The sequence below is a fragment of the Saccopteryx leptura genome, chromosome 7, assembly GCF_036850995.1.
Source record: "Saccopteryx leptura isolate mSacLep1 chromosome 7, mSacLep1_pri_phased_curated, whole genome shotgun sequence".
NCBI classification, from domain to species: domain Eukaryota; kingdom Metazoa; phylum Chordata; class Mammalia; order Chiroptera; family Emballonuridae; genus Saccopteryx; species Saccopteryx leptura.
In genome coordinates this window covers 43,298,215-44,239,390 of record NC_089509.1, presented here as the reverse complement: position 1 = coordinate 44,239,390, position 941,176 = coordinate 43,298,215, and the positions used below count along the sequence as shown (strand labels likewise).

At 40.4% G+C, this 941,176-nt stretch overlaps 4 protein-coding genes, 1 long non-coding RNA gene, 1 other non-coding gene and 4 pseudogenes across 24 annotated transcripts; 5 read left to right on the top strand and 5 right to left on the bottom strand.

Moving 5' to 3' along the window:
• Window positions 1-21,670: 21,670 nt before the first annotated feature.
• LOC136378987 (large ribosomal subunit protein uL23-like) lies at window positions 21,671-22,143 on the top strand (annotated as a pseudogene).
• Window positions 22,144-115,160: 93,017 nt separating this feature from the next.
• Window positions 115,161-136,129, bottom strand: DAPL1 (death associated protein like 1). Of its 3 annotated transcripts, XM_066345461.1 has the most exons (6): window positions 136,010-136,129; window positions 126,695-126,782; window positions 123,697-123,751; window positions 119,608-119,637; window positions 119,074-119,141; window positions 115,340-115,447 (listed from the first exon to the last, which is right to left on the bottom strand). In XM_066345461.1, the coding sequence occupies exons 1-5, from the start codon at window positions 136,065-136,067 to the stop codon at window positions 119,115-119,117; spliced, it is 258 nt and encodes an 85-aa protein (XP_066201558.1). In that variant the 5' UTR covers window positions 136,068-136,129; the 3' UTR covers window positions 115,340-115,447; window positions 119,074-119,114. The 3 variants fall into 3 exon arrangements, with proteins under 3 accessions (XP_066201556.1, XP_066201557.1, XP_066201558.1); XM_066345459.1 differs by lacking the exon at window positions 119,074-119,141 and having other exon boundaries at window positions 115,161-115,447; XM_066345460.1 differs by lacking the exons at window positions 119,074-119,141; window positions 119,608-119,637 and having other exon boundaries at window positions 115,161-115,447.
• Window positions 136,130-164,040: 27,911 nt separating this feature from the next.
• Window positions 164,041-164,218, top strand: LOC136379150 (U2 spliceosomal RNA; annotated as a pseudogene).
• Window positions 164,219-252,791: 88,573 nt separating this feature from the next.
• LOC136379181 (U4 spliceosomal RNA) lies at window positions 252,792-252,859 on the bottom strand (annotated as a pseudogene).
• A 37,064-nt stretch (window positions 252,860-289,923) lies between these two features.
• Window positions 289,924-562,275, bottom strand: PKP4 (plakophilin 4). Of its 13 annotated transcripts, none has more exons than XM_066346708.1 (22): window positions 562,153-562,275; window positions 470,303-470,439; window positions 411,124-411,236; window positions 372,873-372,907; window positions 353,091-353,222; window positions 352,790-352,980; window positions 349,166-349,718; window positions 341,800-341,988; window positions 339,494-339,717; window positions 331,258-331,386; window positions 329,969-330,182; window positions 314,596-314,779; window positions 311,630-311,747; window positions 309,982-310,170; window positions 309,600-309,773; window positions 304,444-304,594; window positions 301,075-301,270; window positions 297,399-297,483; window positions 297,166-297,283; window positions 294,600-294,728; window positions 292,691-292,764; window positions 289,924-290,925 (listed from the first exon to the last, which is right to left on the bottom strand). In XM_066346708.1, the coding sequence occupies exons 2-22, from the start codon at window positions 470,432-470,434 to the stop codon at window positions 290,677-290,679; spliced, it is 3,579 nt and encodes a 1,192-aa protein (XP_066202805.1). In that variant the 5' UTR covers window positions 470,435-470,439; window positions 562,153-562,275; the 3' UTR covers window positions 289,924-290,676. The 13 variants fall into 13 exon arrangements, with proteins under 13 accessions (XP_066202805.1, XP_066202807.1, XP_066202808.1 ...); XM_066346710.1 differs by having other exon boundaries at window positions 339,494-339,714; XM_066346711.1 differs by having other exon boundaries at window positions 353,097-353,222.
• Window positions 556,467-556,542, top strand: TRNAF-GAA (transfer RNA phenylalanine (anticodon GAA)). The gene has a single exon. It is a non-coding gene; the product is annotated as a tRNA-Phe (tRNA).
• A 401-nt stretch (window positions 562,276-562,676) lies between the features above and the next one.
• CCDC148 (coiled-coil domain containing 148) lies at window positions 562,677-866,487 on the top strand. 2 transcript variants are annotated; one of them, XM_066345458.1, is made up of 15 exons: window positions 562,677-562,862; window positions 642,015-642,077; window positions 643,475-643,596; window positions 651,934-652,037; window positions 659,715-659,797; window positions 659,993-660,144; window positions 662,152-662,247; window positions 662,330-662,511; window positions 694,248-694,386; window positions 697,369-697,575; window positions 769,001-769,141; window positions 802,790-802,908; window positions 858,256-858,373; window positions 862,310-862,450; window positions 866,052-866,487. In XM_066345458.1, the coding sequence occupies exons 2-15, from the start codon at window positions 642,017-642,019 to the stop codon at window positions 866,196-866,198; spliced, it is 1,812 nt and encodes a 603-aa protein (XP_066201555.1). In that variant the 5' UTR covers window positions 562,677-562,862; window positions 642,015-642,016; the 3' UTR covers window positions 866,199-866,487. The 2 variants fall into 2 exon arrangements, with proteins under 2 accessions (XP_066201555.1, XP_066201554.1); XM_066345457.1 differs by lacking the exons at window positions 642,015-642,077; window positions 643,475-643,596; window positions 651,934-652,037 and having other exon boundaries at window positions 562,848-562,862.
• Window positions 704,762-705,520, bottom strand: LOC136378668 (arginine-fifty homeobox-like; annotated as a pseudogene).
• Window positions 866,488-892,093: 25,606 nt separating the features above from the next.
• On the bottom strand, window positions 892,094-926,295 carry UPP2 (uridine phosphorylase 2). 3 transcript variants are annotated; one of them, XM_066345970.1, is made up of 8 exons: window positions 926,144-926,295; window positions 925,894-925,981; window positions 922,281-922,398; window positions 914,381-914,536; window positions 911,266-911,380; window positions 908,553-908,762; window positions 906,084-906,230; window positions 892,094-893,321 (listed from the first exon to the last, which is right to left on the bottom strand). In XM_066345970.1, the coding sequence occupies exons 2-8, from the start codon at window positions 925,953-925,955 to the stop codon at window positions 893,170-893,172; spliced, it is 960 nt and encodes a 319-aa protein (XP_066202067.1). In that variant the 5' UTR covers window positions 925,956-925,981; window positions 926,144-926,295; the 3' UTR covers window positions 892,094-893,169. The 3 variants fall into 3 exon arrangements, with proteins under 3 accessions (XP_066202067.1, XP_066202066.1, XP_066202068.1); XM_066345969.1 differs by having other exon boundaries at window positions 925,894-926,272; XM_066345971.1 differs by lacking the exon at window positions 914,381-914,536 and having other exon boundaries at window positions 925,894-926,286.
• A 6,918-nt stretch (window positions 926,296-933,213) lies between these two features.
• Window positions 933,214-940,891, top strand: LOC136378589 (uncharacterized). Of its 2 annotated transcripts, XR_010746625.1 has the most exons (4): window positions 933,214-933,322; window positions 933,811-933,898; window positions 939,453-939,545; window positions 940,806-940,891. It is a non-coding gene; the product is annotated as an uncharacterized lncRNA (long non-coding RNA). The 2 variants fall into 2 exon arrangements; XR_010746624.1 differs by lacking the exon at window positions 940,806-940,891 and having other exon boundaries at window positions 939,453-939,574.
• The last annotated feature ends 285 nt before the right edge of the window (window positions 940,892-941,176 follow it).

Here is a 941,176-nt window from a genome sequence, read left to right as displayed (position 1 = left end):
TCTCCTATCACCCACGGTGATGCCCATTGCTTCATTTATTTATTTATTTATTTTTCATTTTTCTGAAGCTGGAAACAGGGAGAGACAGTCAGACAGACTCCCGCATGCGCCCGACCGGGATCCACCCGGCACGCCCACCAGGGGCGACGCTCTGCCCACCAGGGGGCGATGCTCTGCCCATCCTGAGCGTCGCTATGTTGCGACCAGAGCCACTCTAGCGCCTGAGGCAGAGGCCACAGAGCCATCCCCAGCGCCCGGGCCATCTTTGCTCCAATGGAGCCTTGGCTGCGGGAGGGGAAGAGAGAGATAGAGAGGAAAGCGCGGCAGAGGGGTGGAGAAGCAAATGGGCGCTTCTCCTGTGTGCCCTGGCCGGGAATCAAACCCGGGTCCTCCGCATGCTAGGCCGATGCTCTACCGCTGAGCCAACCGGCCAGGGCATGCCCATTGCTTTAAAGAGCTCTCTCTTTGCGATTATATAATTCTCACCTGTAATCCCTAAATAGTGTTTGAAATTTTGAGATGTTCACTAAAAGCACTACGTAGAAAAATTTTTTATTACTGCTCTGCATATGCTAACTCTGAGAGGGATTGACAATTTGAAGTCACGTGCTCACTCAAGCATGCCAGAGAGGCTGATTCTATCTAGAAGTCTCAGGCAGAGTATGGCTGTGCACCGGTGACCTGCTGCCCCGAAGGATGTAATTTTCAACAAGGAAAGAGTGATCCTTTAAGCTTTTAAAATAGTTTTTATGTTGAGTTTTATTTCTACTACACAGTTAACAGGAAGACCTTAAGTATTCAACCAAAGTTGAAAATGTTGATTAATATGTACAGCTACATTTTGATTTTTCTAAGTGCTCTCAGAAAAACATATAATCCTGGAGACATGTAATTCCTTCTCTTATGAAGAGTATGTCTAAAAATGCTTGTGATGAAATGTTACCTGTAAAAGGCAGTCTATGTATTCACAGCCCCATCGGTTAAAGCTGCTGGCAGCAGTACTCAACTAGCTTCAGTGCACCCACTTGGATGTACTTGGAAGGGTCAGTACCCCACCCCTCCTCTGATTAGGTCTATTTTAGCAGTACTTGTGTGTGAGGTATAGATTACAGATGATCCCCCACTCCAGTTTCTCAGATTTTCTTTACTATTACGTTCATGATAAAATATCTTTTAAACTTGAAGAGCGTTTACAGTATGAGTTCAAGTACTTCACATTACACACTCCTATATTTCCATAGGTTTTTGTTTTTAAATGAAAATCACCATGAAGATAAGATTATCAGAGACTCAAATAGTACTCTTAAAATAATCAATCAGTAAGGCATGGAAGTAAAACTCAATTTTAAGAAGAATATCCTAGACTGGAGGGTCAACCCCTCCTTCTAACAGCAAAATTTAAGTCACCTGAATAAATAGAGTGGAGAAGGAAAGGGCACTCTGAACTTCGCAACCCCTCACATTTAAAAGAAGAAACAGAAGAGGTAATGCCAATTGACCCTTTGTGTCTTACGGGTTTTGCATCTCTGGGAAGGTTAAGATGACAGCTCATTCTAAACACATGTTCATTTACATTAACAGCTTTTTCTATGGGTGACTTAAGTGCATATTTGAAACATTCCAACAGAGGGAAAAAAAAAGACATCAAAGGACCAAATAAATCCACACAAGCATGGGAATTTCAGAGCCAGTTTATTTGGACTTTATCTCACTCTTATTTGCCCACCACACTCCAGATGAGACCATAAAGCAATTGGTGCCCTACAGACCTACTTTCCATAGTCAAAACAAAAAAGTATAGGTCTTGATTCTCTTTGGGAAATGTTGTAGTGGATGCTTTGACTATGTTGGCAGAGGGGACTGCGGGAAGAGGTAGGGACAATTTTTTTTACTAATGTAAGTCAGTCAAATAGGTGTCAAATTCCTGTCTGAACACAATTAAGCCTGGAAACTAAAAATGCACAGGAACAGGTTGAAAGCAGATTTTGTGCTACTTGGGTGGTTCGTCAGAACGGTCAGGACTGGAATGCCCTGAACACCCCAACTTCGGTTGATGATGTAACTCAAGTAGAACAATTACTTTAACTTTTCAGACAGTCAGTCTAGGTCTAGATTCTTTTGTCTTAGCCTAACATTCTTTTTTAAATGACTTTTCCTCTTCTTCTCTTACACTCCTTCCTCCCTTGATGGTATCATTTCATATGGAAAATTGTAGATGTTTAGTTTATGTAACAGGCAAGATTAATATTCACTTTTTAAAAAATATGGTACATGGATAAAATCCATATAACAGCACATATAATACTCACACAAAGAACTCCGGAGTGCTTAACTTTAGTAAGAGCTAAAGAATGTTTTTAAGTGGAGAGGAAGAAATGATGGGAATATTTGCTACAGGATGCAGACATCAGTCCCCTGGTGCCATTAGCTCAACAGGAATTAAATGTGACTATGAGCAGGGGAGGTTATGATGTCAGTAGTATTTTTTTAGAAGTCGTTACTCTGCAAACCGGCTAGACTGATTTGTTGGGTTTGCCCAAGGGGTGCAGCGATAACATAACTGGGTAGAAGAGAAGAAATGATATGAGCAAAAGATGAATGCTGAAGTTCTAATGGGTACATATCAGAGGAAGGCTATGAAGGTGATGAGAAACAAGCAGATGTTAAATACTTCTTAACTGTGTCTTAGCTAGTGGCATTACCATTAATCAGTACTGCACGTTTAAGTACTGGTTCTCTAAGGAAAGAAAAAAAAATCAGAAAAGGGTTCTTTGTCCTTTGTGAGCACAAACATAAACATTTATACAACAGAGAGAAACACCCCTCTGTGGTTTTCTCTTTGCAAAGTCAGGAGTGACTGGGTGATATTCAGTTAGAAAGACAATAATGATTGATGACTGGCAATGCCTTGTGTTTTATGTCACTAGGAGCAGATAGTTTATACATTTTTGGCCTGTTTCTCTATACATGCAGTCACAACTACTGGTCATGGAAAGAGTTTCTTTTTTTTTTTTCTTCTTTATTTCTTCTTTTCTTTTTTTAAATTTTATTATTATTATATTATTATTATTATTATTATTATTTTACAGGGACAGAGAGAGTCAGAGAGAGGGATAGACAGGGACAGACAGACAGGAACGGAGAGAGATGAGAAGCATCAATTATTAGTTTTACGTTACGAGACCTTAGTTGTTCATTGATTGCTTTCTCATATGTGCCTTGACCGCAGGCCTTCAGCAGACTGAGTAACCCCTTGCTCGAGCCAGCGACCTTAGGTCCAAGCTGGTGAGCTTTTGCTCAAACCAGGTGAACCCGTGCTCAAGCTGGTGACCTCGGGGTCTCGAACCTGGGTCCTCTGCATCCCAGTCCGACACTCTATCCACTGCGCCACTGCCTGGTCAGGCAGAAAGAGTTTCTTACATGTTTTTTGAAGTATGTATGGTTCTTCTAGGTCCAGCAAATGATGAGTTGGTACTTTCCCTTAAAAGTTGTCCTTTTCATTTTAACTTAAATGTTTTAATTTAAAAATTATAAATGCTAATTATAAAACTATAAATCAGCCCTGGCCGGTTGGCTCAGCGGAGGACCGGGTTCGATTCCCGGCCAGGGCACACAGGAGAAGCGCCCATTTGCTTCTCCACCCCTCCGCCGCACTTTCCTCTCTGTCTCTCTCTTCCCCTCCCGCAGCCAAGGCTCCATTGGAGCAAAGATGGCCCGGGCGCTGGGGATGGCTCTGTGGCCTCTGCCTCAGGCGCTAGAGTGGCTCTGGTCGCAACATAGCGACGCTCAGGATGGGCAGAGCATCGCCCCCTGGTGGGCAGAGCGTCGTCCCTGGTGGGCGTGCCGGGTGGATCCCGGTCGGGCGCATGCGGGAGTCTGTCTGACTGTCTCTCCCTGTTTCCAGCTTCAGAAAAATGAAAAAAAACAAAACAAAAACAACAACAACAAAAAACTATAAATCACAAAGAGGAATATAAAAATACTTAGAAGGACAATGTTCTCCCCTCCCCCTCTCCCATTCCTACTACAGAGGCTGCACTGAGCCCACTCAGCAGCGGGGGGCCGGTTTGCCGTCATGACAGGAACTTCATGCCCTAAAATCTGTGCTTTCAGGACTCCTGCCAGTGCCGTTTATATAACGCACCTTCTATTTCTATCAGATCTATATTTTCTGTTCACAGTTACCATATTCTTAATCATACTCCCTGTTTATTAATGATTCTGACTGCCTTTCTTATCTCTGGTGTCTTTTAGCTTCCTTCTATTTTTTACCCAATATTCCCAAGATAATTTAATCATCTACCCTATTCGTTATCATTTCTGTTTGGGTTGATACGTTTCTCCAAGCCGCCCCATATATATCTCTGCTCCATGACTTAGCTTCCCTCGAGTCAGATAACCAGTTCTGACAAAACTGGTTCTGGACTGGGTGGTGGGTCAGGAGACACCATCAAGCAAGCCTGTCTGAGAAACTACCCAGAGGTCATTTTCTGCCAAAAGGCCGTGGGCATGGCAAGTAGTCAGAACTATGGGGAGCCTTTTACAGTGACTTCAGGTAAGACACTCAAACCTTAGGAGCCTCAGTGGCCTCTATAAAAACTTGAAATAATTAAGTATCTTCTATCTATTTCATAGGATGTTGGGAAAAGAAAATAAATATTGTAAATTTAAAGCATTCTACAATGTAAAACAACTAGCACAATCCCTGGCATATAATAGATGTTCCTTCAACAGTGGTATTACACAATATAGAAGTGCCCACTATCAAAATGCACAATTCAGGCCCGCTGCTGAGAACTACAGCACTGAGCACCCTGCACTCTCAGTCCAGGGCACTGCCAGGAGTGGGGGCTTGCTGCAGTGCCTGTCAGCAGAGCTATCGACTCTACCTTCCACCGTGGGGGGGGGGGCCTTTTGTGGGGGCTGCAGAATTCTTAAGGAGAGGCTTTTCCCTCTCCTCACCAACCTGGGGAGAGGAACAAAAAGTTCTTTCTCCTGAAGCACAGGGAGGGAAGCCCCCCCACGAGTGTGCGTGTGTGCACGAACCTGTAACCACATGCAGTCCTTCTACCTGGGTCAGGGGCACGAGCGTCCCTGGTGCGGAGCTGCAGCGCTGGACCCGGAAACCCCGCTGACACTCCGCACAGGGAGGGGTGGGAGAGGGACGAGGGAGCTGGAAACAACAGATGGTCTTCTTTTCAAAAAACAGTTTCCCTAAAGCTAAAATTTTTAACTAAAAGGACTACTTTTTTCCTTTTTAAAAATCCCCTTTTTAGGTATAACATAGCACACAGGTAGAAAAAAACCATAAAATGTGAAGCTTAATGAGTTATAAAAGTAATATTTGTGTAAATATTTACCACTAAGCTCAATAAATAAAACATTGCCAGCACTCCAACAGTCCTCACTTTGTGTCTCTTCACAGTCAGAAAAGCCTCCCTACCCCCAGAGGTAACCATGCCACATCTTTTAATAATCACATTTTGCTCTTTAAAAAAAAAAAAAAAAAAAAGTTTTTCATCCAAGCATACATCCCAAAGCACTATACTTTAGTATTGCCTGTTTGGGAACCTAATCTATATGGAATCAAACAATGTGAATATACATCAACTTGTCTTCTTTCTATTCCACTGTTAATGAACATTCAGTTTGTTATTCAGTTTGTTTCCAGCTCAGGACTATGATTAACATGCTGCTATGTACGTGATTCCTGAGGTGTGTGTACATATTTCTTTAGGGCATATACTTAGGAATGGAATTGTTGGGTGATATCCTCAAGTTAACTAGAGAATGTTTTCCAAGTGGATTCCCAATATACATTCCCGCCAGTGCTTTAGGGAAGTTCTCATTGCTCCACATCTAAAATAATGCCTTCATTTGGAGATAATGTATTTCTGAATAAAAAAGGTGTTTTGTTTTTTTTAAATAATGACAGTAGAATTAACAGGTTGCTTTTTTTTTTAATGACTTGAATGGCAAAATAAAGATCTAGTAGTTCCAGTTTAGTTCCTATTCCACCCCCTCCCTCAAAATTTTACTGGACCATGACTTCTCGAATGCTGACAATTATTATTGTCTCACAGAAAGGGAAATAGATCGTCTCTACTTGTCTCTTTTTACATCAAAAGCTACTTGATACATACAGTAGCCAGCGTCCAAGACAGCCACAGTGAACCTCTTTTCTTGGTATTCAGATCTTTGTGGAGAGTTCCAACACTGAATAAGAGCGGATTTTGTGACCAATAGAAGTGTCAGTGTATGAATTCACAAGCTAGGTCATAGAAGACATTGCTGCTCCAGCACTGGCCTTTTGGATCAATCACTCTGGGGAAAGTCAAACACCATGTTGTGAAGATGCTCAGGCAACCCTGTGGACAGACCCACATGAAAAAGTAGCAATTTACCAACACCAGCTTGCTAACCAAGGGGCCTTCAAGTTCAGTCAAGCCTTCAGATGATTTCAGTCTTTCAGCATCTGGGGTTTCCTTCTAACCACCAGAAATTATAAAACATAGACAAGCCATTCTCCTGTGTCCTATCTGAATTTCTGGCCCACAGATACCATGAGATAATACGTGATTATTATTGTTTTAAGCCACCAAGGTTTGGGATGATTTGTTACAGAGCCGGAGGTAACTAAAATAATAAAATATGATCACCTAGGAAGTAACGTTGCCAACCTGAATCTGATAATGCCTCTATATTTAACTATAGGTTTAGAAGAAGTAGAGGTGATAGAGGAACATGTTAAACAAGTGTACCACAGAGAAGCAATTAGCAAAATCTGGAATATCTACAATTCTACAGCACAAATGACCCAATTTCTTCAACTAGTAAATTAAGAGGGAAAAAAAAGATGAGGTTAGGAACCTAAAGATTAAAAGGGATTTATAAGGTATGAGAGATAATGTTCCCAATATTTGCTGCCCTCTCCTCTGGGAGAATTATACTTCCTTTTCCCCACTGACATCAGCTTTGGCCATGTGATTTGCTTTGACCAATGAATTGTCAGCAGATGTGATGGTTGTTACTTTTGAGCAGAAGTTTCAAAAGTCATTGTATGTTTCACCCACTCCTCATTTCCATCTGCCAGGAAGTGGGTGTATCCCAAATAGAGACTGTGTCTTCTCTCTATGACCAGGAGCGAAGAGGATGTGGAGCTGACTCACCAGGGAAATTCACATAAGCAGGAAATAAAGCTGAATTGTTGTAAATCACTGTGACTTTCGAGTTGTCTGCTACTACAGCATAAACTAGTGTAATCTGATTTGTGCAAGAAATGTTTCAATCAAACACAACAGGGAAATCTTGTTAAGATATCAATTTTATGAAACCATTGTAGAAATCTGAACACAGACTAGATAATAATTGAATTGTTTTTTATTTTTAGGTGGGTTGATGGTATTGCAGTTAAGTTTAAAACAATAAAAAGAGTTCAAATATTTTAGACGCATAGTCTGGGGTGGGAGAGAGACTAGGTGAGGAATATAGATTGGTCATGAGTTGATAATTGTTGAGTTGGGTGGTGAATACACACCAGCTTATCACATTGTTCTTTCTACTTTTGTTTAGATTTGAAAACTTTCATAATAAAGTTTTTAAAAATAGTTTGCTGACATAAGTGCCAGAGTTGTTACTGACTCCCAAAGGTGTACAGAAAATATGAGAGCTGGGAGAAAGGAGCTGACCAATTAAGTTTAATAAGTATGAGTACGTAAAAGAAGTGTTTGGATCAGGTCTCAAAAAGAATGCATCAAAACTAACCATTTTCCATGAGAAAGACGTTTCTTCAGAAGGATTACGTCAGTTCAGAGCAATATCAGGCAATGACTCAGAGCATGGGAGTAGTGTAAGGAGTTCATGCCAAGTGTGAAAAGGGAGGTGTGTGGCTTAAGTGGGATCATTATCTCTTCTTTCCCTATTGGCTAAAGTCAAACGTGGTATCTTCTTACCAGTGAAAGCATCCATTTGTGTACCGGGCATCAAATTAATGTTTGGATTCAGGAGATGGATTGGGAGCTCGCTGTTCTCCTTGCCTCAGCCTAGAATAGCTTTACTTCCAGGAATGGTGAATTCCTTTTTTAAGTTAACGACAGATTGTTTTCTGTTGTTCCCCTTGTCTCCTATAAAGTGCTCTAATTCACTCTTAATGAGGCTCCAGACTGCATTTCCACCGTTCGCTCGGCAAGGACAGAATTTCCTGTCAGTGGAGTAGACAAAGTAGCTGTGCTACAGCCATCTTGCCGGCACTACCCCAGCAGGCTGTTGGACAAGCAGACCCCTTGAGTAGGGGAAAGCCGGGGCTGAGAGAGAGAGGAGGCTGAGTCTGAGCCAGACTCCATGTCAAGAGACTGTGCCAGGACACATTACCCAAGGACATGGGCAGCTAAGAAAATCTGTTGGTGTTAGAGAGGCAGCAGCAACCTTGGTGGTAGCACCCACGGCCCCTGTCTTCAGGAGTCCAGTAGGAAGATGCTGTTTCTCATTCCATCCTCCAGACCTAGGGTGGTCCTCTCTGGGAAACAGGAAGAAGATGGGCATGTAAGAGGAGAAACATCTATTGCCAAGAGATTAACTCCAAAGTTTAGTGTTGTTTTGTTTTTGAGATTGAAATTTAAAAATAAGACTGAGCATTAGAAATAGTATTGGAAAGTTATGGAACTGGATGGAGACATCATTAAGATACTAAGGGAGACTGCCCACTGCCCAGCGATTCCACCCTTGAAGTTTGAGAGCAATTAAGCAGTTTCATGCTTACACTCCAGTGAACAGCTACACCTCAGTGATCATAGGGTTCCTTCATTTCCCTTAACAGTGCAAGACCAGAAAACAATGGCTTGGGTTTTTAGTGAGATATCATCCACTTCAGACTAGACAAAGCCTGTCTTTGGCAAGTACCCTTCTTAATCTTTCCTTCCTTCTGTCTTCTCTCCCTCATCCTGCAGAAAACCTGTGCCTTCCTGCTGCCCTCTGTGCAATTAACTAGAGCCACACTCCTGTACCATCAAGGACGCTAAAAATAAATATCTATATTTTCTTTTAATATTTTGCCTACTGTGACCTACTTTTAGTTCAGTTTTAAAAACAAGGGGTGAAGAGTGTTCTAAATAAGCATGCCAGTGAACTCTGTCCTGCTGTTTCAACTGCATGGATTTCATACCACAAACCAAAGCTGTTCTCTATAGACAGCAAAAGCTAGAAAGATCTGTGTAAATCTATTGATATTTATGTTCTGAAATTCCACTTGCTTCATCAGAAATCCATTTCTGTGAGGACTGTTTCCCACTGATAACCCTCGCATTCGAGAGCTCCAGTCAGCATCGCCTCTGATGTGCCTGAGTCACATGTGGAATCCCTTCCAACCTACCCGCATGTCTGACGTCACCTTTTACGGCGACTATAAAATCAAGAGCTTCCTTGCAAAGAAAGCATTTTATCAGTTGATGTTATTTTAATTATTCATTTTTTTATATTTAAGTCTGAACGATGTTTTTTTTTTAATTTATTGATTGATTTTATTTTTTAATTTATTAAATTTAATGCAGTGACATTTATAAATCAGGGTACATATGTTGAGAGAAAACATTTCTAGATTATTTTGACATTTGATTGTGCTGTATACCTCTCCCCCAAAGTTAAATTGTCTTCTGTCACCTTCTATCTGGTTTTCTTTGTGCCCCTCCCCTCCCCCAACCCCTCTCTCCTTCTTCGCCCCATCCCCCCTCCCAGGATAAACAAATGGGACTATATCAAACTAAAAGCTTTTGCACAGCTAAAGACAACAAGAACAGAATCAAAAGACAAACTACACAATGGGAGAATATATTTGACAATACGTCTGATAAGGGGTTAATAACCAAAATTTATAAAGAACTTGTAAAACTCAACACCAGGAAGACAAACAACCCAATCCAAAAATGGGCAAAAGAGATGAATAGACACTTCTCCAAAGAGGACATACAGATGGCCAATAGGCATATGAAAAAATGCTCAACATCACTAATCATTAGAGAAATGCAAATTAAAACCACAATGAGATATCACCTCACACCAGACAGAATGGTGCTCGTCAACAAAACAACACAGAATAAGTGCTGGTGAGGATGTGGAGAAAAGGGAATCCTCCTGCACTGCTGGTGGGAATGCAGACTGGTGCAGCCTCTGTGGAAAACAGTATGGAGATTCCTCAAAAAACTGAAAATCGAACTGCCTTTTGACCCAGCTATCCCACTTTTAGGAATATACCCCAAGGACACCATGGAACGGCTCCAAAAGGAGAAATGCACCCCCATGTTTGTGGCAGCATTGTTCACAATAGCGAAGATCTGGAAACAGCCCAAGTGTCCGTCAGAGGACGAGTGGATTAAAAAGCTTTGGTACATATATACTATGGAATACTACTCAGCCATATGATGACATCGGATCCTTTACAATAACATGGATGGACCTTGATAACATTATACGGAGTGAAATAAGTAAATCAGAAAAAAACCTAAGAACTATATGAATCCATACATAGAAGGGACATAATTATTCATTTTTGATGAGGAACCTATCAATATCTTCAAAAATGGGAGTCAATAGGTAGGCTGTCACCCCAAAAAAGAACATCAAAGTACCATCTAAGGTTTCATCAACCTTAGGCGATTATTGTCATAATTTAAATATTTCAGCTTAGATAGCAAAATATATGTGTGTGCTTTAAAAGTTAGTCTTAATATTCACCCTAGGAGTTGTTAGCAAACTTTGAAGTGCTCTAATGGGAAATACACACTCCAGCTGGTAGTTTATGAGGCCTGAAGGGTCCTAATCAGGATCTTGGACTAGGAATCTGTGCCTACATCTTCATCAACTATTGGTTTTCACAGCTACGTGAGAGGATTTATTTATTTATTTACTTACTTATTTATTTTTAGTGAGAGGAGGGTAAGCAGAGAGAGACTCCCATGTGTGTCCCAACTGGGATCCACCCAGCAAGCCCACTAGGGGGCAATGCTCTGCCCATCTGGGGCTCATGCTCCATTACAACTGGAGCCATTTATTTATTTATTTATTTTTATTAATTTTAATGGGGTGACATTGATAAATCAGAATACATATGTTCAGACAAAACATCTCTAGGTTATTTTGACATTTGCTTATGCTGCATTCCCATCATCCAAAGTCCAATTGTCTTCCGTCACCTTCTAACTGGTTTTCTTTGTGCCCCTCCTCTCCCCCAACCCCCTCCCTCTCCCCCCACACTTTGTAACCCCACATTCTTGTCCATGTCTCTGAGTCTCATTTTTATGTCCCACCTATGTATGGAATCATATAGTTCTTAGTTTTTTCTGATTTACTTATTTCGCTCAGTATAATGTTATCAAAGTCCATCCATGTTGTTGTAAATGATCCGATGTCATCATTTCTTATGTCTGAGTAGTATTCCATAGTATATATGTACCAAAGCTTTTTAATTCACTCATCCACTGACGGACACTTGGGCTGTTTCCAGATCTTCGCTATTGTGAACAATGCTGCCATAAACATGGGGGTGCATTTCTTCTTTTCAAACAGTGCTATGGTGTTCTTAGGGTATATTCCTAACAGTGGGATAGCTGGGTCAAAAGGCAGTTCAATTTTTAATTTCTTGAGGAATCTCCATACTGTTTTCCACAGTGGCTGCACCAGTCTGCATTCCCACCTGCAATGCAGGAGGATTCCCTTTTCTCCACATCCTCACCAGCACTTATTCTGTGTTGTTTTGTTGATGACCACCATTCTGACTGGTGTGAGGTGATATCTCATTGTGGTTTTAGTTTGCATTTTTCTAATGATTAGTGATGTTGAGCATTTTTTCATATGCCTATTGGCCATCTGTATGTCCTCTTTGGAGAAGTGTCTATTCATTTCTTTCGCCCAGTTTTTGATTGGATTGTTTGTCTTCCTGGTATTGAGTTTTACAAGTTCTTTATAAATTTTGGTTATTAATCCCTTATCAGATGTATTGTCAAATATATTCTCCCTGGAGCCATTTTTTATTACTTGAGGCGGAGGCCATAGAGCCGTCCTCAGCTCCTGGGGCCAACTCGCTCTAATCAAGCCTTGGCTGCAGGAGGAGAAGAGAGAGAGAGAGAGAAGCGAGAGGGACTGGGTGGAGAAGCAGATGGATGCTTCTCCTGTGTGCCTTGACTGGGAATCCAACCTGGGTCATCCACACGCTGGAGCTGACACTCTATCACTGAGCCAACTGGCCAGGGCAGAGAGGATTTATTTTTTAGCATAATAGATGTTAGAAATAGCTTTATGCTGGTGAAATGTGTTTTCTTTTTCTTTTAAAGATTTTACTGATTTTAGAGAGAGGAGAGAGAGAGAAAGGTTGGGAGGAGAGGAGCAGGAAGCATCAACTCATAGTTGCTTCTCATATGTGCCTTGACCAGGCAAGCCTGGGGTTTTGGTGACCTCAGCATTATTTCAGGTCAACACTTTATCCCCTGTGCCACCACAGGTCAGGCTGAAATGTATGTTTTTTTGAGGAATGTGTACCACACGGACACCTCACCTTTTAACAAATAGGACATTAGTTTTGGGTGACCCAGAACAGTGCTCTAGGCCTGGTTGTTTGTTTAGTCTTGTGCCCTCCACTTAATGCAGGATTTGCGACCTGATTCAATGAGCAGCATGGCTGGAAATCCTGGCATCCAGCTCACGTGAACATTTCACAAAAGGTTCTAGTTGGGAGCCCCAAACTCACGGAGCTTAGAAAGGTGGTTTGCTTGACTCATGCTTTTTGCTCATCAGTGTTTGCACTTGAAAAGGCTCAGGCTCTCAGGACACAAACCGGCCGAGCTCTCACCCAGACAATGACAATCTTTACCATCAAACTGGCCTATTAACAACATTTGGTCTACAAATAGTTATGATGAGATGCATTAAATAAAAATTGAGGGCCAAATAGAAATAGAAGAAAATAATCTATATACAGTTACAATGAGTCAAGGAAGATTCATAAAGAAATGTGTGGGTGTTGTCTATGTAATAATACTATCAAAAATTAAATAGGGCTTATTATGCGTCAGGCACTGCTCTCAGCACTCTTTCTCTCTGTCTCTCTCTTTCTCTCTCTTTTTTTTTTTTTTTTGTATTTTTTTTTTTTTCTGAAGCTGGAAACGGGGAGAGACAGTCAGACAGACTCCCGCATGCGCCCGACTGGGATCCACCCGGCACACCCACCAGGGGCGAAGCTCTGCCCACCAGGGGGGGATGCTCTGCCCCTCCAGGGCGTCGCTCTGCCACAACCAGAGCCACTCTAGCGCCTGGGGCAGAGGCCAAGGAGCCATCCCCAGCACCCGGGCCATCTTTGCTCCAATGGAGCCTTGGCTGCGGGAGGGGAAGAGAGACACAGAGAGGAAGGGGGGGGGGGTGGAGAAGCAAATGGGCGCTTCTCCTATGTGCCCTGGCTGGGAATCAAACCCGGGTCCCCCGCACACCAGGCCGACGCTCTACCGCTGAGCCAACCGGCCAGGGCCTCTCTTTCTCTCTTCATTTAATACTTGCCACAACTGTGTGAAGAGATACTACGATCATATTATTAACCCCATTTACTGAAGAAGAAACCGAGGCACAAAGTATGACTTGTCCTATATCACACAGATCAAGGAAGTGGGGAAACAGTGACTTGAACCCAGGCCATCTGACTCCAGAATCCGGGCTCTTGTTGTTATAGACACCAGCATCTTCTTTCTCTGAAATAGCAGTCGGTATGTGACCAGGAGCCACAGGAGTTTATAGAGTTAAGGAAATCTAAACTCGCTGTGAGAGCCCAGGGGAAAACTAAGGAATTCTGAGGTTTTTCTTGGCTTGAAAAAAGGCCCTTACCAACAAGAGATTTTTCTGTCAGGCATCATTTGGGCAGCAGGGCTTCTGTGATGAATTAAAAATAAAGACCTGTCACTCGGTTGATGATGTGTATAACAGTTTTCCTAGACGCAACAAAGCTGCCAAGCATTAGAAGACTTTAAAGAGAAATGCAGGCAGCAGCCAAGCTGCTGCTCTCTTTTCCATATTCGATTTCCTTCCTCTTATATCTCCCTACATCTTCCGATACTGGAACGACTGCTCACATTTGTGAGGTGACTGATCTAAGCCACAGAAAAAACATTCCTTCATAAAACCGTATTTTTTTACTGTTCCTTTCAATCCCTCAGCTGGGACAAGAGCGGGATAATCTGATTACTAGCACAGTTGCTTGGTGAACTCTTTATCTGCTGCTACAAATCTGATCTTGTGTCTTTCTTTCTCAAGTTACTCTCTGGGCATTGTTCTTAGATGGGACAGAAACCACCAACCCACAGCCAGTATGCGATGGATGTCCTTTACCCATTTCCTCACTTTCATTTCTGCAACATAATGTTACCCACATACTGTATAAGCAAGTGCTGAGAGGTCCACTCAGGGCCCTTGACTATTTCCCTGTCGTGGAGGCAGCATGGTGCACAGCTCCTGCAGTCCTCCTTTCTCACCCTAGCTCCGTGTGCACTCAGGGTTCTGGCAAAGCGTTCACTCAGCAACATCACACAGAGCTGCTGGGAGCCCGCCTTGAGCACAGCAGATTAACAAAATGACTCCAGGGGCTGCCAGATCACCCCACTTCACAAGGTTCTAGGGTTTTGGGGTTTTTTTTGTTGTTGTTCTTATAACCATTACTTATCTGGCAAACTGCCAATTCTTTTCTTTTTTCTATTTCTTTTTTTTTTTTTTTTTTTTTTTTTTACCAAGAGAGGCAGAGACAAAGGCAGACAGAGAGAGGGACAGACAGGCAGGAAGGGAGAGAGATGAGAAACATCAATTCTTCGTTGCAACACCTTAGTTCATTAATTGCTTTCTCATATGTGCCTTGACCCGGGGGGCTACCGCAGAGCAAATGACCCCTTGCTCAAGCCAGCGACCTTGAGGTCATGTTTATGATCCCACACTCAAGCCAGCAACCCTGTGCTCAAACTGGTGAGCCCGTGTTCAAGCCAGATGAGCCCACGCTCAAGCTGGCAACCTTGGGGTTTTGGACCTGGGTCCTCCGCATCCCAGTGTGAAGCTCTATCCACTGCACCACGGCCTGGTCAGGCCCAATTCTTAAAAAAAAAAAAAAAAAACTCCAATATGTGCATATATTGGATTGCTTTTATGTAAAAATATAATAATGAATTAATGTATTCATCCAGCTTGAATTGAGTACTCGGAACAGGAATTGACGCCAATGTTGGAAATTCAAGAAGAATAGACCCTGCTGATTCTTTGGAGCTGTTTTGGTTGCAGGTGTTAGGATTGCAACTTAAACTAGCTTAGACTAAAAAGGAAATGTATTGGCTCATGCAACTGAAAAATCTGATGTAAATTTCAGACATGGCTGGATCATGTGGGCTCAAATTATTTCATCAAGATTTCCTTTTCTCTTTTCATTTTTGCTCGTTTTTTTCTTCTCTTTGAATGCTGGCCTCATTTTCTCTTACTAAAGATAGCTTTCTCCAACATGACCTGAAAAATGGCTGTAAGAAGCGGCAGCTTAGATCATTCTCAGAGCTCAAAATAGCAGAGGAATAGAGACCCTCTCTCTTTCAAAATCCATACATCAAAAATCAAGGAAGACTCTAATTGGGCCTAGTTGATCACATGTCCCTTTGAGCAACCACTCTGGCCATGGGAGTGGGGTATTCAGATTCGTCAGGCCTAGGTTATGCACCTCCTCACACAAAGACAGGAGCAATGGATAGACAAAATACAGATATTCACCATGGTTTCCAGCCTCAAAGATGACCCCAAATGAGTCTTACTTCTGGTGTTTACATCTCTGCAAAGACTTCTCTGACGCGATATCATGGCTGGCCTGCGTTATCCATATAACCCTGCAGAAGTGATGGTGTGAGAGCTGCAGGCTTAGGTCATAAAAGACATCGCAGCCATCATCTTGCTCTCTCTTGAATTATCTGTGCTAAAGGAAGCCAGCCACTGTATTGTGAGGATGCTCAAACAACCTTATGAATAAATGGTCTACCTGAAGGGAACTAAGGTCTTCTGCCAATAGCTGGTACCAACTTGCTTGCCACTTGGGTGTGCCATGTTTAAAGTGAATATTCCAGCCCCAGTCAAGCCGTCAGATGTCTGCAGCCCTGACCTACACCTTGACTGCAACTTTATGAGAGATGCTTAAACTATACAACTAAGCTTCTTTTGGATTCCTGAACTAAAGAAGATGTGAGATAATAACGTTATTGTGTTTTTAAGCCAGTAAAGTTTGGGGTGATTTATTACTCAGGAATAGATAACTAATACATCCATTACACTTGTCTCCAGTAGCTCATTGCCCTGCCTAAAGACAAAAACATTTAACTGACTCTTCTGCTTTGTGAGTAGGAACCTGGAGGAAATAAAAGAGAAGCCTCTGTGAAGTTTAATAGCATAGGCCATCTTTGAGCTGAGCTTAAAAAATGAACTTGGGGAGGAGTCAAAATCCAGGCCAGTGGGACAGCACAAAGGCTCTGAGACTTGAAAGTGAGCCATATGTTCAGGGAAACGTCAGTAGAAAAGTGTGGTCAGAGTTAAGGCAAGTGATTCATCAATATCACCAGGAGGGTTTAAAACATATAAATACAGATAATCAGGGCCCATTCCTGGAGAATCTGATGATTAGTTTTGGTTTCCTAGGTTGTTTTTGGTTTTTAATTGGTTGGTTAGCTGGCTGCAATGGAGGAGTATGTCTGTAAGAGTATTTTTCAGTAGTGAAAAATCTATAGAAATTTTGGATGGCATGCTATAGAAATCAGGAAACAGGCTCTTAAGTGGAAATCAATCCTAATGAAATAGGATCTTTGTGAGGGGGCAGAGTGGAATCCAGTCACCTGATTTTTAATAAGCACTTTAGGGACTTTGATTGGGTGCTTAAGTTGGTTGAAGTATGGTCCTGATATGCCAAGATTGCAGATTTGATCCTGGTCTGGGCACATACAAGAGTCAACCAATGAAGGCATAACTAAGTAGAACAATGGATCGATGTCTCTATCTCGCCCTTCCTCTTTCTCTGACATCAATAAAAAGAAAATAAAAAGTTAAAATGAAGAAAAAAATAACCACTTTAGGAAATTTTTCTTTTACTCTTGAAAAATATATTTAATCTTTGGCTTATCTGCAAATATATATTATCTTTCTTTTTATTTTTTTTTTGCACACAGGGATAGACAGGAAGGGAGAGAGATGAGAAGCATCAACTCATAGTTGTGTCACTTTAGTTGTTCATTGATTGCTTTCTTATACGTGCCTTGACTGGGGTTGGGGGCTCCAGTAGCTTGAGCAAGTGACCCCTTGCTCAAGCCAGCAACCTTCGACTTAAGCCAGTGACCCTGGGCTTCAAGCCAGCAACCCTGGGCTTCAAGCCAGCAGCCATGGGGTCCTGTCTAAGATCCCATGCTCAAGCTGGTGAGCCTGTGTTCAAGCTGAATAAGCTTGCACTCAAGCCAGCGACCTCAGGGTTTTGAACCTGGGACCTCAATGTCCCAGGTTGACACTCTCTCCATTGCACCACCACCAGGTCAGGCACAAATATTATCTCTTTTTAAAGAACACAGGGGACATACTTTTAAAATTGAATTTATTGGGGTGACATGGGTCAATAAAATTACACAGGTTTCAGGTGTACAGCTCTGTATCATCTGTATATTGTTCTGTTGCTCACCACCCAAAGTCAACTCTTTTTCCATTTTATGCATATTAGTGTACAAGTTTGAGAGATGGGTGAATTTGGAACAGCCAGGAAAGAATTGTTTTGTGGAAATAAGGGGAGTTTCATGAGGGAGGTATGAATTCAAAATTGGATATACATTTAAAACCATAATGATGTAAAAATATGCTTAAGTAAAAAAAATAATGGCCTTGGTTTTATTTGAGAGTGGCATTTAGATGATGGTATTTTAATTTTTTTGTAGTGTAGGTACATTACTTCTATAAGTTAAACAGTGCTTTGCAGAAAGTTTAAGGAGATGAGTCAGTGCTGTGGAAAAGTCAAATTGGATGAGGGCTGAAAGAAGTTATTGGCTTGGCAAGTGGGAGGCCATGGGAGACCTTTGGATGAGGGGGTGGAAGCCAGATTACAATGGTTGGATTCAGTGGATAGGGAGAAAGTGGAGGAAGCCAGTATAGACCACTGGTTCAAGGACTTTGGCAGCAAAGGCAAAATTTTAAATAAAACTGTTCTCCCTTTTTTGTTGTTGTTGTTGTTACTGAATATAAAAGTAATGCTTGTTCATTATATAAAAATTGTATAGGCCCTGGCCGGTTGGCTCAGCGGTAGAGCGTCAGCCTGGCGTGCGGGGGACCCGGGTTCGATTCCCAGCCAGGGCACATAGGAGAAGCGCCCATTTGCTTCTCCACCCCCACCCCCTCCTTCCTCTCTGTCTCTCTCTTCCCCTCCCGCAGCCAAGGCTCCATTGGAGCAAAGATAGCCCAGGCGCTGGGGATGGCTCCTTGGCCTCTGCCCCAGGCGCTAGAGTGGCTCTGGTCTCAGCAGAGCGATGCCCCGGAGGGGCAGAGCATCGCCCCCTGGTGGGCAGAGTGTCGCCCCTGGTTGGCGTGCCGGGTGGATCCCGGTTGGGCACATGCGGGAGTCTGTCTGACTGTCTCTCCCCGTTTCCAGCTTCAGAAAAGAAAAAAAAAATTGTATAATAGAAAACAAAATAGTATTCACCAGCCCACCATGCTAACAGTTTGGTATTATTTGTTGAATGCACATTTCTTCTTCAAAGCATAGAGAGAACTGGTCAAAATCATCCGTATTATTTTCAGTTGAGGAAAACAAGGCTCAGAAAATGACTTCTCTGAGGTACTACAACAGTCCATAATAAAGGGTTTGGTTCCAATAGTACTTCGCAGTTTTGGAGGTGCTTTGACTTGTATTTCCTGGCTGCTCTGCCCACAGCAGTCTAGCCTTTTCCTTGTGCTCTATTGTGTCCCGAACAGATTTCATCTGCAGCCACTCTAACACTTCATTCCACCTATGGATTTACATTCATACTTAAATCACCCAGTAGACTCGTACTCTTTGATGGTAGGTATTCCCAATTTTTAGCACAGCATTTTCCACAGAATCGTTGTACAACCCCTATTTCTGGAATGCTGGGCAATGGGTAATGTTTGTCATAGTAACTGATGCAGTATTCATTCCCAGTATTTTCCACTTCTTAGTCCTATCTCCTTCATTCCAGCAGCAGGTAGGGTGTTCTATGCACAGACTGTCTCATGGTAAGAATAACACAGTAGCCTGACCAGGCAGTGGTGCAGTGGATAGAGTGTCGGACTGGGATGCAGAGGACCCAGGTTCCAGACCCCGAGGTCGCCAGCTTGCGCACGGGCTCATCTGGTTTGAGCAAAAAGCCCACCAGCTTGAACCCAAGGTCGCTGGCCCCAGCAAGGGGTTACTCAGTCTACTGAAGGCCCGCGGTCAAGGTACATATGAGGAAGCAATCAATGAACAACTAAGGTGTTGCAATGCACAATGAAAAACTAATAATTGATGCTTCTCATCTCTCTCTGTTCCTGTCTGTCTGTCCCTGTCTATCCCTCTCTCTGACTCTCTCTCTGTCTCTGTAAAAAAATAAATAAATAAATAAAATTTAAATCATGCCAAAAAAAAAAAGAAAAGAATAACACAGTAGAACCAGAGTAAAATTCTTGGCTTTTGATTTTCAAAAGCTCAGGTGGGGTATGAACAACAGATTTAGAAGACTGGTTTAAAAGCTATTTTATCCATAGCTTGACTAAATATAGTCAAATTGGGAGGAAAAGGATAGTTGAAGAAAAGGAAGCCAGTGAGATCCTGGTGGTCTTCCTGAGAGAGGAGCCCAGGTGCTGTCTCCCACCCTGCTGACCACCCTTTCAGAGTAGAGCTTGTGGTTGATACAACCCCCAAATTCCCCTCGCATCGATATGGCATAGAAGAGGAGGGAAGAAATGGCCATGTGGAAAATCTAGACCAGCATACTGTCCAACAGAAATATAATTTGAGCCACATAAGTAATTTTCCATGTTCTAGTAAGCAGTCAAATTAACAATAATAAAAAAGAAACAGGTGAAATAAGTTCTATGAAAATATTTTATTTAACCCAGAATATCTAAATACTATCATTTCAACATGTAATCAAAATAAATATTATTGAGATATTTTGTATTCTTTGTACTAAGTCTTTGAAACCTAGTATGTACAGCACATCTCAATTTGGATTCGCTATATTTTAATTAAGTGTTCAATAGTCACCAGTGGCTGGAGGCCATATTGGACAGCTCAGGTCTAGAAAATTAGACTCATGAAATGCCTAACCCCACTGCTGAAAACTCGAGCCATAGAATGTCTCTTGTGTGCCCAAGAATATCACAGACAAGGCCCAAACATCCAGATGACTGAAGGAGATCTTGTTCCAGGCTCAGGAGAAACAGTATGGGATAAGTGGCAGAGGGCAGCAGGGATATCTCAGTGGATGCCGTAAAGACTCAATCTCCATGACTCTGGCAATCCAGGGACTCAGGACCCACCCTTCTACACAGGTCCACACTCTGTAAATACCCTGGAACTTGGACACCACCCTGGGGAAAGATAAAACTGAACCCCCAACCTGATCATGATGAAGTTTCCACCACTTAGTAGATTAGGGAAGAGCTCCAAGTGTTCTGTATAGAAAAAGAAAGTTACGCTAATTTTATGGATTGAAATTCAAACTCACCACAAAAAGTACGAATGAACATAACGATAATTGAGGTTGTTGTAAACCCTGTCTTTTGTTTTCTCATAGGCTGCAAGTAGGTGTCAGAAGAAAGAGAGAAGTTAAAACCCTTTTTTTACCTAAAAGATACCCATGACATTTAGAAACTAGATGTAGGATATTGAAGCATTGTGTTGACTGCATCCTGATTTTAACAAATAAATTTTGAGAAATTTGTATTTTGATTGAGTTTTCAGATGGATTGCTAATTTGGATGGATTGCTGATTTGTGGTTATGTGGAGAAGTATTCTTATTTCTTAAAGGTGGATATAAAAAATTAGGAGTAAAATATCATGCTATTTGTAGACCAATGTTACAGAAACTTTATTTACAGTAGTAAAAAAGTAGAAACAACCCAAATATCCATCAACTGTTGAAGGGATAAATAAAAATATGGAAATATGGTATATCTATACAACAGGATATAATTCAGATATAAAGTGTTGACTTATGCCACAACATGGATGAATCTTGAAAATATGCTAAATGAAAGAAACCAGTCACAAAAACCACACTGTATGATTCCACTTATATGAAATGTCTAGAATAGGCAAGTGTATAATAGAGACAGAAAATATGTTAGTGATGGCCTAGGCTGGGTGTTCGGTGAAAGTGGAGTCAATAGCTTAGGGGACCAAGGTTCTTTTGAGGGTGACAAAAATGTTTTAAAATTAACTGTGGCCTTGACCACATAGCTTGGTTGGTTAGAACATTGTCCTGATACACAAAGTTTGTGGGTTCAATCCCCAGTCAGGGAATATAGATGTTTCTGTCTCTCTCTTTCTCCCTTCCTCTCCCTCTTAAATCAATAAATAAATTTAAAAGACTTGATTGTGGTGATGGTTGCACTTACCTGTGAATATACCAAAAAAATCCTGACCTTTCCACAAAGATGGCAGCAAAAGTGAAGAAGGAAGCCCCTGCCCCTCCCAGAGTTGAAGCCAAAGCAAAGGCTTTGAAGGTAAAGAAAGCAGTACTGAAAGGCATCCACAGCCAGACACACACACACACACACACACACACACACACACACACACACAATCTGGATGTCACCCACCTTTCAACAGCTAAAGGCACAGTGGCTCCAAAGAGTGCCCCCAGGAGAAACAAGCTTGACCACTGTGCCATCATCAAGTTCCCCGACTACAGAGTCAGCCATGAGAAAGATAGAAGACAACAATACACTTGTGTTCGTTGTGGATGTCAAGGCCATCATGAACCAAACAGGCTGTGAAGAAGCTCTATGACATTGACACGGCCAAGGTCAACACCCTAATCATGCTTGATGGAGAAAAGAAGGCATATGTTCAACTGACTCCTGACTTGGGTGCTTTGGATGTTGCCAACAAAACTGGGATATTCTAAACTGAGTCCAGCTGGCTAATTCTAAATATAAAAATGTTACACTATAAAAAAATGAAATTGACACTTTAAATAGGTAAATTGTATAATGCATGAATGACACCTCAATAAAGATTTTTTAAAAAAAGGAAAAAAAACATGCTCTGTAAATTTGTTTAAAACGATTATTCTCTCTATCTTTCTGAATATTTGAAAAAATTTTAAAGAAAAAGCAGAGTAGCGGTTCTAGTTTAACATCTATGCCCATACACATAAATTTGAGAAGATATTCCCTTGCCCTTATTAACTGCAAACAAAAAAGGAGAAAGAGAGCACCCTCTTCTCTTTTGAGGGTGGCTATAACATAGGGGACTGAGTGGTAATAGATATTATCTCATTTCCTCTGCTACTGGTAAGCTCTCTGGTGAGCCGTCAGGTGATAACTGGAGAATTGGGATATAAGGAGCACTGAAGAAAAGAATCTCTCACCCATCCGGGCCACTACAAAGCTCAAGGGAGCCCTGCACCTGGTGGGCAGACTCACTGGGGGACAATGCAAAGGGGGGAGATGACGGAAGGGGAAAAGGGGCATTCTAGTTGTGCCTATGGGGGTTCACAACAAGCCACCCAATACATGCCTCAGTGATACACAGATTACTATGAGCTAACAGCAACTGTAACTTCAAGTTCAAGTGAAACTTCTGCCCCTCCCTTTAACTACATAGAAGAATCTGAATCAGCAATCTTGCCTATAATAAGAGATTACCTCTTGACTTATAGGGCAGCACAAACTTCTATTTACTAAATTTCTGTTCTTCTTACCATCCTGCAATGACCCTGTGGAACTCCCAAGGCACCTTACCTCATCACTAGCTCAGGCTGGTTTTTTTGTTTGTTTGTTTTAATTAATTAATTAATTAATTATTTTACAGAGACAGAGATTCAGAGAGAGAGATAGATAGGGACAGACAGACAGGAACGGAAAGAGATGAAAAGCATCAATCATTAATTTTTTGTTGCGCCACCTTAGTTGTTCATTGATTGCTTTCTCATATGTGCCTTGACTGCGGGCCTTCAGCAGACCGAGTAACCCCTTGATCGAGCCAGCGACCCTGGGTCCAAGCTGGTGAGCTTTGCTCAAACCAGATGAGCCCACGCTCAAGCTGGCGACTTTGGGGTCTCGAACCTGGGTCCTCGGCGTCCCAGTCTGATGCTTTATCCACTGCGCCACAGCCTGGTCAGGCTCAGGCTGTTTTATATACAGCACCTCAATCCCCCTGTGCATTCTGAACCTGTCCTGCATGGGGGTGGGGGCTGTCTCTGATTCTCTCGTGTATGTAGGATTCCCATACATATGTGTCTATTGAATTTGGTTACTTTTTCTTGCTTATCTATTTCATGCCTATTTGATTAGTTAGACCAGCCAGAAAAACTTTGAAGGTAGAGGGAAGTTTGCTCCTTTGCACATGTCTGCCTCTAAAAATTTTTTATTTATAAAAATAAAATCCCAGAAAACAGAAAGATTATGAGGTAATTATTTGCTTTATAGAAACATTTCTGACTTAATAAAAACATAAAATTAAATTATTTTCAATAAGTCATACATGCAAATACATGTTACAACAAAAGCCAATAGCGCTTGCTATGTTCACTGTTTTATTTCCCTGTAATTAACTCATTTAATCCTCATTATAATCCCCCGTTTAAAGCTGAGACCGTTGAAAACCCACACAACCACCACAGGACAGACCACCGCTTCCAGGGTCATGCTCTTCAGCACTGCACTTGACCACCCCTGAATCAGACACAGAGGGACTGCTCCCCTCCCCACGGCCACCACTCTTACCAGCTTCCTGGGACTCCTTCCAGAAGATAGATAATTAAAAGAAACTTTTCTTTTGTAGGCTCACTTCAAGACCATTTTTCAATCAGCAGTTTGGAGAATGAATTAAGATGCTCCTCCCCACCCACATGACCAGTTCTGACCCATAAACTGTGAAGTCCCTGCAGCGCCTGCAGAGAGGCACAGCCGGTTACATTGCCACCTGTAAGCCCACAGACCCACAAACAAGGGGCCTCTGATTTACTAGGCTTCTCCCCGCTGGTCCACAGAGCAGTTAATCTTCTGCCCTGGGGCAGAATTTGACAGCTCCCAAAGGTCCCGTGAAACACTCTTTTCAAAGTGAAATTGTCAATCAAATAAACTTGAAACAGACTTGGTCTGGATCCAGGTACAGACCCGCCTCCCCCCCACCCCCCATAGCTCCAGGCAGCAGTTGGCTACGCTTCACTTCCTGGGTTTTTTGAGTCCTCTGGTGCAGACTACGCTTTCCCTTCAATAAAACAGTGATTTAAAACCCTCGTTCTTCCTGTTTTTAAACTGTGCCAGGGTATAATCGTTCTGTCTTCACAGCAGAGTACACAAGTCAGCTGGTGCTCTGTGGCGCCCCCTCCATGGTGGATAATCATGTCGACACTTCACTAGACCCATTGATCTGCTCTTGGAAAAATCTCTTATCCAGTTAGAACTAATTTTTCAGTTTTTCTTTGTTTCCTCACTTGAAATTTTCTTTTGATTTTTTTCCCTAAGCATTCAGATTTCTCTGCGACATTCAGGTTATTCCTTTTACATGGACCTTCAAAGGAAGGACAGATGTGAGACAAACACAGGGAAATGACTTGAGAGTTTATATAAGGAGCAATTAGACCCCTTAAACTTCTACCCCGCTCCCTGACGTCCAGTGATTACACGTCCCCCACCCCAGCAGGAAATGGGAGGTTTGATCCACAGGGGAAGTATGCCAACGAGACTCTGGACTCAAGGACTGTGACAAGCTCAACCAAAGGTGGCATTGAGTGAAAGGCCCCAGGCCCTCTCTTATCCTCAGTCCCCAGAATGCTGGCAGGAAGGCTGATTATACCCCTCACTCAGCAGACTGGACAATTCCTTGGAGAAGTTCCAAGAAAAAGCCCTATTGACATGAAGGGTTGTCCAGTAAAAGGACCACGTTCCACTTGATTAACCCACAGTGAAACTCACCAGTCAACAAGCCCTATTCATGTCCTCGGAGCTTCCAGTCAGCCTGTTAGCACCTTACTTTTAATATGAATGGGCAAGCTTTTGAGGAAAGCCTTTGACATAAAAAAAAAAAAAGAAGCAAGAAAATAAACAAAAAAAAGGAACTCCGAAGAATCAAAGACAGAAGAAAACTTTGAACAAACGGTTAGTATCCTCAGAGACAAGTGATGATATTGCATCCATGAAATAAAAACAGTATGCAAAGGCAGTGGAATAACCAAACAAGAAAGAGATTTAGAAATTAAAATATATTAAGTAAAAAAAAAAAATTCAATGGACAAATGGAAAGATAAAGTAGAAGAAGCTCTCAAAAGTAAAACCAAAAAGCTACAAAAAGAGAGAAAAGATAAAATTAGGGCAGTTCAAGAGGTTCAACATCTATCTGATTAATAGGGATTTCAGAGGGTAGACAAGACAGAGGCAGACATTGTCAAATATACTGTATTAGTTTGGGTTCTTGAAACAGAACTTATAGAGATGTATCTTGTGAAAATGAACAAAGAAAACCTAAATAAAAATGGAATTGGGTAGCCATGGAGGAGTGGCTGTCACACATATCACTCAATGTGGCTTGAAGACCCCACCAGAAAAAATGAGGATTTACTTCTGACTCAGCAACGAGCTGTCCACTGATTGCAGCCAATAAAAACTCCGCCACAGCCCTTTGCAATTTCCTCCAAAAACCTCATAAAGCTGACCTTCCCTTTGTCTCCTCAGACTTTTCTATGGTTCGCCATCGTTGCTGGTTCTGAAGGACCATTCTTCTATCATTCTCAAGCAAACAAACAAACAAACAAACAAACAAACAAACTCATTTTGCCTACTAAAGACCATGTCTAAAGTCAATACATAAACAACAGAAATGTAGCCATTTTTAAAATTGAGTCAGAGCTGACCTCCCAGAAGAAGTGCCTTCTACTTCTAATCCCTCAAACCAATAGAATGTTAAAACTGGACAAAATAACCTTTGAACTGGGCCTAAAGCAACATGTATTCCAAGCAACTGTTTGTTATGACTACCAGACTAAAAATTAATTACATTCTTTAGAATTAGCATCACCATGTTAGCTTGTCTGCACCTACAGAAATTCCTTCTTTAGCTTATTAACAAGCATAGAGACCTTTCTTCCATTCGTGTAATTATTCCTTCTCTTTTCATAAATACCCCTTGCCTTAATGTCCTTATCTACATACAATGTAGGTTTTTGCCTGAATCAGTACCTCCATATATATACTTAATTTAATAAATATATAAATTAAATGATTACTTGGCTCACGTGATTGTGTAGGACAACAAGCCCCAAGCTCTACAATAGGCAACTGGCAACCTGGAGCAGCAAGAGAGCCAGTAATGCGAGTTCCAGCTCAAATCCAAGTGTGAGGGCAGGAAAAGACTGATGTCCACCATGGAAGATGGGCAGAGGGTGAATTCTGTCTCACTCAGCCTTTTTGTTCTATTCAGGCCTTCAGTGGAGTGAATGAGGCCCACCCACGTAGGGGATGGCAATTTGCTTTACTCAGCCTACTGATTCAGTACTGGACGTTAATCTCTTCCAGAAACATCCTCACAGACATACCCAGAATAATGTTTGACCAAATATCTGGGCACCCTATGGTCCTGTCAAGCTGACGCATAAAATTAACCATCACAGATACAATGTAGAAACAGATCTCAGAATAAAGAATGAGAAGGATCCCCATGAGAGCAAGAAGTAAAAATGACCCATATCAAGGCACATCACTATAAAATTCTCATTAGGAATAAAAAGAATCTAAAATCTTCCAGAGAGAAAAAGAGAGGTTACAGGAAATAGAATGGCACTGGACTCCAACACGAGGAGGGAAAGGCTAATGGAGCAATTAATGCCTTCAATAATCAGAGTCAATCTTTCTAACATGATTCTTTGCTCAACCAAACTATTAAATATGAGAATAGCAACAAACATGTCGATGTTTTCAAACTGGGAAAAAAATTTAAAAACTTTGCTTCTTTGCAGCTTTATTTCAGGAAGCTTCTGAAACATGTTTGCCACCAAAAATAAATAAATAAGTAAACTGACAAATAAATAAAAATTTTTTAAAAACAAGAAAAGAGAAAGATCTGAGTGAGGAAACAAAAGAAAGAGGAAGTTGAATTACTACAATAGAGTGATGATGAAGAAATGTCTTAGGATGACAAAAAGTAGCAATTCTAGAAATCAACCTGTCCAGATAGGAACAGAAGACTGAAGGATCCAGGAGAGGTCTCCATTTAGAAAAAAATGAACTAGTAGAACACTTGAAAGGTTTGACCACGTTGCTGGAAAGAAAACCGGAAAAGTCTGAGAAAAGTGTATAGTTAAAGTATACAATCTCACACTCAAAATAAAACAAAATGAGTCACTAAGCAATATTCAACTCCAGGAAAACCAAAAAATCTATAGAAAAGAAATGTAAACAAACTGTTGTTTACTTGTGAGCAATATTTGCATTATTATTTTATAAAGGCTAAATATTTATTTAATACAAAATTAAAATACACAGGAAGGAAAAACTGTATATGTGCGTGTAGGGGTGATCAAAGGGTATTAAGATCTTGTCTTTTTAATTTTTATTTATTTATTTAAATTTAAGTTTTTATTTATTGATTTCAAAGTGAGAGAAGGGTGGGGGTGGAGTGGTGAGGGAGGGAAGAATCAACTCACAATTGCTTCTCATGGGTGCCCTGCCCAGGCAAGCCGGGGCCGAACCAGTGAGCTCAGCACTCCAGGTCAGCGCCCAGCAACTGTGCCACCAGAGGTCAGGCAGTCCTTATCTTTAAAATAAAATCTTTTTCCATTGATTTGAGAGAGAGAGGGAGAGAGAGGGGCAGAAGAGAGAGAGAAGCATTAACTTGTTCCACTTAGCTGTTCTGTTTAGTTGTGCACTCGTTAGTTGCTTCTCATGTGTGCCCTGAATGGGAAATCAAAGCCACAACCTCAGTGCACTGGGATGATGCTCTATCCATTGAGTGACCCCACGAGGGCCTTAAGTCTTTATCATGCATAGTAGGAAGTGAGTAAATGATGTCTAATGTTGTCTACTCAGTATAAGGCAGTGTAAAGTTATTACTAAAAATAAGGAGTTAAATATAAAGGAAAATAGCAAACTGGAATTGAAATTGCACCTGCCTATAGAGAATCTGATTCTGGGGCTGAATATTGTTGTTTTGTTGTTGTGTTCAATGCTGTTTGTTTGAAATTATAAATTTTGTAGTATTAGTTGACTTTTCAAACCACGTCTGTGTATGTTTTGATTGCCTAAAATATTTTTATGACCAAAAGATATTGTGCAGAAGGTGATATAAAACACATCTGTGTTCATCAATAGATGACTGGATAAAGAAGATGTGGCACATATACACTATGGAATACTACTCAGCCATAAGAAATGATGACATCGGAACATTTACAGCAAAATGGTGGGATCTTGATAACATGATACGAAGCGAAATAAGTAAATCAGAAAAAAACAGGAACTGTATTATTCCATACGTAGGTGGGACATAATAGTGAAACTAAGAGACATTTATAAGAGTGTGGTGGTTACGGGGGGGGAGGGGGGAATGGGAGAGGGATAGGGGGTGGGGAGGGGCACAAAGAAAACAAGATAGAAGGTGACAGAGGACAATCTGACTTTGGGTGGTGGGTATGCAACATAATTGAACGACAAGATAACCTGGACTTGTTATCTTTGAATATATGTATCCTGATTTATTGATGTCACCCCATTAAAAAAATAAAATTATATTAAAAACAAAACAAAACAAAAAAAAAAAACAACACATCTGTGTTAAAGTTTTTTAATCTTTCTGTAATAATGTTGGGTCTAGACTCTAGACAATCAAAATATCTTTGCAAAAATTTTTTCTATTGATTTGAGAGAGAGAGAGAGAGAGAGAGAGAAAGAGGGAAGCATCAACTCGTTGGTCCATTTAGTTGTGCGCTCATTGATTGCTTCTTGTGCATGCCCTGACCAGGGATTGAACCAATGACCATGGCATGCCAGAACAATGCTCTATCCACTAAGTCCCTGGCCAGGGCCCAAAGAAGAGATCTTGATATTAATTACCTACTAGTTCCGTGATGGCGAATCTTTTTTATTTTTTATTATTATTATTATTTTTTAATTTTTTCTTCTTAAGCTGGAAACGGGGAGAGACAGTCAGACAGACTCCCGCATGCGCCCGACTGGGATCCACCCGGCACGCCCACCAGGGGCGACGCTCTGCTCCTCCGGGGCGTCGCTCTGCGGCGACCAGAGCCACTCTAGCGCCTGGGGCAGAGGCCAAGGAGCCATCCCCAGCACCCGGGCCATCTTTGCTCCAATGGAGCCTTGGCTGCGGGAGGGGAAGAGAGAGACAGAGAGGAAGGAGGGGTGAGGGTGGAGAAGCAAATGGGCGCTTCTCCTATGTGCCCTGGCCGGGAATCGAACCCGGGTCCCCCGCACGCCAGGCCGACGCTCTACCGCTGAGCCAACCGGCCAGGGCCATGGCGAATCTTTTTATAAAAACTGCCCACTTTTGCAGTGCTGGTCAACCTGATCTCTCTCGCCCACTAGTGGGCATTCCAGCTTTCATGGTGGGCCAATCGCGGCACCATTTGGTTGCTCCGCTACCACCCTCCATGAAAGCTGGAACGCCCACTAGTGGGCGGGAGGGACCAGGTTGACCAGCACTGCAAAAGTGGGCGGTTTTTATAAAAAGGTTTGCCATCACGGTACTAGTTACTAATCACTATTTTTCCTTAATTCAAAGTGAATTAAAATGGCTAAATACATCATGGCATATAATTTATTATATTATTTAGAAAGAGAAAATTATTATTATTTGGGGAGAAAAAAATATCTTTTCCTTCTACCCTTCTAGATTCTTGACTGGACCTCTGTAACAAAAGACATATTAGGAAAAGAAAAACATAAATGTATTTAATATAAGTTTTATATGAGCCTTCATGAGAAAGTGAACACCTGAGGAATGGTTAAACTTCAGTGTTTTTATACTAGGTTTGATGAAGAATGGAAAGCAAATGAAAATGTAATCAGACAAAACTGTATAAGCTAATGGTAGTAAATTGGGGGAAATTCAGCAAGACCTGCTTGTACAGATTCCTCTTAGGATCTCTCTACTTTGAAGATAAGAATGCTCCTTTTCTCTGACTATAGGGAGAGCACTTCTCACCTGAAGGTCTTATGACCTGCTCCAGGGGAGAAGGGAAGGTCAGAGTCCTTCCTGCAGCTGCTGTTTCTCTCACATTCCTTCCGTTTAAAATATTCAGTATACTAAAGTGCCATAATTTGAAGTAGCATGTTCTGAACCCTGTTATGATCATAAATGAAATGTACTAACTCTTTTTGAAATATTGCCACTAAGAATCTTTTTTTTTTTTTTTTTTTTTTTACTTTTTTTTTTTTTCATTTTTCTGAAGCTGGAAACAGGGAGAGACAGTCAGACAGACTCCCGCATGCGCCCGACCGGGATCCACCCGGCACGCCCACCACGGGGCGACGCTCTGCCCACCAGGGGGCGATGCTCTGCCCATCCTGGGCGTCGCCATATTGCGACCAGAGCCACTCTAGCGCCTGGGGCAGAGGCCACAGAGCCATCCCCAGCGCCCGGGCCATCTTTGCTCCAATGGAGCCTTGGCTGCGGGAGGGGAAGAGAGAGACAGAGAGGAAAGTGCGGCGGAGGGGTGGAGAAGCAAATGGGCGCTTCTCCTGTGTGCCCTGGCCGGGAATCGAACCCGGGTCCTCCACACGCTAGGCCGACGCTCTACCGCTGAGCCAACCGGCCAGGGCCCGCCACTAAGAATCTTTACATAGAATCAGATATTTCTGTAATTTATTTTACTTTTTTACATGAATTTTATATCATATTCTTTTTTTTAAATTTTCCATTGATTTGAAAGAGAGAGAAAGAAAGAAAGGGGGGAGAGGGAGGGAGAGAGAAGCAACAATTCATTGTTTCACTTAGTTATGTACTCATTTATTGCTTCTTGTATGTGCTCTGACAAGGGTTCATACCCATGACCTCTAGCATGCCAGTTTGATGCTTTATCCGCTGAGCTATCTGGCCAGGGCTTGTCATATTCTTTCTTCTTCTCTTTTTAAGTGAGAGGAGGGAAGATAGAGAGACAGATTCCTGCATGTGGCCCAACTGAGACTGATGCTCGAATCAACCAAGCTATCCTCAGCACCTGAGGCTGAACCTTGAACCAATCAAACCACTGGATGTGAGAGGGGAAGAGACAGAGAAAGAGAGAGAGGGAGAGAAGCATGTGGTTTGCTTCACATATGTGCCCTGACTGAGGATCGAACCTGGGATTTCACACGAGCAAACTCTATCCACTGAGTGAAATCTATTCACTGAGCAAACTGGCCAGGGCTTATGTTCTCTCAATAACCATCAAAGGAAACAACTCTAGCATGACCAAGTGATGGCGCAGTGGATAGAGCATAGGCCTGGGATGCAGAGGACCCAGGTTTAAAACCTAAAGGTCACTGACTTGAGCATGGGCTCACTGGGCTTGAATGTGGGCTCACCAGCTTGAGTGTGGGGTTGCTGGCTTGAGTGTGGGATCATAGACATGATCCCATGGTTGCTGAATTGATTCCATAGTTGCTGGCTTGAGGATCACTGGCTCAGCTGGAGCCCCTGGGTCAAGGCACATATGAGAAAGCAATCAATTAACAACTAAGGTTCTGCCACAAAGAACTGATGCTTCTCATCTCTCTCCCTTTCTGTCTGTTCCTATCTGTGCCTCTCTCTGTCTTTCTCTCTTGCAAATAAATAAATAAATAAATAAATAAATAAAGCCACTCTAATACTTTAAAGTTAATAAATTTGTTTAGATATATTCTTTAGAGAAATTTAGATATATCCTCATATAATTTTGTCTTCCTAATAAGCACAAATGTATTAATATCCAGTGTCTATATGTTGGTTTAAATTCCTTTAAATTATCTTTACATAAGAAATGCTCTTAAACATATATTGTGTAGAAGACAGTCTAAAGCAGGGGTCAGGAAACCTTTTGGCTGAGAGAGCCATGAATGCCACATATTTTAAAATGTAATTCTGTGAGAGCCATACAACGACCTGTGTACGTTACTCATTATCCAATAAAAATTTGGTATTGTCCCGGAGGACAGCTGTGATTGACTTCAGCCATCTGCAACCACAAACATGAGAGTCAGGAAATGAATGAATTGTAATACATGAAAATGTTTTATTTTTTTTTTGTTTTTTTTTTTTTGTTTTTTTTTGTATTTTTCCAAAGTTGGAAACGGGGAGGCAGTCAGACAGACTCCCTCATGCGCCCGACCGGGATCCACCTGGCATGCCCACCAGGGGGCGATGCTCTGCCCATCTGGGGCATCGCTCTGTTGTGACCAGAGCCATTCTAGCGCCTGAGGCAGAGGCCACAGAGCCATCCTCAGTGCCCGGGCCAACTTTGCTCCAATGGAGCCTCGGCTGCGGGAGGGGAAGAGAGAGACAGAGAGGAAGGAGAGGGGAGGGGTGGAGAAGCAGATGGGTGCTTCTCCTGTGTGCCCTGGCCAGGAATCGAACCCGGGACTCCTGCACGCCAGGCCAATGCTCTACCACTGAGCCAACCTGCCAGGGCAGAATTTTTTTATATTTTTAACGTTATTATTATTTTTATTAAATATTTGTCTGCGAGCCAGATGCAGCTATCAAAAGAGCCACATCTGGCTCGTGAGCCATAGGTTCCCGACCCCTGATCTAGAGGAATATATAGCAAAACAGTAACAGTGGATATCTGGGATTTGTACTGGGAGAGTGTTTTAAAAAATGTTTTACAACCTTTATGTGTTATTTTTATAATTAGAATATATTTGTGTACAGGCAGTCCCTGGGTTGCAAATGAGGTAGTTTCTCTAGTTTTAAAATATTTAAGTATTTATATACACAGAAAGGTAAAAATAAATACTATGTTAAGACAAACATCTGTCTCAGTTGCATTTAATAGGTAAATGTACCTGTTCCAACTTACATACAAATTCAACTTAAGAACAAACCTGCCTGACCAGGTAGTGGTGCAGTGGACAAAATGTCGACCTGGGATGCTGAGGACCCAGGTTCAAAACCTCGAGGTTGCCGGCTTGAGCACGGGCTCATCCAGCTTGAGTGTGGGCTCACTAGCTTGAGTGTGGGATTGCTATAATAGCTTGAGTGTAGGATCATAGACATGACCCCATGGTCGCTGGCTTGAGCCCAAAGGTCACTGACTTGAAGCTCAAGGTTGCTGGCTTGAGAAAGGGCTCACTGGCTCACTTGGTGCCCTCAGTCAAGGCACATGAGAAAGCAATCAAAATGAGCAACTAAAAAGTACCACAACAACAAATTGATGCAACTCATCTCTCTCCCTCCTGTCTGCCTGTCCCTGTCTGTCCTTCTCTCTCTCATTAAAAAAAATTTAAAAAAAAATTAAAAAAGAACAAACCTAAAGAACCGATCTTGCTCATAACCCAGTGACTGCTTATGTATGTATGTATTTACAGGTATGTATACACATAAAATAAAATATGAAGTTGTACAAGTAGGTTTGTGATCTATTACTAGAATTTGTTATAGTCTTCACCCTCATCGCAAAGGTGTTTCACTAGCACAAACCTGAAAGGATTTCCTGTTAAACTTTACATGACAGAGGTGCCCCCTTTCACCACTCTTATTCAACATAGTTCTGGAAGTCCTAGCCACAGCAATAAGACAAGAAGAAGAAATAAAAGGCATCCAAATTGGAAAAGAAGAAGTAAAACTATCATTATTTGCAGATGATATGATATTGTATATAGAAAACCCTAAAGTCGCAGTCAAAAAACTACTAGACCTGATAAATGAATTCAGCAAGGTGGCAGGATATAAAATTAATACTCAGAAATCAGAGGCATTTTTATACACTAACAATGAACTGTCAGAAAGAGAAATTAAGGAAGCAATCCCCTTTACCATTGCAACCAAAAAATAAAGTATCTAGGAATAAATTTTTTTTTAATAATTTTATTTTTTTAATGGGGTGACATCAATAAATCAGGATACATATATTCAAAGATAACAAGTCCAGGTTATCTTGTCGTTCAATTATGTTGCATACCCACCACCCAAAGTCAGATTGTCCTCTGTCACCTTCTATCTTGTTTTCTTTGTGCCCCTCCCCACCCCCTCTCCCTCTCCCATTCCCCCCTCCCCCCCGTAACCACCACACTCTTATCAATGTCTCTTAGTTTCACTATTATGTCCCACCTACGTATGGAATAATACAGTTCCTGGTTTTTTCTGATTTACTTATTTCGCTTCGTATCATGTTATCAAGATCCCACCATTTTGCTGTAAATGTTCCGATGTCATCATTTCTTATGGCTGAGTAGTATTCCATAGTGTATATGTGCCACATCTTCTTTATCCAGTCATCTATTGATGGGCTTTTTGGTTGTTTCCATGTCCTGGCCACTGTGAACAATGCTGCAATAAACATGGGGCTGCATGTGTCTTTACGTATCAATGTTTCTGAGTTTTTGGGATATATACCCAGTAGAGGGATTGCTGGGTCATAAGGTAGTTCTATTTTCAGTTTTTTGAGGAACCACCATACTTTCTTCCATAATGGTTGTACTACTTTACATTCCCACCAACAGTGTATGAGGGTTCCTTTTTCTCCACAGCCTCTCCAACATTTGCTATTACCTGACTTGCTAATAACAGCTAATCGAACAGGTGTGAGGTGGTATCTCATTGCCATTTTGATTTGCATTTCTCTAATAGCTAAAGAAGATGAGCATCTTTTCATATATCTGTTGGCCATTTGTATTTCTTCCTGGGAGAAGTGTCTATTCATATCCTCTTCCCATTTTTTTATTGGATTGTTTGTTTGTTTGTTGTTGAGTTTTATGAGTTCTTTGTATATTTTGGATATTAGGCCCTTATCTGAGCTGTTGTTTGAAAATATCATTTCCCATTTAGTTGGCTTTCTGTTTATTTTGTTATCAGTTTCTCTTGCTGAGCAAAAACTTCTTAGTCTGATGTAGTCCCATTCATTAATTTTTGCCTTCACTTCTCTTGCCATTGGAGTCAAATTCATAAAATGCTCTTTAAAACCCAGGTCCCTGAGTTGAGTACCTATGTCTTCTTCTATGTACTTAATTGTTTCAGGTCTTATGTTTAGATCTTTGATCCATTTTGAGTTAATTTTTGTACAGGGGGAGAGACTGTAGTCCAGTTTCATTCTTTTGCATGTGGCTTTCCAGTTTTCCCAGCACCATTTATTGAAGAGGCTTTCTTTTCTCCATTGTGTGTTGTTGACCCCTTTATCAAAAATTATTTGACTATATATATGTGGTTTTATTTCTGGACTTTCTATTCTGTTCCATTGGTCTGAGTGTCTATTTTTCTGCCAATACCATGCTGTTTTGATTGTCGTGGCCCTATAATATAGTTTAAAGTCAGGTATTGAAATGCCCCCAGCTTCATTCTTTTTCTTTAGGATTGCTTTGGCTATTCGGGGTTTTTTATAGTTCCATATAAATCTGATGATTTTTTGCTCTATTTCTTTAAAAAATGTCATTGGAAGTTTGATGGGAATTGCATTAAATTTGTATATTGCTTTGGGTAATATCGCCATCTTGATTATATTTATTCTTCCTAGCCAAGAACAAGGTATATTCTTCCATCTCATTATATCTTTTTCGATTTCCCTTAACAATGGTTTATAGTTTTCATTATATAAGTCCTTTACATTCTTTGTTATGTTTATTCATAAGTATTTTATTTTTTTTGTTGCAATCGTGAAGGGGATTATTCTTTTGAGTTCCTTCTCAGTTGTTTCATTGTTGGCATATAGAAAGGCTATTGACTTCTGTATATTAATTTTGTATCCTGCGACCTTACTGTATTGGCTTATTGTTTCTAGTAGTCTTTTTGTGGATTCTTTGGGGTTTTCAATGTATAGGATCATATCATCTGCAAAAAGTGATACCTTTACTTCTTCTTTTCCGATATGGATGCCTTTTATTTCTTTGTCTTGTCTGATTGCTCTGGCTAGAACCTCTAGTACCACATTAAATAAGAGTGGAGAGAGTGGACAACCCTGTCTTGTTCCTGATTTAAGGGGGAAAGCCTTCAGTTTAGTGCCATTGAATATGATGTTAGCTGATGGTTTATCATATATGGCCTTTATCATGTTGAGATATTTTCCTTCCATACCCATTTTGTTGAGAGTCTTAAACATAAAATTGTGTTGTATTTTATCGAAAGCCTTTTCTGCATCTATTGATAAGATCATGTGGTTTTTGTTCTTTGTTTTGTTGATATGGTGTATTACATTAACCGTTTTACGTATGTTGAACCATCCTTGAGATTCTGGGATGAATTCCACTTGATCATGATGTATTATTTTTTTAATATGTTGTTGTATTCGATTTGCTAGTATTTTGTTTAGTATTTTAGCATCTGTATTCATTAGAGATATTGGTCTGTAGTTTTCTTTTTTTGTGCCATCCTTGCCTGGTTTTGGTATGAGGGTTATGTTGGCCTCATAAAATGTGTTTGGAAGTATTGCTTCTTCTTCAATTTTTTGGAAGACTTTGAGTAGAATAGGAACCAAGTCTTCTTTGAATGTTTGATAAAATTCGCTGGTATAGCCGTCAGGGCCTGGACTTTTATTTTTGGGGAGGTTTTTAATGGTTTTTTCTATTTCTTCTCTACTGATAGGTTTGTTTAGGCTTTCTGCTTCGTCTTGACTCAGTCTAGGAAGGTTGTATTTTTCTAGGAATTTATCCATTTCTTCTAGGTTGTTGAATTTAGTGGCATAAAGTTTTTCATAGTATTCTACAATAATTCTTTGTATATCTACGGTGTCCGTGGTGATTTCTCCTCTTTCATTTTGGATTTTGTTTATATGAGTTCTTTCTCTTTTTTCCTTGGTAAGTCTTGCCAAGGGTTTGTCAATTTTGTTGATCTTTTCAAAGAACCAGCTCCTTGTTCTATTAATTTTTTCTATAGTTTTTCTGTTCTCTAATTCATTTATTTCTGCTCTGATTTTTATTATCTCCTTTCTTCAGCTGGTTTTGGGTTGTCTTTGTTCTGCTTTTTCTAGTTCCTTAAGGTGGGAAGTTAAGTGGTTCACTTGGGCTCTCTCTTGTTTGTTCATATATGCCTGAAGTGATATGAACTTCCCTCTTATCACTGCTTTTGCTGCATCCCATAGATTCTGATATGTCGTATTGTCATTTTCATTAGTCTGTATATATCTTTTGATTTCTGCACTTATTTCTTCTTTGACCCATTCATTTTTTAAAAGTATATTGTTTAGTTTCCACATTTTTGTGGGATTTTTTTCCTCTTTTTTTGCAGTTGAATTCTAGTTTCAAGGCTTTATGATCAGAAAATATGCTTGGTACAACTTCAATTTTTCTGAATTTGCTGATGTTGTTTTTGTGGCCCAACATATGGTCAATTCTTGAGAATGATCCATGTACACTGGAGAAAAATGTATACTCAGTCACTTTGGGATGAAATGTCCTGTATATGTCTATCATATCCAGGTGCTCTAGTGTTTTGTTTAAGGCCACTATGTCTTTGTTGATTCTCTGTTTGGATGACCGATCTAGAGCCGTCAGCGGTGTATTGAGGTCTCCAAGTATGATTGTATTTTTGTCAGTTTTTGTTTTAAGATCAATAAGTAGCTCTCTTATATATTTTGGTGCTCCTTGGTTTGGTGCATATATATTAAGAATTGTTATGTCTTCTTGATTCAGTGTCCCCTTAGCCATTATGAAATGGCCATTTTTGTCTCTGAGTACTTTTCCTGTCTTGTAGTCAGCATTATCCGATATGAGTATTGCTACACCTGCTTTTTTTTGGATGTTATTTGCTTGGAGTATTGTTTTCCAGCCTTTCACTTTGAATTTGTTTTTATCCTTGTTACTTAGATGAGTTTCCTGTAGGCAGCATACAGTTGGATTTTCTTTTTTAATCCATTCTGCTACTCTGTGCCTTTTTATTGGTGAGTTTAATCCGTTTACATTTAGTGTAATTATTGATACTTGTGAGTTCCCTATTGCCATTTTATATCTTGCTTTCTGTTAGTTTTGTGTCATTTTTGATCCTTCTCTTTTGTTTTTCTATCTTTTGTTTTTATTTGGTTGTATTCCATACATCTTTCCTCTGTTGCTATCCTTTTTATCTCATGTGCTTCTGTGGTGGTTTTTTCAATGGTGGTTACCTTTGAGTAATGAAAAGGGTCCCTACCCTGTTCATTGTAGCGAACTATTTTGTGAGTACTTTTGCACTCCATCGTCCTTTGCTACTGTTAATCTCCATCTTCTCCCCCTCTTTCTTTTTGTTGTTGTCACAGTTTAAATTTGGTTTTATTGTGTTCTTCTTGGAGCTTTTACTTGTGGCTCTGTTTTTTTTTGTTCTTTGTATCTGATTGGAGAACCCCCTTTAGTATTTCCTGGAGTGGGGGTTTTCTGATGATAAATTCCCTCATCTTTTCTGTATCTGTGAATGTTTTTATTTCTCCTTCATATTTGAAGGATAGCTTTGATGGGTATAGTATTCGTGGCTGAAAGTTCCTCTCTTTCAGGACTTTAAATATTGGGGTCCACTCTCTTCTAGCTTGTAGAGTTTCTGCTGAGAAATCTGATGATAATCTAATGGGCCTTCCTTTATATGTTGTATTCTTCTTTTCCTTGGCTGCCTTGAGAATTTTTTCTTTGTTGTTGGTTTGTGTCAATTTCATTATGATATGCCTTGGAGTAGGTTTGTTGGGGTTAAGAAAACTTGGAGTTCTGTTTGCTTCTTGAACTTGAGGCTTTAGTTCTTTCCACAGGCTTGGGAAGTTCTCATCTATTATTTGTTTGAGTATGTTCTCCATTCCATTTTCTCTCTCTTCTCCCTCTGATATACCTATTATTCTTATGTTATTCTTTTTGATGGAGTCAGATAATTCTTGTAGGGCTACCTCATTTTTTTAAATTTTTGAGTCTCTTTCTTCTTCTCTCTGTTGTGCCTCAAGTTGCTTGTCTTCTATTTCACTAATCCTCTCTTCTATCTGACCTGTTCTATTAGCTAAGCTTGTTACTTCGTTTTTCAGCTCGTGAATTGAGATTTTCATCTCTGTTTGATTTGTTTTTATAGTTTCAATTTCCTTGGACATATATTCTTTGTGTTCATTGAGTTGTTTTCTGAGCTCCCTAAATTGCCTTTCTGTGTTTTCTTGTATATCTTGGAGGATTTTTAGGATTTCTATCTTGAATTCTCTGTCATTTAGCTCCAAGGTTTCCAATATATTAAATTTTTTCTCCATAGAGTTTTCCTCATCTAGCTGTGTTACCTCTCTTTCTTTTGTATCCATGATATTCGATTTTCTCTTCCTTAATGGCATCTGAGGGTGGTTTTGTTGATAGTATTAATGAGATTTAATAAAGAATAAAAAGTTTAAAAAATAATAAAAAAAATTAAAAATCGAAAAGAGTTGTTTTTTTAAAAAAAAATTAATAATGAAATAAAGAAAAATAAAATAAAATAAAAATTAAAAAAATAAGGAATTATTCCCCCCCTCCTTTTTTCCTCTCCTCTCCTCTCCCCTCTTTCTTGAGAAGATCTTGTGGTGGACTGTGAATTATAACAAATAATGCCTGTAATGTAGGGCCTGAATTGGGGAAAAGTAATAAAGGGGCAAAAAAAAAAAAAAAAAAAAAAAAAAAAAAGAAAAAAGAAAAAAAAAGAGCATATGGACCCACAAAAAGCAAATAAGGAAAAAATTTGGGTCAAGAATAAAATGATTTGCTTTTAGGTGTTGGTTGTCTAAGAGTTATGATGAGAGGATTAAGAGGAAAACGGAAAAATGGGGGGACAAATTAAAAAATTACTATTGTATTTAGTGGAACAAGAACTAGATAATATGGAGAGCCAGGGATGGGAGCACTGCTAGTGAGTTAAAAAGGTGAAGTAAAAAACCCCCAAAATGCCACAAACATAAGTTTGAGTCCCAGATAAGATAATTTGTTTGTTATTGAGGTTTGAATGAGAGGAGATGTAAAGGAGAAAGGAAGAAACTAATATAGAGGGAGAAAAGAAAGAGAGAGAGAGAAAAAAAGAGGGAACCACTAAAAGAAGAAAAAAGAAAGGAGAGAGAGAGAGAGAGAGTTAAGGGTTTTGGAGTGCAACCCTCATAGAGAGAAAGGAAGAGAAGAGAAAAGATAATGGGAGATGTAACACTTATGGGTAGTGTAGTTCAAGGAGAGGAGAGAGTAAGACCGGTAGAGAGTTAATCGGCCAAATTGGAGGAGGAAAAAAAAAGTATCAAGAATGAGGATAAGAGAAACAAACGAACAAATATAATAAAATGGGATAGGTTATAAAGTCTGCAGATTATTCTTGATTTTGAGAGGTTATCTTCTTGCTTTTTCTTTTCTCTCCCTCTTCCTGGTCGGTGACTCTGTACCCCGGGTTTTGCCCCTTTGGCACGCTCAGGTGGAGGTTTGCAGTTGATAAGTCTCTATGGCAATGTCATGTATTGTGCTTTAGTCTCGTTGGCAGTCGAAGGTCATTAGCATTTATAGGCTCCGACAGTGAGAGAGTCCGTGTTCCTGGAGCCTTTCTCCTAGTCTTTTCTAGGAATAAATTTAACCAGAGAGATTAAAGACTTGTACTCAAAAAATTATTAAACATTGATAAAAGAAATCAGGGAAGATACAAACAAGTGGAAGCATATACCGTGCTCATGGCTAGGAAGAATAAACATCATTAAAATGTCTATGTTACACAAAGCAATTTATAAATTCAACGCAATACCAATTAAAATGCCAATGACTTACTTCAAAGATATAGAACACATATTCCAAAAATTTATATGGAACCAAAAGAGAACACAAATAGCCCCAGCAATCTTGAAAAGGAAGAATAAAGTGGGAGGTATCACACTTCCTGATATCAAGTTATATTATAAGGCCATTGTACTCAAAACAGCCTGGTACTGGCATAAGAACAGGCATATAGATCAATAGAACAGAACTGAGAACCCAGAAATAAATCCACACCTTTATGGACAACTAATATTTGATAAACGAGGTAAGAGCATACATTGGAGTAAAGACAGCCTCTTCAACAAATAGTGTTGGGAAAATTGGACAGGTACATGCAAAAAAAATGAAACTAGACCATTAACTTACAACATTCACAAAAATCAACTCAAAATGGATAAAAGACCTAAATGTAAGCCGTGAAACCATAAGCATCTTAGAAGAAAACATAGGCAGTAAGCTATCTGACATCTCTCGCAGCAATATATTTGCCGATTTGTCTCCACAGGCAAGTGAAATAAAAGACAGGATAAACAAATGGAACTATATCAAACTAAAAAGCTTCTGCACAGCTAAAGACAATAAGAACAGAATAAAAAGACAAACTAGGCCTGACCTGTGGTGGCGCAGTGGATAAAGCGTCGACCTGGAAATGCTGAGGTCGCCGGTTCAAAACCCTGGGCTTGCCTGGTCAGGGCACATATGGGAGTTGATGCTTCCAGCTCCCCCCCTTCTCTCTGTCTCTCCTTCTCCTCTCTAAAATGAATAAATAAAAAAAATTAAAAAAAAAAAGACAAACTACACAATGGGAGAATATATTTGACAATGTGTCTGATAAGGGGTTAATAACCAAAATTTATAAAGAACTTGTAAAACTTAATACCAGAAGATAAACAATCCAATCAGAAAATGAGCAAAAGAAATGAATAGACACTTCTCCAAAGAGGATATACAAATGGCCAATAGGCATATGAAAAAATGCTCAACATCACTAATCATTAGAGAAATGCAAATTAAAACCACAATGAGATATCATCTCACACCAGTCAGAATGGTGCTCATCAACAAAACAACACAGAATAAGTGCTGGCGAGGATGTGGAGAAAAGGGAACCCTCCTGCACTGCTGGTGGGAATGCAGACTGGTGTAGCCACTGTGGAAAACAGTATGGAGATTCCTCAAAAAAATTAAAAATAGAACTGCCTTTTGACTCAGCTATCCCACTGTTAGGAATATACCCCCAAGAACTCCATAGCACTGTTTGAAAAGAAGAAATGCACCCCCATGTTTATGGCAGCATTGTTCACAATAGCGAAGATCTGAAAACAGCCCAAGTCTCCATCAGTGGACGAGTGAATTAAAAAGCTTTGATACATATATACTATGGAATACTACTCAGACATAAGAAAGGATGACATCGGATCATTTACAACAACATGGATGGACCTTGATAACATTATACTGAGTGAAATAAGTAAATCAGAAAAAACTAAGAACTATATGATTCTATACATAGGTGGGACATAAAAATGAGACTCAGAGACATGGACAAGAGTGTGGGGGTTACGGGGTGGGGGGGAGGAGAGGGAGGGGGCTGGGGGAGGGGAAAACCAGTTAGAAGGTGATGGAAGACAATTGGACTTTGGGTGATGGGAATGCAGCATAAGCAAATGTCAAAATAACCTAGAGATGTTTTCTCTGAACATATGTACCCTGATTTATCAATGTCAACCCATTAAAATTAATAATAAAAAAAAGAATTTGTCTCAGGGCTAATTCAGGCAGTTAGAAGAATAGTATAAGGATGCTAATTCTGCTTCTCAGGCCACATCCTGCAAAAGGGGCCCCAAGAAAATTGGCGATTTGGCTCCTCTGATTTTGCCAATTGGATTTTAAAAAATAGGTCAGGAACGCCCTGAAATGGAACTAACAATACAAGGGCATAAATTTAAAGGACTTTTAGATACTGGAGCTGATGTATCTGTTATTGCTAAGCTACATTGGCCTCCTTCCTGGCCCACTCATGCAGCAGCCACAGAATTACAAGGTATAGGGCAGAGTAAATCCCCTCAACAAAGTTCTAATTTTTTTCATTGGGAAGATTATGAAGGTCATTCTGGATTTTTTAAGCCTTATTCACTCCCTGAATGGCCAGTTAATTTGCAGGGTAGAGATGTTTTGAAAAATATGGGAGTGTTGCTTGTCAGTCCTAATGGTTTAGTCAGTACTCAAATGCTTCATCGGAGATTTTTGCCCACTAAGGGACTAGGCACTAGGGAAAGAACAGCGAGGAATTCTCACCCCCATAGAAATGGCACCCAATACCAGAAGGTGTGGATTAGGATATCAAAATTTAGCATAGGGGCCTTCGTAGCTCCTGCTACCCCAATAATGAATGCATTGTGCAGACCCAATTACTTGAAAATCAGATAATCCTGTATGGGTAGACCAATGGCCCCTTTCTCAGGAGAAACTTAGGGCAGCTGCTCATTTGGTACAAGAGCAGCTACAGCTTGGGCACATTGAGCCATCTCATAGCCCATGGAATACACTTCCATATTTTGATCTTGTTGCCTCCTTGATTATCAAGGGGCATAGGCGACCCTTGCAGTTTATAGGTTTTGAGCCTCAAAATTATTGTTCCTTTTTTCAAAGGATCAACAACAATGGCTCTGGGAAACTTCCACTAAATGGCAAATCGCTTTTGCAAATCAATGGACAACTTTATACTGAAACAGTCAACTTAAAATCAGCTCAAAGACTAGAATTATATGCCATTATCATGGCTTTTCAGCATTTGCCATATTCTCCCTTTAATCTGTATGCAGACAGCAAATATTTACTTATAGTTGTTTCAAAGACTTGTACGTCAACATAGAGCTCCATGTTTTATAGGACATACTCGAGCTCACTCCATGCTCCCTGGAGCTTTAGCACAAGGGAATGCCCTTGTTGATCAAGCTACCCAAAAGAAAATTATTTGGAGCAACCATGACAGATCGAACAATTCAGTCTCATACTGTTCATCACCAGAACGCTGCAGCCCTGTGTAGACAGTTTCAACTTTCTCGGGAAGCAGCACAGCAGATTGGGAAATCCTGTCCAAGGGGTCCTATACTACAATCTGTCCCTTCATTTGGAGTTAACCCTCAAGGACTCCTACCAGGACAACTTTGGCAAATGGATGTTACTCATATACCTTCATTTGGCAAACAGTCCTATGTCCACGTTACAGTGGATACCTATTCTGGATTTATAGTAACCTCTGCTAGAACAGGAGAGGCTGCTAAGCAGGTTATAGCTCATTGTCTGTATGCATTATTCTATTATTGGATTTCCTAAACTGGTTAAAACTGACAATGCTCCTGCATATGTAGCAAAAGCATTTACTGTATTTTGTCAAACTTTTCGAGTTATGGGTATTTCTTACCATTTTTAAAGTCAAAGTATTATTAAAGCATACCCAGCAAATATTTTAAGGTCAATTTAAAAAAATTTAAAAGGGGGGAGTCATATCCTGGAACTCCTATGGGTCTACCATATCATGCTTTTTACTTAAAAATTTTTAAATTTCTTTTGAATGCTGATGAACAGGAGATGCCAAATCTTCTTCTCCTGCAAACTTCTACCTTCTTTTATTTGATCCAGCTAATAACACTGTTTTGTCTTTTTCCAAATAGCTCCAGATATACAGAAAAGGTTTATATAGGCGGATGGGGATCCTCAAACCCCACAGCGAGATCTTCTGAGCATGGCTTTTAAGATACCAAGAGGCAGAAAAAGCCCAGTAGAGATCAGGTGAACTACCAGCTTTTAGGATACACCCTTAAAGGCTCCAACACCCCAAAGAAGTCTCATATGAATCCATCTGGGTCCTGCTTCAATAGTGAAAAGGAAGGTCATTGAGCTAAAGCCTGCCAGGCTTACACACCTCTGCTGTGAGGAAACAGGGACACTGGAAGGTGGGCTTCCCCCTCGCTCCTCTAAGGGAGGGTTCAGTCTCTTCCAGCCCTGCTCCAGCCACCTATGACCTAACCTTGCCCAGAATGCTGGAGTTTGCCGCTGAAGGCTAAAGGTGCCCAGGACCGTCGGCCCCATCTACGACACTGTGGACCAGTCTAGGGCATTTATTCCAAGAAGCAGGTAAACTGATCTCATTTGCACAAGGGCCACTTAACTATGTCTTGCCTGAATAGTCAGGTTTTTTATTCTTCCCTCAAAGATCTCTGTTGTGGGTGTTGATAGTTCTATTTTCTGCTGCTTTGTTTAATATGTAGAGTTTCCTTTATTCCTCCTACCTCAATGCCCCACTCATATTTCAGGCTGGGACCTACTCCTAATTTAGAGCTCTCTCTCCCCCTTTTGCCAATGTCTATTGTGAATTTACCTTTGCCACCCAGCTTAGTGTATCCCAAGGTTCTCTTTACCAGACCACAGTCACAGAGCTCCAGGGAAAAGCACCCTGGTCTCATTTCTACAGGCAGAGGAGAACAGAGGCTCCATCTCCACACATGCTGCAGATGGCTTTTCCAGTCTACCTGAATCATTACCAGCTAGAAGCAGTGGTCATTGGGACTTGGACGTGAGCTGCAAAGTGTAAAATTGTGACAACAATTCCAGTGCCATGCAGACTTTTCCTGGATGTGGACTTTTTTTGGACTCCTGCTCCTTGTGATAGCTCCTAATGGACTGAACTGGGGTTGGGTTGCATTCACAGGGATTTGGCATGGTGTTGGTGCCAATTTGGACTTGGTGAACATGTTAAGGACACTACTCCTTTATGGATTCTTGTTGTATTGGCCAAGAGTTTGCTTAAAGGCTTTAATCACTGTAAAAAAATATATATAGAAGACTGGATAAAGAAGATGTGGCACATATACACTATAGTATACTACTCAGCCATAAGAAATGATGACATCGGATCATTTACAACAAAAGGGTGGGATCTTGATAACATAATACGGAGTGAAATAAGTAAATCAGAAAAAAACAAGAACTGCATGATTCCATACATTTGGTGGGACATAAAAACAAGACTAAGAGACATGGACAAGAGTGTGGTGGTTATGGGGGGGAGGGAAGGAGGGAGAGGGGAGGGGGGGAGGGGGAGGGGCACAAAGAAAACTAGATAGAAGGTGACAGAGGAAAATCTGACTTTGGGTTATGGGTATGCAACATAATTGAATGACAAGATAACCTGGACATGTTTTCTTTGAATATATATACCCTGATTTATTGATGTCACCCCATTAAAATTAATAAAAATTTATTTATAAAAAAAGAAAAGCTTTACATGACATTCCAAGATCTGGTTGTTGATACTACCCAAAGCAATCTATAGATTTGATGCATTCCCTATCGAAACACCAATAGCATTTTTCACAGAACTAGAATAAATAATTCTAAAATATTTGTGGAACCACAAGAGACCCTAAATAGCCACAGCAGTCTTGAGAAAGAATAACAAAGTTGGGGATATCACACTACCTAATACCAGAGTATACTACAAGGCCACAGTAATCATAATGGCATGGTACTGGCATAAAAACAGACATATTGATTAATGGAAAATAATACAGAACCCAGAATTAAACCCATGCCTACATGGTGAATCAATGTATGACAAAGGAGGCAAAATTATACAATGGGGTAAAAAAACAGTCTATTTAACAAATGGTGTTGGGGAAACTGGATGCCTATACCTTCTTACACTATATACAAGAAAAAATCCCAACATTGATTAAAAACTCAAATGTAAGACTCAAAACCATAAAACTCCTAGAAGGAAACATAGGCATTAAACTCTCTGACATTGCTCTTAGTAATATTTTTTTCTGAGGAAACCATCAACAAAATGAAAAGACAACCCACTGAATGGGAAAACATATTCACCAATGATACATCTGATAAAGGATTAATACCCCAAATTTAAAAAGACTTATACAACTCAACATCAAAAAACAAAACAAAACAAAACAACCCCCAATCCAATTAAAAAATGGGCAAAGAACTCAAATAGACATTTTTTCAAAGAAGCCATACAGATGGCCAATAGACATGTGAAAAGATGTTCAACGTCACTAAGCATCAAAGAAATGCAAATTAAAACCAAATGAAATATAACCTCACACTTGTCAGAATGGCTATCATCAATAAATCAACTAACAGCAAGAGTTGGGGAGGATGTGGAGAAAAGGACACCCTCATATCTTATAGGTGGGATTGCAAATTGGCGCAGTCACTATAGAAAATTGTATGGAGGCCCTGGCCGGTTGGCTCAGTGGTAGAGCATTGGCCTGGCGTGCAGGGGACCTGGGTTCAATTCCCGGCCAGGGCACATAGGAGAAGCGCCCATTTGCTTCTCCACCCCCCGCCTTCCTCTCTGTCTCTCTCTTCCCCTCCCGCAGCCAAGGCTCCATTGGAGCAAAGATGGCCTGGGCACTGGGGATGGCTCCTTGGCCTCTGCCCCAGGCGCTAGAGTGGCTCTGGTCGCGGCAGAGCGACGCCCCGGAGGGGCAGAGCATCGCCCCCTGGTGGGCAGAGCGTTGCCCCTGGTGGGCGTGCCAGGTGGATCCCGGTCGGGCGCATGCGGGAGTCTGTCTGACTGTCTCTCCCTGTTTCCAGCTTCAGAAAAATACAAAAAAAAAAAAAAAAAAAAAAAGTATGGAGGTTTCTAAATTAAAAAAAAAAAATACAGCTACTGTATGACCCAGCAATTCCACTTCTGAGTGTTCATCCGAAGAGACCCAAAACCCTAATTCAAAAAGATATTGCACCTCCATGTTCATTTCAGCTTTATTTACAATAGCCAAGCTATGGAAGCAACCTAAGTGCCCCTCAATAGATGAGTGGATGAAGAAGAAGTGGTGCATATATACAATAGAATATTACTCAGCCATAAAAATTCATGAAATCTTGCCATTTGCAAGTCTATGCGTAGACCTAGGGGATATTATGCTAAGTGAAATAAGTCAGTCAGAGAAAGACAAATACCATATGATTTCACTTATATGTGGAATGTAAAGAACAAAACAAACAAACACAACAGAAACAGACTCACGGATACAGAGAACAAACTGATGGTTGCCAGATGGGAGAGGGTATGGGGACAGTGGGAAAAGGTGAAGGGATTAAGTACCAATCGGTAGTTACCAAATAGTCACGGGGATGCCAAGTACAGCCTAGAGAACACAGTCAATAATGCTGTAATAACTATGTGTGGTGCCAGTGAGCACTTGACTTATCAGCGGGATCACTTAGTAAGTTATATAAATGTCTAGCCACTATACTGTACACCTGAAACCAATATAAAATAATATTGAATGTCAACTGTAATTAATAAATTAAAGAAAAAATTTAGTTTACCCACTTTGTCCAAATGACTCTGAACTGAGGTTTCCAAAGGCAAATGCTCTGCTCTCGACTGTGAGACCCAGCTGGCACCAGCACGTTAATGGTGTGCCATGTGAATGGGCAATCACTCGTCAGTCCAAAGCCGACCAAAGTTTTGCAGCTCTGATGCTGCCCTTTGGGGATATTGCTTTTGAACGATGTATTAAGAAACAAAACTCAGATAGGAACTTTGCCCTTCCTCCCTCTTTTGCCCAAGAAATTCAGACAGAAAAACCCGCTTCGGGAAGGAGATATTAGGATGCTGCTTAACCTAATTTGAATTAAATACTGTAATAAAGAAGTCTTCAGGCAGAGAGGTCTGTCAGCTAGACACACTCTATGTCCCATTGTTTCTGAGTCACCTAGCAAGGATTTTCCTGCCATGTGTGTTCTTTTCCTCAACTACCTGCAAATGCTATTCTTACTTCTGAAATCTAATATTTACATCTCCCCTTTTCTCCTTTGTCCAAAATGTCACATTTCCCAATGTTATCTCAGTGTCTTTTGAATATCACACTTATGTGAATTCCCCATGCGCATGTATTAAAAACTTGATTTTCTCCTGTCAATCTGTCTCTGTTAATCATTAGCTCATGAACTTAGACAGTGGGATGAAAAGTATTAACTTTTTTAAGGTCCCACAATAATCAGCCAAATAAATATACATGCAAACATAGAAAATAAATTTTACAGAGAAAAACATTATCCTGTCCAAATAAATTATAATGATTAGTATTAATTATAAATACTTTGCAGCCATTTGCCCCTCCTCTTTCCCTTGTTAGACCATTTTTTGTTGACCAGAAAATACAAGGAACAGAGAGCTTCATCTTTTTGTTGTTGCCCTTCTGCAGTGGGAAGCACCTTCCTTCAGAGTAACCCTTCTCACAGGAGAAGACCCTGACTGGACTGGTTCTTGAATTCTAGGAGAAACAACAAAATGATTCTTGATCTCATATTCTCCAGTTTGTATATTATTTTTCCAATCCTTACCATACATTTAGAGACTCTGCTGGAGATTCTGTAGGTAATTCATGGTAGAATTAGGAACAAAACTGTTTGATAGTCTATGCTTTATACTTGCTTCAAATGCCACAGTACTACAGACTAAATATTTGTGTCCTCTCCAAAGTCATATGTTGAAACGTTATCCTTAATGTGATGGTGTTAGGGGTGGGGCCTTTGGGAGATGATAAGGTCATGAGGGTAGAGCCCTCAAGATTGGGATTTGTCCCCTCTTTATATTTTAGTACACGCACATGTGTGAAAGAGAGACAGACAGACAGACAGACAGGAAAGGAGAGAGATGAGAAGCATCAGCTTGTAGTTCTGCCACTTTTTAGTTGTTCATTGATTGTTTCTCATACGTGCCTTGACTGTGGGCTCCAGCCAAGCCAGTGACCTCGGGCTCAAGCCAGTGACCATGGGATCATGTCTACATCCCACACTCAAGCCGGTGATCTTGGGGTTTCAAACCTGGGACTTCAGCATCCCAGGCAGAAGCTCCCTCCACTGTGCCACCACCTGGTCAGGTGGGATTGGTCGTCTTTTAAAAGAGACCCCGGCCCTGGCTGGATAACTTGGTTGGTTAGAGTGTTATTCTGATATGCAAAGGTTGCAGGTTCTATCCCCAGTCAGGGCACATACAGAAATCAACCAATGAATGCATTAATCAGTGGCACAACAAACCGATGTGTGTCTCTTTCTCCTTCTCTCTCTCTAAAAAAAAAAAAAAATCAATCAATCAATAAAAAATAAACAAAAGCAACCCCAAAGAACTCCTTGCCCCCTCTGCCATGTGAGGATACAGCCAGAAGGTGGCTGTCCACGAACCAGGAAGTGGGCCCTCATCAGACATTGAGTCTTCCAGTGCCTTGATCTTGGACTTCCTCTCTTCCAGAACCATGAGGAACAAATGTTTGCTGTTAAATACCAGTTGGTTGTTATAGCAGCCTAAATGAACTAAGACACATAGGATGTAAAAATCTTTGAAGGGTCCTTTGATAACTTTAGGTCTCTTCTTTCTCATGTCCAGTCCATTAGCAAGTCTTCCTTATTCTCACTCCAAAATGTCTCTGATAGGCCTGCTTCTTTTCATTCTTCCACCATCACCCTGGTTCTGAATGGCAGGAGAGAGATCTGACCAGGCCCATTGTAACAGCTGCAAACTGGTTTTTACTCTTGCTCAATCTAGTCTTCTTGCCACATAGCAACCAAAGTGACCTTTCCAAAACAGAAGTGTGACCATGTCTCCCTCCTATTTATTATTATAATTTTGTAGAAACTTAAAGGTCATATAAGTCAATGAATTCTAACAAATCCACACAGTGTTAACCCCCACTACAATCTAGATATAGAACAGTCCCATTACTCCCCTAAATCTATGTGGGCCCCTTTGTAGACAACCTTTCTCCACCTAAACCCCTGGCTGCTGCTCTGTTTTCTGTCTCTATAGTATCACCTTTTCTACAAGGTCACATAAATGGACTCATATATTATATAGCCTTTTGAGTCTGGTTTCTCTCATTGAAGAGAAAGCACTTGAAAGTTATTTATGCTCTTGCATGCAGCAGTAGTCCATTCCTTTTTATTGCTAAGTAGTTATTTCACAATATAACTGTTTATATACCAGTTGGTAGACATTTTTGTTGTTTCTAGCTTTTGGAGACTACAATTAAACTATTGTAAATATTTGTCTATGGGTTTGTTGGATTTTATATTTGGGAGCATAAAATATATCCATTTCTCTTGGCTCAGTATATAGGAGTGGGATTGCTGGATGATAAGTAAATGTATGTGAGACATTATAGGGAACTGATGCTGTCTTCTAAAGTGGCTGTACCATTTTGAATTCCAGCTGCTCTCTATCATTCATTGCACTTGATATTATCAGAGTTTTAAATTTGAGTCATTCTGGTCTTAATTTGCATTTCTGTAATGACTAATGATGCGGAGTATATTTTCATGTGTTTACTTACTTTACTATCCATATCTTTTCTTTGGTGATATGTCCAAATTTGTTAACGACTGAAAACAGTTGAGTTGTTTTATTATTGAGTTGTATTATTTTAAAGAAGAAATTATGAGAAAATTATTTTACAAATTAATTCATTGAGACGTACGCATCTCTGTCCCTATTAGTCCTTGGCTGTGCTGCCTTAGGTGGGGGGATGATCTCATTAATTCAGGCTTCCTTCCAGAGTATCTTTATGTAAATACAAATATAAATCTCTACCTTCTTTCCATCCTTCCACCAGAAATAACGTCCTTTATACACTGCTCAGCACCAGTATATCCTGGAGAGTATCCTCACACTTAGTAATTTTTTTTACAGTCACATATGTTATTATTGTAGGGATGAGGTGTATTTAACCAGTCTCCAACTGATGGACATTTGAGTTGTTTCCAATTATTTCCTTACAAACAATAATGCATGAATAACCTTGTACCCAGGTCCTTTGGTATGTGTGTAGTTAGATCTGTAGGATATATTCCAGAAGTGATTCTTCACACTACTATTTCTTAAAGCATGGCCTTTCTTAACTCGTATGCAAATTTCCTCTGTTCAGTTCAGCCTCAGGGCCTTGTGTAAACCCGATTTGTAAAAAGAAAGTTGGTGTGTGTGTGAATGGGGTCAGCATGGGAGGCTGCCAACCAGAAGCCCCTCATAATTCGGGTTCTACTTGCAAAGATAGGTGTAGAGGAGGGCTGGGAGGAGCTGGCCAGCACCTCAGAGTTCTCTGGTGACCAGGACATGCTTCACCCCGCTCCGAACCTCCCTGTTTCAGCTTCTCCCATTTATTTTATAGTGGGTACTTCCTGCTTAGATTTGTATCATTTGCCTCTCATCTCTATCTGGCTAAAGAAATACTTTTTTTTTTTTTTTTTTTTCTGATCGCATTTCAGTCTCACCAGCAATTCGTGGAGTTTGCTCTTCTTAAGTTTTTCTTTTGATCATTGTGCACCCTATTTAATTTGCTCAAATGAAGAGCAAAATCTTGGGAGGAGATTAGCATTTGAGAAGGATCTCACATTTAGCTTTATCAAATACAGGGTTTCTGAATTCGATCATTCACTTCTCACTCAAGGGGGAATTTGGGATGTAGTAATCTAACCTCTTTGATATTTAACAATCTCATTGATTGACTCAGTCATTTATATGTTAAAGAACTACACAGGCTTTAAATACCGATTATTCTTTTAAACCCTATTCATATGCTAAAAACAGAAGTTGAAGGCAAAACACTGCCGCTAACCAGACTGCCTTCAGATTAGTCCCCTCTTACCTTTAGTATTAAAGAGAAATTTTAATTTTGACTTTTCTGCGTGCGCACAGGTATTGTGGTAACCGGTGAGCTGGTTGTTTATTAGGAAGAGGCGCTGTCGAAAGTGAAGTCAGGGAGCTTTGCCCAGGCATGTGCCACTAGTTCACCTTTCCCGCACAAGTTATTTTCAGAACGAAATGGTGCAAACAGAGACCATGATATTTTTCTTTTCACATTGTTTATTTCAAGAGACATGGGAACCATCCCAAAGAACATTCATAGGCTTAAAATGTAAACCCTGCAAGTCTACTTTGTTTGAGTTCATGAATATGTGATTTGGAGTCTCTTCTTCCTTGTTTCACCTCTGCTCTGAGAAAATGGCACAGAGTGAAATTTATGGGAATTCTGACCTCAGGGGCCAAGAACTACAGGAGACTGGAAAAGGTGGGTGGCAAGGAGACTGGTGCCTGCCTAATCGGGGGCCTTTCCCAGAAGAGAAAATAACGTTACCTGCAGTTCTGGTTTCCACAGCACTGTTTTTAAACACTTAGAGATTTGTTACTCCTCTTGAAATAGCCTAAGGCATGTGGAAGACACAAGAATTTGTTTGACTACCTTTCCAAATCTTAAGGTTGATAAGCTATCATTTATCTAGTTAAAAAAACAACAAGGCCTGACCTGTGGTGGCGCAGTGGATAAAGCGTCGACCTGGAAATGCTGAGGTCGCCGGTTCGAAACCCTGGGCTTGCCTGGTCAAGGCACATATGGGAGTTGATGCTTCCAGCTCCTTCTCTCTGTCTCTCTCTCTCCTCTCTCTCCCTCTCTGTCTCTCTCTCTCTCTCCTCTCTAAAAATGAATAAATAAAATTAAAAAAAAAAGAAAAAAAATTAAACAAAAACAACAACAACAAAAAACCCCAAACAAAAAACCTTGAAGCACTTAGAAAACCCCCACTCTTCATATTGCAGACACAAACTATGTATGCGAGGCCCAAACAAAGCCTTAGGAGAAAAGGATCACATTTTGATTGAAATGTGTTGTGAAAAAATGTATTTCAAAAGATCAATTTTTGCCAATTTTATTAAGCTAACAGGACAATGATGAAGGCTAAAAGAAGCCTTACAGTAAGTAAGTCATGAAAGCTCCAGATGAAAAAATATTTTTTAAATGGTCTCATTGATAAATTTTTCAAATGAGAGCCACACTTGAATGAATGAATGCTGTATCAGATTATCCAGAGACAAAGGAGAGAAGCCATTCTACCAGAACAGCCTGTTTTGTTTAGGGGACAAATCATTCTTGCAGCCAGTTTGGAAAATGTCACTTTTAAGTCAATGAGAGTTGTGTTCAAATAAGAGGGGGATGCAAGACTCTATTATATTCACTAGGATGTGATGTTTTGCCTCTGAATGGTTTCTACAGTGCATGAAAATTCCTCTTTCATCGTGTGTGTGTGTTTGTGTGTGTGTTTGTGTGTGTGTGTCTTTTTAATGCCTTAAACTGTTTTCAGGTTTTACAAAGTATTTCAGTTTTTATATTGAAAGGGTAGATATGATCACACCAGAACACCAATTGTCCAGCTACAGACATTCTGACTTTTTCGACGAGTCTTTTGAACTCTAAACTTGGTAAAAAATAGATGCACTGGCTAACATGAGGAAGCTGTCTTCTGGCAGTGGTCCAGGGCTGACAGTAGTCCAGCCCAGCCATTTTCTCTGTCTGTCCGTGACACCACTGAGCTCTGGCCGCAGGGAGTGGAGTTGAGCAGCATTGGTCTCCAGTTCAGAGGGGAGAGTCAGCAAAACTGACAGGGAGGTCGATCCATTGCCAGAATTGACCAGACTGGCTGGCAACTGTGGGGTGTATAGGTCGGCAAAAGCAGTTTGGTCCTCTTGGTTCATTCTGGCAAACTATAAATCCTCCGATATTATTGGTAAACTCATGATGTCAATTGGTTTTTGTTGCCAATATTAAAATAAAAAAATCAGTGGGGGTTACTAACAGAGACTACATGCTAAGAAATAGTCAAGCCCCATCAAACTCTTCTGGCAGATATAATAAAATGCTTACAATGACTGACAATGTTTTTTAATAAATCATTTTGGAGTATGATTTTTTAAAAATTTTATTTATTGATTTTTAGGTAGAGAAGAAAGAGAGAGAGGGATAAAAAGAAAGAAAGAAGGGACAGAAGCAGGAAGCATCAACTTGGAAGTAGTTGCTTCCCATATGTGCCTTGACCAGGCAAGCCCAGGGTTTTAAACCGGCAATCTCAGCATTCCAGGTCAACACTTTATCCACTGCGCCACCACAGGTCAGGCTGATTTTGTTTTTTGTTTTGTTTTGTTTTTTTTTTAAAGACAAGCTTCTCCATGGTGATAGGAGGACGTAAACCAGGCTGCCAATGCCAAGCCATCCTTGCTCAGTGACAAGGCAGACCCAGGCAGACCCAGCGTGGGGAGAAAGCAGACACGTGGTTTGATATATAAAAGTCTATCCAGAAATAAACAAGGCAAACATGTTTGTGCACAATCTCAGAGCAGAAACTCAAAGTTCTGGAATGATGCGGATGAAAAACTCCTTCTGAAAAGAAAGGAAGTTTTATAGGGGCACAAATTGTAGACATTGTTAACAGAAATAAATTTCTCCACTTAATTACATGACTTTCCATTCTGGTTTCTGGTAGAAACAAAGCTTTAGAACAGTGGTCAGGAGCCAATCTTCAGGGAGAATCAGAAAATGTACTCCATGTTGCTGTTTATTAAAGATGCCTCAAGGTAAAAAAATAAAAAAATATCAGTGCCACAGTTTTTGTTAAAAGTCTAATGATAATGTCATTAGTAATTATAAAAAGAATATTAAAAGTAATAATAACAATAAACCTCTATTATATTTTACTGTGTGCCAGGCACTCTAAGAACATTTAATCCTCAAGCAGTTGCCCTAGGGTTGATATTATTAGCCTCATTTTATAGGTGAGGACACTGAGGTAAAGAAAAGTATCAAGCTGACTTGTTTAGTTTGGTAGAGAGTACTTGAATTCAGGCAGTGCAACTCCAGAGCCTAAACGCTTAAACTTTAATAAGAGCTAACACTTAACAAAGCCTGCTCTCTGTGCTAGACTGGTACTGTTCTGTGTTATTAAGATCATTTTACAGATAAAGAAACAGAGATAGAGAAACACTTTCCCAAGGTCACACTGCTATTACAGATGGAGGTGAGATTTAAACCCAGTCATTAGGATCATAGACTCTGAGCACTTAATGTGTAAGGTTGAGAGTATACATATTTCTCATGGGAATTAGTAAGTGTATTTTCAAAAGAAGGGACCTGAATTGTTTTGCCTAAATTAGCCCTTCCAATGAAGTGGTTGGTTATCATAGGTGTTGTCAGGATTGTTGCAGCAAGCTCGAGGGAAGGGCCTTTTGCTGGTTTATACTGCCCTCTAGTGGTTGGTAGGAAATTCTTATGCTATGGCTATTTGATGACACCTTTTGGCAGTATTGGTACGTTTAGTGTCTTTAGACTGAAAAATATATAGAGACAAAGAGTTGCCATGAATTTAGTACTTCTTTTACGCTAATGTATTTTTATCAATCTCAAAAATATATAGGTACATTGGAAACAAGATGATATATAATATGTATATAGATATTATATTTTCCTAATGTATATATGTGTATGATTATATGTATTATCTTGTTTCTAATGTATATGTATATGTACATACACATATATACACATGTGTGTATGTGATGGATTTATTTATAAGTCTTAGCTACAAGCAATGCTTGGGGCACACGGATGGGTTTACAAGCTGTCACAGTAGATTTCCCATCCGGGGTCCTTGGCTAGAATTTCAGTAAATACCCACGCCTAAGGGGAACTGAATTAACACAAGGTCTTAAATTAATCAGTATATTCTCCTGAATCAGGCTCTCTTCCCTGAGAGGCAGAGACCTAAAGAAAACTGGTGTTCTGTTTGCAAGAAGAGGTCCTGCTGCTGGGGTGCACAGCAGTCTCACCGGAGTCTCTCCTGTCCCCAGCCTCCGTCCCTGGCTGGCCTGGGAGGTGGTGCCGCTGGGAGGGCAACGGATACAAGCCCTCCTGTGCAAGCAGCACGGCTGCATTTCTAGAGAGAACTTTAAAGTAACCATAAAGCCGACTAAAAGTGGCCTGCTTTTTATTATTACCATCCGCCCGCAACTCTAAACAATGACAGTAATAAAATAATTCTCCCTCAAAAATTCTTTTCTGATCTAAATTCTAAACAACTACTTTGGTTTCTGCTCAGGCAACTAATACATATGTCTCCAATTAATGTGATTTTATTACTTATCTTTTCGTAAACACTGTGCTCAACGTCATGGAAGTTAATGTGGAGAACTTCCAGCTACACAGTTGGGCCACAACACACACAGACTTGGCTACAAGCATTTCTTTCAGGGATAAGCTCATAATGAACTGGAATCATCAGACCTCCATTTGGGAACAGGAGAATCACATATTCCTGAGTCTAAACTGTAGATCTGAAATAATAACAGTGACTATGACAACAAACAGAATTCCAGTAACTTTAATTCTGTCATCCCCTGTGACCATACACACATACTTGCAAACAGCTAGAATCAGCCTAGAACAATGTGCAGTGAAATGCTAAGCTTTAGAATCGTTCACTGAAGACTGGCACTTAGAAACGATGGAGAATTAACTCCGCAAAATCAAAGCAGGAGGAAATGGACATTTCAAAGGAGACTGCCAGGAGGAACAACAGAAGATGCTGGTCTTACCCTCCCAGGAAAAGTCAGAAGGATAATGTTTGAATGCCTCAATCATTTTCACCAAGAACTGACTCCTTATTATAAGGATCAAATAAAACCAATGTTTACTGGCACTTAGCCACTTTCTTTGATTTTTGCAAAAGAAAAGTTGGGGAAGTTTTTAACTAAATACAGTAGAAATGTATGATGAATTTTTGGTGAAGAAAATTTAGGGGATTTTTTTTTTTAAACTGCAGAGATATTTAAAAATTTCTATAATTCATCCTGAAGAAACAAAGACCTGGGCAGTATTACAGCTCTGGGATTTATTGTGAAATGGGATTATCATGAGTCCCTGATGATCTCATCCTTATGCAAGTTTTTTTCTTAACTATTTGTGTATGTATTGCTTCATTGGGAAGATTTTCAAAGTTAAAATAATTAAAAGTATACTTTTTTTTTTTTTTTTTTTGCATTTTTCTGAAGCTGGAAACAGGGAGAGACAGTCAGACAGACTCCCGCATGCGCCCGACCGGGATCCACCCGGCACGCCCACCATGGGGCGACGCTCTGCCCACCAGGGGGCGATGCTCTGCCCATCCTGGGTGTCGCCATGTTGCGACCAGAGCCACTCTAGCGCCTGAGGCAGAGGCCACAGAGCCATCCCCAGTGCCCAGGCCATCTTTGCTCCAATGGAGCCTTGGCTGCGGGAGGGGAAGAGAGAGACAGAGAGGAAGGCGCGGCAGAGGGGTGGAGAAGCAAAATGGGCGCTTCTCCTGTGTGCCCTGGCCGGGAATCGAACCCGGGTCCTCCGCACGCTAGGCAGACGCTCTACCGCTGAGCCAACCAGCCAGGGCTAGAAGTATACTTTTAAAAATATGAGTGGAGAGGCCCTGGCCGGTCGGCCTGGCGTGCGGGGGACCCGGGTTCGATTCCCGGCCAGGGCACACAGGAGAAGCGCCCATTTTGCTTCTCCACCTCCGCCCCCCCCTCCTTCCTCTCTGTCTCTCTTCCCCTCCCGCAGCCAAGGCTCCATTGGAGCAAAGATGGCCCGGGCGCTGGGGATGGCTCCTTGGCCTCTGCCCCAGGCGCTGGAGTGGCTCTGGTCGCGGCAGAGCGACGCCCCGGAGGGGCAGAGCATCGCCCCCTGGTGGGCAGAGCGTCGCCCCTGGTGGGCGTGCCGGGTGGATCCCGGTCGGGCGCATGCAGGAGTCTGTCTGACTGTCTCTCCCCGTTTCCAGCTTCAGAAAAAAAGAAAAAAAAAACGAGTGGAGAGAGCTGTGCTCTTTCTTAAACATGCAAAGAAGGTTGATTTTGACAGTTATTGACAAATGTGCAGAAGGGAAGCCTTAAAAATAGAAACTGAAATGCCATTCATTACTGCAACACACTAAATGTAGGTGTCGGGTTTTGCCCCTTCCCAAAAAATTAATGTCTTTTAAAGTATCGATCCATTACATGTTTCCTCTTGTGTCCTATAACCATTATTTTATTTTTATATTAAAACTGAATTATTGATAACTGCTGATGCCCTGTGGAGATCACTACCTTTATGAAGTCTTTTTTTTTTTTTGACAAGAGATAGGAAGGGAGAGAGATGAAAAACATCAACTTGAAATTGAGTCACTTTAGTTGTTCATTGATTGCTTTCTCAGATGTGCCTTGATTGGGGAGCTCCAGCCGAGCCAGTGACCTCGTGCTCAAGCCAGTGACCATGGGATCATTTCTTTATTTTTATACAAATTCAGTTTTTAAGGGATTTTCTTTTTAAATTTTTTTTACTAACTTCTGGATTTGACACAGAACGACAGAGTGAGAGAGAGAGAACCGTTGATTTGTTGTCCCACTTATTTATGCATTCTTTGGTTGATTCTTGTATGTGCCCTGACCAGGGATCAAACTCGCAACCTTGTCATATTGGGATGATGGTCTAGCATGGGGTCTATTCGATGATCTCAAGCTCGAGCAAGTGACTCCATGCTCAAGCTGGTAAGCCTGTGCTCAAACTGGTGACCTCAGGGTTTCAAACCTGAGACTTCCGTGTCCCAGGTTGATGCTCTATGTGTCACCACCAGTCGGGCCTTGATGAAGTTTTAGTAGCATCTCAGAAGAGGTATAGGATATTTATCAGAGGTAGGAGATTTATGATGTTTCTGGGGTCTGGTTTTTTTGTTTGTTTGTTTGTTTTTTATTCTTTTTAGAGAGGAGGGGTGGAGAGAGAGAGAGAGAGAGAGAAGGGGGAGGAGCTGGAAGCATCAACTCCCATATGTGCCTTGACCAGGCAAGCCAGGGTTTTGAACCGGCAACCTCAGTGTTTCCAGGTTGACGCTTTATCCACTACGCCACCACAGGTCAGGCCTCTGGGGTCTGGTTTAAGGCAGGTCTTTCTCTCTTTCTTTCTTTCAAGATTTTATTTATTGATTTTAGAGAGAGAAATTAGAAAGCGACATGGGGGGCAGGAATAGAAAGCATCAACTCATAGTAGTTGCTTCTTGAATGTTCCCTAACTAGGCAAGACTGGGGTTTTGAACCTGTAACCTCAGCATTCTAGATTGACGCTGTATCCACTGCACTAACACTGGTCAGGCAAGGTAGGTCTGTCAACGTCAGGTTCTACTGGGATTGGATAAAATTCATGATCTAGTAGGTTAGTATTGGTTAATACAGTGAAGTTAGGATTTCCAAGTGAGTCTTCAAAGAGTAAACAATTATTTGATTTAGTACAGTTGAGCTAATTATTGCTTTAAATAGCTATTTATCCAATGTTATAGAATGAGTGTTTGAGTCCTTCCAAATTTATATGTTAACGTCCTAACCCCCCAATGTGATGGTATTTGGAGGCAGGGCCTTCAGGAGGTAATTAGGTTAAAATGAGGTCCTGAGACCAGGGGTCCTTCATGAGTGGAATTAATGTCCTTATAAGAAGAGGAAGAGACGCCAGAGCTTTCTCTTTCCTGTGCGGGCACTGAGGAGAGGCCAGGTGAGGACATGGTGAGGGGCGACCTTCCGCCAGCCAGGAAGACAGCTCTCCCCAAGAACCTAATCTGTGGGCACGTTTTGTTTTATAATTTTTAAAAAATTTATTGATTTTAGAGAAAAAGAAGAAAGGAAGGAGAGAGAGAAAGAGAGAATACAAAATCAATTTGCTGTTCCACTTATTTTTGCATTCATTGGTTGATTCTTACATGTGCCCTGACTAGAGATTGAACCCACGACCTTGGTGTATTAGGCGGACACTCTAACCCAGTGGTCCCCAACCTTTTTTGGGCCACGGACCGGTTTAAGGTCAGAAAATAGTTTCACGGACCGGCCTTTAGGGTGGGACGGATAAATGTATCACGTGACCGAGACAAGCGTCAAGAGTGAGTCTTAGACGGATGTAACAGAGGGAATCTGGTCATTTAAAAAAAATAAAACATCGTTCAGACTTAAATATAAATAAAACGGAAATAATGTAAGTTATTTATTCTTTCTCCGCAGACCGGTACCAAATGGCCCACGGACGGTGGTCCGTGGCCCGGGGGTTGGGGACCACTGCTCTAACCAACTGAGCTACTGGGCCAGGACTTTCTGTCAGCACTTTTATCTTGGATTTTCCAGATTCCAAAACTGAGAAAATAAATGTCTGTTGTTTAAGCCACCTTGTCTATAGTATTCTGTTATAGCAGCTGGAAGTAAGGGACTTGCCAAGGGCAAATTAACAGTTTATTGTTTGGATAAATATATATTTTGGTAATTCACTTTACCATTCTGATCAAGAATTTTCTGGAAGGGGCCTGACCAGCTAGTGGCATAGTGGATAGAGCATTGGCCTGCGATGCTGAGGACCCAGGTTCAAAACCCCAAGGTTGCTGGCTTGAGCACTGGCTCACCAATTTGAGTACGGGGTCACTGGCTTGAGAGCGGGATCATAAACATGGCCCAGCCCTGGCTTGTGGCTCAATGGATAGAGCATCAGCCCAGTGTATGGACGTTCTGGGTTCAGTTCCCAATCAGGACACACACAGGAGAAGTGACCATATGCTTCTTTCCCCCTCCCTCTCCTCCTTCTCTCTCTCACCCTCTTCCTCTCCCATAACCAGTGGCTCGATTGGTTCAAGCATAGCCCCAGGTACTGAGAATAGCTCAGCTGATTCAAGCACATCAGCCTCAGGCACTACCTCGGTACTTGAGCATCAGCCCCAGACCGGTTTGCTGGGAGGATCCTGGTTGGGGTGCATGCAGGAGTCTGCCTCACTGTCTCCCCTCCTTTCACCAAAAATGAATGAATGAATGAATGAATAAATAAATAAATAAATAAATAAATATGACCCCATCGTCATATTTGGCTTGAGCCCAAAGGTCACTGTGTTGAAGCCTAAGACTGCTGGTTTGAGCAAGGGGTCACTGGCTCAGCTGAAGTCCCCTGGTCAAGGCACATATGAGAAAGCAATTGATGAGCAACTAAAGTGCCACAATTATGAGTTGGTGCTTCTTATTTCTCTCCTTTCCTGTCTGTCTCTCTCTCTCAAAAAATTTTTTTGTTCTGGAAGGGTAAATTCATGTTACTGCACAGTAAATTGTATGGCTGTAGACCAGCGGTTCTCAACCTGTGGGTCACAGGTCCGCTGGTCTCAATATATGCAAAGTTCAACGGAATAAAATTAGTACTATCTGCATTTCCTATTTTTTTTTTTCTGTCAACATTATTCATTTCATTTCTTTTTTTTTAAATTTTTTTTCTTTTTCTTTTTTCTTTTTTTCTGAAGCTGGAAACGGGGAGAGACAGTCAGACAGACTCCCGCATGCGCCCAACCGGGATCCACCCGGCACGCCCACCAGGGGCGACGCTCTGCCCACCAGGGGGCGATGCTCTGCCCCTCCGGGGCGTCGCTCTGTCGCGACCAGAGCCACTTAAGCGCCTGGGGCAGAGGCCAAGGAGGCATCCCCAGCGCCCGGGCCATCTTTGCTCCAATGGAGCCTCGCTGCGGGAGGGGAAGAGAGAGACAGAGAGGAAGGAGAGGGGGAGGGGTGGAGAAGCAGATGGGTGCTTCTCCTGTGTGCCCTGGCTGGGAATCGAACCCGGGACTTCTGCACTCCAGGCCGACGCTCTACCACTGAGCCAACTGGCCAGGGCCATTTCATTTCATTTCATGTTTATTTCTGAAAATAATTTTGGTGTTTGGAGGAGGTGTGTTAGAATTCTTTATTTTGGCTGCCAATTGCAAGGGAGCCCGGCTAGAGGTATCATATAAAAGGAAGCTGCAGTGGTGTGGTGTGGGGGCCGCAGGGTCCTGGCCTCACACCCACAAAAGGAATGAGGTGTTAAACCAGTAATCCCAGAGGAGTTAGCCATCTTGCAACTTGTTTTGGTGTGTTACATATTTGTACACCCCTGTTCACAGTGGCATTGCACACAATAGCCAAAAAGAAGCAGCCCAAATATCCATTGGTCATATGAATGGATAAACAAATGTCGTATAGCCATACAACAGAATATTAGCCTTAAAAAGGAAGAAAATTCTGTCACCGGCTGCAACATGGATGAACCTTGAGGACATGATACTAAGGGAAACAAGTCAGTCACAAAAAAGACAATACTACATGACTCCACTTACATGTGGTACCTAGAGCAGTCAGAGCCATAGAGACAGAAAGCAGAGGGTCGGTGGCAGGAGTTCCATGGGAGAGAGAGGTGGGGATTGTTCCGCGGGGTTAGCATGTCAGTTTTGCAAGCTGGAAAGAGTTCTGGAGATTGGTTGTAGGTCAGCGTGAATGTATCGGACACTACTGAGCTCTACATTTTTTTTTTGTTTTTGTTTTTTTTGTATTTTTCTGAAGCTGGAAACGGGGAGAGACAGTCAGACAGACTCCCGGCACGCCCACCAGGGGCGATGCTCTGCCCACCAGGGGGCAATGCTCTGCCCCTCTGGGGCGTCGCTCTGCCGCGACCAGAGCCACTCTATCGCCTGGGGCAGAGGCCAAGGAGCCATCCCCAGCGCCCGGGCCATCTTTGCTCCAATGGAGCCTTGGCTGCGGGAGGGGAAGAGAGAGACAGAGAGGAAGGAGGGGGGGTGGAGAAGCAAATGGGTGCTTCTCCTATGTGCCCTGGCCGGGAATCGAACCCAGGTCCCCCGCACGCCAGGCCGACCATCTACCGCTGAGCCAACCAGCCAGGGCCCTGACCTCTACATTTAAAAATGGTTAAGATGGTCAATTTTATGTATATTTTACCACAATTAAAAAAATATTAACTTTTACATGGAAAGATTAATCATTCAACACAATTTCCACAACCCTATTTAGGCATAGTTTCTTTTATAAAGGGGGGGCACCACTGCAGCTAGCCTCAAGTGCTTTGTGCGGGTACGAAAGGCACCTTTCCCTCAGACACCTGGCTCCTATCGGCTGAAGAATTATTCTAACACACGCACAACTCTACAATGACCTCAGCATGAGGGTGCACCCTAGGGCTGTGTAACGTGCTACCGCTGGGGCGTTCCCAGTCCCTGGCAGAGAACTGAGGGCCCAGGCCCCTCCACCTCTGAGAGGCTCCGCGCATAGTCCAGGGTGTAAGTGGTTGGCTTTTTAAAACTCCAGGAGGTGAGCAAACACGAGACATTCTTGATGTGGTCGGTTTGAACTATTCCAGTTCCAGTAGTTGAAATGCTTTTGTATCAAAGTGCGTAAGTCAGGATTAAAGTCTCCGCAGTGCTGAGTTGGCAGGGCAGAAGGTAGCCATGGGTGGGCAGTGTGGGCGGGGACGCGCCAGGATGGGAAGGTGCTGTCACCAGGTGGCCCTTATTCACAGATACTCCGATAGCATGACATGGGACACTTGGAAGGTCCTCTGTCTAGAAGTAATTTTCCAATTATTGGGGACTGCTTGGAATTCCAATGACTTTCTTCATGACTTAGAGATTGTTACAAATACAAATAAGCTTAGATATCACTGTGTTCAAATTTCTCACTTCTCAGATGAGCCTAGAGTGTTAAAAGCCTCACCCGTGATCACACACTAACAGTTGGCATTTGGCTTTGCTCTCCCTCAGGGCATCCGGAGGAGGAGAGGGTTCCCAAAGAGGGAGAGGCATCAAGAAAGGGCAGTTGGAATATTCTAGAGACCTGGGAGCCTCACTTCACAGTCATTAAAATTCCCTTTTCCTAGAGTCCTCATGCCCAAGAAGGGTGACTCAAGAGGGAATTCTTTTAATTTTTTAAAAATTTTATTTATTTATTTATTTTTTTAGAGAGAGAGTCAGAAAGAGGGATAGACAGGGACAGATAGACAGGAACGGAGAGATGAGAAGCATCAATCATTAGTTGTTGGTTTTTTTTTGTTTTTTTTTTTTGAAGCTGGAAACGGGGAGAGACAGTCAGACAGACTCCCGCATGCGCCCGACCGGGATCCACCCGGCACACCCACCAGGGGGCGATGCTCTGCCCCTCCAGGGCGTCGCTCTGCTGCGACCAGAGCCACTCTAGCGCCTGGGGCAGAGGCCAAGGAGCCATTCCCAGCGCCCGGGCCATCTTTGCTCCAATGGAGCCTTGGCTGCAGGAGGGGAAGAGAGAGACAGAGAGGAAGGAGGGGGGGGGGGTGGAGAAGCAAATGGGCGCTTCTCCTGTGTGCCCTGGCCGGGAATCGAGCCCAGGTCCCCCGCACGCCAGGCCGACGCTCTACCGCTGAGCCAACCGGCCAGGGCCAATCATTAGTTTTTCATTGCATGTTGCAACACCTTAATTGTTCATTGATTGCTTTCTCATACGTGCCTTTACCGTGGGCCTTCAGCAGACCAAGTAACCCCTTGCTTGAGCCAGTGACCTTGGGTTCAAGCTGGTGAGCTTTTTGCTCAAACCAGATGAGCTCTCGCTCAAGCTGGCGACCTCGGGTTCTCGAACCTGGGTTTTCCGCATCCCAGTCTGATGCTCTATCCACTGCGCCACCGCCCGGTCAGGCTCAAGAGGGAATAGAGGAAGCACAATAATATTACGAACACTGAGAAGTACTGCATATTAAAACTGAAGAAGGAGCCTGACCTGTGGTAGCGCAGTGGATCAAGTGTCAACCTGTAAAACCCCAGGCTTGTCTAGTTAAGGCACCTATGGGAGTTAATGCTTCCTGCTCTCCCTACCCTCTCTCTCTACCTCTCTCTCCTTCCTCTCACTCTCAAAAAAAAAAAAAAAAAAAAAAAAAAAGAATAAATAAAATCTAAAAAATAAAACCAAAGAAGGGACTATATGTGTCTAGACTTCTTACTTACTTATTCACTAAATGTATTGAACATCATCTTACGACAGAAATTATGTACTTAAGGATCTTACCGTTTATTGAGGGAGAGACATAAGTAAATAGATAAATTATAAGGAAACCTGAAACATGTGATATGAGATGTAGGAATCCAGTGTAAGGGGACCCTAAGGAGGAAACAACTATCTTCCTACAAAGGCTTTTGGGAAAGGTTTCCAGAGGAAGGGATTTGGGAGTGGGTTCTGAAGGTTGAATAAGAGTTTGGCAGGTGGGGAGGATGTGAGGGAAGATCCTAGGAATTCTGGGGCCGAGTCTAGAGCAGGGGTCCCCAAACTACGGCCTGCGGGCCGCATGCAGCCCCCTGAGGCCATTTATCCGGCCCCCACCGCACTTCTGGAAGGGGCACCTCTTTCATTGGTGGTTGGTGAGAGGAGCATAGTTCCCATTGAAATACTGGTCAGTTTGTTGATTTAAATTTACTTGTTCTTTATTTTAAATATTGTATTTGTTCTCATTTTGTTTTTTTACTTTAAAATAAGATATGTGTAGTGTGCATAGGGATTAGTTCATAGTTTTTTTTATAGTCTGGCCCTCCAACGGTCTGAGGGACAGTGAACTGGCCTCCTATGTAAAAAGTTTGGGGACTCCTGGTCTAGAGAATGGCTATAGGTGTAATAACCTTAGGAGTGCTGGGAGGGTCACGTGACAGGAGCACTCTGTGATTAGTGGAGCACAGGAGGTGGCTCGGGCCAAGCCGAGGAGCTGGCATTTTATCCTGTAACCTACAGAGTTGAGTAAGGCTGCTGAGCAGCATGGACCAGGACTCCTCATTGAAAAGAGAGGGCTGGCCAGGGGCAGATAAGGGCGGTGGGAGTGAAGGGAGGTGAGGGACTAGGGAGGAGGTTGTGCAACGCCCTGGCTGGGCTATGTTGGTGAACCTGCCAGGACAAGCCAGGCAGGGTGGGCGGAGAGGCCATCTGTTCCTTCACACACAGCCTGTGCCTCCTCCCGCTCCTGGGCAAGCAGAACTGCGCTGCTGACATTTGAAACCATGGAGAAGGTTAAGAAAAAGGGAGGCTTGTGGTGACTGTCCCCCCACCAAGACTCCCACCCTGTGGTTGGATCTAAAAATATCCGATGACGGCTTCCGCGTGTAGGACATGTCTCTAGCAGTCAGTAGATAAACAGGAGTATCTGTGCATGCCTTCCAGGGAGATACACTGCTTCTAATCCTGACAGAAGCAGGAGAAACCGCCACCGGGGGTGAGCGGAGAAGCCTGCTGGTGGAAGAGAAAAGGCTTCTCCGGTGAGCGGAGAAGCCTGCTGGTGGAAGAGAAAAGGCTCTCATTGGAAGTAGGTGGACACCAGGAGAACCATGCTGCAGTGAGCCCTGAAGTTGTTGCCAGCTCTCATAGAAACAGGAAGAGCGCCTGGGAGTTGGCTGACCCTGAGGCTGAGACGACCTCTCGGGCTCTCCTTCAGGTTCAGGCAGCATTAGTCTTACCAGCTGAGGACGCTTTCTAGCTGAGGATTTGAGAGGAGTTCCTTGTTTGAGAGCCCTCAGCTCAACATAATGCTAAATTCAGTAAATAATTTTTTAAAGATTTTATTTTATTGATTTTACAGAGTGGGGGTGGAGAGTGAGAAGTATTGACTCATGGTTGCTTCACTTTGGTTGTTAATTGCTTGCTTGTTGCTTGTCGTATGTATGTGCCCTGACCAGGCAAGCCCAAGGTTTCGAACCGGCGGCCTCACCGTTCCAGATTGATGTTCTATCCACTGCGCCACCACAGGCCAGGCAGTAAACAATTCTTTTTTTTTTTTTTTTTTAATTTTTATTTTTTAGAGAGGAGAGAGAGAAGGGGGGAGGAGCTGGAAGCATCAACTCCCATATGTGCCTTGACCAGGCAAGCCCAGGGTTTTGAACCGGCGACCTCAGCATTTCCAGGTCGATGCTTTATCCACTGCACCACCACAGGTCAGGCCCAGTAAACAATTCTTAATGGAACCAAACTGAAGTGATTAACCTACCGAGATTCTTTACTTATAACTGTGTACACCTGAAGATAGCCCCATGGTTCACAGCAACATTTTAAGAAAAGCTGCACGTTATTCCTGGACAGATTAATTTTGGGAGAGGAGGGAGCAGACGGGTGTCAGCAGGCTGAAACCACGAGCAGAGGGGGGGGCAGAGTGAGGGCTGCTCTGACGGGGCCTTGGAGCCCTTTCTGGAAACCTGGAAAGCTGCTCAGCCTTTGGATGCCCGACAGAGAAAACCAACTGTCCCAGGGGAGGGGTGGTGGCGGTGGGGGACACTTGAACTTGCACACCTGGCTGAAAGTTCCTCAGTATTTTAAATAACTGCTATGGCCAGACTGGGGCACTGGGTTGTGAGGGTGAGAGGTGAGGGGGCAGGTGCCACAGAAGGACTTGCTGAGATATGCTTGTCCACAGCAGAACAGATTGCTCTGGAGCCAGGCTTGGAGAAAAGAGGAAATAATGATACTGTAATAATAATTGTTTCGGAGCTCTTCATGCCTTTGTGTGTGTGTGTGTGTGAGAGAGAGAGAGACAGACAGATAGACAGGAAGGGAGAAAGATGAGAAGCATCAATTCGTAGCTATGTCACCTTAGTTGTTCATTGATTGGTTTCTCATATGCGCCTTGACTAGAGGCTCCAGTTGAACCAGTGACCTCTTGCTCAAGACAGTGACCTTGGGCTGCAAGTAGGTAAGAAAAATTTTCAAATGAGGAAATCAAAGAGTACCCTGGATCATAAACTTAAAATGAAAACAACAGATACAATATAAAAAGCATCCTACTGTCTCATAGGAATTTAAGAAAAAATGGACACCTATCACAACCTGCTCTCATGGTCCAAGCTCTCTCGGTACCTGTGACTCAAATCAAAACCATATTTCGTGGTCAATGGATTTGAAGGCAAAAGATTAAAGTAGAAAATGTGAGAAATTGTTTTTAAAATTTTACAAGTAACAGTGAGAACTGAAAAACAGTTCTCTGTCCCTGTGTTAGTCACCACTGGAATAGTGCAGAAATAAGTCAGTTGCTTGCTTCAAAAAACTCTTACTCCTGAAGGGTGAGTATGAACCAACTAAACAGCTTCGCAATCATTAGTAACAACTTGCTTATCAAGATGCCCTTCAATACCCTCACCTTACTGAGACCACGAACATAAAAACTATTGTATCATAAACTCTGCTTAATTTCAACTAATTTGCCTTATAAGATCTGTTAAAAAATCACTCAGTCCAGGTCCTAAAAACCTGAAAATATCTTGTGCTATAAGACGGTATTTATCAATATATAATAGTTGACATTAGTGTGTATTCAATGATATAGCTCTGGTAACACTCTGACCTTATCATTTAGACTACCCAAGTTACCGCAGTCTTATGGGTGTAAAATACTTTCATTTGGATCCTTCCTGCTGTAGAAATGTATGTTCTATAATTAGAACAGGAGATTAAATAAAAACTGGGGAGGGGCTGGAGCTCTGCTTCCCTGTGATGGGATTTGATCAATACAATGACCGATTCAGGGGCCTCCAATTGCCCACCATCCATAGCCTCTTGAGTTCCTGCCTTCTGCCCAAGTAGCCATGAAGCATGTTGTGACACCATGCCAACTTGGCTATACACACTGGACCTGAAATGGAGTTCTGACAAATGAAAACACTATGTTGAAGAGATACCTGCATACTCATGTGGATAGCTGCATTATTTAAAATAGCCAAATGTGCTCACACACGCGTACACACACACACACACACACACACACACACACACACACACACACACACACCATGGAATATTATTCAGCTATAAAGATGAAGAGAATCCTATCATTTATGATAACATGGCTGAAACTTCAGGGCATTATGTTAAGTGATATAAGTTAAATAAAAAAAAACCCCAAATACTCTATGATCTCACTTAAACATGGAATTAAAAACCAAACCAAACCACAACAAAAAGACCCAACTCATAGAAAAGAGATCAGATTTATAGCTATTAGAGGCAGGCAGGAGGGGTGGAAATGGATGAAGGTGGTCAAAAGTATAAACTAATACGTCTGATAAGGGGTTAATAACCAAAATTTATAAAGAACTTATAAAACTCAATACCAGGAAGACAAACAATCCAATCAAAAACTGGGCGAAAGAAATGAATAGACACTTCTCCAAAGAGGACATACAGATGGCCAATAGGCATATGAAAAAATGCTCAACATTACTAATCATTAGAGAAATGCAAATTAAAACCACAATGAGATATCACCTCACACCAGTCAGAATGGCGCTCATCAACAAAACAACACAGAAAAAACTAAGAACTATATGATTACATACATAGGTGGGACATAAAAATGAGACTCAGAGACATGGACAAGAATGTGGGGGTTATGGGGTGGGGGGGGAGGAGAGGGAGAGGGCTGGGGGAGGGGAGGGGCACAAACAAAACCAGTTAGAAGGTGACGGGAGACAGTTGGACTTTGGGTGATGGGAATGCAGCATAATCAAATGTCAAAATAACCTAGAGATGTTTTCTCTGAACATATGTACCCTGATTTATCAATGTCACCTCATTAAAATTAATTAAAACACACACACACACATACACACACACACAAAGTATAAACTAGTGACAAGATAAGTAAGTCCTGAGGATGTAACGTACAATGAGACAAGTATTGTCGACACTGCTGTGTGGTATATTTGAAAGTTGTTAAGAGAGTAGATCTTAAGAATTCTCATCGCAAGGAGAAAAACATTTTTTCTCTTTTTTTGGTATCTGTATGAGATGATGGGTATTAACTAAATCTATTGTCAATTATATCTTAACAAAACTGGAAAGAAATAGGGTTCTGACAAAGGCAACTTTATATGTCATCAGTAAGGAGAGCAGAGGCTTGTGAGATATGAGAATTCAACCACCACGGATACAACAGAACGCTAACTCTCTAAATCTTACTCCCTCTGGGGGTGAGAGAGGGAAGTAGAAACAATTGCAATGGGCACCAAGAGAAGCAAAGACGGAGGCAGCAGGAGAAATCTCTCAAAGAGAGCACCTGGGTCATAGGGTGCAGGATCACCAGGAAATAGCCAATGCTCAGTTCTGATGGGACCAAAAAGGTTGGAGTTTTGGACATCGGCAAGTCACGTTCCAGTTCTCCACAAGTCCTATGCTGTTGCTGGGGAGATGGTTTGTTGTAACAATGATGAAATAGGTCACATTCCTTTATATTTAGCTGATGTAGAATATAACACAATATCCACTGATCTCAAATGTTCAGTTCAATGAATTTTGAAAATTGTATTTACCTGTGTAACCTCCACCTAAAACTTGATAGAGCATTTTCACGATGCCAGAAAATTCTGCTGTGTTCCCTTCTAGTCAATCCTTCCTGCACCAAAGCACTATAGGTGAATATGCCTGCGCTGGCGCTTCCTATATAATGTGATTTTGTGTCCAGCTTCTTTTGCTCAACATAATAGTTTAGAGAGTCATCCATGTTGTTGCAAGAATCAATAGTTGGTTTTTCTTTATAGCTAAGTAGTATTCTATTGCTGGGATATGCTATAATTTATCTTTTCTCTTGTTGATGGACATATGAATTGTTTCCAGTTTGAGGCTGTTAAGAATATGGCTGCTACAAACATTCATGTTCAAGTCTTTTTGGAGATATATGTTTGAAATTTCTTGGATGAATACCAAGGAGTATAATTTCTGGGTCATCATATTAATATATGCTTAAATTTACCAGAAGCTGCAGACTCAATAGGGAGGTAACATCAGAGAAATGGCAGCATGAGAGATACTCCTGGTCTCTCCCCTTAAAATTTCAACAAATGGAGCAACTATAATGCAGCGAAGGAACTCCAGCTGGTCTCGCAGCTGGGCCTGAAGGATTCCCACACTGAAGGTACTGAAGGCAGGACAGGTTGAAAAGGGAGGGTGGAAGATAAAACACTTCGGTGAGGAACTCTGGAAAGGAGAGAAGCCAGAGGACTATATTTTTCTCTTTCCTTGCAGGACTGATGGATGGAGGCTCAGTTTGGCTTGGCTCATATTTTGGAGCTGGGAGAGGCAGAGAGATTCAGGGGCAGAAGGAAAGGAGCTGGATTAAAGCAGGCACAACTGAGTGCAGGGTCACTGTCTCGGTTCCCTTGGTCTGCCCACATAGCTCAGCTCTTCTTGCAATTGGCCATACACACAGGCTGGATCTGCGGGCTAAGCCCTCCCACGCAGCACTCAAATGCACTTGGTTGGTGAGCACTTGGTTCATGGAATTTAGCCCGTGCAGCACTCAAGCTGCACCCAGCCCGCAGCGCTCAGATGCGCCCGACCCATAACACGCAGCCTGAACTCTACCGGCCACCACACTCTTCATAGTGTTGGAGAGGATCAAAGTGTGGCCTCTCGGCCTCCCAGATCTACCTCCCTCCATTCCTGGTATAAAGAGTGGCCATAGTGGACATTGCAGAGCTGACTCTCTGGGGCCACTCTCTCCTGAGAGGTGGAGGGGCTCTGTGTCTGAGCTCCAGGTCTGTTAAGTTAGGGGGAGGAGTGCCCAGAGACCTGGGACCACCATTGCTCGAGCGGTAAAACTGCGAAGTCATAAAGCCGCAAAGCTGTAAAGCTGAAACTGAAAAGCTCTCACAACATGCCCCACCCATCAATATGACTGTGGCTCTGCCTACATCACTATGACAGCAGTGCCTCAGCGGAGTTCTGCCCAAGAATTTCACAGAGCCAAAAGTTGTAATACAGCAACACCTACTGGAAAAAGAAAAACATAACCTCTCAAAATTGAAAAAGAAAATTTTTCTTTTTCTTGTTTTCTTTCTTTCCTTTTTTTTTTAATTTTATTTTTTTAATGGGGCGACATCAATAAATCAGGATACATATATTCAAAGATAACAAGTCCAGGTTATCTTGTCTTTCAATTATGTTGCATACCCATCACCCAAAGTCAGATTGTCTTCTGTCGTCTTCTATCTAGTTTTCTTTGTGTCCCTCCCCCTCCCCCTTTCCCTCTCCCTTTCCCCCCTCCCCCCTGTAACCACCACACTCTTATCAATGTCTCTTAGTTTCACTTTTATGTCCCACCTACGTATGGAATAATGTAGATCCTGTTTTTTTTCTGATTTACTTATTTCACTTTGTATAATGTTATCAAGATCCCACCATTTTGCTGTAAATGATCCAATGTCATCATTTCTTATGGCTGAGTAGTATTCCATAGTGTATATGTGCCACATCTTCTTTATCCAGTCATCTATTGATGGGCTTTTTGGTTGTTTCCATGTCCTGGCCACTGTGAACAATGCTGCAATGAACATGGGGCTGCATGTGTCTTTACGTATCAATGTTTCTGAGTTTTGGGGGTATATACCCAGTAGAGGGATTGCTGGGTCATAAGGTAGTTCTATTTTCAGTTTATTGAGGAACCACCATACTTTCTTCCATAATGGTTGTACTACTTTACATTCCCACCAACAGTGGATGAGGGTTCCTTTTTCTCCACAGCCTCTCCAACATTTGCTATTACCTGTCTTGTTAATAATAGCTAATCTAACAGGTGTGAGGTGGTATCTCATTGCGGTTTTGATTTGCATTTCTCTAATAACTAAAGAAGATGAGCATCTTTTCATATATCTGTTGGCCATTTGTACTTTCTCCTGGGAGAAGTGTCTGTTCATGTCCTCTTCCCATTTTTTTTTTTTTTTTCTTCCATTTTTCTGAAGCTGGAAACGGGGAGAGACAGTCAGACAGACTCCCGCATGCGCCCGACCGGGATCCACCCGGCACGCCCACCAGGGGCGACGCTCTGCCCACCAGGGGGCGATGCTCTGCCCATCCTGGGCGTCGCCATGTTGCGACCAGAGCCACTCTAGCGCCTGAGGCAGAGGCTACAGAGCCATCCCCAGCGCCCGGGCCATCTTTGCTCCAATGGAGCCTCGGCTGCGGGAGGGGAAGAGAGAGACAGAGAGGAAAGCGCGGCGGAGGGGTGGAGAAGCAAATGGGCGCTTCTCCTGTGTGCCCTGGCCGGGAATCGAACCCGGGTCCTCCGCACGCTAGGCTGACGCTCTACTGCTGAGCCAACCGGCCAGGGCCCCATTTTTTTTATTGGATTGTTTGTTTGTTTGTTGTTGAGTTTTATGAGTTCTTTGTACATTTTGGATATTAGGCCTTTATCTGAGCTGTTGTTTGAAAATATCATTTCCCATTTAGTTAGTTTTCTGTTTATTTTGTTATCAGTTTCTCTTGCTGAGCAAAAACTTCTTAGTCTGATGTAGTCCCATTCATTAATTTTTGCCTTCACTTCTCTTGCCTTTGGAGTCAAATTCATAAAATGCTCTTTAAAACCCAGGTCCATGAGTTGAGTACCTATGTCTTCTTCTATGTACTTAATTGTTTCAGGTCTTATGTTTAGATCTTTGATCCATTTTGAGTTAATTTTAGTACAGGGGGACAAACTGTAGTCCAGTTTCATTCTTTTGCATGTGGCTTTCCAGTTTTCCCAGCACCATTTATTGAAGCGGCTTTCTTTTCTCCATTGTGTGTTCTTGACCCCTTTATCAAAAATTATTTGACTATATATATGTGGTTTTATTTCTGGACTTTCTATTCTGTTCCATTGGTCTGAGTGTCTACTTTTCTGCCAATACCATGCTGTTTTGATTGTCGTGTCTCTATAATATAGTTTGAAGTCAGGTATTGTAATGCCCCCAGCTTCATTCTTTTTCTTTAGGATTCTTTTGGCTATCTGGGGTTTTTTATAGTTCCATAAAATCTGATGATTTTTTGCTCTATTTCTTTAAAAAATGTCATTAAAATTTTGATGGGAATTGCATTAAATTTGTATATTGCTTTGGGTAATATGGCCATCTTGATTATATTTATTCTTCCTAACCAAGAACAAGGAATATTCTTCCATCTCATTATATCTTTTTCGATTTCTCTTAACAATGGTTTATAGTTTTCATTATATAAGTCCTTTACATTCTTTGTTATGTTTATTCCTAAGTATTTTATTTTTTTTTGTTGCAATTGTGAAGGGGATTATTCTTTTGAGTTCATTCTCAGTTGTTTCATTGTTGGCATATAGAAAGGCTATTGACTTCTATATGTTAATTTTGTATCCTGCGACCTTACTGTATTGACTTATTGTTTCTAGTAGTCTTTTTGTGGATTTTTTGGGGTTTTCGATGTATAGGATCATATCATCTGCAAAAAGTGATACCTTTACTTCTTCTTTTCCGATATGGATGCCTTTTATTTCTTTGTCTTGTCTGATTGCTCTGGCTAGAACCTCTAGTAGCACATTAAATAAGAGTGGAGAGAGTGGACAACCCTGTCTTGTTCCTGATTTAAGGGGGAAAGCCTTCAGTTTAGTGCCATTGAATATGATGTTAGCTGATGGTTTATCATATATGGCCTTTATCATGTTGAGATATTTTCCTTCCATACCCATTTTGTTGAGAGTCTTAAACATAAAATTTTGTTGTATTTTATCGAAAGCCTTTTCTGTGTCTATTGATAAGATCATGTGGTTTTTGTCTTTGTTTTGTTGATATGGTGTATTACGTTAACCGTTTTACATATTTTGAACCATCCTTGAGATTCTGGGATGAATCCCACTTGATCATGATGTATTATTTTTTTAATATGTTGTTGTATTCGATTTGCTAGTATTTTGTTTAGTATTTTAGCATCTGTATTCATTAGAGATATTGGTCTGTAGTTTTCTTTTTTTGTGCCATCCTTGCCTGGTTTTGGTATGAGGGTTATGTTGGCCTCATAAAATGTGTTTGGAAGTATTGCTTCTTCTTCAACTTTTTGGAAGACTTTGAGTAGAATAGGAACCAAGTCTTCTTTGAATGTTTGATAAAATTCGCTGGTATAGCTGTCAGGGCCTGGACTTTTATTTTTGGGGAGGTTTTTAATGGTTTTTTCTATTTCTTCTCTACTAATAGGTCTGTTTAGGCTTTCTGTTTCTTCTTGACTCAGTCTAGGAAGGTTGTATTGTTCTAGGAATTTATCCATTTCTTCTAGGTTGTTGAATTTAGTGGCATAAAGTTTTTCATAGTATTCTACAATAATTCTTTGTATATCTATGGTGTCCGTGGTGATTTCTCCTCTTTCATTTTGGATTTTGTTTATATGAGTTCTTTCTCTTTTTTCCTTGGTAAGTCTTGCCAAGGGTTTGTCAATTTTGTTGATCTTTTCAAAGAACCAGCTCTTTGTTCTATTAATTTTTTCTATAGTTTTACTGTTCTCTATTTCATTTATTTCTGCTCTGCTTTTTATTATCTCCTTTCTTCGGCTGGTTTTGGGTTGTCTTTGTTCTTCTTTTTCTAGTTCCTTAAGGTGTGAAGTTAAGTGGTTCACTTGGGCTCTCTCTTGTTTGTTCATATATGCCTGAAGTGATATGAACTTCCCTCTTATCACTGCTTTTGCTGCATCCCATAGATTCTGATATGTCGTATTGTCATTTTCATTAGTCTGTATATATCTTTTGATCTCTGCACTTATTTCTTCTTTGACCCATTCATTTTTTAAAAGTATGTTGTTTAGTTTTCACATTTTTATGGGATTTTTTTCCTCTTTTTTGCAGTTGAATTCTAGTTTCAAGGCTTTATGATCAGAAAATATGCTTGGTACAACTTCAATTTTTCTGAATTTGCTGATGTTGTTTTTGTGGCCCAACATATGGTCAATTCTTGAGAATGATCCATGTACACTGGAGAAAAATGTATACTCAGTCACTTTGGGATGAAATGTCCTGTAGATGTCTATCATATCCAGGTGCTCTAGTGTTTTGTTTAAGGCCACTATATCTTTGTTGATTCTCTGTTTGGATGACCGATCTAGAGCCGTCAGCGGTGTATTGAGGTCTCCAAGTATGATTGTATTTTTGTCAGTTTTTGTTTTAAGGTCAATAAGTAGCTCTCTTATATATTTTGGTGTTCCTTGGTTTGGTGCATATATATTAAGAATTGTTATGTTTTCTTGATTCAGTGTCCCCTTAGCCATTATGAAATGGCCATTTTTGTCTCTGAGTACTTTTGTTGTCTTATAGTCAGCATTATCAGATATGAGTATTGCTACGCCTGCTTTTTTTTGGATGTTATTTGCTTGGAGTATTGTTTTCCAGCCTTTCACTTTGAATTTATTTTTATCCTTGTTACTTAGATGAGTTTCCTGTAGGCAGCATACAGTTGGATTTTCTTTTTTAATCCATTCTGCTACTCTGTGTCTTTTTATTGGTGAGTTTAATCCGTTTACATTTAGTGTAATTATTGACACTTGTGAGTTCCCTATTGCCATTTTATAGATTGCTTTCTGTTAGTTTTGTGTCTTGTTTGATCCTTTTTTGTTTTGCTATCTTTTGTTTTTATTTGGTTGTATTCCATACATCTTTACTCTGTTGCTATCTTTTTTATCTCATGTGCTTCTGTGGTGGTTTTTTCAATGGTGGTTACCTTTAAGTAATGAAAAGGGTTCCTACCCTGTTCATTATAGCACACTATTTCGTGAGTACTTTTGCACTCCATCGTCCTTTGCTACTGTTAATCTCCATCCTCTCCCCCTTTTCTTTTTGTTGTTGTCACAGTTTAAATTTGGTTTTATTGTGTTCTTCTTGGAGCTTTTACTTGTGGCTTTATTTTTTTTTTGTTCTTTGTATCTGATTGGAGAACCCCCTTTAGTAATTCCTGGAGTGGGGGTTTTCTGATGATAAATTCCCTCATCTTTTCTGTATCTGTGAAGGTTTTTATTTCTCCTTCATATTTGAAGGATAGCTTTGATGGGTATAGTATTCGTGGCTGAAAATTCCTCTCTTTCAGGACTTTAAATATTGGGGTCCACTTTCTTCTAGCTTGTAGAGTTTCTGCTGAGAAATCTGATGATAATCTAATGGGCCTTCCTTTATATGTTGTATTCTTCTTTTCCCTGACTGCCTTGAGAATTTTTTCTTTGCCATTGGTTTGTGCCAATTTCATTATGATGTGCCTTGGAGTAGGTTTGTTGGGGTTAAGAAAACTCGGAGTTCTGTTTGCTTCATGAATTTGAGGCTTTAGTTCTTTCCACAGGCTTGGGAAGTTCTCATCTATTATTTGTTTGAGTATGTTCTCCATTCCATTTTCTCTCTCTTCTCCCTCTGATATACCTATTATTCTTATGTTATTCTTTCTGATGGAGTCAGATAATTCTTGTAGGGCTACCTCATTTTTTTAAATTTTTGAGTCTCTTTCTTCTTCTCTCTGTTGTGCCTCAAGTTGCTTGTCTTCTATTTCACTAATCCTCTCTTCTATCTGGCCTGTTCTATTAGCTAAGCTTGTTACCTCGTTTTTCAGCTCATGAATTGAGTTTTTCATCTCTGTTTGATTTGTTTTTATAGTTTCAATTTCCTTGGACATATATTCTTTGTGTTCATTGAGTTGTTTTCTGAGCTCCCTAAATTGCCTTTCTGTGTTTTCTTGTGTATCTCTGAGTATTTTTAGGATTTCTATCTTGAATTCTCTGTCATTTAGCTCCAAGGTTTCCAATATATTAAATTTTTTCTCCATAGATTTTTCCTCATCTATCTGTGTTACCTCTCTTTCTTTTGTATCCATGATATTCGATTTTCTCTTCCTTAATGGCATCTGAGGGTGGTTTTGTTGATGGTATTAATGAGATTTAATAAATAATAAAAAGTTAAAAAAATAAAAAATCGAAAAAAGTTGTGTTTTTTTAAATTAATAATGAAATAAAAAAAAATTAAATTAAAATTAAAAAAATTTTTTTTAAAAAGGAAATTATTCCCCCCCTCCTTTTTTCCTCTCCTCTCCTCTCCCCTCTTTCTTGAGAAAATCTTGTGGTGAACTGTGAATTATATTGTATTTAATAGAACAAACAATGCCTGTAATGGAGGGCCTGAATTGGGGAAAAGTAATAAAGGGGCAAAAAAATAAATAAATAAATAAAAATTAAAAAAAGGGAGGGTATGGACCCACAAAAAGCAAATAATGAAAAAATTTGGATCAAGAATAAAATGATTTGCATTTAGGTGTTGGTTGACTAAGAGTTATGATGAGAGGAATAAGAGGGAAACAGGAAAATGGGGGGACAAATTAAAAAATTACTATTGTATTTAGTGGAACAAGAGCTTGATAAAATGGAGAGCCAGGGATGGGAGCACTGCTAGTGAGTTAAAAAGGTGAAGTAAAAACCCCCCAAAATGCCACAAACATAAGTTTGAGTCCCAGATAAGATAATTTGTTCGTTATTGAGGTTTGAATGAGAGGAGACATAAAGGAGAAAGGAAGAAACTAATATAGAGGGAGAAAAGAAAGAGAGAGAGAGAGAAAAAAAAGAGGGAACCACTAAAAGAAGAAAAAAGAAAAAAGAGGAGAGAGAAAGAGTTAAGGGTTTTGGAGTGTAACCCTCATAGAGAGAAAGGAAGAGGAAAGAAAAGATAATGGGAGATGTAACACTTATGGGTAGTGTAGTTCAAGGAGAGGAGAGAGTAAGACCGGTAGAGAGTTAAACAACCAAATTGGAGGAGGAAAAAAAAAATCAAGAATGAAGATAAGAGAAACAAATGAACAAATATAATAAAATGGGATAGGTTATAAAGTCTGCGGATTATTCTTGATTTTGAGAGGTTATCTTCTTGCTTTTTCTTTTCTCTCCCTCTTCCTGGTTGGTGACTCTATACCCCGGGTTCTGCCCCTTTGGCACGCTCAGGTAGAGGTTTGCAGTTGATAAGTCTCTATGGCGATGTCATGTATTGTGCTTTAGTCACGTTGGCAGTCGAGGCTCATTAGCATTTATAGGCTCCGACAGTGAGAGAGTTCGTGTTCCTGGAGCCTCTCTCCTAGTCTTTCCTTCCTCAATTAGTAGCCTGATAATCCAGCTATGGGGTTGCTGCTGCCTCTGCCTGGATAGTAAGAGGTTCAAAGAGCTGGCCACTCCCCACTCTATTCCCACTCAGCACAGGGCTCTGGGTAAGGCTCAGTCAGTCAGAGCTGCTAGCATAATCAGCCGGGGCTTTCCACCCACTCAAAGACCTCTGGCTCTGCCACTCTGTCCGGTAACACGGGTGGGCACCCACTCCTGGGGCGCTTGGAGGAAACTCTCGCCCACTATCTGCGCACGCAGACCAGGATGTCAGGCCGGAAGTCTCGCCCTCTGAGTGAAACCCCCCACCCGCACTGAAAAGTTTCAGCGTTGGAATTGGCTCTTGCTCCGTCCCCGTGTGTGGCTTTTTCAAGGTGCTGGGGCGGCCTGAGATTCCACTTTCGGCCCATACAAAGGCCCCTGACTCTGCCCCTCTGTGGGATAACATGGGCTCCCACTCCTGAGGTGTTGGGAGGAGTCTCTTGCCCACTCTCCGTGCGCGCTGACCAGGATATCAGGCCAGCCGCCTCACCCTCTGAGTGAAACTCCTCCTGCACGGACAAGTTCCAGTGTTGGAATTAGTTCTCGCTCCCTTCCCGTGCGCGGCTCCCTCAGGGCACTGGGGCGGCCCGAGATTCCGCTTTTTGGCCCACACAAAGGCCCTTGACTCTGCCCCTCTGTGGGATAACATGGGCAGGCACTGCCGAGGCACTCGGAGGAATCTCTCGCTCACTATCTGCACGTGCAGACCAGGATATCAGACCAGCGGCCTCACCCTCTGAGTGAAACCCCCTCCTGCACGGAAAAGTTCCAGTGTTGGAATTAGTTCTCACTCCCTCCCCGTGCGCGGCTCCCCCAGGGTGCTGGGGCGGCCCAGAGATTCCACTTTCAGCCCACACAAATGCCTCTGACTCTGCCTCTCTGTGGGACAACACGGGCGCACACTCCCGGGGCTTTGGAAGGAATCTCTCGCCCACTATCTGCGCGCGCCGACCAGGAGATCGGGTAAAATAGCTGCCCCTCTTGTCTTTCTTTGTCTGGGTTTGGTGTGAGTGTTAGCTGTATTGCCCGGGTTGTCACAGAAACAGTTTTTCCTCGGCCTGGATCTCCGTGCCACAGCCTGGTTTGGCCGTTTGTGCCGCGGCCTGGATCTATTCACCCCCTTTGCTCACCTTAGTTTCTATATTCTCAGTTTCCAGAGAAAGCCGCCCTGTTTAGGTTAGCGAGGAAAGCGGAGTATTTCTTACTTCCTATTTCCTTCGGGGTTTGGTTATATATTTAGCCAATTTTTTGCTCGATCATACCTTCGGGTGTATTGAGAAACATCTGGAGGCTCCAAGGATAGGTTTTTCTGTTTCTGGTTGAAGATCTTGTTGAGTTTTGGGGGAGATTTATCGGTATCGCTTCCTACCCCGCTATTACTCTGATGTCATCTCCTCCTTTCTTTCCTTTTTCTTCTTTCTCTTTTTCCCATTTGAATTTCATTATTCATAGTTTTTATATTTTTTATTCTTAGTTTTTGTGGGCATTTTATGTTTTATTTTTGGTACTTTTCTTTTACTTTTTACTCCTTTCTTCCCTTTTCTTCATTTTCTTTTTTCTCTTTTTCTCATAAGCATTTTATTTTTCTTCAAATTATTATATTTTTTTATTCTTATTTGTTGTGGTGTTTTGTTTCTGATTTTATTTTTCATTTTTTCCTTTTTCTTTTTTTCCTCAGTTCTTGCTTTATTTTCTGTCATTTTTCTTTTCTAATTATCATTATTTTTAGAATTTTTATTTTTTCACTGTATTTATTTAATTTTTTTTTGTTCATTTTTTTGTTGTCACTTGTTAGAGTTCTTAACAATACCACTCTCAAATGCCATCAAGGAAGAAGAAATCAAATATCATGTGTATACAAGACAGAGACATAGTTCAGATAGATAATGAAAAAGCTCCAGAAAAAAATCTTAACTACATGTAAACTGTGAAGCTAAATGACAGAGAATTCAAAATTAAAGTTCTAAAAATACCAATGAGATGCAAGAAAACACTGATAGGAAATTTAATGAGCTCAAAAACCAAATTAATGAACAAAAAGAGTACTTCATCAAGGAGATTGAAACTATAAAAAAGAACCAAACAGAGATGAGGAACTCAATACATGAACTGAAAGATGAGGTATCAAGTTTACTTACTAGAACAGGCCATATTGAGGAGAGAATTAGTGACATTGAAGACAGGCAACTAGAGATATTACAGAGAGACTCACGGATTAAAAAAAATGAGAGAGCTTTTTTCTTTTTTTTTTTACAGGGACAGAGAAAGAGTCAGAGAGAGCGATAAATAGGGACAGACAGGAACGAAGAGAGATGAGAAGCATCAATCATCAGTTTTTCATTGCAACACCTTAGTTGTTCATTGATTGCTTTTTCATATGTGCCTTGACCACGGGCCTTCAGCAGACCAAGTCACCCCTTGCTTGAGCCAGCGACCTTGGGTCCAAGCTGGTGAGCTTTTTGCTCAAGCCAGATGAACCTGCACTCAAGCTGGCAACCTCGGGGTCTCAAACCTGGGTCCTCCGCATCCCAGTCCGATGCTCTATCTACTGTGCCACCACCTGGTCAGGCAAAAAATGAGAGTGCTTTACAAGAACTGTCTGACTACATCAGAAAGAGTAGTATAAGAATAATAGGTATATCAGAAGAAGAAGAAGAAAGAAAAAATGGAATGGAGAGCCTATTCATATAATTGATGAGAACTTCCCAAGCCTGTGGAAAGAATTAAAGCCTCAAATCCAAGAAGCAAACAGAACACCAAGTTACCTCAACCCAAACAGACCTACTCCAAGGCACATTGTAATAAAATTGTCAAAAATCAATAACAAATAATCCTCAAAGAAGCTAGGGAAGAGAAGAACATAATATATATATAAAGAAAAGCCCATTAGGTTATTATCAAACTTATTAGCAGAAACTCTACAAGTCAGAGGAGAGTGGACCCACACATTCAAAATACTGAAAGAGAGAAATTACCAGCCAACAATACTATATCTATCAAAGCTATCCTTCAAATATGAAGGAGAAATAACTTTTCAAGACATAGAGAAGCTGAGGGAATTTATCACCAGAAAATCCCCACTGCAAGAAATACTCAAGGGGGTTATTTGACCAGATACAAAGAACAAAACAAAATAAAACTACAAGTAAATGCTCCAAAAAGATCACAACAAAAACAAGAATAATCTGTGACAACAATAACACAAAAGGGGAGTGGATAAAGATCAGCAGTAGCAAAGGAGGATGGAGTGCAGAAACACTCATGAGATAATGGACTCTTGCAAATATGACATTTTTCTTTTAATAACCTATGGTAACAACCTATGAAAATGTGACTACTGAAACAAATAGCTTAAAAAAAGAAGAAACTGGGTAAATAAGTATGGAATACCACCAAACAAAAACTGACAGAAACAAAAATAGAAAAACAAAACAAGACACAGAGCTACCAGAAAGCAAAACATAAAATGGCTATAGGAAATCCTCAAGTATCAATAATTACCCTAAATGTAAATGGACTGAACTCACCAATAAAGAGATGTAGAGTAGCAGATTGGATCCAAAAGACAAATCCCAACTGTATGCTGCCTTCAAGAGACACATCTAAGCTGCAAGGACAAAAGTAGATTCAAAGTGAAATGTTGGAAAAACAATTCTCCAAGCAATAATACCCAAAGATAAGCAGGAGTAGCCATACTCATATATGACAATGCTGACTTCAAGGTAACCAGAGACAAAGATGGTCATTTTATACAAATAAAGGGGACATTGTATCAAGAAGACATAACATTTCTTAATACATATGCACTGAACCAGGGAGCACCAAATATGTAAGACATCTACTAACTGATCTAAAAATAAAAGTAGACAAAAACACAATTATACTTGGAGATTTCAACATATCATTGACAGTTCTACATAGATCATCCAAACAGAAAATCAATAAAGAAATATCGGCCTTAAATAACATACCAGACTAAATGGGCATAATAGACATCTACAGTACATTTCATCCCAAAACTTTAGATTATACATTTTTCTCCAGTGTACATGGAACATTCTCAAGAACAGACCTTATGTTGGGCCATAAAACTAACATTGACAAATTCAGAAAGACTAAAATTATGCCAAGCTTATCCTTGGACCATAAGGCTTTAAAATTAGAATTCAACTGCAAAAAAGAAGAAACCCACAAAATATATGGAAATTTTTTTTTTTTTTTTACAGACAGAGAGAGAGTCAGAGAGAGGGATAGACAGGGACAGACAGACAGGAATGAAGAGATGAGAAGCATCAATCATTAGTTTTTCGTTGTGCATTGCGACACCTTAGTTGTTCATTGATTGTTCTCTCATATGTGCCTTGACCGTAGGCCTTCAGCAGACCGAGTAACTCCTTGTCGAGCCAGTGACCTTGGGTCCAAGCTGGTGAGCTTTTGCTCAAACCAGATGAGCCCGCGCTCAAGCTGACAACCTTGGAGTCTCGAACCTGGGTCCTCAGCATCCCAGTCCGACATTCTATCCACTGTGCCACCGCCTGGTCAGGCAAAATATGGAAATTAAACCACATTCTTCTAAAAATTGACTGAGTCAAAGAAAAAATAAAAGCAGAGATCAAAAGATATATACAGACAAATAAAAATGACAACACAACATATCAAAATTTGTCGGATGCAGTGAAAGCAGTAATAAGAGAAAAGTTTATATCATTACAGGCTTATATTAAGAAACAAGAGAGAGCCCAAGTAAACAACCTACCATCACATCTTAAGGAACTAGAAAAAGAAGAACAAAGGCAACCCAAAATAAGCAGAAGAAAGAAAATAGTAAAAATTAGAGCAGAAATAAATGAAATAGAGAACAGAAAAACTATAGAAAAAATTAGTACAACAAAGAGCTGGTTCTTTGAAAAAATTAATAAAATTGACAACCCCCTGGCTAGACTCACTAAGGAAAAGAAAGAAAAAGGACTCATAGAAACAAAGTCTGAAATGACAGTGGAGAAATCACCACAGATATCATAGATATACAAAGGATCATTGTAGAATACTTTGAAAAACTATATGCCACCAAATTCAACAAAATTCCTAGAACTATACAATCTTTCTAGACTGAGCCATGAAGAAATGAATAACCTAAGTAAACCTGTAAGCAGGGAGGAAATAGAAACAACTATCAAAAACCTCCCCCAAAATAGAAGTTCAGGACCAGATGGCTAAACTTGTGAATTCTCCCAAACACTTAAAGAAGACTTGGTGCCTATCCTTCTCAAAGTCTTCCAAAAAATAGAAGAAGAAGCAATACTCCCTAACACATTTTATGAGGCTAACATAACCCTGATACCAAAACCTCACAAGGACAACACAAAAAAAGAAAACTATAGATCAATATCTCTAATGAACATAGATGTAAAAATCCTAAACAAAATACTAGCAAATCAAATACAATGACACATTAAAAAAATAATACATCAGGATCAAGTGGGATTCATCTCAGGAGCACAAGGCTGGTTCATCATATGGAAATTGATTAATATAATACACCCATTATCAACAAAACAAAGAACAAAAATCATATGATCGTATCAATAGATGCAGAGAAGGCATTCAATAAGATACAACATCCTTTTATGTTTAAAACACTCAATATAATGGGGTACAGAAGTAAAATACCTCAACATAATAAAGGCCATATATGACAAACCATCAGCTAATATACTCAGTAGTGAAAAACTGAAAGCTTTTCTTCTAAAATCAGGAACAAGACAAGTTTGCCTAATCTTTTCATTCCTTTTCAACATAGTGCTGGAAGTTTTAGCCTGAGCAATCAGACAAGAGAAAGAAATAAAAGGCATTCAGATTGGAAAAAAAAAGTAAAGGTTTCACTTTTTGTAGTTGCCATGATCCTGTATATAGAAAACCTCAAAGACTCCACAGAAAGACTAGTAGAAACAATAAACCAATACAGTAAGGTTGCAGGATACAAAATCAATATATAGAAGTCTATTGCTTTCATATATTCCAACAATGAAACTTTGGAAAATGAACTAAAAAAAAAATGATCCCTTTTACAGTTGCAACAACAACAACAACAAAAATACCTAGGAATAATCTTAATAAAGAATGTAAAGAATTTATATACTGAAAACTACAAAGCATTGTTAAAGGAAATTGAAAAAAGACACAATGAAATAGAAAAATATCCCATGTTTTCATATTGGAAGAATCAACATAGTTAAAATGGTCATATTACCCAAAGCAATATACAAATTTAATGCAACCTCTCAGAATTCCAATGTCATTTTTTAAAGAAATGGAACAAAAAAATTTTTACCAGGTTTGTATGGAACCATAAAAAACCCTGAATAGCCAAGTCAATCCCGAAAGAAAAAGAAAAGAAAAGAAACTGGAGGCATTACAATACCTGACTTCAAATTATACAACAGAGCCACGATAATTAAAACAGCATGGTATTGGCACAAAAATAGACACACAGATCAATGGAACAGAATTGAGAGCCTAGAAATAAAACCACATATATATGGACAAATCAACTTTGACAAAGGAGCCAAAAACACACAATAGAGAAAAGAAAGCCTCTTCAATAAATGGTGCTGGGAGAATTGGAAAACCACATGCAAAAGAATAAAATTTGACTACAATTTTTTCCCCTGCACAAAAAATTAATTCAAAATGGATCAAAGACTTAAATATAAGGTCTGAAACAATAATTTACATAGAAGAAAACATAGGTACTAAACTCTTGGACCTTGGCCTTAGAGAACAATTTATGAATTTGACCCCAAAGGCAAGGAAAGTAAAGGCAAAAATAAATGACTGGGACTATAGCATATTAAAAAGCTTCTGCACAGCAAAAGAAACTGACAGCAAAACAAGCAGACAGCCAACTAAATGGGAGATGATGATATTTTCAAACAACAGCTCTGATAAAGGGTTAATATCCAAAATATATAAAGAACTCACAAAGCTCAGCAACAAACAAGCAAACAATCCAATTAAAAAATGGCCTGCCTGACCAGGCAGTGGTGCAGTGGATAGAGTGTCAAACTCGGATGTGGAGGACTCAGGTTTGAGACCCCGAGGTCGCCAGCTTTAGTGCAGGCTCATCTGGTTTGAGGAAAAAGCTCACCTGCTTGGACCCAAGGTCGCTGGCTTGAGCAAGGGGTTTCTGAGTCTGCTGTAGCCCCACGGTCAAGGCACATATGAGAAAGCAATCAATGAACAACTAAGGTGTTGCAACGAAAAACTAATGATTGATGTTTTTCATCTCTCTCCATTCCTGTCTGTCCCTATCTATCCCTCTCTCTGTCTCTGTAAAAAATAAAAAATAAAAAAAAATAAAAAAAGGCCTGACCAGGTGGTGGTGCAGTAGATAGAGGTCAGACTGGGATGCAGAGGACCCAGGTTCAAAACCCTGAGGTCTCTGGCTTGAGCATGGGTTCATCCGGCTTGAGCATGGGCTCACCAGCTTGAGCATGGGGTTGCTGGCTTGATATGGAATCATAGACATGACTCCATGGTCGATGGCTTGAGCCCAAGGTTGTTGGTTTGAGCCCAAGGTCACTGGCTTGAGCAAGGGGTCATTTGCTCTGCTGTAGCTCCCCTCCACCCCCGTCAAGGCACATATGAGAAAGCAATCAATAAATAATTAAGGAGCTGCAACAAAGAATTGATGCTTTTCATCTCTTTCCCTTCCTGCCTGTCTGTCCCTATCTGTCCCTCTCTCTGTCCCTCTCTCTGTCTCTCTCTCTCTCTGTCTCTCACACACACATACACATGCACAAAATGGGAGAGGATATCAATTTGTGTATCTTTTTTTGTGAAGTATCTTTTCAAGTTTTTTGCACATTTTAAAAACACTGGGTGGTTCATATATTGTTGATAAATAACAGTTCTTTATATATTCTAGATATAGAAAACTTTTCAGCTGTGTATATTGTACACATTTTTTTCTAGTCTGTGGCTTGCTGATTCATTTTCTTATGGTGAATTTTGAGAAAAAACTAACATTGTTTTGAGCATCAGACACTTTTTTAAAGTGTCTTACTAGCATTATTTAATCTCAAAAAATTTATGTTCAATTTTAATCTTCCCATTTCATATAGGAGAAAGTGAAGGCTGAGGGAGGTTAAATAATTTACACACCAACTTAGGGATGGGAAAGCCAGTATTGAATCAGTTAGCCTGACTTCAGAGCCTGAGGTTTTAGCTACATACCAGACTTTGGATTTTTACTTTTCTATGTTAATCATAAACTCCATCAGTGAAGGCCAGACATCTGAGCTTTTTTTCCTGACAATCCCAAAGAATCTCATGCAGGCAGCATTGAACTCTGGCCCTGAGCAGTGCAGACCTGCTGCTATAAACCTCCAATCTGTGTTTTAAACACTTTGATGGGGACCGGCTGCTGGGCACACGCTCTCACCATGACGCGCAGGGTGCTCTACTCCACCATCGATGGTTTCAAAGGCAAGACGTTCACTGTGTGCACATAGAATTATTGGCACCATTACAAGCTTTGAAATGAGGTTAGAATTCAGTGAAGAGAGGTTTCCTTATGGGAAATTGATCAGATTTGAGACTTTCTTGTCCTTTTCTTAACTATCCCCCATTAATTACACATACTAACTGGCATTATCTTCTGAGAACAGTGCTGACCCATCTCTCCCACTTTGGTTGCTATTTTACGGTAGCCACATGACCACCGCTAACTATTTATGTCTTTTGTTCTCTTAAGAATCTCGTGTCTGGTAAAATGTCATCATCTAGGCTTGCCTTACACAGTTCTTTGCCTCAATTCAATTATTTATGAAGGCTTGATTGTGGCAATACTTGAATGCCAACCAGGAATACCATGCATAATGAGGAAGTGTTTCACCGGATAGAAGAGTGGGCAAGAGCTATACAACTTCAGGGGACAAAGGGCTCAGGGAGCCTGAGGGTTCCAGGCAGAGCAGAACTCTGCAGCAAAGGGAGCCACCGGGCTTTTCTGAAATGATAGGTGAAGAAAGAAATCATGGGTAGAAGGCCCTGCCTAGCAGGAGGTCTGCAAAAGAAGGGGCCCTTTGCCTTGAGGAAGCTGTTTAATGTGCAGTTGACAAAGGGTGAAGGAGGTCTTGGAAATGTTTACAGGAGAGCCCCAGGATTTAACCTTCCACCACCAGTCAGTCCCGTGAGCTCTAGGCTCTGAGCTCCTAATGAGCAAGGTGGAGACTGGATTGTGTTTGCCTCACTTGGAATGATTCAGTGTTTATCTTGGCTTGACTGTGGTCTCAAAGTAATTACTTCACAAAGATGTGTGATGCCTTGCACTATTTCCTCAAATTCGTGTTCCTTTTCACTGTCTCTTAAATGTCTAAATTGGGAACCATTCAAGTTTATTCTTTCTGGCCATCTGGCCTTCTGCTGGCATTAAAATCCAATGAAACACTCCTAAATCTTTTTTATTCTGGTATGGGGTGAACATGAAAGCATTTTGTGGGTAACTGATCAAGTTCTAGTTTAAGACAGAAGACTGAACGAATGGTACTGAAAAAGGTATATTTACTGGCTGTGTGACTTTGGGTAAATTATTTAACCATTCTGAGGTTTTCTAGGGGTGATAATCATACCTGCCTTCTAAATTCACTGTGGACATGAAATGAAATCATAAATGTGTAAAAATCCACCCAGCATATAACTGCCCTCACTAAATGTGCCTGTCTTTCCTCTTCTGTGTGGGCCTTACTTACTCCATCTGTGAAATGGGCCTTGTTCACCCACACAAGGACCAAAGGAGGAAACCGTGTGCAGATAGATGCTTTGTGAGCTGTGAAATGCTACATGTGGTAGTTGTTATTGTGAAACAGGTCTTTATATTTTCATCATATTTGGGAAAGTCTCTCCTCTGTGTTTTAGATATTCCTTAAAGTCAAGAAAGAACATGGGTGAGAAGCTGTCTGTGGGTTCCTAAACCTCTACCTAGCAGCGGCTGAAATATAAAGCAGCAGGGTGAGGAGCTTGAAGAATTAGTAGAAAAAGAGTTTCAGTGGGAATGGGAAAAGCCTTCCTAAACACTCTTCCAGACAAAAGCACTATCTTCAAAATTCAGCTTGAAGGTATTGGATCATAAAAATGAATAGTATGTCCTCTACAAGGTTGTAAAAGCTCAGAGACCCAGAGGTTCTCTGCCACTGAGAATTCAGCTCTAAGTTGCTCCCTTAATTCCTCACCACAATCAGATGTTAAAATGGAAGTTTCAACTAGGTCCCCAGAGGCTATAAATGCCACATTCCAAAAGAAGGTCCCAATCACTTTGTGCTGAATGAAGATGCAGTTCCCTGACTCTTCAGCCTTGGCCCCAAGGAGGTGAGGCCTGGATGGGGGTGGAGGGTTGCTAGGGAAACAGGGAGTGAGGGTGCTTGGCCTTGAGAATGGAATGCATTCTGTGCTTTCTAAGAGTCGGAAATCTTTGGAAACCACCACAAAAGCCCCCCAAAAAGAAAACTCAGTTGTAATCAAACCGTCAGCAAGAAACTTGGAAACTGCTCTGACCCCTCTTCTGGGCCCTCCCCCTTCAGCGAGCAAGTGCGCAGGAGTGAGGAGGGGGGCAGACCGCAGTCCCCTCCTGTGGTGCAGAATTCCTGGGCAGCAGCTCTACATCCAACAGACTTCTGGTTTTTCCAGTCGATTCAGGCATCCCAATGACTGACAGGGACTGTGTGTGATCCAAAGGGAGCGTACCACAGCTACTCCCTGAAGGCCTGACGGGGAACAGATAAGTCAGGGGCCTGCCTGAGGTTTCCATCCTTAGGGATCATTAGGAGATGTGTGGCAGTGTCTTGATTCTCGCAATGACTAGTGGGGAAGGTGTTACTGGCATTTAGAGGGCAAGGGCTAAATGTCATAAAAGTCGTCCTGCTTGAAATGCTAGCGGTGCCCCCTCTGGGATGCATGCAGTCACTGTGGCAAGGATGGGATGACCCTTTCCCTGAACAAAGTTACAAAGGACAGTAAAAAAACAAAAATAAAAGTGTGTTTTGATTATATCATAATTCATGCTTATTCATCATGTCTGTTTCATTTGGGTTAAAATGTTTGTGGGTTCCTTGCAGTGACTTGACAGCTCTTTTCCATAGCTGGTTTCCTCTGTCCTGGCTTTTAGGACGGATTAGAGCAGAAGCAGGCAGTGGAGAGGGTCAGTGATCAGGCAGAAGGTGCCCTGAGGGTGCTGCAGGGCCCTGGCCCAGCTGACACCTGCTGGAGTGACTGAAGACCAAGATCTGTTGCAGCTTTGAGGAAACATGGGCAGCCCTGGTGTGGTGGACTGAGCAATGTCCCCGTCTGTGACTGTGCTACTTTACAGCACAGGAGGGATTTTGCTGAGGTGATTAATTTAACATCTTGCAAAGACTAACCAGGGTTATTGGGCTAATATATTCACAGGGTTCCTTATAAAAAGAGGCAACTGGATCAAAGTCAGAAGATGGAGATATGACAACAGAAGCCAAAGATCTGGAGTGATGAGCTTTAAAGATGGAGGGATTGAGCAGCCTCTGGAAGGTGGAGGAAGCTAGACAATGTCTTCTCTGGAGCCTTCAGAGAGGAACACAGCCCTGCGACACCTTGATTTTGGCCCACGAGACCGGTTTTGGACGTCTGATCTCTAGGACTGTAAGGTAGTTGACCTGTATTTTTTTTTTTTTTTTTTTTTTTTGTATTTTTCTGAAGCTGGAAACGGGGAGAGACAGTCAGACAGACTCCCGCATGCGCCCGACCGGGATCCACCGGGCACGCCCACCAGGGGGCGATGCTCTGCCCCTCCGGGGCATCGCTCTGCCGCGACCAGAGCCACTCTAGCGCCTGGGGCAGAGGCCAAGGAGCCATCCCCAGCGCTCGGGCCATCTTTGCTCCAATGGAGCCTTGGCTGCGGGAGGGGAAGAGAGAGACAGAGAGGAAGGAGGGGGGTGGTGGAGAAGCAAATGGGCGCTTCTCCTATGTGCCCTGGCTGGGAATCGAACCCGGGTCCCCCGCACACTAGGCCAACGCTCTACTGCTGAGCCAACCGGCCAGGGCCTGTATTTTTTTAAAGCCATTAAATTTGTGATAATTTGAGATAGCAGCAATAGGAAAATAATATAACTGATTTAAAGCATAATTCAAAAACCTGCCTAGTCAGGAGACCCTAGTAGCTCTCAGAACTTTTCCTGAAGAGCCTCCACACCACAACACACCCTTCCCTGCCAGTGGAAGACGGCATGGAGCCAGGAGAGCACGCCTGACGGTCTCCCCTGCCAGACCCTGTGAGCACTGGCAGTCAGAACACACTGCTGGGTGACACCAGTGTGTGCTCAGCAGCACAGGAGTCCACAGAAAATATACAGGATTTCTATGCTGCCTGTGATTCTCCTCACCAGATCTCCCCTCACCCCAGCTCTGCAGGGAACACTGAGCCCCGTCTCCTTCACCAGGACGTCCCTCACCCTGCAAATTCCTAGACTAGATCCTATCCAGCTTCAGATCTTGTGGAAGTCTTAAAGAGCAAAGTACAATAAAGATTAGAGAAAATGAGTGGACAGTGTTAGGGAAACAAAAAGAACCTCCTTTACTAGGCCGACCTGGGCATTTAAAATCGCAGGAATTACAGCACCGTTTCCAACAGTGTCTGATGTGTGTGCAGAAATGCATTCTACCACAACCAATGTGACTTTTCTCTCTTTCTTCAGACCATAGATAAATATTTAGCTACAAACTTGGAGATAGAGTTAAGCCATACTTTTAGTTTATTTGACAAGGAAGCTTAGTATCAGATACTTAAATCATTGAAGAAAAAAGACAGGCTAATGTGTTGTAAAAACTAAAGATTAACGAGGAATCAACCTGGATTCTCTTATAGCCTGTTTTCTACTCATCTCAGAAGGAAAAATGTTAATTCCCTCAGAATTGAATATTATGGTGCTGAGTCTGGATTCTCTGAGAAGGTCTGTTTTCTCTCAGGAATACTTAGTCTGACGCAGGAAAAATAAAAACGTTTAAAAAAATCATTTCTGGGTAGTAATTTTCTCTGGAGAGTTAAAAAAGAAAAGAGGCATTTATATTGAATAAAGTCTTCTCGGTAACCTCATTTTGAATGTTAAGTAAAAATGCACAGAATGGCCTGACCAGGTAGTGGCGCAGTGTATAGAGCGTCGGACTGGGATGCGGAAGGACCCAGGTTCGAGACCCCAAGGTCGCCAGCTTGAGCGCAGGCTCATCTGGCTTGAGCAAAGAGCTCACCAGCTTGGACCCAAGGTCGCTGGCTCCAGCAGGGGTTTACTTGGTCTGCTGAAGGCCCATGGTCAAGGCACATGTGAGAAAGCAATCAATGAACAACTAAGAAGTCGCAACGCGCAACGAGAAACTGATGATTGATGCTTCTCATCTCTCTCCGTTCCTGTTTGTCTGTCCCTGTCTATCTCTGCCTCTGTAAAAAAAACAAAAACAAACAAACAAAAAAACAAAAAAAATGCACAGAATGGCCTGACCTGTGGTGGCGCAGTGGATAAAGCATCGACCTGGAATGCTGAGGTCACCGGTTCAAAACCCCTGGCTTGCCCAGTCAAGGCACATGTGAGAAGCAACTACAAATTGGTGCTTCCTGTTCCTCTCTCCCTCACCTTTCTCTCTCTCTCTCCTTTTCTACCCTCTCTTGAAAATGAATAAATAAAATATATTTTTAAAATGCACAGAACAGGTTACCCTGGTAACTTGGGTCCATCTTTACCTGCTTAAAAACAAAATTTTTAAAAAAGAAAATATTTCTATTTATCAACTGAAAATTGGGAAGAAGTTTATACGTGTGTATAATAGGAAATAAAGTAAGCAGTGTAGTACAATGTTAATATTATGCATTTATCCTAACTTTGCGAAAATCTGACAAACATGAGAAAATAATCAATATTAATCAATGTGTAATTATGTTAGTATGCCATGTAAATATATCACTCAATATAACAAGCCTATGGGGCTCCATTAGATGAAGGTCCAATTATGGAAAGGTGTGGCTAACAGCTTATATTTGGTAGCCTGAGGTCTACTGCGACCTGCACAGTACACTCGGAAGCCCTACGAGGTTGCTTCATTGCTCAGCACGTTGACCTTGTAGCTGCAGGCCCGCCTGCCCAGCCCACCCTCTCCCCTCCTCTGAGGTTCCCCCAACGTCTGCTGAGATCTGAATGCTCAGATCTGCATGCTCAGATCTCCTGAGATTCAGAGAGTCCTATTAAAGGAGAGCCTAGCTCAGCCCCTCCTGTCTAGATTCTCTACCCTTCCCCCTCTCCTTCCTCTCTATCTTTCTCATCCCCTCCTGCAGCCAAGGCTCCACTGGAGCAAAAGTTGGCCCGGGCACTGAGGATGGCTCCATGGTCTCTGCCTTGGGTGCTAGAATGGCTCCAGCGGCAACGGAGCAACACCTCAGATGGGCAGAGCATCACCCCCTGGTGGGCATGCCAGGTGGATCCTGGTTGGGTGCATGCAGGAGTCTGTCTTCCTCCCTGCTTCTAACTTTGGAAAAATACCAAAAAAAAAAAAAAAAAAAAAAAGAAGAGGCTACCTCTTCCTCTTCCTTGGGAGTCCAGAGGAAAGCATGTCATAACTGCCCTCAACCCCAAGGTGGCCAAACTCTTTTCATCTTGCAGAATTTCTTCTTGATGGGCTCTGATATCTAAGAAAAAAATTTTTAGAATAAAAAAAACCTTTTCTTTTTCAAGAATCTGGCTCTTGGCACTGAAAGCTTGAATTTCAAAACTATTGTTTTAAAAAGGTGTGTTTTGAACATTACAACGAGCAATCATTTTCTTTGGTTGTTATTCTGAAATATATCTCACCTTTCCCTGAAACAAACTTAAGTGAGTTAAAAGGTATTGGGCTGTAAAAACAGGAAAATTAAAAAATACCCAGTGTAGTATTAGGAAAAAAAATAATATATCCCACCCTGCCCACCCTGTCCCCCCTCACCTCCCCAGCTAAGCTATGGACTGTTAGGTTTTGTTTTGGCCTAGAAAGCATTTAAAACATTTCATTAGTTGCCCATATTTTCAATTGGATTATTTCATCTAGAAAGCTGTACTGTGGCCTTCTCTTGGAGTCACGTTGACACTGGGCTGTGGTAGTCACCAGGACCCATGGTGAATGATCCTGCCTGCCCTCGTTTGCCAAAGCCCCTGTGGTCCCCCTCCTACACTTGCCTCATGTCCCAGCTCCTGCGGGCATTTGTAACCTCTACCCTGACAGGGCTCCTCAGTCAGCCTCAATGCCCTTCCTCGTCACACCTCTGAAAAGTTATTCCAGACCTGTGCACCTTCCTCAAACTCCCTGCCCTCCCCAACACCCATTCCCTACACTCGCACCAGAGGATCTAGTGTTTTGAGAAAACTGAAGCCAAAATTACTGACTCTTTTATCTACTGTCTAACCTACAAAGTTTTCTATATCAGTACAAATCTTGTGTCCACTCTCAGAGGATGAACAGTCCTACTTTTGGTCAAAGCAAAATTTAAATTGCAGTTATGCAACTTAAAAAACAATACTTTTTGTAATTATAGCAATAATATGCCCTCATAATCACACAACCAAAGTTAAAATAAAACTAATCCCCTCCACAAACCCTCAGTGATACCACTCCCCAAAAGTAAATGTTGTAAAATTACTGAGAAGTATTTGGCAGGTACCCTTCTTGTTTGCACACACGCACACACACTCAGACACAGAGACACCCACATGTATATCTAAACATAAATGAATACACATAATTTTATTGTACTTTTCCAAACTGTAATTGTATATTATTGCACACTTTGTTTTTTCTACTTAACAGTGATTTTGAATGCCTTTATGTGTTAGTAGATGCAAATCTACTTCTAATGACTATATAGTGTTTCATTGTTTGAGCATGTCCTATACTTATCAAACCAAAAATTATAAAAGTAGTATATGTTTACTAAGAATAATCCAAATTATATAGAAATATATAAAATACTTCTCCCCTCCCTTTCCTACTCCCATTCTCCAATTATTTTTATTAACAGTTTACTGGGACATTTTACGAACTTTTTAAAAAAGTCAGATATAGTGAAGTGAGAGTCATATACAATAAAACTCACCCCTGGTAGTGTACAAATGCATACAGTGTGAAACCAATGACACAACTGAGATACGTAACATTTCTATTGCTACACAACACTTCACCTGTGCTCTTTTATAGTGACCTTTTCCGCGACCTCCTGCCTGGCAATCTGTTTTCTGTTCCTATAGTTTGCTTTTTCCAGAGGGTCATATAAATAGAATCACACAGCGTGCAGCCTATGGAGTGTGGCTTCTCTCGCTTAGATAATGCTCCTGAGAGTCATCCATGTTGATATGTGTATTGTTGAATCCTTATTTTGTCTAGGTCATAGAAATAGTTTTTGTTTCCAAAAATGAGATCATGCTATACCTAGAATTTAGCTGTATATACTTTTTGTTTACTTAAATATTATAAGCTGACTTTATATAATTTATTATATTTAGATCTAATTCTTTCTTTTTTTAATAGCTCCCCAGTATTATATTATATACTTCCTGTGTATGGTATTTAATTGACATTCAGGTCATGTCCAATTTTTTATCATTCCAGGCAAAAATATAAAAATATGATCCAGTAAAATAGACACTTATTCATAATTTATTGTGTATGTGTAGAGGTATTTCTATTAGAAATATTTTTAGAAGATTACTGAGTCAAAAGTCAAGTACCTTTAAAATTTTGATAGCTACTTCCAAATTGATGTCTAAACTGTTATATATATATATATAACATATATATTATTTATTTATATATTATTTATTTATTTACTTTTTATTTAATAATATATTTTTTATTTAATAATATATTATTTTTTATTTAATAATATATTTATTTATTTATTTTTTGTGACAGAGAGAGTCAGAGAGAGAGACAGATAGGGATAGACAGGAAGGGAGAAAGATTAAAAGCATCAATTCTTTATTGCGGCTCCTTAGTTGTTCATTAATTGATTTCTCATATGTACCTTGACCAGGGGGCTACATAGACTGAGTGACCCCTTGCTCAAGCCAGCAACCTTGGGCTCAAGCTGGCAAGCCTTGCTCAAATCAGATGAGCCCATGTTCAAGCTGGCGACCTTGGGGTCTTGAACCTGGATCCTCTGCATCCCAGTCTGATGCTTTATCCACTGTGCCACCTCCTGGTCAGGCTAAAACTGTTATATATATTTAAATTCTATCAACTACGTTTGAAAGTATCTTTTTCTTTATGATCTTACCAAAAGATATCAATCTTTCTAATTTTTGTTGATCTTATAAGTAAATAATGGAATCTTATTACATATCTCTCATCCGTAATGAGATTAATCATTAAAATATTTTTATTAGCCCTTTGATTTTAGTCTCCTATGGAATGCCAGTTTATAGATTTTTGTTCATTTTTCTGCTTGGTTGTCATTTAAAAATAAATCTGAAGTAATTTTTTATATATTAGATAGACTCAAAAAATTTTTTACAGTCTTTACTTGTTTATGGGGGTCTACAGAAGTTAGATATTTTGTTGTCAATTCTGTAACACCTTCTTTTATGATGTTTGAAAATCATATTATATACAGGGAAACATTTGCACTCCAAGATTTAAAAGCTTTTGTTAACTCCAGAGCTTAACTAATCCTTTGCTGATAGCATGTAAGTTGTTTCAAATTTATTCTACTAAAAGCAACACTGTCTGAACACCCTTGTACATATTTCTCTGCCTTTGAAGAATCTTGTACATTTTTTTCTTAGCTGAGCATTTTTAAAGATTTTTTTTTCTTGAAGATAAATTTTACAAGCTGGATCAAAGGATAGGCCCATTTCCAATGCTGTTTATCTTTGCTCTTGGAATTCACATCCATCAGCCTGTCTGAGACCTTGTTCTCTCAGGTATTTCCCCTCCTGCATAAACCTTTAGCCACTCTCCTCTGTGGGCTCTTTCCTGACAGCTTATATCACAGACTCACACCTTCTTGGAAACAAAGCAGGATAAAACAAAATAACTTCTCATGAGTTGTCATTTTATTCCTAGTTGCCATCATACCTTTCTTTCTTTCTCTTCTTAGCCAACTTGTTGAAAGGGTGGGCCACCCCTCCTCGTTGGCCGTGCTGTTAGCCTCTGCTACGATTCTTCCCGCGCACTTCACTGGTGTTACCATGGGAACAAGGCCCAGGACCTCCACATGGTTTACCCAACTTCGTCTGTCGACCACTCTCTCTTCCGTGTCACTTTCTACTCTCCACCTCTGTGACAACAGCTCTTTCCTGGTACTCGCCTCCCTGTAGACTTCCTTCTCCATCTCCTCAGGGCTCCTTCTTCCATTGCTCACTCCCTTAACTTAGGTGTTCCCAGTGCTCTGTTCCTGACCGACACTCTTCTCTCTGTACACGTGCACCCCATTGATTATGTGTACTCTAATTTTATGTGAACAACAAATGTCGTAGGCTGAATAATGCCCCCCCCCCAATAGATTCAGGTCCTAATCTTTGGAACCTCTGTGTGTTATCTTATCTGGCCAAAGGGACTTTGCAGAAAAGATTAAGTCAAGGCTCTTGAGATGGGGAGATTATTCTGGAGTATCCATGTGAACCCAATGGAATCATATGTGTCTTTGTAAAAGGGAGGCAAGATTCTACAATTCTGGCTTTGAAGATGGAGAAAGAGCCATGAGCCGAGGAATGTAGGTGGCCTCTAGAAGCAGGAAAAGCTAAGGAAAGGATTCTTCCCTAGAGCTTCTAGAAGGAGTCAGCCTTGCTGTGCCACCTTGATTTTTAGCTCAGTGAGCTGGATTTTAGACCTCTGTCCTTCAGAACAGTAAGAATAAATTTGTGTGTGTTTAAGCCACTTTTGAGGGTAATTTATTTCAGTAGCTTCAGGAAACTAATACAATGCCCAAATCTGTATCTCTAATACCAGAACTTTCTTTGGCTCAGGAGTTGTAGTTGCATCTGCCTGCTAGCCTCAAATTCAACATGACCCAATCAGAATTCATCATTGCCTCCCTCCTTCTCTGTTTTCCCGTTTCATTTAATGGAACACCATTCCTGAGTCACACAATTTAGAACCCAAGTTTCTTCCTGGTCTTCTCCCACCCACAGTCAAATAATCAAACCATAGGCTCCCATCCATAGTCAAACAGTCAAACCTTGAACTGTTTGCTGTCCACACTTTTAAAAACATTCTTTTTCCTCTCCATCTCTATAGGCTCTCTCTCAAACCAATCCATCACATCAAAGCCAACAAGAGTCTTCTAAAAGACAAAGTGGCCCAAGCTCCTTCCTTTAACAGCTTCCCAGGGGCAGCTCCTTGGTTCCTAGCTCCTTGGCAGGCTCTGCAAGGCTCACCCCTTTGCAGCCACGTCTTCTGTTGTTTACTGTCTTGCACTTGAATGACGCTGAGCTGTTTGCCATTTCCCCACTTACTTTCATGTCTTCGTGAAACTTCATGGACTTCACCTCTGCTGCTCCTCTCCTTCTTTTTCTGATCAGCTTGTATTCAACTTTATAATTTAGATCATTTTTTCTCATGAGGCAGGACGAGGTGTCCTTCTTTTGAGCTCCTGCAGTGCGTACAGTGCCTGTCTATATAGCATAGCGATTTTCACACGAAAGAGACACTGCAGAGTCATGCACTGCATAATAATGTTTCCGTCAGTCATGGCCCACATATATGATGATGGTCCCATAAGGTTATAAGGAAGCTGAAAAATTCCTATCACCTAGTGACATTGTAGCCATCCTATGTTGTATCGCAGGCATTGCTAATGTTTTTGTGGTGATGCTGGTGTGAACAAACCTACTGTGCTGCCAGTTGTATAAAAGTTAGCACATACAATTACATAGAGTACATAATACTCTATACATACAGTATATAATACATGGTGATGATAATAAGCGACTAGGTTACTGTTAATATATAAGGTCTACTGGAAAGTTCTGTCTGTTTTTGGAATAAAACAAAATACAAATTTTTTTTACTGTCAATAAAATATTAAATAATATAATTGCCATTATTATTGATTTCTTGCCAGTGTGAGGGCAATTTGTATATCCCATTTTTGAAAAATGTTTTATCTTTTGATGCAAAAAGTTGAACCAGTGCCTGTTTGATATCTTCATTTTTGAATTTTTTGCCCTTCAAAAAATTTTGTAAGGACAAAAACAAGTGATAGTCGGAGGGTGCTAAGTCCGGGGAATATGGTGGATGCGACAGACATGCTTCTGTAGCATTTCTTCCTTGTGGAAATTCGTAAAAATTACAGTGGCGTAAATAAACTTTATCAGTAGCCATGGGTACACTATCGCTTCACACATAAGACTAACATGAATCAACTTTGTTTTAGTTAATTTGCTACGTCAGTATGTATACATTAAGTGATAAAAATAGAGAGGCACACATGCGCCAAATAAACATGTGCTTACGTGTCCAAACTTGTTGTGATAGAAACAGACAGAACTTTCCGGTGGACATTATACTTACTATTTTATACACTTTATCATTATTTTAGAGTGTTTTCTTTTACTTATTAAAAAATAGCTTGCTATAAAACCTTATGCCATGTTACACTGGCAGCCGCCTCACACAGCTCATGTTTACAGTGCCTCGATTGCATCATTTTCTCTGTGCTTGATGTAATCTCATTGTTTAATACATGTTATGTCGCCTAAGTGTATAGTGTTTATAAAAGCTACAGTAGTGCACAGTAATGTCCTGGGCCTTCACAATCACTCTCATTCACTCGCTGACTCACCCAGAGCAACTTCCAATCCTGCAAGCTCCGTTCATGGTAAGTGCCTTGTGCAGAATTGCCTGATAACACATTTCTTAGAATATGTCCTTGTTGTTAAGTGGCTCATGACTGTATTTGTAAGCATCTTGAGGTCAGGACCAATTTCTTTCCTTTTCTTTTTTAAGATTTTATTTATTCATTTTAGAGAGGAGCAAGAGGATGAGGGGAGGAGCAGGAAGCATTAACTCCCATATGTGCCTTGACCAGGCAAGCCCAGGGTTTTGAACTGGTGACCTCAGTGTTCTAGGTCAACGCTTTATCCACTGCACCACCACAGGTCAGGCCAGGACCAATTTCTGATCCCTCTTTTAAAGCTCAGTGGTTTGTACAAGGCCAAGTAAATGTCTGTTGAGCTGAACTGAACTGCACTGCAGGCAGAAAAGAGAAAGTGTTTCATTTGGTCATAATCTTTCAAAAATTTAGAAACTTTTGTTTTACAGACTTAATCTCCTCTGACAGTTCTGCACTACAGTCATGAGCAGGAATACAAAACAGATATAGTCTGAGAATTCCCAGGGTGAGGCATTTTAAAAAGGAACAGTGAAAAATATAAGTAAACTCTGTGGTCAACCCATCTTCTCAGTGTTCTTTCACGAAAATAAACTGGTCAGAATAGTTAAGAAAGTGTCTAGGTATTTTGAATTTGACTTTTGACATCTGTAGAAGTTGATTTTCTAGTTATTTGTAAAATGCAAATTCAAAGCACATTTAATTTAACCCATAGCTGAGTAGTAGGTTTGATGTTCTTTCTGTAGAACTAAAGGAAACAGATATTCTATTTCTTTATAAACAGAGAAAGCACCCTAAAGTGATATCAGAGTGAGAGATCTAACATGATATACTGCTGTGTGACAAAAGCAAAACACAGAACGGTGTATACAGCATATCCCATTTAGTGTAAGGAAAGGGGAGTAATATATACTCATATTTACATAATCATTGGAAAGGTAAATCAGAAACTAATACATATGGATGTTTACCTGCAGGATGAGAGGTAAACATCCATATGTATTGAATAAATGGGGGTGGAGCAGGAGTGACATTTCTCAGTATCTACCTTTTTATAGTGTTCAGATTTTTTTTTTTTTTAAGTGACAGAGGGCGAGTCAGAGAAACGGATAGATAGGGACAGACAGACAGGAACGGAAAGAGATGAGAAGCATCAATTATCAGTTTTTCATTGTGACACCCTAGTTGTTCATTGATTGCTTTCTCATATGTGCCTTGACCACAGGTCTTCAGCAGACTGAGTAACCCCTTGCTCGAGCCAGTGACCTTGGGTCCAAGCTGGTGAGGTTTTTTTGCTCAAGCCAGATGAGCCCGCACTCAAGCTGGCAACCTCGGGGTCTCAAACCTGGGTCCTCCGCATCCCAGTCCAACGCTCTATCCACTGTGCCACTGCCTAGTCAGGCAATATAGTGTTCAGATTTTTCAATCATATAAATATATTATCTATTTTAAATAATTATGAAAAAATAAAGTAATATCAGATGTGGGCTAGTAATATTCTGTATGTGATGGATCAACATTTGAGAAGCACCACTATATTCTTAGTCCTTGGCCTAAAGTCTTTTTTTATTTTTAACCTCTATTTTATAAGTGATTTCAAATTTTATAAAAATGGTAAAAACAAAAATAGCACAAAAAAAGATATGTGTGCCCTTTAAAAGATTAATCTATTGCTAACATGTAATCCTATATGAGCTCATCCTATCTATTTATCACCCATCCATCTCTATCTATCACTAATTTTGCGTTTAAACTATATGAGGTTCATGACCTTCTCCCTCTAAATATTTTAGTATGTACCATATTACCTAAGGACATAATCATAGTACAGTATCAAGGTCATGAATTTATAGTGATATATGAACTAGAAAGTTTTATTGTGGAAACAAATGTTTCCTAAACAAAAGAACCATTTTAACTTTTATATTCTACAAAATGGTCATTGGGCCATCTCCTGTTAGAGGTGAGGAATGCAGTGTGTCACTGTGGAGCTCATCAGACACTCCAAATAGTGTTCATCAGTCAGTTTCAGAAGATTTCTTTTTCCATTTGTTGCAAATTAAGCCATTCATTTCTAAATGCCTGCAGCTTCCCCAAAGTCCTAAATAAAACAGTTGTATATGCTCCCATTATAGTTCAGTAATGGACTTGGAAGAAGGAAGGTTCTGCAATTATATTTTGTCTGAAATTAATTTAAAAAAATATAAATGGCACCTTGTTTCAAATCTATTTGTTTGCTTCCATCTGCAACAGTGGCAAATGTGGTCATATTACAGACCTTTCTTTTTGGGTCCTGACTTCAAGGTAAGCCTGCTCCCTTTGAAGACAGAGGAGACATATGGATGTGGGGTAGGCCTGAGGGGTCTTGAGGAAGGTAAAGGGGCCGGCCTTGTACCCCACGCCCCTCACCATGGCTATACCAAAGACCTGGAGTCTCATGCAGCTACTTCAAACTACTTAGAGATATCATTTTAAGTCCAAGATTGAGGTAATTAAAAAAATCTATTACAGAACCATTCCACAAACACCTAATGTCCAATGTCATGTTTTGGGTAAATGATATTGAAGAATGTTCCTGTCATTAGTAAATCTGTGTGAAGATGCTGTGAGGGTGACACATGTCAGTTTCGGCTGGGATTTATGACCTTGTTTGGGGCAGGTTCTGCCTTCACACTACCCTCGTTTTTCTCACTACATCTCTCCCCAGTTGCTGTCTACAGAACATGGCCTTCCTGAGCTCGGCCACTGAGTCAGAGGGCTGTGTTGTGCTGTAATTTAACCAACATATATGATCCAGCAACCCCGCTTCTAGAAATTTATTCTACAGACAGCATTGGGCAAGTGGACAAAGATATATAGAATTCTGTAAAATAAAAATTTTTTTGACAGAGACAGAGAGAGAGTCAGAGAGAGGGACAGATAGGGACAAACAGGCAGGAAGGGAGAAAAATGAGAAGCATCAATTTTTCGTTCGTTGCGACTCCTTAGTCTCCTTAGTTTTTAATTGATTGCTTTCTTAGATGTGCCCTGACCGGGGTGGGGGGGAGTCCTACAGCAGAGCGAGAGACCCCTTGATCAAACCAGAGACCTCGGGTTCAAGCCAGCAACCTTTGGGCTCAAGCCAGCGACCATGGGGTCATGTCTATCATCCCACGTTTAAGTCAGCGACCCTGCACTCGAGCTGGTAAGCTTGTGCTCAAGCCGGATGAGCCCGAACTCAAGCCAGTGACCTTGGGTTTTGAACCTGGGTCCTCCGCGTCCCAGTTTGATGCTCTGTCCACTGTGCAACCACCTGGTCAGCTGTAAAGTTAATTTCTTGAAGTGGGGTTGCTGGATGAAAAGGCATGCCTCTATTTATGACTTTTGCTATGTCCTGCCAAATTATCTTCCAGTGGGCACGGATTTCAACCACACAAACAGTGTCTGAGGATGTAGTGTCCTATTCTTAGGACCCATCTGGTTTCTAGAAGCTTGTAGTTAAAAGTCCTGGCTGTCTGGGCTTGCACTCTGGCTGTGCAACATACTTACTTCACTTTTTAGTAGATGATGTACTGGCCTGTGGTGGCACAGTAGATAGAGGGTTGACCTGGAACACTGAGGTCACTGGTTTGAATCCCTGGGCTTGCCTGCTCAAGGCACATATGACAAGTAAATGATGTAATCTGATGAAATAGTTCCTCTTTCTTCCACAGGGAATGATAACAATACCCTCTCACAGGGCTCTCGTGGAAATACATGAGATACTGTGTGTGAAGTGTGTATGTGATGCTTGCCACTTGTTATTGCTTTTAGCTCCAGTCTGGGACCCAACAATAGCGTCTCAGCAGCCCTGTCAGGGAGCAGAGGCAGGGAGCAGAGGCAGGTCCCAGTACTGCCGGCAGCAAGACTGGGGCTGGGGTTCCAGCTTTGGTTGATGAGGGAGCTGAAATGTAAAAACACTGCCAACCCACATGACCTCCTTAATGTACTTCATGACACATGACTGATGGTTCAAAACAAAATTTTCTTACTTCTTTTTTGTAATCAATTTTTGATATAATTTATATATAATACAATTTACCTATTTCAGTATAAAATTCAATAGGTTATTTAGTGTTTTAGAGGTGTGAAATTGATCATAAATATAATCAATTTTAGAATGTCTTCAGTATTCCAGTAAGAAACTCCCATATACTTTAGCTGTCACCCAGTCCTAGGTAACCACTAATTTACGTCCTGCATCTATTTTTTGGTCCACATCTGCCCGTTCTGGACATTTCATATAAATGGAATTATATAATATGTGGTTCTTTGTGAGTGGCTTTCACTTAGCATAATGGTTTTAAGATTCACCTATGTTGTAGCATGTAGCAGTAAAGTAGCCCTCCCTTATTCTTGGGGGTTACATTCCAAGAACGTATATATACTATTTTTTTCTATAAGATATAGCTATGATAAAGTTTGAATGTATAAATTAGGCACAGTAAGAGATTAACAACTCACAATAAAATAGAACAATTATAACAATATACTATAATAAAAGTTATGTGGCCTGACCTGTGGTGGCGCAGTGGATAAAGCGTCAACCTGGAAATGCTGAGGTCACCGGTTCAAAACCCTGAGCTTGCCTGGTCAAGGCACATATGGGAGTTGATGCTTCCAGCTCCTCCCCCCACTTCTCTCTCTCTGTCTCTCCTCTCTCTCTCTCTCTGTCTCTCCCTCTCCTCTCTAAAATGAATAAATTAAAAAAAAAAAGTTATGTGAATGTGGCACTATTGAGTAAAATAAGGGTTACTTGAACATAAGCCCTGGGATATGATGACAGTGGATCTGGTAACTGAGAAGGTGGGGCGTGTCTACAGTGTGGACACGTTGGACAAAGGGATGATTCATATCCTGGGTGGGCGGAGTGAGACAGTGAGACAGTTCATGTTACTCAGAACAGTGTGCAATTTAAAACTTAGGATATATTTCTGGACTTTTCCATTTAATAGTTTTGGACCATGGTTGACTACAGGTAACTGAAACCGTGAAAAGTGGAACTGCAGATTAGGGGGCAACTCTATTTCATTTGCTGAATAATATCTTGGCATTCAAGGTATTCAAGACTAGGGAAACACTTCCAGGTGAAATGGAAAGCATAAATAAAGGCCCAGGAGCATGGGTGCTTCGGGTTTTAACCACTTTGAACAATCCATTCAGCATCTGTAAAATGGGTTGTCATAGGTCAGTGATTTTCAACCAGTGTGCTGCAAGAATATTTCAACATGCAATACCTGATTATTTAGCCAGGGGCATTGACCTTTTCCCCCTTAGACTGTCAAATAAAGAAGTGCCAACAGCCAACACAATAATAGTTGTGTGGTGAGAATGAATCAAAATTATAACTTTTATTATTTTTTTGGGTCAGATCAGCAAAAATATATATATATTTTTGGTGTGCTATAGAATTTTAGTAATTAGTTTATGTGTGTCATGAAGCTAAAAAGGTTGAAAATCACTGTTATAGATATTAGAGATAATATATAATGGAAACCTTGAAGGAAAAAATCCTACTGGCCTACCTACCCTCTTTATTCCTATATACTATCCATATTATTGGACTTTCCTGTTTGTTTTTCTTTTAATGATCTTATATTTTATTTCTTTATTTTTATTTTTGAGAGAGAGAAAGGCAGAGAGGCAGACAGGAAGGGAGACAGAGAGAGAGATGAGAAGCATCAACTCGTACTTGTGTCACCTTAGTTGTTCACTGATCGTTTCTCATATGTGCCTTGACCAGAAGGGCTCCAGTTGAGCCTGTGCCCCCTTGAACAAGCCAGCAACCTTGGGCTCAAGTCAGTGACCTTGGGCTCAAGCCAGAGACTTTGGGATCATCCTGATGATCCCGTGCTCAAGCTGGTGAGCCTATGGTTAAGCTGGCTACCTTGGGGATGTGAACCTGGGACCTTAGCATCCCAGGTCAATGCTCTATCCACTGTGCCACCACTGGTCAGGCGATGATCTCATATTTTATTTCATCAGAAAAATGAGAAAAGGGAGAGTGGGAGAGGAAGCATCTAGCAGGATGGTGTGAGGAATGGGGACTGCCTGGGGCGTGCTTAGCAGAGAACAAAATCCTGGGGTGGGGCAATGGGAAATAGTGGAATAAGGACATACACATAAAATCAGGGATATCTAATATTTTATTGTAAGTTGTCTGGTGACTGTGATGTCTGAAGCCTTCAGTAACTGCCAGAGTGACACCACCTGCAGGAACTAAAGCTGAGCTCTGCCTGCAGTGAGCCATTCCCTTTTCATCGTTGCCTCCCACTTCCAGCTGATTCTCCTTGTCATTAACTTCTTCCCCTGCCCACGCGTCCCCTCCCCCCACTCATTCACATACTGCAGACCTACTCTTACATCCCTCATGTCATCAGGAACTTCAGATCACTGTGCAGACCCAAGGTGAAAACCCACAGCTCGTACAAAATGGTGGTCCGTGGGCAAAATCCAACCCACAGCCTGCAATGGTTTGGTCTGCACAGTGCACGGTAAAAAAATAAAAAATTTGAACCAATAAATAAAAATCAGGAGATTTCACACAAAACTACAATTTAGTTTGCTTTGGAAAAAAATCAGACAATGTGCCAATATTGGGCCTTTGTTTTTGCATGGTAAAACCAGACTGGTATGTCCTACCCAGTGGCTCCCTTCGGTGTGCTTCTGGGCTACAACTCAGGGAGCTGAGGGGCCAGTCCAGGAAGAGTGACAGTAAAGACAGGTTTTTACAATTTTTGTGCCAAGGCATCATCCATCCTCTCCCACCTCCACTCCCATGGTCATTTATCCCTGCAAAGCCCCTGGGATACTCCGTGATTTCATACCATTCTAATGTTTGGGTGTTTTGTTTGTTTGTTTTTGCACTGTTGAGTATTCTGTTATGTTGTCTCCTACTCCATGCTTATATATAGTTCTCGGCCTCTACCCTTTTTCCTTTAAAAAATATTATCACAAGCTTCTTTTTCACTGGACAGGTCGCTTTAGCCTCGTCTCAAGTGTCTGCCATTGAAAACAGCAGTTTGCTTAGTTCTTACAAGCCTGGTAGAACCAAGCAGCATGTCCGTCAGGCCGGAATGCTTCTTAGCTTCCAAGCCCAGCTTACTCTGAACCACTTGACCCAGGATGTCTGCTGTCAGATCACTTGTTTCTTCATCAGCCCACAGCCAAGTTCATTGCTCAGTCTTTCCTGCACTTGATACGTTTGGTTAAACCCTTCCGTTCTCTCTGGGCTCTCTTTTGGTGCCTTATTCTGCCCACTTTAATCTTGCAGCGCTCCTCTCTCTGATCACAGACAGACTTCTGAAGGGAGCGTCTCTGTGCCGTGCGACCCTGCTCTGCTCTCTCATTTGGTCTTGGGTTTTGCTGTTTCCGCCCCAGTGTGTGTTCACTTTGGTTTTCTCTGTCTATGTGCTCTCTTAATTGCTTCTGCGGCAATATCTGTCTTATTATTGAAAGCCTTTGGCCATATTTCTTTGGAAAGCTGTCTTTATGTCATGTTCAAAAATGTTTCATTATGCTAAGATCCTTATGGAGCACAACTTCGGCTCTTCACTTCTTTATCCAGTTCCCTATGTTTTAAGAAGTTAATTTCTTTTTTTTTTTTTTTTTTTTTTTTTTTTTTTAAGTGGAGAAATTATTCATTTATTCCACCAGTAGTTTTTTTTTTTTTTTTTTCATTTTTCTGAAGCTGGAAACAGGGAGAGACAGTCAGACAGATTCCCGCATGCGCCCGACCGGGATCCACCCGGCACGCCCACCATGGGGCTACGCTCTGCCCACCAGGGGGCGATGCTCTGCCCATCCTGGGCGTCGCCATATTGCGACCAGAGCCACTCTAGCGCCTGAGGCAGAGGCCACAGAGCCATCCCCAGCGCCCGGGCCATCTTTGCTCCAATGGAGCCTTGGCTGCGGGAGGGGAAGAGAGAGACAGAGAGGAAAGCGCGGCGGAGGGGTGGAGAAGCAAATGGGCGCTTCTCCTGTGTGCCCTGGCCGGGAATCGAACCCGGGTCCTCCGCACGCTAGGCCGACGCTCTACCGCTGAGCCAACCGGCCAGGGCCTTTAAGAAGTTAATTTCAATCTCTACCATTGCATATAATAGAAATGATAAAACCTTTCATTTTACAGTTGATGACCTCTCGCATTTTTGCTTATGATGCTTTTAGTCCTCATATATTGAAATGGCTATCATCAGAAGCTAAATAAATAGTCCTCTCTCCAATCAAATGCTCCTTAAACTTTAATAATTGATAAACCCTTTAGAAACAAAAACAAAATTCTTCTGAACCTAAACTGTTTACCTAAATTATTTTACTTATAATAAGTTTCTGTTTTAATATAGATATGATTTTGTCTAATTTAGGCAGTTTCTTCACTTTAGCAAGTATAAACTTCACTGTATCACATTATTTTCAAACTAACCTGTAACTTTTGTTCACGAGGAACATTTACGTGTTGAGTCTTTCTGTTTTCTTTTCTCACAGAACTCTGATAATTTTAGTAGCAATATGGTTGACCCCAAGGGGCCCAATGGGGTTGAAACCCCCAGTGCAAACTTGCACCTGAGTTCTCGTGACACGCCCACTCATATGATAGGTATGGGGTCATCTGAAATATACCTTTGCAAACATTTAGGTTGATTTGGAAAGCCCTTGTAGAAAACATTCACATCTCCGTTCCCACATCTCACATCTGATGATAAGTACTTCACTGCAGAGGTCACGTTTCGTTTATCCACTGCTCCTGCTCCTTTTCCCAAGATGCACTTGCCATCTCCCCTAGCCTCGTGCCTTCTGCTGAACACAGGGGAGACATCTTGCACACTGTTTCTTTTTTTTTAGCTTTCATTTTTTTCTCATTTGAGAGTTCATATCTGTAAAATGTACCTTTTCTCCCAACCTGGTTCACTTCCATGATTTTTCAAACTTCCATATTGTGTCTTTTAAACAAAAACCTGAAAGTCTGAACTTGAATGGTCCTTCTCCTGTTGAGGAATTTGATTAGTCCCAAGCCGGCCCTTGCACACACAGACTTCTCTCTTCAAATTCAGGTCTATCTCTTAAGTAAAAATTACATCCAGCTCTTCTCTGTTTGGGGATTTCTGAGCTTCAGCTCCAGCTTGTGTTCTCACGGGGTAACAGAGACAACTCTAGCTTTGGGATTAAAAGATTCCCAGAGACATTTCTTCATTTGACAAGCTATAAAACCTCGGGAACCTCTTAATTTCCCTGAGATTCATTTTTCTCATCTGTAAAATGGGATAATGATAGCTACCATCTCACATGATTCTTGTGAAGATTTCATGAAATGCTGTATGCAAAATCATGTTCACAATTCTGTGTGTATTACACATTTTTAGTTGAAGCTCTGCTTGTCCCAATTTTTTGTGTTTCTCTTTCAGTCCTTCAACATTTCCTTTGAAAGCTGTCCCTTTTTTCCTTTGACTCTTCATTTTTCTTGGTTTAAGTTTCCTGTCACTTCGCTCATTTTAATGAATTAATCAATTGATCACTCATCCATTCTATCGTATTTGTATGAAAATGTTGACATCCTGACAGCTGAAGTCTAATTTGGTGGGGGCAGGGAGATTATTTGGGGGTAAGGTGACTCCCTGGAGATGTGGTTTTCTAGGAATCAAGACAACCCCAAAAATACTAATTGTTGATTTGAAATTGAATAGGTGTTAGGAGGAAGAGGAGAGGAGAAAAATGAGAAAAGGGAGAGTGGGAGGGGAAACATCTAGCAGGGTGATGTGAGGAATGGGGGCTGCCTGGGGTGGGATTAGCAGAGAACAAAATCCTGGGGTGGGGCAATGGGAAAGAGTAGAATAAGGACATACACATAAAATCAGGGATATCTAAAATTCTATTGTAAATTGTCTAGTGATTGAGATGTAAACTCTCTACTAAATCTTTGGTAATGCTTTTTACTCTTTGGGGTAGGCTTTTGGGGAAATCTTGGAAATGGCCTGAGTACTAAGCCCAGATTAGGATGGTGGGACACAGAGACAGCAATTAATGAGCAAATTTGTCGGAAATCAGAGATAACCATGACAGTATAACCCTCCTGTAGATTCACAGACATTGTGGGGAGGTCTTTGAACATCCACTAGGGGAGGATCAGGGTTTAAGTTTATTTTATTCATTCAAAGGGGACTGTGACTCCAGCTGACATGTAGACATTCATATTAAAACATAATATGGCCTGACCAGGCTGTGGCACAGTGGATACAGCATCAGACTGGAATGCAGAAGACCCAGGTTCGAAACCCTGAGGTCACCAGCTTGAGCGTGGGTTCATCTGGTTTGAGCAAAGCTCACCAGCTTGAGCCCAAGGTCACTGGCTTGAGCAAGGAGTCACTCTCTCTGATGTAGCCCCACAGTCAAGGCACATGAGAAAGCAATCAATGAACAACTAAGGTGCCACAATGAAAAATTGATGCTTCTCATCTCTCTCCCTTCCTGTCTGTCCCTATCTATCCCTCTCTCTGACTCTCGGTCTCTGTCAAAAACAAAACCAACATAATATTGGTATGTGGCACTGGCCAGTTGGCTCAGTGGTTGAGTGTAAGCCTAGGCGTGTGGATGTCCCGGGTTCAAATCCCAGCCAGGGCACACAGGAGAAGCACCCATCTACTTCTCCACCCTTCCCCCTCTCCTTTCTATCTTTCTCTTCCCCTCCCACAGCCAAGGCTCCATTGGAGCAAAGTTGACCTAGGGATGAGGATGGCTCCATAGCCTCTGCCTCAGGTGCTAGAATGGCTCTGGTTGCAATGAAGCAATGCCCGAGATGGGCAGAGTATCGCCCCTTAGTGGGCTTCCCGGTGGATCTCAGTTGGGTGCATGCAGGAGTTTATCTCTCTGCCTCCCTGCTTCTCACTTCAGAAAAATACAAAAAAATAAAAAATAAAAAAAATAAAAGAAACATAATATGTGGTCCTGGCTGGTTGGCTCTGTAGATAGAGCATTGGACTGGTGTGCAGATATCTTGGATTCGATTCCTGGTCAGGGCACACAAGAGAAGCAACCACCCACTTCTCTTTCCCTCCCCTCCTGCAACCAGTGTTTGGGTTGGTTTGAGCGTCAGCCCTGGGAGCTGAGGATAGCTCAGTTGATTTGAACATCAGTCCCAGATGGGGGTTGCCGGGTGGATCCTGGTAGGGGTACATGTGGGAGTCTGTCTATTTCCCCTCTTCTCACTGAAAACAAACAAACAAAATATGTGCCAAATTCCAGCGATATCATTCATCACACAGGAGGAACCGGATAAATGTTTGCTGAGCAAATCACTTTTAGTGTTCCTACCATTAATTTATCATCTTTTGTTCATATCTCATATCACTTTTTCTCTGAGTGACTTCAGAACTAGATATTTTTAAGTGTTCTCTATATCCCTTTTTTCAGCAAGAACTGATTTTCCTTAGTGCTTTCTTCCTGTGTCTCTTGTTTACTTCCACCAACTTCATGTTTACCTTTTTCTGTCTTTCAACTTAAAAGCCATCTCCATTTTCTTCCTTGCTTTCTCCAATTTCCCAGCAGTCATTTCTGTGGGTGTTATTGGCCCAGCTGTGTGTGTGTGTGTGTTTTGCTTTTGGTTTCTGGCTCTTGTGGCTAACATAACAATGCCAGTCTCCCTTTTATGGTGAAAAATTCTTGGATGGTTTACATAAATGCTCCTTTTGGCTCGCAACATTTATAAAACTCAGTTCACAGAGAAAGAGACATAAAGAAAGAGATAAAGAGAATGTGCACATGCAAGTGCTTATCTCTTGAAACTAACATACTGAAGTGTGTTCTATGATGTTTGGGATTTGCTCTAAAATAATCCAGACGAAGAAAGGAAAAGAGGAAGTGGGGGCTGAGCACCATACATAGAACAGGATGGACCACATTCTTTTTTTTTTTTGTATTTTTCTGAAGCTGGAAACGGGGAGAGACATGCGCCCGACCGGGATCTACCCGGCACGCCCACCAGGGGCGATGCTCTGCCCCTCCTGGGCATCGCTATGTTGCGACCAGAGTCACTCTAGCGCCTGAGGCAGAGGCCACAGAGCCATCCCCAGCACCTGGGCCATCTTTGCTTCAATGGAGCCTTAGCTGAGGAAGGGGAAGAGAGAGACAGAGAGGAAGGAGAGGGGGAGGGGTGGAGAAGCAGATGGGCGCCTCTCCTGTGTGCCCTGGCCGGGAATTGAACCCAGGACTTCTGCACACCAGGCCGACGCTCTACCACTGAGCCAACCGGCCAGGGCCTGGACCACATTCTTGAAGCTCTGTGATGCGCACTTGAAAGTTCAGTATAATATTCACTCAAGTTTTGTGTATATTTTTAAATTTCCATAAAGTTTTATTAAAATTTATTTATTAAAGGTCTGCTTGTCAGTTATTGATCTCCACAGCCAACACATTTCCTTTCGATTGTCCATGACCACTGGGTGATTACATGAGCCTCTGCTGCAGCGTGTCCCCACCACCACCACCAAATCATTTCTAAATTTTCTCTTCGTATTGATTTGTTAGCATGCCTACTTCACTGCAGCCTAAGAGCGTCTGGTGGGCAGGAGCAGTGTCTTGCTCAGCCTCGTGCCCTGGTGCCTCACAGAGTCTCTTGAACTGAAATGAAATGAGTTAAAGAAGAGGCTTTACTAGTGAGTCCATAGCCAAGCCCCTACTGACACCCCTCTCCCAGGGCGACGGCTTTTCTGGGCCTGTGAACACAATGTAGGGGTTCCAGCTGCGTGGAGACACAGCATATCCTGCAGGGCTTATTCCTCAGGGAAGAGGGAACGGCTGCTTTGGCTTTCTACATATGCGGTCATGTCACTAGCAAGTTCTCTTACTGGCCTCTTCCTTTTTCTTCTGATACATTCTCCAAGATAATTCCAATTTCCTTCCATATATGAAGTTCACACCAAACACCTTACTTTCTATAATTTGGTGATTTAAATGGCTAAACCTGTGGAGCTAATTAAGGCCAGGGTCCTCACGGCCTAGTCTTCCTTTGAGCAGCCTCTCCTCCCCTGCGACACATCTTCTACCGGTAGCAGGCGCTTTCTTCTCTTCTTACTTCCAGTTGGCTGGTCCTTAGCGGGACTGCCATCTTTGCTTCCCATTTCCCGTATCTTCCTCCCCAGTCCCTACCTGCTTCCGTCTAGCCCAGAATTTCCTATTCTAGGCTAAGCTTGTACTATCTCTTATAGTTCTACTAGAATAGTTCTGGCAGCTTTCAAAACAGTCATCCTGGTACCACCTTGCTCTCACTACTCTTTAAATGGCTTATTGCAAATCTCATTGTTTGTCTTCTTCTCAGTATATCACTGGAAAGGTTAAACTGGGGGGTCAGATGTTGTTATTTTTGTTTGACAAAGATCAGAAAAGTTAAACAGGCTGCTTAAGGTTAATAACCTAGTGAGGGTCAGAAGCAGGACCCCAGACTCCTAACCTCAGTTTGGTGGTCCAGCTAGCATTCACCGTCAGGCTTATACTTTGCTACTGTGCCCTGGGGAAGTGGTGGCCGGCTTCGAACTTCTGTGCATTTATTTGCCTTGCAACACTTACCATCTGGAATATTCCTGACAACAGCCCCCAAAGATTGAAAAGTGAGCTAAGCCAAAGTGGGGTGGTTGTTCAGGCTGTCTTATTGATTCAGGCTGGCACTGACTGAGGCTTGATAGTACCTCAAACAATTCTCTTACTCCTGAAAAAGAGCCAAACACCTCAAGGAGGAGGTGGGATGCATCATTATGACCACTGGACCTTAGCCAGGTGCCTTTGGAGTTCCAGGAATCAGAGACAGGCTTGGCACCAGGTCATACTCCAAGGGATGCCAGCCTGTAAAAATGATGCAAGAGTGCTGACCCCATCTTTGGGTAAAGAGAAGTGCTGAATGTTGGACAGTACTATCAATTAGAGGTTCAGAATGGAGGAATAGGGCCAGCTAACCTCTGTGATAAAACTATGGACCCCACCATCCCGAGGATGCCTTTGGTTATTCGCATGTATGTGAAGGGGTGTGTGTGTGTGTGTGTGTGTGTGTGTGTGTCTGTAGTTGATTGGAGTTAGAGCAGTTTTAGATATGGCAACACTTTTCCTCTCACCCCCATCTGCAATTAAAATAAATTTCTATACCCCAACCCCAATACCCTGTAGCATCATAGTCCCTTGAGTCCTAAAGTATGAACCTTCAAGGAGGCCCTGAACAAAACGCTACTGAAACTGTAGTTCAACCTCCCATCCTTGATTGCTTTGCAGGAGAGAATATATTTGTAATAAATCTTTTTTTTTTTTTCATTTTTTCTCGCTTAACCTTAAAACAAACTATATATTTATGTGTGAAACTGGAAAACGCATTTCAACTCAAATGAAAATTTAAGAATGTCAAGACAAATGCACTGAGCAGAATAACTCCTCATGTTTGTATTGGTTTTTGCAAAGCTCAGTGTACTCGTCTCCAAACTTGGCCTTCAAAAACTCACTGTGGGTGGAACAATTCAGGTTCAGCTTCAAGGGTAAGTAAGAGAGCTTGTCCAACGAGGTAGAGCGGAAGAGTCAAGTATTCTGTATTCTTCACTTATTCAACAGAATTACTTATGTAAATATCGGTGAGATCTTGCCCTGTACCAAAACGAGGCCCAAGAAATGCATTGGGTTTACAATTTCAGATGCTTTATTATCTAAAGTCCAAAAATGAGATACAAAAGCTATTTTATTTACCAAGCAAGTACACTAAACCTAAGGAAAGTTTTGGTCCTTTTTGCTAAGCTGTCAGATGTTCAAGGTGGTTTGGCAAGATGGCTGTGTTTTACGTCCCCGCTTAACATTTTCGAGGCTGTTGAATAATGTAGCTCCTTTTCATTGGAGTGACCTTCTCCAGAGCAGGTCTGGGCTTCTGATGTGCCATGTGCACTATTGCTGGAAATTTATGGCTGAGCTAAATGTGAGGAGGAAAGAAAAAAAAATAAGCATTTTGGATCTTTTTGACTATGAAGCATTAAGGTAGTAGAAAGCAGTACAGTTGGCCAGGAACATTTCACAATTTTGTTCACTTCTTTTATAATATCTTTTTTTTCATATCACTTCAAGCTCTGGGCCCATGGTGTGTTAACCTGGGTTTTCCATCATTTGTTTGTCCCTAATTTATAAAATTATAAAATATATTATATTAAAATAATATATATACAAGGTATATATGCATTTATATCTATGTTTTGAAGTGACATTTTTCAAGGTAGAAATGGTTCATTTTCTCTGCATCAGTCTTCTAATATTAGTGGTTATTTTAGCACCAGTATGTGTATATGGATCACTAATTCTATGAAGGCTATGAAAACATTTCAGGAAGTCCTGAGGAAGAAGAACCCCTGAATTGTCAAAAGGTCAGAAACAAAGAACCTCTGAAAGGAATTAGAAAGAGTTAGGGTTATTTATTAGGTTGAAATATATAAAATTGCTATATTAATATGTAAAAGGATGGTGTAATATTGGCCGTTACACATGGTTCAATCCAAACAGCCTGGTGAAGAGAAGGCTGAGGAATGACTCCCTAGCTTCAGGTACCATTAGTCCACTCCACAGAAGACACGAATGAGGAATAGAGTTAAATGGACACAGATTGAGACTATTTGACAATAAGAGAAATTTCATATGGAACCAAAAGACCTTATGGAATTTACATTAAGGATGGCTTAAAATTAAAGGATGCCCAATGCTGCAAGCACTTCAGACATAATATTTCTAGGAGGAGAATTTGGACTCAGTAACCTTTTTGGTCCATTCTAGTTCTTGGTTTTCAAGCCCATCGATACAAGCATAATGGTATCTAAGTACACTTTTTTCTTTTTTTTTAAAGATACCTTCTTTAGCAAGCAAGGATAATCGCTATTGAATTTACATGCCCTTGCCTTGACACTCAAATTAAATAGAAGGGGAGATAAACTGTTCATGACCACAAGCATTACGTTGTTTATGGTTTGTTTGGGTTCTTCTAAGCCAGAGAAAACATATGTGCCTTATAGCTCTTCTCAAATGTCCCTGAGCTCTGGGCACACAGCATCCACTTTCATGTGAAAATGACGCTAGAAAGTCCTTTTTTCGTCGTCTTAAAAAATTAAACACACTGGAAGAAAATAAACTGAAGTGTTAACAATGATTATCTCTGAGGGATAGAATTATGAGCAATTCCTAATCCTTTTCTTTATTTTGCCTATCAGTATTTTTCTTAAATTTTATTTTACAATGAGCAGGTATGAGTTATAAAATAATTAAACCCAAGGATGGTCTATGCTGGCATTCTAGCAAAAAGGAAGAAAAATCTTAAAAACATCTGAAAAGTGTGTGGGTTTTTTTTCGGGGGGGGGATCAGATCAGTTATCATTAGGCCCCATGACACGCATTTTATAGTGTGGTGAGGTCAGAGCGTTCTGCTTTGTTTTTCTTTTAACATTAGAGCCAGAAGGAGACTTAAGAGGTCATGGACTTCCGTAGTTTTCTTCCAGACTGGGTGTCTTTAGTATTCACTAAAACAGATTATTTCAGGTTAGGTCTAAATAATATTCAAGAGATTATAGGTAGGAAGAACAATTTGGTAAGTTACTTTAAGTCATTGTAAGGTAAAGGGGGAGGGTTTGAGAAAGGAAATGAACAAGTAATTATGATATAACAGAAATCTGGGCAATTAGCCAAGGTGAGGTAGAGCGAGATGACAAGTTGAGACTGAAGAGAGAAAGCCACAGCGTTGGTTGTTGTTCTTAAGGCGTGAGAACGGTGATGGGCGGAGTGGGAAAGCAAGGGGAAAGAACAGTGTGTTGGAACACACTTATTGCTTAATGTGACACACTAATTCATCCCCAGGGTTATTTCCACAGTTTAGGGCCTACAGATTTTGATCACTTAAAAAAACTGTGCTAGCCTGACCTGTGGTGGTGCAGTGGATAAAGTGTCTGGATAAAGTGTCGACCTGGAAATGTTGAGGTCGCTGGTTCGAAACCCTGGGCTTGCCTGGTCAAGGCATATATGGGAGTTGATGCTTCCAGCTCCTCCACCCTTCTCTCTCATTGTCTCTCTCTCCTCTCTCTCCCTCTCTGTCTCTCTCTCTCCCTCTCTCTCCTCTCTAAAAATGAATAAATTAAAAAAAAAAGAAACAAACAAAAAAAAAACTGCTAAAAATACACCTAACATAAAATTCACCACCTCAACCATTTTTAAGTGTATCGTTTAGTAGCATTAAATATATTTACATTGACATGCAACTGTCACTACCATCCATCTCCAGAAATTTTTTATTTTTCTTTTCCAAGTGAGAGGAGGGGAGATAGTGAGACAGACTCCCACATGCGCCCTGACTGGGATCCACCCAGCAACCTCATCTGGGGCCAATGCTCAAATCAAGGGAGCTAGCCTTAGCACCTGGGGCCAACAATTGAACCAATTGAGCCACTGGCCAGGGGAGGAGAAGTGGGAGAGAAGAAGGAGAGGGAGAGAAGGGGAGAGAAGCAGATGGTTGCTTTTTTTAAAATTAATAAATTTAATTATTTTTGTGACAGAGACAAAGAGAGAGACAGAGAGAGGGACAGATAGGGACAGAAAGACAGGAAGGGAGAGAGATGAGAAGCATCAATTCTTCATTGTGGCATCTTAGTTGTTCATTGATTGCTTTTTCATATGTGCCTTGACCAGGGGCTATAGCAGAGCGAGTGACCCCTTGCTCAAGCAAGTGACCTTGGGCTTCAAGCCAGTGGTCTTTGGGATCAAGCCAGCAACCATGGGCTCATGTTTATGATCCCATGCTCAAGCCAGCAACCCCATGCTCAAGTCAGGTGAGCCTGTGTTCCAGCCAGCAACCTCGGAGTTTTGAACCTCGGTCTTCTGCATCCCAACCCAATGCTCTATTCGCTGCACCACTGCCTGGTCAGGCTGGTCACTTCTCTTGTGTGCCCTGACTGAGAATAGAACCCAAGACATCCATACCCCAGGCTGACGCTCTATCCACTGACCCACTGGCCAGGGCCCAGACATTTTTATTATACCAAACTGAAAGTGTGCACCCCTTGAACAGTACGTCCCCATTCCTTCTTTCCCCAGCCTCTAACAACCGCCCTTTTCCACAGTGACTGCACCATTTTACATTCTCACCAGTGATACATAAGGGTTGGGCTTACATTTTAACTAAGGCATTTAACTGAGGTTCTAAAAGCTCCGTTCAGCTGCTTCCAGGAGGGGAATGCCACAGATCAGAATGAGTGGGAGACCGCCTCTGGGGCCTACTCACCGTCTGTAACTGGGTTGGAAAAGTTCAGGGGGAAAAAATCAGTGGGATTAAGAAGAAGTGGAAATTAATTCTAGCAAAGATAATAACCTTAGAGAAACTGACTGTAATTATTAAATTACAAATGTACAGTTTGGGGGGGGCAGTAACAGGGTTATGTAGAACCTCTTGTACAGGATGGGGCTTACAGTAAAAGCAGGTTTACAGTTGTGAGTAGGTAAAACAGAGTTTATTCTTCTATTATCATTTATTAATTATTGCATTATTTTCCACACAAATAACTGTGAACTTACTTTTGCCGCACCCTGGTATATATCATACAAGGTTCTCTCTCTCAGATATCCACCCCCTCAAGCAGGAACTGTCTAATGTAGAAGGGGGGTTTTGGGTACAGGGTCAAGAAAGAGTCTTGCATTAGAATTGAAACTATAAATAAACAGTCAACCCCTAAATGTCCTAATTCTGTGTTGTAGATTCTATATCAGTGTAGGTAGGAAGGTTTTATTTCCAAGTCTGAACTAGAAAGAAGTAGAAACAGCTTCGCAGAGTACAACCTACAACCAGCTGTGCTTTTAGTCTAGCATCTTAACTTTGGGGAGGCTTTCAATTTTTATCCTTCATCTTTGTAAAAAAAATAGGCTTGTAGCATAAAAGGTGTTTCTTGTGTGCTTCATTAGGGTAAGAGAATCTAAGGTAACTCCACAAGAGGAAGAATTCAAGGCCAGCTTATGTGTAAGGATTCTGTCCTGCTGGGGCTCCATCACATAAGGGCCAACATATTGAACTTGAAAAGCAGATCAATAGAAATCCCCACAATGAGAATTTACCTTCATCTTGGGTAGCTGTGACCTCAGAGTCTATAAGTTTGGTTTCAGAGAAAAAGCAAAAGAAGTATGTTAAAAGTCTTTACGGTTGGAGCTGTGAAAGAAATTCTAGATGCAGGAAAAGCAGCGGCGGGTTTTGTTTTAGAGCCTGAAGTTAGGTAGTGTTGCATCCTGGCAATGCTTCCATTCATCTTTCCAGGGTGTTAACTTCCAACTCCAATGTTGGCACTTAGATTTCCACACCCCGTTAAGTAAAGTGCTTAAAACAAAACATTCAGCTTGAGTCAATGAAATTCAAGGCTACTCCTACGGTGATGTTAATCTACAGAACAAGAGAAACCTTTTTAGATCTGCAGATGCCTTTGATGGTTGGCTCTCTCCCAGGATCCCATTTCACATCCATTGCACTCACTTTGGCACTGGTGACGCATCTGGCAACTCGAAAAGGGGCCCCAGCTTTAACTAGGCTTCCACCTTCCACTTCCCTCCACACTAAAACCCAATCCTGTTCCTAATGTTTTCACTGGATACTTTTATGTTGGAGGAGCTTCACAACTATTGCCAAATTTAACTTCTACAACCATCCAGAGAATTAATATCCTTGGCAGTATCATTCTTTCTCAATCCCTGTCTTAAAAAAAATGTGTAAGTAAATGAGCAAGCATAAATCTCAGAGGAGCTACGTGACTTCTAAAAGGTTAAACAATCTCTAAGTAGCAGGTGGAATGTGGTCTAAGACCAGGTCTCCCAGATTTTTAGCGTAGAGAGTTTTCAGGGTTACATAAGTCCCTTTCTGTCAGGAATGCCATGTCATGTGATCTGTCACTAGGTAACATGAATTCTCTTATAATTTAGGGATAGGAGAGGTGGGAAGGGCTGGCTGGAGAGGTGGGGAGGGAAGGGCAAAGGTAGTGGGGACGGAGGTCTGTGTGCAGGGAGGGGTGGTAGAAACAGTAAGAGAGGAAATTTTAGGTTGCTTCCTGCTTAGATTTGTACAGTTCCAACATTTGGGGGATTGTTTTTAAATCTCCCAAATCTTAAACCCTAGGTCGGCTTTAAAGTAAAGTATCCCGAGATAATAGCACAGGGATAGAAACTTCCTGCCATGATTGATGGTTGTTGAGATCTATGGATTGGGCTGCACTTTCACCGTCTTGGATTCTAAATTCTTAAGGTGGTATGAGATTCAGACAGAATTCTAGCTGAGGGCATGAATGAATGTTAATAAACTCAGAGGATATGACCCTTCTTTCTGCGACTGTTTTTCTTCTGGTCAATTGTACATTGTGAAGTCTATGTGACAATATATTTTATGGAGGGAATAATTATAATACAGGTGAAAATTTATCAGCAGTATAAATATCTGTATTTCTATATTTTTACATCTTTTAACTTTTTGGTATGAGGCTTAAAGTTTATACATATTTATTTTTTTTAATTAAGATTTAATTTATCTACAGTAAAATATACCCTTTTCAGTGTACAGTTCTATGGGTTTTTACAAGTACTTACAGTCTGTGACCACCACCACACTCAAAATATAGAACTGTTCCATCCCCCCCCCCAATTCCCTCTTGTCTGTTTGTGCTCAACCCGCCCCTCACCTTCAGCTCCTAAAAACCACTGATCTCAGTAGGTCTATTTGTTCAAAGGCACTGGTCTTGTTACCCTAGGCTGACTTTTATTATGAAATCCTATTACACATCAGGTTGGATCAAGGATTCAGGGAGGATTTTTCTTAGCTGTAAGGAAATATGTGGATCCCACTGATTTCCATAGTCAAGATAATCACTATGGTAATCTTGGGACTTAATTTTTTGGCCTTTAATTCTGTGCCCAGGATTCCAAATGATGCCCTGTAGGCTATCTGCCGGGAACAGTACTGAGGGCTAACCGCATCTGACTCCGTGCTGATGTTACACGTGTTACATAACTTCCTCTTACTCTCACCATATCGCTTTGACACACACAGATACTATAAATCACTTTCCCATTGACAGATGAGGAAACAGAGGCACAGAAAAAGGAAAACATCTGCCCAAGGACACACAGCTAATGAGTGACTGAGTCAGTAGAAGACCCAGACATCTGATGTCTGATGCCCACGACCTGTTTTAGCCAGTCATCTATGTAGTCTCGGCCACATTCCCTCTTCAGTAGACACTGAGCTCTAAGTGTCAAAGTTGTTCTTTTTTAAACATATAGCTGCTATGAGAAATACTTCCAACAGTACACTGTCTCAATGTTGTCTTATTTTTTCAAATACAACTTATTGTTTTTGTTATTTGAATCTTCTTTTTATCTTTGAAATAAAGAATTTATATTTTTAACTTGAAAGGAAAGAACCCCTCTGTGTCACAGACATACGCACATAGGTCTATAAAAAAATATAAACTCTTGCACCATATCTAATGTATAGCACTGTAAACCTTTATTGACCACTCTCCTTAAACATTTTATTTTGGGTTAACACATATTCTAAAGGAATGTGCCATCCAGTTTCACTTACAATGATGGCATTCTCTTGCCCTTGAGGAAGAGGCGTTCAGTGGGCAGGAGCAAGAAAGCCTGAGATGCAGGAGCGGGCAGCTGGTGTTGCCAGCAGGGCACCATCCTTCCCCACCCTTCTGGTCAAGCCAGCAAGGCAGAGTCACTTATTATCTCACCTCAAATCTATCTGTTGGGGAGAACCAAGCCCCCCCTCAAGGCTCTGTAGCTACAGTCTATAATCAAGATCTTGTCTTGCGCTATCTGCTCTGTAATCCTCAAGAACTTCAGACATGCCTTTTTATTTCACTGCCACAGAACTGATGCTACTGAGCAGGACGGAGAGCAAGCAAGCAGGCTTCTCTGTGCCTTGCACTATTCTAAGAGCTTACTGTGTATGAACTCAATTATTCCACACAACGAAACTGCAAACCGTGTTCTCCCTCTTACTTCCATTTTACAAACAAGAAACCCGAGACACAGGACGAGTGACTTGCTCAAGGTCACATGGATAGTGAGTGGAAGAGTCAGTGCCAGGTGGGGGTGCAGAGGGCTGGCCACACAGCTTCTGCTCTAAGCTTTTTCAGATCTCTAATTTTGGCAGTAACAGCAAGTCTTTCTTCTATAAAGGAAGCCCACTCCTGTCCTTTCAGTAAATGTGGCAGCAGCTGAAAGAGTGGTTCTTCATGGCCTTAAATGCAACGTGTCTGCCCCCTAGCAATAAAATAAGGACCCTCACTCAGCTCACCTATGTAACTGAAAAACAAACTTTTGAATACAAAACCAAACACTGTCTCTCTCTGCTAAGAATTTTCTTAGTTTCTGGAGCTACTTGGAAGAAATTTAAGATATAGATATAAAAATAGCAACGGTCAACCACTTTTATAAAGAGCCTTTGCTGGATAAAGGCAGTCAGTGGCCAGCTCTCCTCCAGCCCGAAACCGTGCAGCCTCCCCCGCCCACACTGGCCTCCGACCGAATCCTGACTGCCTCAGGAGAATGCAGTGCCGAGAAGAAGGTCAAATTGCTGAATTCCCAACACACTGGCTGCCTTTCTGTAGAGACGTGCCAGTGTTTCTGAGAAACGTTTGAGATGGCAAAATAAAGTTCTGCCAAGTTGGTGTCATGATTCTTGCTTTACTTTCTTTCTATCTTATGTTTGAGATGATTTATTAAATGGCACTAGGAATTTGGAAGAAACAGCTTTTTTTTTCTTTTTTTATTGACTTCATTGGGGTGACCTTGGTTAATAAAATTATATAGGTTCCAGGTGTACAATTCTATACTACATCATTCGTACACGGTATTTGTGTGTTCACCACACCAAGTCAAGTCTCCTTTCATCACCATTTATGGCCCTATATACTCCTCTACCTCCCCCAATCGGTGCCCCCAACCCCCTTCCCTCTGCTAATCACCATACTGAAACAGCTTTTTTAACCAAGACCTCTTTGTGTTCCTCAGACTGAGAGCAGACTATTCACAGGACATCAAACTGCTGAGCTGGAAAAAGCTAGTGGTCATCAGCTCGCTCAGCCTTGCAGCCTGCTGGCTGGGTACATACTGCCGGGGAGCATCCCGCGGTGCGGCCCACCCACAGCTCACCTTCTCCAGCGTGTCGTTCAGGGCGTCCTGAATCTTGGCAGCATTTACAATGGCACTGCAAAGATGAAAAGAAACTTCACATAGGACCTGAAAACTTCCCCACTGCAGAGGTGAAATGATTATGCAGGGGGCAGTCTGCTTTGCTTTTAAGGTTTCACTCTGCCTGGCTACATCTAAAAGACAACAAGTCCTGCTTCCGGGGGCCCACGTGCCTCCACGAGCTTTGTGGGCCAGCTGATTATGACTACTGCTTTTCAACTCTTCACTGAAGTACAGTATGTATGCAGAAACGTGCCCACATTATCAGTGAATATTCACAAACTTAAAACACTAGTGTACCCAGCTGCCCCTGAGGATAACCGCTACTCTAACTTAGAGTCCCATTGATTATTTTTGACAGTTTTTGAACTTCATCACATGAATCATACAGCATGTACTCTATTGCACCTGGCTTCTTTTCTGAGGCCAAATTATTTTGTCAGAGAGTTTCAATCAGGGCTGAGTCTGCAGTTCAATTTCTTAAAGGAAACTCTGCACTTGGCATATTTTCTTTTCCTGGATGGTTTGTGTTGGTTGGTACAAGTTATTAGGAAACGGACATAGATCGATGATGCCCAGAAACTTATTTTTCAGGGTGTATTTTCCAAAAGCTATTCTCCAAGAAAATGTAAGGAGAGTTGTCTGTCTGCGAAGATGAGGCACTCCCATCCGTGCGCATACTCACAGAGCAGATGTAAAGCAGGGAGGGAATTCATAGAGCTAAGGAGGCTTCTGCTCTACCACCTCACACTGCAGGGGCTCCTTCCAAGGCCCTGGGAGGGTCCTCGCCATTTCATAGTGGTAATTTTAAAATTGTTTTCCTTTAAAATGGCACCCAGGCCCTGGCCAGTTGGCTCAGCGGTAGAGCATCGGCCTGGCGTGCGGGGGACCCGGGTTTGATTCCCGGCCAGGGCACATAGGAGAAGCGCCCATTTGCTTCTCCAACCCCCTCCCCCTCCTTCCTCTCTGTCTCTCTCTTCCCCTCCCGCAGCCAAGGCTCCATTGGAGCAAAGATGGCCCGGGCGCTGGGGATGGCTCCTTGGCCTCTGCCCCAGGCGCTAGAGTGGCTCTGGTCGCGGCAGAGCGAGGCCCCGGAGGGGCAGAGCATCACCCCCTGGTGGGCGTGCCGGGTGGATCCCGGTCAGGCGCATGTGAAAGTCTGTCTGACTGTCTCTCCCCGTTTCCAGCTTCAGAAAAATACAAAAAAATAAAATAAAAAATAAAAAAATAAAATGGCACCCAAATCGTATAAGCGTTAGGTCCCGGTTACTTCTATCTCCAGTAAATAGGGAGCAAGATATAGAAAGAGCTATTCCTTCCTGATTAAGTTCTATAGCAGTGTAATTCCCATCTTTTAACCACTATTAAAAAAAAACAACTGAGGATTTGTTTTTTAAGAGCGTTCCAATCACTACTCCATTACTCCTAGGCAATTCCTCTTTTGGCACACTTCAGCTGATGTTGGAACTAATAGTATCCTTTTTCTGAAGTGCAGAGAAATATGACCGGCCCACAGGCTGCCAAACGGGTCATTTCCAAGCTATGACTGTCGATCTTGAGCCCGTGGCCCAGGCATGTTAAGTGTCACAAGGAACAGAGCTTATGCTTAAGTCAGGTTTTAGTAACAGAAGACTCTTTCAAAATTAAGCAGCCCAGAATTCAACAGCAGTCTGCTCTCATTTACTGAGTCTCTGTTCTAGGAGTGGTCCTAGATGCTGAGTCACGTGAGGAATAACGTATGACCCCCTACCCTTGAGGACTCACAGCTTTGTTCTCCTTGTGTGATGATTATTTTCTGGATTCAGGAGTAACAAAAACTTACTGCTAGTGGGGCTAATGAATATTTATTTTAATGTAGAAACGGTCCTCAAACGATTTCCTTCACAGAAACCAGAAAGAAAAAAGTGATCTAAAAATGTTACACGAAAGAAACAGAGAAAGTCCATAATCTATTTCCCTGTGAATTCTTCTGAAACTTCTGCCATTTTAACTCCTAAAGAGGTACGTTGAGCATTCTCTAATCCACTCCTTTTCAAATACTCACCAACTCATCTATGGAAACCCTCCTGAAATAGCCTCTGAAGCAGCCCTCATTACACTACTTGGAGGAGCCAGTTCTGCATGTTTCTTTCTTTTTGAACGCACTCATTTTCCTTAACTAAGGCACAGAATGCTTGGGCCATGTGCATGTCTGATCCAGCTCACAGCTTTCTGCTTAGCTTTGTGAACAGTGCAGGGTGTCAAGGTGAAGGTAGAAAGAGCAGGGAGAAACTAGCCTCGGTGTCTGTAAGCCTTCTGGCTATGCCAAATACAGTAATCATTAGTAGTTTCTAAATAGTTGAGTGATGAATTTAAAACAACAAAAACATTTATTTTTAATTCAGGAGATTTGCTTCAGCAAAAAGCATGCTATGAAAATAGGGTCGCCTCTGGACAGTATTTTAAAGGCTAATGTGAGAGTAGGATAAAGGGACAGGGGTCCGATTTGAATGCATTTAAGATTGTGTCATTTAAGTACAAGACAGCTGGGCTGCGCTCAGAGAGCGGGAGAGCGGGCGGGGTGAGCGATGCAGGCCCAGGAAGCTGCAGTCCTCCAGAAGGCAGCCGCCTTGCACTCCAGTCTACGTCACCCCTCATCTTGACCCCCACCCCACCCCACTTTGGTGGCTGCCTCTAACCCTGCTTAGAGGCTTGCATTTTGTTATTTCAACCAAAGCTTTCAAAAGCCAGATTCTGAGAATGAGTCAAAAGTCAGGGCAGTGGCGGTAACAGGCATTTAATTCAACAGAGATGCTTCTGACCCTCTGGATCCCCACCTTTATTCTCAGCCCCTGAACCTCGAAAAAAAGCCTAGTGGGCCTCCGCTTATCCTAAAATTTGGGGAGCCTATGACTTCTGGAAGAAGAGTCACTCAGAACTCTTCGAGGTGACGCAGGAGAAGAACTTAAGCAGTCCCTACCTTGTTTTCTCTAATCCTGTTTTTTTGGTGTGTCTCTCCAAGATGCTAATTTCTTGTTTTTTGGAAATTCGCATTCCTCCAGCTTTTACTGTAAACAAATAAGCGTGAAGTTATGGTTAGAACATCAAGAGAAGGCATGCTTTGTTATTCAAGGTGTGGATTTAGATTTGAAAAGAATTCTAGAATCTATTTTTTAAAGATCTAAACTTTTATCTAAAACAACACAATGAAAAAGTTACCCTAAAACGACATAAAAGAAAAAAACAATGTTTCCTGCAGATAGGGTGGGGAGGGGAAGAAGCGCTGAGGCCTGCTTGTTTATGTTCGGAGAGGGGGCACTGAGGTCAAAGAGGCAGCAGCCACATCTTCCATGTGGGGAGGTGAATAACAGCTACTCCCTTAGGCACTTCACCGAAAAACATTTTTTCTTGTTATCAAACCAATTACATTCTTCATGATAGCAACAGACAATTACAAAGTGACCCTCCTGTTTTCCCACAAGATTAAAGTTTGTGCAAGGCTTGCATTTTGCTATTTCAACCAAAGCTTTCAAAAGGCAGATTCTGAGAAGGAGCCAAAAGTCAGGGCAGTGGTGATAACAGGCATTTAATTCAACAGAGATGCTTCTGATCCCCACCTTTATTCTCAGCCCCCGAACCTTCGCCAAGCTCAGATTTTGTAATGAGTAATTAAACTGCATTAATAATCCTGCCATTCAGGAGATCAATTAGTGTTAATTAGGCTACAGATGACCTAACAGCAATCCAAGTGTTTAACAATGTCAGACGAAATCAACTTCTTGAAAAGGAACAACCCATTTCAGATCGCAAGTCAAAGCAAATACTTCTTTCTGTTCCCAGGAAATTTGCACATCTACAATCTGACAAGCTCAAATGAGCAAAAGCTAAATGAACATTGATTTGTTTGAATCTGTTAATTCTTTTTATGAGAATGTCAAATGGACAGTTTTCTAAAACTAGCCCTAACAAAGTGGAAAATAAAGAACACCAATTCTGTTTTTCCATGCCTGTGTGAATTGACTTAGTCATTGTTCTTTTAAAATTATTATTTAATATGTTGTTTTGATTTTAATACATGCATAAAGCACACAATTCGAAAAGCATGCAAAGGTCTACAGTCTCCTTCCTACTATTATTTCCCAGCCTCTTGGCTCATCTCCCTCGATACTGCTAATGTCACAAGTTTCTTATGTATTCATCCACAGATATTCTGTATGTCTACCTACATAGTATTTTTTAAATAGGAGCATAAGATACACATTGTTCTGCATCTTGTTTGTTTATATTTTTCATTCAATCATATGTTTTGGAATAAGTTCTGTTTCAATACATGTGTAGAAATGTGTCTTTCTTTTAACGTCTTTAAATTTTCATGATATGAACAGTCTGTGTTTACTTAACCAATTCCCAAATGTTAAGACATTTCAGATGTTTCTAATCCATTGCTATTACAAACAATGCTGCGAAGAATATTCTTTCACATACACACACACATACACACATATATAATTTTGCACAGGTGCAAGTATATCCGTGGGATAAATTCCTACAAGTGATCTTGTTAGTTCTCGAGTATGTGCATTTGGAATGTTGTTAAATCTTGCCAAATCGGCCTTCACAGAGCTTGCACCAGTTTACAGTCTCACCAGCAACTATGGCAGCAATTGTCGCCCCCACGTCCCTTGCAACCATGACTTAGAAAACATTTGGTTTTGTCAATCAATAAGTTTTTTAAAAAAAATGGTATCTCATTGTTTTGTTTGCATTTCTTAACATTTTATTAAAGGTTGAGTTTTTTTCTGTGTTTTAGAAGCCACTTATATTTACTTTTTAAGAGCTGTTCAAATTCTTTTTCCTATTTTTTATTGATTTATAGGAGCTGCATATCTATGAGATATGTCGCAAATACAAAATATTCTACCAGTTATTGTTTTTGTTGTTTTGCCCTCAGAAATTTGCTGTTTATGTCCATCTTTAATGGATTTTGTATCAGAAAGGAATTCCCAACTCTGACGTTTCATAAACATTATTCCATATTTTCTTCTAAACTCTTAGGGTTTCATTTTGCACAACCAATCTTTGATCATATATTTAAATCCTTGACCCTTCTAGAATCTATGTCCCTCATGTGGAGGCATGATAGATTCTTTTTTTATATTATCCTAATAATATTAAAAAATCTATCTTTTATCTATTAATTTGAAATGCCATCTTTATCATATACTAAGTTCTTATATATATGTATATATGTGTATATAGGTGGATTTCATAAGTATACATATGCATATATACATGGCATATACATATAGCTATTTCTGGACTTCTGTTCCATTCATCTCTCTGTCCTTTCATATGCCATTACAATTCTTTAAATCAGGGGTCTCCAAACTTTTTACACAGGGGGCCAGTTCACTGTCCCTCAGACCATTGGAGGGCTGCCAAATACAGTGGTCCTCTCACTGACCACCAATGAAAGAGGTGCCCCTTCCAGAAGTGCAGTGGGGGCTGGATAAATGGCCTCAGGGGGCCGCATTGTGGCCCGCGGGCCATAGTTTGGGGACGCCTGCAAATGCTTGTGGTATTATAATATATTTTAATGTCTAACAGAGTTAGTCCTCCTTTGTTATATTTCCTTCCAGAATTTTACTAGCTATGCTTATTTATTTTACCATATGAACTTTAGAATCAGTTTGTTAATTTTTTATAAAAATCTTGTTAGTATTTTTAAAGATCTTGTTTTAAATTTGTAAATATTTTTTATACGCAACATTGTATCTTTATATTCATGGTAGCTCTCTGTTCAAGAACATGGTATGCTTTTCTAGTGTTTGTATCTTCTTTTGAGTCCCTCAGTAACTTGTTCACATAAATCTCACACATTTATTAGCAGATTTATTCCCTAAGCATTTTATCTTTAAGTTGTTGCTGTTGCTATTATGAGTCTAGTCTTCCATTATAACTTTAACAGATTGTTGTCCTTATATTACTATTATTGATTTTATATCTAAACCTTATTAAACTATTTCATTGCTTATAATAGTTTTAAAATATTCTTAGGTTTTCCAGGTTAACAAAAAGTATTAACATGTAAAGAATTATATTATTTTCTCCAAAAAATGTTCAATGGTGGTGATACTGGACATCTTTGTCACACATTTTTAAAAGATTGCTTTTAGTGTTTTCCTACAAAGCATAATGTGTACTTAGGAAGCTACAGATATAATAAGTATGTCTATTTTCATAAATATATTGTTTTATCATGTTAAAGAAATATCCTCTAGCACTGTTTCATTCACTTAAAAAATAACAAACAGCTTGACCAGGTGGTGGTGCAGTGGAGTGTCAAACTGGGATGCGGAGGAACCAGGTTCGAAATCCTGAGGTCACCATCTTGAGTGCGGTTTCATCTGGTTTGAGCAAGGCTCACCAGCTTGAGCCCAAGGTCACTGGCTTGAGCAAGGAGTTACTCAGTCTGTTGTAGCCCCACGGTCAAGGCACATATGAGAAATCAATCAATGAACAACTAAAGTGCTGCAAGGAAGAATTGATGCTTCTCATCTCTCTCCTTTCCTTTTTGTCTGTCTCTATTCCTCTTTGACTCTCTCTCTGTGTCTCTGTCCAAAAAAAACCCCCCAAAACAAGCACTTATGGAATTTTATCAAATACCTTTTTAGCATAGCATAAACAGATATCATATGATTTTTCTACTTATTGTGATTAATTATATTATGCTTTACTATGAAATCATTCTTGTAGTCGTGAAATAAACTCCACTTGGTCATTTTGAATTACCAACTTGTTTTTCTTTTTTTCATTGATTTTAAAAGCCTCTAACTAGAATTGTAATATTAGATGCAGACTAGGGGGAAAATGCTATTCTCCTACATGATTTCTTTAAATTCATCTATACACACACATACATACATATGAAAAAGGCAACAAAGTTATCAGCAACAGAAATGAAATTATGTGGACATAACTTCTGAACAGCCTTGGAACACAGACGTGAAATAAACCAATGATGGCTTTTTTAGGAAGGCTGTTGGAGAAGTGTGTGCCCTGGTGTGAGGAGTGGTGGGGTTCACGGCACCATTGTCCTGTTGATTGAGAGGAATCAAGTAGGAACTCTAGAGCTTGTGCCTTCAATACCCTCCTGACAGTATTTTTCACTGAACTCAGGACAAGTATTATTTATTTAATTTATTGTGTTTACATACATTCTAGTTTCTCCCTGAATGCACCCCTCCCCATATTCCCCTCAGGACAAGTATTTTTAAAATAGGGTATATTGTAATGATTTTCTTTTTAGTGCAACTTTTGTTTTCCCTGATACTATTGTTTCTGTACATTTTCTCTCATCTGGACTAATTTTATTGCCAACAATGGAAGCAAATTGTTCTTGATAAATAGACAATACCCCTCCTGACCTCTGTGACCTTGAGCAAGATACTTACACCCCTCTGAGGCTCAGTTTCTGCATTCTTTAAAAGGGAATACTACTGATTGTTCAGGTTGTTCTAGAGAATAGAGGTGACATAAGCATCTGGCACATGGTAGGTACTCAATAATTTGTAGTTATTATTACTGCTAGGTATTTTATGTTTTTCCAGAGGAGAGAATGAAGATGAAAGAATGAAGCAGTATATGTTATTCAAGTGAAGTAGATGGCCTAGTACATGAGTACGCTTTTTTGCCCCTAGTGTGTTAAACAAAAGAAGTCTACCTGCCATGAATACTTTAGGAGGATTTTGGTGAATTTGTTAGAATTTTAACTAGATAATCTTTATTATGAAGCCCTTACAATGATTCTAACTTTCCCCATCTACCTACAAAAGAAAACCTATCACTTCTCTCCCTTTGGAAAGAAGAAAGGACACTTAACAGAGAAACAAATACCAAAAGAAATGTTAACAAATGCAAACATGGGAGTCCTCCATTCTTATGAACAATAAAATAGAGATACTGGAGGAAAATTAAAAATCCTCCTAGAAAATTTCTACTTCTATCCAGGAGTCTCTGGGCTGAAAGTGAGTGATTTAGGAATGAGAGATGGGGTCCACTTAGGAAGCATAAGGGAAACAAACTTTGGACCTCCAGAGCACAGTTCTTGTATCAAACCTGTCCTGGTAGGTAATCTCGATTGGCCATCCATGTGCAGTAGAAAGAAGCAGAAGATAATATCCCCATACTATCACGGATACACTGAGATACAGGTAGATGAAAGCTCTCACTACCTTGAGGTGACTGAACCAGATGGAACTGGTTTGTGGGTGGGAGGGTCATCTTCACACTTCTCTGGGAACACTACTTATACTGGTCTCCTGGGATCTAGATAAACCGTTGTAAATAAACACTTATAACACGATACAAGTAGCTTCTTGCCCATTTTGCTTACACCAAATAGATCTGACTCATGGGATCTCTATAGAGTCTCACTGTAACTAAATTAGTTCATTTAAATTTGTGATCATTTACATAATTCCATGTTTGGGACTATATCGCCTTTTGAATCATTGTAGCAGGATGACCTAGATTTGGGTAAAGTGAAATATGAACTGACTTAACATTTTAACAGGACTTTAAATACAAGTACAGTACACAAGGTAGACTTTTGGTCCTTTCAATAAGCAAAATGAACTAGAGATAAAACGTAAAAGAGAGAGAGTCTTTTGGATAGTTTCATTAGAAAATTGAAATTCATGTGGAAAAAATGAAACTTTTGTTTTCCTATCTCTTAGTAGGATCTACTATCCAGGTGTCCCCAAACTATGGCCAGCGGTCACATGTGGTCCCCTGAGGCCATTTATCCGCCCTCCCCCCACCGTACTTCCGGACGGGGCACCTCTTCCATTGGTGGTCAGTGAGAGGAGTACTGTATGTGGCGGCCCTCCAATGGTCTGAAGGACAGTGAACTGGCCCTGTGTAAAAAGTTTGGGGACCCCTGTTACTCTGTGGGTGCTTTTGTAGTTTATAACTTTAAAAATAGACCCTTGCATTTAGATTGCTATATAATAACTTTCCAGTTAAGATTTCCCATACATTTTGCACAGTTTTTCATAGGGGGTAGTGAAGATAAAGAAAGAAAAGCCTCAGAAAAGGTAAGCTTACACCAAGGTTTGTGTAGACTCTGCATTGTGACTTAGGACGTTTATGTGAAGAATTGAAGTAAAAGGTTAGATGTTTGCAAGACACTTTCTTTGCAATTACCTTTGATATTTCAACAAATTTAAGCTGCTAATCAAGACCTAAAAGACCCTCATCAGCAGAAGGCTGGGGGCAAGGAGAAAGAGCTTCAGAGCAGTTGGCACGGAGTCCACTTTATTTCCAAATCTCAGACCCACTGCCCTTCAGTTGTGTAACTTTGGGTAAATCCCTCAACCTTGCTGACTGTTTTCTCCTCTGTGAACCAGGGCTGACGGGACATCGTCAGTCTGCAGGGCTGCTGCCATGTCTGGAAGGCCCTGTGCCGTGCCGGGAGCACAGAGTGCTGGCTGCAGGCAGCTGCTCCTGCGATCGTCAAGCCCCTGTCCCCATGACGCTTGGGGTCGTGGTCTCACAACCTCTCTCTCGAATCTCACAGACCAAGCATGTAAGTGGACTTGAGCAGGCCGAAGTTAAGAGAATTAAGACTTTGCCTTTATTTTATTTTTTAATGATGCTGGCTCTTCTGCCGCTATGGTTTACCCCCAATTTCTACGTTAGTTTCACACTTGGGGATATACTCCCCAAACTTTGTTCTCTCTTTCTTGAGTCAGAAAACTAATTCTCCCTGGAGATTCAGAGGCGGTTCCTCTGATGGTTCCGATTCGTTTGACTTAAACCAAATTAAAAAGTGCAGGGAATATAGAGAAAAACTCATGAACGCCTGCTCTTTCTAGTTCATTATGTATGTCCTTGGCTCCCTCGATCACCGTCTACTCACCATCTTTTGCTGTTCATGTGATGGGGTTCTTATAAAGTGAAGAGTGAGGCAAATCGAAAAAGCAGAAAATCCAAAGCTAAGCTTACTAGAGCCCTGGCCAGCTCGTGTTTAATGTAGTTTTGTTTCACAGCATAAATTTATAACCAGAGCTAACAGAGGTGCAATATATTAATATAGATGAAAGAAAAGCCACTAAGCCCTCGCCATGGAGGTGGGAAAGCTTTCCAGCTGGCTGGCTTTTGAGGGGTTTCATTTTTAACTATGATGGGGCGGGCACGTGTGTGTTTTCCATTGCCATTTCCTTCTGTTCTGCCTACTGCAGTAGTGCCTGATGCGGCAGCCCTCACACATCCAGATGCCTTGAAATTGGGGAGGACCATTTCTTTGGACAGCTCTGTGTTTTATGAGTCCTGCATTTTATGGGGGATTAACATTAATGTGCTCGGTACCTTAGTTAAGTTATTGCCTTTCATCATCATAACAACCTTATACTATCAATGTTAGTTTTCACCCCCTGTTTTAGAGATGAGAAAGTGGATGCTCAGAGGTGTGGAATGAAAGCGGGTTTAAACCCCCATCTGTCTGACCCCAAAGGCCAGGTCAAATCCTTCCCATCACCCCATGTCTGCTTCCCACTTTTGAATCTATATATGGCTTATTAAAATTAAAAAAAATCAGGTGAAGATTTAATGGAATTCTGTTGACGAATTATTGTGGTCCCATAAATAAAATTTTGTGCCATGGCAAACTGGTTCAGACTTAAAATAGGTAGCAAGTCAAGATGAAGGATGAGGCCTCTTTGTTCCCTTGCTCTCAGTGGGTGGGGGTGCAGAAGTCTGCTTTCCTCTCCAGTCTAATTATCCCAGACCTCTTATCTGTAGTGTCACAGTTCATAATAATTAATCGTCATGCCAGAGGCATTGTGACATGCTTGATGAATTCATGGTGTGCTATGAACACAGAGTAATTAGCAATCATTAGGGGTGGGGACAGAAAGTTCTTGGTGGCTTCATTCAAGCATTCATTTGGTTAAGTTTATCTCTGCATTCTTTATGCATAAATGTAATTTAGTAAATCAGGTTTTAGCTTAAATGTTTTATGAAGGATTGGGGTAGAAGTGTAGGAAGAGAATGCTGTTCTTTTTTTCTTTTTTCTTTATCTGTGTCATGGCTCCTCTTCTAATAATTTGCAGGTATAGTTCCTGACCATTAGGTAGCACCATTAACTTTAAATACAGATAATGGTAAATATTGCTAAATCCAATTATAAATATAAAATGCCAGGAATCTGCCACAGGAGAGCAGGGCATGGAGCCCAGAACTGGAAACTCAAAATTAGTAGTAAAAAATCTGACTCTTTCCAGCTAGTCTACTCACTAGAAAACCACTGTACCTGTGTCAGCTTTTCAAGCTTTGTGAAGGTTATATCTGCCATCATTCTCTGCAGCAAAGATGACTGAAATAACCTTGGCTAAGAGGTGCCAAATAATGATACCAATAAATAAATTTTGTAAATGGAAAAAGGCAAGAACAAAGTGGTCAAGCTTTTGAGATCTCTCTTAAAGGAAAAAAGAAAGCAAGCAGTTGTAAGAACAAAAAGTTGGCTAAAAATAGGCCTACATGCCTCACTCAATCTATATGAACATATGGTTAAGTACAATAAAGCTAATTTCCATATTCCAGAGAGTTGATATAAATAGCACCCATTTAAAACAGAGAGAGAGAGAGAGAGAGAGAGAGAGAGAGAACTTGGATGCTTTTCAAAACACCTTGATAGCTCTTGTTTCCAGTTAGCCCTCTCCAGTATTTGGGTCCTGATTAAAAAGTGCTCTGCAGTTTGTTGACAGGAAACTACATCACTGATAAACACCGCCCGCCCCAAAGCCTGCGGAGCAAGAGAGAATGATGGCTGCTGTCCTTGGTGTGGTTGGTTCGCCAGGCTATGAAATCAGGTGATGTGCAGGTGTCTTGGAGAGACTGAGTCTTAGAGCTGGAACCCTTAGGGAGGAAGGATTCTGTGGTAGTAAGTCACCTTGCGGGTGTAGATGCGTCACTCCCAACCTGCACCCAGGGAGGAAAGGACCAACCTTCTTACCTGTCTCGGTCCACAAGCATCCAATCCCTGTACCCCCATATATAATTAGGATTTAGTTCGACTGGGGCCTGACAAATCCCCAGGAGGTTTTAGACACAAGCCTGGAAAGATCAAAGACATAGGAGGAAACCACCCACCAAGTGTGAAAGTAAAGTAACAATGGGAGGGTGCGAATCTCTGCTGGGGGCGGGGGCGCCTCTGTCGAAGGCACAGGGGAAGGAGCAGCAGCAGCAATGAGGCCCTGCTAGCTCCAGGACAGAGGGCAGGTGGGCAGCCTACCTGCGGGAGGGTGCCCCCCTTTCAGCGGGAAGGGCAGGACTTGCACTTCATTTGCCATAGCGCGTGCCAGTGCCAGTGCCAGTGCCGGTGCTCTGGAGGCCGAGTGCCAGCTGTGGCTGCCCCACTGCACCCTGGCTTTATACAGGCTGGGGGCGGGGCCCCTTAAGGGCATTGCTGAGCAGCAACAGGGCTTGTCACGTAGCTCTCTGGAACCTGTATCTCCTTGGCAAGTTTCCTCTTAGAAGAAAACTTCCAAGAAGTTTCTGAGAAGGCAGGGGAGGTCGATGGCTAAGGGAACTCTGATTTCTTTCACAAAAGGAAGGGGAGAGGATAACGTTCAGTGGAAAATTTTTTCTTCCAACTGTCCATCCATTGAGTATAGATGGTGAACCTACAATATGACAGGCTCTTTGTCACATGCAAGCATGAAAGGAGGGAAAGGCTCTTTGCTTCAAGACATCTGTAGTCTTTTTTAAAGAGACAATTATAAAACAAAGTGCTATGCTTTTGTCCCGTATTTTTGCAGTTGTAAGCATTCCTACTGAGAAAATAATTGGAGATGGAAACAAAGATTTCTGCACAAGGATGGTAATTATATATATATATATATTTGTATTCATTGGAATTAACATAAACATCCCCAAATAGATAACTTAAATAAAATATAGCCATGAGAGTCCTAGGTACACATTTACAAATCATGACTTAAAATAACATTTAGTGATGTGAAAAATATAAGAGTGAAAAGCAGGCTAGAAACCAAGAGATGGCAATTTTGTTTAAAAAAAAGTAAGTACAAATTTATGCTTAAACATTATTGGCTGATCAACATTTAACATATTAAAGGTACTTATGAATATCTCTTTGTTCTTCAATACAACTAAAAACTTCTGCTCCTCAAAACACATTGTTACAAAAATGAAGACCAGCTACAAACTGGGAGAAAATATTTATAGAACACGTTTCTAATCAATACTAGCATCTATACCAGGCGTCCCCAAACTATGGCCCGCGGACCGCAATGCGGCCCCCTGAGGCCATTTATCCAGCCCCCACTGCACTTCTGGAAGGGGCACCTCTTTCATTGGTGGTCAGTGAGAGGACCACTGTATTTGGCAGCCCTCCAATGGTCTGAGGGACAGTGAACTGGACCCCTGTGTAAAAAGCTTGGAGACCCCTGATCTATACTGTAAAGAATTCTTACAACTCAATAACATCCCAATTAAAAAATAAGGAAAATATTTTTAAAAACTCTACAAAGTAGAAATATGGACAATAAATAAGCATATAAAAAGATGTTCTGCATTATTAACCAATTGGAAAATGCAAATTAAAAACAAACTGAAATACACTGCATGTGTATTGAATGGCTCAACCAAAAAATAATTAATAATAAATAATAATAAAATAAGGAAACTACAACAGCAGAGCAACTGGAAATCCCATCATGGCTGGTGGGAATGTAAATAGGTAAAGCTACTTTAGAAGTCAGTTTGTCAGTTTCTTATAAAATTAAACACTTACTACAGAACTAATAATCCAATCCCTAGGAATTTTCCCAAGAGAAATGAAAACATATGCAAACAGAAAAACCTGTGTACACGTGGTTATAACAGGTTTATCCATAATTGCCAAGAGTTAGAAACAACCCAAAAGAGCTGTAGAATGAATAAACAGATTGTGGTACATCCATACAATAGGAGTTATCAGCAATAAAAAGAAATGAACAGGTACACGCAACAATATGAGTGAATCTCAAAAGCTATGCTATAAAAAGAGACTGAAAAAGCTATCTTCTGTATAACTCCATTATATGGCATTCTTTGAAAGACAAAACTACAGAAATTTGTGGTACATCCATACAATAGGAGTTATCAGTAATAAAAAGAAATGAACAGGTACACGCAACAATATGAGTGAATCTCAAAAGCTATGCTATAAAAAGAGACTGAAAAAGCTATCTTCTGTATAACTCCATTATATGGCATTCTTTGAAAGACAAAACTACAGAAATAGATATCAGCTCTGTGACAGCCAAAGTAGGGGGTGGGGACAGTGGTTTAACCACAAAGAAGCACGAGGGGACTTTTGGTGGGTGATAGAAATGTTCTATATCTTGATTGTGGTGGTGATTACATTCATCATGCAGCATTAAAAAAAACAGTGAATTTTACTATAGCAAATTATACCTCAGTATACATCTCATGTTATATCTCACTATACAATAAAAATATCTATTTGTTAAATAAGTGGATGAAAATACTCTAAAATATTAAGGGCGGCCATCAATAGATGGGAGTATTACTTGTTGATTTTTATTATATTTTCTCAGGTTTTTTGTATTACTTTTTAAATCAGTAGAACCAATAAGACACTAAAGGCAAAGGCTACAGAAGAAAAACATAAACAAATGGGACATCAAACTAAAAAGCGGCCCTGGCTGGGTGGCTCAGTGGTAGAGCGCACAGCGTGTGGAAGTCCTGGGTTTGATTCCTCATCAGGGCACACAGGAGAAGTGCTCATCTGCTTCTCCACCCTTTCCCTTCTTGCTTCTTTCTCTCTCTTTCTTCTCTTCCCCTCCTGCAGCCATGACTTGATTAGACTCATGCACTAAAAAATGGCTCCAGTTCAATGGAGCAAGGGCCCCAGATGGGCAGAGCATTGCCCCCTAGTGCAGAGATGGATTAAGGTCAGTTGAGGCCCTGGGAACAGAAAAAAATATTGGGCCCCTTACATTAGAAAAAAGTGTAAAGTTGGGGTTTTGCGGGGCCCTTCAGAAGTCAGGGCCCAGGGTGCGCGCCTGGTGTGCCACTGTTAAATGTGCCTCTGCCTAGTGGGCTTGCCAGGTGGATCCTGCTCCGGGCACATGTAGGAGTCTGTCTCTGTATCCCCTTCTTTCACTAAAATAAAAAAAAAAAAACAACACACACAAAAAACAAACCAAAACAAAAAAACTAAAAAGTATCTACACAGTAAAGGAAACTTAACAAAATGAAAAGGCAACCTATTGAATGGGAGAACATATTTGTAAGTCATGTATCTGATAAAGAATATTCAAAATACTATATAGAGAACTCATATAACTCAAGAGCCAAAAACTGGTTTAAAAAATGGGGAGGGGGCCTTGGCTGGGTGGCTTGGGGGATAAAGCATCATTCCAGCACACCAATGTCCAACGGGTTAGATTCCCGGTCAGGGCAAGTATGAGGAGCAATTAATGAGTGCACAACTAACTGGAACAACTAAGTGGAACGGGTTATTCTCTTCCCCTTTCTCTCTCTCTCCCTTTCTCTCTCTCTTTCTCTTTCTCAAAAGTCAATGGAAAAATTTTTTTTAAAATGGGCAGGACTCTGAATAGATATTTTTCCAAACAAGACATACAGATGATTAACAGGTGCATGCATGCATGAAAAGATGCTCAATATCACTAGTAATCAGGAAATGCAAATCAAAACTACAATGAGATAACACCTAACACCTGTTAGAATGGTTACTACCAAAAATACAGGAAATAACAAATGTTGGAGAGGATATAGAGAAAGGTAAACCCTTGTGCATTGTTGGCTGGAATGTAAATTGATACAGCCACTATGATAAAACAATAGAAAGGTACCTCAAAAAATTAACAAAATAGAATTACCATATGATCTAGCAACTCCACTTTTGGGTATTTATCCAAAGGAAATAAAAACACTAATGGGAAAAGATATATATACTCTATGTTCATGGCAGCATTACTTACAATAGCCTTGATATGAAAGCAACCTAAGCGTCCATTAATGGATGAATGGGTAAGGAAAGTGAGGCAGATATATGCAATGGAATATTAGTTATTCGGAAAAGAGAAAGAAATTATGCCATTTATGACATAGATGGACCTAGAGGACATTGTGCTAAGTGAAGTAAGTCACACAGAGAAAGACAAATACCTTAAATCTCATTTACATGTGGAATGCATAAAAAACTCATACAGAGAACAGAAGGTGGGTGCTAGAGGCAGGGAGTGGGAGTGGGCTAAATGGGTGAAGTTGGTTAAAACTGTACAAACTGCTATTTGTAAAATAAATAATGTAATATATACAGCATGGTGACTATCATTAACAATACTGTATTGTATATTTAAAAGTTGCTAAAAGAGTAGATCTTAAAAGTTCTTCATCACAAGGAAAAGTTTAAATTATGTATGGTGATAGATATTACCTAGACTTATTGTGGTGATCATTTCACAAATGTATACAAATATGAAATCATTATATTGTACACCTGAAACTAATACGATGTTATACGTTATTTATATCTCAGTTTTAAAAATGTTTTTTGGAGGAAAGTATGCTAAAATGTTGTGACCAAGATCGGTAGATGCTATGGGAGCAGAGAAGGAAGCATTTGTATCATCTGGGAAATATTTTGTGCGTGGCCTTGTCTTGCAGAGCCCTGGACTAGGAGCTGGGGCTCGGAGGTGACAAAACCTCATTCCTGCTTTCAGCAAATCTCTCATTCTCACAGGGCATGTAGAGGATGACATGAGAAGGCAGAGGGTTCCTCCTATGATCAACAAGGTTCTTAATAATGGTGTGCAACAGAAATTGCACATGGTGTGATGACGAAATGTTCTGTATCTGCTCTGACCAATACAGCAGCCACAAGCCACATGTGATTTGAGCACTTGCAAATGTGGCTGGTGCAAATGAAGAACTAAATTTTTTTTTTCATTTTTCCGAAGCTGGAAATGGGGAGGCAGTCAGACAGATTCCTGCATGCGCCCGACCAGAATCCACCTGGCATGCTGCCCCTCTGGGGCGTCGCTCTGTCGCATCCAGAGCCACTCCAGTGCCTGAGGCAGAGGCCACAGAGCTATCCCCAGCGCCCGGGCCATCTCTGCTCCAATGGAGCCTCAGCTGTGGGAAGGGAAGAGAGAGACAGAGAGGAAGGAGAGGGGGAGGGGTGGAGAAGCATATGGGCGCCTCTCCTGTGTGCCCTGGCTGGGAATCGAACCTGAGACTCCCGCACGCCAGGCCGACGCTCTACCGCTGAGCCAACCAGCCAGGGCCAAGAACTAAATTTTTAATGATAATTAACTTAAATAGAATAGCTACATGTGGGTTGTGGCTACTGTATTGGACAGCACGTGTCTGTAGCATAAAACCTAGATGCATGATTGTTTGTTGCCCAGATCTCGTAGATTCCCCTCTCTATCTGCCTAGTGCAGAAAGCAGGGAGGACATCAAAGGGCAACCAACCCTTGTGTGAAATATGAGGGTCCCAATAATTAGAATCTACAGGGCACCCCCTCTCTACTCGACTCCTACCAACCCTACTTATTTAATTGACATGAGCTTCACAGACTAATACATACTTTCTGCTTTTCTATTTACCCAAAAATGAAAAGTATCTACAGATTAATAACAGTACATAAGAAGAGTAAATAGGGATAAAATAAAAGCGTGGCATAACTTACAAAAAGACAAACAACCTGTTTAACTGCAGAAATGTGAGAAGAGAGAGGAAAAGGGAAAAGAAAGCCAATGTGTTTTTTCTTCTGGTGGACTCTTCCCCGCTCGGCCACCATCTCTGCCTCCACAGGAATAGGAGGTCCTGTCTGGATCCTGACTCCTTTGGTGCGTGTGCACCACCACAAAGCAGCCACTCGGGGTGGCGGGGTCTTCCACTGCCCTATTTTGTGTGAGTCATTAAAAGCCCAGGCCTGCTGTGCACCCTGTGAAGTGAGTAGAGCCTGGATTATTTAGAGGATGTACTATAGACTTCATCAGGATGAAAGTCTCAACCAAGGAAGGCAACATGTTATTACTCTTCAAATAGGCTTATAAACCTCATTTTAAGAGAGTCATTTGTCTAGTTAACTGCAGTGGGAGAGTAGTTCATGCTAAGACCAAAGTATCTGGAATTGTGCTGAGTAATGCTAAAAGCCTAGTAAAATGGCTTCTCACGACATTGGGGTTGCCAGATAGCTTTTTGTCTTTTAAATGAAAGGACAATATAACATGAAAGACGTTAATAATATTTCAAAATTATGCAACACTTTCATCACAGTACTTTCTTCTTTTAGTTTGTGTGTGGGGAGCCATTATTACCTTCTTCATGCACTTACAGTTTTGCAGTGCATATATTATTTTTATATATATTTTTCTTAACATTAGTTACATACTGCATATAATGCCCAGTTCTGAATGTAAGAGAAATCTGGGTTAGATCGACAAGAAAGCTAACCAGGAGGATAATGACTTTCATGTGATGGGGTGGTTTAGAGGGGAGTTCCCTTCAAGGGGCCCTGCGCTGTTTTGTAAGACATCTCGGGCTCCCAGAGCCTGCCTGGCTTCATCAGCTTCCTTTGTCTGTTTATAAGACGTGGCGGGCTTTCCTTCCCCCACTCTACTCACAACACCAGAATTTTCTTTTCCTCCAGGGACATCTGAAATTCCTGGTATTTTTTTTTTTTTTTTTTTTTTTTTATAGAGCCAGTATCCTCCCCATCAACTCCCTTGTGTGCCTTGACCAGGCAAGCCCAGGGTTTCGAACCGGCGACCTCAGCATTTCCAGGTCGACGCTTTATCCACTGCGCCACCACAGGTCAGGCCTCCTGGTATTCTTTAGCAGCAAACTTGTGCTGTCTTCTCTTTCTTTGTTGGACCCAAAACAAAAGACCCAATATTAATTCAGACATGTATGTAGAGATCTTTCCTCTGAGTATCACACAGACAAACACCTTTGCAGATGGGGGATTTCCCCAGAAACAAAACAAGTCTGGATTCTGTGTGCAGAAGGTATACAGGCATAATTTCGAAGCTAGTCAATCTTGAAAAAAAATGTAAGCAGTGAAGAATACATTTTCTCTTGCCTTGGGCCTGGAAGTTTCAGTAGTGGGTGTTAGAGCAAAGAGGCAAATTGTCTTCATTAGAAGATAATAGTAGTCACTTGTTTATAAAGTACACTTGAGAAGATCAGTGAAAATACTAAGTTCTGCAATTCCCTATCTTCCCTACCACCGACAAAGTAAACACTTATTTCCTCTATTTTACAGGTGGGGAAAGGCCATAACAAGAGCTAAAGAGAGGGAAATGAGCTTTAAACATCATAAAATGGCAGAGAAATGATTGGAAGCTGCTATTGATTCATTGTTCAACCAGTCTTTAGCATCTGAGAAGTCATGCTGGAAATCTGTATAATACACCAATAAGAAAATAGCATTCTCTCTAAGCAGCAGACATTAAAAATAAGTTATATGTCACAGGGATGCTTGCCCCTTCCATGTGCTAGAAACTTTCAGGTACCAGAGATTCTGAAAGGAGTTCCCACGGTAGCCAGACTGAGCCATGAGAGATGTCTTGAAGGGTTGCCAGCCACTGGCCTTTTATGGACCCATGTTTGACTCTATTTCCTTGGTTGATGGCTTCCCTCCCTTACTGCCCAAGGTCCATCCGTCCTTTCTTTTCTTTCTTTTCTTTTCTTTTTTCTTTCTTTCTTTCTTTCTTTCTTTCTTTCTTTCTTTCTTTCTTTCTTTCTTTCTTTCTTTCTTTCTTTCTTTCTCTTTCTTTCTTTCTTTCTTTTTTTTCAGAGACAGAGAGAGAATCAGAGAAAGAGATAGGGACAGATAGACAGGAACAGAGAGATGAGAAGTATCATTAGTTTTTCGTTGCACTTTGTGACACCTTAGTTGTTCATTGATTTTCTTCTCATATGTGCCTTGACCCTAGGCCTTCAGCAGACCGAGTAACCTCTTGCTTGAGCCAGCAACCTTGGGTCCAAGCTGGTGAGCTTTTGCTCAAACCAGATGAGCCTGTGCTCAAGCTGGCGACCTTGGGGTCTCGACCCTGGGTCCTCGGCATCCCAGTCTGACGCTCTATCCACTGCGCCACCGCCTGGTCAGGCCTCCTGCCTTTCTTAATAAAGGAAAAACAAGAAGGGACAATTTATAGTGGACAATTTTGCTATAATTTATTTTCTTTATTCTGTATCGGTTTATTTTAGTGCTTGTTTTTTCTTTCAATTGTATTCAGTGTTTTCTCTGTTGTTTCCCATTATATCTACATTCTCTAGGTAGGGCGTGGGACATGGGGGTGAAACTTTATGGAAAAAATGTTCACTTGGTCCTTGGGTTTAAAGGACTGACATATTTGCATATGGGGGCTTCTTCTCTGTCACACAGGGTAGGAGGGTGGATTTCCTGGCCTGGGGATTCCTTTAGATGATCCTGGGCCCCTGTAGTCATGATGTGATAGCCCCTTTTCCATCTGTAAGTTCCATCCCACTGCTGGGAAAATTCTCCCATTTAGGTACCAGGTATCCCTTTATTGACTATGTCATATTTTAAGACTCCTAAAAATTAACAATCTAATTTTAACATCTCTGAAGATTTTTACATTTTTGTTTATTGAACGGATAATACATTCATATAATTCAAAAGACACAAAAGGAGACATTAACAAAAGAAATTAAAGAAGTCATAAGTAAATGGCAAGATATATCATGTTCATGGATTAGAAGAATTAGTAATTTCAAAAAGCACCCAAAGCAATCTACAGATTCAGTGAAATCCCTATCAAAATTCCAATGGCACATTTTTACACACAAATAGAACAAATCATCTTAAAATTTATATGAAATCACAGAAGACTTCAAATAAGCAAAAACAATCTTGATAAAGAAAAACAAAGCTAGTGGCATTATGCTTTGAATTTCAAACTATATTACAAAGCCATAGTAATCAAAAAAGTATGTATGGGCATAAAAACAGATACACTGATCAATGGAACAGAATTGAGAGCCCAGGAATAAACCCCCACATATACAGTTTATTAATTTATGAACAAGGAGCCAAGAACATACAAGGGGGAGAGGACAGTCTGTTCAACAAACGGCATGGGGAAGACTGAACAGCCACATGCAAAGGAACAGAATTGGACCATTATCTTACACCATACCCCAAAATTAACTCAAAATAAATGAAAGATTTGAATGTAAGACCTGAACTTATAAAAATCTTAGAATAAAACATACATGGTAAGCTCCTTGTCATTAGTCTTAGCAAATTTTTTGGATCTAACATCATAAGCAAAGGCAACAAAAGCAAAAAACAAAACAAAACAAAACCCCAAATGGGACTACATCAAATTAAAGGGCTTTTTTTACAGCAAAAGAAACCATCAACAAAATTAAAAAGCAACCTACCAAATGGGACAAAATATTTGCAAATCATATGTCTGATGGGTGGTTAATATCCAAAAATATATAAATAACTCATAGAAATAAAAAACAAAAACAATTTGATTTAAAACTGGGCAGAAGATATGAATAGATATTTTTCCAAAGCAGACAAACAGCTGGTCAATATGTACATGAAAAGATATTCAACATTACTAATCATCAGGGAAATGCAAATCAAAACTACAATGAGATAGTAGATTGGTTATTATCAAAAAGACAAGAAGTAACAAGTGTTAGAGGGATGTAGAGAAAAGGGAACCCTTGTGCACTGCTGGGAGGAATGTAAATTGGTGCAACCACTATGGAAAACAGTACTGTGGTTTCTAAAAAATAGAACTACTAGATGATCCAGCAATTCTACTTCTGGGTATTTATCAGAAGAAAACAAAAACACTAATTGGAATAAATATATGCATCCCCACATTCATTGCAGTGCTATTTACAATAGTCAAGACATGGAAACAACGTAAGTGTTAATTAGTGAATGAAAAGATCAAGAAAATGTCACACACACACACAATGTAAAGTTATTCAATAGCCACAAAAAAAGAATGAAATCTTGCCATTTGTGACAGCAGGGATGGATTTTGAGGGTATTATGCTCAGTGAAATAAGTCAGACAGAGAAAGACAAATACCATATGATCTCATTTATATTTGAAATCTAAAAAAAAACCCAAACCCAATCTCATAGATACAGAGAACAGACAGGTGGTTACCAGAGCTGGGGTTGAGTGAAGGTAGACAAAATGGGTGAAGGGGGTAGGAGGTACAAACTTTGGTAATAAAATAAATGCCGTGAGGATGTAATATACAGTATGGTGACTCTAGTTAATAATACTGTACTGCAAATTTGAAAGTTGGGAAGAGAGTAGATCTTAAACAATCTTATCACAAGAGAAAATTTTTTGTAAGTATGTATGTAATAGATGATAACTAAACTTACTGTAGTGATCATTTTTCAACTTATATAAATATTATGTCATACACCTGAAACTAATATAATGTATGCCAGTTATACCTTCCTTAATTTAAAAAGAACCAAGACAAAATGGTATATAGTGAATCTATATGCCTTTCCCTCCCTGATCACCTTCCCCTCTCACCCCCCCTTCCCAACTTCCAGGTCCCTTCTCTCAGACAGCCAAGAATATTAGTTTCCTAAAGTATTTTATATATTTAGAAGAAATTCACACATATACATTCTTATCCTTTTTATACAACCTATGGTAATATATATTTATATTATTGTGTACCTAATGTTTCTTACAGCATATCTTAAAGATAGTTTCCAGTTAGATATAAAAGTTTTGCTATTATTTAGTCTTCCATTTTATAGATGGGTCAGAATTTATTTTACCAGTGCCTTATGGTGAAGATTTACACTGTTTTTAAGCATTGACTATTTCAAATAATTTTGTAGTGAATAATGATGTAGTGAATAGATGCAACTTTGTCTGTATGTGCCAGTTTCTCTATAAGATAGACTTCTAGAAGTAGATTACTGTGTCATAAGATATGGGCATTGGTAATACTGATATTGCCAAACTGTCCTTCATAAAAGTTGGAGAGCAATTCCCACCAGAAATAAATTGTAGTCTTTCCCCCCTATATGACAACTTCTGATTTTTGTCAAGCTGATAGGTAAAAAATAGCATTTCATTAAAAAAAAATTTTTTAGATTTTATTTACTCATTTTTAGAGAGATAGGAGAAAGAGAGAGAGAGAGAGAGAGAGAGAGAGAGAGAGGAGAGAATGGGGGGAGAAGCAGGAAGCATCAACTCCCATATGTGCTTTGACCAGGCAAGCCCAGGGTTTCAAACCAGCAACTTCAGTGTTCCATGTCGACACTTCATCCACTGTGCCACCACAGATCAAGCTAATTTAATTTAATTTTATTTTATTTTATTTTTCCAGGCTAATTTTATTTTTAATCTGTATTTCTCTTAGTATAAGTGAGGTTGAGCAAAAAGCTTAAGACTCATTTGAATAGTCCTTATAAATTATTTATTCATAAGTTATGTTGGTTTTTCTATTGGTTTATCAGTATTTTGGTCATTTTTGTTATTGCTTTTAAGAAGCTTTTTATATATTGTTATCTGCACAATAAAGAACATGTTGATGATTTTATGTAAATTAGAAAATACATAAAAATTATTTTAAAAAATTTTTATTGATTGATTTTTAGATAGAGGAGAGAGAGAGAGAGAGAGAGAAGAGGGGGAGAAATATGAAACATCAACTCACAGAGGTTGCTCTCCATATGTGTCTTGACTAGGCAAGCCCAGGGTTTTGAACCAACGACTGTAGCATTCCAGGTTGACGCTTTATCTGCTGTGCCACCACAGGTCAGGCTGGAAATTATTGATGTATATGTCAAAAGTCTCCTAGAGAGGAAAATTTTTATTTTTAATGTTATTATTCATTAAACAAAAACTTATTATTGACATTTTTAAACATACAGAAGTAGAGAAAATAGTATGACATGCGGCCATGCACCCATTATCCAACTTCAGAAATTGTCAACATGTGGCCAGTCTTATTTAATCTATAGTTGTCTCCTGCTGCCCCCATGCCTCACACAAATTTACCCCTCCCCCTTGTACTACTTAGATGCAAGAATCTGTGGTATTATATTATCTCACCATAATGATTGCTGTTGTTTTAAAATATTACTATAATGTCTCCTAGGCAAAATTAACCCTCATTCTTTAATATTATTAAATATTTAGTATTCAAATATGCCTAATTGTCTCATAAATTTTTTGTTATAGTTTGCTTACATCAGAATCTAAACCAATGTACACATTGCATTTGGTTACTGTGTCTGCTAAGTTTTTAAAAATATCCAAAGACTTCCTTCCCTTAGTTTTTCTTGCAATTATTTTTTAAATTAATTAATTAATTATTTTATTTTTAGTGAGAGGAGGGAGGTAGAGACAGACTCCCACATGTGCCCCAACCAGAATCCACCTGGCAAGCCCACTAGGGGGCGATGCTCTGCCCATTTGGGGCCTTTGCTCATTGCAACCAGAGCCATTTCTAAGCACCTGACGTGGAAGCCAAGGAGCCATCCTCAGCACCTGGGGCCAACTTACTCTAATCAAGCCGTGGCTGCAGGAGAAGAGGAGAAGAAAGAGAAAGAAAGAGAGAGAAGAGAGAGGGGGAGGGGTGAAAAAGCAGATGGATGTTTCTCTTGTGTGCCCTGACTGGGAATCAAACCTAAGACTTCCACACAATGGGCCGACGCTCTACCACTGAGCCAACTGGCCAGGGCCTTGCAATTATTTATTGAAGAAGCTGGGTCTGTAGTCCTGTAGAACTTGACACATTCTGGATTTCCTTGCATTTGATATACTATTACTTTTTATCTAGTCTTTTGTATTTCCTGCAAACTGATGTTTAAATCTAGAGGCTGGATTTGATTCAGGTTGGATTTATTTATTTTTGGCAAGTATACTTCAGGGGTGTTAATGTGCACTTCCTGTTTAATCATGTCACGAAGCACATAAAGTCTGGCTGTCTCTCTGTGATGTTGAGGTTAATCTGTCAGCTTAGATACAGATCTAGAATGCTATTAGATAAAGAAAACAAAACTTGTTTCTGTGAAAAATGAAATGCCAAAGGAGAAACCCACAACCTCATTTTGGGAGGAGAGAATACACAATGTGAGAAGCTGACTCTCATGTCTAACACAGTGAAAGGCTCAGAGCAAAACTCATCTTTTGGTTCAAGTTTCCTTTAGTCCCCAGGTCAGTATCTGTGGGTCATATATGTTGGTTTACAGTGTTGAAATGTATTTGAAATTTAGTCATTTTTCTTCCTTCTTTTCCTTTCATTTGACTTGGAATAAAAATTTCTTCATCTTGCTTATCTTATCTCACTTTTGAAAATGCTTCTGACAGCTGCCTGAAAAGGCAGTTAAAGTTTCAGGGGCTTTGAAAATGTCTGTACAGGAGGTCTCGTTGGCTGAAGTCTCAGCCGTGATCACACAGACTTTCAGTTTCTAAGTGGCTACTGTCCTTAGTGAGGGCAATACTCCCTCACTTTCCCTTCTCTTTTGCTACACTCTCCTCTCCACACTCCCCAACTCTGGTTGACCACCAGCCTTCTGTGACCCATGCCTACGAAATACTCCTGCAATCACCTGTCTCTCCTTATTATTAATGCTTTGTGGGGTTGATGAATGAATTTTATACTGTCCCAAATTTGAATAAACTCACAGGTCTTCAAAAGTACTTGCTTAAAGAAAATCAAGATTCTTAGTTTGTGCCTTTAAAACTGCATTTCTTCGGTGGGGCAACATGATGGCCACAGAGTAGGGGGACGTCCCAACTCCCACCTCCCAAAACCAAAGTGGATTACAACTTAATTTTAAGGACAATCATCTTGAAAAACCAACTTTGGACTAAACTAAGAGAACTCTATATCCAAGGACTACCGAAAAAACCACACTGAGACTGGTAGGAAAGGAGGAGATGCGGAGAGGGTGGCCCCGCTCCCAGGAACGAGCGGTGGCCTGGAGGGACTCTTGTGGCGGGAAGGGTTTCCTGGAGAGTTGTGAGTCCTCATCCCCAGGACCGGAGCCCCAGCCTAGAATCCCAGAGCCTAGAAGAAGCATACGGACAGTATTTAGCTGAGAAAAGAGCTAAGATACTGTTAGTGAGAAAGAGACAGAACTCTCAAACTCAGGCTCCATCTTAAAGGGACTGCTCAAAACACCTCACTCACAGCCACTTATCTGGGAATATGGGAGCGGGGAGTGCTGAGAGGACTTAAATTGCAGGAGGAGAGTGTAATCTTGGAGGCACAGGGAGAGACACTTTGAGGGACAGCCACCTTAACCCCTGGGTTGAGTCACTCCCCAAATCTAAAGAGTGACCATTTTTCCTGGGAGCACCAGCATCAGCAAAGGGAAGAAATTACCCTGCCCAGCAGAGGCTCTCCTGCTCCAGACAGAGCAAGGAGGAGCTTAGAAGCAGGCAGCACGTTAAGGACAAAGGTAGTGAGTGCTGAGGTCTGAGCCACACTGCCCCCTCCATGCTGCTGAGAACTCGCTGGGGGGCAGGTGGGCCAGTGGCAGTGGGGCGCGGCTGCAGGGGCCAGGGCAGTCCAAGTGTGTGCATGCAAGCCCACCATGGCAGCAGAGGCTGGGGTGACTGCGGAGGTGGTCCCAATGCAGGAAGTCCAAGCATGTGCACAAGCCAGCCTGCAGTGGAGGAGGTCAGGGCAACCGAGGAGGCTGTCTGAGTGGGTGCGCACAAGCCCACCTGCAGAGGCAGAAGCCTTGGAAGCTGTGGCAGAAGCCTGAGTGCATACACGCAAACCAACACACGGCAGCAGGCTGGCGCCAGCAGTGCCCGAGCCCAAAGGCCCAAGGTGGCGGCAGTGGTAGCAGTGGGCCAGCGGACAGACCATACATTGGGAACAAAAAGGCCACACCCCCTGAACTTCTGTGGCCACAATGTTCTGAGGGATGCAAAAGAAGAATAAATAAATAAATTAAAAAGTCTGGATAGAATGACACCTGAGGCTAAGGGTCATACCGTACCTAATCTCTGAATTACAGTACTGAGTCCGAAAAATAGCCAGCAATAAAAGGCAACAGAAAGTGGACCTCAGGGGAACTAGAACTTTTAAACAAACTTCCTCCAGGCCAAGAGTAGATAAAGTTAGCCTAGGAGTGCAGCTGATACTTACAATGGCACCAGGGCCCAGCAGAGGCAGCCACAATACTTGGATCATGTGTAGCTCCAAAAAGGTTGATAAGAGCCAGGCTATGCAGTGACCCCCAGTGATCTGTGCCAGGCTCTGGCCAGGGAGGTCCAGGGCAGGCACATTCAGCAGCCAGATACAGAGAGCATCAGTTCAGAACCTAACAACCCTTGTTAGAGTGGTATCTTAAGGAAGTGCTCCTCATACCTGACCCAGCTAAAACATAGAAAACGCCAACACAAATAGCAAAAAGAACAGTGACAGCAGACAAGTAGCCCACAGCGGAGTACAAACAACAGTTGATACCAAGCCAAGAATAGCTACAAACAACACAACTGAAAATTGGAAGCAGAAAATACCAACCCTACACCTAGCTACACAAAATATACACCCAAAGGAAGAGTGTATATACAGACAAAATGGGAAGACAGAGAAATGCAATCCAAATGAATCAACAAGAAAAATGCAATCCAAATGAATCAATAAGAAAAATTTGAGATGGAAATAACAAAATTACCAGATGCAGAGTTTAAAGTAATGATTGTTAGGATGATCAAAGATCTTAGAGCAACAATGGATGGAAATAATGAGCACCTAAATAAAGATATAGCAAGCATCAGAAAGGACACTGAAATCATAAAAAAGATCCAGTCAGAAATGACAAATGCAATATCAGAATTGAAGACTACACTAGAAGGAATTAAAAGTAGACTGAATGAAGCAGAAGATTAAATCAGCGATCTATAGGACAAGATAAATGAAAGCACAGAAGAAGAGCAGCAAAAAGAGGCTCAAAAAGTCTGAGAAAACTCTAAGAGAGTTCCGTGACAATATGAAGAGAAACAACATCCTCATCATAGGGGTTCCTGAAGGAGAAGAGAAAGAACAAGGGATAGAGAACCTGATTGAAGAAATCATAGCTGAAAACTTCCCTAAATTGATGAAGGAAAAAGTCACACAAATTTAAGAAGCATAGAGAATCTCATTAAAGAGAAAACCAAAGAGGCCTACACCAAGACACATCATAATTAAAATACCAAAATTAAGAGATAAAGAAGAATACTAAAAGCTGCAAGAGAAAAGCAGTCAATTACCTACAGAGAAGCTCCCATAAGGATGACATTCAACTTCTCAACAGAAACACTAGAGGCCAGAAGGAAATGGCAAGAAATATTCAAGTAATGCAAAACAAGAGCCTACAACCAAGACTTTTTATCCAGCAGGCTATCATTTAAAATTGAAAGAGAAATAAAAAGCTTCCCAGACAAAAGAAAGAAACACTCAAGGAATTCATTACAGCCAAACTAGTGCTGCAAGAAAAGTTAAGGGAGTGTAGTAAACAGAACAAAGGGGGAAAATACCTAGAAAAAGAATGTATAATTAAAGAATAAAATGGCAATAAATAACTACATATTAATAATAAACATAAATGTAAATGGATTAAATATTCCAATTATAGGGTAGCTGCATGGATAAGAAAACAGGACCTGTACATGTACTGTCTACAAAAGACCCATCTAAAACAAAAGAGACACACAGACCGGAAGTGAAGGGATGGAAAAAAAATATTTCATGCAAATGGAATGAAAAAAAACCTGTGATACCAATACATATATCTGACAAAATAGACTTTAAAACAAAGGCTATAGTAAGAGATAAAGAAGGTCACTACATAATGATAAAGAGAGCAATCCAACAGGAAGATATAACCATTATAAATATCTATGCACCTAATATAGGGGCATTAAATTTATAAAGCAGATTTTGATGGACATAAAGGGCGAGATCAACAGCAATACTATAATAGTAGGGGATTTTAATACCCCACTAACATCAATGGATAGATGCTCAAGACAAAAAAAATAACAAAGAAAAGCAGCCTTAAAGTACACACTAGATCAACTGGATTTAATAGATATCTTCAGAACATTTTACCCCAAAGCAGCAGAAAATATATTATTTTCAAGCACTCATGGTACATTCTCTAGGATAGACCACATGCTAAGACACAAAACAAGTCTCAACAAATTTAAGAAGATTGAAATCATATCAAGCATCTTCTCTGATCACAATGGCATGAAACTAGAAATCAACTACAATAAAAAACTAAAAAACATTCAAACACTTGGAGACTAAACAGCATGTTATTAAATAACAAATGGGTTAACAATGAGAGCAAAGAAGAAATAAAAAAATTTCTTGAAACAAATGAAAATGAACATACAACAACTCAAAATTTATGGGACACAGCAAAAGCAGTTCTGAGAGGGAAGTTCATAACATTGCAGGCATATCTTAAGAAGCAAGAAAAAGCTCATATAAACAACCTAACCATACCTTTAAAAGAACTAGAAAAAGAACAACAAACAAAGCCCAGAGGAAGTAGAAGGAAGGAAATAATAAAGATCAGAGTGGAAATAAATGACATAGAAGCTAAAAAAACAATACAGAAGATCAATAAAACCAAGAGCTGGTTCTTTGAAAAGGTAAACAAGATTGATGAACCTTTAACCAGACTCACCAAGAAAAAAAGAGAGAGGACTCAAATAAATAAAATTAGAAATGAGAGTGGAGAAGTAACAACTGACACAGCAGAAATACAAAGGATTGTAAGAAAATACTATGAAGAACTGTATGCCAAAAAAATAGACAACCTAGGCAAAATGGACAAATTCTTCGAAACATATAATCTTTCAAAAATCAGTCTGAAAGAATAAAAAAAACCTAAATAGACTGATTTCATCAAATGAGATTGAAATAGTTATCAAAAAACTCCCAACAAACAATAGTCCTGGGCCAGAGGCTTCACAGGTGAATTTTACCAAATATTCAAAGAAGAACTAACTCTTATCTTTCTCAAGCTATTTCAAAAAATTCAAGAGGAGGAAAGACTTCCAAGCTCCTTTTATGAAGTGAGCATAGTCCTCATTCTAAAACCAGGCAAAGACACTTCAAAAAAAGAAAATTATAGGCCAATATCCCTGATGAACCTAGATGCTAAAATTCTCAACAAAATATTAGCAAACCAGATTCAGCAATACATGAAAATAAATCATACATCATGATTAAGGTGGATTTATTCTGGGGAGGCAGGGCTGGTACAATAGTGGCAATCAATGTGATTCATCACATAAACAAAAGAAAGGAGAAAAATCACATGGTAATATCAATAAACGCAAAAGAAGCATTTGATAAAGTCCGGCACCCATTTATGATCAAAATTCTCAGCTAAGTGGGAATACAGGGAACATACCTCAACATGATAAAGGCCATCTATGACAAACCCATGTCCAACATTATACTCAATTGACAAAAATTAAAAGCAATCACCTTAAGATCAGGAACATGGCAGGGGTGCCCCCTTTCACCACTCTTATTCAACATAGTTCTGGAATTCCTAGCCACAGCAATCAGACAAGAAGAAGAAATAAAAGGCATCCAAATTGGAAAAGAAGTAAAACTATCATTACTTGCTGATGACATGATACTGTACATAGAAAACCCTAAAGTCTCAGTCTAAAACTACTGGACTTGATAAATGAATTCAACAAGGTGGCAGGATATAAAATCAATATTCAGAAATCAGTGGCATTTTCATACACCAACAATGATCTGTCTGAAAGAGAAATTAAGGAAACAATGCCCTTCACTATTGCAACAACAACAACAAAAAATAAAGTACTAGGAGTAAATTTAACAAAGGAGGTTAAAGACTTGTTCTCAGAAAATTATAAAACATTGATAAAAGAAATCAAGGAAGATACAAACAAGTGGAAGCATATACCGTGCTCAGGAATAGGAAGAATAAACATTAAAATGTCTATATTACCCAAAGCAATCTATAAATTCAATGCAATTCCTATTAAAATACCAATTGCATACTTCAAAGATATAGAACAAATATTCCAAAAATTTATATGGAACCAAAAAAGAACATGAATAGCCTCAGCAATCTTAAAAAAGAAGAATACAGTGGGTGGTAACACACTTCCTGATATCAAGTTATACTACAAGGCCATCATACTCAAAACAGCCTGATACTGGCATAAGAACAGGCATACAGATCAATGGAACAGAAATAAACCCACAGCTATATGGACAACTGATATTTGACAAAGGAGGTAAGAGCATACAATGGAGTAAAGACAGTTACTTTAACAAATGGTGTTGGGAAAATTGGACAGGTACATGCAAAAAAATGAAGCTAGACCACCAACTTACACCATTCACAAAAATAAACTCAAAATGGATAAAAGACTTAAATGTAAGTCATGAAACCATAATCATCTTGACAGAAAACATAGTCAGTAAGCTCTCTGACATTTCTCGCACCAATATATATGCTGATATATCTCCACAGGCAAGTGAAATAAAGGACAGGATGAACAAATGGAACTATATCAAACTAAAAAGCTTTTGCACAGCTAAAGACAATATGAACAAAATAAAAAGAAAAACCACACAATGGGAGAACATATTTGACAATAAGTCTGATAAGATGTTAATAACCAAAATTTATAAAGAACTTGTAGAACTCAACACCAGGAAGACAAACAATCCAATCAAAAAATGGGCATGAATAGACACTTCTCCAAAGAGGACATAGAGATGGCCAATAGGCATATGAAAAAATGTTCAACATCACTAATAATGAGAGAAATGCAAATTAAAACCACAATGAGATATCTCCTCACACCAGTCAGAATGGTGCTCATTAACAAAACAACACAGAATAAGTGCTGGCGAGGATGTGGAGAAAGGGGAACCCTCCTGCACTGCTGGTGGGAATGAAGACTGGTGCAGCTTCTGTGGAAAACAGTATGGAGATTCCTCAAAAAATTAATAATGGAACTGCCCTTTGACCCAGCCATCCCACTTTTAGGAATATATCCTATGAATACCAAATCACTGATTCAAAAGAAGAAATGCATCCCCATGTTTATTGCAGCATTGTTTACAAAGGCCAAGATCTGGAAACAGCCCAAGTGTTCATCAGTGGATGAGTGGATTAAAATCAGTGGTACATATACACAATGGAATACCATGCAGCTGTGAAAAAGAAGGAAATCTTACCTTTTGCGACAACATGGATGGACCTGGAAACTATTATGCTAAGTGAAATAAACCAGGCAGAGAAAGAAAAATATTATATGATCTCACTCATGAGAAATTTAATGAACAATGTGAACTGAGCAACAGAATAGAGGTAGAGGTGGGATCAAAGGGACCAGAGGCAAAGCGGTCAGAGGGAAAGGGGAGGAGAGGACGGGATCAAAGAAGGGAAAGAGATTAGTGAAATTATATATCTATAATACAGCATTACAGAGAGCAGGACAGCAAATTCTGAAGGGAAGGGGGAGTCAAAGGGGGTATTAAGGGAACATGGTGGGAGGGGGAGGGAGATATATTATGGTGGGACACTTGCACTATATAAGCACAATAAATTAAAATCAATAAAAAGTTTAAAAAGAGAAAAAACAAAACAAAACAAAAACTGCATTTCTTCAAAGAAAATTGGCCCATGTGGTTTTACAACTTTCTCCCAAGACTTTGTACAATAACTGCGATGTTGCTAGTGCTTACATGCATAAGTAAAGTGAATAGCAACTTCATGGTTATCTTGGGTGAGAGATAATTCTGTTATTCAAATAAAGAAATAGAAATACAAGTGTGAATAATCCTATTTTCTGAAAGTTATAAAAATTCTCTCAATCACATTAGTTAATCCTATTTCAAACATAAAAATTAATTTCCTAAACATATGATAATCCTGTTATAAAACATGAAGCAATAGATGAATGAAATTATAAGCAAAGTCTCTTCTTTGGAAGTTTTCTTCAGATGCCCCTGCTCGGGGCCTTCCCTTTCCCATGGGTATGAAAGAAACAGCAATAATCTGTCTTCAAGTCGCAGATGTGAGCTGCGTGGGATGAGGCATGGATGGGTTCATGTGCTCTGTTCTCTCTCAGACATGGTGCTGTGTGGGTGTATGTGGTGATTGATGTGTTTTAGAAATTGAAAAATTAATGAAAATCTAAAGATACCAACAGGCCTTGTAAAATTTGATTTCAACTGTTGCTGAGAAGTTATGAGACAATATCCACTTTCTGAAAATAACCTGCTCTTTAATGTTGATTGGAAGTTAGAAATAAGACACATGTACACATATACAAAAATTTTTGTAGTATATTATTAATAGATTTAGTGGATAACATTACCTAAGAATTTGGTTTCTGAAGAAAAAAAATCTTTTTCATGGTAGATAACATTAAAATAATCCTTCTTTCCTAAATGGAGATTATTTTTTTCTTTTTGCGAGACAGAGGAGTCAGATAGTGACAGACAGGAAGGGAGAGAGATGAGAAGCATTAATTCTTCGTTATAGCTCCTTAGTTGTTCATTGATTGCTTTTTCATATGTGCCTTGATGGGGGGGGGGGGCTATAGCAGAGCGAGTGACTCCTTACTCAAGCCAGCAACCTTGGGCTCAAGCTGGCGACCTAGGGTTTCGAACCTGGGTCCTCTGCATCCCAGACCGACGCTCTATCCACTGCGCCACCACTTTGTGAGGCCTGAATGGAGATTTTTAAACGTAGTTCTTTATTTTTATTTGCTTTGCGTTCTCTGAAATCTTATATCTATGTGTACATGTAGAAAATAGAAAGTCCATGGATTTTAAGGTGCAGAAGAGCTAGGACCAGAAGCTTGGCCCTAGATTCTGAATCTCTTCAGCTCTGAAACACCAGCATTTTAATCTTTGCATGTGCTTGGTGGAGGTGGAATAGGAGAGTGGAATCTGATTGTTATTTGGATCACATGGCATGTGGTTGGCACAAAAGAAAATGCATTTTACTTATGCTGAGAATACCAGGCAGGACAATGGTAGCTCTCTCAATAGTGTGGTACCAATAACAACAGAAAGGTTGGCTGTTCCACTCTCTAGAATCCCATTTCTGAAAGGGAAAGCCACCAATCCAGGTCGCTAAAAAATCTTACTGATGCACTTGGAAGTCAAAATGACAAGTAATTGTGATAAACAGTCCTTTCAAGCTGTACAACCACTGTGTGTTCCATAAAAACAGAAGCAACAAGGAGAGAATCTCCAGCCTGTTAATTATGGAAAAGGTCAGAAAGTAGCTATGATGTAAGGCAAAGAATGGAAATGTCAAAAAAAAAAAATTAAGCAAGATAAAGAAGTAAAAAAAAAAAAAAAAAAAGAAAAAGAAAAGATGCCAAGAATACCTTGTATAACATGAAAGTTGGGTGGTAAAATCTAGGTGTCACGTGGGTAAAGGAGCCGATTTCAAGAGCAAAGCCACATAAGAATTGGACCCTGCTTACATGCCAGCAGAAAACGCTTCAGGAAAGCAGCAACACACCTGCCGAGCCCATTCAGTTTAGAGGTGGAGATGTCACTAAGGCTGTGTGCCGTACTTTCCAAGCCGGGGGCATCATCGTGCTTTGTGTTGGGGAGTAGAAAGCAGAACCTCTAGATCTCAAAAAAGTATTTCTTCTAAAAAATAAGAAAATCTGCCCTAGCCCGGGACTCAGCTGGTTAGTGCGGCATCGGATGCCCCAGGGTTGTGGGTTCAACCCCTAGTCAGGGCATATGCAAGTCAGCCCATGAGTGCATGGATGAGTGGAGCAGCAATTTGATGTTTCTTTCTTTCTCTCCCCATTCCTATCTTTCTAAAATCAATCAATAAATAAAGTTTAAGATATATAAAAATAAGACAATTTTCTTGCAAAGTTAAAATGCATTCTAGTTCTTTTCCTGGCATGCTAGATCTTGGTTCATTTGGATAGAAAAACAATTCCATTCTAAGCACCTCTTTCATAGTTTTCTAGCTAATGGACTCCATGTTCTGGAAGATATTGTCAGCCAAACTGCAGTTGATAAACAAGTCATATTTCTACTTTTTTTCTTCAAATGTATAGACCAAAACTCTGTATGGGTGATCCCTCACTGATGGTAAAATCCCAGCAAACAGTCTGTGCTGAGCTAGCTTGGGAGGCAGAGCTGCAATTTGGCTCTCTGACTGTCCAAGTTAACTCAGAATCCATTTGGTCAGTTTTGTTGAAACTGAATTTGATACTTTTAGAGGGGATGAGTGCTCTCTTGCCTGCCCAAGACTATACCATCCCCTATATTACCTCTGCTTCCCTGCGGGAAGAGTTGTGATTTCCCCTCACTAAAAATAGTTTGGGGTCCTGAGTTCCAATCTTTACGGTCCCCGAGCAGCCTAGAGATCCCAGAATGGGGACAATAATTGTCCCTATAAGGTAATCTGTGTGGTTTCTGGATGGTGTGATCATGTCCTGAGGGCATCATATATCAAAAAGAGTCCATCTTCCTTTGATCTTTGGAGAACAATAGAGGAAAGAGCCAGCTCTGCCCAGAAAGGAAATCTAACTTTTAACAACATGCAGTAATATCCTCCCTTGCTAGCATCTGGTTAAAATAAAAAAAAAATTAAAATTTAAAAAAGGGAAATTTGATCTAAATATTAGAGAAAAAGATAATTTTTAAGCTTTGTCTGTTTATAATGTCACACCTATTTGATACTGTGAATGCCATGATGCAATTAATGAAAATCTGTAAAAAAAAAAAATAAATTTTGTTTGGAAAAAAGTGAGTTCTTATGGTATAATTTTAATTGTTTTTTAAATAATGGAACTTGTTTACTAATTACTTTGGTATAAAAATATATACCAGGTTAGCTGAAATTCTCCCTATAATCAAAATAAGACAGAGTAATATTATTTTTAAGTAAAATATTTATCACAAGAGGAATGAAAATAAATAGCAAGTACTGAAAATATGGAAGGAGAATCAAAGACTCTCAGGTCAGGAAGTGCTCTTAGAAGTCAATTAGGTTAACTGATTTAACTTTATTTTGGCTTACAGTATCATTTCTGCAATACTTCCAAATTTCCGTTTCATAAGTTCATTGAAGGTTGAAAATACCATATTTTTCAAAAATATGACTGTGTTTAAAGATTCAACTAAAAGAAAAGCTGACACTCTTTGGACTTAACATTTTTTTTTAGGTGAGAGGAGGGGAGATAGTGAGGCAGACTCCCACTTATACCCTGACTGAGATCCACCCAGCAACCCTATCTGGGGCCAGTGCTCTAGTTCTAAGCTATTTTTAGCACCTGCGGCTGACCCACTGGGTCCAACTGAGCCATCTTCAGTGCCCGGGGCCACGCTTGAACCAATTGAGCCTGGGGAGGGGAAGAGAGGGAGAAAGGGGAGAGGTAGGGGGGGGATAAGCAGATGGTCACTTCTGTGTGCCCTGACCAGGAATCCAACCCAGGATGTCCACATGTCGGGCCAATGCTGTATCCACTGAGCCACCAGCCAGGGTCTAGACTTAACATTTTAAATCTGAACATAGTAATTTAAGAGGAAATGTATCACATGGGTTTTGACATCTGAAGGATCTGGATTTGAATACTGTCTTCACCACTTAATAGCTGTAGGAATTGGGAAAGTCTCTCACATTTCTGCATTTGTAAAAGCATTTGGTAGCAGATAATCTTTTCTAGGTTGAACAGCGTTTTCTAGGTAAACAGCCTTAGAAGATACAATGTCTCCCTCCAGAGTGCTGGGCAGGTTTGTTTATTTTCCAAGATAATAAAAATAATGTCTTTTTTGGGGACAAAAGTTGGGCAAGTTTGCTAACAGCTTCCTTATAAGGTAAGGAGTTTCCTAAGCTTGAGGTTTTTCAGGTGTGAGTCAGAATTACTGTTTGGGCACCACACCTGGGATTCTCCCCATTGTTTTTGGAGGACTTTGGTGATAAGGGCAGCTAGAATGACCAACTGTCTTGGTTTGTCTGGGACATCTAATGCTAAAACTAAAACCATCCTGGGTAAACCGAGATAGTTGGTCGCACCAACTAGGTTGGTGCTGTGTACACGAAGCTCATGCTGTCTGCGGTGCCAGGAAAATGAAGTCGTTTGTCTCTGACCCAGGAATTCCATGTTTTCTGCCAGCGTGCATGAACAGTGGCAAGCTGACTCATTCACTAGCAAGTATAGTAAGATCTCATACCCTCCATATGAAGTTCTTGACAGTGGAGTGTTTGGCAAGTACTTCCCTAAGCCTCAGTTTTCTTAACTCTAAAATGGAGATAATAACATTTGCCTCAAAGAGTTGTGCACGTAGAGCGTGAGCACCCAGCCCAGGACAAAACAGGTCCTTAACAGATACTGACAGTTGCCACTGTATTAGGGTAATTCTTATTAGATAAACTTGTTCTAATCCAGTCATTTCATTGGCTGGTTTGTGTGTATCGTTTCTGTGTGTGTACTTTCCTCTTAGTGTCTTCACACAATAAAACATAGTAGATTTAAGTATTTTTGATTATTTTTCTTACCAAGATCAGATTGATTTATGGTTGAATCTAGTTACTGGTTAAAATGTCCTACAATTGGATGATTCAGTGACCCTATATAGTTATTGCATTTTTGTAAAGCTCTTTTTAATCTTGTAAGACACTGTAATGGTATTTAACAAATGATCTTTGACCTCCTCCCTAAAGATCTCCAGGAGGACAATAAAATTACAATTCCAGGGTACACTCCTCAGAGATTATTTGCTTGGCATGACATGGAAGCATTTCATCTGTCATATAACAAGGTAAATGCCACATGTGAACCCATTAATCTCAGCTGCTGTGGCAAACAACATTTCCATCATTATTTGTAAATCTAAAGATTTTATAGATTTTGTGTGTGTGTGTGACTATGGGATGTATCTATGGTCCTTTCTTCTATGAGTCAGAGACAGTTTTCTTTAGAAGAAAAAGATCCCTAGGTTTTCTTTGATTCGGAAGATTCAACATGCCAAACATCTGGGCAGTCTTGCTCGTTTAAAGATGTGGATAATGTTCACATTTTGTGTGGCAGAGGAATGTAACATTCCTTTCATGGGTTACAAGGCAAGCGAATTTAAACTGAGTGTGGTTTTGAGCTGATTTGAAACTGTCGAGGAAAATGGATCCATTTGGGACACTGTGATTATACCTCAGTTATCTGGTTCATTTATGTGTGGATAAGACAAGAATGACAAACAGAAATGAAAACCCAGTCTATGCCTCTGCCTCTACTCAGATGTGATCAAGAGCGGACAGAGTTCATGCATTATTCTATTTTTGTTCTGAAACACCGATTTTCATTTTACTTGCAGGCTCAGTTCTTATTGCTTTGCAAATGTAACATGAGACTCAGTAAATTTACTCCTAGGCCATCAGGCATTATCTTTTTTGCATTGGCAACTGCCTTAGTATTTCCCTTGGATCAAATATGAGATTTATGGCTTGGTGTTTATCTGTAGGAAATAGAAAACATACAGAAATGTTGTCTAATGGAGCAAAATTAAGTTCTTGATGTGATGTAACCATATTAGACATGGGGTATTGTTGGGGACCGAATAAATAAATAATATTTTTGCAATCTGGACAGAGGTGCTGGGCCCAAACCACACCTCATTTGCCTAGTTAACAAAGAGCTACACCTGATTCTCATTTGTCTCACCCATGTTCTCCGGAGGAGGCTGGAAGCTAGTTTCTTATTAGTGTAAAATAGATTTGGATGGTATGGTGGGGGGTGTCTTTGAGTTGCCTTGGAAACTTAATTGAATTGCTGATGGACTACATTTTTTTCTATGAATAAAAGTGGATGTGCTTCTGGGAGCATGGGCTTTACGGCTAAGGAACAGTAGAGACTGTTTGCTGTGGCATCCTCCTGAACCCATCTGTATATATATATATCTTTAAGTCCCTGTCTATCCTTTATTTCAATTCCAGACCTTTTCCTGTTCGAGACCCCGGTATATACTTGTTGTGGTTGGACCCCAACAAGGTATCGCTCTCTGGCCAGAGTTGAAAATCCTCCAAAGCCTCAATGTTCTCTTGGAGGTTTCTGTTCATAGTAAGGAAACTAGACCCTCCGATAATGACCACTAATACACATTTTATTTTTTCATCTTATTGATATATTTATTTTTATGGAGGTAAAATTGGCATCCCATAAACACATTTTTATTTTTGAAGAACTATTTGTTCCTGTTTTTCTTCAGCCACTTGCTTTGATTGGAGTCAGGCACTCCTTTCACCATCTCCGAAAGGCTCAAGCCTCTTGGCTCTGAATGTGCCTTTCTTTTTTTTTTTTTTTCATTTTTCTGAAGCTGGAAACAGGGAGAGACAGTCAGACAGACTCCCGCATGCGCCCGACCGGGATCCACCCGGCACGCCCACCATGGGGCGGTGCTCTGCCCCCCAGGGGGCGATGCTCTGCCCATCCTGGGTGTCGCCATATTGCGACCAGAGCCACTCTAGCGCCTGAGGCAGAGGCCACAGAGCCATCCCCAGCGCCCGGGCCATCTTTGCTCCAGTGGAGCCTTGGCTGCGGGAGGGGAAGAGAGAGACTGAGAGGAAAGCGCGGCGGAGGGGTGGAGAAGCAAATGGGCGCTTCTCCTATGTGCCCTGGCCGGGAATCGAACCCGGGTCCTCCGCACGCTAGGCCGACGCTCTACCGCTGAGCCAACCGGCCAGGGCCTTGAATGTGCCTTTCTTAATCCCAAAGCCTTGTCTTTAGACCTTGACCCCCTTATCCTGTGGGGCCCAGGCCCTACACTGCTGCCTTATTCCTGTGCTGTTGGTGAGATGTCTGTGGTAGCTCTCTGCACAGGCCTCCAGCCGGCAGCCCCAGAACTCCGACCCGGCTCCTGGGCACCCCCACCTTCCTCCAGAGTCAGCCTCCCTCTCTCCCGCGTAGGCGCATCACGCGACAACACTTCCTTGGGCTCAGTTACGTGGTTTCCACCCCCTTGGGAAACGACTTTGAGTGTGAGTGTCTGTCCGCTGTTGAATCCTGGCCTCCTGGTCCAGGTCACACTCAGAGGCTTCGCATTTGCTGCAACCCTGCTGTTTGTCTTTGAATTAATTTGCTAGGGCTGCCATAACTAAGGATCACAAACTTCATGGCTTAAATGACATAAATCTATTGTCTCATGATTCTAGTGGCCAGAAGTCCAAAGTCAAGACGTCAGCAGGGCTATGCATGCTCTCTCTAAAAATGTGAGGGTATCGCTTCTCGGCCTTTTGGCTAAGATCAAGTGTAGTATCTGTTCATCAGTTTAAAAATGTGAGGGAGTATCTGCTCCAGGCCATTCTTTTAGCTTCTGGTAGCTTCAGATGTTCTTGGCTTGTAGATGAATGTCTTTTTCCTGTGTCTTCACAACGGCTTCTCTCAGTGTGTGTCTGTCTCTGTGTTCAAATTTTCCCTTAAGGATACATCATATTGAATTAGGTTCCACCCTAATGACCATGTTAACTTGATTTTGGTAAAGACTCTGTTTTCATTCACAGGGACTGAGGGTTAAATCTTCTACATCTTTTGGGGGAACATGGTTCAACCCATTATAGTTCCATTGCCTTTAGATCTCTACACTCCGCTTTTAGTGCAGGACCAAAAAGAAAAAAGAAAAAAAATCAAGAAACTGATCAGAGGCTCAGCCGTGGGATGAGCCCAGGAATCTGGATCAGAGGTGGTGAGTGCTGAAGTCCAATCAGGACCCTCACTAAGCCATGCATTCTGGGGTGTGCCTTCTTTATCTACAATGTACAGTCATGTTCTTACCAAGGTTTCAACCACTCAAAAGAGGTTGTATATTTTAACTTGTGCAAGTTGCTCTACAAGCTAGCTGAAATCTTATGAAGTCAACTTCTGATTTTTTTCCTGGATATTAGTTTTACTTAACATAGATTTTTCCCCCCAAATCCAGTCATTTTGTACTCATATTCATGTATAAACTACATAGTCTATTTTGCTGTTAAAAACGGGGATAGTCTCTCTTTTAGTGGAAATAAAAAAAAATATTTATATAGTCAGTCCAAAATTTATTTTCTGTAAAAGTTCAAGGTTCAAATGAAGGAAGCACAACAAACCTATACCATGTGTCAGATGAATTTTGGTCCAAATAGATGACTTAGCCTGGCTTCCTGCCTTCCCTTCTATTCTGATTTTACAAATACTCCACAAAGTCAGCATATGAAAATCCAGAGAAACAACTGCATGATTGAGTGCTGAACACATCTGAATCATCTTCAAATCTTGTCATTGTTCATTAAATTCATCGGACAACTGTAGCCCAGGCTGAGCTTTATAATTCTGGAGTCTGGCAAGCAAAGGCAGTATTCCAGTTGTTCTTTGGGGACAAAAATGCCTTCAAAGAGATCAGGCTGAATAGCATCTGCCTCTGCATTTATTGCTGACTCTATGCTTGGTCTTCCCATAGATTCACCTGCCTGGGCATCTTTGCCAAACCAGTAGGGTAAATTTGAATGGGACTGGAGACCACTCCAGAGAGCTCAAAGGCACAGGATTCTGAGATAACAATCTGCTGGTTTAGCAAGGTCAGTGGTTAATCTGCAAATCTCTGGTTGTGCACTGTACTGAAGAGCTGGACAATGTCTGTAAAAAATTGCTCAATATGAGCCATAAAAATCCAAGGTATATTGAAGTCTACTGTGGGGATAGATTTAGGAGTAGACTAATGATTTATTATTTTGTCAGTATGTACTGCTTTTCTAAATCAATTTGGAGCACATTCTTCTAATATTTTAGATTAAACAGAGGATTTTTACATTATCTTTCTCTTTTTTTATCTATAATGATAGTTTATAGTTTTACAAAAGAGCCTATTTTATGCTCATTAACTTGTATGTTCATATAAATATTGGAAGAATATTCCCAATGGTAAAATCAGAAGAAAACTAGAAGTTCAAATGTGGTTGGTAAAAAAGACTCCAAGCCCTGGCTGGTTGAGTCAGTGGTAGAGCGTCGGCCTGGTGTGCAGAAGTCCCGGGTTCGATTCCCGGCCAGGGCACACAGGAGAAGCACCCATCTGCTTCTGCACCCCTCCTCCTCTCCTTCCTCTGTCTCTCTCTTCCTCTCCCGCAGCCAAGGCTCCATTGGAGCAAAGTTGGCCAGGGCACTGAGGATGGCTCTGTGGCCTCTGCCTCAGGCACTAGAATGGCTCTGGTTGCAACAGAGCAACGCCCCAGATGGGCAGAGCATCGCCCCGTGGTGGGCATGCCGGGTGGATCCCGGTTGGGCGCATGCAGGAGTCTGTCTGACTGCCTCCCCGTTTCCAATTTCAGGAAAAAAAAAAAAAAGACTACAGGAGGCAGGTCCAAGATGGCTGTGTAGATGAGTGCTGAGCTTGCCCCTCCCAAGAACACATCAAATGTATGCCTGTATGTAGAGCAATTCTTCCTGAGAAACTATTTAGAGCCCACTAAACAGCTTCTGTATAACAAGTGAGAGAGACCACACAAAGTTGGGGAACTGTGAGAGCTCTCTGGGAGCTGAGGGAACAAACCAGGACTGGAGGAACAGGTGAGTGCCATTGTTTACATCTTTCCTGAACTTGGACAGGTCCATCCAGGTTTTCTGGCTGACCTGTAGGGCCACTGTAGCCCATCCCCAGCCACTTCTCCTGGAGCTAAATCCATTAGGAACAGGAGGCTTGTGCATGCATGCAGAGTTGCCCCACTTGGAGAAAGTGCCGTGCTAACAAAATGCTGCGGTTCCTGCCCTGTGCAGAGAAAACGCGGAGAGAGTGAGACAGTGCTGCACATGCGCGTGGGGCTTCCCTGACTGAGGAAATGGTGGAGCCAGCAAAACTTTCTGGTTCCCACGTGCAGGGCTGTGCTGTGAGGAGTGAGTAGGGCACTGCTGTGCGTGTGCACCAAAGCTGCCCCGTCCAGACAAGGTGCAGAACTAGCAAAGTGAGGCTGTGAACACCCATAAGTCTGCTCCACCCAAAGAAAGGGCAGAGCTAGTAAGCGATTGAGACACAGCACTTGGAGCAGCCCTGGCAACAGATACTTAAAGCAGCAGGGTAGGTCAAGTGCATGCACCAAGCAGCTCCTCCCACACCAGGCAGCCCCATCTGGATCAAAAAGGGGAAGGAGCTCAGGCTAGGCTGCCCCACCTGGAACCTTCTCCTTAAGGCCAGGTGATACATCAGGCACTGAAGGCACACACACCGACTACAAGTATCTGACACAGTCTACACAGAGGCCACTTCTTCAAGACTAGGAGAGATAGCTATTCCATCTAACTAGAGGAATAAACACTTAAAGTCAAACAAAATGGGGAGACAGAAGAATATGCCCCAAGTGAAAGAACAAGGAAAACCCCTCACAAAACCCAAATGAAATGGATGTAAGTAACTTGTCTGATATGAATTCAAAGAAACAATCATAGGGATGCTCAACAAAATTGAGAGCAGAATAGAGGAACTTAGCATTTTAACAGATACAGAAAAAGTAATAAAGAAACCCTAACATTCACATCATGGGATCCCAGAAGGAGAAGACAGAGAGAGAAAGAGGCAGAAAGAATATTTGAAGAAATAATGGTTAAAAACTTTCCTAAACTGGAGAATAACATAGACATGCAGGTCCAGGAAGCATAGAGAATTCCAAATAAGATGAACCCAAAGAGACCACACACCAAGACATATTGTAATTAAAATGGCAAAAGTTAAAGAGGGTATCCTGAAGGCAGCATAAATGAAACAAGTCACATCCAAGGAAACACACAAGGCTCCCAGCTAATTTCTCAGAAGGAACTTTGCAGGCCAGAAAGGAGTAGCAGGAAATATTTAAAGTGCTGAAAGAAAAGAACCTGCAACCCAGATTATATCTGACAAAGTAACAATTCATAACTAAAAGAGACTTGACTTGGAGTGGCGAACATAGATGATGAATTATAAAATTGTACAACTGAAAAAAAAATTGAAGGAGAAATAAAATGTTTTGCAAACAAACAGAAACTAAAGGGGTTCACAATCACTAAATCACCCTTACAGGAAATGTTAACGGGTCCTTATGTAGAAAAGAAAGACCATAGTCAGAAATAAGAAAATATAGGAAATTTCCCTGGCCAGTTTGCTCAGTGGTAGAGCATCAGCCTGGCATGTGGATGTCCCGGGTTCAATTCCCAGTCAGGGCACATAGGAGAAGCGACCATCTTCTTCTCTACCTTTCTCCTCCCCCCCCCCCCCCTTCTCCTCCCACAGCTATGGCTTGATTTGTTGGAGCAAAGTTGGCCTTGGGGACTGAGGTTGGCTCCATGGCCTCTGCCTCAGGCACTAAAGAAATGGCTCCATTGTTGAGCAAAGGAGCAATGGCTAGACATAGGCAGAGCATTGCCCCCTAGTGGGCTTGCCAGCTGGATCCCAGTTGCAGCACATGTGAGAGTCTGTCTCTCTGCCAACCTTCCTCTCACTAGAAAATAAAAAAATAAAAAATGGAAAATATAGGAAATTAAAAAATTCTCACTAGTAAAAGTAAATGTACAATAAACACAGTGAATCAACCACTTAAAAAAGTAATATGAAGGTGAAAAAACCAAAGTAGTAATATTAAATATAACTACATAAATAAAAACAAAATGTATAAAGAATTTAATGGCAAAAACATAGAGTGGAGGGGGAAGAAAAAAATGTACTACTTTCAGAATGATACTGAATTTAAATGCCTATTAACTTAAAATAGACTGCAGTAGCTATAGATGAACATATATAAAATCCTCATGATAACCATGAACCAAAAACATAAAAAATACACAAAAAATGAAAAAAATATGTCCAATTAAAACACTAAAGAAAACCAACAAATCAAAATAGCCCAAGAGAAAAATAAAGGAACAAAGTAGAACAACAAAAACAGTGAAAAATAATTATTAAAATGGCAACGAGCAAATGTCTGTCAATAACTACTTTACGTGTAAATTGTCTCAATGATCCGATCAAAAGACTTAGGATGGCAGAATGGATAAAAAAAAAACAAAATAAAACACAAGACCCATCTATATGCTGCCTACAAGAGACTCACTTTAGATCAAAAGACACACAGAGACTGAAATTAAAAGAATGGAAAAGATATTCCATGCAAGTACAAATAAAAATAAAGCAGGGGAAGTAATACTCATACCAAACAAAATAGACTTTAAAACAAGGGTAGTAAAAAGAGACAAAGAAGGACATTACATAACTTTAAAAGGGTCATTCCAAGAAAAGTATATAACAATTTTAAATATCTACACACACTCAAATATATAAAGCAAATATTGATGGACATAAGGGCAGAAATAAACAGTAATACAATAGCTGGGAAATTTAGTACTCCACTCACCTCAATGAATAGATCATCCAGACAGATGAATAAGGAAATAATGGCCTTAAAAGACACATTAAACCAGTTGAGGTTAATAGACATTTATAAAGCATTTCATTCAAAAACTGATGATTACACATTTTCCTCAAAAGCACATGTATCATTCTCTGGAATAGATCATGTACTAAGCCACAAAAAAAAGCCTCAGTAAATTCAAGAAGATTGAGATGATATCAAGTATATGACCACAATGGCATGAAGTTAGAAATCAACCACAGTAAGAAAAGTGGAAAAAGCACTAATATGTGGCTATTAAACAACATGAGTCTAAAAAACCAATGGATCAAAGAGGGAATTAAATAGAAAATAAAAAAACTACCTTGAGGCAAATGAAAAGAAAAACACAACTTTATGAAATATACCCCTGAACTAGACAAAGAAGAACAAATAAAATACAAGGTAAGTAAAAGAAAAAAAAATGAAGTCCAGAGCGGAAATAAAATAGAGAATAGAAATAGAATAGATCAGGGGTAGTCAACCTTCTTATACCTACCGCCCACTTTTGTATCTCTGTTAGCAGTAAAATTATCTAACTGCCCACCGGTTCCACAGTAATGGTGATTTATAAAGTAGGGAAGTAACTTTACTTCATATGATTTATAAAGCAGAGTTACAGCAAGTTAAAGCATATAATAATAATTACTTACCAAGTACTTTATGTCGGATTTTCGCTAAATTTGGCAGAATAAATCTTTATAAAACAACTTACTATAGTTAAATCTGTCTTTTTATTTATACTTTGGTTGCTCCGCTACTGCCTACCATGAAAGCTGGAATGCCCACTAGTGGGCGGTAGGGACCAGGTTGACTGCCACTGGAATAGATCAACAAAACTGAAAGCTGATTCTTTGAAAGGATAAATAAAATCAACATACCTATAAAAAGACTCAAGATAAAAAGAGAACACAAATAGATAAAATCAGAAAGGAAAAATGAAAGATTATAGCTGACACCATAGACATAAAAAGACTCATTAAAGAATACTATAAACAATTGTATGCCAAAAAAATTAGACAATCTAGAAGAAATGGATAAATTTCTAGAACATACAAACTCCCAAGACTAAACCAGGAAGAAACAGAGAATCTAACAGACTGATTACTAGCAATAAAGTTGAAGTAGTAATAAAAAAAAAGTTCCAACAGACAAAAGCTCAGGACCAGATGGCTTCACATTTAAAGAATTAGTACCTATCCTCAAACTATTCAGAAAAATTGAAGAGGAAGGAACACTTTCAATCTCATTTTATAAAGCCAGCATTACCCTGATTTCAAAACCAGACAAACACAATACAAAAAAAAAAAAAAAATTACAGGCCTATATCTCTAATGAACTTAGATTCCAAAATTCTCAGCAAAATATTACAAACCAAATCCAGCAATACATTAAAAATATCATACACCACGATCAAGTAGATTTTATACCAGGAATGCAAAGGTGGTTCAATATCTGTAAAATAATTAACATAATTCAGCACATCAATAAAACCAATCATATGATTATCTCAATAGATGTAGAAAAGCAAAATTCAACATACATTTTTGTTAAAAATTCTCCACAAAAGGAGTAAAGAAGAAACTAACTTTAACTGGATAAACTTTATATATAAGAAGCCCAGAGCTGCCTGACCTGTGGTGGCGCAGTGGATAAAGCGTCGACCTGGAAATGCTGAGGTCGCCGGTTCGAAACCCTGGGCATGCCTGGTCAAGGCACATATGGGAGTTGATGCTTCCAGCTCCTCCCCCCTGTCTCTCTCTCCTCTCCTTCTCTGTCTCTCTCTATCCCTCTCTCTCCCCTCTCTAAAATGAATAAATAAAATTAAATTAAAATAAAAAAAAAAAGAAGCCCAGAGCTAACATCAAACGCAATGGTTTAAAGTTGAAAACTTTCCCTTCTAAGATTATGAATGAGACAAAGATGTCCGTCTGCTCCACCACTATTATTCAGTAAAGTGTTGGAAGTCCTGAACACAACAATCAGAAGAGAGAAAAAAATAAATAAAAGGCATCCAAACTATAAAGGAAGAAGTAAAACTGTCACTTTTGCACAAAACATGACACTATATTTAGAAAACCCTAAGGAATCTACCCAAAATTAATAAAATTAATAAAAGAATCCAGCAAAGTGGCAGAATACAAAATTAATGTACAGAAATCCATTGTGTTCCTACACACTAATAACAAACATTAAGAAATTAAGAAAACAGCCTGACCTGTGGTGGCACAGTGGATAAAGTGTCGACCTGGAAATGCTGAGGTCGCCAGTTCAAAACCCTGGGCTTGCCTGGTCAAGGCACATATGGGAGTTGATGCTTCCAGCTCCTCCCCCTCTTCTCTCTCTCTGTCTCTTCTCTCTCTCTTTCTGTCTCTCCCTCTCCTCTCTAAAAAAATGAATAAATAAATAAATAAAAATTAAAAAAAGAAAAAGAAATTAAGAAAACAATCACATTTACAATTGCATCAAAAAGAATAAAATACCCAGGAATGAATTTAGCCGAGGAGGTGGAAGACCTGTACTTTGAAAACTATAAGATATTTATAAGCCTGACCATGTGGTAGCACAGTGGTAAGAGTATTCACCTGAATGCTGAGGACCCAGCTTTGAAACCCAGAGGTCATGAGCTTGAGCATGTGCTCAACTGGCTTGAGTGTGGGATCATAGAGATGACCCCATTGTCACTGGCCTGAGCCCAAAGGTCACTGGCTTGAGCAAGGGGTAACTGGCTAAGCTGGAGCCCCCTGATCAAGGCACATATGAGAAAGCAATCAAAAAAAAAAGAAAGAAAGAAAGAAAGCAATCAATGAACAATTAAGATGCTGCAACTATGAGTTGATGCTTCTCATCTTCCTCACTTCCTGCCGGTCTGTCCCTGTCTATCTCTCCTTCTCTCTTGCAAAAAAAAAAAAAAGAAAGAAAAGAAAGAAAGAAAAGATATTTAAATATTTTTATGAAATTGAAGAGGACACAAGTGGGAGGATATGCTAATGCTAAGCTTATGGATCGAAAGGATTAATATCATTAAAATGACCATACTGTCTAAAGCAATCTACAGATTCAATACAATCCCTATCAAAATAGCAATGATACTCTTCTCAGAACTAGCAAAAATAATCCTAAAATTTATATAAGCCACAAAACCACAAATAGCCAAAGCAATCTTGAGAAACAAGAACAAAGTTGAAGTTATCACATGCCCTGATTTCAAACTATACTTCAAAGTTATAATAACCAAAATAGTATGGTATTGGCACAAAAACAGACACACAGATCAATGAAACAGAAGAAAGAACTCAGAATAAACCCTCACTTATGTGGTCAATTAATTTACAACAAAGGAGGCAAAAATATACAGTGGAAAAACGACAGTCTCTTCAACAAGTGGTGCTGGGAAAACAGGACAGCTACATGCGAAAAGTGAAACTAGATCACTCTCTATACTATATAAAAAAATAAACTCAAAATGGATTAAAGGTTTAAATGAAACTATGAAATTCATAGAAGAAAACAGGTAGAAAACTATTTGACACAGGTCAGAGTGAGGTCTTTCTGGGTACATCCCCTCAATCAAGGGAAACGGAAACAAAAATAAACAAATGGCACTTCATCAAACTAGAAAACTTCTGCATAGAGAAGGGAGCCATCAACAAAACAAAGACAACCTACTGAATAGAGGAATATATTTACAAATGATATATCTGGTAAGAGATTATTCAAAATGCATAAGGAACTCATTCAACTCAATAACAAAAAAATAAACAATCCAATTTAAAAATGAGCAGAAGAGTCAAGAGACATTTTTCCAAAGAAGACATATTGGCGGCCAATAGACACATGATAAGATGCTCAACATCACCAATCATCAGGGAAATGCAGATCAAAACCCAATGAGATAACACCTTACATCAGTCTGAATGGTTATTCTCCAAAAGTTGAGGATGCAGAGAAAAGGGAAACTTTGTGCAGTGTGGTGGGACTGCAAAATTGGTGCAGCCATTATGGAAAACTGTGTGGAGATTCCTCAAAGAACTAAAAACAGATCCACCATACAACCCAGCAACTACACTTCTGAGTATTCATCTGAAGAAAATGGAAACAGTAATTCAAACAGATATACACACCCCATGTTTACTGCAGTATTATTTACAGTAGCTAAGATTTGGAAGCAACCTAGGTGTCATTGATAGATTAATGGATAATACACACACACACAAAGGAACATCACATGGCAATTAAAAAAAAGAATGAAATCTTGTCATCTGTGACAATATAGATGGAGCCAGAGGGCATTATGCTAAATGAAATAAGTCAGACAGAGAAAGACAAGTACAGTATTGTTTCACTTATATGTGGAATCTAGAAAAACAAAACAAACGAACAACAAAAACAACTCATAGAAACAGAGACCAAAGGGATGGCTGCCAGAGGAGGGTGTGGGGGTTGGGTGAAAAAGGGAAAGCGGAATACAGTCAATAATACTGTGATAAGTTTGCACAGTTACAGATAATTACTAAAATTAGGTCGGTGATCACCTTGTAAGGTATGAAATTTTTTTTAAAAATGAGGTTCCACACCGGCATAGAAAAAGGGAATATTTAAGAGATGTATAAAAATGACCCAGGAAGGGGTAACCCTGGAGCTCCATTTTGTAGGTTTTTTGCAACATAGGGAAGCAGGGGCCATGAAGAGCCCTCTCAGGACAGTGCTGGGTGCAGCAGGGTCAGGTCCTAGGGCCCGCAGTCTTTCCGGCTGGGGGCAGCAAGGCCCCCTCCTGCTCAGGGGCGCGTAGCCTGCTTCTACCACCAGACCATGTCTGCATTGTGATTTTGGGTATCACCCCAAATGCCTAGCCTCCGAGCTTGGTTTTCCCGTTTTCCTGGCTATTGTAGATGAGCAACCCCAATTCTTGTACTAAATTCCCTTTCTGTTTTAATAAGTCAGTCATTTGTCGCTTAGAACCCTAACTGATTTGGGCTCTCTGGTGGGGAATCCAGAACTTGGGCCCAGACCATTGGGCCACAGAGCCCACACTCTAGCACAGGGGTCGGGAACCTTTTGGCTAAGAGAGCCATGAACGCCACATATTTTATGTTTGTTTCTTTGTTTTTGTATTTTTCTGAAGCTGGAAACGGGGAGAGACAGTCAGACAGACTCCTGCATGTGCCCGACTGGGATCCACCCGGCACGCCCACCAGGGGCTACGTTCTGCCCACCAGAGGGCGATGTTCTGCCCCTCTGGGGCATCGCTCTGTTGCGACCAGAGCCACTCTAGCACCTGGGACAGAGGCCAAGGAGCCGTCCCCAGAGCCCGGGCCATCTTTGCTCCAATGGAGCCTCGGCTGCGGGAGGGGAAGAGAGAGACAGAGAGGAAAGAGAGGGGGAGGGGTAGAGAAGCAGATGGGTGCTTCTCCTGTATGCCCTGGCCGGGAATCGAACCCGAGACTTCTGCACGCCAGGCCGACGCTCTACCACTGAGCCAACCGGCCAGGGCCGAATGCCACATATTTTAAAATGTAATTCCGTGAGAGCCATACAACAACCCGTGTACCTTACACATTATCCAATAAAAATTTGGTGTTGTCCCAGAGAACAACTGTGATTGGCTCCAGCCACCCGCAACCATGAACATGAGCAGTAGGAAATAAATGGATTGTAATACACGAGAATGTTTTATATTTTTAACGTTATTATTTTTCTTATTAAAGATTTTTCTGCGAGCCAGATGCAGCCATCTAATTCTAAAGAGCCACATCTGGCTCGCGAGCCACAGGTTCCCGACCCCTGCTCTAGCACTACTCCCTCTATGGTGGGCCAGTCATTGTGCTAAGAACCATTCTCCAAGTGCCCCACTCCAGGTCACCATATAGATTATTATTGAAAACTGGATGTTTTTTAGAATAAAAAGGGCTTCTATTTAAGATTGCGTCAGGATTGTCTTGGGAAAATGAAACGGTCTTTGTACTTACATGTCCCACCAAGGAGTTATGCCTCTTTCCTTCTGCTCTTGAGGCTAATGAGATCTGCTGGAAATTATATGTGTAGTGGAAAGCCTAGAACTAGTGGTCAGAAACACTTGATTCTATTTTCAATTTCCCAAGATCATGTCAGTAATCGAGTTCATTCTGCTAAACATACATTTAGTGTTTTTTTTTTACCAGCAAATATTAAAATCTAAGAGGAAGTATTTTGCTAAAAGAATAATGTCTACCTGCCTCTACCTGCATATGAAAAACTGTTCTAGGTCATGCTTACCATGAATAATAACTTTAATAAAAAGTAAAGCAAAAGGAAAAGCACTGAATTCTTTTCAATGAGCTCATAAAATTAACAAACTATTGTATGAAAATAATTGGCAATTGAGGATGTACCTGGGATAAGGTTAGTGGTTCCACAGAAATCCGTAGGGCAGAAGCATACGGAGACATTTTATTCTTTTAGCTGCTGGTAGATTTTCCCTGGAGAAGGGCATACTTGTTTGGAAGAAACACACATGATAAGCTGCGGGCAGAGTCAGGCAACAGAGATAGAATGGGTCAACTGTATTCCAGAGAGGGCTCCTGTCAATTGACAGGCATTCGGTCTGCAGAGATGGGCTATGCAAAAATGGGCTCAAAGCTCAAGTGTTCTGCACAGAAAAAGAAGTCGGGGCAGGAGGGAGAATAAAGGAGGGAGAACCAGAGGGGCTTGGAGCCACATGGCGAAGCCTTAGAGAGAAAACTGCTCCGATAATAAAGCTCTTTGGTTCAAGGCCAGAAGGGGCCTTTAGGAGAAGAGAACTATCTAAGGTGCTGCTTGATTTGACCTTTCTCTTTGAATCACAAAGCTTCAGTCAAGATCAGAAAAATGAAATCAAAGTGCTTGGTGTAATGGGGTTTCTTTGATACTCAGAGAAGGGTCTGTGTTCCGCTTCCAAGTTGACATGGGATAAAGATGTAATTAATACACTTGGATGAAGTGTTCGCTGACATGTTTTGTTTGTTCGTCTTTTAAATAAAAAAGTGCTTATTTTGCATTTTAGCAGAGAGCTAGGAGAGTCCAGGGAGGAGACCTAACTCTGGGAGAGCTGCAACTGACGAAACGAGGAACCAGGAAGGGGAAGATGAAAGGGTCGGAGTTCTAGAGAGAATTTGAGCAGGGAGCTCTGTCGAGATTCTAGCTCAAGTATAGACAAGGAGTGGAAAGGGTGATGAGGAAAGCAGTAAGTAAGACAGAAATCCCAGCATCACTAAAGACTTGACTAGCTCACACCATAAGTCCTAGAGAAATGGTCCCAGCTAAGCAAACAACTTGAGACACGGGGGACACATGTCAGCCCCATTGTTGATTACTGAACAATAAGGCCACAGGTGATCACCCTCCACCTGCTTTTGTTTTTTTCTCCAATTATGCCAAGTAGATTCACCAGGTGGACATGTGACATGGAAGAAGGCAAGCTTGTGACATCTTCTATTCCTACTGCTTCCTCTAGTCACTTTCAACTTCTGTCCAACTTCCAGAGCCGAGTGTCCCAACATTTTTTAGAGTAAAGATTATTTAACATAAAAAAATCTTCAGAAAACTGCAATAGCAGTTGTTTTTACTAATTAAAAAATACAAATTGTTAGTAACATTGCTAGTGCAATAACATTTTAATGATATATTTCTTATTAATTTTAATGGCATCTAAATGCAGTTGACATAATATTAATATATATTTGTTAGAATTAGAGCTATCTGTAACAGAGATCTGCAAAATAGTGGCTTAAACAATATAGAAATTTATTTTCCTGACACAAAAGTCTGGTGTGGAGGAGCCTCAATCACTAGCACCCTAGGCTACCTACACAGTCTGATTGCAGTCACTAGCGTGTGGCTCTTGACATCATGCTCCCATATAGAATTCCACTTAATGTGTCATACAGCTCATGAAGTGGGGTGAGAGAAGGCAGGAGAGGAAGAGCAAAAGGCAGTCTCAGTTGCCTATTAAAGAAATTTCTGGAAACTTCCATGTATTTGTTGTTATTTTTACATCTCATTGACTAGAAATAAGTCACATGGCCACATCTTGCTGCAAAGGAGGCTGGGAAATAGAGCCTTTGTTCCTGTTTCTCACATGCTCAGATAAACTGTGGACACCCTAGAAGGGCAAATGTATATTGGGGTAATTAGCACTTTCTGCTCCAACAGATGTGTGTGATTTGCCCACAACCACATAGCAAGTTATTATTATTCTTTTTAATTTATTGATTTGAGAGAGAGAGAGAGAGAGAGAGAGTGTGTGTGTGTGTGTGTGTGTGTGTGTGTGTGAGAGAGAGAGAGAGAGAGAGAGAGGAAGGTGTAGGGATGTAAAGGAAGAGAGAAAAAACATTGATTTATTGTTCCACTTATTTATGTGTTCATTGGTTGATTCTTGTATGTGACCTGACTGGGGATTGAACCCACAACCATGGCATATTAGAACAATAGCTCTAGTCAACTGAGCTATTCGGCCAGGGCCCACATGGCAAGTTAGTGTAATAGTGTAGAGTTAGGACTACATAGAACTCAGTTCTCCCAGGTTTCCTGTTACTGTTGTCTGGTATCATTTTCATTCTACCTCCTTATCTTGTCCACTGAACAGCATACATATTCCATCATGGGCAGATGCCTCTCTAGTGATTTAACAGATTTTCTTAAATTGCCATTTTTCTTTGTGTATGACATTCTGGTAACGTATGTGATACTGTGTGTGAGTCCTCTTGCTACACTTAATGCCACATAGAATATTCTCAAGTCACAACAGATGAGGCATTTGGGGCTTAGAATGGTCCCTTGGGCACCTAAGAAAGTGTAGAGAAAGGCAGGAGGCAGACAAAAATTGTTTTCAGCTCATGGAGGAATTCACCAGATAATCAGAAGTTGCATTTGGCATAGACTGAGATGAGACACTTGGGGGTATGTGAGTGGATGAAATATGTGAATAATAAAGGAAGACAGTGCTTGGGAGATCTCTCATGTAATATACGTTCAGAAGGTGGAAAAAATATTATGTGGTTGCTGTACACAGCTCAAGACTGAAGATGGGAATCTTGCCATTTAAACGGGACATAAAAACAATGGCTTCCAAGTTCCTTTCCCTTTGTGCATGACTGTGAACCAGCAGGTAACACTAGGGCCTCATCATTTAAAGAAAACTGATACTCACTCTACTTAACACTATCTTTGAAATCCAAAAAGGACAACTTAGAACTAGTAACTTCTTAGCCATTTTACAAGGCCAGGTCCTCATTTTAAATCACAAGAAAGAGGATTTACATAGAATATTGGCTTACATGGGTTATCTTTATTTCTCTGAGAATTGTCAGTAGATGCCGAGTTTTACTCTGCACACCTTTCTGCAGGCACAACAAGCATGGATCCAGTTCAACTCTGGTGTGAAATCTCATTGGCTGTTTGACTGCTTCCAACATGTTGAGGCAAGGGACTCGGTTTAGTCAGGGAAGCAGAGCTGCTAGAAGTATTTTGGAGAAAGGGAGTCATTATACAATTGTGGGAGAAGCTGGGGGAAGTTCAGGGGGAATAAGAGAAAAGTCATTAATCTTCCCCTACAAAGAGATGGCCTGGTGGGCTATTTGGAACTTGCAGGGGAATCTATCTGGAAATCCAGATATATCCAGAGTAGGACCATGAAGGAGAGCTAGTGAAAGATGTGATTTCTGCGTAGCATTTTTTTCTGAAGGTCTGCAGACAGCACTTTGGTGGAGGACCCTGATGTGCTGAAGGTCAGCAGTGTTGGCATTGAGAAGAGCTGGACAAAAAGCAGGAGAAAGTGAGGGGAAGCTGCAGTGCGTCTGCACCTCTGTGCCTGCCCCTTTGGAGAATAGTGACAACTGCTCTATTCCTACCTTCCACACCTTTTCAGACTCCTGCTTTGGCCACTCTATCTCAGAACCAGAAGGAGATTCTAGCGAGCACAGTTCCAGCTAAACCAGGTAGTGTAAGTATATATCCCCACAGTAAAATACACCAAAAAAAAAAGGAGGGGGGGTAAATCATAGTTTGTGTGTTTCAAGAAAAATTCTTGAAATTATTAAATTAAGTTCTAATATCAATGAGTCCCCAGTCTACCTGGTTCATATACTTACAAGTACAAAAATTACAGTCATAAAAAATTAACCAGTTACAAAATAGTACACTGTAAAGCCAGGAGCCAGGACCACTATCACAGCAGCCCGGCCCGTGCAAGTTCACATTGGATTTGGACAGTCGGTAAAGAAACAACAGAGCCAAAAACTGATGGGCCTTCATCTTTAATCCTAGCTTGCACCCAGTGGGCAAGTAAAAACACACACTGGGCTCCAAAACCCACTCATTCAGTGCTCACAAAGCTACTGACTTATCCGAGTTTCCTAGAATCAAAGGTTTTTAGCTCACCAGATTTATTCACCTCTGTTCCCCATCTCCTTCCTTCTCCCCGCACAAACTCTGCACTAACTGGCTTCTCACTCAACACTCCGCCATCTTGGCTGCCTCTCCTGGCCTCCTCCATGTGGCCTTTCTCTGCTCTCTGCTCTGCTCTCTCCTCTAATGCTAATAATCCCAGGAACCGAGAGAGCAAGCTCCCATTCTGCCCCTATTTTATAGTGTAGAAATCCAAACCTTTAATCCAATATACAAAATAGGGAAGTCTCTAATACAAAGTCACTTATCTGAGGCATGATGGGATTGTACCACCCCACATCAAAAAGGGTGGGAAAGGCTTAATCCCAAAACCAAGCCCCAGGCTACAAGGATTCTGCTGCCCACAGCAACACACATTAATATCACCTGGGCAATGGCCTCCACGTGGGCAGCGCCATTTTTAACAAAGTGAGCATAGTATATTTTATCTGCCCAACAATCCACCCCTATGCTCACTTTACTACTCACAATCTACATCACCAGCATCCCTGTGCAAGGAAATTAGAACATTACAGAAATTACAACAGCACAAATCATACAGTTTCAACAATTACAAAGGTACATTTCACCAATCTCTGAGCACTTAGCCCAAAGCGCAAAATGTCCTCAGCCTTCTTTCTAGCCACGGAAAAAGCTTCCTGGGGCAGGGGAGTGCTTCCAGCAAAGCCACCCCCCACCCCCATCAGGGTATTTCACATTGTCCAAAATCCATAAATCCATCCAACAAAGGAGCCAATGCCCACTCCAGTCGTAGTCCAGGAAATCAGTCCAAGCACATGGGGCGTCAGCCACCCCCCTCATTCCTGCCATCCTGGCAGGTCTTACACTGTCCCAAAGAGGAGCACATGGCGTCCAGCCCTATGTCCCAAAATTGCAGACCTACCAGGGCCATAGTAGGTGCTCCTTCCAGCTGGGCTCTCATCTTATGGAGACTGCGGATTGCAACTCCAGCCCAATTCTCCTCATCCTCCAAAGAGGAACTGAAAACACCAGCTCCCACTGCCGGGCTCAAGTCCTGGGCCGCTGCTGCCCTCTGTTCCGCAGACCTTGCAGCCCCAGCTCCAGCCTCACCTCCTGCCTCAGCCCCGGCCTCCCGCTGCTGCTGGCTCTCCACAAAGTCCAGGGCAATCTGCAACTCACAAACCTGTGAATCCTCCTCCAGCAGCTGCTCCATTTCCAGGTGAATCGCGCAAACCTGGTCAGCCTCCTCCAGCGCTTCCTCCAGCTCCAGGGTCAGCATCTGTTTCTCCCGCGTTTGCTCCAGCTCCTTCCACTGCTCGTTTGCAGGTCCCGGGCAGCCTCTTCCACAGAGCTCTCGGTTTCCTCACACATGGCTGTAAAAGTCAGCCAGCCTATGGCCCCCAAAAGGACAGCCATGGGGAACCATAACAGCAGGCAGTCCTCTACTCCACCACTCAAAAGTGGTGGTGACTCGGCCCTGGCTGGTTGGCTCAGTGGTAGAACGTCGGCCTGGCGTGCGGAAGTCCTGGGTTCGATTCCCGGCCAGGGCACACAGGAGAGGCGCCCATCTGCCTCTCCGCTCCTCCCCCTCTCCTTCCTCTCTGTCTCTCTCTTCCCCTCCTGCAGCAAGGCTCCATTGGAGCAAAGATGGCCCGGGCGCTGGGGATGGCTCCTTGGCCTCTGCCCCAGGCGCTAGAGTGGCTCTGGTCGCAACAGAGCGATGCCCCGGAGGGGCAGAGCATCGCCCCCTGGTGGGCGTGCCGGGTGGATCCCGGTCGGGCGCATGCGGGAGTCTGTCTGACTGTCTCTCCCCGTTTCCACCTTCAGAAAAAAAAAAGAAAAATGTGGGGGTGACTCTATACCGATTTGTATCGAATCCTGCCACAGACTAAGCCAAATGTAAAGCTAGAAGCCACGGCCACTATCACAGCAGCCCGGCCCATGCAGGTTCACATTGGATTCGGACAGTCGGTAAAGAAACAACAGAGCCAAAAACTGATGGGCCTTCATCTTTAATCCTAGCTTGCACCTGGCGGGCAAGTAAAAACACACACTGGGCTCCAAAACCCACTCATTCAGTGCTCACAAAGCTACTGACTTATCCGAGTTTCCTAGAATCAAAGGTTTTTAGCTCACCAGACTTATTCACCTCTGTTCCCCATCTCCTTCCTTCTCCCCGCACAAACTCTGCACTAACTGGCTTCTCATTTAACACTCCGCCATCTTGGCTGCCTCTCCTGGCCTCCTCCATGTGGCCTTTCTCTGCTCTCTCCTCTAATGCTAATAATCCCAGGAACCGAGAGAGCAAGCTCCTGTTCTGCCCCTATTTTATAGTGTAGAAATCCAAACCTTTAATCCAATATACAAAATAGGGAAGTCTCTAATACAAAGTCACTTATCTGAGGCATGATGGGATTGTACCACCCCACATCAAAAAGGGTGGGAAAGGCTTAATCCCAAAACCAAGCCCCAGGCTACAAGGATTCTGCCTGCCCACAGCCCACAGAGACACACATTAATATCACCTGGGCAACAGCTTCCACGTGGGCAGCGCCATTTTTAACAAAGTGAGCATAATATATTTTATCTGCCCAACATACACAATATTTACATTGCATAAGTATGGAACAACTAGAAAATTTTGTCCTTAATATTCCCATTATGAATATGGTTTTATTTTCTAGGAGCAAAAGGGGGAAGGAAATAAATATCCAGGAGAATTAGCTGAAATACTGAGTGCTTTCCTGGGTTTGCTAGGGTATCAGGCACAGAGGGCTGTACTCTGTGGACCACAATGTCTCCCACACCTTTGAGAAAAACAGTTTATCCCAGTTACAATCCCCCTAACAGTTTCACACTTGGTGCTTTTTTTTTTTTTGTATTTTTCTGAAGTTGGAAACAGGGAGGCAGCCAGACAGACTCCCGCATGCGCCTGACCGGGATCCACCTGGCACGCCTTGGGTGTGGGAGGGGAAGAGAGAGACAGAGAGGAAGGAGAGGGGGAGGGGTAGAGAAGCAGATGGGCGCTTCTCCTGTGTGCCCTGGCCGGGAATCGAACCCGGGACTCCTGCATGCCAGGCCGATGCTCTACCACTGAGCCAACCAGCCAGGGCCCACATTTGGTGCTTCTTAATGCTCATCACAGATTATTTCCTTAGCTCCAGCAAGCTCTCATTCAGCTGTTTGCTGGCACATTAACAATGTGGCAGACCACCAGAAGAAAGCTGGTCACAGATTTCATGTTAGGTACAAAATGATTTGGTCAGTGAACTGAGTGGACTGGAGACCTAGGGCAGGGTCCTGCTCCACTGAGGAGATTCCAAGGGGCTGCGGCATCTCAAGTGTGGACAGCCTTGTTCTCTTCACAGAGCGGGGGCTTCAGAGCAGCTCGAGGTTGAGAGCCTCCAAAGCGGCCTCGTTAGTCCTGGGCCCTGACAGAGTACTGGAGAGGACGCGGGAGCAGTCAGCCTTGGCACTCTGTTCTCTCTGAGGTGGAGGCGAGGCTGGGAGGCACCTAGAGGCGCCGCCCTTTTCTTCACAGGCTTCCATTAGCTCTGCTTAGGGCTGGCTCGGGGCCAAGTGCGGAGGAGGCCACTCCCTCTTGGTGCCTCTCCTCCCACCCTCTTTTGCCTTTTAGACACCTCCTCCTCTGCTGCTAGGTGTCCTCATTAAACCTTTGGTAGCCCAAGGTTACTCAGCGTGGCTTTCCTCTTAGGCCAGCTTTGATTGGACATTGCTTTCTGCTTCAGACATTCCATTTTCTCTGTCCCCATAAAAAAGGTACCATTCCAGTGTCTTCTGAGACCTTCCCTTAGCAAGGATCACAACACTGCTAATGTCTCCAGAAACAGTCAGTCAACAAGAGCCTCTTCAGTAGCTGCCGCTGGGTGTGTCTGACTTTCTAGATTTCCCTGCAAATTCCACATGGGGCAATCTGACAGAAAGATAACTCGGGCAAAACTCTGGCCATTTCCACTGGCCACCTCTTCCACCTACATGTAGGGCAAATCACAGACATAAAGGTCTGCTTGGTTAATATTAATGTCATTGATGGCTACTGATTGCTCAAACTCAAGGTTATAAATGTTTTGCATCTATTAAGTACTTAATAAATGCTCGTTGGATGAAGTGATCTTTGAATAGTGTTTGTGCAAGAATTTTCCGCCCTAAAATTACAGACATGGGTGGGGCACTGATATTCCAAGGAAGAGTGAGGGAGAGGAGCAATTATAGAGGGCAAGGCTGGGTGTGGCCAGGAGGGCAGAATCCACAGCAAGGACATCTGAGGCTCTAGGCCGGGTTTGTCAGCACACCTGAATTTGGGGCAAGATTTGGAAAAAAAAAAAGGTGAGCCATTGTTGGGATTTATCATGGAAAAGGTGGGAAGGCCCAAGTGCAGCCATGCTAGACAAAACAACTGACCGAGACCAAGTCAGTCCGTGCCTGGAGGGGTTCAGACCATTCATAGGAACTCGTCCTTCTCCAGAGCTTCTTGGGTTCCCCCAACTCCTTTCACGGGTCCAGCCAGGGTGCCAGTCCGAAGGGCCTGCCCGCTCTTTGCTAGGTAGGAGGTGCAGACCCCGGGGCCTGCAGTATTTACTGTCTGGAGAACGTTGTTTATTGATTAGCTGAATAAATTCTTACTACAGTATTTCTTACTGAATAAACTGTGCCTTTCTCAATGAGCTATTTGTTGAGGATAGGGACTAAGTTTTGGTCCTCTGGGGTCAGCGCCAGATCCTGCACACAGTAGGAAGCCCAAAATGGTGGTTACTGACGATGTCTGGTTAATAGCTTGCTTACACAGTGTGGCAGAAAAAAAACAAAAGTAGACTTGGAGTGAAGATATTTTTGGAGTAAATCTTGGTTGTCTCGATTGGTCACTCCTGACTTTGGGCCGCATACAAGCTCTCTGGGCCTCAGTTTCCTCATTTATAGCATGGAAGCTTGACGATCCTACCTCTCAGGGTTTTTGGCAAGATCAAATCAGATCATGCTTGTAAAAGTATGTGGTCAACTCTAAAATAGTATACAAATGCAGATGTGTACATACTTAGGTATTTACAACTAGATGAAAATTTTTTTATTTTTATTTACCAAAATATTTTTAGTTGAATACTCTTTGAAAAAAATTTTCTTTATTTTATTTTAATTTATTGTGTTTACATAGATTCAAGTGTCCCATCGAAAATATCTCCCTCTCCCCCACCCCCGTGTTCCCCTTGATACCCCCTTGGCCCCCTCGCCACAAGCTTTCCCCACTTCCCTCCAGGATTTGCTGTCCTGCTCTATTTGTCTCTGTGTTATGTATACATAATTTCACTAATCCCTTTCCCCTCTCTGATCCCATCCTCTCTTCCCCTTTCCCTCTGGTCCCTTTGATCATGCCTCTGCCTCTATTCTGTTCCTCAATTCACATTGTTCAGTAGATTCCTAATATGAGTGGGGTCATATGGTATTTTTCTTTCTCTGCCTGGCTTATTTCACTTAGCATAATAGTCTCCAGGTCCATCCATATTGTTGCAAAAGGTAAGATTTCCTTTTTTTCATGGCCACGTAGTATTTCATTGTGCCTATGTACCACAACTTTTTAATCCACTTGTCCACTGACAAACACTTGGGCTGTTTCCAGATCTTGGCTATTGTAAACAATGCTGCAGTAAACATGGGGGTGCATGTCTTCTTCTGAATCAGTGATTTGGTATTCTTAGGATATATTCCTAAAAGTGAGATGGCTGGGTCAAACGGCAGATCCATTTTTAATTTTTTGATGAAACTCCATACTGTTTTCCACAGTGGCTGCACCAGTCTGCATCCCCACCAGCAGTGCAGGAGGGTTCCCTTTTCTCCACATCCTCGCCAGCACTAATTCTGTGTTGTTTTGTTGATAAGCGCCATTCTGACAGGTGTGAGGTGGTATCTCATTGTGGTTTTAATTTGCATTTCTCTCATTATTAGTGATGTTGAGCATTTTTTCATATGCCTATTGGCCATCTGTATGTCCTCTTTGGAGAAGTGTCTATTCAGTTCTTAGGCCCATTTTTTGATTGGATTGTTTACCATCCTGGTATTGAGTTTTACAAGTTCTTTATACATTTTGGTTATTAACTCCTTATCAAACATATTGTTGAATATGTTATCCCATTGTGTGGTTTGTCTTTGTATTTTGCTCATAGTGTCTTTAGCTGTGCAAAAGCTTTTTAGTTTGATATAGTCCCATATGTTCATCCTGTCCTTTATTTCACTTGCCTGTGGAGATAAATCAGCATATATATTGGTGCGAGAGATGTCAGAGAGCTTACTGCCTATGTTTTCTGCCAAGATGATTATGGTTTCATGACTTACATTTAAGTCTTTTATCCATTTTGAGTTTATTTCGTGAATGGTGTAAGTTGGTAGTCTAGTTTCATTTTTTTGCATGTACCTGTCCAATTTTCTCAACACCATTTGTTAAATAGGCTGTCTTTACTCCATTGTATGCTCTTACCTTCTTTGTCAAATATCAATTGATCACAGAGGCGTGGGTTTATTTCTGGGTTCTCTGTCCTATTCCATTGATCTGTATGCCTGTTCTTATGCCAGTACCAAGCTGTTTTGAGTATGATGGCCTTGTAGTATAACTTGATATCAGAAAGTGTGATACCACCCACTGTATTCTTCCTTTTTAAGATTGCTGAGGCTATTCGTGTTCTTTTTTGGTTCCATATAAATTTTTGAAATATTTGTTCTATATCTTTGAAGTATGCCATTGGTATTTTAATAGGAATTGCATTGAATTTATAGATTGCTTTGGGTAATATAGACATTTTAATGATGTTTATTCTTCCTATACCTGAGCACGGTATATGCTTCCACTTGTTTGTATCTTCTTGATTTCTTTTATCATTGTTTTATAATTTTCTGAGAACAAGTCTTTAACCTCCTTTGTTAAATATACTCCTAGGTACTTTATTTTTTGTTGTTGTTGCTGCAATAGTGAAGGGCATTGTTTCCTTAATTTCTCTTTTAGACAGTTCATTGATGGTGTATAAAATTGCCACTGGTTTCTGAATATTGATTTTATATCCTGCCACCTTGCTGAATTCATTTATCAGGTCCAGTAGTTTTTTGATTGAGACTTTAGGGTCTTCTATGTACAGTATCATGTCATCAGCAAATAATGATAGTTTTACTTCTTCTTTTCCAATTTGGATGCCTTTTTATTTCTTCTTCTTGTCTGATTACTGTGTCTAGGACTTCCAGAACTATGTTGAATAAGAGTGGTGAAAGGGGCACCCCTGTCTTGTTCCTGATCTTAAGGGAATTGCTTTTAATTTTTGCACATTGAGTATGATGTTGGCCATGGGTTTGTCATAGATGACCTTTATCATGTTGAGGTATGATCCCTGTATTCACACTTTGCTGAGAGTTTTGATTATAAATTGGTGCTGGATTTTATCAAATGCTTTTTCTGCATCTATTGATATTATCATGAGATTTTTCTCTTCCTTTTTGTTTATGTGATGAATCACGTTGATTGATTTGCAAATATTGAACTAGCCTTGCCTCCCAAAAATACATCCCACTTGTTCATGATGTATGATTTTTTTCATGAATTGCTAGATCTGGTTTCCTAATATTTTGTTGAGAATTTTAGCATCTAAGTTGATCAGGGATATTGGCCTATAGTTTTCTTTCTTTGTAGTGTCTTTGCCTGGTTTTGGACTGAGGATTATGCTAGCCTCATAAAAGGAGCTTGGAAGTCTTTCCTCCTCTTGAATTTTTTGAAATAGCTTGAGAAGAATAGGAGTTAGTTCTTCTTTGAATATTTGGTAAAATTCTCCTGTGAAGCCATCTGGGCTAGGACTTTTGTTTGTTGATAGTTTTTTGATAACTGTTTCAATCTCATTTGTTGCAATCGGGCTGTTTAGGTTTTCTGATTTTTCCAGATTGATTTTTGAAAGATTATATGTTTCAAGGAATTTGTCCTAATTTTTTGGCACATGGTTCTTCATAGCATTTCCTTACAATCCTTTGTATTCCTGCTGTGTCAGTTGTTACTTCTCCACTCTCATTTCTAATTTTATTTATTTTAGTCCTCTCTCTTTTTTTCTTGGTGTGTCTGATTAAAGGTTTATTAATCTTGTTTACCTTTTCAAAGAACCAGCTCTTGGTTTCATTGATCCTCTGTATTTTTTTTTTAGTCTCTATGTCATTTATTTCCGCTCTGATCCTTATTATTTCCTTTCTTCTACTTCCTCTGTGCTTTGTTTGTTGTTCTTTTTCTAGTTCTTTTAGATGCAGGGTTAAGTTGTTTATTTGAGCTTTTTCTTGCTTCTTAAGGTATGCTTGTAATGCTATGAACTTCCCTCTCAGGATGCTTTTGCTTTGTATCATAAATTTTGAGTTGTTGTATGTCCATTTTAATTTGTTTCAAGGAAATTTTTATTTTTTCCTTGATCTCATTGTTAACCCATTCATTATTTAATAACATGCTATTTAGTCTCCAAGTGTTTGCATGTTTTCAGTTTTTTAATTGTAGTTAATTTTATGCTGTTGTGATCAGAGAAGATGCTTGGTATGATTTCAATCTTCTTAAATTTATTGAGACTCCATTTGTGTCCTAACATGTGGTCTATCCTAGAGAATGTATTATGAGCACTTGAAAAGAATGTATATTCTGCTGCTTAGAGTGAAATATTCTGAAAATATCTATTAAATTCAGTTGATCTAATGTGTCGTTTAAGGCTGCTGTTTTTTTGTGTGTGTTATTTTTTGTCTTGAGGATCTGTCTTTTTGTCTTGGCTGTAGGCACTTGTTTTGTATTACTTTGAATATTTCTTGCCATTCCCTTCTGGCTTCTAGTGTTTCTGTTGAAAAGTCAGATGTCATCCTTATGGGAGCTCTTCTGTAGGTAATTGCTTTTCTCTTGCAGCTTTTAGTATTCTTTATCTCTTAATTTTGGCATTTTAAATATGATGTGTCTTGGTGTAGTCCTCTCTAGATTCCTCTTTAATGGGACTCTCTGTGCTTCTTGAACTTGCGTGACTTTTTCCTTCATCAATTTAGGGAAGTTTTCAGCTATGATTTTTTCAATCAAGTTCTCTCTCCCTTGTTCATTCTCTTCTTCAGGAACCCCTATGGTACAAATGTTGTTTTTTTTCATGTTGTCACAGAGCTCTCTTAGAGTTTCCTCAGATTTTTTGAGCCTCTTTTCTTTTTGTTGCTCTGCTTCCATTTATCTTGTCCTCTAAATCACTGATTTGATCCTCTGTTTCATCCAGCCTGCTTTTAATTCCTTCTAGTGTAGTCTTTATTTCTGATATTGTATTTGTCATTTCTGACCGGTACTTTTATATGATTTCAATGTCCTTTTTGATGCTTGCTATCTCTTTATTTAGGTGCTCATTATGTCCATCCATGTTGCTCTAAGATCTTTGAGCATCCTAACAATCATTATTTTAAACTCTGCATCTAGTAATTTGGTTACTTCCATCTCATTCAGTTCTTTTTCTGGGGATTTCTCTTGTTGATTCATTTGGATTGCATTTCTCTGTCTTCCTATTTTTTTCTGTGTATAAACTCCTCCTTTGGGCATGCTGTTTGAATAGCTAGCTGAGTCTAGGGTTTAAGTTTTCTGCTTCCAGCTATCAGTTGTGTTGGTTCTAGATCTTCTTGGGTTGGTATCATTTGTTGTTTGTAATCTGCTGTGGCCTACTTTTCATCATCTGCTGCTCTTTTTGCTGTTTGCATGGGTGGTTTCTGTGCCTGGGTAGTGTGGGAGGGGCCAACCTATCTATAAGCAGCAGCTTCCTCTTGCTTAGAGCTGTCAGCAGCTCCATACAAGCTGCAAGCTCTGAAAGATTTGCCTCCACTTTTCAGCTATTGCAGCTGCATCATATTTCCAGAGTCCTCTGTTGAAAGATTGTATTGTGGGCCTGACTGGCCTCACCTAACCTACTCCTTCACAGATTGCAAAGTTGTTGGGTTAGGGCAGCTGAGGTCGAGACTATGATGTTAGTGGGAACCCTTACTTCAGGGGTCTCTTGGGCTGTAGCTCAGTACAGGGAATGTGGCCCCTACACCAGGGCCTAATCCCTCAGTCTCTGTTGGATACCTGAATTTTATTTCTCCCCAACAAGGTGAGCTGCAGGAAAGTTTGAATTCCATCTGATTTTCTCTTTTTGCTGCCTCTAATTATTAGCTACTCCCTGAGCCCAGCAGGGACCTCCAGGGGTTAGTGTGGCGGCAGTGGGCCTGGCTTGCTCTTTGGTCCCAGTTGTCACTCTATCCAGACTTTTTTTACATATCTCAGTAGGGTGTTGCCACAGGAGTATGGTGGATGTGGCCACTGTGTTCCAGAGTGTGGCCTGCCTGCTGGTTCTCTGGAGGCAGGGCACATTCTCAGCAGTAGAGGTGTAGCTCTGGTCTCACCGGAAACCTGAGTCACTGACCCGCCCCTGCTTCCTCACCTTTCCAAATGAGCCTTTCCCCTGGCTGGATATGGAGAAATTTTCAGGGGTGGGGCAGCTGCCTTTCCCGAGACTGGTGCAGGACAAAGGGATCGCTCCTTGCCTGTATATGTCCACTTTAGCCCTGGAGAATGACTCAGTGCAAGTGTTTCTAGTTACCGTCACCGTGTCTCTCCCTGTGCCTCCAACTTTCCACTTTCCTCATGCAACTCCAGTCCTCTCAGCTCTCTTGCCCCCCAGAGCCCCAGGCAAATGGCCGGGAGCGAGATTTTCTGTGCAGGCCCTTTAAGGCTGAATTTACCACTCAGAAAGCTGTCTCCACCCCCCCCACCCGACCCCCGCAGACAGAAACCCTGCTCTTTTCACCACTCAGTGCTGTCTGGTTGCCTCTTCCAGTCACTGGGGCTCTGGCCCTGGGGCTGAGGCCCCCCACCTCTCAGGGTCTCTCTCCCTGCAGTGAGAGGCCTTCTGGGCACTCTGCTGTCCCTCGCTCCTGGGAGCGGGGCAGCCCACTGTGTCTCTGCACTTCCTACCAGACTCGGTGTGGCTTCTTCTGTGATCCTTGGTTATAGTAGAGTCCTCTTCATTTCATCCAAAGTTGTTTTTTCATGATGGTTGTTGTTTTGTTTTGTTTTTTTGTTGTTGTTGTTTTCAGAGACAGAGAGAGAGTCAGAGAGAGGGATAGACAGGGACAGACAGACAGGAACGAAGAGATGAGAAGCATCAATCATTAGTTTTTTGTTGTGCATTGTGACACCTTAGTTGTTCATTGATTCCTTTCTCATATGTGCCTTGACTGTGGGCCTTCAGCAGACAGAGTAATGCCTTGCTTGTGCCAGCGACCTTGGGTCCAAGCTGGTGAGCTTTTGCTCAAACCAGATGAGCCCACATTCAAGCTGGAGACCTCGGGGTCTTGAACCTGGGTCCTTGGCATCCCAGTCTGACACTCTAGCCACTGCGCCACCGCCTGGTCAGGCTCATGATGGTTGTTCTTAAATTAAGTTGTGATCCAATTTGATTCGGGGAGGTGGCTGTTGTAACGTCTGCCTACACCATGGCCATCTTAGAATCCATTGAAAAAAATTTTCTGAAAAGCTTGCTTGGAGAAGAAGTTAAAATTGCAAAGACTCAACCTGGCCAGGTGGCTCAGTGGATAAAACATTAACCTGGTGCACCAGAGGTCGTGGGTTTGACCCCGCCCCTGGCTGCTGCCCTAGTCAGGGTACCTACAAGAAGCCATCAATGAGTACACAACTAAATAGAACAACTGAGTAAACAAGAAATTGATGCTTCTCTCTCTCTCTGTCTTCCCCTTCCCAGCCCTTCTCTCTCTCTCTCAAATCAATGGAAAAACTAAAAAGAAAAAAAAAAAAGAAAAAGAAAAGATTGCAAGGACTCCAGTGTTTCAGAAAAGGGAGTGAAGAGTCTGTACCTGAGACAGCTGAGTGGTGTTTCATTTGCTTGCTATAGTTTTTTTTTTTATTTGCAGAAGAAGAGAGAGAATAGAGTGGAGAGGAGAAAGATGAGGTAGAAACATGGAAAATTACCATCTTTAGGCTATATTTCTAAATCCAAATGGGCCAGCCTCCTTCCACTAAGAAGTTTTGAAAACACAACTTGGGAAATAAATTCTGCCCTCTCAAGTTTATTGTCATTCTTAGAATGGTATCTACCAGGCCAATGAAATGGGCCTTATTTGTTCAGTATATTTGGCATGCTTAAGGAGTTTTAGATGGCAATAATGGTGAGTGTTGGTACAGTAGAAGTCTGGATGTACCCGTAAGGTTAGAAGGTGAAGGAAGTGGTCAACCAGAGATGGCTGTGCCTGGGCAAGTTAAGCTGAGGTTGCCAGTGGTGCTGGTGTGGCTGAGAAAGACCAGGGGGAGGTGCCAGCAGGCGAGAGAAAGGGAACATATGGTTCAAGATAGAAAATCATAAACCAGATGATATCAGGGAAAACTTAACAGCTTTTGACATAACCAGAAAAATTAACCAACTTCCATAGTAGAAATAGGTCTTCTTGAGCATGGGTCAACATGCATTGGACTTAATGATGCTCTCCATGGCCTAATAACAGTCTTTTGAAAATTATTCTGTAAATAATAATAATTATTATAATTATCAAAATAAAAATTTACCATTTCTGCCTTTTTAAAATTAATTAATTAATTAATTTAGAGAGGAAGGGAGAGAGAGACAAGAACATGGAGCTGCTCCTGTATGTGCCCTGACCAGATACTGAACGGGCCACACTCCAGGATGATGCTCCAACTGCCAGCGCTCAATTTCTTATTTTCAGAGAGACAGAGAGAAGAAAGGAGAGAGCAGGGGGAAGGGAAGCATCCATCTGCTGTTCCACACACTTGTGCACTCATTGGCTGCTTTCCTGTTTGTGCTCTGACCGGGGATCAAACTCGCAGCCTTGTTGTTTCAGGCTACGCTCTTAACCAACTGAGGTAACCAGCCAGGGCCTTTGTTTTTGCCATTTTTAAGTGTAAAGTTCTGTGGCATTTTTATGCAACTGTTACCACCATCCATCTTTCCAGACTAAAACTTTGTATTATTAAACACTAACTCCTCATTCCATCCTCCTCCCAGACCCTGGCAAGAATCTTTCTATTTACTGCTGGTATAAATTTAACTACTTCAGTTTCCTTATATAAGAGGAATCCAGAAATATTTGTCCTTTTGTGACTGGTTTATTTCACTTAGCGTAATGTCTTCATGTTTTATCTACATCATAGCATGTGTCAGAATTTCCTTCCTTTTTAAGCTGAATAATATTCTGTTGTGTATACACCACATTTTGTTTATCCATTTCCTTACAGGGCTTTGGTCCTGTCCAAAACATCCATGGAGACTTCTGGACTACATCAAGAGGTACTTGATCATGAGCTATTACCAGCTAGGCTACTGAGGCAAGAAGGGTTATTATTGACAATACAGTCAGTAATTAGTACAATTATTGGACTAATAAAACATGACAATACTTTTTATACTTGTACATCAAAAGTATAAATAGACATTATAGGCTATTTGAAGCCACGCACGTTTTTGAAGTGTGGACATTTGGATAGGACTAGACGTCTCCATGGAGCAAATGTCTCCACGGATGTTTGGAGAGACCAAATGTTTGCTAATCATCCACTCTATCATCAATGGAAAACTTGAGCTGTTTCTCCCTTTCGGTTATTGCAAATAATGCTGCTATGAACGTGGGTGTGCAAGTATCTGAGTCCCTACTCTCTCTTCTTTTGGGTATACACACCTAGAAGTGGAACTGCTAGACTATATGCTAATTGTATGGTTAATTTTTGAAGAATTACATAATGAGGGAATACATCATTTTATATTTCCATCGGCAATGCACAAGCGTTCCTGTTTCTCCACATCTTTTATTGATGCATCTTAAAAATGTGACGAGTTAATACAGCTGCTGGTTTACCGATGGAAGTGATATCATTTTTGACTGCACATGCATCTTACACAAAGATTTTGTAAGTTTACCTTTGAGCCCCGATATTTGTATTGTGATAAATGTTTGGTAACATGGAGTATCCCATGGACCATGACTGATCTTGTTTTTGGTGGTGTGTGCCCTCTTTTTTTGGTGATATCTGTGAATGGTGGTCAAATATAGCTCAGCTCTGCTCCCAGAAATAGGAGCATCTTAACTTACAGGTCAGAATTTCTAACTTCTCTTTAGAAGGATGTTATTTTCCACTATACTCTAGACCAGGGGTCTCAAACTCAACTCAGCATGTGGGCCACAGAGCAAGATCACAGCCATTCGGCGGGACGCACTAGGTCTACAAAAGGCAACTGTTATGCAACACTTTTCTCACTGCAGTTGAAAACAAAAAAAAATCAGTACAACAAGCACAATCATACACACAGTTTACTCAGTGTCACAAAACGACCAGAAACTGTAGTTCACATCACAACTGCTGTTAACTAAGCTAATATCTAGCTAGGATGCTAGAGAAATGAAAAATACAAGTAGGCCCCTAGGCTTACTTAATTTTATCCAAAATATTTTGAACTTCGTGGATTAGTCTGCGGGCCGCACAAAATTGTTCGGCGGGCCGCCCGCGAGTTTGAGACCCCTGCTCTAGACTATGTTTGTAGCAGACATTGGGTTCAGACAAAGTAAACTACTCATAAAACCCTTTTTGATACCTGATCCTGGCCTAGAAGACTGCTGGGTTTTAAACAAATACATTCACAAAAATGAAATAATAAAAATGTGGAGGATGAGGACACTGCAGAGTGGCAGTGGTGGGGGTCGTAGGCCTTGCCCTTCGGCAGTGGTGAGGTTAGCAGAGGAAGGAGGGGAGGGGAGGCGGGTGGGTGGAGAAGCAGCAGAGAGGCGGCTTCTCAGGCTCCGCCCCTCACTGCCGCCCGCCTCCTGCAGGTGGAGTCCTCCTAGCAGAGCTGTTGGCAGAGTCACAGGATGGAAGGAACTACCTTCCCTGTTTGGGCTGCCTATCGCTGATGTTGACATCTTCAATTTCCTTATATTTAAAGGGCACCAAAAATTAATAGAGGATATTGTTTTCCAAATTAACTTTTATGTTTTTCAAAATTTTGCTTAAATTCCCCCACGGGAATTCTTTATCTCTGCCCTTAGGCAGGGTTCTCTCAGCCAGTTAGTCCTGCCCCAGGCTGGCAGAGAGGGTTCCTCCGCCAGTCAGGAGGGCAGCGCTCCCTCAAGGGAAAAGCCCAGAACAGGCATCACTTGCCTTCACCCCAGGGGCAAGCCAGTTCCAGACCTGACCACTGCCCTGCTTGTGAATTTCACGCTAACCTAGACCGAGTGCGATACACTTGGGTTAGTCTGGGCAGAGTCAGAATGCCCATGAACTTGTAGTAAGCAGTCCACTGCTTGGTCTTGTTGCATAAGTGTCTTTGCAGCCAGTGACTCCCATATTTCCCACTGTGGCGACTCCCTTCTCCCACACACATTCCCCAGGCAAGTTCTTACCTGACCTGGAAGGGATTCCAGGAAGGGGGGAGGGGCGGAGGGGGACCGGGAGGGAGGGACTCTAGAGACAGGAGGCCACCTTCTCGTTTAGCCCGTCATCAGAAACATGTACTGACTTGGTGAGTAGCATCTACTTGAGACCATGATGCTCACTGATGCATGTTCACACACAGGCCCTGGAAATCTATTAAATATTGGGTTGTCCTTTTATGATTGATCAACATGTTCAATGCTTTTTGAAGAAAGTTTTATTTGAAAATTAATGAGTATTTTTTTTAAATAAACCAAACTATATGGAAGGGAAAAAGTAAGTTTGCCAGCCCCTCTTCCTTATCCCTGGTCCCTAGTGTTGGGTGTGTTCCTGTCAGTTACAGTCTAATAAGAGAAAAATTCTGAGATGTCCTAAATTAAATTACAGAAGACGGGAGGGGGAGAGAGACAAGGGAAGTCGATCAGAGAACAGCCATGGCTGAAACCAACAAAACACTGCTCACATTCCTGAATGGATGTTGAAACTTTGAATCAACTTCCAGGCAGCTATCTTAGCTGGTTATCAAGAAAGTAGGGCTACCAGCAGATGCCACCCTGTCCTGCTTCCATATGCACATTCCAGACTGCTGCCTACAACCAATCCAGAAGCATTAAGTATTTCTTCCTGATGGATTCTTCACCTGCCCCAAACTTTCCCTGCTTAACCCTTTCCTGACCCCCTTATCTATAGCTGATGCGAATTTTTTCAAAACAACTTACAGCTTTCTTTTCCAAGCTCATGTATTGAAGAGCCCCATCAACCCCAGGATGGCAGATGCCCCTCCTTTTTTTTTTTTGTATTTTTCCAAAGCTGGAAACGGGGAGGCAGTCAGACAGACTCCTGCATGCGCCTGACAGGGATCCACCCGGCACGCCCACCAGGGGGCGATGCTCTGCCCATCTGAGGCATCGCTCTGTCGCGACCAGAGCCACTCTAGTGCCTGACGCAGAGGCCACAGAGCCCTCCCCAGCGCCCGGGCCAACTTTGCTCCAGTGGAGCCTCGGCTGCGGGAGGGGAAGAGAGAGACAGAGAGGAAGGAGGAGGGGGGTGGAGAAGCAGATGGGCGCTTCTCCTGTGTGCCCTGGCCGGGAATCGAACCCGGGACTTCTGCATGCCAGGCCGACGCTCTACCACTGAGCCAACCGGCCAGGGCTGCCCCTCCTTTTTTAAAAAACGTGTTGAGGTGCCACTGGGTAACAATCATACAGGTTTCAGGGGTCCCATTCTACAGCACATCTCTGTACACTGCACTGTGTGTTCACCCCCAGAGTGCAGACGTCCCTCTCCGTCCAGCCTGCTGCTGGTGGTCTAGGCTGCAAGTCCCAGGCTGCACCTTCTCCTGGCTGGCACGTGGCTCAGGAAACCCTTTCCTTCAGGACAAGTTTCGGCTTCAAAGGTTTTTGTTTTTAAACACCACACATACACATCATACACAAAAACTCACATGTACTTTTTAAAAAAAACCTTCAAATAGGTCATATTATAATATTGCTATGCAGTATGCTTCTGTCATTTATAGCAGACATATCTTTATATGTTGTGTTGTATTTTTTTAAAGGTATAACAAGCCTGACCTGTGGTGGCGCAGTGGATAAAGCGTCGACCTGGAAATGCTGAGGTCGCCGGTTCAAAACCCTGGGCTTGCCTGGTCAAGGCACATATGGGAGTTGATGCTTCCAGCTCCTCCCCCCGTCTCTCTCTTCTTTCTCTCTCTCTCTCTCCTCTCTAAAATGAATAAATAAAAAAAATGTATTTAAAAATAAAAAATAAAAAAATAGAGGTATAACAAGAAAAGAACTCAGCTTTCCCATAAGTTCGTGAACCGTAGCTAAATCCGAGCATTTAGCTGAGAACCAGAGAGCTAGCTGACCCTGGGGTGTTGGCTTCCCGGCCACTGCTACCTGCCCTTCTCCACTCACATGTGTGCCCACCGCAAGAACCGTGGCATCTTGTCAGGTGCCCATGGAGGAGCAGACAGAGGCTCTTGGCTAGGGAGAGTGAGCACGTGGCCTGCTTGGCAGGAAGAGGAAGGACCGGCAGGCCGCCGGCTCCGTGGTTATCCAGGAGGTTGGCAGAAGTTCTTCAGACGTCTGGTCCGGCACATGCTGCCACTCTTCCTCCCCTGCACGGGCCAACATCAGCGGCCAGCCAGAACTTTGGAAGCTTCTAGTTTGTTTGTGGCCAGGGCATGCCAAAGGGTCAAATTGCTGGAGTCCTGGTTGTTTTGTCCCCACCAGTAGTGCAGAGGCGTTTGGCCACTGTTGCTTTGGGGGTACAAGGGTGTGGGGGAAATGGGGGGTGTTGTTCTGTGCGGTGATTAGACAGGAACTGGAGCATGACACATGCCTCTGAAGAATCGGAGTTTGAAAATTTTCTGGCATTTCAAGAGTTAATTCTCTCAACGACCACTCTCTCTGAACTGTCTCTCTGTGACCATGCCTCCCGGGCCCTCTTGCCTGAGGTCTGGTGTCTGCTGGGCCTGCTTCCTGCCCATGCACCCGGGATGCCCAGGCGCTCACAGCTGATGTGCTCAAGGTGAGGCCAATAGCTCTGCCAGAAAACCAGCTCCAATTTCTGATTTCCACCCTTCTGGGCACCTAAGAGAGAAACTGCTAAATCATTCTTATTTCTTCCCTTTCATTCTTCTCTAGTTGTTGGATAAGTCCTATTGATTCTAGCTCACACACATCTTTCAAAATCCCCCTCCTTTTTTCTAGCCCCACTGCTACCATCGAGATCATCATTATCTCTCAATTCAGTAAATGTTTATTAAATTGTACCCTGTCCAAGAGACGTTTCTGCCGTCCAGGGGTTTGTAGTTCGCTGATCCCACTGTTCTCGGAGGGATCTTACCATCTTACCGAATTATAAATCTGCTCCTAACCCTTCTCAGCTCAACACCCCACACGAGCTCCTTGGGGCCTAAGGTTCGACCCGACTCCGTAGCTGGACCAGCTTTTCTCCGTCCTCTCACCCTCAGCTCTCGCCACCCCTCCTCCGGCCCCCCTCCGGCGAGTCCCGGAGCACCCACCAGGCCACAGCCCTGTGTTTCACAGAAGCTTGTTTCTGCACATGCTAGTTCCTCAGCTTGGAATACCATTTCCCATATCAAACTCCTGGGAAATCCCTCATTTTTATGGTTCTGCTCAAATGCTGACTCATTTGTCAGTCCTTCCCAATGAGCTCCTGGCTGTGGGGTAGCACGTGGCACCTCTGTTGTGTGATCCGCTGACATCTCTGACCCCCCACTAGCCCCGGCTCCCACACTGTCCCCTCTGCAGTGTCCCTGGCCCTCAGCTTGATGCCTGTCACATCACACTAAAATATGTGGGTACTAGATTGATCCCACTCTGGGCTGCTTGCTTGATAGCAAACAGGGTTTGTGAGAACCATATTAATACCTGAAAACATTGGTTGAATGCATTCAAAACCCATCTCTAACTAGTGCGGGCACAAATTGGCTTACTGACCTGGCAAGCCCAAGGCTGCAGCTGGATTGCTCTAACCACACTGTCTGTTCTCTCTTTCTCGTTTCTCCTCTCTGGTTTTCTTTGCAGGTTAGTCTTATTCTTTCCTGCTGGAACCTGAAAGCTTTAAACTATGTTCTTACAGTTTATGATTGAAAAGAGAGAAACCTTCTTTCTTAGCCTCCATATGTCAAATCTCAAGGGAGTCTGCTTGGACCGGTTTGGTCATGCGCTTTTACAGATCACAGGGGACCGGCAGATGGGGCAGCATGATTGGCCAGGCCTGGGTCGCAGGGTCACCCAATGGACAGGTGGCTGATGGGAATGACTGGCCTTGCGGGAACTACATGGGATGGACCAATTCTCCAACAGAGAGAGCAGTGCTGGACATCTAATCTGTCTGTTAGCTCTCAGCAGCACTGAGAGGCCCACGTTATTGTATCAAAGCATAAAAGAGTTTTAAGACAGTAGGCATTCCTAAACCATGCTTCTCAAACTACAGGACACACATAGGTGAATCTGTTTGAATGTAGGTTTTCATTGAGTCGGTTTGGGGTGGAACCTGGGATTTTACATTTCTTATAAGCTTATATTATCTGCTTGGACTGCCATGAAATAGCATGGCCTGGGTGACTTAAACAACAGGAATTACTTTTCCCAGAGTTCTGGAGGCTGGACATCCAAGATCAAGGTTGGTGAGAGCTCTCTTCCTGTCTGGCTGGTGGCTACCTTCTCACTGTGTCCTCATGTGGCCTTTCTTCTATGCACATGTGAAGAGAGAGAGAGAGAGCAAGCCCTGGTATCTCTTCCTCTTCTTGTAAATTCACCAGTTTTATTAAGTTAGGGTCCTGCTCCTATGACCTCACTTAACCTTAATTATCTCCTTAAAGACTTTATCTCCAGTCTGACTAGGCAGTGGCACAGTGGATAGAGCGTTGGACTGGGATGCAGAGGACCCAGGTTCGAAACCCTGAGGTTGCTGGCTTGAGCACGGGCTCACCAGCTTGAGTGTGGGGTTGCTAGCTTGAGCGTGGGATTATAGACATGACTTCATTGTCACTGGCTTGAGCCCAAGGTCGTCAGCTTGAGCAAGGGGTCACTCGATCTGCTATAGCCCCCACTTCATCGGGGTCAAGGTACATATGAGAAAGCAATTTACTCTTTTATGGATTCTTGCTGTATTGGCCAAGAGTTTGCTTAAAGGCTTTTAATCACTGTAAAAAAAATAGAAGACTGGATAAAGAAGATGGGGCACATATACACCATGGTATACTATTCAGCTAGAAGAAACGATGACATCGGATCACTTACAGCAGAATGGTGGAATCTTGATAACATTATGCAGAGTGAAATAAGCGAATCAGAAAAAAACAAGAACTGCAGGATTCCATACATTGGTGGGACATAAAAACGAGACTAAGAGACATGGACAGGAGTGTGGTGGTTACGGGGGGGTGGGGGGAGGGAAGGAGGGAGAGGGGGAGGGGGAGGGGTACAAAGAAAACTGGATAGAGGGTGACGGAGGACGATCTCTCTTTGGGTGATGAGTATGCAACAGAACTAAATGACAAGATAACCTGGAAATATTTTCTTTGAATATATGTACCCTGATTTATTGATGTCACCCCATTAAAATAAAAATTTATTTATAAAAAAAAAAAAAAAGAAAGCAATCAGTGAACAACTAAGGTGCCTCAACAAAGAATTGATGCTTTTCATCTCTCTCCCTTCCTGTCTGGCTATCACTATCTGACCCTCTCTCTGTCTCTCTCTCTGTCCTCTGTCAAAAAAAAAAAAAAAAAAAAGACTTTATCTCCAAATACAGTCATATTGGGCGTTAAAGTTTCAACATGTAAATTTTGGCAAGGACACGATTTCATCCATAACAAGACTTGAAGTTGAGTCTTTGTCCCACCACACACCTGCCTCGGTGGTGCTGACAGAGTTAGCCGGGGGAAGCCCAGGAGCTGTGAGCGGAGAACCAGCGGAGAAGCCGCATGCCAGGGAATTCCGAAGGACCCACACTCACTGTGTGCTTGATTCTCTTAAATTCTCCGGGGATGGCTCTAAATTTAGTGATTTGTAGTTGTTCAGTTATTTTCAAGTTGGTCTAGAAGTTTTACAAGAGCCTTTTTTCAATGTTGAGAAGATATGATTGTAGAATGTTCTTGAACTACCCCTGTAGCTCCCGCCCTGCCAGTGAGCAGTCTGCGAAGGAAGCGGCTACCCTGGAGAAAGGGCGTGTGCCAGTGGGTTCTCAGTCCCAGTTTGCTGGGCTTTGTATTTATCATGATACTCCAGTGGCAGCAAAGGGAGTAGGGGTGGAAGAGGGAGCGTGAAGCCATTAGCTGGCTCTGGGCACCATCTTCTCTGCTCAACGGATTGTTCTGGCCCTGATATGGTCTGCACTGTGAAGTCGTATGTCGAAGCCCTAACCCACAGTGCCGCAGAATGTGACTATATTTGGAGATAAGATCTTTAAAGATTAAGCTTAAAGTGATTAGGTTAAAATGAAACTGTTGGAATGAACTCTAATCTGATAGAACTAGTATCTTTATAAAGAAAAGAGACATCAGGGATGTACATGCACAAAGAAAGGCCATGTGAGGACACAGAGAGAAGGTGCCATCTGTCTGCAAACCTAGAGACCGCAGGAGAAACCAAATCTGCTGGCACCTTGATCTTGGACTTCTGGCCTCCAGAACTGTGAGAAACTAAACTCCTGTTTGCTAAAGGCACTGAGTCTGTGGCATTTAATTATGCACCCTAGCAGACTAACAGAGGACCTAAACAGCTAGATTCCACTGTATTTAGAGAGTATTAACTTGTCATTCAAGTTTTAATTCACTCAACAAATCTGCACTAGCAATCTTCTGGAGCGAGGGCTAAGCTCATATAATACGACACAGTCATTGTCTTCACCTGGTATGAACACAGACCCATAAAGGGCCCAAGCAGCAAGAAGGGTCTGGAGGTGAGAGGCTGGCTCACCTGGGAAACTGAGTCTGGTGGCTCAGAACTGCTGGGTGGTCAAGGAAAGGTGGTAGGGATGATTAATGATGAGCCCAGGAGGGAAACTGTCAGAGCCAGATCACAATCTGGCTTTGGTGACCAAGTCAAATAGTGATGGCTTTTAGGCACAGAGTCTAGAAGGACTACAGGGGATAATGGAGTCCTGAGGATACATTTCAGGGGCAGCTGCAGTGATCTGGGGAGGGCCAGGGGGCCTGGCAGTAAGGCACATGTTTAATAGCCACTCCTTCTAGGTGCCCATTATAGCCAATGCAGGGAAGCGGGTGTAAAATAGGTGGCGGGCTTGCACTCTGGTTGGTAAGATGGAGTGAGAGGCACGTTGCACTGGGCTTTCCTTTCTCTACCATGTGCCTGACTAGAACAGGTTCTGGGAGTTCTGAACTTGTGCATCTATGCACACACACGCACACACTGAAAGCTGCTCACAAACCTCACTGGGCAGAACTTGCTTGAGCAGCTCTACAGAGAGAAAACTGAAGACACCACAACATTCCCAGTCATCTATGCAGGTAGGACACCTAAGTGCCACCTAGATGTGTCCCTCCCGCTGACCATGCTCTTTGATACCCTCTCCCCAGAGCCCTCCTCTCTATCCCTCCTGCCACACCTTCCTTCTGCTCATCATATATCCCCTTGCCTGCTGTGTGCAATTTTGTTGACTGCAAACCTAAGCTAATTTGGCAGCGCACATTTTTGCAATTTTTTTTTTTTTTTTTTTTTTGGTTAGACACCAGTGACGATCACTTTGCAGGATGAAAGTTTTAGCTACTGCCCCACAACCATCCTTCTGGGTTGTAATTCACAGGTTCCTAAGATGGGGTCTGTGAGATACACTTTTTTTTTTTAAAGAGACAGAGAGAGAGTTAGAGAAAGAGTCAGAGAGAGGGACAGATAGGGACAGACAGATAGGAAGGAAAAGAGATTAGAAGCATCAGTTCTTCATTATGGCACCTTAATTGTTCACTGATTGCTTTTCTCATATGTGCCTTGACCAGTGGGCTACAGCAGAGAGTAACCCCTTGCTCAAGCCAGCAACCTTGGGCTCAAGTCAGCGACCTTGAGCTTCAAGCCAGTAACCTTTGGGCTCAAGCCAGCGACCACGGGGTCACGTCTATGATCCCACATTCAAGCTAGCGACACTGCATTCAAGCTAGTGAGCCCGTGCTCAAGTTGGATGAGCTTGTGCTCAAGCCACCAACCTCGTGTTTTTGAACCTGGGTCCTCTGCGTCTCAGTCCGATGCTCTACCCACTCTGCCACCATCTGGTCAGGCAGTGAAATACATCTTTATTTTTATTAGCTTCCAATAGAAATTTAGCGTTCCCTTCAACCATGAACAGAGGCAACAAACCACCATTGTGTTGGCAACTCCAGTGACTTTTTCAGCAAAAGTCATGGATATTTTTATATCACATTATACTTGTTGCAGATCTCTCAGAATATTGAGTACACAGAATGTCATTTATCACTACAGTGTGATTATTAGAACCATCACTAGATTACGTTATTTCACAATTTGTTAATGGAGAAGCACATGGAGTCCATGGCACAATAAGATTAAGAACCTCTGCCTTGAAGTGTAACCTGAAGGTCTGAGAAAGCTCCCTGCAAAGACGGCTCCAGCCCTGGCTATGGAGTGGAAATCCAGAACCCTGACCATTCATTTGGTCAGGCGGTGGTTAGAGACAGACCTGGAATGGATAGTTTTTGAGAAAATCTTATCCCTGGCCTCTGCTGAGGCCTGGCCTGCTCTGCTCTGTGCTGGGTTGGAAACGCCCCCTGCCTGGGCCAGCTCTTGCTCTCACTGGGTCAGTCATGTAAACATTTGGAATTGCCTTTAACATGATACACAGATGTGGCCCTGGCCGGTTGGCTCAGTGGTAGAGCGTCGGCCTGGCGTGCAGAAGTCCCGGGTTCGATTCCCAGCCAGGGCACACAGGAGAAGCGCCCATCTGCTTCTCCACCCCTCCCCCTCTCCTTCCTCTCTGTCTCTCTCTTCCCCTCCTGCAGCCAATGCTCCATTGGAGCAAAGATGGCCCGGGCGCTGGGGATGGCTTCTTGGCCTCTGCCCCAGGTGCTAGAGTGGCTCTGGTCGCAGCATAGCGATGCCTGGGAGGGGCAGAGCATCGCCCCCTGGTGGGCAGAGCGTCGCCCCTCGTGGGCGTGCCGGGTGGATCCCGGTCGGGCGCATGCGGGAGTCTGTCTGACTGTCTCTCCCCGTTTCCAGCTTCAGAAAAATACAAAACAAACAAACAAGCAAACAAAAAAACCCATGATACACAGATGTAATAAAAATATATCTGTGACCTATCTTTATCTCATGCTCTACTCCTCGGCGGAGCCCTCCCCAGACCGAACTCCTGCAGACCCAGACCGCCGCCCAGCACCGGAGATGCTCCCAGCAGCCCGGCACTGCCACAGGGGTTTGTGCCTCTCTCCTCTTGTGCACAATGCTCTCTGGCTCCCATGTCCTCCTCCAGGCCATCTGCCAAGGTCCTGCTGCCCTTCTGTTCCCAGGAACCTCTTGGCCCAAGCTTTACTTAAAAAAAAATTTTTATTGAGGTGAAATTCACATAGCATAAAGTTAACTATTCTAAAGTAAACCATTTCATGGTATGTAATACAGTCAAAACATTATGTAACCTTCATCTCTGTCTACTTCCAACTACTTGCATCATTTCAAAACAAAACCTCATACTCCATAAGCACTCAGCCCTCATTCAACACTCTCCCCAGCCCCCGGTAACCACCAATCTTCATTCTGTCTCTATGCGTTTGCATATACTAGATATCTCATATAAATGGAAGTATACAATATGTAACTCTTTGCTTCTAGTTTCTCTCACTAACCAGTGATCTCTAGGTTCATCCAAGTTGTAGTATGTATCAATACTTCAGTCTTTTGTTTTTTCTTCTTCTTCTTCTCCAAATGAGAGGAAGAGAGATAGAGAGACAGACTCTCACGTGTACCTCGATCAGGATCAACCCAGAAACCCCCATCTGGGGTTGATGCTTTGCCCATCTGGGGCCATACTCACAACTGAGCTATTTTTAGTGCCTGAGGCAGAGGCTCCACAGAGCCATCCTCAGTGCCTGGGGCCAATGCTCTTGAACCAAACCAGCCATGGCTACAGGAGAGGAAGAAAGAGAGAACAGAAAAGGGGAAGGGGGAGGGGTGGAGAAGCAGATGGGTGCTTCTCCTGTGTGCCCTGACTGAGAATCAAACCCGGGACTTCCACATGCCAAGCCGATGCTCTACCACTGAGCCAACTGGCTAGGGCAGTACTTGCATCTTTTTTATAGCTGTATAGATATACCACAATTTGAGTATCTATTCATCTGATGATGGACAGGTTTGCTGTCTCTACTGTTTGGCTCTTATAAATTGTCCTGCTACAAACATGTGTGCACAAAGATTTGAGTACTCATTTTCAGTTTTTTCAGATATACACCTAAGAGTGTATTTGCTGGGTTATAAGATAATTCTACGTTCAACTTTCTGAGGAACTCTCAAACTGTTTTCCACAACAGCTGAATCATTTTACATTCAAACCATCAATGTACAAGTGCTCCAACTTCTCCACGTCTTTGCTAACACATTATTCAAAACTTTACTTTTCTTTTTTTGGGGGGGAGGAGTTGTAGTTTTTCTATTTATTTAATGATTATTAAGAAAAATGTAGTTTAGTCCTTTCATCCAAATTTGTAAGTCAAGCATAGAAATCATATAAGGTATAGTGATTTTGGTAAGTGGAAATTCCGATTTAATTAGTTTAGCTAATTAAAAAGGTTTTAATGCTGACTTTTCAGTTATTTCACTTATTACAATTTTTACTGAAGCTTTATTTTTTGAACCCTTCGATGACTCCCTCCCTTTTGTGTCCACCCAGATTCTCCACACCCATACCCAATCCATCCCTGCAGCATTGCTCTCACCCCACTATACTGTAATTCTATATTATAATTCTGCATTCTCTTGTCTCTCTCTCCATTGCTAAACTTGGCAGGTGGGGGTCGCTAGTGGGCAGAGATCCTCTGGGTGCCAGGAGAGCCGTGCTAGTCATTTTTGTGGGCAAATGCATGACGAGCGCTCATGGACTCCCCCTTGTGGTCAGTAGGAATAAGCCCACACACCCTCTCACCTTCCCTAGTCTTAACACCAGCATCACAAACTTTATTGACGTCAGGGAGATGAAATGGAAGACAAATGAGACACCAGATGGGCAAGCATGCTGAGCCCTTTGGAGAAGAGAGGCTATGTAAACCCAAGTCGTTCTTTTATTGGAGAAACAAAGCAAATGACTCCAAATTGTCCTCACTTTATCATGCCTGCACGAGTCAGTTGGGAGTATAGAAATGGCATCTGAATGAATCACCAGGCAAAATGTAAGACTTCCGGGGAGACTGATTCTAGTGTGCAGCTCTCTAGACTAGTGATCAGGTGAGTGAGTGTGCTGCATGACCTAGCCCTTTGCTGTCTCTCACTGTAAAACTGAAGCAGCACAGGGATTCTTCTTCCTGCTGCCCATGCCAGAGGATTCATCTATCTACTTCCTATTAAGCAAAAGGTGCTAAACCCCGGGAAGGCAAAGATAAATAACACCTCGCCCCATTCTCAATGTGTCCATGTGTAAGGTGGTGCACATCAAGAAGCCACATACATGGATTATTTTGGAGGAGAGCAATCTCAATGGAAATAAATAAAAAATTTGTTTCCAGGTACACATGAGAGATATCGGGAAGAGCAGTTATATGCACTTTATTTCCGTTTTATTTGGTCAGTTGGGTCCCATCCTCAGACGAAGAGCTAGATATTTTTCAGATGTGTTGGCAGGTTTAGGGCTGTTATAACACTGATTTTTTTCAGTACCAATAGAAAGGCAGTAGATTAGGTTAGAGAAAAGGATTTGACTGTCAGCTTTTTCCGATTGAAGTTCCTTCACAATAAACAAACAAATGAACAATAAAAATGGGCTTTCTGTATGAGAAAAACAATGCAGGATATGAGAATTGTGGGATTTGCAAGTTACAGACCTGGGTTTGCGTCCTAGATCTGCAATGCATAAAACAGAAAATCTCTGGACTTTGATTTGCTCACCCCAGTAGGTCTTCCCTGTCCTCTCCCACTTCCCCTTGGGATATTTAACTAAATCTGGAGGAATTTCATCAGTTTATTACATGTGTTTAAGATTACAGACTTTGTTCCTGAACCCAAATGTCACATTCTTCATATCTGAGTTGACATGAACCATTATCAAGGTACCTTATTGTTATTACTATGTGAATTTCGGCCTCTGGCTAATTTGGTTGTTGTCTCTGAAAACCCAGGCCAAAGATCTACCGTTACTGAGTTTATGCCTGTGTAACTTTACCAGTTAGGGTTCCCCTCACCCACAGAGATCTGGTTCAACTTGGGTGACTGTGGTCCAGTCCGTTCCCACGATATCTGGGAGTTCCTGGGGCTCACCTCCAGTGCTTCTCTGGGCCAGCCATTCTTGCGCTCTTGGGCTACTGTCCCTTTCGCACCAACTCTGATGCAAAGCTCCGCCCCCTTTTGAGAGCCGCCGAAGAATCCCCTCACACACTGGGGGGCAGTAGAGAGTCGCCTGACGGCTTGCTAAGGGCTCTGGTGGGCAGGCACCGGGAGAATTCACACATTGAAGAAGGAACAGGCTTCCCTCATCTGGCTTTCCGACTTTTTCATTCATCCTTGTCATTTTCCCTTTCTCAGGCTGTAGTAAAAAACAACGTTTTCCCATACCCCCGCCCCTGTTCTAGGCTATTCTGTCCATATAGGTCTCAGCTTCTTACCAACTATTTTTCCATCAGAAACAGCCATCCCTCCCCAGGAGAGATTCTGGCAAGCGGGCTTCCCCTTGCTTCAGGAAGCCTCCCAAGCCCATCTAAGCTGTAGGGGTTTGGCGCTGGGAGGCCAGTGCCAGGCAGCTTCAATAAAACGTGCCAGGATTTGTGGGCAGTTTGGGTGTCCATTTTAATACCCATGACCTGTATTTGGTATTTTACATAAAATTCTAAAGCAAGTGACTTTCCATCGTTAAAGTTTATTATTTAAGTGTTCTGAGGCATCTTGTCTTTCTGTCTCCCACACTCCTGGCTGGTTTCCTCAGAAATGACCATCTGGCTGGGATTGCCTATAGATGACCACTAGAGGGCACATGATTTCCAGCCCGCAAAGCCCTTTTCTCAGCCAGTTCCTGGCACTTTGCTGCAAAAAGGATACTTTTTGTCTGTTTTCCCTTAGGAACAGAAGGAAAGCACTTGAAATTCCCTGGATGCATTGAAGGCATTTCCCACAGCCTTCATCTGTGAAACGCTGGCTGTGAGAAGCATGCGCTCTGGAGGGCTGAGGAAAGACTGTGTTCTCCGTCTCTGTCACTCACGCCCCCTGCCCCCCCCCCCCCAAGGGGAGGAGAGAGGGGCTGCAGAAAGCTGAACAAACGAGTTTTGTTGCTTCTAAGATTACTAGAAGAATACATTTGCAGGCTACACGTGTCTGCGCAGGCCTCATGGTATAGTGCAAGTCCTGTGTTTTGGAATGAGACGTGTGGGAGGCACATCCCACACCCAGGCTTCCGGCCAAGGTGGCAAGCTAGTGTGGGCTGCTGGCGGCCCTGGAGAGACTCTTCCGGGCGACCCGAGGGAGACTGCAATATTAACTTGCTGGGTCGCAGGAGAGGAGTTAGGGAGACAAGTTACATGGCAGTGTCTCTTGGAAAGACCCCTGGGCCTGGTGTGCAGAGGAGGGGTGATGTATCCTTCTCTGGTGGGAAGATACAGATAGTGCCCGGCTGAGAATTTCTTAGGAGTAAATCAACATGAGGCAGGGTCCAAAGTTAGGAGAGACCCGGATAAGATCAAAATTAGAAAGCTTAACTTCTAAACTAGCTGGTGTAAATTCCATGTTAAGTGGAACTGGGGGTGGGGGCGATATAAACAGTCCTGTACTATAAATGAAAAATCTCAACCGAGATGTTGACCTAAGTCCTCATAAAGCAGTAAATGTTTTCCAGCTCTAGCACTTGTTAACTCTGTGACTTTGCGCAGGATACATAATTTCTTGGAGCTTCAGTTTCCTCATCCCTAACATGGGTAAAACTTCTGTGAAGTTCGCTGTGAAGATTAGATAATGTAATACACATAAAAGAGTCTTCTCCCTCCTGGCTCTCGGTAGATAGCCCTCTAGTTCTCTCCTCTTTTCTCTCCTTTTAGTATGTTTAGCTGACAAACACCTATTAATTTAAGAATGTTGACTGAGTGCCTTCATCTGTTGCAAGAGACAGGAAACCTCACCTCCGTGGCAGTAAACAATAAGGAAAAGCTATTATCTCATTACAAGAAGTCCAAAGGCAGGACAGTTCTAGGGCAGGGTCATGCAGAGTGTTAGCAAAATTTCCAAGGGCTCGGGTTCCTCCCACACTTTGGCTCTGTTGTCCTCAGCAGGTTCCCATTGTTCTGGCACCTCTCTCATCTCGCCTGCAGACGGGCGACCTCTACTCACCTCGCGGCAGGCCTGGGCTCTCTCCTCTCACACAACTCTTAGACGTTTCCTGGAACTATTTCCCAGAAGTCATCCTAGCAGACCTTCCCTCATGTCTCATGGACCAGAAGTGGGTCGCACTGCTCGTCCGTAGATCCGTTCCTGGAAAGATGAATAGGTTTCCACATTTAAAACACAGCAAGCCTGACCTGTGGTGGCGCAGTGGATCAAGAGTCAACCTGGAAACGCTGAGGTTGCCGGTTCAAAACCCTGGGCTTGCCTAGTCAAGGCACATATGGGAGTTGATGCTTTCTGCTCCTCCTCCCTTCCCTCTCTCTTTCTCTCTCTCTCTCCCCTCTCTATAATGAATAAATAAAATCTTTAAAAAAATAAAAATAAAACAATAAAACGCAGCAAGCAAGCAAGCAGAACTCGCCCTAAGACACCCCTTAGTCTCTGGGGTGGTGGATATTGGAACAGAAGCAGGTTTACTAAGGTGAAGAAATGCGATTAGTAGGCAATGAACAATGTTTTCCGGGCACTGTAGTTGGTATTAGGCACAGAGTAATCAGTCAGATGCCGTTCCCAGGGAGCTTGTAGGGGTACACACAAACAAACGGTCACTAGCAATGTGGTGTTGAGTGCTGTGCAGGGAGAACTGCAGGGCAGTGACCCATAACTGGTGGTCGGGGAGGATTTCCTGGAGGAAGTGTTCTCTGACGGAGACCTGAGGGGCAAAGTGGGAGTTTCCAATGCTGGGCAGTAGAAGGAGAGCAGGCATGAAGCCCTGGAAACAGGAGTGACTGTGACACAGTCAGGTAACTGAAAAGTGTACCAGGGGTAAGGAGGATGGGACACAGCTGATTGGTGGTCAGCAGGGACCACCATGAAGGCCGTGGAAACCATGTGGGGAGAGCTGAAACTCTATTATGACAGCAATGCTTCAGGTATATTTGAAGCAAGTTCTTCAAAATGGGGATGTGAAATCAATCCAGTGGCTCATAACTAGCAAATAAAAAAAAATAATAATAGTAAATGCTTATATAAAAATTACTATATTCAAAGCTCTGTTCTGAGAGTTTTATGTCTTCTCTGTTAACACACTGATCCTCAGAGGTTGGTACTGCCATTATCCCCGTTTCACAAGTGAAGAAACTGAAACACTGTCCTGGGGCCACTGTTATGGGTTCAACTGTGTCCTCTCAAAACATCATGTTGAAGTGTTAACTCTCTGTACCTCAGAACGTATCTTTATCTGAAAATAGGATTGTTGTAGATATCATTAGTTAGGGCAAGGTCATCCCAGAGAAGGGTGGGCCCCTAACCCAATGTGACCAGTATGCTATAAAAATATGGCCATCTCATGATAGAGACAAAGGGAGAACACCACTGGAGAGGGTGGCAGATCTCAGATCGATGTATCCACAAGCTGAAAAACACCAAGGACAGCTGGCAGATGTCAGATCAATGTATCCACAAGCTGAAGAACACCAAGGACAGCTGGCTGTCACTAGGAGCTGGGCAGGGGGCATGGAACATAGTCTTCCTCACAACCCTGAGGAGAACCAACTTTGCCAACACCTTGATTTTGAACTTCCAGCCTCCAGAATTATAGTAAATAAATTTCTGTTGTTTTCAGCCACTCAGTCTGTGGTACTTTGTTATAGCAGCCGCAGCAAACTAATACAGTCACACAGCAAATAAGTGGGAAATTGATATTGAAACCCAGAATCGGGCCCCAAAGTTATGCTCTCCACCACTGGACTTTCCTCAATAGAAAAGAGAATGGAGTGTAAATAGTCAAGGAAATGGTTTCACTTATATTTATTTAATTTTATTTAAATAAAATTTGAAATTGATTTGAGAGAGAGAGAGAGAGAGAGACGAGAGAGGAAAACTATCAACTTGTAGTTGCTTCACTCTAGTTGTTCTTTGATTGCTTCTTACATGTGCCTTGACCCAGGGGCTCAAGTCGAGCCAGTGACCTCTTACTCAAGCCAGTGACCTTGGGGTTTCAACCCAGGGGCCTTAGCGTTCTGGGTCGACACTCTATCCACTGTGCTACCACTCGTCAGGCAAGCTTTACTTATATTTATGTATGTAGGTGTGTGTATGTATGCTGGGTCATAATATAAGATGTATTTCACTAAAGTTTGGAAGCCACTACTCAAGGGGGTTTGAATAGAGTAATAAGGTCAATCTGCATTTTAGAAGGAACAAAGAATCATGTCAAGATTTCAGGACTAGGCCCTGGCCAATTAGCTCAGTGGTAGAACATCAGCCTGGTGTGTGGATGTCCCGGGTGTGATTCCCAGTCAGGGCACACAGGAGAAGCACCCAAGTCTTCTCCACCTCTCCCTCTCTCACTTCTCTCTCTCTTCTCCTCTGGAAGCCATGGCTCCATTGGAGCAAGTTGGCCCTGGTCACTGAGGATGGCTCCATGGCCTCCACCTCAGGTGCTAAGAAGAGCTCGGTTGCTGAGCAACAGAGCAACACCTCAGATGGGCAAAGCGTTACACCCTAGTCACCTTGCTGGGTGGATCCTGTTTGAGGAACACGTGGGAGTTTGTCTCTGTCTCCTCTCCTCTCACTGAATTAAAAAAAAAAGAAAAGATTTCAGGACTAGAAGTCAAGAAGGATAAACTCTTATTTTTATGAACAAGTTCAAAGGCCTCGTTTATTGGCAGGATGTGATGCTAAATTTTCTGTTAGGTAGATGGTGGTGGGCGGGGTGTCATCTAATGCTGTGCAATCCAGGGGTAATTATATGGTGTACTATGGTCCTGCGTAGTGCACAGCCTGTACGCCTGCTCGTGGTGGTCCGAGGACTGGATTAGAGATGTGCACTGAGAAAGAAGTACAGGTAGGGGGAGCACCTCTACTGGTCACCCTTCTCAAGAATGTGCTTCAAAGATATTTTCCTTTCTACAGATCCTTAAAGACAACGTGCTGACATTCTAGGTATAACATCTATAATGAACAGACAGCAAAGGCGGCAAGACTGCAAGGCGCAGGTATTAAAAGGTAGGCTTCTCCAGGCCCTGGCCGTTTGGCTCAGTGGTAGAGCGTCGGCCTGGCGTGCAGAAGTCCCGGGTTCGATTCCCGGCCAGGGCACACAGGAGAAGCGCCCATCTGCTTCTCCACCCCTCCCCCTCTCCTTCCTCCCTTTCTCCTTCCTCTCTGTCTCTCTCTTTCACTCCCACAGCCAAGGCTCCATTGGAGCAAAGATGGCCCGGGCACTGGGGATGGCTCCTTGGCCTCTGCCCCAGGCACTAGAGTGGCTCTGGTCGCAACAGAGCGACGCCCCAGAGAGGCAGAGCATCACCCCCTGGTGGGCAGAGTGTCGCCCCCTGGTGGGCGTGCCGGGTGGATCCCGGTCGGGCGCATGCGGGAGTCTGTCTGACTGTCTTCCCCCGTTTCCAGCTTCAGAAAAATACAAAAAAAAAAAAAGGTAGGCTTCTCCAGAAGTTTAGCCCCCCCAGGTGTGACTCCATCTATGATACTCACTCCTGACCCCCAGACGTAGTATGAAAATTTATCAGGCAGCCTGACCACGCGGTGGAGCAGTGGATAGAGCATCGGACTGGGACATTCGGAGGACCCAGGTTCAAAACCCTGAGGTGGGCCCTGGCCGGTTGGCTCAGCGGTAGAGCGTTGGCCTAGCATGCGGAGGACCTGGGTTCGATTCCCGGCCAGGGCACACAGGAGAAGTGCCCATTTGCTTCTCCACCCCTCCGCCGCGCCTTCCTCTCTGTCTCTCTCTTCCCCTCCCGCAGCCAAGGCTCCATTGGAGCAAGGATGGCCCGGGCGCTGGGGATGGCTCTGTGGCCTCTGCCCCAGGCGCTAGAGTGGCTCTGGTCGCAACATGGCGACGCCCAGGATGGGCAGAGCATCGCCCCCTGGTGGGCAGAGCGTCGCCCCATGGTGGGTGTGCCGGGTGGATCCCGGTCGGGCGCATGCGGGAGTCTGTCTGACTGTCTCTCCCTATTTCCAGCTACAGAAAGGTGCAAAAAGAAAAAAAACAAAACAAAAAAAAAACAAAACCCTGAGGTGGCTAGCTTGAGCATGGGCTCTTCTGGTTTGAACAAGGCTCACCAGCTTGAGCCCAAGGTCACTGGCTTGAGCAAGGGGTCACTCGCTCTGCTGGAGCCCCTGGTCAAGGCACAGATGAGAAAGCAATCAATGAACAACTAAGGTGCCACAACAAAGAATTGCTTCTCATCTCTCTCCCTTCCTGTCTGTCTGTCCCTATCTGTCCCTCTCTCTGTCTCTGTCTCTGACACACACACACACACACAAATCTGTCAGATGCTTAATAAATATTAGTTGAATGAATATTGAAGGAAACGTAGTGAGGAACATTAGTTAAGGTTAGTCACATGGTGGCCATTTTTAATGTCTTCGCTCCCCACCGTCCCCCACTACCATGGCAGCAGCCACCCCTTCCCTGCTGGCGTCTGATTACACATCTCCTCCCATGTCCCTTTCACCTTTGACACCACAATTCCATGTCTGCCTTTCCTATTCAGTATATGTCCAGAACAAAAGAAGGCTGGTGGCAAGGCATGTGGCCTCTGCTGTATCCTGACCCTTCCAACAATGAACTGAACACCATTAACGACTTCAAGTCAGCTGCAGAGGTGCCTGTGACATTTGTGTATGTCCTGAGCCTTGCTCCATGGCCAGATACAAAGCAGAGTGCACCTATCCTTGTCAGTGGAGACCACAGTGCCATCTCAGAGTGACTAACAGAATTACACCTGGTCTAAACTGATGGGAAATCTCAGAGGGATTTATGACCCAATATAAAGAAATGGAAATTTTGTTCTCATTCAAATCATTCCTATACTACCATCATTTTTTTTCCAGGTGTCAGGATTAATCTAGCATTTTGCATTACTTAATCCCGCAGTCACTTGCCCAGCCAGGCTCTGAGCAATCTCATTGTTTCTTGGTCTCATCTTTGATGAGGGCTTGTGGCTCACAGAGGTATCATAATGAACCAGCTGTCACTTGCGCTTTGTTCTGGGGGAGATTGTTTCTGCCCCTTTAGAGTGACCAACTCTCCCAGTTTGCCTGGAATGTGTGTAGTTTTAGTACTAAAAGTCCTGTGTCTACTGAACTATCCAGCTTCCTGAACTACTATATGGTAAAAACTCTCGTAATCATTATTACACTGTGGGAAGGTAGAATTTTGCCAGGCATCTGAGGAGTCCTCTGCCCTGTCCAAACTCTACCCCCAGCCCGTTCCCTTTGTAAAAGTATCCTAATCTTTTTTTCATTGAGAATGATCCTTTTTCTCTTTTTGTTTTGTTGTTATCCAGGACAGAAGGGCCTGGATTTCCTTTTATTAATTGGGAGGAATAAAAAAGTAAAGAAGTATGGTTTCTAAAAGAAAGGGTTTAAGTAGGAATTTGCAATTTTTACCTTCCTTTTTCTGACTATGCAGCATATCTCCCGGGAGGAGCACCTAGATCTCAGCGTATGTTGCTTAAAGAAAATAGACAACAGTCACAGTCCATTAAAATCCCATCTGCCTCCGAAAAAGTCATTACTGGCCGAGTCAGGGGGTCTCAGGCTCACGTGGAGGAGAGATCACCGGCAGGTCGCCCCTCATAGCCCTGCACGTGGCAGAGGGCAGTCACCCCCTTGTTTCCCTACCAGAGCTTGTTACATTAAACCCTGCTTCTCCCCAACTAGTCGTTAGTGTAACATCCCTAATGCTGTTGTGAATGGTGCTGAAAAGAATAGAGGGCCCAGATATGTGGTTCGGGTGTTAGCTGCTAGATTTAGAAGGGGAGCGGCTAGGTGGGTGTGGGGAGGTCACTGGGACTTAGGACTTGAGTCAGACAGGGAGGGAACATGCTTCCCAGGGGGATGGGGTGTGGAAGGGAAACAGGGCTTAATGGAGGAAATTATTCATTGATGGCACGGGCAGTTAGAAATTAAGACCAGGAAGCACAATTTGAAATATGGCTTGAAAATCTGTTAGTTTTATCTTCATAGAATAAAAAACTCAAATAAAAGTAGTTTAACCCTTTGTGTAGTATGAACGTTCATGTACATTATCAAAAGGTTAACAAAAAACTCACTGCTCAAAGAGCTAAATAGAATAAAGGCTAATTTATTTATATAGCCCATAGTGGGTATGTTGATTCCATGATTGGTTGGGACTTCTATCTTCCAGCTTTGTCATCCTTATTAAGTGATGTCCATCCCCAACGACCTCATGGCCCAAGATAGCTGCTGAAACTCCAGCCATCATCTCTAAGTTTTAGCCAGGAGGAAGTAGAAAAAGGTCAACAAGCTTTGTCTTACAGCAGTATAGACTTTTAAGTACTTTCCCAGAAGCTACACCCATGAGCTTACATCTCACAGAATGTACCAGACTGAAAGGGAGGCTGGGAAATATGGTTTTGGCTTCCTAGAATAAGAGTCTTCTGGAAAGGTAGATAAAGAGAATGAATGGGAAGGTAAGGCAACTAGCAATCTTTTCTAAATGTGATGAGGCAGTAAATCCTTATGATTTAGCATGGGATCTCTTTGTTACTTGGATTAATCTAGATTCTATCACCTTACTAGCTCTATAATCAACCAGACATCCAACATTTCTAAGACACAGTTTCCTCACTTGTAAAATAAAATAATCAAACCGCTCCTATAGCTTTTCTTCTGTGTGTATAAGTCAGATAAAAAACAAACAAACAAACAAACAAAACATAGCTCTAGATTGCTCAGGACAGTGCTCAGCACACAGCACTACAAAGCAGCAGCTAGTGCTATGACTCTGATTTAAGAGGCTAGAAAAGCAAATTTTTGACAACCTTTATGTTTTTATAAGATAAACTCCATTCAAATAAATGTGTCATCCAAAAAGCATGACTGAGGAGTCTATGTTGATAGCTACTATTTTTTTTTTTTTTTTTTTGTATTTTTCCAAAGTTGGAAACGGGAAGGCAGTCAGACAGACTCCTGCATGTGCCCGACCGGGATCCACCCGGCATGCCCACCAGGGGGCTATGCTCTGCCCATCTGGGGTGTTGCTCTGTTGTGACCAGAGCCATTCTAGCACCTGAGGCAGAGGCCACAGAGTCATCCTCAGCACCCAGGCCATCTCCGCTCCAATGGAGCCTTGGCTGCGGGAGGGGAAGAGAGAGACAGAGAGGAAGGAGAGGGGGAGGGGTGGAGAAGCAGATGGGCGCTTTTTCTGTGTGCCCTGGCTGGGAATCGAACCTGGGACTCCTGCACGTCAGGCCAATGCTCTACCACTGAGCCAACCGGCCAGGAACTTGATAGCTACTTTTAAGTGTAATCCCCATAGAGCTAAAAGATGTACAGTGTCTGACTTCCCATATGAAGGAGTTTGGCCTGTTTGAGGGACTCCCCATGAACTCGAGGGTATGTAGGTTCCCCGACCCCATTGCTGCCGACCTGGTAGAGAGGGAAGGGCAGATGCTGCGCTGACCACCCTTAAAGGGCCAGACTGCCATGGGAAGTTCTGTGGTTGGACCATCGGCCTTCGGGCTTGTCTGCCTCACTCCAGGAGTAAACTCCGTCCTGTCCTGCTCTCCTTCTCTGGGATTCAGACCATTCTGCTTAGATCTTCAGCTCCCTTCACCTCCCTGGAAAGCTCTTGTTTCCACCTTTTGGTGGTTCTGATCTCTCCTTGAGCCTTGGGACACTACTTCATTGTCAAATATAAGTGAGAAGCTATACTCTAGCCTTCCTTTGGGAAATCACAATGGACATAACATAATATAACAAACATAACATGAAGGCTCTAAGAAGTCCTGTAAATATAATATATATGTTTGTTCGCTTATAGTTTGTATTGGGTGTGGGGGACAGGCTGTAAGCAGGCAGGGTCCTCATAGCCTCATAGTCTTTAAACTAAGCCTTTCCCACCCTTTTAATACTAAGATCTTTTCAAAACTAAGCTTTCCCCCACACTCTTGACTCTTGCATGATGTGGATGGTGCACTCTCATGAGGAATCCCATTATGCCTCAGATAAGTGACTTTGTATATTGGATTAAAGGTTTTGATTTCTACACTATAAAATGGGGCAGAGGAGCCCATGCAGGAGGATAGCAGAGAAAGGCCATGTAGAAGAGAGGAGTAGCAGCCAAGATGGCAGAGTCCTGAAGGAGAAGCCAGTTTGTGCAGAGTTTGTGCAGAGAGAAGGAAATGGAGAACAGAGGTGAATAGGCTGGTGAGGTAGAAACTTTAGTTCTAGGAAACTCGGATAAGTCAGTGTCTTTGGGAGCCCTGAATGGAAAGGGAAGTGTTTTCTCACTGTGTATATTTCTTGCCCGCCGGGTGCAAGCTAGAATTAAAGCTAATGGCCCACAAGTTCTCGGCTCCATTGTTTCATTACCGTCTGTCTGAATCAAATGCGAACCTGCACGGGCCAGGGGGCTGTGATGGTGGCCGCGGCTACTGACCTTACACTATTCAACTCAACATTTCCCACTTATTTCCTAAAACACCTTGACCTAGAGGTCAGCTACAGGAGCCTGTGTCCTGCATTTGTTACATTTGCTGTAATTCCCAGTCAAATATGCTTTTTTTCTGATGTAAGGCCAGTATCCACAGTCACCAGCACAGCCGCCTGGCCCATGTAGGTTTGCATTGGATTCGGATAGTCGGTAAAGAAACAACAGAGTCAAGAACTGATGGGCCATCACCTTTAATTCTAGCTTGCACGCGGCAGGCAAGTAAAAACACACACTGGGCTCCAAAACCCACTCACATTCAGTGCTCACAAAGCTACTGACTTATCCAAGTTTCCTAGAATCAAAGGTTTCTAGCTCACCAGACTTATTCACCTCTGTTCCCCATCTCCTTCCTTCTCCCTGCACAAACTCTGCACTAACTGGCTTCTCACTCAACACTCCACCATCTTGGCTGCTTCTCCTGGCCTCCTCCACGTGGCCTCTCTCTGCTCTCTGCTCTGCTCTCTCCTCTAATAATAATCTCAGGAACCAAGAGCTCAAGCTCCTGTTCTGCCCCCATTTTATAGTGTAGAAATCAAAACCTTTAATCCAATATACAAAATAGGGAAGTCTCTAATACAAAGTCACTTATCTGGGGCATGATGGGATTGTACCAACCCACATCTAAAAGGGTGGGAAAGGCTTAATCCCAAAACCAAGCCCCAGGTTCCAAGGATCCTGCCTGCCCACAGCCCGCCCCCAACACACATTAATATCACCTGGGCAACAGCCTCCACGTGGGCAGGGCCATCTTTAACAAAGTGAGCATAATACATTTTATCTGCTCAACATCTGATGTCTGGTTTTCTTGTTCCTTGGGGGTCTCCTACTGAATATCTCTTTTTCAGCCAAGGAGATATCTTGAGTTTTAAGCCCATTTACGGATCTGAGATGATCACTATTTTTTTTGAAACCAATAAATGATGCACCGCTTCCTAGTGCCACTTATAAACTCTCCCGATCTCTTCATGTTCTCTGGGATGAGAAGTGAGGTCATGCCTGCGAAAAGCGCTTTATAAACCATTGAACACTGTATAAATGTTAGTCGTTACTATTAGGATGACTCCTCCAGAGCTCTGCTCTCCTTCCCCAGCATGTAGCATTTTCAGAATTACAGTTCATAATATAAAATAACTTAAAACTACACATATCGTAACAGCCTTTTCTACAAGAGGGTACTTCTTGTCAGTGCAGTAAAAAGCTAACTGTAAAATACACAACTGGTTCTCCACAGAGTGGGGAAAGAAAGAAGCGTAGGCATCACCCCTTTGAATCTTCCGGTTACCCCCAGACACACAAGAAACCATCCCAACAACACATCCCGACACTCAGAGCTGCTTCTTGCCTCTCTGGCCCCAAATCGCTGAGGTCAGATTCTCCGGTTACCCATAAACTTCGCAGTGGCAATAAATCTGAAATCAACAGGTTTCACAGTGACAGCCTTGTCAGGGTCCCTTTAAAACCAGGCCAGGAAATTCCAGCCAAGTCCTTGATTCGCCTAAGCCCCCAAACAATGGACCCTTCCTTGTTTGTTTTGAGAGATTTGAGCTGTGGCTCCTCCTTTCCTTAACGCTGAAGCACTTTTCAGGGGCACACCCAGCCGGGGAGCATGACCAGGGTTGGCGGCGGCTCAAGGGCAAGGTTTATGTTCATTTTGCTAACTTCTTCCCCATCTCTACTCCAGAGTAAACAGCAGAGAAGCCCGGGCCTCTCAAACCTAAGTAAATCAGCCACAACTGAAAATATTTGGCTAAGTCAGACACGAAAGGACAAGCGTTGTGTGATTCCACTACCTAAGAATGGAAAATTCGAGACAGAAAGTAGAAGAGAGGTTGTCAGGGCTGGGGGTCGGGGAGGTAGTATTCAATAGTATGGAGGTTTTTGTTGAGAATTACAAAAAACTCTGAAAATGGATAGTAGTGATGGTTGCAGTTGTGTGCATATGCTTAATGCCACTGAACTGTACAGATAAAAATGGATAAAATGGCAAATTTTGTTTTGTACATTTTACCACAATAAAGCAGCAATGACATCAATAAAATATTTGGTTATCAGTTCTCCTAACATGGTCTCCATCCTGGGGCCACCCAACCGTGTTGTGGAGTACAGATGTGATCGCAGGAGGGAGAATAAGATGGACTGAATCTTCAGTCTTTGGCCACTGGGCCCCACAGAAGTGCTCATCCGGAGTGCAGCTCAACGTGGCCCACGGCTCTGGGAGGGCTCCTGTAGGTTTGAGACATAAACAGGAGGTCTCATCTCATTTTTTAAAACATATTTCTTAAGTCTTAACATTGCTTGAAAAATTCTTTTCTTTTGACAGAGAGAGGCTAGAGAGTGTGGAAAAGATTTCGTTTAAAAGGCCTCCCTTAGCCCTGGCCGGTTGGCTCAGTGGTAGAGCGTCGGCCTAGCGTGCGGAGGACCCAGGTTCGATTCCCGGCCAGGGCACACAGGAGAAGCGCCCATTTGCTTCTCCACCCCTCCGCCGCGCTTTCCTCTCTGTCTCTCTCTTCCCCTCCCGCAACGAGGCTCCTTTGGAGCAAAGATGGCCCGGGCGCTGGGGATGGCTCCTTGGCCTCTGCCCCAGGCGCTGGAGTGGCTCTGGTCGCAATATGGCGACGCCCAGGATGGGCAGAGCATCGCCCCCTGGTGGGCAGAGCGCCGCCCCATGTTGGGCGTGCCGGGTGGATCCCGGTCGGGCGCATGCGGGAGTCTGTCTGACTGTCTCTCCCTGTTTCCAGCTTCAGAAAAATGAAAAAAAAATAAAAAAAAAAAAAAATAAATAAAATAAAAGGCCTCCCTTAGTCGGAGGCTCCGTGACAGAAAGGTTCAGGATGACAGGAGCCGATTTTGAGAAAGTAGAAATAGAATGGAGGCCCTGGCCAGTTTGCTCAGTGGATAAAGCACCCACCTGGCCTATGGACATCCTGGGTTTGATTCCTGGTCAGGGCACACAAGAGAAGCAGCCATCTGCTTCTCTCCTCCTCCCTTTCCCCCTCCCCATCTCTTTCCTTCCCCCAACCAGTGGCTCAATTGGTTTAAGCATCAGCCTCAGGTGCTGAGGATAGCTTGGTTGATTTGAGCATCAGCCCCAGACAAGGTTGCTAGGTGGATCCTGGTCAGAGCTCATGCGGGAGTCTGTCTCACTATCTCCCCTCTTCTCATAAAACAAAACAACAACAAACAAACAAATAACCAGAATGGATTCTACTTCAAAGGTTTTTAAAAAGATTTATTCATTTTTAGAAAGAGAGAAGAAAGGACAGAGAGAGAGAGAGAAAAGGGGAAAGGAGCAGAGAGCATCAACCCTCATATGTGCCTTGACTAGGCAAGCACAGGGTTTCATTCAGACCGGTGACCTCAGCGTTCTAGTTTGATGCCCTTATCCACTGTGCCACCACAGGTCAGGCTTAAGACAAATTTTCTGAAGTCTTTTGTTTAATGGGAAAGAAGGAAAGAGAAAGAGTAACAAATGGGTGGCTAGAACTGAGGCTGCAATTAAGGCAGTGACCTCTAGGTGGCACATGCACCATGATAAATACCGGAGAAGAGAGAATCTCATTTGCAAATTGAGCTTCAAGACTCAGTTCTGAAGCAGGGGAACTTTTATAAATAAGCTACTCCTTCCACCTCAGCTGAAATACAACCTCCAAATCCAAACCCTCTGGATCCAATATAAAGATGGCAGAGCTTTGCTCATCTTGATGACAATAGTGGGGAAGACATCTCATCTACCTGAGGATCATGGAGCTGTCAGGAGAGAAAGGTAACATGTGATCATGGAAATGTTCAGCTCTGAGAAGACCATGACTGCTCCTGAGAAAGTGTCATTTGGTTTTCCAAATACAATGATAGAAGGGATGCTGCTCTCAGCTGTCAAGCGAGAATGTATTCAGTCTGCTCAGCTCCTGGAGTGGGATTTTCCCCTCCCCTTTTCAAGCCTGAACCATCTCAGCAAGTGCCCAAGTGAGCAGGAGATGAAGCGGGAGGCCATCAACTTGGAAGGCAGGGCAGGAGCCAGGAAGATGAGGAGGGGCCATTCTTATTTACACAAACAATTAACAGGCACACTTGCAAACCCGGGCAGGAACAGACTTGATAATGATCTAGATAATGAAGCAATTCATTGCGGCAGAGAACGTAGCAAGCAGCATTCACCCTTAGTGCCGGGGTTAATTCAATTTTTCTCCATTATAGCACATAGCTGCGAGGGGTCAGTTATTTCACCTTTGCTGAACAGGGCTATTCATGACTGTGCAAACCACGAGCACTTAGCCTATCAGTCATATGCATTTATGGATCTGACTCGAGGCTATGGCAAGATATGGGGAAAGCAGAAACTACATCAGCCTTTCGGAAGCTATAGTCTGTTCTAGGGCATTATTCATTATGGTAGCCACTGTCACATGTGGCTATTTAAATTAAAATTAAAAGTAACTAATATTAAAAATTCAACTCTTAAGTGGTGCTAGCCACATTTCAAATGCTCAGTTGTCACATGTGACCAGTAAACAGCATATTGAACAGCACAAAAACATTTCCATCATTTCAGAGAGTTCTGGACTGTACTGTGGCACTTTGGACAAAGGTGGGAGTTAACTGGGTGCAAATTAATGGGAGGAAATAAAGGCTCCGCATGCTGAGTCTTTAGCCAATCAAGGTCTTATGATGAACTGCTCCAGGTTCAGAAGCATCGGGGGATGGTCTTCACACTAATACAGTGACTGTGTTTGGGCAGTGGTGGTGGTGGGGGGGACGGGGGATGGTCTTCACACTAATACAGTGACTGTGTTTGGGCAGTGGTGGTGGTGGGGGGACGGGGGATGGTCTTCACACTAATACAGTGACTGTGTTTGGGCAGTGGTGGTGGTGGGGGGACGGGGGATGGTCTTCACACTAATACAGTGACTGTGTTTGGGCAGTGGTGGTGGTGGGGGGCGGGGGATGGTCTTCACACTAATACAGTGACTGTGTTTGGGCAGTGGTGGTGGTGGGGGGACGGGGGATGGTCTTCACACTAATACAGTGACTGTGTTTGGGCAGTGGTGGTGGTGGGGGGACGGGGGATGGTCTTCACACTAATACAGTGACTGTGTTTGGGCAGTGGTGGTGGTGGGGGACGGGGGATGGTCTTCACACTAATACAGTGACTGTGTTTGGGCAGTGGTGGTGGTGGGGGGACGGGGGATGGTCTTCACACTAATACAGTGACTGTGTTTGGGCAGTGGTGGGGGGGGGACGGGGGATGGTCTTCACACTAATACAGTGACTGTGTTTGGGCAGTGGTGGTGGTGGGGGGGGACGGGGGATGGTCTTCACACTAATACAGTGACTGTGTTTGGGCAGTGGTGGTGGGGGGGGCGGGGGATGGTCTTCACACTAATACAGTGACTGTGTTTGGGCAGTGGTGGTGGTGGGGGGACGGGGGATGGTCTTCACACTAATACAGTGACTGTGTTTGGGCAGTGGTGGTGGTGGGGGGACGGGGGATGGTCTTCACACTAATACAGTGACTGTGTTTGGGCAGTGGTGGTGGTGGGGGTACGGGGGATGGTCTTCACACTAATACAGTGACTGTGTTTGGGCAGTGGTGGTGGGGGGACGGGGGATGGTCTTCACACTAATACAGTGACTGTGTTTGGGCAGTGGTGGTGCGGGGGACGAGGGATGGTCTTCACACTAATACAGTGACTGTGTTTGGGCAGTGGTGGTGGTGGGGGGACGGGGGATGGTCTTCACACTAATACAGTGACTGTGTTTGGGCAGTGGTGGTGGTGGGGGGATGGGGGATGGTCTTCACACTAATACAGTGACTGTGTTTGGGCAGTGGTGGTGGGGGGACGGGGGATGGTCTTCACACTAATACAGTGACTGTGTTTGGGCAGTGGTGGTGGTGGGGGGACGGGGGATGGTCTTCACACTAATACAGTGACTGTGTTTGGGCAGTGGTGGTGGGGGGGGATGGGGGATGGTCTTCACACTAATACAGTGACTGTGTTTGGGCAGTGGTGGTGGTGGTGGGACGGGGGATGGTCTTCACACTAATACAGTGACTGTGTTTGGGCAGTGGTGGTGGTGGGGGGGGGACGGGGGATGGTCTTCACACTAATACAGTGACTGTGTTTGGGCAGTGGTGGTGGTGGGGGGGGATGGGGGATGGTCTTCACACTAATACAGTGACTGTGTTTGGGCAGTGGTGGTGGTGGTGGGACGGGGGATGGTCTTCACACTAATACAGTGACTGTGTTTGGGCAGTGGTGGTGGTGGGGGGCGGGGGATGGTCTTCACACTAATACAGTGACTGTGTTTGGGCAGTGGTGGTGGGGGGGGCGGGGGATGGTCTTCACACTAATACAGTGACTGTGTTTGGGCAGTGGTGGTGGGGGGGCGGGGGATGGTCTTCACACTAATACAGTGACTGTGTTTGGGCAGTGGTGGTGGGGGGGGACGGGGGATGGTCTTCACACTAATACAGTGACTGTGTTTGGGCAGTGGTGGTGGTGGGGGGACGGGGGATGGTCTTCACACTAATACAGTGACTGTGTTTGGGCAATGGTGGTGGGGGGGGAGGTTTAGTTATTTAAATAGAATTTCAACTGATTTAGAAGCATACTTTCTAGCCTATAGCCCCGGATATGTGATTCATTTCTGGTTTCATCTGTGGTGTTTTTCTCTACCTGTTTCCTAGAGAGAGACACTGAGATTGTAGTCTGTACCAAGGGCTGGGGTAAGTGCTTTCACACATCTCATTTCATCTTCACAATCTTCTGTGAAATGGGAACTTTTATTGGACTTGCTACTTCCTTAAGCTTCATCATCCAACCCTCTCTCCTTTCTGCCCAGATCCTGGCCTTCCTGGGAGGCAGGTGCCATTCCAGCTCCAGTGCCAGCAGGGGCCCCACTTGCTCCCAGAGGAATCACTTGCCATGGATAGGCTGGGAGCCCAGCTCTCTCCAAATCAGGGTATGTTTGTATGGCGGTCTCATTGCCACCGCAATGAGTTTAGAAATGACACATGACTTCTTTGGGCCTATAGGAAATAAGAGGAAGTTAGCTAAGGGTTTCTGGAAAAATAATAAACTTTCTCTTAAGAGATAGTTACTGGAGAGAGTCGCCCTCTTTCTCCTGGTCTTGCGTGTGCACGTGAGGCCTGCACTGCTGTCTCTCCTCTGCTGAGCCTGTGACAGAGCGGATAGCCCGATAATAGAGCCAGGGAGCAGCCCAGGCTGAGCTGCTGCTGGGCCTCTGGGCCTCGGTGAGGTCAGCCATTCAGCCCCTGGACTGTTTGAGCGTTGAGAGTTAGGTTTTCCATGATTTGCAGTCCATGAACCTCAAATGATAACCCCAACCTGCAGATAATGGAACTTGGGCTAAGAGAACGTTAATAACTTGCCCAGTCACCTCGCTAGTAAGAGGCCGAGCCAGGGCGCCAGTATCGAGAGATGCTCTGGACCCCAAAACACATGCTTCTTTTTTCCATCACACTGTTCCTTCTCTACAGGAACAATGGTCTGTGTTTCAGAGGATCTGGGAAGAAACTGACAAGAACCAAGAAGTGACATCTTAAGGGTCACAGGAATGTTACCTGAGCATGCTCTGACTGCCTGGCTTCTGCAGGGACACACAAACTGCATGAAAACTTCCAAAACGTACGGGCAGTCACTCTTGGTGGTCCTTTCTGTTTATTGTTCTTTCCGAAGGCTCTTAGGAAACTCTTGATATCTGGTCTTTTTTTTAGGATGCGTGGGAAGCTTCTAGACAGACCTGCTGAAGTCTGTCCCTCTAGCAGCTGAATTAAATTGAGTATCTTGGATCTTGGTGAGGGCTCAGCAAAGTGAGCTCCCGGGCAGCAGGCCTTTGTTTTGCCTTGTCTGCGAGTGTATGGGGCGTGTGTGGTGAACCAGCTGGTGACTCAGCTTCCCTCAATGCTGGGAAGCTATGGCCAGTGCCCTGGAGACCTTTTCCAATTTCTCTGGATTCATTCAATACCTGGAGTGAGGCAGGGGTGGGGTGGGGTGGGGTGGGGTGGGGGTGGTGGGGGCTTTGCTGTGATTCCCTCCTTGTTATCTCCTCGTCACTCTTATAGTGTCTCTCAGCTCTCTCCTCCAATGATGCAGTTGACCTTACCATCTATTTATTTATTTAAATTGGATTTCTAGGAGTGACATTGGTTAATAAAATTATATAGGTTCTCCTGACCAGTGGTGGTACAGTGGATAGAGCTTCAACCTGGGACACTGAGGACCCAGATTTGAAACCCCCAGGTTACCAGTTTGAGGGCAGGCTTATCCAGCTTGAGCATGGGGTCACTGGACTGAGCGTGGGATCATAGATATGACCCCATGGTCGCTGGCTTAAGCACAAAGGTTGCTGGCTTAAGCACCCCGGTCAAGGCATTTATGAGAAGCAATGAGTGAACAACTAAAGTGATGCAACTACAAGTTGATGCTTCTCATCTCTTTTCCTTCCTGTCTGTTTGTCTCCCTCTCGCTTAAAAAAGAAATTATATAGGTTTCAGGTATACAATTCTGTGATACATCATCGGTACATTGCCCTGTGTTCACCACCCCAAGGCAAGTCCCCTGCCATCACCAATTGTCCCCCTTCACCCTCTCTTACCTCTCTCACCCCCCTTTCCCTCTAGTAGTCACCATACTGTTGTCTGTAGACCTTACCCTTTAATGAAGGTCATGCTCCCCGTAAATATTGCATTAAACGTATCGGGGCTGGATCAGCAGAGAGATTTCCTAGCAGAAAGGTCACAGCTGAAAGGCGTCATTTTCCCTGCACCGCTCGGCAGTGGCTCCGGAGGAGAAGCCTTGGGGGAGGCAGAGGCGCCTCCTCATAAACACGCATTGAAACATGGGCCCGGCATCCGCACACGCCTGCGGTCGCACTCCACAGGCACACCAACTTACACAATGCTGCCACGGAGAACTTGTCGCTTTGCTCTGGCAGAAAGGGCACTTCACATCCAGAGTCACCAACCTAAAAAACCCACTTCTTTTGATGGTTAAGCTAATGGTGAGGTGTTAGACATCTAAAGCCACAAGGAGTTTTTCTCTCTCATCCGCACTCTGAGTTGACTGTTTTTGAAATGTTTATTATTATTATTATTATTATTATTAAAGTAACCACCAGGTCTGATTTTTCTCCAAATAAAAGACTAGGGGTTACCTGTCATGCTTGGCCACTGGGATGGTCCTGACTAGGACGAACTGTCCCTAATGACGTGAAGTGAGGCGGATCCCTGGTGTCCTCTGCTTCCCCTCGTGGCACCTGCTGGCCTCTCACCCCGTGCACCTGGTCCCCTCCCTGATCTGCAGTCTAATGCTCTACCCTGAGCGATATACACCCTCTGCTGGGCTGGTCCCCTTATCTCAGCCAAGGTCTCTGCTTCCCCTACAAAGCCTGTCTGGCTGCTGGAACCCAGCTTTTTGGCCCAGCTGGGGACAAAGCTCACCCCGAAGACCTGAGGGGCGCAGACTGCGTGACTCCAGATATGCCACTTTGATGTGTGGCTTATTTTGAGCTGAAGACAATCAAGGCCCAAAAGACTCAGGAAGAGCTCTTTATCTCCCCCTTAACTGCCTAAAAATTTTAGATAGAAGGTGCGGGAACAAACTATTACCAAAGATAATGACAAAAACCATGGGTCAGATAGGGTAAGCTGGGGAGAGCTCAGGACGGCCTGTTTGCTCCACGTCCCCTGTGTCTCTCTGTCTCTGTGCTGTGACAAACATACTTGTACCAAACAGTTGCTCTTCCCAGCACCCTGTGAGTTGTTTTCCTTCCCTTTGAAGCTTCAGGTCCCTAACCAACCCCTTCTCCTTAGCTCAGGATGGCACATAAGCCTCTATTGCCTGACTGCCTTTGAACCTCTCATGTCTGTATGAGGCTCTTGTACATATGAAATTAAATTTGCTTTTCTTATGACTCTGTCTTAAGTCAATTTAATTAATAGACCTGCCAGAAGAACCGAGAAAGGGAGAGGAAAAAATTTTTCTCCACTACAATCCCATCAACGTAGAGCTCTGCTGAGTGGTTCCGTGGAAGTCAGGTGTGAGTGAGGGCCCAGACTGCAGACGTGCTCAGCTGAGCTGAGGCACCTGTCAGGAGGACAGCAGAGGTGGGCTGGGTGGAAGGGGCGAGGGAGTGTCTGTGAGCACAGGCTCGGGAGTCAGGCAGACCTGGGTCTAATCTGGCTCAGCCATTTACTACAGTCACTTGGGCAAGTTATTTAACTTCTCAGAGCCTCAATTTCCTCGTCCTCACAAAGGTGTTGCTTAGGATGATCTGAAGAAATGCAGGTATCTGTGGAGACATAGAGGGGATTAGGGGTCGCCAGGGGCTGGGGGAATGGGGAATGGTTGCTGAAGGATATCAGGTTTCTTTTTAGGGTAATAAAAATATTCTGGAGTTAGACTGCGATGATGGTTGAACAACTTTGTGAATATAGTAAAAAACCACTGAATTACATACTTTAAGAGGGTAAATTTTAAGGCATGTGAATTATTTTTTTAAGTAGAGTAAAAGGAATACATATAAAACAGCATAGCATCCAATCTGAAATTCTACTGTCAAAAAATGGTAGTGAAAGTTGTAACTATTATTCCAGTTATGGTAGTAACTGGCAGAATCCACTCTTAATTAAATCCTTTTGTAAGGAATAGAATAAAGAACAGGCATTTTCCTAGGGAGTCCATTTAACTTGAAGACATATGGGCAAAGGCTATTATTTAATTTGTAAATAATTAAAACACTAACCTGACCAGGTGGTGGTGCAGTGGATAGAGCGTTGGACTGGAACACAGAGGATCCAAGTTCGAAACCCTGAGGTCACTGGCTTGAGCGCGGGGTCACTGGCTTGAGCATGGGATCATAGACATCACCCCATGGTCGCTGGCTTGAAGCCCAAGAACTCTGCCTTGAGACCAAGGTCGCTGGCTTGAGCAAGGGGTTACTCTGCTGGAGCCCCCGGTCAAGGCACATACGAGAAAGCAATCAGTAAACAACTAAGGAGACTAAGGAGCCTCAATGAAGAATTGATGCTTCTCATCTCTCTCTTTTCCTGCCTGTCTGTCCCTAACTATTTCTCTCTCTGTCACACACACAACACACAAAAATCAAATCATTATTTTTATATTAAACAAATAAATATGGAGAATGCAAAATTTGTATGAAGTAGGAAGATCTATGGCTTTAAATAACTTCCTAGCTTGAGAAGGACCCTGGAGTACATGGTACACTTGTCTCAAAGTAGGGCTACTTCTTTGAACAATTTTGGGTGGTTTTTTTTTTTTTTTCATTAATTGCTGAGAATCGAGGCTCTGGGTCTGTTTTACCCAGTCCCTGTGCAGATCAGCATAGCGTAAACCTGACCCTGAGCGTTGTGACATTGCTCACCAAGCGTCTCAGCAGGGACTCCTCAGTGGGGCTGGCCTGCAGAGAGCCTGGCCACCCTCCATTGCTACCGCTGCCTTCGTCTTCCTCAGCTCGGACTCTGAAGGACTAAACAGAGAGGACTTGCATGGAGAGAATGACACACCCAAATGTCTCCAAGTTTTGGGCAACAACTCAGAGATCCAGGAATTAGGTGTTTGGGAGAACATGGTCTGCGTCAAGCATTGGATTTCTTTTTCTTTTCTTTTTTGTATTTGTCTGAAGTGAGAAGGGGGAGGCAGAGAAACAGACTCCCACATGTGCCCAACCAGGATACACCTGGCAAGCCCACTAGGGAGCGATTCTCTGCCCATCTGTGCTGTTGCTCTGTTGCAACCAGAGCCATTCTAGCACCTGAGGCGGGAGCCATGGAGCCATCCTCAGCGCCCGGGCCAACTTTGCTCCAATGGAGTCTTGACTGTGGGAGAGGAAGAGAGAGAGATAGAAAGGAGAGGGGGAGGGGTGGAGAAGCAGATGAGCACTTCTCCTGTGTGCCCTGGCTGGGGATCGAACCTGGGACTTCTACATGCTGGGCCGATGCTCTGCCACTGATCCAACTGGCCAGGGCCAAGCATTGGGTTTCTTTATACCCAACCACCACAAGTGAAAGGTTAGCAAAGTTCAAGATGGAGTCTGCTGGCCAGAGACTTCCAGGCTTGCATGTCTTCCTGTGACTGCTGGACTAATATTGGAATGTTGTGGTTTTCATTTGCTCGTCACTAATACCTGCCTTACCCATCCCCGTAGAGATTCAGCCCTGTAAATACACCCCCAGTGGTCTTGCCATCTCTTACTATAAAGCAGCTCTGATGCGTATAAGGGGGAGAAACTGAAAGAGGAATGGTGTTGGATCTAAAATGATGAGATTCCAACAAAAAGTAATCCCTTAAGTAACGATTAGTAAAAGGCAGATTGAGTTTGGTTCAGAACCACGTTATCTATCATGCACTATTTCTACTGAAGAATTTATTGATCTTCTGGGATTGAGATCGAGCCATGTCTCCCTCCCAGAGAGGCGACTAAGAGGCAACTGTGATTACTGGAGGGGATTTGGGTGATGTCCCACCTGTTCCCTCAGGCCCAGAGTGGTCACTCGAGATATCGTCTGGCTTTGTGGTCTGTCAGCTGGAAATTCACTGCAGCAACATTCATTGGAAAACAGAATATAGAACAAGAAGGCCTTGTTGGACTTTACCCTGAGGGGTTTAGTCCCTGCAGTTCTAACGTTCCTATAATAAGACCGTGGCACAGTTCCAGGACCTGGCCGTAGGGACGGGCCGGAGCCTGACACCCTGTGTGTGCGTGTGTGTGTGTGTGTGTGTGTGTGTAAGAAAACAGCCCGCTGGGAGGAAGGTGGACTGTCACTGTAGAAGCTGCACCGAGACTGGGGCCTCTCCCTCAGGCCTCTGTGTGTGTGTGTGTGTGTGTGTGTGTGTGTGTGTAAGAAAACAGCCCGCTGGGAGGAAGGTGGACTGTCACTGTAGAAGCTGCACCGAGACTGGGGCCTCTCCCTCAGGCCTCTGTAATGCCGTGGCCGCCGTCAAGGCCAGGCAGGTCCACACTGGATTTGGGCAGATGGTAGAAAAACTGTGGAGCCAGAAAGTGTTGGGCCATTCCATTTAACAAAGTCTCACAACGGCGAACAAGCACACAGGCAGGAGAGCCTGCCTCTCAGGCAAACAAACAACAAAACGGCCCCTCAGTGGTGGGCAGGCCATCCGTGCGTCCACAATCCCTGAGCGCAAGCACCCTAGCCTTGTATAAGCCACACACACGTGGTGTTGCCACCGCTCATGCACTAATCAGGCAAAGTGCTTACAGCCAGTAAACCAGCGAGCAAGCCTAACACAGCTGCCCCACGGCCTCCATTTGAGACGGGGCTTTAGAAATATTGCTTTCTATTTTTCTCTGACCTCCTCTTCCTCAGTAAAGGCCAGTTCAGGTGTGTCTGCCTCAGAGAGCCAGTCTCCGTGCGGATCAGCATAGGGTAAAATGGACCACGGCTTCCTCCAGCCAGGACACCACTCTGCCTGGGAGTTCTGTCCCCAGTTCTGGATCCTGGCTCAGTCAATCAAGTCCTCCTGTTTCCATCTCAGGTCCGTCTTGCCCTGGTTCCCAAGAAGTTCCTATTCTTCCACCCCCAGTCTGCAGCACACACAGGCCGGCTGCCTTCTTACCAACCCCCACACGGCCCCCCAAGGGAACAGCTGTGTCCCATCTGCTCAGCCTCTGCCCACTCTCTGCAGCACACTTTCAACTCTGTCCCCCCCACGCTCTCTGCTCCCAGCTGTCCTCTCTCCGCCCACATGTGGCCTCTGCTCTTTCGCTCCAGCTGAGCCACTCAGTGTCTCCTGCTCACCCACTCCACGTGGCTGGAGCGCAACTCCTGACAATGCATTTAGCCAGTCTTCCTCGTTAAGGTGTTGTTTCGTTTTTTTCAAATTCATTCAGGTTTATTAATGAAAATAATAAGTTCACACATAGTCTGAATAAAGTGTGATGAACCAACGGTGTGACCATTTGTCAAAACACACATTACAATCATTTAAGAAGTGTTCCTGTTGTTCTGATATAAACACATAGCTGTACTTTCTTTGGTTTTCAAAATGGAGGCTAATTATTTAGCAAACATAGATGGACAATAATTTGATGCACTTAGGGGTGAGTTGTCTATAGTTTCACAGATATACCTGATCGCTTTTTAATTTTAACCACATCAATTAATATTCATAATTTCTACCTATGACTATTATAAAGATACATCAGTATTTTAATGAACTATCACTATATCTTCCTTAAAAAGTAATTGGGAAAAGTAGTTAAAATTCATAATGTTCCTATGTCTTACATTAATGCAATAAAAGATGTTTTTCATGGTGCCATATAACAACATTTGAAGTTAGCCACAAACTGCACCTTCATTTAGATCTTCATGCATTGTGCATTACAATATCCTCAACTTTGTACGGAGAAGTAGATGGGAATGAAACCCACCTAATACACCAGGGCTCACAGATCTTGAGGGAAGCAATATTCAACCACAAGATTACACACACTCATGGGCCATGAGGATAGATGGCTGCCCGATTACACAGAAGCAATGCCAGCTGCAGTCACACAAGGCAGGCTCTGCTTGGTTTTCCTCTGTGGCTCCCAAGCCTGGCACGGAGAAGGGCACCCTGCAGGGGACACCAGGTGGAAGGGACAATAGGGAGGGAGACTCGATCCTTAGGATCATGGCAGCCGCCTTGGATAGAACCGGAACTGGGCCAGGGCATGCTCTCTGGAGCTTGGTTCTGGTTTCTCTTTCCTGATATTGGAACTGTGTCTGGAAAAGCAGCTGCCCTCCGGGTGTGACACTCCCTCTGCGTCACCAGCCTCACCTGTCTGGAACACTGATGTGCTTTTTTTTTTTTGTCACCCAGTTGCCTATTTATTAGTCACAAACACCTTGACCCTGAATGCCCAGACTATGCCAACCTAACCATTCTACTAGGAGATGAGGCCTTTGTTACCTCTTCTGTCTGGATCTGATGGGTCCCTGTCCATTGACCGGACAAAATTGCAGGCCCCCTGGTGCCCCAGCCTCACCTCCCGTCTATGGAGCGCTCTGGAGGCAGATCCGCTGACCGGGCAGAATCGCAGGCCCCCTGGTGCCCCAGCCTCACCTCCCGTCTGTGGAGCGCTCTGGAGGCAGATCCGCTGACCGGGCAGAATCGCAGGCCCCCTGGTGCCCCAGCCTCACCTCCCGTCTATGCAGCGCTCTGGAGGCAGATCCGCTGACCGGGCAGAATCGCAGGCCCCCTGGTGCCCCAGCCTCACCTCCTGTCTATGCAGCGCTCTGGAGGCAGATCCGCTGTGGTCACGGTCCTGCTCCTCCATTCACCCCATGTGCTCTCAGACAAGTTACTCAAACTCTCTGTTCCTCAGTTGTCTATCAAGTGGCATTTTAGTACCTACCTGATAAAGTTGTAATGGGGCTTAATAAATTAATAACATGACGGGTGTAGAACAATACTCAGAAAGTGTCAGCTGTTGCCGTCTGCAGTAGAAGCAGCACATGGCTCCCTGGGTCCCGGTACAGCTACGGAGACAGCCTACCACAAGCCACCTTCCAGAGCAGAGATGGCTGCCGCTGCTTGGAGCGAGCCACGCTAAGGGTGAAACGTGACCCTCACCATGAATAAACTCCTGGCTTGCTTCTTGCTGATCTCAGGACAGATGTTCCCAAAGACACCCACCCTGTCCCCATTCCCATCAGGACTGAGAGTGGCTTCTCTTTAGGGGAGTGAGCTCCTTTGGCTTTGGGGCGGCTGCCGCTCTGCCAGCCTCCCTGTGAGGTCCTGGCTGGGGGCTGGGGACCTGGCCCTCTGGCCATGAGGTGGGGGTGCCTTTGCTCCCCAGGTGGCAACAATGTGACTGTCTTAGAGACCAATTATGAGGATATTCACCTAGTGCCTCCTGATGTCTAATGGTGTCTTTCCAGCGAAGGAGAGAAGGAAGAAGTGGGAGAAGTCGGGTCACTTGCTCCGTTCGCCTCTGCAGCATGCGGCATCTGCTAATCTTTGGCTGAAAACCACTAGCTGATGGTCCACTGGCTGGTGACTGTCTTCCTTGGCAACTGAGCTTCTCTCCCAAGTTTCCTTCTATCCTTTATGTCTATGAAATTCAAAGCTTTGGAGTTGTTCTGGGGGCAGAGACGTCTGTGTCACCATCCTGTCCCAGACGCACTGAACTCTAGTCTCCACAGGTGGAGCCCAGTCCCCCTTCCTAATTCTGAGGCTCTTCTCTGCTGGAAAGCCATGACTTTGTGGGCATCATGTGGCCTTTGGGGTCTGGAGCCAGATGGTCATTTAGTACAGCTGACCCTTGGAGAGCTAGGGGTGCCGACCGCCCATTCAGTCTAAAATCTACATGTAACCTAAGTCAGCCCTCTGCGTATGCAGGTTCCCACCTGCCCGTTAAACCCTTGAATGATGTCGGTATAAATTGAGGGTCAACTGAACTGAGTGGATCAACTGAAAAATGTCCGAGTGTAAGTGGACCTGCACAGTTAGAAGGTTCTATCCAAAGGCAGTCAAACTAGCATTTTCTGTCCCAGTTCTCATTTTCTGAGAACTGTCCAAGGAAGTCAATAATTGGATTCAGATGAAAACTGTCCCCATCTTTACTGGCTGAATCGGGCTCCATGTTGCATAGCTTCCCAGCCCTGCTTCTGCAGGGCCCTATGCTGAGACGGGGGAGTGTCTGGGTTAAGGTGTGCCCTGGTCCGAGTGGCAGAGCAGGGTGGGGCTGGGAAGGAACCCACCGCCCTGGTCCGAGTGGCAGAGCAGGGTGGGGCTGGGAAGGAACCCACCGCCCTGGTCCGAGTGGCAGAGCAGGGTGGGGCTGGGAAGGAACCCACCGCCCTGGTCCGAGTGGCAGAGCAGGGTGGAGCTGGGAAGGAACCCACCGCCCTGGTCCGAGTGGCAGAGCAGGATGGAGCTGGGGAGGAACCCACCGCCCTGGTCCGAGTGGCAGAGCAGGATGGGGCTGGGAAGGAACCCACCGCCCTGGTCCGAGTGGCAGAGCAGGGTGGGGCTGGGAAGGAACCCACTGCCCTGGCTGGGAGGCAGAGCAGGGTGGGGCTGGGAAGGAACCCACCGCCCTGGTCCGAGTGGCAGAGCAGGGTGGGGCTGGGAAGGAGCCCACTGCCCTGGCTGGGAGGCAGAGCAGGGTGGGGCTGGGAAGGAACCCACCGCCCTGGTCCGAGTGGCAGAGCAGGATGGGGCTGGGAAGGAACCCACCGCCCTGGTCCGAGTGGCAGAGCAGGGTGGGGCTGGGAAGGAACCCACTGCCCTGGCTGGGAGGCAGAGCAGGGTGGGGCTGGGAAGGAACCCACCGCCCTGGTCCGAGTGGCAGAGCAGGGTGGGGCTGGGAAGGAGCCCACTGCCCTGGCTGGGAGGCAGAGCAGGGTGGGGCTGGGAAGGAACCCACCGCCCTGGTCCGAGTGGCAGAGCAGGGTGGGGCTGGGAAGGAACCCACCGCCCTGGTCCGAGTGGCAGAGCAGGATGGGGCTGGGAAGGAACCCACCACCCTGGTCCGAGTGGCAGAGCAGGATGGGGCTGGGAAGGAACCCACCGCCCTGGTCCGAGTGGCAGAGCAGGATGGGGCTGGGAAGGAACCCACCGCCCTGGTCCGAGTGGCAGAGCAGGGTGGGGCTGGGAAGGAACCCACCGCCCTGGTCCGAGTGGCAGAGCAGGATGGGGCTGGGAAGGAACCCACCGCCCTGGTCCGAGTGGCAGAGCAGGGTGGGGCTGGAAAGGAACCCACCGCCCTGGTCCGAGTGGCAGAGCAGGGTGGAGCTGGGAAGGAACCCACCGCCCTGGTCCGAGTGGCAGAGCAGGGTGGGGCTGGGAAGGAACCCACCGCCCTGGTCCGAGTGGCAGAGCAGGGTGGGGCTGGGAAGGAACCCACCGCCCTGGTCCGAGTGGCAGAGCAGGGTGGGGCTGGGAAGGAACCCACCGCCCTGGTCCGAGTGGCAGAGCAGGGTGGGGCTGGGAAGGAACCCACCGCCCTGGTCCGAGTGGCAGAGCAGGGTGGGGCTGGGAAGGAACCCACCGCCCTGGTCCGTCCGAGTGGCAGAGCAGGGTGGGGCTGGGAAGGAACCCACCGCCCTGGTCCGAGTGGCAGAGCAGGGTGGGGCTGGGAAGGAACCCACCGCCCTGGTCCGAGTGGCAGAGCAGGATGGGGCTGGGAAGGAACCCACCGCCCTGGTCCGAGTGGCAGAGCAGGGTGGGGCTGGGAAGGAACCCACCACCCTGGTCCGAGTGGCAGAGCAGGGTGGGGCTGGGAAGGAACCCACCGCCCTGGTCCGAGTGGCAGAGCAGGATGGAGCTGGGAAGGAACCCACCGCCCTGGTCCGAGTGGCAGAGCAGGGTGGGGCTGGGAAGGAACTGGCTGGGAGGCAGAGCTGGAGTCGCAGCAGGCAGGTCGTTAACTCGGACTCAGGAGTGGTTCCTGGTGGGTGCTGGGCATGTTGCCGTGGACGAATGGAGATGACACTATGGTCCAGCCTAAAGAGCCTCGGGGCTTGGCTAAAGAGCCCGGCCACCGCCTCCACCACACAGCTCACGGGATGTGTTTAATAGCCTCAGGCACGTGTGAGAACAGGAGGCTGAGCTGGTTCCTTGCAGGCTCCCTCTGCCAACAGCTGCCCTGGCAGTCGCAGGCACTGCTGGAGAGACTTCAGGCCAGGGAGGCAGGTGGGCTCGGGATTCACAGAGTATGAGTGCAGCTCTGAGAATGAAGCTCTTACTGGGGCAGGGCTGGCGGGCAGCTGTGAGAAGAGCCCAACAAAGTCCTCCTCAGGGTTATTTCATGGGACTGGGGGCAGGAGACTGCGAGGGCTAAGGGCCACACACCCATCACTCTTTCACTATAGAATTTCATAATCTCATAACTATTGGTGGGGCAGGTGGACAGTGAGGACTAATTGTGAGGTGCCTTCTTATGTCACCAGACAAATCAGAAGCCTGTGCTGCTACTCTGACCCTGTCAGCCATGTCAGCAGACAAGGGTGGACACTCCCTGGTTTCCGAGGCTGGAGAGCCCCTCCTGCCACTGTTTGACTTGTCTCCTCTAGGCTTGCTGTAGGAAAGGTTTGGAACAGTTATTTGCAAAAGCAGGCAAAGTACATGGGTGAAAAACCTGGTCTGTGCAGGGTGAACACACCAGCCGTGTGCTCGGCTCTGAGGCTGACCTGCCCCACCCACCCAGGCTCCGTCTGGGACCCGCGAGGCTCTGGGGCTGCAGAGAGGAGGGCGCCTGACATGGATGGCACTGTGGTGAGAACACCCAGAGTTGAGCCCTTCTCGGTATGACCCTGGCTAAGTCATCCACATTTTCTCCTCTTAGCCTATGTTGTCATCTGGGAAATGTGAGAAGCAGAGCTACTGTGGTGTTCTGTGAGGATTAACTAGACAATGCAAAAGAACTGTATTAGCTGACACTGGCTAAAATGCCCATAGAAAGTTCTGGCTTCGGCCATGGCTTCATTTAGGGCCCTATAGATGCCAGCAGGATCTGCCCCCTTGGACGGGCTTCCCCTGGGTTGGCCCTGTTCCCAGATCTGTCTGGCAGTTTTGGCCCCAGACTCACACTATTACAACACCACACCATTACAATCTCATACCAGTACATCGCACACCAGTACATTACACTAGTACATCGCACAAATACAAGCTCACACTAGTACACCCCCACCCCAGTACATCACACCAGTACATCACACTAATACGACACCACAGCAGTACAACCTCACACCAGTATATTACACTAGTACATCGCACAAATACAACATCACACCAGCACACCACACTAGTACACCACACTAATACAACACCACACCAGTACAGCACCACTCCAGTACAGCACCACACTACTGTAACATGTAGGGCAACAGAGAAAATTGCACTTACGGCCCAGCATCTCGGTAGAGTCCTGAGATTCACTCTGTCTAGCCCAGGTCAGGTCACCTGCCCAATCCTGAACCAACCAATGTGATGAGGACACTGAATGCATGGATCCACCTCTCTCACTTTCTCACCACCCATTAAGTGTTCACTGAGCACCTACTCTGTGCTAGGCACAACTGTATACCCTGTGGGCATTGCAGGGACAAGACAGCTCAGACCCCCTATTGGGGCTTACTTACTAGTAGATGAGACAGGAAACAAACAAGTACATTGTATAAAATGAAACAAAATCTGGCAATGATAAGAACTATTGAAAAAGAAACAAGAAAGCAGATTAACAGGGTAGAGAGTGGCGTGGGGCAGGGTGAAGTGCTGGTCAGGGAAGGGCTCTCTCAGAAAGTGACATGGGAGTAAAGACCTGAATAAAACGAGAATTGAACTTGTAAGAACAGAGAGCAGAGTGAAGGTTACCAGGGCCTTGGTTTGGAAAAAGCTTACCACAGTGATGAGTAAGTTCTGAACATCAAATACACAACGTTGCGGTTATAGTCAACAATGCTGTAGTAGAAACCTCAAAGTTGCTAAGATACCAGATATGAACTGTTTTCGATATAAAAAATAAATGACAAACATGTGACATGATGTATGGCCCCTGCCAACTATACCAATTGAATGGCCAGGGGCCGCCATCGTGGCCATGCACATGCAGGTTCTCATTGGATTCAGGCAGACAGTAAAGAAATGGCGGAGTTGGAGGATGGTGAGCCATTCTGTTTATTGGTGTCTCACCAAGACAGGCAAGCCACAAGAGAAGCCAAGGGACAAGCAGAAAACCTGCTTTCCCCGTAGAGGGCAAGGGATCAGGGAGGCCTCTGCAATGGTGATAGCAGGAACCAAGAGAGAGAGTGAGCCCCTGGTCTGTCCCAATTTTACAGTGTAGAAATCAAAACCTTTAATCCAATATACAAACAAGGAAGTCTCTGATACAAAGTCACTTATCTGAGGCATAAATGGGATTCCTCATGAGAGTGCATCACCCCCTATCATGCAACAGTCAAGGGTGTGGGGAAAAGCTTAGTCTTAAAACTAAGCCTTAGGCTATAATGACCTGGCCTGCTTACAGCCTGTCTCCCACACCCAAAGCGAGCAAACATATACGTCATATTTACAAACTTATTTGACCAACACATGATAAAGGTCTTATTATCATATATCAAACCAACATGCTGTACACCTTAAACTTACACAGTGGTATATATCAATTATAGCTCAATAAAAAATAAAAGATACAAATATGAAACAGGTAATAACAAAAAATCTTTGCTGCCGTGCAGAGAGGGCTGGGGGAAGCAGGCCAGACAATGTGGCCGAGACAAGGGGTGGTGGCAGTAGCTCAGGATAATTTAGGTGTGAGTTCCAACTCTGGGAGCAGAAGCCTGTGACATCCCCAAATGGATTGTGGGGGCTTTTGGCCGGAGTGGTGGCGCTAGATGAGGGTGGACGAAAAAGCAGGACCGTGGCATCACTTGGACCGCTTGTAGTTTCACACAGCTTCTTATTTTGGATCTTTATTTCCACCATCAGTAGCTTTTTCTGGGTTGGGGACTTGCACCTGCAATCTCGTTTCCTTCCCCTAAGGCCTAGAAGCACTGGCAGAGTTTAGAGACAATGTGGTCCAACTCCACCTCTTTAACCGATGAGATCCTGAGGCTCCAAAAAATTCTGGAATCCTGCAAAGTCCCCGGCTAGTCAGAGCTGGAACAGGGCTGCCGCCTTCCCGTGCCCAGGGCTGCCGCCTTCCCGTGCCCAGGGCTGCCGCCTTCCCATGCCCAGGGCTGGCTTCCTTCACGGAACGAAAGCTCAATTTAGGGCGCTGCCAAGGACTTGTGGGGGTGATGGGAGAGGGTTTAACCTTCCTGCGGTCTCCCTCAATGTCCCCAAAATAACCAGTGCGCTCGATAAACACCCTGCTGCCACTCCGCTGCCACCTCCAAGGCCCCATACAGAAATCCTGGAGTCACCGCTATGCTCGGTCACCAGCTTTTTGTCAGCAACTTTGATGAGAGTCAAACGTCCAGGCTATAAAAGAGAGGCACACAGATGGGAAACACTAGGGTAGTGCCTTATTTTTATTTTAATTTTAGAGGAAGCTGCTTTTGAAGCACAGGCTCTCCATCTCTGGTGGGAGAGCTGCCAGTGGACAGTTCACTGCTCCCGCGCCAGGGGGACACGTTAGCCTTTGAGGCAGAGCTGCAGTTCGGCTGCCTATAGAGCAGGAAGCTCTTGGCAGTTCTGCAGGACGGGCAGCGGGCAGGGGCGGTCCGAAACCCTCCCGCAGACCCCAGCCTCCCCGCTGGACAGGGAGGCTGGGACAACTTGCTTCGGCACTCAGGGTCTAGCACGGTGCCTGACACTCAGGAGGGATGGGTGTAGACTAGGTGAGAGCAGGGCCGAGCAGCTGTGTCCCCAAGATAAGCACCCTTCCTGGGCAATAGCATGTTCTCTGGGCAGGCTCCTGAGTGACTGGGGTGCCGGATGTCTCGAGAGCAGAGATGGGTTAAGCAATCTGTGGCTCCTGCCAACAGCACTGCAGTGGAGGGTCCCTCCACTCTATTTTTTTTGTGTGTGTGGTTTTAATTTTCTTCTAAGAAAAATAATCCAGCTCCTCTTTAATCAGTAACGCTACGGTCAGGAGAAGCCGCCACAGTGCTGATGGGAGTGGTTAGCAGCATGGTGAGAATGCCAGGCTGTCCCCTCTGAGGTGGGCAGAGAAGTGACACCATGGTTGGCTCTCCTTCCCCGCCAGTTGGCTGCTGGCTCTGTGCCCCGTGGTGCTGAGGGAACAGGCCGGATATAAACAACCAGCAATGCGATCCACGCCAGCTCAGGGCACGTTGACGGGAGCTCTTTCCAGAGGACACAGGCAGGGCGGGCAGCGTCTCTGGGTGCGGCAGAGCGCGGAGGGGCCTGAGGAGGAGCGGGCAGAGGCCCCATCACCGCGGAGGCCCCATCACCGCGGAGGCCCCATCACCGCGGAGGCCCCATCACCGCGGAGGCCCCATCCCCGCCGAGACCCCATCCCCGCCGAGGCCCCATCCCCGCCGAGGCCCCATCCCCGCCGAGGCCCCATCCCCGCCGAGGCCCCATCCCCGCCGAGGCCCCATCCCCGCCGAGGCCCTCCTGGACGGATCAAAGGCGTTCTTCCTCGCGGCCGGGGATGCCAGCCAGGGAAACAAAAACAAATGTTGTGCTGGAGCAGGGTGGTCACGGCAGGGGAGGGGAGCCAGCAGAGGCTGTTGTGGTTTAATCTGGGGGAGGCAGTGAGAGAGGGGAACTGGGGCTCCAGTTCTGAGTTTAGCAAGGAAGGGATGGGGTCCCCCCCACATCCCCATTTCCTGCTCTGACCTTAGACCAAGGCATGGGGCTGCCCCTCTGGGTTGGCACAGGCAATGGGCTACAGGGTAATGCTGTTCATGCAACTGGTAACCAGGAGGGTGCTCTTGCCAGAGAGGGGAACACGGCATGGGTAAGGCACGAGAGCGCCCACACCGGGGGCTGTCGCCAGTGCATCCCTCAAAGGTGGCAGCTGGAGGGGGCACAGCCCTCCTCTGACCTTTCTCCCCTGTCTGTCGTTCTGCCACAGTAGCCCAGCACCTGCAAGGCGCTCAGCCACCAGCAGCGGGCTCCCGGCCCTGCTCCCGCCCTGCGTCCTCACCCCAGCACTGTGACAGCCCCACAGTGACCGAGGACAGCCTCCAGCACTGTGATGTGTGTGTGCCAATGTTTTCACTCTAAAATTCACCTCTCTCCTTCTCTAGGTGACAAACACGTCCAAATGGGGGCTGGCTTGCACCTCCTCTTTTTCCCCACCTGGCCGCTGCACCCAGGCAACACTGTTTGAAGCAACACACCTCCTGCTCTCTGAGGCCCGTGTGTTCTAGAAGATGCTGCCCATCCCTCCTTTGTACACACAAACTGCACACACACGCAGGGAACAGACGGGTTTCTCTAACTGTGCTGTATTCAGTATTCCCCTTTACTCAAAATTTCAGCTCCATGTGTATTTGTTGGCCAACTTTTGCCTACCTTAAAAACAAATCACCTCTCGTATCTCTGCTTGCAACACTATGAAACCCAGTTGGCACCATATTAAAGTCTTACTCTAAAAAAAAAGTTAAGTTCTCCAAAGACTTTTTGGAGAGCAGACTGAAATATATAATTAGAGGTAACAGGACTCCAGACCCAGAGCACAGAGGGCATCTCTCTTGAAGGATTTCAGCTGCTTTATTTTGGTTCTACGCATGCAACATAGAAATGCCAATTATCTTTCTGTGGTAACCACTTACATCAGATGCACCTCTGTGGCCATCTCCTCGCAGATCAATTCAATTACAGGCACGAATGCCCACTGAGGCGTGGGGTGCACACTGGGAGCCTTGGGTTTCAATAAAATCCAAACTGTTTTGAAACCCAAATACAGCTAACCCTCAATTATCCACGGCTGAGGAAAGGGAGCGTGGATAATCCTGAACAGCAGATGATTAAAAAAATCATTGCTTTTGGCTTTTGGAAGTACCATATGCTATTTGCAACAGAGCAGCAAAATTTCCTCTCTAGTTGTGTTTTGCTCAGATTAATATTGCAGTGAACTTGCGTTTTCGCTCATGCACCAGCAGATAGCAGAAGGGGTAAGACAGAGCCTGCAGGAGCAAGCCGAGTGTGGGGGGAGGCCACACAGAAGGAAGGAGGGATAGGGCCTGAAGCACTGATGAGAAATCAAGGGCTCTGGTTTCCTCTCTAACTTGAAAAGAGAGCAGAATGGAGGAGGAGGAGAAGGAGAAGAAGAAAAAAAAACACAAAACTCTTAATAGAGAGACTGGATATACGCACTCCTGGAGATTCATTTGCTCCCATCAAGCTTTCCCCGCACATTTTATGATTCTGGGACACGAACCATCTCCAACCAGCTCCTTGGAACAGCTGATTTACTCTCCGTTTATGAAACGTGACCAGTGCTTCCCACCTCTTTGCCTTCACTTACGCTGTGCCACCTGCCTGCAGCAGCCTTCTCCACTCCTGGTCCCTCCCCCAGTTTCACCCACCTTCCAAGACCCAGCAGATTTCCTACCTCTCCATAAAGTCTTTTCCAATCCTAACCACTGAAAGCAACCCCCTTATCTCTCTTCTCCCCTCCCCTTCTGAATGCCCATAGCAGAGTAGTCTCTCTCTTCCTGTTAGGAGTGTAAGCTCTGTGAGGTCAGGGAAAGATGTTGGGTCAGATCACCTGGAGTCTCCTTGAACACCTGGCTCGGGGTGTTTGGTCTGTGGTAGGTGACCCTACCTGGAGATGATGAACCAAACCCCGAGGCCAGGTGCAAAGACACTCAGCCCTGGAGTGCTGTTGGGCTCTCCTGGGAGACTTGGTGAACGAGTTAGCAGAATTGGCCCCCAGAGATGCGGCTCAGTAGGTTGGGTGAATGGTTAAAAAACAGGGACACTGAGAAACACACTGGGGTTATTCTGTTCTCTATTGTACTTCCTGATGCAGACTTCAACATTTGCTTAAGCAGAAAAAAAAAACTGCAGAGTAGAAGCTAAAATTGGACAGAGGTTTGCAACATATTTTTCATATTTTTCTTTTAGCTGAAGCTGTGCCTTTTTGCACTTTTTAGCATTTCTGACATTGGGGTGCAGTTTATAATGGATGGTGTGTTAACAACCGGCTTTAGGGTACAGCAATGACTGTAACCTGCATTTTCACTCAGCCATCACATCAGTGAATTATGAGTATCGCTGGGGCTACATATATTGAGCTTCACTGCCATTGAAGTGGATTCAGAAATACTATACTCTCATTTGGTATTGATATGAAAATCTTTGTGTATGTAGAAGAGCATGAAAACTGCCATAGGGCATAAATTTGATATTAGTGAGACAAGCACTAACTTCCACATTTTCTTGCAAAGATGCAACCAGTCTAAGCAATTGCTTTATAGCTTTGCTGCTCAGACTGTGATACTGTGATCAGAACTGTTGGCCTCACTTGGAGGCATGTGAGAACTGCAGAATCTCGAACTCTCACCCAGACCGATTTCATATCTGCTTTTTAGCAAGATCCCCAGGTAATGTGTATGAATATGAAGGTTTGAGAAGCACAGCTTTATAAAACTTAAGAAGGGGGAGTTATGCACAAGTAGATAAAGGTGAGTTATATTTAGTTACCAAGACATACACAAAAGGATTGTCTATCATGCTAGGTAGGCAAAAGAAAAGCTTCCAAAAAGATGTCAGTGACTTGGAAAAAAATATGGGAAATAACAGTGTATCACCAATTTATGTGAAAGCCCAGAGGACATTACTATGTAGAGTGACATGGGCATCAATGACTGGAAAGTGATTCAGAAGCGTTAGACTGAATGTGAATAAGTTTTATGGATCACCTTGACCAACATATCCTTTTCAGATATGAATGAGTGATACATTGTAACAACAAATGTTTAATTCAATCAAGAAGGGCTCTTTCAATAAGAACAAATTTTATTTTTTAATTTATATTTTAGAGCAGGCGTCCCCAAACTACGGCCCATGGGCCGCATGCAGCCCCCTGAGGCCATTTATCCGGCCCCCCACCGCACTTCCGGAAGGGCCACCTCTTTCATTGGTGGTCAGTGAAAGCAGCACTGTATGTGGCGGTCCTCCAACGGTCTGAGGGACAGTGAACTGGCCCTCTGTGTAAAAAGTTTGGGGACCCCTGTTTTAGAGAAAGGTGTGGGGGAGTAGCAGGAAGCATCAACCCATAGCAGTTGCTTCTCATATGTGCCTTGACCGGGCAAGCCCAGGGTTTCAAACCAGCAACCATTGCATTACAGGTCGATGCTTTACCCACGGCGCCACCACAGGTCAGGTTTATTTATTTATTTATTTATTTTAAGGACAAATTCTATAAGGAAAGAAAGCATTGAGTCATAGTTTAATTATGAACATCCTTTTTTCTTAATTATACATATCTTAAAACCAAACACATCTCAGATTTAATGAAATATAAAAGTCCCACACACTTCACCACAATTGGCTTTTCTATTAGAGTTTAAATTTCAATAATTATTGTTTCACTCTGATGATTTCTAACATCAATATATTTTACATAAAAAAAAGTTTAGAGTTTGTTGATTCTGCTTTTTAAGTTTTACATTTATTTTTTCAGGTCCAACAACTCCATGCCATTAATCTTCTACTAAGAAAAAAAAAAACAGTTTGTCTACTTTATCTACCATATTTTAGAAAGTTAAATAAGAAAGGAGAAAATATCAGGAAAAAGATGGAAATGAGACAGAGTCAGTCATCAAACTGAGTCTAACAGCTATTGTATCCCCCTTCCCTATTTCAAACAATGGCAATCAAAAAACATTTTAAAAACCTATTAGCTGGATGACATCAGAGTAATGGCAGTGTGAGAAATACTTCTGATCTCTCCCCTTGAAATTTCAACAAATTGAACAACTATAACACAGTGAAGGCACCCCTGCTAGGCTTGTAGTCATGCCTGAAAGATCCATGCACTGAACGGAATATGGGTGGGACAAGGTGTAAAGGGGGGGGGGTGAAAGATAAAATGCAATTGTGGTGGCCTTTGGAGAGAAAATGAAACAAACCTGGAGTGACTGGGTGTTTTTTTTTTCTCTGCTGGACTGTGGGGAGGAGGGAAGCTCTGGCTCTCTGGATTTTATGTAAGGGGTACGAGAGGAAAACTTGGAGTTACTGGGTCTCCTTCTGCTGGGAGGAGCAGTGAGACAGAGGGGAAGAGAAGGAGATAAACCAAGGTGGCCAGAGTACAGGGAAAAGGCCAGTGTTCCCAGGTCTGCCTGCAGCCTGCACTCGGCAGAGACAGAGAAAGCTAAAGTGTGGCCCCTCAGCCTCCCAGATCCCACCTCCTTCACCTCACGGTACTGAGAGTGGCAGAGACCAACCCCACAGCTAGCTCTTCAGAGCCACTCTTTTTCCTGAAAAACAGGTACAGTTATCCCTCAGCATATCACGGTTCACTTTTCGCAGTCTCACTGTATCACAGATTTTAAAATTGTATATATCTAATTTTGTATTGTGGATTTTTTGCTATATTGCAGGATTTTGTGGTATATAGCTATTTTTATATATTTATTATTTTAATTATTTTTGCTATAAAATAAGCATTTTCTATCCTAAGAAATTGAAAACAATATACAAATATTAATTAAAACATATTAAAAGAATATTAAATCAAAATAAAATATGTAGCATAGAATTATATATGTTGTTAAAATTACATAGGTATAAGAATGTAGAAAGTGTTTAAGAGCATAGGAAGTGTTTATAAAAGTGTGGGAAAGGTTAATAACAGTGTGGGGAGGGTTTACAAAGCCTTAAAATATATATAATAAAATAAATATAAGGTTTCTACTTTGTGAATTTTCACCTATTGTGGGAGATTCTGGAACCTGAGCCCCATGATAGATGAGAGACCATTGTACTCTGTGTCTGGTCCCCGAAATTTATTTTTCCTTTTTATTCCTTTTTCTCTTTTTCATTTTTGAATTTTACATTTTTTATTTTTATATTTTTATTCTTATCTTTGTGGGTGTTTTGTTTTTGATTTTTTTCTTTGCTTTCAATATTTTCCTGTGGTTTTTCTTCTTTACTTGAAATAATTTTTTAAATTTGTATATTTTTTATTGTATTTAAACATTTTTTTATTTTCTTAGTTGTTTTTTTGTTAGGGTTACTAACAATGCTACTCTCAAATGCCATCAAGGAAGAAATCAAATAGCATAGCTACACAAAGATATATTTCAGAAAGAAAATAAAATATCTCCAGAAAAAAAATCTCAATCACATCGAAGCCTTGGAGTTAAATGATAGGGAATTCAAAATTGAAGTTCTGAAAATACTCAATGAGATGCAGGAAGACACCAATAGGCAACTTAATGAGCTCAGAAAACAAATTAATGAACAAAATGAATACCTCACCAAGGAGATTGAAACTTTAGAAACAGAGATGAAGAAGAACTCAGTACATGAGCTGAAGACTAAAGTAGCAAGTTTAGCTAGTAGAGCAAGCCAGATAGAGGAAAGAATCAGTGAGATTGAAGACAAGCAACTAGAGATGCTACAGACAGAAGAGGAGAGAGACTCACAAATTTAAAAAAACTGAGAGAGCTCTACAAGAATTCTCTGACTTCATCAGAAAGAGCAGTATAAGAATTATGGGTATATCAGAAGAAGAAGAAAAGGAGAAAGGAATGGAGAGCCTATTCAAACAAATAATTGAGGAGAACTTCCCAAGCCTATGAAAAAAATTAGAGCCCTGAATCCAAGAAGCAAACAGAACATGGAGTTACCGCAACCCAAGCAGACCTACTCCAAGGCACATCATAATTAAATTGTCAAAAATCAATGACAAAGAAAGAATCCTCAAAGCAGCTAGGGAAAAGAAGACCATAACATATAAAGGAAAGCCCATTAGGTTATCATCAGACTTCTAAGCAGAAACTCTACAAGCCAGAAGAGAGTGGACCAAAACATTCAAAGTACTAAAAGAGAGGAATTACCAACAAGAATACTACATCCATCAAAGTTATCCTTCAAATATGAAGGAAAAATAAAAACTTTTACAGACATAGAAAAGCTAAGGGAATTTATCACCAGAAAACCTCCATTGCAGGAAACACTAAAGGTGGTTATTTGAGCAGGCACAAAGAACAAAACAAATCAAAACTACAAGTAAAAGTTGTAGGTCACAATAAAAACAAGGGTAATCTGTGACAACAATAATATAGAAGAGGAGAAGATAAATATCTGCAGTAGCAAAGGAGGATGGAGCAGAAGTACTCATATGGCAAAGGACTCTTGTTCATATGAACATTTTTTTCTTTTTTTTTTTTTTTTTTTGTATTTTTCTGAAGCCGGAAACGGGGAGAGACAGTCAGACAGACTCCCGCATGCGCCCGACCGGGATCCACCCGGCACGCCCACTAGGGGTGATGCTCTGCCCACCAGGGGGCGATGCTCTGCCCCTCCGGGGCGTCGCTCTGCCATGACCAGAGCCACTCTAGCACCTGGGGCAGAGGCCAAGGAGCCATCCCCAGCGCCCGGACCATCTTTGCTCCAATGGAGCCTTGGCTGCGGGAGGGGAAGAGAGAGACAGAGAGGAAGGAGGGGGGTGGGGGTGGAGAAGCAAATGGGCACTTCTCCTATGTGCCCTGGCCGGGAATCGAACCCGGGTCCCCCGCACGCCAGGCCGACGCTCTACTGCTGAGCCAACCGGCCAGGGCCATTTTTTTCTTAACCTAATGGTAACCACCACAAAAAAGCCAGTACTGAAACACACAGCTTAAAAAAGAAACAGGGGAAAGAAGTATGGAATACCATCAAACAAAAACAACTGACAGAAACAAAAAATTGAAAAGCCAAACAAGACACAAAGCTACCAGAAAGCGAAACATAAGATGGCTATAGAAATCCTCAAGTATCAATAATTACTCTAAATGTAAATGGACTGAACTCACCAATAAAGAGGCACAGAGCAGTAGATTGGATCAAAAAGCAAAACCCAACCATATGCTTCCTTCAAGAGACACATGTAAGCTGCAAGGACAAAAGTAGACTCAAAGTGAAAGGTGGAAAAACAATTATCCAAGCAAATAATATACGAAGTAAAGCAGGTGTAGCCATACTCATATCTGACAATGCTGAGTTCAACAAAAAAAAGGTAACCAGAGACAAAGATGGACATTTCATAATGATAAAGGGGACATTGTATCAAGAAGACATAACACTTCTTAATATATATGCACTGAACTAAGAAGCACCAAAATATATAAGACATCTACTAACTGATCTAAAAATAGAAGCAGTCAAAAACACAATCATACTTGGAGATTTTAACACACTATTGATGGTTTTAGATAGATCATCCAAACAGAGAATCCATAAAGAGATATCAGCCTTAAACAATACTTTGGACCAAATGGACATAATAGACACTTGTAGGACATTTCATCCCAACACATCAGATTATACATTCTTCTCCAGTGTGCATGGAACATTCTCAAGGACAGACCATATGTTGGGCCACAAAACTAACATCAACAAATTCAGGAAGATTAAAATTATACCAAGCATATTTTCTAATCATAAGGCTTTGAAATTAGAATTCAACTGTAAAAAGGAAATAAAGAAACCCACAAAAATGTGGAAATTAAACAACATACTTCTAAAAAATGACTGGGTTAAAGAAGAAATAAAATCAAATATCAAAAGATATATAGTGACAAATGAAAATGACAACATGACATGAAAATTTCTGGGATGAGCCCTGGCCAGTTTGCTCAGTAGTAGAGTATCGGCCCAGCATGTGAAAGTCCTGGGTTCAATACCCAGCCAGAGCACACAGGAGAAGTGCCCATCTGTTTCTCCAGCCTTTCCCCTCTCCTTTCTCTCTATCTCTCTCTTCCCCTCCTGCAGCCAAGGCTCCACTGGAGCAAAGTTGGCCTAGGTGCTGAGGATGGCTCCCTGGCCTCTGCCTCAGGTGCTAGAATGGCTCTGGTTGCAACGGAGCAATGCCCCAGATGGGCAGAGCATCACCCCCTAGTGGGCTTGCCGGGTGGATCTCGGTGGGGCACATGCAGGAGTCTGTCTCTCTGTTTCCCTGCTTCTCACTTCAGAAAAATAAAAAATAAAATAAAATAAAATTCTAGGATGTAGCAAAAACAGTAATAAGAGGGAAGTTTATATCATTACAGGCTTATATCAAGAAACAAGAGAGAGCCCAAGTAAACAACCCAACATCACACCTTAAGAAACTAGTAAAAGAAGAACAAAGGCAACCCAAAGTCAGCAGAAGAAAAGAAATAGTAAAAATTAGAGCAGAACTAAATGAAATAGAGAACAAAATAACTATAGAAAAAATTAATATAACAAAGAGTTGGTTCTTTGAAAAGATCAATAAAATGGACAAACCACTGCCTAGACTCACTAAGGAAAATAGAGAAAGGACTCATATAAACAAAATCTGAAATGAAAGAGCAGAAATTATCACAGACATCATAGATATTCAAAAGATCATAGTAGAATATTATGAAAGATTATATGCCACCAAATTCATCAACCGAGAAGAAATGGAAAAATTCCTAGAACTATACAATCTTCCTAGACTAAGTCACAAAGAAGTGGAAAACCTAAATAGACCCATAAACAGGGAGGAAATAGAAACAACTATCAAAAACCTCGCTCCCAAAACAAAAGTCCAGGACCATATAATTATGCTAGGGAATTCTACCAAAAATTCAAAGAAGATTTGGTGCTTATCCTTCTCAAAGTATTCCAAAAAATAAAAGAAGCAATACTCCCCAACACATTTTATGAGGTCAACATAACCCTCATACCAACACCTGGTAAGGACAAGAAAACTACAGACCAATATCTCTAATGAATACAGAGCAAAAATCCTAAACAAAATACTAGCAAATCAAATACAACAACACATTAAAAAAATAATACATCATGATCAATTGGGATTCATTCCAGGAGCACAAGGATGGTGGTTCAACATACGGAAATTGATCAATGTAATATACTACATCAACAAAACAAAGAACAAAAACCATATGATCCTATCAATAAATGCAGAAATGGCATTTGATAAGATACAACATCTTTTTACATTTAAAACACTCAATAAAACAAAATCAGAATAGAAGGAAAGTATCTCAGCATAATAAAGGCCACATAATGACAAATCATCATCTAATATTATACTAAATGGTGAAAAAAATGCATGCTTTTCCTCTAAAATCAGGAATGAGACAAGGCTGCCCCCTCTCTCCACTGTTATTCTATAATATAGTTTTAGAAATTTTACCCAAAGCAATCAAGCAAGAGAAAGAAATAAAAGACATTCATATTAGGAAAGAAGGAAAGGTATCATATTTTGCAGATGGCATGATCCTATATGTAGAAAACCCTAAAGACTCCACTGAAAAACCCTTAGAAACAATAAACCAATACAATAAAGTCACAATATCAATATATAAAAGTCTACTGCTTTTCTATATGCCAACAATGAAACTTCAAAAAATGAACTCAAGAAAACAATTCCTTTTACAGTTGAAACAAAAATAATAAAGTACCTAGGAATAAACCTAACAAAGGATGTGAAGGACCTTTATACTAAAAACTATAAAATGTTATTGAAATAAATTGAAAAAGACACAATGAAATGAAAAAATATTCCATGTTCATGGATTGGAAGAATCAACACACTTAAAATGGCCACATTACCTAAAGTAATATACAAATTTAATGCAATTCCTATCAAAATCCCAATGTCATTTTTTAAAGAAATAGAACAAAAAATTATCAGGTTTGTATGGAATCATAAAAAACCCCAAATAGCCAAAGCAATCATGAGTAAAAATAATTAAGCCAGAGGTATCACACTACTTAACTTCAAATTATACTATAGAGCCACAATAATCAAAACAGCATGGTATTGGCAGAAAAACAGACATAGACCAATGGAACAGAATTGAGAGCTCAGAAATAAAACCATATAGGGACTAATCATCTTTGACAAAGGAGCCAAAAAACACACAATGTAGAAAAGAAAGCCATTTCAATAAATGGTGCTGGGAAAATTGAAAAACCACATGCAAAAGAATGAAACTTGACTACAGTTTGTCCTCCTGCACAAAAATTAATTCAGAATGGACCAAAGACCTAAATATAAGATCTGAAACAATAATTTACATAGAAGAAAACACAGGTACTAAACTCATGGACCTTGACAATAGAGAACAATTTATGAATTTGACCCCAAAGGCAAGGGAAGTAAAGGCAAAAATAAATGACTGAGACTATAGCAAACTAAAAAGCTTCTTCACAGCAAAAGAAACTGACAACAAGCCTGACCAGGCAGTAGTGCAGTGGATGTAGCGTCGGACTGGGATGTGGAGAACCCAGGTTCGAAACCCTGACTGGCTTGAGTGCGGGCTCATTTGGCTTGAGCACCAGCTTGAGTGAAGGGTTGCTGGCTTGAGTGTAGGATCATAGACATGACCCCGTGGTCGCTGCCTTGAGCCCAAAAGTCTCTGGCTTGAAGCTCAAGGTTGCTGGCTTGAATCCAAGGTCACTGGCTTGAGCAAGGGGTCATGTGCTCTGCTGTAGGCCCCCCTCCCCCCAGTCAAGTCACATATGAGAAGGACTTGAGAGTATGGAGAGGGGGGAGCAGTTGAGGGAAGGGTTTAAAGAGGGTCAAAAATAAGGTGATAGAATGATTTGACTCCGGGTGATGGGTATACAACACAATCAACAGTTCAAATGCTATAGAAATGTTCACCTGAAACCTATGTACTCTTATTGATCAGTGTCACCCTGTTAAAGTTAATTTTTTAAATAAAAGTTAAAAATTAAGAAAAAATGTGGGAGAGGAAAGGGAGGGGGTTGGGGGAGGGGAGAGGAGGAGCACAAAGAAAACCAGTTAGAAAGTGACGGAAGACAGTTGGACTTTGGGTGATGGGAATGCAGCATAATCAAATGTCAAAATAACCTGGAGATGTTTTCTCTGAACATATGTAGCCTGATTTATCAATGTCACCCCATTAAAATTAATGAAAAAAAAAAGAATATAGAAAATATTAAAAAATAAAACAATAAAATAAAATTTAAAAACCTATTAGCTACTTTTACAGGGTTGTTGTAATTAATCCAGAGAAACCTGCTAAGCAGGTATTATTATTCTCTTTTCCACAAGTGAAGAGAGTGAGGTCAGAGAAGTAAAATAACTCAGCCAAGAACAGGATGGTCAGTGGTGGGACCATTCGAAGGAGGTGTCCACGCAGCCCCACTGAGTCGGCACTGTGCGCATTGCCACCCGGATCCCTGGGGTGAACTGTTTGAAAATCATTCCTCAGCGTTAATGAATAATCCATACACTGTCATCCGTGGACGTGAGGGCCTTTCGCCGAGTTGGTGTTCAGACATTGCCCTCTGTTTAACAACACCTGAGGGTGCCAGAGCCCCTTGCCTTTGAACATGGTACTATCAATAGTTGCCACCTGTTCTTGATGGCACGGAGTCCTCCACGACTAGAGTTTCTTCCTCTGTAAAATGCTCCCATTTATTGCAAAGTTTTTGAAGCTTCTTCTTCTTCTTCTTCTTTTTTTTTTTTTAAGATTGAGTTCATCTCACTTCACTCAGCTATCATTTAAGAACCTACTGTGTGGCTGATGCCACGCCTGACCTGGGGATGCCATCTCATTGCTAACCTTTGAGTCTGCCTCATGGCTTCACCACAACAGCCTTCTTCCCGAGATCCTCACTCCTTCCAATTAGCAAGAATCGTGCCTCAGATAAACTTCATTGGCTACGATGCTGCCACTGTGCAAAGATTTACTACTTTTTAAATAACTCAAAATGTTGTTCTGAAAGCGATCCCTTTTACTTTACATTGGTGACTTTCCACCGTTGCTGACATTAACATCATCTAGGGAGCATTGAAAAACCCTCCACTGCTTAGGCCACACTTCCTGCCACTTATATCAGAATCTCTAGGGATGGAATCCAGGGTGGGTATTTTTTAAGCTTTACAGGTGATCCCAATAATCAACCACGTTTGTGAGGCAGTAAAACCTGTTACTTGTCTCCTTCAGCTGTCCACTACTGTTACTACCCTCTGCAATTCAGTTCACTTTCAGTTAAAAGCCCTTTCATAATCTTTCTTCACCTACATAGCCACTTTTCAAAATGTACTTTCTTTTTATTACAAAAATATAATACATTGATTGTACAATCTTTAGTTTCGAATATACAGCTCAACAAGGAGAAGGAAATATAAATCACTAGTAATTTCACAGCCAGTGTCTTTTCCTTCTATTTCATTTGTGCGCGTGTGTGTGTATTTTATTGGACACATAGTTTTGTTACCTGCTCTGCTCCTCTGAACATCTTTTCATTTGAAATTCTCAACCTCTTCCCTTTCCCTCTCTGTCCTGACCTCCATAACTCTAAGAGGTCAGTCTTTCCTAGGCGTTTCAACCTGACTTTCTGCAATGAATTCTGCAGCCTCCTTTTATCCCAATTTCAGTTCAGAAGTACTCAACATGCTCCTTCTGGAGTCACTGTCCTTCCAAATGGCTCTACAATCTGGCTTCCCAACTGTTCAAGCCAGACGTACCTGAGGTCATCCTTGGTTCCTTGGACAACTCACATTTCATTTCTCACTAATTATTAAAGCCCATTCATTGTGCCTTTTAATTTCTTTTTTTCTGAAGTGAGAAGTGGGGAGGCAGAGAGACAGACTCCCACATGTGCCCGACTGAGATCCACCCAGCATGCCCACTAGGGGGCGATGCTCTGCCCATCCGGAGCATTGCTCCATTGCAACCAGAGTCATTCTAGCACCTGAGGCAGAGGCCATGGAGCCATCCTCAGTGCTCGGGCCAACTTTGCTCCAATGGAGCCTTGGCTGTGGGAGAGGAAGAGAGACACAGAGAGGAAGGAGCAGGGGGAAAAGAGGAGAAGCAGATGGGCGCTTCTCCTGTGTGCCCTGGCTGGGAATCAAACCCAGGACTTCCACATGCCTGGCCAATACTTTACCACTAAGCCAGCCAGCCACGGCCACCTTTTAATATTTTTTGAACCTGTACACATCTCTCCACCCCAACCTCTTCTGTTGAGTCTGTTGTCATCTTTGCCATGGCCTCCTAACTGGTCTCATCACATTATTTCTCTGTAGTCTACTCCCCACACCATGTGGGGGACTTTGTGAAGTCATTCTCATTTCCTTTAAGGTAAAGTACACACTTCTTATTAAGGCTTCCAAAACCTATGGGACCCAGCACCCGTTTAAGTCATGCCTCCTTACCCCTCCTCCACCCTCCTCCCACAACCCAACACACAACTGGTCCACAGTGCTTCAGGAACACGGAACTGATTCCCTCTAAAACATGCCTCTCACGCCTTCCTCTGGTGGGTGCTTACTCATCTTGCACATTTCAGATGGTTCTTCACTCCCTCGGAGACATCTCCTCCGACTGTCTACATCTGGATTAGATGCCTCTTTGTGCTCGGCTGATATCCTGTATCTGCCCTATCAAAGCACATAGCTCACTGATTTGCAACCATCTCTTTGCTTGTCTGTATTCCCCTCCAGACTGAAACAATGTTTTGCTAATCATTATATCCCCAGCATTTAGCAACAAACACTTAATACATTTGTTGAATGAACTAAGAATGACTGAATCCCTTCACAGTACATCATGCAACCAACCTTTCAGCACAGGAGGAAGTCTTTTCTTGATTGTGACCTCAGCTACTACTTAGAACACTAGCAGGGATTCAGTGATGTTTTTCTCCATGCTACAAGAGGGCCCCGTGTAAGAGGATGGCTTTTTCCTGTTCTACAGACTTGTCTGCCAATCTCTTTCTGCTTCATAGCCTTCTCTACTTTTTTTCTCATCTTCCTGGCTTTCTTCTGCTCTGCAACCTTCAAATCAAATTAGCCCAGTTTAGTTTTATTTCTCACAATGGAAGCTCCTTATCTCCTCGTTAGTGAGAGACACCATTGTAACCCTTCATAGCTTTTCAAATAGAATCATGTTAATGAATATCTGATGTTAGTTAGCTGGTGCTCCCAACACTTCCAACACTTTAGTGGTGACAAGGGAGGGGGTTTGGCAAAAGCAGAGATAAAATTGTATGGCTTCTAGTCTTTCTCTCAAGAAGTTTGGGTTTCTTCTTCAAGTTGTTGTGAATCTGAATGAAACCTGAATTCACTGACTGCGAATTAGCTACATGACATATCTGGGGAGGGATGAGGCTTTATAGAGTCTTAGGAATATGTAATTTGGGGAGTAAAAGAAGACAAAATTATACATACTATACTACTTATAAGCCTTGAAAATGCTTGTGCAAGTTGAGGGCCCCTGGATATCAACCATCATTATGTAAATATATTCTTTACTTTTTATCTTAATTTTTATAATTGGAGAAACAATGGCCCAGAGTAATAGGATCATTTGTGAGTGGAATTGAGGACTAATGGCTGACCTCACTGTTCCTTCTGTAGCACCTCCTGCTTGTTATAGAGCTAGATAAACTTTAAAAATTAGTTAAATCTTCCATTCCACATTTCATTTACACAGATCAAGCCAGAAGGGTAAAAACGTAGGTAAAGGCCCTGGCTGGTTGGCTCAGTGGTAGATCGTCGGCCTGGCGTGCGGGAGTCCCGGGTTCAATTCCCGGCCAGGGCACACAGGAGAAGCGCCCATCTGCTTCTCCACCCCTCCCCCCCCCTCTTTTCTCTCTGTCTCTCTCTTCCCCTCCTGCAGCCAAGGCTCCATTGGAGCAAAGTTGGCCCGGGCACTGAGGATGGCTCTGATTGCGGCAGAGCGACGCCCCAGATGGGCAGAGCATCGCCCCCTGGTGGGTGTGCCGAGTAGATCCCAGTCAGGCACATGCGGGAGTCTGTCTGACTGCCTCCCTGTTTCCAGCTTTGGAAAAATACAAAAAAAAAAAAAAGTAGGTAAAAGCTAAGTGTTTTTTCAGTGAATTCAGGCTCTTCGTGAGCAATGAGCTTCTTGGTCTGGCAGGAAGAGCCTTGCCTGGGAGTTGGGAGGGGCCTCTCTGCGGGATCTCAGTTATACTCGTATGCACTGATAAAACTGACCTGTTTATGCTCATTTTGAAACTGATTAATCTTGAGTCAGGTAACAAGCTCATACTCCACATTAATAGAAAACAAAGCGAATTCTAAATTTAAACAGCAATCCAGTTTTATAAGAACAGGAAGCAAGAGCTATTACATTGCTTACCCCTCCCATTGCGCAGCCCTGCAGGGGCAGAGGCCCTTTCTCAGGTGCTCTCCGGCCTTGAAGCCGTCAGAGGCCTTGTGCCTGGCTCCCCCTCTCTGCCTCCCTTCTTTAGAGGCACCTGAATCAGGCTGTGGCCGTTTGTGGCCAGTCTTGCCTCCTGACCCTCTCCTGTGGGTCACGCTTGCCCCTGGGCCCCAACTCAGCCCCACAAGCTCCCCTGTGTCCAGGATGGAGGCTCACAACATCCTGCGTGAAGGATAGTCCTGGTACGGGTTCAGTTTTGAACCTGGTCATCCAGGTTGTCATCTGCGAGCAGGAAAAACAATGTACTGGGGCCATGCAATTTAAGATTTTAGTCCCAGCTCTGTGCCTTATGGCAGTGGTCCCCAACCTTTTTTGGGCCACAGACCGGTTTAATGTCAGAAAATATTTTCACAGACCGGCCTTTGGGGTGGGATGGATAAATGCACAAAATAAAATTATGCGACCGGCGTAAAAACTGTGGTATTTTTAAATATAGTTGTCGAACTTACGAGACAAGCGTCAAGAGTGAGTCTTAGACGGATGTAGCAGAGGGAATCTGGTCATTTTTAAAAATAAAACATCGTTCAGACTTCAATATAAATAAAACAGAAATAATGTATTTATTCTTTCTTTGCGGACCGGTACCAAATGGCCCACGGACCGTTATCAGTCCGTGACCTGGGGGTTGGGGACCACTGCCTTATGGGACATCCTTGCTCCAGGTTACTAATTTATAAAGCTAAGAGCTGGACTTTCTACCTCTGAAGGCCTTTTGTGGCTTGCTACTTTGCAGATGTCTAGTAAAGTTGTTATAAAAGCAAAGGAAATTTGCTTATGTGTTATGAATGTTTTGTTTTGCTTGTTTGTTTGTTTTTAGGTTACTGATGTCATAGATAATGACATCCAGTCCACATGTTGCTATGCCTGCAACACTTTGTATTTTAAAAGAGGATTTCAATGAAAAGAGAGACAGTATGTGGCCACGAGGGCTGAGCCTGAGCCCGGGCCAGCACGCACTCGCTGTTTACACTTGGGCAAAGCCTGTGACAGACAGGAACACGCTTGGCTGGGGACCGACAGGTGCTGAGTGCGGTGGGGAGTGGATCTGTCACACCGTGCTCTCTGAAGAGCTGGAGGGAGAGGCCAGTTATGGGGATTGAGGGCAGGAGCTAGAGATACCAGGCAGGAGCAGGTACGTCTGGCACTGAGAGTAGGCGGTTCATTTGAGAAAAACTCACTGAGACCTTGGGGCAGAACCATGGGGTATTTTTATAGGGCACCAGCCCCTCACCTGTGATGGGGTAGACAGGTTTAATATACAGTCGTACGCAATAAGGGCCAGCTTCCCTCCTGACTGGGTGTCAGATGTGCCTAGACTGTGGCTCACGGGAATCAATACCATCCCATTGCCCATCCACAGCTAGGCCTTGGGTGCCTAGGACAGCCCAGTCGTGTCCACACGGTTTTCCTTGGAGCGCCCCGGGTGTGGTGACCTCCAGAGTCAATGTTAGGCCTAGTGTTAGGTCAGTTGCATTTGCTAAAATAACTTGCTGTTGTTTTAAAACAATTTGTACAATCGTGGGCCTGTCCCACAGCTGGATTCGCAGCTCTGAAAGGGGTTCTGATGCAGGCAAACCCCACCGAAGGCCCAGGGCAGGGGATGGATCACCTCCTGCTTTCCCCTTCAGGCTGCCAGCCCTGTGGCTACTGCTGGCCCTGGGGGTGAGGCTGGGCCTGCTGAGGTCCCTGAGCGAGCTGGGCAACACAGTCTGAAGGCCATCAAGAGCCCCATTGGTGGTAGTGGTGGGGAACGAATGGGGAATTGTCAGGCTTCCCTGCCCTCTGCTCCACTGAGGGCTAATAAAATGCTCGCCGGGGAGAAGGGCAGGCCTGAGTTCCAGCTGCTGCTGACTCAGGCACTCTTCTGTATAGAAAGCCCCTTCCTCACCAGGTCAGCTCAGGGCTGCATGCTTGCCTCGGGCCCCCCACCAGCCAGGGAAATGAGGAGCCAGGCTGGGGCGGGTCCTGCTGTCTGCCCCTGGACAGGGCAGGGCTGGGTATCACAATATTGGTTATCTGGGCATTTTTGTGCCAACCACCACACTCAACACTATGCTTCTCTTCATAACAGCTGAACCCACAGGGTAGACGCCTCCTACGGCAGTGCCCCCAGTTTAGAGGTGAGACAGCAGGTTCAGGGAGGTATGTCCAAGGCCACAGGGCTGATTAGCATAGGGCCAGAATCTGAATCCAAGTCTGGCTATCTTGAATTGGAGCCTTTTACTTCAACCAGATGATGGGCAGAAGATGGACATGCCATATAACTGTAAGCAAACCTCCTCACCTTTCTGAGCTACATGCAGGTGCCTCATCTCTCAAGGCGGGGGCCCAGGTCTGAGGTGGGGATTAGATAAGGTTAAGTATGGAGAGAGCCTGCTTCGTGCTTGGCACACAGTAGGAGCCAAACTTAGCTTTGTCCTTCTTTCAAATCTGGGGTGCTCCAAGGTGGGCATGAGGAGGGTTGTGGTCACTTCCTGCTTCCCTTTCAGCTCCAGAGTATGTGATGCTGGGAGTGCCTGGGTACCTGCCGGGCAGCCACGAGGAGCTGAGAGTCTGGACAATGACCCGGCCCCTGGCTGCAGCCCCATCCCCCTTCCTTGACAAGGATATATCTGGAGTGCCCGTCACCCCGGGTTGGGACAGCACCTCCAACACCAGGAAGCGAGACAGTAGTGCCCTTGTCTGCCCAAGATGCCCGTCATTCCCCCAAACCTGCTCTCTGTATGGCCAAAATCCTAGCTCTTGACCCTCTCCTCTTCTCCTCCCCCCATTGCAGCCCCGTTCTCTAGAATTGTGACAAACAGTGTGACAGGCTGAAAAATGGGCCCAGAAGATATCCACGCCTTAATCTCTGAAAGTTGGAAATGTTCTCTTGTACGGCAAAAAAGGACTTTGTGGATGTGATTAAACTAAGGTTCTGAAGATGATCTGAGTGCGTCCTAATTATAATCACATGAGTCTTTATTTATAGGTGAGAGGTGGAGGGAGATTTCACACAGAGAGAAGAGCAGAAGGCAATGTGAAGATGGAGGTAAAGGTTGAGGTGATGTGGCTACAAGCCAAGAATGCTGGCAGCCCCTGGAAGCTGGAAGAACCAGGGGACACTCTCCCCTCGAGCTTCGGGCAAGTTTGTGGCCCAGCCAACACCTTGATTGCAACCCACTGATACTGAGTTTCAACTTCTGGCCTTTAAATTCGTGAGGGAATAAATATCTGGGCTTAATTTTCTTTTTTAGCTTCCTAAAATTCTGTTAAAATGTACATAGTATAAAATGTATTATTTTAACCACTTTTTTTTTTTTTGTATTTTTCTGAAGCTGAAAACGGGGAGAGACAGTCAGACAGACTCCCGCATGAGCCCGACCGGGATCCACCCAGCATGCCCACCAGGGGCAAGGCTCTGCCCACCAGGGGGCGATGCTCTGCCCCTCCCGGGCATCGCTCTGCCGCGACCAGAGCCACTCTAGCGCCTGGGGCAGAGGCCAAGGAGCCATCCCCAGCGCCCAGGCCATCTTTGCTCCAATGGAGCCTCGGCTGCAGGAGGGGAAGAGAGAGACAGAGAGGAAGGAGGGGGGTGGTGGAGAAGCAAATGGGCGCTTCTCCTATGTGCCCTGGCCGGGAATAGAACCCGGGTCCCCCGCACGCCAGGCCGACTCTCTACCGCTGAGCCAACCGGCCAGGGCCTATTTTAACCATTTTTAAGTGTACAGTTCCATGGCATTAAGTACATTCACATCGTTGCACAATCATCACCACTATCTATTTTCATCATCCCAAACTGAAACTCTGTACCTGTTAAACCCTAACTTCCACTCCCTTCCCACAGCGCCTTAGAAAACAACCTCCTACTTTCTGCCTCTATGAAATTTACTACTCTCAGAACTTCATATAAGTGAAATCATACAATATTTATTTATTGTTTTGGCTTATTTCACTTAATATAATGTCTTCAAGGTTCATCCATGTCATATCATGCATCAGAATTTCCTTTTTTTTTCTTTTTTTGCAAGAGAGAGAAAGAGTAAGAGAGTAAGAGAGAGAGAGAAACAGACAGACAGGGACAGACAGACAGGAAGAGAGAGAGATGAGAAGCATCAACTCATAGTTGTGGTACCTTCCTTGTTCATTGACTGCTTTCTCATATGTGCCTTGATCAGAAGCTTGAACCAGCAACCTTGGGCTTCAAGCCAGTGACCATGGGTTCATGTATATGATCCCACACTGAAGCTGGCCATGACCTCATGCTCAAGCGAGATAAGCCCACGGTCAAACCAGAGACCTCATGGTTTCACACCTGGGTCCTCATCGTCCTAGGCTGACACTCTGTCTACTGCATGACCACCTACCTGGTCAGGCCAGAATTTCCTTCCTTTGGAAGGCTGAGTAATACTCCATTTTACCTATAGACCACATTTTGTTTACCTATTCATTTACTGATGGGTTGTGTTCACCTTCTGACTATTGTGAATACTTTTGCAAGTTTCTGTTGCTTTAATCCACCAAGTTTGTGGTGATTTGTAACGGCAGCCCTAGGAAACTAATGCAGATGATAATTTGATCCGTGGCGTCCCCACTGTCCTCTCCACGGGCCAAACAGAAAAGCAGTGTTTTCCAAAGTGTGATTCTGCATTAGAATCGCCTGAAGGAGGGTGGAGGTGGGATACTTTTTAAACACGCAGAATCCTAGTTTTTACCTCACATGGTTAGTATCAGACTTTGAAAGGATAAGACCAGGGAAACTATATTTTTAACCTGTGCACCGAAAGATGGTTATCTAAACTAAAATTTGAGAATGTCTCACTTAGTGGGTTACTTCTTCCAAATAAAACGTTGATCATGTGTCTTCTGGATCTGACCCCTTCACCTGAAGAAATGACGTTTTTGGTGGGCGTGTCAGGCATGGAGGTGAGACACAGCTCTCTGAGCTTCCAAATCACAGGGACAGAGCGCACAGATGACAGAAAGCGCCCGCTGTTGCAGAAGCTGAGTGCAATGTTTCCTTGTTGGTTCAGGAGGAAGAATTGTTCTTCGTGGGGAAACAACTACCGGAGCCTCCCTAGGGCTCAGAAAGGAGGCCACTGGGCCTGAGCTGAATGGGTGAGGATGAGACCAAAGAAGGTGAATCCGCTCTTGGAAATAGACATGTTAAGGTTTTGCTGGCATCCACGAGGGAATAGCGACGAGAGGATAGACAAGCAGACCAGCAAGGAGATGCGCAGTGGTCTCGAAGGAGCTGTGAGGAGAGAGCGGGGCGCGGGGACCGGGCACCAGGCACAGACTGCAGCGCAGGGGAGGCAGCCGGAGAAAAGGCCCTGCTGGTAAGTAGAGGTGTGAGGGGAGAGCGGGGCATGGGCACCAGGCACAGACTGCAGCGCAGGGGAGGCAGCGGAGAAAAGGCCCTGCTGGTAAGTAGAGGTGTGAGGGGAGAGCGGGGCATGAGGACCGGGCACAGACTGCAGCGCAGGGGAGGCAGCGGAGAAAAGGCCCTGCTGGTAAGTAGAGGTGTGAGGGGAGAGCGGGGCATGGGCACCGGGCACAGACTGCAGCGCAGGGGAGGCAGCGGAGAAAAGGCCCTGCTGGTAAGTAGAGGCAACCCAGATTAGGAACAGTGATGCCACCTGACAGTGAATTTACTTCCTGCCCTGTCCTGTAATTACCCGCCTTGGCCACAAAAGCTTCAGTCAAGTCTGTTACAGGAGCCTGTGTTTAAAAAACTTTGCAGCAAGGAGAACAAGAGATTTTGAGCCATGCCAGGACATCTTTCAGAAAGGAGAGAAGTGAGCACCACACGAACTGAGGTGACAGTGAGGAAGCAGTTGGTAGCATTTACTGACCGGAAGCATGTGAGTCCCTGGCCCTGGAAACGCAGAGATGTGTTGGGGGGTGCCAGGCTTCCTGCAGTGGTGCAGTGGGACTTTCCTAATCCATTGTACGTATTCGTTATTGGTGAAGGTTTCTCTGAGAGAAGTTTTCAGTGTGTGGGTGTGTAACAGATGTTTCACCAAACTGTTGAAAAGCTAACGATATTAATAAAAACACAGCAGCTTCTCTTTTTGATATTTTCCTTCTACTTCCTAAGCCAAGTGCTCAAGTATGTGGAATTTAAATAATTGTTTTTAAGTTGAATCAATTCTGGAACAGAAGACTTAGAGGTTCATAGACTCCCTCGGTCGTCAGTGATTGCTGATTAATGACGCTGGAGTCTGTAATTATACTGCTGTCAAAAGGCTGAGTGTTCTCAATAAATCCCGGCTCATCTGCCTTCCCGAGACACCAGGAGAAGAGTATCTTGATCTATCCCCAAATTGGCACATATTCTCTTTACTGTACCTTGGAGAATGCTTGGCTACTTAATGGTTTGAGAGGTCATTTTCATCTTACTGGTATTGAGCAACCTAGAATTTGTGTCCTTGCCCATGTCTGTGAGGATGTAAATTGGATTTTTCTTTTTATTGCCTTTTTGATTCATTTCTCTCTTCCTAATTAACCCCTTTCACTCAAAAATCTCGGTGGAGTAAATTGCAAAAATGGTGATAACTCCCCACTTCTCTGTGAATCCATGCCTTTTAAAATCTTACTTTTTCTTATTAAGAGTTGAGGTCTATTTTGCTATCCTTTGATTCTGAGTTGGCGCGGAACTTACTTTGGCCAAGAGAATGTGGCGGAAGTAACATTTTGTGGCCAAGGCGGGTAATTACAGGACAGGGCAGGAAGTGAATTCACTGTCAGGTGGCATCACTGTTCCTAATCTGGGTTGCCTCTACTTACCAGCAGGGCCTTTTCTCCGCTGCCTCCCCTCCCCTGTTCCAGTTTCAAGCCTGGTCCTCAAGAGGCCTTTCATCTTCCACTCTGAGAACCCTGCAGCTGCCATGTGAACAGGCCCAGGTTCAGCTGTGCTTGATGGGAGTCACAAGGTCCGCCACCTGCCCCATAATCCCTGGCCCTCAGGTCAGAGCCTATATGACCTGCAGCCCATACCGGAAGAACCACCAGCTGAGCCTGGCTTAAACAGCCTAATTGCTGAATCATAAGCTAAATAATAATTGTTTTAAGTTTGGTTTGCTATGTAGCATTGTTATTGCCATAAATACCTGAAATGCTGGGTACCTACTACATACTGCCACTGTTCTGGAGTCCAGAGCACAGAGAATGAGAGAAATAGAGAAGAATAAAGCATAGTTCTTGCCTGTAAGGGGCTCACAGTCTAATGGGGCTCATAGGCTGACAAACATATATTGCAGCAGAAAGTGACAAATTTTTATTAAGCATCCTCTATATGCCAGGCATGATAGATATTTTATCCACATTATCATCTCATTTAGTCTTGCTACAAGCCTCTGAGGCTGACACTATTAACCCATTTTGGAGATGAGGATAGAGACACTTATGGAAATTAAGCCAGGTCCTGACACCAAAGCCTAAGCTTTTCCTGCCAGCTCTGATGCCCCTTTCTAGCATGTATAAGTCTTAAAGAATCAGAGATCTATTCCCAGAAGTGGGATCACTGGGTCAAAAGGCAGTTCCATGTTTAATTTTTGGAGGAAACTTCATACTGTTTTCCACAGTGGCTGCAATAGTCTGCATTCCCACCAGCAGTGCACAGGGATTTCCTTTTCTCCACAACCTCGACAGCACTTGTTCATTGATTTATTGATGAAAGCCATTCTGGCAGGTGTGAGGTGACATTTCATTGTGGTTTTAATTTACATCTTTCTGATGATTAATGACCCTGAGCATTTTTCACATGTCTATTGGCTTCTGTGTGTCCTCTTTGGAGAAGTGTCTATTCAGGTCCTTTTGCCCATTGTTTAATTGGATTGCTTGTCTTCCTGGTTTGAGTAGTATAAGTTAAGTTCTTCATATAGTGTGGAAATTAACCCTTTATCAGCTGTGTCATTGGCAAATATATTCAGTGGGTTTGCTCTTCATTTTGTTGATGGTTTCTTTTGCTGCACAAAATCTTTTTAGTTTGATGTAGCCCATTTGTTTATTTTTCCTTCGTTTCCCTTGCCTGAGGAGATACATTGGCAAAAATACAAGAGATGTCTGAAGTTTTACTGCCTATGTTTTTTTCTAGGATTTTTGTGTTTTTATGACTTACAGTTAAGTCTTTTATCCTAAGAATAACTAGTACAAATCCCAAAACACTAATACAAAAGAATATATTCACCTGTACATAAATTGCAGCATAATTTATAATACAATAGCCAAGATCTGGAAACAGCCCGAGTGCCTATCAGTAGATGAGAAGATGACAAAGCTGTGGTACATTTACACAAAGAAATATTCCATGGCTGTATAAAAAGGGGGAAATCTTACCTTTTGTGACAGCATGGTGGACCCGGAGAGCATTATGCTAAGTGAAATAAGCCAGTCAGAGAAAGACAAGTACCATATAATCTCACTTATATGTGGAATCTAATGAACAAAATAAACTGACAAACAAAATAGAAACAGAGACATGGACACATGGAACAGAATGACAGCTGTCAGAGAGGAGGGGGCGTGGGGGCTGGATGACAGAAGGTGAAGAACTTAAGTAAAAGAAGATAGATAGATAGATAGATAGATAGATAGATAGATAGATAGATAGATAGATGATAGATGATAGATAGATGATAGATAGATGATAGATAGATAGATAGATAGATGATAGATGATAGATAGATGATAGATAGATGATAGATAGATACATAGATAGATGATAGATGATAGATAGATGATAGATAGATGATAGATAGATGATAGATAGATAGATAGATAGATAGATAGATAGATAGATAGATAGATAATATATTGAAATATAAAACACATTTGCCTGGCTGACTCCGTGCAGGTAGCACTCAGTTCTGCTATACTCATGTTCCCTTATTGTACGTGGAGGCCCGCTGCAGAAAGCAGCCAGCATGTATCGAGTGTACACCATGTACTTGGCATTGTTGTGTTTATATGTGTTAATTCATAGTGACATATATACTGTTATTGTCCTAGGGGAAAAAAGCAGGAGACGACAGCTATGTTAAAGCCCCAGAGCTGATAAGGAACAGGAAATGGATTTGAAACAGGCCACGTGGTTCTGGAGCCCATGGTCTTAAACTCTCTGCTCCAATTGTGTAGAAATGAAATCCCAGGGGCAAGGACTGTGGGGAGGCGGGGTAGGGGAGGAGGGCCAAGTCTCGCACTTTTTTACTTATACACTTCTGTAATTTGTTATGATGAATATGTAATAATAAAAATATGCAAATCTGAAGAAAGAGAGAAAAATAAAAATGCCCTGGAATATTTTTTTAAATCATGGACTGTTACAGCTAAATGTGACTTTAGAGATGGCGTAGCCCAAGGAGAAAGTTGTCTTGATGGGGAAGCGCTTGCCCCAGGCCCCAGATTGGGTGGTGAGGACAGAATTGGAGGGGAGCCCGCTGTCTGGACCGTCCTTGTCCCTCCCTCTCAGCCCCTCAGCAGGGCTGTACTCCAGGCTCCCCTGAGCGGTGGGCTTTGCAGCGGGTTTGCTGTGCTCCGTCACCTGACTTTGGCCATCCCTCCCTCCCTCTCACCACCTTGGGGACTGCCTCAGGGGCCTGGGGGCTCTCAGCTGGTGCCAGGTTGACCACAGTGGCTTTTCCAGGCCCTTCTTGGGCCCACCATTTGAACACGCTCTATGTTTTTCTGACTCCCTCCCAATTAAATCTGCTTGTGTCCATGTCTGATTCCTTGAGCCTATCTGGTCAAGCTGGAAAAAACTAATCCAATCTAAAGAATAAATGATAGATACTATTTTTCCCTCTACAGGGTATAGCTGGATTTTAACAGCAGCCATCAATGACTAAACGCAAAGGAAGTGCCCAGCCATTGCAGCAGCTGGGTCTGATCAGTGGGGGAACTGTTTGAGAATTTAATACCTTAGTTAATATCCTTGGTAGCAAGAATTGATAAGTAGGAAGGAAGAACTCATTGCAGGCAACAGTGAATTCCATTGCCTGGCAAGGCCAGTTAGACAAGAGATGCCAACCACAAAATCCCTTGTTCTCTCTCTCTCATCTCTTTCCCCACTAAAAACCTGCCCTCCTTTGTGGCCATTTGCAGAGGAAAGGGGGCTATGGCATCCGCGAAGAAAGAGAAATATCTGCAGCTTCAGAGAGAAGCTCTTTTCTGGGACACATTTTGTTTTTACATCATCAACCAGTGTCTCACTTTATTAGGTGATTTTTGTCCTCATGCTGAACCTTCTTCCAAATAAGAGAGTGGTCATTTCCCCCTCCTGACTCCCTGAAGGCAATGTGGCAGACAAGTCCCTGTTGTGCTGGTCTGGAGCAGGGGACATGCCACTCAGAGGTTATGTTTACTGGGAACATTTCTTCTCAGTAAAACGCTCTCTGAAGTCCAGGCCACTTCCTCCGTCCAGTCACACAGTGGGCTGTGGTGGCTAAAGAGGAAGTGAGGGTCAGGGAGCAATTTTGATCTTTATCCTGTATTTAGGATTCTAGTTTCCCTTTCCCTCCCCAAGGGTTTTGTTCTGGAAAACATTACTTGTTTTTCATGGAACAAAGGTTTCTGGAAAGCAGGAAGGCCATCCTGGCAGCGTCTGTGTGGGGCAATGAGCAGGCAGTGAGGTTCTAGAAGCCCCATGGACGAGCTCTGCAAGGGAGGCCTCGCTGGATTCAGGGCACAGAATCCCAGAGGGCAGGCCCAGGAGGTCAGCCCACACCTGTGTCTGGCAAGACAGGGCTCCAGCCAGGACTTGCAAAGACTCAGTAATTACGAAGGGCCTTTGAAGTCCAAAGGCTAAAGATCTAGGTCTGGCTCTTCTAGGGACATACTTCTATTTGTTTGCGCCTCTATTGGTCACCTGCAAAATGGAGACAGTAATAATTTCCCCACTTACCTCATAGAGGTAAGGTATACATAAAAATAAGCAAAAGAAAGTATAAGCACAGAGGTTTCGAGAGTTGGGAAAATGCAAAGGATTACTATGTCTCCTGTCCCTCCTGTGACCCGGGAGGACAGTTCACATACATAGTTAGATGCCAGCCCCTGCCCTTGTAGAGCCTGTGTCCTGAGATAACTCCCTGGATGATGGGTGTGCCTCAATATTTTCAAAGCGGACACTATTACAGGATATTATTAGATGTTCTGGGAAAACATGTTTCATGCTAAATTAATTTGGGAATCATTGGATTAAAAAATTATTATTCTTTATTGCAGATCTTCTCAGAGCCTTTAATATGTTAATTCCATTGCCAGTCCCAAGGGAAGGGACATAAAAAGCAGCATTTACCAGATATTTTTTATCACAGAGGAATATTTTTTTCATGGGATAACTGTTAATGTGTATAAGAACAGAGTGGTAAATACTGATGTTTATTCATTTGCCTTTGGCTATAAAAATATCTATAGTCTTTATTGATTTTTGGCTAAAGAAGATTATGCTGTTCTTTTTTTTTTTTTTTTTTTTTTTGCATTTTTCTGAAGCTGGAAACAGGGAGAGACAGTCAGACAGACTCCCGCATGCGCCCGACCGGGATCCACCTGGCACGCCCACCAGGGGGCGACGCTCTGCCCACCAGGGGGCGATGCTCTGCCCATCCTGGGCATCGCTATGTCGCGACCAGAGCCACTCTAGCGCCTGAGGCAGAGGCCACAGAGCCATCCCCAGCGCCCGGGCCATCTTTTGCTCCAATGGAGCCTTGGCTGCAGGAGGGGAAGAGAGAGACAGAGAGGAAGGAGAGGGGGAGGGGTGGAAAAGCAGATGGGCGCTTCTCCTGTGTGCCCTGGCCGGGAATCGAACCCGGGACCTCTGCACACCAGGCCGATGCTCTACCACTGAGCCAACCGGCCAGGGCCGATTATGCTGTTCTTGAAAAGCTTCATTTAAAAAAATCCACTGCTAAAAACCATTGTCTCAGCCTCCTACTTCTGAGAAAATGGGGTGAACAAACAAGTGAATGCATGCTACCCAGACGGGCCTTCGTTAAGCTTTATTTATAGTATCCCAGACTTGGGAGAGAGCAGGTTTTATTTCAAGCGAACCAATCTCGTTTTTAGTCCTTGGTGAGCTTGTGCTGAGCTCTTCTCCTAACTAATCCCCTTTCGGGATCTTCCAGCTTTTATGTCCCTTATCCAGGTCAAACATTTTCCTGGATTTTCCCAGGCTTGACTCCACCCCTTTATGTTGCCATTTCGGCTCTTACTGCGCAGGCCTCAAAGTTTCACCTCTTCACCTGGTTTCTACTGCACAGGTACTTCCCTCCCCGGTGCCATCCTGGCTTCCACCAGATGTGTGCCCAGCAGAGGAATGTCCCCTTTATTGTTTATCCCCAAGCCCCATAGCTCAGGCAAGGGGACTGGCTGTCCCTTGGGGAGACGGGGATGGTTTTTCTTATCTGCTTGGGAATTACTCAGGGATTAAGTCCCTTTGGAGGAGGATGCAGTGGTCTCTGGGGGAGCCTGTGAATGCTGCCATTTCCTAGTGAATCAGGCTTAATATCTAATTCAGCTCCCTCGTTTATTAGGCTTAATGTCTGTTTCCATTTGCTCCCTTCCTTTATTAATAACTAGCTAGCTGCCTACGCTAACACAAATAGGAAGCCCAGACTTCCATCCCTGCTTGCTGATAATGATGCACTGCCCCCTCACCATGGTGTTCATGGAAAAACACAAGGAACTTGGACCTCCACTCCTATCCAGGAAGAATGACACATCTCCTGCGCCCCCATCCCTGGCCGGGTTAGTATTATGGAAGACCTGATGGAGACTCAGGACTTGCACCACTGCCGGCAATAACAAGGCCATCTCCATGGTAGTGTCAGTGAAGAGCATGCTGGGAGCTAGAACTCCCACCCAGCAGTAACCAGGAGCCCCTCAGTTCCTGGTTATTTAACATACTAGAAACAAATTAAAAAAATAGAAACAGAAAATATCAACAATGTAATAGACAATATAAACCAGATGAAATTTTAGAACTGAAAAACACAACCAAAATATTTTTAAAAATTAAAAAAAACCCTCAATGGATGGGCTCAACAGCAGAACACAGGTAACGGAAAAGATTCAGTGAGCTAGAACAGTGTTCCCCAACCCCCGGGCCGGTACTGGTCTGTGGGCCATTTGGTACCAGTCCGCAGAGAAAGAATAAATAACTTACATTATTTCCATTTTATTTATATTTAAGTCTGAACGATGTTTTATTTTTTTAAAATGACCAGATTCCCTCTGTTACATCCATCTAAGACTCACTCTTGATGCTTGTCTCGGTCACGTGATACATTTATCTGTCCCACCCTAGAGGCTGGTCCGTGAAAATATTTTCTGACATTAAACTGGTCCGTGGCCCAAAAAAGGTTGGGGACTACTGAGCTAGAAGATAGAATGATAGAGAATACCGAACCTGAACAAAAGGGAAAAAATAGACTGAAACAAATAAACAGAGCTACAGGTACCTGTGAGACTATAACAGAGATCTAATATTCGGATTACTGTAGTCCCACAGAGAGAAAGTGGAAAAGAATAAAAAAGTATCTGAAGAAACAATCATTGACAACTTCCCCAATTTAGCAAGAGAGATAAAATTAGATTCTAGAAGCTGAGTGGAATACAAATAGGATAAGTGCAACTAAATCTACATCAAGACAAATAACAATGAAATATTTAAATATTAAAGAGAAATAAAAAAACCTTGAAAGCAACCAGAGAAAAAAAACAACACTATACCAATGGGTAAAAACTAGTTTGAATGACAGTGTATTTCCCATGAGGAACCATGGAGGCCAGAAGTTATCAGCATAATTATTTTAAAGTGAGGAAAGAAAAGAATGATTAGCATCTTACTGCCTATAGTAACACTATTCTACATTAATAAAAGGGGAATCAAGACAGTCTGAGCCCTGGCCAGATAGCTTGGCTGGTAGAGCATCATTCCAATATGGCAAGGTTGCGGGTTCTATCCCAGGTTAGGGCACATACAGGAACACATTGATGCTTCTGTCTCTCTCTTCCTTGCTCTCTAAAATCAATAAATAAAATAAAATAAAAAAGACATTCTGAGATGTAGAAAAACTAAGAGAACTTGTTAAAGCAGACCTATCTTCTAAAAATGGCTAAAGGAAGTCTTCTAAACAGAAAGGAAATGGAAACAAAGGAACTTTGAAATATCAGGAAGAAAGAATGTGGTAAATAAAAAATATTGGTAACCACAATAGATTCTATATCTTATCTTGAGTTTTCTAAATTATTTTTGATGTTTAAAGCAAAAATTACAGCACTATGTAATTTTTCTCTTTATTGTATGGAGGGGAAATATTTAAGGCAGGGATATCATAAACAGAGGAGGGTAAAGAGCTATAAGGGGAAATAAGGTATCTATGTTCACTCAAACTGGGAAATGACAATACCATTAGACTGTATAAAGTTATGTATATATAATGTTTATATAATATATATGTATATATAATGTTTATATAAAGTTTAGTTGCCTAGAGCAACTAAAAAGATACACAAAGAGATACACTAAAAAATTACAGATAAATCCCAGTATAATTCTACAAAATGTTCAAGTAATCCACTGGAAGGCAGAAAAAATAATTAGAAAAATTAAAAAGAGAAAACAAACATAAAGCAAAAATAACGTTTTAATATTAATAATATTAATAATTAACATAAATGGTTTAAAAACAATTAGAAGATACTGACTGACAGAGTAGATAAAAAATATGCTGTTTATAAGACACTTCAAATATAATGATAAAGCAGGGGTCCCCAAACAACGGCCCGTGGGCCCATGCCACCCCCTGAGGCCATTTATCCGGCCCCCGCTGCACTTCAGGAAGAAGCACCTCTTTCATTGGTGGTCAGTGAGAGGAGCATAGTCCCCATTGAAATACTGGTCAGTTTGTTGATTTAAATTTACTTGTTCTTTATTTTAAATATTGCATTTGTTCCCATTTTGTATTTTTACTTTAAAATAAGATATGTGCAGTGTGCATAGGGATTTGTTCATAGTTTTTTTTATAGTCCGGCCCTCCAATGGTCTGAGGGACAGTGAGCTGGCCCCTTGTGTAAAAAGTTTGGGGACCCCTGTGATAAAGGCAAGTAAAAAGTAAAAGGATGGAACCATTTCACATCCACTTATATAACTATTATTAAAAAAACAAAATAACAAAAGTTGGTAATGATGTGGAGAAATTAAAATTCTGGTGCATTGCAGGTAGGAATGTTAAATGGTGTAGCCACTATGAAAAACAGAATGGCAATTTCTTGAAAAGTTTAACATAGAATTAATTACTACATGATCCAGCAATTCCACTTCTAGGTATATACCTAAAAGAAACGAAAGTGGATTCTTGAATAAATATTTGTACATCCATGTTTATAATAGCATTATTCTGAATAGTCAAAAGGTATCCATTAATGAATGAATAAATAAATAAAATGTAGTACATATATACAATTAAATATTATTCAGCCTTAAAAAGGAAGGAAATTCTGACACATACTAAGACATGGACGACTCCTGAACACATTATGCGAAGTGAAATAAGCCAGTCACAAAAAGACATCTACTGTATGATTCCACTGTATGAGGTACCTAGAGTAGTCAAATTCATACAGGCAGAAAGTGGAATATTGGTTTCAGGGGCTGGCTGGGAAAGGAAACTAGAGTGTAATGGTTAAAGGGTACGGAGTTTCAGTTTGGGAACATTATAAAGTTCTGACTATGAAGAGTGGTGATAGTTGCATAGTAATGTAAATGTATTTAGTGCCACTGAACTGTACACTTAAAAATGGTTAAAATGGTGAAAAAAATAAAGGAATAGAAAAGGATATATCATATAAATATTAGTCAAAGAAAAGTAGGATTGGTTAAATTAATGTTAGATAAAATACACATCAGAGCAAAGAAAATTACCAGAGACAGAGTGGGACATTAAATAATGATAAAAGGATCAATTCACTAAGAAAACAATATCCACCAAACAACAGAGCTGCAAACTATGTGAAGGAATAGAAAGGAGAAATAGACAAATTCTCAATTATAGTTGGGGACTTCAACACCCATCTTTCAACATTTGATATGAACAATGTCCCTACCATTTCTGAGTCTGGTTCTGATACTTGCTCTATCTCTTTGTTTTTGGGTTGTTGTTTTTTTTTTTTCAGAGACAGTGAGAGAGTTAGAGAGAGGGATAGATAGGGACAGACGGACAGGAATGGAGAGAGATGAGAAGCATCAATCATCAGTTTTTCGTTGCAACACCTTACTTGTTCATTGATTGCTTTCTCATATGTGCCTTGGCTGTGGGGCTACAGCAGACCGAGTAACCCCTTGCTCGAGCCAGCAACCTTTGGGCTCAAGCTGGTGAGCTTTGGCTCAAACCAGATGAGCCTGCGCTCAAGCTAGCGACCTCAGGGTCTCGAACCTGGGTCCTCCGCATCCTGGTCCGATGCTCTATCCACTGTGCCACCGCCTGGTCAGGCACTTGATCTATTTCTTTGAATTGGATTTCTTGCCTTTTAGTGTGCCTTGTAATTTTTTGTTGAATGCCAAACATCATTTCTGGGTAAAAGGAACTAAGGTAAATAGGCCTTTAGTGTTGTAGTGTAAGATGTAAAAGGGGCAGGGAGAATTCTATAATCCTAATTAGGTCTCAGTCTTTTAGTGAGTCTGTGCTTCTGGGTTTGTGACTTTCACAAGTGCTTCTCAGCTTTTCCTTCACCTTAAGTGGGACAAGAAGTCAAGGGAGATGCAGTTGGGTATTTACCTTCCCTCAAGCTAGTTAGGTTCCATTTAAAACCCCAGTGGGTAAGGCTCTGGTAGAATAGTTCCTCTGAAGAGCTTTGTTAGAGAACAGATTGTTCTGGCCTATTTCGTAGTGACTATCTTCCCCCTCCTCCTACAGGAAGTACAAGGCATCTTTCTGTGTGGACCTGGTAGGGTCCACAGTGTTGAACTCACAGAAGTGTGGGACTCCCCACCCCCAAGAGTGGGGTGCCCCAGATGTTGGGCAGATAAAATATATTATGCTCACTTTGTTAAAGATGGCGCTGCCCACATGGAAGCCTGTCACCCAGGTGATATTAATGTGTGTTGGGGGCGGGCTGTGGGCAAGCAGGATCCTTGTAGCCTGGGGCTTGGTTTTGGGATTAAGCCTTTCCCACCCTTTTTGATGTGGGGTGGTGCAATCCCATCATGCCTCAGATAAGTGACTTTGTATTAGAGACTTCCCTATTTTGTATATTGGATTAAAGGTTTTGATTTCTACACTATAAAATGGGGGCAGAACAGGAGCTTGCTCTCTTGGTTCCTGAGATTAGCATTAGAGAGCAGAGAGCAGAAAAAGGCCATGTGGAGGAGGCCAGGAGAAGCAGCCAAGATGGCAGAGTGCTGAGTGAGAAGCCAGTTTGTGCAGAGTTTCTGCAGAGAGAAGGAGATGGGGAACAAAGTAGAATGAGGCTGGTGAGGCAGAAACCTTTGATTCTAGGAAACTTGGATAAGGCAGTAGCTTTGTGAGCACTGAATGTGAGTGGGTTTTGGAGCCCAGTGTGTGTTTTTACTTGCCCGCCGGGTGCAAGCTAGGATTAATGGTGATGGCCCACCAGTTTTTGGCTCCGTTGTTTCTTACGGTCTGTCCGAATCCAGTGCGAACCTGCATGGGCCAGGCCGCTATGATGGTGGCCCTGGCCACTGGCTTTACACCGGAGTTTTTAACACAGAGTTGAGATTGATGAGTTATTGAGCCTCTGCCAATTTTTTAATTGCAGTTGAGGTTTTCCTACCCAAGTACTGGTGCTCACAGAGTTTTCTGCTCTGGCGGCAGCAGTTTGCCCTCTTACCGCAATTAACTGGCAGATCTAGTATGGGACTGCTGTTTTTCAGTTTGTTCAGCTTTTCTTTGTTAGGATGGAGTGATGATTCCCAAGCTCCTTCTGTGTTTGACCAGAAACTGAAAGTCTAAAGGGTTGTTTAATATTAATTAATATAAAGTTGTTACTTCAACTTTTAATTTTATAAGTCACATGGTAAACAAATTACTTTTATTTTTCCTTTTGGACCAACTGATCTCAGGGGATATGAGGAGAAAACACTAGGAAAATAGGACGCTGTCCCTTGCAAGGTCTCTCACTGTCAAGAAGAATATTTTCTGTGAGTGTAAAAGAAAACATCCACACTAGGGAGCCAAGTAAACATTGGTTGTGCCATCTTGAGGCAAAAGATGCCCAGGAATGTTTTGATTCAATTAATCTTTCCTGAGATGCTTTTTCAACAGTGTCTTAATTCTGTTTTCTCAAGACCATAAACTTGCAGAAAATGTAAGTTGCCTGCAGAGTGTGTGGGTAACCACTTCAGATACACAGTGCTCCAAGCGAGACAGTGTAGAGGTTAGGTGCGAAAGCCACAGATAAGTCCACATACACCGAGTTCCCTTTCTAAAAAGGTTCAACAGTATCTCATTGTATATATTTATATATATATATATAGCACATTTTATTTATCCTTGTCCATCAATGGACATTTGGGTTGTTTCCACCTCTTGGCTATTGTGAATAGTGCTGCTATGAACACGAGTATGCAAATATCTCTTCAAGACTTTGCTTTCCATCCTCTTGGATATATGGTCAGAAATGGGATTGCTGGATCATCTGGTAATTCTCTCTTTGACTTTTTTGAGAAAACTCTATACTATTTCCCAGAGCAGCTACACCATTTTATTTTATTTTATTTTTTGTATTTTTCTAAAGTTGGAAACGGGGAGGCAGTCAGACAGACTCCCGCATGCGCCCGACTGGAATCCATCCGGGATGCCCACCAGGGGGCGATGCTCTGCCCATCTGGGCCATTGCTCTGTTGCAACCAGAGCCATTCCAGCGCCTGAGGCAGGGGCCACAGAGCCATCCTCAGTGCCTGGGCCAACTTTGCTCCAATGGAGCCTTGGCTGCGGGAGGGGAAGAGAGAGACAGAGAGGAAAGAGAGGGGGAGGGATGGAGAAGCAGATGGGCACTTCTCCTGTGTGCCCTGGCTGGGAATCGAACCCGGGACTCCTGCATGCCAGGCCGATGCTCTACCACTGAGCCAACCAGCCAGGGCTTACACCATTTTACAATCCCACAAATAGTGCACAAGGGTTCCAATTTCTCCACACTTCTACCAACATTTGTTATTTTCTGTTGTGTTTTTTTTTTTAATAGTAGCCATCCTATGATGTTTTTTAGTTTGTGAGTTGATATCTCATTGTGATTTTTCTTTGCACTTCTCTGATAATTAGTGATGTGGCAGCTTTCATATGCTTACTTGGCATTTGTATACCATCTTTGGAGAAATGTCTATTCAAGTCCTTTGCTTATTTTCTAATTGGGTTATTAGATTTTTGTTGTCTTTTCAAGTTCTGATGTGTGGTTCCCACAGTAGTCAATAAGGAGCAGTGTATTCTCAACAGTTGTACTGAGGAACTTTTACAGCATTGTTGGTCAAATAAGTTTGTAAAATATGATTTTTACGTTTGCTCGCTTATAGTTTGTATTGGGACTGGGCAGCGCCAGGTATATGTGGTCTGTGAAATTGCAAATTACTTTCCTGCTTGGGAAGAGCCATTGTTTTGCTAATGTTTGCTGGAGGAGAGGTTTTCGAGGTAGACAGTTCTGAAAGGAGAGTGAAGAAGGAGAAGAGGGAAAGAAGCCATGTTTGCAGATTGAGAGATGAGAGAAGCCTGACCTGTGGTGGCACAGTGGATAAAGCATTGACCTGAGAACACTGAGGTCACTGGTTCAAAACCCTGGGCTTGCCTGGTCAAGGCACATATGGGAGTTGATGCTTTCTGCTCCTTCCCCTTCTCTCTCTCTCTCTCTCTCTCTCTCTGTCTCTCTTCTCTCTCTCTAAAAAAAAAAAGCAACCGAGAGATGAGAGAATGCAGAGTGCTGAGGAAGAAGCCATGATGGCAAGGAAAGAGAAGGTGTGCAGATGGGGAACCAGAGCTAAGGGGCTTTGCAAGCTCTGCTGAAACTTTAATTCTAGGAGAAATCAGAGAAGATTCTCCTGTTGTGGAACCGAAGAATGTGTCAGTGGCTTTGGGAGCCTTGTGTGTTTGCTTGTTGGCCGGTGTGAGACTTTAATAAAGGAATGGCCCACCATTCTTTGGCTCCACTGTTTCTTTACCGTCTGCCTGAATTCAATGAGAAACTGCATGTGCATGGCCGTGACCACAGTGGCCCTGGCCTTACAGCATTAATTCATGTTATTTTAACATTTATATATATGATAATCTAGCGGTAACGTGCATAAAGAATGAAAGTGATTATTTTGGTAACTAAGTGGACATGTATGCTAAAATTATGAAAACTTTTATTTTTATCAAAATAGGTAAGATTTAATTATATTTTTAAAATAATGTCAATTTTCTTTAAATCCTTATATTTAAAATTTTATATTCATGAATTAGAATTTATATTTTGCTTCTTATCATTTGAATATATTAGGTAATTATGATATTTTTGAAACAAAATTTTATGTTTTTGATTTTTACACATGCTTTAGTTTACATTTGGATAAAAATATATTTCTACACTTTGAATATACTGCACTTTAATATAATTACATTTCATTAAAAAGTGCTTAATATCAATGGAGCAAATTATGTAAAAATATTGACCATAACTGCACCATTTTTTTTTGTATTTTTCTGAAGTGAGAAGCAGGGAGGCAGAGAGACAGACTCCCGCATGCACCCCATTGGGATCCACCTGGCATGCCCACCAGGAGGCCATGCCCTGCCCATCTGGGACATTACTCCTCTGCAATCAGAGCCATTCTAGCACCTGAGGCAGAGGCCACAGAGCCATCCTTAGTGCCTGGGCCAACTTTGCTCCAATGGAGCCTTGGCTGTGGGAGGGGAAGAGAGAGATAGAAAGAAGAAGGGGAAGGGTGGAGAAGCAGATGGGCACTTCTCCTGTGTGCCCTGGCTAGAAATCGAACCCAGGACTTCCACACACTGGGCCGACGCTCTACCACTGAGCCAACCGGCCAGGGCCATAACTGCATCATTTTTTAATTAATTTATTTTATTTATTTATTCATTTTTAGAGAGGAGAGGGAGAGAGAGAGAGAGAGAGAGAGAGAGAGAGAGAGAGAGAGAGGAGACAGAGAGAGAGAAGTGGGGGAGGAGCTGGAAGCATCAACTCCCATATGTGTCTTGACCAGGCAAGCCCAGGGTTTCAACCAGCGACCTCAGCATTTCCAGGTCGACGCTTTATCCGCTGCGCCACCACAGGTCAGGCATCATTTTTTATTTTATTAAAATGAAGGCAGGAAAGTATTATATGAAAGAAGTATTTGTAATAGCAATTATGTTTATATTGATTACTTATACAAACCATCTGGCCCCCAGATATGTGTAGTAATATTTAAATTCAGTCAGATTTGACCTTTTGCACACTTAGTCATATGAAAACCATATCTTAAGGCATGTTTTAAATTTTTTGTTTTTATGAAGAAATACATACTTATCAAGATAAATATATGAATAACTATATAACTGTTTATGAGGAAATTTATTTCTTTTACATGTCTATCTATATATCTATATGGTAAGAGAGAGAGAGAGAGAAACATTGATTTGTTTTTCCACTCTCTTAAGTGTTCGTTGGTTGATGCTTTATGTGCCCTGACTGTGGATTAAACCTACAACCTTGCCAAACGGAAATGACACTCTAACCAAGTGAGCTAACTGGCCAGGGCAATAATGGCTAGCATTTATTGAGTGCTAATTGGAGGCCAGACCTGTGCTATGTGCTTACATGCACAATTTCAGCAAAACCCACAATAACCCATTTTATAGATGATAAAACTAAGACTCACATGGGTCATATGCTTTGCCCAAGGTCACCTGGCTAGTTATTTAGTGGGTGAACTGGGACTATGTCCTATCCTCCCAACTCTAAAACTAAAACGTTTCTTGCGTCTCATAAATATATGTCCTTACAGAAAAAAACAGGTGTAGCTAATGCCATGGTACAGAGCAGGATCTTCAGAGTTTCCTTTGGTTTCATTTTGGCCTGAGACAGAAACGCTGATCGTTGTGTCTGTTCATCTGAGGCTGTTACGGAACAAGGACCCACCAGGTCCTACTCATCCGAACCCGTCTCTCACTTTTTTAGGAGGTTTTACGAGGCTGGCCCGAGGGCGTGGCTCCTGCAGGCAGCAGCACATCGTCTTTGTGCTCAGGTCTACCAGAGCTGGTGGCTTTTCCTTCTGTGCCCTTTGTGTCTGGGCTTCAAACCTCCCCTAGGCCAAGATCAAGCACTGCTTTATTCCAACCCATGTGTTGCGACGAATAAAGATAGCTTTTCTTGGCTCACTTACATCATGGGGCTACTCAACCCCTGCAGGAGAACAGGGCATGGATTATAGATAAAGCTTAAATTCATTTTTGCAGGCATTAGGCAGCTTACAAATGAAGGCAATATCTGTGTTTGGACAATGGCTACCTTGGGGCCCTTATGGCTTTAATGAAATTCTATACATCAAAGCTCTTTAAAAACCTCTGCATCAAGAACATGGAAACTGACCCCTTACTTCCCTGGGCTCCAGTACCCACGGTGAGAGGGGGTGGGCCGGAAGAGAAGCGAGCATCCGCCAAACTGGGCAACATCGGTTGATGGCTGGAGCTGACCTCTAGGTAGCTGACCTCCCAGAAAAGCAGGGATCCCTGACAGGTAGATCTCCATGGTCATGGATGTGTTCATCCCAGGAGGAGGGAGATGAATCCACCCTTCCACCTCTCTCGGGTATATGCAGAGTAAGAAGGAACTGGGCTGGTCGTTTGAAGGAGCAGGTCGCCCAGTGTGGCCTGGGGACCCTGGTGCCCTGGAACACTTCCAGTGGGTCCACAAGGTCAACACTCTTATCATCACAACACTAATGTGGGGCTTTCTATTTCACTCTTATTTTCTCACCAGTGTGGATTGGCACATTATGAAGATCACCTGACCTGTGAAATCAGAACCAACTGCGTGTAGAAGCCGGTATGAAAATCCAGCTGTCTTCTGTTAAGTCAGACATTTAAGAGATTTGTAAAAATGTAAAACAATGCCATTGTTTTACTGATTATTTTGGGAGGGGGGAAATGATAGTTATTTTTCCTACAATGTGTAATTAGCATGTGATGAGTTGATTTTCTAAATAAATTATTATAATATTTTTAAATTTTGAGTTTAATTTTAATTTCATAAATGTCAATAGTTATAACCCACATAAACAAATTCTCTGGGGTTCTCACTATTTTTTAAGAATTTAAAAGGGTCCTGAGACCAAAAGGTTCAAGAACTACTGAAAATACTGAGGGTACAGAGCACCCCAACAGCAGGTAGTGTCAGTGCCGCTGGGCCGTGCTATCTGCCTGTTCCCCACCTTTGCAGAATACATAAATAAGTCCCGTTGAATGAAAGGAGACCTTATAGTCAAAGAAGATATACATATTTTGAAAATATAGGCTGAAAGGGAAAAAGAACCTCCACCTATGAGTAAGGGAAAATAGCTTTCATGTACTGTCATATTGCACAAACCGAGTTCTGCTGAGCACTTGAACACTGTTTTTAGAAGAGGTGCCCACTCCCCCTCTCCCTCCTAAGAAGGGTTCTTGGGTCAAATAAACTTGAGAAATACTGAACTTCTGAATCCAGTATTTACTGCGGGTCGCAGAGCCATCAACATGACCTTTAAAGGTGTTGTGACCCTGTAAGAATGACACACTTCACTGCATTTTCCAGACTTACCTGATCACGAAACTCTTCTTAGGGATAACTTGTAGAACTAATCTTCCAAGGGACACGGGAAACTGCTTAACTCGGTGAAAAGATGAAGTGGTCTCCAGAGTACGGAGAGCTGCTTAGTGTCCTGAAATCCACTGGCTCGCACCAGCGAAGAAAGTTAGGGCTGGCTGCACGCTCACTCCATGGTGTGCAGCTGTGGCTCTGGTCGGGTGGTGGAGGCTGGGGAGCATCCAGCCCGACCCCTGGTGAATGATTTGGCTGGGGGATAGAGGGGGGATTTGAAAGCTCAGGGCAGGCCTGGGGTTTGGAGGGAGAGAAGCAGACATGGGGGCTTCCCAGCGCTAGAGGGGACTAAGGGATACTGGGTCCAGGAGAGCAGAGCCCCCCAGAGCGGGCACAATGACACAGTGGGAGATGGGCAGCCCAGAGCAGGTCCTACCAGCCTTACCCCCAGTCAGAGGACAGGAAGCTGGACTGCAGTTTCCCCCTTGGCCCATAAAGAAAGGGCCACTCCCCTGACCTGTGGTGAGCAGTGAAATAAAGGGTCGACCTGGAACGCTAAGGTCGACAGTTTGAAACCCTGGGCTTGCCTGCTCCTCCCTCTTCTCTCTCTCTCCTGTAAATTAAATAAGTAAATAATTAAAAAGATTACTAAAGAAAAAGGAAAGGGACATACACACATGCTCACTGCCCACGTGTGAGCGTGCTGCTGAGCGAGCTCTGGCCCCTCCTCCCCAGCCCTCCCCAACCTCCACCCCCCCAGCCATGGGCCAGTTGCTGAGCTGAGAGGCGCGAGCCTACTATACTGCTCACAAAAATTAGGGGATATTTCAAAATGAACATGAAGCGATAAAATATCCCCTAATTTTTGTGAGCAGTATATTTATTGGGGCTGGCGAGTTTCTTTTATTTATTTGTTTGTTTGTTTTAAGAGAGAGGGCTGGGGGGAGAAGTGGGGAACATCAACTCCTGGTAGTTGCTTCCCGTATGTGCCTTGACCGGGCAAGCCCCAGTTTCAATCTGGCGACCTCAGCGTTCCAGGTCGAAGCTTTATCCACTGCGCCACCACAGGTCCGGCAACTCTCCGTTTCTAAGAACAGTTTTCTCTTCACTTGTACATTCGGTTAGGACTGTTGTAAAAATTAAACGGGATGATGTGGGTAGAGAACTTAGCACAGCCCTTGACACCTAATTCCCTAGTGAACACTGAACAAAAGGTTAGGATGGGGAGGTTTGCCCTCACCCAGAACCAGTCAGAGAATCGCACTGTTCCTTCCTTCCTGCTTCTCCCTCTTGCCCTCCTTTCTGTGCTTGGTTTTCTTCTTGGCCTCCTGCCATTCTCATTTCTTTCCTGGTGCCTTTGCTTAGAATTAACTTGAGTAAATTAAACTGAAGCTGAGTCCCTCTCGCTCTAAGAGGCTTTCCTTGACAGCTGAACCTAGACTTGATGAGCTCAGAGGGACTGCAAGTGCTTGGAGTGATGGCAGCTTCATCAGCTTCCAGGACGCCCCACAGTGCCTGAGGCTCCGCGGGGGACGCACCACACATGCACAGTGAGTTGAAGTGACTATCGCTTGAGTGGCAAGGGACAGTGCAGCTACTGTGATGCCACCAGGCTTGCCAATCGGTAGCAGCCTTTGGCCACAAAGTGGCTAGCATTACTTTTGTTTGCTTTTTTTTTTTTTTTTTTTTAATTTGTATTTTTCTGAAGCTGGAAACGGGGAGAGACAGTCAGACAGACTCCCGCATGCGCCCGACCGGGATCTACCCGGCACGCACACCAGGGGCGACGCTCTGCCCACCAGGGGGCGATGCTCTGCCCCTCCGGGGCGTCACTCTGTCGTGACCAGAGCCACTTTAGTGCCTGGGGCAGAGGCCAAGGAGCCATCCCCAGCGCCCGGGCCATCTTTGCTCCAATGGAGCCTTGGCTGCGGGAGGGGAAGAGAGAGACAGAGAGGAAGGAGGGGGGGTGGAGAAGCAAATGGGCGCTTCTCCTATGTGCCCTGGCCGGGAATCGAACCCGGGTCCCCCGCATGCCAGGCCGATGCTCTACCTCTGAGCCAACCGGCCAGGGCCACTTTTGTTTGCTTTTAGTTGTAGAAACTTTGCTAAAATAATCTTACATGGACGTGTGATTCAGAAATCTGTTTGTAGGAAGTTGCTCTTGGTGCAGTGGGATAAGGGGCCTGGAGCCCCTCCTCCTGACTCCTGAGGAGCATGCGTGGACTCTCACAGCTCTGCCCTGTGGAGACTGAAAGCCACTAGGAGGGTGGGGGTTCTGACCACAGAATGCTGATTGTAACTGGCTACCCATGGTTAACCTGTCAGCTATGAGAAGAGCAATGCATTGAACCTGATCTGCTGGGGACTCCAGCCTCTGAGACAACCTGAGTGTAAGAAATTTTGTCCAGTATTGGTTATCTTTCATAGGGAGAGATGGGTACTGTGGCTTCTGCCCGAGTATGGAATAAATACAACACAATTCTCTGGCTTGGAGCCTACATGAATAGAAACCCAAGTACTGAATTGTAGAGATAACCTCATAGCATCATCTGTATCCTGGGCAGAGAGACTGATCGTGCCTTTCCCTCATCCATCCCCTCATTTGCATTAACAGAATCTCTACATGAGCAGAGGTGTCAATGGGCCCAGATAAAACTACTTTTCCAAGGAGATGTATGAGTGAGGATTCCAGAAAAACTCTTTTAAGAGGCTGATTCAGTTGGCAGGTTCCACTTTCCCAACTGTGTTCTTCTTGAGGAATGAGGATATGATGGCTGGAATTCTAGCAGCTACCTGGGAAGCTTGGGTCCATGAGGATGTTATACAATAGAACCACTAAATTAGTGTTGGTCTGTTTTTCTCTGTTCATTTTTAAATGTGAGGGAGAAAAAAAACCCTTGAAAATCTCTGAAACTCATCGGTTGAAGCTACATTGGGGAACTTTATCAGGCAAATATAATTCCTCAGTGATGACACATCACAGCTAGACCCCAGCGATAGGCTTTGGAGGACAATGTTAGCAGTTTCTGGTGGTGTTGGATAAGCTTTTCTCCTGTGAAGATGTTATATGGTGACTGGTTTGATGAGTTTCAACACCACCTCACCTTTCCTCTAATAGCGTTTCTCCATAGAAGTTTTATAAAAAAAAGTGATTAAACAGTATGCCCTCACTGAATAGCTTGGTTGGTTAGAGCATTGTTCTGAAGCACAGAGGTTACCAGTTTGAATCCTGGTCAGGGTATGTGGGGGAAACAGCTGTGTTAGGCTAGCTCACTGCTGTACCGGCTGTAAGCACTTTGCTTGATTAGTGCGTAAAGCACGTGGCAGAGGCACATATGGATAGTCTATGTAAAGCTATGGGTGCTGCGCCTAGAGGAGATTGTGTGGACTGTGGATGGCAGATTGTGGATCGCCTGCCCACCGGTGTGAGGGGCCATTTTTGCTGTTTGTTTGCCTGAGAATTTGTTTTCCCCTGCTGGTTTGTTCGTCTGCCGTTGGGTGATTCTATTGAACAGGAATGGCCCAATGCTTTTTGGCTCTGCAGTTTCTGCACTGTCTGCCAGAATCCAGGGTGGACCTGCCTGGTCTTGGCCACTGGCATTACAGGGCACATACAGAAACAGATCGATGTCCCTGTCTCTCTCTCTTCCTTCTTTCGCTAAAATCAATAAATAAAAAATTTAAAAAGTGATTAAACAATAGGATACATGCAATAAAAAATGAAAAAGAGGCACCTAATTATTTGCAAATTGAATAAACACACCATTATCTTTCGACCACAATTTAGAGACAAGAAGGAAAGTTCTGGACACTGAGACCACTGATGATTGTAGTGGTGTTGGTGGACATATAAATATTTAAATTATATAGCCATAGAAAGTACTTCCTGGTTTGTCTTTATAAAAGATTTTTGTGAAGGCTGAAATGCATTTTTCATAGCACAACCATTTCTATAAATGCCAGTTCCCACTTCTATGATGGTAATCTCCAACCTGGAGGCCATCTGGATTGAATCTTCTCTTCCAGTCCCCAGGAAGCTGGGCACACTTCACTGTACTCATTCTCACACCGGGGAAGGACAGAGAGCTCCCTAGGATTGCGCTGGGGTGGCCACTGACATGAAAGGACCCTGAAGAGAGACCCCGGAGGGGTAGCATCCTCCCTGAAGTCACTTTATTAGATTAGTACTCAGTGGGTGGCAGCTCATCAGGGCACCGACACTAAATATGTTCTATTTCATCCCCAACAAGTAAAGGCACATTTTAGGGGCATTGTCTTTGGGAGTAAATGAACAGTTACAAAGGATTTCTGATGGAGGGATAGATAGATAGACATTTTCCCACTTGATCTCAGAAGTACACCTTTGACCCAGCAAAATTAGTTATCTCATTTTATATTACAAGACAATGCATTCATTGGTCAGCTCTATAATCAGGGATGTGAATGGAGGGTGAAATAGCCCATCTTGTCAGGAAGTCTTTATCAAAATTCTCCCAACCATTGGATGGGGCCTTAATAATGAAAGTGCTAGTTACAGCCCATGCAAATTATTATAACAGCACAAAATGCTTTTTAGTGATTTCAAGTTAGAATTAGGCGACGGCGATAGGCACAAACAGCCACTTAGGGGACATGCCAGCTGCTTCCAGTGAAGCTGCTGACATAAAAACAGGGAGAGGCACTAAAACCAATAAAATTCAAGTTATAATTTGCTTGCTAATAATTTCCTTTTTGTGTCTGCAGCCTTGAAGGATTGTTCTAAATAAGTGTGTTTTTATTCATAAAGACAGCGAGTCAAGTCATCATGTGAGTGAATAAAGCAGGCTGCTATCACAAGGGTGAGTAAGCCTGCAGATAAAAGTCAAGATCTTCTAAAGGGAGGCAGAACTGACAAGTACCAGCTGAGAAGCATTCCTCTCTATGGGTGGCAGCTGAGGGCTGCACATGGTCTCAGGCCCAGGCCAGCAAAGGGCACCTGTCCATCATGGTGGAAGCTGCCCTGTGAAATTCCAATATGGTTTGCATCTTTTGCTGTCTCGCTCAACTCCCTCCCCAGTTGCACACTCATTAACAGTAAGACTGTTCGCTTCCTCTCCTGCAAGCATGTCCTTGACCTACAACAAAGATTTTCTCTGAATTCAAAGTCTGCCCTGCATTTGTTGAGTTAACATATCCCATCAGCTGCCTGATTTCACTGTTTTCCGCTTATGCTCTCTGGCTGAAAGGGCTCTTCATCCACACTCCCCCTGCACTGAGGTGGGTGAGGTGTTTATTTACACAGCTCTTTGGGTCATTAGGTAATAGGAGGGACACACTGCTCCCACTTGGCAATGTTTAAACATGAGCCTAAGATTTTCCGTCTGAGTTTACTTTTTTGTCCACACACATGTAAAGCTGCACAATCACAGCTCAGGGACACTCCCATTACAGCTGCTTTTCAGATATGTATTTTCTACGATTCTGTTTAAATTTAACTTTGGTAAGCTGTCAGCTTTTAAATAGACGTGTATATATAACTATGAAGAATTTTGTGCTAAACTCTGAGAAACCACTCTAAGTGAATGTTTTGTAAGGTGTGAAATATATAAATTGGATTTGTTTTCAACTCAGGGGAGAGTAGTAATCATAGCTTCGATTTCTAGGTCATAAAATTAGGTCTCAGATAGTGTCACCGCCATTTCTTTGAGTGACTTTTGAAGTGTTAATATTTTTTATTGGAGTAAATTTTACATTGTATGATGACATCCAATTTTGGTAAGTTTTGATAATTGTATACATCTGTGTAAGAGTCACCCCAACCAAGATATATCATTGCCAAAAGATCTCTAGTGCATACCCACCCCCAATGGCGACAATGGTCCTCATTTCTGTCACCATCCTAAGTTTTGCCTGTTCTTGAATCATCCAGTATATACTCTTTGCATTTATTTTCTTTCAAGCAATATTTTTTAATCTGTTATTTGATAACAAGTTTTTATCCATGTTATTGTATCAGTGGCTCAGGTTTTTTTTATTACTGACTAGAATTATATTACATGAATATACCACAATTTGTTGATCTGTTCTTCAGTTGGAAATTTGAGTTGTTTCCAGTTTTGGACTATGCTGTTATAAACAATTTAAAAATCTAGTAAGTGAAAAGCAATGGCCAGATTTACAAACCTTTCCCTATAATGTGGTTGATTGTGGAAATGAAGCCACCATCCAGGGATTTGGACCGGGCCTCCAAGGCTGTTGCTGAGGTGGTAGCGGATTTGTTTGAATGGGCCTAGTTCTAGACATGGCTTAGTGTTAAGGAGAGTTCTCAGCCTAACTTAATCATCATACACCTGTTTGTTTTTTACTTTTTATTTATTGATTTTAGAGAGGAAGGGAGGAAGAGCCAGAAACATCAATCTGTTCCTGTGTGCGTCCTGACCGGGGATCGAACCCACAACCTTTACATATCAGGAAAATCCTCTAACCCGGTGGTCCCCAACCTTTTTTGGGCCATGGACTAGTTTAATGTCAGAAAATATTTTCATGGACCGGCCTTTAGGGTGGGATGGATAAATGTATCATGTGACTGAGACAAGCGTCAAGAGTGAGTCTTAGATGGATGTAACAGAGAGAATCTGGTCATTTTTAAAAAATAAAACATCGTTCAGACTTAAATATAAATAAAACAAAAATAATGTAAGTTATTTATTCTTTCTCTGCGGACCAGTACCAAATGGCCCGTGGACCAATACTGGTCCGCGGCCCGGGGGTTGGGGACCACTGCTAACCAACCAAGCCACCCGGCCAGAGCTTACTATACATATCAAAATGGTCTGGATCCATTTCCTAAAATGAGGCTTATGTGACACCAGTGGTGGTAGACAAGATGATTTTGGTGTTACATGGACATTAATGCTCATTTTTATTGTTACCTTGCATTTATGACAAATAATGATGGTTTTCTCTTCAGAGTAGTGATGGAGCTTCACTTAGCAAATTCAAGGCCCTGGCCGGTTTGCTCAGTGGATAGAGCGCTGGCCCAGCGTGTGGATATCCCGGTTCAATCCGCAGTCAGGACGCATGAGAAGCAAGCATCTGCTTCTCCCCCACTTCCTCCTTCTCTTTCTCTCTTGCAGCCAGTGGTTTGGTTGGTCTGAGCATCGGCCCCAGATCTGGGTTGCTAGGTGGATTGCGGTTGGGGCGCATGCGGGAGTCTATCTCCCCTCCCCTCACTTAAAAAAAAAATTAAGACAATGATGAAAAATTTTCAGGAAGTATTTCAATTGGAACTGAAATGACCGCATTTTAAAAACACTGGCATTGCAGGTAAGACAATAGTTCTAACTCACCCTGCCTCGGTCATTTGCTCTCTCTGTCCTCTTTAGCAAGTTACTCTCCAGGTTTGCTTCAGGATCTGTGTAGAATGGGATGTTAGTACTGTACAGACTTCATACCCTGCCATGAGAAGTAAGTGATAATGTATGTGATACTCGTAGCACATAGTGAGTGCTTGATAAACTACTGGTATTTCATTGCAGGAGTCAGCAATCATATGGACAAACATCGACCAGGGTTTGAAGACTGGAACAGTTAGAGTCATCATTTCTGACACAAGCTTCAAAGGACATAACTTTTATTTTTTTAAATGTATTGATATGAGAGAAACATTGATTTGTTGTTTCACTTAGTTGTGCATTCAATGGTTGCTTCTTGTATGTGCCCTGACCTGGGATCAAACCCACAACCTTGGCATATTGGGACAATGCTCTAACCAGCTGAGCTATCCGGCCAGGGCCTCAAAGCCCATAACTTTAAAAAGGTATGCATGGGCAAAAGATACATACTCTGGCAAGAAACAGACACACACACACACACACACTTCACCTCTGATATTTCAAGATAAAGATCTCAATAATAATACTCCAAACCTCTATCACTCTCTTCCAGGCAAACCCACACCCCAAACCCCAACCGCTTAGTTTTCAGGTCACAGGGCCGGAAGGTCGCGAGGGAATGGTGTGCAGGCCAAGTGGTGCTACTCAGAGCGCTGTAGTCAGAGGGAGCTCTTGCAGAGTACAGATGCCTGACTTACCTCCTGCCGTTTTGACTGGTCAGGGTGGGACCTTTCTATAGCTGTGAAAACTGTCTAGGTGATTCTAGTGTGTGGTCAGGGTGAAGACACAGTGGTTTAGCTCACCAACATCGGCTCCGTTCAACCTCGACCACCAGGATGGAGTATAAGTGTGTCAACCCCTGGCTAAGAACCACAGACCACCTCCCTATGGCTGAATTCTGCAGGCTCCTTGGTGAGGTTAGAGTAGCAATAAAAAGACAACTTTGTTTTAGCCGAGCTTGTTTACTTCTACACTTTGGAGGGAAGAGTGGGTTCAGTTTTTTAATCAATGGTACAGTATTGTATCTTTCAGGTTCCTCCTGCGGTTTCTCTCTGGTCACAAGGGAGGAGCCCTCAAGGGCATTCGATTTACTCATTCCTCATCCATAGACCTCTTTCATGACCCCATTAGGTCTGGCTGGAGGCCCAAGAGATTTGCAACCTGAATTTGGATCAGTTTTTGAAATACTACCTGGAAGAGTGGGGGACCTGGGCCCACTAAGCTACCCACAGACCAATGAGGTTACTAAAAGCAAGTCAGTTGTTGTCTGTTATGTGAGGCAGCTGCAGCTTCCCCTGTATTCCTGACTCGAGGGAGGGCCTTTATCCCAAACACAAAGTACCAGATTCAGGGAAGTCAGCAATTCAAAGCTCAAAATGATACCAGACACCTGAGTCCTGATGCCAGTTCCTCAGGGAATCCAGCAGCTCCTGACGTCGAGAGGGCTGCTTTGTGAGCTCCGCCAGGGCACGTGAGACCAGACAGAGGCCCATCTGAAGGCGGGAACGGCTCGTGTCATTTCAGAAAGCCTGCACATCAGGAAGGCCCCAACTGGCAGACGGTAGAGAACGTGCTTATACTCAGTTTCCATTTCATTTTGGTTCCTGATCTTGGGCTGCAGTCCATTCGGTAAGAAAGCACATTTCTTTGGCTCTCTCTCCATATACTCACAGATAAGCATGCATATTTTAATCTAGGATTTTTATCACGTTTGCAGGACGTACTGAGATAAGTCAACACCTCTGGATTTGACTTGCCATATGGTTTGTTTTCCAAGTAAGATCCGGGGTGGAAACTGCACGCTGTGGGAAGGCCTCGGTCCGGGCCTCCTGGGGCTGGTGCCCTCCACATCTCCACAGATGGAGAGAAGCTCACAAGTGTTAGTGTGAGGCTGCTGGGGTCTTTTGGAGACTCCTGCTGATCAGGCATGTGGGGTTTCCTCCACCTTGGCTCTAACCTAGGAATGATAGTGTCTCATGGAATTACTCAGAAAAATATTTAGAATCTGTGTAGGTTTACTACATTGGTGCCAACCAATAAGTGCCAGACCATTGTTCTTATGTAGTTATTGCTTCTTAAAAATAATGGCAAAGATAGTTTATCAATTTAGTTAGGGCGTGGCTGCAGATTTAAGTGAGAAGTTGTGTTAACGAAACACAGCAGCCTGAAAACAAAACCATAATAAAATGGCAAGACACATTCGATTAAAAATAGATCCAAGAAATAAACTAAGACAGATGCAAGAGGAAAGTCTACAGCCTCATTCTTAGATACGGTCCACCTCACTAAGTCTATTAACTGTATGAAACTAACAAAAGTACGGAATAGTTGGATATATTGAAGCTGTTTCCAACATGTAATTAGGTTTGCATGTATTAAATCTGCTTTTCTGTATTACACACAGAAAATAAAAAAAGAACAGGGAACAAATTTCCAAGGATGAAATCTCCACATTTATTTTCTCTCATGTGCATAGAAAACGGCAGTGACGTGTCCTGTGAAAGAGGCGGATGGCCATGGCGCTGCTCTACCAGACTGGCTTTGTGCTTCAAGGTACACTATTCATTTTGAAAACAAAAGATGTTGCAGTTTGTTTTTAATTGCTAACAATTTCTTGGGTTTCCCATTTGTTTTTTAAGCTGTCAGTTTCTTTAAGTCTCTTTTCAAATGACACACTGCATTACAAATGATGGCACTTAACCAATGTGGCATTTCCATATTTACACCAACAAAAGAAATTTACAAGACATAATAGCATACACTCTTGACGTTTAGTAATAGCAATAAAACATGAAGGGCATCCATTTTAATTTTTTTTTCTGTACAAACTATCAGAACATAACTTTATTCACATTAAAAAAATCATCTTTAATTTGATTTGACCTACACATCCCCAATCTCATTTCACCCATTTCTCAAATCTCTCTTCACATCGCCCACACCCTTCACCAGACTACGGAGTTTACAGGTAATTAGACCTAACATCTAAATAGAACTTAGAAAGTTTTCTCTCTCAAAGGTTTCCTCACTTCCCTGATAATTCCTCAAAAAAGAAAAACAAAATGCTCTTCACTCGTTCCTTCCACTTCACTTTCACATTTCATCAGCAAATCCGCACGACAGACTCTTCATTTCAATCCAAACAAATTTAGACAGAGTTCCTCTCCTGAGCGTCGTGATGCTACACCCACGAGTCCGGGGACCCTGGGTACTGTTCTGCTCTATAAGAAGGTCGTTTAGTGGAATAAAAGTCTACATAATTTGTGGTTGATTTCAGTCCATACTGTGTTGAGTAATCAGTAGAAGCTGGAAAGTGCACTCGGTCGTCAAAGTAAGGATCTTCATAGCTATGAGGAGACTGCAAATACAATCTGTATGCGTCAAAGTTCTTTCTGTTGGAGTCATCTTGACTATAATACAGCTGTTGATGCTGTTGACAAAATGAAAAAGCAAATAAATCAAAGCAATTTTGGGAAATACATGTTTAAGGAAAATTAATGTGGGCTTCCTCCTTCATATTTTGAAAATAATATTCAGTATTTGTGAACTATGGCTCAGAGTTGTTCCTGATACACACTATGTTTGCTAATGGACTTGAAGGATTTTAAACTATGTTCACCACTGGGCTCGCAGTTTGCCCACGTCAGGTCCTAAGGCCTCTAGAAGCTGACACCTCGGGAGAGCTTGAGAAAGCCCCAGGCACCCCGTTCTTCCGAGGCCCAGCGAGTGCTCTGCTGTGGGGGGCCTGTCACCTGCGCACACCCAGTAAAAGGATGGCCTTGGCTGTTGACATGGGGGGACCAACTAACACATGAAAAATTCAGCTGGAAGTGGGATTTTTGGGCCTCAGATAGTTGTAAAATTGCAGAACCATTTATTTATTTTTAGTTTTTGTAGAACCATGCACCTCAGAGGTGAAGATTGAGTCCATCCCTCAATTTTAGAGAAATATGTAGTCTGCTGAACACCAGTTACACTTTGGAAACCCTGCTGTAATATTACAAGAATAAGCAATCTCCAGGCAGGAGAGCAGTAAAAGTGTAAGAGATGCAAACAAATCCAATTCCAAAGGAAAAGGCTTTCCCAAGCCCAGCTGATACGTTCATCCACAAGGAAGCACGGTGAAACAGGTGGGCATCCACACAGGGCCTCCTTTTGTGTTCTTATTTCTGATCTCACGTTAATTTCTTCAACTATGTTTGGAGAAAACTGTCAGGTCTTTCATATATCTATCTTTCCTCTTGATCATGTCTGAACCCCCCCACTTAGATGTAACCAATTTACCACACACATTATCAACATTACTTTCTGAAACTAAATGCCTTCTAACATTATATGGATTTCAGAGCTAAATTATCTTTTTAATTTAAGTTACAGTTATGATTCTGAGACTATTTCTCCTGACTAAAAACTATAGCATAAATTATGAGTAACTTCGGAAGCTCCTTTTCTTCTATCCACATAGAAAAGATGATGATACAGAGGGAGGGTTAGAGACTCCTTATCTGGAAGACAGAATACAGGCTTGGGAAACCCCAGCTGCTCATGTGTTAGTGAAGGCAAGAGGATAGACCAGATGACCCAGGTGGACACAACATCAGGAAGGACCAAAACGCATTTTAGGCCCCTTGTGAAGGCCGAGAGTGAACGTTACAGTTATGAGTCCCCAGCTGGAAGGAGCGGGGTTCCCTGCAGTAGGGTTGTGTCACTTTCATCTCCGAGACTAACAGAGAACTGGCTACAGACCCAATGTGTTCACACCATGGAAGTTTGAGTGGGGAGAGGGTCATGATGATGAAGAATGATGAGATGCACAAACAAAGAGAACAATGAGATGAGAATGAAGTGTGCTTACCAACCTTTCCCCACCCAGAGGACAGAAGAGATTTTAGAGATTAACAGGGAAAATAAAAGTGGAAAAAGAAAATTGCTGGGCAAAGAATGAGTCAGACTTCACAGCAGGTTCCCATCAGTGGCATGGTGGTCTCAGCAGCACCGATCAGGATGTTCAAGGACATGAGGCTACTGTGTAAGAGATCTGCTTAAACCACGATGAGCTTCCAAGGAGTGGATGTCCCCGAGAAGCCCCTCGGTCCCTGCCGTGCTGGCCCAGCTCTGGTAGTCAATGGTGCAGACCCCTTACTGTGTTGATGCCTGCTAATCGGCCTTCTGTAAAAATGATATTGCAAATTCACCTGTAGCCGTCTATTTTGTTCTCTTGCTGGTGAGGAATAGGAACTGATGTAAATTGGTGAAGGTTTGCTGGAGCCTGTAAGAAAATATTTTATGACATTAAAACTAGTGCTCATTACCCTGGTCCATTAGGCTGCATGGGCTCCCTGCACTAGGGCGAGTGCATCACTGACATGGCCTGCCTTCCCCAGTGCCAGCACAGACTGGGGCAGCCTGGGCTCCCTGCACTAGGGCGAGTGCATCACTGACAGGGCCTGCCTTCCCCATGCCAGCACAGACTGGGGCAGCCTGGGCTCCCTGCACTAGGGCGAGTGCATCACTGACAGGGCCTGCCTTCCCCATGCCAGCACAGACTGGGGCAGCCTGGGCTCCTTGCACTAGGGCGAGTGCATCACTGACAGGGCCTGCCTTCCCCATGCCAGCACAGACTGGGGCAGCCTGGGCTCCCTGCACTAGGGCGAGTGCATCACTGACAGGGCCTGCCTTCCCCATGCCAGCACAGACTGGGGCAGCCTGGGCTCCCTGCACTAGGGCGAGTGCATCACTGACAGGGCCTGCCTTCCCCATGCCAGCACAGACTGGGGCAGCCTGGGCTCCCTGGACCTGGCCTGGCTGCTGCTCACCCCAGGGCTGCTAGGAGCTACTGAACAGAATGTATGTGCGTCACCAAAAAGCAGTGTCAATGCACAGCTTATCCAAAACGGGTTCCTTCTCAACCCCCAGTCACTCTGGGGCACTCTTCGCACCCGTGATGATTTTCCTGGCTATCTCTGAACAGCAGCCTTGTTCCGTAAGGTGAGGAACACCATTTTCCCAGAGCTCTGAGCTAGAGCACTGGGTCCGCTGGGGGAAGGGAAACATTAGAACAAGCTCCATGCTTGCAGAACAGCTTTGATTAAAAATCCCAGGTCCTAGAAAGAGCAGGCACAGGCGGGGTCTATACAATCTGGCTGCATGAAGGCATATTTTGTGTTTGCCATATTTAAGTATTTTAAAACAAAAAGAACCTGGTAATCAGACAGTTGTCTTCAAGAGTCCACAGTAGACTCTCGATGAAGCTGATGATGTCATAAGTTACCCTTCTATTATGTTAAGGCTAGCAAAGATTTTTATTTTTATTTTTTAATGAGGAAAATGAAACATACTTGAGGCAAATTAGTTTATTCAAGCAAGCAAAGAAGATACAGAAGGGTTTGCATGCAAAGGAAGCAATCTCTGAAATAAGCAGGCTGCTGCAAATCTGAAGTAACAATGCACTTCTGTGTGTGCATTTCCTTTGCAAGGAGCTTGATGTTGGAAACGTAGCCTCTGCAATTTTCTGAGCTATTAATTGTCATAGTAACAATCGTCAATTAGTAAACAGTCCTGTGAAATCACAATTTCAAAGACAACAGCAAAACTGAGACTGCTCCCCCAGCAGTTAAGTTGCCATCAGCTTTTATTTCTTTCTTTATAATAAATAGATCTTTTGAAAAAAAGAGTACTTTTTTTTTGACAGCTTATACTGCCTTATTTGAAATCTCTAAAGCAGGACAGTTGAGAATGGGGACAATATGGAATCTTGGTAACCCTTCAGGGTGGCATCCTTTCAACAAAGTATATACACAGCTTTTAGAATAGCACATAAAATATTAATGCTAATAACATTATTTTTGTTATTCTTAAACCACTTCTCCCTGGGACGCAGTGCTCTTTGATTTGCCATCACCAGGTCACTACTTCAGCTTATTTAACTTAAACTGAGCAGAGAAGGCAACATCCCTGAAACAGTGAACGGAGAGACTGGACCACGGTTTGCTGCTGGGGGACCGTCTCAATGCAGGCATGGGTGACTTCCCAGGCCACTGGCCGAGGGCCTGAGAACACACAGCTTTTCGAGGTACTCCATCACACACCCCACTGGCATCTTACCAGGGTACAGGCCTTTGTGTGTGGCATCCCCTTGGCTATTGTAATACTGCATAGGTGGCTGGGTCCTATCGTATTCAGAGCGAGGGTCTCTGATTCCTAACAGTGCTGGTGAGGAAGAGGTGCTGCCGACTGAAGGGAGAGGCGAGAGGAGGAGGGAGAGGAGGAGGAAAGAGAGAAATCAGACTGTCAGTGTCACTGGAAAAACAAAGGTCAGTAATTAGAAGTGCTGTGCAGCTGGCGCTAAAAATCAGCCCTTGGTGCTGTGAGTGGCGCAGCGGTCAGTCCTGAGTGACTGGAAGGCGACCCACTGGCCCGCCACAGCGAAGCGCCGTCAGAACCGGGCTCAGTGAGCCTGCGAGCAGACTGCCAGGTGGGAGGCGCAGCGCAGATCATGCAGGTTTCCCCAGCACTGGCCTCCGTGATGGGATTGGCCTTGGCAACTGAGTGAGAATACCTGACTAGCCGTGCAGGAGTTACAGATGCTGCTTTATGAGCTCAGTTCAGCTGCCTGTAAAACACCCATCTATTATCCTTTATGTAGAGCTCTTCAGTAAATAAATACATGCTTTATGGAACATTTTGATTTCTAATTCTTTTTAAAATATCTGCATCTCTAATGTGTTTGAAGAAGATTGCCCAGCTGATGAAATTTATAATTATTTTTATGGTAACTGGCTGCCGGGGAAATTATGTAAACTCAGTAAGCCCAGCCCATTAAGAAGCCCAGGTTGCTCAGAAGACTGGCTCACAACGGCCCAGATTTTATCCCAGTTTGAGCCAAACATTTAGTAACATATCTATCCATGGGTCTCCTTTTGGACATTTCTGCACAAAAGGAAAAAACGGTATATCTTTTTTTCTTTTTCTCATTAAAAATGATCTTGCTTGCACTGAAGTTAATTATAAAAGAAGGCTCACATTCACCTGCTCAACCTGGAAGCAGCAGCACCCACCCAGGCTGCCGCCAGTGGTCCGCTCACACGGATGCTTCGGGCAGACTGGCACTAAGATTTCTTCCTTAAAGTCACTTTACTGACGCAGGGCTGCTCCGTGTTAAACAAGGGTGAGCACTCACAGGCAATGTCCATGTGCTACTCACTATGCTTACTTTCCAGAAGGTGCTAGAACAGACAGCATTCCAACCTGCCTCCCACAGTTACACTGGCATCAGATGTGGCCATAGCAGACACCACACTAGCACTGAGGGACAGAGGATCGGGCCTCAGAGTAACTGGGAAACAAGTGTGAATTATGTCCTATCTCTGAATAGAACCAAAAGAGCAGGAACTGGGACGGGGGCTTGCCAACACAGCCCAGTGTGTGTATATTTAAGAGATCCTCAAAACAAATTCACTTTTTAGTACTTACACCTTTATCTGTCTGAAGTTATTCTTTTGCTTGTACATATGCCTTTGTTAAACAGCCAGATCTCATACTTCCCCTCATACCCCCGATTATGGAGTCCCTAAATAATTCTCAGCATTTTTATGGAAGACAGCCTCAGGCTATACCTGGAGCTCAGCAAGGATGTCAAACACCAAGCACAGGTCTCTTTGAAGACGACAACTCATGATTTAAAAACTAAGATATAAATGTACACCATACACAGTAGGCATAGTTAATTTTTTAAAATTCCGAGTACAAATGGAGATATCCATTTGTGTGACAAGAACCACTTGTCATACTTGAGTCCTCTTGGACACTCATGTCCACGTGAGAAATAATACTGCCAGCAGCATAGTACAGTTGAATACAACTGATAATATTTTATGTCAGAATGGGAGATTTACAGTTAAATAAAGGAAAAAAAGATATTACTTTTCCTGTTTCATTTAGTTAAGAATTAAATTTAGAGGACTGACTGATGTGGTAGTAATATTCTGTCCTTACATGTGAAAAAGCATTAGTCTTAATCTCAGAGCATTCTTCTTACCAAATTACCAGTCAACACAACCAATAAGCAGGTAGCAAGTCAAAGGGAATCCCTATAAACCCGCCTGCAGGGCCTGTTCCCATTGGTCCTGGAACGTAGCTGGTGAGGAAGGGACAGGGGGAGATCATAGCTCTCCGGGCTGTGGGTGCCAAGATCTTGTCTAAAGGACCCTGTTTCAAAGAGTTTCCTTTCAGAAAACTCAAAATCACTTTGAAAGAGACTCCAAACTTACAGCCAGTAAGCAAGTCAAGCAACCATTTTCAGGCACATGCTTGGGGTTCTCACACTGTGCTCCTCCACTCTCTCGTACCTGCACCCCCAGGTCAGCTGGTCAAATGAACACTGCTGAGCCCACTCACGAATCTACTGACGCAGAATCTTGGGGGAGGGGAAGAAACCGGAGGGCCCCAGGATACTTTTACGCTTTGTAGTTGGTGTAAACTTGCATCAACTTGTAAAATGAAAGGATTCAGAAAGAGGGTTTGCTGCTTACAGTCATGTAATTCCCAAAGACGCGGGAAGAGCAGTGTCTGAATATGACGGGCTTAACCAGCCCGTGTTCAGTCTCCTCTGGTTGGACACAATGCTCTGTCACAACAATGCTCTTGCCAAGGAGTAGGGTTCACCACTGACCTGACTGAATGATGGGAGACATCTGTTGGTTGGTGGTAGACAAGGAAGGATGTGATTTGAATCGGTCTCGCTCTAACGTTGACACAGGTGTAATAAAATGGTTCTGATTCCACCCATCCTGTGGAGTTAAAGGAAAAAAAAAAAACCTCTCAAAATGAATAATATTTCATTATAATAAATGATTACAATTGTGCGCTCTGATGAATTATGCCAGAGCTATTCTTGTAAGTTACCTTTTTATAAATGCTCCGGAGGTCCCGATATTGCCATAATGTATTCAAGACCTGGGCTGCTGCCTTCACCACTTTCAGAGATGATCTAGGGAGAAAGCGTGGAAGTTAATGAATGTGGGTGGCAGAGCCCCAGGCTCTACTTGAAGAGATTCAGGCTGCAAACCAGTGTAGCGGCCAAGAGGGTGCGGAAACTGCTACTAGAAAACACAGCCCAAGAACCAGGTGCACCTGGGAGTCGGTTCAGGTCAGGGCTGGCGAGGGTGGTGAGGACCCAAGCGAGCCCTCAGGCAGTCAGCTGTGCAGTGAGCAGGAATGGTTGGGACGAACCTGTGATCTAAGGCCCCTTTCAGCCTCCTCGAGGGGAACCCCCAGCCTTTTTGCACATCTCCTGAACCTGCTGGGGCTTTGGGATTAATATGACCATAATCACACACCCTGTGAGTCTGAGGACTTCTCAAGTTAATTTAATGTCTCCCCCCATTATTAGGCTTTAATAAAACACATTCATTGCCTCTTATCATTTATACCTCTATGTACACAAATGTACACGTGTTTGTTCTGTTTGATTTAGAAATGTGGTCAGTTTTTACTTCCCTTCTCTGAAGACATCTTGCTGAATGAACCGAGGCACCCTGTGGGAGAACTGCTACCTGAGTCACTGCACTTCATCTCCAGGGCTGTTTCTATGAATCGGTGGCTGCACTGGTAAGTGACAAGGACAGTGTAACTTCCTGCCTCAGCAAAGGCCTTCAGGTCTCCACGTTAGGGGTGGAGTAGTGCTCAGGGAGTCAGGCATAAGGATGATTGACTACCTGTCTTCAGAATTCATTTTAATTAAAAACTGATTTTAAATACATACCATGGATCTACTGATTTACTCTTTTACTCCTATCTTCCCAATTAAACTCTCAGGAAGTGGGAGAAGAAGAGAGGTGAGCCAGCCATAAGCACTGTCTCCATCCCTAAGAACAGAATATATGGGATGCTAATGGCTCCGAAGTGTCCAGTAAGGACAGAGTATATAGGCCAGTTCAGGGGCTTTACCCTCTCTGTTCCTGGAGGCAGGGCATTTCTGGATTTCTTCACCCTTCTGGCCCTCTAAACTCACTTTTCTCAGTGTTCCTGACAAATCAAGAGCAGAAGCAGGTTAAACTAATGCACTCTAACCATTCTAAAATTTATGTTTTCAAAATGGACCTCAGAGCAAGGAGATACTTCAAATAAATAGAGATGAAATTTCAGGCACCCTTGACGGCCTCACAGGGTCTTAATACCTCACGGCCATCCCATTCTCAGTGGGTCCTGACATTCCTACTCTTGTTCATCTCCCTGTCTACAAGAGCTAGGCAGCAGGGCCAGAGGCAGAGAGGCAGACCCTGTGCCTGGCTCCAACGACTACCTTCAACACTCACAAAGCAGGAACGTGCCAGGTTACAAACAAAATGCGAATGGACACCTCAAATCTAACATGTCCAAATAAACTCTTGGTCTTCCCTACAACCTGCTCCTCCTGCAGGCTGCCCCATGTCGGCAAGTGACAATTCCATCCTATGGTATCTTTTGCCAAAGACCTTGCAATTAATCCTTGATATTCACCCCCTCTCATGCTGCTCATGCAAACCCTCAGTAAATCCCACTGACTCTACCTTTCAACCATGAAAGAACCGATCACTACTTTACCACGCCAACTGCTGCCACCTTGAGTCTCTACTTGGGGGGGAGGGTTTGTCATTATGATCCCTTGAAGGGATGTCAGATCACAACCTTCCACTGCTGAACACTCTCCAATGGCTTCTGGTTTTACTCAGAGAAGTTAAAGTCCTTATCCTGACCCACAGGGTCCTGTACTTCCAGGTACTTTCCTTCCTCCTCCTTTCCCCTTGACTCGCTCTGTTCCAGTCCCACGGGCTTACTGCGGTTCCTCACACGCAGGCAATCTTCCATCCTGGGCCCTTCCACTAGCTGTTCCCTCTGCCTTAGATGATGCTCTTCCTTCAGAGAGGCACACTGCTTCTTCCCTCCCCTCTTCTAGGTCTGTGCTCAAAAGGCTCTACTGCCCTGACCACCATGTCTAACATTGTTATCCCTGCTCCTTCCCCTACCACACCCTACCCCCTTCCCGGATTTTATTATTTACTGCACCACTTGGAACCATCCGATGGGCTAAGTGTGTTTCTCACTCAATAGATAGCTGTCTACCTCGCTCACAGAGGTAAGCTACCCAAGGTTAGAGCTGCTGTGTGATCTGCTCACTGCTGTAGTGCAGAGCAGGTGGCAGGACTCTTGGTGAATGGATAATAAGGAAAAGTATATGTTCAGAAGAGAACTTATTTGATCTAGGACTTTCCGAATCTCTTATTCTGGGGAAAAATAGATTGGACTGGGTTATACCTTTTTTTTAACACACAAAGTTTTGGCACTGGTTCAGGGTCTCTCCAGCTTCTTCCCAGGCCTTTCACAAATGCAGGCAATCTGGAAAATTTTATGAGTCCCAAAAGTGATTACGGTGCCACCGGGAGAAGGGGCTACCTGGAGGGGCGGTTAATGGAATGGATCTTAGCTGTATCTGTTATGGTTCATTGTTTAAAATAAAAATGAGTGTATGCTTTTATTACTAATGAAAAAAAGAATCATCATAAAAGGATGGAAAGGAAATATAGTTAATGTTGATAGTGCAATTTCTGGGGCATGAGAATATACTTTCTAATGTAACTTTTATATTTTAAAAATGCCTTCAACAGTATAAACTAAAAGACTAGATATGACATAATGAGCTCTAACGCTGTCATTCAGCCAATTAATAAGTATTTACTGAGCACCTGTTATGGACCAGGCTCTGTTCTAGACTCAGTAAATACAGCAGTGAACAAAAAGACAAAGGCCCCTACTACTGGGGGAGTCAGATGGCAGAGAAAGCCATATATCAGGGGGCCATGAGTGCTGTGAAGAACAGAGCAGGGGAGGGGCGTGGAGAGTGGGGAGAGGGGCCCTTTTACTAGGGTCCGCTGGCTGTCAGGTAGCTGCTCTCTGATTGGGTTGTGAGGGCAGTCCTACTTTCCACTTCCTTGAAGGAGTCTCTGATTCTATTCTAAGCCAAATTCAGTCCCGCTCAAGCTCCAAGACAAAAACCCTCTATTTTTGCCAATGCTTCTCTAATTCCTGCTTTTGTTGCTTCATCAATTAGGCGTCATCTAGAAGCAAAGGGAAATGCAGTATGCAAGCCTGGGGCACATCCTGAGGCTACACAGAGGGTCCCGCTGCACAGTGGTGATTTGAATACTTGCTGGGCTCCTGCAGGGGAAGCAACCCTTCAGTAGAGGATTTAAAAAGATGTTCTTATAGAACAGGCCCAGAGCAGAGCCAAAGGTGCAGAGAAACCGTGCCCCAGAGTTTCCTACTCAGGGCACTTACGATTCTTCCAGGGTCAGCACCCCCAAGTGAGACCTTAGAGACAGAAATAAATATAGCAGTGTTATAATAAAATAAAAACCAGAAAAAGGGCCACATGCCTGCAAATATCCGTCTTAGCAAAACCGCCGGAAACTGCTTAGCTTATTGGCATGTAAAAAAACAGAAATACATCCCTTCCAATAGAAAACATATCCTAACACAAGGCCCTTCGCCCCAGGGCCTCAAGAATCAGGCTTATGGTCTTCTCTCCTTGCACCAGACTTGCCTGTCTCCTCTGCCCTTGGTAATGTTCACCAACTTTTCTATCCCGCCAGAATCGGCCAGGGCTTTGGCATTCTCCATGTTTTTGCTGGTGACCTCATGCAGAGCACAGCAGATGGCCGCCATGGTCTCATCAGACAGCACGCTGGGGCCCGTGCCTCCGGGGAGCCGGTTGACCAGGTCTCGCATGGCATATTTACCTGCCAAACACAGAAGACTTCATTCTACTTTCAGAAGGTGCTAGGTTATTGTTATTGTTCTGTGTCATCTGTTAAAAACAAAACCTTAAAAGAGAGATAACAGGGAAAAACCATAGCAAAGAATAAAATGAGAAATACAACTTTAAGGGGAAAGTTAACACTTACTGCAATGTCACTTGAAAAAACGACTGGTTTATAAAACATTACTGTAGATCACTGAAAGAAAATGTAAATCAGTGGATAAGATTGGGTGTACCAATCAAGTTGCTTTAGTTTATTTTCATTAACTGTAAGAAATAAAGAGATTATGATAGTAAATTTTATTTTGATTAAATTCTTATGCATCAAAAATACCTCAGCATCCTCTTAATAAGTTTTTTGTTAAAGCTGGGCAAAGTAAGACTGCCAAACAATACTTTTCATTCAATCTTCTTGGATCCTACCATTTGAACTACATACAGCTACATGGTTTTTATCAAGTTGACAGGATACATCAGCAGTAATAACAAATTAGTTTCTTTTGAAGAAGACACAATTTTTATATTATAATTTTGGGTATATTACCTCCCAGGAGTAATTCAATAATCAAGTTCTTGATAGGACAGGTCAGGGAGTCCGCTAGCTACTTAAGTACGTATTTCTTTAAGATAGTCAATTTCTCTAACTCCTCTTGAAAATGAGAATATCTCTTGCTTTTTCAATTTCAATTACCAAGTGACAAACTGAAATAATTGCACTACAAACAAAAGAAATTAAAGCCCAAGTAAATATTTTCTTAGTTTTGTTTCCTCAGCTATTGAGTGGATATTAAATGGGTTTTTGCTGAAGGCCTATTGATACACACGGGCAAGCAGCAGAAGACAGGCGCTAGCTGACTGCATAATTCACAGCGTGGCAACGGAGGCCGCGCCCGCACCACGTGCTGCCCTGCGGGGAAACACTGCCGCGACACCGCGTCTGCACCACATGCTGCCGTACGGGGAAACACTGCCGCGACAATGGAGGCAGAAGATGGATGCGGTTTTTAAGAACAGATGATAAGTTAGCACTGGTGATTATTAATACTTATGAATGACCAAAAGGCCCATGACGTGTAATTTGTCCTTATGCTAAGGGACAGCTTTACACTATACTCCTGACTTTTGGAATACGGCAGCTTAGTCCCCTGATGAGAGAGCCCAGCGGTCCCCTCCGAGCCCGCAGCTCCGGACAGCTCGCCCAGGTGAGTATGGAGTAACTATTATGAAGTGACAAAATCTGTTTACTTGTGAAAAATAGCTGTGAAGATAAAGTCCATTGCTAGTGCTGGTGATGGACGGGAGGAGAGAGTGAAGGGGTCAGAGAAGGGGATTTCTTCAGAACAGAAGTGCTGGGTAACTCAGAGTCAAATACTGAATCCAGGAGGGGTTCAGACCACAAAGGAAGGAAAAAAATCTTTCTAGGAAAACAAGAAAAAGTGAGTTCACAAAACAGTTCAAGACTGCTCCAGGTGGGTAAAAACCGCTCATCAGCAGGGAGAGAAAATGCTTGGGCAGGTTTACAGCGGAGCCAGGACACTCATGGACAACACAGGGATGTGCCGAGAAGGCGAGGACTGAACACACGTCCTTCTGAGCGGCCTCGAGGGTGGTGGCCCTGGCCCGCACCTGCTGCTCGCCTGTTGTCCCTCCCAGGTGTGGAATGATAGGCCACAGATTTATGCATCAACCTGTTATTTTTTTAGCATTAAGAACTCCCAAACTACATGTGCATTTTATAAGAAAGTTAAATACAGATGTAACAAAAATAACTTAAAAAATATCTCGTTAGGGATCTAAAGGATCTCTCTCAAGGAAGTGTGGAAACTAAATGCTATGACACATCGGTTGGAATCAGATATCTGCTCAACTGTACAAACAGGGCAGGAAGAAACTTTTCTTCTCTGTGGGGGATGATTTGGTTCAAAGAAATGGTGTGTGAAGAGTGGGTTAATTTAAGTGATCATTGAAAACAGCACTTGTGCCAGGAGCTGTATAAGGGGCTCTTCTGTAAGTTGCCAGTGAATCGTCACAGCAACTCTTTAAGGTAAACATTATTCCCGTTGTTCTTTCTCTCTCTTCCTATCGTCAACTTTGTCTCCCTCCTTCTCCAACAGCAGGTGTATTTGAATGAGTTCAATATATGTTCACGAATCCACATAAAGTCTTGTGAAATCTCCTGACCCCTTCTCCCCTGACCTGTCAGACCAGCTCTGGGACTGGCATGGGGCTCAGCAGTTTATCAGTAGCTGCCTCATCTCCCGTTTCATTTACACAGCGAACCCTGGTGTGGGCAGCAGGCACCCTCGGCTCCCTTTCAGAGGGTGGCTGAGGAATTTTCAACCTAGATGAAGGAACTGAGCCCAAGTGGGCTCAATGCAGGCTCCTCCCTCGCCTCACAGGTTCCACAGCCACTGCGCAGCAGATCTAAGATTTTACCTGAGGTTTTCTGGAGGGTCTTTGGTCTTTTCTTTATGCCATACTCTCTGCTTGGAATGTGGCAATGCCCTGGAGGCGAGCAAGCCAAGCCACCCAGGGAGCAACACTTGAAGAGGCATTCATTTTCGGGTTCATTCAAGTGCCAACCATACATTTGGATGGACCCGAGGATAAATGCCGCCTAAGATTCTGTATTCTGAGTGCCTCACTTGCCTTACTCTATCCTGATCCTGCCCGAGGATGGAAATGACCCAGGGACAGGGACTCCCTTCTGCCTACTGTGCATTTACAAAGGTCTGAGAGGGAAAAGCTACCAATATGTCATGTGGTTTCTTTTTCTTTAAATTTAAAACATTGTAGTGTTGGTAATATCAGTTTCAAAAGTCAAAAGGGAGAATTAAAACGTTTTTTGTTGCTCAATAAAGGAAACTCTCAGGAAATAGACATCAAGTCTATTAAGTAGTGTTGTAATGTATAACTGAAATTGCTAGCTCTTCTGAAAACGTACCTACCCTGATCAAGGTTTAATTAATAAGTCTGCCTCTTGATGAATAGGAATGGTCTCAAAGGAAAACCAGCAAGGGTTTCTGAATAAGTCAAGAAAACAGGACCAGGATTAGCTGCTCATTTTAAACATCTGTATGAATCCAAAGAAGAGTTTTATAAATGCTGCAGTTGCTCTTTACCTTGATAGCTCAGATGGTCACCAGAACGTACCTATGAGCTCCTTGTTGCGAACATCTAGTGCCATATTCCTCAGGGCAGTGGCCACGGAAGAAACCACTCGATCGTTATCCATCCTCAGCAGTTCTACGAGGATGGGGAGCCCTTTTTCTTTGCGGACAGCCGCCCGGATGTACGCTGCAAACTAGTGAGCAACACGAGGCAATAAGTAATACAGAACAGAGTTTCACTCCCAGATGTTACTGTTGCCTAAAAACGACATTTCCAAAAGATGAACCAATACATTAAATGTTTTCTTTCCAGTACAACCATTATGGAATAAAGTATGGTGGTTCCTCAAAAAACTGAAAATAGATCTACCTTACGACCCAACAATCCCTCTACTGGGTATATACCCCAAAACTCAGAAACTTTGATACATAAAGACACATGTAGCCCCATGTTCATTGCAGCACTGTTCACAGTGGCCAAGACATGGAAACAACCAAAAAGCCCTTCAACAGATGACTGAATAAAGAAGATGTGGCACATGTACACTATGGAATACTACTCAGCCATAAGAAATGATGACATTGGATCATTTATAACAAAATGGTTGAATCTTGATAACATTATATGGAGTGAAATAAGTAAATCAGAAAAAACTAAGAACTGCATGATTCCATACATAGGTGGGACATAAAAACGAGACTAAGAGACATGGACAAGAGTGTGGTGGTTGGGGGGGGGAGTGAGAGGGAGGGGGGAGGGGAAGGGGGAGGGGGAGGGGCACAAAAAAAAACTAGATAGAAGGTGACGGAGGACAATCTGACTTTGGGTGATGGGTATGCAACATAATTGAATGACAAGATAACCTGGACATGTTTTTGTTGAACATATGTATCCTGATTTATTGATGTCACCCCATTAAAATTAATAAAAATTAAAAAAAAAAATGTTTTCTTTCCAAATGGAGATTAAGTCTGTGGTGTCAGTAAAGAGAAAAATCATAGTTTAGGATAAAGATAGCTCAGGAAGACTGATTTAAAAAGAAATTTGAAAGCCTGAAAATCTCAACCACCATCTGCCAGACACTTTTGTGCAGAAATGAGAAGGCAGTGATTGCTTTCTATCGCAGATACATAAAGGTGATTAAGGAAGAACTGTGTGTCGTCTTTGCAGTTGAACCCATGCCAGGTCGAGCAGTTATAAACAGGGCAGCGGAGCTGGTAAGCCATAGGCTCATGTTAAAGGAGAACCTGTCTCCATCAAACCATTTCTTCCTCTATCTTGTCTGCAACAGTATTTAGAGTTCAAAACCTTTCCGACAGATTCCTTGGAAAAATCCCTTGCCTGAGAAGAAAATGAATTCCCCAGAAATACAAGCAACATAATTAATGCACACTGGTGAAAAAGCAAGTATATTTTTGCGTAAACGGCTTTCTCATTTAAGATTAGTTAGCTGCTGCTGCTTCTTTTTTAATCTGCAGTCAAGGAAGTCCTTTGTGATTATGAGGCAAGTCTGTACAATGAGTCAGTCTGTGCACCTTTGAATTGGAAATGAATGCTAAGTCATCAGGGAAACACCAAAAAATTAGAAACACCAGAAAAAAAGGAAACATTTGAAAATAGGTCTTTAATTTTGTTTTGAGCTTTCACTGACATTTTTTACCAAAGCAAATTGTCTTTCAAAATTTAGGATAATTGAAAAATGTTGCTCATTAAACTAAACATCTAATACTTCACTACTGTGGTCAAGACAAGAGGACACATATCTGCCAGCCCTTTGTATTATTTCAATTGAACATTAAAATATGTGATTGACCACTCAGTTACTTAAATGCCAATGGAGTAAGACAATTTTAATAATATAAATGAAAGGAAAAGATGTATTTCAAAGATTCTATTAACATTCTTTATATGAAACGAATATTCCTATTTTCCAAATCAAATGGCAGCTACAGAGGGGACAAGAACACGTGACTGGCACGGGGCCGGCAGCTTTCTCAGCTGCTCTCCGCTGGAACCTGCAGCCACAGAACCCGCGCCTGTCTCACTGGCAGACCAAGCCCTGTGCACCTCCCTTCCGGAGCACTACAGTCAGCGCCGCTCCCGAAATAGCTTCTGACTCGATAACATCTGTGGCCATGATGATCTTGTTTTCTTAAGAAGGGTCCAATATTTTCATTTAATATTTTAGGTACTATTCATATTTTAAATCAGCATGGCACCTAACTTTCATTCATTAAAGAATCCCAGAAATGAAATCCTACACAACTCAAATCACATATATTTTAATTATTGGTTGTTGTTGTTTTTAATTATAGTCAAATGATCCTCAAGTCACAAGCTGGAGGTGAAAGCTTGAGTCATCAACAAAAATATTGTGAATACTTATATGGTGGGCACTGTCCTAGGCCCTCTACAGTTACTGTCTCCTTTAATCCTCACAACCACCTCATCAGGTAGGTATTATCTCCATTTTCCAGATGCAGAAACTAAGGACAGAGATGTCCGAGGCCCCACTTAGTAAGTGAAGAAGTTAGTAAGATTCAAACCCAAGGGTTCTGACTCTAGAGCCAACATTTAGATGCTAAACTATTAGCACTTTAAAAACAACAGTAACAAATGGTACTCGATGGTTGGCTCAGCAGTAGAGTGTCAACCCGGCATGTGGAAGTCCCGGGTTCGATTCCCAGTCAGGGCACACAGGAGAAGCAACCATCTGCTTCTCCACCCGTCCCCTTCCTTTTTTCTCTCATTCTCTCTCTCTTTTTTTCTTTTTTTTTGTATCTTTCTGAAGCTAGAAACGGGGAGGCAATCAGACAAATTCCCGCATGCGCCCGACCGGGATCCACCCAGCACGCCCACCAGGGGGCGATGCTCTGCCCATCCAGGGCATAGTTCTATTGCGACCAGAGCCACTCTAGCGCCTGAGGCAAAGGCCATGGAGCCATCCCCAGCGCCCGGGCCATCTTTGCTTCAATGGAGCCTTGGCTGCGGGAGGGGAAGAGAGAGACAGAGGAAGGAGAGGGGGAGGGGTGGAGAAGCAGATGGGCTTCTCCTGTGTGCCCTGGCCGGGAATCGAACCCAGGACTTCCGCACGCCAGGCCGACGCTCTACCACTGAGCCAACCGGCCAGGGCCAATCTCTCATTCTCTCTTTTCCCCTCCCATAGCCATGGTTCAAAGGGTTCAAACAAACTGGCCCTGAGTGCTGAGGATGGCTCCATGGACTCGTCTCAGGTGCTAAAATAACTGGGTTGTCTGAACAATGGAGCAGAGGCCCCAGATGGGCAGAGCATTGCCCCATAGGGGGCCGACCGGGAGGGATAGGGCTGCATGCGGGAGTCTATCTGTCTGCCTCCCTGCCTCTCACTTGTTAAAAAAAAACAAAACCAAAAACCAGTAACAAAATAACCATACTGGCTTAGCACAAGGCCATAATTATCTGGATCTATTCATAACAGCAGCAGGCTGCATGAAATAAACCATACCCAGGTCTAGCAATGCTTTTTACTCTCATGGATAGTACAGTGGCCTACAGATTCTCATTTTGGGAAGTAGTGGTGGAGGAGGTAGCCAAAAACAAGCATTATAGTAACTACACTAAAATACACTTGTCAGGAAATTGCTAGAGCTTGAAAATGTTTCAGACAAGAATTGTCTGGGAAGTTGCTAGATGGCATTTAAAAGTTTTGAGACCATTCTTAAAATGGTAACAGTAAAAAAACCACCTTCAGTTTTCATAAAGAAGTCACACACCTACAAGGCAGTTGGAAACTTCACCATAGGGACGTCCCGTGAGCACCTGAGAGAGGGACGGCGGCCCCTCTCCTTCCCTGCTCCTCACGCCCAACCTCGGCTCTAACTCAGGCCCTGGCCTCTCTCACCTGTCTCCCCCGTGAAATCCCAGTCTCCCCTTTCCTCCTCTCCCAGCTCACCTTATGCACTGCCATATGCAACTGTCCACATTGGTCTGTGTCGCTTGTCTGCTTAACCCCTGTCAGTGTGTCCCTTTCTAGTCTGTAGGTCAGGTGCAGCTCTTGAAGCTTGGCCATCAGACCAGTGGTGGGATTCAGCTGGTTTGCACCAGTTTGGCAGAACCAATACCTAACTTTTTGTTGAGTTCGGCGAACTGGTTCTTGAAATGGCACTTGTAATCAGGGTTCTCTCTTAAGGGGGTGCCTGGGCAGCCACCCAATATGGAAATCACAAATTTACATTCCTTACTTTTTTTTTTACATTCATCTGCGCAGCAGCGTATTCCAAGCGCCTGAAGTAATATATTCATTCTGTCCACAGGTGAAAAAAATTTGATGGAACTATGCTTATAGTATTTATTTATTCATTTCATAAAACTCATTATAACTTTGATTAAGTACATTTTAATTTCCTCGCGTTTGTTACTTCAGTAAACAAACATATAATGTAAAGAGAAAAAGTGCCAAACAACCAGGGGGTGACAAGATGTCACTGGAAATATCTTAAATAACAGTTTTATTGTTTTCTGTCAGGTATCACTTAATATTTTTTCATTAATATTTCAAAACTCATAACAATCTAGTTTTGTGTACCTCTTTTATTGTTCTTATTTAAGTATTAAATGCATGAAATAATAAACTACCTTTTGGTATATCGTTTTTTTATACTTAAAATGGTCATTAGGGCCGAGAACTGGTTGTTAATTCGAATCCCAGGGCTGTATCAGGCCTGCTCACAATGCCTGGCTCCAACAGGGCCAGTCCTTGCCCTGCCTGCACACGCTCCGGCAACCAGCCTGTGGTCTCCACTCACGCTGTCCTCACGGTAAGGCCTTCCTTCTCTTGTCCCTTTATCTGGCTCTCACTCTCTACAGTCCCAACCTCAGACTCTGTGGGCTTAATTCTGCTTTCTTAGAGTCCATTTGATCAGCATCACCCCTTCAGGACACCTAGCCTACCTCCTGGCTCTCCCACACCTGCAGGCTGGAATAGATGTCTTCTAACAAGACTCCACATCCTGTGGGGTCTACACTGAACTGACCTGATCTGTCCACAGTTCTCACAAGCCTTCAGTTTCTCAGATCAAAGGCCATGCCACGTTCATCTTTGGATCCCCAGAGCTAACCGCTACCTCCCCCTCCCCAAACTCTAAACAACTATGTCCCTTTCCCCACCACTGCTGTGACTGCACTGACGGGAAGAGGCGTGGATGAACGGAGACACCTACCTTCCAGTTTCCAGCGGAGAGGTTCTGGAGAGACCCAGCAGAGCCTTCCAAGGTGGCAGGGTTGGAACTCTCTGCTAGGAGAGTCAGATAGGGTTTTACCACTGACGGATGCCACAGCATCTCAACTCCCTTGGGGGACTTGGACAGGCCAGGGATAGGACCAACTCCATCCCACTGAAAGACAAGGAGCACACATTAAACAGAAGCAAATGAATGCAATCTCTGATGTTTGAACACATCCCTCTCTGGTGGACTCAACTGCTATAGTATAGCTATTATGTAGAAAATCTGTATCATGAGAAAAACATTTTTCTTGCCAAGTACATGATTTCTTACTCCCAGAAGAAGGAAACTCTAGTTTTATGTCAAATAAAATACTAACTTGATCCTCTTGTGGTGTTCTCTTTTTCTTTTTCTTCTTCTTCCCCCAGCAGCTTGGCTCCGAGTCTTTGCTGGGCGACTCTTTTCCTAAGTCATCCAGCTCATTCAGCCCCAGCAGCCGGGCCTGAGGGACCTCCAGTTCCAGCCGATAGGACAGGTTCCTCAGGGTGCACACGCAGTTCTCCACTGTCTGAAACCCAACGCAGCGTGTAATTAAAACCACTGTAGCGCATTAGTGCAAAATGCTTCTGTGTAGAACGCCAGTGAAACTAAACAAAAATGGAATATGAAAGAACTGCTTTCTCTTATGGGAACCTGAAACAATCTAAAGAGTTATGATTCTAGAACTTTTAAGGAATACCCAATTGTCAGTGCAGAGCCCTCCTCAGGGCATCTGAAGGTCTGATTTCACACTGACTAAACTGTGCGAGGCTCTGGAAGAGAAGGCGCCCAGTGTTCCTGCTCCAGGGCAGCTGGAGTGGTAGAAATGCAGTCCAGCAGCCAGAGCCCCTCCCTCCCACCCGAAATCCTCACCATAACAACAGGTGCGAGCAGCCCCTCTCTGGAAACTGCCCCTCCCCCAAGTCCCTGTTTATCTCCTCCTTCCATCTTCCAACTCTCCCTCCCTTTGTGGCAAGTTCCATGATCTGTTTTCTCTGCTGACATCTTGCCTTCTGTGCATGGTCTTGCGCTCCTTCAAGTCTATATCACACCTCTAATTGGAAGGCCAACTGTCACTTCACTGAGTGTCTAACGTCAAGTTCAGCTTTTGCTCAGCAAGCTCCCCTTTCAACTTGCTTACTCCTCCCAATTTCATTTCCAGATGTGGTGATTCAATAAGGCCTAAATAAAAACCTGGCCATCACTCTGAGCTCCCCCTCATCTTCCCTCCGAGCCTACAACTCATCATTCTTCTCTCTGTCAGACCCACATTTACAACCCAAGGACTTCTTAAGGACTCGACTGGTCCAGCCCACGGTGAATACCAAGTGCCCAGCCTGCCTTGAACTCCAGACACTTTCAGTTCCAACTCCCTCAGGCCCTGTTCCTGGGGTAAATCCTGGATGGCAGTCACAGCTGAAAAATGATGAGGAAACTGCCCTATGCCAGGACAGGGACGGAGAAAACAGGAGGGGAGGTTGAGGAGCTCACGCTGGGAACAAACAGCATGACCGAGGGGGAGGGGAAGGGGAAGGGGAAGGGCCGGGACGGGGTATACAGGCAGCCCGCACAGCTGGTGCTGGGTCAGGGCTGTGGACGCACGAGGGCTACCGCGCCTCGAGCAGGAACGCTTCCAGTAGATACTCAGGTACAGACAGATCTGATAGGCAGGAGGGATACAGAATTGGAGGGAACAGCCACAGGGGCAATCACCTCAACAAGGGGTCCAGGAGAACCGCAGGGAAAGTTGGGCCCTGCCACCCGCCCCTCCTTTAGTACAGAGAATCCCTGAGTGTTCATGGTTCTTTTCTCAAGTCACCATGTTCCTGCTAGCTTGTAATTTTTAGAGAGACCCTCCCTTTAATCTGGAGTGTAGCCTAATGAGGAGGACAGGCTCAAGAACTGCAGAGTCCCTGGCATGCGGATAGCAGTGATGGGCAGCGGCTGCCATCTGTCGCGGGGCCCCTCACAGCCGGGCAGGCACTGACCTTGCTGTCGTAATCGGATGTGTTCACACACGTGTGGATCACGTACAGCAGCGAGTCCACCAGCCCATCACAGGACCGCATTTGCTTCCGGGCCTCCTCCCCCGCGGAGCTGAGGTTCCTAAATGGGCAGAGACATGTGGGAGCTGCTGAGATCAACAGCTCTCTTGTTAGTCAGGAGCCCTACCTTACTGATCTGAGTGGGTCTGTTCGAGCAGGCTTTCGGGGGCCTTACATTTTAGCAACCTGACAGCTCACAATAGCGAGCTCCCCATTACCCACACACACAGAAGGGAGCAGGAGTATTTCTCTTGTGACATGCCACTTTCTAACCTCCTAAAATAATGATTTTTGGGGCTTGTCTCATATGAGGGGAGAATAATAATCACCACTTCATCAGGATGTTGTGAGGAAGCGAGGAGCTGCTACATATAAAGCCATTAGAAAAGTGCGTGTTTGTTAGCCATGCTTCTTATCTTGACCATGCATTACCCCCTCGTTAGGCCGGAAGGTCCTTCCAGTCCCTGCGACTATTATAACTTTTACATGTAGTGGGTGGTCATACATGTTTCTCAAACAAACACAGGAAGCCTATCATTTCTGGTATAAACATTCAAGTTAAATACAGACATTTGCTTATGCTGCAATTTTTGTCATCTTTTCAATTATTAAAAAAACCCTGAAAATTGTTTTAGGTCTCATCCATATTGAAACTTTGATATCACTTTCCCTTCATGAACTGATATCAAATTATAAGGATCTATTTTATGTTCCATTAACAAGATTCTTGGAACGCTGAGATTTTGCAAATTTTAAGATTTTTCTTTTTCTCTTTATTTTTTGGGGGCCATTACCTCTCCTCTGCTCTTCCCTTGGGGAACCGCTTAGCCCTGGAGAGCTGCGCTCCTCCATCCCTCTGGGAGCTCCTGGCCCCTCGCTCCTCTGGTTTCCTCCATCCTGCTGCCTTTCCCTCTCAGCGCTTCCACCTGTGGGTCCCTCTGGAGTGCCGAGGGCTACTCTGGCCCCGTCCCGTCTTCATCTCTGCACTCTCCCAGGTGGCCTTGGCTTTAACACCACGTATGGACCCTTAACTCTCAAATGTGTATATTTAACCTCATCTCTCTCGAGAACTCCAGACTCATTCATCCAACTGTTTCCATGACGTAACCACATGAATAGCTAATTAAACGTTTGAAAATGGACATGGCCAACACTCTCAGCTGCTCACCCCGCCACCCTTTCTTGTCCCTGACTTCATCCTCAGCACTTCTGTGCCCCCAGGTGCTCCAGCTAAAGATCTAGGTGTTATTCTTCTTTCCTCCCTTTCCGTCACAACTGATATTCAGTCTATTAGCAAACCCTGTCAGCTCCTCCACAAACTACGCCCTGCCCACCTGCTGACCCTCTCTGGGGCCTGGTCTAGGCCACTGCCATCAGTCTGGATCACTCGCTGCAGCAGCCTCGTCTTCTGTCTCCATTGCTGCCCGTTCTGTTTTCCACATCGCAGCCAGAAACCAGCCCCAGCACTCCCATGATTAAACAATCCAATGGTTTCCCATGGCACTTAGAATAAAATGCAGACTCCTTCTTTGATTTAAACAATCCTACATAATCCGATTCCACTCTGCGCCGTGACCATTAAATTCTAGCTGCAAGCTCATTCGTGCCCCAGAGCCTTCCCACTGCCCATCACTGCTCAGAACTCCTCCTCCCGATGCCCCGCCCTCAAGTGAGAGGCTCCTATGGTATTTCAGATCTATGGTTTAAATTTCACCTCCTGAGACACCATCTGAGCATCACAGTAATCACCCAATAACTATGACATCACCCTATTTTAAAATCTTGTTCATCATTGATTTTACCAGGAAGGCATTCACCAAATGTTTAAATTCATGCACCCTTGGGGAGCCTGAGCATGTATCCTGCCCTCTGGGCTTTCCCGGAAGCCCGGCAGGCTGGCTGCAGAGGGATCTCAGCCTCCCTGGATGCCCGTGTGGAAAGAGAGGAGATGCTACTTCCACAAATGATTAGCAGGCGATGTGAGCGGGCCTGTATTCGAGGGTCCTGACTCATGCCATCCGCCCCTAGCAATGGGTGCTGACAGTCACCTGTCACAGAGTGGAAGACTTCAGAGCAGCAGCCCAGGCCCCTCCCACCCCCTCTTCCAAGATCTCTGTTGTACAGATGTTTAGACCTCAAACTGCCATCACGGAGTGTCAGATACAACACTAAGAACTTTATACCAGCGGATTAGTCACAATTCTGAGGTGGTGCTATTATCACTAAAGATGGAAAACTGAGGCTCAGAGCGGGATGGGAAGCTAGGCTGAGGCCAGAGCCCACTCTCATTGTCACTATGCTACTCTGTCCCAAGACTTGTTTCCAGTTCCTGAGGCATTCATTGTCAGCCTGGGAGGCTGGGTAAAAATAGAGCTGATGAGTGTTAATGGCAAATAATGAGTAATATTGTGCACACTTAGGGGGGGCTTTATGTATTCCACATGCTAAAGATAATGACTGAAAATACTCTTTACGCTCATTTTCATTTATTTATAAAACTCAAACCCAGTAATTATTTAAACCACACACCTCTTTTGCACTCCTCTAATAAGCAAAAATGTTTTGACCATCACATTTTGAACTTAAACACCAGGCTATAAGCACATTAACCATCAGAATGTGGTAACCAGAAAAGTGCTGTTAAATTGGAAGATATAGTTTTGACAGAATTTCAGACCGAAAGGCCTTTTGATTAAATCAAAAGAAGAGTCATGTATAAGATAATGTCTTTCAGGCACTTGTTTGAGTCATGATGTTTTCTTCATAGAATAACAAAGTCCAGTGGCCTAAATTTTGAAACAGACTTGGAAATTTAATTAGGTGTTAATAAAATGAAGTAAATCCTCCTAAAATGAACTTACCTATGGCATATTATTTAATCACATAATTAGAAAGAATAAAGAATTCACCTCAGGCAACCTGTCGTATTACGCAGAACGAGTGAAGTCTGAAATTTAATTTTATGATCATCATCAAAAGAAGAGTTATTCCATCCGGAATGTGGAACAATCACAGTGTTTGTTAAGGTCGAGAGAGCATCTCGTATGATTGTCATCTTGACAGCATCACATGAGGATAAATTCCAAAGAACTCCTGAAAATGAGATTTTAAAAATCAAATCATCCAAGATCCTGCAGTTTCAGTAACGAAATCAACATAGTGGTCCTAATTGATGTCTACTCTGTCTATTCCAAACCTATTCTATTGCAGGCAGGCTGGGACGGACCTCTGGTAAATGCTGAGTGAACCTATGTGAGCTTCCGGCAGTATGACAAGGTTCCAATAGCCCGCTCTTAAGTTTCAGAGCCTAGGTATCTATCAGGCAAGGCAATGGTGCCTTTTACAATGCAGGGAGGGTGAGGGTGCAATCCAATCACAGGCCATCAGTATAATGCATCTATGATTGTTGTGAAATTGTCACTCATTGTGTTATACTTTACATTCAGTGTTCTATGAGACAATTTTTAGAACTTAGAACTTGGAAAAAATTTCTCTTTCTCAAAAAACTGACATGGCTTTGTGCACCATGCTTTCTCCTGGGAAGCTCAGGCTGAGTGCTCGCAGTAACTTGACGGGCACAGAGGGGGGTACATTAGCTTCACCTTTATCTAGATATGGTTTAGCTGTTTCTATTTCCACTTTGTTACCATGTGTCTTAGAAGTGCATGTTATTGCCACTCCTTCTGGATATAAGCAACACTCACACTAAGTTAAGTCACGCGTACTGTAACTGGTAACAAGATCGCTTGGACAGAAGACCTGAAATGCAACTTAGTAAAGCGCCATTAAAATTCTTAGCATATTAGATTGTCTCCATTTCTGTGTCAGCTATGAGGTGGGTTATATTATCGTCATAGCACACATATTTTCTAATAATTACTGTTTTAGAAATAAGGGCAAATTCAACATTATACCTACTCTAATGTCATTTTCACATCAATGCACTTTCCGAAGTAAGAGGGAAGGAGGTGGAAGAGAGATGTTGCAGTTTCTCTGCGGCTGAGGTCTCAGAGTGCTGCGCGCCTACCGCATCCTTGGCAAGCTGCTCAAGTCTGTAGCGTGCTCTGGGAACCACCAACACACAGAACGGTTTTGGCTGCTGGAGGGGAAGAAGTCGGAACATGGGCCCGTGTCGCGGGAGCAGGCAGGCTGGTGAACAGGACTGAGCGAGAGTGCTGGGCCAGAGACAAGGTGGGTCTGGTGACCCAGGGGCCGGCCTGCAAACTGCTCAGCCTTCGCCGAGCCTGGAGAAAGTCCCGGGCCTTGTCTGAGTGAGCGGTTAGGAGAGCTGACAGGAGCTTCCACTCTTTATGGAGAAAGGAGAGGTAAAAGCTGAGGCCTAGAACAGAGGCAGTGAAGTAACAGGGACGGCACACTGAGAGGGCCATCCCTTGCCCGAAGCCCTGCCCGGACCCGTCCACGTGTGGGAGGGGAGAGTGGTTGCTACTGGAGGCTGATGCGTGGCCTCTATCCTGGGAAAGTTCTGGGTCCTGCATTCTGCTCCATGCTCGGCCTGTCCCTCTCCTCCTTCACGTGGCTTTGACTGGGGCACGTTGATGACTGGGATTCCCTTGCTCCCCAGGACTTGCACCTCGCTCCGCTCCTACCCTCTGGGGGCAGACAGCCCACCACAACCACAGCCTTTCAGGTCTGCTGCCTCAGCAGCAGCCCATTTAGTCAGGCCTAACAGGGAGGGAGATACAGACAGTTCAAAATCAGGGAAAGAAAGCCCTTGCTTTGTCTCTGAAAGCTTATTCTTTCTACCACAACAGATTGTTGTCTATATAATTAACTGTGGCACACAACAGGTAGTCTTACAGGTGTTTCCACAGGCAGATCTACTCCATGAATTCTGAGAAAACTGGCTATATGATAAAACGGTTTTACTCTGTGCTCCTGGGTTCTGGGGTTTGCCTTACTCTTAGGGGTGGCCATGTGAGGAATGGGGAAGAACTGGCAGCAGGCTCCCGCCCAGTCCACCCAGGGTGGCTCCACACTTATCTGTCCTCAACAAGGGGCTTCATCATGTGTTTCTGTTTGAAAAACGGTTTCATGTCCCAAAGACTTTTGAAAAAGCACTTAGTAGAAAAGTATTAGTGGACTAATGACCACAGAAGGGACTTGGGAGCTAAGGCTGAGTCTCTGCAGGTCTATCCCGAGCCAAACACCAGGAGATGGGAGATAAGACAGAAGGGAGACAGGGATGAGGCCCAGACGGGTGCCTCGGATGGGGCTTGGACCTATTCTACGAGGCCAACCATACTCATCGCGGGTGCTGCCTGGCCTGCTGTGCCGTGAGCCAGCCACAGGGCAGCACACGGCCCTGCGCCCACGGTGGGGAAGGCTCACCTCATTACACTCCCTGCTGAAAATTTACAACGTGTGGGCCCTAATGCCACTGGAACAAGTTATCTCTCTGTCAAAGCTTTTCAAATTCTTCACTCCTCAAAGCTCGTAAGGAAGGGGAGAGATGCGTTTTCTAATGTTTCACAGAATAAATTCATTCCAGCAAAGTTACCAGTAAGACAAAGTTTATGGAAAGTAAAGCCTATCATAATATAGGCCATGGGTAAAAAATTAAATACCTCTCTACAGAAAATTTAACGGTGTGAGTCACAAACTTCAGGAATGACCTGTGGAATTGCACGGGTGGGCAATTCTGATTATGTGAAACAGAATTTATTTTTGTTTTATTATTTATTCATTGTAATAGTTATAACCTGCATTTGTTTTTTCCATAAGAACAACTATAAAAGTACTTTTACGCACTCCTGTATATATCATCTACTGTTTGCTATTAGCCTTTACCTCTACATGGGACTGAACAGCATAAATGTCCATAAATCAATATAAACAGTGAAATGGTCATTTACCGTGGTTTTACTCTGTTCCAGGAATTGTGTGTTTTACGAATAATGCCTTAAAGAACCAAGTTGCACAAACTGACTTCCCACTTATTTTGTAAGCTTAAAATTTTACATGATTTTTTTTAATGGCTGAAGAACATTTGTCTTTCTAAATTTAATTTTAATTTACATTTTATTAGGCAAGTATATTGAGGAACAACATTCTATCATCTTTTTATATGTCTTGTTATACATATGCAGGGAACATGATAGGTACTCAAAAATATTTATTGATTGATCTACCTTAATAGCTTTTATTTGCTTTGGATTTCCCTTTTATTTCCTTGACTGTCAGACTTAGTTCATAGGTATTGTGTCCCTTTCATGCCTTTTCTGAAAACTCAGTATTCAGGAGTGTCTTTAAGGTCTATAACTATGGGGTGAGGGTCAAGGCAATGTTCTGGATCTTTAAGGGAATTTGCCAGCATAGTTTTGCCTGCCTTGCACATGAAGGTCAAACAGGCGGTTGCTGGAACTACCAGCCCTAGCTACGGGGATAGAAGAATCCCATTGCTGCTCTGTCTCCTAGAATGAACATGCCAGAATCCCCATTTCACCAACCGCAAACAGAAAGAACCAGTGTTGTCCGATTACAAATGTTAAATTGTTAAAAATATGTGAACCTTCAGTAGATAAGCTGACTATGCTACCTTTCCATAAACTGAGTTGACTCATTGATCATAAAACTAGTCTTGTAGAAATTCAGACTTTGATTTCTGCAACTTCAAAAAATGTTCAAAATTATTCTTGACCAGAAAAAGGAGGGGGGATTCTATTCTTACTAAGTTGGTGGCATTTAAGGGATCCCTGCACAGGCAGCTTTATCATCTGCACTGTAAATTATATCATCTTACTAATTCTGCACTTAACCGTATGACATAAGAGCTACAACATTTGGTGTGGATTTAACTGGCAATTTCAAACATCAAAGCCAGTCTCAAGGTATTGGCTTTTCTTTCCCACTTTTTATTTAAAATAAGGTTATGGAAAGCCAAAACAACCTGTTCTGATCAACCAATATTGAATGAAGAAGGTTCAATTAAATTTAAAAGGCTTAGCTATAGAGTGATTAATTTGGCTTTTCTACGCAAAGTAAAAAGCACTACTCTTGAGGCCAGCTAATAATACCTGTGCGCACTCCACCTCACTAAGGTAATAATAAAACAATGTTATCTTCACTCAGTCTGTCCAGGGCTTCATTTAATGGGTCAGGGAGAACGTTGCTAGAGCAGTAGGTAATGAATAGAAAATACACTCACTCCCAGGTACAGCAAGACTGATGAGGAAATGCAGAGCTCTGGGATCAGCAGTTTCCATCAACATGATAAACTTCCAGGTCCAACATCCCAATGCACAATTTGCTTAAAAAATATTAAGCAGTATACTGCACTATCCCCTGGTTCTCAAAGAGAAACGTAAAAATAAACTATAATTTGGTTTAGAAAGCCCGAGGTTTTTATTTAATTTAAAGCAATCAGCTATTTGTTGTGAGGACTAAAAATATATACATATAAACTTATTTAGAAAATATTAGGGAATTTCTTAATGTTGCTTATTCTCTACAGCAGGAAAAAGTACACACAATTTTAAGCAATAGTCACAATGAACTACTGCATGAGAGATGAAAGTTCCCTTTCCCCACAAAGAATGAATAAAGTAATTAATATACCATTTCCCATAAATCCCATGCGGCAGAATTTTCAAAGAGCTCACATTTAAAACTAGCTTTATAGCTTATTCTAATGGCCAACTGATAATTTTAGTCAAATTAGAGACCGATTTTACTGATTAATTAAAATAAGAGCGTAATTTTAAAAAATGCCTTTTTAAAGAACTTTAAAAACCAAACAAAGAACATTTGGAAAAATGGGATTTCTCTGGTAGGACACATACATACACTCGAAACAATTGCTTCTCTTTTTAATATGAAAGAAATAAAAAACTGTTATTTTTTACATAGCATTACATTTATTCTGTTCCCTAATTTCTGCAAAAACCCCCACAAAAAGCCCATAAGTGTTTATGAATATTACAAGAAAAAACATAACAAAACCAAAAGACCCAGTGAACTTCAAATATCATCTGTGGACATGCCCCTGTGTTTTTTCACGTTGCTCTCATTCTGTCTGTTCTTGATATTACTGTTTTTTTATTTTTTCTTAAGTGAGAAGCAAGGAGGCAAAGTGACAGCCTGCCTGCATGCACCCTGACCGGTTTCCACCAGCAAACCAAATCAAATCCCCCCCTCCCCCCAGAAGATGCTCTGCCCATCTGTGGCCATTGCTCTGTTGCTTGGCAACTGAGCTATTTTTAGTGTCTGAGGCAAGGCCATGGAGCCATCGTCAGCATCTGGGGCCAACTTGCTCCAACCGAGTCATAGCTGTGGAAGGAAGAGAGAGATATAGATAGAGAGAAGGGGGAGGGGGAAGAAAGTAGATGGTCGCTTCTCTTGTGTGCCCTGAATGGGAATCGAACTCAGGATGTCCATACGCCGAGTCGATGCTCTACCACTGAGCCAACCAGCCAGGGCCTGACATTCCTGTTTTAGCCATGTTCATTCACATGATGTCTATGAGGTAAGTTAAACTACCCATGCCTTTGGGGTGTGGAGAGCATTTAGTCAAAGAATAGACAGATAGGCCTTGTCCCCATTGCTCCTGCCACAGAGTGAGTGTCATAACAAATCACTATCATAACTCTACTTCAGCTCTCGGGTCAGGAACACTTCCTGGTCAGTGCTTTCACCCCTCCTGGCACTGTGCATCTATGGACTCTATGGAACAGAATGGTGTTGTGCATACCCACCAAGCATTCTTGACGTAAGTAGGTAGAAATAATAGACTACTATTTAAAATGTAAAACATCACGCCTGCAGATTGCACCCAAGGGTCAGAGTATGTGCCTCATAAACTCAGCCAAGCAAGACTGTAAGCCTCTGAATCTAGGGCTCTGCCTGATCCTAGCACCTGCCTCCAATGTATTCCCTACAAGTCTCTGGCTGAAACACTCTGGATCTAGCAAAAACACTTCTCCATTTCTTCTCAGAAGCTCTCGTCTAATTCCAATATGATTTTTATAAACTTCTGTGAAAATTTTGTTGGAAAGAGTAAAAATGTCAAGATGCTGTGGTTACTACATCATGTCACAATATGGTCATCTGCATCCCTGTCCATTAAAGCCATGCACCTCATGCCTTATTATACGTTACTTCTGCCCCAGCAGAGTACGGGTGTGTCTTGTGCTGTCGAGTAGCTGCCAGCCACATGTAGCTACTGAAACTTGAACTGTGACTAGTCCAAACTAAGATGTGCTGTAAGTATAAAATGCACACTAAATTATGAAGACCTGGTACAAAAAAATGACTGTAGAACATCTCATTAATAATTGTTATACTGCTTATAAAGTAGTAATGCAGAACTGTTGGGTTAAAAAGAGACTAAATTATTAAAATAAATAACACCTGTTTCTTTTTCCTTTTCAATGTGGCTACTAGGAAGTCAGCAGTAGTCTCCTGCATTATGTATCATAATTCTACCTGAAGGTGCTGGTAAAGACGCTGTCCATTCCCTGCTGGACTGACCTAAGGCAGAGATGCTGTGGGCCCCGGGAAGGCCCTGCCACGGCTGCAACACAGGCCACGGGAACAAAGCACCCGAGCACAGCAGGGCAACTGGACAACTCTCACTGTTATGCCAGGCACTCCGCACCTGTCCTGAGAAATGCCAACAGTGGGGACAGCTTCTCACCAGGGAAGCTGGTATCAGAAGAGGTGATTTGCCTGGGGCCACACAGCTGGAAGGCACGTGCATCTGACTTGAGCCTACTCTTATTTACCCCCACCCCCAACACCATGCTGCCTCTCCCAGGATGTTTCCCTTAGTGAAGGAACTGGCTACGCTGGACAGCAGGGGACGCAGCAAGCAGGCCTGTCCTGGCCCAAGCAGAAGGAAGCCATGAGCCTTGCCTGTAAGCCAGGACCAGGCCTGCACGTTTCATGGCCGAGGGCCACGGCATTAGTTGTAGGACTACAGGCCACATCTGGGCTGGAGTGTGAGGGCAGAGGCCAGGGAGCAGCAGGGAGAACCTTCCAGGTGGGTCAGCCCTAGGGGAGGGGCAGGAATGGGGGAACCTCAAGGCTGGGCTGGCCTAGAAGGTGAGGACAGAGGATGCAGTCTGACTGGCAGGTGGGGAAAGGTGGAGTGCAGGGACAGGTGTCATCTCAAGGACAGTGAGGCTGACGGAGCAGGAGTGGCCGAGCCTGTGTCCCGGCAGCAGCTTGGGGGCGCGTGATCAAGACCTGAAGGAGGGACGGGGGATGGGATGGCAAAGAAAGAAGGTGAGTACTTGTGACGAGAACTGGGGCCTGATGCAACTGAGGTGGTGTCACGGACGAGCCAGTCTGGCATGTGTGCGAATCTGCTGTTGCAAGAGAAGCAGGCAATGGGGGGGAGGGGCAGGGGTGATGAGAGGAGTGCAAGAATGCTGCCATTGTGGCTTCAGGCAAACCACCCAAGCTTTCCACCCGTACTGGGCGCTGTGAACAAATGGAACGGAAATGGAACTGAAATAATGGAAAAGCAACGACTATGAGAGTGGGACAAAAGCACTGTGTTCAGGGACAGAAAGACCTAGCTTTGGATAAATTCTGAGGAAAACAAGTCATGGAGGTATATAACCACTCCCAGGATTCCCAAGAGGCTACCACCTCAGCAAAACTCCAGAGACTCACAGTGACCCTCAGAACCGTGGAGCGTGCAGGCCTGGTTCCGGGGTACAGCTCCCTTCTTCCCGCCCCTGCTGCTGTGTCCCCTGCTGTCTGGTGTAGCCAGCTTCCTAGGTGGCAGATAGTCGGGCCCAGTGAGCCTTGCCTTGTTCATTTTGTTGCTCCCAAAGGCTTTCTGAACACAGCTAACCTGTACCCACATCAGGCATGGGAAAGCTAACTCACCCCCACTCTGCTAGCTCCGATTTCAGAAGAGGTAGGGAGTGAGTCCTCAGGTGATCAGAGGGAAGCAAGCTTCCGGAGCTGGCTGCGTGGAACTGAAGACCTGTGCTGGCCACGACGTGGCACATGGTGTGGCCCCAGCCTATGCACTCCATTTGAAGGGGATTATTCCTGCTGTTTAAATTTTTCCCTAGCTAAAGCACGTAAGTAATAGATCTTTTGAGTCTTTAAAGAACAGAAGGGTTAGCCTGTGTTTCTGTGATTTTTCAGGTACAGAGGTGGATCACAGCATCTTTGAAAAGATCTGTCCATTTCTAGAGATCCCTTTAGACTCACATTTGCATTTCAACACCTTCTGTTTTATTCTAGGTAACAACTTCATGGGTAGGTGGAGAGCATTAACGATGTAATAGCCCTGCATACCCTGGAAGGGCATTTCCACTGAAAACAAATCAGCTTACAATCCAGAAACGCTGACTGAACCTGCCCGTAAGAGAGGTGAAGGTGGCAGAGGGCCGCGACCAGCGCAGTTGTTCTTCAGGTTACACAGAGTCGATCATTTTCACTGTCCCGGGGATTTACTGCGACGAAGCCACTGAAGTCGTATGTGCCATGGCTGACTTTCACCTGTTCCAGGAATGCGCTTATTTATTTGTAATTGCACTAAACTTTCAACCTAGTTATTTGGTACCTGTAGAATCTTAAAGACAAAAGTGCCTCCAGTAGCAAGCCTTGGGAAATTAGACTAAGAGGCTGCAAAGAACTTGAGGGACCTGAATTAGAATCTCCTGGACATCTTTATTTCTTCTTCAGATTTTTGTCAGGTATCCCCATCTTTCTCGCATTTACCGGCTTTCTCGTTTACTGAGAAAGTGCGTCATTAGGGACTGTTCTTGTGCTGGGAAATCCTACTCTGACTGATGGCTGACCACTGAGTTCTGTAGGGGACCTGGAGTCTCCCCACTTAACTGCCTCAATTTGCTCAGCACTCAGAAGCCTACACACAAACAGAGGGTCATACTCCACTTAAAAGTTTGGATCTTTCCATAATCAGACTATAAATCTTGAAATAGTCACGACTATAAAATCACATTCCATATGTTTTCTAAGCAATCTGAAGCTTTGTGATTGTACCTGATCACTAGTTTGACATGATTGTGCTAGTGGCCAAGCTAAACAATACTTCTCTATAGATTGGGTAAAATTTAGAGTAAAGGTGATATTGTGGGGTATTTTTCCTTTTACCTTTTTGGTGGGAATTTAAGACAGGGGAAACAGCACTTAACAGTGGGCAGCTGCACCTCAGACTTCCTTCCTGGGGCCCGGGGCGGGGCTGGGGTGGTGGCACCGCAGGGAAGCGTGCCAGCTGCAGCCAGGAACCAGCCTCAGGACTCCGTCTCTTCGGACCCCAATTTCGCAGCTCAGGATTTATTCAGGGTCCTTTCCAGTTCAGAGTTCTGTGACTCTGAATTGAGTTATCCCACTTATAATAAGCCATTTTTCTTATTACCAATTAAGTTTTATCATTCTATATATTACCAATTTTTATGGTTTGAAATGTTCAGTAAATAAGAGAGTATGTGTTTCTTTTGCTGTTGTATAAAGTGGACTTGGGCTGGAACTGGGAGTAGATATTGCTAACTTTGTGAAAGCTACCCATACAGCCCCACAGCTCTACCAGCCACAGAAAGCGGGGCAGAAACTAAGAGGCCAGCTCCTTCCTGAATCAGGGAATAAATGACTGTTTTAGAGGCACATTCATTAGCCAAAGGGATATGTTCAGTAAATTATTTCCTCCTGTAAAGGCATGTAACAGTTCAAAAGGCTAAATGCACATCCACTAAGCTCTTGCTTGTTACAGAATGTCCTGCTGTCTGCTGAACTTTAGCCTGGCCCACTACCCTTCCTTAGAGCATGACTAGCATCTTCTAATTAAATTGTCTAATTAGAAATATGGAGCTAATGATTAGAAAGGAAGGGAGTATGCCTCATTTCATGGTCTGCATAGTATCTGGAATCCATTGCTGGCATCCAAAATTTCAAAATGAACACGTAGAAACATTTTACTTAGCCATATGGATGAATAATCACTTGCTAAAGTGGAAGCAATGTGAATATAGCTATCACTTAAAGTCTATTATTATTCAAGAACAAAGGCTACTTTTGGTACTTGACACTAGTGGTTAATGGAGGTAATAGATGTGTGATAGTTTGGGGACATCTGGTGCATTAAAAGGTAGGCTTCCAGATTCTGTGCAATATCTTCAATTTCAATAGTTTTAAAAAATGATACTTTTAGGATGTTCAAAAACTAGAAACTCACATTTCCTAGCTTAGGAACACTAATTATCTTGAACAAATGAATTCAACAAGGACAAATGAGTTCTTTTGTTCAATCAAGAACAAATGAGTTCTTTTCTAAGTAACAAGATGTTCCTACTCTCCATCCATAGCTGTGGCCTGGCAGACATTCATCTTATAACCCGACGGGGAAACCATACTTCATCCAGCTTTCAACTACATACATTTTCTTAAAAAAAAAAACAACCCACACATATCAGCAATTACTTTAAAAATGTTCATTGGGTTTCAATCTGGAAAATACTCAACATAATGAAGAAAACACAGGAATCATGTTACATATTAGAGAACTATTTTAATTAACAATTAACAGCCCCAATGTCTTCCAAAAACACACTGATGAAAAATATTTTTCCTTTTATTTCCCTACATAAAAATGTGGCCAAAAATGCAGGCCCTGGGTAGTTATTAAATTTAAAGCAAAGGTAAGGTATCTTTTAAAATAATAGCTAAAATTTCTTCTAAGTACATTAAAAATGCCAAATTGAAACATAAAGGACTAAGAAAAAAGGCTTTGAATTAATAACTAGGTAGAAGTATAGTGATTTCTTCAAACAATACAGTATTTTAAACACATCAGTTCATTGTGCTTATCCCTTCATGATCCCAAGCTGACTGTAATTTCCACTGAAGGACGCTCAGGCCACACCTACAAAGTCTGAGCATCATGCAAGGCTGGCCAGGGCCACAGTAACGGGCAGAACGTTGAAATTTGGAAGGATGATGTTTTTTCAAAGAGGATTTTATAAGATGGGCCTCTTATAGGGAGAACTGGGTGATGTGGTCACACAGCATCCTGAGACCCATTTTGAAACAGACATACTTTAATAAGGATGGTTCAGATGGGGATATACTTTGCTATTTGGGAGAGAGATTGGAGGCTAGATTTGGGGCTAATAGGTCTTCTCTTGTGGGGCTATTGCTTAGCAAACGTAGCTCCTGAGGGCTCATCCTTCTTGCCTTCTCAAGTCATACTGTCTTTTGTTGCTTTTGAATAACCCTGCTGCTCAGCCTTAATTCCATGAAGCAATGAGCTTCCTGTTCCTGTGGGGTCAAGCACATGATGGGCAGTGATTCTGTGAACGCTGTATGGGGGGCTCTATGGCTAACTGGCGCAATGAATCCGGAAGTCCCCACCAACCCTGCGGTTCTGTACTTTAAAGACAGTTTATGAGTATTTGGCTTGAGGAAGAGTTAATGGAAGAGCTCAAGAATCTTTTCATGTCATGCTTTAAAACAGGGATAAGTCACTCTTAAAATAGTAATGAATATTAAGGTTAGTAACACTAAATTTTGGAGCTGAGAAATGTGAATAATTTTCCTTGTCTCCATTAATTTTGGCAAACATATGTGTACATAGAACACATATTAACACAACTATGCTGAATTTATATTATGACTTGGTAACTGTTTCATATTAGCAAGATAATGTTTACATACAAATTAAATCTGGCTGATATTTAGTCTTTCGGAATTGGAACTTGCTTTTGAAGTCCTCTGGTCCAGCTCCTTAACATATGGCAATTGAGTGTTCACACACTGACCACACCCATTCCAAAATAAAGACTATTTTTGAACAGAACATTTCATAGTAATCAGTCCACATATCAGAATTAATCATTAGGGGTAAAAGTATATAGTTATAAAGCAATTTATAATTCCCCCTACCCTACAAGTATGGCAAACAACAATCACCACAAAAACCAGAAAGACTTCTTAAAGCCTAAAAGCTACTGGCAGCTGTTTCCAAAGAAGAAATACGAAGTTGTTGCTAGTTTACACTGGAAGCGATACAATCTATTGGGGGGAGGGGGGCTCTTCTGGAATTAGGAAACACTAATAGTCTCCTTTCAAGGCCAGAGACCATGTCTTAAAACATCTTGTGTTCTCAGCAGCTAGTACACAGAAATGATAAAACACAAGGAAAAGAATCTAAATTAGCACTCACATCCAGAGTCTCAACCAGGTGAATCAGTACATGAAAGCCCTTAGCGGTGAAGTCTGGCTCTACTTCAAATATATTTGATTTATTTTCAAATGCAAAAGACATCACCAAATCTTCATGTACTTTTCTTCCTGTTTATCACTACATCTTACAAATTCCTAGAGCTTGGCTCAAAACAGTCACTGCAACAGTTCCTCCCAAAGAAGAAAACCTCAGAAACAAAACTCCACCGCACTTATTCCTCCTATGAGAAATAATGACAGAGAAAAAGAGAAAAGCTGCACATTAAGAATATAAGAACCAAGTCATGACTAATCTGTCCAGTTAATCAAAACAGAAGCCATCTGAGGAAAGCTAGGCCTCTAACTCCATGTGGTTGCTGGGTCACTGCTATGCCCTGGGGAGCTCACGGGCCTCACTCTGTGCAGACTTGTGAGCTGCACGGGTTGTTACAGTGAGAAGAAGATATTTGGACATTACACAGTAACTTCAAAGTAATGGGCATGAAACATCCAACAATGAAAGAAGGAACTCACTGACGGCAATAGCACTGCTTCTCTATGCCCCCTGACAGGGAGTGCAGGGCAACTTTCTGGGTGTTATCATAAGTGATTGTGCAGACTTCAAGGATGGATATCCTTAATTCTATTTAGCTTCTTCTCATTTTCATTTTATATACACATACATACATCTGTATGCATATGTAGTAATTTAATTTTTGGTGTGAGAGCGTGAGATGCCACAAAGTATTTTAGAAATAGGGAGTGAGTACATACTAATAAATCAATATGTAACTTAAATGTGTCAAAACATTAATATTCAAACTATATTCTACATATATATAGAATATACATGTCTATATTCTATATAATATACACAATGTATATATTTTGAACAGGAATATTTTATGGGAAAGTTGATTACCTTTAACTACTAGACTCATGATGCTTTGCTACATTGCCAAGTGTCGCTGAATTGTATCTGACAGAGCCTGCAGCTCTGACTTCAGAGTGGAAGCCAGGGGGAAATGGGATTACTTTTGAAAAAATAAAAGTTATTAAAATATTTATTTAAAGTAAATATTTTAAGCATAAAAAACAGCACAGCAGTTATAAACTAACAACCAGGTATCACCATCCATCTTTGTTAAATATTCACACTGTCTTGTTTCAAATTACTTTTCTTTTAAAGAAACAGAGTTAGATTATAACCCTAAATCCCAGTTTTTTCACTTCCTTACCCAGGCAACCACAATCAGGAATCTATTATCATTCCAATGAAAACTTTTAACTTTATTGCTTGTGCATATATAAAAAAATAATTGAAAGCCTCAATGTGCATACTTAAAAACTTCATAAAAATAGTATCATAATGCAATCGGCAAATGTTTCTGAAGATTTATTTACCTGTGTTGCTATATAGATAGCTCTAATGTAGTTATTTTAACTCTTGAATATGCCTTCACTGTGTAAACGTACTGCCATTTGTTTAATCCTTTTCCTACCAGTGCATACTCTGTATTTCCCCTAATGCTCTATTATATTAAATACTGTTGTTCATTTGCCCTCTGGTGAATCGTTCTTTCACCTTGATTGCCCTCAAGCACTCTTGAACTTACCAAGTGTTGCGATGTCCAGTCTCTTAAGACAGATCACCTCGTTCCTCCTGGTTCCTCGCGCTTCACACTAGGCCATCATGCCCTGACCATGAAATATTTCTTTAATTCTTCCCTGTTCTTCACTGTCCTCTTCTTTCTATTATTGATAGAGCTTGAGCTACTATCTTTAGACTACTGAGGTCCTCACAGGCCTCTCAGGTGCCAGGCTTACCCTTGCAATCAGTCCCCCACCTGCTGCCTGCTGGAAGAACGCACTGAAAAGCCCGAACTAGCCGCGCCCCGCCCTGTCATCACTCCCACTGCATGCGAGACAGAAGTGGACACAAGTGCTCATATAAGTTCCCACGCCAGCCAGCATTTCTCTCTGGCCCGGTCTTCCTTCAGTATCTTCTTCTGGCTGGTACTCTGATTCTATATCCATTCCATGCTGGCCCTGACCCTCTGCGTGTGACTAGAAATATATTACATTTACCCAGCCAAAGCCTCCCCATCCTTTAGGACTTCAGTTTTACTAGGGACCTTCCCTCTTGTTCATTCTCTGCGCTCCCAAAGCAACCCTTTTCTTTTTCTCTTTTTAATTTAGAAATTAAATTTAATGGGGTGACAGAGATCAATAGGAGTACACAGATTTCAGGTGAACGTCTCTACAGCATTTGAACTGTTGATTGTGTTGTGCGCCCATCACCCAAAGTCAAATCATTTGCTGTAACTATGTATCTGGTGCTCCCCAATGCAACCTTTTAATGAGTCCTGGCACTTGCCATTTTTCACTGACATTTGCAGAACCTCTCCCAAGCCTGAGTGCTACTTGAGGGCAGGGACTGAACTTTATTCACCTTTACATCCTCAGGTCCTAGGAAAGCAACTGAGATACTAATGGGCATCTAGACATGGGCTGAGCTGAAATAGAAGGCAGCCAATCTATTAAGTATATTTTCTTTTCTTTCTTTTTACTGAAGGGGAGAGAGAGAGTAACAGAGAGAGACAGGGACAGACAGACAGGAAGGGAGACAGATGAGAAGCATCAATTTGTAGCTGTGTCACTTTAGATGTTCATGGATTACTTTCTCATATGTGTCTTGACCAGGGGCTCCAGTTGAGCCAGTGCTCAAGCCAGCAATCTTGGGTTCAAGCCGCGCTCAATTTGGCAAACTTGGGGTTTTGAATCTGGGTCAACATCCCAGGTCAACCCTCTATCCACTGTGCTACCGCCTGGTCAGGCGAGTATATTTTAATTTCGTAATAAAAGATAGCCAGCCTATTTAAAACAAGTAGGTTTACTATGGAATACATAATAAAAATTCAGCCCTCTATGAACAGGACATAACTGATACTAGTAGCACTGTAAGCACCTTCTGAATCATTAAATTGTACTCAGCCTTCATCACAGTTGTGAGCACCACACCAATTCCTACCTAGAACCTGCAACTCCTTCACGATGCACCATACAAAGGTATAGACTAGACATTCTCAACATTTCCTCCGCAAGATCACATTCTTTACCCACCTGTGACAAGCTCCCTTACTTCTGCATCAATAGATTTTCTCAACAGTCTCAACAAGGCAGGTATCCCACCAACATTCTTCATTGCTATTTTATTTTCATCTGTAGACTTGCCAAAAACAAGATTTCGAAGGGCACCACAAGCATTCTTCTGAACTTCCAAAACTCTGTGGTCCAAAAGGTCAACCAGATGCTTGATTCCCCCTAACCTACATACCTAGAATGAAAAATATCAGGTACCAGGCCTAAGTGACATGTGATTCAGCAGTGATCAAACAAAAGTCTGTTATAATAAGATCACAGGAAACGGAAAACTCCAGATCATTTCAAAAGGTTACTTTTCATTCTACATAACACATCTGTTATAAATTTTAAGGACACTCTCCAAGATGAAGCTCTTTTCCTGGTTTTACGGCTTACAGAAGGGAAGGGAGACCAAGGTGGATTAACGGCCTGTGTGGGTAGCACAGCCCCACTCCCACCCTCTGAACACACACAGGAACGGGCCTCCACTCCAGGTGCAATGAACAACAAATGCAACAAAGCTGTGTGTGGGGTTTGTAGAATTATTTCTCTAAATTACTCTAAATTTTCTTCCATGTGTCAATTGATTAATATATTGTGTGACTATTCCTAGGTTTTATTTACTGCATCCACCATTAGGTCTGTAACTGGCATGTTGTTTTGCATATTAAAATGATGAGAAACACTGAAGTTCTATATAAAATTTCAGGGAAAAATGGCCTAAAATGTTAAAGGAAAGAATCTGTCTGTTATAGGACACCTGCCAATCACCAATGACTCACTGTGTTTCTGTAAATGCCAAAAAATTTAAAAATGTAAAATAAAATATTCCTGTATGTTCAGTATTAGTACCGGTTATAAATCCTTTGTAATTTTACTTAATTGTATGTTGGCACCAATCTTGACAAGAATCTCATAAAATATATGAGCTCACTCATTTCAAACATACTATAACTTTTATGTAATAAATTTTTGTAAAATACTTTAAAAATGTAGGTTAAATTGATTTTTGCTTCATATTTTACATTTTTATAAATAACCTAATAAGTAGGTAATTAATTTGAAAATGCTAAAAGCACTCCAAGAAATACACTCATCCAGTTTTTCCTGAGAAATACTAAAATGCATGGTTAAGAAGTGAAAGAATATCTGGTATCAAAATATTCCTCTAAAAGGGCATCTGGTAACTTCTTCAGCACACAAGCACGTGCTTGCTAAAGGGAAGGCACTGCCTCTCCCGGGGCGTCCCAGGCAGCGGGCTCCTGTACCTCCATCTTCACTTTGTTGTCGCCAAAGCACAGGTGCTGCAGGTAGGCCGCGGCGTTGGCCTGAACGGAGGGGAACTGGTGCTGCAGCATGTGAATGACCTCAGGCAACTCGGGATCACGCCAGGCAAACTCCCTGTGTGAGAAAAAAGACTGCTTCAAAAAGAAAGGCCTATGTTTTAGCAATACATTGAACAAAACATTTGGCATGAGAAAAAAGCTCAGCGGCGATCCAAATTGGAAGTTACAAAAATCCTAAAATACATATGTATATAAATTATTTTTCCTCCGATGAAAAGAAGGCCCAGATGCTTATGGTCTTTTTTTTTCCTGAAGTGAGAAGGGGGGGGAGAAGGCAGATAGACTCCCCATATGCGCCTGACCCGGTCCACCCGCATGTCCACCAGGGAGCGATTCTCTGCCTATCTGGGTCCGCTGCTGCACTGCAATCGGAGCCATTCTAGCACACGAGGCGGAGGCCATGGAGCCATCCTCAGCACCTGGGCCAACTTTGCTCCAATGGAGCCCTAGCTGCAGGGGGGGGCGGGGAAGAAAGAGACAGAGAGAAAGGAGGAGAAAGGAGAGGGGAAAGATGGAGAAGCAGACGGGCGCTTCTCCTGTGTGCTCTGGCCAGGAATTGAACCTGGGACTTCCACACGCCGGACTGATGCTCTACCGCTGAGCCAACCGGCCAGGGCCCAGATGCTTATGGTCTTAAAGAAACCATGATGCAGAGATGTACAGAAAGATACTCAAGGAAACAGAGAAGTTCTTAACGTGAGTAGCTTTCATTTTCCTCATCTTGATTCTAATTCTATGCCTTTCTACCTATGTAAGAAATTCACGGTGCAAGGCTAAGGTAAACACGTGTACTTTAGCAGGGTGGGATGTCATGCTTCAAGGACAGAGGAAGGAGGGCTGGTGGGAACATACAGATCTGGTGTTAGCCCAGAAAGTGCAAGTGTTGGGGGTCTAATGATTTTCAAGAAGCTCTGTGTTTATGGTTGTTCTTGATTTTAAACAAGAAACAGAAAATTATTAAAAAAAATTTTTAATCAGTAATCCTATGTGCAGAAAATAAAAACACTGCTGAAATTTCCTGCTGGTCCTTTATCAACTTATGTGTGTGAACAGATTGTTTTTTAAAGAATGGCATTATTAATGCTTGCCTGGTGGCTCAGATGGCTGGAAGATTGAGCAGACATGCCCGGGTTGCCGATCTGATCCCTGGTCGGAGCACATACAAGAAGCAACAATGCATGCACAACTAAGTGGAAAACAAATTATGTTTCTTTCTGTCTTCCCTTCTTTTTCTCTTTCTCTTAAAAAAAATCAGTAATTTAAAAAAAAAGAATTGGATTATTATTAAATAGTATTTAATATTTCATGAGTACCTATTTTATGCCAGGCACTGTTCTAAGCATTTTATCCATATTAATTTACTTAGAGCAAACTTATAGATTTGGAGGTTGAGAGAGGAAGGTGAACAACTTGTCTAAAGTCACCTAGCCCTTGCTTTTGTCTTTCCCTTACCTTTCTCATTCAATTCATCAGCCAGCTCTGATGGCTATCTTCAAAATAGCTCAAAATGAATATGAAGCAATAAAATATCCCCTAGTTTTTGTGAGCAGTGTATTTAATATAAGCCAAACCCACCCATTCTCTCCACCCTGCTGGGACCACTCCAATAGCCTCCTACATGTTCCGTCCGCTTCTAATAACAGCCCCTTCCCTGATTCATCCTTCACACAGTGCTCTGACGATCTTCTGAAAAGTGAGGTCAGTGGAGATTTCTGGTTTGGGGGACAGACTGGAGGATCATGTCATTAATAAACATTAAGAATATCACAGATGCCAAGAGGTAGAATAAAACAGCAGAAAAAAAACACATAATGTAGAGTTAGATTGTCTATGTTGAAGTCCCCAGTCCTTTATATACTATATGATTTTAAAAACCAGTGAGTTGTTTGGAGCTTCTGTTGCCCCTTCTATAAAACAGGAACAACTAAAAACCCTTCATTTTTACCTTCTTCTTAAGTTGGCTGTGATGATTAAATTGTGATGATATATATTAAAATATTTTATACACGTCAAATTATAACATGGATGTTTTCTTAATGTTCGTCATCCATGAAAAAATAAACTATTATAAATAGGGGTATTCTCTGAAATAATAGATGTTCTTTTATTTTCTGAAACTATGTTAGTTATTTCTGATGAAAATTTAAGCACATTATGTAAATCTACATGGTAATTTTTTTTGAGAGAGAGAGAGAGAAGCATCAACTCATAGCTGCCTTCAAGAAGGGGCTCTAGCCGAGTTGGTGACCCTTTGGCTTAAGCCAGTAACCTTGGGCTTAAGCCAGAGACCATGTGGTCATGTCTATGATATCATGCTCAAGCCAGTGACCCTGTGCTCAAGCTGGTGAGCCTGCACTCAAGTCAGATGAGCCTGCGCTCAAACTGGAAACCTCAGGGTTTTAAACCTGGGACCTTAGTATCTAAGGTCAATGCTCTATCCACTGTACCACTAACGGTCAGATATGCTGCAATTTCTTTTAATGTTTTATTTTATGGATTTTAGAGCGAGAAGGAGGGAGAAAGAAAGAGAGACAGAGATAGGAACACTGAACAGCAACCTCTGTGTTTTGGGACAATGCTCTAACCACCTCATCTATCCGGTCAGGGCTTATGCTGTAATTAACAAAGTGCAAAGAGTGTGATTTTATATTTCCTTGATGACTCACAATTATAACAAATATACATTTTGTCCCCTTTAAATGGCATGGGGTGGACAAGATTTTCTGGTATTCTTGGGTGCCACAGGACTGGACAACACAAATAATATGCTCCAACTAGAGATGGGCAGTCAGACTTGGATGGCATCAACTCCAACCTTGACTTCCAGCAGAAAATTTTCCAGGAATGACTGCTCTCAGTTCATGGGCTGGCTGGGTGATATAAATGCTGCCAGAATTTGTTTCATTAAAAACTAAGCCCAGACTTCTGTTTTCAGCCATGATGGAGTAACTGGTGCTGAATTTTACCCTTCTATTGCACACAAGTCTAAAACCAGACTAAATATATGAGGATTCTGTGGAACAATGGGTAGTGCCACAGAATAGTAGAAGAATATTAGACTTCTAAATGTATGAGAAAACTGAGGCCCTGACCAACAGATAACACGAGAATGTAATCTTTGAAAGAATTACCATAGGAGCCTCCTATTTTTGACAGTGGGCACTGTTGGGATCATAGCACAAGAAGCTGATACCATAAAATACAGCAACGATGAGCTTAGTGAGCTGAGGAGAGACTGGAATGTGGAGGTGCCCAAGTGGTAACAAATTGTGGGGCAGGGTACTAGAGAGAAGGGAGCTATTCAGGAGATTCTCAAGTGTGTGGAGGGTTGTTTACAAGTTCTTACCTGAGTGCTGGGATGTGCAGGGACAGGGCACATGGACGGGTCTCACAGAGTGGCTGCTCAAGGTAAGCATGCCTGTGGCAGCACTTACACTAAAGCTAAGAGCTGGGCTTATGCCAGGTGATGGTGGCCTTCCATCTCAGTCAGAGTGCAGACCTTACTGCACACCTCAGCATTTAACCAACAAAGGCCATGTAAGAACCACACCATAGAGTAATTAAGGGCCATGTGCTAGGAATAAAACAAATCTGAACAGATCCATCCTATCAAAGAACAAAACCAATCTCAACAGAATCAAGAGTATCTGTCAGTAATTTAGTCATCTGCCACAAACAAAACCAAAAACCCCCTCAGAATCCTAACAGGAGACAACACAATCCAGAGCCCTACAATGTATCTTCCATAACAGTTCACACATAATCTAACTATTAAGCATAAGAAGAAACTAAAAAATGTGACTGACAGGTGTTAAAAAACCCAAACTATAGAAACAGACCAAGAGAAAACACAGATGTTGGAATTATCAGAGGGAGACTTTTAAATGGTTATATAAACGCACTAAAAAACTTAAAAGGAAAAGATGTATGTAAGAATTGAATGGATAGGAAATATCAACAGGGACATGGAAACTATAAGAAAAGGAAAGAACCAGATGCAAGTATCTGAAGTAGGAAAAATTCACTGGATGAGTTTAACAGATTGGAGACTGTAGAAGAAGAAACAGTAAATTTCAAGACAAATCAATATAAAAAAAAAAATCTAACCTGAAAAATATAGAGAAAAACAGATTTTAAAAATACGAAGAGAGCTTCAGTACCAGATGAGAAAACATCAAGATTTCCCAGAAGGAGAGAAGAGTGAGTTTGAGACAGAAAAAAATATTTAAAGAAATAATGGTGGAGCCCTGGCCGGTTGGCTCAGCGGTAGAGCGTCGGCCTAGCGTGCGGAGGACCCGGGTTCGATTCCCGGCCAGGGCACACAGGAGAAGCGCCCATTTGCTTCTCCACCCCTCCACCGCACTTTCCTCTCTGTCTCTCTCTTCCCCTCCCGCAGCCAAGGCTCCATTGGAGCAAAGATGGCCCGGGCGCTGGGGATGGCTCTGTGGCCTCTGCCCCAGGCGCTAGAGTGGCTCTGGTCGCAATATGGCGACGCCCAGGATGGGCAGAGCATCGCCCCCTGGTGGGCAGAGCGTCGCCCCCTGGTGGGCGTGCCGGGTGGATCCCGGTCGGGCGCATGCGGGAGTCTGTCTGACTGTCTCTCCCCGTTTCCAGCTTCAGAAAGATGGAAAAAAAAAAAAAAAAAAAAAAAAAAAAAAGAAATAATGGTGGAAAATGTCCCAATTTTGGTAAAAATTATCAACCAACATTTCAAGACTCTTTTAGTGCCTCCCAATCAAGTTAAATATAAAGACAACTATACCTAGGCCTCTGAGAGTAAAACTGCTTAAAATCAAAGATAAAAGAAAAACCTGAAAGGCAGCCAGGGCGAAAATAATGAGAAGAATGATACAAATTATGTCTGATTTCTCATCAGAAACAATGAAGATCTAATGATAATAAATGACATCTTTTAAAACTACCCCAAAAATTATACCTGTCAATCCTGGAATTTATACATAGAAAAACTATCCTTTTAAAATGAGTGAAATAAAAAATTTTCAGATTTAAAGCTGAGAGAAATCTTTGCCAGCAGATATGCAACATAAGAAAGGCTAACGGACATTTTTATGTTGAAGGGAAATGAGCTGAGATGGAAAATGGAATTTATAGGAAGATCGGAAGAGAGCCATAAATAGTAAATATGTGTATGTAAGTGAATATAAAAACCATCTTTTTCACTTCTATTACTTTCTTCAAAAGACAATTGACTTTTAAGTAAAAATAGTATATTTTATATTAAAGTAAAAATATTTACAGTAAAAACAGCAACATTATAATATAGATCTTTACAATGTATGTAGAAGTAACATTTGATAATTTATAAAGGTCAAAGGGATGGTAAATAAAATTATTCTACAGAATATCACAAATTAAGCCCCGCTCAAAAGATGACCATGAATGTTGTCATTTTCTAAGTCACTGTCACTTTCCACAGGAAGTACTTTTGTTACTCCTTTTAGATGCTTTGTTTGTACTATTAATATATTTTGCTTCCAAATTAGACAACTATTTAAAAAAACCTCAGTGTCCTGGCCAAAGGTCCATTGGACAGAGCATCTCCCCAGAGCACCCTGCATTGCTAGTTTCACTCCAGGGTCACCAACTGGATCCTGAGGTCACGGGTTTGAGTCCCAGTCAGGGCACTTATAAGAAGCAATCAATGTGTGCAACTAAATGGAACAATGAGTTGATGCTTCTCTCTCTCTCTCCCTCTCAAACAAACAAAACACACAAAAACCCAAACAACAACAAAACCCTCCTTAGATTTCCTTTTATATAGAAAACATGAAGAACTTCTTCAGTCTTATAGGAATTTTTCAGACTAATTATAGTGTTAATGTTTCAAGCTAATTGTAATGTTAATGATAAAGTAAGCAGGTTTGAAGTGAATAAAAATATTACTTCAAGTGGCTATTTTTAAAACTAAATATTAAATAATAGTTATGAGCTTTTTTTTTTTGCTTTGATTATTCAAACTTCAAATTCACCTGAGTTCCAGTTTCAGCTAGACTAAATACAACTATTAATGCATTGTTAGTAAATCCTCACATAATCAATGTTAGCTATAAGTTTTATTAGACTATAAATAGCTAAAAAATATATTATCATACACAAAACCTTGTTTATAGTGAATCAACTCATATCAGAGGTCAAAACTGAATTTTTCATGCATACATATTAAACTCTGAGCTCTAAGCACAATTCACTGTATTTCTGGGTAGCTATTATTTTCACTGCAGGTTCAGCTGAGGTATGGTCTAAATTACCTATAATTCAAAGCTCTTTTAGGGATTTCTGCATGTATTAGGGAGCCCTAGTTTTTTTCAATTTGAGGTTTTTAAAAACAAAATCAATGTAAAAGTATTTCTGAATTGTATCAGAGGTACCATTAAAAAGATTATTTTACAAAGTCATTAAAATGACACAAAAGTGGCAAGCAGAATAGCAAAACCAAATGTATATATAAATCATGAAGAATTTTAGACAAAAGAGTAAGTAAGCAGAGTGGTGTTAGTGAAGCAGTGGGCTTCTCATTCAACTCAAAAGTACCTTTAGTTATGTATTTTGCTTTAATGACTAAAACCTTACTCACACTTTTAATTCACATTAATTAGAATAAGTTGGTAGCTGCTAAATATGAATTAATAATCACAACAATTTTCCAGTGAAACAACTATTTGAGGGCAAAGAGTGAATGAGATCTTTCTAATATATGCCTTAAAATAGCTTTCAAGCTACTTAGGAATAATTTCACCCTTAAGGAAATTTTTTTTTTTTTTTTTACAGAGGCAGAGATAGGGACAGACAGACAGGAATGGAGAGAGATGAGAAGCATCAATCATTAGTTTCTCGTTGTGCGTTGCGACTTCTTAGTTGTTCATTGATTGCTTTCTCATATGTGCCTTGACCGTGGGCCTTCAGCAGACCGAGTGACCCCTTGCTGGAGCCAGCGACCTTGGGTCCAAGCTGGTGAGCCTTTTGCTCAAACCAGATGAGCCCATGCTCAGGCTGGTGACCTTGAGGTCTCAAACCTGGATTCCTCCACATCCCAGTCCGACGCTCTATCCACTGCGCCACCGCCTGGTCAGGCACCCTTACGGAAATTAAAGTTCTCTTTTAGTTTCTAAATATTTTTATTTCCTGAATATTTTAAATGACTTTCATTACAGATGAGGCCAGTTTTTCAAAACCAAGCAAGTATTAAAGGACTCATCTTAATAAAACATGCTTTCTATATGGCCAAATAAAATTCATAAAAGCAAATATCTATTATTTGCCAAATATTTTTTGCCTATGAGATATGAGAAACTTCTAAATTATAATTTTTAATTTGTTGTGTTGACATGCTTTCAAGGGTCCCACTCGATATAACACCTTCCACCTCCATGCCCCATGCAAATGGGGGTGGAAAAAGGAAAAAAGAGAATTTTTTAATAAATGATTTTCTCTTAAATGGCAGGAAGCTTTTTGAAGGACCAAGTTAATAAAAGCACAAAATAGTATCAACCAATATGATTCAAAATGTACAATAACACTGGACTTTCCCATTAAAAAACAACCTTACGCATTTTCTAAAGTCCTCGTCTAAGAAGTCAGTAAGGAAAAAGTAAAAGTGGTAAAATGATCCTTTAAAATCTTTCTTTGTGATTTAGACTAACAGGATTACCCAGATAGTAGCTGCCTTGATGAAGTATTTCAATGATGAATGCTGCAGACATTCACACAGACCTGTGCATTCTCTAACCTATTATTAAAGCATTGAAAGAAGGAAACCATCTTCTTTCTTTAAATGAATTCTTTAAAATAAAATTACCCTCAGTGACCAGTTGTTTTCAACCATTTTACACTTGGGGACCGGTGTAAACGGAATTATTTGGGGGATCGCTAAGGCAGAAGTTACTCTGAACATAAGCGAATTCGACTAAGATCATTAAGTCTCTCATCTTCATACAGCATCAGGGAGGTCAACTCCTTTGTGGACCAGCACGAGGTTTCTGGCAGACCAGTCCACGGACCAGCGGTTGAAAAACCCTGACCAATAGTGCTAGAATAAATCTGGAAATACTAGAGATAAGGAGTTACTGATATTATAATAGTTTTGGCAACTTGAAAAAAAGTGAGAATGAAGGAACTCGTTGACTTCTCTAGCCAGTACTTGCCTGGGGTCTTTCTGAATGCTGTCTATTGAGGGGGATCTCGTGGTGCCATCATCAGCCGGCGCCGTGTGCTGGAGCCTGTTATAATTGCACTCTTGCACTCGGTACTGGATTGGCCTGTATGGCTCCGCATAGGTAGCTGTTGTGTTCAGAGCATAATTATTTCTTTGGTATGTAAGGGTGCTTCGTTGGCTGGACGTCCTTTGCAGATTTCCAACTCCTACTAGAAAGTCAACATTTAAAAACCATAAGTAAGCTCTTTACGAGGTGATACTTATCAAAATAAAAATGTTTTTAATTTTAAGAAGGATTATATATAGTTTCTAGCAATTGTATAAGTTGCTTACTTTTAGATTTTACCAATCTAGCTCATTAGTGCTAAAAAAGCACTTAAATTTCTAATATACAGTAACAATATACACTAATAATGTTAATTAACAGAAAATGGCAAAAATAAAACTATAAATCTTTTTCATAGTAGGTCTTAATATGTTTATTAAGATGCAGTAAACAATCTGTAAGAGAAACATAGGAAAAAAAACTAACCTTAGAAATAAATAACAAAATGCCAATTTCATTTTAGCAATAAAAAACAAGATATGTCAAATTTGTAGAAAATTAAAACTATCAAACATTTAACATTTGGTGTATACGGGTTACTCATTTTGATGTACATTTCATTTATAGAACTGTGGATGTATTTTTAAATTAAGTGGGAGGCTGCGAGGCAGAGAGATAGAACCCCCACATGCACCCCAACCAGGATACACCTGGCAAGCCCTATATGGGGCGATTCTCTGCCTATCTGGGACATTGTTCCTTTGCCTGGCAACTGAGCTGTTTTAGTGCCTGAGGTGAGACCGTGGAGCTATCCACTGCACCCAGGGCCAACTTATTAGAACCACTTGAGCCATGGCTGCGGGAGGTGAACAAACGGGAAGAGAGAAAGAGAGAGAGAGAGAGAGAGAGAGTGAGAGAGAGTAAGACAGAAGGGGGAGGGAGAGGTGGAGAAGCAGATGGTCACTGCTTCTGTGTGCCCTGACTGGAAATTGAACCCTGGACTTCCACATACCGGGCTGACACTCTACTGCTGAGCCAACTGGCCAGTGTGGATTTGGATAACTTGAAAACATCATTTCACAAGAACAAAGACTGGTATGTCAAATTCTTACATAGCTACTCCTTTAAATTATTATTATTATTTTTTCCTTTAAATTATTGCATGATGTTATGTATCAAGGTATTGTACACTGTATATAACATTTATTTCCTAATTATTGCAGTAGGCATTTCACCAGTGATTTTATACATACTACACTGCTCACAAAAAATTGGGGGATATTTCAAAATTAAAATGAAGTGATAGAATATCCTCTAATTTTTGTGAGCAGTTTATTTCTGCAATTAAAAGGTTTTAATAACATTATTTCTTAATCTTATTAAAGAAAATACAGAATATACCAATAAGTGAAATATTTTTACACTAACCACTAAAAATTGGTACATTCTACTAGAAGAAAAATCCTGCAGTGAACCAAACTGTCAGTTTTCACAAAGATCCATTTCAAATAGTCTTTATGCTCCCTGTGTTCTGGGTGGTATTTCTCCTAGTATGTGCTTTAAGGGCATATCAGTGCTACTTGGAGTTCACTTGTGGGCATGTTAATAAACCTGTATTATTATTTTGTTTTGTTTTGAAAGAACGGACCACCGGAGATTCCATGAGCGAGACTGGTGCACAATCTGACAGCTTATGTGGCCACGGGCTATAGCTTCAGTCCATCAGCCACTACGGTGAGGGTAAATGTGAGGGCAGTGTACCAGCTCCCTATGTTTATAAATGGCTTTCTTGCATTCTGTCCCAGATTGAGTCCACTGTAAAGAATATTCCATATTCCATACTTAAGCATTCAGAGGAAATCCATTATCTAAAAAAGAGTAACATCAAATATACTTGGACTACACACATGCTAAGTCAAAGATAGCCAAGTAAGTCACATAGGGATTTTTTCCAAATACACATTCCAGGCAACAAAAATGACAAAGAAATATTCCAACAAAGGCTTTCCTTTCTATATCTGACATGGTTCTAACCCAGGGGCAGTCAGATTTATAGCTCCATAAACTTACGTGTGAATTCACATTATAATCACTATATTACTTGATTAGATTGAGCTAAGGTAAAAATATATCACCTAAAATAGGTACGAAATGAACTTCTGTTCTAGTGTGTATTGACCTGCTGTCACAGCAGAGCCGCTTTTCTGACAACCAAATGGGCACTGTGATCCCAGCTGACGCCCACCTGAGCCTGTGCGATACAGCGCTGTCTGTGACCCTTGGAGCTCCACAGTTCCATGGTTTGGGCTGCGGTACACTGGGCTGTAATAGGTCCTCCCCTCATATATAGGAGTGATGTGCAAGTCGGGAGACACAGCTGAACGAAGGTCTTGTCCAAGCTGGCTGTGCTGACTAGCATAGGAACTCCGTAGGCCTAGAGGCAGAAAAATTTTATCAGTAAGAAAATGAGAAAATTGTGGTGAGATTAAAAGCCCTAATGAAAATCCTAACCAATAGGATCAAATGTTAAGTCAAAACAACAAATCTAGTAAATTTTATAAGGGAAGGATGCCAGATACGAAGAGAACATATACATTTTTAGGATAAAATTTTCTCTTGGCAGCAGGAAAAATTATTAAATGTTTTTTGATACTCTGAAATGTATTCCTCCCAAACATAAGCTATTTTATTGTGACCAAAAAGAGAATGTCCTCTTCTACCTTTATATGATTTTCAGTGTTAAAAACATATATATACAATGACTCATGCCAGTCTCTTTTTTTGCCCTGCAGAATTGCCTTGTTTTACCAAGTATACACTTAGCTCATAGGGGGCAGGGCCCACCAGGTCCCACACCTCTTTAAATCCCACCGCCTGAGACAGCACCTACATAACAGTGCTTAGTAAAAGCTGATGGTCAAGCACTGTTTTGGAATTTGTCTCAATGAATTCACTCGTGATTTTTACAGAAAAACATAAAATTTTGTTAAAAAGTTTGGAATATTATCAGTGAATTAATGACACTTATTAAGTATTATTTGACTATTATCACTCCAATTTTCATTTTTTCTTAAAAAACAAAACAGTTGCTTCTACAGGAACCCACATACCAGATTCTCATTTACCTGCTTTCCAATGTAAAAGAAAAGTACAAAGTTAATACACAAATATTAAATCATTTGAAATATTTTGTCATTCAAATTGCTAGTAACTAATGTTGACACATGGGACTCATGATAAAAAGGTAGATTTTAAACCCACGTATTTTATTTTCTTAACAAAAGTAAATTAGTATATTCTACATTATGATGCTCAGAAGTTTGTAATTCGCCATGATTAGTAAGTAAAATCTGTTACTTGGTGAGAACAACAGCTACAGTTAGTTACATTCCAAATATGAACAAGAGAAAGCACAAACATATCTAGTCAGTCAGCATATATTTGCTTTTAAAATGATTGCAAATAATTAACACAGTAACTAATTATAAAAAGACAGCATCATTCATATCCTATAATCTCAGTTAATCATATCACAACTAAAAGCAAATGGTCCAGAATGTGAGTGACAATTATATGTTGCTTACTGAGGGGTAGCAAGAAAGTTAATACATAAAGCTTCTAAAATAAATGATATTACCCACCCTAGACAGCAATGTGACATGGAGACAAACTAAATGCATCAATGTGGGCTTTAGCTATTGGCCTCCCACTTGCTAAAATGAAGATCACGAGATTGGATCAATTTATAATCGGGAGATTATCCAGCCAAACCTCATTTCAAAACCAAGGAAAATGAGAGCCCCAAAAGAAACGTGATTTATCTCCATCAAAGGTACTTGCTGGTAGGGCTGAAAGCCCCAGGTCAGGGTTCCAGCACTGCACACTCAGCATGGGACGTGGCTAGCCCTCAGGGGTCAAGGAGAAGTGCTGTGAGAAACCTTAAACTCAACAGAGCCCTCTGCAAACATAAAATTAAAGAGCAAGGTTAGCCCACCAGGGGTCCATGGAAGCCAATGTAATTCTAAAGATGATATTATGATTGCTATCTAAAAGTTCTCACTTGAGGATTTCAGCTTTTTATTCACTGGCAGATTTCTCATTCTTCTTAGCAGAGTATAAGTTCCATTTTTTTTAAAGAGCCCATGGGTATCTTGAACATAAGGGCAGGCACTGTTTATTATTAATGGTGACATAAAGGAGGCAGATAAATAGTTAGTCCTTGGTAATCTTATCAATACAAGGTGCTATGTTAACACTCAGTGGAGTCACAAAACACTCTTGATTCACTGACATTCTGAACATCACTCACACTTGGGCAAAGGCAAGCCAAGCACTGGTGGTGGCCTCACCACCCCATGGTTTTGTGAGATAAGAACAAAGCATTCTGTGCCATTATCAGAATGTTATATTCATAGGGTGCAAGGATCTGGCTGGACCCTTCACTGGAATCCATACAGCATGAAAACTATTGTAAGCATCTACTACAATTTCATGGGAAAGTTTAACTAAGTGATCTTAATAACTATTAAAAGTATCCAGTAAAGAAGGGTCACTTCATTGAGAACAGAAAGAAAAAAAAACAACTGAGTCCCCAAGGCATGAAATATATGAAGCAGGACCCTTTATTGCTCTTAATAGTGGCTTTAAAAACACGTAACGTTTAAGAATTGAGAACTGAATGAAGTATCTAAAAATTAAAAAAAAAAAAAAAGTATCCAGTAAATATTCACTTGTCATAGGACTATTAGTGAGATGAAATTACCACATGTGACAGATTTTTATTTTTATGGGAAATAAAAGACAGTTATAGTGAGATGTAGTACTTTCTTTATATTATAAATCTTGGTTAATAACATAACAGTGACTGTTACTATTTTTATCTGTTCATGTATGAAGTAAGACATAGAGATTAACATTTAAAAAATACAAAATTATATAGCCTCTACAGATTAAGTTAAATGATTATGTGCAGAAAGTCCACTCTTATTTACTATTGTTTGAACTGGAAGACAAGTAATTATGTTCTACAGTGTGTCGTAAAGTCATGGTGCACTTTTGACCGGTCACAGGAAAGCAACAAAAGACGATAGAAATGTGAAATCTGCACCAAATAAAAGGAAAACTCTCCCAGTTTCATACCTATTTAGTGCAGTTTGATGTGGGCTCCATTTGTTGCCCTACACACATCCAAACTATAGTGAAGCTCTTGCCACACACAGGTAAGGACGTCTGATGTAACAGAGTGAATAACCTCTGTGATTCTGTTTTAAGCGATTAATGTCATGGCACTTCGTTATAAACGCGCCGATATTCACATTGCACTTTGGTCACGGATTCGAATTTAGTGAGCCACAGAACACACTGAACTTTCCTCTGTATCGTCCACACCTTGACTGGCATGGCCATGGGCTGCTCCACTGCATACATGGTGTTACGTCATCATCTGTGCATGCGCACATGCTGCCACATCATCCTACAGAAACTGGGAGGGTTTTCCTTTTATTTGGTGCAGACTTCACAATTCTATCGTCTTTTGTTGCTTTCCTGTGACCCGTCAAAAGTGCACCATGACTTTACGAACACACGGTATAATTGTTACTAGAAGTAATTTTTCCACAAGTATTTCTACAGATTATTTCCCCCTCCAAACAATAAAAAAACCCACTGGTCTTCCCCAACAATATTTATCTACCCAATAGTTTCTATTTGCAATTTCACAAATACAAATTAGTTTACATATTACAATGATATATTCCCTGTGATTTAAAACTTTAATATTTAAGATATTGGAAATAAACAAATTTATCTTCCAAATATGAATTCTTTGTATTCTTCAAACTTTTCTTGACATGCTATGATTATACTGACATGAATATTTTTGGACATTTTTTTTTGTAAGAATTAAGTTATACATGTATTATATCATCATTTATCAGGAGTCTCAAACTCGCGGCCCGCCCACCAATTTTGTGCAGCCTGCAGACTAATCAAACTTCGTGGGTTAGTCTGCGGGCCAGTCTGCGGGCTGCACAAAATTGGTGGGCGGGCCGCATGAGGCTCGCGGGCCGCGAGTTTGAGACCCCTGATTTAAGTTATGACCAGCAAATACCCAAGTGTCTCAAAATTTTATAAAATACTGCTTTAGGGTTGTCAATAGGCTGGTTATTAATCCTTTGAAATCAAGAACAATAGCAAATATATCACTTTCTGAAATAAGAATAAAAAAGGAAATTCACAAAATAGAATCCACATTCAGAATAAGTGGGCAGATAGATGATGGAAAACATTTTTAAGGAAACCTTTTGCTTCTTCTCAAGACTGTAGCATTATAGGAAAAACATCTGTGATAGGCTAGGTATAATATTTCCCCATTCAATCATGAAGTCCAATTGCACCTGCATTGTCAGAGAAGCCGACTTTTTAAACCCGAGGGTCAGCATGGAGACAGTGCTATGTGCTTGCTTTCCACTGCACTCTTCACAAACACAGGTTACTGCACAGCTGTTCTACACGTACACGGGGAGGAATATAGAAATCCTCAGAATTATTTATCTTTTAAGGTTTCCTTGGGAGACAATTTCAAAACAAGTTGCATACTTTTCAGAGGCATGCCAGAAAACAGCTAAGCCAAGTACATGTCTCTGATGGCTGAATGAAAAGAGGTGGTTTCTCCACTAGGAATTGCTTTGAGCTCAAAATCAAGTACAATATTAATTCTTCATGCAAAACTATTCAATTAATAAGTCTCAAAAAGGCTTTACCTTTCCCAGAGGCCATAAGGAAAGGATATTCATTTTACTACACAAAAATATTAAAAACTATGAATAAGAAATACAAAAAACAAAGTCAAAAGACAAATTACAAAATGGGAGAAATCCTTGGAAAGTATATTACAAGGGACTAATTTATTTCAAGTATAAAAAGCTTGACAACTTATAAAAATAGACAAAAGATCTGACCTTGTGGTTTGCAGAAAATAAATGTCTGATAAACATGAAATCTTCAACCTTTGGTATAACTCAGTAAAGGCCATTTACAACAGTAAGGTACAGTTTTGCCTACCAATTGGCAAAATGAAACATTTTGACAATATGTAGTGCTAGTGAAGGTATAAGGAAACAGGCTCACTTAAACTAGTGGTGGAAAGATAAATGTGCGTCATATTCCTAGACGACAATTTGATAATATTTCTTTAAGAACAACAGATTTTGGTCAAGCAATTCTACTTCAAGTAATGGATCCCATGGTTATCTTAGTATTTATGTGTGATATGCAGGAATAACAATAAATGTATATTGCATCATTGTCTCTAATAGCCAAAAAAGAAAAACAACGTGAATGTCTATTATGAGGGAAGTGATTAAATAAATTATAATATATCTATAAAAATGGGTCCTAGGAATCTATTTAGTGAAGTAAAGCTCTGAGACCTATGAAAAAAGATACATATTACAGAATCCCATCAATATAAAAACACAATGTGAGCATATTTGTATGTAATGTATATACACTTACATATTTAAGCAAACATTCTGGAAGACATCTAAACTAGCAAGTGGGACTGGGTAAGGATAGAGAGAAACTTGAGACTTTCCCTTCTCATTTTGTATTTTCTTGTATGGCTTCAATTTTTTTTTACCATTGTATATATATTGTGCAAAGTAATGTGTATTACTTAAAAATATATAATTTAAAACAGTAGTTGAAGGTAAATTTCATTTTAATGAAGACCATGTCTACATATTATGTGGCAAACCCTCCATGAAAATAACCTGAAGGAAATGGCTGCAGTACCAGGAACCTGGCTGGTGTCTTTCTGATTTAATCTAAGTGGCATTTGAAAGTGATTCCTAAGAGCTTTGTGGTGGGAAGCTAAAATCAAAGCAGTAGGTGAGAAAATCTATATTCTACACACACACACACACATACACATACACACACACACACACTTTTTAAATTAAAAATATTTGTACAATGGGTTTTTATTGGGGTGGGGCAGGCATATAGTTTGCTTTACTTTATTTTTTTTAATTTTTTTAAAGATTTTATTTATTCATTTTAGAGAAGGGGGAGAGAGGGAGGGGAGGAGCAGGAAGCATCAACTCCCATATGTGCCTTGACTGGGCAAGCCCAGGGATTCGAACCGGCGACCTCAGCATTCCAGGTCAATGCTTTATCCACTGCGCCACCACAGGTCAGGCTAGTTTGCTTTACTTTAGCTGTTCATTGCTTGCTTATTGCTTGTCATATGTGTTGGGCAAGCCCAAGATTTTGGACCAGCGACCTCTGTGTTCCAGGTCAATGTTCTATCCACTGTACCACCACAGAGCAGTCAATTTTCTAGTCTATATTTTTAAAAAATTGATATTTAAACAGATTTTTTTTTTGAGGCAGAGAGAGAGAGAGTCAGAGAGAGGGATAGACAGGGACAGAGAGATGAGAAGCATCAATCAGTTTTTCGTTGTGTGTTGCAACACCTTAGTTGTTCATTGATTGCTTTCTCATATGTGTCTTGACCGCAGGTCTTCAGCAGACCAAGTAACCCGTTGCTCGAGCCAGTGACTTTGGGCTCAAGCTGGTGAGCTTTTTGCTCAAACCAGATGAGCCCGTGTTCAAGCTGGCAACCTCGGGGTCTTGAACCTGGGTCTTCCACATCCCAGTCTGACGCTCTATCCATTGCACCACCGCCTGGTCAGGCTAAACAGATATTTTGATACCACCTTTTAATATAACTTACGGATTTGGGTATAGGTAGGCCTAATTGATGAAAAATCTTTCATTAAGAAAACAAGATTCTGGCCAGCTGGCTCAGTGGATAGAGCTTGGCGTATGAATGTCCCAGGTTTGATTCCCAGTCAGGGCACACAGGAGAAGCGACAACCTGCTTCTCTCTAGCCGCTTTCTTCCCCTCTTGCAGCCAGTGGTTCGACTGGTTTGGCATTAGCCCCTGGTGCTGAGGATAGTTTGGTTGGTCTGAGCATCAGCCTCAGACATGAAAAACAGCTCAGCTGATTTGAGCCTCGGCCCCAGACTGGGATTGCTGGGTGGATCCCAGTTAGGGTGCATGTGGGTGTCTGTCTCACTGTCTCCCCTCCTCTCACTTTAAAAAAATCAAACCAAACCAAACCAAATCAAATCCTGGCCCTGGCCAGGCAACTCGGTTAGAGCATTGTCCTAATATGCCAAGGTTGCAGGTTTGAACCCTGGTATGGGCTCAGACAGGAATCAACCAATGAATGCAAATATAAGTGGAACAACAAATCAATGTTCCTCTTTCTTCTTCCCTCTCTCTAAAAAAACACACACAAGACAAAAAACAAAACAAAACAAAAAAAACACTTAAACAGCTTAGAATTCCTCCAACCATACTACTAAAATGCAAAAAGAACCTTTATATCCTAATATTGTGAAAGGGAAAAATGTACTGATTGCAGAAGAGTTCTGGTGATATGAATTATAGAGCCTGGAAGACAAGTAAGCCCGAAATCTGCAGTAGAAATTCTGAGATGAACACGTGAGCTTTTCCACGTTATCATGCTCTGTTTCAGTGAAGGTTCGGAGATTTCCTCACTCCTCACTGGACTTTATAGAGTGCTGTCACTTGTACTCACCCGTCAGGCTGTCTGGCCGAGGTGGAACCATCCTCTCATAAATGTCATACTGCTGCTGTCCATACTGTTCCATGTCGTGAACAGTCCTTTGCAGTGAAGGTCCCAGATGCTGGGGTACAGCGGTCATCCCTGAGCGTTTGGGGGATGACGACCCCATCTGGCCTTGGGACGGGGAAGCTACTCGAGTCTGTGCATCTGTCAGGGTTAGTGGGGACCCCACTCTGACGGTGGTTTGGTACTGATGGGTTGGTCCGTTGGGATTGGAGGTCTGCCGGGAGGTGCTGGACCCAATCCTGCGTACAGCTGCTGGGGAGGCGGGTCTCTGTGCAGAGAACGGAGATGCTGCCCGCTGAGCAGGTAACGTGGTGGAGGAATATGCACTGGGGTTCAGTGGTCGGGAGTCGGTCACTGATGGAGAGCCAAATCCACTACCCAGAGAAGTTCTCAGTGACCCCCTTGAAGGAGACACGCCTGTGCTGATAACATAAGAAGGAGACTGTGCTCTAGATGGAACTGAACTAACTCTTCTCATGGCCCGATTGGCTACTGATGGCTGATGAAAGGGGGAAAAAAGAGAATGGGTTTATCCAGGGTTTTGTGTTCATTGTCATCACAGAAAAAAAATGCACATAGCTCACTGCAACGTCACTGGTTTAAGCATCTACATTTCATTTCCCACTTATGCTTAGAGCTAGATCTTAGTATTTCCTTATTGTGTTTTGCTTAGACTCACCTTTTTTGGGGTGGCATAATTTCTACCTCCCCACTTCAGAATAATAAAATTGACCAGTAAAGAGAGATTGAAAGATATCTGATATTCCTTGTTCTTTTGTCTTTACATGTGTTACCCTCTTGCCTATGCACTTTTCACAACACACAAGTGCTGTATTGCAAGTGAGAGGCAGCACTGGAGCAATGCACCTGCTTTGTTCCCTGTGAGTCAAAGTTTGGACAAGGTAATAATGCGTTTCTATAAAACAAAAACATTTTTTTAAAAAAATACATCAATCTAATGTAGCTAGAGGAGCATCTATAATTGGCCCCATTAACAAACTGAATGTGTTCTTTCAATGCAGAATAAATGAACGTTTGGACAGGGCCTGGGGTCCAAACCTCTCTGTGAATTTACTCTCAAGGGACAGCTTGTTTGCACAGGTGCTGTAGCCAAATTGTCTTTTCTTTTAGCTCTAGTATGGCTTCTAGTGATCTCAGCCATTTCTTCCTACCTCCTTTAATCTATGAGCTCATATTTTTAGTTGTGGATTTAAAGAGATACAAATACCCCAAAATCTGTTCCCACAGAATGCCAAAGTCTCTCAGCCTAGCCAGCTGGAAAAGACCAGAATGAGAAATGAGAAACATTTCTGCCAAGGTTGGTCCTTCTATGAATCCGTAGACTCTTGCAAACATTGAGTGTTGGCTCCCTTTCTCAATGCAGTATAACAACGAAGAATACTGGCTGGACTGGGAACAGGCATGGGAGACAGACACCAGGCTCTGGGTCACAAGGCAAGAACCAGGCTGTTCTGCATTGCCTTAATGATTGTTAGAATACAGTTGTCATCAACCGCCTGTCACTTTTAGTTGGGGCAATAATGGAAGAAAACAAGGATAAGAAGTCTGTACACTACTAGATGTCATAAGAGAAAGCATGCTTAGTCTCCAGGTGTCACAAGCTACTGGGCTGGCTGAGCACCTGCTGTGAGACCTGCTGTGTTCAGACTCAATTCTGGAAAAGCACAGTTGTGAAGAGTAGAGGATCTGAGGAGGGAAGAGAATTGCAGATAAGCAACAAGGCAAGAAAGAGGGGGTTTAAAAATTAGTAGACAGTAAATTAAAATCTGTGCTTGGTGTTTATTAATAGTGCTAAAAGTAAGAAAATTCCACATATGAACTCTTTATATCAAAATGGGATGACAGTTGGCCCTGATAGCTAGAAAATGTATTGTCCAGACTATACAAAATTAAGTTTTAGAGAATCATCCCCACCCTTTGCAACTTCATTCTTTGGCTATAGGAACAAAATCATCTTACTGCAATTAAAGAAAAAAAAAAATGGTAGCATGTCCACTTTTAGAGGAAAAAGGAGACCATTTCTGTAGTTAAGATAATTATTCAAAAGTATGACTTCGTATCTGCTGACAGAAATTTACCTAAGAGATGAACTCCTGTAAGTACTTAGTGTAAAGCAGGGGTAGTTAACCTTTTTATACCTACCGCCCACTTCTGTATCTCTGCTAGTAGTAAGATTTTCTAACCACCCACTGGTTCCACAGTAACGGTGATTTATAAAGTATCTAAGTAACTTTACTTTATAAAATTTATAAAGCAGAGTTACAGCAAGTTAAAGCACATAATAATAATTACTTACCAAGTACTTTCTGTCGAATTTTCGCTAAGTTTGGCAGAATAAATCTTTATAAAACAACTTACTATAGTTAAATCTATCTTTTTATTTATACTTTGGTTGCTCCGCTACCGCTCACCATGAAAGCTGGAATGCCCACTAGTGGGCGGTAGGGACCAGGTTGACTACTACTGGTCTAAAGTGTCTCAAATTTTTCCATCAAAGCATTCCTACCAGCAAAGGAGTAAATGTAAAATCTGAGGACTGGGGGTGTAGTTTGAAGTAGATTGCTATAGGCACAAGATTTGTTTTAGCTTAAAACCTGATGCACTACATTTGTGTTTGTCTTAAAATAGAAATGTTTCTCACTATTTGATATTGTTCCCTAAACTGTTGAGCTGAAGTCGTTTTGTTTCTCCACTGGCACTGGGAAACCGGCCGACTGCTGTGCTACCTTCAGGGCTTCCTATATTACATGATGGGAAGATTAATGTTCACCTAACTCTCTTATCATCTTGCCATTTTTCAGCTCCAGAGAAATCACTGAGGTATTGGGACGGATAGTTATCCTCACTGATTACTGACACTCAGGACTCCTGCTGTTTCTACTAATTCTGGAATATGCTGGTAGACTGATCAGAATAAAATGGCAATAATTCAGGAGCTAAGACTTTTTATAAATGCATATGTAATATTACTATTTTTTTATTATCAAGTTAAAAAACTCTAACTTAACAGAATGGTTAAGTTATGGCATCTATAGGCAGGAATATCTATCTATATGCTAGCATAGGAAAGAAATGTGTTTTCAGGGAACAATTCCATTGGTGAAGGTAAAAGCTTTGGTTAGACTAGGCCCACGCCATCTTACGCAGGTATGGAGACGGTGCTCTGGCCTCTCAGGCTCTATAGCGTATTTTAGTTCTAGCTGTGTTAGGAACTTGTAACTCCTCAGGGACTACAACACGCTACCTAGTTCTCTCTCGCTCCCACTGGAGTCCTCCCCTCATGCAGAACTTACTGCTTTCAAAAGAATTACTCTCCTGTGTGTGGCATTTATCAGAATTCATTAATAGGAGCTAATTAAAAGAAATTAATGTATTTTTAAGTTTCATACTTAAAAATTCCGTAACACCATAGATTTGCAGTGTTAAATGAGTCTGCTATCCATTCTATAAATTCAAAATTGTACATACATATTTGCTTAAAAGAAAAAAAACTTATACAGTCTATCAGGAGGGTATTTCTTTATAAGAATCTTGATGTATTTGTTTTACCTGAACCAGTGTTTGTCCTTCAGCTCTTGAATTCCTCACCAAATGGTTGTTAGTTGATCCTATAAATGAATGCTGTGGTCTATTATCTGCCTTACTCAAGTTTTGGCTGTTGTGGAAACTTCCTGTTTCCTGGTATCCACTGTCGGAATAAGAATTCATTTGTGTTGAACTTCTCGAGTTACCCAATGATCCTATACGAATGAAACGAACAGCAAATATCTTTATTTTGCACTTCCAATGATCATTTTCTAAAATAAAATAGTAAAATAAAATCTAATATTTAAAAGATAATACAACAGACCCTCACTTTCATGGAGAGATGTCTGTTCTGGTGAATAGAGGGCTCCTTGTTCAGGCTCCGTCCTGATGAGATAGTTGTTGGGATGGACAGCGTCAGAAGTTCTAGGTTTGTTCACACCAGGATTTGGCACATCTGTAAGAAGATACATTTAATTAGATAAATCTCAGGATAATAATATATAAAAACTTGCTAAAAAGGTTCAGTTATTTAGCAGTAACATATTATAACCTTTATGTTAATATAAGACTATTTTCACCTTAAACTGCACAATTATTTTGACGTTTCTATACAAAGGTGTGCCATATATTGTGTTTATTAGTACAGTTTCCTAAATTTCATGAATGTTGGTCATTCTGAGTCAGCCTCAAATTAATTTATACACTGTATTAAATTAAAATCTGAAAACTGACCCTGTTCTTCCTTAGAAAACTTGCCTCTCAGGAGACTTCCTCCAAGAAACTTCCTTACCACTCCGAGTGAGGACGCTATTTAAGTACTGTATTTAAAAAGACCCTCCACACCTCAAACTCGTGAGTGAAAACCTGTACAGTGTCCACATCACTGCCTGGCGATGAAAGCTCGGAAGACGGGGCTAGCTTTTTATGTCATGTTCCATCTCATCTAAAACCAATGGGACTGCATAGTTTTCAGTTACAAAAATGGGAACCTTTATTTCGGAGTTGTAAAAATGATGGAATTGTAATATCTTATTTCAGAGTTGCTAACAAAAGAAACCTTAATTTCTTATCCATTTGTTTTATTATTTTAGTCTTTTTCTACATGAATGTAGACAAATCTAACCTGATTATTCTCCTCTAGCCAAATCAGTTTCTCCCTTTATCTTATTTTGTTGTCAACTGTACCACTCTGGCATCTTAAATTTAAAAAACAAGATCTCCTTTTCCCCTATTTTAACTTGTTTTTTATGCTGTAAATTTAGGTGTAAATTACCATTTCCCAATTTCATTCAAATATGCCCTCTTTTCTCTAGTATCTTCAAAATATATTTGTCCATGTTTTGATTATCTTAAGTCCTTTCTGAAATTTAATCCTGTTGATAAACTTTTTTTTTTTTTTCAGAAATTCTGCTTCACTCTCACTTCAAAGATTTAAATTAAGTCTGTGTCACATTCTGAGTTTAACACACAGTCCTAAGGATTTCAATGTTCCTTTCTTTTTTCAACTATTTATTAAGGCCCAAATATATGCCAGGCCCTAGGAATGCAGTTATGAGAAAACAGGGTGTGTGCGTGTGATTAAGGGGAAAGGAGAGGGAGAGGAAATGAACAAATGACAGTATCTGAGGGAAAGGAGCTTAGGAAAAAATTCCTAAAGGAAGTCAAGTCTAAGCAGTGTCCACTTATCACAAGAGGTCTGCTTGCCCCTTCTTTATAGCGCTTATAACTATCCCTTACCACCAGAATATAAGCTCAATGTGGGCAGGAACTTTGTTTTATATACTGTTGCTTAGGATAGGTGCCTAACACTGAGCAGATAACCCCGTAAATATTCGTTGAACAAAGTCCAGTAAGAATAGAAGCTTCTCTGGTGCTGATTTCTGCCTGGCACTATGCTGCGGCTTTACTTTACTGTATTCAATAAAGTCTGTCAATGTGAAGGACAGTAAAACTTTTAGGCGGTGCTGATCCAACTGGTGCAGAAAGTTAATACAAGGTTTATGGGAAAACTGGGAAATCCCACTACATTATAACCCTTCAACTTGATGTCAAATTCAATCCAAGGTTTTGATTCCTAGCCTCCAGAAAAATTCACTGACATTCTTTTTTTTTTTTTTTTTTTGTATTTTTCTGAAGCTGGAAACGGGGAGAGACAGTCAGACAGACTCCCGCATGCGCCCGACTGGGATCCACCCAGCAAGCCCACCAGGGGGCGATGCTCTGCCCCTCCGGGGCGTCGCTCTGTTGTGACCAGAGCCACTCTAGCGCCTGGGGCAGAGGCCAAGGAGCCATCCCCAGCGCCCGGGCCATCTTTGCTCCAATGGAGCCTCGGCTGCAGGAGGGGAAGAGAGAGACAGAGAGGAAGAAGAGGGGGAGGGGTGGAGAAGCAGATGGGCGCTTCTCCTATGTGCCCTGGCCGGGAATCGAACCCGGGACCTCTGCACGCCAGGCCGACGCTCTACCACTGAGCCAACCGGCCAGGGCCCTGACATTTTTTTTTTTTTTTTTTTTGCATTTTTCTGAAGCTGGAAAACAGGGAGAGACAGTCAGACAGACTCCCGCATGCGCCCGACCGGGATCCACCGGCACGCCCACCATGGGGCGATGCTCTGCCCACCAGGGCGATGCTCTGCCCATCCTGGGTGTCGCCATGTTGCGACCAGAGCCACTCTAGCGCCTGAGGCAGAGGCCACAGAGCCATCCCCAGCGCCCGGGCCATGTTTGCTCCAATGGAGCCTTGGCCGCGGGAGGGGAAGAGAGAGACAGAGAGGAAGGCGCAGCGGAGGGGTGGAGAAGCAAATGGGCACTTCTCCTGTGTGCCCTGGCCAGGAATCAAACCCGGGTCCTCCGCATGCTAGGCCGACGCTCTACCTCTGAGCCAACCGGCCAGGGCCTGACATTCTTAATATAAGGTTCTAACAAGCGATCTCCTGATTTATCACTCGACAGTATACTTTTTGGTGGTATATTCATGTCAGTTTTGAATTTTTAAGTTTGGAATTTCAATAAAAATTAGATTGTATATTGGTTCCCTGGTACATGTTGAAACATGATCTAAGTATCTATCAGGCTGATAGAGTGACCTGCTTCATTTGTAAGTCTTCTATCATGAGATTCCGAGTTTTAAACATTCTTGTAGCACCTCTTGAAGGAGTTTTATTAGGATTATGTAAAATATATAGTTTGCATGGCTAGAAGACTTTTACAGGGAATTGGAGCGCCTGGTCTGAAATCAGAGTGTGCAGCAGTTCACCTTTGTTTCTTCCAAGAGAGTGACGCTAGAAAATCAAATGTGAAACAGCAACAAACTAGAGATAGGAAATACCACTGTGGTAGCTGTAAGAATTCTCATACATGGAAAAATGTACTGTATTTTTAAAAGAAAACAATGTTTAGTTAGCTTTTAGCTTCGGTTTTAGTACAAAATAAAACCTGGGACACCAATACATCAAAGCCTTTGGCTTGCAAACGCTAGTTAGCATGCAGTGTCAGGACCTGAAAATTATCACCATGGAAACCAGAAACCATTAGAGTCTGTGTATGCCTCAATCTTTTATTTTTAAATGATTGAGAGCTATTATTTAAATACTGGAAAAAAAAAAAGGCACCCTAGAAATATGTACCTTAGCAATTGTGTCTCTTCATTCAATGGAACACTTTCTCAAAAACCATGTGACAAGAAACTGTGCTCATTTAAACTTTTCCTTACAAGAAGCTATTTAAAATAACCATAAATAGAGCAAGCACAAATTGTGACCTACATGATTTTATGCTGGTCACCCCAATAAAACTTAACAGAATTGGAACTGCAAAAAATACAAAAACAAAATTATCCCAAAGTAATATAACTAAGTACTCTCTAAATATTAGTACCTGTTTCTTATATTTTTAAATGCAAGGCCTCAGAAAACAAAACACAGAAGAGGACATCGAGGTGGTTAATGAGGACCGTAAATTACTAAATCCCCATGTCTCCCAAACCCAACATGAAGATTTAAATAGCTGGGCTCACAGGACAGGCAGTTAGGGTTTCTGCCCTATCTATGAGTAAATATAAAATATAAAGCTTTAAAAAGTTGACACAAGAGATTTATTTAATATGAACTATAAGACAATCAAATTCTACACTACGAATTCTGTCTTTAGTCATTTTTCTACATCTCGAGCGGAACCCAATGATCACATGCACCCACAAAGACAAAAAGAAACTAAATCTCTTCAGCATCATTAAAACTACGTTAAAATATTTTCAAAATAGTTTTACTATTATGTACATTTTTTTGAAGACTTTTATTCACAACTTTTATACATACACACAAATGTATGTACCCACAGATACCGTACCTCAGATAAACAGAAAACCCATTTCCGAATTACTGAAGAAAGTGCTCCTGGTTGTATTGTAGTATGGTAAGGTTCACAACTGTTAATGACGCATTATTTATGAAATTTTATTTTAAAGTGAATGTCTTTTAAAAGCATTTGCAGTATGGAATAGAAGAAAACCCTAGTCAAATTTACCAGAGACCACAGACAGGATGCAGTTAATATCTTCATGATCAATGCTGTAAACTACAATTAACTAGTTGGCATGTTGTAATATAGCACAATCAGAACATGAAATTGAGAGATATTTTTATGAGTAAAAATGACAAACAGAATATGTATGCTACTTCTTTAATCTGTGTACCAAAGAACATGTGTTCCTTTTTAAAGAAAATCACAAACATGTTTTCTGGGACACCATAAATATACTATGGGGCATTTTCAAACATCAAATTAGCATTTTCCAAGAAAATGTATGTCTAAAAATATAGAACTTGAACAAGCTTCAAGGTAGAATAAAATAATCTCCATCTGTGTTTAAGACTGAAAGATTATTGGAAACACAGTCCTTCTTGCCTGTGACATTTCATGAGTGTCTTAATATTACCAAAAAAATTAAAAGGCAGGAAAAATAGAAGGTTACAGCTAAAGAAAAATGTTAGTGGGCAAGGAACAATAGTGCTGTAGGGCTATGAAAATTTGGTATATCTGTCTCATTAAGCTCATAATAAAAGATTAAATACAAAGTGAACTATTTTGTCTTTTCTGTGATGTAACTCCCAAATATATAGCAAGTTTGAATAAAAATATGCTCTGTAAAAAGTCTAAGGCCTCTCTAAAGAATTATTATATATTCAAATGATTAAAATTTCTCTGTTAATATGTCTTTCTGTTCATGCCATATAAAATGATGGAGGTCTGTACTGTGTGTAAAATCACCATAGAAACAGGAACCCAGAGATAAGCAGATTTTTAGAATATACATCCCTGTAACTAGTCTTTCAGTCCAGACACTATGACCTTATGTAAGATTCTCATTGTGCCTCCCCTGAGTTGCTATAGTATCAGAGATCTACCCTTACATAAAAGATAGTGGCAGGACTCTTGGGATGGTAATAGCATGCAATATTAAAACAAACAATACTCTCCTTGGCAGTTAAGGAAACTGAGTATGTTACATTTCTTCCAGTTCTGGCCTATGAGTTGAGTTTAGGCTATCATACGCAGAGGGGTAGCACTTTGTAAAAAATACGAGCAAAAAATTTTGTTGTATAGGAACTCAACTTCCTGTTTGACCGTGGTTCTCTTGCTTCCTGTAGAACCATAGGCTCAGGAAAGAGTCTGCTTTCCACAGAGCAGCAGAAATATGACAGTGCCTTCTATGGATAGGAAGTATAAAGCTCTCTGCCAAATTATGAAAGGAGACCTGGAGGATGGTTCAGAAAAAACTCCTCCCTCAGTAAGATTTCAGATATAGAAAACTTAGGTAACCTACAACACGTGACCTTATTATAGAAGAGAATGAGATCATTGGAAAAAGACCCTTTCAGAGTGAAAATGTAAATAGAGTAACAGAACAATACGTATAAGACCATTCTTTGGTTTTCAGAAGATAAAGATGGACAGTGACTGATACTTTAAGAATATTTCAGATACTTGCCGTTTGTTGGCTCAAATATAGACTACTATAAGCATCTAATATCCTTGAAAAGTTGGGTTTTAACAGAAACTAAAGACTTGGGAGAATAGGCAGAAGACCATGTTTCCAGAAACTTTCTAGTCTGGTTCTCTTGAGTACATCTAGGTTCTTGGGTTTTACATATGTTTACACTAGTTTTTAAATATTAAGGAAATGGCTCTAGAAATTTTACCCATGGAGAAAATGTTGTGTGAGCAACCTAGGACAGTGGTCGGCAAACTCATTAGTCAACAGAGCCAAATATCAACAGTACAGTACAACGATTGAAATTTCTTTCGAGACCCTAATTTTCTAAACTTAAACAATACAGGTAGGTACATTGTTATTAACTCAATTAGGGTACTCCTAAGCTGGCCTTTGCTCCTGCACTCAAGGGGCCAAAGAGCCGCATGTGGCTCACAAGCTGCCGGTTGCTGACCACTGACCTAGGAAAATAGAAACCATTAATGAAGTAAATTCTAGTTCACTTTAAACTTTGCTTTAAACATCAATTAGTCTGCTTTGAAATCCTCTATAAAAGCTCATCTATCTGGAGTCAATTTTGTAGTTTTAGCCAACTTTTTAAAAACTGGTATAGTTGTTTTGTTTGATTTCTAACAATGACATATCTGAGAAGCATTTTAGTTTCATATGCTACTACAAAGATTTCCTGGTTATAAATATTTTAAAATTCCTGAATTCTGTTCAGCGATACAAAATTATTAAAAATAATTTTTTAAAAAATAGTAATTTACATCAACAGTCATATTAATGTAATATTTTATTAAGTATTTTTAGTCTGGGGACCAACTGAAATACAGATATCACATAAACCATAAAAACTTTATACTTTATACCTTTAAGAGGAGAACTTAAAAACAAGTTTAAAACTATAAAGATGAAAAGAAATGCATTACACATGCAAAGTGTCCAACACAGAATGGAATATGCAGTGGGTCAGAGGCCACGGGCTCTTGCTCCCCATAGAGACAGCTGAAAAATGACAAGGGATTCACTGTGATATAAAAGTTAAAAAGTGCTCAAAAATCGCTCTAAAATAATTTTTTCAGACACAGTTTACTCCTTTTATGAAAAATGTTACTAAATATAGAAATGAGAATATTTGATAGTACATTGTTAAAGAAATAAAGATCTTAAAAAAAACCCATACATATTTACCATCAAAAGAAATGAATGGTCTTCTGAAACTAGGATTTTCCTGTACTTTTCTACTGAATTATCCTTTTTGGTAAGATTATTGAGATAAAGCTAAATGCAGACTAACTCTGGCATAAGAATAAAATGTGGAGGTATAGATGGCAGCCTTTCCGACGTTCTCCAAAGCAACCACTTTAAACTAAGGAAGTGTGGCTCAGTGTGCTGAGAAGGTGGTAATGAAAAAGGGGAGCTTTCTGATTGGACAATTTCTATTTTATTTTTAGATAGTTAATAGAATATTTCTTCCCATATACTAAAAGCATGAGAAATTTTAAATATTTGACATGTTTGTATTAAACAAAATGTGAAAGGCTAAAACTGGATATTTGACTTTTTTTATAAAGCACTAACTCATTATTTAAGCTTTCTGGGGGTATGTTGGGCTATCCTACATAGATGGTTTAGAATCATTCATACATGTTTGCTAAAGCAAAATGCTAGTAGTATTCTTACTTGGTGGCTACCACCCATGCACACACGCACTGATAGCTGTAGAGATCTAAACAACCAGCACAGGGCAGGTCATGTTGCTCTCCAGCATTCATTTAACAAAAGTCCAACAATGTAAAAACACAAATAACATCCACCTGCTGGGAAACCCAGTCTTCTATCGCAGAGCTGGTCCCATTTTTGTGAAGAGTATAGCTTGCTGGCTTTAACACATGCCACTCTGATGTACTATTTTAACTCCAATATTTTGAACCCTTTGTTTAAAAAAATTTGTACTTAAATTTTTTTTTTTTTTAGTTTTCAAACATATAAATGAAGAGAGAGAAGAAAAATTAACCCCTGTCCAGATTTAATGATTATATTATGCCACACATTTTATGCTCCATGTGGCTTTTCTCTTCTGTTACAGAATTTTAAAACAGATCCCTGAGATCAGATCATTTAAACTACAATTATTCCATATGCTATATAATGAGTTCATATAGCATTACAAAACATCAAATTTTCTTGGTATTTCAGAAATGCCTTTCTTTGGTTGGCTTATACTAGTCAGGCTGAAATGAAGTTAAATGATGGTGTTTGAATGTGGTGGTTACCTAGTCCCTTAACTGTAAAGAATTCCCTCATTTTCATTTTCTTGATTCACTGAAGGGATCATAATAAACAATTCACACAGGATGCTCCACATTTGGAATTTGCGTGATGGGCTTCTAATGGGGCATTCACACCTCCTATAACTTTAATATTTCTTGGAAGCAGAAAGTTAGAGCAGAAAGCTTTCAGGTCAAACTTTTGGGGTTAGAATACCTTATGGATGATGCTGTGTACTTCACATCACGTCCTATCATAACTTTTACAGTTGCTAAGATTACATAGCCAATTCAATTGGTTGGTGGCAGCCTAATCTTTCTATTTTTAAGTTCACCATTACCTTCTCCCAAGCAATGGCTCTCAACCTCTGTTGCACATGGCAATCACCTTGGGTCAGGGTCTAGAAACCACTGTTGCTAGATATTCCAATTGAATCAACCGAAGTTGTAGTCTGAAGATTAGAATTTTTAAAGCTCCCAAGATGATTCTAATGTGCAGCCAGCAGTGAGAATATAGAGGTTTTTGCATAAATGAACACTCTTTGCTTAAATCAATTATTTCATTAGGGGATACAAATTGGTAACTTTGGGGGGGGCTAATAGTACTTTCTTTCTACACTTATCAGCAGGGATTTTTTAGGCATTATTTTAGAAATCTTTACATAGCTAGTAGTGTCTAGGGTAATTTGGTTATCCTGAAAGACAATCTGTATAGGATAAACAGGACAAACTGTTATTTCTTCTCTTTAATTAACAGGAATTAAATTAATTTAATTATGAGTAAGGCAGTGGTGCTCAAATTGCAGAGTGAATCTCCTGAGGATCTTTAAAAACGACTCATGCATGGTGTGGCTCCCAGCTTTAGGACTGTGCAGAGGACGCCTGGGCATCAAAATTCTAACAGTTCTGGCCCTGGCTGGTTGGTTCAGTGGTAGAGTGTTGGCCTGGCGTGCAAGAGTCCCGGGTTCGATTCCCGGCCAGGGCACACAGGAGAAGCGCCCATCTGCTTCTCCACCCCTCCCCTTCTCCGTCTCTCTCTTCCCCTCCCACAGTAGAGGCTCCATTGGAGCAAAGATGGCCCGGGCGCTGAGGATGGCTCTGTGGCCTCTGCCTCAGGCGCTAGAATGGCTCTGGATGCAGCAGAGCGAAGCCCCAGAGGGGCGGAGCATTGCTCCCTGGTGGGCATGCCGGGTAGATCCCGGTCGGGCGCATGCGGGAGTCTGTCTGACTGCCTCCCCATTTGGAAAAATGCAAACAAACAAAAAATTCTAACAGTTCTGCAGGCAATTCCAATGTGCACCAAAGTTTGGGAACTTCTAGAGTGAGATATTTGTACCCAAATTACCTCCACTGGTGATAAAAACTTGGTTTTCTGCTAGGTTTGGCAGTGTTCGTTGTGTTTTTGTTGACAGAAAAATATATCTGATCATTTCCAGCCAGATATAATATGAAAATAAAAAGCAAAACTGACAAGAAACAAGTTTATTAAATTCCAAGGTCAGGTTGATTTCCAATCTTCATAAGAACTAATCAAATAATTAAATTATCACTGGTAATATTGAAGTCTCCATGGAATGTCCTGATTTAATAAATATTTAATAATTATTAAAAAAAAATAATTTCACTGTTTAAACTGTCCATAAAATTTCTAAAGAAATTTGAAACAAATGTTTTTTTAAGCCTAACACCTTATTAAAATTTATAGTATTTATGAAGATTTACACTCATACCCTCACAACACAGTAAGCATAGATAGGTACATGTAAGGGTATAAATTTGTGGGTATCTATTTGGACCCCAGATAGTTGGCATGAAGATTATTTTAAACTAAATACATCTGAGATTCAACAGATGCCTTCCTTGATCTTCCCTATTTCTTTTTTAATTTTGGTTTTCAACCAGTTTACTTTCAATACCATTCCCCACCAATGGCTAAAGTTAGGGACTAATGTAATAAGGGAGAGGGAGAGAAAGACAAGGTTTCTATGGGAAGCACAAACTGGTTTCCAGGAAACAAACAGGAGATAAGCAAGTTTGTAATAGTGTCTGTTTATGCAGGTGGCCTTCTCTGTTTTTTCTTTTTCTTTCTTTCTTCATGCCATAAAACTCCCCCAGAATGATCAGTGGCAGCCCACTTCCAGTGTGTGGGGCGCTGGCCCTGGTAGGGCAGATGTAGGAATGAAGGAAATTTTTACCTTTTACGCCAGATTCTTCTAGACTTAATTATTATTGTCATTTAAATGAGAAGCATGGCTTACTTTTGTAACAGAACATCAAAAAGCTGAGACCCTTTAGAGTGGTAATCTGGAAGTTATAGCATGCTTAGCTGTGGTGAGAAGACTATCACAACTTTGTGGCTAAAAAACCCTAAATGTAAGTGAAAAAAACTTGGAGTCTAAGAATGATTTTAACAGAAATTTGTATTCCTGCTGGTAGTCAGAAGAGAAACAATAAGGAATATATGATAAGATTTAGTCATCTGTACAATTTATAGCCATAAAAAATCCAAAGTCCTTAATAAAATAAGTCCTTTATACATGATTGCTAATCTAATAGTTTATTTATAAATATGTATAATATAACTTCCTACTGTAGCTAGTTTATAATTCAGTACATTTCTACTGAAGCATAAAGTGTTTCCATTTAAGTTGGAGTCTTATGATGTGCTAATGCTTTTAGGTTGTAAATTACTTGTTCCAGATGGAGGAAAAAAGAAAAATAAATGGACTTAGGGCTAGTTTCTCATTTATCATTTATATTCACTATTATTATTTTTTTAAACTCAGCCCAGTAGAAGAATCTTGTGTCCACACATTTTAGAAACAAAATTTAAATACACAAACTATATACAAAACCTAACCCCTTTTATAGTACTAGTATATATAAACTGTCAGTATGTCCCACAAAATCATGATTTAAACGGACAATATGCTAAAATTACAGTAACTTCAATATATATTCTACAACAAACAAATGTGGCACTGAGAAATGAAATAATCTTATCAGTTTAAAATTGCTATTTTAGAATCTTTTTCCTTCTCATTCATATCTATTGTCAAACATCAAATATCCTAACTGCATGGAATTGTTAATATTTTCTCTCCTATCTATTACATATTGTAAAAGACCCAAATAGGTCTACTGATTTTTGAATGCCTTCTGGGTCAACCAGAAATTTCCCCATTTTTATGCACCTGTGTTCTTTGATGACTTGTTGCTTTATTAGATACTCCCATCTTTCAATTTCTTTGATTTCCTAGCTATGAGTAGTAATTCCCACTCACTTACTAAAGTTACATTACTCTCTGCTCCTGCAACTATTCCCTGACACTCTCTGAGTGCGAGCCTGACCTTGGCCTGGGGAACAGACAGTAGGCTGCGCAGCTCTGTGGGCTCCTCCTACTGCTGACCTACAGGAAAGGGGCAGTGGGCAGGGGAGTCTCCCACTGGTGCCGCTCCCCATCTCTCATTTTACACGTAAGCACTAAGGCTGGCAACCACCTAGGCTCTTCATAATTATTGTCCCCCGGAAAAGAAAACCTGTGAAGTTGTGATTTATGGCAAAATGCACCTTACAGGATGCGGCTGGAAGATTTAAGCAACAACTACTGATAACTCTGAAAAAAGGATTCAATTTATGACTTCAACAGCTTCTTCCTGGTGGGTAGTATACACTGTGTATGGTTATTTTTATGACTGGAATGGTGCTCTTTCTTTCCTTTCCTTTCCTTTTTTTTTTTTTTGACAGAGACAGAGTCAGAAAGAGGGACATATAGGGACAGACAGACAGGAAGGGAGAGAGATGAGAAGCATCAATTCTTCATTGCGGCATCTTTGGTTGTTCATTGATTGCTTTCTCATGCGTGCCTTGAGTGGGGGGCCTAGAGCAGAGCAAGTGACCCCTTGCTCAAGCCAGCAACCTTGGGCTTCAAGGTAGTGACTTTTGGGGTCAAGCTAGCAACCATGGGGTCATGTCTATGATCCCATGCCCAAGCCAGAGACTCTGTGCTCAAGCTGGTGAGCACACATTCAAGCCGGTGACCCTGCGCTCAAGCCGGAGATCTTGGGGTTTCGAACCTGAGTCCTCTGCATCCCAGTCCAACGCTTTATCCACTGCGCAACTGCCTGGTCAGGCGATGTACTCTTTCTTAAAGAGACGTTAAGTCCAAGGTATTTTCTTTAAGAGATATTCTGCAAAATGTTTTCCATCATGAAGAAGTATCATTACATGTACACATATTTGCATTGTCATTTTCCTCAAGACTTATTATTCTAATTTGTATTTTCTGTGATTCTGGTGTTTATTTTTTATTACATGAATTCTGAAAAGCTACCTCAAACTTTGGTAGAACACAAGAGACCTATAGTACAAATACATAAATTGTTAAGAGATATGAAAACAAAGGCAAGGTAACAATAGAGCATAAGTGGCTCAAAACAACTCTACTACTTCTAGGGGAGCTTCTCAAGTCTGCTTCCCAACCAGCCTGAGAAAAAGAAATGTTTTGCAAAATGCACAGTTTTCCCCACGATTTGGGAAGTATCTCTTTGAACATTCAAACTTAAAAAGCTTTAGCATTTTTATTGTTTTAAAATTATTTATTGATTTTTAGAGAGGGAGACAGACAGACAAAAACATTTATCTGTTTATGTATGTGCCCTGACTGGGGATTGAACCATCAACCTTTGCATATTGGGACGAATCTCTAGCCAACCGAGGTGTCCAGCCAGGGACTATCCTATCCCTAGTACATGTGAAAAACCAACCAGCTGATCAACCAACCAACCAACCAGAAAAAATAAGCTATCTAGTTCTGTTGAACTGAATGAGAAAGAAATGAAAATCTTTTCTGCATAGGGCATCCTGAGCTCTTAGAAAATGACTCTGCAGGAAGATAGCAATTTAAAAACCAAATTCAGCACCTGGTTTCAGCTTCTGGCATTTCAACAAAATGCAATACCCTGAAAGCACCTGAGCAGGCAGCGCGCCCTCCCAGGGAGCAAGTGATCAAACCACTGTCCTGCCAACAATTCACCGATTGCTAAAAAGCTTTTAAAATACTAAGCGTTTCAAGTAAAATTTGTAATAAAAAAGAAAAATTGTTTGCAAATAAATGTGCAAAAAATTAAGGAAAAATGAGGAATAGTAACAGACCTTCAATCTTAAATCCTTTTGTGTAATCTTTTCTAATTTTGGAAAGAAAACTGAATAAAAATGTTACTTTTTAAAATTTAAATTATTTTATTTTTATTTAGTGAGAGGAGGAGAGGCAAAAAGACAGATTCCTACATGTGGCCCAACCAGGATCCACCCAGCAAGCCCACTAAGGGGCAATGCTCTGCCCATCTGGGGCATTGCTCTGTTGCTCAGCTATCAGGCCCCTCTTAGTGCCTGAAGTGGAAGGCCAGGTAGCCATCCTCAAGTGCCTAGGGTCAACTCACTCCAATTGAGCCATGGTAGAAGGAGGAAGAGTGAAAGAAAGAGAGATAAGTGAGAGTGAGGGGGGAGGGGTTGAGAAGCAGATGGGCACTTCTCCTATGTGCCCTGATCAGAAATCGAACCCGGGACATCTGCACACAGGGCTGATACTCTACTATTGAGCCAAAGATGTTTCTTTGACAAGACCTAGTCAAAAGCAAAATAGACTGAAGACCTTTGAAATATACTGTTTCCATTGAACCCCCTGCTTACAATGAGGTCCCTCAGTTTCAAACTGAAAAAATTTTTCATTACACTCAGTATCTGTGTGGGAAGTGGTAATGAGAAGAAGCAGTTAAACTTCACAATAAAAGTAGTGGCAAAATTGTCATTTTATCTTATTATTTACTTACTGTCAAACTTCTAAAGGGCATCTATAACCACTTACAGAAAGAAACATGAAACAAATATTTTTATTCATACAATCAAATTTCAATTTTCTACTGTTATCATTATAGCTTAATGCCATGGCTAAGAAGTAGGCAAATCTAAAAAATCAAACAAAAACACTCACAAATAGTAACAAATAATAACAATAACAAGTAATAATAGTTAAAAATAATAAAAATGTGGAATATAGACAGTTGTGATTTCTGTATTTAAAGGTTTAATATAGGGGTCCCGAACTACGGCCCACGGGCCCATGCGGCCCCCTGAGGCCATTTATCCGGCCCCCGCCGCACTTCCAGAAGGGGCACCTCTTTCATTGGTGGTCAGTGAGAGGAGCATAGTTCCCATTGAAATACTGGTTAGTTTGTTGATTTAAATTTACTTGTTCTTTGTCGGGAGCCGATCAACAACTACTGGCTGACAAGGTCACAGCAGAAGAAGATGCACAACTGCTGGCTAACAAGGTCACAGCAGAAGAAAATCAAAAACTGCTGATTGACAAAGTCACAGCAGAGAAGACCAATGGCTGCTGGTTGACAAAGTCACCGCAGTGAAGACCAATAGCTGCGGGTTGACAAAGTCACCGCAGAGTAAAGGCACAACGATACTTCCCCTTTGACCTTTTGAATTAATCTGGCCTTATATCCCCCATTTCTGGGTGTGTGCTATCATTTATGGCACAGGGGTAATAGTACCATGCTTTCCCTGTAGATTCATAGTAATTTCTTTGGAAATGAGACAGAGGGTGTGAGTTCCACAGAAAAGCCTGTAAGCCCCTTGAACTGGGCTCATAGACATAAGAGGCTGGCTATGATATCCCTCGTAAAGGGTTAAGTTTGTAGGAGAATTTCTTCTTATTAATCATGTTAGAAAAAATAGATTGTGACTTATGAATAGGTAGGAAACAGTAACTATACACAGAACACCTTTCAGCCTTCACTTAATTCATTACTTTACCTCCCTAGCCTTTTCATGTGATAGAGTAGAGAAACTTTCCTTTCTTCTTGCATACCTGACCTGCAGGTGGTGGAACACTCTGAGAAAAATAAAGTTAGAACTTAACTAGTGTATGAATATAGTAGATAAATAAAATTTGACTAGACAATAGGATCTTATATAAGGTAGAGTTATTAATCAGTACTGACCTTTTAGAAGTTTGTACCAATATTGTTATTGCTATTCAAGTTATTGTATAACTGTACTTTGAATGACTTATCACCTGATTTATAGCTTATAGAAATGAATTAACTGTTATCTAGAAATATGTAACCATAGTGAAACAAAAACAATGATTAATCAATGTATTCTGAATACCATGTGATTGTAACTTAGTGTGTGTGTATAAAAATAAAGTTAGACCAGTCATTGGGAGAGATGCCTGGCAGTAAATGCTAACGAGAGAATAAAGAGAAAGAAAAGAATTCGGCTCTCTCACTCGATTCGTGCCGACGCCGTCTCTTCCTGTGGGACCCCTGGATTCCCCCCGGGGCTGGACCCCGGCAGTTCTTTATTTTAAATATTGTATTTGTTCTTGTTTTGTTCTTTTACTTTAAAATAAGATATGTGCAGTGTGCACAGGGATTTGTTCATAGTTTTTTTTATAGTCCGGCCCTCCAATGGTCTGAAGGACAGTGAACTGGCCCCTGTGTAAAAAGTTTGGGGACCCCTGGTTTAATACATTCCCCCCCAATTAAAACAAAAAAACCCATAAGTAAATACCTCCCAGGTTTGTATATGAATTTGGGCAAGAACATACTCTGACAAAAGGCATGAAACCCAGTTATTAGGTGTGAATTACGAATGTAGCTGTGGTGAGGACAGATGAATTAACTAGAGCTCTGTGAGGAAAACAACTGATTTAGGCTTGCTCACTTGCACTTTGCATGATTAGTGTGAGAGTACGTGGTAGTGCCATGTCTGTACAGTCTGTGTAAGGCCACGGGTGCGTCCCTGCCACCGTGAGAAACCGTTTTGCTGTTCATTTGCCTGCTGCCGTGAGAAGAGGCTTTCCCGTCTGTTTGCTCTTCCACCTTCGCGAGACTAACAAACAGGAATGGCCCAATGCTTTCTGGCTTCGCATTGTCTCTACCATCTGCCCAAATCCAGTGTGGACCTGCCTCGCCCCGACCGTGGGCATCACAGTGTATTTCCCTCTCACTGAAGTATCTGGGGAGCTGTTTATATATATGAACACACACACGCACACACATATAATATTTACATATACAGGCAGTCCCTGGGTTACAAACAAGATAGGTTTTGTGGGTTTGTTTTTAGGTTGAATTTGTATGTAAGTTGAAACAGGTACATTTACCTATCAAATGCAACTTAGATGCTGTCTTAACAGAGTATTTATTTTTACCTTTCTGTACATATAAATACTTAAATATTTTCAAAGCCACAGAACATATCTTCCTTGTAACCCTTGGACTGCCTCTATCCAGTTTATGGATAAATCATATTTAATGCATTAGTAAATTGTGAAGATGGTGTTCAAATGACTGAAGCTCAGTAAATATATCAGAAGTGAGAGAAGGTAGAAAAAATGTCAAATGCCCAGATATTTCATTGCTTATCATGTGTCTTCATAATCGAAGCTCATTGCCTCTATATATAAACCAACACGATTATGCACTGTGCCTCCTTGGCTTTTTGGTAGTTAAAAAGCTACAACTGTCCACCTCAGCCCAGTGCAGCCATGACTGGTGTAGGATAGGAAGGAGACCACACAGAAAGTTAGGCTGTTTCTGAGGCTCTACTTTAGGTGGCACTTCTGGCAAGACTATAGTTCCTCTGTGGCTCCAGCTAATGCTGGAGAACAACCCCAACCACCTCCAAAACCACCTAGCCTTATGTCCCTTTTATCTTAGAAATGGCAGTAGCTTCCTGGTAAGCTTAATCTCTTGAGTGCTTCACCTTGCATTCTCCCAAACCTCCCAACCTGCACTTTCTTAACTTCCTGTATCAAATCCCACATATTCAGCCACCTGACATGGGCTCAGTTTTCCCGACACGCCTTGAGTGATATACCTACTTTCCCTGGGCTACAAAGAACTCTTTATCTATCAAACACTAACCCACCAATATAAAGGGGTAATACAGAGGTACTTTAATATTTTGTAGATAGTTAGAAATATAAATGATGATAATAATGAGGGAATATGAGAGAACCAACCTCATATCCATTCAGGCAGGGAGAATTAGTACAATCTTTTCAAGAAAGCAACTTGGTTACATATATTAAGAGCCTTAAAAATGTTCTATATACATTAAATAATTTTCTTCTTAAAAATCTAGTGTAAGGTAAAATAAAAGGTGCCGATATAATTTTATATACAGGGATGTTTACCACAATGTTATGAGAATAAAAAGTTAGAAACAAATACAATAATATACTATATACTTAGAGATTTTCCTTATAGCAGCCCCCAACCCCAAGTTTTAAGTGTATACAGTTACACACCTCCACTAGACCTGAAGCACTGAAGAGAGCAAGGATACTTGCTTTAAACATTGACAACTATGTGCTAGACAACTATTAAAGGCTCTTAAGAAATAGTTCTGGAATAAATTAATGATGTAGTAGTATTAAAGATAAGCTTACAGAAGAATTTTTATATTAAATGATAATTTTGCCAAAGCCAAATAACAAATGCACTATATTGCGCTTTGCATTTTTCTTTAAACTAACTTTTTCAAATCACTTTTAAACAGTTCATATCTCTGCTATTTCTCCTGAGGCATGTTTAACAGGTGACTTTTTTCTCAAAGGAATTTCAGAGCTCAAAACCTGCAGGAGGAGAGTTCAGAGTTCCCGATATTTGTACATCTCTGTAATTTGACCCAGATGACTGTCGAGACCTTGCACATCTCATCATCTCCCAGACCAGTTTTAAAATGTTCCACGTAGCACTTCTGTTGTCTCTTTTGCTACTACTGACCATGCCCTCTCCAACACACAAGCCCTAGGTTCCAGGCCCATCTTTTCACAAAGCTTTCTCAGAAGCAGGTTTTACATTTATAGCAATGCTTCCCACATAATATTTATTTGGCAATTAACCATAGTATTTTATGGCATGCCCTGTATTAGACTGCTCTCTGTAAGTTTCAGTAAGTAGCTTTTCACATAATCGATGGTTTGAGTAAACACTACAGTTCTTGGGAATAGCTTTTTTGTAACGAGCAGAGTGTCTTGTATGCACTATAATTATTACAAGTCTCCTGGTACCAGGTTCAGGCAAACTCAGATAACCAGGCATTTGGTGATCTGAGTTCTACTCAATTCAAGCCTTGTTTAAAAACTGCCAAAGTATTTAGATATCAAAGCATATTCTAGCACTTATATGTTGTTGGCAGCATCCTTTACATTATAAGCTCCATGGAAAGTGAGGGGGTGTGCGTGTTGAACATCCCTGTCTGACCAGCAATGTGTATAGTACTGGGTCCGTGATGTGGCTGCTCAATAAATATTTTATGACTGAAGACTGAGAAGGACATCAAATATTTGTGGAAGTGGCAGATATTCTTCTTAATTCATCCTTTAGATGAGGTGAATTTAGGGTAAAGAGAAAAAATCAGAAGAAGCTTCCAGACTATATTGTAGCTACTAGATATTCTACATTAAAAAAAAAAAAAAGAAAGAAAAAGGCCCTGGCTGGTTAACTCAGTGCTAGAGCATCGACTCCGTGTGTGGAGGTCCCGGGTTCGATTCCCGGCCAGGGCACACAGGAGAAGCGCCCATCTGCTTCTCCACCCCTCCCCCTCTCCTTCCTCTCTGTCTCTCTCTTCCCCTCCCACAGCCAAGGCTCCATTGGAGCAAAGTTGGCCCGGTGCTGAGGATAACTCCATGGACTCCACCTCAGTTGCTAGAATGGCTCCAGCCACAAGGGAGCAATGTCCAGATGGGCAGAGCATTGTCCCCTGGTGGGCATGCTGGGTGGATTCCAAGTCGGACACATGCAGGAGTCTGACTGCCCCTCCCTTCAGAAAAATACAAAAAAACAAACCAAACCAAAACAAAAACAAAAAACCTTGACTTATGTAAATGATTAGCAACTTTCCCATATTATATAGTGTGTCCGTAAAGTCATGGTGCACTTTTGACTGGTCACAGGAAAGCAACAAGATGATAGAAATGTGAAATCTGCATCAAATAAGAGGAAAACTCTCCCAGTTTCATACCTATTCACTGCAGTTTGATGGGGCTCACGCACAGATTTTTTATAAATCCTTAGGTAGCTATCCCGTAGGACTCGTCACTGACTGATGGCCTACCAGAACTGGGTTTCTCCACCAATCTGCCGGTTTCCTTCAACTGCTTATCCCACCAAGTAATGTTATTCCTATGTGGTGGCGCTTCCTTATAAACACACCGATATTCACATTGCGCTTTGGTCATGGATTCAAATTTAGGGAGCCACAGAACACACTGAACTTTCCTCTGTACCGCCCACATCTCGACTGGCATGGCCGTGGGCTGCTCCGCTGTATACATGGTGTTACGTCATCATCTGTGCATGCGCACATGCTGCCACATCATCCTACAGAAACTGGGAGGGTTTTCCTTTTATTTGGTACAGATTTCACATTTCTATAGTCTTTTGTTGCTTTCCTGTGACCGATCAAAAGTGCCCCATGACTTTACGGACACACTATACATTAACCTTTGTGAGAAAAATCTGTTTCCTTATAAGGTAAAAATTTCAAACATTGGGTTAATATTAACAGTGTTGATGTCCAATGCTTTAACTTTCTTTCCACTGACATACAAATCTATTCCATTATTATTTTTTTATATTTAAGAGTATTAAAAAGTACTACTTGAAAGCAAAATAGCAATATTGTCACTAATAAAGGTTTTGCTGGCTTGGCTTATTTTATCAAGAGGTAGTAAGTTCAGAAAGCAGGCTATATATAAAACTACTTTCTTTTTTGTATATAAAACATAATATTTCATATGATAAAAACTCATACCTGTTGATCTCCAAGGAAATGACTTTTCAGTTGAGCTAAAGAAAAAGGAAAACAAAAACAAAAACATTTATTTCCTTTTTCATAAAATTTAACTGTGTATCTGTTTTACATATAAATATTTAATGTTCACATTCATTTACATGAAGTATAAATACCTCAAACAAAATTTAAAACTACTCTTCTAAGTTAATTATTTAAACTTCCCCATTAATGAGATAAAACTGTATATTTACTTAGAATTAAGGCAAATTATAAAGTGACATAAGATTCTGCTTGGATAAGACAAATAAAAGAGCACAACTACTTATGATAATCATGGTACTCATATGATGTACTATGCTGCTTTTGTGGTAATATGCAAATTACATATACATCAAAATATATACTTAAAAAGAACCAAAAAAATCTGTTAAGAAATTCATTCATTTTACTTATTTTCCAAAGAAGTCCTAGATACAATAAATACAAATGTTAATAGGGTCAGTTTGAATAGAATGTTAACTTACATTGGGGTAGTGAACACAATATAATATTATATAGATGATATATTATAGAATTATACACCTGAAACCTGTAAATTTTATTAACCAATGTCATATCAATAAATTCAATTAAAAAGAAAAAAACTTTATATCAAAATATAAGTTTTGGCCCTGGCTGGGCTTTTCAGTAGTGGAGTGTCAGCCCAGCGTATGAATGTTCCAGGTTCGATTTCCTGTCAAGGCAGGAGTCTACAGCCATACCACCCTGAACGTGCCCGATCTCGTCCAGTCAAGGCAGGAGAAGTGCCTATATGTTTCTCTACCCATCTCCCTCTCTCTCCCTCTCTCTTTCTCTCTCTCTCTCTCTCCTCTTCCTCCTCCTCCTTTCATGCAGCCATGGCTTGACTGGAGTGAGTTGGCCCCAGGCACTGAGGATGGCTCTATGGCCTCCGCCTCAGGCGCTAAAAAGAAACTGGCTCCGCTTGCAAAGGAGCAAGGACCCCTGATGGGCAGAGCATCGCCCCCTTGTGGGCTTGCTGGTTGGATTCCGGTAGGGGCGCACGTGGGAGTCTGACTCTCTGCCTCCTCTGTTCTCACTTAAAAAAACACCACACACACACACACACACACACACACACGGTTTTACAAAGCAGAAGAAATGTATAGCTATATATTTCTCTTGGTTTATAGAGTAAAAATTTAAAAACATATCTGTGACTCTCTCTGCTTCCACCAATCAACACAGGAAAGCATGGTGCAAAGGGGACAGTATGTTAGGAACATATGAAAGAGAGGCTGGATTATTAAGCAGTTACTAAACGCCTGACTGCAAGTGCTGAACATATATTTACCTCCATTATATTATTCAGAATAACCTTATGGATAGGTACACTATTTTTATTTTACAGATAAACTAACTGGCCAAAGACTTATGTTATAACTGGAAGAGTTGGGATTCAAACCCAGGATGGTCTGAATCCAAAGTCAGGGCTTTTCATCACTGTGCTATATGGTACAACAACTTGTGACCACATTTTTGCATTAACACATACACACATACAATATGCCTAGAAAGAAGTATAGAAAAATAAAAACCAAAGTAGTAAGCAGTTATCTCTGTGGCGTACAATTAAAGGGATTTTTCTTTCTAAACATTTGTATTTTATTTTTGAAATCATAGTAAAACACACATTGAAGTATCTGGAGTGTTTATAAACTTAAGGAAAAGGTATGTGACTTTGGGCTTATGGAAACACAGTAAAATTAAGGACCTGGAACAGAAAAGGAACAATCTTTTCTGCGCAATAGCTCTAAGATCTTAAGATTTTGTTACCTCTTGAAATCTCCCCAAGTCATTAGTGGTTAATGAAACTCTTGCTGCTTAAAACTCTGGACTGAATGCGAACTCCCTGAACCTCCATTTTGAGTGTGATTAGCCTCTTCTTCATCAGCGGCATGGCCGCTGACATTCCAGGACCTTGAAATTAGCTGCCAGTAGGGAACATGCTCCCAAAGAATGGAGTCAATCAGTTCGTGCTAATCTTAGCACTCCAGTGATGTTCCTTATCTGAAGCACTCCAAACTGATTTCGAAAGGGACTGATTAGATGGAGAAAAGGTGAAAATTTGTTCAGATACCAGTAAGAGCACATTTGTCTTGCTTTGAGAGTACTATATCATATTCTTCTTATGACTCTAAAAGTGGCTCCCACACTGAATTTAACTTCTCTTGAATGTGCTTTCGTCATTTAGTTCTATTATCTAAATTAGTTTTCTAAGCACCGAGGTTGATATTATTTACTCAACTGTGCTCCTATCAAAGTGTTCCTATTTCTTGTAAATACTAAAATACATGATAAATCAAACTGCCATCCAGAAATGTTTAATACACCAAGTTTCTTGGGAATATCATAAAATACCTTTACAATATGTTTTATTTTTGAAATTATAGATTATAGAATATAAATCGTGTTAATTGCTCAAATTGGGCAAGGGCTACCTCTGTTTTGCTCATCTTTTTGTGTCAAATAACTTGCATATTGCCTGACACACAGCAGATGCTCAAACTCAGACTGTGAAAAATACCAAGTTCTTCATTATTCTGAAAGATCAGGTATATAAATTATCAGTTACTGCTCTGTTCAACCAAGTCAACTTATTCTCCTCTACCATAGGTAGGAAATTCTGGTAGCTGCCTTGTTTTACAATTATGCAAACAGCATTTCTCCGCTGAAAAGGCCTCTTTGGTCATCAATACAGTAAGACCTTTCTAAGTGAAGGCAATGGAAAAAATCTCAGTTCATATTCATTTACCCTATTCTATATTAGGTAAAAGATAGAAATCAATAGGAAAATAAGCTAATATTATGACTCATAAAAAAATTAAAAATAAAGCTGCCTTATGACCAAGTGGTTCCACTTCTGGGAATATATCTGAAGAATTTTGCATGACTAATTTGAAAGAATATATGCACCCAATGTTCATTACAGCTATTTATAATAGCCAAGATTTGGAAGCAGCTCAAGTGTCCATCAGTTGATGAATGGTTAAAAAGGCTGTACTACATTTACACAATGGAATACTAATCGGCCATAAAAAAGAAGGAAATCTTACCCTTTGTGACAGCAAGGATGGAACTAGAGATCATTATGCTAAATGAAATAAGCCAGTCAGAGAAAGACAGATAAGCCAGTCAGATTTCACTCCTTTGTGGAATCTAATGAACAAATTTACCAAACAAAAAAATAGAGATAGGCTCACAGATAGAGCTCAGGCTGACAGTTGTCAAGGGAGGAGAATGGGGGGGGGGGGGGGAGACTGAGTAAAAAAGGACAAAAATAAAAGACAAAAAACTCACGGAAGTGGACAAAAGCGTGGGGCTGGGGATTGGGGGGTTGAGGAGGGTATGAGGGATAAATGGTGATGTATGGCAACTTCACTTGGGGTGGTGAACACACAGTACAGTGCACAGTGGTGTGCTGTGCACTTGTATACCTGAAACCTGTAAGATTTTGTTAACCAATGTCATCCCCCCCAAAAAAACCCCACAAGCGGCAAAAGTTCCATGTTATATTTTGATGACTATAAAGGGGTAGGCAGAAGTAGGTTTACAGTTTTTCAAATGAAAAATAGTACAATTAATAAACAATAGGCCCTAGTCAGGTAGCTCAGTAGGTTAGAGCATTGTCCTGTTATGCCAAGGTTGCAGGTTTGATCCCTGGTAAGGGCACACACAAGAATCAACCAATGAATGCTTAAATAAGTAAAACAAGAAAGCAATGCTTCTCTCAAATCAATTAATAAATATAAATAATACAAGAATAAACTGTTTTGCATACTTACATTTATAAACCTACTTTTGCCAACCACTGTATATTCAGCCCAATTATCTTCATACTAACACTACAATTCTGCTATAACTAGTCATTATATGTTATCTTGAACAGTCTATTTCCTTTTGAACAACTCACTTTAAATAATTCTCAATTAGCCCTGCCCAGTTGGCTCAGTGGTAGAGCATAGGCCTAGCATGCAGGAGTCCTGGGTTCAATTCCCGGTCAGGGCACACAGGAGAAGCACCCATCTGCTTCTCTACCCCTCCCCCTCTCCTTCCTCTCTGTCTCCCTCTTCCCCTCCCACAGCCAAGGCTCCACTGGAGCAAAGTTGGCCCGGGCACTGAGAATGGCTCTGTGACCTCTGCCTCAGGCACTAAGAATGGCTCTGGTTGCAACAGAGTGACGCCCCAGAGGGGCAGAGCATCGCCCCCTGGTGGGCATGCCGGGTGGATCCCGGTCGGGCACATGCGGGAGTCTGTCTGATTGCCTCCCTGTTTCCAACTTCAGAAAAATACAAAAAAAGAAAACCCAAAACTGAATTATTTACTACTCTGAAATTCAGGGATCAGACAATAAATATGTGCCATTTTGAAATGATAAGTCACTGACTATAACTTGTTTTTATTAGAATTAGAGGCAGCTCCCTGTTAGAAAGAATGGCTTATCCCTTCCTTCTTCTCTCTCTCTAACCATCTATTCCTAGAAACACTTCCTCAACCTTTATTGAATGTCTACAATGTGTCTATAGGCACTGTGCCCACAATGATTCCACCCTATTCTCTTCTCTTCTCATATGAAGATACCAAATAGCTTGTGTTCAGGAGGTTCCTGTGGAACATGGAGCACATTTTACAATACAAAAACTGAATTGGACGTAATAACTTAGTTTCAGTGGGAGGATGCATTCACGTTTTCCAAAAATTTAATTATCAACAACCTTCTAGAACAGGGGTAGTCAACCTTTTTATACCTACCACCCACTTTTGTATCTCTGCTAGTAGTAAGATTTTCTAACCGCCCACCAGTTCCACAGTAATGGTGATTTATAAAGTAGGGAAGTAACTTTACTTTATAAAATTTATAAAGCAGAGTTACAGCAAGTTAAAGCATATAATAATAATTGCTTACCAAGTACTTTATGTCAGATTTTCGCTAAGTTTGGCAGAATAAATCTTTATAAAACAACTTGCTATAGTTAAATCTATCTTTTTATTTATACTTTGGTTGCTCTGCTACCGCTCACCATGAAAGCTGGAACGCCCACTTGTGGGCGTAGGGACCAGGTTGACTACCACTGATTTAGAATGAAATTCGTTCTTAAGTTTGGTACTGTCTGGAACAATTAAAAGCAAGTTCATTAGCAAATTAATAAATCAAGACAATTCATTTTAATTTGAACAATGTTAGTTTTGTTTAAAGGATAATGCCTTGCCTTTATTACAATATTACATGGAAATATATAGTAAAGCCCTGTGAGACTGTATACTTATGAAATTAAATAGTTTTTAAAAAATTTTTATTCAGAGACATAAGTTGGAGGCAAAAAATATTTTAGTTGAATATATTTATATATTTTTTGTATTTTTCTGAAGTTAGAAGCGGGGAGGCAGTTCGACAGACTCCCGCATGTGCCTGACTGGGATCCAGTTGGCATGTCCACCAGGGGGCGATGCCTCTGCCCATCTGGGGCGCTGCTCCCTTGTAGTCTGAGCCATTCTAGTACCTGACGCGGAAGTCATAGAGCCGTCCTCAGCACCTGGGCCAACTTTGCTCCAATGGCAGGGGAAGAGAGAGATAGAGAGAAAGGAGAGGGGGAACGGTGGAGAAGAGATGGGCGCTTCTCCTGTGTGCCCTGACCCGAAACTTCCACATGCCAGGCCGATGTGCTACCACTCAGTCAACCGGCCAGGGCTTTGTTGGATATTTATAGCTGTGCAATGTCTTTGAAACTTTCTTTATTTGGCGTTTCCTCATAAGTTAGAAAGCTAACCTGCTCAGACTCCTCTGCAGCCAGGGGTAGGCCAGCCACCGAAAGTCTACCAACACCCACATGAGGGGGTGGCAGTGGTCTGGGAAGCAGCTGTGGTGAGGTCAGCAGTGGCCATGGCTATTCCTCCTGGACACCCTGACCCAGAATGTGGCTCTCCTAGATCTTTCAGGTTGAAGCTTTTGATAAGTTCCTTTTCTGCTTATCCAAGCCAGAGAGGATTTTACTCAACCAAAAGTCCTGACCAATGTCGTAAAACTAGTATTCTGACTAAAAACAAATATAAACAGGCTGTCTGAAAAGAGCCAGAACTTCACTCCTTTAACTCTAGATCTGTATTTTCAAATGCATATTAGATATACTGCATTTCATATTCAACACATTGAAACTCTTTACCCCAAACTAACTCCCATTTACTCATTACTGCCTAGTCTAACTGAACAACATGGAGTCATTTTATCACCTCCGTCCCCATCCCCACTAGTGTGTGAACTGCACGCGGACAGTGAAGTCTGCCTTGTTCACAGATGCACCTCCAGAACCTGCAACAGGATCTGGCACATGGGCATCACCTTGTCTCACCCTCGCCACCAGACAGCTCAGGCCCTCAGTGGGGTCCTCTTGGTCTGCCTAGCTGGCCTACCTACCTTCACCTTTCCACCCTTCCAGGCTCCTTCCCACACCGCTAACAGTGATTGTCCCAATGCTTCAACCTGACATCATTCTCCTGATGCTAGCACACAACAGATCCATAGAAGATCAATTTCAAACATCTTAGGATGGTACAGTTTCAGACCTCCTAGGGCAATGGACGGCAAACTCATCAGTCAACAGAGCCAAATATCAACAGTATAACTGAAATTCCTTTTGAGAGCCAAATTTTTTAAACTTAAGCTATATAGGTAGGTACTTTGTTATTAACTTAATTAGGGTACTCCTAAGGTGGCCTTTGCGCCTGCACTCAAGGGGCCAAAGAGCCGCATGTGGCTCACAAGCCATGGTTTGCCGACCACTGTCCTAGGGGAACAGAAGGCCCTCCACCAGTTTGCTCTTCCCCACAAAAACCTACATTCTAGGCCCTTCTAATTACTTGCAGTTCTTTCACATACCATGCTGCTTCATGCTTCCCATGCTATTTGGGACAGAACATGCAGAAAGAGTCTGGAAGCTCTTTCAAAATGACACAAATTCCAGAATGGCACATGCAGGTACCATCTAACAATACGTATGTTAGATACCCATGAAACTGAACACTCACTCTAATGAAGTTTACCTTCATTTTGTATCACTTAATAACAGTAATGTTTTTTAAAAATGGCCTACCTAATTCTGTACCCAGTTTCACCCTGATTCTAGTGTCTGATGTAAGCCAACCTGCTTTAGTGGATACCAGCAGGTAAACAGCAGGACAGGGGCCGGTGGAGAATTGATGCCACCACATGCTGACTTCACTATGTCATTTCCCTTGTCTTGTGCCAGGTCTATATGGGGCTCTTTCAGTCACTAGTAAGTGCAGACTATTGTCATTCTCTCCAACAGGACACACTAAATTGAGAGAGAATCAAGAGTTATTCCCTTGTTGAAAAGAGAACTGGTCTTAGCATGAGATTAGAAAATAGTCAAACTATAAAATTTATTGCTTTATTTAAAAAAATCATTGTTTTAAGAAATTTAATAAACACATGTATATATGTGCATACATAGAACCCTCATTAATAGGTCAATAAATTAAGCATAGCCAATAAAAAAATTAAACTTCACTTAGTATTAACAGAGAGGAATTACTAAAACAAACTGTTCTAGAAGTTTTTATTTATAGATAGAGGTTGGGTGTGTCCCACCATCTATACTACATATCCTTTACAGCAGTGGTCCCCAATCTATTTTGGGCCACAGACCGGTTCAATGTCAGAAAATATTTTCACGGACTGGCCTTTAGGGTGGGACGGATAAATGTATCATGGGACCGAGACAAGCATCAAGAGTGAGTCTTAGATGAATGTAACAGAGGGAATCTGGTCTTTTTTAAAAAAAAAAAACAAAAAAAAACAACATTGTTCAGACTTAAATATAAATAAAACAAATAATGTAAGTTATTTATTCTTTCTCTGCAGACCAGTACCAAATGGCCCATGGACCGGTACCGGTCCGCGGACCAGGGGTTGGGAACCACTGCTTTACAGCATTCTCCTTGGTGGACAATCATCTTTCAAGATTTAGCTCAGTGAAAATTGATCACTTCTTCTTTTATTCCATAAATGTGCCCAATAATCCACTTCAGTATTTGGACTTTCCATATGACTGAATCACAGCATTTGTTTACCTATCTGTTTCCACTGCCAAACTCTGGCCTTTTGGAGGGTAAAGATTGTGTCTTAATTCTACCTGCATCCAACCATCACTGGGGAGGATGATAAATAAATGACAACTAATCTTAACTCTTTGGATTGTTCTTTTTAAGGCTTATTTTATTTGCTTTTAGAAACTGTTCTATTCATTGTACAAAGGAGTCATATTTCTGACTTTGTTTTTGGCCCTTTCTGTGATTCATAGAAAAAATGTTTGTTTATTGTTCCTATTATATGTATTAATTCAACAAATATTTGTTGATCATCTACTGAGTGTCAGACATTGTTGGAAGCTGAGTTCTAATAGTGACAAGAGGCAAAGTCCTTCCAGGTGCTTACAATTAATTGTCTTGTAATTACTTATTATAGTACCTGTGTGACTCGCCCCATTGGATCACAGCTCCTGAAAAGCAAGCCGTCAAGAGACTTGAAAGGTTGATATTAAAGCCAGAATCTTCTAAGAGAGGACTGATGAATACAGCAGTGTGCTGAGTAAAGAAGCATTCACATAACAACCAAAAGTATGAAACATTTATCTTTTAAAACGTAAGAGCTAGCTTCTCATTTTACTCACCTATTAAATGAAGGTAAATGACATTGCTACCACCCAGGTGGGAATTAGAACAAGAAGGCTCTGGCAGAAAAGACATGTAGCTCAATTCCCACAGCTCAAAAATTGTAAAGGGCTGCCAAATCAGCCAATTTGGGAGACCACCAATATAATACTCTACATGTCCAAGTAAACCTGACATTTCCCTCTTTGTATTACGACAGTCTCTTCAAATGGCTGTTTAAATCACATCAGTTCAATAGCCTTATAAAATCTACTTTTTCCACTATTATAGCATATTCTTTCATGGTGTTTTTAAAATGATCCTTATATTTTATTCCTTTACTAGGCACAGGTAATTAATAAATGAATACTAATGGATTATACGATCACTAATTTTACTATAGAAAAATTTAAGGTACATTGGTACACTGCTGGCCTTACTCTTTCCTCTTGAGTTCCCTATTAATTTTACTATTCTGAGCTCTTACCATAAATTCCCATAAATTCTGAGTTTCACACAAAAGTTCTATATTTCTACTGCATGGTTAACTCTTGCTTAAATTCAACAACTATCAGAAGTTTACAGATGAAATCTCAGTAGCTCAAATAAATTTCAAACTGCATTTTTTCCCTTTCTCTTTAAATTTGTTAGTCTTATTTTCAATTTTTGGTTTTCTCATTTAAAAAATCACCTTTCAACTTTTTCATTTGTTATTGTTGGGTTTTACTTTTCTAGTTGAAATTATTCCATTAGCAAATGTGTAAGTTTTCTGGATTCTAAATCCACTGTGAAAACTTCTGGCAACTCTCTCTTGGCTTATTATAATTACATTTGGAACTTATTAATTTAATATTTGTCACTCTACCTTTTAATCGATTCCAAGGCCTATTTCTCAGTCAAAAAATAAAAAAGGGAAGTAGATTTTCTTTTTCATTTTTTGGTGATGGATTCACAATGTAATTATCTAAGACCTTGTTATCCTCTACACATTACAAAATGCTTTTTAATGAACTGCTTCAGGAATCAACAGGCACAGACTCCATCGTGCCCAGGTCACTCCATGTGTATCCTATTATGCACCTAGGATTATTCTCTCTCAGAATCTGGCAAAATTACCAATGACTCTTAAGTTTTAGTCTCTACCTAGAGTGTTACAGGATAAATTTAAAACAAACTTCCTCATCTGAGTAATTCATTCTATCGAACACTTAAATTTCTATAGCATAATTATAATGGAATTTTCAATTATCATGTGGAAGTAACATAGTAACATTTTAAGTCATATCTACCTAGTATTACTTTGCCTTTCCTTTTAATAGTACATTTAAAACTTTGCTGTTTTCTTAATGCACTTGTAAAATACTCCACTAGTTTCTCACAAGTCCTTAGCTAGGGAAAGCTCATTCTTTGTTCTAGCTTTCATGAGGGCTCTTGAATTTATGCTTGAGAATGACTGAGGAAGTTCCAGGTCTTAAAAGCACTCACCCTCAACAAGAGTGTCCTGTAGGTTATCTTATACTCGTAATTAGCATGGTGAGAGGCTGGGTCTAGACTGAGATGGAATTGAGGGCTCTCTAAAGCTATAGCCATCTTCAGCTGTTCCAAGAACTCATATCACCTACCAATAGGTAACTGTTAGGTTAGAACTAGTTCTGTGTTTCCTGTGTTTGGGAAACAAGAGATCTCACCTCTCGCTTTTAATTAGATAAGGATTGACTAGGGAATAAACCCTTTCCATTAAACAGGGATAATCTCTGTCTCAGCATCAGAACAGAGCAGTTCAACAAAAATTAAACAGTGTATCATGATTATTCTTCCCATGACAGGGGTGGATAGGCCTTCAGTTTTCCACTGGGCTTACAGGTAAGTCCAAGATAATAGGTTTGAACTGTTTTGCCCACTGAAGCAGAGGAAGAGAGTAAGAAGGCAAATAAATGTTTGCACTAAAGATCTCTGACAACCTGATCAAGTTTATAAAAGTAACTAGCCTATGACAATAAAGGTATCTTAGCAATACTCAGAAAGCAATCTATCTTGGTATTTATATTTTTGAGAGCTTCTTCAAAAATTTAATTGTTGTCTATTCACAATCAATCTCAACAAAAACAAAGCTTTTCCTCCAAATTCACAATCTTTCCAGGACTAATGCTCCTTTCTGTGTTCTCTGTATCATGAAATCAGACCCTGGACAATTCTACTGGATGAAAACTGGTTTTCTTCTTCCTAAGAAATGACAACTTGATCTCAGCAGTCATGAAAAGTGAAACCATGACAAGACAATATGCTCATAATCAAGGTTTGTTATTATTTTTATGTGTTATGGCTTTAAATTGCCCTAGAAATGGTATGTGTCTATAATTTGAACTAAGCACCTGACCAGGCGGTGGCGCAGTGGATAGAGCATCAGATTGGGATGCAGAAGACCCAGGTTTGAAACCCTGAGGTCGCCAGCTTGAGCGTGGGCTCATCTGGCTTAAGTGCAGGCTCACCAGCTTGAGTGCAGGATCACAGACATGACCCCATGGTTGCTGGCTTGAGCCCAAAGGTTGCTGGGCTTGAGCAAGGGGTCACTCGCTCTGCTGTAGCCCCACAGTCAAGGCATGTATGAGAACGCAATCAATGAACAATTACAAAGCTGCCATGAAGAATTGATGCCTCTCATCTCTCTCCCCTTCCTGTCTGTCATCCTTATCTGTCTGTCTCTCTGACTCTCCCTCTGTCTCTGTTGATAAAAAAAAATTCTTTTTAACTAAGCAAAGCATCACAAATGGGACAGGGCAAAGGGTTTCTTTTCATAATTATTTATGAATCTGAGGGGTGATAGTGAAGTTAGAGGGGAAAAAATGGCACTTGATAAAAATGACGCCCTTGATGCAGGATGCCGCTGCTCCTGGCCCATCAGCAACAGAACATGAGCCTAAGGTTCCCTTCCATTGGTGATGGACTGTGCCAGTCCAGCTGTACTCTACCATCCATCTCGTGTGACCAGCAGAAGGAGCTCGCCGGACAGCTGCAGGAAGGCCAGCCTGATATGGCGTCGAACACAGGAAAGGTCGAAGGCTTACAGTTTGACTGATGTATTTCTCTCAACTACCCTCTACCTGAAAAACCTGGCCATGGTCTCAAAACGTGTATTCACAATTTTAGTCTTTAAAAAACCATAAGCAACGGGGAGAGTCAAGTGTGGTGCAACAGGGCACTGTGTGTTTCCATGGGCTGCTGGCAAGGGTAGAGGACAATGCGTGACCAGTCACTGGGTGGACTTTGAGCTCTCACTGCTGGCTCTGCTTCGCTCTCACCCTGCTTTCCCAAGTCTTCACTCCACTTTCCCTCATGCGACTCCACCATATTTTGGGCCCTTAGAATAGCTGTCTAAAATGAATTCCAGAAAAAGGTTAAGATATAAATAATATTACAAGCAGTCTCCTAAAGAAAAAATTATGTATTTGATACACAGCAAAAATATTAAAAAGGAACAAGAAATACTAGATAATAGCCTTTTCAACAATTTAAGTAGTTTCATAAGGATTGGAGGTGAACACATTTTAGAAGATGTTAAATATTCTTTTTTTTTTTTTTAAATTAAGTGAGAGGTGGGGAGGCTGAGAAAGACTCCTGCATGTGCCCCAACCAAGATCCAACTGGCCCTTCCTGGTTGGGCTGTAGGTCTGTTTTTCAGAAACCAAGCTATTTTAGGACCTGAGGCTGAGGTCATGGAGTCCTTCTCAGTGCCAGGGGCCAACCTTGCTTGAACCATTCAAGCTACGGCTGCAGGAAAGGAAGACAGAGAGATATAGAGAGAGATAGGGGAAGGGAGGTGGGGAGAAGCAGATGTTTGCTTCTCCTATGTGCCCTGACTGGAATCAAACCTGGGACGTTCCACATTCCAAGCCGACACTCTACAGCTGAGCCAATCGGCCAAGGCCAAAGATGTGAAATATTCTTTGACAGAAGCACCTTGTGTTAGTGCTTTGAATCTATGAATAAAAGGTCCAGAAGATCATATGGGAAGATCAAAAAGGATGTAGTACTAGACAAAAATGAGACAAACAGTTCCCTCTGGTATTCCCATAAATGATAAAGGAAGGATGACTTCTGTTGAAGCCCACTCAAAACAGGTTTTCCAACCATTAAAAGTAAAATTTAGGATAGAAGAGTTTTCTACCATTTCAGCTGACATCTGAGATGAAAATACTAAAATGGCTAAACAAAACAGCAGACTATCTTTCCTAAGTATTCTGCCTTAACTCAGGCCTCAATTTAGGCAAAGGGTCACCTTAAAATAATTGGACTACTGCAAATATGTGTCCATGGTTCATAAAATGTTATTGCTTCTTTCATTTCTATCCTTCTAAAACCCTCCAAATGTGAAGAAACAGAAAGGAAATAAATATTTTTAATTTAAAATAAAAAAGAGCCTGGCCTGAGGTGACACAGTGGATAGAGTGTCGAACTGGAATGCTAAGGTCGCCAGATTGAAACCCTGGGCTAGCTCGGTAAAGGCACCATGAGAAGCAAACAATGAACAGCTAAAGTGAAGCAACTATGAGTTCTTATTTCTCATTCCCCTCCTCTCTCTCCTCTCTGTAAAATCAATAAATAAAATCTTAAAAATAAATAAAACAAATTAAAAAAGAAATAGACATGCTTTAAAAATATGTAAAATAATTGATATTTTATACTTTTAAATAGAGCTAGACACAGGTAAGGAGGAGGACAGGGGTCCTGTTTTTCTATACACTTTACATGAGATGAAGCACAGGACAAAGCTGTAGAGATCTGTACTAAGAGATACACTGGCTAGCATCCAAATTCCTTAAAAATTCATCATAATAAATAGCTTTATGATGCACACAATTTCATTTTGTACATTACTTAGAATTTAAATGCTTTAAAAATCTATGTAAAAATTTACCCAAGATAAATTTTAAGATATAATAAACCTAAATTTTTAAATTAAACTTGTACTCTCCTGATTCTTTATTGTGTAAAAATATTCAAAAGCAAATGATTTATTCACATTCAATTCTTGGATACTAATGTAAAGGCACTATCAAATTTAATGTGTTTAAAAATGGTATTTACACAGAGTATTTTTATAAGTAGTTTCTTTGAGAAAAATTTTATTCTCATTGAGTGTAAAAAAAAACACATTTCTTAAGTTTCTGCTTTGCTTTTGAAGAAAATTATCTTTCTTAAAGTAAAACATTTTTGGCTCTTGGTTCATGAACAAGGAGCGTCAAATAGTCGTTTTAGCACTAAAGGAGGAATGAATTCATGTGTGGAATACAGTACACACCCAGGATCATCAACAACCGTCACAGCATATGCTATGTTTCTATGTAGTAAGATGTATGGAATCTAGGAAAGTGACTCTAGAATGCTTTCAATCTTTCCAGTGCTCTCATGGATCCCTAATTTGCCCCACATCTCCTTTCTACCCTTGTTTCCTTCTCTTTTCTATTTATCCCCAACACATATGTCAGATTTTCTAAACAACTGAAGAAGGGAATGAAACAGGAAAAAAAGCCTGTAAGAAGAGTAAATGAAAAAGAGCTATGGCTGGATAGCTCAATCGCTTACTGTCCTGAAGCGCAGGTTTCTGTTTTGATCCTGGTCAGGGTACATACTTTTTCCCTTCCTCTCTCACTAAAAATCAATCAATAAAAAAGTGTTCTTGGCCCTGGCCGGTTGGCTCAGTGGTAGAGTGTCGGCATGGCGTGCAGGAGTCCCGGGTTCGATTCCTGGCCAGGGCACACTGGAGAAGTAACTATCTGCTTCTCTACCACTTCCCCTCTCCTTCGTCTCTTTCTCTTCCCCTCCTGCAGCCAAGCTCCATTGGAGCAAAGTTTGCCCGGGCGCTGAGGACGGCTCTGTGGCCTCTGCCTCAGGCGCTAGAATGGCTTTGATTGCGGCAGAGCGATGCCCCAAGATGGGCAGAGCATTGCCCCCTGGTGGGCATGCCAGGTGGATCCCGGTCGGGTGCATGCGGGAGTCTGTCTGACTGCCTCCCCATTTCCAACTTTGGAAAAATAAAAAAAATTTAAAAAAAGTGTTCTTAAAAAAGAACAAATGCCTGACCTGTGGTGGCACAGTGGATAAAGTGTCGACCTGGAAATGCTGAGGTTGCCAGTTCGAAACCCTGGGCTTGCCTGGTCAAGGCACATATGGGAGTTAATGCTTCCAGCTCCTCTCTCTCTGTCTCTCCTCTCTCTCTCTCTCTGTCTCTCCCTCTCTTCTCTAAAATGAATAAAAATAAATAAATAAAAAAAAATTATTAAAAAAAAAAAAAGAAAGATCAGGGTTATCTCCCACTTTGCAGATGGGGACTCCCCCCCCCAAAAAAAAAGAAAAAAAAGGAACGAACAAGAAAGAATGATGATAATGATAACAAAGGAACAAGGTCAAGCCTTTGAAAACCACAGTTTGAGGTACAATGGGTAATTCATAAACACTGCTCACTGGCTGACCAGGCGCCCTCCATGACAACTGGACAGGGGAGGTAGATGAACAAACTGCTTTAAAATCCTAGACTTAAGGTCCAGCATTCTTTGAAGACATATGAAAAGAGGAACGATGGTGTGCAGTATGACAGAAGTGGCTGATCAGCTTACCCTTCTTTCTCCCTTGGCACCCTGTCCCTCCCAGTCATCACCATCGTGAGCTAACCTGATGAACAGGCATTATTGGGGTGTATGGAGCATGTTGTGCAGACTCATAATCTATTCAATTTAAATAATTTTTACTTAAACTATCGAAAAGAACATCCACCACTCAGATTTTAAGAAATATAACTGTCCTCATTGTATAAAAAAACAAATTTTAAACATAATTTTAGTTAGAAAATTAACATTTAAACACATTTTTGTTACACTACATTTATGTGTGCACACATGTATATATAAAATAAAATAGTATAATGACCCCTATGTATTCATTACCCAGCTTCAACAAAAATAGTGAAAACGTGGTCACACATATTTCATCCATACCTATTTACTCGGTATTACTAGATTATTTTGAAGTAAATAACAGCTATCATATCTTAACATCTTATCACAACATAACATTATCACACCTCAAAAATAACAGTAAAATTTTTAATATCAGCAAATATCTAGTCAGTATTCAAATTCCTTGTTTCAATTTTTAAACACAGTTGGTTTGTTTCAATCAGGACCAAACAAAGGCCCACATATTTGTTTGTTGCTATGTCTTTAAAAATCTGTTCTAATGTATAGTTTTACCCTCCTTTTTTCTATCTTTATTTCTTATTTGGAATTATTTCACAGACTGGAATAATTCCTGACAGACTGGATCTAACTAATGTTTCAGAAGAGTGACATTTAACATGTTCCTCTGTCTGTGTATTTCCTAGGAATTAATACTTATGTATAGATGGTTGAGCAATTTTGGGACAAGGATGCGTCATGGGTTACGTGATGTACACTCTACGGCAGGGGTCTCAAACTCGCAGCCCGCCGAACAATTTTGTGCGGCCCGCAGACTAATCCACGAAGTTCAAAATATTTTGGATAAAATTAAGTAAGCCTAGGGGCCTACTTGTATTTTTTATTTCTCTAGCATCCTAGCTAGATATTAGCTTAGTTAACAGCAGCTGTGATGTGAACTACAGTTTCTGGTCGTTTTGTGACACTGAGTAAACTGCATGTACGATTGTGCTTGTTGTACTGATATTTTTTTGTTTTCAACTGCAGTGAGAAAAGTGTTGCGTAACAGTTGCCTTTTGTAGACCTAGTGCGGCCCGCCGAACGGCTGTGATCTTGTTCTGCGGCCCACATGCTGAGTTGAGTTTGAGACCCCTGCTCTACGGCATCACATCAGGAGACCATCATTTCTGGCTGTCTCTTGTGTTGACACTAACAAAGGTAGCTCAGTGGGTGCAGGTGCTATTATTAGCCTGATCTATTCACTGTAAAGTTTCCCATCATCTTCAGGTAATGGTTTTAGCAGCTGTTGGTGATCACTGATCTAGATACATTATTTCACTAGTACTTGCAAAATTCACCCAACATTTCAACTATTAGATTATTCTTAATATACTACTCTAGTCAATAATATCATTTCTACCTTGGTATTTATGTTCATATAACACAATAAAAAAACTGTTGCACTTACTATTTACAAATAAGTTTTTACTGAAAAGTATTTTGCTAATACAGAAAATAGATATAGATTTGTATTTTGTACTTCCGAAGCACCATTTCTTATTTCATGGTTATTAAGACTGTACTTTAATTTTCTTTGTGGCTCAAATAGCACCATTATTGATAACATAAATAAGGGGGGCTTGATAGATCAAGCTTTAATTGGCTTGTTCTGAAGCAGAGACTATACATCATTGTCTCCTAGACTAATTGGCTGTGTTTTATTCCTTTCCAATAAAAAACAAGTCTGGAAGAAATAAATACACATATTCTCTAAAGACATTCTTTCTTGGATTATAAGCAGTCCAGTAATGCAAACCAAACGTTGTATCTAAACTATATGACAATGGTTAAAATGTACAATTTTTTAATATAAGATTTTTTTTTCTTTGCTGTGAAAATCTGTAGCTTATGGCTTTTTCCCTTTCAGTTTTAGAGTGCTTTCCTGCCTATTTGATTGTGGAGTCACAAAACAGCAGAGTAGAAAAATCTATGCAAGAAACAGATTAGATTGATTTGTTATTAAATAGATTGTGAAGCCTGAGGGAGGACAGCTAAAATAACAATTTAGTCACTACAAAGTCTGGCAAACTCGTCAGTTGTCACACACCCCTACCCCTTGGCAGACATGCCATGTTCATTTTTACAGCAAGCTGATTAAATGCTGAAATGCACTAACGGATGGCTCTCACTTTTAGGTAGACAATCACATTTCATATTTCCCTTTCCATACATCACTGGCTTAGAGCTGCACAGGTGGTTCTCTGAAGGGTTTTAAGGAAACATTTCATCACACACATCAGTCTTTCTGCTCGTTCTTAACTTGTCAAATGGTAAGGAGAATGTAAACCTAACATCAACCTTACTTTATTTATCATGAATATTATGGTGATTAGATGAAAGAATGGTCAACTTTCCCCCCTAAAATAACAAACTGGAGAATGCTTTTCAATATTTTTTTCCAGAATCTCTGAGTTAATATCTACATGACTTCTTATAACATGTTTGTAACAAATCAGGAACAGAAATAGTAGCACTCCACTTTCCATTAAGGAGAGAAAAGAGGTAGTGGACATGGGGCTGGGCGGAGAGGTTTTACAATTATCTTTGTATATTGAGCATGGTTCCATATACACTGTGTCTATTTGAGGTGGTGGAGTGGAGTTAAATGAGGTAACATTTTCTCAAACCACTTACTGACACTCCAGTGGAAAATTAAAAAGCAACACTATGAAAATATCATCCTCGTGTCAAAATCAGATACACGATAATTAAAACCAAAGAAAAATAAAACACAAAATACCCACCAAAACAGGAACCCTATTAAACAGAAGATAATAGGTAGAAAACATCGAGCACTACCGTCTATCATGCAGTAGGTGCTCAACAGCTATTGTTTCCTTCCCTAAAATATATATAATTACAAAGAAGTATTTCACCTAAGAATATGAGAAAGAAAAACACCAAGGTAAGGCCTCCTGGGATACTGTCAGAACAAACAATGTAATCTGAAGAACACAGTGTGCTCCTTACAAAATTAAAAATAATAAAATGCAGATATATACATATTTATGCTGCTACTAAGGTGCTATGTTATTTTGCTAGTCATGCATAATTATCCCTCTGCTGGAAATTTCTAGGCTTTTGTATTCCTGTGTCTCTACAATAAGCCAAAGGAATTAATATTTATTGAGTAAATTTAGAGAAGACATCATAAACATCTGGAGAAAGAAAAAACAAACTGAGTAACTAAAGGAAATATGGAAATAGAGAGTAATGTTAGTACAATCTGTTTGGCTTTCACTTACCCTAACATGGAGTTCTGGATAATTTAGTATTTATTGTATATCATCTATAGAATGCTTCTTCTACATACTTGTCATAACACTAAAATATTTGTATGCTAAAAATAGATTAATATGGTGTGCTTTGGGCTGTGATGTACTAAGATGTGATATACTATAGTTTTTTAAAGCTATATATCTCAGAATTATTTCAGCTAAAAAAACTGTTAGAGGCCTGACCTGTGGTGGCGCAGTGGATAAAGCATCGACCTGGAAATGCTGAGGTCGCCGGTTCAAAACCCTGGGCTTGCCTGGTCAAGGCACATATGGGAGTTGATGCTTCCAGCTCCTCCCCCCTGTCTCTCTCTCCTCTCTCTCTCTCTCTCCCCTCTCTAAAATGAATAAAAAATTAAAAATAAAAAATAAAATAAAAAATAAAAAACTGTTAGAAATAAAAATAAATAAAATTACTCATTTGTAAAATGGACAAAGAATATGAATAGAAGAGAAACTCAAATGGATTAAAAAAATATGAAAAGAGACTCGACCAGTCATCAAAAAGAATACAAAGTAAAATGAGAACATTAGATTGGTAAAATTTAAAGAACCAGCCTAATATTAAATGTTGGCCAAAAGAAAACAAAAAACAAAGATATCCTAGAATGTTTTTATACACTACCTAATAGGATACAATTGTTGAGCTACTTCAGAAAGCAATTCAACAAAATATGAAAAAAAGGAAAATATGCTTTCATTTTAACCCAAATAATACCAATTTTTTTTTTTAGGTGAGAGGAGAGGAGATAGTGAGGCAGACTCCCGTATGCACCCCAACCATGATCTACCTGACAACCCCATCTGGGGTGAATGCTCGAGTACTGAGCTATTTTCAGTGCCTGTGGCTGTTCGAGCTATCCTCAGAGCCCAGACCCAGCACTCGAACCAATCGAGCCACTGGCTGCAGAAGTGGAAGAGGGAGAGAAGCAAGAGAGGAAGGGATAGAGAAGCAGATGGTTGCTTTTCCTGTGTGCCCTGACTGGAAATCAAACCTGGGATCTCCATATGCTGGACCAATGCTCTATCCACTGAGCCACCGGCCAGGGCTAATATTCAACTTCTAATGACATATTTTTAAAAATCTTACATATATAACCAGAAGATATGTCAAAAAGTATGCACTACTGCATTACTTACAATTTTAAAAAGTGGAAGTTAAATGTTCTTTAATAGGGGGATGGCCAAAGTTTAATATTTATGATATATAACAGTAGTTAAAAAAAATAAACTAGAGGCAGTAACAAGAGACAAGGAACATTACGTAACACTAAATGGATAAATACAAAAAGAGGATATAACCCTTGCAAACATATATGTACTCGATATAGGTACACCTAAACTATATAAAGTAAATTTTGGTGGGGAAAAAAAAGATTGATAGTAATATCATCATAGAAAGGGATTTTAACACTCCATTGACATCAATGGATAAAAATTCCAGACAAAAATAATCAATAAGGCAACAGTGAACTTAAATACACACTGGACCAGATGGATTTAATTGATATTTATAGAACATTTCATCCCAAAGAAGCAGCATATACAATCTTTTCAAGTGCATATGAAACAATCTTTAGGATAGACCACATGTTAGGATACAAAACCAATCTTAAATTCAAGAAAATTGAAACCAGATCAAACATCTTCTCTGACTCCACTGGTATGAAACTAGAAATCAATTATAATTAAAAAAACTAAAAAACACTAATACATGGAGGCTAAATAACATATTATTGAACAATGAATGGATTAATAATGAGATCAAGAAAGAAATCATCTCTCTCTCCTCTCTAAAATGAATAAAATCTTAAAATATATATATATGTGTATATATAAGAGAAAGAAATAAAAAATTACCTTGAGATAAATGAAAATGAACACACAACCACCCCAAATCCATGGGGAAAAGCAAAAACAGGCCTAAGAGGAAAATTCATAGCATTATATGCCTACCTCCAGAAACAAGAAAAACCTCAAATAAACAATTTAGCCCTATAGCTAGAAGAACTAGAAAAAGAGCAACAAAGACCAAAGTAGCAGATAAAAAGAAATAAAGATTAGAGTGAAAAAAAATGACAGAGACTAAACAAACAAAAAATCAATAAAACCAAGAGCTGCTCCTTTGAAAAGATAAACAACATTGACAAACCTTTAACCAGACTCATCAAAAAAAGAGATAATCCAAATAAAATCAGAAATGAAAGAGAAGTAACAAACCACAGAAATACAAAGGATTGTTAAGAAAATATTACAAACAAACATATGCCAACAAGTTGCAAGAGCTAGGCAAAATGGATAAATTACTAGAAACATACCATCTTCTAAAATTGGGGTAGGAAGAATCAGAGAATCGGAATAGATAGACTACAACTAGTGAAACTGAAGCAGTAATTCAAACAAACAAACAAACTCCCAATAAACAAAAGTCCTGGAAAAAAAAATTATAGGCCAACAGCCCTGATGAACATAGATCCTAAAATCTTCAAAAATATTAGCAACCTAGATCCAGCAATATATTAAAAAGATCATATACCATGATGAAGTGGGATTTACTCTGGGAATGCAAGGTTGGTATAATATCTGCAAATCAATAAACATGATACAGGACATAAACAAAATGAAGGATAAAAACCCATCATCATACCAATAGATACAGAGAAAGCATTTCATAAATTCCAGTACCCATTTATGATAAAAGCTCTCAATAAAGTAGAAATAGAGAGAACATACCTCAACATAATAAATTCCACATATGACAAACCCACAGCTGATATCATACTAATGGGCAAAAACTAAAAGGGTTTCCCTTAATATCAAGAACAAGACAGGCATGTCCCCTTTCACTACTCTTAATTCACACTGTACTGGAAGTCCTAGCCACAGCAATCAGACAAGAAGAACTAGAGGCATCTAAATTGAAAAAGAAGCGAAACTGTCATTATTTGCTGATGACATTTAAATACCCTAGACTCCCCCCTAAAACCTACTAGAACTGATAAATTCAGTAAATTATCAGGATACAAAATTAATATTCAGAAATTGGAGGGATTTTTATACACTAATAATGAACTATCAGAAAGAGAAACTAAGAAAACAATTCCATTTATAATTACATAAAAAATTGTACTTGAGGCCCTGGCCGGTTGGCTCAGCAGTAGAGCGTCGGCCTGACGTGCGGGGGACCCGGGTTCGATTCCCGGCCAGGGCACACAGGAGAAGCGCCCATTTGCTTCTCCACCCCTCCCCCCTCCTTCCTCTCTGTCTCTCTCTTCCCCTCTCGCAGCCAAGGCTCCATTGGAGCAAAGATGGCCCGGGCACTGGGGATGGCTCCTTGGCCTCTGCCCCAGGCGCTGGAGTGGCTCTGGTCGCAGCGGAGCGACGCCCCGGAGGGGCAGAGCATCGCCCCCTGGTGGGTAGAGCGTTGCCCCTGGTGGTCGTGCCGGGTGGATCCCGGTCAGGCGCATGCTGGAGTCTGTCTGACTGTCTCTCCCCGTTTCCAGCTTCAGAAAAAAAAGAAAAAAAAATTGTACTTGAAAACATTATAATAAATAAGTAAATCAGAAAAAGCTAAAAACTATGAGTTCACACACAGGTGAGATATAAAACTGAGACTCAAAAACATAGGTAAAAGTGAAATGGTTGCCAGGGGGGCGAAGGGTGCAGGGGAGGGCAGTAAAGAGGGACAAATATAAGGTAATGGATAATGATTTGATTTTGCATGATGAGCATACTACACAATCAACACTTTATAGAAATGTTTACCTGAAACCTATGTATCTTATTGATTAATGTCATCCAATTACATTTAATTTCTAAATAAAAAAAAATTAAAGTACCTAGGCATAAATTTAACTAAGGAGGTAAAAGACCTGCATTTGTTAAATTATAGGATATTGAAGAAAGAAATTTAAAAGGTACATATAAGTGAAAGTATATACTGTGTTCACTGACAATAAGAATTAACATCATTAAAATGTCCATATTACCCAAAGCAAATAGATCCAATGCGATTCCCATAAAGATACCAATGGCATATTTCACAGAACTAGAACAAATATTCCAAAAACTTGTAAGAAACAACAAAAGACACCAAATACCCACAGCAATCTTGAGAAAGAAGAACACAGTTGTAGGAATCATGCTACCTGATGGGAGTCAAAACAGCACAATCCTGCATGTAAACAAGCATTATCTATCAATGGAACAGAACAAAAAGCCCCAAAACACACACATTTATGGGCAATTAATATTTAACAAAAGAGGCAAGACCTCACAATGGGGTAAAGAAATCTGTTCAATAAATAGTGTTAAAAAAATTGAACAGATACACGCAAAAAGAAATAGAGAGCCTCCTTATACCATATACAAGAATAAATTCAAAATCGATTAAATACTTAAATGTTAGACTCGAACCCATTAAAACCCTAGAAGAAAACAGGCAGTAAAGTTTTAGATATTATTATGTTGATATCCTATTTTTTCTGATATGTCTCCTCAGGAAAGGGAAACAAAAAGAAAAAAATTAACAAATGGGACTACATCAAACTAAAAAGCTTTTGGCCTCACCAGGCGGTGGCACAGTGGATAGAGCATCAACCTGGGACACGGAAGACCCAGACTCCAAACCCTGAGGTTGCGGTTTGAGCACAGGCTCACCAGCTTCAGTATGGCATCAGAGTTGTGATCCTACGGTCGATGTCTTGAGTCCAAGGTTGCTGGCTTGAGCAAGGGGTCGCAGGCTCAGCTGGAGCCCCAGAGTCAAGGCATGTATGAGAAAGCAATCAATGAACAACCAAGGTGCTGCAACTACAAGTTAATGCTTCTTATCACTCTCCTTTCCTGTCTGTCTGTCTCTATAAAAAATAAATAAATAAAAGCTTTTGCACAGCAAAGGCAACCATCAACCAGATGAAAAGACAGCCCATAAAATGGGAGAACACAGTCATCAATGATACACCTAATAAGAGGTTAATTTCAAAAATTTGCAAAGAACTTATATGACTCAACACCAAAAACACACAAATAATACAGTTAAAACTGGGCAAAGGACCTAAACAGATACTTTCCCAAAGAGGACATACAGATGGCCAATAGGCATTTGAAAAAATTGTCAACATCAGAGACATGCAAATTAAAACCACAATGAACTTTCCCCTCACATCTGTCAGAACAGCTTTCATCAATAAATCAACAAGCAAGTATTGGCAAGGGAACTCTCATGCACTGTTGGTGGGAATGTAGACTGGTGCAACCACGTGGAAAGCAATATAAAATTTATTTAAAAATTAAAAATGAAACTGCCTTATAATACAGCGATTTAACTTCCATTAATGTATCTAAAGTAACCCAAAACACTAATTTAAAATAATAGACACACCTTATGTTCACTGTGGGGTTATTTTATAATAGCCAAAATTTGGAAGCAGCCCATGTGCCCATAAGTAGATGAGTGAATAAAAAAAGCTGTGGACATTTATACAATGGAATACTACTCTGCCTTAAAAAAAGAAGGAAAGCTTCCCTTTTGTGACACCATGTATGAACCTGGAGAATATCATGCTCAGTGAAACAAGCCAGTCAGAGAAAGAGAAATACCGTATGATTTCACTTATATGTGAACAAAATGACCTAACAAACAATAGAAGCAGACTCACCAATAGAGAGCAGACTGACACCTGTCAGAGGGGTGGGGGTGGGGGTTGAGGGCTGGGTGAAAAGGTAAAGGAATCAAGCAAAAACAAAAAACAAACAAACAAAACACTGTAGAACCCAAACTCATATATACAGACAATAGCACGGCGATTGCCAGAGGGAAAAGGAGTTTGGGGGGGGTGGTGGAAGAGAGTAAAGGGGAGGGGGAAAAGGTGGCACAAAGAGACTTGACTTTGGGTGGTGAGTGCCCGATTCAGTGTGCAGATGATGTGTTACAGAGTTGTACACTTGAAACCTGTATGGTTTTATTAACCAATGTCTCCTCAATAAATTCAATTAAAAAAATTTAAGTCCCACAAAAATCATACAGAAAAGAAAATATATACATGGTACACTAGTTGTTTCAGTGGTGGAAAGTACTTGTCCCTAATCAAAACTGATTATTGAATTACTGTACATCATGATATACCATTAAGGAAGAGAGAAGTGGGAAGGTGTTAATAAATAATTAAATATCCATTTACCATCACACACACACACACAACCTAGATCTACACATATTAACAGAGACAGATCTCAAATACAGAGTAGAAAAATCAAGGTACACAATGGTACATAGACTAGAACATTTGTGTAGGTTAAAAGAGCAACATAAAATACTTGCAAGGGATGTACAAATATTGATCGACTTACGACCTATGCAACTTACAACCATTCGACTTTACGACCACAATCGCTAGCCACGACTGCTCCACGTCTGGCAGCACAAGCGTTGCCCAGCTGGGTGTACGACAGTGCAGACCAGCTTCCGAAAGCACTACCACCTCTGCGTGCACCATTTCAACTGTTATCCCAGACTCGGTACAGCAATTTGTGTTTTGTGTCTTGGATATTTTTCATCAAACCCCTCCCAAGATGTCTACCAAGAGGAAATTGTCTTTGCAAATATTAAACCAGTTGTACTGGTAATGCAGTGGTTTACTTAAACCTGACGAATGTAAAAATAAGAAACAAAATGGTGTAGAGATGATACAAATGGCATAAAATGAACAAAGAAAATTATGATATATAACAATGAAAGAAAATTATAAAATATGACAAAGATTTTTATAACATCATTTCACAGTACTGTACATATAGCCTACTCAACTTAAGACCAAATTGTGTTACGACCGGTCTGTCGGAACCAATCATGGTCATAAGTCGAGCACTAGCTGTATATGATGGATGTCTGTGATATAAAAGTATGCAAAGCAAACTTGAAGACTGTATACTAGTGGTTAGCTATTGGAAAGGGATAATGGGGGAAGGGGGACTCAAATGATATGTTTAATATATTTTTAGTCTGACCTGTGGTGGCGCAGTGGATAAAGCATCGGCCTGAAATGCTGAGGTCACCGATTCGAAACCCTGGGCTTGCCTGGTCAAGGCACATATGGGAGTTGATGCTTCCTGCTCCTCCCCACCTTATCTCTCTTTCTTGCTCTCTCCCTCTCTCTCTCTGTCCCTCTTTATCTTCTCTCTAAAAATGAATAAAGTATTTTTTAAATAAAAAAAGTCAATGAGGAATTATCAATTTTCAATTCTGTGATGATAGTAATTAAATTTTTGTTATACTATTCTCTACTTCTTAGTAATTTTTAACATTTTTCAAGATACAGGCAAAAAAATAAATAAATAAATCAAAATATAGTAACAAAATATATGATTAAAGTAATTATTAATCCCCATAAAGTAGTAAAGGTAAACTTTTCTGAAAGCAATTTGAAATATATGAACTATTTAAATTACTTTATAATTTATCAATATATACAAATGATTAAAAAAACACCTAAGGGTGACTTAGGAATAGCTTGTGACTAAGGGTGGAGGCTATTCTTGTATGGATTCAATAATTCATCACTGTTATTTTAAGAATAGTAATTATAAAATGTGACCTATGAAAAATTACAGAAAATGAAATGGCTCTTTAATAATAATGGCATGGTACATATATTTTAGATACCATGGGCTTCTAAATTTTAACAAGTGTTTTCCTTTACATTAATCAGAAAAATTAATACAGCTGGGCTGCCTCCTTATTTAAGCAAATGTATAAAATTCTTTTTAAATAATCTGAAACTTTGATGCTAATTATATAAACTTGATCTATTCTTGTGGTTCCTTTTAACCATATCATCCACTTAACATTTTTAAATGCTCAGTCTAGGAAATAGGCAATTCATTTTGAAATATTTATTCATTATGATCAAAACATTCTGTTGTATAATGTTCTAGGTCCTTAAAAGATTTTATTACTTATGAAAATTACTTGGGGCTTAAAATTCAAATTTACAAGGTTATATTCTTAGGTTAAAATAGGTTAGCGTACTGGAATACTGCTTCAATTACCTTGGGCCCCCATGCCCTAGAGAAGATTTAGTTTATATGTTTAATTCAAATGGGCAGACAGTTACCATTTGGACTTGTATGTCCCAGATGAAACTGGCTCGTGACAAGAATGGCAACGAGTAGTAGTAATTAAAATGCCTCTGGAAGAACTGTGTTTGAGCCAACTGCTCCAGATAAATGACTTCTGTAGAGCTGCAGGTCAGCCATAGACACATTTACAGCTTTCAGATGTAGTACTTTTTACTCTGTTTACAACAGGAGTTGCATCATAAAAATTCAGTGTTACAAAATTTGCTCATAAGAACATCTATTTAATAAATATTCACTGCAGAGATATCCAAGAGGGTTTCTGATAATTATACATTCAAATATGAAATAGTTTATTCTTCACTTAGTCTGAATTAAAAAATGAAGTCAGAGAGCTTTTATTTGTTTGACCATTAAGAGAGTTATGTTACCAAATACGCCAACAAAGAAAATTGGGAGAACTATATTCTGATGAGTATCACAGGACTCCCAAATAGGCATACCTACTATGCACTTACAAGTAACTCAACAGGGATAACTAACTCAGCAATATACAGGGATTTACCTTAACAGAAAGCGAAGGAGAAAGGAAAGAAGGCAAGCCCTTGTGAGGGAGCAGAGGGTGGGTAGAGAAACTAAGGGGAATCTCTTCATTGCTGTTTCTCTCCCTGACCCCAAACTAAGAATACTCAGAGCAAAACCTTTGGGAATTTTCCTCTTGTAAAACCTAAGACATAGGAGCATTATTCACAATAGCCAAAAGGTGGAAATAAACCGAGTGTCCACTAGCTGATGAATGAATATACAAAATGTGGTATATGCATACAATGGAATATTATTTAAAAATTAAAAAGGGATGAAGTACTGATACATGCTAAATATAGATGAGTCTTGAAAACATCATGTAGGCTGAGGGAAAGAAGCCCATCACCAAAGGCCATACATCGTATTATATTAAGGAAATGTCCAGAATAGGCAAATCCATAGACTCAGAACGTAGACTAGTGGTTCCCAGCGGCTGTGTAGGGAAGGATGAGGAAGGAGTGCTAATACGCAGAGGGTTTCTTTTGGGGTTGATGAAAACATTTTAAAATTTAAAGGTGGTGTTGGGTACACAACTCTTTGAATACAATAAAATACAATGAATTTTATCCTTTGAAAGTATGGTGAAATACACTACTCACAAAAATTAGGGGATCATGGAACATACAGATACTCCAGTACTTTCAGCCTTTTGTATAGTTCATTTTCACCAGTGAAATAAAGTTGGTTTTGCATCTCATTTGCATAATCGAACAACTTTCTTTGACTTGTCAGTTGCTTTTCTGATGTTCTTGTTTAATAAAAAGAAAAATCAAATGCTTCTTTTTTTTATCGCTTCATATTCAATTTTGAAATGTCCCCTACTTTTTGTGAGCAGTATGTATCTCAGTAAAATGATTAAAGAACTCAGGTTTTGGTTGGTGAGACCATCAAAGGTCAAAGGGATAAACTTTATCAAGCATCTTCCTGAAGTGATGCGTTAAACAAATAATAAACGGTCTAAGCACAAACATTCGATCTTTACCAAGACTCTTCATTTTTAAAGAATGCATCAGTGAGGTTTATTTCATAATGACTAAAAAAGATATGCTGAAGACTTGAACCATAAAAAAGCCTCTCTGCTACTATCAGCACTTAAATAGTTTTAGAATTTTTATTAGTATCCATGGAAGCCTGATGGGCACCAGGAGATGGTCCTATACACTGCAAAAATTACCTGCATAGCAGTGGGGAATCAAATCCTTTTATTAAAAAATAACACAGTTCTTTTCTTAAGCGGCAATAAAAGACTGTTTTTCAAGATTGTATGATCTTTTTGAAACCATAAAGAATTCTATTTTAGCAGGGCTTTACACCAACTGAGAAGGGAGAGATAATGTTAGAAAGACTGTGACGTTATTTAATTTCAATATTGCCGACCATTTCCCCTCTCATTCAGCATTTCTTTCAGCGTCTGGAGTAACTTTCTAATATCAGCAGAGGCCAGTTCAAGGATGGACAATGTGAAGGGACCAACTGCATCCGAATGGGGCAAATTCTAACTAATGTACAAAAATAAAACTTAAAACTGTGTTTAATTCTAACAGTTGCCATTAACACTTAATAATTTCTACAATTATTAAAAGGTCTTCTTTTTAAGTGTCTCTTTTTTAATTTCAACATAAATGGAAAGTTAGTGCTCTATCTTAATGAGAGGACAAGTTATGATTTACAAGATAAAATATGTGGAACCAATTTATGTACCCCAAAGAAATAAACTTTCTCTTTCCCCATCTACAACTTATCTAGAAGCAGCTGAGAAGCAAAGTCTCAGCTCCTGGGCAATAGTAAGATTCCAAGTCATAATCATGAATAGTTTTGAAATTCCATACAACACAATCTCAGAGATAGTTTCTTGAACTCTAAGATGATCATATTTTCATTTACCGACTCTACAATTCAAACTATATATTCTTTTTTTACAGTTTTGGTACCCAACAAGATGACCCACTAATGTGATTTTTCTGCTTGCGTGAAACATGCAACACAGGCCACACCTTGAATTCTTGATGGGTACATTCGCCTGCAGTATTTCCCCTGGCCAGGTCTTCTACCCACAGAGTACAGCTTGCCATTGGAAGGCTGTACTGATTGCCAACCATTACTAAATTAGCATCCCTAGGCTGGTGGTCAACCTCAAACTATCTGTCCCCATGGGACTTCCTCAGACAGAAGCCATGAAAAGTTAGGTCTGGTATCAAAGTTGGACTTCAGAAAAAAGATAAAATATTAGCTGGACTAATTACCTCAAACTTGTAGTTAAAAAAAAAAATTGAACATAAAGATGTGTAGCAAACTTTTAAAAGTGGTGGCTTCTTTTTGTAGGAGTAATGGAAATATTGTTATATTGATTATGGTGGTTACACAATTACTTGCCAAAACTCACAAAACTGGATGCTACAGGGTGAATTTTGCTGTAACTTACACTTTAAGTTAAAAATAAAGCAACATAAGCCTGACTGATGGTGACAAAGTGGATAGAGCATCAACCTGGGACAACCAGGTTTGAAACCCCAAGGTCTCCTGCTAGAGTGCAGGACCATTAAATCACTGGTCTGAAGTCAAAGCAGAGGCCTCTTGCTTGAGCCCAAGGTCGCTGGCTTGAGCACAAGGTTGCTGATCTGAGCAAGGGGTCACTGGCTCAGCTTGGGTCCCAGCACCACCAACACCACCACCATCAAGGTACGTATGAGAAGCAATAAAAAAAAACTTAAGTGAAACAACTACAAGTTGATGCTTCTCATCTCTGCTCCTCTACACCTAGCTCGTAGATCTTCCTTCTTGTCTCTCTCCCTCAAAAAAGTAAAATTGATTTAAAAAAATTAAATAAAGCAACTTAAAAATAAAGCGATTACCTCCTTGAGCCAAACTGGAGTGTCAGAATTGGCCTCCTGGAGAATTACTTTCAGCTAAGGCAGTGGTAGGATTCAGCCAGTTCGCACCAGTTTGGCAGAACTGATACCTAATTTTTTGTTGAGTTCGGTGGATCAGTTGTTAAAATGGCACTTGTAATCAGGGTTCTCTTTAAGGTTGGCACCTGGGCAGCTGCCCAATGTGGAAACCACAAATTTACATTCCTTACTCTTCTGTAATGTTCATCTGCGCAACAGTGTATTCTAAGCATCCGTACTAGTAACCTTCATTCCATCCAAAGGTGAAAAAAAGTGCAAGTGAGGATGACAATCAAGAAGTAATATGGAGGCCCTGGCCAGTTGGCTCAGTGGTAGAGCATCGGCCTGGCATGCAGAAGTCCTGGGGTCGATTCCCCGCCAGGGCACACAGGAGAAGCGTCCATCTGCTTCTCCACCCCTCCCCCTCTCCTTCCTCTCTGTCTCTCTCTTCCTCTCCCACAGCGAGGCTACATTGGAGTGAAGATGGCCCAGGCGCTGGGGATGGCTCCTTGGCCTCTGCCCCAGGCGCTAGAGTGGCTCTGGTCCGCGGCAGAGCGTCGCCCCCTGGTGGGCGTGCTGGGTGGATCCCAGTCGGGCGCATGCGGGAGTCTGTCTGACTGTCTCTCCCCGTTTCCAGCTTCAGAAAAATACAAAAAAAAAAAAAAAAAAAAAAAGAAGTAATATGGAAATATCTTAAATAACAGCTTTATTGTTTTTTGTCAAGTATTATTTAATATTTTTCCATTAATATTTTAAAACTTTTATAATCTATTAATAGTTTTGTGTACCTATTTATGTATTAAGTGCATGAAATAATAAACTACCTTTTAGTATACTTTTTTTTATACTTAAAACAGTCATTAGGGCAGAGAACGGACTGTTAAATTATTTGAATCCCACTACTGCACTAAGGTGCTTTTCTAGCCATTTATATTCTATCCAGCAATAGAAGAAAAAGCCCGATGAGCCTGACTTTGTAATTTAGAGACACGACTATGGATGTAGTTTCCCTCATCATGAAGTGGTCTTGCAGAGGTCACTCATAAGAGAAACCACTCATTCTCAGACTCAGCAATGGTGGATCCTCTTGAGACACCTGATTCTTATCTTCTGGACACTTTAAGTCATGTAATTCATTAGTGTTTCTCTCTTTAGCACGGCTGCCAGGACAGTTAGAGCTCCCTTTGCATTTAGTTTTAGCAAATACATGCGATGTTAACAACATACATTTTATGTACAATTTTAACCTTGACTCGATCATATTTTTCTAACCTGTATCTTCCCTTTGCCCTAAATTTTTGTGTTTTTTAAAGATGCTTTAAATACTTTTGGAATGAGGTAAAATATTAAATACATAAATAACTAGAGTATACTCGCTACAGATATAGAAAGGTTGTAACTTTTCAATTAACTGATTCTACAGCCTACTTTTGATGAAGTGAAATATCAAATATGTAACTACAGTATACTTATAACAAATGCAGAATACTATCTTCTCTATTAACTGATCCCAGAGCCTACTTTAAATGAGGTGAAATATCAAATACATAAAGAACTATACTATACTCAGTACAAATGCAGAAAAGCTAGCCCTGGCCAGTTGGGTCAGTGGTAGAGCGTCGGCCTGGCGTGCAGGAGTCCCGGGTTCGATTCCCAGCCAGGGCACACAGGAGAAGCGCCCATCTGCTTCTCCACCCCTCCCCCTCTCCTTCCTCTCTGTCTCTCTCTCTTCCCCTCCCGCAGCCAAGGCTCCTTTGGAGCAAGGTTGGCCCAGGTGCTGAGGATGGCTCTATGGCCTCTGCCTCAGGCGCTAGAATGGCTCTGACTGCAACAGAGCAATGCCCTAGATGGGCAGAACATTGCCCCCTGGTGGGCATGCCAGGTGGACCCCAGTCAGGCGCATGCGGGAGTCTGTCTGACTGCCTCCCTGTTTCCAACTTCAGAAAAAAAAAAAATACAAAAAAAATGCAGAAAAGCTATAACTTCTTTATTAACTATTTCCATGGTCTACCTTCAATGAGGGGAAATATTAAATACATAGATAGTTATTAATGCACAAGTAACTATAGTGTACTTGGTATAAAAGCATAAAGTCTGTAACTCCTCTATTGGCTAATCCCGTAGCTCACCTTCAGGGGTTTTCAGAGTTGGAGTGATAATTTTTGGTCTGACATATCATCTTTAGATATAGGCTCCATCAATTCCAGATTAAGCATCATTACATATTGATATTGCTTGTGGTATCAATGTTTTGCAGTAAATAAAACAAATGCAAAATCATATCAGAAAATTGAGTTTTTAGTACCTTATTTAGAAATCAGTACTTCTAAGAAGTTATTAATAGAAAACCAAGCAATCATTTTAATCATTAGTATTTTTTAAAGTTCTCAACAAGGCATATTGAAAGTGAACTGCCAACGGTAATTGTGTGATTCTTATGTTAGGACACTCTCTAAAATAATAACAGGCAGAACAATATTCTAGTTTCTCTATCTAGAAAATGGGAACATCTCATGACATGTTAAAAAGTCATCTTTGGCACCGCAAATGTGAGCAAACAGAAGTGCTCAGTTTCAGAGCCACTGACTTGGCAGAGGGCTCCACAGTCTACTATTGAGCACAATAGAAGAGCTATGTGTTCAGTCGTACCTCACGGCACTGCCTCCTTTTTCATAGGGCGAGGCCAATAATGGCACGGTTTGGACAACTCTGGATAACTCTAAAGTAAATGAAAATATCACTTTATTTCCCTTTGCGTTATTAATGTCAGTCTTTAGTCTAGAAAAAGTAAGGAAATCTTACAGATCACCTTACAAACTCTGACATAGAATCTAAATTAAAAATAAAAGGGGACCATTTTGCTAACCTAACTTCACTTAAGAATGATAGAAGCTACATGACCATAAGCATCAGTCCTACTTTTCATTTTCTTTGAATAAATCAGAAATGGCTAACAGGAAAGGGGGCTCAATCAGAGAGCTGATTTCTGTTTTTCTGTATCTTTAGATTCTGGTTCCAAGACTGACAACTGGAGGGAACTGGAAGAAGGGAGATGTCTCAAATGACAATAAAAACCCATGCTGCTCCTGAGTTGGGAACCGAAATATAAACGGTGCATTTTTGCAATCTGGATATCTTAGGGACAGAGGTGCTGGGCCTAACCCCCCACCTCACCTGCCTAGTTAACAGAGCTACACCTGATTCTCACTTGTCCCACCCATGTTCTCTGGAAGAGACTAGAAGCTAGTTTCTTATGGTGTAAAGTTAGATTTGAATGGTATGGTGGAGGTTGTCTTTGAGTTGTCTTGGAAACAACTGAATTGCTAATGGACCACGTTTTATCCCCGAATAAAGGCTGATGCGCTATTGGGAGCAGCCGTGTTACAGCTCAGGAACGGTAGAGACTGTTCTCCGTGCCATCCTCCTGAACCCATTTTTATGTATATATCTTTAAGTCTCTGTCTATCATTTATTCAATTCCATACCTTTTCCCGTTTGAAGACCCCGTAATAGACTTGTTGAGGCTGGACTGTGACACTCCTGCCCTGGCTGGATAGCTCCATGGGTTACAGCATCAGCCCAACACACAGAGGTTGCCGGTTTGATTCCTGGTCAGGGCACATACAGGAACGAATCGATGTTCCTGTCTTGCTCTCTCCCTTCCTCTCTGGCTAAAATCAATAAAGACAACAACAACAACAAAAAACAAACAAAAAAACCTATGCTCCCTTCACTAACACAGCTTCGTACCGGGTTCCTTGCAAGTGTGTTAACCTGGTGGCCTCATAGCAGAGTAACTGTGTCAACAGTGTCCTTAAGGTCCACTGAAATGCTCACTGATAGGTGAGAAGAGGGTACATGTGAGAAAGGGTAGACAGAGACCTGAAGATGACAGGTAGATAACCTAATGGTAAATCATCCTTACTTGAGCTCAAAACACACTGGGCTTCATTAAGGTTCACTGTTCATTCAACAAGCATTTGGCTGGATGCCTGCCTGCTGAGCACCAGGCCCTGTGCCAAGGCTGTGAGGCTGGCCTAACCACTCACAGGAGAGCTGATACAGGCACAGGGGAATAGTTAAGAGTTCAGATAAGGAAAGATGACTTTCCTGAAAAAACTTGGGGAAGGCTGTAAGGAAGCTTTAGCATTTAATGGGGAGCATTGAGAATACATAAGAATCCAACCTAGGATGGGAGGAGGGCAATCAGAGTAGACCAATTATCATTTCAACCAGAGTTCACTGAGAGAAGAAACCACCTTCCTTATAACCCTTAAGATTCTATAATAGGGCCTGACCAGTGGTGGCACAGTGGATAGAGCACTGGCCTGGGACACTGAAGTCCCATGTGTGAAACCCTGGGATTGCTGACTTGAAGTGCACGCTTGCCAGCTTGAGCACAGGGTCACTGGCTCGATCTGAGCCCCCAGGTCAAGGCATGTATGAGAAATAATCAATAAACAACTAAAGTAATGCAACTAGGAGTTGATGCTTTTCATTTCTCTGCCTTCCTATCCCTCTCTCCGGGAAAAGAAAAAAAAATCCATAATAGCTTCCTCTCCTGCTGCCTGGCTTGTCTTCACTCTGACCTATACACCACACTATCAGGATAACTGCTGCCAACGACAACTACAACCACAACAATAGCAACAGCGACTCACAATAGGTCTCTCCTTTACAAACCTAAGTAAGGTGAAGCCTATCATCACCCTGGTTTCCAGTTCTGCACCAATCAAATGTCAGCTTAACCTTTTCAACTTCATAAATCACTAGGTCCTTTTAGAACACTGCTGAGCCACTTAAGCTTCAATAGAACAGCAGATCATTTACACCTTGTGCATGCTTTCCACTTTCCTCTGGTCAGCCCAGCTCCCATTTCTGCAGGGCCCATCCATTCAGCCAGCACTCACTGACTGAGCCGCAGCGACATGCCAGGCACCGCCCAGACACAAACCCCAACTCACTGAGAGTATTACCCACATTACTGACAAATTTTTAACAAACATATGGATTTAGCTAATTCAACTATGGAACCTTAAAATCATTTAATATTTTAAAACTTAAGAAAAGTGTGGAAAAGAATCTAATAGTCATGTGCATATCAAACATCCTCTCATTTGACAGATGGTAATATTTTGTCACATTTGCTTCAAACGGCAATTTTAATAGCACTTAATTCCTGATAGCCTCCTCTTCCGTTACTTCTTGGATGTACCACTATCCTAAACTGGTGTCACTCAAAAATATTATTTTACTACACATGCGTACATTTATAAACAATAGAAAATATTGTGCAGTATGGTAATATGTATTTTAAAAATGTTCATAGTATATTCTTCTATTCCTATTCTTTTGCAATTTGTGGTTTTCACTTAGAAGTCTGTTTTGCAAAGATGTCCACGTTGATATATATAGACCTAATTATCTCATTTTAACTGCTCCTGAGTTTACTTATCCAGTTTATATCACATTTCCATTCTGATGGATAATTATGTTCTCTTTAATATACTACTCTCAAAAATTAGGGGATAATTCATAATGAATATGAAGCAATAAAATATCCTCTAATTTTTGTGAGCAGTGTATTTTACTTTTCAAATAATGTTGTAATAAGCATCCTCATACCTGTCTTCCTGTGTACACCTGTCAGACTTTCTCCATTGATACCAAATTCTTGAGGTTTCATTTTATTTATTTATTGATTGATAGATTGATTGATTGTAGAGAGAAAGAGAGAGAGAAAGGGGGTGGGGAAGCAGGAAGTATTAACTTATAGTAGTTGCTTCTGGTACATGCCTTGACTGGCCAAGCCCAGGGTTTTTAACTGGCAACCTCGGCATTCCAGGTCAACACTTTATCCACTGCACCACTACAGGTCTGGCAAGAAGTTTCAAATCTTCTTTTTTTGCCTGATTCTCACTCACTGTTGAGATTTTGTGGCCCTGGCTGGTTTGCTCAGTGGATAGAGCGTTGGCCTGGCATGGGGATGTCTCAGGCACACATGAGAAGTGACCATTTGCTTCTGTCCCTCCCACTTTCTCCCTCTCTTCCCCTCCCACAGCTAGTGGCTTGGTGGTCCGAGTGTTAGCCTCAGGTACTGAGGATAGCTCGGCTGATTCGAGCATTGGCCCAAGATGGGAGTTGCCAGGTGAATCCCGGTTGGTGTGCATGCAGGAGTCTATCTCCCCTTCTCTCACTTAAGAAAAAAAAGGGGGGGGGGATTGATTTTGTAATTTGAGTTTTTAATATCTGATTGTGAACTCATTTTTAGTGATGTTAGTTTCTCACCTGGGGATTCCTGAACAATGTGGAGTTACATTTGAATTCCAAATCCGTATGTGTATAAGTTTAGGGTTAACCCTTTGAGCATCATGCAGCAACCTTAAGTGCTTACGTACCTACCACCTTGAGCACACACAAGGCCAAATTCTTGGTCCCTACATAGGGATAAACCCAAGACTCTAATGTTGTGAGGATTTGACTGTCCCAGGCCTCCTACAGAGGCAACTCAAATACTCCTGGTGCTGGCTTTCAGCTCCCTTTCTAGGTCTTATGCCTGGGGATTTTCCTCTCTCTTTTGCTATTTCCCCCAGGTACTGACTTGTATTCCTGTAAGTTTCTCAACAGAATTTCTACATTAGTTTAGTTAGTTAACTTGCAGAATTAAAGTCCTAAGTTCTGTAAATGTTCAATTAGTTTTTCTATTAATATAAAATTATATATTTTAAAAATGTTGGTCCATATTTTTTGGAAAAATACAATACCATATTATTGAATTTATGAATTGCTCCTTTTGGTGCTAAAAATACAGCTAACTTAAAAATACTGAATAGAATTAAAATTAATTTTTGACAATTTTAACTTCTTTGACAAATAATTTCATTGAGTATTATAGAGTTCAAAATTTCTGATTTATAATTTTACAACTAGCTTGTAATTTTTCTTCCTATAAACTACTGGCTCGCTATTTAAACATAATTTGATATTTGTGTTTTAAAAGTTTTATTGATCTTATTTGTATACTTTAAGCGTTACTAAGAATATTAAATGTACAATTGGTAAGGGTCAGAGATGAAAATTTTCATGAGAACACAACTTACCAACCTATTATTTTCAAGTTTATAGCAGGAATTAGGTAGAAAAGATTAACTGCATTCTCTTCACTAAGAATTTTTTTTGGCTTTGAGTAACAAAAGATATTGAGAAATCGAACAATTATGACGTTAGAAATAACTGAGAGCCAAGTTACTGTGGACACATACCTACTTAGGAGTAAACGAACCACGCTTAAAAATGTAAGTGATGGAGTACTTTAAGGCAGCCTTTAATGGGATATGTAATTACTAAGAAAGAAATTCACAGAAAGGATGAACAGGGATATCACCATTTGGTGCTTATGACAGTAAGTTTTATAGTAATGATGTTTTCAAATAACACAAAAGGCTATTTAAATATATAATTAAATTTATTCAAAGTTAGTAATATACTAGTTTGAATTTACTATATTTCAATACACTAAGTTATTTCATATAGTAATTATTTCAATAGAGAATGATTTTACAAGAGGTTTAAAAACATTCAAGGTATTTTCAAAAGCTAACTAAATGTTATCATTTAAAAACATTTCCTAATTAAAAAAAATCAATACCAGGTTTTCAAAGCTAGTTACCTTTACCAAATAATTAGCAATTAATTGTGAAAACTATCCATTAACTGTATCTGCATGTGAGAAATCAAATTTCTAAAATGCAGCACAGTAGCTTTTGCTACGGAAGCTTACCAATGCCATATAAAACATAACAAGCACAGGACTGAAGCATAATCAATACTGCAAGAGGCTCCTCAAAATTAGAAGAAATTGACATTTTGGTGTCAAATTCAGAAAGGCAAATTAATAGTGACAATGCAAACAGATCATTTGCTGCATCTAGACCAACTTAATAAAGCCTGTAACTTGAAGGTGTGTAAAAAGCTAGGGCCGCTGGCCCTGTACCTGGTGCTGGCGATGCTTGGGGATTCTGCTCCAAGCCTACATCTTTCTAGCTGACTGGCAACAATCTGCCTTTCCACTTCCAGTTCTCGGGTAAGGCGCTGAAACTGAAGCTCCTGTGATTCAAGGAAATAAAAGGAACATAAGGCATCACGGTTTGCTGCTCAAGCAGATATATGAATGTACGTCACAGGAAACATAGGAACAAACCATAACATAACACTATAGTATGACTGTGAAATTAGCATTTTTGATGTAATTGCGAGCCTAATAACCTACTGATTTGTAGCTTTTCAAACTTAAAGGCACTAGAAGATTAGCCATTGTTTGGGACTGAAAAAAATGTGGATATATTTCATTTTACTTTTTTTGGTGCTAAGTGAGGTCTTTACAGAGCACTTCTGGTACAGTGCTGTATTAAACACAAGGGCTGTCGAGTCTTTACTTGATATGTCTACAATGGAAGCACAGCAGCCAGTACAAGCTCTTCATCCTCAATAGCTAACTTTTATATCCCTCATACTGTATGTCAGCACAGCCTTAAAAAACGTAAATTCCCATGACAATCAAAAGCCTCTTTGTTAAGGGGGAAATATTCTCACAGAAAAATGTCTTGCTATATTAATCTACAACATCAGCAACAAATTTTCTATTGCCACAAATGTCTTCATGTGTTGTTGTATGAAGGGGAGGAAAGAAAAGTCTGAATAATAATATAAAATTTTAAATTATATTAGAAAGCTAGAAACATTGTGAAGAAATTATATTTTTTATTCTATGCTGCATTATGAGGGCAAGGAGTTCTACTATAGGAGAAAAATGTTTTAACTTTTTTCATACTTATCTCATTGTTACCTTGACAGTATTTTAGTAACTAGAAAGTGTGTCATGAAGCAAGTACACTACACCAAGGCTTTAAAGCCACAAATAACATCTCCAGCTCCCCTGTGCCATATTATTTCCTTACAAGTCTACTCAAAGCCAAAGCTGAACTTCTAAGTTGTTTCATTGGATAGTGACTACTAATCAAAACACCAGGCACATAAACTATAAAAATACCTGAAATAAAAATATCTGAAATATTATTTATGACCATATGTAGGTATTTATTTACATGCAAAGACAAAAATCAATTGGAAAAGTATTAACTCCCTCTAGAATCAAGCAAACATGCAATTGTCTGACAGACCTGGCTATGCAAATTCTACAAACTAGTCTTATAATCATTTTTCAGAAACAGTTCCTGAACTCCTTACTGCTGTCTGATAACGAGAATCCTTTTCTAATGAGCCTGACTAGTGTTGGCGTCCAGGGTGGGCCTGAATGTATAATAGTTGTCTCCATAATGCTGTACAACACAAGCATAGCAGGTAAGTAGGACATTGCCCACCTTCCCTAACAATTCCTGGACCACTGATACTTAATAAATGTTCAGACACAAAAGACCAGATAGATAATAATCTTATAACATTCAGTATCAGGCTAAGATAATTCCGTTTAAGGACAAATTGTATTGCTTACTCCACACTTAGTCCTTCTTTACCCTTAAATAGTATCATATTTTTCTGTGGTATGCTGCTATTCTTTCAACTGTTTTACTCAACTGTTTATTATACACCTCTTTTCCCAGAAGAATGGTTGCTTGTGTCAAGCTAGGCCAGGAAAGGACGATCTGTGAATCCCCAAATATTCCTCGAGACGTCACAGTACCTCAGTGTTCTGAGTTCAGTGACTACTAGAGGTTGAGGGTTGAAATGTTTTGTATATTTTAGGATGGCCAAAAGTCACCAGGGTAGAATTAAGGTATGTTTTGTAAAATTAGTAAATAAAAAATTCTATTTTAGTAGGTGTTTATCATGTTTGTGGCTGCCTAAGACTTTTTGAACATCCTATCACATGTTCTTGATAGGATAAAAGAAGTTTCCTGCTTGAAAAAATAAGTTGAAAACCATTGTTCACATAATTCCTTCCTTCAGAAGCAAAGACCAGAGATTTTGGCTTTGTCAAGATGCTAGACTGTGACTCAGGTGCTAAAACCAAGACTATGATAACCTCTGTCCTACCGGTATGCTCTTAAATGAAGAGGTTCCAGGTTAACTAGGTTTGGGAAATTCCAAATCTTAAACTTTTACTTGGACATTAAATGTTCTGATGTCTACCAATAGGAAATTAACTTAAAATAGTTTAATCTAGAAATTCTTTTACTGATTTAAACTAAGCACACTTTCTCTTTCTCAAGGAACTAAAAACATCAAGAAACAATATTTTTATGCAGAACACAACTTAGGCAATACTGGAAAATCAAGCTCATTTACTAAAATTATGCTGAACTAAGGGGTACCATAATGAGGTCTACATGTAAAATATTTTTAATACATTGAAAACATTCAAGCACTTTGACCACACTTAATATTTGCAAAGGGAAGAGCACCACAAAGGGTTAAACTTCAAATGAAGTGTAACTGCCGACATCACACACTCCCAGAACATCAAGGGTGCACATTATTAGACACCTCTGCTTATAACATTTAGATTTTATCAAAGATAAAAAAAAAAATACAAGCAAGATCCAACTATCAATCTGATTTTTTTTGTTATACTAGCTAACATTCTAATAGGAGATAAACAATTTTAAGATCTTTATTGTTTTATCCTATTGCCAAACCACACGGGATTATACTAGGTTCTAGCTTTATCTATCCTTCAATTTTAATGAAGCAGAGAAAAAAAGAGCAAAGCTTACCAGATGCTCTAAATTTGTACTCTAAAGCTCAGGTTCATATCTGTAACTTTGTCACCAAAGCTCCTTTATTAGGAAATTAAAACAAAGGAAGAGAGGTTCACATTAAAACACACAAGGAAAGCTTTTTGCTTACAGCCACATGCAGAACATCAAGCTAAGCAGGTAAAAGCCTCAGCTTCTCCTACAGCACTATAGATGGCTTTTTAAAATATTGTCCTCTCAATAATAACTCAATGCCATTAGCTCTTCAGTATCTCATCAGTCAGCCTCTGACCATCACCTGGGTTCATGTACACTAGTGAGTCCAAATTCACTATCTCTAATCAGATCAAAACCCTGTGTTTTCAACCGTTGTCTGCTAAGTAACTCTGAGCCACACCCTCCTATGCTTTCTATGTCTCCACTGCAGTGGTTCTCAAAGTGTGGCAAAACAACAGCACTAGCATAAGCTGGGGTCTAGCCACCGGCACTTGCACAAGTCCTCCAGGAGGTTCTCATCCACACAACAGTTCTAGAATCACTGTCCTAATGGAACTATCACGTCTCTTAGACTCAGGCTCAAACTGTAAGTGTTTTCATCCTTTTAGCATTTCCTTCTTTTCTCTTATTTCCCATTTCCCACATATTAAATGGTTTCCCAAATTCTGTTACTCCACCTTGCTAACACTGGTTGATCAATCCATACCCTTTCTTGCCATTACTACTCTAATTCAGACTCGCATGAACTTCAGACTACTGCAATAACCTCTCACTAAATCTCACCATGGTGAGAGGGGCATTGCTTCTGCTTTTCACACTTCTTCCAGATAAATCTGTTCAAGGCACAATACTACTCACCAATAGTCTCTATCCTTTACTGAGGTTTATTTGGCTTTAGGGTCTCTGCGGAGTACTTTATATGCATTATTTCATTAACTCTTCAGTCAGCCTGCAAAGTGATAAGGATTACTCATCCCAGAGGTTGACTTTCCTAAAGTCATTCAAAACTGGTATTTGAAATCGTATCAGTTTGACTCCTAACCCCCTGGTGCTAAGCTGTGCACCAGGCTCTTCTCACCCCATACAGAACTTAAAAAAGCCAACTCAGTCATATTTTAAAGTCCATGGCAGTCTGGTCTCCCAAATATCTTTCTTTGCTCTCCCGTCACTCCTCTTCGCATACCCAGACTGAACTATCCATGGTTTTGTTGGCAGCAGTGAGAACAAAAATGGCACTGAGTGTTAGATGGTGGGGTCAGACCAGATCTTGGTTCAGCAACCTCGGTACTTGAGTCCTGGCTAGGAAAGAATTCACAGCCAAGACTCAAAATATAAAAGAAAGTTTACTTAGAAAGTCACAAAGATAGAAGAAATGGGCTTTAGGAAACAAGTTACAGGGGCAAAAAGAGGGGAGCTTAGAAGAGAGAAATGTATCGGGGGAGGAGCAAAAGGGTGGTGGGGTGGTTAGGAGGGAGAAAGCCACAGGTGTGCTCCTGCAGGGAGAATGCACTGGGTCTTCCGACCTAAGGTCTTTTAAGGGAGGACCTAGGGGATCTCAATAGAATAGTCATCAGTTCCCCAGGTGTGTTCTTTCAGGGTTGAGGCCTCTACTGAGTGGTTGGTGCCAGCGCAAGGTCATTAGTCAATGCAGCTGGTCCTAAGGTCAGCCATGGCATCACTAGTCTGGTTTGCTGCTTTTCTGGCCTGAAACTGAAACACAACCGGCCTTTCGTCCCTGCTCTGCTCATGTCTGTCTGACTGCCTATTATAGTTTCCTATACACAGAAAAGCTTTTCCTCATGTTGTTCCATCAGCCTGAACTATCTCCCTCCCATGGGTGCCTCGTCTTTTATCCAGCCCTTGGCAAAAGTGCTCAGTCTTTATTAAAGTTGGATTCTTCTTAAAGAAGATTAAAATCTGTATTTCATTTATCTCGGTATCCTTCTAATGCTCTGCAAAACCAAAACAAAAAGACTCTGCTAATTCATTCAGGGTGAATTTATACAGTACATTTTATTTAGTATATTTAATATAGCACTGACTTTTATATTTACTGATTCCTGAGCATTTTTATACAAAAACAAGCATATATATATATATATATATATATGATATTATGATTCGTCCTTTACGAGACTCTTAAAACCATTCAAATATAGTAACAATAATTATATCCTTACAGTGTAAGCAAGGAAAATTAGAAAAATCAATGGTACAAAAAATATACATTCTATTTGTATTTAAAGTCACAGAGAGATGTGGAGGCAAGCCAGGGGTCTCAAACTCGCGGCCGTGCGGCCCGCCCACCAATTCTGTGCGGCCCGCAGACTAATCAAACTTCGTGGATTAATCTGCGGGCCGCGAGTTTGAGACCCCTGGACTAGACCATGATTTTCCCAAATTCTGTTGACTGCTCTTTTAACAACTCTATCAGGAATTTCATATTATTCATGATGACATGAGCAAATAAGATTTTTTAAAATAATAAATAATGTGTGAATAATTTCAGTGGTATGTGGCTTATTGCTGTTACTATGACTTACCCCATGACCCCACTCAACGCCCTCAGTTGCTTGTACCTGTTCCCACTCTGCTGAATTCCCTCATCTCTCAAGCATCATATCTTGCCTATCAGAAACTCAGGAGTTTCCCAGCTTGGCATGCCATTCTGAAAACTTGTCTATCAGTCCAATGACATTTTAAATTGGTGAACTAACAATGCCTCCTCTTATTTACATTTTTTCTATTAAAAAGTAGAACATGGCCTGACCAGGCAGTGGTGCAGTGGATAGAGCATCAGACTGGGATGTGGAGGATCTGGGTTCGAGACCCTGAGGTCACCAGCTTGAGCATGGGCTCATCTGACTTGAGCAAAGCTCACCAGCTTGGACCCAAGGTTGCTGGCTAGAGCAAGGGGTCACTTGGTCTGTGGTAGCCCCCTGGTCAAGGCACATATGAGAAAGCAATCAATGGACAACTAAGGAACCGCAATGAAGAATTGATGTTTCTCATCTCTCCCTTCCTGTTTTTCCCTAACTGTCCCTGTCTCTGACTCTGTCTTTGCCACAAAATAAAGGTAAAAAAAAAAAAAGTAGAACATGTACATATATATTCACACAAATATACTGTATATATGGATGAATATATATATGGAAACAAATAATTCTGCTTAAGTTCTCTTAGTTGACGTTTTAGCGAGAAAGGTAGAGGAAAACATGGAGTTGCTGTTCCACTTATACATGCATTCCTTGGTTGATTATTGTATGTGCCCTGACTGTTGGGATCAAACCCACAACCTTAGTGTATTGAGATGACATTCTAACCAACTGAGCTCCCTGGCCAGGGTTAATTTGTGTTTGTTTAAAGAAGTCCTAGAAGTCAACTAAATATTGAGAAAAAGAACATGAAAAACAGAGGCTTGAAGACCGTCTCAGTTGCAGCAGTCAATGACAACTACTGCTGTCATTTTCCAACACAGTAGTTACTTGGTAGAATTAATGTCAAAACACAAGAAGATTTTCTTTAAAATGTAATAATATCTTGAATATCTGATTAGCTATTATTTTAAAATTCATTAAGAAATTATAAAAAATGATGCCTTAATATTACAATTTATGTGGTTTTCTAGTACATAAATATTTAAAAATTATAAGACCAATGATGCATATTACCTAAAGTTAGATGCTTATTTGGGAGTTAATTGACTGTACAGATAATAATAATGCATATAAATCATTATCTCCTGAAATGGAAAACTAAGAAGGATAAATGACCTATCTCCCCCTTCCTCTATGTGGCCTAGTTCTTGCAAATACAGCAAAAAATATAAAAATGGTAAGAGAAACAAAAACAAGGCTAAAGTTAATCTTTTTCTTCTGTAGATCTATTAAATAGTACTAGGGAATAAGAGGCTAATTTAAAAAATGATGAAGGTTTGGTTAGTAACTCAATGAAATGTAATGGGGAAAGAAAACAAATACCATTTAAATAAATACCATCTTTTCTATGATTATACCTTTTAAATTGCTATGCTTAGTTCTACTGCTTTTACTGCCTTGCAGACATTTCTTGGCTAAAGTGCATAGGGGTGGAGAGGGTGTTATTACTCAATTAGAATGCACATCTGTAAGTTGTGCCTTAACCACGTAAATGGTTCCTCGTGAAGACTCGTTACCTGGCTAAAGAGGTACAACAGGTTTTCAATTTTGTCTTCTCAATTTTTTAATTTTACATTTTACCTGTATGGCTTCGCTAACATGATCATTTCTTTCTAAATAATTCTCCAGAAATTATCCTGGGATTCTTGAGAAAAAAGGGTAAGAAAAACCAATGTATTATTGATAAATACAGGAGATATCTAACCTACAAAAGACATGAAAAGCCTTAGGACAGAACTGGGACAAGCCTAGCTACAGGCTGAGTCCAACCATAATGTGTCTGCATCCAGATTCACGCCCAGCCAGGCTGCAGGTCTGCCAGGGTTTCTATATTTAATGTCCCTCTGTTTTTCTCTGACTCCGCTTTCTCCCCAACATCCAGATGCTTCCACTGGTCAGCTATATAAAAAACCAGTTTTAATTTACTTTTTGTTACCCTTATTATTATTTTTTTTTGTATTTTTCTGAAGTTGGAAACGGGGAGGCAGTCAGACAGACTCCCACATGCGCCCAACCAGGATCTACCCGGCATGCCCACCAGGGGGCGATGCTCTGCCCATCTGGGGCGTCGCTCTGTTGCAATCAGAGCCATTCTAGCGCCTGAGGCAGCGGCCATGGAGCCATCCTCAGCGCCCGGGCCAACTTTTGCTCCAATGGAGCCTTGGCTGCAGGAGGGGAAGAGAGAGACAGAGAGGAAGGAGAGGGAGAGGGGTGGAGAAGCAGATGGGCACTTCTCCTGTGTGCCCTGGCCGGGAATCGAACCCAGGACTCCTGCAAACCAGGCCAATGCTCTACCACTGAGCCAACCGGCAAGGGCCTACCCTTATTTAATAGCTGTATTTTCCCTACTTGCCTAAGAAAAAGCAGACCAGTTAAATAATGTTGCTTTTTACTTGTGTTAGGCCTATTTAACTCAGTAGAAAAGTAAAAAAAAAAAAAAAAGTTCTTAGACAAGAGTAGCTCCAGATTTGAACAAGTTATTATTATTTTTTATTGTTCAGACTAATTTACTTATCCAAAACATTCTTTAAATCACCACATTTGAAATTCTTTTTGTCCTGCATACAATATATATTCATGAAGAAACATACAGTATTTGTTTATGTTTAGAACAGTTATAACTTGATATCAAATGTCTTACTTTCTTATTTTGTGTTAAGTTATAATATTAACAATAATAGTCGGTACCACTGAATGAATGCAGGCACTCTACACATTTTTTCTCAAATTCTACCAAAGTACAGGCCACTGCTAAGTTGAGCTATCACAGGGAAGGAAGGGCAAAATAAATGACTTGCTCAAGGTCACACAATTAGCAAGTGAAGAGCAGAAAATGAAATTCTAAATTGTTGTTCTTTCCATTAAAGAAAGCTAAAAAAAATTCAGGTTGTTTCATTTTCTATTCCTCAAGGTCATACACACACACACATTTATTATTTTTTTTTTTTGTATTTTTCTGAAGCTGGAAACGGGGAGAGACAGTCAGACAGACTCCCTCCTGTGCTCGACTGAGATCCACCGGGCTCTGCCCACCAGGGGGCGATGCTCTGCCCCTCCGGGGCATCGCTCTGTTGCGACCAGAGCCACTCCAGCGCCTGGGGCAGAGGCCAAGGAGCTATCCCCAGCGCCTGGGCCATCTTTGCTCCAATGGAGCCTTGGCTGCGGGAGGGGAAGAGAGAGACAGAGAGGAAGGAGAGAGGGAGGGATGGAGAAGCAGATGGGCACTTCTCCTGTGTGCCCTGGCTGGGAATCGAACCCGGGACTTCTGCACGCCAGGCCGACACTCTACCACTGAGCCAACCAGCCAGGGCCCCTCAAGGTTTAAAACTGTAATGATATTACTGCTTTAAAACTCTTCCCAAATCAAACAAAGCCCTGAATGGTAATAAGAATTAAAGAATCATCTGCTAGTATATGTGGGAACTTACTAATTATGACAAAGATAGAATCTCATTCAATGGAAAAAGAACTGCTGGCATAATTAAACAAAGCCAGATTACTACCTCAAACCACGCATGTGAGGGAACACACACACGTTCTATAATAAATGTAGAGAAAAACTCCAAATATATAAAATCATCTAGGACAGTGGTCGGCAAACTCATTAGTCAACAGAGTCAAATATCCACAGTACAACGATTGAAATTTTTTTGAGAGCCGAACTTTTTAAATGTAAACTATACAGGTAGGTACATTCCTTATCGAAGTAGCGCCCACATGTGGTATTTTGTGGAAAAGCCACACTCAAGGGACCAAAGAGTCGCCTGTGGCTCGCGAGCCATGTTTTGCCGACCACTGAAATAGTTTGATAATTTTAGGATGACAGAGAACTCCTTAAAGAATAAAAGAACCTTAAGCCTTAAAATCATAAGAAATAAAGGATAGGCATATCTAAATAAAAATAAAACTTTATATGCCAAAGTTCATGCAAACAAAAGTTAAATAATAAAAAAAAGTAAATATCTGTAACACACATTTAAATGTAAGACATTTAAAATCTCATATAAACAAATTTTATAAAAACAGTAAAATAGAGAGTATAAATAAGCAAAGCCATCTAAGATGAGATGTTAAATGCCAATCAAAATATCAGAATAAAAATGCTCAATTTCACTCATAAAGAGAAAATCAAATAACAATGAGATGCTATATTTCATCACAATGGCAAATATTTTAAAAAGTGGTTACATCAAGGCGGGAAAGGCACGAAAAACGACACACACTGTTCATGTGAGCATGACTTGACCCTTTGGGAAAATGATCTGTTAGCATCTACTAAAATTAAAAATACATATTACCCATTGCATTCTTCTTTTGGATATTTACACAAGTAAAAACAACTGTAGATATAAAATATTAATTGCAGCATTATCGTAAACAATTTGAATGTTTATCTAACATGGCAATATTTCAACAAACTATGGAATCTCCATATTATATGTACAGTTCATTAACTGTAGTTATTAAAATAAAAAATTGAACTGGACCTTGATCTGTTGCCTCAGAAGGACCATTATATATAACTAAGTGAAAAAGTCAGTTGAAGAGATAAAACACAACAAAAAAATAAAATAAAAAAGTAAGTATCTATACAGGTTTGTTTGAGCATGGCAAAAACTGATAGGAACATAGCAAATCACTGGTTATTACAGGAGGGTGGGGTCAAGAAAGAAATCAAGATATTCACATTTTTATATTATATCTTTATATTTTCCTATTACAAGCATACGACTTCTTAAGAAGAAATAAAAAAATAAAAGAAAAATAAAGTACAGTGGTATCTTGACACATGAGCAATTTAAATGAGCAATTTGAGATGAGCAGTCACTTGTGGGATTTTTTGCTCTAAGTCATGAGCATCCGATCTTTGAATCATGAGTGTTGGGCAAATGAGTTTGTAAAATTTGTGGTTTTTGAATTAGCTCACTTTTATTGTTAAAAAATGGAGCTGGGCAGCCATGTGTGTGCTGGCCCTCAGAGCAGGTCACTTGATTGCAAATTGTGGATTACTTTCCTGCTTGGAAAGAGCCATTGCTAATGTTGGCTGGAGGAGAGGTTTTGGTGCCAGAAAAGTTTTAAAAAGAAGATAAGGAGGAGGAGGAAGAGAAGAAGCCATGATGGCAGGGTGAGAGCAGAGAGGATGCCAAGTGCTGAAGAAGGAGCCAAGATGGCAGGGAAAGGGAGAGAAGCCAAGATGGCCGGGTGCTGAAGGGGGAGCCAAGATGGCAGGGAAAGGGAGAAAAGCCAAGATGGCCGGGTGCTGAAGAGGGAGCCAAGATGGCAGGGAAAGGGAGAGAAGCCAAGATGGCCGGGTGCTGAAGGGGGAGCCAAGATGGCAGGGAAAGGGAGAGAAGCCAAGATGGCCCGGTGCTGAAGGGGAAGCCAGTTTGTGCAGAGAGAAGGGAGAAGGTGTGCAGATGGGGAACCAGAGGTGAATGAGACTGATGGGGGCCTTTGATTCTAGGAAAAACCAGAGATTCTCCTGGTTCTGGAACCGGAGAATGAGTAAGTGGCTTTGGGAACCTTGTGTGTTTGCTCGTCAGCCAGTATGAATCTTGAATAAAGGAACGATCATTTTTTGGCTCCGCTATTTCTTTACCATCTCCCCGAGTCTAATGGGAACCTGCATGTGTGTGGCCACTAGCTCGTCGGCCAGTATGAGTCTTGAATAAAGGAACGGCCCACCATCTTTTGGCTTCACTGTTTCTTTACCATCTCCCCGAGTCTAATGGGAACCTGCATGTGTGTGGCCACGACAGCTGCGACTACTGGCCATACATTTGGCATAGTTTACAACAGAATTCAGATCACATTGGTACAGAGCTGCCACCACCCTTGAGGGGTGGGGTAGAGGACTGGTTGTTGTCATGGTTCCCTATGGCTGTCCTTTTGGGGACTATGGGCTGGCTGATTTTTACAGCCCTGCGAGAGGAAACCAAGAGCTCTGTGTACGAGGCTGCCAGAGGCCTGCACACCAAGCAGAGGAAGGACATTTGGAATGGCCACGGGAGAAAGAGATTCAGAACTGAAATAAGCGCTGGGGAAGGAGGCCGATCTAGTTCACAAGTTGCACCTGGAAGTCTCTGGAGAAGAAATCACAGGGAAAGAAATCCCTGTTCGTGAGTTGCAGTTTGCCCTGGAAGTTGTAGAAAGCCGGCAGCCGAAGGAGCCTAAGCTGGAACCGTGCCGGCAGAGTGGCTCTGAGTCAGCGGGAACAGGTAGGTATTTCCAGCTCCTCTTCTGAGGATGAGGAGACTGGGGCTGAAAATGCCATCCAAAGACTCCAGAAGGTAACAGCCCAGCAGCAAAGAGTACCTACTGAGCCCCTGGTAGGTTTGTCAAGATTATGGGACATAGAGGTGGATGGCAGCATGCTCTCTGGAGCAGAGGTGGAAATGTTGATGGCCACCATTGCCACGTGCTCCCTTTTGGAGCAGCGTCTTAAGAGCTGCCAGGACGGCAGAGATGAGGGGGAGGCTTAAGGCCCAGTGTGTGTGGACTGACTTTTGGGCTATGACCAGATAGGGCACCAGCTCCCTTGTTGGATGGACATGAGGCTTTAGGACAATATGAGAGACCCTGATGGAGGAGGGAGCAAGTCTGGTTGAAACTATATGACTTAATGCTGTTGCTGTAACTTGTTCGTGTGATGTGCCTAATTCCTTGCACAGGAATGCCTGTGCTGTAAATTGCAAAGTGAGCAAAAGGGGTGGAATGTTGGGCAAATGAGTTTGTAAAAGTTGTGTTTTTTGAGTCTGCTCACTTTTATTGTTAAAAATGGTGCTGGGCAGCTGTCTGGGAAATTGCTAATTACCTGCTTGGGAAGGGCCATTGTTATGTTAATAACTCCCACCAGCACCTTTGCCTGACCTTGAAGGTAAATACACTTCATAAACCAGTTTATTTCTTTACATTCTCTCTTATTATGTGTGTGTGTGTGTGTATTTGTTATTTATAAAGTACATTTTCTTATTTAAAAGCATATAAAGCAAAAAATTCGTGTGGTTTTTGGGGGCCAGAATGGATTAATTGCATTCCCATTAATTTAAATGGGAAAATTTGATTTGACACATGAACAAATTGCGTCACGAGCTCAGCCATGAAACGAGTAAAACTTGTGTGTCAAAGTCCCACTGTATTGTTTAAATGGTACTCGGGCAGATCATGCTAAGGAAACACTCCCATTCCTGGAAAACTAGATTCTGACTGAGAGAAGTGGTAGTTCAGTTTCTTAAAGGAATTCAAGTACCCTCGGGAGTGCCCTTCTAGCTGCTAGAGGGGGTGCTGCCTGATTCATGAATCACCTAATAAAGCCAATTAGATCTTCCAAAAAGTAAATAAATAAATAAAGCACTCTAAAGGGATTCAATAGCATTCTAATGACGCATAAAAGCCTATTCTAACAATAAGTAACAACACTTAGCAGATTTAAAAGTATACAGCATTCATAAGGGTCTGGGAAATGGTGCTCTGGACTATAAACTGATATAAACTCTTGGGAGAGGAACAAATTCTAAAAAAAATTAAATATGTGCCTATCCATAAGCTGAACATTTCTAATGCTGAGACTTTGGATATACTTAAAAAAGTACAAAAAAACAACCAATCATGCTCAATTAAAAACAAACTGACATACATCAATGAGAAAGTAAACATTATCTATGATTATATAATAGGACTCAAAGCAGTTGCTAGAAAGGATCAAAGTAGGCACTGGTAAGTCCTCAGACACTGATGTGGAATAACCCCCAACAAGGCTTACTCAGGAAAATAAAGCAAGGCAGTTATTTTTAAAAAGACATATGCTGGAGCCCTGGCTGGTTGGCTCAGCAGTAGAGTAACAGCCTGGTGTGTGAAGTCTCGGCTTTGATTCCCTGTCAGGGCACACAGGAGAAATGCCCATCTGCTTCTCCACTCCTCCCCCTCTCCTTCCTCTCTGCCTCTCTCTTCCCCTCCTGCAGCCAAGGTTCCATTGGAGCGAGTTGGCCCGAGTTGGCCCGGGCGCTGGGGATGGTTCTATGGCCTCTGCCTCAGGCTCTAGAATGGCTCTGGTTGCAACAGAGTGACACTCCAGATGGGCAGAGCATCGCGCCCTGGTGGGCATGCTGGGTGGATCCTGATTGCACACACGGGAGTCTGTCTGACTGCCTCCCTGCTTCTAACTTCAGAAAAATACAAAAATACAAAAGAAAAAAAGACATATGCTGGAGCATTCAGTGCCTGTTTCCTTGACGTATACTCCAGCAACTTGATTTCAGAGCCAAGTTTTAACAGTTGGTAAGAGGCACTAGATAGACATTTGTAGAGTGGCTTACTTTTAATTTTTAAGTTTGAGGTGAATATTTAATTTCTTTTATCTTGAGTATTCACTTGTTAATTAATCTTTGTAAATAAAATAGTTGTTTATTTATATAAAACCACACTAAGACCTTATTCTTGTTAGTTAAATGCTCCAGTTCTGACCTATTAAGGAAGAGGTTTTAAGAGTTAGTTTTCATGAAAGGCATGAAATATCTCAACACAGTAATAAATATCATATTTGAAAATATAGGCTGTATAATGAACTGCTTGATTTAATGACTATACTGTATATATTGGTTGAAACTTGACAAGACTCTCTAATTTTCCTCCTCAAACTGCTACCAAGGGGAAAGCAGCACGTTATGCTCAGTGTAACAGAAAATCAAATCTATGTAATTTTTATTACAAATTCTATAAACCAACATACTTTTTGGAAATAAAACATGGAAGATTTTTATGTTTTATTTGGAAATGATACATAAAGCCCTACCCTTAACTTTAAATTTTAAATCATGCCAGGGCAAAATCACTTAGATATTTGTGTTAAATAACTTTTTCAATTCATTAACTAATATTAGTAGTGTAAAGGGTAGTCATTTATTATATTATATAATTTTGATTAGGTATTCAAAGTAGGAATGATTTTTTAAAGTAAAGACTGATTATTTATATGCATATTCATATATGTATTTTTGGCAAAATATACATAAAATTTACCATTTTAATAATTTTTAAGTATACAGTTCAGTAGCATCAAGTACATCCACACTGTTAAGTAACCGTCACCACCATCCATCTCTGGAACCTTTTCATCTTCCACAATTGAAATGCATACACACTAAATAACACCCAGCCCAGACAATGGCCATTTTCTGTCTGTATGAATTAGACTCCTGTAGGCAGGTACCTCACATGAGTGGAATCACACAATATTAGTCTTTTCTAACTTTTTTCACTTGGCATATGTCTTCCATGTCCATCTACATTGTGCCAGAATTTCCTTCCTCTTTAAGGCTGAATAATATTCCACCACGTGTATATACCACAATTCATTCATACATTCATCCATTGATGGATACTTAGATTCCTTCGATTAATTTAAAAAAACACAAAAAAATTCTGCATCAAATTTAAGGCAAATTCTCCAACAAAACACATCCTAAAATATACATTTCTATTTTCTTCTCTAATAGCTTCTTCTCCTATTAAAATACTACTAATTTTCACAAAATTCAGTAATCTTATCAAGGTCTTATCTACAAGGATGAAACTAGAATTGTCTTTCCCTCCCTTCAGCCATTTAAAGAACTACCTAATTATACATTTATTCATTTGTTTAAACTTTGAGTGCCTACTATGTGCCAGGCATTGTGGTGGGCAGAAGATAGGGAGGGAGGGAGGGAGGGAGAGAGGGAGGGAGAGAGGGAGGGAAGGAGGGAGAGAGGGAGAGAGGGGGAGAAGGAGGAAGGGAGGGAGGGAGGAAGGGAGGGAGAGAGAGAGGGAGAAGGGGAGAAGGGGAGAAGGGGAGAAGGGGAGAAGGGGAGAGGGAAAGAGGGGGAGAGGGAGGAAGGGAGGAAGGGAGGGAGGGAGGGAGAGAGGGAGGGAGAGAGAGGGAGAAGGGAAGAGGGAGAGAGGGGGAGAGGGAGGAAGGAAGGAAGGGAGGGAGGGAGGGAGGGAGAGAGGGAGGGAGAGAGAGGGAGAAGGGGAAAAGGGGAGAGGGAGAGAGGGGGAGAGGGAGGAAGGGAGAGAAGGAGGGAGGGAGGGAGAAGGAGAAGGGGAAAAGGGGAGAGGGAGAGAGGGGGAGAAAGGGAGAAGGAGAGGGGGAGATGGGGAGAAGGGGAGAGGGAGAGGAAGAGGGGGAGAAAGAGAGTAGGAGCCCCTGAGCTCCACAGGGAGCTGGGGGGAGGGGTTGTCACAGGTACAGAGTGGTCTAAATCTTACATAAAGTTTTTTCTCAAGACAGTGGAGAATTGAATTAAAACATTCTAGCTTAAACGAAAAAAAAAAAAAAAATCTCCATTTTAAGATGCCAAATAAAATTAAGTGCCTAGAAAATCTGGGAACAAGGGAAGCTGAGTGGTGCTGATGAGACCGTGTGGCTTGCTGCCCAGCTCCTGTTTGCCGGGACGACGAGGCAAGCACCACCTGGCACATCAGCTGCTGGGTCTCTGGGCTGTGTGAGCTTTAATGAACTTTCAAGTCCCATAAGAACTTGTAATCACACATCTTTGTTCTAATATCCTAGGGTGGGTGTTGGCAAACTGTTCCTCTGAAGGGCTGGGGAGTTAACATTTTAGGCTTTGAGGATGATGAGATAGGTCTCTATCATAACCACCTACCTGTACAGGCCTTGGTTGTGTGAAAGCAGTCACACACAGTAACATAAATGAACGTGTGTGGCTGTGTTCTAATCAGATTTTATCTATTAACACTGAAATTTGAATTTCATCTAATTTTCAGATGTTATGAGATGGTTGTCTTCTGATTATTTTTAACCCATTTAAAAATGTAAAGAATATTCTTATCTTGTAGGCCAGCGGTTCTCAACCTGTGTGTCGTGACCCCAGCGGGGTCGCCTAAAGCCATCGGAAAATACATAATACATATCAGGTATTTACATTCCGAATCATAACTGTAGCAAAATTACAGTTATGAAGTAGCCACTAAAATTATTTTTTGGTTTGGGGTCACTGCAACATGAGGAACTGTATTGCGGGGTCACGGCATTAGAAAGGTTGAGAACCACTGTTGTAGGCAGTAAAAAAAAAAGAAAAGGTGGAGCCCGAGCTAGTCTGTGGGCCATTTTGCAGACCTAGGTCCTAAGTTTAAAAACTTTTAAGCCTCTTTAAAGGCATATGATTTGAGGAACGAAGATAAAAGGGTTATAGGATTTTGAGGTTAAACCTGGATTTGAATATAGGCTTTTTTATTTACTACCTGCATAATACTGGACAAGTCACTTTAACGTCTATAAACCCCAGTCTAATCTGTAAAGTGAGGATGAAATCCACAGCATAGAGGAGTTGGTGCGAGTATATTAAAAAGATAATAAATGTTGTGTAGACTGTCAAGCTGTTTTTAAATACTTAAGCATTAATTATTTAGTAAAACATATATACACATTAAAAATGAACTTTTACCCTATTGAGATTCCCTTGTCAAAAATCTGAGAATACATTTTCAATTCCTAAGTAGAGGAGGAAAAATAAAACAATTTGCACCATAGACAGATGTCCTGGATTCCACTTTTTACTAAGATCTTAGCATTGTACAATGCATTATACCACTGAGTTAAAAATTTACTTCTTTCACCTTCTGATTATATTGTTTTCAGTAGGCCTCCGTTGCTACTTGTTCTCTCCTTTTAATCTTCATATAAAGAGTAACCATTTTTACATATAAAATCACAAGGAGAAAGTAGCAGCTGAAGTACCACTAATGACAAATGAGAGAAGAGTATTTGCTTCTTGCTACTATCATATGTCTATTTTCTATTTATCAAATTTCAAGCCAAGTAATCCCAGCAAATTTAGAAACCCTACAAAATTAAAATGCATAATTTCTTTATATAGTCATCTTGATGATATCAAAATATCAATGCCAATGAATAGTACAGGGATGGTAGGCAAATAAGTTATTCTTTAATATTTATTACTGGGTTAAGACAACCCAAAATCTTTATCCAATATTTCTCATCCTCTTACTCTACTAAGAAATTCCTTAACTAGACCTATTGTGGTGACCATTTTACAATATATACTTATATTAAATTATTGTGTTGTATATATGAAGCTATAATGCTATATGTCGAGTATATCCAATATATATATTTAAAAATAAATTTCTTCCTGAATCTGGTTTTACACAAATACTGAAAAACAAACAGCTGACAGACATGAAAAGATATAGCTGAATTCTGGACCTATCTTCCTTCCTTCCAAAAGCCAGAGGTTGACTAGAGTATGTCACCTCTGGGCTGTATGCTTGGGGCAAATGGTCAGCAGGCTATCTGGTTCAATCAGTACTCCTATGCGGCCTGAGGCTCAAATAGGCAGAGTGTAGTACACTGGCCTGTACCTGTGTCAGAGGTACCCCCAGCCTTAGTGCCGCACCGTGTCTACATGTCTGTGTGAGCAAGGACAAGAAGGCGGACTCCTTCCACAGGAGACATTCTGAAGCTGTCAGCAGAGTGCACAAATGGCAGTCTATGGTCATCTGCTACTGTCCTTGAATCTAAAACTAAGCTATCACTTGAAATACATATTTGTGACATATTTTAAAACAATGTATCTATAATGAAAACAGCATTTTCATATTATTGTGTAATGACGGACAAGAATATCAAACAGTAGGTAAAAACACATGATTGGGTAAATCTTGGCATTTTCTCAGCAGCACATACTAGGTTGGTCTGAACCATACACTATTTCAGAATGGCACATACTTAGCTGGATTTAATTGAAGAATATTTTCATTGCAAAGGCTGCTGGACCTATGACTCTAGTCCCAGCAGCCTGGTACTCTGGGACAGCACATAGGATGGGTTAGATGTTTTCTGGCTCACTGCCCCATCTCATTCATATGACTAAATCTGATTACATCAAAATGTAAACATGCCTTTATATTTTTCTCTTATGGTTTTAGTAAGACTTATTCAGCACAGATTCATTTAAGGAATTATAATGATACTAGTATCATTAGCTATTATTTGTTAGGTGCTAACTATAAGCCGGATACTATACTAACACTTTCTGTGTATATCACAAATGGTGAGTACAACCAATACACAGTGAAATGGTTTCTATGTGGTAAGCACCTCTAATTTAAGTTCTACAACCACCCCAGGAGGTGGATATATTATTCTTCTCATTTCTGAGATATTTACCATGAGTTCCAAGGTTGTCACACACCTAGAAGCTGGCGAGCATGAATATGAAGTTAAGAGGTGTGACCCCAGAGTGGTGCTCTTCACCACTGTCTTTCAGCATCACCACCATGACCTACAGATTTCAAGGTGTCAAAAGGAAGACAATACTCTCTTAAAAAAAAAAAGCCTAAACAATCCATCAAAAGTCAAACTTACTGGCTTGTTATTTTTCTCTGATGTGAATCATCTCCTTCAATTTAATAACTGTGACCCTCAAGTCTTTCTTTGGCATTACCTAAATAAGATGGCACTAATAAATAGTACCCTGATGCTCTCAAACAACTAGCACAATTAGTTTCTAAAGTTCCAGGGAAGCAGCTGTGGATGGAGAGAATTTAGTTTGCAGTTTTGGGAGATGATCTTCTCCATAGTTTCCCATCAAATACACAGTGCCTTCTATGACATTCAGTTCATTTTACAGTAAGGCAGAAATGACTTCAGTAGCTCTAAGACTGTTAAGATCACAAGAAAAGAACCCATAGTGCAAGTAGAAAAAGAAGGAAGAGCCACAGTAACTCATTTATCTATCAGGATTTCCTCATTCTGAATTTTCTATGAAGATTTCTGTTTTTAAATTCATCGTCAATATATCCGATTGAGAAAGAACCTAAACAAGTCCTAGGTGAGACTACACCATAGCAACAGGCTTGCCATGAATTCTTTGGGGAGCTGAATTTCACAGAAGTATTTGATTGCCTATTCACAATCTTGATTACAACATACCAAGCTGTTAAACGAAATTGTATGCCGTTAGTGTATTGAAGGAACTTTAAAAAATAAACTATACTGTATGAAGATATTTTTCACACATATATCCCTACTGAGATATATTTAATTGTATGCAGCCCATTTCTCTTTTATTTAGAAAACAATAGATACATTTTTAGTTCAGAACTTGCCAATGTCAGTGTAGTAATGTAATAAATAAGGCATTTATATTAGATCCTTATTCTGGTTCATAAATATTTGCTCATTCCTCCATTGTGATTATGACAATATAAATGTACAGTCCTTAGAATTTGTTCAGGAGCACTGAAGTATCTTCATTAGATAAAAATTGGCCAAAATAACTACAGAAAAACCATCTGAGGTTAAAACAATCTTAGTCTCAGTCTCACAGTAGATTATACTTGGACTTGGCCTATTGCTCAGTTGGGAAAATATACTGTTAACAAAAATAGGCCACAGAGAGAATAAGTAGTTTATGTCTGTGGATTATCACAAAAAGTCCGCTATCCTACAAATTATGTCATGATCAAATGTAAGAGTAGGTGAGGATACAGATGTCAGCAGCAAAATCTATCACAACCATCAGAAATCAGCTCAAAGCAAATCCAGAAGGGTATGAATTATTACTATCCATCTTCATGTCCTAACACAATACATTTAACCAAATTTTCCCATATTTGGCTGTGAACAATGTTGGAAACAGAGTAGAACATTTCACAAATATTCAAATAAAACAACAGAAGAACATTCATGAGGAATTAATTTTTATACAACCAATTCTGTTATTTATGCTATTAGAAACACCCAGTGGTGTGGATCTAATCCAAATTATTTACATTTGGTTTATAATGCATGATATGATGTGTCTGGAGCAGATTTGCCTTTCTAATTAGGTTCTGCTCTATTATTAAAATCAGTTTATATGTCCTTAATATTTGTGGATATATGGAAAAGCAGTGTCCCAGAAGCCTGCTAGGCAGAAGGACAACTAGCTCACAATTACAAATTCACCAGAGAGACTCCAGAAAAGAAAAAGGTGACTGAACAACCTAAAACCTTAATTACTTTATAAGCACTTAAAGTTTATATAAGATTGGCAAAAGTCACTCTTTCTTTTCTCTCATTTTTGCTTATACTGTATTTGGCCTTAAAAAACCGAGAAGCTCCTTAAACTACCTACAGCAAAATTAGAAATTATCATTTCACTCAAGAAGCATGCACTTATATTTAATTGATTAGACATGGTTTTTAAGAGATAATGCCCCTAGAATCTATTCATACAATTAGAATATTTAGGACTGTTTATTTCAAGCAAACAAACAAAATAACAATTCAAGGAAACGTGCAATGTTACAAGTATTATGTAGTGGACACTTGTTATTTTGCCTACTAGTATGTTTTTACCTTTCTTCTAGATATGGCATCAGTGTTTCCTATGGGAAGACCTACTTTCACTATTCTTGAACAATGTGAGTTTGGTACATCAAAAGTAGGGCTGGCCAAAGTATAGAGCTGGGTGGATACTGAGCTCACCTAGAGACTGATGGCGGAGGTGATTTGGAGAAGTGGCTATGAACTGGGTATTGAGACTTCGGTGAATAATAAGTAAGCAAATGGCTGATAAATAACAGCAACGAGGAAAAGGAGAGGGTAGTACAGCCAGGCATGAAGCTGCCAAGGAGCAAGGACTTGTGTAGGGTGCACATACGTAAACAACAGAGGAGGAAGAATGATAATGACTCTATTTCCTGAGTTCTGAAAGCTCCAAGGTCAAGAGAGTAACCAGACACCCCTACAGGGAGTTTCAGGGGGTGTGGAGTCCCCTCGGGACAGCCAGATTTCTCTTAGGCAAGTAGAGAAGGAAAATGAGAGGTGGTTGAAGAGGTGAGGCTAGTGGCTGACCACAGAGCAGGAATTCCTGAGGACACAGGAAGAGTTTGGGAGGGAGCATGGAGAGGATGGGAGTCAGACTGGACAAGAGGATATAAACAAAAGGATGGGGGTGGGAGATTGGCAGCTAACAGGCTATAACCAGACAGCCATGGACTTCCGGTGATGAATTAAATAGAGACAAAGTGAGGTGTGAGAGGTGGGGTCTCTGGAGAAGTATGGCAGAAACCTGTGGATTGTCAGAGGGAGGGGGATGTGGACAGCCCAGTATAGCTATTCTGTTGAGTTTCGGGTTCAGATATGGTGGGTGCTCAAGGTTTTAAAGGGTCTTGGGCCTCAGGGGATGTAATGGCAGTCACCTGTCCTTCCATGTGACAGATCTTATACTCAATTGCAGGCAGTCACAGCCTGGCACAGTCAGGGGAGCTCTGATCCACAGTGTGATAAGGCAAGCAGATTTCAGGACTTGGAAGTCAAAAGAAAACCCTATCCTTAATATTCCTATATGGCTGCCCCAGCCAGAATCTCCTGTCTCCAGAGATTTTACTTACTGTGCCCAGATAATATCCTGCAGAGATTACCAACGGCATCACACTCGAAGGAGGTGAGAAACCAGTGCAGGTAGAATTGAGGAAGAGCATTCCAGGCAGAGGGAAGGGCAAGTGCAAAGGCCATAAAATGTGCCTGGTGGGTTCACTTAGGAGACCTGTGTGGCAGAAGCAGTGAGGAGGAGAGGAGAAATACCAGGGCAGAGAGAAACCATGCGTCTCATTATGGAGGTCTTTAGAGGCCCTTATAAAAACACTACTGTGAAAGCAAGGAATCATGGGAAGATTTGAGTAGAAAAGTGCCCAAACTTGATTTCCTTTTTAACAGGGAAATCTTGAGACTAGATTGCAAATGGGAAAGGGCTGAAGCAGAAAGAACAGTTAGGAGGCTTCTTTGAACAAAGGTGGATCGGGGTGGGGTATATGGACACGGAGTGGTTGGACAATGAAGGTGGAGAGCAGTTAGATTCTAGGCACGTTTTAATGATAGATACCCTGGGTCTTCTTTAGTTCAAAAAACTTTCCTACCTCAGCAGAAAGGGAGGAGTAGAAAAAGAATATTTGTTCTTCATGTTTTAGTTTCAATGCCATCTCTTTGAAAAAGGCCTTACCACCCTGGCCGGGTAGCTCAGCTGGTTAGAGCACTGTCCTGATATGGCAAGAGTGCTGTTTGATCCCTGGTGAGGGCACATACCAGAATCAACCAATGAATGCATGAATAAGTGCAACAAATTGATGTTTCTTTCTCCTCCTCCCCTCCTCTTTCTCTAAAAAAATAAATTAAATTAAAAGGGGGGCGGGGGGCTATGGATCCATATTCCATTAGTTTGAGACATATCCTAGGGGGGAAAGGCCTTACCCAAACATCCATTTTTAAAGTAGGCCTCCTTACTATTCTCTTATAAAAGCCATTCTTTTCTTTTCATGCACTTCTCCAAATCAATTTATATATATATACTTAAAAAAAATTTACTTAATGTGTGCCTTCCCCCATTAGATTATTAGTTCAACATGGTCAAAAACTATGAAGAGACAGAGGAAGGAAACTATCATTAAATTAGTTAACAAGCTAAATATTAATAATTACAATTGCTAAACCTGAGCTACATTTATAAGCTCCATGAGGGTAAGGCCCATGCATTTTTAATCTTACTTCATCACTGTGGTCTTTCCAGTATTCTATTCCACTAAGCATATGCTGAAAAATGACGGTAATTTCTTATTGATATGTTTTGACTTGAAACCATTGCCTAATACTGCCAATTAACCACAACTATTTTAAAACATTTTTTCTTTATAAATAACAATTTTTTATTCATCAAATTTCTCACAATATTTTGAACAACTTTAGGGAAACAAACCCTGGAATCAGAGAGCTGGCGTTATAGTACAGCCTCAACATCGGCTTGCTGTCAACCTCTAGAAAGTTACTTAGGTTCTCAGCCCCCCACTTTCATCAAATATAAAACAGGGCTAATAATACCTTCAATGTGATGTCATTGTAAAACTTACGTTAAAATGCTTATTTGAGCTATAAAAAGCTCTATACTTTTATCCTTATAATCATCATTACAATTATTGTCAAGTTTTATACTCTTTAAATATTAGACTTTAAAATAGGGAAAGAATATTAAATATGAAGCAAGAGATTGTGAAATGTCATTTAGTCTACAAAATGTTGGTGGAACTGCTTGAACCCAACAGAGGTAAACACTCACTGGTTCAGCTCTGCATGTTTTGGTTTTCTTTCTTTTTCCTTTTTTTAAAAATTTTTTTTTAGAATATATAGTTTTTTAGATTTTATTTATTCATTTTGGAGAGAGAAGAGAAAGAGACAGAGAGAGAGGGGGGGAGGAGCTGGAAGCATCAACTCCCATATGTGCCTTGACCAGGCAAGCCCAGGGTTTCGAACCGGCGACCTCAGCATTTCCAGGTTGACGCTTTATCCACTGCGCCCACAGGTCAGACTCTGCATGTTTTGGGCTGCTAGATTGGGGTGGCGTTTATAGAGATGATGGTTTTAGAAAACAGACTGGGAAATCTACTGCATCAAAATTTCCTAAACTGCTGCTTTACAAAAACAGAATCACATACACTTGCGCATAAGACATAAACAAGGTCACACAGCGATGGCAGAGCCAGGACTGAAGTTCAGGTCTGCCAATTTCAGGTAAAGGTTTCTCAGGTGATCTTTATACTCAATTCACAGAATCATTCTACATCTTAATAAATGAACTCTACTTTGGAATGAAGCAGCTACAATAATTCCGTCTTTTAAAGTCCTTTGTCACATATATCTAAAGTCCTTAGAGCAGCGGTTCTCAACCTGTGGGTCGCGACCCCGGCGGGGGTCGAACGACCAAAACACAGCAGTCGCCTAAAGCCATCGGAAAATCCTGTGTTTTGGTCATTTGACCCCCGCCGGGGTCGCGACCCACAGGTTGAGAACCGCTGCCTTAGAGGGTAAATAGAACAGGCAGTGAATTCCTTGAAAAATGAATTAACGATTATCAAGGCAATATATACATCAAAACCAGGCATATATTTTTAACTCAATAAAGCAGAGAAATTACTAAACTTTTTGACAAAACAAAAAAATATCTAAAAGTAGAATCAAGTATTTCTTCAAAATCTTTGATAATTCCTAGTAGTAACCTGGGATAAATCAAACAAATGGAAAATAAAGCAACCAATTAATAATGGCTAAATGTGAAAAGGTCACTGTATTAGCTGCTATAACAAATCGCCATAAACTTGATGGCTTAAAACAACAAAACCATTACCTCACAGTTCTACAGAGAATTTCAAAATAAATTTCACTGGGCCAATATCAAGGTGTCCATGGGCCACACTTCCTTTGGAACCTCCAGAGAGAAACCATTCCTTGCCTCTTACAGCTTCTGGTGGATGCCAGCATTCTTTGGTTGGTAGCTTCATCACTCCAATCTCTGTCTCCATCTCCATATTGCCTTCTCTCGGTGCATGTTGAATCTTACTCTGCCTTTCTCTTATAAGGACACTTGTGTTGACATTTAGCCTTCACTTGGACAATACAGGATAATTTATCCATCTCAACATTCTCAATTACATTTGTAAAGACCCTTTATCCGAAGGTAACATCTACCGGTCCCAGGAATAAGGGCCTGATGCCTGGTGGCAGATGGAGCAGCTGGGGTATACACTGTAATTATTCCTACCATAGTCCATCATTTGGCCTCCAAAGACTCACATCTGTCCCATGTGCACTCCATCATAACATTCCCAAAAGTTTCTACCCATTATAGCATCAACTAGAACTAACTTTTCTTTAAATTTCATCAGTTTAGAAGTCCCAAATCTCATCATCTAACTATCTAAATCAGGTTTGGGTGAGACTCAGGTGTGATCCATCCTGAGGCAAAATTACTCTTCAGCTGTTGATCTGTGAAACTAGAAGTCAAGTTACTGCATCTGCTTCCAAGAAAAGATAGTAAGGCAGGCATAGAATAGTACTTAAGACATTCCCATCCCAAAAGGGAAAAAATGGAAGGCAAAGATGTCACCAAGTCCAAGCATTTTCAGAATTAAGTAGGGCAAGGTTTAAAGGCCTGGGAATAATACTCTGGCTTGACTCTTTAGTCTGAGTCATTTTTCCTTGTTCTCAAAGGGTAGCACATATTTGCATCTGAATAGTTTTATAAGGTTGTTTTCTCCCTAGAATTTTGTAATTTCAATTGCCTTCTTACATTTCATTCTGTCTCTGTCCCTTTCAGTCAAGCTGGCAATGTTTCTGCTGATATACTATTTTCAAAAGCCCTGTGGGTCTCCTGTGAATTCATGCCACTAAACAAGAGAATCCTTCACAGATCTTTCCTGAATAATCCCATCTCCATTCCTGTTTCTACTGAGATGGATGGGGGATTCATGAGTCACATATCTAATCTAATCTCTCCAGCACTAAAGATTGTCCAGTTACATTCTGGGCTTCTCTCCTCCAGAGCACACTTTCCTAAGAATGAAATTCCTAATTTTAATGTCTGTGGCAATCTGGGTAGGCTGAGAATTTTCCATATTATCTGGTTGTAGTTCACTTTGGCTTGAAAAGTTCTATCCTAAATTTATGTGTTTCCTCTCACATTTAATTAAGCAGCCAGAAGAAAGCAAGCCACTCTTTCAGCACTTTGCATGGAAATCTCTTCACCTAAATACCCAAGTTCATTGCTTACACGCTTCCCACACAACTGTGGGAGACAATCTGACTGCATTTTCTCCAATACATAACAAGGATCACTTTTCCTCTCATTTCCACTGCACAGTCCTCATTTCCTTTTGAGCTCTTATTGGAAGAAGCTTTAACGTCCCTATTTCTAATAACTTTGTTTAAGGCAGGGGTCAGGAACCTATGTCTCGCAAGCCAGATGCAGCTCTTTTGATGGCTGCATCTGGCTCACAGACAAATCTTTAATGATAATAATAATAATAATAAAAACCGTTAAAAATATAAAGCATTCTCATGTATTAGAATCCACTAATTTCCTACCGCTCATGTTCATGGTTGCGGGTGGCTGGAGCTAATCACAGCTGTCCTCTGGGACAGCACCAAATTTTTATTGGATAATGCATAATGTACACAGGTCGTTGTATGGCTCTCACGGAATTGCATTTTAAAATATGTGGCGTTCATGGCTCTTTCAGCCAAAAAGGTTCCCGACCCCTGGTTTAAGGCAATCTCAGTTTTTCTATCATATGCCTCAAAACTCTTCTACCCATTATCCAATTCCAGAGACACTTGCACCGTTTTAGTTATTTGTTATATCAACATCCTACCTCCTGGTATCAAAATCTGTATTAGTGTCCTATGCCTGCTATGACAAATTACAACAAACCTGGTGGATTAGAACAAAAGAAATGTATAGTACCATAGTTTTGGGGGGAAGAAATTTTATATTAGTTTCACTTGGCTGAAATTTAAATTGTAATATGAGGTATATCCATTCTAGAGGCTGAAGGGAAGGATTTGTTTCTTTGCCTTTTACTGTCTCTGGTGGTTGCTGGTATACCTTGGCTTGTGGCCATGTCACTGCAATTTCTGTTGCCATCTCTTCTATATATGTGTCAAATCCCCCTCCGCCTCTCTCTTATATGGACATTTGTGAAGGCATTTAGAGCTGACTTGAATAATCCAGGATAATCTGTCTCTTTCAAAAACCATAACTTAATAACATCCTTAAAGATCTCTTTTCCAAATAAAGTAACACTTGAAGATGCCAGGTAGTAGGACCTCAGATCCTTGAAGGAGAGCATTGCTTTGCCCACCACAATGACAGTATACAATACAAGTGGAGCATATTAATTTACTACAACTCTGTCACGCTTATAAAAAAGTATTAAAAGAAAATTTGGTTCTTTCAAAGTGACCATTTGTTACCCAATATTGCAACAAACAGCTGCAAAATTATTTTTCTAGAGCTATTATTTTTAATGTAAAGTTGCCTGTTCTGGTTTCTCCATTTACAGATGAGTATAATCAGTTTTGTAAACATAATTTAAAAATAAGATTGATAATACAGTAAGCACTGGTAAATTAGCAAATACTGTATAAACAGTTATAAAGATTTTAAAATAAAAATTCTGCAGAAAGTCAAAAAGATTTTTTAGGAAAACATTTTTCCCCCTTAGGAGCTAGCGTGAATAAGTGGCCAGCACCTCTATTTTAAAACCTACTTATATTCAGTAGATACTTTCGCTCTCTGGAATAAGGGCCACAGTGATCAAACAGCAGATGGGAGAAGACTGGCTGGGATGCTTTCAGTGGGGTGACGGGCAGCAGGAGCCCTGCTAGTCTGCTCAGTTCCCCTGGGGAACTGCCTCCCCACTTGCATGTGCTGCTACGGGAAGGGAAGGAACACTTAGAGAAGCTCTGGTCATGCTGAACAAATTAACGCCTTTTCTCTAACCTGGAAATACTGTGGGGATCTCTGTCTAAGCTGAAAGGGCTGAATAAAAACTGTGTCCTTGTTAATAGTTTTAATTGCTTTGGTCAAGTTAACCCAAAGACCACAGGCCTGGTGGGAATTTTAACTCTAGGAAAAGAAATTGTTCTTTTCTATTAATGCCTAGCAGGCAAACCACAGTTTAAACATAGAGAATGGTCATTAATACTTAATAGTGAAAATATGATGACAACTTAGTAAATGTATTTGTAAAATGTTACTCTAAAAAACAATGATTCATGCAGGTAACTTTGAATATATTGCTATATTTTTTAATATAAATAAGCAGCAAAGCAACCTACTCTGTTTTTTGTTATCCACAACTTTAAAAGGACATGTTACCTAAACTGGGAATTCCACAGTAGGGTGCCACATTTGTTTTCTAGAAGTTTAAAGGCTTTTCCTTAAAATACTCATTTTGTAAACATAAACTAACAAAGTAGCAAGGAATGTTGAATATATAAAACATAAGTGCCCAATGCTGCACAAACTTTAAAATCTACAGCTAGACAACTTTAGTGCAAAGAGCAGTCTTGAACGCTTTTTCCCATGGAACACAGAGTGCCAGAGATTCTCCATGGGGTGAGAAGCAGACAGAGTCCCAGAGTCTGTCAAACTGAAAAGATCCCAAGCTGCCACCCCTGTGGACAGTGCAGCCAAACAGGAGGACTGGAAGTCAGCCCATCAGGGAGTCGCAAAATAGTGGCCAAGTACTTGTGTCATACAACCACCTTTTTTTTTTTTTTTGTATTTTTCTGAAGCTGGGAACGGGGAGAGACAGTCAGACAGACTCCCGCATGCGCCCGACCGGGATCCACCCGGCACGCCCACCAGGGGTGACGCTCTGCCCACCAGGGGGCGATGCTCTGCCCCTCCGGGGCGTCGCTCTGCCGCGACCAGAGCCACTCTAGCGCCTGGGGCAGAGGCCAAGGAGCCATCCCCAGCGCCCGGGCCATCTTTGCTCCAATGGAGCCTTGGCTGCGGGAGGGGAAGAGAGAGACAGAGAGGAAGGAGGGGGTGGGGGTGGAGAAGCAAATGGGCGCTTCTCCTATGTGCCCTGGCCGGGAATCAAACCCGGGTCCCCCGCACGCCAGGCCAACGCTCTACCACTGAGCCAACCGGCCAGGGCCACAACCACCTTTTGAAAAATCTCTTACAGAACATTTCCTGGGGTGATGAAAATGTTCTGTATCTGGAGCACAGTTACATGGCTGTATTCATTTGTCAAAACTCATGGAAGTACTTACTCAAAGGGTACATTTTATTGTATTTAAATTACACGTAAGTAAACTTGCCTTAATGTTAACACACATCTTCATATTTTCTTTTTAAGTTGTGACATTTTAACCTACAGGTGCCTTTTTAGAATTCTGGCAATAATGCTACAGATTCACTTACTAACCCATCTTGATGCACATTATAACAGACTTCTTTATTTCAGGCAACATTTAATAGACTGTCCAACTTAACTTGTCCTTGACAGTACTATCTTTTTTCCCCTGCAAGGCCCACAGAAGGGGCCTCAGGAGAGTGAGGGTTTGATCTTCCATGTGTGCCAAACCCTTGGGTGTTCTAAGATGTTGGGACAATACTGTAACCATTAGATACATTGCTCTAAGGGGAAAATGCTCTTTACATTAGGTTAAATCACTTTAGAACCCTTTAAAAAACAACAATCATATATATTACGCATGATTTTAAATATTTTTTCATAACTTAGATGTTTTGTTTCTATGACTTCATATAATTTTTTAAAGCAATAAATTTGAAAGATGTTAAGTTTTATCAGAGTAAGCTACTACAGCTAAAATAAACTCATTATAATTAAATCAAAAAACTTTTTAATTTAAAATATTAATAAATACAAAATACAGGCATTGAATATTAATGACCTTTTTCAAATTGATCAACACAAAAGATTAATTACTGGGCTATGCAGTTAAATCAATCTCTACCTTCTTCCTATGCTTATTAATATATTACAAATGAGAAAAAAGTCTGTTTTCATTTCAGATTTGTCTATTTAAAATAAATTTTATGAGGCCTGACCTGTGGTGGTGCAGTGGATAAAAGCGTCGACCTGAATACCGAGGTCACCAGTTCAAACCCTGGGCTTGCCTGGTCAAGGCACAAATGGGAGTTGATGCTTTCTGCTCCCAGCCCCACCCACCTTCTCTCTTTCTCTCTCTCTCTCTCCCACCCTCCTCTCTAAAATGAATAAATAAGGCCCTGGCTGGTTGGCTCAGTTAAAAATTTAAAAAAATAAAAAATAAAATGAATTTTATGAGGATAAAATGTTTACTACTCATAAAAAGCTAAAAGGTCTTTGAGCTAGTGATTCTGTCAACATCGTACAAGCAGGGCCATTCATGGAGGGGAGACAACTGGCCCTCACTCTTCTGGGACCAGGGAGCTAACAATGCCTGTAGAACCTCACATGGAAACGAGACCACTGAAAGCACTGACATTTGCAGAACAAATTCATCAAAGAAGTGGATCAAGTTGGTAATGACCATAACCTACAAGACAGGAAGTCTTGCAGCAATATATGAATTGCCAAATCAGCCCTAACAAATCCTACATAGGTCTGTATGGACACCTTAGAAGTGTGCGAGCTCCTTCCAGAAGTCCCATCTGGAACCAAGAGTCAGTCATACTGTTCAAAACTTTAAAACAGATATTTGTCTAACAGCTAGACAAATGACTCAGCTAGATATGATCAGAGGCATCTGTATGTTGTCAAGATACAGAAATATACCAGTTTAGAGTATTGACATATTATGGTACATAGCATAGTCTGAAAGGCAACCAAAGTTTTTGCTGTCTTGGAAATCATGGTACAGAGATACTAGTTAGAAAACTGTATGCTCAGAATGGGCAAAAGGGAAGGAAGGTATACTTAAATTCTAGCTTATTCAAATTCATCTTTGTGAAGCTGAAGGGGGAGAAGAAAGTAGAAGACACATGATAATGATTTGTTCTCTTTGCTCTTGCTTTAGGTTGTCTGTGCCAGGTTTCTCCAGTATAAAGTTACTTTCTTCCCTTTTATAATTAATATCTTGTGAGGAGATACTTTGAGACTACGTAAATATCCTGTTTCTCATCATACTTACCAACTTATTTTAATAGCCATTAGTGATTATTGCTTGAAATAATTATTAAATGGTGATAACCAAATGTGGGTTCTCCTCCAACTTAATTCTGTCATTTTGGTTAACATAATTTCCACAAGCTGACAAACTAGATGATTCTTAGGAAGGCAGTCTATCAATCACAACCCAAGGAATACTGATCTGGTTTTTACTACCTGAGAGGTTTCCAGAGGAAGGCAGGACCAATCCCATTAAAAAAGAAGTCCTATCTGCCAAAATACCATGTCTGATGTGTATAAATTAAGCACCAACTAACTGCCAACATTCCACAGGAAAATTGTAAATAAATGGAGTGGAGTGGAGGTTAATTTTCTTCTCCCTTCACGGAAACATGTCCAGTTATAAGGCATATTATAAAAACAAATGATGTGCCTTGGCCGGTTGGCTCAGCGGTAGAGCGTCGGCCTGGCGTACGGGGGACCCGGTTCGATTCAGGGCCAGGGCACATAGGAGAAGCGCCCATTTGCTTCTCCACCCCCCCCCCTCCTTCCTCTCTGTCTCTCTCTTCCCCTCCCGCAGCCAAGGCTCCATTGGAGCAGAGATGGCTCGGGCACTGGGGATGGCTCCTTGGCCTCTGCCCCAGGCGCTAGAGTGGCTCTGGTTGCTGCAGAGCAACGCCCCAGAGGGGCAGAGCATCGCCCCCTGGTGGGCAGAGCTTTGCCCCTGGTGGGCGTGCCGGGTGGATCCCAGTCGGGCGCATGCGGGAGTCTGTCTGACTGTCTCTCCCCGTTTCCAGCTTCAGAAAAAAAAAAAAAAAAGATGCATCACCTGGACTACCCACACCTGTCGATTCTAAAAAGCCCACATAATTAAATGCATAAACTCTTTATAATACAGCAAATATGAGCCAATGAGTTATTAGGGTTCAAAAAAAAGGATGAACTATAGGGTGACTTTCAGAAGGGTGAATAAACCTGTAGGCTCAGCAGCCCAAAGAGGGCTGAATTGCAACGGGTGGGGGAAGAGTCTAAATGCAGATTGGGGGGTGGGATGGGCATTAACTACAGCACTCACTCCTTACAGGGAGGTGGATGCAGGCCACTGAGAATTTCCCCCCAAACTCTGAAAAACAGGGCAATAAAAATTTAAAGAATTAAAAGCAGAATACACTGAGTGTAGATTATTTTTTAGACAAGAAATAAAACATGATCCTCCCCTGTAAAAGTATGCTTCTGGTATTACTGGAAACTTAACATTTATGGAGTTGTATAAGCTAAAGCAATTCCTTCAGCATTAACAATGAGAAGCCAAAAACAAACAGTAAGTTTTCCCACCACAGGGTTAAACTTGTACTTATCCATCAATTCTGTTTCTTCATAAGTAAATATGAATATAACTGTTTCAATCTTAAAATATTCCTGGAAGCATAAGATTTTATTTTCATAACCTGATCCTCAAATAGATGAGTAAGGCTTGATTTTATTAAAACTATCAACAGTGGCTTCCTTAGATTATTTCAATAAAATCGTTTCCTATATAAGGTAATCATCTGGACCTGTCTGGCATCCAAAAGACTTTATCTGTAACTCCAGTTGAGGCGCACTGCATTGCACACATTCCTCTCCAATAATCAAGAAAAAGTTAAAATGAAAAAAATCTAAAACAAAAATTTTATATCCAACTGCTTCACTTAGCCTCACAGCTAGACTTGAACTCCAGCCCTTGAGTCTCACTGGCTGAACTTCCAGAAGCTTCCTTCTTCTTCCAACCTACTGTGTTGTCTTCTTTCTATTGTTCACTCAGACATTTGCTCAAAACTATTTCTTGGGTGCCTAGTACCAAGCTGCATGCTGGAAGTAAAATATAAATGTCTAGCAAAGAATCTGTGCTCTGCCAAAGCTCACAGTCTAGGTTAAGCTAAGTCATACTGGGATTTTAAAAAACATATTAACACTTTTTACTTAAAGTTAACTTGGTTGAGATATAACTTTCATTAAATAAAACACACATTTTTAAAAGTACTGAGTTTGATGGGTTTTACTAAATATATACAACAATGAACCACAACTCCAAAAATGATCTTAACTCTTTGCAGTACTGCCTTCCCTTATTCTGGCACCTATTGATTCATTCTGTTGCTATAGATGAATTTTTAATGTTCTAAAATTTTACATAAATGGAATAATGCAGTATGTACTTAAATGTCTCATTTATTTAATTCAACAAGTTTCTGCGATTCATTCAAGCTATATCAGTGATTTCTTTTTCCTTGTTGAGCAGTATGAACATAATTTTTTTATTCATTCACCTCATGATAGATGATTAAGTTATTTTTAATATGGGATATTGTAATTATGAACATTCGTAGGCAAGTTTTTGTGTGGACATGTGTATTTTCTTCATTCTTGGGTTATACCCAGAACTGCTGGGTCATACAATAAGCATATGGTTAATTTTATAAGAAATTGCCAAGCTGTTTTCCAGTATGCTGTATCTGTCCAATACTTGCCCAAGCAAAAAAAAAGAAAGAAAAAGAAAAAGAGATGTAAAAACCACCTTCCTTGGCACAGATCATACTAAAACAGGTGATGAACCAAATTGGTCTGTATTTTGCCAATTCCTGCTCTAGAGTTTCCTATATATACAATCATGTCTTCTGTGAAAAGACATTTTAATTTTCCTTTCCAATTTTTGTGCCTTTATTTTTTTTCCTTGCCTCACTGCACTGGTGAAATCTTAAGAGGGAAAGTATGTAGTTGTTCATCATTATATTATACTTAATTAGTTTTAGGTTTTCCATAGACACCCTTTATCATATATAGTTTATTGAGACTTCAAAAATGGAAAACGAGCACTGAATTTTATCAAATGCTTTCTTTATCTCTTGGAATGCTAACATGGGTTTTCTCCTCTTAATGTAGTGTGGTAAAGTACATTGCTTAATTTTCAACTCTTAAGCCAACCTTGCATTATTCTTAGATACACAACATGTAGTCACGAGGAATTAACATTTTACATGTTGTTGGATTAGACTTGGTAATATTCTGTAAAACATTTCTGCATTTATATTTATGAGACATATTAATTTGTAGTTTCCTTGTAACACCTCAGCTAGTTTTGGTATAAGAGTAATGTTACGTGTACTATTTAAAGTAAAAGAATAGTCCCTCTTTGAAATATGCAAAGAAATACAAATTTGCATTTCACAAGTAGTTCTCGATAAAATTCTAAAAACATTCTCACTTTATATAAGATATTACCCTCATTTAATACTTACCATTTAAACGTGAGTTCAAAGTTCAAGACATATTGGTAGACGTTAAAGGCCATTTTCTGAATGGCATGCCACACTTGTCCCTGGCTCCCTTGTGTGTAGGGGAGTTGAAATGCTAAATCACTAAGTGCCTTTTCTAAAAATCACTGTGTCCAGTGACAGAATTAAGAAGAGGATTTGACTTACTCTAGCCTTGTGCTTTGTGATTCCAACTCACGTCTTACATTTTACTCTTGAACTTTTTATTTCAGCCATGTCTGGATATGCTCAGGACCTATTTTGTTCTGTCTCTTTCTCCTCAATGCTCACCATGTTGTTCCTCCTCTATGCCTACCTCCCATCCACTGAGCTGTGCTGCCTGAGAGGTAGGGAGAACCAGATTTAGATTTCTAACTTGAAAATATTTGAGGCTTAAATTACTCTAATCTTTACCTCTTGGCATACAATTCTATGTAATATATACTTCCTATATAGAAATTTTATTTTTATTTTGCTGACTATATCAAAAAATGCCTTGCAATAAATTTTATAATTTAGAGTATTTCTAAGTACTTTTATTCTTAAGAGTCTCACAATACCTGTGTGCAATAGGCAGTTAATCAATTACTCTTATCCCCACCATCCAACAGATATACTGAAGCCTGGAAATACTACAAGGCTGGCCTAGAGCCACACAGCTAGGAAGTGGTTTGGCCTCAACTATGTATGGCCCTCCTGGACCCTGGCAAGAGCACAAGCTCTGCACCAGGTAGAATGGGGGCCACGAACAGCTACTTTATACCTCAGTAACCTTGTATTTAAAATGTGATCATCTCCATAAACCCTGGAATTCAGTGATGGGGAATTAAATGAGCTGCACACACTGCCATCACTTGCACAGTGCCTGGCCCATACATAGTAAGAGCTCAGTATACACTGTTACTCTAACAACATTCTACCTTGCCTGTCTGGTAAGGATAATTAGATGGGTAGAACCTGTCCAGTCCCTCAGTGATGCTCTCCCTAGCTATGGCCTTCTAATGCATTCCTTTTTAAAACTGGCTACACAGATCCTTTGTACTATTTAATAATAGGTCATTCTCTATCATCTTGAAGTGAAGACTGTTCCACAGGATTAACATTTCTCGATTATCAAAGTTTATCCTTCAAGTGTCAATTTATTTTCCTAATTTCAAATACTCCTATGGCATTATACTTTTTCCTGACTTTCTGACTTGTTGAATACACACACACACACACACACACACACTTTTCCTGGTAACTGAAAGCATCACTATGAACATTCACAGCCAACGAAGACATCATTAAGCCCTGGGCCTGCCTTTCAGTCGTTCTGTCTCTCTCCTTGATGTGGGAATATCAGCTGGTGCTATCACTGTTCCTCTTCTAACTCTAATCTCCATCCTTTCTATTTCCTGCCCTGTGCGCTCTCTGTTCACCCTGCCCATTCCCACATGTTAGCCAAATTTATACATCTCTACAAAACATATTCTACAAAAATGCAAAGTTAACAAAATTACGTATTTTAAACTAGAGTGAATAAGGTTAAATGTCCAAAGAACAAAATGAGGATCTTTCTAGATATTCAGAGGCATATGCATTATAATTTTTAGTATACTTCAAAGGGCTAAAGGTGCTGGCAGCCTGACCTCCAAACAAATGACACTTTTGCATGTTTGTGCAGGCACCTGTGTGTGCATACTGTGTGTGTGTGCGTGTGTGAGAGAGACAGAAAAAGAATGTATTGGGTAACATCGATAGTCAAAGCATTTTAAGTATTTTACAGTTTTGAAAATGTTAAAAATGGAAATTTTAATTTAAGAAGTTAAATATGATTTAATCATTAAATATTTGAGTACACTATTCTAGGCATTGGTAATGAAAAGCTGAGTGAGATAGATCACTGTGCTACTCTTGTGGATCGAAATGTCTCAATTATAAAACTTCTGTTTTCCTAAATGAGAAATGTTTCAATAAAGATTTCACTTTGAAATTTATTTTCAATTATAAATTGTAAAGTAAAAGTTTTCAGATGGTGGCGGGGGTTTCTGTTCAACATGCTCACAAATGCAACTTGAGATTCTGTGTCTTCTGGAGAGACCTGATGACATTATGCAAAATACACCGAAATTTAAGACCTGGGGTAGAATAATTTTTTCACATGCAGGAACTAAGAAGTAAAGAAATAGAAACAAACCTTCAGGATCTCAGCAGCATGAATTACTAATACTGGGCATATTCAGTCATTTCCTTTCCTCTTTTTCAACATGGCAATAGCATGAAAAGTTCAATATGAGGACTTAAAACCAAATTAATTTCCATTATACTAATTTCCCAGATGGCAACAGCATGAAAAGGTGAACGAAAAATTAAAAAAATCCATGTTTGTATTGTAGAATTTCAAAAATTGGCATATGAAGGCTTAAAGGGGAGACGAGCTTACAGCAGTGGTCCCCACCCCCGGGCCACAGACCGGTACTGGTCCACGGGCCATTTGGTACCGGTCCGCAGAGAAGGAATAAATAACTTACATTATTTCCGTTTTATTTATATTGAAGTCTGAACGATGTTTTGTTTTTTAAAAATGACCAGATTCCCTCTGTTACATCCGTCTAAGACTCACTCTTGACGCTTGTCTCGTAAGTTCGACAACTATAAAAATACCAGTTTTTATGCTGGTCGCATAATTTTATTTTGTGCACATATCCGTCCCACCCTAAAGGCCGGTCCGTGAAAATATTTCTGACATTAAACTGGTCCGTGGCCCAAAAATGGTTGGGGACCACTGGCTTAAAGCATTACAAAACAGAAACTTATTGATAATTCAAGGAAATAAAATTTTATCCTACTCTCCATAATACTCCTTATTACAAATGTTAAAAGAGAGAAATAAAACTATCTCAAATAAAATATAAAAATCAGAATAATGATTGATCCTGGTCCTTCTGGGCCACCAAGGAACACCAAAAGCACAGCTCAGCTCAGCCTAACACCAACCAAACGTAGGGTACAGTGGGGCAGATGGAGAGGAGAGCGCAGGCGCAACAAGGTCTGGGCCCAGGGCACTCACGCACGACCCAACCAGACTACAGCAGACTGCTGGATGTGAATAATTACTTTAGCTGCTATCAGTGGGAAGCGTATTATTACCAGCAGCTTGCTGCAGCCCAGTTGAGCAAATTCTATGTCTAAGGAGGAATTCTAGACTTCTCAATTTCCTGGTTATTTATTTACTCCAACCTGTTGGCCCAGACCTAGTGGAACTACCACAGCCTCAGACCCAGAGATGGTGACCACGTGGTAAAGCTGCCATGGCTGGCTGGACCACTATGCTCTGTAATATAACGTGCAAGTGAAATAGATTTCCTTTTTCATTTAAGCCATGATATTTTGATGTTTCATTTCTACAGCAACTAAACCTGAAGCCCAGTTAACACTTATTTATGATAGAACTGTTTTAGAACCTAGCTGCCTCAGCTCCTACTCTGAAGCTTTGCAAATATCTTCTGAATGTCTTTCCTGGGTTGAAAGCATCTTTAGCCTGACCTGTGTGGTGCAATGGATAAATGGTGGTCGCCCTGGAATGCTGAGGTCATTGGTTTGAACTCTGGGCTTGTCTGATCAAGCACATATGGGAGTTGATGCTTCCTGCTTCCCCTACCTTCTCTCTTTCCCTTCACTCTCTAAAATGAATAAAATGTTTAAAAAAAAATAAAAGAAAGCATCTTCATCAGAATATGAGGGCCGATATTATTTCCCTGAAACTGTCTAATACAGAGCTGATTGAAAGGAGAAGGGTACCTGACCAGGCGGTGGCACAGTGGATAGGGTGTTGGCCTGGGATGCTGAGGACCTAGGTTTGAAACCCTGAGGTTGCTGGCTTGAAACCCAAGGTCACTGGTTTGGCTGGAAACCCCCAGCCACCCCCGCCCCGCCACCCCAGGCAAGGCACATATGAGAAAGCAATCGATGACCAATTAAAGTGCCACAATGAAGAGTTGATGCTTTTCATCTCTCTCCCTTCCTGTCTGCCTCTCTTTCGCGCGCGCGTGCGCGCGCACACACACACACACACACACACACACACACACACGGGAGGAGAAGGAAAAAGAAGTAAGTTCAAGCTGTAGGCTATAGAATCAGACAGCCCCTTACAATTCAATCCTTTGTCAATCCCTGGATTCTAACCAGATGTGTGACCTTGAGCAAGTTCAGTCTTCCAACAAACATCAATTGAGTGCTTATTAAGGCCCCATTCTAGGCATGTATGAATGATAGTATTTATATTCTGGTAGACTTAAGTTTCAGAAACTCTCTATGGCTCAGCTTCTTCATCTCTATAATGGGGGTAAAAATAATGACAGACTTATAGGACTGTTGTGAGAATTATATGAGGTGATATGTACAAAGTGCTTAGTGTCATGTACATTGGATTCAATAATTATTAACAATAATAAAGAAATGTCAGTAATTTATACTTAGCATAAAGACACTCACTAAATGCCACACTATCACAGCACGATTCCTCAACACCTAGTAAGAAAAGTCAGGAATTGCTATTCCAATAAGTTGTTATTCATTTTATTTGTAATGTTTTATCTTTTCTATCACTCCATTTGTCTGATAGGAATTCTAGACATGTAAGAAAGGGCTTATTAAACAACATTACAGAGCACTTGGGGCCTAATATTAAAATATGTAAAAGTTTCAAGACATAATTCACCTTTGTCAACTTATTTAAGAAAGTGAATGGATTCTTTCCCATATAATTTGGGAATCTTCTTTAAGATTCAAAACAGAACATTACCCTCCTCTCTCCAATGGTATCAATACCTAGAGCAAATCATCAGCATATCATCGTGCACTGTGAAACACCATTGCCACCCAGCATTGCTTACATTCACAAAAGAATTGTTGGCTTCTCAGATCCAGCAGAAAACTCTACCAGAATAATCATGCTACATTATTTTGGACTGTTGAATATTCAAATATATTTCAGGAAAAAAGGAGTCCTAAGGCAGGTTCTAACAGGAAAAAAGGGGGAATTTTTCTCAACTCACAAAACAAAATTGAAAGACTAAAGATTTCCGGTAGAGGAAGATGAAAAATAAACTTAATGCTCTGCAGAAAATAATGAGCAGCAGAGTAAACAATACTCCACACTGGGGGTGTGTCTTCAGCTTGCTATAGCAATTTCAGGGGCAATTAGATTTGAATGCAAGCTTTATTACTAAAAAACCCAAAGAAAACTTTAATATTCATGAAACAACTGAGAAAGCTCTGCTTCTAAACAGGAATTTGACCATTTATTAAGTATCAAGCAATTAATTACCATTTAAAATATGACTTACAACCTATACACTGGGAGTTATCATTGTAATTTTACAGAGGAGGAAAAAGGCTATGAGAAGTTAAGGGGCTTGCCCAATATCATAAAGTTATTTATGGGAGTCTGGACATGAACCCAAGCTGGCTTGAATCAATGCCTGTATTCTTTCTACCATACCAAGATGATACTGCATTCTTTAGAAGAGTACAGTGAAACTCTGTAAGGGTTCACAGATAAATTTGGATTATCAGATTATTACTATAAATGACAAGGGTAACATTTAAAAGTATTCCCTTAGACACAGTGATGACCTCATCACAAAATGAAGCCCCCAGGCTCTGTGTGCCTCTTCTAGAGGGACCCAGATGCTAGCTGACTGTGAGGACACTCTCAGGTGGCATTTGACATTTTTCTGAGCAGTCAAGGTACCTGCCCTTTCAACTTGCCAGTGCTAATCTGCTATGAAAATTAACCCTTTGGGTAGTGAGTTTTTTCATGCTCGCTGACCCCTAAGAGTGAGATTTTTTTCAAAAAATGAAATTAGTCCAGTTTTATTAATCATGTTTGTTTGATAACCAGTTTATGGAAACAAGAACATACATTAGCCTTTTTTAAATGTTGCCTTACACATTTTAAAAATAAATCAGTTGTACCCTAGATGGTCAGGAGGTACGAGGATGTATATGAACGTTCATACTACTCAAAGGGTTAAAACTTGTATTGGTTAGCATGGTTTCTTCTCAAGATGTTTAAAAGCCTATTTAGAGAAGTGAAAATTCTAGCTAAATGGCCACAGAATAGCAAACTGGATCTTTTGCTTTGCAATATTTTGTGGCCAATTTAGTCTATTTAATTGTCCATTTCTAGTCTGCCTGGGATAAAGGGCCTGGTAACTGGGACATGATTTTTCAGATACAAGAACTGTATTGGAAATGGCTCTGTATTTTTTGCATAGCTCTAGTCATAAAATATGACAGTCCTAATTACTACATTTACCTTCTTCTGGGTAGGAATACATCATAAGGGAACATTTATAGAGGATACTGATGTGAGCTCTGCCAGTTCAAATAAATCATCACAATTGGCTTTGGATTGCATCCAGGTTATGGAAGGCAAGAACAGATTATGGGTATGTACCAATGAAGCAGTGACACATTTTCAACTTCTTTATATTTCTTCAGGCTTAGACATGACTAAGTCTACATTTTTAAGGAACTGTTGCTGGAAGCATTTAAAAGCTAGAAAATATAATCATGTCAGTACAGATCCCTCCCAATAAAGAGATGTGTGTTATCATTTCAAAATGTAGTCAGTCGGCTGTCACTAGGCTGTTTGATTTGAGGGCTGATGTCTACACTAGCAGAAGTCAAAGTCCGGTGGTCTTGGTCAAGATGCCAAGACCACTATTCTACTTTAGAAGCAAACATCTATTTTTGAACAGATCTGTTTTGATTAACAATTTTGTCCCGAATTGATTTTTAATAGCAAGGAAAACATGGTCAGGTATAAGCTATACTATACATGTCATGAAGAAACTTATTCCTCCTATGATAGCCCCTTGTACTTTGTTTTGGGGATAGGTGGCTCTTTACTTCTTCCCTCACCTCTCCTAGGTAATTACTGACATTTTGATGGACTCTAGTATACTTGTGTTTTGTTTCCTACTAACCTTCCATAAACATGCACACCTTTTCAACAGATATGTATTCAATGAGTACTGAGAGCCAATTAGCACCAGATACTACTCTAAGCTCTGGAATACAGTGGAAAGCATCCTTGGAGTTTATGTTCCAGAGTGGGGCAGTCAACATAATGGGTATTTTATACATTTCTTTGCATCTTCTTTCCCTTACTTTACCAGAATTCCTGGTAAAGATTTATCTGAAGAATCTCTTATGAAATTTCTGAATATATTATGTAAAGATATCTGCAAAAAGTTGGGATTTTCAGAATTACTTTAAAATGAGAGACCCCTATCTACATATATGGCTCCAAATAGACATTGACCCTCGCATAAGCTTCATCAGCATGACTTCTCAAAGGCCCTTAGGCATGTAACCTCAGCCTGGTACCCCTTCTCCTGCCTTTATATATTTCTCAATTTTGATCCAGGTTCCTCCCAAGTGACCCTGAGCTAGAACATGCTGCTTCCATAACCTTTCTAGATACAAACTCAAAGACAACTGTGGCAAAGTTACTATTTTAGTAACATTGGAACCATCATCCTCATTTTACAAAGGACATAGGAGCCTCTCCTAGAAGTAACCTGCTCAAAACCACACAGAATAGCTAGCAGTAGACGTGGGAGCTTCTGTCCTTACCACTGTGCCATGACACCCTTCTGGATCTGAAAACTTTTTTTTTTTTTTTTTTTTTTTTTTTTGAGAGACATATAGACAGAAAGGAAAAAAGAGGGATGAGAAGAATCAACTCGTAGTTGCGGCATTTTAGTTGTTCATTGATTACTTTATCATACGTGCCTTGACAGGGGTGGCTGGGGCCCCCAGATGAGCCAATGACCCCTTGTTTAAGCCAACAACCTTGAGGTCAAGCCAGCAACCATGGGTCACGTCAACGATCTCATGCTCAAGCAGGATGAGCCCCCACTCAGGCTGGCGACCTCAAGATTTCAAACCTGGGTCCTCAACAACCCAGATAAATGCTCTAGTGGCTAGCCACTGTGCAACCACCTGGTCAGGCTGGATCTCAAGATTTCTATCACAGTCATGGTAAATTTTCCATTTCAACGATGATTTCATCTAACAAGTTTTCCACATTGTGTAATCTATGTGAGCTTTTTTCTCCTTCTCTGTCAAATTTAGTCTATAACAACTTATTATTTTTGTAAAGTACCCCCCATCATTTTATTTTGTGGTATTAAAATTTTTATTAACCTTTGGCATCTTTTTTTGTAAGAGATTTATAAAAACATACAACGATACCCACTCAACATTTAGGAACGTGTTTCATTAGTGAGTTCACATTTATGAATGCATATATATATATATATAAATATGTATTTCTATAACAAAATTCTATACATATGGATTAGATGCCATTACTTTTTATTTGTATTATGAATTTGCCCCCACATCATTAAAATTTTTTAAAAATAACTTTTAATGGCTACGTAAAACCCATCATCTACATGTAACTATTTTGTAATCATTCTACTAATTTTGGACAATCACATTGTTGTTAATTTTTAGATATTAAAAACATCACTATGAAAAAAAAAACATCACTAAACTGATATCTTGGCATTAACATTTGATGTTTGTTTAGACTGGATTCTTACATTAGAATTACTAAGCCAAAGATATACCGTTTTTAAGGTCTTTCTATATAGACCAAAGTGCTTTCTAAAACGATTGTGCCAATTTACTCTTATCAACACTAAATGATGTTACCAACATCACTGCACTTACACTGTTTTTAACTGTTTCCAATTTGATAAGTAGATATATTCTCATTTTAACTTGTATTGCTATGATTATTAGTGAGGTAAGAACATACAGGTCATTTATGCATACAGGTCATTTATATTCCTTCTTTTGCCAGCTGTCTATTAATGGCAAATACCCCATTTAACTAGGTAGTTACTGTTTTTCCCTACTCAGTTCCAATTACTCTGTATAGATTACATTCATTTTATGCACTAATTAGATAGGTACCTACTAAAGTTTTGTTGCTTACCTTGTTCTCTGTTAAAGCCACAATTCTTATCTTTTGTAATCCAGAACACCTTTGGGAATTTCCTTATAAGATTTTTTCTAAATGAATATAAATTTTAAAAAACTAAGATCATATTACCAACACTGATGATATTTTAAACACAATTAAAATATTCATAGGTCCAAGAAAGATAACATGTATAAGAATTTGTTTCCAGCTCAAACTGTACAGTTTTTGTTTCCGTAGATTCAAAATGCCCATAAACCATGGCTAGTCATCATAAAAGTTTATAGGCTGCAAAATATCTTAAGTGCCAGAACAATGAAAAGTGCCACAAATTACTAAATGTAACTCTGCACTGACTGGGCATTCTCCCTGTAGAGTGCCTAAAAGAAATAAGGAGTTTAGCTTCTACTATCAAGAGTAAAGAAGAATAGTACCAATGGCCAATAGTGAAAGTCACCAAAGAGAGAAACATAAATACACATCTGAATTAGCTGAAGTATTAGGCAGCTTGCATACCAAATGAAGCAGGAGAGCACAGGAAAAAAACTGCAAAATCTAACTGATAACATATAATAACCTTGGTTTCCTGCTTTGGAAGATTAATCAAGTGAGAAAAGATGCACAAGTCATTTCATTACATAAATTTCTCATTCTTGAGTCTTAAATTGAAGGTGATTACCTTCTGAAGGGAATACATCTTCAATTATCAAAAAGAGTATCTGGCTGCATCATGGGACATACTTTATGAGCCTATGAAGATCAAAGAATATCTTTTTAATCTACACACATTAGTTAAAAACAATTTAGCCAGGTATAAAAATCTTGGATTATAAGCATTTTTTCAACAGTCTAAACCAGTGTTTCCCAACGTGGGGCCCACGCCCCACAGGGGGGCAATTCGATAGTTAAGGGGGGCAATTTGAAAATGGACTCGACACGACTTTAACTCTTTCGCCCTGGGCCATTTAAATGCAATGCTAGATATCGGTGCCAAATTTAACAAAAAATGCAATTCTTAAATAATTACGATAAATAATTATTAAGTATAATTTCGTTTGAAGAGACCAAAATATCAACTGGGTGATTGGTGTCATCAAGTAAACTTCGTCCTGGGTTCACCGCGGAGCACGTCGTCTGCCGCGGGGAACCCCAGACGTTTTAAAAATTCGCTAAACAACGCAGTTATTCTCACCCAATTGGCCCATCGCAACTTCTGTAGTGTTTCACATCATTCAGTTGGTGTTAATTTGAAATAAATGTCAGTCAAAACTGTTGTAAAAGCTCGTTGATTTAATAAATATACACATATATATTGTATAGATATAAATTGGTAAGTATTTGATTTTATTTTTATCAATATTAAACTCTTTATTAAGTACTTCTTGCATTGGGGCTAGAAAGCTCTAATATTTTATAAATATTATTGGGGCTATAATAGTGCATGCACGACAATTTTAATTTTAGAAGCATAACTTTCCAGAAAATTTTGTCAAGTGGAAAAAATATAGATACCTTTTGATTTGCGGTGGTAGTGTAGTAAATGTGTTATATACATTTAAATAAATATGAATTTTTAGTATACGTTTCCTCTATGTCACATTGAATATATTTTAACACATATTTTAATATTAGTTTTTAATTGATCTTATTTTTAATTCTTATAGCCCATAGTAAAATGAGTGGTGCAAGCAAGAAAAAAACTCGTCAATATTCGGAGGAATATTTAAAATTTGGGTTCATACCCGCTGTTCACGATGAGCGGATTCCTTTTTGTCTTTTATGCCAGCAATGCTTGACCAACGAATCAATGAAACGAGGTCGTCTTGAGGAGCATTTGAAGGCGAAACATAGTGCTCATATTAATTCAGATTTGAGTTACTTTAAAACTTTAAAGAAAATTTTTGAAAAAAGAACATTAAAGTTTCTATTTACTGCTCATACTTCAACTAATAATCGTGTTCTTGAGGCTAGTTATCAAATTTCTTTATTCATCACTAAAACTGGAGAAAATCACACTATAGGGGAGAATTTAATAAAAACCGTCAATATCAGCATTTCTTAAAACGGTTCTTGAAAAAGATGACAAAGATGTAAAAGCTATGTCACTCAGTAACAATTCTGTTAGCAGAAGAATAGACTAAATGAGTGAGGATATTGAAAAACAACTTATTGGAAAGCTGAAAACAAGAAAATTCTCCTTGCAAATGGATGAATCAACTTTGAGAGACAGTGAGGCAGTATTGATAACTTACATAAGATATATTGATAAAGGACATTTTGCTGAAGAAATGTTGTTCTGTAAAAGATTAGAAAGCACCACTACCTCCAAAGATATATATAGTAAGCTAAAAAACTACTTAGATGTCAATGACATATCAATGAAAAATATTACATCTTCTGCTGCAGATGGTGCTCCCAATATGATGGGCAATAAAAATGGCTGCTTAAAATTGATGGAAGATGCGAATCCAGAAATGATTCTTGTGCATTGTTTTATTCATAGGGAAAACTTGGTAGCTAAAAACATCTCGCCTGTTCTGAATGAAGTATTACATACAGTAATAAAGTGTGTTAATGCTATTAAAGCTAGTGCCAAATGTGAGTGTCTTTTCAAGCTATTTTGTGAAGAACAAAATGAAGACCATGTGAGACTTTTACTTCATACTGAAGTCAGATGGCTATCTAAAGAAAAATGTTTGAAAAGATTTATGGAACTGTTTGATACTCTTAGTGATTTTTTAAGCGACAAACCTGAAATGAAGTATCTGTTAACAATAGATGGTAAAGCATTTGTGAGTTATTTAGCCGATATCTTTGAAAAACTAAATATATTAAATAAGCAACTTCAAGGAACAAATAAAACTCTTGTCGATGCAAAAGCAAAGATATTTGGTTTCATTACCAATATTGAGTTATGTCAGAAACATATTAACAACAAAAACTTTAAACAGTTTCATTGGCTCCAAAAATGTGAGTAACTGATACCACTTTACTTGTTATTGTCAATCATTTGAATATTCTGTCGGCTGATTTAAAAGAAAGATTTTCTGATTTAAAACAAATTGATTTCCCAACACGGATGATGCAGCCAATGTTAGTGGATTTGTCTGATATATCAAATATGCAATATCAAGAAGAACTCGCAGAATTGCAAAATGATGAGTCAGTTAAAGCTTTATTTAATATCAAAGGAGCGATGGCATGGCTTTGTGAGGAAACAGATATCAAATACCCAAATTCAACCAAATGTGCAAGAAAACTATTGCTACCGTTTCCATCTTCATTTTTAGCTGAATGTGGATTTAGTGCTGTAAATGATTTACTGGTAAAAAAAAGGAATCGGCTGGATATAACACAACGTGGAGACTTGAGACTAAAGCTAACCAAATTGGAACCTAATATAAAATCTCTGTGCAGCAAGCATCAAGCGCAAGGATCACACTAAATTAAAATAATAAATTAATATAGAAAAATCTGTATTAAAATTATTTGGAATTTAAATTTCTGTTTTTCATTATATGTTTTGAAATTTTACTTACTGTGTTTTGTTAACAATTTCATAGTGATTTCTTCCTAGAACCTATCATTTATGTTTATTAAGTGAACAAATCAATTTTTTAATATTAAAAATTATGTATGTTACATAGGGGGGACATAAAAATTTTAGAAAGGTTAAGGTGGGGCATGGCACAAAAAAGATTGGGAAACACTGGTCTAAACACATTGCTTTATGATCTTATGATACCTACTGTTTCACTAAAGCTAGATGTCAGTCTGATTTTATCTTTTGCAATAAACTATTTCTTTTATCTGAATTTCTATCGAGTTCTTCTCTTCTTAGTCTTGGTAAATTTAAAATTTTGTCAAGGTTATTCATAGACAAACTTTTTTGAAATGTGATGACCCCCTTCAAATCTGTATACTGAAGGCTTTATTTTCTGCTTAAAAATGTTTCTAGCCTGACCAGGCAGTAGCGCAGTGGATAGAGCGTCGGACTCTGATGTGGAGGACCCAGGCTCGAGACCCCGAGGTCACCAGCTTCAGCACGGGCTCATCTGGTTTGAGCAAGGCTCACCAGCTTGAGCCCAAGTTTGCTGGCTTGAGCAAGGGGTCACTTGGTCTGCTGTAGCCCCCCAATCAAGGCACATATGAGAAATCAATGAACAACTAAGGAACTGCGACAAAGAATTAATGTTTCTCATCTCTCTCCCTTCCTGTCTGTCTGTCCCTATCTGTCCCTCTCTCTGACTCTCACTGTCTCTGCCACAAAAATAAATGAATGAATGAATAAAAAATGTTTCTAACATTATCGCTTGACTGGTGGTGGCGCACGGACTAGGTTATCAACCAGGGACACTGAGGTCCCAGGTTCAAAACCCCGAGGTAGCCAGCCTGAGTGCGGGCTCATCCAGCTTGAGTGCAGGCTTGCCGGCTTGAATGTGGGGTCACTGGCTAGAGCAATGGGTCACTGGTCCCAGTCATCATGCATATGAGAAGCAACCAATGAATAACCATAGTGCTGCAACTATGAGCTGATGCTTCTCATTTCTCTCCCTTTCTCACAAAAAATATTTTTAAAACATATTTAAATACTGCTTCAGTTCTAGTTACTCTAAAATCTTTCTTGATAACATCCATAATTTTTTTATTTTTAATTTTTTTTATTTTTTTTATTTTTTTCTGAAGCTGGAAACGGGGAAAGACAGTCAGACAGACTCCCGCATGCACCCGACCGGGATCCACCTGGCACGCCTACCAGGGGGCAATGCTCTGCCCCTCCGGGGCTTCGCTCTGTTGCGACCAGAGCCACTCTAGCACCTGGGGCAGAGGCCAAGGAGCCATCCCCAGGGACCGGGCCATCTTTGCTCCAATGGAGCCTCAGCTGCGGGAGGGGAAGAGAGAGAGAGGGAGGAGAGGGGGAGGGGTGGAGAAGCAGATGGGCGCTTCTCCTGTGTGCCCTGGCCGGGAATCGAACCCGGGACTTCCGCACGCCAGGCCGACGCTCTACCACTGAGCCAACTGGCCAGGGCCTTTATTTTTAATTTTTTTGATGTGAGAAGCAGGGAGGCAGAGAGACAGATCATGCATGTGTCCCGACTGGGATCCACCCAGCAAGCCCCCTATGGGGTGGTGCTCTGCCCATTTGGGGACATTGTTCCATTGCTTGGCAACTGAGCTGTTTCAGGACCTGAGGTAAGGCAATGAAGCCATCCTCAGAGCCCAGGGCCAATATGGTCCAACCAAGCCATGGCTACAGTAGGGAAAGAGACAGAGAAGGAAGATGGGGAGCGGTGGAAAAACAGATGGTTGCTTCTCCTGTGTGCCCTGACTGGGAATCAAACCCAGGACATTTACATGCAGGGCCAAAGCTCTACCACTGAGACAACCAGCCAGGGCCCATAATTTTTATTTAGATTTATTTTCTATAACCTGTATGTCTAATAATATTTACCATACTCTTTTTGTTCTTTTCCTCCATATTCCAAGATAATAGAACTTCTCAAATAATCTTGCCAGCACAAATGATTCAATTTTCCTCCATAACTATTCTTTTCTTTATTAACTCCACTACAGATATTGTTTAGTAAGCATCTCTTTAAAAAACTGCCTGGATATGGATTCCAAATTTCCTACTTATTAACTGTGCAAGTTTAGACAGGTTATTTATTCAACTTTCCTGAGTTTCAGTTTCCCAATCTGTAAACAGAGGTAATAATAAAAACTATCAGCATAATTCAGGGATCTTAGCATTAGAAAATACACTGGTTACTTTGAGATTAAAACAATTTACTTGTATAACTCATAAATACATACATTTTTCCACCAAATCTATCAGGTGGGAAAATGCATAGAACAAAAAAATTCCAATTAGATGTTCAGTAGCCAAATAAACGGACAGATTTCAACAGCATTAACTCATAAAGTTGTGCTAAGAAATATAAGATATCCTCCATGTAAAGGATGTAGCATAATGCCTGACAAACAGTATGTAATAACGTTAGCTAATAGTTTCCTAATGGATTAATATTCCACAGAGTTCATAGATTCTTATGTCTTAAACTAAGACAAATATTTTCTATATTTTCCATTTGTTTCCTGTGGTGGTGGTGGTAATGGTAGTAGAATATAGTAGGAAAAGAAGAGACAGCATAATTTGGTTGTATCAAAAAGCAATTGGCAGGCCCTGGCCGGTTGGCTCAGCGGTAGAGCGTCGGCCTGGCATGCAGGGTACCCGGGTTCGATTCCCGGCCAGGGCACATAGGAGAAGCGCCCATTTGCTTCTCCACCGCCCCTCCTTCCTCTCTGTCTCTCTCTTCCCCTCCCGCAGCAGAGGCTCCACTGGAGCAAAGATGGCCCGGGCGCTGGGGATGGCTCCTTGGCCTCTGCCCCAGGCGCTAGAGTGGCTCTGGTTGCGGCAGAGCGACGCCCCGGAGGGGCAGAGCATAGCCCCTGGTGGGCGTGCCGGGTGGATCCCGGTCGGGCGCATGCGGGAGTCTGTCTGACTGTCTCTCCCCATTTCCAGCTTCAGAAAAATACAAAAAAAAAAAAAAAAAAAAAAAAGGCAGTCGGCATAGTAAAGTTCCATAATATACGGCCTTTGTCCTCACAATGGCAGACCTGGCACTGATGACCCAATGACCATTCTTCCCAATCCTTTTCTACTGGCCATAGAGGAGGGGAAGTCTTCTCCAACTCTGCAATAGGGTGAGTCTCTTTATGGTTTTTAATGAGAAATCAAAAGTTTAATCAAAGGCTAAGAAATTTTAAAAATCAACCAAATAAAATAGTTTCACATCAACAAAACACATTTTCCTTATTCTGTAGTATGGATCAAATAAGTTACGTACAATAGCATTCTGTTCAGTATCCACAACTATAAAAACATAAGATATGTTCTTACTCATAGACCGTCAAATTTTCTAATCAATCACTCTAGAATAATGCCAATAACAGCTATTGCTAAGATATATTTTTCCACAAAATAACTTAAAATTCTTCATTATACTTTGCAAACTAAAATAAAAACATCAAGATCCTGCTGTTAACAGCTTACATTAAACCAAAAACAATATTCATTTTATTCAGAAAAAATGAGAAAACAGTGCAATGGGAAAACTCTGGCAACACTCTCCCATAGAAAGCACGAGGTAGCTAAGCCATGAATAAAAAACAGAGGTTCTGATTTAGTTCAGACTTCGGCCAGCATACTCTTTTTATTTTTGTAACAAAATGATTTATAAAATAGATTTTGCAAAGGCAAGAAATAATACTTAACATCAAATTTCTGAATAACAAAATACAGAAAGGCTTAATATTGAGGAAACAGTAAGAATTACTTCCCTCATATTTCCCTCATATGCAGTGGCTAATGACCTTTATCTAGATTTAGACATTAGGAATGATTTTAGAAAAACAAATCAGACTGATGCCTATTAGGGTAGGTGGTACTACATGATGAATACGTTACGTTTTTGATATCATGCTATTTTATAGAAATTTTCATATGAAAATTCTACAAATTAAATAGTCTATAAATTGAAATGCTTTAAATTCCAATTTTTAAAAGAAAATTAAACTTTCTTTCAAGAGCCAAGAAATCTCAATTAAGAGAACTATCTTCCAATTTATGATAACCATTTTCACCTATACAATATGATTTATGTAGAATTTAATTATATAACATGCTTGTCTTCAAGTTTCCATCATGTGCTCTTTCAATGTGCTGACAGACTGTATGTATTTTCTGCAACCCCTGTATTATTAAGATTTTAGTGCATAAAAACTCAAGATTTCATAGGCTAAGACAAAGACCTATCTTTGAACTACTTGAAAAAAACTATACATTTTAAATAACTTATCTTAGGAATGCCTAAAATAAAAAATAACCTAAGTTACTCTGCAGACTTGATCACTTTGGGAATATATTCATAAAATATAAACAGATGCAGTAAGAACATATGGATCCATTTCTGTAAAAGTAACAAAAACAGCATTTTAAAAACTGAAAACAATTAAACATGGACAGTTTTGCTACAGTTTTGGAGTCACTTCAGGGTTATACCTGAGGGGAAAATATGTTCCTGAAATATTTTTCTCTACAGAAGTGATTCCAAAAAGAAAAATGATCATGCACCACAGAGAATTCAGTGTTGAATGATCCTGTCATCCATTTAATCTCAGCTACTCAGCTCACTCATTTCAAATTTAATAGCATAAAGTTTGCATGTACAAAGGGAAAATGATTCCACATATTCATAATTTAGCTCTGAATAGGAATTGTGAACTAAAAAGGAAATAATCATTTTAAACATTTAAAGTTGGATTGGCTCTAAGTGTTAATAAAAAATATTCTACTACTTTCAAATGTAAAAGTAAGGTAATGCTAATTCAGTGCTAAAAATCAAAGTTAAGAGTGCCTAAGTTAACAAATTCTCATAAAACTGAAGTAATACTATATATATAGCTTGTTTGATTAAAAACAAGGGTAAAAGTATACATTATTGGATTTTGTGGTTCCAATTAATGAATACTCATAATCTGCCAATTACTGCACATAAGGAGTATATGATACAGTTTGTGCCTCTGCATTCTTCTGAGGGTAGAAACCACATGAAACACATCATCTTTGTATGTGTCCTTCCTACACCCCTCAGTTTCCTGGACCGAGAGCTTTGCTCACAGTAGGCTTTCAATCAATATATTCTATTTAAAAACAAGCATAAGCTAACTACAGGGTGATAGTGAGCAGTTTTACATTCTTTGTTCATTAACCCATAAATATTTTGGGGTGCCTACCATGTATTCCATGTCTTGCATATGTGAGCTAGCTATGTGTGAAGAGCCAGATGTCAAATTTCTGGAATTTGTCAATCACCTAAAAAAATGTCTCCATTTGAATCAAATAGAACACTCAGTTATTCAGAATGCATTCCTGAGAGATATAAGATTGGTGAACTTTGCTAAAAGGTCCAGCTAATCATCCATCAGTCTCTCAGAAAAGATAGACAGATATCAAAATATATGTTAGTTATAAATGTTGTTAGCTAGCTACTTCGTAATCTATTTTTTTATATTACTGAGGAAATTTTTTTTTGAACATTCATATAGTGAATAAACCTTGCTACTTTCTATTGTATTCTTGAATCACAAAGATATCTGAAGTGGGGAATAGCTTCATTATTGATACATGGAAGAGAAATGTTACATTGTGATGCCAGCACATGCAATTTAAGAGGACTGATTTACTGAGAACCAAGTATCAGGGCTCCAAAGTCTTGAATCCAGGCCAAACAGTGTCATAAGAGCTCTACCATTTGACCTCATTTTGAACCCAATTTCCATAATATTAAGGAGATAAAGCTGTAAAGTTTGAAGATCCTACAGAAATAACTAAGAAAATATACATAGAATCTTACCTTATGTTTGAGGATGCAGTTCAGGCACAGAAGACTTTGTTATACATAACACAATAACTACAATTACTAGGATAATTCAGTTTCCAATAAAAAACTACTAAATTACTAATAGGAAAATGTGAAGGTTTAAGCATTGTACTTTTAGTACATTGCTTTAGCTAAGCTACAAACTACACTTGTTTATGCTGAAATAAAAATTCTGTCTTCTGCATGTGGTTGAGGTGTGTCAGAAAGAACTATTTCACTGTAAATAAACTTCGGGGCCAAATAAAAGGAAGTTGCAAAGGCAGGTGCACAACAGTTGAGTTGTTTCAGTTTCAGAGGAATAAAGTAAATAATTGTACTGGAATTTGTTCAGTTCTGGGCATTCTGCCATACAGGAAGGGTGTGTAATTACTGAGGCTAACATATCCATGTAAAAATGAAGTAATATCAATAGGGCACCATTGGGCTCCAAATTTCCTTATTTTATCTTCAAAAATTAAGGATCTCTAACGACTCTCATTTCACTCTTTGAAATTTAAATGTCACTTAAGTTAATCCTGAAGGTAGGATTGTAATTTTCACACGAGTTGGGAAATACTATCTTGAAAGGTAGAGTTCTCTTTGAGAGCCTCACAAGTAAAGAACATTGCAATTTCTACTAATCAAAGATAACAAAAGAGGTACACATGGTATCTAATTTAGGATCTCACTAGAGTAAGAGAAGTACAGATAAAATTATACATTTCACCAAATCTATTCTTTGCTTACCATTTCATGCTATCTAGAATGGACTCAACCTTAAATCTGGATTCCAAACTTTTTAAATTATAAACTAAAATAAGGAGTGTAGTGTGTGGTAAAACAACAAAACGGAAGTTACGAGTGCCTGAGTCTGACCATGCTCAGAATGAGATCTCAATTATTCAAGCAACTTCATGACAGAAGACAAAAGAATGTAATAAATAGTACATCTGTGATTTTACAGAACACAAATCAACTTACATACTATATAGAACAATGAAATACACTTGTTAGCCCTATCCATGATTGGCCATATGTTCTTTTAAAGAGTATCTTTATAATCCAGGACCCTAGCCTATCAATTATAAAACTACAGTTTGCTCTCCCAATTGACAATGAGAGCCTTCACATGGCCCTTGGCTCACTGCTTCCTTTGTTCCCATGAAGTTAGCACACTGGCACAGCTTACTAGACAGAAAAGTTCTAAACGAGCAGCCAGTGTCTTATCAAATTCCAATTCTTCTGCATCTAAAGGTGTGCTGTACAATGCAAGAACTAGATTCTAGAATTTTAGTCTAGGTTTTCCTAAGAGAAAGGGAATGTTGAAAGCATCACATTTGGCCACATTTCTTTATCTTACTGTGTATGAGATAGTAGCCTAGGCACAAGACCATTTTAAATTTCCCATATATTTAAAAACTACCAGGAAACAAAAAAGCTCTTGTTTCCAACATCTGTATTCATCTTGGACTCCTCTGGACTCTTATTAAGAGTTGAATGAACAGTAGAACCTGCCAAATGATGACACTGATTACGGCCAACTGGTACCTTAAAGTTTAATCAACATTTCCTGTAATTTCAGACTCAAGTCCAAAGATCACATTACTTCGTTATTCCCACGGGCTGACTTTTTATTTCTCTCAAACCATGATCTTGAACCGAGGGACTTTTCTTTAGCAGTTATCTATATATTACCTGGAAGAGATGATGCTGGTAGCTACTCTTTGACTTCACCAAGATAACCACATCCTTTTATTCCCTCCACTTAATTTTCAGCTAAGTTACACAGATGGGAGATGAAATTTCTAACCATATGTCATTATTTCACCATTAATATGAAATACAATTTTGGTTTACTTCATGCAGAGACTGAATTTAATTCAGTATGGATATATGCAATTCAAACTGTCTTAGGGACAAGAAATATAGCTAGGTAATTAGTTTTCTAGGTGCTGAGATTCTCTTGCTAAGTAATGTACCTATGAATGTGGCTATAGGTCCCACTATATTCACAAGACAGCCAGCTAGAGACAAAGTAATCTCATAGCCAGTATTACTCATCCAGTCCCTTGTTGAGCAATCATTTATTGTAGGCCTAATATATAAATGGGGCTGAGGGAGGAGAAGGTAGTAATACATGTGTGAAACAAGGTATGAAACATGGCTCTGTCCTTAGGTAGCTGACTCTATAATCCAAACAAGCATGGAATAAGAGTCACAGCAGTGGCTTCATTGCTAAAGGTTGGGAGGGAGATTTGACTTCAGGCTTGGTGAACATGGATTCAGGAAATAGGTAGCACTTGAACAGAAGTAGGATCCTTCTTTTTATCTGCAGAAGAGCAAGAACTTAAGAAACAAATAATTGCACAGGTACGTACCTATGTGACTATCATAAATAGAAAGGTAATCATGTTACAAAAGAGAGGGAATGTGAATATTAGCATTTTGTCAAGGAATAAGGAACAGCTTCTGGCATCTAGATCCCAAATAAAGTGTGGTCTTGAAGAGGAAATTTAATTGCTTTTATGACAACCTAAAACCAATTTTAGATAGTAACAGACTAATGATTTGTTAACAAGACTGCTCTGGGCCCTGGCTGGCTTGCTCAGTGAATAGAGCATTGGATGTCTTGGGTTGGATCCCTGGTCAGGGCACACATGAGAAGCGACCATCTGCTCCTCTTCCCCTCCATCCGTCCCTTCTCTCTCTTGTTCTCTCAGCTGGTCCAAGGGTCGGCCCCAGGCACTGAGGATAGCTTGGTTGTCCTGAGCATTGGCCCTAGATGGCGAGGGTGGGGGGGTTGCCAGGTGGATTTGGTTGGGGAGCATGCAGGAGGAGTCTATCTACTCTCCTCTCACTAAAAAAACAAAAAGCAATCAACTAAAGAAAAAACCCCCACAAGATTACTCTGGTTGCTTGCCATTTCCTTCCCAAATACTTTCCATAAATTGCCCTGGGGTTGGGGGTAATGTATGATCTATTTTAGTGGTTTGAGTATGCTTTATTTAAGAAGAACACACACACACCTTTCCTCTCAAAGTTCAAGTGTGTGTTAAAATATATCACTTTCCAATTTTGTAACCAAGTGCCTTGATGTTATGTTTGGGGTTGCACAAAATAGCATGTTAAATTTTTTCACATGTTCTACTTCTTATAATATATATCTAAAACTGTTCTGTGAGGACAATGTGGTGAAGTTTTGAAAGTTTAATTTCATGCAGCAGTGAAATATTGTCACAGCATAAATGTGGCTGAGTATTCATATGTTTTCTTGTCTTCAGGTCAATGTCCAAAAGAAGGCTCATATACTTAAAAATAGAACCACTAGCTATCCCTAAGAGTTTTTTCTTCTTTTGTAGAAGTGACAATATTAGCCCTTACTATGAGTCCTAAGTGCCAGACACAGTTTTAAGTATTTTCCATAGATTAATTTAAAGTCCTCAATAATTATTATTATCCTCATTTACAGAAGAGAAACTGAGACAGAGAGAGGTTAGAAATCTTCCTAAGATCACACAGTCAGTAGTAGAGCCTGAATGGGAATTCAGACCATCTACCCGGTTGCACTGAAGGGGGTCGGGTCTCTTCCTTCTGTGCCCTAATGAACTTCAGCTGTCCCTTCCTGAAATATAGCTGCCGCCAAACAAGGTCTGTTCTTTGAGATCAATGGAGCTGAATCCATGAATCCATGGCTATGAGCACTGCATAGTATTGTGGCATATATTTTTTTTATTTGTTTATTTTATTTTATCTATTTATTTTTTTTGTATTTTTCTGAAGCTGGAAGCGGGGAGAGACAGAGTCAGACAGACTCCTGCATGTGCCTGACTGGGATCCACCCGGCACGCCCACCAGGGGGGGATGCTCTGCCCCTCCAGGGCGTCGCTCTGCCATGACCAGAGCCACTCTAGCGCCTGGGGCAGAGGCCAAGGAGCCATCCCCAGCGCCCGGGACATCTTTGCTCCAATGGAGCCTTGGCTGCGGGAGGGGAAGAGAGAGACAGAGAGGAAGGAGGGGGGGTGGAGCAGCAAATGGGCGCTTCTCCTATGTGCCCTGGCCGGGAATCGAACCCGGGTCCCCCGCACACCAGGCCGACGCTCTACCGCTGAGCCAACCGGCCAGGGCCTGTTTATTTTTTAGTGAAAGGAGGGGAGGCAGAGACAGACTCTCACATGAGCCCAGACCAGGATCTATCCAGCAAGCCCACCCACTACCTTGCTCCGCTGCAACCAGAGCCATTTTTTAGCGCCTAAGGTGGAGGCTATGGAGCCATCCTCAGCACCCGGGGCCAACTTGCTCTAATTGAGCCATGGCTGCAGGAGGAGAGAAGAGAGAGAGAGAGAATGAAAGGGGGAGGGGTGGAGAAGCAGATGGGCACTTCTCCTGTGTGCCCTGAATGAATTAAACCCTGGGCAACTACACGCCAGGCTGATGTTCTACCAATGAGCCAACCGGCCAGCGCCTATGGAATTTTTTTAAGTAATTCTGCATCCCACCCAAGAACATGGCTCTATTGATACAAAACATGATCAAGGACATAATCTAATATTAACTATTGCATTTGAGTCTAATATGACTAAGACTGTCACATTCCTACTAATATTTTTAAATCAAATATATAAGATGAATAGTAATTAGCTTTCTTATTACTATCTAACTTTTCTGTGCTCTGTCTCATTAGGCTGATGATTGGGAGAGACGTATTTTAAGAAAGTCCTAAGAAAATTTTACACCAACTATAGAGAAATTAGTGTCTTGGCTGGTGCCACAAAAATCATATACAAGCTAGTGTTAACTAACTATATAAAGTCAAGTAAGTACTATGAAACAAGATGGAGACAACAATGTCTTGGGTTGAATGATTAAAATACTGAGCACTGACAAGACACTTTAAAAGAAATTTAAGAATGAAACTATAATTGTATATTAGTGAACTCAAATTCTTAGAACAGGAATAGAAGCAGAGTAGAATATATCCTCCTACTAACAATATACTATGGTAGATATAAGGTAATTATTCTAAAAATAAATATCTCTGTGTGTGCATGAATATACATATATACATATATACAGGCTACCTTGAGAAACTAAAACCCTTTTTGACATCTCCAAGACAGTATTTATTGAGAACACTATTTATTGCCAAAAAATAAAATTTTGAAGTCATCTGAAGCCATCAAGGAATTCCAGTGCCAAAATCATGACAGGTTTCAAATTTTCTTCAGCATTCTGGGTATCTGGTCTCAAGATACAAACACAAAGTTCCTGTTGCTATGTTAACCGAAAACAGTTTCTAGTTTTAAGTCAGTTCTGGGCCTTTTGATAAATTTACCATCGTGTTTCACAAAAACGCAGCACACTTTAAGAGCTTCAAATAAATCAGAGCCTTTTCATTTTATAGCTCCTTGGGTCAAATCTTGGCAACCATGAAGTACTATAAAAAGACTACTTTTTTTCTCCCTCAAGGTGAGAGAAGTTTAGCTAATCTAATGTTTGGTGGAAAATAAAAACAGTACTGGGTACAATTATCTTGTTGTCTTCTTAAATTCTTACATTGTGGGATGTTTAAAAACTAATTTCAGGGAGGAATGAAAAATATTTTGACATCTTGATATTAAATAAGTTGTGAAATCATTTTCTGGAAAACACAGTTTTAATATTAGACCTATGTTATAATTCTTGAGTATTTCTTCCTACCTAGCGATAACAGCCAACGGTAAAATAATGAGGTGTTAAATAGTCATTTATTATTTGTCATCATTAGTCAATTGACTTCTGATTTTGATGTTTAAAAAAATGGTCCAGCAAATATACACTTATTTTTAGATCCCTTGAGAAAAAATAGCCCAGGAGTTTTTTCTTAAGATTTAAAAATTTTAAATTAGATTACAGCCTACACAGTAACCCTCACAAAGGACATAATTTTTGTTTTGTTTCATTTTGGAGGGAGGTATAGAAAAAAAATATATCTCTGTAGCTACAAATTTACATTCATCTTATTAAACTTTTAAAGCTTAAGAAATTTAGAAATTGCAATTCTCTAAGCAAAACAGATAAAATCTAATTTAGAAGGTACTTGAGCTTAATGGATAAATAGTATTAAGGGCCTTAAGAAAATCAACATAACATGACACTGAAGCAAACCGGCACAGCTGGACAAGTATTAGAACACTAGCTCACAAAATGAATATACTTTGATTCACACAAACACAATGAATATAGCCTTTATCCCAAATCACAGAGACAATCCTATATAATACCTATGTTAAAATGTTCAACACATCGAAGGATAGTACAGGCCTCAAGATGCCAGAGTCCTGACAGAAAAGTCAGCAATGTGAACTATGCTTGACGAAGCTTGGCGTGCATGCACACACTCTGCAATGGGGAGACACAGACACCAATCACCATCAATATTGTCCTTACTTGCAGACGCACAAGTATCCTGCATGTCCAATTCTGACTGGCACCTGGAGCGGCTCTACATGCCAGTCATCCCAATGTACTCAGGGATGTAAACACCTTATAATTAGAAAATGTGAAGGCGTAAAGGACATTAGACAAATTAAAAACATCCAGATTAATTTTTAAAGGCACTGAAGAAATAATTAATTTAAAATTCCAATTAGAGAATGTACCTGCTCCTTCACAGAAGCTAGAATAGTGGTGGCTGTGGTCTCGGGTTCCATGCCTGGGCCAGTGGAGGCAGCTTCCTGGTGGATCTGTGGTTGCCCCTCTTCCACCAGTGAGGCCTGCTCAGGAGCTGGCATTCCTCCTGCAAGCAAGCAGCCAAAGGTTAACACTTTCTCAAGGGCTCCTCTGCAGCAACAGGCAGGGGCTGAGGATTTGCAGATGGATCCCAGGAAGAACTACAGACTTCTACGCACAATGATCACATCTCCTTGCAGCTATCTGATTTTTAGAAGGCAACGTAGGGCAGTGTTTTTCAACCACTGGTCCATGGACCAGTGCTGTTCCATGAAAGATAATCTTCACACAACAACAGGTGGTTAACTCTTTCGCAGACCTGGCACAAAATTTCTGGAAAGCCAGCAGGGGTTGAAAAACACTCATCTAGGCCCGAAAGTATAGCTAATATTACCAAATACTAAAATATAGATTTAAAAGTAATAATAATAATAAATACTAACAATATTTAAACATAATCAAAAAATGACATGAAAGGGTTGGGGGAGGGCTCTTAAAATATACTAAGGACAATAAATTTGTTAGAAGCTTGTTAAATTAATGAGTCTTATAATCAGAAAACCAACATGTAAATATGATTATCTTATGAAACAAATAATAATAAACACTATAAGGGTCAGTTTTCAAAAAAGTACACACATAAGAAAACATCTACAAATGTGCTTTAAACGATGATAGAAGAGGCTTATGCAATAGAAAAAAAAGGTTGTTAAACTTAAGGAAAGCTTGAAAATATACAAAAGTCTGTTGTATTTAAAAGAAATGAAAGGCACTGATAACTAGTAACAAGGATATCTTTGGTAGAGTATTAGAGTTAGTTTGGTGAATCTGATTATTCAAAGAGGACAATGGCTACGGAGATGGTGTTGCATTGAGAATCCATTTTTCAGCCCACAGCTCCTGACAGAAGAATGGATTCTAGACAGAAGATGGAGTTCCTCTCATAGGATAACACATACAGATAGTGATGTACTTGCCAGGACTTACTGACATGATTTGGACTTTTTACAAGTTTAAAAAAGATTAGGAAAAGATACCCACCCAAAATGTAAATATTTTAATAATTTGTCTATATGTTAATCTTTCTGACCACCAACTTGAAAGCACACTCATCACACCACAAAGCTAGCCTGGCATTATATAATAGGTGCTCAATTAATGTTCGCTGGATAAATGCATCTTTTCCATGTCTCATTCCAGGCATAAGGTGATCTAAGTGCTATGATGCTCATGAGGCCATATATTGTTCAATGTGTTAATCTGTATACTCACATATAGATAAATATCTGAGACCATAAATACTGTTCTGGACATTCTTCATAACCTTCTACTAAAAATTACTCTACTGGTGTATTTCAATTTTGTATCAACCTCTATAAATGTTCAATTCTGTAGGACAATCTGTGCTTTTCCCCCATTCCACCAAATTTCAATATGAGCCTGTTGTTTACTTCCAAAATCATAATCTGTGAGAAATGGGAAGATTAGCAGGCAGCCTGAGTCTCCAGCTTATCCTCACTCCCCTGACTTCCGGATCAGTGGAGACAGTTCTAGGCTCCAGGTTTCTGTGAGTGGCTGCTTTCTTCCTGCCATATTAATAGGCAGAGAAAGGCAATGGGTCTAAGAATTTCTGCAGTTCTCCTTTCATGAAGACTCCTCAACCTTGCTCTAGCAAGTGATCTCTCCAACTCCCATTTTGATGGTGCCCAAGGCTCAGGTAAATGCAAAACTGCAAGGACGAGCTTCCTCAACTACAAGGAGGAGAAGCTTCAGGTTTGAAGTAAATGGGACTAAGATTAAAACGTAAGTGAGCCTGACCAGGCAGTGGCACAGTGGATAGAGCATCAAACTGGGATGCAGAGGACCCAGGTTTGAAACACCAAGGTCACCGGCTTGAGCGCAGGGTTGCTGGCTAGAAGTCCAAGGTCGCTGGCTTGAGCAAGGGGTCACTCACTCTGCTGGAGCCCCCTGGTCAAGGCACATATGAGAAAGCAATCCATGAACAACTAAGATGCTGCAATGAAGAACTGATGCTTCCCATCTCTTTCTCTTCCTGTCTGTCATCCTTATCTATCCCTTGCTCTGTCTCTCTTTCTGTCTCTGTCACAAAAAAATAAATAAAAAACCCTAAGCAAACTTTGACAAGTTACCACCACACTGAGCCCTACTTTCTTCACTAAAAAAATAAAAAGGGTTACTAATACTTTATGTAATACAATGTAATGATTTTATGGCAACCTATGTTTTAGTATGTAAAATACTTAAAATATCCTCAACTGTATAATGTAACTCAGTTCAGCATTTAATAAGTACTCATTAAAGACAAGATATGGGGTCTAAAAAGAAAAAAGCGCCACACATAAAGACCCTAGATTAGCATTTAAGACATTTAAAGATATGAAAGTATTCTACACCATTGAAAAATTACACACCTTAAAATAAGCAGATGGTTGCAAAGAACAAAAATGTTACTAAGCAACAGTAAAACAAATAATGCCAAGAATCAGAAATTTTAAATGTCAAGAGTAAAATACCATGAAATCACCAATATGTTAGAAAAAGAAGCAAAAATTCAGTGAACAAAGAGAATTTGGTTAGAACTACCTTATGACCCAGCAATCCCTCTACTGGGTATATACCCCAAAACCTCAGAAACATTGATACGTGAAGACACATGTAGCCCCATGTTCATTGCAGCACTGTTCACAGTGGCCAAGACATGGAAACAACCAAAAAGCCCTTCAATAGAAGACTGGATAAAGAAGATGTGGCACATATACACTATGGAATACTACTCAGCCATAAGAAACGATGACATCAGATCATTTACAGCAAAATGGTGGGATCTTGACAACATTATAAGGAGTGAAATAAGTAAATCAGAAAAAAACAAGAACTACATGATTCCATACATTGGTGGAACATAAAAATGAGACTAAGAGACATGGACAAGAGTGTGGTGGTTACCAGGGGTGGGGGGAGGGGGGACAGGGGAAGGGTTGGGGGGAGGGGGAGGGGCACAGAGAACTAGATGGAGGGTGGCGAAGGACAATCTGACTTTGGGCGAGGGGTATGCAACATAGTTTAATGACAAGATAACCTGGACATGTTTTCTTTGAATATATGTACCCTGATTTATTAATGTCATCCCATTACCATTAATAAAAATTTATTTAAAAAACAAAACAAAACAAAACAAAACAAAAAAAAAAACAAAGAGAATTTGGAAAAGGAGATATAGTAACGTCACTGGGAAAGTATTTATCAATCAATTCTTTACCATAAATAGGAGGAGTCTTCCCACTTAAAGACACAGAATTATATTATTATAATTATATTCTATCACTGAGTGTACCAAATTTAATTTCACAATATTTATCATGATAAATTTGTCCAAAATCAATGAAATTAGATGAGCATTTTTGAGTGCCGCTCTGTCCATGTGGTTGGCAGGGTGATAAGCAGATACAAACATAAGGCACATTGACCACTAGTGACTCAGCATCTAGCTGAAGCAGAATATGAATATGATCAAGTGAAAGTACAGCAAGATGCAAAGTGATGGAATAACGATTAGAGGTGATAGAATAACTAAAGTTGATGGAAAGAGGTTGTGAAGAGTATGTACATTTGTAAAAGAAAATCCTACTCAGCAGCAGAGGAAATTTTCACGGGCAGGGATGTTCTCATTCTCTGATTTCTCAAAGACTAGGAGATATTACAGGTTATTGTTAACACCTATACAACGAAGAATGATGACCCAGTTCCAAAATACCACAAGTAATACTGGGCAGAGAAGGGATACCACAATAATGACAAGTTAAAACCCTATTAAGGCTGACCATTTTCTTGTAGCAGTTCTCATAATAATTTAAAGAGTTGCAAGACTCGAGCAAAAACTAGTCACAGGATGATGTTATAACTTTCCACTAGCAAGGAAAAAAGCAATGAGTACTTACATAGCAAACAGACTGAAAAATTAGATCTTGTGCATCCCTCAGTGACCTCAACTTGACTGACTTGAATGATCACATTCTAGGAACCTAAGAAAACCTGCAAATACGTAGTTTGCTGGACCATTTGGGGGCTCTCTGGAAAATCAGAGTGGAAGAGGTGCCAGAAAATGGGAAGCAGGAAAATGCCATTTCTGTTTTTGGAAAGCAAAAAGTAGACTCTGTCATGTTACAAACTAGAGAGCTAGACATAGATCTTAGGTAAGATTCTTAGAAGGATTTTATCCAAGAGATGATTTGTGAGAACCAAACGGGGCACACCAAAGGAAAGTCATGTTACACTGGTTTAATTTCTGTCTTTGGCAGTGTATTTACAAGATGCAGTGCGTATAGACAATGTGATGTTAGAAGGCCCCTCTGACAGTATAAGCAACATAAAAATAGGGCTGGCACAAAAGCAACAGCTGTGTCTCAAGATCTGTACATAGCTGAATGAAACATATTGCCCTACAGAGATTTATAATGTAATTCAGGGAGGTCTAACAAATATTGACCCAAACCTAACCTAAAACTATATTCATAATGTAAATAATAAAAAATAAACATGCTCAAAATCTTTGATGATTAAGAACACTGAATATACCAAATGATAAAAATTAAAATATAAATAACATTGAACTGCAATAATAAGCTGCTTCTTTGAGATAAAACAATAGGAATAAATAAATGCCAGGTCCTGTATTTAGATAAGCTCAGCAGGACCTTGGGGAAAAGATTTAGATACTTTAAGTTCAAGAGAGAGTAAGTGAACCATGATTGAGACAAGGCCCCGAAAGCCAATGTGATCTTATGCTGTATTGATGATAGATCTACTTAATTTAACAGAAAGACAGAAAGAGGGGGACAAATGAGTAGACACTGCTCCTTCATGTTCCTTGGGGCATATCCACTTTCAGTTATGGGTGGCACATTAACAGGAATGGACACAGGTATATATATCCACTCAAGAGAAGATGAGTAACATAGGGAAGGGATTCAGTCATTATTTCCAAACACAGGAATTGAGCTGAAATGAATGACAGCTCCAGTTCGTTATGAGTTCAAGCCTTGGCAGGGTACTTAATAGACCAAAAAGAAATTTTAACCTGCAAAGAAAGGACTATGCAGACAATCTACAGACCTCTAAAGGACTGCCACAAACAAGGTTAGACTTTTTAGGCTATGATAGTCAGAGCTAGACCAAAAACTAAAGGTTTTGTAACTAACTTGTATTAGCCTACATTATTACTATCTTTATACACTGAATCAAATTTGGCTAATGACGAATTGTGATGTTGACCATCTTTTTATGTCTATTGACCATTTGTATGTCTTTATAGAGATTTTTTTTTCAGTTTCTCTGCCCATTTACTAACCATACATTTTATGATCAGTTGTTTATGAGTTATTTATATACCTTGGATATAACCCCTTATCAGATATACCATTTGCAAATATCATTTGCATTCAGTAGATTACCTTTTCATTTGGTTGATGATTGTCTTTGCTGTGTAAAAGCTTTTTAATTTAATGTACTCCCATGTGTTTATTTTTTGTTGTTGTTGCCTTTCCTCGAAGAGACAATACCAAAGAAAATATTGCTAAGAGCAATATCAAAGAGTTCACTGCCTATGTTTTCTTGTAGAAATTTTATGTTTTTGGGTCTTTAATCCACTTGAGTTTACTTTGCATACAGTATAAGAAAGTGATCCATTTCTTTTTTTTTTTTTTTTTCATGTAATTCTCCAATATACCCAGCACTGTTTATTGAAGAGACTGTTTTGACCCCCTTGTTGTATATTCTTGTCTTCTCTGTCGGAGTTTGACCACATAAACTTGGATGTATTTCTGGGTTACTTATTCTGTTCCACTAATCTATGTGTCTGTTTTTACGTCAGTACCAGTAGCTTTGTACTATAGTTTGAAATCAAAGAGTGTGATACCTCCAGCTTTGTTCTTTTTTCTCATAATTGCTTTGGCTATTTGGGGTCTAATGTAGTTCCATACAGATTTTAGGGTTATTTGTTCTAGTTCTGTGAAACATGCCATTGGTATTTTGAGAGGGATTGCATTTAATCTGTAGATTGCTTTGAGTAATATGAACTTTTGACACTTAACAATGTTAAGTATTCCCATCCATGAGCAAGGTATATCCTTGCATTTATTTGCATTGTCTTCAATTTCATATCAATGTCTTATAGTTTTCCGATTATAGGTCTTTCACCTCCTCAGTTAAATTTATTCCTAGGTATTTGTTATTTTAGATACAATTGTAAATGGCATAGTTCTTGAAATTTCTCTTTGTGATTGTTTCTTAATTGCTATATAGAAACATAGCAAACTTATGTATATTGGTATTGTACAGCTTTACTTAATTTATTAGTCCTAATGGTTTTTTGCTTTTTGTGTGTGTGTGTGGAATGTTTAAGGTTTACTATGTATAGTGTCATGTCATCTGCAAATAGTGACAGTTTTTCCTTTTTTTCCTAATTAAATACCTTTTATTTCTTAGTTATTTATGTCTGACTGATGTGTCTATGACTTCCAATACTGGGTTGAACAAAAAGGATGATGAGAATGGGCATGGTTGTCTTACTCCTGATCATCTCAAAGGGAAGTTTTTAGCTTTCCACTGTGGAGTGTTTGCTCTGGGTTTGCCATATATGGCCTTTGGTCGTTGTGGTATGTACGTTTCCTCTATCCCCACTTTGTTGTTGTTTTTTTAATGGGTATTGAATTTTGTCAAATGGTTTTTCTGTATCTGTTGAAATAATAATATGATCTTTCCCTTCGCTCTGTTAATGAGGTATATCTATCACATTAATTGATTTGCCGATAATAAAGTGAAGTATTCTCGCAAACCTGGTATAAATCCTACTTCATCGTAGTGTATGATCCTTGTAATGTATTGTTGAACAAGGTCTGATAATACTTTGTTGAGAATTTTTGCATCTATGTTTACCAGGATATTGACCTGTAACATTTTTTTTGGTAGTGTGTTTTTCGTTGTTGTTTAGTTTTTGTTTTGATACTCAGATAATGCTGGCCTCAGAATCTGTTTAGAAACATTGCTTCTTCCTGGGGTGTTTTTTTTTGGGGGGGGGGTGGAGGGTTTATGACTAATTCACTTTTGTTATTAGTAATCAGTTCGTTAAAAGTTTCTGTTTCTTCCTGATTTAGTACTGGGAAAATTGTATGTTTCTAGGAATTTGTCCATTTATTCTAGGTTGTCTCATTTGTTTGTGTATGATTATTTATAGTATCCTCTCCTAAATTTTTGTATTTTGCACTGTAGGTTGTAATTTCTTTTCTTTCATTTCTGATTTTCTTTATTTGAGCCTTCTCTTTTTTTTTTCTCAATGAGTCAGTCTAAGGTTTATTAATTTTATTTATTTAAGCAAGGGAGAGAGAAACAGACAGGAAGGGAGAAATGATGAGAAGCATAAACTCATAGTGTGGTGCCTTATTTGTTCATTGATTGCTTTCTCATATGTGCCTTAACCAGGGGCTCCAACAGAGCAAGCAACCTCTTGCACAAGCCGGTAAGCCCAGATGAACCCATGATCAAATCAGATGAGTCTGTGCTTAAGCCAGCGACCTTGGAGTTTTGAACCTGAGTCCTCAGCATGCCAGGCTGATGCTTTATCCACTGCGCCACAACCTGGTCAGGCTAATTTTATATTTTCAAAGAACCAGCCTAGTTTCATTGATCTTTTCTATTATTTTGTTTTTAGTCTATTTCCACTTTTATCTTTATTTTTCCTTTACTTCTATTTTGGGCTTTGTTTCTGCTTCATTTTCTCATTCCTTTAGGTGTAAGGTTAGATTGCTTATTTGAGATTTCCCTTCACCCTTGAAGTGGACCTGAATCATATTAACTTTTTCTAGAACAGCTTTTGCTGTGTCCCTTATATTTTGGAATATTTGTACTTTGATTTTCATTTATCCCAAGGTATTTTTAAATTTCCTCTTTGATTCTTTTGTTGCCCTATTGTTTGTCTTGTAATATGTTTTTAGCCTCCATGTATCCGGATTTTTTTCCAGTTTTTGTTTTGTTTTGTGATTGATTTCTAGTTTCATACTGTCGTGGTTGGGAAAAGTGCATGATAAAATGTCAGTCTTCTATTTTAAGTCTTCTGTTTTAAGCCATAATTATCAGTTTTGAAATAATCATTAACCATCATAACATTTTCCGAGTGTTCAAAATGAAATGATAAAATGTGTGCTATACTCCAGATTACTAATGCAGAAGAAGAGAGGAGAAATACATGGAATCTCATTTATTTTGCTGAGTAAGATGAAACAAATTATACTTAGTAGACTTTGACCAAAAATTACCATTAAAGAGTAGAGATGAGTAAATAAAGGAAAAGCCAGTATTTAGTTGATCTTCTATTCCAAAGAGATTTAGCCCAGAGATGATTTTGTGGATTAGTAGCATCTTTGATAAAAAGGGTTATAGGTATGAGTCATAGGTTGTACTCATATACTGTAGTACATCAATAGACATATATTATATCAATAGCCTCGAGATTCAGTAATCACTAGAATGAATGTATGTGGCCTTCAGTGTTGAGCAGAAAAATTTTGTTAATCAATTACAGTTTACGGTAAGATTGTGAAGCACACATGCAATTATACTAACAGTTTCACATAAAAGCCTCTTTGTCTTCAATAAAGATTATAGTGAAAACAGCATTTCAACAAGTGTTTTTATAAGGCTCAAAAGAATACAATTCAACTGAATGATAAACTTAGACTGGGGCAGTGAGGAAATTTAATAAGTAATGACTGGAATAAAATGAGAACACTCGGAGTTGATCACAAACTCATCTCTGAGCTTCCTTTTTACAGCCAAACACAGACATAACCCTAAGATTTCCAGTATTCATCATGCCGTCTGGAAAAGCAGTTTCCTGACCTTCAGCTGCCACCTCAGAGGTGTGATATGACAGACAAGCTATTCTGAAAACTCCTAGTAACATCTCATCCATTCAGAATATAGAAGTTGTCTTATCTTAGTGTTAGCCTCAGGATTCAGAGAATTCTGAGTTTCCTGTTCCTTTCTACCCAGTGCAGGATCCGTTCTATACCATTCCTCCTACTAGATCATCTGAGATGTGATTAAAGGCCTCTTGTGAGAGGGAATATACCACTTTTAAGAGGCCAATTTTTGAAATTTTGTATATTTGAGTGTTTACCCCAAAAGGAATGACCTTTTTGAGCTTGCTCTCATGACTCCAGACTTTAATTTTGATTAAAAGTAATGCAAATGATACTTGCAAATGGTATATCCAATAAGGGGTTATATCCAAGGTATATAAATAACTCATAAACAACTGATCATAAAATGTATGCTTAGTAAATGGGCAGAGAAACTGAAAAATACATTTCTCTATAAAGGACATACAAATGGTCAATAGACATATAAAAAGATGATCAACATCACAAACCATCAGGGAAATCAAATCAAAACCACAATGAGATATTACCTCATGCCTGTGGTTGGAATTGTAAATTGGCACAGCCACCTTGGAAAAGAGTATGGAGGTTACTTAAAATTTTTAAATAGAACTATCATATGCCCAGCCCAGGAATCCCACTTCTAGATATGTATCCCCCCCAAAATAAAAACATTAATTAGAAAAGACACATGGACCCCTATGTTCATTACAGCATTATTTACAATAGCCAAGATATGGAAGTAACCTAAGTGTCTACTGATCAATAAATACATAACTAAATGGCATGTGTGTGTGTGTGTGCGCGCGCACGCGCGCGTGTGCAATGGAATATTACTCAGCCATAAAAAGAATAAAAATCACCTAACCAAGTGGTGGCGCAGTGCATAGAGCATCAGACTGGGAAGCAGATGACCCAGGTTTGAAACCCTAAGGTTGCCTGCATGAGCGCGGGTTCATCTGGCTTGAGCGTGGGATCACATGAATAACCCCATGGTTACTGGCTTGAAGCCCAAGGTCACTGGCTTGAGCAAGGGGTCACTTGCTCTGCTGGAGACCCCTGGTCAAGGCACATATGAGAAAGCAATCAATGACCAAATAACGTGCCACCGTGAAGAATTGATGCTTCTTATCTCTCTCCCTTCCTGTCTGTCATTATCTGTCCCTCTCTCTTTCTGTCATAAAAAAAGAACAAAACCTTTCTATTTGTGACAACATGAATGAACCTAGAGAATATTTGCTTAGTGATACATATCAGACAAAGAAAGACAATAGCTTCATTTCACTTACATGTGGAATCTAGAAAACAAAACAAACAGAAAAAAACTCACAGACACAGAGATCAAACTGATGGGGGGGAGTAAGAGGGTGGGTCAAAAGATGAAAGGAATTAAGAAGTACAAACGTCTGGTTATAAAATAAGTCACAGGGCCTGACCTGTGGTGGCACAATGGATCAAGCGTCAACCTGGAACGCTGAGAATGCCAGTTCAAAACCCTGGGCTTGTCTGGTCAAGGCACATATGGGAGTTGATGCTTCCTGCTCTTCCCCCCCTTCACTCTATCTCTTTCTATCTCTCTCTCTCTCCTCTAAAATGAATAAATAAAAATAATTAAAAAAAATAAGTCACAGGAATGTAAAATACAGCATAGAGAATATATAGTCAATAATATCATGATAAGTTTCAATGACGATAGGTGGTTACTCAAGTTATTGTACTGATCACTTGGTAAGGTATGTAAGTGTCGAGTCATGTTGTTGTACACTTGAAACTATATATCACCAATACTTTAAAAATGTTAAGCATTAGACAAAATATTACAACAGTAAGAGCAAAAAAATTTTCTGAGTATCTCTGTAGGAAAGATAAATTTTTGACTTAAAATGAAACTGGAACAAATGTTATAGAAAAAGGAATAAAGTACTGGCAAATAAGAAATATGCTTCGAAAGTTAAACATTTTAAACGCTTAAAGGACCATATGGAACCTATTCTAGAATTCTAAAAGAAGTACTAGATAAATTTCTCATGGTTATAGATTTAAAATATATATCTGGGAAATAAATAGCATTATCAAAATCTTCAACTGTTTAGGAATCTCAGAGACAGTTATTCTGTTTCCCTATGTATAAGATGCACATTTTCCTGAAAAATTTGGGTCTAAAATCTGGGTGCATCTTTATTGGCTGTATTTTTTTTTACTTGCATTTCCCACTTTTTCACTCTTGTTTTTGTGCTCATTGTTGAAGACAGTGATTTGTCATCAGACGCAGATGGGGACAAGCTAATGGATGGGAGTTTTGACAGTGATGAGGAGTTGTATGAATGTTATGATGAATAAAATTTGAGTTCAATAACTTTATGTAATACATTTTTTTTTCAAATTTCAGGCCCAAAATTAAGGTGCGTCTTAAACATGAGGAAATACAGTAGTTACATACTAATCTTCTAATCAGGCAGTTTAACCAAAAAATTAAAAAATTTTTTGGCAAGAATTTGTTTAGAAGGGAGCTCTTTTGTTCTGACAAACAGTAGTATAGTGATTCTACAGAATAAACTATGTGTGGCAGGTTAAGTATTTTGGCTTATAGATTTATTTTTACAATCAAATTATTAAGGCAAGATACTCTGATATAAAAATAAGAGATTTGACTAAACCTTTTGGAAAAGAAGAAATCTACCTGACCAATAAATTATATGATCAACCTCATTAGTAATTAGAAAATTGCAAATTCAAACTACTTAGAGTTACCAATATACAACCATTAGAATGGCAAAACCCTTATAAATTAAATTACTTCTGTTTATAAAACTACACAAAATATAATTTTATGACTCATGTTTTAACAATTCATTTAAATAATAAGGGGCTCACATTACAAAATAGAATACCCTCAATCCCATCATTCAATATAACTTTCTGAAAATAAATTCATGGTTAATATATAACATCACGGTCAGCACTGCTCACACCTGGAGGCAGCAGTTCCCACTGTATTTATGTGAATAGTGCTCCCTGGAATTATGCAAAGTGTTGACATAGCCTCTATCAGAATACTAAAAAATGTTAATAAAAAGTACAAAGTTTATGTTGGATAAATACAGAGTTCACTTTATATATTCAACCTTTCCAAAAAAATCTTATTTCTTATGGACATCAAAGAAGGAAAAATAGGCCCTGGCCGGTTTTTCTCAGTGGTAGAGCATCGGCCTGGCGTGCAGGAGTCCCGGGTTCGATTCCCGGCCAGGGCACACAGGAGAAGCGCCCATCTGCTTCTCCACCCCTCCCCCTCTCCTTCCTCTCTGTCTCTCTCTTCCCCTCCCGCAGCCAAGGCTCCATTGGAGCAAAGTTGGCCCAGGTGCTGAGGATGGCACTATCGCCTCTGCCTCAGGCACTAGAATGACTCTGGTTGCAACAGAGCAACGCCCCAGATGGGCAGAGCATCACCCCTGGTGGGCGTGCCGGGTGGATCCCGGTCGGGCACATGCGGGAGTCTGTTTGCCTCCCTGTTTCCAACTTCAGAAAAATAAAAAATAAAAATAAATAAATAAGTCGGAAAAATAGAAGTCTCTTTTTGGAAAATACTATAGGTTCACGTTTTTCCTTAGAATTTGAGATCCTTTATAGCTTATAAATGAGGGATGGGGAGGAGGAACCTGGAATGTTGAAGGACGTCAAAAGATAGGATGTCTCGAGATAATCAAAAGTTTAAGAATGGAGTTAACATTAACAAAATGGATAAAAGACTTAATTGTAAGTAGTGAAACCATAAACATCTTGGAAGAAAACATAGGCAGTAAGCTCTCCGACATCTCTTGGAGCAATATATGTGCCGATTTATCTCCATGGGCAAGTGAAATAAAGGACAGGATGAACAAATGGGACTATATCAAACTAAAAAGCTTTTGCATAACAAAAGACACCATGAACAAAATAAAAAGACAACCTACACAATGGGAGAACATATTTGCCAATATGTCTGATAAGGAGTTAATAACCAAAATTTATAAAGAAATTCTAAAACTCAACAACAGAAAGGTAAACAATCCAATCAAAAAATCAGCAAAAGAACCAAATAGACACTTCTCCGAAGAGGACATACAAATAACCAACAGGCATATGGGAAAATGTTCAACGTCACTAATAAACAGAGAAATGCAAATTAAAACCAAAATGAGATACCACCTCACACCTGTCAGAATGGCACTCATTAACAAAACAACATACAATTAAGTGCTGGCGAGGATGTAAAGAAAAGGGAACCCTCCTGCATTGCTGGTGGGAATGCAGACTTTTGCAGCCACTGTGGAGAACTGTACGGAGATTCCTCAAAAAATTAAAAATGGAACTGCCTTTTGACCCAGCTATCCCACTTTTAGGAGTATATCCTAAGAATACCAAATCACTGATTCAAACAAAAATATGCACCCCCATATTTACTGCAGCATTGTTTACAATAGCCAAGATCTGGAAACAGCCCAAGTGTCCATCAGTGGAGGAGTGGATTAAAAAGCTGTGGTACATATCCACAATGGAATACTACACAGCCATGAAAAAGAATAAACTCTTACCTTTTGTGTCAACATGGATAGACATGGAGAATATTATGCTAAGTGAAATAAGCCAAGCACTTACATGTGGAATCTAATGAACAAAGTGAACTTAGAAATGGAATAGAGGCAGAGATGGGGTCACAGGGACCAGAGGGACAGCAGTCAGAGGGAAAGGGGATGAGGGGATAGGATTAGAGAAGGTAAAGGGATTAGTGAAACTATATACATAACACAGAGATATTGATAACAGGACAGCAAATCCTAGAGGGAAGGGGGAGGGATTAAGGGGAGGGATAAAGGGACACGGGTGGGGGGTGAGGGAGTTATATTCAGTGGAACACTTGAATCCATGTAAACAAAATAAATTAAAATTAATAAAAATAAAAAAGAATAAATCCAGTTATAAAATAAAAAGAGTTTAAAACTCTGAGGGGAGTCTAACTGGACCAAGAGACAAGATGAACACACATGTCCACTCTTTTCCAATTTATAATGCCATGAAATAACAGAAAGGCACTTTCTCTTTTTCAGGGTAAGAATATTGGTCTGCAAATTTTAAAAATGCCATCAGTGGCCTGACCTGTGGTGGCGCAGTGGATAAAGCGTCGACCTGGAAATGCTGAGGTCGCCAGTTCGAAACCCTGGGCTTGCCTGGTCAAAGCACATATGGGAGTTGATGCTTCCAGCTCCTCCCCCTTTCTCTCTCTCTGTCTCTCCTCTCTCTCTCTCCCTCTGTCTCTCCCTCTCCTCTCTAAAAAAGTGAATAATAAAAAAAAAAATTAAAAAAAAAAACGCCATCAGTGTACCAAAAAGTCAGAAAAATAATGGCTATAAACCTACAACAAATAACCAGAGGAAACCACAACATAAAAGAGGAAAGGTCCTGCTTTAGAGGTTAGAGCAGTAGGTAGGGGATCTGCTCAGTCGGTGAATACCAGACTCAAGGCTCTTCCATCTAAATCAGGGGTCTCAAACTCAACTCAGCATGTGGGCCGCAGAGCAAGATCACAGCCATTCGGCGGGCCGCACTAGGGCTACAAAAGGCAACTGTTACACAACACTTTTCAGTGTCACAAAACAACCAGAAACTGTAGTTCGCATCACAACTGCTGTTAACTAAGCTAATATCTAGCTAGGATGCTAGAGAAATGAAAAATACAAGTAGGCCCCTAGGCTTACTTAATTTTATCCAAAATATTTTGAACTTCGTGGATTAGTCTGCGGGCCGCGAGTTTGAGACCCCTGGTCTAAATGAAGATCGGATGATCAAGAGTAGAGAGATAGTGCTGCTCTGTGGTCAGACCCTGTCCTGGGCATGCTAAAATAGTTATCACAGGCAAAGGATGGATCCAAATAGAACAGGGTTTCAGCCAGCTACTGATGTCTATCTAAGAGACCAAATTCCCTAAACAGAACAAGTAAAGTGAAACAGGTAGAACTAATATCCTTCATGTTTAAATTAAAAGCTATATGCATGAAAGAGAAATAGCCAGGGACCTTGAAAAAACAAGTTATAGGATAAAAACAAAAATCTCAATCAATGGAATAAGTGATATTTTTAAAGAGTATTTTATTAGAGTGATTTAAATGATTCTCCTAGAGATGGATGGAAGGAAGGAAGAAAGGAAGGAAGGAAGGAAGGAAGGAAGGAAGGAAGGAAGGAAGGAAGGAAGGGAGGGAGGGAGGGAGGGAGGGAGGGAGGGAGGGAGGGAGGGAGGGAGGGAGGGAGGGAGGGAGGGAGGGAGGGAGGGAGGGAGGGAGGGAGGGAGGGAGGGAGGGAGGATAAAACATTTAGAGCTTGACCAGGCTGTGGCACAGTGGATAGAGCGTCGGACTGGGATGCGGAGGACCCAGGTTTGAGACCCCAAGGTTGCCAACTTGAGCGCGGGCTCATCTGGCTTGAGCAAAATGCTCACCAGCTTGGACCCAAGGTCGCTGGCTCAAGCAAGGAGTTACTCGGTCTACTGAAGGCCCGCGGTCAAGGCACATATGAGAAAGCAATCAATGAACAACTAAGGTGTCGCAACAAAAATCTGATGATTGATGCTTCTCATCTCTCTCTGTTCCTGTCTGTCTGTCCCTATCTATCCCTCTCTCTGACTCTCTGTCCCTGTAAAAAATAAAAAAAATAAAAAAATAAAAAATTTAGACTATATATAGCCTAGATCCATGAGTTATGTTTACTTAATAAGAGAACTAAGAAGAGAGAAAAAAGAATAAATACTAAAAGAAATAAAAAATGAAAATTTCTGAGAGCTGTAAACTAGTTAATCATTTAAAATGGGCCAGTAGGTGAAAAAAAATGAATAACAGATAAACTACAATGTAGACTGAATCCATGGAAATTTCTTGGTTTCGTGGATAAAGATTGTAATTGTTACCATGGAGAAAAAACAAACTGCTTTCAAAAAATGAGAATCAGTTTGGCATCAGACCTCTTACCAACTACAGTGGATAGAGCAAAAGCTTCCAGTGCTGACTCAAAATTACGATTCAAATATGAAGTCAAAATAAAGGCATTTTAGGACATAATAGGAATCAAAATGTGTGGTTTCAACAATATTTTAAAGGAAGTTCTGTAATCAAACAGTAAATATGATATAGGGAGGATTAGAGTACAAGAAACAGTGCTAAGCAGTTTAATCAGGATATTGAAAATTAAGTCTAAACTTCACATGGTATCAACATGAGAAGAGTGAGGAGCTAAATAAAATAAGATTGTACTATTGTTCTTATTCAATTTAGTGGGAAGACACAGGTAACTCCAGGTCACTGTGCTTTTTCTGTTCTCTCAGGAAGAAGCAGAGCCCACTGCCCACCCCTTGAATGTGAGGCTGGCCTCTTGAGACTCACAGAAGGAGGCAGATGTGATCTTGTGCAACATCTGAGACTGTATCTTAAAAGGCCTTGCAGCTTTGTCATCTGGAATCTTGAGATCACTATGCTATAAAAGAGCTTAAGATTAAAAAATGCCATAGAAACAGAGGCCCAGAGATCCCAGCTACTCCAGCCAAGACCTTAGAACATGAAGACAGGCCATCCTACAAAGTCCTGGACCTCACCAATTATTGACTGCAGCCACCTAAGCAGACCCAGGCAAGACCAGAAGAAATTCCTTGCCATCATAGAATTATGAGAAACTTAAAAATCACTGGGCCACTGAGATTTAGGATGACTTATTTTTACCAGTGATACTAATACAACCATCAAAACAGAAAATGAGGATGAAGAAAAAAAATTATTTTTAAGCATCATAAGATAAAAAATTAAATTTTATTTACATGCTGAATTACCTTATAAAATAATTCATTAAATGCATTATTAATCTTCTACTTACATATGTACTAAATTGTATAGTTGGTATTATTGAAAATATCAAGATGAGTAAGACCCTGACCTCTAATCCAATTTGCATTATAAAAAGGAAGACAAGACAAATGAACAAACAACTACAATAAAATGCAGCTTGACATGCACAAGACACTAAGAGCTCAAGTATAGAAGGCAGGTGCTCAAAGAAGGGTTTCAAAAGAGATGTAGAAAAGGGGACACAATTCCAGGTGCCCCAGAAGGACCCAGGTGGGGAAAAGCCACCTATAACGCATTAATTTATCTTAAGCTCTTATACTTAAAAATCTGCTTTAAGTTTAATAGGTTTCTCCAAAAACTCCCTAGAGTATTGTTTTATAACATTTGCAATTAAAGATTTCTTTAGAGCATTAGTTTTTTTTATATCAAATGTTAGTATTAACAAAGATTAAAGACTAATAAAATGACTACAGACCATATGGGGATTTAGAGATATGGTCATTTCTAAGTGAATTAGTAGAGGCAATAAAAATAAAGTAAAATTTTTTAATTAAGGACTTTTGCATTTGAAAATATTAATAAGAGTGTACTAAAGGCCTGACCTGGGGTGGCGCAGTGGATAAAGCGTCGACCTGGAAATGCTGAGGTCGCCAGTTCGAAACCCTGGGCTTGCCTGGTCAAGGCACATATGGGAGTTGATGCTTCCAGCTCCTCCCCCCCTTCTCTCTGTCTCTTGCTTCTCTCTCTCTCTCTCTCTCCTCTCTAAAAATGAATAAAAAAAAATTAAAAAAAAAGTGTACTAAAAATAAAGGTATACAAACCATTAACAACCTATCTTATGCAGTAGTTCTCTTTTTCATTCATGATATTGATTTTTCTTTTTTACATGATTTAGCTAAATGATTTTTTGGTGTTTTGGGACATATACTCGGCTGTCTAGCTGAAAATAACCTAGAAGTTCTATATTAAACTGTTTAGAATTTCTGCACTAGACATCTACTTAAAATATAAATTCATTTGTGATTTGAAAAGTGCAACTAAAGTTCTCAAAGTTAGCCTGACCATGTGGTGGCACAGTGGAGAGAGTGTCGATGCAGAGGACCCAGGTTTGAAACCCCAAGGTTGCTGGCTTAAGCAAGGGGTAACTCACTCTGCTGTAGCAACACCCCCCCCCCCCCCCCCGCCCAGGTCAAGGCACAAATGAGAAAGCAATCAATGAACAACTAAGGTGCTGCAACAAAGAATTGATGCTCCTCATTACTCTCCCTTCCTGTCGGTCTGTCCCTATGTGTCCCTCTCTGTCTCAAAACAAACAAATAAAAAATACAACAACCCATAAACAAAAACAAGGTTCCTGTCTGACCTGTGGTGGCGCAGGGGACAAAGCATTAACGTGTAATGCTGAGGATGCAGATTTGAAACCCTGGGCTTGCCTGGTCAAGGCAGATACGGGGAGTTGGTGATTCCTGATCCCCTACCCCCTTCTCTCTCTCCTTCCTAAAATAAATAAAAAGAAAACCAAACAAACAAAAAACAAAATAACAAGGTTCCTATGGTAATACTAGGAAATACAGCAGAGCATGCTTCCTCTGAAAGATTCTTAAAGGCCTGGCCCGACCTGTGGTGGCACAGTGGGTAAAGAGCTGACCTAAAACGCTGAGGTTGCTGGTTCAGAACCCTGGGCTTGCCTGGTCATCAACTCCACATGGGAGTTGATGCTTTCTGCTCCTCCCCCCTTCTCTCTCTCTCTCTCTCTCTCTCTGTCTCCTTTCTCTAAAAAATGAATAAATAAAATAAAATTAAATTAAAAAAGCCTTGTTAAAGTGTGATCTTTATACTGGCAGCACTTTAGAGCTTATAAGAAATGCAGGATTCCAGGCCCACCTCAACCTACTGAATCAGAATCTTCTGTGAATTAAGATCCCACAGTGTCTTGTGTAAACCTTTAAGTTTAGAAGCAGTTCTATTTTCAGTTTTTTGAAGAACTATATGATTCTATACATTGGTGGGACATAAAAACGAGACTAAGTGACATGGACAGGAGTGTGGTGGTTGGAGGGGGAGGGGCACAAAGAAAACTAGATAGAAGGTGACGGAGGACAATCTGACTTTGGGTGACGGGTATGCAACAGAATTAAATGACAAGATAACCTGGACATGTTTTCTTTGAATATATGTACCCTGACTTATTGATGTCACCCCATTAAAATTAATAAAAATTTATTTATAAAAAAAAAAAGGAAAGAAGCAGTGATGTAGAGCAGTGTTTTTCAACTGATCATCCACAGACCAGTCTGCCAAAAGTCTGGTGCTGTACTGTGAAAGTTACCTACCCTCAAGCTGTATGAAGATTAGAGACCCAATGATTCTAGTCAAATTTGCTTATGCTCAGAGTGATTTCTGTCTTAGCGGTCCCCAAAATAATTCTATTTTCACTGATCCCCAAGCGTTAAAAAGGTAAAAGCCACTGGATTATAGCATTTTAAAGGCTTTAAGAAATCTTAAAGTGAACTTGTTTGATTTCATCTAACTCAATAATTCACACTTATTTGACCTCCAACTCACTTTAAGGGCCACTTATTAATATTCTGAGGAACATACTTTAGGAAATCTCACAATATAATTATTATTATTTTTATAATTGATTTTAATTTATTGTGTTTACATAGATTCAAAATACATCTCCTCCACCGCCACCCCCACATTCCCCTTTAGATCCTTCTTGCCCCTCTCCTCCCAACGCCTTCCCCCCTTCCCTTCAGGATTTGCTTTTTTGCTCTCTATAACTCTGTGTTACGTATATTTAATTTCACCAATCTTTTTCCCTTCTCTGATCCCATCCTCTCATCCTCTTTCCCACTGGTCCCTTTGATCCCACCGCTGCCTCTACTCCGTTCCTCAGATCATATTGTTAATTGGATTCCTCAAATGAGTGAGGTCATATGATATTTTTCTTTCTCTGCCTGGCTTATTTCACTTAGCATAATAGTTTCCAATGGGAGAATATATTCGACAATATGTCTGATAAGGGGTTAATAACCAAAATTTATAAAGAACTTGTAAAACTCAACACCAGGAAGATAATCCAATTCAAAAATGGGCAAAAGAAATGAATAAACACTTCTCCAAAGAGGACATACAGATGGCCAATAGGCAGATGAAAAAATGTTCAACATCACTAATCATTAGAGAAATGCAAATTAAAACCACAATGAAATATCACCTCACACCTATCAGAATGATGCTCATTAACAAAAACAACACAGAATAAGTGCTGGCGAGGATGGGGAGAAAAGGGAACCCTCCTGCACTGCTAGTGGGAACACAGACTTGTGCACCCACTGTGGAAAACAGTACAGTATGGAGATTCCTTAAAAAAATTAATAATGGAGCCTGACCAGGCAGTGGCGCAGTGGAGTGTTGGACTGGGATGCAGAGGAACCCAGGTTTCAGACCCCAAGGTCGCCAGCTTGAGCACAGGCTCATCTGGCTTGAGCAAAAAGCTCATCAGCTTGGACCCAAGGTCACCACTGGCTTGAGCAAGGGGATACTCGTTCTGCTGAAGGCCCATGGTCAAGGCGCATTGATTGCACAAAGCAATCAATGAACAACTAAGGTGCTGCAATGAAAAACTGATGATTGATGCTTCTCATCTCTCTCTGTTACTGTCTGTCCCTATCTATCCCTCTCTCTGACTCTCTCTCTGTCCCTGTAAAAAAAAAAAAAAAAAAAGAATTAAAAATGGAACTGCCTTTAGACCCAGCCATCCCACTTTTAGGAATATATCCTAAGAACACGAAATCACTGATTCAAAAGAAGAAATGCACCCCCATGTTTATTGCAGCACTGTTTACAATAGCCAAGATCTAGAAACAGCCCAAGTGTCCAACAGTGGATGACTGGATTAAAAAGCAGTGGTACATATACACAATGGAATACTATGGGACCACGAAAAAGAAGGAAATCTTACCTTTTGTGACAATAATCATTATTATTAATGAGAAAATGTAGCAAGGCAGAGGAATTATTCTATCCTTCATAATTAAAATTTGGCTGTCCCCAGATTTCCAATGTTAGCTTATTAAAAGAAAAAATATTAAGGACTTTAAAAAATACATAAGCTTTATTTCAAAAAATATCCCTGCCAACAAAATTGTGCTTTGACGGTAAGTTGAGCACCAATTTCATGGAAAACTTAGTTTCTAAACAAAGGACTAAATGATTTTCCAGAAAAGGAACACAGCCTGTTCCAGGCCAGATGCAGGTTTTAATTATATTTTTATGCTTGTCTCATGAACGTTCATTGGAAATAGACTAGGTACATGGTATATACGGGTACTTTGGCTGGGGAGATCAATTCCCCATTTGCGACTTATATAAGAATTTGCCTAAAAACATGTGCAGTTTAGGACAGATGTTAATTTACAAGTGGTACTTTATTGAAAGCACAGGTAAAGGAGAAAAGCTGACAGTTTTGAATTATAGTATCAACAGTCATTGATTGTATACCTGTCAAAGCAGGGGTCCCCAAACTTTTTACACAGGGGGCCAGTTCACTGTCCCTCAGACCATTGGAGGGCCGGACTATAAAACAACTATAAACAAATCCCTATGCACACTGCACATATTTTATTTTATTTTTTAATTTTATTTTTATTTATTTTTTCCTGTATTTTTCTGAAGCCGGAAACGGGGAGAGACAGTCAGACAGACTCCCGCATGCGCCCGGCCGGGATCCACCCGGCACGCCCACCAGGGGGCGTCGCTCTGTTGCGACCAGAGCCACTCTAGCGCCTGGGGCAGAGGCCGAGGAGCCATCCCCAGCGCCCGGGCCATCTTTGCTCCAATGGAGCCTTGGCTGCAGAAGGGGAAGAGAGAGACAGAGAGGAAGGCGAGGGGGAGGGGTGGAGAAGCAAATGGGCGCTTCTCCTGTGTGCCCTGGCCGGGAATCGAACCCGGGACTTCTGTACGCCAGGCCGACGCTCTACCACTGAGCCAACCGGCCAGGGCCGCATATATCTTATTTTCAAGTAAAAAAATAAAACAGGAACAAATACAATATTTAAAATAAAGAACAAGTAAATTTAAATCAACAAACTGACCAGTACTTCAATGGTAACTATGGGCCTGCTTTTGGCTAATGAGATAGTCAATGTCCAGTTCCATATTTGTCACTGCTAGCCGTAACAAGTGATATGATGCGCTTCTGCAGCTGTGACGCATGCGTCTCGCGTCACCGGAAGTAGTACTGTATGTCAGCGACGCTGCGCTTTGCAGCACCACCACATACAGTACTCCAGGAGCACAGGATGCAGATGCTGTGCTCCTCTCACTGACCACCAATGAAAGAGGTGCCCCTTCCGGAAGTGTGGCGGGGGCTGGATAAATGGCCTCAGGGGGCCGCATGTGGCCAGTGGGCCGTAGTTTGGGGACTCCTGTGTCAAAACCGCTTTTAATAATGCTGACTTAACCAATGATGCAACTAATGATCTTCAATTTCTTAAGTAGCTCATTAGAGTAAACACTGTAAAACAATCTTTTTTTTTCTGTCCATGTCTTCAGCAAGCTAAAGTTAGAAAAATGATGGTTATCATTCAGTCTCCTTTACTGAGTTTATATTCTATAAGTTAATACCATATTTTGTTTACAAAAAGACAAACACATTTTCACACTTAGCATCTCCAAACAGCTTTTTGAAGAAAGCACAAGAAAAAATATTGACCTTATAAGCCTCTGGAATGTTGATGATCACAGAATGAGCTGGCAGTAAGTAGACTAACTGTAGTTTCCTATTCTGTGTACACTGATTATTCCCTCTGCTGTTCTGTCCCTCCAACCGCGCACTCTAGGTCAGGGAGAGCAGGGACAATTTTCATCTGGGTCACCACCGCATTTTCAGCTCCAATAAGAGTACCTGAAACACAGTAGGTGTTCATTCGAGTTTGTTCACTGAAAGAATGTTGAAAGAATGTAACAAACTGAGGGAAGAATGACAACAAATTTGTTCTGTCACTGAAATAACATGTATATCCCAGGTATTGAATGGTTTCAAAACCTCATACTATAGCAAGAAAGGAATAAAAATAGAGTGACAAGTGCACCAGTGAAGATGCATAAAACATTACACAGAAGGAAAGTCATCACAGAAGATGAGAGTCATGAGCAAAACAAAGAATGCCAGTGGTAAACTTGGGGTGGGAAGGAGGAGAAAAAAGAGGGAGAAAACTTTGGAGATGAGAAGATGAAGGAACCAGAGGACAGGGAAAGAGAGATCGCCTATTATGATGGTGAAAGTTGAGGCAAAGAATTCAACTGATAAGGATGAGTAGAAGAAAGTAAAAACCAGTTGTCAGCTTAGAGTAGTGGTAATGCATATGAAAAGTCTATGTGGAAAAGAGCAACTTCATTTAAGAAGACTTCAAAAAGCACCTACCATGCAAACCTGTGAGAGAAAACAATTTTTCTCCTATCCTTTACATAACAAGTCCCTGGGGATATGGTGACTATAATTCTAGGAAACCTTGTCCTTCATTTGCAGATGCTCTGTTAAAGGAGACTACAAAGAAGCCCTCCAGTATCAGGACCCGCCTGCTTCGATATCCTCCCAGGGTACACCAGATGCAGAGGGGAGCTGCTCTTCAAAACCCGGAGAGACAGAAAACCAGACTGCTCCAAGAAGAAATTTAGAAAGAAATCAATAAAATAAGGATAATAGTGGATGTAAGTGGGAATAAACCAAGTCAGTAAATGAGTTTGCTGAAAGAACTTTACAAAATAACCAAGGAAAAGATTCTAACATTCAGAGCAGAATCAGAATGTGATTATGATCCATCGTAATTACCATCAGTATCAGAGAAAGAAACAGTCAGCATGAAGAACGAGAAAAGAAAACCTAGATTCTGGCCCTGTTATGAGGAAGTTAAAGAAGATCTCTTGTTATGGGACAGAGATGGTCTTGAAATGAACTCACTCATGAAACCATCTCTACATTTGACAGGACTCTAGGCTCAAGTTACCCTGATACCAGAAGGGAGAAGCCTGTTTTGCAAAAATGAGCATTTTGTTGATTATGAATAAATTAGCACTCTGGTTTATACATTAGTCCTACTTCTTAGAACCGCAAAGCTGAGGACAAGGTCAAAGCTGCAGTGACTTTGAAGCTCCAGGTTGTGATTTTGGGGAGGCCTGGCCTCCAACAGTAGTTGTTCTCCCCAGACTCAATCTAGCTCAATGGTCACTCATTCCAATTCAGAATTTTAAGAACAAGTTAATACAAAACTCACACAAATGAAAAAGTTATCACCATGAGTGACATACGCCTATTAGTCACCCTAGAACAACAGCTCCATACTGAGGAGACCTGCCTGTGAAGGTTTTATATGCCAACCATTCCACAATGTTCCACCACTGCTGTGCTCGTGCATTGCGACAATGCCATATGAATGTTAACTAAACTCAATTCTTTAACAGTCACTAGTCTAGCCTGACCAGATGGTGGTGCAGTGGATAGAACATTGGCCTGGGACACTGAGGACTCGGATTCGAAAGAAAGAGCAGCTTGAGCGCAGGGTCACCAGCTTGAGTGTGGGGTCATAGATAGGACTTCCATGGTTGCTAGCATGAGCATAAAGGTCACTGGCTTGGCTGGAGCCGCCCAGTGTAGGCACATATGAGAAAGCAATCAATAAGCACCCAAAGGCCGCAAGAAGTTGATGCTTCTCATCTTTTGCCCTTCCTGTCTGTCTCTCCTTCTCTGAAATTAATAATAATAATAATAATAATAATAATGAAAAAATAGTCACTAGTCTGAATCAACTTCTGCACAAACATGCATTAATTCTGGGGTACCATTTATGTCTAATAATCTGTTTAAAATTTTTGCTTTCAAGGAACTGTGTTTAATTATCTAAAGTATAAACAATTTCAAGCCTTTCGGGATAATATGGTTCAGTATTCACACATGATATACAGAAAGCACTTAGACAATCATTTCTATTTTGCACATTTTTGAAAAAAGTTTATCCTTATTAAAATTCACAATGCTTTTTGTTTCTAGTCTGGTCACCCCAAGGTACAGATGCATACAAATCCATATACAGGAGAGGGCAAAAGAGGATGTACAGGTGTTCATATGGAAAAAGACATGCAGGTTATAATTATAACAGTAACTTTATTGCCCAAAAGAATATCATAATGCAACTGTAAACCTACTTTTGCTCACCCATGTATAATAATATGGAATTGTCTTCAAATTTGTAATAAAAAAACTAGAAAAACTTCTCTCCAAAGAGCTGATTCATAGCATTTTTTTTTTTTAAGTGAAAGGAGGGGAGATAGTAAGACAGACTCCTGTATAGGCCGACCACCGGGAACCACCCAGCAACCCCACTGGGCAGATGCTTGAATTAACTGAGCTATTTTTAGCACCTGAAGCTGACACACTCAGACCAACCAAGTTAATCCTCAGCTCCCAGGGCCAACACTCGAACCAATTGAGCCACTGACTGCGGGAGAGGAAGAAGGAGATAAGGGGGGTGGGGAAGCAGATGGTCATTTCTCCTGTGTGCCCTGACCAGGAATAAAACCCAGAACATATGTATGCCAGGCCGAAGTTCTATTCACTAAGAAACTGGTCAGAGCCTGATCAATAGCATTTTTTAAAATTAAGATATAATTCACACCATGTAATTTTTATTGGTTTTAATACCCATTTTTATGATTAAATATGCTTTCCTCAGGATTTTTTTTTAACACCCAAAGGGACTGAGTCAGAATGGATATCTATTTTGACTAGCTTACATTTACATTTGTTCCTATCCCACTTATAAAATTTAAGTGTCATGTCACAGATGAAAGGTAAATAAATGTTTTCTGTATGGAAGCTTGAACAAAAATAAAATTGCAAAACAGAAATGTTTCACTTTGAAAATGTCTTCCTACCTGGTCTCAGGGTATCTGTCTGTCTGTCTCTCTCACAAATACAATCAGTCACTGCTTAGCTGAGCTAATGTTATTCATCAGATAAACAGTATAATAAAAATTTTCAAAGTTACCGCAAGTTCTCCAGACTTACTCATTTCTTCCAAAGTGTAGAACATCTGTTTGTTTTAGAGCCTGGTATGGTTTAACATTCAAAAAAATTTATGTATCTCGAATTAACCAAAAGGCACACTTTTAATGGCCATAATACAATATGTATGAAAAACAAAAACCAACTTAAACGCTCTGCAATGACGGGTTATGTAGTGGAGAACTCTAACATGGGTTTATAGACCTCTGGATGTCCCCTCCTCTCCATTTCTTTCAGGGCTCCTCCCTCAACCCACTCCAGCTCCCAGTGGTCTTCCCTGACCACGCTGTGGTCCTTTCAACAACAGGAATTGAACTTTGAAGGATGAAGAATGATAAAAGAACAATGAACAGAGATAGAGTAATATAAATAGCTAAAGAAACCAGAGGCAAAAGTTGGGTGGAAATTTGTAAGGTGCCCTCTGAATGTGCTTGTCCCCAAACTGTGGCCACACTTGCTGGTAGTAATTCCCTTTCCATGCAGCCCCCAATTTCATGCCTTCAATTAGCTGTTTGAAACTGGGGAAGTGGACTAGACCGCTGCAGCCACTCCTCCCAGTGAGCCACCCTGCATGTCCTGCTGCTTCCTGAGCACAGCCCCTCCACCTCCAGCATGGCCAGCTCACTGCCTCAGGCTTCACCACATTCAGACTCTAAGTATCTCATCCTTAAGAAGGCACTCCTCAATGTGTTCTGAATTGTCCTTTTGTGGGGGGAGGAGGGCATGATTCCCTCCTCTAGTTCCAACTAATCTAGTTAAAGTCTTAACAAAGCATAACATTCATTTTTACCAACTTTTCTCTGCTTCTTAAAGTATCTAGTTCCTCATCTAGTTAGACTTAAGGTACTTGGAACCAGAATCCCAGTCTTCTCTGTCTGTGTTTTCTTTGGTGTTTAACACGTGCTAGGGCATTTCATATGATGCCTCCTGACAGAACTGGTTCTACCATGTGAGGAGCTGAAAACAGAAACTGGCGCTCCACCGCTGTGCTTGTTGAAAAAATGCTTAATATTTTAGATGGCTCCTATTCAAAGAACCACTGAGCGAACTGCTTCCCTAAAGAAGTCTTTTGTTCAGTACTTGGCATTAAAACTGTCAGAAAGAATCAGACTTCATTTTCAATCTTCCTAGTTAGGAAACTTGTTTCTTTTCAGGTAAGGATTTTGACTTTCTTAAAAGGAAGAATTTAGGAAAATTATCACAAGTCAAGGAAGCTACATCCCATTAGCAGAAGATAACATGATTTATATCATGATGTAGCCACACTGGTATTTCTAAATTCTCAGCTGCATATTTAGTATTAACTAAAGTGTATTTTTTTAAAAGACTTTATATATTCAACTTTTTTTTTCGGGGGGGGGGGGGAGAGAGAGAGCAGAGGGAAGAGCAGGAAGCATCAACTCCCATATGTGCCTTGACCAGGCAGGCCCAGGGTTTCAAACCGGCAACCTCAGTGTTCCAGGTCAATGCTTTATCCCACTGCGCCACCACAGGTCAGGCTACAGTGTATTTTTAATGAGACCCCATAAATCAGAACTATGATTACCTTAATAATCTAGAAAGCTGTTATCAAAGTCTTGATTTTGTCTCAATATATTAAAACATCACCTGTTCAGATTAAATGGGCAGGAAAATGAAAAGACTGGATCATTCTACATTTTAATAACATGTTTTTTATTATTGCTAATAAAAATATAGCTAGCTGTGCTTTGATTTAATACCTAAGTCAAAAACAGCATTTAGTGATTCTAAAACAGTGTGGTAAAATAGATTAACTATGTTTACATCTCTTAAAATTTTGTTACTTCTTTATTTTTGCTTAATACTTCATTTATTCAGAGCACAAAGATAACTTGAATCTATCAAACTGATTACAAATTCATAATCTATCAGAATCTAAATTAAAGTGGCACAATGAAATCACAAAATAAGTAGATATTTTGAGTTTAAAATGTGCCCCAGATGTATTTTCGTGTCATTTTAATTGGGGGGACAGGGAGAGACCTGCCTTTATTAACCTGAAGATCATAAACTGTGATTTGAAGTTCACTAATAGGGTGACAGGGATATGCTCATATTTCTCTAAGACACTGCCGAGAACTACCCAAGGCCCTTTGAAAGGTGGAACATTCATCATGAAGTATGGCATTACAGAGTATAAATAAGTAATGATTGATAAATATTTAGAACCCTGGCAACGCAAAGAAAGAGAACACATGTTGGACAACTTTCCACAACCACCTAAGAATCTCTATAATTAAGGTAATAGTGAGAATATAAAATTTTGATGCCCAACCAGCCTACTATATAGAATTATAAAGGCTGTGTCAAAAGTACCATCTGCCCACATGGAAGTGTGAACTCTCTCACAAACCCTAAGAATTACACTGACATATGTAATTTGAACAACAGAGGCACAATGATAAATAAGACATTTAATTTAACATTTGGTGAAGATGGTAGAAAAAGACAATAAAAAGGCAATTTGCTCATTTTGTAGCCCAACAATTTTCTGCTATTTCTGAGACTACTTCTATTATGGGAGCAGCTAGATCTCTTGGTAACTACCTCATATCAATTATAAACTATCACAGAACAAATGCAAGAACTATCAGTCAGAATTAGCAACTGCCCAGGACATACAGTGGTTTCTAACTTTCCTTAACTGGAATATTCATTTTTATGTTCAATGTCTCATATGGAAAGTCTAAAGGATAAAATGCTCTTGGGTGGGGACAATTGGATGTGCCTTTTAAAGGAGGAAGGCAGCACCCACCCTGTGGTAGAGTACAATAAGGAGAGACAGAGAAAGTCTATTACTGGGGATGGATCCAGGAAGTTTTCACAGAGGACGGAGTGCAGCAGGGAGAGCTCTGGGCTCATATTACACTGCAGCCTTCAACTGACAACACAGGCTTAGAGAGCTTGTCCTAGTAATAATCCACATGCAAGAAAGTCTCTGGACTCCAAGGCCTTAACCATCACTTTCTTATTGATCGCTTAAGACAATATATTTCTTCTGCTCTTCTGATATCTATATCTGTGCGAGAAATCAAAGAAGTCTGAGAAAGACATCAATGTTAACTTCAATAATCTGATGGTCACAAAAGAACTGAAAAAAATTGCTAAACTACCTGAGAAGCCAAAAGCCAGTTCATCTGTCAAGACTAGCAATTCATAACCTGCCCCCCTAGTAAAATGAGAATTTTTTCAAATGAAGCAATTTAAGTAAGGTATCAAGCTGAGACAGTGTCGGGTGAAACACATCTGAGTTAGTTGGGATAGTCTCACGTTGCCATATAGAGTCCCAGTTTCACAGCACTCTGTTGACCTTCACCACTGCGATATCTAAACCAGCTGGTTTTCAATTTACTTTCGACTAACAGCTGCCATGAGCAGCTACTGAAATTACATTACAACAAAGCCACTCCCATTTACAGCAGAAACTCATCTTCACAGTTACATAGAAAGAAATATTGAGAAACACACAGACTGGAACTCATGTATTCTGATTCAGTATGCGGTACCACCAATCATTTGTGGTATTTATGATGCTCATCAATCTATATGCAGCAATGCAAAATATATGGATCATAATAAATGTATAGAATATGAAAACATTCAAGTGCTGGACATATAACCTTGGCCTTCAAAGGGAAAAAAAAAAAAAAAAATAAACAGACTATAGCCAGATGAAACAGGCTCTGTGTTGACCAGGGAGATCAGTCAGCCTTTTCTTGCCCAATACTCTATGATTCCACACAGCTGTTTATGAGAGACAGAGCAGTGACAACACCTCCTGCACCAGACTATGCCCTCTAGTGAGTACAACCGTGAAGAATGACCGTAAACTAAATATGCTACTTTCAGCAAACATTTAGCCATTATTTTATTAAAACACTTTTGATTTATCTTCCTTCATCAAAATAAAATATTTTAACCAGGAGTTGGCTGGCCCACCCATCCTAAAAGTTTACAAGATGAAATTACATCTACAGAAACTTCTTGGCCACATTTCATATAAGTATATTGGTCAGAGGAAATAGGGAAAAGTTACATTCTAATGTTTCTTTTCTATTCTTTTCAGAGTTTTAGAATATTCTAATTCATAAAGTTTTACTAAAAGATTAAAAATAAATAGACAAAAATAAATAAATAAATAGACAAGTAAAAATTTTGAAGAGATAACATCAATTCTTGAGCAGATTTCAAAAATAATCACAAAACAAACAGTATTAAGCATAGAAGCTATTGCTAAGGAAGTCGTACCAAATACGTACAAGATTAGTCAAAAAGCACTTCTGTAAGAAATGCGTGAGGTCACCAATACACATCTAAACAATTTTGTGGTTAAATTATGTGGTAGCAACATATACTTAGGACTAATAAAATCAATAGCATCACAGAATTCTAGAAATGGGAAGGATCTTGAAAGCTCATCTAGTCAAGTGCTTTTTCCACTTACCCTTTTTTCTTCCTTAACCTTTTTTGAACCTTTTCTTAACTTTTTTTTTTTAAACAGAGTAACACAATACATTAAAAAAAATAAAAGAAAGAGTACTCCTCCTGGGCATTCTTCACCTACACAACCACAGCTAGACTGAATGCTCCCGAGGATGATTATCGAACATCAAAGAGTGCACACAACAGGCCTGACCTGTGGTGGCGCAGTGGATAAAGCATTGACTTGGAAATGCTGAGGTCGCCGGTTCAAAACCCTGGGCTTGCCTGGTCAAGGCACATATAGGAGTTGATGCTTCCAGCTCCTCCCCCCTTCTCTTTCTCTGTCTCTCCCTCTCCTCTCTAAAATGAATAAAAAAAAAAAAAATTAAAGAAAAGGATTGCACAACAGAGGCTCTGAGCCAGGACACAACTTCCCCAGTCTTGCTGATGGGTATGCTGGTTCCCGAGACAGGGTTCTTTCCATTGCGGCATGCACCCAAATAGAATCCTAAAAGAAACTTGAGATTGTTACCATCAAATTCAAAAGTGCTTTTTCATACTATGCAACCTTTCAAAAATTCAAACTTCAAAGAATAGCTGAGAAAAAAGCTCCGATTTACTATTTTCCAAATGTTTTAATGTTTCAGAATGAGGACTCTTCCAACTCACAGTTGAAGGATGTGCTTCCTAAGTATTTCAGAGGTCTTCCCCACAAGAATTAAGCCGGCAGAGAGATGGGCCACAGCCGCACTTCATGTCCCCTCGTCACACACCTGTGCTTCAGGGACAGCAGCACTCTGTCCCTCCAACTGCCTTTGCACTTGCTGTCCCAGGCCCTGGCATGCTCCCTTTTTAGTCTCTAACCTCATACTGCTACATTATTTCATCTGAGGGAACTCCTTGACCTTGATCAACCCTCTCCTGGTCATCCCATGACCGTCATTACTTTCCCTCTCACCCACCCTGCTTTCTTTTTCATGTTACACTTATGACCACGTGATCCGTTTGTCCCATCCCACCTCATCTCAGATATAAGCTATGTAAGTACTAGAGTAGAGACTTTGACCACTAGTTCCATGTTACACTTATAACCATGTGATCCGTTTGTCCCATCCCACCTCATCTCAGATATAAGCTATGGGAGTAAGTACTAGAGTAGAGACTTTGACCACTAGTTCATCAAAAACAACAGCTGTCAGCAGGGTGTGGAAGAAAGAACCTGGGCTTGGGTGAAGCTCTTGTTATACAACTAGGGTTCTATTTTCTGATTCCTGATACCTCCTAAGTTCCAGGTGTTTCTAAAGGTTTGTCTTTGGTTTTCCAGATAGATATACTTTTGGGGAGTGGGAGGTGGAATCCTAAAGCTGTGATGATCAATTCTAGGCCAACCACTAGAAATATGATTCTCGAGCCCTGAGCTTAGTTCCAATTTTCATGTTTCCTGGCCATCAACATGGTGTCCGTCCAGACACTCAAACTAGCATTCCCACGGCTCATTCCTAAATGTGTGGTTTACAAAGTACCTTTCTTTTCAGTATCTTAAACCATTCGAGTTACCAAATTCACTCATACAAAAACCTTCAAGAAGTAGGCAGGAACAGCATAGAAATGTTGTAAGGTAGAATCTGTGAAGTCAGGGCATGACTGCAGGACAGAAATGGAACTTTTTCTCTCTTAATTACCACTTGAAAACACTCTTACACTCTTCTGCCCATTTCCTTATGTGCAAGAAGCAACTTTGGGAACACTGATATGAAAGGCTGTTTGGCCATCTACAGTGACTTTTAATCTGTTATAATAAACAGCACAGCCATCAAAAATGAAGCTTAGCATTACTGAACTTGCACTGAGATAAATGGAAAATGTAAATTACATAAATTCAGTGTATTCATTACTTTGGAGACTAGCAGAATAAACTTGGTTAGAATGCCATAATAAAGAATTGTAAATTTCTGTGAATTTGTAAGAAGAATTTTTATAATAATATCTAACTTGCTACATGCATATATTCCAGATTGGCTTATAAAGTTTTTAAAAAACATATATTTAGAAGATCATAAAACCAGCTTAAACTATGAACCCAAATCATCCCCAAAGAAACTTTCTTTTAAAGTTAATACTACCTATTCCAGTAAATAATTAAGTACTACTAACAAGCGAGAGAAAAGTGAAGGCTTAATTTTATGTTTAACTTGTCTCCTACTCTTTCCAGTAAAAGGGCTAAATCATCAGAGGGATAACCATCCGCAGGAAGATTAGCACGAGAAGCAAAGAAATGGTAAAACTGATGAACCAGGTAAATCTCAGACAGTCAGATCAGCCAAGTTTTCAAGGAGTAACTCCATCATATTAGGAGGAAATGGGCTACTTGTACATATAGATCAAAGTTAATAGTATAATAGTCATTGCAATGCTCCCCTCACCATCTCTGGAATTTTTAAAGAAAACTGGTAAATAAATATACATGTGGTCATATATCAATACCAGTCATACTGTCAGCACTATATACATTGGAATCAAAATAAGTAAAATGTAATATGCTGAGAATAGCAAGAAAGGGAATATGGCTAAAAGCACTTGAATACAACTTTGAAAACTATAAAAGCTATGGTAAAACTTTCTTCTTCTATGTTCTCTTGTATCTAGAACTCATTGTGTTTGAGAACCAGAGACCCACTGTTTACTAGAATCTGAACCAGTGGTCCTGAAAGTAGTCCAGCCGAATCAGCAACCCCTCAGACATGCTGAATCCGCATGCTAGGGGCGGGCACTGCGACTGTGCTCAACAACCCCCCCAGGGATTCCCATATACACCAAAGAGTGAGAATCACTGTCCCAAGGTCACAAATCAGAATATAATAAAAAGTGCTTCATAATTCTATACATAAAGATAAAAATGCACTTTGGTTTTTTATATGTAGAAAATTTTGTAATAAAAGTGTTAAAGATTTTAACTTATTCTTAACTATAGGAATAATGCTTTCACACTGTCAATAATTAAAATATGTCATTTACTGCAGTGGTCCACAACCCTTGGGCCGTGGACTGGTACCGGTCCTTGGGCCATTTGGTACCGGTCCGCAGAGAAAGAATAAATAACTTACATTATTTCCGTTTTATTTATATTGAAGTCTGAATGATGTTTTATTTTTTTTAAAATGACCAGATTCCCTCTGTTACATCCGTCTAAGACTCACTCTTGATGCTTGTCTCGGTCACGTGATACATCTATCCATCCCACCCTAAAGGCCGGTCCTTAAAATATTTTCTGACGTTAAACCGGTCCGTGGCCCAAAAAAGGTTGGAGACCACCGATTTACCGGGCTTAGGATTAAAACAGTTCAAAGTAAATGAACATCATAAGCTTTGCCCAGCTGCAAAAATTTCCATTTAAAAAATAGGAGCCTGACCAGGTGGGGGCGCAGTGGATAGAGCATTGGACTGAGACGCGGAGGATCCAGGTTTGAAACCCCGAAGTCGTGGGCCTGAGTGCGGGCTCATCTGGCTTGAGCACAGGCTCACCAGCTTGAATGAGGGGCTGCTGATTTGAGCCCGAAGGTCACTGGCTTGAGCAAGGGGTCACTAGCTCTGTTGGAGCCCCTTCGTCAAGGCACATATGAAAAAGCAATCAATAAACAACTAAGGTACTGCAACAAAGAATTGATGGTTCTCATCTCCCTCCCCTTCCTGTCTGTCTATCCATATCTGTCCCTCTCTATGTCTCTGTCAAAAAAAAAAAAAAAAGGAGGTAATAAAATACTTGGAATAGCCAAAATTTTAACAAAAAATTTTGGTGAGAAATGTAAAATCTGAATTTTCAAAAGCACATGTTAAAAAATTACAAGTGTATCCCCAACAAGTAAACATAATTTGATAAAAATATTACTTTAGCCTGACTAGGCGGTGGTGCAGTGGATAGAGCGTCGGACTAGGATGCAGAGGACCCAGGTTCGAGACCCCGCGGTTGCCAGCTTGAGTGCGGGCTCATCTGGTTTGAGGAAAAGCCCACCAGCTTGAACCCAACGTCGCTGGCTCCAGCAAGGGGTTACTCGGTCTGCTGAAGGCCCACAGTCAAGGCACATATGAGAAAGCAATCAATGAACAACTAAGGTGTTGCAACGCGCAATGAAAAACTAATGATTGATGCTTCTCATCTCTCTCCGTTCCTGTCTGTCTGTCCCTGTCTATCCCTCTCTCTAACTCACTTTCTGTAAAAAAAAAAAAAAAAAAAAAATATATATATATTACTTTACCTGAGAATATAATGTCATTCTACAAAAAACTTACTTTATAAAATTACTTGCAGAATTTACTTTTAGTAGCAAGTTCTTTGGCCATTAAAATATTTGTTATAAGTTACCATAATATTTTGAACCCTATGAGGATGAAATCAGAGGTAAAAGGATAATCAAAGGACTCCACAGCTTAAGAGTCAGCTACCAATCAATTTAAGTGTGAAACAAAATAAAGGTAAAGCACTGATATATTCCTTTCGCCATATCTCCCATGAGAGTTGACATGCATCTATGAAATATCAGAAGCACAGCAAGTACAGTTAACAACTTGGATATTGCTTATATCATCTGACAAATGTTGCTTCCAGGAGCTTTTCCAATTCCTTCACATGTGTCATGGCTCAAAGTTTTAATTAGGCTGAAAAATTCCTATGAGGGGAGGTCGAACTGGATTTATGCAAAACAGATGTGAACAGCAAAGCTAAGAGAGATACAAGATAGGCCTCTCAAGTCTTTAACACCAAGAATTCCCACGGGATTCTTAAACATATAAATAGAAGACCACAAAGCAGAAAGTCTCAAGGATTTGTACCAAAAGTTTATGTTAAAACAGGGAGAGCTTAATATTCTATGCTTTTATGAATGTCTACTTTCATTCTCCCCCAAACCAGCTCTAACACATTGCAGAGGCTGTACCATACACAGACAAACCTCCTGTATCACCATCAGCACCTATTAGCATGTGAAGTAAATACACCTTTGTGGACCACCTCTGCCTCCAATTGCAACAAGTGCACTTGGGTATTTCTCTAAAGCAGGGGTCCTCAAACTTTTTTACACAGGGGGCCAGTTCACTGTCCCTCAGACCGTTGGAGGGCCAGACTATAAAACAACTATGAACAAATCTCTATGCACACTGCTCATATCTTATTTTTAAGTAAAAAAACAAAACAGGAACAAATACAATATTTAAAATAAACAAGTAAATTTAAATCAACAAACTGACCAGTATTTCAATGGGAACTATGGGCCTGCTTTTGGCTAATGAGATGGTCAATGTCCAGTTCCATATTTGTCACTGCTAGCCGTAACAAGTGATATGACCCATTTCTGGAGCCGTGACACGTGCCTCCCGCGTCACCGGAAGTAGTACTGTGTGAGTGACACCGCGCTTTGCTGCGCTGCCACATACAGTAAACTGATCACCAATGAAAGAGGTGCCCCTTCTGGAAGTACGGCGGGAGCCGGATAAATGGCCTCAGGGGGCCGCATGCGGCCCGTGGGCCATAGTTTGGGGACCCCTGCTCTAAAGGGTAGCAGTTTTATGTTTGACATGAGACTAGCTGGACTAAGGAACTTGAGAGAAGTCTGGTGGTGGCAGACGTTCAGCTAGAAGTGACTGCAGTGTTCCTCCCAGAAGGTGAGAGGTGATAAAAAATCACTTCAACTGCACACCAGATGGGACTTGGGGACAGGTAGATGTCAGGGAAAGAGCAGAGGCAGGAACTGAAGGTGAGGTATTGTCACAGAATGTCAGAGCTCAAAAGGACGTGAGAAACACCTGAAACTAGGGCTTTCAGCAGAGCCACTAGCTTGGGAATGGCAGCTCCAGCATCTCTGAAAGCTCTTTGGGAAGCCCCCACACTAGGATTGAGAAGATAAAACAATCTCAGAAGAGACTAGAACAAGAGACCTCATGAACCGTAAGCTATAAAAGCAGCACAAGCCGGATTTTAACAAACCTGGAGGTCACAAATGTGTCCAGTCAGTACCTTACTTCCAGAGACCATCATCACTGTGTCTGGCATGTTTACATCATCAATCTGAATTATCCCAGTTCCTAAAATATGACTGCTCTTATGTACTCCCCAGGATCTGGAGATCTCCCCACTGTAGTCTTTTAAATCCACATGGACGGTCAACTCTTCACCAAGAATGCAATTAAGCAAAGTAAAATAAACAACTTCCATTTTACTATATTTTACTTCACTAATTGCTCTCAGCCTGCAGAAAAACCTCAGTGAGACTATAAGCATGACCAAATGTGCTTTACAAATCTTGTCCAGAACTTGCCCAATGCCAACAACTATGCTCCTGAAGTACATACTTGCAAAAGCCCCTGAGAGATCATAAAAATGATCCTGCAGTCTTAAAGATAGTAAGAACTGGCCTGACCAGGCAGTGGCGAGTGGACCAGGCTGGGACACAGAGAACACAGGTTCGAAGCCCTGGGGTCACAGGCTTGAGTGCCGGTTCATCTGGCTTGAGTGTGGGCTGACCAGCTTGAGCATGGGGTTGCTGGCTTGAGCGTGGGATCATAGATGACCCCATGGTCACTGGCATGAGCCCAAAGGTTTCTGGATTGAAGCTCCATGTCTCTGGCTTGAGCAAGGGGTCACTCGCTCTGTTAGTCGTCCCCTCCCACACCCTCACCCCCGGTCAAGGCACATATGAGAAAGCAATCAATGAACAACTAAGGATCCACAACAAGAAATTGATGCTTCTCGGCCTGACCTGTGGTGGCGCAGTGGGATAAAGCGACAACCTGGAACACTGAGGTCGCCGGTTCAAAACCCTGGGCTTGCCTGATCAAGGCACATATGGGAGTTGATGCTTCCTGCTCCTCCCCTTTCTCTCTCTCTCTCTCTCTCCCCCCCCTCTAAAAATCAATAAAAAATATTAAAAATAAGAAATTGAGGCCCTGGCCGGTTGGCTCAGCGGTAGAGCGTCGGCCTAGCGTGCGGAGGACCCGGGTTCGATTCCCGGCCAGGGCACATAGGAGAAGCGCCCATTTGCTTCTCCACCCCTCCGCCGCGCTTTCCTCTCTGTCTCTCTCTTCCCCTCCCGCAGCCAAGGCTCCATTGGAGCAAAGATGGCCCGGGCGCTGGGCATGGCTCTGTGGCCTCTGCCTCAGGCGCTAGAGTGGCTCTGGTCGCAATATGGCGACGCCCAGGATGGGCAGAGCATCGCCCCCTGGGGGGCAGAGCACCGCCCCTGGTGGGCGTGCCGGGTGGATCCCGGTCGGGCGCATGCGGGAGTCTGTCTGACTGTCACTCCCTGTTTCCAGCTTCAGAAAAATGAAAAAGAAAAAAAAAAAAAAAAAAAAAAAAAAAAAAAAAAAAAAAAAAAAAAGAAATTGATGCTTCTCGCCTGACCTGTGGTGGCGCAGTGGATAAAGCATCGACCTGGAAATGCTGAGGTCACCAGTTCGAAACCCTGGGCTTGCCTGGTCAAGGCACATATGGGAGTTGATGCTTCCAGCTCCTCCCCCCCTTCTCTCTCTCTGTCTCTCCTCTCTCTCTCTCTCTGTCTCTCTCTCTCCTCTCTAAAAAATGAATAAATAAAATTAAATTAAAAATTAAAAAAAAAAAAGAAAAGAAATTGATGCTTCTCATCTCCCGCCCCCTTACTGTCTCTCTGTCCCTATCTGTCCCTCTGTCTGTCATGTTTGAAAAAAGAAAGAAAAGATATTAAGGACTGAAAAGTAAGTGGAAAGATCAAGGTCATAACCTGCGTTAGGCAAGAAAACCTGACCTATACTATACAGTCCATGTGCTGAAGATTGTATGAAAACGAATCAAAACCATCACAATTTGAAGAGACTAAAATAATAATCATGTACCTTTTCACAAAGCTAATAAAACTTGGTTCTTTCTTCATGGAAGTATTTAAATCTGCCTCTTCAATAAAACGCTTAACATCAGATGGCAAGACAGGAGTAGCAAAGTCCTGGAGCCTAGTTAGTTCACTGGCACTGAAAGCACATTCACTCGAATTTAGCTCAGTGGGCTGGACAGGTGCTGGGAGGATGTGTCAGCAGGCTATGCAGGCAGCTGCTCCATGAGAACCTCAAGCAGGGAGGCTCTGCAGGGCAGGGGAGAAATCTGTGGAGATGCACTCCAGCATTGCTTGAGTAATGCAGCACCTGTGGGATGCTGAGAAACAGAAGCACATACACCAACCTGGCACCCAGCAATTAGAAATAAAATGGTTCATTTTAAATGACATAGTGAATACCCAGAAAGGCCAAAAAGGCAATAATAAAGGTTGGGATTTTTGTTGTTGTTTTGTTGTTTTATTAAGTGAAAGGTTATCATTGCTAATGTTAGCCTTTTTGGTTACACATCCCAGCAGTCAAATAGCCCACTTGAGGCCAGAGCTCAGGAGGCGCCGCCCCAGGGAGGACCGTGTTCACAGAGTGCTGCTGAGTCAGGACCTTTGTTGGGGAGTTTTGATGATGCTTGTTGTCCCTGCCAACTTCAATCTAAAACCCATCTCTGCCCAGTCTAGTAGCTATGATAAATTTTCCTCATTTCTGAGGTCTCAGAAAAGCAACAGCTTTACAAAATGGCTCCTAGCTGGAGACTGCCTGAAGGAACAGAGTAAAACAAGGAGGCTGGGCATTCGTATCTGGGGTCTGTCCTAACCCCCCTGGTGTCCATTCTGTCCAAAACTGAGCTGTTGATAAGAATGACTAGATAGCTCTAAAGGCACAACTGTCATAGCTGCTCAGAATATAAATACCTTTTCATTGGTCTGTGCCCTCTCCGAGATAACTACAGGTCTCTGAATTTCCTTTCTTCTAATATTGAAGTCTCTTGGAGGAAAATATTCTCTCGGAGGAAACCTTTACTAATTAAAAGAAGAATGGCAATCATTTCTCACAGTAGTCAACCCTTACAACTTCTTCGCCAATACACAAACTTCCATGGCCTATTAAAAATATAAAAAATGTATTTAACACACAAGATTGATTTATAGATTTATACAACAACATATGAAAAGATAGGAATATTTCCATTTTACTTATATTATAAAAAGTATCTTCCCCCACTGATAAATAGAAATTAATAACTGTTGCCACAAAATCCTCGTAAAATTGGTTAGATCACAAAAGAATATGTTATTTTTTATTATACCTAGTCAAGGATTTTTACCATTATTTCCTACAAATATCTAAGGCATTTTGTAGAGGGGGGAAAACACAGATAAATAAGATATTAAAAATTAAGATCTCTAGATTCACTTATTGGTTTATGTGTAAGGCACCACGCCTAGTACCTTGCAGAACAGAACAGGGAACCTGAAGCTTAATGCTGACTTCAAAGAAAGTAAGTTGAGAAGTAAGACATACGACCATAAACACCTGTTAAAAGGGAATTAAAGGAGGTACAAGTAAAGTGGGGAATGGTAGGTACACACACATGCTCCAGAGGAGGAGGGTGCCAGAGATCAGGAGTACTCCTGTGAAGGAACCACGGAAGCAGGGCCTTAGAGGGCATACAGCTCTTGGACAGCGAATAAAGAAATGGGAAAAAGAGTTGAGGCAGAGTGAAGGGCCCAGTCGGGAAGAATGGACACAACATACTGTGGGATGTGCACAGAGGTGGTGACCATTCCAGCCTGGCTGAAGAAGATGCCTCAAGAGGGATAATGGGTAAATCTTGGGAAATGCAAAGATAGCTGGACTTGCAGATGAGGCCAAAAAGTCTGACCCTGTCTGATGGGCATCAGGGTCTAATGGAAAGATCTGAACCGGAGGTGATGTCATCACCTTTATGTTTCAGGCAGACAACTTAGCTGTACTATGTTAGGCTGCCTGGAAAAAAGTGGGGACAAGAGGCCTTGTTTGGACCTTGTTCCAAAAGTCCAGGTAGTGGAAACTGAACTGAGACTCTCAGTTTCAGAAATATCACAGAAATAAGTCAAACAAATAAGTCAGTAAGACTTGATAACTGACTGGACATGGGGCCAGGGGAAGGAGACCAATCAAAGATCAGTTATGGTTTTATGTATGAAATCAAAATGAAACTAGGAAACACAAGAGGAAGAGCAATGGTAGGGGCTCAGTTTGGACACACCGGCTTCACAGGCCTGGGAGTCACTCTGATGGAGAAAACCGGCAGAAAAACAAGGACCTGATCTGGGATCACAGCTGCATCAGCTGCGAGCTGTTCTCGTCTGGCTTTGGCTCCAGCCCCAAACAGGCAAGGACACTCCGCTGCCCAGGAGTGTCCTGGGACAACGCAGGAGAGCTGTCTCCATCTCACACATGCTGTCACTGACTCCATGGCTGAAGTAAGCCATAGACTTTGACCTGGAGGTACTTCCATGAAAAAAAAGAAAGAAAAAAATATGGAGGCTGTTGCCATCTGCAGGGTTATATTTTTCCATGGCATTGCTGCTAAGTAAGAACTGCATTTCCTGTTGCTCAGGGAAACAAAATACCTATAAATAGAGAAGATTTTTGTGCCTTTTCTTTATGGAACTCAGGTTTAATGAGGATGCGCTACATTTATTTATTTATTTATTTATTTATTTATTTATGCTATTATGCATATTTCCCAAAGAACAAAAACATGTTTGTAAGGCAAAAATGAACATTTCTGCATGATTAATAATAGACTTTGGTACAATCAACAAGACTGTCCTTGCTGGCAGTTAAGATGATTGCTTGCCCTGAGCACCTGAGCTGATGGGGCCTTCACATTTGACACTGTGCTACGGGTGTGCGCACGGCACTGCAGTGACGGGGTGCTAGCTGCTTGCAGCAGAAAGAAATGATAGCAGTACTAAAAATAGAGTAATTAGGAAACAAATATGCAAGATCAGTCTGCCCTGATTATTCATGAATGTGAAGTATACTAAATTACCTTATATACTCTCTATAAAAATGCCAACAACTTACTACTGAGGATGACTTTCATGACTACTTTCTTTAGCATTAGTACAATAATTAGAACTTTCTAACATTTCTGTGAGATTACCACCCCACTTTCTGATAACTGTGATATTACTACTCATAATAATTGAATCAGAAATTGCAAATTCAACTCTGGAGAGGTGATCCTTTGTTCAATTCATGCATCCTACTTTCTAATTCCCAATATCTATTGTCTTTGTGCTCCACTAGCCTTAATTTTATTCAAGAAGTTTGAGAAAAACCTATGGGTAAGGGTAGTTTTTTATTTGGCCCAAGTATTACCATCAACTCCCCATAAAAAATAACTGACCTCGTTTCTAACCAAGTGGATGAAGAATAAGTACTACGACAGTGGCATGATTTATAACACATTGTCAGGAAGTCAGGACATTGAGCTTTCAAACTGTAGTTGGGGCCAGGGGTGCTCTGCTCTGCCACCCACACAAACCCATTTTCCTCCAGGCCAGTGGACACAATGCCCAATTACTGTTTAGAAGTATCAGAACACTGACCTGTGCTATTCTAAATTAAAAGCAGACATGTGTTAAGTGTTAACAGGCCAAAACTCAGTGGTGTTACAGTTTCTCTAAAGTTAGAGATACAACTGGGTCACAAGGAACTAACTTCTAGCTAGGAAATTTAGCAAGGTGGGTCAATGGAATGCCTCACTGACTGACAGAAGAAGTACAGAACGAACGGGGCAAGTTGCTGTTGGGCCAACTCCAGATATAATATGGGGGCCCCACTGGATCACTGCCAACTAGGGTTGGTGGTGGTATACCCTCATGCAATATACACATCTACAGCACTGAGGAAAAGGGGTCCATTTTTTTAATTAAAAAAAAAAGTTGATGGATTATTTAGGCATGCATTTAAAATCAAGCTTTATAAGCCTTCTCCATTAACCAACATAATAAAGTGCAAAGAAGTAATGGCTATTTTGGATCTCTACCACAGGTGGAGAATTTTATTGTTCTTATATGTTTCCACACTTATTTTGGATTCAGGAGCACAGAACTGATATAACTAGCACCACGGCCTCAATCCCTGCGTGATAAGGGGAGCTCCATTCCTTTTTGTGGCCATAGGCTGTGTGATGTCACCTCTGGCAGCTGCGCAGCAGAAAGCGATGCCTGGTCAGGAGAGGCAGAGCAACTGGGTCCCCCCAAATTTCCCACCTCTGGTGAAATAAACAACTCACACCCCTCCCACAGGGGCTACATTATCTGAACAAGAGGAGTGGAAGTGTACATATGAGCAAAGCAGAGCACAGTAAGTTCAGAACAGCTTAAGACTGTCCTCCCAACTTATTTTCCTGGTTTATCACTTCCGGATCCCTCTACATGAGCAGCAGCATCCTGGAGAAGATGACTGTATGGCTAACATCAGCATAATACACTGGATCCCCAATAATCATAACCACCAGAGCAGCAATTTTCAACCCTTGTTGAAACATACAATATCTGACTATTTAGTCAGGGCCACAGACCTCTTTTCCTTTAGATTGTCAAATAAAAAACAAAACAATAGCCGTATGGTATGAGTGAATCAAAATTATATCTACTTTTATTTGGTCAGATAGGCAAAAAAAATGTTTTTTGGTGTGCTGCAGAAACTTAGTAATGAATGTGTGCTATGAGATGGGAATGGTTGAAAATCACTTCACTAGAGGAATGCTGTAAAAGAAAGATGAAGCCCAAAAATTACTTTTTAAAGTTAACATTTTTAGAATACATACTATGTAAAACTAATAACGTGATAAAATGTGAATAACTTTAAATTATTTCACAACAAAAATTTTGGAACAAAGTATCAAAATAAAGAATCTATCAAAAGAATGAAGATTATAAAAATGCCTTTTATATTTGGACAGATTTTTACCCATTTCAAACCACTTGCAACTTCCCCCTTTACATTCACACATGCATTTAAAATCCCTGCACCCTGCCCATCCTCACACTGCCTCAACAACCCCCAGGCTTTTCCCCTGCCCTATCACCCTTCCCTCACTCTCTCTGCCACATTCCGCACAGAAGTTTATGATATTCAACAAACATCAGATGAATCTTTGAGCTCTATCCCACATTTACATTTGACTTGTTTTGGGGGGTTTTAAATATACACTGAGAAAGCAACATTTACTGGGATTTTAAAAATGAAACCGTATTTGAAATATGATGTGTGGCCTGCATCTCACCTTTGAAAAGTTAATGCTATAATAGCAACATCAGCAACCATCTATCAAATTGTTCCTATGAGTCAGATAGTGCTGAGCACTTCACAAATATTGTACCATTTAATCTTCAAGGCAAAACTCAGTTACATTATCCCCATTTCTTTGTTGAGAACACACAGCAACGAAGTGAAATAACCTGCCAAAAGGTCACACATCTGGCAAGTGACACGGTCTGTATGTAAGCCTGGGTCTACCTGACCTCTAAGCTCTTAATCGCCACACTGTAAGTTTCAAGAAAAACTAGGAGACCATTTTCTAAAGCCACACATTTTAAAGAACTGAAAGATTTTTTATTAAAGAGATAAGTTTTCCTTAAGAAGTATTTATTTTCTCCATGTGGTTTATATCTAGCACGGGGTAAACAAAACCAAGGAACTTAGGATGGGTAAAGCGGGCAGCAGGGCAGGGGACATGGAGCTATAAACCAGGCAGAGCCTAGGCCAGGCGTGGCCAACAGGTTTTGACCCTGGGCCAGATTAGAAAGAACACTTTTTTCACGGGCCTGATGAAATATTAAAATTAAAATATGTTAAATACAAAAACAATTCGTTTAAGTAAACAAAATTTTATTATGTAATTTGTTTATGAATAAGTGTGAGTGAAAAAAATTTTAATATACAGTATTATTTTAATAAAAATATAATTACATACTGTATAAATATCCAAACTGTATCGCAATCAATTGAAACAATATTTAATTAATAGAATGAGCTTGAAGGGGTTATATCGCAAATAAAACAATTATTTTGTTTTACAAACAGCCTGGACACGTTTTCAGTTATCAACTGCAGCTATTGTCTATGCTACAATGCCACTTGATTCAGCACACTTGACCACAAAAATAACGAATTGTTTGACCTTGGGTGCGCAATGGCAAACTCTGCCTAAAAGAATGTGGGTTTCACATCGCCACTAAACGTCAAACAGTTCATATCCAGTACAGACAAGTACAAAAGTTGTAAATCTTTATAATGGAATTTTTTAAAAAAATAAGTAAGTACCGTGAATCCATCTGACCAATTATTGGAAGTTAACCCTAGATTAGTCACACGCGGAATTCTTTTCCGCGTATCAGTATCTTCTTAAATATCTCGATTTCCAATAATCAAAGACGCTTCCGCTTCTGAGTAGCTGAGATTTTAAAATAGCGGAGAATATTAAAAATGTAATCACAGGCCGCATAAACTCATTAGACGGGCCAGATCTGGCCTGCGGGTTGTATGTTAGCCATGCCTGGCCTAGGGAGAAAAAAGGACATTAAAAATGTAGCCTAACTCAGAGTAGCAAAAGTTAGCTTATCATTGTAGTCATTTAAAAATATGTTTAAAGTGTTATCAATGTGCTATTAATGAAAGGTTAAACATTCATAATAAACCTCTCCTTTTTATTTACATTTGACTATCAATAATGGCTACATAGAAGTCTGTTGTATGATGTATTATCATAATATCTAGATTTATAGATTTTAACATGCTAAAAAACAGCTAAAAACAATCTCTGTCCACATGGGTGGTTACTGCCTTACAGCACATTAGACCTCATGGAACAGATGTAAATGTACTTTCTGGATTTTTTTAAGGCTGCTGATGCCTACTGCCAACTTCCTCAACAGCAGAGCTGCGGCAGTGTGAGCTCTACTATCTGACCCTCTTCAGACAGGGCGAGCGGGTTCTTTCATTTTTTTCCAACCTTTCTCAGTCTGAAAATAATGATACAATATTGTTTTAGCCATTTCCTTTTCCTTTCTTTTTTATTTATTGATTTTAGAGAGAGAGGAAGGAAGAGATGGAAACAGGAACATTGATTTGTCTCTGTAAGTGCTGACTGGGGATCGAACCGGCAACCTTTTTTTTTTTTAATTTTTAATTTTTTTAATTTTAAGTGAGAGGAAGGGAGAGAGACAGACTCCCGCTTGCGCCCCTATGGGGATCCACCCAGCAAGCCCACTAGGGGCTGATGCTCTGCCCATCTAGGGTCCTTGCTCCGCTGCAACCGGAGCCATTTGTTTTAGCACTTGGGGTGGAGATCATGGAGCCATCCTCAGCGCCCAGGCCAACTCACTCTAATCAAGCCATGGCTGCTGAAGAGGGAGAGAGAGGGAAGAAGAGAGAGAGAGAGAAAGAGAGAGAGATAGAGAGAGAGAAACTAGAGGGGGAGGCTAGATAAGCAGATGGGCACTTCTCCTGTGTGCCTGACTGGGAATCAAACTTGGGACATTCCTACACTGCGCAGACGCTCTACCACTGAACTAACTGGCCAGGGCCAGTCGTTTTCTTTTATTACCAAAAACATAGAAGTTAAAAAAAAAAATAGAATAATGATCATTTATTTATTCTCACTAAACTTAAAAAAGATTCCCACAAAATCCTAGAAGTAGGAATTATCCTCACATAATTGGTAAAAAACAGATTCAAAACAGTTAAAATACACTGTGTCCGTAAAGTCATGGTGTACTTTTGACTGGTCACAGGAAAGCAACAAAAGACGACAGAAATGTGAAATCTGCACCAAATAAAAAGAAAACCCTCTCAGTTCCATACCTATTCAGTGCAGTTCGATGTGGGCTCACGCACAGATTTTTTAGGGCTCCTTAGGTAGTTATCCTGTATAGCCTCTACAGACTCGTCACTGACTGATGGCCTACCAGAACGGGGTTTCTCCACCAAACTGCCAGTTTCCTTCAACTGCTTATCCCACCGAGTAATGTTATTCCTATGTGGTGGCGCTTCGTTATCAACGCGCCGATATTCACGTTGCACTTTGGTCACGGATTCGAATTTAGCGAGCCACAGAACACATTGAACTTTCCTCTGTACCGTCCACATTTCGACTGGCTTGGCCGTGGGCTGCTCTGCTGTACACACGGTGTTACATCATCATCTGCGCATGTGCACATGCTGCCACACCATCCTACAGAAACTGGGAGGGTTTTCCTTTTATTTGGTGCAGATTTCACATTTCTATCGTCTTTTGTTGCTTTCCTATGACCGGTCAAAAGTGCACCATGACTTTACAGACACACTGTATTTCCAAATTTATAGGAGATGCAAACAGCAAAACTATAATTTCTATCTCGTTTTATCAGTAACAAGTACATTTAGCACCTCAAATAAGTCTTTGCGGTTGGTTTAGAAAATTTCATATTAAAATTTCTAAATAAAAATATAATTGAATAGTGAAAGTAATTTACTATCATATTTTAAATTATTTTTACTATCCATAATTACCCAGTTCAAATATTTTATTTCAAAACAAATAATCCTTAATGTTATTAATCATCCCTTAAGACATATCAGGTTTATAACTTGCTTACCTACTTTCAAATAAGGTATGTTTTTAAATTACTTACTCATACCATTGCAAATAACTTTCTAGTTCAAAGCATATTTTTGGCACAGTCGACATTTCCACTGAATTTCAGGTAAGACTATATAAAAGGTCACTTTTTATTTTGTACTAAGAAGTCTTCTTTGTTTAAATCAAACTCACTTCCCCTTCCACAATATAGTTATAATAGTGAGGTGAAATGACTTTAAGAATTGAAAATATATAACCTTTTGTCCTCAAGTGCTAAAAAGAGCAAAAAGCCTAAAGTAGCGTAACAGATGAGTATCTTGAGTTGAAGTATAATGAGAAATATGCTAAGTGCAAACAGTTTTTCCCTCTTTATCAGAGAATCATTTTAAATTCCTATATTTTAAGGAAAAAAAATATCCAAGTTTTATAATGGCAAGAGTCTGCCTACCTCCTGAAGTCTGAAAATGTCAGCCTCATTTTAAATGAATTTTGCACCCCTGGATTCCATCCCCTTCTTCCCAAAAGACCAAAAGATGTTAGCATGCAATCAATAATCACAAAAAGAATGAAAGGAGACTGAGAGAAGGGATCTACGGGAGGCCGGGAGTGTGAAGGAGGGAAGAGAGGAAACCAATGGCAGACAGACTAGCATTCCCGACCCATGGAAGAAAGCATGCTGACAGGTGAGCAGGCAGACAGACACCAATCAGAAGGCGGAAGGACCGTGCTCACTTCCAGCACCAAGTGTTCCACACCTACAGGCATTAGAGACCTTCTGAGACCTTCTCAGACCCCAAATGTGCTATCACTGTATCACTGAATCTATCTCCTGACACGCAGGGGTGTTGGGAATCCCCGCACCCCTTTTCCCTTGATGAGGGTTACTCAGGTGCACGACACTGTGAAGCAGGCCTAGAGAGCAGTCAGCTCAGTGTGGAGCAGGAAAACAGAGGGCTGGCCCCAAGGGGGCAGGGCAAAAGGAGATAATGGAACCCACTTATTATCTGCCAGACTGACCACCACACGGCAAATGGTCATGAGAGGCTGAAGGAGGGTATGGGAAGAGTTAGCCATAAATCAAAACAAATTAAGGGCATGAAAAAATGAGGCAAATATTTCTATCGGAGGGAAAATAAACAAAGAAACTTGTATGAAAAGTCAAGAGCCTGACCTGTGGTGGTGCAGTAGATAAAGCATCAACCTGCAACGCTGGGGTCACTGGTTTGAGGCCCGAGGCTTGTCTGGTCAAGGTACATATGGGAGAGCTGATACTTCCTGCTCCTCCCCCACCTCTCTCTCAAAATAAAAAAAAGTCAAGAGACTACTTGACTCATTTCTAATATTGATGATTCAAAACATAGTATATAACCATGTTACTTAGAAATAAAGAAATAAACATCAGAAAAAATAAAACAGCAGAAAAGTATATGCCTCTGGGAAAGAAAATGAGGCAAGGAGGGGGCAAAGGACTTTTTACTATATGTCTTTCAGTATTCTTTGACATTAACTACTTAAACATTAATTTAAAATAATTTTTAAGGGTTGAAACAGTAACGGCATTAAGAATTGTTTGGTAAATATGTATCAGGCAGGGATAAACTGAAGAGCTGTGTGCACAGACTGCACATGAGCATGACCCAGGTTAATACAGAATCTATGCCAAAATGCTGTGTTTGAGTAGTGAAAGTTTGGATAGTCCACCCTTTTTATTATCCCACGTTTTGTACTGTGAACATATATAGAACACTTTTATAAGGGGAGAAAAGGCAACTTAAAAAAGGAAGCAGGAGGAAAGTGGTCAGCTAGAAATGGAACTTATGAATCAGTAGTAAGATAAAAGGAGACACACACAAAATTATTTTCTTCCTTCCTAATAGCAAGGAAGAAAATAAATTGCACTGAGGTGTGGATAGCCAATGGGGCCAAGTGCTGCTAGGAAAGACGGTGTGTGACAAACGTCCATAGGAAATCACGATTCCTTCCCGAGCAAAGCCTCAGCAGAGCAGTGGGAGGAAAAAGCCCTTCTGTGGAGGGCTAGGCAAAGCACAGAGACCGAGGGAAAGGAGATGGTGTCGGATACTTGACTGTGAAATACTGTCCTCACTGTGAAAGGGAACGGAGTGCCCAAGCCAGTTCTCAGGAGGTAAAGGTAGGTTTCTGGCTGTTAAAATCTGGGGACAAATGTTTCAGAAGAAGCCAGGGGAAGATGTGACTGAGGGTAACAGAAGAGATCATTTCTGAGTTTAAAAAAAAAAAAAGAAGACAGCCTGACCAGGCGGTGGCGCAGTGGATAGAGTGTCGGACTGGGATGCAGAAGACCCAGGTTCGAGACCCCGAGGTCGCCAGCTTGAGCACGGGCTCATCTGGTTTGAGCAAAAGCTCACCAGCTTGGACCCAAGGTCACTGGCTCAAGCAAGGGGTTATTTGGTCTGCTGAAGGCCCGTGGTCAAGGCACATATGAGAAAGCAATCAATGAACAACTAAGGTGTTGCAACACGCAACAAAAAACTAATGATTGATGCTTCTCATCTCTCCATTCCTGTCTGTCTGTCCCTGTCTATCCCTCTCTCTGACTCTCTCTCTGTCTCTGAAAAAAAAAAGACAACTTAACTCTGAGTAAACTGATTTTTGTTGGGGGGGGACTTCTAATTTTTACAAACCTTAGTTCCCACTAAATACCTGACTATATTCTGTCATTTGACACAAAGAAAACAAAGAACTCACAAGGACAACCCACTGACCATTTGTTATGGATTTTGACAATGAGTCCTAATGCAAAAAGGTAAGAATTTTTATTACTATTACTATGTAAGCCAAAAGTTACCATCACTCACAAGAATACTTAATCACCTTAAAATAATTACTCAATAATGCTAATCAAGTTGATGAACAGGGCTGGCATTCTTAATAACATTTTCAAAAGATACTAAATTTTTCATTCGAGTTAAATTTTAAAACACAGGTAGGATAGCAAGTACTTAGGGGTTTGAGGAAAAGCTCACCAGCTTGGACTCAAGGTCACTGGCTCAAGCAAGGGGTTACTCGGTCTGCTGAAGGCCCGTGGTCAAGGCACATATGAGAAAGCAATCAATGAACAACTAAGGTGTAACACTTTACACCTTAGGGGGCAAAAGCAAGATGCTGAAGAATGTGTTCAGTATGACCCATTTTCTATTTCTTAAAGTGTTGTAGGAGCTAGTATTTCCATCACTGGCTGCATATTAGAATTACCCAAGGAGCAAGTAAGAATACCAATGCCAGGGCCCCACCCCCAGGGATTCTGGGTTCCTGGGTCTGGGAATCGGCCCGGGCACTGAGATTTTGACGCCCCTCCCTGGCCTTCTGCCCAAATGATTCTATGTATACTAAAGAAAAAAGAAACGTATGAAAAGGTTGGGGCTCAAAATTTTTCATTTCCTATTTGTATATTTCTATATTATCTGACTTCCGAAACAATGATAATGTACTACCTCTATAATTTAAACAGAAGTATTTCTATTTAAAAATTAACAAAAGGACTATTTCTTTCTACACTTTATAATGATTTCAAAAGGGAAAATACCTTTTAAATTGTTACAGTGCTTGCTCACTTTTCTGTTAAGAGAGTAATTTTAGAAAACATCAAATTCTGTGTACTAGGAGTATAAAGGTTAATAAGAGGCAGTGTGGGCACATCAAAATGGGGGGAAAGATGTGAGAGAGATCTTGAAGAGGCTTCACATGCCCTATGACTGTTCTGGCTTCACTCTGTAGGCAACTGAGGCGACTTGAACATTATAAAATAATGTGGATCTTAGATGGAGAAAATCTAAATTATGAAAGACAAAACTATAATGTTAAAAGAAGAAAATGTGGGAGAACATCTTTGAAGTATAGGGGTAGGGAAGGACTTAAAACCTATAAGCCATAAGGCAAAAAATGATTTTGATAGCACACATAAGGGTTTCTCTTCAGTGGATAAAGTTTACAGGCAGATGAGAGACTAGAAGGATTTTGCAAGTTCTGATAAGGGACTAACATTCAGAATAAGAGAATGTCCCTCAAATCAATACAAGAAGAGAACCAAAAGCATAAAATGGTCAAAGTCTATAAGAAATTTATAAAAGAAGACACCCCAAAAGAGATAACAAGCAGATGAAGAGATGATAAAGTTCACAAGTAGTCAGAGAATTGTATATTAAAAATTAGATATTTTATACCTGATAGGCTGGTGAAAATCAGAAAGCTGGAGACCATGCCAAGTGCTGCTGGGCTGTGGGGGTGCAGCCATTCTAGAGAACATTAGGCATGGCTTCCGAAAACTAAGTGTGCTCAGAGAACATGACCCAGTAATCCTAGTCCTAAACATAGTCCCCAAAGAAACTGTCACACAGGTCCCAAGGGGCAGGCAGTCCACTTTGTGATGGTGGGGAGGTGGATAAATTCTAGAGCCCCATCCCAGAAGGAGTGGGGAAGGAAAAAAAGGATGAATGTATATCACAGAAGACTCAAGAACAGTCAGAATCAAGATAATATTCACACAGGACCAGAGACAAATCTTTGTAATAAAATAAATGGCTGAGTGAAAATATTCACTGAGAACAAAACCATCTATGTAAGAATATAAATATACATTACACAAGGGTACATATGAACAAAAAAGCAACACACTAAATGCATTAGAATATATGCCTATTGGTAATGGAGGGGATGTAATCTGTAGGTAATGATGATAAGAGGAGTTAATAAATAAAACACTGGTTTTGATCAGACCAATGATGACAAAAATGCCACCGAGATGTGTGAACAACTCCATCCAAAGTCCAAGTAAAACACTTCTCCAAAATAAAGATTAGCAATGTGAATAAATTGGGGAGAACGGAAGTGAGGAGAAAACAGGAGGCATTTTCATCCATCTTCTAAGATGGTTCACTACTGAAATCTAGAGACTGGCGCCCTCCTCAATACAGATTACAGTAGATAGATACTGAAACCCTTCCCTGCATGGAAGCCTAAGGGAACGCCACTATTTGCACTTCTTTCTCAAAAAACAACAACAACAAAAAAAACCCTGCCTATTCTATCTCGATATTTCCCATTTCCAGACTTCAACCACCTATGACAAATCAGCCACCCTCACCATTTACAGCCCAACAGTATTTTTATAACCAGCCATTAAAAGTGAAATGTGTTATAAGTTTTTTGAAAGTCTATAAAAAATACATCTAATTTACTCATGTAGGTATGAACCCCCTCAAAAAATTCCAGTAAATATGTTTCTCCTTGTAGATACCAGTTTTGCTCTCCCTCTGAAGAGCTTTATAAACTTGATTTGCTACCCATGTCTGTTATCACACGGCTCCAGAAGCCTAGCAGGAGAACACGCCGCACGACCAATGCTCTAAATCCCCTCGCATCAACATGTTTTCCGTGGGCCAACCTATTTGTTGGCACAGTAACTGTTCAAAAGCAAAATTCACACATTTTGGCTACAAATATTCTAATTTCACCCTTCAAAAATCCTACCTAGATGCCATCTGGTATTAATGATTTGCACACTCTGAAATTGACTAAAAATAGTTCAAGTGAATTCAACTGTTTGATCTAGTACCTCTAATGTGCCTATTTAAAAATGAAATTTGCCTGGCCTGTAGTGGCGCAGTGGATAAAGTGTCGACCTGGAAATGCTGAGGTCTCCGGTTCGAAACCCTGGGCTTGCCTGGTCAAGGCACATATGGGAGTTGATGCTTCCAGCTCCTCCCCCTCTCCTCTCTCTCTCTCTTTCTCTTCCTCTCCTCTCTAAAATGAATAAATAAATAAATAAAATTTGAAGAAAAAAAAATGAAATTTGAGGGCAAGATTTCCCCTAATTGTTACCTTAATAGTGACCAACAGCTAAAGAAAAATGGTTTACATTGTTACTTTCCCAGAAAAGGTGGGGGTAGTGTAGGGAAGGCTGTGGCCAGGGTTTTAGAGCCGTTAGCACAAAAGTGAGACCTGAAGGGTCCAAACTCCTCTCGCCTTAATGTCTTCCTACTATACCTTGTTAAAGTTTTGCCAGATAAAATTATGTCTTTAGCATATATACTTTTAATTCATAAACATAACTTTAAAAATTACCTCTACTAATTCTAAATGGCAAGAAAATTCTGTAAGCCACATAAGGGCTTAAATGCAGTGAGTAGAATATAGTTAGATACTCTGATACTAAAAAAAAAAAAAAAAAAAAAAAGAGAGATTAATAAACTTTGAGCCTTAGAGAGAAGGGACTCTTGGCAAAAGAACCATCTGCCTGCCTTCAGCTAAGGGAGGAGGCCAAGGGTCAGGGGAAGGAGCATTTTGAGCCCCAGATAACAAACATTTTAGAGTGTAGAAGATGGATCCAGGCACACCAGAGCAGCTGCTCCGAGGAACAAAATACAAGCCGTGTGGAGAAAGCGACACGTATCATTTTCCCCTAACAAGGAAGTCTTAGCTTCAGAAACCTGTTTGATTTGTCAGAGACACAAACTCAAAAAGATTAAGAGTCTATACACATTAAAACTGGCTTTATGACTATAAGAAGTATAACTCTAGAAAGTTATTGTAAATAGTAACTCAAAAGAGACAAGCCCAGATATGAGAATATCCAGTGACATAATATTGAAAGATTTAAGATGGTATGTAAATTTCATACCTACGATACATTTCTGAAGGAAAAAAACAACTTCACGCTACCTGGATGGCATGTTTTTTGTTTTAAATGAAAATCAAAAAGTAAAATTCCTGGATGCAGAGGAAGTAAACGGAAGAGAATTATCAAAATCCTCAACTCCACCCACTGTAGAGATGAGGAAAAAATGGATCAGATATATGTTATGCGTTCTCCAAGACCACTAAGGTAGTCAACAGGGATAAAGATGAGCCTTCTTTTGAAGGCACAGTGCCTCACTCCTCTGTTCCCATTTCTAGATACCCTTTGGACAGCTCTTTTTTTTTTTTTTTTTTTTTTTTTTTTTTTTTTTTGTATTTTTCTGAAGTTGGAAACGGGGAGGCAGACAGACTCCCGCATGCGCCCAACCGGGACCCACCCGGCATGTCCACCAGGGGGCGATGCTCTGCCCATCTGGGGCGTTGCTCTGTTGCAACCAGAGCCATTCTAGTGCCTGAGGCATAGGCCACAGAACCATCCTCAGCGGCTGGGCCATCTTTGCTCCAATGGAGCCTTGGTTGCTGGAGGGGGAGAGACAGAGAGGAAGGAGAGGGGGAGGGGTGGAGAAGCAGATGAGTGCTTCTCCTGTGTGCCCTGGCTGGGGATCGAACCCAGGACTCCCGCACGCCAGGCCGACGCTCTACCACTGAGCCAACCGGCCAGGGCCTGGACAGCTCTTACAGAACAGTCACAGGCCTTGCCTTTTCCCTGGCTCAGGAGCAGATTCTACATTCCTTTCACCACAAAGCTATCATGAATCACAATATTGACTACAGTGTTATTCTTGGAAGTGACATTACATAATCATAAGAAATAGTCTATTCATTAGAAATTAATATATTTAGGCCACACTCAAGGGGAAGGAATTACACAAAGGCATGAATTCCAAGAGGTGGGAATCACAGGGGGCTATCTTAGAAGCTGTCCGCCATATGCTGCCAGACTCGGGAGACACTGAATGTCACATGACTAAGACAGAATTGGGGAAGATCCCTCCTTCTTTGTGAATGCTTCCTCATATTCTTTAGATGTAGAACAATATAAGTTTATGGGTTGAAAAATAAGAGCACATGGTATATACAAGAATACAGTCAGAGAAAGACCAAGTGAAGAGTCACTTTTAAAGGAAACAGAAAGTGCTGAGGAGGAGAAAGTGAAGGAAATCTAGAAGGATAACACGTGTTAGTGAGTGCTAGAAAAAAAGAAACACCCACATACAATGCTCAACGAATTCTTGTTAAATTAAGCTTTCATACATTTTCAAAGTTTATGCCCTACCTGCATCTTACAGATCTCCCTCAAAAATATTTTTATAATTTGATTTCATGAAAATGTAAAATTTGATTTGTAATGCATGTGCATAGAAATTTACTGTGGGATCATACAATGGCAGTGATAAAATTTGTGAGAATAGAGGACAGAAATTAGAAAACAAACAAAGGGTGTACCTCCCTAGACTATGGTTTGATTCTATGGAATGAATTCAGAAGTGAATGATTCCATAACTGAAGAAACAAATCAACATTTCATTTATGACTTAGGCACATCAAAAATGATATAAAGAAAAAATGTGTAATAGTATTTGCAGAAACTATTCTAACATTCAAATTCTTTCAGCACAACTCTATCTAAATTTAACTTAAACAATTATGTAAACATGATACCCAAACAAGCCAAAATTCTAAAGTTATGGGTGTTTTATATATAAACGACATCTCCCACATTAACTGAGAGCAACAACATGGTCTAACAAAACCCTTTCCTTTATATTTCAGAAAACTAAGGTTTGGATTCTGATTCTCTTATACACTGTGAGATCTTAGGCAAGTAGATTTCTCTTAGTCTGTTTCCTGGTGTGTAAACTATATATTGATAATATTACATACCTCCAAAGATTATGGTGAAGACAACTAGTAAATGAGAAAACAGAGAACCACTGTATAGTTTATATAAATACACTTTTAACAAGGCTTTGTACCAGTTAAAAACATTCACTCACGGCCTTAAGGTTTCAGTATATCATCTGGAATTCTTTCTATCACACCAAGCTGACATGCTAGTGTTAAAATCACTACTACAGGTTGAATTATTGTGTGATAAACTCCATGCTCTGGCCACTTGCTTCTCTGTGTTCGCTTTCCCTCATGCCTCCCTTATGGATGGCAATATAACCATTTCATAAGAAATATCACAGGGCTAGAAACAGGTACATGACTATGAAGTTAACAGAAGTCACAAAAAAGATACTTCTGACCATAACCATTCTCTGCATGTAGAGCTATGACTAAAATAACCATTGCCCAAATAGTCTTATTCAGCCTACAAAGACTGTCATTGGACTCATGTTTTATTGTCTACGATACAGCCTCAAACTGTTCATGCTCAAAAGGAACCATCAGTCACCGTTATTGTATATTTCAAGACAATGGCCTGTTGTTGGTGATACATAAGAATACGTCTTTCAAGTATCTTTCTAGACAACTTCTCAAATCAGTTTGCCATGTAGCAAGGACTTATCATTTTTTTAATCAATTCTCTGCCTTACAGAGACAAGCTTGAGAAGAACTGAATTTGTAACATGGGTCACTATGCTCTAAATCCCACAATTTACTTACCTTTCACAACATAGTTAAGCTTAAACAGCACTCTAAAAGCTGGACAATATCTTCAGATCTTATGGATTGCATAGTCATTCAAAACTTTGTCCCTTAGTCTTCAGTTTCACCTAAAACTCAGTTTTACTGCCACTAGACCAGGGGTTCCCAAACTTTTTACACAGGGGGCCAGTTCACTGTCCCTCAGACCATTGGAGGGCTAGACAATAAAAAAAAAAAACTATGAACAAATCCCTATGCACACTGCACATACCTTATTTTAAAGTAAAAAAACAAAAACAAAATGGGAACAAATACAATATTTAAAATAAAGAACAAGTAAATTTAAATCAACAAACTGACCAGTATTTCAATGGGAACTATACTCCTCTCACTGACCACCAATGAAAGAGGTGCCCCTTCAGGAAGTGCAGCGGGGCCGGATAAATGGCCTCAGGGGGCCGCACGCAGCCCGTGGGACGTAGTTTGGGGACCCCTGCACTAAACTATAAGCTTTCCAAAAACCTAATTAGATTTGATACAATTGAAAATGTTCAGTTGTATTACTTAAATTTGTTGACTTTACCATGATTCATTATTTTAATAATAACCTCAAAGGAAAAAAATTCTACCTTTCGGGACACAATATTGTCTCCATACCTCATACAATTTAACATAATACAATTTTCTCCTTATATCTGCATATATTCAAATAGAATGAAACTAGTTTAATTATAGACCTTCACAAAAGAATTTACAAATTGAACTGCCAAGTAGCTCCAAAATAATTTTACTATAATTACAAATTAAATGTTATAAAATCCAATTTTCCTTATCAAATTCAATTTTTGTAATTCTTTCATCTTGAACTCCACTATTAATGATTACAGACTTAATTAGAAATAAAAAATTCAACGTTGCCAAAATTAGAATGTGCATTTCCTTTCTGTAACAAAATATGAAGTTTAAAAGTTTTAAATAAATTATATTACTATAAACCTTAATTAGATTACATATGCCAATGTATTTTAATTACTGACATTATAAATGGGTATAACTAAACATAAACTAATTAATACCTATTCTTATTCTTGTAATCAAAACAAAAGTACAAAACCAAATCTTTGGCCATTACAAAGTTACACAAGGTTTGTATTAGAATTCACCATGCTTTATAGAAATTTCTATTATCAGTCCTTCATTTTACAAATGATATTAAAGGAGTAAATACTTTCGCTTATAAAAGGGCCTGGTTTCATGTTCAAGCACAGTGATAGGTCATATCAAATGACTTTCATATTCACTTAACAAATATACACTAACTCCTTAACAGGGGTCCCCAAACTGCGGCCCCCTGAGGCCATTTAACCGCCCCCACCACACTTCCAGAAGGGGCACCTCTTTCATTGGTGGTCAGTGAGAAGAGTATAGTTCCCATTGAAATACTGGTCAGTTTGTTAAATTTACTTGTTCTTTATTTTAAATATTGTATTTATTCCCATTTTGTTTTTTTACTTTAAAATAAGATATGTGCAGTGTGCATAGGGATTTGTTCATAGTTTTTTTATAGTCCAGCCCTCCAACGGTCTGAGGGACAGTGAACTTGGCCCCCTATGTAAAAAGTTTGGGGACCCCTGCCCTAGTACATATTGGATAGTTGCAATGAACTCTAAAAAACACAATGATAAAAGGAGAAAAGACATAGTTCCTCTTTCATGGAGCTTAGTCTTGTGGGGGAGAAGCTGAGGATATCAATCAAATAATCCTATAAATAAAAGTGAAATTATAAACAGTGGTATTACTGGTTATACTGACAGCCTATCTCAGGAGCAGAGTGAGTGTTGAAATCATAGGGTCTAAGATTAAGTGGCCCAAACTGAAATTTCAGCACTGCGACTTCCTCACTGTGTCTCTCTAGATGACATACTTCACTGTTATGTCTTTCTATACATTCTCTTCTGTAAACAGGGCCAATAATACCTAGGTTGTGGGTGTGTGAAGATTAAATCAATTGCCCTGGCCGGTTGGCTCAGCGGTAGAGCGTCAGTCTGGTGTTGCAGGGGACCTGGGTTCGATTTCCGGCCAGGGCACATAGGAGAAGCGTCCATTTGCTTCTCCACTCCCCCCCATTCCTCTCTGTCTCTCTCTTCCCCTCCCACAGCCAAGGCTTCATTGGAGCAAAGATGGCCCGGGCGCTGGAGATGGCTCCTTGGCCTCTGCCCCAGGCGCTGGAGTGGCTCTGATCGCGGCAGAGCGACCCCCCGGAGGGGCAGAGCATCGCCCCCTGGTGGGCGTGCCAGATAGATCCCGGTCAGGCGCATGCGGGAGTCTGTCTGACTGTCTCTCCCCGTTTCCAGCTTCAGAAAAATACCAAAAAAAAAAAAAAAAGATTAAATCAATCAATTCAGATAAATGCTTGACTAGTTCCTGGCCACACATAAGCACTCAATAAACAATGACTATTATTTAAAGAGAAGCTAAATGTGTGGACAGGCCAGGCTGCCAGTTTGGCGGTTTCCTTCAACTGCTTATCCCACCGAGTAATGTTATTCCTATGTGGTGGCGCTTCGTTATAAACACGCCGATATTCACGCTGCACTTTGGTCATGGATTCGAATTTAGCAAGCCACAGAACACACTGAACTTTCTTCTGTACCGTCCACAGCTTGACTGGCATGGCCGTGGGCTGCTCCACTGTATACATGGTGTTGCGTCATCATCTGCGCAGGCGCACATGCTGCCACATCATCCTACAGGAACTGGGAGGGTTTTCCTTTTATTTGGTGCAGATTTCACATTTCTATAGTCTTTTGTTGCTTTCCTGTGACCGGTCAAAAGTGCACCATGACTTTACGGACGCACTGTATTAGAAAATAAAACTCAAATCAGCTAATAATACACTTTACTGAGGTTTTTAAATGCTTTGCAGAACTTTGATGAAAACACCTTTCAGATTATCTGTTAATTTCTCTATCTCCTAATTTTACATATATAAATTCTTAGAGTAGAACATAATCCCGCAAATCTACCTTGTTGTAACAAATGCCAATGAATTCAAGAGTTAAAAAAAAATCATTAACTTTACCCACAGTATATTTTTAAATAGGGTTGTTTTTGTTTTTTTTAGTGAGAGAGAGGAACATATAGGGACAGACAGACAGGAAGGAGAGAGATGAGAAGCATCAATTCCTCATTGCAGCATCTTAGTTGTTCACTGATTGCTTTCTCATATGTGCCTTGACTGGGGCCTCCAGCCAAGCCAGTGACCTTGGGGCTTCAAACGTGGGTTCTCTGCTTCCCAGGCCGATGCTCTAACTACTTCACCACCACCTGGTCAGACTAAATAGGAGATTTTTAAGTTTTAAAATACAACCAACAAAAAACACTCTTCCAGATAGCAGGTTCCTTAAATACAACCTCAATGTCCAAAATGTTACTACTTTCCAACCTGCCACAATTAGTCTCTGTAACATTATGATGCAGGGAAGGACAAAAGTAGATTTACAGTTGTTCATATGAAAAATACATTAATAAATAATACAATAAACTCGTATACTCACAACTGTAAACTTACTTTTGTGCCACCCTGTACATGTGACACAAATACCTACCTTGGCCTAATTAATGTCCAAGTGACTTTACTGCTTCATAACATTTACTATGAATCATTAGGGATTATGTACTATAAACTGAGGACACAAACATCAATAATTAAGAACAGAATGAGAGGACAAATGATAAAAAAAAAAAAAAAAAAAATATATATGACCTCAAGAGCAATCTGTTGCACAGAAAGGAAAAAGTGGTTAAGTCTTAGAATGGCACCAGACATTAGAGGCCTTTGAGAAAGATATATTAACAAATAACAGAACAAGAAAATAAAAACAAGAAATTAACTCCACCGTGAGAACTGGACAAACAAAAAAAGTAAGTAAATAAAAAGAAAGAAAACAAATTTTAGGTCCTTAATCCTTATCTCAACTTTTCAAAAGATACCAACTTTCCCAACTCAAAATACTGATTTTTCTATGGACACACTAATGAACAGACAGCTGTTTACTGGTGATTCTGAGATGGGTCAAATGACAACATTGGATGTCTAAATTTTAGGTCCTACCTGTAAATATTTACTATTTTCACACTGGATGGGGAAAAGCTACTTTAAAAACTAATTGGTCTGTGTACAGGCTAAGGAACCACCACCGGACCACAGATCTTAAGAATTCAATTCTTTCCCTTCACTCTGTTACCTGCAAGTAGAATTTCAAAAAGTTTCAAAAGGGTCATAGGGTATTATAAGAAAATCAATCTGACTACTTTGGGGAAGACAGTAAGAACAAAAACGTTACACTGCAAATGGATTTAGAAGATAAAGTGTTACGAATATCAAATACACATGAAGGACAAAGTTAACAGGAATAAAAGGAACAGATGTACTACCATCTAATACTCTAAAGTGCTATTTCAAATTATAAGGCTCTAAGTGAACTCAGATTTAAAAAATAATTAAGAAACTTCAATAAAATAAATCTGGACCAGAACTACCCAACTTTCTGTGATGATGGAACTGTATCTTTGTGCTTTCCTGGATGGTAGTTAGCACTAGCCGTGTGTGGCCACTGAGCACTTGAAATGTGGCTACTATGATGATTGAGAAACTGAGAGGTTTTTAAAAATTATTTTAATTGACTTAAATTTAAAATTACACAGCCAAATATGGCTAGTGGATATGTATTAACACAGATAAATAATTAAGGCATAATAGACCACAATTAACAAATTTATAAACTTGACTGATATTACTCTATGTAGAATAAAATATCTGACATTAACAAAAATGTTTTGCCTGACCGACCTCCAGTGGCACAGTGGATAGAGTGTATACCTGGAATGCTGAGGATGTCAGTTCAAAACCCCGGGCTTGCCCAGTCAAGGCACATACTAGAGGCAACTACTACAAGTGGATGCTTCCCACTCCTCCCTCCTTTCTCTCTCTCTCTCTCTCTCTCTCTCTTCTAAACAAATAAATAAAATCTAAGGGCAAAATATCATGTTTTAATATCTGACCTGAAGGCTTTAAACAAATTTGAAACCATTTCAATAAAACAAATGGGTAGAAAATGTTCAGTTGTTTGGTTTTTTATTTGATTTTTGATTTTTAGGTGGGAGAAGGGGAGACAGTGAGGCAGAATCTGCATGCTACCCAACCAGAATCCTACCAGCAACCCCTGTCTGGGGCCAATGCTCAAATCAACCAAACTATTTTTAGCACCTGGGGCTGTCATGCTTGGACCAATCAAGCCACTGGTTGCTAGAGGGGAAAAGAGAAGGAAACAAGAGAGGGAGGGGAAGAGAAGCAGATAGTAGCTTCTCCTGTGTGCTTTGACCAGGAACTGAACCTAGGACATCAATACACCTGGCCTCCACTCTATCTACTGAGCCACAGGCCAGAGACAGTTTTGTTATTTAAAAAAAAACAAAAACTGGCCCTGGCCGGTTGGCTCAGTGGTAGAGCGTAGGCCTGGCGTGCAGAAGTCCCGGGTTCGATTCCCGGCCAGGGCACATAGGAGAAGCGCCCATCTGCTTCTCCACCCCTCCCCCTCTCCTTCCTCTCTGTCTCTCTCTTCCCCTCCCGCAGCGGGGCTCCATTGGAGCAAGGATGGCCCGGGCGCTGGGGATGGCTCCTTGGCCTCTGCCCCAGGCGCTAGAGTGGCTCTGGTCACAACAGAGCGACGCCCCGGAGGGGCAGAGCATCGCCCCCTGGTGGGCATGCTGGGTGGATCCCGGTCGGGAGCATGCAGGAGTCTGTCTGACTGTCTCTCCCTGTTTCCAGCTTCAGAAAAATACAAAAAAAAAAAAAAAAAGTAAAAAAAAAAAACTACTTTTTTCCTGGCCTGATGGCTTGGTTGGTTAGAGCCTCATCCAGAAACAACAGAGAAGTTGCCAGTTTGATCTCCAGTCAGGACACATACAGGAATGGATGGATGTTCCTGTCTCTCTCTCCCTAAAATCAATAAAATAAACATTAGAAAAAGATTTTCACAAATTTATTAGAATAGTGGTTTTGAAAAATTAGCATCCAGTGAGAACTATAATATACAACATTACTGCTGGGAATGCTTCTCCAAAATGTCATGGTCAAATAATACAATGGATCCATTAAATTTTATACATGCATGAAAGAAATAGCACTTTTGATATATAATGCAAAAAAAGTGTTTTATGTGCATGAATTTTACTCATACATTATCATTCATTCCTAGAAAATTGTCTTTCTGCAAAAGTAATCATATTATTTATAATAAAAATACTTGAAATAAAAAATTAAAAATAGGCAAAAAATTTAGATATTTTCCCCCCAAAAAAGGTATACAAATGACCAATAAACATGAAAGTATGCTCAAATAACTAAATTAGGAAAATGTAAATCAAACTATAATGAATTATCACTTTATATCCATTAGGAAAGCTGTAATTAAAGACAGACAATCCCAAGTGTGGGTAAGAATATAGAGAATTGGAACCCTCAAAAGCTGTTGGTGGGAAAGTAAAACAGGGAAGCTACTTTGGAAACAGTTGGGACAGTTTTTCAAAAAAGTTAAATATGAAGTTATCACATGACCCAGTAATTCCACTCCAGGGTGTGTACCTAGAACTGAAAACATATGTCTTCAGAAAAACACACACGAAAAGTCACAGCAGCATTTTCTTAATAGTCAAAACATGAAAACAATCCAAATGTCAATTAGTTGATAAACAGATAAGCAACATGTGATATATCTAAAACACAAAGGAATCTTGAAAACATGACGTTAAGCGAAAGAGGCCTGACACAAAAGCACACACACTATATGACTATTTATATGAAGTGCCCAGAAGCAGCACATCCATAGAGAAAGCAAATGAGTGGTTCCCAGAGCCTGGGGAACAAAGAAATGGGAGTGACTGCTAAAGAGGTACAGGCTTTACTTTGGGGGTGATAAAAATGTTTTGGATATAGTGATGACTACTCAATTTTTTAAATGTTCTAAAAACTACTGAATTATATACTTTAAAGGAATGAATTTTATGGTATGTGAATTTGTGGGGCAGCTGTGTTAGGCCTGCTTGCTGGTGATTGGCTGCAAGCCTTTGTTTGATTAGTGTGTGAGCACCTGGCAGAGGCCCTTGGGCATAGCCTATGTAAGGCTACGGGTGTTTGTGCTGGGCGGGGGGAGGGTGGTGATGGTGGATGGCAGATTGTCTGCCCACCACTGAGAAGCCATTTTGCCGTTCCTTTGCCTGGGAGGCGGTTTCCCTGCCTGTGTGCTCGTCTGCCTTAGCGGGACTTTATTAAATGGAACAGCCCAACACTTTCTGGCTCCAGTTTCTTTACCATCTGCCTGAATTCAATGTGGACCTGCCTGGCCTTGGCCACAGGAATTACAGAATTATATCCTAATTTTAAAAACACTTCAATTTTTACTTTTAAAATTTTGTTAATTTTCTATTTACATTTTTCTTTATATTTGGGGGGGACTTTTTTCCCTCTAAAGGAATACTGCCTGCCCATTTTAATAAATGGTTTGTGTAAAAAGATTATTTGTAAACAAAGATTCTATATAGCAGTGAATTTCAACCTTTTTCATCTCATGGCACACATAAACTACAGTAATTACACTGAAATTCTGCAGCACTCCAAAAACTTCATTATATTTTTTGCTGATATGACAAAAATTTTAGGCATAATTTTAATTCCATCACATCAAATGGCTAATTTTGTGTTGGCTGCTGTTGTTTTTAAATTAGATAATCTAAAGGAAAAGAGGTCAATGTCCCTGACTAAATAGTCAGGAGTGATGCTGGTGGCCGAGGCCAGGCAGGTTCACACTGGATTCGGGCAGACGGTAGAAAAACTGCAGAGCCGAAAATGAAGTCTCACAATGGTGGACAAGCGCCCGGGCAGGGGAAAACCTCTTCTCCGGCACACAAACAGCAAGAGTGGCCCCTCACAGTGGCGGGCAGGCAATCCGCCATCCACAGTCCCACAAGCGCAAACACCCACAGCCTTACAAAGACTGTGCACACATGCCTCTGCCACGTGCTTACGCACTAACCAAAGTGCTTGCAGCTGGTACACCAGCAAGCAAGGCTAACACCACTGCTCCACATCAGGTATTGCATGTTTTAAAAATTCTTGTGGCACAAGGATTGAAAACAGCTGCTATACAGGATGCAAATTTTAAAGGTTGCTAGTTACTTTAAATTAAGAAGGAAACATTCAACAGAAATCAAAGTTCTGAGCTGGCACAGGCTTCTGAGCAGAACAGGTCAGGCATAGCTTCCTGACCTAGAGATTCAGGATAAGTCTGTAATTTGGCTCTTGCTGTGAAGCAGTAGCAGTTCTGAGCTAAAGTTTGAAAAGAAAAATTGAGTCCCTTTCTTTCTGACCTCCTCCTAGCTGACAAAGGAAGAATCCGAGAAAGGAATATTTAAGCCTCACGACAGCTCTGGTTTTCGCTAAGCTGATACAAAATTGTGAAGCCACGATACGGGCAAGCCCTGGGTGTCAATATTAAGTCAAATAAACGAGAAATGGCCTGAAATTGCTCTCCTTAAAGATACAAAGAAAAAGTGGGGTAAAGAATATGGCAAGTAAGAACAGGGAAGTACTAAATGTGGAAAAACCCAGAACAGGAATCATACATTCTCTTTAGAAATACATTTATATTTCATGGGGGGGGGGGGGCATTTGTTTGGGTCACACAGTTAAGTCAAAGACTAAGTAATAAATCAAAGAGTAATTAACACTCATAAGCTATCATTCAGCTATTATCAATGAAAGAGATAAAAATTACCATGTGTTATAGGTTAATACAGTTTTTATTACCTTAAAATGGTTGCTCTTAATTGAATTTCTTTTCCAAACTGATAAATATCTCATCTCATTTTAAGTACAAAAATGTCAATCTACCTATGGAAGATTAAACAGGAATGTACCAATGAAAAATTTAAAAATTACACTGCATTTAAAAGTTTGGTAATGAACACCTAAATTGATGGAAAGTGTGAAGGGTTGAAAAAAATAATGAGGGCCTGACCTGTAGTGGCGCAGTGGATAAAGCGTCAACCTGGAAACGCTGAGGTCGCCGGTTCAAAACCCTGGGCTTGCCTGGTCAAGGCACATATGGGAGTCGATGCTTCCTGCTCCTCCCCCCTTCTCTCTCTCTCTCTCTGTCTCCTCTAAAATACATAAAAAATAAAAATAATTTTAAAAAAAGAAAAAAAAAAAAAAAAGAAAAAAATAATGATGCTTAAGTAACTCCCACTAATGGAAAAGAAAACTAACAGAAACCTCCTGGAGAATGCTGGCTTGGGAGCCCAGCCTAGAAAAGGAATGGGAACAAGTCCCTCTCTCAAAGCACTCAGTGGGTGGAATTTACTAATCTAACGGGGGGGTGGGGGGTGGGGCGCAAGACACAGGAAATCAAGCATAATAAAATTTTCAGCATTTTAAAGCTCATATTTATAAATATATAAATGTAATAAAAATAAGACAATGGAAAGGATAAACATCAACCTCAGAAACCTTAAGCAAATTTGGTGAAATAAGAGTTCTTAAACTTGAAGGTTAATTTCATGGGTGTTCATTATGTTATTCTCTGTACTTTTGCATTATTTGAAATATCACTGCCTGACCAGGTGGTGGTGCAATGAATAGATCATCGGCCTGGTATGCTGAGGATCCAAGTTCGAAACCCTGAGGTCACTGGCTCGAGTGCAGGGCTCACCAGCTTGAGCATAGGATCATAGGCATGACCCCATAGTCATTGGCTTGAAGCCCAATGTCACTGGCTTGGCTGGAGATCCCCCCTCCCCAGGCACATATGAGAAAGCTATCAATGAACAACTAACGTGCTGCAATGAAGAACTGATGCTGCTTATCTCTCTCCCTTCCTGTCTGTCTGTCTGTCTCTCTCTCTCTTTCCCTTTCTCTTCGTCTCTCACTAAAAAAAAAAATAAATTAATTAAAAGAAAATAAATATTACCTAAAACCCTAAACAAAAAGTTTTATGATCATTAGTGATCACCAGTTTCATTTAGCCCAAATGTTCAAATTATGACTTGAACAACTACCAAAATACAAGGTTGATAATACATGTTTTGTTTGTGCTCCACTATGCTGATTATGGTTTAAGCTACTGCTAATAATCTAGATGATTCAATCAAAATATTTACAAAGCTATTTAATAGAAAAAAATAAAATACTGCCAACGTAGAGCAGTGGACAGTAGGCAGATGACAACTGCATTGATCTTGATGAGTGCAGCACCTCTAAAACGTGAATACCTTTTAGCACAAGGATTTAATGACCACATACATTGCCAGCGTAGCCCGAAGTGTTTACTAAACTGAAAGTCAAAATCACACTCTGTCATCGGCCTGTGAGCATCTCATCTCACAATATTTGAACTCACTGAGTGGGAGAAACAAAACATACAACATAATATGATTACATTTAAGATACAAAAGTAATTCTTTTGAATTCTTCCTTAATTAAAAACAAACTCAAAATAACCTAATGATTATGTCTTTATAATCTGGATAAAACTAAATGTCGTCTTTTTTCCAACAGCTTCACATCTTGTAGCCAACATGAAGTTCAACTTCAAACCACACCCTTTCAAAAACAAAACTGCAAATTTAAGATCTCAAAACGTCACCAGTCTATTTTAGAACACTGAACAAGAAATTTCTCTTTAGAACATAAGAGATGAGAGAATAAACTTTGTCCCTGGCTTATTGGTAACTAATATATATGAAGCATTATTACGGTTCCCAATGCATTTATCTGCATCCTTCAGAAGTCAGTCTGTAAACTGGCATGGAGCTTTATCCATTTTTTAAATCAGGAAATTATTACCAGATTTATCCCAGTTGATTAATATGACAGCAGATTTTCAGGGAACCTGGACATAAGTCTGGTATGTCACTTTATTTTATTTTATTTTTGACAGGATCTGTACTTTGCAGCTTGGCTTCCAGAGAAATCAGGCCATAATTAATATTTCAAAGACATGGGAGCTGATACTTCTGCTGCAGTAAGTAGTTCATTTACGCTGGCATGGTTTCCTTCCAATTCCTTATTTGTAAAAAGCATATCTCTGGCTGAGTTGACCTAGATCATTTTCTGTTTTAAAATTTTTTGGAGGGGAGGGAGAGAATTAAAGTCCTGAATTCTCACCTAAATTAACTAATGCAAAGCATGGTACTTTGCCCAGCATGCTGCTTTGTAATCATATTGGACCTGCAGTTTTGAGACAGTTTCCTGTGGCCTTTCAACAGCTGAACCCACGACTAACTGCTGTCAATAAGTTACCCCTCCTTGGTGCACATAATGGGGCAGATTGTATATGAAAAATATGAAATGCATCTAGCTCCCATGTGTCTTCTCTGTCAGGCACAGCACTATGCATGCAGACATCTAAGCGTCTGAAAGAGGTTCAAGCGGAACCAAGAAGTCAGGGTCAGACTCTAGACCTAAGATTTGGACCATTGACAATGCTCCCAAATCAGAGATACGCAACAAGCACTCAAAGATTTCTACAATTACTGATGATAATTTGACTTCTCTCCTTTGATGTAATATCCTGCATTTGCTTCTGATCACCAACAAATGCAGGGTAGGAACAAGTCTTGTACCTTATGAAGGCAAGGCTTTATGTAATGAAAAGAACTACTGCAAAATATTGTGATGAAGTGCTTCACAACTGCACAAATTTGGATAACGTGAATTCATAAATAAAGAATTTACATATAAGCAAACAGGCACCCAAACTCCTGTGATTTGTGGCTGGCCAGCTTTGCAGGCAGACTTGCTTTAATGACCTCATTAACCTTGTAACGATTCAACTTCACATTTCACAGGGCCGATTATTTTTTTGGACCCAACTAATACTATCATGTCAGTGTTTCACTGTGCCACCTAAGAGATTATTTTTAAATTGGCTAGCTAGGTAGCACAATTATGACCCACCCTTTAGTTTAGTTCATAGATTTAAATAAAATGACCATAAGACATGATACATGAAACAACAAACTAATTGAATTACACAAATGGAGACAAACCGTAATGCAAATTTCTTTAGCATACCACTTACTGCCATCTCACTGATTTCTCTTATGCAACTTCTTAAGATTTTGTTCAATACTTCTCTAACTTCTTATACAGTGTGTCCATAAAGTCATGGTGCACTTCTGACCGGTCACAGGAAAGCAACAAAAGACTACAGAAATGTGAAATCTGCACCAAATAAAAGAAAAACCCTCCCAGTTGCTGTAGGATGATGTGGCAGCATGTGCACATGTGCAGATGATGACGTAACACCGTGTATACAGCGGAGCACCCACGACCATGCCAGTCGAGACGTGGACGGTACAGAGCAAAGTTCAATGTGTTCTGTAGCTCGCTAAATTCTAATCCATGACCAAAGTGCGACGTGAATATCAGCGCGTTTATAACGAAGCGCCACCACATAGGAATAACATTACTCGGTGGGATAAGCAGTTGAAGGAAACCGGCAGTTTGGTGGAGAAACCCCGTTCTGGTAGGCCATCAGTCAGTGATGAGTCTGTAGAGGCTCTACGGGATAGCTACCTAAGGAGCCCTAAAAAAATCTGTGCGTGAGCCCACATCGAACTGCACTGAATAGGTATGAAACTGGGAGAGTTTTCCTTTTATTTGGTGCAGATTTCACATTTCTGTCGTCTTTTGTTGCTTTCCTGTGACCAGTCAAAAGTGCACCATGACTTTACGGACACACTATATTTACGTGTCAGCATCACAATGCAGCACCAGGCCACAGTTTCAAGTACTAAGGCCAGCTACTTCATATGATACAGAAAATTTTTCCTGGGTTAGCCTTTGAATGAAGGATATAATGAAAGCAAAGAATAGATAGAGAAGGCCATTTGAATAGTCTGGTGACACAATGAGAATAAATGATTTAAAAATCAACTAGTTGATTCATCTTACATTGAACATTTGAATCATTTTAAGAAAAGCAATGTGCCTGACCAGGCAGTGGTGCTGTGGATAGAACATCGGAGTGGGATGCTGAGGACCCAGGTTCAAAACCCAGAGGTCGCCAGCTTGAGCGCAGGCTCATCCAGCTTGAGCGCGGGATTGCTGGGTTGAGCGTGGGATGACAGACATGACCCCACGGTTGCTGGCTTGAGCCCAAAGGTCACTGGCTTGAAGCCCAAGGTCACTGGCTTGAGCAAGGGCTCACTCGCTTTACTAGAGACCCCAGGTCAAGGCACATATGAGAAACCAGTTGATGAACAAGCAATCAATGAACTAAAGTGCCACAACGAAGAATTGTTGCTTCTCATCTCTCTCCCTTCCTGTCTGTCCTTGTCTATCCCTCTTTTTGACTCTCTGTCTCTGTCAAAAAAAAAGTTTTAGAGGAAGAGTCTCAGTTCAAAGGTGCAGAGAAGGAATGGTAAAACATGACATGCCAGCACAGTATTGCCGTGCATGTGGATGACGATAACCAGTAACACACATGTAATCCTGAAATCATACCTTTAAAATTCAGTTTCTGAGATATGATCACATATACCTACAAAACCCCAACCATTTCCTGATCTCACCTAAAATGATTCGGTTTATTAGTCTTCTAAAAGGAAAAGAATTACTTTAACATCTTAAGTTAAAAAGAAAAATGGGCCTGACCTGTGGTGGCAGTGTATAAAGCACCGATCTGAAACGCTGAGGTTGACCTGGTCAACCTGGAACACTGAGGTCAACCTGGAATATTGAAGTCACCAGTTTAGAACCCTGGGCTTGCCTAGTCAAGGCACATATAGAACTTGATGCTTTTTGCTCCTAATCCCCCCCCCCCCAATGAATAAATATAAAACAAAGAAAAAATGGACTTTCCCTATCTTTATTGCAATTTATCCTAACTCTGGGGGGAAGGGAATATCAAAGAACCATTTGAAAATCTGGTGAAAGCTGTAACTCCTCTCAATAAAATAAAACAAAAATTAAAAAACACTGCAGAGGCCCTGGCCGGTTGGCTCAGTGGTAGAGCATCGTCTCGGGTTCGATTCCCCGCCAGGGCACACAGGAGAAGCGCCCATCTGCTTCTCCACCCCTCCCCCTCTCCTTCCTCTCTGTCTTTCTCTTCCCCTCCCACAGCCCAGGCTCCATTGGAGCAAAGATGGCCCGGGTGCTGGGGATAGCTCCTTGGCCTCTGCCCCAGGCGCTAGAGTGGCTCTGGTCGCAACAGAGCAACGCCCCGGAGGGGCAGAGCGTCGCCCCCTGGTGGGCGTGCCAGGTGGATCCCGGTCGGCGCATGCGGGAGTCTGACTGCCTCCCGTTTCCAGCTTCAGAAAAATACAAAAAAAAACAAACAAAAAAACACAAAACAAAACACTGCAGACACTCAAGTCTCCTTGATTTTGTAAACTATTTCTAATCTATAGAACTATTTCAAGTGTCTGAATATTTCTGTGAATTATAACTGTCTAGGAGTTAGAATTCCCCAGAATCAGAACCCTTGATAGGGAACTGAGTGTAAATAATTGACTTGGGAGGTGGACAAGTGCGATAGGCGAGGGAAAGAAGACCATACAGGGCACATTAATGAGTAGCTGCTGCTGTGAGCAGTGGGTGTCACACCCACTGAGGATTTCTGGGATCCTGCAGAGGGCAGGCCTCAGAGAGATCTCAACTATTGGGTAAAGAAGTTGGGCTACTGGTTCAATTCCCTCTAGTTAATAGCTATGGGCTGCTTCTAGGGGTAGTAATTTCTTGACATTTCTGACCTGACCCAATACTCGTGGCATAGAAAGCCTTCATGCTCTAAGTCCCAGGGGCTTGCATTTAGGAAGCTGTTGGGTCAAAAGACAATCAGTGGGTGGCAAGTGCCATAGGAGAAGGGCAGGACACAGAATGTGCCACCACCATTAACTACAACAAGAAAAATGCCCTTACTAAGATCAGAATGCAAACTACAAGCACTTACTGAGCGCCCATTCCTGCCACAAACTCTGTTGGGCACAGATGATTTTAAAAAGGAATAAAGTCAGTTTCATGACTTCTAGTCCACAATTTATTATATTTTTTTTATTCATTCATTTTAGAGACGAGAGGAAGAGAGAGAGAGAGGAGAGACAGAGAGAGAGAAGGGGGGGAGGAGCTGGAAGCATCAACTCCCATATGTGCCTTGACCAGGCAAGCCCAGGGTTTCGAACCAGCGATCTCAGTATTTCCAGGTCGACGCTTTATCCACTGCGCCACCACAGGTCAGGCCTAGTCCACAATTTAGTGTGGAGATAACACATAGACAGGTTATTGCAAAATAAAACAGTTCTAATAGAAGGATTTAAAAGTAGGGATGGAGTTCTGGCATTTCAAGTGGAAAGATTATCCCCTGCAAAATAGGTTTGTTTGTTTTTTGTTTTTTATATAGTTTTTTAGATTTTATTCATTCATTTTGGAGAGAGAAGAGAAAGAGACAGAGAGAGAGAGAAAGGGGCAAGAGCAGGAAGCATCAACTCCCATATGTGCCTTGACCAGGCAAGCCCAGGGTTTCGAACCGGCGACCTCAACATTTCCAGGTTGACGCTTTATCCACTGTGCCACCACAGGTCAGGCTGCAAAATAGTTTTAATAGTAAATAACAGTTCTTCCAGGAGTAAGGAAGAAAGAGCAGAGAGCTCACCCTAAGAACAGCAACAAAAACACCAATCAGCCAATCCAAATTTTTTCAACCCATCAGAGAGCTGAAAACTCATTATAACCAAGTAACCTAATGAAATAAAGAAGAGGCACTTTCAAGGATGAACTTGCTTACCTGGAGCAGATGTTGCTAAATGTTAAAAAAAGAGCTAGACTTTTTACCATATTGGTAAATGCTACAGTAGGCAAGCAAGAGACCATAGAACGCCTCATGGCCACCACAGACAAGGGGCAAATTTACACTCAGGTTCCGCCCCCCACCCCTTAATCCCCGTGGACCTCCCAGCTGCTAACATAAGAACTTGCCAGAGCCCTAGATAGTCTCCCCCCAAAGCAGGCCCGACCAAGACCAGCCATTGTGAGAAAGACAGACTCCCACCTGGATCCCTCTCATCTCGACTATGGAACAAAAGCCTTAAAACTGCTGAGGGAAGGAAGCAAACAAACAGAACCCTGTCTTCCTTAGGACACTGCAGCTGGGAATTTCCAAAAGTAGCTATGTCACACCATTTTATGAACAGTCTAACTTAAAAACAGACACACTTCAAGACCTGGGTCTCAATCCTAACCTTCAGCCAAGCCACAAAATTAAGCCCCACCTCCACAAACAGCACGAGCCACTGAGGATAGATGAATCTTTTAGAGTCTTAGAGACGAAGAAGAGAAATCCACAGTCAACGAGGGGGCTTTAGTAGAAGAAAAGTTTGAAGATGATGGTTTGAATATGGTTATGGATGCAGCAAGAAAGTCAAAGAATAGGGTTGATAATAATCAGGGAGTTAGGACTGGTTATAAATCACTTAGCATCACTTCTCTTCTGAATGTTGCATCAGTGTAGTTGCTTAGACATGCAAGTTTAATTTTGTTTAAAACAGGGGTAAAATCCTACATGAATAGATTCCTGGACTAAATTTAGTATCAGATTTAATCTTTACAGTCAAGAACAATTAAATTGTCTGCTCATATTTTCTGGATCGTGAGAGCTATTCACACTGAAAGTCTAACATTTTGCTTGTAGTAAAAAAAAAACCCTTCAAGTGCTGACATGAAGAATCATGCTTTATTTTAAATTGTGCACATCACTGCAGTAACAGAAGCTCATCACACATATGAGAGAAGACACACTGGGAGTAGGATTCATCTCTTCCTTAGTTGATTTGACAGAAGTAGTAGCATACAACCTAAACATCAATGAACGCCTGTTTTAATATTTCTCCCATCTTATTCATTGTTATGAAATCAGGATAATTTCCTTCTTCTATTAACTGCCCTTTATTGAACTAAGCATTATTTCAAAGAAAAGAAGCAGTAGTCATTAAAAGTAATTCTATTTTAGATACCACATTAAACTTAACAAAGGCATTTAAACACTTCTGATTACTGAAAAATTAAACATGCTTAAATTATTCAGTCTCATTCTAGAGATAGCCAAATGATTTCTAAAAGATATAGAGTAGTCTGACCAGGCGGTGGCACAGTGGATAGAGCGTCGGACTGGGATGCGGAGGATCCAGGTTCGAGACCCCGAGGTCGCCAGCTTCAGCGCAGGCTCATCTGGTTTGAGCAAAAATTCACCAGCTTTTCTAGCAAGGGGTTACTCGGTCTGCTGAAGGCCCGCGGTCAAGGCACATATGAGAAAGTAATCAATGAACAACTAAGGTGTCACAATGCGCAACGAAAAACTAATGATTGATACTTCTCATCTCTCTGTTCCTGTCTGTCTCTGCCTAACCCTCTCTCTGACTCTGTCTCTGTAAAAAAAAAAAAAAAAAAGGTCAGCAAAAAAAAAGATATAGAGTAAAAATATATTCTTCAATTCTTTCTCTACTCCAAAAAACTTTTATAGAGCTCAGTATAAAACTAAAAGTTAAAATGAACCCTAAAAAGGTGAATGTAAAGCTAGCTTCAAACTGACTATATGTTCTAATGTCTATGCAATCAGATTGAGTCCAACCAGACCTGCTCACTAGATACAGCCTATACTTGCCTTCTGAGGAGGGATAAACACCTAATCTCTTTTTTTTTTTTGTATTTTTCTGAAGCTGGAAACGGGGAGAGACAGTCAGACAGACTCCCGCATGCGCCCGACCGGGATCCACCCCGCACGCCCACCAGGGGGCGACGCTCTGCCCCTCCGGGGCGTCGCTCTGTTGCGACCAGAGCCACTCTAGCGCCTGGGGCAGAGGCCAAGGAGCCATCCCCAGTGCCCGGGCCATCTTTGCTCCAATGGAGCCTCAGCTGCGGGAGGGGAAGAGAGAGACAGAGAGGAAGGGGGGGGGGGTGGAGAAGCAAATGGGCGCTTCTCCTATGTGCCCTGGCCGGGAATCAAACCCGGGTCCCCCACATGCCAGGCTGACGCTCTACCGCTGAGCCAACTGGCCAGGGCCTAAACACCTAATTTCTTAAAAGCAATGAAAAGTAAGACTATAAGATATAGCACAGATTTGTTATACATTAAGTGATAAAAACATGAAATATCAAGATATATCCATTTAAAGCAATTCAGATTGTAACTCAGCATAATTTTTTGCTGTGAAGATAGTTTATGAAAATTTTTAAATCAGATAAAATTTGTGTCCTATAAATCAGCATTAAAAGAAAAAAAATAAGGAAAAGGGAGAAACGTTGCTTTAATTATCCTATACTTGGTAAACCAGGCGATACTCTACGTACTCTATGAATTATATTTTGCAGGTATACCCAAATTTCTATGTATTCCAGGCAGTTTTTCATTTTAACTTCTAAAGCAAAATTGCAAATCAAAGATGTTCAGCACAGCCTGGCTGGAAGTGGTGCAGTGAACAGAGCATTGACCTGGGACACTGAAGTCACAGGTTCGAAACCGAGAGGTTGCTGGCTTCGGTGTGGGCTCGTGGGCTTGAGCACAGGCTCACCAGCTTGAGCGTGGAATCATCATGAGCCCACGGTCACTGGCTTAAAGCCCAAAGTGACTGGATCACCTGCAGCCTCCCGGTCACGGCATGTATGAGAAGCAATCAAGGAACAGCTAAAGGGCCGCAACTACAAGTTGATATGGCATCACCTTCTCATCTATCTCTCACACACACACAAAAAAAAGATGTTTAGCACAATTTTTTCCCTCTTTACCCTCAGATTCATGGAAAAGTTTTAATACAAGCTTCTTGAGAATAACCCTTCATAGGTTGCTGCCACTATGGGTCTCAGCATGCAGACTGGAGGAGAATATATGGCTTCTGGCAAACAAAGTTACTACATAGATGAAGACAAACCTTTCTGTAGTCAGCAATGACATTTCTGGAATCTCTGAGGCACAGTAGCTACTATAATATCGTTTCTAAAAGCTAACATCTTTCGTATAGAAATGTAAACAAAGGGACTAGGCCACATTCATTTCCATTAACCTCCAACGCCCAGTACTGGGCCTCAGAAATAAATGATTTTTGACAAGAATTCACTGAATTCTATTGAAAATTTCAAAACATAAGCCCAATACAAAGGTTTTTTAAAACCTGATTTTTTTTTTTTTTTTTTTTTTTTTTTACAGAGACAGAGAGAGAGAGAGAGTCAGAGAGAGGGACAGATAGGGACAGATAGACAGGAATGGAGAGAGATGAGAAGCATCAATCATTAATTTTTCGTTGTGGCACCTTAGTTGTTCATTGATTGCTTTCTCATATGTGCCTTGACTGTGGGGCTACAGCAGACCAAGTAACCCCTTGCTCAAGCCAGCGACCTTGGGTCCAAGCTGGTGAGCCTTGCTCAAACCCAATGAGTCCGCACTCAAGCTGGCGACCTCAGGGTCTCGAACCTGGGTCCTCCGCTCTCGATCCCAGTCCAACGCTCTGTCCACTGAGCCACCGCCTGGTCAGGCTAAACCTGATGAGATTTTAAACAAAGGCAAAAATAATATCACATTCTTGTACATCAAATGCCTTCCATAATTCATTAATCAAATATTTGCTAATAAACAATAACTATTTTGTTTCAGTATGTATAATTAAACCAGAAACTCAACTTACAGTATATTTTAATAATGTTTAAGAGTTATTGACTCTTTTTACTCCTCACTGTGACTCTCTTCTTATAATTTTTGTTCGTGAAATATACCATCTACTTTATAGAGTTATTAGAGGGACTAAGTGAATATTAATATAATACTTTGGAAACTGGAATGCTATGTTATTTTGCTTTGTTACTCTAAAAGCATCTACTATCTTATTTTATTTATAACTGGTCTCAGCTATTCTCTATACCAGTTTTAACAGAATTTTCTGCAATAGAAATACTCTGTACCTGCCTATTACTACTAGAGCCACTTGCTTTATGTGGTTATTCAGCACTTAATATGTGGCTAGTGTAGATAAGAAACTAAATTTTTCATTTAAAAATTTAAATAGCTTATGTGGTCAGTGGCTACTATATGGACATCACAACTCTATATGTTTAGAAGCATATAATTTTTTTATTGTTAAAAACTTCAAGAGATAAAACTTCATTTTCTCAACCAGCTTTCACTCTTTTCAATGTGGGACAATACTATACCAAAATAAAAGACAACAACTTAGATAAGCAAAACCCCACTTCATACTGCATGTTTGGCAAATGAGGTCTTTAAAAACAAACCATCAAAACTCCATTTCAATGTAGCTTATTTGGCAAATGAGGTCTCCAAAAAAATCTAAATGATATGTAACAAAGACAGGCACATACTAGGTGCTTAGAAAATAACTACTAATGAAAAAAAGGACAAATGAGAGGCTTTTTATGTGTGTATATCTCATTGTGCCCGAATGAGAGGTTGACCTTGTCCTCCAACATCCCCCAAAAACACAACCTCTACTTCCTTGGTGACTTCTACTTGAAACATTTTAGTGTAAGCAGTTATTTTGAATAGCAAATGTACAAGACAAGAGCCCTTTCCTCAAGAAACTAAAATCTACTTGAAGAGACAAAAGTTAACCAGTAGAAAGTAACAGCCTGACACAACAGCAGAAAAATTAACCGCTATGAAGAGTTTATCATTATAAGCCAGAAAACAAGTAAAGACTTTTGGAAAAGAAGACAGAACCATCAGTCAGCCAGAATGGTTTGAGGTCACACACACACTAAGAAGGATTTGAACTAGGTCTGGAAGGACTGCAAAGATTTAAACGAAGAGTGCAGGAAGGCAGGGAACAGTGAGTAGAAACTACTTTCGCTGATATGGAATGTTCAGGAAAAAGAGTAATTATAATTAGGGTTTGAGTGTGAAGAGTCTGAAATGGTAGGCAGCTAAGCAATCCTGCAGGGTAAACAATGGGGAATCACTAAAAGTTAAGAGGGTAGAGGGACAAACTAAGGTTATAAACAAAGTATTTAATTATTCATTCACCCAAAGCAGGCATCTGGTGCTTAATATATGTCAGATATTGCTAGGTGAGAGAATTGCAATGATGGCTGTGGCATACGTTAGTTCTCACCTGGGCAGGGCCCAAAACAGAGCCAGGAACAGAGAAACAACTACAATATGATGTGACCTGTTCATAGCTGAGTTATGTGCAAAGTACTAAGAAGCACAAATGGGAAGCTTTCAATGTGAGAGGAGGGCCAAGGAAGGCTTCACTAAGAAGGGATCATTTAGACCAGCGGTTCTCAACCTGTGGGTCGCAACCCCTCAACCTGTGGGTCGCGACCCAGTCGGGGGTTGCGACCCACAGGTTGAGAACCGCTGATTTGGACCTTCAGAAGAAAACCATAGACTCTCCAGGTAGAGAAGCATACTAGTTACATTCAGAAGAGCCTTCAAGAAATATACAACTTGTTGGAAAGATCATACTCCTGCAAATTAAAGGGCTCTAAGGTTATATCACTCAAATATATATAGAGAACCAAAATATTGAAAGCAGTATTAAAGAAGAATGCTATTGTATAGCTGTTTTAGTATTGATCATGGCCGTCAACTGTTCTCTTAGCTATGATTTCAGAGACTACAAATGCTAAATCATTGATAAGAATATTAGAATAGAATACAGAACAAGATGGAAAGTAAAACTAATTAAATGAGCTGGTGGCATATTAAACTATAAAGAGAAATATATTTGACATTCAAGGTAGAAAATGAAATCAGATTATCAGTTATGTTAGGCCAGACATCATTTCAACGTTTTCCTCCAGCAGAAAATGTATACTATAGGAGATGACGTCAGAGTAATGGCGGGGTAGGAAGCGATACCGATAAATCTCCCCCAAAACTCAACAAGATCTTCAACCAGAAACAGAAAAACCTATACTTGGAGCTTCCAGATGCTTCGCAATACACCCAAAGGGCCACGACAATCAAAACAGCATGGTATTGGCAGAAAAATAGACACTCAGACCAATGGAACAGAATAGAAAGTCCAGAAATAAAACCACATATATATAGTCAAATAATTTTTGATAAAGGGGCCAACAACACACAATGGAGAAAAGAAAGCCTCTTCAATAAATGGTGCTGGGAAAACTGGAAAGCCACATGCAAAAGAATGAAACTGGACTACAGTCTCTCCCCCTGTACAAAAATTAACTCAAAATGGATCAAAGATCTAAACATAAGACCTGAAACAATTAAGTACATAGAAGAAGACATAGGTACTCAACTCAGGGACCTGGGTTTTAAAGAGCATTTTATGAATTTGACTCCAATGGCAAGAGAAGTGAAGGCAAAAATTAATGAATGGGACTACATCAGACTAAGAAGTTTTTGCTCAGCAAGAGAAACTGATAACAAAATAAACAGAAAGCCAACTAAATGGGAAATTATTTTTTCAAACGACAGCTCAGATAAGGGCCTAATATCCAAAATATACAAAGAACTCATAAAACTCAACAACAAACAAACAAACAATCCAATAAAAAATGGGAAGAGGATATGAATAGACACTTCTCCCAGGAAGAAATACAAATGGCCAACAGATATATGAAAAGATGCTCATCTTCTTTAGCTATTAGAGAAATGCAAATCAAAACGGCAATGAGATACCACCTCACACCTGTTCGATTAGCTGTTATTAGCAAGTCAGGTAACAGCAAATGTTGGAGAGGCTGTGGAGAAAAAGGAACCCTCATACACTGTTGGTGGGAATGTAAAGTAGTACAACCATTATGGAAGAAAGTATGGTGGTTCCTCAAAAAACTGCAAATAGAACTACCTTATGACCCAGCAATCCCTCTACTGGGTATATATCCCAAAAACTCAGAAACATTGATACGTAAAGACACATGCAGTCCCATGTTTATTGCAGCATTGTTCACAGTGGCCAGGACATGGAAACAACCAAAAAGCCCATCAATAGATGACTGGATAAAGAAGATGTGGCACATATACACTATGGAATACTACTCAGCCATAAGAAATGATGACATCGGAACATTTACAGCAAAATGGTGGGATCTTGATAACATGATACGAAGCGAAATAAGTAAATCAGAAAAAAACAGGAACTGTATTATTCCATACGTAGGTAGGACATAATAGTGAAACTAAGAGACATTTATAAGAGTGTGGTGGTTACGGGGGGGAGGGGGGAATGGGAGAGGGATAGGGGGTGGGGAGGGGCACAAAGAAAACAAGATAGAAGGTGACAGAGGACAATCTGACTTTGGGTGGTGGGTATGCAACATAATTGAATGACAAGATAACCTGGACTTGTTATCTTTGAATATATGTATCCTGATTTATTGATGTCACCCCATTAAAAAAATAAAATTATATAAAAAAAAAATGTATACTATAATCATGCAAAAAGCAGGAAGAAAATTAGGGAGGAAATGAGAGAATAGTGCTGTGTTGAAAATGCCTTCAATTCTAGGAAAGAAAAAGGAACCCTTGTCTTTAAAAGTATCAGATGTGCTTGTTGTCTTCCACCTGACAACTGGATCGATTCCAATTACATATAAGGATACTGTCTTCATGTTACATCCCCGCTGTGCCTTTTACCATGGCACACAATAAACTTCTTTTTGTCAAAAATATTACCTACAATTGTTTACCTCATACATCAGTAAGATTCTGAAAGAGCCAACATTAACAATTACATTTTAAAATACAGAATTGTTATTGGAAATTAAAGACATCTTATGTCTAAAACAAAACAAATAACAGGGCCCTGGCTGGGTATCTCACTGGGTTAGAGCATCATCCCAACACACCAAAGTTGCAGGTTTGATCCTCAATCAGGGCACATACGAGAATCAACCAATGAATGTATAAGTGGAACAACAAATTAATGTTTCTTTCTCTCTCCCTTCCTCTCTCTCTCTAAAAACAAGTTAAAAATATATACTACTTTAAAATAAAAAATAAAATGGTGGAGTTTTGCTTAAAAAAAAGGTAAACTTAGGAGGTAATATTTGCAAAACACTCCATAACAGAAGATCAAAGACTTAATAAACAAATTTTGTAACTTACTGAAACGATAAACCTAACTTTTAAATTACTAAGTTCTTATTTAATTGTGTATAATTATAGAAAGAAAACTTTAAAAAATTATAATTTAAGCCCGCAATTGCATTGAGGCATTCCCCCCCCAAGAGAAACATAAACTTATGATAACCCAAAAACTTGTACACAGATATTTATAGCAGCTCTATTTGTAAGTTGAAAATTATTATAATTTTTTTTTTTTTTTACTTTTTTACAGGAACAGAGAGAGAGTCAGAGAGAGGGATAGATACGGACAGACAGGAATGGAGAGAGATGAGAAGCATCAATCATCAGTTTTTCGTTGCACCACCTTAGTTGTTCATTGACTGCTTTCTCATGTGTGCCTTGACCATGGGCCTTCAGCAGACCCAGTAACCCCTTGCTCGAGCCAGCGACCTTGGGTCCAAGCTGGTGAGCTTTGCTCAAACCAGATGAGCCCACGCTCAAGCTGGTGACCTCAGGGTCTTGAACCTGGGTCCTCCGCATCCCAGTCCGACACTCTATCCACTGTGCCACCGCCTGGTCAGGCAAAAATTATTATAAATTGAAAATAAACTATGCAGATGTCCTTCAACAAGCAGAATAGTTAAGCAAACTGTGGGACATCCTATTATGGAATACTACGCAGCAATAAAACAGAAGAGAATATTGGTACATGTAACAACCTTGATAAATTGGTAGGACTTAATGCTGAATGAACAAGAAAAACCTTTGAAGTTACATTTTGCATGATTCCATTTATATAACAATCTGAATATAACAAAAGTTTGGAAACAAAGGACAATTAGTGGTTGCTAGGGATTACAGAGGAGTTGAAGATGGAAGAAGAGTGAAGGAGTGGCTACAAAAGGGCAACACAAGCCTGTACCCCTGTAGTGAAAGAAACCTTCTGTATCTCGACAGTATCAGTGTCAATACCCTGGTTGTGATACTGTCCGACAGTTCTGCAAGATGTCACCATTGAGGGAAACTGGGTAAGGGCTACACAGGATCTCTGTATTATTTCTTAAAACTGCATGTGAATTCATCATCACTTCATGATTAAAAGTTTAGTTTTTCAAAATTATAATTTATGCAATTTTTATCGTAGAATTTTTATGATTTTATCAAATCATAATTTATGCAAATTTTATCATAGGGACTAAAATTTTAAAGAGTATTTCTAACCACACAGTTAAAATCAAAGAAAGATTTGCTACACTCACTAGGTCAAACAAGCTATGAAATTTCCTATTTTATTACTTTTAATGTTTATGTAACTTTATAGTACTAATTACTTTACTCATGTCTTTTTAGTAACATTTTTCCTTTGAAAAACTTCCTGTGCTTAAAATTACATCTACCTTTCACCTCAACTCATGAGCTAAGTACACAAAAGGTATTACTAGTTCACAAAAAGCAAAGGACACTGAAAGTTTGCTTCCTGTCACACCGCCAGTCTGACCAAGCAAGGTGGTCTTGGTGCTTGATAGCAGCATATGAATAGTTTGAGAAAGAGAACTATGTCAACTTTTCTAACCATAATTACAATCCAAGCAATTATGGTTAAAATGAATATGAATCAATCCATTTAAAAGATGATAATTAACATTTTAGTAAGGAATTTGATATAATAAATTATTTACCTAACAAATTGTATTACAAAGGTAAAGGTAATTGTTTTTGACATGTTTTCCATTAAAACATGCATGATAAATAGTTTTGAGGATCTAGGAACAAATGGTTTACAAAAGGAAAGAGGGCCAGTGTTAGGCAGAGAGAAATTTATCCAAGAGAAGTAAAGGTATGCCAAGATTACTGTTCAAAACTCCACTCATTCATTTATGGTATCTATATAGAAAGACGATAGGCTGAGATATCATGCTCAAAGACAAAGCCCCTGTAATCATGCTGGCTCAGGGAAGTAGGCTGTGGGAACATGGAACCAATATCCTCCCATTACATTTTAGGATGGTGAATTTATACATTATGTTGCTTCTATGGAGATTGTATTCAGAGTTCCAGACAAATGACTCACACAAAAATATTTCAGAAGGTTGACACCTGTCAATATAATGTCCACAATTTCAGACTGACATATTTTTCAGCCGCTGACAGTCTGAAGTACACTTTTTTTTTTTTTTTTTCTTTTTTCTTTTTTCTGAAGCTGGAAACAGGGAGAGACAGTCAGACAGACTCCCGCATGCGCCCGACCGGGATCCACCCGGCACGCCCACCAGGGGCGGTGCTCTGCCCATCCTGGGCGTGGCCATATTGCGACCAGAGCCACACTAGCGCCTGAGGCAGAGGCCACAGAGCCATGCCCAGCGCCCGGGCCATCTTTGCTCCAATGGAGCCTCGGCTGCGGGAGGGGAAGAGAGAGACAGAGAGGAAAGCGCGGCGGAGGGGTGGAGAAGCAAATGGGCGCTTCTCCTATGTGCCCTGGCCGGGAATCGAACCCGGGTCCTCCGCACGCTAGGCCGATGCTCTACCGCTGAGCCAACCGGCCAGGGCTGAAGTACACTTTTAACAGCTGCGTTGTTTATCATGTCTCAAAATAATAGCAATTCTTGAGAAAGTCCAATTGGGTTTTGTGATTCTTTTTTCAGTGCTTTTTAAAAAATGACATTGTTGCTTATTTAGTCATTGACAAATTGACAATAAGTGGAAAATTCCCACCAGTGCATCAATCCGAGATTCAAGGTAACATTCAATGAGATCATTCATTCTAGCAGATGTCACAAGAGATTTTCAAAACATTCTTCCATTTATTTGTAACAACAGAATATTTGCAATGATAGATAATGTGTGGATTTACAAAAGCACAAAAATTGCATAAAGAATAAAGAAAAGCAAAAAACATGATAAACCAAAATACTGCTGTATGAAAATGAAAAAAAAAATGACTTCCTTAAATGCCATGTCTTGAGGTATAAATTATGATTATTCATAAATAATGCATTTTCTTCATAATCAATTATTTTACATAACCTATGTGGTAAAGTGTTTTTTAAAAAAGCTAAAATAATCACGTACATGATTAAAACCTTTTCTGAAACCACAATCTTATCGCTGATAAGGAGTATTTTTTCAAATGCAGGCTTTTTTTTAAAGAAAGCCACTGAGAGTTAATGCAGCTGTCTATCTAGATTTTGGTAATGTACCAAGTAACATGCACCTAAACTGTATGTTTAGCTAAAACCTAGCTAATACAAAATCATTTACAGCTCATCCCTAACACCTACAGAACAACTTTACATACACACACACACACACACACACACACACACACACACACACACACAAAGATTTCTAGGACAATTATTTTCCAGTTCACATGTCCTATCTTTCTTAACTAGATTGAAAAATTAATCAGATTCCTAAAAGGTAGAAACTGTCAATACTGAATCCAACACAGACTGCAGAAAATTTTTGTCCATGAGGTCTTGCACAATCTGACACAGAGCAAGGGACATTAATGAATGTTGGCTGAAGTCAAATGAATGACACATCTTTTAAATTAAGAGGTATCCAAAACAGAACACAATGACTCCAGATAATAGGTGAAGCATTACTTGTATTCAGTCCTCTAGCTTGGACCCCTGGTGATACTCAGGAAGATTACTTCTAACAAGATCAGTCTTTGTTTCCCATTCAACCCTGAGTACAGGTGTCAGAAAACATGATGCACTTCACTGCAAAGTGGTTATTATGGGTTTCCATTTTACAGGAGTGTTTACAATTCTCACGAAGGTGTGAAAACCAAACGGCCTATTCAAGTGTTTACTTTGATCATGACACTAAGAATTCATTTAATATTGCATACATTAGTTGTATAATTGATGCTCCTTTTTGAAAATAATATATTTATTGCATTAGAAAAGGGAAACAGCAATCTCAACATTTTAAAACTACTCTTAACGCATATATATGTAAATTCTACAGGGAATATCCCTCCCTCCCTTTTGTAGGGGAAAGTAAAATCTAGGAGAAATTCTCTTCATGGGATTTTTAAATTGCTTTTTATTTTTAAAAAATAAAAGAACCACAAATCCAAGAGCACTAATCCAAGTAAAGTATTATCCTGTTGAAATCCTCCACAATTTCTGAACACTGGTAGGATGTTTATACACAGAAAATTAGAGTTAAATGAAAAGTTATCTATATTCTATAATGAGATATGGATCAGATAATTTTTGTGAACATAAAGCTGATGGAAAAGTAACGTTTTCAGAGAAGCAACTGTCTTAGTTACTTAATTTCTTTAAGGACAATCAAAACAAAGCAAATGTTAAGTAGGTCTTTCTCATTTTAACAAGACTAGTCCCCTCAAACACCACCTAAATTCCCCTTCTATTTCTATCCAACTTTTGGAAAATGTAGTCAAAATCAAGGGCTAAGCCTCAAATATGCAAAGCAGAATGGCTGTTAACAAACGAATCTAGGAGAGTAGCCACTGACTCAGCCAGTATGAAGTCAGTTTGTCTGATTACAACACATATTTTTAGGAGCTTAGCATTTCAGGTATACACAATTTTAATTTCCCCCTTATCCTGGAGGGTAAATTGTAATCAGTTCTTGAGAAGACAGTACATTCTTGCTCAGGAAAAAAAAAAAGTAACCAAATGAGAATGCTTGATATTCTAAGTGTGGTGAAATAATAAGTACCCAAAAGACTTTAAGGAGAATCTAGTCTAACTCCTTCATTTTATAGATGAGAAAACTAGAGCTCAGGAGTTAAATTACTTGCACAAGAGATATACAGCAAGCCTCATAATATCTATTCAACCACTGTCTGTGGGTTTATTTCAAATACCTCCCAAATTTTTCTTCTAGTGTTTCTTGCTTTGGTAGTTTCCTGCCAATTTCAGGTGTCCTTAATTTTGGATAGAAAAGGCAGCTGAAAGAGTTAATTTACAGCCTGACTAGGTGGTGAGCAGTGGATAGAGCACTGGCCTGAGATGCTGAGGACCCAGGTTCAAAACTCCGAGGCTGCTGGCTTCAGTGCATGATCACCAGCTTGAGTGCAGAATCAGAGAGGGATCATAGACAAGACCCCCTAGCTTAGCTGGAGCCATAGCCACACCCCATACCCATCAAGACACATATGAGAAAGCAATAAACTAAGGTGTCCCAACTATGAGTTGATGTTTCTCATCTCTCTCCCTTCCAGTCTGCCTGTCCTTGTCTTTTCTCTCAAAAAAAAAAGTTAATTTATAAGTTGCATTTTAGTCCATAAATGAATTTCAGACACCACTTACCCACTGTCTTAAAAGTCTATTGGTGCCTGACCATCAGTGGCACAATGGATAGAGCGTCGGACTGGGACCCAGGTTTGAAACCCCAAGGTTGCTGGCTTGAGGGTAGGATCATAAACATGACACCATGATCTCTGGCTTGAGCAAGGGGTCACTCGCTCTGCTGCAGCACCCTCCCTCCCCAGCAAAGCACATATGAGAAAGCAATCACTGAACAACTAAGGAGCCGCAACAAAGAACCGATGCTTCTCATCTCTCCCTTCCTGTCTGTCCCTCTCTCTGTCAAAAAAAGAAAAAAAAAAGTCTATTGGTAAATAGATTGTGGGTATCTATGAAAAACTGTATTCCAAGTTCTAGGCTAGGCCCCCACAGTCTGCATATTACCCTGATAGCCCTCTTTCAACTACACATTTAACTTACCTTTCATGTATAATATGATTTTATGACCAAAAATCCACATCCACTCTAAATGCAACCTGGAATATTAGATAACAACTACTGTATTTTATGTAAATGCACCTGATAACGGGCTTTCTCTCTCCCTCTAAGCAGACAGATGCCTTCGTGGTGGTGGCTGTGTGTGCACATGTGAGGAGGTGGGGAGTGTCAGGCAAGAAGGGGATCCAGATTAGAGAAAAGCCCTGGCCGGTTGGCTCAGTGGTAGAGCGTCGGCCTGAAATGTGGAAGTTCTGGGTTCGATTCCCAGCCAGGGCACACAGGAGAAGCGCCCATCTGCTTCTCCACCCCTCCTCCTCCCCTTGCTTTCTCTCTTCCCCTCCTGCAGCCAAGGCTCCACTGGAGCAAAGTTGGCCAGGGCACTGAGGATGGCTCCATGGCCTCTGCCTCAGGCATTAGAATGGCTCTGGTTGCAATGGAGCAATGGCCCCAGATGGGCAGAGCATCGCCCCCTAGTGAGCACGCGGGTGGATCCCAGTTGGTCCCATGCAGGAGTCTGCCTCTCTGCCTCCCCATTTCTCACTTCAGGGGAAAAAAACCCAAAAAAACCCAGATTAGGGAAAATCAGATTAAACACCCTTATAATTTGCAAACCACTAAACTTATATTTAATACAGATGATAAATATAGAAGTCAAACATGCCTTGGCTATTAAAAAATGAGCATTACTGGGTCCCCTAGTCCCCTACCCTCCCTACCCCTAATTTGTAAATAATGGACTTTTTAAAGGCTATATAATATCTGCCTAAAGAAACTGGCATCTACCCAATCTGCAGGCATTACTCAGTTCAGGAAAAATGCCTCACAATGACATGACTTAAAATAATTCAGATACTTCCATACTTTAATTTAGTATATATTTTATAGTGTTAAAAATTTATAATCCAAATTCTAATGACATTTTATCATTTTCTTTAAATCATTATGAGCCATAATAAACTATAAAATAAGACTATGAGCAATAAAATGATCATCAATGTGGCTGACATTTATTGCTGTATCAAATAAAAATAAATCTAAATAATAAAAATTAAAAAATTAAAAACTTAAACCAATGACAAATGATGTGTCTGCAGTTTTCCAAGCTTAATTGAAGCGTACCATCACGTAATATCCCCAATTTGGTAATGGTAACATAACACTGGAAAGATTAACATAATTCCACTTAATTATTAAAGTAGCAATGTGAGCAACCTTTGAATGCCATACATCTCAACTGAACCCAGCAAGCACATGAATTATGGCTTAATCAATTAAGTCTTTGTGACTGAGAGCATGATGCCTGTTATTTTTTACTGTTGGGCATCAAACTGACCTGCCTGACTGCTATCATCACTTACTTGTAGTATATGAAGCCTTACATTTCAGGTACGCTTAATGTCTCTCTCTTTCTCTCCAAGTATTTGCAGTCAGTTTGGATGACAAAATAGTTACTTAATTTTCCAAACATATCCAATCCACTGATGTTATGTTTCAGATTCTTCTGTAGTGCAGAAAAGGCACTACACAAAAGCATTTAACACACTGAAGTAATTATCTTCTACACTGAAGCTGTGAAAGCAACTCCCAAAGTGACAGACCATTCCACGGATGTTTATGCCCTACACAGTGGTCGGCAAACTTATTAGTCAACAGAGCCAAATATCAACAGTACAACGATTGAAATTTCTTTTGAGAGCCAAATTTTTTAAACTTAAACTATATAGGTAGGTACATTCCTTATCCAGGTAGCGCCCACACGTGGTACTTTGTGGAAGAGCCACACTCAAGTGTCCAAAGAGCCGCATGTGGCTCATGAGCCGCAGTTTGCCAAACAGGACCCTAGAATAACTTCTACTGTATCTTCCAGTGAAGTATGAAGGTATAATGTCCATTTTAGACTTAAGCAACTTAGAGATTTACCTCTTGATTGAAAAAAAACCCACATTAAATTATAGGGCATTCTCGGCCCTGGCCAGTTGGCTCAGCAGTAGAGCGTCGGCCTGGCGTGCAGGGGACCCGGGTTCAATTCCCGGCCAGGGCACATAGCAGAAGCGCCCATTTGCTTCTCCACCCCACGCCCTTCCTCTCTGTCTTTCTCTTCCCCTCCCGCAGCCGAGGCTCCATTGGAGCAAAGATGACCCGGGCACCGGGGATGGCTCCTTGGCCTCTGCCCCAGGCGCTAGAGTGGCTCCGGTTGGTTGCGGCAGAGTGACCCTGGGGGGGGGGGCAGAGCATCGCCCCTGGTGGGTGTGCCGGGTAGATCCCAGTTGGGCGCATGCGGGAGTCTGTCTGACTGTCTCTCCCCGTTTCCAGCTTCAGAAAAATAAAAAAATAAATAAATAAATTATAGGGCATTCTCAAAATATCTTAATATTTCAAAGCAATGTGAGGGATTAGACTTACGAAGTGACTGGCATCATCCAGGGTATGAAAATTCTCTATCTAAATCAATCCCTGGTAAACAGCAAGGAAATCATTCAGTTTTAAAATTGGCAATAACTGGATTTTAAAAAATGATGTGGATTTAGAGTTTTTAATTAAATTTTCTTTTCCAATTTATAGAGCTCAAAAAATAAAGAAAATTGCATTTGTGACTTAATATAGGCCTCATGCAAATATTCAATGTCTTACAATTGCTAAAGTTTTTATTAAACTGATTTTGGTAGTAAATTCTTTAAGTTCAAATTATGACGTTAGAACTAGTCACAGAATTAGAATTGATTTATGCAGCTTGTAAATGCAGCAATAAAGTTGTTGTTTGCTTTTTTTTCCTGGATAAATGCTAGCTGCTCCCACTTTTTACCTACCTTCTCTTTTGCTTTCCATCACTACCTTGCTGCCCTATCTCCCTCCAAAAATAGTATAGATAAGAATTAAGATAACTGGATCCATTTAAAATCTTCAATATAACATATAAAACATGAAATGCCACACCTTTCCCCTACATAATAGTAGAATAGAGTGGGGAAGTAATGTACTCAAATACAATTTATGTTGTTTTCAACTGTGAACAATCACCTGTTTTAAAACTTCCTCTCTTTAAATATTTGTAACAAAGAGAATATATTGCTGAGAGCCTCCTTTACTTGAATAGGTAAAACCACTTTGCAGTCAATCCTGTATATACAGTATCTATATATACTCAAAGAAGTTATTTCAATCTCCAACATAGGAAACTAAATGTGCTTTTACTTTCTTACCTTCATTATCAAATCCAATAAGCTCATGTTAAACTCTGCTATAATATATTGTTACACGTAATAAGTTTCCTTTTGGCATCTACAAACATCTCCCAATATCCTGCATACTGTTGCTAATTATAATTAGAGTTAAACTTCTAAATTAGAAGGTCCACTTATTACGGATATACCTAAAACAAAATGTAGCAGCCAAAAGATACAACATTTCCCATTGTAAAGTTTTTGTGTGTTTTTTTTTCCCCTTTTATTTCTCCTTTCCATTGGGTCCTTAACTAAAAAGTACTCATACTTTTCAATGTCCTTGATCCAAGCAAAGCAGGTGCTAGAAGGCAGCTGGGCGATCAACTTATATTCCTGAACAGGATACAAAATAACCAACTGTGGAGAGGCTTATAGCAAACTCAACCTCCAAATCAAACTGTCACACAAACAGTATGCTTTTCAACATCCAAAACCACTTAGTTTGAACACCAGTTGTTCTCATTTTTATGTTGCCATTTTCCATAACTGCTTCACTAGCACCAAAAATGAAGATACTTCTACAGCAACACACTGCATTTAAAAAGAGAAGCAGTCTGCTACCTTCCCTTTAAAAGAATATAAGCCCTTTTCTAGAAAAGCATCCTGTTGAAAATGTGCTCTTCTGCATTAAGGAAAAAGATTTTTTAGCCAAAAGGAATATATTGATTATTAATTTTACACATAAATAATTACCATTCTTTAAAAGTTGGAGGGGTGTGTTTATTAATTTTCAAGTTCAGTAACAACAAAAAGGAGAGAAAGAACTGAGACCTCAACTAATAAATTACATCTTTAAATATACATGATTATGTTATCCCCATGTTACTTTCAATGGTAACTGACACGCCCCGAATTTAACTGTACCAGACAGTTCTATCTGTCCCATCGCTTACCAAACACTGCTTCTCTGTTTCTATTCATTATGTACTATAAGAGGTCTAAACACAGCCCACTAATGACAAGAAAAAAATTTCAATTCTTATGACAGCAAAAGTGATGCATTCAAGATCTCTTTTGCAATACATCCCTGTCCATGAGCATTAACAGACATTTTTTGTTAGAGCTGCAAGCTCATTACTCTAAGAACCTTCGGCACCCTCTCCTGCAGGTTTTCAGAAAACCCCTAGGAAAAAAACAGGCACAATTCAAACCTTGCAAACCAAACTTGCCAAGAACCTTGTGCAATGATCAATAACCTTGGTTACACTGCGATCGCCCCCAAACTCAGGTCCTGGAGACCAATGCAGCAAAAGCCCAGATGAAAGGCTAGCTGAAGCCCAACAAAACTGCCGCGCTTCCCCTCCACCGCCCTCTCTGCCGCAAGGAGAAGCGAGGGGAGGAGAGGAGTCGAGCGAGCCTCACCAGCTCCGAAGATGCTCCGGTGACCTCTGGCGAGGCGGCGGGGTGCTGGGCCGGGAAGGCGCTAGTGCAGCCGCGGCGGGCCCTGTGGACTATGCCCCTGGTGCATTCCTCGCATTCCTGCACAATCTGTCGCCAGCCTCCGAGCCCACGGCGCGCGTCCTCCCCCTCCCGGACAGACACCTGCCTATGCTGCGCCCCGAGCGGCTCCGGCCGCCGCGGCGCATCCACTACCCGCGCTCGCTTTCTGTCGCACTCAGTCAACAAGCAGCCAAATCCCGACCCGCCGCTCACCCCTAGCTTCCCCGGGTAGGGAACAGGGTGGGAGAGGGCTGGCCGGGCAGCCCCAGAGCCGGGGAGGGACCACCGAGCCGCCGGGGGGGTGCCGCAGCTCCGCTTCAACTCCTGGCGCGGAGAGGAGGGAGCGGCGGCGCAGGAGGACGGCCGGGGAAGCTCGCGGCTGGGAACGCGGGAGGGTGGAGCGTGAACGGACGCCGCCGGGAGAGAGGGGCGCACTGGACAGAGCGCGGCGGGCAGGACCGGGGGCGCCGGGGGCAGACGCGAGACCGCTCAGCGGCACCAACGTGGGAGAGACGGGAGGGGGGCCCGGAGGCAAGACCTGGGGCGGGAGGGACGGACAGACAGACGGCCCCGAGAGCCGGGGAGGGACAGACAGACGGCCCCGAGAGCCGGGGAGGGACAGACAGCGGCCCCGAGAGCCGGGGAGGGACAGACAGACGGCCCCGAGAGCCGGGGAGGGACAGACAGCGGCCCCGAGAGCCGGGGAGGGACAGACAGACGGCCCCGAGAGCCGGGGAGGGACAGACAGCGGCCCCGAGAGCCGGGGAGGGACAGACAGCGGCCCCGAGAGCCGGGGAAGGCGGGCGCCCCGGGGCGTGGAGGGCGCGGGGCGGCGTGTCCGCGGCAGGAGCCCGGAAGCCCTCGGGCAGACGTGCAGGAGGGCTCGGCGGGCGCTCAAGTTTGGGGCTGGGGGCTCCGGACCCGAAAAGACCAACTCGGGTCAGGGTCGCGCGCGGCGTGCAGGCGAGACCCGGGGACGGGAACCGCCGAGAAAAGCAAATGGAGGGTGAAACTTGTGCGCCTGCCGGCGGGAGGGGAGCGGGCAGGCGAGTGCGGGCAGGAGCACGAGGCGGGGCAGGAACGCCGCGGCGGCCGCGAGGCGGCGGGGCTGGAGTAACGGGAGGGAGGCGCCCGCACCCCTCGCAGGCGGTCCCGGCTGGGGGGCGAGGGCCACGGTTCCCGCAGGCAGGAGTCTCCGCGCCCTCCCGCGAGCCCGCACACTTACTTTCTAGGTTAAGCCGTGGTCGTCGTCGCTCCGGGGATGAGGGACATCGGCGCCGAAGGGTCGCCGCTGCGGCACCCGAAAAATTAAAAAAGTGCCGCGGCCAAGCGGCTGCCCGCCCCTCCCTCCCCCACCCACCCCCTCCCCCGAAGCGGCTCTCCCACCACCCCCGGCGGCGGTGGCCAACTTGCCCCTCTACCCCGTGCCCATGGTGCCGCCTCTGCGGCCGGCAACCACACAGACTCAGCCCCGGAGCCCCCTCTACTGCCCGGAGGTCGCCGCCGCCGCCGCCGCCGCCCGCCCAGCCACCAGCCCGCCTGCTCAGCCAGCCCGGACTCCCGGGAACGTCAGCACGCCGCCGTCTCCGACCTGCTCTCCGCCATCCCTATTGGTCGGGTAAAAAAGGCTGACCCTCCCTATTGGCCCAGTCCTCATATTGAACTGGCCAATGGGAACTGCTGTTTCAGGTTGCCATAGAGACCGATGCCATTAAGAGCAAGAGAGCCTGGAGAAGGTGGGGAGTGAGGGTGAAGGTGTCTCTAGATTTGGGCGCGGGGGGCAGTAGGGGAAAAGAAGTTATCGGGATTCCCGGAAGATGGCTCTGAAACCTGGTCAAGCCTTTGCTTGACCGTCTGTCTTCTACAGCTGTGACAGGTAGGGTTTGTCCCCTGGCGTCAAAGGGAGGAACAGCTGAGCCTAGCGAATCCTTAAAGGTAGGAGTGGGCGTTTTTCACCTTTCGCGTCTGCAGAGCCACTGAGGCTATGCCTTTGACCTTTTTGACTTACGTGCAGATTTTGCTTCTCCAGGTGATTTTTGCAGCCCATCCCTTAAATCACTGCTCCCTGATGTCACTGCAGCTCCTGAATTCTACTTATTCTTCCCAATCACTCGCCCTTCCCTGGGGCGGATTTTGGCTCAAATTTGGGGGGTCTTCAAACTTATAGACCTACTAACGGATACTAAAAAAGGATTTCCTTTGGATAATATTTTGGTAAGGAAACAGGCTGACATATTGTATAATGGATGTCATCAGCTCAACACTTAAAATAATGTATTTATTCCCTGCTCCCCAAAGCAAACCTCTAATCTCTCTGTTGAAAGATATTTATTAAACACCCATCTGTGTGTGTTCATTCTGTACTATGAGTTTGACAGGTGTTTGCTCTTTCCTTTAAGAGGCTGTAAAGTGGGGAAAGACAGGGATTAGAGTCAACCCATGCTACTTAATGATTTCACAAGAGAGCAAAGGAAATAGATTATAGTTGATGGATTTTGTTTTTTGTTGTTGTTTTTTTTCATTATATCTCTAAATTTGATAAATAACACTAAGACATGGAATCAGTACACACAAAAATCAGGTGCTTTAATAAACTTTTATTTAAAGTTACTTTGTGTTAGTTTGTCAATACCAATTGTTTTTTTGTAGATAACTTTCATATTTTGATACTATTAAAGTGGGACTTAATGAGTATATTAGGGTTTCAAGCATTATTGCTTTATTATATAGCAACTAATATTCTTAGGTTTCTTCTTATAGTGAATCTGCCATTTTTGTCCTAATTAAGGAGGCTAAGTTTGTGCTACTGCTCCTCAAGTTGGAGGGACCATATTATGAGAAAAAGCTAATTAGACCTTGGAAATTATAAATGTTTTGTTGATTAATGAGTGTGCAAGCTACATTTGTCTAACTACTGCCTTGAGTCTTAAGATAGATAATATACGCCTGACCAGGCGGTGGCGCAGTGGATAGAGCGTTGTACTGGGATGCGGAAGACCCAGGTTCGAGACCCCGAGGTCACCAGCTTGAGCGCAGGCTCATCTGGTTTGAGCAAAAAGCCCACCAGCATGAACCCAAGGTCGCTGGCTCCAGCAAGGGGTTACTCAGTCTACTGAAGGCCCGCGGTCAAGGCACATATGAGAAAGCAATCAATGAAAAACTAATGATTGATGCTTCTCATCTCTCTCCGTTCCTGTCTGTCTGTCCCTGTCTATCCTTCTCTGACTCACTCTCTGTCTCTGTAAAAAAATAAAAAATAAAAATAAAAAAAAGAGAAATTAAAAAAAAAGATAGATAATATGCTTTTTTTATCTTACTGTATTTGAAGATTATATACATAAATAAGAATTATTAATGTGGTACATTAACTGGAAAGATATTTATTACAATTTGTTGTAAAATTTGAAGTTGGTTGACAGTCCTATGCAGGGTTGGACTCCAAAACCAAACAACTCAACATGTGACTGGTCCCCCTAAATATTTCCAGAATTGGGAAGGAATTACCAAGGGCCATGGTGTGCTGTCTCATGCTTTGCCATCATGGAAATTAGAACATCTTTATTTTGATTTCTGGCTTCTTTAGTATTTGTTTATATAAAATAGAAAAAGTAAAATGCAAATTTTTATAAAGAAGACTCACTTTTAATGTACTAACAAGATACCAATATTTGGTTTTTTAAAAATTTAATAATACTGGATGAAAGAAAGATGTGTCTAATGGAAAGAAAAAAGTGGTATTTCTTTTTTTCTTGCCTTAGGCTAGCATGGAAAGAAGAAAACTAGAACCAATTGATTTTTTTTAATCCAATAATCATTTCTTTTCATGTTTTTCTCTGGTCGTATGTTTGAAGACTGTTTTGATATTATGAATTTCATATTTTTAATTGAAAATGTCACTAAAATCCGCTTTGAGTAATGTCCTCTAAAATGTTTTCATCAACACTATTTTTTTTTCATAATTGTTATATTCATTTAAAAGGTTTCTTCTGATTTTGCTCCTAGACTACTGAGCATTGCTGGATAAGGTTAAGAAATTTTGTTCCACTAAAAGTTTATGCTCTCTAGCCTTGGCTGGGTCTTCAATAATTCACTAAATTCTTTTTTTTTTTTTAATATTTTATTTATTGATTTTTTAGAGAGAGAGGAGTGAGAGAGAGAGAGAGAGAAGGGGGAGGAGCAGGAAGCTTCGACTCCCATATGTGCCTTGACCTGGCAAGCCCAAGGTTTTGAACCGGCGACCTCAGTGTTCCAGGTCGACACTTTATCCCACTGCGCCACCACAGGTCAGGCCAATAATTCACTAACTTCTTTTTCTCTTCAGTAGGGTGATTACCCAGGATGCTTATCCAGGGCACTGCTCCCAAATCTGACCTATTTCTGCTGTGCTTGAGCTGCCACTGTGCTTGGTGTTCTCTCAGTTCTACAGATGATTTTGCTTCATCCTTGGTTGAAGCTCCCACCATGACCCTCCTCAATGTAACTCTTCTGAACCTTAGTCTCAAATTTTACACTTCATCACTTCCTTCAGACCTGGCTGAAAAAGGGTGTCCACCCACCCCTTTTCTACCTCATACTCCAACTGTGCTTCTAAAAATGGCCATCCTTACTCCTCCACAATTTTACTCCGCTGATCATAACTTCTAAGTCACGTGTTACATCCTTTCCCCTAATATTTTTCCCTTATGCCTTAAATATCTGACCTTTTGTAAAAACATCTCCCTTCTGTCTTACCTCCATCTCCATTTATTGGAATTTTCTTCCACCTAAAAACAGTCTGAAGGAAATTTCTCAAGGCTTCTATTTTTTCACCCCAATGTCTGGTGTTAGAATACAAACCCAAATGACTGTGAAGATGGTGCACTTTCTCCTCAAAATCCTAACTCATTTTGCCAATAAAGCTCTCTCCACAAAAGTGCCTTTCTCTTACAAATTTTAATGCCTAAATTCCAGATTTCCCTTGAAAGGTGGAAACCATTGTCTCCCACCCTTAGGGTCCATAGAAATGCAAATCACCTCCTCAGGAAGGGTATGCTTTTACCTGCTGGCTGCAACACCTGGGTAGGGCTAACTACTGGGAAGCAGGAGTAGGTATAAGGGCCTAGGGCGAGTTAGAAAGGTTAAAAGAAATAAGGGTCTTTGCTCTCGCTGACTGGGGCCTAGAGCAAGTTAGAAATGTTAGAAAAAAAGGAAGAAGTTTGGTGAGCTCTACCTGCAAGAACAAATGTAAACAGCAGAAATCTGAGGGACCTTTTCTATTACCATCCCAGAAAGAAGTCAACCTGAAACTTTCATGATTATGAAAACATTGTAGCTTTCCAATGCTGATTTTCATATTAAGCAGAGGCATCAAGGAAAAGAGAGCAGCACAAGCCTCATCTCTTCTCACTCTAGGGTGTCTCCAGAGAAGCTGGGGTGGCAGCGAAGATAACTTCAAAAAGTACACTAAGAACTGATAGTGGATTTTTGGGGTTTTTTTGTTTTTTTTTTACAAAGGAATGTTAAAATAGGCAGGTTGCAAATGAAGGAAAGAAAACAGTGACTAAACTGGTTCTGATAAGGGAAGCTTAATAATATTAGTTATGCCCAGGATTTCAGAATTGACTGTGCCCACCTCTGACTTGTTCTTTCATTATGTAAATCCTCCCATGTACTTAGAGGCCCAGCCCAAAAGTAAAGACTTTTCTGAAAATTTCCTGACTTTACCCCACTCTAGAGGGGATGATTTCTGCCTTACTAGACTATTGTGGAATACTTGTTTGTTTGTGAGCCTTCTCCCTAGAGGATAGGATACGTACCATGGTCATGTATACCCTTCACCATGCTTTAAAGTACTGAAGTGCGTCCCACACTAAGAAAAGCTAACATTCATTAATCCTCTTTTTAGTCCTTGGAAGAATTTGACTTCCAACAATAAAAAATTGGAATCAGTAATATTGGGAGGTAATTAGAAAAAGATGGGACTAGAGGATCAATGTGGAAAAGTGAGGTAATGTGTGGCCGAGCAGAGTAGAGGTTTTTGCCATATGGCTTCCTTAGAAAGAAGGGGCTGCAGATCTTATCTGGGTGGGGGGGGGCACTATTCTGGACCCTTGCGTGAGGGAAGGGACCAGTGTGATAAGGACTGGTTGCATATATTTTGGCATGAAGTTTTATATTCAGAGCTAAGGCTATAAAATTCTGTGAATGGGGGAAAGCAGTTGAAACAGCTTTTTCAAGCAGGTTATATAAGGGTTACCTACATTTTTTCCATTTGAAACATTCAGGTTACTCTGTATTTTGGAACACAGTAGAATCGTGAAAATTTAACAACTTCATAAAATCAGAAAGGATTCAAACGTCTGGTAAATGTAACAGACATGTTTCCAAGTACCTCTATCTACAGCCCATGAAGTAGGCAGCCCTGCATGTCTCATAATCCTGCATCTGGCCATGGTATCAGCCCCAGTGGAGACTTGATTCAAATGTAGCCAATTCATTGGCTGACCACTGGCCCATAACCTGTAACAGTGCCAATCAGATTTTTTTTCCCCTGGGAATTTGGAATTGAGAGAACAAGTGAGCCAAAGAGAGCAACTGCCTTGGTCCTGAAGTTTTCTGGGTTATTATCCTCTCCATGAAGCCAGAATACACTTCATTTTTTATTATTCCATAAGATTTCTGTTTCTTATACTCACCCATAAGCCACTCTTTTCCTGGTTTGCCTTTAGTGAGTATCTTTTCCTTATAATCAAAAGCCTTCACTAAAATATTATGTAAATGTTTTACAAGAAAACAAAACATAGCCCTGGCCGGTTGGCTCAGTGGTAGAGCATCGGCCTGGCGTGCTGAAGTCCCGGCCGGGGCACACAGGAGAGGCGCCCGTCTGCTTCTCCACCCCTCCCCCTCTCCTTCCTCTCTGTCTCTCTCTTCCCCACCTGTAGCCGAGGCTCCATTGGAGCAAAGATGGCGCGGGCGCTGGGGATGGCTCTGTGGCCTCTGCCTCAGGCGCTGGAATGGCTCTGGTTGCAACAGAGTGACGCTCCAGAGGGGCAGAGCATCGCCCCCTAGTGGGCATGCCGGGTGGATCCCGGTCAGGCGCATGCGGGAGTCTCTCTGACTGCCTCCCCATTTCCAGCTTCGGAAAAATGAAAAGAAAAAAAAAAAAAAGAAAGAAAGAAAACAAAACATAAATTATGACGATCATATTGGACTATGAAGAGCTTCAGTCTAAAAATTTCTAACAAGCAAAGAATAGAAAGTAACTTATCTGTCTAGTTCCAAATATTGCAGACCTACATCGGGTAAAAGAGCTTTATTTAGCTCCACTCCACACCTCAAAACCTTACATTCTTCAACTCTCAGTGCTCCTGTGAAGTTGGGAGCAAGGAAGAGCTGTGAGAAGATGAAGCAATATGATTGCTTTGCCAGGGTAGAATTGTTTTGTGACACCATTGGTATGAGGAGAATACATTAGAATTTACATTTATTTTATACATTTATACTAATTTTTTAGGAACTAGAATAAAAAGTAAAATAGGAAAGTTTATTAGAGACATCAGTGATCAGTGGCCCCACAACTTGAGGGAAACAGGTTATGAAGCTTAAGTTCTAGCAATTAAAAAAAAAAAAAAAGACTCACAGTAGGAAAACCAGACTTTGTCCAAAATTGCTGTAATATTTTACTTAAAACATTCAGTTTTTAAGAAAAAATTGTGAGATGTGCAAAATAAATTTTAAAAAACCCCAGGAAAGTATAACTCAAATTTAGGAAAATGTGTAGCCGATAGACATGCTAAGTGGATTTAGTTGGGTTTAGATGACAGTTAATTCAGAAAGCTACTGTGTGCTCTGGCCAGAATACTAATTGGTTAGAGCATTGTCCGAAAGTGCAGAGGTTGCCAGTTCGATCCCGGGTCAAGGCGCATACAGGAATGGATTAATGTTCCTGTCTCTCTCTCTCTCCCACTCCCTTCTTCTCTGGTTAAAATCAATAAATAAAACATTAAACTAAAAAAGCTACTGTAAATATGTTGAAAAACTTGAAGGAAAAATGACACAACAAGTTGGGACTTTCAATAGAGAAACAAACTATGAAAAAGCACCAAAGGGAAATTCTAGACCAACAAAACCTATCCAATCTGAAAAACTGAAAGGAAAAAAAAAACATTGAAGAAAAATGAAGAGCCTCTGAAACTTGAGGGATAGCTCTGAGAACAAAAAGGACAGGAGGGTTGAAAGGGTATATAAAAATATTTGAAGAAGCCGTGGCCCAAAGGCTTACAAATTTTATAAAAATTTTTATCTACAGGTCCAGGAAATGCAGTAATTCTAAGAAGAATAAACATAATTAGGTACATCATAGACTGCTGAATGACTAAAGATGAAAAATTTTGAAGCAACAAGAGAATAACAACTCATCATTTACAAGGGAACAGTTGACTTATCAGAAACAAAAGAAATTAGAAGGCAGCAAAGGGCATATTCAAAGTGCTAAAAAAAACCTCTCAGTCAAGAGTTGTTGTTTTTTCTTTCAGATTTTATTTATTGATTTTAGAGGAGAGAAAGAAAGGAGTGGGAAAAGGGAAGCAACAGCTCACAGCAGTTGCTTCTTATATGTGCCTTGACTGGGCAAGTCCAGGGCCTGAACCAGTGACCTCAGCATTCCAGGTTGAAGCTTTATATCTAGCAAAACTGTCTGTCAAAAATGAAGGTAACAGCCTGATTGGTGGTGGCTCAATGGATAGAACCTCCACTCAGAATGGTGAGGTCACTGGTTCCAAGCATGGGCTATCTGTCTTGAGTGAGGGAACATCAACATAATCGCAGTGGTCGCCTTCTTGAGCCCAAGGTCGCTGGCTTGAGCAAGAGATGTCTGGCTCGACTTGAGCCTGAGGTCTCCAATCCGATCCCGTCAAGGCACATACAAGACTCAGTCGACTCACAACTAAAGTGAACCAACTACAAGCTAATGTTTCTCACTCTCTCAAAAAAAAAATAATAATAATTAAAAAAATAATGCAGGTGGCAGTTCTTATAAATGGGTCTATGTTGAAAGTTTGCTAATTACTGTACAGGATCCATACAGCTGTCAGCTTTGAGTGAAGCCCAAAGCAAAAGAAAGCTGACAGACACATGCAGAGCAGCTAGCAAGGCAAAAGCCTCCATTTGTGAAGCAACTCTGGTCCCTATGCCAACCCTGGAACATCTAATGTGGTGTGTAGATGGTGTTATGTTGAGTTGTGCACTTGAAACCTATATAGTTTGAAAACCATATAATTAGAAAATAATTTTTTAAAATATATTAGATTGAAGTTCTTCTCCCAAAATCAATTCTTGGAAAATATTCCCTCATTATTTTCTTAACCCCAAAGCTCTCTGTCTGCTTCATAAAGGTGGCAATAAGCTGAATAGAGCTGTAGTAGAAAGAAAATAAAACACATGCAGGTGCCCTCCCCTCATCCTGTCTTCCAATCATGCTACCTGAACCTTCCCATCCCTGGGGCCTGTTTTCTTTATACACAAGGTCAGTTGTCACCACGAAGCTTCCACACAGCTGGTTTCAGCTGCTGTGCATCTCTGGGGTTGGACTGGGGGAACAAGTCAGCAGCATGGCTAGTATATCACTTGGTCAGGAACCAGAAGTCAAGAACTGCTATATTTTTCTGTAGCTTAATAGATTTTTTAAATAAAAGAAAAAAAATGTTGAAAATAGATGCAAAAAGCAATGAATATGATTCAACATATATATATATATTCATGATAAAAATGCTCAAAAAATTAGCAACAGAAGAAAATTTCTTCAATGTGACAAAGTACATCTATAAAAAAATCTACATCTAGCATCACATCTGTGGTAAAAGGCCGAATGCTTTCTAAGACTGAAAATAAAATGATGTCCATCCTCATCTCTTTTAACATTGTACTGGAGGTTTTAGCCATGTAATAAGGAAAAAAAATAAAAGTATATAGATTGGGGAAAAAGTTAAAGCTACCTTTATTCACAGATGACATGATCCTATACATAGAAAATCCCAAAGAATTAAAAAAAAAAAAGAAAGAAAGAAAACCAGCCTGACCTGTGGTGGTGCAGTGGATAAAACATCCTTCTGGAATGCTGAGGTCACTGGTTCAAAACCCTGGCCTTGCCTGGTCTAGGCACATTCGAGAAACAACTATTAGTTGCTGCTTCCCATTCCCCCTTCCCTAAAATCAATAAGTAAAATCTTTTTTAAAAACCCAAAAAATAGTAATATACTACAAGTAAAAAATTATTTTAGCAAAGTCACAAGATACAAAATGAATACACAAAATCACTTTTATTTTTATACATGAGGAACTAGCAATTTGAAAACAAATTTTAGGAAAAAATTTGATTCATAAAAACATGAAAGAATATGCCACTTACAAATAAATGTTAGAAAAGAAGTATAAGACCTCTAATCTATAGATTCATGTGATTCTTATCAACATCCCAGCAAACACATTTTGTAGAAATTGACCAGCCAGCCTTAAAATGTACATACATAATAAGATACAGAATATACAAAAAAAAATTTTAAAAAACCCAAAGTAAGAGTAATTACAATATTCAATTTCAAAACTTACTATAAGGTTAAAATAATGTAGTATTGGCATAATTATAGCCATTTAGATCAATGAAATAAAATAGAAGGTATAAAAATAAGTTTTTACATTTATCTCAATTGAATATCAACAAAGATGCCAAGGTAATTCAGTGGGGGAAGGAGAGTCTTTTTAAGAAACGATGCTGAGATAATTAGACAACCATATGCAAAATAATAAACTTATACTTTTGCACCACACAGAAAAATTAACTCAATATATATTGTAGACATGAGAACTAGTTATAAGACTTCTGGAAGAAAACAGTACAAATCTCTATGACTTTGCTTTAAGCAAAGATTTCTTAGATATTATACCACATTGTAAAATTGATAAGTGAGACAAAAAATAAAAGTTTTGTTTTCAGAAGACAGAAAATGAGAAGACAAGCTATAAACTAGAAAAGAGTATTTGCTAATTATAATTGGTAAAGGACTTACCTGGAATATGTAAAGAACTTCTAAGAAGGAAAGCAACTCAAAAATGTGTAAAATATTTGAATAGATATTTTACCAAAAAGTTATACAAATTATTAATAAACCCATGAAAAGATGCTTAACTGATTAATCCTTATGGAGATTCATGTTAAAACCACAATACAATACTACTACGCAACAACTAGAAGGTGTAAGCAAATGATTGGTAATAGCAAGTAATGACGAGAATGTGGGATGATAACTAGAAGTCTAATAAATTGCTGATTGGTCTATCTACTTTGAAAAACTGACTCTTTCTAAATATATAAATATAAACTTACCATATGACCCAGCGATTCTACTTTTAGAAATTTACTAACAAATAAAAGTCTATGTCCACACAAAGACTTTTATATAAATAATAGCAGTATTATTTTATAATAGAATAGAAAGCTAGAAATAATTCAAATGTTCAACTAATGGTTAAAGTATGGCACAGTGTAATAATATTCAACAATAAAAATAATGAACTACCCACACATGCTACAACATGCTAAGAGGAAAAAAGCCAGCCACAAAAGACCATACTTTGCATAATACCATTTAAATGACACTTCCAATGAGAGACAAATATAGATACAGAAGGCAGATCAGTGATTACCTTGGGCTGGGATGGGAATGTAGAATGCAATGGTTATGACAGACATTTGGTGTGTGATGGTTGCACCATTCATTTTTATAAATTTTTAAAAAAAATTTTTTTAATTTATTCATTTTTTTTTTTTTTAGAGAGGAGAGGGAGAGAAAGAGAGGAGAGACAGAGAGAGAGAAAGGGGGAGGAGCTGGAAGCATCAACTCCCATGTGTGCCTTGACCAGGCAAGCCCAGGGTTTTGAACCGGCAACCTCAGCATTTCCAGGTCAATGCTTTATCCACTGCGCCACCACAGGTCAGGCTATTTTTATAAATTTTATAAATTTACTTATTTATTAAAATAATTGCATTGTACTCTTAACAAAGGATGTATTTTTATACAATGTAAATTTAGCCTGACCTGTGGTGGCCCAGTGGTTAGAGTGTGGCCCTGGAACGCTGAGGTCACCAGTTTGAAGCCCCATACCTGCCCAGTCAAAGCACATACAAGAAACAACTACTATGAATTGATGCTTCCTGCTCCTCCCCCCTTCTCTCTCTCTCTATCCTCTCTTTAAAATCAATAAATAAAATCTTTAAAAAAAGAAGGTAAGTTAAATCTTCATAAAGCTATTACTTAAAAAATTATAAAATAAGTACACCTAAAAACCCCATATATGAACACTCAGTAAATTTGTGTGGTTTTTTAAAATTTGGAGACAACTTTCTAACATGATTAAAAATCTTCTAAATGGCATTTCAGTGGATTTAGACCCCATTTGTTAAACATTAAAGAACAAAAACTTTGTAAGGAAAACTTAGCAAGGAAGTTAGAAATTTACTAGAGAAAATGACTAAACTACATCCTTAGAGTAATTAGTGAATGGAATGAAATTTGAGTATTCTAATTGAGTGCACAAAGCCAATTTTGTACTACTTCCATGTCTTTTTTGCATTATCTATATTAGCTAATATAGCCCTTCTAATCAATTATGGGAATATTCTGACTCAGGGTTTGATTTCTTCTATGAGCAGTTATTAAAACCAAGTGTTCAAGGTAATCAACATTTTCTATCACTTATCTCTCACTAAAATTTATTTAAATAATCAATTCTTTATATGTCAATAATATATATCTTTTTTGTAGTTATGGGTTTTTGTGTATTTATGTTTTATAATTTATATAATGTTAATACAGTATAACACTTAAAGAATTTATAATAAATGATTTTAGAAGTATGTGCTCAAAGATGTTTAGTAGTACACATATGTGGTTGAGAATATTTGGAGACCTCAGTGTTACTATATTATTTAATTAAATATACATTCTTTTTTGTTTGTTTGTTTGTTTCTTTAAAGTTTTCTCTTTTGTCTAACCCAGGTGGTAAGATGAAGTCTTAGGAAGGCTACATTCTAATCTTTTTTTTTCTCTTTTCTTTGTCTGGAAGATCACTTAGATCATTTACCTCCAATAAGTCATATTTGAATCTCTAACATCATCACAGATGCTAATCATTTTCATGATCCACTCTGAGAGAACTCAGTGAAATATTGAATGGTTCTGAGAAGAGATTCTTTGCACATTCAAATGATGTGACAGTGAAACCTAAATAATAAATATACAATACAAAGAAGGCCAAGGAAATTGCTTTAAAGTGAAGAATTTGAGAAAAGAAAAAAATTCTACCCACACAGAATTAATGTGTATTTTATGGTCAGTCGAAGATCTCATTTTAATCCTAAACTTCAATGGTTTACTGTTAGGCCTTGGAGAAGTCACGTATTTTTCTACTTCCTCTCATCTATGAAAAATGAGGCTTTATATACTCCTTCATTTTTACAAACATTAATTATTAACTTTTAAACTAAAAATAATATAAAATGTCTAAACTTCTGAACTCATAGTATAAGTATGCTACTGTATCTACATATATCTGACCATAAACAAAGGGTTCTTTTGGATCTAAGAATTTATCTCAGGAAAAGACTCATCATTTCTACTTTATATCAACTTTTTCTCTGATTACTTCCTTCTATTAACATTTCTTTATTAACTAACATAGTTTGAACTGCCATAGATAACACAAGCATCAGCATTTTATTAACTTTGTAAATCTCCCTTTTATTGAAACTACTATTAACAATTTTCTCATAGGGTTATGTTAGATGGTGTGTCATAATCTCATTTGTCAAATATACTTAAATTTAGTATTTTAATCCAATGTTTATTTCAATTACCAACTTCTTAAAATCGTAGCATTTTAGAGCTGGAAAAGTCCTTGGGGATTATAAACTGGCATTAAAACTAACTGTGTAACTACCAGCCTAAGACTCAATCCACTCAACCATACCAATCTTTTATAAAGAAAAAATTAATATCATTTAGACATTTCACTGTGTGTAACTAAATTTTCCAAAACTAAAATAATGTCAATTTAAAAGATGTTATAAGGATAATGCAATAGAGGGAAAAAATATACAGTTATGCCAAGAATTCTCTTCGTTGCATGTATAAATTACTATTTTATCTACAGTGCTCTTCTACAATGTTATTTGACTATTGAGAAGATAATACCTTCAGTTATTTTGTATTTAATCTTCAATTTAGTAATCACTATAGTTATTTTTTATGTTCTTGGAATTGAGTCAAAACCTATTGGCCCTGGCCGGTTGGCTCAGTGGTAGAGCGTCGGCCTGGCGTGTAGAAGTCCCGGGTTCGATTCCCGGCCAGGGCACACAGGAGAAGCGCCCATCTGCTTCTCCACCCCTCCCCCTCTCCTTCCTCTCTGTCTCTCTCTTCCCCTCCTGCAGCTGAGACTCCATTGGAGCAAAGATGGCCCGGGCGCTGGGGATGGCTCCTTGGCCTCTGCCCCCAGGCGCTAGAGTGGCTCTGGTCGTGGCAGAGCGACACCCCGGAGGGGCAGAGCATCGCCCTCTGGTAGGCAGAGCATCGCCCCCTGGTGGACGTGCCGGGTGGATCCCGGCCAGGCACATGCGGGAGTCTGTCTGACTGTCTCTCCCGGTTTCTAGCTTCAGAAAAATACAAAAATACAAAACAAAAAACAAAAAACAAAAAACCTATTGACTGACCAGGTGCAGTGGATAGAGCGTCAGATTGGGATGCGGAGGACCCAGGTTCGAGACCCTGATGTCACCAGCTTGAGCCTGGGCTCATCTGGTTTGAGCAAAGCTCATCAGCTTGGACCCAAGGTCACTGGCTTGAGCAAGGGGTTACTCTGTCTGCTGTAGCCCCACGGTCAAGGCACATATGAGAAAACAATTAATGAACAACTAAAGTGTTTGTTGGGCAGATAAAATGTATTATGCTCACTTTGTTAAAGATGCCGTTGCCCAGGTGATATTAATGTGTGTTGGGGGCAGGCAGGATCATTGTAGCCTGAGGCTTGATTTTGGGATTAAGCCTTTCCCACCCTTTTTGATGTGGGGCGGTACAATCCAATCATACCTCAGAGAAGTGACTTTGTATTAGAGACTTCCCTATTTTGTATATTGGATTAAGAATTTATATTTCTACACTATAAAATGGGGACGGAGCGGGAGCTTGCGCTCTTGGTTCCTGAGGTTAGCATGAGAGAGCAGAGAGAGTAGAGCCAGCAGCGGGAGGAGGCCACGTGGAGGAGGTCAGGAAAAGCAGCCAAGATGGCAGAGTGCTGAGTGAGATGCCAGTTTGTACAGAGTTTGTATCTGGGATAAGGAAGGAGATGGGGAACTGAGGAGAATAAGGCTGGTGAGCTAGAAACCTTTGATTCTAGGAAACTCAGGATAAGTCAGTGGCTTTGTGAGCACTGAATGTGATTGGGTTTTGGAGCCCAGTGTGTGTTTTTACTTGCCTGCCGGGTGCAAGCTAGGATTAAAGACTATGGCCCACCAGTTTGTGGCTCCGTTGTTTCTTTACTGACTCTCCAAATCCAATGCGAACCTGCATGTGAATGGCCACGATGGCGGTTCCTGGCTTTACAGTGTTGCAATGAAAAACTGATGATTGATGCTTCTCATCTCTCTCCGTTCCTGTTTGTCCCTATCTATCCCTCTCTCTGACTCTCACAAACAAACAAACACCCTATTGATTACTACTTCTGTGTTGTTGTTTTTTTTTTTTGTTTGTTTTTTTCATTTTTCTGAAGCTGGAAACAGGGAGAGACAGTCAGACAGACTCCCGCATGTGCCTGACTGGGATCCACCCTGCACGCCCACCGGGGGCGATGCTCTGCCCATCCTGGGCATCGCCATGTTGCGACCAGAGCTACTCTAGCGCCTGAGGCAGAGGCCACAGAGCCATCCCCAGCGCCTGGGCCATCTTTGCTCCAATGGAGCCTTGGCTGCGGGAGGGGAAGAGAGAGACAGAGAGGAAAGCGCGGCGGAGGGGTGGAGAAGCAAATGGGCGCTTCTCCTGTGTGCCCTGGCCGGGAATCGAACCCGGGTCCTCCACACGCTAGGCCGATGCTCTACCGCTGAGCCAACCGGCCAGGGCCTACTTCTGTGTTTTAAATCTGATGTTGGAAGAGCACTGAGCTCAATGTCAGGAGATCTGGTTGGATGTTAGCCTACCCATGCTACCTGCTTCTTCAAGTCTTGGACAAAGCGTTTCATCTCTCTAACCCTGTGTTTACTGATCTGTAAAATGTATCAGGTCAGACTAAAATCTTTTCTGGGCTCAGATTAATGTATTTATAAAATGAAATACTGCATGATCTCATTCTAAATCTTGGCTTTGTTTTCTTTTGAAAGAAATTCACTGAAAATGTTTACCACTTAGCTATAGCCCTTAAGTCTATTTCCATCACCTTTTTGTTTTTGTTTTTTTTTAATCATAGGAAAAAACCATAGAGATTACTAAACTCTCCTTGAAAAGACTTTTTCCCTTTGTTCAACAACTACCTCTCCCCTTAATTCCAATTTATATCTTGCTTTTTTCCCCCTCCCTCTAGGATATTATCTTTACCTTAACAAGGAAGCAGCTGTTTACTAAAAAAGATAACAATAATGACAGAGGTTCATCCACTGCTACGCATGGTTGAGTAGCACCACCTGTGAGTTGTCACCGTTCAGTGAGAGGGAGAAGGATATAGATAATTAGGTACATAGACTGCAGAGCCAGAGTGCCTAGGTACACATCTGGCTTCTGCCACATAGTAGCTGTATGATCTTGACCTCAGTTTCCTAATCAGCAAAATAGGAATAGCAGTATTACCTAAACATTATTGTGAGAATTAAATGAGTCAAAATAGATAAAGCTCTTAGGATTGTGCCTGGCTCATAGTAATTGCTCAATAAATGTTGGCAAATATTCTAGCCCTCTATATAGACCCTCAGAAAATGTTGATCTCTTCAGCACAGGGTGGGAGAGGAAAGAGTAAAACTGAGGACAACTCTGGATGAGTGGGAAATTGTGTCTTATAGTTCGAGGGCCTTCTGCAACAACACTCTTCTTCCTACTTCCTGCCATTTCCCTTCCATCCTTCTGAGATGTAAATGTTGGGCAAAGTCATGATGAAGAGGAAGACTGGCATGATTTGTGGGTGATGTGCTTTTCATTTAATTTGCAAGAGTGATTATATATATGGCAACTTTATCTCCAAATAATTTATCTGTTTGAAATGTAATTTTTTTGTTGTTGTGTGTCATAATTCTGAACTGGATTGCTATAATTATTATAGTTTAAGACATTGAAGGAAAAAAAAATCTCAGAAACTCTCCTTTGTGCAGGTCTATTTATATATACTACATTTGAGAAATAGCACTGGAAAGACTGTTCTTAGCAAAGAATGATAATTGATGAAAATGTTTCTTTGCTAGCAATCTATGGGAAGCAATTTGTTTTTAGCACTTTCAAACTATAAAAAAAAAATTAGCCACTCATGAACAAAATCCAATTAAATATTTTCAACATTATCTTTAACAATTTTTTAAACATTTTTTGGAAAAGACTTTATTTATTGATTTTTGAGAGAGAGAGAGAGAGAATTGAGGTGGGGAGATGAGTGGGATGCACTAACTTGTAGTAGTTGCTTCTCATATATGCCTTGACTAGGCAATCCTGGAATTACAAACCAGCCACCTCAGCATTCCAGGTCAGTGCTTTAGTCGCTGCCCCACTACAGGTCAGGAAGTTCTTTGAATAAGAAAAGGCTACCAAATCTAATAAACAAGATTCAAATTTGGCTGCAAAGCATACTTTCTACCTCAGTATTTAAATATATATATATTTTTTTGTTTGTTTGTTTTGTTTAAGAGGGGATTCTTATCCATTTTGATTAAGGAGCCACATTAACATAATGTTCTGTAGAAGTAAGTATAACAAATATGTCACATAAAAAATGAAAGCACAGGCCTGACCAGGCAGTAGTGCAGTGGATAGAGAGTCAACTTGGGATGCTGAAGACCCAGATTTGAAACCTCGAGGTCGCCAGCTTGAGCATGGGCTCACCAACTTGAGCGCGGGTCTCTGGCTTGACATGACCCTATGCTAGCTGGCTTGAGCCCCAAGGTTGCTGACTTGAAGCCCACGGTCGCTGGCTTGAGCCCAAAGTCATTGGCTTGAGGAAGAGGTCACTGGCTCAGCTGGAACCCCCTGGTCAAAGCATGTATGAGAAAGCAGTCGGTGAACAACTGAAGTGTCACAGTTATGAGTTGATACTTCTCATCTCTCTCCCTTCATGTCTGTCTCTGGCTCTGTCTGTCTCTCTTGCTAAAATAAAATAAAATAAAATAAAATAAAATAAAATAAAATAAAATAAAATAAAATAAAAGCACAGGTAAATATTTTGACTCATGAAAACCCAAAATTCCTAACATTTAAAGAATAATAATATTGCACATGCCTGATAAACATGAAAGATATTAAAACTGAATAAATTAATGAGTATTTCATATTCCTTACAATCTTGTAGGATAGAAAGAAAATGTAATAATGAACAATATTAACTAATTTAACTAGTTACATGAACTTTTTCCAGATCATAAATATTGTGTTTGAATTTGAAAAATAAATATATCAACAAAAGTAGGAGTTAAAATTCCCAAGCCATAAGATGTCACATAGCAAATAATTTATCTTTTAATAAAACACCTTCAGTTTGTCTGACTGGTAATGATACAGAGAATAGAGCATCGCCCTGTGGCACTAAGGAAACTGGTTTGAAATACCAAAGTTACTGTCTTGAGTGCTGGCATACCAACCTGGTCATGGGATCATGAGCTTGAGCAAGGGGCCACTGGCTCAGCCTGAGACCCCCCTCCCCCATCAAGGCTTAAATGAGAAGCAATCGATGAACAACTAAAGTGATGCAACTATGAGTTGATGCTTCTCACTCTCTCTCCTCTCTATCTCCCTTCCTGTTTCTCTCTCTCAAAAAGATAAATAAATAACCAAAAAAGACACCTTCAGCACATTTTATTTCAAATACTAACATTAGAGAAAAAGCCACATATCACATGATCACATAAGAAATCAATATTCAACTTAATAACACAAAATCTAATAAAAAGGCAATTTTCTAAAGAAAACATAAATGTGCTCAACATCACTAATCATTAGGGAAATGTCTATCCTTACACTAGTACCAAAATGTCTAGATGTTTGTGTCTTTTATAGTAACTCGAGATAGTATATTTTTCAATTTTGTTCTCTTCCATTTAAAAACTATTTTGGCTATAATAAGTGTTTTTATATTTTTCAATTTTGTTCTCGTCCATTTAAAAACTGTTTTGGCTATAATAAGTGTTTTTGCCTTTCTGGATAAAATTTTAAAATCAGTTTGTCAATTTCTATTAAGAAAAAAAATGACGAACTTTTTTGGGGGTTGGCAATGACTCATATTATTATGGGGAAAACTGACAACATCAGGTTTTTGATCCATGAACATAGTATATTGCTCCTTTTATTTAGATCTTTATTAAAGTCTCTCGGAAATATTTTGTAGTATTTAACTTAGAGGTCTTGAATGTATATTGTTATAAATCCCTATGTATTTCACAGTTTTAATGCTATTATAAATGTTATTTTTTATTTCATTTTTCAATTGTTCATTGCCAGCAGGTAAAAACAATAAACGACATAGAATGTTGTTTATTGTTTTTATATCCTGTGACCTTGCTAAACTCACATATTATCAGTAGTTTTGTTTTTTTGTATTTTTTTGGTGTATGACTTCCTTACTATTTTCTGTGAGCTGACTCTAAATAAAGACAGTGTTCTTTCCAAAGTCTCTGCATTTTATTTCATGTTTCTTTCCTTAGGATACTAGTACAATGTTGATTAGGAGTTGTCAAAGTGAATATCATTGCCTTATTCCTGATTGTAAATGGAAAGCATTCTTTTACCATTCAGTATGATGTTAATTGTAAATTTCTTACAAACACCCTTTATTTGATTTAAGAAGTTCCTTTGCATCAGTTTGTTGCAAGTTTCAATCATAAGTTAGTGTTAAATTTAGAAATAATGTTTCTACATCTGAAGATGATCAAATGGCTTTTCTGTTTCATTTTGTTAATATCCTTAATTAATTGATAATTCAAATGTAAACTAACCCTACATTTCTAGAATAAACACCACTGGGTCAAGTATACTATTCTTTATATAATATTTTAAAATTCAATATGTTATTAATTAAGGAGTATTCTATTTTTGTTCCTGAGAGCTCTTTGTTTCTCGTTTTCTTTTCCTATAATTTCTTTTTTGGTTCTGGTATCAGGGTAATGTCAACCCTGTAAATGTCTAAAAGTGTTTCTTTAGAATTGACATTATTTATCATTAAAAGATTGATAGAATTTACCTTGGAATGGTCTAGGCCTGGAATATTGTCTTTGAGAAAGTTTTTAACAATTAATATAATTAATTTAATAGATATAAGGCTATTCAAATTTCTTTACTTTAGTAATTTTTGATAATTTATTGTATTCAGGAATTTGTACATTCAGTCTGTTTAATTTCTTGGTATAAAGTTGTTTATAATATATTCCCTATTGGCCCTGGCTGGTGGCTCAGTTGGATAGAGCTTCAGCCCAGCATATGGATGTCCCAGGTTCAATTCCTAGTCAGGGCACACCGGAGAAGCGACCATCTTCCCCCCTTCTCTCCTTCTTCCTCTCCTTCAGCCAGTGGCTCAAATGGTTTGAGCATGTCCCCTGGCACTGAGGATAGCTTGGTCTGAGTGTGACAGCCTCAGGTCCTAAAAGTAGCTGAGTACTGGAGCATCAGCCCCAGATTGGGTTGCCAGGTGGATCCCAGTTGGTGTACATGCAGGAGTCTGCTTTACTCTCTCCTCTCCTCTACCTATAAACAAACAAACAAATAAATAAATAAAATTTAAAGTATGTATATATATATATATATATATTCCCTTATCATCCCTTCAGTATGTATATGGTCTGTAGTGATAGTCCTTCCATTTTTGATATTGATAATTGTGCATTTATTGGTTGCTGTAGCCTTTTAAAAATGAGAATAATAGCAAAAAAGTAAACTTCCATTATGAGGGCAAATTTTCCTTTTAAAAAATATACAGTTAAGCCTGACCTGTGGTGGCGCAGTGGATAAAGCGTCGACCTGGAAATGCTGAGGTTGCCGGTTCAAAACCCTGGGCTTGCCTGGTCAAGGCACATATGGGAGTTGATGCTTCCAGCTCCTCCCCGTCTCTCTCTCCTCTCTCTCTCTCTGTCTCTCTCTCTCTCCCTTTCTGTCCTCTCTAAAATGAATAAATAAAATTAAAAAATTAAAAAAATATATACAGTTGAAAGATTCATCTCCTTCCCTGGTTGGTTGGCTCAGTGGTAGAGTGTTGGCCAGGAGTTTGGATGTCCCAGGTTCGATTCCCAGTCAGGGCACACAGGAGAAGGAACCATCTGCTTCTCCACTTCTCCCCCCCCCCCCCCATCTCTTTCTCTCTTCCCTTCCTGCAGCCATGGCTTGATTGGAGCAAGTTGATCCTGGGTGCTGAGTATGGCTCCATGGCCTACACCTCAGGTGCTAAGAAGAGCTCAGTTGCTGAGCAATGAAGCAATACCCCAAATGGGCAGAGCATTGTCCCCTAGTGGGCTTGCCCGGTAGATCTGGGTCAGGGTGCATGTGGAAGTCTGTCTCTGCCTCATCTCCTCTCACTGAATAAAAAAATAAATTAAAAAAGAAGATTCATCTCCTAGTTGCTATTTGACCCTTGGCTTTCTATGGGGGAAAAGGCCTACTTTCAAAATATTTGTCAGTTTTTGGTTGGGTTTTTTTGTACAGATTATGTATTTTCACAAAGGTGGCAATAGTCCAGTTTCTGGTGAGAAAAATGGGCTTATGGAAGTAGTTCTGACATCTCTCCCCTCTCACACACATGTTCCTGAGCATTACAGACTTACGTTGTCAATGCGTTTTCATTGTCTAGCTTAGTTGCCATTATTATCCCCTATTTGCGTAGAGACCCACATTCAGCACTTTAGAGTATCATGATACTCTAAAAGTAGTAATGCTCATGATGCAAAACATGCACTACTAATCCTATTTTTAAATCGCAAATGGCAACCTAGAAAAATTAAGTGAGTTGCTCAAAGCCGTACTTAGTGCCAAAGACAGAATTTATAAAACTCCAAAACTTTTACTCTTTCTGCTGCTTTTGTGAGGCCAAACCTCCCTAATATGGAGAATTGAGAGTTGTCTTTAAATTGTCTGTTACTTGGACTTTTTGACATCAAATTCAATGAAAGTAATTTGCAAAAATAATTGTTTTTTTTTTAACTTCTATGACTCATTCTTTTATAATCTTTCTACAGTAATTAAATTTTCATAGAGTTATTTTATTATTAGGCATTGTGATTTTCAATTCTTTGGAAGTCTATATAATTATTTTGGTACTTGTTTGTTTCCAAATATTAAAAGCTAAGCAATTTAAGCCTTTTTGCTCAATTAGTTAGAACATAAGCTTGATATTGATTAGCATACAATTCTATTGACCTCCCATAGGAAAATCCAGGCAAGAGCTAACACTAATGCTACTTCTGGCTCCCGTTTGAATTATTATCTTCTCTAATTATAAAAAAGCAGCACACAAAGCCAAGTTTATATTCTGTTTTTATATGACCCTGAATGAAAATTTTTATAACTCCTTTCACTCTTCTAAATATTAAAATGAATGTTTTCTTTAGCATTCATATATTTATTTTCTCACTCATTTTTTCTTGTAAGAAACATTTTTTTAGTGTTTCCTACATTCCAGGCATCATTCTAGGAATAAAATGATCAACAAGACAGACAAAATGTTTGCACCATAGGGAGGGAATGCTGAGGTCTCCAGTTCAAAACCCAGGGTTTGCCTGGTCAAGGCACGTGGAAGAAGCTCCTCTCTCCCCTTTCCTTCTCTTTCCTCTTTCTAAAATCAATAAATAATTTAAAAAAGAAGAAGAAGAAGAAGAAGAAGAAGAAGAAGAAGAAGAAGGTTGGGGACAGGATGGTCATATACGGTCTTTTGGTGGAGGTGACATTTGAACCAAGACCAGTGGGAGCAGGCCATTTGAAAAACTGCCAGACCTGCTTTCCAAACAGATGCAACAGCCCTGGAGGCAGGAATGACCTTTGGAGGAACAAGGAACAGAATAAAGGTGCTGCTAACACAGGTTGTTAGGCTGGGAAAGGAGTCAGGGGCCAGACATTGAGGATTTCAAATAAAATTAAATCACCATCCGTTTCTTCTGAAGTAACATTATTATATTATATTTGTCTTAGAGTTAACTTTAACTCCCTGGCACTATTAATTAGCCACAGGGAAAAACATATTTATCATAAAATTTTAAGAATTGACATCTTCCTTAGAAATTATCTAGTTCAACTCCTTCATTTTAAAGACAAGGCACTTTTAACCCAGAATGGTTGAGTGACTTGTAGGAGATAACTCAGCAAGCCCAGACAAGCCAGTTTTTAGCCCAGGCTTCAATATGACAGGGTCCAGTGCTCTTTCCAGAAAACCAGTTTTTAAGAAAATACTCAAAAATTTTTTACTTACGGTGTTTCTGTGGTTCTCCTGTTTTCTATTAAATTTTTAAAATCATACATTTTCCTAATTTAGCCAGTATTTAAGTATAGTTAATTGTTTTACATTTGGATTATATATGGTTTTTACTTTAAATCATTGGCTAAAGTCTTGTAACTATAAGAATAGAATAATGCACATATTGACTTAGTCTTTCTCACTTGACTTTTATTGGGCTGTCCGCAGAGGTTCTTAGCCCCGTGTTCTTACATTCCAAGGCATCTACAAATTGGCTTTAACGTTCTCCTAACTCTGAAAAGGTACACATTTTACATGCTTGTGACTATCATTACAGGTCCCCAAGAAAGAGACATCAAGACAGGAGTAGACAAACTCAGTTTATGGGGGATAAAGGAGACGGGCCAGGAGTAGGTAGCAATGAGATGCAGGTCTGACATCTATGAAGGGAGAAAGGGAAAGAAGGATTGGGTAGAAAGTCTCAAACTACAGTATAGTTTCGAGAGTGTCAGCCAAGCTGATTGGGATGGGAGGAGTTCCAAGCAAAAGTTGCTCATTGGAGGCATCCTATGTTGGGCAGAAGAGAATTGGCCCCAGTACCCTGTCCTGCTCTGTTATAGGCTCTGAGCAGCCCCAGGAAAAGTGTGGTTTTGCTGTGAACACTGTCATGGACCCAGGGGCAGGGCAGCTGGGCTGTCCATCGATGCTACTCCAGGCAACAGTTGTCTGGAAGGAGATGAGTCACGTGCTTCCAGGGCCATCACACTGTGCTTATGTGCATTCCTCTGGGGAAAGTGTTTATGACTTTTGTCATATTCTCAGTGTGTTTGTATCCTCCAAAAAGTTCAGAGCCATCAAGAGTTCTGACGCCTAAATTGTAAAATTCGGCCTTCAGAAACCAAAATATGGACTCAAATTTATTACCAAAAGTCAATAAACAGGAGTTACTCACCAAATCATTGGAAATTGTGACATTTTTTTCCTATTATTTCTTCATGAGTGGCAGAGACATGCATACTTTTCTTATTTTTATTTCTCACAATGAAAGTACCATAAGTAGTGTCAGAAGACTGGTTTGCAGGATGGGATATGAATATACTTATTTTTCCTCAGGAAAAGTACTAAAGATTTAGAGCATGAATGATGGAGACAGAATTCCTGGGTTCACTTGGTGATTCTGCCCCTAATAACTGCTTGATGGTAGGTCAATTACTTTGCCTTTTGTGCCTCAGATTCCTCATTTCTAACACAGACATAATGACAGTGCCTGCCTCTTAAAATTGTGAAGTCAGGAGTCAGTGAAGTGATCTCCAAAAAGCTTCTCATGCATGCCTGGCACATACTGTTCCTGTGGTAATAGATTCTTGGGCACTGACCGCTACAGGGTGCCCCACGTGACCAGATTCAGCACTGTGACCTGTGAACTAGGCGTGAATGAATGCATGAAGTTCAGATCCTTTAAGCAGCAGAAGGATCCTTTGAAGAGTGAGCTCTTTTAACACATTTAAAAACTATTCAGTGAAAAAGTGTCTCTGAGTTGGTAGTATTTGAGGAGATATTATTTTCTTTTGTGCTTATTTGTATTTTAATGTAAAAAATGATTATGTGTTATATTTTTATTCTATTTTCAATTCTTTAATACTTCTAGTTTTAAAAGCATTAAAGCTACAAAGGTGATTTTGCATAGAAGTGTATTATTTTATGTATAGTAATATTATTACACAAATATTTTTAAAGTTTTCAATTTTGTTCTATAGAGCTTGACCTTTCTTTCTTGATGGATTTCTTTCTGTTTGGGTGATACTGCCTTTCCTTATTTAACAACTTTCTTGATTCCTCACAGCTTATTTTGTCTATAATCCTTTAACTCTCTATCTCCTTGGAATATCCTCTTTCACTATTCCTGGTCTAAACATTTTTAGTAAGGCAAGTATAATAAAAGGTTAAATTAGCATTGGAAAGTTAAATTTACAAATTATTTAGTCCAATGACTGACAAACTACAGCCCAATGGCTAAATCTGGCCAGCAACTTATTTGTGTCAATAAAGTTTTATTGGGATTATGTATTGTCTATGTAACATAACAGAATTGAAGAATTACAAAAAAAAACTATATGGTTCACAAAGCCTAAAATGTTTACCATCTGACTTCTTACAGAATAAATTTGCCAACCCCTGATTTAGTTTACTCCAAATTTTAAAAAGCATGGGGGAAAATTTTAAAATATCTACAATAGGATAGCTTCTTTCCCCTACCTAGGAGTTAGGTACCTTTATTTTAATTTTAGAGACAAATAAACAAGTTTGAGAGACATTAAGTACCTTGCTCAAGGACACATTGGAAGTATATGGTAAAGCCGAGATTCAAACTCATGTCGGTCTGGCTTCTTGAGGGTACAGATTGTGCTTTATCTTTAGTAGCTAGCCTAGAGTCAGGCTTGCAGTAGATACTAAACAAATATTTATTGAATTGATTGCATTAATTTTAAAAAAATTAAATACTTCAAATTAGAAAAAAAAATTCTCCCAGTATGTTTTTATTAAAGTTGACACTGTAGTAAACTAGCTGGGCTAGCCCATTAGAGTGGCCATTATAAATAATCTCCCTGGGGTGGTTTTAATACATTTAAAAAGCAGTATTTTTGTGAAGAAAACCATTAGTTTAATGGAATAATAAGTTTGAGAGAGAATACTTGACCCCCTGCTGCTGCTTTTAATGTTTTGTTTTTTATGCTAAAATTCCTTTAATAATTCCTTAATACTTTAGGCATGGTAATTCATCAAATTCCTACACTTACATGCTTCATGCTCTCCAAATAGTTTCAGTAAGTGTATTCTAGTACCTGGTTTGAAAAAATTAGGTAGGAAAACCTTTGTATCTGGTTGTGTATGAATTATGAAATTAACTAATTCTTGTTATATTGCTACAGAGGTCAAAATGTTTTAAACTATTGTTATTTATTAATTGTATTCAAAATTTTACAAAGAAAGGAATCTAACTTTAAATAAGTGATACTTTTTAAAAATTAGGCTATGGGTTTCTGGTTTTCCCTCTGTTAGTTCATTTGTTTTGTGTTATAAACAAGGACATCAATTAATAACAACTTTGGACAATTCCCATAGAATGCTTCCTAATGATAAGAATCATCTGAGACATTTCTTTAAAAACATTCTAGAGTCAAAAGATTAATAGGGGGAGCATAGTAGATTTAGGAGTCAATGAATCTACTCTGTTCAACACTATAATGGTAGATACCTGTCATTATACATTTATCCAAATCCATAAAGTGTACAACAGAGTAAACTGTAATGTAAACTATAGACTTTGAAAGATAATGATTTATCAATATAGGTTGTTCAATGGTAAAGAATGTACCACTCGGTTGGGGAATGTTGATAATGGGAGGAAGCTTATTTGTTTGCATGTGTGAGGGCATGGGTATAGATAGGAAATTTCTCTGCCTTCCTCTTAATGTTCTGAACATAAAACTGCTTCAAAAAAGTAAAATCTTTAAAAAAAGCAATGAAAAATTCCTTGGCCTCTCCCCTCTAAATTTTGATTCAGTGTTTGTGTGTTAGGGCCAAGGACTTATTATTTTTATAAGTGTAAAGAACCATAAATAATTCACACCATCAGAGAAGTTTAGGAAATACTACTTTAGCCTGACCCATGGTGGCGCAGTGGATAAAACATCGACCTGGAATGCTGAGGTCGCCAGTTCAAAACCCTGGCTTTGCCTGGTCAAGGCACATATGGGAGTTGATGCTTCCTACTCCTCCCCCCTTCTCTCTCTCTCTCTCTTCTCTAAAATGAATAAATAAAATCTTAAAAAAAAAAGAAATACTACTTTAAAGCATACACATTTAAGCATTTCACATTTTTTAAATCAAGTATGATGAAGTGCTTTAAATAGGGGTTGAAAAACTGGACCTATTATTAATATATATACCCCCATCAATGATGAGACCATTTTAATATTTACACATAGAATTTAATATTTGTACCTAAAATAGGCTAATATTAGCCTGACCTGTGTTAGTGCAGTGGGTAGAATGTCAGCCTAGAACATGAGGTTGCTGGTTTGAAACCCTGGGCTTGCCCGATCAAGGCACATACGACTATCAATCAATGAACAACTAAAGTGAAGCAACTATGATCTTGTTCTCTTTCTCTTTCTCCCTCTCTCTCTAAAGTCAATAAATAAAATCTTTTAAAAAATAGGTTAAATATTAGATAATTTTATTAACTACTTAGAATGAGATTTGTTTTGATATTTCCATCACTGACAAGTCTTCAATATTTTAAGCTTATTTGGGTCGCAGATTCCCTCTGAGAAGTTGATGAAATATGTATAATCTCTTGCCAGAAAAATTAACACACAAAAATTTTCCATATAATTACATGGTTTTTACCAACCATGGGCCAGTTTAAGATCTATTCTTCAGTTGGGGCCTACTTTGTTTTTAATTCTGGTCTGTATCTAAATGTCTTTACCCTTAATTTTTTTTTCTCTCAGATGCCCTATGGCCAAAAATTTAATAACTCTATCATTTTCCTGACTGTATATATCTCTCTTTCGAGTTAAATAGGACATATATTGTTATCATACTTCTTTTGCTTAATATGTCCTTTTATTTAAAATATCTCATGTACAACTGTGGGTCTGGGGGATGTTACTTATGGAAGGAACAAGGAGTTGACAGTTTGTTGGAGGAATAAATAGAGGGACAGATACCTTGAGACAAGGTGACTCCTGAGAGAAGCGTGATAGAAGGAGGGAGATGCCGAGGGGAAGGAGCGCAGGTGACCTGCAGCCAGCGATGAAAAGCCCAGGGCAACTGGATCGAAGGGGCAGAATCAGAGGAAGCGGGTAGCACAGACCCCTTATTCCTCCCTGGTTTTAGAAATGGGAATTCAGTGAGGGATGCAAACAGCTTGGGTGGCAGATGGCTTCAGAAAGAACTGTTTTAACCCAAATTTGAGCATTGTACCAAAAACTCAGGCAGAAAGAATTTTGTTTTCTTCAAGGTCTTAGGGATGAGGTCAGGGGGAGAGTGAGAAGGAAATATTGAGTGGGGAAAACGAGGGGGTTGGAAGGGAGAGAGAGAGAGAAGTGAGAGAAATTCAGGAAAAGCCATACTTGTATTAGTCTATACAAAACAGGCCTCATTGATTATACTGAAAATATAATGTACCTACCAGGCTGTAATGTCAAGAGTGGTACTTTAAAATGACTTCCTGAAAGTGTATGTTTTAGTGTTTTATGTCTCATTGTGAGGGGTAGAGTGTCAGAGAACAGAAAATGGCTGGTGTCTCACTTGTATGTCAAATTATGACCCAGGGCTCACACTAGCCCACAGGACACTTTTGTAGGAATGAGAAACAGGCAGCTGCAGCCCTATACCAGGGCAGATAGCTTCGAGACCAGAGCACAGTTGCGATTTCAGCCTCTGTTTCTCTCTATTGCCAGACCAGCTTGTGACATGAACTCCCTGCCCAATCCTGTGTGTCAACCCTGTTACAAAGAATTGAATTTCTGCTTAGGTGTCAGGCAGGAGAAATAATATGGAGAGCCTTCGATCTCTCTAAAGACTTTTCAGGTCTCTTAAAAGCCAGAGCTTCTACAATATTTTGATTTGTTTCTGGATTCAAACTATGCAAGTAGATGTGAATTGGAGTAGCGTGATCACAGAGCAGGCTGGTGTGAGGGAGGTACACGTGGAGAGCTCTGGGAGGAAGGAGGTGCTGGTGCAGCGAGTCACAGCACGCAGAACCACTCTGGCAGTCAATAAAGGCACAGATGTTTTAGCCAGATTGCTTTCACATATATAAACTAGTTACCATTTTCATATTTTTACCAATAAGCAAAGAAATAGTTTCAGAAGTAACCATATTTCTTTATGTATATTCACACACACTCACAAGATTCATATACATTTCAAATGTACCTGTATTCATCAATTCTAGCCATTCTTCTATATGACTTATTTTATATTTTTATTTTTTGTGACTGAGACAGAGACAGAGAGAGGGACAGACAGACAGAAAGGGAGAGAGATAAGAAGCATCAATTCTTTGTTGCGGCACCTTAGTTGCTCATTGACTGCTTTCTCATATGTGCCTTGGCCGGGGGGTGGAGGTGGTGGTGGTCTCCAGCAGAGCAAGTGACATCTTGCTTAAGCCAGTGACCTTGGTCTCAAGCCAGAGACCATGAGTCATGTCTGTGATCCTACACTCAAGCCAGTGACCCTGTGCTTAAGCCGACGACCTTGGGGTTTCAAACCTGGGTCCTTTGCGTCCCAATATGACTCTCTAGCCACTGTGCTACACGCCAGGGCAGGCCTATATGACTTAGTGTATTATAATATCCAACAAACTATTTGATAATTGTAATTATTGTAAATTATTTCTATTGTGTATGCTCTAACAAACTATGAAATATGTAAATATAAGCCATTTACTTGTCTGGGGGATTTGATAAGTATGATTTAATCTTACTGAACTATTTTTTAATGTTTAATAACTAAATAAACATCTAACACATTTTGTTCATGTAAATAATTAAGTTGAAAATATTTCATACATTTTCAATATTTTCTTTAACTTTGTTCTGTTTCTAACTCCTTTTGCAAATTCTGTAAAATTCTGGGTAATAAGATCTTGCTAATCAAATATGAGTAGTGTGTGTGCCTTTATTTGTAACAGTTTGCATTGTCCTTAATTAAGGTTTTCTCTATTTAGATTTGTGAAACATTATCAGCCATGACTAATAAAGTGTATAGGTTTTCTTCTAAGAAATTGCTTAATTTCTGCAATTAAATTTATTACACTGATATATAATAGAATTGTATTAGTTTCAGGTATACAATTCTATAATCTATCACCTGTATATGGTATTGTGTGTCCACCACCCCAGATCAAGGCTCCTTCCATCACCATCTCTCCCCCTTTTACCCTCTCCTCCCTTTGCCCATTCTCTTTCCCCTCTGGTAATATCAAGCTGTTGTCTGTGTCTGTGAGTTTTTTGTTTGTTTGTTTTTTGCTATATCCCTTCACCTTTTCACCCAGCACCCTAATTCCACCCCCTCTGAGAGCTGACTGTCTATTCTCTGTATTTTTAAGTCTATCTCTATTTTGCTTGTTTATTTTGTTCATTAGATTCCACAAATAAGTGAAATCATATAGTGCTTGTCTTTCTCTGACTGGCATATTTCACTTAGCATAATGCTCTCCAGACCAACCCATGCTGTCATAAAAAGGGTAAGATTTCCTTCTTTTTTATGGCCAAGTAGTATTCCATTATGTAAATGTACCACAGCTTTTTTATCCACTCATCTACTGTTGAGCACATCTTGGCTATAGTAAATAACACTGCAATGAATGTAGGGGAACATATATTATTCAAATTAGTGTTTCGGGTTTCTTCAGTTATATTCCCAGAAGTGGAACTGCTGGATCATAAGGCAGTCCTGTTTTTTATTTTTTGAGGTAGCTCCTTACTGCTTTTCACACTGGCTGCACCAATCTGCATTCCCACCAACAGTACATAAGGGTTCCCTTTTCCCCACACCTCACCAACACTTGTTGTTTGTTGATTTATTGATGATAGCCATTCTGACAGGTGTGAGATGATATGTCATTGTGGTTACAATTTGCATTTCTCTGATGATTAGTGATGTTGAGCATCTTTTCATATGTCTATTGGCCATCTGTGTGCCCTCTTTTGAAAATTATCTATTCAGTTCCTTTGCCCATTTTTTAAATTGGGTTGTTTGTTTTCTCATTGTTCAGTTGTATAAATTCTCTATTTTGGATATTAACCCCTTAGCAGATGTGTCATTATTGAATATGTTCTCCTATTCAGTGGGTTGTCTTTCATTTTGTTGATGGTTTCCTTTGCTGTGCAAAAACTTGTTAGTTTGATGTAGTTCCATTTGTTTATTTTTCTTTCTTTTTTTTTTTTTTTTGCCTAAGACATTATATCAGTAAAAATATTGCTATGAGAGCCTGACCTGTGGTGGTACAGTGGGTAAAGCATTGACCTGGAACGCTGAGGTTGCTGGTTCGAAACCCCGGGCTTGCCTGGTCAAGGCACATATGGGAGTTGATGCTTCCTGCTCCTCACCCTGTTCTCTCTCTCTCTTTCCTCTCTCTCTCTAATAAAAATGAGTAAATAAAAAAATTAAAAATAAAAATAAAAAATCAATAAATATAAAAAAAGATAAAAATATTGCTATGAGAAATATCTGAGATTTACTACTTATGTTTTCTTTTAGAATTTTTATGATTTTGAGTCTAACATTTAAGTCTTTAATTTATTTTGAGTTTATTCTTGTGTATAGTATAAGAAGGTAGTTTCTTTCTTTTTTTTTTTTTGCATTTATTTATCCAATTTTCCCAACACCATTTATTGACTAGACTGCCTTTACCCCATTGTATGCTCTTGCTCTTGCTTCCTTTGTCAAATATGAATTGACTGTAAGGGTGTGGGTTTATTTCTGGGTTCTTTATTTTGTTCCATTGATCTATATGTCTGTTTTTATGCCAGTACCATGCTGCTTTGCTTACTATGGCCTTGTAATATAGTTTGATATCAGGTAAAGTGATTCTTCCAACTTTGTTCTTCTTTCTCAAGATTGCTGTGGCTATTCAAGGCCTTCTGTGGTTCCATATAAAATTTTGGAATATTTATTCTAGGTTCTGTGAAATATACTATTGGTATCTGAATAGAAATTGTGTTGAATTTATAGATTGCATTTTTTTAATGATATTTATTCTTTCCATAAGCATAATCTGTGCTTCCACTTATTTGTATCTTCTTCAATTATTTTCTTCAGGGTGTCATAATTTTCTAAGTACAGGTGCTTTATATATCTTTGGTTCAATTTTTTTCCTAGGTTTTTCTTTTATTTTTTTATTTTATTTTTTGATGCAATTGTAAATGGAATTATTTTCTTAGTTTCCCTTTATTGGCATATAACAATGTAATTTGATTTCTGGATAATTATTTTATATCCTGCTACATTACTGAATTCATATAGCAATTCTGATAATTTTTTGGTGGAATCTTTAGGGTTGTCAGTATACAATATCATGTTATCTGCAAATAATGACAGTTTTATTTCTTTATTCAAATTTGGATGCCTTTTATTTTTTCTTGTGTGATTGCTGAGCTAGTACTCAGCATAGTATTCCAGTACTACATGGAATAAAAGTCGTAAAAGCAGACATCTCTGCCTTGTTTCTGATTGTAAGGCAAACGCTATAGTTTTTGCTCCTGAGGTATGTGTTCTCTATTCCCACTTTGCTGAGAGTTTTTATCATAAATGAGTGCTGAATGTTATTAAATGCTTTTTCTGCACCTATTGATATGATTATATAGTTTTTATGCTTCATTTTGTTTATATGGTGTATCATGTTTATAGATTTGTTCATATTGTGCCAAGCTTGCATCTCCAGGATAAATCCCACTTGAACATGGTATTTTAATGTATTGCTGAATTTAGTTTGCTAATATCTTGTTGAAGATTTATGTTCATCAGGAATATTGGCCTATAATTTTTTTTCCTTTATAGTGTCATTATCTGATTTTAGGTTAGGATAATGGTACTTCATAAAATGAGGTGGTTCTCCCCTCCTGTTCAATTGTTTTAGAATAGTTTAAGAAGGATAAGTGCTATTTCTTAGACTGGTAAAATTCACTTGTGAACCCATCCAATCCAGGACTTGTTTCCTGGGAGTTTTTGTTCTTTTTTTAAAAATTTTTTATTCTTTTAATTTCACTAGTTGTAGTCTATCTTTTCAGAGTCTCTGATTCTTCCTGATTCAATTTTAGAAGATTGTGTATTTCTAAAAATTTATCCATTTCATTCAGATTGTCCAATTTGTTGTATATAGTTGTTCATAGTATTTCTGTGGTGTCAGTTTTTACTTCTCTTTCATTTCTGACTTTATTTATTAAGGTCCTCTCTCTTTCCCTTGATGTGTGTTGTTAAAGGTTTGTCAATCTTGTTTGTCTTTTCAAAGAACTAGATCTTGGTTTCATTAATATTTGTATTGTTTATTTAGACTATTTTGTTTATTTTATTTGTTTGCTTACTACTTATTTATTTATTTACTAAAACCAGACCAGTAGGAAAATATATTACAGTCCTGAATCAGCAAACAGACCGGCTATATTGTCATTTCTAGTCATAAGTGGGTAGAAAGACAAGGTCCTGATCGGAACGGTAAGGAGCCAGAGCGAGGCAGGAACACGCCTGCAGCAAAGGCCCACGGAAGGGGTAATTGGTAATGCTGGCTGCCCCGAGTTTGCTGTAGAGGAGCCACAGCTCATCCGAGTTGCTTAGTTTTTGTCCCTTGACCTTCTTGTTGCCAAAGGATTGTCTCAGTAGTGCTTTGTTATTTTAGGGGGTTAACTAAGCAACACTAGGTTTAAGTTTCATCCTGAAAAACAGGTTTTTTTCCAAATCCAGTACTTCATAAGTCTCTTAATTAAGCAGCCAGTAGCTCTTCTTTCACTGTTCATCCCTGGATATTAGTATATACACGATCAAGACCCCATTTTCCTTCAAGGGAGAGTGCCCCTGTAAGACTGTCCTATCACTTGGCTGCAGACCGGCTTGAGTCCCATCACGGCAGCCGGTGAGGTGGAAGGTCTGCTTCCCACACCCAGTGTGACACTGCCTCATATTTTTTGGAGGGTCTCCAAGCTGAAAAATGTAATGTGTAAGAATGTTAAGAAGTGCACATCCACATGTTGATGGACAGAAACAGATATCTAAAGAAACTTTTTTTTTTTTTTTTTTAGCGAGAGAGACAGAGAGGGGGACAGACAGGCAGGAACAGAGAAAGATGAGAAGCATCAATTCTTCGTTGCGGCACCTTAGTTGCTCATTAATTGCTTTCTCATATGTTCCCTGACTGGGGGGCTACAGCAGAGCAAGTGACCCCTTGCTCAAGCCAGCAACCTGAGGCTCAAGCCAGCGACCATGGGATCATATCTATGAACCCACTCTCAAGTCAGAGACCCCGCACTCAAGCTGATGAGACCATGCTCAAGCCAGCGACCTCGGGGCTTTGAACCTGAGACTTCTGTGTCCTAGTCAAATGCTCTATCCACTGTGCTACCACCTGGTCAGGCAAAAAAAAAACTTTTCCATGTTATTCAAACTACCTCTCCCAACTCCACATTTTAAATCAACTTCATGCCCTTCTATATAAAACCAAGCAAAACAAATACTCAGAAACTATTTTTTCTGTTCTATGTTGCATCCACCGGGTACGAGAACAAATGTCGGAGACTTTCAGGAGCTTAGTAATTTATTGGCCAAGTTTAACCTGTGCAGGGACGAACTCTCAAGGTGTCTGGAGACACCGTACCCTCTAGGGCAGGGGTCCCCAAACTACGGCCCACGGGCCACATGCGGCCCCCTGAGGCCATTTATCCAGCCCCCGTCGCACTTCTGGAAGGGGCACCTCTTTCATTGGTGGTCAGTAAGAGGAGCCTAGTTCCCATGGAAATACTGGTCAGTTTGTTGATTTAAATTTACCTGTTCTTTATTTTAAATATTGTATTTGTTCCCGTTTTGTTTTTTTACTTTAAAAAAGATATGTGCAGTGTGCATAGGGATTTGTTCATAGTTTTTTTTATAGTCCGGCCCTCCAACGGTCTGAGGGACAGTGAACTGGCCCCCTGTGTAAAAGTTTGGGGACCCCTGCTCTAGGGGCTACAAACGAGAGTTGCGCCCAGCACTTACAGCTAGGTCCTTATATATCCTAAGTAAGCAAGCATTATACAGAAGCAGATGTGGCAGTTAGCTATTCGCTAAGGGGGTCGCACGCAGCATAGCAACAGGGGCTGGGTTTAGCTTAGTGGCGAATTTCAAACATAAACTTCTGATAAGGGTCTCTGACCAATGAAATGCAAACGTTTGTCTTCCTTTGTGCTGATCTTCGTTGTTCTCAGCCTCACAGAGTCCCTATCATCACCTCCCTGTTTCTGCTTCTACACTCTGGCAGTCACAGCACACCTTCCTGAATGTAATATTCTACATTAGTGACCTCATAGATTTTGTTTTATAGCTTATAGAAAATGGTGTAGTGATGCTTTTGGTAAACAGGAGGTTGGCAACAAACAGAAACAGCTCTCCTCACATTTCACCAGTTCAGTGGCAGTTCAGAGGAACCTGTCAGCCTGCTGCTACCTCAGAGGGCTCTGGCTGGGTTTGAGGGCAATGCCTGCTGCCCGGATAAGCATTTGCCACATAAAATTTAAGATCTCAAAATCTCTTGGACCCAAATTTTAGCACCAATATTTTCCATTTTACCTTCTAGTACTGACACATGGAATAACCAATATCTAAAGGCAAGTGACACATGCCTTAAGTTTGCTGCCATCCTTAAATTTCTTCATTCATAAACGTTATTGGAAAGATCAAAATTCTCATTCTTCATTTTAAAAATAATCCTGCACTCAGTCTCAGCGGCCAATGGCAAAGACTTCTATTTCTGAATCGATGAGAGAGACTCCTTCAATCTTCTTGGTCATGGCTGGAGTGAGGTTCATGTGGTCATCCACACACTTGGTCACACAACTTTCCAGTTGCCGCCTGACCTGAAGCTCTTTATTCCCTGTATCTATTGAATCTTTGGCTTTGTCGTTGCAATGGTGCACCAGTCCAGGCGGTAATGGAACATCTCCAACTCGCTGGTAACCAGGACCCGGGCTTGAGCCAGAGGTGCGTGGCAGTGCTCAGTGCACTGGTGCCCGTGCTGCATTTTTTTATTTCTGCTCTGATCTTTCTTTTTTTCTCACCCTGGGTTTTTTTTTTGTTTTTGTTTTTTGTTGTTTTTTTTTTTTTAGTATCTCTACATGTAGAAATAGATTGTTTATTTGGTATTTTTCTTTTTAAATCTTATTTAGAAAATTAACTTTAACAGGGTGACATTGATCAATAACAGTACATAGGTTTTAGGTGAACATTTCTATAGCATTTGAACTTTTTATTACGTTGTATAACCATCACCCAAAGTCAAATCATTTTCCGTCACCTTCTATTTCTCCCTCTTTACATCCTCTCTTCCCATTCACTCGTCCCCTTCCCCCTGGTAACCACTTCATTTTTATCTATGTCCAAAAGTCTCAGTTTTATGATATTTTTCTTGTTTCTTGAGATAGGCCTGTAATGCTATGAAGTACCCTCTTAGGATTTGCTTTGTCTCATAGATTTTGGGTTGTTTTGTTATCATTTATTTCAAGGTCTTTTTTTATTTTTTGTATTTTTCTGAAGTTGGAAACAGGGAGGAAGTCAGACTCCCGCATGCGCCAGACCGGGCTCCACCTGGCATGCCCACCAGGAGGTGATGCTCTGCCCATCTGGGGTGTCGCTCTTTTGCAACCAGAGCCATTCTAGCACCTGAGGCAGAGGCCACGGAGCCATCCTCAGCGCCCGGGCCATCTTTGCTTCAATGGAGCCTTGGCTGCAGGAGGGGAAGAGAGAGACAGAGAGGAAGGAGAGGGGGAGGGGTGGAGAAGCAGATGGGCGCTTCTCCTGTGTGCCCTGGCCGGCAATCGAACCTGGGACTCCTGCACACCAGGTTGACGTTCTACCACTGAGCCAACCAGCCAGGGCTATTTCAAGGTCTTTTGCTTTATTCGTTGATCTCATTGTTAACCAGTTATTGTTTAATAATATTTTGTTTAGCATCCATGTCTTTGTGTGCTTTCAGTTTTTTTCTTGTGATTTATTTCTGGTTTCATATCATTATGGTCAGAGAATATGTTTGATATAATTTCAATCTTCTTAAATTTACTGATACTTGTTTTGTGTGCTAATATGTTGTCTGTCATAGGAAATGTTGCATGCACACCTGAAAAGAATATACAGTGTGTCCATAAAGTCATGGGCACTTTTGACCGGTCACAGGAAAGCAACAAAAGTCTACAGAAATGTGAAATCTGCACCAAATAAAAGGAAAACCCTCCCAGTTTCTGTAGGATGATGTGGCAGCATGTGCTCATCCGCAGATGATGATGTAACACCATGTATACAGTGGAGCAGCCCACGGCCATGCCAGTCGAGATGTGGACGGTACAGAGGAAAGTTCATTGTGTTCTGTGGCTCGCTAAATTCAAATCCGTGACCAAAGTGCACGGCGCGTTTCAACGTGAATATCGGCGCGTTTATAACAAAGCACCACCACATAGGAATAACATTACTCGGTGGGATAAACAGTTGAATGAAACTGGCAGTTTGGTGGAGAAACCCTGTTCTGGTAGGCCATCAGTCAGTGACGAGTCTGTAGAGGCTATACGGGATAGCTACCTAAGGAGCCCTAAAAAATCTGTGTGTGAGCCCACATCAAACTGCACTGAATAGGTATGAAACTGGGAGAGTTTTCCTTTTATTTGGTGCAGATTTCACATTTCTGTCGTCTTTTGTTGCTTTCCTGTGACGGGTCAAAAGTGCACCATGACTTTACAGACACACTGTTATATTCTACTGCTTTGGGGTGAAATGCTGTGAAGGTATCATTAAACTTACCTGTTCTAGTGTATCATTTAAGGCTTTCACTTCCTTGTTGATTTTCAGTCTGGAAGATATATTCATTGAGGTTTATGGGGTGTTAAAATCTCCTACTATGTCTTTATTACTGTCACTCTCTCCCTTTATGTCCATCAAGATTTGCTTTACATATTTAGGTGCTCCTATGTTGGGTGCATAAATGTTTATAAGCTTATATCCTTTTTTGAGAGAGAGAGAGAGAGAGAGACAGACAGACAGACAGACAGACAAACTGGAAAGGAAAGAAATGAAAAGCATCAACTCGTAGTTGTGGCACTTTAGTTGTTGATTGATTGCTTTCTCAGATGTGCCTTGGCCTGGGGGGCTCCAGCCAAGCCAGTGACGCCTTGCTCAAGCCAGCGACCGTGGGGTCATGTCTATGGTCCCACACTCAAGCCGGCAACCCCTTGCTCAAGCTGGTGAGCCCATGCTCAAGCCTGCGATCTCGGTGTTTTGAACCTGGGTCGTCAGTCTCCCAGACGGACACTCTATCTACTCCACAAGTTTATAAGGGTTATATCCTCTTGTTGGCTTGCTCCCTTTATCATTATGTAGTGTCCTTCTTTAGCAATTACTATAGCCTTTGTTTTGAAGTCTATTTTGTCAGATATAAGTATTGGTACCCCAGCATTTTTTGCATTTCTATTTGCATAGAATATCTTTTTTCATCCCTTTACTTTCAGTCTGTGTGTATTTTTCATTACAAGTGGGTCTCTGCAGACAGTATGTATATGGTATTTACTTTCTTTTTTTTTAATTTTATTTATTTAATTTTTTTTTACAGAGACAGAGAGAGAGTCAGAGAGAGGGATAGAGAGAGACAGACAGACAGGAACGGAGAGAGATGAGAAGCATCAATCATCAGTTTTTCGTTGTGCGTTGCGACACCTTAGTTGTCATTGATTGCTTTCTCATATGTACCTTGACCGCGGGCCTTCAGCAGACCAAGTAACCCCTTGCTTGAGCCAGCGACCTTGGGTCCAAGCTGGTGAGCTTTTGCTCAAACTAGATGAGCCCGCACTCAAGCTGGCGACCTCGGGGTTTTGAACCTGGGTCCTTCCGCATCCCAGTCCAATGCTCTATCCACTGTGCCACTGCCTGGTCAGGCAGTACTTACTTTCTTATCCATTCAGCTACCTCTGTGTCTTTTGATTATATTTAGGCCTTTTATATTTAAAGTGATGATTGGTAGGTATGTATTTATTTTTATTTTATTTATTTATTTATTGTTTTAGTGAGAGGAGGGGAAGCAGAGGCAGACTCCTGCATGTGCCCTGACTGGGATCCATCCAGCAAGCCCACTGGGGGTGATGCTCTGTTCATCTGGGGCCCTTGCTCCATTGCAACTGGAACCATTTTTTTAGCACCAGAGGCGGAGACTATGGAGCCATTCTCATGTCTGGGGCCAACTTGCTCTAATCGAGCCTTGGCTGCAGGAGGAGAGGAGAAGAGAGAGAGAGAGAGAGAGAGAGAGAGAGAAGCAAGATGGGGAGGGGTAGAGAAGCAGATGACAGCTTCTCCTGTGTGCCCTGACCAGGAAATCAGACTTGGGACTTCCACACGCCGAGCCGACACTCTACCACTGAGCCAACTGGCCGGGGCAGTTTTTAAAAATACATTCTTCTTCTTTTTTTTTTTCCTTCTTCTTCTCCTTTTTTTTCTTTTTCTTTAGCCCTTTAACAGTTCTGTAATACTGGACCAACTGATTACAAAAAGTGAAAGTTTCTAATTAACTCGAGCCATTCCTTCTTTTGCTAATAATTTTAGTCATGGGTGACTATACATCCTTATTTACATGTTCTTTATTACTAAAATCTTGCTCCTGGTCCCCAGTGTTCCATCCTACCAGACTGCTATATAGCCAATGATTAGGGTGATCTTCCATCCCTGCTGCCATATTGTTAATAGAGCTTTCTTTTATTGAGATGGGGGGAGAGAAATGAGAAGCAACTAGTAGTTGCATCACTTTTGTCTTTCATTGATTGCTTCTTGTATGTGCTTTGATCAGGGTGGGGGATGGGTGCTCAATCCAAGCCAGTGACCCCTTGCTCAAGCCAGCAACCTTGGGCTCAAGCCAGTGACCTTGGCCTTCAAGCCGGCGACCTCGGAGTTTTGAACCTGGGACGTCAGCATCCCAGGTCAATGCCCTATCCACTGTGCCACCACTGGTCAGACAATAGAACTTCCTTTTAATCTCAAAAGTGTCCCGGATTGGATGAGAAATTATGTGGTCACTTTTAACTGTGAGATTCCTGAACAGTAATAATGACTAAACTTCACTGGGCATTTGCTCTATATTAGGCACTGTGCTAAACTACAATATACTTGGATATATAGTTTCACCTCTATCTTGCCTATAGCATAACTTCCATTAGGAACTGTTGTTATGATTCTTATGTCACAAAAGACAATGGAAGCTAAAAGGTTAAGTAATTTACCAAAAGTCATACAGCTAATCACTGAGGAACTAGAACTTGAATTCAACTCTGCTGGATCCACACAATAACTGGTATTAAGACTCTGTTGTTAGAACCAGTCTGTGGCACCAGTGCCTGTTAATTTGGCAGCAGCTTGAGGATCTGAGGATCACTGAGTGTCTTCTTATTACCTTAAATTTATTCAGCCCATTCATCTGCTAAGTAAATAAATTAGTTCTTTTTCTTTTTTAAATATATGCCTCAGCAAATGAATTTTTTTTTTTGAGACAGGACCTACTCAGTAATTTTGGCAGTGTTATATTACAATGGCCTTTTAAATTTTGTACTAGATGCCATTTTAATTGTTTAGTTTGATGACTGCATTAGGGACAGTGGTTCACTTTCCACTTTGGAAAAACTGCTCTCTGTCAGGTTTGTGAACAGCTTTATTGGTTTAGCTTCTGACATTAAAGGTCAGAAGTTCTAAAAACATACACTTTAATGGATGACGTAATACGTATTTTATATGTGTCACCGGTGCTTTCCTTCAGTTGTTGAAATGGGTACCGTTGTGCCTTCTGCAGGGAAGGTGTATGTCTGTGTGTCTGTGACAACGTCCGTGTGTGTCTGTGTATACAACTTGTTTGAAAGCCAAGTCTTACAAAGTTAAACACTAGATCCTTTAATCTTTCTTATGAAATATCAACATTCCCAGTAAATCAACTATATGTCATTAGATTTGATAGCCATTTTGTCTGTGTGACTTTAAAATGCAGACTTTGAGTGAGGAAAAAAAGGAGATTTGTGGCCCTGGCTGGTTGGCTCAGTGGTAGAGCGTCGGCCTGGTGTGCAGAAGTCCTAGGGTCCATTCCCGGCCAGGGCACACAGGAGAAGCGCCCATCTGCTTCTCCACCCCTTCCCCTCTCCTTCCTCTCTGTCTCTCTCTTCCCCTTCTGCAGCGAGGCTCCATTGGAGCAAAGATGGCCCGGGCGCTGGGGATGGCTCCTTGGCCTCTGCCCCAGGCGCTAGAGTGGCTCTGGTCGCGGCAGAGCGATGCCCAGGATGGGCAGAGCGATGCCCAGGATGGGCAGAGCATCAACCCCTGGTGGGCAGAGCGTTGCCCCCTGGTGGGCGTGCCGGGTGGATCCCGGTTGGGCGCATGCGGGAGTCTGTCTGACTGTCTCCCGTTTCCAGCTTCAGAAAAATACAAAAAAAAAAAAAAAAAAAAGATTTGTGGTAGGTTTTGTTTGATTTAAAAAAAAAATGAAATCAGTTGATTCAGTTTAGCTTGGCAGCCTTACAAGTAACTTCAGACCTATCTCAGCTTTTTCCTGGCCTGAGAGACTATTTTTTATCTCTTGTTTTTTTCATAGTTTAATGAGGTGTTAAGATTTGTTCATTTTAAAACAGACCATTTAAAAATGAAGAAGCCACATTGTTTAGTTCACTGGCCTGGGAGCCTAAGAGACATGTTCTGTTCTCAGCTCTGGAAAACTCATTTAAAGCAAAATCATATGACCTATTCAAAAAAGATATTACTCTAGTTTGAGGAAGTACAGTTTACTTTCTAATTAGTGTAGGGAGCATGTATTAACTGGAAAGTTCTTGGCAAAATTATACTATTGTAATGCTTGTGGCTGAGGCCAGGCAAGTCCACATTGGATTCGGGCAGCCGGTAGAGAAACTACAGAGCCAGGAAGCGATGGGCCATATGTGTTTAATAGTCTCCCAATGGCAGGGGGAGGGGAGCAAACAGGCAGGGGAAAACTTTCTCACTGCAACAGGTAGACAAGCAGCAAAATGCCCCTCAGCGTGGCGGACAGGCAATCCGCACCAAAGTAAAGCTGTGGCCTTATATAGGCAATGCACACATGGCTCTGATACGTGCTCACACATGAATCATGCAAAGTGCAAGAGAGCAAGCCTAATACAGCTGTTTTCCCTACAACTATCTAAACAGGCAAGTTCCAAATCCTGAAAGAGAATTTCCTTTGAGTTATATTTTTGTACAACTTTCCATTCTCTTGACTGTAACCCTTCATTCCTACTAGAATAATACAAGATTTATCTATCTGTTAGGGGATGAAGATATTTTGGATAAAGTTACTATGCATCTCTTATCAAAATGTTGCCACATATAATCCCCAAATCTAGTGGTTTGGAGGCTGGGGTTGTAGTCAGGAAAGTGGGTCACTCTAATCTGTAGCTCAACTATTGGTGACTCAATGTCTGGCACCACAGAAAAGTGAATTTCTTTAGTTATGACGATCCTGACTGTGACATATCATTTTTTCTTTTTAACTTTTTGCTTCTGTATTCAACCAAGGTATATCTGCATTTAAAAACAAAACAAAACAAAAAACTTCCTTAAGCAAATAAGGACACCATGAAGGAAAAGCAAACCGGAAAACCACACGGTGAACAAAATGCAGTTTCTGAAGATGGTGTAGTGAGTAGTGCATAGTAACTGGTTTCAGAAGAATCACGTTCTAGCATTCTTTACCGTTTACTGGTTTTGTGCCTTTAAGCAACTGATTTAATCTCTTCCTCTGGTTTCCATCTCTGTAAAATAGGAGAATACCACCTCATAGAGCTAGTCTGGGTTTCAAGTGATAAATGTGAAAGTACTTTTTAAAAGATGAATGTTAGTGGCTGTGTTCATGATGGAAGACCTGCCTTGGGCTGTTAGATACATTCCGTGCACAGTCCAGTTGTTTTTCTCCACTTTGTGGAAACCTGATGTAGGAGTAACTGGAGACTGTGCTGTTAGGCTTGGTGGAGTTTTCCCCGTGCTTTCTCTTCTAGTCTTATCTTTGGTTCCCTATCTGAGGTTGAAGCTTGTCCGCTGTGGCCACAGTTTGCTCTCCATTTCCTCTTTGCAGTCACTCGACCAACATTCTCGCCCTCATTCCCAGAGAGCAAGTCTTGTTTTCCCTGGATGAGCACCAAACTTTAGATACCTGTCTTGCCCCTCTCCAGTTGTCTAGCTTGAACTCTTTAGAAGTTAGTTCTATCTTCTTCCCACTCTGGTTCTTTCTGCTGGGTTGGCTATCCAAAGCGTACTGTACTTCTCACTGTAATTTTAGACATGTTATGGCCTTCTTCACCTGGACTTGACTGTGAGGCTGAATTGCTAGTGGTCCTGCTGCCTGAGATTGCAAGCTCTCATTTTGCTCATGCGCAATGGTGGATAGAAACTGGTCTGTCCTACACTAGAAAGGCTCCAAGTTACCTAGGGCTTTCTAAATTAGTTTAATTTCCAACTTGAGAAAGCTGAAATAAGAAGGAAGAAAGCTCATAAGTGTTTTTATCTTTCTCTGTTGACAGTAGATATTGTGGTGATGCTACTACCACTCGTGATTGTGATAGTAGCAATAGCAGCAGTCATCATCAGCATCACGTTGTCACTGTCAACTTTGTCATTGTAGTGGTTACCACTTATTGCCCTTTTTTATAGCCAGGTATGATAAATTCTTTATATGCTTTGCATTATTTAAACCTTATAACAACCCTGTAAGGTGAGTCACTTATTATTTCTCTTGTAGCGTTAGAGAGACTGAGAGGTGAAGTAACTTGCCTGGGGTTGCAAAACTAGTCATCTGGAGAATCAGTATTCTAACCTAGATTATCTGATTTCAGAAGCTGAATAAGGTGCTATGCAGTATTGTGGAATATATTCATGAGCTCTGTGGCAGAGGTCACTAACTCAAATGCCCGTAAAAGCCAGACCTGAATGAAAATGAGAGAGAACCCATAGTTAGCAAGGCAACAGTGCAAGGTGGGTGATTGTCATGGACACAGTGAGGACTTGGAGACCACATGGAGTGCACCGAGGGACCTAGGGGAGAGCGCCCCACAATCCCCTATACAGCTGTCATGAGAACAGCCCCAAGCCCCAGTCCTTAAGGGTATTTATTGATACACACAAAGAGAAGCAGAGCGAGAATGAGGAAGTCAGAAAGCAGAGAGGGGAATGAAGAAGTTAGGAAGGGGAACTTCTTTGGAGCGGGCAAAAGGGCAAGGGAAGTAGCTCAAATATCCCCACCTATTGATTAATCAGAATTGCTGATTCTATCTCTATTGTGCTGTGTTCAGCACTTTCTCTCAGTGAGGCCACTATGTGATTTTTGCCTCAGGGCATTGAACTCTGTCCCTATTCTATATTCCTCTTCAGGGCCTCTACAGGTGACACATGGCAACTGGTGTTTTTCCTTGGAGCTGGGGTGCAGTAAAGCATGATGGGAGTGTGGCTTACTGAAGGACAGACCCTAGCTAAAAAAGCTGGCTGCTATTTACTCCATCAGTTGTTCTTATAAGGGAGTAAGGTTTTTAAGCATGAATTTTTAAAAAGATGACGGAAATAAGGATTTTATGCCATATTTCCTGGTTATTAAATGCTGACAGTGAACTCAACAAAACCAAACACTATGGAGGTTAAAGTAATTATGTTTGGGGACCAAATTTGGCCCTATTTATAACCTCTTTCAGAGTAAAAATTTACAACATATAATCATTTCAGTGAGTGACGACAGTCTACAATGAGATGTATTTATTGTTCCCATTGGCCAGTAGTTAGTCTAATCATCCTTTGCCACTCCATCTGCTATTGTGTAACCAGTTTATTAAATGTTGTACAAAGACTGAAACAAATAACTTAAAAAAAACACAAGAATTCCTCTTCTTGAGTACCTAGTGTGTGCCAAGCACTTTAAATATGTTATTTTATTCATTTTAATCCCATAGCATCTGCTTAACAGGTGAGGAAAGAGGTTTTAGAAGTTTAATAACAACAACAGCAACAACATCTTGCCAAAGGCATTCCTCTAATAAGGGGGAAGATGGGTTTGAATCTGCGAATGCATTATTCCAAAGCCCTTGGGCTTGTCTTGACTGTCAACTAGTGCCTGGAGATTAGCATTATACTAGAACTCAGGTAAACTGAGACAGACTTCCCATGTTGTGATTTGGGGTTTCTGTGGGGGATAAGTTCTTCCAATCAAAATTATCTCTGAACATTACTGGAAATTCTTTCATTTCACTTTAGCACCCAGCCTGAAATTCTAGCCTTCAGAGATACTTTTGCATTAACAGGTATACTCCTGGGAAGGTCCCTGCTTAAGCAGCCATTCTTTATTCACATGTTAACATGAAGTTAATCAGACTCCTTCAAACTACTACCTGATGTCATGGGAATTTTCCTGGGAAGAGAAACAGGCCATTCTGAAGTACGGGTCACAGTTCAGTTGGAGTGACTGGACAGTGGACCTTGGCATGGGCCCTTTGTGTCATGGGCAGGCCTCTGGCTGCCACAGAAGCGGGAAAGTTGGCACACGAGTTTGTTAGCTACTTTATTTGTGTCATAGAGCTGTCCTCTCAAAATAGATGAGGCCATGTTATTGCATGGTGCTTTTTGTCCTGTTATATATTTACACTAAAAGAATGCAGCATTTTACTTTTAAAAGATTTTGAACACATTTTATAATTCTAAAATAAAAATATAATCTTTAAAAAGTAATATTTTTTTATGGCACAGATTAAGGAAAAGACTCAATGAATAATAAAAAAGAAAACGAAGCTGAAAATGGCTCTCAGGGGTAGGATTCTGATGGACTTTCTAAGTATATATTAAAAAATGTTTTTTGGCCTGTGTTGGGCAGATAAAATGTATTATGCTCACTTTGTTAAAAAGGCCGTTGCCCAGGTGGTATTAATGTGTGTTGGGGTGGGCTAAAGGCAGGCAGAATCCTTGTAGCCTGGGGCTTGGTTTTGGGATTAAGCCTTTCCTACCCTTTTTGGTGTAAGGTGGTACAATCCTATCATGCCTCAGAGAAGTGACTTTGTATTAGAGACTTCCCTATTATGTATATTGGATTAAGGGTTTGGATTTCTACACTATAAAATGGGGATGGAACGAGAGTTTGCGCTCTTAGTTCCTGAGGTTAGCATGAGAGAGCGGAGAGAGTAGAGCCAGCAGCTAAAGGAGGCCACGTGGAGGAGGCCAGGAGAAGCAGCCAAGATGGCGGAGTGCTGAGTGAGATGCCAGTTTGTGTAGAGTTTGTATCTGGGATAAGGAAGGAGATGGGGAACTGAGGAGAAGAAGGCTGGTGAGCTAGAAACCTTTGATTCTAGGAAACTCGGATAAGTCAGTGGCTTTGTGAGCACTGAGTGTGACTGGGTTTTGGAGCCCAGTGTATGTTTTTACTTGCCCGCCGGGTGCAAGGTAGGATTAAAGGCTATGGCCCATCAGTTTTTGGCTCCTCTGTTTCTTTACCGACTGTCCGAATCCAATGCGAACCTGCATAGGCCAGAAGGCTGCTGTGATAGTGGCCCTGGCCCTGCCTACTGGCTTTACAGCCTGACCTGTGGTGGCGCAGTGGATAAAGCGTTGACCTGGAAATGCCGAGGTCGCCGGTTCGAAACCCTGGGCTTGCCTGGTCAAGGCACATATGGGAGTTGATGCTTCCAGCTCCTCCCCCCTTCTCTCTCTCTGTCTCTCCTTTCTCTCTCTCTCTCTCTCTTTCTCTCTCTCTCTCTGTCTCTCCCTCTCCTCTCTAAAAAAAAAAAGAATAAATAAAAAAAATACTATAAAAAAAAAAAAAAGTTTTTTTCTGATAACTCATTTTAAAGGAGAACAAGAGTTTTACTATTGAAACAGAGTGAGTGAGGAAATTCTTAGTTGTCAAGGTGTGAGATGAAAAAATGGGGAAGTTTTACTATTTACGTGGTAAAATCTGGACTTGCCTCAAGGGCGGGGTCCCACTGAGGGTCCCGGGCACAGGAAAGGGAGCAGAGGGCGCTGGCTCTCAAAGTCCTACCTGGTCTTTCTCTTCTTCTCGCCATTCCTGGAGCTCCAGGGGTGTGTTCTTGCCCCAGATTATTTCCCCTTCCTCAGGAGACAATGAGAAAACTTGGAAGAATTCAGGGAGATTCTGTGCCGAGTTTCCTGACATCGACTAAGCCTTCTCACTGCCTGTTTATGAGACAGCTTTGCCCAAAACAGCCCCTTAATGTTTAAGGTGCCAGCCCTTACGGAATTTGCTCAGGTTTCCTTGAACACGATTTCTCTCTCTCTTCTAGCAATTTGGCAGTTCCAGAATAGTTCTAATTTCCTCCTTTTTTCTTTCATGTTGAACACCAGTTATGAAAAAATTTTATTCTTTCATTGTGGTTCAGATGGAGCTTGAAATCCTCAACTCAATTTCCTAATTATCTGTCAATGGTAATTGTTGTTCTACCTTAAATATAATATATTGTCTTTCTGCAAAAGTTTGAATTTTCCAGGAATGGAAGAGGAGTATTTTTCAGCTTTACTGAGGCATAACAGACATGTAAAATTGTAAGATATATTAGGTGTACAATTTGATATAATAAGAGTCATATGAATGTATACATATATTAATGTAGAATAGCTAAACTTTACTTTTCGTGAATAAGCTCAAAACTAGAGGACAGTGATTGTAAGTGGAATATGGTTCAATGATACAGACTCAGCTCCGTGTACCTGCACACCTCTCACTGATCAGTCTCCAGAGCTTCTTAGAGATAGGAATGAGTCGGAAGGTCACAGAAAGGAATGTCAGGGGCTAGGAGTTCAGAAAGCTCTTTGGCCATTTAAGACAAAATTGTCATCATACTCTTTAAAATTAATTTTGTTATGTAATTATTTCATTTGTCTAACCCAGGGGTAGTCAACCTTTTTATACCTACCGCCCACTTTTGTATCTCTGTTAGTAGTAAAATTTTCTAACCACTTACCAGTTCCACAGTAATGGTGATTTATAAAGTAGGGAAGTAATTTTACTTTATAAAATTTATAAAGCAGAGTTACAGCAAGTTAAAGCATATAATAATAATTACTTACCAAGTACTTTATGTCGGATTTTCGCTAAGTTTGGCAGAATAAATCTTTATAAAACAACTTACTGTAGTTAAATCTATCTTTTTTTATATACTTTGCATACATAGAAATTACATTAGTTGCCTGACCAGGCAATGGCGCAGTGGATAGAGCATTGGACTGGGATGCAGAGGACCCAGGAGGCAAAAGAGCAAGATGTGTTCAGATGAGTACAAGCAAGCAATTCTGGATGGCTACAGGTTAGGGTGCCAAGTGGGCAGCCGTAGCTGTAGATAGAGAAATAATGGATGAAAGGGGGGTTGACAGAAATCTGCTGGCACCAAGAACAATGACGGCTTCAATTTAGAAAAGGGCAGCCAAAATTAAATAGATGAGCTGACAAGAGAACAGATCACAGAGGTGAATAGATTTTTTAAAGAGAAATCATTGAGGAACGTGTCATATTAAAAGATACTGCTGTGAAGCAGATTTTTTGGGAGCTAAATAAGTGGTTTTTATTTCCAAGAATATCACAGAGAATAGAGCAGTTATACATAAAAGCCTTTCTTACTACCAGATGTTTATGAGTTAGACCAGTGGTAGTCAACCTGGTCTCTACTGCCCACTAGTGGGCGTTCCAGCTTTCATGGTGGGCAGTAGCGGAGCAACCAAACAGGTCCATACCCGCCGTCCTACCCAGCGGGCAGTTTATGACTGCTATTGTTGCCCCAAAACTAGCAGTTTGTCGTTTTATTACCCTGTAGACCATGAGTTGGGGACCTATGGCTCGCGAGCCAGATGTGGCTCTTTTGATGGCTGCATCTGGCTTGCAGACAAATCTTTAATAAAAAAAATAATGTTAAAAATATAAAACATTCTCATGTATTACAATCCATTCATTTCCTACCGCTCATGTTCATGGTTGCGGGTGGCTTGAGCCAATCACAGCTGTCCTCTGGGACAACACCAAATTTTTATTGGATAATGCATAACGCACACAGGTCGTTGTATGGCTCTCACGGAATTACATTTTAAAATATATGGCGTTCATGGCTCTCTCAGCCAAAAAGGTTCTCAACCCCTGCCGTAGACAAAGAACTCTATGATTCGATGCTTCTTTCTATGACAGAAACTGCCGGACAATGGAGACACCAATTAACTCATATTTTCGCCTGGATTCCCGGACTTTAGGGTAATAGGGTGACATTCTAGGAACCCCCCCTGGGACTGCCAAAACTAGCCAATGTCTTGCTACTTTGCCCTGATCGCAAAGAAGTGATGCCTTTGGCCAACACCCACTACATAAAATTTTATAAAACGCACAACCATGGATACTCACTAACATAGTCTCGTCTCAACAAATTCTCGCTCAACCACGACACTTGTAATGTCGCGACCCCGCAACAGACTTCAAACGCATAAGTTTTATTCACGTTACGTAAGTGAAGCTAAATCGTTACGTAATCGAAACTAAAGTCAGTACATAGTTAGATTTCTGAGAGCAAGCACATGCTTACAGCCTCAAACAAAATATTGTGAAATATTGTGAACCCATGTCTCAAAAATAAAATATGCATGCAGCTATTCACCAAAGTATCTGAAGATGGGTTTCATAGAATCTGTTGCAAATAAACAACATCCAATGTGTTTATTGTGCCATAAAACATTATCCAATGAGGCAATGAAGCCAGGTCGACTGCGAGAACATCTTTCTACAAAGCATCCAAATGACAAGGACAAGCCCATTGAATATTTTCAGTACCTGGTGCAACCTCAAACTGGAGGTGGGGCACCAAGATAAAATCAGGTGACTCAGATGCAGGAAATGGATTAATGTCTGAGTACACATAGAGAAATGATGACTCTGCAACATAAACATGTCTGGTGAGGTCATCACTTCCTGTCTCACGGGGAAAGAGACTGCCAGTTAAATGGAAGAATTTGGGATCATTTTTCTTGTGATTTCACCCTAAAACTGTACCTCATTTCTCAGATTCTTGTCCAGGTCTTGTCCTCTCACACCTTTTACTTGTGCCTCAGTTTCTGTGGGAACTTTGTGGAAATTTGTAATGCTAACCTGAATTCCTGACTGGTTTTATTTATCTCTACTGTGATCAAAGTCCCAAAGGTATTTTCTGAGAAATGATTAAAACTTTGCTTACATAACCTGCAAGCCCAGGTCTCATCCTTCCATATGATGGCAAAAGTCTTTCAAATTCATGTCATGATACTACACTAGAAATCTCTCCTTAGGACTGAATTGTTTTGCTAGTTAAAGATCATGTTTGGAAGTTCTGGGTTTCTAATAGATAGATTCTTTAATCATTTCTATTCATAAATAATAATATTAACTGCAAGAAAAGCAATATGAACTAACAACTTGTGTTTTTAAAAGTAAAGAAACGTACTATTCTCCCAAAGTTTTAAAGGAGAAAAATAGTTTCAGTAACAAATAGTATAACATTAAACCTTATTAGCTTGCTATCATGTTTAATTGATCTATGTCATCTTGATTAAATGCTCTCTAAGATTTTATAATAGTCCTAAGCTAACCTAGTTTATCCTAGGACTAATAATGTAGGCATTTCACAAATAATATTGATCTTTAATTTAATGTTCATGGTAAATATAAAATATTTTTTGAGCACTAATATTTTTTATTGCATTATTATGAAAGAATGGCAACCATCAATAACAAGGAGAGCCTGCTTTCTATAACTCACTGCCAGTGAGTACACCAAGCTGTTGGACAGTAAGCACCGTGAAGGCGAGGATCATGTCTCTTTCATCCCCTGTTGTAGTTCCCATGTCTTCCTCAGTGCTTAGCACATAATAGGAGTCCAGTAAATATATGTTAAATGAATAAATGAAATATGTGTAAGTTCATCCCTGACACTAGTCACACATAGTGATAGCTCTGCAGGTAAAGACAAGTCTAAGATAACAACTATCACTAGAGCAAGCAGTGGCTTTCCATTTCTGATCTAGGGACGCTTGGTGCTCTATGGGGATGCTGAGGGTTCTGCGAGCAATGAATTACTTTCTGCCAAATGTTTACATTGCCTGAGGATACTCTTCAGCATTCTTACTTACAATGCAGTGTAGCTTAAGAAAAAAAAATTTTTTTTTGGCTCAGAAATACCAACAAAGATGGAACAAATAAAGCTGAAGAAAGGGCAGGATCCAGGGTAGGCCTCAGAAAACCTCACCATCTCCCTCGCTCAGCATGGCGGCTTCATCCGTCTCACTGAAGGTCTGCTTTCTTTTAGTGGGAAACATGGTTTATGACAGCCGTTAAACTTTATTTCTTAGAACGTTAGTCACCGGATGAAGACTGACTTCAAGCTTTCTTTGGCCTTAAGTTTAAAATCTTGGAGAAGGAATTTTGTTTACAAAAGAGTTTGGCTATTGAACATAGTTTGAGACAGTTTTGCTCTAAGCAGTTTATTTGGGCACCCACCCCCTTTTCCCCATCTGCTTTTCCTCAGTGGGACTTCCCTCATTCTGATCTTGGCTCTCCGGCCCTCGTCTACACCCCTTCTTTATCACCTGGCACGTTTGGCCCCTAGATTCTCTGTTCCTTGTGCTTGATGTGCCTTTTATTTCTTCTGTCCTCTTGTCTTGAGTGAAGACTCTCTGCCCAGGAAGTCCCCTACCAGCTTTCTGTCTGGGAGGAATTGAGCCATATAATATGCAAGTTTCAAGATTATGTAAACCATAGCTGTATTAAATTTTTCTAGTGCTTTTAAAAGGTTTTCACTTAAGGACAAAAGGCAGTTATTTTATATCTACTTTAGTCCTAAGCAGAATGTAAATAGGGTAGAACTTCTTAAAATAACTTCTTTTGTAAAGTAGGACACCTTCAATCCTCAGACAACTAGAATTTTCTCTGAAACAAGTGCTAAAGAATGACCTTGATCCATAAAAAAGTATATACATATTGAAGCATGGGAATGATCAATACAGTCTTTTCTTTCTTTTTCTCAACAGTCAATTAAGGCTCCTTCTTCGCTGGCCATAGCAAAGCCTAACCTGAGTCAGAGTTGACAATGACATATTTGACTATGAGCAAAAGATGCCAGCCCATTTTTAGAGCAGATTGTTTTATCTTCACTAGTCTACTTAAATTTTAGTGCTGAATTTACAAAATGTGAAAAACTTGTCTTGGAAATATTTTTTAAACATTGAGAAAATAATTAATAAGTCAGATAGAAGGATGGATCTAAATAGATAAGGTAGTGATCCTATGGATTATTCTTCACTTAACTTTATGGTGGAAATATTTTAAAATGAGGAAAAATGAAGTTGTACTTTAATTAGTTTATAAAATTTTGGATAATTGTTTTTGAAAGAGTGATGATCTAGCCCGTAAGAGAATGTGGGTTGACCATGCAAAAGAATGAAACTCGACTACAGTTTGTCCCCATGCACAAAAATTAATTCAAAATGGATCGAAGACCTAAATATAAGATCTGAAACAATAAATTAATAGAAGAAAACATAGGTGCTAAATGTATAGATCTGGGCCATAGAGAACATTTTATGAATTTGACCCCAAAGACAAGGTAGGTAAAGGCAACAATAAATGAACGGGACTATATCAAACTAAAAAAGCTCTGTACAGCAAAAGAAACCAACAACACAACACAAAGGCAGCCAACCAAATGGGAGCTGATATTCACAAACAACAGCTCTGATGAGAGGTTAATATTCAAAATATATATAAAAGACTCACAAAGCTCAACAACAGGCAAGCCAACAATACACTTAAAAAATGGGAAGAGGATCTGAACAGACACTTCTCCCAAGAAGACATACAAATGGCCATGAAAAGATGCTCATCTTCATTTTTTTTAACCTTATTTTATTTCATTTTATTTATCCATTTTTAGAGAGGAGAGAGAGAGGGAGAGAGAGAGACAAGAGAGAGTGAAGGGGGGAGGAGCTGGAAGCATCAACTCCCATATGTACCTTGACCAGGCAAGCCCAGGGTTTCAAACCGGCGACCTCAGCATTTCCAGGTCAACGCTTTATCCACTGCGCCACCACAGGTCAGGCTGCTCATCTTCACTCTTTAAGGAATATATGAATATGTAGTCTTAAATCCATTCATATAATTTTGGTGTCCATTTTTGTGCATGTGAATTTATGATGACATTAGTGCCAAGTGATTAACTAAGTTACAGAGTCTACATTTTAATATGTTGCTTTTCAAATCACAGTTTAAGAGTCACACAGTTTATGGACACATTCTCAGGCATCTGTGAATCTCTTGTAATAATATTAATAACTAATTTTTTAAATAATATTTTTGATGCCAGATGATCTTCAAAGACTTTTTGTATATTATCTACCAGAATTCTCATGATTCTATGAAGTACCACTATTATCCTCATTTTACAGTTGGAAAAACTGAGGCACAAAATGATGAGGAACTTACCAAAGACCTCAGAGCTAAGTTTTGGACTTAACATTCTAGTTCTAACAATCTATATTTAAATAATATAGATTTCAGTTTCTTAGAATAAAAAGATTTGCCTCACATCCTTTTATAATATCTCTGTCCTTCACAGCCCTCCAAATAACCAATGATTTACTTTCCTTTAATATAGAAACCTTTGTATTTTCTAGAATGTATATGGTTAGAATCATTAAAGGTTTACTCTATTCTGGTTTCCTTTATGTGGCATAATTACTTTGAGATTTATCAATGATACAAATGGCTCGTTTCTTTTTTTACTATCTTTGAATATGTCACTATTAGTTTATCCATTCTTCTGTTTATGTACATTTGGGTTAGTTCCAGTTTTAACTATTGTAAATAAGGCTGTACAAACATAAAGGTTGACTGGTCTCTATTTTAAGAGTATGACTACTAATAGAAAAATTAATTTATATGTCAAATATTTTTAGAGTTGTCAATAGAAAACTGTTAAATAATAATAGCAACAAAGTAGAGAATTTCTTTTGAGATATATTAGCTATTTAAGAAAATAATGTTCTTCTACCCAATTTCCTCTTCTTTCTCTTGCTTTCCTGAGCAATCAGTCCTGAAGCCTTAAAATGAGGCAGAACAAGGCTGCTGCTGGGAGGAGGTGGAAACCATTGACCCAGGTTTTGGAACACAGAAAGGGGACTCATTTGAGAGGGCTGACCTGCTCTGGTGTCAGAGACCAACCAGCATAAAGATGGTATCCACATGGAGGGGCAACCTGATGTGGATGTCAGAACTCAAGAGAAGTGGGGCGGGAGCACTATGAATGGAAATGACCCAGTGCGGTGTATCAGAGTCCAAGCAGGATGAAAAGAACTTGAATATTTCTGGAGGGGAAGCCTGACATAAGGTTTTGAAACTCAAGTGGAGTGGAAGGCATATCCATGCAGTAGGGTGGAGGTTCAGAATCGGGAGTCAGAGTGAGGAAGGAATCTGTTGGGAAGGGTATGGTCTGTCATGCTATGTTGAAGCTTATATGGTGGTGGTGTTAGGGCACCTGCTGTGGGTTATTGGAACCCAAGTGGAGTGAAGAAGGCATTTGCGTGGAGGAGGGATGACATTAGAAATGGGAAATTCGTTATATATGGGTAGTTGAGCAAATAAAAGATATCAAGGGTAATGGGGGCTATGTTTCTTACTGTTGAAATAAGGAGTTATAAATATATACAAGGAGAAAACAAGAACGAGATTTATAGTGTTGTATTGCAGTTGCAATGGAAATATTAGTATGCATGATGCTTTCTATCCTTAAAAGAGGAATGAAGAGAGAAATAAATATAAAGGTGGGTGTGTCTGTGTAGGGTCATCTCAATAGCCATATGTACATCCAGTGTCTAGATATTGACTTCTAAGGTCTATCCTTCAAGGAACTGGAGCTTCTTGGAAAAGTAGCTGATTTCAGGACTATGACAAGCAAAGCACAGGGTGAGACTTGAAAAATTTGTTATTTTGGAAGTCAAGGAAGTGCTCAAAGAGTAATTTCAAAAAAACACAGTGCTCCTCAACCATATATGTGTTTTTATATTTCTTTTTGTTCCCTCCAAGAACAGTAGTTATATATCTTGGATATAACATTGTGTTTGAATTGATTACCAGAAATAGATTGGCAAAAACTAGAACAGGAGTGGGGCAAATTGTTAGTTAGAGATGGATGCAAATTAAAGGTGAATGAAGGTTAAAGCAGATTGAATATCTGATAAACCAAGGGAAAGTAGACTATGTGGGAAGGAGTCTGGGAAGCGTGGGGCAAGTGGAGAGAGTCCCTGAAGAAGAAATGGACAGTTGGTGACAGAGACCTAGGCATTGACTTTTATCAATTGTGTCAGAGAATAGCAAGAGATAGAGCATGCTAGCCTGGATTTTGGATCTATGGAAAGATGCTAGTTCCAAAGATTGTGGAGTTTGAAGTATTGTTACTTTGTTTGAGAGAGCAGAGGGAAAATGGTTTTAACCTGAACTTGTGGTTTTATCTGGATCCCCCAGTTAAACATGCATCTGTTAATTTGAAAGTTAAAGTTTTGAGGCCTGCCCTGTGGTGGCACAGTGGATAAATTATCAACCTAAAACACTGAGGTCGCCGGTTCAAAACCCGGGCTTCCCTGGTCAAGGCACATATGGGAGTTGATGCATCCTGCTTCTCCCCCCTTCTCTCTCTCTCTCTAAAATGAATAAATAAAATCTTAAAAAGAGAGAGAGAGAGAGTCAGTCATTTCTTAAAAAAGAAAAGAAAGTTGAAGTTTTGAAGTCTGGTGATGGAAAAAAACTTAAGAGAAGAAAAAATTGACCTGCATTGTAATCACATTGCATATGGCTAATTTGCCTTCATGTATATGGAAGCAGTGATGTGTACTGAAATGTCTTAAATAAAGCTAATCATTAACATTTCTTAGGGAACTTAAAAATATATAAGATAGATAGATAGTCTCAGTAATCACTAGGAACCACTGGTATGGTGAAAAGGGTGAAACCAATTGCTTAACAAACTATTTTTATAATTTCCCAAGTGTACATCCTTGATAAAGTTATTTAACCCCTCTTAGTTTTTGCAGCTATAAAATGAGACTAATTGTAGCTATTTTATAGTGTTATAAAATACAGTGTAGGTGTGCTCTCAATAATTGTTAACTTCTATTATCTTCTCCACCCCTAATTAATACATATTTTTTACTCTAGGATGTCTCTCATTATATTTTTTTTTTTTTTTTTTTTTTTAATTTTTTTTTCTTTTTTTTTTTTTATTTATTCATTTTAGAGAGGAAAGGGAGAGACAGAGAGAGAGAGAGAGAGGAGAGACAGAGAGAGAGAAGGGGGGAGGAGCTGGAAGCATCAACTCCCATATGTGCCTTGACCAGGCAAGCCCAGGGTTTCGAACCGGTGACCTCAGCATTTCCAGGTCGACGATTTATCCACTGCGCCACCACAGGTCAGGCCTCTCATTATAGTTAATATCAAACAAATAAACTGTAAAATCTTAGCTGAGAAAATAATTTAGCCAGTTTGGTATAAAAGAGGGCTTCATGTTAGAAATAAGAGGCCAGACTACACTTTTTGCACCGGAAGGCCTTGGGTAAGTAAGCAGCAGTGCAGAAATCCAGAGTGGGTGAGGCAAGCCTCTCTTTTCAGGATGCCCTGAAGGTTTTGTAAATGGGCACAACCAGACAGGTGATGTCAGGGAATGTTCTTTCTCTTTTCAGTGACCTTGTCTTGTCCAAAAGGTCATCTCACACTCAGACGTTGCCAGAAACTTTGTTTGAACTTCAGCAATGTGAGGAGGCTAAGCCTATCTTGCTCGGCCCTAGAAACTTAACTATAACATGAATGAAGAAAGATAAGAAAAATCAAGAATCCACTTGGTGTTTGTACTAAAATTAGATAAGACTACATAGACAAATTTGTAATGTATAATTCCTCACTTGTAACGTGTTTCCCCTTCTCATTAAATATTTTTCATACCATGTATGAAATGTATCTTTTTTTTTAAGGCTACACAGTATTCCATTAAATAGCTATGTCGTATTATTTAACTAAACCCCTAAAAGGAGAGTTTTTGTTTAAGTATTTATTATTATGAACATACTATAATTAATATCTTCTTTCATATATTCTTATGTATGCCTCTGATTTTGTCTTTATAATGGATTACCAGAAGTAGAAATATTAGGCTTTCTTTTTTTTTTTCATTTATGAGAGAGAGAGAGAGAGAGAGAGAGACGGAGAGAGAGGGAGAGAGAGGGAGAGGTAGGGAGAGGTAGGGAGAGAGATGAGAAGTATTAACTCATAGTTGCAGCACCTTAGTTGTTCACTGATTGCTTTTTCATATGTGCCTTGACCAGGGGGCACCAGCCGAGCCAGTGACCCCTTGCTCAAGCCAGTGGTTTGAGCCTTGGGCTTAAGCTGACAACCTTTGGGCTCAAGGCAGCAACATTTGAGCTCAAGCCAATGACTATGGGGTCATGTCTATGATCCCATGCTTAAGCCAGCAACCCCACACTCAAGCCAGATGAGCCCACACTCAAGCTGGCAATCTCGGGGTTTCAAACCTGGGTCCTCTGTGTCCCAGGTCGATACTTTATCTACTGTGCCACTGCCTGGTCAGGTGAAATACTAGACTTTTAATATGCATTGCCAAATTGTTCACTGGAAGCTTCTAACAATTTATATTTCTTTGATGGCTTGTTGAAATGTCATTTTACTACACTCTTTTTATTACTATGTCATTACTAATTTTTAAATTTTTGTAAGTTTGTCATTGTAAAGCCAGTATCCACGGCCACCGTCACAGCTGCCTGGCCTATGCAGGTTCGCATAAGATTTGGACAGGCGGTAATGAAACAACGGAGCCACGAATTGTTGGGTCATTATCTTTAATCCTAGCTTGCACCCGGCGGGCAAGTAAAAACACACACTGGGCTCCAAAACCCACTCATTCAGTGCTCTCAAAGCTGCTGACTTATCCAAGTTTCCTAGAATCAAAGGTATCTAACCTCACCAGTCTCATTCACCTCTGTTCCTCTTCTCTCTGCACAAACTGGCTTCTTCTTCAACACTCTGCCACCTTGGCTGCCCCTCCTCTCCTCCACATGGCCTTTCTCTGCTCTCTCCTCTAATGCTAATCTCAGGAACCGAGAGCGAGCAAGTTCCCGGTCTGTCCCACTTTATAGTATAGAAATCAAAACCTTTAATACAATATACAAACAAGGAAGTCTCTGATACAAAGTCACTTATCTGAGGCATAATGGGATTCTTCATGAAAGTGCACCACCCCACATCAAAAAGGGGAAAGGCTTAGTCCCAAAACCAAGCCCCAGATACAAGGATCCTGCCTGCCCACAGCCCGCTTCCAACACACATTAATACAATAACGCCATCCCAAGCAATCACCTGAGAGACGGGCTTCCACGTGGGCAGCACCATCTTTAACAAAGTGAGCATAATATATTTTATCTGCCCGACATTCCCCATCTCCTTCTTTCTGAACAAACCGCACTAACTGGCTTCTCTTTCAGCACTCCGCCATCTTGGCTGCCTTTCCTGGCCTCCTCCACGTGGCCTTCTGTTGGGCAGATAAAATATATTATGCTCACTTTGTTAAAGATGGCACTGCCCACACAGAAACCATCACCCAGGTGATATTAATGTGTGTTGGGGACAGGTTGTGGGCAGGCAGGATCCTTGTAGCCTGGGGCTTGGTTTTGGGATTAAGCCTTTCCCACCTGTTTTGATGTGGGATGGTACAATCCCATCATGCCTCAGATAAGTGACTTTGTATTAGAGACTTCCCTATTTTATATATTGGATTAAAAGTTTTATTTCTACACTATAAAATGGGGGCAGAACGGGAGCTTGCTCTCTCGGTTCCTGAGATTAATATTAGAGGAGAGAGCAGAGGAGAGCAGAAAAAGGCCACGTGGAGGAGGCGAGGAGAAGCAGCCAAGATGGCGGAGTGCTGAGTGAGAAGCCAGTTTGTGCAGAGTTTGTGCAGGGAGAAGGAAAGTGATGGGAAACAGAGGTGAATAAGTCTGGTGAGCTAGAAACCTTTGATTCTAGGAAACATGGGTAAGTCAGTAGCTTTGTGAGCACTGAATGTGAGTGGGTTTTGGAGCCCAGTGTGTGTTTTTATTTGCCTGCCGGGTGCAAGCTAGGATTAAAGATGATGGCACACCAGTTTTTGGCTCCGTTGTTTCTTTACCGTTTGTCCGAATCCAATGCAAACCTGCATGGGCCAGGCGGCTGTGATGGTAGCCCTGGCCACTGGCTTTACATTCGATGAGGGGGGTGGCTGGTGCCCCATGTGCGTGGACTGATTTCCTGGACTACGACCAGAGTGGGCACTGACTCCTTTGTTAAAGGGATTTACGGATTTTGGAAAATGTGAAATACCCTGATGGGGGTGGGGGGTGGCTTTGCTGGAAGCACTCCCCTGCCCTGGGAAGCTTTTCCCATGGCTAGAAAGAAGGCCAAAGACATTTTGCGCTTTGGGCAAAGTGCTCAGAAACTGATAAAGTGTACCTTTGTGATTGTTGAAACTGTATGATTTGCCATGTTGTTGTATTTTGTGTAATATGCCTAATTTCCTTGCACAGGGATGCCGGTGGTGTAGATTGTGGGTAGTAAAGTGAGCAGAGGGGTGAATTGTTGGGCAGATAAAATATATTATGCTCACTTTGTTAAAGATGGTGCTGCCCAAACAGAAGCTGTCACCCAGGTGATATTAATGTGTGTTGGGGACAGGCTGTGGGCAGGCAGGATCCTTGTAGCCTGGGGCTTGGTTTTAGGATTAAGCCTTTCCCACCCATTTTGATGTGGAGTGGTACAATCCCATCATGCCTCGGATAAGTGACTTTGCATTAGAGACTTCCCTATTTTGTATATTGGATTAAGGGTTTTGACTTCTACACTATAAAATGGGGGCAAAATGAGAGCTTGCTCTCTTAGTTCCTGAGATTAGCATTAGACAGGAGAGAGCAGAGAGAAGAGCAGAGAAAGGCCATGTGGAGGAGGCCAGGAGAAGCAGCCAAGATGGCGGAGTGTTGATTGAGAAGCCGGTTTGTGCAGGGAGAAGGAAGGAGATGGGGAACAGAGGTGAATAAAGTCTGGTGAGATAGAAACCTTTGTTTCTAGGAAACTTGGATAATTCAATAGCTTTGTGAGCACTGAATGTGAGTATGTGTTTTTACTTGCCCGCCAGGTGCAAGCTAGGATTAAAGATGAAGGCCCCCAGTTTTTGGCTCCGTTGTTTCTTTACCGACTGTCCGAATCCAATGTGAACCTGCATGGGCCAGGTGGCTGTGATGGTAGCCCTGGCTACTGGCTTTACACCTTCTCTGCTCTCTAATGCTAATCTCAGGAACCAAGAGAGAGCAAGCTCCCGCTCTGCCCCACTTTATAGTGTAGATTCAAAACCTTTAATCCAATATACAAACAAGGAAGTCTCTGATACAAAGTCACTTATCTGAGGCATGATGGGATTGCACCACCCCACATCAAAAAAAGGTGGGAAAGGCTTAGTCCCAAAACCAAGCCCCAGGCTACAAGGATCCTGCCTGCCCATAGCCTGCCCCAACACACATTAATATAATCACACCCATTACAAGCAAGAAGGGCAACTAATATCACCTGGGTGACGGGCTTCCACGTGAGCAGTGCCATCTTTAACAAAGTGAGCATAATATATTTTATCTGCCCAATAGTCATATAACCAGTAATAATATAGCTAATGTGTGTATAGTGCTTATAATGTACCAGGCACTGTTCCTGCACTTTCCATATGTAGTAGGCAGAATTCTAAGATGACCTCTTTACAGCCAGTAGTTGTGGCCATTCACATGCAGGTTCTCATTGAATTTGGACAGATGGTAAAGAAACAGTGGAGCCAAAAAATGGTGGGCCATTCCTTTATTCAAATCTCGCACCAGCTGATGAGCAACACACAGGGTAAACACTTCCCTCTTCATTCAGAGCTCCCAAAGTCCTGATGCATTATCAAGTTCTAGAACCAGGAGAATCTTCTCCAGTTTCTCCGAGAATTAAAGGCCCCACCAGTCTCAGATGAGCTTGCGAATCCCCTCAGCTCTGGTTCCCCATCTGCACACCTTCTCTTTCCTTGCCATCATGGCTTCTTCTTCAGCACTCTGCATTCTCTCTGCTCTCACTCTTCAAACATGGCTTCTCTCCCTCTTCTCCTTCTTCACTCTTTTCAAAACTTTCTGGCTAGAAAGCCTCTCCTCCAGCAAACATTAGGAAAACAATGGCCCTTTGCCTGACCAGGCGGTGGCACAGTGGATAGAGCATCAGACTGGGATGCCGAGGACCCAGGTTCAAGACCCCAAGGTCACCACTTGAGTGCGGGCTCATCTGGTTTGACCAAAGCTCACCAGCTTGGACCCAAGGTCACTGGCTTGAGCAAGGGGTTACTCAGTCTGCTGAAGCCCATGGTCAAGGCACATGAGAAAGCAATCAATGAACAACTAAGGTGTCGCAACGAAAAACTGATGGTTGATGCTTCTCATCTCTCTCTGTTCCTGTCTGTCTGTCCCTATCTGTCCCTTTCTCTGACTCTCTCTCTGTCTCTGTAAAAAACAAAAACAAAAGAACACTACAAGTGAAAAAACAAACAAACAAACAAAAAAACGATGCCCCCTCCCAAGCAGGAAGGTAATTTGCAATTTCACAGACCACATATACCTGGTGCTGCCCAGCCCCCAATGCAAACTATAAGCGAGCAAACATAAAAATCATATTTTACAAACTTATTTGACCAACAGCCCCCAAGACTCACTCCCTGCCCTCTAGTGTACATGCCATGCATAATCTCCAAGAGTCTGAATATGAGGAGACATTACTCCTGTAATTATGTTATTTTTATTTTTTGTTTTTATGATGAAGTAATTAAAGTACTAGTTAGCCTTATAATAAGGAGATTATCTAATGGACATTATCTTATCAATCCACCCTTTAAATTTGGGTTTAGAGGTCAGAGACAGGAAGTCAAAGAGATTCAAAGCCTGAGAGAGATTTAACATGAGAATGCTTATTCCTTGAAAATGGAGGTAGCCACCTGGCAAGGAATGCAAGCAACCTTTAGTTGCTCAGAGTGGCCTGTGGCTGACAAGCAAGGAAATGGGTGCCACATTCCTAGAACTGCGAGTAACTTGATTCAGCCAACAATAAGAATGCATTTGCAAATGAATTTTCCTCAGAGACTCTGTAGAAAAATTTAGCTTACTTGATTTCAGCCTTGTCATGACTGTTACTGGTGATGTTGATCCTCGCTTTCTGAGTTCATCAAAGAAAGAATTAAGAGCCAAGAACTCTAGCACGAGAGGAAGTTTATTTAGCATGCAAAACAAAGGTGTACTCTAAGAGAAGATTTGAGCAAGATGCCCAGGGAGTTTGCTTTGGTCTTTTAGAAAGAAAGTCACATAGGCTGAAGAAGTGAGCCAGCTGGGCTGTGTGGACTCAGGACACAAGTTATAGAGGCAAAAGAAGGGCCCTCGGGCCCAGGTTCAGGGGGTTAGCCCAGACAAGCTGCTGCTGCCTGCTGCCCCCCTGGTTGCAACTCTTGTGGGGACCCTTAGAGCTTAGGAGAAAAAAAGCAAAGATACACACCTGAAGAAGGAAGGCACAGTTGTGCTCTAGAGAGAGAATACACACTGGGTTCTTTGTCTTAAGGATTTTTAATCTATTTTGTAAAGGCAGGAATTTTAGGTAAGGTCTTGGGAGGATCTCAATAGAATATTCATCAGCTTTCTATGTGTGCCTGAAAATGCTTAACATGCTGATTAATTAAAATGAGTGTATAGGGTCAGGGTCATGGTCTCTACTGATTGGTGGTGCTAGGATGGGTGGTCATTGGTCCTTGCATCTGGTCCTGATGCCAGCTATGGCATTGCTTCATCTGGTTTTGCTGCTTTTCTGGGCCTGGAACTGAAACACAACTAAGTGCTCGATGTTATCTCTAGTTTGATGAGAACCTGTTTCTGTGGTCATCAGATCTGAGGATTTGTTTCTAAGATTATTTAATGGTGGTCAGAACATCATTGTTCTGAGGGTTTAATGCTTAAGGGTATGGTTGTGCAAGGGACAAGGAAGCAGGTGAGTCAGGGACTGTTTCAGTGTCGCCATTCCACTTGCCAAGGAATTTTCTTAACTTCTTACTATCCTTCCTCAATAACCTGAGCAGAGATGGATTTAACAGCAGGTGCACCAGACACGCCCCTGGGCCCCCACTTCTAAAAGGGCCTGCAAAACCCCAACTTTACACCTTTTTCTAATGTAAAAGGTCCAATATTTTCTTCTGTGCCTGGGGCCTCAACAGACCTTAATCCGCCTCTGAACCTGAGCAAAAAAATCCAGCCATATTTTACTGAACTTCTAACCTACAGAACTGTGAGCTAATGAATGGGTCTTGTTTTTTTTTTTTTGTTTTCTTGTTTTTTAAAGTAAGGCTCAGAAGACAGCTTGAGGAGGTGTACACTGGCCAAATTGGGCATAGTTTGAGCATTAAAATAAATAATTATATTAACAGAGTTTAACCCATTGAATAAAATGAATCTATACAGATATACACAAACACATAAAATAAATGTTTAATAAGAACCCTGGCTGGATAGCTCAATTGGTTAGAGCATCATCCCGAAGCACAGAGGTTGCTGGTTCAATCCCCAGGCAGGGTACATACAGAAACAGATCAATGTTCCTATCTCTCTCTCCCTTCCTCTCTCTAAAAATCAATGAAATAAACATTAAAAAAAAAGAAATTTATCTTTAAAAAAGTTTAATAAGAAATGGGATATATACAGCATTTCAAAGTAACCATCCCCAAAATACTTATTAAAACTGGAAATTTGTTTAAAGTGAATATTATCAGTAATGGATAGATAGAAATCAGGTTAGGATACAATGAGAACAGAAATCACTTCTGGGATATTCCTGCCAAAGAGCATAACCTGAATCTAATGATGAAGAAACATCAGATAAACCCAAATTGAAGGGCATTCCACAAAATAACTGACTTATAATTTTAAAAAGTATCAAAATCATGAAAGTCAAAGACTGAACAGAATTTCAGACTGAAGGATACTAAAGAGACATGACAACTAAATGTAATGCTTGATTCTGAACCAGAGCGTTTGGCTGTAAAAGAAATCATTGAAACAGTTGACAAAACTCAAGTGGGCTGAGGATTAGTTGTTAGTAATGTTGTCAGTGTTAATCTCTTGCTGTTGTTAGTGACCTTGTATGCAGGAGAATGTCCTTGTTTGTGGAAAAGACAAGGTATTCAGCAATGGTAGGGAATTAGGGTAGCAACTTCCTCTGAAATAGAAACTTCCTTCAGAAAAATACATTTCTACTGTACTTGCAACATTTCTGTAAGGCTGTTATTTCAAAATTTTAAAAAATATATTTAAAAATTTTAAAAAATAAAACAAAACATGTTTTCTTCAAATCTCTGTAAATATATAATTTTTTTTTTCGTATTTTTCTGAAGCTGGAAGCGGGGAGAGACAGTCAGACAGACTCCCGCATATGCCCAACCGGGATCCACCCGGCACGCCCACCAGGGGCTACGCTCTGCCCACCAGGGGGAGATGCTCTGCCCCTCCGGGGCGTCGCTCTGCCGTGACCAGAGCCACTCTAGCGCCTGGGGCAGAGGCCAAGGAGCCCTCTCAAGCGCCCAGGTCATCTTTGCTCCAATGGAGCCTTGGCTGCGGGAGGGGAAGAGAGAGACAGAGAGGAAGGAGGGGGTGGGGGTGGAGAAGCAAATGGGCGCTTCTCCTATGTGCCCTGGCCAGGAATCAAACCCGGGTCCCCCGCATGCCAGGCCGACGCTCTACCGCTGAGCCAACCGGCCAAGGCCTAAATATATAAAATTTGCAGAAAAAAGAATGAAAAATTTTCTATTCACTTTACTACTGTTGCATTGTGCTTTATAGCTTTATAGTTATCGATTAAATATTCATGTATATGCTTTTATATGCACACTTAAAAATTAAAAATTAGTTCTTTGGTATCTTTTTGGTTTTTATATTTATATATAATCTACATATCACTAACAGTATGCTACAATATTAATTTTTATGGTAAGTTTTTTGTAAGTAAAATACATTGTGTTATTATTTGAAGTGTTCTGATTTGGTTTTAAAATTAGATGAGTGCTTCTTTCATTATGTTTGTCAACTTTGTCATCATGTCAAATTAACCTCAGCTCATAATTAAAGTCTTGGAACAATTGAGTTAATTCATACTTCAGAGAAGAATAATGCCTAATGTTTATACACCCTCTCTTATAAACACTTCCCCTTGGACAGAACCAACAGCGTCATTTTCTTGACCTAAGAAGGCACTAGTGTTGATGAATATTTCACTCCCTTCTCCACCTCACACAGCTTCGTCCCCAACAACGAAAGTCAGGGAGTGAATCTGTGAATATACTACCACTAGTAGAAATTTGGGTTTCTAATTTGAGGCTACTACAAATAGTGCTGCTATGGGTATGCTTATACATATATATCTTCTGGTTAACATATGTACACTTTTCTGTTGGGTGTACATAGGAGTAGATTGGCTGTGTCAGAGTAGTGGAACCACCAATGAGTTTTTTTGTTTGTTTGTTTTGTTTTTCCGCCAATGAGTTTTTTAAAGAAATGTAATAATTTTCTACTTGCACCTACAGTGTATGAATATTCTGGTTGGTCCACCTTCTTATCAACATTTAGTATTTTCTTTCTCATATTAGCCACCCTAGTGTGTTCATAGGAGGTATTGCACTTTGGTTTTAAAATGGGTTTTCCTGATGAATAAACCCTTTTAATATGTTTATTGGCTATTTGGGTATCTATTTGTATGGAGGAGTATCTATTCTGGTCTTCTGCCCCATTTTCTAGTGGGTTGTCTGCAACTTTGTTATCAAATTGTAAGCATTTTAAAATATCTCTATTGTGGATACAAGCCTTTTGTTTATATATATTAAATATATAGTGAATGTATTTTCCCACTCCTTGAGTTGCCTTTTCACTCCCTTAATGTTATATTTGGATGAACAGAAGTTCTTAATTTTAATGTTTTCAAACTTAGTACATTTTTCATTTATGATTAACATTTTTTCTGTGTGTGTGTGAAATGTGTAAGAAATTTTTGTCAACTCCAAGGTCATGAATATGTTCTCTTATATGCTTTCTTCTAAAAGCCTTGTTTTTTTATCTTCTACATTTGGCTCTTTAATACATCTGGATTTGATATTTTTGAATGTTGGAAGGTAGGGGGTCAAGATTCGTTTTTTCCATATGTACATCCAGCTGACTCAGGATCATTTATTGAAGGCTGTTCTTTGTACACTGCCCAGCAGTATGCCTCAGCTCTGTCATAACTCAGGTGACCATATGTGTATGTATGACTTTCTATACTCTTCATTGGCCTATTTGTCCATCTTTGCACAATAACACACTGTCTTAATTACTACACCTTAATAATGGATTTTGATATATGGTGCTGTAAATCTTCCAGCTCTGTTCTCTTCTAAGATTCCCTTGGCTATTTTTTTGTCCCTTGCATTTTCAAACATATTTTTAAATTTGCTCGCCAATTTTCACGTGCAAGAAACCTAGGAGTTCAATTTGGAAGAATTGATGTCGTTACAATTTTTTGCCTCATCCACCATTTAAGTATTTGCTGAGAGACCTTGTTTTTGAGTAATGGAGTTGGCATTCAGTTTTTGGTGGCCTTTTTCCAAAGCCTAGGACTACCCTACAGTTTAGGCATACCTTAGCTTTGAGGATATGCTGTTTTGATTAATGCATTTTAAACAAACCTATTTTGTTGGTCTAATATAATGTTTTCTGCAGGAATAGCTTTTTCCAACCCCCCATTGCATAGATATCTCATATGTCTCATTCTCTCCCTCCCTCTAAACTTAACTCCTTTAACCTTTCCCTTTGTTTCTTCATTTCTCAGCCACGCAAGCTTGTTCTTAACTGGCAATTACACACAAACAAACAAATTAATGTTTCCTACCTATTATAATTTTTTTATTTAATCAAAATGTACTAGTGCTTCCATGTTCCAAGCACTGCTATTTAACAGGGTTATTGTCTTTGTTGGTAAAGAGTGGTGGGTTGCTATATTTTTTACTACAAATTAAAAAATACTTTTATGTAACATTTTAAAAGAAAATTCCTTCTCTCATAATTGATATTTTGTGGAAAAACTATTCTAGAGTATTGAAAACCTACAAATGCATTCTTATGTTACCTTTTGATAATGAAATTAAGTTTCTAAGGATTTTTTGTTTTTCCCTTCCAGAACCACCTACACATCTTTTTACTTACTTTCTTTCAAGGATGTTGAAACTGCAAATGAAACTCTATTGGAGTTTTAAAATAAGGAGTTTGGCTAGGTGTAATTCTCTCATGCTACTATTGAAGACCAATGACAGTAATACTTTCTAGCATTTTATCCCGCGCCTGTATTGATGGGTACTTATAGAGTAGAATTTTTGTACTGCTCTATTTGGAGAGGCATCAAGAACTCCTGGGTGGTTCACATAATTTCAGTCTGTATCAGCTGGGAATTTTGTTTGGCTGAAAGATACAGAACCTGATTGCAGTAGCTCGGGGATTTATTTTTCTCATAACAACAAGCCCAGAGAGAAGAAGCCCACAGCTGGTATGGCAGATTCTTGACACCATCAGTGCCCCAGGCTTCCCGTGGCTTTCTCCTCGGAAATATTTAGTGTGTATCTTTCTTCCTAATACTCACTACATAGTCAGAGATAGCATACCTGTCTCTAGTTTCAGATCCACATCCAATGCAAGAAAGAAGGAAAGACAGAGAACAAGGGGCAGTGCCTATAGGAAGAAAGTAAATCTTGTCCCCAAATTCCCAGCAGACCTCTACTTATATCTCATTGGTGTGAACTGTGTCACATGTCACCTAAAACATCAGAGGTATCCAGGAAGGCCAATATTTTAACCCTAAGCAAAATTAGATTCTGTAGGAAGAAAATAAGAGAGAATGGATATTAGCAGCGAGCTGTGTCCATTATAGTTTTAAACTGCAGATGATACTATTTCCTCGGCAATAATAGTGAAAAAGCATATCAAAATTCCATTTAATTGTGTAACTCTCTAACCTTACTTGTGACCTCAATGTTAACAGTTTTCTTTTAATGAACAAGTTTGTAATTAAAAGAAAAAGCAATGTATTTGTAACCATTAGCCAGAAGAAAAAGTTCTCTGTTTTAAATCATATTGTTAAAGATGTCAGGAGATTCCTGACTAGGTGGCGGTGCAGTGAATAGAGCGTCGGACTGGGATGCAGAGGACCCAGGTTCAAGACCCTGAGGTCGTCAGCTTGAGTGCGGGCTCATCTGGTTTGAGCAAAGCTCACCAGCTTGGACCCAAGGTCACTGGCTCAAGCAAGGGGTTACTCGGTCTGCTATAGCCCCACGGTCAAGGCACATATGAGAAAGCAATCAATGAACAACTAAGGTGTTGCAACAAAAAACTAATGATTGATGCTTCTCATCTCTCTGTTCCTGTCTGTCTGTCCCTATTATCCCTATCTCTGACTCTCTCTCTGTCTCTGTTAAAAAAAAAAAAAAAAAAAAGATGTCAGGAGAAATTTCTTACACAAAGCACAACAAAATTGTATTAAAGTTATTTAATGGTATTTAAAATTAAAAATAAAGCTACCTGGATATTTTCGGCAGGGCATCACAGGGTTGTTGCAACTTGGTAGCGTCAGAAGTAAGCCAAACTTGGCCGATGCAGAAATGGGTGTGACAGGTGATCAGGCTCTGGCACTCTCACTAGTGGAACCGACTGGATAATCATTTATAATCTTGAATGTAATGGCATTAATCTTACAATAGATATAATTATTTAGATACAAGACCTTTTGGATTGAAGTTTATTGCTCTTAACCATATATATATATATATATATATATATGACCACACACACACACACACACAGCTATTCTCTTTGTAAAAATGTGCAAAGATTTCATTACAGATAAAACTAAAATCCCCTTTGAAACTACCCTTTAGTTAAAGGATTCTCTCCAGTTTGGTCTATTTCTATATCTTTTGGATTTTTTTCTTTGTAGAAAGTGGGTGTGTGTTGTAATATGCATATATTGTTTTGTGTCGATGCATGTTTATGTAATAGTATCATATGTTTGTGTCATGGAGCAACTTGCTTTTTTCACTCAGTACATCCTGGAGGAAAGACCAGATAATACGTCTGTTATGCAAAGAATGTTCTTTTTACCCTTAAGCCCTTGGAGAAGGGAGATGGCATAGATATCCTTAGATTCCTAATAAGTACTGACATTGCCCAGGTGTCTGCATGTGGGGGTATGTGTGCTGTGGCTGGCAGCTTAATGGCTAGCTGGCCAGGGGGCATCTTCAACTGCAGTTAACATGAACTCACAGTCAGTACTGAAACTTGCCAAGATGAAGTGGGATTGTTTCTCCTTCCTCAGTTCTCGACATGCACATCAATCCACTGCCCATTTTGGTTTAGAGCAGGGGTCTCAAACTTGCGGCCCGCGGGCTGCATGCGGCCCGCCAAACAATTTTGTGCGGCCCGCAGACTAATCCACGAAGTTCAAAATATTTTGGATAAAATTAAGTAAGCCTAGGGGCCTACTTGTATTTTTCATTTCTCTAGCATCCTAGCTAGATATTAGCTTAGTTAACAGCAGTTGTGATGCTACAGTTTCTGGTCGTTTTGTGACACTGAGTAAACTGCATGTACGATTGTGCTTGTTGTACTGATTTTTTTTTGTTTTCAACTGCAGTGAGAAAAGTGTTGCGTAACAGTTGCCTTTTGTAGACCTAGTGTGGCCCGCCTAATGGCTGTGATCTTGCTCTGCGGCCCACATGCTGAGTTGAGTTTGAGACCCCTGGTTTAGAGTTTGTTCTTGATAGTCATTTTCATCTCATACGGGCAAGCCTAGAATTTAAAAATCGGAGAAGAGGAGGTGAGAACTATGTGTTTGCCTTTCATACTACCAAGCCTTAGGAACAGGACTGTGATCTGTAATATAATAACTTCATGCTTTTCAGCAAATGTGTCCTGTCTAATGTACCAGGCACGATCGTAGGCACTCTGGAGAAATAGAGATGATCACTTAAGGTCTTGCTTTCATGGAACTTACATCCTAGTTGTAGAAGGGAACAATAAGCAAATAAACTAATCAGTGCATAGTATCATATCACTTAAAGTGTTACGAAGAAAAATAATTAGATTGACGAAATAAAGAGTAATTGAAGGTAGAGGGGGCTACTTTAGATGAGATGGCGTCTCTACAGAGCCTGAAAAAACTTCTATTCTTTTGTTTAGTATATGATAGATGTTCGATAACCTTTGGAGTAAATGGATAACTGCATTTGTAGGGGTATACACAAAGTACAATATTAGTACAAGAGGAGAGAAAAATTATTTCTACCCAGATTAAGAGTCTCCGGTAGGATGCATTAGATGGGAATGAAAAATAAGTAGGCATTAGAATAGGAAAGAGACTGCAGGCATAGGTAACAGCAAGTGCAAAAGCAGAGAAGTGTGGAACAGCATCAGTAGTTTCCTATTGCTCAGTAACAAATGACCTCAAACCTAGTGGTTTAAACAGCATGCATTTATTATCTTATAATTCTGGAGATCAGACATCGAAAATAGGTCTCATTGGGTTAAAACTGAGGTTTCAGTAGGGCTGCATTTTTCTGGAGGCTCTAAGGGAAATTTTATTTCCTTGCCTTTTCCAGCTGTTAAAGGTTGCCTGAATTTCTTGGGTCATGGTTTGATTATTCCAACTTCAAAACCAGTAGAGTAGCGTCTTCAAATCTTTCTTTTTCCTGAGCTCTGCTTCTGTTATCTCCTCTCCTCTATGACCCTCCTGCCTTCCTCTTATAACGCCCCTGGTGATGACATTGGGCCCATCTGGGTAATCCCGGGTAATCTCCATAGATAAAGTCAACTGATTAATGCAGCCTTAATTTTCCTTTGCAATGTAATATAACATAGTTACTGGTTCTGAGGACTAGGATGTAGACATCTTTAGAGAACCATTATCCTGCCTACCATAGGCATTGTGTATTCAGGGGTCTGCAAATGGTTTTAAATGCTGGAGTGTAACATACATATAAACTAATGGGTAAGAAAGGGACCAAATAGGCAAAAGCTAGATTTAAAAGATCCTTGTCATCTATGCTGAGTTTGAACCTTGTCCTAGAAAGTAGTGGGAGACCATTTGGTAAATAAGAAATATTTGAGTTTTTGAGGCACTTGAGAGTAATATTGATTACTCTTAATTTTATAAATATACAGATATACATTCTTTGTGTAAAAATGCAATGATTTCATTACACATAAAGCTAAAGACCCCTTTGAACCTAGTCACCAGTTGCAGTATCCTCTCCGATTTGGTCTATTTGGATGTCCTTTAGATTTTTTTACTTCGTAGATGTGTGAATGTGTATCTTTCTTACTTGGCTTGCCATTTGGGGCATGTTTAAACTAAAGACTTTGTCAGCCTTCTGCAGACACAATTTGGGAATCTACTTTCTCATCCTACATACCTGGACTTGAAGGAAGAAGCTTGTCTGCTTCCTTGTGGCCCCTTTTACTCCTAACCTCTTCATCAGTTAAAGAGTATCATATAATCATACCTTCCAAATCATATGTATAGATTCTCAAACCATTTGTAGACTACACAATGCTCGTGGTAGGCAGAATAATGGCTTCCTAAAGATGTTCATATTGTAATCCTCAGAATCTGTGAATATGTCACGTTGCAAAATTAAACCAGGTACTTGTGTAATGGTACCTGGGGACAAAAAAAAAAAAAAAAAAACAGATAAAAAGTTATTGCAAAATCTGCCCCCTCAATATCTGGACATCCCCCTCCCCTTTTTCATATTATGTACTTTTTAAAGCTAGGTATAGCTGCATTTTCTTTTGGGCTTTTTTTTTTTTTTTTTTTTTGTATTTTTCTGAAGCTGGAAATGGGGAGAGACAGTCAGACAGACTCCCGCATGCGCCCGACCGGGATCCACCCGGCACGCCCACCAGGGGGCGATGCTCTGCCCACCAGGGGGCGATGCTCTGCCCCTCCGGGGCGTCGCTCTGTTGCGACCAGAGCCACTCCAGCGCCTGGGGCAGAGGCCAAGGAGCCATCCCCAGCGCCAGGGCCATCTTTTGCTCCAATGGAGCCTCGGCTGCGGGAGGGGAAGAGAGAGACAGAGAGGAAGGAGAGGGGGAGGGGTGGAGAGGCAGATGGGCGCCTCTCCTGTGTGCCCTGGCCGGGAATCGAACCCAGGACTTCTGCACTCCAGGCCGACGCTCTACCACTGAGCCAACCGGCCAGGGCCTTTTGGGCTTTTGAAATGATTAAAATAGCTTTGAGAACATGTTGGGCATAAGAGCATGAGAGGCTTCACTCTGTGGAACTCTGAAGTCCCTCAGAAACTTCTAAGTTCCTCACCTGGATAGATAGTCAAGTCATTAAATGAAAAGCAACTTTTAGAACGGTATGTATATCATGATAGCATTTTGTATAAAAATGGATGTACACAGGCCTGACCTGTGGTGGCTCAGTGGATAAAGCCTCGACTTGGAATGCTGAGGTTGCTGGTTCGAAACCCCAGGCTTGCCCAGTCAAGGCTCATATGGGAGTTGATACTTCCTGTTCCTCTCCCCTTCTCTCTCTCTCTCTCTCTCTCTCTCCTCTCTAAAATGAATAAATAAAGTCTAAAAAAAGAGAGAAAGGAAAATAATTGTTGTATAAAAGTGAATGTACACATATATTTGTATGTGCATTGAAAATCTTTGAAAGAATATAAAAACACATTAAAAATTACTACCAGGGTTAAATACTGTTACCAGACTAAAGGGGTCAGTTTTTCAGTGCATATCAAAATCCAATCAAATGTAGACAGGAGCCTGACTGGGCGGTGGTGCAGTGGATAGAGTGTCGGACTGGGATGCGGAAGACCCAGGTTCGAGACCCCGAGGTCGCCAGCTTGAGCGAGGGCTCATCTGGTTTGAGCAAAAACTCACCAGCTTGAGCCCAAGGTCGCTGGCTCGAGCAAGGGGTTACTGGGTCTGCTGAAGGCCCTTGGTCAAGGCACGTATGAGAAGGCAATCAATGAACAATTAAGGTGTTGCAATGCACAACGAAAAACTAATGATTGATGCTTCTCATCTCTCCGTTCCTGTCTGTCTGTCCCTGTCTATCCCTCTCTCTGACTCTCTCTCTCTGTCTCTGTAGTAAAAAAAAAAATAAATAAATAAATTTAAAAAAAAAAATGTAGACAGGAGTCTATAGTCAAGAAAGTAGGAGTTTATACGTTGAGGAAAGCTCAAGACCAGACTCCAGGATGGCAACCAGGGGATGAGATATATAGGGAAAAATCATTAATCATGGTGGCTAAAAGAGTTGGGAGTGTGGCTCTACTGATTGGTTGGGGCCAGGGTAGGGAGTAGTTGATCATTTTATCAGGTCCTGATGTCAGGCCTGGCATTGTTCTGTCTGGTTTTATGAGGGCGTGTTTGGTAGGTTCTTATAGTTTTATGGTCCTGGGACTGAAATACAACTGAAGTCAAGATGTTATCTTTAGCTTGAAGAAATTGTTTCTGTGGTCAGTAGACCTGAGGCTTTGTTCTTCAGACAGTTTCATGCTAACTAGAATTGATGTCCTAAGGGTGTAATGATTAAGGAAGGAAGTAGACAAACAGAAAGAGAAAGGCTCATGTTTCTGCACAGTTACAATACAACTAGGGTATGAGGACTAAATAGGGCTGGAAATGTTCATTTTTACCTTACAGTTTTCTATACAGTTTAGTTTCATTAATTTTTTCAGAACAATCATTTTACCTTGTTCTAACTGTAATGCATAATGTCTCATACTAGAAATAATGTGTGCCATTCTGCTTTAAAATCTAGAAGAAAATTCTATATGTTGGAAAAGTACTGCTTAAGTTAGACTTTGGCTATAATATTAAACTAACACTTAAAATGTCTTGAGCCTGACCTGTGTTGGTGCAGTGGATAAAGTGTCGACCAAAAATGCTGAGGTTGCCTGTTTGAAACTCTGGGCTTGCCTGGTCAAGACACATATGAGTGATAGATACTGAATTCCAAACTGTCCTTTTGCTGTTCTGCTTGGCTGCCTGACCCCACCCTTAATTACCAGACAATCGCCCATGGGACAAAGGAATTCCAGGAAGTTGGTCAATCACCCCAATGAAGAGTATTCCAGAAAGCGGAACATACCAGCACACCCTTGCTTGAGGCTATCCCTAACCTTATAAAGTTTTGTTTTGTTTTTTTCTGAAGTTGGAAACGGGGAGGCAGTCAGACAGACTTCCGCATGCGCCTGACTGGGATCCACCTGGCATGCCCACCAGGGGGCGATGCTCTGCCCATCCGGGGCGTTGCTCTGTCATGACCAGAGCCACTCTAGCGCCTGGGGCAGAGGCCACAGAGCCATCCTCAGCGCCCGGGCCAACTTTGCTCCAATGGAGCCTTGGCAATGGGAGGGGAAGAGAGAGACAGAGAGGAAGGAGAGGGGGAGGGGTGGAGAAGCAGATGGGTGCTTCTCCTGTGTGCCCTGGCAGGGAATCGAACCCGGGACTCCCGCACGCCAGGCCGACACTCTACCACTGAGCCAACCAGCCAGGGCCCAACCCTATAAAGTTTTACCTCTGTTTTCGGAGCTCTTCTCCCCTGAGAAGTGCCCGGCAGGGTTCCTTTCTTCCATTCAATAAAGCCTGTTACTCTGGTCTTTCAGAATCCCATGGATTCCAACAATGAGAAGCAACTACAAGTTGATGCTTCCCACTCCTACCCTGCTGCCTTTCTCTCTCCTTCTCTCCTCTCTCTAAAAGCAATAAATAAAATCTTTTTAAAAAAATGTCTTGAGATCTTTCATATGAAAAAAGTTATAATTTGATGCTACATCCAAACTATTTCTTCAGACTATATTGTTCTTACAGTGTTTGGCCTGGCAGAATCCTCATCAGCTTTGAAAACATCCTCAGAGGCTGACTGGCTAATCTATATATATATGTATATATAGTTAAGCAGTTTAGAGGCAACAATCTATCCACATGTTATACAATTTTAAGTCTAAATACAACTGACATTTTCTTCCTCAGTGTATTAAAAGAAATTTTCTTAGGAAAAGAGAAGAATATAGATTTTAATACTATAAAAAGATTACCTCATTATATAAATGATCTCTTTGCCATTTTTTTTCTCATCTCTAATGAAGTCCTGATTGTAACCCCAAAGAGACTAGTTGAGTTCATGCATTTTTTTAAAGTTTAGATTCTCTAGTAAATTTATAAAAATTAACTTTATATGAAAATGCTTGTTTTCAACCCTCTAGCTACTGCAAAGCTATCAATAAATGTAAAATGTTCTTCCTATATTATAAGACATTTCCTCATAGAAATATATTATTTTAAACATTTTCAGTAATTAAATAGATATAAAAACTTAACATTTTGATAACCCTCATAAGCATTTCTAAAATGTCACAAAACGTGAACATGAAATAATTTCTGAAACTAAGTGCTCTCAAATTACTTGACATGAAAAATTCTGTTCAAGTAGCCATTACTCAGCCAAAAGCATTTTAACTACAGTCTGAAGTTGCCACTTTGAATTTCTCACTAGTAAGCATAAAGCTGAATGGCCTAGGTAACATATACTTGTTAGGAATCAGGGAATCTCTTAATATAGTTTCAAATTCCTTATCTATATAGCCTGTGGGCTAGATGTATTTTGAATGTTTCAAATGTTAGAAATGTGATGTAGAGCTTATTACATAAATATCTGTCTCTGTGCCTTGTCAGCACCCCATAACTAAACACATTAACGCTTTTACACAAATGTATGATGTGTCTATAAATATGAGATATTGGGCTTGAAGTTCTCTGTGATCTTGGTCATTTTTCTTGGCAATTATCTTAAATGCTAAAATGAGAAAGACTAGATAAATTATTTCATTTTTTTTGTGGTGAGAACATTTTTAAATTATTTTCAATTACAGTTGACACACAATTTTACATTCGTTTTAGGTGATTAGCTATTAAATACCTTACAAAGTGGTTACCTGGATAAATCTAGTACTCATCTGGCACCATATATAATTACTGCAATATTTTGTTACTATATTCCCTATACTACACTTTACACCTGTGAATATTTTTTAACTGGCCATTTGTTAAACTAAGTAGATGGTATATAAACTTTTCAGATTCTAAATCTGAATGTTTATTTAGTTCTCTGATAAAGAAACTCTACAATTGAATCAGTTATATCTCTTTTAATAATTAGGCCTGACCAGGCGGTGGCGCAGTGGATAGAATGTCGGACTGGGATGTAGAGGACCCAGGTTCGAGACCCCGAGGTCGCCAGCTTGAGCACGAGCTCATCTGGTTTGAACAAAAGCCCACCAGCTTGAACCCAAGGTCGCTGGCTCCAGCAAGGGGTTACTGGGTCTGCTGAAGGCCCATGGTCAAGGCACATATTACAAAGCAATCAATGAACAACTAAGGTGTTGCAACGCGCAATGAAAAACTAATGATTGATGCTTTTCATCTCTCTCCGTTCCTGTCTGTCCCTGTCTATCTCTCTCTCTGACTCACTCTCTGTGTCTGTAAAAAATAAATTAAAAAGAAAATAATTAGTTCAGTGACTCTCGACATTCTTGAAAGGTGAGTAGTTATTTATGATTTATATATACATAAATATCAAGAAATGCAGGTCAAGAAATATTCCCACTTGGTCTTTTAAATAGTTGAAAACAAACTAGTTTTCAAGTTCATGAAGACAGATTAGTTTTTATTTGCAATTTTGATTTCCAGAATGTGTTCCAGTAAAAGTGGCGAGGCTTTCTGGGGGTCTGAGGACCCCAAGGGTCCACGACTCACTGTAGGTCTTGGCTTCACACAGAGAAGAATCCAAATTCAGACCAGCAGAGTTTAAAGTGAAAATGAGTTCATTAGTGAAGCAGTGAGGTGGAGAATGGGCTACTCCACAGACAGAGCAGCCCCTCTTGAGCAGAAGTTGCTTCCTTTCCTGAATTTCATTTAATGGGGTGGGGGTGGTGTCAGGTATTCTCAGGGGTAGTCAACCTTTTTCTACCTACCGCCCACTTTTGTATCTGTTAGTAGTAAAATTTTCTAACCACCCACCGGTTCCACAGTAATGGTGATTTAGAAAGTAGGGAAGTAACTTTACTTTATAAAATTTATAAAGCAGAGTTACAGCAAGTTAAAAGCATATAATAATAATTACTTACCAAGTACTTTATGTCAGATTCTTGCTAAGTTTGGCAGAATAAATCTTTATAAAACAACTTACTATAGTTAAATCTATCTTTTTATTTATACTTTGGTTGCTCTGCTACTGCCCACCATGAAAGCTGGAACGCCCACTAGTGGGCGGTAGGGACCAGGTTGACTACCACTGCAATAGAGGGAGGAACATTCAGGATCTTCCTGGGTTGAAAAGGTGGAAATTTCTCAGAGGAACTTGGTCAGCCATGTCATGTACTTACACTGTCTTTTTGTTTCTGGTCATAGTGATACAGGGTGTATCGTTTAGCATGCTAGAGTATTACAACTGTATAATGAACTGGGTTACTGTTAAGTGAAATTAGTTGCCATATTGGATTGAGCTGTCCTCTGTAAATTTTAAGCCATAAATCTGATTGGGGTGGGAGGCAGTCTTAATTCTTGACAGTTCTTGTAGTTTTTACTGATTGCAGGTGTTTTGCTGTATAACCTATCTCATAAGGTTCTATGCTCATAATTAAAATTTGAACTATGTTGAAATGGTGAGAAACATTGTGTGGGCCTCATCATTTTCCTATGAAAACCAGGAGGAAGAAATTGAACGGGGTTAGACCTAGGGTAACCAAAGGGAACCTGCAAAACCCCATTTTGTTTCAGAGCCTCAATCTTGCAATCTGAATCCCAAGAAAAATAAGTCCTAAATCTCAAGGGGTAAGGCTCCCAATTGAGGAAAGACTGAAACTAATGAACTAGACAGCTGGTGATGTCTCTCTTGGGTGGAGGTGATAAACTTGGATAGCTGAGTTATGGGCGGAGGATGAAATGAAAACGAGAGGTGAGATGTAGCAGGCCAGACCACAGAGCCGGCCGCTGAGCATAGCATAAATTTGTTTTAGAAACGCTTCATTTGTCCAGTATCTGTGTTAAAAAATAAGAAGAAGAAAAGAAAAAAATGTATTCGATTACCTTTAGGTATAAGTCCTCTTTCATTTTCTATGTTTTCTGCCACTCCCTGTGGTTATGTGCCTTGTCACTCATGTAACTTACCTGATGGCCCCGAAGGCACTTAAATTTGCTAGTGCTGCCTGTAGGATATGCTATTAAAGCAGATTTTTTAAAATTGAAAGGTTGTTGGTGGTAGAGCGAAGCTAGTGTAAACTTAGGAATTACTATTGCAGTTCTGAGAGACTAGAAGACATTCAGCTACCACCAGATACCTTTTCCTCAAATAATATTTATTGAGCATTTACTATTGTGTGCTAGGCACTGGGGATATAATTGGAAATAAGACAAACATGGGCCTCATGTTTATGGAGGGAGATAGACATCAAATCAGTAAACCTGCAAATTGGAAGACTAATATAAATTATTGTGGAAAGGAAAGAATGAGATGAGAGAGAAATGGGAGTTCTCCCTTATTTAAATGGAGAAGTCTCTTTAGGTCTCTCTGAGGCAATGACATGTTGATCACACTGAAGGCTGAACCAACCAGGAAAAAATAGGAAGAAAATGTCTTTAAAGAGTATATTTGAGAAATAGAGCAATGTGGCTGGAATGTATGAATGAGATAAGAATGGAGAGATGACTAAGGGCAAGGTCATGAAGGGCTTATTGGCCATTTAAAGAAATTTGGATACTATTCTAAAGGGTAATGGGAAACCATTGAAGGAATTCAAGCAAGGCTAGATTAGAATTTTAGGAAGTTACTTGGGCTGTTGTGTGAAGAATGGACTGTAATGTATAAGGAGAAACTGCTGCTATCATCTCAGCTGGAAGTGATGTGGCTTGAGGCTGTGCAGGTGGATAGATTGGATGTGCAACACCTTTCAAAAGAAAACCTCTTAATGGATAGAATGGGGGTGTGAGCAGAAGAAAGACTATAGGGAGAATTGTCAATGTTATTTAAGCTCTGAAAAAAGAATCCCTTGACCAGAGACTATAGAAATGACACACTGGAATTTATCCCTACATTTCTAAAGTTGGTGGGCAATCACCATGATTCTTTGTAATTTGGCAGTTTCCCAAAGTCATGGACTTGTGCTACTTCTCCTTCCATTGAAAAAGATTTAGGTTACTTCAAAGGCCAGTAGACGTGGGTATTTCTACCTAGTGGCTATGGAACAGAAATTTGTGAACAAATGGGTACTGTTACTTAAAGAAGCACTTGACTAGTCTGATGGCCTGGATGGAGGTATTCAGTTCAATTTAGTGAGTTCTCAGGAAGGAGATGCTGAGACAGAATTTGGGATGCTTAATATTTATCCAGGGATCCACACCTATGAAAGGAAGAAGGAGAAAGTGGGATTGAACAGATAAAAATGTCAATTTCAATGTGGGTTTAACAAAGTCCAAGTCGACCCTGCAGGAACTTTGGAACACATATTGCCCATCAGAGCGGCCCGCGTTCGGTCAAACTGCTGGGTCTTTACCTTCCTGCCTTCCTCAGTTGTTAGATGTAGGCTGCCCCAGCGATGGTGTGCTTTTGGACTCTGCAGCCCAGTCAAACCCTGAAGGAGGTGACAACTGGGTGTCAAGTGCTTTCTACAAGTGGATGAAATATCCCCATGTTCACCACAAGTGTAATATTGCTTAACAGAAGTAGTGAGTAATTTGTTTTGTGTGTGTGTGTGTGTGTGTGTGTGTGTGTGTGTGTGTGTGAGAGAGAGAGAGAGAGAGAGAGAGAGAGAGAGAGAGACAGGGACAGACAGACAGGGAGGGAGAGAGATGAGAAACATAATTCTTAGTTGTTCATTGATTGCTTTCTCATATGTGCCTTGACCAGGGGGCTACAGCAGACCAAGTGACCCCTTGCATAAGCCAGTGACCTTGGGCTCAAGCTGGTGAGCCTTGCTCAAACCAGATGAGCTGCACTCAAGCTGGGGAACTCAGGGCCTCGAACCTGGGTCCTCCACATCCCAGTCATATGCTCTATCCACTGCGCTACCACCTGATCAGGCTAGTAGTGAGTAATTTGGCTAGCTGCTTTATTATTTTAATTTATGTAGTTCCTCTCGTCCCAGGAACTCAAAGGAAAATATGCATTTTTTTTAAAATCACAGGATATTTATCAATCATTGGCACAATCCAAGAGAGTGGAATTAAGAGGTTAGAGATTGGAAGGAGAGACCAAAAACAGGAAAGGCACAGAGGGGAAAAAAACTGATAGAGGAAGCTTTTAGGAGCAAGGACAAGCACATTTTAGTAAAATTCAAAGAGTATGGCACCCAGGCCTGGGCCTTATTTTTAAAAGCTCTACAATTAACACATCTTTAAAAATATTTTTAAAATCACATTGTAAAACTTAGCTGTCTCTTGTTTCTTTGGCAGATATGCAAAACATGCATAAAAGAGACCGACTGTTTATGACAATTCAGAAGAATGATAGCTCAGGTATTTCTTTCTACTTCCCAAGTCTGATTTTATTGATTTATGGTAAATTATGCATAATACACAATTGGAATGTTGATTTCAAAATTTTAATCATGGATAGCTCATTTTCTGGGTCACATTGAAGGTTTCTTCAATTCCCTCCCAATGGATGTTTAATCATCTTCAACAGTGCTTGGACAACCACGCTTTCCTTCCCTGTGCTTGTCCTTAGATGGTTAGAGCCTTATAGCCATATGATCCATGATATACTTAATAAATGTTAATTACTTTACATGGCACATTATTTATATAATTGAGGCAAAGGTACAGTTATTTTGCTTGAATGAATCAGGCCATTATTCATGCTGGTTGGCCTTAAAGCACCTTCTACTTACCTTTCACTTGATCAAAATAGTCAATATGCAAAACTAAGGATATTATGGAGAACGCTTGACCAAACATTTTATATTATTTTAATCTTATTTGGCTTATTAAATTTATTAGTTTTCAATTTCAACCTTTTTCATATTTCATTGAAATTTTTATTTTTTCTAAGAAATACAGCTATGACTTAAAATAACTATATACTTAATTTGATTCAAAATAATGTGATAGATAAATGCTTATAGTTGCTGCCTAATATTTTTTGTTGCGACACCTTAGTTGTTCATTGACTGCTTTCTCATATGTGCCTTGACCGTGGGGCAATAGCAGACCGAATAACCCCTTGCTCAAGCCAGTGACCTTGGGTCCAAGCTGGTGAGCTTTGCTCAAACCAGATGAGCCCACGCTCAAGCTGGCGACCTTGGGGTCTCGAACCTGGGTCCTCTGCATCCCAGTCTGACACTATCCACTGCGCCACCTCCTGGTCAGGCATCTGCCTAATATTTTTTAAATTAAAAAAAGTCACATTTTGTATTTTGGCATTATACTTTTAAAATATTCTCAACATACTAACTTAAATGGAAGTATTTCTTTTATGCAAGAATACAGTGGTGATATTTTTAAAGTTTCTATAGATATACTATGAATGTTGTAATATATTATTTCTTATATTTACACAAAATTGAGACTCATGGACTCAGATAAAGACTGCAGTGGTTACCAGGGGGAGGGGAAGAGAAAAGAGGAGGGAAATAAGGAGGGGGAGGGGCATAAAGAGAAACAAATATAAGGTGACAGAGGATGATTTGACTTTGGGTGATGGGTATACAACATAATCGACTGTCCAAATGATGTGGAGATATTTTCTCTAAATATATGTACTCTGGTTGACAAATGTCACCATGCTAAATTTAATTGAATAAAAATTAAAAAAAAAAAAAAGACCTGTAGTCAGCAGGTTGCTATAATTGTATTTAGACTTCCAATAACATGATATTATTTCTTTATCATTTTCTGTTTTTGATGAAAAACAGATAATGTGGTACTCCCTATGCCAAATGGAATGAGAAACATTAAGTATAAACCAGTAGACTATCAACAATTACACGCGTTAACTGAAGCAAAAAAATTAGCTGCTGCCTCGACAGAGCTAAAGGTTAGTAGCTGTGTATGTGTGTGTGTTGTAGTTTTATAAAATTAAATTGTTAGGAAGTAAAATATTTAAATGTAAATATGAAAATAAATAACATTTTAAATAGAATCTTCTAACTTAATAATAGTGAATCGCAGCTAACATTTATTAAATGCTTTCAGACATGGTGCTATCTATGTAGTTTACATCCATTACTCATTAATGTTCATAACAACCCATGAGGTCTGAATTCAAGTTAATTTTAGAAAGATTGGTATTTCATTAGCTTTCAACAATTTCTAACTTAATTTGAAAAATAAAATCTCAAGTAAATGCCAGCCATAGATTATCATCTGATTTAAGACTTATTCTGAAATACCATTCAAATATGCCCTCAGGGGCCTCTGTTCCAGAATTCCCTTTTTTTTTTTTTTTTTTTTTTTGCCTTCACCTAAGGAAAGGTCGATCTGGACCAGATTCGAAAGGATTTTATATGAAAGTGATTGTGCACAGTATTTTAGGGCTGTGTATGGTTTAGGATTACAATGCAATGTTTCCGTCTTATATGAACTAGTAGAGTACATTATAAATAGCATCACATTATAAAAGCTTGGATGCATTAAAAATCTGGTTTGACAAAGCAACATATTAAGTAATTTATAAGTTTTAATATATAGATAATATTTTTGTTTTACATTTGTTTTTATTTTTAAGATCTTATTTATTTATTTTTATATTTTTAGCAAGAGAGAGAGATAGACAAGGACAAACAGACAGGAAGAGAGGTGAGAAGCATCACCTCATGGTTGTGGCACCTTAGTTGTTCATTGATTGCTTTCTCAAATGTGCCTTGATCCAGGGGTTCCAGCCAAGCTAGTGATCCCTTGCTCAAGCCAGCGACCTTGGGCTCAAGCCAGTGACCTTAGGCTTTAAGCCAGCAACCTTGGGCTTCAAGCCAGTGACCTTAGGGCCCAAGCCAGCGACCATGGGGTAATATCTATGATTCGATGCTCAAGCTGGTAACCCCGTGCTTAGGATGATAAACCTGTACTCAAGTCAGTGACCTCAGGCTTTCAAACCTGGGTCCTCCACATCCCAGGCCGATGCTCTATCACTGTGCCACTGCCTGGTCAGGATTAAGGTCTTTTTTTTTTAAGGCAACTGTTAGGAATCCAAAGCACAGTTGATGCCCTTTTCTAGAGAAATTACATTATCCATAAATTATATCTCCTTTAACTAAGAAGACCACTTATAAAAGTATGACATTAGTTGTTTGGTTCAGATATAACTTTAAGATAATTTAATGTTACCAGGACATTCAAAGAAATTTTATAGGAAAATCATTTATTTAACTATCATCCTAATAAAACTATTTTATATTTCTGATTTCTTTCCTGACTGCTCACAAAAATTAGGGAATATTTCAAAATAAATATGAAGCGATAAAATATCCCCTAAATTTTGTGAACAGTGTACATATATACGTATTTAAACATACACACATATATTTGATTTTTTCCATTATAAACATAGACATGAAATTATGTATAGGTTTTCTCCTAACATTTTGCCACATAATTTTTTTTTATATGACAGAGACAGAGAGAGAGTCAGAGGGAGGGACAGATAGGGACAGACAGGAAGGCAGAAAGATGAAAAGCATAAATTCTTTGTTGCAGCACCTTAGTTGTTCATTGATTGCTTTCTCATCTGTGCCTCGACTGGGGGACTACAGCAGAAAGAGTGACCCCTTGCTCAAGCCAGTGACCTTGTGGTCATGTCTATGATCCCATGCTCAAACCAGAGACCCCGCACTCAAGCTAATGAGCCTGCTCTCAAGATGGATGAGCCAGTGCTCAAGCCGGTGACCTGAGGATTTCAAACCTGGGTCCTCTGCATCCCAGTCCAAAGCTCTATTCACTGTGCCACCACTTGGTCAGGCTCAATATATTTATTATGTCCATCTTTTATTCCATCCATCCATGCATCCATCCATGCATCCATGCATCCATGCATCCATCCATCCATCCATCCATCCTGCACCAAAAAATACCATTTTGGTTGAATGTGGAATAGTTGAATGTTAACATCAGTATTTGAAAAAGTGAATTTCCCTAATAATTGGATTACAATCAAAGAATAAAAATATTTAATATTTTTAATAGTTAATGAGGTTTTTAAAGTTTGACATTAAGTGCAGGGACAGCCTGAACAGGCAGTGGTACAGTGGATAGAGTGTTGGACTGGGACGTGGAGGACCCAGGTTTGAAACCTGAGGTCACCAGCTTGAGTGCAGGCTCATCTGGTTTGATCAAGGTCAACTTGAGCCCAAGGTTGCTGGCTTGAGCAAGGGGTCACTCGGTCTGCCGGAACTTCCCAGTCAAGGCACATATGAGAAAGCAATCAATGAACAACCAAGGTGCCGCAATAAAGAATTGATGCTTCTCATCTCTCTCCCTTCCTGTCTGTCTGTCCCTATCTGTCCCTCTCTCTGTCTCTCTATGTCTCTTTCACACACACACACAAGTTCAGGGACAATCATTTCTCAGCATTGCCAGCTGGTAGATTACTTCTCTTATCATTTTCGAACACTTTCTTCTTTTCTTTTTACAGTTTTATTTTATATTATATCTAGATTAAGGAAGGTATATTGGGAATGTTCTATATGCTTTGTGGAGTCTTCCCTTTTCACTTAATTTAGAGATAGCAAGTTCACATTTTGCTTCTAATTTACTCTTGTAAGATGTGAACAATTCCCAACCATGCTTTATTCTTAAAAGACTCAGGGTTTAAATGAAACTAGAGAACTGGAAATTAAATATAACTCTTAAAATTTATTTTGTTTAATTTTATAAATGTTAATATACTAGTCTACAACAACTAGAATTATGAATATAATATCTGTTACTCTTTCTTATAGTATTAATTGAATTTTTATAAAATTTATGGGCTTAAGAAGAATATTTTATTCTTCCAAAAGTTAACATTCTCCTTTAATATTTGCATTAACTATCAGTTTATTTGCCTGTTTTACTAATTACATATGCTCATTTATCTGCACAGATTATGAACAGATTTAATGAACAGATTTAACATTGATAATTATTATAACACTTTAGTATGTCAATATTAAATGTAAATATACTTAAAACTGAATGATAAAATGTTAATAATAAAGCACCTAAATAGATTTTTGCTACAAATTACATCTAGAATACTTAACTACATTTAAAAAAAAATTTTTTTTTTTTCTGAAATGAGAAGCAGGGAGGCAGAGACAGACTCCCACACGCACCTGACTGAGTTCCATCCGGCATGCCCACTAGGAGGCCATGCTCTGCCCATCTGGAGTGTTGCTCAGTGCCTGGGCCAACTTTGCTCCAGTGGAGCCTTGGCTGTGGAAAGGGAAGAAAGAGATAGAGAGAAAGGAGAGAGGGAAGGGTAGAGAAGCAGATGGGCTCTTCTTCTGTGTGCCCTGTCCAGGAATCGAACTCAGGATTTCCACACGCCGGGTTGATGCTCTACTGCTGAGCCAACCAGCCAGGGCCCTTAAACTACATTTTTTCAAAATTAGTAAGAATTATTGTTAATTAACAAATTCAGAAGACTTGCCTAATTTTATTACTGGTGTTGTTATGCTGATTAAATGTGATGGTCAGTGATTATGCACAAATAATAGGATTCCTTATAAGACACTGATGTGGACATTGAGTGAGCTAAATCTTTCAAAAGCTAAGATTGAACCTGAAGCCAAATAGTAGATTCAGGCTGAAAATCAAGACCAATTTTTGATAGTTTATATGTTAAATGTTCATTTCCATTTTAAGCATAAAAGAGATCTTTATGATTATTTTAATTTTATTTTTGTCTAACGAGAATGAATATTTATTTATTCTTGTCCAATTCAAGTATCCATCTATTATTTCTTTTTAAACGTTATATTATAGAAAATTGTAAACATATGTAAAATTCGAGTAAATGGTATCATTAATCTCCATGTAACATTATCCAGCTTGAAATATGACCAACTCTTGGCCATTGTTTCTTCTATACTCCAACCCACAATTTCCCCTTGTGACAGATTATTTTGAGGCAAATTTCAGATATCACAATATTTAACCATAAATCTTTTAGCATGTATTTCTAAAAATTTAAGGAAAAAATTCTAAACCCTAAAATAGCATTATCATTAAAAATGTTAAAAAGTTTTATTAATAATTTCAAATATCCAGTCAATGTTAAATTTCCTTGACTTTCTTCAATTTTTTCTTAAAGTTTATTTAAATCACTATCTAAATAAGATCCATATAGCCATGGACAGATAGCTCAGTTGGTAAGAGCATCAGCCGGAAACACAGAGGTTGCTGATTCAATACCTGGTCTGGGCACATACAGGAATAATAATAGATCAATGTTCCTGTCTCTCTCTCTCTCTCTCTCTTCCTCTCTGGATAAAATTTAAAATTTTTTTAAATAAGATCCATATATTGCAATTCATTTTTACTTTTTCTCCTCTCTCTTCTTATGTTTTTAGAATTTATTACTTGAAGAAATTTTATTGTTTGTCTTTTATAGTTTCTTACAGTTGGGATTTTGCTGATTACATCCTGGTGGTGTCATTTAACATGTTTTTCTGTCTCTTGTATTTCCAGTAAATTGATAGTTATATCAACAGACTTGATAGGATTCAGGTTCAGTTTCTTTTGGCAAGAATACTTATTGGAGGAATTTTTGTGTTCCAGTGTTTTTCTATTACAAATAGTACTGCAGTGAACAGCTTAGTTCATTTATCTTTTATGCTTTTGCTAATGTAGTTTTCAGATAGATTTCTCTAAATAAAGGTAAACCCATACAAAATGTTGATATACATCTCCAAATTCCCTTCTGGGATGGGGGTGGAGGGTTGCATCACTTCGTATTTCCATTAGCAGCTTGAGAGAGAGTGTGTTTTCCCATAGCCTCAGAGAGTGTTTGCTTAAACATTGGCATTTTTGCCAACATGATAGATGAGAAATTGCAACTTAGTATATAGTGTTGAATTTTTCTTGAGGCATAACTCGTATAAAGTATACAAATTTTAAATATACATCTAAATGAATTTTGACAAATATGTACACACATGTAAGTAACACTTAAATAGTCCACTAGCTATTTTTGTTTATATCTAAAGATGGAACATCTGGCCTGAAGCACTTTTATGCCATTTCAATGTGCCTCTTTAAGTTTTATTATCTTGGATCATCATAGTAAAGCACATAAAACCCCTAGTTTCTGATTCTTTTATAAATTTATTACTTTTGTTGTTTTAAATTTATTGGCATTCTGCATAAATCATCATTCACCTTAAGTGTTGATTTCATATGGTTCATTACCCAGTAAAATGAATTGGAATCACCTAGAAATCTCTATATTGATAAAAATACAACTTTGAAACTTTTTGGTTTTTTAAGACTTTATTTTTCTTCATTTTTGGCCTGAGGATAGAATTGAAGTCAATGAGTGAATTTATAAAAAAATTAGGATGTTTTACAAAATATTGAAAAGGTCTAGTAAAAAATAGTAACTTTACTCTGACTTTTATAGTCTACTTAATTGGTCTTTCCTTAGGCCCAAAGGCAGCAGCATTGACTTTTATTAAGCTATAAAAATGTGTCTACATCTTTCACCAATGTGTTTTAATTTTTTTGTTACAACATGGACCAAATATGTCAAAGAAATCTAATTCTCAAAGTTGTGTCTGCTGCAACAAATTTTAGAAACTACAGATGATAAATAGTTGAAATGAGTTTTAGGTGTTCTTAAAGCAAGCAGTAGCATGTCAGTTTTTAGAAACACTATGTATTTTTATTTTTTAGACAAAATAGAGATCCTGAATATATTCTGGCAGTGTACTGTTTTTATTTGAATGTACTTTTCTTCTAATTTCATAACTGTAGCACTCTTAAGACCTTCTGAAGAAAAGACTTGACTATGACTGTTTTTCTATGGTAATATCTGGGTTATTTTATTTTCTTACAGGCCTAATTTCTTGAATCAGTAAGCAAAATAGCAGAAAGATAAACTCAAGGTTAAATTAATCAGTGAATGACAGCTAGAAATAGCATGCATTATAAAGAGTCTTTTTAGGATTTGTCTTCTAAAGTTTTTATATATATCTTCAGTATTGATCTGTTAAAGCTTTCAGACTAAGCATTCTAGTAGTAGAAAAAATATAAAATGCACATTTCATCAAGTTTTGGATTTGAGTAACACTTTTGTAGATGTTTAAAAGTATTAATATGGAATACATGAGTTCAGCATGCACATGAGTATGTCAGAGTCTAACAAGGGAACGGACACAAGTTGAGGAGGTCTTCAGTGAGTAGAGGGGTCTTTAATTCAGGAAATGGTTACACAGCTGATAGAGCTGCGAGCCCAACAGGACTGAGAAACTCGGTAAGGATGAGCACAGCAGGAAATCGTGCTGTGCCTAAGTCAAAGGGACGTTTAAGAAAAGCCGGCTGTACCACGTCTCACGAGCCAAGGTTACAGACATGGTTGGAGCTGTGGTAGCACTGTCAGGGAAAGCTGGAGCAATGGAGAAGATGCAGGTGCTCCCAGAGGCTTCTCTGAGAGCAGAGACGGCAGGAGGAGTAATCCTTTGGTTTCCCTTTTTTCCTTCCTTTCAATCTTCCACTGCCATTTGCTCCCTTGGCCGTACCCAGCTGGAAGCCAGCTGATAGGAGTGTTTGAGAAACAGGCTGCTTTGTGATACAGAGAAAGTCAGGGAGATGGCCAAGAATGGATCTCGAGGCAGACAATCCCAGGCCTGGCAGAACTTGTCAACAGAGACCCCAACACACTAATAATATGCTGCTTTTTAGGCCTGACCTGTGGTGGCGCAGTGGATAAAGTGTCGACCTGGAATGCTGAGGTCGCGGTTCAAAACCCTGGGCTTGCCTGGTCAAGGCACATATGGGAGTTGATGCTTCCTGCTCCTCCCCCTGTTCTCTTCCTCTCTCCCCTTCTCTCTCTCTCTCCCTTCTCTCTCTAATAAAAATGAATAAATAAAATCTAAAAAAGTAAATAAGTTTTAAAAGTCGTCAAATTTGGAAAAAAATATCAACTTTTAAAAATTTGAGTTTTAATATACATGATTTTTAAATGATTTCTTTAAGTATTTTAAAGTAAATATGTGCCCAAATAAAAAACAAAAAACAAAAACAACCTACAAAGTTATGGAGTTGCAAGATTAAAAGTGCATGTTTAATCTGACCTGTGGTAGCGCAGTGGATTAAAGCATTGACCTGGAATGTTGAAGTCGCTTGTTCAAAACCCTGGACTTGCCCAGTCAAGGCACATATGGGAAGCAACTACTACGAGTTGATGTTTCCTGTTCCTTCCCCACTTTTCTCTATCTATCCTCTTTCTAAAATCAATAAATGGAATCTTAAAAAAAAAAAAAAAAGGTATATGTTAAAGGTCACACCGCCAGGCCTCCTAACAACTTATCCAATAACTTTTTCCATCCTATGCTCAAGGATCAGACAAAAAACCAATTCATACACCAAGATTCTATGTAATTCTGATGTTTATGAGCTTTATGATCTTGACCAAATCTTTTAACTTCTCTAAACATCAGTGTCTTTATCTGTAAAATGGGAATAATTATGCTCATGATCCCTGGCAGGGAAGATATGTCAAAAAGTGAGGAAAGATAAAGTGGTACACACCTCCCAGGTTCGATTCCCGGCCAGGGCACACAGGAGAGGCACCCATCTGCTTCTCCACCCCTCCCCCCTCCTTCTTTTCTGTCTCTCTCTTCCCCTCCTGCAGCCGAGGCTCCATTGGAACAAAGTTGGCCTGGGCGCTGAGGATGGCTCCGTGGCCTCCACTTCAGGCACTAGAATGGCTGGGCAGAGCATTGCCCCCTGGTGGGCATGCTGGGTGGATCCTGGTCGGGTACATGTGGAAGTCTGTCTGACTGCCTCCTGCCTCTAACTTTGGAATAATACCCCCCCCCCCCCCGCAAAAAAAAAAGTGAGGAAAGATATGGAAAAACCTTTTGGGACTGTGTTAATTAAGCTGTAATTTATTGTATGTATGGAAAATAGAATCACTTCACCTTTATTTTCATAAATGCTTTAAAAACAGTTCCTAAATTTGTCAATATTCCAAACCATGTTCTCCTCCATCTCCCTGCTTTTTGTTTAATATAGTGCTTATTTTAAGGTGAATTTTCTGTTAGAAGATGCACTAATAGGATTGAAGAAGAGTAAGTACCAGTATTTAATTTAGAAAATATAGATGAACCGTTTCCATTGTGGAAAACACATTTTAAGAAGCACTGAAATGGCTCATCTTTTGTTCCTCTAAGTCTAGATCAGAAAAGCAGTGCAGACTTCAAAGCTATCTAAGGAGCAAACACTGCTTAATCAGCACAGGCAAGTGTGGTGGCAGGAGCACCGACGGCTAGCTGCAGTCAGGTAAGGGCGGAGGCAAGTCTCAGTCACCCACAGAGGAATGGCTAAGACTTGCACTTACTCAGTCAGATGTTCTATAAAGTTTCATGTTAATTAAACTATTCTAATCAAAATTGAAAGTTGAGGTTTAAATATGAGTCAAATTAAAATCATTTCATTTCCTTAGTTTAATTTGGAATTCAGTGAATATAGTAATGATGCCTTTTGCTTTCCTAAGGGGGGGAAAGTTTTCTTCTTTATCTGCTACTCGATTACCTTTTTACATCCCCACTCATTCTTATACTTACTTCCATCATACTTGGCACATTGGAGAATAATATTTTGTTTACCTATTTGTCTCCCCTATAAAATGGTAAACAGGACAAGCATCCTATCATACTTACTTTTTTTGTTGTAGGACATGTAGCAGGAGATATAGAAATACTTTCAATAAATAAATGAACAAGTGAACAAGGGGGCTCGAGTTGCTCAGTGATTTTTGGATATAGCTGAATCATGACTGACTTACTCAATTTGGATTTTTGACTTCTGTTATTATTTCTAGCATTCACTTCAAGATGAATTAAAACAAAATAATGATTCTATACTTGATCTTAACTATAATCTTTGAAAAATAAATTTCTTCTCAAAGGTTAAGGCACAAAGAGAAAGCAGATGTGTTGTCCCTTCACTGGAAGCATATATACTAGTTTTAATGGGTGGTATTTGTAAATTGTGCTTTTTAAAATGTACATTTTGAAGTATATATTTTATATCAAAATAGATACATTTTGTGGTTTTATTCTAAGTCATATTTTCAAATACCATTCAATTTACTTTTGATACTTTGCATAGTAATAGGAGTTTCTTATTTTGGCAAGAGATTCTTACATGTGAAGTAAATGATATGATTAAAAGTGGTTTTACATCTTTGTATAATTTAAAACACAGAAAAATAAAATTATAGAGACTTTGTCACAATATGGCTACTATATTATAATACTTATCCCTCAAAAAGTCACCCGTTGTGGAGAGAATGTTTGGCTTATTAAACGTTTTTTTTTTTTTGAAAATTTTCATAGCTTGAAATATAAAAAGGAAAGCCATTAGAAGGCTTTAATTATAGTGCTCACTGATGCATGCTCAAATGTGAAGGAAGACTCTGGTGGAAGTGTTTTTATCTCGGCTGTTTCATAGTCTTCGTAAAGTGTTGTTCTTGAGCTGAATATAGACTTGTAGAATAAACATGCAGAATAGGCATATACAGATCATTGTGGAAAATAAGGCTTCTTGTTGACCTGGAATAGCACAAAGGTGATAAAAGTGAGGAACGTTCAAGTCATATAATAATAACCCTAATGTCTTGAAACTCTTAAGTGTTGAAAATTGGAAAAAAAGAATTCTAAGAAAAATGTCTGTACTATTTTAAAATGTAGGCTAATTTCAATATGTGTTCAGTAAAGTTAAAAAATAATAATGGAAGGAGGTCAGTTAGAGTGTGATTAGACTTGTGGGGAATTTAGGGACAACAGAAAAGCAGGAGTTTAAGTTTTATCAGTGTTTCTCAATTTTTTAAATCTATGTTTCCTTTTAATAAAAAAAAAATGATAGAGATTTGTCAAATATCAGGAGAAATAATGCCAGATTAGGTTTACCTTTGTCACTGAATATTTTTAAACTTGGGATCTTGTCAGTGCTTATATTACGAATAAATATTGTCATTTGAAACATTGCAACCAAAAAGGAAAATGATGTGGAATAAATAATGTAAAAAGGCATATTCAGCCAACTGTTTTATGACATTAGTTCATTTTTAGTTCGTGTGTCTAGTATTAAGCAACAGTAGATATGAGAAAATTAAGGAAAAGGTAGATAGTATCTCATTTGTTAGGTTTTGTTGGTAAATAATGGAAGGATACTTGTTAATAAGAAACAAATAAATAGAATAATTAATTCTCAATTTTTAATAAATGTATTTATTTCTTAGGGTGGAGAGAAGGGGAGAGAGAAAGAGAAAGAGGGGGGGAGAGAGAGAGAGAGAGAGAGAGAGAGAAGGGGGTAGGAAAGGAAGCACCAACTCCCATATGTGCCTTAACCAGGCAAGCCCAGGTTTTCGAACCAGTGATCTCAGCGTTCCAGGTTGACACTTTATCCACTGCACCATCACAGGTCAGGCTCTCAATTTAATTCATGGGTAATCAGGGCCAAGTTTAGGCTATATATCATTGGCTGGTGAAGTTGAAGACACTGTCTGAATTGGTATGGTTCACAAGGCCATCCAATTCTTTTTTTTTTTTTTTTTTGCATTTTTCTGAAGCTGGAAACGGGGAGAGACAGTCAGACAGACTCCTGCATGCGCCCGACCGGGATGCACCCAGCACGCCCACCAGGGGCAACGCTCTGCCTACCAGGGGGCGACGCTCTGCCCCTCTGGGGCGTCGCTCTGCCGTGACCAGAGCCACTCCAGCGCCTGGGGCAGAGGCCAAGGAGCCATCCCCAGTGCCCGGCCATGCGGGAAGGGAAGAGAGAGACAGAGAGGAAGGAGGGGAGGGGGTGGAGAAGCAAATGGGCGCTTCTCCTATGTGCCCTGGCTGGGAATCGAACCCGGGTCCCCCACACGCCAGGCCAACGCTCTACCACTGAGCCAACCGGCCAGGGCCAAGGTCATCCAATTCTTAACTCTTTAGAAACCAGAATGTTATTTTCAGAATGGCTTCCTCATAAAAGGAGTTAAAAGCTTTCCTTTTAATTATCAGGAAAATATATGGCAAATCTTTTATTTTCTTCTTAAATTTTTGAAGAATTTATCACTGAGACACCTGATACAGGGTTTTATTTGGCAAAAATTTTAATACTCAGTTTTTCAAATTAAAGATTTTAATATTTCAATTTCTTCAGGAGATATTGGACTAGACAGATTTTCTATTTCTTCTAGTTAGCTCTACTAAGGTGTAGATTGTCATCCACATGTTTAAATTTACAAATTAAAAATTTGCCAGCATTTTCTAGTATCTTCTGCCATTGTGCTGGCAGGTCACCCTTCTGTCTAATCACATTATCTCCACATGGCTTTCTGAAGTGTTTCACTTTGAGTCATCTCTGTACTAATATTAGCTGCTTTGGGAAACTTTTTTATTTTGCCAGTTGTTTGTCATTTTACTTTTGAACATTATGCAAAATAGGACATTTCTGCCTTCTACTATTCTGTTCATAATAGAAGTCTTCCCTGTCTATTTTGAGAATAAAATCAGAAAAAAAAAATTAAAAGTAAAATATTCTTATGCATCATCATGAGACACTTTATTTGAGCATTTTAGACCTTCAGACTTACCTCTGGGCCTACAATGACATCTAACTTTTGGGGGGTAATGTAGAATGTGCTGGGTAATATGTTAAGTACTTTACATGCTTTATTACTCATTACAGTGACCCTACAGAGTACAGAGTAGTTCTCAATGCCACCCTCATTCTACAGATGAGAATCTTGAGGTTCAGAGGACTAAAGTTATATGCAGAAGGGAAATCAGCTTATTTATTTGAAGGTGATGTTGGAGCATTTGCCTTTAGCTCCTGTGCTTCACGTACTGAAAATTGAGCAGCTTTTTCTTTTTCCAGAGCCTTCCACTTGCACTGTATCTAATTGGTCTAGCCTTGCTGGGGGGGAAAAAAAAAGATTTTTCCAACTTTATTCTTTGAAATCTGTACCAAAGAAACTAGACACATAAAATTTCTAAATGTAAAATTGTATTTACATTTTTAAAATTACACTTAATAATTAATGTTTTTTCAAACTATACCTCTGGAAGACCTTGATTAACTTTCCTAGAATTCCTTCTTTCAGAATGACTGGGTTAGGGGTTTAGGAGGAAGTTATTTAAATTGGCCCTGTGAAAAAGAATTATGATTTTTATTTTAATAAATATTTTTGAATAGTAAAGTGGTTTATTTGTTCACTTTACTACTTTTACTATCATTCCTACAAGAGGTGTTTTTATAACCAAATATCTGTTAGAAATATATGTTGTCTCTCGGTCACAGTTTTAAAGCATTATTTTAAAAGTATCACCTTTATACAGAGGATATCATGTGGTTTTACCAAGTAAATGCTGTCTGGAAATGCATCTTTAAAGATGACACTGAGACCAATCTCTGTTCGTACTGTGTGACTCAGGGCACCAGAGAGCTCTCTCTGAGCCCAGTTCCCGAGCTCGTTCCTCAGTCAACAGTTGTAAGACTTCCTTGTGTGGCCACTGTGCACGCTCACTTGGGACACTTTCAAGAGTGACAAGCGGATCAGGTAGCTGAGTCTGAGGTACCAGGCTGTCTGCACTGCTGAGCTCCTTCCTTGTTGCAGGACCAAAGCTTTGGCCTGCAGCCTGCACTGCTGCCCTCATTTTCTGCAGACCTCCAGGCTGTTCGTTTCATATCTGGAACATTCGTGTCCTCTCCGGCTCTGCCTTTCATGACTTGTGGCTCTTTGCTTATTGTTTGCTAAAGTGGCTTCTGACTCTGCCACTCTCTTGCTCCCCAGGTTTCGCTTGCTCTGCCAAAATTGGTAACTAAGTGGTTACCCTAGGAACCTCAGGAAGCTCTAAATAATGTTTGATGTTCTGAGGAGACTAATTCAACACCTAGAGCTCTGGCACACTCTGGAAGGGGGCGGGCCTGTGCTGAGAGTGGGCTCTGAGAGCTCATAGACACTCTTCTCTGGCCGGCTCATCTTGCAGGTGGCGGCATTGCAATGGGCATAGCTAGGAAGTAGATTAATATATCATCTAGGGAAAGGTCACACAGAGACTCCAGAGGTTTTTTGTAGTACAGTCATAGCCAATGTGCCAGAAGAAAGGTCAAATAGCATTAGGAGGCACTTAAATTGGCAGATTTGGACCTGAAAAGCAGCCTAACATTTACTTGTTGCCCCTTCAGATGTGGAGGAGGTTTGCATGTACTGCAGAGCTGCAAGTGGGTGAACTCGGGGCCCAGCCTGGCGCGTCAGTGATGCACTGGGCAAGGGCCTCTTCTTCGGACTCACCATTTTTAGTGTTTTGTGTCCATCACAATTTTTATCTATATTTCCTAGATCATATTCTACAACACAGAAATATTCTTCATGATATTCTGTAATAATGAATTTCATGGTCCTATATATTAGGGAAACATGTTATATTTCATCCCCTTTTTGGAGATGCACTTTAGCACGATCAGATTTCTGGGAAATCCTGCACTATAGAAACTTGTCTGATTTTGTTTAGTTCACAATTTTCCATTACTGTTTTTATAGCCACAATTTGGGAAATGTTAGTCTGAATTTATAACCTAGTACCAGATTCTTGTAGTTCTTGCAGGCATTTAAAAAAATGCTTCTGAGCGTCGGCCCTGCGTGCGGGGGACCCGGGTTCGATTCCCGGCCAGGGCACATAGGAGAAGTGCCCATTTGCTTCTCCACCCCCCCCTTCCTCTCTGTCTCTCTATTCCCCTTCCGCAGCCAGGCTCCTTTGGAGCAAAGAGGGCCCGGGCGCTGGGGATGGCTCCTTGGCCTCTGCCCCAGGCGCTGGAGTGGCTCTCTGGTCGCCGTAGAGCGACGCCCCGGAGGGGCAGAGCATCGCCCCCTGGTGGGCAGAGCGTCGCCCCTGGTGGGCATGCCAGGTGGATCCCGGTCGGGCGAATGCGGGAGTCTGTCTGACTGTCTCTCCCTGTTTCCAGCTTCGGAAAAATACAAAAAAAAAAAAAAATGCTGCTGGCTTTTGTTGGGCATTCAGGACAAGTAGAGATATAGGCTGGTCTTCTCTGAAGGATCAGGGCTATTAATCTATGACACCAGGATGAAGCTTACTAGAATTATACATACAAAATAGCATGTTGATCTCCTATATGAACAAAGCCCCTTCTGTTGATTTGGATGTTCTAACTATAGCTTTCTGGGTGCTGAAAATATAAGGGAACTAAGCTAGATGGTTTATAAGTGCCACATTTTTGTTTAAATAAATCTATTATAGAATAACTTCTGGTTTTACTCCACTATTATGTACCCATTATTCATTTAACAGTTTAAATATAATCTTAAAGATAATTCTGGCAAAAACTACAAGCTGAAAAAATACACAGTGAATTGTTCGCTACTTTAGCACCCTGCTTTTCTTATATACATACCAACAAAACCCCTGTCTGATATAAGTGAATAGGCTGGGACAATGATGGCACATATATAAACTAGAATACTATGCAGCCATTAAAATAAATGAGAACTATGAAAATTGCTTTAAAATGCTTAAAATATTATTCAAAAACCTCAGTATAAGAGTTAATATGCCATTATTACAGCTATTTAATATATGCATGTAGGCCACAGCTAGAAACATATGCAAAAATAAAAGCAATCATTGTATTAAAGTGTTGTAATCATTCCTATTTTTAATTTTATGCCATTTTAATATTGTATTTTTACAATCATAATAAATTAAAACTCTTCTGTGACTTCACTAAATCAGCCATAAACAAGGGATAGACTATAATATTTCTGAATGTCCATTTAGAGCTGGTTATGTGTTTACTCCAAAAATGACAACACCATCAACAGTTCAAATGCTATGGAAATGTTTACCTGAAACCTATGTGCTCTTATTGATCAATGTTACCACATTACATTTGATTCCTAAATTAAAAAATGTCTATATTAAAATAATATAGTAAAAGATCATTAAGATTTATTACTTAAGTTAATATATAAAAACAAAATATACTTTTACTCTCATCTCCCTAGCTCAGGGTCTCTTATCTTAACTTTTGGTCCAAAGATTTACCTGATTCCCTCCTGCTCGTTTTCCATTTTTACCGATCACCCTGCTCCTTCTAGCCTACTCTCCATCTAGCCTGCTCTCCATCTAGCCTGCTCTCCATCTTGCTGCTCTGGGGATCTTTCTGAAACCCAGATCTGCAGAGCAGGTGGAGTCAGCTCAGCCTCCCTCAGGGCTTCCCATTGCCCTGAGCGCTCTCTGTAGAGGCAAAGCTGGGACATGTAGCACGCTTGCCTTTGTTCTAGCTGTTACTACGCCCAATGTTTCGCTTATGCTTCTTTTCCTTGAGGAACATTTGGTCCTGTCAAATAGTATAAATTTTGTTTTTCTTCAAGATTCCAATCTGGAACCATGTACCTAATCCCATTTGCTGTTACCAGGTAGGTAGGCTACCAATGCAAGAAGGTTATTATTGGCAATGTAGCCACAACACAATTATTGGACCAATAAAACATGATAGTACTTTTTAACATATTAATCCTATAATAGAAAAGTGAAAACAAACATTCTGGGTGCTCTGAATCCAGAGACATTTCCTAAGCATGGAAATTTTTGACAGAACCAAGGGCCATTTGGCATGGAGTAAATATACTCATGGGCATTCTGGGCAGGACCAAGTTTCAAGGACTTTTTGCCATGGACCAGATGTCTCCATGGATATTTTGGGCAGGATGACATATCAAGAACCTTTTGGTATGGACCAAATATCTCAGTGGGCATTTTAGACAGGACCAAATATCCACTAATCATGTCTGGCAAGTACCAAATCCATGTTAGAAATTTAGAATATAGTTTGAATAAATAAACTGGTGAATAAAACAACATTAGATTAAATTTCTACTACTAGTTAATTTTTAAGCCTATATATGTTTATGGTGATAAAGGATTGAGATAATGTCTATTTCAGGTATAAACTGGAATCTGAAATAAAATCTTTACTCAATGAAGAGAACATTGGAAATGAATGTCTTTCTGACCTTACGAATTTTGGTGAGATTTTCTAATTGATCCTATATTTAAAGGGGTATTTTAAAGATGAAAGTAGGCCACTCACTTCGTGTTCTCTCAATATAAACTGCTGATTGTTTTTTCCTAAAGGGATTCAAAAATAAATCTGCAGTCTAAGAACTTATTCATGAAAAAAACTTTAATGTGTTACCTTGATTTAATTTTGTTTCATCATAGAACAAGAGTTATCAGAACAATGGTACATGTATCTGAAAAATGTGATAAATCCTATTCAGCAATTGAGAGCATATCTAAAATACAGACAACACCACATTGCACAGCATTCACATTCACATGCTGAACTTGACACCGTGAAAATACCGGCAGAGGTCAGTATAGTACCTTTACTTTTTTGTTGTTGTTGTTGTGACAGAGACAGAAACAGGGAGAGGGACTGATAGGGACAGACAGGCAGGAAGGGAGAAAGATGAGAAGCATCAATTCTTCGTTGCAGCTCCTTATTTGTTCATTGATTGCTTTCTCATATATGCCTTGACCGGGGGGCTGCAGTAGACCCCTTGCTCAAGCCAGCGACCTTGGGCTCAAGCCAGTGACCATGGGGTCACATCTATGATCCCACACTCAAGCCAGCTACCCCTTGCTGCGGGAGGGGAAGAGAGAGAAAGAGAGGAAGGAGAGGGGGAGGGGTGGAGAAGCAGATGGGCGCTTCTCCTGTGTGCCCTGGCCAGGAATTGAACCCGGGACTCCTGCACGCCAGGCCAACGCTCTACCACTGAGCCAACCGGCCCGGGCACTTTTTGTCCTTTAAGTCTTCACTTCCATGTCCTCCTCTGCGTGGCCTGTCCTGATCGCTTACCTGAGAGAAGCCATCGTCACTCTCTCTTACCTCACCCTGTTTTTACATTACTTACCTCCTCTTGATACTTTCTTAGCTGTTTTTTTTTTTTTTTGTCTTCCCTGACTAGAACATAAACTCCGTGATCATAATTGCACTAGACATAGGCTTTTAGATTATTTTTCTTACTCTATTTTTCAGTTACCGGTAATGTTGTTATATTGCTTTCATAAATAATAATTTTTAAAAAACATTAAAAATCCCATGCCAGCCTGACCTGTGGTGGCACAGTGGATAAAGTGTCGACTTGGAATACCGAGGTTGCCAGCTCAAAACCCTAGGCTTGCCTGGTGTAAAGCCAGAAGCCACAGCCAGGGCCACTGTCACAGCAGCCCTGCTCACGCAGGTTCCCATTGGATTCGGACAGTCGGTAAAGAAACAACGGAGCCAAAAACTGATGGGCTGTCATTTTTAATTCTAGCTTGCACCTGGCGGGCAAGTAAAAACACACACTGGGCTCCAAAACCCACTCACATTCAGTGCTCACAAAGCTACTGATTTATCCAAGTTTCCTAGAATCAAAGGTTTCTAGCTCACCAGACTTATTCACCTTTGTTCCCCATCTCTTTCCTTCTCCAGCGTCAAACTGCACAAACTGGCCTCTCACTCAATACTCCACCATCTTGGCTGCTTCTCCTGGCCTCCTCCACGTGGCCTCCTCCACGTGGCCTTTCTCTGCTCTCTTCTTTAATGATAATCTCAGGAACCAAGAGAGCAAGCTCCTGTTCTGCCCCCATTTTATAGTGTAGAAATCAAAACCTTTAATCCAGTATACAAAATAGGGAAGTCTCTAATACAAAGTCACTTCTCTGAGTCATGATTGGATTGTACCATCACACATCAAAAAGGGTGGGAAAGGCTTAATCTCAAAACCAAGCCCCAGGCTACAAGCATTCTGCCTGCCCACAGCCCGCCCCCAACAAACATTAATATCACCTGGGCAACGGCCTCCACGTGGGCAGTGCCATCTTTAACAAAGTAAGCATAATATATTTTATCTGCCCAACACCTGGTCAAGGCGCATATGGGAGTTGATGCTTTCTGCTCCTCCCTTCTTCTCTCTCTCCTTTCTCTAAAGTGAATAAATAAAATGTAAAAAAAAAAAAAAAAATCTTTAAAAAATAAACCCCATGGCCAGCTGGGGATTAGAGGCAAGCATGCACTGGAAGGCAAGGGTGATTGAAACAGACAATCTGTTAAACTCTCTGACATACCACAGACAAAATCAAAACATGGTTGTAGAGTGGCTAGGGCCCCGCTGTACCTCTCAGCCCAGGTTTGAGTGTCTGGAAGCCCCTTCTGATAAGCACTGCCTGGTTATGGCATCTCTTGAACCCTCTTCCACAGGTCCTTGAAGGGACTTTTTATTATGTAATTTTTCATCACTTACAGACTATTGAGATTAATTTCTGTAAGTTAAATATACATAGTGAATGAGCTGCAACAATTTGCAATCTACTTGTTTTAAATGTTTCTATAGGTTGATCTTGTGAAGAGACAATTAAAATTTGTCTTTGAAAGACTTAGCCTGGAGCAACAGAAATTAGAAAAGCCTCTTTCAGACTGGAGTATTAAAGTAAGTGTGACACAGATAGTAATTTGTTGGTCAATTTGTTATTTGTGTTAAATAAAACAATCAAGTTTGTGTTTTTTTCCAGATACTAGATCATTGTTTAGAAGAAAGGAGTAACCAGCTTAGTGAACTGCCCACGGAATTAGAAACTGTAGATTGCCCATACCCTGATTTGAAATCTTCAATTTTTAATGAGTTCTGTAACTTTACAGAAAAATATCAGGAGAAACTTCAAGATTTAGATCTGCAGTTAGAAGGCATATACAGGTAATCAGATAAAACTAGTGAAATTATGGAGCTTTTTGCCACTAAATTTTATTTTTGTGGGAGGTTACTATACTTCTGATTTACTATTTCCATAATTACTATGTGGTTGGAATATAGTCAGTCAATAAATGTATACATTGACTATTTGTTGAATAGAAAGGGTTTTTTTTTCTCCAAAATAATTTCCCTGAAATAATGGTTTTTAATGCGGTTGAAACACGATGAAAATAGCCCTCTCATTGAGTTCTTTACTACACAGGTAAGAGTTTTTTTTCAAACATTAAATTTCAGTAACTATGAATATTTGTTTCAAGATGTGAAGAAACTCTGCTTAAGTGCAAATTTATAGGTTAGTTGTAATTGGTTATAATGGATAATGTAGCCATGAAATTGGGTTATTTGCAATCCACTGTGATTTTGTCTTATGGTAAATATAAAGTATATATTCTAAATTTTTAAAAACATGATTATATAAATATTCTTTTTTTAGTGCACTTGGAGGGGCGGGACAGACAGGACCAAACAGGCAGGAAGGGAGAGAGATGAGAAGCATCAACTCATAGTTGTGGCACTTTAGTTGTTCATTGATTGCTTTCTCATATGTGCCTTTGCTCAAGGCAGCAACCTTGAGCTCAAGCCAGTGACCTTTAGGCTTTAGCCAGTGACCTTTAGGCTCAAGCCAGTGACCATGGGTCATGTCTATGATCCCATGTTCAAACTAGCGACCCCGCACTCAAGCTGGTGAGCCCACACTCAAGCTGGTAACCTTGGGGTTTTGAACCTGGGACCTTAGCATCCCAGGCCAATGCTCTAGCCACTGCAACATGGCCTAGTTAGGAAAACATGGTAATATTTTTAAGAAAATGTATATTTGGTTGTATCCTGGGAATGATAATCATCTTCTGAATGACAAATATACTATTAAGTAATTTGAAATTCAGTTTTGGCAGAGTCATCTTCTCTATTATAAATTCTATATTAAAATTTATTTAAAGAACAAACTCAGAAATGTCATTCTGGGTCCGATCAATAGTTTGCCTCATGTAATGTTTGGCATATGAAGTTTCTGGGGAATGTTTTGTAAGGAAATATGCTTTTAATTCTATTATATTGACCTCAAAGCTTTCTCCAAGGACTGTGTATTTAAAAAGGAAAAAAAAACTACTGGAAAGACTCATTTATAGTGTCCTTTTGCTAGGGGCTGTTACTTTAAAATAGAATAAAAGAAATATTACAAATATTCATATTTCTTACATTCCTTATTGAATTGCCCGTAAATGAAACATTTCTATGAGTCTCTAATTGTAAAATAAACATCCTCTCTCCTCTCCCTATCCCAACTTTGTTAAAGAGATTTTGGAACTCACCAAGCAAGAGGAAGAGGGTTTTTTGGTGGTTGTTGTTTGTTTGTTTGTTTTGGTGGGAGACTCATTTTTCTTGGGTTGATTCTGTCTATGAGAAATTAAATCTGACTCTGTCCTTTTAAAGCAAGTTGGCTGCCCCATGACCTTTCCTTCCACATGGCATTTTGTCCCCTTAGCAAAGACGGCTGAGGCTGTGGTGTTTCTAGGTCAGCAGCTTCAAACTATTGAGAAACTTGCCTTAGCAGCCTGGAATGCCTCCCTTCCACCAAGATCTATCTATCCTTCAGGGCCCCTTACCTGCCTGTTAATCTGAACTCAATTTCACTCTTCCTTTGTACAACCTTGTAGCACTCAGAAAAAGTTGAGAGTCACAGCTCCGCTGATGTTACTGAAGATTAGGTAGAGAATAAGATAAATATACATCACATGCTAAGGGAAGAAACAAGGCCTAGAATAAGATAGAAAGGGGGTAGGGAGGACATTCTAACATGGATATTAAATGACAAGATTCTAGACCTTTTGAAGACAAAATCATTTATTAACATTTGCATCCTTAGCATTAAGCATATCTGGGCACACAGCAACTTTTAAATAAATGATTGTTCAATTGAGTCAAAAATTGAAACAATGAAGGTGAGAGTGGCAAGACCTGTTATGAGGGCAGGAGGAGTCTACATTGGGGTAATATAGGTTTTTGAATATTCATTTAGTAGGGTTCCTGTCATGTATAATTATACAGAATAAATTTTATTCACTTGGTGACTCAAATCAGGACAAAACTCAGAACTTTTGTTAATACTTCTGAGGAATCGTGCCTTTTCCTGTGGATGAACTAGGAAAGTACATAGTTGAGCTTGTGCTTGGCAGGCGCTGTGTGAATGAAGGAGAGAACAGAGGCCAAACAGTCATGGGGAAGCTGAGCTGGTGCCCTGTTTGAACTGCATGGGAAGCCAAGCTCACTGCTGGAGTTTTGAGGGAATTAGGCCACATTAATGTCTTAAGCTAGTGTGAGTAGGGATGTAACTGACCAAAATTCTATATAATAGTAGTGAATACATGTCACTATTATACATTTATCAAAACTCATGGCATATACAACACCTAATAAAAGTGATGGACCTTGGATGATAATGATGTGTCAGTGTTGGTTCATTGATTGTAATACATGCACCAGTCTAGTGCAGGATGTTGATAGTGGGGGAGTTGTACATGTGTGGGGACAGAATATAAATGGGAATTTCTTTGTATTTTCACTCAAATTTGTTGTGTACCTAGAACTACTAGTAACAATAAAAGTTTATTAACTTAAAATAGAAAATTTAAAAAGTAACTTAATTGCTATTTAACTGTTCTAGAGCATAAAAGAAGGAGGTGAACTTTTGAGTTATGTTTATGAAGCAGTTATTACATTAATAGAAAAACTTGAAAAATATTGTAAGATGATAGCACAGTCTCATTTATATCCACTGATAGAAAAATCCTAAATATTTGCAGTGAGGATCCAGTAGTACGTTAAAATAATGAATCTAGGAGACCCTCTGTGGCTTATCTTCATGGACACTACAATGCCATTAAAATCTTTAGTACTATTCTTAGAAAGATAAAGCCTGGCCTGTGGTGGCACAGTGGATAGAATGTTGACCTGGAATGCTGAGGTCACTGGTTCAAAACCATAGGCTTGCCCAGTCAAGGTATATATGAGAAGCAAGCAATGAATAACTAAATTGTAGCAACTATGAGTTGATACTTCTTGCTGCACCCCTCCCCCTGCTCTTTGTAAAATCAATAAATAAAATTGTTACAACATATATATAAATTATTACACAAATACTTTTTACTATTATAAAATATATAAACATTTCAAAACTAAAAGAGAAAACAATAGAAGTAATATATAAGTGACAAGCATCTGCAGTCACCACTATTATTTGTTATTCTGTAAATACTAGGTATCAAAGAGATAAGAAAAAGATATTTGAGTTGGAAACCATTGAAAGAAATAGCTAAAATTCTCTTATTTGCAGATAGTTTTATTTGAAAAATTCAAGGCATTCATCAGAAAAATCTACAAGTAATAAGATAATTTAGTAAGATGGTTAGGTATAAAATTAATATAAATAGAGTTAAACCTGTTTTTATATACAAACAATGGCCAGCTAAAAGATATGAATAAAAAACATAGTTTGGCCCTGGCCGGTTGGCTCAGCGGTAGAGCGTCGGCCTGGCGTGCGGGGGACCTGGGTTCGATTCCTGGCCAGGGACATAGGAGAAGTGCCCATTTGCTTCTCCACCCTCCACCCCCTCCTTCCTCTCTGTCTCTCCCCCTCCCGCAGCCAAGGCTCCATTGGAGCAAAAGATGGCCCGGGCGCTGGGGATGGCTCCTTGGCCTCTGCCCCAGGCGCTGGAGTGGCTCTGGTCGCGGCAGAGCGACACCCCGGAGGGGCAAAGCATCGCCCCCTGGTGGGCAGAGCTTTGCCCCTGGTGGGTGTGCCGGGTGGATCCCGGTCGGGAGCATGCGGGAGTCTGTCTGACTGTCTCTCCCCGTTTCCAGCTTCAGAAAAATACAAAAACAAAAACAAACAAACAAAAAAACATAGTTTGCAGTACTAATGATAAATATAGACTGTCTAGAAACTCATTCAATAAGAAATGTCAAAGTTCTATACTGTAGGAAGGAAACTTTAATATGTTACTTAAGAACATAAGACTTGAACAGCCATACCTTAGTTTTAGAACAAAGATTCAGTAATCATAGATATTTTCTACCGTAGTCTGTAAATTTAATATAATTTCAATAATTTTATTTATAGAATTTAAAAAATTAATCTGAATATTAGTTTTACATAAAATATAAGCAATAATAGCTAGGAAATTCTGGGTTTGGGGGAAGTAATAATGAGGAGGACTTACTGCTAATCATAGATTGGACATTATATAAATGATACGTTGTCTTGAATAAATAGGTCAATGAATGTGACTTAGGTTCTGACCATCAGAAATACTTGTATAGGATTTGAATTCAGAATTAAGTTAAAAGAAAGAGGCTGGGAGTGAGACATTCATTTTGCTCCTGCTGTTTGTTCATGCTCTGCAGTTGTAGCTTCCTGAAGTGGTAGGTGGGGGCCTTTCCTAATCACAGCAGAGGCACCGTCACTTTCTGGGATCTGGAAATTGCTTCTCTGGCCCTTCCAATCATATCATAAGCCATATAATACCTAGTCATGCATCCCTTTATACTGAAAGAGTTTGAGTGGTGTCTGTCATTTGCAACTAAACCTAACAAATGTGTAAGGGTGTGGAAAAACAGGTATCCATGTTCTGCTGAAGGGATTCTAAATTGATGTACCTTTTCTATGGAGAGCATTTGGTAGGACTTACCAAATCACAAAGTACATATCCTTTATCCTAATAGTTTCCACATTTCAATCTATAGACTTTAATATGTATTAGTGACTTATTATAGTTACTAAAAATTGAGGAAACAATCTTTTCTTTTTAGAGAGAGGAGATTAGAGAGAGAGAGAGAGAGAGAGAGAGAGAGAAAGTGGGGGATGGGAAGCATCAACTTGGATTAGTCGCTTTCTATATGTGCCTTGACCAGGTAAGCCTAGGGTTTTGAACTGGTGAACTCAGCATTCCAGGTCAACACTTTATCCACTGTGCCACCACAGGTCAGGCGAGGAAAGAATTTTAATATCAATAGGGATTATTTTTATAGATTACTGTATAACCACAATGTATTATTCTCCAGATTTAAAAAAGAAAAAAGGAATGTAAATAAAGACTTACATTTACTGCCATGGAATGACTTTCGAGGGTTTGAGTTAGGGGGTGTTATAAGATTAAGCAAGCAAAGCAGTGCACAGTACACATTGTGTAAAATAGTAAAGATCAAACATGTACTCACATGTCAACACATACACACATACATATATTATATATTTGCTCTCATATGTCTGAAAAAATATGCAAAAATCAGTAACATTCATTGACTTTGTGGAGTGGTGCTAAATGCCTGGTGGGTTAGGGTGAGGGATAATTTTAATTGTATACCCCCTTTTTATTATTCCTATTATTCCTTTTTATTATTCCTTTTAACTAGAGGCAAAAAGGCCTGTATTCATGAAGCAAGTTTGTAACACACAACAGATCATAAACACAATACTTAAGTAAATTATACACTATAGTATATTGAAAGGTGATAAGTGCTATGAAAAATAGATTATAATAAAAGAAAAGTTTCTCAGTTTACAGGGGTGGGGGACAGAATTCAATTTTGAATAGAAATTTGGGGATCGGCCTGGCTGAGAAAGAGGTTTTGAAGTAAAGTCACGGAGGGAGTGAGAGAGCTAACCATGGAAATCTGGGATGTAAGTGTTCTAGCCACTGTGTACCGAGGTGGACATGTGCTTGGCAAGAGGCTCGTGGGGGAGGATGCAATGACAGATGGGTGAGGAGCAGATGATATAGTCAAAAAAGTAAATGTGAGTGTTGGGATATTTAGAACCTTATAGCCATTGCAAAAACTTTTAGATATGGGAAGCTATTGGGAGCAGAAATGAGAGAGAATGTGCAAGATAACAAGACCAAACATGTTTTAGCAGGATTACCCTGGCAGTTGTGGTTAAGATGGCAGCAGGGAGGGCCAAAGAAAGATGGAACACTTAGACAGTTATTCAAGTAATCCAGATAAGAGATAATGGTGGTCTGGATCAGGAAGTAGAAGCGAAGTTAAACAGTAAGCTTTTGGATGCATTAGAAAGGTAAAGCCAACAGCATCTACTGACAGATTTCATAAGGTATGCAAAAAAAAGAGCAGCAAAACCACAGTCCAAAGTTTTGGATGAAGCAATTTGAAGGACAGAATTACCATCAGCTAAGATGAGGAAGACTAAGTAAAGCAGGGCTCTTGGCTGTGGGGAAGATGTGGCGTTCGCGTTTGGACATGTTGAGCTCGAGATGCTATCAGATACCCAAGAACAGATTTGGTAAAGACAGTCCGTTATATGAGTTTCAAAGTCAGGAGAGATTTTTTAAATTTTATTTTATTTATTTATTTATTTATTTATTTATTCATTTTTAGAGAGGAGAGGGAGAGACAGAGAGAGAGAGAGACAGAGAGAGAGAGAGAGGAGAGACAGAGAGAGAGAAGGGGGGAGGAGCTGGAAGCATCAATTCCCATATGTGCCTTGACCAGGTAAGCCCAGGGTTTCGAACCGGTGACCTCAGCACTTACAGGTCGACGCTTTATCTCACTGCACCACCACAGGTCAGGCAGGAGAGATATTTGAGCTAGAGATACATGTTTGTGAGTCATCAGCATGAAATTGGATGTGATCAGCCATGGCTTGATTGATTTAAGCATCAGCCCCAGGTGCTGAGGATGGCTCCATGGAGCCTCCATTCAGGTGCTGAAAATGGCTCAGTTGAGAACTGGCCCCGGATGGTCAGAGCATCGACCCCAAGTAGGGGTTGCTGGATGGTTTTCAGTTGGAGCGCATGTGGGAGTTTGTCTGTCTATCTCCCCTCCTCTCACTTGGGAAAGAAAGAGAAGAAAAAAGAAAGAAATTGGATATGATCACTAAAATAGTGAGTGAAGAGACAAAGGAGATCAAAGACTGATACCTTGGGTGTGCCAGCGTTACAGTGTCAGCAAGAAGAGGGGTAGCCAATAGAGGCACTGAGGAAATGTGTGTGAGACATGAGGGAAACCAAGAGAGTGTGCTGTTCTGGAATGCAGGTGGAGAGAACATGGGCAGCCGTTGGAACTGAGGAGGAGTCAGACACTGCATAAGTACAGCTAAGTCTAATAAAATAGGAGGGATAATTGACTGTGGCTCTAAGTGGAGGTCATTGGTGGCCATTTTCTTTGAAGAAGTGGGAACAAATGCCTGATTGAGTAGAATTTGAGTGAATGAGAGGAAAACAATGAGAACAGACATCTCTTTTGAGAAGTTCTTTTGCAAAGGAGAGTAAGAATGGAGCGCCAGACTGTTGTTATTTTGCTTAAAATGTGAGAAATATCAGTATGTTTGATGTTGATGAGAATAATCCAGTAATGGGATTTAGTACACAAGTGAAGCAATAAGTGCAGATGGTTCATCTTCTACAGTAGCAGTTGGAGCTGCAGGTGGCAGGTGAATAGATGTCCTGGTGGCAGTCTGTGGAACTGGGGGGAGTGGTTCTAAATACTAATAACAAAGAAATTTATGAAAACTTCTCTACTCACCAAAGTAATAGAAAATTTAAAAATACTCAGATTGTTACCTATAAAATGATAAAATATAAAAGACATTTATCTATCTGACCAGGTGGTTGTGCAGTACATAAAACATCAACCTGGGTCACTGAAGACCCAGGATCAAAACCTGAGGTCGCTGGTTTGAGTGTGGGCTCATCTGGCTTGAGTGCAACTTCACCAGCTTGAGCATGGGGTTGCTGGCTTGAAGCCCAAGATCGCTGGCTTGAGCAAGGGGTCACTGTCTTGGCTGAAGCCCCCTTGCCAAGGCACATATAAGAAAGCAATCAATGAACAACTAAGGTGCTGCAACTATAAGTTGATGCTTCTCATCTCTCTCCCTTCCTGTCTGTCTCTCTCTCTCTCACTAAAAAAAAAAGACATTTATCCAAAGTTAAAAATGTGGGAGAAATGAGCATTTTTTCATGTATAGACTCCTTTGGAAGGCAATCTGGCAATATGTCATCAAAAATCTTTATACATGTGAATAATCTTTGTGTTTTTAGAAATAGCCTTAATTATAGAAGTGATATAAATAGTTGACTTGAAGGGTGTTCAATGTTGTTTTTTTCCTTCTTTAGTGAAAACAACCTCTTCAAAATGGCTAAATAGCCAAAAAATAAGGGACCAGATTTATCAGTTATAATATATCCGTACAATGGAGTATCACAGTGTCATTCATAACATAAAATAATTATTTTAAAGAATTTTTAATAACAGATAGTTGCAATAATTTGCTATGCAATTAAAAATCAGGCCACAGAATAGTTTGTATATCATGGATTATGTTTTTTATCTCCCTCTGAAAATGTTACATCTACATCAGTATGGCCACAAAACAACAACAACAACTGGAAGCTTATCCACCCAAATAAACAATAACAATAGTTATCACTGGGTGGTAAAATTACAAATAATTTTTGGCGTACCTGTTCTTTCTATTTTGTAAAGCAAAAATACAGATTTTTAAATATCTAAGTTAAAGAGCAAACCATTGATATTTAATGAGTTCCTATTACATAACATGCCAAGTACATGTCATTTTGATCCTCAATAAACTCCATTTAAAAAGCTTTATTTTGCATATAAAGAAACTGCAGCTGAGAAGAAGGTGAGAAATTTCCCCAAAGTTTCTGAGTAGAAAGCTGAACAGCATTGAGTTTCTTCTGCTCATCTAAATATAAAGCTTTTTCCTCACATCAAACCACTTTAAGCATTTACATATACCAGGATGTTGACTACTAGCTCAGTGTTGTTTAATACATAGGAGTGTGAGGTGACAGCCACTGATGGAAGCCACATATCCCATTATATTTTAAGTAGTCATATTTGAATATTTGTAAAGATAAAATTTATTTTAATATCTTTTATTTAACTCAGTAGTTCCAAAATACTATAATTTCAACATGTAATCAATAATTTAAAGTTCCTTATGAGATATATTACTGTTTTTCATACAAAGTCTTTAAAAGTTGGTCTGTATTTTATACCTACAGCACATTTGAAGTGCTAACTATGTGGCTAGTGGTTACTATGTTTTAACAGCATAGGATGTTGTCATTTACTAAAATGTGTTAAAATTTTGGGGGGGCTACAATTGAGCCTAATTTTTTATTTAGTATGTTTGTGAAACTTTAGATTCTCTCAGTGTGGATTTCATTAGTAACATGGAGACAGGTTTAATTGTTTTAGACTCAGATGAGATTATAACTTTAATTTTCTAACATTTGGACATTTTAATCACATAGATGAGCAGATAACATGACACTTTTATCTAGGGAACCCTAAAGATTTAGCCAAAAACAAAAATCTACTAAAACTGATAAATGAATTTAGTAGAGTAGTAGGATATAAAATACATATCCAGAAATCAGTTGCATTTTTATACAACAATAATGAACTATCAGAAAGAGAAACTAAGAAAACAATCCCATGTACAATTGCATCAAAATAAAATAAATACAGGTACTTGGAAAATTCTAAGACACTAAAGAGAGAAACTGAAGAAGATATAAATAAGTGGAAGTGTATACTGTGCTCATGGATAGGAAGAATTAACTTCATTAAACTATCCATATGACCCAAAGCAATCAAGAGATTCAACACAATTTTTTTTTTTTTTATTAAGTGGAAGATGGGGAGGCAGACAGACTCATGCTACCACCCCAATCAGAATCCACTCAGCAAGCCCTCTATGGGGCATGCTCTGCCCATCTGCGGCTTGTTCCATTGCTCAGCAACTGAGCTATTTTAGTGCCTGAGGAGAGGCCATGGAGCCACCCTCAGCACCCGGAGCCACCCTCAGCGCCCGGGGCCAACTCACTCAAACAATTCGAGCAATGGCTGTGGGAGGAGAAGAGAGAGAGAGAGACAGACAGACAGCAGAGAGAAAGAGAAGGGAGGAAGGGAGAGGTGGAGAAATAGATGGTTGCTTCTTCTGTGTGTCCTGACTGGGAATTGAACCTAGGACTTCCACATGCCAGGCCGACTCTACTGCTGAGCCAACTGGCCACAGCTCAATGCAATTTCTATTCAGATACCAATGGCATATTTCCCAGAACTAGAACAAATATTCAAAAAATTTATATCAAATAACAAAAAGCCTTAAATAACCACAGCAATCTTGAGAAAAAAGGATGAAATTTGAGGAATCACTTTACATGATATCAGACCATACTACAAGGACTAGTAATCAAAGCAGCATGATACTGGCATAAAAACAGACGTATAGATTAATGGAACAGAATAGAAAGCCCAGAAATAAAACTATACCTTTATGGTCAATTAATATTTGACAAAGGAGGCAAGAATATATAATGAGGTAAAGCCAGGTTATTCAATAAATGATGTTGGCAAAATTGAAAGATACATGCAAAAAAATAAAACTAGACCACTGTTGTAAACCATATACAAGAATAAACTCAAAATAGATTAAAGATTTAATGTAAGACTCAACATTATAAAAACCCTAGAAGAAAATATAGGTAATAAATCTCAGATATTTTTCTTAGCAATGTATTTTTGATCTCCTCTTGCAAGGGAAACAAAAGAAAAAAAATAGCATCACGTCAAACTCAAAAGTTTTTGTACAAGGAAAACCATCAACAAAATAAAGACAACCCACTGAATATAAGAATATATGCCCCAATGGTACGTCTGATAAGAAATTAATATCCAAAAATTTTAAAGAACTTCTAAAATTCAGACAAAAAAAAATTCATTTAACAAATGGACAAAGTAACTGTCCAAAAGAGGATATACAGATGGCCAGTAGACATATGAAAAGATGCTCAATGTCACTAATCATCAGAGAAATGCAAATTAAAACACGAGATACCACCTCAAACTTGTTAGAATAGCTATCATCAATAGATTAACAGCTTTACGAGGTGGTGGCGCAATGGATAGAGTGTCGAACTGGAACGCGAAGACCCAGGTTCAAAACCCTCAGGTCACCGGCGTGAGCAAGGGCTCATCGGGCTTGAACATGGGCTCACCAGCTAGAGCGTGGGGTTGCTGGCTTGAGCATGGGATCATAGACATGACCATATGGTCACTGGCTTGAGAACAAAAGGTTGCTGGCTTGGAGCCCATGGTTGCTGGCTCAAGCCCAAGGTTGCTGGCTTGAGCAAGGGGTCACTTGCTCTGCTGGAGCCCCGCTGGTCAAGGCACTTATGAGAATGAAATTAATGAACAACTAAGGAGCTGCAATGAAGAATTGATGCTTGTTATCTCTCTCCCTGTCTGTCTGTCCCTCTCTCCGACTCTCTCTGTCACTGTCAGAAAATAAATAAATTAATTAATTAATTAACAAACAAATGTTGGTGAGGGTGTGGAGAAAAGGGTGTGGCTAGGGTTGGTGGGAATGCAAATTGGTGCAGCCACTGTGGAAAGCAGTATGGAGTTACCTCAAAAATTTAAAAATGGGTCTGACTGGTGGTGATGCAGTGGATAGAGCATCAACCTGGACACTGAGGTCCCAGGTTCTAAACCCCGAGATCAAGGACTTGAGTGTGGCTCATCTGGCTTGAACGCAGGCTCACCAGCTTGAGGTCAGGGTCCTATGCTCACTGGCTTGATCCCCAAAGTTGCTGGCTTAAGCAAGAGGTCACTGGCTCTGCTGGAGCAACACCGTCTCCCCTGCATCAAGGCATGTATGAGAAGTAATCAGTGAACAGCTAAAGTGCTACAACTGTAAGTTGTTGCTTCTCATCTCTCTCCCTTCCTGTCTCTGTCGTTCTCTCTCTCTAGAAAAAAAAAATTAAAAATGAAACTGCCTTATGACCCAGTGATTCTACTTCTAGGAATATATCTAAAGAAAACTGAAACACTAATTCAAAATAATATATGTGCCCCTATATTCATTGCAGCATTATTTACAATAGCCAAGATTTGGAAGCAACCCAAATGTCTATCAGTAAATGAATGGATAAGAAAGCTGTGTTAGATTTGCACAATACAATACTACTAAGCTGTGAAAAAAGAAGAAAATTTTACCTTTCACAATAACATGGATGGACCTGGAGAGTATTATGCTAAGTGAAATAAGCCAGGCAGGGAAAGACAAGTACTGTATACCATGATTTCACTTATAGGTGGAATCTAATGAACAAAACAAACTAATAAACAAAATAGAAACAGACTCCTAGATACAGAGAACAGATGGAAAGCTGTCAGTGAGAAGGTGTCTGGGGAGCTGGATGAAAAGTGAAGGGATTAAGCAAAGGAAAAAAAACTCCTCATAGACACAGACAACAACATGGTGATTACCAGAGGGAAAGGAGCTTGCAGAGAGGTAGGAGAGTGAAGGGGAATGAATGGTGATGGAAGGAGACTTGATGTGGGGTGGCGAACACAGTACAATATACAGATGATGTGTTACAGAACTGTACAGCTCAATACTATATAATTTTATTAACCAATGTCACCTTAATAAATTCATAAAAATGTTTTTAAAAGAAAAACAAAAGATTATTACAAATAGAAAAAATATCATATAGATGAGACATAATTGTCTAATGCTACATTTAGCTATATCTGATCTCAAGCCAAAGTGTGGCAAAAGCTATAGAGAGATAACAGTAATTTTTTTCTTTTAAATTGAATTTATTGTTTGGTAGGCATATTGAATTTTATCATGTTAATTCATAATTGTTATCGTATTTTATGAGATCTGAATATGAATGCTATTTAAAGTCCACAATGATTTTAATACTTTTGTCTCTCTGTATATACATTGCCAAAGCCCATAATTATATATTTTTTCAACTAAGTTATTTTCAATTTATATTACTTTTTAGTAATTTTCAGGTAACTATTAAGGAGCCTATGGACTTTCCCATATATATGTTTATTTCTCTTAATACAGAAATCATTATGTTTATTAGAGAAAGAATTTTTTTAATTGAGGCAAACAAAGAGTAGGAAGTAAAGTTAATATAAATGCCAACACTCAGAGACCTCCTCTAGCAACATTTGGTATAATTCAGACATATTATGGATGTTTTTTATAAAAATGAAAAAGTACTCTACACATATCTATTGTTTTTCCTGTTGATGAATCAAATCCAATATTATTCATTTTTTTCAATAAATGTTTACTAATATTCTGTGTTTTAGGTCATTATATTAAATATTCTTTTACAACATATTTTTATTACATTAATGGTTATGGTTCTACCACAAAAATTCAACCCATTTCCTGGTTTTGCACATATTTGTTTCAAAACTTTGGAATAAATAATTTCATCACTATATTTTGGCTAATCCCATGATTATTGTTTTAAGGTGAATTCCTAGAAGCAGAATTGAGTTCAAGGGCATGAAAAATTCTAAGACTTGAGAATGTTAAAAAATCATGAAATAATTATTTTCAATGATGTATTATTGTAAAACAATGTTTTAAAAGTAGATTAAGCCTACAAAAGTAGTTTTAACCATATTGCTTTCTAGAAAAGTAGAAACAGTTTATATTTTCACCAACAGACTTTCTTTCAGTTCATCTTTTAGGCACATTGACCAGGGCATTGGGTAGTGCTATCATGTGTGAATAGCACCAGTGTCTTCTTCACATTCTCTTTCTCTTTCTCAGTATTTATCTACATAACATAGTTGTGTAGTATCACTGGCCTTATGTAAAACTTTTTCCAACCGAATTGGCAGAAAGGTGAAAAAGATAAGATGAAATAGATAAAAGCCAGCATCAGAAGGCAGTACTCAAGTGACAAATAGTGGCCTTACATAATTTTATTAAAAATATTTGATTAAACAAATACTTATATGCTCAACTGTTTCTTGATTAATAGAAGAAAGAGAGAAAAGAGCATAATATATAACTGACATTTGCTTACTCGATGAACTCACTGTTTAAAACATTGGAGCCTTAATTACCAGGTGGCATTATTTTCTCTGAGAATGCAGCCTCAGACTTTTGGAAAGTTTCAGTTTCTGGGCATGAATGGTCTCAGGTTCTATATTTCTGGTCTGGGCTGGTTGTATGTCAAGACTGTTTATTTAATAAGGGAAGAACCGCTGAAACATAGGAGCATAATTATTTGAATACTGATGTGTTTATTGGTCACAATGGGTAAATGACCCACTCAAGCTATATATATTTAGTGTCACTGCAACTCCCATTTTCCCTTGACATATTCCAACAGGGATTGTCCAACCTGATCTTGGAATTTATATTTGTTGGGAGGGAGGTAATAGTTACAGACTATGATCTTATTTTTTGTCATGTGTATTTAGTAGCTTTCTCTTAAGATGAATACATCATTGAAAACAATTAAAAACAATTTATAACTTTTGAACCAAAACTCACATTTTGTAATTGTTTAATGGATATCTGGTTTGTTGTGGGAATAAAATGTTTTTTAAATTCTCATGTCTATGAAGGAATGCATTTATCACAGGAAAAGAATAGGTCCAATTTCTACAGGGTATCCTCAAAATTGGTCTTAGAGTTTGCCTTTGCTTCATTAATAACTCTGTCTGTATACTACCTGTATGTTATGTTTATTTAAACATATTTTTGAAAATTATATCTAAGAATAGTAGCTGTAAATTTCCAGATCAATAAGCTTTTTTTATGAGTATCACTACAGCTCACACCTGCATTCTTGATATAATTGTTTCACCTAGGAACTACACAGGGTAATGATGTATGAGGCTACTACATTTTATACTATGGGAGACGGAAAAATCTGGGTTTTATGGGATGAAGGTTTAAGAGTCATTTATTGGAGGTTTCTGTCCTTCACTAGGTATGAAATCAGGTTGGAGAAAATGGAAACATAGTAGCTTGATAAGTTTGTGTTCAAGACAATTGACATACATTATTTTTTTGACTTGAATAATACAAATGCATTTGTTATTAAAATAATAAAATATGTGTAGGTATAAACAAAGACAAGATTTACATTTCTATAGACAGGATTGCCAAAGTGTGGTATGAGAGAAATTATAACACCTATTTTGTACTTTAAATCAATATCAATTGTTCATAATAAGTTTTTCCTACTGCTTATACCATAAAGTCCAACTATGGGTAAATATAATCCTTTGAGGAAACCCTATCATTAAAACTCAGGCTATGGAGAACCAGTAATGTAAGATTTTATAATTACCATGCTCACAGGTTTATGTTTATTTGCCATATTAGTGCCTATAAAGGAACATGAAGTGGAACATTGTTCATGTCTAAAAAAATAACAAAGTGAGAAAAAGTACCATCATTCTTCTAATTAATTCTTAAAATTTCTTAATGATTACTGGTAGGTTTGAGGTTATAGAATTTTTATGTGCTAATTAAAATTTTAAAAGGCCTCATGATGGTTGTTTCCTCATACTATTCCAAAGAAGTAGATCATTTTTATCATTCTTGCTTTTGAATCTGGAAAACTGAGTCATAATGTCCATATAAAATAATTTTGTTGTTAAACTTTATTGCAATTTAAAATGTTCTTATTATCCAAAAATGAAAAAAAGAATGAGGTAACGTGGAAGTAGATTTTGGCTCTATAGAAAGATTTAAAAGTAATTAGAGCAAATGTGTTTGTAGATTATCTTGTTTTTACTGATTCTTTTCATTTGAGTTTGAGTTGTTTTGTTTAGGTTTTGTTGTTGTTGTTGCTCCAAAAATGCCCTTGGTGTTGAACCTGCCTCTCTGTTCCCAGTGAGCTGGGGAGAGTTACTGTAGATGCTGGTCTCCGGCTACATTGGCTTTACATCTCTTTAATTTCTGCATCCTTCATAATACTTTCCTTGCAAAGCAATCTTTGGATGCTACATTTTTAAAAAATAAAGAGGGACAAATATATATTCCACATAAGTGGGATGTAAAACTGAGACTCATGAACATAGATAAAAGTGAAGTGATTACCAAGGGGAGGGAGTTGGGGAGGAGATGAAGTGGGACAATATATGGTGATGGAAAATGATTTTACTTTGGGTGATGGGCACACAATGTAATCAGTTCAAATGACATGAATATATTCATCTGAAACCTATGTACACTTAATGATCAATGTCACCCCATTAAATTTAATTTTTAAATAAAAAAAGTACAAAACTAAAGGCAATTTATGAGACTTGACAGCCACTCTGTCAAAGTAATTAGATCTGTGCTGAATGAGGTAAAAAGAGGATTCCCCATTCCTGCAGGTAAAGATGAGCTACAACCACATTCTAGACTGTCCCCTCAATCTCTTCATGTTTTTTCTAGTAGCCAGAAGACATGCTGCAGTTTAAATTTAGGATGTTGGCCAACCTCTAACCCCTGTTTCCTCATGCTAGCCATCTGCCAGTGGGGATGAGTAGTATGCTGTTCCTCCATTGTGCTCATTTGGCTGGGAGAGTAATGTATAAGGGTTAATCATTCAGCAAAAATCTGTTAAGATCCCAAAGTATAAGAATTCTGAGAAAATTTGTGATGTACATATAAGTATATATAAATTTAGAGTATAATCTTTTTTTTTTGCAAGAGAGACAGACAAGAAGGGAGAGAGATGAGAAGAATCAGTTCTTCACTGCAGCACCTTAGTTGTTCATTAATTGCTTTCTCATATGTGCCTTGAGTGGAGGGCTTCAGTTGACCAGTGACCCCTTGATTAAGCCAGCGACCTTGGGCTGAAGCCTGCGACCTTGTGCTTCAAGCCAGAGACCTTTCGGCTCAAGCCATTGACTGTAGGGTCATGTCTATGATCCCACACTCAAGCCAGCAACTCCACACTCAAGCCGAATGAGTCCACGCTCAAGTTGGGGCCTCAGAGTTTCAAACCTGGGTCCTCAGCATCCCAGGTCGACGCTCTATCCACTGTGCCACTGCTTGGTCAGTAGAGTATAATCTTTCTCATCAGTAGTCCCGTTGAATATAATGGTCATATTCCTAGTTTTTTTTTCTTTAAAAATGTAGTATAGTAAAATATTTTTATGGATAAATAAGTGACTTTAGGCTAACATATTATGCAATGAGTTAGAAAATATTGTGATTGTATTACTTTCATTTTGATATCAAAGGGGTTTTGTTTCCCTTAGAAGGAGCCAGTATTTGATTTTATAAATAATGACAAGATTGGAACAAAAAATAATAGTATTATAGTAAAATAGTATTCAAGTAGTACAAAATGAAGAGATTTTGCAGTTATGAGGTTGGATTTTATTGTCAGTTAAACTAGAATTTCAGGCTAAAAATCTTTCACTTCAAAACAAAGTTTAACTGAGTTCAAGTTGATGTTTGCAAATAAGCTTTTTTCATTTAAGAAATTGTTGAATGTGATTAAAGAAATCAAGGAAGATACAAACAAGTGGAAGCATATACTGTGCTCATGGTTAGGAAGAATAAACATCATTAAAATGTCTATATTACCCAAAGCAATTTATAAATTCTGTGCAATACCAATTAAAATACCAATGACATACTTCAAAGTTATAGAAAACATATTCCAAAAATTTATATGGAACCAAAAGAGGACACGAATAGCCTCAGCAACCTTGAAAGGGAAGAATAAAGCAGGAGGTATCACACTTCTGGATATCAAGTTATATTATAAGGCCATTGTACTCAAAACAGCCTGGTACTGGCATAAGATCAGGCATATAGATCAATGGAACAGAACAGAGAACCCAGAAATAAACTCACAGCGTAATGGACAACTGATATTTGACAAAGGAGGTAAGGGCATACAGTGGAGTAAAGAGAGCCTCTTTAATAAATGGTGTTGGGAAAATTGGACATCTACCTGCAAAAAAAATAAAACCAGACCACCAACTTACACCATTCACAAAAATAAAATGGATAAAAGACTTAAATGTAAGCCATGAAACCATAAGCATCTTAGAAGAAAACATAGGCAGTAAGCTCTCTGGCATCTCTCGCAGCAATATATTTGCCAATTTATCTCTATAGGCAAGTGAAATAAAAGACAGGATAAACAAATGGGACTATATCAAACTAAAAAGCTTTTGCACAGCTAAAGACAATAAGAACAGAATAAAAAGACAAACTACACTATGGGAGAACATATTCAACAATACGTCTGGTAAGGGGTTATTAACCAAAATTTATAAAGAACTTGTAAAACTCAATACCAGGAAGACAAACAATCCAATCAAAAAATGGGCAAAAGAAATGAATAGATACTTCTCCAAAGAGGACATACAGATGGCCAATAGGCATATGAAAAAATGCTCTACATCACTAATCATTAGAGAAATGCAAATTAAAACCACAATGAGATATTACCTCATACCAGTCAGAATGGCGTTCATCAACAAAACAACACAGAATAAGTGCTGGAGAGGATGTGGAGAAAAGGGAACCCTCCTGCACTGCTGGTGGGAATGCAGACCGGTGCAGCCATTGTGGAAAAGAGTATGGAGATTCCTCAAAAATTTAAAAATCGAACTGCCTTTTGACCCAGCTATCCCATTTTTAGGAATATACCCTAAGAACACCATAGCACTGTTCCAAAAGGAGAAATGCACCCCCATGTTTGTGGCAGCATTGTTCACAATAGCAAAGATCTGGAAACAGCCCAAGTATCCGTCAGAGGACAAGTGGATTAAAAGTCTTTGGTACATATATACTATGGAATACTACTCAGCCATAAGAAATGATGTCATCAGATCATTTACAATAGCATGGATGGACCTTGATAACATTATATGGAATGAAATAAGTAAATCAGAAAAAACTAAGAACTATATGATTCCATACATAGGTGGGACATAAAAATGAGACTCAGTGACATGGACAAGAGTGTGGTGGTTACGAGGTGGGGGGGGAGGAGAGGGAGGGGATTGGGGGAGGGGAGGGGCACAAAGAAAACCAGTTAGAAGGTGACCGAAGACAATTTGACTTTGGGTGATGGGAATGCAGCATAATCAAATGTCAAAATAACCTAGAGATGTTCTCTCTGAACATATGTACCCTGATTCATCAATGTCACTCAATTAAAATTAATTAAAAAAAAAAGAAATTATTGAACAGAATTGACACTTTTGTATGTCTTCAGCTCCAAAATGCAAATAAATGGCCCCCTAGGTATTCCTTGTATGTTGTTACCAGAAAAAAAAATCATTTTCTTTCCTTCACTTGGCTATCAAATATATCTTTGACTGCAAGAGAATACCTAACTCAAGTGAAAGCAACTTAAACAATAGGTGATTTCTTGTTTTACATGAACTGCCGAGGTAGAGAAGTCCAAGTACAGTGAGGTCTGGTTTTCTGCATTCTCTTGCCTTGTCATTCTGCAGGTCAGATGACTTCCTATCAGACAACTGTTGTTCCACACCACAACACTCGGAAGCAGAAAGACCTTTTCTTGTTTGTAACTTGTCTTAAGAACTAGGAAACCATGTCCCCATATGACTTTTCACATTTCATTGGCCAGAACTGGGTCTTTTGTTCATGTGTGTTCCAAACACTGGCCAGAGGAACAGGACGCTTGTGGATGAATATTGGTGAATGGCATAAGATGTAATCAAGATTCAATTCTAGGATTGGAGACAGAGCTCACCTCCCTGAAGTGTGGGGCCTATTGAAGAAGGAGGATCTTGAATAAAATGAGGATTCTAGTGGACAAAAGAAGGAGAAACGGCAATATCTTTTACAATAACTTTTCCTTACACTTTTTATGTGACTATAATTATTTAAAACCTAGTGTAAAGCCAGTAGGCACGGCCACCATCACAGCTGCCTGGCCTGTGCAGGTTCTAATTGGATTCAGACAGACAGTAATGAAACAATGGAGCCATGAACTGCTGGGCCATTAGCTTTAATCCTAGCTTGCACCCAGTAGACAAGCAATACACACAGTGGGAAAACACTTCTCTTTCTGACCTCGCCAGTCTCATTCACTTCTGTTCCCCATCTCCTCCTCTCTGCACAAACTGGCCTTACAATGGCCCAATAAACTTTGAAACTAAAATCTTAGTGTGCTTGTAAAGCTTTGTAAAGCCAGGAGCCGCCATCGTGGCCATTCACATGCAGGTTTGCATTGGATTTGGACAGATGGTAATGAAACAACGGAGTCAGGAACTGGTGGGCCATTACCTTTAATCCTAGCTTGCACCAGACGGGCAAGTAAAAAACACACACTGGGCTCCAAAACCCACTCATTCAGTGCTCACAAAGCTACTGACTTATCCGAGTTTCCTAGAATCAAAGGTTTCTAGCTCACTAGCCTTATTCACCTCTGTTCCCCATCTCCTTCCTTCTCTCTGCACAAACTGGCTTCTCCTTTAGTATTCTGCCATCTTGGCTGCCTCTCCTCTCCTCCAGGTGGCCTTTCTCTGCTCTCCTTTCTCTGCTCTCTCCTCTAAGACTAATCTCAGGAACCAAGAGAGAGCAAGCTCCTGGTCTGCCCCACTTATAGTGTAGAAACCAAAACCTTTAATCCAGTATACAAACAAGGAAGTCTCTGATACAAAGTCACTTAGCTGAGGCATAATGGGATTCCTCATGAGAGTGCACCACCCCACATCAAAAAACTGACCTGTGGTGGCGCAGTGGATAAAGCGTCGACCTGGAAATGCTGAGGTCGCTGGTTTGAAGCCCTGGGCTTGCCTGGTCAAGGCACATATGGGAGTTGGTGCTTCCAGCTCCTCCCCCCCTTCTCTCTCTGTCTCTCCTCTCTCTCTCTCTCTCTCTGTCTCTCCCTCTCCTCTCTAAAAATGAAAAAAAAAAAAGGGTGGGAAAGGCTTAGTCCCAAAACCAAGCCCCAGGCTACAAGGATCCTGCCTGCCCACAGCCCACTCCCAACACACATTAATATAATCACACCCATGGCAAGCAAGAAGGGCAACCAATACCATCACCTGGGCGACAGGCTTCCATGTGGGCAGCGCCATCTTTAACAAAGTGAGCATAATATATTTTATCTGCCCAACACCTAGCATGTGGGTTAGTTGAGTCATTAGTTTTTACTTTTAACAGGCAGTTTTATTTTGATCATATTATCTCAAAACTTCCACTAGAAATTACATTGCCTCTTAAAATTAGTGGTGGATGTATGTAGGGACAAAGAATGGTTTAGGAAGCTTGCCATCATCCCCCAAATACACATTCTACCTCCAAAAAAATACACATTCTGAACAAAAGTTGAGCTTTCTACACAAACTACTCTTTTAAAAATGTATAAGTTAAAACTGCATGCTTGCTATGAAAATAAAATTTGCATCTTTCAAATAAGTCACTTAGCCTGCTCTTCTGGACAGATCTCCATGGCTATCCCTTTTAGAACCCTGTCATTTCACTTACCTGTCACCCCTCAGGAAAATGTGGCTTTGGACGCTGGTGCAAGATCTGGTTTCACCCTATGGGCCACTTTATTGTTGTTAATTCTTCAATTCAGTGAATTTTGACCATACTCTTAGAGCCTACTGTATTCTGGCTGTCAATGTTCACCTGCTTAGTCAGACTGGGCAGAGCCTCGGGACCTGAACGTGAGAACCACTAAGTGGGAATTGATCCTGTGGGAACACCAAAACAAAACCTAAGGTGCAGGTTCTGTTGGTCAGAAATGAATCTGAAATAAGGGAGCTCCCTGTAAACCAGGCTGAAAATCAAAGATAGGTTTGTATTTGGACAATGGGCGTGGTGGGGGTGGGAGTGGGTGGAAGACAGTTTCAGGAACCAGGCTGATTAGATTTGGTGTTTGGATGGGTCTGATTTGAAAAGTAAAGTCAAGTTATATTTTCTAGATTTTCAATCTTTTTTATCTTATGGTACATACCAACTAATTACTGAAATTCTGTGTCACACTAAACAGTAGCTATAATTTTGATTCATTCACACTGAATGGCTGTTGTTGTGTTGACTGTCGTCATTTTTTAATTTGACAATCTAAGGGAAAAGAGGACAGTGCCTCTGACTAAATAGTCAGGTATTGCATGTTTTCAAGTTTTTTTGTGGCACACTGGTTGAAAATCATTGTTCTGGATCTAGAGAGTCAGATGCAATGTGTCAGAGCTATCTTTTATCCACATGAACCCACCAGGGGCTTGCTGAGACCATGCTCTTCAGTGGAGGAACACTAGGTGTCCCCTGACAATGTTACACTTGTAGAGATAAGAGTTTCTCTTTAGGCCAGATTCACTGTGGCCATTTTCCAATCTCAAGGCAGTAGTCAGATGCTGATAAGTGCACCAGCTAGCTTCAGGAAGCCCTAATTACCTTTTGGCTGGAAAGCTCCCTTCACTCTGAGAAAATGTAAAACAACTTTCAGCCAGTTTGTAAACACAATGGTTAGTTTCATAGACTTGTTTTTGTTGATGAAGTACCTCTCAACCTTATGCATTTTATTTGCCAGCCTTGGCTGCCTCTCCTCCACTCAAATGCGTCTTGATGTTATATAACCAGATCCTGGGCAAATAGTTTAAACATGGCTACTAAGAAACCTGGTAGCTAAATTAATTGTAAGTCAATTTTGGACTTTTGGAATGATTCAAATAGGTGGAAATAGGGAGACAATCAGCCTCGGTCTGGTTGAATTCTCACGGCCTGCTTGTCCTCCTTTTCAGAATTACGTATTTTATCTCACATCCTGAGAAATCATGATAAAATAGTATCAGTGCACTTTAATATTTGGGGGCAGGAGATGGTGGGTGGAGACTGAGTGGTAAATAGATCATATTTCTGCAGGCAAAAAATTTCTGAAGTGTTAGAAGTGCATGTTGGGTAAACAAATATGTTTAGGGTTGCTCACTTGTATTTTGCATTGGTGCAGGGCAGTGCCATGTGTGTGTGGCCTGTGAAAGGCTGCAGGTGCTTGCCCTCAGGGCCGCAGATTGCAGACTGCCATCCTGCTTGGGAGGGGTGATTGTTTGCTACTGTTTGCTGGAGAAGGAGTATATCCACCTGGCCTATCTGGCTGGAGAGGGCTGAGGCTGGTGGGGATTGTGAATCTGGGGAATCCAGAAAATGAGTCCAGTGAGTCCAGAGTACTGAGAGGTTTAGGGGCCCTGAGTGAGAAGGAAGCGGTCTTTTTTGCCTGTTTGTTCGTCTATCATTACGAGAATTTAATAAATGGCCCACCAATTTCTGGCTCCACAGTTCCTTTACTGTCTGCCCTAATCCAATGTGAACCTGAATCTGCATGGCCACGGTCACTGGCCTTACAATGGCTCAATAAACTTGGAAACTAAAATCTTAGTGTGGTTGTAAAGCTTTATAAAGCCAGGAGCCGCCATCATGGCCATTCACATGCAGGTTCGCATTGGATTTGGACAGATGGTAATGAAACAACGGAGCCTGGAACTGGTGGGCTATTAACTTAATCTTAGCTTGCACCCGACGGGCAAGTAAAAAACACACACTGGGCTCCAAAACCCACTCATTCAGTGCTCACAAAGCTACTGACTTATCCGAGTTTCCTAGAATCAAAGGTTTCTAGCTCACTAGCCTTATTCATCTCTGTTCCCCATCTCATTCCTTCTCTCTGCACAAACTGGCTTCTCCTTTAGCGTTCTGCCATCTTGGCTGCCTCTCCTCTCCTCCACGTGGCCTTTCTCTGCTCTCCTTTCTCTGCTCTCTCCTCTAAGACTAATCTCAGGAACCAAGAGAGAGCAAGCTTCTGGTTTGCCCCACTTTATAGTGTAGAAACCAAAACCTTTAATCCAGTATACAAACAAGGAAGTCTCTGATACAAAGTCACTTAGCTGAGGCATAATGGGATTCCTCATGAGAGTGTACCACCCCACATCAAAAAGGGTGGGAAAGGCTTAATCCCAAAACCAAACCCCAGGCTACAAAGATCCTGCCTGCCCACAGCCCACTCCCAACACACATTAACATAATCACGCCCATCACAAGCAAGAAGGGCAACCAATACCATTACCTGGGCGACAGGCTTCCATGTGGGCAGTGCCATCTTTATCAAAGTGAGCATAACATATTTTATCTGCCCAACAAGCTTGTAAGCTGGAAATGCCAGCTCCTGCTGCCAGGCTCGAGCCCTTGGCTGCCACTGCTCCGCGGGCCTTGCAGCCACATCTCCGGCCTCAGCCCCGGCCTCCTGCCACTGCTGGCTCTCCACAACGTCCAGGACAATCTGCAACTCACGAACCTGTGATTCTTTCTACAGCAGCTGCTCCATTTTCAAGTGAATCTCGAACACCTGATCAGCCTCCTCCAGTGCTTGCTCCAGCTCCAGGGTTGGCATCTCTTTCCCATGTTTGCTCCAGCTCCTTCCACTGCTCAGTCTGCAGGTCTTGGCAGCCTCATCCACAGAGCTCTTGATTTCTTCACACATGTCTATAAAAGTCAGCCAGCCTATGGCCCCCAAAAAGACAGCCATGGGGAACCATAACAGCAACCAGTCCTCTACTCCACTGCTCAAAGGTGGTGGTGACTCCATACCGATCTGTATCGAATCCTGCCACAGACTATGCCAAATGTAAAGCCAGTAGCCACAGCCACCATCACAGCCGCCTGGCCCATGCAGGTTCACATTTGATTTGGACAGATGGTAATGAAACAACGGAGCCAAAAACTGGTGGGTCATTAGCTTTGATTCTAGCTTGCACCCGGTGGGCAAGAAATACTGTGGGAAAACACTTCCTTTTCCATTCAGAGCTCCCAAAGCCACTGACTTATCCGAGTTTTCCTAGGATCAAAGGTTTGTACCTCACCAGCCTTATTCATCTCTGTTCCCCATCTCCTCTCTGCACAAACTCTGCACAAACTCTGCACAAACTGGCTTCTCCTTCAGCACTCTGCCATCTTGGCTGCTTCTCCTCTCCTTCACATGGACTCTCTGCTCTCCTCCAGCGTGGGCTCCTCTGCCTCACTTTATAGTGTAGAAATCCACACCTTAAATCCAATATACAAACAAGGAAGTCTCTGATACAAAGTCACTTATCTGAGGCATAATGGGATTCCTCATGAGAGTGCACCACTCCACATCATGCAACAGTCAAGGGTGTGGGGAAAAGCTTAGTTTTGAAAAGATCTTAGTATTAAAAGGGTAGGAAAGGCTTAGTCTTAAAACTAAGCCTTAGGCTATAATGACCCTGCCTGCTTACAGCCTGTCCCCCACACCCAATGCAAACTATAAGTGAGCAAACATATATATCATATTTACAAACTTATTTGACCAACAGTGCTCTTTTAAAGAGAAGAACTACGAAACAATTTAAATTAGAAAAATTGGATGGACAAGAAGAACAGAAATTGTGGAGACCTGCTAAAGATCTTCTGTCTTAAGATATTGTAAAATTTGCAAAAGTTTAAGATAATTTTAAACTCTTCTTTAACTTTTTAAAAAAATTATAGTCTTTTTTTCTAAATTTAGAAAGGAGATAAGTGGTCAAAATATTTTTCAATATCTGTGAAATTTAGCTCATTCTGTCATCATAATCACCAGCAAAGCAGTTAAATTAAACCAGAACTTTGAAAGGTAAAAGCTAACCCCTCGTTATTTTATATATCTAAACTATTTTGTATAGATTTTTCTGTATAATTGGAAGATAAAAGTTTGATTAGGAAAGATAAGTGTCCAGATTTTAATTTAGATATGTTGATATGTTAAATTTGATTTTATTTTAGAGGCTAAATTAGCAATGACTACTTTGTTATTATGAAGAGGCCATTATGTTTGAATACTTCTTGTTGGGCAGATAAAATGTATTATGCTCACTTTGTTAAAGAGGCCGTTGCCCAGGTGATATTAATGTGTGTTGAGAATCCTTGTAGCCTGGGGCTTGGTTTTGGGATTAAGCCTTTCCCACCCATTTTTGATGTGGGTTGGTACAATCCTATCATGCCTCAGAGGGTGACTTTGTATTAGAGACTTCCCTATTTTGTATATTGGATTAAGGGTTTGGATTTCTACACTATAAAATGGGAGCTTGCGCTCTTGGTTCCTGGGATGATTAGCATGAGAGAGCAGAGAGAGCAGAGCAGAGAGCAGAAAGAGGCCATGTGGCCAGGAGAAGCAGCCAAGATGGCGGAGTGCTGAGTGAGATGCCAGTTTGTGTAGAATTTGTATCTGGGATAAGGAAAGAGATGGGGAACTGAGGAGAATAAGGCTGGTGAGCTAGAAACCTTTGATTCTAGGAAACTCGGATAAGTCAGTGGCTTTGTGAGCACTGAATGTGAGTGGGTTTTGGAGCCCAGTGTGTAGATTTTTACTTACCCACCGGGTGCAAGCTAGAATTAAAGAAAATGGCCTATCAGTTTTTGGCTTCGTTGTTTCTTTACCGACTGTCCGAATCCAATGCGAACCTGCATGGGCCAGGAGGCAGCTGTGATAGTTGCCATGGCCCTGGCTTCTGGCTTTATACTCCTCTTAGAATTTTACCATTCAGAAGACTCAGACTATATATAGTAGTGGGAGTTTTCTTCCTCACAAACAGCATCCTAATGGAGATGTATGACTGTGCCATTAGTATTGCTGATGTGAATATTTACCTCAAGATTTAAGCCTGCGGCTGTGGAAACTGCTATAAACACTCTAAAAATAATAATATTGTGAGTGTTTCTATATGATTTCTTTTGAGATGTTTTTATTTCACATATACTAGAAAAATGACTTGTAATTTGTGTAATTGTGGTAATTGGAAAAAGCTGTTGAGATGTGAAGTTTCTAAAATCAATAAGAAGAGCAAAATAGATGTGATCATTGGTTACGACATATTTGGTTTTAATGTTTTATTATCATTTCATACATTTAAGTGGTTTTAGTATTTTCACTAAAATGGCATGTAATTAATACATTCATGCAATGTATAAAAATGCACTAAGTGCCATAAATTCTCCACTACTGTATTTATTTATAGTAACGTACACTGCTTAATGCGTCCTTTTCTTTGAAAAGCATTTTTATAAATGTTTGCTATTTGCACTTTCTCTTTGGGAAAAATCTTGCACCACCATTCAAGATGAGAGACCATAAAAACAATGAGCTTAGAAGTACTTCATTTACCAAAGGATTTAAACTATTTTTGAAAATTATGGGTAAGATTGCTTGTAGATTATTTTAGGTTGGGTTCAGTAGAAGCAATGCTGAGACAGATGTGGTAACAGGCGATTTATTTGTTGGGCAGTGCTCTCCGGAGAAGAGTGGTGAGGGAAGCAAGATGGAGGAGGAGAAATATTTATGCAAGGAGGAGATCTCAGTGGGAATGAGCTGTAGTTTGCTCCCACAGTAAAACTGGACACAAACAGTATCTTGAGGCTAGTGGGCTGTACTTTGGTCCCCTCCCTGCCCTCCATCAACTAATCTATCATTTGTTATGGTTAGCTCTTGAAAACGTGTAGGAGAGTAGCCACCTGCTTGAGGCAGTTCCCAAATGGCTCAGCAATTCTCCACAGAAACAACATGCATCTGTGAATTATCTTGGTAATGGGAATTCTAGCTAATAAAGGTTATCTGTTTTGATTTCAACAGCATCCATTATGCAGATGAATGACAATTTAAGAAAACAAAAAGATTACTGAACTGAGATTCTGTCACTCCCTTCCCCTAGCACACATTCTCACACCCACCCATCCACATTTTTAATCAAATAAAGGTGGAAATTCAAACCTTGTTCCAGTCCCTTTGCTTACAGAAACAGTTTAAAAACAATAATGAGGACATGGACTTTAGGTTTATTCATTGTTGTGCCTGTGGTGTCGTTTATGTGGCAAACTCTGCTACTAAAATGTATTTAAGTTATAATGAATGAAAATGAGTTTCTTGAGAGAGGACCAGAGATATTGCTCTTGAAGACTGGAGGGTGTTGCCAATGCCAAGTACATTCAGACAAACCTTTCTCCAGGCTTACTACCCCTATTTGAAATGCTTTATTTGCAGAAGCCTTTGACTGTCTATACATGCCTAACTGATTCAGACAGAGAAGTACACTCAAGGTGTTCAATAAATGAACTCATCTTGTGGTAAGGTGCCAAAGAACTGTAAAACTTAGTATTGGCAATGCCATTTTAAAGAAGAAAAGTCAGGCTTCTTGCCCCCTTCTTTCTTTAAAAAATGGAGGGAGAAGGATGTGGAAGCTTCCTGGCTTACAAGGACAACTGGGTCATTTAGTTTAACTATAGTTCTCTGAAAGAATAAAGCAATGGTAGTCAACCTGGTCCCTACCACCCACTAGTGGGTGTTCCAGCTTTCATGGTGGGAGGTAGCAAAGCAACCAAAGTATAAATAAAAAGATAGATTTAACTATAGTAAGTTGTTTTATAAAGATTTATTCTGCCAAACTTAGCGAAATCTGACATAAAGTACTTGGTAAGTAATTATTATTATTATATGCTTTCACTTGCTGTAACTCTGCTTTATAAATTTTATAAAGTAAAGTCACTTCCCTACTTTATAAATCGCCATTACTGTGGAACTGGTGGGCGGTTAGAAAATTTTACTACTAACAGAGATACTATGCCTGACCTGTGGTGGTGCAGTGGATAAAGCGTCGACCTGGAAACACTGAGGTTGCCGGTTCGAAACCCTGGGCTTGCCAGGTCAAGGCACATATGAGAGTTGATGCTTCCTGCTCCTCCTCTCTCTCTCTCTCTCTCTGCCTCTCTCTCCTTTCTAAAAATGAGTAAATTAAAAAAAATTAAAAAAAAAAAAAAAAAAAGAGATACTAAAAGTGGGCGGTAGGTATAAAAAGGTTGACTACCCCTGTTCTAGACACTCCAAAATACATACCAAAAACACATTTTATAGAGAATAAATGTAGTGTTTAATACTAAAAATAATAAGAAATTAATATAAAATGAATATAAAAGACTAATGTAAAGAATAAGTCAACATTTAACATGGCATTTTCTTTCCTGAAGACTCTTCTTGGTGTATGGAAGGCGGCAAGGAGGGGAGAGAGAGGTGCAGATGTTATTGTTTGAAAGGGGAATCCCCTCATAAGGTATAAAAAGGTTGACTACCCCTGGACTAAAGGTTATCAGAAGAACTTCCTTTCCCTTTCAATAAGAGACAATATTTACATATCCTACACTGATTTTAACTCTTCCTCTCTTCCTGGAGTACTGAGAGTAACATATACCTGACGAAGGAATGGGAGGTAGACACTAAAAGATTTGTGAATGTCTTTGATATGTTAAATGACATCACTATTGTGTTACCTTGTTAGTTTTAATATGTAGGAATGTTTTTTATATATCCTATAGACAAATGTTATAAGCTTGTTAATAATTAATTATTATATCATGCTCCCCCTCCTTTTCCCTCAACCTATATGTGATCAAGTCTATATAACTAGCTACAAGACTATTTTTGGGACACACGATTTGGGTTAGCTATACCCTGTGTAAGTCATATGCAGCCAGCTTATTAATAAATCTCCTTCTAAAAATTCTCCTGTATTCTGCCTTGGTGTCTCTACGTAAACCTGCAGAATTAAGGTACGCTACTTTACAACAATCTCAAATTCTTTCTCAGCAACATATTTTTTTTCACACTGAAGAACTATAGAGTATCCTTCTTCCTGGTAGAGTACCTCTTATCCTCTTTATCTTCCCATTATAGAGAAGAAAAAAAGAATTTTTTTTCTCTCTTACTACTTACCAGGATAAAGAAATGCTTTACAGAAGCTATGTAAACTTGTGTGAAGACAGTGGAATTCCCATTAGTATTACTGACTTAAAGAGTTTATTATTATTATTATTATTATTATTATTATTATTATTATTATTTTTAAGCAAGAGAGAGAAAGATAGGAAAGGAGAGAGATGAGAAGCATCAACTCATAGGTGCATCACATTAGTTGTTCATTGATTGCTTTGTCATTTGTGCCTTGACTGGGGGACTCCAGCTGAGCCAGTGACACCTTGCTTAAGCCAGCGACCTTGGGCTCAGGCCAACAACCATAGGGTCATGTCTATGATCCTTGGTCAAGCTTACAACCCCTTGGCTCAAGCTGGTGAACCTGCGCTCAAGCAAGATGAGCCCATACTCAAGCGAGTGACCTCAGGTTTTTAAACCTGAGTCCTCAATGTCCCAGTCTGACACTCTATTCACTCTGCCACTGCCTGGTCAAGCTGAAAATTTTTTTAATTGTATTGTACAGTTAACTTTAAAGTAAAAGACCATTGATACAGAAGGAATAAGCAATAGTAAGTCTTCATCTGGAACAAAAGAAATATTTGTTGCTAATAACATTTCCTCTGATTGCATTTGTGTTTGATTATTCCAATTTATTAAAGAGAAATAATATGCAAATAATCTCCGAATAATAAAGAGAAATTAATTCAGTTTAGACTTCAAGCTGATATTGCAATCTTTTCACTCTGCATAGGGCTTTGTTTATACCAGTTGACCCTTGAAACAACAGGGGTTTGAACTTTGTTGGTCCACTTATATGAGGATTTTTTTTTTCAGTAAATACAACTGGGTCTTACAATCTGCAGTTTTGTATTTGTGAATTCAACCAACCATATTTTTACATTCCCAACTGTGGTTTCTCAGCTGCATATTTCCAGCAATCAGATTAAAAATAGTGTTTTGGAGGTCCAATTGGTTGAATCTGCCACTGCAAAAAAACTGACAGTGGAGTCAAAGGCTATAACTGGAGTTTTGACTGGGCCAGGTGTTGTTTAAGGGTCAATTGTACTTTACACAGGAAGACAAACCAGATCAGTGTCTGAGAGTGTTCTGAAGTGAAAGAGGCATTTTGGAACATGGCGGGTTTATTACTACTAATGTGACTTGAAAGGATGCTTTTTACAAATGATTCTTTAGTGATCTGAAATTTAATACAATTGGTTATCTTTTTATTGCCAATGTCTACTGTTACCCCCAGAAAGCTGGATGTGGAGAAGATAAAGTGAAAAATAATTTTAGACTTGCTTTTAGAGTCCAAGCTTAAATGAAGTGCATTCCTTAGGCCAGGGGTCTCCAAACTACAGCCCGCGGGCCACATGCGGCCCCCTGAGGCCATTTATCCAGCCCCCGCCGCACTTCCGGAAGGGGCACCTTTTTCATTGGTGGTCAGTGAGAGGTGCATAGTTCCCATTGAAATACTAGTCAGTTGGTTGATTTAAATTTACTTATTCTTTATTTTAAATATTATATTTGTTCCCGTTTTGTTTTTTTTACTTTAAAATAAGATCTGTGCAGTGTGCATAGGGATTTGTTCATAGTTTTTTTTATAGTCTGGCCCTCCAATGGTCTGAGGGACAGTGAACTGGCCCCCTGTGTAAAAAGTTTGGGGACCCCTGCCTTAGGCCTTAGTTTCCTCTGTGTAATTGTTCATTTAACTGTGTACATTTGTATTTTCCTCCAATCTAGAAATAGGAATTTCAATGAATAAGCAAAATTTCTTTTTAATCTATATGTTTAATCATTTCTTTCTCAGTATTTAAAATTTTTTATTTATTGGTAATTATTTTAAATATATAAACAAGATAGAATAAATATTTTTAAAATGCTATGTCTTATTGTCAAACTTCTTCGAAGTATTCCTGGAACTTGTAGAAAGACCAAATAAAGGATTGAAAGAACCAATTAACTGTATTAGAATTTAGAACCTTTTTAATAGCAGACATTTAATTTGGCTAATGTGTTAGATGAAAAAAGGACTTCATTTTATGTAATCCTCATCATTTGCTTGAACAATTTGAGGTCCCTCAAACTCCATGATTGCTTAACAATTTGTAGCGATAATTTTGTTGCTTCCAGAAACTTCCAGTTAAGTGGGGAAGACCACTGGATTTACCAGGCTGTTTTGGATCAGTATCCTGGAGATCTGTGTGGCAGGAGGACTCTGTATCTGGACATGTTGCAAAGATATTTTCCTCACAAATCTAGGCATGCTTTGGTGAGTACTGGCTAGTTAAATTGTTTCCATGGTCCATAATTTTTGAGTAATATATATATATATTTTAAATGGTGCTCTAAAATGTAGTTTTTCCTAATTCTAGAAAATAATAGGGTTATAGGTTGAAAATCTGTCATTTTTCAAGTTTGCACAGTCCATCAGAAGGTGAGTGACCCCACTGGCCACATTTACTCTTCCGTGCCTACTTGTCCCAGAGACCTTCACGGTGGCTGCCTGGATTGCTCTGCTCCGATTCGACCTTCCCTTCCGGTGTCTATACATTGACCTGCCAACCATCCGAAGTATTTTCTTCTCTGGGTTTCACCTGAAAGTGGAACGCCTGCTTCTTCATCCAAAGAGCTGCCACGCCTCAGTCCTTCTAGTCATGGGGAAGCCAACGCTTGCCTTGGGGCTGGGTCTTACCTACATCGTCCCCACCATCACAAATCCACTTGATCCCTCTAAATGGCTCTAAAACACAAATGCCTCAAATTCAGTTATGACTCAAGTTTCCCTGAGAAGGGCCTGGAAACTTATTGTTTCATTTTTTTGTTGACAAAACAAGAAAACAAAAGTTACCATGTCACCAATTAATTTCAAAATAACTAACCTTAAAATATATATGTAAGCAAACATGCATAGTCTCAACTTTTACATTGGCCATGTTATAAAATATGATATAATCTGCGTTTTTGTCACTAAGCAAGTGACAATAACTGTAACATGTGTATAGAGTTTACCTTATGTCAGTCATGTGTAAACAAACTCCTGTAACAGGCATAACAGTAGATGAGGGAAGTACCTTTGTTATCCTTATTTTCCAGATGAAGAAATTGAAGCAAAGGCCGCACAGCTGGTATGAGCATCATCTATCCTCTCCCTTACCTTCCCACCCAATAATTATTTCCTTTAATTCTGACCTATAAATAGCAGATAACTGTTACATAAAAAAAACATGCTGTTATAAATAATTCACTCCAGAATTTTTAAAAAATCTTAATTTATTAAATTAGATCTTTCTTTTCATTCCCTGTTGAATATAGTTGCTTCTGTGACCAGCTGTCATTTTTTCTCTTTGTAGACTTTTATATTTGCCTACTATTTATGTAGTAAAGCTTTTTACATTTACTTCTTACATTGGGTTGATTAGTATGCATTTCTGCATGATGTATGCTTCCTTTACTAAAGTTTGGCAGGTTTTAAGTATATTTTTGGCTTTTGGGAACAAAGCTAAAAAGTTTACAGAACAGATTTTAGAAGCTGATGTTTGGTTTAAGTGAAGCCATAGCCTGTTTCATCATGGACGTAATTAACCATACCTAAATTATTGTTTGAGGTAGGGCCAACCTTATCTTGCTCGCTACCTCCTTTTTTCATAACATTTAGAGGTTACATAATGTATCAAATTGAGAAACATGGTCTATACTGGCGAAATAAAGAATTATTTAGGTCAGAGACTCTCCATATCAGGAGACACACTTTTATATAATGAGCCTTTCTGAAGCACCAACAGATGTTTCCAGCTACTCAGGCTGTCTCCATTCTTTCTCCTCCCCTTGAGCTTGAGTTCTTCCCTGGCTGGGACTCACAGCCAATAGAAACTTCCGGTACTGATGTGGTAGTGCCGTACCCCTCAGGAGTGTGGGACGGGAAGGCTAAGGTCACTGCTATAGTTACTTCAAGTTAAAATATCTTAACTTCTTACATTTCAGTAATCAAAAGCAAACTGAATTTTCATGATTATTGTAACAACTTTTTATGTTTATTAGCACATGTCAAATTGAATAATTTAAACTAATTGTTAAGAATACTTAAAGTATATGAGAAATCAATCAATGAACAACTAAGGTGTCACAATGAAAAACTAATGATTGATGCTTCTTATCTCTCTCTGTTCCTGTCTGTCCTTATCTATAAAACAAAACAACTAAACAAAAACAAAACAACTAAAACTAATTTAAACATGGAGTTTTTTGTTTTGTTTTGAAATTATATGTAGGGGAAATAATGCTTTCTGCTTATAGATTCATTGCCACATAGAAGTGGAAGTAACCTGGTCTGACTCTAACCTATACAAGGAAACTATGGACTTTAAAACAGTAAATGATTCGTCCTCAGTCACCGGTTAGCCACAGCCTGAGAACTCTGGGACTGGAACCTGGTCTGGTTGCTGTATTAACTATTAAGATATTTGTTGCCTGACCAGGCAGTGGTGCAGTGGATAGAGCGTCGGACTGGGATGCGGAGGACCCAGGTTCTAGACCCCTGAGGTCACCAGCTTGAGCGTGGGCTCATCTGGTTTGAGCAAAGCTCACCAGCTTGGACCCAAGGTTGCTGGCTCAAGCAAGGGGTTACTCGGTCTGCTGAAGGCCTGTGGTCAAGGCACATGAGAAAGCAATCAATGAACAACTAAGGTGCTGCAACGAAAAACTGATGATTGATGCTTCTCATTTCTCTCTGTTCCTGTCTCTCTGTCCCTATCTAGCCCTCTCTCTGACTCCCTCTGTAAGAAAAGAAAAAAAAGAAAAGATATTTGTTTCCAGTTTTTATTTTTTATTCTTTTTTAGTGAGAGAGAGAGAGAGAGAGAGAAAGAGAGAGAGAGAGAGAGAGAAAGATGAGAAGCATCACTCATAGTTGTGGCACCTTAGTTGTTCATTGATTGCTTTCTCATATGTGCCTTGATGGGGGCTCCAGCCGAGCCAGTGATCCCTTGCTCAAGTCAGCGACAAAGGGGTCATATCTACGATCCCATGCCCAAGCCGGATGCGTCTGTGCTCAAGCCAACAACCTCAGGGTTTTGAATCTGGGTCTTCTGCATCCCAGGCCGATGCAGTATCCACTGCAACACTCCCTGGTCAGGCTGTTCCCAGTTTTTAAAAATCAGTTGTTATAATTCCTTTTATTCATTTTTGTAACAATGACATAAGGCATAAGTCCACTTTCATTATAAGTGTAATTACAACCATCTGTTATCTTTTCAGGTTGTACATGAGAAACATTGTGACCAATATCGCTTTGCCAGGGAGCAGCGAAAGATCATAATATCAAATTGGCATAAGAATAGGAGAGGCTACATCCAGAAGGCTGTGCTGACACTTGCTGAGGCCTATGCAACTCATGAAACGGAGAAGAAGTTGGCTAAGGACAGGAAAAAACAACAGAAATTTTGTGCTGATCTGAAAGCCAAGGTGAGATGCTTTGCAGAAGGCATTTCAGTATTTGCCTGGATATTCATTTAAGAATCCACTTTTCCCTTTTCTTAAAATCCAACCTAAAGTTCAGTTTTTCTAAAAAGCCTATTTTGAATGAAATTGTTAGTTCCAACCATATATAATTGCCTTTTTTTAGGTCAAAATAGTCAGCAGTCAACAATTTTATATGTTTCCACCTGAAGTTACTGTAACAACAAGAGGTAATATTAAAGTCCTGATCAGGGGTAGCCAACCCCAAGCCACAGATGCTGCACCAGAGTGAGGTGCTAGATAAAAATGCAGAGTGTAATTGTAATGTAAATGTCTGTGCTGGTTCAAAGACTCATGAACCTCTCATTCACATTGAAGATGTAAGAACAGGTCAAGCTATGGAGAGGAAAGAGGCTCTGTGAAGAGAGATGTTGGGAGACCTTGATGGGCTGTGTGCGAGTCCTCAACGTGAAAGAGTGAGGAGATGGGTGGGGGTTCTTCCTCCTCAGACACAGGGAGGGGCCTCCAGGATGGCTTGGAGAGTTTAGTGGGTAAACCCTGGAGTTGGAAGCTGGAAGACTGCGGTCTGATGCTCACAGGGAAATACAGACGTGCTGCCTCAGTGGCAGAGCTGCAAACAAAAGAGGCTTCTGTGTTGGGAGTATCTGCATTCCCCAGACTGGTCACGGGTGCATGAGTTCTGGAGGCCCCATGGGGAGCGGCCTCTCTGGGCGTGTTGGCAGGGCCGTTAAAAACAAACTGTATTGAGGTATAGCATGCACACAGTAAAGTGCACAAATCTTGATCTATTGATAGAAGACATGGTGGGAGGATGATGGTGCAACAAGAAGTTTTATTCTCTTGATAGAAAAAAAATAATCCATAGACATTATGCTACAACAATTAATAGCATATAAAAACAAATGTCCCTATTTTAAAACACTAGAGGAAAAATGCCTGCTCTGCATCTCTCTTTTTTTTTTTTTAAGCAAAAAGATATTTCTTTTTCCATTGCATAAGCTTGGGACCTAAAAAGAATAGGAGTTGCATCAAGTCTGATTTACCATGAGCTACCGAACGAATGGGTGTTTCCTTCTCCATTTGTGGCTGATGAGAAACACACAGGGGTCAGGGCCAAGACATGTCCTTATTTACTCCTAGTCAGTTTGTATTCATTTTGCACACACTATCTTTAGCCCTTGAGCTATGCTGTATGTAATATTTTCTTTTTATTGTATTGCACTGAAATAAACATACATGCAGTAGTGTGCACAGAATATAAGTGTGCTATTGAATGTTTTACAAGTAGGTATTACCCCATAGAAATACTACCGAGATCAAGATATAGAACATTTCCTACAGCTCAGAAGGCTCCCTCATGCCTCTTTTTAGTGTATACTACTCCTACTCATATCCACTATTCTGAATTTATCACCATAAATAAGTTTTGCTTACTCATGAATTTCATAGACATCAAATTATCCAGCGTATACTCTTTCTTGTTATTATTTTGCTCATCACATCTTTAAGTTTCAACTTTAATGTATGTTGCAATTATTGGTTCTTCTATATTGCTGGGTAGTATTTCATTGTATACATATACCACAATTGATATATTCTCTTGTTAAAGAAAATTTGCATTATTTCTGGTGTTTTGCTATAATGGAAAAAAATGACACTTCTAAAGAGAACATCATAAGGTCATTTCTCTGACCACTAGTGATATTTAGCATTTTTTCATGTCTACTGGCCACCTCTATGTTCTCTTTAGAAGTGTCTGTTCAGCTCCCCAGCCCATTTTAATTTTATTTTTTATTTATTTTCTTTTTTGTATTTTTCTGAAGTAATAAATGGTATTGTGTACATTCTGGAACATGTCTTTTGGTGAACATATATATTCATTTTTAAAAATTTTTTATAACAGTTTGCATTCAATACTAATTTCTATTAGTTTCAGGTGTACAACATTGTTGTTAAATAATTATATACTTTACAAAGTTTTCTACCTAATATTTTTAGTACCCACCTGGCACCATACATATAGTTAATACAATATTATTGACTATATTTCCTATGTTGTACTTTATATCCTTGTGACTGTTTTGTAACTATCAATTTATACTTCTTAATTCTATCACCTCTTTTACCTGATCTCCTACACTCCCTCCTCTCTGGCAACTAGCATTCTGTTTTCTGTGTCTGAGTCTGTTTCAATTTTGTTTTATCATTTATTTTGCTCTTTAGATTCCACATAAAAGTGAAATCAAATGGTTTTTGTCTTTCTCTGACTGACTTATTTTACTTAGCATAATAGTCTCTAGGTCCATCTATGCTGTCTCAAAAGGTAAGATTTCCTTCTTTTTTATGGCCAAGTAATATTCCATTGTGTAAATGTACCACAACTTTTTTATCCTCTTATCTATTGAAGGGCACTTGGGCTGCTTCCATAGCTTGGCTATTGTAAAATAAGGCTGCAATGAACATAGAGCTGTATATATTCTTTCAAATTAGTATTTTAGGTTTCTTTGAACTTACACCCAAAAGTAGAATCACTGGATCATAAGGCAGTTTTGTTTTTAATTTTTTGAGAACCCTTTATACTGTATTTCATAATGGCTACACAAATCTGCATTCCCACCAACACTGCATGAAGGTTCCCTTTTCTATACAACCTCACCAGCATTTCTTGTTTGTTTACTTATTGATGATAACCATGCTGACATGTGTGAGGTTATAGCTCGTTGCAGTTTTGATTTTCATTTCTCTGACCACTAGTGATATTGAGCATTTTTTCATGTCTACTGGCCACCTCTATGTTCTCTTTAGAAGTGTCTGTTCAGACACTTTAATTTTATTTTTTATTTATTTTCTTTTTTGTATTTTTCTGAAGTGAGAAGCAGGGAGGCAGAGACAGATTCTCGCATACACCCAACTGGAATCCACCCAGCAAGCCCACTCGTGGGCGATGCTCTGCCCATCTGGGGGCATTGCTCCATTGCAACCAGAGCCATTCTAGTGCCTGAGGCGGAGGCCACGGAGCCATTCTCGGCATCTAGGCCACCTTTGCTCCAATGGAGCCTTGGCTGCAGGAGGGGAAGAGAGAGACAGAGTGAAAGGAGAGGGGGAAGAGTGGAGAAGCAGATGGGAACTTTTCCTGTGTGCGCTGGCCCGGAATCAAACCTAGGACTTCCACACACCAGCTCAGCCCATTTTTAGATTGGATTGTTTGTTCTTGTAGTGTTGAGTCTTTAATAAATTTTAAATATCAACTTCTTATCAGATGTGTCATTGGCAAATATGTCTCCCCCTTGGTGGGTTGTCTTTTCATTTTGTTGATGGTTTTGTTTGCTGTGCAAAAACTCATTAGTTTGATGTAGTCCCATTTATTTATTTTTTCCTTTTGTTTCCCTTGCCTGAGTCAATATTGCAGCAAAAATATCACTATGAGAAATGTCTGAGATTTTAATGCCTATGTTTTCTTCTAGGATTTTTATGGTTTGGAGTCTAACATTTAAGTTTTTAATTTATTTTGAGTTTATTCTTTTTTTAATTTTAAAATTTATTTATGCATTTTAGAGAGGAGAGAGAGAGAGAGAGAGAAACAGGGAAGGAGCAGGAAGCTTCAACTCCCATATGTGCCTTGACCAGACAAGTACAGGGTTTTGAACCAGTGACCTCAGTGTTCCAGGTCAATGCCTTTATCCACTGCACCACCACAAGTCAGACTTGAGTTTATTCTTGTGTATGGTATAAGAAGTTAGTCTCATTTTTCTTTTGCACATATCTGTCCAATTTTTTGAATACTATTTATTGAATAGACAGTCATTTTTATTTTATTTTTTTGTGACAGAGACAGAGAGAGGGACAGAAAGGGACAGATAGATAGGAAGGAAAAGAGATGAGAAGCATCAATTCTTCATTGTGGCTCCTTAGCTGTTCATTGATTGCTTGCTCATAAACGCCTTGACTGGGGAGCTACAGCAGCGTGAGTGACCCCTTGCTCAAGCCAGTGACCTTGGGCTCAAGCCAGCGATCATGGGGTCATGTCTATGATCCCACACTCAAGCCAGCAACCTGCACTCAGGTTGGTGAGCTCATGCTCAAGCTAGATGAGCCCGTGCTCAATCCGGCAACCTTGGGGTTTCGAACCTGGGTCCTCTGCATCCCAGTCCTATGCTCTATCCATTGCACCACTGCCTGGTCAGGCTAGATAGTCTTTTTTTTTTTTTTTAATTCATTTTAATTTATATTTTTAGCAAGAGAGAGGGACAGACAGACAGGAAGGGAGAGAGATAAGAAGCATCAACTCATAGTTGCAGCACTTAGTTGTTCATTGGTTGCTTTCTCATATGGGCCTTGACTGGGAGTGGGGATGGAGGGGAGCTCTAGCTGAGCCAGTGACCCCTTGCTCAAGCCAGGGACCTTGGGCTTAAGACAGCAACCATTAGATCATATCTATGATCCCATGTTCAAGCCAGTGACCCTACTCTCAAGCAAGCTACCCCATGCTGAAACTGGTGATCCCATGCTCAAGCCAAATGAGCCCATGCTCAAGCTAGTGACCTCAGGTTTCAAAACTGGTTCTTAGCATTGCAGGTCAATGCTCTATCCACTGCACTAGTGCCTGGTCAGGCTGAATAGGCACTCTTTACCCCATTGTATGTTCTTGCCTCCTTGTCAAATATTAATTGACCATATAGATGTGAGTTTTTTTCTGTGCTCTCTATACTGTTCTGATGATCTATACATCTGTTTTTATATCAGTCCCATGCTGTTTTGATTACTATGGCCTTGTAGTATAGTTTGATATTAGGTAGTGTGGTACCTCCAACTTTGTTCTTTCTCAAGATTGCTGAAGCTATTTGGGGGTCTTCTGTGGTTTCATAAAAATTTTTGAATCATTTGTTCTAGTTCTGTGAAATATGCCATTGGTAGTTTGATAAGAATTGCATTGCATCTATAGATTGTTTTGGGTAATTTGGTCATTTAAAATAATAATGTTAATTCTTCCTGTCTGTATGATATATGCTTCCATTTTTTATATTTTCTTTAGTTTCTAACAATTTCTGAATATTTATTTTGTATCATGTTACTTTATTGAGTTCATTTATCAGTTCTAGTAGTTTTTTGGTGGAATCTTTAGGGTTCTCTAGACACAGTGTCATGTCATCTGCAAATAACGACAGTTTTACTTCTTCCTCTCCAACTTAGATACCTTTCATTTCTTCTCTGTTTGCTGTGGCTAGAACTGAATAAGAGTGGTGAAAGTGAATATCCCTGTCTTGTCCCTTATTTTAAGGGAAACACATATTTTCCCCATTGAGTTTTATGCTGGCTATGGGTTTGTTATATATGACCTTTAAATTGTCGAGATGGGTTCCCTCTGTTCAAACTTTGTTGAGAGTTTTTATCAAAAATGGGTGCTGAATTTTGTCAAAAGCTTTTTCTGCATCTATTGATATGATCATATAATTTTTTTTTTTTTTCTTCTGAAGCTGGAAACGGGGAGAGACAGTCAGACAGACTCCCGCATGCGCCCGACCGGGATCCACCCGGCACGCCCACCAGGGGCAACGCTCTGCCCACCAGGGGGCGATGCTCTGCCCCTCCAGGGCGTCGCTCTGCCCTGACCAGAACCACTCTAGCGCCTGGGGCAGGGGCCAAGGAGCCATCCCCAGCACCCAGGCCATCTTTGCTCCAATGGAGCCTTGGCTGCGGGAGGGGAAGAGAGAGACAGAGAGGAAGGAGGGGGGGGAGTGGAGAAGCAAATGGGCGCTTCTCCTATGTGCCCTGGCCGGGAATCGAACCCGGGACTTCTGCACGCCAGGCCGACGCTCTTGATCATATAATTTTTATCCTTCATTGTGCTTATGTGCTGTATTATGTTATTGATTTGCGGCTATTGTTCCAACCTTTATCCCACTTAATCAGGGCATATGAACTTTTTTACTGTATTACTGAATTTGATTTGCTATTATTTTGTTGAAGATTTTTGCATCTATGTTTATTAGGGATATTGGCCTATAATTTTCTTTGTAGTGTACCTGGTTTTGAAGTTAGGATAGGATAATCATGCCTTTGTAAAATAAGCTTGGGAGTCTTCTTTCTTCTTGAATTTTTTTTGGAATAATTTGAAAAGTGTTAGTTCTTCTTTGACTGTTTGGTAAAATTCACCTGTGAAGCCATGCAGTTCAGAACTTTTGTTTGTTGGGAGTTTTTTAATTACCGCTTCAATTTCATTAGTTGTAATCTGTCAATTCAGATTCTCTGATTCCTCCTGATCCATTTTTGGAAGATTGTATATTTCTAGGAATTTATCCATTTTGTCCAGATTGTCCAATTTTTTGGCTATCATTTTACATAATATTTTAAAAATAATCTTTTGCATTTCTTTGGTGTCAGTTGTTACTTCTCTTTTATTTCTGATTTTATTTATTTATGTCCCCTTGTACTCATTTCATTTCATTTATTTATTTAGTATTAATATGACACTGGTTTGCAAAACCATACAGGTTTCAAGTATACAACTCTGTAAAACGCCTTCTACACCCACACCTACATCATGCCATCTCAGCCCCAAGCAAAGTCTCTTTCATCCCTGTTCCCCCCTTTGTGGCTGCCTCTATATTCCCCCCCTTGTGGCTGCCTCTACCGAGCCTCCATCCCCTTTCGCTCTGTGTATCACCAGATTGTTGTCTGTGTTTGTGTTTTATATACAGGGGTGGGATTCAGCCAGTTTGCACTGGTTCGGTAGAACCAACACCTAATTATTTGTTGAGTTGGGTGAACCAGTTGTTAAAATGGCACTCATAATCAGGCTTCTAAAGTGGGCACTTGGGCAGCTGCCCAATGTAGAAATCACAAATTTACATTCCTTACTTTTTTTTTTTTTTTTGTACAATTTGGTATTTATTAGTACTTTTATCAGAGAAATCCAAAGTCTAACATACTATAGTGGTTCTGGAATTCCAGGTTCTTACTTAATTTTTTAAAAATTGATTTTAGAGAGGGATAGGAAAGAGAGAGAGCGATTGATTTGTTTCGCTTATTTATGCATTCATTAGTTGATTCTTGTATATGCCCTGACCAGGAATCAAACCTGTAACCTTGGCATATCAGGGCAATACTCCAACCAACTGAGCTACCCAGCCAAGGCCTCCAAGCTGTTTCTTAGACTGTAGGCTGAAAGGCCTCAGCTTGTCATACTGAGTGAGGTTTGCCTAAATGATAAACCTAAAGTTGCATCAGCAAAGATACTAAGAGAAGAACCCTTTTCTTTCTAGCTGGGACCTGTGGGTGAGAGATACTGATCTAGAGAGTGGAATGAGTTGGAGGTTTCATCCTCATCAGGAAAACTGTACAGTTCCATGATTTGCTCTATGTCATAGGCATCAGGGAACAAAGTAGGAACGGTGGCCACCAGTCTCTCCAACTGAGGGTCTTGCATGTGGACATCACTTGTGGGACTCTCAGTGATGACAGAGTCCCATGCCAAGCTTGAAGGGCCTAAGGGCTGAGGTGGAAGGGAGCTATAGAAATCTGAAACAATAGGAAAATAAGAATAAGGACTGGTTGATGTTGTCGGTGAGGTGGGCACATTCTTGGCTGGAAGAATCTGATTTGGTCGCTTTAATAGTAGCTGCTGCTGCTGCTGCTTCTTCATTTTGACTCGTCGGTTCCCGAACCAAGTCTTTATTGTTGACTCCGGTAGGTTGAGTTTCAAAGCAAGTTCCTTCTGGAGATTTTTATCTGGAAACATCGTGTGGCTAAAGACAGCCTCCAACTGTTCATGCTGCACATGCTTTAACGAGGTGCGTGTTTGGAGCTTCTTCCATGTTGGTGGTATGTGAGCCTCCATTTGTATTTGTGTCTTGGCCTTACAATGACACCTGCAGAGCACTCCTCGCCTGGCTGGGTTCTGGCCATGCTGGATTTCCTTCAATTCGGCCATGAATCCCCTCGGAGTGCCCATTTTCAAGCCTGCTGGATGTGTCTCTCTGAAAAAGCAGTTTTTTTGGTCTCCTTACTTTCTTTTAACGTTCATGTGCACAATAGTGTATTCTAAGCACCCGTAGTAATGTTCACTCTGTCCACAGGTAAAAAAAAAAATTGCAAGTGAGGACACCAATCAAAAAGCAATATGGAAATACCTTAAATAACAGTTTTATTGTTTTTTTTTTTCAGGTACTATTTAATATTTTTTATTAATATTTTGAAACTTTTATAACATAACCTAGTTTTGGGTACTTTTATTTTTCCTATTTGTAAAGCCAGCAGCCAGGGCCACTCTCATAGCAGCCTCCTGGCCCATGCAGGTTCACATTGGATTCGGACAGTCGGTAAAGAAACAATGGAGCCAAAAACTGATAGGCCATTTTCTTTAATTCTAGCTTGCACCCGGCGGGCAAGTAAAAATACACACTGGGCTCCAAAACCCACTCACATTCAGTGCTCACAAAGCCACTGACTTATCTGAATTTCCTAGAATCAAAGGTTTCCTGCCCACTGCCTGCCCCCAACACACATTAACAGCCTTATTCTCCTCAGTTCCCCATCTCCTTCCTTCTCTCTACACAAACTACACAAACTGGCATCTCACTCAGCACTCCGCCATCTTGGCTGCTTCTCCTGACCACATGGCCTCTTTCTGCTCTCTGCTCTGCTCTCTCCTCTAATGATAAGCTCAGAAACCAAGAGAGCAAGCTCCCGTTCTGCCCCTATTTTATAGTGTAGATTCAAAACCTTTAATCCAATATACAAAATAGGGAAGTCTCTAATACAAAGTCACTTCTCTGAGGCATGATTGGATTGTACCACCCCACATCAAAAAGGGTGGGAAAGGTTTAATCCCAAAACCAAGCCCCAGGCTACAAGGATTCTGCCTGCCCACCGCCTGCCCCCAACACACATTAATATCACCTGGGCGACGGCCTCACTTGGGCAGCGCCATCTTTAACAAAGTGAGCATAATATATTTTATCTGCCCAACACTATTTAAGTATTAAATGCATGAAATAATAAACTATCTTTTGTTATATATATATTTTTTATGCTTAAAACAGTCATTAGGGCAGAGAACTGGTTGTTAAATTCTTTGAATCCCACCACTTGTTATGTATGTATGTGTTTTGGCTAATCCCTTCAGCTTCTTTCATCCACTCTCTTTCTCCCCTCCCCTCTGAAAGCTGTCAGTCTATCCATACCTGTTTTTCTGTTTTGTTCATCAGTTTAATTTGTTCATTAGATTCCACATATGAGAACATATGGTATTTGTCTTTCTCTGACTGGTTTATTTCACTCTTGCACTCATTTCTATTGAATAAATACTTGGGAGTATAATTGCTGAATTATAAGAATCAGGTGTGGTTAGCTTTAGTAAATACTGACAGTTTTTCAGAGTGATTATAGAAATTTGCGACCAGTTTCAGTTGCTCCACATCCTCACCAACAGTGGTACTGCCAATCTTCCATTTCAACGGATCTGGTGGATGTGTAGCAGTACCTCATTACGGTTTTTATTTGCATTTCGAATAAAATACTGAGCAGTTTTTTATATGTACATTGGCAATTTGGATATCCTCTTTTGTGAAATGTCCACTCTAGTCTTCTGTCCATTTTTTTCTATTTGATTTTCTGAATGAACAAAATTTCCTTATTTTAATGAAGTTCTGTTTTCCAAAATGTTTAAAATGTTGGGCAAACAAGTTTGTAACAAGGGTTTTTTAGGTTCGCTCAGTTGTATTGGGGCAGCGCCCTGTGTGCATTGTCTATGGAAGGCTATGGGTGCCTACCCTCAGGGCGGCAGATTGCAAATTACCGATTTCCTGCCTCCATGGGGAGGGGTGATTGTTTGGTATTCTTTGCCAGGGAAGAGGTATTTCTGTCCAGCCAGTTTTGCTGGCAAGTGCTGAGGCTGGTGGGGGCTGTGAGCCTGGGGAGTCTGGAGAATGAGTCCAGTGAGTCTGGAGTACTGAGGGGCTTGGGAGCCCTGAGTGAGAGGGAAGCGGTCTTCTCTGCCTGTTTATTCGTCTGCCATTACAAGACTTTAATAAACAGAATGGCCCACCATTTTCTGGCTCCACAGTTTCTTTCCTGTCTGCCTGACAACAATGTGAACCTGCATGGCCATGGCGATGGCTATAGGCCTTACAAGTGTCTTTAAGATATGTTATATACAGTAAAGTCACCCTTATAAGTGTACGATTCTATGAATTTTGACAAATGCATGATGTCAGCACCATCACAATGAACATATAGCCTGTTCCATCATCCTTCAAAAATCCTGCAATGTCCCTTTATAGTCAGACTCTCATCCACCTCTAGCCTCTGTCAATAGTTTTGCCTATTCTAGAATGTCAAGTGAGTGTAACTGTACAGTATGTGTCCTATTGAGTCAGGTTCTTTTCACTTAGCATAATGCATTTGAGAGCTAGCTATGTTATTATGTGTATTAATAATTTGTTCCTTTTAAATTCTGAGTATTGGTCCTCGATATGGCTTATCACCGTTTATCCATTCACCAGGTGTTTCCAGTTTTTGGCAGCTAATGTTACTTTGCTTCTGGCAGGGCTGGGCCTTAGCTTTCCTGTGAGTCTGTGCCGCAGGTAAGATGTGCCACTCTCGTTCCTCCCAGCAGTATATTCTCCCTAGACCAGTGGTTCCCAAACTTTTTGAAGTCGGGGAGCATTTAAAATCTTACAAATAATTGTAGGCACACTATATACAAATTTCTGAGAAATATAATAATTAAGTCAAATATTAAAGAAAAAATAAAGTCCAAGCGTGCTTTTATGGTAATTAGATGAAATAAATACGACAAAATTAAATTTATTCTGACATTAAAAAACATTTTTATGTTACATTTTTTGTTATGCTTTTTAGAATTCATAAAAAAGAGGGGTTAAAAAATAAAAAAGTGACAAAAGAGTTATCTTTTTATATATATATATATACATCCTTAGTAAGATTTAGTAAATTCGGCAGGTCCTGTCACGAATGTGTTAAGTTTTTTCATTCTTGTGTTTATGAGAAACATGAGCCTGATATGTCCTAGTGATTTCTTCAATGTTTGGGCATATATTTGAAAGGCAAACTCTCATTTCCTCATCAATATATTGAAGAATTCCTCTCTTTTTACTCTTAATTGTGTTGAGGGTAGGAAATCCTAATTCACATAAATAGGATGTTGAAAATTGTAGTAAAATGTTCAAAGTTTTTTTAGATATTGCCACATATTCTTCTTTTATAGAAATCCAAAAGGCTTCAAGAGATAATTCCCTATGTTTAATCATCAATCCAAAACCCCCACCGTACATATTATCTTAACTTTACACCAAAGGATAGAAGAAACTTGCCTCCAGTCTTTCCAGGGAACATGAAGGGTATTGTAAATAATCCAACACCACAGTTTAACAACCTTTTGCAACCTAATCAGGCAAGTGAGGTGGGGGGTTGGGCAGACTGTCATCTTACAGTCAATTCTCTACTGTTGGTCAAATAAGTTTGTAAATATGATGTATATGTTTACTCGCTTATAGTTTGCATTTGGTGTGAGAGACAGGCTGTAAGCTGGCAGGGTCCCTATAGCCTAAGACTTAGTTTTAGGACCAAACCTTTCCCACCCTTTTAATACTAAGATCTTCTCAACACTAAGCTTTTCCCCACACCCTTGACTGTTGCATGATGTAGGGTGGTGTACTCTTATAAGGAACCCCATTTATGCCTCAGATAAGTGACTTTGTATCAGAGACTTCCTTGTTTGTATATTGGATTAAAGGTTTGGATTTCTATACTATAAAATGGGGCAGAGGAGCCCATGCTGGAGGAGAATAGAGAAAGGCCACATGGAGGAGAGGAGAGGTAGCCAAGATGGCGGAATTCTGAAGGAGAAGCCAGTTTGTGCAGAGTTTGTGCAGAGAGAAGGAGATGGGGAACAGAGGTGAATAAGACTGGTGAGGTAGAAACTTTGATTCTAGGAAACTTGGATAAGTCAGTGGCTTTCGGAACCCTGAATGGAAAGGGAAGTGTTTTCCCTCTGTGTGTATTTCTTGCCCGCCGGGTACAAGCTAGGATTAAAAGTAATGGCTCACCAGTTTTTGGCTCTGTTGTTTTATTACCGTCTATCCGAATCAAATGAGAACCTGCATGGGCCAGGCGGCTGTGATGGTGGCCATGGCTACTGGCCTTACACCCACACCTCTGTCCCCCAAAATCCTAAATTTCAAAAACCCTGTTGGTTTTTTGGTCCTCAACAGGCACATATTTCTCTGGAATACCATTGGGCACACCTGGAAATCTTCTAGGGTGCACCAGTGCGCTCTGGCGCACACTTTGAGAACCAGTGTCCTGTACATTTGTCAGTCTGGTGGGGATAGAGTCATTCTGCTTTCCTGTTCAACCTCAGTGTCAGTCACGCAAGTCCTCTGTCCCTGGGCCTTGGGGCTAGAACCTACTCTGTGATCCTGCCCTCCTCCTCATGGCAGACAAACTCTGCCTTGTGGCCTGGAGGTACCTGTGTGGGAGAGAGCTTCCTGCCCCTCTTTTAGGGGAGGAGTGTTTCTTTATTCTCTTTCCCCAGCTGTAATGGGTCTACACTTGTGCCTTGGGGGATTTGCTCTTCATCTCTTCCCCACTCAGAGGCTTTGTTCCTCACTCACAGACCTGCACTACCTTAGGAAGCTTCCTCTGCTCCCGAACGCTGACTCTGATTTTCTTACAAGTGAAACTGGAGAAGTGACCCGCTGGTCTGGCTGTCTGGCATCACGAAAAGCCAGACTCATGGGACAAGTGCTAGTGAGAAAGAAAGAAGTTTATTCAAGTGTCTGTCACCTGAGAAGATGGGGAGACTCCTGACCACAAAAACTCACCTTGCCTGACCAGGCAGTGGCACAGTGAATAGAGCATCAGCCTGGGACACAGAGGACCCAGGTTCAAGGCCCTGATGTCACCAGCTTGAGTGTGGGCTCATCTGGCATGAAAGCAGGGTCGCCAGCTTGAGTGTGGGATCATAGATAAAACCCCATGGTCGCTGGCTTGAGCCCAAAGGTCTCCGGCTTGAACCCAAGGTCATTGGCTTGATCAAGGGGTCACTGGCTCAGCTGGAGTCCCCCACTCAAGGCAAATATCAGAAAGCAATCAATGAACAACTAAGGTGTTGGAATGAAGAATTGATGCTTCTCATCTCTCTTCCTTCCTATCTGTCTGTCTGTCTGTCTCTCTCTCTCTCTAAAAAAACAAAAACAAAACAAAAACATTTTAACAGCTCAGATGCCTTGGCCAGACTATATATTGGGATCCTGGGAATTCGAAAGGGGAAGAACTCCTAGTGAGAGGGTGGGTATGCAGTTTCTCTTGAGAAAGTGGACTTCTTATCTAGGGTTGGCTGGTCTCCTGTGGTTGTTTTGGCCTTGTAACAGGAACTGAAGCTAGCAAGAAACTAGAGTTATTGTTCTCTGAAACTGGTGCCTACACATTTCTGCAGTCAGGTTGTCCTTTTGTCCTTGTCTGAGAATCAGAACTGCAAGCCTCAGTGTGGTGGGAGTGAGGGAAAATTGGTGGGGGCTGAGGCAGTCATGTAGTTCCTACATATATTCATTCTTCCTGCTCTGATGTTATTTCTTGATGTGTGTTAGCTGGAGGGGAACAGGCTGTTTAATTGTTATGAGAGCTTGGCCAGAGGTGAAAGCATGGGATTGATTATATACTTTTAATTTGTGACAGAATATATAACTGGATGACTAAATTGGTAAAATTCAATCATGGTTATGAGTAACAAATTGGATTTTATATTTTACAGAAATTCTTTTATAAGCTCACTTTGTTAGTATGTTCTTATTTAGCACTATTCTATGGCTAGTCAGAATAATATAAAAGTAATATAGCATATTCATTCCCTGTTACATGAGCATTCTGTAAGGTTTGTGGAGAAAATCTGTGAATTTCCCTTGTGTCTGTAGATTCCATGGGCTCTATATTCCCATGTTCTGCAGCAGCAAATCGTTAAATTTGAACTCCAGATTTATTACAGAGCTTCTATGATTGCTTTGTCTTTCTTAGGTGTTCTGGCTCAGGTAAACTAGTTCTCATATTGCTTTTCTTCTTGGAGCCATCTGTTTTTCTTTAAATCTCATGCTATTTTATTACTCTGGAACCTCTGCTTTCTGGTAAGTTCAAGAAAATTTTTGATATTTTAGGTTATTTCACTTTTCCTTGTGGTTAATGCGTGAGGAACATTTTTCAGCTTTCTACATCTTAATGAAATATTATTGATTAATTTTTTATGTACCCTATTTAAAAAATGGCTGGCTAGTGGCATGGGGTCATTTTCACAGGCATCCTGCCTGTGACTTTTCTGTTGTCTGAGAATCATCCTGCTTCTGATCAAATCCAGAGCTAAGGGGACCCCAAAACAGTAGTGTGGAACTATAATAAATGGAAACCAGACCTATGGAAGAGAAGGAGGTAGCCAGAGGAAAACGTGTAAGACCCCCATCAGGGAATTTTTCTGTGAACAGTTCAGCTCACGATCATCGCAACAAAACCAGCAAGAGAGTAAGAGTCAGCATTAACCACCTGCCAGGTTTTCTTGGGACAGTGTCAGTCACCAGTTTGATGAGAATTCTGCTGTTCTTCCTTAGCCTCTCTTCCCCGTTTTCCCTTTCACCTGTGGACTGATGGTCCAAGCATCTAGGGAATGAAGGAGAGCTCATCTTCTGAATAAAGAAAGAAGAGTTTACTTATCTTTGAACTGAATAATTTGAATCAAGATTGTATTTTGTGCTTGACTAGGCGGTAGGGCAGTGGATAGAGCGTTGACCTGAGGGCCCAGGTTCAAAACCCCAAGGTTGCCGGCTTGAGAGCAAGCCCATGTGGCTTGACCGTGGGCTCACCAGCTTGAGCACGGGGTCACCAGCTTGAACCTAGAATCATAGACTTGACCCCATGGTCGCTGGCTTGAGCCAAAAACCCACTGGCTTGAAGCCCAAAGGTCACGGGCTTGAAGTCCAAGGTTGCTGTCTTAGGTTCAAGGTCACTGGCTCACCTGGAGTCATCCTGTTCAAGGTACGTATGAGAAAGCAATCAATAAACAACTAAAGTGCTGCAACTATGTTGACGTTTCTCATGTCTCTCCCTTTCTGTCTGCCCGTCTCTCTCTATCACTTAAAAAAAAACGACAACAACAAAAAGACAAAATCTGTATTTTGTGACTTCAAGTGAGTTTGGGATTCTCTGTAACTAGTTTTCATCTCGTGACAGGAGAAACATCTGAATAAAGGATAGAAATAATGCATATTTTGGTTATTACCCACGCATCATACTGTTCATTGTATCAAGTATATGCTACAGAGTGACCCCTGAATCTCAGGCCTTCTAACAGATGCTTAATAGTTATTTTTTGATATCACCACCAATGACAAATCTGCGGTAGGATGTGCACCCGCTCACTGAAATCGGGCTTGGATCCCGGAGGCAACACAATATAGCGTCTCCTCGAGACCCGTGGTCACAAGATAATGAACAAATATCTCTGAACTTGTGGAGATGAAACTTCCAAAGATTAAATGTGGGCAGAGAATGGTAAAATTGGAACATAAATTAAACAGTGGTAAAATAAATTAAGTTCCCATAGAGATGGTGTTATCAATGCGGTTTGTGTTCCTGATCAAGGACTAAGGTGCAAGAACTTATACAGTATTTTGGACCAAAAATATAAAAGAAAAAGGATAACCCTATCAATTCTAATAGTAATATAAAATATTAAATTATGCTTATGGTTTTTTTAACCTGGAAGAAAACCTGGAGATTTATTCCTCTCTTTCATTTACAAGTCGGAAAGCTGAGTCCTGAAAGATAAAGTGACTTGCCTAAGGTTCACGCCAGCTCATTTGACTTGAAATTCAATATTATCTCATCCCTACACAGCTTTGCATACAAGAATCTTACAGAATAATAGAAGATATTTATTATACTGTGGGCTCCAATGTGCTATAAAATAGAATGTGAAAAATATCACTTCACTGTATCATAAATTTGACCTTTCTAAAACTAACATTCTAGCTGTAATAAACATTAATTAAACATTTAACCATAATTTTGTTCTCAGTCTTAGAATTTAAAAGGGTTTCTGGGGCTGATTTAGATGATTTGTGTTTTTTAAGAATAGTGGTAAAAGAATTTTGAAATAATGAGTTTTCTCTGTGTTTTATTCTGGTGCTCTGTTACAGTTAATGTAGCACATAGAAGCTTGTAGGCTGCTCCTCAGAGGCATAAGGGGCTAGTGGGGTGTAGAACCCTCATTCTTCTCCCACAAAACCTGCTCGTTGATCCCTTAAGCTTTCCCAGGCGACCAGCCCCTCCCCAGCATCCAGCCTGGACCACTGCATTGGTTGTGTGCTTGCTTCCTTAGCAGCCGTGGCCGTGGCATGGCTGGGGAGCCTCATTCCTGGATTCGTCACACCGGTGACACTCTCTGCCTCCACACTGGGCAGCCAGGTGCCGTGGAGGAATATCAGCTTCATCCAGACTCCCGATGCTACATGAGCGGCCTTACTACTGGCTTCAGTTTGCCACTTCTCCCCATTCCTCTATGACTGTCTCAAAGGGTCACCAGTCCTTACAAGACCCTTACCTGACACCATACATTCTCTACACTCTCCACACCAAACTCCCAGGATACAACCCACCTTCTACTTTATCAGTAAAAAGAAGTCATAGGGAGATGAAATTGATTCCTAATTCCTGCCTCCCCACCCTGTGTCTTTCTGGCTCCTGAGAGTTTCCCGCCTTCCTCCTGATGAAGGATGTGATGCCTTCTACTCCTTCATGTCCAGTTCTTCCCTCTAATGTTTGGAATTCTTACCCATCTAAACACTTTAGAAACTTGGTTCTAATGATTATTCCCTTATCTTTTTTTCTTTTACTCTGTAGGGTATTTGTCTCAGCCTATAAATATAGGTGTCTTTCTTATCCAAATCAAATATTCTGTTGACTCCAAGTTACCCTCTAGCTCCTGGACCATCCTTGATCTCTACTCTTTTGCTTGAAATCAACCTTTAGAAAGAATAGTCTATTTCATTTTCTTCATTCTCCCCTCTTCCAAGGTCACTAGTGACCTTCATACTAAGTAACTAAATCTTTCATACTGATCCCAGTGGGCCTATCTGCTTCATTTTTTACTTCTGACCACTCATTCTTTGGCATTATTCACTCCATTAGCTTCTAAAGAATTATTCACTTACCATATCTTAAAATGATCCTTAGTTTGCCTTTGTATTTGTCATTACTCCTAAAACCCTGGTGTGTACTCTAGGTTTCTGTCCTTGTTCTTCTCTCTCTTCTTCTTCTTCTTTTTAATTATTGATTTTAGAGAAAGAGGAAAGGAGAGAGAGAGAGACAGAAACATCAATCTGTTGTTCTTCTGTATGTGCCCTGACTGGGAATCAAACTGGTAATATTTGTGTATTGGGGTGATACTCTAACCAATGAAGCTATCTGGCCAGGGCTTTTTCTTCTACTTTATATGTGCCCAAACCCCCTTATGATTTTATCTACCTTATATGCTAATTACTTCCAACTCTTTTTTTTTTTTTTTTTTACCATTTCTGAACTGCTCTCTCTCTTGAACTTCATTTATCTGGCTACTTACTGGTTATATGAACTTAGAAGTCTACAGATACCTCAAACCCAGTGTCCAAAATAGAAATCTTTGTTTTCTCCAAGTAGATTTGCACTTCTATTTTGAAACTTATCTTAGCTTTCTTTTTCTCTCTCTCGTAGCCATTTACCAACTTTAGAACATTTAGTCTCTTAACTATCTGCTCCTTCCTTTCTATCACTGGACCCTAGATCATTGTTCCTGAACTATTGTGGCAATTCTCTAATAGCCATACTTCACATCCTGCCTTTGTAAAATCTTTCCCCTAAACTGAAGCAGAACGCTTTACCTGAAATGTAATTTGGGTTATCTCATCCCTTGATGACAACACCTCAGTGACACTCCTTTGCTAATAATAATGGCTAAACTTCCTGGCCTGGCGTTCCCGCTCCTCCATAGCATGGACCCCAATTTCCTCTCCAGCCTTTTTCTTGACCCACTCCACCTCAGACTTTACAATATATAAATACCAACTCCTTATAATCTACTCTCCCTTTGTACAATATTTTGTTTCCCGACTGTGTGCCTCCGGCTATTGTTGGCTTTGTCTAGAAGGCCTCTCCTACCTTCTTTTGTCTGGGTAAGTCTCATTCATCTTCAAAACTGAACTCAAATGTCCGTATAAGAAGACTTTTTCAAGCTCTTGGCTAGATTCAATTCACTCTTGGTGATCCCTAACCCCTTATACATAACTCCGCCTTGCCAGTGATTATGGCATACTGAAAAATCTATGTTACTTACACAACTGCAAAGAGGAATCGCACCTTATACATCTTGGTATTACAGACATCTCCTCCAACTCCCCTATGCCTTCATCACCCTCTCCCAATGGAACAGATTTTTCAGTGCTTGGAACACAGTAGGTGCTTGGTAACTTTTGATGAAGTAAAGCATATAAGAAATCTTATGCATTTTCCCCCCTTTTTTACACCACCTCCTGATATAGAACTATTTTTACTACCTTTTTTTTAACCTTATTTATGAGGAGGCTTGCTGTTGAAACAAGTATGTGGATGTGCAAAGTCATTAAGAAATGAATTACAAAAAAAAAGTGAAATAGAGTCTTAATTGTCAACACTGAATATACTGAGATATCAAATGTGGTTTTAAAAATAAAACCTGGTAACCTATAAGGCTGAGGCCTATTTCAGGCATAAATGGAGTTACTGGGCACTTAGTTTTCTTTGCCAGTTTATCTGCTTTTGTACTCCTTATCCCCAACTCTAGCTAACTGTGTGTCTTAATCGAGAAGACACAGTAGTTAGGGAAGGTAGAACATACCTTTTTGGGAAAAAAAATAATTTGAATATACTTTTCAAATTTTGATAGTTTCTCATAGCATCAACTCCTATAATCTTCCTTCTCCACAGAGTTCAGTCTTTTTGGGTGTTGGAGAATAGACTTGGACTTAGGTTTTACAAATCAGATGGTTAATTGTACTTTAATTCAAAATAGAGGGGTTTTTTTTGGTTCTAATTCAAGTGATAATGAATAACTGATGTCACGGTAAACAACTATAATAACTGAACAAAATATTTTTTTAAAAACCATGTGCATGCATTGGACAAACAGTGATGGATAATATCCTTGAAATAAGAAAAGCTTCGAAGGTGAGCTCTAATTCACTCTGTATTTCTTCCTGGTGTCATTTTTCAGTATAAGGTGGAAAGAAATATAACCCAGGCAGAAAATTATAGTCTTGCTAGGTGAAGGAAGCAGAGACTGGAGTTTGGAATGTAACGGCAACTGAGATTTTTGGGTCAGGGTACCAGAGATAAAGAAACAGCAGATAACCTGACCTGTGCTGGTAAGTGGATCAAGTGTAGATCTGGAATGCTGAGGTCACTGGTTCAAAACCCTGGGCTTGCCCAGTCAAGGCACATATGAGAAGCAACTATGAGTTGATGCTTCAAAACTCATCCACCGGCCCCCATCTCTCTCTCTAAAAATCAAGAAATAAAATCTTTAAAAAAATAAGAAGAAAATAAACAACAGATAAAGAGCCTCTAAAATGCATATAAAAATACCTCATGAGTCCTTTGCAACTTGTAAGCTCTGAATTCACAGAGTAAAATACCATAAAGATCAATAGAGAACAACTACTAGAAGGCCAAGGTGCCTGACCTGTGGTGGCGCAGTGGATAAAGCGTCAACCTGGAAATGCTGAGGTCGCCAGTTCGAAACCCTGGGCTTGCCTGGTCAAGGCACATATGGGAGTTGATGCTTCCAGCTCCTCCCCCTTCTCTCTCTCTGTCTTTCCTCTCTCTCTCTTCTCTAAAATGAATAAACTTAAAAAAAAAATTAGAAGGCCGAGGTTTCAGTGGTCACACATTTTTTAGAGGTAGGTCCTGGAGTTCCAGCCTAGCCAAACTGCAGAAATCTTGGAGAGTATTATAAACACTCAGTTGAAAATCCAGAATGGTCTTGTCTTAGGGGTCTGGGCTGCACTCAAAGATTATGAAAAAATCTGAAAATGGACGTAGCCTAAAAAACAAAAATAAAGCATCAACAAGATCCAGGAGATTTTCTGGCAATTTAATTGTTTTCTAAACTAAAGACTCAAAATTCTTCAGAGAAAAATAATATTATCTAGATTAGAGCCTCTATGATAGATCCTTCACAATGCCCAACACAATAAAAATTACCAACCATTCAGAGAAACAGGAGAAAGGGACTGATAGATAAATAGACTCAGAAATTATCTTGACATTGTAGTTTAAAGAGAAGAACTTCAAAATAATTATGGTTCGTGTAAGGACTGGCTGTCGCCATGGCCATACAGGTTCTCACTGGATTTGGGCAGATGGTAAAGGAACTGTGGAGCCAGAAAATGGGGGCCATTCCCTTTATTAGAGTCTTGTAACAGCAGACTAGCAAACAGGCAGGGAAGACCGCTTCCCTTTTTCCATCTCAGGACCCCATCAATCTTAGCAAACAAGCAGGGAAGCGATCAGGCAGGGAAGACCACTTCTTTCTCACTCAGGGCTCCCAAAGCCCTGACTCATTCTCCAGACTCTCCCTAACTCACAGGCCTCACAAGCCTCAGCAAACAGGCAGGGAAGACCGCTTCTTTCTCACTCAGGGCTCCCAAAGCCCTGACTCATTCTCCAGATTCTCCCTAACTCACAGGCCTCACGAGCCTCAGCAAACAGGCAGGGAAGACTGCTTCTTTCTCACTCAGGGCTCCCAAGCGCCTCAGCGCCTCTCCCTCTCTCTCTCTCTCTCTCTCTCTCTGTATTCTCTCTATCTCTAAACTCTAGCCAAAACTGGCTGGGAGAAAATACCCCTTCTCCAGCAAACAATAGCAAACAATCGCCCCTCCATATGGAGGGAGGCAATCTGCAATTTGCAATCTGCTGCCCTATGGGCAAGCACCCACAGCCTTCCACAGACTACACACACATGACGCTGCCCCAATACAAGCAACTAAACATGGCAAAAGACATAATTATTGAACTTGAAGACAGGTTATAGAAAATATTCAAACTGAAGCACATGAAGAGGAACTTAAAAACAAATGAAAAGAATAGAGTCAAAATGATAAGATAGATATGGAACATAGTAAAAAGATTGAATATATATGTAATTCAAGTCCCAGAAGGAAGTAAGAGGGAATGAGATAGAGGGAATATTGAAGAAATAACATCTAAGAACTTATCAAATTTGATAAACAACATCAATCTACGTTTTCAAGAAGCTCAGCAAACCTTAAAATGTATAAATACATAGAAAATGATACCTAAGCAAATGATTATCAAGCTACTGAAACAAAAGGTAGAGAGAAATGGAGTTATGTAAAGAAATAGTATGGCAGAGAGACTCATTTTGCTGGTGTGGTCACGGGCAAAGGCAGCTTGTTCTGGGATCACTAGTGATTGCAGCAATTTCCTAATTGGCCAGGGACAGTGTGACTTTTACCAGACTAGCTGTGTGATATGTGGTTCTGAATGTTATTCCTGAAAGCTTAGTGTAGAGCAGGGGTCCCCAAACTTTTTACACAGGGGCCAGTTCACTGTCCCTCAGACCGTTGGAGGGCCGGACTATAAAAAAAACTATGAACAAATCCCTATGCACACTGCACATATCTTATTTTAAGTAAAAAAACAAAACGGGAACAAATACAATATTTAAAATAAAGAACAAGTAAATTTAAATCAACAAACTGACCAGTATTTCAATGGGAACTATGGGCCTGCTTTTGGCTAGTGAGATGGTCAATGTCCGGTTCCATATTTGTCACTGCTAGCCGTAACAAGTGGTATGACCCGCTTCCGGAGCTGTGACTCGTGCGTCCGGCATCACCGGAAGTAGTACTGTATGTGAGCCATGCCGTGCTTTGGGGTGCCGCCACATACAGTACTCACTGACCACCAATGCAAGAGGTGCCCCTTCCGGAAGTGCAGTAGGGGCCGGATAAATGGCCTCAGGGGGCTGCATGGGGCCCGCGGGCCGTAGTTTGGGGACTCCTGGTCTAGAGCTTACTTCTTTGACTCTCCCAAAGACTTTGTGAACTTTCTAAAACCCTGTAGTTACTACTTTTCTTCTTAAACTAACTAGGGTGGATTCTGTTGTGTGTAACTAATAACACTGACATGCATGTCTGGATCCTGCTGTGCTATTCTAACATGACTGCTTGCTAATTGCAAGTTAGATGAATAGGGGTCAGAACCAGGAATGACTCATCATTTAGCTGGGTTAAGCTGGGAATCAATCTTTTCAGCACACAGGAACCTGTAAGATCACCTTAGAGGGAGAAGTGACCACAAAAAGCTTACCCATCTGTCACATGGCCTAAGTGACTAGATGTAGGGGATAGAATGCTTAAAAAGTATTTTTTATTTATTGATTGATTTTAGAGAGGGAGGGAGAGAGAAAGAAAAAGATACAGAAACATCACTTCATTCCTGTGTGTGCCCTGACTGGGGATCAAACTGGCAATCTCTCCTAGAGCTCTTCCTGGAGCTTCAGGAAGATGCTCTAACCAACCAAGCCATTCACTGGCAATGGGAAAGGATGCTTTTACCACATGATAACAATTTTTTAACATCCATAGTTGTCATTTACTTCTATTTCTATTTCTGGCATTATCTCAAGGGTTCTTTTCTTGGTAATGGGAGATATAGCAAGTTTATTCTTGGACATTAATAATACATTATATGCCTCCTTGATCAGAAAAGAAGAAAACAACATAATTTGAAAAACTTGAATGTCTAATTTACCATAGAAATTGGCAAGGATTCAGTAGTTGCTGCCAATTTAGGACATTTGTTTATGAATGTCTTGCTGTCATCAACTCTGTCAGGTACCATCAGCATAATCAGTGTTATTGATGAGTCCCTTCAGTTACTGGCTTCCCTAAAGCCTCTGCAGTTGGGGACATCACAGAGAAGTTCTCTGTGGTTAACCATGGTTGTAATATTGGCAGAATCAAGAGAGCTCTGAGGAACCACAGGCATTGATACTAGAGTGATTTTTGGTCACAGAAGCAGATGGTATTTCCTCTATACGGCTGTATTATGCTATCCATGGCTCTTGGCAGATAGTGAATTGAAATTCCACAGGGCTTGTGGACTTGATGAATCTATGTATTAGTTCCAAGTAAAATACTGAAAATAGCCCTATTCTTGAAATGTCTGTTTTAAAAATCCTATTTATCTGCATTGAGGTCTATTTTATAAAGTCTAAAAAGAAGATGTACTTTTTAATGTTCTTTTTAATGAGAGTCTTATATTTCAGTTGCAAGTCATAACATCATCGCCTAAGATGTTTTGCAAATGATGATATGTGATGTGGCATACATTGTAGTGTATGTTTGTGCTTTACAGTGACTTTATGTGGTATAACTTCAGGCAACCATATCTCAAGGACTGGGTAATTTAAGAGCAGAAACCACAACTTGGAGTTGAAAAGCCTGTATTTTTTAAACATTCCTATTAAAAATAAAGATAGGCTTACTAAAAATTTTTTTAAGTATGTCTCATTTAAAAGAATAGAGAATCCAGAAATAGGCCCATACATCTATGGTCAGTTGATTTTCAGCAAAAATACAATGTCAGTTCAAAGGAGAAAGGGTAGTTTTATAAACAAATGTTGTGGGGATCATTGCTTATCTAGATGCAAAAACAAATGAACCTCAGATACATACCTGTGCCCTATACAAAAATTAACTCAAAATGGACCATTGACCTGAATGTAAAACTGAAAACTACAAGACAAAGGGAAAGACAACACAGGAGAAAAATCTTTATAACTTTGGATTGGACAAAGAATTTAAAATATAGCATCAAATGCACTATCCCTAAAGAAAAAATATGATAAATTGGACTTTCTCAAAATTAAGAACTACTGCTCATTGAAAGACATTGTGAGGACAATGAAAAGACAGGCCTTTGCAATATTTGCAAATCACATGTCTAATGAAGTATCTATATCAGAATTTATAAAGAATTATTAAACCGTAATAATAAGTAAACAAACAACCCAATTAAAAAAAAAGAACAAAATATTTGAACACTCACTTTACAAATGAAAATATATAGAAAATAAGACATGAGAAGTTACTAAATATCATTAGTCATTATAAAAATGCAAATTAAAACCACAATGGTGTCTCAGTATATACCTATTGGAAAGTCTAAAATAGAAAATCTGGCCATACCAAATACTGACAAAAATGTAGAACAACTGAAATTGTCATATGTTGCTGGTGGGAATGCATCATGATATAGTCACTTTGTGAAACACGCTATTAAACATACACTTGCTAAATGGCCCAGCCATTTTACTCCTAGATGTTTACTCATTTAAAATGAAAACCTGCCTGGCCTGTGGTGGCACAGTAGATAGAGCTCTGACCTGAAATGCTGAGGTTGCCCAGTCAAGGCACATACAACAAACATCGAATGAACAGCTAGAGTTAAGCAACTACTCCTCCCCCATAAAATTAATAAATAAAAAGAATATATAAAATGAAAAACTGCCTGACCTGTGGTGGTGCAGTGGGATAAAGCGTCGACCTGGAACGCTGAGGTTGCTGGTTCGAAACCTTGGGCTTGCCCGGTCAAGGCACATATGGGAGTTGATGCTTCCTGCTCCTCCCCTTTCTCTCTCTCTCTCTCTCTCTCTCTCTCTCTCTCTCTTTCTCTCTCTCTCTCTCTCTCTCTCTCCCCCCTCTAAAAATCAATCAATAAAAACAAATAAATAAGAAAAAAATAAAATGAAAAACTATGTTTACTTAAAAACCTGTAAGTGAACATGTATGGTAGCTTTATTTGTAATTGCTAAAACTGGAAGCAACCCACATGCCCTCAGCGGGAGAAGAGATAAACAAACCATATAGTGAAATATTACTTAGCAATAAAAGTAATGAACTACTGACACATGCAATACATGGACAGAACTCATAGGCATTATGCTAAATGAAAAATGCCAGACACAAAAATGTACATACTATATGATTTTATTTATATGATCTTCTTGCAAAGACAGAACTATAGGGACAGGGAATGGGGGAAGCCCAGTCACCATGAAAAAGTGGGAGAGAAAATCTTCACTCCCCTTCAAGTTTATTTTCCAGAAATTGCACACGCTGGTCCCCTGGAACCTCCCATGAACCTGCACTTATTCATACTTTTCAGACCTGGCTGCAGCTGAATAGTGTAGTCTATTTTAGGTAGTTATTGTCCAGCCAAAACTAAGAGGTCATTACAGAGAATAAATAGATAAGAGGGGCAACCAGAAGACTCTGAGGGCTGTGAGTTGCCAGCGGGGGGTTGGGGGGACCTGCCTCCCTAAGACTCGACCTCTGCTCAGGCATTTTCACAAAGGTCTTTATGGCCTGTTTTCTCTCAGGCAAACACAGGACCCTTTGAGTTCTCTTGGGAGGCTTAGTCTATGGTATTTTTAAGGAAAAACTTAAGAAGAAAACAAAGACTTAGTTAAGAGGTAACTATATTCCCTGGCTTCTTTTAGTCCTCATGATGCCATCTACTTCTCCTCTCCATTCCTCTTCTGCCTGCACTTACTTTGCGATGACCAAGTATTAGTCAAATAAATAAATCTTTGTTTTGAAACTCATAGGCTAAAACAAGTCAAATTGCTGTTTGTGTAGGTCAGAAATGGCTGAATAACAGCAGTTTCATGTGGCTCAACCTAGTATGTAGATAAGTAGATATGTGGGCTCCTTTCACATTATATTAACCCTTTGAGTAGTATGAACGTTCATGTATGTCCTCGTGCCTCCTGACCATCCAGAGTACGATTGATTTATTTTAAAAATGTGCAAGGCAACATTAAAAAAGGCAAATGTATGTTCTTGTTTCCATGAATTGGTTATCAAACAAACATGATTTTAAGTTAATAAAACTGTAACTGTAACTAATTTCCTTTTTTGAAAAAATAACTCAGTCTGGGGGTCAGCGAGCATAAAAAAACTCACTACTCAAAGGTTTAATAATGATGTATTATATTTTCCTAGAGATCTGATTTTACATGTTATGTATAAATATTAGGTAAATGTGCTCTTTCCCCAACCCCTGTTGTTCTTCCTATGCTCACCTCTCATCTTATATTTACTATATCTGATGTAAATGTTTGTATGTCTATTGCGGACTTTAAGCATGTGAAGAGAAGGATATGTGTTCTATTTATATATTTATTTATTTATTTATTTCTGAAGTGAAAAGTGGGGAGAGAGACAGACTCCTGCATGCACCCTACTGGGATCTACCCAGCATGCACACCAGGGGTCTATGCTCTGCCCATTTGGGCCGTTGCTCTGTTGCAACCAGAGCCATTCTAGCACCTAAGGCAGAGGCTATGGAGCCATCCTCAGTGCCCGGGCCAACTTTGCTCCAATGGAACCTTGGCTGCAGGAGGGAAAGAAAGAAACAGAGAGAAAAAAGAAGGGGAAGGGTGGAGAAGCAGATGGGCCCTTCTCCTGTGTGCCCTGGCCAGGAATCGAACTCGGAACTTCTACACGCCGGGCCAACTCTCTACCACTGAGCCAACTGGTCAGGACCTGAAGTATATGTGTTTTATTCATCTTTGTATCATTATTGCCTGGCATCAATTATAATCCATAATAGGTACTCAATAAGCACTAACATTAACCTCATATATTCTAAAATAAGTCATATTTGTATAAAATTGACTTTAATTTTTTTAAAATAATGCTATAATAAGAATCCTTTATACCCATTAATGTTCTCTGACAATCTATTTGTGTTTCAAATTGTTCACATATGGCTTTGATGTTTTTCATAGTTTAAAAAAAAGTGTGTTTTAAATCAGTTCATGGTACAAACTCATCTAATTCTGTTCAAGGCAATCCCCATAGTTTTTCTAACACCAGAGCTCATTCTGGTTTCTATATATACTTTTCTCCAACTAGAAACTCAGAGGGCAGATCTATTTGTGTCTTTTAGTTTGCCCTTTACCCTGGCATTGTTTGACTGGGGAAACTTTAGGCAGGGAATGAGAGAATAATTGGGTAGAGACACTCTAGTCCTGATTCCTTGTTCTTAGTTCAGATGGCACAGAAAATGTTTTGTCAAAAGAATTTCAAGTTTAGGATTGACAGGTTACAAGTGGACAGATGAGGTCATCTTTTTAATGTATCCTGTATTTTTGTAGAATGCTCTGGATGATAATGAAGAAATTAAATATATTAGTTACTGAAGGAAATCTCTGTTTTGATATCTATGGTATTTACGTACATTTCTACCTAGTGAAACATTTAGTGTTGTGAACATAATGACTATTCGGCACTAGGATGATTCTAACCCAGTGAATTTCCAATGGCGTATTTTCACTGCAGACTAGTTGAGAAAATCCCCATTTTGTAAATGTCTAAAATAATGTATATCAAGTTTCTCCTATTCTGTATTCTTATAACAAATGTTACATTTGGTTATGGCCTGCTGGAAGTTCTTTTTTTGTGGGTGAGAGAGGCAGACTAGTGATGGGATAAAGTTGAACAAAAGAAAAAAAAATAGAAAGAAAAATAATGTGTTAGTGCCTGAGGCATTTATAATAAAGAGAATCACATTTCCGGGCATGAAAGAACCACATGAGACATGTTAAAAGTGATTCTTCTGGGCGCTGTGCCTATTTCTTTACTTTCACAAAAGATGGAATTTCTAAAAGGCATATGTTGAACGGCTTCGTATTTAAAAGTGGCACAAGTTGCTTTTTACTATTTACTTAGTGATTATAACAAAAATTATTGTTCTTTGTATATAGCATAACTCATTTACTTACTCAGTCAACACATCATTTTGAGCACCTGCCTTGTGCCAGGCACTCTGAGAGGCACTGGGCATTCGGAGATGGATCCGATGCCATCAGGGGTCCAGATTCTAGTAGGAGACACAGACAGGTAAACATACAGTTATTACGGAGGGTGGTAAGGACCACAGGAGAGAGATGTATGAAAATTATCAGAACACAAAGGAGGTGTTATAGCTTATAGGAGGAGGTAGCAGTGATATGCACTGGGAGAGGCAACCATTTGACCTAAATCCTAAAGGATGATATTTATTTGTTCGCTTGGTAAAATGAGAAGTGGGAGGACATTCCAGACATGGGGACTGATGATCAACATGTCATGATTCAAAAGCAATTCGTTGTTTCCTCTTCATCAATCGTGGGCCAGAGAGTTATGGAAAGAGAGCTAGGTGTGTATTGGATTTTAAAGGCCTCTTGTGTAATTTCAAGGAGCTCGAGATTTAGTCAACATGTGTAACAAGGAGCAATTATAGGGTTTAGTAGGAAACTGACAAATTATAAGATCAGTCTGATAGTTTGGGGACAGGATGGATTTTATGGGGACAGTGCTAGCGAAGGGGAGGGAAATCAGGCATGTATTGCCATAGTCTGGGAGAAAGATGATAGTGGTCTGAACTACAGTGATGATAATAAAGATAGAGAGGAAGAGATAGAGGGATATTTAGAGAGTTAAATAGACAGAATGGTGTGAGGGAGAAGAAAGAGCCAATGATGGCCAGGTTTATAGCTCTCATTATTGAATGGATGAATTTATTCATTGGTTCTTTTGCTCATTCATTTATACAATCATTCATTCATTCAACAAATATTTAGTGAGTGCTGAGTATATGCTGACATTCTTCTAAAGATTAGTGAGTCAAACATGGAAAAAAAAAACCCCTAAATCTCAACTCTCATGGTGCTTACATTCTAATGGAAGTTTGGATGACTAACAAAATAAGTAAAATCCATAGTACAAGAGAGTAGTAAGTACTAGTGAGAACAACATTAAGCAAAGAAAAAGATACAAAGTGTAGGAGGTGTTATTGAAAATTTTGATAGACTAACTATGGAAGGCCTTTAAGGAGATGACAACTGAGTGAAAACCTGAACGATGACAGAGCAGGCTGTGGACCTAGAGGAAGTGTAACAGGCAAACCTAGGAAAAGGCAACAGCAGGGGAAAAGGCCCTGTGGGTTGTGCTTCAGGAATAGAAATTAGAGCAGTGCAGCTGGAGTGAGCAAAGCATGACATGATCTGACTTGCACAGTTTAACAGGATCCCTCTGGCTTTTTAGAATAGACCTGGTGGGAAGCTTTTCCAGTAAGCTGATGAGAGACGGTTGTATGAAGTACCCGTACAGAATGACAACCTGTGCTGCCTGCCAGAGCATGCCCCGCGCCCAGCTCTAACCAGCTGCTAGCCTCCTTTCTTCCCAGCTTGTTCCAGGGCCCCCAACTCATCTCCGCCGCAGTGTGCTGCCGTGCCTCAGCTCCCTCCCCTCTGGGACTCACCTCGACCTCCACATCTGCATTCTAGGTCTCTTCCCCACCGTGTAATCCTTCTTTGCCCCTTCTCCCCTGGACTTCCCCATCAGCCCAGCCCCCAGCCCTGTGCTTCCCTCGGCTGCATTCTGTCAGCCTATATCCACCGCTTACCCCTCTCTCTCAGCCCCTTGCTAGAGCTCCGTCGTACCCTCAACCATTTGCCCTCAGAATAGTATAACCACATTATTGCAAGAATCATTTCTGGGGTTCTTTCACTGGATATGCATCCCTGAACAATACAAGTTGCTTTTGCCTGTTTTTTAAACTTTTGTGAGTAGAATCAATTAGTATGGTATTGTAGTGTGTGTGACATCTTTTCCTGAATATTTTGTTGCGTATGTCTGTATTATAACACAACTATTGATCTATTTTGCTTTGATGAACATTTTGGTTATTTGCACGACAGAGTTTTTAGGGAATATGTTCCTATGAACATTCCTACACATGTTCCCAGGGGCCATATTTCCGTGGAGTCTGTACCAGCTAAGCATGCAACTTCCCATTGTTCTATATTCTTGCTAATGCTTGTATTCCCAAATGTTTTTATTTTAACTAGATATGTGGATATGAACTGATATTTTGTTGTGGTTCTCATTTGAAGTTCTTTGATTTCTAACAATATTGAGGGCCTTTATAGCAAATTTACTTTTTGTTCAAATCTTTTCTCTATTTGTTCAAATCTTTTGTCTATTTTTTCTATTGGATTTTCTGTCTTTTTTTTACTGATTTATATTTTTCATTAAATATTTTAGGTATATCAAGTGTTTCAGATATGTTTTTTACTCTGCATTTTCCATTTTCACTTTTAGTGGTAACTTTTCATTAAGAAATTTTTTAATTTTTAAGTCATGAATTTATACATTTTAAAAATTTTATAGTTATTGCTTTTGTATTTGTGTAAGAAATCTTCCCCTACCCTCAAAGTCATAAATGTTTCCTTTTTAACCTTCTAAAACTCTTTACTATTTTACCTCTGATATTTAAGTTTGTGATCTACCTGGATTTTTTTTTAATGCTATGAGGTAAAGGTCCAATTTTATTTTTATCATAAGAATATTTAGTTCTTCTGGCACCTTTTATTGTAAGGTCTGTCCTTTCCCACTGCTCTGAAGTTCCACCTGTGCCAGAAGCCAGGTGTCTAAAAGTGTGATTCTGTATCTAGACCATCTATTTTGTTTCATTTGTCTGTATGTAATGCATGGGCTAGTACTATCCTGCCTTAGTTCCTACTGCTTTATAATTAAGTGTTGATTTATGATAGAATAACTCCTCCTACCTTGTTCTTCTTCTTCGTATATATTTTAGCAATTCTTGGACTTTTGCATTGCCATATACATTTAAGAACAGCTTGCTAAGGCCTAAAAAAAATCCTGTTGGGTGTTGTTTAAGATTGTTAAGAATACATAAATAAATTTGTCAGGAATGGAAAGTGCTAAAAATTAAGAAAAACACAGTATATGTTTTAATTTACTTAATTCTTTTTTAACTTTAATTTTGCTCATAAAGTTTTCTAGTTTCTTTTCAGAAATCCTATAGATGTAGTTCTAGATATTGGTGTTTTTGATACTGCTGAATATTGTATCTAATATCTAATATCTAATAAAAATTATATCTAATATCTATGCATTAACATAAAACATACTTTATATTGATTATACACAACTATGATATACTAATATTAATATATGAAGTGTTATTAAATCTAATAATTTATCTTTATATTATGGTCAGTTGTCTATGTATTGACTATCACTTTCTGTGAATGGCAGTATTCTTTCTTTTCAATCTGTATTCCCTTGATTTCTTTTTCTTGCCTTACTTCATTAGGTAGGACCTCCAATACACTGTTGAAAGGAGTGTTGATAAAGGCCATCTTTATCATGTTTCTTATGTCAAAGAGAAGGTTTTCAGATTAAAGAAGTTCTCTATTCCTAGTTTGCTAGAAGTGTATGTATATATGTATATGAATATATGTACATATATATGGTCTACCAGAAAGTTCTGTCCTTTTTGGGAATAAAACAAAATATAAAATTTTCTTACCGTCAATAAACTTTATTAAATAATATAATTGCTATTATTATTAATGATTTCTTGCCAACGTGAGGGCAATTTGTATGTCCCATTTTTGAAAAATTTATTTTTTGATGCGAAAAATTGAACCAGTACTTGTTTGATATCTTCTTCATTTGTGAATTTTTTTGCCCTTCAAAAAATTTTGTAAGGACAAAAACAAGTGATAGTCGGAGGGTGCTAAGTCCAGGGAATATGGTGGATGCAACAGAATTTCCCAGCCTAGTTCTGCAGTTTTTTGACAAGTCCCCAAAGCAGCATGTGGCCTGGCGTTACCATGATGCAGTATGATGTTCTTCCTATTGAACATCGCCGGCCTCTTTTCTTGGACTGCTGTCTTTAAATTATCCAGTTGCTGACAATACTCCGAATTGAGCTTTTCGTTCGGTTTTAAAAGCTCATAATGTATTGGTCCTCGAATGTCCCACCATATACACAACATTCTCTTATTCAGAGTCAAATTTGGTTTAGAGGTGGAAGGGCTAGGTTTTCCGGGTTCGCAATATGCCCTTTTCCTTATGATGTTTTTGTAGGTAACCCACTTTTCATCCCCAGTTATCATCCGGTTCAAGAAGGGCTCGATTTTGTTCCAAGCAAGCAGAGATGTGCATATGACAACTCAATCATCCAAATTCTTCTGACTTAATTCATGTGGCACCCATCTTGAATATTTCCACACCAATCCTATCTTCCGAATATGGTCCGAAATGGTTTGCTGAGCTGAATTAAGCCTTTCAGTGATCTCCGATGTCAGAAAAGGTCTTAACAACATCGTCATTGATCAAAGATGGTCGCCCAGAACGTGGCTTATCAGAAAGGTCGAAATCACCTGTTTTGAATTTTTTGAATCATCTTCTGCATGTCCTATCAGAAACTGTACCTTCACCAAACACTTTCAATAAATTTATACATGCTTCTGTAGCATTTCTTCCTTCTTGAAATTTGTAAAAATTAAAGTGGTGTAAATGAACTTTATCAGTAGCCATGGGTACACTATCACTCACACATAAGACTAACGTGAATCAACTTTGTTTTAGTTAATTTGCTACATCAGTATGTATACATTAAATGATAAAAATAGAGAGGCACAGGCCCTGGCCGGTTGGCTCAGCGGTAGAGCGTCGGCCTGGCGTGCAGGGGACCCGGGTTCGATTCCCGGCAAGGGCACATAGGAGAAGCGCCCATTTGCTTCTCCACCCCCCACCCCCTCCTTCCTCTCTGTCTCTCTCTTCCCCTCCCGCAGCCGAGGCTCCATTGGAGCAAAGATGGCCCGGGCGCTGGGGATGGCTCCTTGGCCTCTGCCCCAGGCGCTGGAGTGGCTCTGGTTGCGGCAAAGCGACCCCCCAGAAGGGCAGAGCATCGCCCCCTGGTGGGCAGAGCGTAGCCCCTGGTGGGCATGCTGGGTGGATCCTGGTTGGGCGCATGCGGGAGTCTGTCTGACTGTCTCTCCCTGTTTCCAGCTTCAGAAAAAGAAAAAAAAATTAAAAAAAAAAAATAGGCACACATGCACCAAATAAACATGTGCTTACGTGTTGAAACTTGTTGTGATAGAAACGGACAGAACTTTCTGGTAGACCTGATATAAACATATTATTATTATTATATGCTTTTTTTATTTCTATGCTTACCTTTTTCTATATATCCCCTCTATTTTATATTCTGATTTTTTTAATAGATAGATTTTTCTGACCCATCTTCTGGCTTATTAATTCTCTCTTCATTTATTTCTAATCTGCCATTAAACACACAACTGAATTCTTATTTTTAGTTGTTGTAGTTTTCAGTTCTAGAATCTCTGTTTGTTTCTTTTTCAAAATTTGAAATGTCAATATTCATAGTTTTTAATTCCTCGCTTCCAATTTTAAGCTTTATCTTTGAATATAGTAAGGATAGAGTTTTACATCTGATTCTGATGACTATTACAAAATTCTGTGCTTTTTAATTTTTTTGGTTCTAGCTCAAGCAGACTCCCATAGGTGCAGCCCCTCAAAATCATGTTTCTGGGGGGGGGGGAGGGAGAGGGGGAGGGGCACAAAGAAAACTAGATAGAAGGTGATGGAGGACAATCTGACTTTGGGTGATAGGTATGCAACATAATTGATTGACAAGGTAACCTGGACATATTTTCTTTGAACATATGTACCCTGATTTATTGATGTCACCCTAGTAAAATTAATAAAAATAATAATAATAATAAATAAAAATTTAAAAAATCATGTTTCCTCCATGATCATTCTAAAGCCCTGCTCTTTTCCCCCAGTTAGTGAACTCCCCAGTGCTCACCTCTCAGTTTTTCAAAAAGGGATTGGTGATTTTGAATAGCTATCCAAATTCCCAAAGGGAAATTCTCTTTTGGTCCTTTAATTTTTTCTTTCTAAGAAGTTGTCATTTCTATTTTAAAATTTGGCTATTTAATTGTTCAGCTAAAAGTTTGGTCTAAAATAACTAATCAGTCAAAATTGGTTTTATTTTCAAATAAATTTAATTATGTTTATTTTAAAAAATAAGTCAATTTAAAGAAAAATATTAATGTGCACAGATTTGGATCTGGCGTATAAGGAGACACTCTAGTGACTAAAGTTTGCCAAACACTGGTGTAATGAATAGGACCAGAGGTGCTGGTCTGATCAACTTGGTTCGTGCCTTAACCAGGTCATTTATGAGCTTGTTAACTTTGAACAAGTTATTTAACCCCCCGAAGCCTTTGCTTCCTCAATGATAAAATAGAGAAAATAAAGATCTAACTCACTGTATTGTTGTCTGTATTAAATGAACCCATGTGTATAAATCACATGGCATAGCACCTAGAATTTAGTAAACATTTCATAAATGTTAGTTATTGCTTTTCTTATTTATGAGTCAGAGAGGAAAATGATAATGGCATTTTTAGGTAAAAAATTAATTTTAATTATGACAAAACAGCCTAATTTGGAACATTTCTTAGTAGATGTGGACTATTATTATTAAGAATGGTCATCATTACTCCTAAGAAGTGTAAGGTGCTTCAGGTTAGTTCCTAAGTGCTCCAAAGGACTTTCTACCTGACATGGTCAATCCTGCTGTGAATCACCTTTCAGGTTGTGTACTGCCCAACTTTAATCTTTTTTTTTTTTTACAGAGACAGAGAGAGAGTCAGAGAGAGCGATAGATAGGGACAGACAGATAGGATTGGAGAGAGATGAGAAGCATCAATCATTAGTTTTTAATTGTGACACCTTAGTTGTTCATTGATTGCTTTCTCATATGTACCTTGACCGTGGGCCTTCAGCAGACCGAGTAACCCCTTGCTCAAGTCAGCGACCTTGGGTCCAAGCTGGTGAGCTTTGCTCAAACCAGATGAGCCCATGCTCAAGCTGGCGACGTTGGGGTCTCGAACCTGGGTCCTCCGCATCCCAGTCAGACACTCTACCTGGTCAGGTTGCCCAACTTTAATCTTTGCACATGGTACCACCCATTTGAGTTGTGCTCTGCATTCATTCCTCACAACTGCTTGCAGAAGTAGCCCTGGGTATATTCTTCAATCTTACCATGTTTGCAATATTAATTTGAAAATCATAACTGGACTGTTGTAATTAGTCCTAACAATTTTGCTTCTTAAGAGAATTTCTTGTCCCCCTGTACTAAAATTAACTCAAAATGGATCAAAGATCTAAACATAAGACCTGAAACAATTAAGTACATAGAAGACATAGGTACTAAACTCATGAACCTGGGTTTTAAAGAGCATTTTATGAATTTCATTCCAAAGGCAAGAGAAGTGAAGGCAAAAATTAATGAATGGGACTACATCAGACTAAGAAGTTTTTGCTCAGCAAGAGAAACTGATAACAAAATAAACAGACAGCCAACTAAATGGGAAATGATATTTTCAAACAACAGTTCAGATAAGGGCCTATTATCCAAAATATACAAAGAACTCATAAAACTCAACAACAAACAAACAAACAATCCAATAAAAAAATGGAAAGAGGACATGAACAGACACTTCTCCCAGGAAGAAATACAAATGGCCAACAGATATATGAAAAGATGCTCATCTTCTTTAGTTATTAGAGAAATGCAAATCAAAACTACAATGAGATATCACCTCACACCTGTTAGATTAGCTATTATTAACAAGACAGGTAATAGCAAATGTTGGAGAGGCTGTGGAGAAAAAGGGAACCCTCATTCACTGTTGGTGGGAATGTAAAGTAGTACAACCATTATGGAAGAAAGTATGGTGGTTCCTCAAAAAACTGAAAATAGAACTACCCTATGACCCAGCAATCCTTCTACTGGGTATATACCCCCAAAACTCAGAAACATTGATACGTAAAGACACATGTAGCCCCATGTTCATTTCAGCATTGTTCACAGTGGCCAGGACATGGAAACAACCAAAAAGCCCGTCAATAGATAACTGGATAAAGAAGATGTGGCACATATACACTATGGAATACTACTCAGCCATAAGAAATGATGACATCGGATCATTTACAGCAAAATGGTGGGATCTTGATAACATTATACAAAGTGAAATAAGTAAATCATAAAAAACCAGGAACTGCATTATTCCATACATAGGTGGGACATAAAAGTGAGACTAAGAGACATTGATAAGAGTGTGGTGGTTATGAGGGGAGGGGGGAGAGGGAGAGGGGAAGGGGAGGGGGAGGGGCACAAAGAAAACTAGATAGAAGGCGACAGAGGACAATCTGACTTTGGGTGATGGGTATGCAACCTAATTGAACGACAAGATAACCTGGACATGTTTTATTTGAATATATGTATCCTAATTTATTGATGTCACCCCATTAAAAAAATAAAATTAAAAAAAAAGAGAGAGAATTTCTTGAATTCTAGTTCATTCCCTGGCATCTTCTGTATGGACCTGGACAAATCACTTACTATTCCCAGGCCTCGGTTTCTTTGTCTGTAAAAGAGGAGAGTTGGGTGAAATTATCTCCACCTCTAATATTTTATACTTCATATGTAAAATGTAATTTTAGTATCTCTGTAGTGGATTTGCATTTTTTGAGTAAATTTCTAGTATTGACTGGCCAGTTTGGAACTTGTGTATAGGTTAGTAATTAGATGAGGCATCATACTTTTTGCCATTTTTCATTTTAACAAAGTATACATATTCTAGCACAAATGTGTTACATTTAAAATAAGAGTCTTAGTTTAACTTAAGAGTCCTTTTTAAAGTCTGTTCCAGTACTATTATTATCTGTGTATAAATGACCATATTGAATGCCTAGTTTGTTCACAATATTTTCTATGGCTGAAAAAAGTCTTTATCAGTGATAATGGAAATGCCATTATGTGTGTCTGAATAGAGTTTCTGCTCACCTAAGACAGTATTTCATACTTGCTTGACCAGGTGGTGGCTCAGTGGATAGAGTGCCAGCCTGGGACTCTGAGGACCCAGGTTCCAAACCCCGAGGTCGCTGGCTTGAGCGCAGGATCATAGACATGACCCATGTCGCTGGCTTGAGCGCAGGATCATAGACATGACCCATGTCGCTGGCTTGAGCCCAACCAAAGGTTGCTGGCTAGAAGCACAAGGTCGCCGACTTGACCAGTGAGTCACTGGCTCAGCTGGAGCCCCCTCCCTGGTCAAGGCACAAATGAACAACCAAAGTGCTGCAACTACAAGTTGATGCTTCTCATCTCTCTCCCTTCCTGTCAGTCTGTCTGTCTCTCTCTCTTTTGCTAAAAATAACAAAAACGAAAACCAAAACTTCATATTTAATCTTAAAGTTGACTCAATGGTACAATTAGACAGTTTTGAATTGAAACCAAATAAACTTCTATTGCCTCATCCTGGCCTGATAAGACTCTTGAAAAACTTAAAGTCGTATAAATAATTTACAACTAAATATCACTATTTTGCACATTAATCTTTTTATTTAACTAAAATCTATTTGCTTGGAAATTTTAGGCTTTTTTTTTTTTTTTTTAGAAAACAGAAAGCTTATCAGGAATCTATAAGTATAATGGTTATTCTTAACTTAAAAGTAAATAGGGCCCTGGCCAGGTGGCTCAGCGGTAGAGCATCCGCCTGGCGTGTGGGGGACCCGGGTTCGATTCCCGGCCAGGGCACATAGGAGAAGCACCCATCTGCTTCTCCACCCCCCCCCTCCTTCCTCTCTGTCTCTCTCTTCCCCTCCCGCAGCCAAGGCTCCATTGGAGCAAAGATGGCCCGGATGCTGGGGATGGCTCCCTGGCCTCTGCCCCAGGCGCTAGAGTGGCTCTGGTCGCGGCAGAGTGACGCCCCGGAGGGGCAGAGCATCGCCCCCTGGTGGGCAGAGCGTCGCCCCTGATGGGCGTGCCAGGTGGATCCCGGTCGGGCGCATGCGGGAGTCTGTCTGACTGTCTCTCCCTGTTTCCGGCTTCAGAGAAATACAAAAAAAAAAAAAAAAAGTAAATAGGTACTCCAGCCCTGAACTGCTTTGGTACTGACATGTACCACTACTGCTGAAGTTCGGAGTGGTTTTGTCTGGGGCTTCCCCCGGGGGAAATGCTCACTATAATATAGACCTTTTCAGTCATCATGACTACTTACATTGTTCTAAAGTAATAATTTCTCCAGAGATTTTTTTAAATTTAAAAATTTTCCATCAAGACTCTTTTACAAAAGACTTTGAATAAATATAACCAACTGCATCTCTGACTTCCAGCTGTCACCAAAGGTCTCTAAAGAATATACTTTGATTACAAAACTAGATTGATAGAGATTTGAGGTATAAAAGAGACTCCAAAAAGCCACAAAACTGTTAGGCCCCTTTATTCACATACATTTCCTAGTATGAAGCTGCAGAGAAGTGTTAATATCAAAAAGTTCTTTCTTCTTTTTTTATTTTTTTATTTTTGAGAAAGGAGAAACCTCATCACTACCTAGAAGTGATCGGATGGCTCCCACTTGGGCATACACATGCTCTGAATGGAAACCTGTTAAGCTGTCAACATCTAAACAATGTCACAATTACAATTTCGTTATCATCCCTAATTTTTCAAAATACTTTATTTAACATATATTTTTCTCTCATCAAAGCTATCTTATGAGAAAGGACAAATTATTATCCCTAAGCTTCAGATAAGGACATTGAGCCACAGAAATTGGCCTGCCAGAAAAGATGTACATGGCATTTGGGGCTAGAAAGCATTCTGCAGATTCTTAGCCATGCCATTTTCTAAAGATCACAGGATCACTTGCAGGTACTTAGTAATAAAAGGAAAATGCTGCTCAGAGGAAAGCAAGGAAGCATTCTTCCTTCGTTCTTTTCCACATATCTTTCCCTCCGCTCTCATTTCAAAGCAAAGTGAGTTGGCCTTGATTGTTCCCAGCTGCGCACGTGTTTTGTGGCTACCTAGCTGCTAATTTTACAATTCATATAAATTTATTTGACTCTGTTGACTGGTCCCTTTCTTGTTGAAATCCATTCATCTTTGCTTCTGAGATTTCTCTCTGTTTAGATTTTCTTCTGGTCTATGGCCACTTGGACTATCTTGGGCTGCAGAAATAGTCTCCACATTGATTCCTCTAAACACCCTGGCATGTTATTTCCCTGTTTATACTTGTGAATGGCTTCCCATGGACCTTGGCAGTGGTTGTCAATGCCCTCAGGCCCAAGGGCCCCTATTTGCCCAAATATTCTGTTACATCTCACTTACTCTCCCCAAATGAAATCCATGGAAAATACTACCAACATAAACACATAACTTGAAAATAAAATCACTAGTATTCCCTAACAATAATGTAAAAGGGAAATAAAATAAAATAATTTTGTATAAAATAATATATATTCCAATATTTCAATGTTTGGGTGGGTGTGACACCACCAGAAGCCGTAGTGGTCAGATGCTAGCACCTATACAGTGATCTCTCATCTGTCACAGGGGTCAGGTTCCAGAACCCCCTGTGATAGGTGAAAATCCGTGAAGTAGCCACCTTATATTTATTTTATTATTTATATATATATATTTAAGGCTTTATTTTGATTTAATATTTTAATATGTTTTAATTAATATTTTTGTATTGTTTTCAATTTTTTAGGCTTATTTTACCACAAAATAATTAAAATAATAAATATATAAAAATACCTATGTACTGCAAAATACTGCGATAAAATGAAAAGTACATGATACAAAATTAGATATATACAATTTAGAAATCCACAATACAGTGAGACCTCAAGAACTGAACAGCGATATGGCGAGGGACAACTGTATGTCGAGTCACAGGGGCTATGGTGGCCACAGAGGCAGATGGGTGCAGGTGTGTGTATTCACAACTCCAATCTATGAGCAGAGTTGTCATCAGTGATGTAATTTTCTAAAATGAAACTCAGAGATATCATTTATAACACTATCTTCTTATGATTTAATGTAAACATGAATCACTTGACTATTTCCTTAAACCACCTTCTGGGGTGGAGTTTGAGATTCTGTTTTTCTAACGAGCTCCTGCATGATGCCTATGCTGCTGGGCCATGGACCACGTGCTGAATAGCCAGAACCTAGACGAGGTGCATTTTATTGGTAACCAGAGGCTAAGAACATTTATGGATAGTTCCACCAAGATTTCCTTGGTGAAATCTTGAAGTTCCACCAAGGCTTCATGAATTTTAGCATGGAGTTATCTATGTATTGCACTAATATACAAATGTTGTCTTATGTAATATTTTGCTATCTTGGAACATAACCATAGAGCAAGGGCCAGGGAGCTGCAGGGAAAACACTCTTCCCTTCTTTGAGACAGTTACTAAGGTTGGAATCCTCTCCAAGAAACTTGTAATATTTAACAATTTTCCAGTGGAAGAGGCTGGAAAATTGTGAGAAGTAAATACTGGCTCTGAGTAGTCAAGAAAGGGTTTGTTGTCCACACCACAAATTATGATTCTCTAGACTGGAGAAAGATAGATCTTGCCAAACCTGTATTGATTCTATAATCCCATGCTGTGTATTCAGGTATGTATTCAGGTGCCTGAGGAAAATACATGAGAGATGACAGAGGGGGGTGGTATGGCATCTGTATCCTTTGAAACAGAGAGTAATGAGCATTGTCATTTCTGGAAGGGACCCAGAATCACTGTGGCACAGGGAGAATAGAGGGATTGCAGGGCTAGTTAGCATCTCTAGAGTTTGCAGGTAATGGCTTTCAAAGAGAGTCCCTGTGAAAGCTCTAGACTTAGTGCATGTAAAATTGAGATGTCAGATCCTCCCCCAGGGTCTGAGAAAGAGCAAATGTCCATCAGACATAAACTTATTAGTATAACTTCTGTTTATCCCTAGAAACACATTGGGGACATTTTACTGTGGGCTCTATTCCCATGGGAGGAGGTGAGCATGAAGAAGCAATAAAATTGCTTATGTGACTCCAATTGCAATTGATATTGAGATATTAATAGCAAATCACATAAATATTTGTTATTTACAATTGATAATCATCCAACAGCTCCTTCACTATTATTCTCTATATATCATGTCTGTTATCACCATAATCTATACTTTTTACTGAACTTCAATCTCTCTTTAGTTTGACATAGTCTATATCAGGTTTGTATGATTCCCACAAAATTTTTTTTTCCTGATTTCATAAGATGCTCATGTACAAGTATGCCAGTCTAGAGAATCATAATTTGTGGTGTGGACAACAAACCCTTTCTTGACTACTCAGAGCCAGTATTTACTTCTCACAATTTTCCAGCCTCTTCCAAACTCATGATCTCCAATTCAAAGAAAAAATTCACCTACCTCTTTTGTCTCCAAGGCTTCAACTTCTGAGACAGTTTTTAAGGTCCAAGAGATATATTCTGGATTTTATTGTTTCTTTCTTTCCCAGTGAATGAGCAGAAATGTGGGTCTTGGTGTGCTTGATTCTAGGCAAGCGCTCCTTGACTCTTGACTGGAAGGTTGACTTCCCACATCAGACTTGCGCTTAGCTGCCCCACCTTCTGTGGTAAGCACCAGGCATCCGTCCCAAGATCTACGTGTTGTACTCCCTGGGGCGGGGCTTCTGAAGCTTCATCAGAAGATGAGTCCACCCTGCCTGAGCAAAGAGATTCATATCTGACATGTGGTTAAGGCTTTATGAAGTTTTCTCTTTTTCTTATCTATGTCAAAGATAAGAATTGCCAAGGAATTGGCAGTAGGTTTGCTCTTTTTCTACTTGACTTTTAGTTCAAGGACTGAATTTACTTCATTCATCCTTGACCTACATTTCACCTTCCATTAATGAGAAGTGTAGAAAGGAAGCCTCCTTCATCAAGGAAACCAACTTGCATTTAATAGCCATATATTTTTCTCTACCACTAGCACATGCTCTGCTTGTCCCTGAGATAGTTCTAAGGTCATTTGTAAGTCTGGAGTTCAGCTACAGCTCTTTGCTTTTTCCAGAAATTCCCACTATAAAATATCTATGGAATTATAAGCTCAGATCTCACTTATAATTGGTCCTGATATTAATCAGCTGAGTATCAGCCTAGACTTTTTGACTTGAATAGAAGGAGAGGGAATGGAAAAAAAAAAAAGAATCAAAACAAAGATGAATTACTATAACTCAATTTATTGTAGAGAAGCAAAGAGGATATAAGATGCCCAAAATTTCCAAACTAAAATGTTTAGGGGTATAAAGAAAAGAGAATAGCAATTTATTTTTGTGACAAAATCACTTAGTTCAAATTTAAGGCATGTGGTTTATATGATCGTTATACCTATAAATAGTAAGCAGTCAACATTTTGTCTGATCTCAGTATAATAATACACATATCACAAGCTACTCATATACTGGTGAATTTTTATCTGAGAGATTTAGAAGAGTATACATAAAACCCCCCAAATAGCTTATTAACTTTAAAAATCTGCATCATTAATTCCATTAGTTGGTGAAAGTGAGGTAGAAGATTATTCTGAAACAAGATAGATCAATTTTATGAATTCAAGATGATGTTAATATTTACAAAGCTTGATTATTATAAGTACTAAGCAATTATTTGTATAATTTTCTCTTACATATTTTTGTCTGGAATCACATCCAATTTAAATTGCTCATTTTTCCCAGGAGCTTTTTCTCCTTCCAGCATTCATTTGTGAAGCATATAAACTGTGAATGAAATTCAAGAGCTATCCTCTATAACAGTACACATTTGTGGCTTTTTGTCTACCAATATGTCAGTTTTTACCTTTTATGAAAATATTAAGAATTCTATCTACAATAGGAAAAGAAACCCCACCAAAAGGTTCCTGTAGATATAATCAACATACATATGGAATATATATGTACCAGAAGTATCTGTACCATAAAGGGTTGAGTAATACTCATATTATTAAGAAAATTGAGAAATCTGTCCTGAATAGACTTTCTCCTGCTTGCTAACAAAAGCTACTTTTGTATGGACAGTCAGAAAATTGCTATCTGTTGTCAAAAGTGATAGTAATAATACAAGCCTTAACAAGATTTCAAATTTACCTACAAATTGTTCTCTGTATGGAGATTTCTTAGAGGTAAGCTTTATCTGAGCCATTTGAGTATAGCTTTAGTGTCTAGCGTTATCGGGATCATGGCTTTACTCCTCATATAAAATCAAGAATCCTTTCCTTTGCTATTTGCTTCTGTCCTAAATAACACAAGGGTTGCTGTCACACATCTCCTTTTCCTAGACCTGCTGTGAGCCCTCACACAGTGTGTAGCATGCCCCCCCCCTTGCATAGGATACCACACCTAGGCAAGCCACCAGCCGTTTTTCATATTATTCCCATGAGACTGTCACAAAATGTGCAAGTAAAATAAAACAATGCAAATTTACAAATTACTTTAGTGAAGACTAAAAATTAAACATTAATATTCAGCAAGTCGACGTTAATATTTTGTTTTCAGTAAATCTAAAATACTATCTTCACATATCTCCTTAAAATTCTAATTGAAGAGACATAGTTAAGTATTAAGACAGTTTAGTTATATAACGTTGCAATGTTAATCTCATGCTTGAAGACATGCCTAAAAATCATATTCACCGGGAGAAAAGAACTGTGTTCCTGTGTCTCTCACAGAGAGTACTGGCATAGGTTCTGCTTTGTTTTGTTATTTACTTTGCCTTTAAGCCGAAGTACTGTCCAAAGGTGGCTTAGTCTGGATTTCACTGAAAGCAGAACCCAAGCTTGTGTGCAGGTAATTTTTTTGGAAAGTGACCTCAAAGAGGAAAAGTAGGAGCTTTGAAAGAGTCAAAAAGTAAGGAAACTGTTGCCAGCATATCTTATTTTGCTGATCTCCACTGTGGGCAACACAATGTGCAGACTTCATTTTTGCTGGGGACCCTGTGAGGAGCCATACAGAAATGCCATACAGAAATGTCTTATAAATATTCTTCCAAGTGATGGAACTGCGCTTCCAAGGGGAGAAGTATGTATTCACCAGATTTCATTCATCATTAGTCAAGAGTTATCCATTAGGATATAAATTTTCTGCATTTCTAGATTTACACAGGCGTCAGAATGAGAAGGTTTTTGTGAATGTCTCATGTGTGTGGTGGGGAAACAGATGCTGTGTGGCAGAAAATGAGAGGCATGAGGTTCTTGAGTGGCTTCAGGCTCTGCCTGCGAGCTGCTATTGAGGCAACAGCTGCAGTCAAAAGGTTGGCCAAGTGGGTGTGAGGTGGGGCACAGAGATGTCTGACACTTCAGCTACTAAAGAGGAGTGAAGAAAAAATGATTTCTGGGAGGTGAGACAAATGAAAGCTACAACGAGGTACCACTATATTGCTGTTAGATTGGCTTCAGTCACTCCTTCCCACCAAAAACAAACAAATAAATTTAAAAAACCCTAACTGTTCAAAAATCTGACTATATCAAGTCCTGGTGAGGATGCAAAGTAACTGGAACTGTCATATATTGATGTTGGAAATGCGAAGTTGTATAGCCATTTTAGAGAAATAGTTTGGCAATTTCTTGTAAACTTAAACACACACTTACCATATGACTCACCAATCCTACTGGGTATTTACCCAAGTAAAATAAAACCTTAAGTTTACACACACAAAAAAACTGCCACAAATGTTTATAGCAGCTCAGTTGTAATGGCCCCAAACTGGAAACAACCCAGGTGTCCTGCAGCTATCGAGTGGATAAGCAATGTGGTGTGGTGCACACACACAGAAGTACATCTCTGCCATACAAAGGAATCGACTCCTGATACATGCAATGCGTATGTGAATCTCAACTGCATTATGCTAAGCGAAAGGAGCCAAACTCAAAAGACTATAAAATCTTTTTACATAAAATTCTGCAAAAGGCAAAACTATCAGGTCAGAAAACAGGGCCAAAGCCACTGCATCATGAGGGAAGGACTGGCGGCCAGGAGGAGAGACTGAGTACTAGCATTTTTCAGTTAAAGCTGATGTCGTTATATTTATATGGAAGCGAAGTCAAATTCTTTCAGATGTCGATGGAGATCTCTAATCTATTGCTTCCTATTGTATTACTTTGTTATAAACTTGGGAGAATTGCACAGTCACTTATCTCTTACTTAGCTCTAATATTATTGTGTCTACTAATAGGCTATGGGCTAAGAATAGATGTAAAAAACCAAATAACTTCTTACCCTAAAAGAGCTCTCACAGGGGAGGCAACTTTAAAATAAATAATTTGTATATACTCCAATTAATTCTGCAATGAGTATATGTACAAGTTATGGTGGTAGCACCAAGGACTAAATAATGATCTTGTGGCTGGATCCAGGAAGGCTTTACAGAGGCAAAGATGCTTGAGTTGAGTCTAGAAAAGTGAATAACAGTTTGATATTAAAACAAGAGATGGGTAGTGGTAGCAGGCAATTGCAGAAGTAGGAAAGACTGTTCAAAGCCAGGGGGGCTAAAACATCATGACATGCTTGAAGAATTCAATGTATTTTGTTACAGGAGGAGCATGGTTTGATTTGCAAGTAGGGTGAAGAAAGGGATATTCTTTTTCAGATAACGGGTGACATGGGATATGATGCTAAGCATTGGAATTTTATCTATAGATGAGGGACTGAAAACTAATGGTCTAACTATTCAATTAAGGCTTCATATGTTTGTCTTTTAGAATGTGAGTGTTTTCAACAATAAAATTTTGGAAAATGTGAATACTAATCCAGACTTCCTGCTTCTTTTAAAAAACTGGAACATCTGGTGATCTGAGGCGACACTGCTACATGGCAACAACTGGCTGGAGTCAAAAGCAAGTGCCTCCATTAGGTGTCTTAGGTGGAGCATGGGCCTGTCCACCTGGGTACAGTCGCAACTACCACCTGTTGCCTTACACTCAACCCCCTGCACTCAGTTTTGATTCTTGCTTGGCCCCAACAGATATTTGAATCTGTGCCTCTGTGGGAGACTTCAGGGAGCCATTGAAAGGCTTAAAGCAGTGGAGTAATGTGATCAGATTTTTCATTATTCAGGCATGACGTGGAGGATGGACTGACATGGGATTCATCTGAAAGTGGGGAGCCCAGTTAGAAAGAAATCCTCACAGTCTCGGAAAGAGATGATGAAAGTTTAACTGAACTTTGTAGCTTTGGGGCTGTAGGTGAGATAGAGTCTAGATATATTAAGGAGGACTTAGTGGCAGAATGTGAAGTCTAATAGAGAGCAGGAGTCTAGAGTGGTGCTGGGCTTGGGGACTGGGTGATCTATGAGGCCATCAGTCCAGATAGTGATACAGGTTTTAAGGGAAAGAGTGATTCTGAGTGGGTTTTTTTCCTCTATCTTATTATACACACACACACACACACACACACACACACACACACACACACACACACATATTTTTTTTTACAGAGACAGAGTCAGAGAGAGAGATATATAGGGACAGACAGACAGGAATGAAGAGAGATGAGAAGCATCAATCATCAGTTTTTTATTGTGACACCTTAGGTTGTTCATTGATTGCTTTCTCATATGTACCTTGACCGCTGGCCTTCAGCAGACCGAGTAAACTCTTGCTTGAGCCAGCAACCTTGGGTCCAAGCTGGTGAGCTTTTGCTCAAACCAGATGAGCCCGCACTCAAGCTGGCGACTTCGGGGTCTCTAACCTGGATCTTCCGTATCCCAGTCCGATGCTCTATTCACTGCGCCAGCGCCTGGTCAGGCCCATATATTTTTATACTTCAGGTATCTCAATTTGATTCTTCTCTTTAATTTTTTCAATTTTTGTATACGTTCAATATTTGTATTAGTTTCAGATGTATATACAGCACAGTGGTTAGTTTTTAATGTGCTACTTTTAAAGGTTTGAGGGTTACCCAACAGCCATGGGTTTGGGGGCTATGAGCTCATTCATAGTACTGGAGGCCCTACAAGTTGAGTGGAAAGAAAAGAACCAGAAAGGAGACCGTGGGGACCCCAGCGGGTTTATACAGGAGGTGGACCCAGCTCGTCAATGAAGATGTGCAATCGGTGTTATTATATCTGACATCTCACTGAGTCTTTAAAATATGCTTTTATTTAATTATAAATTAGAGACATTTTCTTATTAATTTCACAGAATATGTCAATTTAAATGCTAATGACAATATTATGCAAGGATCAGAGCCTCTCTCTATGTGATCCACAGATTGTGCGTGACAGAGGAATCCCACATGGAGAAACCTGGAATGCTACAACTGAGCTGACACCTATGAAAAGACAGAGTAATTTTAAATGTAAAAAATCCGCAAGACATTTGCATATAATGATATATAAAATTATTGGTCAGTTACATTATATCTGTTATGACAGTTAGAATCTTTTTTTTCTAGCTGTGAGTAGTTATCTGTAAGCAGAAAACTTGCAATAGAACATAGACTTGAAATACCTATTTCAAATTTCTAAATCTCCTAGCATAAGTGACAATTAGATTCACACCGTCTTGCTTTATATGTTCTACTTAATATGTTTTTATGGATTAGGACAGAGTTGTCTCCTTGGCTGAGTAGTATAGAATTGTATGGAAGGGGTCATAGCTATTCCTTTGAGAAACATACAGAATAAGTAATTAGAAGATAGTAGTCGGAGGAATGTATAAATGAGCTTCAGTGAAGTTGTCATTTAGAAGAAAAGCTGGTTAAATCTTGAACATAAAACAAATGACTTCAAAATAGTGCACGTTGTTTTAGTGTTTATCTGCTCAGAACATGCATTTCAGAGGTTTACTAAGACTTGATGGAAAAGAATAAGATTTCCCATTTCCATGAACATATTGTAATACCAGTATAGCATCCTGCCTCTTAGTATCTATTTGGAAAAAGTTTAAGATGATGAGACTTATCATCTTGTGAGTGCTTAGCAAATTGATGTGTGTAATTTCCATTAGCATTTTTGAGTATAATCTGGGTGAGGACTCTGTGCATGGATATAATGATCCCTTGATTTTATATTTTACATTTGGTCTTCCCTCACCTCTTTTTTCCTATTGCTTCTTCTTTCATCTATATTCTGACTGTTCTTTCTGAAGGAAAGCATTCAGGCAATATGTACATATCAACATACACTAAATCGCGTTTGAAATATTCTTTGCTGAATAACATCCCAGGTGAACGTGATTCAGCTGATGATAAAAGAAGTCACTTTTTAAAATGATTTTTCCCAATTAATCTTCTTGTGATCTCTGCTTGACTCCTCTTTTTGGCACACTATATAGGTAAGATGTAATGAGTTTGTGTAAAGAGGTTAAAAATTCTGCCAAGTTCTTTAAATGATTTGTTGTTGATTCTGTGTTATATCTAGAAAGAACTGGGTTGATTGGGGCAAACGTATTCTCATTGAAGGCTTCCTCTTTGGGTCCTCTGAATTAGGAAATCCATAAACTATAATCACTTTTTATCACATTCTATAATCACTTTCCTTAATTTTTGTTCTCAGCAGTGGTCTCCATTTCATAGATCCAAAAATGTTTTATTCTCATTAAAAAAAATGGTTTCAGTGGTTACTGATCTACAAGCATTTCCCTTGAGGTTTTGTTCATTAAAGTAATAACTCTAAGGGAAATAGCAGAGCTTTGAGGTGTATGGTTTTGCTACTGTAAACTTGTGAATTTAAGAATAGATTACTAATGCTTATTTAATACACATCTCCCCCTTTGTTGCACTATACATCATACCACCCTAATTACAGGAAAGGATTCTAGATAACTGTTCTCTGTAATCCATTTCACTTGCATTAATTAGGCAAATGCCTTGTTAGGCAAATATGCTAGATATTTTATCTGTATTTTATTTTTAACCATAGCCCAACATAAGGAGGCCTTGAATTGCAAAATAAAAAATGGAGTTGTTTCTGTGGCTAGTGACTTTATGGAAAACTCCTGGCAGTGAAATTAACCGTAGGGCTCCATAACAATTTGTCTTAAGTTTCTTACAGGACATTTGTAAGATCACAGCTATTTTTAATAATGAGTTTTATAGAGTACCTTCTATGAAGTTAGCATTGTAGTGGATTTTATAAGTTACAAAAATTTCATAGACAACCTCAGATGGCAAGAAGCATATGCTATAATTGGGAACTGGGATGTGCATATGAAATAGTTAATAAACAAAACCTTTTTTAAAAACAAAAATTGAGATATAGCTGACATATAACATTATGTGGGTTTTAGGTATACAACATAATAATTTGTGCAAATATTGTGCAAAATGATATCCACAATAAGTTTAGTTAAAATCTATCACCTCATGTAATTGTTATTTTTTTCGTATGAGATCTTTTAAGATTTACTCTCTTAGCAACTTTTAAATATGCAACACAGTATAAACCATAGTCGCCATACTGTATGTTACATCCCCAACACTTGTAACTGAAAGTCCACACCTTTTGCCCCCTTCACCCATTTTGCCCACCCTCATTCCTTCACTTCTAGAAACCATCAATCTGCTCCCTATATCAATGAGTTTTTTTTATTTTATTTTTTTATTTTATTTATTTATTTTTTTTGCATTTCTCTGAAGCTGGAAACGGGGAGAGACAGTCAGACAGACTCCCGCATGCGCCCGACCGGGATCCACCCGGCACGCCCACCAAGGGGCGATGCTCTGCTCATCCGGGGCGTCGCTCTGTCACGACCAGAGCCACTCTAGCGCCTGGGGCAGAGGCCAAGGAGCCATCCCCAGCGTCCGGGCCATCTTTGCTCCATTGGAGCCTCGGCTGCGGGAGGGGAAGAGAGAGAGAGGAAGGAGAGGGGGAGGGGTGGAGAAGCAGATGGGCGTTTCTCCTGTGTGCCCTGGCCGGGAATCGAACCCGGGACTTCTGCATGCCAGGCCGACGCTCTACCACTGAGCCAACCGGCCAGGGCCTCAATGAGTTTTTTTAGACTCAACATACAAGTGAAATCATATAGTATTGGTATTTGTCTTTCTCTGACTTATTTCACTTAATATAATGCCTTCAATTTCTAACCATTGTTGTTATAAATGACAGGATGATTTCCTTCCTTTTCATGGCTGAATAATATTTCATTGTATATACATAACACATCTTTATCCATTTATTAATTGGTGAGCACTTAGATTATTTCCATATCTTGGCTATTGTAAATAATGTTGCATTGAGCATGGGAGTACAGATATCTTTGAAAAAAGTGATTTTGTTTTCTTTGGATATGTACCCTGAAGTGGAGTTGCTGGATCATATGGTAATTCAGTTTTTAATTTTTAGAGGTAACTCCATACTGTTCTCCATAGTAGCTGCAGCAATTTACTCCCCCCAACAATGTACAAGGGTTTCCTGTTGTCTACATCCTCCCCAACACTTGTATCTCTTATCTTTTTAATGGTAGCCATTCTAACAGGTGTAAGGTGATATATCTTGCTGTGGTTTTCATTTGCATTTCCCTGATGTTTAGTGATGTTCAGCACCTTTTCATGTACCTGTTAGCCATTTGTATGTCTTCTTTGGAAAATGTCTTTTAAAATTCTCTGCTGTTTCTAAAAAAAATTTATTTTTATAAAAGATTTTACTTATTGATTTTAGAGAGAGGGGAGAAAGAGACAAAAAGAAAGGGAGTGGGGAGGATAGGGAAGCATCAACTCATAGTTGTTGCTTTTTGTATTGTGGATAAGCCTGGAGTTTCAAACTGGGGACCTCAGTGTTCCAGGTCAGGTCAACGCTTTATCCACTGTGCTACTACAGGTTAGGCATCCCTACCCATTTTTTAAATTGGATGATTTGCTTTTTCTATTTGAGTTTTATGAACTCTTTATATATTTTTAACTCTTTTTCAGATATGTAATTTGCAAATATTTATTTCCATTTGGTAGGTTGCCTTTTCATTTTGTTGATGGTTTCCTTTGCTGTGCAGAAGCTTTTTAGTTTGATGTTGTGCAACTTATTTATTTTTGCTTTTGTTGCCTGTGCTTTTGTATCAAATCCAAAATATCCCCAAGACTGATGTCGAGGAACTCACCTTTTATGTTTTCCTCTAGGAGTTTTATGATTTTATAAATAAAAGTTTTTTATACAAGATAACAAAATACTAAATGTTTTAACACACATTTAATAAACATTTACTGTGTGCCAGGCACTGAGGTACTTTTTATGGGAGATAAAAAGAGAATAAGTCAATACCCTCTAATTTCTGGGGGTAGATGGATGTGCACATTATAAGCCTAACTTTTCTCAACAACTTCATTCATAAAGTATATACCCTAAAGCAGTCTTAAATGTATTTTTAATTATTCTGTTGTCTTGCAGTCTAAAGCCTCCTTTTTTCTTATGAATATTTCAAAGCTGAGTTTAGGTCCTACCAGTTATGTAAAACCATGCTGAGTTTAGCCTATCATGTTGAAAAAAGGTCAAAGAGGAGGAGAGAAGAGATAGACAGAAGGAAGAAGTATAGTGTGTGAAGAATTGCTCTGTCTACAATTTCCTATTGAAATTATGGAATCCTAGAAGTGACATGCTAGGTAGCAGTCATCTGGACCAAGGTTTAGAGACTAAACAAGTATATAATTGCTAATCTGAGGGGTTTTTTTGTTTTTGTTTTTTAAGAAATAAATTTTTATTAATTTTAATGGGGTGACATCAATAAATCAGGGTACATATATTCAAAGAAAACATGTCCAGGTTATCTTGTCGTTCAATTATGTTGCATACCCATCACCCAAAGTCCGATTGTCTTCCGTCTCCTTCTATCTAGTTTTCTTTTTGTCCCTCCCCTCCCCCCTCCCCCTCTTCCTCCTTCCCTCCCTCTGCCCCCCGTAACCACCACACTCTTGTCCATGTCTCTTAGTCTCGTTTCTATGTCCCACCAATGTGTGGGCTCATCCAACTTGAGCATGGGTTCATCAGCTTGAGTGCAGGGGTGCTGGCTTGAGTATGGGATCATAGACATGACCCCATGGTCGCTGATTTGAGCCCAAGGTCACTGGCTTGAGCAAGGGGCCACTCGCTCTGCTGTAACACCCTGGTCAAAGCACATATGAGAAAGCAATCAATGAACAAGTACGAAGGAGGAAAGAAAGTGAATGTGATCGCACATGTTTATGAAAAAACCAACTCCGGTAACCCCAACTGCTGCCTCAGATGATGACATCAATGATCTACAGCCAAGCACCAGCGGCCAATAAAATGTTTCGTACATGTTTATACATTTTGATGTTTTGCAATTGGGAAAATGTTTCCTGTGGTATTTTTTACACCTGTATTTTTGTATGCACCTGTATTTTGTAATTTTGTATGTTTTGCAAATATTAAACCAGTTGTACTGGTAATGCAGTGTTTTACTTAAACCTGACAAATGTAAAAATAAGAAACAAAATGGTGTAGAGATGATATAAATGGCATAAAATGAAAATGAAAATTATGATATATAATAATAATGAAAGAAAATTATGATAAAATATGACTTAAAGCTTTTAATAACATCATTTCACAGTACTGTACATATAGCCTACTCAACTTACGACCAAATCGTGTTACGACCAGTCTGTCAGAGCTAATTGTGGTTGTAAGTTGAGCACTAGCTATATAATAAAAAGAAGAGAAAAATTCTCCTTGTCATAAGAACTCTTAGGATAATAATATAATTTTATATAGTGAAATGAAATGAAAATAAGGAAAATAAGTTAAAGAGTAGGTGGGGTTGTATCTATTTTAGATACTATTCATGGATACAGGTCAGAGATGGGATAGACAAATCTTGGGTGAAATCCTTAGGCAGGGGCCCTGAATGCACTTGAAAGATAGATAAGCAGGAGTGAAGGCTTTACAGGCAAAGACCTGGGAGAGAGAAATATGAGTGTGTAGGAGTGGGGAGGAGAGAAAGGGGTCATATGAATAGGTTTAAGTCCAGAGATGTCTTAAAAGACTGAGTCCTCCTTCTGACGGAAGTGTTGTTCAAATAAATAGCCATAAAAGCCATTTGAAATGGTGGCCACTGCCAAGTTATGACTGACAGAATCTTGAGTAGGCTTGCAAAAATATTTAAATTTATAGACAAATGTGTACAGAATGGGTTGAATCAAAGAGACACTAAAGTCAGGAAAGTCAGCTGAAAAGCAATTGCAATAATCCAGGAATATGTTTAACATTTGTGTAGCACTTATGCTTTCTTATATCATTTAGTTATCCATTCAAAGATACTTCTGGAGCATTTGTTAGCTGTCCAGTGGTGTGTAAGGCATTGACAACACAATGGTGAGCAAATCAAATATAGTGCTTGTCCTCACAGGAATCATAGACTAGTGCGGAAACAGACACTGGCCATGAGATCATTAGAATGAATGTCTAATTTCAAACTATGATAATTACCTTGAAGGAAAAGTTAACAATGTTATGGGAGACAACTGGGGGACTTTACCTCATGTAGGGGCGGGTTGGGTAAGACTTCTCTGACAGATATTGCAGCTAAAATTTAGAACCGAGTAAGTATTAACTAGGAAAAGGTGTGGGGAGGTAAGGAGGAATGGAAGAGCATTCCAAGCAAAGAAAATGGCATGTACAGCGTACAGCTAGGTCCTTTTCAGAGACCTGTAAGATAGCCAGTGATCCTGGAGCACAGAGGTGAGTCTATGATTGGGATGGGGTCCTGATTTAAGGCTGCAAATATAGGCAGAGTCAACTGTGGAGGTCCATAGGTAGGAGTTTAGACTTCATCCCAGGAGCAGTGGAAGCCGTTGAAATGTAAGCAGTAAGATGATATGGGCAGAGAATGAAACAAAAATGGTTGTGGGATGCATCCTTGTAGCACTAAGATGCAGGCTATGAAGATGGAGAGAGGTGAGTGGATTCAAGAGATAGTCAGAGGCACAATTAACAGGACTTGGTAATGGGTTGTGTGTGTGTGGAGTGTCAGGATGGTTCCTGAGTTTCTGGCTTGTGCAAATTAACAGTGTTTGAACAGCAACCCTGTCTAGTTCTTGTCATTGTTATCCCACTTTACAGTGGTCTGAAGTTCTACGTGGTTAAACAATGTACCTCAAGGAGTGCCATTAATTAGTCTCAGAGATAGTACTCAAGTTCTGTTTTATGATTTCAAATCCTGAGTTCTTTCTTCTATACCATGTTTCTGGGTTGACTGCAGAAGGAATGCCTATGTTTAAAACCCTCTCAGTAGTGAGTTTTTTTCATGCTCGCTGACCTCCAGGAGTGAGTTTTTTTTTTCAAAAAATGAAATAGTTCCAGTTCCAGTTTTATTAACTTAAAATTATATTTGTTTGATAACCAATTTATGGAAACAAGAAGAACATACATTTGCCTTTTTTTAATGTCTTACACATTTTTAAAATAAAAATTTTTGTTATGATTTGTACTTTGGATGGTCAGGAGGCACGAAGATGTACATGAATGTTTGTACTACTCAAAGGGTTAATGATGGAAAGACAATAGCTTTGGTCTTTATATCATGGCTTCATAGAATCTTATCATTGGAAAGGATTATAGAGAACTTCCTGCTGTGTTTTTCAAGTTTCTTTGATTGTGACCTACAGTGAGAAATTTATTTTGTATCACAAACAAATATGTGCTCATGCACACACACACACATACACACAATTTTTTGAAAAAATTTCTTGAAACAACATAACTATATTGCCTGACCAGGCAGTGGCGCAGTGGATAGAGCATCGGACTGGGATGGGGAGGACCCAGGTTTGAGACCCCGAGGTAACCAGCTTGAGCGTGGGCTCATCTGGTTTGAGCAAAGCTCACTAGCTTGGACCCAAGGTCACTGGCTTGAGCGAGGGGTTACTCGGTCTGCTGTTGCCCCATGGTCAAGGCACATATGAGAAAGCAATCAATGAACAACTAAAGCGCCACAATGAAAAATTGATGATTGATGCTTCTCATCTCTCTCCCTTCCTGTCTGTCTGTCCCTATCTATCCCTCTCTCTGACTCTCTCTGTCTCTGCCACAAAAACAAACAAACAAAAAAACATTACTATAATGATAAGATGTACTCTGATATTTTCTCTCTCTTCTGTAAAAAATCTAGTTCTTGTTCACAAAATTGGTTTCATTATCTATTAATGAATTATGACCCTCTGTTTGAAAAACAGATCTAGTCCTATATATTTTCAAACACAATTTGAGGCCCAAAAGTGTGATTTCTCTAGATCTCATAGTCATCAAGCAAATGATTTCCTAACTGTTAGCCCTATTTTCTGACTCTATTATACGATTTAGTTTTCTCAGCTTTGTAAAGAAAATTGATAGGTTTGTAAATGTGTCCCTTAGGAAAAAAAATTCTGTTGATAGTTTTCTGCTTCTTGACATTTAATTTATTTTTTCCTCTACAAGTCTTCTTTTACACTAAGGTTAAAACTCTCTAGGACCCAATTAAATGAAACTTTGCAAGATTTTATTTGAAAAAAGGGCATGAAACAGTCTGGATAATAGTGCATAATCTTTAAGATTCTAAGAAAGACTAATAAAAAGCTACAGAAAATGGAAAGCAGTTATCAAAGAGAGGTGATAAAAATGCATTTATGAAGTCACCCAAGAAACCAGAGGACAGCTGTGAAACCAAGAGGAAAACCCAAATCCTTCTGCTAAGCAAAAATGCCAAGGAGAGAACAGAAAGCTTTAATAACGTATGCAACATCACAGGTACTGCATTTCAAGAGTGAAGTTTAAACATAAATGGAACACATAAGCTAAAAAAAAAAGCTTACTTAGGTAATATTGAAGAATGGTGGGACATTGGGAAAGAATTTAATGGACCTATCGGACTGTTAAAAATTTAATAAAATGAAAATTTAAAGTTTACTCAGCTGAACTGAATTTAGAAGCTTATAGGAATGTGCAGGGAAAAGGCAGAAAGGGATTTGCTTGCCACTTTTTTGCACATGTCCTCTAATACTGCTAGAAAAATGAACTAGTGGGAAATCCTGACATGGTTTTCTGGATATTTTCCCTGTTAGACAAGCAGAGGTGGAGCATAGGAAGCATAGAAACAGCTAGAACTGGGGGAAGCAAGGACCGAGAGTCCCACAATGACAGTCAGAAAATGGTGGCATTTGGTTCGGTGAGGGTACCTTTTCTTTCCAAAGACCAATACAGCAGGGAGAAGGGGAAAGAGTGTCACTCTAACTTATTAGCGTGGCCCCAGAGCCTTATTTGTTCATCCACCAATAAGTATTTCTTGAACCCTTACTAAGTGCCAGATGCCATGCCAAGCTCTGGAGAGAGACTATGAGTAAGATAAATTTGGTTCTTGCCCTGAAGAATTTTGTAGCCAAGTGGGAGGTACAAGCAAATCCCAATGGTTTGGTGCAGGCTGTAATAGAAGAGAGGGCCCAGGTGCAGGGGAAGGAATGAAGAGACACGTGTCCTGGTCATGGTGAATGAGGGAAGGCTTCCTGGAGCCAGTGACATGTAAGCTTAGACTTGAGTAGGATAAGTAGAAATTGGCCAGCTGAAGTGCGAAGATAGCTTGCTTGTTTCAAGGATTACATCACACCATATGTTTAATGCCTTTATATAAACCATAGGCCCGTGACACAATAAGCCCTCCTCATAAGTGGTGTTTTTTAAAATATTTTATTATTGTCAGTTATAGGCATTGGTCAGAAGGTACTTTTCTTGTATGAAACAGCACACATGACACAATGTTTGCATAAATGTGGCTGATAGAATTAAATATAAATACTTAATTGCCTATTATTATTGAACTGGCCTAGAAAATACTGATGTGCCTCATTACAATTCATTTTGCTTACAGAAGAAAACCTCAGAGCACGCTATACATGGTGATTTCTCCATATAAGGAAGATATAAAATAGAATCAGAAAAACAGAACTTAAAGAACTATAGATAAAGAGATCAACAGGAATATAGTCAATATAGTGATAAGCACAGTGAAGAATGATTACTAGACATAGTGTGGTGATCACATTTTAAGATATACAAACGTCAAATTACTATATTGTACACCTGAAACTAATATAATATTGTACACAAACTATACTTGAATTAAAACAAAATTGGGCCTGGCTGGGTGGCTTAGTGGATAAAGCGTCATACCTGCACGCTGAGGTCATGGGTTCAAACTCCAGTCAGGGCACATATATGAAGCAATCAATAAATACACAACTAAAGGGAACGAATAAGTGGAACAACGAGTTGGTTCTCTCTCTCTCTCTCTCTCTCTCTCTCTCCCTCCTTCCTTTCCTCTATCTCTTTCTCTCAACAGAAAATAAAAAACCCCTCTTTTTGAAGTTACCTGATTTAGTCATCTCAATGAATACATGAGAAAACTTTACAAAGTAATAATGTTGTTGGTTAGTGGCAGAAATAGGACAAAAATCAGGTGTACTGACTAATAGTTCAACACAGTAGTCCCCCTTATCCTCAGTTTTGCTTTCCACAGTTTCAGTTACCCACAACCAAGTGTGATCCAAAAATACTACGTGGAAAATTCCAGAAACAAACGATTTATAAGTTTTAAATTGTGCGCCATTCTTAACATGATGAAATCTCGTTCTGTCTTGCTGTGTCCTACCTGGGATGTGACTCATGCTTTGTCCAGCATATCTATGCTGTATGTACAGCACAGTAAGATAGTTTGAGAAAGACCACATTCACATAACTTCTATTCCAATATATTGTTATAATTGTTCTGTTATATTATTAGCTGTTGTTAATCTCTTACTGTGCCTAATCTATAAATTAAACATTATCACAGGTGTGTATGTGTAAGAAAAAACATAATATATATAGGGTTTGGTACTGTTGGCGGTTTCAGTCATCCACTGGGGGTCTTGGAATGTACCCCTCACAGTTAAGGGGGGACCACTGTACTCATTGTGCAACACTGCCTCTTAGAATTTTTTTCAAAGCTCTCAACTTTGATGTAAAATTGTGTTAATATTGTTACCTTGATGCAATTTTCATTATTACCTTTGAAGTTCTTATGGGTTTCATTTTTTGTCTTTCTAGTATTTTATTCACTCTGAAAATATGTGTGTTTCTAATTTTTACTTGAACCATTTTACTTTTACATTAAGATCAAGGAATATGGCCCTGGCCGGTTGGCTCAGCGGTAGAGCGTCAGCCTGGCGTGCGGGGGACCTGGGTTCGATTCCCGGCCAGGGCACATAGGAGAAGCGCCCATTTGCTTCTCCACCCCCCCACTCCTTCCTCTCTGTCTCTCTCTTCCCCTCCTGCAGCCAAGGCTCCATTGGAGCAAAGATGGCCCGGGCGCTGGCCAAGGCTCCATTGAAGCAAAGATTGCCCGGGCGCTGGGGATGGCTCCTTGGCCTCTGCCCCAGGCGCTAGAGTGGCTCTGGTCGTGGCAGAGCGATGCCCTGGAGGGGCAGAGCATCGCCCCCTGGTGGGCAGAGCATCGCCCCTGGTGGGCATGCCGGGTGGATCCCCGTCAGGCGCATGTGGGAGTCTGTCTGACTGTCTCTCCCCGTTTCCAGCTTCAGAAAAATACAAAAACAAAAAAAAAAGATCAAGGAATATATGTAATGCTACTAACCATTTTTATTTTAAACCCTTAATTTATTATTTGCAATACACAAGCATTTAAAAAACTTTCCTTGTTAGGTTAAGGTTTCATTCAAACACTGTACCTCTGGCAGGAATATTAAAATATTAACTAAAGGCCTGGGAAAATGTCTTGTAGTTAATAATCTAAATAATGCTTTCCTTATGACACACTCCTGACTGCCACTGTGGTAATGTTCTTTCGTGGTTATTATTGTTATACAGTAGTATTCACATGCCCATTTAAAGCTATATAATTAGCAAACGCTTTAAGATAAAACCACAAAATTGTTCTTCTAAGCTATTCTTCCTTTTCACTCACTGTTCGCTCAGAAGTCTTCTGTGCTTTAGCCTATTGTGCTAATATTGATTTTTCTCTCCCACCTGCCAGCTTCCTTATTCTTAGACATCTCAAAAATCCCATAATGGGTTGTTATTCTCTCCACATGGGAGTCATCCAAATCCTTTGGCTGCCTCTGTGGGCATCCATTGGTAAGGATTTTTCAACGGCACCCTTTTCTCACGAGATTCTTGGCCCTAGCCATTGTTGCATTCTGAAAAGCCCCGTTTACCTTGCTGCCTGGGCACCGATTGCTGCAGAGCCTGTTTCTCATCAGGATCTCACAACTCTAGCTACTTGGGATATAATGCTAACAACCTTTTCTCCTATACTCTTCATGTTTTTTGTAGGGTATGGTTATAATTACAAATGATATTGTGAGTTATTGATTTCAGTCAAACCTCTAAGGGTCCCTGCCCATTTTCTTGATTCCGATATTAAGTGGAAGCAATTTAGTTTCTAAAGGCTGATACTGACTTGCCTGAGAGGTTTTCCCCCCTAGCATTTCATATATTGCTTGACAGCTACAACCTACTGGCTTTTGGTTGCTGAACTTGCACTTGTTTCATTTAATGGTGTGTGTACTTAAAAAAAAACCATAATCTCATCTTTTGTAGAGAACAGGAAAAACATCATTTAGACTTGCAAATGACAAGGAAGGGTAAATTGGGTAAATTGTTGATAAACTAAGTTATCCCAGTTTTATTGGTTTGCTTATTTTCTTGCTATACTTAACTTTGGGAACAGAAATCTTTTCCAGTTATAAATATTTACTTATTATTTGCATTCTTTAAATTATAGGACATCACTTATACAAACATCATTTAATTTTAATTCCCATAGTTAGTCTTACATAAAAAAGTGAGAATAGTAATTGCAAAGCCCTAACTTTTTCTAATTGAAATTTATAGAAATAGCCTCCGTGCTCAGAAAAGCTGAATGTATGCTATTTTTTCTTTTTGTTCACTGCAGCTCCAGTCTTCCTACTGACTATCTGAGAACCTTGACATTACAGTATTTGATTATACAAATCTCTTTGGACATACCTGTATTTTATGGTTTTTTAGAATTAAATTTTTAGTGTGGAAACATTTAAATATATATAAAAGTCGGTCATGACTCAGCTTCAACAACTATCATCAATTCATTAGTCAAATTTGCTTTATCTGTACTTTCACCTACTCTCTCATGCCCATAGGATAACTTTTTTTTGCAATAAAGTATCTATTCACTCTTTTTTTTTTTTTTTTTTTGTATTTTTCTGAAGCTGGAAATGGGGAGAGACAGTCAGACAGACTCCCGCATGCGCCTGACGGGGATCCACCCGGCACGCCCACCAGGGGCGATGCTCTGCCCACCAGGGGGCGATGCTCTGCCCCTCCGGGGCATCGCTCTGCCGCGACCAGAGCCACTCTAGCGCCTGGGGCAGAGGCCAAGGAGCCATCCCCAGCGCCCGGGCCATCTTTGCTCCAATGGAGCCTTGGCTGCGGGAGGGGAAGAGAGAGACAGAGAGGAAGGGGGGGGGGTTGGAGAAGCAAATGGGCGCTTCTCCTATGTGCCCTGGCCGGGAATCGAACCCGGGACTTCTGCATGCCAGGCCGATGCTCTACCACTGAGCCAACTGGCCAGGGCCTCACTCTTCTTTTTTTTTTTTTTTTTTTTTTTTTACATTTTATTAACTTTAATGGGGTAACATTTATAAATCAGGGTACATATGTTCAGAGAAAACATCTTTAGGTTATTTTGACATTTGATTCTGCTGCATTCCCATTACACAAAGTCCAATTGTCTTCTGTCACCTTCTAACTGGTTTTCTTTGTGCCCCTCCCCACCCCCAACCCCCTTCTTCTCCTCCCCTCCACCCCGTAACCCCCACACTCTTGTCCATATCTATGAGTCTCATTTTTATGTCCCACCTATGTATGAAATCATATAGTTCTTAGTTTTTTCTGATTTACTTATTTTGCTCAGTATAATGTTATCAAGGTCCATCCATGTTGTTGTAAATGATCTGATGTCATCATTTCTTATGGCTGAGTAGTATTCCATAGTATATATGTATCAAAGCTTTTTAATCCACTCGTCCTCTGATGGACACTTGGGCTGTTTCCAGATCTTTGCTATTGTGAACAATGCTACCACAAACATGGGGGTGCATTTCTCCTTTTGGAGTAGGTCTATGGTGTTCTTGGGGTATATTCCTAAAAGTGGGATAGCTAGGTCAAAAGGCAGTTCGATTTTCAATTTTTTGAGGAATCTCCATACTGTTTTCCATAGAGGCTGCACCAGTCTGCATTCCCACCAGCAGTGCAGGAGGGTTCCCTTTTCTCCACATCCTCACCAGCACTTATTCTGTGTTGTTTTGTTGATGAGCGCCATTCTGACTGGTGTGAGGTGATATCTCATTGTGGTTTTAATTTGCATTTCTCTAATGATTAATGATGTTGAGCATTTTTTTCATATGCCTATTGGCCATCTGTATGTCCTCTTTGGAGAAGTGTCTATTCATTTCTTTTGCCCATTTTTTGATTGGATTGTTTGTCTTCCTGGTGTTGAGATTTACAAGTTCTTTATAAATTTTGGTTATTAACCCCTTATCAGACATATTGTCAAATATGTTCTCCCATAGTGTAGTTTGTCTTTTTATTCTGTTCTTATTGCCTTTAGCTGTGCAAAAGCTTTTTAGTTTGATATAGTCCCATTTGTTTATCCTGTCTTTTATTTTACTTGCTCGTGGAAATAAATCAGCAAATATATTGCTGCGAGAGATGTCAGAGAGCTTACTGCCTATGTTTTCTTCTAAGATGCTTATAGTTTTACGGTTTACATTTAAGTCTTTTATCCATTTTGAGTTTATTTTTGTGAATGGTGTAAGTTGGTGGTCTAGTTTCATTTTTTTGCAGGTAGCTGTCCAATTTTCCCAACTCCATTTGTTGAAGAGCTGTCTTTACTCCAATGTATGTTTTTACCTCCTTTGTCAAATATCAGTTGTCCATAAAGGTGTGGGTTTATTTCTAGGTTCTCAGTTCTGTTCCATTGATCTACAGTGTGTCCGTAAAGTCATGGTGCACTTTTGACTGGTCACAGGAAAGCAACAAAAGATGATAGAAATGTGAATTCTAAACCAAATAAAAGGAAAACTCTCCCAGATTTAAAACTATTCAGTGCAGTTCGATGTGGGCTCACACACAGATTTTTTTAAGGTTCCTTAGGTAGCTATCCCATATAGCCTCTACAGACTTGTCACTGATTGATGGCCTACCAGAACGGGGTTTCTCCACCAAACTGCCGGTTTCCTTCAACTGCTTATCCCACCGAGTAATGTTATTCCTATGTGGTGGTGCTTTGTTATAAACACGTCGATATTCACGTTGCACTTTGGTCACGGATTCGAATTTAACAAGCTGCAGAACACACTGAACTTTCCTCTGTACCATCCATATCTCGACTGGCATGACCGTGGGCTGCTCTGCTGTATACACGGTGTTATGTCATCATCTGCGCATGCGCACATGCTGCCACATCATCCTACAGACACTGGAGGGTTTTCCTTTTATTTGGTGCAGATTTCACATTTCTATCGTCTTTTGTTGCTTTCCTGTGACCGGTCAAAGTGCACCATGACTTCACAGACACATTGTATATGCCTGTTCTTATGCCAGTACCAGGCTGTTTTGAGTACAATATCCTTGTAGTATAACTTGATATGCGGAAGTGTGATACCTTCCACTTTATTCTTCCTTTTCAAGATTGCTGAGAGTATTCGTGTTCTCTTTTGGTTCCATATAAATTTTTGGAATATGTGTTCTATATCTTTGAAGTAAGTCATTGGTATTTTAATCGGTATTGCATTGAATTTATAAATTGCTTTGGGTAATATAGACATTTTAATGATGTTTATTCTTCCTAACCATGAGCACGGTATATGCTTCCACTTGTTTGTATCTTCCCTGATTTCTTTTATCAATGTTTTATAATTTTCTGAGTACAAGTATTTAATCTCCCTGGTTAAATTTATTCCTAGGTATTAATTTTTTTGGTTGCAATAGTGAAGGGGATTGCTTTCTTAATTTCTCTTTCTGACTGTTCATTGTTAGTATATAAAAATGCCTCTGATTTCTGAGTATTAATTTTATATCCTGCCACCTTGCTGAATTCATTTATCAGGTCCAGTAGTTTTTTGACTGTGACTTTAGGGTTTTCTATATACAATATCATATCATCTGCAAATAATGATAGTTTTTCTTCTTATTTTCCAATTTGGATGCCTTTTATTTCTTTTTCTTGTCTGATTGCTGTGGCTAGGACTTCCAGAACTATGGTGAATAAGAGTGGTGAAAGGGGGCACCCCTGCCTTGTTCCTGATCTTAAGGGTATTGCTTTTAATTTTTGCCCATTGAGTATGATGTTAGCTGTGGGTTTGTCATAGATGGCCTTTATCATGTTGAGATATGTTTCCTATATTCCCACTTTGCTGAGAGTTTTGATCATGAATGGGTGCTGGATTTTATCAAATGCTTTTTCTGCATCTATTGAAATTATCATGTGGTTTTTCTCCTTTCTTTTGTTTATGTGATGAATCACATTGATTGATTTGTGAATATTGTACCAGCCTTGCCTCCCAAGAATAAATTCCACTTGATCATGGTGTATGATTTTTTTCATATATTGCTGGATCCGGTTTGCTAATATTTTGTTGAGGATTTTAGCATCTAAATTCATCAGGGATATTGGCCTATAATTTTCTTTCTTTCTCTGTGTTGTCTTTGCCTAGTTTTGGAATCAGAATTATACTCGCCTCATAAAAGGAACTTGGAAGTCTTCCTTCCTCTTGAATTTTTTAAAATAGATTGAGAAGGATAGGAGTTAGTTCTTCTTTGAATATTTGGTAGAATTCACTTGTGAAGCCATGAGGCCCAGGACTTTTCTTTTTTGGGAGTTTTTTGACAACTGTTTCAATCTCATTTGTTGTAATCAGTCTGTTTAGGTTTTCTGATTCTTCCAGATTAATTTTTGGAAGATTATATGTTTCAAGGAATTTGTCCATTTCATCTAGGTTGTCTAGTTTTTTGGCGTACAGTTCTTCATAATATTTTCTTACAATATTTTGTATTTCTGTTGTGTCAGTTGTTATTTCTTCACTCTTGTTTCTAATTTTATTTATTTGAGTCCTCTCTCTTTTTTTCTTGGTGAGTCTGGTTAAAGGTTCATTGATCTTGTTTACCTTTTCAAAGAACCAGCTCCTGGTTTCATTGATCCTCTGTATTGTTTCTTTAGCCTCTATGTTATTTATTTCTGTTCTGATCTTTATTATTTCCTTCCTTCTACTAGCTCTGGGCTTTACTTGCTGTTCTTTTTCTAGTTCTTTTAGATGTAGGGTCAAGTTGTTTATTTGAGCTTTTTCTAGCTTCTTGAGGTATGCCTGTAATGCTATGAACTTCCCTCTCAGAACTGCTTTTGCTGTGTCCCATAAACTTTGAGTTGATGTATGCTTGTTATCGTTCATTTCTAGGAATTTTTAAATTTCTTCTTTGATCTCATTGTTAACCCATTTGTTATTTAATAACATTCTATTTAGTTTCTAAGTGTTTGAGTATTTTTCAGTTTTTCTGTTGTGGTTGATTTCTAGTTTCATGCCATTGTGATCAGAGAAAGTGCTAGAAAGTGCTCGATATGATTTCAGTCTTCTTAAATTTGTTGAGACCGCTTTTGTGCCCTAACATGTTCTCTATCCTAGAGAATGTACCATGAGCACTTGAAAAGAATGTGTATTCTGCTGTTTTAGGGTGAAAGGTTCTGAAGATATCTATTAAATCAAGTTGATCTAGTATGTCCTTTAAGTCTGCTGTTTCTTTGTTAATTTTCTTTCTTGAGGATCTATCTAGTGATGTTAGTGGGGTATTGAAATCTTCTACTATTATAGTATTGCTGTTGATCTTGCCCTTTAAATCCATAAAGTCTGCTTTATATATTTAGGAGCTCCTATATTAGGTGAGCAGATATTTATAATGGTTATATCTTCCTGTTGGATTGCTCCCTTTATCATTATGTAGTGACCTTCTTTATCTCTTACTATATTCTTTGTTTTAAAGTCCATTTTGTCTGATATAAGTATTGCTACCCCAGCTTTTTTTTCATTTCCATTAAATATTTTTTTTCCATCCTTTTATCTTCAGTCTATGTGCATCTTTTGATTTAAGGTGTGTCTCTTGTAGACAGCATATATATGGGTCCTGTTTTCTTATACACGCAGCTACCCTATGTCTTTAGATCGGATCATTTAATCCACATACATTTAAGGTTATTATTGATATGTAGTTGTTTATTGCCATTTTATTCTTTAAGACTATATTCCTCTTTTGCTATATTCTTTTTCTCCTTTGATCTCTTTACAACAGGCCCCTTAGCATTTCATGCAGCCTTGGTTTGGTTGTAGTGAATTCCTTGAGGAATTTTTTTTTGTCTGGAAAGCCTATTATTTCTCCTTCAATTTTAAATGATAGCCTTGCTGGATAAAGTAGTCTTGGTTGTAGGCTCTTGTTCTGCATTACTTTGAATATTTCTTGCCATTTCCTTCTGGTCTCAAGTGTTTCTTTTGAGAAGTTGAAAGGCATCCTTATGGGGGCTTCTTATAGGTGATAGCCTTTTTTTCTATAGCAGCTTTTTATATTTTCTCTTTATCACTTAGCTTTGGTATTTTAATTATGATGCGTCTTGGTGAAGATTTCTTTGAGTTTCTCTCTAATGGAGTTCTCTGTGCTTCTTGAACATGTGAGATGTTTTCCTGCCTTAATTGAGGGAAGTTTTCAGCTATGATATGCTTGAACAAAGTCTCTATCCCTCGTTCTTTCTCTTCTTCTTCAGGAACCCCTATGATGTAGATGTTTTTTCTTTTTATGTTGTCACAGAGCTCTCTTAGAGTTTCCTCAAACTTTTTGAGTCTCTTTTCTTTTTTCTGCTTTGCTTCCATGCCTTTATTTATCTTGTCCTTTAACTCGCTGATTCGATTCTCAGCTTCATCCATCCTGCTTTTAATTCTTTCCATTGTGTTCTTCATTTCTGATATTGTATTTGTCATTTCTGACTGATTTTTTATTATTTCAATGTCCTTTTTTATATTTGCTATCTCTTTATTTAGGTGTTCATAATGACCATCTATTGTTGTTCTAATATCTTTGAGTATCCTAACAATTGTTATTTTAAACTCTGCATCTGGTAATTTGGTTATATCTGACTCATTCAGGTCCTTTTCTGGGGATTTCTCTTGATTCATTTGTGTTGCATTTCTCTGCCTTCTCATTTTGTCTGTGTAAAAGAAGGTTTTGGTCACTGGAGTCCACTAGCTGTGGCCTCTGTGTTCCCTAAGTGTGGTCTGTCTGCAGGCCCACTACCCCCTCTGCTGTTTCTGCCTAGGGCATTCAGGTATGGGTGTTACCGGTGCCTGCCCACTGGGGCTGTTGCTGTGGTTTCCACCTCTCCTTCATGGGAGTGGCTGTGATCACGTGCTCAGATGTACAAGCCTCCATGGCCTTGGCCTTCACCTCGCCCCCGTGGGTGGCATTATGCTCGGCCCTGAGGGCAGGGGTGAGCACCTTTGCTTAGTTGCGGGTCTTTGCCTGATTCCGGGCTTTCACCCTGCCCCTCCAGGAGGAGCCTGCTCATGGGATGGCTACAAGCTTTGGCTCCACAGGCCAGGTGGGACTGCATGCCCACACTCAGTAGCGGGACTCCGCCTGTTCTGGTTTTTTGGCTTCACCCCTGCGGGAGGAGCCAGCTCCCAAGTCAGGCCACAGGCCTCAGTTCCTGTGCTCCTGCGCCCTTGCTCAAGGGCAGGTTTCCACCTCTTCCAGGGCTCCTGCCCTTCCCCCGCAAGCTGGATTGCAGGTGGTCCGCAGCTGGGCTTGAACACTTTTGTATGTCCCTTCCTCCCCAGCCCGGGCAAGACTGAGCTCACACCTGGGCATCAGTGGTGGCCAGATGGCTTCTGCCCTTGCCGACAGAACTGCGCTTCTGCATCCCACTGCCACCCGCCCTCTGGTGAGCCCTCAGCTGTGTGGGTGGTGGCGCTGCAGCTCAGGCCCTAACACTCACTACTGTAGTCCCGAAAGCTTCCTCCTTCTAAGCAACTCTGCTTTGAGTGCCATGGGAGAGCTTGTTTGGCTGCTATCCTGCTTCCCTTTGCTGGTATTGCTGTTTCCAGGGGAAATATTCACTTCAGATTTGGGGAGGGACTCGTCCCAGAGGTTAGAGTGGCTGTCTCTCAAAGTGTTTCTCCCTGTGTGTCCTAGATTACACTCTCTTCTTGCTACTTCAGTCCTCTCCTTTCTCCCTGTCCCCCAGAGCCCCGGGTGAGTGGTTGTGAGAGAGGTTTTCTGTGCGGTCCCTTTCAGAAGAATCCTGAGTCTGAGAATTCAGTCTCTTTCTCACAAACAGTATCCTGTGTTGTTTCCATCTAAATACTGTTCATACGCCTCTTCTAGGCTCTGGAGCTGCAGGCTGGGGCTTTGTTTCTTGGACTCAGGACCCTGCTCTCTCTGCTAAACTCACTTCCTGCCACACGAGTCTCTCCCGTCTGCCGTTTGCTCCGGGGAGCTGGGCAGCCCTCTCTGTGTTTCCGCTTTTTCTACCTGTCTCAGTGTGGCTTCTTCAGTGTTCCTTGGTTGAAGAGTCCTCTTAGTTTGGAGAAAGTTGGTTTTTCCAGATGATGGTTCTTAAAATTAGTTTGTAATCCACTTTGGTTCTGGGAGGTGGAAGTTGGTACGTCTGCCTGCTCCATCGCCATATTGTCTCTCCCCCATATAGGATAATTAATAATAAGCAAACCCCCAGACATATCATTTTATCTGTTAGTATTTTTGTATATATCTCTAAAATAAAGAGAAATCTTTTAAAAAGCATAGCCATACTATAATCGAACCTAAAAACTATAATAGTATTTCCTTAATAGCATCAATTAATCAATATATAAAATTTCAATTGTTCTTAATTTCTTTTTACATTTAGCTTATTTAAATCAGAATTCATATATTATCCATATACTGGTTTTGGTTGATATCTTTCTTAAATCTCTTTTAATCCATAGTTCTTATTTATTTTATTGGGGTTTTTTTTGTAATTTGTTAAAGTCCTTTAAAGTTTTTAAATTTTGATTTTGCTGATTGAGTACCCATACTATTTATTTGGTATGTTTTTTCTATTGGCTGAATTTCTTGTATCCTGATCAATAGGTTTAGAGATTTGATCATATTCCTTTTTATTTTTTTGGCAAGAACAGTTCAGGGATTGTTGTAGACTTCTATCAAGAGGCCGAAGTGTCTGCATATTTTTCTATGATATTGAATTATTCAGTGTGCTCAATTGTCAACAGTCTGGCCCATCCATTATGAAGTTTCCCATCAGCTGTTAGCATAAAGTTTTTAGTAGCCATTGATGATCATGAATGAGAATTCATTATTTGAGTAGGTGTTTCAAAATGATATATTCTAACAGTATCATTTCTTCTTCATGTATTAGATTTCATTTAAAAATATTGACTTTGTTAAATAAATAGGTAATTATTGAGCACCTATAATGTACTAGCACTCTGCTAGACTGTACAAGGAGACAAAATACATATATATCATGTACCCTTTCTATATAGAAGTCGGAACACTATGCTAGAAACAAGTAGAGAGCAATTACTGTGCAATTAAGAAAAGAGAGGGAAGCATGAGTTGGAAAATGTTTTATGGAAGACATGGAACATGTGCTGGGCCATGAAGTATTTATAAAATGGGGAAACTGAGGACATTGCAGGAGGGGGACTATTTGGACCATACTATGAGGCTAAGAGCAGTAAGGGAAGGTGCAAGAGAAAACCTACCTAGAGATTACAATAAGCTGGGTTGAAGTGAGACAATTGTTGGGAGTGAGAAAGCTGAATTATTCAGGCTGTGGTTGGGAAAATTGACATCATTTCATGAACTTTTTGGTATTATTCTAAATGCATTTGGCAGACAGTGAATTAGGGAATTACAGTGACGTGGACTATGGAAATTCAATAGTTTAGAAAGTGACTTGTTATAAATAAAAGCTCATCTGAGCTTAAGAATTATAAGATTAACTAAGTCAGATGTAAAATATGAAGAATTAGTCATGTTGATGGGTGTATGTAATAATAGAAATAATTACAAACTACAGACATACTTGTGGTTCCACAGAGCAAAACCAAGATGTTTGAAAGAAGAGGCAGGTGGACAGGACTGGTGTGAAACTACAGCAAAGTTATAAATGTTGAGTTTTAATTTTAGAACTGTTGTATTTTGGGTGCATATACCAATAGCAAAGGTTTTATGCATTTGTTAGGATGAGATTGCAGACAAAAAGACAGAACTAACATTGTACATTTTAGAGTCAAATACACAGAAGTAATAGGTTAACTCATAGGGGAGAATGTGCCCATCATATAATGAACAGATGGAGGCTGAGGTCAAAGAGAAAAAATAGCAGTAGAGCTGCGGGTGTAGGGCGGGCACAGGAAGCATGAAGAAGAGAACGGTGGTACCCTTTAGTGGAGAAGCAGGGGAGAATAGTGTATGGAAGGAAAGAGTTTTAGACATAATGAGATGGTTAACAGGGTTAAATGCGACCATGAGGTTCAGGAAAGAACTGAGGACTATGCTTTGGATGTTCACTAGCAATTTGATAGGACATTTGATTATGGAAAAGCATGTTACAGAAGGGATGTGGGTTACAGGAAAGAATGGTTTGGAATCAAGAGGTCAGAACAGAAGGCATAGGTGATCTTATTCTAAGCATGGAGTTCCAGATGAAAGGTAAATATGGCCAGGATTGCAGCCAATAGGAAAACCTAAGTGTGTTTAAAAAACCAGTAGTCTGTATTTTCTTGGTTATTTTGACATATAAAGCAAATATATTTTTAGAAAACAAACTTTGAGTAGTTAAAGTGCAAAAAGAGGTTAACTATTTAGTCACTTTAATTCATTTTAGGATATTTTATTTATTCCATTTTTATTTTATGTGTTACCATAATGAATCACTGTTATATCAACTATGTAATTAATATAAAGTATTAAATTGGGAATGCTAGTTGCTTTCTTTACTGAAGAGAATTCTGCCCATCTCTCCATCTCCCTCCTCTCTGCTTCCTTAGCTACATGTGTACATACAACATGTCAAAGTATGTTTTTATTTTGTTAGTTTCATTAGTTTCTGGCTTCCAAAGATAATACATGTTTATTGTAAAAATGTCACTCAGCACAGAAAGGTTTAGAGAATAAATTTTTTTAATTCCATGAAATGATGCTATTCAGAGATAGCCAATATATTATATTGATAATCATCCTTCCAAATCTCTTTCTATGTGTAGATACATAGATGATATTTATTTCAATGAGATCATACTGTAATTGTGTTTTTGCATCTAACATTGTGTTGTGGACATTTTCTATGGCAGTGAATATAGATAAAAAGCATCCGTTTTCAGTGATAGTCATTGTATGAAGGAACCATAATTAAACTGTCTCCTATTGCCTGATGCTTAGACTCTTCAATTTTTGTGTTTAAGCAATGCTGCAGTAAACATTCCTGGGTGTACATTTTTGTGCACTTGTCTGATTACCTTCTTTGAGTAAGTTTCTAAAAGTGGGGTGTGGACCAAAGGCTACACATATTTTATATTGTGATACATAGTTACGTACGGCCCAATAAGTGCTGTGCCAGTTATACTTTGACCAATAACACCTATCAGTACCCAAAAGTTCTTTTTAATATCTTGAAAAAAATTTTCATCTTCAGTACTTCTTAAAACTTTTTAGGATCCAGGGACCATTTGAATTTTTTTTTTTTTTTGTATTTTTCTGAAGCTGGAAACGGGGAGAGACGTCAGACAGACTCCCGCATGCGCCCGACCGGGATCCACCCGGCACGCCCACCAGGGGCGACGCTCTGCCCACCAGGGGGCGATGCTCTGCCCCCCCCCCCCCCCCCCCCGCCGGGCGTCGCTCTGCCACGACCAGAGCCTCTCTAGCACCTGGGGCAGAGGCCAAGGAGCCATCCCCAGTGCCCGGGCCATCTTTGCTCCAATGGAGCCTTGGCTGCGGGAGGGGAAGAGAGAGACAGAGAGGAAGGAGGGGGCAGGGGTGGAGAAGCAAATGGGCGCTTCTCCTATGTGCCCTGGCTGGGAATAGAACCCGGGTCCCCCGCACGCCAGGCCGACGCTGTACCGCTGAGCCAACCAGCCAGTGCCTGAATATTTTTAAAAAGTGTTGAAGAGAAACTGGAACTGTTGTTTCAGAAAAACATACCTGTGCAAGAACAGAAATTTTCGTATACTACTTATGAGAATTCACTGATCTTTTGATGTCAATTTACAGACTCTTCAGAATTTCAGTCCGTGAATCCAGCTGAAGAATCTCTGAATGAGGTGACTTTAAAGTTGCTTTCTGCTTTAAGACTAAAGCACACACACGTCTTACACATACATCACACATATATCACACTCGTGTGTGCACAGAATTTTAATGTGTGTTTGGAAAAACTTTGACATCTGCTTCTTATAGAACCTAGTCTCATTGTGATTCGTAAAATCACTTGAGTGTGTATAGTTACTGAAATGAATTTCTATTTATTTCAGATTCTTCGATGGCAAGCCCATCTGGAAGAAGTAGTGAGATTGGAAATGGAAATTTCTGCCAGAAGAAGAGAAAAGGAAAAGGAGGAAGAGAAACTATGGAAGAAGAAGGAATTGTTACAAAGGGAAGAGAAGAAAAAAAAAGTATGAAATTCGCTGTTGCTGTGAGTGTGTGAACGAATGTTTAATTGCCTGATTGAGTTGTGGTTAATCTTGGTGTTTGGCATGGGATTTTATTAGGCAGTTCTCAGGAAGATATATGGACATAGATGAGAACCCACTCCCTTAACCTACACAAGCACAGGTACTTGTGATTAGAAGAGATGTTGTGGGTAAAGACAGGTTTTAGAACTGTTAAGTCTTGTACTAAATAAGGACGTGACAAAGACCGAGGGTACTGGGATAGCATTTTGGTTTATTGCAATGCAGTAAATAACTGTCAAAAAATATCTGTGTGAGAAAAGCATTCTGAAAGATTGGAGAAAGAGCTTTATCAGTCTGTAAATGAGCTGTGGACATTTGGCCTGACACCAAAAACAATAACAAACTAAACAAACGGTAATGGAAAGAATAATTAAGCTCTAAGCCGTATACATGGGCAACATCTTTCAATTATATAGAACCAAGGCATCTGTTTTATTTTATTTATGTTCTTTTTAAAAATACTTCTTTACAGTTGGTATTTTTTTAAGTACAGAGAATGATATAATAAATGCATCACTACTTATCATGTAGCATCGAAACTTAATATTTTCATTTTGTTTCAGACTTATTTTATTCTACAGATTAATTGAAGTCCTCTTTTGAGGATGTACTCAGTACCATTTCCCTTCTTACCTCCTCAAAGGGAATCTCAATCACGAGTGCTATTTCTATCCTTTCAAACCATCTATCGCTTTTAATGTAGTTTATTATGTACTTTGTGACGTTTACATTTTTCATGAATACTATCATGCTGTATTATTCTGCAGCATGTGCTTCTTCATTCAACCTTACATTTCTGAGATATGCCCATGTTAATAGATGGAAACCTGTTTTTCTCCTTTTAACTGCTGTATAGTATTCTATTGTAGAACTAGGCTATCATTTATCCCTTCTTTTACTCATTGACATTTAAGTTTCTAAAGTTTTGGTCTTGCAACCATACTGGAGCAGATGTTATACTAGTCCCCTGGGGCATGTGTGCATGGCTTTCTCTAGGGTACATCCCAGAAGGGAATTAGTATGTCCTCAGATCTCATGCTTTCAATTTCATAAGGTTTTAAATTTTATTTTATGAGCTACTAAAACTTCTTTTTGACTTTTGCCAATCTAATAAATGTGAACAGTGTCTTATTGTTTTAAGTTGAATTCGCCTGATCACTTGTGAGATTGAAAACCTCCTCATATTTATTGGGCAGTTTTCTTCATCTGTGAATTGGTTATTTGCACCTTTTGTCCATTTGTCTATTTCTTTTCCTTTATTAATCTGTAGTTCTTTATAAATTCTGGCTACTGTATCTTATTCATTATGTGGGTTTTAAGTATTTTCTTCCATTGATCATTTGCCTTTTAATTTTGTCTGTAGTGTCTGAGTTTCATGGAAATTTAAAATAATCAAGTAATCAAAACTATTAAACTTTTCCTCTGTGAGTTGTACTTTCCTTTATGAACTGTGACCTGGTAGTGAGAGCATCTCTACAGCTTCTCCTAAGGGCCCTGTGAATTTCACTGGGCCGGGACCAGGTGGTATACTAACTTTGTGGCTTGGGACCTGTGCTGGGAGCTACAGTGGGTGCTGACTTAGTGCTGATGCACAGCACCAGCCGGGGTTCTAGATGACCTCTTTACTCCTCTGGTCCCAGGCAGAAAGTTAGTCCCTTTGTCACTTTCCTGGGGGGTGGTCATAGTGTATCTAGTTTCCATTTTGTGTGTGAACAGCTCCTACATATTTCTTACTCTTTCTAAGCTCGGTCCTAGCTCCTGTGTGCACCGGTCCTACAACTGATATTAAAGGCCCTGCCACCACCTTCTCAGACCTATCTCAGGTCCAGGTTCCCCCAGAGTCCCTTGGTTTTGGCTCCCTCTTATGCTCTGACTTTGAGTTCCATTTATTTTCGATACTTGGACATTGCTCTGTGTGTGTGTGTGTGTGTAGTTGTTGTGTTATATTTTGTCCAAAATATTTATATGTTTAAAGTGGAAAGGTGATTTCTATGTTAACTCAGACATGTTGACCAGAGTTCTGTCTATCTTTATATATACTAACCAAAAATCTAGATTCTTTTATTTTAGCTTTTTTATATGTTGGTGACAAATTTTAGCACTTCAATATTTAACACTAGCTTGGCAGCAAACCCCATCAAGGCAATTCCCCTGACTTGAGAGTGGTTGCTTTGTTAGCTGGTGCTCTGTTTTTCTGTCTTCTGTTTTACCTGCCTGCCTTTCTCTTCTCATAAGAGCAGCAATAGACGTAGAGAAACTATGGGTAAAACCTCATCGTAGGATGTCAGAACAAGAGTTATATTTCTCCTAATTCTTCTTCCCAGTGATTTGTTTTTTACGGAATAATACTCTCTGTTGTAATAACATCTTGATTTGTATTCAGTGCCAAAGTTTACCATAGCAGGTCCCAGCTCCTTTCAGATCTACCTTTGAGTTATTAGATCACTTTTTTTTTTCTGTGCTTTAAAACTCTAGTTGACCATAATATTCACAGTTTTCATGGTTTTATTCAAAACCGAAGGAAAGTCTTGATTCATAAGCTTATGGTGATCATGGTAATATTTCAGAAGCATCTCTCCACTTTTGAAATTATTATGATAAAGTCAAAAGATGATGCCTTTCTGAGAGTAATGGCGGGGTAGGAAGCGATACCGATAAATCTCCCCCAAAACTCAACAAGATCTTCAACCAGAAACAGAAAAACCTATCCTTGGAGCCTAAAAGCTCCAATAAAAACACAATAAAACCAAATTTAAACTGTGACAACAAAAAAAAAGGGGGGGGGAGAGGATGGAGATTAGCAGTAGCAAAGGACAATGGAGTGCAAAAGTACTCACAAAATAGTGCGCTACAATGAACAGGGTAGGAACCCTTTTCAGTACTTAAAGGTAACCACCATTGAAAAAACCACCACAGAAGCACATGAGATAAAAAAGATAGCAACAGAGGAAAGATGTATGGAATACAACTAAATAAAAACAAAAGATAGAAAAACGAAAGAGAAGGATCAAACAAGACACAAAACTAACAGAAAGCAATATATAAAATGGCAATGGGGAACTCACAAGTGTCAACAATTACACTAAATATAAATGGATTAAACTCACCAATAAAAAGGCACAGAGTAGCAGAATGGATTAAAAAAGAAAATCCAACTGTATGCTACCTACAGGAAACTCATCTAAGTAACAAGGATAAAAACAAATTCAAAGTAAAAGGCTGGAAAACAATACTCCAAGCAAATAACATCCAAAAAAAAGCAGGCGTAGCAATACTCATATCTGATAATGCTGACTACAAGACAGGAAAAGTACTCAGAGACAAAAATGGCCATTTCATAATGGCTAAGGGGACACTGAATCAAGAAGACATAACAATTCTTAATATATATGCACCAAACCAAGGAGCACCAAAATATATAAGACAGATACTTATTGACCTTAAAACAAAAACTGACAAAAATACAATCATACTTGGAGACCTCAATACACCGCTGACAGCTCTAGATCGGTCATCCAAACAGAGAATCTACAAAGATATAGTGGCCTTAAACAAAACACTGGAGCACCTGGATATGATAGACATCTACAGGACATTTCATCCCAAAGTGACTGAGTATACATTTTTCTCCAGTGTACATGGATCATTCTCAAGAATTGACCATATGTTGGGCCATAAAAACAACATCATCAAATTCAGAAAAATCGAAGTTGTACCAAGCATATTTTCTGATCATAAAGCCTTGAAACTAGAATTCAACTGCAAAAAAGAGGAAAAAAATCCCACAAAAATGTGGAAACTAAACAACATACTTTTAAAAAATGAATGGGTCAAAGAAGAAATAAGTGCAGAGATCAAAAGATATATACAGACAAATGAAAATAACAATACGACATATCAGAATCTATGGGATGCAGCAAAAACAGTGATAAGAGGGAAGTTCATATCACTTCAGGCATATATGAACAAACAAGAGAGAGCCCAAGTGAGCCACTTAACTTCACACCTTAAGGAACTAGAAAAAGAAGAACAAAGACAACCTAAAACCAGCCAAAGAAAGGAGATAATAAAAATCAGAGCAGAAATAAATGAAATAGAGAACAGAAAAACTATAGAAACAATTAATAGAACAAGGAGCTGGTTCTTTGAAAAGATCAACAAAATTGACAAACCTTTGGCAAGACTTACCAAGGAAAAAAGAGAAAGAACTCATATAAACAAAATCCAAAATGAAAGAGGAGAAATCACCACAGACACCATAGATATACAAAGAATTATTGTAGAATACTATGAAAAACTTTATGGATAAATTCCTAGAACAATACAACCTTCCTAGACTGAGTCAAGAAGAAGCAGAAAGCCTAAACAGACCTATTAGTAGAGAAGAAATAGAAAAAACCTAAAAACCTCCCCAAAAATAAAAGTCCAGGCCCAGACGGCTATACCAGCAAATTTTATCAAACATTCAAAGAAGACTTGGTTCCTATTCTACTCAAAGTCTTCCAAAAAATTGAAGAAGAAGCAATACTTCCAAACACATTTTATGAGGCCAACATAACCCTCATACCAAAACCAGGCAAGGATGGCACAAAAAAAGAAAACTACAGACCAATATCTCTAATGAATACAGATGCTAAAATACTAAACAAAATACTAGCAAATTGAATACAACAACATATTAAAAAAATAATACATCATGATCAAGTGGGATTCATCCCAGAATCTCAAGGATGGTTCAACATACGTAAAACGGTTAACGTAATATACCATATCAACAAAACAAAGAACAAAAACCACATGATCTTATCAATAGACACAGAAAAGGCTTTCGATAAAATACAACACAATTTTATGTTTAAGGCTCTCAACAAAATGGGTATAGAAGGAAAATATCTCAACATGATAAAGGCCATATATGATAAACCATCAGCTAACATCATATTAAATGGCACAAAACTGTAGGCTTTCCCCCTTAAATCAGGAACAAGACAGGGTTGTCCACTCTCTCCACTCTTATTTAATGTGGTACTAGAGGTTCTAGCCAGAGCAATCAGACAAGACAAAGAAATAAAAGGCATCCATATCGGAAAAGAAGAAGTAAAGGTATCACTTTTTGCAGATGATATGATCCTATACATCGAAAACCCCAAAGACTCCACAAAAAGACTACTAGAAACAATAAGCCAATAAAGTAAGGTCGCAGGATACAAAATTAACATACAAAAGTCAGTAGCCTTTCTATATGCCAACAATGAAACAATTGAGAACGAACTCAAAAGAATAATCCCCTTCACGATTGCAACAAAAAAAATAAAATACTTAGGAATAAACATAACCAAGAATGTAAAGGACTTATATAATGAAAACTATAAACCATTGTTAAGGGAAATCGAAAAAGATATAATGATATGGAAGAATATACCTTGTTCTTGGTTAGGAAGAATAAATATAATCAAGATGGCCATATTACCCAAAGCAATATACAAATTTAATGCAATTCCCATCAAAATTCCAATGACATTTTTTAAAGAAATAGAGCAAAAAATCATCAGATTCATATGGTACTATAAAAAACCCCGAATAGCCAAAGCAATCCTAAAGAAAAAGAATGAAGCTGGGGGCATTACAATACCTGACTTCAAACTATATAATAGGGCCACGACAATCAAAACAGCATGGTATTGGCAGAAAATAGACACTCAGACCAATGGAACAGAATAGAAAACCCAGAAATAAAACCACATATATATATAGTCAAATAATTTTTGATAAAGGGGCCAAAAACACACAATGGAGAAAAGAAAGCCTCTTCAATAAATGGTGCTGGGAAAACTGGAAAGCCACATGCAAAAGAATGAAACTGGACAGTTTGTCCCCCTGTACTAAAATTAACTCAAAATGGATCAAAGATCTAAACATAAGACCTGAAACAATTAAGTACATAGAGAAGACATAGGTACTAAACTCATGGACCTGGGTTTTAAAGAGCATTTTATGAATTTGACTCCAAAGGCAAGAGAAACGAAGGCAAAAATTAATGAATGGGACTACATCAGACTAAGAAGTTTTTGCTAAGCAAGAGAAACTGATAACAAAATAAACAGACAGCCAACTAAATGGGAAATTATATTTTCAAACAACAGCTCAGATAAGGGCCTAATATCCAAAATATACAAAGAACTCATAAAACTCAACAACAAACAAACAAACAAACAATCCAATAAAAAAATGAGAAGAGGACATGAACAGACACTTCTCCCAGGAAGAAATACAAATGGCCAACAGATATATGAAAAGATGCTCTTCTTCTTTAGTTATTAGAGAAATGCAAATCAAAACTGCAATGAGATACCACCTCACACCTGTTAGATTAGACAGGTAATAGCAAATGTTGGAGAGGCTGTGGAGAAAAAGGAACCCTCATACACTGTTGGTGGGAATGTAAAGTAGTACAACCATTATGGAAGAAAGTATGGTGGTTCCTCAAAAAACTGAAAATAGAACTACCTTATGACCCAGCAATCCCTTTGGGTATATACCCCCAAAACTCAGAAACATTGATACGTAAAGACACATGCAGCCCCATGTTCATTGCAGCATTGTTCACAGTGGCCAGGACATGGAAACAACCAAAAAGCCCAACAATAGATGACTGGATAAAGAAGATGTGGCACATATACACTATGGAATACTACTCAGCCATAAGAAATGATGACATCGGATCATTTACAGCAAAATGGTGGGATCTTGATAACATTATACGAAGTGAAATAAGTAAATCAGAAAAAACCAGGAACTGCATTATTCCATACGTAGGTGGGACATAAAAGTGAGACTAAGAGACATTGATAAGAGTGTGGTGGTTACAGGGGGGGGGAGGGGGGAGAGGGAAAGGGGGAGGGGGAGGGGCACAAAGAAAACTAGATAGAAGGTGACAGAGGACAATCTGACTTTGGGTGATGGGTATGCAACATAATTGAACGACAAGATAACCTGGAGTTGTTATCTTTGAATATATGTATCCTGATTTATTGATGTCACCCCATTAAAAAAATAAAATTATTTAAAAAAAAAATGATGCCTTTAAACTATTCCTAGGAGCTATTATATGAAGCAAAATGACAGTGATAGATGAACCTTAAAATGCTTTCTATATAATATTGGTCCCAGTACCAACTTTTTAATAGAGGTGTCTCTTTAGGAGGCTTGAGTAACATAAAAATTGCTTTGCATCACAGTGTTTTAGGAAGTGTGGTTGCTGCATGATGCCTGGAGTTTCATGGGATCCAAGACACCGGAAGTTCAGCCTTGCTGCCAAAATGGCGATTTCAACCAACGTTCACATAAAAAAACAAAAAGAGTCTCATCCCTTCCTTGATCTATCATATCACAATTCTCTTCCAATTTAGCCAACTCCTAATTCAGCATTGAAACCATCCTCATTGTGTGACTGAGGGATGGAGAACAGGACCAGGAAAGTCATGTAACCTTCAGCCTTGTCTCAGAGATGTTTCTGGGGAGGAATCTATCATCTTGTGTTCTCTTAGCTTCAAGTGACATCACACCAGTAAATGCCAAGAGACCCAGGCTCCAGCAGAACCTTGGCACTTGGATGTTCCCCTTTGTCTTCAGGTGACCTGGAAAATACTCAGAATTGTTTTTGTTCTGCAGGTGAGCAGGGGAGAGGGAAACAGTCTAAAACAAAAGAGTGTAGGCTATCATAAACAGAATGCAGACAGAGGGCTAGAACAGTGTTGCTTCTCAGAAGATGCAAGAAGCTCTGTACTTGAAAGAGTCCACTGTACCTTCCCAATTCAAGTCAAAACCATTCTCTCAGAGTGGGAATCTGTAGGTTCTTGTGAGAACAATTCATTATGAAATCATAAAATCTCTTCTCCAGTGTTTCATAACCTAATAGCAAAGAATGGGGAAAACAAGGTTAACATAGAGAATGATAATAAAAAAAACCAAATTTGCAGACTTTAAACTCTGCTTCTTCAGGATTGTTGGGCCAATGAATAGCACCTATGATAGGCAGGCTTCTAAGACAGGCCCCAGGATTTCCAGCCGCATGAGATACATGTCCTGTATAATCGCCAGGACGGTAGATACCATGGGTTAGATTGTATTATAGAGCACAGACAGCCTTGAGAAAGGGAGAGTGCCTGGGTGGGTTGGACCTAATCACGAGCCCTTTATAAGCAAAGAGTTCTCTGGCTGCTCACAGGAGGGGTAGTCAGAGATCTGAAACATGAAAAGAACATGACCCAATATTCTTGGCTTAAAAATTTAGGAAGTCACATGGCAAGGAGTGTGGGTGGTTTCTAGGATTCAACAGCCAGAAAGGAAATGAGAACCTATAACCTACAGTCCTATAACTGAAAGTAACTGAATTCTGCCAAAAATAAGAATGAGCTTGGAAGCAGATTTTTCTCTAAAGCATCCAGATGAGAACTTCGTTTTGTCAACACCTTGATTTCAGCCCCGTGATATCATGAGCAGAGCACCCAGCCACACCATGGTGGATCTCTGACTTAGAGGATTCTGAGCTAATAAGTGAGCTTAGTAAGACATATTGACACTAAGACTGTGTATAATGTCAAAGGGGTCACTAATGGTCCAAATAGGGTAATCATTTATTAATTTATTTGCTTATTCAACAAGTATTCACCAGTTGCCTTCATACCATTGTTGAAAGGTCATTCCACTCAAACAGAAATTGCCTCTTTTTTGGTATGTTTTTAAAGGGATGTGTTTGCCTGCTCTGCCACAATGATAATATACAATTCTTGGTTAGGTCAGTAGATGCTCTTACATATTAATACAGAGAATTTCTGTTCGCTTCCAACTTACAATAAAACAAAAGGGCTAGTAGAAAAAAACAAAAAAATATAAAATAAATTAAACTATATGAAGTTTGCAATTAAGTTAAGCATAACTACATACAGTAAATAAAATATATCTGCACATATACATAATGAATACAAATGTGTATATTTGTGTGCATACACTTACACACATAATTACTGTGTGACTCTCCTGCCCCTCTCAGTGAGGACTAATGAAGGTCTTAGTTTGGGGTGATTAGCATAGTACCTTTGCCTTCAGTTATTCATGCCTAGACCTCCTCTTCTCTTATTTCCTGGTTCTATGTCATCAAAACATACTTTGGGCCCATGTGATTTGATTATTTCTTTAGCATGAATGCTCTTATACCAGTAATGGTTATTAGTTTTGCCACATTTGATCAAAGTTTAAGCCTTAGAGTCTAAACTCTCTGCATTGACTCCAATAAGATTCATCATCAACTCTCTTTTTACTAATTTTTTTCTTTTTGCTATTGTGGGCATTTTTGCACTACAGAAACTTCAGGATATGAAACTGTCCACTGCAATTTCCTTCAAATGCCTGCAACTAATTGCCTTTCATTTTCAGTGAATGCCCTGCTGGTGCAGAGGGAGGGTGGCAGAGATCTTGGGAATTTAGGTGGTGGGAAAAGAACCTTCAGAATCAGAGCACCGCCTCAAAAACAGCCCCTGGCAGAAAGGCCCTTCAGAAACGGCACCGTCTGGTCCAGAGCCTGGTCTGTTTCTTCCAACTCCTTTTCCCCATGCTACTCCTTCTCAAACTCAAAGTGAAGGGGTGTGTGTGTGTGTGAGTGTGTGAGTGTGTGAGTGAGAGAGAGAGAAAGAGAGCCAGGGAGATATCTAACTAGATCCCATTTAGACTAAAGTGACTCAAGATTTAAATATTGTCCATTTGTGTCATATATCACTGGGGACCAACTAAATTGTGAACACAAAAGAAACATTGTGGGTAGTACTCAGTAAATGCAGTGACATTCAGATGTTGGTTTACAGCACTTTTTTATATTTTTATAAAATATAGAATATGGAATATGAGAACTCAGAAAGACTCCATGGATCCTATAAACATGTCTTTGAACTACTCTGAACAGCTTGACCTTTGCTCCAACATTCATCCACCCAAATCTCTTTTTGTAAACGTTCTCTTTGTAAAGGAACCACCTGCCACTAGAGTGAAGTATCCCCATCTGGCTGAGGACCACTCTGTTAAATTACTTCCTACCCTCAGTTTTGAGGTACTCTCAAGTACTAACTTCTAGAAATGTGATCTTGCAGTCAAAGTTTGATGGGGTGGCTTTCTTTTCTTTCTTTCTTTCTTTCTTTTTTTTTTGTTGTTGGCACCATTTAAATAGACATTAGGATAAAAATAAAATATAAACAAAAAATGAATATTATTATTACATTTATTTATTGGTCTTTTTACTTGGGAATCTGATGAAGTATCCCATACATGAGAACTATAAAACCTAATGGGTAAATTAACTATTAAAATTTTATAGCCTGACCAGGCAGTGGTGCAGTGGATAGAGCGTCAAACTGGGATGTGGAAGGCCCCAGGTCCGAGACCCCGAGGTCGCCAGCTGGAGCGCGGGCTCATCTGGTTCGAGCAAAGCTCACCAGCTTTGACCCAAGGTCGCTGGCTTGAGCAAGGGGTGACTTACTCGATCTGCTGAAGGCCCACGGTCAAGGCAAACATGAGAAAGCAATCAATGAACAACTAAAGTGTCGCAATGAAAAACTGATGATTGATGCTTCTCATCTCTCTCCATTCCTATCTGTCTGTTCCTATCTATCCCTCTCTCTGACTCTCTCTCTGTCTCTGCAAAAAAAAAAAAAAAAAAAAGAATTTTATAGGCCCTGGCCAGTTGGCTCAGTGGTAGAACGTTGGCCCAGTGTGTGTATGCCCTGGGTTTGATTCCTGGTCAGGATACACAGAAGAAGTTCTCATCTGCTTCTCTACTCCTCCCCTTCTTGCTTTTCTCTCTGTCTTGTCCCCTCCTGCAGCCATGGCTCAATTGGAGTGAGTGGCCCCAGGTGGTAAAGATGGCTCCATGGCTTCTGCCTCAGGTGCTAAGAAGAGCTTGGTTGCTGAGCAATGGAGCTGTGCCCCAGATGGACAGAATATCACCCCCTAGTGTGCTTGATGAGTGGATCCTGGTTGGGGTGCATGTGGGAGTCTGTCTCTGCCTCCCCTCCTGTCACTGAATTAATAACTAACTAACTAACTAAATAACTAACTAAATAAATAAATAAATTTTATAATGGTCCAAAGCAGAGGATCATATATAGTAGAAATGATTCCAAAAACAAACTCAAGATTTAGACTTTAGTTTCTGAAGATTTAATATCAGTCCTCTAAATCAGTCCGCATGCGGCCCGCCGAACAATTTTGTGCGGCCCGCAGACTAATCCACGAAGTTCAAAATATTTTGGATAAAATTAAGTAAGCCTAGGGGCCTACTTGTATTTTTTATTTCTCTAGCATCCTAGCTAGATATTAGCTTAGTTAACAGCAGTTGTGATGCAAACTACAGTTTCTGGTCGTTTTGTGACACTGAGTAAACTGCATGTACGATTGTGCTTGTTGTACTGATTTTTTTTTGTTTTCAACTGCAGTGAGAAAAGTGTTGCGTAACAATTGCCTTTTGTAGACCTAGTGCGGCTCGCCGAATGGCTGTGATCTTGCTCTGCGGCCCACATGCTGAGTTGAGTTTGAGACCCCTGCTCTAAATAATATTGTTTATATAAAAAATTAGAATGAGTTTCAATTATCCAAAAGATCATATAATTTTAAAATATTCATAATGGTTTTTGTTTTTCTATTAAAATTTGGAAATGAACATTAACATAAGGTTATTAATTGACTCTAACCTTCTACTATGAGACTGAATGTAAAGTCAGTTCTCAGTATATGAGTCATAGGTGGCAGAAAGGCAGACAGTAATCCAAGAAGATTGCTTTTATTTTCTATGGCTGAATAGTATACCATGGTGTACATGTGCCATATATTCCTTATCTAGTCCTCTATTCTTTTTTTTTTTTTTTACAGTGATTAAAGCCTTTAAGCATCTTGGCCAATACAGCAAGAATCCATAAAAGAGTAGTGTCCTTAACATGTTCACCAAGTCCAAGTTGGCACCAACACCATGCCAAATCCCTGAAAAATGCAACCCAATCCCAGTTCAGTCTGTTAGGAGCTGTCACAAGGAGCAGGAGTCCAGGAAGAGTCCACATCCAGGAAAGGTCTGCATGGCACTGGAATTGTTGTCACAATTCTATACTTTGCTCTCATGTCCAAGTCCCAATGACCGCTGCTTCTGGCTGGTAATGATTTAGGTAGACTGGAAATGCCATCTGCAGCATGTGTGGAGATGGAGCTTCTGTTCTCCTCTTCCTGGAGAGATGAGACCAGGTTGCTTTTCCCTGGAGCTCTGCGACTGTGGCTTGGTAAAGAGAACCTTGGGATACACTAAGCTGGGTGGCAAAGGTAGATTCATAATAGAAGTTGGCAAAAGGGGGAAAGAGAGCTCTAAATTGGGAGTAGGTCCCAGCCTGAAATATGAGTGGGGCATTGAGGTAGGAGGAATAAAGGAAACACTATTTATTAAACAAAGCAGCAGAAAATAGGACTATCAACACCCACAACAGAGATCTTCGAGGGAAGAATAGAAAACCTGACTATTCAGGCAAGACATAGTTAAGTGGCCCTTGTGCTAATGAGATCAGTTTACCTGCTTCTTGGAAGAAATACCCTAGGCTCGTCCACAGTGTCGTGGATGGGGCCAACAGCCCTGGGCACCTTCAGCCTTCAGTGGCAAACCCCAGCATTCTGGGCAAGATTAGGTCATAGGAGGCTGGAGCAGGGCTGGAAGAGACTGAACCCTCCCTTAGAGGAGCGAGGGGGAAGCCTACCTTCCAGTGTCCTTGTTTCCTCACAGCAGAGGCATGTAAGCCTGGCAGGCTTTAGCTCAATGACCTTCCTTTCCACTATTGAAGCAGGACCCAGATGCCATCCTATGTGACCCCTTTGGGGCGTTGGAGCCTTTAAGGGTGTATCCTAAAAGCTGGTAGTTCCCCTGACCTCTATTGGGCTTTTTCTGCTTCTTGGTATCTTAAAAGCCATGCTCAGAAGATCTCGCTGAGGGGTTTGAGGATCCCCATCTGCCTATTTAAATCTTTTCCATATATCTGGAGCTATTTGGAAAAAGATAAAATGGTGTTATTAGCTGGATCAAATAATGAAGGTAGTAGTTTGCAGGAGAAAAAGATTTGGCGTCTCCTGTTCATCAGCATTCAAAATAAAATTTAAAAAATTTTAAGTAAAAAGCATGATATGGTAGACCCGTAGGAGTTCCAGGATATGACTACCCCCTTTTAAATTGACCTTACAATATTTGCTGGGTACCCTTTAATAATACCTTAACTTTAAAGATTATAAGAATGACAAAATACAGTAAATGCTTTTGCTCCATATGTAGGAGCATTTTCAGTTCAACCAGTTTAGGAAATCCAATAATAGAACAATGCATACAGACAATGAGCTATAACATGCTTAGCAGCCTTTCCTGTTCTGACAGAGGTTACTATAAATCCAGAATATGTATCCACTGTAATGTGGACATAGGGCTGTTTGCCAAATGAAATGAAGGTATATGAGTAACATCCGTTTGCCAAAGTTGTCCTGGTAGGGGTCCTTGAGGGTTAACTCCAAATGAAGGGACAGATTGTAGTATAGGACCCCTTGGACAGGATTTCCCAATCTGCCGTGCTCCTTCCTGAGAAAGTTGAAATTGTTTACACAGGGATGCAGCGTTCTGGTGATGAATAGTATGAGACTGAATTGCTCGATCTGTCATGGTTGCTCCAAATAATTTTCTTTTGGGTAGCTTGATCAACAAGGGCATTCCTAGGCCCTGGCCGGTTGGCTCAATGGTAGAGTGTCGGCCTGGTGTGCAGGATTCCCGGGTTCGATTCCCAGCCAGAGCACACAGAAGAAGAGCCCATCTGCCTCTCCACTCCTCCTCCTCCCCTTCCTCTCCGTCTCTCTCTTCCCCTACCACAGCCAAGGCTCCACCGGAACAAAGCCGGCCCGGGCACTAAGGATGGCCCCGTGGCCTCTGCCTCCGGCACTAGAATGGCTCTGGCTGCAACAGAGCAACATCCCAGATGGGCAGAGCATCCCCCCCTGGTAGGTGTGCCGGTGGATCCCGGTCGGGCTCATCGGATCACTTGCAACAAAATGGTTGGATCTTGATAACGTTATACGGAGTGAAATGGGTAAATCAGAGAAAGACAAGAGCTGCGGGATTCCATACATTGGTAGGACATAAAAACGAGACTAAGAGACATGGACAAGAGTGTGGTGGTTGTGGGGGGCGGGGGGAGGGAAGGAGGGAAAGGGGGAGGGGGATGGGGAGTTGCATGAAGAAGACTAAATGGAAGGTGATGGAGGACAATCTGATTTTGGGTGATAGGTATGCAATAGAATTGAATGACAGGATAACTTGGACATGTTTTCTTTGAATATATGTACACTGATTTATTGATGTCACCCCATTAAAATAAAAATTTATTTATATATATAAAGAAAAGTGAAACTTACATTAGAACTTCTTTTTAGAAAGTAGAAAAAAACTGATGATGAAATATTCCTACTCTTTGTCAGGACATAGTTTTTTATTTTTGTTTTTATTTTTTTCAGTTTTTATAAAAATGTCAGATGGAAAAAACAAACAAACCCTGGATGATCAAAAGCCAGATATATTTGTTTTTTTGTAAAATATTTCCCAGTAGACAGTTTTAGAAGAAAAGTCTTAAAAATGAACTCCAGGTATCAATTTTGGGTTATATTTTCTGGCTAGGTCTTGATTATTTTTAGTGATTTAATTTAGTAGAAGCTTGCTCTGTGCAAGTCACTATTCTATCTGCACTGTATCTTCTTCACTACCTTAAGGCGTGTGTACTAAAAAAGCATACATAATTTTCCTGAAGTCATATATCCATTATGAGGTATAGTCAGGATTTGAACCCAGGCAGTCTAACTCCATATTTCATGATTTTAAACACTGCTATGCTGCCCATCATTACAATTGCTGTTAATTTGATGATAAATCAATTTTGAGAAATCTTGGTGTCAAATTATTTGCTTCAGGGTCATTTTCATGGATCTAGTTCTATCCTACTTTACCCAGGACTGTTAAATAGTTAGGTAATTGATAATTTTAACTCTTTAGTAGTCTGCTTACTAGGAACATTTCTTTTATGTTCTATAGTGCCCACAGTTTTACTGTGTTTGTCTCCTTACTCTTTTTTTTTCCCTCAGTAAATATTTTTTTAAAATTAATTTTAATGGGATGACATTGATAAATCAGGGTACATATGGTCAGAGAAAACATCTCCAGGTTATTTTGACATTTGATTATGCTGCATTCCCATCATCCAAAGTCCAGTTGTCTTCCATCACCTTCTAACTGGTTCCTTACTCTTAATATTCTCTCAGGACTTCTTTCCTTGGGTTAATGAACCATTATAAGTAAACACTACAAGAAACTGGTCATTATATATAGTTTGATCACAATTAAACTGTCAATTATAAGATGTGTGTTATACATGAATTTAAAAAACCCATTGTTGGCCCTGGCTGGTTGCTCAGTGGTAGAGCGTCGGCCTGGCGTGCGGGGGACCTGGGTTCGATTCCCGGCCAGGGCACACAGGAGAAGCGCCCATCTGCTTCTCCACCCCTCCCCCTCTCCTTCCTCTCTGTCTCTCTCTTCCCCTCCCGCAGCCAAGGCTCCATTGGAGCAAAGATGGCCCGGGCGCTGGGGATGGCTCCTTGGCCTCTGCCCCAGGCGCTAGAGTGGCTCTGGTCGCGGCAGAGCGACACCTCGGAGGGGCAGAGCATCGCCCCCTGGTGGGCAGAGTGTCGCCCCTGGTGGGCGTGCCGGGTGGATCCAGGTCAGGCGCATGCAGGAGTCTGTCTGACTGTCTCTCCCCGTTTCCAGCTTCAGAAAAATACAAAAAAAAAAACACCCCAAAACAAAAAACAAACAAACAAAAAAACCCATTGCCTCCTTGGTGCTGTTCTTTTGTTAAGTAGACTAGTGTTTTTCATCCTTTTTATATTTGGGGACCAGTGAAAATAGGAGAATAATTTCTGGGACCGCTAAGGCAGAAATCACCCTGAGCATAAGCAAATTTGACTAAAATTATTGGGCCTATAATCTTGATATAATATCTGAATGGTTAAACTTTTTTACACGCCTGCACAAAATTTCTGGTAGACTGCTCCATGGACTGGCAGTTGAAAAACAATAAAGTTGTCTGAAGAAAATATTAATGATTTTGATGTGGTTTATTTTTTCTTACCTGTCAATATGTTACTTCACAAGAGGAGAATTTCCATAGATTTTCATGATCATATCTACCAACCTCTCAGAATCCTTACCCATTGCCCACCCTCCCTCCTTTTACAATGCATGAAATAAGTATCTGAGCTCCTGTCAAAGACCAGCCCCTTCATCTCTCCCCTCTCTCCTACTCGAGTTCATCCCAATCTGTCTCCCTCTACCATTTCCCCATTTTTTAGATCTTTCTAAAACTCTTTCCTACTAACTTACAAATACACCATTATGACTTCTAGAGTCGGAGAATCTCCCTTGACACCCCTCCCCCATCCTCTCCCTTAGGAAAACTACACCATTCTATAGCCTAGCACACTGTCTCCATCTTTTTTCTGGCCTTTCTCTCTTGATCCATTTGTCTCTCCACTCAGCAAAGATGTGTTTACCTAGGTCATCATTGACCTCTGTGTTGCTAATTTCAGGGATCAGTTTTCAATCTTTACCCTACTTGAACTTTAAGATGAAGTGATTGCTACCTCCTCCTTGGAAAACTTGATATTTGACCTCTAGGAAGGCAATTCTTTTTGTTCTTTTGTCTCATTGATTTCTCTTTTTCAATAAACTTAGATGAATCCTTCTCATCATTCTCACTTCAAAGTCTGGGAGCATCTTGGGTGTTCAGTCCTCTAAGTATGTATACTTTCTAGGTGATCTTAATCAATTCTATATACTTTATATACCATTCACATGCCAACTAATACCAGTTAATATCTCTGGTTAAAACCTCTCTTGAACTCCAAACTCACACATCCCACTGCTTTCAGTATATTTTTGTTTTCCCTCCAGATCTGTTCCTTCTTCAGTATAATTTTTTTCTCAACAAATGGAAACCTATTCTCCCAGTGCTCAGGCCAAAAGGTTAGCTATTATCTTTGGTTCTTATTCCCACCCTGGTCCTGCAGACCCCATACCCATGACTTTACATATGATCATGAATATAAGATTCTACCTTTTAAATCAGAACTATTTTCATAACCACTTAATCTTCTAATTAATTTCTCTGCCTCCTCCTTTTCCATTCCCACCCTCCCCCTTTAGTGTATTTCTCACCCACTAGTCACAGTGATGTTTTTATCTCTTGGATCCTAACACTTCTCCCCTTATTCACCCTGCCTCAGCCATACCAGCCTACTTACTCCTCCTTGAACTCCCTAATACATACCTTCTGAGCCTTTGGCACTGGCTGTTCCCTGCGCCTGGAATTCTCTCTCAGGTCAGCATAACTCTCACTCTTACCTCATTCAGGATCCCACCCAGATGTCATCAGAGAGAATGTTCATTTTTGATTCACATACTTAAAATAGCACCCCCTTGACACTCTGTCCATCTACCCAACTTAATTTTTTCTTAGCATTTATCATCCCCAACATATATTTAACTGTTGACTGCCTTCTCTTTCTCTTCTAGAATATAAGCACCAGAAAAAAAGGGGGATATGTCTGTTTTCTTTGTTGTTTTATCTCCAGGGCCTGGCACAAGGCTGTCAATAAATATTGGTCAAATGAATTAATTTAATAAACAAACAGTATGCAACTATTCTTTGTTGTTGAAGTATGGATGAAAATGTGCCAGTATGGGCGACCCTAACGTGGTGGGTGACCTTGGACAAGGTATGCAGGCTCTGTGAGGTTTTGCTTCCTCAATTGTAAAATAAGGTATTTGAACTGAATTGCTAAAATCACCGCAGCTCTAAGGAGTCATGATTGAATGACTCTGAGGTTTGATTACTTTTCACTTTTCACTCTCCCTGACATTTCAGGCTGTCAGCTACTACATCCTTAGTATATATATTCCCTTTCTAATGAGTAGTGAAAAGAGAGAAATTAAATAAGATTATACACAAATTCATTTTAACAATATTAACATATGACATGATCATTATGTAATATTTCAATGTCCCTGCTGAAAATAGACCTTACTTCAAAAGAAAACATTAAAGTTATTTTTTAATCCACCTGGCATTTCAATTAAGAGGAAGATAACTAATATGTTTATCCAATTTTTTTGGCTCATCATGTTCTAAGGACCTAAGACTACATCACAGCAGAAACAAGCTATTACCCATTTGAGTAGGCAGCTCTGTTATGGAAAAATGCTCATATAATTGACCAAGTTAAACATCATCTAAAAGAGATTCATGTTATTTACTTATGCATATAGACATCTCCTACCTCTGAATAATTTACAATAAAAGACATTAACACTATCATGCTGATATCCTCCCCTTGGATCATTCTGCTCTGTGACCATGGTCCCCTTACCCTCTGGCTCCTGGTTGGGTTTAGTCAAAGTGGAACATTGGAGATGAGGATGAAGGAGGACAGTGAGGCTGGATGTGCTGTTCCCCACTCCTTTCCCTGCAGACTTGTGCTGACTAGCTGTGTCCTCCACCGAATGTCTCAGCTCCTGTTGGGTGGCCCTCCCCACAGCAGATTCTCTGACTCTGCTTCTATGGTTCTAAAGCAGCCAGGTTACTGAATGACCCCTTATGATTCCAACCTCTCCTTGTCAATTATTTTCTTACTATCACATTCTTCTGGATTGATCCCAACTTTTAGTGTGCCGTCTGTTTCCTATTAGGAATAATGAATACAGAAAGTAAGAGAATGAAAGACAAAAAAATTAAGAGGATGAGAAATATAGTTATGTCAGCAAGCCATGCTATAATTGAACATGGTTAAAGTTAAAAGGAAGCATTTAGCTCTTATTTGCTAATAACAGACCACAACCTAACACACTGGGAGCTGGCAGCATATATTGGGGGGAGGGAGGCAAACTACCCAGTGAATAATATTTTCAGTAGAAATTTTATAGAGGAGTCTAAATCAGTCCTCATATAATATTGCATCAACTTTTATAAGGCTTTTGGCATAAAGTTAAATCATAGTTCTGTCAAGCTTACCTATAGAAGTGAAAGTGATGGCACATGCAAGGTGCTAAAAAGTGAAAGTGTTATATAAAGGGATATACAGTATTCTTGTCATCTGACTAGATACAGGAATAGAGTTTGGAAACCTAAGGAATGAATAGTAGTCATGTCCCTTAGATGTTTCTTCTAAGCATTAATTTTTCTTGGCCAGACTTTTAAAAAACATACTTTTATAAATATGAAATATTTTATGTTCATTGTGGATAGTTTGGAAAATAAAAGCAAGCACAGAAAATACAATAAAAATCACCCCAAATCCTAAACCACTACCAAAACAAAATTATTAGCAATGTCCTTATATTCTTTTTCTGTATACAGAAACTTGAACTTAAATAGAATCATACTGCATACATTATTTTTAACCTAACTTTTCCATTTATCAATTTATCATATATATTTTCTACCATATAATTTTTAGTGTTTGCATAGTGTTTTATTATGTGAAATATTACATTTAACCAATTTCTTATTTTGGGGTGTTAAATTATTTCCTTTTTTTTTTTTTACCTGTTAGGCTGTAATGAACATACTGGTATATAAATCTTTGCATATGTCTTGCTTATTAATTATCAAATTTTATTTCTTAATTCTTAGGACTCTTGCTAGTTCTTTTTTTTTTGTAAATTTAAAAACATTTTTCAGTTACAGTAGATGTACAATATTGTATTAGTTTCAGGTATACAACCCAGTGATTAGACATTTATATAACATACAAAGTGATCACCCTGATAAATCTGGTACTCATCTGACATCATACATATTTATTACAATATTATTGACTATATTTCCTATGCTGTACTTAACATACCCATGACTATTTTGTAGCTACCAATTTGTATTTCTTAATACCTTCACCTTTTTCACCCATCCCTCTAAACCCCCTCCCATCTGGCAACATCAAAATGTTCTCTGTATTTATGAGTCTGTTTCTATTCTGCTTTTTAAAATTTATTTTGTGTTTCACATTCCACATATAAGTAAAATCATATGGCATTTGTCTTTTTCTGTCTGCCTTATTTCACTCAGCACAATACCCTCTAGGCTAATCTATATCATTGAAGATGGCAAGATTTCATTCCTTTTTATAACTGAGTCATATTCCATTGTAGATATGCACCACTTTTTTAATCCATTCATCTATTGATGGACACTTTAGTTGCAACATCATATGTTGGCTATTATAAATAACACTGCAATGAATATATGGATGCATATATATATATATATATATATTTTAATTTAAAGTTTCATTGTTTTTGGATAAATACTCAGAATTGCAATTGCTGGGTGCTTCTTTGTCTCCTGTTATAGCCTATGTTTTAAAGCAGGGGTAGTCAACCTTTTTTTTACCTACCGCCCACTTTTGTATCTCTGTTAGTAGTAAAACTTTCTAACTGTCCACTGGTTCCACAGTAATGGTGATTTATAAAGTAGGGAAGGAACTTCACTTTATAAAATTTATAAAGCAGAGTTACAGCAAGTTAAAGCATATAATAATAATTACTTACCAAGTACTTTATGTCAGATTTTTGCTAAGTTTGGCAGAACAAATATTTATAAAACAACTTACTATAGTTAAATCTATCTTTTTATTTATATTTTGGTTGCTCCACTACTGCCCATCATGAAAGCTGGAATGCCCACTAGTGGGTGGTAGGAACCAGGTTGACTACCACTGTTTTAAAGTCTACTTTGTCTGGTATAAGTATTGTTATTCCAGCTTTTATGCTCCCCTTTGGACATCCTGCTTGTGAAGCTAATTGGATTCTGCTCTGATGTTTTCTGAAGCTGGCCTCTGAGGGCAATGATTCTGGCCTCTTGAGTGGGAACTTGGTGCAGGATAATATCAGAGACTCTCTGTACTGGCCCTCCATAACATTTTTGAGGCTACAAGTGATCCAAAGTGTTAAGAGAGAATCTTAAAAGCAGCAAGAGAAAAGCAGTTATCTACAAGGGAGCTCCCATAAGGCTATCAGTTGATTTCTCAACAGAACCATGTCAGCCCAGAAGGGATTGGCAAGAAATATTCAAAGTGATGAAAAAGAAGGATCTATAACCAAAATGACTCTACTCAGCAAAGTTATTTAAAATTGAAGGACAAATAACTTACCACACATGAAAAAGCTTTATAATTTCATCACCACAAAACTAGTACCTCAAAATGTTAAAGGGTCTTCTATAAGAAGGAGAAAAAAAGATTTAAAAATAATATTAAAATGGCAATAAATACATATGTATCAACAATTACTTCAAATACAAGTGGATTGAATGCTCCAATTAAAAGATATAGGGTGTCTGAAAGACTAGGAAAACAAGATCTGTCTACAAGAAACTCATTTCAGATCTAAAGACACATACAGACTAAACGTAAATGAATGGGGAAAATATTTCATGCAAATGGAAATGAAAAAACAGCTGAGGTAACAATACTAATATCAACAAAATAGCCTTTAAAACAAAGGCTATAGTAAGAGACAAATAAGGGCACTACATAATGATAAAGGGAGCAATCCAACAAGAGGATATAACCCTTGTAAAATTTACTTACTTGTTGTAGGAGCATCTAAATATGTAAAACAAATCTTAATGAACATAATGGGAGAGATCAGCATAATACAGTCATACTAGGGGATTTTAATGCCCCATTGACATCAATGGCTAGATCTTCCAGACAGAAAATCAACAAGGAATAGCAACCTTATATAACACATTAGATCAGCTAGATTTAATTGATATCTTCAGATCATTTCATCCTAAAGCAGCAGACTATACATTCTTTTCAAGTGCACACGGAACATTTTCTAAGATAGTACACATGTTAGGACACAAAACAAATCTCAGTAAATTTAGAAGATTGAAATCACACCAAGCATCTTCTCTGACCATAATGATAGGAAACTAGAAATCAATCACAAGAAAAATAAAAACAAACAAACAAACAAAATAATAACACAGCATTATAGAGAACAGGAAAGCAAATCCTGGAGGAAAGGGAGGAAGTCTTTGGGGGGGAGGGGGCAAGGGGGATGTCGAGGGGAACACGGGTATGTGTGTATGGGGAGCTATATATATCTATGTGAACACAATAAATTAAAATAAATAAGAAATGAAAAAAAAACATGAAGGGTAAATAACATGTTACTAAACAATGAATGGGTTAATAATGAGATCAACAAAAAAAATCAAGAGATGACTTGAAACAAATGGCAGTTAGAACACAGCAGCCAAAAATCTTTGAGGTACAGCGAAGACAGTCTAAGAGGGAATTCACTGCATTTCAGGCCTACCTTAAGAAAAAAGAAAAATTTCAAATGAACAATCAAACTTACACTTAAAGGAACTTTAAAAAGAAAAACAAGCCCAAAGTGAGTTGAAAGAAGGAAACAAGAAATATAAAAGCACAAATAAGTGAAATGGAGTCTTAAAAAACAGTACAAAAGATCAATGAAACCAAGAGTGGGTCCTTGAAAAGATAAACAAACCTTTAACCAGACTCATCAAGAAAAAAAGAGGACTCAAATAAATAAAATCATAGATGAAAGAGGAGAATTAACAACAAACACCAAAGAAACAGAAAAGATTGTAAGAAAATATTACAAACAACTATATGCCAACAAATTGAACAATTTTCCAAAACCGAATCAGGAAGAATCAAAGAATTTAAATTGACAGATTACAGCTACTGAAATTGAAGCAGTAATAAAAAAATAAAAACTCCCATCATACAAAAATCTCAGACGGGATGGCTTCACAAGTGAATTTTACCAAACATTCAAAGACACTCTCATTAAAATGGAAATAGAAGGAACATACCTCAACATAATATGGGCCATATATGACAAACCCACAGCCAACATTCTAATCAATGGACAAAAACTGCCAGCGTTTTATTTAAGAACAGGAATGATGTATCTTGGTAGGGGCTGCTCTGGGAGTATTTTGTTTGTGACTCTCTACATTTCCTGGACTTATGTGTCTTTCTCCTTCATCAGGTGAAGGAAGTTTTCAGTCATTATTTCTTCTAATAAATTCTTGATCTCTTGCTTGCTTTCTTCTCTTTCTGTTGCCCCTATGGTGCAGATGTTGTTATGCTTGATGTCGTCTCAGAGGTACTTTAATGCTAGTTATTTTCCTATTTATTCTTCTAAAAGAATATGACAATTTACCCTCTTGCTAGTGGTAGATGTACTTTTTTAAAAATCAGGTTGGAAATTGGCGGCACAGATGTTTAAGTTCAGGACACTGATAAGCAGCTGGAATCCAAATAGTCTAAATTGTGGACTGAAAGGAGATCCATTAAATTCAAATAACCAGGCTGGATGGTGGCAAAATTGACTTTCTATTTTGAAAACAAGACCTAGTTTTGATTTATTTACTTTATTTTTAAGTGAGAGGAGAGGAGATAGTGACACAGATTGCTGCATGTGCCCTGACCAGGATGCACCCAGCAACCCCCATCTTGGGCTGATGCTTGAATCAACCAAGCTATTTTCAGTGCCTGAGGCTGATGCTTGGACCAACAGAGCTATCCTCAATGCTTGGGACCACACTTGAATCAGTTGAGCCACTGGCTGTGAGAAGGGAAGAGGGAGAGAAGAGGGAAAGAAGGGGGATAAAGGCAGATGGTTGCTTTTCCTGTGTGCTTTGACAGGAAACCAAACCTGGGATGTCCACATACCAGGCCGATGCTCTATCCACCGAGCAAAGTGGCCAGGACTTGCTTTGATTTCTTATCAAGGCAGAGAGTTTTCCCATCTTTGCCCTTAAAGAATGCCCTGCTAGGTTATATTTTGGGATCCTAATTTTTATTCAGAAGCTTCAGAATGTCCTGAGTTGAAACCCATACAGATATGTAAACCATAAATTATAGAAGAGATAATATTGTGCGAAAGACTTTGAGGATGAAAGTGACTATGTTCATTTTTTAGCAAAATATAGCTTCCATGGCCAATTTGTCTTAGAGAAGTACCAGGTCCCAGTGCTCTATTGGGATTAAATGTCCCTTCATGCCCACATGACTAAGTGAATTGGCCTGGTGATGGTCTATGGTCGATGGTTATTATCTTTCTGGATGCTTTATTAATAGTTTTGAATTTGTATGAGTTGATATAAGAAAAGTATTGTGTGAAGTGTTGTTTTCCATATTGTTTTTTACTAGATTAGTTTGGCGAATGTATATCTTGCACCTTTCATTTGCAAGGTGTGATACTAATAGATAAAAAGAAATACTACTGTATAAGGCATGTTCTTACCTTCCAGAAGTTCACACAAATGTGTGAAAAAATAGTATGGAGAAATATAGATGTGTTCAAATGGTTATAAAAAGAAAAGTCATTCTTTAATTGGTGGTGAATTTATGTGATCTAAATGAAACAAATGGAAAAATTTAGAGTTAAAAAGATACTATTCTATTAAGAAGTGCTGTTATGTTTCTATAGGTAACAACATCCCCTTTTTTATATAGGGGCATATGTTCCAGGCCAAACTAGCTAAAGAATTCTTTAAGACAAAAAAAAAAAAATTAGCCAAGGTAATTAGAATTTAGAAAAAAATTGCTTTATCTCAATGGTTTATGAGGAAAGAAACTGGGTATTTTGAATTCTGTATTTAACATATTTTGTGTATCTGATGAAGAAGTATGATCTCCTCCTGAATAAGACACTAAAGCAGGGGTCCCCAAACTTTTTACACAGGGGCCAGTTCACTGTCCCTCAGACCGTTGGAGGGCCGGACTATAAAAAAAACTATGAACAAATCCCTATGCACACTGCACATATCTTATTTTAAAGTAAAAAAACAAAACGGGAACAAATACAATATTTAAAATAAAAAACAAGTAAATTTATATCAAGAAACTGACCAGTATTTCAATGGGAACTATGGGCCTGCTTTTGGCTAATGAGATGGTCAATTTGCTCCTTTCATTGACCACCAATGAAAGAGGTGCCCCTTCCGGAAGTGCAGCGGGGGGGGGGGGGGGCCGGATAAATGGCCTCAGGGGGCCGCATGTGGCCCGCAGGCCATAGTTTGGGGACCCCTGCACTAAAGCTTTTGAAATAATGATCTGAGACAAGGTAGAGAAGTCTATTTGTTGAAAGTTTTAATATTATACAATTGCTTGAAATCAGAGACCAAACTGTCTTACTAATAATGGTTTAGTACTTTGTGCTTTCTATGTATAAACAAGAAATTCTTATTTCATCTGATTATAACAATTCTTGGACTGAAGTAAAAGAATAGAATTTAAAGGTTGTATAATATTAGTCCAAGTTTTTAAAAATTGAACTCTGATGTACTTTGATAGCATAAACACTATTTTTTAAATAAGAAACAATTGTTTGGAAGATTAAAAAGTAAGATGAGATATAATAGTGATCTTAAACCCCTGAAAAGAGCATAACATTATTTGAGTTCATAAGTCTATATAGGGAATAGTATCTTTAGTACATTTACTCTTTTACTGGCTTAGCTTTAGCAAATGAACAAAAGTGGAACTATGAAAGAGGAACATTCAATACAAATCGGATATAATAGGAAGAAATGTGGGAAAATGAGGGCCTGTATCAGTTTTCAGAAAAGCAAGCTTTCTTTAGAAACCTCAGCTGGAAATCAAGAGAGAAGCTATAATTCAACTCTTTCAGTTGCTCTAACTTTCTGGTCCCCCTACCAAGGATTAACTCAAGGATTCTAAAAAGCGATGTGTTTAAAATGTCTCAACTAATGTCCCAAAGGGCTAGTTAAGTACACTTAGCCTTAACTTTAGTTTGAGTCTTGCACAGCCAATAATTCTTGACACACACTCTCTGTTCCTATTAATTGATGAAAAGTGAATGGAACTGTCCTTAGGGAAGTGCTTAGTTCAGCCTTTATCATCCTGCAAATAAAATTGCTGGCCTGCTTCCCATCCACAACTTTGTTATTCTAAGACCAGGGACCGAACTAGCTTCCACTCAGTTAATGATGATCAATTAAGCCCTATTATATGTCAGGCACGATACAAGGTACTGCTAGGGATAAAAAGATGAATAATGCAAATCAATATGGAAAGTGCTATGCTAAGGATATATAAATGCTACCTTAGAAGGTACACCTAGCTGTGTCTGGTGGAGAAGGTGAGGGAGAAAGGTTGAGGAAGTAATGTTAAAAATGAGTCTTAAAAGATGGACAGGAATGTTTTAGCAGGGGAGAGCTTGTCAGGCATATAGTAAATGCCCATATATATCAGTAACAATCCAGTGGCAAAGCCTCATGGAAAAGAATCAAGGAATACAAGATAGGACAAAGAAAGCAATAAATGTTAATCATAGGTCATTGGTGTGCTAGGATGGAGCTAATATTTTTGTTGAAAGGTTCAAAGGAAGATTCAAAGAGGAGATGCCCCTTGATCTGGTTTTCCAGGTAGACTAAAATTGGCAAGTGGAGGAAGAAAATAAAAATAAAGTTATTCTAGTTCAGAAAAACATGCAAAAGGAAAATAAGTATGTAAGCGCATGGCCACCTTCTCTGTTTTACTTACATTCTCACCCTAGAGACCTCATTCAGTCCTGTAGCATCAAATAACATTTTAAGTGGATTTTCTCCTTTGTTTAGACCTCCAGCACTGTATCCTCTCTTGAATCACCCATCTATACCTCCAGATGTTTATATGGAATGTCCACTTAAAGGTCTTACAGTTATGTCAACTGTCTAATGTTCAATACTGATCTCCTGGTTGTCTTCCTTTTCCAAACCTGTTATTCTTCTAATCTTCCACCTCAGTTATTAGTACCATTATCCAATCAGTTGCTCCAGCAAAAACCTAGGCATTCTTGATTCCTTTTTCCACCGGCCTTCATATCCAATCCCTCAATAAGCATGTGACTCCACTCAGAAGCACATTTAAACACTTCATTTCCTACACTTGATCTTAGCCAAGAGACCAAGAAGCAATCTCACTTCATTTCCTGACTCCAAGTGATCATTTTTGCCTTATTTTTCTATCTGGTCTCCTTGTTTGTCCTTTTCTCCTCTATTATATGTTCATCATTTAATATCCAGAGCTATCTTTTTAAAATGTCTGCCAGATCATGTCACTTCTTGCTTCAAACACTGCATTACCTTTTTCTTGCTTCTAGAACTAAATCCTCACCTAATACCTATTCCCTATATATCTTGCCCATCTGAACTTTTTTTTTTCTTTTTTGGGACAGAGAGAGACAGGGAGAGGTACAGACAGACAAGAATGGAGAGAGATGAGAAGCATCAAGCCTTTGCTCTGGTACTTTAGTTGTTCATTGATTGTTTTCTCATTATGTGTCTTGACCGGGGGCTCCAGCAGAGTAAGTGACCCCTTGCTCAAGCCAGTGACCTTAAACTCAAGCCAGCAACCTTAGGCTTCAAGCCAGTGACCTTTGGCTTAAGCCAGCAACCCCACACCCAAGCTGGTGAGCCTGCGCTCAAGCCAGATGAGCCTTCACTCAAGTTCGAAACCTGGGTCATTTGCGTCCCAGTCTGACACTATTCACTGTGCCCCACCTAGTCAGGCCTCAACCTCCGTCTTAACTCATACCACCTGCTCCAGATGCACTGGCTTCTTCTCAGTCCGGACATCTGCAAGGTCTTTCCCACTTAGTGTTATTGCACCTAAAATTCCCACCTCCTGCAGTGCGAAGATCTCCCTTTATCTCTTCCCATTGTTGTCTCACTCATCATTCAAGTTTTGATCCAAATGCCATTAAAAATATGCTAATAGTTCTACCTACATTTTTCTAAATCATCACCATATGTATTTTCTTTTTAGAACTTAATATATAATATGCTATTCACTCATTTATCTCTTTCTAGAAAGTGTCAGTTCAATGAGGCAGAGGATTTACTTCTCTTTAAGCACCATATTCCAAGTACATAACACAGTATCTGGCTTAAAGGATGTGCGCAATAAATGTTTGTTCAACAAATGAATACCAAGTCAGTAATGTCTTAAGATTCCAGATAAGGGTTGATAGAATTAAATATATAAATACATCATATAAAATAAGGATTGAAAAGGATCATTTGGTTTGATTCTTTGGAAATCACTGGAGAGAGTAGTGAATTTGGAGTGAAAGGCTAAAGTAGGAATGCCATGAGTGAGAAGTACAATAGGAAAAGTCTATTTGGAGTACAGTAAATATTATAAGATGCTTGACAGAAAAGGGAACAATGAAGGGTATGTTGCTACAATCTTGGTGGTTTAAAGAAAGTTCTTTTAGATTTTTGTTGATGGGTGAGATTTGTGTATATTGTCATGTGAGTAAAAGGAAGCAACAAAGATCAAAAGCTGAACGTAGAGAGGGGAGAGGAGTAGATGATGGAGTAAGGTTATGGAGAAGATAGAATTGGGGAATAGGATCTGGAGCCCAGGTGAGTCTTGGATAGAAGAAAGGACACTTCTTCCTTTGAAGGGCAGGACATCAAAGAAGGTATCTTTTAGAATTTCCATTTCCTCTAATAAAAGTGAAAAGTGGAGGTTGGTATAGAATTTAACATAGTAAACAGGTTTTGGAATATCGCCATGAGGAATTGAGAGGCACTGACCAGGAATTCATAAAAAGAATGCTGATTGTCAATGAAGATTCAGTTGAAACAATAACAATGGTACCAGTTGCTACGGTTGTATAATTCATGTATCAATCAAATGTTTATTTGTTATATACTATGCTCTATATATTTTAGTTGCTGTTAGAAGTGCCAACGTAAACAAATCATAGTTCTTGCTGTCTGGTGGGGGAAGGAACAAGTATACTAACTAACCAAGGCAGTAAACTCTCCAACAGATGAGGTCTGTATTAGAAGCTCAATAGCTATAATTAAAAAGATTAAAAACTGGAACTGTTCTTGATGCTAAGAGGATCCTAGAAGAGGAGGTCGCTCAGTGGAATGGAGGAAGATGTGGAACTGTAGGATTTGCAGTTGGGAAAGGCACTGAAACAGGTGTTGAAGTTGCCTAGGAAGGTGGAAAGACTTGTTTTGGACAACAACTCCTATGTGGCTGTGGCTCACATATCTGAATTCTTTTTAAAATTAATTTTAATTTATTCTCTTTACATATATTCAAGTGTCCCACCAAATATAACTCCCTCACCCCAAACCCCATGTCCCCCTTTATACCCCCTTGCCCCTCTCCCCCGAACATTCTGCCCCCTTCCCTCTAGGATTTGCCATCCTGCTATTTATATCTGTGTTATGTATATATAATTTCACTAATCCCTTTACCTTCTCTGATACCATCTCCTCATCCCCCTTCCCTCTGACTGCTGTCTCTCTGGTCACTGTGACCCCATCTCTGCCTCTATTCCGTGAGATCATATGATATTTTTTTTTCTCTGCCTGGCTCATTTCACTTAGCATGATAATCTCCAGGTCCACCCATGCTGTTGCAAAAGGTAATATTTCCTTCTTTTTCATGGCTCCATAGTATTCCATTGTATATATGTGCCATAGATTTTTAATCCACTCGTCCACTGATGGACACTTGGGCTGTTTCCAGATCTTCGCTATTGTGAACAATGCTGCCATAAACATGGGGGTGCATTTCTTCTTTTGAATCAGTGATATAGTGTTCTAAGGATATATTCCTAAAAGTGGGATGGCTGGGTCAAAAGGCAGTTCCATTTTTAATTTTTTGAGAAATGTCCATACTGTTTTCCACAATGGCTGCACCAGTCTGCATTCCTATCAGCAGTGCAGGAGGGTTCCCTTTTCTTCACATCCTCGCCAGCACTTATTCTGTGTTGTTTTGTTAATGAGCACCATTCTGACAGGTGTGAGGTGGTATGTCATTGTGGTTTTAATTTGCATTTCTCTAATGATTAGTGGTGTTGAACATTTTTTCATTTGTCTATTGGCCATCTGTTATGTCCTCTTTAGAGAAGTGTCTGTTCATTTCATTTGCCCATTTTTTGATTGGATTATTTATCTTCCTGGTGTTGAGTTTTACAAGTTCTTCATAAATTTTGGTTATTAACCCCTTATCAGACGTATTGGTGAATATGTTCTGCCATTGTGTGGGTTGTCTTTTTATCTTGTTCATAGTGTCTTTTGTTGTGCAAAAGCTTTTTAGTTTGATGTCCCATTTGTTCATACTGTCCTTTATTTCACTTGCCCATGGAGATAAATCAGCAAAAATATTGCTATGAGAGATGTCGGAGAGTTTACTGCCTATGTTTTCTTCCAAGATGTTTATGGTTTCACGACTTACATTCAAATCTTTTATCCATTTTGAGTTTATTTTTGTAAATGGTGTAAGTTGGTGGTCTAGTTTCATTTTTTTTGCATGTACTTGTCAAATTTTCCCAACACCATTTGTTAAAAAACTGTCTTTACTCCATTGTATACTCTTACCTCCTTTGACAAATATCAATTGACCATAAAGACATGGGTTTATTTCTGGGTTCTCTGTTCTGTTCCATTGATCTGTATGCCTGTTCTTATGACAGTACCAAGCTGTTTTGAGTACAATGGCCTTGTAGTATAACTTGATATCAGGAAGTGTGATACCTCCCACTTTATTCTTTCTTTTCAAGATTGCTGAGACTACTTGTGTTCTTTGTTGGTTCCATATAAGTTTTTGGAATATTTATTCTATATCTTTGAAGTACGCCATTAGTATTTTAATAGGAATTGCATTGAAGTTATAGATTGCTTTGGGTAATATAGACATTTTAATAATGTTTATTCTTCCTATTCATGAACACGGTATATGCTTCCACTTGTTTGTATCTTCCTTGACTTCTTTTATCAGTGTTTTATAATTTTCCAAGTACAAGTCTTTTACTTCTTCAGTTATATTTACTCCTAGGTACTTTGTTGTTGTTTCAGTAATGCAGGGGATTGTTTCCTTAATTTCTCTTTCAGACAGTTTATTGTTGATGTATAAAAATGCCATTGATTTTTTAATATTAATTTTATATCCTGCCACCTTGCCAAATTCATTTATGAGGTCTAGTAGTTTTTTGACTGATATTTTAGGGCTTTCTATGTACAGTATCATGTCATCGCAAGTAATGATAGTTTTACTTCTTTTTTTTCCAATTTGGATACCTTTTATTTCTTCTTCTTGTCTGATTGCTGTGGCTAGGACTTCTAGAAGTACTGATAGGTTGAATTAGAGTGATGAAAGGGGGCACCCTGCCTTGTTCCTGATCTTAAGGGGATTGCTTTTAATTTTTGCCCATTGATTATAATGTTGGCTTTGGGTTTGTCATAGATGGCCTTTCTCATGTTGAGGTATGTTCCCTATATTCCCACTTTGCTGAGAGTTTAGATCATAAATGGGTATTGGATTTTATCAAATGCTTTTTCTGCATCTATTGACATTATCATCATATATTTGAATTCTTGCTGAATACCTGAGAGCAACATAGAAACCCACATGTGCCAGTGACAAGGATAGGTGGAGGGTGATATAGCCAGGTGGTGTAAACATCAAAGGAATAAGGGTTGTACATGACAGGAGCATTGAATTAGGAGAAAAATGACCAAACCATTTTCCAGTCTCTTGGCACATGGGGTATTAGAAGATACTCCTCCTTCCTTTGCTCAAGAGAATTTCAGTCAAAACCATGGAGTAGTGTTTGGATGTTAAAGAAATGAAGGATTTAGTGGTATGATGACACAGAGGTTTCAGAGGGCCTGGTTGAAAGACCTGGGAAGGAGTTATCCATACAGAAAAAGAGAGAGAGAGAGAGAGAGAGAGACAGAAGTTGTCCAACTGACTCATGGTGCCACAATAGCTGAGGATACCAGAAAGTCAATATGAAAAGAATTGGTCTTGAGATGTCAAAAAATCTCAGGTGTGACATACTGCTAGGGCCTACACAGGACAGTGTACCAAATGGTGTCACAGTCTCAGGATACCAGCAACCTGGGGTGGGTCAACTTGTAGTCAAGGGATTGTTGGCAGAAAGACCACTGACGTCCCTCCAAGGCCAATGCTGGGAGTAAGCAAACATCACTGGTCAGTTGAAAACGAGAGAAAAATAATCTAATATCTGTTCTATTTCAAATTTTAATTTTGAAGTACCTTTTTTTTTCTCTGACTATGGAAGAAATAAATACATACTCATTGCAAACAATAAAGTAACACAGAAAAGTATAAAGAATGCAGTAAAGATCATTTATAAAGTCCAGAGGGAGACTGTAGGATCACTGTGAACAGTTCTGTATCTGGCACTGATAGAACACCCTGGCTCTGGTGAGCTGGGACTCTGAAATGCGCCTTCCAAGTCCGTTTTCTTTCTCTCCTTCCCTGGTCCTCTCATTCACTCTCCATCTTTGGTGATGCTATGTCTCTGCTTCATCCAAATTATTCTCTCCAAATCAGATCTCAATTATTTCTGAAGTGGAATCACTTTACCTTGAGCTACTCTCCTCATTCATTAAGTGTTGAATGGATGTGGCTACTGCGGCTGCCGGGATTGCGGGCTCTGCTGCAGCATCGCTGTGGCTGTGGCCACGGTGCTCCGCATGTTCCTTTTGGTCCTCCCAGGGCTCAGAAACCATGTTGCTAGGGCAAGTCAAAAAGCCACTTAGTTTTTATATTCTGTCAGTTACGTTTTTTTTTACTAGCAAGATCCAGTCTCAACCCAGACACAGTTTGGCATGCCGGAGTGGTGAATGAGCCTCTGTCCAATAAACATGAGCTTCAATAGTCCCATCGACAGGAGCATCCTGAAAAATGGTTTCAGCACCCTGAAAATAGCACATGTGTATTCTGGTTTCCTCATTCTGTCTCTAGGACAGTGAAGCAGGCCTGGCGAGAGCAGTGCTTTCACCTTTTTGAGCTTGATAAATTTGTCCTTCATTTTACCGCATAAGTCATAACTGCTATATATCACAACACTGCTAATTTTTTCTTTTCTTCCTTCCTCCCACCTATCTCCTGCCACTTCCCCAGAAGCAGAAAGCTTTCAACATCCTGCTGTCCATTAGCATAAATAAACTCATGCTTTTAAAGTAAAAATAGATATAATGCTATATTTGTTAAAGACTGCATTACCTAAAGAGGATAAAAATATTTTTGACTAACAGGTAGATCATATACTTCAGAGACGATAATATGCTCTTACTGTGGTTCCCTGAAAGTCAATTATTTTAGCCATAGATTAAAACCTTAGGTCCCTGCACAAGTTACATTTCCACGTCAAAAATTGTTAAACTGTTCAGTTTCTCAGAATGTGACTCTTCATGTTTTAATTTATTTTTCCTGTTGCCAATATGTTGTACACATATTTAAAAAATGAACAGGATGAAGTGCCATTTAAATTTCATCTTTGTTATATGAACCAATGGTTAATGAATGTTATTATAACTTTTCTCCTCGTTCTTATATATCTGTTGTTAATTTAAGTTTTATGTAACATTTATACACTAGATAAGAAAATACTGGGCTAAAAAAGAACAGAATTCGCAAGAAATGGAAATGAGAGATCTTCAGCGTCTAAAAGAACTGAAGAAATTAATGGCGGAACAGTCGGTAAAAGACAGAGAAAGGTACAAGAAAAATTTTAAATTGTGTAGTGATGGAGGTGGCGAATGGAATCTTCTGTCATGTGTTGGAACAAACTATCAGTGAGAAAATTTTTTATACTTAATGTATACTCCTAGTATTTATATGGATAAACTGATACTTATGATGCATTTTAAACTCTCATATTCATTCATACACGAATCTCTAGTATTTGAATTTTGTTCCTTAGATAGCCTCCTCACTAAAACCTCACAGAAGATTTCATAGTATCTGATTGCCCCTGTGTGCATAAAATGATACTGGCTGCTCCTGTGACTTAATATTTTAACCCAAAAAGCGGAAAGCTTTATTCAGATGAGAATAATGCTGTGACTGAGGCTGGGGAAGACAGAACATGATTATACTGTGTTGTATTTTATATATTTAACTTTTCTATACCCGTATAGTAAAAGCCCAGAATTTCCTAGAATATATTTTTTAGAACTGGAAAGATCAACAAACCCTGTCTTCTCATTTTATGAATGACTACACTGAGAAATTAAAATTATTTTTCCAACATTTCTGTATTAATCAGGTTCAGTGGAAGAGACAGGGACAACATAGCAATTTGAGTAGAAAAAAACTTGAAAGAATTTTTCATTCTGGCAGAAAATCTGTTACATACAGGGATAAAGCAAACTTTAAAGAACACCCCAAGGACAAAGGAGGGCTCCCATGGGAGAAACAAATTTAGAAGTTTGTTTCCCTTCTCCATGGTGGGATTCAGACCTTATTATAGAAGGTGTGGTTGTGGCTCACTGCATGGTGGTGAGTTCTTAGATAGTCTCAAATTGATATTGTTCACAGTTGGCAGACAAGCAGGAAATACTCTACTTGGGTGCAGGAGGCCAAAGCTGGATATCAACCATTGGCATGCTTGTAAGACTTGTTGGGAATCTGGCCATGGGAGTGCCTCTGAAATTTGATGAGAAAGTGATTAACAGGTGCCACTGGAACTTCATAGGCACAAGCACAACTGGGTGTCTCTCACACATGCTGTAGGCAGCCATGTCATCGGAGCAAAAGTAAACACTGGAACGAGGGGCAGAAGCTGCTTTCTTCTTTAGTGTCTTTTCTGATGTAATATTATGTCAGCTTTATGGGATAAACAATTATAAGGTGCAGCTCTGTTTTCATAGATTAAACAATGAAGGGTAGATTTGGAGCTAAGAGACAAAAAATTAGTAACTGGCATAGTTATGTAGCTTTGCTAGCTCCTGAACGGACTTTTGCAAAAGATAATTTAAGGATAGATCTTTCATTTCATAACATAAATCACAATACAATTTCTTTCCTTTTTTTCTTATTACCTGGGAAGCGAGGAAGCAGAGACAGACTCCTGCTAGCTCCTCAACCATCTCCAGCACCCGGGGCCAACTTGATTGAGCCATTCAAGCCATGGCTGTGGGAGAAGAAGAGATAAAGAGAGATAAAGAGAGAGAGAGAGAGAGAGAGAGAGAAGGGGGAGTGGTAAAGGTGGAGAAGCAGATGGTTGCTCCTTCTGTGTGCCCTGACTGGGAATTGAACCCAGGACTTCCACATGCTGGGCTGATGCTCTACCACTGAGCCAAATGGCCAGGGCAATAAATTTTCTTTATAGCTGGTCAATGTAAAAAATTTGTCCAGAATTCTGTACTTCCTGTTTAATCTTGCTGTTGACATAAAGCAATTAAAAAAATTGCTCTTTATAAATATCTTCGGAAGACAAGGCCATTTTATACAGTGAGGCTCACTTGTATCTAGGAAGCTTCCTTTGTGACCTATAAGGCAGGTATCTTAAAACTCCAGTCACAAGATTGCAGAGTAAATCTGGAGTTCCAAGAGATACCAGGAAAATTGTAAGGATGCTCTTTATTTTCCAGGTATCTCAGAATTTTAGAGTTGAGTTTTATCTGTTATAAAGAAAACCAAGCATGTAGCAAAACCCAGGTTCAAGGCTGAGAGGTGAGACAGCTAGTTAAAAACCAATTAAATAATCACAAACCAAGGTCTAAGTGGAAATCAGAAGACAGGCCATGCCATGGGTCAGAGACAAAAACTCACAAGACACTGAGTATTAAAGGACAAGGCAAAGGTGATGGTCAAAAGCTGGCTAGATAGTTTGAAACTATGCTGGGGAAACAAATGTGAGCCACAGGAATGAAAGGGAATGGACAAAACAGAACAGATGTGAGGTCCCAGCAGCTAGCGGACATGCTTCTAATATAATCTCTCCCCATAGCCACAGAGTTTCTTTTTGATTACAGAGCCATTTTAGTCTTTTGCTTCCTGTTTCAATAATTATCAAGATTAGCTGACTCAGAACTCCAGTTGAAAAGAAGAAAAAGAAAATCTGATTAATCTGCATTACACAACAGGATAAAAATAAGCAGTTATAACATAGTGAAAAGGTTACGAAGGACTAGGAACCAGAAGATGGGGGTTTTAGTGTTAAATGTTCCTTGCATAGTGTAATGCCTAGGGTAAGTCATTCTCTTAACTTCTACAAGGCTTTATTTTGTCTTTTGTAAATTGAACTGGAATACTTCTTCTGGCTAAATGAGCTATCGACTCTGAAGGGTCTATGGTCTGTATGTTCAACTCATGTGAAATGTACAATAAGATTTTTATGAATCCAGTGTTTGCATGCCAGTGGAAAATCAGTGAGAAAGGCCATTAAAATATCAGAATAATATTTCAGGAAATTTCACAGAAAATTCTGAATTATGTTGTAGATAGAAGCATGATTCTCATTCTGTGACTTAGGGAAATGAAGTTCAGCATGTAAAAATTGCTGGTAGCTTTTGCTTCTCTGAACTAGAAGTTGTATTTTTTTCATAACTATCCTGAAACTAAGAAATTGGTTGATTCATTAAAATGTTTTTCTCTATTACTAAAATACAACTTATAAATCTCATATCTGATATTATAATTGTAGGCACATTTTTCTCATGTTAGAATAAGGTCTGTGAAAAACACAACCACATAGCCTTGATGGTTTGGAAACCTCTGTTCTTTATTTTCTTTTCCTATTTTTTAAATTCTAAGACAAAGTTTCTTGAAAACAATATTCATAAATTAGCACATATATTAGGTTGAACCATAAGCAATTTGCATTTTTGTGTGTCAAAAGTGGCTAAATAGCCATAATTTCATGTGCTTCAACATTATTATAAAAATAACAATTCATTTTATTTATGAATTATATTTCCCTTCTCAATCGATTACATCTTTTGGGCTCATTATGTTATTGAAATTACTGCCAAAGTTTCTGTTACCCTTTAAATTTCCTGATGCCATATTTTCACTTCCTAATGTCATAAAGGTTAAGAGGGAAAGCTTGAGTCTCGAATCAGGTTCTCAGCTTTAGAATACTGGCTCTACCCTTTAGAGCTGTGTGAACTTGGCTAAGTCATTTAACTTCTCTGAACTTCAGTTCTTCATCTGTACAATGAAGATATAACTGTTATCTACTTCATAGGATTATTACATGAATAAATAAAATATTGAATTAACATATTTAAAGTCCATTTTGTCTGATATAAGTATTGCTATCCCAGCTTTTTTTTCATTTCCATTTGCGTGAAATATTTTTTCCATCCTTTTATCTTCAGTCTATGTGCATCTTTTGTTTTAAGGTGTGTCTTTGTAGACAGCACATGTATGGGTCCAGTTTTCTTTATTTTTTTTTATTTTTTGGGGGGTCCAGTTTTCTTATCCATGCAGCTACCCTATGTCTTTTGATCGGATCATTTAATCCATTTACATTTAAGGTTATTATTGATATGTGGTTGTTTATTGCCATTTTATTCTTTAAAACTGTATTCCTCTTTTGCTATATTCTTTTTCTCCTTTGATCTGTTTACAACAGGCCCCTTAGCATTTCTTGCAGCCTTGGTTTGGTTGTAGTAAATTCCTTTAGTTTTTTTTTGTCTGTAAAGCTTTTTATTTCTCCTTCAATTTTAAATGATAGCCTTGCTGGATAAAGTAGTCTTGGTTGTAGGCTCTTGTTCTGCATTACTTTGAATATTTCTTGCCATTTCCTTCTGGCCTCAAGTGTTTCTGTTGAGAAGTTGGAAGTCATCCTTATGGGGGCTCCTTTGTAGGTGATAGTCTTTTTTTCTCTAGCAGCTTTTAATATTTTCTCTTTATCACTTAGCTTTGGTATTTTAATTAAGATGTGTCTTGGTGTTGATTTCTTTAGGTTTCTCTTTAATGGAGTGCTCTGTGATTCTTGAACATGTGAGATATTTTCCTGCCTTAATTGAGGGAAGTTTTCAGCTATGATATGCTTGAACAAAGTCTCTATCGCTTGTTCTTTCTCTTCTTCTTCAGGAACCCCTATGATGCGGATGTTATTTCTTTTCATGTTGTCATAGAGCTCTCTTAGAGTTTCCTCAAACTTTTTGAGTCTCTTTTCTTTTTTCTGCTCTGCTTCTGTGCCTTTATTTATCTTGTCCTCTAACTCGCTGATTCTATTCTCAGCTTCATCCACTCTGCTTTTAATTCCTTCCATTGTGTTCTTCATTTCTGATATTGTATTTGTCATTTCTGACTGATTGTTTTTTATTATTTCAATGTCCTTTTTTATATTTGCTATCTATTTAGGTGTTTGTAATGACCATCTATTGCTGTTCTAATATCTTTGAGCATCTTAACAATTGTTATTTTAAACTCTGCATCTGGTAATTTGGTTATATCTGACTCATTCAGGTTCTTTTCTGGGGATTTCTCTTGATTCATTTGTGTTGCATTTCTCTGCCTTCTCATTTTCACTGTGTAAAGGAAGGTTTTGGCCACTGGAGTCCACTGGGTGTGGCCTCTGTTCCCTAGATCTGGTCTGTCTGCAGGCCTGCCGCCCCCTCTGCTGTTACTGCCTAGGGCATTTGGGTATGGGCGTTGCCAGTGCCTGCCCACTGGGGCTGTTGCTGTGGTTTCTGCCTCTCCTTCATGGGAGTGGCTGTGATCAAGTGCTCAGGTGTACAAGCCTTGGGGCCTTGTCCTTTGCCCCACCCCCATGGGTGGCATTATGCTCGGCCCTGAGGGCAGTGGTGAGCATGTTTGCTCAGCTGCAGGTCTCCGCCTGTTTCTGGGCTTTTGCCCCGCCCTTGCAGGAGGAGCCCACTCGTGGGACGGCTGCAAGCCTTGGCTCCACAGGCCAGGCGGGACTGCGTGCCCATGCTCAGTAGCGGGACTCTGCCTGTTCTGGGTTTTTGGCTTCATCCCCATGGGATGAGCTGGCTCTCAAGTCAAGCCACAAGCCTTGGTTCCGCGGGCAGGGCAAGGCTATGCTCCTGTGCCCTTGCTCAAGGGCTGGTCTCCACCCCTTCTGGGGTTCCTGCCCTTCACCCCCACAGGCTGGATTACAGGCAGCTCACAGCTGGACTTGACCACTTTTGCATGCCCCCTCCTCCCCAGCGGGGCAAGACTAAGCTCACACCTGGGCCTCAGTGGTGACCAGCTGGCTTCTGCCCTTGCCAACAGAACCGCACTTCCATGTCCCACCGCCGCCTGCCCTCGGGCGAGCCCTCAGCCATGTGGGTGGGGGTGCTGCAGCTCAGACCCTAAGACTCACTACTGTAGTCCTGAAAGCTCCCTCCTTCTAAGCGACTCTGCTCTGAGTGCTAAGGGAGAGCTTGTTTGGCTGGTGTCCTGCTTCCCTTTGCTGGTATTGCTGTTTCCAGGGGAAATATTCACTTCAGATTTGGGGAGTGATTCATCCCAGGGGTTAGGGTGGCTCACTCTCAAAGTGTTTCTTCCTGTGCCTCCTAGATTACACTCTCTTCCTGCTACTCTGGTCCTCTCCTCTCTTCCCATCCCCCAGAGCCCTGGGTGAGTGGTTGTGAGAGAGGTTTTCTGCGTGGTCCCTTTAAGAAGAATCCTGGGTCTGAGAAATCAGTCTCTTTCTCACAAACAGTATCCTGTGTTGTTTCCAGCTAAATACTGTCCATACACCTCTTTTAGGCTCTGGGGCTGTAGGCTGGGGCTTTGTTCCTGGGGCTCAGGACCCTCCCCTCTCTGCTAAACTCATTTCCCGCCACGCAAGTCTCTCCCAGCTGCCGTTCACTGCTCTGGGGAGCTGGGCAGCCCTCTCCGCATTTCCGCTTTTCCTATCAGTCTCGGTGTGGCTTCTTCAGTGTTCCTTGGTTGAAGAGTTCTCTTAGTTTAGTCCAAAGTTGGTTTTTCCAGATGATAGTTTTTAAAATTAGTTTGTAATCCACTTTGGTTCTGGGAGGTAGATGTTGGTACGTCCGTCTACTCCAGTGCCATCTTGTCTTCTCCTGAATTAACATATTAACATATTCACTACCTAAAACATAGAAAATATACATTAAATATAAGTGATTGCTATCAATTAACTCTATAAAACATGAGACACCTTCTAACAAATTTTTCTCAAAATATTAAGCATTTTAAATATTTTAGATACAACATGTAATGAGGACATTCTTATAACAAGTAAAACGTTAAGGTTAAATCAAAAGTCACCCTGATCACTGTCTTCATACAATCTCTTCTGTAGAAATCATTTCCCTTATCAGTCATTTAATACACATATGTATATATGGCACTCATATGTACCTACATAAAAATGAATTTAAGAACAACAAGAAGCCAATAAATTTTACAAAAACATATCACTGTACTAACTCCTCCTGCCATAAGTAGTGACTTAAACAACTAAAATTATTTTCTCACAGTTCTGGAGGCTAGAAGTTCAACAACAAGTAGCCTCATGGTTGGTTTTTGGTGAGAACTCTATTCCTGGCATATGGACAAGCTGGCTTCCTGCTTTGTGCTCATAAGGCAGGGAGAGGAGGACAGCTAGATCTTTAAACCTCTTCTAATAAGGGCACTAATCCCATTATAAGGGCACATTCTCATAATTTCACCTAAATATAATTATTTCCCCAAGGCCTCACTTCCAAATACCATCACACTGGGAGTTAGGACTTCAGCATAGGAATTTTGAAGGGACTCATTTTGTTTATAGCAATGATTTGTGTAAAAAAAAATAGTTAAAAATGTACAAATTACCTATTTACTATTAACGACTAGTTATTGGTTGTTGCTGGTATATAAGTTTATTGTATCAATTAAAAAAGAGGCTTCCTTCTGGTGGCAAAGTACATAATTCCCTTATTAGAAGTAGACAAATTAGAAAAATAAAATATGCCCATCTGAAACCATGGCACAAAGCTTGGCAAGTCCAGGCAGAGCTGGACATCATCCCCCTTTATGCTCCTGACTGTACATCGCTTTATGATGTACATACTTCAGAATGATACATGATATCCCTGTAAATGGATCTACGGAGCTAATTACTTCAAAATACTCCATATTATCCACGTTTCTTCTAAAATTTAGCCATCTGGAATTTATTTTCATGAATGATAAGAGGTAAGTGTCTGACTTTCAATTTTTGGTCTAAAGTGACAGTCACTTGTCTCAATGCCAATTACTTGATGATTCATTCTTACCCACTGATTTGATATGCTATCTTTAGTATATATTATACTTCTAATTATGCTTTTATATCCATATGGACTCTTGATTAGATAAAATAAAAAATGATCTATGTTTATATTTTTATATGGACACCGTGCTGTTTTAATTATTCTGTTTGCCATCTGATAGAACAAGTGTTTACTCATTGTTGTTTTTTTCCAAAAATATCTTAGTTATTACGTAAAATTTTACTTTAAAAATCCTGTTGATATTTTCACTGAAATTTTGTAAAAGAGAGCTGATATATATACTAACTTTAATCTCTAATCTAGGATCATGCTTCCATAATAGCTGTAAGCTATTCAGTTCAAGTATTATTTTAGGTTCTTCAGAAAATTTTACAGGTTTTTTTTTTCCTGGTGAAGGCTTTGATATCATTTTGGAATAAGTAGAAACTGGTGACCCAAGAAGCCAATAATAAATTTTCTTTTGTAGTAATGTCAGAAAAAGTGCCTCAGGTAGGAAGTGGCAGTGGGGATGCGGATGTGACAGGTGTTGATGAAGTGTTTAGATTAGGTAACATGGTGACTCATTTTATTAGGGATGGAGTTGGAGGGAAGACAGAGAAAAAAGCACGATCCTGAACATTACTGAGCTGCTTCTGTCCTTTTGGGTTGAAAGCTTTAGTTATTTTGTTTTCAGTTTTTTTTTGTTTTCTAATAAATTTATTTGACTATAGGCTTTTTTTTCTATCTTTGGCCACATTATACAAGATTTGAAATATGTTTTAATTATCCAGTTACTAAATGTTTAAATTTAATTTTTGATGTACTAACAATAAATTGGTGGATACTGTGGTGCTTGCCAAAGGCAAAGTTGCTAATAGTTTTCATTTTCTATATCTCTATTTCCCAGGTCATTGCATAAAAATGTGCAAAAATTCAGCTTGCTTATGGGAGGCTGCTAACACTGCTACATTTAACAGTGAAAGCCTCCTTATTGAAAAATAACTCATACATTTCCATTTTAGTTGTATAATTAGATGATTTTTAGTGAATTTTTATAGTGGAACAGTTATCACTATTGTCCTATTTTAGATCATTTACCTCACCCCCCTTACCCATTTGCATTAAATCCCAATCCCACTCCCAGCTGCAGGGACCGCTGACCCGTTTCTGTCTCTCTAGATTTGCCTTTTCTGGACATCTGGTATGAATGCGATGCATCTGAGTTCTTTCCCTGAGCGCTGCGTTTTGAGGCCCATTCATGTTATAGCATGTGTGATTACTTTTTTTCTTTTTATTGCAAAATAGTATTCTACTTCAGCATTACTTTAAAAATCTGTTTTACAAAGCAACGTAGTTTTTTACCCGTTGGGAGAGATGAATATTAACGTATGCAAGATGATAAAAACCAGGTTCCAAATTTACATAAAGTATGATATCAATTCTATAAAAGACTTTCATTTGTACCAAGGTCAAATATTCACTCACACCAATCCCAAATGTGTAAAGAATAGTAACTGACCCCAACTTCTTTATTTTTTAAAAATTATTTTTATTTCTTCATTTTAGAGAAGAGAGACAGAGAGAGAGAAAGAGAGAAGGGGGAGGAACAGGAGGCATCAACTCCCATATGTGCCTTACCGGGCAAGCCCAGGGTTTTGAACTGGCGACCTCAGCATTTCCAGGTTGATGCTCGATTCACTGTGCCACCACAGGTCAGGCCTCAACTTCTTTTTTTTTTTTTTTTTTTCTGAAGCTGGAAATGGGGAGAGACAGTTAGACAGACTCCCGCATGCGCCCGACCGGGATCCACCCGGCACGCCCACCAGGGGCAACGCTCTGCCCACCAGGGGGGGGGTGCTCTGCCCCTCCGGGGCGTCGCTCTGCCGCGACCAGAGACTAACTCTAGCGCCTGCGGCAGAGGCCAAGGAGCTATCCCCAGCGCCCGGGCCATCTTTGCTCCAATGGAGCCTTGGCTGCGGGAGGGGAAGAGAGAGACAGAGAGGAAGGAGGGGGGGGGATGGAGAAGCAAATGGGCGCTTCTCCTATGTGCCCTGGCCGGGAATCGAACCCGGGTCCCCCACACGCCAGGCCGATGCTCTACCACTGAGCCAACCGGCCAGGGCCTGGCCTCAATTTCTTTATAAGCCCTTTTCTTCAAGGTAGTGAAGAAAGATGGAAAAGTTTTATTTCTGAGATTTTTTTATTCAGAAATTAAATTTAATGGTATGACATTGATCTGTAAGAGTACATAGGTTTCAGGTGAACATTTCTACAGCATTTGAACTGTTGATTGTGTTGTGTACCCATCACCCAAAGTCAAATCTTTTCTCATCACCATATATTTGTCCCTCTATCTTCTGCTTCTTCTCCTTTATACTTCCCCCTGGTAACCACTTCACTTTTATCTATGTTCATGAGTCTCAGTTTTACATCCTACCTGTGGGTGAAATTATGTAGTTCTTAGCTTTTTCTAATTTACTTAGTTCACTTAGTATAATGTTCTCAAAGTCCATCTGTGTTATCGAAAAAGCAATATGTCATCATTTCTTATGACTGAGTAGTATTTCATTATTTGTATGTATCACATCTTCTTTATCCAATTTTCTATTGAAGGACAAAAAAATTTTAATTAAAACATTTTAAGCTCTTTCATTTTGGATTATCTCTATCTCTTTGTGTGTGTGTGTGTGTGGGGGGGGGTAAAGTATAATCTCTCTCCTGGAGCTCAGACCGCCTCCTCCAATGGAAGGGTGGGTAGCTGGTCAGCCTGCTGGTTCTGATGCCCCACAGGGTCCCACCACCCTCACAATTCACCTCATCCCTTCAGCTCCCCAGGGTACAAGGCAGTACTATCCAATAGAAATATTATGTAAATCACATATATAATTTAAAATTTTCCTGTAACCACATTTAAAAATGTAAAAAAAGATAAAATTTCTTTAATAATACATTTTATTTAACCCAATATATTCAGAAACATTATCATCTCAGTATGCTAGCAATATAAAATTATTGAGATATTTTACAATGCTTGTTTCATATGAAGTCTTTGAAGTCTTCTGTATGTTTTGCACTTTCAGCACATTTAAATTTGGAGTAGTGACAATATGTCACATGGTTATGGGGCATCATACTGACCAGTGGCGGTGCCCGGGAAGCTTGTCAGCCACCTGGCGGTGGAGGGTGAAGTGGCTGGTCTAACTGCAGATTCTGGCTCCCTTATGGAATTGATAACACGTTTTATATAAATTTCAAACTCTGCTATTTTTCTAATCTTGCATCTTTCAGGGTCTTCACTAGCTTTGCCAGAATGTCCTTGGTAGCTCTTGTATTGGAAATGGCTTTGGTCCTTATGCAATTCACTGGCAACATGAATGGACCCACTTAGTCTTAGGGTGTGGGCAAACACATGCTGCTTCCGACCTTGCCGTTGCCTCTGGTCCGGAGGTCTCCTCCTCCTCCAGGTCTTGCTCCCTGCACGTGCTTCCAAATAAGACCTTGTGCGTGCAGTGAGAAACAAATGTTCTCTCACATACTCTCTAAACACTTCTCTCTGCTTCTGTGTCATGCTAGACAGCACACCCTGTGGAATGCAGGGCTTTCCTGGGAGACATTTTATATCAGGAAAGGGGGAACCAGCCTCATGTTCCTGGATCCTCCCATAGCTATCCCAGTATTTCTGCTCAACCCCCAATCAGCACAGTTTGATCCATAAGGGGTAGGAAGGGGGTGGAGCTGGTGCTGAGAACTTCACCTACTCCTCTCTGCCATACCAGTGAAATGATCGAAGAGAAATATGATTTCTAGTCTACGACCATACCACCCTGAACGAGCCCGATCTCGTCTGATCTCGGAAGCTAAGAAGGGTCGGGCCTGGTTAGTACTTGGATGGAGAAATATGATTTCCAGGAGCAATAAAATAGATGAAGTTGATATTTTCAACGTTATCTTTCTGTGATGTCTATATAAAGAAAAAGTCTGGAAAGAACCATAACCCTATGGTGACAGTTTTTATCTCCAGGTAATGAAATGAAGAATAGTTTTGATTTTGATTTTTTATACTTCTTTATTTCCAAAATTTCCACAATGAGCATACACTTGTGATAGTAAGAAAAACCCATAGTACTTTTAAAAATAAGAAATAAAAAATATTTTTCATTTTTTTTTTTACTGAATTTCAAGAAGAAAGTAATGTGCAATGTGTAAAAGTGAATATGCTAATCCAAATATAAGACTATTAACTAGAAGATACTCTTTTCAGGTAACAGGAATAGTCTTTAAAATAGACATAAGAACATATACTTCTCTTTTATTTTTTTACCATAATGTTTAGAATTTGTTCCGCCTAAATTCTGCATTCCAGGTCCTTCTCTAGCTATCCCACCACCTTGTCATTTGACTTCCTAATGGCTCTTCCCAAGGCCTTTTCCTCCCACAGCTGGAAGCTGAACTCTTCTTTTGCACAGTGGTTCTTGCTTCCAGCAGGGCACTGAGTGCACCGTTTCCACAGCCTTCCCACTGGGGCCCGTTGGGGCCAATGTCACAGCCCTCGTCACTGCAGTGTGTAATCCTGTAAGCGCAATGGTTCTGTGAATTTATGTTTCTTTTGTTTTGGAGTAATTTTATATAGAAAAAGTATACATATATATACTTTGAAATTTATATAAAACATGTTATCAATTCCATAAGGGAGCCAGAATCTGCAGTTAGACCAGCCACTTAACCCTCCACTGCCAGGTGGCTGCCAAATATATATGTATACTTTTTCTCTACTGAGTATTCTTTATGTTAGACACACACAGGGAGGAGTTGAAAACAAACATGTAATGGTCATGTCTCATTTTTTTAGTCTTTCCTTAGCATCATTGCTTCCCATCTCCATTGAATGCTGCCGAGTGAACAAGCAGAAATTAGATCACCCTTCCTGCACACAGGCCTCTCTCCTCTTATCGTTGACATGTTATAAATGCTTGTTAAAATGTTCAACCTGTAACTTTTCTGAATTTCAGCTCTCTTGCAGCTAACATGCACACCCCTTTCTCTGAATAATGATTATTTTTACAAGGATGGATATGATTGTGGCATTTCAGTTATATTTATTGCTGTCCCTTGTAATTTAATAGTCTGCCTCTTCCATTTACCTCCTTGGTAATAGTTTTAATGTAGTTAATTTTTTTTTTTGTATTTTTCTGAAGTTGGAAACGGGGAGGCAGTCAGACAGACTACTGCATGCACCCAACTGGGATCCACCGGCATGCCCACCAGGGGGCAATGCTCTGTTGCAACCAGAGCCATTCTAGCACCTGAGGCAGAGGCCACAGAGTCATCCTCAGCGCCCGGGCCAACTTTGCTCCAGTGGAGCCTTGGCTGCGGGAGGGGAAGAGAGAGACAGAGAGGAAGGAGAGGGGGAGGGGTAGAGAAGCAGATGGGCGCCTCTCCTGTGTGCCCTGGCCAGGAATCGAACCCGGGACTCCTGCACGCCAGGCTGACGCTCTACCACTGAGCCAACCGGCCAGGGCCTATAGTTAACTTTTTAACTATATATTCTACATGATAATTTTAAAGCTCTCTGAAAGCAGATTTATTTGGTTAAGAAGTTCCTCTGGATATTGTTTTATAACCAGAAAACTGAATGAGGTTGGGCATAACCTACAAAGGAAGGCGTGGGGTATTACGAACTTCATTTGTCAATGTTAATGTAATACTAGAGCAGTGGTTCCATTCAGTGGGATCACCTGGGGAGAATTCTAAAGTCCTGATGCCCAAGCTAGGCCCCCAACCAAGTCAATCAGGATCTCTGGTAATGAGGTTTCCCAACAGTTTTTTAAAATCATCGGGGAATTCTGAAGTGCAGTGAAGTTTGAAAACTAACATACCAGAGTTCTTTGCATGCTTTCTGAAGTATGGGCCCCAAATCATTTATTAAATTCTTAAGAATATCTCACTTTTTGTAGAAATACACCTAATTTCTCTTTTCTCAATGCTATACCCTCACTGAAATAGTTCAGGTGAAACTTGACATTCATAGAAGAATTCTAGAAATGTTATGCGAGGACAAACCTTGGATGTTTCTCTCCAAGCAGAGGTGTGTGTGTGTGTGTGTGTGTGTGTGTGTGTGTGTGTGTGTGTATGCATGCACACATACACACACACAATGTGCATTTAATGGAGAAAACATTGCTTTCTATAGTAACCAACACTAGTTTTTAGTTATTATTTCCAAAAGAAGAGAGTTTTTCTGGGTTGCAAGACAATAAACATTTGAAGTTTAAGATGGCCATGACCATTTGGGAAGGAAGAAACGAGAGCCAGCTGTCTTCCTAACACTAAATTAGCTTTGTTAATTTAGTGTGTACTTTGGGGTGCTTGCCAACAGCACGGAATTGACAGTTATTGCGTTCTCTAAGTAGTAAAACCAGATGTTTCTCTCTATTTTCCATGCCTGTTCTTAACAATATGCAAAACTCAGCATGTTGCGTTGGAAGACATTCAGGGCATTTAAAGTGGGTTCATAGTCCAATCTTTGAGATTTTTAAAGAGTTTGCTTAGTAAAGTGACATCAACAGAGACTTAACAAACATATCTTATGTTTTTGCCTCTCAGTGTGAGATTTCCCCAAATTAGTGGGAATGTTCTTGTTTATTAAGTCTCTATTACCAAATCTCCATTCCAAGTGGAGATGCCAAATGATGTCAATCAGGGATTACTGTGAGGCATTAAGCAGATAGAATTCTTAGTGATTCTATCTGTTTTGCCTTTTAATTGAAGTTAGATATGTTTCACAAATTAACATTAATTTAAGAGATTAATTTAAAAGACCCCACTGATGGCCAACATACCATTCTCCAACACGTAGAGGTAATTTTGTCAAGTAGCAATAACACTTAGAACCTGCTCATCAGTATAATAACATAACTATGGACATATGTGTGTGTTTTCATATGTTGAGGCATGAATGCACATATTATTTGGACATAATTGTAGTGCTCCTTAAATGGATCATAGCTGAGGAAGCATCATTGACAGTGAGAGACTAAGAAATGTGTGGACAAAGCAATGTACATTTATTTAACGTGGAAATGAACTAACAAGCATGTGCCAGTGGCAGACGGAGCACCAGCTGGGCAGACATGGCTCAGCTGAGGGTCATTCTAGCGGTCTTGGACGACAGTTTATCTTCTCAGGTATCCAAGTCCAGCTTCAGATCTGTGATATTTTCCAAACCAGTGGCAATTAGAGAAGGCCTGTTGTTCAGTGGTTTGGATTGCTTTTACTTTATTGTTTACAGCTTTGATGTTTGATTTTAGAAGTCTTGTTTAAAAAGCTACTGGATTACTACTACATTCCAAGTTGAGCTGTCTATTGCAGTTACTTATTTAAGATATAAGGTGGAATGTCATCATATATATGTTTGGTAGAGGGCAGGCAATAGTCAGCCTTTGTAATACATGTTTATACAAAATGAGCATTATTGAATCCTTTCAGTGCCCACCATTGTTTTTCTTTCATATGTCAATAAAGTGACCACAGACACTATACTTATAAATGGAACAGCCAAATGCTCTGGTCTTTTCAAGAACCAATTATCTCATATTTTCTTCCCCAGAAACACAGACATTTATCTTGGCCCATCATTAGTGCTACAAATATTTGACAGTTTCTTTTTGGTCACTGGGTGTTGGAATCAGCATTATCTCTCTTGCAGTCAATGTTTGCACCGATACATAGAGGTGCATGATTTGCTGTTCCTCTTCCGCTGCGGAAAGATGCTGTGCTCTCCAAGGCCACATGCAGTATTTGTGAATGAAATGGAGGCGACCATGGTATAGGTATTGATGTCTTCACCATTCACCCCGTAACTAGGGAGTTGTACTAAGCACTTTCAGGTAATGAAATATTGACCTTTTAGATATAAACTCTGGGAATATTTTCTAAAGCTACAGGGCTGAGAAGGCATAAATTTAGCAGTCATAGTTAAATGAAGGCAATATAAAGCCATGGCTTGGGAGAAATATAATGGCAACTTTCCCAAAGTGCCACCATTGTACTGGATACAATATAGCTTCAAGCACTTGATGTGTATCCTTTGTTTGGAACTACTGCAAAACACACACAAAGCTATCCGGAAATAATGAATAAGAATTATTATTTAGTTATGAAGGAAACATGTTTATAGTCTTTGCATATTTTACAGTCTTTCTGTATATATTTTAATGTGAGTTTTATAGAGTCATATAATTTTAAAGCTGGAAGAAATCTTGGGAAGCATCCAGTGGAGGCTTTTTGTATTAACCGGGGTTCTGGTTTGCAAACAGCAGAAATTGTTTTTAATTTAATTTTATAGTAAAAAGATTATGTTGAAAGATATTTGGGTAGCTTACAGAATCATCTGCAGAACAAAGCTTTGAAAATGGTTGGCATATCAGAAGCTGGGAAGATAAAGTGTCAAAGCTGTCACCCAACTCCCAGCTCAGAATCAGCCCGGCGAGTCCAACCACTGCCCACGGCTTGCCTCCCCCTCTGCTGTCTTGGGACTCTGGGCATCACTGTTGGCCACATTGTCTTTGTTCGTACTCCTGCCATGCTGTGTGGCCTTAAACAGCATCTGCATAGGCCCTGCTTCTTTGCATCACTGCTTCCAAGTGAGGGATCTGAGGGGCTGAACTCGGGTCAAATGCTCATGTGTCAGATGCAAAGGAGGCTAGGAAAGCTCGTATCTGACATCAACTGACAGTGTGATTTCTTCAAAAGAGGAAGAGAGCTCAGAGCGAGGGAAAAAAGAAAGAGAAAGTGTCTCCTACAGTCCACAATTTTACTTAGCAAAATTAACAAATACCCTCTTTTCTATACTAAAACTACCAAAAATTTCACCTAACACTGTCAAATTTTACTTTTACAACTCAAAACATCTCACTCTATTACTAAAGGAAATCAACTTAAAGTCTCATTTGTTATAGCATCCAGCTCTAAATTCAAGAGCTCTACTTGATATTTTTTTGCCCTATTATCCTCTAGTCCTGCCATGGTTTATCTCAATATCTATGACCTATGAATGATATTTTAAAGTTTACCACCAATAAAGTTAGTTTGTGTGTGTGTGTGTCTTATCAAGGATGACAACCTCCCTCGGTAAATGGTTGAGCTGACGGGATGAATTCGCAGTTTCCTTTCTCTGCTATGCATTACTCATGCCCTTTGCTTTCAGCCAGCACCTTGGCTGGGCGAGGCTCTTTATTCCATGGCTAAACTTCTGCTTTGGTTTCTAAGGGACTGGCTTGCGCAGGGTGACTTCTACCACTGGGCATGCAGTGCCAGAGGTGTCCTGGGAGTTCCCTGGATCCCATCTACTCTCCCGGCCTCAGCTGAGCAGCACAATGCAATCAACAGTTCATGCGCTAGAGAAATGTTTACTCGAAACCTATGCACTCTGATTGATCAGTGTCACCCCATGAAATTTAATTTCTAAGTTAAAAAAAAAAAAGCAGTCCTTTTTTCTTTTGATGAGTCAGTTGCTCCAGCCAGTACTGTAACCTTATTTTTTCCTATGTGCTTAGTGATCTGGTAAACCCCAGAAGGCAGTAACGTGCATCAGCTCCTAATGCAATGTAACTATCAATATACTGTCTTCCTGGTGAAAGCGTTAGAAGTTAAAGATATTAGAAGTTAAAACCATTAGAAGTTTCCCATCTCAGGGATGGGAAACAATTTCACAATGGGCCTTTCTGTTTAATTATGAAAAGCGCCATTCTCACTTGTACTTATTGGCCCATCTATGTACCTATTCTGTCAGTGTTGAGAAACTACATCATAAATTGGTCACTGCTTCAGAGCAAAACCACCATCTGTAAAATTGCATCCAATTTTACAACATATTATCTCCCAGTTCAAGATACACCGCAGTCTTCAATAGGCCATTCCTCCATTTTATAAGGACGGCAGCACACAGGTGATGTAGTCAGTCCCTGGGCATCAGCCCATTGCCCTGTTCCTTTTCCTCAGGAAGCAGCAATGCATTGTGGTATGCGATGAGTGCACAGATCAAGCAAGTATGGTGAGTAGGGAAAGAAAATTCAAATTCTTTTTCTGCCTCTCTCATAATAGAATGGGTGAGATATAATGTTATAACCAGCTAACACTGCCTAATTTTCCCAGTGTAGGATACCCTGTCAAGAGCCCAGAGTGACAGCGGAACTATCCATAGCTTCTCTTCCTACTGCTGTGGCATTTTATCATAAGCCCACTGAACAAGTACCAGGCTGCCCAAGAAGAAGACATACACACATAGAGAAAATCTCTTCCACACCTGTCTTTAAAATCACCTCCATACAAGAGTCCTACATGGGACCAATTCCAACAGGTCCATCCACATAATCTCTCTGAGTCTTCCTGTCACAAATCCTCCAATCACATTCCTCCAATGTCCCTAAGCAGTTGGCCAAACCATTAACTACTGCCCACAAAATATTTCATCATTTTTTCATTTACTTGAAAATATTTATTGAGTAGCTAACATGTGGCAGTTACTAATCCTTACCTCTGGTAAAGTGAGCATTGAGGTGTTTCTCCTGAAATTATACCCACGTGGAAAATTTTCCTTCTTTACCACCTTTCATGGACACCTCAGAGCAGGGCTGTTCACCATAGCAGTCTGCCTTTGTCTGGAGCCAGTATATGTGCAGACCCAGCTGTACAGTTGTCTCGTTTATTCCTTCCTCTGTCAGCTAGTCCTTGAGAATGCCCTAGGGGCCATACGGGAGGGTTCAGGGAAGGATGTCAGTGTGGAAGGTGCGTGAGCTACCTGTTCATGCAAATTACCTATGCCTTCAGGTCATGCTCAAGCCTAGTCCACTTTCATTGTATTAGTCTGTGCTGTTAGTCACCCCAGCTGTATGGCCAGATGCCTCAGATAACACCCAGCTCATTTTGAGTAGCTAGAGTCTGGCTGTCACCTGGTGTTTTAAAGGCAAAAGTCCAGTGATGCCAACCCTCATCTAGCTGTTGTAAGGAATAAGATAAAACATGGAAGCCCTTGCTATCATGCTTCTCATATTGTTATCTGCTTGACAAATGACAGCTACCATAATAATAGCAAACCAAGAGCTGCTGTCTCTGAGGGGTCTCTACCACACAAAAACCTATAGCATTTTCTGGCAGGCTCTGCAGAACATTCTGACCATCCAGAATGCACAGTTCCCCAGTGAGTCCACTGTGCCATGGGACCAAGGGGCATTGCTGTCTGCACTGTGGCTTTGACCAGCTGGACAGCTTTCTCCTGTTCTGGCCCCTCTTCAAAACTGTTAGCTTCTCAGATCACCCACTAAACTGACCAGAGAGACATTCTCACATGCTGATTTTGCCGTCTTCAAAATCCAGAGTATCGCCTGACAAGGCAGTGGCGCAGTGGATAGAGCGTCAGACTAGGATGCGGAAGACCCGGGTTCGAGACCCTGAGGTCGCCAGCTTGAGCGCGGGCTCATCTGGTTTGAGCAAAAAGCTCACCAGCTTGAGCCTAAGGTTGCTGGCTCGAGCTAGGGGTTACTCGGTCTGCTGAAGGCCCGCGGTCAAGGCACATATGAGAAAGCAATCAATGAACAACTAAGGTGTCGCAACGCACAACGAAAAACTAATGATTGATTGATTGATGCTTCTCAACTCTCCGTTCCTGTCTGTCTGTCCGTCCCTGTCTATCCCTCTCTCTGACTTTCTCTCTCTGTCTCTGTAAAAAAAAAAAAAAATCCAGAGTATCACCTCACATTGTGATTTTTTTTTTTAGTGGAAAAGAGTACCATGTGTCTTTCACTTAGAACATGGAGGGTCTATATTGACAGTTCTACCCTATCTGTCTCTATGACTTTAGAAAGTTACTTACCTTTTTGAGTACTCCCACACGATTGTTCTCACAAGTAAGGAAGTGACATCTACAGAGTACCTGGATTAAAATCGCACATGCCCTGGCCGGTTGGCTCAGTGGTAGAGCGTCGGCCTGGCGTGCAGAAGTCCCAGGTTCGATTCCCGGCCAGGGCACACAGGAGAAGCGCCCATCTGCTTCTCCACCCCTCCCCCTCTCCTTCCTCTCATGTCTCTCTCTTCCCCTCCCGCAGCCGAGGCTCCATTGGAGCAAAGATGGCCCGGGCGCTGGGGATGGCTCCTTGGCCTCTGCCCCAGGTGCTAGAGTGGCTCTGGTCGCAATAGAACGACGCCCCGGAGGGGCATAGCATCGCCCACTGGTGGGCAGAGCATCGCCCCCTGGTGGGCGTGCCGGGTGGATCCTGGTCAGGCGCATGCGGGAGTCTGACTGTCTCTCCCCGTTTCCAGCTTCAGAAAAATACAAAAAATAAAAATAAATAAATAAAATAAAATCGCATGCAATACTGTTAGTTGCTCTCCATACTCTCCTCTGTGTCTGTCAAGTTTAGCCAGCTGTGTACTGGCACATCCCATTCTCCACGTCCCAGATGGAGCTGTTTATCACCGCTCCAGTCTGTTCCTTCGCTGGCCTTTCCTTTTCAGTAACTGCCACCACCACTCCCCTTACTGCCCGCTCGGAAGCCCAGGTGATTCCTTCCTTCTTCATTCTCCATTCCCACAGGCAAGGGCTTAGTAAGTCCCTTGAATGTACCTTTTACATACGGATCTTCTTTGCCAGCCTGATCAAACACTATTACCTCTGCCCTACGACTTCTCACTACTTCAGCTTTGCCTGCAAAGCAAACACATCCTATCACATCATTCTGATACTGAAAACCATTCGGTGGTTTATCTCCACACTTCTGGTAAACGTCAGGTGCCTCAGTCTTGCTTTTGAGATGAGCCATGGTCACTGTGCTTCATCCTTCAGCTCCCACTTGACTCCCGCCCTTTCCCTTCCTCACCAGACTATGCCACTCTATCAGTCCCTGAAGGGCCCCAGGATCTCTTTTGCCTCCACTGGTTCTGCACACTGACTGTTTCTTCCACTCAGAACACCCCTGTGACTAACACTTACCCCTCCTTCATGTCTCTGCTCAATTGTAACTTCCTCAGGAGGCCTTCTCTGGCTCCTAGATAAGGCTAAGTCTTCTTGATATATGTCTACACAGTGCCTCTTGCGATGAACTGTTGCTGCATTACAAACCACCCGTAATTTATTGGCATAAGACCACAACAACGTTATTATTGTGCTTATGCATCTATTAGGTTAGGAATTTGGACAGGGCACAGATAGGATGGCTTGTCTCTGCTCCATGATGTCTGGAGCATCAGTCAGGTAGACCTGAGTGGCTGAGAGGGAATGGTTGAAATAATCTGGCGACTTTTTTCATTTGGACTGGGATGACTAAAAAGCTAGGTATAATGGAACTGGCGACTGGAGCTCTACATGGGCTGTGCAGGAAGCTTGACTTGACTTCTTCGAAGCATGAGGTAGATGCAGAATAGCTAGACTTCCAGCAGGGCACCTCAGGGCTCCATCAAACAAGGCAGGAGATAATGACCTTTTATATCCTAGCCTTGCAAATCACGTAGTGTTACTTCTGTTTTATCTATTGGTCAAAGCAGTTATAGACCCATCCAGATTCAAGTGAAGGGAATTTAGACCCAAACTTCCAATAGCAGGAGTATTAAAGGATTTGTAATTGTGTTTAAAGACCATCACAATGTCCTATATCTGCACAACCTCAAGTGTCATTTTTTTTAATTGCAATTACTTGTTAAACTTTTATCTTTCCCAGTAAATTGTAAATTCTTTGAGAGTGGAATCTGCATCTGCCTTCACCATAATACCCTCACATTTAGTACACTGCAGATAACTCAATAAATATTTATTATATGAAGGAATGACTATAACTAGAGTAAACCATTACTAGGCAAATGGTAGGGCTTTGATTAGTTTTAGGTGACTGAGCCACACTTGTCTTTGTTGTGGTTAAACCAGAAGAATAAGGAATTACCTCACTGTTTTGGTTGCATTTTTATTCTTACCAAAAAAAAAAAAAAGAATGCCATCCCCAAATTATCAAGCCTAATCATTAAAGATCATAAATCTTAAAAGTTATCTAGTTCAATAATTTTAACTTTTAAGTCTCTTCTACTGCCTGTCCCCTAAGAGGTCAGATATCCTAGGTGTACCTGTATCTCCCGATGCTAAACTTGCTGTCTTCCAGCGCATTCCATTTTATCTTTAGACAGCTATTGGATTTTTTTTCTTTCTCTCTTTTTCTTTCTTTATTTTTTGGTACTAAGCCCAGATCTGTCCCACTAGCTTCTGCTAATTAATCCTACTTCTATCGTAGACCATGTGGAACAAGCCTGAGCCTTCTTTTCCTTGACAACCATTTCAATATTGAGGCTTGTTATGCATTTCTCTTTCCCCATACCTATCTCCATCCCTGTAAGTCATTTCTTTATAAGCTCTTTTTGAAGGGGTATGTTTCCAACTCCTCTGTCGTTTACAGTAGAAAACGGTTTAAGGGAAAACCCTCACTGGCCAAAGGAGCCCAACATCATGACTCACCACACGTCATGGTTCAGGGTCACTATGGAAATAGTATTGTCAAAGGATATAAATTATTGTAAATGAAGGTTGATACTTAGGAAGTGATTTGTATAATATCTAATATACATTTATTTAAGTAAGGCAAATTTATACCTAGAAACAAAATAATTTGATTGTACAGAGGTGTTGACGTGAGATCAGTCTGTCAAGGTAAAGGCCCCAGAGAGCACAGACGGTGGGTACGGTGGCTCCACTTGCAGAATGAAAAGAATGACTTACCTCTCTCTAGTTCCAGGGAGACCCTCGGTTGAGCCTTGTTATCATCTACATTGTGGCTTCTCCCAGTTACACTGATTATAAATTTGGAATGAGCCTTTCTATTGAGAGCAGCTCATGAACTTCAAATTTTTGAGATCTGGGAGGAGACTGTTATTATCTGCTCAATGGCTTAAGAGCACAGAGCTGCTTCGACCTGTCATGGTATCCAAAGGGGCCCCTTTCCTTCCTCAAAGCTAGGCAGGGAAGGTACAAAGCAGACAAACAAAGGTGCAGGGGTAAGTTTTTCCTATTGTTTCCTGGGTTGAGCCATATTGAATCCTTTGCCTTTTTTTTATTAACTGTAAGAATGTTTTTTACATATTTAAATGGCTAAAAAAAAAAATAAGAAGAAATGATGTTATGTGAAACTGTATGAAATAAAAATTTCTATGTCCATAACAAAATTTTATTGGAACATAATTACTATATCCGTTCTTTTGTGGCTGCTTTTGTGCCACAGTGACCCACACAGTGTGACAACGACAGTGACTACATAGCCCATGGGCCTGAATATTTATTATCTGGCCCTTTACAAAAAGTTTGCTGGCCCCAGGTCTAGTAGGATGGATGGTACAAGGGAGGGGCACTAATGCTGTTGCTTAAAAGACAAAATATTCGTAAATGCCTGGGTTGTATCTTTAACCAGCCTATAGACAAACCAAACTGGAATGAAGGAAAGCAAGGAAAAGCTGACTTTCTATTCACCCTAATTCACCATTCTCTCCTCTGATTGCATTTCTCTTTGTCTAGTCCCTTTCACAGTAAAGCACTTAGGGCTCTGGGGATGGTCCGACCCTTCTGCTAAAGTAGAGCAAAATTAAAAACTTCTCCAAGATATACCTGTTATTTAATTTTGCCCAAAGTGGCAGAGCATTAGTACATGTGCATATGAATCACTTTTTAAAACCCATATTGAACAAATGATGATCTTTCTCTTTTTTCTTTACCTTTTTATTTAATATTGAACTTTGATAAGATTTCAAGCCTAAAGAAGAGTTCCAATAGTGGGACAAAGAATTTCTACAAAATATACTAATTTTTAGTGTCTTGACCATTTTGCTTTATTGTTTGTATTATTGCTCTATCTCTTCATTTCTCTCTACACATGCATACACACACACACACACACACACTATTTTGCAGTACTATTTAAAAGAAAGTTGCAGACATCATGACACCTCACCACTAAGTATAATACTTTGTCATCGATTAGCTGAGAATTAGGATAATCACCTACTTAGCCCCAATATGATTATGGTACCTAAGAAGATGAACAATAATTGCAGAGAGTTATCTAGCATTCACTCCATATTCAAATTTTCCTAATTGTAATGTGATTATAGCCTCCCCAACTAGGATCATATTATCACATACAGGAAACTTTATTTCAAATAACCTTTAAGGATAGTACTCATTTAGATATATCCTAGGGGAAAAAGCACTGGAAAGAAATCCTAAACTTCACTCAGTAGGCTTTTTATTAGTGGTCACAGTGATATTGTGACCTTGAAATGTTTTACATTCATGGTAAGATAAAGTATGTAAAGGAACATTTTAACATTAACAGAGAGCTAGGACTCAGTGTACAAGAAAAGATACCAATAGTATATAAATGTTTACAACTATAATATTAAATATAAAATAAAAATGTCAATAAAAATTTGTGATCGCGCCCCCCAATGTTTCTCCCTCTGGAAAGGATCACTGAAAGGACCTAGAAATAATGATTCTTCAGCAGCACTGAGCATTCCTAAATACTGATTTCTAAACATCATTTTCACTAAAGAGAGACAGGGCTAATTGTTGTGTGTTTTTTTTTAAGTTGATTCCAAGTCTGGAGTAAGAAAATTGTAAGGTGAGCTTAGACTATTGTATTGTGTCATGTCATAAATGTTGAAGAAATGATAGATTTCGAAAGGCAATCTACCTATCGCCACCTTAACCAAGTATGTTCATTTAGCATCAATAATAGTTCAGCAGCCTGACACTGTGCCTCATAAGATGATGCAATATAAAATACATCACCTTTGTGCCAAAAATATTTACTTCAATCTAACCAATTTTCTAATCTAGGCATCGACAAACATTTTTTTTCAGGAAATAAACAGGTTGTAATTATTTTAGGTTTTGTGTGCTATATGGTCTCTGTTCCAACTGCTCAACTCTGCCCTTTTATCAGGAAAGCTTCCATAGACAATATGTAAACAAATGGTTGTACCTGTTCCAATAAAGCTTTACTCACAAATGGAAGTGGTCAGTCGGATTTGGCTTACTGGTTGTAGTTTGTCAACCACCACTTGAGACATAATTAACTGTTTACAGAATATTCAGGTGAAAAGAAAATAGATATCAAGAGAGAAATAATCAGACAAATCCAAAATGAGGAACATTTTACAATATAGCTTCTTTAAATGCTATAAAAAGTTAGTGTCATGAAAAAAAGTGATGAGACTATTCACACTTAAATAAAATAGTGAGACATTAAAAGTAGTTTCAACATGTGAACCTAGATTACAACCATCTTCTTTCTTTCTTTCTTTCTTTCTTTCTTTCTTTCTTTCTTTCTTTCTTTCTTTCTTTCTTTCTTTCTTTCTTTCTTTCTTTCTCTCTCTCTCTCTCTCTCTCTCTCTCTCTTTCCTTCCTTCCTTCCTTCCTTCCTTCCTTCCTTCCTTCCTTCCTTCCTTCCTTCCTTCCTTCCTTCCTTCCTTTCTTTCTTTTTCTTTCTTTCTTTCTTTCTTTCAAGTGAGAGGAAGGAAGATAGAGAGCCAGATTCCCACCTGTGCCCTGACCGATCCACCTGGCATGCCCCCACCCCCATCTAGGGCTGATGCTAGCTCAAATCAACCAAGCTATTTTTAGCACCTGAGGCTGACGCTCAGACCAACTGAGTCACTGGCTGTGAGGGGAAAGAGAGAAAGAAGGGGGAGGGGAAAAGAAACAGATGGTCACTTTTCAAGTGTGCCTTGACCAGGGATCAAACCCGGGACATCCACATGAGGGCCTATGCTCTATCAATGAAGTCAACCGGCCAGGGCCACAACCATCTTTTTCATACATTGCACCACTAAACCTTACCTCACCTTCCCTGTCTTATGTAGATGCTATTTTGTTTGTTTTTTTGAATTTCTTAATTTGTTGATTACAGCTGACATACAATACATTAGTTCCAGGAGTACAACATAGTGATTAGACATTTATATAACTGAAGTGATTACCTGGTAAGTCTAGTACCCATCTGACACCATACATAGTTATTATAATATTATTGGCTAAATTCCCTGTGCTGTATTTTACATTCCCATCACTATTTTTATAACTGAAACTTTGCACATCTTAATCCCATCACCTTTTCCACTTGCCCCCTTGACACCCCTCCTATCTGGCAACCATCAGTGTGTGTTCTCTGTATCTATGAGTTTGTTTCTGTTTTGTTTGTTTGTTTTGTTTTTCAGAGTCTCCATATAAATGAAATCCTACAGTATTTTTCTTTCTCTGTCTGATTATTTCACTTAGCATAATACCCGTCTAGGCCCATCCATGTTGTCACTAATGGCAAGATCTCACTCTTTTCTATAGCTGAGTAATGTTCCATTGTAAATACAAACCACCTCTTTCTTATCCACTTGTCTATCTTTATACACTTAAGTTGCTTCCACATCTTGGTTATTATAAGTAATACTGCAATGCACATATGGGTGCACATGTTTTTTTAGAATTAAGTGTTTTAGGTTTCTTGGGATAAATACCCAAAAGTAAAGTTGCTGGATCGTATGGTAGATCTATTTTTAGTTTTTTGAGGCATCTCTATCCTGCGTAGAATCTTTCCGTTATTTTCTTCCTCCATCAGAATGATTTGCAATTACTACCAGGATGACTAATGAGAATGTTATAAGCAACTCGAGCTGCTTCTCAAAACTTTATGAAATAAAATCAATACTGTTTTTTTAAACTCTATATTAAAAAATTAAGAAAGCAGGTTTATGAAGAGAGAGAGGCAGAGAAAAAATGGCTATGCTTTAATCACCAGTTTTTAATTATCATTAGTCACAAACAAGTGGTTTGTATTATTTGACACTTTTGTGCCCAAAGGAAAAATAAATTGCTTCTTCCTAACAACAATCTAAGCAGATAGCTATATTTTTACTAAAAATTATAGTAAAGTGATCTTCTTTATTCACCTGAAATTTTCCTACAAGACAGGACTTGGTGTTAAAATCTTAATTTATTTCAAAATACGTCATCTAGAAGCACCTAAGATCTGTAATAAAAAATATAATTTAAAATAACTTATAAGCTGAAAACTGATATTTTCTCTTAAGTGAGAAGTGGGGTGGCAGAGAGACAGACTCCTGCATGCGGCCTGACCAGGATTCACATGGTAAGCCCCCTATGGGGTGATGCTCTGCCCATTTGGGGCCGTTGCTCCATGCTTGGCAACCAGGCTATTTTTAGCACCTGAGGGGAAGCCATGGAACCATCCTCAGCACCTGGAGCCAACTTGCTCCAACCAAGCCATGGGTGCAGGAGAAAAGAGAGAGATAGAGAGGCAAGGGAGAGGTGGTGGTGGTGGTGGGGAGAAGCAGATGGTTGCTTCTTCTATGTGCCCTGACTGGGATTCAAACCCAGGACATCCACATGCCTAGCCAATGCTCTACCACTGAGCCAACCAGGGCAAAAACTGGGTTTTTTTAATTAATTAATTTTTTTTAGATGAGAGGAGGGGAGACAGTGAAGCAGACTCTGGCATGTGCCCCGACTGGGATCCACCTGGCAACCACATTGGGTGATTGCTTGAATTAACCAAGCTATTTTTAGCACCTGAAGCTGACACACTGGGACCAGCCAAGCCATCCTCAGTGCCCAGGGCCATGCTTGAACCAATTGAGCCACTGGTTGTGAGAGGGGAAGAAGGAGAGAAGGGGAGAGGGAGAGGGAAAGACACAGATGATCACTCCACCTGTGTACCCTGACCAAGAATCGAAGCCAGGATGTCCGCACATCAGGCTGATACTCTATCTACTGAGCCACCGGCCAGAGCCAAAAACGTATTTTTAAATTACCATATTTCCCCGTGTATAAGATGTACCTTAATTTTGGGCCCCAAAATTTGAAAAAAGAATTTATTACATAAAGTTATTGAACTCAAGTTTTATTCATCATAAAATTTATACAACTCCTCATCACTGTCAAAACTCCCATCCATTAGCTTATCCTCATCTGTGCCTGATGACAAATTACTGTCTTTATATATCGCCTCATTCTCAGTTCCATCTATGGCATTTGAAATGCCACACTTCTTAGATGACTTGACAAGGATCTCAATCTTGATATTATTCCAGAATCTTTTCACCCAGGTACAAACTTCTCCTACAGTTGGTTTCCACTCTTCCTGCTGTTGTCAAATTGTCCCCAGAAGACTTCATCCATTTGTCTCTCATGGCAGCTTCGAAGGGTTTATTAATGCTCACATTGAATAACTGGAGCTGGGATGTCAAGCCTCTAGGTATGATGGCAGGTTTTGTTTTTTGCTCTGCAGCAATTTTCTTTGTGTTTTTTGTTATGTGTGCCCTGAACTGATCAAGCACCAACAGGGCAGGTTTGTGTAAGAGCCCACCTGGTCTCTTTCTCCAAACTTTCTCAAACCAGATCTTCATCCCATCCTGATCCATCCAATCCTTGTCACGAACATGGACAATCACTCCTCGAGGAATGTCTTCTTTTGGCATTGTTTTGTGTTTGAAAATCAGCATAGGGGGCAGCTTGGTTCCATTGGCACAACAGCTAGAACAACTGTATAATGGCTCTTTCCATGTCCACTTGCCTTCACAGTTACAGTTTTCACTCCCTTCTTATCAACAGTTCTGTTACTTGGGACATCAAGTTGAAGGGGGACTTCGTCCATATTTGTAGTCTGTCCCAACTCAAACTGATGTGTCTTCAGACATTTAATGATAAAATGATGAAATTCAAGGACCTTCTGCTCATAGCTTTCAGCAGTCTTTTGGGCAAGTCTGGTACTTATACACATGCTTAGTCTATTCCATTTCATAAACCTGAAGCACCAAGCGTGTCCTCCTTGAAATCAGTAACTTCTTTTTCATCAGCAGTTCTTCTTGCCTCATGCTGCACCATCTTTGTGGACACAGGAATTCCAACTGCCCTTTGCTCTTCAATCCATATCTTCAATTCGCTATCTAAACCAGGCCATTTTGCTGACTTGTTTTTCATGGTCTTCTTCTGCCATAGTTTTTTCCATAGGGTTTCTTCCCATATCCAGTCTCGGATTGATTTCTTAGTTGGAAGAGGACCAAGCTTACGTTCAGCAGCACGATTTACATTTTCAAATTGGATCACTTTTAACTTGAATTCAGCACTGTACAAAAATCTTTTCTGAGCCATTTCTGGTCAGAACGTGGCAAAATGTAACCTACCGTAATATACCGGTAACAAGTGTGAAACAAAGAGTGCAAAGACAACAAGCAAGAAAAGCAGGAAATGCAAGTAAAAAAAATGTATAACCACTGTATAAGATACACCTTGTTTGTAGACCCCAAATTTTTCAAAAGGGGTGCGTCTTATACATGGGGAAATACAGTAATATCAACATATCTCTTTATTAACACTATTTACAAGAAAGTTATTTTTCAAGCTTAAAGAATCATGTAATTTAGAGAAAACTAATAAAGCCAAGTAAGATCTCATATAGACCAAGACGTTTTAAAAAATTCACACCTTGGCCCTGGCCGGTTGGCTCAGTCGTAGAGCGTCAGCCTGGCGTGCAGAGGTCCCGGGTTCGATTCCTGGCCAGGGCACACAGAAGAAGCGCCCATCTGCTTCTCCACCCCTCCCCCTCTCCTTCCTCTCTGTCTCTCTCTTCCCCTCCCGCAGCCGAGGCTCCATTGGAGCAAAGATGGCCGGGGCGCTGGGGATGGCTCCTTGGCCACTGCCCCAGGCGCTAGAGTGGCTCTGGTCGCAACAGAGCATCGCCCCCTGGTGGGCGTGCCGGGTGGATCCCGGTTGGGAGCATGCGGGAGTCTGTCTGACTGTCTCTCCCCGTTTCCAGCTTCAGAAAAATACAAAAAAAAAAAAAAATTCACACCTTATTTCCATGACATTCTTCAATTCTCCTTGTAAAGCCAACATACAACTGCAGAGCTGACTTCTTTATGCTCAGCTCATCTTTACTAGACTTTGGGTCCCTGCCTCTGTTTCTCTACTCTTGTTTTGGTCTCCTCTATGCAGACACCATCTTTGTGAGGACAAAGCTGTTTCAAAATCAAGGTTTGTTTGATTTTCCTCATCATGATGAAAGTTTCTCCTGTTTTTCTTCCTTAGGGGAGAAGATATTCTTGAACTTTACAGTAGCTTTTCTGTTTTGTTTAACAAAGTGCTGAAGTTTGTGCTGCCAGTAACATTCAAAATCAAACAAGATAAATTTAAACTCAGTTCCCTGTTTCTGCTTTTTTTTTAACCTACAGACCATGCTTACAGGATGATAGTTCTGTATGATTTTTTCCAAACTGAAAAAGAGATCCTGAGGTCACTACAAGTATTGTCTGAAGACGGACACAAAGTCCCGTCAAGCCTAGGCAGCTCTGGGAAAGACAGCAAATGCATTAAACTAACATGTGTATAAAATCATTATGAATTTGCATTTGGAGGACTAAATGATTTCTGGTGTGATTCAGAAATAAGAAATATATTGGCCATGAGATTGGGCTGTTTGTAGAGGGGCAGAGTTGATGGGCTGAACATCTTGTGTGGCAACCCAGTGTTGATATTACTTTAAATCCCTTAATTTCTATTTATACTTTAAATAATTATATGGATGACTACTATCTTGGCATAAGGTGATAAACAAAAAGGACACAGTCTCTGTTTTCAAGGACCCAACAGGCTAAAGGGAAATTCAGATATTCTTGGTGAGGGCAAGCACAAAGTACTATGAGAAAATACTGGAGCAGCACCTAAACCAGGCGTGGCAGGGGCAGGGGTCAAGCAGCAGGTCTCCTTAAAAGGAAGGCATCTTCCAGAAATGGGAAACATCTTTCTGCAACAAAACCCATGGCAATTTTAAGACACTGAAAATAATTTTGTGTAGTAGAAGTATAATATTTGGAGTAAGTGGGGAAAGGTTGTAATAAGAGAAGAGATTGAATGGATATGGAGAAGCCAAATTATGGAAGTCCTTGGAAAACTTAAATCTTATGGTGTTTGAGTCAGGTAAATTCTCATTGTTTTATTTAATTAATTATAATTAATTGCATTAAATAATTAATGAGTGAATTTTGTGGTATATACCCTTTGTATTTCCAAAAGAACTTTAATGCATCCATAGAGACTTAACAAAATCCAGGAAATCAAAAGAACCTTGTATAGAAGTCATATCTACCATTAGAGTGGTAGTAAAGACTAGGGAAGCTTGGTTGCACATATAAATAGATAAATGACTATAAAATGGGATTAGACACACAAATGGACCTGGTGGAATATTAAGGGAAATTGCTTAGTTGAGGGCCTCACAGACCTTCTCACAAAAAGACCTCATTGACATGATCAGAAACGGAGTTTCAAACAGAATGTTTTTTGGTCTTACTCCTTTGTATTATGTGTCATAGGTATTCATATCCTTATCCCTTAATTATACATACCCATCTATTCGGGGTAGCCTTATGATCTTCAATTAAGCATAGCTCTTTGGAAAATATTTAGAAAGCTAATGTCCATATCTGCTTGTGGGGAAAATCCAGACATCCCTCTTCCATTGACCGCATTTCTGTTTGACTTTTTAGTAATAAGACTATCTGCTTTCAAATTAAGCTTCTTATGGGATCATTGATTAAAGTGGATGATTAAAAACAACTTTAGGGGAAATAACTTGAAGATAATTTTCTCTTACTGAGTTGTTTTAAAGTTTTTTTTTATAAAGAGCTGTAAGTTGAGTCCTTCTTGACTTATCCTGAGTGGAAAGAAAGAACAATGATGCCTCTGTATTAAATTCCCAATCATTCTCCAAGATCACTTTCAGTTTCCCATTAGCCTTATCATTGCCATATAAGGAGTCTCACTTTCTTTAGATTTTCCTGAGTCAGTTTCCTAATCCTTTAATAATGTTTGCTGACCTCTTCCTGAATTCCCTCTTAAGAATTCAAGTATTGATTCTAAGACATTTAATGATCTCCCTCTTTAGTATTTTAGGGGATACTGAGCTGGGCTTACATTGTAGCTATTTTAAGTTAGCCAGGCATAAGTAACTGTACAGTTACTATATAGTGCATACAGATATGCATGCACAGACGCAAACACATTTGCAAGTAAGTAGATATTGTGAGTAAAAGAGCAGGCATTTTGAGAAGAGAAAATTAGATGTAAAATACACGCAAAGGAACTTCTGACTTCATCTTAAAAAAGGAGAACCAATAAAAATAAAGTAACAGCTCAGTATGAACATTATTCAGGTCCGTTGTTTGATACAGGTTATGCTTCTATAGGTCTTGACTCGGGAGATGTTAGACCACATTCAAAGGAAAGCAGGTTAGAGGGAATGTAAACATTTTAAGTAAAGTAGGCACATTTCATGTAACTGTATTGTACTATTGTGTTTTTTCATCTTAATTCTACATGGGTTCACAGCAGTAACATGCAGGTAAGCATTTAAAAACTTGCTGGAGATGAGAGGAGGGGATGGGGATTTGCCCTCATTTGTAGCATTTGCTGATTTCTGTGGTGTAAATACACCATTGCTTATTTCAAACTACCAACTGATATCACTAAACACTGGGAAGAAATGTGCATTTGCACATCATTATATGTTATTTCTACCAATCAGATATAATTGATGTAAATAACATGAGCACAGATAAAAGTAAAATAATTGGAAAGTGATGAGTTTTGTGTATTTGTTACCTTTGTTTTTAAATACAATCTATTTCATTTTAATTTTATATAATTTGATGTTTGTTAATGGTTTTGTTTAACAACTAGCTTGCAAACGTCCTAAGAATTTAGCAATTGACTCTCTGTAACTGGTAAGGCAGCTGTGGCACTTGAATAGGGTTCACAGGTGCCCCAGCAGATGAAAGAAATTGTATGACTAAGTCCCATGAAGAGAGAATTGTGATGCCCCACAGATTGCTACGGAATTGCCTGTATGCAGCCCTGCTGTGCCCTTCAGCTGTGCTGTCTCCCCTGTGAGCTCTCCCGAAATTCAGAAGTGAGGTCCTAAACCTCATGCACCCACCAGACACTGCACTATGCGAGACACAGACTCGCATAGTCACTTTGAAGGAAGGTGGAAGGTTTCTCAGAAACCTCAAGGTCTTGAGTAGAAGACTGGAAGTGGTGTTTCCATCTGGTCTTTTGTTGATACTGGTAACTTTGGAGGTGAAGCCAAACATATACATTTCTCAGGATGCGCTGTATCTGATCTTTTAGAAATGGTTTCCTTGGTGGTTCATGACCAGAAAAAGAGGCTCTGAGCTAGAAACAAAGGGTAGTTCCCAAAGATGGAGAAATATTTTTGACAAGAATCTTGCAATCCTAAAAAAGGGGGTTGGCAAGAATATTATTCTAAATTTTAAGAGAAAAGGCAAAAACTTACAAAAAATAAGAGAAAAACTTTGGCAGTCAATGAATGTTAAGTGAAGATGAATTCCCAAGTAAGTGACTGGAGGACTGATAGTTGCAGTGTAGAAATTAAGGCCCTAAACTCTAAAGTCAGGATGTTGGATGTACCTTTAGGTGAAATTTGCAAACATAGGAGGCACATCCAAAGACATTAGGATAAGCCAATGAGTACAAGGAGGAAAATGGATAGTAACATGGGCTGTGACTGTGTCTAAGGACATTTGGAGTGTAGGAAAATCATAGAATATGGACCCTCAAATATAGAAGCACACACATACAAATGTATGTACTTCCACATATATTAACAAGGCAGATTCAGTATAAAAAATAACTTATTCAACTAATGATTAAATAGCATCCCACTTTCTCCCTTCTCTTGATGAAATATATATATATATATATATACACACACACACACACACACACACACACACAAATATATAATCCAATAAAGCCAATGAGCTGGAAATGCTAAAGATCAGAGAACCAATCATTTGTCATATGTAGGCCCACATCTGGGCGTCAATGGCCAGAAACTGAGGAGGAAGTGACTCACATGTTTCTATGAACAGCAGTGGAGTAAGTTGATCCCAAATGAGACAAGTAGAGGTTGTCTCATGTACAGAGCTATCAAAGTGAGCTTAGGAGTAACCAGCAGGCGATAGAACATACACAGATATCAGGAGTCTGTGGCAGGATTAAGAAAAATTGATGACCCTGAAGGGAATGGGATGCTGGAGCAGAATAACACCAGTATAGTATAGTCAGAAGATGCAACCACATGGGGTTATTCAAAGTAAGACATCAAGTGGGCAACGGACCAGGCATTTGAAAGTTTTATGAGCACAGGGCAGAAATAAGAAGGCATAAAGTAGTATTCAAGAGACTGATCACTCGAGGATAATTTTCTACCTTCTTCTTTTTTTAAGTGAGAAGAAGGGAGATAGTGAGACAAACACCCACAGGTGTGCTGACCAGACCCCCCCCCCCCCCCCCCGGCAACCCCGCCTGGGGCTGATGCTGGAGTAGCGAGCTATTTTTTGTGCCTGAGGCTGACATGCTCAGACCAACCAAACTGTCCTCAGTGCCCAGGGCCACACTTGAATCAATGGAGCCACTGGCTATAGGAGGGGAAGGTAGAGAAGGGGGAGAGAAGCAGATTGTCTCTCCTGTGTGCCCTGACCGGAATCAAACCTGGGATGTCTGCATGCCAGGCTTATGCTCTATCCACTGAGCCACTGGCCAGGGCCAATGTTTTACTTTCTTGATGGTGGGGTTTCTATTGTCCTCATGCAACAGTCACCAATCCTAGAAAAGCAGTGGTTTCCAAACTTTAAAGAGTAAAAATATCACCTGATGGGCAGTGGGTATGTGAAAATATAAATCCCAGAATTCTACAACCAAGATCTTAGGTCAGGTCCAGGAATCTGCATTTTAAAAATAAGCATCCTTGAAAATTCCATTGCAGTTGGTTTACCAACCACTCTCTGAGAAATGCAGCAGTATAATTAGTCCAGGGGCCCTGCTGGTGAGCCATGTCTGGAAACATTCTGTTCAGTAGTCCCAGGGGTCCAGCCCACCTGGTGAGCAAATGCTGACTTCTTTGTGAGGCAAATTCATGGCCCAGCTGTCACAACTTGTTATAGTTGCTTGGGAACCTCTACTGCTTTAACTCTAAAAAAATATCCTTTGATTTTTTTTTGGGGGGGGGGGGAGAGACAGAGTCAGAGAGGGACAGACAAACAGGAAGGGAGAGAGATGAGAAACATCAATTCTTTGTTGCGGCTCCTTAGTTGTTCATGAATTGATTTCTCATATGTGCCTTGACGGGAGGCTATAGCAGACTGAGTGACCCGTTGCTCAAGCCAGCGACCTTGGGCTCAAGCTGGTGAGCCTTGCTCAAACCAGATGAGCCCATGCTCAAGCTGGCGACCTCGGTGTCTCAAACTTGTGTCCTTCACATCCCAATCTGACACTCTATCCACTGCGCCACCGCCTGGTCAAGCTCCTTTGATTTTTAATGTTGATGTTTTACCTTGGGTTTAATAGTATATATCATTTCAAATCTTGTTTGAAGAAAGGGGGGGTATAAATCCTAATTAAATAAAAAGTTTAATTGCTGATGCCCTCTCTCATATCATCAAGAGAAGTCGAGAAAGTGGGATGCTGTTTAATCATTAGTTGAATAACAAGTTATTTTTTATACTGAATCTGCCTCACTAATGTATGTGGGAGTACCTCAAAAAGCTGTAAAGTTTTACACAAATCAGTAATTTAAAAATATTATTACTTTCTAAATACCAAATAAATATATGTATTTATCTATTATATTTCTATAAAGTCTTTATATAAAATAAAGTCTTTATTTCTATAAAGTTTTATATTTTTGACATTGGGAGGAAGTCCAAATGTTTCCACTAAGTACACCTAAAGAACCGAAAGACAAGAATACATCACTTTGTCACAATATTGTGCTTCTTTATTCTTTGTAGCTCTTCCAAATCCCATAACAGAGAGAGGATTATCAGTACTATCTGAGTGTGTAGGCTTGAAAAGCTCTAAATGTTTCTAAAGAGCAAGGCTTTTTGATGCTTTTTTTTTCTTTTTTTAATGCTGGGAGCTTTTGGTGTAAGTTAAGCCTTATAACCTGTCAGACGATTGCTCCACAAACCATACCTTCCTAGGGCTTCCATGTGATGGACATAACTGATATTAGGTTGGACCAGGCGCAGAGAGGGTCTTACTGTGGCCCTGGTGTGGCAGCTGGCTTATTTGCAGGAAGGCTGGTCTCCACATGTAATTTTGTCAAGTTCTGCTATGAACACTTTCACCCATAAAGATGGGGCAGTCTAAGCAAGACTTTCTACATTAACTGAAGAGTACAGGTAAGAGAGAGATGTTGGCTGTGCTTGGCTAAGGTGATCAAATTGTTTTCAGAACCAAGGATTCAGGCAGAAGATAGATTTATTGATGTGACAATCTTCAGGGAAACCAGAGATATGATCTCAGAAAGATGTATATTCCAAAGGAGGCCTTAGGGAATATTCTTGTATCTTGAAATAACAGAGAATCTGGCAGAGAGGAGTTGTGACATCTTGGAGAGGACAATAAGGATTGAGATTTAGAGTCACTTGGAGAGAAAATGTGAGTTGCTTTTCATATATATAACAAAGTTGGCTGTATCTCTAAGATATTAGAATTGTGTGGACATTTAGCTTATAGTTTTTAGAGAGAATAAAAGAATAGCTTCTTTTTTGCTATTCAGGCCAGTAGCTTGGGTCAGAGTAAATAATCTACCTTTGAGGAATAAGATTAATATCCCGTTGTCAGCTGAATGTGGACTAAGTGGATTTTCCTCTGGACTCACTGTTTGGGGGTCATGAGAGAGCCAGCCAGGTCTGTTTGACCTCTGAGCTCCATGGCTGTGGGGTTCTTGTGACAGGAGAGAACTCTTCACCCAAAGGGGCCTCTCAGGCCATTGCTTTACTCTTTGTGCCAAGTGTAAAGGAAGAGGCACAAGCCACCTCTTGATGTCCTTGTAGCTGTGTCTAGATAGACCGACACTTGGCCGTTTTAACTTTCATTAAAATAAAATTACCTAAAAATTAATGGCCTGTTTTGTTTGTAACATGAAATGACTTGGGAGACTGGGCCCTGTTTCTCTTCCAGCCTACCCACCCACTCCAGTTGCTCCCCACGTTTGGGATTGAATTATAATTCAGAGATGCTGTTAAATTGTACATTTTTGTAAGCCTGTTTTATTGCACTTTTCTGGCGCATAACCCTCCTCTAGGAATTTCTTCATTTCCTTTGAAAGCCATCCAAAGAGAGGTCCCAAGGAATATGGGTGTGGACATTTTTAGCTTAATTTAGGAAAGGAAAATACAGAGTTTTTGGATATTTATTTCTGCCCACAGCTAAATAGTGCTGTTGAAAAACTGTATGTATCTTTTAAGAAGGGGACTGAGGATCAGTGACCTAGGTATTATTTGTAAATTTATCTAGATCTCTGTCCAGCTTCTTGTTTTTATCTTCGCCAGTAAAGTTGTGTTTCTATCAATTTGGTCAATAATGCTTATTTCAGCTTTGTGTATCTGCTTGGGCTCTGGAGAAAGCCACACACAATGCCTTCAGCCTCAAGTAATAGCCCTTCTAGAACATAAACATTGGCATCTCAACTGACAAAACAGCAGTGTAGACAGCAGAGCCGCCAGGCAGGCCCTGGAGATGGGCCCCTCCCCTGACATCCAAACACCAGTGCTCACTTGGCCGACTTCGAGTTCCTGTTTTGTGGAGCTGTCTGTCTCCACAAAGAAAAAAGGAACAATGAATGATTCCAGAGCTCAATCCTGACGGCTGAGCTGAGACAGAAAGGAGAGTGCCGAGACAGGCGCCCTTGGCAGCACGTCACTGGAGAAGCGGGTTGAAACTTGAAGGGGGAAGTTTCAAGTGCAGCAGGACTAAGTCAGCATTTCAGGGAGCCAAGGGAAACGGCACTGGGAATATCATACCCCAAACTAAACATATTGTTTCTTTTTAAATAGTATCTTAAAAATACCCAACTTAAAAGTTTTGGTAAAAAAAGAGATGTATCTTTACAATTGTAGAGGAGGGATTAGAAATGTTACTTTGAAAAAAAAGAAAGAAGGGAAGGAAGGAAGGAAGGAAGGAAGGAAGGAAGGAAGGAAGGAAGGAAGGAAGGAAGGGAGGGAGGGAGGGAGGGAGGGAGGGAGGGAGGGAGGGAGGGAGGGAGGGAGGGAGGGAGGGAGGAAAGAAGAAGAAAGAGAGAGAGGGAGAAAGAAAGAAAGAAAGAAAGAAAGAAAGAAAGAAAGAAAGAAAGAAAGAAAGAAAGAAAGAAAGAAAGAAAGAAAGAAGGAAGGAAGGAAGGAAGGAAGGAAGGAAGGAAGGAAGGAAGGAAGGAGGGAGAGAGGAAGGGAGGGGGGAAGGAAGGGAGGAAGAAAGGAAGAAATAAAGGGAGGGAGGGAGGGGAGGAGGGAGGAAAGAAGAAAGGGAGAAAGAAAAAGAAAGAAAGGAAGAAAGAAAACAAACATCCCAAAGGTGTTTATGACAGTAAACTTTCTGTATGACACTAATTTTTTAAAAACCTCAAATGTTAAAGAGGCTATTTGTGAAGTCTCTTTGCTGCTCATTTCCTAGATGGAGAGATAGTCAGGGTTGACTTCATTGCTGTGGGTGGCTAAATCGCTATAAACATCTTTGGTCCTTTTGATGTTTGCTGTCTACAGAACTTCTGAGAGACCTGGGAAGAAAGAAAACAATGTAAGGGGGATTGTTCAAACCGAGTTACAGAAGGCAGGTGTGTGTGTTTGTTTGTTTTGAGGAGGCACGTTTTATTAAGCTTGTTTACTTAAGTTATGTGTTTGAGGGAAAGGAGTGTAATTTATTTTGTTGTCTCAGTGCCTCCCATCCAGAGCCCTGAAGAAGAGAAACCACTTCCATCAGAATGATAGATGTCTGTCTTTGGAAAAGTGAGGACCAATTAAAATCAGAAGTGAAAAATAGATAAAACCAGATTGCAGAATTATGATCTGATAACACCGTGGTGGTGCATTTTATTAACATGGCTTTTTAAAATTTCCTACTGAAGCAGTGCTGCTTTCAGTATTTGTGATTCTGAAAACAGTCTTATTGACATTTGGGGAAGCAGAAATTACATGTATCTTATGAGGCTTCTTTAGGAAAAAAATTCCAATAAAACTAATCAACCATACTTGTCATATACCTTTAAATCATTTATTTCTTTTTTACAAACCAAAATGGAAAAAAAACTTTTAAAAAGCTTCTAATATTGTGAGAAAATCCCTCAACATGGGTTTTCCCTCTTACATCCAATAAAATAATTATAGCATTTTAAGAATTTTAAAAATGCAATGCATATTAATCATGAAATTAAATTTTATCTACCATAAATCATTTGTGAATTCAAGAGCCACAGTACAAATTCCCCAATTAGCGTTGATTGGCAGACAGCTTTTCTTAGTGAACTCACCTGACAAGTGCTGATCAGAGGCTGGCTCTGCTGTTGTCTGCGTGATAGGTATTTCCAGTTGCTCCGGGCTTTTCTTATGCTTTGCCTAATATGACTTTTACACATTCATATATATGGTACTTAACACAAATATGTTGAATAAGTGAATGTACAGAGACAATTAGGCAAATAAATGCCAGTCTACCTGGGTAGCCTTGTACATTTCAGTTCAGAATAAATCCCTAAAGCCAACATGTCATTCCCGCCTGTATTTTCCTTCCAAAATCACAGTACCTGCAATTCTGTGTCATGGATATCCTGTCTGGTTTGCCTTTTGCGTCCATGGTTCCTAATAGTTCAAAGGAACTAGACACCTGATTCATTCTTCAGTGACTCAAGTTCTCTTTCTTCTTAAATGATTATATACTTTACAGAGGAATACCTACTGACTAATTAATAGAAAAGTATATACTGAATTTATTTATAAATTTTTATTTTGTAAACTCCTATGTCTTGTTATTTACCTTCAGCTTAAAAAATTCAGTTGAATGCTTTCCATAACTTTTTTTTCTTTTGTATTTTTCTGAAGTGAGGAACTGGGAGGTAGAGAGACCCGCACATGCGCACATCCAGTATCCACCTGGCATGCCCACCAGGGGGCAATGCTCTGCCCATCGGAGGTGCTTTTCCATTGCAGCGGGAGCCATTCTAGTGCCTGCGGCAGAGGCCATGAAGCCATCCTCAGCACCCGGGCCAACTTTGCTCCAATGGAGCCTTGGCTGCAGGAGGGGAAGAGAGAGAGAGAGAAAGGAGAGGGGAAAGGGTGGAGAAGCAGATGGGCACTTCTCCTGTGTGTCCTGACCGGGAATCAAACCCACAATGTCTACATGCCAGGCAGACACTCTACCACTGAGCCAGCCGGCCAGGGCCTCCATAACTCTAAATTCATCCATTATTTATTGTCTTTCATTTTTTGATGCATGTCTTCTCTAAAGCACTATGATGGTTGTTGGAGATACAGAGACATTTAAGACATAGCCAGCTTACTCAGGAAATGTAGTCTAACAGAAAAAAACATGAAAACAAATAACTATAAAACAAACCAATTAATATATATTTGTTTATGCTCATTAGTTTGTTTACTTGAATATCCCTGCTTGTTCATGGAAAGGCAAGTAACATTTTCCAACCTGGGTTATATAGGAAAAGGTTTCTCTTATCAGATAATTTTGGGAAATATGCACACTAAATCCTCCTTTTGGAGATTCATAATGCATACCACCTTATTATAATAATTAGTCTAAGAGATCCTTATGTAAAGAAACCTACTTCACTTTGTTTATCTGCTTTTCCCCAACTTACTTGAACATCAAACATATTTTTCGTGGCACATGTGTTAACATCTTGCAAGATATTAACATTCCATGGGCCATCAATTCGGGAAATGAACTGATTAACATTTGGAATAGCTTGGTATGTGCTCTTTTGTTAGAAGATAGAAAGAGTATTTGCTTATACATATAGAGGATATGTTTATTAGTCAGGACTCCTCAGAAGTGACTGAAAGAAACTAACTTAAACTACTATAGATTAGATGGACTCGGGAGTGGATTGATTCACATGAATGGGAATTCATGAATCGGTCTTGCTTCAGGGACTCAAATGACAGCTTCAGTTTCTTCTCATTCTCTGCCTCTTCACCCTGTAAGTACTGGTGCATTGACATGGGCTTCTTCATGTATCCGAGCGAGACGCATAGGGGAGGAGGAGGCATGGATACAGGGAGCTCCAGGCTTAATTGTATTATTATATAGCTAAGCATCCTCAGAGAGAAGACAGAGCTTTCCTTCTTCAAAATCTATAAATAAATCCCCAGGGAAAAATTCTGATGGGTTCAGATGAAATCATGTGTTCATTCAGGGCCAATTACCGTGGTCACATTCATAATGTACGCTTATTAACTATATCTGGTCACATGTAAACCCCTCATACCAGGAAAGGGGAGGAGCGGATTCTCTGATTGAAAGCTTCAACAGACCTACACAAAATGAGGAAAGGCAGTTCAAAGGGGGTTGCTATTACTAGGTTGATGCTAGAAGATTAAAAAAACAACAACAGATGTTGACCACAATGTGGTGTCATTATTAAAATCTACTGTAGATTTGGCCATAATAGGCAGTTGGTCTTGGTATCCAATTAATGCCAGGAAGTTGGGTTAAAAAAATCAACTATTCTAATAATGAAGTCATTATTTTTGAAAGACATCTTCTAATTTATAAAATGGCTTATAGATTTTCTTGAAGATATAATGAGATGGAAGAATATTCCTTGTTCTTGGTTAGGAAGAATAAATATAATCAAGATGGCTATATTACCCAAAGCAATATACAAATTTAATGCAATTCCCATCAAAATTCCAATGACATTTTTTAAAGAAATAGAGCAAAAAATCATCAGATTTTTATGGAACTATAAAAAAACCCCGAATAGCCAAAGCAATCCTAAAGAAAAAGAATGAAGCTGGGGGCATTACAATACCTGACTTCAAACTCTATTATAGGGCCACGACAATCAAAACAGCATGGTATTGGCAGAAAAATAGACACTCAGACCAATGGAACAGAATAGAAAGTCCAGAAATAAAACCACATATATATAGTCAAATAATTTTTGATAAAGGGGCCAAGAACATACAATGGAGAAAAGAAAGCCTCTTCAATAAATGGTGCTGGGAAAACTGGAAAGCCACATGCAAAAGAATGAAACTGGACTACAGTTTGTCCCCCTGTACTAAAATTAACTCAAAATGGATCAAAGATCTAAACATAAGACCTGAAACAATAAAGTACATAGAAGAAGACATAGGTACTCAACTCAGGGACCTGGGTTTTAAAGAGCATTTTATGAATTTGACTCCAATGGCAAGAGAAGTGAAGGCAAAAATTAATGAATGGGACTACATCAGACTAAGAAGTTTTTGCTCAGCAAGAGAAACTGATAACAAAATAAACAGAAAGCCAACTAAATGGGAAATGATATTTTCAAACAACAGCTCAGATAAGGGCCTAATATCCAAAATATACAAAGAACTCATAAAACTCAACAACAAACAAACAAACAATCCAATAAAAAAATGAGAAGAGGACATGAACAGACACTTCTCCCAGGAGGAAGTACAAATGGCCAACAGATATATGAAAAGATGCTCATCTTCTTAAGTTATTAGAGAAATGCAAATCAAAACTGCAATGAGATACTACCTCACACCTGTTAGATTAGCTATTATTAACAAGACAGGTAATAGCAAATGTTGGAGAGGCTGTGGAGAAAAAGGAACCCTCATCCACTGTTGGTGGGAATGTAAAGTAGTACAACCATTATGGAAGAAAGTATGGTGGTTCCTCAAAAAACTGAAAATCGAACTACCTTATGACCCAGCAATCCCTCTACTGGGTATATACCCCAAAAACTCAGAAACATTGATACGTAAAGACACATGCAGCCCCATGTTCATTGCAGCATTTTTCACAGTGGCCAGGACATGGAAACAACCAAAAAGCCCAACAATAGATGACTGGATAAAGAAGATGTGGCACATATACACTATGGAATACTACTCAGCCATAAGAAATGATGACATCGGATCATTTACAGCAAAATGGTGGGATCTTGAAACATTATACGAAGTGAAATAAGTAAATCAGAAAAAACCAGGAACTGCATTATTCCATACGTAAGTGGGACATAAAAGTGAAACTAAGAGACATTGATAAGAGTGTGGTGGTTACGGGGGGAGGGGGGGAAAGGGAGAGGGAAAGGGGGAGGGGGAGGGGCACAAAGAAAACTAGATAGAAGGTGACAGAGGACAATCTGACTTTGGGTGATGGGTATGCAACATAATTGAAAGACAAGATAACCTGGACTTGTTGATCTTTGAATATATGTAACCTGATTTATTGATGTCGCCCCATTAAAAAAATAAAATTATAATTAAAAAAAAAATTTTCTTGGCTTCAAGAAGTTGTATTGCTCAAAGCTATATGTTTTATGAATGCCTACCATAGATTTTTAAGTAGCTGAAGTGACTAATTCTACTATAAATATTTCAGCCTAAAATTGTTGCAGCCATGTTATAAAATATTAACCATTAGAAACTTAACTGTCTTCCCTTGGATTGGAGCAAACCCCAAATAATGGACTAGGCAGAATCTTTGCCCCATCGGTGGTACCTGTGGTACGTGGTGACCTGTCTCTGAGACGAGGAGGGAGGCTTGTCAGCCTTCTATTTAGAAATGTGTCATTAGGTTTGTTCCAAAGTTTTCACAGAGCAATGTCAACTCTATATCAAGTTTACATTAAGCAGAAGTTCTGCACTTAACTATCAGTGCAATATAATTATACTTGAGAGATTTGTCTGGGGTCAACCCTGAAATTACATAAAGAAAATATTGAATGTGGGGTTTTGAAGGAGGTGGAGGCTGTAGACATTTATGCCTTGATAGTATTTGGAGTCAGATTTCCCAGAAGATGTTTTTAAATTGAGGAAAGAAGAGGATTCATGTTGGAATCTCGGGTGGACAGATGAGGAGGAGTCAGTAAATGACAAGGAAGAGGCCTGACCTGTGGTGGCGCAGTGGATAAAGTGTCGACCTGGAAATGCTGAGGTCGCCGGTTTGAAACCCTGGACTTGCCTGGTCAAGGCACATATGGGAGTTGATGCTTCCTGTTCCTCCCATCCCCCTTTCTCTCTCTCTATCTATTCTCTTTAAAATAATTTTTTTAAAAAGACAAGGAGGAAAAGCAGTCAGAAGCAGGAGGTGCATTTAATGAAGTGAATGGGCATCAGTACCACACGCTGTGGCCAGGTCAGGTTGAAGGGGCTCTAAAAGAAGGCTCCGAGTTTGCAATTTGGAGTCACTGGTGCAAGTTGGGAGAGCAGTTTCCATGGAGTGGCGGGAGCAGAGCACAGACCGCAAGGGGCTTGGGACTACGTGAGAAGTGAGGAGTTAGAGACAGAAAGTACAGCTTCTTCACTAAGAAATTTTATAGTAAACAGAACAAGAGAAAGAGAACAGTAGCTGAAAAGGAAGTAAGAATTGGGAGACATATTTTTCTCCATTGGAAAAGTTTGTTTGAAGAGGAAAAAGAACCATGGAGTGGGGAGAGAAAGAGACTGAAGAGATAGGAAAGCAAGATGTTCATTTCTGGAGCAAGATCCGAAAGACAACTAGGTCTATGGGATTAAGAACTCAGGTGTAAGGAGAAAAGGATGAAGATGAGCCTGACAAGGTTGGACATGGCAAAGCATGTTGAAGAAATGGATGTTTAGTGGCCTTTTCTTTTCAGTGATGTAGGAGGGGAGGTTTTCTGCTAAGAGGAAGAGTAAGCATGAGCTAGAAACACTGGGAATGTCAAGCATCTGGGTGTAAATAAAGTGATAGTGGAGTATGCTGTCTAATTAAAGTTCACGTCATAAATGTGTAACAAATTCAACAAAGAATTAGGGCTGAGAACTGGCAGGGCAGGTGTGGAAAGAAAATACAAGATAATTAAAGGATATTGGCGGTTACACATTTGAAGAGATAGACCCAGAGATCTAAAGCCGGGAGACAACGAAGCCTGTCTGGTTGTGCCTCATAGTCTGGGAGAAAAGGAAGAGGTGGGGCGTTAGGAAACTTCATGAGGGAGGATCTAGTCTGTGTCTGGTACATAGTGAACAGTTAATAAACATCATTGAGAAACGGAGAGTTTAGTAAGCTAACATAGCAGGCTGAGTAAGGGTGAGTGAGAACATAAGGAAGACAGGAGGTTGGCAGGCAACCTATTCCTAGAGTGGTGCCGAAACAACCTTTATCAAATGTATGCAATGACTCTAGAGATAGGAGTCAGAACTGAATCCCCTAGTTAAAGGCTTTGACAAAGGAACAGTTCTAGGTGATGCTAAGCTCCAAGAAGAGTGGGCTGGTAAAGAAGGGCGGGAGTGAATGCTGTTGGGAATCAAGGGCATAGTTTTAAATATCCCTTAGTAATATTGGGCAGTGTGACCCAGACAGCTAGTAGCTGAATTCCAAGAACCCTATTAGAATGAGGATGGTCTATCTGAAAGTCAATGAGTAAAATTTTTCTGGAATTGTCACTGGGGAGCCAAGAAAATGCCAGCCTCTTCCCCTGACTCATTTAAAGGGTAGCAGTGGAAGTGGTGTCACCTGGGAGGCGCTGGTTTTCAATTAAAGAAATCCTTGGAAGGAGCAATGAAGAGTGGGGTGAGAGAGGGTTATATGTTCCAGAGGAGTATTTTATCACCTTGTTCAGACTTGCTGGTGCATGGTACTTAAAATAACAAGACAGGCCTCTATTACTCTCTTTATTTCCCTATGGACAATGTATCTCTTATTGTCTATACCACACTTTTGAAATGTGATTGGAAAGAACTGTTCTAGGAAAAATTTGAGGACATCTGAGAAGATAAAAGGATTACTGAAGGCTAGATGGGAAGAGTCAGGAATAGTTCAAAAAGATTAGGATATTTAAATTGTGGCAGAAATGTCATTTGGCACTAATTGGGGGAAAAAGCTAACATATGTGCATCCTTCCTCCAGTAGCCCCTTCGCCCCCCCCCCCCACCACACACACATCTGGTCCTGTGCTCAGCTCTGAGTCCCCAGCTTTAAGTCCTTGCTTCATAGCTGTTTATGTCTCTGCACTCCTGACACAAGTAAACTCAGACAGCTAGGTTGGGACTGAGTATCACCAGCAAGAACATGTACTTCACTCTCATTTATGGGTTTTCCCATTCCGTGTGATAAAATATCCACCACCTTGGAGCTTCAAGGACTATTCCCAAAGGTAGTGTCTCACACCTCCTTTTTTAAGGCTGATATGCTTTCAGGTCATTTCTTCCTTCTTTGATTTTACTAAATAGACCCTTTAACTATCACCAGTAGCCTTGACTGTCATCAGTATATACCAGCGTTTGCCCATCGGAGGGAAAGGTTTGTCACCAGCCATTGTTACAGCTGCTCGTCACCAACACTGACCCAAGCCTGAGAGGGCCACCGGCCCAGAGGGAGCCGTCTTCATCCATGGATGTTGGGGTTTGTACGTAGGGTGAGGTTGAAAAATTCTGCTCTTGAATGTCAGTAGTCCCAAAGCAGGAGTTTCTAGTTTAAAACAATCCTAGGGCATATAACTGTGATATTTTGCATGTGCAATCAGAAATAAGCCCTGTCTAGGTAGCAATTTGTACCTGGCTCTATCTTGATAGGAATAGTCAGGCAGAGTCTCTCTAATCTGAATTATTTGTCTATGCTGTAATTCTCAAATTATAGTGCCCAGATCAGCAGAATCAGCATCACCTGGAAACTTGTTAGAAATGTACATTTTTGGACACCCCCCACTACCACCACCACCACCGCCACCACTACTGAACCAGAAATCCTGTAGGTCAGGGGTCCCCAAACTATGGACTGCGGGGACGCATGAGGCCCCCTGAGCCCATTTATCCAGCCCCTGCTGCACTTCCCGAAGGGGCACCTCTTTCTTTCTTTTTTTCTTTATAAATAAATTTTTATTAATGTTAATGGGGTGACATCAATAAATCAGGGTACATATATTCAAAGAAAACATGTTTTGCTGCCACACTGGCCTCTGTTTATTACAAATTTTCTGTTTGCTTCCATTTCCTTTTCTTTTTGGAGTTTTGGCTTACCTGTGTCTTTAACCACAGCCCCACCTCTTCTATGGGGCTTGGAGTTGTCTCCTTTCTTTGGTCTTGGCATATTCAGGGTGATCTGAGGCAGCTGTGTTCTGTGCAGCCCTGGTGCTTCCTGGAATCTCTGTCTCCCCAACTTTGGCCTAAAGGCCTTCACATTAGACTATTGCTATACCACCTCCCCCCTTCTCAATCACCCACTGGAGTGCCACATCTGTTACAACTGATGAACCTACACTGGCACATCATTATCACGCAAAGTCCACAGTTTATAATACAGCTCACTCTCAGTGGCACATTCTATGCCTTTTATAACATGGATACTGAATGTACAGCAGTATAGTATCATACAGAGTGGTTTCACTGCCCTAAAACCCTCTGTGCTCCACCTGTTCATTGGTCTCTCCCCAAAGCCTCTGGCAACCACTAATCTTTATTTCTGTCTCCATAGTTTTGCCTATTCCAGAATGCTGTATAGTTAGTCATAAACTATGTAGCCTTTTAGATGGACTTCTTTTAGTTAGTGATATGCTTTTAAGGTTCCTTCATGTCTTTTGATGGCTTCATAGCTAATTTTTAGTGCTGAGTAATGTTTTATTATCTGGATATAACACAGTTTATTTATCCATTCCTCTACTGAAGGACATCCCAGTTGCTTTCAGATTACTAGCTACTTTTCAGAAAGTGACTTAGCAGCAACTATGCTGAGACTCCAGTCATTTGGAAGAAATTTCAGATATTTAAATGAGTCAATTGTTATACTCCATCCCAAAAAAGCCTGGTGGTATTTCATCCTGACTGCACCCTGAAGTCACTGGAGAGGTCTTAAACATATTCTGATGCTGGGTCTCGTTTCAAGCAATTCTAAAATTACTTCTTTTAGTTTTTTTATGTGCCACATCTTCTTTATACAATCCTCTATTGAAGGGCTTTTTGGTTGTTTCCGTGTCTTGGCCACTGTGAACAATGCTGCAATGAACAAGGGGCTGCATGTGTCTTTACGTATCAATGTTTCTGAGTTTTGGGGGTATATACCCAGTAGAGAGATTGCTGGGTCATAAGGTAGTTCTATTTTTAGTTTTTTGATGAACCACCATACTTTCTTCCATAATGGTTGTACTACTTTACATTCCCACCAACAGTGAATGAGGGTTCCTTTTTCTCCACAGCCTCTCCAACATTTGCTATTACCTGTCTTGTTGATAATAGCTAATCTAACAGGTGTGAGGTGGTATCTCATTGTAGTTTTGATTTGCATTTCTCTAGTAACTAATGAAGATGAGCATCTTTTCATATATCTGTTGGCCATTTGTATTTCTTCCTGGGAGAAGTGTCTGTTCATGTCCTCTTCCCATTTTTTATTGGATTGTTTGTTGTTGAGTTTTATGAGTTCTTTGTATATTTTGGATATTAGGCCCTTATCTGAGCTGTTGTTTGAAAATATCATTTCCCATTTAGTTGGCTGTCTGTTTATTTTCTTGTCAGTTTCTCTTGCTGAGCAAAAACTTCTTAGTCTGATGTAGTCCCATTCATTTATCTTTGCCTTCACTTCTCTTGCCTTTGGAGTCAAATTCATAAAATGCTCTTTAAAACCCAGGTCCATGAGTTTAGTACCTATGTCTTCTTCCATGTACTTTATTGTTTCAGGTCTTATATTTAGGTCTTTGACCCATTTTGAATTAATTTTAGTACAAGGGGACAAGCTGTAGTCGAGTTTCATTCTTTTGCATGTGCCTTTCCAGTTCTCCCAGCACCATTTGTTGAAGAGGCTTTCTTTTTTCCATTGTGTGTTGTTGGAGGGGCACCTCTTTCATTCGTGGTCAGTGAAAGGAGCACAGGATCCTGGAGTACTGTATGTGGCGGCGCCGCAAAGCACTTCCGGTGACGCGGGATACATGCCTCATGGCTCCAGAAGTGCGTCATATCACTTGTTACGGCTAGCAGTGACAAATATGGAACCGGACATTGACCATCTCATTAGCCAAAAGCAGGCCCATAGTTCCCATTGAAATACTGGTCAGTTTGTTGATTTAAATTTACTTGTTCTTTATTTTAAATATTGTATTTGTTCCCGTTTTGTTTCTTTACTTTAAAATAAGATATGTGCAGTGTGCACAGGGATTTGTTCATAGTTGTTGTTTTTTAAGATATTTATTTATTTATTTATTTACAGAGACAGAGAGAGAGTCAGAGAGAGGGATAGATAGGGACAGACAGACAGGAACGGAGAGAGATGAGAAGCATCAATCATCAGTTTTTCATTGCGACACTTTAGTTGTTCATTGATTGCCCTCTCATATGTGCCTTGACCGTGGGCCTTCAGCAGACTGAGTAACCCCTTGCTTGAGCCAGTGAACTTGGGTCCAAGCTGGTGAGCTTTGTTCAAACCAGATGAGCCGGTGCTCAAGCTGGCGACTTCGGGGTCTCGAATCTGGGTCCTCCGCATCCCAGTCCGACGCTCCATCCACTGCGCCACCGCCTGGTCAGGCTGTTCATAGTGTGTTTTTTTTTTATAGTCTGGCCCTCCAACGGTCTGAGGGACAGTGAACTGGCCCCCTGTGTAAAAAGTTTGGGGACCCCTACTGTAGGTGGTCTAGCAATCTGCTTCAACAGCCCTCCTGGATTCTGATTTGAGCTCAAATCAGAGCTCAAATTATCTTTGCAGAAATTGGCCTCTGTTTACGTTCAAGTTAGGGAACCATTGGGCCAGGTGGTATTGGTTCCAGCCCAGGCTCACATTAGTACCATCTGAGGCAGCTATAAATTTAAAAAATACTAATGATTGGGGCCCCCTCACCAGATTCTGATCCAATTAGTTTGGCATGGTGCCTTGGCATCAGATTTTATAAGTTCCAGTGATGCTAATGACCATCATAGTTGAGAACCATCATTTGGTTATAATGTAAGGTTATAATTTAGGTCTTTGTAATAAATTTAAAGACAGTTTATTATGAACAACTTTATTCATTTTACTAGAGTATTAATATAGGCATGCTTATATAGAACAAACCACAAATAATGCAATACATAAAAGAGTGGGGTCTTTTCTGTCCAGTTTTCTTTCTTCAATATTCTGAGAACCTAGGGCAATGCTTGGCACATAGTAGGTGTTCAAGTAACTATATGTTGACTCATTAAGTTAATTACCCCATTAAAGAATGGAGTTCTAATGAGAACTTTCATTTACACCTCACAAAGGAACTAGTAAATGCGCTGAGCTGGAAGAATGGTCACTGCTAGTGGCTGGCATGGGTTCGTTTCCTTCTGGTTCTGGGAATTCTCTGTGAATCCCTTCGTTCTTGTCTCACACTGATCTGTACCAGGATGCTACTGCCTTGTATTAGAATTCATGTTATCTTTGCAGAAACTGGCCTCTGTTTAGGTCCTTAGCCTCGATCCCCACTGAGGAGGGCCTTGTTGCCAATTTCGTTAGACAGATTATGCCCTCTGATGTGAGTACCCAGTTATGCAACTTTTCTTCTTTTTTCTGGGCTTACTCCTCCTTCTTCTCCCCACCTCCCCCACCTTTGGGGGGTGCTGCCACCTGGTCCACCTATCTTTTGATCTGAACATTCTTCTTTGTTACAGTGCCCCATAGCTAATGGAGAGACCATCTCTGCTTGGTGAAAAGAACACCTTTCTGAGTGGGTTTGAGCTAAAAATGGATTTCTCAGCAGGCAGACCACCTCTGGCAGTAGCACAGTGGGCATGTGCCTGTTAAAAGATTTCCTGTTCAATACTGAGTAAGCCACATGACCTAAACACTAGGGTAGCAGGGTTGTTCATAAAACTTCCTTTAATTTGGTAGGCAGATTACTTCCCTGAAACATTTTTCGGGGCATTCAATACTGGTTAGAGTATTCTAATTAAGGCCTTTCTTTATGTTGCTTTACTTACTATTTAAAGCTTTTTTTTTTTTAATGTAGAACCTACCACTACGAACTATTCTTCTGAAGTCTTTCATTCCCCTCTTGGTTACTTTGGCTTCTTTTTAGACTGAAATTACCTGTGGCTCCAGATAAAGAGAGGTCAAGATTTTGTGCGTAATAATCTGCCAAGTTCTTACTGAAGTTTCACTGAAGCCAAGGGAGGCTGTTACTAAAATTCAAGGTGTTTCCAAACCATTTGCATTTGTTAGCTCATCTCTTAGAGTGCAGTATACACAGAAGAAGTCTCCTGAATGATACGTAAATTCACCATTTCTACGTGAAAGCTTCCTGTCCCTTCAGCTATACTCAGGCCTAGAGGTTTAAAGAAAATCCTTTTCAGATTATCGCTCATGCTGTGCCTGGTTCTACAGCAGCTGTTGCTTTTGAACAATGTGATGCTTCTCTTCCCCTGAGAAAAGTTGAAAATGCCTCTTTTGCTGCCCTTTCCACCTTCATAGACCCAGAGAGCATAAAAAACAGACACAGACTGGGAGATGCACCTAGGAGTCTGTTTGGGAATTCAGGGCACAACTTAAAGACTATTGAGTTTAGCCCCTTTCTGACATTGACTTTCATAGCAACCGTTTAATTTGGAGAAAAAATCTACCCCAAATGGCTAAAGGTATTTACGTGGAAAATTTTCCACATGATTGACTTCCCTGTGTTGCTATTTTCTCTCTCTATGAATACGTGAGAATTTGGCTTTCTTCCAGAAGTTTTTCTGCACCACTTCTTTTTAGGCAAAGAAATTTTTCTACCCAGAAAAGGAGAAGAAAGAAGCACCAAGAGATTCCCCCTTCAAAGGGAATCACTGTCTGAGTTTAAACCGTAGCCTCTGTAACAACAAAGAACTCGAATGTCTTGTCTCTCCTTAAATCTTCCTTTCAAATCTTTAAGGCCGTCGTTAGTAATCCTGACCCCTTTGGAGCCAGTGGCCAGCTTCACTTCCTTCAGCACCACCTGTTTCTCTCCTCCTGCCCGCCCCCCCCCATGTGTGTCAGGCTTACGTAAGGAGTAGTTGGCACTCCCTTTAGTCTCCACCCCTCTCCTCCTTCCTCACCTCCCACTAATTCTTCAGCCACTTCTCTACTGACCGCTCTTGTCAAGATCACCAATGGTTCCTTGCTATTTCCCCCAATGATTATCTTGGATTTTAATTGATCTTTTCATAACATTTGACATCACTGAGCCCATTTGCCTGAGATCGTTGCTGCTATTTCTCCTCATCCTCCTGGAAAGTTTCCTCTTCTTCTGTCTCTTTCTTAAACGTTGTTTCCTGGGGAATCAATCTCGGACCAACTTTTCTTCTTATGCTCCAGAGGCAGACTGTGGGGTGCCGTACGTTCAGTTCCAGACCACCAACATAAAGTGAGTTGTTCGGTAAAGTGAGTTGTGATCTTTTTGTGGGTACGGTCTTGACTTCAATTTCTAAAATATGCAGCACCTGTGAAGCACAATAAACAAGGTGTGCCTGCACGCTTCCTGATTGATATCATCTGCCCCGTGGCCTCAGTTCCATGCCATTGATAGGATTCCCCATCCATTTCTCCAGCCCAGATCTTGGGAAGAAAGGCCTATGTCCAAACTGAATCTAATTCCTTCTTTGTTTCTCCTGAATTTCCCTTTTGAGTGAGGGACTCCATTGTTCACTATGCAAGACAAAAGCTTTAACTTCTTCCTATCTTTTCCCCTCTCCCATAAAATACCAATTCTTATTTATTCTATTTTCTATATAAATTTTAAATTCATATCTTCTCCCCACTTCCCACCAGAACCTCTCATCCTGCCCTAATTTGGGAAACCATCACCTTGCATGTTGATAACTCTGGTCTTGCCTCCTTATTAATTTATTCTCTATGTCACTGGAGAGATTTTTTTTTTTTTTTTATCACCACATTTCCCTGATCAAAGCCCTCAGGGATTTGCGTGCAAATCTGGGCCCTCTTGCCTCTCCAGCCTCAGTTCTTGGGACTCCCCACCTTGTATTGTTCATTTTGGGTCATACGGAATTACTTTTAATTTTTCAGACATACCATGCTCTCTCACATCTGGGCCTTTCCCCCCCCTCCCCCCCAGCCTGGAACATTCTTCTCATTGTCTCCCCATTTGGTGAATTCTTGCTTCACTGTTGGATCTAAAATTTGAGCGCTTCATTTTGGATGCTCCTTTGAATGGCCCAAGCCTGACAAAGGTGCCTCTCTCATGGCCTGCACCCCATTGTCCCGTTAGAGCAAGAGCCATCCTGTATCACAATCGCCTAGTCTTTGTATTCCCATTAGATTGTCACTTCTGTAAAGACGGAACATATCTGTTGTGCTGAAATTATATCTCCAGTACCTCACACAATGATTGATACAGAACAGGCACTCAGTATATATTTGTTGAATGAATGAGCCTCAAAGTAAACAATGAACCAGCCTTTTTTACAACACAGGTTCAAAATGCCTTACTCTCATATGCAATTTCTCCCTCACCAGTCCAGTTCCCCTAACTGCAACAACCATTTCTTTTCCAAAAAGCAAATAAACTTTGTTGCTGACAAAGCAACATATGTATCCCAAAGGAAGAGGAACTTTCCAAAGGTTCTGAGCATTAGCATATGGTAATTGTCAAATCCCAGGGTATCTTTTAATTGAAGCTTCACAGTAGTTCACTTAGCTTGTACTCAGTGCTTAAATTGAGTAGAACCTCATTAGAGAAGTTGTGTCATGCCTTAGTGAAAATGGAGAGAATGAGAAATACAACTCTCCGTGACATGGGGGCATAGGAGGAGGGGAGCAATCTGGCTTCGGGTTCTTTAATCTGAGTGTCTGACTGTTCCAACTCCTGACATGGGAAGCAGTGGGGAAGACAGCCACCGCCATCCAAGTTGCTTAGCATTTTCCTTTTAAATCACATTCTGGGCTTTTACTCGATGAAGATGTGCTGTATGCTTCCCTGCTTCCTCCTCTCTATGCTTCCCCTTCAATGGAAGCCTTGGGAGCAAGCTGGTTTTACGTTTTCCTTCCCAGAAGTCAGTCTTCCTGGGGGAAGAACAGGCTCAGCCCGACCATCCTTTCTGGGGCTTCTCTTTACCTGTCCGCATCACTTGCTTGCTCTGCTCCAGCCACCCTGAATTCTTCCCTTCTCGGTGCTGGGACTAGGGGAGGCAAGCCACGTTCCCAGGGACAGAATTTAGGAAGTCACCACTCTCCGATGCCAGCCCTGCACTTGGCAGAGCCCGAGTGCCTCCCTGACTCACCCTGGCTTTCCGCACGGAAGGCGGCCTCCCCTCGACTGCCACGCCTCCTCGCCCCTCCACCCCTCTTCCTCCAGACCCAGCTCTGCTGCGTGCTCAGTGAAGCTCCATCAAGCAGCCTTTCCCACGACCCAGCAAGGAGTTATCTCACCTTTCTCCGAATTCGCAGTTGGCCTCATGTATACATACCCTTTTGAAGGCAATGCATGCCTTGTTTAGTTTTAGACTTGCGTTTTTATCTCTATGCTAAACTACAAACTTCTTGAGGGTTGTCCTTTCCCAGCGTGTTCTCATTATCTAGCACAGGGTCTGACACGGTATAAGTGTTCATGAGTCAGTGAGATGAGTAGAGTCATCAAGGGGAAAAGAGAAAAGAGCATGTAGTTGTTAACTGCATAGGGATGGGAGGGGGTGGACATGGGCCCTGGGGCCAGTCTGCCTGGGTTTGATCTCTGGCTCTGCCACTTACTGGCTGTGAGAACTTGGACAGTTTACATCACCTGTCTATGCTTCCATTTCTTTATCTTTAAAATGGGATCAATAGAAATACCCCAGAATAGGGCTGTGGTGAAGGCTAAATGAGATGAATCATGTAAAAAACTTAAAAAAAAATAAATAAAAGACTTAACACAAGACTGTTGCACAGTGAACGCCTCAGTTAATGTCAGGATTAAGAATAGAAAGGGTCTAATGAAGGCACAGCCATGGAAAATGCAGGTGTACATGCTAAGTGCAAAGCACATTTGTGACTGATGTCCTAAATAAAATTAAATCAAAATCATCAATGATGGAAGAAAGAAGCAATGACCTTGTATTTCTTGGAGAACCCAGGTGACTACTTTTTTGGAAAAGACAAATCTCATCTCTAGTTCAGTAGAAGAGTAGCTTGAGCAATAAGATGGCAAGAGAGGCTATCCCCCCAAAGAAACAGAGGGCCAAATGAGATTGGGGGTATTAAGTGTTCAAATGTGCCCTTTTTTAAATACCTGCTGATTTTAAGGAGGAGGAAAGCATAATGCTAAGGCAAAGTTATGTTTTTGCTGCCATCTACAGTCAAAGTGCAATTTTTAAAGTTGTTTATAACACACACACACACACACACACACACACACACACACACACACACCCAGAAAGCACATTCTTAACAAAATGAGTGACAATATAGATAGTTTGGTTTAAGTTCTAGTAATTAAGATAATTTGGGCATATTACGCTAGTATTTTATTTACTATTCTTTCTAAGAGTATGTATATTTAATTAGTAATATAGCCTTTTAAAATCTCAGAAAACCCATATTAGCTGCAGGTGTGGCAGCCAACAGAAAGTTTAAGAATTAATACAATGATTTTGATGAATAAAGAGATGAATTGGATCTTACCCCTTGTGTTCCTACCCCATGACCAGCAAACTCTCAATTGTTATTAATTATTATAAGTTGCATTTTATACAAATGTCTTTTATTGTTTGGATATGAGAAATCTACCAAAAGCAAGTGAAAACAAAATGAAGTAAAAACAAAACCTGAGATTCCATCTGCTGCTGTGCTATTATCTATAAAATCTCCAAGATTATGGTGACATTTTCCCCACTCCCCTGTGCATTGTTTTTAAGGGTGAACTATAGACAACAATTATTGGAAAAGCGTTTGATGGAGAAAAAAGAAGTGGCTCTTCAAGAAGCACATGAAGAAGAAGAAAGAGAGAAGCGGCTGGAAGCCCTTAGGAAACAGGTGTTTTTAAAAAATTATTTATTGGGGTGATATTGGTTTGCAAAACCATACAGGTTTCAAGTGTACAACTCAATAAAACATCATCTGCACACTGTACCATGTTCCTGTCACCTCAAGTAAAGTCTTTCTGTCCCTGTTTGTCCCCACTTTGTCCACCCCCCCACCCCCCACTGCCCTTTCCCTCTGCTATTACCGCACTGGGCTGTGTGTGTGTATATGGTTTTTGGCTAATCCCTTCCTCCTCCTTTCATCCAGCCCCCACATCCCCTTCCCTCTGACAGCTGTCAGTCTGTTACATGTGTGTTCATGCCTCTGGGAAACAGGTGTTTTTAATTTAAAATTTTCATGTAACGTTTAAAAAAATGTTTCTAAATGCTCATAATAACATTACTACTTGAGCTTAGATGAGGAGTTCTGCCATGTAAAATGTAATTTTTCTAAATTGAGACACTGATCTTCATTTCTGGGAGTAATTAGATTTATGTTGACCCATTTCCAGTTTCTTAGTATACTAAGAGAACTTTACCGGCACCTCTTAGAAAGCTCTCCCAAGATTTAAAGGTATCCACATGACCTCTAGTTTAATAGCTGAATAGTATCGACCCTATAGCAGCAAAACTGTGTCAAACCGAAAGATTTTATTCTCCTTAAAAAACCCAGTGGAATTTGAGCAAGATAACCCTCTTTGGGTAGGAACCTCTGTTGGGAAATATCCCACAACAAACAAATGTGTGAAAACTCACTTTTTAAAAATACTATTTTTTTGTGGAGGAATAAAACTTCTCAGAACTTTGCCTAGTAAAAGTAGACAAAAGTTTTGTAAGTAAACAGATAGTAAGATCAGAAATTTAAGACCATGGGAAATGAGATAAAATAGTTTTTGAGTTGGTTTTTTTTTTTTTTTTTTTTTTAATTTTTTAGAATTTTTAACCTGGAATTGATTAGCTCAACTCCTAAGCTCTGAAGTCTTCACTGACCTGCCTCCCCGCTGGTAGGAAGTGGCCATCTACTTTTTAGTCAGTGCCAGCAAAGGCAGCACAAATGCTTGGATAAGAGCTTGGCCCCTGGTGTCCTTAGCCCTGTACAACTGGCAGAAGACACTTAGATCTTTTACTTAACCTCTGTAAGGCCAGTAGCCGCTGCCACTGTGACCATGCACATGCAGGTTCTTTGTTTGTTTGTTTGTTTTGTTTTTTGTATTTTTCTGAAGTTAGAAGGGGGGAGGCAGTCAGACAGATTCCCGCATGCGCCCGACCGGGATCCACCCGGCATGCCCACCAGGGAGTGACGCTTGGCCCATCTGGGTGTTGCTCCATTTCAGCTGGAGCCATTCTAGCACCTGAGGTGGAGGCCATGGAGCCATCCTCAGTGCCCAGGCTAACTTTGCTCCAAAGGAGCCTTGGCTGCAGGAGGGGAAGAGAGATAGAGGGGGGGGGGAAGGGTGGAGAAGCAGATGGTCACTTCTTCTGTGTGCCCTGACCAGGAATTGAACCTGGGACTTCCCACATGCAGGTTCTCAATGAATTTGGGCAGATGGTAAAGAAGCAATAGAGCCAAAAAAATGGTGGGCCATCCCTTTATTCTAGCCTTGCAACCAGCCTGCGAGTAAACACGCAGCAGGAAAACACTTCCCTTTCCATTCAGGGCTCCTAAAGCCACTGACTCATCCAGTTTTTCCTAGAATCAAAGGCCCCCACCAGTCTCAGCAGAGCTCACAAAAGCCCCTCGCCCCTCTGGTTCCCCATCTACCACATGGCTTCTTACTCTCTGCACAAACTGGCTTCTCTCTCCTTCCCTTCCATCTTTCCTCCTCCTCCTCCTCCTCCTCCTCCTCCTTCTCCTTCTCCTTCTTCCTTTTTCCTCCCCCCCTCCTCCTCCTCCTCCTTCTCTTCTTCCTCCTCTTCCTCTTCCTCCTTCTTCCTCCTCCTCTTCCTTCTCCTCTTTTTCCTTCTAAAAAACTACCTGGGCCCACAAAGACCCCTCCTTCAGCACACATTAGCATAACAAACCCCTTTCCAAGCAGGAAGGTAATTAACAGTTTCACTGGGCAGTGCCATTTTTAACAATAAAAGTGAACAAATCCAGAAAATACAGACTTTACAAACTCATTTGCCCAACAACCTCCCTACGCTTTATTTGCCCCTCTGAAGAATGGGAATAATAATGTTAGTACCTGCCTGATAGGTTTATAGTGATATCTGTTCACATTTTTTGAATATTTATTAAGTATAAAGTCCTCTTCTTTTTTTTTTTTTTTTTTTTTTTTTCACTTTTATTACTGTCTTTATGTATTATATTCTGGCATTTTAATTATCATAGTTATTTGTAGAGACCAATTATATACATTTTTTGTAGAACAAAAAGATCTGATATTAGTATCATTATTGAAGGCCCAAAGATCAACTTATAGCACATTGAAAAGTCAAGTTTAGCATTTTTCACATAGACAAAAAACACAATCTTTACATTACTCATGTCCAGAAACTTTGCTTGCACTTCTTATTCCCTCAAATTCCCTGCATAATTCATTGAGCATCATCACACTATTCATCTCAAAATCTACTATCCTTGCATTCTGTTTCCTCAGTTCTTTGTAGAGTATATTTTATGGCCAAAAAACCCATCCCAATATAAAGTCCTCTTCTAAACACTCTTAGGTTAACTTCTTTTAATCTCTGTAAATCCATACACTGTAAATGTTATTAATATTCCTATTTTATAGAAGAGAAAACTGAAGAGACACAGGGATCACACAGCTAGTGACAGTCAGACTGAATTCAAACAAAGGAAGTATAGTTAGATGAGGTAGTACAGAGAAAGTGTAAACACATATCACCTTCTTTAATAAAATGGATTAGAGAAATTCAAAGCATAGGCATATACGTCCTGGTGATGCTAGAATCAACAAAATTTAAATTACTGTATACAGTCATTCATAAATAAGTATATACCATGGCTTTCTAGGGACAAAACTTAATATCACTATTAATAACACATTCTTGTTCAAAATGCAACCTTGATAATGACTGAGTCTGTATGATTAGAATTTTTCCATCTGTAAACCCTTTGAGAGAGGAAATATCTGTGCCCATAATCCATAATCAGTGTTTAAAATTATAGTATGAGATTTTGACTGGGAAACCTATAATAATTAAAGTATGTTCAACCCTTAGTTATGTCATTACAGTTCCTAAATTCATTTTAAATGCCACTTTCCTGGTGCTAATTCTTGACTTTAGGAGTTAGCAGACAGGTGTTACTAATGGTGCATATAATTTACAAAATTAGTGGCTTCATTTCATTAGGATGCAAGTTTGAATGACTTCAGTTATCATAAAGAATAAGGGCATTTGGGTGAAAGTGATGCTGTAGTTTTTCAGCACGAGTGGAAACACTGGTTTATGCCATCTCTGGGGATCTAGTTGCCTGGCACAATAGAAATGTACCCATCTTGCCCTATAATGCCAACACACTCAACTTTACCCATGAATAATATGCTCTATAGTCAACTTAACCAGATCTTTCTAGAAAATTTCATGAGGCTGTCATCATGGCCTTAGAATGCTAGTGGTTAAAAATTAATGTTTTTCACTTTTGGTTACTTTCAAGGTGCTCAATGTAAGTTTTCCATGTAAGATTTCCTATGACTTTGTATCAGAAGGACAAATTTTTATATGAATTTTATCTTAACTGTAGCTTGCCTTTAGTAAACAATAACATACCATGACCTTTTAATATTGTATTTGGTTTTTAAACTACTAACCCCTTTGTGGCTCTCTAGGACTGGCCTGATTTAACATTCTTTCTACCCTTCCCTCTTAGGTTTTATCTTTAATAAAATTTCTTAACTTAAATGAACGTTAAACATGAATGATATGACCCAGAAGTGTTTGGCCTATAACTTGTTCCAAGTCGCTGTGCTTTCTCTCACGTTAGGTTGCTATTGTTGCTCAATTTGATCCTGTTAGAATGATGTCGGATACCATGGCATCTAGAGCAAAGATGGGTATTGGAACTGAGGAAGAATTTATTCTTCAAAAGCCACTCTTCACACTGAATACATACAATGAACAGCAGGTAATTATGGGAATTAGCATGGTTGATGCAAAAGCCATGATGATGATAAGAATTGTAGGAGTGTGTGTTTGGGGTTACAATCATTTTCAGTATTTACCTTTGAATACTACACATATCGGCATAATTTTTTACTTCTAAATGGTAGCACATAATTACTGCACAACCCATAATATAAAATAGTTGACAGGTGAGCACAGAAAAAGCAGTTTATCTGGAAATGTTATGATTGTTACTTAAAATATTTTTTAAATAAAAAAAATAATCTTACAAAAATTTTACTTTAAAATTATGTTAATACTATATTTTGTTTGTGATTATTGCTCTATTATATTCAGAATTTGTTTAAATTCGTAACAAATCTTTTTGAAGAATAATACCAATGATTAAACAGAGCAGAAGGAAGCTTTCAGGAGTTAAAATGGACAAGATAATACATCAGAGTTAATGATAAAACATATTCTGTAGAGAAAGTATCCAGGGGTTATTTACCCATTTCTAGGGAGGGAGGACAGATGAATGAATGTGTATCCCTGAAATTAAAGGAGAAAGTAGTTAGTTCTGTAAATCTAAGGAGAGCTGCTAAATGCTTATTTAATTATTTAAAAAGCAGAAAACTTCATCCATTCACCTACTGACAAATAAATGTAGTGTGCCTCTATTATATGCTGCATACTTTGCTAGGGATTATAAAGATGAACGATTCATTTGTCAATTGGACAAATATTGATGGGATGTGGCACTGTGCCTTCTGAACAAGACGGACTTGTCCTGCTTGGAAGAAGTGAGCAGGGGAGCTGGGCTGGGAGGGAAGTGATGCGTGTGGGAATCCTGCTGCTGATGTGAACTCACCTCCCTAACGGAGTTCGGAGGGCTGCAGCAGCAAGGAGGGGGGGAATAAAAGTCAGCCCTGGCTGGGGAAGTCAGAGAAAGTGTCAAAGAAGAAACTTAAGCTGTATCTTAGTTGAAGATTTTTGGCAGCAGAAACAGTATTCATTCCAGATGACTTAAGCTAAGAACAAAAAATAGGTTGGGGGAGGGAGTGGGCGTAGGGAAGGGATACATTATAAAGATGTAGGGGTGTCTTCAGCAGCCAAAGCAGGCAGGGCAGTGGGACTGCAGAGAATTGAAGTTGGAAGCTGGAAAGCTCTCAGGGACCTGGGCTGAAGAAATAAGCTTTCATCTGGTAGGAGAGGGTGGAAGGAGACCTTTCCTGGTTTGTGTTCAGTGTGAGCTACGGGTCAAGGGCGGATACTGGCAGATGGGACTGGAAACACAGGTTAAGGTCAGGTTGTGTCAAGTACTATAGTAGGTCTTGCTTGCTAAGACATTTCCCCTTTATCCTGTGAGCAGAGGTGAGACTTTGAAGCAGGTGAATTACATAATGAAATTTCTATTTTAGCTATGGGTCCTGAATGGAAGATTGGTGAGGCTAGTGGGTGGGGCTGGAGGTGGTGTGGGCTCAGATCCTTTCATAACGGTGGAGCCCTCATAGGAGTGAGGAGGGGGCAACAATGGCCGTGGCTGAGAGGAGGAGGAAGGAGGAAGGAGGAAGGAGGGATAATGAAAGTGAGGGTAATTTTAAATTAGGCAGTTTGCTCCACTATTTACTAGCTGTGTGAAGTTGTGTAAATTATTTAATCTCTTTCTGTCCTGTTCTCTTCATCTGTAAAACAAGAATTCTTGTGAGGATTAAGATAATTAATGTCAACTGCCTGGCACCTAATAGTAATTCAGAAAGTTAAAATCACTAGGTGTTGCTGCTATTAACTATATAAGAATGTGGAAGGAAAAACAGACTCAGGGAGAGAGAATTTTTGTTTAAGTCATGTTTAAGGTGAAAATATCTGGTATACATTTACAAGAAACTGATTGGCTGCCTCTGGGGGGTGGGGATTTGGGAAGATGGAGGTCAGCATGCAAAGATCTCCATTCACTTTGTTCGTTCAACAAATAGAATAATGAAAACAGTTGCAACCTCACAACCCCAGAGCTGAGGAGAGAGGTGAATGCTGGAGATAATCAGGGAGTGAACACACACAGGTAGAGCATGAGTCACCAGAGTAGACTGTGTTGAGAGTAGAAAGTGACCAGGGAGACTGTGTTGGAGCGGAAGAGGAGAAACCTAGGTCTAAGGATCAGATATATTGGTTGTCAGACATAAACCTCTGTATTATTCTTGACTTATATAAATCACTTCCCCTAGTCCCTGTATCTAATCACTTGCCACATTCTATTAATTCTTCCCTTCAGTGTTTCTGACAGTTATCTCTTCCTTGCTACTAGCCATGTTTAGGCATATTTATTATTTCATGTCTAGATCACTGCAGTAGACCCCTAACCACTCTCCCTGTATCCATCTCTTCTTTCCTTGCCACCTTACTTTATTCCAAACTGATGATCAGACCCACTTTTTATGTAATGATAATGATTATATTACTTCCATGCTAAAAACAGCAACAAAGATGACCTCAGTAGCTCCCCAGACACATTGCTATAGTCTTCAAGCCTTTAAAATTCAAGTCCCAGTCTTAGAAGTATTCTTTTCCCAGGAGTACTTTACCCAAACTACCCTGATTCTAAATTGACCTATTTCACCTCTCAGTTTGCATGTGCCTTCCCTTCTTATTCAATCTCTCTTCCTCCCCACTCTGTGTTATAGAAGAATAAGGAGCTCAGGTGCTCCTTCTTGCCTGACACCATTCTAGTCTCACTGGTACCAAGAAATGTGCACTCTTGGGGTATCTATTACATGTTGCCACACACTGTAGTTATATGTGTATAATCTTACTATCCCTATTAAAGAGCTCCTTGAAGGAAAGGCTGCTTTCAACAGCTTATTATCTAATCCTCTATGTGGACTTCGAATCCATGAAAAATGCTTCATTAGCTGAAATCCATATGTGGGTACCTCCTTATCATTGTGAACAGCACCAATGACATTTAATATTCATAGAAGAGGGAATAAAGTCTAACCAGCTGTAAGTGAAAACAGAAATTGAACTACTCATATGTCTAGTCCCACTTAGTATCAGATTGATGGAAGCATTTTCTAGTTCTGCTTGAAATAGAAATCCGGCCTTGGAAGAAAAGGTCTATTGATTTTTGTTTTTCAGGTAGTGGCCATGTGTTTAAACTTAATTTACATATTGACACATGATGGAGAAATTAAAAATGTCTGTTTAAAGGCAGATGTATAAGGTTGTGGTTTAGATGCATTTCATTTTAATCAATGATTGTTTATATTTGTATATTCCAGCTATCATTAAATAATTAATCAATGATAGTGCTGAATGTAAGTTTCTTTCATCTCATCTTTTAATAATTTTAATGTGTTGTATTTTGACTAATCTATTATGCAGTATTCTGTATATCTTATGTTGAAAATGACTGATATACTGCAAAGTGACAATGTCAAAAAGGTTTGAATATTTTCAGTAAAAATAACTGGGATATAGTCACTATATACACAAAATTTATTATTATCTAGTCATCTATCTAACAAAAACAAACTACACAGCTTGGGAAAATATGAAACGAAATATTAAAATTTACTTTAGGTCAATGAATTGTTATTTATTTATATTGTATTTTATTTCTACAGATAATTTCTGACCCTAGACTTCGTTTTGAGTTAGCACTTCGAGAAGCTGGACTTCATAAAAGCTTTTATGCCAAAGAGATATTACCAAAAATCAGTCCTCAAAAACCTCCAAGAAAGGACATGGAGTCTACTGTATTTAAAAAATAGAGTTCCTCTTCAAACCCTATTAAATGTAAACAAGATTTTTCTCTGAATATATTTCTGTGGATAACAATAATTACTTCTTTCTTAAAGTTTTTATAATATCAGACATAGAAATCATAGCATCTATTAAAACAACCCTGCCTTTTTTTTATTATTCTAAGAATTTTATGCACTATTTCCAATATCTTTGTTTATCTAATAGTACTAAAATCTCCAAGACTGTGAAACTCAATTATGACACTTATGGTAGATATATTATTATTTAGTAAATTGCAATTTGCAAGTTGCATTATCCCATGAAAAGAGGTCAAAATAACCATTTGTGAGAATTATAATTTATATTGCTGCTACTTACTAATATTAATTTCTTCTTGTTATTTTCAGAATTTAACTTTTTAATCATGGAAGCTTCATCATCATTAATGCTTCTATTGTTTCTTGATTATTATAAGAGAAGACTCAACCTTTCTCTAAATTTAGAAACCAATTTTGTACACCATGTTTACTGCAAACCAATTATCCAAACAATTTCATTTTGCAAAGTAGCTCATAAGAATAATTAGAAATTAGAAATAATGTTTCAAACATGGGAATATCTGTTTTGGCTTGGAAAAATTGTATGTGGTTGTTTAGAAGAAATATTTTAAAATTTATAATATTTAGAATACTATCAAAAGTTCCACATTATCTATTAAATATATAGATGATTTTTATAGAAAGGAAATGTTTCAAATAAAACTCAAGCGTAAGTTTTTTACTATTTCTAAAGAACCACACAAATACAAGTAGCTGGTGATGCACAGCAGGACATAGTGCCACCATTTTGAGAACCATAGAGAGTTGATACTTGTGAATATGCTGAAAACAGTTGAGATTTTGGAGCAGTGTAGCCGTTGACTATGCCCAGACTCAGACCTTATTAATCTTTTTTCTTTTTAAAAACAGTACTAATAATAGTTACCATTTGTATCTGTGCTCAGTATCATGTATATACTTTGTATATAATGTCTTATTTAACTATGATAAAAACCTTATGAGATTTTCATTTATTTCAGATAAAGAAACAGGTTCAGAGAGGTAGAATATTAAGTCTTAGATCACTTATTTTTAACTATGGGTATTAAATCAATTTAGTGAGTCCTGACTAGCATTTTTTAAATGAAACAAAATAAAATAAATCTGAAATTCAAATGTCTAAAAAGCATATGAGAAGATGGAAATATCAGTTAAAACCCCCAATATCTGCATCCACCAGATTGGCAACAATTCCAAGAAATCTAACAATATCAAGTAATACCTTACAGACAATGGGAAGCGCCCACTGGGGAGGAGATTGTAAATTAGGAAAGTTTGGATTTACCTGGTAACATTGTAAGTGTTCAAACACTTTGATCAAGTGATCTATTCCTAAATATATGCACTAAAGAAGCCTTTGCAAATGTGTGTGAGGAGACATGGGCTGAGGTTCACAAGTGAAAATAAGCCAGATATTCATCAACAGTAGAATGAATGTAAAATTGTGGTATAATTCATATATGGAATTGCATATAGCAATGAAAATGAACATAATATTTAGTGAAAAGACCTAGATGCAAAAATATGCACACTATGTTGTATTTAATTTATCTAAAATACAAAAACAGGCCACACCTATATTGTTTAAGGATATATACATAGGTGGTGAAATAATAGAGGAAAACAAAAAAATGATTAACACTAAAATCAAGGTAATGATTACCTCTTGGACCTGATCAAGTGATGATGCAGTGGATAGAGTATCCCAGCATTGACCTGGGATGCTGAGGACCCAGGTTCGAAACCCTGTGGTCACCAGCTTAAGCAAGGGCTCATCTGGCTTGAGCACAGACTCACTAACTTGAGCATGGGGTCTCTGGCTTGGCATGGGATCACCAGTGTGATCCCAGAGTTATTGACTTGAGCTCAAAGGTCTCTGGCTTGAAACCTAAGGTCATTGGCTTGAGCCCAAGGTTGCTAGCTTGAGCAAGGAGTCACTGGCTTGGTTGTAGCCCCCTGGACAAGGCACATATGAGAAGCAATCAATGAACAACTAAAGTGCTGCAACTACGACTTGATGCTTCTCATCTCTCTCCCTTCCTGTCTCTCTCTCTCTCTCCTCTCTCACAGGCACACAAAAAAATTACCTCTCAGGGATAGGGAAGCTGATGGCAAGGGGGCTGCCAAGTTAACGGGTAGTGCTTTTATGATGTTTCTATTCTTTAAAGTGTACAAAAGTGTTTATATACTATTAGGTCAATGCTATAAATTCCCAAATAAGCTGAGAAAAAAATTAAGAAAACAAGTTATTAAAGTATAGTTTCTTAGTATATTAGTGCTTCAAAACTAGTCTTTTTAGTCAGTTTCTGATTAAATATCTCTAATTTATAGGAATGTCTGTGATAGCAAGGAAGTACCTCCCTGGGAGTCATAGTTACCCTGACATGGATAGTATCTCTTTCACTTTCTCCACCCGATCCTGTGCTCTGCTTCGCTTAGGCTCTTGCCAGTCTAGTTTGTCAGGTGCTCATAAAAAAGCCAACAGGAATAGGAATAAGCACTGTGCCATGAAACTCAACTTCACCTATTCACGTGTGTGTGTGTGTATAGTGGATCACAACAAAAAATGTATTTCTTAATGGGCCAGGGAAATTAGAAACCGTACCTTCCATCCCATGGATAATAACTGGGATAGCCTGATCAACTCCACGTCTTTGTGAATGATGGGCTTGTCTCACACGGAATTGAAAGGCTGTAATCACTCCGTCATAGGCTGACTGCTGTATGCTGGATCATCCTTGCATTCTAGGAGTAAATCCCAAGTGTTCATGGTACAACACTTTAATATGCTGCTGAATTCAGTTTGCTAGTATATTTTTGAGAATGATATCAACATTTCTGAAGACTATAATTTCATTATTTTCAAAATAGAAAATTATTTTGAGTCTTTGTTTTTTATTTTTAATAATTTTTAATTTCTTAACTTTTATTTTTCTTTAGGCCTTATCTGTTATATCTTTTATTTATTTGTTTATTGGTAAATTGTCTCATTTCTGAAATGTTTATCTTTTATTTATAATTTTTTCCTGAGAATATATCACCTAATTTATGAGTTTTCCTAATACTGACTAATATTCTCTCATATCTTGTATCATTTTTATGGGTTTTTTTTTAACTCTTAACTTATCATTTTCATCTATGTTGTGGTAATGTCTCTCTGGTGTTCATTCCTTATCTGTAGGGATGTTATTTTGTTTCTCAACCTTTTTTTTTTATTAATATTAAGATCTGATCCTTTTCTTTGCTCAGTTATATTTGAAATTAATTTTCTAAACTTTTAGATATATTTGTGGCTCAAGGTATTTCTTTTAACTTTACGGCTCTGGAGTTTTCTATTTTGCTCTCCTTGTGCCGGATTCAAACACATTTGGCAGCTTATTTTCTGGAGACATGTTCTCTTCTTCTATCTGGACCTGCTGTTTCCTTTGACTCTGTTGTCCTGTGCTGCTCAGGTGGATTCTCCTCTCAGCAGCTTCTCGCCACTGAGGGCGAGGGGAGGAGAGGGGTGGGCTTTGTCCTAGAGGTAAGTTTTGATTAGTTAGTGTGGGAATTCATGGGCCCCTCAGATTTTACTGCCAACCCAGTTTCAGCTGAAATCGTTTCCTATGAGTACTTCTTGGCTCTTTCCGAGCTCTCAGGCCCATCTGATCCCACTGGCTTTCCTCTCTCCTGCAAAGATGTTGGTAGAGTGGAATCAGGTCTTCCAGCTGTCAGTGGTCACTCTCTACCCATTCTTTTGTGTTTGTGTGTGGGAGTACTTTGTCACCTACTATGGAAGACTGTCCTTATGGGGTTTTTGTAGCGGTGTCCTGGTTTATTGTTGTTTGCTTTTATAGGCTGATATAAGAGATTTGAAAACCATCACTTCTGCTGTCATCTACCAGAAGCCCTCCAAACTTAATTCTTGATCCTGTTTGCCTTTTGTTTGTTTGTTTGTTGCACTAAATATGCTCTTTCCTCCAGTCTGCGGCATCACAGTAATGGAGCCATCATTCACCCCATTACACAACGTGAAATCCGCAGTCACTCATTATGCCCTCTCCTTCTCACTTGTAACATTTCTGTCAAGACCTATTGACTTCCTGTCTTCTCCTCTGGAACCACACTACCAGTGGAGAATGGCTGTGCTTGTGGCTTCCCAGCCACCCCATTCTCCTATTTGGAGAATATCCCACACTATGCATTCATATTCCGCATTAGAAGTTAGATGCTCCATTTCCCCAGTCTCTTGGAGTATATTCTCTGCCAATCCAATGTACCCATTTGAGGTTTCATTCATAAGACCACTATGTAAGAAGCCAAGAATCCATTTTATGGCAAGAGTAATAGTGCAGGCTTCAGCTTAAGGGGTAAAAGATCTCAGTCAAATCCCAGAAATCATGAAGTTTGACCTAAGAAGAAAAAGAATCTAAGTATTCTACTGTTTCTGACATCTGATTGATATGTTTTGGAAAAATATGTAGTTGTATGCTTGCTGATGCATTTGAGGATGAACACCTGATAGATTACTGCCAAGTATTTGCGAGGTCCTGAGGGGGAAGATGCTCGGGAGTGCAGACACTGAACATTTAGGAACACCGCATACTTCACTTTGAGACTCAATGCAGGGCTGGGTAGTAATAATAGAATTCACAAGCTGCATGACCCCTCATGGAGTCAAGTCTCAGTCCTTAGAGAGGAATGTGACAGCAAGTCTGTTCTCTTATCGCGTTTTAAAAGTCTCTAGAAAGATATTTTCTACCAGAATTTCTCTTTTTACACTAACAAGTAACTGTGTTCATTTTTTTCTACTTTCAATAATGTTTGAGTCTAATGTTTTTAAACTGCTTAAACTGATTTGTTTTTAAATACATGGTTTTAATGTTATTGTAGGCCTTACTAATTTTACCCAATACCATTTTTTCAGACAATTTCTTACTTTATATGTGGAAATATAAGTGTGGAAAAGAGCAATGTTATTATTTTCCTTCTGTTTTGCACAGTTGCCCAGACATGTCAATATTACTTAGCACCACATATGCTTAAAACTCTTAATATTTATAAACAACTTCAAAAACAATTTGCTTACATCTCTTTAGACATTTTATAAATATTGTATTAATTTGAAATGCTCACTTTCACAGTATTTTTAAAACAAATGCTGCACAAGATGTCCCATTACTATTGAAATATTGTAAACTAACTTAGTTTGGGATGATTATTAAAGGTAGTATTTTTAAGCTTACCAAAATGAAATAAAACTGTACTTAGATGTGAAAATTCTTGACCTGCTAAAGGAAGTCCAGGACAATACAACATGAGTTTATATCCCCAGGGATTGAGACCACGCTATCTGGAAAACAGACCCAGGTCATGTGAAGAGAATATTTTCTCATCCATGTTGGTAAAAATCAGTATAGCTCAGTTGCTTAAAACTATCTTAAAAGTAAAACCTCAGAGTTTCTTTATTTTAATGTTTCTAAAAAAATTGCTTTTGCACCTATTTCTCAGTCTAAATCTATGGTTTAATTTGATTCAACAAATATTTACTGAAATTATGGCCTAAGATAAAGTCTCTGCAACCATTGAAAAGAGTGAGGATTGTGGTGATAGTTGTACAACTATGTGTCTATTCTAAAAAACAATGAATTATATACTTTAAATGGGTAAATTATTGATATATGATGTATGAATCACATCTCAATAAAGTTGTTACAAACAAGCAAACAAACAAAAAAACCCAAGGAGAGTTAAACGGGTTCATATGAAAAAAAATCAAGATAAGTTGTATAGGTGAGGGTCAGAGAGTAGCAATGAAAAAATACATGTAGAATGATCCTATCAGCCCTGGCCGGTTGGCTCAGTGGTAGAGCGTCGGCCTGGTGTGCAGGAGTCCCGGGTTCAATTCCCAGCCAGGGCACACAGGAGAAGTGCCCATCTGCTTCTCCACCCCTCCCCCTCTCCTTCCTCTCTGTCTCTCTCTTCCCCTCCTGCAGTCAAGGCTCCACTGGAGCAAAGTTGGCCCGGGCACTGGGGATGGCTCCATGGTCTCCGCCTCAGGTGCTAGAATGGCTCTGGTTGCAACAGAGCAACGCCCCAGGTGGGCAGAGCATCGCCCCCTGGTGGGTGTGCAGGGTGGATCCCGGTCGGGTGCATGCAGGAGTCTGTCTGACTGCCTCCCGTTTCCAACTTCAGAAAAATACCAAAAAAAAAAAAAAAAAAAAAAAAAAAAAAGGAATGATCCTATCTATGTAAAAAAAAAGAAGTGCAAATTGCTGGAAGGACGTACAAGAAACTATCAGCAACTGTTACTTTTGGGTAATTGGAATGGAAAGTGTTGATAGAATGATGACCAAGGAAGATTTATTTTTCCCCAGTATTACTTTTAAAACAATTTTTAAATTTGAATATTTTATAGGGTGTGGTATATCAAAGGATGCAGAATCTAAGAGTTTGTTCATAAACCATCCTCTGTGATGGTCAGCACCTAGCAGGGTTTTGAGGTGGATAGAGGTCAGTCAGTAAGGTTTTTTGACTTAATAAATGAGTGGATTAATGAATGGATGGGTGAACTGTACTAATATTGCCTTTGCCTAAGGGAAACTTAACCAACAATTATCTGTAGTAACTCTGATTAAGGAGAAATATACAAGGTAGAAAGACACTTTAAAATAAATTCTTTCTCTTCCCAAAGCATGCTCTGAATTTGGCTGAGGAGATAAAACATCTCACATGTTTTTAAAAAATACAAGTAAAAGGCAGTAGATATGGGAGAACTACAGAGCAAGACACTCGTGTCCTAGTTCTTTCCCTGACGGGTTGTGATACAACTCCTCAGCTTCTTGGGACACTGGGACCGCTGTGTCTTCCTCATTCCCTCCCTCCTGTCTCTTTCCTCCTAGGGCATACAAATAAGAAAGAACTAGGAAGTGAAGGGAACAGAAAGGGTTTGAATGGTCCAGAGATTTCTGGAGTAGAGGGACTTTTACAGTGGACTCACTGGGTGGCATATAAGTCTGAAATTAAAACGTGAAACCCAGACACCATTACAGAAAACTTCAGTGGTTAAGCATGACCATGATCATCCTCAGAGAACTCTCTCTGTGGAGAAATGGAAAATCTCCTAGTCCTCTACACAAGTTTAGATAAAGGAAATTGCATAACCTGTGGCGGAAGGAAGGAAGGAAGGAAGGAAGGAAGGAAGGAAGGAAGGAAGGAAGGAAGGAAGGAAGGAAGGAAGGAAGGAAGGAAGGGAAGGAGGGAGGGAGGGAGGGAGGGAGGGAGGGAGGGAGGGAGGGAGGGGAATATTATGCAGCAAGAATATTGGGACCCAGCTCTCAAACATTAGGCATGGGTGGCTGTTCTAAGTGATGTGTCTTGAGAGGATTTACCAGGTAGCAGAAGTTTTATTTCCTGGATGAAAACCAGACACTTCCAGCAGGGAAGATAAATTTCTGGGAGCCCTTTGTTCAGGCTGGCAGATTTTTCACCCCTGTAGTCTGCTGACCACTGTCATCTCCTTGGTCTGAGCTGTGAGGAAAAAGTGATACATTATTCAGATGTTCATGTTGTGCTCTTCGTCTACCCTTTGAGGCTTGTTAAAGCTAAAGCAGTACTGTTGGTATCTGTGAGTTTCACTTCTATCATCCTCTAACCTAACCCCTTTGTTCTCAGACACAAAGCTATGGACACTTGAATAACAGCCTAAGATGTTTGAACTTTACTGCATAGACATTACAAAATAGGTAAAGCTTTGTTGGGTGTAAAACAATGGGTGCTTTTGGAAGGCTAATATGAGAGCAGGGTACAAGTTGGGTGGTATCAGGGAAAGGAAGGGGTTGGGAGCCCGTTTATGGTTCTATAGAATGTATCAGGTGTGAGGAGATGGGAAGGGGGTTTCTGTGGAGTTTCTGATTCTTACCACTTCAGGAGAAAGTCTGAACTCTGAATTCGTTCATCCCTTTTCCTCTAGCAGAGTTACCTTAGAGGTTTGGGGAGCAGGTCTATCTCCAGCGGAAGCCTGGGGCCAGTGGACACACAGTGAAAATGTGCACGAGCCTCCTAGCACGAAGGTGCGGTGACGAGCCTGGCGTAGCTTCTGCTCTCCTCTCGTCCGAGTGAAGCATTTCCGAATCCGAACGGACACTTGGGCTCTTTCAGAATCTGATCAATCTTGATCCTGAACAGAGGGTGAGAAGGAAGTCCCTCTCACCCCCTGCGTCTCAGCCCTTGCGTTTGCTGCTCCTTTGTCAGCCTGCCCCCTGTCACCTGTGCCAAGGCCTGGTCTGCTGCACTGTATCCTGTCCGTGGTTCCTTCTGTGTAACTCCTTGGTGATGGGTTTGCTGCCTGTGGCATTCCAGGACACAGGGGTTGTGTTCTGTTGCCAAAGCCTCCAGGTCCTGTGGTACTTACCTTCACCCATCTCCTGTCACAATCACCTGCATGGCCTTCTGCTAGCCGTCTACCACATCCCACCCTGGTTTAGCTCTCTCTGTTCCATAGGCCTTTGTCTCTGTTCACTTCAGTCACTGGCACTCACACCTTATCTGTCCTTCATTTTGAAAGAAATATATTCCCCATACTCATCTCCATATGTCAACTTTGGTAGCTGTCACCAAAAACTACCCCAAGGAGCCATGCCCCCAGTAGGCAGGCCCTTCTGTCGTTCCCCCCCTCCGCATTGAATTGGGATGGTCTTTGACTTCTTTCACCAACAGAATGGGCAGAAGGGATGCCACACCAGCTCCAGCCTCGGCACGAGGAAGGGCCACGCGGCGTCCACTTCCCAGCTCTCAGAGGCAAGTTGCCATGTGAGAAGTCCAGCCGCCTCGAGGACAGGCTCCACAGGGAGCGATGTGGAGAGACACCACGGGTGGGAGAGGAAAGTACCAGACACAGGAGGGAAGCCACCTGGAACATTCTCGTGCAGTCAGGGCTCCAGATGACTCCGCCCCAGCTGCTGTATGACTGCATCACACGGGAGCTCTGGTGAGACCAGCAGAAAAACCACCCATCTGAGCCCAGTCAACACACAGAATTATGAAAAATAGGAAATTGCTTTAAGGCATTTTGTTGTGGAATAGCACATATCTGAATCAAAACTCAACAAATCCTTGACCAGCCCTGGCCAGATGGTTAGAGCTTTGTCTCAAAGCACAGAGGTTGCCATTTCAATCCCTGGTCAGGGCACATAAAGGAACAAATCAATGTTCCTGTCTCTCTTCCTCCCCCTTCATCTCTTTAAAAAATAAAAATAAAAAATCCTTGACCATTCTAGTCCTTTGCCTGAATTTCTTTTTTTATTCTAATTTTTTTATTTATTAATTTTAGAGAGGAGAAAGAAAGGGAGAAAGAGAGACAGAGAGGGAGAGAGAGACAGAGAGGGAGAGAGAGACATAGAGAGAAGGTGGGGAGGAGCTAGAAGCATCAACTCTCATATGTGCCTTGACCAGGCAAGCCCAGGGTTTCAAACCGGCGACCTCAGCATTTCCAGGTCGACACTTTATCCACTGCGCCACCACAGGTCAGGCAATTGCCTGAATTTCTAATAAATACAGCTGACATTTATTGAGCACTAACTGCATACCAGGCACTGTTCTTGCTGCTTTGCATGTATGAAGTAATTTGATATACACAACAAACCTACTATGAGATATGCGCATACTGTGTAAGGGAAACAAAGGCACGAGGAAGTGCCTTACCTTACCCAGTATTACACAGCTCCTGAGAACCTAGATTTAAAGCCATATAACCTGGCTTCTAATCCCTGAACTCTACTGTCTGCTTGTCTCAGGATTTCAGGATTTGTCAGTCTAACCATCCTTCTCTTGTCGTGAATATCTGGAACTATGTTGGGCACCTACAGAAAATGATGAATGATAGCCACAAGTCAGGTGTGAGGACTATTCTTTGTGTTTTTACCTGCATATGGCCTCAGATATATAGTAATGACATGATTTGAGAGATACTGAGAAAGTCTCCTGGCAATCCTCCCAATAAATGGCAAAGATGTGTCCTTAAAGCTTGTCGTCTCAGACAGAGCCCTGAGGCTCCTCCCCGCTGCTCAGAGATCATTTTTGCCATTTCGTATGTGGCCTCACTTAGGCACTTGCTCTTCCCCCTTTAAGCTTTGCTCTAAGAACAAAAATGGAATTTCCTTAATTCCACATCCTAGCAGTTATGATCAGCCTGTAGCAATTCACAAGATTTACTGAAGGCTTCGAGTCTAAAGGGATTTTGATCAGAGAACTAAAGCACTAACATACTAGATGTGACCATCTCTTCCTCAGGAGGCCTGCCACCAGCCACCATTCCCCTGCCGTGGTGTGGCGGAGGCCAGCCAGACTGTGTTCAGGAGAGAACCCGTGCCTTCTGTGGGCCAAGCTCCAACTCTCTTAGTCTCCAGTAGTCTTCTTGGGACTATTGACTGGGGTTGGGGAGGTGGTCCAGGGAAAAATGAAAGATCCATCCCTTCCTGATGGTGTTGAGTTGTTCCCAAGTATCACCAAAGTGCCCATCAGAAGCTGGCAACCTTCTCTGGAGAATGGTTCATTATCAGAAAACACTGTCGGACCTGACCAGGCAGTGGCGCAGTGGATAGAGCATTGGACCAGGATGCAGAGGACCCAGGTTTGAAACCTAAAGGTCACTGGCTTGAGCGCTGGCTTATCCGGCTTGAGCACAGGGTCTCAGGCTAAAGTGTGGAATCATAGATATGACTCTATGGTTGCTGGCTTGAGCCCAAAGGACACTGGCTTAAAGTCCAAGATCTCTGGCTTGAGCAAGGAATCACTCACTCTGCTGTAGCGTCCGCCCCCAAATCAAGGAAATGCAATCAATGAACAACTAAGGAGCTGCAACAAGGAATTGATGCTTCTCATCTCTCTCCTTTCCTATCTGTCTGTCCCTCTTTCTGACTCTCTGTCTCTGTCAAAAAAGAAAAGAAAATACTGTGTCAGGTACACCAAGAGTTCACTGCACTAAACCCAAGTCTCTTCTCTAGCATGATGTGAACGGGGTCCATCTGCATACCCTCCTGTCATTGCTCAGTCACTAGCCCAAACTGCCTATAAACAAATGCCTAAGCAAAAAACATGCAGAGGTCTCAGGAACAAGAATAATTTTCAGGCACAGAATCATCTAAATATATATTTAGAAAAAAAGTTAGTTCTTAGTATAATCATTCAGCTAAAACAATAAATCCAAACACATTACTAAATGAAATACAGTAATTCAATCCAAAGTATCTGAATGTGAGTGTTTCTACTGCGTTCAGATCTTCCAAAAGGAACAATGGTATGTGGGTATATAAAAAAATCCTGCACACTATAATTGTGAATTAAAAGTAACAGAAAACAAGCAAGCTGGACTTAGGGACACAAACACTTGCAACTTGGTAACCAGAACACTAACATCAACAATTGTCACCTAAGGTATTACTTGGACCACACAGGAACCTACCACAGTGAATGAAAAAAAAAATGCACAGAAAAGAGAGAGGAAATGGTGATAACACCTTATTTAGAGCACAGCTGGAAAGTTCTAAGAAAACACTCCTGGAAGTGGACTCCTGAGCCTGCAGACTGCTTTTATGGTGGGCAGTGTGAATCCAGGTAATGGCTGCCAAACTCAGAACAACCCCATCAACAGCAGGGTCACAGGGAACAGGTTTCCTCATTCCTCCCTTTGCAAAGAGTCAGATTTTCCTTCAACCCATTCTTTCACAAAGAATAAAGTCATTTCAAGTGTGCTAACTATTTTGGGGGGTCTCCGTTACATCACACAGAACCAAAGACCTGGGCTAATATTTCTGCACCTCACACTCGGCCACCTCCCCTGCCAATAACCCCCATATCTCTAAGGCCCTGGAACAGGGGTCAGCAAACTTATTCCATGAAGGGCTAGATCATAAGGTTTTTCACCTTATGCAACATATGATCTTTATCATAACTGCTCAACTCGGCCGTTGTAACACAAAAGAAGCCAGGACAATGTGTTAACACTGAGCCCGGTCGGTTCCAATAAAACTTGACAGAAACAGGAGGCCAGGCAAGTTTGACTCAGGCTGCAGATTGCTGACCCAGATCTAGAACAGCACGGGTTCCTGTGGTATGTGCATCTCTCTCTGTGCTGTGGGCTGCTGCTTTGCTTTCTCTTTCTCTTAACGATGTCCCCTAATTTCCTATCAGCTTAACAATGTCTTTTAAAGTATCTTTAGTAGAGTGGTTTACCAGATATGAGTGTTTTGGGATAGCAGAGGGATTTTTCTAACACCTAGTTTTTCATCCTGTTGGAATATATGCGTTACCTATTTTTTTCTCTCTTGAATGTCAAGTTCTGTTTCATTATGTTTTAGAAGTTCTCCCATAAACAGAATATAACTGGATTTCATTTTACTTTTCAATCTGATAGTCTCTGTCTTTTAACTGAGTTAAATCAATTTATACTTACTATGATTATGGGCACATTTATATTTACTTCTGATACCTTATGTTCTATTCCCTGTTTACCCTGAAATTTCTAATCTTTCTTGTTTATCCTCTTTCTTTTCTCTACTACTTTTATCAAGCTTTTCTTTATTTTATTTATTTCCTCTAATTATTTGGACATTCAACATTGAATTTCAATTCTTTTGCTGATAAGTCCTAAATATTTTAATATAAGCTCAATAAAAACAGGGTAGAGAAGGACATTTATAAAAATAATTTAATGCACAAATAACTTAATAAAGTTTGACATCATTCCAAACATCTACTCTCCTCCTCAGTGACTGTGGCTCTTCATCCCTTCAACTGAACACACTTCAGTTTCCATTTTAATGTTACCTGGTATTGATTTTTAATCCCTCCAAATTGATTTTTCAGTCAGTGCTTACCAATTATTTGTTCACCATTGCTTCTTGACTCCTGTGCATCCTTCTGAGTTCAATATATTTTCCCTGAAGTACATTCTTTAGTTGTTCTTTTAGCAAAAATCTAGGTGTAGGGAACTGTTTTCACCTTTAAACACTTTTTTTTGTTTGTTTTTCTCATACCTAAATAATATTCTACCTGGGTATAAAATGCTAGATTGACAACATTTGTTCTCAGGATTATAAAGATATTGTCTTTTAGATAATCTAGAACCTTCTAGATTCTATGGCTGCTATTGAGATGTACGGTATTAATCTATTCATTTGTAGGGAATTCCTCTCTCTCCTTTAACTCTTGCTTTTAATATTTTCTTTTAGTTTTTATATTACACTGTAATATTACCATGTGTTACTTACTTTTATACTGTATTCATATCTTGCACTAGTTCTGGAAATTTCTTAGTCATGACATTTTTTAATATTGCCTTTGTGTGTGTGTGTGTGTGTGACAGAGACAGAGAGAAAGACAGAGTGAGGGACAGATAGGGACAGACAGACTGGAAGGGAGAAAGATGAGAAGCATCAACTCTTCATTGAGGCTCCTTAGTTGTTCATTGGTTGCTTTCTCATATGAGCCTTGACTGGGGGCTATAGCAGAGTTAATAATCCCTTGCTCAAGCCAGCAACCTTGAGCTCAAGCCAGTGATCTTGGGCTTCAAGCAAGTGATTTTTAGGCTCAAGCTAGTGACCATGGGGTCATGTCTCTGATCCCATGCTTTAGCCAGAGACCCTGTGCTCAAGTGCGACCTCAGGGTTTCAAACCTGGGTCTCTGTGTCTCAGTTTGATGCTCTATCCACTGTGCCACTGCCTGGTCAGGCTAATATTCCCTTCTTTATTGTTCTTTCTATTCTCTCCTTCTGAAATTTATTTTAGAAATATGTTGAGTCTTCTCATTTTATCATTTGATATTTATGCTTGCTTTTATATTTTCAATGTCTGTTTCTTTTGATATTGTATTTTCACATTTTTTAGTTCTATTTTATACTTTACTAATTCTTTAGCTCTTCTTAATCTGCTATTTAACTCTTTGATCAAGTGTTCTTTATGATTACAAATTTTTTCATTTTTATAAAGTTTTAAAGTTTGAAAATTTGAAATTTTATTTAGAAGTAAAATTTGGTTCTTGGTTTAGTGTAGTGGTTAAGAACTCTGTATTCCAGTGTTATTGACTAAGTGTTGGTATCCTCCCCAAATCCATCTGTTGAAATTCTAACCTCCAATGTAGTTATATTAGGAGATGGGGCTTTAAGGAAGTGACTAGATCATAATAGGATTATCCAGATATAGTATTAGTGCCCTTGTGAAAGAGACCCCAGAAAACAGCCTTGCTGCTTCTGCCATGCGAGGTTACAGTGAGGAATGGCTGTTTACAAACCTGGAGATAGGCCCTTACCAGCCACCAGCTCCATCAGCACCTTGCTCTTCATTTCCTCCACCTTTAGAACGGTGAGAAATAAATGCTTGTTGTTCAGGCCACCCAGCCCATGGTGTTTTCTGCTACAGCAGCCTGAATGGTCTGAGACATTTAATAAAGAATGTCTTTGTGCAAATTTCAATCCCATCACTTATTAGATCTGTGGCCTGGAACAAGTTAGTTAACCTTTCTGTGCCTCAGTTTTTTCATCTATAAAATTAAAGAAAATTAATATCTTATAACAATAATAATAGGGTTGTTGTGAGGATTAAATAAGTTAATATTTGTAAGGCATTTAGAAAGTGCCTAACAAGTGGCCAGTGCTATATTATTTTTATTATCATCAACATCATTTGAAGCAGCCTTGTCTTTCTGCATTTCTCATCATTGTACTTTTATTCTGTTACAGCTTTCTTTACTTATTTAAAAAATATTTCTTTGGTAGTCACTTTCTAAGTCCCATGCTAGTAACTCAAGTTTTTGTATTTAATGATCTTGTCATTCATGTTCACTGACTGTGCCTCTCACAGCCACAAAATGTTACTTGCTTATTCTGTGACTTACCATGAGCTCTCCTTCAGTGAGGCTGTTATTTTGTGAGAATCCCCTGCTATGTGTGTCTGTGTTACCCCACATGATTTTGTATTTACTTATGCTGGGAGTGCCAGGGGCATCTCTGTTTTATAACCAAATTCTCTGTTTATATCTTGAAATGAGGTTTTCTAGAATGTAATAAAACACTTAAACTTCAAGCCTAAATAAGGATCAAGCCTGAAGTTTGGATTTCTCAGGGAATTCCATGTTATTTTCCCCCTCTTGTTTCCAGGCAGAGACAGACAATATTCACTGGTGGTATCTTTAAAGGACATTTTAAGCAAATAAAACTTTGCTTCACAATTAATGGTTTATAAGAAACCCCTTCCTTAAAAAAATAATCATAGGGACCTCTTCCCCGGTTCCAAAGAGGAACCATGAATACCACGAGGGCAGCCTTGTTTCTCTTGGGTCTTGGTCCCTTCTCCTCACCTCATCCAAAATGAGGCCTCACGTCTATATGAGCTTTAAACCCAAGTCTCCAGGTTATAAGGTAGCTGCCCAAGACACTACTCTGGCTTTAAGTTTCCTCTCTTTCATTAGCATGGTTTGATTCTCTTCCAGAAAGATTTCTTGGAGTTTTTGTAGATGTTTCCAGTGTTTTGGCTATGTTAGCTCTCCATCTTGCACAACTCCTAGTCCAGTAGACCTGGTTTTTCTCATCACGTTATTCCACAACTGTCTTCCTTTTTACTAATAATCTTTCTTCCCTCTCAATATTTACACTCTTTTGCTTTCTTTTCTTATTAGCTTCTTCCCCTTGGTACCAGTTACTTTCCTTTGCTGGTGGCATATTTGATCCTACAGAGTCCCACATGTGCCACAGCAACCTGAAAAGAAAAATAGCCTTATTAATGAATCTTCTTCAAGCATTTCTGCTGAGGGCAATGCATATTGGGCGGATGCAAAGAAACTGCACTTTAAAAATCACAGATCCTGTAGAAACATTTTCTTCTCTTTTCTTTAGTAAATATTCTAGACTTAATCATTCTTTTTTTTTTTTACAGCTTTCATATATGAGTCATATTTTCTCACTTCATTCCTGACTCTGATAAACTGTGTTTTGGGAAATAACCTTGGCTGGCCACACTCTCTTGAGGAAGAGGACCCAATGGTCTGGTGCAAAGGTCCGGGCCTTCTTGGCAGACATAGTCCTATATGCTGGCCACACTCTCTCGAGGAAGAGGACCCAATGGTCTGGTGCAAAGGTCCGGGCCTTCTTGGCAGACATAGTCCTATATGCTGGCCACACTCTCTCGAGGAAGAGGACCCAATGGTCTGTTGCAAAGGTCCGGGCCTTCTTGGCAGACATAGTCCTATATTGAAAATGAAAACATTAGGCAAAACTGTCTCTCTACTGGTGGCCATTACCATACCCAGCTCCTTTGCTCTGGTCCCTCACTCGCCAAGCACCATTCTTAGATCACTGCACTGCTCTGTGGAACAAAGAAGCCCCTGGGACATGCCAACCAGGAGGCATGATTCTATCAGGCCACACTATGTGAACTTTCTCTATAAAAGTTAGTAAATTAGGACTTGCTATTATAAAACCCACTATACAGACCCCAATTGAGCCTTTACTTTTTTTATTGTAAAGTTACACAGTTTTAACATTTTTGAGAGTATAGTTTAGTGGTAGTAGGTGCATTCACATTGTTGTGTAACCCTTCTGACTATCCATCTCCAGAACGTTTTTATCATCCCAGCTGAAACTCTGGACCCATTAAACACTAACGCTAGCTTCCCCCTTCCCTCAGCCCCTGGTGGCCTCTGTTCTACTTCATTTCTGATGAATTGGAATCTTCTAGGCACCTCATATTAGTGGAATCCTGCAGCATTTGTCCTTTTTTTGTGACTGGCTTATCTCATTTAACACAATGTCTTCAAGGATCATCTGTGTTGTAGCAGGTGTCTGAATTTCATTAAGTCTTTACTTTTTAATGTATTGGATTTTATACCCTTTGGGGAAGCTGATTTTTTATTAGTTACAAAGCCATAAAGCATTTTATCTGTGTAGATACTGAGATCATCACTGACACCTCTCACTCATGAGCCCTTTAAATGCCATTCTCTCCCACAGCTACTACTCTGGTGTGTCATGTTTGAACTTTCCTTAGCCTTTTAACAAAGGAAAGACTTTGGAAATACATTATCTTCGCATGAAAAGGGAAATCTTATTCTGAAATATGTAAGCTGCTTAACTTATTAGGTGAAAATTTAAAGGCACTGACCTTCACAAGTAGGGGAGCTGACGTCTCTAACAAGAAAATGATGTCTCTGGTGGTCTCAGCTTATCTTTAACCAATCTCTGCCCTCCCTCTAACCTAGAATATTGTAACAGGTCAAGTCCTCGTCATCCACACCAGGGAACAACTTTTTGATATTGGTACTTATCTCAACCTTACTCCTCCTCCTCCAACTTCTAACAAACTTCTGATCAGTCTGCTCTATGCCTTTCTACCACTTCCCTTTGTGGAGGAATAAGGTCCAATCGCCTTACTCTGACTTTTTGGGCTCCAAATAATAGAACCCCAAATTTCTTTTCCAGATCCAGCCAAACTGTTCTAGTCATATGTCCTAATTTTTTTTCTTTATCTTATTTCATGCTTTCCCCTTTGATGGCAACATCTGTCCCAGAATCTTTTTAAATTATGGCCCTTAAATAAAGATCATCTCAAATACCAACCTTTGTCCCAGAAACCTTTTCAAATCTTTCCACCTTCATATGATCATTTCCTGTATTGAATCCTCAGGACACTTTTATTTCTACCTCTCTTTGAAGGCTAGCAGATTTTTTTTTTGTCATAGTGCCTCCAACTTAGTAGGCTGCAAATTATTTAAAGGAAGTGACTGTCTTGTTCTCTCTGAATCTCTAGCTTTATGACTTCCATAAAGTCCTTTATACATATATTTGTTCTGTCATTTGCTCAATTACGTAGAGTGGGTCCGTGGCCTTGCAACCTTGAATCAGTCATGGAATGAGCTCTATAACAGGGGAGACCTCTGGAGTCCCAGTAGCAGGAAGGAGATGGGGGGAGTTTGAAGCATAGGAAATCGATCTGAGTCATGGGCAGGTATTCACTGCTGATTATTTACCCAGAGTAAGTGGGAATTTGGTGATTTTGTTTGCTTCATTATTTTGTTTTGTTTTAGTGTTTGTTTCTTGTTTGTTTGTTTTTGGTTATGGTATCTGGTAGAAATATAAATGAAAAGGACCTTAAACTCAGATAATAAATAAAGTGATATGGAAATGAAAAGAAGAATCCATATTTTGAAAGATCTGTCTTTCCTTTTCTAACAAGGGATGGAAAAAAAAAACACCCAGATTATTCAGATGGTTTCTCTAATACTGGAATGCTCAGTGCTTCACAATGTTGATGATTAAGGTACTGTAGAGAATAACAGACTTTCCAAGAAATTTTAAAAATTAAAAAAATGAACATAATCCTAAATCCCTACCTTTTGGTAGAATAATTTTGACTAATTCCTTACAAAATATATGATAGTGGTTTATAGGTCTATTCCTTGATGATTTTTATACTATATTATAGTTATAAAAAAGATAAAATTTACATCATGCTTAGGGTTTCAGAGGGAAAAAAATGGCTTAATGGTGGACTTTTGTTTTCAAGTGAAAATTGTTATGCTCAATTTCAGAAAAACAAATGTTAAATTGATTCTATCAATATATTGAGTACCACTTATTTGAAAAGAGGGGAAAAAGCAGTGCAGAAATGAAAAACTGGTGTGTAAATAAATGATGAAGTAGGGTGCAAATTATTAGTATTTTCAGTTATTCATCTTAGGAGATACTGGATTTTGAAGCTATTGGATATTATTTTGGGAATCATAGAAGACAGAAAAAGACCTGACCAAGCAGTGGCACAGTGGATAGAGCGTTGGACTGGGATACAAAGGACCCAGGTTTGAAACCCTGAGGTCGCTGGCTTGAGCACAGGCTTATTGGTGTGAGTGCAGGCTCACAGCTTGAGCGAGGGATCGCTGGTTTGAGCATATATATGATCATAGACATGACCCCATGGTCACTGGCTTGAGCTAAAGGTCACTGGCTTGAAGCCCATGGTCACTGGCTTGAGCCCAAGGTCTCTGGCTTGAGCAAGGGGTCACTCGCTCTGCTGGAGCCTCCTGGTCAAGGCACATATGAGAAAGCAATCAATGAACAACTAAGGAGCTGCAATGAAGAACTGATGCTTCTCATTTCTCTCCCTTCCTGTCTGTCTGTCCCTCTTTGTCTCTCTATGTCTCTCTCTGTGTCACACACACACACACACACACACACACACACACACACACACACACACACAACAAAAAGGAGATAGAGAGAGTCCTGGAGGACATAAGAAAAGTTCTGGTTCATTTATTTTTTCAAAAGGGACTAAGCAAGAGTCTAATAGCTAAAAATTAGTTTACTTAACCTCTAATCCTGAAATGAAGATTGCTGATCAAATTCTCAAAAAATGCACTGCGCTATAGACATCAAGAGGCACAGAGGATCCTAAAAAGGAATGGTGTGGCTTTCGAAACTCAGTATGTGCCAGACAATTTTAATTTCCTCCCATGACAGGATGATGGGCCATGTAGCTTGGAGGCAAGCAATGGATGCCATTTATCTGTCTTTTACTCAAGCTTTCAATTCTATCAGACATGTGATGCCCAGCTGCCAGCTAGGATAATTCGTCAAAATCTGTGTTTCTCAAGCTGCAAGCCCTGGAGAGTTCCGTGATAATTTTTAAATGCAAGAATTCTTGTATAGAGGGTTAGCTTTTAAAATCTATTTTACCAGTTAAAAAGAAAAGGACTGACTTCTGTTTTATAATAAAAAATGTAATGGGAAAATCTTCATATAGAATGACATCAGTTTCTCAAGTCAGTGTTTTTAAAAATGGTTTTAGATTCTTCGATGTATTCTGGTTCCCAGCAGGAACCAGATGGCGTAGTGCAACTGGGGAACGGAGAGAACTCACTGATGGGAGTATTTACAAAGGGGCGAGCACGACTTAGCGAACAACAAAGTATGGTGCAACTGGAAACAGCTGTTACCAGCACTGTTCTAGGCGGAGCTGAGGGGCAAGTAATGATAATCATCTAGGGAAGACAGGAGTGTGGCAGGGGCCACCCACAGGAACTGTGGTTTTTGGTAGAGGACACAGGTATCTTGTCATGACCCAGCCTGAGAAAGGTATGTGAACTCATGAAATTATATGCTAATTTGGGGGTACACAATGAAAGCGACCTTTCCTGCAGAGCAGGTCCATAGATTCTATTAACCTTTTGCAAAATGAGTCCCAAATATCAAGAGATCTATTTTAAAAAGAAAGAAATAAAATTCAAACTGACTTTGATATTTTGTTGAAAGTGATAGTTTATAGCCCTTATTAAGTACCTACATATCTACAGAATACAAAATACTAAATAACATCCTATAACTAGGTAAAAATAAGCCAGGAAAAGTTATTTAATGTATCTTGGACCAAAACGCAATGATCGAACTTCAACTTTGTTGGTATTTGAGAGTGAAACACGGACTAGAGAAGTGGGCGTGGCTGTGAGTGAGCTCATGAAGCAAACTATATTGAATGCACACATATATTGCTCTGAAAGACTGGTCAAGTAATCACATTTGGATAAAATTAATTGACAGGTTATCAGCCATGTATATGTTATTTATTTTTTATGGTTTTGTTTGTCTTTTGGTTTTTGCTTATTTTGATGTATATATACACTTTAATACACTATATGTACTTTCATAGTGCATGGCACATAGTAACTGTGAATTTTATATATCTGTATATAAATATTATATGTATATGTATATATGTCTTAGACAACTTAGGCTGCCATAACAAAATACTGTAGACTAGGTAGCTTAAAAAACAGAAATTCATTTTCTCACAGTTCTGGAGGCTGGAAATCCCAGGTGCAGTTTCCACTGATTTGGTATCTGGTGAGAGTTCTCTTCCTGGCTTGCAGATAACCACCTTCTCACTAGGTCCTCACAAGGCCTTTCATTTTTTTATTATTGAATGTATTTGGGGGGTGACATTGATTAATAAAATTATATAGGTTTCAAGTATACAATTCTATAGCACAGCATCTGCATATTGTACCGTGTGTCCACCACCCCAAGTCAAGTCTCCTTCCATCACCATCTGTCCCCCATTTATCTTCTCCCACTCCCCCATCCCCTTGCTTTCTTGTAATCACCATATTGGTTGTGAGGTTTTTTTCTTTACTTAATCCTTTAACCTTTTTCATCCAGCACCTCCAACCCCGATCTCCTCTGACAACCATCAGTCTGTTCTCCAAAACTATGGGTCTGTTTCTATTGTTTGTTAGTTCATTTTGTTCTTCATTAGATTCCACATATAGGTGAAATCGTATATTACTTCTCATTCTCTGACTGGCTTATTTCAATTATCATAATGCTCTCCAGGTTCATTCATGCTGTTGTAAAAGATAAGATTTTCTTCTCTTTTACAGCTGAGTAGAATTCCATTGTGTAAATGTACCACAGCTTTTTTATCCACTCATTGACTGATGGACACATGGGCTGCTTCCAAATCTTGGCTATTGTGAATAATGTTGCAATGAACATAGAGGTGCATATATTCTTTTGAAATAGTGTTTTGTGTTTCTTCTTCCAGAAGTAGAATTGCAGTTTCATTTTTAATTTTTTGAGCTAACTCTATACTGCTTTTTACACTGGCTGCACCAATCTGCATTCCCATCAGCAGTGTATGAGGGTTCCCTTTTCTTCATATCCTCGCCAACACTTGTTGTTTGTTGATTTATTAATGGTAGTCATTCTGACAGATGTGAGATAATATCTCATTGTAGTGTTAATTTGCATTTCTCTGATGATTAGTGATGTTGAACATCTTTTCATATGTCTTCCTTGGAGAAGTGTCTATTCGGGTCCTATGCCTATTTCTCTCTCTTTTTTTTTTAGAGTCTGAAAACATTTTTTTAAAAAATTTTATTTATTCATTTTCAGAGAGGAGGGAGAGAGAGAGAGAGAGAGAGAGAGAGAGAGAGAGAGAGAAAGGGGGAGGAGCAGGAAGCATTAACTTCCATATGTGCCTTAACCAGGGAAGCCAGGGTTTTGAACTAGCTCTTTGCTTATTTCTTAATTGGATTTTTTCTGTTTGGTGTTGAGTTTTATAAGTGTAAGTCCTTATTAGATGTATCAGTGAATATGTTCTCCCATTCAGTGGGTTGCCATTTCATTTTGTTGATGGTTTTCTTTGCTGTGCAAAAACCTTTTAGTTTGATGTAGTTCCATTTGTTTATTTTTTCTTTTGTTTTCCTTGCCTCTCACAAGGACTTTCCTCAGTGCCTGTGGAGAGAGAGAGAAAGAGTGTGAGCTCTCTTGTTCTCTGGTATTCCTTCTTATAAGAACACCAATCTTATTAGAACAGGGCCCCACCCTGTGACATTTTAAAGTTACTTAATTCTTTATAGGCCCCACCTCTATTATGTGCCTGAGGGACACAAAAATGCAGTTTATTACAATATAAATAAATTATATATACTTTCATAATTTTATTATATATAAGTATGATATATATATATATACACACCATTATATAGGTATATCAGGGGATATTTTATCGCTTAATATTCATTTTGAAATATCCCCTAATTTTTGTGAGCAGTATATATATGGTATAAATATAGTTTTTTGTGAGCAGTATAGATATAGTATGTATGTATGTGTGTGTGTGTGTATATACACACACACACACACACACACACACACACACACACATACCATTCACTTCTACTATATGCCAAACACTACAAGTGCTGGTGCTACAAAATTTTTTTTTTTTGGTCAGAACATTTAAGATCTACTCTGTTAACAAATTTCAAGAATACAATATAGCACTATTACTAAGGTTTGTACCCCTTTGTCCCTTTGACCAATTTGACCAATATCTCCTCATTTCCCCCATCTTCCCAGTCCCTGGAAACCATTATTCTGCTGTTTGTTTCTATTATTTGACTAACTTTGTTTTTTAGATTCCATATATGATATAAATAATACCACAGTATTTTTCTTTCTCTAACTAGCTTATTTCACATAGCACAATGCCCTCAAATTTCATTCATATTGTTAAAAATGGCAAATTTTTCTTTATTTATGACTGAATAATATTCTATTACATATATACTACAGTATATATGTAATAGATATTTTCTTTATCCATTTTTTTCATCAACAGACAATTAGGTTGTTTTTGTTTCCATATCTTGGCTATTGAGGAAAAGATAACAATGTGAGGTGATAGATATGTTAATTAACTTGATTGTGGTGATCATTCTACAAAGTATATGTCTATCAAGTCATCAATTATACATTTTACTTATGTACAATTGTATTTGTCAGTTATAACTCAATTATACATACACACACACACATACACATAGATATTGTTCCTGATGTTGAGGAGCAAGATTCCAGTAAAGGGCTTGCTCCTTCTCTAACTACTTCAGTGGAGACACCGTGTAAAGACTTAGATGTTCAGGTGAAGGAGTGACTACCAGAACACAGATCATCCATTCATCTAAATCAGGGGCTGTCAACATAGGCTGCAAATCACCAGAGGAAGTTTTTATGTAGGGCTTCCCAGGCCCACTGCCAGAGATTGTTATTTATAGTGGGTCTGAGGTGGCATCCCAAATGGTGTTTTTAAAGCCTTCCTTGATGATCATAAGATGCACTAGTGCGAAGAGCCACAGGTCAGGGTGCTGGGGGAAATGCTCTGAGAGACACACCCCTCTCCCAGTCCCCCCACGCCCCTACCCAGGCAGCAGGCCCAGGGCCCATGCTCATCACTACACCACTGTGTTGCCTCTTAGAATCAAGACTAGTTGTTCTTCTCTTGATCATTAATTTAGTCTACCCCAAAGATACAGTAAATTTTTCTCTTTATGAAGTAACTGCTAGCTAGCCCAGAGCCAGCTTAGGACCTGCATCTGCCGGTGCCCCAACTGGATCGTAGGCATATGGTGGCAGCGTCCAGCTTTGTGTCAGCGATGCCCCTCTCTTCTTTGCCTGTTCTTTCTCTCCCACTTATTCTCATTTATATTATCCTGATGTGCTTTTCTTTATCTGGTAAACTGTTTCCAATTCTTCTGGGGAAGAAGGAAGGATAATTTTTTAAGACTTTATTCATTTTAGAGAGAGAAGAGAGAGAGAGAGAGAGAGAGAGAGAGAGTAAGAGGAGGAGCAGGAAGCATCAACTTCCATATATGCCCTGACCAGGCAAACTCAGGGTTTCAAACCGGCAACCTCATGTCCCAGGTTGACGCTTTATCCACTGCGCCACCACAGGTCAGTCTAGGATATATTTTTATAATGAATAAATGGAGAAGGTGGGGTTAGAGGTTAGGTAGGACGGCAGTGCCCAGACTGGGCAGGCAGAGGTGAGCAGTCAGTCACTGCCCACAGAGGATAAACTCCAGAACGGTCTCAGGGAAAGAGGAGACCTGGGTCTCCCAAATGAAGACAAACTGGACAGTTATAACTCAAGTTCATGAAAAAGGACGAATGTTCTCAGCACAGCATATGAATGAGAACAAATTGCTATCTTCCTAGTGCAACCCTCATTCCAAAAGAACAAGAAAGGAAGGTTTGATGGGCTAAGGAGAAAATACACTTGGAGGCCTTCATGAAGGAGGTGCATTTGGGGCTTGGTTTTGACAGAGGGAAAGCCATATACTATATTAGAAAACAATGTCAATGGCCTGACCTGTGGTGGCACAGTGGATAAAGTGTCGACCTGGAATGCTGAGGTCGCCGGTTCGAAACCCTGGGCTTGCCTGGTCAGGGCACATATGGGAATTGATGCTTCCTGTTCCTCCCCCTTTCTCTCTCTCTCTCCCCTCTAAAATGAATAAAATCTTAAAAAAAATAAAAAGCAAACAAGAGGGTCTAGACATCGCCACCACTTAACACGGACGGTGCAGAGGACTTGCTTCCCGCAAAGTGAAATGTCGTGGAGAAGACAGGGAGAGCTGTGCTGACTGGAAACATAATAAAGAAAGGATGAGCCTTGCCAAGACGTTTTAGTGAGAGTTTATAAGGGAAATGCTATGAAGAGAATTCCTTCTTCATTTACTGAGCATCTTGTATGTGACAGGCACTGTTTTGTATGCTTGAGATACAGCAGTAAATAAAAAGGTAAAGTCTTTACTTTCATGACCCTTGTAGTCTAGGCACAACATGTTAATTAACTGACTCAAATCACAGCATAATTGCAAACTGTGATGAGCACTTTAAAGAGACAGTAGAGGGCGCTGTGAGAGGCCATGAACTAGGCAGGGATGAATCTCGTTTTAGGACCAGGAAGGCTTTCCATCAGTGGACAAATGGAGAAATATTTAGGAGAATCAATTAATAGGTTGTGGCAACTGATTGGAGTGGGAAGGAAGAAGGCAGAATCGTCAGAGAGGTTTCTCAGGTTTCTGGCTTGTGCACCTGATATCATTGACTGGGACAGGCAATACTAGCGGGGAAAACACAGATACATGAACATCTGCAGATGCACATACACACACACACTCCCAGTCAGGAGTTGAGAGGATGGTTATCTGTAATAATTTCATTCTTCTGTCTCTCCCATAGCCTCCTCTTCTCTCAATCTAGATGTTGAAATGTATGGGGTGTGAAAGCTTATGAAGAGTATTCTGAAGATATTCCCACTTTGTCTAAGAAAATATGAGACAAAACGAATACCCCACCACTGACGGCAATACTTGGCTGTTTAGCTCTGATCTTTGGTTAATTATTGAGGTACCTTAAAATCACACTCTAAGCCTATCTATTGCCAAAAGAAGTTCTCAAACTTCTCAAGGGATTGTTCATTGTTATTGATTTAAAAGATGCAAATAACCTCTATCATGGTTAAAAGAAACTTTATTTGAGTCATAACCGTATAAATATATGTACACAACATGACATACTATACAGGATTGTAATATATAATAATGCCCTCCTCCTCCCATCCTCCATCCACGCTCCCAGGCCTCAATGTGTCAGCTTTAGGAGAACCCCCGGGCGGCATCACCTCAGGGAACAAGGCGCAGCCTCTGAGCGACACAGCCTCCCGGAAGGGCTAGCTGAATAGGAATATAGGCAGGGTGGGCAAGACCCGCTTCCAAGACACACAAAAGGCTGACTTTGACATTTCATTTTGAACTCAAGCCTAAAATCAGTTGTTACTAATTTCTCAGCTGGTTAAGTAAATATTGACATAAAATAAAAAATACAGCCTCCTTAAAAATACATTTCCTTAGGGAAAAAACTTGTTAGAAGGTGATTTAATCATTTGTGATTTCTGAAGGAAAATGAGGATTTTTCCTTGCATTATTGAGAGTTCTCATTTGAAAATAAATGTGTGATTATATTTCATGATAAAATCAGAAACAGGCAAATGTAAGCCTCTAATCCTACTCTGTGGGGCACTGAAATTATGCAGGTGGGCGAGGGGGAAGAGGTATGGTCACATTTCTAAAGGGTCGTTCTTTAATATAGACCGACATTACACTAACACTTTTTTCTGTAAATATTGTGAGTGTGCATGATCAACTTCTGTCACTTGTTCAACACCTAGAAGTGCCTGACATGAATTTCTGGATTGGTTTCAGGAACAGTGACTGGTAATTTTGTCTACAAATGGCTGATCTATTTTGATGTGAGCTTAATTAGTACTGCATATGAAACTCCAAATGTCACAATCCAAGAGTTTTAAATGTTTAATTATTAGACTGACTTCTAAAATAAAACTTGGATTTAATTTAATGTATATATTAAATTTTTTGAAATAAATTCACTTTTTAGGAGAAAGGGGTTTTATAAAATCATTCTTATGATTTTAGCATGTGGATGAGAACTATATAAAAATGGTACAAATTATATATATATCAAAATACAACTTGAACTATAATCTTGCAGGGAAGAATTGGCCAACCCAGTTATAACATCTGGTCACAAAGTCCAAGCCGCTGTTTGATGAATTTGGAGATGAGAAGCTGAGGCCGTTGCTGGTATTCCACCAGAATGTCATGGGGCAAGTTGATCTGATCATAATCAAGTCTGTCCAGAAGTGTCACGCAGACCACAGCAGCTAGAAGAGCAAACAACACTGTTACCCAACAAATGGGTTTATCTTTTGTGTAGGAACATTAGCCAAACATCCCAGTGTCCTTAGAACATGTACTTTGTGTTACTTTCCATCATGTAGATACAACACAGGGAACCCTCTGACCTTCTATAACTTATATATCTGTGGGCTTTCACCAATTACTCCATCTAAAAAAGTTAATGGAATTTTCTTTTAATTAAGTGAGAGGCAGGGAGGCAGAGAGACAGATTCCTGCATGTGCCCAGACCAGGATCTACCCAGCAAGCCCCCTACCAGGCAATGCTCTGCCCATCTGGAGCCATTGCTCTGTTGCTCAGCAATGGAGCTATTTTAGTGCCTGAGGCGAGGCTATGGAGTCATCCTCAGACCCCGGGGCCAACTTGCTCAAACCAATGGAGCCATGGCTATGGAAGGAGAAGAGGGAAAAAGAGAGAGAAAGGTAAGGTGTAGGGGTGGAGAAGCAGATGGTTGCTTCTGTGTGCCCTGACCAGCAATCAAACCCAGGACTTCTACAGGCTGGGCTGAAGCTCCACCACTGAGCCAACTGGCCAGGGACTAATAAAAATAATTTTAAGTACTCTCCCTGCTCCTACAATTAGATTAGGGGAAAGATATGTGTTCAGGTATAAAACAAGAAGAGATCTTTGCCATTCAAGACACACAAACATAGAGCTTTCTATCCTATTTCCAGCTAGATGAGGCTCTTCTTACTTGAGAATACAACTGGAGAGCTAGTTATTCCTAAAACGACAATTTACTCTTTGGCACAATCTTTGAATTTGCCTGCCACAGTCCTTGCTGAAGAGTAGAGTAAATACAAAAGACATGAACTCTGACCCCAGGAAATATTACTACAGGTGAGTACCGACCCTCAGGAAATATTACTACAGGTGAGTACTGACCCCAGGAAATATTACTACAGGTGAGTACTGACCCTCAGGAAATATTACTACAGGTGAGTACTGACCCCAGGAAATATTACTACAGGTGAGTACTGACCCTCAGGAAATTTGAAAAGTAAAATGTTATATTAAGTGAAATGCCTAAGTATTAGAATCAACTCCAGAAAGGAGAAAATTTATTAGCCTTTAGTGTCTAAAGAATGGGAATAAAATCCTATGATAGATGTGCAAATAGGGAAAAAGGTCAGACATCTTTTTCTAAAGAAACAGAAACTCTCATTTTTGAAAAGTCACCATGATGGCAGTGGCTTTAGTTATTTTCATCAAGAAGAACCAGAGAGAAAAATTGGGTCTCCTCCAAATTCCACATTGTCAGTTTTACATGAAAACTTTGATTCCAAGGAATGTGGTCATCCACATTGAAATCAGTGTTATCCAATTTGAACTGATGATATAATAGTCTCTTTCTCCACCTGCAGCATTGTAAAGAGCATTTCAGTGCCTAGGAGACTAGCTGTGGCTACTTTAACCAGCTCTGAGGGCACAGAGAGAAAGCTGGGCTGGAGTGTAATGTTTATTTATTTGAACCCTCCACTATTTCAGACTTCTTTAAAAGATCTGAATTTGGGAAGGAGAAATGGATTGTATTTATAACAGGTGCTATCTTTTCTGTTAGGTTTAGGTCTTGCTATCTGCCAGGTATTTATGATATCATTTAGTCCTTATAGCTGTACCATGAGCTAGCTATTATTTTTATCCCGTTTTGACAGGTGATGAAATGAGGGCCTAGGAAGGTCAAACAAACGGCCCAGTATATACAGCCAACTAATTCTCAGCTTCCTGAACTGCTAAGACGAGTTCTTTACTTTCCATCCACCTGTCACCTGAGCTGTCACATGGGGAAGCATTAGGCAGACCTGCCCTGACCTATTGGTCAGAGTGACCCTCCTACTCAGTGAAGTGAAAAGGAATGAAAATATTCCACTTTAGCTGAGTCAAACATTTCATCACCTAGGGCTCTATTATTCAAAACACACTTGGTTGTGAAACAAATGGAAGGGTTAGAAACTTTCACAGCCTTTCTAGTTAATGATCAGCGAGTCTGTGGAGCCTGGGCTGGGCTGGCGGCAGCGGGGACACGCTGCACGTTTTCCTCTGGCCCTTCCCTTAGGAGAAGGATAAAGGGCAGTCCGTGCTCCGTGCTTCTCAGACTGAGAGCTGACTTGACTAAACATCTTAGCTGAATATTTCAGGGGTAAGGCCAAAGGTGGAAAAGACCAAGTCATAACAATCTCAGCAGTGTTTTTCTGACCCTGCAGGCCCTGTTAACAAGCAGCACATAATAATCTTGTCATCTAAAATTACTATTTCCACGAACAATTAAAAAGGACTAATTGCCCAAAACAATTTGTCAAAATTAAGCCTAACAGCTTTGCTACCATAATCTTCAGACTGGGCAGGGTCAGTGGCCCCTGCGGAGGGACACTTAGTGACCTAGCTGCCACCCAGGAGCTCTCCGCTGACCTCCGGCTGCAGTATGCTGGGAGTACTCCTCAGCATGAACACGGAGCTCAAGGCCCCAGCGGCTCTGGGGACGCCCAGTGACTCTCAGCTCTTTGGGATTCTATGGTTCCTTTGAGAATTGGATGAAGATTGCAATTGAATTTATCTTCTCACAAAAATACCTGTATGCATATATACACACAAAATATTTGTGTATAATTTCAGCTGGTTTAGGGCCCCTGAACCCATGGACCCCTGCTTTAGCCCCACCTTTCTGATTCAGAATGGGCTTCTAAGAAAGTTCTTCCATGAACCATAGGCAAAGACAGCAGAGCCAGGCACAGGTTCCCCTGTGGACCACAGAACCCAACCAGAGCAGGGCCCCAGCAGATGCAAAGCAGCCACAGGGAGCCTGGGAGGTCGCAGCTGGCCCCTTCGTCAGCGCCTCTTCCACTCCTCCCCAGCCCTTTCACGCCCCTCCGCTCCTCCCCAGCCCTTTCACGCCCCTCCGCTCCTCCCAGCCCTTTCACGCCTCTTCCACTCCTCCCCAGCCCTTTCACGCCCCTCGCCCCTCCGCTCCTCCCCAGCCCTTCACGCCCCTCCGCTCCTCCCCAGCCCTTTCACGCCCCTCCGCTCCTCCCCAGCCCTTTCACGCCCCTCCGCTCCTCCCCAGCCCTTTCACGCCCCTCCGCTCCTCCCCAGCCCTTTCACGCCCCTCCGCTCCTCCCCAGCCCTTTCACGCCTCTTCCACTCCTCCCCAGCCCTTTCACGCCCCTCCGCTCCTCCTCAGCCCTTTCACACCTCTTCCACTCCTCCCCAGCCCTTTCACGCCCCTCCGCTCCTCCCCAGCCCTTTCACACCCCTCCGCTCCTCCCCAGCCCTTTCACGCCCCTCCGCTCCTCCCCAGCCCTTTCACGCCTCTTCCACTCCTCCCCAGCCCTTTCACGCCCCTCCGCTCCTCCCAGCCCTTTCACGCCTCTTCCACTCCTCCCCAGCCCTTTCACGCCCCTCCGCTCCTCCCCAGCCCTTTCACGCCCCTCCGCTCCTCCCCAGCCCTTTCACGCCCCTCCGCTCCTCCCCAGCCCTTTCACGCCTCTTCCACTCCTCCCCAGCCCTTTCACGCCCCTCCGCTCCTCCCCAGCCCTTTCACGCCCCTCCGCTCCTCCCCAGCCCTTTCACGCCCCTCCGCTCCTCCCCAGCCCTTTCACGCCCCTCCGCTCCTCCCCAGCCCTTTCACACCTCTTCCACTCCTCCCCAGCCCTTTCACGCCCCTCCGCTCCTCCCCAGCCCTTTCACGCCCCTCCGCTCCTCCCCAGCCCTTTCACGCCTCTTCCACTCCTCCCCAGCCCTTTCACGCCTCTTCCACTCCTCCCCAGCCCTTTCACGCCCCTCCGCTCCTCCCCAGCCCTTTCACGCCTCTTCCACTCCTCCCCAGTCCTTTCACGCCCCTCCGCTCCTCCCCAGCCCTTTCACACCTCTTCCACTCCTCCCCAGCCCTTTCACGCCCCTCCGCTCCTCCCCAGCCCTTTCACGCCCCTCCGCTCCTCCCCAGCCCTTTCACGCCTCTTCCACTCCTCCCCAGCCCTTTCACGCCCCTCCGCTCCTCCCCAGCCCTTTCACGCCCCTCCACTCCTCAAGGTTCCATTTTATGAGTCAGACCCCTTTACTCCTGTGCCTGGTGTGTGAAGGATAGAAATCTCAACAGCACAGAGCCTTCGCACTGCCTCTCTCTCCCCTGAGACATCAAGCTCGGGCTGTTGGCTGTGAATCGAACACTAAGTGGAGAAAACTCATATGCAAAGGGGCTGATCACAGCTAAGCAGCATAGAAACAGTTTGTTCTTCTAGTTTGGCGTCTCTTAGTATGTGCTCTCCTGGCGACTTCTGTGAGAAACAGAGCGTGTTAATAATGCAGACTCTTAGGTTCTGTCCCTGATGTGCAGAATTAGGGATGAGAAGTAAGAGAAAGCAGTGAATCTACAGAAAAAAAAAATCCCTTTCCAATTATTTGCACATTGATATTTGAGAACTATTGTTTTAGAGACATTAAATTCTATCCTGAACCAAATCAAGTTACCACAAATGTACAAACCTGGACGCCAGTGTTATAGGTTTACAACAAAATGCAGACTAGACAGAAATAAGATTTAGCATCAACTCTATCAAGAACTGTCCCACATTTTTTATAAAAATGTAATTGAATACACTGTCCATTATAAAATCGCTGATACTTTCACTTAAGTTTAACATTTGCATAAAGTTTTCATGGTAAACCTCAAATACTTTATTAGATAATGAGTGCTGTGGAACTCAATGTGTTTGCATTTTCAATTTGGCCTCCAGAAGACTCAGAACTAAAGACGAGTATTTAGATTTAGTCTTTTACTCCGAGGTAGCCTCTTTGATACTGAGAAATCCCACCTGCTCCCTTAAATATATGCCTCTAGTTCTCTTCCCCCTGCTTTAATTATAGTATACATTCACCTTTTATTGAAATTCACCGCTACTGCCTTTTTAAAGAAGGAGTACAAGTCATCTTTCAATATTATGGGACAGGGAGGAAGTGAACGTGAGGAGAAAGGAGATCTTGGGTTTGATCCACCTCTGTTTCGACCTAACTTTATTTCCACAGGCCGGCCACTGAAACTCTTTAGGTCTGTTTCATTCTCTGAGGAAGAAGCAGGGTGGATCTTGGAAATAAATCTCTCCCAAGTCCACATCCTCAGCTCATGAGCCTCACGTCATCTTGTCGGTGTGAGGACTATGCTGTCATCTCCAGGAGGTTTGGCATCTCCAGGAGCTGCAACCTTGGGGACTTGAGCCTCTGCTGGCTGCTGGACCCCCAACCAGAGATATGTCAGGAGAGGCAGAGGACAGAGTCTGGTGTCATGGGGTGGGGGTTCCAGCCGGGGAGCCCAGGAAGCCTCTCTGAGAAGGAGAGTGAAGAGGTGGATCATGGGTAATGTCAGCCGCACAAAAGGCTGAATTCGTGGCCCTAAATGTTTCTCTAATGGGTGATGTGTTGGTAAGAGAAAGGGAGGACTGAAATAGAAGGTGGGATAGCAGAATTGAAATGAATCAAATAAAACTATAGATGCTGACCTTGATTAAAAATGTGTGAAACCTAAGAAAGTAAGAAGAAACCATTTTGTTAAATCATTTGATTTCCCAGGTATAATGACTGATCTCCTTGGCAAAATAATCGCTGTGCATACTACTGAATACAAATCAGTCTAATGCTTTGATTCCAACCAACCCTCTTGGTATACGCTTAGCCCTTAGGGTGTGCTTGCTGAAGTAGTACAACTCTCTGCTTACAACTTTTAAAATTGAAACATCTGCTTTTTTGTTTTTTTTGGTTCCTCTGAACAGAGACTATGGCTCCCTGTGTGCCATGGGAGGCTGATGGGGAGAGGCAGCAGAGCGTGGTGCAGAGGGGCCTCGAATCCGACAGAGCTGGGTTTCAATCCCAGCTCAGCGACTCGCACTGTGAGAACTTGCGTGAACCTCTCTGAGGCACCGTTTCTCTTTCTCCTGTGAGGGTGAAGAAAGCTGCAATCGGTTGCCTCGCACTCTCGTGTGATAATATTTCAAGCCCATAGTTTTCTCCACTTTAGACTTAAGAAATGCTCCAGCTTCAGACTAAATATAATCTTTAATCATTGTTGTGATATCTTTGTTACTTTATTAGTGATCACTGTGCAGTTCCCAGTGCCCAGTATCCTTCATCGCTGGGACCAGCCGAAGACTATAAAACGGAATTAAAGTCAAGAAGCTGCTCCCTTTCATTTTCCTGTACTAAAGTAATATTACGAAGACTGGCTATATCTCCCAGGTTACCAGTATCTGTCAAAAGGAATAACACTGAATTCTTCCTTTACTTTAAAGAAAAACCACCGTGAGTGTTGCAAACTCCAAAGACAAAGAGGACTGAAGCAAAACCTAATTATAGATAATATTGTTTCATATACGGCCATGCAAGCAAGTGTGTGTCAGAAGGCAGTATTGTCTTTTAAAAATGGATACAAATTGAATATACTTATCACAAGTGCACAATACAAAAGGATTGTCATCTTTAATCAGAAAGTTAGAGGTTTAATTAAAATAGATTTTTTTAAAGAGAGGGACAGATGGATGTGTATTATGAAAGCATAGATAAATGTACCTACGCAGCAGTGTACAGTGGGTTTACAGTATTCTGAAGGTTCAGCCTTCCAATTTAAAATAATTTTGTGAATTATTTCTCTTCCTGAATCTTTGTTAAAGCAACATTGGATTCTTATTATTCTTCTTCTGGATAATGAGATCAGGATAACAACGGTGATGTATGGGTGTCTGTGGCCCCATTTCAAGCAGTTTGCCCATCTCTAAAATATTGAGATTCAGGGGCTACAGATAAAGCAGAAGTATTGTATGAACCTTGCAGAAAAGGGGAGGCTTAAATTTAAGTTTTTGTCTCTTCCTGTTTGGACAGTTGAGAGGCACTCCAAAATCCTTTAGACAATTCCAAGCCACTAATGAGAATGAAGAATGAAGGAACCAATTGAATTTGCTATAGCCATTTTCCATGGAAAATAAGAGTGGAGGCCTGACCTGTGGTGGCACAGTGGATAAAGCGTCGACCTGGAACGCTGAGGTCACTGGTTCAAAACCCTGGGCTTGCCTGGTCAAGGCACATATGGGAGTTGATGCTTCCTGCTCCTCCCTCCTTTCTCTCTCTCTCTCTCTCTCTCTCTTTCTCCTCTCTAAAATGAATAATTAAATAATTTTTTTTAAAAAGGAGAAAAAAAGAGTTGAGTAGTCACTTTTTTCATTCGTTTAGCAAATATTTACTGACTGCCTGCATGGCAGATATTATTCTAAGTGCTGAGGATTTAACAAGAAGATGACAAATAATATCCCTTTGTTGTGGTGCTTATATTGTAATAGGGAAAGGTGCTAACTATATACCTTCATCATCAATATATATAAAGTAATATGTCAGTTAATATATAAACTAAAAGTACAGTTTATAGTGGCAAATGCAGTGCACAGAAATGAAGTAGAATGAGTGAAATACAGTTTATAGTGGCAAATGCAGTGCACAGAAGTGAAGTAGAATGAGTGAAATACAGTTTATAGTGGCAAATGCAGTGCACAGAGATGAAGTAGGATGAGTGAATGAGCAGGAGGAATGTGAGTAGGTTTACTTCAAGCAGTTATTCTAGGCTCCTCTGATAAAGTGAGACGTGTGGCGAGATCCTAATTAATCATAAAGATAAGAAGTGGTCATCCATGAGGACCCAAGTCCTTCTTGTCTCAAGTGGATGCAGAAAGGTCTAGTGGGTGATCCTCTGAGTTAGGACAGTGGGTCTCTAGAAGACCTCTGTTTAAATAGAAGTTGCTATTTAGAAGCTGAAACCATTAGCCATCATCACCTTAGTATAAAGTCACATTGGGTTCAGTCACCTGGTGGTATTAAAGGGACAGAAAGGCCATTAGAGAAGGCTGCCTAGAGAGACAGAGTCAGTCACACCATTACTAAAAGTGGCAGCCGAGCCCTGAGCTTTTGATGCCAGGTGAGGTGTATTTCCCTGTGTTGCTCACCAGCGGTCTATCTGCCCTAACTTCCTCTCTGTTAAAACAGGGGCTTGTGAAGGCTCTCTCAGCCCTTCCCTTAAGCAAGCTCTTCTAGCTTAGACCGAGCATTTCCAAGCTTCACTGCTGCAGGGGAAGGATGTGATAAAGTGATGAAAGACGGGAGGGAACATGGTAACCTCGTATGCACAGGCCTTTTGTCTGTGTTCTCGGCGGTTGATCTTGCAGGGGGGAGTGTACCAGGAATTCAGCTTTCAAAATAATGGAGTCTTCACCATGAAGAAATGCAGACAGAAATACTCCAAAGAACTACAGAATGACAGAGGTACAGATGCAACCTTTCGTGTGAATGTTGACAGCCCAGAAGGGTCTGCTCAGCGACAGGGTTGCAGCAGTGGCCTGCAAGAGCTATTGGCAATCTGAAATCATCTACCAATGGCAGCAGAAAAAGAAAAATGCAGCGAGTGGCAGAAACTACGCAAGATAGAAACGAGTCCAGAAGGGCACCTGCAGGCGGCCGAGAGAGTAAGGTCACCAGGTTTGCAGCAAGGGCAGAAAAGTCCTCATAACAGAATAGTATCTCCAAGGTTTTGGCAACATCCTTAAAGAGAGAAAGACTTGGGTCCAGGGTTCACAGGCCTAGAACTCTCCCTGGCTGCCAACTGATGCCTTTTAAGAAAGAACCAATGATCATCACCAAACTTACATCAGGATAGCATGTTTGTATGTAAACATTTTATGTTTAACTAACCTGGTTACTAAATTCTGCTCCATTTGCATATCAGATGGAGCTGTGACTCAAGTGACCACTTGTTCTATAGTAAAGAAATGTGAGGAGCATTTTCTGGAGCAGAAATATCTAAGTCCAGGTGATCCTGCAGGCTGTGTGCTAATTGGACTGCTTTTAGGCATGGTCCAGCTGCCCCAGCTGGGGTTCTCACTCTCACTAACTGTGGAGAGATAATCAGATGCTATTGTTCTTTGAAAGGGGGCATTAATGATGAATTTCTAAAGAGGACAAAGATGCATTTGCATCCTTCACCTACATAGTACAGAGATTGGCTTGTACACATACTCAGAGATGGAAGTAGTTAAGGATAGTGGTTCTACAATTAATCTCTGCTTCTGAACTATAACTTCCTTTCAAAATGTATTTTTAGAAGTTACCACATACATTTGTTTGTCATTTTGTATATTCAAATTGATTGGCTGCATGGACAAATATTGAAACTAAAATCCCCCTGTGATCAAGGGAAGCATGGTTGCGCTATAATTCTTCCCTTCCTCTTCAAAGGTTTCTTTTCTGGGACATGAGACTCTCCAGGTGTTCTGCCACTTTCGCTGACTACTCCTCCTTTGTTAAATCTCCCTCACCTCCCTTAACTTTAAACTTCCAACCAAGGACCTTTTTGCATCTGTTTATATACTCACTCACTTTGTCGTCTCTTCAGTTGCATGGCTTTAATTGCCAACTATATGCTGTCAACTTACAATTTTACTTCTCCAGTCCAAATTTTGGGTTGCCTAAATCCAGATTCATAAACCCACCTGCTTACTTAGCCTCCACTTGAGGTCTACAGCCCCAAATCCTCACCTAATTTTTTCTCTCCCAATTACAACTCCATTCTTCCATTTGTTTAAGCTAAAAACCTGGGAGTCATTCTTAACTTCTCTCTTTCTCTCAGCATTCACATCTCATCATCAATAAATCTAATTAGATTTGCCTTCAAAATGTACCCAGAATCAGACAGCTCACTACTTCCACTTCTCACCCTGCTTCACAGTCTCTCCCTAGACTGCTGTATTTGCTCCTTACTTTCTCCCTGCTTCCGCCCTTGACCCCAGCAGGCTCTTCCCAACTTAGCAGGCAGTGTGGTCCTGCTGAAATGCACATCAATATCCAGTCATTTCTCTATTCAAAGCTCTCCAATGACTTCCTGTTTGCTCGGAGTGAAAGTCACACTTCTCACAGTGACCACATCACCTGCACCTCCCATCTCCTACTGCTCTCCACTGCTGAAACTCCCCTCCAGCCATCTGGTGCCCCAGTCCCTCCTACACACCCCGTGTGTCCCTGCCTGGTGGCCTTACATTTGCGTTTCCCAGACTGCTCTTCCCCTGGTGTCCACGTGGCATTTTCTAAAATGGCACCTTCTCTGTGCATCCTTCCCCGAACATGCTACTTAAAAGTATGGTTTTCCTCCTACCATGGTCATCCCTGTTCCTTTGCCTGCCTCATTTTAGCCATAGCACTCTTCAGCACCCAACATATCACTATGTTATTAGACACTAGTCTTTGCTGTTGTTCGTCTCCCTCACTAGACTCCACAAGGGCCAGCTTGTTGTCTGTGATGTCCACGGCTGTATCCCCAGTGCTAGGGCGCTCCAGACACTCAATGCACAAAAAAAGGTCCTTCTTTGTTGAGAAAGAAAATGGTCACAATAAGTCTTATCAACTAAAATCTGATTTAAAAACCAGCCTTCTTATTGTGCCATGCACTCAATAAATATACTATAAAATATATCTGAATCAATGACATGTTTTATGAATTTTTTTCTAAAAAAAAAAGGTAATTGCTGGGTGAAATGAAAAACTGTAAAAAGTTGCTCCAACATTTTCTTGAACACCGTTATTAATACATGGGGACAGTGCCCCACTCAAAAACCTTATTTTAGATGATGCTACTATGCTTTAGATCTGAGGATTTCATAGTTAATTTAATTAAAAAATGTTTTATTCACTTTACAGCTTTACTCTCTTATTAATAAAATGTAAAAGTTTTAAATCTAGAGGATGCCTATGAAAATAATTTAAAATCAGAAGATAGGTACACTGACTAGTGCTCATGAGAATTATGTTTTACTTCAATAAGTTTTCTTGGTGGTAACCAACCAAAGGTTGGTGTTTCTACTGGAATAATTTCTCCAAAAATAAAAATGTCTGCTGCACCCATATTTAGTTTCTTAATACAATTCTCCATCAAAAAGAACAAGAACTTCCTGGAGAAATTGTGGATTCCAGACTTAAGGCAAGAAAGGGCATCTTGCACCCCCAGACCGTGTTGTGCTTGTCAGTGAGGACACGCTCAGGAGCTCATGGGTTTCTTTCAAATGGACAGGGGAAAAGTGCAATAGAAGAAGCTCTTCCTGGCCAGATTTGGAATGATTTGAATATCAAAAAGATAATGCTATAAACTGTTAATAAACATTGCTTTGAACAAAATCCGTAATGCAATAATGGCTCACCTCAACCCCCCTTCCCTAAATAAAGAGAGAGAGAGAGAGAGAGGCAGAAAGGTGTATGAGGAAGACAAGCTCCTCTTAAAGCAGAATGCTGGCTGATGATGTAGGGGGAATGATGAAATGAGAAGGCCATCAGCTTGCAGCCCATGCTAAAATCACCGGGTAAAAGGTGGCTGGGTTACAGGATATTCACACAGTGCCAAATTATCTACTACCAGCCCAGAGATTACTTGCTACCTATAAAGAGAGAACTTTAGCTTTTCAGTGGAATGAGATGGCAATTACCACTTGAATCAAGTGATCCAACTCGACATTACCCATAGTGGTATCTCATCACATTGCATCTCCTTGATGTGGTGTAGTGGAAAGGTTACATTACTCTGAAGTGTTCTTGCCGTACGTCCGTGTCTAATCAAATCACTAGACCTCACTTCCACTTCCCAGTAAACACACAGCAGAGACGATGAGCAAGGGAAATCCCAGTATGAAACACACAGACAGATTTAGAACATGGGATATTCTACAAGATAACAGCCTTCACACTTCAAAAAATCTACTGCATTGAGAAAAAAAGAAAAGTAAGGCGAGTATTCTAGATGTAAAAATTACAAAGATGTGACAATCAAGTGATATAATGTATAAAGTTCATTTGATATTGGATAAAAAATCTACAAAAGATACTTTTATGAAAATTGAAATATGGAATGAGTGCTAAGTGATGTTATGAAACTTATTTTACTTTTTTGAGCCTTTTTTGGTTTGATAATAATTCTCCTATTGTGGTCATTAGGAGAATATTTTTATTCTTAGGCAATGATGCTGAGCTATAGGAGTTTAGTGGCATGATGTCTGCAATTCACTTATAAACGATTCAGGAAGAAGAGCAAATAGGGGTGCATATATATATATATTATACACACACACACACAACATATATGTGTATGCCATATACTTATTAAAAGAACATGCACAACTGTGGCAAAATATTAAAAATTATGGAATCTTGGTAAAAGGCATATAGGTATTGACTATGCTATTCTTTCCATTTTTCTGTATTACTGAAATTTTTAAAATAAAAAGTTGAATAAAGGAAAACATGCATGTAAATTAACTTTAAAAGCACACTATTACTCCACTGATGTTTTGCCCTTTGGTGAACTATTTTTGAAATATTTTACTTGTGTCATGTCTTGATAAATTCAATTGTAATAGAAAATAGCAGCCACCACCAAGATGAAGAAAGAGGAACTTTCTGTTAAGTCCTGGCTACACAACCCACTAGCTGGTGGCCTTGGGCAACTTGCTTTAGACCCTTGAAGGTTGGTTTCCTCATTTCCATAACGGGCATAAAGTCCTGCCCACTCACAAGATATTGTGAGATAATTCATACTATGAACAATTGTAAGGCATGTGTTTAACCCAAAGAAATAGCTGGATTTCCTTTTTTCCCCCCTCCTCTAGAGTGAAAGTAACTTTATGAAAAAGTAGACTTTGCCCCTAGGCATTTATGAAGAACTTACCTTTTAGACCGCACAGTCTGCACATGGCCGCAAACACTGTAGACTCCATCTCAATGTTCCTGACACCGGCTTTATATGCCCTCTTCAAGTAATCTACCTTTTTCTCTCTGGAAAAGCTGCATAGTGCTCCATCTAGTCGACCCTGGCCTGGAAGAACACGGAGAACATTTAGCAACTTGACATCCTGCCCTAGTGGCAGTGGCATCACGAAGAGGCTTGCTGACGGCTGGAGTGCTCTGCACCCCAGGTAGGACAACTCCTGTTGTGGGAGTCTTTCTGTCACTGGACCAGGAGCAAGGCTGGGCCCGACTCAGAGTCTCATATGTGCGGAGTAGTCTCCAGGATGCTCAGCCCCCCAGCTCTGGGGTAAGTAACCATTGATTGGCCACTGCGGCCAGCGCTGTGCTCAGGGATAATGGAACTAAAAATCGTCATTTTGTAACCGATGCTATAACCATTGGTTTAAAGACAGTTGGGGTCCAGGATATTTACGCAATGCCAAATTATCGCCCCAGAGATCACTTTGCTACTTTCAAAGAGAAAATGTTGAACTTGAGGGTTACTGAGAGATCTCCTCTTTAAGGAAAACCTTAGGTTGCCCAGGGCCAAGTGCAGGGGTTGTGGTGGGGGAAGAGAGGTGAGTATCAAATCTCAGCGATACTCTGAGCTCCTTAAGGATCAGGAGGATGGTTTGGATATCCAACTCTCCATCTGCCCAGCATGACAGTGATAGCCAAGTACAGACCATCAAGCTGTTTGCCTTCGTCTCTGGCACACAGCGCTCAGGCTGTCTGCCACCCTTTTGTGGCCAGTTTCCCCGTCTAGGCTGTTCTCTGTTCATTTATCACTTAATTTCACTTGTGTCAACTAGTGGCGCTGGAAGGAAGTGGAAGAAGGTCTGAAGCTCTCACTCCTTCCCCACCCTGTGGGCACTCAGAACAGACCTCTCCATGCCCCATTCCCGAGGATGGCTCAGGATGAAGTGAGGAGGCCGACAGCACTCTGCCACCGCCCAGTGTTTGCACAGTCCTCCTTCTGGCTTCCTTGCCTCTCTTCTCTTTCAACCTACTTCAATCCACCCTGGCTGTCTGCTTCTCCTTGTTCCTTCCTCCTCAGGGCTGCCTGCCAACATCTCTGATATGGTGTTATTTGAGCCAGTTCAAACCCAGCTGTCCCCGGAACCAAGCAGGTAATGTCAATGAGGTCTGGGCGACCCAGAGGGAGCAGCCTCAACTCACCTTCTTTGAATGTCGCCCTTGATGTGAGCTAGGGCTTGCTAGGCTGCCATGCATTCTTTTATAATTTTTTATTTTTTTTTATTTAGAAAATGAAATTGAATAGGGTGACATTGACCAATAGGGTACATAGGCTTTCAGATAAATATTTAATGTTTTATTATGTCAAGAAGCCAAAACTGAATTTTCGTATGAAATGTCAAGAAATTATATATGTTGGCAAAATAATTCACATTTTAAAAATCTTGTAAAGAGGCCAAAACAAACAGACAAACAAACACTTATTTCAACAGGCTGTCATTTGCAAGCTTAAGCTTAAATCCATCCATGACCCTCCCAATGAAGGGGCCAGTGGCCTGCCCTACAACAAAGAGTGTCAACCCTATCAAACCCAGCATGCCCCTATTTTGTAGCATATATGTTACAAAATAAAATGTTACTAACCTAAAGTAACACTTAGAGATACTATAGGTTATCTGTGTACATAATTTAAAATTTTTATTATTATAGCCTAAGTTTGATCCAAAGGAGAAAAGAAAAATATATAATTAGAAGTAAAATAACATGTAGTTTGATGAACAAACTAAAACACACCACACTGTAATATTTCTAGAATGCCCTTGAAGGAATGTTACCAACCTTGGTTATATTCTATCTTCTGGAATGAGCAGGGTCTGTCCTTGATACTTTTTTCTCCTGGCCCCTCACCCTTGTAGCAAAAGCTACTTAGCAGTCACCAATTTATCCCTCAACTTGATTTAGAAACACTATGATGGTTTCTGAAAGAAAAAGGACAGTTCCCCATCCCTTTGGAATTCTTCCCAATATTTCTCTCCATTTTCTGGGTCCCACTCTTACCTGAGCACTAGATCCCTTCTGAGGTATAGTGATTATACCTCAAAATGGCAGAAACAGAATTAGCATATTCCCCTTCTCTCAGGGGCATCAATCAAAATTAAAGGCATAAACAAAGACAAAATTTTGCTAACATCATTAATTGCATTTTAGTTTTCAATTTGTTCTTGGAGGATTAAGCCACTCTCAGTATATATTCACTGTGGTGTTTCTTGGCTGCTTATTATGTCTTTATGTTCCTAGGCTTTAGGAAGCTAAAAAGGAGGTTTCAGTTCCTTTTTTAATCACCAACTATTCATTTTCTAAAGTAAAGTTTTTAATAATAACTATGGGTTTGAATAACAAAGAGTTGCTTTCACAATTTATAAATTCTTCTCACCTTCATAGAAATCATAGGTACACATTGTATGTCCAATGAGAGTTGGGAAGTTGGGAATTTCTTTGCTGCAGTTGAAGAGCTCTTCAGCTAGTTCCTTGTCAAGTTCAGTACTTCGGGTGACAATGTTGTCCAAGATTACCTGTTCAAATCTGGGTTTAAAGAAGGAGTCTACAGCTGTATCTGTTATTACAACAGACCCGGGTACAATCCCTGTAATGTGGGAATTAATGAAATGGTTATTTTTGACACATAGTATGTAACCGATTCTATCAACATTAATTAATGCTAGTTGCTAATGATTCTCCCTCTTTTCATCCATTAGATTATTTTTCTCAAATGCAATTAAATAATAACATTCAGAACAGGCATTTACATTTACTGTCTTTCCAGATTTACATTTACAATGTGATGGGGTTTAGATTTCAAGACAAACATGACTCTTGGACATGCAAATTAGTGTTGGCCTTATGGCTCAGATTTGAATAAATTAGGTCAGGAGTAAACTAAATGAGCCTGCCAGCAAGTAGCTTTCATAAAGTGATGTGACTACTTGATATTTAATCTTCTCTGCAACTGCTGATTACTGTAATTTCTTTGCATCTCTATCCTCCCTTCCTTCTGATTCTCATCGCATCCATTCCTCCTGCCCTCTCTGACCTCATGAAAATTCGGCCTCTTGGCTGACCTTCCAGTGCTACAAAGTCTGGCTTGCTCATGGGACTTAGTAACTCAAGTCACAAGGACTTGAGAAATCATTTTCCGCCAACTGTTATTCTCGCTGCCTGGAATGCTCTCTTGTTCTCCCCTACACCTTTCACCAGGCTAACACCCACTCATTCCTCATGTGTCCACTTATGTCATTTCCTTCAAAAGGTCTGAATTCATAAAAGGCAACACAGATAGGTTACATTAAATTTCCCCAGACCCAGATTTGACCCATTTTCTGACCCATTCTGATTTCTGTTTAGAGCCAAAATAAGGGAATATATAATGAGAGCTCCCTAGACTCCTGTTCTAACATTCATCTCCCTTTTCATAATTGCTTATCTGTTTGTCTGTGTCTTGTCTATAAAGGCAAGAGCACCATTCACCATTCTCCCCAGGTCCAGCATTATGCTTATTACATCATAGATACTCAATAAAAATTTATTGAATAAGTGAATGCTTCCATAGCGATGTCATAGGCAGACATATGCAAACTACAGTCCATGGCCAAACCCAGACTGTCCTCATAAGTAAAACTGCTTTTGGATCACAGCGACATTCATTCATTTCATATTGTCTATGGCTGCTTCTGAACTGCCATGCCAGGGTTGAGGAGGTGCGATAGAAACCATATGGCGTACAAAGCCTTCAATACCTGACCCTGTACAGAGCACAGCCATATCCTTCTGGGATTTCATGAATTCTAATACTGATCAACATGGGGTTCATTTAGGTGACCCTCCTAGGGACCCAAGGTAGGCTCTGGTGACAGAGCCTTTGTGGGCCAGATACTTTTTAAATAAGTCGATCAAGTGGTTCCTTGAGTTATTCACAATGTCCTAAGAATAAGAAAATGACTGAAAAGGAAGTTGAAAATATGGGCATCAAAACGATGCCATCCTCACATTTAGATGCATTAGAACATCTGTGTCTAATAGTTAAAGTCCTAAAGGAGGCTGGAAGAAGGGCATGCGGAAGGTGCCTTCTCTGACAGAGATTGCCACCATTCACCTTCCCTTTCTGGATGGACATCACAGATGTCCCTTTTTTTTTCTTTTTTTTTTTTTTCCATCTGGGAGAGCCTTGGGTGGAAAAGGCCTAATCTTTTTACATGTGTCTGTTTCTAGTGAGGCACGGCCCAGCTACCTGCAACTCTGTGATATTGGACAAATCACTTCTCTAGTGTTTTGTCTGAGGATTTCTGGATGTTTCTTCTTACTCTAAATATATGTAGTTCTAAGATAAAAATCTCAGCATTTTTTATAATTCTCATTTGGGTCCCATCACTCTGTCATCCAAACGTGTCCAGTGACAATGTTCTGTCTGTATTTGCATTTGGTGACCCAGTAAAGTCATCCCTCACAAAACCTGCTCCTGAAGAAAAGGTTGGGAAAGAATAATTCCTTGTAACTTTAGCTGAGCTCAATATGGAAGCATAGACAAGACCCCGGAGCGGCCGCCTGAGCAGGCCGCAGGCATGAGCCCGCCTTCCCTAAAGGCCCAGCTTGATCCGGCCTGGTGCATTGACAAGGGAGAGACACAGCCAAGATGAGGGCTGTAGTCACCAACATGAGCTAAGAGCCACATTTTCCTAAGAGCTATGAGGTCTGCTTACTTAGCTGACAAATAAGGCAATTAGTGGTAATTATTTACTTTTTACTTGAAAGCACTTATTTCTACACCTCAAAATGTACTGTAAGCCTCAAAACTGACTCTTATCCTCAAAACATATTTCCAAGCCATTCCTCCTCTCTTCCCCTTCCAACCACATGAGTCTGCCTGGGCAACAGGCACTGGCATCTCTCACTCTAGGTTTCTGTGGAGAAAAAACAAAAAAAGGAAAATAAAGAGGAATATTTCCTTAAATTTATTTAAATGTCCTCAAGCCTAGCCTCCTGGCACTTCTTAGCCCATCTGGGTTTCCGCTGGGCTCTGAGTATGTTGGGGTGTTTGGTAGCTACTATCTATGGGACAATCACTGGGACTTACTAGAAATCGGGCACCTTACCTATTCCTCCTGATGTACCAATTCTGATGATGGTCACATCACAGCACTGGGCATGGTGCAGTAATTTGATGAGTTCATGAAGCATGATAGAAATGGAGGGGATCCCCATGCCGTGCTGTTGAAAGAAAAGAGAATCATTATACATCTCGCAAACTGATACACGCACAGGACATATTTTCTTTCTTCATTACAAGTTAACAGCCCTCTGATAAATTTACATAACTATTATGACTTTGCCAAAGCTGAGGAAACCATAAGTCAGCTCTAACTGACGCCTACATGACATGCTGATAGATGTGTCCATCTGTGAGAGGCAGAGAGAGGCATCTCCCTGCCAGTTACACTGAGGCCAGCCCTCGTCAGCAAGAGCGGAAGGTGGCCATGGCACTGTGTCCTGTATGACAGGACAGTGCCATTTTCAACTCCCCGCTGGGATCCTTACAGTGAGTCTTTGAATTAGAGCTTTTTTTCAAGATTGACTTGATTTTGGGAAAATATAAATTTGTCTGCCAGGTAAACCAGTCCCTTCCCACCGTACTAAATGAAATAGTAAATCTGTGTCATTGCTCTCATGCCTTGTTCGTTTGCTGCTCATTCTGTGTGAGCTCTGAAAGGCACAAGAGTAGAGACATGAGTTACATTTTCACCTGAAAGTCTAGAGTAGGTGGGGAATGTTCAGGTGAAATTAAGTTGCTATAGATCATGGCCACAATCCCAGTTTTCCTCAGCATTTGGAACGGTAGCATCAATGTCAACAGAAGAGGGGTCAACACTGGTTAGAAGATTTAGCAACTCCTGGTGGTTACAATATGTTCTAATAACTCACTAAAAAGATCCTCAATGCTGGAAATTGTAGTAGTTGGAGCTGATTCAGAATCAGTGGCTATTTCATTCCTAACGTAGCATCGGAGTCGAATGTGTTCTTCAGTTCTACTCTTGGGCATAAAGACTGTGTGCAGAACAACACCGGGGCATCTTGGCAATTAGGTGATGTCTGCCTCTAATTCTCTCATTAGCAAATCTGGAAACTACATGATCGTGATGTTCTCAGCTGAGCTCCCTCCATCTTACCACCAAGAATATTAAGCTATGAACATTTTGAACCTCTGGAGTTCCCAGTTTTGGTGTCCATTGACTATGTCCTGACTTCCGAATGCACTGTAAGTCTTCTGGCGACATCATTCAAACCTGAATTAATTTGTATGTCCAAGATGAATAAGTGTCGGCTTTGGTACTGACCTGGCACTAATGAGTAAACTCTCTAAATCCCATTTGCTCAAATGTAAATTAGAAGAATGGACCATTATTTGATCCATTAGGTTCATTCTAAATCAGATATTTGATAGGTTTATAATTACCACTTATTAAGTGACATGGTAATAAAAAGACCGGTGGGCATGTGTGTTTCTGCTAAAGTCTCTCTCTCTCTCTCTCTCTCTCTCTCTCTCTCTCTCTCTCTCTCTCACACACACACACACACACACACACACACACACCCCTCAGCTGTTTGAAAGAAAGAATTTTCGAAGATGGGGCCCAAAGTGGAAATCCTCTGTATGCCTACTGAGGCCCATTTCTAATTGGCTAACCTCTGGGCATGATACATAGTCCAGTTCTTTTTTCCTGACAGGACAACAAGATCCATTTAGTGCTATTTTTATATCTTACTCTTAAGTTTTACTGTTTGTTTGTGATAATTTCACATTTTTTTATTAATTTTAATTTGTGTTAACATGGATTCAAGTGTCCCACTGAATATAACACCCTCACCCCCCACCCCTGTGTCCCTATTTACACCCCTTTTGCCCCCTCCCCCTAACTCCCTGCCCCCTTCCCTCTGGGATTTGCTGTCCTGTTATCTGTATCTCTGTGTTATGTATATATAATTTCACTAATCCCTTCACCTTCTCTGATCCCATCCCCTCATCCCCTTCCCTCTGACCCTCTGCTCCCTGTGATCCCACCTCTGATTTCACAATTTTATAGTACTTTTTGTCCTTACCCACTCATTGTGCAAGAAAAAATTACAAACAGTTGTAGTCTAAATGTCAAACGAAAGCTAGTAAGGTAAAATTTGCCTAGACTGCACACTGTTCAATTTCCTTCCAATGTAGATATTCTATAGTTGTTAAATGAACAAATGAATACATGAGTGGATTCTCCCATTTATGCCCAAAGCAACTTTCAGGTATTCCTGACCCAGAGGAGAGATCAACTGAGCTGCCCTGTTGACATTGTATAATGTTCCCTCTTTACTCCAGGCTTCCAATCATGATCATCCTTTCTTCCTTCACCGAGTACTTAAAGTAATCAGTGTCTCTTCCCTGGTGCAGGGGTCACATACAGTTCAGCTCCTTAGAGTTATCATAGCTCTGCAGAGGACTCTTTCTTGTTCACTAGCATGCCTGGCTCTGTCCTTTATGAGGACTGCGGCATCCAGATATGTGACAGACCAGACCTGTTGTTTCATAAGACAGCCCTGTGGCAGAGGCAAACTTAGAAAGGCAAGCTCAGTGCACACACATATCCACTCTCCTCTGTGCATGCTCCCCTGAATCCAAGGGGGAAATGGTCTAGGTGTTCCCTGAAATTGCATATTATTCCACTTTCATTTTGTCTTAGGACACTGTGTATGTCCATAGCCGCTAACATATTCTAAATACAGCAGAGCAATTCACAAGAAAGCTCTGTGAAAATGCATTACCAGCTTTTCAATGAGCTTATTATAGCATTAAAGGCAGCCATTGGCAATCTTGAAAATTGGCCCCTGTATACTTAAAGCTCAACATTCCAAAGCTAGAAAAGGGACAGGGGAGAGAAAATTACTGGTGGCTTAATGAGTTACAAACTAAAGAAAGGAAGTGTGTGCTTTGAGGGTTTTCTAGTTTTCTTCCCTAACTTAGGTAGCTACTGTAAGTGGTAACTAATATACTAAAGTGACACTCATTGCTATGTTCTGCCCCTGGGCTTTTTCCAACAATGAATGCCACACTTAGAAACTTAATTTAATTGTGTGAGAAGGCAAAACAGAGGGGGAAAATACTCCTGTATTCAGAACCCACCTTTCTCTGGGAGCGTGTGATAGCTAGTGGGAGAGTGATTACTGAGTACTTACACTGATGGAGAGCACAGGACCAATTTTGTACATGCAATATCTGTCTGTCCCAGCACAGATGTCCTTTATGTCTTCACTTTCCTCCAATCTGAGCTCCTTCTGCATAAACTGTGCAAACGCTTTCATTCTGTTGGGGCTCCCACCAACACAGACAAACTGTTAGTGAAAACAATTACCAGCATTAACGACTGGGATAAGAACCAAGGGTCAGCTTTCAAATTTAATGTTTTTCTTTTATTTGTCAGAAATTTACTTAAGAGTATGTGTAGATGTTATAGTTTAGGTTCATGAGTTAACTAATTTGCATCATTAACCTGTAAATAAGGCCACCAGACCCAAAGTTTGAGGTACTTAATTAGTAAAGACAAAGATCATCACAAGACCAAAGTCAGAGTTGCTTTTGTTCAAGTTGGAGTTTCCTGGTGTTTTAGTTTGCAGGGAGCATCAGCCAGGTCCTAAGGTGCTATCAGTAGCCTATTGCTGGACATCAGCAGGCTGCATGCTAAGTGTGTAAATACCGAGCAGATTGGAATGTAAGTAACTGAGACCAAGGGGAGAACTATGAGGCTTAGGAATGTTTTTTTTATTCCACATCCCCAATCATAAGTTTTTATTGTAAAATGTGCTGTTAACTTAAAGCTTTAAAAAGATAATCACATCAAAAAATTCCCAACTTTTCATTCAGAAGAATTTCACATGGAGCAGGCTTTATTGTGGACTGAAAATCTCGCTAGGGTTATTATTTCATCAACTCCAATAATTAAAAAAAAAATTTTTCCCCATTGATTTAAGAGAGAGAGTGAGTGAGTGAGAGAAAGAGAGAAGGCATCAAATCATTGTTCTACTTAGTTCTTCCATTTAGTTGTGCACTCATTGGTTGCTTCTTGTATTTGCCCTGACCCAGAATCAAGCCCATCACCACCGCACAAGAGGATGACTCTCCATCCATTTAGCCACCCAGCCAGGGCCAGTTTTGTTTTTATTCTATTCACATTTTGGCATTTCTATAGTTACAATAGGTGCCTGACCAGGTGGTGTCACAGTGGATAGAGCATCAACCTGAGATGTTAAGGACCCAGGTTCAAAATCCTGAGGTCACTGGCTTGAGTGTGGGCTCACCAGTTTGAGCACGGCATTGCCAGCTTGAGTGTGGGATCATAGACATGACCCCCTGGTCACTGGCTTGAAAACCAAGGTCACTGGCTTGAGCCCAAGGTTGCTGGCTTGAACAAGGGTTCACTAGCTCAGTTAGAGTCCCCGGTCAAGACACATATAAGAAAGCAATCAATGAACAACTAACGTGCCACAACTACAAGTTGATGCTTCTTATCTCTCTCCCTCCCTGTCTGTCTCTCCTTTTTCTCTCTTAAAAATAAAAAGTTAAAAAATTAAAATTGCAATGGGTATTGCATTCAATAGTGTTAAATCTAATAAAACATGGTTATAAAATTGGGAATTGCTTGCACAATAGCCTATTAGGGGCACATTAGCCCCAGGGATGGAAGAGGTGGATGTCAGAGAGGATTGGGGTGACCTAACAGCAGCAGGGATGAGCATACAGCTGGTGAGAGCAGGTGTATGGGGAGGATGAGCAGCAACGGAGGTCAGAGACCTGAGGAAGGCGCCTGGTGCTAAGCCCTAGGGAATCGAAGGTAAGCGGTGAGGTGCACAGAATCCGAAGTAGCTGAGTCAGAGCTAAGGCAACACAGTGATTAAGGCCTGCCCTTCGCCCCAAGTCTGGCTTTGCACCTCAACCCCATCGCTGATTAAGCAACTTGCTTAGTGTTACATATGTCACCTCTTTGTGCCTCAGATTGTCATCTCCGAAGTAGAAAAGCATAACACCCTTTGGTTTTGTAAGGATCACATGGGATTGACTACGGCAGGGGACACTGCACAGAACCAGGCACCTACTAAGTGTTCAGCAAGTGGTACTGCTATTTGTCATATCATGTAGCAGTTTCCTGGCCCTGCTTTTGAGCTTGCTGATCATTTCTGTATTGCAGAATTTAGTACAAAGGAAGCTGGTTCAAATCCAGTAGGAAAAAGGCCGTTGGTGATGCTGACCGAGGTGGGCAGCATTGGGCGGAGGATCAGAAGGCTGGCTGGTGAGGACCCTCATAGGGAGAAAGCACGTGTCTAAGGAAATACCTGACTGGGTTGTAGAGTAGGCATCCTCCTTCACAAAAGATTTCCTGTGACTACTGGGTGGTCTGATTACATGATGCATTCTGTTTCCAGTTAGCAGTAATTCCTATGGACACTCATGTTCAATTATGGTATGTAATTATCCTTTTATCGAGTCCCTCTGCTTCCCTTCTATGAACCTCATTATTGTCTTTTCTGCGGCTTCTGATGAGTTTCCCTGAGGCGGCTTAACATTGCTAGTGAACTGCAGTGGAAGTCAGCCATACAGGCCGAGTAACAGAGGTGAAGACCATGGTCTAAGTTTTTAAATTACTATTGATTACTTATTAAATTTTTCCCTCTGTTGGTATGGACAATTAAGATTTAGTTCAAGGTCTTAGTACAAAAAAGTTTTTTTTGTTTGTTTGTTTTTTGTTTGGTTGGCTTTTGTTACAAAATACAGTAGTTTGAAAATAACCTCATTTTGTGGTGCTAGTGAATGTAAATTACAACTGTTCAGATTGACCATAAAACCAAAACAGATGTTAGAATAGCTTACAGTTTGAATTCCTCTTTGAACTCTAGATATTGCTATAATCAATGGAATTTCTGAATGTTTCTAGTGACATAAAGATGATAAGTATGGACAGAAGCATTTTCATTCTTGAAAACTTGCTTCTAAATCAGACTTACTAAATATCACCTCTAGACACAATTTTAAATCTGGCTGCCTTAATGAGAAGTAAAATACGGCTGAGGACCACCAACCAACACTAACCTTAAAGGATACTTACTGTGATTTATGTCTCAAACCAAACTATTGTTTGTCCTGGTTTTATCAAAAAAGATAAAAGTGCATTGGGAAGGAGTATGAAGCATTAAAAAATGTGTTAAGAACTTTGCTGTAGACAGCCAAAGTGAACTCACTTTCAAATATGCTTTCTGTCTTAAAAGAATTACATTTGCCATGTTGTATTAAACTGGTCCTATTGCAGTTTATGTAGGTTGTATGTTTACAAAGGAGTATAAACACTTATAAAATGCATATTATAGAGTATTATAAGGTAATGTTTTTTCATGTTATTTGAAGTTTCTAGGGAGAGATTGCAGGGTATCAGTATCTTATAAAAGACATATTTGGACGTTGTTTGTGAGTAGACTTTCTAACACTCATCCATTATATTTTTTAATTGCCTGATTCATTCAGGTCAGTATGACAAAGTCTGATTAGCTGTTCACCAAAGCTGTTTCTCCTTCTTTCTGAGCACACAGCTAAACTCACCTTCCCAGCCTCCTGTCCAATTAGATCAGGCCATATCCCTGAGTTCCAGCCACTAGGCTGTGAGCGGAAGTGATGGGTGCCACTTCCAGTCCTAGCCCATAGAAATTTCCTATCGGTGATGTAGAGATGCTTTTCTTCTGTCTGCTGGATGGGTGTTGACACTCAGGAAAACTTTGCAAGCCACTCTTTTTTTTTTGTATTTTTCTGAAGTTAGAAGTGGGAAGGCAGTCAGACAGACTCCCGCATACACCCGACCAGGATCCACCCAGCATGCCCACCAAGAGGCGATGCTCTGCCCATCTGGGGCATTGCTCTGTTTTGGCCGGAGCCATTCTAGCACCTGAGGCAGAGGCCATGGAGCCATGGCCTGGGCCAACTTTGTTCCAATAGAGCCTTGGCAAGCCACTCTTCCAAGGTGACAGAGGACCCAAATGGAAGGAGCCTGGGCCTCTGAATCACCAGTATAAGGAAAGCCACCCATCAAGTGGAAACACCCATTTTGTACTCAATGTAAATAAAAAATAGCTTACATTGTGCTAAGCTACTAATAGTTTGTAGCAGTACTTGCTAGCAAAAACTTAAAAAATGTAGTAAGAAAATAGGAATAATTTTCCAAATCTTTAAGGTTTAAATTTTACACACCCAGAGTTCTCCTTTCCTGGGAAGATAATAGCGAGGATCATCTCTGTGAAGACAAGGCTGAGTTTTCAGGGACTAATGGATTCTGCCTTCTCTTCTCTGCTAAGACTGCGGCCCTGGGATTGAAGGGAATCAAGAAATTGAACCAAGCTTGCTCTCATTCAAAGATAAGAATGTGGTTGAAAACAGGGCAAGTTTCTGAGAAAACATCTTTAAATATAAATCAGACTTTATCTGCTGCCTCTAAAAGAATCCTGATATAGGTTAAATAGTCAGTTCTGATTATTTGGAACTACATAATTTACCTCCCAATCTACACACACAAACCAGAGCATGCCTTTTTTTTTTTTAAGCAAGAGACAGAAAGACACAGAGAGAGAGGGATGGACAGGGACAGAAAAATAGGAAAGGAGAGAGATGAGAAGCATCAACTTATAGTTGTGGCACCCTAGTTGTTTACTGATTGCTTCTCACATCAGTGCCTTGATCAGGGGGCTCCAGCTGAGCCAGTTACCTTGGGCTCAAGCCAGCGAGCATGGGGTAATGTCTATGATCCCCCTCTCAAGCCAGTGACCTTGGGGTTTCAAACCTGGGTCTTCTGCATCCCAGGCTGATGCTCTATCCCAGGGGTCCCCAAACTATGACCCGTGGGCCGCATGCGGCCCCTGAGGCCATTTATCCAGCCCCCGTTGCACTTCCAGAAGGGGCACCTCTTTCATTGGTGGTCAGTGAGAGGACCTGGAGTACTGTATGTGGCAGCCCCGCAAAGCGCGGCGTTGCTCACATACAGTACTACTTCTGGTGATGCGGGAAGCACGCATCAGGGCTCCAGAAGCATGTCATGTCACTTGTTACAGCTAGCAGTGACAAATATGGAACCGGACATTGACCATCTCATTAGCCAAAAGCAGGCCCATAGTTCCCATTGAAATACTGGTCAGTTTGTTGATTTAAATTTACTTGTTCTTTATTTTAAATATTGTATTTGTTCCCATTTTGTTTTTTTACTTTAAAATAAGGTATGTGCAGTGTGCATAGGGATTTGTTCATAGTTTTTTTTATAGTCTGGCCCTCCAACGGTCTGAGGGACAGTGAACTGGCCCCCTGTGTAAAGAGTTTGGGGACCCCTGCTCTATCCACTGCACCACTGCCTGGTCAAGCCAGAGCATGCCTTTTTATTCAAAAGAGGGTTTATGGAGAGGTTCATACCAGGTGGATAGTGAGTTTATAAGGTTGGATAGTGATTATGACAAAGTGTAAAAATAAGTGCTGATGAAAATCTAGTCAGGTGGTAAGGTAAAGGCCTGATTCCTGGGATTGCAACAAAGACGAAGCAACTCTACGTGTGTGTGTGTGTGTGTGTGTGTGTGTGTGTGAGAGAGAGAGAGAGAGAGAGAGAAATAAGTGTAAGTTCCATTATTTTCACATTTAAAACAAAGCTCTCTATTCCAATGATTTCCCTAACACTAACAAAGTACCAAAATGCAGTGCTTTTTTCCCTTCAAATAGAGAAGAGCCATTATATTTTTCATCAGAGAAACCCTATGGTTTAATCCCAGCTCTTTCACTTATCAGCTGTTATGCCTTTACAGATCTAGATAGATAAATGATAGATATAGATATAGGTACAGATATATAGACATAGTACTATAAAATATTTATAACATACATAAAAATATATATGTTAGAATACTACATATAAGTTTAAGCCTTAGTTTCCTCATCTGTACAATGGGGATAATAACAACTACCTTAGTTGTTATGGGGTTCAAATGAGATACATACACATATGCCTGATGCAGAGTCTGATCATAGAAAGCACTCCATAAATGGTAGAGGAGAGACAGACACCTACATATGTAGATAATAGAAAATGTTCGGTTAAAAACAGATCCTGGGTCTTTCTAGTTTATTAATTAGATGTGTACCTTAGTTTATTAGTTATGATGAGTCTTTTAATTACTTGGAATTATCCCATGTCCTGGAAACATGATTGTGAGGCATGGATCTCAAATCTAACATTTAAATTCAGGTAAAGTCTGGTTATTAAGTACAAAGATAGCCCTTGTCAATGACTCTTGGAGCATGAACATCAGAAACATCGGTAGGGAGAGAGGTTATATTGAGAAGATGAAGATTATATGGAGAGAGGCCTCTAAAAGGCAAAGAGTAGCAGACTGCAGGGGGGTGGGGAAAGGGGCAGGTCGTGTCAGCTCAGTCCACACCCTCAGAGAGACGGGAGGAGGAAGCAATTTAGCTCCCACTGTTAACTATCACAGATTTATTTCTTCTCTTTACCCTTCCCTTCCTTCCTTCCTTTCGTCTTCTCATCTTGATTTTCTTTCTCTTTCTTTCTTTCTTTCTTTCTTTCTTTCTTTCTTTCTTTCTTTCTTTCTTTCTTTCTTTCTTTCTTTCTTTCTTTCTTTCTTTCTTTCTTTTTCTTTTACTTCCTTTCTTTCTCTCTCCCTCTCTCCCTTCCTTCCTTCCTTCCTTCCTTCCTTCCTTCTTTTCTTTTTCCAACTTTTTCTTGTATTCTTCCTTCTCTTCTTTCTCCCCTTTCTTCAATGCCCCCTCCCAGTTAATGTACAATACTATTTTCAGTTACTATAATTCAATGAATCCACTAAGTGCAATGAGTGAGAATCTTACAAAAGCATGGTCACAGCTCTGCCACTGTACGTTGTACCTTGTTACCTTCCTTTGACTTTTCTGAACTCACTCTCCTTGTTTTACGAGGAAATAAGTAATTATCTGCTAACCCCACCTACAAGGACTAATGTAAAGGTGAAGTGAGACAGTGAAAGCTTTTTTGCTTGTTTGTTCTGTAATTACTAAAGAAGTGAATAAAAGATGAAAACTGCATGATTCTCTGCTGGTGGGACTATGAATAGGTTATAGGTCTTTTGGAGAACAATAATTCTTTAAAAAGATTATTCCCTTTGAACTTTTCTGTGAATCATCCTAAGCAAATAAATTTAAGTGTAAAAAAAATCTTCAGGCCCAAAAATATCTACTTCAGTGGTGTTTATAACAAAAAATACTTTTACGTAAAAGTCCAAAGTAGACTATATAATGGGTAGGACAGCCACTTGACATTCATAAACAATGTGTTTCAAAGAAAATGTTGTAATATTGGAGAAATGTTAATGACAAAAACTTAAGAGAAAAAGTCACGATGCAAAGTAATTTCAATTGTTTTAAAATATATTTATTAAAAAGGATTAAAAGAAAAGAAAATAGGTTGATGTCTATGTTGAGATGATAAATACATCTTACAAGTGGTTTGTAAGATGTATTTTTTTAAATTATGAGTTCTTTTTACATTCTCCTAATTTTAAATAATGATCAAGAGCTAAAGAAATACAATTGTCATAAATAATTTTCTCATATTTCTTATAAAATAAGAAAAATCTTAATAACATGAAATATTGAATAATGATTATTTTTAAGATAACATTGTAATTTGGTTGAGCTATGCTATAATTTAATAAAATATGAATTAGAGAAGTTCAGCTATAAATGTAGATGTTAAACAGTGAACTGTATCCTAATAAATTCTTAGCACTCAGCAGTATTGTCAATAAAATTATATTTATTTCCAGGAACCAGAGTAGCCAAATAATCATGTTCCTATTAAATGTAGTTTGGGAACCTTTATGTCTTGCTGAAGTGAAAATAATTGTTCAAGATATACATGTCCTAAATTGTTTCAGAGAATGAAAATGCCTTAGGTTCCTAGTGGGACCTCTGACATTTTGCTAGCTGAATGGGTAAGGTTTATGTTGGGAAACTAAGAAAAAATATCAGTAGAGAAAACACAATTGTTTTTCCTAAGGTTAGAAATACCTTTACCTTCACATCCCCAAACATTGCTGGTAGGTTGTGTGTTTTCGTTCCTAAGTCCAAGTGATAGAGAACGTCTTCATCCATAGAATCCAGGTAAGGGTTTTTAACATGAACAAATCTTTTTCTGGAAAAAGCAATATGAAAAAGATGTAAGAAACTTAGGGAGAAAGTTAACAAAAGAGAAAAGATATCAGTCTACACCTATGATAACCAGTAGCACAAATATTGGACACAAACCTTCATTTAGGATTAAATGATTTGTGAAAAAGCATGTGATATTATAATAAAAGCAACACCAATAATAATAATAATTGGAACTATCTGACTTTGCTCTATGTTCCTTCCGTTTCCCAGTAAATACCTTGAAACATCTTAACAAGACTAATAATGGCTAATATTTTCTGTGCACACAGATATAGGCTTAAACATGAAAATTGCACACTGCTATAAAAACTATGTATAATAAATCTGTTACCTTGTATTTAATCCCATAACCATTCTATTAGGTAAGCAATACTAACTAATCTAATTTACAAATGAAGGGGCCAAGACTTACAGAAGTTGAGAAACATAAGCAAGATTTTAAAGTTAGTAGATTACAGAACAGTCTTTTCTATGCAGTTCCGTCTGTTTCTCATGGAGGACCCATTTCTGTCTTTGCATGGGAGACTATGTAACAGAAACTAATCTGTAGTTACATTGCCCGGGTTACACTACAAGTTTAGCCACATTACACACACGCATACACACATACATGTATGTGTATACAGACATACTAATCATGCAACCTTGAGTAAGCTATTTTTATTTTTGTGTTTTGAAAGTTTCTTCATCTCTAACATATGTATAGTGAAAATAATAAATGCTTTGCAAGATTGCCCTGAGACCTCTCTGAGCCTGGCTGGGCTGCTATCCTTCCTCTTTTTCAGTAAAATAATGCAAGATAGTGATCTGACTGGTGCTGTGGGAGTGACCTTAATTCAATCTAATTCACATTATGATGCATATCATCTACAGCCTTTGGTATTACAGTAGTGATTCTATACTACTTTCACTATTAGTGATAAATCATCTACCTCATACCACAGTGGTCAGGCCATCTTTGCCAAGAACTATCTGACTTTGCTCTATGTTCCTTCCGTTTCCCAGTAAATACCTTGAAACATCTTAACAAGACTAACGTTTTTCCATTTTTCCAGAGATCGTCAACCATTAAAAAATAGTTTAAAAACACTGGTGTCTAGGTCTAGGCCTTTAGACTGAAAATATTTTTTAAATCTTCTGAGATGATCTGATGTGCAACTGAAGTTGACAACCCTTCTTTAGGCCTTTGTTCTAGAAACATCCTTCCCCTGTCCCTCCATTGTTCACATATCAGAATCCCACTAATTTTTTAAGGTCAAATTCAAATATCACTTCCTCCAGGAAGGCTTTTCCAAGCATCTTCCCTCCCCAGTCAGTATAAATTCCCACTCCCACTGTGCTCCTAAAATATTTCTTTCACACTAAGGCTGATAGATAGCATTTCACGTGTTAATTTTCTGTCTCTTCAGAAAAGTTGTGAATTTCCTCATGCAAGCCTTCTCATATATCTTTTTCTAATCCCCAAGTCTTAACAAATTTTATTTGTTGAATTAAATTTAACTGTTCAGGAAGTGGAACAGGATACTATTAATGTTCTCCTCAAAAACATGTAGGGTAACAGATTCTTAATTAGTTTGTGGATCATAGCTGGTTTCAAAAATAAAGCTTTCCGTGATGTTAGTACACTTTACTTCTTCAGAACAAGTCTTACCGCCTCAAAGCAAAGGGACACCTTCTCTCTTCTCCTGGCAAAAGGCAAGAGGACACTTACCAGTAACCCTTGTCAAAAAAAGGTGTGGTCAATAAACCAGCAGTATTGCCATAGAAACTTATTAGAAATACAAATTTTCAGGCCCCTTGCTAGATCTACTGAACCTAAATCTGACTTTTAACCAACACTTATGTAATTTCTGTGCACATTCAAGTTTATGAAACATTACCATCTACTTTCTCTTCCAACTTCTCTTACACTTTCTGTTGGACTTTGCCAAACTGCTCTCCATCTCTGGAAATTTGCCTTCGGATTCCCAACTGAATCCATACATCCCTACTCTAGGAAAGAGTGTCCTTCATCTGCTCCAGGGATTCTAAACTCTCACTCCGTGTCAGAATCACATGGGGTGTTTAAAAAAGTCCTGGGCCCTGAACTCCACACCTAGAAATCCCGATTCAGATTGTCAAGGAGGTATGGGCCTTGGTATTTTTAAAATCACTGATGGACTCCAAATATCCTATCTCCAAAAAGAAATTCTCAAATCATTAACTATATTCTCTTGTATTAATTATAATTCTCCTGTGACTTCATTAGGTGATAGTCTTTAGTATTCCTTGATGGGCTGTTTCAATAGCTAATGATCACTTGGTCAGAAAATTTGATGGCGGAGGGCATATCTGTGGCAGATTTGTGTCCCTTTGGGCTCAACAAAAGCACTTCTAAGATGATCACTCTATCACTTACCTAAAGAAAAGCTAGTTTGAGGCTTTATGCCAAATTGAACCCAGTATGAACCTGGCAATTGCAATACTTCAATCTTTTCAAAACATAATTTTTACTAAATAGACTGCATGCACTGTTTCTTCCTCAACCTTGTTTTGCATTTTCTTTCCTTTTTCTAGAATGTGGGCCAGAGGTGATGCTGAGAGTACAGTCTTTTAGCAAACCATGATACTGCACAGTCCGTGTGAGACGTTGGTGGCCGAAGACAGTGCTGGCAGAGAGGAAGGCTTTCCATTTACCATCACCTTCGTCTTCATAAGCTTTTCTTCCCTCTTTCCTTTATTTGTTCCCCTGAATAAATAAAGTGCATGCAGACTACCTCTCTTTGGGATGGGTAAATGGAACATTTTCTGAAACATGACATGATGGAGACTCTAAGCAAGGCATCAGCGAATCAGAGGGAATGTGCAAAAATTCCTTAAGCCTTCTGAAGATTAATGCTCTATTATGTTCTATGAACCTGGGGCAAGAGTTGGAGCTGAATTTGCAGACAGCTTTAGGAGATTTATGTCTACCCCTGAGATGAATAACATACATGGTATTTTAGAAGTGAATTCTATGTAAAGTCTATGACAAAGTGTATGAAATCACTTCATAATATGCTGCAACACAGTTAAGTCTCCCCTAGGCACCGGGAGGTCCCTTTAATTATTTCTCAGATATTTCAGCACATGGTCTTGGAATTAAGGGCTGAACTCCAGGCTGAACTTTGAATTTGTTCACTTGTGCAGGTTGGTTAGTCTTTTGTTTTGGGGATTTTTTTTGCTTCACTTTGGAAAAAATATATAATGAGATATAATTAACATATTGCCCCACTTTCTTAGATGAGCCAAATTTCTTCAAGATCCAAGGAATAACAATGTCATTGGGAAGAAATTTTGCATTGTCTTTGTTTTGTATTTTGAGTTGTGTTCCAACTATGTCATCTATAAACTTAAAAATTTTTTATAGCTATAGAGGTCTATCTTCTGAACATTCAATATAAAGTACAAATAATATCCAACCGATAAAAAAAAATTAGAAATCAAAGTTACTTACCCAACATATGTGTTCCTGTCCGATCTCATGGATTTACTGCCAGCAGGTAAAATGGAAGCCATACTTTGTACTGTGTCAATAATCACTCCTAAGTTGATGTCAGGAAAGAAATAGATAGTGAGTTGTTATTAAATTATAAGTCAACCATAATAGTTCAGCTCCAAGTTAGAATGACACTCTCCCTTAAAACTTGTATTTTCTTCTGAAGTCACTATTAGAACTTGACTCTTGGCATTCTAAATTCCCTTACCAATTCAAAAAAACATCCTCCTTGACATGGCCTTTTATACTATAGCCCAGCTCTCAAAGCAACACTTCCCTAAGAAGATAGGCTCCCATTGAAGGTGTGGCATCCTCTCTCTCTGATCAGGTTGGCTAGCTTGTTAACTGTTGACCCATACACCTTTCCTTCACTCTGGCTTTGGTCCCAACATGGGTCTGGTATGGCACACAGACTTATTTACTTTGGGACAACCGTATATGGATCCAAGTCCTCCACTGGTTTCCATAATAACTCTACCATGTCTCCAAAATGTGTCCAGTACATGTGAGAACTTTCAGTTCCCAAACATCTCCTTTTCTCAATCCATCCTACCCGTCACCAACTTGTTTTCATTTTATGTTTACAGTGAGAAAAGCATACAAAACCATGACCTCAGAATCTCTCTTCATTTGAACTTTGCCCATTCAAATTCACACAGAAGTTCTGATAATTAAACAAAATCTGTCTCCCAGGGCTTCATTAAGGTAAACCCTAGGCTGCTCGTAAAAGCGAACAAAGCCACTATTGGAGGTCAATCCAAGTAGAATAACAAAATAAGCCCTAATACTTTTTAGAATACAAAGTTTCTCTTTTAAGAAATCCATAAATTCAATGCTTTTCTGTTGCTTCTGACTGTACACTTTGGGGGCAAAAGAAACTAGAAGACTTTAAAGAAACTTTCCTGTTTTTTTCTCAGCTGAAATTCTATGTTGGAGAGACTCAGAACATGAGTCTCATAGCTTGCAAGCAAACCAGAGCTTAAAATGTTCACAGACGCCCAAACAGCAGCAGATACAAGGCATTTCATAACGTGCATCAGTTTCTCTGTAAGAATGTGCATCATGGTGAAGAATCAAATGTCCATATCTTAACTGTGTTAGAAGATACTCCTCTTCCTGGCGATAATCACTTTGGACAAACTCCTTGACTTCCATGCCGGCCTTCCTCAGTCCATCTTGGCCAACTAGCAAAGTTTACAGAATGAGAAGGAAAGAGAACAGGAAACTAATGCAGCACTCTAAATCTTGCTAGTACTACTGCCAAGTAGACATTTGTAACTTTGCCCAAAGTTATTTAATAATCCCCCAGAAAACTGATCTTGGAAAAGGTCATGACAAGTCTGAGGCAAAATAAACCTGAAACTGTGTGCTGCTTGTATAACCTTGCTTGTGTAACCTGGGACAGGGGTTCCTGCTTCTGGTTTATAACAACATGCATGTCTTGTACCTCATGGCCACCTCGTCTACCTGCTGCCCTTTCTTTGCAACCTCTGGCAAGTTTAAGACAACATGCCCACCACCCCCGTGGGGGCTTCACACTTCTATTTGGCCGTCCATGCTGTACCTCTGAAGTTTTTTTAGAGTACAATGACAAGAATTAACAAGTTTTAGTCTAGCATTTACCTCTGGCTCTGACAGGTAAAAGTGTTAGCTAATTAGACATGTTAATAATTACTCCAGTGAATTAATTAAACTGAACATGTCTGTTTCCAGTGCAAATTCTGTCAGCCAATGATCCTGATCACCAGCAGTGCCAGGGAATGCCAGCAATGTTGTATGGACCCCGTACAACAACTCCTGAGGACATTAAGGCAAGGGGTCGTCATTTGGGTGAAGTGAAGAAAATCTTGTGGAATCTCTGAAAGTCAAGTACTAAATAATGTCTTCTGGTTAATCTGAAATCATTTTCCTTAGTTTTCAATTCTTTCAAGACTCGATCCTACTCTTATAACAGGTTGTTGCTTAACAACTTTTTTCCTTATTGACTGTATTGCAAAGTTCAGTCACCTGAATGGGCACAGAGAGAGGTTTCATTTTTAGAAAGCATGCAACACAGAAGTGCACAAGGCAAATGCAGGCCCAGCCGCTGAGCGCTTTGGGAATGAGGGCCGGGGGCCAGGCAGAGCCCTGACTCAGCCCAGCCTGGACATCAGGAGGCCCGCGTCAGCGCCACCAGACCCGTGCTCCCGAGTTTGGCCTAAGACAGCACACATCACTTCCTCCACAGTGCCAACATTTTCATATTCTCACTTCCATGACAATTTTCTACCTGACGATTTTGCCCCTCAACCTCTAATGTGGCAGAGAAGTAATCAGAGTCCCGGAGTGCTGCCGACAGGATTTGCTTCTCTCCCCGTTGGCTTGCTGTCTGTTGAATCTGTAAGATTTAATCATGCAGACTTAGAACTATACTCACCCCCTAAAGCAGTGCTCCTGTCACCATGGGGAGGGCCACAGCTAGGAATTTGGAGCTCCCAGAAGCATGGGCATACCTTGTGCCAGGCACTAAAACCACAAAGAGGATGAGATGGATGGCGTCTGCCCTAGAGGAATTTATTCCCTAGCGGGGAAGAGAGGGAAGTGGTAACAAACTCAACAGATGCTGTGAAACTCGAAGGAGAGGCCGTGAACCCACTGGGAGAGGCAGGAGCTCCTGGAAGGGTAGGATGCCTGGGCTGCATCTTGAGGAAAGATGTGTCCTGAAAAATTATGGGGGAGGAAGTTGGGGGCGTGACTAGGAGAGGCCTGTGCTACTGGCCCAGGGAACAGTGTGGAAAATGCTTAGAGATGGCAGAAGAGTGTCACATTTGGAGAACTGTTCCTATTTCTTTGTGGTTTTACTTCCACATACTTGCATCAGAACATCTCAGTCAGGGCCTTAGTGGCTTTCAGTTTTTGAGATTTCTCCTCTGTCAAAAAATAAAGAAAGACCACACAGGGTTACACTAGTTATAATACACACATTTAGTCCTTAATAGTCTGTTTTGAGATAAATGATGAATCCACATAGGGGATGTCATAATTACCACACAGTAAGCACCTAATGTAATAAGTTTGTTCATGGGCAAAGTTGCATAATGATGTAAAAGAATGTTCCTTGTTCATTCATTTGTTCCTTGTTCAGGGTTATTTTTTCTGGCAACTTCCAAATGAAAAGGGCTTAACTTACAACTTCCCTGGCTGATTTGGTGACCTTTCTTATTGGGATTACGATCCCCACAATGTAACCAAAGCTTAAATTTTCTGTTCCCCAGCCAACACTAGTGCCTCAGTGAATCAACAGCCCCCTCTGAAAAACCAGGGCAGGCCAGCAGTGCCTCAAGTGGTTCGGTCAACAGAAGCATTTAAGACTGAAAGCACCTGGCTTCTAAATGTGCTTTACTTGAATTCTTAGAAATGTTTCTGTTCTTAACGATGTTTGAGAAAAGGAAATACGAGGCACAGGATAGCAAAGAAAAGTTCAAGAAAAGCTATTTTATTGGAAATGAAGCATGATATTTTGAATCAATAGCAGTAAGAAATAAAATGTAAAAGCTTTTCTCTAAGTTCAAAATAATCACTTTCAACTTGGAATGGAGATCTGAAGGATAAGAAAAAATAATTTAAAAAACATAAAGAAGAAGAATGTTGGTAACAGTAGTGATCAAATCGGCGTTACAACAGGCCAGGCTCTGGACTGTCTCATTTAATCCTCATGACAGCCTTATGAAATAGGTATTGTTGTTTTCTCAATTTTTAGATAAAGAAATTAGAAATCGGAGAGGTGAAATAAAGTGCCCGAGATCCTTCAATAAGATGACCAAAACCAGAATTCAGACCTGGTTCTGCCCAGTGACAAAGCCACAGGAATGTTTTCTGTTTCACCATTGTTTTTAATGTTGGAGTTTTTTTGAAGAAGACACTAGTCCAAGGAGAATGGCATCAACAAGAGAAGAGAATTCGATCTGAGTCTTCAAGGTGAAGTAGATTGGGACGTGAAGAGTGTCTCTCCGCAACGCCTCACTCTGCAGGTCCTAAGGGTTGTTGATTTCATTCATTGATGAGAAAGAGGTAAATAGCTAAGCCATGATGGGTGTGTGTTATGTGGATGCTGTTAAAGAAAATAGCCCCCTTAAAATGGTAGTCTAACTGATGCTGATTTTAAAATCATTACCCAAATTCAAATTTATCATTAAAATGTCCCTCAAACACACTTTAATTTACACTTTAACTCAGGGTTCGGGAACCTATGGCTCGCGAGCCAAATGTGGTTCTTTTGATGGCTGCATCTGGCTCGCAGACAAATATTTAATAAAAAAATAATAATGTTAAAAATATAAAACATTCTCATGTATTACAATCCATTCATTTCCTATGGCTCACTTTCATGGTTGCGGCGGCTGGAGCCAATCACAGCTGTCCTCCAGGACAACACCAAATTTTTATTGGATAATGAGTAACATACATGGGTCGTTGTGAGGTCAGGAAGTAAATTTCCCTCCTTTTAATCAAGTAGTCAGCTAGCTAACTGCAGAAACCCTTTTGACGAAGAAGATGGCTAAAAGAAAAAAAGATGAAGAGTATCGTACTTTTCAGCAGGAATGGACAGAGGAATTGGCCTATGTAGAGAGAGCAGGTTCTGCAGTGTGTCTAATATGCAATGATAAAATTGCATCAATGAAACTGTCAAATATAAAGTGGTACTTCTACACATGCCATACTACATTTGCATCGAAATAGCTAGCAGAGACAGCAGGAAGAAAGCATGTCAAGAGCTACTGTGCAGAGTGCAAGCTAGTCAGCAGCAACTCCATGTTTGGATCCAACAAGGTGACTGGAATTTGGTTAGTTTTGCTGGTGCTTTAGCAATTGTGAGAAACGGAAAGCCATTCACAGATGGGGAGTATGCCAAAATATTCATGCTTGATGTTGCCAATGAACTTTTTGACGACTTTTCGGATAAAGACAAGATAATCAAACAAATAAAAGACATGCCTCTATCAGCAAGAACTGTTCACGATTGTACCATCATGATGGCAAATCAAATGGAGAAAACACAAGTGAAGGACATAAATGCATCACCATTCTTTTCTCTCGCTTTAGATGAGTCAATAGATTTAAGCCATTTATCCCAGTTCAGCGTGATTGCAAGGTATGCTGTTGGTGACACACAACATGAGGAAAGTCTTGCTGTTTTGCTTATGAAAGAGACAACAAGCGGGGAAGATTTATTCAAGTCTTTCACTGAGTTCGCTAAAGAAAAAAAATCTACCTATGGATAAACTTATTTCAGTGTGTACTGATGGTGCTCCGTGCATGGTGGGGAAAAACAGAGGATTCATAGCGCTTCTTTGTGAACATGAAAAGAGACCCATCCTAAGTTTTCACTGTATCCTACATCAGGAGGCGCTTTGTGCTCAGATGTGTGGCGAGCAGCTCGGTGAGGTGATGTTGCTGGTCATTTGGGTGGTCAACTTTATTGTTGCCCAAGCTTTAAATGATTGCCAGTTTAAAACACTGCTGGGTGAAGTTGGAAATAATTATCCTGGTCTGCTTCTGCGCAGCAATGTGCATTGGTTGTCAAGAGGGAAGGTGCTCAGCCATTTTGCGGCTTGTCTGAGCAAAATCTGGACTTTTCTTAAAATGAAAAACGTTGAGCATCCTGAGTTAGCTAACACTGAGTGGCTCCTGAAGTTCTACTATCTCGTGGACATGACTGAACATCTGAACCAGCTCAATGTGAAAATGCAAGGCATTGGAAATACAGTCTTATTCCTTCAACAAGCAGTGTTTGCATTTGAAAACAAGCTGGAACTCTTCATCGCCAACATTGAAACAGGTTGTTTACTACACTTTGAAAAACTGGGAGAGTTTAAAGATGCATGCACAGCAAGTGACCCTGCTCAACATCTTGATCTCCAGCAGCTAGCAGGCTTCACATCTAATCTCCTGCAGTCATTCAAAGCGCGCTTTGGAGAATTTCGTGAGCTCACTTGTCTTTTTAAGTTCATCACCCATCCACACGAGTGTGCAGTGGACAGCGCCAACCTGAGTTACATCCCTGGTCTCCATCAGAGATTTTGAGCTACAAGCTGCTGACCTGAAGGCCTCAGACATGTGGGTGAATAAGTTCAAGTCGCTGAATGAAGATTTGGAAAGACTTGCACAACAGCAAGCAGAGTTGGCGAGCAAACACAAGTGGGGAGAAATGAAAAAACTTCAACCTGTGGACCAGCTGATTGTCAAAACTTGGTACGGTCTTCCCATCACATGCCACACACTGCAGTGTGTGAGTATTGCTGTACTGACAATGTTTGGCTCTACGTATGCATGTGAGCAGTCTTTCTCACATCTAAAGAATCTTAAGACCAACCTACGATCACGTTTAACGGATGGAAGTTTCAACACCTGCATGAAGCTTAACCTCACCACATATCAACCAGACTACAAAGCCATCAGCAAAACCATGCAGCACCGGAAGTCACATGAATGGTAAAAAGTACTTTATTCATCATTGGTTAGCAACAGCATAACAACATTATTAAAAAGAATTCAGAAACTTATTGTACTTTAAAAGTGTTGGTCTTATATAAAATGCACACATTTACTTGTATTTAGTGTTAAATATATTGTACGACTCTACAGAATTACATTTTAAAATATGTGGCATTCATGGCTCTCTCAGCCAAAAAGGTTCCCGACCCCTGCTTTAACTCATCTCAAGCTTACCACTTCATTTTACCCCAAAAGCTGGGTCTGATTTAGCAATCTGCTTGCAGCAAGTGCTGTCTGGCCCTGCGTGGCCCCTGAGAGGACTGTGAAGGCCCAGGCTGAGAGTCTCTACATTGCCTGCGGGTTGTCCGTTCCGGTGACTCGATGCCCCCAAGATGAAAGCCCGCGTTTGATTGCCAGCCCCGTATGAAGGCACCCTGGTGAACTGGCTGGAAAGAGGCGCTGTAAATTTGACAAACCTCACCCTGAAGTGAGAGGAAGGGCTGTTTTCCTTGGAACTCAAGGAGGGTTCAGTCCTAACCTCTAACAGAAAAATGAGGTTATTACTGCTGCTGCCCAAGAGGGCTCAGATGGGAAAATAATGCTAATACATCATGGAGGTGGTGAATTCCAAGCCCAGACAGTCATGAAATTTCAAAGCTGACTGATTCTAATTTGGGTTTGGCTGAATGACAGATAACAGTGCTTTACAGTCTTCTCCTAACACGACTCAGGCCGATTCTTTGGTGAAACATTAACTTTTTTTCTGAAGAAGTAGACAACCTTGAGTACAGAACCAGGGTCACAGTCACATTTCTGTTAATGCCGCACCTCAGGAACATCATGACTTTCCAAAAGCATGATTTCTTTGAACACTTCACCTTGGATTTGTGTTTCATTTTCAGTTGTGATGATTGTGAGTATTGCTGGGGGGATTTTAAGTTAGGCGGTATTCTTTAAATTTTTAATTATAAAATCTTTAAAATATATAGAAATGTGAAGCTGTAACAGAAGCCTGTGTAGTTGCCACACAAATTTAACAATTGCTAATGTTTTGCCATATTTAACACAGACTTAGAATAAACAAAGAATCCATTAAAGCCCTCCCTACCTTCCTTACCTTCAGTTTACTTTCGTTTTCTTCCCAGAGGCAACCACGACCCTAAGGTTGGTGGATATCCTTCTGGGGCATATTTAAAAGCTATTACTTTTTTAAAAAATTAAATATATTGAGGATGGCATTGGTTAATAAGATGATATAAGTTTCAAGTGTACAATTCTATGATACATCACTTGTATATTGTGTTGTGTGGAACTATTACTTTTCAGTATGAAATTACACGGGCAGTTTCCAAGGTCCCAGTTTAACACATGGTTTTCAGGTCTAATCCCCATGTCCTGTAGGTCAGGACCACGACTGTGCATCCTGCAAAACGCCAGCTGCCTTGGCACGAGGCTCTCCTCCCTCAGTGGGCCATGATGACCTCAGCTTGTGAGTTGACGTTTTTCATTTCTAAACCAGAGTTAGCCCTTTCATACCTTATGGCTCACCCATGTTAATGTTTACACCGTAGCCTTTTAGCTTACTTAATAAGAAATATCCATGTGACTTATTTTTCCATGTTGCTCGCACATACTTTGTTTAATAAACAAAGATAATACTGTAAAAATTAGAGGAGTTTCTGAATTGACTTGGTCCTTCAGGAAAAAGAAAAACATAGTTTGATATAAAGAATATGGGACAAGGCTCAAATTTTTCTTTAAAATAGCCTTGATTTTTGTTAAGCACTAAAAATAGCCTCTGTCTCTTAAGCACTAAAGAATTGACACAAGCAGTTTTGGGACTTATGATCCTGTTTTTCCAATATCAGCATTTCACACAATTCTGCTATATCCTCTAATTTATGAGAATGTATCTATGCTTTCATTTTCCTGATAATCCTTAAGTCTTATGTCTCTAACTCACTGGACATGCAACAACATTTAGAATAGGACACAGCATGGCACACTACATTTTTTTTATAAGATGGTATCTAAGTATTTTATTTTTATTTATTTATTCATTTTTAGAGAGGATAGAGAGAGGGTGAGAGAGAAACAGAAACAGAGAGAGAGAAGGGGGGAGGAGCTGGAAGCATCAACTCCCATATGTGCCTTGACCAGGCAAGCCCAGGGTTTTGAACCGGCCACCTCAGCATTTCCAGGTTGACGCTTTATTCACTGCGCCACCACAGGTCAGGCATTTTTAAAAAAATTTTTTTTCAAAGATTTTATTTATTCATTATAGAGAGGGGAGAGAGAGAGAGAGAGAGAGAGAGAGAAGGGAGGGAGAAGCTGGACGCATCAACTCCCATATGTGCCTTGACCAGGCAAGCCCAGGGTTTTGAACTACATTTTTTAACATCAAATTTTACTTGAAAATAAAATAAATGCCTTTAAGACAATACTTTAAAAACATTACAACATGTGGTTTTCTAACAAATAGCCTGGGTTCCTGAACATCTTTCCTCTCTTTTTATCAGAACCTGGCGCTTTCTCCTTTGTTGGGGTGAGGGGAGGGTCAGGGGGACAAACGCAAAGGTGTTCCAAGCCTAATTCTAATCCTCCGGGGTGTTTTTTTTTTGCTTTAATCCTTCTTCATTCCCACAATGATAACATAGTCTGGTGAACAAAATGCAGAGGCTGGGATTTTGGTAAAAATGTCACAATTTTGTTTCAAAGTTAAAAAAAAAACATTGCAAAGTTTGGCAAGTTTTGATTTGAGTTGAACTAGCTAAGAAAGAGAACTATGTCCTTAATAAGCTGGATGAGAGGAGAGCATCAAGATTTATAAGAACAGACCAACAATGTACCAAATGATGCATTGTCCTTGAGTGTAATTTGTGTGTGGATAAATGGGAACTCATTTTATTTGGAGAAAAGCCGTATTCTTGGCTCTGGAAGCAGAAAGAGTAAGCGCAATTCCATCACAGAATATGGATGCTGTTTTGTTTCAAAATGGTAGACTAACAAATTGCACCAACAGAGGCAAGATGTTGTACCGAAAAAATCATTCTTTTTTAGACAAATGGACCCATATATCATTGGGCAGGTTCATCATCCTTCTAAATGTTATTTTTGGGTTTTTTTTTCTTAGTAAAGTGAGAAAAATAGTAATTACCATGCAGGAGTGTTAAAAAAATAAAACAAGAAAATATATTAAATACCTGGTTTATAAGCACATAATAAAGGATGACATTATTTTAATATCATCTACTATTTTATTACCACAACATACGTATTTTTTCAAATTATGGACCATACAAATAAAGAACTGTGAAATGGAATCCGAATCACTTAGTGAGAAGTAAGGAAGCTCTGATGGGGAGATGGCAGGTGTGCTGCGGGGTAAGGCCGGCAGTGTCCGTGTGTTCTAAGCAAGGCTCTCTCCAGAGTCAGACTTCAAACCCAGAAGGTGATTACACAGAACAGCCTGGATGTCTCCGTGCAAATAGGGCCTGGCAAACAGGAAAGTGATTCCCGTGATACATTTCAGTGAGTGCAGTTAGCTCTCCATTTATCCACAGTGATTATGTGCAGGAACAATGAGTCAGGCAGCATGTGGCTCACCACTCTCTCAGTGACTCTGACACGTTCTAACTCATTTGGCCTTTCTCTGCCAGATGCACGCTCATCAGTGGAGAGCACGCACAGTGGCAGGTAGGGGAGGAAATATTGGAAAAGCATTTTTCAACTCTTTTTCTTAAAATATACATGAGATTCTGGATATGTATTGAAAGGCAATAAAATCGGAATTTGGAAGAGGTATTTGTACCCCCGTGTTCATGGGAGCACTATTCACAATAGCCAAGGAATGGAAACAACCTAAATGTCTGGTGGCAGATGACTGAATTTTAAAAAGTGGCATATATACATACACTGGATTATTACTCAGCCTTAGAAAAATAAAGGGCATCCTGCCGTCTGTGACAACATGGGAGAAACTGAAGGAAATTATGCTAAAGGAAAGCCAGGCCCAGATAGACAAATACTACAGGATCACGTTTATGTAGATTCTAGAGGAGTTCAGCTCAGAAGCAGAGGTAGAGTGGTGGTTGTCAGGAAGAGGGAGTAGAAATGGGGGTTGTTGGTCAAAGGGTGCAAACTTTCAGTTCCATGAGAGGAATAAGTTCCGGAGAGTCTGTGTGTCCCAATGGAACTCTAGGTAACAATACTGCGTTGTGTATTCGGAATTTACTAAGAGGGTAAACCTTAAGTATTCTCACCACACACACATACACACAAAGAAAGATAGAAGAAAAATAGTAATTAGGTGAGGTGATAGATGTTAATTTGCTTGATTATGGTGATTGATTATTTCACAATGTGAATGTATACCAAAACATCAAGTTGTATACCTTAAATAGATAAAAAATTTTGTTTGTCAATTATACCTCAATAAAGCTAAGGGGGAAAAAAATTAAAAAGAACCTTCATTCTTAAAGACATGTGAAGTATCTTTAATTTTTATCTTAGTGTAAAATCATGTAACTGTGTCAGTGTAAATAAAATTGTGACCTTTTTATATTCTTAAAACTAAAGTAGAAATAGGAGAAATGTGCCAGTAGAAAAATAATGAGTGAAATAGAGTGGATTCAGCATGATTTAATTGCCTTTTTATTTGCCTGGTTCCCCAGACTGTGTCTAATGACCATAGGCGATTCGTGTACGTGATCTTGTCTCCTCTTCACAACAACCTTGTAACGTAGATACATACACTTCATGACAGTGCTAATCCATTGGCCCAGGCCCTTCAGGTGAACAGTCCAGGTCTCTCTGATGCTAAATTTCACACTCTTTTCCAAACCTTGTTCACTCTACCTGAAAAGCAGATTCAGAATCAAATTTTTATATTTTGAGTATCCTATAGGACCATATGCAAATAGTTGCTTACTTAATATTTTTGTTGAATAATGTGTCACAGAGAAGAAACAACAGATTGGGAATCAGAAGACTAGGTAGGGTTCTAGTCCCAGTTCTATAATTAACTGGCTATGTGACCACAAGGTAATCATGTAACTTTTTTTTATGCTGCAACTAAGAGTTGAGGCTTCTTTTTTTTTTCTTAAGACTTTATTTATTCATTTTAGAGAGGAGAGAAGGAGGAGAGAGAGAGAGAGAGAGAGAGAGAGAGAAGAGGGGAGGAGCAGGAAGCATCAACTCCCATATGTGCCTTGACCAGGCAAGCCCAAGGTTTTGGACCGGCGACTTCAGCATTCCAGGTCGATGCTTTATCCACTGCGCCACCACAGGTTAGGCCATGTAACTTTTTTTGTTTAAATCTATTAAATGGGTTGGATTCTTCACTTAGGTCAAGAGACTGGAGCGTATGTTGCAAGGATGTTTGAGTCTAGGTGGGGACAGGTAGAGATATCTTATCTGGGGTGGGTAGGGGTGTCCGGTGTGAATGACAGCAACGTAAGTGGGAGAGCTGCTGGGAACCCCAGGATAATTCAGGTTTGGGTCCATTCACAAGACAGAAACCACACAGTAATTTGAACAAGGGGCACTTTAATATAAAGACTTATTAACTGTAGATTGACTATAAAGAATCTTAAAAAGCAGATATAAGGTCAACCACTAACCTGAGGTCTGAAACAAAACACCCAGGAAAGGGCCCCTCAGGCCAAGGCTGAGATCCAGAGCTCAGAGGGCATGACTATGACTCACTGAATGCCAAAGAAGTTCCTGTAGTGCCGGATCAGTGGAGCCTGCTGGAAATCCTCCTGCTAGGGTGTCAGGGAAAGCTCTTGGGTTTCCAGGAGGCGACTTGCCAGAGGTGTCTCACTATAAGAGAGAGTGCCTGAAGGCTTCCAGGAGGAGCTGCTGGCCACAGGGCCCCGTGGGAGCCAGGCACTAGAAATGGTGTGTGTCCTGCAGGAGAGAAAGGCTTGAGAAGTCCCCCACTGGGTGGTAGCTGGGAGTCAGAGAAGCTCCGCAACACAGGAGCTGGACACAGGAGAGGCGGCCCTGCTACAGGAGCCGCATGCTTGAGATATCAGCAGAGTGTGGCACTGGGGGAGTCACTGCACTGCGGGACTGGGCCCAGAGAAGCCGTTTGTAGTGCAGGAGCCATTGCTGAGGAGTCACGGGCAGTACAGCAGCGGGGGCTGGGAGACTGTGCCTGCAGGAGCCCATACTGCAAAGCCCACCAAGAACACTTGGTGTCAGACAGCAAACCTCTTTCTCCTGCAATCTTTCTCTAGCACCACTTACTAACGTAGCAAAAACTGTGCCAGTGGGCATAGGAGAGCTGTCTGAAGGGTCCAGCTCCATTTTCACAGAGCAAGCAGAATGGGTAACTTTGGAGCTGAGAGGCAATAACATGTACAGATTGGCATCAAAAGCCATTTTCTAAAACAAAACATATAGCAGCCCTGGTCAGTTGGCTCAGTGGTAGAGCATTGGTCCAGTGTGCGGAAGTCCTGGGTTTGACCCCCCAGTCAGGGCACACAGGAGAAGTAACCATCTGCTTCCCTTTCCCCCTTCTCTCCCTCTTCCCCTCCCGCAGCCAGTGGCTCAACTGATTTCAGCATCGGCCCTGACTGCTAAGAATAGCTTGGTTGTTCCCAGTGCATCAGCCTCAGGTGCTAAAAATAACTCAGTACTCAAGCATCAGCCCCAGAAAGGGTTGCTGGGTAGATCCTGGACGGGGTGCATGCAGAAGTCTGTCTCACTACTTCGCCTCCTCTGACCTAAAAAAAAGAAAAAGAAAACAAAAACATATGACTTCATAAGTATGACTTTTTGTAACAGAGCAATCATTTATTCCAGAGGCAGCCGGCCAAAGATCTGATGACCACACTCAGGCCCTATGGACAGCAAAGAGCTTAAAATTTTTTTAATCTAAATGCTTGAAGAAAGGCTATGTGTGCTGTGCTTTCCCATAGTCCTTAGTAACTCCCCGTTAGCTTAACCCCTGCAGCCAGCTTCACACAGAGACATGCCAGGTCTCTGGGGTCATTTGAATTTGTGAACCTTGACCATCTATCTGCTTTATTTTACAGATGAGAAAACTAAGGCTCAGAGAAATAGAAGGGCATCCTTAAATTAGCTACATATGCCATCTCGGCCACATTCAAACAAAATACAGGTTGGAGGTAACAAATAAAGCTGTCTCTAATGTTAAGTTGTCTCAAATGTTGCACTGGATTTGAGTTGTTTGTATTGCATAGATTTCTCTTATTTACATAAAATCAGGAAGCTGTTGGAAGAAATGTGTTTGGGTAATTCTCTGTGGCAAGAAAATAGCCAAGAGCTTATGAAGATTTGTTCCTCCCTGGGTCACTGCCCTGATATGAAGTTTGCCCTCATGTATAATCCCATCCCGAATCTCTTCAAACTCAATCACCACCTCACCATCTGTAGTTACTACTACAAAAATGACTCCACGGATTCCCATTTCACCCCTCGCCTTTTGTCAAAGCCATTATTTTCCTACTGCTGACGTTATAGAGATTCTCATCACTTTACTAGAATGGGAAATCTATACTATTTTCATTAAACTCAATTTTAGGTGACTTCCAAATTTAAAATGATTTCACATATTTGGCCAGGTAAAAAAAAAAAAATAAACCTTAATTTTAAAGTTTTCTCAGGATTGCTGATGTTTATGATAGTAGCAATGTCTTCCTACTACAGAATATAGATGGTATGTCTAATGCTTTTATACACAGAATTTTATTTAAAATAAATCTTCAGAAATTTTATCTGCTAATACCCTTTTATTTTTAATAAAAAAGCCTAATTTTAAATACTTTACAGTTTAAAAATGCTAAGGTGACACATAATTTTAAAAACACTCCAGTTAATTCCAAAGAGAAACTTAAGAAATCTCCACAACTTAATTCTAGTAAAAAATAAATGACACCTCTAAAAGTTTAGGTATTAAAATTTTAGGTAAATAAATGGGTTTCAGAAATTACTCTTGATTACAGTACTTATAACCAAAGAATGGATATAATAATAATTTGGGATTTGGGAAACAGGACATTTTACATATCTTCTCTTCCAGAAATAGGTCATCATTTCGCTTCTGGAAGTTTTAGTTTATCTTAATCCATGAAGCAGGTGGGAGTCCACATTTCTTTATAATATTTGCCCTCACTATTCCCACAAAGGCAAAAAAGAGAGATGCTCTATAGCTGGTATCTCCTTCAGACTTTATCATTGCCCTAGTAGAGAAGGAGCTTTGTTTGTTTTTAACATCAAAATTATATTCTAAGGTATAATCCTAGTGATTCTGTTCATTCAAAAAATTCTGAGTGCCTTCCTCTGGCAAGCCCTGTTCTGTGTACTAGGAACACAGCAGAAACCAGAAACCAGAGAGTTCCTGCTCACATGTAGCCTGTATTCTGCAGGAGGAGACGGGAGTTTGGTTAATGGGGTAATCATGAAGTCTGACAGAGGATGAGTGGAGAACCGTGAAGCAGGAAGAGGACGGGGTGCCTTCCCAGGTGGGTGAGGGATGCGGCTCAGAGTGATCAGGAAAGCCCTTCCAGATAAAGTGATAGTTCCGAAAAATGTAAATTATTCAAGGAAAGACTATGCTGATATTGCAAGTATTTCCTCTAAAACTGCTGAAGCCGACACAAAGGGATGATTGTGAAACTGTGTCAGAGGGCGGGCAGGGGAGAAAAAGGGGGAAACAGCGGATTGGGTTCTTTCTAACATTGGATTGAGGGCCTGTGAAACATTAGGGACTCAACTACTGGGTGTTGAATCTGAGCAC

Excerpts from the sequence above, each read along its gene's own strand:
- DAPL1 (XM_066345459.1), bottom strand. The coding sequence starts at position 136,067 with ATGGCAAATGAAGTGCAAGTCCTGCCCTTCCCGCTGAAAGGGGGGCAC. Across the intron at positions 126,783-136,009 it reads AGGGGGGCACCCTCCCGCAG|TAAAAGCTGGAGGAATGCGA; the intron begins GTAGGCTGCCCA and ends ATTTGTTTACAG. Across the intron at positions 123,752-126,694 it reads ACAGGATTAGAGAAAACAAG|TGCCATTGTAAATGCTGCCA; the intron begins GTAGGGACTGCT and ends TCATCTTTGCAG.
- PKP4 (XM_066346708.1), bottom strand. The coding sequence starts at position 470,434 with ATGCCAGCTCCTGAGCAGGCCTCACTGGTGGAAGAGGGGCAACCACAG. Across the intron at positions 353,223-372,872 it reads ATTTCCTTGGAGATCAACAG|ATGTGCCAAATCCTGGTGTG; the intron begins GTATGAGTTTTT and ends ATCTTCTTACAG. Across the intron at positions 352,981-353,090 it reads ATCTCTCCATGAAAGTGAGG|GATCATTGGGTAACTCGAGA; the intron begins GTCTGTTGTATT and ends TCATTCGTATAG.
- CCDC148 (XM_066345458.1), top strand. The coding sequence starts at position 642,017 with ATGCAAAACATGCATAAAAGAGACCGACTGTTTATGACAATTCAGAAG. Across the intron at positions 652,038-659,714 it reads CGACGGCTAGCTGCAGTCAG|GTATAAACTGGAATCTGAAA; the intron begins GTAAGGGCGGAG and ends TGTCTATTTCAG. Across the intron at positions 862,451-866,051 it reads ATACATACAATGAACAGCAG|ATAATTTCTGACCCTAGACT; the intron begins GTAATTATGGGA and ends TTATTTCTACAG.
- UPP2 (XM_066345970.1), bottom strand. The coding sequence starts at position 925,955 with ATGGCTTCCATTTTACCTGCTGGCAGTAAATCCATGAGATCGGACAGG. Across the intron at positions 906,231-908,552 it reads TACCTATGATTTCTATGAAG|GCCAGGGTCGACTAGATGGA; the intron begins GTGAGAAGAATT and ends GTGTTCTTCCAG. Across the intron at positions 893,322-906,083 it reads CAGACTGTGCGGTCTAAAAG|CTGCTGTGGTCTGCGTGACA; the intron begins GTAAGTTCTTCA and ends TTGCTCTTCTAG.